The sequence below is a fragment of the Podarcis filfolensis genome (genome assembly GCF_964270895.1).
Source record: "Podarcis filfolensis genome assembly, chromosome: 12".
Classification (NCBI taxonomy): domain Eukaryota; kingdom Metazoa; phylum Chordata; class Lepidosauria; order Squamata; family Lacertidae; genus Podarcis; species Podarcis filfolensis.
The window spans coordinates 30,458,228-31,557,638 of record NC_139614.1 but is presented as its reverse complement, the minus strand read 5'-3'; the positions used below and the strand labels follow the sequence as shown (position 1 = coordinate 31,557,638).

General features: G+C 43.0%; 15 protein-coding genes and 7 long non-coding RNA genes across 75 annotated transcripts; 10 read left to right on the top strand and 12 right to left on the bottom strand.

The window, feature by feature from the left end:
• Nucleotides 1-38,676: 38,676 nt before the first annotated feature.
• LOC310745316 (tissue factor pathway inhibitor 2-like) lies at nucleotides 38,677-44,657 on the bottom strand (the record flags this gene model as incomplete). 2 transcript variants are annotated; one of them, XM_083577501.1, is made up of 5 exons in its annotated part: nucleotides 43,931-44,648; nucleotides 41,839-42,018; nucleotides 41,539-41,718; nucleotides 41,082-41,255; nucleotides 38,677-39,137 (listed from the first exon to the last, which is right to left on the bottom strand). In XM_083577501.1, exons 1-5 carry the CDS (start codon nucleotides 44,022-44,024, stop codon nucleotides 39,124-39,126), a joined length of 642 nt encoding a protein of 213 aa, XP_083433627.1. In that variant the 5' UTR covers nucleotides 44,025-44,648. The 2 variants fall into 2 exon arrangements, with proteins under 2 accessions (XP_083433627.1, XP_083433628.1); XM_083577502.1 differs by lacking the exon at nucleotides 38,677-39,137 and adding an exon at nucleotides 39,138-39,199 and having other exon boundaries at nucleotides 43,931-44,657.
• Nucleotides 44,658-45,698: 1,041 nt separating this feature from the next.
• TFPI2 (tissue factor pathway inhibitor 2) lies at nucleotides 45,699-51,712 on the bottom strand. The gene is made up of 5 exons (XM_083578894.1): nucleotides 51,339-51,712; nucleotides 48,882-49,061; nucleotides 48,585-48,764; nucleotides 47,965-48,138; nucleotides 45,699-47,045 (listed from the first exon to the last, which is right to left on the bottom strand). The coding sequence occupies exons 1-5, from the start codon at nucleotides 51,592-51,594 to the stop codon at nucleotides 46,996-46,998; spliced, it is 840 nt and encodes a 279-aa protein (XP_083435020.1). The 5' UTR covers nucleotides 51,595-51,712; the 3' UTR covers nucleotides 45,699-46,995.
• Nucleotides 51,713-59,302: 7,590 nt separating this feature from the next.
• Nucleotides 59,303-63,080, top strand: LOC310745307 (guanine nucleotide-binding protein G(I)/G(S)/G(O) subunit gamma-11). 4 transcript variants are annotated; one of them, XM_083577495.1, is made up of 3 exons: nucleotides 59,303-59,824; nucleotides 60,108-60,205; nucleotides 62,679-63,080. In XM_083577495.1, the coding sequence occupies exons 2-3, from the start codon at nucleotides 60,110-60,112 to the stop codon at nucleotides 62,802-62,804; spliced, it is 222 nt and encodes a 73-aa protein (XP_083433621.1). In that variant the 5' UTR covers nucleotides 59,303-59,824; nucleotides 60,108-60,109; the 3' UTR covers nucleotides 62,805-63,080. The 4 variants fall into 4 exon arrangements, with proteins under 4 accessions (XP_083433621.1, XP_083433620.1, XP_083433619.1 ...); XM_083577494.1 differs by having other exon boundaries at nucleotides 59,305-59,824; nucleotides 60,104-60,205; XM_083577493.1 differs by lacking the exon at nucleotides 59,303-59,824 and adding an exon at nucleotides 59,827-59,961 and having other exon boundaries at nucleotides 60,104-60,205.
• A 3,793-nt stretch (nucleotides 63,081-66,873) lies between these two features.
• On the top strand, nucleotides 66,874-118,065 carry LOC310745757 (putative acyl-CoA dehydrogenase 6). The gene is made up of 9 exons (XM_083578807.1): nucleotides 66,874-67,194; nucleotides 80,403-80,523; nucleotides 97,210-97,339; nucleotides 104,374-104,480; nucleotides 105,402-105,569; nucleotides 109,115-109,288; nucleotides 113,138-113,299; nucleotides 113,872-114,022; nucleotides 117,157-118,065. The coding sequence occupies exons 1-9, from the start codon at nucleotides 67,012-67,014 to the stop codon at nucleotides 117,245-117,247; spliced, it is 1,287 nt and encodes a 428-aa protein (XP_083434933.1). The 5' UTR covers nucleotides 66,874-67,011; the 3' UTR covers nucleotides 117,248-118,065.
• A 634-nt stretch (nucleotides 118,066-118,699) lies between these two features.
• BET1 (Bet1 golgi vesicular membrane trafficking protein) lies at nucleotides 118,700-131,128 on the bottom strand. Its single transcript, XM_083578966.1, has 4 exons — nucleotides 130,905-131,128; nucleotides 124,747-124,862; nucleotides 123,696-123,752; nucleotides 118,700-122,890 (listed from the first exon to the last, which is right to left on the bottom strand). The coding sequence occupies exons 1-4, from the start codon at nucleotides 130,921-130,923 to the stop codon at nucleotides 122,735-122,737; spliced, it is 348 nt and encodes a 115-aa protein (XP_083435092.1). The 5' UTR covers nucleotides 130,924-131,128; the 3' UTR covers nucleotides 118,700-122,734.
• A 117,902-nt stretch (nucleotides 131,129-249,030) lies between these two features.
• Nucleotides 249,031-250,074, top strand: LOC310745302. The gene is made up of 2 exons (XR_014540073.1): nucleotides 249,031-249,194; nucleotides 249,383-250,074. It is a non-coding gene; the product is annotated as an uncharacterized lncRNA (long non-coding RNA).
• Nucleotides 250,075-280,016: 29,942 nt separating this feature from the next.
• COL1A2 (collagen type I alpha 2 chain) lies at nucleotides 280,017-345,821 on the top strand. Of its 2 annotated transcripts, none has more exons than XM_083578455.1 (50): nucleotides 280,017-280,957; nucleotides 287,123-287,158; nucleotides 290,862-290,945; nucleotides 291,347-291,403; nucleotides 297,128-297,172; nucleotides 297,698-297,751; nucleotides 298,248-298,301; nucleotides 298,963-299,016; nucleotides 300,517-300,570; nucleotides 302,131-302,184; nucleotides 305,020-305,064; nucleotides 305,575-305,628; nucleotides 305,738-305,782; nucleotides 307,596-307,649; nucleotides 309,062-309,160; nucleotides 309,381-309,425; nucleotides 309,534-309,632; nucleotides 311,029-311,082; nucleotides 311,213-311,320; nucleotides 313,495-313,548; nucleotides 313,662-313,760; nucleotides 314,522-314,575; nucleotides 315,805-315,903; nucleotides 316,462-316,515; nucleotides 316,915-316,968; nucleotides 317,236-317,289; nucleotides 318,836-318,889; nucleotides 319,836-319,880; nucleotides 320,883-320,981; nucleotides 323,368-323,475; nucleotides 324,585-324,638; nucleotides 325,070-325,123; nucleotides 328,356-328,409; nucleotides 328,531-328,584; nucleotides 328,682-328,789; nucleotides 330,088-330,141; nucleotides 330,240-330,293; nucleotides 331,362-331,523; nucleotides 333,011-333,118; nucleotides 334,808-334,915; nucleotides 336,146-336,199; nucleotides 336,444-336,551; nucleotides 338,391-338,444; nucleotides 339,233-339,340; nucleotides 340,063-340,116; nucleotides 340,261-340,368; nucleotides 341,793-342,039; nucleotides 342,792-342,982; nucleotides 343,674-343,916; nucleotides 345,371-345,821. In XM_083578455.1, exons 1-50 carry the CDS (start codon nucleotides 280,859-280,861, stop codon nucleotides 345,515-345,517), a joined length of 4,092 nt encoding a protein of 1,363 aa, XP_083434581.1. In that variant the 5' UTR covers nucleotides 280,017-280,858; the 3' UTR covers nucleotides 345,518-345,821. The 2 variants fall into 2 exon arrangements, with proteins under 2 accessions (XP_083434581.1, XP_083434582.1); XM_083578456.1 differs by lacking the exon at nucleotides 280,017-280,957 and adding an exon at nucleotides 286,038-286,104.
• On the bottom strand, nucleotides 324,569-328,349 carry LOC310745878. Its single transcript, XR_014540418.1, has 3 exons — nucleotides 327,988-328,349; nucleotides 325,666-325,724; nucleotides 324,569-324,689 (listed from the first exon to the last, which is right to left on the bottom strand). It is a non-coding gene; the product is annotated as an uncharacterized lncRNA (long non-coding RNA).
• A 1,135-nt stretch (nucleotides 345,822-346,956) lies between the features above and the next one.
• On the bottom strand, nucleotides 346,957-356,518 carry LOC310745849. Its single transcript, XR_014540382.1, has 2 exons — nucleotides 356,397-356,518; nucleotides 346,957-348,202 (listed from the first exon to the last, which is right to left on the bottom strand). It is a non-coding gene; the product is annotated as an uncharacterized lncRNA (long non-coding RNA).
• CASD1 (CAS1 domain containing 1) lies at nucleotides 355,721-388,236 on the top strand. Of its 3 annotated transcripts, none has more exons than XM_083578575.1 (18): nucleotides 355,721-359,093; nucleotides 364,199-364,295; nucleotides 365,540-365,660; nucleotides 367,532-367,576; nucleotides 368,726-368,788; nucleotides 369,940-369,984; nucleotides 370,602-370,725; nucleotides 371,835-372,049; nucleotides 373,331-373,756; nucleotides 374,594-374,683; nucleotides 375,916-376,035; nucleotides 377,311-377,467; nucleotides 378,690-378,769; nucleotides 380,916-381,017; nucleotides 381,941-382,081; nucleotides 382,651-382,728; nucleotides 384,288-384,380; nucleotides 385,243-388,236. In XM_083578575.1, the coding sequence occupies exons 1-18, from the start codon at nucleotides 358,505-358,507 to the stop codon at nucleotides 385,507-385,509; spliced, it is 2,853 nt and encodes a 950-aa protein (XP_083434701.1). In that variant the 5' UTR covers nucleotides 355,721-358,504; the 3' UTR covers nucleotides 385,510-388,236. The 3 variants fall into 3 exon arrangements, with proteins under 3 accessions (XP_083434701.1, XP_083434702.1, XP_083434703.1); XM_083578576.1 differs by having other exon boundaries at nucleotides 358,458-362,302; nucleotides 362,607-364,295; XM_083578577.1 differs by lacking the exon at nucleotides 355,721-359,093 and adding an exon at nucleotides 359,286-359,305.
• A 699-nt stretch (nucleotides 388,237-388,935) lies between these two features.
• On the bottom strand, nucleotides 388,936-415,366 carry SGCE (sarcoglycan epsilon). 11 transcript variants are annotated; one of them, XM_083578699.1, is made up of 13 exons: nucleotides 415,152-415,313; nucleotides 410,857-410,961; nucleotides 404,717-404,839; nucleotides 403,145-403,302; nucleotides 399,791-399,863; nucleotides 398,542-398,740; nucleotides 396,224-396,386; nucleotides 394,133-394,344; nucleotides 393,230-393,256; nucleotides 391,226-391,414; nucleotides 390,676-390,719; nucleotides 389,517-389,551; nucleotides 388,936-389,214 (listed from the first exon to the last, which is right to left on the bottom strand). In XM_083578699.1, exons 1-13 carry the CDS (start codon nucleotides 415,225-415,227, stop codon nucleotides 389,164-389,166), a joined length of 1,455 nt encoding a protein of 484 aa, XP_083434825.1. In that variant the 5' UTR covers nucleotides 415,228-415,313; the 3' UTR covers nucleotides 388,936-389,163. The 11 variants fall into 11 exon arrangements, with proteins under 11 accessions (XP_083434825.1, XP_083434831.1, XP_083434828.1 ...); XM_083578705.1 differs by lacking the exon at nucleotides 410,857-410,961 and adding an exon at nucleotides 408,130-408,301 and having other exon boundaries at nucleotides 415,152-415,266; XM_083578702.1 differs by lacking the exon at nucleotides 410,857-410,961 and having other exon boundaries at nucleotides 415,152-415,366.
• A 16,782-nt stretch (nucleotides 415,367-432,148) lies between these two features.
• Nucleotides 432,149-582,174, top strand: PPP1R9A (protein phosphatase 1 regulatory subunit 9A). 21 transcript variants are annotated; one of them, XM_083578457.1, is made up of 22 exons: nucleotides 432,149-432,271; nucleotides 452,478-452,741; nucleotides 453,606-455,250; nucleotides 517,653-517,785; nucleotides 518,966-519,086; nucleotides 528,827-528,931; nucleotides 539,218-539,353; nucleotides 542,671-542,739; nucleotides 544,132-544,287; nucleotides 547,794-547,847; nucleotides 550,323-550,552; nucleotides 551,541-551,637; nucleotides 552,938-553,109; nucleotides 558,845-559,002; nucleotides 559,518-559,809; nucleotides 563,581-563,668; nucleotides 563,775-563,852; nucleotides 564,566-564,767; nucleotides 569,861-569,980; nucleotides 570,850-570,873; nucleotides 572,262-572,444; nucleotides 575,343-575,718. In XM_083578457.1, exons 3-22 carry the CDS (start codon nucleotides 453,805-453,807, stop codon nucleotides 575,553-575,555), a joined length of 4,077 nt encoding a protein of 1,358 aa, XP_083434583.1. In that variant the 5' UTR covers nucleotides 432,149-432,271; nucleotides 452,478-452,741; nucleotides 453,606-453,804; the 3' UTR covers nucleotides 575,556-575,718. The 21 variants fall into 21 exon arrangements, 17 of the variants coding, with proteins under 17 accessions (XP_083434583.1, XP_083434587.1, XP_083434590.1 ...); XM_083578467.1 differs by lacking the exon at nucleotides 432,149-432,271 and adding an exon at nucleotides 450,818-451,086; XM_083578465.1 differs by lacking the exon at nucleotides 432,149-432,271 and adding an exon at nucleotides 451,168-451,499.
• Nucleotides 577,257-584,691, bottom strand: LOC310745877. The gene is made up of 2 exons (XR_014540417.1): nucleotides 582,325-584,691; nucleotides 577,257-582,291 (listed from the first exon to the last, which is right to left on the bottom strand). It is a non-coding gene; the product is annotated as an uncharacterized lncRNA (long non-coding RNA).
• Nucleotides 584,692-585,569: 878 nt separating this feature from the next.
• On the bottom strand, nucleotides 585,570-605,022 carry LOC310745766 (serum paraoxonase/arylesterase 2-like). Its single transcript, XM_083578821.1, has 9 exons — nucleotides 604,888-605,022; nucleotides 597,346-597,416; nucleotides 594,441-594,496; nucleotides 593,174-593,339; nucleotides 591,918-592,044; nucleotides 591,081-591,281; nucleotides 588,389-588,470; nucleotides 587,795-587,923; nucleotides 585,570-587,382 (listed from the first exon to the last, which is right to left on the bottom strand). Exons 1-9 carry the CDS (start codon nucleotides 604,959-604,961, stop codon nucleotides 587,224-587,226), a joined length of 1,065 nt encoding a protein of 354 aa, XP_083434947.1. The 5' UTR covers nucleotides 604,962-605,022; the 3' UTR covers nucleotides 585,570-587,223.
• A 176-nt stretch (nucleotides 605,023-605,198) lies between these two features.
• ASB4 (ankyrin repeat and SOCS box containing 4) lies at nucleotides 605,199-625,971 on the top strand. Of its 5 annotated transcripts, XM_083578803.1 has the most exons (7): nucleotides 605,199-605,332; nucleotides 610,542-610,795; nucleotides 613,454-613,636; nucleotides 617,941-618,240; nucleotides 621,847-622,337; nucleotides 624,026-624,139; nucleotides 625,323-625,881. In XM_083578803.1, exons 3-7 carry the CDS (start codon nucleotides 613,459-613,461, stop codon nucleotides 625,509-625,511), a joined length of 1,272 nt encoding a protein of 423 aa, XP_083434929.1. In that variant the 5' UTR covers nucleotides 605,199-605,332; nucleotides 610,542-610,795; nucleotides 613,454-613,458; the 3' UTR covers nucleotides 625,512-625,881. The 5 variants fall into 5 exon arrangements, with proteins under 5 accessions (XP_083434929.1, XP_083434927.1, XP_083434928.1 ...); XM_083578801.1 differs by lacking the exons at nucleotides 605,199-605,332; nucleotides 610,542-610,795 and having other exon boundaries at nucleotides 612,875-613,636; XM_083578802.1 differs by lacking the exons at nucleotides 605,199-605,332; nucleotides 610,542-610,795 and having other exon boundaries at nucleotides 624,023-624,139; nucleotides 625,323-625,971.
• Nucleotides 613,487-616,258, bottom strand: LOC310745850. Its single transcript, XR_014540383.1, has 3 exons — nucleotides 616,224-616,258; nucleotides 614,274-614,310; nucleotides 613,487-613,625 (listed from the first exon to the last, which is right to left on the bottom strand). It is a non-coding gene; the product is annotated as an uncharacterized lncRNA (long non-coding RNA).
• Nucleotides 625,972-644,575: 18,604 nt separating the features above from the next.
• PDK4 (pyruvate dehydrogenase kinase 4) lies at nucleotides 644,576-656,434 on the bottom strand. The gene is made up of 11 exons (XM_083578816.1): nucleotides 656,070-656,434; nucleotides 653,085-653,226; nucleotides 652,089-652,160; nucleotides 651,552-651,736; nucleotides 650,761-650,850; nucleotides 649,893-649,970; nucleotides 649,257-649,333; nucleotides 648,922-649,020; nucleotides 648,303-648,410; nucleotides 647,516-647,629; nucleotides 644,576-646,869 (listed from the first exon to the last, which is right to left on the bottom strand). The coding sequence occupies exons 1-11, from the start codon at nucleotides 656,197-656,199 to the stop codon at nucleotides 646,726-646,728; spliced, it is 1,239 nt and encodes a 412-aa protein (XP_083434942.1). The 5' UTR covers nucleotides 656,200-656,434; the 3' UTR covers nucleotides 644,576-646,725.
• On the top strand, nucleotides 656,379-885,226 carry DYNC1I1 (dynein cytoplasmic 1 intermediate chain 1). Of its 11 annotated transcripts, none has more exons than XM_083578647.1 (17): nucleotides 656,379-656,436; nucleotides 706,584-706,700; nucleotides 708,666-708,780; nucleotides 712,594-712,651; nucleotides 720,296-720,355; nucleotides 722,546-722,661; nucleotides 777,204-777,293; nucleotides 785,997-786,159; nucleotides 787,830-787,929; nucleotides 791,693-791,818; nucleotides 818,051-818,197; nucleotides 824,287-824,400; nucleotides 825,610-825,743; nucleotides 826,049-826,193; nucleotides 848,201-848,341; nucleotides 858,861-858,986; nucleotides 879,137-879,940. In XM_083578647.1, exons 2-17 carry the CDS (start codon nucleotides 706,593-706,595, stop codon nucleotides 879,245-879,247), a joined length of 1,854 nt encoding a protein of 617 aa, XP_083434773.1. In that variant the 5' UTR covers nucleotides 656,379-656,436; nucleotides 706,584-706,592; the 3' UTR covers nucleotides 879,248-879,940. The 11 variants fall into 11 exon arrangements, with proteins under 11 accessions (XP_083434773.1, XP_083434770.1, XP_083434775.1 ...); XM_083578644.1 differs by having other exon boundaries at nucleotides 712,561-712,651; XM_083578645.1 differs by lacking the exon at nucleotides 656,379-656,436 and adding an exon at nucleotides 662,340-662,456.
• On the top strand, nucleotides 668,483-671,111 carry LOC310745882. The gene is made up of 3 exons (XR_014540423.1): nucleotides 668,483-670,470; nucleotides 670,507-670,603; nucleotides 670,688-671,111. It is a non-coding gene; the product is annotated as an uncharacterized lncRNA (long non-coding RNA).
• SLC25A13 (solute carrier family 25 member 13) lies at nucleotides 882,583-989,533 on the bottom strand. 3 transcript variants are annotated; one of them, XM_083578633.1, is made up of 19 exons: nucleotides 989,427-989,515; nucleotides 985,690-985,704; nucleotides 967,016-967,069; nucleotides 960,515-960,657; nucleotides 951,548-951,663; nucleotides 939,699-939,838; nucleotides 932,713-932,859; nucleotides 929,239-929,377; nucleotides 928,284-928,377; nucleotides 928,038-928,122; nucleotides 924,261-924,345; nucleotides 923,351-923,509; nucleotides 918,722-918,774; nucleotides 917,794-917,874; nucleotides 903,452-903,592; nucleotides 894,234-894,372; nucleotides 885,618-885,776; nucleotides 885,434-885,524; nucleotides 882,583-883,860 (listed from the first exon to the last, which is right to left on the bottom strand). In XM_083578633.1, the coding sequence occupies exons 1-19, from the start codon at nucleotides 989,436-989,438 to the stop codon at nucleotides 883,680-883,682; spliced, it is 2,034 nt and encodes a 677-aa protein (XP_083434759.1). In that variant the 5' UTR covers nucleotides 989,439-989,515; the 3' UTR covers nucleotides 882,583-883,679. The 3 variants fall into 3 exon arrangements, with proteins under 3 accessions (XP_083434759.1, XP_083434760.1, XP_083434761.1); XM_083578634.1 differs by lacking the exon at nucleotides 985,690-985,704 and having other exon boundaries at nucleotides 989,427-989,533; XM_083578635.1 differs by lacking the exons at nucleotides 985,690-985,704; nucleotides 989,427-989,515 and adding an exon at nucleotides 968,064-968,085.
• A 45-nt stretch (nucleotides 989,534-989,578) lies between these two features.
• Nucleotides 989,579-995,750, top strand: LOC310745887. The gene is made up of 2 exons (XR_014540429.1): nucleotides 989,579-989,686; nucleotides 995,232-995,750. It is a non-coding gene; the product is annotated as an uncharacterized lncRNA (long non-coding RNA).
• Nucleotides 995,751-1,073,883: 78,133 nt separating this feature from the next.
• Nucleotides 1,073,884-1,080,858, bottom strand: SEM1 (SEM1 26S proteasome subunit). The gene is made up of 3 exons (XM_083577515.1): nucleotides 1,080,622-1,080,858; nucleotides 1,076,006-1,076,099; nucleotides 1,073,884-1,074,077 (listed from the first exon to the last, which is right to left on the bottom strand). Exons 1-3 carry the CDS (start codon nucleotides 1,080,698-1,080,700, stop codon nucleotides 1,074,035-1,074,037), a joined length of 216 nt encoding a protein of 71 aa, XP_083433641.1. The 5' UTR covers nucleotides 1,080,701-1,080,858; the 3' UTR covers nucleotides 1,073,884-1,074,034.
• Between the last annotated feature and the right edge of the window lie 18,553 nt (nucleotides 1,080,859-1,099,411).

The following is a 1,099,411-nucleotide window of genomic DNA, read 5'->3' as shown; positions in this document are numbered from 1 at the left end:
CATGATTAATATAATCATGCCCATCAGTTCCCATGCAATTGAACAGAAGTCTCCAAGATCATCTCCCAGATCGTTAGCATGAGGTTAGCTGGAGTCAAGGTGTATTTTCAGCTCCTTATACACTTGCTGAATTCCAATCAATTTGACTCGTCTCTCTCGTTTTTAAAATAATATGCCTTGTTATTGGGGAGGAGGAGGTGTGAATACCAATTTGTATACTGTCATAACCTTCTCTGCACCTACACACCTGAGAGGCGGACTCGTTACAGATTTGTTTTTTCATAATTATTATCGCCATTACAGTTGGGTTCAGTGCTACAAAGGAGCATGGTAATAATTCTGCAATGCAATGCTCTAACCTAGGGAAGCTATATAAAATGTGCCACCCAGTAGATTGCTGTGATGGACTTTGCAGAGTCTTTTCACAGAGGCATGCCTTTAAAACAACAACTAACTTCTCAATATGACAAAAATAGCCCCTCCCCAGTTGAAATACAGAAGAGGATGACTGTGGCATGCCAAGGCCTCTTGTCTAGAAAAATGCAACCTGTGCTGCTGATAGAAAAGTATGACTCATGCAACACATTGGCGACTAATATACACACAATAATTATACATTCTTTATCAATCTTCTGAGAAAAATACAAAACCTTGTGCAAAGCCACAGAGACTTACGAACTACCCAACCTAAGAAGAACTTATACTGTCTGGTTTCAATGGATTTTTCAAATGCTTAACTCAGTCTTTTGTTGTCTTTAACTTTTTAGGTAAGTTCACGAAGATACCAACAAAGGGTAAGTTCGGTGTTGTTCACAATACTGAGAGATGCTAGTGAAGTTGTAAAGGTAAAGGGTAAAGGGACCCCTGACCATTAGGTCCAGTCATGACCGACTCTGGGGTTGCGGTGCTCATCTCGCTTTATTAGCCGAGGGAGCCGGTGTACAGCTTCCGGGTCATGTGGCCAGCATGACTAAGCCACTTCTGGTGAAACAGAGCAGCACACGGAAACGCCATTTACCTTCCCGCCAGAGCGGTACCTATTTATCTACTTGAAGCCAGCTATTGATGGGCAAGTTCAAGGCCCCTGCTTTCCCTTCTTAGGGTTCTTTATCTCTAAACCCCCTCTAAACAGCCCTTCATGTACAGGGGGTGCCTTCAAGAAGAGGACTGTCCTCTGTAATGCAAGGCATATGGGCAACTTGTATAACATATACGGGGATATGCATGGACAGAATTGCTCTCACCAGCTCTTATCCTTGTCATCTGTGCATCCAGGAGGAAGTCTGAACAGAACTGCATACATTGCATACAAATAACAGTGGCGGGCGGTCTCAAATTTCAGAGGCACACTGTGCGATGCCAAAATTCAGCACCCCCACCTCTCGGCTTCCATTCTACATCACAGTTGCAACGTCCCCGAGACCCAGTGCAACCGAACTGGTGTCGCTCCCCTAAACCCACCTCTGCAAGTAAGTTGTATACCCTGAGTGCAAATCTGTACAGTTCCAGCTACTTTATTCCAATAGTTTCATCTCTTTTAATTTTTGAGGATGCTTCATCGTTGGCCTGTGTGTATGACTTTCTGTGTTACGATCTGTTTGTTTTATTGCAAGTTTCCCTGAGTACACTTGGTTTTAAATATTTAAATAGTGCAATTGCGTGCATGCAGGCTCTCTCTGTGGAGTCAGGAACCCTGAAAATGGGCTGCTGTTAGGAGAGTCGACAATCGTTTTGTGATACAAGGTTTCTCTCTGCCCACCCACCTTCCCAAATACATGAAGTCTCTTGATGAAAAAGAAAATACACTGTGGTGCTGTAAATGCATGTCTTTATTTACGAGTCAAATTTGTGTAGCTTGGCTCATAAACCGAGGAGGCTGCTGGGGGGGGGCTGCCTTGAGAGAGTTTAAAGCAGTGTGATCTGCTGTACACAATCTTGCTGACTGGAGGAGGTTTCACCACTAATATTATCTACCCCAGTTTTCTTGCAGCTACATATCTCTACCCCGTGTAATAATAATAATAATTTATTTATACCCCGCCCATCTGACTGGGTTTCCCCAACAACCCTGAGTGGCTCTCAACAGAATACCACCACCAATAATAATAATAATAATAATAATAATAATAATAATAATAATAAAGCAATAAAACATCAAACATTAAAAACGTCCCTAAACAGGTTTGTTTTCTAAAAGTCAGGTAGTTGTTTATTTCCTTGACATCTGATGGGAGGGTGTTCCATAGGGCGGGCACCACTACCGAGAAGGCCCTCTGCCTGGCTTCCTGCAACCTGACTTCTCGCAGTGAGGGAACCACCAGAAGGCCCTTGGAGCTGGACCTCAGTGTCTGGGCAGAACAATGCGGGTGGAGACGCTCCTTCAGGTACAGTGGTACCTCGGGTTACATACGCTTCAGGTTACATACGCTTCAGGTTACAGACTTCGCTAACCCTTAAATAGTATCTTGGGTTAAGAACTTTACTTCAGGATGAGAACAGAAATCGTGCTCTGGTGGTGTGGCTGCAGCGGGAGGCCCCATTAGCTAAAGTGGTACTTCAGGTTAGGAACAGTTACAGGTTAAGAACGGACCTCTGGAACGAATTAAGTACTTAACCCGAGGTACCACTGTATAGTGGGTCGAGGCCATTTAGGGCTTTTGTTTTGTCAGCAGCAACACTTTGAATTGTGCTCAGAAACGTACTGGGAGCCAATGCAGATCTTTCAGGACCGGTGAGATATGGTCTTTGCGGCCACTCCCAGTCACCAGTCTAGCTGTCTGAGTTGTTTGTGTTCTAGTATTGATTTATTTGATCCATTGTTCTCCCCCTATTGACATGCCATATTTAATAAAAAACCACTCCAAATATAATGTTAAAGGAAGGATAAAGGAAGGGTCCCCAGTCATATAGAAAGATCCTGCATATGTCATACCCTCTAACAAGTTGAGTCCCAAAACCGGGACGTGCTGCCATGTGAGATCACAGAGCCCAAATACAGTACATGCTTTTTTCAGGGTGCCACACAAAATTGCATAAAGATAGACTGCATAATGGTAAATAGCAGTTACCTTTTTGAATAAATGAACAGTTTTATAAGGAAGAATGAGCTAGACAGAATTTGGGCTATTTTCTCCTGTTATTAAATAATTGTTTGCATGACATATATTTATACACTATTTTGTAATCAGTGCAATATCATATATATATATGGGGGAATGTTTGATACTCATGTGCTACTTGTATGAATAAATGAATTATTTAATAAAATAAAATGGCTAGGGCACTCTCACTGACTCTGACTAGAGAAATGTGCGGTTTATCAAGACATGGGTTTTTATCTGGATGGAAATGTATTGCACATATGTATGGCATTCTGTGGTCAGACGTAAAAATGAATACTGTTAATTCTTCACCGCTTAGGGACAGGTTGTTTTGGTGCATGAAATAACTACTCAGAAAGAACACACAGCAACTAGATCTAGTTTGAGTCCCAAATGCAAAGAATGCAAACATTATCACTGCCATAAGTGAGGAAAGAGCCGTGCAGAGTTTCAGGATTTAACAAGCTTGCATTTATCAAATGCAAAAAAAAAAAAAAAAAAAAGGTGAGTTGTAGCCTGCCCTGTGGAATTTCCAGATTGGGGTCGAGAGAATAAGCAAAAAATATTTCCATGTGAACATAACATCTGACAAAGTGAAGTAAGATATTCTCCAGAGATACTTCCAAGAGTTTATCGGGGTCATTTCAAGGCTCTCTTCAAGATTTAATCTTCAGTGGCATTTGTTCTACATTGCAAGTCATTTTGGGATCTGCTGTTTGAGGCCATTCTACTGTCAGATGTTGTCAGTTTCATTCTGACATTTTCAGAGGTCCCCCCCTCCAGAAAGGTGCTGGTAGTGAAGCAAAGGAACAGGGGCTGGCATGCCTCAGCTGCTGTGAAAACAGTTATTTCCCAAATAGATTTCAGCTCAGTTCTATAATAAATAGAGCAGCCTTTGCCCGGGGCTGATGGGAATTGTAGTCCAAAACAGCTAGAGGCCACTAGGTTAGACTCACAGAGTTGGAAGAGAGTCATCTAGTCCAGGCATGGCCAAACTTGGCCCTCCAGATGCTTTGAGACTACAATTCCCATCATCCCTGACCACTGGTCCTGTTAGCTAGGGATGATGGGAGTTGTAGTCCCAAAACAGCTGGAGGGCCAAGTTTGGCCATGCCTGATTCTAGTCCAATCCCCCATGATGCAAGAACCTCAACTAAATCATACATGGCAGGTGGCCATCCAACTTCCCGTAAATCTTGGCAAAGGCTGAGCTATAGTTTCACACAAATATGACAGCTACTTGAACCAGTCTCATCACTGATGGAGATCTTCTCATAAAACTGAGTACCACCCATTGAAATCCACTGGAGGGTTGATTCCATGTTCTCACTGAATGAATGCAAACAAATGGCCTTTGCGTGATTGCTGTCCATTACAAAAGGGTCCATTCTTAGTGTATATTGTAAACTCTTGATAAGCTGGTTACCAACTGGGTGGGGAGTAGTAGCAGTCCATAACTCAGCTTGACAAGCATTAAGGGATGGCTGTCATGCAGTGCTTCTGTGGTAGGAAGACTGGGGGTCTACTCACATACTGGGGCACTGAGAGGCCATTAATAATCTTAGTAATTCATAGTGCTTTAGCCTTTGAAGAGCTTCACATACATTATCATATAGACCAAACTGTTATCACAGAGGCAAAGGAGAGTCTGAGAGAGAGGATTATCTAAGGACACATACTCAACTTGGCTGTGGAGAAAAGATCTGAAATGGAGATTTCCCGATTCATTAACCTTTGTCACTTGAAGTGTTATCCTGGCATGTTCTCTCAGTAGAAAACCCCACTGAGCTTCACGGGAGTTACACTCTCAAGTACATTTGCATAGGATTGCATCCTTAACCATTCCTCTGCACGAGGTGACCAAGGAACTAAGAAAGACCTAGTGGTGGCTGCGAAATGTTGTGGAGAAATCGCAGCCAAGAGATTGCACCTAAATCTGTGGATGGCACTAGTAATGTTTTCTGTGGTCCCTGCAAACGTGTCTCAGGAACAATCAGGGTGCATCATGTGCTGAATAGTTTAATGTCTGAGCTACTGGCATTTTCTTGGCAGCCCCTAAATTGTGGACCTCCCTCTCCAAAGAGGGCATTTTTTATTATACAGCTTCTGGCAAACGCTGAAGATGTATCTCCTTGCCCTGGCTTTTGACACTTCAAGGAGATTACAGTGGCGTCCTTGGCCCTTCCCCTCTTCATTTAACCACTACAGTAACCCTGTGAGGGAGGTTAGGTGACTAGCTCAAAGTCACCCAGTGAGCTTTGTGTGAGTGAGACTTTGAGTCCTAGTTTCCCAGGTCCTAGTCCAACACTGCTACTGCCTCCGCAAGTACTGCCCACCCGTATGAAGAAGAAAAAGGTTTTCCATGGGCATTCCATAGAAAGTTTCCTGGGGCTTGGAAGGGGAGATAAGACAGTCAGGCAGGCAGAAAGATAGATACATATGCACGTCAGCCCAAGCGGTGCAAGACTCCAGGTATTCTAGGCCTAGGGTTCATGTTTCCTTCAAAACAAGGCACAGGGCAGACTGTGGTGCCTTTACTATATATGGTTTATTTACACATATATAACACCTGAGCCTTAGGATGGAGGGTGTCACATCATTAGCGCCTCAAGAGGGCCTTGCTTCCAACATTGCTCGCTTTCTGCTTTGCTTCCATCTCACATTGCTCCACTCCCTGCTCTCAACTCTACCTTTATCCTTCTAGCTACCCAAGAGTTGAAGGAGGGGCCCCCACCCATCTCACATTTCCCATCTCACACAGAGCCCTTTCCTTTGTTCCCCTTAATGGCCCCATCACCCTAGGCTATCACCTCACCAGAAAGCTAGCCTGGCTATTCCAGAAATTAGAAGAGGACCCAGGCAATCAGTCTAACCCCCCCCCCCCCAAAAAAAAACCTTCATAGCACTGGGGCCTCATATCAGTTCAGCTTTCTTTCAAATCTGGGACAGCTAGATGTATGTTACCCGTGTGTGTGTGTGTGTGTGTGTGTGTGTAGAGCAGTAGCAGAGGCTGCAGTATTTTACCTGAGGCAGCCTGTGCCTTGCTTGCACTACAGTACTTTTTGTCTACTTTTCCATATATAGAAGATTAATCTTCCCAACATAGTTCTGGCTTTGCTCACTGTCTGATTTTAACTATTCATTACGTGACTCCCATGCTAGCGTGGGATCCAGGGACACCGAAGCCCTCCTGTCCGTGAACAAGAACACCACAAGCAGCGATGGCGGCAGGCTTACCCGAAAACACCCAAGGCAGATGCTGACTCAGCCTTCCATCTTGAATGAAACAATTTAGCTGCGTAATCCCTGTAGAGCTGCTCCCTTTTGTTTGTTTTCTGTTAGATGAAAAAGCCAACTCTGCTACCGTTGACTCTGTGTTACCGTCTGTTCAGATCTTCCCATCCCTCTGTTGGCTTCTTTTTATATTGCCTTCTATGGCATAGGCAACATCGCCCAGGGATGAGTGTCAAGTGCCTCCATGTGGACTAGAAACTTATCCCCCCATACCTCTTTATCTATCCCAGTGCTTTTTTGGGGGGTACGCAGGGGTACGCATACCCCTAAACATTTTGTGACTCCAACAGGAGAAGAAACTAAAAATATTAAAAATTTTCTCTAGCACAATGAATTGTCAGTTCCATTGCTATCCCCGATGGCAGCCTCATTTTCTGTCACAGTGTTTCCTGAGTCTCAGACGGAAGCGGGCGTTTAATGTGTGAAGTAGGAGTTGGAATCTGGCACAGTGATTGGTCAGTTTCATTGCTACCACCTCTGATGGTGGCTTCATTTCCTTTCCCGGTGATTTTCTTGAGTCAAAATGAGAATACCCCTAAACATTTTTTAGGAGGGAAAAGCACTGATCTATCCCATTATTAGGCTCTTATAATTATCTGATGGAAATACCAGAAAATAAAAGTGAATTATAACCCACATTAAAAGTGAATTTTAAACTGGAGGCTGGAATCACAAACATACATTTAAAAATAAATAAATGTTGTAATTCCAGTTTTATAACAACATTCAATCGCTCCCCCATGTTCTGCCTACCCACATGAGTCTACCTAATGTGGGTGGGGATGGGGCTACATCCACATGGGGATGGGGATACGGCAATGGCTATGTCACTGTATCGAACCCCATGGTTGCCAGCCATGGGTTTGAACGGCAGACTATCTCTTGAAAATAGACAGATTTGATAGGGATTATAACTCACTGTCCAATTCTGTGGGCACTTGAGGCCTGCAGGGGAAACAGGCAATGTTCAACAACAGCCAGGCTAGGCCGCAAACAAGAATAGGATCTTAGGCAGCTCCAAATGGATTCCTGCTGGCAAAAGCTCTTCTCTGCTACAGGAAAATGTTGTCTCTACAAACAGCTAGTGCCAACTGATGCCTTATGTAGGCTAGCAAGACCTGGTCAGTGCCACCTGCCTGGCACAGTGGTTAAAGAGTCTTTGCCTTATTTTTGCAATATTTGCCTACGTAGGGATTTTGGAAGATAGCTCTGCTGTAGGGGAGTCATGGGTCATGACACTCACTTTGCGCAGGATGACAATAGAAGTACAATGTTCCCATTTAATACATGCCCAATGAGAACAAACTTTTCTGCATTTCCCCAGGCAAAGTCTTCATTTTGGGACTGAACAACAACAGCCTAAACACTCTTAAGAGTTTGTGGGAGAATAATTTCCCAGAAATCTTATATTGTGTTGTTATCCTACTGCACCTTGATATCCTTGGGGCAATCTAACTTTTTAGAGTTTATTGCTACGTTAAACTCCAAGATCTAATAATGTAAAAATAACAAGTCTCCTGATTTATTTATTTTTAAAGTACTGTAGTTAATTGCACGGGGATCTCATTCAATAGGCCTTTAAAACTATCTGTCTCTTGGGCAAATATTATGTAGCATTGTCTCTGCAGACATGTCCTTTCATTGCAGTCAAACTGATTTGTCATTTCTGTACACACTACAAACCTTTTAGGAAGCCTAATTAAAAAAAGATGTTTTCATACCAAGACATCAATAGAAATGAAGACATGACACTTAATTCCTAGGGACTCAATTAAACTATCCCTTTGGTGTCACTCCCCTATGGATTAACATGTTAAACACATTTACTGAGGAGCACAGCTGAAGAACAGATAATCTTTTTATCATTACTTATTAGAATATTCTTTGTCAAATGACATTCTATTATTTCTTGGAGGTGAAACGAGCTCTTGATTATTTGGTATCTTCTCTTTTTTTGCAGGAACAGAACTCTCCTGCTGACTGTTTATATAACACATGCAAACACAGAGTCCTTATCCAGCTTCTACTACAAACAATTCATAAAACTTTACCAAGAGATTGCTCATCCTTTCGCAGAAAATTTGAATGTGCACTTAAAAAAACAACAATGTGAAATAGATATATGGAAACATATGAGGGGCAACTTGCATAAGAGGACTTCCCTTTTCTCTTCTCTCTCCTCCTACTCCCAGCACGCTTACCCAAACCTGCTCCATAGGGTCCCCCAACCTTCCAAAGTGATTTAGGGTCATGCAGTGGCTGGGGGGGGGGGCGTTATCAAGAAAGGAGAAGCCCCCACTGTGCAAGCAGATACCCACCCCCAATACATTGCATCTCACCTTTGTGTTGACCTGTTTTATTTATCCATTTTATTTCATAGAATTTATACACTGTCTGATTGCCGGGGGCGGGGTGGAATACAACTGTCAAATAAGTTTTATATCTCTTCTCCTCCTCCATTCTCGAGGTGCTATACAAAGTATGCAGTAAAACACGGCATAAAACCAACAATAAAATCATGAAGTTATCCAACTTGGAAGTTCAGTTACTGTGCAGAACAGCAGCGACACAGAAGACACCAGGAGCAGGTAAGATGGTGGGGGAAGCGCTGCATTGCTTCTGTCCCAATGGTGGCATTATCGCTGCTTACCAGGACAATGGTCTGGAGCAGGGGTAGGCAACCTAAGGCCCGGGGGCCAGATGTGGCCCAATCACCTTCTCAATCTGGCCTGCGGATGGTCCGGGAATCAATGTGTTTTTACACGAGTAGAATGTGTGCTTTTATGTAAAACACATCTCTGGGTTATTTGTGGGGCATAGGAATTCGTTCATTTCCCGCCTCCCCAAAAAATATAGTCTGGCCTACCACATGGTCTGAGGGATGGTGGACCAGCCCATGGCTGAAAAAGGTTGCTGACCCCTGGTCTGGAGCAAGGCCAGCCCTGCTGCCACTGCCACAGAGTCAACAACAGCTGAGGCACATTCCTTGGAAGCTGGATCTGCTGCCGCCTCAACAATGACCTCTTGGCTAATGGGAGGCGCGGCTGGTCTCCTCCCCACCTTGTTCTCTCTTTTTTATATATATATAAATTTTTATTAATTTTCCAACATATATTAAAACACAATACAACTGACAATACATAAACAAACAAACATATAAACACATATAATTTCATAACCTCTTTTCCTTAAACCTTGTTTCAACGACTTCCCCATACCTCCCTTTTCTGCATCCCTGTTTTAAACTTTTCCAGCAACCCCTAATTTCAATTACTTATAATTCACTTTCTTTAATCCTTTTTCTCTTACCCAATTATTTGTCACTGCAATTCTGTTTTACATTACCCATGACATTTTAGCACTCATTAATTTTACAACAGTTCTTAAGATAAACTTTCTTCCAATCTTCTTCCACCGTCTCTTTTCCTTGGTCGCGGATTCTGCCAGTCATCTCGGCTAGTCCCATATAGTCTATCACCTTCGTCTGCCACTCTTCCAGCGTGGGTAGTTCTTGTGTCTTCCAATACTTTGCTAAAAGAACTCTTGCTGCTGTTGTAGCATACATAAAGAACGTCCTATCTTTCCTTGACACCAATTGGCCTACCATGCCCAGGAGAAAGGCCTCTGGTTTCTTATGAAAGGTACACTTAAGGACCTTCTTAATTTCATTATAGTTCCCCACCTTGTTCTCAATGTAGATCTACACTCACCCATTCTTCCTTGGTGGTGGTGAGCTGTGCTTTTCATTATTATTATTATTATTATTATTATTATTATTATTATTATTATTATTATTTTAAAGGTGCCGGCACTCACCATGAAGTTGTTACAGTAAGTGCCATGCTTTTTAACAACAACAAAAAGAGGTGCTGGTAATGTGTACCCTTGAGTACCCTCTTTTTAAGAAAGCGGTGAGGAGCATTTTGTGATTTGCCTCAGGTACCAAAATGTATTGGGCCAGCCCTGGGTATCAGCAAGGTCAGGGCTGCTAAGGCACCCTGGTGCGAGTGCCAGGTGGACTCAGCCAGTGCACCCAAATAACCCCCGTCTTACTGCCTGTTCCCTGCTATTAATGTGGTCCAGCACATTCATTTTAATGCCTGAACCAAACATATCTGCGCGCGCACACACACAACACGGGCAGAGCTTGCCACCATGATGTGGCCATTCTACCCACTTTGAACATCTAAGATAGGTTCACACAAGTTCTCAATAGAGAAACTGCCCATCACAGGCCATAGCTCAGTGGGAGAGCATCTCTTGTTCGTTTTGTGAATTGAAGGTTTGACCACTGACATCTCCAGGTAGTGCTGGGAGAGAACCTTTTCCGAAAGCCGGGAGGGCCACTGCCAGTCAGTGTAGACAATACTGAACTGGATGGACCAACAGTCTGACCTGGGATAAGGCAGCTTCCTATGTACCTGGGACTTTTTTTTCATAAAAAACATGCAGTCTACCACTTTGCTACTGCAGTCCCTTGCCTAGTTTTTTGTGCTGCAGACTGGTGATATTCTACAGCTTTCCCTCCATGTCTCAGAAAGCAGAATCTCATTTTGCCCCCCTAAAGCATTCACAGATTCTCTTTCCCCATCACCTCTTTGCAGCTCTATCCATCCTCCATCTAGAAATGAAGAACAGAATGTGGAAATCAGCAACAAGCATAACTGACCAATAAACTGCTATTCTGCTGGGTGTCTCCAGAACTGATGAAACGAGTGCTGGCGTCATCTATGAAGACAGCAAGCAACATTCACCAGCATGGCTCACCGATTCCACATTTCAAAGACTGCTTTATACATGCCATAATCTATGGAGGCTTCCTTCTGGAATCTTTGATGCTACTTAACTGCATCAGTGGCCTTGCAACCCATAAATCCCAGCTGAGTCATGCCTCCTGTTTAGACAACAACAAGCACACCACCTGACGACGCATGAAAAAGGTTCTGAAGTTCTTCTCTGTGCTCAGTCCCCCTTCACATTCAAGCTTTCTTTTGCACTGCCACCTAGTGGTCCGTTGCTGAATTTCATTATCTACCTGTGTTTACAGTTTGGACTGGGGGAAGTCCCAGGAACCAAAGGACTTGAGCACCGAAAAAGGGCACCCTATTTTGATTCCCATAGGAAAGCAATGGAGATTTGTCACTCTAGATGCGTAAGTGGTTAAAAAATGTTGACAGTTCTAAGAAGATTGGGTTGTCAACAGGGATAGAATGCAAATTAGCAGAGAGGAACTTCAAGGAGCAGGAGGAGATGACATTATGACCTTGGTTGGTAGGCTGGATGCCCCAGCGCTGTCTGGCTTTTCAATTGCCAGCCAATATCCTTCCACTCCTCTTCCACTTGTCAGAAACAGGCTTTTCAGGTAGTGAAGAGGAGAAGGGAGATAGAACTGTAGTTGGTATATATGAGAGAAATAGCAGAAGTCAGGTGCAAGATTACACAACTACAGCCCAGTTTAAATGGAAGCACAAACCACAATTTCACATTTTGTACAGTTTCATGGCCCACCATTTTCCTGCTCAACTCACTCCTGCAGGCTATTTTTTGCTCCACGGGAGAAAATATACTTGTCCTATTATGTTCCAATTGGCTGTCATATTATTTCCTTCTACTATGGACTTACAGGCCTATTCTGCAAAGGCTACAATGCAGGAGAAAAACATGTTAAATTGATTGCCTGGAAACTCCCTTAGGGAAGGTAAGGTTGGGTGTCTGAAGCTATGAAGTCCCTCACTATATGTAACAAATGGTATTTATTTTCTCAACCTCTAAATGCACTGCTGTCCATAACTTGTTTCTCACCCTAGAAACTCTGAGGGAAGCTTTGAACAGGATGTACTGTTACAGACTAATCATACACTTAAAGAGCTTCACCTGAAGTTACTTTCCTTCACATTGCAACTGCAAAAAATGTCTTCTCTTGCACACCAGGGGGAGAGAGAACCTTGGGGAGGAGATGAGGGATGCCGACAATCAGAAGCTTGAAATGGAAAGCCACCAGGTGTGTGAAATGGGTGAATCTGCCCATTGCAATTTCTCATTTCTCCAGTCTTAAGCTTGGTTCACCACATTTCCATTTGTGCATTATTATTATTTTTAAGTCCTTTTGAAAATACACCAACATTTCACTGGAAATTTCACCTAATATTCTGTAGGCAAATTTGCCTCATATCTACAGCAAGGCATGTTTTCTCTAATATTTATATCTTCCCTAACAGAATGTATTTTTGTAAGTTATGCACATTTTCGTATGCATTACTTGGCTTGAGAACTGCATTGCAAAATGCAGAGAAGTGTGAATTTTGAAGGATGGGTGTGTTTTCGTTTGCATATTGTTGCATGGAGTAGATTTGTTTTTAAATGGCGTTGTAGTGTCAGAAGGATATGGATGGAAGCTATCCCAGCTGTCAAAGCCAATGTCCATTTAATTTATATAGCACCTTCCTAAATATTCTCCAAGTGGTTTACACTGAACTGACCCTAATACATCAATACAAACAAAGCATAAAAATCAGGCTGCACTATCTCAAGAGTGAAATTCATAATAAGACAACACGTAAATATCAAATCATTAGGTAAAAACAATCCCTTGAGCAACTACAACATAGAGTTCATAAATTCTAGATCATTGCATTTCAAAGCAACTCGAAAGCATAAACAAAAAAACAAGTCTTCTAACAGGCACAAAATATTCAATTAGTGCAGATCACAGGAAAATCAACAAACATTAACAAATCCAGAAGTCAAAATTACATGAGCCAATAAGGTAAAAAAATAATATAAAAGGCAGTTTTATTAACTTCAGTATCTTATTCCCAAACTCCATTCATACTCAGCAGGTTATTGTGCCATCATAGTATCGTCTCTCCTCTCACCAGGGGAATGCTAAAAGACAAACCTTCCGTTCCCTATCATAGGAAGTAACAGATACTGTAACCTATACCGACTTAGTACATGCAAGCCAACCCTCACAAGGACCCAGACCGCCTTTGCATATCCATGGCTAGGGCCAATACTAAATCCACCAAGAGTGAGCAAGAATATATCACTCATTCCAGTGAATAAGCGGACATTTACAGAGAGACACATCAGCACAGGAAAGGGTTGTTCTTAAGGGGAGATTCTCACATGTCTTAATTGCCTGGTCAACACACAACATACATTTTCTTCAGCGATCAATTTAAAAATTACTACTTCATTTAGAAACTATTGCTGCAATTTAAATAGTATCAAAATATACAGTATCAAAATATCACTGTAGTGGGAAAGACTGGGACTAAGTGGCCGCTGTGTCTGCTTAGTCTCCTGCTGAGGTGTTCAAGGTCCTTATTCTGCCTTCTTAGGGTGTTTAAATGGGAATTGGACCAGACAGCCTTCCAAACAGAGGAGGCCTTCAAATAAAAAAATGTCTTATGTATACTACATGTCACGAACTGGTAGGACAATGGGGAGGACGAAGAGGATCCTGGCCAGGGGTGTAGCCAGGACTGGGACACACTGGCACAAGCTGGGGATGGGGAAGGAAGTACTTACAGGGTGATGGAAGATGGAGATGGGATGGAATTCTGTGCACAGGAATCAGAGCAGCAGGACCCAGAGCCAGAGAGACCCCTGTCTCTATGAACACGGTATGCTTGAGGCACAGGGAGCAGTGGGAGAAGTGCTCCAGGAGGCTGAGGCAGGCCAGGGCCCACAGCCCAGCTCCCTTGCTGGCCAGGTGTGATTCCTCAGCTGGAGTAGGCTCGGAAGAGGTGAGGGTTACATGTCAAGCCCAGATGCTGCAATCAGCAGGCAAAGTGATTGACAGCTTGGCAGCCCCAAACTTCTGTCAGATTTGACCCACATGGGGTAGGGAAGATAAGGGCCAAATCCATTGGCCAAATTCAGTTTCCCGCATTTGGTATAGTTACTTTATTCAGATGACACAAATTTGTAGGCCTTTTCTTAAACAACATTCCTATGTGTGATTGCATATTTGAAGCATTACCAGCACAGCATGGGAACTAATCACATAGCACAGGTATGCATGAACCCAGTCAGAGCAGAACTGGTTGCTGTCTCTAGAAGTCCCCAGTAGCAGTCACACACAGTTCCTAAAACAGCTTATGTTGTGGCAGAAACAAAGAAAAGGTGTCTCCTGAGGTACTATATCTATTTGATCTCTCCTCAGGTGTTGTCAAGTTGTTGTTAATTGCTATTTACAGATAAGAGGTGAATTCTAATGAGCTGCCTGTTAAAGGCAGCCAGTTTGACACTGATAACAGACAGCTTCACATCACAACCAGGAAGTGAAACCTAGAGCAGGACAGGTTCTCTTCAGTTACTAGGCAACTGGACCACAAATCTTTCATTGAACTGAAAAGGTGGCTTCTGAAAACATCATAAATCAATGTTGTGCTTCCCAGATAGCTTACCACAAGGGACTCCTAGAACCTAATGTTATGTCTGCTACGTGGTGGTACATGTTATTTCTGCTACATTGTTCCCGGCGCAAATGCTTCTCTGTGGTTGTGCACCCAAGCCACGATGGAAAAGTGCTGCAGGTAAAGTATCAACTTCGTAAGTTCCCAAACAATGTGGCTACCAATGGCCGAGACCCCCATGAAGCTGCTATGCTCATGTGGGATATTAGGTGACCCATCTGATCAGTGCTTTAGGCATTATAAAATGGCTACAGGATCCTGACTATAAGGAGTTCTCTTTGTGGTGGCAAACCTATTGGGCTATAGACAAGGGATGAGGGAATTGTGACTCTCCAGATGGTGTTGATCTGCAGCTCCCATCATCCCTAACTGGATGCTGGGCATGCTGACTGGAGTTGGGGTTCAACAACATCCAGAGGGCCACAGCTTCTCCATCACTACTATTGAGCAATAAAATAGTTCTTCCCTTACAGCTCCCGAGCCTCTCGGACTCTAAAAGGCCCATTTTAAATGAGACCGTTTGGGCTGTGAGCCCTGGAAGACCTGCACTCTGCCTTACTGGCCCTTTCCCATCTGGCCTGGGAGAGTGGAGTGCTGACTGACTCCAGCTACAATAGCTGAGGCTGCTGAAACGATTCTCTGGCTGGAGTATTGTTTATGGGGGGTTGAGAGAGAGCTGTTGCTGTTACTGACATTATGGTTGTATCTTTAGTTTTAGATCTTATGATTTTTGTGGAAATTGTTTCCATTAGGTTGTGTACTCTTTGATGTGTTTTATTTATTGTTTATGACTTCTGTTATGTTTGTAATTATGTAAATCTTGTCATGTTGTCAGCCGCCTTGAGGATAGTTTCAACTATGGAAAGGAGGCATACGAATAAAATGTTGATGATGATGATTTGCATCCTATTACATACGGTGGGATCTTGCCCTCAGAAGCATTGCTGCAGCTGCCAAGAAACATCATCCAACCTACTAGGTACCTTTTATAAAATATAATATAGAGGAGAGGGATTGCCTGTTTTCCTCTGCTGCTGGCTTCAGTTCATGGTTGCATAACTGCTGACAGTGTCGCTGGAAATGATGGCTGGAACGGTGCAGTGAGTCTGCCCTAAAGGAAGGACCCCATGGCCTTTTGATGCTTATGAGCTTCGTGCTGTCAAGGAGGCATTTGAAATGCCTCTTTGGAGACTGCAGGGCTACATCGCCTCAGAGCAAAGAAAACGTCTTGCCAAACTGGAATTTAAAGAGGATGCGAACTCTCTAGATCCCAAGCCGCAAGCTGCAAATGTGATGAGTCAGATGAGATCTCAGGCAAGAAAGCCTCAAAGGATGACAAATACATCGCTGATTTGCATGAGGAAGGAGAGGCTTCCCACAGAATGCAACAGTTCTGAAAACCCTTATAATGAGATAATGCTTAAAAACTTTGTTTCTAGGTGTGCACATACAGAATACACAGGAGCTGGATAACCCAGGTTTCATTATAGCTGTTTTCCTGACATTGCCGATTCTTACTAGGCACATAATAGGAAACTCCCCTTTCACGTTTTATTTGCAATTCTGGACCTCGTGATGTCAGACAGACAGACAAGCACACACATGTGCAGGTAGCTGAAAATATGTCTTTGCCCATCACCAGAAAATATTATTTGAAATCTTGATGCCAAATGCATGTGTGATTATTTCAACAATTGCATTGCTTGTTCATTGCCATACACCTTCAGTTAGCCAGGGAAACTGGTTTCATTTCTCCTTTGGCTTCTAATTCTTAAACTATTTGTCATTTGATGTTAGTTGCATTTTAATGTTACCTATGATTATTTTAGCCTCGTGAGCTATTCAGATAACAGTGTACTGAGCAGCCTACGTAAATTGCATAAACAAAACAAAAGCTGAAGATTTAGAGGTGATGTGGTCTGGTATAAGATTTGTTGTTTTAGCTAGGCAGTAGTGATATGATCCAAACCTACGTGACACGGAAGATCCAGCACCAAGGGCCAAGCTATGTGTTATGCTAAATGTGCAACATGCAGCAATGCCTTGGTTTTCGCTTTAATCAATTACAGGTGTGGGTGGCGGCTTTTATTAGGACAGCAGTATAAGGGGCTGGTGAGAGCTTTATAATATTTATTCCTTCCCCTGTTGTAACTGGGATGAATCCCCCTCTCACTGCATCTCTTTGGCCTTAAAATAATAGTTCCCATTACAACCACCAGAATTATTTTCTAAGTATCATAGCCACAAAGGGTGAGGGGAATAAATTTTTATCCCAGTAATGGCTCAGGAAGAGAGGTATAAACTCTCTCTACCTAAGTGCTGTGGTCCTAATAACAGTCCCATACCCTGCATCTGCAGTTAATTAAAAGAAAAGTATTAAAAGTGTGGAGTATGGCCTTCAAATACTGGACACGTATTTCTAAAATATTTTTATTCACCGAACCTTAAGAACACCGTGTCAGTTTATTTGCTTAGCTCCGGAGACATAACAGTGTGAGGAATTTGCAGCCAGGCTTTCCATTTCCATTTCAAAAATGAAAAATAGCGTGACACAGGAGCTTATTTTGACTCTGTCTATAAAAACAACAGTTACTGTTAAGAGGTGGCATTCATAAAACCCAGCGGTGCTTTTGGATTGACAAATTTATGTGTATTCTTTAAGTGACTTAATGCAGCATTTCTTAGATCTCAGTCATTCTCTCTCTCTCTCTTCAAGATCTGAAAAGAGGCACTGAGACAATTTCATTATAAACCAAAGGGCTTGGGAACGGTACCGTATTTATTAATATGCGATGCAGCCCCTGAGGATCCTGTCAACGCCGAAAAGAAAAACCCTCCAAGTAAAACTGGAACAAAACACAACATGGCCCTGCTTTAAAAGAACATGCTTCCTTACAGCCAAACTAGATACAAACCCACACACCCTTACGCATGCTCTACTTGCGACTGTGTATATGCATGGCACCAGGGAAAAAATAATTTAATTCATATCTGGAAATGGCGGGAGAGAGCTGGTGAGTCCTCATGGTTCATGAGGAGACCCTCCCTGGAATCTGAAGAGTATGTCAGTGAGGGCAGAGGGAGCCCTGAAGAGACCGGGAGGCTCAGGGGGGCTTTGTTTAGGCTGCTCAGCCTCCTTGCCTAACAGCTGGCACACAGGATCGCATCCTCCAGCTTTCAGGCAGCCCCAGAGCATCAACTCTAGATATTTTGGCATGGACTGGGGAGAGAGAGCAGGAGAGAGAGAGAGCTGAAGAGCAAGAGAAAAATGGGCATTTAGAGGATTTTAAGAAGTTGTTTAGAGGGCGCTCTCCATTTTGCACAATTTCTCTTATGTGTGGGGCCCGTGTAAGTGGAGGGACACCTTAAAATCAAAGAACAATGATCAACTGTTATTTCCTTAAATACATTATTTAAGTGGAGACAAGGGGCATGCCAATTATGATTGGGACCACAATATTGATGTTGCCTGATGCAAGTTGCTCTGTCTCAGCTGCCTAGGGCAGGAATCCTTGCACCTATTACTTTTCCCTAGCAGATTCCAAAGGGTGGGTCAATTTATGTTAGGAAAAATTGTCTAGTATAACCCTTTCCACCATGCTGCCCCTCTGAACCAGTTGTCCCCACCAGCCACATCTTGTCCGGAAGTGAATGGTGATTCGCCTGAGGACATGGAGAGTGAATGATGAAATGATAACTCAATTGATTTGAAGTTCAACTCAAAAAGCATCCTTAACTATATTATTCCACAAAATGTGGGTCATTTTGTGCAGCCACAACAGCATCTCCAATCAGCTGCTCTGCTAGCGACTAGCGTCCCTGTATCACTGTTGCTGACTGGGATCCTCCAGATTTTGGGACTCCAGCTCCCATCATCACTGGTCATTGGCCATATTGTTGGGGTGGCTGGGAGTTGGAGTCCAACAACATCCAGAGGACCCCAGGTTCGCCACTCCAAGGCAGCAGGAAGACTCTCTTCGCCATGGACAGCTCTGAGGCACCACACAACTACTTCCAGTAAACTGAGTTGCAGGGATCAGTTAAGGGTCAAGATATATGCAGCAGTCTATAACCAGTTCCCGGTTACCGTATTTTTTGCTCTATAAGACTCACTTTTTCCCTCCTAAAAAGTATGGGGAAATGTGTGTGCGTCTTATGGAGTGAATGCAGGCTGCGCAGCTATCCCAGAAGCCAGAACAGCAAGAGGGATTGCTGCTTTCGCTACGCAGCAATCCCTCTTGTTCTGGCTTCTGAGATTCAGAATATTTTTTTTCTTGCTTTCCTCCTCCAAAAACTAGGTGCGTCTTGTGGTCTGGTGCGTCTTATAGAGCGAAAAATACGGTAATTCATTTCTACAAAATGCAGCCACAGAAGCAGCAAATTAACATAAAAAACCAGCATGAGCAAAGGGGTTTCATCACTCTTTTCCTCTTTTTTTTTGTAACAAGCTTTATTAATAGTCTTACGATACATTACATATATATAGTACATCTCTTAAAGTAAATTGAAATTTCAATCGTGTACACAAAAAAAGAAAAAACCCATATACTTATTTTCTCTTACATAATTATGAACCTTAAGCTTCAGCTGTATTTATGCTGCTTTTTATGCGATTATTAACAAAAATTATTAGCAAAGATTATTAACAAAAATATCATAAAGACTTTGGACTTCCTGTCAATTCCCATTGTATGATTTTATTCTTATAGTGAATGTACCTATCATTATTAATCTATTCTTTATATATTCTCTTTCCTCACTCTTTTCCTTTCTGCCATTTATCTATAAAAATTCTTCCCAACCTCCTTTCTGTCCCACAGGTTGAAAGATGCAGGTACCTCAGAAGCTGGGACAGGATTATTTTTACAGCACGAGGGAAGGATTTTGTAAAATGGGAGTAGCTAACATTTTTCAGGCCAAGGACAGCATTGGCCCAATGCCAACCAGGCAGATCACATGTCAAAGTGGGTGTAGCTGAAACGTAAAAGTGGGTGTGACCAATTTTGATTATTATTTTTTAAATGATTTTTGAGGGAGGGCTATAAACCTTTTGGCATCACAGCAGGGAATGCATGAGAATGGTAGCAAACATAATTATTTTAAAGCTTTTTTAAAAAATTGAGGGGCCCCCTCAAATGACACTATCACAGTGGGATATGAATGGAAGTAGTCAGTGGCCAAAAAACCTTTTGGCATTTTTTTTTTATAATAAATTTTTATTGGTTTTACAACATATATTAACACACAAGACAACTAACAATTCACAACATAACACATTAACAAACAAACATGTAAACACATATAATTTCTTAACCTCTCTTTCTTAAACCCTGTTTCAACGACTTCCCCATACCTCCCTTTTCTGCATCCCTATTTTAAATTTTCCCAGCAACCCCTAATTTCAATACTTATAATACAATTTCTGATCTTTTTCCTCTTACCCAATTACTTATCACTGCAATTCTGTTTTACATTACCCATGACATTTTAGCACTCATTAATTTTACAACAGTTCTTAAGATAAACTTTAAATTTCTTCCAATCTTCTTCCACCGTCTCTTTCCCTTGGTCACGGATTCTGCCAGTCGTCTCAGCCAGTCCCATATAATCAATCACTTTCGTCTGCCACTCTTCCAGTGTGGGTAGTTCTTGTGTCTTCCAATACTTTGCTAACAAAAAACCTTTTGGCATTGTGGCATCACAGTGCGGGAGCTGGGGGAGTAGTTTAAAAAATGTGCCTAAATTTAATTTTAAAATTTAAGGTCTTAGCTGGAGATCTTTTGTATCACCTCCTGCCTGAGCCATTTTATCTGGTGATGCCAGGAATTGAACTTGAAGCCTCCTGCATGCAAACCATATGCTTTACCCCCTGAGCTATGTCCCCTTTCCACCTCCAAGGCGCCCAGCCTCACAGAAGTAGCCTTCCATTATTCTCTCAACCACAATCTACATTTTTCTTTCAGATCCTGCCTGCCCCACCATCTTCACATTAGCTGCCATCATTTTTACAAACTGATTAAAGGTTAGACCGAGGCAAGGAATGTGATGCTTGGCATAACCTGCTAGAGTTTCGGATGGATATGTGATCTTTGCTGCTAAGAAGTACAAGAAGAAGTGTGTGAAGTGCTCTGCACATTCAGAATCAATATATACATGCTAGATATTGCTATTATTAAAAACAGCAGGGAGGCGGATTGCAAAATCCAATTTAAGGCCTTTGCTAAGACTCTTGGTGCAAGAAGACCTTGGACCTTATACGGCTAGCATGCTGCAGTTTCCTTCCTCGCAGTGCACACATTTCTTTCAAGTTTCTCCCCCAGATTCTCACTTCAGCTCTCTTATTTTTCGTGATCTGATTAAAGGTAGCGAGTGCAGATTGGAGGGTGGGAAGTGATGCTTTCTTACCCTGTTGTTGTTCTTTGAAGATATGCCATTGTCTGATGGATATGGGTAATGGGATGGATTTTCAATAGAGAAACAAGAAAAATAGCCACTTCAAAAACAGAGGTCCTAAAAGTCATAGGAAAGGGTGGGCGGGAATAGGGATCTGGGAGAAAGATTGTCTTAGAAGAGAGCTGGCCAGGTAGCTGCAGGTGAGACCCAAAAGTAGTGAGAACACACTGGTTTAATAGGAAGATTCCAAGTTTGCTAGTGGTGAAGGCTGAGGGATTAATCACATCCTCCACCTGGATCTGTTTAATGGTGTCTCAGCTGAGCTTCCACTCAAGGGAGGCTTGTAAGAAAGGCTTTGTCTCGAAAGGCCATTGTAATTTTAGGTCATCACGTGGGAACCTTTACATTGTCTTTGCCATTTGCAAATGTTATATATATGTTCCTGCTGGTATTTTATTGGCTGCAAGTCCTCTTTTAGGCTGCAATCCTATGCACACTTACATGGGAATAATACTCATTGAATTCATAGTGACTTACCTTTGAATACACAGGTGCAACTTTTCCTATCAGTAAACTCCTGATTGTTGAACTATGGACCCTGGGTGCAAACTTGTGGGGTTCACAGTGGTGGGGGGGAATGCCAGAGCCCCCAAATAGCGTGTAGGACAAATCATAGGGCAAATCATGGTTACAGCTTGTAGTTTGTTGGAACCATGAACCAGGATCCGGATGACATACTAAGCCAAACTATGGCTCACATCAGGCTGCATCCTGATCAAAAGTGACTTTGTGGGGAAGGGCCGTATCTCAGTGGCAGGGAATCTGCTTTGCAGGTTCAAACCATGGCCTCTCCAGGTAGGGCTGGGAGAGATTCCTGCCTGCTATCCTGGAGAACCACTGCCACTTGGTGTAAAGGTAAAGGGAACCCTGACCATTAGGTCCAGTCGTGACCGACTCTGGGGTTGTGGTGCTCATCTCGCTTTATTGGCCGAGGGAGCCGGCGTACAGCTTCCGGGTCATGTGACCAGCATGACTAAGCAGCTTCTGGCGAACCAGAGCAGCACACAGAAACGCCATTTGCCTTCCCGCCAGAGCGGTACCTATTTATCTACTTGTACTTTGACGTGCTTTTGAACTGCTAGGTTGGCAGGAGCAGGGACTGAACAATGGGAGCTCACTCCATCGCGGGGATTCGAACCGCCGGCCTTCTGATTGGCAAGTCGTAGGCTCTGTGGTTTAACCCACACCACCCGCGTCCCTTTAGCCACTTGGGGTAGACAATGCCAATAGTGTAGAACAATGGTCTGACTCACCTTCCTATGTTCCTCACATAGCTCGGTCCATTTTGTTCAAGAATGTGTAAGAATTGCAAATGTTGGCATTAAATCTGGATCATGATGAGCAACGCCAAAATTCCTTTTTCTAGCTTTATATCTGCAAATAGAGAGAACTGCATGATTCTTTGCTGTTTTCTTATATGTAGTTGTTATGAAAACATATTTCTTCTTGCCCATGTAACTATTTCTAAAATAAGATCCCCCAGAGAGTAAGAAGAAAGGTGTGAAGGATTATCTATTAATCATATGAATCAGCCAAATGACAGCTTTGTTGACCATTGTATGAAACACATCAAAGCTATTCCTGAATACATAACCTATTACTCATAATTACTCTGTAGAAATTAAATCTACATTCAAACTGAAAGCTAAGTGTGATGGCCTTTGCAGGGGGCTAAGATCTGGATAATAATAGCAACGCATTCTACTTGCAACTTGGCACATGAAAACAGCAAAACACTTTCATAAATGAAACTTCCCTCTCCTAAGTTTACCACCCATTTTGGCAATTCTAGCAAAATGAAATGAAGGCTAATTTTTAGATTTCTGTTTCTTCCACACTGTGGGATGCAAGGAGCTGCAAGGATAAAAATAATACTGCTTGGACTCTAGGTGCAGAGCAGTTCTCTAGTGCAGGATAACTTGCCAGCTAGTGGCCTGAGGGGTTTGGGGGGATAGGTTAGAGGTTGGCCAGATGTGGGGGAAGGACAAGTGGTAGGTGGGGCTGGTGAGCAGGTGCTGCAGCCTCTAGTTATCCATATGTTTGTTACTAAATCCTGGACTAAAGGCATTCTGGGCCTCAAGGGCAGGGGATGGAAAACCCAAAGGCAATAAGGCTACCTCAGGTGAAAGCAGTTTCAGCTAGTACTAGAGAGTCAATGCTAAAAATTAATTCCTGGTGGTACTGCATGCCAGTCAAACTAAGCCAAATTTATAAGCATTTGCCTAACACCTGGTAGTCAAAGCATTTTGGCAGATTATTCCAAGAAAACTTGTCATTAGTTCATCAGTTAATTCTGATGGACCTGGGTTTTGGTTTATTATTGATACACCCTGCGACTATGGGCCGTGTTATACAAAAGCTTAATAGCTCTACTGATGGCAGCGAATGGTCTGCAAATAGCCAAGCTGTGGTATTGACAAAACTCCATTTTCTGTACAAGGCTGGTGGGCAAACATACAGGACAGAGCTTTGGCAGAAAAAGTAGCAGAGGTGAATAGAGGCCATAAGGGAGCTAAGGACTTGTTGTGGGTACATGGTATCCTCTCAACACCTTTGTTTGTCAGCAACGTGGATTTGCTGAAGCGCCGGAGTTAAATAAATCATTCTGGTCTGACTTCTTCCCCAAACCACTTATGGTCCTAACGGTGATCTCAATGATCTTTAGACATTTTACTGACAGCAAACATGCATCTTTTTCCTGTGCTTGTCTTGACCCCTGATAGATGTGCAGCACAGCTACACAGAAGTTTTTGTTTTATGTCATTTTTATTATTTTATTGTTGTGGTCTCTTCGGGAGTCTTGCAAATACGTCAGCAATTCTACAAGCTGTGAAAAACCTTTGAAAACCCAATAAAAAGGTTTTTTAAAATAATAATAATAATAAATACATTGCAGCAAAGGGTTTTCAATTCCCTGTACCAAAGCATAATTATTTCCACCAATTTTATATATCCCAGAGCTGGAACAGTAGAAATACTTCACATGTCAAATGTTCCACAATTGCAGGAGATGGATGTGGATGGACAACTTGTCCCAATAAATTGGAACTTTGATCTTTTTTTAAAAAAAAACCAAACCTGTGTGGACTTCCTCCTTCCCAAGCAGCTATTAAAAAGCAACAGGGATCTATCTTTGAGGTAGTTGTTGGCATAAGTGATGAATTCCTTTCATTATAAATTGTAACTGAAGTTCTGTAATGTTTCACGTCTTTATCCCCTAGTTAATGAATCAAGCTTCGGTGACAGTTTAGGTAAATTACGTCTTCGTAACTGCTTTGGGAAAATGAGATCTTCTGTTCAAAAGTATGATGCCTTGTATAAATATTGCTAGACTTCATATACTTTGCTTTAGCTATAACTATTTAACTTGTCTCGTTTGTCATAGTTACCTATTTTTAGACAATGAAATCTTGTGGTACTAGAGAAAATGAGAATGGGGTAAATTGTTTTGCGGAGTCAAGTTCCAACTCCCAAGTCTCTCCAGGGAACTTAATATCTGCTTGCTCTCAAGTCTCTGGAGTGAGTAAAAGAGCAGTGGTTTTAGAAATTGTGTAGTGAATGGATCTTTGTTTAATTTTGTTTTATTATCTTTAGTGTTTGTGATTTGGTTCTATATAACATATGAGCAGCACATGTACAGTATAGATTACTAGTGAGGTGGCCATCAAATGGCATGGCTCAGCTTCTGGTTAGAGCTTGGAGTTTTCTACCATACCATTGGGGCGTGGCAGGGTTGGTTTATTGACAGTTCCTAACTCTGAGATAAAGCTACTGAGGTGTGGCTGGCAGGTGGATACATGAGATGCAGACTTCTGGTCACAGTGCCACATATCTGGAATTCTCTGTCATAAGAGAAGTCTCCCCGCCTTGCCTTTGGGTGGGCCGTAAAAATCTAGTTATGCCAGAGGGCATTACAAGAAAAATGCAAGCTGGCTAGTTTATACTGCTGGGTATTTCCTTGTTCCTTGCTGCTCACCTTCCCCTACCCCAGCCTGGCAGGGCTTTCCAGAATGTTGGGGACACTGCTGCATCTACAGCAGGGGTCAGCAACCTTTTTCAGCCTTGGGCCGGTCCACCGTCCCTCAGACCATGTGGTGGGCCAGACTTTTTTTGGGGGGGGGGGATGAACGAATTCCTATGCCCCACAAATAACCCAGAGATGCATTTTAAATAAAAGGACACATTCTACTCATGTAAAAACATGCTGATTCCCGGACCGCCCGTGGGCCGGATTGAGAATGCGTTTGGACCACATCCGGCCCCCGGGCCTTAGGTTGCCTACCCCTGATCTACAGCCATGCCATGCACAGTGGCTGGAGCAGAAGCTTGGGGGGCAGGCGGGCAGGCAGATTGCTGTGCCAGCCTGGAGCTGAAGCAACAGTCAGGTCCAGATCTGGCCTGATGTCGTCACATGATGGCGCCGTCACCAGCTCTGGATCAAACATGTTCCAGATGAACTCAGCTCTACCCCTCACACCAGAAAGCCCTGTTTTTCAGCTTTCCTCCGGCTGGCCACCAGCAGTGAGAATCCTACTAGGGACACTTCCACCTGTCCACACAGGCAGGCACAAGTGGGACTTCTACTCCTGCAGAGTGTTGCTGGTGCAACTTCACAGGTGACAGCTGGCAGGACACTGGTGGAAGATGGTAGGACTGGGCAGAGGGACATCTCTGCTAGCTAAAGGCAGGCTGAGGTTGGTGGGGCCAGCATCTGCTCCTGGAGGAAACCACATTGGCTATCCCCGACATGCTGTGTCGCAGTGGCAGTGGACCTTGACGACTAAAGCTCCCCATTCCTGCCATGGGGCTGCCAAAACACCTGCCATGTGAAGGGGGAGGCTAACTGTACAGCTGCCAATGTGCAAAACCTTATCTGGGTGAATGAACGCTTGTTGCCCACCGGTGATATTTATTTGAGATGATATTTCAGAGGAAGTTCAGAGACAGTGATGCATAGCTGTCAACTTACAGATTTGAAAATAAGGGACCAGCAGCCTTGAAAATAAGGGATCAGCAGCCAAAATAAGGGACCTGCAGCTTCACCTGTTCCAGGCACTCCAGTCTTCCTGTCCTCCTGCAGTCTGGTCAAACTCATGCTGGTAGCTTCGAGAACACTGTCCAACCAACTTTGTAACCAGAGGTTCAACTGAATAGAATCTGAATCACATGCACCACAAGGCCTATGCAGCCTCAACTTAAGATGGCTCCCCGGCCTGGCTTTGCACTGCAAAGTTTGCAGCAGCACGTGCAACAAAATGTCGTCCAGCATTCAAAACCCCCCTCAGCTTGCATTAACTAGCCACACACACACAGCCTCCCCCCCTCGCCATCAGATCGCCAGTCACCCACCATTTTAGTCAACCAGCTCCTTTCTTTTTCCCCATAAGTCAATCGAAGGAGCCTCGAAAACAAATTCAAAAGCCCCCCCCCCTCCCATGAGATCTCCTTTCCTTTCCCCCCACCAGAACGCCCAGCCAGCAGCCAAACGAAGCCTCAAGGAAAACCACCGTCACCTCTCCACTGGGAAGCGCTGAGCAAAGGCGAGTCCCCAGGGAACGCAGCCGATTTGATCAGCACAAGGCATGCAAGCTCCACCCCCCAGTCGTTCTTAGACTTCTTATTGTGTGAGCAACACAGCCAAGCAACACAGTTGGAGCCTCCCTCCTCCCTGGCCGGCAGGGAGGGAGGGAGGGAGAGGAGCTGCTTCCTTTGAAATTTAAGGGACATCATTTAAGGGACATTTAAGGGACATCCATCAATAAGGGACAGCAGCAGGACATGGCGCTGGAATAAGGGACTATTCCTTCAAATAAGGGACGCTTGACAGCTATGCAGTGATGAAGTTGTTGGCTTGATGTTTAGCACACCTGAGAGACCATAGCCAAGAAGGAACCCACTAACTGCAGCCCATGGTGACAGCTGCTTGACAAATACAGGCTAACCTTCAGTCCTTCCTCATGCATTGTTTAAAAAACAGTGGCTTGCCCTTCTGAAAAGGGAGCACTTTGTTGTTGTTGTTGTCCAGATCAATTCAACATTTGGCTGCAATCCAAATCCCACTTTCCTGAGGGTAAGCATGGTTGAATTCAGTAGAAGTTACTTCTAAATAGACTGTTGGTGCTTCCAGAGGGTCAGTATCTTCGAACTGGATTCAGTCACGTACCAACAAATTCAAGCTCCGCAATTTTAGTTTGTTAGGAGCTGTTGCACAACATATGCCATTTCCCCAAAGACTGGACTTTTTACAGTAATGAAAACGAAGCCAAATGCACTGGAAAGTATGGGATAATACTTGCTTTGATGCAACACCACCCAACTTCCCTACAGACAAATAAAAATACCGTATTTTTCGCCCTATAGGACACACTTTTCCCCCTCCAAAAATGAAGGGGAAATGTGTGTGCGTCCTATGGAGCGAATGCAGGCTCCTTGGCTTCAGTGATAGCAACAGGAAGCCTCTGAAACGCAGAGGGAGCGCTCCCTCTGCGCTCCGGAGGCTTTGCGTTGCTTTCGCTGAAGCCTGGAGAGCGAGAGGGGTTGGTGCACACCGACCCCTCTTGCTCTCCAGGCTTCAGGCAGCTATCCGCAAGCCTTCGGAGCGCAGCGGGAGGCCCCCCCCCCGCGCTCCGAAGGCTTGCGGATAGCAGGCTGCAGCCTGAAACCCAGGAAGCGCAGAGCCAACTCCCGCTGCGCTCCCTGGGCTTCAGGCAGCTATCCACAAGCTTTTGGAGCACCCCCCCCCCAGCCTCGCAAGCTCCGGGAGTGGCGGCAAGGCTGCATGCAACCTTGCCACCACTCCTAGACCTGTTCTGGGGGCTGGAGTCGGGGGAAGCTCGGGCTTCCCCCGCCCCAACCCCGCGGCTATAAACGAGGCCAAGACAGCAAGCGGGATCCATCCCACTCACTGTCTTGGCTTCTGCCAAAGCCACGCGCAGCTTCTCCCGGCTGGAGAGGTTGCGCGTGGCTAAAGAGGAAGTCAAGACAGCCAGCGGGATTTTTCTTTATTCCCCCCCCTAAAAACTAGGTGTGCCCTATAGTCCGGTGCGCCCTATGGAGCGAAAAATACGGTAAACACTATTCTAGTTGACATGTTAATTCAACTTCCGTCCCTGATTTGCTTGCACAAAGCTGACACAAAGGTTAGTCTATGCCCAGACTTTACTGAGCATTTGTTTGCAGGGCGGTTATACAAGAGTGAACATTCATTCTGATTTTATGCGCCTTTCTATTCATCATTCATTCATCCCGCACATTTCTGTGTTTCCCTTTTGCTTTCCCAACTGCAAGTAGTCCCTCAGGTTTTGAGATTACAAGTGACACCTTGACAGAGATCAGTTGGATAGTTTGGGAGCAACTGCAAAACAGATAAGCACTTGACGCTTATGAATAGATTACTTTATATCAATGCCAAATTGAATAGTTTATAGTCAGACTGGTGATCTATGTTGGTAGGTGCAACTGAATATGTATTTTGGTTGTTTAAGGCAGGGTGGTGGTAAGGAAACCCGTGGTCTTCCGTATTTTGCTGGGCTATAAATCTCATCACCCCTGACCATAGGCCATGTTGGCTGGGGGCTGATGGGAGTCCAACAACATCTGGAGGGCTACAGATTCTCCACCTTTGATGTAAAGTTACGTCCTACCTTTCCACACATTAGTGGCCACGGCAGCTAACAGCAAACAGAATACAGTGCAGTTGGAAACAATTGTATAAAATGTTTTTGAAAACTGTATATAAAACCAGCCGGTTCAAAAAAGGACAGCAACAAGAACAGGAGCACATCAACCAGATCAACTTGACCTGCAGATTGGATTGCACAAGGGATGTTTGCTGGGTCTATGTCTATGATTGAACATTTGACGTCTGAGGGACTAACTCCACAGCACAAAAGAGTAGGTACCATTACTGAGTAATTGTTATGGCCAAGCTATTGAACCAGCCATCTTTGCCTAGCTAAAATGTCACGCTTCTATCATTCTGCCTCCTGACCCCAACGCCCTAAGCAAACAAGGAAATCCTGGATTGTGGGTAGACCTGGCAAGGAAGTAACTTATTAGAACGCTAAATGCTGTGATGATTTTATAATGAAATATTGATTTTTCCCTTACCTTTGGTCAAGTCATTTTTGTCAGCAGCATGCTGTGAACTGAAAAAAGTGACCCGGAATCTAAATAAAGGATGTCTGAGTGTTAGGTGGGCAGCAACGTGTTCCAAGAATTATTCCTGAGCCCTTTTGTACGTTCAGGGCACGAACGGTTGTCCTGATCAAATGCAGTGCAATGATAATCTGTCTGAATTTCTGTAGACTGTTACTTTATTTTACTTTTTGTCAGCAGTTCCAACAAGCAAAGACATTTGCGTGCCTGAGTTCTGAGGAAATGGCATTTTCTGAACATTTGTGTAGAAAAGCCGTTATCTTAACAGTTTTGACATCTCCTATGATTGGCTTGTCATTTTGTCATGGCTCTGTAACATTCATCGCAAGGAAGACTTCACAGACAAAAAAACAGCAACACAGCTCCTGCAAATGTATCTTCTCTTGTTCATTTAGCTGCCTGTCCTTTCCTGCTGTCTGGAATCCAGTTTGCTTCTCTTCCTGGTAGCTTTGAGAGCTTAAATCAAAGCTAAGCAGGCTGCTTTCTGGAGTTCTGGCCTAGGCGCATTTACCTAGAATTCTTAGCCCTAAGGCACTGATGCGAAATTTCATTATTACTGTGAAGCCTTCATCTCACACTGTAATCATCCCCCCCCCCTTATGATGGCTGAATGTTTTTATTTCATCATGCTGAACTACAGCTTGGGTGGGTTTATCAACAGGAAGTCATCTACTCTTCCACATTCACTTTTATAGGTTCACTTCTTTTCTTGTTTCTTGAAGTCTTCTGTTTCTCTACTTTTGAAAGCAGCCATGGTTTCCTTTACCTCATCCAATAACTCATTATCTCTCAAGTTCTGCACCTCCTCGCTCGGGTCACTAATTTTCCTGGCCTTTCCCCCCTCAGCAGCTAGCAGTTCTTATAATAATCCCATTAACCTTTAAAAGCAGCATTTAATATTAATGGGCACAGCTGAGTCTTCTTCATCCTTTGATCATTTTTAATTCCTCCCTGTTTCTTTCCTTTTCTTCCGTGTTTTGTTAGGAACTTAAAACATTTACCTCAGTCTAAGAAAGTAAAGTTGAGCGACAGTCTGTCACGTGGGTGGGAGGAGAAAGCAGACATCTGAACTAGCTACAGCTCAATAAATTTCAATCCCTTAGACCAGTGATGGCCAAACTTGTCCCTCCAGCACTTTTGGGACTACAATTCTCATCATCCCTGACCACTGGTCCTGTTAGGTAGGGATGATGGGAGTTGTAGTCCCAAAACAGCTGGAGGGCCAAGTTTGGCCATCACTGCCTTAGACAGAAATAAGGTCTGAGGTTGCCACCCCATCCTCACCTAGGCCCTATTTGCAATATACATTCAAAGTAATAGGATAACACTTTAAACAGCCATGGCTTCCCCCCTGAAGAATCCTGCCAGTAAACCACTGTCCCTGCTTTTTTGTCTTCTGGAGCGCCAAACTTTGTTGGTGTGAGTTAGTAGATTTCTTCAGACCTCTACGCCCAGGTCTATGTAAGTTAAATGTCTACAGTGGGACAGTAGTAAACCAAGCTATTTTGCTGCCTGAAGCAGAGCCAGCCAAATGTGAATGAAATTTAAACAAATCCTATCTGTAAATATAATGCATAGCTAGATAGCAGTAGATTGCACAGCTTAAGCAAGTATGGGCCTAAGTAGTTAACAAATTCAGATACATTACCAGATTAAATGAGTGCAAATATAGCAGTCTTGGCAACTCACTAGGCTTCCCAGCTGTGCCAATAGACATGTTCACACATTACATTAAATGAAATAGTTGAGCTGTACAGGTATGGCTGTACAGTCTGTGTTTAGGGAAGTTTTTAATGTTTAATGCTCTATTGTGTTTTTAATATTCGATTGGGAGCCGCCCAGAGTGGTTGAGGAAACCCAGCCAGATGGGGTGGGGTATAAATAAATTATTATTATTATTATTATTATTATTATTATTATTATTATTATTACTACTACTACCTGTGTGCAGGTATATGTATAAATATTATTTATTATTATGTGTAAATCATAAGTGAACCAATGGTCTGGCTGAGGATAAGGCAGCTTGCTATGTTCGTATGGCAGTAGGGGCTGGTACGAAGGGTGGATAAGGCTTTAAATCAAGAAAGGGTGGTAAATAATGGTGTGTTTTTTAATATATTTTTTTAAAAACCAACCCCTTCCATCCCGCTCATCCTTTCATAGTATGTAGAATTAAGGATATCGTTGCAAGTAAAAATAGCAATTTGTCTTTCAAGTTCTCCTTTCATATGCATGTCAGAGAGATTTCAGATTGTACATCAAATCTTACTAAGAATGCTATTGTTTCTTTTCTTTTTAAAAAAAACAACAAATTGCCATTATATAACTTTCTAAAAATCAGGTTCTTATTGTCTAGCCTCTTCAGCTGACATCCTTTGCTCTATGTACATTTGCCTCATTTCCACACAGCATAGCTGTCTGAGCGTGTTTTCTTGGTGTCTAAAAGAACAAACGGATGACTGATGAGGAGTGGGCCAGATATGTCAGTTCTCCCTCAACCCCCTCCAATCCCTCTCCTGAGATTATTAAAAGGAAGCAAATGTACTAATTTCCTTTCCCCCAACCACCAGGGGAAAATACATCTGCCTCTAATCTCATTTAGCACTGTTGCTGCTGAAAGGCTGATTGTTACATTCAGATGGAAATGATTTCTGTTGCTATAGGCCTGAACTGAACTGGGAACCTAGACATTTGCATGCACGCAATTTACTGACAATCCCCTTAACCATCTACTTTCTTATAAAACATACTTTTGAAATAGCTCACAGCACCAACCAGAATTCATGTTGTGAAGGTTGGCCTTTGCCTCATAGTTCATCGTGGACTTTCTTGGTATACTGTTTATGCTCTGTTCAGCCTATTTTGGAATCTTTCCTTCGGGGGAAGGACCATATTTGAGTAGTAGAGCATCTGCTTTGCATGCAAAAGGTTCCAGCTTTGATCTCTGGCATCTCCAGCTAGAGCTGAGAGAGGCTCCTGTCTCAAATCCTGGAGAACTGCTAACCAGTCAATGCAGACAATGCTGAACTAGCCTGACTCTCTAAGTCGGCTTGCGCTTCTGCCGCAACTTGGGCATGGCTGTTTCTCATGAAAGGGTTAGCTATTTCTCTGACAGATGATATTTACCCTTTCTATATTTTATGCATTTCTAGATCTTCATTTGCAGCCAGACAGTAGGAACTCTTGGCTTGTGCCACACCAAAATATTCTCTGCTTGCACTCAAATTGGATACAAGATTCTTATGTTGATATGCAAAGCCCTGAAGAACTTGGCTCCGGGATACCTTAAGGACAGCCCAAACCCTTATATTGCTGCCTGATTGCGGAGATCATCTGGAGGAGCACGGCTAGTTTCCACCCATGTTACAACTAGAAGTTGGGTATTTAATGTTGCTGGTTGCATGCAGTGGAACCCTTTTCCAGCAGAGATGAGGCAGCAGCATCGCTATTGACTTTCAGGTGTCTCTTGAAGACATTTTATGCCAAAAGGCCTATGCAGTTTAATTGTTAGTCATTTTATTAGCCAGTCACTTTAATTATCTATATTGTTTTGAATGGTGTTTTGTGTTTTAATGTTGCATGCCACCCTAGTCTGTCTGTCTGTTTTGGAGCATGGTTTGTTTGTTTGTCCTTCTGTCTGTCTGCCAATTCTCTATAGGTTCAGCTGCTTCTCAGGGTATCTTAGCCAAACTTAGTCCAAGGGTTCCAGAGGTGGGGTTACCTGGCAGCAGCTATTCCACCAGGTTGCAGCAAGGGGAGAGATGGAAAGCAGGACCACTCTGCCAGCTCCGTTCAGAGACCCACTACATTTGGTTCCTATCCCTATTCCATTCCAGAGCGACTACTGAACTTTAAGAGCTGATGCCGGAGTTTGCTTTCTCCATCTTCCCTCTGCCCTTTTTCCCTTTTGTGTCCTGTAAGCCTGTGGGTAGCCACTGTCTTGGTTTTTATCTTATATGTAAATGGCACTGTGAACCCTTTATGTTGAGGAATGGGGTGGAATATGCTTGCTTTAACTAACATTGGGTCTTTTGTGTACATGGCTTTCCAAAGTGGCATAAGCCAAGAATAAAAATAAAAATCAGATCCATAACCTGAAGAGTTTGCAATTGCAGGGAACTTATCGTCTTTGGTCCCTTCCAGTTTGTTCATTTCTATATGCTCTCCCATTCAGCTAGCATCTCTGTATTTATGTGCTGAGCCTACACCAACCAAGGCTTTTAGCTCCTCTCTGCTAATGCGGGTTACTGCAAAATGCATTTTATTGGGACAACGAGTGGTACCTATTTCTCTCAGAGCACAAGCTGAGTCTGGAGGGCTAACATAAGAAACAAACAAACAAACACAGCTCTGTTGCTAGAAGGCAAAGCTGGTTTGAAATCTAAATTTGCAAGGCGTAAAGGAATGAAATGTTTTAAATTTGGGAAGGGGATAATTATATATTTTTTTCCAAGTAACTATAAATCCTTGAGAACAGACTCAAGGCAAGATTGAATTGTGCTTGACACAGCCTATTAATCATGTGTGGCTTTGGTTCTGCGTAACTTTAATAATTATGTAACAGTATTTATAATTTGCAACAGGGGGTAGGTTAGCTGCCATTCAGTAAATCGAAGTTAGTCACTAAAACCACCCCCCTGTGCTGAACCTTTAAATCATCCTCAGTATGCATAATGTAGAAATAGCTCTAATGCTGCTGGGATTTATGGCTTTGTCTTGAATATAAAATGACCATTACTTTACTTCCTTAGATGTTTGATGAAAATAAATTGACCATTAACCTACTGCTGTTTACAGTTAGACCTTCTGGGGAATGATTATTATGAAAACTCAGACCTCAGGAGGCAAGGTCATTATTTGTATATGTTAGTCTGTTTCAATGCAAGCTTCACCTCACAGGCTCAGTAGCTATTCCCATTCTAACTGGCAGGAGTAGGACTGGATTTTGCAGTGTAATTGTTGTGCAACTTTGCACAGCAAATCCAAAATCAAGGCCCAGATAATTGCCACAAGGACATAAGGACAACCTGCTTGGGTCAGGCTTGAGGGGCGCATCCAGCCCAGCAACCTGTTCTCACTGTGACCAACCAGATGCCTATGGGAAGCCCACAAGCAAAGGCTTAAATGCAACAACACTCTCCACTCCTGCAATGCTCAGCAACTGATATTCAGAATCATACTGTTTCTGACAGAAGAGGTAGAACATAGGCATCTTCCACGATTTTGCCTAATCTCCATTTAAAGCCATTCAAATTGTTTGCTGACCAGGGCCAAATTTGAGTTGCAAGGGCAAAGAAGCAGATTTCCAAATGATAAGAGTTCTTAACACGGTGGAGCAGACTGCTTTGAGAAGTGATGGGCTCTACTTTGCTGGAGGTGTTTAAACAAAGGATGGACATCTGCCTGAGTCAAATTTCAGTGGGAAGATGGCTGCCCATCGTGAATGCTGCAGTTGATTTCTGACTTGCAGATCAAGACTTGAGTGGGGATCTGCCTTGCAGATCAAGACTTGGGCTCTATGATCTTCAGATCCCTTGTAGCTCTGTGGATTGCATCCAACTAAATTCCGCTCAAAGTAGATCCGTTAAAATAAATGGACCCAAGTCACGGTCATTCATTTCAATGGGTCTACACTGAGTACGATTAACACAGTGTGCGATCCTGTGACGCTATGGAATCCTCTGTGTAACTGTCCTGCGAAGGAGTAGCAGGATGATAATCTGAAGAAAACCTGATAGACATCATTGCTCTGATTCAGCAGTAAACAGCAGGTTTTCCCGGGGAAAGCAGTGGGACACAAACAAACAAACACCTGGACCCGAGCCTACAAATCATGGACCTGCTAGATATTGTAGCACAAATGGAAGTATGGGTGAGCCCTTGGTTGGGCAATATTAGCTGAGATGGTTGGTTGCCCTGGTTATCTTAGATTCAGAAATAAATGGTTTCCATTGCAATAGCCCTGAACCACATTTCACCTTGTCTGATTCAAGGTAAGGAAGTTTCATACACTGATCCCTGCAATGCTGGGTTGCTAGCGTTGTTAGGCTTGAGAAGTACAGAACAAGAACATAATAACTGCATTCTCCAACAACAACAAAAGTACCAGGATCTTCAGTCGGAATCAGATCATCTGAAATCTAGGTGGTTACATCCCAACTTTGGAAAAGAATCTCATAAAAGTGCTGTGGTATCAAGGGTTTAAAGTTGCAGGCTTGCCCACATCAGTTGACACCATGTTCCTTTGTCTGATGAGCTGTGATCCACTTTAAAATGAAGTCTTAACTGAGCTGCACCCATTAAAAAGGACAAATAACAAACATTGGATAGGTTAGGCCTCTTCTTTGAAATGAAAGAGATGGATAGGCATGATTGCAGAGTTTACATCCGAGGCTAACACTACTGTATCAGATAACGCACATGATTTGCAGAATAAGTTAACAAAGGGGAAACTGAATATAACTGAACATAACCCGTAAACATAGGCATAAGTCTAGATCTTGTGGATAAAAGTGCAGTGAAAATATGTGTATGCCACATGTACACACATGGGTTGCAGAATCAGTTAACCAAACGAAAACAAGACCTACCGTATACTGTATAAATAATGTGTAAAGTGTAAGGAGGAAAAAAACACTTTCCGTTGTTTTATTAACACATTTTCCCCACAAGTTCACAGTGAAAATAAGTTACAGCTGCACTTAACAAGTTAGGATGTGATTTTACCAGTTCTCATGTCGGCAAATTAATAGTTGGTAGACGTACAAAAATACCCAGGAAAAGGGACAACATGAAGTAAAAGCAGATAACTGTTCCTCAGCTTCAAAACAGAAAACATGGTGAATACACATTTATAAAGGCCCCTCAAAATGTATTTTGTGTAAGAGATCCTGAAGACAACTTCAAAGAAGAAGGAAATATCCTCAATATCTGTCAAGCATTCTCCACTGGGACTGTTCAGCAGAAAAGGAATTATTTGTATATATTAATCCTGTTCACTGCAATCTTCATTTTGAAGGCCCAGTCAAAAATGGGCAGGAGTTGAAATGGCCTGGACAGTGCAGTGTAGTCCATATGGGCCTCTGCATATTAAGGGGCATAGCTAAGTGGTAGAGCACATGCTTTGCATTGGGGAAATCCCAGAGACTGGCATCTCACTGATTTAATACCCTGACCGCAGTAAAAGACAGGTTCTTATATCCTGCCTTTCTTCATCATGGAACCCAAAGCAATAGACAGGTGTTCTCAGGTCACCTTTCCAGGTACTGACCAGATTCTGGCCTGCTTGGTTTCAGCAAGGTGATAAGTGTCATGGATCTTCAGACCAGGATTCACAGCACAAACACCTTGGAAGAATGTAGATGACATTGTAGAAGGACCGTAAAGGTAAAGGTAAAGGAACCCCTGACCAGTAGGTCCAGTCGTGGCCGACTCTGGGGTTGTGGCGCTCATCTCGCTTTATTGGCCGAGGGAGACGGCGTACAGCTGCCGGGTCATGTGGCCAGCATGACTAAGCCGCTTCTGGCGAACCAGAGCAGCGCACGGAAACGCCATTTACCTTCCTGCCGGAGTGGTACCTATTTATCTACTTGCACTTTGAGGTGCTTTCAAACTGCTAGGTTGGCGGGAGCAGGGACCGAACAATGGGAGCTCACCCATCATGGGGATTCGAACTGCCAACCTTCTGATCGGCAAGTCGTAGGCTCTGTGGTTTAACCCACAGCGCCACCCGCGTCCCCAAGAACCATAGGTAATAGGTACGTGTTATTATTTATATCTCACTATGGGTGTATGGGGTGTGAGGGGAGGGCTAGTACCTTTGATGAGGGACATGTCATACTCCTCCTGGGTGAGAGTAGGTGATGGGTCTCAAACCCTTGATGAGTTAAGGACTTCCCTTGTATGAAAAGACAGGCTCTGCAGGATTGAGCAGACAAGACTAATAGCAAGTTCAATGGTCAAGAAGGCGGTTTCTGCAAGTGCTGTAGAGGGAAGTGAGGGGCAGATGGGGCTCATCAACCTGGGAAGGTAGCCCATCCAAGAGAGTGAACACTTTGACCCTGAACCTCCACTGCCTTGTGGGATGTCTTCGGGAGAAGAAAACCCTACACAAATCTGGAGCAGAGTCCTTGGATGGCGCCTTGTACACCTCCTTCTGGCAACTTATGTGGCCAAGCTGGTGCTAAATATATTGCTCCGCTTTCCTTTGGACCACATCAGCAAGGCTGGGAGGGGGGGGCGTCTTTTCTAGGCAGCCCAGGACCTCCATATACATTGCCCAGGCTTGCGCCCTGGAAAGGTCACTTTGGTGCTGCAAACACAACGGTTTGACCTCACTCCTGGAGGCACACTCCCTTGTCTCTCAAGACAGACATATGGCAACAATGTGGGATGTATTGCTAGAGCAGTCAAGTACAACATTTTCCTGTTGCCTAGAACGGACACACAGGAGAACGCGGCTCCAGACAGGGAGGACTTCCTGTCATCCCTGCTCTTATATGTATGTGACCAGGTAGATGGGCATGACCCTAGCTGACTCTGTAAAAGGGCTGGCCACGCAGCCATCTTCCCTTTTTTTCTTTTCAGACTTCTCTCTTGGACTGCCTCTTCCGGCTCTTAGCCAGCACATGGCTCATCCTTGCAGAAGATGGAAGCCACCGGTAGAAAGTCTGAGGCGTAGCTCAGACTTATTTTCTCTACAAATGTAACTGTAACCACAGGATAAAGCCTGCCTTCTGATTACTGCTGTGAACTGAATGTGAGTAAAACTTCATTGTTATTTTCAAAAAGACTGTGTTGTGTCATTGTTATTTTAAGAGGGAAATAAAGAGGACATTTACCAGGAACAATCCAGACTGGACAAGCCAGACTGGATTGCTTAATTAAAAGACTCCAACGAGTCATCAACTGCTTCACTATAAGCTGCAAGGGAATGTGCTCTGCTGTTTGCTCACTAGCGTCAGTGAGGAGGGATAATATCAAAAGAATATATTCTCTCCTACCTTCCTTTACATTCCCACAAACAACATTTCCCACCCTTCCTCCCGAAGAAGCCCAGGAGGCAGTGTTCTTATTTTGTATTTTTATGTTGTGAACTGTCCTGTAATCTTTGGATAAAGTGTGGTATACAAATTTAATAAATAATAATAATCACGCAAGTATTCCCTTTCAATTCACTTGGGAGTTCCTGGCAAATCCCTTCATAAAATTAATAAAATTATTGAAAAGTTCATAGTGAAAGAATGGATAGCAACAATACCAATTTATTTGTAGTCTTCTTTAAGAAAAATAAATAAAGCAAATAATATGCAGCAGGTGACAGAGAAAGATCCTTGTTCAGTAGTGAGTGTTGAGCCTGCTCCTGCACATCAAGAATCTCTGCATGAAGGTCAACAAACCAGGGTTATCTCCCTCAGCAGATCACCATGCTTTGAATATGGAGGCCAGTCCATAAGGCTGATCAGATAACAGTGACGATGACTTACTACATTTCCAGAACTGATCATATAGAAGAGCTGTTAAGATTGCTACATATAAACAAAAACAAAATCCACCCACAAATTAAAGTTCTCAATGTTGAAATAATGCTTCTGGTCTAGAGACCTTCAGGTGCAAGAACGTATGTGGCATTTGTTTGATTTGTAGACTTCTCCTCCTTATGAGATGGTGTTTCCCAATATTGCAACCGTTGCTTACATTCTTCCAACTAAGAAAAGAATAGAAACTGAATCACAATCGGAGGTAACTTAATCGCGTCATTCACTTGTACTAGAAGAAGAAAAAGAGAGAAGGGAAAAAAGCATGCAACGTTCCAGGTCTGCAAAACCCAAGGCACCAGATAATTGCAGTTTCTAATATGCGTGTCGTGGGCATTCAAGCAGGGGTGAAAGTGAGCGCTCCTCTCAAATGCCCACAAGCAGGACTGAGTCAAGCACAGCCCAGATCACAGGAAGCAGGACCTGTGCTCACCTTAAGCTCTGCAAGTGCCACCTTCTCATAAGGCCCTTGAACTCTCCTTGGGGAGGAGCAGAAGGCAGCAGTGGACACTTACCTGGCCTTAACACATGAGAGTGAGTGCAGATGGGAAACAGACTGCCAGGGAAAGGGGAGTGCCTCTTTCTTAAAATTCCTGGGCCTTGGGCAGGGGAAAAAAGGAGGCAGGGGCAGTGGATGATGCTTTGTAAGCACACTTCAAACTTTTTGGAGGTGGTCACCTAAAAAAAAGACATTGCAAAACACCAGCTTTTCCAAGTGGCTGTGTGGAACTGCGTAGAGCGTGCCTCACACTGTGTTGTGTCCCCTAATTTTATCCCCCTCTCCAAGCAAGGATTTCATGTTTTAAGGAAATAATGCGCACATGTGCATAATATATTGAATGTTTCAGTATGCCTGCCCTTATGGAAATACAGTGGTACCTCAGGTTAAGTACTTAATTCGTTCCGGAGGTCCGTTCTTAACCTGAAACTCTTCTTAACCTGAAGCACCACTTTAGCTAATGGGGCCTCCTGCTGCCGGAGCACGATTTCTGTTCTCATCCTGAAGCAAAGTTCTTAACTCTAGGTACTATTTCGGAGTTAGCAGAGTCTGTAACCTGAAGTTTATGTAACCTGAAGCGTATGTAACCCGAGGTGCCACTGTAAATGGAAAATGTTTTATTTGCAGGTCATTCTGCTTAGTAAGCAGGCCAGGATTTAACTACCTTCCAGTTCTTTAGGACTGAGTTCCTTATGCTTAGGCAGGCTCCCCCTCATCCCCTCTCTTCTTCCTCAAGCCCTGTGGAAACATATCTGCTCACACCACTCACCGCTCCCTCCGGGATTGCAGGAAACTGTCTTAATGCTGAGTGAGAATGCTGGTCCATCTAGCCCAACATTTTCACCATTTTCACTGACTTTGGTTTCAGGCCGAGGTCTCTCCCAGCCCTACCTGGAGATGCCAGGTATTGAACCTGAAGCCCCCTGCGTACAAGATAGGTGCTTTACCAATAGGCTATGGCCCTTTGCTTTTGTTTGATTGGTTGGGAGGAAGCAGGAGCCTTTCCAGAGGCCCCAGTTTTATGTTGAGCAGCTGGTCTAGAGAGAAGCTATGCCTGGGTTTCTCACAAGCCGCTTTTATTGCTGCGTCTGGGCAATTCCCACCTTTGCACTGCAGTCCCTTCAAAACAGCACAGTTTACTCTGGAGCGTACAGCCATTTCCCATGCCTTGCCCTCTTCCGGCAACTACTGCCCACTTCCGGTCCCTCTCATTTCCTTTGACAGTCCCACAACCACTTGGGGAAAGGGAGCAAACTGAATGGGTACTACCTGCGGCTTCTGCACTCACAGAAGGTGGTTTAATGCAGAGGTGGGAAACATCTGTCCTTCCATTTTCTTATTGGACTCCCAACTCCCATCAGCCTCAGATGGTCAGGGATGATAAGAGATGTAGTCCAGCAGCATTTAGACGGACAGTTTCCTCACCCCGATATAATGAAAAGCCTCCATATGAACTTCATGGGACCAAGACAGCATTAGCTCTGCGTGCTACTTTTTTTTTTTTAATCCTCTCAGACTTACTAGTACAGGGCTTATTTGTGAACCTTCACAATCTGGCTAAAACACTGCTCAAGTCCCTGTAAATCTCTATCACAGCAAGAGGAGAGAAGCCTACCATGCTTGCAGGCGTTCATGCAGTCTTTCTTTGTAAGAAAGTTGTTATTATTCCCGTCGCATCCCGTATAGATGAATGCCACACAAGTTCTGCTCGCTATATTGTAGTAAAAGCGATGCAGTGAAGCTGAACAGAGTCCCGCATCCTTGGGACTAGAGCAAAAGGAGGGACCCTCTTCAAAAAAAGAGAAAGGAGTTAATTAAGAGTGTGTGTGTTTTGAAGAGCAGAATATGGTGATGTTTAGAATTCATAACCAATAATGCCCAGCTTAAAAAAAAATCGGCAGAGTTTACAGTTTTATTTAGATTCTATACAATATCACCTGGTTCACCAAGAACCGCTGTTGTAGAGCTCCTGGTCCCTTGGAGAGTAAGTTTAGGAAATACATGAGAACATTTCATCCCTCCCACACCTATCAAGCTCAATAGGCCTATGGCTTGTATGAAGAAATAATTACTTCTCCCCGACTTGCAGACGTCAGTGCAGGATCTTTTACTGGAAAACATGTTAGGGTGTCGTGAACGTTTTTTAGGGAAAAATTCCTCGCATTTCATTGTCTCAAGGTTGAAGAAATATTTTGGCTTGAGGGGGCTCCAGGTCCCTTGTGGAGGTTTCACTCGGCACATTACAGGCACTTCTGAAAATTAAATCACAACTGTTTAGATTTTTTTAAAAAAAACTGTCTAAAGGAAACCATTGCTCTTAAAAATCTCCCCCAATTCACTTCAGGATTTGAAATTTTAGAACAATGACTTACTCTTGATTTTCCCGCAAGTTTCTATACAAGCGTCAAAGCTCAAAAAGTTGTTTTCGTTCCCCAAGCAGCCCCCGGAAGTAAACCTCTGGCAGTCTTGGGAGGCTCGGTTGTAGTACCACCTGTCAAATGAACCTGGGCAGACTCCGGGCATCGGTGACTCTAGGCAGAGCTCTCTGTTGTCTGCATGAAAACAAAACCAGGGGAATGGAAGAAATGAAATGCTCTAAGTCCAAATGAGTTAAGGGGTGGGGCGGGGGGGGGGGGAGCCTGGCTAGATCAGGCCAAAGGCTCAGGCAGTCCAGCATCCAGTTATCTGTGGTCAATCAGATGGCCTGAACTCAAAAGCACCCTCCCCACATGCAATTCCCAGCAGCTGGCCTTCAGAGGCATACAACCTCCAAAAGGGGAGTCAGAAAAGGGCCTCTGTGGCAAGTCACATTTGAATGCCTAATCCTTTGTGAATTTGTACACTTCGTTCTCTTTCAGGCCGTTCAAGTTGGTATCCATCACTACTTGTGGGAGCAAACGCCAAAGTTTAAATATCCACTGTGGTAAGAAGTACTTCCTTCTGTTGAGTCATCCAACATTCAGTTTCATTGAACAGTATGTTTCCGATCACAATTCAAAGTGTTGGTGCTGACCTTTAAAGCCCTAAATGGCCTTGGTCCTGTAAACCTGAAGGAGCGTCTCCACCCCCATCATTCAGCCCTGACACTGAGGTCCAGCGCCGAGGGCCTTCTGGCAGTTCCCTCCCTGCAAGAAGCGAGGTTACAGGGAACCAGGCAGAGGGCCTTCTCGGTAGTGGCACCCGCCCTCCCTTCAGATGTGAAGGAAATAAACAACCAGCTTTCTTTTAGAAGACATCTGAAGGCAGCCCTGTCTAGGGAAGGTTTTAATGTTTGATGTTTTATTGTGTTTTGGGAGCTGCCCAGAGTGGCTAGGGAAACCCAGCCAGATGGGCTAGGTATAAATAACAGTTGTCCCCAAAGTGAGAGAACTGCCATGCTGCCAAGCAAAAGGGACTGTGTTGTGATCTGCTTAAGACTTCTGCAGTCCATTTCACCCTGCTCCAAAAGATTCCTTCAAGCCCCATTATTTTCAGTCAATCATTAGCTTTTAAGAGGGTATATTAAACGACTAAACAACAACAAAAATTCATCTGAACTGTGTGTGTGTTTAATGTGCATTTTATCATTCCTTTTATTACTGATGTTCAGTACCGAGTGCAATCTTTGAGCCCCCCATCGCCCCCCAGCCCTGGAGGATTTAAACGAAGGCACAAGTGCTTTAGTAAGCCAAATACTCAAAAACTTCTTTGCTCATATTATTTCTCATAATAAAAACGCTTTGTCGCCAGCAAGTTGGATGGGGGGGGGGGCAGGTGCACCACGCGAGGCAATGCGGGGATGAACCGGGCAAAAACATTCCTCTTCTTGCAGACCTGTGACTAATGAAGCAATCTTTGTATGGCCTTCTAAACTGTGGGCTGAGTTTATGGTTCTCCTTTGTTGATAGAGAAAAATCTATAATTCCAGGTGCCATAAGAAAGCTGCAGAGATAGCGCAGGATAGTGCGCACCCTGGAAATTATCTCTTTCAGCTTCTGTCTTCTGGAAGAAGGTACAGGGTTATAAAGACTAGGACTAGCCGCCTGAGAAACAGTTTCTACCCAAATGTGATTTTGGTTTTAACGCAGTGTAAAGAGTCTCTATGGGAGTATATTGTATTTAAAAATGGGGTATCAGAGTTTTTAGGGGGCTAACCAGGTTGGGATAGCTGGGATAGCAGGCTTGTTGATTTTTGAATGTCTTATGTAGAGTTTTCAATTTCGTTGTTCTGTATGGGACAATGACAATAAAGATTATCGTATTTTTGTGGTTTTTTAAAAATATATATATTGCAAACCGCCCTGTGATCTGCGAGGGAAGGGCGGCGTAGGAATTTAATTAAGAAAAACAACAAATAATAATAGGGTCTGGAGTCTGGAGTCGCGGTCACCAAGAAGGTGAGAAGAAATCCGTTTTACAGCGTCTTGCAAGAGCGCAGTCAAGGAAGCTCCCCACCTCCAAAACAGACCCGCGCCCTCACGCTACCTGCCGTCGGGATCTGGAGCCGGACGCGGCCCAGGAGCACCACGAAGGCGGCGGCCCGCAGAAAGGCGCGCGAGTTCCCAGCGGCCTGGCCCATCGCCCGCCGCGGGCGACTCGCTGCGAGGGCCGGGCTCGTCGACTAACGACGGAGACGTTGGGCTCGCGGAGCCGCCGGGGCCTCTTTAAGGAGGAACTGCACGTCTTCCCACGGCTGCCTCGTCGCGGCTCAGGGGCTGGGCGCGCGTTTCGCGGGCGCGTTGCAAAAGGCATCCCCGGGATCAGAGTCCCTGGGCATCCGCGAGCGGCATCGGAGGCGAGGGGACGGCGAGCGGGGTTGCCGCGGAGGCCTGGCGCGTCCGGGCTGCCCACCTCGACGGCGCAGGGGATGAGCTGCCCTCGAGCAAAAAGTCCCCGAAACCATCAACAACTCGCCGAGCCTTTGAGTTTTAAATAAGCCCCAGTGCGCATAATGTGGCCACGCGACTCTTGATACTTCCCGGGTTTGTGGCTTTGTCTAGAACGCAAAGTGACCATTATTACTTGACTTCCTTCGAAGAACATAAATTGCCCATTAAATCAACTGCTGGGGACATTTTGGAGGGCGGTGGTTTATATGCGCTGCAGGGGGGTAATCGGGAGAAATATTTGTATATTTTAGTTCTGTTCTTATCAAAGTGCCCAACTGCAAGGCCCAGTCCAATTTGCAGGAGTTTGACCTGGCTGTTGCAGGGTAAGTCACACTCAGTTATTAAGTTGGGGGAATGTTGGTTTGTTTCAATACTTCAAAGCTCCTGTTAACTGGTACTTCGGTTATATTGACTAGAGGCACATTTCAATGTCGACTGGAAAATGTTGGGTGGGTGTTGCAGTTTATTGCTAGGATGTAGAGCTTGATGTTTCTAATGTTAGATATTTTATCGTGTTTTTCATATTCCTCTCTTGAGAGCCACCCAGAGTGGCTGGGAAAACCCAGCCAGATGGGTGGGTATAAATAATAAATTCTTGTTGTTGTTGTTGTTGTTAAGTAGAGTTGGCCCAGATGGCCTTCAGGTTTCCAAAGTAGACCCATTAAAAAGAAGTCCTAAGTCACGTCCATTTATTTCCATGGATCTACACTGAGTGCGCCTAACATAGCATACAATCCTTTGATTCTCTGAAATCTGAAGGGATGCTGGTCTGCTGAGGGGAAACAACATGCAATGTTTAATTTTACTTGTATTTTATTTTTGTACATTTTTAGTACATGGGGGATGGGGCGTGGCACATGCGTTGCATTCTAAAGATCAGAGGCTTTATCAGTTGCATCTTCAGACTAGATTGTTCTGGTATGACACCCATTTAAGGCTGCTTCATACATATCCCACCCGTCTTCAGTCATGAAACTGAAAAGGATGTGACTGCAGTTCTCCAGAAGTCACCCATCCAGGTACTGACCAGATTCTGCTCTACTTACCTTCAGCAAGGTGATAGCCTTCAGACCACAAGGAGTCACCGAACAGGGATTTGAGCATGGATCTCCCCACTACTAGTCTTGTCCATGACCCCTTCAGCTGCAGAAGAGGCAATTCTGCATGTGGACATCTGTCCTCTTCCTTGAAATGAATGGGACGGGTATGCTTGGGAGCAGAGGCAGAGTCTAGATCTTAACTGGATAAAGTGGAATGAAAATGTAGCATGTGCATGCAGTGTGTACATACATGGACTGGAAAATATGTTAGCTAGGGGGAAACTAGATCTACATAAAATGATGTGTAACAAATTAGGAGAAACAAACACTTATGACAACTTATTTTTTTTCTTTATTTTTACAAATTTACAGTGAAGGTCAGTCACACTTGCACATAGCAAGTTAGGATGTAATTTTACCAGTTCTCATATAGGCAAAGTAAGGTTTGACACAAGTGCAAATATCCTTAGGGAAACAGACAGCATGAAGTGAAGGCAGATGACTCTTCTTCAGCTTCAGAACAGAAAACATGCCAAATGCACATTAATAAAGGCACCTCAAAATGTATTCTGTGCAAGAGATTAGGAGGATGACTTTAAAGAGGAGGGAAATAACCTCAATATCTGTCTAGCATTCTCCAGTCTTAACTGTCCAGCAGGAATAATCTCATGATGAAAATTAATCCTGTAGCTTTAGAACTGGACCAGTTGACAATGGGAGATGCAGCCATCAGTTCACCACACTCCTGAAACCTTATGTAGCTTATAACTCACCTTTAAAAAAACAAGCAATCCCCACTATCAAGTTCATTGCTGGTCTCTTCCCAGTGCCAGCTTTTTAATCAGCAGCATTATGATTATGTGTATTACCAAGAACGAATGTATTTAATTTTTATTATCACAGTGTCTATATCCCACCTGTTCTCCAAGGTGGCAAACACACTTCTCCCTTCTATACCCTCATAACAATCCTGTGAGGTAGGTTAGGCTGAGAGACTGTGTGTGTACAAAAACCACTCAGACATGGCTGAGTGGTGAACTGAACCCTAGTCTCCCAAGTCCTAGTCTAGCACTCTTAACTGTCATGCAGGTGATGGGAGGTGATGTAACATCAGCACAGCGGACTGTTTTAACTAGAGATTCCAAGAACCAAACCTCAGACATTCTGCATGCAAGCTAAGCCATCTACCACGCATCTGCCACCCCTCCTTATGAAGGTGAAGATAAGAAAGTTCAGGAGAAGGTCTTAATTTAGTGTTCCATATAATGAAACCATCAGAAAGGGTCTATCGTATTCAGCAGCCAGTAGAGAAGAATTGATGTTCAGCAGGGAGTGTTGAGCCACCTCTTGTGATTTTATCCTGCAACAGGGCACACTGGCATGTGCATGGGGCCCAATCCATAAGTGAGCTGTAACTAGATCAAAGTAACCTTGCCGTTCTACATTTCAAAACTGTTCATATAGTAAAATTGTTACATAGCATATAAAACTGAACAAAACCCAAACCCACCCATAAGTTAAAAGTTCCTAGTGAGTGAAATCAGTGCATCTAGTCTGGAGACCTCTCCAGATTTAAGAATGTATGTGGCGTTCGTTGGATTTGAATGTAGACTCCTCATCCTTATGAGACAACATATTTTGATCCTGTAGCAGGTGGTTTCTTTCTCCCTACTAAGAAAAGAATAGAAACAAATATAATCGGAGGTAACTTAAATCACTTTATTCACATGTGGTGAATAAAGACAAAAGAGAAGAAAAAGGGATGCAACATTCTACGTCTGCTAATTCCCAACCACCAGGTAATTGCAGTTTCCATAATGCGTGTTTTGGGCATTAAAGTAGGGACAAAAGCGAGCCCCGTCTCAGCAGAACCGAAGCCAGCACAACCCTCCTTGTGACAAGCAGGGCCTGTGCTCACCTTAATGCCTGCAGGTACTACCTCCTCACAAAAGCAAATGAGCCCTTGACCGTGATGGGTAGAAGACAGTCTGCCAGGGAAAGGGAAGAGCTCCTTGTCTGAAATTCCTTGGCAGAGGATGCTTTCTCACAAGCTGCTTTTGCCACAACCTGGGACGCATCCCACCTCTGCTCTCCTTCAGAGCAGCACAAACGACTGGAGGGTACAGTCCATTATCCATGCCTAGCCTTCATCCGGCAACTATTGCCCCTTCTGGTCCCTCTCACCTCCTTCTACATCCAAGGGAGTGAGCTGAAAATACGGGAGGACCACAATCCACCTGTGGCTACTGCATTATGCACCTACGGAAGGTGGTTTAATGCAGGAGTGGGAAACCTGTGCCTCTCCATTTGTTCTTGGACTCCAACTCCCAACAGCCTCAGCCACCACGTCACATGGTCAGGAACGATGAGAGATATGTACTCCAGCGGCATTTGGACGGACACAGTTTTCTCACCCCAATATAACGAAAAGCCTCCCTGTTTGCTCTTGGAGAGCATCAGCTGTTCGTGCTGCTTAATGTTGTTCTCTTTAATCACCCCAGAATTACTAGAACGGCTTATTTGTGAATCTGGCTATAAGACTGCATACGTCCCTATAACTCTCGATCTCAGCAAGGAGAGAGCATCCTACCTTTCTTGCAGGCCTTGAGACATGATTTCCGAGTGAGGAAGTTGTTAATGTTTCCTCCACATCCTGTATAGGTGAATTCTTCACAATCTCCTGTGTCTATGTTGTAATAAAAGCGAGGAACTGAACCTGAACAAATTCCCACGTCTTTGGGGTTAAAGCAAAAGGAGGGGGCATCTTTAGAAAAGGAAAGAGAGAGACAGAGTTAATTAACACTACTTCTTTTTGTTTTTTGAAGTGTAGACTGCAGTGGTGTTAGGCATACAAAGCAACAGTTCCCAATCAGAAAGTGGGCCGAGTTTCTGATCTTTGATTTAATATTTGTACACTGCTTTCCCAGCAAAAACGTTGAGCTCAAAGCAGCTCATAACTACGAAGCATTAAAAATGAGCAAACATTTCCATCCGTGCAATCAATTAGGGAAAAGACACACACACCACAATAGTGTGTTGGTAAAGCAAAAACAAACAATGCCACAAATGATTGATGCAATTCAATACAAACTTGTAATAATTCAAAATTAATTCATCAGAAATGGTTGGCGAGCACCAGTCCCATGAGACACAACAGAACATTTCACCCTCCCCCACCCAAACAAGCTATTAATTAATAATAATAATTACTTCTTTTCGGCAGGCAGAAGTTCATGCAGGAGTCTTTATCCTCAAATCGGTTCTGGTTTCCTAAACAGCCTCCATAATAAAATTTTTCACAGCTCATCGTCTCAAGGCTGAAATAATATTTTCGCATTAAACCTCTACAGATTCCTTCGTCAGATTTCAGTCGGCATATTTTAGGCACCTCTAAAAACGAAAGAGCAACCAACTGGTTGAAAACAACAATCTAAGCCAAACCATTGCTTTTATCAAACCGATTCTGCAATTCACTCCAGGATTTGAAATTTTAGAGCCACAACTTACTCTTGATTCTCCCGCAAGTCTTTGAACACTCTTCAAAACTCAAAAAGTTGTTGTCGTTTCCCATGCAGCCCCCAAAACTAAACTCCTGGCAGGTTTGAGTGGCTCTGTCGTAGTACCACCTGACATACAAACCCCGGCAGGGTCCTTTAAGTGGTGGCTGGAGACAGATCTCTCTGTTGTCTGCATGAAAACAGAAGTGGGGTGGGGGAAAGAGAAATGCTTTAGATACAAATCCCAGAAACAAGAAGAGAGTAGGGAGGCAAGTAAGAAATTCATGTGTTGAAAGTTTGTCCCAGTGAAATGTAAGAAAACCTCTCCTGCACGAGGCCAAAGCCCAAGTAGTCCAGCCTGAAAGCAGGACCTGAGTTCAAGAGCACTCTCCCCACCTGTGATTCCCATGACTGGCCTTCAGAGACATAAAAAAAGGTAACTTGGGCGGTTAAGCAACTATGGGGTTGCAGTGCTCATCTCGCTTTCAGGCCGAGGGAGCCGGCGTTTGTCCACAGACAGCTTTCCGGGTCATGTGGCCAGCATGACTAAACCACTTCTGGCACAACAGAACACCGTGACGGAAACCAGAGCGCATGGAAACACTGTTTACCTTCCTGCTGCAGTGGTACCTGTTCATCTACTTGCACTGGTGTGGTTTTGTACTGCTAGGTTGGAAGGTGCTGGGACAGAGCAACGGGAGCTGACTCTGTTGCAGAGATTTGAACTGTGCATCTTCCGATCGGAAGAGGCTCAGTGGTTTAGACCACAGCGCCACCCGCGTCCCTGTTTCAGAGGCATACCCCCTTCTTGTGAAGGGCAGTGGAGACGACTGTGGTGGGGCAGCTGAAATTATTCTAGGTGACATCAATCTGGGTTGAGAATGCTGTGGCAGGATTGCCGACAGGAGTTTATACCCTGTCATCTTATAATACATGTTCTCAGAGAGCTGTACTGGTTGCCAATCTGCTACCAGGCCAGGATCAAGATGTTACTCTGAGTATGTAAAGGCCTTAACAGATTGGGGCAGTTTACTTGCGAGATCCCATTACCGCCCCCTCCCTTCATATGCCCGCTATATTACTTCGATTTGTGACTGGTGTCACATAATACTCATTCCACATTTGTAAGAAATATTTTAGTGTGGCAGCACTCACACTTTGGAACTCCCTGCCTAGGGACACCAGGCAGGCACTTTTCTGCACCTGCTAAAAACATTTTTCTTTAGGCAAGCCTACTTTGTAAACTGCTCTGAGGGTTGTTGTTTTTAACTATCAAGTGGTGTATAAATTGTATGAAATAAATTATTATTATTATTATTATTATTATTATTATTATTATTATTGAGTTTATATACCGCCCTATACCCTGAGGTCTCAGGGCAGTTTACATAAAAATATCACAACATATATAAAAACAGAATGAAAACAGCAACCCAAACACCCCCCCCCAAAAAGAGCCACATTTTAAAAGGGGATAGGATGCCAAACAGAGCAACCAAAGGCCTGGTTGAAAAGGAACGTTTTTGCCTGACGCCTAAACTGTATAATGAAGGCGCCAGGCAAAGTTCCCTGGGGAGAGCATTCCACAGATGGGGAGCCACTGCAGAGAAGGCCCATTCTCCAGACATGTAGAATGTTTGCATGTTTTCTAATTTGATTTTTAGCTTAGCATTTATTTTAATTATTATTTTTGGATGTTTTAAATACTTTTTTCTGATGGCTGCATTATTTTATTCTTTTCATAAACTGCTTTAAGGTTTTATTACAATGACACAGTATCTAAAACGGATTTATTTTTTTTTTAAAAAAGTCTCCAAACAGCAGTTGGTCACAGTTCTAAATTGCTTGGAAAATGGCATTTCGCTGCAGATCTTGTATTTCTGAATCCTGACATTTTGGGGAATTGCTTAATCAACATATCTCACATTTCCGGACGACGCAAGATCCTTCTTTAATTTATCATATTTAAAGGGAATATAATCTCTGCATTACAGGCACAAGCGCTTTAGTAAGCGCCAAACACACCCGCAAACACTCAATGACGCCATCACTATTACCTGACAGCACTGATAGCCTTTACTTGGACTTTTGTTATTTTAACCCCTGGGCAACCATACTCTTTCTACGTTCCTATTCTAGAGTTTCCTTCTTTGGTCTTTTAATTTTCACCTGTTGTTATAATTGTTCTCTCTGTTTTGTAAACATTGTACAATGAAGTTTTGAAAGAAAAACTTTGCCAAGAAAGAATAAAAACACCAGCACTCATAATATTCTGGCTACCAGCTAGGCAAGGAAAAGCAAAAAAAATTAAAAAGGGTTTTGGCAGACGGAGGCAGGTGCAGCATGAGGGGCGAAGCGAGGATTTTGGAAAGAGACCATAGGTCGCCATCCCTGGGAAGAGCAAAAACAACTCGCAAGAAGAAAACAGCTGATAACATGAACCCGCTCCAGAAAGAGCCCCGATTACCTCCCGTCGTCGACTGGGGCCAGACCTGCTCCAGAAGTACCACCAAGGATACGACCAGCAGAAAGGCCCGCGAGTTTCCAGAAGTCAGATCCATCGCTGCAAATCGCTGCGCGCGTTTGGCTGCTCTACGACCGATGGAAACGTTGGCCACAGTGGCCCCTTTATAAACGATCCCGGCTTCTCTGCCGCCGCCTCCTGGCCCAAAGCCTGCGGGCGTGCTTCCCAGACGAGGGAGGGCTCGGCGGGGGTGATTCATCCGTTTCTGGAAAGCGATGTAAAACCGCGAGGGGGCGGGCGGACCGAAGGAGCGGTCCCTTGCGTGGCTGGTGCGCCCCGCGCGTCATTGCGCATCTTCCGAAGAAGCAGCTCCGCGGGGTGGTCGCTGGCCCATCCCGACGCGTATCCGGGACGGCTGGGGCTGGCCTGGCGCCGACAGCGGCGAAGAGGTACGAGGAAGATGGAAGGAGCAAATATTGGAATAAACCCCGCGTTGAATGCACGGAACACCACCAGCCAGACGCGAAAGTGTCCCCAGGCGTCTGTTGAGGACTCAGTGGGCACCAAGATGTTCTGCCCCACTATAGCTCACTTCTGAAGTTAGAAATCAAAGCTTAGGGAGCTTGTGCCACACTGGCAGGTTGCAGTTTTGTCTGTGCGCTTATCGGATGTTATCCGAGCTTTCCACAGGAAGTAGCCTTCTACCTGGTTAGATTTATTTATTCGTATAGCCCAGTTGTTACATTTACATATTTTTATATTTATAAAATGGGACGTGGGTGGCGCTGTGGGTTAAACCACAGAGCCTAGGGCCTGCTGATCGGAAGGTTGGCAGTTTGAATTCCCGCGACGGGGTGCGCTCCTGTTGCTCAGTCCCAGCTCCTGCCAACCTAGCCGTTTGAAAGCACGCCAAAGTGCAAGTAGATAAATAGGTACCGCTCCAGCGGGAAGGTAAAATGCATTTCTGTGCACTGCTCTGGTTTGCCAGAAGTGGCTTAGTCATGCTGGCCACATGACCCGGAAGCTGTACGCCGGCTCCTTCGGCCAATAAAGCGAGATGAGCGCCACAACCCCAGAGTCGGCCACGACTGGACCTAATGTTCAGGGGTCCCCTTTATATTTATATATATATATAACTATTTCCCTTTTCCTCCAAAAGCTTCTTCCTCACCCTTCTCCGTATTCTCCTCACAACAACTCTTCAGAGTGGATAAGGATGAGAGATCATGACTGGCCCAAGGTCACCCAGTGAAATTCATGACTGAGTAGGGATTTGAACTGTCTCTCTGGGCTTAGTCCCTCACCCTATCGAGGAATGAGGAACTGTTTTCAACTTGTGGGTGGCATTCGTACAATAGGTTTCGTTCCAGCCACAGGAAAAGGCAGAGGCATCTGCACTGAACTTCTCTCCATCCCAGCAGGCAAGAAGCATCACACATTCTAGCCCTATGAAAGCAATCAAGGGTTCACAGAGCATTAGTAAGGGAGAGGCCTGAAGGGGCACATTTGGCCTCCGGGCCTGAGGTTTCCCACCCCTGCTGTAACCATTGCACCACATTGCCTAATCCTGTTGGTAGGTTCTCAAGCCGAGGGAGGTATTTCACAGCACTGCCTAGTTGGACCTCCTAACTGAAGATGGTGATAGGCATAGCATGTCTCCAGCATTTCAGACATCGTGTCCCACATATTTTTAACTGGAGATGCCAAGGATTGACTCTACTGCTCATTTCCGTGTTATTTGCTTCCAGAGAAAAACCCATTTCCAAATAACACAAAAATGAGCACTAACCTCGCACGATATTCCACAATATTTCTGGAAGTGGCTTTTGCTGTTCAGGGAAGTTTTTAATGTGTAACATTTTAATATATTTTTAATCTTGTTAGAAGCCACCCAGAGTGGCTGGGGTACAAATAAATTATTATTATTATTATTTATTATTATTATTATTATTATTATTATTATTATTATATGTCATGTGGAAGCTCAGACATTATGCAGAAATTAAGAGCTTTACTGAGACCAGAGGAAATGCTTATATTAGGAATAGGAAACAAACTATTTGATCTAACCCAGTACTGCCTACTCAAATTAACAGGGATCTTGGAGAATTCAGCTGAAATGAGATATGGTACTGGAAACGGCATCAGTTTGTGTGCCTGTCTGCAAGCAGGACTGGAAATCAGGCAAAAAAATAAAAACATACAACTGGTATTCACAATTGTCATTTTCCGACCAGTCTGTAATTTGCTTTTGTTATTTTTTCCAGTATGCAAACAATATACTATTGATAGGATTCCCCCCCCCACCCATTGAAATGAACAGTGTGGAATCATAACAATATTGTAATCAATTATGTTATTAAATCTGAACAGCAAGCTGATTGATGTTGGTTTTGAGGAACCTGAACTGCAGTAGAATGGAAACAGTGCTGCATATGCTGAATATGGGGCAGAATCCCTATAGGCAGGCAGAGAGGCATTTTCCCTCCTTTAAACAGGAAATGCCAGGAATTGAATGTGGAGTCATTTCATAGCACATTCCCTGTCCCGGAAGTATGTTCCTTCTTATGCTCTTTTACTTACTACTCATCAGCATGTAGCAGAACACCCTGAGAGATGCAGCTGTGTTTTCAGAGGTGCTTAATCCTCTGAGTGCAAAAAAAGCGGAAAGTGAGCAACGTGGGGGAGATTAATCAGCATCTTTTTATGGCGCATTTCCAGTACAGTATCCAATTCTGGCCAATTTCTTTAAGATAGGCAATGGAAGCTAGATGGAGCATTCAGGTGGCCCAAATGAAAGTGCCTTCCGCTCTTCCAGAAAATCTGGAATTGGTTATTGTTAGCTTTCCAAGAAGAATTTTAAACGGACATTGCTGTATTCTATGAAAGGAAACAACTACTATTCTCCACCCACTGCTCCTCAACTTCAACTGAATTAATATGCCAGGCATCGATAATAATAGCATGGAGGGAGGAATATGGACAAAAATGGAATGAGCCACCGACAAGCCTTAATTATAAATTGCTCAATAGCCCCAAGGGCCTACCGTATTTTTCGCTCTATAAGACGCACCAGACCATAAGACGCACCTAGTTTTTGGAGGAGGAAAACAAGAAAAAAAATATTCTGAATCTCAGAAGCCAGAACAACAAGAGGGACCGCTGTGCAGCGAAAGCAGCGATCCCTCTTACTGTTCTGGCTTCTGGGATAGCTGCACAGCCTGCATTCGCTCCATAAGACGCACACACATTTCCCCTTACTTTTTAGGAGGGAAAAAGTGAGTCTTATGGAGCAAAAAATACAGTAATTCCAGCATGGGGGGGACGGACCAGGTGGCAGGATGCAGTAAAGGGCAATAAAGTACGTCTGAGTTGCTGACATTAATTTCCCCAAGATCTGGTGGTGGTCCAAATTAGAATCAGGGAGCAGGAGATTATGCTCATCTTCCAAGCTAGTGAGGACAGATCTTTTATAGGAGGAATCTCTGCCCCATTCTATCTATCCTTTTCACCAAGACCTTGATTTAAGTCCTTCCTTCCTTGTGTCTTGGTTATGCTGACAATTAAATGCCTTCAAGATCTCATTTTCTTCTTCGATGTTCACGATTGCTCATCTTGCCTTAAGATCGCCTCTTCTTTCTCTTCATTGTCGTACAACAGCTTTGCATGACCTGGTGCCTTCCACATGTTTTGCACTACAACTCCCATCAGCCCTAGCCAGCTTCAGGGAAGGTGGGAGTCACAGTCGCTCAACATCTGGAGGGCACCAGGCTAGGAAAGGTTCTCTGCTCTATATTTTTATAAACAGTCTTCAGGCTTCTCATTACTTTGCTTCTCATTCCCCCCATTACATCCTAATTTTGCCCTCTATGTTTTGTGGCTTTGATCCAGAATCCATTTGATCCATTACTGCTTGTTTCACTTCCCTGCTTTGTTGGTTAGTTTTAGATTGTGGCTCTACAGGCGAAGAGTGAGGTTTTAAAAAACTGTTGCCAAGCACCTGTGCCTAGTAATGCTAGGAAACTTATTATAATAGAAGCAAGAAAGTATCTCTCTTTACCCCCATTGCAGAGGTCTTGCTAGGGGGTGAAGAAATCCTGGACATGTGTGGAAAACCCAAATCTCCTTAGCAAATCATTTTAGACTGAGTTAACTTAGCTGGAATTTATTAATAATGGTTACTGTGGAAAATCATCATTATCATCATCATAATTTTTTATTTATACCCCGCCCTCCCTGGCCAGAGCCGGGCTCAGGGGGGCTAACACCAGTAAAATTACAATTAAAAATAAAATAAAAAATAAACCAATTTAAAATACAGGTTAAAATATAATTTAAAATGCAGCCTCATTTTAAGAGTAGCCCATATGGGAAGGATATTCCTTCGTATTGTGCTTGTGGGCTTCCTGGAGTTTCTACTTGATCATTTTGGTAACAGGACATGCTGGAACTTTATTCATATCCAGCATGGTTCCTACGTTTGTCTTTATGTATGTACAAATGGAACTGCAACAATGTGTTGCAGTATGCTCCTTCTTAGGCTGCCAGTCAGCCAGCCATGCTGTCATGCAGGATACTTAAGGGGCTCAGGCAGGAATCTCTCACCTCCTCCCACATAATACTTCAAAATCTGTAGCTCCTAAGTATGGTCAGCCCTCATTGGGCTGGTTTTTTGGGGGGAGAGGAAGGGGGAATCTCCATGGTTTAACCCACCCCATAATTCTACCCGGTGCTTTTTTTCTGGGGGGGACGCATACCCCTAAACATTTTGTGAATCTTTGTACTTTTGTCCATTTACTGCATTTATTTCCCCCAATTTGAACTATAAAATGGTGATTTTCTTGAGTCAAAATGAGAGTACCCCTAAACATATTTTTTTAGGGGGGAAAGCACTGATTCTACCAATGTGGATGTTTCTCCAAGCATGGTGATACCACACTCCTTTTTAATATATAATGTTTGTTTTTGAGAATAAAGCTGTAAAAAGATGTACAATCAAAAGAAAATAAAAAAATACTGTAACTGTGACAAAAGTTGTTCACGTCATCTTCACCTTCAATATTAAGAAATAAATATGGAGTGTTGAATCTAACCACTCTTAAGGTACTTCCAGATGACCTGTTTATGGAGTATTCATCCTGATTTGTTTACAGGGAGATATTGTGTCAAAGTAACTGTTCTCCCACACTTTCCGGTATGTTTTCCCATTTGCTTTCCTTATCAGTAAAAGCCCAATCTTTTCAGAGAGAGGCAGGTTTGTTGTGCAAGAGCTCCCAATCAACTATAATGGTGCAACCTGAATTTGCTGCTATGTGATGGAATCGTACCCGAAAATAGTGACAGTCCAAAGCACACTTCTCATTGGACCTATTTTGGCTCAGCACTCGCCACCTGAGTTTGCTGCTCAAAGGAGTGGTACATACGTACATTTCATTGTCCCTTTGAAAGCTTAGCAAAGGCATAGGCAAACTCGGCCCTCCAGATGTTTTGGGACTACAACTCCCATCATTCCTGACCACTGGTCCTGTTAACTAGGGATGATAGGAGTTGTAGTCCCAAAACATCTGGAGGGCCGAGTATGCCTGGCTTAGCAGAATTTATGGAGCTCCCATTATTCTTCCAAGTTCAAATCCCCTTCGGCAGTTATGGTATACAATTTAGAACTGCACCATTTAATAGATTAGAAGGCACCGTGGCTGCCTAGAATATTTTCTCATGATTTGTTGTATACTATTACAGGGGTATTCAAAAGACACCCAATCAGGACAAAAGCTCTTAAGGATCCATAGATATACACTGGAAAAAGATTATATTCCAAACATTACAATTTCTTTTAAAACAATGAATAAAAATGGACATGCAAAAAAAGATTGAAGATTCCATATATAACAACAACATTCCACTGATCTCATGGCATTTTCTTTTTCAGATATTTACTGAAGATAAAAGTACTATTTTGAGGCATTTGTAAAATTTACAGCTAACCTGCTAGGTCCGTTTGGCTATTGCCACAGGAGTTATACAGCATAGTGAAACTACATTGTAAACTAGAGTACAAATCTATGTGCTTTACCACTCAAAATGCAAAAATAATTTTAATATAAATTTTATTAGAGTTTATAGAGAAAAATACAAAACTTAATATCAAATATCTTTTTTATCCAACATTAGTCTAAGAGAAAAAACAGCAAAAAAGAAACAAAATATACGGTAAGTAGATAAGTAGATACAAAAGAAAAGCTTAAAAGAGAAAATAGAAAAAATAAAGTTCAAAAACTAAAAAACTTCCAATTCTTCATCTGTCTGCTATATATAAACAACATTCACTTAATCCACTCCAATATAACACCCAACCAAATCACTTTCAATCCCCAAATACAAGTGCCATTATTTCAGTTTCTTTCTCATGCAAAATGTCTATGAGAGGTTTTCAATCTTTGGTAAATGTTAACAACTTAAACAGGTGCATTTTGCCATCTCAGCTAAGTCCATTAATTTTAACAACCATTCTTCCATTGCTGGTAATGATGAATCTTTCCATCTTTGTGTATGTAATAGTCTCGCCACTGTAATCTTATATTGAAACAAAGTTCTATCAACCTTTTTGAATTCTATATCCATAAGTCCAGGCGGGAAAAGTTCTGGTTTCAGTTGAAAGTTAATCTTCAAAATTCTCCATATCACTGTATGCTTATCCTCTTTTGGGACTTTTTACATGTCCGCCATGAATGATAAAATATCCTTTCATTTTCTTTATATTTCCAACAGGTATTCAGAACATTTTTATACATTATAAATAATTTCTTGGGAGTTAAGTACCACATGTTTCCTATGCAGAAGACCTCAACTTTCCCCTCAAGCATCTGAAGTTAACAGGGCTGGGACTTTGGAAAGCGAATTATACTGGGCTAGATGGGCCAGTAGTCCAACTTCACAGGTTCCTATAAAATGGGCACTATGAGTGAATAGCACTTATTGTTCTATCTTCTCTTTGACGATCACTCGTAGTCCAGTAAGATTGTCTTCCATGAACACAGTTTTAACAGTGAGTCCGTAAGTGACTGTGGAGGCCAATTCTGGATCCACACGTCCTTGCACAGTGGGAAACTGTTTCTCAGTGGGAGTGGATCACGGTGAAGGTTTGCCAAGCGTGCCTTCCTCTTAGCATGTTTCTCCCCTTCGTCCTGAGTTTAAGCGTCTTCAAAGTCCACGGCACCTTTGGTAAAGGCTATTCTCCAACTGCAGTGTTCGCAGGTCAGTGTTGACCAGTTGTCAGTGCTTATACCACTTTTTTTTTTATAGATTTGCCTTGAGAGAGTATTTGAACCTCTTATGTTGACCACCAGCACCACAGCAATATCAATACTGTGCTTCAAAAGAGGTTTATGACCTTTTGAAACAGATTAATCCACAATGCTAGTGCTGGTGATCACCATAATATATATGAACAGCAGAAAATAAGTCATTAAAAAAAAGGGAGAGACTTTAGGCCCGGGGAGAGGAGCTTGTGGCGCTCCAAAGGTTAATGGACTCCAGCTCCCATCAAACCCAGCTTGTTGGTATTCTTATAGTCAATCGCTTCAAGATGCCTCACAAGAATGGAATGAAATAAAGAATACCCAGAAGTAATTACACCCCACTCCATATAGGCATGCACAGCCAAAATAGGTTTGCAGCCTAATATATGTAAATAAACAAGCTGTTGCTAGGGTGTTCCCCTGCTTCCCTTGGGGTGGGGAGAAGGACAACTCTAATAGTGTTTCCCCCCTCTATAGGTTTGCCTTTTCTATTTTCCCATGCTGCTTTCCAAGCCACCCTATTGTTCCAGGCAGGCAGAAAGGGCCAGACATTTCCTTAGCAAACCTGTTTCCTCTGGAGTGCTCAGCATGGCTGGCGTTTTCCATTGTAGAGAAAGCCGAAGCACACATCCTGTCTCTCAGAGTTTCCCTCCTCCCATCCTCCTCTCCGCCCCCCCCCCAGCTCCGCAGTCTCTCTTCAAGCACACTTGAGAGCTTACAGCCTCCAGGTGTGTTAATAATCCCATATAAAAAAATTATCCAAGGGGATTTCTCTGTGAAATTCCCTGACCTCCATTCTTCCCCTCTCCTGGGGTCCGAGATTCTTTCTAGGTAGCGAGAGAGCTGGGGTCCCCCCCCCTGCCTTGTGTGATGTTAGGGAAATGTTAGGGAAATTTGGGGATGGCCTGGAGACAGAGGAGCGAAGGATGGTTTTCCATGTATGTGTAATGCTTCTTTTTGGTTTGAAGCAGTGAAAACTAGAGAGAGAGAGAGAGACAGAGAGAGAGAGAGAGAGAGAGACACAGAGAGAGGTCAAACTGTGCAGTTTAATCAGATTAGGACGGATTCTGCTGATGAATTAAAATCCTGAAAGTAGTTACTAGGAGCTCAAAGAGCCTGGCAAGAAAGTTGGCTGAACAGGAAGTTGCCGCCGCTGCTACAGAGAAACCGGGACAAACTCACAAAGAGGAGGTAAGGATTTTCTGGGGAGAAAAGGAGAGGGCAGTGACATAATTAGGTAACTTTAGACGCCGGACTTAATGATCTTGTGCCCCTGCTTTTTAGTTCACTCATTCCTGCTGTGTTTCGGGGCCCTCCTGCTCATTTTGGTGAGAGGGGCCATGGACCTCTGCCCTAAAGTCCAACCCCCCCATGGCACCACCGGGGTGGGGAGGGCATCTTATACACTCAGCTGTACCTCTCAACCTCATTTAACTCTCTTTCTCCCTCTGCCTCTCTCCCTGCTTTAAGCCAGCGATGCCAGCAATCAATATAGAGGATCTGAGCGAGAAGGATAAACTGAAAATGGAAGTGGAACAGCTCCGGAAAGAAGTCAAGCTGGAACGGCAGCCGGTGAGTGCTGCGTGGTTTCTTTCTTTATTATATCTGGGGAGCCTAGCTGTTGGTTGGAACAGCTCCTGTTTTCAGTGGCAGGCGGATCAAAGCACCGGCCTGTTTGTTTGGAAGAGGCCTTCTGTGCATGTCTGCAGCTTGCTGGTTACAAAGCAGTTTGGCAATTTGACTGCCTAGGATCATTAAAGGGGCCTCGAAAGGAGGCTCAGATTGAAGGGAGGGGTGTGTGAAAGGGAGGAAGGGATTGATTGATTTTTCTAGACTCGGGTAAAATCAAAACAAAACACAACCATCTCTCCCCGATACATAAGGGACACAGGTAGGGATACATGATCTGAATTGTATTCCATTGTGGGGAAAGATTACTCTGGCCAGATTGCGCTCAAAAGGTACACATGTGAAATCCATATGAGCACAGGAAGTTGCCTTATACAGAGTCAGACCAATGGATTATTTAGATCTGATATTTCTGCATTGCAGGGGTTTGGATTAGATGAGCCTTCCAGCTCTATAATTCCATGATTTTATACTACTGGCAGAAGCTACTCAGGTCAGGGTTTCAGACTAGTTGGCCCTACCAGGATATGCCAGGGATCCCCAGCAATTATTGCCAGTCAAGGGCGTGTGATCGAACCAAGTGATTAACAATGTGATTGACTAACAGCAGGTCTTGGGGGGGGGGGGAGAAATTCAATACAGTTCACATGTGCAGGTGACCCCTACCTAAACCACACTTTACAAAACAGTAAGAAAACTGGAACAAACCATCCTTCGAAAGGTGCAGTTTTCTGAATTTTGCAATGCATCTCTCACCTGAGATAGCTTCCTCATTTCGCCTAATGATAGGGCCGTCTCTCCAGACTACACACAGGGGGCTAGCATGTGAGGTAGAAAGTTAGTCGAGAACCTGTTGCCGGGGGTTGGGCTAGATGACCCTTGGGGTCCCTTTCAACTCTACAATTCTAATTATTCAGCCAAGTAACGTATGCAAAAATGCATGCATTGAGGTAAAGTGTGCATATAAATGCACATACGAGTGAAAATAACGTACAAAAATCTACTATACTAAGGAAAAGCACTCTGTAAAAACGTGCAGATTGCCTAGAAACATGTGTATATTAGAAGCTGTCAGTAAAATGCTGATGAAGTTTCATGAGCACTTTTCTTAAGTCTAGATCAGAACTTTTAGTACTTCTGCCTTTATTTCTGTTCCACCCCATTCCTGATTTAATCTATCATATGTACAACTGTGAAAGGAGTATAGGACTATCTGGATTTTCTGTCTCTCGGGTACAAAATGTCTTGGGCTGCTTCTGCCTGGCCTGGGCCCCTCTTCCCAAAAACAAGCACAATTTGGGAATCACTGACACACAAGGGAATGCCTATTGACATCAGCTGCAGAACTGATGACACAGCCTGAATTAGAGTGGAAGCTGCAATTACAAGGAAAGGGGAGAAGCGTGAAGAGGCTAATTATGGGGTAGGCAAGGAGAGGGCTAAATTTGGGGCCTTTTACTGCTTTAGTACAAGACTTCAGGGAGCCGAGGTATGCAATATAGTAAGGAAGAAATGGCCGGATGACTGGGGGGGGGGGGAACAAATTGGGCATGAAGTGTTTCCATGATTATTTCCAGAAATCTGGACAGATTTGCCTCTCCTGGCAAATCTTGTAGAGAAGTGGAGATACTCAAAATAATTGCAAGAAACTACGTTTTCATAAAGTTCATCCAGTGGCAGGGTAGGTGGTACTGTTATTTTTCACTAATATCCAGCCATAGCCCAGTGGATGAGGGATGGGGAACCTGTGCCCTCCCAGAGGATACTATTTTCTTATTTTTATTTATAATATACTGAATTCATATCCTGCCCTTCCTCTCCAGGCGGGTGTGAGGGTTTTGTTTTTTTTTAACATAGCAAATATAAAACAAATTGATGGTACAGAATACAGGCAATCCTCATTTTGTGTGGGGGTTCCATCCCAGACCCCACATGTGTTGTCACGAGTGCACATACGTCTGCTCCACCCCTTTTTGTGGAGTTTTGGAGCTACTTCTGGGTTTGGCGCCATGCACATGTTATTCGGACACACCTAAACCAGGAGTTGCCTGTATTCCTACTACTCAACACGTTTTCACATGCAATGTATATTTTCATATGCAATATCATAATGTACACTTTAAACTGCTGTTATATTCATTTTGCATCTTTATACACTTGCTTTTTTAAAAAACAGATTTAATGTATATGTCATGTTCTTTGTAAACTGCCTAGAGGTTTCACTTACAGTTATACAAATTTTGTTAAATAACACAAGTTGCAGGAAAAAATATTTATACATAGCAACTTGCAAATTTTATTTCTGGTGTTTATCATTAATTCATATGTGCAGTGTTTGTGTATCACTGTGAAACTATTTTCTTGCCTTCCAAAACGACCCCTGTATTTAGATTTCTTTTGCTCTCTCTTTTTGAAGGTTTCCAAATGTTCTGAAGAAATTAAAAATTACATTGAAGAAAGATCTGGAGAAGACCCTCTGGTTAAAGGCATTCCTGAAGACAGGAACCCTTTCAAAGAAAAAGGAGGATGTGTTATTGCTTAGATGAAGATGGTTAAGCAATATTGAAAGTGGAATAAAAAGCATCCTAGCATAACTAGCCAGATTTAAGTTCCAGGAGTCCTTACTGAACAAATAGACAGTGATAATCTCTTTTTTTATTTTTAAAGAAAACAGAAAATGCCTGCTTATATTTTTATTCCATGAAGCAGATTCTTGCTTACTGTATCCCTAAATAAGTTTCTAGAGGCTGCTTCCTGTTCTTTTAATTTCCTGCACATGCTGATTTGAGTAATAAAAGAAATCTATTTGAACAATCAACTACAGTGTTATTTTGGTAAAGAGAATGCTAAGATGCATGGTGAAAGGCTTCTTTTTTTCTTTGCAGAAAATAGAACTGTAACCGTGAGAAAACCATGATAGCACTGTTATAATAAAAATAGGGGTTCATTTACATCTGGTGAAGTACAATGATTATGCGAGGGTTTTAGTTTTTTTGTCAGCTGCAGTAGTGTGGTGGCAAATTCAGAAGTGCAGGGGCTCCTCATTGTAATCACAGCCATGCCCCCCCCCTCGCTCCCACCCTTCTAAGATTATACAGTGGTACCTCAGGTTACATACGCTTCAGGTTACAGACTCTGCTAACCCAGAAATAGTGCTTCAGGTTAAGAACTTTGCTTCAGGATGAGAACAGAAATCGTGCTCTGGCGGCGCAGCGGCCGCAAGAGGCCCCATTAGCTAAAGTGGTGCTTCAGGTTAAGAACAGTTTCAGGTTAAGAACGGACCTCCGGAACGAATTAAGTACTTAACCCGAGGTACCACTGTACAACCTTTTAATGTTTTTATATTGTAAACTGCCCTATGAATGAACTTCAGATGAAGGGCAGTATAGAAATTTAATAAACAGTAATAATAAAGCAAGGACATTCTAAGATTATACTTACCCAATAATAATAATAATAATAATAATAATAATAATAATAATAATAATTAGGGATGCATTGCTATAATTAGTGCAGATCTCCACATGTTGCTTTCAACTAGATCCAATTTTCTATGCACATACGTGGGCAAATGATTCGGATTGCTCCAATATCTTCTTTCAGAGTGACTTAAGTTGCATTTCCCTTGAAGTTCCATTGTATATAACAGAACCTGCACACTATTGCCTTGAAACTGAGGCACCTGGTTTCAGTGTTCCTAAACGCTTAAGCTTTGGAGCTACAGAACAGCAACTCCTTAACGTTCTTCCCATGCGCTTTCTCTAAAGTGACCCTAGAAGCCAATCCTCAATGGCAGACTGACCACCTTTCACTCTGATTGGCTCCAATCAGCACAAAGGGTGAGAAGGCCTTTTCTCAGTGGCTAAAAAGCTTGCCTTCTATACTAACAGAGTAACTCTAAGACACAGGAGTCAGGGCCCCAGCTGTAGAAACTGTCGCAGGTCTTCAAGCCTCCACGACCCTGGACTGCTGCAAACAATGTACTTCAGATTAAATCGGCTTTATTCGTTTATTAAAAAACCCTTATCTACTGCTTTTTGTTTAGAAAAAAATATATTAAAGCAGTTCACAACAGGCGATCCAAAATCCGATTAAACAAACTATACAATAGCACAGCTGCAATAACCACAGTAATCAAACCAGCAAAAACTGTTCTGAAGAGTTAGGAAATGCCAGGGTAGGAAATATCACACCATTACTGACTGCCTGATCTCCACTAGGAGTTCATTCTACATAGTGCAGGGCTGGGGAGCCTTTGGCCCTCTGTGTGTTGTTGGAACAGAGGAAGCTGCCTCATACGAAGAGAGACCACTGGTCCATCTAGTTCAGTATTGTATACATTGACTGGCAGAAACTCTCCAGAATTTCAAGCAGGAGTCTCTTCCAATCCTACCTGGGAGATGCCAGGGATTGAACCTGGGGGCTTCTGCTTACAAGGTAGCTGCTCTACCACTGAACCATGGCCCTTCCCTACAACTATCAGCCTCGACAACTGGCCATGCTGGCTGCAGTTGATGGGAGATGAAGCTCCACAGCACCTGGAGGACCAAAACTCCCCCACCCCTGAGACAGTGGGTGCCACAGTGGAGAAGGCTCTTCCCAGGACCCCAAACACTCAAACCTCAGCTTAGGGCAGCATTCTTCTACCTTGGGAACCCGTATCTTTTTGAACCACAACTTCCATGATCTCCTGTCACCTCGCTCCCTGCACCTTGTGCCTCTCCCTCTCAGAAGCCAGCCGTGATGCTGTGTTGGGAAGGAAGGTCAGCAACCCTTATTGAACTTGAGTAGGCTTTATTTCTGAGTAAAACAGAAGGCTTGCACTGTTAATAGGTTCAATGAGGTATGTGGAAGATTTTTCCATCTGGAAGGCTGTGTTGAAGGCTGTGTTTTCCTTGGTTATGCACTGCCTATCCACATGCAGACTCAATTCTCCCCAGACCACGATTGAAAATTTAGTTAATTTTAAAATCAACCAGAAATTAAACGGATTAATGGGAAAGTCCTACAGGATCATAGGAAACTGTTATATTGAACCAGATTACCAGTGCATCTAGCTCAGTATTCTCTACACAGACAGGCAGCGGCTCTAGGACAGGGGTCAGCAAACTTACCGCGCCTCGGGCTGGTGTCTCCAGGGCTGATTGTGCAGCGGGCCAGAGCGCGCGGGCCCATACATGAGTGCACACGCTATTTCCGGCGCACTTCCAGGTTGGAAGAGCATTGGAAATAGCTTGTGCACATGTGCACGGGCCTCCTCCGACCCAGATGTGCACTGGAAATAATGTTTGTGCATGCACAAATAACGCTTGCGCATGCGCACAAGCTATTTTCGGTGCTCCTCCGACCCAGAAATGGGCAGCCCCGGTAAGAGCGGGCAGCAGCAGCGGGTGGTGGGGCTCACCACGGGCCAGATAAATGAGTCCCTCAGGCCTTATCTGGCCCGCGGACCTTAGTTTGGGGACCCCTGCTCTAGGATTTCAGACAGGGAGCCTTTCCTGGCCAGTAGGGACTGAATGTGAGACCTTCCGCTTGCAAGGTAGGTTCTCTGCCACTGAGCCACCATACTTCCCAATAAGCCCCACTGAATTCAATGGAGCAACCTCCCAGGTAAGGAATTGCAGCCTAAAGATGTAAAAGTTTGGAATTGGAGATTTCTAAAGAAAGTATGTACTTCTAATTGACTTATACAAACTTGATATACTTACTGACAATCTTAATGTACGTACTTATAAAACAAGGCAGCTAGCAAGCACAACACAGGGATTCTTTCTCCTTCCCTTTCTTAGCAGGAGGGAATACCTCTTCCAAGATGCCTCCAGGTCACATAAGAAGCTGCTGAGACACACCATTGGTAGTCCATGTTGTTATTATTATTAAAGGTAAAGGTAAAGGTACCCCTGCCCGTACGGGCCAGTCTTGCCAGACTCTAGGGTTGTGCGCTCATCTCACTCTAGAGGCCGGGAGCCAGCGCTGTCCGCAGACACTTCCAGGTCACGTGGCCAGCGTGACAAGCTGCATCTGGCGAGCCAGCACAGCACACAGAACGCCGTTTACCTTCCCGCTAGTAAGCGGTCCCTATTTATCTACTTGCACCCGGGGGTGCTTTCGAACTGCTAGGTTGGCAGGCGCTGGGACCGAATGACGGGAGCTCACCCCGCCGCGGGGATTCGAACCGCCGACCATGCGATCGGCAAGTCCTAGGCGCTGAGGTTTTACCCACAGCGCCACCCGCGTCCTGTTATTATTATTATTATTATTATTATTATTATTAATTGAATTTATATACCGCCCAATACCTGGAGGTCCCAGGGCGGTTCACGGAACAAAATCAAAATATAATACCACAAATATCTATAATCAAAATAAAAACAACAACCCAATATCACTCCCCCCACCCCCAATACCTGCATTACCAGACAAGGAAAACAGGCTTTTCTGCTTTAGAAATGCTGCTTGAGTCTGCTAAGCGACTCATAAGTAAATTATACTGTTTGCAGCTTTCGCTGTTGTTGTTATTTGCAGGGACCTGCAAAGGGAAGGCTCCACCTTAAGGGTGCGACGACGGTCCCTGGAGCTGACGCGGCTCCTGCTCAGGGACCGCCCGCGAAGCCTTTTCCCAAGCGACGGAAAGCGCGTTCGCGGCCGCCGAGGCGAAGGTCGGAGAGGCGTTTCCAGAGGCGGCCCAGCTTCGTTCCGTCCTTCCCGGCCGCAGGACCCGCGCATGCTCTTTAGCTGCCCTGTCGATCATGGCTTTGCGCTGGGCTTTTGCGCTGAGGCGCAAAGAGGCAGCCAAGTGGCTGCTCCTTTTGCGCGAGGCGCAAGGAAGCTCTCCTCGCAGCCGGATCAGCAGCGCTGCCGCCGTGTCCCCCTCCGGAGACCACCTAATATACACGCAGGAGCATTTCGCCTTGAGGGAGTCTCTGAGAAAGGTATTGCGGGCCGGGGCGCCTCGGCCTCACCGCCCGCCTCGCCTCTTCTTGTTGTTTTTTGTGTGCAGTGAATTGGGCGCTGGAATCCGCAGCCGCGGTGCCTTTTGAGTTCAAGGCCGCATCCAGACCGCGCATTGAAAACAACACAGTACCGCTTTAAAACAGTTCCGGCTTCCCCACCCACCCAAAGAATTCTGGGAGATGTAGTTTGTACAGGGTCCCGAGAGTTCTTATGAGAAACCCTGTTCTGGGAGAGCCACAATTCCCAGAGGGGTTTAACAGTTAATCTTTCTTCCTGGGGAACCCTGGGTGTTGTAGTTCTGGGATAGGATCAGGGGACTCCTACCAATGCTCCATTAACAGACTACATTTCCCAGGATTCCTTGGGGGGCTACATGACTAATCATGGTGCTTTCTATGGTGCAGATGTGGTTTTACTGTCACCGGCTGCAGACTCCCATTTGGTGCTGTGAAAGCAGTGGGGCTTTTCTCCTGTCCTGGCAGCCTCCGCTCTTAGCTTCCATCAGGCCCAGCCAACATGGTCAAGAACCAGGGATGATGGGAATTGTAGTCCAGCAACTTCTGGCGGTCCCCACATTGGCTAGAACAATCTCCATAGTGCAGGATAGTAGCACAACAGGCTATCTACACATAGGGAAATTGCACAGGTGTTTTATTGAGTTTTAAAGTTGGGCTTTGAGTTCTGAAAAAGAAAAAGAAAGTCCTGAAGCTGAACAGGGATAACATGAGTTAGCGATGCTTTATTCACAGTGCCACACAGACACCCTTTAAAAACAAAGCAAACTGAGGACCTAGGCGTGGAAGCAGCTGGGCTCTGGTGCAAGGTCCAGAACTATGAGACAAAGGGTCACTAGCTGGGGTAACTGAAAATGCAATGCTGGAGAAATATGTTCCTACTGCCAGAATTCTGAGTACGGTAGCTGCTCCAGTACTGGCATAATTTGTAGATGGGATTAGAAACAATTGGGATAATAGTTGTGGCTCAAAGGAGAAACTGCACCACCCTGATTACTGAGCCCGGGGCGTGCTTTGGGAGTTGGTTTCATTATAATCTACAAGAACATTACATCATTTCATCAAATAGTATTAACTAATATGTCAAGCATTTGCAGTTACTAATTTTTTTGTTTCCTAATACTTTCAAAAGGTTGGGGAATAGTATTTTAGCTCAGTAATGTGTTCCTGTATGACTGGATGTACACTGCAGTATTTTTAGCATTGTAAGGCTGCAATCCTATACTAAGTTTGGGAGGAAGTTCCCTTGAAGTCATTGGGACTTAACTTCTGAGTTGACATGTATAGGATTGGTTTGTAAGGAGGCAGTCACAAATCTACTATCTTTCTGCCTAAGCACTAGTGTTGCTTGTTTTAAAATAAAAGGTGAGGGAGGTAAGACTTATGGACTGAGGATCTTTGCTTATGATTAAACATTCTGGTGCTCTAGTTATTCTGAGTAGGAGCTGTAGGTATCCTGCCTGGGAACACTGGATTATACCAACACATGCATTACTGCTGCCTGGGAACATGCAAATACAGTGGTGCCTCGCAAGACGAAAAGAATCCGTTCCGCGAGTCTCTTCGTCTTGCGGTTTTATCATCTTACGAAGCAAGCCCATTAGCGGCTTAGCGGATTAGCGCTATTAGTGGCTTAGCGGGCTTAGCGGATCAGCTGATAAGCGGCTTAGCGGTTTGGGAAAAAGGGGGGGGAAGGGAAAAAACCCCGCAGGAACTCGCAAGACATTTTTGTCTTGCGAAGCAAGCCCATAGGAAATTCGTTTTGCGAAGCACCTCCAAAACGGAAAACCCTTTCGTCTAGCGGGTTTTCCGTCTTGCGAGGCATTCGTCTTGCGGGGCACCACTGTATTGCTGATGCTTATCTGGATATGATGGAATCTTGGTCTCTTTCACCGAGTGGAAAAACTAGGTTTACAGGAATAGTTCTGTTTCATGTTGTCTTTCCTCAGGTATACTGTACTTTTGACCAGTGCACGAGCCAGGGTAATCATTTAGCTTCCTTCACTTCTTGCAAGCCTTTCAGCAAGCATGCAAGGCTAGAGATTTCTCAGGCTATCTAGGGCAGCAGATCTCAGACTTCTTCTGCAGCTATTGAGGTGCAAGAGGGAGGTGTTGGCATGCTCCAGAAACCTTGGCTATGGCTTGTGGTTAGGGAGCTTAAGCACAAGCCCAGGTTTGGACAGCATACTGAGCCAAACCTTGGCTTAGCTTAGTGCAATGCAGAAGTTAAAAAAGAAGAAGAAAGAAAACAGACCAGGTAGGAGCAGAGCAGCGCTCTGAACTTCTCTCTGGGAACCTGCGTAGTCCCAGTGAGCCATGGTTTGGCTTACTATGATATGTGAAACAGGCCACTGTATCCTTTTCTGACTAAACTACAATACTTCAGCCTCTCTGTGGAGGGAAAGAAACTCTTAATTGTGCCAGAGGCAGGTCACAGAACACATGTCTGAACTCTGAATAAGCCTTTCTGCTTCAATAATACTTTGGCCACAATAAATACTTTTTTTGGCTTGCCTCTTAGAACCTTCCTGTGGACATTAGTGAAACACAAGGGATGTTTATTACTACTATTGGCCAAAACCATTGTCCTCTTGTCTTATCTTCCCTGCCCTTGCAAACTGAGAGAGAAGGTGCTCTGCAATCTTATTTTGATTGTGCTTCTCTGCTAAATGAAAGAATCAAAAAGTATTTTAGATTCCAAAAGAAGACGAAGAAGAAAGGGGAGATGATCCGCTAGCATTATTATCTTTGAGAAGCCAAGTCAACAGTGTTAATCTTTGAGAAGGTCAGTGAAGTTTAAAACTCTGGTGTGTCCAATTAGAACATGTATTCTGGTTAAGTGACGGAATCCAGTATTTGAGCTTCCCCTAGAAAGAGATAAAGCAAGACTGGACATGGTAGAAGTTGCTTTAGTTCACTTTGTTTCTGGTGATTCCATAAATGTGTGACATGATTCACATAGATGGGACTGAGCTAAAAATGGCTGGGGAAGGAATGATGTTGCTCTGATTTTCCCTTCCCTGTCACCTCAATCTGTCATCACAACAAAGGCACAATACATGCAAGTACATTTTATGTCCTTCTTAGACCCAATCACACTGTGTGGAAAAGATTTAGATACATGAGCTTGTGGTATTTGAAGGAATTGCTGTGACATGTTTGACGATAGCAGGCTCATAAGCCTGTGAACAATTGACTGTGGCATGAAAAGGGGCCTTTTTGATGCGTGGTGGCTGTGGGACTGAGGGGATGGAACCCTCTGGCCTGGGAGGCTTAAAAAGACACCACATTTATACCCTGCCTTTCCTTGTAAGAGCTCAAAGTGGTATACAAACTTCTCCCTCTCTTCACTTTATCCTTGCAACAACCCTGTGAGGTAGGTTTGGCAAAGAGACAGTGATTTGGCCCAAGGTCACCTAGTGGGCTTCATGGCTGAGTGGGGATTTGAACCCTGCTCTCCCAGGTGCTAGTCCAGCACTCTAACCACTACTCCACACTGGGTTTTCTTACGTGTCCACATTATAGATGTACTGTCTTGCAATCAAGACTGTACTATCTTCTATTCCCGGCTTGCTGTAGTACTTCAACAGATTATTCAGCTGCATCATGATGATTATCTGATTGTGTTTCATTATATATTGTTTTTACATTTTGCTAGCTCTTTCGAAGGATCATACAAATGGAAAGCAACATATAACTTTTAATATAAATAAATAGTTTTATGGGGAAAGGCCCAAGGAACCTGTCCTGGAGAGTAAAAGTTATGAGAGAAAACCTAAGACCTCAGAGCAGTTCCCAAAAAGTGGAGAGGTTTTATGGCAGGTGAAATCTGCAGGCTTTTGTGGTTATCCAAGGCACTCTCTGGGTCAGATTTACAACAGAGTACTCATTCTCTATATAGTATGGAAATGCTGTGTTTTTGAAGGGACTAAACACAATGGCCCAACAGCCCTGTTGCTTTTTCCATTTAATAAATTAGGATTAGGACTGCAGTTGCAGGTGATTCCCTCTAATTTATGTGTATGATGGGCAACAGTGAGATATTTTTGTTTGTTTAGTCTTTTAGTCGTGTCCGACTCTTCATGACCCCATGGACCAGAGCACGCCAGGCACTCCTTTTTTTTAAGAATAATTTTTTATTAACCGACCAATCACATCAAATCAAACCAAATTACATAAATTCCAAATTACACAGCTGAATTTTAAATTTTTGTTGGGGGTACCCATATTTCAAGTTCCGAAGGGATCCAATCAACTTCTTGCTTCTTACTGCTGTTTTAATGTCCACAAATCTAACCTTATGATGTTCACAGTACTATCCAGTCCTTTCTTATTATTTTTCCACATCTCTTGTTGTTATTTTCATATATTTTTCCTTTCTCTTCGTGACCTCTGATAGTCTCCGCAAGCTGGTTAGAACAGTTTGTAATCCTGCATGGATATTTTTTTTTTTATCCAGTAGCCATATCCAGACGTTTTCCATATAACATCACTTCCATACATCAAAACAGTCTTAGCGTCATTAATCTTCACCAATCTGCCTCCTTTCTCAAAACCTCTGAGGAGATTCACTAGGAATGCAGTCTGAAAACAAATCCGTTCTTCCTCCCGGCTATAAATCCTTTCGCAGAGGTCACTTAAATTAGCAGACTTCACTCCCCTTCTTCACTTGAAATATGTGCATCTGCTTCTTTTGTAATTAATTATTCCAAATTGCTAACTAGTGCGCGATCAGAGACAGCGTCCAGGAGAGCCGAGGTCCACACGGGGGCATTCTGCCTAGGGCCCTCACCCCCTTCTTTCGAATTAGGGGGTGATTTATGGGCACAGCAGGCAAGGGCAGTGTTCCCCATTTCCTTGGGGCAACAAGGGAGGCTGCCTACTCCTATAACAGCCTCTTAATTACCCCGTGTGGGTCGGAGAGATGGTATTGTCGGCCATCTTCCAATGCGCCCCCTAGTGGCCCCCCCACGCCAGGCACTCCTGTCCTCCACTGCCTCCCGCAGTTTGGTCAAACTCATGCTGGTAGCTTCGAGAACACTGTCCAACCATCTCGTCCTCTCGTCTTTTCCAGGGAGTCTTCTCTTCTCATGAGGTGGCCGAAGTATTGGAGCCTCAGCTTCAGGATCTAATATGCAGCACCTGCATATTTAGGTGGAAATCCTATGCCCACTTAACCTGGAAGTAAGCCCTGTTGAAGTTAATGGGACTTACTTCCATGTAAACATATGTAGGATTATACTGTTGGTTGACAAGGGAAGCTTAAGGCATTTGGTTTCCCTTGTTCTGAACGTGAATAGGGATGGTACTGTAAGCAGTTTTTAGTGCCTTCTATTAGAATTATTCCCAGACTTTATAATAAATGAAAACATGCTGTATTGTGAAGTGAATTCAAGAAATTACTTTTAAAAGATCCTTTTAAAGTGATTTTCTTCTTGATTATTGGTATAAGTAGCAAAAATAGCTATTGTCTCGCAGTCATTGATCTTAATATTAGCTTTTAAAATTGCCCTGTTATCATTAAAGAACTATGTCTGGCTCTTTGCTCATTTTTTGCTCCTACTATCTTTCTCCTCATTAATTAAAGAGCAGTCTTCATGAATTAGTTTGTCATGAGGCTATGAGGAAGTCTTCCTTACTGTCTCCCGCTGGCATTATAGGCACTGTTAATATAATAACTCAAATGTGCTCTATTTATTAGGTCCCAAAATGCAATTAAGTACCATACTGGTCGTATTAATATATACAGAAGCTAAAGTGGATATCACAGTTGCGGATAATACTTAAGGGATTAATTAATTAGGCGGCTACATCTGCATCTTAGAGCTAAAGCAGTCTTATTCTACTCTTAACAGTCACAGTTTCCCCCAAAGGATTCTGGGAAATGTAGCTTTTTAAGGGTGCTGAGAGTTGTTAAGCGATTTCTGTTCCTCTCACAGACATACAATTCCTAGAGATTTATGGGAAAGAGGATTGATTGTTAAACCACCCTGGAAAATAAATTCTGTCTACAGTTAGTAGTACCTAATTTTAGACAAGAGAGTGGACTTGTAAAAAACAGTTGTTGCTTTTAATTTCCATTGCAACCTAAAAACTGACCTTTAATCAATTACTAAGGTCACCAGACTGTGTATTTTCTCAGATGATTTTAAAGTCTTTGCACAGATGACCCCATGCTTGGCTTATGATCAAGGGAAGATTTCATTAAGGCCCACTAAGTACCGTATTTTTCGCTCTATAAGGCGCACCAGACCATAAGACGCACCTAGTTTTTGGAGAAGGAAAACAAGAGAAAAAAAATTCTGAATCCCAGAAGCCAGAATAGCAAGAGGGATTGCTGTGCAGCAAAAGCAGCGATCCCTCTTGCTGTTCTGGCTTCTGGGATAGCTGCGCAGCCTGTATTCGCTCCATAAGACGCACACACATTTCCCCTTACTTTTTAGGAGGGAAAAAGTGAGTCTTATAGAGCAAAAAGTACGGTAACTCCTGCCAACCTAGCAGTTCGAAAGCATGTCAAAGTGCAAGTAGATAAATAGGTCCTGCTCCGGCGGGAAGGTAAACGGAGTTTCCGTGCGCTTCTCTGGTTTTGCCAGAAGCGACTTAGTCATGCTGGCCACACGACCTGGAAAAACTGTCTGCAGACAAACGCCAGCTCCCTCGGCCAGTAAAGCAAGATGAGCGCCGCAACCCCAGAGTCGTTTGCGACCAGACTTAACTGTCAGGGGTCCTTTACTTTTACCTTTAAGTAACTTATAACAGAGATGTAGGGCAATTGGTTTTCAGCTGTCTTTACTATTTTATCTTAACTGATATTTGAAACGTTGGACAGAAATGAAATATAAAAACCATGCATATCCATGTCTTGTTCCTTGTACAACTAAAGGAAGCCGATCCAGTAGGCATGGTTCCCCCTCCCTCCCCCCCCCCCCAGATTGAGAGCACCACCTTTGCCACAGGAATTGTGTATAATTCTGTATTGTAGCAAATAACTAATCATGAACAACCACACGTTCTTGTGCACGCATGTGAATGAGCACAGAATTTCATTAAGGTGGGTTTGCTAATTTCTCTTCAATATTGGTTAATGCTCCAGGTTTGTAGAGTAGATCTTGAGATGAAAGAGGGTGGAGCATCTTTTGCCTTCATGAAGCATAAGCCAAAGTTTGTGATCCAGCTATCCTAGTACAGTTGTACCTTGCAAGTTGAATGGAATCCGAACATTTCCAAAATGTTCAAAAACCACATCACAGCTTCTGATTGGCTGCAGGAAGCTCCTGTAGCCAGTCAGAAGCCATGGAAGCCGCGTCAGATGTTCAGCTTCCAAAAGAACAGTCACTTCTGGGTTTTGATTGGGAGCCAAAATGTTTGAGAACTAGGCTGTTCAACTTCCAAGGTACAGCCGTATTAGAATCTACAGTGCTTTATGGCAAGATAATGTTATCAAGTTGCAGTAGTTTGTATTTCATCCCAGATATAGCCTGGTTTAGACCTTCTACTCTGTATTTGTTTGCTCTTGGGGACCATTTGGAGGCCATGACTGGTGCAGAATGCTGTGGGACAGCTGCTGATGGGGTCTATGTTTTCATATAATATGAAGATTCAAGATATTCACCTATGGTGTAGTCACCAGTCACCAATTCTGGGCTTCTTGTTTTTCTTTTTCTTTTGGTTTTCCAGTATGGAATCTTCCACTTTTGCCCCAGAGTGAACTTTTCACAGACCTATTTTTCCCAGCATGAAAAATGAGGTGCCAAAGGTGATCTCATGGTAATTTTTACCATATTTAAAAATGGTTTTGTACCTTGACTCATTCTAGACGGAACTAGATGGGACAGTAGTAAACATGGAGCTGGCCTAAGCGACACGACACCTTACAGCTGAGGTTAGTAATAACCAGCCAGAGGCTAGCTCATAAACCAAAAAGACCCCACTGATTTTGGCAATGGTGGCAGCAAAATAAAAATAAAAAATAGCTACAGCACTCTGACAGGGATGTGAGTTGCTCCTCCCCAGTCACCAGATTGTTCATTTAATGAGAAGGAAGGAGCAATAATTCTCTTCCTTATTTGATTTGCACGGATCAGTTGAGGGGGGCAGTGTGTGCAAAAATGTTTGTGGCCATACCTACTGCAGTTGTGTAGCCCCTCCGCAGGGTGAATGCAGCCCTTAGGCCCAAACTTATGAGCTATCCTGGCTTACAAACATGATGGAGAAAACTACTCAGACTGCTAACTGCTCTCTTGGCTTTTATAGACTTCAGAGAGCAGCTGTTTTATACCTGCTGGCTGTCCCCCCCCCCCCCCGTAGTCCCAGATACAGATGTATGTAGAAAGCAACTTTTATTTATACTGTGTTCCATGTAGCTGATCACTGATTGTGGAGGCAGGTTCACTAGGATGAACAGGGCACTGTCTGACCACCAGCCTGTGTCCTTCCTTACAACTAGTTCAAGGGATGGCACTGATTGTCAGCTTCCTCCATAAGCTCAGTGTTGTTCCTTGTAGAACTCAATAGGGAGGGGAGGGACAAAACCAAAATTAGTTGGATTTGCCTGTCATTTTCTCTGGCGCCACCTACTGTTCGTCTCCCTGCCTCCCACCCTACCAGTCCAACAGGCACCAGCGGCCAGCGAGTCTTACTAAACTCCAGCCACTGTTCATCTGCAGTTCAGTACGCACACACACACTAATAACAATCTGACTGTCTGGAATGTGTATATTTATATATATCCATGGTGGAAGCCTGCAAGGAGTTGATACCATCACTGGAAAAGGAAGCCCAGGACTCCTTTTGTTTGTGCTGATTACAAGGCAAACACTTGGCACAGACGACAGTCATTAAGAACCCTGTTTAATCCATTTCAAAAATGTCATGTTAAAGGAATGGTATAGGGTGTATTGACATGAAAACACTATATTCTTCTGAACATCTCCAGAGAAGCTCTACATAGATTTGTCAACACGTGACAGTTTAGAACGTAGATATGTTTACTTCCAGATTAAATGGTTGCCTATTTTTGCACTATGAGATTTGCTTATTTTCCTGGTGAGGGGAAAAAGATTAAAAACAGCAAACACACTTATTTTATCATAATGATTTTGCATTCATCTCTCTGCCTTGCTTCAGCACATAGCCAGTTTTCATGACAAAACTGAACAGAAAAGTAGTAGCTTTCTCATAAAAAGACTAACATTTCTATCTATTAGATGGCAGAGGAAGAAAATCCTAAGGGTATATGAACTGATTGTTGTGAGGATAAAATGAGATGTGGTGGTAGAACTACAAATGTCATCTTTAGCTCTATGGAGGAAAGGCAGGATACAAATAAAGGTGCTGGTCAAATTGAGTTGCTGCTATAAGCAGATTTCAAGAAACCTGTTAAAGAGTGTTACAATGGTGTGTCCTTTATTATAATTATATATATATATATATATAAAATAAATGGGATTCAATTTTGCAAGTGGAACCTACAACAAAACGTTGCAGTGTGGAGTCTTCAGATTTCCAGCCGTGCCATTTTTGTCTCACTTTCCAGTTTTCTGTCTCTCTGGCCCTGTCAGTCTGCATTCTGTGACCACTCAGCCCAGTGTTCATTTGGCTGATGGGGGTTTTGTGCCTTCTTAGGATTCTTTCCCCCAAAATATTTTATGTAACCTTGGGGTTTCACAAGCCTGCTGACACCTCTTCCATGTGTGAAGATGTTACAGTGTTGGCTATATAAGCAATGACACCTAGCCTCAAAAACAGGGGAAATGATTTCAAAGTTCACTGACAAAATATACTCTACTGCACAGGAGTCAGTAACTCATTTCCTGCAAACTTTGGTGCGTCATCCGAATATGTAACCTGAATGCTGACTTGCATACCTCTGTAATAGTTTTAGCTGTTTGTAATAAATTGTTCTTTTTTCTGACAAAAAAAATGTTTTCCTTCTCATGTTAATAGAACCATAGAATGGTAGAGTTGGAAGGGAACCTGAGGGTCATACAGTCCAACCCCTTGCAATGCAGGAATCTCATCTGGACCATACATGATCTCAACTAGATCATTCAACCTCTGCTTAAAAACCTCAAAGGAAGGGGAGTCCACCACCTTTTGTGGGAGTCTGAGCCACTGTTGAACAGCTCTTACTGTCAGAAAGTTCTTGATATTTAGTCAGAATCTCCTTTCTTTTAACTTGAATCCATTGATTTGGGTCCTAGCCTCTGGAGCAGGGAAAAAAGAAGAAGCTTGCTCCATTTTCTGTACGGCAGCCCTTTAGATATTTGAAGATGGCTATCCTATTTCAGTCTCTTCTTTACCAGGCTAAACATACCCAAATCCCTCAACCATTCCTCGTAAGGCTTGGTTTCCAGAACCTTTCAAGATTCATGAGGAAAATAATTCTTATCTCATATGTTTATCTGCCTCCATTTTTCCATTTACTCCCAAGTAGCTTCGATACACCCGCAGGGCAGAAAGGATTCACAAAGGAGTGTGTGAATTTCTGTGGTTCCCCAAAGGGGACTTAGTCGGAAGTGGGGAAAGAGCTGCCATTTGTCAGGCCCTCCAGCAACCTTCACCCATCTGTTGCCCACCAGATGCTTTGGACTACAACTCCCATCAGCCTCAGCCAACACATGGAGACTAGTCCATTAGGGAAAATGGGGCCTATCAGCTTTCGCCTGCTTAGTCTCCACATTGCCCTTGTAGAACTCATGGGGAGGAAGAGGGGCAGACTTAGAAAAATTTGGCTGCGGCGCCATCTACAGTGGGGCTCCCTGCCTTCTGCCCTACCAGTCCCAGTGGGCACCAGCCTGCACTGCCTACAGGATGCTGTTGATTTGAATTGAAAGCATAATTAGGATGAGGGAAATCTCCCAAGAACTGGAAAAGTCAGCTGTCCTTAGGTGTTAACAAAGTGCTTTGCTTCAATTTAAGATGAGAAGCCTGACACACATTTTGCAGATGACCTAGTTTTGACACTGCAGGAGCCAGAATCCAGTACAAAAAAAGTTCTTGAACTTATATCTGAATTTGGTCGGGTGGCGGGATTTAGGTTGAATAAACAAAAAACTAAGGTTCTGACCAAAAATTTAACAATTACAGAAATAGAGGGGTTTCAGAGAGAAACAGAGCTGAATGTGGTTAAAAAAGTGAAATACCTTGGGATCTATTTGTCCTCCAAAAATTTGAATTTATTTAAGGATAATTATGAGAAATGTTGGTTGGAAGTTAAAAAGGATTTAGAAATTTGGTCAAGATTGAAACTTTCCTTGTTGGGAAGAATCGCAGCTATAAAAATGAATGTGTTGCCGAAAATGTTATTTTTGTTTCAAACCTTACAGATCGTGGACAGAGTGGATTGCTTTGGAAAATGGCAGAAGGATATATCTAGATTTATCTGGCAGGGCAAAAAGCCCCGAATAAAGTTCAAAATATTAACAGATTCAAAAGAAAGAGGGGGGTTTGCCCTGCCGGACCTGAGGTTGTACTATGAAGCTGCAGCCTTCTGCTGGTTGAAAGATTGGTTCTTGTTGGAAAACACTGATGTCCTAGATCTGGAAGGTTTTAATAATGCTTTTGGTTGGCACGCATACTTATGGTACGACAAGGTTAAAGCACATAAATTGTTTAAAAGCCACATTGTCAGAAAAGCAATTTTTGCAGTCTGGATGAAATATAAAGACTTACTAGAGAGTAAAACTCCGAGGTGGTTATCACCAGTGGAGGCCAAGGCCCGAAAAAGACCCAATATGGAGGCCTACTGGCCGAAATATTGGGAACTAACTGAAAAAATTGGAGACAATTGGAAGTTGCAGAGCCAGGATAAACTAAAAAATAAGGTGCGAGATTGGCTACATTATGCTCAAATTCAAGAGGTTTTCAAAATGGATAAAAAAGTTGGTTTCCAGGTGGAAAAGTCGAAACTAGAGACAGAATTGTTAGAACCAAAGACAAAGCTGTTATCTAGAATGTATAACTTGCTGCTTATGTGGAATTTACAGGATGAGACAGTTAAATCTGCTATGATTAAATGGGCACAGGATGTTGGACACAACATTATGTTTGAAGACTGGGAAAGGTTATGGAACACCGGAATGAAATTCACGGCAAGTACTGCCTTGAAGGAAAACATTATGAAAATGATATACCGGTGGTACATGACCCCAGTCAAGTTAGCTAAGATACATCACCTGTCTGACAATAAATGTTGGAAGTGTAAGGAAGCAGAGGGGACTTTCTTTCACCTCTGGTGGACATGCCCAAAGGTTAAGGCTTTCTGGGAAATGATTTATAATGAGTTGAAAAAGGTATTTAGGTATACCTTTCCCAAGAAACCAGAGGCCTTCCTGTTGGGCATGGTGGACCAGAAAGTGTTAAAGAAGGACAGAGCTTTGTTTATGTATGCTAGTACAGCAGCAAGAATACTTATTGCAAAGAACTGGAAGACACAAGATTTACCCACGCTGGAGGAATGGCAGACGCAGTTGATGGACTACATGGAGATAGCTGAACTGACCGGCAGAATCCGAGATTTGGATGTAGAAACAATTGAGGCGGACTGGAAAAAGTTTAAAGACTACTTGCAAAAGTATTATAAACTGTATGAATCTTAAGATTGTGCATGATTTGGAAAGGATACGCTTTAGCAATCATGATTAAGTAAATAGTAAATCAAGTGATAAAAGAGAAAAGGAGATAATATGAATTGAACATGTTACGTTTATTTTAAAGGTATAAAAATTGTGATATAATATATTGAATTTAGATACATAACATGTAAAAGTTACAATAAGGTAGGACATAAGGTAATAAATTGCTGACAAGGTTAATATAAAGAACGCAGAATCGGAAGGGGTGGGGAAGTCCAAGTTGGGATTTATTTTTGTTTTGATCTTTATTGGTTTGTTATAAAAAAAAAAAAAAAAAAAAAAAATGGTTTCTTGTAAACTCCTCATTTGCTTGCAATGTACAAAATTTGGAAAGAAACGCAATAAAAAATACTAATAAAAAAAAAAAAGAGAAGCCTGACACACAAACCCTGCCACAATCTCATTTAAACTGTAGCATCTGGTGTTAAGCCTATTTAGGCCCACTGAAGCTAATCGGACTCAGCCAGGCCAAATAGCACAAGCTTAACTTTCCGAACTCTTCTCTTTCTCTCTCCCCCCCCACTTCTCAAAATACAGATTATTGACAAAGAAATCAACCCATTTGTGGACAAATGGGAAGAAGAGGGACAGTTTCCAGCACACCAAGTTTTTAAGACTCTGGGGAAAGCTGGATTCCTTGGAGTGAATAAGCCAACTGGTAAGAAATAGTCTTAAGTCTCTACTTTTAATGTAAAAGGCATGTTTTGGCCTTTAAAGGGCTTGGTTCAGAGATTTACCAAAAGCTGTTTCTAAATTAATCTCAATAGCTATTTGTAAATGCATCTCATTTAGAACATTTTAACACCAGGGGGATTTCACCAAGATACATAGCGGTTTCCCCATCCCTCCGGATCACAGGTGTAATTTGCTCTGTGTGTATTCTGGGACATACCGTATTTTTCGCACCATAGGACGCACTTTTTCTCTCCTAAAAAGCAAGGGAAAATGTGTGTGCGTCCTATGGAGCGAATGCAGGGGGGAGGCAGTCGGGAAAAGCCCCCAAGAGCCGCACACAAGCTCCGTGCGCTCTTGCGGGCTTTTCCCCAGGAGGGAGAAGGGACTGACTGGCCGCATCAGTTGCTTCTCCCACCTCCCAGGAAAGCCAGAAGAAGCCTTGCAGCCCTTTTAAAGTGTGCGCGGCTTCTGCCGGTTTTGCGAAAGGTGAGGGAATCCCCCCACCTCCCAGAAAAGCCAGGAAAGCCCTGCGCAGCGTCTCCCGGCAAGGAGAGGCTGCACGGGGCTATGGATTCTTTAGCCCCACGCAGCCTCTCCTGGGAGGGAGAGGCTGCACGGGGCTAAAGGGGAAGCCAAAACAGTGAGCGGGATCCATCCCGCCCCCTGCCTTGGCATACTCCATAGCTGTGCGCAACCCCTCCGGCAAGGAGAGGCTGCACGGGGCTAAAGGGGAAGCCAAAACAGCGAGCGGGATCCATCCCGCTCACTGCCTTGGCTTCTTCCATAGCTGTGCGCAACCCATCCGGCAAGGAGAGGCTGCACGGGGCTAAAGGGGAAGCCAAAACAGCTAACGGGATGCATCCTGCTCGCTGCCTTGGCTTGTGCCATAGCCGCGCGCAACCCCTCCGACAGGGAGAGGTTGTGCGCAGCTTGTACGCTGCTCTTTGGGGCTGGGGGGGGGGAAAATATTTTTTTTCTTGATTTCCCCCCCTAAAAACTGGGTGCGCCCTATGGTCCGGTGTGCCCTATGGTGCGAAAAATATGGTACTTAATTTATTCTTGCAGAGCCTCCTTACACATTTGAATGAAGAGTCTGACCTTATGAACCACTGTACCAGCAAACAGGTGTGTGGGAGGAGAATCAAAGTTCCTTGTGGTCAGTCTTAACATAATTGCCTTGTGTGAACTGACTGCATTGTAGAATTTAATGCAGCAACTGGGAACGGCAACAGAATGTTGCAGTGCTGTTCAAGGTGCCAGCCAAGCTTGCTCTCATCAGTACCATTTCTTTTTCTCTCCTGTCTTTCCCCCCTCTCCCTCCCCCAATGGTCAGTCAATATTTTATGGTTACTGATGCTTAGGTTTGGGTTTTTTTTTTATTTAAGGGGTTTTGTACTTCTGAAAAACTTGGGGTTTCCCTGAGACTTGCTTATACCTTCTGTGTGTGTGATGCTATTTTGTCTACACAGGGATTGGACAATGTGATCACCGTGTCAACCCCATAAATCTGAAGATGGTTTCATCATAGGATTTAGGGTTGCTGCACAGATCCATTACACAGCACAGCATGGACAAGGACAAGGACTAGGGATGCACCAGACCTATAAAACACATTCAAAGCCTACCCTCAAATAATTATGGGAATTGTAGTTCACACATACCCCACAGACCTACAATTCCCAGTACTCTTAACAAACTACAGTTCCCAGGGTTCTTTGAGAGACAAAATGTATTTTGAATGTGCTTTAAAGGTCTGTTGTATATACAGCCAAAGGCAGTTCATTAGGGATAGGTCCAGGAGAACATGGGTTGTTGCCAAGTTACTTTTTTTACCTTAAGGTCAGGAGGACTGCTAACTTTGAAAAAGAGCCATTGGTTTGCTCTGTCTCAGGTTTTTGTTTTTTGTTAAAAACAGACCTTTAAATTTGTGGCAGGACACCTTGTAAAATTTGGATTAAAGTGGACTACGCCAAGAATTCAAATCACTTGCCAATTTTGTCCTAGGGTCTGCTGTCGTATCTCTGTTAAAACACTCAAGTAGAAATTGAGAGAGAAATAACTTCTTGCTCTTACCTTGGGAAGATTTTTTTAATCCTTAGTAGCTTCTGAAAGAGAACTAGAACTAGTCTAGTTACTAATTTTTTAGTAAATATACTTTGAATCATAGTCAGGCTTGAAAAGATACAGAATCCACAAAAAGCAAATGAGGCATAATTGCATGGTTCAGATCTAGTTCTGAGTAGTTATATGTGAGCGTTTGGTCATTCCTGTTTAAGAAATGCACTTTTTAAAAACAAATTGCAGAGTTAAATGGAACAAAAGCTTGGTAATGTATCACTTATCTTGTTTTCTTTTTTTCGTCTGCTGCCCGTTTTTTTTTTTTTTTAATGCTCAGCTTTTAGCATAAATTGAACATGGGCTTCAAAGTGCACTGCATATTTAAATTGCACAAGATTGGACTTCTTTTATTATCCTACAGCTTGGGTCACATCTCTAGCTGTGTGCTGGATGGCATTTCACCACAAGAAAACTAGCAAGATGTGCAAGGCAAACATTTTGAACATATTGCCAGATCTTGTTGAGCGCCTGCTATTTGTTATGTCCCACTCAAGTGCGGGGTTTTCCTTGCAGGGTTGTGTGTTTGCAAGTTTTAATATTGTCTGTAGGTAATGAGGACTTGGATTATTGTCTCTTAAATGCTCCAGAATTCAGCCTCTGTGATTTTGCTTCCCTGTAAGAATGCAGCTATTTAAAAATAGCTCCCTTTGCAAATGTTTCGTAAGTCTCCAATGTGAATATGTTCCTCAAGGTATAATAATGTCAGCGTCTCATTGTGGAAACTGCTTCAACTGGGCTGGCTGGGAGGATAGTTCTTTGATTTTATAAGAGGCAGACTGTGGGATTAACCATTTAATGGAGAGTACCCTTGAAGGCATTCTTTCCATTATTGTTTATCTTGGACAGTTAACAGCTGCAGGAAAGGCCTAGGAACCCAGACAAAAGAAAGAACGTGTTTATGCATGCACACACGTGTTCTCTCTCTCTCTCTCTCTCTCTCTCTCTCTCTGCCCATTGATTGTATCTCTCTGATATAAAACGAAAGCCAAAATTCTGTCAAAACAATGCCGTTATTTTAATAGGGTTTGGCCCAGAATGAGGGAACGGTAGCCATAAACAGTTGCTCGGCTTCAGAAAACTTCTACACTGTGATGGGTTTGCTTGACAAATCCAATTAGTTTTGAGCTTCCACTTTATAAAAATGCTGACAGTGCAAAGAGAACATTAAAGATTAACTTTAAAGGACAAATGAGATTACTGGTTAAAGAGAACTTGAAACCAGAAACTGGATCAAAGCAGTTCTCTAGCCCGGCATACTTAGGGCAGTCTTGCATTCCCAATTTGGTCGATGATTTGACTTCTCTTTTCATATCTAAGGGTATGTTCACGGAACTGTTTGCTTCCCAACCAGTGCGCTACCACTGCTAATCTTTGAAGCCAAATTTACATGCCGCTAGCTGCCATCCATATCAATCCTGGAGTTTCTTGACAAATACTGCCATTCGATGTGGTGTTTCCCCGCCACAAACCAGTTTCAATCCAATTTTTTTTTTTAAAAAAAAACAAATGCAGAATAATGTGGACATACCCTAACTGCTGTCACACAGACTCAGATGACAGTTTTATGAATAGGAGTTCAGGGAGAGTTTCAGAGGCGGGGAGACCGAAAAGGTCAGGGCGGTCGAGTGAGGACATCCCTGTGCCCTTTCTAATGGGAACATCTCATTGCAAATGCAGCTTGAACAGCAGCTGGGGTGTGTGTGTGTGTGTGTGAAGAGACATGACCTTGCTGTGTTTCTAACCACTAATATGAACGTGCTCTTTACACGGCTGGTCTGAAGGTATTTAGGCTGCAGTCAGTTGGTATTATGCCAGTTCCGATGTTGGAACATCTGCCTTTGAAAATAACTTCACTAGTTTTTGCATATGATTAAATAAAGTGTTTTGAAATCCTGCATCACAAGGTGTCTAGATTTCGTGTGCCTCTCTCCATCTTTGTCTTCAATCACCCTATCTCTTTTCTTTGCTGGATTAGATTGCAAACCTTTGGGCAAGTCTTTGTGTTTTATGTTGTACTGTATAGCACTTTGTAGGTGATCATGTAATTAAAAAAAGGTAAAGGTAAAGGACTCCTGACAGTTAAGTCCAGTTGCAGATGACTCTGGAGTTTGCCCACTCTGCAGACAGTTTTTCCAGGTCATGTGGCCAGCATGACTAAGCTGCCTCTGGTGACGGAACACTGAAACCAGAGCAGTGCACAGAAACGCTGTTTATCTTCCTGCCAGAGCGGTACCTATTTATCTACTTGCACTTTTTGGCGTGCTTTCGAACTGCTAGGTTGGCAGGAGCTGGGACCGAGCAACAGGAGCTCACCCTATCGCGGGGATTCAAACCGCCAACCTTCTGATCGGCAAGCCCAAGAGGCTCAGTGGTTTAGACCACAGGGCCACCCGCATCCCCCTATGCAATTAATATATAATAATTAAAAAATGTTCAGGAAGGTGGTGTGCATGCTCCCTCCCCATCCCCCACTCCTCATTTAATCCCTACAATAACCCCTTGAGGTATGTTAGGCTGGAAGGCAGTCACTGACCCAAGGTCACCCAGTGATCTTCATGACCAAGTGGGATTTGAACCCTGGTCTCCCAGGTCCCTGTCTGACACTAACCTCTACAACACATTCACACACAATTTCTGTCTAGCCACCTGTTCTACTTCAAAAGTAGGAAACATCTGCTTGATTGTTTCATTGTGAAGAATGAAGTGTGTAATAGGAATAGAATGTTTCAACAGAAGTGGACAGTCATGTTTGACTGTGATCAACTGAATTGCATTGGGTTTTTATTGTGAAGGTGTCATCAGCTTTTGTCTACATACGTAGTTGTAGCTTATTAGTTTGTCATCCCAGTACATTCCTTTATTAATAGTAAACTCTGATACAAGTTTGGGGAAGTTAGTAAGCAGTTTTCATTATTGCCAGAGGAAAAGGGAAACGATAAATAATCAGTGAATCCTAAAAATGAATGACAGAAATGCTGTTTGAAGACATCTTCTGAATCATACTGCTAGGGTTTGATTTTTATGCCTTTTATTTTAGGACCTCAACCACATATTTTTACACTAATTACCTGGTACTAACTTGGAATGTATTTTACCTTTTTAAAAGTTGATCATTTGTGTAGATTTATAAGGTGATTCTGTTAAATAATCACTTCTTGTTTCCAAAGTTAAGTGTCAGAAAGTATTCACCCCCCACCAGTTGTTTTTATTTAAAAAAGGAAACCAGTATCTTATGTTTGCAAAAGCCATGCTTAAAGTTTGGAGCATGTGTTTTCAAAAACTTGCTCCAGAAATGTTTCCCCTTACCTTTGACTAATCAGTTTATAGGAAGTCAACTACAAAATATACTTAATGGCTCAATCTGGTGAAACATTCTTCATTTTAAAGATTGGATAAACCAAGGACACATAGTTGCTTAAGATCTAGCAGTAATCTACTGAATCAGACATACCTTCCATCTTTTCAAATAAGACCCGCAAGAGAACAACTTTTAACAAAATATGGAATTCCTTGTCTTAAAATTCCATTCAAAAATCTCTTGTTACAGAATGCTCAGAGAAAGTTGGTTTTAAAACTCTATACAATTCTATCTAAATTTAAAAGAGAAGACTGGCAAGCAACATGCATAAAAAAATGGATATTTTTAAAAAAAAAACATGTTTCTTGCAAATTTCTAAAGAAAAAAAGGGGAAAAACAGGGAAGAGGGAGGGGTAATTCTGTCACCTTGTGTTAACAGTATAATAAATATCACTAAATCCATCTTAATTTACACATACAAATCCATATATGCCATCCAGACATCCAAATGTTTGAAAATGGGGAAAAAGTTCTTATGAAACAACATCTGATAATGCAACAGAGTGGCTGTTCAAAAATACACGTGCTCCATTAATCCATGCTAATTTAAAAGAAAATTTATTTGGAACAATTTATCCATGTTAACTTGTTTCATATTGACAGAGGAAAATATATAATCAAAACATGTTCTGTTTGAGGTGAAAGAGAAGCGGAGTCAATTTCAAACATAGTTGTATAGTACTAAAATAAAAACCTTTTGGATTATAGAACTAAATGTAGTACAAGAAATGACAGGATATGTGTTATCTAGAAACTGAAAACATTTACAACCAGAAGAACAGATCTCCAACTGAAGGCAAATTTTCTATACTTCGTAATGGAAGAGTAAAGATCCTAACACACGACACTTGCATTATTTACTTGTATGGCACTAATTTTATTATCGGTGTTAGATACTGTTTCCTGTTTGTTTTATATACGGGCTTTCATTGTTTTATTTTTGTTACTTTTATCTTTGGATTTATTTATTTTTTGGAGAAAAAAAGGATGTAAATAAGTTTGTACAAACCAGAAGTTAAAACACAAAAGCCAATGATTTAAAGTAGAGTCTTTGGAAAGTTGGTACTCTCTCTATAATCTCTTTTATAATATGTTTTGAAGAGTGAAATTATTTTGTTTACAGCAGTTTTCTACCAAGTGTACTATAAATCACTTTGAGATGCCCCATATAGGAAACATTTCATAAATGAAAGAAATAATAATGTGCATATCAAATACATGCACTAACACCTAACGCTTTTTTCCACAAAAAAGAAAACCTAGCTATCATTCCATCCTGTCCATTAAAGAGTTCTTTGCAACTCTACCTGAATGCCTTCAAGTGTTCATTTTCAAACAATTCAATGCAACAAGCAAGAAGTCAGGGCTAGACCGGGATGATGGCTAGTGCCACACCAGCTTTCCTCCCCTTAATTTTTTTCTTCTCTTTTCTTTTTCTGTTTTGGGTCCCCCTATACTTGCCGATCAAAAGGTCGGCGGTTTGAATCCCCGCGACGGGGTGAGCTCCCGTTGCTCAGTCCCTGCTCCTGCCCACCTAGCAGTTCGAAAGCACAACAGTGCAAGTAGATAAATAGGTACCACTCCGGCGGGAAGGTAAACGGCGTTTCCGTGCGCTGCACTGTTTTGCCAGAAGTGGCTTAGTCATGCTGGCCACATGACCCGGAAGCTGTACGCCGGCTCCCTCGGCCAATAAAGCGAGATGAGCGCCTCAACCCCAGAGTCATCCGCGACTGGACCTAATGTTCAGGGGTCCCCTTTACCTTTACCTAGTGGTGTTGCCAAGGATCCCAACCAGCTGTGTCTGGCATAGCTACAGCCATTTGCACTGGGCTGCCGGATTGCTATGCAAGACGAGAATATTGTCCAATATCTAGGCCTCCAATTATTAATGTTTGTCTCCTGAATATTTTAAACGAAGAGTGCAGATTCGTTAGGAGGGAATGCATAAATAAACGTTGAGGCAAATTAAATCAAGTGTCCGTGCAATCTCCAGAGTACACAATAAAGCTAGAAAAGGCTGTTCTCATTAACATTTTTTAATGGCAGCATGGCATGAAGCGACACAAGCTTCTAATTAGGGGAATGATGTAGGCAACACTCTAGGATGGTAGAGGTATGGCTTGATCTAATGCTAAAAAAAGAGTTCCCACGGTAATTGTACTTACTGATAACCTAAATATTCAGAAGCGGGGGGTGGGGGTGGTTTGGGATGGCACAACCCCAGTGAGTCTGTAGCTCAGAGCATGGGCTTTGCATGCCAGAGGACCCAGGTGAAATCTTGGGGTCTGCAAGCAGCGCTGGAAAGACCCTTGTCTGAAACCTTGGAGACCTGCTGCCAGCCATTGTAGAACAGTGCAGACAGTAGGTAGGTCGTCTGACTTGGTATAAGGCTGCAATCTCATATGCCCTTACCTGGGAGTAAATTGTCTTAATCTCAGTGCAACTGACTCCTTAGGCAGGCACAGAATTGTTTACATGCTGCTTTTTTTTGGGGGGGGGACATTTTAAAAATGCAACTGCAGAGGATGGGAAGACATTCCAAGGGCAAAATGTAAACTCGGCAGATTGGCTAGCGTGTTAAAGGAGCATCCAGCCTCTATTAACAGAGCTTCAGTATTTGCACTCCTAGGATTGTTCTGGCCTTTTTCGGGTGGCACATTTGCCTTGGGGAGCCATTTCACCTTGCTTGTCAACATAGCAGCGACTTCAGATTGGCAGATTCATTGCCTGCTGTTTTGCAGATGCCCTTTTCGGAAGGGGAAGCTCCAGCAAGCATTAACTCTGAGCTCTGAATTCTAAGTGTGAGTTTCGGAGACCTTTCTTTTGACCCAAGCAGAGACAAATCGTATAAAAGTGTCTAATGGCAGGGACTGTGGAGATCCCTGTGGAAAACAGGGGCAATCTATTGTTCCCATACCTGCAGAATCTTAATAGCTGATCTCAGACGATGCTGCACTGAATACTTTCCATGTGTGTGAAAGGAGAATCCTTAACCTCAGTAGATATACAAGGAAACTTGATTTTTAAAAATGCTAGGTCCAGCCTTGTTTTTTGCCCCTTTGTTGCAGGAAAGAGCCCTCTGCTATTCAGAAAGTTACGGTAATTACTGTCCTTGGGAAGGGAGAAGGTATGCCAGTATCTCTGGATACTTGCAGAAAATCCTATCTCCCTGGGGAGGAAACGGCACAGCTGGAGCATGAAATGTACATTTTCTAAATTCAGGCGTAGGCAATCTCCGGCCCTCCAGATGTTTGGGACTACAATTCCCATCATCCCTAGCTAACAGGACCAGTGGTCAGGGATAGTGGGAATTGTAGTCCCAAACATCTGGAGGGCCGGAGTTTGCCTATGCCTCTTCTAATCGTTTTGGGAAGATCGCTTGGTAGGTTTTGTTGTTTTCCCCAGCTCAACCCCAGCTAAGGCTGAGGATGGATGGAGATGGAGGAATTGTTAGCAGGCATGAGAGATGGGCACTGCGGTCGCTTAGGAGAAGGGGGCAGTGAGGCCTTCCAGCAGGGATGGGCAACCTGTGGCCCTGTACATGTTGGTGGACTCCCACCTGTCACACTGCTTGGGGATCATGGGCAGTGCTTTAAAAAAAAGAGAGAAGAACTTGGGGGATAGCCAGTGAAGCTGAATGTTGGAAGATTGTGGACAGAAGAACGTAGTTCACACAACGCACAGCTCAACTATGGAATTGGCTGCTACAAGAGGCAGCAGTGGCTACCAACTTGGAGAGCTTTAATAGAGTATTAGACAAATCCATGGAGTAAAAGTATGGTTTTGAATTTCCAGTTGCTGGAAACTGCAGGACGGACGAGGGCTGTTGTGTTTCCTTCCTGCTTGCATGCTTCCCATAGGCATCTGGGGGACCACTGTGAGAACAAGGTGCTGGACTAGATGAGCTACTGCAACTGAACCAGCAGTTCCTTCTTATGTTCTCTAGATGCTTCCACTTGCTTTCTCTCAAATTTCACGGGATGCGTCTGTCCATAAAAATTCATGGTTCCAAGATGGTGAGTGGTAGGAAGAAACGACATAACCTTTGTGTGGTGCTTAGGATGTCATAACTGTCTGCATAGTTCTTAGGAAATGCAGTTCCCCCTTCCTCCACTATTCACTCTCTTTCAGCTATTTAAGGCAAAAGATGTAAAGTTTGGCTGTCATGTTCATTGGACATTGATTATTTAAAAGGTCAAAATGATGCTCAGTCTTGATGGTAATTAATCTGCGTTAAGGCCAGGGTTCTTTTTTGTCATCTAGGAGCAGAAAAACACCTTTCTCGATAGTGGCAGGTTAAATTTTTAATGAACATGGCCTTTGTGCCACGATCGTTAGTCATTTGTGATATAATTTGATTTGCAATTAATTACAATAATGTGTTTTCCATTAATCAGCCGTGCCTCCTTAGGCAAGCAACAGCAAGTTTAGTCTAGGAATGTTTCTCGGAGCATTTAATCTGTGAGCAAGTGCAGCTCCTAGAAAGTAGGGAACGATGACACTGTCACTTTCGGTTGTGTAAGTTTCTCATTTCTCCACATTTCCACAGCAAATTGTGATTTATTTAAGTCCTCATGAAACTTCATCAGCATTTTAGTGTGATTTTTCTCCCAATACAAAACATTTGGGTACGCTGTTTTGACAGATACAATGGTACCTCTGGTTACGTACTTAATTCGTTCCGGAGGTCTGTTCTTAACTTGAAACTGTTCTTAACCTGAAGCACCACTTTAGCTAATGGGGCCTCCCACTGCTGCCGTGCCACCAGAGCACGATTTCTGTTCTCATCCTGAAGCAAAGTTCTTAACCCGAGGTATTATTTCTGGGTTAGCAGAGTCTGTAACCTGAAGCGTATGTAACCTGAAGCGTATGTAACCCAAGGTACCACTGTATATGCATTTTTGCTAGGAAATGCCCCTAAAATAATGCAATTTTGGTTGGAGAACTGCATTGCAAAATTTGGAGGAGTGCAAATTTTGAGGAGTACCTGTGTTTCAGTGGTTGGAGCAGTAAGAATGAGGCAGTTTCTTATTAAATACAAGCAAAATTGAATTGTTCCTTAATACCAAAGGGCAAAGATGCACAAGTTATAACACTTGTAGAGGCCCAAGTGACAGCCCCACAGCCACAAAAGGCTGACTAAACTGAAGCCAATTGTACTGCATCACCAGCTGTATACAGTATTCCATGCATTGTTGCGTCATAGATTTGTATAAAGGTGTTGTGATATTTGTGGTCTATTTTCTATTCTCTTCTCAATGTTCCTCAAGATGGAAGTTGCCTTTTTCACAGCATCAGTACAAAGACATTTCAATCAATGCCCAGATCCCATTCCTGGCCTGCCGCTGCCAACACAGACACCATCACTATAAGTGAAGCTAGGAATTTTTTATCCTACTTTACACTTGCTTTGGTTGAGCTGTTTTTGCCTTTTTGATCCCCATTCTGCCATTTTGGAGAGATACTTCTGGGGCTCTTTGCTGTCCCTGTTTTGTTTTTACCATCCTAAATTAATTGGAGTCATCAGCAAACTTGGCCTGCGCAGTGCTCATCACTGTCTTGTCACAATATATAACTTTGGGAGACCCCACTTTTTACATGCCTCCGTTGTGAGAACTATTCATTTATTATGTTCTCAGTTTCATATTCTTTAACCAGAAACTTTTAACTGTTTCATATTCTATATCCATAAGAGCATCTTGCCTCTTATCCTATGATTACTAAGTTTGCTTAGGAGTCTTTGGTGAGGAACTGTAGCATGAATCTGTTGCAGCCTGGTCAGTTTGGTTTGCTTGTTTGTTTATTTAGGTTATTAATTTGCTACTCAGTTTTTAAAATTGTTTTTACTTCATCTCATAATAAGGCATGGATTAAGGCACAAATGTCAAAGTCCACTTTCTGAGGGCAGAGCTGCATTTTAGGTCACGTGTTTCATCTTCCACGACCTTGTTAAAATTTTGTTTTGCAGAGGAAGCAGTTTTCCACACGTTGAGAAAAGGAGAGAATCAGAACACTAATCTCCACTGCATATTAAGGAAAACAGAGCCTTGGAAATACTGATTAAAAATCAAGGCACGTTGCCAAAAAACCTGGCTGTTCCTTTTCTCAACAAGCTCAAAAAAATTAAATAGTTATACATTAATTCTGGTTTCCAAGGCTTTTTAATAAGCATTATGGGTTCTGCCCCCCATTTTTTCTTTCTCTACCTTCTTTCCTCTGCCCTCACCACAAAACTAATGGCCTGCCATCCTTTTCTACCTTTCCCCTTTTCCTGATGTAGGGAGGAATAGAGCCGTAGGTTGTGTACACAACATATATTTCAGGCAACCCCTGGGAAAAAAGAATCATGGGAACTGTAGTTTACCCTTCAAAGAGCTACATTTCCCAGCACTCTTGACAAAATACAGATCCCAGAATTCTTTTTCCCAGAGGTTGCTTCAAATGTATGGCACAAATGCAGCTTACCTTTGGATGGAAATGCTGGATGGAAAAGCTGGTGCTGATTGTAAATATATCTCAGATCTACGGTCAAGGGAACAGGTTGCTATATCTTCTCCCTCTTTTATTGTGCCCAAGTATCCACTTGACTGCTTATGCTGGCAAACATCTATAGCTGTTATTTATAAACAGAATTTGAAACTGTTTTTAAGTGGATGTCAGAGCCCAGAGTGACAAACATAAAAAAATTAAAACAGTACAATTTAAAATAAAATAAAAGCATATTTAAAACATTTTTAAAACAATTTTAAAATCAACAATTTTAAAAAACCATCTAAAAGCATTTTAGGACATTTGAAAGCAATCACATACCCCCACAGCTGGCACAGCCATTACCCTTTCAGCCATCAAATGCCTGGGTAAACAGGAATGTTTTTACATTTCTCCTCAAACCCCACACTTTACCAGGGAGGGCATTCCACAAATGGGACCACCACCAAGAAGGCCCTGTCACAGGCCAACACCAAATGGACTGCAGCCAGAGGCAGCACCTCCAACGAGGCCTCCCTTGTTGATCATGGACCCAAGGTAGTTTACTTTGGATGAGTCAATCCTTTAGGTACTTGAGTCCCAGGTCATTTAGAACTTTGGGTGCTAGTACTACCACTTTGAATCAGGCTTGTAAGCTCACTGGCAGCCATTGCAGAGTTTTCCGGACTGGTGACACCTGGTATTTATTAAAAAATTAACTGTCTTGGTGTTTAATCTAGGGATGGGGAATCTCTGGTTGTCTAGATATTCCCAGACTACAACTCCCATCATCCATGACTATTGGGCATGCTGGCTGAGGCTCATGGGAGTTGTATTCCAACAACACCTGGAGGGCCACAAGCTCCCTATCCCTGGTTTAAACTTTTGTTTAGTCAAACTTCGTTTAATAAGAGGTTCCATAGTAGCAAGAATAGCAGTGTGGAATCTGTGCCCCTTCCCATCCTTGCAGATGTTGTTGGATGCAGCTCTTCTCATCCCTGACCATTGATCATCCTGCTTGGGGCTGATACTAGTTGATGCCTGACAACATCTGGAGGGCCACAGGCTCTCTTTAAATTCCAACTCAGCCATGAAGCTCGTGTGACCTTGGACCAATCTGTCTGTCTGTCTGTCTGTCTGTCTGTCTCTCTCTCTCTCTCTCTCTCTTATATAACTCCTGATAGGAGGATAAACTGCATGTTTGTGATGTTCAGAGAAATCCATGCCCCCCTGATGGAAAGGTGCAACATAAATGTAACATGCCTAACCCTCGTGGTGTGTTTATTTAAGAAAACCAGATACCTTTGAAATAACTATTGGGGAAGGGGCCTTATGAAATAGAGGAATTTAAATTAGCCTAAGAAGAGGTTTGTTTGTACATTTCAAAATGAAATAAGGTTAATTAAAATCAGCGGCAGGGTCCTGAATAGGTGCCAACTAGGATTTTGCATGATCTTGTTTGGTATTTTATGCATTAGTTAATACAGAATAGGGCATTTGTTTTTAAAACTGCTCTTGGCTTGACGGACCATTCAATGCATATTCAGTGTATCCATGTGTGTTACTTTATTGGCTTTGAACCTCTTAATAAAGCGATTATGCATTCCACCGCGTTGCTGTGTGATCTGTGATAAATTGTATTGCAATTAGCATTGACAGGTACTATTATAGTCAAATGCCTGTATTGCTATTGCAGAATTTTTTTTAAAAAATTGGTCTTGTCTTTTGCAGCTAGATTTGTTTCAGGTTGTGTATCATTTATATAGTGCCATCAAAGTTCTGGACTGCAGTTCCCATCGCCCATGACTAACGGCCATGCAGGTGGGAGTTGGGGGTCCCCTACTCCTGCTCCAGAATTTTGCACAAGGGAGGCAATGGCAGAAAGGGAGAGGAATGGATGCAGGGGTAAATCGTAGAAAATGTGTTGGGCTAGCAGGCAGGTGGGCATTAAAATCACGTTTGCCAAGTAGTCCTGGAAATAGCCTGATAATGGAAGTGTCAGAATAGATTAGGTTTCTCATTATGCTTTATCTCTGGTCTGGAATATGATGGTGATGATGATGATCCCTCAAGGCAAGTCTGTATGATTATATCCCCACTCACTGCAGAAAGGGATATTGAAGCTGAGGGAGAAGAATGTGCTTAAGTCCATCGGGTGAGGTCATGGCCAAGGTGACATTTGAATCAGGAGGTTACAGATGTATAGCTCCCTCTCAACCACTGTGCTACACCAGCTTGTGTCTGAGCAGCCTGTACTGCAGGGGAACTGCTAATGCCCTTTGTGGAATTATCATTTTCTAGGATGTCCAACTAGGCAAAGTGCTGATTATACTTACACATTTTGTGTTCTGACATCTCCAACTGGGGTGCTGTTGTTGTTTCTGTTGGTCTGTGTGTCTTAGTTTTGAATCTTGTGATTTATGTGGAAATTGTTCAGTATTTTTTATTGTTTTATTTATTGTTTATGACTACTTTTGTTATGTTATACAGTGGTACCTTGGGTTACAGACACTTCAGGTTACAGACTCCACTATCCCAGAAATAGTACCTAGGGTTAAGAACTTTGCTTCAGGATGAGAACAGAAATCATGTGGCGGCAGCGGGAAGCCCCATTAGCTAAAGTGGTATCTCAGGTTAAGAACAGTTTCAGGTTAAGAACGGACCTCCAGAATGAATTAAGTTCTTAACCTGAGGTACCACTGTAGTTGTGTATCTTCTTCATGTTGCAAGCTGCCTTGAGCATAGTTTGAACTGCGGAAAGGATGCATACACATAAAACTTAGATGTGCATGTATTAAGGGAGAAGAGTTTTTTTTTGTAGTTTTTTATGGTTTCTAGTGGGGTAGCTATGTCTCGTCCAGCAAAAAACAACGAAAGCCTTATAGAACCTTAAAGACTAACAGATTTATTATGGTTTAAGCTTTCGTGAACAGCAAAAACCACTGAATCACAATACATCAGTATGTTTAATGCTCATATTTGTGAGAGGACAGCCATCTCCTCTGCCCCCTTGAGTGTTTTTCTATAGCTGGTAAAATGTGGCAGATCAAATCTTTTCACAAAAGTGCCTTTCCTCATTGTTCTGGACTCTGAGAGATGATTGTCAGGTTTCGAGTAATGTTGGCATTTGCATATGAAAAGCAGCTTGAAGTCAGCTTATCATGCATTTAAATTGTTGCTTCTAAATTTTACATTTTATTAACTTAAAAACTTTTCCTCTCCCCCTGCAGCCCCCTTCCCTTGTTACAATAAGTCCCCAAGTTCTCCAGAGCAGATTTTTGCAGGGTACAAGAATAGTGAATTGACAAAAGTCACTCCTTCCACCTCTATTGGCAGGAGCACCCCTTGAGTGGAATTCTTCTGAATCTGAATCTAAGCCAATTAATACCACGCTCTGTGGAGCCCAGTGGGTATAGCCATTGCTAGTCATACTCAGAGTAGACCCATTGAAATTAATGGGCATGGCTAAGTTAGGCTGATGAATTTTAATGGGCCAATTCTGAGCAGAACTTCCTTAGATGCAACTCTAGGTTTCCTTCTTTTCTAGAGGGCTGCATCATTACCAACTGTAGGCACCAGATTTGGTGTAACTTTCGAGGTCCTTTTCTAGAGCTTGAGATTTGAAGGAACATACTTATGTTGCTTGGTCAGTGCTGTGTAATGGTCCCCCTGCACCGTAAATGTGTGGGAAAATAGAGCTAGTATGTACTCTGTAGTTTGCCCTGGTGGAGACTTAATTTCTTTTCCAACAAATGTCCCAGAGGAGCAAACTCTGACCCAGTGGAGCAAGTCAAGAACCTGACTTTTTCACCCCAGACTAATGAAATAAGTCCCATTTAGAGAAGCATTAACATCAACTTAAAGCCATGCTATCAGCTTTTCAGCAAAACAAACCTGGATAAATCTTAGCCCATGATTTGTGGCATATTTCTGTTATTGAACAAATGCCATTTGCTTCAAAATATGAGGGCTTTATGAGTTTTTCTTAATGTCAGTTGCTAAAAATCCTTTTAGGCTGTACATGTATAACTTCAGACAGATAAGCATGAATTAGGAAGTTTATTCCCGGTGATGGAAATGGGAGGAATAACCTTTAAGAAGAGAATTTAGAAGATGTTTTCTACCAATGTATGCATTCTTCGTAATCATGATTTTAAATCGGGTATTAAGTGAGCAGTGCAAACAAGCATCCCTTGAGCAGATCACCACTTAGAGGAGCTGTGAGCTCCTCCCCAGGAGCCTGCATGTTTCTGCAGTCCCAATAAACTATAGTTTGGCTTTACAAGATGTACAAACACTTGATTCCTCACATACTTCAGATTTTTTGGACTATAGTCCATGACACTTTTTCATGCTAGCTGGGGCTGAAGGTCGTTGGAATGCAAAATATCAGGTCAGAGAAGCCTGCATTATAGGATACTGGTAGCCTTGCCAGCACTGATCGGGAATTCTTAGAAACCAAAAAAATCAGATCAAATTCAGTTCACAATCTTGTTTTAAAATGACATCCAGTTGTATCCAAGCATAGATGACAATCTACTCTTTTCTGTGATGGACCATCCTTCAAAAATTAGGTTACAATAGCTTAAGAGGTATCCAAATGCATAGTGAACAACAAATTTCCCATAATATAGAGTAAGTGGTGGTGACAACAACAACAACAGCAAATTTGATTGAATACAATTTTATAATTCTAAAGAAGAAAATTTCCTTTCTTATGAACAGAATATGGCGGCCTTGGCCTGGACTTCTCATACAGTATGGCAGTGGCTGAAGAACTGGGAAATATTCGCTGTGGAGGGGTTCCCATGGCGATTGGAGTACAAGCTGACATGGCGACACCTGCCCTTGCAAGGTAGATTTCCCAAGAAAACTCATTGGCTCTTTCTCTTGACTTTAAAGGGTTTGTTCTTCAGGGGGCAGTGAGGTTTTATAAAAAAGCAGAAGGAGAGCTACAGCTTTCAATCTAGCTCTGCATAATGAAGGAAGGCAAAAATGGAAGATTTTAAATGTGACATATGTTTCACCCAAAGACATAAAATACCACCAAGCAACAAGAGTAGCTCACACAGATTTTAATGAAAAGCTATATTCTTGTTGGAGGATTTGTTTAAATGCTTCATTTGGTTGTTTCAATTATTGTGAATCACCCTGGGATCAATTAACAAAAGGCAATCTAGGAAATCCCACAAATAAATAAATAAATAGGGTAACTATTAACTCGCCTGGTATGTGTTTACTTTTATGTATTCACCACAATTCAGCAAAGGTCTGAAATAAATGGTAAGGTCCTGATTTAATTTGTTTGCTACTAATTTCAAGAAAGCTGCTATTATTTTGGTGCAAGGGCAAAATGAGGATGTAGCAAGAGATTTTTTTCTTTTTCTTTTTAATAAATCTTTATTGATTTGAATTAAAAAATATCAAAACGCAACGACATTTAATACAAACACAAAACGAGAAAATAAAAAAGAAAGAATGTAAGAAGAGAGAAAAAGAGAAAGAAAAAACAAAAAGCCCATAATTCTATACATTTCATATATGTAAATGCCATATCTTTTTTCTGAGTTTGTAAATATGCAAGAGGTTTTTTTCAGATAGTTTGTGTGATGCTCATAAGCACGTATTTCAACACAAAATAAAATAGATGCACTAACCCCAAAACATTGTTATCATCAACTTCATCATCACCTTGATTACATGACATCCAATTTGGTCTCTAGCTTCAGTGCATAGCTCGGGAGTGGGAAAGTGCCTCCCTATCCATTTTGTGGTGTAACCGTATCTAAGGAGGCTGTTGACTCTTAGTACCTGGATAACAGATCAGCATCTCACTGTCAAGTTTCCCCACATGTGTTCGCAATGTCAAGCCGGCTCACCGCCTGACTGATGGCCCCTCCAGCTGCCTCTGTGAACATCGTATGGGGCAAGGTGTGCACTCTGCCCCAATTTCCCATCTGTAATATGGGAACTGCCATATGACCTACTTAGCAGTTGTTTTGAAGGCAAATGCTGTGAAGATCAAAGACCACTCTGCAAATTAGAAGGAAAGGTAACATAGAAAAATCCATTAGTAGAAATGGTTCTGTACACCTGAGCCTGCATATTATCGCAGCTCACCAACACCCACCACTTCGGCAGGTCGATAATCGCTCTAGTTTATCAAAGCACCTGGTTATCTTGTTTGGGAGTTCAGGAAATAGAAGCCATGTTATATGTTTTTTTTCACTGCAGTACCATTACTACTGCCGATGAGATGAGCCTCAAGGTAAAAAAAAAAAAAAAGTAAATAAACTCTCAGCAGGTAATATTGCCACCCAACTCAATAGAGACAAGAACAAGATTGGACAGTTAATTTGCAAGAAGATGGATGGAAGTAATTCGGGATGAGAGAATCATAGGAGCATCAACAATTTAACATGTAGACACCAGAGTTGAAAATACCATGAAAGAAAATCTCAAAGGGATTTTTATCACCTGTCTTAGAAACTTATGTATGTAGACACTGTTGAAAAGTTCTCTCTGTCCACACCATTCCTAATTTTTATGCCTGTCATGTCTCCATCACCATTGCTCCGTTTCCCCCCTAAACTAATAAGTCAAAAATGTTGGTTGCTCCAGCCACGGGGTCATTTTGGTTGCCCTTTTGTGCACCTTTTCCAGTAAAACAGTATCCTTCTGAAATAGAACAGCTTTAACCTGACATCTGAAACCTACCAGAGATGGTGCCTGCTTGATTTCTAATGGAAGGGAGTTCCATGGAGTTGGGCCCACAACACTCAAGGCATGTCTCCTTGATGACACAAGTCATGTTTCTGGACCACAGAGGACCCACTAATAATGTTCTCCCAAATGTTATCAGTAATATACTTGGGACATATGGGGTAAGGTGGTCATTAAAAGCACCACAGACCAAATCGTCTAGAGCAAAGCTAAGGGTAGCCTGACATACAGCATGTTGTCATAATCCAGACTTGAGGTTACCAATGCATGGGCTACATCAGTGGCCGCAGCTGAAGTGGATCAATGGCATCCCTAGCCTCTGAGACAACCTGTTTCAAATCAAATCAAATATCCTTTATTAGGCATAGCAAACCACACACTATCAAACAGGCACCGGATACAAATTGTGCAAAATACGAGCTCAACATAACAAGGTTTGCCCCAGTCAGATCTTTAACTCCAAAGAAAAACAGTTTGCATAAATAATACAAGACAACGTTACCACATCACCAATCAATTAAGAACCACTAAATCTCTTTATAATGGCCCAGTCTTTCTACATGGACAGCACTCAAAAATTTGGCCACTATTAAAGTAATTTGATCATTCCTGTCCGAGAGCAGGTCCTGAACCATTGGTGGCATAGAATTGAGCCTATTGTGTTGTAGGGCCTCTAATAATTGTCTTCTGGCATAAATGCCAAAATCACAAGAAAAGAAAATGTGCTCTAAAGTATCAGGTTCCTGTTTACTACATTTGCAGAGATGCTCTGATTCTGGGAGAGCCAAATTTGCTTTCTTGGTGGGGTGGAGATTGCCTTCTGTTGTGTTGTCAACTATCAAGGAAGCCTGTGGATTTAGATTTAAGCACATGTAGGCTCATTATCATTAATTACTGTTGGCCTTGCACACAATCATTTTAAGGCAGTGTACAATTAAAACAGCAAACGGTATTACAAAACAACAACAACCAGCTGATACATTTAAAACAAAACTAAAACAAAACAGGATAGATACCTATGGCAGAGACCCATTCACCCACCTGGGAAAGCCTGTTGGGATTAGAAATGTCATCAGCTGCTTCCAGAAAGTGGAGATAATGGGTGCCTGTCATATTTTGACAGAAACGTTATTCTACAGTACAGGGGCAGTCATACTGAAAGTCCTGCTCTGTGTTACTGGAGTACCGGCTTCTGAGATTTGTGAAACTTGCCATTGGGTTTAAGGTAGTGTCTTGGAAGAAAAGCAATCACAAACCTAGACAGCATCTTAAAAAGTAGAGACATCACCTTGCCAACAAAGGTCAGTATAGTAAAAGCTATGGTTTTCCCAGTATTGATGTATGGAAGTGAGAGCTGGACCATAAAGAAGGCTGATCGCCAAAGAATTGATCCTTTTGAATTATGGTGCTGGAGGAGACTCTTGAGAGTCCCATGGACTGCAAGAAGATCAAACCTCTCCATTCTTAAGGAAATCAGCCCTGAGTGCTCACTGGAAGGACAGATCCTGAAGCTGAGGCTCCAATACTTTGGCCACCTCATGAGAAGAGAAGACTCCCTGGAAAAGACCCTGATGTTGGGAAAGATGGAGGGCACAAGGAGAAGGGGACGACAGAGGACGAGATGGTTGGATAGTGTTCTCGAAGCTACCAGCATGAATTTGATCAAACTGCAGGAGGCAGTGGAAGACAGAAGTGCCTGGTGTGCTCTGGTCCATGGGGTCATGAAGAGTTGGACACGACTAAACAACAAAGTGTCTCAAGTCACCTGGTCCTGAGCTGTAGATTTTAGTACCAACACCTTGGACTTGACCCAGTAGCAAATCGGCAGCCAGTGAAAATCCTGCAATCTATACGTTATATGCTGGTGGTAATTTTCCCCCACAAGCAACCTAGCTTCCATGTTCTGTAGCCTCAGGACCAACCCCAAGGGTGGCCCCACAAAAAGTCCTTTGTGGAAATCCAACCATGTGGTTAAAGTTGAATTTGGAATTGGTCAAGTCCAGGTGTAAAATGCATTTTGCTTGTCTTCCCACCTCTACTCCTTTCTGAATTAACACCCCTGTTCTTGAATTTATCCAGACAAGTTAGAAATGTGAACATTCTTTGTTCGATATGAAGGCTTCCCCCAGAGAGATCTTTCCAAATAGCATTTTCTTTTTCCTTTTAAACATGTGTGGTATAAACACCCTGGCAACGTGCGGGTTGCCATAATTTCACATATCGATTGCTTCCTCCCAAACTCTGGCCCATTTATTGTACTGCTGAGGATAAAAATGGCAGCTTGATGCAATAAGACTGTGGAAAGAATTCCCCAGAATAGGCTTTTATTATATTTAATTCTTCCCTGTGGTTTTTAAACAAATCAATAAATAGCCGACACATGGCTTCATCCCCCCTTCCCCCAGTGTTTTGGCTTACATTTGCTGTGTTTTTTCAACACCATGTGGCAATGACAGCCTCTGGGATACTAATCATATCCATTTACAAGCTACACAAATGTCTCATGGAAATGGCAAGAATATGCTGCACTAAAAGAGATGGGAGGAGGCAGGGAAGGGACACATTGGTTGAGAACTGAATACAACAGGCACGTCCAACTGATCTACTCCCACTGTAAATAAACTGGCAGTGATCTACCTATTGGATTGACCACAGTTAGTTGCTGAGTTTTTTGGGGGGTGGGGAATGACCAGAGTTGATGAGCTTATTTGGGGAGGAATAACGAGAGTTGTTGAGCTTTTTTCACCAAAAGTTCGACCATGATCGACCACAGACACCCCGCGATCGACCGGTAGGTAGATTGCGATCGACCTGTTGGACATGCCTGGAATACAAGAATCTTTGCAGCAGAAATTGCAGGCACTGTTGGCAGAATAGCAACATGAGAAATTCTGATTATATTGGGAGTCCTGCATAATAAACCTAAACCACTTACCCTGATACTTCTTTTCCAAAGGAATTGCAGGAGCTCAAATGGACCACTTAGCCTTCCCTCTAATAACAAACTCCAGGGGCAACAGAAGTGCAGCCCATAGCAGGTCTCCAACAAAAGGGTGGCACTGCCATGCTTAAGGGAACACTGAGGTTTGAGGAAGTAATTTTTGAATAAAACTTCTAAAGCAGGAGTGGAGAGTCTGCAGTCCAGAAGCCAGCTTTGGCTCGTCACAGGTCCCAGCTTGGCCCACAAGGTTGTTTCCCCCCAACCATGGCCACTTTCCCCATACAGTACCTGATGGCAGGTGGGGTAGGTGGAGATGCAGCTGAATAAGCTGCTTATCTGAGTTCACTGCAGGGAACTTGATCGCACAGTCAATCCCTGCAGAAAGTCATCCCCCATCCTTCAAAACTCACACCTCTCCGGATATTGCAATGCATTTCTTCAACTATGTAACGCGTACATGTGTGAAGATTCATATACTGAACATGCATATATTTGTGAACAACAACATACCAAAAAAATCTGTTACATTGAGGATGTTTGCTTAGCAAAAACACGTATAGAGCAAAAATTGGTTCCAGAAATGTGTCTTATTAGGAGACTTTTTCAGGAGGACTGTTTCATTTATTATTATTATTATTATTAGTAGTAGTAGTAGTAGTAGTAGTAGTATTGCAAACTGATGCGGAGAACCAAACTTAAGAATGGAAAAACAAGAAACGGAGAGAAACAGAAATGGATATATTCAACCCTCCCTAAGCATGTGACTCTCAAGATTGACTCTTTTCAGTATTGCTGCTGCTCAGTCTTGGGTTATCAGCTGTTTGATGCCCTTCTGTGCAGATCCGCTGCGCCACTTGTGTGTGCCAAGTGCCGCACTCATCCTAGAAGACCTGCCATCTCCTTTGAAGTGGGTCATTTGACGTGGCGCTTAGAAAGATGCGAGCGTAGGGTGGTTTAATGAAATGTGGAATGTGAAAGAACTCACCTGCAGCTGTTCCTACTTGAAGCTACAATTTTCCCCCCACTGATGGTATGTCATAAAGTGTCAGTCCTAATTAGAAACTTTCCTCACTCTAGATTTAATTAATTCAGTTGCACGACGCTCCGCACGGCTCCTTTTCCTCCCCTGTGGGATGCGAAAGAAGAAAGAGTACCATCTCGTCTCCCTGCCTCCCTCCTTCATATTAAGAGAAGGGAACAAATGCCCCCCCTCCAGTTAAATCAGAATGAAGTGCAGGCATTTAAGACATGTTTTTGTTCAGTGCAGCAAGACTCCCATCTGCCAGAAAGCATATTGATTGCTCTTTAAGGGGAACTTGGGAAGCATTTTCCTGGGATACACAGGCATCTGCGTGGAAGAAGTGAGTGTGGTAAACGTAATAGTGTTCGGATGCCCTTATAAATCTCTTCTTTGTAACTCCATTCAACAGAATTGTATTCACATTTTGTTCCAGAGTTGAAACATCAGTTCCGCTCATGGATTGCTTGAATGTAGGGCAGGAGCAGGGCTGTGTCAAAGTCTGCACATTTATGCAATTATCTTTATTTGTCTGAGCAATTTATAATAAATCTCTAAGCGGTTTACAAAAACACAATACAGAAAAACCAGTTAAATCTTAACAGTGACTCCCCCAAAGAACTCAGTGATTGGGCAGGGATATATGGGATTAGCTGGAAGTTGAGGTATCCTGGACTCAAATTGTTACGGGCCTTGTAAATTAATACATGAACGTAGAAGCATTGAGTATGGTCATTGGCAAAGGAACCCCTCTGTGTGAGCAGGTGCTTCTGTATAAGGCAGCTTCCTATGTCCCTATATGTTTGGAGTTTTGTGTGTTTGGCTGCTTGCCAGGGTCTGCAAAGGGATGGTATTGCAAAAACACAGGGCATTTGTCAATTGCCCCGCAAGCCACCAGTCCATTTGGATTGGTTCTCATTCCTTAGAAGAAGCTGCCTCTTAGTGCCCTTGCCTTATTGCTTGATAGCCACATTGTAAATCTTATTTTTCTGTGGTTCCTTTTTGTTTCTCCCCTTCTGCAGACATACAAGTTATTTTCATGGCTTCTGTCTCTTTTGAATATGTATTTTGAAAAGACATAAATGAAAGTATTGCTCTCCCGTTCAAAGAAAAAAAGGGGGGGGGGGGAAGAACTATTGTAATGCCACTTGCATTCAGAAATCTTCAGAATTGTAGCAAACCATGTTCTGAATATTTCACATTGCAGATTTGGATCTGAAGAGCTGAAGAGAGAATTCCTTGCCCCAAGTATAGCTGGAGATGTTGTGGCTTGCTTAGGAGTCAGTGAACCTGGTGCAGGCTCAGATGTTGCAAGTAAGTAAATAGACGATGCTTAGGATTTTTATAAGACGTGTAAGCTGGTGTTCATTTCATCATGTTTTTGGATCTTGTCCTCCAAGTTCCTCAGGGTGACACACACACAATCCCTCTGCCCCGTACAGACAACACAGAAACTTTAATTTTGCGAGATGGTGATTGGCCCAAGATCACCCAGTAAACTGTGTTTACATTCTCTGTTTCACAAATGTGCAGGAGATTAAGCTGCTAGTTGCTATGCTATAGGGCATGGACGAGTAACCTTTTCTGTCACATTCTCTCCAAGGCAGTCTGTCAAGGGCTGCATGCCACTGATAGGTGGAGCCATACTTAAAGTGGGAGGGACCACTGCTTTCCCCTCCCTCTTCCTCCATGTCTAGCGGCTGCAGTGGGGAGAGCAGATCACTCTTGCCAGAGCTGTGACTTACCAGCTTGCAGAGGGCTATTGAAATTACACAAAACTGGGACCTTGGGTGTGGAAAGGATTCTCTGCGAGTGGGCTTCCTGAGCTGGTGGCGACAAGGGTTCCTCATCAGGGTTGTGGATCATAATTTTACAGCATTTGGGACATTGTGTGCTGTTACGAAAAAGCTTTGCAGAATGGGCTCTTGGGGGGAAAAGGGCCTAGTGTTTCACATGATATCGCAATGCAAATGGCAACATGTGGGGCTGCCTCTGAGGTTGGTTCAGAAGCTGTAGTTAGTGCAGAATGCAGTGGCTCAACTCAGCTCACTAGGGCAGACTATAACCATCGTGTTACACCACTGCTGAAAGAATTGCGCTGGTTGCCAGTTAGCTACTAGGCTAAGTTCCAGTGTGCTGGTGCTGTTACACAAAGCCCTGTGCAGCCTGAAAAGATTTTTTAGACCCCTTATTTCTGGAACAAGTACACCTAACAACTTCTTTACTTTTGAATAGGCATCAAGACGAAGGCTGTAAGAAAAGGAGATGACTATGTTATAAATGGTGGCAAAATGTGGATTACATCTGGTTGTCAGGCTGATTGGATGTGCTTGCTGGCAAACACTAGTGACGGACCACCTCACAGAAACAAATCTCTTCTGTGTCTGCCGATGAAGCTACCTGGTAATAAAACTGGTGTCTTTGTGAGTGTCTGTGAAGGCACATGAAGCCACCAACTTGCTGAAGCTAAGCAGGTCCGGGTCTGGCCTGTGCCTGGATGGGTGACCGCCTGGGAACTGCAAGTCTGCTGCCTTCAGTTCCATGACGCAAAAAAGGCAGGATGCAAATGTAATAAATTATATGGGGAAATGGCAGTAGTACCAAAAATTGGAGGGCTGGAACATCTTCTGTTCTGACCTCCCTAACCTGTCCTTCCATCCTCAAATGAAAACAGTGTTGCCTGGAAGTGAGATATTCTCTTAAAGTAATCAATCACATTTGAGAGAGGCTAAATGATATGTCATGGTTTGAAAGTCGTGGGGGGAAAGAATGAGAAATGGGAACGAAAGTAAAGTAAATATTTTATGCATAGTCTCTACCCCTTCCCTCACCCCAAGCAGCGGAAATTTAAAACCATCTTTCTCTTAGAAATGTGTTTGATGTGGAAACTTGTAACCTATTGTAGGAATAGATAAGGAATCCACAGATTTTTATTTTCTTTTTTTAAAAAAACAATACTTGTAAAAACACGGCTTGAAACATCCAAACACACTGAACAATACTGCTATCAATCTAGTATGTCTTGGAGAACGGTCACCAAAGCTACAGCCAGGAGATAGATAGATAGATATATTTCTTTGCTGTATAAACTGTTTTTGTTGCTTAACTTCATTAGGTGACCTGGAAACCTGATGGCCAGAATCCCAACTTTCCACCCATGAATTTAAAACAGTTCATGAAATAGGCTTAACTGCCTTACCTTTTCCCTTTCTGCAACCCCCTGACCTCCCTTCCTACAAATCTGCTCCTGGGAGCTGGAGGCGGCTTGGGAGTGATGTGGGATGTGGTGGTGGTCGGGGCTTCAGGTGGAAAGGCTGTTTGTAGAAATTGCTTCCCCCCGACACTTTACAGTCGACAAAGGAGCAATTCGGGGTCCAAACCAATGAAAACCCAGAGCCATCACCATCTTTCTTTACAAAATATGGTTGAAGCTGGGGTCAGTTTAATATGTCCAAAGACATATACAGTGGTACCTCAGGTTACAGACGCTTCAGGTTACAGACGCTTCAGGTTACAGACTCCGCAAACCCAGAAATAGTGCCTTGGGTTAAGAACTTTGCTTCAGGTTGAGAACAGAAATCGTGCGGCGGCAGCGTGGCGGCAGCTGGAGGCCCCATTAGCTAAAGTGGTGCTTCAGGTTAAGAACAGTTTCAGGTTAAGAACGGACCTCCGGAATGAATTAAGTTCTTAACCCAAGGTACCACTGTATGTAGAGTTGAGATTGGCAATGACAATTGAAAAGCACACAGAGCTGAAACTTCCTTCTTCAGCTCTGCGTAGTTTTCATGGGAGAAAGAGACAACCACTCTCTGCATCTCATGATTCTGTGAGGCAGTGAGGGGGATCTCAGAGACTTTGTGGACAACTGGTGAAGGCCTCCAGGTCAACTTAAGGATAAATAGATAGTTGTGGCCGATTTCTATAGGAACAGACCATCGTAGGGTTTCCTGCATCAGAGTCAGTATGTTTTCTGCATGGGAAAATTACTGTTCTCCCCCCAGATAAGACTGGAATCTCCATTGTTGGCACTGCCCACAATCTCAGATGCAAATATTTCCATTTATTGTTAAAGGACTTTTGTTCCATTAACTGCTCCCTTTCCATTAAAAGAACAAACCAACAAACTTCTCATGCATCTTCAGGGCTGATCCCTCCCCTCTTCTGCATTGGAGAAGGACAGGTGGGAACTGCAACGAAATGTTGCAGCATGCAGTGCCTCTGTTCAGGGTTCCATTAACGCTACCACCCTCCCACAATGGTCTGTCAGCATTCTGTGACCATTGAGCACCCCCAGTTCTCGTTAGGCTGGCTTTGGAGTTTTCTCCTTCCTCCTTAGGGGTCCCCCCTCCCCGCCCTCAATATTTTTTGTACTTCTGTGAACGTTGGGTTCCACCTCACCCCTCATGCCTGCCGATATATCTTCCCTTGTGTGTGGGTGGTGCTGTTTGGGTTACATAAGTAAACAGTACCCACTGCCTGAACATGCAAATGGAAGGAATGATAGTACCATGACTGAGATCAGTTAAAATTTATGTGAACTGAGTTTATGGCCTTCACCAAAACTAAGTCTGGTCATAACAGAGCTAAACTTGCAGCCCGTTTGTTTTTTCTTTTAAAAATGGCCGGTATTCCTGAATTATTTCTTCTTTATATTATTCCTAGCCAGGGTGAAAAAACCTCTCTTAGTTTTTGAACCTTACTGAATCCAGCTGCTTTGATTATCATTCTGTGGACTTTTGTTTCCTTTAGAATTACAAATGTGCGTGCAGTTCTAACCAAGCGGCCTTAGAAACATAACAAATTAGGACTTTGCTACGCAGCCAAGATTCAGAAATTTACTTGAATTTGGAATCTGGAGGATGTTTTCAGTCATGCTTTCGTTTTTCCATGCGTCACTGTGAACTCCACTCTGCTAATGGGCTTAATTACACACGCAAGATTGAAACATTACGTGGAAGAGCCCTAGAGGCTCATGGGATTAAATAGGGAGGGGGAAACCATGTACACTGCCTCCAGCTCCTTGGGGGAACCCTGGGAGGTTGTTAGCAGCCAGAGTGAACGATGCTGAGCTAGGTAGACCAATGGCTTGACTTGGTCTAAGGCAGCTAGCTTCCTATGATACTGTACATATAGTCCGACACACAGCTTGTTATCCCTGGCATGCCAACACATGGTTAAAAAGAGAAGAAAGCCCAGGATGATTCCGCAGCCTTGTTTTGCTGACTGTCTCGGGTCATGTGACTTTAAAGAAAATAGCGTTTATCTATTTCATTCTGACCTCCACCCAGCAAAGAGAACAAAGATGAAATTTTCCCTTCTCTCAACCCACTCCTTCTCATTTTCTCCAAATGCTTTTCTTTTCTTTTTTAAAAGCTCACTTATCCTGGCATGACCTGAGGTTAATTGTTGCGGGTGTTTTGCTCTCAGAACCATATTCTGGATGGGAATGGAGGGTACATTCTCAAGGGTTTAGATACTTGAATGACGCTCTGAAAGACTGAACAAATTTCATACTAATTCTCTGTAATTTTTTTTTTACATGCTTTGTTTCCTTTATTAATCAAGATTCTAACGTTTTACCATAATAAGCAACCTGGACAGTTTTGACATTTTTTACTTTAAAATTCAGCTTACTCTCATTAGGAAGCTGTTCCTGTTTTTCAGGATTATGAAAAGCAAGACCTTTTTTAAATCTAGAGAATTCTGATTTGCTGATTAACAACAGCACCACCGCTTTTACAGATGAGGTAGAAATGGAAGTATTTACCTTATCTTGGGTTTTTTTTTAAAAAAACACACATACACACACACTTGCATGTGTTCTTAAATTTTAAAATCTTATGTGTTTAAAAAGGAAGACTTGGTTATACCTTTTAAAAAGAAAATATCACGGTTGTGTTTGGGACTAATTGTTTCCTGTCGCTTTTTCCACAAACACTTATTTTTAGGTGTTCACATTGCTAAGAAAATTGACAAGATGGGCATGCGGTCATCCGACACAGCACAAATCTTTTTTGAAGATGTCAGAGTTCCCAGAAAATACCTCATTGGGGAGGAAGGAATGGGCTTTACGTACCAGATGTTGCAATTCCAAGAGGAGCGAATGTGGGGAGTAGCCAACAGTAAGTCCTTTGGGCAGTGATAAAGCCTGTCCCTTACATAACAACTTACAAAATGCATTTTAGTGGTAGAACACAGCCATATCTTGATGGGCATTTTGAAAGCCCTTATTTTTGCTGAACACCAAATACTTTGGTATGTGCTGGCAAAGTCAGTTTTTTCCTCCCTTCTGCATCCTTGACATTCTGTGTGCAGAAAAATACATAAATGAAAGTTCAACAAGCAGGAGTCCACAAATGGAACAAAAAGTTCCGTTTCTGACTCAGTAAGAGGCAGCTCCCTATGTTCTTATAAGTTAGCGGTTGTAAATTTTCCAGAGGGGCTTTCAGAACTCAGCTGTACATGCTTATTATGAAAAGGTCCTCCTAGAAAATGTGTAGAATTTTCTTGCACTTAATCTTACCCTCTGCTTCGCTCAGCACCCAAAACTAAGAAATTAACATTTTTTCCTTTCCTTAAGTAGGATTTTTAGTGCATTTGTTATTACCCATATAGCACTGCCATCTGCTTCACAATGCCATTACGATGGATTAAAAAAACAAAAACAAAACTCCCTGTTGGAAATGCCATTTTCTTAATTTTATGATAGAGATCACTTTCATATGTTCTTATAATAAGTGCAACAAATTAATGGTTGTATTCTTCTTCTGCAGTCCTTATGGGAAGCAAAGTATTATTGGGTTGCTACCAACCAGCTTCTACTCAGAGCAGACCTATTGAAATTAATAGACCTACTTTAGCCATGCCAATTAATTTCAGTGGGCTTGTTTTGACTATGCATTGCATACAACCCATTTTATTGATTCATATATACTGCCTGATGTCAAGGTAGCATTCAAGCGGTTTGCAAAACATGAAAACCAATTACACAACATTGTTTAAATACAAAACAATTAGAAATACACCAGGCTGTTAAAACAGCATGGCAATTAAAGCAGGAGACTTTCATGAAGAGACCAAGGGAATGCCTGCATTCCAATCTCCGTGTGTGATGGGTGGCGCTGTGGTCGAAACCACTGAGCCTCTTGGGCTTGCTGATCAGGTGGTCGGTGGTTCAAATCCCCGCAATCGAGTGAGCTCCCATTGCTCTGTCCCAGCTTCTGCCAACCTAGCAGTCCGAAAGAACACCAGTGCAAGTAGATAAATAGGTACTGCTGCAGCAGGAAGGTAAACGGCATTTCCGTGCGCTCTGCTTTCTGTCACAGTGTTCCACTGTGGACAAACGCCGGCTCCGTCAGCCTGAAAGCGAGATGAGCACCACAACCCCAGTCACCTTTGACTGGACTTAACCGTCCAGGGGTCCTTTACCTTTTACCACTTGTGCAACTCCCTCCCCACAGAGGTGCCTTTGGCACCTTCATTATACAGCTTCCAGCAAATGCTGAATATACATACCTCTTTATCCTGGCTTTTGACACTTGAGTTGCATATTTTTAGGACACACTTTCTTTTTATTTTCAGGTAGGTAGACATGTTGGTCTGACGCAGTCAAAATAATTTTTTTTTATTTATTTTGACCTTTTTATGTTGTTTTAAACCATTTGTTAATACTCATGCAGTCATAGAATTGTAGAGCTGAAAAGGGATCCTCAGGGTCATCTAGTCCAACAATGCAGGAATCTCAACACACAGTCCCCCACCCAATTTGAAACCATACCAGACCCTGCTTAGCTTTGCAAATGTGCCAGCAATTGTACTGCTGCACCGCTAGGAGGACTACTGCGTTATAACATTGTAACCCACCCTGGGATCTTGAGAGCAAAGAGCAGGTAATTAATAATAATAATAATTCTATCAGGGCACACAGGTCTTAAGTATTTTATTCATTCTGAAAATTTATAAACCACTTGATAAAAAAATAAGATAAAATTATCCAAGGAGTATATAAGTGCAGTTATATATAGAACAGGTACGTCAGTAGAGCATGAGACTTAATCTCAGGGTTATGGGTTCGAGTGCCGCACTGGGCAAGAGATTCCTGTGTTGCAGGAGGGTTGGACTCCATGACCCTCGTCCCTTCCAATTCTACGATTCTATGATTAACATGACAAAAATATACAAACCAATTAAAAGCATATATAATATCAGCCAGACATTGAAGTACGACGTCTGGATAGGTTTTCTGAGACAAAAGTTTCTTCAGCCACTGCGTAGACCAGCAGAGTGAAGGTGCCTGTTTGATGTCAGGAGGGACCCAGGGGACATGGCGCTGCCACAACATCCTGGACAAAGTGAAGCCTGAGTTTGCTAAGTGAGCTGTGAAATAGCAACAAAGCAACTTCAGCTTGAGAAGCTGAATATGTTTTCACATGAATGCTGGGAATAACTATTTTTGGCTACACATTTGTTGTGCGGAAGCAGCAGGGGGAATTGAAAATGGCAGGCAGTGTCAAATGTTCACAGAGGCACAGTAACACTTAAGAGTCATTTTCCTTCAGTGTTACGCTGAGAACTCATCTAGGACATGAAAACGTCTTAACAAAGGAAGGTTTCCAGTTGCTTTGCAACTAATGGATTCTTAAGCACTAACGCTGAAGATTAAGCTGATTTCTCTCCCTTCTCAACCCTTGAAAACAGTTTTGCCACTGTGATGGTTCATAAAGTGGTGTTTGCTGTGGCTCAGTGGGAATAGGATTTGGCTGAGATTCCTGGGGTGAATTCTTGGTGAACAAAGTACTGTAAGCTCTATTTCGTCGCAATCCAGAGTCCCACAGAAGCTCTAACACACTTGCAAAGCTCCTCACAAGCTTCTCTTCTGTGTCAGAAAACACCTCACAAATGTCGTCTTCTTGTGTGAAAGGTGGAGCGTTCTGCAAGACTGAAGTGTGAGGAGCAGTTGCCATTCTCATGGAGTGATGGACCTATTCACTTTCTACTTTGCGGGGGAGAAGGGGGAATCTTAAGCCAGTAAGAGTCTTGGATATGGGCCTTGCCCCTTGCCATGAGATAAAAGTTACAACCAAACCAGAGTGCAGCCACATTTTATTTGAGTATGAAATGTAACTCATGCAATGAAAGAAAAAGGGAGGTTTTTTTGGGTTGCGTGTGCATCTGTGTGTGTGAGGAGTGACAGTGAGAGAGAAAGAGAGGTGGGGAGAGAGGAAAAGAAAGGAGTAACAATGTTCAAATAGACACAGTATATCCTGATTCACTTTCCCCACATTAAGAGGGTTGCTTGAGAGAAAGTATTGGACTCTTCCCAGGTGGACTGTTCCCTTAGAACTGTTAACAGGTGAACAAGCCTATACGCAGGTGTACATTGGATTCCCCCATCCCCTTGGGTCTCTCAGAGCTGCTAGCATGAGCCATGGGGTGTTAAGTGCCATTTCCAGGCAGTAAACACCATAGAGCACAGTAGGACTTATTTTCAAGGAAACACGTGCTGTAAGTAAATTAATACCTTAGTGATCCATTCCAAGACATATGACATATAATGTCCTTTAAAGCTGTTTCCAAACACTAACTTGTTTGGAGGTCGCAAGTTAATCTACCCTGAATTGGTGAATCAGGCTCTCTGTGAATGAACATTATTGTTTGTTGCTTGAGGACTTGCATGAGCGAACGGGTCGTCCCAGGTGAAACTTTCATTTTTTCCTCTCATCATCTCGCCCACAATGCTTTTCAGTGGTCCATTCACAGAAACACCTGTGAAGAAGAGCAATGGAACAATGCACATGGGTGTGTGAACTAAGTCGGAACAAAGCCGTCATTGTTTAACCACAGGCTCTAGGGCCACACACATATTTACCCTTGTCATTAGGGCCACTTCTCTGGTAAAATACAAAGGGTTAGGGTTCATAACCTTTGCGGAAAAGTCATTCATTAAACTCACTTCCTCTTTCATCCTATAGTTTTGATGCCACTGGAAAATGCGATACAAGAGACGGTCGATTATACTCGCCAGCGTAAGGCATTCAATCAGCCAATACTTCATAACCAAACAGTGCACTTTCGTCTGGCAGAATTAGCGACGGAGGTGGAACTCCTTCGATCTTTACTCTATCGGGCTATTGGTAAGTGGGTTGAAGTTTTGCTTCAGATATCTGCTTGACCGGGGGGAGAGATTCCCACCCTCAACTTTCCAGAGCAGATTTTGAGGGTCCTCGGGAGACTGCAGGCTGGAGGAGAAGGTGAAGTCCTGTTGTGCAAGCCGGAGTCTGTTACATTCATGCACAGACAGTATTGGGGGGAAACCCCCACACTATTTTGTTAGGATTTATCTGCTTGTTGGATCAGATCAAAGGCCCAGCTCATGCAACATCCAGCCAGATGCCTCTGGGAAGCCCACAAGCAGGACATGAGCTCAGTACCACTCTCCCCACCTGTGAATCCCATCTTTGACTCTGGAGGTAATGCATAGCCATTATGGCTAGCAGCCATCGATAGCCTTATCATCCATGGAGACACATTAAGCCACCATCTTGCTGAAGCTAAGCAGGTCTGGCTGTGGTCTCTGCTTGGATGGAACTGTAAGTATGCCGCCTTGGGTTCCATGATGGAAGAAAGACATATAAACTATAAAACCTAACAAACAAAATATCCATATATTCTTAAAATGCATTCTTTATGTCTTTTTCTATTATAGCTCTGTATATCTGTGGCAATGATGTGACCAAATTTGCATCCATGGCTAAATTAAAGGCAGGGCGTCTGGCTCGGGAGTTAACAGATAGTTGTCTCCAGTTCTGGGGAGGAATGGGGTTCACTAATGAGGTGCTGGTGAGCAGATTGTACAGGTGAGTGAATACTCTGTGATCAATATATAGATAGAAGAAATAACTTTTGATTTAAATGTTTTGTTTCTTAGAATGCATACCACTGGTATTTTTTTTAATTGCTAAATGAGGTTTAATGGTTTGCGGCAAGGTGTTGTATGCTTGGAGTTAATATAAATATGGGGAAGGTATCTTTATTACGTTATTACATCCATGCATCCAACATATTTCTTCACAACCCTGTTTTAACCAGTACATCACAATTTGATATTTTAAGCTCAATTGATGCAATTCAGAAAAGTGTATACACACACACGAGACTCCTGCTAAATAGGCAAGCCACTGTTTAGTTCAAATGTTTATTATTACAGTCAATGGCCAGCATTAAGAAACCAGGGTAAGGAGTACATAGAACATATTATCCATATGTATATAAGAAGGGGGGAAATGAAATAAAACAAAGTAATAAAAGTAGCATAAAATGAATTAAAATGGTCATCAGCATTAAAAAAATTAACAGTTCCTGGCTTGTGTTGCTTTCTGCAACACAGTACTTTGCCACCCTAAGAGTGATTGATGCATTTTGGTCTGAGAGAAGGAGGACCTAAAAATGCATCTGATTGACCTGGCAGATAAGAGGGGTTCAGTGAAGTTTCAGCAGATCTCCATAAACAGAGCAGTGTGGGAGGAAATGGGTTGCCAACTCAACCTCTCCAGAAGCACATGGGCACTTGCAGTCTTGGTAGCTTGCCTCCAGCATTGCTGAGGGAATAGCATTTAGGAATGCCAGAACGAAAGCTCCGCAATGCTTTTTGACCTAGAGTATAGAGAGTTGGCTTATTGAGTGGCTGGAGTGCTCTGTCAGTCAGTGTGGTTGGAGGTTGAACCTAAATTGCGCTGCGATTCAACATCTTACAGTAGGCCGTTTGAGAGCCACTCCAGCCTTTTCATGTCCCAGAGGGATGAGGGAGCCCAGGGATAATCCATATAGCTGGCATTTGTGGGTTGGCTTAACCCATACAGACTGAAAGCCATCCTGAAGGGTGAGTGGGATGGAAAGTGAGCTTCAGGCAAAGTTGAAAATGGCAAGCCCCAGCTTTGGCCTTCTGAAGGCTGACCTCGACACAAGGCAGCATTTGGCATGCAATGGGGTATTTGAAGAATATCCCTCAGAAATTTAGAATGAATTGCTTCCGGATGTGTAAAACTAGAGTCGGGGCCATCATATAAGAGCTGGGTTAGTGATTTGGCCTGAAACAACCTCATTACATAAATTATTAACTCCTCTGGTATGGTTTTTTTTTTAAAAAAAATGGCAGAAGTATTCTTTTGGGCTGTCAGATCAGCGAATTCTGCTTGTGCCTTCCAGTCGCCATTGGCTTGAAAGACTTTCTGAAGGACTTTCTTTACCTGTTCTATCTTAAGTCCATTTATGAGCCAGCTGCAAAGCATCGGTCTTTCAGCAAAGATCATGACCTTTGTTTGCTGTTTAGTTTCAAATGCAAATTGTACTTTTGGGAATTGAAACTCTTCAGCCAAAAGCAATTTATAAAGTTCCAGTTGTATGTGCAAGTATCCGTCTTTGAATCCTGGCCAGGCTGAAGGGGTGGTAGCAGGAATGCTACAGACAGTCCCCTCCCTGACTTTCTGTTCTTCCTTTCTGCAAGAATATTTGGTAAATTTCTTGGAAAAACTGTTCTTTGCTTTCCCAAATGAAAGTCAGAGATTGACTTCATTCCTCATCCCCCTTGCCCGCCCGCCCTCACCAGATATACAGTATTACGTAGTCATAGAACGAACTACATTTTATTTTTCTGGGGACATGGAAAGCTTTTCGATAAATGCTGCTACTTTTGCTCAGACTTTATGACTGTTGTCAGTGACGTTGTCACAGTAGGGAAGTTTGTCTCTCATAACTGAGCAGCATGTACCCTTAACCTCACTCCCTGGTGATGTTTCTGCTGCACAGCCTTTAGTAAGCGTCTGACGCATAGGTCAGTTTGCATTACTACAGCCATCATATCCCATAGCATCTGGCTGCTGCGTTTGGGCTGCAAGTTGCTTCATAGAGGAATACTTTAGTCAGGCACCATGCAAGTCCGTCAGCTGTCTTATTCTTGGATCAACCTTTCCAAATTGCTCTCGGCTATGGAAACATTTTTCCCCTAGTGCTGTGGAAGAATTAATTTACAAAAAGTCTGCTTACCTCAATTGCCACGCTCTGGGATTTCTGTTTATCAACTTCCTTCTCTGTGTCACTCTTTTTACTTATACAAGAGTTTTCATGGAATATCTTGGCTATGTGATTGTACAAATGGACACATTGTTTGTGGGTATGCGTCACTTACCACAAGTGCACATTTTTTAAAAATATTGTGTTTCTCATGCAAGTAGTTTAGAAATCCCACTTGCTTGGACAATTTAATTTGACCAGCTACTGTAGTTATTTCAACCCACATACTTCAACCCAGCAGTTCTTTCATATGGGAGGAGGCATGCATATATTGTCCCATTGGGTGAATATATTCAGTTGGTAAGTTTCCCCATTCACTTCAAAGACTGGGCGGCCACCATGGGCACAGAGGGTTAAATATTCAGAGCTTTCCACTGCGGAACACAGGAACCTGCCATATACCAAGTCAGACTATAGGTCCATCCTGTTCAGTATTGTCTACACTGACGGGGCAAAGGCTCTCCAGGATTTCAGACAGGAAATTGCTAGCTCTACCTGGAGATACTCGGGGATCTTCTGCATGCAGAGCATACCACTGAGGCACAGTCCTTCCCCATGCTTGTAAGGAATTAAAGCAAGAGGAGGGATCTGCAAGAAAAAGTTGTGGAATGCTCTTGTCAAGCATTCCAGCCAGCCATGCCCTTTCCCTAGAAAAATGAGGGCTGACTGTGTGTAGTTGCTTTTTGAGTACATGATACTGAGGATCGGCTGAAGAGTTTCCATTTCCAAAGAGTCAATTTGCATTTTAAACTAAACAGTGACTTATTGGTTCATTAATTTAATTGGGCAGAAGGTAACTTCTTTCAGAACCTAACGTTCTATGCAGTAATAAGAACACCTAACTGCAGTTGCGTTTAAAAGTTGCCAGATGGGACAATCTTCGTTTTGCCACTGTTATGTTTGCTTTGTTTTTCCTTCGCAGAGACTCTAGATTGCTCTCCATAGGAGCTGGTGCTGATGAGGTCATGCTTTCCATTATATGCAAGCACATGGACATCTTACCAAAGAAGTAACTCCCAGGACTCCTGTTGATCTCTGTTTACATTTCAGTAAGCTGAATTGTGTAGATTCGGTGAGGAAAAAATATCCAAAAGATCTGTTCTAAGAGTTACTTACCTTGAATGTTCTTAACATTCATGTTGCTGGGATTGTGCCTTATATGGTAATAACATACCTAATCATTGCCAGAAACACATGCAACCTTATTTTACCTCAAATATTATATGGCATGACCTATACTCACTCTCTGGTTGGGCAGAGATGGACTATTTCTCTGGCTATTCTTACAAAGCTAAAACATTTTAAATACGTCACAAAAGCCAGAGCTTTGAGCAGTAGCTTCTGGTGAAAGATTGTTTTTTCTGGGCCTGCTTTTAATTGCTGTAGAAGTGCAATTGTTTCTTATTTGCTTTTAAATTCCATATAATAGAAGAACCTCATCATGTGTCAAGAAAAACTTCAAATACCAATAGAGTTTCTTAAATGTCTGTGTGAATCCTCTCTGCTCCAAGGGAGGCTTCCGGCAATTCCTCAATTGGAATAACAAAGTATTGATTGCACACCTTTGTGTGCACAGCACATATCTAGGCTGCTCCAGAGTAATTGTTTAGGTTTATTGTTAGCGTAGCCGTTTTCAGCAAGGAGACAATTAAAATGGGTAATTCACAGAACATGTTTCAAAGCAAACCCCCTAAAATTCCATCTGGTTGGCTAAATTAGTGTAATTTGTTAACGCATCTGACAATCAAGAAGTGGTAATTGACTTTGCAATAAGTTGCAAACACTGGCTCGGTACTAAGCTGAATAAAAAATATTTTTAAATTTTGAAGAACTGGCTCGTACTATTTATTTTGTCTAAAGCAAAAACAAAGCCTTACCCATCTGGACAGTGCAAGAGTGAGGCATGCAGTTTACATTTATGACAGACGATTCAGATCCTGAAACAGTTCACAAATGATGGGCTTTCATAATAATAACCTTCACCCCTCACAATACGCATTGCACATTGCTATCTTAAAGCTTACCTGCTTTAAAAGGACTTGTCTTGATCTCTTGCCCCTTTTGTGTCCACATGACTGGCCTTCATCAGGCTAGACGGACGGGGGTAGTAGCCATGATGGGAAATATCCCTTTGCCCCCCCCCCCAGTTTGCTATTTAGTTGCCCTACTCTCAGCCTACTAAATCCTAAGTCTGGAGCTCCTGGGCAAAAGGGACTGAAGCAGCCACACACAGATAGTCTGTCTCACCTGCTCGGCTTGTCAGAGTCGGAAGGACTGGCTAGAGAAGAGAAAAAAGGGGCAAGAACTATAGTCACAATAGAACGAGTGCCCAGGTGCCCCAATATTCTAATGATCAAACAAACAGTGGGAGGTCTCTGGACTTGCCTACCCAGCTCCAAGTCTTACCGTTGTGACAGCTCGATACAAAGAGTTTTAAATTCATGTTATTTTCTCTACCACAGAACTGTTTTTAAAAATATATTTATTGAGTTTTATGATTGCAAAACAAGAACGATGCATCAATTCATTCATTCATTTAAAAAAATTAGTGATGAAATAACAACGTTGGAAGAAAGATTAAGATCAAATTTTCTGTTCTTATAAACTGTAGGTGAGGCAGCAGTTTTAGGATTTTAAAAAATATTTAACAAACAGTTCAACATGAGTGTCAAATTCTAGATTTATGTATGTTTTTTCTTCCCCAGGTGGCTTTCTCCAACCCCAACCCCAGCCACCCACATTTTTTTTGAAGTGGGTTTTAAGCCAGCATCGTTTAATATTAAGCACTTGGGTGATTTTTAACATCTTCTAAGTGCCATACAGATATTAAAAAATGAGACCTTCTCTGCCCACAGGCTCACAATGTAACAGAGGGATGCAGAAGAAATGTAGATTGGTGAGGGGAAGAGGAAAAGAAGCATTGCAGCAGTTGCTTCTTCACAAGCTTCTGCATGGGATCTGAGTTGGTCTCCCTCTGACCATGATGTTCTACCCAGAAAGCTCTATGTACTGTTGCCCCAAAGGCCTTTGGGCTGGTAAACTGTGCTCTCCCTTTCTTCTAGCTGTCGAGTTACCTGACTTAGATTGGGAAGCTTCAAATTCACCCAGACACAAAGCTCACTAGGTAAACTTGGGCTAGTCACTAACCTACTTCAGCAGAGTCACTGTGGATATATGAATTTTGGATAGGATTTCCCCCACCATTTCTAAGAATTACAACAATGGAAGTGCTCTTTTCCGTAAATTGCAGCTATTTTTAAATTTTATAACAATAACTATAACTCATGACACATTTCATTTGAATATTAAAAAAAATAAAATATTGAAAGTTATCTGCAGAAAGGAGTTCTAAAGCACATGAACGCATCAATATATCCTTGCTCCTGCCAATATGGTGCCTTGCAGTGCTCTTTTCCACAGTGCTCACCATGAAGTTGTTACAGTAAGTGCCGCATGTTTTAACAACAAAAAAAAGAGGTGCCAGTACTGCGTACCCTTGACTACCCTCTGATAAAAAGCCCTGGTGCCATGTATTTATAGAGCTGGTGGAATGGCAAATTTTCATGACCTGAACCCTCTTCTCAAGCCTTGTTAATGGGATCATGCGACCCATCTTATCAAAGATCAGATGCAGTACAACTGAGTTGGCCATCACAAGATCCCTCAGTGTATACACTCTACCATTTCTGCAATCTAGAGATTTATTTATTTTTAAAAAATCATCATTCACCTCTAACGAATACAATTCCACAATACATTGCTCCAGGTCATTCCATTTCCTAAAATAGTGGAACTGTGTTAAGATGAGCCCCTCTTAACTTCTGCAAAAATGGCAGCCTGCCAAGGTGAAAGCCCCATATCTCCTAAAGAGCTCCCACAAATCTGGCTACCGTGAGACCATGTAATCAGCTGGAAAACTACTTCACTGCTGCAGCCTCACTCTTGTCCTGCAGCTGTCCCAGGAAACTGGCTGACGAAGTAGGGAATTTCCATATTCAGGAAGTATTTTGTACTGAATTAATCAATTTGGCATTACTTCTCAGAAAGAATGTAGCCATCACAGCAGCTCCAAATATTTTTGTGCTCTGTTTCCCCCCCCCCCCCCCGAAGCTTACAAATATGCTTGTACAATATTTCAACAACCTGGCTAAGTCATAACTTTTGATCAGATCTTCCTAGTCTAGTATACTGCTCTTCATACTCGTGGGTTGGACCTAATCCAAGGTGGATTGCAACAGCAGCCCTGGCACCATGTAAATATACCTTAATAAGAAAATGGTTCTGATGTGCATCAAGTTAAAGGTGGGGCCCAGGTCTTAAAAGGCTGAAGACTACAGCATTAGAAACTAGTTTAATCTGCCAGAAAAAAGCAAATGAGGCTATCTATACCACAGCTAGCAATTTATAATGCAGTCCTATGCATATCAACTCAGAAGTAAATCCAAAAAAGTTCAATGAGACTGACACCCAGGAAAGTGTAAGGAGCTTTTGCTGTTATATTAACCAGTAAGTCTATGTAGTAAGCTATCAAGGTTTAACTAATGAAAACATAAATAATGTAGCATTATTTTGATTTGCAACCATTCTGCCTAACCTAGAGAGGGACACAGAACTATAAGCCTAATGGAACCAACTGCAGGAACTGCTAATGCTGGCAAAGATTTGGGTGGTCTCCTAGATCAGATTAGGCAGCTTTCAAAGAGGAGAGACATAGTAATAGGAGACATAAAACAACTGAATATCTGTTGCAAGTCAAACTCTGCCAAGAGTGCCTCACCCAATGGGCAGAGCTGCAGCAACAGCCTCCCGGCTGCAGCGTCACTGTCGCTTACTAGGAGGTAAGGCAGCTGAGTGCTGAATTGGCTGCACCAGTGCACCAAATGGTGCCATCCTCGACATTGCCTTACTCCTCCCAGTAAGCGGAAGCAGTGCTGCTGTGGCTCATCCCTCCAGGGGGAGCCACTCCTAAGCTCTGCTAAGAATGAAAGGTCAAATAAATTCCCGTCTTGCTGACAATTTTATCTTTTAGTAGATGAAAAAAAAGGCAAGGAGAACCAGCTACCCTAGACCCAAGTCTCACCAATAAGGAAGAATTGGTTGAGGAGATGGAAGCAGTGGGAGCTTGGGAGAAGAGGCGATGCTATGTTGAGATTCATGACACAGATGAAAGAGAAAGTGGAATTAGCCAGATGTGCACTCTGGACTGGTTTCAACACGTTAAAAGAAATAAACATGAGTTGGCAGTGTGAGGCAACTGTTATTCCAGGTTGTCTTGAAGGATTGTAGCCAGATTGCAAGAAGTAATGATACTACTTTGCTTTGGTCAGGCCTTATCTAGAGTACTGGGTCCAGTTCTGGGCACTGCCATTCACAAAGGATCCTGATGAACCAGAATGTGTTCCAATGAAGGGGTGTGTGTGTGTAAGGGACTAGGAGCCCAGGTGCTAGGTGGAAAGTTAGGTTGAAGCTTACCCTGGAGAAGAGACAAGCAAGATATGTTACAATAGCTATTTTCAAATATCCGAAGAGTTGTCACAAAGATTATAGAGCAAATCTAGTCTCTGTTGGTCCAGAATTAAAACTAGTGGATTAGAACAACCCCCATAAAAGAAGATTTAGACTAAGCAGGAAGAACTTCCTGGCGATACAAGCTGATTGACAATGGAACAGGCTACCTCAGAAGGTGGTAGCCTTTCCTTCATTAGAGGCTTTTAAGCAGGAGCAGGGTGCCAACCTATGAGGGATGCTGTAGAAGAGGATTACATTGGAAGGACCTCTCAGCTCCATGATTCAATGAACGGGACACAAGAACCATAGAGTTCCAGACACAGAAGCCCACTTTCACGCTCACTCTTTGTGGGTTGGACCATATTTTGTTGAAACCCTAACACCACAAAAAAGCACAGTCACAAGGCAGCTTAAGAAACTGAGAAAATTAGCAACTTCACACCTCGGCCATTCTTTTTAACAGTTCTGGTTAATGCAAATTCTAACTGCAGGAATGAACAAACTGCCGTGGACACAATCCAGCCAAAGTTAAGCACATGCTGACCTTTCCCATTGAAACAACGAGGCTTAACGGTACTTTGCCACGATCATGTACTTCATTAAAAAACAAGAACAACTGAGTATAACTTTACAGCATCGTCAAATGCAATTAATTCATTTTATTGTTAGTGGTATTTGGAAAGTAGAACTGGTGCTTTCAGACATTTTTTTAAAAAAAAATTCATGTCATTCTTATTATATACACTTCACTCCACAATGTAACTTCTCTTTTTGGGGTGGGGGCTCTACAAAGTGTTCAGCCTTGAGCAGAATTCAATTTAAGAACCCTACAAAATAAGGGTTTTAAAAATAGAAGTAGTTCTGGCCTGATAATCATTGAGAAACCACACGCATTAATACTTAATGCAGTTTACAAAAAATAGTTGATTTTTCACAGATACCTTTCTAGGATCTTGACGTGGCGCAAATCATCTCGTATTGGAGAATATGCATCACCTCAATTTAATAATCCAGTAAATTACAAAAAAAACGAACAGTGAGAACAGCATCATGTAGCATAAGAGTTTTGTTTGGCTTCCTCTGGAGAGCGTTTTCAGTCTACCCATCGTGGCACCAAGAAATCCACTTGTTGTATCAAATTCATTGTCCTGTAGTAACAAAGTAGGAAATTAGTCTAATTTTAATTTGCAACACTAAACTTGCAAAGAATGGCACCTCAGAGTTGCTGTGAGAATTTGGGGGGTGGGGGCAGAAAGAAAACCATGCAAACTGTCTTGAGCTCCTTAGAGGAAAGGTGGAATATAAATGTGATAAATAAACAGCTTTGCCATGATCCAAAGCAGCATGTGTGCAAAGGGACTTTTAGAGCCTCTGCTTGCAGAGCCACTTTCCAAAGTTAAAACTCCTTCCAATCATCTGTTTAAGGGGGGGAGGGAGTCTGACTCTAGCTCTTCCTCCCAAACAGATGAGCAATTAATTTTTTACCTTTTTAGAAACGGTTCCCCAAGCTCAGCTTCACCTATGAAATTGGAATGGGAAGGGCACCAATTGACACATGGTTCACCATCCAGGTGGGGAAAGCCAGATTCTGCATGTGTAGTTCTGACCAGAAAAGAGCGCTTTTTCTTTTTTAATTAAGAAAACTGTGACCAGGCACACCACAAAATTTATAGGCATATTTTGACGATGCAAATTCCATAGAGAAATCTCAAAATAATTTAAGTAAACATATGAAAATGTTTGAAAAATTGATACCTAGAAATTTTGTTTCTGGAAATAAAAGCACATCTACTACTAGAATTCAAAATTACAGGTTTTTAAAAAATATATAAAATAAAAACCCAACAAATTATATACTGACACATTTCAGAAAAGAACTACATTTATCAGTCAGAGAGTTAAACAAATTCTAAATTCATCTAAAGTAACTGAATACTTTAATCATATACATACCATTTCAGCTAGCATTTTATTTTGCTGTTTAACTTCTGATCCAATTTCAATGGAAAGCTATGAGGAAAAAGAAGATTGTGATCCCATACTGCTAACTGGATTACATCATGCAAAACTAAGTTTCTTTGGGAAACATCAAACGTAGCTAATATGCTTTCTGGAATCATCTTAAAGATCCAAGATACAGGCAACTCTAAAAATATTCTAAAAGATAATAGTAAATTCTAGTCTATGGTTTTCAGATACTGTATAAAACTTCTCTCAAACTAACAGCAACTAAAGCCAAGTATTGACATTTTGTAGTGTCATGTTACAAATCTTTTGTTCAAATTTCTTTATTTCTTGATATGAGATGCTTCAAGTTATTTAACATACCCCAGTTTTTGTTTTCATTCTACTTGAGTATTTTAAACCACCTCCATATTTACGCTATAAGAGATGTGCTATAGTGCAGCCTTCTACAGCCTGGTTCCCTGATGGGTGTGGTAGTCCAACAACATATGGAGGGCACCAGGTTGGGGAAGCCTGCAGTAGAGCACAGTTACCTTCCCTTCAGTGTACAATGCCCAATAAAATCAGATTTACTGTACTTTATCTGCAGCACCCTTGCTCTCACACTGTGTTTCAAATAACATAGGCTGATGGGGGTGAGAATTGTCTTGCTTTGACACAACCCATTTAGCTATGTTTATTCCATTGGAATAGGAATAATTTAGCCTGATGGTTTACTGGTAGGTCGGTTAACTGACCTTGCTGACTTATAAGTCCTTTGGGAGTGCAACCCTTAGACACGGTGTGCCAAATAAGAAGGGCTTCTGCTTTCCCAACCTGTAACTAATATCTTGATTAGCCAGAAAGGTCAGCAGGAGCTCAAATCCAATTAGATGGAGAATTTGTTCCACGAATGAGTCCACCATGCCTTCTGATGGGCAATATTTTGCCCAAATTCAATTAAGCTGTCTCGGTTTTTGTGATTATATTGCTATTACCCTGATTGAGCAAGCATTATGTACTGCCATCAATTTTAATGCTTCTGTAATAATATACTTACTGATTTTATGGTAGTGACTTTAGAACGCAAACTTTCCGTTAACTTCTCATTTTCTTCCTCAAATACACTGTACCCGCTGTTGCTGTAGCCATAATTGCCGCCAGCAGCTCCTTCACCTGAGAAGGACATCAGTTTAGACCCCAGAAATAGAGCAAAAAACAAAACAAACAGGATTTCTAGAGGGGGAAGAGCAATTTCCTTTTATTACACCTGTCTAAAGAGATTGAGGCAGGCTTTGGTATTACACGAGATGAAGACCCAAAGTGTATGAAGAAAGGAGATGAAGGGAACACAAACAAATGTACCTACTCCACCAAATGCCTCCCCATAAAACTTTTTCACATATAATTCCAAATCAAAGGGAATCTGTATATCATTCAAAAATGATTGAACAGTCCAAAACCACCTCCCATTCCCACAACTTTCATCCTGACAAACATCCAGGTCCATCACTGTTCTTTCCTTCACCTTCCAAAATGCTAATGCCTTGCTGAATCATCTCCTGTTAGATGAATGCACCATCTTGATTAGACTTGAACAGAGACTCGTATCTGAATGAATTCCTCGATGTAAATTCAAATGCTACCAGATGGCTCAAAAGATAATTTACTACACTACAACAATTCGTGAACAGCCATGGATACAGCCAGAGATACATGCAACAATATCCATTTTTACAGCATAGATTTTAAGTGTTAAAAGAAACCCCAAATCTATGCTGTAAATATTTCATACATGCACACACACACACAGAGAGAGAGAGAGAGAGAGAGAGAGAGTGCAGTTGCTTCATGCTGTGTCACACAAATGCAAAAACAAGGCCATTAGTGGATCTCTTGCTGGACTGCAACTCCCATCATTCTTGACCACTGGCCATGCTGGCTGGGTGCTGGGAACTGAAGTCCAACAATGTGTTGGCCCCAGATTCCTCACCCCAGCCGTCACAATTTAAGGATGTACTGTTTGTAACGCTCTTCAGTGCCTTCAATATGGCATGGCAGAGATACTTGGAAACAAAATTGGAAGCGCATACATTAAAGTCTCCGAACATGCAAGTGATAGGAGTCACCAGACTAGAATGAGCAAGGAACGCCTTTTCAACACAATGAAAGTACAAGCTGCCCTAGTCAACACACAAGCTGTTATGTGCACATCTGAAAGAAAATCCATGGTGTAGCCAAATAAACTGAAAATACAACATGTACTGTTTAGAATAATTATTGGCAATTTTAACTGGCCTTAATTTAGTTCCAATTTTAATCAGTGCTTCAATCTGTAGTCCACCACTTTAAGGAGACTTTTGGAAGCGGACATTACCACAACTTTCAACAGATTGGTTAATGAGATTCTGTCTTTTCCAAAAACAAAGACACCACACACAAAAAAAACCTGTCAGGCAAATTGATAGCAAGTACTTTTGACTTTTTTTCTGCATTAAAGAGCAATGACTTTGCAACAAAGACCACAAGTGATGTAACTGCAAGTGTTATATCAGTCCACCTTAAGTAAACATTGCAGAAGACTGCATTTTGTCGCCTACGTGATCCTTAGCTCAAACATTCCTTTTGGTTGATCTGCATTATTCTTCCCACATAAAAACAAACAAACAAATCAGTCAGAACAATAAATAAATACAAAATCCAATGTTTAGAATTGTAAAGTTTATAATTGCAAAGTTTATAAGCCTGTAAGCCTATCCCACTCCAAGTGGCAGTGCCAAAATTAATTACAGATGCTTTACACTCGGCCAGTTTACTGTAAACTTTATGGCCTGGAAGACTATTTGACTCCCAATAACAAAAGTGAAATAATGAGTTTTGTTTTATTTGTGTGTGTGTATTAATTTTCCTGTGAGATTTCCATGCACAGAGTTTAGCTGGAACAATATTTACAAGTGGCTAGAATGAAAGATATCAGAGATACTCATTATGTAACTTGTAGACCAGCTCACTGACTTTTCTTAGGAAGCTGCATATCAAATAATTACTCAGTCAAAGTTCAGTTACGTATCACACCCTAGGGATGTCTTAACCCAGATGTTTTCTGTTTTATGACTGACGCAACATACAAACCATAGTCAGATTCTTCTAGAATCTCAGCTGTCACTTTCAGACAATGACTCAAAACTGCATCTCTCCCACAAGAATGTTTCTTGACTCCACCGATGACACTTCTATTACACACTTAGCAATTTCACAATTGCAATATTCAAACATCCACACACCTGATCACCAGAAGCAAGTGTCCCTGCCCCACACTCCTACCACAAAGATCCCAAGAGAAAAGAACATGAAAGCAAAGAAAATATCCTCACACATGAGTTCTGTGTGATTAAAAAAGCAGCAATATCAGTGTGGTGCTACTAATGCCTCATAAGACAGTCTAGCAAACGGGAGAAAAACCACCCCCTCCTTTGTTCCTTGGAGAACTCAGTGAGATTTGGAATGAGGTCATCAGTACACTGATGAAACTCAGCTCTACTTATCTTTCTCATCAGTCAGGTGAGGCGGTGGAAGTGCTGAATCTGTGCTTGGAAACTGTAATGGACTGGATGAGGGCTAATAAACAGGTAAGATTCCTCAGTTTTCATCCATGGGTGGATCATTTGAGAATGGAGGTGAGATTGAACCTGCTCTTGATGAGGCTGCACTCTTCACATGGAGCAAGTTTGTAGCCTGGTGGTCCTGATAGACCTTGCACAGTCAGTGGAAGCTAGTTGCAGCTGCTCCTGGACAGACAGCCTGGCCACAGTTATCCATGTCCTGATAACATGTTTATTAGACTACTGCAATATGCTGTATGGGGAGCTGCCTTTGAAGACTTGCCAGAAACTTCAATGGGTTACGCTGTTGGTAGTCTGAGACAGCCCAGAGGGATCTTATTTTGCCAGGTCTGCACAGACTGCCAGTCCATCTCTGGGCATACTTCAAAGTGCTGGTGATCACATCTGAAACAGATTGGGACCTGCATAGCTTAAGGACCATCTTCTCCCATATGACTATTCTGGGAGCAGAAACCCTCCTCAGAGTTCTTCTACCTTCCTCTACCTAAATACAAGGAGTCTGGCTCAGTTAGGGGTCTACGCAGCTGTGATGCATGTGGAATGTTCTCTCAGAATCCCTAGCTTAGCATTACGCTCAAACAAGGAACCATGCTGGTAAGCCAAGAAGACAGCTGTTTAACTTTGTGATGCCCAGATGTGGGAATGCTGAACTAGGACCTGAGAGCCCAGGATTCAAATCCCCACTCAGTCATGAAGCTCACTCGATGACCATGGGCCAGTCTTTGTCTCTTGAACTCCTTAGAGGCAAGGTGGAATACAAATATAATAAATAAATAAATAAGGGATGGGGAGCCATTTTCATTGGCCTAAGGGCTTAAAATCTGTTCTGGACAACCTTGTTACATCACACATCAGTGGTAGGCAGTATCGGAGGCAAAGGTACCTTTGTACAGTAGACTGGTTTCCTCACACACACCACTATCTCTCCTCCCCTCCAGGCAAGCAAGAGGCATTATCAGAGTTCAAAGATACATTCCAACCAAGTCAAAACACTTAATGAAGGTGCAAAGTAGGGATGGTGAGGGATGTAGTTAACAAGGAGGTGTAACCTGGAGAGACAGGCCTAGAGAGCTGCAACTGGGCCCTGAGCCACAGGTTCCCCACACCTGAAACAAATTGTTTCTGCACTGCAAAGAGAAACATTTTTGACAAATCAATCCAAATATGGAAGAAAGGTGTAAAGAGGAGACAAGAGAGTGAAGAAAACACCTCATCGTGCAGAATTTGTTATAACCAAATTACTGTGCAGGCAACTCTGCAAGTCCCTAATTATTCCACAGGGACTAAGTTTGCCGAATACCCTAGCTATCCATTAGTTTGCTGTTCAAATTAGGCGAGTTCACTGCCCATTACTTGACATTACCATTGTAACAGTAAATGGTATTTTCTGTCTTATCCATGAAAATTAGCATTCACCCACCAAAGAGCTGCTGATAAACGGAAAATATCACAAAGGTTCGCAGGTCAAAGAGTGGGAGTTTTTTTCACAGAACTCACTGCTAGGGAGAAAATTTCACAACACTCAGCGGGACATGAGGAGACAAGAGAGGGAAGAAAACACCTCATTGTGCAGAATGCGTTATAACCAAATTACTGTGTGGGCAACTCTGTGTAAGTCCCTAATTATTCCACAGGGACTAAGAGTTTGCCGAATACCCTAGCTATCCATTAGTTTGCTGTTCAAATTAGGCGGGTTCACTGCCCATTACTTGACATTACCATTGTAACAGTAAATGGTATTTTCTGTCTTATCCATGAAAATTAGCATTCACCCACCAAAGAGCTGCTGATAAACGGAAAATATCACAAAGGTTCGCAGGTCAAAGAGTGGGAGTTTGTTTCACAGAACTCACTGCTCGGGAGAAAATTTCACAACACTCAGTGGGACATGATTAACCTGATGAAGACCAGGCTGCATGTGGAGCATCCATATGGGAAATACTGCTGTTTTCATAGTACTGCTACTAGACCTGGAAACAATGAAAGGGGTCTTATCCAGAGTCAGTCCATTGGTCCTTTTAGTTCAGTAAATTACAGTACAGTGATTGGCCGTGGCCTTCCAGGGTTTCAGACAGACGTCTTTTCCAGTTCTACCTGGAGATGCCAGGGACTGAATCTGGGATTTTGTGCGCTCTGCCACTGAGCTATGACACATATAGAGTGAGCACCTCTCAAAAAACTTTATCGTTTCTGCATTGGAACTACTAGTTGAAAGGATTTCTGTGACAAAGATTTGGACACTGCCAGTTCATATTGAAACCAGTGCCCAATGTAAGAGAGAAAAGGAAGAGGAATGGCCAAGACAGACACTATTAAGTCTGTGTCAAAAGAAGTGGGATGGCATCTCACCCCACTGGCTAGAAAGAGAACAGTTGTATTGTTGGAAACAATCGCACCAAAAAGTTTTGGGGAAAATAGCATTGGAAGATCAGTACAAAATATGGATTCACCCACCCAAAGAAGTTGAATAAAACTCCTTGTTCAAAGGCATCCTTCTCCATACTTTCTTATTGATTACAAAGGAAAACTTCTGCTGTGGTCTATGTACTAATGCAATGAATGCTATTCGGTTCCACACTGGCAAAAGCCTGTCTAATTTGGTATCCTGTTTCTCCTGGGAACCAGTGTGTAATGATTAGAGTGTCAAACTAGGACACTCAAATTGCCAGTCAGCTGTGAAGCTCACTGGATGACCCTGGACCAGTCATGGACTCTCAGTCTTACCTACTTCACAAGGTTGTTTTGAGGATAAAATGGAGGGTGGGGAGAACCATGTGACCACCTTGTGCTCCTTGAAGTAAAGGTAGAATATATGTGTTATTACTCATATTACTATTAGCAACTAACCAGATGCCCGTGGGAAGTCCAGCAAATGGTATTCAGAGGCATGAAGCTTCTGATCCGGGGGGGGGGGGGATATTTTTATTTAAATTTCACTAAGTAGGGACAGTTACTTCCCAATCACAGAACGTTAGATTACTTATCACTGCCGGTGAACTCGAATCTCGGTTCAAAAAGTGAAACTGAAGTTCAAATTCTCCCATCACAGCTGTAATTCAATGAAAGCACAACATGAATCACAGGAAACAGGTGGCACCGTAGAGATCCACCACTCAACTTTACAAGGCTCCGGTGCCTAAGCAAAAACATGCAGCGGGTTCTGATAACAACTGCAGAGATGTTGAGCTTACAGGCCCAACCCCCGACGGAAGCAGACAACACCAAGGAGTAAGGAAGGAGTAAGTTACAACACGTCTCCTCTCGTCCGGGCTGCCCATTCCATGCACGCACACTTACTCGGGAGTAAGCCCTGCGGGGCTCAGTAGCTCCGTGCAAAGAGCAGGGGACGCTTTCCAGGGAGAGGTAACCTGTCCCCCCCCCGCCAGGTGTTGATGGGACCCCCAACACCCCCCTGCACCCCAAGCTCTTCCCCCGAGAGGAAAACACTGCCTTCGCAGCAAAAGGAAGAGTTAGCCTGAAGACCCTTCTGGAGAACGGGATGCTGGTCCCTAGCAACCAGCCGAGGTTGCTAGGCAACAGGCCTCTCTCCCCCAGAGGCCGTCTAGGCCCCGCTCCCCAACTGCGCCCCACTTACCCAGCCCGGCCCTCCTCATCCTCGCTCTCCGTGGGGCGGGGGAGGAGACGCGGTGAAGCCTCGCTCCTGCGACCCGCGGGCCCCTCTCGAAGCCGGCCTTCTTCCGACACTCAGCCGGGCAAAAGTGGGGGAGCTTCACGAAACTCTTTCGCCAGACTCAGATCACCCCACAAACGCCACGACAGCGCTTAAGTCCCGCAAAGCGTTCCGGGTAATGTAGTTCTGGTTGGGTTTTTTTCCCCGCAAGGTTCTCTGGGTAACGTAGTCCCCGTGAGCGAATGGGAAGAGGCAAAGAGGAAAGGCGGCAGGGCCTGGAGGTTTCTGGGTAATGTAGTTCCAGGAGACCCAATGCCTCCGCTGGGAAATTTAAGTTCCACGGGCGAGTAATAAGCGTGGATGGTGAGGTATGCGGCGGAGGGCTCTCGCCTATTCCTAAATAATTAAAAATGAAAAAAGCAACGTAAAAAGAACAAAAGCACGCCGTCAAGGAAAAGGAAAGGAAGTGAAAGTGGTTCATATTTACCTGCTCATCGTTCCAACTTTCTCACCCTCTCGCTTAATGGGCATCTACGGCTGTAATCCATTTATCCCAGGGGAGGAAATCTTTTGAACTTGATGGGACTTACAGAGCACGCCTAACCATGCCTGCTCAGAAGTAATTCAAGGGGTCTTACTCCCCGGTAAGGGGTTAGGATTGTTGCACTCTTACTTCTAAATAGGCACGTACAGGATCACACTTAACTTAATGAATTGCAGTCTGAGGCTGCTCGTTAGTTTTTGGTTGTTTATTAGGATTAGAAAACGTGGGGCTGTGGGTTGATTTGTAGAACACAGCCTATGATGCACCCCGGCCTCAGTTTAATATATTTCTTCTCAGAATACTCCCTTATATCTTGAGTGTGTGTGTGCTCCTCGCCTTTATGACAGTTTTTGCCTATGGGGGGTGTTTGTTTATTTATATCATATTAGATTTATTAGTTGCTTTTACCCCAAAGGTGAATTTAAAGTGACTTACAGAAAGAAGCTTTTAAAACAGGTATGAAAGCAAGAGTAAAAACAACCCGAAAGGCTCACCAATAGTGTGTATAGAAGAGCAGGGCCAACTCATAGAATCATAGAATTGGAGAGTTGGAAAGGACACTGACAGCTATCCATTCCAACCCCCTGCAGTGCAGAAATCTTAATTAGATTGTACATGACAGATGATCATTCAACCTCTGCTTAAAAACCTCCACAGAAGGCGAGTCCACCATCTCTTGTGGTAGCCTGTTCCAGTGTTGAGCAGCTCTTGCTGACCAAAAAGTAATGAGCAGAAAAGTAGCGTCCCAAAGCCTGGGTGAATAAAACTGTTTTTGCTTGCCCCCTAAAAACAGATATTGAGAATGCTGGGGAGAGCATTCTGAGAAGGCTTGTTCTCACATCGCCACATTTCGCACCTCCCTCAGAAAGGGCACAGAAGGGACTCCGGTGATGATCATGAGGTCCCGGTTGGTTCATGTGCAGAGAGGCAGTCCTTGAGATATGGGGTCATGAGTCACCTAAAGCTCCCCTTTGAGTTAGCACATGCGATCACTCTGTAAAGCACCATATAAACGCCAAGTACAGTACTTACATGTTTAAAATAAATATCATTGTCAATATTACTGAATCCTCAGCAGAATATATCAAAGGTGGCATTACTGCAGCATCTAGTGTAATGCTTCAGATTTCTCTCTGTACTTCTGAGCTCAAAAATGCCCTAGAATTAATTTGCAAAGCTAATTTGTCTTCTCCTACAACTTGCCTCCATTCAAAATGTTTCATGAGAATTCAGCATTATCTTCCTATATTATGGATGTGACTCATGCCATACACTGCAGGATTATAGATTTATTTCCCAGGATGATAACCTTAACAGGAGGGGGGAAATGCGGCATTTGGAAGCAGTGAATCACTCGAGTACAACTTCCTTTCTTCTTTTTCCTTGCCTAAAGCTGTTACAAAACTGTTTTCTCAGTTTCAATATCTTCCTTTGCCTGCGTGCTGCTAAGTCTCCCTACAGGGGAAAAGAAGGATAGCAATGGAATGTGACAGCAATAAGAATAAAGTCAAGGTAACTGGAATCTTGGCTGAATTAAATACAATACAGGGGTGAGCAGCTGTTGCCTATTGCGTTCCTAAAGGTGTTGACACATTACAGTCAACAAGTGTATGCTCTGTGTACCCATGTACACAGAAGGTGTACATTCCTTCACACAAATACTTGTACTTCTGTAGAGACAGCTTGTACCTGTATTCAGTACTGTATACCATGCGAACAAACCTCTTGTTGTTCTGTTCTCTTTACGCTCCTCCTGATTAACTGAGTTTTTTAAAAAAAATTAATTACAGAACAGGAGCATACACAATTTCCCAATGCTTTCCAGCTCATTTGCATCTCCCCCCCCCCATTTGCAATCATAGCCCAAAACACTGTTCACAGTTTTAGTAAAAGACAGTGGCGCTACAGGAAGATGCAAAGGGACAAATGCTTTGAATGGAAATCGGGCTTTCTGAAGCTTGCTATTTGCATTTCATTTGGTGTTTCAGTCAGGACCATGGCAGGGAGGGGAGTTGATAGTGAATAGCAGGTGCGGAAAGCCCTGGGGCTTCTGCAATGGGCCCTGGATCTCAAGCTCAACTTCCCCATCCCACCCCCATGATCTCAAGGTTACTTAGGCTTCCCTGTAGCTGTCACCAACTTGACTCATCCACTTCAGCCCCGACTGGACTAGGCGAGCTGGGTAGCACTTCCAGAGACCACCTTCTGCACAGGAACAGGTCAAAGTGCTGTGGACTCACAGCTTAGAGTTGTGAGCACCGGATTCACTTCCACAAGAAGACAGTCGTTGCACAGCAGAGTACAGCAGAGCATATAAACGACTCAGAGAGCAGCTCTGCAGAATATCTTCTTTATTCTATCTACAACTATTATACAACTATATACAGAGCTAAATGAGGTCTAAGCATAAAGAATGCTGCACTGCACTGAGTGTCTGCAGCTGCTCTTAGCAGCAACCTTATCTATACACACGATCTCTAACACTCAGTCTCTCTCTCTCCGACACACTGACTGACTGACTGACTCTTTGATGTGGTGCTGGAGTAGAATAAGTAGAGAGCAGAACACTGCTCCTCCTCTCTGGAGAATCAGCAGACTCATCAGGAGATTCTTGGATATGGGAGGGGTGAAATCTCCTCAGTAGCAACTGTTTACAGAATGCCCTTCCCCACATAACCAAGCACTGTAAATTGCATCCATGTAATTGATACCACAAGTGGGACGCGGGTGGCGCTGTGGGTTAAACCACAGAGCCTAGGACTTGCTGATCAGAAGGTCGGTGGAATCCCCACGATGGGGTGAGCTCCCGTTGCTTAGTCCCTGCTCCTGCCAACCTAGCAGTTCAAAAGCACGTCAAAGTGCAAGTAGATAAATAGGTACCGCTCCGGCGGGAAGGTAAACAGCGTTTCCATGCATTGCTCTGGTTCACCAGAAGCGGCTTAGTCATGCTTGCCACATGACCCAGAAGCTGTCTGCGGACAAACGCCAGCTCCCTTGGCCAATAAAGCGAGATGAGCTCCGCAACCCCAGAGTCGGCCACGACTGGACCTAATGGTCAGGGGTCCCTTTACCTTTAATTGATACCACACCTAGTTTGGCCTGGGAGATTAAATTTGGCACCTTCCACATGTGCAGCCTGTGTTCATTCGCTCGGCTGCAGCCTTCCCTTGAGGAAAATACTGCCGTAGCTGCAGGTGTGGAAGTTTTCTCCTCTCCTCTGTGTTTTCAGGCTCTTGAGCACAATGTTCTTAATGGCCATTTATTTTTCGCAGTCTGTTCCTTCCCTGTACTTTACAGATGTTGTCTGACACCATTAGTGAGCTACCAAGCTGTTATCTCAGGCTTTTGCGCATCTGAATCTTAATGTTCGGTCGGTTTGTGTTTTGAGAAAGAAATTGCTTCTCTCACCACCACCACCACCATCTCCGAAAGAAGGCTTGCCTGTTAATGGGTGATCCATCACTGTAATTAGATAATGGCTGCCTGAGATTTTTATAAGCACAATCCGCTACATCAGCTGCATAAAAGCAAGCGTGTATCCCTTTTAAAGGAGCACTTTTTGTTTCCTGCAGGGAATATAGTGCAAGTTCTGCCGCTCCCCTATTCATTTAACACCTTGTAGAAACTGGTAATTGCTAGCGCATAAATCACTTGGGCTGCTGGGCAGAACAAAATCAATCAGTATTTGAAAATGCCTGCTCTGGTTTGCTCTTTACTCAAGCAAAGTATCCAGTGACCTTGTGGCAGTCAGAATCATTCAGTGGCCTTGCGATTGATGCAGCAATCCTGACATCATCTGTTTGGGGGGAATTTCACAGCTTCATGGAGGGTTTCCCTATTAAATAGCGGTGTAATTGCTCACAGCAGGGTTGGAGGATCCCTGTTCTTCCAGATATTGTTGGACTCCTGCTCCCATCAACCCCAGGCAGCATTGTCAATGGTGAGGGATGATGGGAGTTGTAGGTGAGCAACATCTAAGAAACCCATGGGTTCCTTACTCCTGTCAGACAGGAATTCTGGCAATCCTTTTGAACTAGTGGAATCCTCATCAGATGATGCAAAGCATGCTCTTTCGGCTTACCACATCTCGCAGCATCCTCTTAAATCAATTTACTGTATTGTCATGTGTTTGTTTTAAATATCTTGCAGCATCACAGGGAGCCCCTCTCTCCTTTGTTTCTTTAACTCCCTGAGTATCACCTTTGTTGGCAAGCATGAGCTAAAAAAAGGCTGCCCACTTTCTAGCCCCTTCCCAGTGGCATCCCTGGTACCCAGAACACTAAAGCAACGCAGGATGGAAGAGGTCATCAGGTGTGCAAATGGACAAACCTTTGACTTTATATCTTTGAACTGATGCTGTTGATCTTCACTTGTATAGTTCATGACAGGTTGGTTTTGAGGGTTCCTCTCCCCAAACTAGAGCCTCTAAGAAACATTTCTGGCTATAGTTTTGTGCATATGAATTGCATTATTTCAGAAGCATCTTATGGTTGATTTACTGTAGGTTAGGAGTTCATCTTTGGTTCCAGTCGTACATGCAGAGGTTGAGCTGAGGTGGTGGTGGGAGTTCCACAAATCCTTAAATTGTTTTGAAGTGCTATGTCTACATATTGTAATGGGTTGCCTGCTTGGGGGAGGAGGAAGAAAAGTAGAAACTACATCATATAACCAGCAATCCCCGCCAAAGTGAGAAAAGTATTGTTGTTTCTTCTTCTTCTTCTTCTTCTTCTTCTTCTTCTTCTTCTTCTTCTTCTTCTTCTTCTTCTTCTTCTGTCCTTGGTCTGAGGTGTGGCAATCATTTCAGCCCTTGTCAGTTAATCTTAAAAGCAATTAATGCTTGCATTTCATCCCATGGTGTTAGGCTGCTGGCAAACTGGACCGATCATAGGAAGCCATTCTAATGATGAAAGGATTGTGCTGAGTATCTGTAATAAAATATAGACACTAGCATGTCCCTAGATTAAACCGGGGATTCCCATTATTCATTCACAAATTACTGTGAAAAATGAAAAGAAAATTGTATGCAACTTTATGTGAAAAATTGGTGCTGTGTATCCCAGTGGGGCTCAGATACTGCTATGATCCTGGGAATCTCTAGAATTTAGCTGAGGTCCTTTGCATACCAGCATCCTTCTCTACTGCTGAGGCATTGATATTCTGCAATCAACGGGGAGTGCACTTATAACTCTGGTTCCACATAGCACAAAACAGCAAACTCAGCAGATGGCATGGACTGTAGTCAAAACAGGGCTACAGAAAGACAAGCGGGGGTACCAGCATGCTAGGGGGAGTCCCAAGGTTTTCCCTTAAGGAAAAAGTACATACACACACAAAAACAGCCTGATGACGACAACAACGTATTACATTTCTATCCTATCCTTCCTCCGTAAGGAGTCCAACAAAGCAGCAAAACAATACAATTAAAAATAAAATAAGTAAAGCATTTAAAACCATGGAAAACAGCTAACAACATTTAAAGTACAGGCTTGGTTTCTGGTGGGGTGGCAGGGAATGGAACCTTCTGGAAGAAGGGCATGGCTGACTGGCACACTGGCTCCATGCTGCAACAGTGTGTTGCAAGCTTCACTTGGTGTGCTACCTTCCTGATTGCACTCTTGCAATCTCTCCACCCCACCCACCCAGCAAGTATGTAATGATGTTTTCACTTGCTTGAATGGGACTTACTTACAATGCATAGGATTGCTGCCTTCAATCAGCAAAAGTCTCCCCAATCAGTGTGATTTAACACAGCTCCTGAGACTCATGACATTATCAAAAACGGCTTTTAACAATTTCCTGAACTTCCACCCATTCAGTCATTTAATTACTCCCAAGCCTCATCAGTTTCCCATTCTTTTTATGTTGCGCATGTGCATTTCAGAGCACTGGAGGCCACGGACCTTGTCATAGCAGAGATCCGCAGGTTCCTGATACATGTGTCACCTCAAATGTTAATGAAGATAACAAGGGGATTATCATACTTGCCAAAAACTCTTCGTTTGAATGTCTGAACTGTACTGTCTGTACAGTACCTAATTTATTCTATAAGGGTGTCTGTTGTTGTTGTGGCAACAATACCATCAATCTCCCAGAGGTTCTCGACCTTTTTGAGTCCATGGCTCCCGTGACCAACTACATTCTGTCTGTGGCACCCCTGTGGGACTCAGGAGCCCAGTTATATCACCCCTTGCCTGCAGAGCTGGCAGCCTCTCACCCTTTTACGAACACCCTCCCTCTTAGTCTCCTCTCCCCTCTCCTTGGGAATCCTCTGAGCAGCCACTGCTGCCACACCTGGTCTCTGAGCTGCCCACTCTGGTCCCAAGGAGAGGTTCCTCCTCATACTTATCCATAGGGGACTGGAAAGAGGATGCCTCCAGCCCTAGGGGCCTGACGGCAGCAGCAGGCACTGCCAGGCCTGCATGGTGGAAAGTCTCCCCTTCAGCAATGGACACTTGGCTCCCAGGCAGGCCTTGCACACAGCAAGCACAAGAAAGGCCAGCACAGTGCCTACCTGCCCACTTAGCCTCCCACTAGTTTATCCTCTCCCAACAGCAAGGACTGGCAGACTGGCTGGCTGGGCTCTCTCACCCACTTGCTTGCTTACTCTGAGGCTGCCTCAGCTCCTGGCAACCAGCACCCCCTGGCCAGCCCCTAAGTCACCATTTACCCGCGGAGCTTGTAGCCAGGGCTGCTGCAGCAAACAGCCACACAGGCCTTGGGGAGGCAGAGGCATCAGAGGAGGGGAGGCCTTGGGGAGGCAGAGGTGCCCGCGACACCCCTGACCACCATTCAAGGCACCCCAGGGTGCCACGGCACACTGGTTGAAAAGCACTGCATCGTGTTCCTTCTACATTGGTGGAATCTTAATGTTGCCATTTCCATCAATATTCATTCACTTTGCAAGGGCTCAGGAAGCAGCAACCTCTTAACTGTTTTAATGGGCTTCAGGTTTGGAAGTTTTTTTTAAAAAAAAAATAATCTACCAGAAGCTGGGTCCTGATTGCTACCTACTTTATTCATAACGCTAGTCATGTTTTCCTTCGGCAACATTAAGGTAGTACTTGGGTTGTCAGCTTTGACGGATGAATAATCAGCTGAGTGGGTGAGACAAATTCAGCAGAAACTCTTGAAGCTGGTTAAGATTTCCAGAGTCAAAAGAGGAGAACTTGGGTAGGACAATGACTACTAGCCTGTGTAAAAGCCAGAGGCTCTATTCAGAGGTGCTTAATAATATCAAGAAAACGGAAATCTGTAATAATGATCCAAGGAACACACAATTCTTACTTTTCCTGAAAATGGTCATTAAATAATGACTTACTACTTTGATGTCTAGGTCTGTTGGCCTTTTATGACTGAACTTTAAAAACAACAACACACAACCACATTTATTTTGGCCACAAACAGAAATAGCATTAAACACATGTGTTTTTATGTTAATATAACACAGGAGTCTCTTTACAGGTAGGTAACCCTAGGCCCTAGATGGCATGCAGTCCTTAGCCTAGTTTCAAAAGCCCTCTATAAGTAATCAGTCCCAATTGTAGGCAACAGCATTCCATCCCTGCCCTGGCAGATTTTTGGGTGGGGAGGAAGAAGTGGAGAGAGAGGAGAAAGCCCCAGAAAGAGAAAGAGTGGGACAACAGAGAGAGAGAGACAGAGAGAGAGAGAGAGGAGAGGTGTCCCTGCTAACTTGTGGACCCTGCTGGATTAATGCCAAGGTAATGTGGCCCTTACACATTCAGAGACATCACCTTGCCAACAAAGGTCCGTATAGTTAAAGCTATAGTTTTCCCAGTAGTGATGCATGGAAGTGAGAGCTGGACCATAAAGAAGGCTGATCGCCGAAGAATTGATGCTTTTGAATTATGGTGCTGGAGGAGACTCTTGAGAGTCCCATGGACTGCAAGAAGATCAAACCTCTCCATTCTGAAGAAAATCAGCCCTGAGTGCTCACTGGAAGGACAGATCCTGAAGCTGAGGCTCCAGTACTTTGGCCACCTCATGAGAAGAGAAGACTCCCTAGAAAAGACCCTGATGTTGGTAAAGATGGAGGGCACAAGGAGAAGGGGACGACAGAGGACAAGATGTTTGGACAGTGTTCTCGAAGCTACCAGCATGAGTTTGACCAAACTGTGGGAGGCAGTGGAAGACAGGAGTGCCTGGCGTGCTCTGGTCCATGGGGTCACGAAGAGTCGGACACGACTAAACAACTAAACAACAATGTGGCCCTCTAAGAATTGCCTACCCTTGGCTTACACGAAACATTCTCTAATGTAAAATTCATGATTGTATGGGGATGACTCCATTTTGTCGAGGCTCATACAGAAGGACAGTTTATGGGCATAATTGTTTAAAAGTGTGTTTTCTTTTGTTTTGTTTTAATCATTAGTGGCTGCCTAGAATGAGGTGGCATGACTTTCAGGTTGGGCTTCTCTTCTTCAGGGAAGAGGAATCTGTCCACAAGGCCTGCCAGTGCCTCTCCAGCCTGAGGATGCCATCTTGCCCTCTTCCGATTCCAGCTCAGAAGCCCGAGTGGAACCACAGGGTGGTCTTCAACTAGGCTTCACTCTGAGTACACCCACTAGAGCGGGCCGCCTTTGAGTAAAACTTAGTTGAATGCTATCCACATTCTCCCTCGTTTTGTCAGAGTCAATGACTGTTAAAGTGGGCTGGTCCCGTTTAAGTGAAAAGGCTCCCCTTGCTGAAGGTGGTGGTAGCAACAACTGAGAAGGGATTGCAATTCATATTTAAGGCTCAGTTTGAGGACGATCGGTGGAATTGGCAGCCGGTGGCCTGCATGGAGCTGTCTCAGGTACCAATGAAGTCTCACCCCACACCACCATTCAAAAGGAAACGGACGATCCTTGGGACCAATAGTGTGGAATATTTTTTTCTTTTAACAACATTTATTTATTTATTTATTTAAAACAAAAACTGGAACAATTAAAACACTTATCCAGCAGTACATCTAACGGTGTTTCTTCTATCCATTGACTTACTTTAGACATAAGCTTACACATTCAGTGTTCAAACATATTACTTAACGCAACCTCTCCACTGAGAAGACTGGTCATTAACATAGTTAAAGAAAGGGGTCCACATTTTTTGGAAGGTATCTCATTCTGTTATGCCTTTAATCGCCCTCCTGTGTCTGGTGAGAATATTAAATGTCATGATAAATAACGTCCTATGGGACGAAGGGTGGTTTATACATGAAATTACAACATTCTGTGGGGGAACGGGGTTCAATCCATGAATAAGATGGCCAGATATAAATGAAGCCAAGGGTTATGAAGAAGTTTCATGACCTATATTCAATCTCTGGGACGGGTGTCTATTTTGTATTGCTTTTAAAATTATAGGCTGTTATTTTCTGTGTTGTGTTTAATTGCTGTTGTTGTTTTTTAAGCTGTTCTCATCATCATGGTTACACATCACCTTGCTTCCCATGAGAGAATGTGCCACCTCAGATGAAAAAGGTTCCTGGCCCCTGGTCAAAATGTATCACTGATGCAACACTATAGGTTGAGATACTGCACTGGCACAGTAAGTATTAGCTTACATGTCATCACACTGCACAATAGGATCAGGCACCGGCATAGGGATGGGGAAAGAGAGAGTATAGAGCCTGTTCAATTTCAGCCTATGGCTGTTTGGTCCAGAAACTCTAGCAGGCAGAAAGGTAACAATCATCTGTCCGCTGATTACAGCATTTTAAAAACGTACTACTGCAAATCCCCATCAATATCGCATTGTGTGTGATTCACAGTAAGAAGATTGCTTCTAGGAAGTTTATGGAAGTTCCATGACCTACATTAGACTGCTTTCAAAAGTGGCTGTTAAATTGGTTTTGTATTTCACACAAACCATGCATTAATAACTACTCAATCAGCATTTTTAAAGTTCAAATCTCAATGCTTCTTTAATGCAGGACAGGCCATGTTCTCTGGAAAGCACCAAGATCAATGTAACTCTAGGGTGGGGAAAGGCAATCTGAAATACTTGATCACAGGGTGCAAGAAAACATGCCCTCAGCAGAAAGCACAGATGAAAATGTTAGGAATTAAAATTAGAAATAAGAGTTGCCAACTTTTTACTGGTTCTGCTCCCATAACTTGGAGTGCAGGATGAATCTTGAATATTCCTTTCCCTACCACTTACTATGATGCTAAGTAAAGCTTCACCCAATTAACTCCTTAATATCAGGTTATGGTTAAAGGCACAGGAGCAGGACTGGTAAACAAAGTTGGCAAGCCAGTCCATGTTTTGAAATGGGCTGTTGCTTACTTTCCCCATGTCCTCAACAGACTATATGTGTGATGGGGGTGCCAGTACTACATACCACTGAATACCATCAGGGGGAAAAAGCTCTGAGGTTCAACAAGAGATGCTGCTTATTTGGAATTTAATGAGAAGAAGTTTTGAAAGGTAGGTGCCACCACAGTAAACAACCGATTCCTAGATTGTATAGATCAGACCTCCTGATGAAATGACATCTTCAGGAGTCTCTCCTTTCGAAGCATTGAATGTATAATGAGTGAGATTATCTCCCAAGCTGTATAGTGCTTTGTACACCAATGCCAGTACTACCCACCGCCACCATAAAAAGAAATAGTATCTGCCTGGCTTTAGTAAGAGTTTCAGGGTTTTGCTGCCACCACACGAAAAAAGCACCCACCCCAAGTGCTTAATTCTAAAGCATAGCCTCCGAAAGAGAACTTAACATTTGGCTAATCATACAGAATATGATAGGACTTCAAGGACCCTGTATCCAGGCTGTTTTTAAAAAATATAATCTCCAAGGGAAAGAATGAACACCAGGCCCAGAAACAAACAGTGATCCAATGCAGCTGTTTCAAAATTGGCCCCATATGTTCTCCATGGCCAACTTCCAGACAACAGGCTGCATTTTGTCTCAGCTGGAGTTTCCGATAATTCTTCAAAGGCATCCCTATCTACAGCATGGGACACTCCTCTGCCCAGGATGTGACTAAGGCATAAGCAACCATGGCCAGGTCATGGTTAAGAAACTGCAGGCATTACTCTTTAAGTCACAGGAAACGGTGGCTAGCTGTGTTTCCTGGAAGACTGGTTCATGGCGACCAAACTGCACTGATTGGATGAAGCTGATGTGGAGCCTAAGCCTATGCAAGCTCACTTGGAAGTATGTTTATGCGAGCACCTAAGTTCGCAGCAACAATACCAGGCAATTATGCTCACAGCATAGGGTGATCTTCATCATAGATTCTACTCACAGCAGACCCACTGAAATTAATAGACATGTCTAACTCGGATCCATTAATTTCAATGGGTCTACTCTAAGTAGAATTTAGCTGGACCCCACATTTATTTTTAAAAAGTGAGCGATCGCTTTGGCCACAAAGAGGAAGCTTGTAGCTAACAAGGCGATTCTAGACATGTGTAATCAAAAGTTCCATTGAGCTTAATGGACCTTTCTCCCAGTTAATTGAGTAGAGTATGGCTACCTTGTTAGACTCCAACTCCCATCAGCCCCAGCCAGCATGATCAATCATCAAGGATGAGGGCAGCTGGAGCCCAGTAATAACTGGAGGACCACTGGATTTCAGTAAAACAACAACATGCATAGGTCTTTTTTTGGTAGCCTGCATACCAAGAACCAGAAATTCCTAATTAACTGCAAACACCCTTCCTTTATCAGGGATTAGCACAGTTTCAAAGGTATTCACAATCTCATTGGAGTCCTAAAATTTCATTTCCGAGTGTGTTGGAACGAGTTATTCTTCTGAAAACAGGAGGCTAAAGGGAGCTGGGTTAGGGAGCTGGGAGCTGGCAACTGGATCAAACACAGCAACAAACCCATTATGCTTTCCACTGGGTTCAGCTGAGCTTCAATTACTAAGCCTTCTCAAAGTGAAAGAGAATTCTTTATTATCATAATAAGCCCTTGGGCAGCGCCGTAGCAGCTCACACGCTGCGCTCACTGCCCCTTTGCCCAAAGGGGGTTGAATAAATAAATAAATAAAGTGCTCTTACCATGAACTACTGGAATAACTTTGACACCAAAAGTAACTCTCTTAACCTCAATTAGCAGACAGTGGAAGTGCACACTATGAATCTTCCGTGGAAGTGAAGAGGTGTCAGTCACATAAATGACTTGGTTGCGAAAGGCATTCTGGAAATGGAATTGCTTTAGGTAAATGACCCTGAGTTATGGCTTGTGAGATACGAAGTGCAGGGAAATGCTAGAGGAAAGAGCTGGGTGCTCTGTTGCATTACTGAAATCTACCTGTGAATGAAAGAAAACGGCACATGGAGTTTTCCCAGCAACACACATGGACAGTAGCTAAGAGTATCAGTTGGTAAAGTTATCTGCAATGTTTGGCAGATGGAACATGCCATTCTGGTCAATTTTTCATTCCACTTCAACATTCTTCGAATGTTTTGCAGGTGATAGTATACACAGAATCTTCAATCCAATGGCATCCCTCTAATCGGAACACCATGACTTAAAATAACTATATTAATCACAGCTCAAGAAGTCCACCCACCCTTCCTCATGGGTGCCATTGTGAGAAGTCGCAGGGAGTTTCCCAAGCAGCAAAGGAAAGGGCCGAGCTTGCTGCCTGGGTAATTGGTCCCACCCGCTCGCCTAATCAGTGAATAGCAAGCAGGCATGGGCCACCAAGGGGCAAGCTATAATGTGCTCTCCTTGCTGTTGACCATGAACATGGGTAGACAAGCTAAGGCCCGGGGACCGGATCTGGCCCAATCGCCTTCTCAATCCAGCCCGCAGATAGTCTGGGAATCAGCGTGTTTTTACATGAGTAGAATGTGTGCTTTTATTTAAAATGCATCTCTGGGTTATTTGTGGGGCACAGGAATTCGTTCATCCCCCCCCCCAAAAAATGCAGTCCGGCCCCCCACAAGGTCTGAGGGACAGTGGACCAGTCCCCTGCTGAAAAAGTTTGCTGACCCCTGACCATGAATGTGAACTGAATACAAAATTGACCAGGTTGTGGAGATGAATAAACTAAGGAGGAATATTAAGGTGGGCAGGTCTTTGGCAAAAGAGAAGTGAACAAAATGTGTGTAAGTGTGAGTGTAAATAATGAGAGGACAGACAAGAAAACTAATGCGAAGAAAAACAGTCTCCCTCCCCATTCTACACTGTAAACCTTTTCAGTGTCGCCTGCACGAAGGAGTGATTTGATTTCACCATCATGTGAGTTATTCTACACTGCAGAAATTCCAGTTACAGTGGTGCCTCGCAAGACGAAATTAATTCGTTCCGCGAGTCTTTTCGTCTTGCACGGTTTTTCGTCTTGCGAAGCATGGTCAGTCGCAACTGCACCTCTTCAAGCGGTTTTAAGAAAAAAGGAAACAAACTCGCAAGACGTTTCCGTCTTGCGAAGCAAGCCCATAGGGAAAATCATCTTGCGAAGCAACTCAAAAAACGAAAAACTCTTTCGTCTTGCGAGTTTTTCGTCTTCCGAGGCATTCGTCTTGCGAGGTACCACTGTATCTCCATTCCAGCTTTATTGTTATTACCTTAAAGTGCTGTGAATGGTTCTATCTGTGTGACTAGGCACCACACCAAAACCTCCTACCCTGCCTCTTCCCTTTTGCCTCTATGCACTCACGCCTAACAAAATATTGGCGTCAAGAACTCTAGTGTTCGTCTTCTGTTTCCTTGCTTCTTTCTGAGGGTAGTGGGTGCTTAAGCAACAGAGAAGTGGAAATGTCGAGCGTGGAAATGAATAGATTCTATCATGCATAAAATAATAATCCACTTTATTAAACAGGAGCAGCCTCATACCCTGCTTTGGTCGGGAATTCAATGAAACTAGAAACGAACACTCAGGGTGGTTTCAAAATCAGTGGTTCAAATTAGAGCATTTTCGAGAGTTCCATCTTTATTCAAAATGGTGTCAAATTGTATCCAAACACAGGTGAAAGCCTGCTCCTTGATCTCAGGAACCACCATGCAAAATTTGGTTAAGAGCTGTCCAAAGGTTAGGCTTATGAATTTGAACATTGGTATTGAACACTACATGGGACGTGGGTGGCCCTGTGGGTTAAACCAAAGAGCCTAGGACTTGCCGATCAGAAGGTCGGCGGTTCGAATCCCCGCGACGGGATGAGCTCCCGTTGCTCGGTCCCTGCTCCTGCCAACCTAGCAGTTCGAAAGCACCTCAAAGTGCAAGTAGATAAATAGGTACCACTCTGGCGGGAAGGTAAACGGCGTTTCCATGCGCTGCTCTGGTTCGTCAGAAGTGGCTTAGTCATGCTGGCCACATGACCCGGAAGCTGTATGCTGGCTCCCTCAGTCAGTAGAGTGAGATAAGCACCGCAATCCCAGAGTCGGCCACAACTGGACCTAATGGTCAGGGGTCCCTTTACCTTTACCTTATTGAACACTACTGTGCATTCTGTTTTTGGGTCATTGTGTATTAAGAAAAGAAAAGCCTATTCTGAGACCATGGGACAGATTAGGATAGAAATTGATGGGCGAATGCTGAGTGATTGCAACACAGAGTGCACCTTCCCTTTCAGCAGAGCAAAATGCCATATAAAGTAACAGTTGATTAATTGTTTGGCTGCTTTAGAGGATCCGGGAACCTCAGTACTCATTGTTTATTTCAGGTACACTTCTCTGCAAAATGGGAGCTTGGCAGTAGTCCCAGACAGCTGGTAAACTGGTGTCTGCTGCAAGCTGACATGCTGGCCAGGCTGGATCTTCACACCAAGTCTGCCCATGAGTCTTGTCTAGTCCAGGGTTGCCTGTCAGAATCCAACAGCAAAGCCATAGCTCAGTTTCTGAGCATATCACATGCATGCAAGAAGACTCCAAGTTCAATCCATGGAGGTTCAATCCACCAGCAGGGCTTTTCATATCGAAGAATCACACGGGTCATTTCCAGCCTGCTATTGGAGATGCCATGGATAGAACCCAGAGCATTCCACATGCAAGTGATCTGGTCTACGACGGAACTATGGCACTAGCATTAGATTATGGGTGCTGTTGGAGTCATTGACATTGCGGCATTCACATTTAAGTATTGCATATTATTCTGAGAAGAGGAGGTTATTTGGATTTTCTCCTTCAGATGCTAGTTTGGACAAACCCTTCATGCTGGACAAATAGCTACCTTATTCAATGTCTTGAAGTCGTTTTTCCTATCCAAAGCCATCCTGCAGACTTTATAAGCATCTTCACAGTTAAAGGGAGCAAATGTGTGCAAGGAAGCTGCAAGGAAGATTCCATTAAGACATTTAGCGCTTTAAAAGCAATAGAGGCTCCATTAAAGGAATTCATGCTTCCCAAGAGAAATGCCTAATCAAGTGTTGCTTTCCCCACTGATTTTAAATTGATTTACTTAAATTTACTTCTTCTGCTGGAGAAAGGTTTAATCCTGAGTTAAACCAAAGTTATTCATTTGTTGGGAAACCCATGTTGGTGTTCCCACTTCAGCTGTGGCAGTGTAAGGCAAGCAGGGTCAGAGCAAGATAATTTGCTGCTTGGCGAAATGGTGCCCCAACCCCACCTGGCTGCCCCATTCCACATACAGAAGCTGATCAGACTGGCAGTCAGTTTTTATTTCAGCACTGGGAGTGGGACAGCGCCCTCCTGAAGGCAGCAGGCTAGCAAGCTAGCTTAGCGATTGCAAGGCAAACCACAAAGTCTACACAGCTCTGCCCTTGTGGTGTCCACAAGAGGGCAGTAATGTTTCCTCAGGGCTTATCCACGCTTTTGCCCCACACTTTCTAGGCACAGGTCTGAGCATTTTTTTAAAAAAATATTGTTTTGCCCTGGCCCTTCTCACAAAAACACTGAATCAATACAAATGGCAATTTGGGTTTTCTGCAGATTGCTGTTTGCTCCGATTCAGTGATAAAGTGGGGTTTTGTGAGGAAAGAACTGGGGCAAAAAGGGGGGGGAGAGCTCAGACATGGCACCTTAAAGCACAGATCTGTGCCTAGAAACAAGGCACAAAAGGAAGTCTGGATGAGTCCTCAGTCTCCAACTGTTGGGTTGAATGCCGTCCCTGGTGTCTCCAGGTGATCATTCTTCAGCACCATGCATTCATTGCTAGAAGATGGCTCAGAAATCCTGTGTAAGAAGCAGTTTTCTTTTTTCCCCAGGAGGCTCAAATAAGATTGCCAAGAATTGATGGCTTCCTTTACCTCCAGTTGAGTGTTTTTTAAGCTCCTGGGAATTTCTTGACAAAATTTACAGTCACTAAGTTGAGCCTGATGAACTTTGCAATAGAAGGTACTGTGAATCTCTTTAGTTTACCTGGCCAAACAGGCCATTCTTCCTTTCTCTCTTCTTTGCGGATTTAATTGTTGTTGGATACAATGTTTTTAACCTGTATTTCAAAATAGACAAGAGTAGAAGAAGACTGAACTGCCCATAAATACTAAATGGAATGTCCTCATTTCTTTCGGGGAAGAGGAAGACCGGGGGGGAGGCTCATTTTCACACACTGTGCTTAAACGTGTGGCTGTAGAGTGACCTCCAAATGCATGGTCCTTTACAAAGAATGAAAAGACCAGTCCCTGCTCCCTGGAGCTTACAAACTAGAAAGTGGCATGAGGAGGCAGCAGAAGGAGGACCTTTGCAGTGGGCCTTTGCAGCATGACAGGTCCACCACTACCTTCTCAGCCCTGCTGCTCACAGTGGAAGTTGATGGTCAGAAAATTTGGTCCTGATGCCATTGTCCATGGCTGTGAGAGCAGCTCAGAATCTGGCAGACCTCAGGCCACCTCCACCCTGCTCCATCCCCATCCTTGGAACATTCATGTGAGGAACTTTCAGCTGGTCCCAACCAATAGGGATATTGCTAGCAGACTCATATAGTCAGTGGGAAGATGTGTGGAGGGGGGCAGCAGTGGCAGCTGATGGGAGGTTGGCTGAGCCAGGAGAGTTAGGGCACCTGTGCCTAATCTAAAGCAGAGGGATGGTTAGATTGTTCTGCCCATTGCAGTGGGGCACAGGAGAGTTGTGCCAAAAGCTTCATGGTGACCTGTGCAGAAATATTTGGGGGAAGGAAAACAGTCTTGGAGACATTTTCACCCCAGGGAGAAAGGGAAAAGTGTTTCCAAGGATCAGGAAACCTATGGAGAGGAAAGCAGCAAATGAAGGTCCTGGGCAGAGATGCTCAGGATATAAGGGCAGAGCCCTAAAGGAAGGCAACACCATGGGGGATCTGGAAGCTGGCGCAAGATCTATTCCAGTGGAGCAGTTTAAGCAGTCTCATTTTCAGAGAACAAGAAGCTAAGTCACAGATAGGGAAACTGATGTGGGCCCAATGTGGCCTTCTGAGCCTCTCTCTCTAGCCCTCAGGACTCTCCTCCTCCTCAGCCACAAGTCTTCTCTGCAAGTCACACCTTCCACACACACCCCTGCTTGCATTGCGTTTTTGCTTGGCTAGAAATTATCCTTGAACTCTGATCATGCTGGTGGAGCACAAAGTGGGATGTGTGAGTGCAGAAACAAGCCTACTGTACAAAGCTAAATCAGCATCCATTGCTCCACCCACGTTAGCTTCCGGCCCCGCCCACGGCCTAGAAGGAGAAGTCATTGTGGTGTAGTGGTCAGAGTGATGAACTAGGACCTGGGCGACCAGGGTTCAAATCCCCACTCTGCCATGAAGCTCACAGGGTGAATTGGGGCCAGGTACTTACTCTCAGCCTAATCTATGAACTATGAACTATGTACTCCATCATGAAGTCTTTGCAGGAAAGTTGGGTAACTATAATGTAATCAATCAATCAATCAAAGAGAACACAGCCCATGGAGTGAGAAGGTTCTCCAAGATTGAATTAAGTGGCTTTGGCAGCAGAATACCAAACAGAAGTGAGGTGATCAATGCAAGAAGAGGATGCCAAGTCATGGATTATTTGTGGGAAAAGGAGTTGCATGAAAAGGACAGAGAGGTATTCTTGAAAACTGTTACTATGATCAGATAATAAATATTTGACAAGGAGGGGAAAGGAAGGCTTAGCTGATTATGGAAATAACTTTCCTTATATACAGAAAATGGATTCTTTTTGTGTATAATTATTTCTTTTCAGGTTGGATGTGGATTAAAACCTGAGCAGGTAAATATTGGCATTGCCATTTTCCACACATTTGTTCTGGCACGCGATCATTATTTCCCATTTAGCAGTATAAAATGTACCGTAATTGGCAAAACGTTTTCTAACGCTCTTGCAATACAGAGGTGTTTTTTCTTCTTCTTCTGTGACGTTTATGCACTGTAATGCTAATAATTAGCATGTTTATGTGCTTAATTGCTACCCAGATGAGAGCACTGCTAGTCACTTCTTGTGTGCAGGCTTCAAATAAATCAATTTAACAGGCTAGCTATAAAAAGCCGTATGTTTTCTCTTCAGCATAAACTGCAGCTGAGCAGCACACAAAGAGATGGGGAGGGAGAGAAGGAGGGATGCAAGCAGAAAAAATATGGAGATATATATATATATATATATATAGCCATTCCAATAGATTTCAACCCACCAGTATTAGAAGTGGTGAAATGTCCATAATAGTATATAGACTTCTCATCGCACGCTGAAATAAAGAATGGGTTGGAATTTCCAGAGACCGAGTGTGTGTGTTAAATTCAGTTTAAATAAGGGGCATGTTTTTTTATGGTGGATTTTCTACAGCTCCGCCAACATTATCATCATCACACAAAAAGCCAGCTCTTTCAAGCTCATTGTTCAAACAATGACACCAGTTTCAATCCATAAAGCTAATTGCTCTCTCCACTCCACTCTCCAGAAATCCAAATCTCCCATCAAGGAAACTGAACTCTCAAAGAAGGAAGGGAAGGAGGGAGGGAGGCAGGCTTGTGCCTGGCAGGTTGTTCCCTCTCTCCATCCTGGACACCCCTCTGTCCTATGGGAAGGATGAGAGCAAGAGAGGCAAGGGAGGAGGGGGGGGGGAGAATCGTAGAATTGTAAATCACCTTGAATGCCTTGGCAGAAAGGTGGCATATACAGCCAATAAATAAGGGTAAGGTGATCACTTAACCAGGTGCACAGGCCCACTCTTAACTTACATTTTTCCAAGCAAGACTGAGGACCAGAAGACTGCTTAAAAACTGGAATTCTCTACCCCCCGTTTTTTTTTAATTTGGTTTTACAAATTTAAATTTATTATAATGCCACAACACATCTGCAGTTAGAAGATTCCTCCAAATCTCTGGACTTCCCACCTTCCCCTCCCTGGGTTCTGTTGTTAAACCTTTTCTACTGCATCTTTTTTCAACAATCCAAGGTTTTTTTTAAATATAACTCCATTATGTCCATAGCTCTCATTACGTTGTAAGTGTTACTGCAGTCCTGCTAATGTTTTCAATTGATTACAGTGGTCTCCAAGGTAAATTATACATTTTTCTCATTCCTTATTAAAGTTTTGGTCTTCCTGGTTCCTGAGCTTTCCGGTCAGTTTTGCCATTTTGCCATAGTCCAACAATTTAATTTGCCATTCTTCTCTGGTAGGGACTCTTATCTTCTGGCATTCTCAAGAAGGATTCAGAATTTACTGTCAGAGCAGAGTAGCCAGTTTCTGATGTTTCCTGCTTTTCACTCTTTCCTTCAAAGGATGGGAGGTACATAGGAGCTACTCATTCCACTAGCCTTGTGTTTATCCTCAAGACGCACTGGTGTCTTCAAGCATCCCCACCACCCAAGGATCATGGGGCCTGAGCATCTGCTGGGAACACTGGGGGTTCAGTGCCTTGAACACTAATAGGAAAAGATGCTGTAGTGAAGGGAAAGAGAAGAGGACCAATGGGCATTGTGGCGTTTGCCTTCCTAGGTGTGTGACATCATACTGGGTTCATAAGGAAAGGGTTAACTAATTGTAAAATGACTAACCAATAGGAACCCAAGGGGAAGAGTTAGAATTAGAGTTGTTAAGAAGTCTTGAGAGTCTGGAGTTAGAGAAGAGACGGAGAGGATAAGTCTGTGGGTTGGGCTAGTCTGATGTGGGAGAGTGAGAGAATCTGTTAAGAGGAGTCAGTCAAACAGTTGATCTAATCAGTCAGAAGGTACTAAGAAGGTATAGGCCAGTAAAGAAACTAAAGTTACGAAAGTGACAAGAATATTATCTGAGAAACCATAAACTTTTTAATACTTATAAAATAAAATTGTTTAATTGGTTCAATTTTAACAACTGTCTGGACTCAGTGTGTACCCGAGAGTAACGGGTTGGTAGCAGCGGGGAAGCGAGCACAGTGGTGGCACAGGGATCAATAGACCGTTAAATGTCCGGGGACCCTGTGTGATCGCCACAGGCATCCATTATTTTCATGGAAACAGCGTTCATTGCCTGCTAATCCTAGGGACAGCCGTACCATAAGGCTGATTGAGGTATCTCACTGGGGAACGATTGTGAACTATGGCCTCCTTAATTATGCTTATATTAATTCAGGCAGTGGAGCTCCGTAAAGTTAAAGATTTACTCCATCCCTATTCACTGCTACCAATCTCTCTCCCCTCTCCTGGCCCGGTAGTCACTGATACTTGGCAGACTGGATTCCTTCGGCAGCTGGTCTTGTTAAGCATTTCTCTTACTTAGCTCTTAACACAATGAGCTTTTGGCACAATAGATACTTGACCTTAATGTGTTTTGACCTACCTTCTCCCTGCCTCATTTGTGAGTATGAAGTCCAAGGAAGTATATTAAGAGGTTATTGATTGTCCCCCTGAGTCCAGTAATTGCACTTTTCTTCCACCGTGTATCAGGCATGTATTTAATTTTCTAAAGGGAGGAAAGTAAATAGGCTGTTAGACCTAGGCTCAGTTTCCATGTCACCACACACTATATGAAGCATAACTGTGATGTGATGTCCTGAGTTGTCCAGTCATGGCTTGAAGACAATTTGCAAGGTGTGGTTTCCTATCGTTCCATCTATTTGCAAACTTAGGTGGTTGAGTGCCATATATGTTTGGAAACAAAACTGGGCCACCCAAAAATAAGGGAGGTGTGTGTGGTGTCGTGTCACTAGGTACACAAGAGTTTGAAAGGGTGCCAATTATTATTATTTATATAAATAAACAAAATAAAAACTGAAAGGAACCTGCAACCTTACAGAAGACAGCTGAGGATATTGAGAGGCGAGGGGAAGAGTATAAATAAACAAGGTCAAGCAATCTGTGTGACTCTATCAATAATATCTATGCTTGGCATCGCCTGAGATATGAAATGTTAGGATGTCAGATAAATTAACACACAGCCTGCAAAGGAACATGAAAGAAAGGTAAGAAAGGGATTTGGCCTGCTCCTGGCAGCTGGGGGGGGGGGGTAGAATCTTTGCCATGATATTAAAATGTCCCCAGCTGCTCTATACTGGGCAGTTTAGTTTCCAGAATTGCTCTGGCCACCTCTGCTGTATGCTGTATATTTTGGAAAGTTGTTTGTCTGTTTCCACCTATCTGTTTGCTCTCTATAGATTTGGCTGCCTCTCAAGATATCATTGCCAAACTTAGCATGAGAGTTCTGACATGGAATTCTACTCAATATTGATCCAGAGTAGATTCCAGCATATAGTTAGCAGAGCAAAAACTTAAACATGTTGCAGGATTGCCAAAAAAAATAGACCAGAGGCAATTGTTTTTCATCCAGCAGAGCTTTACTGCTACTGAAGGTCACAAATCCAATACATTCAGGATTGGCACTGCCCATAAGAAATCCAGTTACAGCAGTCTTAACTTAAATTTGCAATAACTTATAATAAGACCTTAACACTAAGCATACTATGTACAGAACACCACACCAGAAGGAAAAGAGATAGAAAGAGAAAGTGAAACCCAGGCTCCTCTTGGCCCTACTTTTATAGTCAGCATGACCTTCACAGAAGAGATAACAGAACCAGTTTAAGCCAACTGTACTCAGCCTCTCTGAAGGAATAACCCAAACATCGTGAACCTTCTGCTTGTTTCTTTCACACAGAGAAGCTTCCAGAACCCTCTTGAATTAATTAGAATAGGAAAGATCTCTGCACATCAGATCAATACTTTCTGTACAGGTTCCTGCGTTGTGGGTGGTGATTTTTGTTGACGTTTGGATGCTGGCCACCATTTTGAAAAAAGATGGCAGACCAAAGCATCACTTGGGCATGACTTTGCCTGTTTGGGGGCATAGGTTCAGCTGCCTCTTGAGCTACCATTGCCAAACTCAGCATGAGGGTTCCTGAGGAGAGGGTGCTTGACCACCATCTTTCTAAAACCTTCCTCTCCCTCTTCCCCAGCCTGGTGCCCTTCAGATGTTTTGCACTCCAATTCCCATCAGCCCCAGCTAGCATGGCTAGTCATGAGGGATGATGGGAGCTGGAACCCAAAACACCTGGTGGGCCCCAGAGTAGGGAGAGGTGCCCTTCAGCTTTCCCTTTTCATAACTGCCATCCGTATGCCCATATTGAACTTCTGGAATCTGGTGCTATCCAGTCACCCTGCTGAAGATTTGCCATTGATTTTCGCACAAGAGAGAGGCTTCCTCATTCACTTCTGTATAGTTTTAAGATTGAGTGTCCTGTGAATGACCCTAGCAATTATTTCTGAGGGCTTTCAGTATCTGACAAGAGCAGGCCTTTTATCGAATTGACGCGCAGGAATTGGAGTTCCATTTGTTTTGCCAATCTGACGTTCTCTGTCAGGTTTATAGCTGTGACTTGAGAAGTGGAGGCCCCAAATCACGGAGTTCTGAAGGCAAACAAAGAAAAAGAAGGTGCATGACTGTAGAGCACACAAATCGTTATAACTGTGAAGGAAAGAGGCACATAAATTCCATTTTGAGGCTGTCCTGGAAACAAGCCCTCCTTCTCTGCTTCTGGAACGGAGTTTCTCCCCGATAGTTCTGTAAAGGTTACTTTTAATTGAATGTGACAGATGGACTTCCTGGTGTCCTGTAGCTGAAAAGCCCAAGTAATCCTCCACTGAAGCAGAAATATTTCACACACCATCACATTTTTTGAAAATCTGATCTATCTATATCTATGTGTGTCTATTGGCATTTATTGGAGGAAATGTTCAGCAATGTATCAGTAGATGCCCACACATAATTGGTAATGAATGCTTTCTTTCTCTCTCTCTCTCTCTCTCTCTCTCTCTCACACACACACACACACTTCTTATAGATATTATAAACAAATAAGTTTGGTATGCAGAGTTTAAGCAAGTAGCTATCTAGTCCAATAGCCAGCTTTCCACAGCGGTCCACCAATCCTACTTGCCATGGTGGCTAGTTTATTAGGGCAAATGGGGCATTGGCCCACCAACCATCGTCTTCCACCTTCCTGCCTTCTTACTTGCAACCTTTTTAGGGGGCGGAACTTCCTGTCACCTTCCTCCCCCTTAGTCTCAGTGTTGCATTTGTAGAACTTGGGCGGGAGGAGAATCGTAACAAATTAGAATTAGTAGGCTCTGCCTGCCATTGTCTCCAGCTCCACATCCTGTGGAGCTCCCTGTCTTCCGGCCCTCCTGTTTCAATGGTCACCAGCCACCACTGGCTACTTCCTCTCTCCTCTAGCTACACATTTGCTGAAAGGGAAAGGGGAAATAACATGGTGCCGTCCAGATGTTGCTGGAACTCCAGCTCCCATCATCCCTTACCACAGACCAAGCTGACTGGGACTGATGAGAGTTGGAGTCCAACAGCATCTTGAGTCCACCATGTTGGTTATGCTTGGTAGACAGCAATCCCTACACAAAAATGTATTCTTATTTGCTTCATATAACAAAAATCTAGCTTAAAATGAAATGCCAGTGTCTCAGCAATAGTACCATTTCCACTCATCTAAAAGAAAGTGAAGGCAGTTTCGCATTTCCTCAACAGAGGTACATTGTCCCATGTGTTTCGATGTAGGGAAGGTGTTATTATTGTGAAGCGAAGCTTTGGACAACGTGACATCAAGCTAAAGAACAACTGGAACTCAAGAAGTTGGGCAAGAGAGGGAAGATAAACGGGAGCCAGTGTGGTATAATGGTTGGAGTGTTAGTCTAGCACATGGGAGAGCCCAGTCCAAATCCCCATGCAACTATGAAGCTAACTGAGTGACCTTGAGCCAGAATTGTATCCCAACCTAGCCTATCTTTTAGAGTTGTTGCGAGGATAAACCTGAGGAGGCAAGTCCTGGATGCCACCTTGAGCTCCTTGGAGGAAAGGCAGGATATAAATGTAATAAATAAAAACATACATAAAGAGTCAATAATATAAATCCCTCTCCCCAAATTCAGTCCCCAAATCATCAAATCTTCTTCTCCATTTCTATCTCAGGCAGCAAAGATTGTTGTTGTCTTGAACTCTCTGATAATAGGAATACTGCTGTTTAAGCCAAGTAGATTAGGCTTTAGGACTCAAATCAGGCTTTGGCAGCACAGTAAGTATAATTCCCAATGAGCAGGACTAACCCACTGTTATTTATTTCCTAGTTCAGCTTGAAGGTGGGAGAGGCCATCTTTCCTAGGAGAGATCTGTCACCCTCATTCTTCTTTTCTTTAGTAGGTACAAATCCGAAGACATATCCTTACATCACTGTGCACCGTTAAATGCAAGTACAGGCCCAGCGTTTGCCAATTCCATTTCCTAGGAAATGCCTAGAGAGATTTGCTGGTTTCAGCCTGACAGCTCAGTGGTTATTTATATGAGATGCTGACAAAAGGCAGAGGTCAGGAACATTTGTAGCAAAGCAGGTCAAAGCCTCGTGAGGCAGTGCTGGAAACACCGAGTCTGACTGGTTCCGAAACGTTGATGCACCCACACAAGATGTTCTTCCACACATCTTGTCTGTTTACAGAAGGGGTCGCGGAGTCACTGGGTGATTAGGATAGCTTGTCAACATCCTGCCATGTCTGTGCATTGTCAGACTGTCAGATTGCAGCGTCCATTTTAGTGATCCTGACACAGATTAGGTACTGTCAACAGAAAATGTTTAATCAATGCAAATGTGCATTCTATATTCAGCGGATTTTATTCACTGTAGGTGACATCTTTTGTGTTAATAAAATGTTGCTTGCCTTCCAAAATTCCAATTGTTTGCGTAGCTCACACAAACGAAGAATTTGTCCAAATTCCCCAGATGTGAATTTTAGCTATTGGCCCATAACTGGGACTAAGATACAAGTTCCCAAATGAAAACTTTTGCATTAACATTAACATAAACAATAAACTCACACAGCAGCAGTTGATGCCTGTTGCCCCCCCCCCCAAATGCATGTAAGACAGTGCTATATAATTATATATTGTTTTCTTTCAGGGGGGCTGATGGGTAAACCCAAAGTGGGAGCTGGGAACAGGGTGTTGCCTATGGGTGAGTTTTAGCATTCCCAATTTCCCTCAGCATACTTCCTAAAATGCCCCCTAATTTCACTACAGGTGAATGGAGGGTAACCATTTGGAGAGAGCTTTTCCAAGAAGAATCCAGAACACAACTAAGAGCACAGATTAATTATCCAGCTAGTTTTTATTCCCATTTTACTGGGCCTTCTCACTTGCAAGCCTCATCAGGTCCTAAGGTCTTTTGGGAATGACTGCATTGGTGTTAACACGCACCAAGGATGAAGTTTTCAAAAAGCATCTAACATGGGCAACTTAACTGAAAAACATGCCTCATAGAGTTGTGATTGGTTCTGTATTCCTATTCAATTATCTTTTCTTACATTGAAATAGGGGGTGGGGAGACCTGGTAGGACGTTCTCGATGGTCACATCAATCTCTGGAACTCTGTGACAAAGGAGCTTAGTTTGTCCTCACCATTTTTAGCTTTTGCAGTTTGTGTGTTTGCAGGTGAAATATTTCTGAGTGAGAAGCTTTTGGAAAAATATCTTTGATGCCTGTGGACTATGGTCTGTGTTTTTGTACCACTTTATGTTCAGGCTTTATTTTTGTCAGCTTTACCATCATTAAAGAAAAATGTCTTACTGCTTTTATGTTTTTACTTGATGTATATCACTTGGAAGCTCAGTCAAGTGGAAAATGTTGTAATATATACTTGGGCTTTGTATTCAGGTGTTTTCAAAGGTCTGAATAGGCAGGTCTTGGCCTCCTGGTGGAAGAATACCAAAGAGGGAGCCAATCTATGCTCTCTTGGGAAGGAATTCTACAATATTATTGTGCTAATGATGGTTTTGGGAAGATTATATGTTATCCCATTTTCAGTACCATCTGTGCCTGCAGGAGTTTCATGGCTGGCACCCTGCTTCGCTCCCAACTGGTGCATGTCCTATAGCTTCCTACTGAAATCCTGTAACTCTTTATGCCACAAATGTTCCAGGGTTGCTGTTTCGGACCTGCATTTGTTGTGCTATAGTGTATGATTGCCCATCAAGATGTCAACAATGTGATAACACTGAGGAAGCATTGCAGAACACCTAAAAAAATGGAATGAATGTGTGTGTGGTGCCCAGTGTTAATCCGTCACGAATGTACTATTATTGTGTCAATAAAATCTTGCAGAGTACACACACAGAGAGACAAAAAACTGGTCTGGAAGGGCCCAGAGTTCCCCATTATGTTTAAACTAGGAAGCATCTGTCTTAATATTGGTTAAGAAACCAGTGGTTCTCGCCTTATTTTCCTCGTTTATTAACTGACGTTGGAAACAAGCTTCACGGTTTGGACCTGAAGAACCTCTAGCTTAAAACAACCCAGGATCATGATGGCAAAGTTATTGTGCAATACAGTGGTACCTCGGGTTACATACGCTTCAGGTTACAGACTCCGCTAACCCAGAAATATTACCTCGGGTTAAGAACTTTGCTTCAGGATGAGAACAGAAATCGTGCTCCGGCAGCGCAGCAGCAGCAGGAGGCCCCATTAGCTAGAGTGGTGCTTCAGGTTAAGAACAGTTTCAGGTTAAGAACGGACTTCCAGAACGAATTAAGTACTTAACCCGAGGTACCACTGTATGAGCAAGGGGGGCAGTGGAGGAGAGCTTGATCCTTATGATCATCTGAATGATCATGATAAGCACAGACAACTATTAATTCTACTGGTAACAATAGAATCCTTCTTTCAAGGGGAATTTCAGCAGGGAGAGGAGACCCCATAGACACCAGGGTGAGCCTCTGTGGGTGCATGGGTGCCCCTGGGCACCACATTGGCAACACCTGCTTTAAAGCCTGAGTTAATATTATTGCTGTCCTCTCTACTTGCTTAATGCAGTCCCTAGTTATTACTGAGTTTATAATATTCCTTTTACAGGAGGGTATTCTATCATAATCTTTAGTTGTTTTTTCTTTCTAAATTATTTATATAGCTTTTTTAAAAAAACACCACACACCATAATATCCATACCGTTATTATTCCGAAGAAATGTGTTTGTTAACCAAATTAATGTGGAGTATTAGGCTATTTCTTGTTCATGGACTTCGGATTCAGTGTGTAGATTTACTATAGTTATTAAGCCTTCTGACAACGGGGCCTTTTAGATGGTGCCTGCTGCCACACTGTCCATATGTCTCGGTTGTAAGAAAACAGGTTTTAAAGGAGGATACATAGCTTCTCAAAGCAACATGCTGCCACTTGATGTTGCCTAAAAGAAAATAAAAATAACATCAAAAAGGCCATCGTTCATCCATAAACCCCAAAAGGAGTCCATCACAGGCCTCTTTACATGCACTGTAAATTTAAGCCAGTTGTGGCTTCCTCAAAGAATCCTAGGAACCGTTGTTTGTCAAGGGCTCTGAAAGTTGTTAGGAGATCCCCCTATTCCCCTCACAGAGCGGTTACACAATCAATCCCTCTTCCCAGGGAACTCTGGGAATTGTACCTTTGACTCCTGCTGCAGCAAGAGCTATCGTAGTTTTCATGGAATTTAAGGGACACGGGTGGCGCTGTGGGTTAAACCACAGAGCCTAGGGCTTGCCGATCAGAAAGTCGGCGGTTCGAATCCCCGTGACGGGGTGAGCTCCCATTGCTCGGTCCCTGCTCCTGCCCACCTAACACTTCGAAAGCATAGGTACCACTCTGGCGGGAAGGTAAACGGCATTTCTGTGCGCTGCTCTGGTTCGCCAGAAGTGGCTTTGTCATGCTGGCCACATGTCCCTGAAACTGTACGCCAGCTCCCTCGGCCAATAAAGCGAGATGAGCGCCACAAGCCCAGAGTCGGCCACGACTGGACCTAATGGTCAGGGGTCCCTTTACCTTTACCTTACCTCCTCTTAGATACATTATTATTATTATTATTATTATTATTATTATTATTACCAGTGAAATACAACTTCACTGCTTGGATGAGATGCCCTGTTGAGTGCTACCTGGTCCAGATTGTTCAACAGCACACACTGAAAGGTGGGTGGGCCAAAGGATTCATTATTTGCTCTGCCAGCACTGTAGAGCTCTCACCTCTGCTCTCAGAGCCAGTCTGAATACCAGTTGCTTCAAATTGCAGGGTGGAAGAGTGCTGTTGAATCCAAGTCTTGCTTTCAGACTTCCCACAGGCACCTGGGTGGCCTTTGTGAGAACAGGATGTTAGACTAGATGGGCCATTGGCCTGATCCAGCATATTCTCTTCCTATGTTTTTATGAGAGGCAGGATGCTTGCATGTGGAAAAGCTAGAATTCTTCCATGTTATTCAGAACTATGTGGCTATGGAAAGTTGCTTTGTGACCAATACATAAATGAAAACTCAGCAGCATGCATTCATGAATGTTGCATAATTCAACGTGTAGAGCATCAGGAAACTGACCAGAGTTCCCCTCACTTTCATTTTATTTTTATTTTTTTTTTTATAATATATTTATTAAAGTTTTCAAATAAAGCATATATTAGATAAGCACTTATCATTGTCCATTTAACATCTCTCAATTGTTACATGGGACTCCCCCACACCTCCCGCATACACTTACATCATTATTAAATTAATTTCAAACAAATTATCATTTAACTCATCTTAATTAATAATCTTAATTTGGTTTGACATATAATTCAGCCTTAAATCTAATTTAATGGTAGACAATTGTCTGCACTGGCATCCAATTCAGCACTCAGCCAAATTACAATATTTTTGTAAATAAATCTTAAATTTCCTCCAGTCTTCTTCCATCCTTTCTTCTCCCTGGTCTCGAATTCTGCCGGTCATCTCGGCTAATTGCATATAGTCCATCAGTTGCATCTGCCATTCTTCCACAGTGGGTAGCTCCTGAGTTTTCCAATTCTTGGCAATTAATATTCTTGCTGCTGTTGTTGCGTACAAAAAGAATGTTCTGTCCTCTTTTAACACACTCTGGCCGACAATACCCAGGAGAAAGGCCTCTGATTTCTTAGTAAAGGTGTATTTAAACACCTTTTTTAATTCATTATATATCTTCTCCCAAAAGGCCTTCACTCTAGGGCAGGTCCACCAGAGGTGAAAAAATGTTCCTTCATTTTCCTTACATTTCCAACATTTGCTATCAGACGAATGGTATATTTTAGCCAGTTTAACAGGGGTCATGTACCATCTATACATCATTTTCATCACATTTTCCTTCAACGCATTACATGCAGTGAAGTTCAGCCCAGAGGTCCACAACCTTTCCCAATCTTCAAACATAATATTATACCCAATATCCTGCGCCCATTTTATCATTGTTGATTTTACCATTTCGTCATGTGTGTTCCATTTCAGCAGCAAGTTATACATTCTTGAAAGTACCTTAGTCTTAGGTTCTAACAGTTCAGTTTCTAACTTTGACTTTTCCACTTGGAATCCTAGCTTTTTGTCATTTTTAAACACTTCTTTAATCTGAGCATAGTGTAACCAGTCTCGCACTTTGTCTCTCATCTTTTCTAAACTCTGCAATTTCCAGTTGTCACCATCCTTTTCTATTATCTCCCAATATTTTGGCCAGTTGGCCTCCATATTGGCTCTTTTCCGAGCCTTAGCCTCCAGGGGTGACAGCCACCTCGGAGTTTTATTCTCCAGTAAGTCTTTATATTTTGTCCAGACATTAAAAACTGATTTTCTGACAATATGGTTCTTGAAGGCCTTATTTATCTTAACTTTATCATACCATAAATATGCATGCCATCCAAACGCATTATTAAAACCTTCCAAATCCAAGACATCCGTATCTTCAAGAAGTAACCAATCTTTTAACCAGCAGAAAGCTGCAGCTTCATAATACAACTTTAAATCTGGCAGGGCAAAGCCCCCTCTTTCTTTCGCATCTGTTAATATTTTAAATTTGATTCTGGGCTTTTTGCCCTGCCAGACAAATTTAGAAATATCTTTCTGCCACTTCCGGAAGCACTCTGTCTTGTCTACAATCTGCAGTGTCTGAAACAAAAATAACATTTTTGGCAATACATTCATCTTGATGGCAGCTATTCGGCCTAACAAAGAAAGTTTTAGTCTTGACCAACTATCCAAGTCTCTCTTAATCTCTGACCAACATTTTTCATAATTATCTTTAAATAAACTCAGATTTTTTGCTGTTATGTTTACCCCTAGGTATTTAACTTTTTTAACCACATTTAGTTCTGTCTCTTTCTGAAGCTGTTCCAACTCAATATCTGTCATGTTTTTCCCCAAAACTTTAGTTTTTTGCTTATTTAACTTAAATCCTGCCACTCGACCAAAGTTTTGAATCAGTTGTAGTACTCTTTTCAAACTAGACTCCGGCTCCTGTAATGTCAGAACTAGGTCATCTGCAAAAGCTTTAAGTTTATATTGTTTCGCTCCGACCTGAATCCCTTCCACCAACCGGTCCCCCCTAATCATATTCAGGAGCACTTCCAGAACCGAAATAAACAGTAATGGGGAAATCGGGCAGCCTTGTCGTGTACCTTTTTCAATTTTAAACTCTTCTGTAACCACATTGTTAACTATCAGTTTAGCCTTTTGTTCTGAATATATTGCCTCAATCCCGTTCTCAAACCCCCGTCCCACTCCCATTTCTTTTAAATTCCCCTTCATAAATTTCCAAGAAATGTTGTCAAAGGCTTTCTCCGCGTCTATAAAAATTAAAACTGCTTTAGTGTTTATGTTTGTTTGTAAAAGTTCCAATATGTCTATGATGTTCCTTGTGTTAGTAAACATATGTCTGCCCGGGAGAAAGCCTGCCTGGTCTTTATGGATTATCTCACTTAAAACTTTCTTAAATCTTCGTGCCAAAACATCTGCAAATATTTTGTAATCCACATTTAAAAGGGAGATGGGACGGTAATTCTTGAGTTGTGTCTTTTCAGTTTCTGACTTTGGAATCAATGTGATAAATGCTTCTTTCCACGATTCAGGCGCCTTCTTCCCCTCCATTATTTCATTACTGACCTCCAACAAAGGTTGTATCAAATAATCCTTCAATGTCTTATAGTAGTTAGAGGTCAGTCCATCTGGCCCTGGTGATTTGCCCTGTTTCAGACTCAGGATGGCCTGTTCAATCTCTTGTCGTGTTATTTTGCCATTTAAAATTGTTCTATTTTCTTCTGACAGCTTTGCTAATCCATTTCTCTCCAAAAATTGTGTAATCTCTATTTCATCTTGTGGCCCTTGAGTATATAACTTTTTAAAATACCTCTGGAAGCACTTTCTAATCTCTCCCGGGTTCTGAATGTTCCTTCCTTCAACCTCTAAGTTTGTTACTGTATTTAATCTTTGTCTCCTTTTCAACTGCCAAGCTAGCAGTTTCCCACATTTATTTGCCGATTCAAAAGTTTTTTGTTTCATTGTTTTAATCTTCCATTCTATTTCCTGATTTATCAGCTTGGAATATTGCGCCTGATAAAGTTTGATTTCTCTCAGAATCGGTTGGGACTTCGGGTTAGATCTTAACTTCTTCTCCAACTCTTTGATACTTTCCAGAATTTTATCTTTCTTTTCATTTTGCAGTCTTTTCTTTAAGGAATTCTGTTGAATCAAGAACCCTCTCATCACAGCTTTACTTGCATCCCAGATAGTTCTTTTTTCCACCGTAGTGTTCAAATTAATCTCAAAATAGTCCTTTAAGGTTTTTTGGGCCTTCTTTACAATTCTTTGATCTCTAAACAGGCCATCATTCATCTTCCATCTAAAGGAGCCGATTGGGATCAATGTCATATCCATTCTCAAGGCGTTATGGTCGGAGCATGTTTTGGGGCAGATTTCCACCTTCCTCACCTTAGGTGCCAGACTTCTAGTTATCCATATTTGGTCGATTCGTGTCCAAGTCAATTGAGCTTCAGAAAAGAATGTTCCTTCTCTTCCCAGGGGGTTTCTAACTCTCCAGATGTCAACCCAGTCCATATTGTCAGTCATTTCAAAAAAGGTCTTAGGTAGTCTTCCCTCTTTAGTAATGTTCTGGTTCTGTGACTTATCCATATTTGTTGATACGACCCCGTTCATGTCCCCCATCATAATGCCCCTCACTTTCATTTTAAAAGGTGATTTAATTTGCTTCTGTTGAAAAGTTTTCATTTCTCCTCTCCTGCCTCCTCCTCGCATTCACATATCAACACATGCATGTGTATATTGGTTGAATAGGGTATATGCACAAATATGGTTTTTCTTTTTTAAAAAAGATTTTTTATATATACATTTTACTTGTCAGTGTTTCCTGTCCTTGAATGCCATTTGATGTTGAACTAATACAGTGTAACTATACAATCCCTTCCCTGAGCATGGATATTTGTTTATTTAGAAATGTTTCATTGCTGGCTATTTGGGTCAAGAAACCAAAAGCCTTCCAATATCCCATTTCAACAAAAGGCAGGCATTCAAAACAGCAGCCAAAAACATTTTGCACACCAGCCACACACTTCTATTTAGAGTGTGTTTAAACAATTTAAGACAAAACCATTTAAAGACTGCCGTGCTATAAACCATTACGAGTCAGAAATTCAGATCCACATCTCACCTAGAAAACAAATTTTTATAGTTGTGCCGCTGAACATTTGCAAGTGAATGTTTATCTCTTTTTCTTTTTCTTTTTTTGCAGCACACAGTTTGCTACAAAGCATAAAGCTGTGCTTTGTTCTTAGCTCTTCAATTATTTCTCCCAACTATGTTGCTACAATCACAACATGAGAGGCAAGACCCAATTTGTTTTCCCCCAGACAATGCATTGAAACACAGAGCCGCATCTGCATCATACGTTCAAAGCACTATTATAGCACTTCCCCCAAATAATCCTGGGGTCTGTAGTTTCTTAAAGGTGTTGAGAGTTGTTAGGAGACTCTTATTCTCCTCCCAGAACTACAGTTCCCAGAGTTCTCCAGGAAGGGGGATTGGTTGTTAAACCACTCTGGGAATTATGGCACTGGGGGGGGGATATGAAAGCAGGTAATCTGGGGATTACGGTTCAGATGTGGAGGCAACTCCACACACCCCCAGTAGGCACCCATGTTAATGCATGGGATTGTACCATCAACTTGCAGAACTGGCATGAACCGAGACTGTGAATGGTGTGTCTCAGTCACATTGATTAATGCACAGGCCAAAGGCTATGCACTGTGCTGTTAAGCAAATGCATAAATACATAGCTCATTTTTGATGTTTATTATGTTTAGTATACGTTTTCCAAACACATCCCAATATACCCATTTGGCTTTTGGCTGTGGAACTAGGGAAGATAAAGTAAGAGCTAGACACCAACATAACATTCAACAAAGCCCCCATTTCTCATCGCTGTCCCTTAGCAGTTCAAATGTTCCCAGCCATGTATCATTGCTGCTGGCACCAGGAAGGTAATCTCCTCTTTGCCATGCAATGACTTGCCCCTCTTGGATCTTTTCTTTGCGAGGCAAGTAATAAATTATACAACTTCAATTTCCCCAGGACATGCCAAAACATATTTCCCCATTTGGGGAAGCAGAAGTCTTTTTTCACCCCTATAATGAGTAAAGATATGATTACAGCAGGGCGACAATTCGTAACGGGCAACTGCAAAAAGGCAGACCTCCAGCTCTTCACAAAGGACGTCTGCCTGATAAAATTCCACTCTGTTTCTCTGCCAGACTTCATGCTTAAAATGGAAACAGGTGCAACTGCAAGCCTTGAGGAGCTGTGTGCATTGCTCTCCAAACCTTTACCGCCTCCTCCACCACATTCACACCATAACATTTAAAGCTATGATATTCATATGAGATTCCTGCACTGAAGTTGGTGGGACTAGATGACCCCTGAGGTCCTTTCTGACTCTGCAGTTCTATGATTCTAAATCACAAGCATAGCTTCCCCCAAAGAATTCTGGGAACTGTAGTTTGTTAAGGCTGCTGAGAGTTGTTAGGAAGCCCTGTTCCCCCTCCCAGAGTTTCAATTCCCAGAGTTCCCCATAAAAAGGGCTTGATTGTTAAACCACACTGGAGATTGTACCCAAATTCCCACCCTAAGTCGCCATCTTGTAGACCTTAGAAACATCTCTCCTTCGTTTCTGCAGCAGCATGTTTCTCCTCTCTTGGGTCTCTTCATTACAAACCATCTGCTAACTAGATTTCCAGGATATTTAATCTACCTTGCCAAGCTATAAAAGAGACCACCTGCCACCTCTGATTGCCTAGATTTTGTAGAGAGATTCCTTAGAAGTTCCGCACAACGCCAGAAAGACTCAAGAGCTGGAGATGGGGGGGGGGAATCAAAATAAATACTCACCGAGTACATACAAAAAAAAAGAGGTTTGATTTCATTCAGAAGCAAGAAAGCAAATTACCTGCAAAGCATCTGCATTTCAGGCGTCTAATGAATGTAGGTAGAAGGTCTTACACCATTTTCAAATAAAGGTATACACCTAAAAACATCTCTGGAGTTTTGCTGAGAGGCTATTATCCCATGCACACTTATTTTTATTTAATGTATATCCTCCCAAGGAACTCAACAAAGTATACAAAGTGCCCCCCAAAGTTAAACAAACCCCAAGTTAAACCCATGAAGAAATGCCCTGAATGTCCACCACTTATCTAAGCCGGTTCTTCTTCATGCGGCGCATAGTCAAACTATGGAACTTGCTCTCCCGGGAGGCAGTGATGGTCACCAACTTGGATGGCTTAAAAGAGGATTAGACAAATTCATGGAGAAAAGGCCTAGCAAAGGCTACTAGCCAGTTGGAGGCAGTAAGGCTTCCAAACCAGTTGCTGGAAACCACAGGAAGGAGAGTGCTCTTGTGTTCCCGTTCTGCTCACTGGTTTCCCACAGGCATCTGGTTGGCCACTGTGAGAACAGGATGCTGGACTTTCCATATGCACCTACCCAGACCCTGAGATCATCTTCTGAGGCCCTCCTTCATGTGCCTCCTCCTCGAGAGGTCCATAGGGTGGCAACACGAGAACGGACCTTCTCTGCAGTGACTCCCCATTTGTGGAATGCTCTCCCCAGGGAAGTTTGCCTGGTGCCTTCATGATACACTTTTAGGCACCAGGCAAAAACATTCTTTTTTAATCAAGCCTTTGGTTGACCTGATAGACATCCTACACCCTTTTAAAATGTGGCTCTTTTGGGGGGTATTATTGAGTTATTGTTATATATCTATCTATATCATCTATGGGACGCGGGTGGTGCTGTGGGTTAAACCACAGAGCCTACGACTTGCCGATCAGAAGGTCAGTGGTTCGAATCCCCGTGATGGGGTGAGCTCCCGTTGCTCGGTCCCTGCTCCTGCCCACTTAGCAGTTTGAAAGCACCTCAAAGTGCAAGTAGATAAATAGGTACCGCTCCGGCGGGAAGGTAAACGGCGTTTCCGTGCACTGCTCTGGTTTGCCAGAAGTGGCTTAGTCATGCTGGCCACATGACCCGGAAGCTGTACGCCGGCTCCCTCGGCCAATAAAGCGAGATGAGCGCCGCAACCCCAGAGTCGGCCATGACTGAACCTAATGGTCAGGGGTCCCTTTACCTTTACCTTTATATCATCTATATCCATATCTATATTGTGATCTTTTCTGTGAACCGCCCTGAGACCTCTGGGTATAGGGCAGTATATAAAATGAATGAATGAATGAATGAATGGGCTCTGGGAACAGGAAGGGCTTTACTGGCCACCTGAAACCATGGGTGGTAGTCAACTAACGTTCACTAACTTTACTGCACCTAACTACTGCACCTTAGCCCAGCCTCTGTTCATTGATTGTCATAGGTCTGCTTTGGGTTGGCAGAGGCTGGGCGAGGCTATTTACAACGGTTATGCACAGGATTCTTAAAAACACACACCCATGCTCAAAACCCCATGAGAGCATAAACACAGCAATCTGGTTGCAAATATATTGAAATTCACGAAAGACTTGTTCTGGATTCTGCTTCCAATTCTGTAATTGTCAGTGGCTCAGTTTATAACAGCAAATTTAAATTAGCATATTTATATAATCTATTGAAATCTATTAACAGTGGAAGGCCTTGCAGCAAAACTAAGGCTGTCGATTCGTAACACAACAAAGAATGAGCCGAAAGCCCCAGGGAGGCAAGCACACAATGAATTATTCTTTCTGTATTATACGTGCAAATGAGACCAATTAAACTATGAGATGCTCAGCCACGTTTCATTCCTAGACCTTAATTAACATGTTGACGGAAGAGTCACTGGTTGTAGGAAAAAGTAAGAAGCTGCAACCAAGAGTAGAGGTGGCATCAAGTAACTAATCATTTGCTCCAGATTGCTTTCAAGTTCTTCCTAGACAGAAGGATTTTGGAGGAAGGCTGTGGCACAGTGGTAGCACACCTGCCTGTCCCAGGATCAACCACCAGGATGGCTTTGGTGATTAAGTGATATACAAATCATGCAATCAATCAATCAGTCAGTCAGTCAATCAAAATATCCAGATAGGGCTGGAAAAGAGCCTCTTCTGACATCCTGGAGAGTTGCTGCTGGTCAATCTGGCCCTTCAGATGTTGCTGAACTCCATCTCCCAAGCAAGGGGTGATGGGAGTTGGAGTTCAGCAGCATCTGAAGGGCCAAAGGTTCCTCATGTCTGATCCAGACAATACTGAGTGAGGTGGTCTCCCTGCCTTTTGCCCTACCAGTCCCAAAGGGGAACCAGCAGCAACCAAGGCTATGGGTTGTTGGTAGAGCATTTGCCTTGCAGGTAGAAGGCCCCAGGTTCAATACATAGCATCTCCAGGTAGAGCTGAGTGATAACCCTGTGTGGACTCCTGGAGAGCCACTGCCCACCAGTGTAGACAATAGTGAACTAGATGAGCCAATGTTCACACTCGGTGCAAGGCAGTTTCCAGTGTTCCTGTTCCTAAGTGCTGGCAGCTGTTGCTTCACCTCCAGAGAAGCATAACTGATAAAGAAGACACCCGCTTGCAGCCGCCATTTGGCAGGTGGCCTTTGTGTCACAGGAAGGTGGTGGACGATGACAGCATTGTGTCTGAGAACAAGGAGGCCGCACAAGGCCACGGTGCTGATATACAAATGGAAGCTTGTCAAGATAAACAATACATCAAGCGACTGAAGCAGGAAATCAGTTTGGCAGATTCACAATTCACATGGGTTTCGCCAGAAGCCAAGAGCCACTTTTAAGAAGTGGAGAGAGGGTGGGAGAGAGAAATTACATTTACTCAGCAGCACGCACACACAGTGCTGCCACAACCACAATCACACTGTAAATCACAGCAAGCAGCTATTTCTCCTGGGATTTTTAAAAGATGGTTATGGGGATTATGAGAATGAATACACCGGAAATTAAAAAGCATCAGAATAAGAAAAAGAGAAATGTCCGTGAAAAGTCTGGTTAGCTGTTTGTTTGCTGCCTTTTCTCTTGCTCGGTTCTCAATGCAAGCACCGAGTGAATGGTAAACATCTCTGTGGAATCCTGGGTTGGAATACTGATCATCCTTTTTCAAGAGCAAGTGGTACCTGCAATAAAAAATTACCATGTGGAGTGATGCTGTTCAGGTTTCCAGCTGCCCTTATGTGCTCTTTATGAAAACAACGTTCAACTGATGATAGACTTCACAAAATTGGTACAGACAGGGGTGCATTTAGGTAAGTTTAGACCAGCCTTTCCAATCTGGTGCCCTCCAGGTGCTCTGGGCTGCAATTCCCATCAACCCCAGTCAATTTGGGAAAGGCTGTTTTAAACTCTGGACCTAACCAAGATGGGAGGGCTGGCCTTAGGTGGCCCTGAGCACTGCTTCAGTTGTGAAGCACATCAGTTAATCTTTCTTCCCACCACCATTCCCTACAACTGCTTCTACACTTCCGATATGTTAGAAGTAGGAAATGAAATGCCAACACTGATTTTCCCTTCCTTCCTTCCTTCCTTTTAAAAAAGAATACTCAGAGCATGTACAGTGTCACATTTTAAACTTGGTTAAATCACCACACCACCATGGCTAGAAGAATGAAACTTAATTTCCTTTTGCTGCCTAGAAGTTTAGCACATTTACTTGGAAAGAAGAGCCATTTTGTTATAGAAAAGGAAGAAGAAGAAGAAGAAGAAGAAGAAGAAGAAGAAGAAGAAGAAGAAGAAGAAGAAGAGGAGGAGGAGTTTGGATTTGATATCCCGCCTTTCACTCCTTTTTTAAGGAGTCTCAAAGTGGCTAACATTCTCCTTTCCCTTCCTCCCCCACAACAAACACTCTGTGAGGTGAGTGGGGCTGAGAGACTTCAAAGAAGTGTGACTGGCCCAAGGTCACCCAGCAGCTGCATGTGGAGGAGCGGAGACGCGAACCCGGTTCCCCAGATAACGAGACTACCGCTCTTAACCACTACACCACACTGGTGGAATATATTTCACCACAGGAGAATATATTTCAAAGTAAAAATAATAAAGAGAGCATCTGGAACTCTAATTGTGGTTCCAGCCACTCCCTGGTAAGAATTAGGAGGAGGAGGAGGAGGAAGAAGAAGAAGAAGAAGAAAGTGTGCTGTTGTGAGCAACACAACCATGTCAGCCTAGGTGCTGATGTAGGGTCTGTTGTTGGCTGCACCGAATCTGCCACTAATGGGGGTGGGGGGGTCATTCAGGGTCCTCTAGGCTGTGGGGCCTGGATTCAGCCCCATAAACAACCCTAACAGCACCAGTTGGCACAGATTTTGGTTGGCACAGATATGAAGTAAAATGCAGTGTCAGGATTAAAATGCGTTTGTAAGATTTCTGCTGACCATAGCTATATATATCTTCCACCAAGAGCTCTTTAATAATTACCATTTAGTCTTCTGTAATGGCGGAGCTTACTTTCCTTTCCTTTCCTTTCCTTTCTTACAGGGTCATACAGGGCCATCTTAAGCATATCTGGCGCCTTGGTACAAAGATCCCTCCGGGGTGGCCCCCCCCCCCGTTTCCTAGAGTTGTTGACTTGTCAACCTTTTCCCAAGCCTCTGAGGGGATCGCTCTCCTTCTGCAGAGGCTTGACGGGGCACAGCTGACAGGCGTGCAGGGAAAGGGGAGGCCGCCGGCAAAGGCGCGCAGCTCCCCCACTCGCTGGGGCGCCCCTGAGAGGCCAGTGCCCTGGTGCAATGCACCAGTAAACCCAATAGGAGAGACGGTTCTGGGGTCATAGCTAAGAGGTTGAGCACCTGCTTTGTGTACAGAAGTTCCCAGGTTAAACCCCTCACTTCTGCAGGTAGAACTGAGAAAGACCCGTGTGTGAAGGCCTGGAAAACTGTGGCCAGTTGAGGACAATACTGAGCCAGATGGACCAGTGGTCTGGTTCAATATAAGGCAGCCTCCTATGTCCCTCCATACCTTGTAAGTCTTCCATGGTTCCTTTTCTGAATGCAACCCTGTATGGTTTAAACAGATGTAGAATGTTTCAGAGTATCTCTCCTCTCTCACTGTGTAGGGATACTCATGTCAAAAACAAATTAACCCCGAAAGACTAAAGAGATGTCTTGCCTCATATTGACCTAGCCTTTAAACTACATCTGTAGAAGTTGTACAGGATTCTGTTGCTGTGCCTCAGGAGGCTAATGAGCCACTGATTTTTCCTGGCACTTTGCCGGCCTCGGTGTCTGTCACCAGGCTTCAGAAAATCACTTTGCTCTAATCTCTCCATGCCCTGTAACATGGATGGGAAATCTCAGGCCCAGGGGCCAAATAATGATTCCCCGCACCAGACCTCTCTGTCTGGCCCTTGACAAACCCCTCCCCAGCGAGATTTCTATTAGCCACTCACAACACACAACTACATTTCCCAGAGTTTCCTGGGAAAAAGGATTGGTTTTTAAGGACTGGGAATTGTAGCTCCGTGAGGGATATAGAGGCTGCTAAAAAGTCAACCTTAACAACCTTAACAAATGACTATTCCAGGATTCTTGGGGTGGGGCGGAGCTCAAGTACCACCCAAATATGCCTGATTTGGCTTGGGACTTGGTTAAATCCAGTGCACACCCCTAACAGCTTCTTCCTGCACATCTGAGGGCAGCAGGGTAGCTTAGGGGTGGCTGGACAGGCTATGGGGTGCCAGGAACGGCCAGGAGGCTTCCATTCTGCTGTCTGAATTTTTGCTTTCACCTTGGAGCATCCTGACTTTGTGGGCCAGGCTTGCGGTATGTTTGACTAACCAGGCCTTTTGCAGCCCACCATCTGCTACGAACTCAGCACTACCAGGTTTTTGACAACCTCGTTGTGTGCCCAGGCAGGTGCCACTGCTATCAAGCGCAGGTTTGTCAACAGACTTTGTTGGGTCACAGATTTATTGTTCATCTATTATAATTGTAAATTGCACTTCCCCCAAGGTGTTCAGGATGGGATATACTTCAATAATGCATCAATCCTGTGAGGTAGATGAGCTGAGACAGTGGCTTATGATTTCCCAGCCAGCTTTTGGCTGATCAGATACTCATATTCCCCTCCCTTCCAGCTCCAACATTCTCTCCATGACTTCACAGGCTCTACCTAATATTCTACATTAGCTGTCTCATTCTGTGCACCAAATTGAATGGTAGACATGCCCAGTGCTAGTGCTCTGATATCATGCATCTGGTACATTTCCTGGAGATATAACAAGGCATGACTTCTGTAAGCTACCCTTTGCTTTATATCTGCCATCCCTTAGAAGAGATTGCCCAGCGCATTCGTCTAACAATCCCCAGTTTGCATCTCTTCCAACCTGTAAAGTGTACACAAGTGATGAGGAGTAGAGCAGTGACCTTTAAGAATCTTCTCCTGAGCCTGGTGAGAAGAAGATTGTCTTATAGCTGCTTCCTCCCTGTCCACATCTATTTATTTCCATTCTGCTAGTGTGGGTGCTTAAATGGCTTGACCCTGCTTGCTGACACTCACAAATCAGCAGCCATTCAGATCAAAGCCAACCTTCACTTCATTTTCAGCAGACTAGAGGCTCTGAATGAATCTTTCTTTTTTTGTTTATTCAGGGCTCACAGGCATTTCACATACAAACTGGTTCCAACTCAGACTGAGAAAGAACAAGCAAGATACTGACTGAAAACTGTTTCGACTGCTGAACTTGGGCCCACTTCTGGACAAATCATTTGTTTCCAGTAGTACCGCTATGCAGTTATAAACTCCATACTTAATGGTCTTGGCTTTAGACAGTAATGTGTATTATTTGGCCACATCCACACCATACGATTAAAGCATTCTTATACCACTATAACAGTCATAGCTCCCCCCCCGCAAACTGATTTCTGTGTAGACATGCCTACAGTACAGTCGTACCTTGGTTCTCAAACTTAATCCATTCCGGGAGTCTGTTCGACTCCTGAAACAGCTCAAAAACCAAGGAGCAGCTTCCGATTAAGTGCAGGAAGCTCACTCAGATGTTGGACGTTCGGCTTCCGTAAAACGGTCGCAAACAGGAACACTCACTTCCGGGTATGCGGTATTTGGGAGCTGATTTGTTCAGGAGCCAAGCCATTTGGGAACCAAGGTACCACTGTACTTACATAGGCTTGCCCTGATATTCTTCTACTGCAGCTAACTCCCAAACTTAGAGCAGCCTCCAACATTTGATTCTTATGTTGAACATTTGATTCTTATGTTGAAAGGCTGGCAGCTGCCATTAGGTTTGAATGAATTGTGTTACACACACACACACACACACACACACCTGGTATTTATAATTTACATATGATTTGTAAGACAAATGGAAATGCTAGATGTGTTTCGTTTCCTTTGGCATAAAATGATTTTAAAAGTTGCTCCTCACCACTTAAAATTTCTGGTGCATTTTTTGCTCCTTTTAATTGCTGGATTTTAGAATTCCACATTGTGGCTAATGTAATGAAAGTATAATATAATTTGATTGCACCACCTTTTCGAACGTTAAAAGGAAGCAAGAGATTTCTTAAAGACCCTATTAGAATCTGAAATACTCTGCAAGAATTTAAAAAGGGCCCCTCCCGTCGCAAAAAAAGAAGTCTCTGTTCCCACATCGGTAGCTGCTTTTGTATTATAATCCACCAGTAATGGGGAAAAATACTAAGCCTTAGGGTGTCATCTAATTATACTGAATAATACAGCTAAACTGTGTTCATTTTGAAAGTTGCATTGCTTGCTACAGAACTTGTTAAATCCTTTAAATGACTTTTAACTTATGGATTTAATTTCTGGATTCTCAGTTAGCAGTCGAGTGTGTAATTCTTCCTTTAGGCTTTATCCTAATCATTGGCTAAATGGGGAAAGTTCAAATCAGAATATTCAACTAGAATCAATCATTTATTCAGATCTGCAAGTGATACAAACATTCACAAGGGTTTGGAAGATGCATGGGTCATCTCCCTGGTGTGTGTTGCTGGGCACTAAATAAGGCACCTGTGGTGACATTGGGATCAGGATTTCGGGCATAAGTCCGGGGTCCCACTCAGCAGAATGAGCAGGAAGGGCCCTCAAAAGTAGCAAGGCTGGCTCAGCACATTTTGAAGTCAGCAAAGTAATACGTATTGCCATCTAAAGAGCCTACCCCCATAAGACTATTAAAGCCTACTGCAGGGGTGACCTGTGGCCATGCCCCCAGGATGCATCCCTTACTTGTCCTGCCCCATTTCTTCCTCAACTCTTTTTGTTTAGCTGGAATTTGAATCCAGCTCTCTCTAATGGTCAGGGAAGACTATTGGGTTGTTTCAATGAATTGTATATTTTATGCATTTTTTTGCCAGTTTATTACTTCTGAAGTGTTGCCACTTGTTCTAAGATTAAATAGTGAGAGAAATAAAAACAAACAAACAGATAAGGTAAGATTTACTTTATTCTATTTATATCCTGCTTCACCTTAAGGGCTTGGGCTTCCGATGTTCTAAGTTTGCATCCATATATATATATGGTAGCACGTGCAAATTCAGTGCAGATTTGGGTCCTTTTCTGGCAATGTTTTCTCTCTCCCACTCTCTGCTGATGCACAACTGGTTACCCTATCCAAGAGAGAGTAGATCTATTCACAAATATGCAGCTGTATGGGAAGAGGGAAGATAATGTCAGGACCAGAAAATGCAATGGGTGGGTGAATTGTGTATGAGCCTTTTATCTGACATTTGCTGCCCAGAGCATGGGAGTCCTGCATGCTCATTTCTGATCAAGGCAGTCAGTGTGTAAATGCAGGCTTCCCGTGAGCAAAAAGAGGACTTGAGATATCTGCCTGTTATTACCTGCTTGTCAAAATCATGGCAGTAAATACAAAATACTTGGAACTTCTTTATCTGATCGCGGAACCTCCCTGAGGCTGCTTGGCTTCAAATAGCTACAAGGAAGCTATTGGGACCAATATTCAGCATGACAGCAGGAGGGCATAAGAAGTTTATAGTGCCGAGTCTCTTGAATGTTTCAGAAATGGAGCAACCTTTGGGCTGATCGGCAAGATGCTTCTGCCTGGAGACAGGCCTCCCAAATGCCGATTCCTTCCTGTGAGTGCCATCTACTGGGGCATGAATGAAATAATAGTTTCCCTCCCCTAATTACAGAAATCGGGGCAATGTATTCTTATCCAGGAATTACCTCTGGGCTGATCCAGGTGTTACCAGATGTTTTAAAGACCCCCTGAAGATTATCCTTTTTACTGCACCCCTCCCAGTCCTAAATAAAATGTCTAAGTCTAAAAATAAACAACAGAAGGAGCCAACTTTCCTTTAAGGTTATAAATCTCACGGGGCACTTGTTCTGATGACTGAAACTTATATGGAGCTTCCTTCTGAAATGTCAGCTTATATGAAGGCTGCTGTGTACAGATGCTGATGCTGATGCTGCTGCTGCTGCTGCTGCTGCTGCTGCTGATAATAATAATAATAATAATAATAATAATAATAATAATAATAATATATTATTTGTACCCTGCCCATCTGGCTGGGTTTCCCCAGCCACTCTGGGCGGCTTCCAACAAAGATTAAAAATACATCAAAATGTCACACATTAAAAACTTCCCTGAACAGGGCTGCAGATGTCTTCTAAAAGTCAGGTAGTTGTTTATCTCTTTGAAATCTGGTGGGAGGGCATTCCACAGGGCAGGCGCCACTACAGAGAAGGTCCTCTGCCTGGTTCCCTGTAGCTTTGCTTCTCACAGTGAGGGAACCACCAGAAGGCCCTTGGCACTGGACCTCAGCGTCCTGGCAGAACTATGGGATTGGAGACACTCCTTCCGGTATACTGGGCCGAGGCCATTTAGGGCTTTAAAGGTCAACACCAACACTTTGAATTGTGCTCGGAAACGTACTGGGAGCCAATCTAGGTCTTTCAAGACCAGTGTTATGTGGTCTTGGCGGCCGCCCCCAATCACCAGTCTAGCTGGCACATTCTGGATTAGTTGTAGCCCCATGTAGAGCACATTGCAGTAGTCCAAGCGAGAGATAACTAGAGCATGTCCAACTAAGGCAGGGATCTATTAGGGCAAACAGGGGCACTGCCCCACCAAGCTCAGTCTTCCCTTAGCCTCCTCCTACCTCCTCCTACTTGCCTTGTGGTGAAAATATTTCTGGGAATCATAGCTGTAGGAGGGAAATAGGGTTCTGCTAACAATTCTCAGCACCCTTCACAAACTACAACTCCCAGAATCCTTCAGGGGAAGCCATGACTTTGATTATCATAGCACTTTAAATGTATGGTATGAATGTGGCCCCAGACTGAGAAGTCTCAGTTTGAATCCCCGTTCAGCCATGGCTTTCTCTGTGGCTGTAGGCCAAGGCCTCCATCTTAGAGCCTAACCTACCTCACCTCGTTGGGAGATTTATTAGGGTCATTTATTAGAGTCTGTAGGAAAGGAGACAATCTCATATATTTGGGGCCTATATCATTTAGGGCTTTAAACACTAATGTGAGCACTTTGAATTGGGCCCAGAAATGAATTGGCAGCCAATTCAAGTGTTTGAAAACAGGGTTTACAATAAAAAGGGAGCCAGAAAGATGTATCTTGGAGGAAGAATAGTCCTCTGTTGGGGACGTTCTCCTTCTAGATTTTCTGCACTGAGAGGGAACTGGGTTGGATTGCCCTACCAACTCTTACGATTCTATAACTAGATTCTATAATTCATACTTCCCTGGACATACTTCAAGCAGTTGGTGGAGCTTTCGGAGAACTTGTAACTCACAAGTCAAGATTTGCAACAGGCTGATGATGGTGAAAACATAGTTTGGGGGCTAAGATCTGAATAAAAAATGTTTTTCCTGAGACCTCTAGGAGTAATTATTTCCAGTGATGTTACTAATAAGAAAGTCAGTCAGATGCACTATTTGATCAATGGTCCTTCATCTACACTGTTCCACCTGAAAATGCAGCCATACCTGCTTTTCACCTGTATCCCCACAGAGAAATAAAAAAGATTTAATCATGATTCCTTAGAATAGCAAGAGCAAGCACAGAGAAATAACAGTTTCAGGGTTTTTTCTTTTTTACCTCCCTGAGAAATTCTTTTGGAGTTGTCCTCTAAGCACCAAGAACAAAGTCTGGCATTAATATATCTGGAGAGGTTTGAGCCTATTTATATATTTTTCCACTTAGAAATGAATAAAGAAATGTTAGAAATGAATAAAGGAGATGAAAAATGATTTCTTAAGCATCCCACGTTTATTAATCAGTGCCTCAGCCAACAGTGAGTTATATAAGGCATAAAACCTACATTTCTTTGGTTTATTTTTTTTCTTTTCCCATAACTCAGAGACAGCTTGATCTTACAACTGTTTGGAAAAAGAGAAGCCGTGCCCGTTTTTTAAACCATGGAATGGGTATACGCACACAAAAAGCTGGTGATTGCTGTGTAGCATATTTTAGGAGCCCAAATAAAGCTTCTGTCATCTACCTTTGATTCCCTTACAACCAGCCAGGGGCTCAATGTGTTCACTTCCCAGAAGCACAAACTTGCTGTGGATCAGCAAAAAAACAGCCACCGGGTCTCACTATCAAACCCAAAACTTTCTTGGGAAAAAAGTATTCTAGCCAAATGGATCTTTCCATTTGGTAACTGACCATTTTGATCCCCACAGAGCCTAAGTTTCTCCAAAACCACAGTGCAGAACAAACAGAACCAAAGGATTTTCTTTTGAGTGAAGTTTAGTCAAGTCTTCCTGGCTATGGTATTCATAAATCAAAACAAGTCATGGAAAAACAATCTCTCCTTATTAGGTCCCGCTTCAGAGCATTATTGGTTTTTTGTTTTCTTTTGTATTGTTTTTTGTATTAGTGGTTCAATGAGTTGAGAGTTGGGTCATGAACTAAGGCAGTCTGGAAGCAAATCCTGCTCCATATGGGTACCTACTTACTTGTGGTGTTCCCATGCTATAACTATTTTGCAGGAGAAAGTTCAGTCACATCCTGGCAAATTCAAGTTATGCGATTAAAGTGGATTTGGTGCTCTTGTGCAGCAAAACTGAACTGAACTTGTTGTGATGAAAGCGACAGGAAAATGTACCATGTAAATGTGAAATAACATTTGCTTCGTGGGATTTCATATGACCTCCCTGCAAACAAATCTGAACAAAAGTCCAATAAATAGCTGCTTATTACATAACCTCCATGCAAACTTTGTGCATGTAGATCACCAAGGATGCTTATTAAACATTTTGTCTGGAAGTAACCTAAGGGGGTGGCTGTTTTTATTTATAAAATGCCTCAACAATTACATGATTAAAAAAACAAGACAGTCCCTGTTCACAGGATTACAATCTAAAAATGACAGGAAAGGAAAGGAAAAAAGGGAGAAGAAGAAGAAGAGTTTGGATTTGATATCCCGCTTTATCACTACCGAAAGGAGTCTCAAAGCGGCTAACAATCTCCTTTTCCCTTCCTCCCCCACAACAAACACTCTGTGAGGTGAGTGGGGCTGAGAGACTTCAGGGAAGTGTGACTGGCCCAAGGTCACCCAGCAGCTGCATGTGGAGGAGCAGAGACGCAAATCCGGTTCACCAGATTATGAGTCTACTGCTCATAACCACTACACCACGCTGAAGGAAAAGGAAAACATCCAACTCAGGAACAGTTTTTAAAGTTACCATATATCGCTGTACTTAGAATGACCAGCTGGGATGGAGACAGTTAATGGAAGGGAAGAGTAACATGGAAGTCATGGTCTCTCAGATGAGTTGGCCATGCTATTCCATTACTCCGGTGTAAGGTAGAGTGCAACTAACCAACAGTTCAAGGAAAGAGAAAGAGGAGCTAAATGGAAAAGACCACTGTCCCATCTCCTCCTCTGCCGCAGGCATATGAAAGAGCTACTAAATGCCAGTTGGTCTCTCAGTAGAGGTAACGGACTAGGCCACATTCACACCAAACTTCTAAAGTACTAAACCATTTCCCTGAGCAGTTTAACAATCAAGCCCTCTTCACAGGGAGGCATGGGAATTGTTGCTGTGTGAGGGGAATAAGCGTCTCCTAGCAAGTCTCAGTTATTTGGGGGAGGCTACAACTATTCAAAGTAACATTATAGCGCTTTAAATGTATGGTGTGAATGTGACCCCTATCTCACTGGATAGAGTGCTGGGCTCAAGGGACCAAAGCTCAGATGAAAGAGCATCTGCTTTGCATGTCCCTGGTATTTCTAGCTGAAATATCTCAGGTAGCTTAGCTGGGAACAGCTCCCCTCTGCCACCATTCCCTTTCTGCTGCCACAACTGTATTATGTGACACTGAGACCTCAGTGCTTAGGAAACTAGCTTACCCTGAGTCAGGCCATTGGTCCCATCCAGTGCACTATTGTGTGCCTGCTGACTAGTAGTTTCAGACAGTGTTTATTTTCCATGTCAGGATTATTTCCCTACTGTGCCTGGAGATGCCAAGGATTGAACCTGAGGCCTTCTGCATTCACAGCATGTGTGCTCTACCAATGAACTACAGTGGAACCTCAGGTTACGTACAGTCCTCCTTACAAACGCTTCAGGTAACAAGCTCCGCTAACCCGGAAGTAGATGATCCTGTAGCCTTATTGGAACCCATTCCTTCAGTCCTTGTTGTGAACTTTGCCCTGGGATGTGAGCGGAAGTCGCGTGGCGGTGGCGCGGCGGCAGCAGGAGGCCCCATTAGTGAAAGCGCGCCTCATGCGAAGAACGGTTTCGGGTTAAGAACGGACCTCCGGAATGAATTACGTTTGTAATCAGAGGTACCACTGTATGGCCCTTTTTGCTTTTGTCTCCCTGATTTCAACGGGACTAATTATCTGGATGGTGCAAATTAACTTTCAAGTGGCTTCCAACTACTGTCCACGTACTTGCACGAAGAGGCTTATTTCTTTCAATGAGGTTTCTCATATTAATAAGGTCAGCAGGACCTCAGCGCAAATAAAACTAAGCATTACATAGATGTCAGGGGTTTAGTGGATCCTTACAGGCATCCAATACTTCTTCCTTTGCCCACCTCCTAAAAAAGAAAGAAAGAAAGAAAGAAAGAAAGAAAGAAAGAAAGAAAGAAAGAAAGAAAGAAGAAAAAGAAAGAAAAAGAGCATTTCTTATATGGGTGAATGCTATGGATAAAATGCAGTTATAAATATCCCAGGCACTACCTGACTTCGTTACAGGAAAAGTGCTTTGTTTCACTTTCTCATTTCAGATAGCAACGTGGCTGTAAATATCTGTGTGATACAGATCAGCACTTCAGGATGGAATATGTGCAGAGCTGAACAGCAGCAGGCTGTACATTTGGCCATCTGCCTGAAAGACGTATTATACATTTCTGGCTGAAGAAGCAAAATGAATTCCTCTTTTTGAAGTTGAAAAAAGAAAAGCGAATGAAGTATAAGAATCTGATTTCTAACCTGTGGGTTTGAGTTGGAGCCAAGTGATTTTGTGTTGGACTCTTGGTTGTAAATCCTGTTATGTGAAACATGAGGGCGGTGCTCAATTATGAGGCAAAGTGATGGGGATTTTATTTATTTCATTCTTTAATCAACCATCTGCAGGTGCAATATTACAGTCAGAGGATAGGGGAAAACCCTGATTGGAGCGGGCTTTTCAGCGGAGCGTGTCCTGCTTCCTTAGACTTCTTCACTGTAATCCTGCATAATTGTTGTTAATGAAGTCTTTGTGCAGATGGAAATCATCTTCCCAATATGCACAAATAAATAATAGGGATGGTGTTTGGGGCTGCTGCTTTTTGGCGTGGGTGTGCAATTATCCTGTTCATCACACAGTTCTCTGTTTCTCTTACCTGCATCAATACGTAAAAGAATAATGCCTACAGGTGAAAGTGTATGTGGTGTGTTTTAAAAAAACCCAGTTCAATTTATAATTTAAATTGAATTAATGACATGCCACAAGTTCAAATAGTGCCATGTGAGATTACTTGGGGTCCATCTACAATTTATTCCAAAGTTTTTCAGAAGATGCGGGATGTATCTTCAGATGGCATTACAATATATATATGTAATGTGTTCTTAAGCATGAGGGTGTACAATCCTTGTTGTTTAGTCGTTTAGTCGTGTCCGATTCTTTGTGACCCCATGCACCAGAGCATGGCAGGCACTCCTGTCTTCCACTGCCTCCTGCAGTTTGGTCAAACTCATGCTGGTAGCTTCAAGAACACTGTCCAACCATCTCGTCCTCTCTCGTCCCCTTCTCTTTGTGCCCTCCATCTTTACCAACATCGGGGTCTTTTCCAGGGAGTCTTCTCTTCTCATGAGGTGGCCAAAGTATTGGAGCCTCAGCTTCAGGATCTGTCCTTCCAGTGAGCACTCAGGGCTGATTTCCTTCAGAATGGATAGGTTTGATCTTCTTGCAGTCCATGGGACTCTCAAGAGTCTCCTCCAGCAGCATAATTCAAAAGCATCAATTCTTCGGCGATCAGCCTTCTTTATGGTCCATCTCTCACTTCCATACATCACTACTGGGAAAACTGTAGCTTTAACTATACGGACCTTTGTTGGCAAGGTGATGTCTCTGCTTTTTAAGATGCTGTCTAGGTTTGTCATTGCTTTTCTCCCAAGAAGCAGGCGTCTTTTAATTTCGTGACTACTGTCACCATCTGCAGTGATCATGGAGCCCAAGAAAGTAAAATCTCTCACTGCCTCCATTTCTTCCCCTTCTATTTGCCAGGAGGTGATGAAATGAAAAAACAACTTTGCAGCTTACACATGTTTGAACTGGGACTATGCAAGCCTCGTGTATCAAATCTGCATAACGTTCAAATGAAAAGTCGCATATTTTGGGGAATTTTTTCTGGCAGGCTATTTGTTCATGTCAGTCTTCAAAATGCACCATACAAATTAGTCTTCCATTTCCTTGATATGTCAAGTATAGGTAAAACCAATAGTTACCCTTGATTCCAGAGTGTTAATCAATCCAATAGTGATTTCTTGGTGCTGTATAAATTGCTTAGTATTGGTATAATGAGGTAAAACACTAGCTTTACATTTATGGTCTTGAGAAAAAATGAAGAATTGAATCCATACATAAGGGGAGAACCTGATTTTCTGTTCCAAGAATGAACTGCAGCTAGTCTCAAGCTCATGCCTTCCCTCCCCTCTCTGGAGGAAACAACCTTAAGGACATACGAATCCCTGCAAGATCAGGCCAAAGACCTGCCCAGCATTTTGTCCTCATGGGGGCCAGCCAGATGCCTCCACTTGTCACCCCCAGTAGCTGATATTCTTAATCATTTCCACTTTTTAACTAACCATAATTTTGAGGTACTGTTGTTTGTTTAAATTGAGGTACTATAGAAACCCAGGATCTGAAACTACACTTTGATACTGGTAAAGGTAAAGGGACCCCTGACCATTAGGTCCAGTCGTGGCCAACTCTGGGGTTGCGGCGCTCATCTCGCTTTATTGGCCGAGGGAGTCGGCGTACAGCTTCCGGGTCATGTGGCCAGCATGACTAAGCCGCTTCTGGCGAACCAGAGCAGCGCACGGAATCGCCGATTACTTTCCCGTCGGAGTGGTACCTATTTATCTACTTGCACTTTGACGTGCTTGTGAACTGCTAGGTTGGCAGGAGCAGGGACTGGGCAACGGGAGCTCACTCCGTTGCGGGGATTCGAACCGCCAATCTTCTGATCAGCAAGTCCTAGGCTCTGTGGTTTAACCCACAGTGCCACCTGCGTCCCTTTGTTGATACTGGTATGTTCTCATTAATTATACCTTAAACAAACCACAGTTTCCTGAGTTCAACCGCAGGGATTCTAAGGGGGGGAGAGGAGAACATTTGAACTTGGTGAAAACGTGACTCAGTGCACACTTCCCTGAGGTCATTTCCTCTTCCTGCAATCCTTTAACTCATGAGGGTAGCGTTCAGGTCTTTCCTTTGGTCTCTGTACCATTCATCCATTCATTCATTCATAAATAAATAAATATTTTCCAGTCTGGTATGAAGGAACTTCCTCCCACCCACTCCCTGTGCCCATACGGATATCCTTTAAGCCTGTATACAGAATGCCCACTTTTAACCATTTAAAAGGGATGAAGTATACAGTATCTGGGTACTGGCAACCAATTCATAAACAATGTTAAATTTCAACAGAAGTGTATGGACTGGTCAACCTCCATTCTAAACGCCAAGGTCTGGTTTTCGAATCAGAGCTGGGAGCAATCTGTGGCCAACTCATTTAAGGGGGTTGACGCCTTTCTTCGGATGTTACTGAGGTCATGAAGAAAAGCTGTTTTGTGTGTTCTGGCTAAAGATGAAAGAGTAGAACAGGATTAAAATCTGATATCTCGGTGGAACAGTAAACAGAGGAAAGGCAAGGCAAGAAGAAACCTTTGTAAAGAGAACTAAATGGGCCATGTGGTACAGTAATTTAAAACAAAAACAAAAAAGGCCAATTATGGAAACAGAAAGCATTCTCTGGCAGGAGCACTGCGGAACCTTGGCTTGGAAGTGTCGCTGGGTTGTTAGATGCATGGTATTAAGGGAAACATGAGATAGTGAGCACAGAGACAAATGGTAAACAGAATTAATTCTCAAGTTAAGATCTATCTTACTGGATCCATTATTGTTGGTCAACATGTGTGCACACTTTCAGGTTACAAAGACTGTTTTTGCTTGATGAAGAGTTCTGTCTCAGGCCAGAGTTTGCAACAGTGAGTGTCACTGTAGGTAGAGCCAAGAAAAGACCTCACTTGGTTTACAGTTTGCCCAGCATTCATGTGAGGGTTCAGTTCTGGGGGCTGGCATGTACAAAATTGCAAAAGTCAGGAACAGTGGCGTAGCGTGGGTTGTCAGCACCCGGGGCAAGGCAAGTAATTTGCGCTCCCTAACCTGTGGATTTGCGCCCCCTAACCTGTGGATTTGCGCCCCCTAACCCTAACCCCCAGATGTTGCGCCTGGTGTGGCCGCCCCCCCTGCACCCCCCACGCTACGCCACTGGTCAGGAACCCTTGGAACCACCATCCCCACAAGGTGGGGCTCTGGGAAGGTTGTGGGAGGCCCCTGGGATGCTCCCAGAGACATCCTGAGTCCTTCCCAGAGCCTGGTAAAGAAGGAAAACCCACTGGATGCATGAGTGGGGGGGGGGAATAAATAAATGGGAAATGTCAGGTTCCCCCCAATCTCTATTTATTCATTCATTCATTCATTCATTCATTCATTCCCAACCACCATGTAAGGTTGCAATCACATATGTCAACTGAGTGCAATTTGCAGCACCACTATATTTATCTATGTAATGCACACAATAAACACCTCAGAAAATTCCTGCTTCATGTAATTGGGGTGTGGGTGTGTGATTTCTGCCAGCTTAAGTCAGGATTCAAGTCGTTATGATACCAGACACAAAACAAGGGCTGTGGGGCAGGGGGAACCTGAATAATGTGTACACGTTTAGCAACAATTCACCACCTGCAAACTAACACTTGAAATTTCAAATACTGGGAACATTTTCGATGCATTTAGAAGCTTTTCTGGAATACCGACGTAGCTCTTGAAACCATGATTTCATCATTCCTGGCCGGCATATTTGGCATGGGTTCTATTCAGCATGCTGCAATATTCAGGGCAGAGCCACTGAATGGGCATGACTATCTTAGGCCCATTAATTTCAATAGGTCTACTTTGACTACGACTAATGTTAGATACCACCCCATCGTATTTGTCAGAGCTGCACTTAAAGAAATAAAGCATACAATATATAATTTGCTCCTCTTAAAGGCCCTCCATGTCAAATCTTTTTAAGAGATTCCAGCCATTAATATGAGGCTGTACTTGCATGTCTTAGTTCAGGGGTGGGGAACTCGCCAGATGTTATTGGATTCCAACTCCCAACAACCCCAGCCAGTTTGTAGACCAATAACACCAGGAGGTCCAAAATTTCCCCAGCCCTGTCTTAGTTCATCTGAAAATACTTACCTAAACATGTGCAGAGGTAGATTTACGGCAGCACGACTGGTTCTGCCGCACTGGGTTCTGACCCTAGGGGGCACTGCAGGGCACCTAATTTTGGCCTTGCCCGGGGTGCCACTGAAATTTGAAAGACCAAAGTCTGTCCCTGATGTGTGACCTGGAGTGCATTGGCTCAGCCCTGGGCTTTCAATTTTTTGCTTCATTGTTGTAGAAACTGATGTGAATTTAGAGCGTGAAGACGTTGCAGTAACTTTCAGAGCTCTAAATGAGCTGTCCACTTCCTAAATCCTAGTTATCAACATGCAAATCGACATCAGTCCACCCCCAGGCTTCAGTACAGGCAGGCAGGTTTTTCATTGTACTCCAAGGTGTGAAACCTAAATGGCGATGCAAGAAAAACTTATGTTACTTCTCCTCCTTTCTGCGGGATTAATGTTTCAATTTTCTTGGTTGCTAGGCATATACTTCTTAAAATTTGTGAAAAACCAGCCTGCTCCTGAAAGTCATACCCATCCTTTTAAATCTAATAGCATTCATCCGTCTGATACCATCATTTCTTCTGCTCGTGCACATGAGATCAAAGGCACTAATGTGACCTGGTCCGAAAATTCACTGATGTGTGTTGCATTTTACTTAGCGTTCTAGAAGCAGCAGTATTTTATAAAAGTTCATGGCACAATTACCAACAAAATGTCTCCATTTCTTTCCATTTTCTTATTTTAATCTTCCACACACTGGAGGCCATGCACAGCATAATCACTTGGATAGAAGATGCATTAAGACCACCATCCAAATCATGCGCTGGAAGACTGGGAATGAGCCATGAGCTCAGGGCTGCTCCTTCCTTCCCTTGGGCACAGGACTGAACACTAAGACTGTGCAGAGACACTCCATCCACCCCAGGACCCTGATCTAAATCCTGGGTTCAAGTAGATTCACCATGTGCCCACCCCTGGGTGCCACCCCGCCCATCCAGCCTTGGATCAATGCTGGGGTAGAGCTAATGTTTAATTAGATTTTTTTTTTAACCCTGATTAAACATGCAGTCAGGAGCCAGGGAGGGAGAAATGTAGTCTTCCCTTCCCTCCCCACACTGGGAACAGCAGGATTTGATCCTGCAGGACACCCTGCAATCTATTAGACTAATTACATAATATATAGAAATTTCAAGGTATAATCACATACATAGTGCGCAGGTAATACCTGCTCACCAGCTAATTGATTCATGAATAATATTTTGTCTTGGCTGCTTAGGCAAATCTCCTGTTCATATCCACTTATCAGTCCATGCCTATTGGAAAGGGATCCCTGATCCATTTGCATAAGATGCCTATAGAGGAATTAGTGGTGCCAGATCTTCCCTATAAACTCTGCCAAACCCCTGGAGGCTATGCTAATAGAAGCTTATTTCAAAGACCCTTCCAATGGAGGAAATCACAGAACACAGAACGTGACAGTCGCGCTTGAGTGTTTGAAAACTCTGAAGCATTTTACAAAGCAATCCATGCACGCTTATTTGGTAGTAAGTTCCACTAAATGACACTTCGGCCCCCATCTGCCCTATACAGCATTATACCACTTTAAATAGTCATGGCTTCCCCCCAAAGAATCCTGGGAACTGTAGTTTGTTAAGGGAGCTGAGAGTTGTTAGACCACTACTGCCCTTGCAGACCTACAATTCCCAAAGTTTGATGGTTAAACCACTCTGGAATGTATAGCACTTTGAAGGAGACTGCGGTCTCCCAAAATTCTCAGCTCTCTTAGAACCACCTACAGGATTTGTTGATGACCAAGGGAGAGGCTGCCAAGCTGAATGTAACCAAAGGCAGGTCTAGGGGAGTGTGACTGCTTCAGTCGCATCAGGCGCAGAGATTCTGAGGTACCACAACAAGCACTGCAACTATAAAGTCCAACAGAAAGCAAGGTGGGGGCAGCAGGTTTTGGTGTCACACAAGGCGCCAATGAAATTTGACATGTCAAGGTCTGCAACTGTTGTGAGAGTCGACATGTCTTCCTTGACATTATGTTGTAGTGAGCTGGACTGCTTCAGCAGTTGGTACATCCTGTGTGTGTGTGTGTGTTTGTTATGTTTTGTCTCTCATTAACACTATATGTATATAGAGAGGTAAAAAGAAAACACTCCTCTTCATCTGAAAACGAACTTCCAAGGAACACAATGAATGAACATCCAGAGATCCTCATAAAATATCCATAAACATTAATGACATTTAAAATGTGTTTTCTTCAACATTTCCTTCGCACAAAATCTTCAATTAACTTGTCATGATTTACATTTTGCTGTGCAGAACTTTTGACGGCAAAAGTTGCTGAACTAGTTAACCGCTCCTGATTTGTAGCAGAACATAAGTAATTTCTGACTTTAATTGGGGAGTAGGAGAAATGAAGAGTGGAAACAACACAACAGACTAAAAGACGAGAATTCACCAATGGTAATTCATGGTCCATAGGCACATTACAAATGCATCCTCTGAGTAAACAGTGTACAGTACGGCTGCATCTCATGCGCATTTAACTTGTGTGATTTCAACCATACGCGGCTGAAGGCAGGCTAGTTGACATTGCGCACGTCAAATCCCAAGCAAAGCAAGGAGCTTAAAAGCTCTTTTTATCTGGGCCCACTTGGGGTTGTCAGGCGCAGAAAGAGCTTTTAAGCTCTCCAACTTGCCTGGGGGCAAGATATGTTCATTGCACCATCTCTAGGATGCTCTCATGAGATGCTGTGTGGGAATATGAGTTCCTGCAAGATCTCATGTGAGCATCCCTAGCCTTCCACAGCCAGCACACTGCATGGGCCTTGCCCTCCCAAGTAAGGCAGAAAGCTTAAAAGTAAGTGTGTGTGTGTGTGTGTGTGTGTGTGTGTGTGTGTGTGTTGCACTGGGTCCACTTGGGGTATTTGGTGCAGAAAGAGCTTTTACGCTCTCCACCTTGCTTGCTGGACAAGACCTGCTCAGTGCACCAGCTCTGGGAGTATTGGGGATTTATCCAGCATACTGTTTGGATAAATAAAACATTTGGAATGAGTTTCTACAGAATGTAGTAGCCTGTTAACATTTACGTAAGTATTAGGATGATACTATATCAATTTATATAAGAATGTACAGGAGTATCTTATATTGCATCTATCTATCATCTATATCTATCTGTCCATCTGTCTATCATCTATCTATCATCTATCATCTATCTATCATCTATCTATCTATCTATCTATCTATCTATCTATCTATCTATCTATCATCTATCTATCTAATCTATCTATCATCTATCTATCTATATCTATATCTATCTATCTATCATCTATCATCTATCTATCATCTATCTATCTATCTATCTATCTATCTATCATCTATCTATCATCTATCATCTATCTATCTATCTTTGTTGTTCTTTTTTCTCCCCCTCAATTTTCCTTTTTTCTGTATCACTTTATTTTTTCTAGTTAAAAATACTTCATATATATATATATATATATATATATATATATATATATACACACACACACACACACATCACTCTCTCCCAAAGCCACTAGCTGCAGGGTGGCTTTAAGGTCCCCCTGCCACCAAATATACATGGAACCCTTGGAACCAAAGCAACTTTCAGAAGCACACCATACTTTCAAAGGCAGTATAGCCCTTGATGCATTGCAATAGTCTAAATGGGATTGATTACTTGGATGAAGAAGGGTTTTGTGCAGGCAGCAAGGTAGGGGATGATGCAGAGAGTGGTGACCCAATAATAGCATAGAAAAGAAAAGCAATGTCTACACTGAAGTACTGTGAAATCACATTTAAAAGGGTCTAGGTCTAGATGGTAAAAAATATTTAGAATTCCACTGCAAAAAACAAAAACAAAAAACAACAACGAAATAGTGTGTAATCATGTAAAAAAGAGGTCTGAACAGCAACAATAATAATGACCAAACATATGTATGATTCCATCATAGAGGACTGCAAGATACATTCATTGTCAAAACCATGTTTATGGAAGACAATCTTACTCAGCTACGAGTGATTGCCAAAGAAGAAGACATAGTGTTGTACTGGGTGAAACTGAACTGCAGCTCAATGGAACTGCCTCAGGGTACGATGAATAAATGTCAGACATTTCTCTTTCTACACCCCAGTGGCTTATTTGATCCTAAAGTAGACCTGAGAGAGCCAGTGCCATTCAAGCGCTCCTTTACTGCAGTTTATCATGGCACAATCATCTTGTTTAATCAATATCTGGTTGTAAAATAGCGTCAGTTGTCCCAAAACAAACAAAACACAGGAAACGTAAGATCTCCTTTGGTGTGAGAAATTGTCTGGGATCATATTAGCTTTGATGCTATCATCTCAGCTTGGAGGCCATGCGATAGATTTGAAGGCAAGGCCTGAGGGAGATTCCTAAGCAATTTACCCGATGCTCACAGAACTAGCCCAAGATGCCTACGATTGTCTTTCATTTTCTACAGCCGGGTGGTTTTGGTCAGTGGGGAAGAGGAAGGCAATAAAGCACAAAATGTAACAGGACACAATCCAAAGTTAAAAAGGACATCACATAAGCAGGCAGCTGCTATGTATTCAAAGGCATCTGCCTGGATTTATCAGCCTCTTCTCAAGTTGAAAAGCACCAGCTGCCAGCCCCTGGCCAGGAAGCGCCAGAAATTAGACAGAAAGTCTAATTTGTAAGTGGAGGATTGCTCTGGGACACTTTCTTTCACAATCACTTCTTTAGATATCCATTGCTCCACTCCCCATCCCTTGATTTGTTGGAGCTTCAAGTCAGTTGTTTGTTTTAAAGAAACTGTTTGTTTTTGGGGGTGGCAAAATCAAGTTATGCAATTAGAGTGGATTTGAGCTCACACGCAACAAGCTCACTTCCAACCCCAATCCCTGGATTTTTGATTTCTTATTGCAATAAGGGAAGTATTGAAGAAACACAATGGAAAGTGTGAGATAACAGAGACCTGATGGTGTCTAACCTCCTCATAAACAAATATGGCAAGACTATAATATATTTTTATCGAGATCTATTTCTGTTTCTAGTCTCTTAGGCTACTGCCTACCTTTTATAATTTGTTTGCCTACAGTGGTTGGATCTTGACTATGTCAGCATGCTTTCCCACCATTGAATTTAATGTGAAATTAGCCGTGGCTAACTTGTCCCATCCAGTGGGAGTCAGGCTTACCTAATGTAGTCTGAATTCAATCCATTGTAAGGTTCCATTAACCCTTTAGTGAAAAGAAGGACCATACACATGAACACTGGAAACTGACTTGGTATTTTTCTATTCAGTGAGAAGTTTCGTGCCACAAGAGGGAAAAGTTATGCAAATTGCCTCTGACACTATTAACTCCAATTACGTTTTGTTAGTTGATAAGACATCTTGAGCTTTTGTGTCATGTAATTTCCCTTGGAAAATTGTTGTGTCCTTTTTCATTCAGGCTCCCAACAGGATATGTGTTATCAACAAGTATTATCTTGTAGTGTTAGAAAAAGAAAATGAATTTTTAAACGAATGGTTGCAGGCGGCCATGAACCACACAAAAGGGCATTTGTGTTTCCAGATCACATATATGCAAGTTCTCTTTTATCCCAATAAGTCAACCAACAGACCACTTGTAACTTCAGAGAATCCATGTCATAATTCATAAGGGGAAGGGAATGAGGGCACCAAAGCCCTTGATTTCTTAGGGCAGAGATGGGGAAGCAATGCCCCCCCCCAGATGTTGCTGGCCTGCTTCTCCCATCATCCCTGACCATGCTAGCTGGGGCTGATGGGAGTTGAGATCCAACATGTACCTTACTCCCAAGCCAGTCAGTATAGAATTTCAGGCTCAATTTAATTTTACTCCTTTAAGGGCAAAAGGGTAATCAAACTCACATGCATAATAGATCTGCAGTAACATCTATGAAGACATAATTCTATATTTAACCATTCACTTCCTAGGTCATACATTTTAAGGATAAACAAAATTCGGAATAATGAGTTAAGCTGACTCAGAAATAGGTATAGGATTGTTGTTTTCTCTTGTTCCTTTACTAAAAACCAATTTTCACAGCCGCCTGCTTGGTTGGAAGAGATTCCATCTGTGATGGAGAACCTGTGGCCCGGCAGATCTTGTTGGACTGTGGTTCCTATCATCTTCACCCGCTGGCCACACTCACTGGGGCAGATGGAAGTTGGAGTCCAACAACATCCATAGCGCCTATATGATTTTTGACATGACTGAGAATCACATAGCCAGGGACGGAGAACTTTAAAGTGTTAAGATCAGAAGGCAGAAAATATGAAAACAACGAGAAGAGGCAGGAACGAAGATTTGGAGATATGCTTCAGAGGTCCAGACTATGGGGAGCCCAGAAAAATTAATAAATACAATTTGGACTACAATTTGATCACTTTTTTATTTTAGTTTATTGTTTTTAATTGGATTGGATTATGATGCGGATATGATGATTGGCTGTTTTTATTGGAAAATCAATAAAAATGATTTAAAACAACAACAACAACATCCATAGTGCCACAAGTTCCGCATCACTGGATTACGTGATATTGCAACTTGCAGCTATATAAGGTATATATATTATATATATATATTCCCTAGGGCAGAACATTAACAGTGTGGCATCTTACTCCTTTAGCTCTAAGGCTCGGCTGCTTTCACTCAAAAGCTGCATTCACACTTCAAACTTCAAACTAAAGGTCTAAAATGGCTGACTTGGTTTGCACCATGACATGGCATGTGTCCCATGTTTATGCATTGGTTTTCCACCATATCCATGTATTCAGCACTACAGAAGTGCCTGATACAGTTCCCACAATGTCAGTCCAAATACAGTGTTGCATGATGCTGCACTCAAACTGACTCCTTTCTGCCAAGAACTTTCAGGATCAATTTCCTTCAGTGAAGAGAGCATTGGAAAGTTGTGAGAGATGTTATCTTGAGATGAAGAGTTGCAACTTTCTTTAAAAAGAAAAGCACAGAGTAAATTGGAAATGATCATAGTTGTAGAGCATCTGCTTTGTGTGCAGAAGGTCTGGGTTGGGAAGTTCCATGTATTCATTGGGCCATTAACAAATACCACATTAGTAGCAAGGAATCCGCTTTTAATGCAGTTGGTCCCAGGGTCCATCACCAGCTTCTCCATGTAGCGTTAGAAATGCTCCCTTTCTGACATCTGGGGCAGCTGCTGGCAGTTCGTGAGGACAATACGGAGCTTGATGAGTCCAATGGGTTGACTTCTTTTGTTCCTAAATTCTTCCAGTGCTCCATAGACCTAGCTTCATACATCCTCTATGTTCGTCCTATAGGAAATGTACCCTATACTAAAGGCAGGGGCTTCTTGGTGGTGGAGCCCACACACTGAAATGTTCTTCCAAGGGTGGTATGCCTTGCACTGACATGGTGGCATGGAGGCACTTGGCTGTTGTTTACTGGGGGAGAGAGAGGGAGGGGCAAGGTGGAGAAGGAGAAGGAAGCATGGTGCAAATGCACCAGCAGAAACACTGGATTGGCTTGGCTGGGGCGTTTGCACCACTCCAAGGTCACCACCACCTCATCCTTCCCAATAGGCAGCAGTGACTCACCTGCCAGGAGGTCCAGCCAGAGCCTCCATCCCACTATGCCATTTGCTGTATTAGTTTCATTGCCAGGTTTAAAACCCGTTTATTTGTCCTGGCCTTTTTAATTGCTGTATTTTTAGCTGTTCAAATCCATTTTATTCCTTTCCATTTTGATGTAGTTTTGTTCAATGATTTATGGATGTGGGTTTTCCTTTTTTAAAAAAGGTATCATGCATTTTAAATTTCTATGTGTGCTTCCTTCAAAAAGTTTTTTTCTGGATAAAGGTGCGGTATATAAACTCTCCAAATAGAGAAATAAACAAATAAATCACACAGCAGGGCCTCCACATCAGGAAGCTGATTGTCCTCTCAGCCATCAGCTTGAGGAAGCAAGAAATTCCCCCGTCTTGACTTAGGACACAGTAGCTTCCTGGCTATTTCAACACAGTCAGATGCACGGGTGACAACAGACCCAGTCTATCTGCAGGAGTTGCCCTGCCCCATCACTCAGGACCCGAAATGCGTGAATGACTGTGCCCCCCCACACTCTCCAAAAGGAGGGCAAAGGGTGTGTGTCAGGTTTTGAAACAACGTCTTGTCTTGAACCTAGTCATGAACTTTAGAGCTCTGCTTTGAACTCCTGAACTGTGCAACCTGTAACCTGATTCATGTTTAAGCTGTTTAGTGGTTTTTGGAATAAAGCCTTCAGGAATAAATGACTGCTGCGTCCATCAGCAGGAGCCAGGACAGACAGCTTCTCTTGAGGGTGACCAAGTAGCAGGAGGCAACCATTTGAAGAAGAGGAGAAGGAAGAGGGACAAAAACCCAGACTTTTCAAGCCACATTTTTCCTTGGTCTGTTGCCCGTTAGTGAGATTTCCATTCCTGAAAGGGATGTTCTCATGCTCAAACTTGTTTAATGCGCTCCCCATGTTTGCACACAACATAATTATATCTTTAATGGCTGCACTCTTTCATTTCACAGTGCTGGCTTTGGTTCAGCTACAATAGCCCAATCTGTATGGCTGTTTTAGTGAGGCTCCAGAATGAAGGATGCCGCTCGCCGCATGCAAATGAAATGTTCGCGCTGTGCAAAAAGTCTTCCCCTATAAACTCAGCAATTTCTGTCAGCGCAGGAAAAGGGTGGTCAGCAGCTGAGTTTGAGGAGCTGTCAGCTTTCATCTGTCAGGCTTAATGCTGGCAGAAGGAGGACCCGAGCTTGGCAAGGCTATTCAGCAATCCTCCACCTGTACATGTTGAATGGAGCATTGAAAGCCAAGCCCAGCAAAATAAAACTGCTGATATCATAAGATGGGAATGCAGAGGGAGCGCTGTGGCTTGAGCTTTGCATCACTTGACTTCCTATGGTGCCAGCTGATTGACAAGCAGCACACGCCCCACCCACCTGCCAACGTGGCTGATGGAAGTTGGGCCAGTTCTGGACGTACCCATTCAGCATTGTTTGCTAGTAAGTTAATGTAAACCATAGCATGCAATTACAGTTTCATGCCACAACCCTCTTCTCACCTATCCACTGAAATCAATGGAACTTACTTTTGTGTAGTATTATTTGCCCGCTTCCTTCCTTCCTTCCTTTTTTTGTTTTTTGCTTCATTGATTTTGTGAAAAACTGGAGTTGGTGAAATTGCTGCTGGGTTACTGTAATGATTCCCCGTGTCTTCTCTATTATCACCTGCTCTCTGCAATGAGTAGGAAGGAGGGGGAGAATCACAAAGTGACTTCCTGCCAATTAATTCCTTAACATTATAGCGGGAGCACAGTGGCTCCCGGCTGCCTGAGAGATGGAGTATTTCTGTAACACTTCAGGAGGACTGAAAATTATACAAGTGGATTTCTCACATGTTGTACAGAACATTTAGCAGCCAATATTTCTCCCCACCGTGAAATACATCCTGCTCCAATAATGCATTGCATTAGTTCAATTGTTTCCATTTTACCCCAACTCAAAACAGAAACGAATCAAAGTCCTGTTCACTGTATGGCTTCGCACCCCATTGTTATTGCATGAAATGCAATTGTAGCAGAGTTTTATCTGCTGTATCTGTTGAATAGAATTCATCGCGTTCAGAGAAAGGTCCAATGAAAAATACATACATACATCCAGACACCTTTCTTTGCTCCACAAAGGTGGAGCTGGTCAAAGCAGTTCACAAGTAAACCTCAAATATAAGTGCAACAATATTCCAGTCATTAAAATACATATCAGCAAGATTAAAAGCCACAGCAAAAACACAAGGAGTAGCACACACACACACACACACACACACAAAAGCTGGCAACACAATCAAAAGCTTCCTTAAAAAAATATTCCAGTTGTCAACAGAACACACCTAAATGCCATGGTGCAGCTGCAGCTGCAAAACTGGATGCCTTAATCTGCCCTAGCTGCAAGAAAACATATCTCTCCCTTCATCAGTCTCTACAGCCACAGCAGGCGCTGCAAAGCATGACCTCACCCCCAAAGGTGTACTCCTCCATTGTCTCCTGAGACAGACAGATGTTAACTTGCGATCTCTGTGTGCTTGTTACTTTCTCTCTCCCCTGAACTTCTGCTGCATTCCAACTTCTAAGAAAGGTAGCATTTTCTTCTCTTATCTGACTGACTATAACTCAATGCAAAGAGACCATTACTTTGTGGGCCATCCATCCTAGCAATTGAAAAATAATTAAATGGGGCCCAGCAACTGATATAGACTGTGGACCATCACTCAACATAACCCTTTACGGGCCTTATCTGATCCACTTGAGCACTGCTCTGCTAACCTTCTGAGCAGTAAAAGGGACACATCATGTTCTTCTGAAACTAAGAGTGGAAATCGACTGCTAATTTGTCTTCTGAAATGCAAGGACAGCCTTCCTCAATATGGTGCCCTCCAGAGGTTTTGGACAACAATTCTGTCAGCCCCAGTCAGCTCAGCTCATGCTGGCTGGGACTCATGGGAATTGTAGTCCTTTTTTTTTTTTGAGGGCACCAGGTTGGTGAAGATTGCACAAGGACCTCCAGCTAGTTTTGTGCCATCACTGAATCCTTTGCCAGCTTGCACTTTTGTATACAGCACTGTGTTGAAAGGTTATTATTTTCCTGCCATATAATAGAAAGGTTGCACATTACCTGAGGCATTCGTGGTAATGAGATCACGACTTACAGTGACCTGTATAAATGTACGGTAACTAGATGCGGTCCAAAGGACATGACAACCAGGTGGAAGGGCACCGATGGGGCATCTGGAAGAGTGAGCACAGTGCCCTTTTGCACTAACTTGGATGTTTCCAGCACATCTTTTTCCTCCACTCCGCACACCCACACCCACCCCAGCCTGAACAAACTGGTGGGTTGGAAGAAGCTGCTGGATGACCACAGTACAGTGTGCTAGTATATAGTGTAACGCCTAATGCGCACCGCAACTCATCTCCAGCACAAAGTAGTTGCTGAGACTGAAAGACCCTGCCCTCACACAGCTGCTTAAGCCCCCTCCTCTCCAGGGTCATTGCCACACAATTTGAGACTGTGCCTGCATGAAGCTAACTTTGCCCTCTTTATACCTGTCCTGGTCCCGAGAGACCAGGGGGGATGGGAGCTTGTCACAGCAGGAGGAGGAGACACTTGTGCCTCTTCACTAGCTGGACTCCTCTCTACCTCTTGGCCTCCCTGCTCTCCTGCTTCAGCTTCTGCCTCTGATTCTAGACTTCTCTCTGCCACAGACTCCCACCTGTGCTGGTCCCGTGGGTTACTCAAGAGGCAAGGTCCAAGTCCAGTCTGTGGTCAAAGGTGCAACATGGAGGCAGCCCATAGTAGCTGGGTGCAGGGCAGGGAGTCGGGTGACGTTAGGAACAGGCATGCAAGCAGGTAGCCAGGGCAGGTCAGGTGCTCTGACAGAAAAGCAGGACAGGGTTCTGGCAGGAACTAGCAACCAACAATGTTGCTCCCACAGCTTGGGACTGGGGCTGGCCGACTTTTATCTGCCCCAAGGCATAGGGCGACCCTGATCCTCTGGTGACTCGCCTCCCCTGGCCTGGAGGCGAGCACTCCTCCTGCGGGAACTTAGTTCCCTCTGCCTCTCTGCCCTGAGCCTCTGCAGCTCAGGAGAGGCTGGAGGGTTACTGGACCCAGAGGCAACCTCAGCTTCCTCTGACAGGGCTGAGAGTGGAGCACCTGCAGGCAATGGGTCCTCCATCACCTCAGGAGCCAGAGCAGACTCAGCTGGTGCCTGCACATGAGGATCCAGCACAGGTGAGGACCCTTCAGGCTCATGCCCCAGCCCCGGCTCAGCTGGTTCTGGAGGCAGGGAATCCTGTGCAGGCTGGGATCCCTCAGGTTCAGCATCTGAGTCCAAATCCCAGGCCCTGTTACCTCTTCAGCTTCCAACACCTCTTCTTCCCAGTCTTCTCCCTCTGACCACTCATTGTTGTCCCACCACCACTTCCTGGGCTCCAAGCCTTCTTCTCTTGGGGGTCCCCAGCTGGTTCCTCCCACCATTCCTCTGCATCCAACCCATTAGTTACAATCCTCAACAGTCTTGTAGTCCCCTGACAACTGCCGCTGTTTGGTGCATCCCTCTTCCTTGCCCTCAAATCAGCTTAAACCTGATTAGTAAACAGGATGTGGAGCAAGCAGTAAAGTGAACATACCCTAACAGCTGTCACACATGTGCAGATGAAAGTTCATGTGTAGACGACAGCTTTATGAATAGGAATTATGGGGTGGGGTGGCAGGGGTAGGGAAACAATAAGGTCATGTGCATCAAATGAAGACATCCTTGCTCTCGGATGCCAACAGCACAGTGCAAATGTGACTTAAAACACGGCAGGCGGAAATGACCTCACTGTTTAAAGCTGCCAGTGTAAATATACTCGCTGTGTGCGTTGGGTCTGGGGTTAGAATAAGTTTTTCATACTGTCAAGGGTAGCAATGAAATGCACTTAAAAAACAGTTCAGAGAAAATAAGTTTTCCATTCCATCACAATGATACTGGGAGAGGGAAAGAGCCAAAACTATTTGCGGTGGTTGATGGTGACTGACCTTTTAGAAGCCATTGCAAATGTCCAAATAACAGGCACACACATGGGAACTTCGGACTGTGAAATGATGTTGCTTTTTTAATAGTGCCATTCAGTAGGAAGAGTAATGGGGTGGGGAAAACATTTAATAGTGTTGGCAACTACTCTCACACAATATTCTGAATGCTTTATGCTGCTCAGCTGCACCCCACTCTGCACCCAGTGAAACTTCTTCGCAGCACCCGGCACTTTACAACTTCTATATAAATTTTAGGAGTGACCTATGCAGGCAGCAGAACGGTGGATGGCAAGAGAATCCGGGGGGAGGGCGTAGAATGGCGTGTTCATTTCAAAGTGCAAATGGGGGTAAGGTGTCTTGACAGTTGCTCCATATTAAGAGAACAAAATTACCTCCCTGCAAGCGAAATCCTAGCACACAATAGAGAAAAGCTGCAAATGAATGCTCTCATGAGTCTGCCTGTATCCTAGTTGCAGGCATGCATCTTACACAGGGGAAAGGCAAACACGATCCCACTTCACGTGCTGCCTAAAGTAGCCTGTTCCATTCCCCTCTTCTTCCTCCTCATTCTGCTACTTGCTTTGTCCGAAAATACATCAGGGGCTTGGCCTCCAACATGATATATACCACTACCTGCCAAGGATGCCCTTCTGCTGTCTACAGAAAACAAACAGCTTAGCCACTACAAATAAGTGGGCGCAAATCTGACATAAAGAATGGCAGCATTATTCAGTGGGAGAGCATTTTAATCTGCCAGGACACTCAGCTGCTGACCTGTGAAGCCATAGTTCTCCAAAGAGAGATTTCAGCATAAAATTGTTGAACTAGAATCTATCCAGACATATAACTCAGTTTAGGACTCAATCAAGATCAGTGTCTTTTCTTCCAGGGCGGACTTTGGTCTTTCAAATTTCAGCGGCACCCTATGCACGGCCAAAATTCAGCATCCCACCACCTCCTCTGGACTTCCATTGCATTCAGTTCACTACATGACAGTTGCAACACCCTGCCACACAAACCGCAAGCTCAGTCACACTGCCCAAAATCTGTCTCTCTTTCTTCTACTACAGGTCTACGCTTTTGCCAGTCATTGCTATTATGAACAGTGACTATGCTTAGCTTGTAATCATTTGAGCTTCACGCAGAAATGTGACAAAGCTACAGTGCCTCTTGCATTTTGTGGTCTTTTTGACTCGGTTGCTCATGTATTTTCTCTCACATATGTGCATGCTTGTTTACGTCTGCAAACTGAGGAGAACCAAGTTCTAGTTCATGAAAGTTTATGGTACAATAGGCATGCAGTCAGATGTCAGTCCCAGTGGGACTTACTCCAATTATTATTATTATTATTATTATTATCATCATCATCATCATCATCATTATCATCATCATCATCATCATCATCATGATTATCATTATTTCTACCCTGCCCTCTCTGGGCGGCTTCCAACAAAAATTAAAAATATATTGAAAAATCAGTCATTAAAAACTTCCCTATACAGGGCTGCCTTCAGATGTCTTCTAAATGTCAGATAGTTGTTGAACACAAAAAAGGGAGATGTGAGGAGGTCAGGAAAGAGGAATACGAAATCTTGAAAGTTAAAAGTGGATTTCTTTTTCTTTTTTCTTTTTCTGTATTATGTGTGAATTTTTTGTTTTTTGTGTTGATATATGTAGTGTTTGATTTTTATGTTCTGTAAAACTCTAATAAACATTTATTAAAAAAAATAATAAATGTCAGATAGTTGTTTATTTCTTTGACATCTGATGGTAGGGCATTCCACAGGGTGGGCGCCACTACCAAGAAGGTCTTCTGCCTAGATAAGCACATAAGAAACATGCTGGTGGATCAGGTCAAAGAGTCACTTAGCCCAGTATCCTGTTCTCACAATTCCTAAGGGAAGCCTGCAAGCAATACCTGAGTCCTCAACTTGTGATTCCCAGCAACCCGTGTTCAGAGGCATATTGTCTCCAACAGTGGGTGTTGAAGTCTAACGTGACCGTACTGGCTTTATTCAGCTGTGACATCTGTTGCCCAACATTTTCAAGGACCATTTGAATAAACAAATAACCCATCCAATGTCCGTTCCATCTCATGCTTAGACTAGGTAAAGGTAAAAGACCCCTGGATGGTTAAGTCCAGTAAAAGGCAACTATGGGGTTGTGGCACTCATCTCGCTTTCAGGCTGAGGGAGCCGGTGTTTGTCCACATACAGCTTTCCGGATCATGTGGCCAGCATGACTAAACCACTTCTGGCACAACGGAAACACCTCAACTGAAGTCAGAGTGCACAGAAATGCCATTTACCTTCCCAATACAGTGGTACCTATTTAGCTACTTGAACTGGTGTGCTTTTGAACTGCTAGGTTGGCAGGAACTGGGACTTAGCAACGGGAGCTCACCCTGTTGCAGGGATTCGAACTGCCGACCTTCTGATCGGCAAGCCCAAGAGGCTCAGTGGTTTAGACCACAGCACCACCATTCTTAGACTGGAATATGGAATATATCTCCACAAATAAGTCATGATCTATGGCAGGGATGAGGAACCTATGGTCTTCCAGATGTTGTTGAATTCCATCAGCCCCAGTCAGAGGGATGATGGAAGTTGTAATCCAATAGCATCTGCAGGTACCCATCTCTTATCTGTACTATGGGGGCACAAGAGACTTTTGTGTGAGTTCCTGAGTTGTGATTGGAGGACATGCTCCACGGGATCCTGATTTGTGAGATAGGGAGGTAACACGCCAAGCTATAAGTCAGATGGGTACATGAATCCAATCAAGAACGTAATATTACATATAAATTATGGTCATCATTTGAAATATTGGGGAGTAACAGTAATGTTTGGTTCAACCCATAGCCTTAATACCTTATCTGAGATAATGTCTGGGATTCTCAGTTCAAGAAGGATGCTGACAAGCTGCAAAGGATATAGGCATGACTTAAGAATTTTATGAAAGTCCCATGAGACAAATCAAGTGAAGAAAACCTGTACTTCATTCTATGCCATAAAAAGACAATTAAGAAAATGGGCTTTGTCAACCCTTTTTCAAATATCTAAAGGCATATATGGATACTCAAGAAGGGGTAAAGGATTCCAAATTGAATTATGTGGTGACATCTAAAATCTGTCAATCCTGTATCGCTGAAAGCTAGTTGAATCCCTTTTCTTGCACACTTGTCAATCAAGTAAGTGACAGCCAGAAAGGGGAGGAAGATTAAGCAGGCAACAGAAATGTGACGGAGCAATATTTCAGTGACATCCATCTGCAACAACAATCCATCTTCCTAGACTCAGCTGTGTGGAGCACAATAGACAAAAAGAAGAGCAATACAATTACATGGACACCCTTTAGTCCCACCAACAAAACGACAGCATCAGACCAGCCACACTTTTAGCCGCCGGTGAGATGGAAGAACAGCTCTTTTCTTGCAATGGAACGATGAGGCTGTGCAACGGTACGTGACACGAAGCATCCTTTTCAGAACACTCTGAACAGTGAACAGCCATAGAGGTCACATAGCTCACACTCACACAGAGGGCTGAGAAATACTCATGCCTGAAACCCTGAAGCGATGCTGCCAGTCAGTGTAGGAAATACTGGCCTCGATGGGCCAATAGTCTGACTTGGTATAAGGTGGCATCTGTCTTAGGGCAGAAAGCAAGATGTAACCCAGCCACACAGCAGCCGCTCTTTTAGCAAAGTGAATGTTTGCAGCAAAATGGTAGAAAGGGCAGGGCGTAAGGAGGTCCCTGCAATTGGAGAGCGTTCCACCTGGTTTGAATATAATGCTTCCCATGAGAGCTGCAGCTTGGATGACAATCTCTTTGCTTTTAGCGTTTTGTACAAGGGCTTTGGTAGGGATGTGGGTGGCGCTGTGGTCTAAACCACAGAGTCTAGGGCTTGCCGATCAGAAGGTCGGTGGTTTGAATCACCGCAACGGGGTGAGCTCCCATTGCTCTATCCCTGCTCCTGGACCCTAGCAGTTCAAAAGCACATCAAAGTGCAAGTAGATAAATAGGGACCGCTCCAGCAGGAAGGCTGCTCTGGTTCGCCAGAAGTGGCTTAGTCATGCTGGCCACATGACCCGGAAGCTGTACGCTGGCTCCCTTGGCCAATAAAGCGAGATGAGCGCCGCAACCTCAGAGTCGGCCACAACTGGACCTAATGGCCAGGGGTACCTTTACCTTTACAAGGGCTTTGATATTTGTAGGACTCTCCAGATCACGAGTGGGGAACCTCAAGCCCAAGGGCCAAATGTGCCCCCATAGACCTCATGGCAGGGACTGGCTGGACACTGAGGTGTAGGCACCGGGAGAAGCAGGGTTGGAGACTGACTTGCAAGAAGGAATCAGTGATCTGTAGGAGCCTGCAACAGCCAGAAGATGAGAGTCAAAGGCAAGAGAAGCTGCAGGATTGGAGAGTGAGGAACAAGTGCCGGAGTAGGGAGAGATAGGTCAGGCTGGTATAGAGTCAAGAGCTTACACACCTCCTCCTCCTGCTTCACTGTCTCCCAGGACCAGGAGAGGGTTGAAGTGGGAGGAGCAGAAAGAAGTTATACACAGGCATAGTCTTCGACTGCTTGTGCGCAGCTAAGGTGGAGGAGATACATAAGTTGACGTCGGAGGGCAGAACCTCTTTGTTGCTGCAACTGCCTCATTAGGTGCACAGAGTAACAGAGACACAGGACTGAAGGACATATCTTTTCCTAACTTGTAAGTGTACTTTTGACAATAAATAGTTAATTTCTCACTCTGGACATTCCTTGCCTGTCAGAGCACCAGATAATGTGGTTACACAAAAATCCTCCTAAAAAGTAAGGGGAAGTGTCTGTGTGTCTTATGGAGCAAATGTGTGGTCCCTGGAGCCAAATTGCCCAGGGGCAAAAAGCAGATCCTGCTTTTTTTAGAGAGAGAGGGAAGGGGGTGTTGAAACAAAGCCGCTGAGCAGCTGATCAGCAAACGATCGGGAGGGGAGATAAGGGACTCTAGAGATAAAGGAAGCTGCCTGAGAGGGGGGAGGTAAAAGCACATGGATTCTCAGGATTTTTGCATTGGGTCATCCCAAATTCTCCATCAGATCACATAGCATATTCATGACTACAGCCTGCACTAAAACAAAAACAAAAAAAACTCACCCACTGTTTCGTGGGGCCGCAATGGTGCAAAACCGTGATTACAAACCACGGGTCCTCATGGATCCTCAGTCCTGGCTATACCCCTCACTGGGATCTTCTTCCTCCTCCCCATTGTCCTGCCAGTTCATGACGGCCTATTTCCTTCACTGCAAAGGAAACTCAGTGCAAAAGATAGGACAGGGCGTAATCAGTTCTGTAACATTCAGTGACGGCAACTGGAAACATTTTTGGGGAGGGAAACTGAAGGGGCGAAATATATTTCCAGGTGAGCGTGTTGCGCCCCGCATGTTAAGATCTCTAAAAGAAAAATAGCAGTATATATTAACGGCAATGAATGCCGATCATAGTCAGTGGATTGATTTCCACTCGACATGGAATGAATAAGTACCAGTTTCTTCTGCCGTTTGCATCAGAATTCTCTGACATCCCTACCCGCTCTTGGACTAGGGGCATAACTGAAATGCAATCAAGGCACAACTCCTCTGCAACAGTTGGAGGGGGGTATTGGAGGAGGAGATCCATGTTGCTTACACAAGATAAATGACATTTCTTAATCAGTCCTCCTGAAGAAATCTGATAATGGTTCCTATATTTTATTAAGCTTGTGTGGGTAGTGAGCTGTTGGCTGATATAAAACCAGAAACTAATGGAGAGGAGAGGGATGTAACTTAGGTCTGCCGAAAAATTAGATTAATTCGTAATATAAATTCTTCTAGAAATCCTTTAGCACTCTTCACCTGCTTTCTCAAAGCCTTCAAACGACTTTCTCTCTTCGGAGTGTGTCTGTGCATGCTTCACCCGGGTAATAACTTTGCTTCTTTTTTCCCAGACTGAGCTGTTTCCCAGAAGCAGTAAAAAAGAGAAACAAGCTTTCTCTGATCAGCTATAAACATGGGTGAGATTGTGCAGACAACCTTTATCTTTTATTGAAGTGGTAATTGGAACATCCTAGAAAGAAAAGTGCCATCGGATCTCTACAAAACAGCATTTGAGGAATCTATCAAGGTTTGTCTATAACCTATAACCCAAACACATAGAGAACAACAAAGGGCTCGACAGCTAGGCCAGTGGTGTGAAGCCTCTGAACCCCAGACCAATTTTAGTCCAATTTGACCTGCGAGGACATTTCCCCGAACCACACCAACCCGTCAAATCAGCCAATGTTAGCTGATGGGCAGTGTGGCTGGGTTCAATTCCTCTAGTCTGTTTCCTTGATTCAGAGCAGAAGAGGCTCACAGCTTCCTGGTGCAGTGTGTGCTGTGCATGCAAATGGCCCCGGGTTCAAGTCCAGATGGGAATGAAGCCCATCTGAAATTCTGGACAGCTGATACCAGTCACCGTACCGTACTGAGCTTGTTCATATTGATATACAGTAATCTCACTTGATATGTAGCCCTGTTTAGGGAAGTTTTTAATGTGTGACATTTTAATAATACAGTGGTACCTCGGGCTACATACGCTTCAGGTTACAGACGCTTCAGGTTACAGACTCCGCTAACCCAGAAATAGTACCTTGGGTTAAGAACTTTGCTTCAGGATGAGAACAGAAATTGTGCTCCGGCGGTGTGCCAGCACCGGGAGGCCCCATTAGCTAAAGTGGTGCTTCAGGTTAAGAACAGTTTCAGGTTAAGAACGGACCTCCGGAACAAATTCAGTACTTAACCTGAGGTATCACTGTAATTTATTATTTGTACCCTGCCCACTCTGGGTGGCTTCCAACAAAGATTAAAAATACCTTCAGATGTCTTCTAAATGTCAGGTAGTTGTTTATCACTTTGATATCTGATGGGAGGGCAATCCGCAGGGTGGGCGCCACTACCGAGAAGGCCCTCTGCCTGGTTCCCTGTAGCTTTGCTTCTCGCAATGAGGGAACCACCAGAAGGCCCTTGGTGCTGGACCTCAGCATCCGGGCAGAATGATGGGGGTGGAGACTCTCCTTCCGGTATACTGGGCCGAAGCCATTTACGGCTTTAAAGGTCAACACCAACACTTTGAATTGTGCTCGGAAACGTACTGGGAACCAATGTAGGTCTTTCAAGACTGGTGTTATGTGGTCTTGGCGGCTGCCCCCAGTCACCAGTCTCACTGCCACATTCTGGATTAGTTGTAGTTTCCAGGTCACCTTCAAAGGTAGAGTGCATTTCAGTAGTCCAAGCGGGAGATAACTAGAGCATGCACCTCTCTGGTGAGATAGTCTGCGGGCAGGTAGGGTCTCAGCCTGCGTACCAGGTGGAGCTGGTAGACAGCTGCCCTGGATACAGAATTGACCTGCGCCTCCATGAACAGCTGTGAGTCCAAAATGACTCCCAGGCTGCGCACATGGTCCTTCAGGGGCACAGTTACCCCATTCAGGGCCAGGGAGTCCTCCACACCCGCCTGCCCCCTGTCCCCCAAGAACAGTACTTCTGTCTTGTCAGGATTCAACCTCAATCCATTAGCTGCCATCCATCCTCCAACCGCCTCTAGGCACTCGCACAGGACCTTCACCGCTTTCACTGGTTCTGATTTGAAAGAGAGGTAGAGCTGGGTGTCATCTACATATTGTTGGACACCCAGTCCAAACCCCCTGATGATCTCTCCCAGTGGCTGCATGTAGATGTTGAAAAGCATGGGGGAGAGGACGGAACCCTGAGGCACCCCACAAGTGAGGGCCCAGGGGTCGGAACACTCATCCCCCACCACCACTTTCTGGACACAGCCCAGGAGGAAGGAGCGGAACCACTGTATAACAGTGCCCCTGGCTCCCAGCCCCTCTAGATGGTCCAGAAGGATGTTATGGTTGATGGTATCAAAGTACCCCATTTACAGGTCACAATAGACTTATTCCTAAGCCACCACATTCCCTCTCCAATAGGACTCCTGCATAGCTCCCTTCACTTCCTGCCCTTTCACAAGAGCACTTCTATATCCCTGGTTGCAATTTGTTCCATAGGACTTTTGCCGTTCAGGTCAATGGGAGGTGGATTGCACCCTAAATTAGCACCATTGTCATTATAAAAGTGTTGTTTCAGTAGCAGCAGCCTCCACCATTCACAGATTTCCTTTTGCTCAAATGGCTTCATTAAGGCCGCCTGAGAAGCTGTTCAAGCACTGATTGCTTTTTCTGAATCTCCTGCCTGAGCAGGGCACTTCTGATTCAGTTATCAGATCTAATAGCTGGCTTGCTGCCAGACATCCGCTTTCCAGCATTTCTATGACTTGCTGTTTCTCCTTAATTGTTTCAGCTGTCTTATATCCATAAGACTCGAATGCGGATTTGATCCAGCGTTCAACCCGGACACCGAGGTCCAGCTCCGAAGGCCTTCTGGCAGTCCCTCATTGCAAGAAGTGAGGTTACAGGGAACCAGGCAGAGGACCTTCTTCGTAGCTGCGACCACCCTGTGGAAAGCCCTCTTGTCAGATGTCAAGGAAATAAACATCTCTCTGACTTTTAGAAGACATCTGAAGGCAGCCTTGTACAGGGAGGTTTTTCATGTGTGAGGGGGTTTTTTGTTTCGTTTTAACATTTTGTTGGAAGTTGCCCAACAAAATATAATATCATCATCATCTTTGGTTCAGTTTCCAAGCTACCTTGAAAAGTCCCTCAAAAGCAAGAACCTTCTGTCTATGTTTCTCTCTCTCGCTTCAGTGAACTGGTAGCATTTGTGTGTGTTTGCCTTGTTTAAGCCAGGATTCTATATTGACTGTTCTGCTTGACTCTTCAGTTCCTCATCAGCAGTAAGGATGATTTCAAGAATGCGTTCTGCTCAAGAAAGTCAAGAAGAAAGAAAGGCCACGCTGCCAAAAATAACCGTGTGTTGGGTGATGAATCTGCTTCATTAAAAACAACTCCAAAACGTAAGAGAGGCTGAACTCAATCAACACATTGCAAACGCACACAATAATTCCCAAGCACACTGTGGCAGCAAGTGTAGTTCATTCTAGTGAAGCAGCCTAGACCTTCATGATTCAAGTTCTTGAACAATGATGATGTATCTTTTAGCTGCAGTCTTTTCAGAACCAGTGTGGTGTAGTGGTTAAGAGCAGTAGACTCGTAATCTGGCGAATCGGGTTCGCTTCCCCGCTCCTCCACATGCAGCTGCTGGGTGACCTTGGGCCAGTCACACTTCTCTGAAGTCTCTCAGCCCCACTCACCTCACTGTGTGTTTGTTGTGGGGGAGGAAGGGAAGGGAGAATGTTAGCCGCTTTGAGACTCCTTAGGGTAGTGATAAAGCGGGATATCAAATCCAAACTCTTCTTCTTCTTCTTCATGTTTGAAAAAAGCAAAAATAAAAATAAAAATAAGCAAAAATGTAATAATACATTGCGTTGTGCTTCCTTGCACTGGAATGACAGGGTGGAATGATGTAATGACAATGTAATTCATTTAGTCAATTATGTAAGGAACATTATTTTGCAACAGTGGACAGCGAGACAAATAATGTAGCTTTTGGCAGAAGACGACCTGCAGGAGAATGGAAACAGGCCTGCATGTGGCGAATACAGGGTGGAGTAGAAAACGAGACCTTCTTAGTCTCAGTCTAAGGCAGCTTTCTGCGTTGCATGGTTCTTAAAATGTTCTTAAAATTGGGGAGCGTTTAAATATGCAATGCCACACCTGCAATTTGCAGATCATGAGTTAATCCATTTTAATTCATGATCTACAGCTTACTTTCAGGCCTTGGCTCTAAGAAACCATATTTTTTATTTTTTTTATTTACACAGCTAATTATATGGCATGCAATTATTTCTCCCATTGGCGTTTTCTTAGTGTCTCTCTAGCCAGTTCACAGGTGTCAGAAGCCAGCAGCATGGCAGGTAATTCACTTGGAGCTCTTTGCTGGAGTCCTGCTCCAAGGCCCGTGACACACTTTTAACAGACGGAAGTAACTTCTGCCCTTTCCACATCCTCATCCTTACCTTCTTTGATGGCTTTAAGAGAGGATGAGACAAATTTATGGATGATATGAGCTATCAATAGCTACTAGACACAATAGCTATATTCCTCCTCCACTCTTGGAGGCTGTATGCTGGGAATCACAGTGTGGTTGTTCTCAGGTCCTGTTTGCAGGCTTCCCAGAGGTATCTGACTGACCACTGTGAGAACAGGATGCTGAAATAGATGGGTCTTTGGCCTAATCTAGCAGAGCTCTTCTGTTTTCTTACTGGGCTGCTTAAAATGCTGATTTTCAATCATTGCAGGCATTATGATTACCAAGTGACCCCCTAACCTTGCATATACATCGACTCATTCCTATTTATAGAGGTTCCTCCCCCCAAAAATGCACATACCAGCCTCACATACTACTTCCTGCATGTATTATGTTTGTTGCTAGGAAACCTGTGAATAGTAACCCATTTATGCATCTACGGTATACTCTGCATGTAATTTTAAAAAACAACAATCAGACGCACTACTTTTATTTAAACTCTGCAATGCACTGTAAAAATAATAATAATGAAGGCAATTGTTGCATGAAATGGCTTTATCTGCTTAAACAGAGACATGAAATGGATCAGATCATTTTATGTTTTATTGGATAAAACCTCCCAGTTGTTTACAGAAGTTCACCAGTAAATGACCTGAGATGTGAAAGCGCACAATGCATTATATAAGCTGTGTGCCTGAGAGCTGATACCTACATGACCCTAACATGTAGGCTGAACATTGATTTTATTTATTTATGATTTTTCTGTGCCAATACGTCACACAGACCTCAAAGCAGTTTCCGTGAAAGCATGCACCAAAAACAACAATAACAATTTAAAACAAAATTATAGAATAGCAACATAGGAAAACAGGAAGCTACCTTATATTGAGTCAGGACATTTGTCCATTTAGCTCAATATTGTCTACACTGGCTGGCAGTGGCTCTCCAGGAATCCAGGAAGGGCCCTCCCCCAGCCTTACTTGGAGAAACTCAGAATTAAATTTGGGACTGTCTACCACTGAGCTAAAGGGACGCAGGTGGTGCTGTGGGTTAAACCACAGAGCCTAGGACTTGCCGATCAAAAGGTCGGCGGTTCGAATCCCCGTAATGGGGTGATCTCCTGTTGCTCGGTCCCTGCCCCTGCCAACCTAGCAGTTCGAAAGCATGTCAAAGTGCAAGTAGATAAATAGGTACCGCTCCAGTGGGAAGGTAAACACCGTTTCTGTGCGCTGCTCTGGTTTGCCAGAAGTGGCTTAGTCATGCTGGCCACATGACCCGGAAGCTGTACGCCGGCTCCCTCGGCCAATAAAGCGAGATGAGCACTGCAACCCCAGAGTCGGCCACGACTGGACCTAATGGTCAGGGGTCCCTTTACCCTTTACCTTTACCACTGAGCTACAGAACATGCATAATAATTCACAATAGTTTTGTTCTATTTAATAATGGTGCCCCCATTAGAAGCCTGAAGGGGGGAGCAGTGTCCTGTAACTTGGATCAATGCTATTCTGCTTTGCAGGTAGGTTGTTTGCAGATTTCTGACAGTAGTACAGTTGCATTCTAGGTAGTGTAATATTATATAGGAGTTGGATATCATGTCTGGACCAGTCTTAGTCTCACTCGGCGTTGCCTCAGCATGAGTAGAGCGATTGAAATCAATCAATCAAGTCCATGTGATTTCAATCGGTTGACTCGTAAGCATGCCCTATATTTCATCCAAACCATTGCATTTTAATAACACAGCTTGGTGGTGTTAGACTTGTAAACCCATAGGAAATAATTGTACATCTTAGATCAGGGATTGGGAACCTGTGCCTCTTCAGATGATGTTGTATCCCAATTCTCATCATCTTCGTGCAAAAGGGCCAACCGTAATGGAAGACGGGAGTTATGGATTTCTGTTGTTCAACCTGTAGGTTTATCAATCTGCCTGGAGGCCTTGCCAAGTAATGGACTTCCTGACTCACACTTTATAGCAGAGGATAGCTCACAAGCCCAGCCCACACTCAACATGCTATGGTCAAATGTTTCCCGGTTATCAAGATTCCTCATGTCCTATTAGTCCAGGATTGACAGCTTCCCTATCAGATATCTGATCTGGACATGTTATCCAAGCCATGTGGCCAAAGGAGTTTGTGCCCTACACATCTGCATTCAGCCATTGATACATCAGGTCTTTAAAGATACACAATGCCTTTAAAGCGGCTCGTTCGCCAGCAAGAGATCTCAGCGCTGCTTCACAAATGATTTCATCACGTGATTTGCCATAACCTTACTATTCAGCATTTCATAGCGTGCAGCTGAATTGAAGGTGTGAACTGACCTTGAAGAACTCTTGCGGTATGCAGAATTCTATTTGCGGTGTTAGACCTGTGACGACGCCTTCTCACATACAAGCCAAGTGAGGAACACATATGTGTGAATTAGCCCAGAGCGGGCTAAACTGCAATCTGCAAATGGTCCAGAATTGCAAGGCACGCAGACTCTTGTCAGCGTCCACTGACTCTGCTGCAGGAGGTCAGGTACAGGGGCCCAGTGAAAAGCCTCTGCAATGTTAAGAACCTTCTAGGTCAGGGGTCTGCAACCTTTAAGACAAAAAGAGCCACTTGGACCCGTTTCCGAAGAACAAAAAACTGGGAGCCGCAAAACCATTACGACATTTAAAACAAATATAACACTGCATATATTGTTTCTTATCTTAATGCTATATATACAGGATCGTGCAGTCAGCTGTCAATCTGAAGAAAAAAAGGACTTTCACTTAACAATGTAAAATATATTTTTGCAAATTAATAGCTAATTAAAATATTAGCTTACAGGACAGCCTTACAGATATCCTCACCCCTTGTTTGGTCTTTTAGTGGTGTCAGCTCAATCAGTTCTTCCTGTGGCCCAAAAGAGTTCACATATTGGCAGAACAGTGCTATTTGTTCAATATCACCTTTATCTTTGGACTCATCACAGGCGATGGAGTACGCCACAGCTGAATTAATGTCTTGAATTTGCTGTTTGCTAATGTTTTCTGCCATTTTTAGGGTTCTGTCTTTAACAGTCTTCGCAGAGAGAGGCATGTCTTTGATTTTCTGCACAATTTCATTCTTGTTTTTGAAGTCCATGTATAGATGTTCCGAAATCTTAATGAATGCTTGTTTAATATACTCTCCATCTGTGAACAGCTTCCCGTGCTTGACTATTTCCTGAGCGGCTACAAAACTAGCATATGTTGTGGAATTTGCAGACTTCACCCACTTCTTGAAATTATTTTTGCTCCTCTCAACCTTCCTCATAAGTTCTGCAACGGCTTTTCGTCTCTCATCTCCATCTGGATATTTTTCAGCAAAGGCTGTGTGTTTATTCTGGAAATGTCTTGCAATATTCGCCTTTTTGTTGTTTGCAAATTTCTCACCACATATTAAGCATACTGGTAAACCATTCTCTCTTGTCAGTAGAGAATGCAAATGATTCTGTCCATGTATCATTAAACACTCTGTTTTCTTCAGAAATTTTTCTTTTCTTGCCTTTATCCATGGCTGGCCTACCGGGGGTCCAAAACAGGGACGTCATCTTCCTCCTCGCAGTCGTAGACCTGCATGCGCGCTGCTGCCCTCCGATCTGACAGCGGGCGGGAAGGTGATGTCGGGACGGTGCGTGACTAACGCACGCACCGCCCCCATGCGACGTCACAGCCAGTACAGCGCCCACCACAGTGGGGAGTGTCAGGGCGCACAATGCGCCTCCTCCCCTCGCTAGTATCCACCCCGGAGCCGCAGCAAAGGTGTAAAAGAGCCACATGCGGCTCCGGAGCTGCGGGTTGCCAACCCCTGTTCTAGGTAAAGGTAAAGGGACCCCTGACCATTAGGTCCAGTCGTGACCGACTCTGGGGTTCCAGGTCATGTGACCAAGCCGCTTCTGGTGAATCAGAGCAGCGCACAGAAATGCCGGTTACCTTCCCACCGGAGCGGTACCTATTTATCTACTTGCACTTTGACGTGCTTTTGAACTGCTAGGTTGGCAGGAGCAGGGACTGAACAATGGGAGCTCACTCCATCGCGGGGATTCGAACCGCCAACCTTTGATTGGCGAGTCCTAGGCTCTGTGGTTTAAGCCACAGGGCCACCCGTGTCCCAAGAACCTTCTACACAGCTACTAATGGTGGAAAACTGCTCTTCTCTTGTCCACATGGGCACCCTACCACTAATGTTTTGAGCCAGCAGCCAGGCTACTGCTCTTTTGGTCAGCCCTGAGTGCCATTCTTAGCCAGTTATCATGGAGGACTGAGACATTGCCAGTAGAAACTGGTCCTCTTGGGCAAAGGGGAAACTATCAGTCCCGAGCGGCAGCAGCAGCCACAGGATGCTGCATTACTGCCATGTTCTTATATTTAGCCTATGATCAATGGTGGGAGAAGCAAATGTCTCTATTTCATGCACATGCCCTTAATGAAATGTGATTAAATTATATTTTATTCACTTTCTGGAGCTGCCCCGAAGTTATTATATGTGGCTAATGAGATAATTTGGCCAGCCCACTGTACAGCAGTCCTTATTTGAATGCATACTTGCAATCCTGGCTCAGGTGCAGAGATATTGACATTACAAAGGCGCTTGGATGATTAATAGTTGAATGATATTGGCACAGTGGCAGGAACGTATTTGCCTGCAAACATACAAAAGAAGGTATTTATCTACCCTGGGACTAAGATGCAGCCTGGTTCAATGCTGCCACCTCTTGGCCTGTTGAGGAACTCAGGCACATGGTCAGAGTTAATCTGTAATTTCAGCTATGGAAAACCAGTAGAACATCAGGAATAAAAGGCATTTTGAATATGTTTTAGAGGAATGAATTGGAATTCTGAAGCAGTGTGGCAATTCAATATAATATCAAGTGCTACTTTTACCAAGAGCAACTTACAATAATGCTTTCTTTCCACCCTTTGGTTATCCATAGTGAATATTGCATTTTGAAACTGAATAGACAGAACCCTGATCTACTCAAAGCAATCTTTAATCCGTGGCTGGTTTTCATTTTGAACCTAAAGTAGATCAGGAATGAGGTTTCCAATTTTCATTTTTATTAAAGATATTAAACTTTTAAAAGCGTTTGTACATCAACAAACCACAGGGAAAAAACCACAGGGAAAAAAACCAGCAAATTTATTTTGTCCCTGAAGGTTTTATGCTTTAAAGAAATTTGGAGCAACAGGGAGCAGGGTAGTCTCCTGGGCAAGACCCATTGAAATGGAGTTTTCCTTCTGCGAGACAGGCTACCTTCCCAGGTTGATGAGCCCCACTTCCCTCTACAGCACGTGCAGAAACCGCCTTTTTGACCATTGGACCATTGGTCTCGTTCGCCCAATTCACCAGAGCCTGTCTTTGCATGCAGAGCAATAAATAATACAACAATAATAGATTAAATTGCTCACAATATGTTGTCCTGTTGTCCTTCCACATCGCTCCAGATCATCTGCTTGGGCAGGCTGCCTCAGTCTGCCTAACAATAGGGCTGGCTCTGAAAGCCCTTTGAACAAGAGGATTGTTTTCTTTATAGTAGGACCCTTGGCCACCCTTACTTGTCCTGTCTCATACAAAGCACTGACTATAGCGATTGCATGATACGTGAACAGATTACAGCAGAGCTTTTTCAAACCTGTTGGATTTTTCTCAGAAAATTAAGCACAGAGTCAGGGCTGTGACACTCGGTAACAAGGCGCAAGAGCCTTTTACTGCCACCTTTGCATTATAGGATAAGCAAAGGCCTTTTGTGAGACAAGCTTGTAGCAGGTGGAAGGAAACCCTACCACAATCTTTATCCTAACTATAGAAACCATTCTGTCATGAGGAGGACCATTGGCAAAGGGTGTACAGCCACAGACACAGTCAGACATTTTGTGGAGGTGGCTAGAGCACAAAATGTCTTTTGAAAACGCTGTAGACTGGTATTTGGTTTTGGTTTTGCAGGTGCATTCTGCAACCTTATAATAATATTATAATAATAATTCGTTATTTATACCCCGCCCATCTGGCTGGGTTTCTGGGCGGCTCCCGACAGAATATTAAAAACACAATAAAACATAAAACATTAAAAACTTCCCTAAACAGGACTGCCTTCAGATGTCTTCTAAAAGTCAGCTGGTTTATTTCCTTGACATCTGATGGCAGGGCGTTCCACAGGTGCCACTACCAAGAAGGCCCTCTGCCTGATTCCCTTTAACCTCACTTCTCGCAGTGAAGTAACCGCCAAATAGCCCTCGGAACTGAACCTCAGTGTCCAGACTGAACGATGGGGGTGTAGATGCTCCTTCAGGTATACTGGGCCGAGGCCTTTTAGGGCTTTAAAGGTCACAATTCAACACTTTGAATTGTGCTGGGAAACGTACTGGAACTAATGCAGGTCTTTCAGGACCAGTGTTATGTTGTCTCAGCAGCCAGTCTGTCACCAATCTAGCTGCCACATTCTGGATTAGTTGCAGTTTCCGGGTCACCTTCAAAGGTAGTCCCACATAGAGCGCATTGCAGTAGTCCAAGCAGGAGATAACCAGAGCATGCACCACTCTGGCAAGACAGTCTGTGGGCAGGGAGGGTCTCAGCCTGCATACCAGATGGAGCTAATAGACAGCTGCCCTGGACACAGAACTGACCTGTGCCTCCATGGACAGCTGTGAGTCCCAAATGCCTCCCTGGCTGCGCACCTGGACCTTCACTGGCACAGTTACCCCATTCAGGGCCAGGGAGTCCTCCGCACCTGCCTGCCCCCTTCCCCCCCAAAACAGTACTTCTGTCTTGTCAGGATTGAACCTCACAATTGACACAACAATAGCTCATTGGTTGTGAATTTAGACTGGATGACCCACACATCATTCTGCTTTATTTTGCCACATTTAGTCCATGCATTTAAAAAACTGAGCCCTTCAAGAATGCAGAAACTAACCAGATACATAACAGAGTTTTGGGGGAGGGTGTTGTATTTTGAAAAAGGAGGTCAGATAAAGACCTAGCACAGCACATACTGCAAATTTCCTATTACCAAACGCTGCTGCCCTTTGCTGAACCAGTATCTGCTCTCTCCACTTCTGTAGATAGTCCTAGAATTAATGACTAGAGGACACTCCACATTAAGTATGCACATTTATATTTTAATGTGAGGTCCGTGGTCACATTGGAGACCTGAGAAGTGAGAGGTTATGATTTATTGCTGAAAAACGGGATGAGCTCCAAACTCTCCAGATGAAAAATGCGAAGCAGTTCAGTCATCCGAAATCAACCCCTCACAGCACCCCTGGCAACGTAACCAATGAAAAGAAGGATGTCTGTTTAATTGGGACTTTCAAGGATGTCGCAGCCTGAAGTGTGCAATTAACTTGTCAGCCTTTTTGAAACATGAATAACTTTTTTAAAAAAATCACGGAGATTCATGCAATGTGAATTTTAAGTACCAATAGCCTGATTTTGTCTCCACAGGGGGGAAATCAGCACCTATGGTTCCCACACGTAATAAACAGGATTCCCCGCCCCCCCCCAAAAAAAATTAAAGGTGCCAGTGACCCTTTTCTTTTTGAGGAGTCACTCATAGCAGAACCTCTTGTTGAAGAGCATCATAGATAACAGTCATAGTTTAAAACACCTGGAGGCAGCACCAGGAGCTCTGGGGATCTACCAAGAGGTGGCCCCAGACTGTAAGGTTTTTTGTTTTTGTTTTAACATAAGTCTCTAACCTTTCTAGAAAGAAAGTTCTGAAGCAAAATGTGGGCTCCCTCCTATGATTTCTGTGAAATGAGCCAGCCTGGCTGCTCCCATCTTACAGTGTTTTAAGCTAATGAATGAAGTCAGAGTTGTGATTGATGAGTAGGTTGTTCAGACACCAGGAATCTCTGAGGTCCTAATCAGCAGCCATTTTCTACCCATCTGCACTTTTCTTTCTGGCTAGTGGTCCCTGTCTGCTTGCCGTCTCCATCTGAGATCAGGCATTTCTGTGGATCGGTGGTCAGTATATGTGTGCTGAGTGTGCATGCGTGTATTTTTCCTAGGACTTTGGAGTGCTCTTTGTTACGTTGAACAGCAACAGCGTCAATGGGGAAGGGATCAGTCAAGATCATGAACACACACACACACAAACAAACACACTCTTCACCTGGACATATGTTAGGACTGTGCACACACAACCCCCTGACAAGTGTTGCATTTTAATAGCTACGACAGACCGAGGTGTCTCCTTGTTCTTTATGCTCCAGCGTGACCCCAGCGAAATGATAAATAATACCTGAACCCCATGTCTTGATGTCTGTAGATATGAGAGGGTCGGAAATGACTATCAGGGAGTGATCTGTCAAAGCAAACTCAGTTTTTATTTTAACAAAATGTCAATGTACAGATAAGAACCTAGATAATCTTATATTGTGGAATGCATGCTACCACGAGAGGGTGCTGTTCTTCCACTTCTCCAATATGAAATGTCTGTGTCTTAACATACAAGTAGATGAGCCTTGCTACATCGGATCAAAGGATCATCTAGTCTGGCATCCTGTTCTCACAGTGGCCAGCAGATGCCCATGGGACATCAGTCTCTCCACTTGTGATTCCCAACAAATTGGTCTACAGAGGCATGCTTGTGAAACATGGACCACTTAAAAACGCCACCCCCAACTCCTTGAAAGATTCCATCAACAATGTCTCCAAAAAAATTTACACATCACTTGGGAAGACAGGCGAACCAATGCCAGTGTCCTGGAAGAAGCAAAAATCACCAGTGTCAAAGCAATGATTCTTCAACATCAACTTCGTTGGACTGGTCATGTTGTGAGGATGCCTGATGATCGTCTTCCAAAGCAACTACTCTATTCCAAAATTAAAAATGGAAAGTGTAATGCTGGTGGTCAACAAAAGAGGTTCAAAGAATCTCTCAAGGCAAATCTTAAAAAATGTAGTGTAAACACCAACTGGGAAACCCTGGCCTTCGAACGCTCCAATTGGAGAACAGTCTTTACCAAAGGTCTCATGGGCTTTGAAGACGCCCGAACTCAGGATGAAAGGGAGAAATGTGCTAAGAGGAAGCCACACTTGGCAAACCCTCACTGTGATCAATTCCCACCCGGAAATCTATATCCCCACTGTGGAAGGATGTGTGGATCCAGAATTGGCCTCCACAGTCACTTACGGACTCACTGTTAAGACCGTGTTCATGGAAGTCAATCTTACTCGGCTATGAGTGATCGAAGAAGAAGAAGAAGACAAAGAAGAAGAAGAAGAAGAAGAAGAAGAAGAAGAAGAAGAAGAAGAAGAAGAAGACGACCACCTATTTGGGCAATTATTGCCCAAACCTGGATTTTTCTTTCAGCCTTATACTAATGCTAATTAAGTATTGGCTCCAGATTAATTTATTTCTAATGCAGGTGGGGAGACTTTGGACCGGTTTCATTATCACTTTCATCACTTGCCACTGACATCATTGCTCCTTTGCTTGCCCTCTCCTCTGGATATTGCTGCCCAGAAGCGAAAGGCAGAAGATACCCACCCACACAGAGAAGTTGTCCCTCTTTGCTCTTGTCACTACTTGCATGCTTGAAGAGGGTAGATGAACAGGTAGCAGAAGGATGAGGGCCAGAGGGATTTGGGGGTCAGGAGCAGGGTCCCTATGGCAGATATTCAACAATGCTAACCCCTGACACGGGTCCTGGCTAACTCTGATTAGTGGGCTTAAGTGCAGAAACAGGCTGTTCACCACTTCAAAACCTCCGGGACATACAGCCTAAGAATATGCACATGGAAAGACTAGGCATCAGTGTAAGAGAGGCAGAGGCGCCAGCTTCTCCGGACGATTGAGGGGCCCTGACGCAATGTCCTGATGTCACGCCCACAACGTGGCACAATGTCCTGATGAACAGTGACCTCTGAACATTGAGAGGGCCTGATCCCCTAAAAAAAAAAAAGATCAGGGGGCAAGGGAGCAGGTCCAGGCAAACCAGGAAACTGCAGGCCAGACCAGGAGGTCTGGCAACCCTATGGCAGGCATAGGCAAACTCGGCCCTCCAGATGTTTTGGGACTACAGTGGTACCTGTGGTTGTGAACGGGATCTGTTCCAGAGGTCCGTTCGCAACATGAAAAGAGCGCAACCCGCAGTGGCGCACCTGCACATGCGCAGGTTGCGATTAGCCGCTTCTGCACATGCGCGTGACATCATTTTGCACTTCTGCGCATGCGCAAGTGTAGTAGTAGCAAGTGGCGAAACCCGGAAGTAACCCTTTCCGGTACCTCCGGGTCACCGCGGGACGTAACCTGAAAGAACGTAACATGAAGAGGATGTAACATGAGGTATGACTGTACAAGTCCCATCATCCTTAGCTAACAGGACCAGTGGTCAGGGATGATGGGAACTGTAGTCCCAAAACTTCTGGAGGGCTGAGTTTGCCTATGCCTGCCCTATGGATACTAGCCAAAGGGTCCTCATGCAACCACCTGTAGGAATCTAACCTAAACTTTAGGCACCCAATTGTTGGTTGCCAGCTATGGCTCTAACTGCTTCCAGATTGTGGAAGGTGGATGTGGTTTGGGGAAAATGGCTCAGCAGGCCAAACTGGAACCCAGGGGTGCCAACTTGAATACAATATTGGGGGGGGGAGGCAAGTAAGCCCCACCCCACATAATCAATCACAAGGTGTGGCGCGCACACACCATTTGGATGGCAATGCCCATCAACTTGGGGGGTGGGGAGGCTGTCCCCTCAAATATTTTATTGCGGAGGTGATGGGACCTCGGCTCCTAGGAGTTGGGTTCTATGCTGGGACCTATACCAGGCCTAACTAGGCCCATGGGTTTCCCATGCCTGGTCCAGATTAAAAGTAAACTGGACTGTGCGAAAACAGGTGAAGAATATCAAAGCATATTCCCTGCCCAAACTCTTCCCTGCAACCTCTGCTTTCCTCATTATAATTCTCTCCCTTTTTTAAGAGGAAAAAAATGCACATCTCTAAAGAACTTCCCTTGCTGCATTGGGAGAGAAGAGATCTCACAAGTAATTCAGATTCGTCATGCCCTCTTTTCTTGAGACCTTGTGCACTGTGTGAAAAAACAGTGTCCCTCTAGACAGATCAATGCTTGGAGTGTTTTTATTATTGTTGTTTCAAATGACTCATGGCTGTGAAGAGAAGGCCATGGGTTTCTTCCAACATTTGTGCTGCAAGACTCATTATTTCCACGCTAACGTATTAAATATGGTCAGAAATGTTGCTTGGAGAAGCTCTGTGATTAAGTTAAACAATGGGTGGCATAATGTTAATTAGCGGGAAGGGATCTGAAGACCATCTAATGGCAGCTCTTCATGGGGTGATTACTTTGATAAGCACTGAAGCAAGGGCATCAAGTGTGGACTTCACATATAAGTGTACCTGTATTGAAACACCTCTGTAAATAAGTCTTGGAGTGCTCCCTCCCTCCTCCTTCAGAGAGAACATTCCATATCAAACACTCCTATCAGGTTAGGCGCTTTTGCTGTGATGACAAAGTTCCAGTCCAGAAGCTAAGATGACTTGCATCAACTTCTCTCCCTCCAACTTTGGATGTGAAGTTGGTAGTGACAGGTGACGGGGTCTGTTGTGGCACCTTGTCTCTGGAATTCCTCCCCAGGTGATGGTTCCCCCCAAACACTTTTGGCTCCAAGTGGGAACCTTTTAAAGTGTTGGGCAAAGCCAACCTAAACCCCTGAGCTGCCATGCTGGTGGGCTTTGGATATGGCAAATATGCCCCTCCATTCCACCCTGCCAGCCCAATGGACCCTGCTGCACCCGCAGAAAGCGCAGGCGAAAACAACCACTTGTACTGTCCATGTAGGCAGTAGTCCATGAATCAGGATGCTTTGGAGGAAAAGGGAAGCTGGGTTGGCCAAGACTCCACTGGATCCTAACGCAAGTTAACCCAGTTCAGGTACCAATGATGGGACTAATCAGAGTCTCAAGACAATTACTCTCCCACTTCACTCTGGTCTGCATGTCAGTTTTGGTTTCTCATTTTTTCCAGTATCAGGTTTGTCTCTCCAAATTTCTACATCAGTTTTCACTTTTCTTTCAAGTCCTTGTGAAAATTTGACAGCATTTTAGTGCAATTTTCTCCCAAACATATACATTTGCATGGAATTTTCCCTAATAGACACAATTTTGCAAAGAATTCCCTCCCCCCCCCTTTTGTATGTAATATTGGTTGATATGTCCCTTTTAATGCATAGTTTCCCCTAGCGTGTGCAATTTTTTTGTACATATTCCAGTTCCTGGAGAACTGCCTTGCAAAGATCATATAATACAGGGGTAGGCAACCTAAGGCCGGGGGGCCAGATGCGGCCCAATCACCTTCTAAATCCGGCCTGCGGGTGGTCTGGGAATCAGCTTTTTTTTACATGAGTAGAATGTGTCCTTTTATTTAAAATGCATCTCTGGGTTATTTGTGGGGCATAGGAATTTGTTCATTCCCCCCCCCAAAAAAAGATAGTCCTGCCCACCACATGGTCTGAGGGACGGTGGACCGGCCCACGGCTGAAAAAGGTTGCTAACCCCTGTTATAATACTAGGCAAGATGGACAAACAGTCAAAGCAAGCATATGGCAGCTTCTTGTGAGATACCAGCAGAATGAAAGATAAGGTCCCCCTCTCTAGTGGAATTTGGGAAAGTGGTCATAGGCTAGATACAGACTAATAAATTGAAGCTTAATCCAGATCCCAGGCATAACTACGGTGCTCTTAGTAACAAAAACTGAACAGATGAGACCAAAGAATATTCACATATACATAATGACATTCATGTGTGATGCACCACAGGTGACCTTCCTAGTTGAGAGTGGGTGGCAAAAAAAGGTTTCGAAAAGCAGATTCTCCGGACAATGATTATAATCTAAATTTGATTCCCTTCCTCTCCCCTGCTGCCCAATCTCTCTTTTGTAAGGCAGTGTTAAAATTAACACTCTTTTTTTTTCCTGTGACAATATAGACACCATGTGGTGTGGCAGGCAACTGCAGCATGTATAACCCTTAAACATTTTTACTAATCTCTGTATTGTAGCTAGAGAGAAAACATGGGCATATTAAAGTAGAAGTATATTCAATTTGCAGCATAATATATTCATGTCTAGGAATGGGGGATAAATTTGATTCAGTTTGCATTTACCTAAGTTGCCCTTTTCAAAACAGCATGTGAACCAAAACACATACATTTGCATTTCTATGAATCATGCAATGCAGTTCTCCAGATTCACATGTGAGACCCATTCCCCTTTCAAAAGCTATCCGTGTCTCCACTTCAATCTACAGATGGAGGGGGGGAGGGGAATCAGTTCAACCCACATTTAAAAGTGAATCCACCTAATTCACACTTACCTCAGGTTAAGAACTTTGCTTCAGGATGAGAACAGAAATCGTGCGGAGGTGGTACGGCAGCAGCGGGAGGCCCCATTAGCTAAAGTGGTACCTCATGTTAAGAACAGTTTCACGTTAAGAACGGACCTCTGGAACGAATTAAGTTCTTAACCCGAGGTACCACTGTACAGCCATCCTTTGAAATTTGTATCTCCCTGAATTTTGCAATGGAGCTCTCCAGCCAAATTCTGTGCACAAACATGCATATCCTAAGGTAAAGTGTGCATATAAACACAAATATAACTGAAAATAGCATACAGAAATGTATTGCATAAAGTAAAATTGCATACAAAATTGTGTATATATGGAGAATTTTGCACTACGATGCTGAAACATTTACACAAGGACTTTAAAAAACCCACACACCACAAACTGGTATGGAAAACAAACTGACAAATTTTTCCTCATGTCAGATAATGTCATTTTAAAAACAGCTAATGATAACTCTGAATGTGTGCTCTATCTATCGGTTCTTTTAGATTTTGCATCCTTAACTCTCCCATTAAAATGAAGCATTTTGACTGGATCACACACTCTGGGTTTCCTCCCCCTTCTGGTAAGAGAGACGGCTGAAAGGGTGAACTCGCTATGTGCATACGATTTGCCCTGGAGCATACATACCCTTTGCTTAGATTGAGAGCAAATCTGAATTTATTTTCTTCGCACTGTGAGCAAGTTTCTGCATGTTCAAAGTTCGGAAAGCTCCTTCAGGTGCATTTCTGGAAGGGGACTTAAGAGAAAGAGGAAAGGTGGGAGGAGAGAGCCTTGGGACATTTTGTCTTGTGAATCATTGCCAGCGACATCCCTCTCTGTCATCTCCTTTTCATATCTTTCTTACTGAAGCTGTGTTTACACTGATTACCATTTTGCAGTATTCGTCTTTATTTACAAACAGGCAGGTTAAGCACAGCTGGAGACAAAGCGTATGTAGATGCCCTGATCAGCCAAAGCTCACTGCTCCCACATCATCATCACCTCTCGGGTGAGGACCCTGTGGACCTCCAGCTCCCATCAGCCCCAGAGCCAATGGCCAGTGGTGATGAGAGGTGGAGTTCAGCGACACCTGAAGGGCCACAGGTTCCCAGCCCTGATGCAGATGGTCCTGCATAAGGCATCTCTGCCCTTCGTTCTTTGGATCCAAGGTCAGAGGATCCTTATCTTCAGAGAATCTGAAATGTGCCACAGTTACATGCTAAAGGATACACACCTTTTGCACATGTCAAGCAACCACAAGCCACAGAATCCTTCAGCACCAGCCTGGCTCATTTTTGCACCAAATTTTTGTGGAAGGGGCTGTAGCTCAGCGCCGTGCATGCGGAAGGTTTTCAGGTTCAGTCTCCAGCATCTCCAGGCAGGGCTTGTAAATTGTCCTGTCTGAAATCCTAGCAAGTCCCTGACAGACAGTGTTCACAATATGTGAACTCAATGGACCAATGGTGCGCCTCAATACAGTGGTACCTTGGTTCTCAAACTTAATCTGTTCCAGAAGTCTGTTCCAAAACCAAAGCGTTCCGAAACCAAGGCATACTTTCCCATAGAAAGTAATGCCAAATTGGATTAATCCGATCCAGACTTTTAAAACCAACCCCTAAAACGGCAAACCTAGACAGCATCTTAAAAAGCAGAGACATCACTTTGCCAACAAAGGTCCGTATAGTTAAAGCTACGGTTTTCCCAGTAGTGATGTCTGGAAGTGAGAGCTAGACCATAAAGAAGGCTGATTGCCAAAGAATTGATGCTTTTGAATTATGGTGCTGGAGGAGACTCTTGAGAGTCCCATGGACTGCAAGAAGATCAAACCTCTCCATTCTTAAGGAAATCAGCCCTGAGTGCTCACTGGAAGGACAGATCCTGAAGCTGAGGCTCCAGTACTTTGGCCACCTCATGAGAAGAGAAGAAAAGACCCTGATGTTGGGAAAGATGGAGAGCACAAGGAGAAGGGGATGACAGAGGACGAGATGGTTGGACAGTGTTCTCGAAGCTACCAGCATGAGTTCGACCAAACTGCGTGAGGCAGTGGAAGACAAGAGTGCCTGGTGTGCTCTGGTCCATGGGGTCACGAAGAGTCAGACACAACTAAACGACTAAACAACAACAACAAAATGGCAATTTAACATGAATTTTACTATCTAACGAGACCATTGATCCATAAAATGAAAGCAATAAACAATGTACTGCAGTCACACAATCAATCAATCAATCAGTAGCTGAACTGGGTTCCACACAGTCACACAAAAAGCCACAAAAACAAAAACGCAAAATAAATAGCAAAGAGAGACAGACCTCAACGTAACACTCAAATTGGAAGCGTAACACTCAAAACGGAGCAAGTTCAGCTTCCAAAAAAGTTCGCAAACCAGAACACTTACTTCTGGGCTTGCAGTGTTTGGGTTCCAAGTTGTTCAAATACCAAGGCATTTGAGAACCAAGGTACCACTGTATAAGGTACTTTCCTCTGTCTCGCTAAGATTTTCAGGGTGCTGAAGTTTATGCTCCATCTCGTTTCCCCCCCACTTGTGTGCTGCTTGGGCAAAACTGTGGATCAGTGTTACGTAGGTCAGCATTGACACAGATAATACTGGAGGGGGGATATATATACAGCGTCAGTTTGTAGCACTCATTTCCACACATACACACCCCAGCGGAGTATTGTCTGAAAGAAACACAAGGGCCTTATTTTCAAATTGCCTTGCATATTTTGTGTGTGGAAAGTACAGTATAAAGAACACTAGGTGGTCCCTGTGGTTCATTTTTGGCTTTTCAGAGGCATTTTTTTCTCTGCATAACGGTGATGTACAATTATGGAAGGCTCTGCAGACGTGGGGGTGGGTGGGGAGAAACCTCCAGGAGGAAGTTACCACCCAGAACCACATAAAGAGCTGCAAAAGCAATGAGAGAGGGTTTTTCTCGGCATTTAAAACCAGAGATTGACGTGGCATTCTCCCTCTCTGGAAGGGAAACGAGGCAGTCCTCTTTGGAAAATTGCTTTCAAAACAATTGGCTTCAGGGTTCTGCTGAAGCTGGATACACCCTGTAATATGGGGCGGTTTGATTTACCCAAGTGAGGTTATAAGATGAAAAGGAGAGAGTTAAAAATATAACCAAGAGGCTTGGGATTCGATTCATTGTTGAGAGTTCAGGCAGATGGACTTTTCTCTTGTCTCCGGTCCTAGAAGCTGCTGTGGAGAGGGGGCATTTATGCATTGCCAAAATACCCTCCTAGGAAACACTTCATCGGGGAAAGAAGACATTGATTTACATAAGATTTGCATTCTAATTTATGTGGATGAATTTAGATGCGAATCAAGGACTATAATTTAAATAGAAATACGAGAGCAGGAAGAGTGTGATGAGATGCTCTGAGTGTCTACCTACCCAGTCTCCTTTTCAGATCCTGTTTGTGGGTGGCATCTTCCTTCTTATGCTTCTTTATCTTTAAACTGGACTTAAATTGTGCAGCCCTTTCAACAGAGGGCTCTTTCAAACAGAGGACTGCCCTCGGACAGCCCTTCAAATAGAGGACTGTCCTCTGTGAAGTAGACACTTGGCCACCCCAAGCAGCACACAGTATGCGGAGTAAGGCTCCCAGGGATGATATAAGACAGAGGTAGCCAATGTGGTGCTCTCCTGATGTTGTTGGACTACAACTCCCACCATCCCTGACCATTGACCATACTGGCTGGGGCTGATGGGAGTTGGAGTCCAGCAACATCTGGAGAACACCAGCCAGATGGGCAGGGATATAAATTATTATTATTATTATTATTATTATTATTATTATTATTATTATTATTATTGCATCACATTGGCTACCCCCAGTGGTTTTCTCTGCATATTATTATCACTGATATATACATTTCTATGCACATTTTACCTTAGTATGTGCGTTTTGGACACATTTTTCGGCTGGAGAACTGCATTGCAAAATTCAGAGACGTGCACATTTCAAAGGACAGCTGTATCTCGGTTTGCATATTGTTTCAGAAAGTGCAAATTAGGTAGGTTGGCTTTTAAATGCAGACAGAATCCATTTTCTTCCCCATTCCTGGATGGAAATGGAGACCAGAACGGCTTGGGAGTGAGGGAATGGGTCTCATGTGTGAATGTGCTTCCCCAAATTAAAAGACGTGTGTATTTCATTGTCAGTTGGTTTAACAATCTTCAGCCTTGGAAAAAAATCCCCCACCCTTATTAGGTTTGCATAAAGCAGCATGGCGAATCATCTCAACTTTTAATTTAGGTGGAACTGCAGGTGCTCCTTTCTTGGTTAAATCCAGTTATCTTTTCAAAAGGGATCTGGGTTGGTAGACTTCTTACTGTCACTTTAAAAACTTCTCCTCCCATTAAACTCAAAAAAAGGTGTCTTAATGAAAACCTTATGGCAGCTTCTTGATGGCTGGCTTCTCGCTGGCAAAACCAGAACTATGGTCTGTTAAAGCTATGTGGGTCAGCTATAGAGGGAGAGAGGGAGTGGAAAAGGAAGAGCAAAAACGGTAGAGAAATACTTTGCTTTTTCAGAGGCAAAGCGGGAAGGAGAATTGGGTAAAGAAGCACTCAGAAGAATCTGTGGGCATGGGAAGAAGATGTGGAGGGGGGAACTGGGTGTGAACAGAATCCATATTTTATACAAATCCCGTTGCCCCTTCTGTGTTGGATTCACTGGGTGTGTGAGCTGCTTGCTTACAGTATCTGTCATTCCATGCTTGCTTACACCCCCTTTCGTTGCAACAGCTGAAAAACGACACCAGATTCTCTCTACTTTGTCCAACTTGCCAGCGTTTCCTTTCCTTAAAAGGGATGTGAACTGTACTCCAGCCAAGAGATTGGGCTTTAAACACTCGCCCCGCAACCCCCAGCTCCTCCGACTCAGTCTACGTGGCTGAGTCCTTTTCAACATTGAAAACCACAAGGAAATCTTTTCATAGCAAGAAAGTCCACGAGGCGTTCCTTGTTGGTTGGCATCCATCTGTCTTGGGAGATAAAGGAGGAGGCATAGGCATGTTCTCTGTTGACCTAGGGCACAGGGATTAATGGGCTTTACTTACATGGGGGGTAAATTACATTTGATTCTATTATTGGGAGAAAGTTCTTAGGAACACAGGCGATTATTGCCTTATACTGAGTCCAGCTAGCTAAATACTGCCAGCACTGGTGGGCAGTGGCTCTCCAGGGGTTGTATGGGGGTCTCCCCCAGCCCTAGCTAGAGATGCTGGGAAATGAACTTGAGACTTTCTGTATGCAAAGCAGATGCTCTACCACTGAACTCCATCTCTTCACTAAGAGCAACTCAACAGTGGGACCAATTAGCCATGGACTCTCCCTTGCTAGAGGTCTTCAGCCATCTGCTGTTGATGGTGCTCAAGCTCTGGATTTCCTGCACTGAGGAAAGAGTTAGATTAGGTAGCCTACAAGGTCCTGCCTAGGATTAACGGCCTCAGTGGAAAAAAGAATTGTCCCATACAAATGCTTTCGTGACCCTGGAATCTGGGCAACATTCTCACCATACATTTAGACTGCTATTGTATCATGTTAACAGCCACGGTTTTCGGCAAAGTATCCTGGGAATTGTAGTTCATTGGATACACCATGAGCTGTTAGGGGCCTACAATTCTTGTAGCTCTGTGAGAAGTCTCTTAAAAGAACAGGTTTTAGGGAGCTCTGTAAAGATGGCTCCTAGAGTCCATGAATTCTGACCTCACTAATGCTAATTGAACACCAATGGATTTAGCTTATTGCGTCTACTTTCTAATTGCAGTTATTACTGTTGGTGCACCACTTGAAATAACTATGATCAGGAGAGAGGATAAAATTATGCCAAGCATATAACCAGTGTCATTCTGCACTGGTCAGATTGTAATAGATATTATTATTATTATTATTATTATTATTATTATTATTATTATTACATTTTACTGTTTATACTCCGCCCATCTGGTTGGGTTTCCCCAGCCACTTTGGTCAGCTTCCAGCAGAATATAAAAACATAATAAAATGTCATTGTCAGAGATATGGCTCCCCAGAGCGATGATAGGGATGATGAAGGGGACAGTGAACTAGAGATTGCCAGAGACAGGGATCTTCCGAGAGACAGCAAGGTATTTTCCCTTCCTTCCCAGCAGTTTGAAGGCAGCTCCTCTCAACCCCGCTCTTTTTCTTCTGTCAAAGAAGAAGAATGAAATTCTCTGGGAAGTGTACTAGGGCTGGCGACAAGCCCAGATACTGATAAGAAGTCTCTGGTAACAACCAGGAAGGGGAGGAATCATCAGAGGAAGGGGCAGGAAGTCAATATGAATCTCCCCATGCTCGTAGGCTAACGAGGGTCAAAGAAAGATGTCAATCAAAGAAGCGGAAGGGGAGGGATCCTGGAAGTTATCCTGTTGGAGGAGGAGTCATAGTCCGGACGCCTCAATGTATTGAAAAGGAGCCAGTAGCTGGGAACAGCTCAGAGTGTAATTGCTGTAAACTGCTTGGAAACTGAAGGAGTCTGCTTGCTGCCTAATTAAGCCCAGCGGCGGAGCAAATGTCCGTGCTGTCCAGGGTGGGCTTGCTCCCAAGGGTGTGGAGGGTGCCCTCCTAGGCGTGGGATCGCTACTCAGGTGCCCAGAGTGGCTCACGCGCCCTGCAGCCAGGGGTGGAGCAAGCTGCTCACGGGGACAGAGCAAGCCACCTATGGCGGACATTCGGCGCACCGCCCGCCCACGACTCCCAAGCCTCCCCCAAGGGGGAAGGGGGGAATGCCACCGGCAAAGCAACACAGCTGCCCCCCCTTACCCCGACAGCTCGGGGTAGGCTTGGGAGTCACGGGCAGGCGGTGCACTGAATGTCACCCCCCTCAGTGAGGGCACATGGGGCAGATCACCCCCACCGCCCCCCTTCCTACGCCCCTGATTAAGCCGAGTAGTAAACCAGATCATGACAGTCATCCATTTAAAAGTTCCCTCAACAGGGCTGCCTTCATATGTCTTCTAAAAGTTTTGTAATTCTTTCTCTCCCTGAGATCAGCAGAAACACAAGTACTGTCTCTGGAGAGGCGGCAATTTTGCGCTAGAAAAACTCCACTTTCCCACTTTGGTGGATGCCACATATTTGTCTATGGGGAAATGTGACTAAGATTCTTGACAGTGAATATTGCTTTCGGAATGGGACAATATGGAGGGGTCGAAACAGGGACTTTTCCAGAGCTCCAACTACCCCCCCCCAACACACACACACACACCAGTGGGCTTCAAGAGCTGTGCATGCATGGTGCCCTCCTGGTGCCTCAGAACAGAATTTCTGCCAGTGGGTGAACACATCTAGTCAGACTTTTCAAAAGGAATGAATCTGCAGCATGATGGCACCCTCCCCCTCCAATGGTATCTCCCCCTCAGATACAGTACATGCACATAGCAGGATGCGCTGTTGTCATTGAACAATGCCTTTGGATGATGCACTTGTGGCTTTCCTCGTGTGATTGTGCCGAAAGGCCTTTAGAGGGAGATGATTTCACCAAATGCGTAGAGGAGCTATCCTCCCCCAATATTGGCCTCTCAACTTTATTCCTTCCCTTCCTCTCTCCCTCACAGTTTCTTTGTCTGTTTTCTCTATTACTTGCTCTCTCTCTCTCCCACTCTCTTGCTTCTCCCCACCCCCACCCCCTTTGCATTTTGTCCTCTGGTTTATAAAGCATATTCTGCTTCTTCTGTGGATTTCTTCACAGCCTTCCTTAAACATAGCATCTGATTACCCTGTCTGGAATTAGTATATCCATATATATATATGATGCACTTTAAAATGGCGGTTTTCTCTCATATTAACCTTTTATTGAAATCATTCCTCAGCAATAATTCCTCACTGTAAATGCAGAGAGGAGTTAGATTGGGGGCCCTAATAAAGCCCCCCCCCCAAAAAAAACCTTTCACTCAGGTCTGGATACCCAACTGCACTATTATTATTATTTTATTGTTTTATTATTTTATATACCACCCTATACCCGGAGGTATACATTTAAAGCATCATTGTACTACTTTAAACAGGCATGACTTCTTGCAAAGCATCCTGGGAACTGTGGCTTATAAAGGGTGGTAAGTACTGTAAGGAGACCCCTCTGCCCCTTGCAGAGCTGCTGTTCCCAGATTGGTTTAATCAATCAACCCCCTTTTCACAGGGAACTCTGGGAACAGTGGGAATAGGGATCTCCAAACAACTCTCACCCCCCCCTTAGCAAACTACAGTTCCCAGGATTATTTGGGGGGAGCCGTGTCTGTTTAAAGTGGCATGATACGTATAGTGCAGGTGTGGCCCTAGTTGCATGATCTTATCCTATGGCTGCTATACGTCCAGGTTTTCCTGGACATTACCAGGATTTCAAAGGTGGAATTGACATCCGTGGGGGAATTTCTGAAAGGCGGTGCTTTGTCCTGGATCTTAGGCAAGTCAATAGAAAAATCATGCCGCTGAAATTTGACATGTCAAGGTCTGCAGCTAACATGAGAGTTGACATGTCTTCCCTGACATTATGTTGTAGTGAGCTGGACTGCGTCAGCAGCTGGTAGATCCTGTGTGTTTGTATATTATGTTTTGTTTCTCATGGACAATATATGTATATAGAGAGACAAAAAGAAAATACTTCACTTCATCTGAAAATGAACTTTATTTCAAGGAATGCAATGAATGAATGAATAGGGCTACCATACATCCAGATTTTTCCCAGACATAACCAGGATTTCCAATACAGAAGTGACTTTAGGGGGGAATTTCAACTAAACAAAAAAAAAGCTCAACAACTTTTGGGGTGTTTACTTTTTGAAATATGGCAACTCTATCTGTGGGTTAAGTATGAAAACAGCATTAAGAACAGGCAGACACAATCAAAATGCCAAAAACCTGTATTTTTTCTATTGACTTGCCTAAGATCCAGGACAAAGCGCTGCCTTTCGGAAATTCCCCTCAGACGTCAATTCCGCCTTTGAAATCCTGGTAATGTCCAGGAAAATCTGGAAATATGGCAGCCCTACCCACAGAGCAGTTTAGGCAAAGTCTCTGCTACCTAAACTTGGCAAAAATTTGGAACAGGAAGCAGAGGTTGTGTCCATAATACGTAGAAATCTAGTGTAAGTGTGGCGCGTCCTGGTTATAATAAAACTAGGAAGACCAACATAATTTCAATGGCAGCGAGCTCCATGGATGAGTGGGAATTCGAACCCAGGATGTCACCAAGCCAAAGTCTCCAGTCAATACACCACACTAACATGTAGGGAGCATTGCTCTCTTATTAATCAGGAATGACTATCATTATTGCATTCAGGTACAGACACAACAGGCCTCAACTCCCCCAAAAGAGAGGGGAATCTAACTGGAAAGTTTGAGGCTGTATTTGTCAGCTTCTGCTATAATTTTGTTGAGATACAGTTCCCTCCTTCCTCTGGTCAGTACAAAAATGTGCTGACATCACCACCTAAAGGTTTCTACGGGCACCTTCCCCTGTGACAACCTATTTATAGAGCTTTCATCCCAATACTCTAGCAGAAAACTTACACAGAGGTTAGACTGTGTCCGGTCTTTAATCAACGTTCATATGGATTTGCATGTGAGGTGGTTATATGACAAGGAACATTCATCCTGAATTCAGCCTGATTTCGTTGAACAGAGGTTATGCACCTTCCTGCCAACTGCTCATTATACCAGCCTTTTCAGTGCATTTCCCAACCACAAAAGTCAATTTTTAGAAAGTGGATTTGTAGCGACAGAATGCTATAATCCAGTTTAATTCCACAAACCTATATTTCAGGTAAGCACTTGAACACTCACCCCACCCGACAAAGTACTGACCATCTGGAAGTGACCTTACTGATTAATAACAATTTCTCTATTCATTGCTATGAAGAAGCAGATCAGTTTTCAGCAGAAACTGAAAATATTTCAATAATATTTTGTTCAGAGTTGCTTTTTAAAGAAGGATTCGGTAGGAGGGGAATTCTATTTTGTTAATATGTTTTTCACCCCTCTGCTCATTTGCAAAGAATCACACACCTCCAACACAGATTTGGATTCTGGTTGGTGAGAATCCCAGAAAGCTAACTGGGTGAGTATTTTGGCTCGAAATGTTGAGTCAGTGTTGAGTCCTGCTCTCAAAAGAAGGGGAAACAGTGAAGATCTTTCCCATAGGGGCTTAATACAACGGCTAAAGTTTAGCAGGGATCACAAACGGAATTCAAATGCAAGGGAAGGGATGACGTGCCCTAATTTTCTCATTCTATGAAAATCCATCTCTCCTCCAAAAGCAAAAGGAATCTAATGCATTTTGCAGACCTTGCAGTACAGCTGCAGTTCCTGAATTGTAAGAATACCCAGATGAGAAACACGTTAACTCTTTCAAAACGAGAGTCTGATATGACTCAGAAGGAGTCCATGTGGCATAATATGATGTACATTTTTTTTGGTCTGCTGTAGCTTGCCAGAGACATTTCTCTCTTTCTCTCTCTCTCTCTCTCTCTCTCTCTCAAATAGTTGGTGACATTTTGCTAAGGAACTTGCAGAAGGAACACGGAGGCAGTTTTCTGAATAAGCAACAGTGGCAGGGGGGAAAAGACTACCATCATTTTATCAATTTTATAGCTTGACCTTTAATAACTTTACATAAAAATCAACATACCATAAAATGCAGAGTAAAATTTACAATAAAACCAGTAACCAAGGTATTTGGGAGGTATTATATATGTTTTAAAATGCCATAGGTGGTAGACATCAGTGTTGATTTACTGTTTTGCAATTTCAAGAGTGACAATCCAAATCACATTTCATGTATTTTATAAACCAGGTGCCGGTCACCTATGAATCTCATGCTAGTCAGCCTAGCTAGCTCAGCAGAAAACAAGGACTATCTTTTTCAGGAAATGGGGACTGGCCCCTTATCTCAGAGGTGGGGATCCTCAGGCCCAGGGGGTCAAAAGTGACCCACCAAACTACTCTATCTGGCTCTTAAGACTCTCTAAAGATTGCATCCTCTCCCCCAGGCCACGTCCTCTAGTCTCCCTGCTTCACATCTTCCTGGAATATTTTTGCCTGGCTGGAATGTGACCTTGACCCAGGGATGGCCTGCAAAACAGGAAGTGCAATCCTGCTCTGCTGCTGTTGCTACCTGTGCCATCTGCCCTGGAGCCTGCACCAGTTTCATGTGAGATTGTGCCAGTTTCTGGCACTCCATCAGATCTCATGTGAATTCACTGAGAACTCACCAGAAACCTTGCCTGAAATCGGTGCCATTTCTCCGCCAGTGGTAGAACAGAACAAGCAGGGTGCCTCACTGCAAGAAGCCAAGTTACAGGGAACCAGGCAGAGGGTCTTCTCAGTACTGGCACCCGCCCTGTGGAACGCACTCCCACCAGATGTCAAAGAGAACAAAAACTACCAGACTTCTAGAAGACATCTGAATGAAGCCCAGTTTAGGGAAGCTTTTAATGTTTGATGGATTACTGTATTTTAATATTTTGTTGGAAGCCACCCAGATGGGCGGGGAATAATATATTTATACTTATATTATTATTTATATTTATATTTATATTTATTATTAGGAGCACCACCTCAAGGGCTTCCACTATCTTCATTTCAACCATCTCTTGTGCCCCCATGCACTCCAGACGGAAATGGGAATTGTAGAACTAAGACCTGACGTTGAATCTTATACGAACCCCTCCCGGACTGAGAGAATGGCTTTAACAAAGAAGGGAAATGCGACGTCTCTTTAGCCAAATGTGCACTGTGTATACGGCACGATGATGAACACTACAATTTAAGATAATATAACTTTATGGTTATGGTAATTGCTATTCGTAGCAGTGTAGGCCTGGTTAACTGTGACCTAGCTCTCAGCTGGAACTCTTGACTATATCATTTAGGAGACCTTTATTTAGAATTCAGAATTTGCACTATAGCTGTTCATCCGAGTTTTTCATCCTAAATGACTGGTATTACTGTCAGCCACACTATCTCCCCCACCCACCCAAACGTCTGCCGTTTTCAAATTTCATTTAGCCCTTCTACGGATGCTAATCTTGATTCAGTTCTGTCCGTTAGAAAGAAAGAAAAAATCATTTATTATTTATGCATAAAGCTGAACCTGAATTAAAACATACACTGGGGGGGGGGGAGAATACACTGCCAGTGCTAGGCTGGTGTATTTTTGATTTATCAATATTGTTGTACTGTTCCTCACTTCCCTTCACTGGTAACAGAGGAGAAACTAGATCTTGGCAACCGTGTAGCTTCCTCACTTCAACCAATGCATGAGTCCAGTCACAGCACTGCATTCATGGAACAATTTGCTCACCTCACAGACGACATATGAATTTGATTAGTTTCTTATAAAACTGCAAAGAAAATGTGCTGCAGAAAGTCAGTCCACCGCATTGAGTGCATGCCATGGGTTAACAGAGCGAAGTGCAGTGTGTGTGTTTAAATATTGGTGTTTTCCCCTCCCCCTTCCTCCCCAAATTTTCTAAAATCCTTTGAGCAGTTCCAGCTGCTTCTGGGGCTGGGCTATATGTAGCCGGAAATACTGCTTATCACTATTACTGATAAGGATTTGATAGCCACAAGTCGGTCCTGCAACAAAATGTTGCAGAATGGAGACCTCCTGTTTCCATTCCTTTCTCTCTCCACATAAACATTCAGCTAGCATTCCACTGTCACTGAGCCTGTGCAGTCCTCATTCACCTAGTTTGGGTTCTCTTCCCCCCACCCCACCGCCCACGTTAATTTTTTGTACTTCTGTTTTGTACTTGGGATTCCTTAGGATTCCTCTGAATCAGCTTCCACACGGATAGTTCCAATGTATATGATATTTTATTTATTTATTATTATTATTTATTAAATTTGTATACTACCCTATAACCGCAGGTCTCGGGACAGTTGCAACGTAAAATCACAATATAAAAACACAAAATACATAATAAAAACAAGAACAACCAAATAAACGCCCCCTCCCCAAAACACATTTTAAAAGGGCATTGGATGTCAATCAGCCAAAGGTCTGGTTAAAGAGGAACATTTTTGCCTAGTGCCTAAGGGTGTACAATGAAGGCGCCAGGCGAGCCTCCATGGGGAGAGCATTCCACAGGCAGGGAGCCACTGCAGAGAAGGCCTATTCTTGTGCTGCCACCCTCTGAACCCCTTGTGGAGGAGACACACTAAGAAGGGCCTCAGAAGATGATGGTGATGATATTTATTTATTTATTTATTTATTTATTTATTTATTTATTTATACCCTGCCCATCTGGCTGGGCTTCCCCAGCCACTCTGGGTGTCTTCCAACAAAATATTAAAATACAGTAATCCATCAAACATTAAACGCTTCCCTAAACAGGGCTGCCTTCAGAGGTTGTTGTTGTTCTCTTTGACATCTGGTGGGAGGGCGTTCCACAGGGCGGGTGCCACTACGGAGAAGGCCCTCTGCCTGGTTCCCTGTAACTTGGCTTCTTGCAGTGAGGGAACCACCAGAAGGCCCTCGGCACTGGACCTCAGTGTCCAGGTAGAATGATGGGGGTGGAGATGCTCTTCAGATATACCGGACAGAGGCCATTTAGGGCTTTAAAGGTCAGCACCAACACTTTGAATTGTGCTCAGAAAGATGATCATTGGAAGATGTTCTGAGGGTCCAGGTCAGTTCATATGGAAAGAGACAGTCCTTGAAGTAATGATGTGCACTATCAAATCTTGTTGCCTTTGTCCTGCCTGTCATTAACTCTCACTCCAGCCTTCCACCCTACCATTCCTAGTTCATTTTTAAATTTTGTTCCATTATTATCTCTGGTCAAACAAGTATCCATGTTTGCATAGTACATCAAAAACCCTGTAAAAAACCCTTTTTAACCCAATGCCATAGTGGGATTTTGAAAAGAAGAGCTGTTGCAAGCACTGATGCCCCTATTATATTGCCTTCGAGTCTTTGAAAAAACCCAGAAGCTATGCACAACTTAAGAGTTAACCAGTGGCCCGTGCAGTAGGTCTAATGTGGCTTAACTCAATGTTGTCTGTTTGAGTAAGTGCTCCGAAATTTGCTTTAAATAGTGTCCGCATTCCTGTATAACCCTCCTTGGAGACTAAACATACTGAGGTTAGTTTATAGTATGAAAGCGGCAGTGTAATAAGAGGTTCTTATGTTATAATTAACGGTACCAGCACTACTCAGAAGGAAACCTAGGCAATTTGAAGGCTAAGTGTTTTTGGTTGATTCTTTTTCCTATAGATACAAAGCGGTAGAACATAAGGTAAGAAGTCCTTGCATGGTGGATCATTGGCAGACATCTTACACGGACACTGTCAGCCACGAGATGCAGAAGTTAGTCTCTCTTGTCCCAATGAGTTGCAGTCCCTAATGATGTGGTCAGAGACAATATGTCATCCCAAAGGTCAGCTCTTTTCAAGGTTATTAGTTTCTGTAGGCTATCAATGGCTACTAGCCATGATGGTTACTACTAGCCTCCATGGTTAGATGCTTCTGAGTAGCAGTTGCTGGAGACCTCAGGAAGCAGCCCTGGAGCTCGGTTTTTTCCTCCATAGGGCCTGCGTTGCCTTTGTAGAACACAGCAAGGAGGAGGATGGGCACAAAACTAAAATGAGTTGCCTCTGCCTCTCATTGGCTTTGACTTTGGCTATTGGTCTTCCTACCTCTGCCCTCTGAGTTCCAGTGTGTATCAGTCACAACTGTCTATGCAGGCTTTAATGATCCCATGTTACTCCACACAGAAGCTGGGGGGGGGGCAAACCAAGTGGCAATGTCCCCTAATCCTTTTTTGCATATGCACAAAGGATTTTGTTTTTTTAAAACACACACACACACACACACACACACACAATGCATACCTCTTAAAATAAACTTCAAAAACTCTACGTGGTTTACATAAACACAATGGGGGGGGGGATTATGCCATTTCCCTATAAAGTAGATGAAAACAAAACTATGTCTCACAAACTGAGCAGTACATAAAACAGAGGATTGAATAGTGAAAGAGTGAGATTCCAGGAGAACTTTGGTAAATGAATAAGTTTTTAAGAGGCATTTAAATGTCACTATTGTCTCCATCTCATAAGTTATCTGACAGAGGGCATCCCAGAGGGTGGGCACTGTCTCCAAGAAGGCCTTGTCACCAAGTGAAAATCTACCAGTCATGGAACCAGTAGGGTTACCTCAGAAGATATTTAAGATCAACTTAGTTTGTACAGCGGGTGGCAGTCCACTAAGCTCCTGGTTCTACTTTAAATGCTTGGGTATTTAAATCCCAACACCGCATTGGAGACCACCTCTGTAAGCTCAGGTAAGGAGACTGTTGATTCAACAGGATCTCAAATCTGTCCTGAGTAACCAATGCACCAAAGCTTTTGATCCCCACTCAAGCAGACAGGAAGTCAAGTCAAATCTCCTGGTTATTTGATTTTCATTCTTTGATCTCACAGGAGTTATTGGTCCGTGCCAATGTGACCTGTGTAGGCAGAACGTCTTCTTATTTGAAAATACTTATCTGAATGTGCATCCAGCTGTGCAGATCAGTGCTGAGTTCCACTGGAGAGAGAGAGAGAGAGAAAGCAACTTTCATTGATCTATATTGAGCATCATTGCTTTGTCAACTTACTTTTTGTGGTTTTGGACAAATGAAGCAGGCCTCTTCATTTCACTCTCTAATCACATGTTCCAAGGTAATGGTTGATTTTGTGGAATGTGTGTATGCCTCTGCTTCAAACCATAATTAAAGGAATAGCATGGACTTTTGAAACTGTCTTTGGAAATCTGAAAATGGAAGCTTAGTTAACAAATGGTAGGGTGGAAATTGGAATAGGAAGTCAACAAGCCATAACTGGCGGGTTGCTGCATTTATAAAGTGTATTCAGAAGAACCTACCTTTGTACGGTGTAACATGGAACTGAATATACTTCTCATGAGCTTTTAAAGTGCATAGAATGGGTCAAAAAAGAAAGGTTGGGGGGGAGGGTTTAATTGGCAGGATAGAAAGTAAAGGAATGATGGGCTTAAAGGTCCCAAGTCAGAGAAGAGAATGGATTTAAAAAATCAGTGACCATTTGATATAATTGCTGTTCTGGTTCCAGGAATTGTTCGCACACAGACCCACAATATTTAAGACAAATGTGGTATATTTTATTGTAGTTGCATTTGGGTATGTGTATGCAAGTTTATAGATTACTCAGGAGGACACTTCATCAAACCAAAGTGTTTATCAAATGTGAACTATTCCATGCAAATCAAAGGTTTTCATTATCCTACACTGCAAAATTGTCCCAATAAAAGAGCACACTCTTTTTGTGAACAGATTCCTCCCAGAGTTTTTATACCCAGTGCCCTTAACAAACTACAATTCCCAAGGTTCTTTGGGAGAAGCCATGACTGTTAAAATGGTGTAGGGTGCTTTAAATGTATGGTGTAGGTAGGAACATAACACAGTACAGTGGTACCTTGGGTTAAGTACTAAATTCGTTCCGGAGGTCCGTACTTAACCTGAAACTGTTCTTAATCTGAAGCACCACTTTAGCTAATGGGGCCTCCTGCTGCTGCCGCGCCACCGGAGCACAATTTCTGTTCTCATCCTGAAGCAAAGTTCTTAACCTGAAGCACTATTTCTGGGTTAGCGGAGTCTGTAACCTGAAGCGTATGTAACCCGAGGTACCACTGTAATTCTTAAGGAAGAGTCAGCATAGCTTTCACAAAGGGAAGTCTTGCTTACCAAGGTTGAGAATGTCAGTAAGCCTATAGATATAGGTGATCTGGTATCTTATTTACCAAGTCCTTCATGAAAGGCACCTGAGTAGATTTAGCAGTCATGGAATAAGAGGATGGTTTCTCTTTTGGATTAGTAGCAGGTCAAAAACCAGGAAGGAAAGAAGAGGAGACAATGGTTAGTTTTCACAGTGGAAGGAAGGTGTATGCTATTTTAACATTTCCATAAATGATTTGAGCAGTTTGCAGGAGACACCAAATGATTTGGGATGGTAAAAATCCAAGGTAACTATTTCTGTGAAGAGATCCAAAACAATGTGTCCAAACAAGGTGAATCAGCAACAAAATGGCAAATGAGGTATGCAATGTAAGTAAATGTAAACACTTATATTAATTGATGGGGCCAGTAAATTAGAAATGTGTGACTTTAATCACACTGATATTGAAATCTGTACCCCATGTATCATTTGAGATAGCAGCAAACAATTGAGGGTGTCTTTTACTTGTTTTGCCATATTGTATTATCTTTTTTTGATGTACAGTGGTACCTCAGGTTAAGAACTTAATTCATTATGGAGTTCCATTCTTAACCTGAAACTGTTCTTAACCTGAGGTACCACTTTAGCTTATGGGGCCTTCCACCACTGCTGCGCGGTTTCTGTTCTCATCCTGAAGCAAAGTTCTTAACCCAAGGTACGATTTCTGGGTTAGCAGAGTCTGTAACCTGAAGTGTCTGTAACCTGAGGTACCACTGTAACCACCCCTGGAACCCTAAGGTGATGGGTAAGTAACAAATATAAACACTAATAGCACTCCAGAAATTATATGTGAATGTTATGTACAGCCTCAAATTTCCTTTGCATGATCTTAAGCATTTTAAATTGGGCACCGAAGAGTTTTATGGTCTTCTAAAAGAAGAGTGAGGATCATGAGAAGCAAGCAGTTAGATGAACCAACCTCATGATTTAGCTAACTGTTCACAGTATCCCAAGACCTTCTTTTTGCTAATGAATGGGCTCACTCTCAAAAATTAGTGGCTTGAAGTAAGATTCCTTTTAGCTGCCTTTCCTTTTTAATGTTAGACTGAAGCGCTGTTACCTTTCTGTAGCAACTAAACACTAGCATCTGTTTTAGCTGTAACCTAAGCAATATTCAAGGCAATCCCTGTGCGTTTCTCAAAAGAAAGTCCCACTGTGTTCACTGGAGCTTATTCTCGGGTATAGGATGTGTAGGATTCCAGCCAAGGTGATCCAATAGTCGATCGTCACTTCCAGACAACTTGGATGTTGAGCATCTGTTCTGATTTGTGGGGAGGTTGTACAACGTTGCGTCAAGCAATTGTCAGCCAACACTTTTCAGGGCATCATTTTCCTTGCTGCAAAAATTTTGATTTTTTTTTTAAGGGCACCAAAAGCACTTTAATTGAGCCATATGTATTTGCCAGTATGTGATTGAATCCCACTTACAAAATAATGACTGTCTGGAAGCAGCTGCTATAGGGCACAGGGTGGAGCACTCGTTGGCTTCCGGATGTTGTTGGACCACAACTCCCATCAGCCCTGACCCCTGGTCGTATTGACTGGGGCTGATGGGAGTTGGTGTCCAGCAACAACTGGAAAGCCACAGGCTTCTTATTCCTGCTATAGAAAAATACAAGGGAGCAAGGAAGATAAAGCAAAAGTCCAATAGTGCAGGGAATGAGATGTGAAGTGGTCTTATTAAGGAAGGAGGAAGGAAGTGTACAGGTAGCTGAGATTCCTTTGTGAGGCAATAAAAGGCAGGGATTTTTTTCTTTCATGCATATTCATAAGCTGAATCCTCCTATTTTTGTTTGAAGTAGCTCTCAATTGGCTCAAATATTGCCTTTTTTAAAAAAAAGAAAAATGAGGAATTCCATCTTGCTTTAATCATAGTCCGCGGCTAGTTTTCCTTAATGATTGCCAGCTGCATTCCTTTTATGCTGTTGTTTTGGCTTAGGTTCCAGACAAACTCTGGATCTCGGAGCTCTGAAAAAAAGAAGAAGAAACATACTTTGTGCCTCCTCCTCTTTTCTAACACAAAACAGACATGACTCTGGTTACATAAGTATGTGATGAGCTGGAGGAACAAAATGGCTGCCGTCTACTTTTCTTAGTGTTTATGACGATGTGTTAGGGGGTTTCGTCACACGGGGGAAAGAAAGAAAACCATACAAATTTCCTTCTTAGCAGGCAAATCATATATGCACCAAAGAATCACATCCAGTTCATGGGACTTTCTCCATACCCTCCAACATTTCTCCGATGAAAATAGGAGTGCCCTATTCCATAAGAACAACAACAATAATTTTATTATTTATACCCTGCCCATCTGACTGAGTTGCCCCAGCCACTCTCAGCAGCTTCCAACATATATTAAAACATAATAAAACATTAAACATTAAAAAACTTCCCTATGCAGGGCTGCCTTCAGGTGTCTTCTAAAGGTTACCTAGTTACAACCTTAGACAACAGATCAGCAGGAATTTCATTTCCTGGCATGTAGGACACCTGAATAAGTCCTTTCTGAATACACTCTCTTGCACGATGTAGCTTAATCTGCAAGTACTTGGTCCTTTGCTTGCAACTCTCCGAGTTCAGCAAAGCCAAACAAGATCTATTGTCTTGATACACTCGTATAGGACATTTCACAGAAACCCCAATGTCCTTAAACAGTTGCATCAACCATTCACAATCCATGAGTGAAAATGACAGAGCATTGAGTTCTGCTTCACAGGAACTTAGGCTAACTGTTGTCTGCTTTTTGCACAACCAGTCAAACAGGCAGTGGTTGTACATGTAGCATACTCCAGAAGTGCTTGTACCATCCGTGGTGTCACTTCCAAAACTTGCATCTGCAAAGATTTCAAGACCTCCAGTCTTCTGACTGGTGAACCTCAGCCTGTAGTGCATAGTCCCTTTCAAATACCGGGCTATGCGCTTCAGAGCTTTCCAATCCTGAACAGTAGGATTGTTAGCATGTCTGCTAAGCAGGTTAGTGCTTACAGCAATGTCAGGTCTTGAACATCTAGCAATGAAATTCAACTTGCCTAGAATGCATCTGTACAGCGTTGTGTCAGAAAACGCTTCAGCAGTACTGTCTACCTGGTAACCTGTCACCATCGGTGTGTCTGCTGGGTTTGCATCAACCAAATTCAACCTGGTTAATACATCAGCAATTTTCTGTGTTTGGTGTACCAGAAAATTACCTGCTTGGTCCCTCTCCACCTGCAGAGAAAGATAGTTGGATACCTCACCAAGATCCTTCATGTCAAAGTGCTCCTTCAGCTGAGCTAGGGTGCTTTGGTAGAAAGCCTGATTCTTCCAAAACATCAGAAGATCATCAACAAAACATAAACAATACAGTTTGTTTTGCCCCTCCTCCTTGACAAACACACATGGATCAGCTTTGCCCTGGTGAAAACCTAGAGAAAGCAACGTTTCAGTGAGTTTTGTGTTCCAACACCTGGCACTCTGCTTGAGACCATATAAGGATTTCCGCAGTTTACAGACCATTCCCTTCTGTATCTGCATCCCGTCAGGTGGAAGCATGTACAGCTGCTCGTTCAAAATCCCGTACAAAAAAGCTGTATTAATGTCATGATGGGAAACATGCAGTTTCTCCTCCGCAGCGATCTTGAGCATCAGCCGAATGCTCTCATATTTGACCGTGGGTGAGTAGGTCTCGTGGTAATCCTGCCCTGGTACCTGTGAAAAACCTCTGGCAACCAATCTGGCTTTGTGTCTGACAACCTTGCCATTCTGGTCTGTCTTGGCCTTGAAGACCCATTTGCTGCCAACCAGTCTCATTCCCGGGACTACCGGTACCAGCTCCCAAGTTTGGTTCCTGTTCAAGGAATCAACTTCAGCCTTCATGGCATTAAGCCAAGGCTCAGCATCTTTAGAGGTTAACTCCTGGACCTCTTTGAAGCTTGAAGGTTCCCACACCTTCTCTGAGCTACTAAGAACAGCAGTTGCCGTCTTAGCAAACTCATCAGCAAATCTCTTTGGAGGTTTGCCTTTGGTCGCCCTTTCAGACCTGCGAACCAGACGCATGTCTTCTGGACTCATCTCCTCTTTCTTAGGAGAAAAGTGACCAATGGTGAACAGTGGTGCTTCCAGTTCATTGTCAGACGCATCAGATGGTCTGACTGAGGCCTTTGCGCTCTTGTAGTCTGCTGTGTCATCACTGTCACTGACAGCAGCAGCAGCGCCGCCCACTGAACTGGAATCCGAACTCTGATCATCATCATCATCATCATCATCATCCTCAGTTTCCTCAGCTTTCTCAGCATGATCTGCTTTCTTCACATCACCTTCATCCTCCTCTGGGTAACTCTGGAAAATTCCCACATTTTCCCCCCACTTAGGATTGTACTCAACACTCCTTGTGAACTTTATGGATTTAGAGTTAGTCATCCATACTCTGTATGCACCTTTATCGTACCCCATGAACAAACCATGTGCCCCACGCTTCCCAAGCTTGTTGCTTTGTGGGGTGTGTACCCACATGTCAGAACCAAAGATTCTCAAGTGCTTGGTGTTAGGTTTCTTACCAAACATTTTCTCATAGGGAGTGCAGCCAATAGGTGATGACAGTCTGCGGTTAAAAGTATAAACAAAATTCGAGAGAGCTTCCCCCCAAAACTTCTCAGGGAGGTTGGCATCATGCAACAAGGTTTTTATTCCTTGCAGCAATGTTTGATTTGCTCTCTCCGCAAGCCCATTCATCCATGGCGATCTAGGCGTTGACAAGTCATGCTGGATTCCCTTCTCAGTCAGGAAAGCTTCAAACTGCTGAGAAGTGAACTCCCCGCCCCGATCAGTAAACAGACAGCCAATACGTTTACCATGAGCATTCTCCAACCAAGCACAGAATGCCTTGAACCTAGGAAATGCTTGCGATTTCTGCTCGAGCATAAACACATGAATGTACCTGGAAAAAGAATCAATTAGAACCATGAAGTACCTTGCCCCTCCCAAAGAGGGCGCTAGAGGGCCAACCAGGTCTGCGTGAACTAGCTGGTAGGGTTTGGAAGCCTGCCTGCTAGACTCTTTGCCTTTTGGAGCAACCTTCACCTTGTTCTCTGCACAAGAGACACATTTCATGTGATATTTACAAGGTTTGATGTCCAAACCTTCAACCAACTCAGGCATCTTGGCTAGCGCTTGCCAAGAGAGGTGACAAAATCTTCGATGTGCATCATGAATGCAACCTGCATGAAGAACCTTGTTAGTTTGTGCAACACAACAAGTATCAGCATTAGATATAGCAGCATCATCATAAGTTAGACAGAACAAACCATCCAACAACTTTGCATGCAAAATGTCCTCTTTGCCTTTTCTGATGACACAGACAGTCCTCTTGAAGGTAATTTCAAAACCACGCCGATTTAGCTGTGGGACACTAAGCAAATTGTCCGCAGCTCCTGGAACAAAAAGTACATTGCTAATGGTCGTATTCAGACTTGCAAGTTTCACAGTTCCAACTCCTGTAGCTTGCAAAGTCCTTCCATCAGCCAGCTGGACCTCTCCATCTTGAGGTGTGAAGGAGACAAACAGATGGCGGTCTTTGCTGAGATGGCGCGTGCAACCTGAGTCAACAATAAACCTGGCCTTCCCCTTCGAAGCAGATTTGCTGGCAAACAAAACCTTGTTTTCCACCAGCGTGGGCTTTTGCAGCTTGCCCCCCTGCTCCTGGCCATCAGACTTGCCTTTACCCTTTGGTGGAGCTGTGCCAGCAAACAAAGCCGTGTTTTTCCCTGGCTTTCCACTCCCCTTCTGCTTCGGGCCATCTGCAGGCTTTTTCCTTTGTTTATTTCCAGTCTTTCGACAAAACTTCTGAGTATGACCTTGGCTCCCATGGGAAACAGAGCTCTCAGCTGCCGACTCCTTGGCTCCCCCTGGAGGCTGGAATGCTGCCTGGGATGACATCACAGTCAGCTCCCCCTGCAGCTTGCAACCGGTGCCCTCGGCATTCCTGCATTCACTCGCATTCTGGGAAACAGCCAGGACCTCCGATGCATTCAAACACTGGGCTGGGATTATTGGCTGGTGGGCCTTTTTCAAAGCATCCCACATGTCACGTGCCGTGAGATTTCCAGCAAGCGTCTTTATTTCCTCCAGAGAGACGGATAAAACTATAATATCCACGGCCTTCAAATTCTGGCCCTGCCATTTCTCTGTCCGAGGAACTGGAGTGGCTTCTGATATAGTATGCCAGACTCCAAACTGACGCAGCAAACTCTCACACCATTTTGCCCAGGTCTCATAATTGTCCCGATTTAACTTTGGGTACTCAGCAGCTTCAGAGGCTTGGATAAACTCCATTCCACCTCTTAACATCAGCCGTGAGTCTTCTTCACTTCAGAGACTCCTTATCTTGGCTCTCATAAATCACGAAGCCTGCTTGGCTCGGCTCCCAGGCCAATTAGGCCAGCCGGACATCAAAGACTCTTGCCGCGGCAACGAAAAGCCTTTACTTTCGCTTTTCCAGCACATACCTTTGCAGTCTGTCGCAGTCCTACTCTCCTGCAAGTGCCGTGAATCTGGGCCCATAACCTGTTATTGGGATACTGCCAGGGAGATAGAGTCCATCTGAGCCCCAAGCTCGGATGCCGGACGATCCATCGACCTCCCGTAGTCAGGCAATATCAGCAATTCAGCGACACTAAGCCTCTGGCTTAGAGCACACTCTTTCAGCAGAATTCACACAACAGAAGTTGCACAGCATGAGAGCAGAACTGCATATTTACAGTTTATTAGGCATTGGTCAGAACAAAGAAATCATGACCGTCTCCTCCGACTGCTCAGGCAAGACAGGCAAAATCGAAAGGAACATATAGCATAAACATCCTGTGAGACAGGAACTTACGCAGGGTGTTATACAAACATCCTGCACCCTTTTAAGGTGGAACGGAAATATCCTAACAAAAAGTTCCTTGCATTTCTTTAAATTTCCAACACAAATCCAATTCCGCTTTATACATCTTAGCTAGTCTATTTGGGGTTGGATACCATCTATCAATCATTTTCATGTACAGTGGTACCTCAGGTTAAGTACTTAATTCGTTCCGGAGGTCTGTTCTTAACCTGAAACTGTTCTTAACCTGAAGCACCACTTTAGCTAATGGGGCCTCCTGCTGCTGCTGCACCACCTCCACGCGATTTCTGTTCTCATCCTGAAGCAAAGTTCTTAACCCGAGGTACTATTTCTGGGTTAGCGGAGTCTGTAACCTGAAGCGTATGTAACCCAAGATACCACTGTAGTTTTCTTTCAACATGTAGCATAAAGTAAATTTCAGATCTTTCTTCCAGAGTTTCTCCCAGAGGTTTAGTTCTATATTATACCCTATATCAATTGCCTAATGGGTCACTGAGGCTTTAACCAGCTCGTCTTTCGTTTCCCATTCCAATAATAGCTTATACATGTTAGACAAAAGTTTTTCCTTATTCTGCAATAACTCTCTTTCAAATTGTTAGCTTTGATCCAAAAATCATTTTTTCTTATCTGGTTTAAACATATCATATAATTGTTAATACCGTAACCAATCAGTAACCTGGCTCCTTAGTTCTTCCATTGGTTTCAATCTGGGTTCACTCCCTGAGAAGTCCAGCAAAACTCTGTAGGTCGCCCACTGTCTATCCATATTTTTTTCTCTTGATTGTAATTGTAATCCATATTTTTTCTCTTGATTATAATTGCTTCAGTTGGCGATAACCATAGGGGTGTTTTCCTTTCCAGCAAGTTTTTGTATTTCTCCCAGACTCTATACAAATTCCTCCTAATAACATGATTCATAAAACTCATATATTTTAGCTTTCCCATACCAGAGACAAGCATGCCAGCCGAATTTAATATCATACCAGAAATAAGCATGCCAGCCTTCCAAATATAGAATGTGCACATTTTTCAATACAATCAATTCCTTTAGCCAACACAAACAAGCCGCCTCATAATACAATTCAGGGCAAAACCTCCTCTTACTTTAGTGTCTATCAAAATTTTATGTTCAACTCTAGGCTTTTCCCCCTGCCAGACGAATCTAGAAATATCTTTTTTCTATTCCTTGAAGCAACTTAACTTGTTAGTGATTGGGATCGATTGAAATAAAAACAATATTTTAAGCAATGCATTCATTTTGATGGCTGAGATTCTACCTAATGGGGAAAGTTTCATCCTTCCCCAAATCTCCAACTCTTTTTTAATCTCTTTCCGCAATATAATATAATTATCTTGAAATAAATTGAGATTTTTTGCCGTCAGCCAACACTTCATCTAAACGTGACCTTCACTTACATGACATATGGACAAGAATTTGTTATTTTATGTTGCCATGGTTCCAGAAGTATAATACAAGGTAGGCCTCTCCCCAGTTTATGTCCATAGATGGATGCCAAAGATGGAGGCAAAGAGGTCTGTATACTGTTTCAAGTATATAATTCGATGGTGCCGGGAAGTCAATGGGACTCTCATCTCCTGACATGGGTAAGATATTTGTTTCATTGATTTTAATACACATGGCAGTCCACATGGTCCTTTCCCTCCATTCAAATGCAACCACTCCAACCCCATCCTCTTCAAGATTCTCCTCTAAAAAAATGGATTCTGAATTTTCACAAAACACACCACTGCCAAGAATATTTAGTTGTAAATTTTGACACATTGAATGTTATTGTTAGGTACTTGCCATGTGACAACCTTGCACAAATATCATGCTATGGTTACTGGCATTTACCAACTACTATTGGAGCTTTGGGGATGCGGGTGGCGCTGTGGAGCCTGTGGAACCACAGAGCCTAGGGCTTGCTGATCAGAAGGTCGGCGGTTCGAATCCCCGCGACGGCATGAGCTCCCGTTGCTCGGTCCCTGCTCCTGCCAACCTAGCAGTTCGAAAGTACGTCAAAGTGCAAGTAGATAAATAGGTACTGCTCTGGCGGGAAGGTAAACGGCGTTTCCGTGCGCTGCTCTGGTTCGCCAGAAGCGGCTTAGTCATGCTGGCCACATGACCCGGAAGCTGTACGCCGGCTCCCTCGGCCAGTAAAGCGAGATGAGCGCCACAACCCCAGACTCGGCCACGACTGGACCTAATGGTCAGGGGTCCCTTTACCTTTATTGGAGCTTTGAGCAGTGTTTCATAGCCAAACGCTTACATAGTTTGCCAGTCACTTATACAGAACCACTTGTGCTGCCCTAAATTCACCTCTGCAGGAAAGTTGTAATGTGGAAGTGCTTTCAAACATATGACCCCCTCCCATATATTTTAAGCTGGTGCAAACCTATGTGTGGTACAGTCCACACCTTGACCTTTCTGAATGCCAGCTCTTTTAACCTTGGAGAAGTTTCAATAATAGTTTTCTTAACTCAGTAAGCCTTGCTAGGAGAAAGTATTAAGATTCTCTGAATCAGTGGAAACTCTTCCTCTGTCTCCTTGTGGTGGCCTAGGGAATAGTTTATCCCTCCCACAATTCCACCTCTTCCGTGATAGGCACAATTCCTCTTTTGTGAGAAGAGGGCGAGTTATAGATCTCGGTCTTTTGGAACTCTCAGAAGTTATGCTAAGTATTCACTGTTCAGGAAGGCTCAAATATTCTCTCAGCCCAGATGAGGATCAAGAAATGGGGGCGAAGCAATATGCATTTGCCGTTGGCCATGCTATAAATTAAGAGATGGCTTACTTCAACAGACCCTGCTTTGGTGAAATAAAATGTTGCTTTAAGAAAGACAGCAACATTGTCATACTTCATATCCTAGTTTGGAATGCCTGTCACTGTCCATTGTGATTGTGCATGACATTTGTAGGAATCCAAGTTTACATGAATAAATTTATTAAAAAATGAATTTAATGTCATGCAGTGCTGTGTTTATTTCAAAGCCCAATGGGGCTTACTCCCAGGTAACTGTGCCTTAGAAAGATTAGTGACAAATACCCTTTAGCCTCCTTTACATTTTTCTAATTGTTTTACAAACTTCTTTCTCCATTCTGACCAAATCTTCAGAGGATAAATTCACTCCAATGCCTCCACCCCCACTTGATGTAAAGCTGGATTGTGGCAAACAATGCAGGCAAAAGTTTGAATTCACCTCAAGTGTATTTGTTCCTCTGTAGGAGCATTAGTATACATTCTGATTTCCATCTCCTTGACACGTCACAATGCGAAAGGAGCCCATTCTAATCTGGCAGGATTCCTACATGAGATTCCTTTTATCTTAGTGTGAGCAAACGCTTCCAAGCTCATGCCTCTCCCTGCTCCCCGTCTAACTCTGCATATGTTTTCCAGATGAGAACTTCAACTGCACAGCTTTGAGAACTAGCCCAGGTTTTAAATTAGAAGACTGCCACATACTGCATTTGTATTGCAGCAAAGAAAAGGCCAAGTCCCCTCCTCCTAATTCTTAAAATCTGAACATTTACTGTTTGTTAAAGTTAGTCTTCTTTTGGGTACCTTTTCTTTATTCTATTTTGATTGTGGAAATGCAGCTAGATTGTAAACAAACAAGCACTTTCATCCTGATCTGGTTCCATAGATTCCAATATATCCTACTCAGAAGAGCTACAACCATTGCCAGAAGTTATATGCTTACATTAGGGACGCGGGTGGCGCTGTGGTGTAAACCACTGAGCCTTGGGCTTGCCAATCGGAAGGTCGGTGGTTCGAATCCCCGCAATGGGGTGAGCTCCCGTTGCTTGGTCCCAGCTCCTGCCAACCTAGCAGATAGACAGTCTGAATGATTTTCGCCCTGTGGCGCTGACACCCATTATAATGAAATGTTTCGAAAAACTGGTGAGGAAGCGCATCTTATCTTGTCTGCCAGTGGGACTTGACCCTTACCACTTTGCGTACAAGGCAAAGAGATCCACAGAGGATGCTGTGGCAATGGCTTTACATGCTGTCCTGACTCATTTGGAGAAGCAAGGGAACTACGCGAGACTGTTATTTGTAGACTTTAATTCTGCATTTAATACTATTCTTCCGCATAGATTGGTGCCCAAATTATTAGACCTGGGACTTCCACCATGTTTGTGCAGGTGAATATTAGACTTTCTATCAAACCGTTCCCAAAGGGTCAGGTTGGGTTCCCACGTCTCTGCGGATCTCATCACAAATACGGGGACGCCGCAGGGGTGCGTGTTGAGCCTGCTTTTATACACGCTCTATACAGCTGACTGTGCCCCCAAATACCACAGTAATAAGATCATTAAGTTCGCAGATGATACAGCGGTGGTTGGTTTAATTACGGCTGGAGAGGGGGAGACGGCCTATAGGAAGGAAGTTGAGCAGTTGGGGGAGTGGTGCAGGAAAAACAACTTACTGCTTAACTTAAAGAAAACAAAAGAGATCATTGTGGACTTTAGGAAATGTAAATTGAATATTCAGCCACTTATTATTGAGGGGAAGTGCGTGGAACCAGTGGCGTAGCGTGGGGGGTGCAGGGGGGGCGGGCCGCACCGGGCGCAACATCTGGGGTTAGGGCAAATCCATGGGTTAGGGGGCGCAAATCCACGGGTTAGGGGGCGCAAATCCACGGGTTAGGGGGCGCAAATTACTTGCCTTGCCCCGGGTGCTGACAACCCACGCTACGCCACTGCGTGGAACAGGTCTCAGTGTTTCAATTTCTGGGAATGGAGTTGAGAGACGACCTAACCTGGGGAGAGAACAGCAAAGACCTGGTGAAGAGAGCACAGCAGAGGTTATATTTTCTGAGAATCCTCCGGAAAAACAATCTCTCAAAGGACCTGTTGATGGCATTCTACCATTGCACTGTGGAGAGCGTACTAACTTATGGTCTGTGTGTGTGGTTTGGGAGCTGCACGGCCAGGGAAAAAACAATGCTATCCAGGGTTGTAAAGACTGCAGAGAGAATTATTGGGTGCACTCTTCCCACCTTAGATCAAATCTATGCTGCCAGGTGCCATAAGAAAGCGGCAGAGATAGCACATGATAGTACGCACCCCGGAAATGATCTCTTTCAGCTTCTGCTTTCTGGAAGAAGGTATAGGGTTATAAAGGCCAGGACTAGCTGCCTGAAAAACAGTTTCTACGCTAATGCAATTCTGGTTCTAAATGCAGCATAAGTGGTCTATGTAGTATAGTGTATTTTAAAATGGGGTTTTAGAGTTTTTAGGGGTTTTTGAATGTTTTATGTAGTTTTTATGTAGTTTTATGTAGTTTTTATGTAGTTTTATGTAGTTTTGTGGTAGTTTTATGTAGTTTTTATGTAGTTTTATGTAGTTTTTCAATTTCATTGTTCCGCAAGGGACAATGACAATAAAGATATCGTATCGTATCGTATCAAAAGCACATCAAAGTGCAAGTAGATAAATAGGTACCACTCCAGTGGGAAGGTAAACAGCATTTCCCTGCGCTGCTCTGGTTCCACCAGAAGCTACTTAGTCATGCTGGCCACATGACCCGGAAAAACTGTCTGGGAACAAACGCCGGCTCTCTTGACCTGTAAAGCGAGATAAGCGCCGCAACCCCAGAGTCATTCGCAAGTGGAATTAACTGTCAGGGGTCCTTTACATTTTTTATATGCTTACATTAATCCCTTTCCTTAATAGATCTCCAGTACTAACCCAACTGAAGATGTAGCTAACGTTTAACATCTTCAAGAGTCATACATCGCATTGAGGTATAACTCCCCCCCACTGCCGGTTTCTTTAAGCCAGTCCCTGGGCTGGGGGTTGGAATATAAAAATGCAGCCTTTTCTCTTCCCCCCTTGGAAAGAAAAAAAACATGGCAAAACGTCTGCCTATGTGTAAGATGCAACTGCTTCATTTTGAATGTAAGATGACCGGATGGGTGGAAGTTAGGGAGGTGGGGGGAACCCTGGCTCTTCGCAAAAAAGCTTCCTAGGATTTGAGCTTCTGAAGATGACGTGGAAAATAAATCATAAAATACGTTGAGGTGGGGGGAGGGTTCTGCAGACTAGATGTATTTATTCAAAGCTGGATAAGGTACTTTATTCAAAGCCGGATAAGGTGCCTTATCTGGCTTCAAGTCAATAAATCAATTCAAATCAAGAATTAAAGGACCTAACCTAGCTTTGAACAAATATTTCAAAGTAAATATTCTTTTAATTGTTTTTATTTTTAAAAAAATGTCTGGGGTTACAAAAGGACAAACACAGCCTCTATTTTCAGGTCATAAAGTCCTTTCTACAGATCAGTTATATTCAGTGTGAGATATTTTTGTGACTTCTTTTCCACATCATCTTCAGAAGCTCAAGCCCTAAGAAGCATTTTGCAGAGAAATGGGTTTATTCCCCCTCCCTAGCTTCCACCCAGAGAATCAGCCATCTCCGTTTCAAAAGACAGAGGGGGAGAATAAAGAGAGGGGATAACTGTTTTAGCTTTTATATTAAATGGTACGAATGCTTACAGTTATTGTTTAGGGCGTAATAAGAAATGGTTATGCTTTAGTTCCGGATAGATGAGAGAGTGTAACAGATAATTCCTAATTTATCATTCTTGTTCATCTATTCTAAAAATGTCCCTGGGACAGCCCATATCTCTGCGCTTGCAATTTGAGGAAGTATTTGTTGCACCCAGTTGTTTTTCTACATCTTCTTCGTTTGGAATCGTGGTTAGAAATCCTCTGGAAAGGGAAGGAAGGGAAGAAGGCAAAGAGCGCTTATGCTTCATACCAGTGATGCAGTCAGCTGCCACGTGTTTAAGCATCCAGTTCTGAAAGAGAAGAGGCGGAGTCACCAGGAATACCTTCAGTTCCACAAGCTAGAAAATAAAACACCCAGGACTTGGAATTCCTAATGCCACATCAGCAAAACTTGGAATCTTTGCAACGAGGAGATTTTTAAATAATGCTAGATCACACTGTCACAGCATAGCAATCCAACTATATTTACTTCACTTCTTTGGTCTAGATTAGATATAATACCTCACAGATATATAGCCATATGTGTATGTAAATATGTATGTATGTATGTATGTATGGGGGGGGGAGAGAAAGAGGCCCCATCCTCACTGTCCATATAAAGCAGTATCATACTTTTTTCAAAGAGGGCCAGATTTGATGAAGCAAAGGGCCGTGAGGGCCGACGAAAGGGCCAACTAAAGTTGTTGACCTTTTTTTAGGATTTTACCCCAGGAAATAAACTGCCACAGGGGCCAAATTAGGCCCCCGAAATGGACTTTGGACATGCCTGCTTTAAATAGTCATGCCTTTCCCCCAAAGAATCCTGGGAACTGTAGTTTATAAAGGATGTTGTCAGAAGATCAGCATGGCAGGGGGATGGACAGAATGATCCTCCTTCCATCTCTAAATTCTATTACCCATATTCCCCTCCCAGAACTACAATTCCCAGAGTTCCATGGAAAGGGGGACTGATAGTTAATTCTGAAGGCAAGGAGTGATCACGGTGCCATGTTCTCATCACTCCCTGTGCCCTTCCCCAATGCTTGAAGGAGAGGAGGTTTGAACACACACACCCCAGTTAGCCAGCTAACCATACTTTGCCGTTGCACCTGAATGTGACAAACCATCATTTGCTCAAACCATAGTTTCCCATGCTCGGATGCAACTGTTAATGAGAAGGAGAAGCTTCGAATTTCTCCCCACTCAGGGGGAAGGGGAAGACGGAATACTATGTGGAGAATCATTTGAATACAGCCTGAATGCCTGGTGTCAACGTTGACAGAAGGTTTAGAAAGCAGAGGGTGTAGCTATCCAACGGCCAGAAAATCCGACTTGCTTTTCATACCACATCTTGCTTCCACAAACCTGAAATCAGGCAGATGTGTGGCAATTTTTCCTAATTTATTAACAGACGTGCAAGTCTTTCATTCTTGTAGGTGGGACCTGATGACAGAAGCAACCTGGGCCCAGTTATTCCTACGCACAAATAATCCCTAGGGATCAGCAGCAGCGGTCTTCATTTCCCCCCATATATGTATTTTTGTAAGTATATATTTTGTTGGAGAACTGCTTCACAAAATTCAGAGAAGTGCAAATGTTGAAGGATTTGATGTTTGGGTAATTGTGAATTAGATAGGTTCATATTAAAATGCAAAGGGAGCCAAATTCCCCCACCCACTTCTCAATTCCTAACTGCAAGATATCTCATAAATGCCAGGGCAAGGTGTAACAGTTGTACACATTGTACAGTTGTACACACTAATGTTCCATTACAGTACATGACAGTTGTACAATTGTTGTGTACTGTAATGAAACATTAGTAGAAATACCTTAATGTCAGTCTTCATTTCTGGTTTGCAACTGGAGGATCTAGATGCCATAACTGAGGAAATACCATGTTTGTTAGGTCAATATTTGACTGTATAATGAATATCCCAATGGACCGTGGCAGCAGGTTTCCTTGTAAATGAGGGTCTACTTTGAAAGGCTTGCTGTATAAACATCTTACTTAGGCTGGCAGTGTTTTTCCTGAAAACCAACCGTCCGTGTGGTATTTATTTACCTCCAGATATTTAAAGACTATCAAACCTTAAGTGAAATGTGTACTTAAAGCTGTCTGCGGCTAGGAAATTCATTGATAGATTCTGATTAGGATAGTCTCTTTTTCCTTTCAAAACCTTTGCAACACAACCCTATACATGTTTACACAGAAGTAGGATACCACAGCATTCAGTGGGGGTTACTGCTAGGTAGCGAATGAAGGAGAAATTCAATTCAATATGCACTTTGAGCCAAATCTATCAAATTCACACTTTCCGAAACAATATTTGTTTGTTTGTTAAATTTCTACACAGTGGTACCTCGGGTTAAGAACTTAATTCGTTCTGGAGGTCTGTTCTTAACCTGAAACTGTTCTTAACCTGAGGTACCACTTTAGCCACTGGGGCCTCCAGCTGCCGCCGTGCCACTGCTGCACAATTTCTGTTCTCATCCTGAAGCAAAGTTCTTAACCCAAGGTAGTCCCCCCGATTTTAAAGGCCATAGATTGTTTAATTAGCCAAGGGCCTGGAAGAAAAGTAATGTTTTTGCCAGGTGCCTAAAGATGTGCTATGAAGATGCCGGGTGAGCCTCCCTGAGGAGAGCATTCCACAAGTGGGGAGCCACCACAAAAAGGACCTGTTCTTGTGTTGCTGCCCTCTGGATCTCTCACAAAGGTGGGCCTCAGATGAAGACTGCAGGATCTGGGTCAGTTCAAATGGGGACAGGTGACCCTTGAGATATTGCAGTCCTGAGCCACTTAAGGCTTTATAAGTAAAAAAACAACACATTGAACTGAGCAGCCAGTGCAGCTGGGCCAGGATCAGTGTAATATGCTCAAACTGCCTTGCCCTTGCAACCTGGCTACTGAATTCTGCACCAGCTGAAACTTCCAAAATGTCTTCAGGAACAACCCTACATATAATGCATTGCAGTAGTCTAACCTAGAGTTTACCAGAGCAGAGACAACTGAAGTTAGGCTATTCCTGTCCGGATAGGGTGCAGCTGGGCTACCAGCCGAAACTGATGGAAAGCCACCTTAGCCTCATGCAACAGCAAAGGATCCAGGAGTACCCGCTCTTTCAGAAGGAATGTAACCTTATCAAGAGCAGTCAACTTCCCATCCATCCAGTCTAACGAACCGCCCACTAACAGTGCCCCAGTCTGATCTGGATTGAGCTTCAGTTTCCTGGCTCTCATCCAGTCCATAACTGAGGCAAGACAATGGTCCAGCATATCCACTGCCTCACCTGCGGATGTAAATAAGATGTAGAGCTGAAACGCAGCTATCATTTGAGATTTCAACTGAACTGAATTTTGCAATGCAATTCTCCAACCAATGTTTACAAAAATGCATATATTGCATTTTTAATGCAATAATTAATATACGTATTAGTGAAGTTAGCATTTGTTGTTTAGTCGTTTAGTCATGTCCGACTCTTCGTGACCCCATGGACCAGAGCACGCCAGACACTCCTGTCTTCCACTGCCTCCCGCAGTTTGGTCAAACTCATGTTCGTAGCTTCGAGAACACTGTTCATTCCCAGCATCAGGGTCTTAGCATACACATCAGAAGTTACCACACACATTGTATTAGGGAAAGCTGCTTGCAAAAATATGTGTGTTAGTCAAAATTGCATATAAAAATGTGTTAATTAAGAGAAAATAGCACTAAAATGCTGATGAATTTCCACGAGGTTGTGTTTTTTTTAAAATCACAAATTGCTACAAAATGTGACCTGGAAAAATGAGAGATGGAGAGAACCAAAATTGGTGGATCCTACCATCCCTACTCACAGGACATTGCTTAAAGTTGCTGCCTTACTGCTTCCACCCGGCTACCATTCTGCCCCCATTTTCCCCCTTCCTGTTCCCCAATATCTTCCAAACTTTTCTTATTTATTTAGCATTTGATTAATTTAATAAACATTGTCTACCAAGAAAACATTAGCTGAGCTAGATGGACCAAATGTTTCTGACTTGGGATCAAGCAGCTTCCTGCTTTCCGAACTTTTAGGATTGTGTGTCTAAGAAATAGCATAGTTAAGACTTCCACGGCAGGGAAATGAAACACACCTCCTAGGACTGAGGGGGTGGGGGTGGGATGAGACTGGCTGTGATGTGATCATTCTTTCCATATGGTTTTGTTTATAAGCTGAAGTATTTCGTTCGGCATTCAGCTGGCAGCTCTTTCCAGGCTAATGAAAAAAGGCCTTTGCTTAAATTCCAGCTCTACCACGTGATGAGGACTTCTGTGGCTGAACAGCAACACACGGCGGGTGGGGAAAGAGAAGGTGGGATTTATATTTTGGTATCTCCGCCAGCGTATGGAGGGCTGCTCTAGGAAGGTAAAAATGAATGCATTTAACCTCCTGGTGCTCAGAAGAACTACTGTGACTGGGATGTACTTTCCCCCTTCACTTCCCGAAAGATGAAGAAGCCCAGATCAGACACAGTTGTTTGAACCAATGAACTGATACGGTGTTGAAGGCTTGTGTAAATGGCTCCTGAACAGTTTATATATAGGCACATATAATCAGAAATGTTTTGGGGAGCCGAACTAAGGGCATGCCTCAGGTGTGCTGTGGGATGAGGAATCAAGAACCAGATGCAGGCAAAACCTAGGTCACATTCACACCATACGTTGAAAGCACCACAATACCCCTTTAAACAGTCTATGGCTTCCCCTAGGAGTTTTGGGAAGTGTCATTTGCTAAGGGTGCTAAGAACTGTTAAGCAACCCCCTTCCCAGAGCTGCAAATCATCAGTGATTTAACTGATAGTTCCTATGAAACTACAGGAATTGTAGTTCTGCTGCAAAGATCCCTTGACATGCCTGTTGCATGTCAAGACCCCGTAGCCACCCCCTTGTTGGGAAATAACACACACAAGGACACGGATATTAGGTTTATGTTATTGGGCAAATTTGGCCACAACTTTATTGATATACAGAATGTGAGCGATATTGGCTTAGGCATTGATTGGACCTGACTGTATCTGACTCTTGCCCAATGTGCAGGAAGTCTGGTAAGGGTAAACCACAGGTAGGGGGAGCCCTGTCGATGCATACCAACTCGAGCCCCCCCGGTGTTCCCATTGGGGTCGTGTCAAGGCCCTAGCCCCCGACCCGGGCTTCGGACAAGATCAACACCCCCGGATTCCTTTAACAGAATACCCTTAAGCTTGGAGGGGCAGGTGATGGCCACACCTCACCTCCCCCACACAAGGTCAAACAATGCCTAACCGCAACCCTAACAAAGTTGTGACGATTGCTACGAGGTAGGTGAAAACCAAATGGCCAGTGCCAATTTGCCAAGTGGAAAAATTCCTACCAGGCCCCTCAACGGCGACCAACCAAGGTCCATAGCAAGGCCAGTGCCTAAAACCTGCAAAATAGGGAGGGAGGGCAGGTGATTAAGGAAGCGAGCCAAAGAGGAAGCCCTCAGCTTAAACGGACCGGGCTCTGATGTGGTTGGGATCCCCCGGGCAATGGGGGACAAAGTCCCACTCCCCCGGTGGGGAGTGGATAGCCACGCGGTCCACCGCAACTCCTCCCCACTGGGAAGTGGAGTGGAGTTGCTGTTTTTTAAAAACAAACAAACAGCGACTGCACACTGGGGCAACATCTTCACCAAGCTATCCACCACAATCCAAAGGTCTCATCCCTGGTCAATCACTATCAAGTTCAGACCCCATGAGCATCTATGTGAAATCAAGACTCTTTGCCCCAATGTGCAACACTTTACACTTGTTTAGATTGAATTGCATTTCTAATGCCCATTTGCTCAGCTTGGAGAGCTCCTTTTGGAGTTCTTCAGAATTGTTTCTTTGCTTGCTTGTTTTAACAACCATTAATAACTTGGTATAATCAGCTAAATTGGGCACTTCCACTGCTCCCAACTCTAGATTGTTTATGAAGAAGTTAAAAACACAGGTCCCAGTGCTGATATTTGGGGGACTCCACTTTCTCTATCTTACTCTTTCCATTCACTACTCCTCTCTGTTACTTAACCATTTCCTGGTCCAGAAGAAGACTTCACCTCTTATTCCATGTGAATGCTGCTCCCCTTCTCCTATACACACACATTTCCCCCATACAAAATACCCCAAGGTGCTCTTTGCTCCCTGCTTCCTCTGTCAATGTCCTGCTCAAATTGGTGACCTCTGCTACCGTTTTTTCTTCTGCTGCTCATGTATGAACACACCACGAGTGAAGGGAAAATCAAGCATTCTTCTTAATGAAGCACAGTAGAAGAGGAATTCCTCCAGCCAGACTACACCTCTGAGTCAGCTCTCCAGGAACTGGCCTCCTGGGTCGTAGCTCTTTCTCTTAAAGGGGTGGTGTGCCATCTATTTAATTCATCATGCAGACATTACCACAACAACATATCAGTGTAAAACAGTCCTGGATCTCCTGCTTAACATATTATTGGGCCTTAGGTAGAAGAGCTAGGAGCGGGATGTCTCTAAAATCTTTTAGAATTACTGCTAGTCAAAGCAGACTCAATGGGACAGCAGTTTAACTTCCTATCCTGGTAACACAGGCCAAGTTGAGTCCTCCATTTTATTGCATTGTTTTTAAATATCTAAAGTTAAGAATGTTGCACTTTAGAAAATAACAGGACATGCATGCATCCTTTGCTATTTACTAACTACAGGTGTTAAAAAACACAACACATGGGAGGGCTAAAGAAGGGTGTGTACAGAAATACAGGCATGATTTAGCAACCTAAAGATGGAGGAGGAGGAGTTTGGATTTGATATCCCACTTTATCACTACCTGAAGGAGTCTCAAAGCGGCTAACATTCTCCTTTCCCTTCCTTCCCCACAACAAACACCCTGTGAGGTGAGTGAGGCTGAGAGACTTCAGAGAAGTGTGACTAGCCCAAGGTCACCCAGCAGCTGCATTTGGAGGAGCGGAGACACGAACCCGGTTCCCCAGATTATGAGTCCACTGCTCTTAACCACTACATCACACTGGCTCTCAGTGCAAAGATAAGACTTTGCAGGGGGCATTTGAAGGAGCCATCTATTTGAAGGTTCAAAGATAAAGATGGCAAGATATGTTGTACTTTTATATAAATTAGAGCGAATGGTTCTTAATTTGTGACTATGCGTATAGGTAAGAATATGCAAGTTTTTTGCAGATCTGTGCCCTCATCCTTTAGTGATGTGTTTCACCTTTTTTGGTGATAGTGACCATCCTGTCTAAAGGGCAATCCATGCTTGTAAGGCAGGGGTGGGGAACCTTTTTTCAATCCAAAGGACCACATTCCATTCTGGGAAACCTTTCAGGGGTCGCATGCCAATGGTGGACACAGCAACTAAGGTGAATGTTACCTCTGTACATCAGGCTAGTTTCTACACACGCGCATTCATTAATGGTGGCTGGTGGGAATTGCAACTGGTAGGGCAGATGCAGAGAGACCCATGGAAATTGGATCTAAAACCAATGACAGACTGAGCCAACAAATTCTAGTTTTGTCCAATTCAACAAGGGCAAGATTGTGATTAAGGAGGAGGAAGCTGGCAGGCAAAGAAGCTGGTTGCAGGTAGGCAGGCAGACAGGTGAGGGCCAGCTGAGGACAAACTGAGACTGGTGTGGTAGCGTCCCATTAGCCCTAATGCACCATCCAAGCATCCATTCCGACTTGATAAAAACACTCAAGGATGCATAGCAGGGCCAGTGATTGGTGTGGCCTGGAAGAGTCAGGGGGGCAGGCAGAGAGGTGTGGAGGGCCCCAGTTCAATCCCCAGCCTGAGGTTCCCCATTCTCTGTCGTAAGAAATAAAAATCCTATACAAAGATAAAACAGCACATCTCCCTTTGATATCCCGTGTTGTCCAGATGTCCAAAGAAGTCTCGGCAAAGTGTTTATTCTGATTTTCCTCTCTCCTGCATCCTCCAGACACAGTTTCCTAATGTAGAAGGCTGGAAAAGAAAACACGGTCTCTTGCTATGAACTGTTAGCGGGCTCTTGCTTTGCTTTGGTCGCTTTAAGTATCTTGCTTGGCTTGGCCCGAGACACTGTTTTTTCTGGAAACGTCATTTTGCTCTTGGTCAGCATTCCAAAACCGCAGAGCACTAAAAAAAAAGTTCCTGCTCCATGCTGTCAGTTTTTTTAGCTTCTCTTCCATCTAGAGCCTCAGCTCTCCAGGCTTTCTGCATGAAGAAAGAGGAGGGAAGATTTCTACAGTGTTTTGTCCCCGTCCCCCTGCCCAGTTTGCATCTTCCATTGCTTGTTAGACTTTTCCCTTGGAGCTGTTAGTTAGATTTTAAATAAGGTTCCATTTAGCTTATTTAATGGAAACGATTATAGCAGAAACATTTGCAATCACTTAAGAGAGCGTTCCCATAATGCTTAGCCGGGAAGGCAGGGGGGAACCAGCAAACAATTCAAAGGCAAAAATGCAGTTATAACTTAAACAGAGAACGACAAAATGACAGACATGGAAAAACCTTTCTCAGGACTCGGAGCCTGTTAAGTGGAAGGATCAACTTCTTTCGGTGCATTTGTGGGGTGTGTGTGTGTGTGTCTCCTCCAACCTTGAGGGCAGCAATAGATGTGTTAGAAACATATATGCTTTGCAGCCAAGCTGCAATGGTGAACATCTGTTTCTGCTTTAAGTTATACCTCACTCTGGCATCTATCCAAAAAGCAGCACTTGCCTGCAAGGCACTGTAACTTTTTTAAAGGGGCAGATCTCCCAAGGCCTTGTTGTTTTACTGAGCCCAAGTTCAGTGCAACTGCATAAATTGGATGAGTGTCTGACCTGACTTTCACCAGCAAACCAGAGTACTCAGAACAGATGTAGCTTTGCCATTTTCTACGTACATCTGTATTTGAACAAATGTTACCTGAGCTTCCAGTCAATGCATTATGGCAATCCATCTTAGTGATGATGGTCCTACGGTTCTTCCAGAACCACAGTATCAGCAGCAACAAGAGTTACGCCATGACTGGAATCCATTGATTTCAATAATGACAATGGTTTCAGGCAGGGGTCAGCAAACTTTTTCAGCAGGAGGCTGGTCCACTGTCCCTCAGACCTTGTGCGGGGCCGGACTATATTTTGGAAAGAAAGAAAAAGAACGAATTCCTATGCCCCACAAATAACCCAGAGATGCATTTTAAATAAAAGGACACATTCTACTCAAGTAAAAACATGCTGATTCCCGGACCATCTGTGGGCTGGATTTAGAAGGCGGTTGGACTGGATCTGGCCCCCGGGCCTTAGTTTGCCTACCCAGTTCAGGTGTGGCGGGGAGGGAGAGAAAATTGGAAGTGCAAGTGACATGCACGCCCATGACCAATATGCAACTTAACAGTTCCATCATACGGTGAACAAGTGTGATGCGATGATGAGCTGCTTGTGCGTAAAGTTTCTAGTCCCTCAGGGTTTGGCTAAGTCCACAAACCCCTGTCTGTAACGGAGCTCCATCAGCATGGCTCCGTCAGTCGCTGGCAGAATCCGACAGTGGGCGTTTACGGAATTTCTTCCAGCATAAAAGCTCCTTAACGGAAACACGCCTTCTGGACTCTCTGCGTGACAGTTTCCGGCGAGGAGTGGGTGTCCCTATAGGAGGTCCTGAAACCTCCCCACTGTTCTCGCTGGAATTGTCTCTGAGCCATCCTTCCGACTCACTTTCCCTTGGAGCTCTTTCTCTCCCCCTGCTGGTCCCCTCCTCAGCTGATAAGTCTCTCCCAACCTCTGGGAGCCCTTGCACCTCCGGTTCTTCCGATGACAGTTCCCTGACAACAAGCAAAATTACAAACTACATAAATTAACATTTCCGGTTTAACAGTGTTCAGGCCTCAAGGTTAGCAGGGCTTCCAGGTAGTGGTGTGCAGATGGATTTGCTGGGATAATAGTAAGCCATGGATGCAACCATCATCATGTAACTGGTCAATGTGCTGTTGCCCAGATCCTTCTTGAGAACTTCCCATAGGACATCTGGTTGACCATTGTGAGAACAGGATGCTGGACTACATGGGCTGTTGGCCTGATCCAGCAGGCTTTTCTTGTGCTTTTTAAGTGTTTGTATTTTCTAATAAACATACAAAATCTTGGGGGGAGGGCAACATGGTCAGCACCCTTAACAAATTACAGTTCTCGGGATTCTCCATGACTATGAAAGTGGTATAAAAGTGCTTTAAATGTATGGGGTGGAACATATCCTGACTCTCCAACATTTTTCTTTTAAATGAAGAATATTATTGATCAGGGCAGCAGTAGTTGGGGTGTTGTGTTCAGGGCCGTCTTACCCATAGGCGCTAGGGGTGCAAGGCACCCGGGCACCGGGCTCTCGGGGCACCAGGCCAAGAGTCCAGGGCCTGAGAGTTGAGTCTGGGGAAGAGCTTGCCCATCAGTTGGAGCACCACAGCGGGCTCTTTTGCTGTGGGCGGCTCTGCGCCGTGAGTTCAGGGCCACCAAGCCAGCGAGACGCTGGCTCCACCCTCCTGCGCGCCTGGGACTGGGCAACCGGGTGTGGGGCGCTGGGGGGATATTTGCACCCCGGCACCACATATCCTTAAGACAGCCCTGGTTGTGCTTGTGCTTTTTTAAAACCCCACTCCCTGCATTGTTTCCCCAATCTCTGTACTGTTCCTCTGCAGCTTTCCCCTACAGGGCAAAATGAAACAGCAAGGGAGCTCCTTATATTCTCTATCTCAGCTGCTTTTCACACCCTGGGGGGAAACGTAGCTGCAGCTCCATAGCTGTAGCATTTGAAAAAAGCCAGAAGTTCGTTTTTCATGCCAGACGGAAAAACTGCTAGAAGAAACTGGAACCAGCACATAGCTGAGGGGGGCGGGGAAGGATAAAGCCCCATATTACTCTGGGAACATTTAGCTTTTGTGCATCACAGCCCAATCTGCCAGCCTCCAACCCTCTTTATACCTTTGTGTGCAACGCTGCAAAGTTTTTCAGACTTGGACCAGTGGGGGAAACGTAACTCTTTAGCAATCGGCTTTGGGGCTCATAAATACGAAGAGCAGTTTCTGAGTGCAGGACCACGCTTAGTGAGTTAGAAGGAAAACGTAATCCTAGATTGTTGGTTTTTTTTTTCCTGCAACGGTAGCGATAGTGCCACATAGCTGAGTGCCTGGGAGCCAGCCAAGCCAAGGCTTCTGCAAAGCCCGCCCTGAGCAGACGTGGCTCGCCTGAGCCATCCCAGAATGGAAGCACATGCTCACTGAGGAAAAAGAAGCCGCAAAGGCTTTTGCCACGCACCGTTTTGCTCTGGCACACTTGCTTCTTAACTGCCTTCGCTGAACTTCTGTAGTCCCCACCCAGAAACGTCTGTGAGAGGAATTCCACCTCTTATGTAGGTCAATGGCAAAATGAAATTCGTAAGACAGCGCTCCGGTGGCTCTGGCCGAAACATGGATGCTGAGAGCTGAAAGAGTAATGCATGCTTAATTCCTAGATTTAAGAGCATCTGCGTGCGGTGAAATGCCCTAAACTGGGGGTTACCAATGTGACCATCACAGATGCTAGTGTGCCCATCTCCTATGGCACCTGCAAATGGTCTCAGTAAACGCCATCTCAAAAATACACAATGCACAAGGGACTGGTTGTTCTTCCTGCTCAGGTCCTGCTGCCTCAGCTTCTCTTGCATTCAGCATGCCCCCTTAAACATGCCATTGGATGTTCAAACTGTATTTTTATGCCCTTTTAGATGTGGCAGCCATTTCGTGTCATGCCACGCACCCTACAGCAGCCATTTTGTGACTGGCACCCACGGCACTGATATCTGGTATGGATTTGGCAGGTGGAACTGTATTACCTTGGGATGACCTCAATAAAATTAGAGTTACTCTAATGGCATCTATCTTGTTGGCAACTGGTGTTCATGTTTGGACATTTTCACCACTGGTCAGGGGCCATTTGATGTGACACACACACACCCAAGAAGGGCACCCAGTGAAGTTTTCAGACTTCAGGGATTCATATTCCTCATTTCCCACCCAAGAGCACATTTGTTTGAAAAAGATAACCATTACAGCCAAGGCTGCTATTCTCCCAGAATAAATTGATCTTGTAAAGAAGCACAGAGAGCATTTTCAGATAGGGATGGGCAAATCAGTTAATTCTAGTTTCTATCACTCTCTCATTTTTCTAATCTTAAGTTCAGTTCTTCACATTTCTGCATCAATTTATCTTTTGTGCTGTTTTTTTTTTTTAAAAAACCCTTTCAGTGCAAATATCTCTGAAAACACACACTTTGCCATTTTGCCCAATATACACATTTTGCAAACGATGCTGCCTAAAACAATGCATTTTATGTTGTTTTCACTAATACAGTGGTACCTCGGGTTAAGTACTTAATTCGTTCCGGAGGTCCGTTCTTAACCTGAAACTGTTCTTAACCTGAAGCACCACTTTAGCTAATGGGGCCTCCCGCTGCCACTGCACAGCCACTGCACGATTTCTGTTCTCATCCTGAAGCAAAGTTCTTAACCCGAGGTAATATTTTTGGGTTAGCAGAGTCTGTAACCTGGACCGTATGTAACCTGAAGCGTATGTAACCCGAGGTACCACTGTATGTGCATTTCAATGCCTACCTTCTCCTAATATATGTCTTTTCGTATGAATTACTCTTTGGGAGAACTGCAGCACAAAATTCAGAGAAGTCTGGATTTTGAAATGAGAGTTTTGTTTTCATTCATGAATTTCAGAAAGTGTGAATTCAGTTAGGTGGGTTCACAACCATATCAAATTTCTCCTGTTCTCTACTTTCAGATGTGTCAAAGCAAACTATCTCACACATTCCATTCACCTATAATTTCTTTCACCATCCCAGTCACCTATAATTTTGCATCCTGAATCTGCTGGTATGTGATGGAATCCCACCCGAAAAGAGTGACAGCCTTGAAGTGCTGTCAGTAGCAGCCTGAGCACAATACTTTATTCAGCCCCATTTCGGCAGAGATTGTTCACTAAACTTGGCCAGGAATAATCACATCCAAGACCTTCAGAGCAAACAATTAAACTACCACAAACATACCTCTACAGAAACTTAAAATGAAGGCTTTGTTGAGATTTTTGCTTTAAATAAAAGGGTACGGCCAAGTGCAGATCCCAGGCTAAGACCATATTACCATCCTATCCTGTTCTAGCCTTGGAAAAACATAGATATATTTAGGGTTTTTAAAATGTGTTTGGTTAAAATCCATGACTCAGATAAATTTCAGTGCAAGCTAAATAGCTATTATGCTGGCCTAAGGGTGTGGCTTTCTGTGGCCTTTTCTTTTTGAGATATATATATCTCACATACATGGCATACACACAGCGAATTCACTCTCAGTGGAATGATGAAAGAATAAAATTATTTTGTAAAGTAACAGCTTCAAAGAAAGTTCCTCTTATTCCTTATCGAATTTTTAATATTGACAAAATCTATATCCTAGTTTCAAACCTTTCCTTTAGCACATGAAGTGTTATGGAGCAGAACGGGAAACCTGTGACCCTCCATACAATTTTGGACTACAAGTCCCATCATCCCTGACCGCTACCCATGTTAGGTGGGGGTGGGGTTGATGGGAGTTGAAGTCCAGCATCATCTGGAAGGCTGCTGATTCCCCAATTATTGAGGAATCTGAGAGTTATTAGGGGACCCTTATTTTCCTTAGAGATATGATTTCCAGGGAAGAGAGTTTGATTGTTAAACCACTCTAGGAATTGTAGCCTCTGTGAGGGGGATTGGAGTCTCCTAACAACTCTATGCACCCTTAACAAACCAGAGTTACCAGGATTCTTTGAGGGAAGAAAATGACTGTTAAAGAGATAAAAGAGTGCTTTCGATTTATGGTGCGGATGTGGCCATACTTAATTACAATATGGGAGAGGTAGCCAAGGTGTATTTTTACACCTTGTATTTTTATGGGCCTACAATTCCCATCATCCCTGACCACTGCCTATGCTGACTGCCTCTGTTTGAAGTTGTAGCCCAACAGCATCTGGAGGGCATCATCTAATAAGTCGTGCCAATGGCTTCGAGGAAAAAGGCAGGTTTCGAGGAGAGATTTGTCCTATATTTATTCATTATTCCCTCATTCAGACACTGTAAAGAAACATTATTTGCTTAAGGGCTGGAGTCAGGAAGAAGCTGCAGACCGAGAGGGAGAATGAGGTATAAGGGAGGGAGAAAGCGTTGCAGCAGGAAATAGCTTCTGGGGATTGAAAGAAATGCATGTCCCAGGCCAGCTGTAGTACATCAAGGCAGCCCACAAAATGGCAGCTTCCCAGGGCACAATGAAACAAAGGCCAGAGAGGGCTTGGTTTGCTTTTGGTATGTGAATACTTAAAGAGCAAAATAATAATAATAATAATAATAATAATAATAATAATTTATTATTTGTACCCCGCCCATCTGGCTGGGCCTCCCCAGCCACTCTGGGCGGCTTCCACAGAAAACCAAAAATACACTAAAATATCACAGATTAAAAACTTCCCTGAACAGGGCTGCCTTAAGATGTCTTCTGAATGTCAGGTAGTTATTTATCGCTTTGACATCCGATGGGAGGGCGTTCCACAGGGCAGGCGCCACTACCGAGAAGGCCCTCTGCCTGGTTCCCTGTAGCTTTGCTTCTCGCAATGAGGGAACCGCCAGAAGGCCCTCGGCGCTGGACCTCAGCATCCGGGCAGAACGATGGAGGTGGAGACGCTCCTTCAGGTATACTGGGCCGAGGCCGTTTAGGGCTTTAAAGGTCAACACCAGCACTTTGAATTGTGCTCGGAAACGTACTGGGAGCCAATGTAGGTCTTTCAAGACCGGTGTTATGTGGTCTCGGCGGCCGCCCCCAGTCACCAGTCTAGCTGCCGCATTCTGGATTAGTTGTAGTTTCCGAGTCACCTTCAAAGGTAGCCCCACGTAGAGCGCATTGCAGTAGTCCAAGCGGGAGATAACCAGAGCATGCACCACTCTGGCGAGACAGTCCGCGGGCAGGTAGGGTCTCAGCCTGCGTACCAGGTGGAGTTGGTAGACAGCTGCCCTGGACACAGAATTGACCTGCGCCTCCATGGACAGCTGTGAGTCCAAAATGACTCCCAGGCTGCGCACCTGGTCCTTCAGGGGCACAGTTACCCTATTCAGGACCAGGGAGTCCTCCACACCAGCCCGCCCCCTGTCCCCCAAAAACAGTACTTCTGTCTTGTCAGGATTCAACCTCAATCCATTAGCCGCCATCCATCCTCCAACTGCCTCCAGGCACTCACACAGGACCTTCACCGCCTTCACTGGTTCTGATTTGAAAGAGAGGTAGATCTGGGTATCATCTGCATATTGATGGACACCCAGTCCAAACCCCCTGATGATCTCTCCCAGTGGCTTCATATAGATGTTAAAAAGCATGGGGGAGAGGACGGAACCCTGAGGCACCCCACAAGTGAGGGCCCAGGGGTCTGAGCACTCATCCCCCACCACCACTTTCTGAACACGGCCCAGGAGGAAGGAGCGAAACCACTGCATAACAGTGCCCCCAGCTCCCAGCCCCTCTAGACGGTCCAGAAGGATGTTATGGTCGATTGTATCAAAGGCCGCTGAGAGATCCAGCAGAACTAGGAAACAACTCTCACCTTTGTCCCTAGCTCGCCGGAGATCATCAACCAGCGCGACCAAGGCAGTTTCAGTCCCATGATGAGGCCTGAATCCTGATTGGAAGGGATCCAAATGGTCCGCATCCTCCAGGCGTGCCTGGAGTTGTTCAGCAACCACGCGCTCAATCACCTTGCCCAAGAATGGAAGATTTGAGACTGGGCGATAGTTGGCCATACTGGCCGGGTCTAAAGATGGTTTTTTAAGAAGCGGTTTAATGACCGCCTCTTTCAGCGGATCTGGGAATGTTCCCTCACAGAGGGAAGCATTCACCACCCCGCAGAGCCCATCGCCCAGCCCTTCCCGGCTTGCTTTTATTAGCCAGGATGGGCAAGGATCAAGGAGACAGGTGGTTGGTTTCACGCGTCCAAGCAGCCTGTCCACATCCTCGGGGGTAACGGATTGAAAAGAGAAAACATCCATGTTGCAAAAGGGATTCTGTATGCAAAAGGGATTCTGTATGTTTCTTAGAAATATTTAGTCCAGCATCCTGTTCTCCCAGGGGAGAGACTACAGTGGTACCTCGGGTTAATTCGTTCTGGAGGTCCGTTCTTAACCTGAAACTGTTCTTAACCTGAGGTACCACTTTAGCTAATGGGGCCTCCCATTGCTGCTGCGCCACTGCCGTGCAATTTCTGTTCTCATCCTGAAGCAAAGTTCTTAACCCGAGGTACTATTTCTGGGTTAGCGGCGTCTGTAACCTGAAGCGTCTGTAACCCGAGGTACCACTGTACATGCTTTATGGGGAGCCCACAAAAAGGACCCGGACACTACTGTACTCTCCCCAGTTACATAACTATTGTAGGGTTGCCATACATCCAGAATTTCCCAGACTTAGCAGGGATCCAGCCATCTGTAACAGCACGCAGGCTGAAATTGCTGAAATGCCCAGGAAAATCCGGACATCGGAAGTCTAGATTTTGCCAAATTTCCTTAAAAACTTCATTAAAAAAAAATAGATTTTGCAACAACTTGGCCCCCTCTCCCCAAATCCCTAAACTATTGTCACATCCACATCATACGTTTAAAGCACTGTTGTCCTACTTTCACCAACACAGAAAATCCCAGGAACTGTAGTTTATTAAGGGTGCTGACCTCACAGAGCTACTATGAGAAGCCACAGTTCCCAGGATTCCCTGTGACTGCGAAAGTGCCACAAGAGTGCTTTAAGTGTCTGGAGTGGGTGTGGTTTTTTTAAAAGGACCTGGTCCTAGAATTTCCACCTGGTCAGGAAAAAGCTGACATCATCTCTTTGGGCAATCCTATTTGCATGCAACATTATCAAGCATTGTGAAAATTGAGGATTGTCAAGAGACGTGTTATGAGATCAATTTACTAGTTTTGATGCAAAGCGGCTTTGCAAGGGATGACATGGAAGCTGGAGTTATGGTTCTGGAAAGGCCTATAGGAGCCACCTGCGCCATAACCAAAATGCAGGTGGAACACATAGTGCCTGCCTAACACACGCGGTCAGCACCCTTGTGGTATGCCCATTGTTTCCAGCTTGTTCCCTTTCTGGTCCCTTGGAAGTGGCTTGTTTAATTGGAAAATTAAGTCCACAGCCTAGAAGTGACTTAGTTGCTGTTAATTTTTACCTTCTTTTTGTTAGCCCAGGAAGCGACGAGACTTTTAATCTCTTAATCCAGGTGTACCCATCCTGTGACTTGGATGAGACTAAAAAAATGGGATTGTTGGTCTTTAATTTTGTTGTAATCATTAACACACCCACACCCATCTTGCTTTTTTGCCTTTGTAATTTAGGAGTTGTTTCGGATGCCAAAGAGACTTGATTTCCCTGCACAGGAACTTTCTTTCTTTCTTTCTTTCCTCCCTCTCCCCCCTTTACTTTGTATCACTTTCCAACACCTCACAGAAATAAGGACAGGTATTAACACCACCGACTTCTTTCTCTCTGGCAAACTCATCAGCCAGCCAACTACCCCAAAGTTGCCAAAGTTATGCTTTGGTGGCAAGGTCAGGGCCATATAGGTGCAGTGGCGGGAGCGCCAAATTGGTGGGGAGGGGTTACTTCCACCAGCATAGCCTCAACCTTGCCACTACCCCAGTCCCATTCAGGTAAACAGCCGTGTTGGGAGGATGGTTCTGCCTCACCAAACATGCTCCTACACTTCTCTTTGGCTTACTGTATCATGCAGTTTGTAGCTTCTTCCGGATTCGTTACTGCTGTTACCAGAATTTATGAGAAGGTTTCCAGTTAAATGGGACACTGCACCTCCCCCCCAGACTGTGCCCCAAACCGGCACTATTCAATTTTGTAAATATCACCATAAAACCCACCACAGTTTTGCTACTGCATCTTGTTCAAGGTTACATAGTATTCACCTTCCCTTGTAGAGGAAAACCTTCAGAAATTCGTATAAAGTCACTCCAGTGTCTGATTTACGCTATTACGATGTTGTTCTGTTCAGGAAGGAAATGGCTGCCAAGGGGTAAGCTTGAGACATGAGTGAGGGCAGCTGTGATCTCTAAAGTGTGAGCCCATGTACTCAGCAGCCCCTCTGCTTGGGTGATAATCTCTGGCATCCTGACACCTGGGTGCCAGGCAGGTAGCCATTCTGGAAACAAGAGCAAACCCAGGTCAAGACAAAAGGGTGTGATTAACTTGGCTGGGAAACAGGAACATGTAAATACTTATCTCTGTATTACTTAGTGGGTGTGAGGTGGAGGTCAAGGAAGGAAGAGGGGCAAAGCTGATACTCAGGTTTCTGTCAGAAAACCCCTTCCAATTTGTGACATGGTTATGCTGTATGTGTGATGTTTTACTAAGGGTGTTATGGGTAGTTTAGGAAACTTATAAAGAGGGGAACCGTCCTTTGTTCGGGGCTTCTTCCTGCTTCTTCCATTTGGTTGTTTGAAGTGTTTTTTGCAACAATAAAGATCAGGCCTACAGGCTGCTCTTTTGCTCCTATATTCTTAGCTGGTGTCTTTGTTTGACAATCCAAGTAAGCCCAAGGATTTTCCTATAACTCTGCAAAGGTCTACTTACAGGCTTTGAATTGCTTGGGCCGCAATGGATTTGGGCACCCGCTTAGCATTCTACACCCTCCTATTGTCCGGTTTGCACCCACTCCCTCATACACGTGTCCATAATGACTCTGTCCAGCTGAGTTGTTTTATGGACCACAGAGAGCCACTTATCCACGGGTGATAAATTTATGCAAAGAAGCACTATGCTTGATGTGGGCGTGGTAATTGTCCTCCTAGCCACCATAACCGTGAACACTGTCCCAAGTAATAAATTGCTATGATATTTACGCAGAGTATATTTCACAAGCTTAATGTGCATTTCACGCTGCAGCAAACAGTGTGATTCACCCTTCGCGCGACTGACAGGCCTAACAGTAGCATCTATGAACCAGCTACCCCACCCCTTAGCCTGAGAAGCCTTGCTAGTGCCTGCAGGAGAGGGACTGTGAGCAACATCATGTGAGGGAGGGTTTCTAGGACTAAGGTGAAACTGACGCTCCACTCTTATTTTTGCTATCGTATGCTGCATGTTGCTCATGTAATCTTGTTATACAGTGGTGACCCGCAAGACGAATGCCTCACAAAACGAAAAACGCGCAAGACGAAAGGGTTTTTCGGTTTTTGCGTTGCTTCGCTAGACGATTTCCCCTATGGGCTTGCTTCGCAAGACGAAAACGTCTTGCGAGTTTGTTCGCTTTTTTCTTAAAGCCGCTTGAAGAGGCGCAGTTGCGACGGACCGTGCTTCGCAAGACGAAAAACATGGCAAGACGAAAAGACTCGCAGAACGAATTAATTTCGTCTTGCGAGGCACCACTGTATTTATAGTATTGAAATGTAGGGTTTTGTGTGTTATTGTATTTGCTCTTGTTTTGCTATGTTGTGAAATTGTTGCCTTGTTACTGTTGTGCTATGCTATTATTATGAAATTGTTATTTTATTGTTTGGCTATGTTGTTATGAAATTGGTTTTGTAGTGTTTGTTTGAAATGCTTCCCAGTTTTCTTTGTTGCAGGCCGTTTTGAGACTGGTTTTTGTGTGTGGAAACACGGCATGCAAATAAAATAAATAAATGATGCGATGCTCCTTCGCATGGGATCTTAGCATACAGGATGAAGTTGTGGCTGGCCCTTCACCACACTGAGTGTGTAGCACCAGTGGTCCAAAGGGACTCCAGACACAAGGAAAGGCTTACTACACACATACAGCTGAATGAGAGCCCCGACCTGGTAGAATGGACTTTACCATTTCAGACTACAGGTGGGGGGTTACATCATCAATGTTCCATATATGCACACATTTATCTGCAAAGAAAACCAGCATAGCAGTGAGAGGGCTAGTCCAGAACCTTTCAATCTAATGTTCTAATTATTGACTAAAGGAAAGGGGTGTTTTTTGTTTTTGTTTTGTTTTTTGCTTTGCATGAGGCAGCATTCAAAAATGGCATCCTGCATCAACCACATGAAATGGTACTGTCCATTCTATCACCTCATGTTGTTGTGTATGTAGACCAAGCCAAAGACAGCAGCTTACGCACCAGGCTGAATCCGGGGCTGGCCTTAAAGGGAAATGCATCAAATAGCCCACCTAGGATAGGAAATTCCCGAAGGGTGCCATTGGACAGGGTGTGTGTGTAACAGTTGGCAATGGTGGTAACAAGTAATTTGGTTCAATGGAAGCAAGTGTAAAGTGATGCACGTTGGGGCAAAAAAAAAAAAAAACAACCCTTAATTTCACATATACGCTTATGAAGTCTGAACTGGCAGTGGCTGACCAGGAATGAGACCTTGGGGTTGTGGTGGATTGCTTGATGAAGGTGTCGATTCAGTGTGCAGCACCTGTGAAAATGGCAAATTCTATGCTAGGAATCATTGGGAAAGGGATTGAAGATAACACTGCCAATATCATAATGCCATGATACAAATCTAGGGTGTGGCAGCCTTTGGAATACAGTGTACAGTTCTAGTTCCCTCGCTTCAAGAAGGATTTTGTTGGAAAGTTTCAGAATAAGAGCAGCCAATTGCCCTATGAGGAAAGGTAGCAGGACATTTCCTAGCATGTGGACATGGAGATCTGACTTCGCCTCATTTTAAAAACTGATTGCCCTCTCTCCAAAGAGGCTTTGCTGAGTTCAGTGAGTTTTTTCGTTCTATGGTGTTAGACTTCGTTAGCAACTGGAATTCTTGTGGTCAACCTTTATACTTTTGGTGAATTCTTTCAGAAACGTTTCCTCCCTTTCAGTCTTTTTTTTTTTTTGTAATCAGTTTTCTAAACTCACAAGGAGGAAAATGGAAATTAATCTACATTTGAGTTTTCTGCAAGTTAAATCTTCTTGTGTACCAGTATTGCTTGGGTTCCAATATGCAGCAAATTCAGAAATGTCACTGACTTGGCAAAATTGAACTTCAGAGTTTATGCAGAGATTATGTTCTGGTCACTTAACTTCTTCCATTTTCTATCCGGGATATAACTTGGTTCATGCACAAAGCTGATCCTATGACCACCTGCTTCATCTTACAGGATATAAGGAGATACCATAACATACTGCAGAAGCAGCAATCTTTTTCCCCATCTTCTTCAACCCAGGTAAGGTGGATTTGATTCCCTCCTTGCTCCTGCTGTAGATCTTCACTCATCCCTTCTCCCTGGCAAGGAGGCGGGTACCATTTTGTGGTTTGCCTCAGATGCCAAAATGTCTTTCCTGGGAAGGAAAGAATGGTGGTCGTGGGCAGCACTGGAGAACCAACCTATTATGTACTGGCTGAGGCTGATGGGAGCTGAACATCCGAAGGGCACCAGATTGAGAAAGATTTCCCTACTTAATTCCGGGGTATGCATCACACATATCAAAGCCTACATTTGGTGCCAGATTTTCCCAGTGGCCAAAACATGCCATACCTAGGAGAAAAGTCATCAGATCATCTTGGGAATAGTAATGTTTTCTTCCAAAGACTGGGAATCACAGCAATAACTGGATGCTGAGGAGATCCCTACACCAACACAGAGAACGACAATTTCAAGTGCTCCAAAATGGTCGTATGACACATTCCTCAAGCGGTTCCCCCTGTACTTGCCGTAAGAGCTTTCCAGATGTTTACCCAAATGTGGTATTCACTATGCGGTAAATCCTTTGTGTGAAGACTCTGCCACCCCAGCAGTAAACATGTGAACCTTACTCTGGTAAGTCCAGGCCCATAGCTCATTGGCAGAATATCTCCTTTGTATGCAGAAGATCCCAGGGAGGACTGGGAGAGGCTTCAGCGTGAAATCTGGAGAATCACTGTAGACAATGCTGAGTTAGATAGACCAATAGTCTTACTCAATCTAGGGCAGCTTCCTCTGCTCCTATGAGAGATTTGGTGTAAACACTGGAACCTAGAAAGCAATTTCTCCCATAATATCCCGTCCAGGTTCGCCGGTTTCACCAACAGCAAGTTTAAATTAGAATACTGTCAGGGACGTGGAAATGTGATTGTCCTGCATGGGAGCCACCCTCACTGAGTTGCTGTATTAAATCTTAGTCTGCATGGACAACCATCAACACACCTATAGGGAGCAGCTCTTACTTGCATTAGTGGTAGAAGGAGTCTGGCTTTTGCTGCCAGCAGCTGGGAGGGAGCAGGGAAATATGAGAGTCTGCAAAGGTAGCCAACAAAAGTTCAGCTGGGCCAGCTCAGTCTTTAAAATCATCTGGAATGTGACAGCATCAACTACTTTCCAGTGTAAGTTATGGGCCTGGAAGCAGCTGCGGAAAGCATAGCCTATCTATACCCATCGCAAAGAAAAAAGGCCAAACTCCCTTGCATGCTGAGACACGCAGGCCCTGCTGCAATTCTCCGTTTCTTTTCTCTACAGGTAAATCCTTAAAAGTACGCTCAGCCCGGTCCTAGGCAAGCAAGCAAAGTCTGGCTTAGAGTCCTGGTTTCTCACATACACCGAGTTTAAAGGACAGTAGCATACTGACATTATTTTTAGTATTTGCTTGTTAAAGTACAAGAAGCATTGGCTGGGGCTCTATCCTTTTGTGTGTGTGTATACACGCGCAAGGAAACATGAATTCAAAGGTAAATTGGGCACACCCAGTTGTACGAGTGAATAAGCAAGTGATGTGGAAAATTGGGTGTCTGTTCTGCTCTACAGAGTTTTTAAAAAGTCTTTTTGCAGCTCACTCTTTAATTCTGTGGGGGAGCAGAGCAGAGCTGTCAACTTTTCCCTTTTCTTGCGAGGAATCCTATTCGGAATAAGGGAATTTCCCTTTAAAAAAGGGAAACGTTGACAGCTATGGAGCAGAGGGCAAAGACTTGTTCACTGGTATTCCAGAGGTCAGGACCAGATCCAATGAGTTTAAGTTACAGGAGGTCAGATTTTGGTTGAGCATTAGGAGAAACTTCTTGATGCCAGGAGCCATTCAGCAATGAAAGCAGCTTCCTAGAGGGGTGGTGAGGCTCTCCCTATCAAGCAGAGGCTGCGCAGCCACTGACTGAAGATGCCAGTGTGCTGGATTTCCTGCCTCAAACAGAGGGCTTGACCAATGCTGTGATGCTCTGATTGTGCACTCCATGGCAATGGGTGGCCAGATGGACTAGGGTCTTCTTGGTGGTGGTGCTAGCATTGTGCACCTAGGGATGTGCACCTTGTGTCCTCCCTGTTGTCTTTTAGGTGTCTGGTTTGACTTGCTATAAGGCAGCTTTCTATGTGGAGAAGCCCAGAATAATAGACTCTTGATTTGCTTGTGCGCTATGTACCACACAGTCTCTTTGGGTGGGTGTTATTTTCACTGTTTCCGGAGCACATTTCCTGATATTTCATTATTGGTTTCATTTCCCTCAACATGGTGTCCTCTGTGTGTTATCAGATTCCAGGTACCATCAGCATCACCCAGCATGGTCAACACTCACAGATAATGGGAACCGTAGTCTAATAACATCTGGAGGATATTAAGTAGGGGAAGTCTGATCTTCCTTGCTACTAAGCCAAGGGCATACAGCAGTGGTCTCTTGATTCATCCACCTGTAGAGCAAAATAATGAAATGGGAAGTTGTTTTCTCCATTCTACACATGATGAGATACTGGTCAATGATAGCTCAAAATCCTAAGTAAATCATTCCATCTGCCAGCCTAGGCTGGCTCCTGAAAACTTACAAATATGTGTTTACTTCAACTAGGGATATCCAAGATGGTGCCCTCCAGATGTTGTTGAACCACAATTCCCCTCATCCCTGACGATTGGCTATACTGGCTGAGGTTGATGGGAGTTGTATTCTAACGAAATCTAGAAGGCACTGCATTGACTAACCATGAAAAATTGTTTCTATCTTACCTTTCCATTGAAAAAAAATCCACGAGGTGCCTAATAACTATTACAGTCCAAAACAAAGAACTGAAACCCACAATACAATCAACCATAACATAACAGCTCTATCACATCCCAAAGGAGCCAGGATGAAAGCTTGTCTGAGATTCCTGCTGGCATACTATAAGTCATCTTCTGATTAAGCCCATGTCCTCATAACCAACTCTTCCTACCAGAACCTGCCTGCTCATTATCTCTGGTGCTCCAAGTGAGCTTAAGGTCTCTCAATAGACAGGAAGGGAGCAGTTGTCCATACACATCATAGGCCCACCCCCCACCTTCCTTTCCCCACTTGCAGAAATATGACAGGAAGAAGTGGGATTATGTGCCCTAGTTAAGATCTGTTTGTTCCAAGCCCCAGACAGTGTTTCCAGCTCCCCCTGCAAGAAGGAAATGTGCATGAAACAAAATGAACAGGATGGCAAAATGTCCCTCAACAAACATTTAGCACAAATTTAAAGGAAAGCTTCTACAAGTTCATTTTTCATTGGGACTTAACATCCGCAAGGTTTCATCAGATTTGCACTGCAGCCAGCAATATGCGCAGGGAAATGCAAAGCAGCAGATTCCAAACGTGTTCACTTGCCCTCCGAAAGATTGGTGAGCCCTGCCTTAATTCAAGTCTAATCAGGTGCAATTCTCCAACAGTTTACCCTGCCGACTTCTTATGTTAATTAACAGAAGTACATGTTTTCAGCAGTGAAATGTTTGTATATCTTTACACTTGGGGTTGTTCCTAGAAATCAGTTCAGTTGTCCTACTCATCTCATGTATAGCTGCTTACATAGAAATTGACTTGCAGTTTTCTATAGCTTTGTCTAAGTTTCTCTTTCCAGAAATATGTTGATTTTTTATTGCTGTGCAGTGTGATAAAAATGTACTATAGTTCTGTTGGTGTGATTAAACAAGTGTTATGTTTTAATGCTGCAACTCTGTTTGCATATATAATCCAGATCAAATAGTGTTTGAATAATGTCTATTTTTGTATGTATAAGTAGTTTATGATCAATAAAAAATTATGAAGTGTAAAAAGAAAACAAGATAACAGCCATTCCAAATTAGACAAATTAATTATCAGGTAATTGGAAGACAAAGTAGCTCATTCCCATGCTTTTGCAAAATGCACTGCTACTGTTTGAAGCCCAAGCGGTGATGCAGGTAAGGACATGTCATAGACGGTGTTCATAGCAGTGCATGGTATATTGCACAGGAAGGAAATTAAGTGAAATTTAATCTCAAAAGCTACTGAGGGTCTTTCCCCCTACTGAGCAAAGTGCATGCTATTTTATTCTGGAACACCTTTAATAAGGTTTCTCGTATACCTCGGTGAGTATTCAGAGGAAGGAAGATCTTCCTCTTATTAGTAATGTTTGAAAACAGGATGAGAGAAAAGAAATGAGAAAGAAAACTTAACAGAAAAGTTCAGCAAACTATGTAAGAAAGCTGATACTTTACAGATATGTCCCTGTTGCAACTGTGTGAAAAGTTAATCAGCAAGTTAATTTGCTTTTTTTTGGACTGAAACAAGGAAGGGAACAGCCAGGGCAGCCCAGCCCTGCCATTGGGCAAAGTGAAGCAGGTGGCTCGGGTGGCAGGTGCTGGGTTGGGGCAGGCACAGTGATGAGGTGGAGAAGAGAGCTGTGTATACCACTATGTGGCCTGCCCTCCACCCACTAAGTTAGCCTTCTGCCTTCAGGTGTGGGTCTGTTGCCCATACAGAAGGAAGATCCAGCTAGCATTTGGGTCAGCTTTGATATATGGAATGGTGCGGGCACCATCTTCCCCTTTGCCTGCTCTGGGAAGGGAAGGAACATAGGAAGGTGCCTTATATATATTGTTGTGAGTTTTGGGGATTGGTTTGTATATTGTCCGAGTGCCTTCTAATTCTAATGGGGATTCAATTATCGAAGTAGCCAGGCCATCTTCCTGGTGATTTAATGGGCCTAAGTAAGAAGGTTGCTCTGTGCCAGAAGGAAAATAGGTGGGCCTCACCTGACTGGGAGTAAGAAAGAAAGTGGTGTGTGAGAACCAGGCTGGACACTGGCAGGAACAAGAGGGTGAGAGCCATAGAATCATAGAATTGTAGAGTTGGAAGTGACCCCAAGACTCATCTAGTACAATTCAGGAATCTCAGCTAAAGCATCCGTGACAGACGTTTGATTTCCATTTGATTCCAAGGTTGTGATGATGGGAGAAGCAATGCCTTCTGGGCTGTTAGTTCTGTGAGCTCCTCAGTCGTAGGCTCAGGTTGTACAGTCATACCTTGGGTTAAATTTGCTTCAGGTTGAGCATTTTCGGGTTGTGCTCCGTGGCGACCCGGAAGTAATGGAATGCATTACTTCCGGGTTTCGCCGCTCACGCATGCGCAGACGCTCAAAATTACGTCATGCACATGTGCAGAAGTGGCGAATCGCGACCCGCGCACACGCAGACACGGGTTGCATTTGCTTCAGGATGCGAACGGGGCTCCGGAACGGATCCCATTCGCATCCAGAGGTACCACTGTATATATGTGTAAATGAACTGTCCCTCGTTCAAAGAAAACTGAAACCCAGGACGACTGGGACAGCTGGAATTACACACGGCTCTGAGACTGGGGTGGCGTGCAACAAATATATTGTATGCCAGAGCATGGCTCCACCTAGTTCATTCCTTTCTACACTGACTGGTAGTGGCTCTCTGGGTTTATCAACAAGTGTCCTGGCTCCGACTGGAGGAAGAACTCAAACTCAGGTTGTGATTTCTACCGCACCATACATTAAAGCCAGCCTCCCCCAAAGAATCTGTTTGTCATGGGTGCTGAGAGTTTTCAGAAAACCGCCCCCCCCCTTCCCCTCACAGAGCTCCAGTTCCCAGAGTCTCTAGGTAAGAGGGATGAACTGAGGATTGTGAGGGGAATAGGGGGTCTCCTCACAACCCTCCAGCACCCTTGACAAACTGCAGTGCCCAGAATTCTTCAGGACTGGTGCAATGTCTGTCAAAGTGGTATCACAGCGTTTTGAACATGTATTACGGATATGGCCAGTGATGGAGACCAGGGAGGAGGCAGCTGGCAGGCAGGGCCAGCCTCTGGACATTGCTGTCAACTTTTCCCTTTTCTTGCAAGGAATCCTATTCGGAATAAGGGAATTCCCCTTTTAAAAAAGGGAAACGTTGACAGCTATGCCTCTGGACTGATTGCTGCAAGCAAGCAAGAAGGCAGGCAGGTGGTGGGTTGGCTGGCATTGGTGGGGCAGTCTCTGCTGCTCTGCACATGCTCAGGAACACTCTCACCTTTGCCATTGCTTCTCAGGTCCCAAGACTAAACTCTGATGTGATCGAGGAATCCCATTCCCCACCTTCCAGCTGCTGCAGCTGCTTCTAAGTCTCTTAACTTGTTGCTGCTGGCTGGTGGGACCCGGCAAGAATTCCTTTTGCCTCGCAACAAAAAAAGAGGGGAGGAACTTCAGCCTGCAGGCTCCTTTCTCTCTCTCTTTCTCTCCCCCCCCCCCCGCCATCCTTTTGGTGCTGGTGGGCGGGGTGGAGGCGCAGAGAAGGAGCTGGGATAGGCTCCTGCGTCAGGATCTTGGGGAAGGGAAATCTCTCTTCCTTGAGGTGGCTCGGCCATCTCCCCCCACCTTTGACATGCCAAAGCGGTTGCCGCTCCGAGGGAGGGACGAGAAGGAAGAGACACCACCTCCCCCCCCCCCCAGAAGATAGAAGCAGGCTTGGCAAGAAGGAGTGACCACGTCAGCCACCGCAGAAGAGAAGGGGAAGGGGGGAAGGGAAGGAGCTGGGAAAATCAGGACAGCCGCGGATGGGACGATGGGCGGCGACACCCCACCGAATCGGGCCCCCCCTCCCCGCACTCCAAGATTGACTTGAAATCCTAAGCATGCTTTCTTGGAAGCAAGGTCCCTTCTGGAACCAATGGGGCTGAGCAACGGACTGTGGGAGAAAGGAAGGGGCCTTCAAGACTCTGGCAAGCCTCCCTTCACCTTGTGGAGGTTGGGGGGCGGCGGGGGGCGATGCAGTCCCGGCAGAGCAGCTCCTTGCACTGCAACGTCACTGTTCCTCAGCCTCAGGTTCCTTGTCTGTAAAATGGGAGCATAGAGCAACACCTACCCCGCCTCTCGCTCTCTTTCGGTTGAAGCTAAACGAGATTAGGGCTTTTTGTTGGCAGGTTGGGGGGGTGGCAATGGACGACTGCTAGTACTCTTTTTCAGGGTCTTATCCAGGAAAGGGGAATTGAGAATCAACGCAGCCAGAGAGGACAGAGACAGGCGAAACCAATGGGATTCACCGAGGAGAACGCTGGGAGAACTTGTAGCACTTGCATATAGAGATAGAGATGTTTGTGGCTGTCAAGGAAGTGGGAAGCTCATCCCCCAAGTTGAAAGAGGGGAGGAATTATACCTCACCTTGGGGCGATTCTGGAGCTGCTTTACGAGGCAATGCCCTAGGCTTGGTCTATAGGGTTGGACAGGCAAAAAGTCTGGGCAAGATGACGGGCTGTGTGTTTCGTCTTCCTCCGACGGGCTCCCTGTGGTCTTACCACGCAGGTTCAGAGGGGGTCAAACAGCTCCCCCCTTTCCCACCTGCCACCCAAAGCTCATTTACTCCAGAGTAGCCCCATTCCAGAGGAAGCGAGGGATGGGGTCGCCTGGAAAGGAAGTCTGGGGGGGGGGGTTGTTTTGTTTTGGCTCGCTCTGCTTTCTGAGGAGTCAGTCACATAGGGGAAAGTGCCATATCGGAGCATGGGCTCCACCTGGCTCAGTAGCGTCTACACGGACCGGCAGCGGCTCTCCAGGATTTCAGGCGGAGCGTCTGGAAACGCTAGAACGAACCTGGGACTTTTTCCGCGCAAGGCAGGCGCCCCACCGCGGAGCCACGTCCCTTCCCCAGAGCACAGCGCGATCTGCGGGGCGGAGGGGTGGGTGGCTGGGTGTCAAAACCAAGGGAGCCTCCAGGTCGCTCCAGGTTCCCGATGCTTCCCCGTCGGCGTGTCCTTCTGCCTGCTCTCGCCTCGTTTACCTCGATGGCAGGACCTGGACAGCTCCCGCTTTGAAAGCCTCGCCCTGCGACGCTGAAAGCCTCCCAGGCGCGCAAGCCACAAAAGAAAAGGGGGAGGGGTGGAGAAGTGGGGTGTGAGGGACGGGGGGGGGGAGGAAGAAAAAGAATCCAGGCAGCCAGTCAGATTTTCCTTTATAAAGCCTCAAAGTGTCCACGTCCTCAAAAAGAATGGAACCAATTTAGCACCCCCAGCTCCTGCCTGCCTGCCTGCCTCCCTCCCAGCACCCCACCTCTTTCACCCCTCCTCCCTCCCCCTTGCGCCTTCCTCTTCTCTCCCTTCCTCGCTTCCAGATCTCCCTCTCCCCGCCCCGTCTAACAGCAGCTCTGCCAAAACGGCGGGGACAGGTTGGGAATGAGAAGATGAAGAAAAGAAAAAAGACGTCACGTGACGCAGGCCCGGGCTCCTCGCAGCCTGGCCCGCCCCTCCGCCGAGCACGGCGGGCTCTCCCATTGGCTGCGGCGCGTTCTACGGCTCGGCCAGCGCGAGGAACCCCCTCGCCGTATAAATAGGGCCGTCGAGGGCTTTATTATTTTAGCATCCCGGGCAGCAGGTTTCTGCTAAGTTTGGAGTTACTCGCCACCACGACTGTATGCCTGCGTCCCTAAAGTTCTAGCTCACCACCGACCCGGGGACTCTGAAACACAAGGAGTCTGCATGTCTAGACAGTAGACATGCTCAGCTTTGTGGATACACGGATTTTGTTGCTGCTCGCAGTAACTTCATGCCTAGCAACCAGTCAATGTAAGTGCCTTCAGATTGTTTGGAGCAGGGTTTGGTGGGGAGAGAGGGATTTGGGCGGCGGCGGCGGAATCCTCTCCTAACTTCGTCCTAAGGAATGTTGCCCTGCCGTCGAATGCTTCCTTTCTCCGGGAGCTGCAAGGACAAGTTATCGTGCAGATCTGGGTATGCTCCAAAGCCCGAGAAACTGCTGCCCACTATAACTCTACCCCCCCCCCCCCGGGAAGCCCCATCCAGTTAGACTGAGTTTGGAGGGGAATCGTAGTTTGCATTGACTCCAGCTGGCAAAAGAGCTGTCTCTTATTTCCATAAGACGGAGTGAAGGGATGAGAGTTCTTCAGAGCTTGCTTAAACTCGCCCCCTCCCAGCCCTCCTTGGCTCATGTGGAGAGGTCCTGGCAAGAAGCCAAGCAGTCTTTTCTCCCACACACCCACGCACCTCTCTCTCCCCCTCCCCAAACTCCACCCGCCCCCCATTTTAAGAGAAAAGCAAAATTGGGGTTGGAGAAGCAATGTGTGACAATGATAAATCCAGAACTCCTAAATTTATCAGCATCGCCTCCTTGGAGAACTTCTAATGTGGTTTGGGGCTGGGGACGGGTTATTGCCCCGATTTATCAAGGGATTTCAGAAAACAACAGATTCCCCCAAAGTCTTTGAGAACAGTCGCTTTTTAGGGCGTTGTACACGAGCTTTGTGCAGCGTTTTACGGATGCTCATAATGCGCCCTCTAGAGGGAACGAGGCGGTAGCGCAGAGGACCCGACGTGGAGCGTGTGGAGTCCAGATAGACCACCAAGCGCTTTTAGAGATACGTTGATATATATGAGACAATTTAGTTACTCCTGAGTTACACGCAAGGAGAGAGAGGGCAGAAATTCTGTCGCGATTTGCTCAAGAATGTTTTGCTCTTATTAATTCCGGGAAGGGAAGGAGACACCCTTTTAGAAAACTACAGCAAACCAGGAAAAGTGTACGATTCCTGACCTTTTTGTTTGAGAAACAAATATGACGAAATGGATATTCCAGACATCCTCGAAACATACCCTTTTTAAAAAGCTCTAGCGACCTCTTCTGGTAGACGAGAAGTAGAAAGTTTCTCCCCAGAAAATTCATCTATTTTTATGATTTCCACACTTGTCAGGTAATTCACGTAAATTCTATTACCTTAGATTATCTGTAGGCCCCCATGTGAATAATGCTAAATAGTGAAACTTGGCACAGACAGCTGTTGCCAGGTTAGTCCCATCAAATAGATATTTATTGTATTGGTACCCCAATGTAAGATCAGAGGGGTGTTTTACCCTCACAAGAACCCTGTGAGGTAGGCTCAGCTGAGAGATGGCCCTTTCCCCAAGGCCACAATTTGTTTCACAACCTGAGTATGGATTTAAACTTGGGCTTTCTATACCCTAGCCAGACTTGCTAACAAGTGCACCACACTAGTGATGATCGTTTGGCATAGAGCAGGCAATCTTTAGCTTTATATCTGACTGACAAAAAGAGTTCTGTTTAACTCAGAACTTTTCATGCTGCACAAATGGAAAGTGTCCAGCCCAAGCATCACTACCATACCAGTTCTCTGTGGTTTAAATATGTGCAAGGTACAGCCTTCACACTGGCTCATGCAGCACATCCATGCATCAGAAACGCCTGTAGTCTTTTGTACATTGCATATGGCAAATGCTGTCCTATAACAGAAGCATTGGCCCTGCTGCCCAATACATAACTGGATTCAATGAAAGAAGTTGGCAGCCAGGGGTCCTCCTAGGGTTATTGCAATTAATGACTGAGCATTCGCCAAAATTAATTTAGGAACACTGCTGTCTTTACAGTTGCATTCAACTCTTTACCAATCCTACAACCGCGACTAGAGCCTCTCCCTTTAGTGGCAGTGAGAGAGAACGGGTTCCCCAACCCAGTTAACATTTAGAGATACTCTCCCAAAATATAGATCTCCACGGCTAATCCATCAATAAGCCCACCTAGCAAGTTCCATTTACAAGTTCCAGTACCGTGTCAAAAAGAATGTCTAACTTTATTCCATCACCTTATAGGAACCATTATCGAAATGCTTTTGATAATTACAAAATTAGTCATTTCCACCCTAATCCAGTTTCCTATCAGAATCCCCATTCATATCAGTATCAACTTTGTTATTCTGTACCGATGTTACTCTTAAAATGTTTAAACAATGATTATTTCCTTGAGATATTAAGAAGAGATAGTCAAGGTTTCTCATCCAACCAATGGTCTAAGATATACATTTAGAGCTGCCATCCTAAACATTGTGTTTATTGAACACAATTGGACTTGACCTCCAGAGAATAGCATAGTGCGCTCTATGCTGTAGATTTTCACTCCATAAGCAAACTTTTGCATTTAGCTACTCTGATCATGGAACAATTCTCTCTGGGTGAGCAGCTTTTCCAAATTGCCACTCAAAATTCCTCCATGGCACATGAATGCATATGTGCAGACTGATTGATACCGTTTCCTCCCCATTTTTGTACTAATCTGTAAGTAAAGCTTCTGGAGGCTCTGACTTGCAGAGAGGAGGTACATAGCTGTGACTCCTTTTTTGCTCTGCTGCTCAGACAGAACATTTCTCCTCCTCCTCCTCCTGTAATATGCAGCATTCCAGATGCATCTCACAGCAAGCAGGGGAGCAGGAACTAATGGAGCATAATTCCCTGTGCCCTTAGAGCAAGGGTGGGGAGGCTGTGGTCCTCCAGATGGTTGTTGGACTGCAAAGTACATCATTCCCCTGATCATTGGCTGTGCTGGCCGGAGCTGATGGGAGTTGGAGTCCACCAGTATCTGAAGGGCCCACAGGTTCCCCATCTCTGTCTCGGAGTGACAGGCTTTGCTCTTTGTGCTCCATTGGCAGGAAGGAAATGCTTAACAGGACAATTGTTCATTTGTTTTTAAACTAAGAATGTCCAAGGCACAAAATGTGGGCTATGTTAGAAAACTGTAATAAAAGTTACAGTACTATTCCTAGGATTCCCAAAGCTGCTTTTGGTATGCCCTCCCCACCCCCAGTGGAATTTTTGATCTTTTCTTGGAACAGCAGGCCCCTCCCACATGCCACACCACAACGCACATGGAGGGTTGCTATTTGAGAAACCCAAGTCGTGCGCTCTCACTCTCTTGGCATAACCTACCTCATAGGGTTGTTGTAAAATTAGAGGGGGAAACCCTGTATGCCTCCTTGAGCTCCTTGGAGGAAAGATGGGACATAAATGTAATAATAATAATAATACATACATACAATAATGAAAGGCCGAATTCCCCTTGGGTATACAGACCTAAGTAGCCTGGCTTTGCCAGATCCTGGGATTCCACCCGTTAAGCTATTTCGAAGTATGGCTATTTCCCTGCTTAAAGTTTAGCAGAATAACAGTGCCACCCCAGACATGCCTTCTCAGAACCAAATCTCAATCAGCACAGTGGGACTTACTCTTTGGTATGTGGGTTTAGGACTGTAGCCTAAATAGTGTGAAAGAGAGGCTTGGGGTTTTTTTTGGGGGGGTTGCTAACTTAACTTCTGAATTCCAGAAAATCCTATACAAATCTTCAGCATAATCCTGTTCAAGGAATTCCCATAATCTGAAACGATGTGAAGGAATAGTGGGTCCTAAGTTTAGGTTAATGTTATTTACAAGAATATGAACGACCTCGGCTTGAATCATCTCAAGTTCAAAAGCTAAACTCACTGTTTTGGGCTTTCTATAGCACCTGCACACTTTCAAAAGCTGCCGTTGCAAGCATTTTCAAGGGGAAATGTTGTGTGGTCCACGGAGCTTCTTACATCAGCAGAAAGCACATTTGTGCATGCTTGGGAGGGTTTTGTCTGTTTCCCTTTATCTCACACCCTACGAGATCTTGCTCTGCAGGAGGCCCTCTCCTTCTGGGGTCACATTTCTTTGGTGTGTGTAACAGACATCAGTGGGGGCAAGAAAAATCCCCATGGCACATTGAGCTTTTCACCCGTGGCCCTGTAGAACCAAGTTCTGATTCTTATAAAACCTTTTATTAAATACATCCATTCAAGCCTTGGGGTCAGAAAAAAGCCTTTCCAAGTTGGACAGGCCCTCCTTCTGTCAGAGATGTGTTGCAGCAATCAGAATGTCATCCACTTTAAAAAATGTCGTTTCATGTTTACATTTCCTGCCATTCGTCTTTGAAATCACAACTATCGTACTTTTCCGTGTATAAGACTAGGTTTTTTAAATTAAAAAATGATGTTCAGAATTGTGGGTTGTCTTATACACAGATACAATCTCCCCCCATTTTCTCAATTTGGAATCCCCAAAAATTGGGGGCCCCTTTTTTACATGGGGGCATCTTATACACGGAAAAATACAGTACATTGTTTCACATGCAGACTGTTTTGAATCTTAAACATTAACCAATTTTTTTTTTGTTTTTCTGTTTCCCCCTCCAGATGTAAATGAGGTCAGTATCATTCCTTTCAAAATAAAATGGATAAGAGTGGGCTATTTTATTATCTCCCTACCTCCACCCCCCTGAATGGCCACTTACTAACTGCAGCTGCCCAGTGGCGTAGCGTGGGGGGTGCAGGGGGGGCCGGCCGCACCGGGCGCAACATCTGGGGTTAGGGGGGGCAAATCCACGGGTTAGGGGGCGCAAATCCACGGGTTAGGGGGCGCAAATTACTTGCCTTGCCCCGGGTGCTGACAACCCACGCTACGCCACTGCAGCTGCCAAGAATTGCATGGGCAATACCACTGCAGATTAGCATCATTAGGAATGCCCAGATTTGTGCCCACCCCTAGTTTCCTAATGGGCCGTCCTTCTTGTTAAAAAGCTACCTTCATAGGTGAATGTAAGATTAAGAGGATATTGCACAGTAGCCAGAAGGGTCTTGCATGCACAGCTATTCTGGAGATTCATAAGTCTATTTTGAAGCCAGAGAACTGTTAAAGACATCTTAGCACCCGTAAAGCATGAATGAATTCAGGTATGACTTTTTAATATCGTGCTTGCATGATGTAGCAAATACTAACTTGTATAACTCTTCCCCTACCCTCCACCGCTTGTTTAATTTGCTCTGCCTTAACTTGGCTGAGTCTAGTACTTACCGTGAAATATTGCTAGTGTTAGATTTCTTCTAACTTCATATTCATTCCTTTCTAGGAAACGGAAGGACGGAGGGTAAGCACATTTTAAGGGATTTTCTTAAGAATTACGGAGCTGTACTCTGTTCCTGGGTATCTGCTACAGTTTTAAAGAACCCAGAAATGCTGAAAATAGAATTTTTGAAAGGCTGCAATTTAATACCTCATTTCGTGGTAGAAAGGCATCTAGAAGTTAGTGGGGCTTACTAAGCAGAGGTCCTTTTTACTGTCAGGAAAATCCAAAGTGAAAACCTGAACTTCTGAGTAAATGCTATTAATTTCAGGTGAATTTGCTTTTGAACGCAACTGAGATGCTTAGTAGTACAGTGGCAGTTTTTCTTTTATACCTCTATTTGGATGCTAATTGCACTAAATTCCCTGGGGCTTACTCCAAAGTAACTGTGAACCTTAGGTGAAAATCCAATTAAGTTTTATTCAGAGTAGTCTCCTAGAAATCAATGGACCTAAATTAGTAGCTTCCATTAATTTCTGCAGGCCTACTCAAGAGTAGGACTTGGATACAGCTCAGTAAATTTAACTGAATTTTTGCGGCTTTAGCTGCTGTGTTTAGGATTTATGCATAAGTGGGTTGAAGCCATAATTTTATCAGCATGAAAGCTGATCTGGTATGCACAGGAAAAATAGCCTTCTTCTTGAGACTCTCTGATTTTATGGATGTCAGATCATGTTGCAAATTACTAAATATTTGTGAGGAATATACGCGTTTGGTTTGGAGATTAGCAGCACAATCCTACTCAGGCATAAACTCCATTTGGATTTCCTCTGAGGAAAGTTGGATTAGGATTGCAGCTCAAATGTGAAAATAAATGAATGCTTGCCACTTAATGAAGAACTAATTGATAGTACATTTTTATTTATGCATATTTGTCCTCTTGGTTTTCATTGAAAGCAAGAGTGTGTTCAATCTCTGAATAGCTATTCCTTTCAGTTCTACCTATGCTCTAGTTTTGCTGTTTTCACACCATAGCTTTCTGCACGTAAAATCATTGCTTGAAACACTCATTTACATTTTTGTTGATGTTGTTCTTTTTCAGGGGCCCAGAGGAGAAAAAGGGCCACGAGGAGATAGGGTAAAGAACCATGATTATGTTCATTTTGCTTGTTATATCTAAATCATGCCCTGGTGAATAAGGAAGAGCATGGTCCAAAGCGAAAAACCTGTGGTACCACCCCCCCACCAACCCTTGTTCAGAGTTATGGCTATTTTTGTGTGCATCTTCTGAGAAAATTCATATAAATGAGGCTGCACTGTGTACAACTGAACACATCTATTTGGGGGGAAAGTGCTATGGGCACTATTTGGAAAGGGTCAGGAGGGCTGTGTAGCTTTAGGTAAGGCCAGAATTTGGACAGAGTGTTACTGAATGCCTCAAAAGGTCTATTGCAAAGGGCTGAAGTGGTTATTATTCCCACTGAAGTGTTTTAAGACTGATTTGCAGGTAATAGCTTTTCAAAAAAAAGCAATCATAAAACCACAGTATGATTAGCAAAGGCTCATGGCTCTGGAATTCCTATGTGAATAAATAACATCCACCAGCAAAATCACTTGAGTCAGAACCTTATAAAATCAAGAATGGAAATTGAGGTCACAGTCCTGAGCTCCTATGCTTATTCCCCTGCCCACTGCTTGTGCATTGATGCAAGCACATTGTCCGACACAGCAGTGCTGTTTTTCCTCTCCGATTCCCTCACAAGGATCTCTCTGAAGAACCATTTGACTCATTCATTGCACAGGTGATGCGACCTGATTTCCCCTCCCTGTAATATTGGGTGCAATGCTTCTTCAGGGTTCAGAGGAAGGAAGAGGGGGAAAGCAGGTTGTGTTCAGAGATTGATCCGTTGGGTTGGAATTGCCTGTGGGATTTCTGACACAGAGGTCAAGGAATGTGCATGGCTGAGGCCTCAGAGGTGCAGTTGCTCAGTAACCAGAGTCCACTTTACGTGTGTGTGTGTGTGTGTGTGTGTGTGTGTGTGCGTGTGTGTGCAGGTGTAGCAAATGAAGTTGACAATGTGTCAGGGAGCCAGAGTTGATCCTATTACTCCCCCCCACCCCACCCCGTGAACAAATTAATTGGAAAACATGTGTTTGCTACCTTGAAAAATGTGAAGCACTATGAAGGCAATTTGGTAATATATTACTTATTGCTTGTGCAATTAAGTAGCTTTAGATTCTGGATTTAATAGTCTTACAGGGAGGAGGGGCTGCCTAAAGTGTCTTGCTTCTTTCACTTAAAAATGTGCTGCTTGACCCCTAATATTTCAGGGAAGGTGGTCCTTCTCTTCTGAGTGGGGCCCTGGATTTTTGCCCTCAAAGTCTTTCCCTTACAGCATCCCTGCCAAAAATTGGGCCTCCAAGAATTGCTTCAAGATTTGTTCTTCCCTCGGTAGTAGCTTAGAATGAAGTAACAGTTGCCGTTCAATATTTAGCATGTTTAAACCCAAACAATTTGTGACCCACCATGCCTATCACAGTATTGTGTTATTAAGGAGCTCCCAGGTGCCTGACAAGAGCTCCCTCCTTCCTAAGTTTTGAAGGCCTAGGTTAGGTAGCCAAAACCTGGTAGTTGCCATAAACAGCTTGTGTGCTGGATTTGACTTGGTGGTTGGAGGCCTGATTTAGGACTAACAGTGTGCTAAGGAACCAAGCCTTTAGCCTGAAATCGTCTGTGCTGTGTGAGATGCACACCAACTTGTTTGAAAATGGTCACTGCAGATATGGCTACATTCTGAGTTGTTCAGAATATTTCATACTTTAAGTTATTAAGACATGAAGATCCCTTTACTATTGCGTCGGAGGCCACCTTGAATTCAAGAGTCTGTAGATGGATACTTGATAAAGAAGTATCTGCCATACATCATGAAATATCTGATGACTCAGAACCAGTTTAGGAAAGATTCTGACTTTGAGTCCATCCCAGTCTAGCCTCTTGTTACTAGAATACATGTTGGGTCATCTGATTAACATGTGAGCCACAATTATTATTATTTAAATCACATCAGTGATATTTGGAATGTTTGTTGTTATTTGGAATAATACCCTTAGACTCTGAATAGGCTTAGTAAAAATTGACCTTTTTATCCAAAGCTAGACACAGAATTTGCAGTGTTTTGATTAGCACAGAATTGATAAGTGCAATCTTTGGCAGTTGTAGCAAAATGGGATGGTTGAAAAACCATGAAACAGAGAGTGCATTGAGTTATAATGCTTTGATGTTTCTTTTCATTCAGCTAATATAGTCTGGAACTATATTACTCAACTAATGGGAATTAGCATGACTGTTTGTTCTGCTGAGATTTATACCATTTAAGAACATCAGTCTTAGAGTTAAGGCTTGTGCAAACAAATTTGTCTCCATTCTTATATATGAAAATCATTGTGATTATTGTCTTTGCAAACACACTTGCTCAACCAAATGGGGCACAAGCAACAGTTAAGTGAAATCAGGAAAGTAATTAACTTGTTTGGACCTCTCCAAAGCCAAACAGCAGATAACATGGAGTTAGAACATGTACTCATTTAAAGGCAGTTAAAAGGTTACTACGGTATAATTATCCTAGCATGGCAAGGTCTTCCCTAGCACAATCTTTGTATGATAGCTCACAAGGAACAACCTTCTCTAACAATGTGTGGCTAGAATCCTTATCAAGCCTCAAATCAATGCATTATTGAAGTTTTTAAAGACATAAAAAAATGTGAATGGATGGTATTCTGCTAAATTTTTCTCAGAGTAGATCCATTGAAATTAATGGACCTAACTTATATCCATTAATTTTAATGGACCTCTTTTTGAGTAAAACTTAATTGACTGTCACCCAGTAAGTCCTAGAATTAATATGCCAACAAAATGTTAAGGTGCTCAGCCTTTTCCACATGTTATGCCCATGATGAGAAAGCTGTGGCTCTCCAGATGTTGCTGGACTCCCAACTCCCATCAACTCCAGCCTTCATGGCCAATGGTCAGCCATGATGGGATTTATTATCCCTCAACACAACAAGCAATAAAACTGCTTTAACGTTTGCAAAGCTAAGCAGGGTCTGGTATGGTTTCAAACTGGATGGGAGACTGCTTGTTGAGATTCCTGCATTGCAGGGGATTAGACTGGGTGACCCTTAGGGTACCTTCCAACACTATGATTCTAACATCTGGAGAGCTTCAGGTTCCTCATTCCTATGTTTTTTAAAATTATTTTTATTCAATTTTTCCAATACAAAATTTATACAAATCATACATCTTTTTTATATCCATTCTCTTTTTGACTTCCCTCAACTTGACTGATACTCCTTCCCTTCTTAATTTCTTACACATTTCTAAAACCTTACTTCCATTATTTTTATAGATTAAGTCTTATTTTACTCACATTCTAACATTTCTTCTTACAAAGCTTCATTAAAACTTACAAGCGATATTTGATTATCACTTAATTTATGCATATACTCTGTAAACTTTTCCCAATCTTCTATAAATCTCTGATCTCGTCGGTTTCGGATCCTCCTCATTCCTATGTTAAGGCCTTTAAGGCTGCTATTCTCTTCTCTCCTGCCTGCAAATATGAATATACATACATGCATAGGATCACACAACTAAATCTTCTAGTTGTCTGAAAGCAACAGTGACACATTTAAGTGGTTTCCACATTGTAAAGTACAGAAACACCAGCTGTTTCGATTGTGCAGACTCATATATTTGTACTTTAAATGATGTCACTGCTTTGAAATCTTCAGTATCTATTTATATATTTTTATAACTTAACGTTGTGCATTTTTTCCCATAGGGTCCACCAGGTTCACCAGGCAGAGATGGTGAAGATGGTCCACCAGGCCCCCCAGGCCCCCCTGGTCCTCCTGGTCTTGGCGGAGTAAGGCATCCAATGTTTTATTTTACTGAAGTTGATTGGTGATGTCTTGAAGCATCATAAAAGGCCTGTCACGTCAAAGGCAGGGACCGTTATCTTTAGCTGTATCTTCTCAGGCATGTATAGAAATACTGTTGAGATCCATAGGTAGGAACATCCTTGAAGATACAGAAACATTTATGGAAGGAAGGAACTTTTTCCATTTTACTTTGATTCCTTCTGTCTCCCTTCACTCAACCTCTTATTCGTGATGTTGTTGTTGTTTTAAAAACAAGCGTGAAGGACTTGAGATGTAGGAATGCAAATTCGTTACCCTGCATTCATTTTCATTTTGGATTAGAGTATATTATTTAAATTCTGATCAAGCTCTTCTTTATTAGCTTTCCTCTTTTTAACTCCTACAGAACTTTGGTGCTCAATATGACATGTCCAAAGCAGCTGATCCTGGCCCCGGACCTATGGTAAGCAAATGCTTCCTTTCTTGCACAGGTACATGCACAAATTCAAATTGTGCTGGTGTGTCTTGCCACTGATGGCAACAGAGAATCCCCCAGGAACAGCCTGCTCAAAGAAATCTCCTCACATTGTGTCTCTGCTATGTAACTGACCTGCAGACCATATAGCAGCATTATACGGCCCACTGTACCTCCCAGCCAGGCATCTAGCATTGTCATCCCTTGCAAGCCATGCATGTTCAGAAAATGCATGGGATTCCGCTATTCCTGCATCCAGTGTGCTTCATGAATGGAGAAAGCCCATACAGGTGAAGAGTTTTGCACCCTACCCAGGTCACTTACAAGGAAGGTAGGTCAGCTATCCAGTGTTCCTTTGGTTCCAACACAAATTCTGATAGAATCCAGTGACTGGAGCCAGGAGACCACTACACTGCTGGCCTTCTCATGAGACATGAGCTGGAAGGGAAGAAACTCCTATCCACCCATGCAGCCCTGTCCCAACGTGGGCTGCCAGATGTAATGCGTTGTGATAGGTGCTGGGCTTGGCCACTTAATTTCTTCACCTGTGATTCTTGCCCACCTGGCAAGACAGGCTAGAGTCATCAGCACTAAGAAGCCCAGTGAATTGGAAGTTGGCCCATTGAACTTGGTTCCCATGAAAGGAGCTTAGCGCCTGATTAGAAGCTCACCTCATTGATTTGATTTTGATGGCATTTATGTCCAAGGGAAAAATACTGCAGTCAGGTTTGCTGAATTAATGATCGTCAAAAATGGTCAAGTCGTCTCATGCTCTGTGGTTATAACAGTTTTTAACAAAACAAAAACCATCACCTGCACAGTTAGGAGCCATGCTTTGCAACACGTCAGCTATAATGCAAACAACAGGTTAAATCGCCAAAATATGCATGATGTTTTGTAACTTGTGCTTCAGTGCCAGCTTCCCCATTCCCTCCAAAAAACATGGACAGCAAGGAGAAGGGGGAGGGACCTGGTCTGAACTGGGACCTTGGCATGTGGCATGTGTGTAGGGTTTTTGGTTTTTTTTAGATGTGGTCCCGATCTGGATTGGGACCCCCACACTTGCAATTTGCATAAAGATAAAAACTACCATTGAAGTGAATGGGAGATTTCCCCCGGCAATGCAAGCTGCAGGTGTGGTTTCCTGATTCAGACTGGGACCCATTGTGTGGGGCAAACTTTTAAAGCCCCTACTGTCCTCCACACACACATTCGGGTGCCCATCCAGAGTGGATCCTGTGCCCTGGCAGTTTGCACTCAAGGGCAAACTATGCATTAAACATTGTGTGTAGTTTGGCTCTAATATATTTCCTAGAAAGTAAGCTCCACTGAACATAGTGGGACTTTTTTTTAAATTCTGGCATGGCTTTTGGGGCACACTGTTCTCCCAAAGTGGATTTTAAAACTTATAAAGATGCAACAATTTTAAAACTTATAAAGATACTGTTAAATAAAAATAATTAAAAACAATTAAAGTTAAAAGCCATCAGCTGCTAAACATTTTCAGCATAGCACATTCATCAAACACAGGCTGAAGGGAACATGCCTTCTTTAAAAACAGAAGTGACAAGGGACAAGTTGTGCCCTGGGAAGGAACAGGCCTGCCACCAAGAAGGCCCTGCCAACTGAAAGTAGACTAAGAACATGTTTCCAAGGGTAAAGATGCATGGGATTGCCCAGATAGAATTAGATTTATTTCCAAATAGATGTGTTTTGGATTATATAAAACATGAACTGAGTATGGTATTTAAAAAAAATAGTCATGAATGAACTTGGTTTCACAACAAATAAAAAATAAAAATTGAAAGGCCCAGAATGAACTGCCATCATTCATTTGCATCAAAATGCTAATATACACACAGTATTTTTGCATTTAGTACCTGAATTCCTGGGAACTGTAGACCACTTCAGATGTTCTCTCGAAGCCTTGACAAGGCATGAGGAGTATTCTTCCATTCCTCATGCTCCCATGTCTGGTCTGAGGAGAGATTATTTATACAGCTTGCATGGAGAGATGCTCATTCTGTCCCTTCCTTAAGGCCAATATGTGTCTCCCGCCCCCCTCCACTCAAGAAGGAGGGGGGAGAGGAAATGTAAGGGGCTGATGGTTCCTCTCATTCCAGGGAATGCTGAAGTTGTCCAGAGTGCCATTTCTGATATTACAATTTCCTTTCTCGTGTTAGAAAGAGAGAGGATATTGTGTTGTTGTTTTTTACACACACACATCCACACCGATAAATATAACATATAAACATAAGGTTGCAACATGGCGGAAACAAATGGGGCAACTCCTTTTTAAGAAGTCACAAAGTCACAAAGGTCAAACCTGACTCAGAAATAGGTGGACTGTGAAAAAGGTCCCAGGAGCATTGTATGACAGGGCTGGTTCCAGAGGCTGGTTAAACTGGTTGGACAGTGCTTCAAGACCAACTGTTCAAACAGTTCTGCCATTTCCGCTTTGTGCAGTCTAGGGATATTAGGCACAATTGAAAAAAATCTCAGTGTGCATTTGCCACCTCTTTCCACATAAGGGAGGCTCCATTGAGGGTATTTTCCTTCAGGGCCCTAAACCTCCAGAGACAGTACTGCCACAAGACATAATGCCTCAGGGCAGGTTGACCAGTTACTTGGAACCATGTGGTAGCCACATCTGAGTTTACCATGTGGCACCTATAATCGTCTAGGGAGCCTCTGGTGTGTAACTTGGCCCACTATTCCCCTCCCTCTGCTGCCTCCCCACATTGTTGTGGTTGCCATGTGGTGAGCCTCCACGAAGGTACCTCATAGCTTCTAGTCTTCTCAATTCACCCTCATACTTGTTTATGATTCTTCCAGCTTCCCAAGGGTGGCAGCCCTCACATTTTTTTGTCTCCTTCCGTATATGCAGCAACAGCATGTATGAGGGGTCAGAGTAGCAACAGGACTGTGCTTGCCAGGACAGGGCAAGATGGCGGCGAGCTCAGCAGAGCTCTGAATTGGTGGCGACAACACAAGTTTGCGTGCACCTGTGGAGTCACCACCCAGCCAGAGCTGCCCTGACCTCTCTGCCATTTTGTCCTTTCACAATCCAAGCAAGCACAGCACTGTTGCCACTCTGCCCCATCCTTGCTGTGGCAAGCGCAGCTTTGCCAGGAGGGCGCAGCTGCCAATCCACCCCTACCCCTCATGTGCCACTGCTGTACACATATTTTTACTGCTGAGAAGTCACCTCCTCCGGCCAAGAGCACAGAAGCCACCACATCAATATCACCAGCATGCATTGTAGCTCTCACTCCTCACCCTTCTGTTGCATGCTGGGAGAATGCCAATCCTGCTCTACAGCAGGGTCGGGCAACCTGTGGCCTTCCAGATGTTATTGGACTACAGCTACAGCTCCTTCACCGTTAGCCATGCTGTTTGGGGCTGATGTGAGTCCAACAACATCTAGAGGGCCACAGTTTGCTTCCCTCCTGCTGTATGGTATGAGCACAGTGCCCAACGTTTGGCAGAATTTGGAATGGTACAGCCATACAGCTGGTTCCAAGACCCCTTTCCTGAAGTTATCTTCCACTGTTTGCAGAGCAGTGGAAGAAATGGGAAAGAACATTGTTTTAGAGACACTTATAGCAAGTTGCAGTATCCTTCAATGATAAACCTAGAGAGAAATGCTTAGAGAAAATTTAAAAGTATATTAAAGCTAATGGTGGCTATTAAGAGGGCAGTGGTCATATATTATGGACAACATACAAGTAATTTTATGTTCAGGTGCTTTGATGTTCTCCTGCATAGTCCTGGACCCATTCTCCCATTCCAATGATACTTCTGATTTAAAGCTCCATGTAATCTCTTGATCCCTGATCTTGTGGCTTCTTGTTGCCATGAGAACTTCAAGGTCCACAAGGTCTTTTTTGATCACTTAAATGGGGAGAGCTGCTCTGCTCTACACATGCAGAGGTGCTTCAACCATCAAAGTGATAAAGAAAGGCCTAACCTTGCAGAAAACATTTAAACATCCATATTGAGAAGAGATCGTCAAACCATTATCCATCAGCTTGTGCCACCTGTGCTTAAGGAATAGCCACTGATTTTTCTCTGAACATATTTTTGTGCAAGGGGTGGGAAGATCATTGGCAGACACCTGCTTGGAGTCCTTCCTAGACAACAGGGATCTGCTTGAAATTATTGTAGAGTAAGCGGTTTGATCATTGAGGCTAATTAAAACCGGTCTTGGAAGAAAACAAAGGTTGGCAGCTCCTCTTCCTGCTCCATTTATTTGCAGCTAGGACTATGGGCGTATTTAGGGACTCGGACATTTCCTCTATATTCTTATTCATAAAGATCAATCTGGTAAGAATGCAGTTCAAGGGGGAATGATCTGACACAGTGACATTTTGAATACCCATCTGGGCCAGTTGCCAGGACTTAGTGTCAAAAGCAGCCGTTTGGACTAGTTGTCAAAATCTTTTGGGTGATGATGGGAAATGCACCAATGTGTGATTCCTCTATAGATGTCCTCCTAAGGCTCCGCACAGCTGGAGGTGGGAAAACCACAAGAAACAGGAGCAGGTGGGTGGCATCAGGAGCTTTGAGCACCACCCACCTCTTTGCATGATTTCTCTGCCACATGCTGGAATGGAAGGGCAGGTCAGCCTACCAAGCCTGCCCCATGGGGGAGTTATCACTATTATTATTTTTTAAGTATATGCCATCTAATTTCCAAAGAGATTCATTAGAATTCCAGACATCACCACAGAGTGTGTGTGTGTGTGTGTGTGTGTGTGTGTGTGTGTGTGTATTACAATTCACTCCCCATCACAAGATCAAAGTATTGACATTAGGAAAACCCCAAACCACAATAAATTACAAAACTGCCATCACACCCAAACATCAAAGGGAAACCAGGTATGTTATTTGAATCCCTGAATCTCTTGGAATCTACCAGAATCCACCTCCCTGCCTCTGAATCTGATGCAGCTCAGGTTCCACAATTTCTAAAATCAAAGACTGACAATCCTAAAAGAAAAGTTAAATATAATTTAAAAAATGAATAAAAATGTAAAAGCAGGCAAATATAATAAAGCAGTAGATGAATAATTTTTGTCTGAGACATTTCAGGTAAGCTAAAGCACAAATTTTAATTCTTTCCCTTCTTTGAATAGGAGTCTGTTCTTATGTACTATATTAGCCTTCCCACATCTGCTGGTGCCCTCCATATCTTTTGGACCACAACTCCCATCATCTCTGACCATTTGCCAATGCTGGCTGGGACTTATGGGTTTTGTAGTCTAAAACATCTGGAAGACACGTGTTTGGGGAAGGTTGTACAATATCTATAGCATTTAAGGCAAATTACATATGCGAATGTAAGGATGAGAGGCAAATTTCAACTAGTGCTAGTACTAATACTATGCTAGCAATAGATAAACACAGGAAAATACAGCTTTGACTTTATGATGCTATGCTACTAATATAATCTAAGGCTATTATAATATTATAATCAATTTTTTTACTCTGTGGTTCATTGTTTAATCTTGAAGCTTGATTTCAGGCAAATGATTAACAGTGCCTGAAATGTCCTATGCATGTCTCCTTAAAAGTAAGCTCATTGCGTTTAATGGTACTTAGTCCCAAGTAAGTGCGGCTCAGGATTGCAGCCTAAGTGATACTGAAACCACTAGCTGGACCATCATTTTACTATTGCAGTATATTAACTATTTCTTTAACTTTTCCCAGGGTATAATGGGACCCAGAGGCCCTCCTGGAGTAACTGGACCCCCTGTAAGTATATTTGGAACACAGCCATTAGTAGGAAGAGAGATATGTTTGATACACATGCAGAAAGCATCAGTTACACAAGTTTTGCCTTGACTAGACCCTAAGCAGGTAACCCCACATGTATAAGAGGTGCCCTATATTGACAGGTCCAGGACTGCTGTTGTCACTCCCCTGATATAGTTCTCAGTTTACAAACTGATGAGCCATGACCTTTCTGCTTTCACAGTTTCCTGGCTCTCTTCCCAGTTTGCACCTTCATGTTCTTGCCCAGAAGGCCCAAAACACACAATGTGTTTGCCTGGTATCTCTCCATGTTATCACTGGTCCACCTGGTCTGGTCTAGACTGGTCTGGGTTGAAGGACCCCAACATTTGCCTGAATCACAGCCTATAACTCCCCAAATCTCACTCTGCTTCCATGCCCAGTTCTCTTCTCCAAACACCCCCATTGCTAGAAGAGTACTTACTTTTCCCACACGTAACATTCAAAACCGTATAAAATGTCTTTTGTCGCCCACCCTGCTTCTAGGGCTCTCCAGGCCACGCGGGACATGCTGGTGAACCCGGTGAACCTGGTCAAACAGTAAGTGGAACCATTTTTATTCTATTCTGAGAATGACAGGAATTCTGAAATACCCATTTGCAATGAAGCCCTTCCCCCAGATTTAAGTTTGGGCCTGTTATCTGAGATTCCTTTGCAAGCTAGCAAGGGTGGGAGAAGCAAGAAACGAGTTCTGATTCTGCTAGAGCCCATGCCTGCTTGGTTTCCTCAAAGCGGAGGGAAAACACATAAAAGAGCTTGAGGGAGACAAAGGGTTTTTGCTAGACAGGTAGGCTTTAGATTTCTGCAACTCTTTGAGACCACTGGGGGAGCTGAAATCAGACCAAACACCAAGTCTTCTGATTTTTATTTTATTTTTTTTGAAACCCAGAAGCCATAAATAAAGAGCCCCCCACTGCAAGCTTGGATTAAAGAATTCAGATCTAGAACTCTGGCTTAGTCAAGTCACTAGATCATATGTAGCATGAAAGAACTATTGTTTTGTTTCAAATGAACCTTTCCCCCCCCCCATCACTAGGGTCCCCAAGGTGCTCGTGGTCCAATGGGTCCTCCTGGAAAGCCTGGTGAAGATGTAAGTATTCATTTGAACCGGGATTTTGGTGGGGGAGGGGGAATCTGTAGGAGCTATTTCCTTTTTCAAACATTGGTTATCAGCATTTGTTGTGGACTGCCCTCTGTGTCCCATCCCCACCAACACTCTTGTAACCATCACTTCTGGTAGAAAAGCTCCATTTCCATGTGTTTTGATTGCTTGAACATGTTTCCTAAATTCCACTGGAATGCCACCACAGCGTTGTAGTATATTAAAAGTTTTAAGGATATTTTAATGGATTCTGCAACCCAGAAGCAGTTCGGTTTTTTAAAAAAGCTGGATTTCCCAACTGTTCTGTTTCTGAAAAGTATCTCCAAAAAAATCTGCATTTTGTGAAATTAAGAAATGTGCAGTGCAATCCCAGAGCGGAAGTAAGTCCCTTCTGAGTTCAGTAGGACTTACCCTTTAATATAAGTACCTTAAATACCACCTCCATCATAAGTTCTTGTCCTAAAAATATCGGAGGAAATATAGCCTTCAAATGTGACATTATGTCTCCTGAGGGAAAGATGCTGCATGTTTAGTCAGTTTTTAAGTTATTATGTTTTTTTATACCTTGCATAGAAATATGTTAAATATGTGCAGCTCGCTTGCTTTTGCACACAAAAGATTTCAGTCATCTCGTCTAATGTTTCATTAGGGTCATCCTGGAAAACCTGGACGACCTGGTGAGAGGGGTGTTCCTGGACCTCAGGTGAGTTTTGTGTTTTCTGTTGCCTGTTTAATCTGCTGATTAAATCTGTTTGCATAACTGCAGGATAGGAAATTAAATTACCAGCCACCACTCCTTACCAGTAGTTTTAGTGTAAGTACAATGCCACCCTCCCACTAAGGCTGATATTCTAGCAATTTACACCTGCTGGATCTTAACACCTAGCCAGAGAGCAGCACTATGAAGGTTGCCACATGATGTTCACTTTTATTCTACAAGGAATATGGTAATAGTGTATCTGTTCCTAAGCTATGGAACCCTAGACTATTACTATTAAACAAGCATTAACAGTACCTCTGGGTATAGGGCGCTATATAAATTCAATAAATAAGAATAAAATAATATAAATAATAATTAATAAAAATTTGTTTCAAATTCCAGTTTAAGGCCCTTCGGTTTAAACAAGTAAATTATCTGATGTGATAATGCATACCAATATTTTAAAAAAAAACATTATTGGTACTTATTCAAAGGTATACAAAAATACATATCCAAGCATTTTTTAAATATAATATACTGAGATTAAACAGCTACTTAATCTGTTAGAGAGCAAAGCCAGAAGGAAGAAAAGACAAGAAAATGAGAAACCTAAAGAAAGAGAAAATGAGGGGGGAAAGGAAAAGTAAGAAGAAACTAAAGAAAGATAAAGAAGAAGAAAAATAAAATGACTTCTGGTTTTCTGTCCTGCAGCTACATATGATATGACATTCATTCCTTAAGATCCAACCATTCAATCTTCTATAAACCAGGTGTTAAGATCATTTTCTCTTTCATGCAAAAAGTCCATAAGAAATTTCCAATCCTTGACAAATGTCAGTAAATTATTTTTCTCTAATTCAATTTTGCCATCTCAGCCAAGTCCAATAGTTTTATCAGCCATTCTTTTATAGTGGATAGGGCTGTGTCTTCCCATCTTTCTGCATCAGTCACTGATATTAAGTACTTCTGTGCAAATTTATGGATGGGTCGTATTCACTTCTGAGATACTTTGCTTGTTGTGTGGCATATAAGTCTATAAAATGAACAGAATTTGGAACATTTTATACTAGGGATCAGCAACCAGGAGCCCTTGAGCTAAATAAGCCAGCCCCCCCCCCGTAAAGACAAGGGAGGGGCTAGAGCACAATGACAGAAGATGTGCTTTGCATGCTGAAGGTCTCAGGTTTGATTCCCAACATCTTCAGCTAAAAACAGCCAGTAGCTTGTGGGAAAGGCTCTCTGTTTGAGGAGCACTGCTGCTCAGAGTAGACCGTATGCACAAATAGTCTGACTCTGTATGAGTCTGGCAGCTTTGTAGGTTTATGCGTCATGCCAGCTTCCTGACCCAAAGGCAAAAGCAGTGCATTGAGGGATCAGTGACTGTGGCAATGAGACTTGCAAGCAGCTCACCTTGGTGGCTGGGACTAACATATTGCACCCAAGTACTTTGTCTAGCAGCTTTTATTTGAGATGTTAAGCCTTCTCTCTCATTTTCCCTCCCAGGGTACTCGTGGCTTTCCTGGAACTGCTGGCCTGCCTGGTTTCAAAGGATTAAGGGTGAGCATTTGACTGAAACAGGAACAAAATTAAGGGTAATGACAGCTAATACACCTATGGTGTGTTATTCTGTGCAACTACTGGTCTTAGACAGAAGCCTAAGGCTTGTTTGCCAAGGTGGCAATAAAGAAAGCTTCTGTCTTCATCACAGATGCCAACTTGAATAAAATATTGGGGGGGGGGCTGGTAAGTCCCACCCCACATTATTGATCACATGATGCAGCAAGCACACGCCATTTGAATGGCAATGACCATCAACTTAAGGGAGATGTGATCATAAATCTCACAGGGTGTTTAGTCCCAAGTCCTGCATGTGTCTGTGATATGTCATTGACAAAATTTTGAACGTACAATCAGCACTTTAAAGTATAGTTTTAAGTATTTAAGTGCAGACCAAAAAGAAGGCTGTATACCACTTTCCTTCTCCACCCGAAGGAAGTGGTAGTAACTGCTTCATCAAAACAGCCAATGACCGCTGTTCACCTAGTCTGCCACATTCCCCTAGTTTACTGTGGCCCTTTCTAACTGTCTTGAGAAAGGCCAGTTTTTTCTCCTTTAGGGAAAAGGCATTTCCCTAAACAACTGTGCGTTGCTTCCCTGTTTCCAGGCCTGGCGCCAAATGTTGGCCACGTTGGGCACTGGTCAAGGGCACCTGCCCACTAGCCTAGCCATACCATCCTTCACTGCCCTCCCTGCCAGACCCTCAGATGTTTGTCAGTGGCAGGCAGCAGTGCTGGTTTTGTGTGGGAGCCAATCTCAACTCCCATCCCCGGTGGACACTCACATTTTTAAATTACCCAAAGTGTAACGTCGAATGCATAGGTCTCTGAAATATTATCTAGGTAGGACTACAGAACTATGAAATAGATTTCATAGGTATGGGGCCTGGAGCATTGCTTTCTGGGTAATCTAAGATGGCAGCTGGCCACCATGGATGGGAGCCAAGCTTTCTCCCATTTGAAAGCACCTTTCCACCGCTGAAGCATGTCTTTGGGCCTGGTGGAGGGTGGTGAATGGTGACAGAGAAAGCAGTGGCAGAAGAAGCAAACAGTGGCAGGCTGTCATTGCCACAAGCAGGGCTAGGCCCTGCTCTGGTTAGGGGACTGCTGGGCCATCATTGGCACCATTTCTCCCCAAGCCTTGCACTGTCCCTGCCTGTTTCCACTTTCCCCCTCCTCTGTTTTTTCACTCTGTATCAAATTTTAGGTTTTTGAGGAAGAAGTCCCTTTTGTTTTCTTCAAAGCATCATGCATGTTGAAGGCACTGTATAAATAATGAGAAGCGGTGATAATCATCTATAAAGCTACGAAAACATACGAACTGAAGAGGGCTGTCAAAGTTTGTGTCTGATGCAGACCAGAACCAAACTATGTTAAGGAAGGACAACTGTGTCCCTCCTTAACCGACGATGATCCTTTTCAAGTGGGGGAACCAATATGGTGAATGCAGAGCAATGCTAGAGTTGTGTTTCAACCACTGCATGATAAAGAAATGGTTTCCTTAAAAAGGGGGGAACTAGGGGGGCCACTTTACCCATCAGTGTTTCTTCTTCCAACATAGGGACACAACGGTTTGGATGGTCGGAAAGGAGAACCTGGTGCTCCCGGCAACAAGGTAAAAATGACTTAATTTTAATATATGTTACATGGGTATTCCAGCAAGAGCACAGAGTGCATGGCAGCCCTTCTGTTTTATATCCTGCGTGCATGTTTTGTTCTCGTAGGCTTTTATCCTTCTAAGAAAAATCAGCCTATGCTATGAATGAAGGACAACAGCAATTTGGTACTAAGCCCTTGAGATACATGGACACAACAGAAAGTCTCACAGGTCCAAATTCTAGCATGGGAGCAAGATGAAATAAATAGCCAGCTTGCTCTAAGCCGGCCTTCCTCAACCTTTGGTTAAGCAGGCTGGGGCTGATGGGAGGTGGAGTCTGACAACATCTGGGGATCCAAGGAGGTGGAAGAACTCTGCACTTCTGGTTCTGACTCCGAAACTCGGGATTGCCAGTAGGAGCCTCCATCTTTGAGAAACTTTGAATTCACCAATCCCCCAAAGCATGTGGCTAGTTTGAACTTGCCCCTGCCACTGCCTTAGTTGCTCATGAACTCTGTGTGTGCATGTATGACAAGGGTGGAATTCTAGTACCTGCAGGTTTATTGTTTTCCCCTTTTGTGTGGGGAATACTAGAAATCCCAATAAATACATATGTAAATACATATGTGGGACGCAGTTGGCACTGTGGGTTAAACCACAGAGCCTAGGACTTGCCGATCAGAAGGTCAGCGGTTCGAATCCCCACGACGGGGTGAGCTCCCGTTGCTTGGTCCCAGCTCCTGCCAACCTAGCAGTTCGAAAGCACGTCAAAGTGCAAGTAGATAAATAGGTACCGCTCCAGCGGGAAGGTAAACAGTGTTTCCGTGCACTGCTCTGGTTCACCAGAAGCTGCTTAGTCATGCTGGCCACATGACCCGGAAAAACAGTCTGCGGACAAACGCCGGCTCCCTCGGCCAATAAAGCGAGATGAGCACCGCAACCCCAGAGTCGGCCACGACTGGACCTAATGGTCAGGGGCCCCTTTACCCCCTTTACCTTTTAAATACATATGTAAATAAAAAACAGTGGGAGCTGCTGTAAACATTAATAGTGTGGAGTGCTGCTATTCCTGATTCCAGTCATTCCATTTCTCCTTCCTCCTCCATTTTCCCATTTCTTAGTTTATGGGCAGCACACAAATGTAATAATACAGGGTTCTCCCAGCAGTAGTTCAGCATCTGTGGTCATTGAGCCTGCTTCTCTTAGGGAGGCGTCATAGCTCAGTGCCAGAGCATCTGCTTGGCATGCAGAAGGCCCCAGGTTTATTCCCCAGCATCTGCCAGGTGGGGCTGGGGAGATACCCTGCTGGAAACTCTGGAGAGCCTCAGCTGGTCAATGTAGATAACACTGAGCTAGCTGGAGCAATGGTTTGATTTGTTACAAGCTTCCTATGTTCCATTAGTATTGGACTAATTTAGGTTCCCCCCCCCTTTCGGGGGGTGGACTTTACTTCTGCAAACCTTGGTGTTCTGCCAAGCCTGCTGCTCCTCCCTCTAGACTATGCTTGCTGCCATTTTTCCTACAAAAGAAATGGCGCTCACAGCCTGGACATCAGAAATAGCGAGAATCATGTGTTGAGGCAAGCCAGCAAATGCATGTCTCATAAGGAACTGGCTTGCACTGACAGGCCTCTCCTTTCATTATTGGAGTGAACCAAAGCTTAGTAGGTGTTCTTGAGACTTAAGTGTGCAAGTATCAAAATGGGATATGTGGGAAACGAGAGCTTTTAAACTTGCTTTACAGCCAGGAATCTCAGATATTCCTTTGTCTAATTTCTGTTTTCATGTTAGCTCAGAGGTGGAGCCAGCAAACCAAATGGCGCTTTGAAATGCAGCTGGGTAGATAACACCACTCTCAGTCAAAAAACTATGGAAACAGAAAGCTGAGAAAAATACAAGTTGCTCCATTGGTCCCAAAGCAAGCCAACGTTGAGGGATGAGGTCTCCTGTATTGATCACAAGGAGATGGGTTGGCCTTCTAGCTAAATGAAGACCCAGGCTCAGGGAGAGTCAGGAAGAAGCTTAGCTTAATCTCCCCCCTCTTCCCTCCTCCTCTAGTACGGACACAAGGAGGCTTTTAGGAAGCTTTCGCTTCCATTTTTGATTAACCATCGCTTGCTGTGTTGAAACTGTGGCTAATGTTAACTGTGGCTTGTCTGAAACCATTTGAGTTCAGGCTATGGGTTATGAAGCTGGTTTGTCTCAACAAACCATAGTTACAGTTAATACTGGGTTCAGTTTCACATGTAGCCCTCAACTGGTTAGTTGAAATTGGAAGAGAAAATGTACAAAGCCTTTCCTTGCAACCATATGGCAGGAGAGGGAGTGCAAAAGCCCGGATAGAAAAGCTAAACCTTTTCCCAGGTCCTGTTGCATCAGCCTGTATCAACTTTGGCAAATACCAGTAGAGTTTCTTTGGCTGAAATCTGTGCATCTGTTAGCTTCATGGTATATGAGACCTTTACCTTTATAGATCAACCTGTCCAGACACATGCATGCAATTGTGGTGGCTGCCTTTAGCAAAGCATGTTTATCTCAGTCCCAAGAGTCACACTTCAGCTCCAATGAAATTAATGGGGCATAAGATTGTCACACAGTTAGCTTTTTCCTTTACTTTTGCGCGTTTTATCTGGGCTACAGTCAACATTTGTTCTATCCCTCTTCTACAAGCCCTCTTTGCTAACTAGATCACTAAGGTGATAAGAGGCTTTACTTTGTATGAACTTTTGTGCGCTAATTTAAATGCCAGAAGTGTAAACGTTCTGACTGCATCTTTTGCTATGTCAGTAATAAGACTTGCAAGGAAAGGACAACCTAAACCATGGGCTAAATGGAGAATCTTTGTCATTCGCAGGGCGAACCTGGTGCCCCTGGTGAAAATGGTACTCCCGGACAACCTGTAAGTATTTTCTCTCTGTGACTTACACAATATTAAGTCATCAAAAATCCTGTTATCATTTGTTAAAGTTTGCTATTTGCTTTCATGGAATTCTCAGTGTTTAATAGAAATTATACTATTTGATTAGAATATATGACTTACTGTGTTGAGGGCAACAGTAAATCTGCAGTCTTTTGCTCACTTGGGTGTGTGCCAATCCCACTGAGTTAAATCTGAGTTGAGCATGCATAACTTGAAACAGGAGTGTTGCACCCTATTGTGGAAACTGAGAAAAGACTGAAGCTATACTAGACTATACTTCATATTGCACTGCAGCTTATTATTACTACTAGTACTAGAAAGAAAATAATATTGTGCGGGGTATTGTTTTTGTTTGCTAAACAACGTTATGAATTTTTGAGTTTCTATATCATAAACCACCCTGTGATCCTCTCATGAAGGGTGCTGTAGAAATTTATTAAATGAAGTAAAGAAATATTCGGTAATGATTTGCGTGTCCTTTGCTTTCAGGGTGCTCGTGGTCTCCCTGGTGAAAGGGGAAGAGTCGGCGCTCCTGGTGCAGTTGTAAGTGACTCCCCTACCTGTACAACGTGGCTTCTGTTTTCTTTCTTTTGGATTCTTCAATTTTGTATCAGGAATTTAAGATGTAAAGAGAACCTTTGTTTTCTTTTAGGGGGCTCGTGGCAGTGATGGAAGTAACGGTCCCACTGGTCCCGCTGTAAGTCCAAACTTTAATGTTCTATTATTCTGTCCTGATGAACGACACACACTGTGACCCACCAGTCACTTGGATTTCTCTGTGCGATGGTCACCTGTCTTTCTCTCTGCCCTTTATCAGTTGCAGAAAAGGAAATCTTTTCTTTCTTTCCTTCTTTTCCAAAAAAAAACATCTGGCATTTCCAGATAGGCATCAAAGAGCTGTCCAAAATAGTAGTAGTATTCTCAGGGTGCTTCCACAGACTTTTCAGCTCAAGCCTGAAATCCAGTGTTTTGGACTGACTGCTTTCGCAGTGATGACTGGATTTGCCCAGCCCAAGCTGCATAGAAGCTGTGGGAGCTCTCCCTGCACAGATAGCAACATTATTGGGATACATTTTTTGAGCTGAGAATTGTATCATGAAATTTGCAGGAATGTGAAATCCAAAGGATGTTTGCATTTCTGATCCACACATTAGTCCAGGAGGTGTGTAGCGGGTCAGTCTGCATAAGAATTCACAGATTCTGAATTCTTCAGGCATTCCTGCCTCTGGTAAGGGGGCAAACTGGCTGATTCAAAAATGGAACATGAGGCTTTATTACTCCAAGTGCCCCTGCCCTTGGGAATTTGGAGATTGACCCCAGTAGAAAGATGTCCACAGGGGTCTGGTGGTGTCTGTGTGACATCCGTTTCCCATCCCTGCTTTATATCCTGGAATATCCAGTGTCTAGCCTAGGCAGTAAACCAATCACATTGTCTCCTGGCGAGCTCAGGAAGGAATAGGTCAGTTACTGCCAGTGTGATTAGTACATTGCTCTAAGGCTGGATATACAGCACCTCAATTTTTTAACACATTCTGTTGCACTTTCGCAAGCGATGCTAAAAATTGCACTCTCTCACATGTAACTAATGCAGTGTTCTGCCCCGTTCGCCCCACTTTAAATGAAGCATCTAGAAAGTGGGTGCTTGTTTATCATAACAGCTAGGCAAGCATGTTAAACAGAGAAGCAGCAAAATACATCCTTGCAAGGACAACCTTTATTCTACCTTAAAGGTTTTTAAATGGTTCTTAGCTCAGGGAAGGCCAAACAGAGGCACAAGGCATTCTTGTTTCTAGAGCCATGCACACACAGAGGTGCATTTGCCCAGAAGAATGCTTGTAATGACAGCAGTGATGCCCTGGCACCTCTTTTGATGGGCATAGCAAGCTACATATTGAGCCATATCCCCTTCCTTGGCATTTTGTGCCCAGTGAACATGCTCAGTCCTCAATGGATTTTTTTTCTCCTCCTCCTACACAGGGTCTTTTTCCTGGTTGTTGTTTTTTTGATGTTAGGGGGTGAGTTGGAGGTACTTCTGCAGACCTCAAGATCTCCCCCTGCCGATTCTCCTCCATTGTGTGCAGATATGGTACTGTTTTGGCTACATAAGCAGCAGCACTTATGCCTGAACATCAGATATAAACGGAATGATGGAAATGCCGCATTCTGATTAAAACGTCAGAACTGAGTGTGAAGACACCTCTTGCCTTTCCATCTCCCTGGGCTGGGAAAACCTGGCAGGGGTCCCACATTTTGCAGGCCTGCTTTGGGGGCACTGGCGTGCAAAAACGCAAGGAGACATTTTCATGCATTTGGCTCTAAGATCAGATTCAAACCTTGTTCTAGGACTCAAGTCTGTTGTCATGTAGGCAATCCACTTTGTTGCTTCAGGGTCCCATGAGATGTATTCTGGTCATTGATTCCTATGGCCTGGCCTCTTTCCTTTGTCTCCTTCTCAGCCTACTACTTGCACCTGCAGATCTTGAAGGATTTCTCTTTCTTTATTTTCACAGGGTCCCATGGGTGCTGCTGGAGCTCCAGGATTCTCAGGTGCTCCCGGAGCCAAGGTATGACATATATTCCACCCCCTCAGGCACAGATGCTCAACGAAATGTTTTCAAGCCAAGCAATGCTTTAGCTGTACAATGAGAAGAATACAGGTTGTTCCCACCTACAAACATTCACAGCAACCATTTGTAGTTTTCTTTAAACTAATCAAATAGCAGTAGAAATGCAAAAGTGTAATGCTATTTGGTTTGTTCCACACAGTGGGCTGTATCTAGTGGTGTCCCTCCACGGTCACAAGGCAGCATGCGTTAGTGAAAAGGAGGAAAGGTGGTCTTTTGCCAATTCCTCCTTCAATCTGCAGCCCCCTGCTCCAGAGAGCTAGGGCATCCTCTGGTAAGCAGTGTGGAGGGCAAAGGAGGGGATTTGTGAAAATCATCTCCTCACACCTTTCAGCTCATGTAAGGCTTTGCTGGACCAAAGAGCAGAGAGACAGAACTGGTTCTGTCCCTATGCCCAAAATACACATCTTGCATTAGGGGAGATATTTGGTGATGTTTTCCCCAAACCATTGGGGGGGGGGAATCAGTGGTTCGCTGTTCACGTAGGATAGATTCGCATAACTGCGTTTGCCCTCCTGTAAGCAAGAAAAATTAATGGCATGTGCGGAAATTGCAGATGAAATTATTTCTTGTTGAGATAGTTCCTAGTGGTCATGAAGATTGGGTCGGTTTGTAATAGCCAGGCAAAGATGGGCAGTAACGAAATTGTGCACCTAGCTAGAGAGAAAGATAAAGCGCTTGCTTTTCTGTCAGGAAGTCTAATGTTGTGGCACTGGCACAGCATATGATCTCTTCATATGGATGTTGTAGCTCCACAAAAGCCTGCATATGCCAGCACACAGGGGCAGACCTTGGTAATAGGCCGTCCTGTGCGAGGGCACAGGCTTAAGCTGAGCTTTGGGGAGGAGGTGTGAGGCTCTGGCAGAGCCCTAGAGCCCTTCCACCTCCTTCCCAAAGCCTGGTAGGCACTTCCCCTGCTTTTGTAAGGAGGCAGGAGGACTCCAGGGCCCTGTCAGAGCCCTAACACCTCCTTTCCAAAGCAGGGCAAGTGCTTGCCAGGCTTTGAGAAGGCACCCTTCTTGGCCGCACTACTCACCCTGCCATAAATCCACCTCAATGCAATGCATCACATGATCCAAACTCAAATGTAAGGATTGTAAAATAAATAATAATAATAATAGCAACAACAGGGCTAGCATATCTTCTCTTTTGCTGAACTATTTGCTGCAATTGGATCATGATTACTGTACTATCTAGTGCTCATCTTAACAGAGACAGCCACACTGGGGATGTTATCTTTGTTTTGTTTTTGTTTTAAGCCTGATTAGAGTAGTATAGGTTTAATAAGTGCTGAAATGAACCATACACCGAACACTCAGCGCTCACCACACACATCCTCTCTTCCCAAACAGGGTGAAGTTGGTTCTGCTGGCAACACAGGTCCCTCTGGTCCTGCTGGCCCTCGTGGTGAAGTTGGACTCCCTGGTGCTTCCGGTCCTGTTGGCCCTCCAGTAAGTTACTCTTGAAACTTCTGCTACCGATGAATGTGGTTCCTTGCATCTGCTTTTCAGTTATTTTGTTTATATATGTCGCTTGGGCATAAAGAAACATCTAAGCGATTTGCGCGCGCACACGAACACACACACACACCTAAACCAATATGCCTAGATAAAATGAGCAGGTGATCATATATATTTAAAACCTAACATTATCCTTTTCTCTCTCTCTTAGGGTAACCCTGGTAACAACGGCATTAATGGTGCTAAAGGCGCAGCTGTAAGTATGCAGGCCTCAAACTGGATTGTCCCATAGGAAAAGCTTCTGTGGCGCTACAGAGGAGAGTTCTGACATGTGTTCTCCTCCTCCTCTCTCCTTTCTGGGCAGGGTCTTCCCGGTCCAGCTGGTGCTCCTGGCCTGCCTGGTCCCCGTGGTATGATTGGCGCTGCTGGCTCCGCTGGTGCTGCTGGAGCTAGAGGACTTGTTGTAAGTGATGCTATCTACCATATATGCCTCCTTTTTGCAATTTATGGGTCCTGTGTTTTTGACAATGCATGGCCTGCCTTTCAGTCAAGTGATGATCAAAGCAGCTTACAAATGGCAGGTATCTCCCAAATCACCCATCATGCAGCTGCACACTTATACACACATGCACAACCCAGCAGCCTTTGTTCCTCTGCTCTCCAGCCCCAGGAACTGGAGGGAGGGAACAACCTACCCCCTGAAGCTGCTCCTTATCTGGCCGATAAGCCAAGTTGGTCTTCTCATTGCCATGATGATGCCCTGGGAGACGGGGGCAGGCAGTGCAGCCTCCCCAGTGATCCTTGGTCTCCTGTCCAGTGGCAGAGGCCAGCGGGTGCTTCCCTCCAATTCCACAGTCCCCAGGGGGATATGTGGCTTCCACAAAGGCCAGCAGGGCATCGTTTTAGTGTCTGAGTTGCCTTCGTACTTAGGATGCTGGTCTTGCCTGCCAGCATCTGGGCTTGCTCTGACTTTAGGCCGCCCTGGCTGGCACATAGTTGCCCAATGCCCTTGCTAGAACATTTGGCACCATTGCTCCATGATTAATATCTAACCAAGTGTGAAGCGGTGTCTGATAATGTAAAATGTCTGGGGTTATTTTGCCTTCTGTTGGTCAAGTGCAGTTTTGCACCAAGCTGTTAATGTCTAATGCCAACGACAGTCACTGTTACAGATTCTCTCTTTTATGTCAACTTTGCCAATGAAATAATTGTTCTTACAGTGGCAATCCTTACAGCAGCTCTGTAAGGGAGACCAATATTGGGGAGAATACTGGAGCCACAAAGTTTGTCCATGACTTAAGTCAGATGTGGATTAGTAACTTCATATTAACATAGAACTGGGCACAGCTTATTCCCCCATTGTACTGCATTGATTATTCCCTTCCTCCAATAAACACACCATCCAAGCCAGTTCTCAAATGACCAGGGGCAGGGCAAGGGAGACAGAGCAGGCCTGGCCCTCTTGCATTCTGTGCCAGCTACTGTTTGTAAGGCTACAGGGTAATGGGATGATTTGGGGAGTGAGACATATGGGTTTCATCCCCCCCCCAATAATTCAAGCACAAATCTGGGCTAGGAACAGCCCAGTTTGGATGACTGACACTGCAATCCTATATCCAGTTACCTGTAAGGTGTGTGGGGGGGAACCCACTGATTTAAGTAGGAACCAACTCTTGAGTAGGCATGTACAGACTTGTTTGGGGAGTATCATTGCGTGAGATGCTGCTGCTAGGCCGTTTTGCTGCAGTTCTTAGCTGCTTGGATAACTTTGCAGCCCGGATGTTCAGAAGAAGAAAAACAATGGTGTGTGTAAATTCATAGTGTTCACTGTTGGGATCTCTTGTTCTGTTTGACTCCAGGGTGAACCTGGCCCCGCTGGATCCAAGGGAGAGACCGGTAACAAGGGAGAGCCTGTGAGTATCTTTACTGCATGAAGCACTGCTATCTATTTGGTGGAAATCACTGTTGATTCTGTTTTTCCCCCCATCATGCAGCCTGTTTCTCAAAATGGTGGCTTGTTTTGCTCTCTTTCCTACCCGACAGGGCGCTTCCGGCCCTGCTGGCCCTGCTGGCCCAAGTGGTGAGGAAGGCAAGAGGGGCTCCAACGGTGAGCCTGGCTCGACTGGGGCACCTGGATCTGCAGGTTTAAGAGTAAGTGTGCTGCAAAAGGAAACAAAAACCCAACCCAATAGAAAACACCAGGGAAATCCACAGAGGTAGAACATGGAGTTGGAAGGGACGCCCACTGCCATGCAGAAATATTTTCCCAGCGTGGGGCTTGAACCCACAGCTCTGAGATCAAGAGTCTCATGCTCTACCAGTATAATTGGTACTGGGCTGAATATACATGTTAATTCTTCATGCAGAAGGCCCCATTTTCCATCCAGGACATCTCCAGTGAAAGGATCAGGCAACAGGTGGAAGACCTTCCTCTGCCTGAGATTCTAGAGAGCTGCTGTTGCCGGTCAGAGTAGATAGAACTGGGCCAGGTAGACAAATAGTTTGCCCTGGTATATAGGGTGGCTTCCTAAATTCCTGTGGGATTAACGTGACCACACCTACCTGTGCTTGGAGGGGCATTCTTGTCTACACCAGACAATGTTCCAATGTATGTGCATACATGGGCAGGTCATGGCTTGATGGAGACAGCACATCCTGGGTCTGTAGAGGACCTAAGGTTCCAGTTAAAGTATTCCAAGTAGCTGGGCTAGAAGAAGGCACTACCTGAGACCCCAGTCTCTCTCCAATGTGGTAGTCAGTGCTGGGCTGCCAGAGGGCCTGCTTTGACAAAGGCCATTCTTTTAGCCTTAAGCAAGAGTTCAGCTGCGGCATCTCAGCTAGATATCCAACGTCCTGGAATATTTTCAAACTAATTGTGGTTTTTGTAAAAATAAATAAATCACTAGCTGCCAACGTGTAGTAGCAGCAGCAGTAGTAAATGAGGATAATGAACAATGAATTGAGAATATATGATTGTTCAATTAAAATTGTGTCAATGGGCTTTTTGCTTCTTTAGAACTTGGTGCATTGGGGACACAGTAGGGCTAATTTTTGCATGCTAATCAGCGCTTCTCATGACACGCTGAATTTTGCTGAAACTTTGTTCAGTTGTTCCTTTGGGGGCTGGACTTAGAATCTGGGAGAGATCTAGAACCCACTCTTGCGACAGTGACAGCTTAGCTGCACATTGTATTTTCTAGCCATTGGATCAGTCCTCTGTGTGATCTCTGTGCCTGCATAGCAGTGGAAACTTACTGTGTTTTACAGGAAAAACTGTTCCTTGCCAAAGCTGCATATTGCCAATCTCCAGATCTAGCACTGGAAGAAGAAGCAATTTGCATGCACATGTTCACAAATTATTTTTCCATGGATGCTGAGGCATAAGACCTAAGCAGGAATGCTTTCTCTAGTGGATAAATCGAATGGGTGAATTGGTCCTGATTTCCCCCCGTTGGGATAAACCATTCCTTTTGTCTTGTGGGCCTGGGTTGCAGTGCATTGTAAAAGTCCTGAAGGCCTTGGTGGTTAGCTCATTTTCACAGTCTACATGCTCACTGATGACAGCGCTTTGATACTGTTCCCGGCAACACACATTATGGTCATTGCAGGATAATGTCAGGTAGTGAAGGTACCCTCATCATATCCACAAGGCTGTCCCAGGTTGTTTTGCACCTGGTCTGCTTTATCAGTTTTCATCTGCCACTATAAATTAAACGATATTGATCAAGACTGAGACATGGACCTGTCAAAACTGGCTTAATGTGCAGGTGAACCTAAGGTCACAGAGCACAGTTGCATCCCTTTTGATAAATCTAATTGTGAGGGATGCTTCTGCCTGCTCTGGTCCCTGCTGCTTCCCAGAGCTATATCGGCCTTCTTGAAATGGTACCTGACATTCCAGTTGAGAGCTTGCCATTCTCTTTATTGGGCTCTACAGCAGCCTCTAAAGACCACTGGAATCCCTCTCGTGGACCAGCCCTATCATTGGGCAGGGTGAGGCAGTCACCTTATGCAGCGGGTGCTGGGGAGGGCGAGGAGTGCCACCAAGGTGTTGGAGGACAGAGCTGCAAGTGCATAAAGGCAGCAAAAGCCCCTGAGATACCATCCTATTTTGGCTTCACTCCAGCCATTGGGTGCGTATGTGCCCAGCTCAACTATTTTTATTAAGCGAAGGAAAAGTTGCTTCCTCAGGAGGCCCCGATGCCACCACAAATGCCAAGCATTCCTTTGTAAATCCTTAGCTGTAGCAAGCCTTGCCTTTGCCTGTTGGCTAAAACTCTCTCTTCTTTTCTGACCAGATATTTGTGTGTTCTTTTCCTTCGTAGGGTGTTCCTGGATCTCGTGGTCTCCCTGGAGCTGATGGCAGAGCTGGTGTGATGGTAAGCTACCTTCTCCTTCTGCTGCTTCTTTTCTTTCTTTTGGAGAGATGTTCTTCTTGCCGTTGTTGCTCCCTCTCATTGGAGCTGGTTGTGGGTTCGTTTCTCCTCTGTAGGGAGCTGTTGGTAATCGTGGTGCTACTGGTGCTGCTGGTGCTAAGGGTCCCAATGGTGATTCTGGACGCCCCGGTGAACCTGGTCTCATGGGTGCAAGAGTAAGTATCAAGGGTGAGGATGAGGATCGTGTGACGTTGCAAGGCAGCAGTATCCAAATAAATAGAGGGTTTCCATTTAAAATGGGTGGTCCATTTTAAAAATGCAGTATGTTTATGGTGATGGTTAGTAATGTTTGGTTATGAGAACTTTATATTCATCACTATAATCAACTCTCATGACCATGTTGTGAGATTATTCGTATTCCCATTATACAGATATGAAACTGAGGCTGCAGTGGATATTTGGGTTGCACCCATATCCTAACTTACCTGGGGTTAAGCACAATGAGCTTAGGTAATGTGCAGCCCTATACATACCTGCTTACGAAACATGTGTAGGATTGCACTGTGATTTGGGAGGAAATCCCAATGAGTTCAATATGGACATTTCCCAGCAAACATGAATTTAATTGGTAGATAGACTGATCTGTCAATCGCTTGTTACTACTTCCAGTCTGCATCAATTTCTGTCGTGTTCATTGATAAATCAATTCCAGCCCATTTCTCCATTAATCTGTTTAAAAAGTCCAGCTGGTCCACGAGGTGAACCTGGCAGTGCACATTTTATGCTAAAACAAGCATTTCAATGCATTTTTTGAACCAAAAACGCAAAATTTGGAGAAGCGCTAAATTGGAAGATAATTACAATCTGATCCACGTTGCTGGGTTGAAAATGAGGCCCATTCACTTAAAAATGCAAAACATTCCTGTTTGAAATAATTTCAAAGATGATACTAAGATGAAACGTCTGTGCTTTTTAGGGTCTCCCTGGTCAATCTGGAAGCCCAGGCCCTGCTGGCAAAGAAGGTCTTCCTGTAAGTAGCCCACACTTTACCCTACAAATATATCACTTTTTAAAAATGTAGATTTTAGTTAACAGTTATAGACTTATAAGTAATGTCCACAGCTGTGTTCTATAACATTTTTATCCTGTTTAGCCTGGTGTCACGATGCTCCCTAGGCAAAGGAATGCACATAGTGGATCGCTAACACAATATTGTCAAAAGTGGACACTTAGTAGTTTCTATTGTTCCAGATACCCACACACACCAGTCTAGAGTCCAGGCAACTATTCCCTGCTCTGTGATCTCTGGAGCAGTTGCAGCAACAAGGGGGCACTCCCTCTCTACCAGTTTATGTGCCTTGCTCGACAGGCTGTGTCCACACAGCCTGAGACTACATCTGCCTGGAAGTTGTCTCTGATCGTCCCTCTTCAATCCCCTCCTGGTTCTGGGAGACAGTGGTGAAAGAGAGGGTGGGGCAGCACACACAGCTCCTCACTTGCCCAACCTGCCTCTTCCTTCTCTTCTTCCAACCCATCCTGTGTTCCACCCTCCCTCTCTGAAGCATCCGCTGCCTCCGACTGTTGCCTCCTGGCTGGTACAGTTCACTGGTTCCCTCTCCCAGGTGCACACTCATCAACATCCTGCAAGTCCCTGAGCAATTTTCTCAAGAGATCATTGGTGAGCCCAGAGTCTGAGCCTGGGACATTCCCGTGTTCAAAGCCATTCTGCCATCCCAGGCCCAAGTACAGGCCAGTTTAGGAAATCATCACTGCGGTTTCTGTTGAACCTTGTCTACTGATTCAGGCTCTGCACAGGTGCTGGTTTATTAAAATGGTTTCACAGAAGCTTCCAGACAGGCCCCTGAACACAGGCCTGCAGCAGAACTTCTCCCTTTCCAGCTTTCCTCAACCAGGTCAGGTGTCTTCCAGATGTTGTTGGACTACAACTCCCATCATCCACAGCCAACATGGCCAATGGTCTTGGGAGTTGGGAACCCAATAACATCAGGCTGAGGAAGCCTGTTGTAGATCTGGGAAGAAAAAGAGGGTGAGTCTAGAGGCTAGGTTGCATCGTGATATTGATACATAATATAGCATCTATAGCATAGATATAATATAGTCTACAGCATCATGATATTAATATGCAATGTATTGATATGCAATATAGATGTAATGTCTTCATTGGAAGTGTGCTGCCCTCAGTGGAGGTCAAGCAATATACCTAGGATAAAATCAATCTGGTTTGTTTCCCTCCTCTAGGGTCTGGCTGGTGCTGATGGTAGACCTGGCCCAATTGGTCCCGCTGGTCCAAGAGGTGAACCTGGCATCATCGGATTCCCAGGACCTAAAGGTCCCAATGTAAGTGCAATGGAGCTTGGGGGGTACCACCATATAACAGCCTGGTAGCATGAGAAATTGTCTGCAACTCCAACTTCATGTCCTTGTGTTAATCTTTCTGGTAACCCAGCAACAAATACCAGAGTGATGGCACTACAGTGCTAGTGTAAGGTTACAGTCCATATCAATGCCCTGCCCAGGTTTGGGGTCGGGGAGAAGGTCCTTAGGCACAATGCCCTTAGTGGAGGACCTGCTGGCTTCCTGGGGAGAGAACTGCTTCTTCTCGTGCTTCCTGCCGTCACTAGACATTTGCCTATTCCCTCTGGGACAGGGGATTTGTGAGCAAACAGGTGGGAACCATAAGTAGGAGGGGCAGCAAGTCTAGTTCTCATTGGCCAGGGTAGGGACCTCAACAGGTACCCATTTATGGTGCCCCCCCCCCCCGGCACTGACTCCAGTCTCAGAGAGCACAAGTGGGTCTTCGGAAATAGAAGAGATGCATCAGCCCAAATAAAGGAACTTGAGCGTAGTTGATGTTTGTTCTAATCTTGTTTTCATTTTCTTTTCTTTCTGCCGTAGGGTGAGCCTGGCAAACCTGGTGACAGAGGCCATGTTGGTGTTGCTGGCCAACGGGTATGTGCAGCTATCTTATGTCCCAATGAACATGCCTTAGTTAAGAGAGCAGGATCTGTACAGGAATTGCCAACCTCTAAGGAAGGGCTATACTACCTGTCTACCTGTCTGTTATCTTCCATTTTTAATGCAAATTAAACAGTTGTTTGATTTGTGAAGCAACTCTACCATGTGTGCAAGCGAGGAATGTGTTTGTGTGCCTGTTCATGTGTACACGTGCCATAAGTTAGCTTCTACATGGTACCAATGTTCAAAGTCATTGGATTACATCTCATGGGGGGAACACCTCGTCCATTAAGTAGATAGTCAGCTAAGGTGACACCATTTTATTTTTAGGAAGATAACAAACATGGTGTATATTGTCCATATCTTACGTAACTCATCCCTCTGTTATTGTAGGGTGCTCCTGGTCCCGAGGGAAATAACGGTGCTCAAGGTCCAATTGGTGTTGTTGTAAGTACATGATCATCATTGTTAACCTTTGACACAAACACAGAGTTCCACTACCTGTGTGTGCCCATTAACTTCAATGGAGGGCACTGATCTCCATGTGCCTTTCTTTGGGTAACTTTGCAGGGGGACAGTTGCCTATTTCATTGTGGCCATTGAACTTCCTTGATTTTAATACAGAAAAAAGTCGGGGGTGGGGAGCTGTCTAGCCATGCTTCTGCTCCAAAGGCTTTGCATGCTTATTTTTATTCTGTCTTTTAATTCCTCTAGGGCAACCCTGGTGCTAAAGGTGAAACTGGCCCAGCTGGTGCTCCTGGCTTCCAAGTAAGTGGTGATGGTGGTGAGGATGATGAAAATACAAATATTATTATTTAACAAGTGCCTGAAACATTTTAAGCACTGTACACACATTAAAACATAGAGGGTCTCTGTGCACAAGTTCACAATCTAATAAACACAGCAGAAAAGGAAAAAGGAATGGGAAGGGATGAGGAAAGCAAGGATTGGAGCAGCTGCTCCTTCAGTGGCTAATAGGTGGGGTTATGTTGCTCTCCCCATTACAGTGATGCTCCTGGGAGGCAGCCTCTCAGTGGCCCTTGGTGTCCTGGTCAGGATCAGAGGCCAACATTTGCATCCCTTGCTCTTCTTAAACAAATATGGTCTTTCTTACTAGGTAATGTTAACGCAGATTTTGCACTGTCTGCAGTTGGAAACTGTGCTAAGAACAAATGATCAGAAGCATTTCAGTATGTCTTGGTTTATACAGTGCACAAGGCACCAATGGCGTAGCGTGGGTTGTCAGCACCCGGGGCAAGGCAAGTAATTTGCGCCCCCTAACCCATGGATTTGCGCCCCCTAACCCGTGGATTTGCATCCCCTAACCCTAACCCCCAGATGTTGCGCCCGGTGCGGCCGGCCCCCCCTGCACCCCCCACGCTACGCCACTGCAAGGCACAGAGTATAAATGTGTTTAGTGCACGAAAACAAGAGTGGTAGATAATTTGAATTGATTTAAGCCACATCTTTCTTAAGAATCTTTTAATGTGGTCTTGCAAGGAGTTGTCTTGCACATGGCTTGGTTTTCATATAAGGGAGTCATCCTGAAAATCTGTATAATGCATTTCAGTGAAGGGAAGAGCTGTTTTAAGATCTGAGGCTTGCCACTCAGATTATGATAATAAGTTGGTTTGGGCAGAGAACAGCAATAGTAATCCATAGACGTTTCAGTCCATGTGGATTTTGTACAGGCAACTCCCCATTTATGTGTGTTCAAGGCATGCGTGACTGTGCACAGTAACCCAGAAGTGGGACACAAAGGGGCAAAAACAGCCTTGAAAAAGAATGTGGAAATGGCAAAATGGCGTAAAAACAGCAACTAGCAATCCCACAAGCCTTTGCAAGTGCAACCGCAGGACCTTTGAGGCCTATGGAGAGTTAGAGTTTGAGCAAGGAGGTTTGGAGGATGTTTGCGGGCTTTTTCAACTGTGCTCCCAACCTATGCGATTTTTCTTAAACACATGGGTGCCTGGCAACATAACCCCCCTCGTAAATGGGGAGTTGCCTATACAGAATATCCCATGTTCAGTCCCCAGCATCTGCAGATGGGACTGGGAATGTCCCCTGCCTGAAACCTGGGAGAGCTTCTGCCAGTATAAAGGTGGACAATACTGAGCTAAAAAGACCAACGCTCTGACAGGAAGTCAGTGTCCTGTGTTCCTGTGTCTTGAACGAAGCCTGTGAGATATAATAGCCCTTACATTTTAGACTGCGTTTACTAATACTTTTGCACAGGCTCACCTGTGACTTTTCATAATACACAAAAGGATTGTGGGTTGTTAAATTATTACCATCTGTTTCCTTTTCGTTTTAGGGTCTTCCAGGTCCCTCAGGCCCAGTTGGTGAAGCTGGCAAACCAGGCGAAAGGGTAATTGAACACAATACATTTATGGATAAGATGTGTTTTTTTCTAAACCACACAAATGCAGTGTCTAACTGCAGTGAGAGAAATCCTGCTGTCCATCTGTCATATGCAGGTGTCCATTGTGGCCGGGAGAAAAGCAGGTTGGCGTACTTCCTCCAAAGAGGCGTGAGGGAATGTCTCTGGCTCCCTTGTGTCTCTGTAGGGACAAGCTCCATAACAGTACCTGTGCTGTGGTTCTAGCAATCGCCCTTTACATTTTCCCTGATGTAACCCTAAGGCAGCATGGTCAGCGCTTACGGCACACTGTAGGAATATTTCGGCATGGTTTGTCTGACATTCCCCTCTCAAACCGAGGGGGAAGTTAAAGTGATTCAGTGTACCTGCCCTGAGTTGCTCCAACCAACTGGACATCCTTGGCTCCTTTGTTTTTGGCTTGTGAATATGGATAACACAGTGTGCAGCATGGAAAACACTCTTGTAAAAAAACAAAACAAAACAACAACCACATTTTACCCTTAGAAATATGGCCACTTAATCAGTTAAACTGGTAGGTTCCCTCCCCCCCCCCACTTCCTGTGAATACACACAGATTTAAAATATATGTCTTCTTTATTGGTCATTGGTTGGTTTTTTTTATCCCACCATTACTCCAGTGGTGGTGTGCATGGCTGGTCTCTTCCTCATCCTACAACAACCCTGTGAGGTTGTCTGCCAGCCTGCGAGAGAGAATGAGAAGGAACGCAACAAGAGAGTCAAATTCTCTCTTGTGGCTTGAGCCCTATGTTCTGCTGCACCACAGTTTTGAGATCAAAATGTGCATCTCCTTTTTTATCTCACTGGATTGAAATAACCTCAGTCGGTAGCTATAATAATTCTTAAAATGACAGTAAGGAAAACACGTTCAAAGTTAAGCGTAACCTGTCTCTCTCTTTCTCTCTTTTGTGCATAGGGTCTTCATGGTGATTTCGGTCCTGCTGGTCCTGCTGGTCCAAGAGTAAGTTTATTTTTCACTGTGCTTTGCTTTGTTCCTAAAGTCTGCAATACCTGCCTTTGAACTAAGAAAGATGCGTTCAGAATACCCTTGAATAACCACTGCTATTGGGGTGGGTTTCTGTTTGGGAGAAAGGACCACAGCTCAGTGGTAACACACATGCTCTGCATGCAGAATTTCATAGGTGCAATCCCACACAGGGCTGGGGAAGACCCCTGTCTGAAACCCTGGAGGTTTGCTCCCAGTCGGAGTAAACACTGCTCAGATAAATGGCTTGACTCTGTATAATGCTGCTTCTTGGGTTCCTATGCCTCATCTCCATTGTGGAAGATTTCCCAAGGGAAAGGCTGCCGTTTCCAGTCTTCTGCCTACAATACACTAAACCACATTTTCACCTTCTGAAGATTTTTACAGAGGACAGCAACACACATGTTGAGATAATACGGTGAATGCTGCATCTGTTAAGTGTTGTTAATGTGTTCAGTGTCCAGTATAATTTATATATGCATGTATGGCATGCATAGCGCATTATCAAATTGTAAAATATTGCATGAATATAGCATGCATACATAAAATGCATAGAATATGCAGAGTTGCAAGTTGATGTCCTTATATTGACAAGGAGGAACTGAATTCTGGACCAAGAGATAAAGCCAAGTAAAGGGATAGTCTCCTAAGCACTCTGGCTCAGAAGTGAGTCCCATGGAAACCAATGGGACTTCTTTCTGTCTCGGTGTCTTTGGAACTGGGCTGTCAACAATATGTCTGCATCTAGAGAGCAGCACTCTGAGTTCTTGTTTAGATGCAGGACTCCTGCAGAAGAGCAAGGCCTGCCCTTAAGCCTAGATCCCATTCATTAGCTATGTATGAGCGAAGAAGCAAAAAATAGCATTTGCCGGTGGTACCACTAACATCTTCCAGGCTTCAGTGCTAAATGCTAAGGTTGCTATCCAAATTCAAGGCCTCTGGATTCCAATTCACTTCTTGCCCATCTGCTTCCTCCAGGGTGAGCGTGGTCTTCCAGGTCAAAGTGGTGCTGTAGGTCCTGTAGGCTCCATTGGAAGCCGTGGCCCATCCGGCCCACCAGGAACTGATGGTAACAAGGTAAGGCAAAAAGGGTGCTATTTTTCTGAAATCCTGGGGAGGGCAGTGTCATCTCCTTGATGCAAGCGCTTAGCCGGAGCCTGATGGCAACCTCCCATATACATATGTGCCTGGTGTGTGTAGCATGTCAACCGTCTGCTGCTTTGCTGCCTTTAAGATCTTGTATTATCGGCAAAGGGTGCAGTGGTCACATAGGGGTATTTTTGGCTTAGGTATCAGCCGCTTGTCTTTGTTGTCTGAAGTGTAACTGTTAAAAGAGGAATGAGCAACCTGCGGGCCTCCAGATGTTTTTGGACTGCAGGTTCCACCAGTCCCAGCCAGCAAGGCTAATCATCAAGGATAAAGGGAGTTGTAATCCCACATCTGAAGGGCTAGGCGCTCACCACCCTTGTTCTAGAAAGGGCATCTGTGATACAGAGAACCCACCATAGGCAAACTTAAGCGCTTGTCAACAAGCCTGCTGTTGACCGAGTAGCAGCTTTTTATTTGGTATTAATAGGTGCTTTAGAACATCCTCTTAAATTTCAAATGAAGTTGTTGCGTAGGGGTTGGGTAGGATGCTGTTAGATGAACATGGCCTGGAATCCTCATTATGCATCTGGAGCTTGTCAGTCATGTGGCTTTGTCTGGATCAGGGATTGAGCCTTCCTTTTCTTCTGCTTTTGTCTACTGGCATAGTTGCAGCTTCATATATACTTACTCGTTCTTGCTTTAGGATGTAGGGGTGTAGGAAGGTCAGGTGGTACCCGGTGCGAAAAATTTCTTGTCTCATCCCCCACACACATTTTTGCCTGCAAAAATGGTTTTACATTATTTCATATTTTCTTACAAAGGACTGTGGATTCTGAGCCTCTGATAACAAGTAGGCGACTATGAACAGATACTTAAATCTACAGGATGGATTGTGTTTTGGCTTGTGTTATTTTATTTATATTTATTGTTTGTTTATTTAATAAAATTTATTTTTAAAAACCTGCAAAGTGGTTTACCAAAACAAAAAACAAAAAACCACCACAGCAGTAAAATCAAGAAAAATTAACAACCCTACTTTAAAACATACAAAAGCTAAAATATTAAGATTAAAATTACTTCAACTTCCTAAGCATCTAGGTATGCTTGCCTAAAGAAGAATGCTTTTAGCAGGTGCCCGAAAAGAGTCTAGCAAAGGCTTTGTTGAGAGTTCAGCCTTCATGACATAGGAAAACAGCCAAGTAAACAGCTATTTTTGTGGAGGAGGGTCAAGATATTAACTGATATGCATGAAATTTAATATGCAGTATATAATCCCTAGTGTAGTAAGATAAGACCTTTGGAGCAGGCATTTTTTAAAAAAAGTTTTTTATGAACTACCCTAGTAGGGCAGTAATTGTTCCTTGATAATTTGTCACCCCACTCCATGACGACACCTGGGGTGGACCACCCCCCTGCCCCCCTTCTTTCCTACGCCCCTGTTAGGATGACACTTTTCACTGCAACATTTGTGATGAGGCAGAGTCCAGACATGTACAGGGATGCTCTGTGATGGATTTCTGTAAATTTCCACCCTGCCCGTTGATTCTGGATCTGGAGTCCTGGTCAACCTGTAGTGGATCTATTTTTGGTTTCACTACCCCTTAATCAAATTGAGGGGGTGGTAGCAGTACCCAGGGGTCTCCAGAAAGGTATTGCCAGTTGCCCATCAGGTTTCAAGCCCTGGATGTTGCTGCAGGGATGACAGAAAGCACATCCAGTGTTTCATAGATTTCTTAGAATCGTAGTTAGTAGGGATCATGAGGGTAATCTAGTCCAACCCCCTGCAATGCGAAAATCTTTCACCCAACGTGTGGCTTGAACCCATGATCCTGAGATGAAGAGTCTCGTGCTCTACTGACTGAGCTATTCAGGGGTTATTCCTATTCAGAGAAGACCCAATAAAAACAAAGGGCATGACCAGCTTAGGCCCATCAATTTCAATGGTGAGTATAGCTTAGTTAGATACAACCCTTGGAAAATATAATTCACATGGTTCCTGGCATCGCTTGATGTTGCCAAGATGATAATGAAGTCAATCTCATATCGGGTTACTTTTGAACACCCAGAAGACATCCTCCAAATTGATCCATTTTAATCAGACCTATCCCAAACCAGACATTTCTGCTTAGGAGGTATTCACCTGCTTTTACCTGCATGTTTGGAGAATGGATCGTTTGAATGTCACGTGATAAGAAACATCACCTTCACTCCTGGGCGGCCACTGCAGAGAGCATTTCCCCCCCAGCAGTATTCAGAAATTCAGTACCTTTCAGAATACTAACAAGCAGCTATTCGCAGGCAGCACAATGAAGCATGTGGCTCATTTCCCCCTAGGGCTCTTGAAGATTGAATCTTTCTTTTCCTGTTCTCCTAGGGTGAACCTGGTGCCGCTGGTGCTGCTGGTACTCCAGGCCCAGCTGGTCCCAGTGGAATGCCCGGCGAGAGAGGTATTGCTGGCGTCCCAGGAGGCAAAGGCGAAAAGGTAAGGCCAATAAGAGGCAAGCTGATTCCTGACCAACAATTCATCACATCCGCAAAGTCGCCCCTGGTGTATTTTAATTGCAAGGTCTTCCTTGGTGGGGAAAGGCTGTGGCCGCTCAGTAGGACTGCCCATGCTTTGTAAGCTGATGACCCCAGGTTCAGTCCCTGAATAGCTATAGTAGTCAAGAGACCCCATTTTAAGCACTTGTGCTGGAGTAGAAAGTCTTAGGCTCAGTTTTCCTGGCTTAGAATCATATGCGGCAAGTCACTTGGAAACCTTCTGTGTAATAAGTGATCAGCAAGTTTAATTCTGTCAATTAATTTATTGTTATTCGGGTTTAGTTTATCAAGACCCAAAGTTGAGTACATATGTGAGTGGGACACTGTTTTCCAGGGACGCTACATCATAGGCATCTGCAAGAAATTGGCTTAGTGGGGAATATAGTAATGGCAAAATGCTAAACACTTCCATTCCTGTCTACAAAAGCATGCCTTCTGCTGGCTACATTTAAAATTCATTTCATAATGTTATTCATGATTTTTAAAATAAAAAATATTAGATGATCTTGAGGGAGCTAGCAATAATTATTTGATGAACTGAGTTCGCTGGGAGGTATTTTGGGTTGTGTTTGTAACATTCAACTCTCTTGTTAGTGTGGATCCAATTTCTTTTCCAGGCGTTGGTATTAGAATTGTCCAGTTTATGGATTCAGTAAAAATGGAGAAAAATAGGGGTGTTTGTTTTTCCATCTGCAGAAGACACAACTAAGAGGATTTTTACCTCCACTGGCAACCCAGAGCATTGGTAGTTGCAAAGGGGGAGAAAATAAAGACGCAACAGACATGAAAAATGAAAATAAGGAAATAATAGAGGACTCCCAAGGAGAGGGGAGAGGGCTAAGGAAACACTCCACAACAGAGGGTGTTTGAAAAAGGGTGAGGGGCTGCCGGCTCTGCAGGCAAAGGGTGACATAACTGGGCTCCTGAGCCCCACAGGGGTGCCACAGAAAGAATGTAGTTGGTCAAAGGAGCCATGGACTCAAAAAGCTTGAAAGCCTCTGAATTAGACAGTGAGACTCAGAATTCATGCTGTGTCCCGCTTCATTTCAGGGTCCAACAGGCTTCAGAGGAGAAGCCGGAACTTCAGGAAGAGATGGTTCACGGGTAAGTATACTTCTTAAATTGCTTTATTTCCTAGGAGCCAAGCCTTCAGTCCTTTTAGTAATCAAGAGGGGAAGAGAAAAATAATTGGATTTAGGTCCCAATACATAGCCCATTAATTCTGCACCCAGACCCTTAACCTTCAGTGATATTGGCCTGAAGTAAGTTTAGATCACTGAAGATCTTGAAAATACATCACTGGTATTATTAAGGAAGTTAATGCAATTTGTTTGGACAACTATTACATTGATTTCTGATGCTGGATTAAGAAAACTAAAAACAATACAAAACCTTTTAAAAAACAAAAACTAAATGTGTCGTTTTATCATTTGTGCAATTGTCCATAGCTTGGATAATTTTCTTCTGGTGTGGGTTTAACATGGAGAGAAAAAGCACCCTAGATTCAAACCTGTAATTCTGCTTGATTTTTTCAGGGTATTCCTGGTGCAGTTGGTGCTCCTGGCCCTGCTGGAAGTACTGGCGAAAGAGTAAGTGGCAGACTTTTCACATGCTTAGTAGGCTTGCATTTAGTATGGGAAGGAGCCATCGCTCAGTGGTATAGCATGTGTTTTGCATGTAAAAGTCCCAGGTTCAATGCTTCTCCAGGTAGGGCTAGAGAAAGACTCCTGCCTGAAACCCTGGATCACAGAATCCCTGGATCAGAATCATACAATTGTAGAGTCGAAAGGAACCATGAGGGTCATCTAGTCCAACCCCCTGCAATGCAGGGATCTTTTGGCCCATGTGGGGCTTGAACCCACGGCCCTGAGATCCAGAATCTCATGCTCTGCCAACTGAACTATCTCCTGGCTGTCAATGTGGACAGTACTGAGCTAGATGGACCAATCTAGTGGTATAAGGCAGCTTCTCGTGGGTGAGATTCACCCCTCCAATGTTACAGCATCCAAATAAAACACAATGGGAAAAATATCAAGATGTTTGTTTGTGTGAAAGCATTTATAATCCGCTTCAAATATCTTAGTGGTAGGTAAAAGTTACACACAACAGAGAAAGTTAAAACAATACCTACAGTGCCATCCTACGCATTGGGTCTTATCCTATTTTTTCCTTATTCCCTGTGCTTTTTTTCTTAAAAAAAATGTTCAGGGGTACTCTCATTTTGACTCAAGGAAATCATCACTTTATAGTTCAAATCTGGAAAAATAAATACAGTAAATAGACAAAGGTACAAAGATTCACAAAATGTTTAGGGGTATGCATACCCCCCAGAAAAAACCGCTGCTTATTCCTATAGCATTTCTTCCTGTCCAAAGAGCCTCCTAGTAATTATCTTGACCCCCATCGTTCTGCCCGGATGCTGAGGTCCAGCGCCGAGGGCCTTCTGGCGGTTCCCTCATTGCGAGAAGCAAAGCTACAGGGAACCAGGCAGAGGGCCTTCTCGGTAGTGGCGCCTGCCCTGTGGAATGCCCTCCCATCAGATGTCAAAGCGATAAATAACTACCTGACATTCAGAAGACATCTTAAGGCAGCCCTGTTCAGGGAAGTTTTTAATCTGTGATATTTTAGTGTATTTTTGGTTTCTATGGAAGCCGCCCAGAGTGGCTGGGGAAACCCAGCCAGATGGGCGGGGTACAAATAAATTATTATTATTATTATTATTATTATTATTATTATTATTATTATTATTATTATTATCTTATTCACCATCTGTGGTTATTAATAGTCCCATTTTACAGATGGAGAAATGAACATAAATGGCATGCCCATAAGAGCACAGTCAGCCAAAGGTTGAGTGAAGATTTGAATCCAGTTTTGCCAAATATGCTATCTGCTAAGCCAGGGGTGGAGAACCTGTGGCCCTACAGATGTTCTTGGACTCCAACTCCCATAACCCTGAACCATCATGGTCAGGGATGATGGGATCTGTAGTCCAAAAATATCTGGAGGGCCACAGGTTCCCCATTCTTGCACTAGGCTCAGTTGACTCAACTCTAACCCTGCAATCCTGCACACGTCTACACAGAGTTCAGTGGGTCTTGCTCCCAGATAAGTGAGTATAGGATTGCAGCCTAAATCATTGATTAGGGATGGGGAACCTGTCACCCCCCAGATATTGCTGAACTACAGCTCTATCCCTGGCTGTGCTGGCTGAGGCTGATGGGAGTTGCAGTACTGCAACATCTTGAAGGCAACAGGGTCAACACCCTGGCTTAGATTAATCCATATTTATGCTCTCAGACTTTTCTATAGAAATTAGACTGGCTCCCTCCTTGTTGTTATTCCACCAGCAGGTGAATACCTTCCTATTCCAACAGGCTTTTAGGAACTGACTGTTTTTAAGGAAGGTGCTGTTGCTGTGCTGTTTTTATTGTTGTTGTTATCTGTACTTTTTTGTTGTTGTTATCTGTATTTTTAATAGATCTGCCCATCTAGTTTTAATTCTGTTAGTGTTTAATTGCTTTTTAATGATTATCTTTTCTATGTTTTTAGCTTTTTCTGTTTTATCCGTAAGCTGCCTTGAGTCCCAGTTTGGGGAAAAGGCAGGATATAACTAAATAATATAACTAAATATAACTAAATAATAATAATAATAATTCAGAAAACTCCCTAAAGAGTCCCTAAAGATGTAAATATTCCCCAGGAAATGAAATGCTTGAGGGAAGATCCCTACATCCCTATATCCCTACATTCCTATATGCATCAACTGCCCTGGAAAAAACAGGACATCCTGTTTCCCCCCCCACAGGAGCACGATGGCCATTTGGGGCTCCTTGCTCTCATGCGATTTCAGGCAGAGGCTTATAAGAACAATTGCTTGAACACACTTAAAACTGAAAGCTTGAACTGTACTTTTCATGATTTTATTTTATTTCCCCCCCCCCTTCTTGGGTGATAAGCGTAGGCTGCATGGCTACCTGGCTTTTTACCTGTGTCTGTATGGTTTTATATCTGTTAAGATCTGTGCTCAAGACCAATGACTGGAAATCTAATGAATGGTGTAACTGGTTCCATACGGTGCACCCAGAGAGATGTTATTTGGCTTACATTTTTCAAACGACAGCTTCCCCCGACACCAAGATCACAAGGCAAACAACTACCATTTTGTCATGGCATAGGAGCCTTCAGTGTAAAGAACGCTTGCGCATCCTTAACATGGCACTTTGAATTCATGGCCATTATTTGATTGAAAAGAAGTTAAGCATGGTTAAAAAAATGTTGGAGGGAAAGGATTACATTTTAAAAGATGGCATTGCGCCTACTCTGTTGTTGCTATTTACACACCCTTCTCACTAGCTTTGTCTTAGAGGCAATGAGGAGTCTGGGCTGTACTTTAAGGGGACAGAACACATTTTTACAGGGCCTAAATAGAACACCAATGAGTTCAACTTACCTTTCTTCCTCATATCCATTTAGAAAATGCAGTGAATGTGTTTTGTTCAGGATCTGGCAGATGAAATATGGCAAACTAGCCAAAAGTGCCTTGGATTGATTGATTGATTGATTGATTGATTGATTGATTGATTGAACCCTTGTTTGTGGCTCAGCTCTCATGCCCAAGCCATTGGGATCAATTTGTTCTGAAGGCACCCTGCTGCAATGCACCTGCTCTCTTGCCTGTGGCACCTGATGGTTTGAGTTGCATCAGTGGATCACCAAGAGGCTGATGGGTAGACGCTTATGTCTTCAGCCATGGACTTGCAGTAGAGGACGGCCTGGTGCGTATCCTAGCAACATGAATCCTTTGTGTGTTTGTTTTAGGGCGAAGCCGGTTCCGCTGGCCCTGCTGGCCCTGCTGGTCCTCGTGGAAGTTCTGTAAGTAGTGGAATAATTTCTTTTAAAAGTGTGACATGAACAGGTTCTAGGAACCTTTGATATGAAATGGCGATTAATTTTTCTCACTGGGATGTGTGTTGGTTCTCCTCCCCTACCATAGGGTGAACGTGGTGAGGTTGGCCCTGCTGGTCCTCCTGGATTTGCCGGCCCTCCTGTAAGTATGAAGGGAAATATTGGCTTTCACGTGGTTTTTAATAGTTTGGGGCTATAATGTATTTTGAGTAACATTTCTCCCCTCTTGACTTTTTAAGGGTGCAGCTGGTCAGACTGGTGCTAAAGGTGAAAGAGGCCAGAGAGGACCTAAAGGAGAACAAGGCCCACAAGGTGCTGTCGGGTCTGTTGGCAACTCTGGCCCCTCTGTAAGTCAAATGAATTTTATATTAAACTCTCCCCACCTTCTGATCAAACTGTGTAGTCTCTTTGGATTTCATAGTGCTACATCCATAAACTTATTGCATAGCTGTGAAGCAGAATGCTTGCATGGTCCAAATCTAGAATTACTGTTAGGCTGATTTGTGAAGTGCCTAGGATCTTTCCCAAAGAGCAGGAACAAAGCATGCCATTCCCAAAAGGATGAAATTCTGGATTGCCTTTGGCACTACATTTGGAGGAATTCAGAGTTAGGTCAACTTTGCAGGGGTGTGGAATCTGTGGCCTTCCAGATGTTGATGAATTCCAGCTCCAATCAACTCCTGCCAGCATGGCCAGTGGTCAGGAATGATGGGACTTGTATTCCAGCAGCAACTACGTGGTCCTTACTCCTTCCTTATAAGCTATTTTCAAAGAGTTAATATATAAATGCTATAGATTGGTGGTAAAGAACCAATACCAGTGGCCATCTTTCTGGGTAGATTGTGTGTGTACAGTATTTCCAGAGGAGTTTTGACATACAGTAGCACTCCTGGTATATCACTGATAATCCAATTATCATAAGCATTATCAATTCATTGAATGAAGAGTAGTACTTTGAAGTGTATATGAGTACTGACTGGACTGAAATGACCGCTGGGAGGAGTGCAGAGAAAAGAAATGCCATGGTGCAGCGGAACCAGCCGCCTTCATCTGTCCCAGCTGCGACAAAACATGTCTCTCCCATATTGGTTTCTACAGCCACAGCAGGCGCTGTAACTTCCCAACAGTTTGACTTTACCCCCAATGGCGCACTCCTTCATCGTCTCGCGAGACAGATGGGTGCCAACAACAACTGAGTGAACACTGTAACTCGTATGTTAATTTTTCTGCCTGTGGTTGGTAGTATATGAACCACCACTGTTCTTAGAAAAATTATCTCATGTACGAGGTAGTGGTAATGGTAATGTCAACACACTTCAAAACCAAGTTAGCAACTTTGGGATGGCGTCTGGTCCACATTATGACTACTGTTACAAAGTAGTGGTGTGTTGCTGGACTACAAATCCCATCATCATCCCATCACATTGGCCATTGGAGTCCCAACACCAACATCACTGGGAGGGCCACATGGTTCCCCATGCCTGCATTAGAGTATGAAATAGTGTCTGATCCTCCTTTCAATAAGTCAGTAGCATAGCTTTCATTAATTTTTAACTCCAGTCATGATCAAGCCAATATTTGACAGCTAGAACTTTGCAGTACTCTACTTATCTTCATTTTCCCTACTCTTTCTTCTTGTATATAGGGTCCCGTTGGCCCTGCTGGTCCCACTGGAGGTCGTGGTGATTCTGGTCCACCTGTAAGTGTAGAAACTTATTATGTTGATGCTCCTACATCCACCCTCCTGCTGGTCCTTGTAAGTCCTAATCTCTTCATTGATCTTTTTCCTCACAACAGGGTGTCACTGGTTTCCCTGGTGCTGCTGGAAGATCCGGACCCCCTGGCCCTGCTGTAAGTAGCCACTGAGAACACTCCATCTGTAAATTTAAACAAGGTAGAAGACATAAAGGGTCTGGTGCTTCTAATTCCTCTTTGCAAAGAACGATCCTGGATAACTGGGGTTCTTTGGAACCTTGTCAACAGTTGTTCGAAAAGAAGATCTGAAGTAGTGGGCAAGCTTCTCTGAAAGTTATCCATCACTACCAACCTTCTCCAGCAAATATGCAGCCATTGAATACATGGCACAGTGACAATTGGGCTCAACAGGCCTTCCCAAAACCCTGGATTAGCAGAAGGCTTATCTATACAGTGCATATGAATGAATGAATGAATGAATGAATGAATGAATGAATGAATGTGGCTAAGAAAACGTCTCTCTCCTTTACTCAAAGCAGCACTGGAAGAAGGGAATTTGGGTAGGAGGCTGCTTGACCCTTCCCCAACAGCCTCTTTTCATCTGAAATCCCCCTCCCTGAAATTGCTTTTCCACCCACAAATTTCCATACTACTTTTCTCTCGCAAAAATATTGTCTAAACATTTGGCTGGAGAGAGGGAGATGGCAGGGAGGCTGGATTAACCAGCTTCCTGTAAAGTTATGGGGGTGGGGGATGTAAGCATCCCTCCTCACTCTTTACTCCATATTGTCCCGTCCTGTCCTCCCTAACACTTGCTCTCAATCGAAGTGTGCTCCTGGAGTTTTCTTGTACACATTTGCATGTCATATGCCACTGATCCTTGGCTAGAACATGCTCCAGAATCCTGGACCATGTGTAAAGTTTCTATGGCAGAGCTCCTGGAATTCCTCAACTGGACAAGTTGCTGTGGAAAGTGTTACTTGTATATAGGAAACCTGAAAAACGCTGCTGTAGAAACCTCGACGAAAGGAGTCCATTGATTCCATGTGATCACCAGGAGCAAGCTTGTTGTAATTAGTTGTTGTGGTGTTGTTGTTGTTTTTGTTTATCACCAAGAATTTTTGTCAGTTCTTTGCTATCTGATTTAATATTTTGCTCTCTGTGAACTGGTTACACCAGCAATGGAACCATGTGCATTTATTTACCTGTCTACTTTATCCCTAGGGTATCACTGGTCCCCCTGGCCCTCCTGGCCCAGCTGGCAAAGAAGGTATCCGAGGCCAACGTGGTGACACTGGTCCAGTTGGCCGTGCTGGTGAACCTGGTATTGTTGGGCCACCTGGATTCAGTGGAGAGAAAGGTCCAAGTGGAGAAAGTGGTGCTGCTGTAAGTTATTACAAATAATTCATTTTCCTTCCTTTTCATAATTTTCATTATCATTATTGTTACCCATTGTTCAGCAAGGTAAATTCAGAATTAAAAACGGTTCAGATCAGTCATGCCTGAATACCAGTTCTTAGGCCTGCCTTCACCAACCTAGTGCTCTCCAGAACTACAACTCCCATCAGTCCCCAGCCAACACAGTGATGTTGCCTGGGGCTTATGGAAGTTCCGTCCATAACAGCTGGAGAGAGGCACCAGGTTGGCCAAGGCTGTGTTAGTCATTCTTGCCGTATTTCTCAGAAATACAGACATCAGCCAACACAGCCCATGAGTGTGTGTTCTTCAAAGCATATAGTAATCTCCCTTTTAAGTACGCACAGACATAAACCAAAGCATCAATACCATTCAGGTCTTCTGCTGGATTGGAGTGACATGGCTTCTCTGAGTCCAGTCGCCTTCTTTTTTTTACTCCAGGGGAATATGTCACTTTCTTCATGAGCTTTGCTGCTCTCAGGAGGACAGCTTTCAGCAAGCTCCTATTCAACCTTTATTTATTTGAAGTTGTTTTATTTATACGAGCCCATCCCTAAGTAGCAGGATGAAGTCAAGGATATATATAATCTTGATTTTCAATATTTAGGGCTCCAGAATTCTGTGCATTGTGTGGACTTTCAACCTTCCATGGTAGTCAGGGCAAGAATTCCACAAAATGTTTGGACACAATGGATTGCCCATTGCACCGGATGATGATGTGGCTCACACCCCCAAATCTCTTGTGAATAGCCTAAAAAAAGAAAAGATGCATTTAAGTGAAGACTTTGAAAATATCTGTCCTTGCATCAAATAGTACAAAAGTATTGATGTGCATATAAATTGGTCTCAGCAAATTCTAAGCTAAATCTTTGTAGCCACTGGCTGAATTCACAACCATAAGGTCAATAGCCTTATTTGGACAATTTAAGGAAGGAATCAGTGCCTGTTAGCAAAGGGCATCACTTGATAGATGGGGGGGGCTGCGCGATTCTAGGTGCTGCTCCTGGAGAATGGCTAGCATAATCCACCATGGATCAGTGATGTCATTGGCCTACACCTCCACTGAGAATTGCTAGTTGTTCTCCAGGTGTGGCAACTGCAGCATGAAGTCCCACTTTCTGCTGGTTTCATTGGCCCTGCAAGTGGCAAATAATGAATATGTTTTAATTTAATTTGCAATTGAGGTCATTAGGCTTATTCTGGCATTGCCATGCGGTCCCATTCCCAAACTTAAACAAGATGATCTGAAACAGAATAAGGATTTCAAGCCTGATTTGTCTTTAAGAAGGCTGGATAACCTTAATCTGAGTACATCAGAAGAGATACGTGCACTTCTGAGATCAAATTAAGTTGCCAAAGGAGATGGGAAGAACCAGTTTCATTTATGTTACAATTTGGAAATTTGCTAGTCTGCAAATAGGATCTGAAAATTTTATTCTGCTCTTTTCTTCGTGTAGGGTGCCCCTGGTTCCCCTGGTCCTCAAGGTCTTCTTGGAGCTCCTGGTATCCTTGGTATTCCTGGCAGCAGAGGAGAACGTGGTCTCCCAGGCATTGCTGGATCACTTGTGAGTACCATATTTGCCAAGCCTTCAGCTAGGTAGCGGATATGCTTTGTCTGGAATTAGGATGGTGCATGCTAAATTCAATGCTGAACTCTTGGTTTTTTAACCTGGAGGAGAAACACAGTGTTAAGTTGCTCCTTTGGAGTTGTGTGCTTCTGTCTCATGGTTCCTACAAGTGCGTTGTGGCACTGTTTCATAGGATGTGCCATTGGGTACCAATGCTGGTGTGGGAGTTCAGCTGATGCCCTCAAGCTAGCTGCCTCCTGAGGGTGACTGTACCATTCTGGCAGGACATGTACCAGAAATTCCTTGAAGGGAGGTCTGGGATTGGCTGTTGCTTGGCAAGTGGGAACCGGTTATATGGTCCTGCCCTGTCAGCTGTTCAACCAATCACATTTTTGCCTTGGCAGTGGAAACTCTTGCTTGCACCGCCATAGCTGGAACAGACTCAGAAGTTTAGTCTGCACATGTATCATGAGCAAGAGCTGCTTTCTGTTGAGCTGCGGTGTAGAACATCCTATAGGATGTCTGGTGTTGGGCAGGTAAAAACCTGGCTCAGGTGAAAAGGGAGTTTGCAGGCACTGCTGACTGGGAGTACCTGCAAAGCCCATTTCAAAGTACTGTGCTAAATAGCACTTTGAAAGGGGCTTTTGGAGACCCCTACAGGCAAAAAAAAACCCTCACCTGACATCATTGTGACATCAAACTTGGCCTACCAGCGGCTGGTGGGGAAGGAGATAAAAGTCTGGGCTAAAATAAGGTTACCAGATTTTTTCCAGAGAATCTAGGGACACTTTTTTTTTAAGACAGACTAAAAGTTATTTTTTTAAAAAAATAAGAAATAATATCTTCTCTTCTGTGATCTCCTCTGGGCCCCGGCCTGCTCTCTTGGAGCTCTAGCAGCCGTGGAGTAGGCTTGGGTTGGGCCCTGGCTCAGCCACCTGTCCTTGCTCTCCCGGTGCTCTCCTACCTCTCTTCCTCAGCGGCGGCGGCAGCGCGGCGAGGTTGGGGCTCCCCTCTTTTTTCTCCTTCCTCTTTCTCTCTCTTCCTTCTCCTTCGCCTCTCCTCCTTCTCCCAGCATCGGTGCCAGGGTTTTCCTGGCCCCAGAGCGCCACTGGGCAGTCAGCCATGTGGCTGGGTGCTCTCGCTCCCGGCTCTATTTGGGTCGCGGGGGGGTCAGTGGTTCCCCCAGCTGACGTACGGGGCGTCCCCAGTTCCCCCTCGGCAGTGGTGGCAGCAGTGGCAGTCTCAGAAGCCCAGAGCCAGCCTGGTAGTGCAGTTGGCTCTGGCTGGCTTCAGGAGCTGCTCGCTGCTGTGGTGCCCGCCATTTTACATTGCCAGAAGTCCTCATATGATGTGTCTTGTGCCATTGAACCAATCACGCAACATTCATTCCCTACTAAGAAATCTACAATGCTTAAAATATAAATCCGGGGACATTAAATGAAATCTGGGGACATTCCGGGGACAGATTTGTAAATCTGGGGACTGTCCCCGAGAAACGGGGACATCTGGTAACTATAGGCTAAAAATATTCTTCCACCCTTGCTGTAGAGCATCATGCATGGTCTACTGGCATCAGCTGAAAGTTATATAGTAGTCAAATAATGAATGGGCAAATAGGATGTAGTGAATATTTTGCTAGTTAAGTATACGAACAGCAATGAAATGTATCCCTGCTATTGTTTTTAGGGTGAGCCTGGACCCCTTGGTATTGCTGGTCCCCCAGGTGCCCGCGGCCCATCTGGTCCCGTGGGTTCCCCTGGTGTGAATGGTGCCCAGGGCGAAGCTGGACGTGATGTAAGTATACCCTTTTGGTCATAACAGTGGGGAAAATAGAGGTGGGGAAGGTGGAATCCTAAATTTTCAGCAGCATTTAAAATCATATTTGAAGGCTATTTAACACAGCTGTTTTTCTTTCGCATGAAGGTTTTTGTTTGTTTGTTTGTGATTTATTTTTTAATTCAGTGAAATGGAAGTGGGATCAATGAATAGGATAGCAGTTGTAATGTACTTTGCATGCTGAAGTGTGCTTTGGAAGTCGTTGACAGCAATGCACTTGATCCTATAAAGTGATGCATCTCCATGCTCCACTAGCTGCCATTGCAGGAAACCTCACAGTGACATATACAGATAATCATGTCTCAGCTTAATAAACTGAGGTCTGAACTATACACTTGGCCATTTTGTTCCTCCCTTTGTGCGAGTGAGAAAACAAACCAGGAAATCTTCCATTGACTATAATTTCCCATTTCATGTAGGCTTGAAAATTACAGTTAGCAGCTTTAGAGCAAGATAGTATATTCAGCCATGGTTTGAAATTGGCTTAATATGATGTCTTGTTCCTTAGATGTTAGCCATATTTCCTGATCTGTACAATCAGGAATGAAGTTTTCTGGGTGATATATAATCATCTTTTCCCCCCTCTCACCACTAAGGGAAGAGTGAATGGGCTTCATGTGTGGCCAAAAGGCTCACTTATAAGGTAGTTTATTAAGCCAATATATGATTATCCAAACTTGCCCATTGAGAATGTGGCTCCCTCAGCCTGAAAAGTGAGATGAGCACCACACCCCATAGTCTCCTTTTGATGGGACTTAACCGTTTTTTGTTTTTTTTTTTACCTTCATGTACACAGTGAGGAAGAAATGATAACATGAAAAGATAAGAAAGGGGGGGATAATATTTCCATTAAAATCACACAGTTCTCAGAACATTCCATTACTTTTGGTCTGATGAAATAAAGCTGTAATAAAATAAAATGCAAAAATAGAGTGCAAAAAAATGGGTCAATCTAGAACTGTCGAAATCTAGAAATAAACTAAATCCATCCCTCTGAAATGAGTAATTAGGGGAGAAATGGTCACAATGGAAGAATAAAGTGTGGCAGATTATTCCACTTGGACCTGTTCTGTGGTTTGGAGCTGGGGGCAGGAGGGAGGTACAGAACACGCTGTCATTCCCCTGTCAGTAAAGTAAAGCTTTTTTTCCATGTCGTGTGTGATGTTAAGATTATATTTTTCTTCACAGGGAAATCCAGGTAACGATGGTCCTCCAGGCCGTGATGGTGCTCCTGGTTACAAGGTAATTGCGTTTTCCCCTTCTCTAGGCAGAAGTGAGCCTGTGCTTGCTACAAGCTCATGCCTTTGGACTTCCATTTAGGGAAGTCTCCAGGTATTTAGTTGTATGTCGTGATTGATATGAAAGTTGTACAACTGGGGGGTGGGCGGAAGGGGGGGTGGGATGTGTTGTTTTTCTGTCTCTGTATTAAAAATGCAAATAAAAAAATTAAAGGTCTTCCATTTGTCCTTTGCCTTCATCTTTTCAGGGTGAACGTGGTGCTCCTGGCAACCCTGGTCCCGTTGGTGCTCTCGGTGCCCCTGGCCCCCATGGCTCTGTTGGCCCTGCTGGCAAACCTGGAAATCGTGGCGAACCTGTATGTGACTTCTATCCATTTCATAAAATCAAAAGTCAGATGTAATCTATCAGGGCTGCATTCGAAAGGCTCGGTCCCCAAGACATGTTTATTGATTGCACCTTTTTCCTCCAAGGTGCTCAAGGGTGGTATGCATGATTTTCCCTTTTCCTTGTTTAATGCCCACAGCAACCCTGTGAGGTGGGTAAGGCTGAGAGGCAGCGACTGGCCCAAGGTCACCCAGTGAGCTTCGTTTCCTAGTGGGGATTTGAACCCTGGTCTCACAGGTCCTAGTCTGGCATTGTAACCACTACACCACCAATGGGTGCCTCCCGCACTGAGAAGCCCTACAGGCAGTCTATCTGATGGCATTGAGAACCTTGGCCAAAACTTTTAGGAAGGGTTGGGGTGGGATTCCATGCATTTAGTTGACCTGTTGTAGTTTTGTACTAGACTTAACTGCTTATTGAATGGGTTGGGTATTAGATACCAGGCAAGTGGGATTTACTGCAGAACGTCACAGTGTGGACTGCTCCTGTCCAGTGTTGGCCGGCCATGCTGTCTTCTAGGGTACTCCATTGCACCTGCTTCCAGTGGGCACTTAGAATTGTGTGGCCACTGAGCATGCTCAGTCCTTATTAAGCCGGGTTTTTATAGCGAGGGTGCATCTTAAATATTTTTGTACAAACCAGCACCTTCCTTTTCTCAGTGGCCCCATTTGGATTGCTGTTCTGTTGTTGATCACCAGCTGAGTTTGCTATTAGATGGAGGGATAATTTTGTTACTGCTGTCAGCCCTGAAGGCTTACCAAAGCGTGAGAAACGTTATCGTTGATGATGATGATATTTTGGTCTACATTCAATGCCTGATCCCTAAAGCACACCTCATCAGTCTACACATGCACAATTCCCCTAACTACCATTCATCCCATCTAGTATTTTCCCCTTATATCCTGTCCAATAAGAAGAGTATTCTGTTCCTTGTATCAATAAGACTTCCATCTTCCAGCTTTTCTCAGACCTAAAATCTGGCCCTTGCACTTCTGTGTTGTGATGAGGAAGGGAATTACAGGTGTTAACCCTGAAGCTTAGTGAATAGTAGGGTGGTGCTGTTCTTCCATCCCTGTTTTCTGCATGGTGGGTGCCCACTATTTGCCTGGGAGCAAATACTTGGCATAATGGCTAGTACCATCCTGTAAACTATGGCCAATCCCTCCACTGTATCGCTGAACATTCCACTACTGCCAATTCATTGTAAAAGAAAGCAGCGGGGATCACAGTATTCCTTCTTGATTCTCATTGATGTGGTACCAGTGCGCTTCCCATTTCGTCTCCAATGAATGAAGACAACCTGTTGTCAAGCGGCTGTGAGCTGCCACATCACTCCCCGCTGTGACATTAGTTCTCTGTACGGTTACACTTTGCAACCAGACCTCCCTTTGCAACCAGACCTCCCAAAACAGGGCCTTCTGAAAATGCCATGCATGCTCTTTCATTCCAGCAGCCATTTGCTATGACTGGCTTTGGGTGTTCTCTTCATCTTTGGTGAACAGGAAGTGCAAGTGACTTGAACTTACAGTTCAGTGCATTTGATAATGCACTGAACTATCCCAGCTCTTCCCTTAGCATGTGCTTCCAGTGAAGGAAGGGACAAAAACTACCTAAAGTCACACTTTGGGCATTGTGGCCAAAAGAAACGCAGAGGACATGAAGTGTGAACCACTAGTGCTTCCTGTTCTTGTCCATATTATGAATGTATTGAGCCACCCCTGGGTCATTCCTTTGTTGGTCAAGGAAAGGGAGCTTTGCATCACAATCTACAGTGAGCAGTTTCTCTAACTGTGCTTTGTCACCATTTCAGGGTCCCGTTGGAATTGCTGGTCCTGCTGGTCCTGCTGGTGCAAGAGGTCTTGCTGTAAGTTCGGATTTTGTTTCGCTTCTGTAATTATGTCCTTTTGGTAAGAAGTCCCATGATGGGGACAGGAATGGAGATCCGGGTTCTGGAAATCAAGTCAGAGGGTTGTATAGATCATGGGGAAATTTTGGCATGAGTAGGAAGTTTAGAATATGGTAGTGGTCTTTCCCTTTGGTTGAAAGGTTTTAAGATTGCAATGGTGGGGTACCTAGCCTAACTCCCATTCCTTATGTGATTGACTTGTGAGCCCTTTGAGGACAAAGAGAAAGCAAGCACTGAGTGTAGTAATTTTGAGATGCAGGCTCATCAAAATGGACACAACCTGCTATACGACTTAAGGCTGGATATAAGCAAAAACCAATGCTTAGGAAACTTTCTAGTCCCAAGCAGGGCTTTTCTTTAGCTGGAACTCACCAGAACTCAGTTCTGGCACCTCTCAGGGGGGCACCATTACCATTCTAAGAGAACAAGGGAGGCATTCATGGTGAGTTCCAGCACCTCTTTTTCTAGAAAAATAGCACTGGTCCCAAGCAAGGACTCAGGCTGTTCCTACTTAGACCAGATCAGTGGTAGAGTAACAGATTGGCAAAAAGGAGAGGGACCCTGAGACATTTTGAGCCGCAGTCCTTGCTCAGCAGAATTGTTTTTAAACAGAGGTAAATCTGCTTTCTAGACGTGAAAATGTTCCAAAAGCAAACGTACTTGTGTGTGTCTAAACAAACTCTGCAGGTGGAAAGCTCCCTGCAAATATTCTGTTTTTCACTTTTCCCTTTTTATGCCCTCCACAGGGCCCAGCAGGTCCACGTGGTGAGAAAGGTGGTCCTGGTGACAAGGGACCCAGAGGCGCACCTGGCTTCAAGGGACACAATGGACTTCAGGGTCTGCCTGGCATTGCTGTAAGTGTGTTGCCCGAACAATGGGGCGAAACAGCAACAGAAATAATATAGCCTCCCTGATCATTGGTAGCACGTTCTAAGGCCCTTCAGGATTAGTCTGTGTGAAGGAGCTGTGGTGTTGCCTTTTCACACTAGAAGGAGTGAAACTTGGTCCACATAGATCAACATCGACGACTCAGACTGGCAGCAGCTCTCTGCAGAGTTGTCGGCATTTCCTTTCCATTAGGCCAGCAATTAATGTTCAGAAGCAGAGACGTTGTGTATGACTGAAGCCCATCTAGAAATCCTGCCCCAGTGCCCAGATACATGGGGGCAGGCGGTGTTATTCAGTGAGGGGGGCGAGAGACCATATATGCTCAGTGGCATGTTTGTCGTCGTTATCACTTCCTGTTTCTCAGGGATGGGACTGGACATCCTGTTATAAGGACAGCGAACCAGTCGTCCTTCAGATGTCCTCAACCTCCGACTTCCATCACCCCTGACCACTACCTGGACTGGCTGGGACTGATGGGCGTTGAGGTTCAATAACATCTGGAGGTTTCCTACCTTCTGCACTCCTGTCCTATTTGTTTAAAATGAAAACAGATTTTGAGAATCAAAATAAGCCCTCCATTATATTCCCTCCCCGCCATGAATTTGCCATTTGCGCAAGGATGAATATTCTGCATGGAAGTCAATACAGGGGTAAGTCATGTTTTTAAAAACCTCTCTCCTTTCAACAGGGTCATCATGGAGACCAAGGTTCACCTGGTGCTACTGGACCTGCTGGCCCAAGGGTATGTGAACATTCTCCCTTTGTATGGGATATTAAACAGTCTTGTTGTTGTTGTTTTTTTTGAAAAAAGTGATTATATATTTCTACATTTCATTTCTTTGGTGGTGTACTAATCTGCGGGTGTTTCTTTGCTTGCTTCCTTCAGGGCCCTGCAGGTCCTTCTGGTCCTCCTGGCAAAGATGGCCGCAACGGTCTTCCTGGACCTGTTGGCCCTGCTGGTGTGCGTGGCTCTCAGGGTAGCCAAGGACCTTCTGTAAGTATGAAACTGGATGCTGAGGGTATGGGGCTAAAACCATCAATTTTAACACAAGCGGCACCCGGCTGTCCATGTTTGCTCAGAAGGAAGTCCCACCGCATTCAGTGGGGATAACTCCCAGGTAAGCGTGTATAGCAGGAGTAGCCAATGTGGGGCCCTCCAGATAATGTTGGGCTACAGCTTGCATCCTCCCCCCCTGATTATTGCCACATGGGCTAAGGCTGATGCGAGCTGGAGTCCCACATCACCTGAACAGCTACCCCCGGGACACAGGATTACAGGCTTGAGTTGCAACCTTATGCAGTTTTCCTGGGAGGAAGCCCCAAAGAATGCAGTGAAGCTTACATCTGACCAAACTTGCATAGGACAGTGCTTCTATATTCTATTTCATAAAATGTATATGCCACTTTATAGTTAAAAAAAACCCAAAGCAAAACCTCCAAGCAAATGTGTTATTAATGCATTTAGTTTGCGAAACTTTATTGGGTTTTTATTTTTAATTTATTGGGGGGTTTTGTTTTGTTACCGTGCTATTTTAATTTTCATATTATTATTATTATTATTATTATTATTATTATTATTATTGCAAACTGCCCTGTGATCCTCAGATGAAAAGCGGTATAGAAATTTAACCAATAATAAAAAAGAAAATATTATTTTCTTAAGTTCTACAATTCCAGACGCATGCTACATGAGAGTGAGCCCCACTGAACACATTGGGACTTGCTTCTGAGTAAACAGATGTAAGATTGCCATGTAAATGTTTGAAATAAAAAGGCTCCCCTTTTATTTGACGTTCTAGCCCTAATTGGGCATTATACGGTTACCAGACATGTGAGTAAGAGCAGGGATGAGCATGGCATCTCCACTCCCTCTGTCGTGTCACTTGGCCAATCCCTGCCACCCTTCACATATTAGAGGGCAAATGTCTGCAGCAGGGGACCCTGATGTTTTAGTTATGATTTTTTGGGGGGGCGGAGCAGCAGCAAACCTCTTCCCCACTATGTGCTGCATTCCCAGTTAAAATTGCCCCCCTCCCCGGTGCCTGTCATTAAATTTTCAAAATGCAACATAAGTAGAAGAAACTCAATTAATGTGGAACATTGTTTGGCCATTGTCTGATGTTCATATTACATTTGACCTCACTCTTGCAAGACAGTGGTCATGTTGAACCAGCCAAAGAGTCCACGCTCTCTGCTTTAGTGAGTGCTTCATTAAGACTACATGTTTGGTGTCCAGCATCCACTGCCTCATCACTAGGGTTAATGAACATGGGCCACTTCTATAATAGGCCCCAAAGGAACCATTTGATGCACCTTGCACTGTGTTTAGGCTCTTCGTGGGGAGAAGGGGTTAGGACTTCTGCACAATCAAGTGAACTTGATTTCAACAAAGGCATGCTCATTTCTGAACACTTTTAGGGTCCACCAGGCCCACCTGGCCACCCTGGCCCACCTGGTCCCAATGGTGGTGGATACGAAATTGGCTATGATGCAGAATACTACCGGGCAGATCAGCCATCTCTGAGACCCAAGGACTATGAAGTTGATGCCACCCTGAAAACATTGAACAACCAAATCGAGACCCTCCTGACCCCAGAAGGCTCCAGGAAGAACCCAGCCCGCACCTGCCGTGACCTCAGACTCAGCCACCCAGAATGGACCAGTGGTATGTTAGTGCTAGATGCTCGACCCAGTGGCTTGCTGACCATGTAATGCACTTGTGGGTGGGTGGCCAATAGAAATCTGTGTGTGCCATTTCTCCATGCAGCTGCCATTCTTCCTTTTGTCTGGGAAACCTTTTGGTAATAACAGGGAGAGGCAGGTGGACAAACTACTAGACCAGGAACAGCCAAGTTTGTGCCCTCCAGATGTTGGTGGACAACAATTCCCATCATCCCTAGCTCTTGACTGTGCTGGCTGAGGCTGATGGGAGTTGTAGGCTGACAGCATCTACAGAGCATTGTGTTGGTTACGCCTGCATTAGACTGTCTTTGTTGCTCTCACATAACTCTATCAGCTGTGTTGGGGTAAGAACAGATGGAGGATCAAATTTTTCCATCTGCATAATAAAATCTCTCCTTGTAGACTGCAGGAATTGTATTTATCAACACAGCCAGCCCCAGCCCCCAAATAAGCCCATATCAGGGGTTATGGCTTTTTATTTAAAACTACTGGATGTCCCCCTCCTTTCTGTTCCAACCCCACACCTAATTCCTCTCCACTTTTAGCCATTCACATCAACAAGTTAATAAATGGTACAACTAGATTTAAACAATAACCATTAGTTACACATAAGTGATTTTTAAAAGGGGGGGATTTAAGGTTTCTGTATTGTCCGTACTTGTACTGTTCCTATGGCTGCAGCAGTGTGAGTATTTAACATGAAGATGGGCTTACTGTTGCTTTTTAAAATGATAGGCTTCTACTGGATCGATCCTAACCAAGGCTGCACCATGGATGCCATTAGAGTTTATTGTGACTTCTCCACTGGTGAGACCTGCATCCATGCCAATCCAGAAAGCTTCCCAGCTAAGAACTGGTACAGCAGCAAGAACCTTGCCGAAAAGAAACACGTTTGGTTTGGAGAAATGATGAATGGCGGTACTCAGGTGAGTTTCCATACTGCATCCATTATGATAAATGTGTTCTCTAAGGCCAAAAACATTCTAGTAAGGAAGACAAAAACCCCGCTGATTATTTTTTAATCCACACAACAGATACATTAACCCTGTTCATAAGAAGGGCTCCCTGGCTGGATCAGACCAGCAAACCATCTATTCCCACATTTTGCTTCCAACAGAGGGTGCATTTTGATACAGGGAGTTTGTGACCCTCCAGACTCACTGGACTCCAATCCTTCATTGTCCCCAGCCATAGCGACTATCTGGAGATTATGGAAGTTTCAGTCCAATGAGATCTGGAGTTGCACAGGTTTCCCACCCCAAGTCTACCACCTCTGAATCTCAAACTTCCATTTAGCATCATGAATTATCACCATGGATAGGGATTGAGTGGGGTGAGGAAACAAACTCCCCGCTGCTGCTGCTGCTGCTGCTGCTCCTTCTTTGGCCAGTGAGTGCGGCCCCTTGCCATGATGCTTTGCCTGGAGCTTCCCAGTGGCCTTGGACAAAACTTAAGTTCTGACGATTTCTTCTCAAATGCTGGTGGTACTCCGCCCCACCTCCCAATTGCCTTGCCCTTCAGAGAACAAGGTGTTCCAAGCTGACTTATGTGCAAAATGTATTTCATAATATGCGTGTGATTTTTGACTGAAGCTTTCCCCTTCCCTTCCGTTTTTAGTTTGAGTACAACGAGGAAGGTGTAACCACCAAGGACATGGCCACCCAACTTGCCTTCATGCGACTACTGGCTAACCATGCTTCCCAGAACATCACTTACCACTGCAAGAACAGCATCGCTTACATGGATGCAGAAACAGGCAGCCTGAAGAGCGCTCTGTTAGTGCAGGGATCCAACGATGTCGAACTCCGAGCTGAAGGCAACGGCAGGTTCATGTACAATGTTCTTGAAGATGGCTGCTCTGTAAGTACCCGTTTCTTCCTGCTTATCAATATCTTTGAGTGTTACTGCCCTCCTACAGAGCCAGGTCACTTAATGTACTTGTTAGAATTGGGAGTCGTTAAGGGTTATTTTGTTTATCCAAGGTAAGTCTTCAGCTTTTCCAAGCACCTATAAAAGGCACTACTAAAATCTTTCCCTATTGTAACACCAAGGGACGCGGGTGGCGCTGTGGGTCAGTGGCGTAGCGTGGGGGGTGCAGGGGGGGCCGGCCGCACCGGGCGCAACATCTGGGGGTTAGGGTTAGGGGGCGCAAATCCACGGGTTAGGGGGCGCAAATCCACGGGTTAGGGGGCGCAAATTACTTGCCTTGCCCCGGGTGCTGACAACCCACGCTACGCCACTGCTGTGGGTTAAGCCACAGAGCCTAGGGCTTGCCTATCAGAAGGTCGGCGGTTCGAATCCCCACAGTGGGGTGAGCTTCTGTTGCTCAGTCCCTGCTCCTGCCAACCTAGCAGTTCGAAAGCATGTCAAAGTGCAAGTAGATAAATAGGTACGCTCCAGCGGGAAGGTAAACAGCGTCTCCATGCGCTGCTCTGGTTCGCCAGAAGCGGCTTAGTCATGCTGGATACATGACGCGGAAAAACTGTCTGTGGACAAACGCTGGCTCCCTCGGCCTGTAAAGCTCCGCAACCCATGTCAATCCTGACCATGGGCCATGCTGGCTATGCCATTGGCTAGTGACAGAGGAGTCAAATATCTGGAGTGCCACAAGGTCCATGCAGACTGCCATTGGTGCTTCACACCCTACCTGTGTATTCACAGTAGTCAGAGACATAATTTATAAGAAAAGCTTGACTCAGAGCCACCATGTATCAGTTACATGGGCCATGGAAAATTAGCACTCCTGGAGAGCGAAGACTATAAATTAGTTGACCTGTGGAATAACTCTGTTTAACTGGTACAGTGCTACCCATCTCATCACTCCCCTGTCTTTTCTACAATAAAACCCCCCATTAGATGAAGGCACAGACTGTAGTGCTTGCTGCACACACAGAGGCAATTTTTCACAAAATGTGAACAGGAAATACGTCTTTTGCAAAACTCTGAACACATGGTGGGCACTCACAGAAAAGCTGAAAGTGCCTGTTTGGAGTGCATCTCTCCTGTACAAAATGCTGTTACTAAAGCACCAGTGTACAGGCATCCGATTGAAAAGGAAATGTCATGAGAGTATGAGTGGCGTTAGTTCAAGAATTGGGCAGTGGTGCTTCAAAGGAGAAGGGGAAATAGAAGTGATGGGGATGGAGATAGGAGGCCCCCAGCATGTTAGCTGATGTGAAATGTGCCGGAGGGTTGGACTGGTGGGTGTATGTAGCAGGGAAGTGAAGTGGAACTCCTATTGATCCCTGGTAAATAGTGATCAATCGGTGCCTCAATAACTGTTCTGACTACTATTTGCTATTGCTATCTTGCAGAGAAAGACGAACAAATGGGGCTCAACAATTATTGAATACAGAACAAACAAGCCATCTCGCTTGCCCATCCTTGACATTGCACCTTTGGACATTGGTGGCCCTGATCAAGAATTCAGTATCGACATTGGCCCAGTCTGTTTCAAATGAATGAACTAAAACTAACTTAAAACAAAACAAACAAAAAAAAGTATTCTCTCTTTGCCATTTCTTCTTTTATACTGAAAGCTGACTCCTTCCATTTCTTCAGTTCATCTACTAGCTTAAAATCTGGGCGAAAGAGGAGAAGGATTTGTTGGAACGTTGTGCAATGCAATTTAATACAGCCCCAAAAAGGAATCAGAAGGTGTTTTTTTTCCAAGATTTTGTCACCTTGTTGTGGAAAATGTCAGCCTTTGTGTAAAAAAACAAAACCAAATAAACAAAAACCAAATAAAAAAATCCTGAAAGTCTGCACCACTTGTGGCCTTTGACTATCTTCCACAGAGGAAGTTTAAAACCACAACTTCCAAAGGTTTGAACTACCTCATACACTTCTAAGCCAAGTGTGATCCACATTCTTATACATATGATCTGAGGTGCTTTTGGTCCCGTGCGTAAGTGAAAGGTGCTGATTCAGTCTTATAGAGTATATAACCAATACTTGAACTTCAATGGTGCTAGAGTCATTTGGATAAGAAAAGAAAAGAAAAAAAACACACCACTTTTCTGTATTAAGTTGTATTGTTTCTTTGGAATCTGTCTCGGAATAAAGTCAGACTATCCCATCTCACCCCCAGACTAAGCATGTGGATCATTTCTCTCCCACCCCATCCTCATTCTCTTCTCCCACATCAGGTGTCCGTTCTTTTAAATCTCGTTTTCATCCTCTACAATGGGCAAAAAAGGAATCATCATTTCTCAAAAACAAATTGTACCTATTTTGTATATGTGAGATGTTTAAATAAATTGTGAAAAAAATTGAAATAAAGCATGTCCACTGTTCCAAAAGAAACCACTGAATGAGTAAAGTTCCTTGCTTAAATGCCTCAAGAGATATTTTCACATCTAATGTTTCCTTTCCAACTCGTGATTCTTCCCTATTAAAATGTAGAAAGTTAGCAAGATTCAGATGTGCTTCTGATGTGTTTTGACTACACCCAACCCCCTGTGTTTTGGTTTTTCTGGTTCATCTGATGGTTGAATATGCTAAAGACTACTAACTTCATTACAATGAATAGGCCACTGCTTGCTATATACTAAACACCAATTAATACCCTTTCCAACAAACTATGCATATAAGCCAGTATCTGTCTTGTTTTTGTATATCTTTGATATGCTCCAATTCTGTAAAACAAAGCATTTCCCAATCAAGTCCGTCAATCTATTTTAGAAAGAGACACAAATAAAATTTCCACTCCAGAGTCCGTAACCAGTCAGACCTCAAATTCTACTCGCAATTGCATCAACATTCCCTCTTTTTACCAGGTGTATTCTCTACTTTTGTTTTCCATTCAAACAAATCCATAAAGGCCACACAACCCTCAAAGAAGGCACAGTTCTCATCACACAACGTGACACAAATTAAGTGCACTACAAAGCACATACCATTGATTTCAAAGGAATTTGTTTCCAACAAGAAACGTTTAACAAAGTTGTTTCGGCTCTGGGCAGGCTGCATTTGGAGTACAGAGCCCAGTTTCGGATGCCACATTTTAAGGATGACGTTGTGTCCAAAGGAAGGGTGGCCAGGATGATGACTGATCTGGAAACCAACTTTGAAAAAGCTGGGTATGTTTATTCTTGAGAAGCAAAGGTTAGCTGTCTTCAAAGATCGAAGAACTGCCATACAGTTAGAGCAGGCTTGTTTCCTGTTACTCCAGAAGACAGGACGAGAACCAAGGTACGGAAATGGAAGGCAATTAGATTTCAGCAAAGGATCAGAAACATCCTTGTGATAACAGCTGTTTAGCCATGGATCAGGCTGTCTTGGGAGGTGGGGGACTGCCCTTCACTAGGTATTGAAGTAAAGGTTGCTTGCCGTCTGTCAGAGATGCTATAATCACATCCTATATTGTAGATGCTGCATCTCATGGGGGTTGACTAAGGATCTTCCAGCTCCATGAGCCTGTGATCTAAGAGCAAATCTACACATTCAGGAAAAGCCAGTGGTACACTCATCTTCTGAAGCACCATAGGAAATAAACAGATGTTTGCTCCTAATGTCAAAAGAGCTTTGCTCTTGGAAAGCTAGCAATGAAGGTTTTCTAACCTCCCCAAAATGCTAATTTTCTATATGCAGGTAGCGTTTTTGTTTTGTTGTTGTTGTTCGCTAAGAAGCACTCAGACATGAAACAGTCCAAAAGGGCTGTATCACCTACTTTTTCTGACCACAGCAATGGGTTCACTTAGTGATATGAATGGAATTGTTTCAGAGTATGGTGGATTTATGCTATTGTTTTTTTTATCAGCCCCATCATCTCATGATGAGGTTTAACTGGAAGATCATCTTGTGAATGAGTCCCCCAATATGTTTCAGGGTGTTGCATTACTTCTCACTCTGAAAGCCAAATTCTAGGATTACCAGATGATGATGAATTCTGCTGGATCTGTTTATAAGTTCATCCTCCATTTGCCTTTCATGTAAATTTAATTACAGGAAAGACAAATCCACCCAAAGTCATTTTAGAAATTCATTGCAATCTTCATTCTTCTGACTTTGCTTTCCTGGATCTTTATAAAGAGACCATGTGCCTGATGCTATTCATAGGCCCAGTAAATTCTGCGACAATGGCACAGTTGTTGAACAATTTTTAAGAATTCAGTGGTGCCTGACTTCAAGAAGATGTTTCTGAACTACCGGAAAAAAGAATTTCATTCATTTAGTAAAGAATCTGTTCAGCAAAATAATTTTTTTGTCTAGTTCTTAAAAGCACAAGATGATCACAGTACTGAGAGGTGCCATCATTTGACTAAAATCAGGCAACAACAACAATAGCTTTTATTGTTTATATGGTACCCATCTGACTGGGCTGTCCCAGCCACTCTGGGCAGCTCCCAACAAAATGTTAAAAACTTCCTTGAACAGGCCTACCTGCAGATGTCTTCAAAAAGTTGTTTATCTGTTTGCTATCTGGTGTAAAAGGACTGCTACAAAAAGCATCCCACCCCAGCAAGGTTTTGCATCTGGTCCTTGCTGAATATTATAAATATTAAATATTACATTTGTAGCCCACATTTCCTCCAGGAGATCTAGGTGGCCTACATGGGTCTTCCTCCTCCTTGTCCTGTTTTATCCTCACAACAGCTCTGAGAAGTAGGTTAGGTGATGTACTGGCCCGTGGTCACCCAATGAGCATCAGGGCTGAGTGGAGATTTGAATCCTGGTCTCCCAGAACTTACCTTGACATTCTAACCACTGCAGCACACTGGCTCTAGATTATTTTTTATTATTAAGAAGAAGAAATGCATAGTAGAATACAGATCATCATAAAATACAGATTCTCAACAGAGACAGCATAAAAAGTAAGGGAAGAGAAAATCAGCAGCGGGTTCTCTAAAATATAAAGAATAGTGCACAAATGAAGAATCTTCTCTCTAGCCAAAGTACCGTAGATTCCGGTGTATTAGGCGTCTGGGCGTATAAGACGACCCCCAACATTTGCTGTTCAGTTTTAGAGTTATAGTGAGAGCCACCAGGGGCAGAGCGCGCACCCCTCCGCTGCCTCTGCCATCACAGCAGCAGCAGCAGCCCGAGGCGAGGCGTTTGGCGGGTGGGCAGGTGGGCGAGCGAGTGCCATGCTCGGAAGGACTTTCCGCATCCCTTCTGTAGGGAGGGAGGAGGAGCGACAGCAGAAGCGGTGCCTCTGCTCACCGGCTCCCTCTCCTCCTTCCCAACGCGTATACCTGGCGTATAAGACGACCCCCAACTTTTGGGGTGATTTTCCAGGGATAAAAAGTTGTCTTGTACGCTGGAACATATGGTAACTATTAATGCCAGCCACCCACAGAAAATGACAGGCCCTCCCAGCTCTCACCTGGGAGCTTTCCTTTCCCAGCCTCTCACACTGGGGGGTCTTCAGTTTCCTGCCTCTCGTGAGGGTGCTTCCACCATCTATCTGTCACTTTCATGAGGGTCCACACCTTGGCCCCCAATAGCATCCCTGAAGAGGGGAGACCTCTACCCCCTGGGTGAGTCCCATGGGCCTTGGCCCATCACTGCCTGCAGCACACCTGTCCATATCTGAGGATATCTCTGAGGCAGATAGGGATCCCTGTCCCAATCTGGAGCAGTTCTCTGTACACACAAGCAGACCGATCTAGAGCAAAGTTATCCACAATGGAACATGGTTTTTAAAGGCCACTTCATAAAGAAAAATGAGGTGCCTTTCTGGACGCATCCTTTATTAATGGAAAATGCAGCATAGCCTATCACCTGAAGGATTCGAAAAGACAAAGTGTGCTCAAAATATTTTTGCGTTGATTGAAAGTTCACAGTGCTATTTCAAAATTGCTGCACTTTCTTGGGCAAGTGTCTGTAAAGCTCCCATTCCGAAAAATTTAAAAGCCACTTGCAGCCATCGAAGGGTAGCAGTTTTGTGTCATTAATCAAAATAGAAGGCATCATCCACTGAATAGCTGCCGGTCACAAAGCTAGTTAAAGGCACAGAAGCCCGGCAAAGGATGGGGAGACAATGTCTTTGGGGGGCAGCAACTGAGAGAATCCCTACCACCTAGCAATTCTGTACAAATATCAGTTAATTTTAACACACCCTATCCTCAAAAAACTATGTTTAATTTCATTGCTTTGTTCCAATATGTGGGAATTATTATTTTTTCTTTGAACTCAAATTATTAATTACAAAGAAAGAAACCAAAGTTTAACAGCTCTTGTCTAGGCAGAAATAAGGCCAACTTCAGTGGGGTTCTCTCCCAGCTAGGGGTGTGGGAGAGATTTTATTCAGTTCACATTTAAAGCTGAATTGATCAAATTTGCACTTTCTGAAACAAAATGAGAACCAAAGCAGAACCTTTCGAAATTTGCAGTTATCCATAATTTGCAATGAAGTTATCCAAGCAATGTTTGCAAAAAAAATATGCATATATTAGGGGGAAATGAGCTTAAAAATGAATACATTTGTGAAAACAACACGCAGAAATTAATTATATTATGAGAAATTGCTTGCAAAAAGAGTATGTGAGTCAAAACGTGCACATGAAACTGCTGAAGAATTTTCATGAGGTTTTGGGGGAGAGGTTGCGAACTGCTTCAGAAATGTGGAGAACCGAATTTAAAATGGGAAACTGAGAGAGCTGAAATTGACAGATTCTCCCACCCCTCCCGCCAGCTAAGTGCTTATAGGATTGCAGCCTAAATCAGTCTTGTTTTCAATGCAACGGCTATAGACTGCCACCTGTTGTCTTGCAAAGGAAGTGTTGGAATACATGGGACCTGTCTTTTTGGCACCATCAGCTATTACAGGACTTGAAGCAAAGTACACTCCAGGGGGTGGGGCAGGGTGTTCAGAGGGCCACCCTCCTCTCTGTTGTCACAAGTACCCATTCTTAAACTTCTTTAGACCATTTAAAGTTGCGATACTGCAATTTACACTAGGGTGCTGCTAGTTCCACTGAACCCTGTGGGATTGCATTGGCAAGCTTCTTCAGTCACATTTTTCTCTTAGCAATACAATTTAGGTAATACCGCATCCTAGTTTTCAGCAACAACAAACATGCAAAAGATAAATTCAGCTATAGGTGCCACACTCTCCCTGATTTTTATGAAAATGTTTACCAAATGCAGACTGGGCATTCAAATCTTTGAAAACTTTTCCGTGGCTGTCCTAATGTTACAGGTTAAAATGTTCCAATTTTTTTTTAAAATAAATCCTTCTCTTGTCCAAGGGGTGGCAGCCTTAACACACATGTTGGATTAGAGAGCAGGATTTTTTAATTCACGGACATGCTGAGGTATGCACAAGTTATTCTATTTATTTATTGTAGATGTCATTGAGTAAACGTTAGTTGTAATAATGTATTTTGGGAGCATCCTAGACATTCTTATACGTTTTGAAAAATATTAGAGAGAGGCATGTCTTCCAGCAAGCATATGTAACCTCTGGCTCGGCTCTACTGGGTATAGCTGAAATAAAACTTGCAAATATTTGAATTGGGGGAGGGGGGAGGAGGATTCAGAAGAGTCACAGTTGTCTTGAACAATAACACATAGATCAAAAAGCATAAGTAATATATTTAAAACAAGAACAATGTACCTAATAGCCCCCAAGAAAATATGTAATTCTTGCTTACAAACTTTGTAGCTAGCCAGTCCAAAGCTTCATGCAGCTCACTGAGGGCACTTCAGAGCTACTTCTATGTAGACAGGGTTTATCTCAAAGCTGCTGGGAAAACAGGAGCAGCAGCAGGCAAACATATAAGTTGCAGCTTGAAGGATATAATCTTGCAATATGCAAATAAAACTAAAACTGTATAAACACTGCCTTGAGGCATATGCTGCAGACATGGTATCTTCTTTCCGGTCATAAACTATTACTCATGTTAAGCTTTGTTTTGGAGAAATCCTTGATAGTACGCACACTCTTAAGATTATATTGGGGGGGGGCTAACAGATGGACAACAAACATGGATTCTGTGAGCATTTATACTTGCTTAAGAGACTAGAAGGCTAGAAGGACAGGCACACACACACACCTTGTCCATGGTCTGATGATCTGACTGTCCGTTCCATTTTGAATGCATAGTTTGTAATCATCATACCTACTCAGACATATGGACTGCATGCTGTATATTAATCTATATGTCTACATTAAGTTTCCCTTTCTTTCTGTTATATTTTCAAATAAACATTTTTTTTAAACCAAATAAAATAGTAGAGAGAGAAAATGATTCCACAACCACTTGCTAGTTAAACATTCAATTTAGTTTTCTTTTACAAGGCAATAACCACGGACTCCTCCCTGCCCTGTGCTCTTTTCTTCATACTGTAGTCTTCACTGAGGGACTCCTGACCCCTTGTCAGGAATAAACTTAACCAGGCTGCTTTCAGATTGGCACCTGACATTTACCTCTCAACCCCTTTCAGTGCTTTGTTGATGATGCAATTGGAATGTACCGTCAACATCAAGGAGGGCATTTCCCCTTTTAAAAATCTGGAACATGCTGCAGTACGGGAGTTTCCTTGGCACTGACTTTTGACGTCTTTTTGGCATCAGGTGTAGATGTTTTCATTCTCCTATAAATTTCAGGGAACACACTGGTTGTATCTGCAGCTATTTTAACTAGGAGTTTGGTGATCATCTTGTGTTTTGCAAGGGAGACGGTATTTTAGTGTTCTATCCATGATGAGATGACCATGTGCTATCTTTAGTTTGCCAGTATTGGTTTTAATTCTGTATTTTTTTAATTGTGCTGTATGAATTTTGAATTGTGCTGTATGAATATGAATTTTGAATTGTGCTGTATGAATATGAAAGCTGAGGCTCCAATACTTTGGCCACCTCATGAGAAGAGAAGACTCCCTGGAAAAGACCCTGATGTTGGGAAAGATGGAGGGCACAAGGAGAAGGGGATGACAGAGGATGAGATGGTTGGACAGTGTTCTCGAAGCTACCAGCATGAGTTTGACCAAACTGCAGGAGGCAGTGGAGAACAGAAGTGCTTGGCGTGCTCTGGTCCATGGGTTCACGAAGAGTCGGACATGACTAAACGACTAAACAACAACAACAAAGTATGAATTTTTCTGCTGTGTGAGTCACTTTGATACCGTAAAAAAAGATACTAATAATCCATCAACACCAATGGGCATTCCTGATGTGCTGATTTAGCTCTGATTTTGACCCTTCTCCTTGTCCTACCCACTCCCAGATTGCTGTTGAACAGACAAATGGCTTTTGTGATGCTGCCAGGAAACACCCCTGTCATTTTTGCTACTTGCCTTTCCCACTGTTCTTCCCGACCATTGTAAATAAAAAATCAAAAAATGAGAACACCTAGCAAAATGACCCATGTGTGCTCTGCTGTGAGTCAAGAGGTGTGGTATTGAAGGTACCCCAGATACATGGCTCCTCCAAATGACCTGTTGGTTGAGCATTCATCCTGATATGCTTGCAAAAAAATACGCAGAGGTTAGGTGAATTGTGAGTGAACTGACCAGACCAGTTACATCATGCTGGGTTTTTAAAGGATGTTTTAGCTATGGTCAGTATATTTTAAAATGTACTGCAGCATTGGTGCTGTTTCATTGGCCTGAAAACCACTTTGGAACTACAGGTAGGGTAAAAAGTTGTATATAAATATCACAACTATGCGCTGCCCAGAAGCAACTGTAATTTGTTTGTGGCAGAAGCAGGCTTTCAATGCACTTGGTTGGGCAGATAGGAAGACACTTCTTCACACATGATTTAACTTACAGAATTCAGGAACCACAAGAGAGCAGTGATGGCCACTAAATAGCTTTCTTAAAATACAGTGGTACCTCGGGTTACATACACTTCAGGTTACAGACTCTGTTAACCCAGAAAGAGTACCTCGGATTAAGAACTTTGCTTCAGGATAACAGAAATCGCGCGGTGGCAGCGGGAGGCCCCATTAGCTAAAATGGTGCTTCAGGTTAAGAACAGTTACAGGTTAAGAACAGACCTTCAGAACGAATTAAGTTCTTAACCTGAGGTACCACTGTACTTGGGGAAAATGAAAGGCCTGCTGAAGGCTATTAGCCATGCTAGCTAATAGGTGGAATGTCGGTGTGTTGTAGTGATTAGAGTGTCAGACTAGGCCCTGAAAGACCAGGATTCAAATCCCCACTCCACTATGAAATTCACTGGGTGACCAGTCAGTGTGTCTCTGTCCAATCTACCTCATAGAATTATTAAGGGGATTAAACGAGGATGGGGAGAGAACCATGTATGCCACCTTGAGCTCTTTGGAGAAAAAGGTGGCAAATAAAGGCAATAAGTAAGCAAGTAAATAAATGATAATTGAATGATGTCTCTGTGTTCAGGGGCAATTCAGCTGATGCATGGCAAGGGAAAGCTGTTGCCTCAAAGCCAAGCTTGTAGCTTTCCCAAAGGTGCTTGGTTCCTTGTTGTTTAAAAAAGAAACACAGTTCTGAAGAACATGGACCCCTTTTACATGGTAGACCTCAGTTTAGTGGTAGAGCATGCAAAATAACTCCATGCAAACCCTGGCCTCTCCAAACAGGGTTGGAAGTCTCCATGCCTTGCCCCAAAAGTGGAATGTTCAAGGTGCCCTGTAATAATTGATGTTAGCACAGCCTAATTATGATGTTTCAAAAGTTGGGTGAATTAGTGACTGTGTTTGAAGGCAAAACACAGCACACCTTCCACATTAGTAATACATTGAGGCCTTAACCCAGTAAGACAGACAAGGTCAAGAGGGTGTGATGTGGGCCAAGAGTTTTTGTACAACATATCTGCCTCCTCAGAAGAAACTAATGAAAACCAGTTGAACCTAACTAGAGAAGCAGTGACTTCAGGTGCCCCCATTAGAGAGCTGCCATGCCAGGTATTTCCAAACTGGATCAGATGTGAGTGAGTTCATTAGAAAAATGCTTTTCAAACTGTTCACAAAAAAGCTCGCAAGAGCCTGTCCATTTCAGCAAACATTCTCATTGTATGATTTACATCACTTGTTGAAGACACACCTCTTTACCCTGGCTTTTGACATTTACAGTTAATGTGATTCTGTTGGCAGTACATTCTTTGGTTTGTTTTACATTGTTTTATTGTATGTTAAGGTTAAATTTTGCAACCTTCCCTGAGACATTATGGGGAAGGGTGGATTAAAAGTCTCTTACAGTATATAAGTAAAATAATGTCATCACTAGGAATGTGGAAGAAATTAAAATCAGTTCACATTTAAAGGCAAACTTACCTAAATTGCACTTTCCAAACCAACATGGGGATCAAAATGCAACAGTTCTTTCGAATTTGCACTTCTCTGAATTTTGCAATGCAACCAAGTAATGTGTGCAAAAATGCATTGTATTAAGGAAAATTGCTTTGTAGAAATGTGTATACAAAATAGCTCTGCCTGATTCCACCAGTTCAATGTAATGGCAGCTGGGAAGAAATTGCCCTGCCTGTTCTCATTTCCAGTCTTGCATGGCAGGAACTCTATGCCTGAACACATATGTGGAGCCACTTCTTTTTCTCTTTTTTTTCAAGCCCCAGCTCAAAATCATTTCTTTAAAGCCTCTATCTTGGGACCCCTGCTAGACTGGCGTTCTGTTATGGCTGCATTCTGCAACATGTTCTTGCCACAATAATTGTGAATGAGTGGTGGATTTTTTTAGTGCTTCTTCCCATTATTGCTGTCTGGGCAAACTATTGTGCAACAGAAATAAACCAGAGCATTTGTGGTATTCAAATTTAGAAGAAAGCCACAGGATTAACACTGACTGGAAATGAAGCAATGTGGCTACCCTCCTGGAGCTGTTGCAAGGACAAGTATTACTGAAAGCAGGATCACATATGACCACTCTGAGAGCATCAAGAGCACAAAGCATCATGAACGCACAATAAAAAGGACATCTGGAGGTACATTCATTTTACACAGCCTGATCTCATTTTTGTTTAATCAGAGGTGAAAGAAGTCAGGCTTCCTCCTGAATAAGAATGCATTGTTTTACAGCCTTAGCCCTCTTCACCCACAACTGAAACAAAGTCTAAGACTGCAATCTTACACACCAGGGAAATACATACCCCTCACCGCAGCATTTTTTCCTCCCATCTAACATATCACCCATTTTATTAGTTATTACAAAAATAAAGGGGAAAAATAGACATAGTGCTGTGTTGAACAAAAAATTGTAAACTTCTGTGACCTGGTTTGTCCTCCCTGATGAAGACACAAATCATCCCCTACCAAAGGGTATAACAATAATAACCACAGTATGCTGATGCATGCATATATAATTCTACCCCTTCCCCTTTAAGGTGTTGCTTGCCTATTGAAACCTGCAATCTAAAAAAGCTACATGCAGACCAGAACTGCCAGCTTCAGATCTCACCTATATGGCTTGTCCAAAGTATCCACATTCAATGAGAGTATAGTGCTCAGCAGAACTATAGTCTAGATATGCCATGCCTGAGCACGTCAGCACATCAAGGCAACCAGTTTTCAGCTTTCTCCAGCAATCATAAATCAGCCATTCCTTTGTTTTAGCAAATACTAAGAGAACAAAAATTCCCATGGTTCTTTGTTTGTGTTGTTAAAAGAATTCAAAAGTCACATCAATAAACATTGCATTCACAATTCTTACACTGTAAACATTTTTACATGGGATTCGTTAAGGCAGATGAAGCAAAAACAATGGACAAAGGAAGTTCTCATGTCACCAGAGTATTTTTGAGAGCTATGAATTCTAGCTAAAAACAGCCTCCACAACGTCTAGGGAATTATTCCCCTGGGAACCTTTCAGCAAATACGGGAAATAAATTCAAATAATGTGTTGTGCTAATTTACATTTGTTAGTAGAGCATCGTCAAGGATTAAAGGACGGCTGCTATTCAGCAACCAAATGCAATGAAACCAGCAAGGCTTTTGCAAGTCTGTCCTACCTCATTAACCTTTTAGTTATTTGTGTGCCAATAAGCAAATAGAGATGATACAGTCAACTCTGTGCACTTAAATTTCAAAATGACTCCTGAGTAAGCAGTCAGAGGATCGAGACTGAGATCAAGTGAGAGCTCCTCTTATTGATCAGTAATTGGCAAAGGAGCATGAAAGAGAGAGTAGAAATGAATGGACATTTTTTTCTAGTGGAGGGTTGTAGAAAGTGGACCTCTGCTTCTTAATTTGTTCATAAATGATCTAGAGGTAGGGGTTAGCAGTGAGGTAGCAAAGTTTGCTGATGATACCAAATTGTTTAGGATGGTTCAAACAAAAGGAGACTGTGAGGAGCTCCAAAAGGATCTCTCCAAACTGATTTCATGTATATGCTAATAGTGTCTGAACTGATGGCAAGAGGCTTTTAAGACACAGTGCTAGCTCAACAAAGATGTCAACCCAGTGGACAGCAGCCGTGAAGAAGGCAAATCCCAAGTTAAGGATAATTAGCCAAGGGATGGAAGATAAAACTGCCAGTGCCATAACGCCATTATGCAAAGGTATGGGGAGGTATCCTGTGTACAGGCTGTAGTCACCTCACCTCAAAAAAGATATTGCAACAGAGCTGGGGAAAGTTCGGAAAACAATCAAGTGTCTGGAGCAGTTCCCCTATGACAATTGGATTACAACATTTGGTGCTTTTTAGTTTAGAAAAAAAGGAAAGAAGAGATATATTTGAGCTGCATCAATTATGCATGGTGTGGAGCAAATGAATAAAAGGAAGATATGCAGGCAGGTGGCAATTTCTGTTCCTAGCCCTGAAACAAAATAGAATAAAAAATACCAAGTTGTCAGTTTGTCCAGTGGTTCAGGAAATGTAACTAAGCACACAGGGTTGCCATTGATTCTTTCGACAGGTGAGTGGGGCTAAAACTGAAGCGGACCTTCAAAAGATGATGCAGCAATGACTATGGCAGAGAACTAAAGAAAAATGACATGTACGGCAGGGTCACTAAAAGGAAATACCGTAACCACGCCAGAGTTCAAGTAAAGTCGCGGCTCTGCCTCACCCCTCTGAAAACACTCGGGGATTTGCAACCCTAAGTAAGATGTGCCGACGGACAGCGGCCAACTTGGGTGACTTTTAAAGTCCAGTTCCTGGACGGTGGGCCGGGCTGCCAAGGGCTGGTTAGTCAACGTGGCTCTGTTGCCTCCGGCACTACCTGTCCCTGGGCGGGGGGGAGCGGGAAAGGGCTATCCTGCCTTGCCCATGGGCTTCCCACCTCTGCCTGGGCCTGCCCCACAGAGTGACGGTGCCCGAAGAGACTTTGATCCCCACCCAAGGGAGCGGCGTCCCCTTGCTTTTGCCAAGCCAGCAGAGCAGGTTAGGCAGGTGGAGGAGGAAGCGGCTGCTGCCCCCACGTCGAATGCGAACACCCGAGTCAAACCGGCTGAGGGAAAGAAGTTCGCTTCTTTCGCCAAGTTTCGCTTCCCCCCTCTCCCCGCCGCCCTTTCGCGCCTTGTTCGCGTGAGAAAGAGAGAGGCGCGAGGGCTCGCCCGCTCCCCTCCATGGCTGCGGCAGAGGAGGGGCCAGGCGCCGGGGCGCCGCCGCGAGGGGCGGTAGCGGACCAGCCGCCGCCGCCGCAGCAGCAGCAGCGCGAGGGGGGCGCGGATGGCCGCTGGGGGCAACGGCAGCAGCTGCAGCCGCCGCTTCAGGGACCGGACGGGAAAGCGGGCGCTCCCCTGGCTGCTGAGGTGAAGCGGCGGCGCCCGGACGAGGAGGAAGGGGAGGGGACCGCGCTTCTGCCGCCGCCGCTGCTCTTGAGCGAAGCGGAGGACGAGGACGCCGCCGACCCGCCCGCCTCCGCGGGGCTCTCCTCGCTGGGCTTCTCTCCCCTGCGCTGGTGGCGGCGGCAGAAGCGGCGGCTCTTCCTCTCCCCTCCGCCGTCCCCGCTGGGGACCCAGCGCAGCTGCCCGTGCGCCGCCGCCCGCTCCTTCGCGCACTGTTGTCATGGAGGAGCCAAGATGGCGGCCCTGGCCTACACCTTGGGCAAGCGCGAGATCAACCACTACTTCAGCGTGAGGAGCGCCAAGGCGCTGGCGCTGGGCGCCGTCCTGCTGCTCGCCGCCTGCCACGCCGCCTCGCGCCGGTACCGAGGTGAGGAAGGGGCGGCGGGAAGGAGGAGGAGGGCGTGTGTGGAGGGGCGAGATGAGATAGGGAGCGGAGAAGTTGGCCGTGGTTATTGGGGATACGCTGGTCCCTCGCTTCCTCCTCCTCCACCACCACAGTTCAGGGGGAGCCGCCTCCTTGGAAGGGGCTTCCTTTGGCATCGGGCGAAAGCCGCCACTTCAGGTGTCTCTGGGAGGCAGGTACGTCTCTCCCTCCTCCCCTCATTTCCTCCAAGCCGTTGCAAAGCAAGCGCTTAGCTGGCCGAGGAAGGTGACTGACACCTGCCAAACTTCGCCCCGGCGTGAGCATCCTTTCTCCCCACGCCGCCACGCCACATCCGCCTGCCTTGGCAGCTCCAGCTTGCGTTTGCAGACAGACAAGAAAACCGCAGCAAGCGCCTTAAGGGCAGAGGAGAAGCCGGTCCGTGCGGATTTCTGCAGGAAGCAGCTGTCCAAATTAAACAACCCAGGCTTGTTTGACTTGGGCGCAACATTTTTTACTTTGTTTATTAAATGTGTGTGCTGCCCTTCATCCAAAGATCACAGGGCGGTCCACGACATAAAAATGCAAAATGAAGACAGAAAATGCCATTATAACCCAGGGACAGGCTATTGGTCTGGCTGGCCGGGTGTTGTAAACTCTGACTGGCAGTAGCTCTCTAAGGTCTCAAGCAGATGCCCCTTTTCCCATCACCTGCTCTCTGCTTCTGGAGATGCCAGGACTTGAGTCTGGAGCTTTCTGCCAGGCAGAACATGTGCTCTCTCACTGAGCTGCGATCTCTCCCTTCAGAAGGGCTTGCTGCATTTTTCTTTTCTTTTTTAAAAAAGAAATTATTACCCACGCAGGAAGTTGTAGCGGTTTCGGGGTTGCTGTTTAACTAAATTCTTAGCCTGAGGTCTGTGCTAGCTAATTAGGAGTGTGCCGTATAAACAAAGAAAATGTGTGGGAGTGAGGAGTGTAAATCATGCAAACTGGCAGCTTTGCAAGAAGCTGCTGACATGCAAGGTAGGAGAAGGTGGTGTGCTTGAGATACGTTGAAAGAGTGTGGCTTCGAGATCCTAAATTAAAAGATTAAGACCTCTCCCTGCTATGACTCCCTTCTTTTTTGTACTGCCCTCATTTGACACTGTAAATAGAAATGTATATGCTTGCTTTCAAGAACAGCAGTGGTGACAGAGGTGAACACCAGACAAAGCAGGGCTCCCTACAGAAGTGTTGGGGGAAGCAATGCTTCCCATGTCCTCTCCAGCATCTGAATTGAGTCTCCAATACACCTTTATTTTGTTTGCTACAAAGGAGATAAGTTAGTTGAGTAGTGACTTGACCAAGTGAGCTTCTTACACTTGAGTGGGCTATTTGAATCTGGGTTACTAACATCTAGAAACTAAACTCCAGCTGAAATCCTACTGCCCTAAAAAGCTTTCAGATGTTTTTGTTCAGAGTGACTGGAAGTATTTTGACTTCCTCAAGCCTTTTGCGTGAGTGGGTGGTCATCACTTCACTCAATATATGGTGTCATGTGGTTTGTGGGGATTGGTGCATTGTATGTTTATATTATTATTCAGTTTATTTATGTACCATTTTTTGGCCCAAAGGTCTCCTCAAACAGTAAACATCATACTAAAATAAAATCTGCAGTAGAGTAAAATGGCATAAATCAAAAAGACAGCAAAATCTTAACACGTAAGAGCCAAAGAAAAGCCTTCCAAGCTGGAGGATTAAAAGAGTGCTCTTACAATACCCAAACATTGAAATAAAGTTCCATATAGAAGCACTTGCGGCTGCATAGTTTTAAATAATTCTTCCTTATATGGGGTCCTTGTAGCTTCCCACAAGTTGTTTTGCTCTTCAGCACGAAGTCGAGTACTCTATACTGGGAATTCTCCCAGGGTCTGTGAGAGGGAAATACTACTCTCTAGGATTGCTGAAGATCATTGATGTGGGTGTTATAGGTGACAACAAGTGAAATTTGCCACTTGTAAGTCTCACCTGTACAGCATTATTTCTGGGTACCAGTTTGGCCTTGTGGGTCTGATTTTTATTTTATCAGTTACCTTTAACACTGGAAACTACATTTTCTGAAAATAAAAATTAATTTCTTGGTAATCTAAAAAATCTATTTAGCCTCACATTTTTTCCCCTTGTGAGACAATTAATTAACTTTCGATTTAAGAAAAATCCTTTATCTCCAGAGTACCTTGATATAAAGCATCATTTGAAAACATAAACTGACAAGAGCTGGGATAGCTCAGTCAGCAGAGTGCGAGGCTCTTAATCTCAGGGTTGTGGGTTCAAGCCCCACACTAGGCACAAGATTCCTGCATTGCAGGGGGTTGGACTAGATGGCCCTCATGGTCCCTTCCAACTCTACAGTTCTCTGATTCTATGCTTCTATAAACTATTCTGAAAGTGCAACATTTTGCAACTTTATCAAAAAGGGATAAGGAAGCTTGTTATTGTTGCCATCCATCTGTCTCAAGAGACAATGGAAGAGTGTGCCATTGGGGGTAAAGTTACACCATTGGGGAGTTAACAGCTCCTGTTGTAGCTGTAGAGACCAGTACAGGAGAAACACGTTTTATTGCAGCTGGGGCAGATGAAGACGTTTGGTTTCGCTGGTGCAGATGCACTATGGTGTTTTTTCTCTCCCTGCTTCTCCCAGCGGTCATTCCTGATCTGGTCATTTTTTTTTGGATACATAACCTGTCTGTCTGTCTCCAGGTACTGCAGTTGTTTGCAAGGCATTCCCACATGGCAGGGTTAATATTGTCAGCCTTCATGTCACGTTTGCAAACAACTTTATAACACAGAGTTGGTTTGTCAACAGGCCTGCTGCCTGATGCCAGCTCCCTGTGGAGCACATCCTTGGGGATCCTGCCATCTTCCATCCTATGTACATTACCAAGCCAGTATAGACATCACTGAGACAGAACTTGGAAGAGCACGTATTTGTTTGAGGCTCTGTCCTGCCATGTGGTAGACCTTCATCTTGGTATTGGTCGTTAGCATCACATTCTCCCATACCCTTTTGGAGAGGTGCGCCATTGCTGTGGCTGCCTTACCAATACGCTTGTCCAGCATCAGTGGAAAGGTTGCGGGTTATGGTGAAGCCCAGGAAGACAAAATCGTCTTAACACCTGAAGCGTGTGATCACCAGTGCTGATGCATGGAGTGCTGGCAATGTCCTGACCCAAGATGTTGGTCTTTGGAAGGCTGAAGGTGAGGCCACACTCCACTTAGGCAAAACAGTTTATGAGTCTCTGTAGAGCTTCCTCTGAGTGCACTGTCAAGGGTCCATCATCTGCAAACAACATCCAAACACCAATTCTTTTTCCAGTAGAAGCCCTATGTATTTTATTGAGGTTCATTCTGTTGCAAGACTGAGAATCAGATTGATAACCAGATAAAAAGTGCCGTTTGAAAACTCGCAGCAGCTGCAGAAGTATACTTCTGAGTGAGTGATACTTCCTTGTGTGAGTATGCAGAATTCGTAAAATGCAGAGTCCCAGATATTTTTTTCTGATGAGAAGTAGCTCCAGAAGAAGTCCTAGCCTCTTAATTTTGATAAGCTCCCTAAAGTTTTTATTTCTATTTTAAAATAAATTGGTAATTTAGAATATACCTATAGTTGTTTGCTCTAGGAATACTAGCACATTATGCACTAAAATTTAAGGAATGATAACATTATTTAATGGCCACATGACATGCATCTTGAAGGATACTTCAAGGAATTATGCTTTGTATCTGGGTAATTAAAAAATATTTAGTTTAAATTACTACTGTGAAAAGAATCATAAGATATGCAGCGTTCTTGTAGTCCTCTCATAGGCTTCACTTGGCCACTGTAAAGAGGACGTTGGACTAGATCAGCCTTTGGTCTAATCCAGCAGTGCTCTTCTTACATTATTACTTTTTTTACACAACTCTATTTTCTTTCTGAACACTATAAACTGAAACTACGCAATTTAAGAATTTGAGGTAACATGAACAAGGAGGGAGAGATAGGAGTACTTGGAGGAAGGTGTAAATGTCTGTAATTCTAAAAACCAAATATAGCCTTGTGTAAGCAGAAGCTGTCTTCTTCAGTGTTGGAGGATGTTTCACATAGGTAGATGCAGATGCTGTTCATGTGATCCCATATTCTTCTGGACCAGAACCTAGCAGGCCATCTTTTGGTCCTTGCTGTACAAGTCGGGTCATAATGAAGCCTCTTTACTAGATAACAGCTGTTACCTAAGTTAATCCTGCACCAGACGTATTCTCTTACCCACACTATTAATTTTCAGTTTGGTTAGAAGCTGGCCAAGTGCATGGCAAACAACAAAATTGTTGTGAGTGATTGTGTTTCACACAGTTGCTAGGCAAATGTCCTTTGTTAATTTTGTATAGATAGCTTTTCTTCAAACCTCATGCCACTGGGCAAAGTAGGAGTGATACAGCTTTCTCCTTCTGTTAAGATTTTCTCAACGTTTCCTTCCTGGCTTTGTTGCAGCTACATTAAAGTGTAATACTTTTCTGTCATTACAATTTTGTTGTCAGAGCAGTGCAATCCAGTAATCAAACTGTAAAACCGATGTCTTTTTAGAGTGCAATGATCATGTGTTTAATTTTTTTTAATGCACAATTTTGATCACACAAGTGACAAAGCTACACATACTGCACTGGTTTGGAAGTGAGCACAGAGTTCCTTGGCTTCATTCCTCATTAATCTTACATGGATCTTAAATGACTTAATTTTTAATCCTGGCCTTCGGGGGTTAATTATGATGGTTAAATTGAACATAGTTTTTTAAAGCTGCCAGTTGTAACTGGATTGTGCATGTGTGTGAACTAAGCAGAACAAATGAAACTAGGATCCTTCATTTTAAAGTACATATTGGCAAAAACATTTGATGTCACTACTATATAGTAGTAGTATGTTATTGAAGGAATGATAATGGAGGTGTTGGGCTCATACTCAATTTAGCCTTTTTAAAATGAAGCCCAGAAGTTTGTAACTTTTCTGACTGGCAATAAAATGCCTGTCTTTACTATGTGGGTTGTGAACGCAGCTGTTGATCAAATGATAATACAGAGTGTTTTATTTTTTTAAGGTGATGATAGTTGTGAGCACCTTCTCTCTAGTGGAAGATTTCTTGGGGAGAAAGTATGGCAGCCTCACGGCTGTATGATGCACAAATATAAGCAGAGGTAAGGTATTCTACTTTTAAATTTCCCCTTAAAGAAGAAAATATTGAAAGGGTGCACTTAAATGTAAAGTGTTAGTTTCTGGGATTACTACATTTTTAGACCTACACTGTGAATGTCATATGGCACATAATGTGTTTGTTCTGCTCATGTGAGTTTCCCCTATCCCTATTAGTGGTTTCACTTTATTAGCAGAAATGAAATAAATAGTAATGATTGTTAGTCTGTATCTTGCTTACTATGAAGAAATTTCTCACATAACCATATCAGTTTGCCTACAATTGCAAACTGGTACTTAAAGCAGCCATTTAGGCAAATCCCGCCCACCTCATTCTCTAGTTCAGCCTTCTGAGCCCAGTGCCCTCCAAAGATCTTGAACTACATCTCCCATCAGCTGCAGCCAGCATGGCCATGCAAGCTGGAGCTGTTGGAAACTGTAGTCCAAAATACCTGGAGGGCACCAAATTGGGGAAGGATGCATCTAATAATTCCTCCATCAGCCTTGGTGCATAAAGTATTGCACCATTAAGGTGCCTGTCAGTGAGCAAGTTTGTGTACCTTGATTGCTTTAAGGCTATAAAAGAAAACGTGAAGCAAATAAAACCCCTATTTCCCCACCTCCACCAGAGTTGATCTCCAACCATTTTAGTAGCAGCTAGATATTATGTAAAGAGGAGTTCTCACATTATCTAAAGCCTTTTGCAGTCACCCCAGGGAATGACTATACCATAGAGAAGGGTGCATCAGTGGGTCCTGCCCTCTTCAGAGCAACCTTACTTTTTGAATTTGATTTCTTAAAAAATGTGCTTACTTGAGAGCATAAGATGAGTATGTTGGATCGGGCTAATGGCCCATCTAGTCCAGCATCCTGTTCTCGCATTGGCTGACCAGATGCCTGTGGAAGCCTGCAAGCTGGACATAAGCGCAGCAGCCCTCTGACCACTTGCAATTCCCAGTAACTGATTGAGTTGAAGGCCCAGCACAGTCTACCAGTGTTGCAATTCTCTTTTCTTAGTTAATAGAATGTAAAAATGGCAGGACAGTATAACATAACAATTTATGAAATATATAACAATATTTGTAGTGTTTTATAAGAAAAAGGAAAATTTGTTCCCACAAATTTGAATTATCAAGGATATGGGATATAAGTTGGTGCTCAGAATATTCTACAGTGCAGTTTTTTGGGGGTGAATTACTTTTGTTGTGTCATACTTGAAGAAAATCAATATTAATGTTTGTTTTTACAGTGAAGCAAAAACCTGCCTCGTAGACAAACATATTGCATTTATAGGTGATTCTAGGATCCGTCAGCTGTTCTACTCATTTGTGAAACTCCTGAACCCTCAAATTAAGGAGGATGGAGTCAAGGTATGGTTTTTATATTTTACTTTTATCACAGTTATTACTAGAAAACTACAGTCATTGTAATACCTTAGTTGTAAAGGTATTTCTGTTGAAAATGTATTGATCCAGTTTAGACATTACATTCCTGGTCCACCAAATCGGGTTTGGCTGGGTTAGGAAAACACAGTATGCCCATGTGTTCCTCCACCATATTCTCCCTCCCCTTACATGCCTAGCTTTACAATACTTTTTTATTTATTGCATTTGTACAGTGCCTTCTTGCCAAGGTGGTTTATGATTTAAAATGTTAATACAAATAAATATTGCAAAATATTTTTAGGCTGCCTACAGGAGCTGGTGGCAGTAGCTCCTTGACCTAGGCTTTTCTTGTTTTCTCCTCTGCCTTCCCTCAAGGCAGGCCTTTGCACACAGGGCTTAAGGAGTCCCAGGGAAAGTGTGGGTTAGGTTGCCCCAGCAGTTCTCTCAGGACATTGATAGTCTCTTCAGGAGCAGGTGGTTATACATAGGATGTCAATACTAGGAAATTCAGGTTTGAGCACTGGGTACACACCAGGATTGTAAATTACACTTTGTTTCTGGATTCCAGTTCTGATTTGTGAAGAATGTTCAAGCCAGTTTCTCAATATGGGCATCCTGTCTTGTTGTGCTGAAGTTTACCTCAAAGTATTGTATCAAGCTGGATGAATGAGAGGAATCTGAATGGGAGGAAGCAGCATTCTGAAAACACCCTAGTTTTCAGATCAGGAATGTGATGTCTGAACCAGGCTAATGAATGTGGGAACTTCAGAAAGAGAGCTAATCAAGCAGTTTCAGAGAAAAGAACCAATTGCTGAAAAGACAGGTGGTTAATAGTGGAAACCTGAAGAATGCAGTTGGGAACTTTGTATTTAGAAGTTGGTGGCATGAATACATTTCAACCATTGGCTTCTCTGTGCCTTAACCATGTACAAGTTTGATGCCTATTTTACTTAGCTGTAGCCTGCGGCATCCTGAAGTGGCACTGTGCTACCTTGGGTACGGTCAACCTGCAGGTGAACCCAGAAGTAGAGAGGGAAAGAAGGAGGGAGGGTTGAACTTTTGGTCAGTGCTGCACTTCAGATATTGATAAAGATAAAGGAGGAGGACTATCTTAGAAGAATGAAGTCAGGAACCCAAGGAGAAGGCAGTCTGAGATAACATTTTAGTCTGAACTCCAGGCAAAGAGAAATTCCTCATGTGCTCCAGGGCTGTTAGTAGAGGGTGACTTGGAAAGATTGTGGGGGGGGGGGGGAGAGAGAGACCTAGTCTCACTAAGGACTAGCCCTTGAAAATAAGAGCATGTCAGTGTTAGCAGCTATTCTACCTAAAGGGCACTGTACTTACTGGAGAATAATTGAAGTGTGCCTGAAAAGCCCCCAAATTATACATTTGCCTTTGTGTGCTTATTTCCCTCCCCACCCCCCCCACCCCCGCTTTAAATAGCAGTTGCAGAGCTTGTAATTAGGTTTTGGACCATTAGAAATACAGGCCTACGCTGGAGTCCTGAATGAAAATCTCTTGTCTTCCGCTGGTCCTCAAAGCTGCTGTTCTTGTCAAGAGAACAAAGTTGCATCTTTCCTGATGCAACTTTGAAGCAGGGTGGGGGTGAGGGAGGTTTTTTGGGACTGTGTGGTGAGAGGATAGGATTAAGAAGTTCTCTTGCTGCATCATAGTACCAAACCTGTTTCCTGCTCCCTCTCTTCCTTATCTCCTCCTCCTTTTCAGGCAACTTCTATTTAAAGTTAAAAAGCAAAACAAACCAGGCAACATCAAATTAAGAATTTAGCATAACATGAATACAGTCATGGATTTCTGGAAACTGGTGTAATTTTTTTGCCTGTTTCTTACTTTGACAGCATGGAAACATTCCTTTTGAAGACAAATCATCTTCACTTAAAGTGGTAAGCATACCCAGTTGCTTCTAAACTAGAATGAAGAAAAGAAGTTGGCATGTGTATTTATTTTATTTATATTTATTTATAATATTTATATACCACCCTTTCACAAAACACCAGGGTGAAGTATAGCAACATAAAAAACCTTTAGAAATAAATACTTACTAAAGTAGTACTTTCATATTTTGTTTATTATAAAATTTATATCCCACCTTTCCTCCTAAAGGAGCCCAAGGCAGCAAACAAGTGATAAAACAAAACCAAAAAAATTTCAATGCATATGCAGACTTAGAAATATCTCCACTTGAAAGGCTTGTTAAAGGAGCCTTCAGTAGGTGCCAAAACGGCAACAGAAATGGCTCCTGTGTGATACTAATTGGGAAAGAATTAAGATGGTAGGTACCAAAACACTAAAAGCAATTCCTACATTGTGCAGTACAGACCTCCTGATAAGATGGTATTTGCAAGAGGCCCTCCTTTGGACGGTGGAATCATAGATTTGAAAGGGACCTCAGGGTCTTTGTCCCATGCTGTATTGAGCTTTATATGCCAAAACATGAACTAACCCTGTACCTAATTGGCAGCCAATGCAATTCTTTCAACACTGGGGTAATCTATAAGTGACATCCTACCTCAGTAGTTGAGCTACCACAGTTTGCACTGGCTGCAACACACACAACCACAGGAAGATTTTGCTTTGGGCTGGTTTTCCTTAGCTTCCTTAGGAGGATTGTGAGGACAAATACTTAAATATCTGAAGGAATTAAGTGCTGCAGAATATAACAAAAATCATTTCAAAAATACTCCTACTGCTGAAAACAATCCAGTTTCCTCTTTGAGCAGTTAGTCAAGTCTCCTTCTCACTGTGTCCTCTTAAGTAACAGCAGCAGTGTTTTCTACAAAAAGTGCATAAATTATTAAAAGAAGATATGTGTATGCATGTGTCCAAAAAACCTGATTGGCCCAGGACCAAACATCAGCATAAGATCTTAGTGTACATGCATATTTTTACTTATAGGTGTTATACGTTTGCGGTAGAAAATGCAGATGGAATGCTGCTGATTCTGTCAATAGTTGCCACATTTAATGCTGACATAAGATGACTGTTTCAGGAGAGTAAACCACTTGCTAATAAACTCATCCATTTCCCCTCAGGAATTTCTGTGGTATCCGGAAGTCAATGGATCTATGAAACAGCTTATCAAATCTTGGACTGAAGTGAGTTGCATTATTGAACTTCCTTTATGACAGTGGTTTTCAGCTAGTGTGCCGTGGCACCCTGGGGTGCCTTGAATGATGCTCAGGGGTGCCACGGGCATCCCTGGCCTCTGTCCTTCTTTCCTTCCCTCCCTCCTCTGATGCCTTTTCCTCCCCAAGCCTTATGTGGCTGTTTGTTGCAGCAGCCCTGGCTACAAGCTGCCCAGGTGAATGATGTCTCTGGAGCTGGCCAGGGGGTGCTGATTGCCAGGAGTTGAGGCAGCCTCGGAGTAAGCAAGCAAGTGGGTGAGGGAGCCCAGCCAGCCAATCCACTATCCCTTGCTGCTGGGAATGAACAAGCAAGTCCCAGGCTTCTGTGGGGCAGTATGAGGAAGCACATCTCTTTGGGGCAGGGGGGGCAGCTCAGAGATCGGGGCGGCAGCAGCAGCAGCAGCAGCTGCTGCCCGGAAGAGTCCCAAGGAGAGGGGAGAGGAGGCTGAGGGAAGACTCCACAAGGGAGGCTGTTCGAAAAGGGGTGAGAGCCTGCCAGCTCTGCAGGCAAGGGGTGACATAACTGGGTTGGCCCCACAGAGGTGCCACAGAAAGAATGTAGTTTGTCAAGGGAGCTGTGGTCTCAAAATGGTTGAAAACCTCTGCTTTATGCCAATATATTTCAACAATCCCAGGGGTGGGGGTACATTAGGCAGTTCTGGTCCTGAAATTAATTTCAATATAGTATAAATTAAACTGCTAGTTATCCCTCAGGTTTTTTTCAATATGCACTGGCACTCTGAAGTGTGTCTTTATTTATTTAAAATGTGAAAATTGCAGAGGTTTGGGGTGTTACATTGTTAAAACAAAACAATTACAAAGTACTGTACAGTGTAGTTAAGTGGATATTTAATTTAAGTGACGTTCTAGATTTTGCTAAGTAGAAAACAGTTCCACAGTTCCCTTCATCAGTAGTGCTTCTATAATGTCATAACTTAATTGCTTCCAAATCAACTGCAACATATTTTATACATTGATTAAAGCTTGTGGAGGTTTTTACTTTTTAAAATGAGGTTTAAATGTGGACTAATGTGATTAATTTTTGCAGTACAGTACATTTGATTATTCATATCCTTTATGAAGACACTGAAAAGACTAATCTCCCTTTTACTGTTCCATAGGGTTCTTCTCCAAAGCCTCACATAGTTGTAGCAGGAGCTGCTGTGGTAAGCTGTTCATCTAATATGTCACTGTAATGGCCATTGAAAATTAAAACAGTAGTCTTCTAATTCAGACCTTTAAAATCCCATATGATCTTCTTTCTGTGTATTGTTTTCATTAACTAACCTTTCACACTTCTGTCTTGTAACTCACAGCCTAAGCTTCTCTGTGCATCCCCATCTCCCTCTCTCTCTCCCTGTCTTTCTGGTTCTAGGGCAATATTATTTAATTTTATAGACAGATACTTCTGGCACGGAACACCTTCTTTGGTCTTACGGGATAAAAATTTATAGGGGGACTGATGTGTGTTGTGGGTATCATTTAATATTTGAAACTGCTGAAGGAGCAATAGATAATTTTTGAATGTTTTATTAGTATGTTTTGTCAATTTTAGGTAGTTATCTTTTTAAATTTAAATTTGCATCAAAGCCCTTTAGCAACAGCAGTTCACAATATCCTATGCTTCTTACCCAAGAGTACAGAGTTCAGAATTTTCTTGTGTTTGTCTACTTCAGCTATCCTGTTTTTGAAACATCAGCGAAGATTTGTGAATATTGAACTATTTTGATTATATTGTCCACAAATACATATTCTAACTGATTCACTTTTAATACTCTTTTAGTGGTCTATCAGTATTCACAATGGCAGCAATGAAGCCCTCACACAGTATAAAATCAATATCACATCAGTTGCCCCTTTTCTGGAAAAACTGGCAAAGAGCAGTGATGTCTACTGGGTCTTACAAGGTAAAATAATGACATAGCTGTTGTGTCTTGTGGTGAAACAAATTCATTAGCTAAGCATTTTTGTATATAATGCTTGCAATTCCAGTCTGCAATTCCACACCAGATTTATTCTATGATGTATTCCAAGAACAGCTGCTGCTGTTTGTCCCACATTGTGAATGGCTTAACTGGTAAATCCATTTCTCAGTTTGTGGGAAAACACATTTCTTATTATCTGCACGGTATCTGCACAGAGCATTGGCCACTTTTGGGGGGAAATGGTTGGTTAGGCTGCAACAGGTCAACTGACTGGAAAGACTAGAAGCTAAAATTTTGAGTGGCAGCCCAGACAGTGGATTTGCTCATGAGTAGATACATTTTAATGCCACTGGAATAAATAGGAATAGGATGCTTGTTTCATTATTAGATCAGCAAATTGAGACCAGATAGCTTGTTTGTCCTCCTTGCGGGAAATACTGTGTTACCATCATGCCCTAACTCAGGGACGGAGAACCTTCATTTTGCTCAGCAGCCCATTTTGGCCAAGCCACATCCACCTGTCCTACACCTGACATAATGTGTGGGGAAGTAATGGCAGGCCTAGTCCAAAAGGGGCTTTGCAGGCCATGCCAATTGACAGTGCCTGCCACGCCCCTTGCACAGTGCCTCCCAAATGCCTGACCACCAGGTTGTTGGGCATTTTTAAAGCACAGCACAAACTCTTCTGCAAGAACTGGACTCAGCATTTCCCAAGCAACAAGCACAAAATTTCCAAAGCTCCTTGTGCAGCATTTCCCAACTGCTCACCAAGGAGCTTCAAATGCCTTTGTTTTTAAAAGGAGCATTTTTTTTCTTTCCAAAGGAAGCAATATTCAAAGTGCTTCCCTTAGTAACTTAAATGCAAACTGCTTTCTTTGCAGAATGAAAAGTGCTCCAATTTTAGGAGCGTATTTCCCTCTGCACAGACTTGAAAAGGGCTCCCTCTAAGAGTCTAACTGGAGAGACATGCGAGGGTTATTTTAGTGGATCATTTTAGTGGATGAGAATAGTATATCTAGAGCTTGAGTATTTATTTATTTATTTATTGCATTGCTTCTTTTTTAAAAATCCCCATTTTCGTTTGACATCAGATCCAGTTTATGAAGATATGTTGAGTGAAAGCAGGAAAATGATCACTAATGAGAAAATAGATGCCTACAATGAAGCAGCAATCAGTATCCTGAACAGCAGCTCAAAAAACTCAAAAGCTAAAGTAAAAATTTTCAGTGTATCTAGGCTGATAGCAGAAGAAACCATAAGTCAGTCCTCTGATGGTATACACCTTTCTGAATCAAGCAGAGAAATAGTAAGTAATCTGCATTGCAGGGGTTGGCCTAGATGACTCGTGCTCGCTTCCAGCTTTACAATTGTTTGATTCTCTTATTCTTTATAGAAAACAGCCTTTAAGATTTAGGATGCCAAAAGACTGACAATTGTAGGAAATTGTCTTAATTTTTATTAGATTTATTAGACACTACTTTGTTGCTACTGCATTTTTAGCAGTTGTAAGTTTTTAATGGGTTTTTAATATTGTTTTGTAAATTGTTGTAATGCTCCCTGGGACCTTAGGGGGAAGGGTGGGTAATAAATTAAAATAATAATGAGACTTCTCTTCAAGTATTGTTTACAGAATTATTTTCAAACTATTTAATAAAAAATATTTTACACAGTGTAGATAATTGTATACTGCTTTGTATTAAGGATGTGATGCTTAGAGAAATCAGAATTGCTGATTGCCTACAGGGCTGTTGTATACATAACTCCTAACCATAGTTCAGCACTGTTTGTTTCTGTCTTTTCTCCCCTCATATGTGGCTAGGGGAAGGATTTGGTTTACTTCTGGTTTCATAAAGTCCTGGATAGTGCTTTAAAACAAACTTGGGGGAGTTTCAGAACAACCCTACATCAACCACGGATTACAAAGTTGGCCAGAATTCTGTGAAACTGAAAATAGCAAAGTTCTCCAACCACACAGAAGTATGAGTGTGCATGTAGTGCTAATCCATGGTTTAATGTTGTATGTGAACACAACAGATATATGGAAATTTTTTTGAATGCTGAAGGGGGAGTACTATATTAATACTAAGTTCTGTTCTGTTAAAAAACAAAAATAAAGCATCTTTATTTAAAACAGGAAGTATAATTTCAGAATCAGCACACTGCATTCCTCTGAAAGGAATTTGGGGGTGGAAGTAGGTCAAACACAGATTAGAAAAATATACGGTGAGCAGTGGATCCTAGCAGTGTTGTCACCCTGAATATGAAGGGTCAAAAAAACACAAAGGTTTGTGAGGTTGAGGATGGGATCTTCCACTTTTTTTTGTTTTGTTTTAGGTTAAACTATGGGAGATCCAATCATGGATCTCCCAACATCTGATTTAATTTGGCCCTTGGATGATAGAAAAAGTTTGTCTCTTGATGCCCATAGTTTGGACTTGTTCAGTGAAACAAATTTAAAACAACATTTTGTTGTGTTTTTTTTAAAAAAAGAAAACAACATCCTGCCATTCATTTAGACCATGTGAGTAGTACGACATTTTCAATTCCATATCCTAATGGCTGGAATTATGTTTTTTTTCCTGGACAGAATGCAATGATTCTGATAAACATCCACTGCAACAAGGTTATAAAGCCCATCGATGGTTCGTGCTGCCAGCCTCAGCCTCCTGTCACTTTGATACAAAAACTAAGCTTTGGTTTTTTTGCTTCCTCCATAATTGGATATTTAATTCTTGTTCTCATACGTCGTAACAATCACCAGAAGAATAAGCCATGTACAGATATGGAGAGTGGAGAAGAGAAGAAACCTGCCACCAACACTCCAGCCGTTTCTACTCTAGAGACAGCCTTGCAGTGTTTATGCAGACTTGGTTTGATAATGGGTTACTTCTACCTGTGCGACCGAGCAAATCTGTTCATGAAAGAAAACAAGTTTTACACTCACTCATCCTTCTTCATACCAATCATCTATATCCTAGTGTTAGGGGTGTTTTACACGGAAAATACTAAAGAGGTAAGCCTGTTTTATTTTTGTTTTTGTTTCTGAAAGATCACAGGCTCTTTGTCTGACTGGGATGTGTCCTTGAACTCTGGCAATCTTCCTGTCTTTTCTTTTTGTAAAAAGTGTTTTTCTTGAGTTTACAATTTTAAACAGGTTACAATAACAATGAAGGCAATGCAAAAAAAAGGGGTTAATGCTTCTTGTTTGCCTGGATGGCGGACAGTGAGAGGTGCATGTAGAAACTAGTCTACTGTACAAAGGTAACATTTTCCTTCAGTTGCCTGCCCGCTTCTGGCCTGTCCAGCGCTGGCATGCGGCTCTTGGAAGATTGCCCACAAAGAAATGTGGTCCTCGGGCAGAAGAAGGATCCCCAACCCTGTTGTAAATAGATTCAAATAAAACTGTCACTTCCAGAAAAATGCTGTGCATAAACAACAGATGAGCAGTTGTGGGTGTTTCGACAACATTTACTCAAGAGTCCATGACCCTGAGCCAGAGTGGCCAAACGTAAATTCAGCGAGGCTTCTCTTTCCCTGCTCCCAACAGGGACCTCTGTCCCTTGAGTTTCAAAACCGTCTATCAGGCAGAGTACAATGTTAGTGTTAGATGGGGAGCCAAAGCACTCAGCCGTTGTCGTACTGTTTACACAGAGTTCTGTATCAGTCATGTGGATTGTAGCCCACTCCTAGTGGTGCAAAATACATAAAACATAATTGGAGAATAACAGTTATTGCACTTCCCCTTATATAGTAGTTTTAGACACATCCACCCCATAATAGTGTTTCCTTGTTTTGTAGTGCTCTGCTTGCACTTGTTGGAATAGCAATGCTGTCTTTTTATTTTGCACAGACTAAGGTGTTAAATAGGGAACAAACCGATGAATGGAAAGGCTGGATGCAGCTTGTCATCTTGATCTATCATATCTCTGGAGCAAGCACTGTAAGTTTGTTTTGCAGTTTTAACAATTTTTGCATGAGGAATAGTCTTGCATGATTTACTACTGAAGCAAAAGTTGAATAGTTACATGAAGTCTTTCTTCTCTGTTTTAATTCCATATTGGGGTGATTAAGGTCTGTTTTGAAAGATGTACTTTTCCAAAAAAAGGTGACAATTTAATTTCCTTGTTTCACCTGTGGTGCAAAGTGTTGTACTGTGCATGAAAGTGTTTTAATTGGTGAGGATGCCACTGGTATATGATGCCGTCTTTAGTAGGCTTACTAAATTTTAACCCAGCAGTTCTGAAAAGGGACCTTGGGCATGGTACCCATCTTCAGGCAGGTGGATATTTCCTCTCAGAACTATCCACAATGGATTTGAATTATCCTAGCAGAAGAACCTTATTGGTGTGTGGAGGGGTGACTTCACCCCCTCCCTATTGTCTGATCATCCCAACCTGATCTGGAAATGGTAGCTGTTTTGTTTTAATGATGCTTCTGGATGATTTTAGGAAAGTCAGATGTCCTATTCTGTTCTAATTTCACTTTTGGGTTATTGCTCCAACCCTAGATGGCTAGCCCATGGGCCACATGAAACCCCCCTGAAACCCCACCACCACCAAATTATTTCTTACTGCTCCTATGGGCCCCCCACTGTAATACGATGATGGCAGAAGGCTTTCCATGGCTGCTAAGGCCCCACAAAATGTCTACATTAAAAAATAATAATAATAAATTCACTAATTACCACTGTAGGCCATCTGCTGTGATTTGGTTATGCCAAAAGATTCTTGTGACTTCCAGCCCCTCTCCCACCATGTGTCCTTTTCATTTTCACCCACTTTTACTCAGGACACATCCAGCTTTGACATGTGTTCCTCACCACCACCAAAGGTTGACCATGGATCATTGTGACCCTCAGCTCCCAAAAAGTTAATCACCACGGCCTTAAATTCAGTGTCAACCTGTACACAAGCATCTTTGCATAGTGAGGCCTGCCTGTTCAGCTGTGGAACAGATAGTTGGTTAGTGCTGGGTTGAGGAAGTCCAGAATGTGGAATAAGTTTAGAAGGCGGTGAGACATAGTGAGCTTTAAAGTTCTGTAAACGAGATTATATTCAAAAGCAGAATAAAGTGAGGGGGGGAAACTTACTCATTTTGCACACTTTAATGTGGGATTTAATCTTTGAAAGTTACCTAGCTTTAAAAAAATAAAATTTATGTTTTTATTAATAGTTTCTGCCAGTGTACATGCACATCCGTGTATTGGTTGCTGCATATCTATTCCAAACGGGCTACGGGCATTTCTCATACTTCTGGATTAAAGGAGATTTTGGCATTTATAGAGTGTGTCAGGTAAGAAGTGAATTAAGCTTTTATGTGTATAAAAATAATTCTGAGTGACCGCTACAAATGTAACCCAGTACTTTGCCCGCTGCCACTGCCACTTCCCAATGTTGGATCGTTCCGTATTCAGTAGGAGGCCAGACTTCAAAAAAGGCATTGAGGCTGACAAAAGCTCACCACTTCCTCTCTGGATCCCAATTGCCTTAGCTCAGGGTTTCCCAAACATGGGTCTCCAGCTGTTTTTGGACTACAGTTTCCATAATCCCTGACCACTGGTCCTTCTAGCTAGGAATGATGGGAGTTGTAGTCCAAAAACAGCTGGAGACCCAAGTTTCGGAAACCCTGCCTTAGCTGAAGCCTAAATCTCCCGAAGTCTGCCACCAGAGTATGATTTTGTTTTCTTTCAGCACTAATTGCCTAAGATCCCCCTCCTTAGCAACTGGAGCCCTCTTTGCACTTAGAAATTGGGTGTGAGGGTTAGCCCAGGAGAGGGCCTTCTCTGTGGTAGCCCCTAAACTGTAAAACTCCCTCCCCAGAGAGGTACATCTGGCACCTTCATTATATAGCTTCCGGAGAACGCTAAATGTGTACCTTTTTATCCTGGCTTTTGACATTTGAAGTGTATGTTTTTAGGACCCACCTTTTTTGGAATTGTGGGTTGTTTTAAACTGTATTTAATACTATGTTTTAATGTTGTGACCAGCCCTGGGACTTTAGGATGAAGGGCAGATAATTAAAACATAATAATCTGTAACCAAGGCTTCTGTCTGCATTTAAAGCACCATACATTGTAACTTTTGCAGAAGTCTGAGGCCTAACGCCTCATGTAACCTGAGATATATTACCTTGCAACCAAACTTATAGCCATCCACAACTCTAAATAGCTATCCTTTAATATTAAATAAGAAGAAGAAATGGTTACTTCACAGATTGATACCCAGTAACAATAGTTATATAGGCAAGAATTTATTTTGTGTTGTGTTAGTTTTTTAATTTCACGCTGTTCTGTGCATACAGAGCAGCTGGATAGAGCAAGTCTGTAGAAGGCTGGCTTCTCTTAAACTGTTTTCATTTTATGTTTTGAAAAGCCTGATCAGCAAAATTGTTACGTAAGCTTACTGTAGTAAAAATAATTCAAGATATGAATGCTTTGTGGTACTCTGTCACTTGAGATGCAAATGTTACCTTGTTGAAGTTGTTTGCACTAAAATATACATGAAAAATCACTTGCCATTCCTTACATTTAATAAAGAAATACTTCCCCTTTTCTCCAATATTTAACAGGTTTTATTTCGACTGAATTTCTTGGTTGTGGTGTTGTGCATAGTGATGGATCGGTCTTACCAGTTCTATTACTTTGTTCCTCTAGTCACTGTCTGGTTTATGATCATATATGTTACATTAGCTCTATGGCCTCAAATAGTCCAGAAGAAGGCCAATGGTAAATATGATTCTCTTTTGTATTAAAATAACTTAAGCACTTTATTTTGCTTTCAGTTATATTCAACTTTAAATAGCATTGTGATTTTTTAATACATGGCATTCTCGATAGTAAAATCAAACTACACACTTGTAAAGCAAAAATATTCTATCTGCCTCAATTGCTGACCCAAATAACATAATAGAAGATAGTCACAGATTATCATTGTTAATGTGGCCATTTGTGGGAAGGGAGGGTCGAAGATGGGGGAATCCTGCCTCCTCAGCGAAGGAGGCAGGCCTAGCCTACTTACTTTCATTAAAGGGTGAGCCCGGCCAAGGTAATTATTATTATCTTGGGATCCCAATATTTAACCTTTTACTTGTATTGGGTTAACAGAAAACAGTAAAACAATTTAAGAGAAAATACTAGAACTATTTAGAAAATTAGTTTGCACTTTTAAAACAATCAAAAGATGTATATAAAATATATGTGTTGGGACACACCATTATATAGTTTGTAGTAGGCTCCTGAATACCTCAGTGTTTTTTTTAATTGGATGCTTGGTTCACCTCTTGGCCTGAGAGCTTAATGCTAAATGATGGCCTGCAAAGAGCCATAATTCAAGGTAATGTGTGGCCTACCTTCTTATTGAGTAGAGAGAATTCTACTCCGGAAGGGTTCATGGAGGGAAATAACACTACCTTTCACATACTTTTCTCAGCCATAGTTTCCCTGATCTGGTGCTTCTCTTTTCTCTTCCTAACTCAAAAGGGCTTGTTTATTACCAGTCAGGGTTCACTTAGTGAAAATGTCACCACCTTGACACCATATAGCCAATCGGAGTTGGCTGTGTAATGTCACTGGGGGCAAATGAAACCCTCGCCCTGGCTGTGGGGAGGGCTGTGAAGTTGCCATGACTATCTGGTTAGTGCCACACTGGCTGTTTCATTGCCCTCCGGTGCTGCCCAGTCAGACATTTGCTGCAGTCTGCTTTAACAATACATGACTAGCTGGGGTGGAATGTGGGTTAGGAAGGGCATCCTATTGAAGTAATGTACTGTGGGTGGGTGTCATGTTTCCATATTGCCGCATTTTCAGTAGAATTTCTATCTGAATGTTCATTCCCACCTACACACAGCTGTCCCTCTTGTGTATAATGTAAAAGCTGCAACAGAAAAAAAAAATGCAATAAAAAAAGCTTACTGCCTAACATTAGTCTTGTTTTTGCTCTTGTCCACAGGCAGTTGCTTCTGGCATTTTGGTTTACTGCTGAAACTAGTTTCCCTGTTCATCTGTATATATTTTCTAGCATATTCTCAGGTTTGTATGATTTGTATATTTTGGCACAAGTTAAATATTTGGATTCTAAGGCATGTTAGAAAGCAAACATTTAAGCTGTGTTCAAAAGCAAAGCACTTGCAGCTATGGGACAGTCATGGCAACCAGCCTGTTGCTTCTGTAAGGAACAGGTTGTGGTATCTGAGAGTGGAGGACATGCTTTTAGCTCTTTTGTAAATCCATTAAGTGTTTCCACAGAAATTGGTGTTGGAATGCTTGGGTTCATTCAGAGGTCTGAGGGTGGAGCATCTGCTTTCACAAAGCACATCAGCCTGTGCTTGCATCCAAAACTGGCTGTTTTGTTTTGAGGAGAGAGAATCCCCCCCCCCCCTTTTTGCTGAAACCTTGGTAGACTTGGTTGCTAAAACCCAGGTCCCAACATTTTTCTAGTGAGGTGGAGGAGAGGCATATCAAAAATGTTTGGGCATTAAATGTTTGGGCATTTCTAACATTAAGAAAAGGAGCAGTTAGAACAACAAGATTCTTTCTACTCCATTTTGTTGATATTAAAATATGAATATATTATTAATGAAAACCAGATCATGCTTGCTTTCTGATATTTGACCATAAAAATAATTGAAAACATCTAGCTGCAGAATGATTGGATTTAATATTCAGGAGAACTGTATTCCTGTCTCTGTCTAGTGAACCACTCTGAAGCTTTTAGAATAGGAAATTCTGCAGCCCAGATGAGCAGCAGCCTGATAAAAGACATTGGAATAGCACCTGTCAGCTGGTTTGAAGTTTCTGTTATTAATCTCCCAACCCCACTCCCCTGATTGATGGGATTCCAGCTTTGCTTACCAGGCTGTGCTCAGGCTGAGGAACTGCATAAGAAGCATGTGCTTCCACATTCAGCTGTGCGTTAAAAAAAACTCATTGCTGAATGGGAGAATATATTTTGTATATATTTTTGGATATGGAATGCTTTCATTTTGCCAATGCTGCCTGCTCTTCAGGGCTAAAATGCAACTCAGCTGTGACTTCAGCATAAGATTTATGGCGTATGTGGCCTTATTCCGAGCATTTGAATGGCACTTGACTAAGAGAGAATACTGTTTGCAACCATCTCTACAAAGCACTTGCAACTCTTCAATTCCCAGTTAACTTTGGAAAGAAAATAATTATTCACACCCTCACAATTAGGCATGGATTTCAAAACATCTGTGTGTGTGTGTGTGTGTGTGTGTGTGTGTGTGTGTGTGTGTAAGAGAGACAGAGTTTAAATGTATTTTCTTTTCAGAAACTTAAAGGACATGTTTGTTTGTTTTTTCCCATTTGAAGACTTGCAGGGCATCCAGCCATATTTTTTTTAATAGGAGAGTTAAAAGCTTTACTTTGATGAAAGCTGATTAAAACAGATGTTTAACTTTAAGAAAAGTTTATTAAACATTGCAGAATACTTTACTGTTTTTATTCAGGGAACATGGATGCATCCTTTTTGTTTCTTTTTAAAATAAAGATATTCTTCAGCAATTTTACTGTCACAAAAAATGAAAAGAAAATGTTGTTTGTGTCTCTTCAGCAGCAAAATACTAAACTAAATTATACATTTGGCCAACTTTCAGCTCCCCTGGAGGAATTGCTTGATAGGTTCCTGACTGTCCTCTTTCTTGCCTATTAGTAGTGCTTTCCTCATTTTTGTTGTTTTCTCAGCCTGAACACAGAAAGCATTTAATAAGTAATCCACACTAATGGGTATCATGAATATATGTCTGATTACAGCCAAGAAACAGAATGTTTCTTTTTCCAAATTGTTGAGTGTAGATAGTGTCTGCAATTATACATTACATCATTGCAAGCTGTGGCTCTGATCCATAGATCCTTGTACACAACACCAGAATGCACAAGGCAGTCTCTTTCTTTGCCAGTCTTGAGATGCAGAACATTATTATGTGAAAGAATGGGTATTTTCACATGCCTGGATAGGGAGACAAATCCTAATAGGCTGTCTGTGATTTTAGGATGCTGGACTTAAAAATACAGTGAAATGATCAAGTATTTTATTCTAATCTTATGAAGTCCCTGAGCATCTCCATTTACTTGCTGTTAGAAATGGAATGTTTGTGTTATATGGCCCATTGATGTGACTGAACAGTTATATTCTTTTCATGTCTGTTTATTACAGGGTGCATTTGAGAAGATTTTTTCTATTTGGCCATTGTCCAAGGGCTTTGAACTAAATGGGAGCATCTATGAATGGTGGTTTAGGTGGAAATTAGATAGATACGTATGTACAGTTTATTTTTATTTTTTAATGTTGATTTTGTGCTTTGCCTTTGTCAATTATGGCTGCCAGTCTTAGGCGAGTGAAAGCAAATTATGATCTCACTCTTCAAATCATAGAATTGTAGAGTTGGAATGGAACCCAAGGGTCATCTCATCCAACCCCCTGGAATGCAGGAATCTGAACTAAATGAAAAATGAAATTAAAGAAGAAAAAAGTTTAGTAAATTGCTCTGGTTATTTCACTAGCTACCTCTATTTGTGAAAATGTATGCAACACACCTCAGGGAATGCAAATTAGTGGCTGTAAGCCAGTGGTAGGGGACCTGTGGCCTCCAGGTGTTGCCAGACTACAGCTCCCACAAACCCTGATGATTGTCCATGCTGACTGAGGCTGATAGCAGTTGGAATCAGATAATCTCAGGAGGCTCTACACAGGTTCCCCAGAGCTGCTGTAAATCCTTGGTCTGTAGTTTTGTATACAGTGGTACCTCGGGTTAAGAACTTAATTCGTTCTGGAGGTCCGTTCTTAACCTGAAACTGTTCTTAACCTGAAGCACAACTTTAGCTAATGGGGCCTCCCGCTGCCGCCATGCAATTTCTGGTCTCATCCTGAAGCAAAGTTCTTAACCCGAGATACTATTTCTGGGTTAGCGGAGTCTGTAACCTGAAGCGTCTGTAACCCGAGGTACTACTGTATTATACAGTTGCTCAGTAATACATAATTAGACTGAGCACATTGGGCATTTGCCTGACCCAGAGAGACTAACTTCATCCCATTGTGCCTTAAAAGACTGGCATTGGTTCTTTAAATTCAGGCATTGTTGGTGAATGTGCCCATTACGTGTGGGTACCTGAACTGAACTGTCTTCTTAACTGCGCCTTTGCTAAATCCTTCAACTGAGCAGTTCTTCCTTTCTCTTGCAGGTCGTTTTTCATGGGATGTTGTTTGCTTTTATTTATCTAACATTTCAAAAACAGCAAGTCCTCTCAGAAGGAAAGGGGGAGCCTCTCTTTCCAAGCAAAGTTTCAAATGTTTTATTATTTATTTCAGTTGTTTCTTTTTTGGTAAGTTTCTGAGATACCTTACTCAGTCTTTCTTAATTCCTGAATAGTTACTCAGAGTGGGGATAGTCTTCATGAAAATTAGTAGCAAGCCTTAGGCATGCCATAAGAAGCCAAGGTTATTGGTCTGCTGACATTGCTTTTAAGAGTTTTGCCCAACTACACTGAATAAAGTAGAGAACTTCGGGGGGGGGGGAGGGTATTTCAACACAGAAGAAAACCGTCTCTAAGGCTCCAAATCTATGCAGGTTTATTCAGGATTAAACAACATTTTATTTGCCTTACTTCCTGGTATGCTTGCATAGGATTGCAGTCCAAGTGTAATTTGTAGGGCCAACGCTGCTGTTCCACTCTATAAACTAATTTCATTTATAACACTGCAAAATAATTGTGTTCTTTGATGTATCCTCCATATATGTCGTTTTTAATTTTATCAGTGTTTAATTTAACTATTCCCCCCTATGTTTTTAGCTATTCTTATTTTTATCTGTAAGCCACCTTGAGTCCTAGTCAGGGGGAAAGGCGGGGTATAAATAAATAAATGTATAATAATATATATGTTTATATTTTAGACTTACTCTATATGGGCCAGCAGTTGTAAAAATAAAACTGAGTGCAATGAAATGCATCCTTCGGTTTCAGTTGTGCAGGTAATTGTGTTCCCTTTGTTGCTTGTAATTGCAGTCTTTGATTATAAACACTCACCCAGGATGTAAAGTGCTAAGGCTTACAAAACTACTGAGAAATCTGGCCTTCACAAGTAATGGCAGAGCAGAGTCAAACAATGTGCAGGAATCTAAGGTGTTTTGTGCACCTTAGATTGCTGCACATAGTTCAATTGCCTGGGGTAGTTCCCTCTTGCCCACCTGTGTGGTTGATCATAAACATGTTCAGACAAAACAAAGTAAGAGTATGTGAGCATAATAGCACTACTGTGATAGCAATAGGTCTGCAATTTATTTATTTTAGAGCATTTTATTCCACTCTTCAACCAAAGAGCAGCATACATGCCATTAATTAAAATAAGTCCCTTTTTTTGCAGACTGACAATCTCAAAATACATTATAAAATGATTAGAGTTAGGCTGAAGACTGCAGGTCCCTGTGCACAGGGTTTGGGCAATATGGCAGTCAGGTGCCAAAACCCACACATCTAGCCATCTCTCTCTTTCTGGAGGCTGGCATTCCCCTATCAAGTGACCAGACTGTTCCCTCATTACAGAAGAGCCTCAAGGACAGAACTTCACCCCCCCCCCCGAAGTGTGTTGCATCCAGTTACTTAGACTGAAGAAATCTGGCCTGAAATTCTTTGTCCCAGAGCTTACAATAGGAAACATTGACAAAAGGACTGGTGTCCACTTGAGCTCCGGCTAAGCGCCTTTCACTGGCCGCCTCCCACCTTGTGCTCAGTTTCCTAGCCAAGCTAGAGTGTGATCCCGTAATGCGGGGATGGGGAGCCTTTGGCCTTCAAGAGATTGTTCACTACATCTCCCATCATCCCTGGCCATTGGCCATGTTGTCTGGGGCTGATAGGACACAGTATTTATTAGTTTTCTCATATATATGTCGGGGTGCTCAGTGAGGCCTGGTTCAGATGTAATGCTAAAATATAGGTTAGAATTGCATAAACTGGCTTTTTGAGAGAGGTTTTGCTTCCCAGCTTGTGTTGATGAACCATAGTTTGAACAAATCACAGTTTGGCTCCATTGGGATGCAAAACAAACTGTGGTTAGTTTAAACCAGGAAGTAGCTGCTTCCAGTTTCCTCACAACTTTGCTGGATGGAGAGCAAGAGGTGCATGAGTCTGAGCCTCACACAGGCTCATTCTCATATGCTCAGCTACTGCTTAGACTTTTATTGGGACAATAGCTGTTTGATATCTAATACATTTCTTTGCAAAGGCCACACTGGCTGTTTTTCAGTGGAAGCAATTGTACAAGACTAGGATCTTCATTCCACCCCCCACCTCCCAATCTTCACATTGCAGAATTCTGATTACTATTCACAGAACGCAGCGTTCTGCACCACAGTTTGAAAACCAGTAGGTTTTGCATTTTATGAAATGTATGAAATACTTTCAATAGATGTGCTATTAATCCAATCTTAGCTTGTCTGTTCAGAACCATTGAGTTTAGATGGATTTATTTCCAACTAAGTGAACAGGATTGCAGCCTAAAACATCTTTTCACACAGCTTCTTTTGTCTTTCAGATTTTAGCTTTTATCCTTATCAGGAATATACCTGGCTATGCACGTTCTGTATATAGTTCATTTTTCGCTTGGTTTGGCAGAATTTCCCTTGAGGCAAGTAGTCTAATTTTATTGTAATTTAAAGGATCAAACACTTAAGTCTGTTTACAATAAAACTTTAGTCGATTTGTTATCTGGCATTATGTACAATCGAGAATTGGGTGGCTTTACTATAGCTATTACGTGGTATAGATATAGAGGCACAAAAATGTTCCTCTAATATACCGCTTCATTTTTTAACAAAGCAATTTTGAATTTGTCCAGCTATGGGCATCTGGAATTTGGTGCTGTCAATCTTAAATCCATCCCAGCTACCACCTGAAATACCAGCAATGTAACCAACCTCATACCAAGTGATGAAAGACCTGCACAGCAACACAGCTGGCTTACAACTCAGGAAGCTTGAGTTCTGTGCATGGTTTCTGGAGGACACTGAGAAAGAGGACTCTTGTGTCTTTAACAGTTGTGTGTCAAGCAGAAATTCAACAAGTTAAATGTTTTCTAGTTTGGATGTAGAATTAAAGTGGGGGGGGGGCGGGCTGAACTTTGCCTGTTGACCTTCTGGGTGGTAGATATTATTACCTGTTTTTGGCCCCTAATTCATTTTGGGGCCATACCTGCAAGAGAAGACACAAATTTGCCTAGGACACAAAGTATATGCAAACTTTTGGGACCTTGTGCCCTCTTTTGCAAGTGGGGCAGAGCGCATGGTCCATGTACCAGACCCAGGAAATCCTGTTGGTATTTCTGCATAAGACGTTAGCCTGTATTAAAGTCTTTGTTGCTTTTGTGACACAAACATGTCAGATATCATATGATTTATAGCATATTTGCCTAGTGTTCCAAACCAGCTTTGGGCTTAAAGCTTATTTTCCTGATAAATGCAATTCTAACTTCATTTTTTCTCCCTTTCTAGCTCTTCATCTGTCAGTACCATATCTGGCTGGCAGCAGATACCAAGGGGATCTTGGTTCTAATTCCTGGCAATCCCATGCTCAACATTATTGTCAGCACTTTTATATTTGTGTGTGTGGCGCATGAAATTTCCCTGATCACAAATGATCTTGCACAGATGGTTGTTCCGAAAGATAATGCAATTCTGCTGAAAAGGTTGCTCTGTGTGGGTGGATTTTTTTCTGGACTTCTCTTTCTATCAGCATTTCAAGAACAATCAAGGCATTAGCGTTCAATAAATCCGAAAAGCTTTGCTTCAAGCTTACATTGTGTTTGCCTGAGCCCAAAACTAAAGAAATAAAAATCAACTGGAATTACACAAACCAACCACAACTTCTCTGTGTCTGGGCAACGAAGGAAAGCTATCAAAATGAAGGCAACTGAACATAGACATGGTGGAAATGTCACCCCTTTGCAGGGGGATATCCACCCACTAAAGGAAGAAGAAACAGAAACACACTGTATACTACTGCGTGTGAAAAAAGACATATTTTCTACTTGAGCGTTTTTCTGGTTTACATCTCTCTCGAGAATTAAAGAATGGAGTGTGATTTGCTCAAGAGGCATTTAGAGACTATTGCGTCAATTTTACATCGGGACATTATCAAATTGTTAATAATTACTAGCATATCATAACTGATGTATTTGTATGTTTCAAAGAACTGCTTTTATTGCAAGAAGTAAAACAGACCCTGATCCTGGAGCCTTAAAGGCAGTTAAATTCCTGTCAGTTTACTTAAGGAAGCCAGTTTATTATCTGTGGACAGCACCGTGTTAAATGGGTTAACAGCTGTAGCCTTTTCTTTAAAGAATTCAGCATCAATGTGTGGTCAGGTTTTTCTTACTATTTTTGGAGTTTCTGAAAGTAAGAGGTTAGTAACTTGTTTCTGATTAATGCAGTGGTAGCCAATTTGACACCCACCTCCCACCATTTTGTGAGGAGCTCACATTATATGTGACCACTGGCCATGCTGCCTGGGGCTGATGGGGAATTATAGTCCGTAACATTGGCTACCCCTGGATTACTGGTTTTCTTTGGCTACTACATATCTAGGAAAGCCTTTAAGCACTGGAGGAAGATCACGTTAATTTATAATCTTATCCATGTTTACAAAGTGTATAGCATAGCATTTCAATGATCCATTTCCTTAAGTTTTCATAATTAACATTAATTTTGAGTGTTTGAGTGGTCTCATGTTGATTTTTCTAAAATCATTGCTTTTTCATCACTGTTTTTAGTTTACATAATCAGTGCTTTGTATCTTACAATATTGGTTTCCAAAGTTCACTGAAAATGAAAAGTCCCCTGCCCCTCTCCTATCACATTTTCCTTTTGTCTCCTGTCATAGGATTGTACTCACACCCTGTAAAAAAAAAATGAGGCAGCTAGGATATTATTCAACTGTGCCCCTTCTCCAGCTGCAAGTAACTGCATAGGAATTGGAAATGTTTATATCACACACACTTCAGTGAAGAGGTCAGGTACCTAGCTATGAGTATTATGATCCTGGTGTTTTTGTGTGTGTTTTTCATTTTGGTAGGAAGAGGTTATTATCTTGCATTAGAGTACGTGAGAAGAGTATTTTACTAGGGACTATTTTTAAAGGGCTGCAGCCAGACAGTGTGTTGAAATCAGCATAGTTCTTCTATCCTTAATGGATAGATTAAACAAGCTTTACATTCTAAAATGTTAGTTTTCTGTTCTGGCCTTTAGGATCACATCATTTCTAATGTTCTCAATTCAGCCTAGTTACAATCTTAAGCGTGCTGTGCAGATGTGGAAACTCCAGCAGTTCAGGTTGAAGGAACAGATTGCAGCATAATGGAGCTGAATTATTTTGATCCTTTTGAATTCATGATTCTAGCCGTATTTTGGGCAGCCTCAAGGTACATTAAAGTAGTAATAGGACAAGTACAAATCCTAGACACCATCCTAATATCTATATCATGTAGGGGTTATGATTCAAATTTCATGCTGAGCTTCCTTTTCAGAAGCTGTCCCTGGAGTATCTCAAATTGCTGTTTGAGCAGTGCCAATTTCAACAGGCAGTTTGGGGATTCTTGTAGTGAAATAGTGAGCATCTACCAGTGATATCTTCACCCTTTATAAAGTTCTTGTGCCCAGGCCCCATTGATAGGAGTTTTAAATAGCATTTTTGGATTGCTGGGGGAAGGTAACTTTTGCAGAGAGACTTTGGCTAAAAGAAAATATAGGTGCACACCTAGGAGTGGGGCGCTTGATCCTTTTGAGTCTTGGCCTCAGTGGTTGTCTCTGCTACGCTTGTATGCTGCATATGATTTTAGGGCTTGAAAGAATGAAGACAGTATTGTTTTCGATGCATACACACAATTTTAGGTAATGATGAAACAGTATGGCTTTTCCTTTATGGGCTGCATTTCTGATGTATACTTTTGACAGGGGCAACTTTGGAATCCTGTCACAGAACGTCAAATTGAAATATAATTGCGGGGAAGGGAGGATCCCACTAAATAAATGATGGATCTCAAATGAATTTCATTTAATGCTCAAGTTGAACAGTCCTTGCACTGTTAACAAACTGCAGTGTGCAAGCTCCATACACAGTTGCCAGTTTATTCACAATCGTGTAAAACTGTTCTTCGCCACTGATTGTTGCATTTGATTTTTTGTTTTTCACTTCAGTTTAGCTAAGCCAGTGAAGGTTGGCAAGCCCATGGGCTGCATGTACAATTGACTTGTAACATTTAAGGAGTGAGATGACTTTACTTAGGGGTGGGAACTTTGCTATGTTTATAAACCAAGTATTGTAGATATTTTATTTATCTGTTGTACAGATTTGGTTAAAGATTATTTTTTAGGTTTGAAATATTGCACTTGTTTGCTATTACTGTATGTGGATAAAATATATTTTCTTTTAAAGTTATGTGAAAAATATGAAGTAATTTAAACATTAAATAAGTGTGCTGTGGGTGCCTATTTTTGTACTGGAAGGAGCATCAATTAAGCAGAAGTGTGTATGTGTGGTATTTTTTTCTAAGGAGTCTAATACTTGATTTGAATTCTGTATTCTAATTTGTGAGAATACTGAAATAATACAAATGTTGGGGTTATGCAGAAAATTGCAGATGAGCTGTTAGGGGACGATCTTTAAGGATTGCAGTAACCAAAGGTTTCTGCCAGTAATTCACTTTTTGCCTGCCAACTTCTGAATGGCAGCGTAGCTACAGATTCCAAAATTCCTTACTCAGCAGACTATATTCTGGTAGCACTTGAGTGCTCATTTTTTCCAGTTATTCCCATAGGTTGAACTAAGTAAACCAACCACATAAGCATATAAAGGACTATTTTAGAATTATGTCAAGGTCACATTGTCTATTTAGCATGCTTCTGCCATGATTTAAAATAAATGTAACTACCTAACCCAGCAGTTCTCAACACAATAATAGCATGTATTGCACCAAGGTTATTCTTTTTCCTAAGAATTATTCAGAAATTACTCATGAGACTAACTAGAGATGCGAAGATCCAGAAGAAGAAAAAACACAGAAAAAATGTGAGGAAATCTCCCACCCCCCAAAAAAAATTTTCCCTGTGGCCTTCATATCTCTTAAGTCCTAACATTTCTCTCCTTTGCATAGTATATACTGCTTTAAAACCCATGTAAGAAAGAGCCAATAGTTTAATATTTGTTTATTTTAAATATAACAAATATAAAAGTTACCATTTTATAAATTTGTTGAAAGTGTCCAAAGTACAAAAAAATACAGTAAATTTAGTAATATGGAAATGTTTACCATCTGACACTGGAATATTTAACACGAGGCATGCATACGCCATCAGAAAAACTCAAGCATCACTGAAGCAGATAAGGAAATAAAAGATGATATTGGCTGTTTTATTTAATTACAAATTAATCGCCTCTGTAAGTTTTCTTTCCTCAGGTATACCATTTACCTGTGAATGACAATTCACAAAAAGGTGTTAGAAAGATCAATAGTCAACATGGCTTTAAGTTTTAATTTTACAGTTAGAGAATTGCAAGTCAGCTTTGTTCACCTTTAAATAAGAATTCTTACACAATAACTTCATAGATCACTTTCATCTGCTATGCAAGTCTTAAGGTACCTAATCTTTTGGGAGAGTGACCACCCAAATCAAATCTAGAATCAACATGCACAGTTCACAGTAAAATGTGCTTCATTGTATCATTTGGTTTTCCAACAGCAAGAAAGCAGAATACTGTATGTAATACTTGCCTCTAATCTTTGGAACGTTGTCATACGAAATTCTCCTTTAGTCCCCGAAAGCAGTAATAAAAAACAAAACTTTTGAAAACAAGCCCCCTCAAAGTGGATTCCTGTACAGGTCACCCAAACACCTTGAGAAGTGTGCTCATATTTTCCCCATTGCAGCAAAAACAACAAAGGGCCTTGTGATACTTGAAAGACAAATACTAACAAATACTATGCAGCATAAGGCGCTGAGGCCAAGAGGCCATCAGATGCATGAATGGATAGCTCAAGTTGTTAGCTGCAGATTGCCTTTGATGCATTGACTCAAGTCTACAAAAACTTATGCTAAGTTTCCCCAAAACTCACTGTTGACTTTGTTCTATTTGAATGATTCTCTGATTTACCTTGATTTTGCTGTTTTATTTTATGGTTATGCAAACCACCAAGAATTCTATAAATTTCGGCATAACACAGCTTGATACACTAATAACTAAAACCCTGTTCAGTCATTCAGAGAACCCATGAGAGCGAAAAGGGGTTGGGAGTACGTATGCGATCCCAAACTTTAATTGTTTTTATTTTATATGTGACAGAAGAAACACTCATCTTCATCCCATGCAGCTCACTTGAGACTTGGGAGCAACTAAGGAATAATTGGGCTGCGCAAGGAATAATTAGACCCATTCATAGCACTAAACCCCACCAGTGTGGAGCACATTTCCCAAGGGAAAAAATGAGAAAAGGGGGGTTTCAGGCAGGACAGGATTCTTTTAACGAACTCTGGCTTGGGGAGGGCCAGGAGAACCACAAAACAGCATGTGGGGGGGGAGGAAAGGCAAGGCAGGGGTGGTTGTTCTGTCTGGCAAGCTGACAACTATTGATATGTTTGCCATTCATTTCCATGGAAGTGATATTGATTGGAGATTTCAGTTCACTCTTTTCCGTTTCAACTATTGCATCTCACAGATGCCATCTAAATTTTGTTAATTCTTATTCTTACGGCCTATGCAATACAAAGCTTTCTCACACCCTGCTCCTCATTTCCCACCCCTCTGCTATTAACTTTGGGAAACCAGGCCCCCGCAAAATGCGGAAGGGAACAAGAACGCTGCGATGAGTTTGTGGGTACTTGTTGATAACTAGGTCATATTTTGCCTTTTCGAGAAATAGTTTAAAAAGTCACCTTCCGTTTGCTGCTGCGGAATCTGAGTCTGATGTGGCAGGTTCCTACAAATAATAATAATAATAATAATAATAAGGAGTTTGGATTTGATATCCCGCCTTTCACTCCCCTTCAGGAGTCTCAAAGCGGCTAACATTCTCCTTTCCCTTCCTCCCCCACAACAAACACTCTGTGAGGTGAGTGGGGCTGAGAGACTTCAAAGAAGTGTGACTAGCCCAAGGTCACCCAGCAGCTGCATGTGGAGGAGCGGAGACGCGAACCCGGTTCCCCAGATTACGTGACTCTTAACCACTACACCACACTGGCTCTCAATAAAGCCTCTTTAAAACGATTATATGCTATTTTGAACTCTAAACAGTAAAAGCCTCCAAGGCTTCTGCTTAGGGAAAGGGTTGTTACTGGAATGTGTAACCAGAGCTTTGCTATTTAAATGCAAGAGCCAAATCATCCTATAGAATGAGATGGCAGCAGCAGCACCACCATGGAAGAAATCAGCGGAAGCACCACAAAACTCAAATTCACAGTGTTAGGCACCAAGAGTGATACTTACTGCTGTGTTTGCATCAGTGGCATGCTAGTGTTGTCATAGCTGTCGGGGTGAACTGGTGGCACAATCTCCCCAGTGACTGGGTGAAACACAGGCAGCGTTGAGAGAGGCCAGGCTATCTCTCTGTTTTTGGACATCTCCCGAAGTTCTTTGGTGGATTTCTGAATGGCACTGTGGTGGACCAGCTGGATGCTAGATCAAAAGGAAACAACATTTCCCCCCCATATTTAATAGAATTGCTAGCATTGTGGAAATAAAGAGTACAAACATATACAGACATTTAAAGCCACTTGATAGATTACCACAACATCAGTGTAAACGACAAGGTTTATAAATAGCATATACTGGATTTTTTAAAAAAGGAAATTACTTTTAGAGGGGTTAGGTCACAGAGCACTGGCAGGTTATATCCAGTCTACCCAAGTTTCTCCTGTGCTTTCATCAGGAATATCTGGGCACAAGATAGATGCATCACTGCAATTAATGTGCCTAATTTCTTCTTCTGAGTAACAGCTGGGGGAGGGGAGACCAGAACCAGGCCTGTGATCCAAAGACATGGTTAACCCATTTTTCCACCATTATGGTCCCAATAACACCCCTCTCTCTCACACACACATCTGCTTTAAGAATGTAAGCGCCAGTGGTCTTTTTTAGATGCCAGCAAGAAACCCTCAAGAAAAGCAGCCGCCACTCCTGTGGTTTCTAGAAACTGCTTTGCCCTTCAGGAGGGAAGCCTCCATTGGTATCTATGCCAGCTTCTCTCCTGGGAAGAACAGCAACTTCAAGGAGGGGGTGCCAATTTTCATTGGGACCACGGAGAAAGCAACTGACTGTTATTTAGAAGCAACTAAGGTACAAGGTGTATTTGATTCAACCAGGCATTCAACATTATGTCCTCTTTGACCTTGGCTGCACTGGGATAAGCCTTGGCCACCTCTAGGTTGCCCACTGGCCTTGCATTGACCTATGCCCTCAACCGGAGGGTTCTCAACCCACTACTGTTAGGCCCTTTTGATTAGGGCTAGATTTAATGAGTAGAGTAACAAGGGTTTGGCCTAGGGCCTGTGATCTTCACAAGGTGTCACTGGCTTTGATTATGATGCTGGTGCTGAAGGTTGGGTGGATCTATGAAGTGGTCCACCGAAAGTCCAGCCCACAGGCCTCATTAGGCCCAGCATGGGTCCCACAAATCACGCCCCTGACAGCTGATCAGCACCAGGCCCAGTGGGTGGAGGGCAGGAGGGCGATTTGGCCTCAAGCTCAGATTCTTGCCCTGTGTATTTTTGGTACCTTATTTTGGTTTTGGGTGTTATTTTAATTTTTATTAGAGCTAGGGATTTCAAAAGCGGGAAGTGGCCTGGGACTCTCTGGACCTCTGAGAGGGCCTATTCAGCACCAAGAGGGCACCTCCTTAGGATCACGGTTGCAGTAGTGGAGCTCGCCTTCTCTGTTTTCAAAGAGGTTTCAGGGAACTGCTAATATTCAAAGGTTGCTACAACCTCTGATCAGCTGTTAGGTGACTGACAAGTGGGTGGTCCTGCCCACATGTCAACATTGGACCACTCCTGTTCTAAAGTATGATGAGCTTTTCAGCATCCTGTTCCGTGTAACCAAGTGCAGATGTTAATGCTTTTTATTTGGTATGTTTTAGAGCTTGGCTTCTTGTGGTTAGCTAACAATTATTAATAGAAGCCTCACTTTAAAAAGCAGTTTTATGGAGTATAATTTTTTGGTTACCTTATAGAAGTTGACAGTAATATCACAAACCACAAACCTCAAAACTGAATAATCATATTCTGATTCTGGCCTCTTTTATTATGAGCTTTTAAACCCTTTTTATTTTGACCTACTCAGTTTCTCAGGATTCTACATTTTTCAAAGCAGCCACCACAAAGATGAAGAACACGTTAAGGAGAATGAGGATGGTATACATGTATGAAGCATGAGAAGCTACTGGGAAATGAAAATTAAGTGATGGGAGAAAATAACAGGAAAGAAGACACTTACTCTGGTGTTTGCATGTTTCTCTTTTCCCTAAAAATAAAACAAAAGTTATGAATTAAATAATAGCATTGATATTTGGAACATTAAATCTAACTGCCGATGGAAATAAGTCATGGTATGGAAATGCTGGTCCTGTTGCAATGGATCATGATCTCAAGAAGATGCAGGTGTGTGCAGATGAGAGCTATACATGCAACTGGAGTTGCCTTTGGAGATTTGTTTCTGCAGCTCTAATAGCCGAAGAGGCAAGCTGCATTTTGGAGGGTTGCCTCTTCAGCAGTGAGAGGAGCAATGGCAAACGTTCAAAGAAAGAGCTGGCTGCACATCAAGTTCCTGTTTCTGCACATTCGTTTGGATCATGACCATTTGGTGCAACTTGGAAGCATTTGCCACAGGGTTTGTGAGAAGGCATGGATGAAGAAAGCACATAAAGAGATGGGATAGATGAAAGACGTGTACACAGAGAAGTGAATATGCACGTTAAAAGGACAGGTGTGGGACTAAAATGTTCCCAGAACAGGTGCATGTAAAATGGAAGAAATTGTGTTGCTTGCTGCTTTTTATTTTTTCAAAAAATGCTTTTGGCTTTTATAATCCTAAATTCAGTTCACAATCTTAATAAGGTTTATTTTAATTGTTAGACACTATGTTTACCTTTAATTAGCTTCAAATTACTGTCAGGTTAAATAGTTTTGTGAACGGGTTGCTCAGTTTTTGCATTTTTAAAAATAAATAAAATTTCTAATTCCAAAGTTAACAAGTAGCTGTAATTTGATTTTATTGCATGTTTTAGAAAAGGCTAAAAACGGACTGTGTTTTTATGAACTGAATCAAGTTCATCTACTGTCATGTACCTTATAAACTCACACAATTATAAAATACTTATTAATGTTTCAAAGTACTCACACGCCTTCCCTTCGGCAGCACATAATATAAGCAAGGATTAGAAAAAGCACCAGGGCTATTGCGGAGGGCACTGCCAATGTAATGAGGAAGTCTGAATAATAGTCTCGGCTTTTCAGGCTTTCAGAAGGCGGCTTATACTCGCCACCATCTGGTAAGATCCCTTCTCCACGGACCACTTCCTGATAGGTGGAAACGTGCTGTGTTTTGTCAACCTGATACCAAACAGACAAAATATATTTTAGACAGTAAAGCCTTGGGAGAAAAAATGGGGATCATAAACCATCAAGCAGTACCACTGAGCATTCATTACAGCAGAGTTTAAGCAACAGCCCTCCAGAATCATAATTTCTTTTTTAAGGAAAATTTGTTCCACACATTGTCTGTATAGAAATCTGGTTGTAAAAATCAAAACACTTTCTTCACTTTCTGTTCAAAGTACATCATGCATTAGCTAGAGAACCCTGCCTGAGAACTGAGACCTTCCACAGAGACCCTTCTTGCTGGACCTTCAGGAATTCATAAGAGGACAAGTCATTAGAGGGCCTTCTCTGTGGTGGCTCCCTCTCCACTTCTGGAATTTCCTCCCAAAGGAGATTTGTATGGTTGTGTTTAAGACACCAGTTAAAAATAACAATAATCAGGCCATTGAGCCCTTCTTGGCATTTCGGCAGCAACAAGTCGTGTGTTGTTGTTTTTTACAGTACTTCTCATCTCCTTAGGTGGAAAAGCCAGGATATACTATATATAGTTTTAAGTAAACAATCAAGCAGTCATTGATCGACAGAAGATGAGATGACAGAAAAACCACTGCTAGAGGTTTACTTAGCACTGAATGGTTGCTTTACTGCTGGGATGGGGAACTCCTTAAGGTTATCTGGAGGGCTGCAACTCTGCTAGTCCTTGACCATTAGCCCTGTAGCTAGGGCTGATGGGAGTTGGGAGTCCCAACAATATATGAAATATTTGCATATTTACTGGGGAATAAATCCAATTGAAATCAATGGGACTGTGAACACTTAGGATTCTGTGCTTTGAGGAAAGTATCTCCTTGAGCAAGGCTTACAGAGCAAGTGCCACAGTTTGAAAAGTTACTAACTAGTTATACCTTAACTCTAATTCTTCAGCAATGACAAGTAGCATAATTCTTTCATAGTATAAGGCATCTTTCTATCACAGAATCATAGAGCTGGAAGGAACCCTGAGGATCATCTAGTCCAACCCCCTGCAATGCAAGAATATGCAGCTGTCCCATATGAGGATTGAACCTGCGACCTTGGCATTATCAGCACCAACCATGCTCTAACCAAATGAGCTATGTTCCTAAGTCAGACAGTTGGTCCATTTAGTTCACTGTACTAACAGATGAACGGGACGCGGGTGGCGCTGTGGGTTAAACCAGAGACCCTAGGACTTGCCGATCAGAAGGTCGGCGGTTCGAATCCCCTGCTCCTGCCAACCTAGCAGTTCGAAAGCGCATCAAAGTGCAGGTAGATAAATACGGGAAGATAAAAACCGCTCCGGCGGGAAGGTAAACGGCGTTTCCGTGCGCTGCTCTGGTTCTCCAGAAGCGGCTTAGTCATGCTGGCCACATGACCCGGAAGCTGTACGCCGGCTCCCTTGGCCAATAAAGCGAGATGAGCACCACAACCCCAGAGTTGGTCACGACTGGACCTAATGGTCGGGGTCCCTTTACCTTACTGACAGATGATAGTTCATATTCCTCAATGGGTACTCTTAAACAGGGATGGCTAAGTTGTGACCTTCTAAAAGTTGTTGGACTACAACTTTCATTATCCTGATCCACTGCCCATCCTGGCTGGGGCTGATGGGAGTTAGGCTCCCACAACATCTTGAGGGTAACTGGTTCCCCATCTCTGGTTTAACAAACTAGGTTTTCTTCAGGTGCTGGACAGCATTTAGCGACAGGGGCAAATGGGCTTCTCTAGGGAGGGCATTCCAGAGCATCAGCTCATGTCCATCCCATGAACCTCGGAAGATTAAAAAGAAATCTACATAATCTGCCCTCCAGAAGATTATTTTAAAGACTCATTGGCTATGTGTGTTCTGCAATACTGCCAGCCAGCAACTCACCAAGGAGATTTTACACCAGTCTATTTGAAACTGGGTACGGAACTTTTTATCACAAGTTATTACAGGCTCCATTTCTTGACTGCATCTCAGCTGATTTTGTGGGTTTTCAACTTCCCGTAAGCAGGAGGAGAATGTAGCATCTGCACCAACCATAACATAGACACTGCAAAGAAATGTTGACAGTTTTAGGATGGTTATAGATAAATTTTCAATCAATGGGTTGGATCCAAATGTCCGTGAATGGAAAGAGCTCCTCACTGTTTTCACTTGGCTCTCTATTGCACAGTTCATTTGCAGATTATGCACAGTTCAAAAGCAGACAACATGAAAGCTGGCAGCAAACTACAGCATGTGCTTTATGATTCTCTGAATGCGTCACCAAAGAACTGGATCCAGTACAGTACCAAAATTCAGTTTATCCAAGATAATCTGGGGTTCTACATCACTGCCCTCTCAAAACACCTTGTCCACAAATGAAATATGGGAAATAAATCTGTATATATTTATAGATTCAGTGAACCCAAACAGGACTTCAAAATCAGACATAGCACGGGCTCCTTCAACACAGAGACATTACACCCTGTAAAAGGGAGCCTTTTGAAAAGGCAATAAGCAATGGGCAAAACCCTTATTAGGCTTAACCAGGCAAGATCAACAAGCAACCCCTTGCTTAGCAAAACGTTCAAAGGATCCTGTTTATATCTTCATGGTTGAATAAAACTTGACCACCAGAGGGCACCGAGTCCCCCCACTTCTGAGAAACCACAGAACTAGCCGAGTCTCAGTCAGATTGCATGTGAGCAACTTTGCCTGCAGAGCATGCCAAGCAAAGCAAAGCAAAGCAAACACAGGACAACTGCAGTGATCCTCAACACAGGGAAGGGGACAAGGCTGAAAAGGTATCTTTGTTACTCGGAAAAGCTCTCTGGATGGCACTGAGAGGATGCAATGGTAGCAAATTCCCCATTGCCATGGCAGAGTCTATCAAGTAACCACTAAGCTGTGCCTAGTTGTATTCTGTCTGAAGTACTTCTAGTGCACTGACCATTTCCTAGCCAGTTTCATCAGCCTCAACTCTGCATTAAGCCACAGCGTGGTATAGCTGCACCCTTCACAAACCATGCACTTGGGAGCAATGGCAGGCTGAGATATTGGACCCAACCCCCACAGATTAAAATTTGACCAAGATAAGTATGTAGTTCTGTATTTAGGTACAACCCCGCCCCCCCCCCCAAATCTCAAAGCTCCAAGTAAAGGCTGGGACTGGGTGGCGGCAAGCAGAACCTGGCTTTGCAGCAGCTGAGTAGAAAGGATCTCGTTTGATCACAAGCTGAATATGAGCCAGCAGCACTATGCGGCCGCTTAAAAATCTAACGCAATCTTCAGCTACCTTACCAGAAGCATCGTCTCTAAATTATGAGACATAATAATTTCACTTCATTCTGTGCTAGCCAGGCCACATCAGGAGTACTGGGTCTGGATTAAGGTGGCGCTGAGGTCTAAACCACTGAGCCTCTTGGGCTTGCCGATAGGAAGATCGGCAGTTCAAATCCCCACGATAGTGTGAGCTCCGGTTGCTCTCCCCCAGCTCCAGCAGTTTGAAAGCATGCCAGTGCAAGTAGATAAATAGGTACGGCTGTGGTGGGAAGGTAAGCGGCGTTTCTGTGCGCTCTGGCTTCTGTCATGGTATCCCATTGCACCAGAAGCGGTTTAGTCCTGCTGGCCACATGACCCGGAAAGCTGTCTGTGGATAAACGCCAGCTCCCTCAGCCTGAAGCGAGATGAGCGCTGTACCCCATAGTTGCTTTTGGCTGGACTTAACCATCCAGGGATCCTTTATTTTTTACCTTTACTGGGTCTGGAAATCGAGTCCTTTGAGCAATGGCTCATAGGACTAGAATCAATGGGTGGAAATTGCAAGGAAGCAGATATTATCTTGGCTGAATTCTGGAAGCACTCTGTTCAGTTTTCCTGGCATTTTCTTACCTGATAAAAGCCTGTTCTGGAAAACCAGCAGAACCTAACAGAAGTGTAGCGCTCATTTCTATTATTTGCTTTCCAAAAAAAAAAAAATTCTGAGCGCAAGCCCATTAACCCAGATGTGATGCCCCCCCCAGCCGCCATTTTGTGTTATGCCACAAACCCACACAGCAGCCATTTTGTGACTTGCATGAATGGCACTTGCTCAAAATTCCAAATATGTTCACTAGCCCAGAAAGACTGGCAACCCCTGCGTTAAGATTCTTTCCTGCTTTTGTTGCAAGATACATTCTAAAATATCTGGAATGCTAGAAGAAATATAATGAAAACTTGCTTACCCTTCTTTCATGTCATTAATAGGAAGTGGGACTCTGCCTCCCCTATCAAGAGCTGAGGTGATGTTTATGGCATTCAGTTTTTCTGGCTGCCAAACGTTTTTCACCGCTCCAAGGAAGTCTCCAAGAACCTCACTTGCCAACATTTCCTCTACATTCATATTTTTAATGAAGAACTCTGCTTGATATGGTAAAGGAAAATCTAATTGCAAAGAGAACATTAATTATGCCTTAGATTTGTCTTTTTACAAAATTACAAAGAAGGCAGAATAATAAATCAGAAATACAGCACTGTCATTTTCTAAATATAACCGAGTGTGAAGCAGTCCAAGATCCTTTAGAAATCTAAGGCTTCCAAAGCAACTTCCACAAATGCTCAAGAGACATCCAGCCTCTTAACCACAGTTACAAGACTGCTGGTTGCACTGAACCACTGGCTTGAATTTGATTGCTTGAAGGATGGGGGAGAAGCTCAACTCAGCCTGCATTTAAAGGAGCACCTACTTAATCACACTTTCTGAAACAACACACACACAAAACACAGCCATCCTTTGAAATTCACACTTCTCCAAATTTTGCAATGCAGTTATCCAGACAAGGGATGTGTACACAACTGCACATTTAGGGTAAAGTGTGCATAAAAATAGCATAAAAATTGCATTATATTAGGGAAAATGTAATTGCACTCCAATTCTCTCCCTTGCTTCCTGGTTTGCACAAATCACAGTTTGCCTACAAACTGAGATCAGAAATAAGCATCATTCACACTACAGTTTCTCATTCTGACTTGGGGCAAACAATGGTGATGATCACTCTAAGAAAAGTAAGAGATTGAAAAGTAAGGGAATGAGCACTTAAGTCTTGGCATAAATGGCTCACAACGTGTGAACTGAGCTACTATGTCATTCCGATATCTAAAATTTCCTAGAAGCTGGGTGAGGCTCCTAAGCCACCACTTGGCTCTCCCTGTAATCCACAGTAACGGACCAGATGCACTTTTCAAGTACACACTCTTTTTAAAAATATAAATGCAAACATTTCAAAATATTTATAATAGAATGAAGGAGAGTTCTCTAACAGAGGTGGCTTGGAAATAACAAAATAAAATACAATTAACTAAATACCTAAAAATAAAATACAATTAACTAAAGAGGCTTAGCATACCTCTTTCCTATCCTTTTGCCATTTATTTATTCTATAATAATCTCCTAATGGTGTAATACTATGTATCAATGCAATCTAAAATGCTTACCTTCTGCTGCCATTATATTAATAATCAAATTATGTCTGGCCGTCTCAAAGGTGCGCCTGTTATAAGCAGTGATCTAATAAAGAAGAAACATAAACCAGAAACTTGTTACTATATTTCCAAAAACTATTATCAGTTGAGCATGAAAAACTTGCATCTAGCTTGACAATTCTATATATGGTTATTCAACAATGCTGTGAAAAGCCAGCGTTAGATGGGGAGAAACCTGGGCAGTGGTTGGGGCCCTCAAGCTTTTTGTGGAAGGACAAAAGGGGAGAAGGGAAAACACATTATACCTCAAAAAAAAAAAAAAAAGGAGAGCATACGTTATGTGAGAGCTAGCCAAATAACAGCAAATGGACAAAAACCAGTGAGAAGGCTCATAAGCCCACCTGTAAAATCAATCAGATGAGCAGCTATGAGAGAGAGGGCCTTCCGAGTGAAAGCCCCTTGGGTATGTTATCCCCTCCCAAGTGATTTGCATAAGGCCTCATCAGCACAAGCTTTAAAATGGGCTCCAAAAAACCCCACCTGTTTTGGGCAACTTCTTAGTAAGTTTCTATTGTTGATAACTTGAATGCTGGATTTTCTTCTGAGAAATGACTATTTTGTGATACCCGCATCAGTTTCTTAGACTTCCAAATGTGCCCCCAGAGCCAAAAAGGTTAGGGACCTCTGCTGAATTATACAGTTGTTTTCATGTTAAGGCACCTAGGGAAGCCTTTGCCCGAAAAAGTGGCCTAGAAATATACAAAACAAACCAACATGCCCAACCTTATTCTGAGCCAGTCAGTCAAGTTTTGTCAGTAAAGACTTCCAAGATTCCATTTCACCACCAAAGATTTTAAGGAGCACATCCATGTCAATAAAGGGTAAATGAGTTGCACTCCAGATGCACCCAGCAGACCACTGCTGTGAATAGATGGACAGAACTTACAGGGTTCCTTACGTGTCAGAAAGGTGCAGAGAATACATGCAACAGCCTTAAGTGCCCAATATTGTTGGACTACAATTTCCATCATCCTTGACCACTGACCATGCTGACTAGGGATGTGGGGGGTATGTGGGCGTTGTAGTCTAACAACATCTGTGGATCCAAAGTAGGACATGACTGATCTAGAAGGTGGATGATTGCCCCTAGGAATGGGTGACATTTGTCGTTTCATTTCCATGGAGCTTTCTAAGTTTTTCACTTGGTCTCAGAAATCCATAGAAACGTCACTAAAGATGTAATCCTATCCCCACTTCCCTGGGCATAAGCCCCACCTAACTCTATAGGACTTCACTTCTAGGATGGGACATATCTAGGTTCATGCTGTAAATTTCCAGCTACCCTTGTTTTTACAAACTGCTAGCATAAATCAGATGTACAGTACACCTACACATAGATCCTCTCCATTGCTTTCAACTTGATATGCATACTGGTGCGGATGCTGTTCATTCTTTTCAATGGGTTACACGTACAATTGCATATCCAAATGCAGCTGCTGTTCCCTTGTTCTCAATATGAGAACATATTTTACATACACGGCCACATTTCTATAGCTCTGCCTACCTTGTGCAAAAGTTTGCAATTCCAGGTGCCAAGCACACTCTCTCCAATAAAAGGTGAACTCTGCAGCCTTATCCAGGTGTTCTTAGCTCCTTTGGTCAAAAACACAGAAGGTGGAAGGCCACACGAAGGAGCTCCACTCTGGCATCATGGGCTCTTCTCCGAAGTCCTTGTGTACAGAGCAAATATTCTACAGGGAGATGGCTTTCACATGCACAGTTGTTCCAGAGGAGCCTTTTTGTGTACAATTATATGCAGTGCTTTTTTTCAGGGGGAGAACGCAGGGGTACGCATACCCCTAAACATTTTGTGAATCTAAGTTTGGCCTCATTGAGGGGCAGTATTTGATTATGAGTAGGGAAATGAGAGTACTCCTAAACCTTTTTCTGAAAAAAAAGCACTGATTACTGTATTGGCCCGAATATAAGCTGCACCTGAATATAAGCTGCACCTTTAAAATTCAAGGGGGGGGGGGAGGAAAAGGACAATACCCGAATGTAAGCTGCTCCCTTAAAGTTACGCAGGCACTCACACCAGTTCCATTTCACCGTATGTCCGCTTCTGCAGCGATATCATAAAAGCCAATTTTTGTAAGGTTGCAAATTTAAGCCACACTTTAACTTTTCACAGTCAGAATTTGGAAAAAAAAGTGAGGCTTATATTCAGGCCAATATGGTATATGCATGTCCTTCCAACAACTGCTTGTGCTGTATGTGCAGATATCAGAGGAGGAATGCAATGTCAGAATGTGGCTACTCAGTGGGTCTCACTCCTTGACCCTGTGCTGTTGAACACTCAAAAAGGGGATGGGATTAAGGACTGGTACAAGGTCACAGCCAGGTCATAAAATCCTGGGATCTCTTTCAGGCTGCCCCAAGGCCAAGTGCTGTGTCGCTTTGAAATCATTGGTTTATTGTGGCATTATATTTCATAAGCAGCTTAATTCACCAAATATATGAAGCTGGCAGAAGGAAGACATGAAAACAATGAGACTGAATGTTTGAATTTTTTTTATAAAAAATTATTTGGAGATCAGGGTGTGTTTTTTTTAATTATCACCAAGGGATAATAATAATAATAATAAATTTTATTTATATCCTGCCCTCCCCAGCCGAAGCCAGGCTCAGGGCGGCTAACAACAATAAAATAATACAACATTCTAAAATCATTTCATTATAAAATTAATTCAAATCAAATTGATGGCAACCATTGGGCTAGAGTTCTGTGAAGATTGCCAAAGGAGGAAGTCAGGCTGCGCCCTGACCAAAGGCCTGGTGGAACAGCTCTGTCTTGCAGGCCCTGCAGAAAGATGTCAAGTCCCACAGGGCCCTAGTCTCTTGTGACAGAGCGATCCACCAGATCAGAGCCACAGCCGAAAAAGCCCTGGCTCTAGTTGAGGCCAGCCTAACCTCTCTGTCGCCTGGGACCTTCAACATATTTTTGTTTGAAGACTGTAAGTTCCTCTGTGGGACATACCAGGAGAGGCGGTCCCGTAGGTACGAAGGTCCTAGGCCGTATAGGACTTTAAAGGTTAAAACCAGCACCTTAAACCTGATCCTGTACTCCACCGGGAGCAAGTGCAGCTGGTATAACACCGGGTGAATGTGATCTCGCAGCGAGGACCCCGTAAGGAGTCTCGCCGCAGCATTCTGCACCCGTTGGAGTTTCTGGGTCTGCAAGCAACTGCAGCAACTGCAAGCAACTGTAATGATGTTATCATACAGCACATAGTTACCCATGACAACACATTACGTGCCTAGATGTTTGAGACAGGGTCTAGATAAAATATTTTGCAGCAAACCTACCTCAATGACAGATGGTCTTCCCACATTGTCTATTGTCGGTGACCCATACAACACTCCATCGCTGTAGGGTGTTCTCTGGATGTATCGTAGCCAACCAGGTCTGTCAGGGTAACCCATTAGGTTTGTGTTAAAAGTTATAGGATCATTGTTCATCTCGCCTGGATAAACAGGATATCCAATTTAAAATGCAGTGTCACCAAATGAACAGCACACTATTTTCATGCAATGCAAATGACAAAGTAGGAGAGTGCAAGCTGTCACTAATTCCTGTTCTTGGTAGTCCGCTATGATAATGAAAGAATCATAATTCTGCATTTACACTCCGTAAGTCAAACTGATAGGTTTTGCATTTTAGTTCAAAAACACCCATAAAGATGCACTAACCCACAACTAGCAATGATAGAAATCCTGGCTCCTGAGACTGCAAACATCTGCATAAATTTCAGTGCGATGTGCAGTGCAGTCCTCTACCTATTTACTCAGACGTAAATATTTGCATATCAACTCTACTTTTTGCAGAGGGCTCTAGAGTTAGCCTATTATCTCCCATCCACTTCTCCTAGGTAAGTGCAGATTGCAGATTAGCTAAAGGGAGTTGTACAGTTAAGAGTTTGTTCTGCAGCTGGCTTGAGAGCTATATGACATACCAAGCAAAAGAAAAACAAGTATAATTAATCACATACTTTCTTCGTTTACAGAACTGCCAAAATATATTTAAAGTATTTTGTTAAACTGGACTAAAATTGTCCCAATTTTATTTCATGGAAGCCAGATGACTGTCTACAGCTGCAGATTGTGCCCTACATTGTTGTTGTTCTTTTATTTAAAGAATGCAGAAAAACAGCACTGAACTCAAGAAATGGGTTTCTTTAATTGCTATATTAAAGAAACTATAATTTCAGATCAAAATAGAGGCAATGCGAAACACAACAGTTGCAATCACCTCTGTTTGTTTAATAAACAAACAAAAAACAAAAAACAGTAAGCGTGTAGGATTTCTGCTGGGACTGCAGCACAAATGGGGTAAAGATTTAACCCAGGCACCCCCAAACTCGGCCCTCCAGATGTTTTGGGACTACAATTCCCATCATCCTTGACCACTGGTCCTGTTAGCTAGGGATGACAGGAGTTGTAGTCCCAAAACATCCAGAGGGCCGAGTTTGGGGGGGGGTACTTGATTTTACCCTTTCCTCCCTTGTAATGCGGCTGCTGAAAATTGATATATGCATGCCCCAAATACTCCTATAAGGTCTGAGAGGGAAGTCTCCACTGGTGCCAATGGAAGCTGCTTCCTTGGGACGAATAATAGCAGCTCCAGCAGCACGGGGGCGGTGTTTGTGTGCCAGGACCACAGTGGAAAGGAGAGGCTGTTGCAAGGTGGCATTTGGTCCCAGGCGTGGGACTCCCCACCCCTGATGTACAGGATTGCCTTGCACATCCGCCTGCTCCACCAGTGCGTGTTCTCTCTCTCTCTCTCTCTCTCTCTCTCTCTCTCTCTCTCTGCAAACGCGAAGTAATTAGGGTTATTTAATGACTCTCATACATATTTCTAAAACTGTAAGCATTTCTTACCAGGCTTTGGGTAAGGAGGAAACTCCCCTTTAAAATACTCCCTCTCCAAGACGTGGACAAACAGAACTCCAGCGGAAGGGTACACCGTATGATCAGAGTGCACCTTCGAGAGGATTGTGTACACTGAGAAAGGAGGAGCAGAGAGAAGAGACAGGCAATGAAAAAGTAGGACACATTCAAAATGCCACTACGTTCAAAGCCGCGGCAAGTCATTTTTGGGAAAAGGGAAGCAGAAAAGGATATCCCTATTAATGACAAGTTAAGAAGTGGACGAGGACGACAGAAGACACGCAAAGCAATGCTTCTTCTTTCTTATGTATGCTAACAACTCCTATGCATGCGTAGGCAGCAATCAAAATTCAACCATTTAGCATGTCGCTGACAAAGAAGCAATTATTCTGTTTTGTCCTTTTGAGTATTGTAAGGAATTATAATTTGTATCAGTTAACTATGCATTGTAGAAGGTGGTGGGTTTTGTTTTTATTTTTGCATATTTTGATGAAAAAAGAAGTTGAACAACAGGGATCGCCTTATAGTCTACTTGAAAGCAAATCCTATCGATTCCAATAGGAATTACTTCCATGCTTAGGAAAGCAGCGTTAAGAAGTTAAAATTAAATAACAAACAAAAGCGTGACGGAAGGTGTTTCAGTATTATAATGAATGGCTATAAATCTATTTGCTCTATGTCGGTCCCCATTCTCCATCCATAGAGGAATATTTTCTCAATGAACTAGTTCACACATCACATTAAACAATATTTAACAACCAATTGTTTAATGCAATTGCACCATGATTTCTTGCTCCATATCTCCCCTGCTCCTGTTGCATGGCTAGGAAACAAGCAAAAGGTCCAGTGCCAAGGGCCTTCTAGTGGTTCCCTCACTGTGAGAAGTGAGGTTACATGGAACCAGGAAGAGGGCCTTCTCAGTAGTGGCACCCGCCCTGTGGAACGCCCTCCCTTCAGATGTCAAGGAAATAAACAACTATCCGACTTTTAGAAGACATCTGAAGGCAGCCCTGTTTAGGGAAGTTTTTAATGTTTGAAGTTTTATTCTGTTTTAAATGTTCTGTTGAAAGCTGCCCAGAGTAGCTGGGGAAACCCAGCCAGATGGGCGGGGTAGAAATAATAATTATATAAATTATTATAAAGTCTCATTTGTCATGATGTCCAAACACAGGGTCATGGTTTCTTTCTCTCCAAATGAGCCATGAACAAGTAACTAAGGTTTGTTCTTGGCTTACTGCCTATGGTTTGTTTGGGGAAAACAAATGCTAAGTGCGGGTTTGCACATCACAACAATGTCAGACTTTGGCTTATATTCTGGCAACACAGCAGCTGTAGGTACAGAGCAGGAATTTTACAGCAAGGTGCACCAGCATGCTGTGTGTTTACATTGAACCATAGTTTAACTATGGTTTAAATGTGACATGCAGACTTTGCATGTTTAGGCACAGTTCCTGCCGCTGGCATATTGGCCAGCAGCAGTCATCTGTCGGCACTGGCAGATGGAGTCCACATCCTACTCTCACAATTAAAACGGTGACTGGCAGGTGGGCGAACACAGCGAATTATATGCACCAAGCTGACTTGAATGCCTACTTCTGAATCAGGACCGGTATGAATAACCTCCAAGCACACCTTTACATGGGCATAGCCAGGATTTTTGTTGGGGGGGGAGGCCTTTTGTTGGGGAAGGCAGAACCTCAGTTTGCTATTAATTTTATTGATTTTTATTGATGGGGGCAGCTGCCCCCCTGCCCTACCCTTGTCTACACCCATGCACCTTAATAGTCCAAATGGGATGGTCTCTTTAGTTAAAAGGTCCATTACTGCTATTTCCATTACATCCTTAACTGTGTCATACCATCATTTAGCTATATACATCTAAAATATTATTAACTAGAATCCTTTTAATAATATTTTAGGCATTTATCGGAAGAGGAGAAGAGGGAGCAAGATATGGGATCTCTTTTCATATGGGCATCAATCAGGCAGCAGGAAACACACATACAGCTGTGTCTGTGTAGTTTTACATAAATGAATCTGTAAATGCAAAATGAGATGCTTGGTTGTTGTTTTTTTAAAAAAGGAACATCCTTCTCTCTAAGCTGGTTAGTGCCAACTTTTGTTTAACTTTTGGCGCCAACTAAAAACATACCCCTTCGCTCAGGCCTTCTGCAGCAGTTTGATGTTTACTGTTAAATGATGGGACTGCCTGGAAGAGTTTTAAGACACCTTCAAATTTTGCATATGCTGCTTTTAATTGTGATGTTTCATCTGAGTTTGCGGTTTTAGTCTTCTGAGACTCTATAGTTTTTATCATTTCACACTGTAACACACCTTGGGAATCTTAATCTTAATGTATTTACATGTACCTCAAGGAAAAAAGGGCCCAGGGTGTAAAAAAAAAATACAATCACAGATGATTAAAAAACTAATTCAGATACAAATATTAATACATTACATTTGAGTGGGTACTTTATTCAGGTCACAGTAATGACTTGGAATGCCTACAATCTGTGCCTATATCAGTACTCAACACACTTGACTTCAATGTTTTGTTTGTCTTTGTATAAATAAGGCTGATAGATCTCGTATTTTAGAGCTACTGATTTTCTCATAATAATGGAGGAGGGCAAGGGCTTCCAAAAGTTCATCACCGAAAGCTGCTGTCAAGTGGCACAAGCAGCATTCACAACTACTATTACAATTAGGTTATCACTTTCAACAAGTCTTTCCTATCTGGAAAATACATATTTCCTATTCTTTGTGTCCTTAGGAGACACACAACTCAACTTCTCCAGTTATCCTTTCACTGAATAAATGCATACACTGATTGGGCTCAAGAGAGAATGTGTGATGTCTAAATTCAGTAATGTTCATTATTCACTGAATATGAAACTCAGATTTTTTTCCAGGGGGAATGTGGGTTCCTATTTAATATTCCATACCCACTGTAACACAGACTTCTTTGCTGTTTGGTGTATCAACAAAAATGGCACCAATAGTTAGGGAGATTTCTAATCATCTAGGTCATGCTGATCATTCAGGAAACCTTAGGCTACCCCGTCATCCTCATCAAAATGAAAATTCAGTTTAAACGCAAAAGTGAAAAAGACAGTCGGGCCTTTCTGTGATCATGTCAAGCGATTAAATTGCAGAATGTTTTAAATGAATCATATGATGCAATTTGGGCATGCTGGAGACAGTTCAGCCCTTTGACATGCTGATAAATTGAATGTGAACATTTTACCAGCATTTGTGCACACCTATCAAGAAGCATCACTGAATTGTCCCACATCACGTGATAGAATAGATTGGCCCCAATACTCCCTTCGTAAAACTGTAGCAAGGAGACCTTAGCTAGCACTGGGAAATGAAAGCCTCACTACAACTGTGGCATTTCTCACTTCTAGCAAGCAAACTCTTTGAATCAGCTGTTTCTCCTCCTGCTGGACCAGAGCTCTGGAACGGCACAAATGGAATGAAGTTCGCAATGCCTTCTAGCTTCCAGCTGGAGTAACCCTTCACTTCTGCAACCAGAGCAGCAGAAACCTCTCCAGAACTGGATGGCCACAAGGTCTGAAACAGAATAGCAAACAGACATGGGCAATCTGTAGGCTTATCAGACCATCTTGCAGTGTAGACCCTCCTCTGATCAAACATCCACTGGTGCATATGCAAGGGAAGTAATAAAAATAAATAAAAATAAAGCCCAAATGTATCCCAAAAAGGGGCTCGTGCCCTTCAGTTAACAGATTATAATTCTAGAACCCAAGGTCAAACCAATGAAGCTGAATTTTGGAAGATTTAGAGCAGATAAAAGGAAGTACTTCTCCACACTGCACAGAGTTACACAGTGGTACTTTGGTTCTCAAACTTACTGTTCCGGGAGTCCATTCTGACTCCAGAAACTGTTCGAAAACCAAGGAGCAGCTTCTGATTGGCTGCAGGACCTTCCTGCACTCAAGCGGAAGCCGTGTCAGCTGTTTGGCTTCCGAAAAACATTTGCAAGCCGGAATACTTACTTCCAGGTTTGCGGCATTCGGGAGCCAATTTGTTTGGGAGCCAAGCCGTTTGAGAACCAAGGTACCACAGTACTGTGAAAATCACTACCACAGTATGTAGCAAGGGCCACCAACTTAGATGTCTGGTGGGGAGGGGGGAGGATTTGGTGGACCCATGGGGGCCGAGGCTATCAATTGCTACTTATCACTTTGGGTATGTACTACCACCAGGATCATAGGCAACATGCCTTTGAATACCAGTCACTGGATAACAACAGCTGGAAAGAACTATTGTCCTCCTCATGCCCTGCTTGTAGGCTATCCATGCTCATCTGGATGACAACTGTGAGAACAGGATGCTGGACTAGATGGACCTTCATGAGATCTAGCAGGGCTCTTCCTATGGTGACAAACCAACGTTTTTCCCTGCTTCTCCACCTGGGTATCTATCTATCTATCTATCTATCTATCTATCTATCTATCTATCAGTGCAAATATACACTCTTCCCAATTCTTTGAGGACACTCATTGTCCTTCACAGTACCTGTTCGCAAATACAATATTGCCACATTTATCTATGGACTTTTGCTGGTGTGATACTCCCCAAGCTGTTATTGGCCAGATGTTGCATCTCCTACTGTGCCATATATTTCAATGCTGCTCCACTTCAACAGCCAGCAGTCTAATATGCTACTAAGTGGGCACAGGTGCAAGAGGAAACCCATGACTGATTCAGTCGCATGCTATATTCAGACTTCCACTAAAAGCCGAGAGACAACAGGCCTGTTAAAAGAGTTTTGACTGGGAAAACCACCAGAACCGATTCTCATCCCACTCGTAACAAAATTAAAAAAGGAAAATAATGCCAAATTGCTGTGCATCATTTGATATAACTACTACGTATAACCCTTCAAAGATGTCAAAAGTCACTAACTCTCCTGGTGCTTTTATTGTAACATTTGTGTAGCAAATGTTTACTTGTTCTTTGCCTTGGCCACAAGTCATGCAACTTACATGTGCTTAACTTGTGAGATTTTGACTTTATGCGGTTGAAATCCGGCTGGTTGAGCTTGGTGTTAAGCTCTTTTTGCACAGGGTTTTTCCAGCCTAGAAAGAGCTTTTAAGCGCTCTGCCTTGTTTAGTGGGTTCTGGGAGGCAGTGGCTTATCATGTACTGCTGGTGCCTGGGACAGGCGTACATGCACCTGGGGTGGCGTGCGCACCCTGGGGAGAGGGGCCTGGAGGGTGAGCACAGCCTGCACCCAGCTTTTGCCACCGGTACCCCTGGAGTGACTGCACAGCACCCTTGCCCACCCATGGCCCTAGGTGGGTGCAACAACTAATTGATACACCATTGCATAACCACCCTAAAACAAAGCAAATTAACACTAAACCATCAATGAATGTCTTATAATCTCGCTGAAAACTTTGTGCAAACAAATCAGGATGAATACTCAAAAAGGTCTGAATTCCTGCTACTGGTTCTGTAATTCTTGGGTTATTTTTTAAAAAATGGATTGTTTTCGTACATATATATTTGGTATTGTTTTATCTTGGTTTGCTGCTGCCTTGAATATGAAAATGAAAGCTTGAGTTTTCACATTATTGTATTTAATGTTTCAAATAAATAAAATTAAAAATACTCTTAGGCACCTAAAAAAGCAAAACAAAAAAACCTCCAAAACCCTGATGTGACAATTTTGCATTAAATGGAAGTATTTAGCTACCTCTTTTCTCCAAGCGTCCTGACATTTTAAAAACCGTGCACAATAAATTATGCCAATTGCTACAAACAAGTAATAAAAATGACACATTTATTATGATAAAGAGATTATTATTGCACTCAGCGGATTGCAGATGTGTTTTACGTAGACACCAACAACAAGAAATTCACAATATTTTATCCAGAACCATTATTTTGGGAAAAGGAATCCACATAGTATAACTGAAAATTTAGTTGAAAACAAAAGATTAGAAGGAGGAATTCTTAAAGCTTAGAAGATTAGAACATTATATAATTGCCATTTATTTCCACATCATGTTATTAGTGAAATACACACCACTAATACATCAAATCTAATATACCAAGGGGAGGTTGATTAATCCCAAATATTTTTCAACCTAAACTCACCATTCTTCTCAGCAGCCTTTATGCTGCTGCTAAGATAACTGATGACGTGTTTGGTCTTCCATTTAACTGTTCCATTTATGCCACCAGCAGAGTGCAAGAAAAAAGCTTTCCAAAATAAAACAGATGCAAGGCAAACTGGATTAATATCATGTCAACAGTTTCTCAGAAATCAAAAGCCACCAGTTAGAATATAATTTGCTTTGAAATACCGTACTCTGCACGTACTAATCAGGAAGGAATGGACTGAGGGAAGTTATTTTTTATGGACAATTCTGCATTTGTACCCACCCTAATTAGGAATGTACTTCTCCAGAAGTACAATCTGGGCGAAAGCAGCAGATCAAACACAAGTTTAATGCATATATTTTTTCCTTTAAAAAATGTTTTTTGTACTTTCATTTTCCTACTCATATTGAAATACTGCCCCTCAATGAAGCCAAACTTATCGATTCACAAAATGTTTAGGGGTATGCGTCCCCCTGCATCCCCCCAGAAAAAAGCACTGCATATATTGATAAATGACACATAACAAAATCTTGACCTGAAGAATGGCTGTTGATAAGTCTTCTGTAGCAAAAACCACAAAGAGTCATGTGGAACTCTAAAGACTAACAACAACCTTATAGCATAAGCTTCTTGTAGACAACAGGCCACTTCACCAGATGCAGGTAAGTTAGAGGAAAGTACTTTTCTGAGTTTCTGCTGTGTGCCCATTACTGACTTAAAACACAATTTTCCTTTCCCCCGTTGTGTTTCAAATCACATTTGTACATTGTTGTACGCATCAGTACACTTGGATGTGTTTCCAAGTTGTTTGCTGTCTGTCCACACACACCAGTAGGGGTGTGGATGTCTTCACATGTCATAAGTTTTCAAATCTAATCAAAGGGGGTTTAGGGGAAAACACCTCAAAACGAAGCGTTTCCTCAGAAAACTACAGAGTAGATGTGGATTGTGCATAATGTTGTGCTTCACAAACCAGCAGTGGGAGTGCACTGGGTGCAAAGCAAACGCGAAGGTGTGTACACAGCAGTCATTTCCCTCTGAAGTCTCCCTTCTGATTTCAATTTTACAATCTTCCCTAAATCATGTGTGTGGGTTTATACCCAGTGTTTTTTTTTTCTAAAAAAATGTTTAGGGGTTCTCTCATTTTGAGTCAAGAAAATCACCATTTTATAGTTCAAATCAGGGGAAATAAATACAGTAAATGGACAAAAGTATAAAGATTCACAAAATGTTTAGGGGTATGCGTAACCCTGCGTCCCCCCAGAAAAAGCACTGTTTATACCTATAACTCAGGTTAATATTTCATGCATCTAATGAAGTGGACTGTAGTCTGTGAAAGCTTATGCCGTAATAATTATGTTATTCTTTAAGGGGGCCAGAATACTTTTTATTATTTATATCTAAATATATGCAGGCATCACATAATATGATAATCTCACATTCAAGTGCTGGCAGAATCCAGTATCATATACAACTTGCCCCACACAGTTTATGTACTTAAATGACAAGAGTGCTTTACAAATCTTGTCTTCCACGTGTATTTAACTAGCCACATATTTCTCCCTATAATCCAGTTAACCTTACAATTCATAACTTACTGAATATTCCACTCCAACTATCATTTACCCTTGTCTCCAGGAATCCAGACTTTTCATATGCAGTGTGATTTGAAATTATGCAAGAAGCTCTTGATACTAAACACTACATCAGTTACGTTTCTTTAGACGTTATTGGATTTTAGTGCAAATGCACTGAATCCTCAATATAGTCCTGTGATTTAGAGCAGGCATTTTTACAGTGCTTTATTTTTCTGCAGAAAGAAATTCTATTTCATATGTTTATTAGCAGTAATGCACAGGTGTCAATTGTAAATTCAATATCTGACAAACTTCATTTTACTAAATACAGTATAAGAAAAATAAACATCCTAAATTAGCTCCTGTCTTGGGCATCAGAAAATTATCTGATAAAAATTATCCTAATCGATTAGAAAAAATTCCAGATCAAAACACATCACTGGAATATGCTAGGTTGATACTGAAAAGGGGAAGTCCTATACTAAGCAGATTCCCTGTTCAATTGACATTTCTGTTTATATGAACGCATGGACAGAAGATCAAAACCACTGCCTCCTACCTCAACTTCGGAATATTCAGCCTGTGTTCAGCCTAAGACCTGAACACAGCCTGATGACATACGATCACAGTTTCCTTGCCAGGGCACTGGACTTTGGAAGCACCAACAATCAGTTGATTATTAGTGCTTGCAAAAGGGCTCTGCCTTTTCCCACAGTGGTTTGATTTCAAATTGTGCGAGCAAAGGAAACTGGGTCACCTGATGTCACTGTTATATCAGGTGATTGTCAGGTGGGCATTCACACCCAACTGTCAAGTTGGCCTGCAGTGGGTGGGGAAAACCATACCATCCAGATCCAGTTCCCCCACCCGTGAAGTAGGCTCTCACCATACAAAGAGGGATCCAGTACAAATGATCTTCTGTGGTTCCAGAGATGAGGAAGGAGCCATAGTTATATAGTTCTGGTTCCCACCAAGCCTTGGTGCAACCTGACACCTACATGGCACCTAAACAGCCTACTTTGAATGCTTGTCACCTCCTCTCCCATTCTATCTCAAAGGGCTGTGACCAGATGCAGCCATCACGCCTTTAGTATCAGCAAACTTTTCTTCCTCCATCCCACCCACTTTGTTTACTACCTAACCTAATTAAGAGTTCTGGAGAACTTGAGGGTTTGCACACTATTTTGAGATTGTTTAGTTGGCCCAGCAAAGGTACTACTCTAATATGGAATTTGTATGTGAAGACAATATAATATGTTTAGGTTGCAATTATCTGTGCCTTCTTATTCACCACAGACAAGTGGAAACATTAAGCTCAGTGGCAGACACATGCCATGTATGTAAAAGGACCCAGGTTCTATCCCTGATATTTCCAGACATGGCTGGCAGATGCTTCTATCTGAAATTCTGGAGAGCTGTAATGTAGACAATTACTGTCTGAGACATGGTGGACCTATGCTCTGACTTCAAATAAGGCAGCCTTCTATGCTTTTCTAATCTGAAGAAATAGAAAATCAGTTGCAAAGTACAGATTTCCCCACTTTTTTTTCTATCCTTGGAGTATTTGATCCCGTGTGCCCTTAACATTCTCCTCATAATTCTGAAGGCAAGCCCTTTCTCAGCAACAAATATTCACAATGCAACATGGAGTACAAGTACCTGCAAACATCACTAGTCAAGCAAAAAGGCAAATACTGAAATATGTTTCCAACCTACTGTTAAAACACCAGCTACCCAGTGAGATACTTTGCTTTATGGTATACTGCATGTTTCTTCTTGTGCATTAATATACCTCATCATGCCTTCATTTGCTCTGAAGATTATTTCCTATGCCCTAGTTTGCCCAGGCAAGCATTTAAGTATGTTCTCCTCTTCTGGTAAATAGGATTCTCACTCTTTAATTTGCCCAAGCTTCCCCAGCTGGTGTAATCCTAAGGGTGAAATAAATGGCTGTGATTCCAAGCCCTGGGCCAACACACACACAAACAAGCACACAGCTGGTGGGTGGTCTGCAGTAGAGGAATGTGTCTTACATTAACCATCATCTACAGTCCTTCAGTATGATCTAAATCTAAGCTGGCACACAACGTACTAATGTTCTACTACATGTTATCTCCTCATTCTAAATACTTGCCTCTGAAATGGAACAGAGGGGTGTTTGGGGGGGGATTACTTCTGTCCATATATTTATAAATGGATCCTTCTAAACTGGATGCTCAGGTCAAAATATTCTACATGCACCCATCAGGATCACAGTGTCACTTAATTTACATCCCCGCATCCCATCCCACCCAAATTTTCTACCCATTTCATTTATCCTTAGAAATTCCACTTGTGCCTGTGTGGAAATCCAAAAATTTATTCGGGGGGAGTTGGGTTGGGATGTGTTTTTGAGCGGGGAAACACACACGCTGCGTCCAGCCATGGAAGCAATAATGAACATGCCCTTGTTTTTCAGATCCTATGCCTCCAGCCCTCCCGGCCCTTTTCCTCTCTGCAGAAGGTTCAGAAATTTCCACAATTGCCTCGGCGGCCGGGAATGGGGCGAGAACCCGGGACTGAGGCCGCCGGGAGAGGAGCCGGGGAGCCGCCGCCGCTTGGCCCCGGGGCGGAGTCGCGGGCTCCGGAGCAGGCCGTAGCCGGGGAATGCGCAGCCCGGGCGGGAAGGGCGCCGCTCGCCGCTCGGGGAAGGGGGCTCTCGCAGAGACCAACCTGTCAGCAGGAGGGTGGTGAGGGCGGCTCCGCTGCGCCTGCTGTGGGACCACGACCCCGCTCCGTAGCGCGCCATGGCTCGCTCCGTCGGCGCCTGCTGCTGCTGCTGCCGCCGCCGCCAAACAGGACCATCGCCGCCACCAGCATCCCTCCCTCCTCCTCCTCCTCCTCCCCTTCTTCCATAGAGACGGTCTCTATGGCAGCGCGGAGGGCGGGGCCTAAGGCCGGCTCGTGGCGGGCCTGGCTTCGCCTCGCCTCAAGTGAGGCCTTCGGGTTGTTTTCCCCTCCTCTGTAGTCGGGCATTGCCGCCCGCAGAGCAGGAGCCTCTGGAGCTCAACGTAGTCATTAAGGGGATATGCGTTGGTCTTCTCCACACCCACCCACCTAGTGCAGGATTTATGCATAAGCTAAACAAGCTATATCTTAGGGCCCCACTCTCTTGGGGGGTCCCAAAAAAACAAAAGGGAAAAAAACCTGGATGCACAAGATCCAGTTTTGTGTTGTGTAGGCTCCTATGATGTAAGTCATGGGTCCCGCCTGCTCCCTAAAATATCACTGGTTTGCTTATTTCTATATATAGGGTGCCTACATTCTGCATGGACTGGTTGCATGGCAACTTCTTCAAATGGCTTTAGATACTTATTAGGTCCATAAATTACCATATAGCATATATTCAACACAAAAAACTGACAATTTGTTGTTGACAAAGGACAGCTGGACATATAAAGGGCCCCATTACCTTCAGTAGCTTAGGGCCTCATCAAACCTAAATCTGGCACTGGTTGGTTTTTTCCACACACACACACCCCACAGGCTTTTAAGAACATGTAAGATGAACATGCTGTTTGTCTGCCTCACCCCAGTATTGTCTGTGCAGGCTGGCAGCAGCAGCAGCTCCCTGGAGTTTCGGGTTGGAGCCTCTCTCCCAGCCCCACCAGGACACTGGGATGCAGACCCTCCCTAAAGACAAGTAAAGAGATGCCTTTCACCAGACCAGCAGATTTGGGAGCAGGCTTGCCTAGGGAGCTGCCTTATATTGAGTTGGACCATTGTTCCATCAAAGTCCGTATATATTGCCTATACATTGATTGGCAATGGCTCTCTCTGGTTTTGTGGAGAGATGATTATTGTTATTTATTAGCGACTTGTAAAAATAATTCAGAGCAACTTACAAACACATTAGGAATACTCAGTGCTTTTTTTCCTAAAAAATTGTTTAGGCTTACTCTCGTTTTCACTCAAGAAAATCACCATTTTATAGTTCAAATCGGGAAAAATAAATGCAGTAAATGGACAACAGTACAAAGATTCACAAAATGTTTAGGGGTATGTGTACCCCCAGGAAAAAAGCTCTGGGAATACTAAAAACCAATTCCAACAAACACCATTAAAAACCTAACAAGTACATCTGTCAAAAATGAAAAGGCAGGTCAAGTAGACCCCCCCCCAACCAAAAGAGGCCACAAATACCTTAAAAACCTTCAAAAGAAAGGGCCAAAAGCCTGGGTAAAAAAAGGAAAAGTTTTGCCTAAAACTAGGCAAAGAGGGTGCCAGGCAAGCCTCCCTGCGGAGAGCCTTGCACAAGCGTTGAGCCACCCCTGAAAAGGTCTGTTCTCCTGTTGCCATTCTCTTGATCTACCACAGAGAAGGGAGATCCCAGGATCGAACTTGTGACCTTCTGCATGCAAAGCAGAAGCTCTTCCACTGAACCACGTCCCTTTGTTCGGTCTTAATTCTTGCCCTGTTATAATTCATCTATCTTTTCTCCCTGGTCGCAAGCTTACACACAAAGTATGAAAGGGAGAGGCGGGCAAGGCAAGGAGCCCAGAGGAGGGCATGGTAGCATTGCAGCTGCTGTTATTTACTAAATTATTTGTACAACTCTGAAAACAGTTGAAATGTATGGGATACAAAATTTCTCTCTCTAACACACACAAACACACTGTAGATTATATATTAAGTGTGTGTGTGTGAGAGAGAGAGAGAGAGAGAGAGAGAGAGAGAGAAATATGCACATACTACTGTATTAATGTTGCTATGATATGCTGTTTTGGGATGAAAATTGTTATTTATATCAGTAGTAATAGAACCAGCAACTGAATTTTAGTCCCAGACAGCTGGAAGGCACTAGGTTGGTGAATAATATAATATGATATAATAATATTATATACATAGAACTTCAAGAAAAGAAACTTAGTAGTTGCAAGTGTAGGGTAGGTAACAGCAATATTAAAAATAAAAATCATTGCCTTGCAAGCAGCAGGTGATTTAAAATGTGTATAGCACATCAATATACTTAAGAGTTGTAGAATAAATGACAGTGCCTTTTATAGATCAGTAACGGGTGAAAGATGAAGTAGTAACTGGTTCAAAACAAGACTTGGACTTGGTGCTTGAATTACAAGAGGATGCAGAAAGGTTTTACGACCAGCCCTTTATTGCCTTTTTTGAAGACCTAGGGGAAATCATTTGACTGAATTGGGGTGAGAATTGGGTGGGTTTGTGGATTTTGTTGAGAAGTCCTTTGAGCCCCATAATTCAAGCATTCTTAAGAGTAAACAGACTGTTCTCACAATGGAGAGATGTACTGGGACTGGGACTATTTAATTTATTCATAAATTATCTGGAATAGGGGATAAGCAGTGAGGCAACCGTAGCCAAGTTTGCAGATAGCGGCAAATTAAAAACCTAAGCTGATTGCAGAACACTCCAAAGGAATTCTCCAAACTGAGTAAATGGGAAATAAAATGACAAAAGACAGCTAAGGAAGGATGTGATCATAGAGGTTTATTTAAAACTGTGTATGGTTTGGAAATAGCAGGTGGAAAATGCTTTGCCTCTCTCACACACAGTAGTAGAACTTGTGGTCAACTTTTGAAACTGATTGGCAGTAGATTCATGGCAAAGTACTTCTTCATGAACTTAACGGAATTTGTTGCCGCGGGATGCAGTGACCATTAACTTCAATGGCTAGATTAGACAAAGTCATGCAAAATGTGTCTATTTGTTGTTGTTGTTTAGTCGTTTAGTCGTGTCCGACTCTTCGTGACCCCATGGACCAGAGCACGCCAGGCACTCCTGTCTTCCACTGCCTCCCGCAGTTTGGTCAAACTCATGCTGGTAGCTTCGAGAACACTGTCCAACCATCTTGTCCTCCATTGTCCCCTTCTCCTTGTGCCCTCCATCTTTCCCAACATCAGGGTCTTTTCCAGGGAGTCTTCTCTTCTCATGAGGTGGCCAAAGTACTGGCGCCTCAGCTTCAGGATCTGTCCTTCCAGTGAGCACTCAGGGCTGATTTCCTTCAGAATGGATAGGTTTGACCTTTTTGCAGTCCACGGGACTCTCAAGAGTCTCCTCCAGCACCATAATTCAAAAGCATCAATTCTTCGGCGATCAGCCTTCTTTATGGTCCAGCTCTCACTTCTATGTGTCTATAAGCAGCTATTAATTGTAATTGCTAGATTGATCCTCCAGATTCAGAGGTACTATGTCTTAAATATCAGTTCCTGATTGCTAGGTACAGTTCTGTAAAGTTGCAAAAGGAATCAGTCCTGTTTTTGATCTTGGCAATGTAGAAAACCAGTTAGGTTTGTAATCCAAACTTGTTTGTATAGGAAGTTTTCCTTTTTACCTATTTTACTGTTATGTGTTTGGAATGCTTGGTAATGATCATGATATTTTATTCACTTGCTAGAGGGCAACAAAAGGACAGGGCTACAGCATTCATGCCCAACTTGCGGGCTTCTCAGAAGCCTTTGATTGCCACTGTGGGTAACAAGATGCTAAATTAGATGGACCTTTGGTCTGATCCTTCCAGGAAAAAAGTATGACTTGACCTATGAATAAGAAAGGACATGGTATGTTCCATCACACATTGTGTTAAGTTGTGGGTGAACATATCAGACGACACAGCGATTCTTCAAACAGCTCTTGTTTATTCACAGGCCAGAACTGAACAGAACTGAACTGAAGGGTTCAGTCAGCCTGCTTATATAGAGCTCCAGTACAACGTTACTGTAACAACTTTCTAAAACTATCCAATCACTGAACGTCACTTTCGATCCTTCATTTGCATAACTATCTACAGTATCCCCCTGCTGGCCCAGGGTGAGAACTTCAGTACATAACACCTTGCACACATTTTTACTTTATTAAAAAATGAAGCATGGCTTTGAGGGGTCCTAAATCAGGGGTGCCCATACATTTTTAGGTTGAGTTGTTGAGATTTTTTTAGGATTTGATGATTGTATGAATAATGTAATGCTCTCTGCCTTTGGGGAGCTGTAAATGGAATTGCATTCCAGAAAACAAGGTGTGTCATAATAAAAACATAATTGTATATTATAAAAACTGTACTATACTTGTGTCATACATTTCTGACTCCACATGTTCCACAAAAACATTGGCACCCATGTGTGGCAATGTAGACAGAGAGTGAATGTAACAATTAACCAACAATTAACCCTGGTAATTCAGTCTCCTGCCAAGCAACGAGAAGACTTTTCACTATGCAGTACTTCTTGACTTGGCTGGAAGGTTAAGACAACTGGCCAACCAGTGAAAGGTATCACTGGGTCAATGACTGCTGAGTGTAAGGCTTAAATGTGGGAAATCCCATGCTCAGATCCCTGCTTACTCAAGCAGCTCACTGGATGGCCTTTTGCTTTCCAGCAAATATAACTGAATAACAACCACCACCCTCTCATTACACTCCACTGTTCTGAATAAACAAGTCATATGCACAATGCAGCTTTCATAACATTCTTAAGACTTCTCCTCTTTTGTGCTGTCCAGTGCCAACTACTGACCTTTAAAACCTTCCAGCAGATCGAAATAATGAATCATACAGGCAGTTCTTTTAATGCTATTTATGGCCGTAGCTCCATAAGTAACATGTGCTGTTCTTTGATCTGTGCACTTTTAGATTAGCCCGCACAAAATAAAATTCCAACTTCTGCAGAAATTGCTTTCATCAGCTTTTTGCTACCTTACTTGGGAACTGTGACAAAAAAAAGGAGTAGCTTCTTGGCTGACAGATTGATTGCACTGAAAGGAAGAGACAGGGTTAGCATGTGCCGAAGTTTGATTTTAGGCAAAAAGAAAAAGCCCTGTTATTTTGTTTAGCTGTGCTTTGTGTCGCATATCTTTGCTTTTCTGTAACCCTTGCTTTTGTGCAGTGCAAAGATTTGAATTCTGGGAAGACACATTATTAGCCTTGGCTTGGCACCCGTCTTGGAAAATGAGTCACGTGTTTCAGAGAGGGAGCCCAGTACATATCCAAAAATGGAAGCAAATAAAAACGCTCTTTAAAATTATTGAAAAAAACCACACAACCAACTTTGCAGGCAAATTGAAGTTGCTGAGCCAGCAATAATTACTCATTTGTAGCCAAACCACCATACATCTTTGTGACACTGGCAACATTACAGTGGTCATATAGCTGGAGCTGGCTCAAATATTTATGAAAAGTTTCTGTTATGTTTCATAAGCAAAAATTTGGCACAGTTTATACTAGTAATGGAAAAAGAATCCTTGTTAAAGAAAAGGATGGGAATGGGGAATATTTTTGAGCCTGAGATCTACATTCCCTTCTGGGCAACCTTATGAGGACCACATGCCAGCAGTTGGCAGAACCAGAAAGAAAAACGGGGAGAGCAACAAATGCAGATTTTACCTTTGCATACCCTGCCACATTTCTCTGATGAAACTATTCCATATTCCTATATAATTCCTATTTAATAATAATAATAATAATAATAATACTCCACCCATCTGACTGGGTTGTCCCAGCCATTCTGGGGGGCTTCCAACATATATAAAAACAAAATAAATAGTAAACATTAAAAACACTTCCCTATACAGGGCTGCCTTCAGATGGTTTGGGGATCGGATAACTCCATACCTTCCAACATTCCTCCAATGAAAGTAGGGATGTCCTAAGGAAAAGCGGGACATTTCAGAATCAAATTAGAAACCAGGATGGCTTCTGTAACTCTGGGTCTGTCCCTAGAAAATAGGGACACTTGGAGGGCATGCCTTTGTGCAGCAGGAATGTTCATACACACACTCATACACCCTTCTTGATGCTCCCTCCATAGAAGCAAGGGGCCTTATCAGAGTTCAAGAACACATTCCATCCAGGAGAAAACACTCAGGTTATGAAGCAGGGCCAGTGAGAGAGGGCTGCAGCCTGGAGGAGAGGTCTCATGCATGTAGGTACTAATTACCTGGTGTGTCAAGGGTCCCATGGTTAACAAAGAGAACTGCCTTCTAGTAGGAGGAGTACACCATTATCCTTCAAAGAAGAATTGCTAAAGTCCAATGAAATATACTCAGAGTCGCAAAGTGATTTCATGCTCTTTATTCAGCTCATAGTGGTGAGGAGGAATGAATGAAAGTCCCCTCAAAGTATCTGCTTTATATACATTATTTACACAATGGGCTGCACATGATTGGCTAATTCCGGAATTCTACTGTAAGCCAATCAGGTTGTGGATTCACTTCTATCTGGAACATGATTGGTTCCTGCCAACCAATCATACTGCTGCATTGTTCTAGGACCAATCAGACTGCTGCCTTTTGGATCCTATTGTTCTAGGACCAATCAGACTGCTGCAGTTTGGATCCTATTCAACTCAGTACATAACACCCCTCCCCTCTAAGTTCCAGTCCTGCCCGGGAGGTTGCATTCATAGTCCTCAAGGTACACCGGCGGCCTACGTGTGCATTGCGGCCTGGGGTGTTCCCTGGTCCGGGGTTCAGGTTCTGGCTCGTGTTCCAAGGATGCTGGCTGTGATGGGGCTGTTTGGTCTGGCGCAACCGGCTCGCTCAGTTGTGGTTCTGGTTCCAGTGTCCTTCCGGCCTCACGGGTCCTCTCTGTATTTACTGATTCTGCCTCTCCTGCTGGCCCCTGCTGCTCTATGGGCCTTACTGCCCCACTGTTCCCCTGGGACTCCTCTGACCTGTCCTCCTCCTCCTGGTTTTCTCCCGGGAATCGTCGCCGTATCTGGTCGCAGTGGCGGCGCCAGCATTGCCCCCCATCAGTTAGCACCTCGTACGACACGGGGCCAGTGACCCTGGTGACTGTGGCGGGTACCCATGCAGGGCCTGCCCCAAAATTCTTTGCATACACTGGGTCCTGGGCCTCGAAGGTCCGGGGGTTCCTGCCTTCCCCCACCACTACCTCATCCTGAGCTCTATCAGGGTGAAGGCGGTCCAATCTGATTGCAAGGCGCCGACCCATTAGTAGTTCAGCGGGGCTCCGGCCAGTCGTTGAGCTGGGGGTGCTGTGCTGTGCTAGAAGGAATGTGGCAAGGCAGTACTCCCAATCCCCTTGCGTCATGCGGAGAAGGGTGTCCTTGGTGGTCCGCACCATGCGTTCTGCTTGGCCATTGGTGGCAGGGTGGAATGGCGCCGAATGGATGTGACGGATGGTGTTCTGCGCTGTGAAGGTTTGGAATTCTCCTGACGTAAATGCAGTCCCGTTGTCTGAGACGAGAGTGTCAGGGAGCCCGTGGGTTGCAAACAGCCTGCGTAGTACCCGGATGGCTGCGGACGTAGAAGTGGACGGTACCAGTGCGACTTCCAGCCATTTGGTGTAGGAGTCCACCACTATGAAGAATGTTTTCCCCTGAAAGGGGCCAGCGAAGTCCACATGCAGGCGTGACCATGGTGCTCGGGCGGACTCCCAGGACTGGACTGGGGCCCTTGGGGGATCTGGGCGGGATTCTTGGCAGGCCTGGCAGTGTTTGACCCAGGCCTCTATCTCTCCGTCGATCCCCAGCCACCACACGTAACTCCTGGCAAGGGCCTTCATTCTTACTACCCCTGGGTGTGTCTTGTGTAGGGCTGTGAGGACCCTTTTGCAGAGGGGCTGGGGAACAACGACCCTGCTTCCCCATAACAGGCACCCCTTGTGGGCCGACAGTTCATGTTTGCGGGTTGTGTAGCCGGCGAATTCTGGCCCGGGGCTGCTGCTGGGCCATCCCCTCCACACCCAGTCCAGGACCCGGGAGATGACCCTATCTTTCTTGGAATGGTGTGCAACTTCTTGTGCCTGAATGGGGCGGTCGGGAAGCAGCTCCAGGCTCATAACCTCTTGTGCAGGTGCTGGGTCGGGGCCTGTTTCCGGTAGTGGTAGCCTGCTGAGGGCGTCCGCATGGCCCATCGCCTTCCCAGGGCAGTGAATCAGTGCATACTGGTAGCTGGCAAGGAAAATTGACCACCTGAGGACGCGAGGAGACAGCACTTGGGGGGTCTGCTTTTCGGGGGCAAACAAGCCAAGCAACGGCTTGTGGTCAGTCACCACGGTGAAGGGCCGCCCGTACAAGAAATCATGGAATTTTTTTACTCCCTTCACGATTGCCAGACCCTCCTTGTCGATTTGCGAGTAGTTCCGCTCGGTTGCGTTGAGTGTCTGGGAAAAGTATGCCACCGGTACCTCTCTTCCATCCGGGAGTTGGTGTCCCAGGACAGCGCCAATGCCATAGGGCGAGGCGTCGCATGCTAGCACCACCGGCAGCCTCTTGTCAAAGTGTGCCAAGACCGAGTTTGAGACAAGCAAGTCCTTGACTGCCTGGAATGCGGCCTCCTGGCGCTGGCCCCACACCCAAGGGGCCTGCTTGTCCAGGAGTCTGTGTAGGGGCTCCGCTACCGCCACCTTGTGGGGAAGGAAGGAATGGTAAAAGTTCAATAGTCCCAAGAAGGCCTGAAGTTCAGTCTGAGTCGTCGGTGAGGTCTTCGTGGTGGACCCTCGGTTGGGACGGCTGGCTTGGCCGTGCCTCTTGCGTCGACCTCTCGGCAGCTTCCGTTGCCAGGGCCTCCTCCAGAGCGACCTGGAACGTTAGGTTCTTCTTAGCGTAGAGGGGTCATTGCAGCTTCTCATCCTTCAGGCCACCGACGAGGTGGTCACGAAGCATGTTCTCCAGCTCTGAGAAGTTGCAGAACCGGGCAGCTTGGCGGAGAGAGGTCACAAACCCAGTTATGGTTTCTCCAGGGGCTTGCCGCTTTGTGTAGAAGGCATTTCGACGAGCCACCACTGAGGGCTGTGGTGAAAAGTGCCCCTTCAGCTGTTCCATTATTGTTTTGTATGGAACAGTAGCAACGTCTTCAGGCGCAAGGAGAGCCCGGGCGATTTCAAACGTCTCCTCTCCGCAGACGCTGAAGAATATTGCCCTCTTCTTGGCGTCTTCTTCATCGGTGACCCCTTTGGCTTCTAGGAGGAAGGTGAAACGGAAGGCGTACGCTTCCCAGTCTCCAGATGCTGGGTTGAACGGCGAGAAGCTGCTGTCGGTTGCCATTCTGAGTTCCTTGTGTCCCGGAGCTGAAGCCTGGATACACGGTGCGAGGCAGCGGTGCGGCAGGTGGCGGTGCTGCGGTGCTGTGTGTGGCAGTCAGCTCAGCGGGATCCCACCTTCGTCGCCAGTGAAATGTACTCAGAGTCGCAAAGTGATTTCATGCTCTTTATTCAGCTCATAGTGGTGAGGAGGAGTGAATGAATGTCCCCTCAAAGTATCTGCTTTATATACATTATTTACACAATGGGCTGCACATGATTGGCTAATTCCGGAATTCTACTGTAAGCCAATCAGGTTGTGGATTCACTTCTATCTGGAGCATGATTGGGTGGTTCCTGCCAACCAATCATACTGCTGCATTGTTCTAGGACCAATCAGACTGCTGCCTTTTGGATCCTATTGTTCTAGGACCAATCAGACTGCTGCGGTTTGGATCCTATTCAACTCAGTACATAACATCCAACAACTTCTCTTGGCTGCTGTGCTTAGATCTCTTGACTCCTAAGGTATGTAACCAGCCCTTAAAAGGTCTCTCCTCAAAAATGGATATTGGAGAGTTGGAAAAGTTTCAGAAATGATAAGGCATATATAGAGCAACTCCCCTATGATGAAAGAAGCATCTGGATTTTTTTAGTTTAGAAAAAAAAAGTTGAGTAAGATGTAACATGATAGAGGTTTATAAAATGATGCGCTGCATGGAGAAAGTGGATAGAGAAAAGATTCCCCCCCCCCATAGCACTGGAACTTGTAGGCATACAGTGAAGCTGGATGCTGGAAGATTCAGAATAAAAATACAGTGGTACCTCTGGTTAAGTACTTAATTCGTTCTGGAAGTCCGTTCTTAACCTGAAACTGTTCTTAACCTGAAGCACCACTTTAGCTAATGGGACCTCCTGCTGTTGCTACATCGCTGGAGCACGATTTCTGTTCTCATCCTGAAGCAAAGTTCTTAACCCGGGGTGCTATTTCTGGGTTAGCAGAGTCTGTAACCTGAAGCGTCTGTAACCCGAGGTATCACTGTATTCTCCTCATTCATGCATTTTTGTGCACATCTCTTGGCTGGAGAGCTGCACAGCAAAATATAGAGAAGTGCAAGTTCCAAATGATAGCTGTTACAGTTCACATATTGTTTCAGAATATGTGATGAGTTGGGACTGCCTTTAAATGTGAACTGAATCGAATTTTTCCTCCATCTTCCCCGTTGTGGGAAGGGGGTTCTTTCACAGCATTCATATTATTTATCGCCATCTCTCACACAGAGAACATAACTGATTATCGCAGAAGCTATTCCTCTATCGTTATTTCTATGTTTCTGCTTTTCTCTCTTTTTTAACTCATTTATGTGCAGTGATTTACCTCAGCAACTACTGCTCTGGAGCCCTCTGTAGGCCAACTGTAATAACTGAAACATCAATGGTGGTTTACATCCTGGTACAAAAATCCAGCTGTCAAAATAATAAACAGGAGTAATAGATTTAAGACTACAAGGAGCTTGCATTTTAATTTGAGAACAAGATGGGTCATAAATATACAGAAAAAAGGTAAGAGAGGAAAATATTAGCTTTATACAGCTAAAAGCAGTAACAACAACAAAAATGTTCTGCAGTTAATGCTGAGCGCCACTCATCTTCTGCTACGGGCTTGCTACTGTTCCCTCCTCTGCTTTGTTTTGCCACATCATTGTATTCTATTAAAAAGAAATAACTGGTTTTTAATTACAATGGTTAGCGATTAGAGTTCTAACCACATTATGTAGAGTTGTGCTGATGACAGTGTTATCTTAATTGTGCAAATAAAAAAGGAGCCTTTATTAGCAAAAGTGAAAACCTTGGTGGTGGTAAAGGAGGTATGAAGTCTAAGTGTTAGTATGTATGTTGTGGATGAAATAAATCAAGTCTTGACTCTCCTAGAAAGTAATTCTATGCTTACTAGGGAGGGTAATGGGGAGCCTCACTCTCCATGCACGGAGAGCAAGTTTCATGGGCTGAGGTCTCCTCTGTGCAGTGACAGAAAACTCCACCATTGTTCCTTTACCTCCAGAATCTTCCTTCTCAATCTCATGGCCTGGATGGAGCCATAAGGCATATACTGCAGAGCCGCCTGCCATGTCTCTCATCTTTTCCATTTCTAATAAGGTGCCTGAGCATCACTGTGTGACTCTTGACTAAAACCATGTTTATGAGCAAAGACTGACTGAAAAGCAGAAGGCAATAGGTTTGGAAATATGGCACTCCCAGGAGCACTCCCAGGAGCTTGTTGTGTGGATCCTGGGGGTTGCATATTTGCAGAATCCAAAGCCCCCTCATTCCCCTGAACACCCAACTGCAGAAAGCTGGGAGTCGGGAACTCCAGCCCTAGAGCTGGCACACTTATTTTCCCTAGTGTAACTGGGAAAGGAACTTTTTAAAAGCAGAACCAGGAAGGGCACAGAATATTTCCTTCCATACGTCTGCCGTGGCCAGTATGAACTGTCTTAGGGAAGTGGCAATATCTCTGCCACAGAATCTCACCATTGCCACCATCTTAGGATTGCGCTTCCAGCAGCTTTGTGCCAATGTGAAACATAAAAGGGTGCTAGAAATCTAAATTATTGTACATTCTTCTTGCCATAGGAATCTCCAAAATGTTGGAGAATTAACTAATGAATATATACCGTTGGATTGTTATTTAGCTTTATTAAGTGTTCTTCTCAAACAGTAATATGATTTTGAGAAGTAAAATGTTGTTAAGTCATCCTTTAATGGCATCAGAACTAACAACTGCCCATTTCTGGAAGAATTTGGAAGGAGCCACGAATGGATATTGGTATAAAAATGTGTGGGATATAACTTTGTTTGGAAAGTTGACAAATAAAATTGGCTAGGGGCACTAAAAAGAGCAGCAGCTTTAGATCAGAACGGTTTGATTTTTTTCAGTGAATAACTAATGATGTAATATGCCACCCTCTCAGTATGCTATTTTCTGTAACTCATAGTTATTTGCTTTTACATTAAAGATAACAGCAACATTTGTTATCTTTCTACTGTACTCTGTAGAGAGTAATTCTTGTGTGACTCTTGATGCACATATTTGTCTTTGGAGCTAAGTTTTATTTATGTTCAAAATGTTATTTATATTTTGAGTTACATTTTTTGTATAGTTCCCTGCACAAAATCTCTATTGGTCAATACACACACAATCTGCCTGTTTGTCATGTGATACTTAAATAAAAAAATCAACTAGCAGCTTCTAAATTAAATCCGTATGACAGCTATAGCCAAATGACTATTTATAAATACTTGTATATTCACACAGCTCTTACAGTTGTGCAGTTCTGAGTCAGAAAAGAAGCAGTACTGTATGCTGAGCACTAGAACTGCAACCTTGGGGTTTCACTCTTACGATTTCCTGTCACCTGCATTCACGAGCTATCATGAAGAATCTCCACCTAAGTGATGGATGTGAAGGGAGTGCTATGGTTTGCTTGAAGGCTTGCTTCCTCCTGACTTGGTGTGCTAAGGCAGCCCTTGTGTTCCATTTGGTATCGCTGATAATTATTAGCACTGTCACAGTGTATTGCTGACTCCCAGAGCACATTTGCTTGGGTTACAAATGAAAACAGTTGGGTAGGCAAGCTTGAGACTCTCTTTGTCCATAATGAGGCAACATTCTTGAAGTGACAGGTTTCATTTTATGCGTTTCGGATTTCAAAACCACTCGGATTCATGATGCATTTTCCACTGAGATGCCCCACCTCCTAGCAAAATTCTAACGAATATATCTGAAAATCTGAAAATAATTTTAAACACGAAACTAAACCATTTCTCCTCTCAAAGCATACTGTAAGATGTTTGCTGCATTGCAAAGTACTTCAAAGACCCCCAGTATTTATTATAATTATTAAGACTTTTTCTTTCTAATAATGTTCTCTGTGGTACCGTCATAAGAAGGGTCTGCAGCCCATCTATTCCAGCACCCACCCTGTGGAATGCCCTCACACCAGATGTCAAAGAGAAAAATAACTACCAAACTTTTAGAAGACATCTGAAGGCAGTCCTGTTTAGGGAAGCTTTTAATGTTTAATAGGTTATTGTATTTTAGTGTTTTGTTGGAAGCTGCCCAGAGTGGCTGGGGAAACCCAGCCAGATGGTTATTATATTATTATTATCCTGTTCTCACAGTGGCCAACCAGATGCCTGCAGGAAATCTGAGTACAAGAGCATTGTCTCCTAAGGTCATCAGCAACGGGTATTCAGAAGCATACAGACTCATGTCCATGAGTGAGTTCTAGGGTTATCAGATCCATGGATTCACTAATTGTTATTCAGTCATTCTTTAATCTAGTGATTGTAACTTGGGGATTTACCGTGCAATCTGATGAATGCTCAGAAGCAAGCACCATTGAATTCGGGAGATTTACTCCATGTATAGAAGGCGTAGGGGATGTTTTTGATCTGGCAGGTACGATCCTAATCTCCCCACACCACCACAGGCCAGCTCTGACAGCTGGGCAGGGCAACCCACCAATCTACCATCTCATGTCCTAATGACGTCAGATGATTGACTCCTGCCAAAGCCTTTTGTGCAGTGCTTCAGAAGCCATGGGGGCAGTGGAGTGAGGCCAAAATTTGACACACCCTCCAGCCCTCATGATGCCTTCCCAAAGTTAGATAAGCAAGGCACCAGGCTTTGGGAAACAGGTATGAGCCTCTGGCAGGGTCCTAGAGTCCTCCTACCTCCTTCCCAAAGCTGGGAAAGCTAACTAGGCTTTGGGAAGGAGGAATCTAGGACCGTGTCAGAGCCCTCCTGCCTCCTTCCCAAAGCCCAGTGCCTCCTTACCTGACTGTGGGAAGGCATCGCAAGGGCTGGGGAGTGTCAAACGTTGCCAAGGACTGCAGAAAAGGGCCTCTCGGGCTGCAAGTGTTGGACTTGTTTACACTGTGTAGCAGAGGTGGTCTTGCCTTTCAGGCATCAGTTTCCCCCAGCTCTACCTGGGGACACCAAGGGTTGAACCTGGGACCTTTATGTATACTGGACATGTGTTCTACCGCTGAGCCACAGCCCTTTCACCTTGTTCCGCAAGTGGATTTTCTGTGCCTTCCTAACAGCCAAGAAACAGGTTTGGCAACACTGGAAGGAAAAACTATCTTGGTGCTAATACATCTGTGGATTGAGAAACTGATTTTGCTGCCTCTAGATGAGCCAGCAGTCAATTGGTGACAGCACTGTGGGGCATACAACACTATTTGGACTGCCTTCACTCTGACACCAATACTCGCTGAAGGGCTTACTTTCACTGTTCTGTATCCTAGTTGCTCCCAAGTCCTCCGCCTTCCAAAATCCCCAGCTTTTCCCCCCTCCGTCAGCATAAGGGGTGAGGTTTATAGGGTCCAAGATACTTACGGCTTGATACTTACAATGAAATCTTGTACGTGTATACTCAGAAATAAGCCCCAAAGGATTTGTTCCCAGTTTAGGATAGCTGCTTAAATCTAGGCTGATCTAGCAAAGGGATTGGGGAGAAAAGAAGACTTAAAGATAAGAAAATGTGCGAGAGGATCAGTTAGTAATTAAATCCCAATGTTTTACACCGCAGTAAATTAGTCATTAATCTGCATCTTTAATTTGATTTGCTATGTTTGTAAATAATCAATGTTTAAGCTTTGTTAATAGCACTACAGTGCCTTGAGCAGGTAAAACCCCTGAGAGGTCTCTCCTTCAGCCTCGCAACAACTTCATTCTCACCATGACTGTTGACATTTTAGTTCCACAAATGACATTGGAGATGGTTTCCATGGAAACTAAAGATTCAGCCACACACATTCTTGAAACAGACAAATGAGAATATCTGTTTCCTACTACTGACCAAATATTTAATGTCGCCAGTGTTTACTAGAAAGCTCCAGGGCATAAGAAGGCTTCAGAAAAAGGACTTAAAGGGAACCATCCCTTCCATATCCAATCTATCTATCTATATATATACTAACAGCAAGGTCATTCTCAGAGAGCTGATCCTTATATAGCCAAGCCAGCACCAAAACTCAGCAGTAGAAAACAACATGTAGGAGAAACTCTAAGGGAGGGGAAAACAACGATTTAGGAGGATTTTCAGTGACCACAGAGCTCTGGGGAGGGGTGTGGAATATTGCTGGAAGGGAATGAAATGGAGTATCCAGGAAATGGGCATTGTTAGCTGCCTGGAGTAACAAACAGGAGTACTCCACACTGCAAAACAGGTCTTACTTGTTGTACCTGATGATGCATAGAAAGGAGGCAAAGAGCTGCCCTAGTGCAGGAGTTCTGTTAGGGCAGGTGTAGAGAACCTGTGGTTCTTCAGATGTTGCTGAACTACAACTCCCATCATCCTTGGTCTTTTGTCATGATTGTTGGGGTGGAGGGGAATTGTAGTTCAGCAACATCTGGAGGGCTACAGGCTCCCTTCCTTTGCTCTATGGCACCAGAATATGCCATTCTTGTGCACAAAGTGTACCCAGCTCATGTCAACGAAACAGAAACTCTACACGTGCAAGGGGCATTTGCAGAGCTGTGACCGCTATGGAAAGGAGAAGAGAACCCCATGTGGACACTGGAGGGCACATGGAGGTCTGGATCACAGCTTACATATGATAATGACCACATCTATCCCAGGGATATAGGTAGGTCTGGGTTTGGTCAGAGCTTGGATGGATGGCCACCTGTGAACTTTGAGCAGTCAATTGAATAACGCAGACGGAGTCCAAAGAGAAAAGAAACCAATAATACTTTGCTGGGTAAACTGAGCAGAAACAGTATATGATATGAGGGGTTCTACAAATCTTTGCAAGTGTTGTTTAGAGGAGGGAGATATGCAAATACACAGGATAAAAAGTTATATACACCAATCAAAATTTGAATTGCCTCAGCAAGGAACATGGCATACTGCCTGGTTGCTAGGCAACACTTCCCACCCACCCCCAGTTGGCTTGACTAACTGTAAGCAGGTTATTAAATGAATGATCCCTGCAGTTGTACTTCCAGCAGGAACCACATATATAGCTTGTTGAGTTGCATGAAGGAAGAGTGGGATTCTTAGGGAAACATAAGGAAATAAATACACAAAGAATTAATCTTTCCGGGTGGGTATAAAATAATGTTTTGAAGTGACTAATAATTATGCTAAGTCAAAGTTAAGCAGAACCACACCATCTTCTAAGCCTTGCTACCCTACCATGCCTCTTGGTTTGAGTGGCACTTCTGCAAAGCCATAGAGAAGAGAAAAGGACAGAAACTGTGACAAAGGAAAAAAGTGTCACGTTTGTGAAGGTTGTTGGCAGAGTCGGTGACCCACTGCTTATTAAAGTTTCCCAGCTGAAAATATTTCAAAGCTTGCCCTGCCCGTGAACAATGGTAAAGGTTGAACTACACGCCATACAAAATGTAGTTACAAGTGAGGCTATATAGCTTAATGTTTCATTCAAGTAAGACTAGGATTATTGTGCACAGTTGTCCCCGTGGCAACATCTGGCCTATATTTCCCCACGTGTGAAAGAGAAAACAATGTAAGAAGTGGAAAACATCATACATTCTTTTTCGTTTCCATTCCGAGGTGTGAAGGAAGAGTAAGACATTCCTACCACAGTGTTCTTACTTTATCTCCATGAAAGCCTTCATTCCACTTGCATGAAAAAGAAAACACTGATTTAGTCACAAACATTTCCTTAAAGAATTCTGATTCTGAGGCAAGTGCTGATGTCATAATAAGAGTTCAGAGAGCTTTTCTTCCTCCTTTTTGCTTTTCTCCATAGTAAGCAATGACATCAACTTTCACAGGGGGAGAAAACCCACCTTGACTTTGGATCTTCAAAGGTAAGCATTAACAAGAACCTACTTTTAGTTTTGCACTTAGATTGCACTTGGTTAACTCATTTTGAGTGCTGTTCTCGTCATCTCTGTCCTTTTCCTTTTTGAGGTGGGGTCTTTTATCTCACTGACTTTATAACAGTGCATTCCTGACAGTAATGGAAAACTGATATTGGTTATCCTAAGAGAAAGCCATAGATACCAAAACAACTTCATGTATTCAGCCTTTCGGGCATAAATATATAAATAAATTGATTTCATCCGAAAGTCAGGACGTACACATTTGTAAATAATAATAATGGTCGAATCTGATCCACATTGAAACAACTTGTTCACACTTATTCCCATAGAACCGAAGCGGCAGCTAAACTGGCAATCCTGGGCGTGTTTACTCAGAAGTGAGTGCCCCTGGGTTCAACAAGAGTAACCCCTAGGATTTAATACTGCCAGGAATTTTTTTAATAGACCAGATGTTTGCTGGGGATTAACTGTGTATTGGGTGTGGTTGCTGGGCGTGCTTGGGAGTAATGTCTGGATATGAAAGAGTGCTAAGGAAGTACCGTATTTTTTGCTCTATAAGACTCACTTTTTCCCTCCTAAAAAGTAAGGGGAAATGCGTATGCGTCTTATGGAGCGAATGCAGGCTGCGCAGCTATCCCAGAAGCCAGAACAGCAAGGGGGATTGCTGCTTTCACTGCGCAGCGATCCCTCTTGCTGTTCTGGCTTCTGAGATTCAGAATATTTTTTTTCTTGTTTTCCTCCTCCAAAAACTAGGTGCGTCTTGTGGTCTGGTGCGTCTTATAGAGTGAAAAATATGGTATTTGCAATGGGTCAGTGCATCTGGCTGTTAACCAGAAGGTTGGTGGTTTGAGCCCACCCAGGGCAGGATTCCTGCACTGCATGGAATTGGACTAGATGATCCTCAGGTTCCCGTCCAACACTGCAATTCTATGATTCTATTTGGGGGATGTTATTGTATGGAGGAAGTGTGAGTGCAGCTTCTGCCTCAGGGCCCTTCTTTCAGCTTCCACCCAACATCACAAACTGCAGGTGATTGATGGTGGAGTTGCTATTTGACATGAAATAACCGCAGAAACCAGCCCACGGGAGAAATGTTTGTACTACGGTATATGTTTTGAACCAGTCACTCTGCTGTTGCAACTTATGGTGACTTTACTGGTTTCTCTTACATTTCACAGTAAGGATTGTGGTTTTATGGCTCTTTCTCTAAGCCATTACAGCCAAGCTCTATTCTTCTCTAGTTCTGTGAATTTCATACCTTATCTCTAATCGCAGATCAGTACAAGATGACTTCATCAGAAGGAAGCCAGAAGCTGTTATCACCAAGAATGATAACATTCACACAGTCTCTACTTCTTCTCTCGCTCCCTCACTTGGAGGCAATTGCCGGGGGGGGGGGAGGGGAGCTGTCAATTTTGGTTTCTCTCATTTTCCCAGTTTTACGATCACTTCTTCACATTACCACATCAGTCTCCACTTTTTTAAAAAAAAGGTTCTCATGAAAATTTATCCTAATACACACATTTGTAAGCAATTTTCCCCGATACTATGCATGTTGATGTTATTTTCTTTAACATATGCCTTTTTGCACTGTGGGTTAAACCACAGAGCCTAGGGCTTGCCAATCAGAAGGCCAGTGGTTCGAATCCCCCCGATGGGGTGAGCTCCCTTTGCTCGGTCCCTGCTCCTGCCAACCTAGCAGTTCGAAAGCATGTCTTTTTTTTTTTTAATCATATTTATTAAAGTTTCAAAGAAATTACAAAAATGAAAAGAAGAAAAAAAAAAGCATGTCAAAGTGCAAGTAGATAAATAGGTACTGCTCCGGCGGGAAGGTAAACGGCGTTTCCATGCGCTGCTTTGGTTCACCAGAAGCGGCTTAGTCATGCTGGCCACATGACCCAGAAGCTGTACGCTGGCTCCCTCGGCCAGTAAAGCGAGATGAGTGCCACAACCCCAGAGTCGGCCACGACTGGACCTGACAGTCAGGGGTCCTTTTACCTTTACCCCAATATACACAATTTTGTACACATTGCTTGGCAGGAGAACTACATTGCCAAATTCAGAGGAGTGTGAATTTCAAAGGATGGCTGTGTCTTGGTTTATGTATTGTTTTGGAAAGTGTGAATTGGGTAAATTCACATTTAAATGCAAACTGAATCGAACTTCTACACTACAGCCCTTTCAGGTGGGAGATGATTTGGGCCAGGGAACCCTGGCATGGTGTTGAAGGACGGAGTTGTGACAGTCACATGACCGACCTTGGACTTCCTAAGCCAGTCTACCACCCATGGGTGTCCTGGAGGATACTAGCCCTTCACATGCAACTGCCAGGCTGTGTATGAAAGTCTGTAGCTGCCTTCTGTGTATGAAATCAAGGTGTGTGTGCTATTTTGCTCTTTGCCTCAGGCAGCAAAGTGTTTTGGGCTGGCCTGACCCCTCTGCTATTTGCAGTGAAATCAAACTGTGCCCTCCAGCTTGTGCCTATGATAAAATAAGTAGATGAGCCTTCCTTATGAATGCAGTAAGCACCAGGAACAACAACCCACATTATAGCAAACCAGAACATCAGTATGAATTGAGCCTGAATGATGCATGAAAATATCCTTAAATGTTTCTGGTCAGCAAACACCTGCATGGGGCTAAGGAGGATCTCTTTTACCAAGAATGCAAATATTTGTGGGGTGGTGTTGTTGTTTTGTTGCTTTTGCTTTTGCTCTGCCCTCAACAATGCATAATGCAAACAAGCCACTAATTTGGAAGTTGAAATTATTGTTGCCACTCAATCTTTACTAAAAGCATTTTGTGAAATGTGAGGTCTGTAGAAAACAATTATGTGGTGTGCATACATGACTGCAAAAGAGGAAGCCAACTGTTTTCCTGGAAACAGAGAAAAGGACACTTGATGACTACTTTAACCTTGTTAGATTCAAGGTGAGTTATTGTAGTGTTTAACAATGCACGTTCAGAAGTACCACATTCTGCATTCAAATATACAACTTGCCCTAAAACGTTTGGCTTCTTTTGGCCTCTGTAATTTATTCTAAGTATTGGCCTACTCAACACATGCCAAATGTGTAGGATACGTTTCAGAAGTGTACATGGGGAAAGTGCAGTGTCTATTAGTAGAGTTAAGGGTAACATTAAGAAATTTCAAATAAGAAGAAGAACCTGCCCTATCCCATAGGTCTTTAATTGTTACAGCTCAAGCTAGACCTCCATAACTGCTGGCTTTGACTGCTGTGGGGTACAAGTCTTACAGAGCAGCTAGACATCATTGAGAGAGGGAAGCAATGTCTTGATAAGACTATGGCTATATGCAGAGGAGTGGGGTGGGGTGGGGAGAGAATTGCATTAGTTTTACTGGTTATAATGCTGGCGCTTCTGTTCCAGTTTCTGATGTTCCTTTCATACTTAGTACCTTCTGGTATTGTGGAACTGTGGCTTGTATACGCCCCAAATTTTGTCAGTGCAAAATGCCTGCAATTTTTGAGTTAACAGGGTTGAAACTGTTTGTTTGTTTTTAATGGAAGTAACATGAATTAAACATTTGCTAGATTCCACTAGATTTTACATCATGTGAAACATCACATCACATGTAAAAATAAACAGCTGGGGGAACCCTGTAAAGATTAAATAAAATGCTGTCTGAATGCAGCCCATGGTATTAAACATTTGAGCAATGGTGCAACTTCCTCATCACAGAGGTGCATCTGGCCCCCTCAATGTGCAATTTTCATTGTATGTTGAAAATGTACCTATTTACCCTGGCCTATGATTCTTGTGGTGTATATTTTTTAGAGCCCACTCTATTCTTATTATTGTAATTTGCTTTAAACTGTTCTAGTGTTGTATTTTTAATTGTTGTGTGACCTGTCCTGGGTAATAAATAATCTACTATTTTTACTACTACCAGGCTCAGGTATTAAGTGATGCATAAATTGTTCATAAGGTGTTAAGTGATACATAAACCCACAACTTACTTGAGGGTTTGGTTCCTGGGAATCATGCAATCACATAAGAAAAGCGAGCATAAATTGTGGGCTTACTGTACGATAAAGAAATCATTATGTAGCTGTCAGGACCAGCCTTAAATATTTTGTTGCCTCAAGTCAAGGACAAGATGGTGCCACCCCATTTGACGCACAAAAGCTGGTCAGACTGGCAGCTGAGACTTACTTCATCACCGGTGATGGAATAACATCTTTCACCACAGGTGAGGGAAGTAGGTTTGCTTAGGAGGCCCAGGGTAGGCCTTGTGGTATGCACATTTCTATTTTTTTCCACAGCTTACAGCTGCTCCCTGCCCCACAACTTCTACCTGGGGCGGCTGCCTCACTCTGTGTAATGGTAGGGCCCGATCCGAGCAGCTGTCAAGTCATCTAACTGGATCACTTGATAGGAGACTGTTTGCTTTTTGGACCATTATCTGGTAGAAAAATGAAGTCGAATCTCTTAGGCTCTGTACACAGCATACATCTGAAGCACATTAAAAGTGCATGGCTTTCCCCCAAAGAATCCTGGGAACTGTAGTTCACACCTCACAGAGCTAGTACCCTGAACAAACTATAGTTCCCATGATTCTTTGGAGGAAGCTTTAAATATACGGGTGTGCACAGCCTCAGTTTGCAAGGGGGTGAAAAGAATGTTGTGCCAGAAAGTTCCAGGGCAGTTAGCCGGACAGTTGGGCCACAGACAAGGCGCAAGGAACAGAATGGAGAACTGGTGAGTTTCAGAAACACAAATATGGCAGTTCTGTAGTACTTTGACAGAAAACAAGGTTTGGCATTAGAATGCCGGTTAATTTGTCATGTAAGTTGGTGTAAAGAGGCAACAGTGGCCAGTGGTTTAATATGCTTGTTTATATCATTTGAAAGTTTGGGCTAAGGTAGACTTTTAGAAAGTGTTCTAACACGGACATGCATATTCATAACTACCACATACAGTTCTTACTTGGGTCATGAGCTTTTCACAGGAGAGGAGCTAAGATTGTATAAAATTGCTTGAGTTTTCTGTGCATTTCATGAAATTCACAGGTGGGATCCATTATGTGTCTCAAAACCACACCAACTGTCCAGAAGGAATACAGTGGGGAGGAAATGATTCACTTCAGATGGCACTATGAGATGGGCAGGTGATGGGTAGAGGCAGGAATCAGTGTCTGAATGGTGCTTGCCTTACCTATGCGGGGAGGAAAGTTTGATTTCTGCTTCAGGCAGCAAAATGTATTGAGCCAGCACTGAGAAAGTTTGCCTACCAATAAAAAAAAATATGGAGTGATATATAATGATTAGCGATAAGAGGAATGCACTCTGCAAATGTTCAGAGGCACTATTAGCCCTTCACATATTTCAAGTATGGAGTACTGGCATCTGTAAACTGGTTCCGGGATTAAACTCTGGTGAAACCTATCTTAAATTCCAATCAACCCTATGTCCCATCTTGTACAGCTGTGCAAAATCATAGCCCTTTTTCTTAGGAAAGCATAAGGCAAGCTTCCTTCCTTTGACTCCGCAGAAACAGAAGAACGAGAGAGAGAGAGAGGGGGGGGGGGAGAAGACATTGTCAGCACTCTGCTGTATTCCATTCTTGGTGGGGTCAGCTGTCAAGCAGCTAGCTCATGAGTTTTCCTTGAAACGTACACCACTTTGTCAGCCTTCCCTGGACATTTCTGCTTGGAGCTAAATGGTTCCAAAATGCCACCTACCACAAACATATGCCTCGTCTTTCAATATATAGCCAGCATTGGCAGCTACACTCTACACATCTATCTCCCAACTTCAGGCTGTGTTCCAAAACTGACAAGCTTTGTCAGAGACCCAAGCGTGAGGGTGTATTAACTTTCTGCCCCCCCCCCTTTTCTTCACAAACTAAGCAGAACAAAATGACCCTGACACTTTTGCACTCTCGGGGCAAGATCCCAACAACTTTGGTTTAAGGGCTCTAATGGGCTGTTTCAGCAAATCCAGTTCTTAATGTTGCACACTATCCCAGTCTCTGAGTGGTGCAGGATTCCGGGTGCTTACCCAGGGTTTGTGTTTCCTTTGGAAATGAGGCACAGAGGAGACCGTGGTGTCTTTATGCTATATGGTTTATTTACACATATATTCAATCTGTTCACAGCACTGGCACTCCAAAAGGGTCTTGTTTCTCCCATAGCCGCAGCCTTGAATTCAAACATTGCTCTGCCTCTCTGTCTTCTCACAGCTTGCTGGTTTACTTTTGGCTCACATCACTACAACAATTTAACTCAAAACTCTGGCTTTTTCTGTTAAGGAAGGGGGCTCCACCCACCTGCCATCTCGCACCAAACTCCTTAATCCCTCATCACGTCACCAGGACGCTATCTTGGGTATTCCAAGAATTAGAAGGCGTGAGTTGCTTTTAACACTTGCTAGATCCAGGGATTAGAGAGGTCTGGCATGCAGTTTAACGCCACCAAACTATTAACATTACTATATAGCTCAGATTCAACCACATAAGTCAGAAAGGTCACCATAGATTTTTCTATATGCATGTCTGGCTTCTGATAGTGAATACTGAGTGCTAAGCAGAGGAAACTATTACCCAGGAATGCTTTTCCTGCTCTTTTACTATAGTGCAAAATGGAAAAAACTTGTTTAATTGGAAGTAAAGTCCACTGACATCGATGGAGCTTATCTTCCACTTAGCAGAGTATGGGGTCAAAGTGATGGTTTGTTTGCAGTGGTATAAGTAAGACTAGTTTAAAGACTGGGTGGGCTTTGGGGCTGCAGTCGCTTTTGGAATTTCCCGGCTGAATACCCTGATCTCCACATTGTTGTAAAATCCTTCCTCCCATTTAAATGACTGTGTGGTGTATTGGCCCTTCAGATTTGCCATATCAGGAAGTTGCTGAGTCAGCTGTCAGGCTCTATGCTTTCAGTTTCAGTTCTGTATTCCCAAGCAGTGCTTTGCTGTATCTTCTGTCTCCCTAATCTTCTTGTTACTGAAGTCCTTGTTAGTTGCATAGTCTCTGTGTGGCCTCCTCTTACTGGCATGTTTTAGACCTTCTGGACTTCTATTACTAGTAAAAAATGTTTACATTTCCCAGGGCAAATAGCTATACCTCATCCTATCTCGATAATTATTAAGCATTTTGTTTTATCCTGGCCTTCAGCCAAAGAAGACTCCAAAGTGGCTTACAAATATTGGTGAGAAGAAAAACCTTGCCCTCAGGCTCACAATGCTCAGATATGACACAAAAGGAAAAGGACTAGAAGTGTGAGAAGGAAAAAAGCAAGCTCAGGCACTAATTCTTAATTACAGAGATCTGTGGTGAACAGCAGGAACGCAATAAATTTTGAGAGACACTAAAAGTGGCTGGTCTTTCAACAGAATTAAGAGATAGGCTGTACAATCACTCTCCATAAGACTACTGAAAACGCTGCTGTGAATGACAGATGGTGGTGGTCCATAAAACAAAATTCACCTCAGAGCATTGTCACTGGGGCAGCTATCTCCAATAATGCTGTGAGGATGTGTGTTCCTGATATCCTGTTCCTAAGTCAGCTGTTACCTTTCTACTTAGCTATATAACAGTAACCTATATACATCTGGAATATGATCAAAGTCCAGGTGACATTCATATTGTGAAAAAGTTTAATTTATAACTATAACTATTACCAGCAATGCAATGATGGAGTTTGAGGTCTGATCTGTACAAGGTAACAAAGATCTGACTTCCACTACCCAAAGCACCAAGAATTCTAGGTCACTATTGCTGAGCAGGGCAAAAATTTGTGGGAAATGTGGCCATTTTGCCATCTTTCTCATTGTTGGAAACAGACAAGCCTTATAAAGCTGTTTTTCTTTCCTTATCTACTTGAAACCCAGCAAGACATGACAGGCCAAAGCTGCTCAACTTGAGTTGCTCTTATGTTTGCAATGACAGCCTTAAATTTAATTGTCTGGTTGAATTTCTGTAAGATATTTGTACATTTTTTATATGAAAGTAAAAAAGTGGAATGTGTAAATCAACCCGAGCTGAAAATCGTGATGTCTTATGTGTCATTGTGAAAGGAAAATAAAACACTTCAGTAAATAAAAAACAACAATGAAACAGTTACCATCAATTAGAACCGAAAAGGCAGACACAATTCAGAAGAAAATTAGAACATCAAAGTCAGCCTTAACAAGGTTAATTAAGCTGCCTGTGTGTTTATGTTTTTAAAACTGTTGTAAATCTCTTGGAGACCTTTAGGTAATAAGCAACTTAGAAGTCTAATAACTAAATAAAAAGATGATCCGAAATACAATATAACAAAGACAAGAATAGCATCTAAAGCAATACATAAAGAGCAGAACAAAAACCAAACACACAGTTCAAGCTCAGTTTAAATGCCTGGGAGAATAAAAAGAATGTTTTTGGCTGGCACACCAAAGATAAGCTTCCTTGTAGAGAGAATTTCACAATTGGAGCACCACCACTGAGAAGTCCCTTTCCCTAATTGCCATCCACCATATCTAGACCAAGAACTAGATTTGTTCCTTTCTTTCCTTTTTGCATTTTGAGGCACAACGTTCTCGAATGTGCAAGAGCTGGTCTTCTATTACATTATTTTTGTGTCCAGTAAACAGAGCAATCTCTCTTTAGATGAGTACCCATAGTTCCTGGATCTATTACAGATTAATCCTGAAATGCGGATGCACCCAAATGCCATGGTGAAAGCAGCTCTAAGACGAAAATAATATTTGTAACTTTGCAATTATTTCCCCCTTCGCCGCTTCTGCCCCATTTTCCAGTGTATTCGGGATTAATGTTATCTTCAGTTCTGCAGCTGCTTGTGAAATGGAACCCTACAGGTGCACTATCAAAATTATTACAATACAGTAAACCAACTCCATTTATTAGCTTCACAAGCACTGTTATGTGGAATGTGTGGATAAGCCGTACCAAATTCCATGTAGGCATTTGACAAGAAGAGCTTTGGACAGTAACCTGTACCTGTACAGAATTTGTAGAGTGCGGTGTGAGGAAACCAACAAGACATAAAATTTATGGGATATTTTACTGATGCACCTTCTCACACCCGACATGGAAAGCTAGGAAGAAAGCAAGCCTAGCTAGTAATATAAAGACTTTCAGGCTCCAACTGTCTATCCACTTCCCTGGGAGTAAGTCCCCACTGAACATCATAGAATTTATTTCTGAGTAGATGTGTGCAAGATTGTACATTGTCTTACATGTACTTTCCTTCTAAAGGTGGCTTTCCACATTTCTATTGATGTGGGAAGGGGGGGACACATTGTTAGGTAACCCTTCCAATGGGGCTCTTTTAGACTTGGAAGAGCAGAAAGCTGGGAAGGCCTCTGAGTGCTGGAGAAATGTTTAACGGAAAGAAAAATGCACTCACCACCCAAGGCTAGCTCACAGGAATAAAGTAAACTCAACTTTGCACCTAGCAAAATTCTGAAGAAATCTGAATGTGTCCTGAGAATGAAGAAGAAAAAGAGAAGCTGCTCCCCCCCCCCTCAAAAAAGAAGAAATCGTTTGAGAAACTGAATAGCAAGTTTTGGCACAGCATTGCTTAAAATCCCCCAGAATGCCCTGGGAAGCTTGAGACACCATTTCCTGTGGGAAACAGCCAGAAATTGAAATGTTGACCCTCTGTGCTGGGCAGGGCTGATGAGAATTGCAGTCCTAAACATCTGGAGAGGACCAATGTGGGGGTGCCAATCTTAGACTAACAGAACTTCTTGTTGTTTAGTCGTTTAGTCATGTCCGACTCTTCGTGACCCCATGGACCAGAGCACGCCAGGCACTCCTGTCTTCCACTGCCTCCCGCAGTTTGGTCAAACTCATGCTGGTAGCTTCAAGAACACTGTCCAACCATCTTGTCCTCCATTGTCCCCTTCTCCTTGTGCCCTCCATCTTTCCCAACATCAGGGTCTTTTCCAGGGAGTCTTCTCTTCTCATGAGGTGGCCAAAGTACTGGCGCCTCAGCTTCAGGATCTGTCCTTCCAGTGAGCACTCAGGGCTGATTTCCTTCAGAATGGATAGGTTTGACCTTTTTGCAGTCCACGGGACTCTCAAGAGTCTCCTCCAGCACCATAATTCAAAAGCATCAATTCTTCGGCGATCAGCCTTCTTTACGGTCCAGCTCTCACTTCCATACATCACCACTTGGAAAACCATAGCTTTAACTATACGTACCTTTGTTGGCAAGGTGATGTCTCTGCTTTTTAAGAGTTTGGTAAAATATATCTATTTCCAGTGTTTTTTTTCTTAAAAAAATGTTCAGGGGCACTTTCATTTTTCTACTCATATTGAAATACTGCCCCTCAGTGAGGCCAAACTTAGATTCAAAAAACGTTTAGGGGTATGTGTCCCCCCAGAAAAAAAGCACTGTCTATTTCTTGCTTTTCAATATGCTGAAGACGTAAGTGGCTGGAGGGCTGTTCATAGAAGGCTGCTGCAATATGACAGTGGAGGCTGGTCCATTAGGGACTCTGACTGTCATTGGCTCTGGCCTCACCTGCACCGGATCGCTCTGTCTTCTAACCTACCAGTCCCAAAGGACACCAGTCACCGCTGGTCAATGGGCAGTGCACTTTCCAGCTGAGAGCTATGCTACCTTGTATGTTGTTCCCAGGTTGATTGCTGGCGAGGCCTGCAGCTGTTGTGGAAGCTTTGAAAGGCTGTAAAGAAAGAGCAAGCAAGCAAGCAAAAAGTGGAGATGCAGAACTCTTCCTCCAGCATTGTACAAATCTCTCTGGAGGCATGTGGCTGAGACCTGACAGCTCTGCAGATGTGTAGAGCTACTTGAAAAATGATGCTAATTAAAAACAGAAGGCAGAGGGAAGGGTCAGTGGCACCGTGAAGGCATTAGTAATCAAGAAGGGAGTGCATTTGCCTTCAGTGGTGTTCAAAGCCCCTTACAGGTGGCGTTGCAGGAGAGCGGTTCACTGTTTTAGTCGTAAAAGTTCCCCTCTCTTGATTTTTTGGGAGGCCATTTTAAAAGCATCATGCCCTATCTTCCGCACCATCGCTTCAGCTTATACATATAATATTCTGGTTGCCGCTTTCATAGGTGCAGCATAAAGTTTACAGCATGAGGCCAGATGTTATAATTTCCCTGTGCAGAAAAGCACTTTCCTCAGCACCTGGGAACATCATGAATAAATTGTCAGACGTAACAGTCATAGATTCAGGGTGCGTCTTTTATCAGGGTGCATACATGCAGGTTTTATGTGGTAGATGAGGTTGGGGGTTGGGGGGGGAGCCCATTGTGTTCATGCATTCTCCATCATGAAGGTGCTAGCAGTTTTTCACATAGGAAAATAGCAGTGTCCATTACTAATACTGTAGTGATATTATTTCTGTGTAAGGTAGCATAGCAGCAAACAGACAAAAAGACCAGCACAACTTCTTGCCAGACTGTAAAGACTCTGCTTATTATAAACAATGATGCACAAGCTTTATAAAGTAAAAGTACAGTGGTACCTCAGGTTAAGAACTTAATTAGTTCTGGAGTTCTGTTCTTAACCTGAAACTGTTCTTAACCTGAGGTACCAGTTCAGCTAATGGGGCCTCCCGCTGCTGCCGCCGCCACACAATTTCTGTTCTCATCCTGAAGCAAAGTTCTTAACCCGAGGTACTATTTCTGGGTTAGCGGAGTCTGTAACCTAAAGCGTCTGTAACCTAAAGCGCCTGTAACCCGAGGTACCACTGTAGTGTTACTTGTCACCCATGGCACGGACTACTGGATAGCATTATAAAACTTGTATTGTCACATCTGACACAATGGGAAGTGCTCTGATTGAACAGATTGGCTGTGGCAGGTCTTGTATGGGTGTAGCGTGGGGAAATTGGGTGGTACTTTGACCCTGCTTGCGCTTTTTTGGTGGGTAGGGGGGCAAGAAGCAGAAGGAAATGGCACTGGCTCAAGTAATTTTGCTGCCTGAGGCAAAGGGCACCAGCTGTTGCACCAAGCTGATCAGACCAGCAGATGATAATTTCAGGTATTTATATACCACACACTATTCAGAATATCTAAGTGGCGTACATAAAATGTTAAAAACAATGCAAAGAATAAGAACAACTAAAATTTATCATGGAAACAGAAAACTACCTTAAAATTCCTGCTAGAATAAGAAATTATTTGTTAATACTTTGGCAATGGGACTGCATCCGAGTGCAATAGGCTGGCTAAGTGATTGCAGGGAAGGTTTCATGGAACATACAATTTTGTCCTCTGATAGATGGAAACATTCACTGCCCATTGCCATGCACAGCGGCATCTGCCACCTAACTACCAAATGATAGGGCCAGCCCTGGGGAAACATCCACAGAAAATGGATATATTTTTTAAATTTACCCAGCATGTTTTGAGTGTATTGCTCTTCATCAGGCTTATTTTACTTTTGTTACTCTTTTAATGAAATTCACAGTTCTGTGAAGTTTGTAATGGAGTTCTACTGCAAAGAAATGTTTACAAAATGCATGTACTTGGTGGAATGTGTGCCCAAAACAGCATATACTGGTGAAAATAACATAAGAATGCATATTATTAGTGGACATTCCTTGCAAAAAAAATGTGCACATTAGTAAAAACAGCATACCAAAAAAAAGTGTTTATTAGGAGAAATTTGAACTAAAATGCTGACAAATTTTCTTGAAGGTTCTTTTTTTTCTTGACCAGAAATTGCTGCAGCCATGTAGAGAACTAAATTTAAGATGGGAAAATTAGAAATGGGGAGAACGTGAAACTGGTAGATTCAACCCCCTGTATGTGTGACTTGGGTTTTCAGTTATGTCAGTGATGAAGAACCCCATCTTCACACAAAATTGGCCATGCTGATGGGAGTTGGAGTCCGACAGTATCTGGAGGACCATAAGTTCCCCCATCCCTGACCTATGTGAAGATTTAATGAGCTCAGGCACTCTTGCTATCACAATTCACATATTTTCTGATTCGCTCTGGAAATTCCCTTTACCAACTCCCAACACTGCTGTTCCATTATTAATGAAAAGAAATGTTTATGAATGAATGTAACGAGAACTCCATTGTTCAATTACTGCCCTCAGTAACCAGCCAAATATGTGACCCCTTTTTTGTTAAATTGTTAATTATATAGTTTTGTTAGCATTATCGGTGGTTCTTTTTTGGGCAAAGAGCTCTCTGAAGCAGTCTCCAAGCTGTCAAGCTGGTTACTATTTCTTAAGTAAATCTAGGACCAATTCTGAAATACTAATAAGCCTTTTTAATGAAGTCTCGATGTTCAGAATATGTGGATTATGTAGCAGGCTCACCAAATTGGCTGGGGAGCAAAATGGATAATTCATTTAGTGTTCTTCTTGGGTACAGCCCATTGAACTAAATAGGACTTCTGCAGACATCTGATGTGGTTTGTGCTTTATTTTCTACCAGAAAACAAGAGCATAAATCCATCAGATTAAAAAAAAAATTAAACACATCCTTATTTACAGTAATGTGTCAAATTGTTTTATATTCATTTATATTTATTTATTTTATTAGATTTAATATCCGTTTTCTATTATAAGGTCCCAGGTTCGGTTGCAACAGTAAATATACAATCATAAAACAAATAAAACAGTTACATAGTACATTAACAGTGCAATCCTATTCATGTTTACTCAAAGATAGCAGTCCCACTGTGTTCAGTGAGGCTTTCTGATAAGTGTGTTTAGAAATTCAACCAATGCCAACTATCATTTCAGAAAAGGGGCAATCAAGATTGGTTTGTTAAGTTGCAACATATTTTTAACTTGGGGAAAACTTGAAGGTCTATGTTACAAGCTATATTTCTCAACCAATATTTTTAGATTACAGTGGTACCTCTGGTTACGTACTTAATTCGTTCCGGAGGTCCGTTCTTAACCTGAAACTGTTCTTAACCTGAAGCACCACTTTAGCTAATGGGGCCTCCTGCTGCCGCCGCGCCGCCAGAGCACAATTTCTGTTCTCATCCTGAAGCAAAGTTCTTAACCCGAGGTACTATTTCTGGGTTAGCGGAGTCTGTAACCTGAAGCGTATGTAACCTGAAGCATATGTAACCCAAGGTACCACTGTAATGTATTTGCTGTTTCTTTAAGAAAGATTTGTGGGTCATACCTACGGGACCGCCTCTCCTGGTATGTCCCATGAAGGACCTTACGTTCTTCAAATAAAAACATCTTGGAGATCCCGGGCCACAGGGAGGTTAGGCTGGCCTCAACCAGAGCCAGGGCTTTTTCGGCCGTGGCCCCGATCTGGTGGAATGCTCTGTCACAAGAGACTAGGGCCCTGCGAGACTTGACATCTTTCCGCAGGGCCTGCAAGACAGAGCTGTTCCACCAGGCCTTTGGCCAAGGCACAGTCTGACCCCCTCTCTCCTTCTGTAATCTTCATAGAACTCTAGCCCAATAGTTGCCATTAATTTGATTCTGAACAGATTTTAGAATGTATTTCAATTAATTGACTGTGATTTTATGTAAACTGTGCTATTTTTACTGTTGTTTGCTGCTCTGATCCCGGCTTTGGCTGGGGAGAGCGGGATATAAATAACTTATTATTATTATTATTATTATTATTATTATTATTATTATTATTTACACCGTGCATGTAAATCTCTGTGATGCCACTTTAAGCAGCTGTGGCTTCCCCCAAAGAATTCTGGGAGCTGTAGTTTGTTAAGGGTGCTGAGAGTTGTTAGGAGAACCCTGTTGCCCTTCCAGAGCTATAGTTCCCAGAATGCTTTAACAGGAAACTCTAGGAATTGTAGCTCTGTAAGGGGAACCACTGTCAAACCCCTTAATAAACTACAGATCCAGAATTCTTTGTGGGAAGTTGTGGCTGTTTAAAATGGTATCATGATGCTTTAAATGCATGGTGTAAATTTGGCCTTGCTCTCTGTTACTTTAGAGAGCAGGATTATAACCAACGGGCAGAAAGTGCAGGGAAGCAGATTTTGGCTAAGGATAAAAGAAACTTATTAATGGCAAGAGCAGTTCAGCTGCCTTGGCAAGTCATGGTCTCTTGTTCACAGGAGGTTTTTAAGCAGAGGCTGGGTGCCCTTTCAGGGATCACTATAGTTGCAAGACTCCTGCACTGAGTAGGGTATTGGGCTAGATTGAGTCTGTGGATCTCTTCTACATATAAATTTCTGGGAGTCTTAATGCCATGTGTGTATGATCGCATCAAAAATGAAACAAAAGGACTTGAACAGTGGTACCTCGGGTTAAGAACTTAATTTATTCTGGAGGTCTGTTCTTAACTTGAAACTGTTCTTAACCTGAGGTACCACTTTAGCTAATGGGGCCTCCCACTGCCGCCGCATCGCCACCGTGTGATTTCTGTTCTCATCCTGAAGCAAAGTTCTTAACCTGAGGTACTATTTCTGGGTTAGCAGAGTCTGTAACCTAAAGCGTCTGCAACCTGAGGTACCTCTGTAAATAAATCTGGAAATAAAAAATGAACAAGATAGAATTCGTAATGCATTTGCCTTGCAATGGGCCCCGGATCCAGAAATAAAGTCAGATTAAAAGAATTCAGATGAAAGACCTTTCTCAGGGAACATCTCCCTGCAGAAGAGGTTGCATGCTCTCTCCCCATGCGCTTCTGGAAAAGCAAGGCTGCGCGGATTCCGCTATGAATACATTAAACTTAGCAGGAACACTTGGAGCAATGTCGACTGTTAGTAATAATGAATGAACAATGAGATTGGAGGGAGAATAAATTGAAATCAACCCACTGGAATGTTTTGTTTAGCCATGCACAAAAATGATACTGAAACTGCACACAGAGTAGCTTTTCACACTCCACGCAGAACGCTAAGGGGATAGACGGCCTCAGCAAGCTCAGGACCAGGTGACCCGAGAGGCTGTCCCTGTAAGTCATTGTGATGTGTGGGAGAGTTTCTCCTAAAGGTCCCCAAGACAGCAGAGTTACTGTGATCAGGTAACTCAGATCAGGGCTTTTAGTGTGGCTGTCCCTGTTCTGTGGAACAGTGTTGCTGTCAAAATACAACAGGCGCCCACTATCTGAACTTTATGGAAACAATCGAAGACAATTGTGCTGCGACAAGCTTTCCCAGCTGAATGAATAGGTCACTGTTGTGGGTGTCTCCTTTAAAAAATTTTCAATTGCTTTTACTTGCTATTTTCTGCACCACTTTAAACTAGGTTCCTTTAGCTGTTTTTATTATATTATGTAATTCACCTTGAGATGAGGATGGTGAGAGTTCCTGGGATAGCTCAGTCGGTACTCTTAATCTCAGGGTTGTGGGTTTGAGCCCCACATCGGGCAAAAGATTCCTACATTGCAGAGGGCTGGACTAGATGAACCTCGTAGTCCCTTCCAAATCTGCAGTTCTGTGATTATATAACCAAAATGGTTGTTTAATAAGAGCAGCCCTGCTGGATTAGACCAAGGACTCATCTAGTCCAAGAATTTGCTCCCCACAGAGGCCAACCATATGCCCCATGGGAAACTAAGGAACAGGGCTTGAAGGCAAGTTACTGACTTTTCCTGTTGTTGTTCCTCATACAGGCTGGGGCTGATTGGAGCTGCAGTCCAAATCATTTGGGGGGCACCTGGTTGGCAAAGGCTGTTTAGAGCATTTAACATCTATTCTTGAAGGTTCCATGTAGCCATCATAGCTACTGATGGGCATATCCTTTGTGAATTAGTCTAGTCTCCCTTCAGTGCCATCTAAGCTAGTGGCCCTCAGCACCTCAACTTTTAGCAGCAGATTGTGCATCTTGCAAATTTCTTTTAAACATTTTGCCTTACCTGAATCTGCTAGCCAATTTTGAGTACTATGCATCATTTTATAAACCTCTTACTATATATCCCTCTATCCTGTTCCCAGAGCTGTCTTTTTTTTTCTTTTTTCTTTTGTAAACTAAAATGTTCCAAATGTTTCAGCCATTCTTGGTTTGGAACAGTGTCCCAACCTGAACTGACTATTCATTTCTGTAGCTTTTTTTTCTGCACCTTTCCCAAAGCTATGTTTTTGGGATGGGATAAGCAGGAATATACACAGCACTTACAAATGTTGCTGCACTATGTATTATAAGCACGTTGTAATATAAGTATTGCTATTTTCTGGCCCTTTCCTAATAGTCCCCAGCATTCCTTTTGTATAACACATTAGAATTTGTATTTTTGATGGCTTCATATGCTGTAGGTTGTAATGTGTATTTGTAATTGAAGTTACAGAACAAGGCCCCCAGTGATTTTTCTGCTGTATTTCAAGGGCATAGCTGGACATTCATACAAGACACCTGCTTTGCTGTGCTCTTTGGATGAGCCCAGGTAGTTATCCAAGTCCCCAAAGCCACTGTTTCCCTTTGGTCATTGTCAGATACCCATCCAACCCCCAAATGCCAGTCCTTTCAATTGGCTGTAATTTACCGTGAAGTTACAAAAAAGGTGACAAGTTAGCTTGGGTCCCTGTCCTGTAGATGCTCTTCCTTGGATCCACCATTTTGTTCCTCCTCTTGACTGACCACTTTCGTTGTACTCCCTTGGCGTGGCCATTTTGTGTGTAGCGCCTGATGGAAAAGTGAGGTATAAATGCTGCTCCCCCTTGCACCTTGGCTGTTTTCTTTGATGCTGTTTACACTTTATAGTGCATATTCTATGGTCATGTATATTCTATTAAAAACATCCCTGATGATTTCTACTGAAGAACAGAACTTTGTTAGTTCTGGATCAAACTTCTTTAAATATAAACTGCAAAAATTCTCAAGGAAATGGTGCGTTTGTAGATTCATTTGCAAATATTCTAGAGTTCTGTGTTTCTGAAATGTTGTTTCAGGGGCAGCGTGTCACTGAATGCTAGTAGTTGTGTGCTAAGAGCAAGGTAGGACAGCATCTCCAGAAACGGCCGGGGATGTCTGAAACCTGGAGATCCTCTGCCAGTCAGTGTAGACAATATTGAACTAGGTGGACCAGCGTTTTACCACTGCCAGCCAGTGCAGACAATAAATACTGAGCTAGATGAGCCAACTCTGTTAAAAGGCAGCTTCTTATGAGGAATATTGCATTTAGCTGGGAACTGTGTTTTTGACCACTATGCTTACTACATGACCCAGTAGGTTTCTTTTGTTGTTTGGGGCAAGGAACCCACAGCCCTCCAGATATTGTTGGGACTCCAATTCCCATCAGCCCGAGCAGCGCTGCCAATGGTCAGGACTGCTGGGAGCTGTAGTCCAACAGCATCAGGTAGCCCGTAGGTTCACCGCCCTTAAAGTGCAAGTGTGGCGACTTCAGACGTGCAACCAGTAATGGGGAGGGCGCGTGGCCATTACTCCGTTAATTTCCACGCGGCGGTTAGGTCAGCTGAGCTCGGTCCCGAGCTTCGAGGGGCAAATCTATGTTCCCACTCCTCCAGCGCCAGTTCCAAACGCAGCTTCTGTTCAAAAACCGAAGTACCCCCGACGGTTGCGTGAACGTGGGGTGTCTTGAAAAAAAAAAACCCCACGCGCAACCCAGGACAGTGGAGAATTTCACCCCTGAGGCGCAGACGGAGTCAGAGGCGTGTAAGAGTCTCTCGCCAGGGGACTCAACCCGCTTCCCTCTTGGGAACCGCTGCGAAAGAAAGCGGGAGCCTCAAGCAGCATAGGACGCCCGGCGAGAGGCGGGCTGCACGCGGGCCAGCGGGGAGCGCCTGAGAGGCCAGGCGGCGCGGGTCGCCTCTTGTCGTCCTTTCCCGCTCCGGCCGGGCGCGTTGTCGCCGCCGAGCTGCTGCCGCTGCGTGGCTTTGGCGCCTTCTTCCCACCCACCTCCCCAGCCTCCCTCTCCCAGCGGGGCAAACCATTGCAGTGCGCCGAGGAGGTGAGGCACCTGTCAGGCGCTCTTGGCCCGGAGAGGCCGAGGGCCGCCCGAGCTGGCCGGCGTGCTCCCTCCCTAGGGCCGCCCGGGACCCGCCTGCCTGCCTGGGCGTCCCCTGGAGGCCGAGCGGGCGGCGGGAAGCCCGGCTGGTGGTGGAGCCGAGCGCGGGAACCTTCCTCCCCCCGCCCACCCCGCGCAGCGTCTCAGGCGCCACCGCCGCCTGCAATGGCGTGCAAGAGCCGAGTCGGAGGAGCTTGCTGCTGCCGGGCAAGCTGCGGGCGGCGGCGGCGGCAGCAGCAGTGCCGGGAGGTGGCGGGCCGGCGGACAGCACGGCGGCAGTAGTAGCCGGAGCAGCAGGAAGAGAAGCGGAGCGGGATCGAGGGGCGGAGGGGCTTTTGCAACTCCGACTCTCCCGGGTAAGGTGCCGCGGTGAGCCCCCTCCCTTTGCAAAACAAAACCTGCCTGTGTGGGGCTATCTGTGGCTTGACTCCTGCGGCCGGGAGCAGCTTTTGTTTCGCGAGCACCGAAAGTGGGCAGGCTGGCTGGTTCGCTTGCAAGGCTCGTGAGCGCCGTCTTGCTCTCTGCATTCTTACACAGCCGCCGCTCCTCTTGCAAGGTGCTTCCCGGCTCCCGCGTTTCCTGCTGGGCAGCTTAGCAGCGGGTTTTTTTTTTTTTCCTTTTTCTTCCCCGGCGGGGACAGAGTTGTGCCTTTTGCGCCACTTTCCTATAGGGAGCGTGAAGGACGTCGCGCTGGGCTGGAGAGAGAAAGGAAACGAAGGAAAGAAGGGGATTTATCGCCACACTTACTAGCTGGCAATATATCACCCCTCCCCGGGTGGGTTTCTTGCACGAGCGACGCCGAAACAGCGAAGCGTGGAGGTTGGGGGAAGGTTCTGCGCCTTGAGATTGATTAGACTCACCTTCGCTATTATTTGCAAATGACCCTTCTACGCCCCCTCTCAATTAATTGCATGCTTGGGGACCAGAGAGAGAGAGAGGCAGGCGATTTGGAGGCAGGGATGTGGTTCTCTTCCAAGGAAGGGATTGGGGGGCATTAACGGCCACATTGCAACGTTGCTTAGGAGCAAATAACCGCTTAGTTGTCAGGGCTGGAGAACAGACGCAATATGGGCGCGAGTCTTGTAATCTGTCTCGCAGCCCCGGCAGCGCGTTGACTCGGGCAGGCGGGAAGATGCGGGGGGCGGGAGGCGGAGGCCGGTCGGGGCCGGAGCGAGCCGAGCCAGGTCCACATGTGTGCGTTGCCCGGGTCGGTCGCTTCGGGAGGCTTGCAGCTGCGGTGAAGTTGTAGCGGCGGAGGAGGCGGAAACAGAAGGGCGCTAATGAGAGATTTTGCTCTATTATTAGTCATGTGCTGCTCTTCTGTATTTCTTTAGGGCTGCTTGCTCAGGCTGGAAGCAAAGCCCATTTCCTCCTCCTCCTCTATTAAACGACGCCAAGGGACTGCCAGCCCCCGTATTCCTCCTTGCCGGGAGGGCAGGACGCTCGGGATTCATATAAAATGCCACTTGCCGTACAGATTTTACCGAGATCCAGACTGGGAAATGGACAGATTTAGCCTGCATTGAGGTTTCCTCTTCCCCCTTTCACTGCACCTTTCATGGTTCTTTGTCATGCTGAATATACCCCAAGGGGAACAGGCAAGTCTTTACCATACCAAATTATTTGCTTCCTGCAAGTTCTAAATTTCTGTGCATGTGATTTCTCTGTCCCTCATTTCTCTCTCTCCCCCCCACCCCTACAATCTCAGAGCGAGTTTATTAATTTGTTCATTTGGTGGTGGTGGTGTTTTGAAAATGAAGGCAGCAAAGTGTTGCTGTTTCAGAGGAAGGTGTCACTCATGGCTGCATCACACCATTTCACAGTGGTAGAGATGTGTGTACCTGACTCTTCATCATCATTTGAAGGAAACTTTAATGATAAAATACACTGGTATAATGCAGAACTGTTGTACAGTTGAATAGCGTGTATATGCATGTACATACATTGACTGTTGGGAAAGAGAGGGATTAGGTCTTGGTCCTACACAGTCCCCAGTCTCAGTCATGTGACAGCAGAATAATGATTTGTTTATGATAGGAATTTACTTCACTTACTGTTGTCTTCTGCTGTTACTCCATATAATGATCCAGAGTTCTGAGTAATGAAATCCAAAATGGGTTCTAAAAGATGGAGTCCTGATTAGCCCTCACTTAAATGAAGTTCTGAAGATACTATAACATTCCATCATGATGTTGTTAAAGCATGAAACAGTTTATTTATGTTTCTCTTCATTTAAGGAGCTTAGGGTATGTGTCAGTGGGGCTTCCCAGGCAAGTCTCCCATCCATATAACTTCCAAATTCAAATGTGATTCCTTTGAGAGATGGAATTGCATCTGGTGGCTTCATATCATAACCTTCCCCTTTTATAGCCAGCCATATTCTAAAACCGATGTAAATATTGAATAGGTATGAAGATCTACAAACCCACTGATACGAATCAAAATCCTCCTTTGTGTTGCAGGTTTCATCAACATTCTTTTGAAAGACATCCAGTTTCCCACTTGTTTTTGTTTTTGCTGGTACCCATATCTGGAGGATTGTCGTCTGCCTATAAGTATGGCCTTGGCAGAATTTAATGTCCTTTAAGCCCCTCATCCACAATCTCAACTGGAGGGTACAGCGGCCACTATGTATGTTGGTTTAACATCCCAAAAATAAACATGATGAAGACAGAGTGTTCAGGGGAAAGATCAAATCTCCGAAGTGCCTCTCCTCACAGGAACGCTTATAGGACTGAGTTCCAAGCATTGAAAAGCACCTTTGACAAGCCTAAGTCTGATGGAGAACAAAAGACTAAAGAAGAAGGAGAGGCTTCTCAGCAAACCAGGGGGAGGAAATATGGATCTAACGTCAACAGGATTAAAAATTTATTCATGCAAATGGGCATGGAGCCCAATGAGAGTGCTGGAGGCATGGCAAAGACCAGAAGTAAAGGTGGACCCCTATCTCCCCAAAGAAGAATTAGGCCAAAAGAGCTTGTGGAGAAGGGAGATGGATCAGTTGTGAAGTTAGAATCTTCCGTTTCAGAAAGGATTAGTAGGTTTGATGCTATGCACGATGGTCCTTCTTACTCCAAGTTTACTGAAACACGGAAGTTGTTTGAAAGAAATACTCATGAAACAGGGCATTCAAATCGCTACTCCCCAAAGAAAGAGAGATCCGTTTCTAACAGTGATCTTCAAGATGACTGGTGCAGCTCTAAGTCTAACAGGGGAAGTACAGATTCACTGGATAGTCTTAGTTCAAGGACAGAGGCTGTTTCTCCAACAGTGAGCCAACTTAGTGCAGTGTTTGAAAATACTGACTCACAACAAAATGTTCTAGAAAAGACGGGAAGCAATGAAGAGTATTCTGTAACTGGCCACTATCCACTAAACCTGTCTTCTGTGGACACAAATCTGTCTTCCAGTGTTGCAAACCTCGACGATTTCAGCCCCATAAAAGACGCTAATGCTTGGCCTCCATCAGCTAAACAAAATACCAGCTCAGCACCTGTTGAAAACTCTGAGCAGAACAGCAGTAGATCTCCATCAGACAATGAAACTCCCAAAAGCACTTTGCCTTTGTTGAAAACAGGTGGAATACAAAACAAGGATGTGTGCTACGATTCTGTTGATGCCTGTGAAGTGACTAAACAAGAGTCAGTAGATGGACTTGATAAACAAAGTTTTGGTGAGAACTGTACGAGCAATAAGGCAAAAATAGAGCCTGTAGTACCACCTTTGCAGCAAAAAAAGATCTCTGCTGGAGCTGAGACTGCAGAAATATCAGGAAACTTAATAGCTAGTGATGACATCACAGTCAGTGAAGCTTCGCATTCTGTTGGCTCCCACTGTGAAGATACAAATGGAAAGGAAGAACAGGAAGACTTGAATAACTTTCAGAGTTCTCATGTGTATATGCACTCTGATTACAATGTCTACAGGGTACGATCAAGATATAATTCTGACTGGGGGGAGACGGGAACAGAACAGGATGATCAAGAAGACAGCGATGACAACTGTTATTACGAACCTGACATGGAATGTTCTGAAATTATTGGATTGCCAGAAGAAGATGAAATCCCAGCAAGTCGAAAAATTAAGTTTAGTAGTGCTCCAATTAAGGTAAGTTTCACTGGTCTGTTATTCTTTACATTGTTTTTGAGTGGTTGTTTTTATTCTTTTGTTTTAACTCGACACTGTCTCTGGCGAATTCTTTTGCTAGTTGCTTCCGGTATTGAATTTGTTTCGTGGCCTTAGGATTCATATTTGGTCCTGACTGGAAAATAAGGATTGATTCAAATTGTTAAGAATCATTCTAAGCTCTAATAACTCTTGTTTGCCCCTTGTATAGTTGTGGCTAACCTGTGTATCAAACATATTTATTGTCACAATATTTAGGCGTACTCTCACTCAGAAGAGTTTTATCTGGCTAGAGTAGGTTTGAAATGGTTCTAATCAGCCTGTGTCTGTGATAACTTCTTGTTTTCCCCACAGTAGGGTTTTGCCTCCTGTGGTGGGAAGTGGGTAGCTAGATCTCTTTTGTCACTTAGCAGTGATTCTCCTTCTGTACACTCTTCATGCCTCTGGGATGGACAGCCTCAGATTTGGTCTTTGGGATTCCAGTTGCTTATTCCCATATAGTGCTTCTGCAAACATTGTATAATGGCAGCCCCTTCCAACAAGTGTGTTTGTGTGTAATCCTTGACTGCAGGATTGATGGTGAGAACATGTGATAGGGGATTAGATGAATTGCCTATAAAGTCCTAAGTTTTAGAGAACGGCTATGGGGTGGGGAGGGGGAGCTCTTTATAACATCATAGCTCAGGTACCCATAGAGATGATAGGCACTGTATACAAGGGCTGAGGAAGTATTTTTCAACATTAATCATCACCGTTTTGTCTGTTAACGTGTCTTTAAATCACATTTCCCCCCATGGCACTTCCATCCTGCATTGTTGGATAACTGAGACTTGCAACACCATATTTCCTAAGCCTAGCTTAGGTACAAATTGTTACTGGCATTTCATTATGGAGGCTTACAATCGGTTTCAGAAATGCTTTCTATAAGAGGGCTGTTGAGATGGTTGTATCAGGCCACAAAGATTCCAACATCTGATTCACATTCATTGGGCAAGTTTAAGGCCCAGTTGATTGTAATCAGGGGCTTGTGTCTTTCCTGGGAATAACTAACATGAACATAGTCAGAGTTACATAGCAGCTGACCCCAGGCAGCAGTGTGAAGCCAAATGGGCCAGCTTTCTTGCTGAAATATCCCAGATTAACTAATTCTAAAGCAGTATCAGCTAATCAGAGGCAGTAAGGTACTTGGTCCCTTCTGCTTTCTATATTTCACCATTTGGATAATTGCAAACTGAGTTAGTCTAGCCTAGTGGTGTTGGTGTTGGTATGGGGCAGGAAGAGTCAGTTCCCCTCAAAACAGTTTCTTTCTTTCTTTCTTTCTTTCTTTCTTTCTTTCTTTCTTTCTTCTCGCCATCCTTTGGATAACCACAAACTGAGCTAGTGAAGTGGATCAGAGACTGAACTGTGAACTAAGACGACCTCCCAATCAGACTTTTGTCTCTGCTATTAACTCAGTGGGTATCTTTGGAAGCCACTCTCTCTGGGTGCTACAGTTTTGTTTCTCTCCCCCAGGTTGATCTTACCCTCCCTTTGCAACCCATTTGTCAGGTATGCTGATTAGGGAACTGGACGTTGTTTTAGTAGGCTCCCCTGCCCCCACCCCCGGCTGTCTCATTTCTAAGGATTTTATGTATTTCATAAATTTAGTCTCCTCAAGGGGTAGTTGCCCAGCATCTCCTAACAAAGTGCTGGAATGGTACTCATTATGTCCTGGAATACAGTATTTTTTTTGAAAGTCATGTTTCTGAGAGCCCTGTTACTGAGAAAACCCCACCCACTTCCTTGAGTATTAGGAAGCAACTCCTTCTTTCCTTTTGCAGTGTCTTTCCTTGCAAGTTGAAGCTCGGGGTAAACAGTGCATTATAGGACGTTGATATATAAATGTGATTGTGCTGTATTTTCTTATGGGAGAAATCTCTCATTGGGTTCGATCGAGTAGCTTGACAATTCCATGGGCAATGTTTTAAACCCAGGTAATCGATCCTGTTTCACACATCACACGTGTTTAGATATGTGCCTTCTACCTGAATAATCAAACAGGAATAGCAACTATCTGTGATGTAAGAATGGCATTTATGTTATATTAGTTGAATCATTGAAAACCAGTAAATATTACTTTAAAAATATGAAAGCATTAAGCAGAGAAAAACCTAATTTGAAACTGAGGTAGTGTCAGTCTTTGTGCTAGATTGGAAATTATATAGGTATCTCTGATCATGAACTACTTTTTTTAATGAAAATTGACTGACTGCTACCGTTTAGCAACAGTTGACAAAGGCACTCATGAGTGTTGTCACTGGCATATGTGTGTGTTTTAAAAAACCTGGTACTGAGGCTGAGAAGGCAAGGCATCCCACTGCTTTACAAGAGTCTCTGAAGCTCATCACAACAGGGGTGAGCCCCTGCCCTCCGTCCCTCCCTCCCTTCCTGTACTGGAGCTGGGGAGGAAAAGTGGCACTTTCTTCCCACGGTTGTGCTGGGGTTCAGAGAAATGGTGTGATGTCACAAATAAGACTTTTCCCACTTGATGAATTCAGATACCAAGGCTTGCTCAAATGCGTGGCATATAGTGAAAGTTATGGGCAGATTTGAGGGTAAACCATACACAGCACGGGTCTGTCCTTGTGGTTCGTTGGAAGTTGAAACTGCTTCACATGTACTATTACGCTATTGTCTTTATGAGGATATACGTTTGACTTTTATTACACCTGTTTTGCAAAAGTCTAGGAAAGAATCGGAATGCCATAGTCTAAAACTACTGCTAGAGGACAAGAAGCCCAAGACTACATTAAATGTAGCTAAATTCTGTGCGTCTGCAATCAATCGCAGGAAGCAAGTGGTATCCCATAATGTCCAATCCCCTAAATGTTAATTACAGGGGGCACACTAACAATTAATTTTAATTTTTATATTTAAATTCTTGTTATTGCATATTGTCCCTTGTATTCCTGATATTTTTTATGATCTGTGATATTGTGTGTGTTGAAGCTGGTCTATGACCGTATTAATAAATTCATTCATTCATAGTGAAAGTTACTTTGCAACCCATTTGTGATGGCATAGCTGGCTTTTGTTAAAGCTGTGCAAAATCTGCAAATGAAATGTTAGGTTTGTACAGAACTGTACAGAACAAAACGTGTAAATAGGTTCACTTGTTCAGATTTTAATTTAAAAATCAGTTCCCCCCAATATTCTTGACATTTTACGAAATGCTGTGTAAGTGCTGTAACAGTTTTTCATTTGCTCCCACCACAAATATTTATGGATACACCACTAAAATATTTAAAAGTTGGGGGCAGGTGTGGTGGTAGTATCTAGTTGATGCTGTGACCAGGGAATAGACGGGGCGGGGGGATGCCAGTGACAATGTCAGATTGCCTTGCATAAGTAAATTGGCCTGGAAACCAGAAGTTCTCAAGCAAAGCTGAAAATTATAGAGTAAGAGGTAACCCATATGCCAGGTTGTGGGGTTTTTTTTAGGTGTTAGAGACTGTTCTGCATGCCAGATTGGGCTGAGAGATAACGAGGTCATTGTAATGGCTGCTGGCCATGATGACTGTGTTCTGCCTCCACTATCAGAAGCATCGTATCTCTGAATATCAGTTGCTGGGAATCACTGGTGGGCAGAGTGCTCATGTCCTGGTTGCAGGCTTCCCATAGGCATCCGGGCAGCCACTATGAGAAAAGGATGCTGGACTAGATGGGCCATTGGCCTAGTCCAGTAGGCTTAGCCCATGTTCCTATGTATTAAAATGAGGGCTATGAGACAGAGTGGCCACATGACCTGGAAGCTGTACGCCGGCTCCCTTGGCCAATAAAGCGAGATGAGCGCCGCAACCCCAGAGTCAGCCACAACTGGACCTAATGGTCAGGGGTCCCTTTACCTTTACTGAGACAGAGTATGTTGCTTTGAGCCTCTTGGAGAAAAGGTGTGGGATATGCATGTAATAAATAAACATAGAGAAGAAAAGGTCCTCGAGAGGATCTCTTACTCAGCTACTAGTATTCATGGTCTGTTTCTCAGCTTTTGTAAATCAGAAAAGCTAACAAAGAAATAAGATCCAAAGTAGCCTTGCAACCCATGTGGCATTCTTTGTAGGTTTAAACTGGTGAATCCTGCACGGATGAATTTATAACCAGGTCTGCTATAACTTAGTCCATCTTTTCCTGACACACGTTTTATTGGTATAACCATTACTTCAGTTAGGAAAACCACAATTCCTAACTATGGAAAACCGTATCTGGTAATATCAGTTACAGCTGCAAAAATCGTTTATCCAGCTGCAGTAATCATTTATCCACTAAGTAATTGAGGAACAATTGACAAACTGTAATCTAAAGAGTCAGGTGACAGAGTTGATGAAGGGAGTCGCTGGAAAGAAATTAAGCTAGACAAACAAACCCTCTCAAACAATTGCTGTTTTATTCAACAATACCAATTTGCATATTATTGAAAATAACTTGATCAGCAGATGAGAAATTATCATTCCTATGTTAAATTGTGTGCATCTGTCACAGCCAGAAGTGAGAGTCACAGATTTAATGTGCTGGTAGCGATTATCACATAAAATCCACAAAAGGCATATATGAAGTACAACACTTCAGGAATGACTAACACTTTTGGGGTAAGATAAAAACAAAACACTTGACCATCAAGCATTTGAATGTGGAGAAGCTAATATTGCTTGATTTTCACCTTGACTGCAAAAATACATACATGTTGTGAGTGTGCATTTCTTTAATCAATGTAATGGTAAATTTTGCACCGATATACACAATGAGTCTCCAACTGCAGTTTGCTAGAACCAGGAGGGAAAGAACCCCCCCACCCTCCTTTGCCTTTGATGGGAAATGAGTCAGTCTATTGTCCTTTTAAACTTTTGTTCCGTAGTTTTTTTTAAACTCCTGCAGCAGTCACCAGTGGAAAATTCTGTGTTAAGCTGCTTTTACTTGAGAGAGAGTTGTGGCCTTAACTATTTTGGTCTTGCAGCTTCCTCTACTACTGTGCAGTGCTGTGGCGATACAAAGGGGAAAGAATTGTACTGGGGAAGGGGACCAAATAACTTGCGACTCTTCTCTAGCCCAACTGTCTTGTTTTGTTTTGTTATTGTTTTATATTGTTTTAACAATATAAAAGAAGATACAAGAAGAAAGGGAGGAACCACGTGAAGGAAAAAGATGAAGAATAACAATGCTGGTTGTTATTTTTTTCCTGACTTTCCTAGTACCTGCAGCACATCCTGTGATTAGCCTGGCCCTGGGAGTACAATTACCCAGCTCATTTTGGAATGGCCAGTGTGTACTTTGATTAAAACAAATAAATAAATGCAAATCTTAGCTCTCGGGCAATCCCCAAGAAAAGCAGAATTGCAAGTGCTGTATCAAATTATGCAAATTTGCAAAGTATCTCTTAATTTGTCTGACTGTTTTGTATAATTTAATCTAGTTTTTACCAGCCATGGGGAAAAGGTAAGAAACTATGCGTGACACTTAAGTTTTTGCTCTCCATCTCTGGAAGCCTTATTCGGGCTGACTCTGAATTTGGGATCTGTAAGCCTCTCAGAATGCTGACTTTTGCTCTGTAGATGCGATGTGGGACTTTGCCAGACCCTTGACCTGTTTAAGCTATGCCTCCACCTCTGCTCAACCTGAATATTTGTCATTGCGCATACTAAAAAAAAAATTAAAAAAGGCTGCTCCACCAGTACAATATGGATGATGGATGTTGGAGGTACTGTAGTGTGTGTGTGTATGTGCATAAACCCCCAACTTTTATGTGAATGGGCTGTAGGCTACTGTTCTAAGGCAAGAGTCACATCTGTTGCTGCACCAACCTTTGCCTCTGACCCCACTTACCACTAGTATATGGGCTCCAGAAGGTTCTCCACATGAGAATGCAGCCCTCAGATTCCTACAGCCCCACTCCACACACAGCCAGTGTACTCTTGATGGTCTTTTACAAATAATATAAAAACCGTGATTTCCACACATGTATGTTTCCCTGTGAAATAAAACAGACCAAGCAACCTTGATAAGAGTTCCTGGAATGTCAGCTGTGCCCAGTTGCTTTTTCCTGTTGTTGTTTTAAACAAATTCCTATTTTTAAAGAGAACAACAACAACAAAAAGCATTTCAGTGTATATTTAACGTAACATAAGATCACATCATATTTTTATACAGTATATCCCCCCTTTTAATCTAGTATAAATATATCACAAGAAGTTAATAATAGGCCAACAGCACAAGTATCTGTGTTGTTGATGGACTACAACAATCATCCCTGACCATCAGGTTCCTCGTTCTTGGATTTTATGCAGTTTATTTAACTACACACATGTGATGGAGTTCAATAACACGTGGATGGCCAGGTGTGTGTAGCTGAATAAACTGCATAAAATCCACCAGAGCAAGTGAAGACCAAATTCAATATAATGGGAAATGTGTGAATATATCTCCCAATGTCTCCTCCTCATCCCAAGTTTTGCTAATTGCAGGATTTGGTTTGGGTTTGAGGAGGTCTGTAGTTGTGAGGTTCTAACCCTCTTCCCATTGCAACCTCTATCAAAACTGCCTTCACTAGAGGTGCTATTGGCTGTAGAGGGGAGATCATACAAGCATAATAACTTGTATATTGCCTCCCCTACAGCTAATATTGTGGGTGTGTAGGTGTGGATTGGAGTGGTGGCATAAAAAAGCACATGTTTTTAAAGTATGATTTGACATGTGATATGTTTTTTTGTCCACGTCTACATTAATCTTTTCCTTACTGTTGGAAAAAATGTGGACAGGCACACATCTTTATCCTGTGCTACTACTGAGCTCCTGTTGCTCGGTCCCTGCTCCTGCCAACCTAGCAGTTCGAAAGCACGTCAAAAGTGCAAGTAGATAAATAGGTACCGCTACGGCAGGTAGGTAAACGGCGTTTCCGTGTGCTGCTCTGGTTCGCCAGAAGTGGCTTAGTCATGCTAGCCACATGACCCGGAAACTGTACGCCGGCTCCCTCTGCCAATAAAGCGAGATGAGCACCGCAACCCAAGAGTCGGCCATGACTGGACCTAATGGTCAGGGGTCCCTTTACCTTTACCTTATTCTTTCAATACCCCCCCCCCCGCCAGCATTTTCATTCCCCACCCCCAATAAACTCGTATAATGATAGAGAACATTAATGCAGTTAATTGCACACAACTTAAAGAATAGCTGAAGGCAGAGCCAATTTAAATTTCTAAAAGTGTCTAATAGCAATTCATGATTTGCTTGAGATTATATGAAGAAGTTGCAAGATTTTTTTTACTAGCTCTGTGCTTAAAAGGATTAAGATGGATGATTAGGGATGTAAACTGAGGGGGAGAGAAGATGCTCTTCAAAGGCTTATAAGCTTGAAACATGCTGAGGTAGAAAATAGACCTATTGTGCCTATTCTTAAAACAGTAGGTTCAGGAGTAGATTGTTCTTCTGCAACCCCCTGTTACTAAGTGCCACATTAGACTGCCACTTACCATGTGAATACTTCCAAGTGAGGTACGTAAACCTAGGGGTTCTTCACTGTACTTAACTATCTCATTACATGGTCATACGGGTCCTTGCATTTTGTCATCTAGCACCAAGAGTCTGTTCATATAGTAACCAGAATGCCAGTGTAGAATCTATCAATGCCATACCAAATGTGGCATCCAAAACTAATTTCCAGCTCTGCTATCATGGCCCCTTCCTCCCCCCCCCCACCAAATACAGTACAACTCTTTGCTTTACTGGGGACCCACGAGTTCTAATTACTGCTAGGTAAAAAGGTAAAGGTACCCCTGATCGTTAGGTCCAGTGGTGGACGAATCTGGAGTTGCGGCGCTCATCTCGCTCTATAGGCCGAGGGAGCTGGGATTTGTCCGCAGACAGTTTTTCTGGGTCATGTGGCCAGCATGACTTAAGTCGCTTCTGACGAAACAGAGCAGCGCACGGAAATGCCGTTTACCTTCCCGCCGGAGCAGTACCTATTTATCTACTTGCACTTTGACGTGCTTTCAAACTGCTAGGTTGGCAGGAGCTGGGACCGAGCAACGAGAGCTCACCCCGTGGCGGGGATTCGAACCGCTGACCTTCTGGTTGGCAAGCCCTAGGCTCAGTGGTTTAGACCACAGCGCCACCAGCATCCCTTGTAAGTTGTTTTAGGTCACAAGTAAATTGAAACTATATTATTACTAGTAGTAATAGTACAAGAGAGCTTAGGTAGAGTTAATGAGTATACATCCTACCACTACTAGGCAGTAGATCCAGTGCCCCACATCAGTTTCCTAGAGAGAGGCACCCCCCAAATTACTTTTAGCCTAATAGCAAGGTCTCAGCTCTGTGTACACCGCACAGTTGCTTATTGTTGAGTCTGGGTCCCTGTGTCTTCTTTCTAGAAGGCATGTGGAGCAGAAAACAGTATCATGCTTGAAAGTCTTTACTCCAATACATGATTTCTGTACTTTAGTGTTGTGTTTTTAGCATTTTGGAAGCGTAAGGGCTATTTTTAAAAGCCCTGTAGGAGGGTTTTGTGGTTTTTTTACACCAGAAAAACTGCAGTGAGTGTCACTGAAGATCTTTACACTTACGTTGTGACTCTTGTATATAGGCTTTGTGTACTATGGCTTTTTTTTTTTTTAAGGTGATTATCTCCCTGCCACAGTTTCCAGTTGTAACACCCATTTTTTCTTTCTGTTTGTACTTTTACTATCTCTTCCATCAAATCTATATCACATGCCATATATTGTGTATTGAAAAAAGCACAATTCTGTAGATTTACTGTATTACGCTAGTGGGGTATGCCATATCCAGAGTTCTAAAATACGCCTCTCAGAGTTCCAAACTATGCACATGATCACTTTACCTTTTAAAGAATTTCTCTTTGCTTCTAAGTAGCTCTCACGTTTTCAAATCAGGGTAGGATAATGCACAAGCGTAAATCTATATGGAGAGTAAATGACATCAGTGCAGCCTTACATGTTTCATCCAAATGCTCTGCAGATCCTTGTTGTGTGGGTTTTGTTTTTTTGAAACAGATACAGTGGTACCTCGGGTTAAGTACTTAATTCGTTCCGGAGGTCCATACTTAACCTGAAACTGTTCTTAACCTGAAGCACCACTTTAGCTAATGGGGCCTCCTGCTGCTGCCGCGCCGCCGGAGCACGATTTCTGTTCTCATCCTGAAGCAAAGTTCTTAACCTGAAGCACTATTTCTGGGTTAGCGGAGTATGTAACCTGAAGCGTATGTAACCTGAGGTACCACTGTAGAAGGGCAGAGAATTTAGTCCTGTTGTTAGCACTGTTCTACCAATTTGTTTTTAATTATGTGAGAAATTGGTACTGAGGAGATTAGTACTGCAGTGGCTATTGCTCTGCTTTCCGCAGCAATCTTCCTGAATACCAGTTGCTGGAAACTGTAGGAGAGGAGACTGTCCTTGTGCTCAGGTCTTGTCTGAAGATTTCCCATAGGCATCTGGTTGGCCACTGTGAGAACAGGATGCTGGACTAAATGGACCACTGGCCTGATCCAGCAGGCTCTTCTTACGTTCTTAATGTTAGGAGGGGTGGGACAAAGTTGCGCACTGAACCTGTTCTTACAGAGAATAGAAGGTTAGGCCACTTTTTTTTTGGAGACAACCCTTGAAGGATTTTGTAGCAAAAACAAGAAGTCTTGTTGCATCTTAAAAGATGAAAACATTTATATGGCATAAGGTTCCGTGGACTGGAGTCCATTTAACTCTCACTTAAAGCATTTGAAGAAGTGGATGCTGTTGCCACAATAAATTTATTTGTCTTTAAGGTGTCCTAAGAGCCTTTGCTCTTTCAAGAGAGCTGAAGTTCTTCAGCCAATGATTAACCAACTTTCCTCTCAACATGGTTGCAGCTGTATTGAACTCAGTGGGAGAGACATCATCTTCCAAAGTTAATCAGTCTTAAGATGTTTGCAATTTACAGACTCAAATACAATTAATTTGTCCTGTGACATAAAAGAGGGTCAGTTAACCAAGATGTCAGTTAGTGTAAAGCACTCTTATGATCTCATATTTCATAATAATAAAACTTAATAAATTGCTTTTCCTTAATCTGACAGCATTATTTGTATTTTAGGGCTAAACAGCATGCAGTTGTGGGAGACTGAAATTGGGGAGGATGTGGTGGGGGTGGAGAGCTTATTGACTCAAACTTGCCTCCCTCAGCAGTTCTCCTGGGGGGAAGGGGGAGGGAAATTATCCTCAGGTGGAGAAAAGCTGCTAGAGCAAAATTTGAATTAACAAACTGCAGAAAGGGAAAGGGTTAAGCAGCTCCACTGGTCCACTGTTCTGAACTTCATATGTTTTCTTTTTTAAAAAAAGTCAGGGCAATAAATAATACAGCTGCCTATCATTTGTTGCTTGACCCAGAGACAAAATATATTGGACAGAGCTTTGAGTATAGGAAATGATTGGATGTTTAATTGTGAAATGAGGTCCTTATACTGAGTTCAAATGGTTAGTAGCAATGTAATGCAGCCTTTGCTTTTCACTTTTTATGTTTTATCTCCACCCTTCCTCTGTAGGCCTTAAGTGGGGGAAGCAGCTAGGCAGAGATCCCCTGTTGTATTATCGCTGAAATATTGTCTAATAGTAATTATGCACAGGTGCAAATTAACAACACATAAGAATTTAGGAAAACAAGGAAATCTGGTGAGCATTGGGTACTTTCCAAAGGACAGTGGTGAAAACGTGTGTGTGTGTGTTTGTGTGTGTATAGATAGATAGAGAGAAAAATAGATAGATATAGATATATAGATATAGGTTCAAATTAGGAACATCACTTAAAATCAAGATCACTTGATAATAATGATAATTTGCAAAGTAAACTTATTTCTGAATCGAATAGTTTTTCATTACTTAGATAATTGATATCTAAGTGGGTTTTTTGGTCATACAATGCAAAGCTTTCAAAAGAGAAATATTGGACAGTTGGTTTCTATTCAAGGAAGATCAGAGAGATGCTCTTTATGTGTTAAGGCCTCTCTCTGGTAGCTAGTAAGTTGATTGGTTTTACAACTCTAGGTTGCTATAGGCCATAACATCTGCTTGGCCTTGCAAGTCTATTCATGTCCTACTTAGGTTAATCTTCAGTCATTTCTTGTCAGGAGTTGCAACAGACCTAAGACTTTTTGTTGCTGCTGTTATTTATTAAATTTGTATACCGCCCTTCGTCTGAAGGTCACATGGCAGCTTACCACAGAAAAACACAAAAGGCATAAGACAGTAGCAATACCTTCTCCCACTATTTTGTACAATTTGACTGTTATGCACCTGTTGCAAGTTTAAAAATATTTACAATCACTGACTTTAAAAATCTCAGACATGTGGTCAGTTTAGGTGACCACCAGGCCAACTGATTGAAAGGCTATGGGATTCATTGTCTCCCCAAACAGTGCTGGAATTAGAGGTGGACAGCAGGGCCCCTGACCCTCTTGCTTTTGGGGACAACTCCAATAGCAACTGTCCGTAGAAAGCCAGAGAGGCATCAGGATTTGGCTGAAACGGAGTGCAGAGAGTCAGGGCCTTTCGGGCTTGTAGATTTTATTAAGGTCTTTACTTACTCCCTTGCCCTGATATTATTGATTAACCTGTATAAATGCTTTAAATAAATAAGGACTCACCTGCAGCCTTGCAATCTAAAAATATTTGACATGCCAACTAAAAGGATGAGGGGGCAATTAGGAAGTAAGTGTTGAGTGCTGTCCTCTGGCAGTGCTATTCACACCTTATCCTGTGCAAGGACTTGATGGAAGCAGCAAAGTGTACAACTGCTGCTCACATTTCCTGAGGTCAGGGCCTTGACCTTGTGATAAGCCATCCAAATTGCAATCCTTTTGTCTAGAACTACCAGCAGCAAGCCAACTTAATGGTGCTCAAGGGGGGAAAAACCAGTGTGTGGATTTAGAAAATCTCCAGTCTGGTGGAAATAGTTTCATGGCACAGTGCAAAGTGTGATTAAATAAAGTGTAAATATAATTGTAAATAACATGCTTCATATTTCCCTTTATGTTTAGGAAATGAATCTTGCTTGCCTGTTTAAAAACATTGTTCAAGTTATTTTAGTGGTAGTTGAAAACACTTCAAAGTCACTGTGTTTGTGTGTGTTTTCTGAAAGCGTGGGGCATCTGCATCTCTTTCTCAGGGACACACTGAGGCTATTGAAAATGTTGCCTCGGGTGGTCCAGAGCTTTCAGATAGTGTTAGAACTATGTATTCCAAATCTCTGGCAGAGAAGTGTCAGGATCAGAAGATTACCTGGAGGCAGAATATTCCCTTCACTCTGTTTATCAGCAAAATGGGGAAAGGCTTTGAATCAAATAAAGCAGTAGGGGAATGTTTATTCTAGAGCAATGTTTTATTTTGGGCAGGGTAGGAAATAATTGTAGTTCCCTCTGCCCACATTTCTATCTCCTTTCCCTGCTGTTCCTGGCATTATCCATTTCAGATTCAAAGATCCTTTATTTTAGAGGCCTGCTACAGCCTTTCCAATTCAACATGGGTAATTGTGTGTGGGGCGGGGGGGGGGGGTGTGTGTGACATGGAAGTGGACTTTTAAGCACATTTGGCTGAACACTCTTAAAAGCCTCCCTGTGATCAGAAAACCTAAGGAGCTGGGTCACTGGTTACGGAGAGGCTTCTAAATGCATTCTGTGAAACTTACCTAAAAGTCCCCTTCAACCTTCCTGCTCTTTATGGGAAGGTCAAGGATGAAGGTGTTGGTGATGGAGACAATGGGGGCAAGGCCAGCTTGTGTGCTGTTGTACCTCCTATGCAATTCATGCCTTCAGGCATGGAAAAGCTGTTTCCACCACCCCAAGCCATGTCCACCTGTCACATACCTGATGTCATATTGCATCAGACATGGGATGAGTAAGATGGTGGCTGCAAAGTCCTCTTTAGACCTCCTTGCTCAGTGCTCCTTACAGGGTGCTCCCGGTTGCTCATTGCAAGTGTTCTTTGGTGCTCTTTAAATTTGTCGACTGGATTGCTGGAATTGGATCCACTTGGGAGCTCTTGGTTGATTTCCAGTTAGATCTGAGTTGGACATTTGAGAACTTGGATATACCGAATTTTTGCACAGTAGGAAAAGTGCAGCACTCCTGTGTTCCTCCATTTGCTTTTCAATGAAGCTAACTTGAAAATGATTCATGCAGTTCCATATGTGCTTTCATGTGCTTTAAAAAATGTTTCAGAAGTGGCATACATGTATTCCTAGCCTATTGTCTATTTCTGAAAGATAGTAAGGTATAGAAAATGGTTTTAAAGGTTTACATGATTTACCTTCTAAGATAAAAATAAATAATGCATGCTCTGAATATTTAAATTGAATCTAGCAATAGATACCTAGAGCCGGCTTCATGTTTGAAGTGACCCATGGCATGCCCTATGGTGCGCCCCCGGATTGAGGAGATTTCACCCCTCCCATATCCAAGAATCTCATGATGATCTCTGCTGATTCTCCAGAGAGGAGGAGCAGTGTTCTGCTCTCTACTTATTCTACTCCAGCACCACATCAAAGAGCCAGTCAGTCAGTGTGTTGGAGAGAGAGAGACTGAGTGTTAGAGATCGTGTGTATAGATAAGGTTGCTGCTAAGAGCAGCTGCAGACACTCAGTGCAGTTTAGCATTCATTTATGCTTAGACCTCATTTAGCTCTGTATATAGTTGTATAATAGTTGTAGGTAGAATAAAGAAGTTATTCTACAGAGCTGCTCTCCAAGTCGTTTATACTCTGCTATACTCTGCTGTGTGACGACTGTCTACTGTGGAAGTGAATCCGGTGCTCACAACTCTAAGCTGTGAGTCCACAGCACTTTGGCCTGTTCCTGTGCAGAAGGTGGTCTCTGGAAGTGCTACCCAGCTCGCCTAGCCCAGTCGGGGCTGAAGTGCATGAGTCCAGTTGGTGGTACTGGCTCAAGGGCGATGCTGACACGGATGTGGGCTTGCAGCACTGGTGGTTTGCTGTGAGCTTCCATTTTAAATTTCTCATGGTACCTCTGGGTATTGTCGGGAATTCAAAATGGTGGCTTGTCAACCAAGCTGCCCAGCACAAGTGCCCCAGGGAAAACATTGGTAGAGCCTGCCAGGGCACTGGAGTCCTGGCAGCTGCCCAAGGGTACCAAAGAGCTGACTTGAGGCCTATAGAGCCCGCAGGTTAGTCCATGCCTCCCTGTACTGGGGATTAGATACTGCTTTCAACAACGAACAGACCTTTCTAAGAGGAAGAATGTAACAGTTATAGGCTGATATTCTTCCACCTCAGTTTGACAAGTGCACTGTTATTATTTTTTTCGCGTATGTTGGAAACAGGAGTGACAAATATGTGTACCAGCTGTGACATGTCACAAGTTAAATGTAAAGCAATCTGATGCAGAGTCTAGGCTGTCATTGGTACAGCAAACCAGTAAGTTTGTGTGAAAGTTAATAGTTTAAATTCCTGTTCTGTCACACGTGTTTATCTAAGCAGAGTGCGTCACAGAAAGAAGCACTGCGTGGGAGAATCATTGAATAGACCCAAGTGCACAGAATAGATCACTTAACACAAAAATGGGGAAAAAATCCTTCTTCCTGCATGGTTGTAATTTTGTAGGCGAATGCTACTTAAAAATTGAGTGTCTCAGAACAGTTTGTTTACAATTCTGCTAAGGTTTTGGCTAAGGCTGGGTAGATAGCTAAACAGGACAGGTAAGCCACATAACAAAGCAAAGAAAAATACCTTGCACATTTTTTTAAAAAGGGAGGGTGTTGTGTTGTATGCAGGCACAGTGAATCGATTGCACACTGTTCCCTTCAATGTAACTCAGCCTACATGCACACCATACATTTAAAGTAGATTTAAGGCCCATGAAAACTAGTTTACACTTCTTACAGCTACAATCCCCAGCACCCATAACAAACTACGGTTCCCAGGGTTCTTTGGCATAAGTAATGTGCTTTAAAGATATGGTGTGTATGCAGCTTCAAGCTACAATACTCAGCCTTCAGACTCTTCTCCGTTGAGCCAGTGAAAAACCTTGCTGCTAGCCTGTGTTAAAAGCTCAGCCATTAATAAACCAGTTTAGTTACCAACACCTGCGTAGAGCATGAACTCAGCAGCCACAGTTGAACCGGCAGCAGACAGTGTTGTTTACTTGTGCACCCATGGTAGAAGAAGTTGAATCTGTAAGAATGGACTGCTTCCTCATGCCAGGAAATACCTGTATAATAAATTCCAGTAATGTTTGGATATTGGTCATAAATTCAAGTACAGTGGTACCTTGGGTTACATATGCTTCAGGTTACAGACTCCGCTAACCCAGAAATAGTACCTCAGGTTAAGAACTTTGCTTTAGGATGAGAACAGAAATTGTGCTCTGGCTGCGCAGCAGCAGCGGGAGGCCCCATTAGCTAAAGTGGTGCCTCAGGTTAAGAACAGTTTCAGGTTAAGAACAGACCTCCGGAACGAATTAAGTACTTACCGTATTTTTCCCTCTATTACACGCAGATTTTTTCTCCTAAAAAGTAAGGGGAAATGTCTGTGCGTGTTATAGAGCGAATGTGTGGTCCCTGGAGCTGACAAGCGTGAGTGAAGGCAAAAATCAGGCAAATATCAAATCGTCCGGAGAAGGGAGGAAAGAGGAAGCTGCTGCTTTCCTGCATTCTGCCTCAGGGTCTTACTGCCCACCCGCTTCTGTTTCCTTACTGTGTTTGCTCAGACGGAACAAAGAGCAGAGAAAACCCCTCCCCTCCAGGCAAGCAGAGTGGAAAACAGATTCCTCTCCGTGCGTCTGGGACTCGAAGGCAACATGCAGGTTGGGGGGGGGGGGAGAGAGAGAGAGCGGGCTGGCTTGTGGGGGGGGGGACTTTTGCCTTCCTTTCCTCCCTCCGGTAAAACCCCTCTCCTGCATTCTTAGCCAGCTGCTTCTCTGCACACCCCTCTCCTTGTCGCTTCTATGTTTTTCCTTCCCTCCCTACTTAAAACGTGGTTCCAATCACGGATCCACATGGATCCTCAGGATCTTTGCATTGAGTCACCCCAAATTCACCATCAGATCACATAGCAATGATCTGATGCAAAAACAGGGCTGCAATGCTGCAAAAACATGGTTACAAAGCACGGATCCACATGGATCCTCAGGATTTTTGCATTGGGTCACCCCAAATTCACCATCAGATCACATAGCATGTCCATGGCTACAGCCTGCACCAAAAAAATCACGCACCCACTGTTTCCTGGGGCTGCAATGGTGCAAAAACATGGTTACAAAGCACGGATCCACATGGATCCTCAGGATCTTTGCATTGGGTCACCCCAAATTCACCATCAGATCACATAGCATGTCCATGGCTACAGCCTGCACCAAAAAAATCATGCACCCACTGTTTCCTGGGGCTGCAATGGTGCAAAAACGTGGTTACAAAGCATGGATCCACATGGATCCTCAGGATCTTTGCATTGGGTCACCCCAAATTCACCATCAGATCACATAGCATGTCCATGGCTACAGCCTGCACCAAAAAAATCACGCACCCACTGTTGCCTGGGGCTGCAATGGTGCAAAAACGTGGTTACAAAGCATGGATCCACATGGATCCTCAGGATCTTTGCATTGGGCTACCCCAAACTCACCGTCAAATCACATGTCTGTGGCCGCAGCATGAAGCACAAAAATGATACATCCACTGTTTCATTCAGAATTTTTTTTTCTTGTTTTCCTCCTCTAAAAACTATGTGCGTGTTATGGTCAGGTGCGTGTTATCGAGCGAAAAATACGGTAACCCGAGTTACCACTGTAAAACATTATAATGAAGATGCTTATAACTTGCTTGAGGTTACCCTCAAGGGGTGGAGCAACTGCCCTATGAGGAAAAGTTACAACGCTTAGGGCTTTTTAGAATTGTAGAGTTGGAAGGGACCGTAAGGGTCATCTAGTCCAGCCCCCTGCAATGCAGGAATGTCAACTAAGGCATCCATGACATATGACCATCCAACCTCTGCATAGAAACCTCCAATGAAGGAGAGAGTCCATCACCTTCCCAGGGAGTCCGTTCCACTTTCGTTTAGAGAAAAGACAAATAGGAGGCAAGAATGTGGTGTATAAAATGTTGTTGTTGTTTAGTCGTTTAGTCGTGTCCGACTCTTCGTGACCCCATGGACCGGAGCACGCCAGGCACTCCTGTCTTCCACTGCCTCCCGCAGTTTGGTCAGACTCATGTTTGTAGCTTCGAGAACACTGTCCAACCATCTTGTCCTCTGTCGTCCCCGTCTCCTTGTGCCCTCCATCTTTCCCAACATCAGGGTCTTTTCCAGGGAGTCGTCTCTTCTCATGAGGTGGCCAAAGTACTGGAGCCTCAGCTTCATGATCTGTCCTTCCAGTGAGCACTCAGGGCTGATTTCCTTAAGAATGGATACGTTTGATCTTCTTGCGGTCCATGGGACTCTCAAGAGTCTCCTCCAGCACCATAATTCAAAAGCATCAATTCTTCGGCGATCAGCCTTCTTTATGGTCCAGCTCTCACTTCCATGTATAAAATAAATGTAGTTTATTCTTACAGCAAATACTGAGGTGGAAGGGAGTCATTAAAAGATGATGTTTCTTCAGGATTTCCACACAACTGAATGCATGCCCTCTCTCTGCTTCCACGTGGTGAAACGTCAAGTCACGATTTCCAGTTAAACAGATTTTAGGTATTGTTTACATAACATGGCAACTTGTTCCTATCTGAGATAACTTCTACAGTATTACTTTACCATCGGATGTTAAAGAGGAGGGTGCAGTGGGGGGAAAGGACTGCATAGAGATTAATCGTTTGTCACACCCAGTCACCCTGCATATTGTTAACAGCATGTTCATGTGCCTCTCCAGAAATGTTGAGCTTGAGGTGCATCGGTTGCATTGTTCAGTTAGCAAGCTTTGCCAGAGGGCCACCTAATTTGGCCTCTTCTCTCTTTCTCCCCACTTTTTGTTTGAATTCTGCATCTGGAAAATGTAAGAGGAATATTCCGAAGACGTGTTCGTGACCGAGAAGCCTTTCTGATTCACGGTGTGGGCTGCCATGAAAAAGCTGCTGAGGAAATGAATTCACATTCAGCGAGGGGCTTGGATAGGATGCAGTTATTAAGGCATGTGGCCACACACTGCATAGTGAAGATAAAGAGGAAAATTTAACAGATGTCTCATTTTCCAATCCCCATCAACCATGTGCGCTGGTTGGCTGTTATGATTAAGAGTCTTTTTTGTTTTTTCAAACAAAAAGCATTTTTGTCTAGTTAGTGAGGTTTTTGTAACAGGTTTCACTAATTCTACTACAGCAAGAGACTTGTTTTTAAATATTGCCTTAGTTTTTGTTGATGATGTTTACAAATGCCGTAGCAAGAGAAGCTCTCTTGAAGAATTATCTTTTTTCCAATTTTATTACTGCAGCATCGATTTGCATTTGGAAGACCCCTGCTTGAAATTTCTCTCCCCCTCCCCCACCTCCTCTTATTTTTAATGGAAATGCTCTCTGAGTACTGAATTATGGATAGTTCAGAGAGAAATGCATAGGGTTTTCATTAAAAACATTTAGTACTTGAAGGCAAAGAGAATTATTAGCATGCATAAGAAAATATAGCGAGGATTTTTTTTTTTTGCAGGCCTGCTTTTCTGAGATTTAAGAGGTTTGAAATTCTGTCTGTTAAAGGGTAAATCAAAGCACAGAACTATCCTAAAGGAAGGATAGCTTTTGTGGTTCTTGTCGTCGTCCCCCCGCCACCAATGTATTGATGTGACAGATCTTGAGGCAATTTGGAAACCGCTGCTAAAATTTTGTGAATTTTGTTAACAGCTGGATCGTATTGCTGTGTCTTCAGTTTGCCATCCACACCAGCATCCTTCTTGCGCTATTGGAATGAAATGGTTCACATGACACAGTAAGCTAAAACTTGGCTTCCTGAGACCATGGGAATGTTTGTTTCCTAGAGAGGAGCTCACAGCTTTGCTTCTTCCTGGTACTTTTTACTGCCACACCAGGCAATCTGTGGGTTGACATTTGTTCTGATTCAGCAGGAAACAGTGGGTTTTTATTGGGGGAAGTGGCAGAATGCAGGATCACCCCTAACTTCTGGGACATTAAACCGTCCTTTAAAGAGGGATTAATGTTTAGGGCCAGGAAAGATTCATCATTTTGAATAAAGGCAAGTTTTCCTGCTTTGGTTGTTGTACATTATCAATGCAGGATCCTGTCTTTATACTCGGACATGGATTCATCTCGCTTAGTATTTTTTTTCATCACTGACTGCAGTGACTTTACAGAGTTTCAAGCAGCCGTACGTGGAGATGGCAGGGATCGTTTGCTTCTCTCTGTGGTGAAAGAGCGGGGGGGGGGCAGGGCGGGGAAACTGTTCAAGCTTGATATCTATTCCTGAGGAACAATGATGAGGGGAGAGGGATAATATCTGAGGAGCCCTCCCCCCCCCGCAGAACAGTTATATCCATTGCTCAGATCACTTGGCAGATGCATGGAATTTGTCCAAGTAATTTGGTTTTTCCGTGACGCCCTGCTGTTTAATAATACTCTTCAGTTCCATTTCTCGCTTTATGATGGAAAGATGTTCTTTTCATTTTTCACTACTGTGTGTCATCTTGACACACAGTATCTTGACACTTGGTAGTTTTCTATGATACCTGATTTTCTTCGTGCAAGTACAAGCGAGTGCATGTCTTTCTTTCAGCTCCCCTTGGCTTCATTCAGGAAGGCAAGAGTGTTAGTCAATTCCTTCAGAAAGCGCTGCCCTTTTTATCCTGCAGAAAAGACCAATAGTTCCATGTAATCAGTTTTTCCTTGTATGTGCTGCAACAATATAAAATTGGCTTACTAGAATAAGTAAACATTTTCCACATGGTAGATTCTAATGGGATTGCCAGTTTACCATTGTATTCTCAAAATGGAGCACAGCATTAATGAAAGCAATCATTTTTGAATGCAGATTTGTCCCCTTTGCAGTTCTCTGAAAAGAGCACTTGTATTTTCAGAGTATAACTATCCAAACCTCAATTCCCAATTTTGAAAATTTAAGCCTTTGTTTTTAGTAATGGATTTTTAAGTGAGCAGCTGCTCTTTGTTCATAGTGATTGGGCTGTTCCATTCAGCTTTAGATCCACACAGGGGACCTTTAGTATCAGGTTAAGTGGCTGGGATTACTCCATATGGGACTTGCTGTTGGTTAGTATAGGATGGGGGTGGGATCCTGTGGGGCTCGTGACTCTCGTTGGCTCCAGCCAGCATGGTCAGAGATGACATAGTCCAGCAACCTCTGGAGGGCCACAGATTCTGCAGCCCTAGTATAGGCATTTGGGGGGCTCACTGTCAGGGTTGGGTTTTTGTTTCGCCTTTAGATGTTTGCTTAGTGTGACTGGAGCGGGAAGTGGGAGTGGTACTCTGGTATGTATTCTATTAGGGCTGCAGTTAGATGTCCTCTCCAAGCACAATCCTCAACCTGTAGCCAAGGTTCGTTCTTGGATTACTGCTTATGGTATGTTTAAGAGAAACAGACCATCAAGTTTGTACTCGATGTGAAGCCCAGACCATAGCTTAGCTCCTGGCAGTAGCGGGACAGAGGGAGGAATGAAATGCCCACAGTTTTTGCTCTGTGGTACTCGCATGCTTGCTCATTAATGCTCAGCCATGGTTTGGCTTAGCGTAACATGCAAACTGGGCTGTATCAGACCTGCTTCGTCTGCAGCATTAAACCTTTGCTGCACCTGTTGATCTGATGTACTAAACTCTGTGCAAACCAGTTGCAATTGAATGGAAACAATTGGCTGCCATATAAAACTGAGCTAGCAATGTTGGGTTATCTGGTGGCTGAAAGAGCTTTTGGGGGTTACTTAAGTGGGTTTTACTCATAATATCAGTAAGTTCCATTTTTAAAAATTGTTTGATTTTGTGTACTTTTGATTTGTGGTCAAGGTCCAGTTAAAAGTTCTCCAGCCCACCCTTCTGGCAAGGTGTGACAGATGCAATCTAATAAAAATATCTGAAGTTGTTTATAATGTGATGTCCGTTGCATTTCTTAGTCTCTGCCTCTCGCTAGTAGTGTCATGACGTAAATCACAGTTGCTTTACAGATTATCTCACAAACATTACAAATTGCTTTAAAGATTATCTTGGAAAACATTACTGTAATTAGATAGTAGATTAAACTTTATTGCTTTCCTTATATTTATGCTTTTGGGCACAGAAGTGCTGACCAATGAACGAGGAAAAGCACAGTTAAATAAACGTAGATTTTTCAGGTCTTAAATGCGTCTGTTAAAAAGAGAGAGTTTATATTGCACTTCTTCCTGTGTTTTCCTTAGAGAATTGCAATTATACACTTCAAGTGGTGGAAGGAAATCCCTGCTTGCTTTATAAGGAGCACACAGCATCAGGCAGCTGTCTCAAACTCTTTAATTATGTTTCTGTCAGGACACAATAATTCTGTCCTAGCACTTCTTTTGATGACACAGTAATGAATTTTACTCAATTTTTTGGGGAGCTTAGGAAGGGCTTGTGCTTCTGCCTGCATGGTTTTCTGATTCTCTAGTCCTTTCTGCCTTGATCCTGGGGCGCTTCCCGCTCATGACCCTTTTTGCTCTGCACTTCTTTCTCGCACACTCTTCCTCTTAAGTGCATTTTTATACCATCCCATGGGATTCCTCTGTTTGGGGAGTCAGTGGTGGAGCACATTTTTTTGCATGCAGAAGGTTCCAGGTTCTGTTCCCGGCATCTCCAGTTAAAATGGATGGGCAGCAGATGAGGAGAACGAGTTCTGCTGGGAGCCCTAGAGAAGTTGCTGCCAGTCAAAAGTAGTAGACAGTGCCACTAGCCTTGTCTAAATCTTCCCTCTTTTCATCTAGGCATCCAAGTGCTCTGGATAGCACACAGTGGCCCTTTGCCCCTGGTGGGAAAGGGTAAGAATTTATGAGTTATAGCAATGAATTAAAAATAATGGAACACGGCATTGTGTAAGCAAATGCAGGGTTCAAAAACTTGGGTCTTCAGCTGTTTTTGGACTACAACTCCCATCACCCCTAGCTAGCAGGACCAGTGGTCAGGGATGGTGGTAATTGTAATCCTAAAACAGCTGGAGACCCAAGTTTGGGAAACCCTGATTTATCATTTAAACATCTCTTCAGTAAAATAGTTGGTCAACACTCTCAAGTTTCTAGAATATTTTATTGACAGAAAACATTTTTAATTCCTCACTTGAGCAAGTGACAGGAGTGTGTGTGTGTGTGTGTGTGTGTGTGTGTGTGTAGAGTACTGTATTTAGATTTTGGTGTTTTGGAAAGAGCAGCTTGGTTAAGCCAAACACAAATGAAAATGGGCTCTTACATGGTGAGTCTGACAGCCTGGATATGAGTACTCTGAATGCTGCTCCTGACCTTGATTTAGATGCCAGTTCAAGTCACATCAAGTCAACATTTATCGACTTGCCCCAAACTTACTGGCTGAAAACATTACCCTGGGCAGCTTACATAGCTCTATATACAGAAATAGGAGCCAACACTTCACTGCACTAATGTAACTGACAAAAAATATCCAGTTTCAATATATCACTGACTAAATTTGGAAACGTATTAGATGTAAGCTATAAATTAAAAATGAAGCAAATATTTGTGCATTGCCAAAGCTAAAGTAATTGACTGAAATCCTAGCAGATGGAACCTGTCTCCCTACCACCTTTCTTTCTTTCTTTCTTTCTTTCTTTCTTTCTTTCTTTCTTTCTTTCTTTCATCATGGAGTTTATGCCATAAACTGGGTTTAATACCAGTCTTTTCTTGTAAAAAATGTGGAAAGATTAGGTATTCTACTATTTTCTGTAATTATGCTTAGCTTAAATAGAATGAAGATCTCAAAAAAGAAGAAGTAAGAGTGCTGATATGATAAAGTTAATGGAGGGAGGATGAAAAATATGGAAGATATAAATTGTGGAAAATAAGAGCATTTTTGTATGTGGCAAGAGTATAATTAATGTGATGTATAATTTAGTTGTCAGGGAGAAGTCTGTGAACAAGAAGTCTCTCAAGTTTCCAACACTGTGGATTCATCTGCTCTAAAAATGCATATTAGTGCATTGGTTTTATTCCACTTTAACTGTCATGCCTTCCCCAGTGAATCCTGGGAATTGAAATTTGGTGACAAGCTGAGAATTCTCTGTGTAAGATTGACCTCCTGCCCCAACCTGCAAAAAAGCCTGCAATTCTTCCTGGAAAGAGTGTTTGTCTATTAAACCAGTGTAAATCTATGGTGCAGAAGTGCCCCTGTACCACAGTCTGTTCCCAATCTCTAGTTCTTGCCAAGGAAAGGAATTGCAAAGCAAAGGATATTATTACCTCTCAGCTGACATGGAGTGGCCGTGCCATTTTGCTAGCTGGTGTTTGCACCAAGATCCTTCTGAGCACTCCTAGCTTGCGCTGCTCTGCTTGAATGTCCCCACCTCTCAATATATTATTATGTACTACTACTGATACTAATACATTTATACCCGTTTGTATTTCGCTTTGCCTGCAAAGAACTGCAGGCGCAGCATACATGGTCCCTTCTCTTTCATTTTAACCTCACAAACAGCCCTGTGACGTCAGTTATGCTGAGAGACAGTGACTGGCTCAAGATAGTCCAGCGAACGTCATGACCAAGTGGAGATTTGTACCTGGGTCTCATAGTGCATTGCTTCCTCCCTTGTCTGGAAGGATTTGACAGGCTTTGTGGCCTCCCTTTGGCTATGCTTAATATTTAGGAACATAGGAAGCTGCCTTAAGGCAAGTGAAACCTTGACCCATCCACCCCAGCAGCTCCTTCCCCCCTGTGGAAAATATGCCCTGATGGAATTGGATTAAGCCATTCTTCCCCACCCAGTTGCCTCCTGAAACTGCTATTGGTTTTAAACACACCCACCCACCCACAGGGGAAGCATAAGCAAAACTGCACCAGACTGTAATTTAGGGTTCCCCAAAAGATGAAATGAGTACCCTCCAAACGAGGGCACAAATTTGCATAAAATGTGCGTATGCTAATTTTTATGAATAGATGCAAATGTAGAAATAATCACTATCATTTAGACAGAAATACAGTACAGTGATACCTTGGGTTACAGACGCTTCAGGTTACAGACGCCTCTAACCCGGAAGTAGTACCTTGGGTTAAGAACTTTGCTTCAGAATTAGAACAGAAATCGTGCTCTGGCGGCGCGGTAGCAGCAGAAGGCCCCATTAGCTAAAGTGGTACTTCAGGTTAAGAACAGTTTCAGGTTAATAATGGACCTCCAGAATGAATTAAGTTCTTAACCCAAGGTACCACTATATAACATAGTGGGGAAGACTGAGACCAGGTTACCAGTGTGCCTCCTGAGTCTGCTACCCAGGCACTTGTTGCTGGGGAAGTTCAAGACCCATGCTGCTCCCACAGTCTGTAAAACTCTGTTAACAAAGAAATGACTAAAATAATAATAATCTAAACATAACAATCAAAGCAAAAGTCACATTATATGTTTAACAAATCCACACAACATTTATAATCTTTAAAACAATATTAACAGCATTAACAAAATAGCAAGCGAAAAATAAACTTGGCACTGAAGAGATGCCTTTATTTAAAAAGCTTCTTGTATAGCTCATTCTAAATGTTTAATTTGAAGAAAAAAATTGTTTTTTTTCCCTAAAAAAAGTAATAGCACTATGTTCAATAATGTAAAATATTACTTCTCTTAACAGAAAATAGTATTGCATTGCCTGATTGCATATTCACAATAGAAACTGACCACCCCACAATCACTTATGCATATCACTTAATTCATTACAGGACCAACCTTGTCTGAGATATATTTGTGAAACATGAAATCATTTGCCCCTCTGGAAACATAAGGAAATGACAAAATTGCTTGTGGGTGGCAATGTGCAATTACTGTTGCCTCAAATTTACCAAGAACCTGGTCTTTCAAATGTTAAAATTGATCCAAGTAACCCATGTACTGGATTGATTTTGCGATGTAAAAACGTATGCTTTTGTTCTGCATACACTTTAAATTTAGAGTGCCGTTAAAAGCAAGGTAATATTGCCTTGATTGTAGAAGACTTGGAGTGATACACAAAGCCCATTGAGCAGAGCACAAAAGGAGTAGCTGTATTTCTGTGGATTCAAGCTGATGTATTAACATAGCTCTCTTTGACTTCTCAGTGTCAGTGGGATTTAATGTGGGTGGAATACTTCCCACAAAGTGATAGTAGGATTGTACCCAGTATTTCTAAAATATGTCCCCCACCCCACCCCAGATTTGCAGCCTACGCAGTGAATTTATGCGCTTGCGTATATCAAAATGACACAGTCAAATAATATTTCAGCGTGTTTCTTGAAATGAAAGAATTGATTTATTATGATGCATTGTTCCTTTTTTTTTTTTGACTTGGACATGTTCTATTGAACATTTCTGTATGCATACAGCAGGGGCACTGTTCCGAGGTGCCAGCTCGCGAGGGCGATAAGCTGGTGGCTCCTCCTTGGTCTCCTTCTGGCACCGCCACTGGTGGGGGCTGCTTCAGCCCCCCTTTCCCTTTGCAGCAGGTGTAGGAGGGGGCGAAGGAGCCAGCCACTGAAGCCATGCTGCGCTTGGCTCTGCGCTTTTGGGATATGGACATAGCTGTCAAGCGTCCCTTATTTGGCGGGACAATCCCTTATCCCAGTGCCATGTCCCGCTGCTGTCCCTTATTGATGAGGCTTCGTTTGGCTGCTGGCTGGGCTTTCTGCCTTTGGCTCGGAGGGGCTCAGAAGTTGAACATACCTGTGCCCGGAAAATCCCTTATTTTGGCTGCTGATCCCTTATTTTCAAGGCTGCTGGCCCCTTATTTTCAAATCTGTAAGTTGACATCTATGGATATGGAGTGCCTGAGCCCAACCCCAACCCCGAAAATATTGAGGGGGCCCAAAAAGGCTCAACCCCCAGGAACTGGCAATCCAGCAGTATTATAAGTTGCTGCGTAGTACCCCAAGTACAGCGATGACCAAGATTATGCATGGCAAGAAACTGTATGAGCCATGTTTAAAAACAACATCCTGTAGAGATTTCTGAAGAGGGTCTAAGGGGCAAAGAAGAGAATGAGCAGAAAGAAGCAAAAGCAAAGTGGAATAAATTAAAGGCTAATTATTAACTCGAGGCCATTTTCAATGGTGGGAGAATCTCATTTAGTTTAGAGACGAGAGAAGAAACGATGCAGCAGAACATTGCTCTCTTAATTAAGTATAATAAACCTAGTCATTGCATATATTGTATTCTACCAAGGCAAATGTTGGTCTGCTGGAGAAACTGATCCTTTTTAGACCTCTTCTTTATGAAGCATGACTCCAGAAGGTTGGAAAGCACATACTGTATCTTCCCCCTTACACACACAGTTCCGCCCCCCAATAAGCTCTTGAATCCAGTACAGTATTGCAATGAAAAAACTGGCTAGTTGCAAACAGGAAGCAGAAGTTGGAATTGCTGTATGTGACAGGAAAGGAGGAACCTGAGGGTTCTCATGGCTTGATTGTGCAAATGGTCTGGTCTTAATGGTGTGTCTGTAAGTGACTGTGGAGGCCAGTTCTGGATCCACATGTCGTTCCACAGTGAGGACCATAGCTGCCAATGTTTCCCTTTTTTAAAGGGAAATTCCCTTATTCCAAATAGGATTCCTTGCAAGAAAAGGGAAAAGTTGACAGCTATGGTGGGGACATAGGTTTCTGGGCGGGAGTTGATCACGGTGAGGATTTGCCAAACTTGCCTTTCTCTTAGCTCGTTTCCCTCTTTTGTCCTGAGTTCTTGCTTCTTCAAAGTCCATGACGACTTTGGTAGAGGCTATTCTCCAACTGGAGCGCTCGTAGGCCTGTGTTTCCCAATTATCTGTGTTTATACTGCATTTTTCAAAAAAATACTTGCCTTGAGAGCGTCTTCAAACCTCTTTTGTTCTCCACTGGCATTACACTTTCCATTTTTAAGTTGGGAATAGAGTAGTTGCTTTGGAAGACGATAATCAGGCATCCAAACAACATGACCGGTCGTGTAAATGCTTGACATTGCAGCAGCCTTAATGGGTAGCGTGCAGAGTGATATGTATATATATATATCATAACTTGTGTACACCGGAAACATCTCATGTTTGCTCACATATGTACAATTACTTAAAAAAACCACAACTTTGTTCCTATGTTATTGGAAAATAATGTTAAACATATGTATAATACAATGTAATGAAATAAAATAGAATGAAATAAAATTAAGTAAAAGTGATACGAAGTACAAGTTTGACCTGATTACCTTGTCACTTCAGGATTAATAATAATAATAATAATAATAATAATAATAATAATTATTATTTTGTACCCCACCCATCTGACCGGGTTTATTATTCATTTTAATAGTTTTCCCATTTCCACAGTAACTTAATTTCTTTCCAAGTATTGAGAAAGTCTGATTTATTAACAATGTTGAAAAGGAGTAAAAGTAGGTGTTTTGAAATGTAGACAATTTTTATCCTCTGTACCTTTGGTTTCCTATGAAAATGTGTGCATGCTTTTCCGTTCACAATATTCAGTGCATGCCTGTAAATGGGTCAGAAGTTTATTACTCTAGACACCCTGAGGATAGAGTCACAAAACATTCTGTAGAGGTGTTTAAAGATTTGCAGACACTCAGGGGTTGAAAGTTGAATGCAGTGATGATTTTTTTTGAGATAGTGCTTGAGGTACTGCTAAAGCACTGTTTGTGGTCCTATAAAATTCTACCATTTGCATACTCACATCTTTGGTTTCACCTTAAAAATCCTTTTGCAAACATTGTTTGCCTTCAGGGACTGTGAAAAAAACCTTCACATTAGAAGGGAGCTGAGGAAGAGTGCAAGTAAAAGTATGCCTAAAAACAGGTGTAATATGTTTTACATATCTCTATCCCAAGGGGAGCAAGTGCATCTGTTTCTGTAGCCAAGTAATATTATCATTACTATTATTATTGCTTGCTCTTTGCTAAAGGCTTAGATGTACTTCAGTTGGTAAATATCTCTGCTTCAGATTCCAGTAAATGTGAAACATACCGGTATGTGAATATAAATACAGATAGCTAGGCTGTGAAACAATAGTGTTAGGTCTAGCCAGACGTGGGCAGGATTAGGTTGCTATAGCTTCCTTCAGTTTTCTTTCTTCATAAAACATAATAGGGAGAACAAAATGATCAGGCAGAAAGTGTGGTGAATTTGTTCATTCATTCAGACATTAATTATTCGTTTTTATATGCTGTCTTCCGATCAAGAGCACAGGATAGCTAATAGTGTGATTTAAACACAACAGAATATATAATAAAAAAGCATACTCAAAAACATATCATATGCTCATGTAACACATTCTTACATATGTCTACTCTGAAAAAAGCCCTAAGTGAATTCAGTGAACTTTACTGCTAGATAGGTTGGTATCGAATTGCAGCCTAAGTCATTGAATTCTTGTAGCTTTCTTTATTAAAAGCACTAATTTCAAATTACGATTTAATTGTTTCTGATGAGCTGAAATTATGTCCTTCCTCCCACAAATTTAGGGCTAAAACCATAGCTGGCATGCTGACTTTCACTCCATCTTTTATCACAATACATAAAATAATATTTAGAAAGCTTCCATTGCGTATTTACCACAAAAATTTAGTTGTAGAAAGGTATACCAGTAATATTGTTGCATTTATCTTAGTAATTCATAACCATCATAAAGCTGGTACAAGAAAGCAAAGGGAAGAATTTCCTTTCAGAAAGTGCAGTCCTTGTAGTAATATTCACACTGAAGCCAAATAATAACCCTTGTGGAGAAAACTAGTTAAGAGGGTTTCTTGCAGGCAGTAAATATGTTTTCAGATATTACATTTTTATATCAACTTGCATACAGATAATCATGCCTGCCATTGATCAGTAACAGGAAAAAGGCAATCAAATTTTCATATATATAAAGAAAAATCCTGGGAGTAATATATTTTGAAACACTGAGTTGATCAAAGGATTTTACAATGTGTTTTCATTTCAAAACTATTTATTTGTCATCCACCTCTTAAAATCTCAAACCAGGTTCATATGAGTATTGTTTTCTCATTTTTGAGCAATTCTGTTCTCAGAAGACAGTAATTCCATATGATAAAACTTTTATTTCATTAATTTAATATGCTTACATATTACCTCCTTTCTCCCAAGTTGGCATTCAAGGTGGCTTACAATATTTAAAAACAGCATAATAAATACAAAGTAATAAAAACAAACTAGTTATAAAGAATACCTCGAAACACATTTAAAACCAGTTTGCCCTGACAGCAGCCCAGGAAACAGCATGGTCTATACCTTAATTATCAAACTCCTATCTGAATAAGGAGGTGTTATCCTGCGGGCAGCCAGCCTAACCTCCTTTGGGCAGGGTATTCCACAATATGGGAGCAGCCACAAAAAAGGCTCTCTTGAGTCACCAATTCTGCCTCTGATGTTTATGGGACCAAGAGAAGGTGCTCACCTGAGAATCTTGTCACCTGGGCAGGTTCGTATAGGGAGATACCATCTTTCTTTTGTTGCAAAGTCAGAACATCACTCGATCATTGCCCTCATGGACTTCCCAGAGGCTCTTGGCTGGCCACCATGGGAAACAAGATACTGGACTTAGGAGTAGGTCTTTGATCAGATCTAATAGAACTCTTAAGTTCTTAATTGTCTAACCTGCCTCACAGATTCGTTGTGGAGCTAGATTTGAGGTGGGGTAGGGTTTTGTCATCCTCAGATCCTTGGAGGTAGTGTGACATCTAAAAGTTCAACTAGTGTGCAAGTATGCATGATGTTCTTCAGCCCCTTCCGTTCTGGGCATGTGGTGAGGGCAACCTGAAAAACCGATGTTGTGCTTACTTTAACATTTAAAATAATTTAACAAACCATTATTAAATGTATCCATTTTCACTTGTACAATGAAGTGCAACTCCAAAATCAAGAATCTCAGCTGAGTATTGCCAATAAATCAAAAGTGTACTTTCCAGAAGATTATTACATTATTTGCAAGCCTCTGAAGGCCTCTGTTTCCTTTCTACAAAAGGCTACTGTAAATTGTCACATGGTAATCGGATCTGTTGTTCACGGGAACGAGCTTCTTTTCAAAATATTATGCTGCTTACAAAGCTCCTTATTCATTAGGCAGATTAGCAACTGTTCTTTGAATATTCTCGTCTCTCTCTATACAATGTACACAGATCCATAGTTATCCATAAAATAAAAGCAGAAAGAATACAGAATTATTGTCCTGTTCCTGTTTACATATGAATGAATGCTTCTTTTTTAAAAATATTTAGAGAGCCTTAAGGAAAAAGTGCCATACAAGATTTCCTTCACTGTAAATACAACTATACACATGACATCAAAGCACAACAAGACTTACAAATTCTAATGGAGATTACATTTTTCAAAGTGACACAGGAGAAATTTGAATCCATTCTGTCTGTACACTGCTTTATTCACTATACAGGTCACAGATCTTATTTATAGAATGTAAGCTGCTGTTATTGCTATTGTTAAGATTATTAAACATTACTGGCTCTCTTTACTCAGACAAGGAGAAGAGAAATAGAGAATCACGTTTACCATCTGCCTACTGCAACATAATTTGTCACCAAAATGGTAAAAATATAACACGGGTAGACCCAGTTTGCCATGTAAGCCGATTAGAAGCAATTCTACAACAGAATTTTCTGAAATCAGGGTTATTTTCTAAAAGGGAGAGTTGGTCTTATTTTTTTAGGTGCCAGACAAAAACTTTTCCCCACAACCAAGTATTGACCTGGTAGTATCTGTGGCCTTTTAGAAGTGGGTGGGATGTTTTTCATATATCCCCCCCCCCCCCGGTTTTAATGTATCTATGTGGGTTTTAATTATCTGTTTGGTTGAAATTGGGTTTGGGTTGCCCTGGGCAAGATAAAGCCACTAACGAATTTAATTGATTAATTAATTATAATAATAATAATAATAATAATAGTTTTGAAATCATTAAACTTAAAAAGGCAGAAAATTATTCTTATTCATTGTCTTAACTGTTTTGTCTCCAGCTTACATTGCACGGCCACAGACAAATCAAGCCAACTGGAGTTACGTAACATTTCATATTATTTTTCAGGAAGTACCACTTGCCCCTTAAAAGTTAAATTGATACTTCTGAGTTAATTGATTCTTAACTAGGTAAATGACTTCACCTGTCTTTCACCAGTGAGCACTTAGCTACCCTAAATTTAAACCAGTCACGTATTTGCTGCATACTTAGGTGAAATTAAAGACCATTATTACTCTGGGGTATGAACCATTTTTGTAAGGCATTCAACCATGTTCAAATCAAGCAGCTTGTTACCATTGCCGCCAACATTTGCAACATTTTCCTGTATATTGATGTACTTAATATGAAACTAAGAACACGTAGCATTGGCAATTACAGAAGAGGAGCAATGATGATGGCAACTAATCCACAGAAAATCTTGTGGAACCTTAAAACTAGCAGAGCAATCGCTTGTGGCTGGGTGGGGTGAAGGTTCCTGCCGACCTATTTCGGGGGGGGGGGGGTCACCTGCTGACTGTATCCCTGATGTTGGAGATATGTAAAAAGCCTTTTTTTCCAAGATAGGGGCAGGGCTGAGTTGGCCTCTGTTAAAAAAAAAAAAAACCACAAAAAAACTTGTATACAAATTAAAAGTTGGTGTTTTCTATGCAAAGTTTGGAATCTTTTAAAATTCTGTTTCCAATAACAACATGTCATTCTTGCTAGGGTACTGAAGAAGAGTAAACTATAGTGTCAGAATAGTGTGATATCAGCTTATCCGAATACCTGAAAGAAAGAGGAAAGGCTATATGGCTTTTACCTCATCTGAAGAGCCAATTACTAGTTAGTTCAGAAATGGCTGCTTCACAATTATGTAGAAAATGGGCTCAGAACAAACTGCTGTGGTGTGGAGTGCTGTTGTTCAGGTTTCTAGCCAACCATTCGTTTTTATAGGATGATCCATTCTATTTATCGCCCCTCTTCTGGTTTTCTGTTCTCCCCTCCCCCCCCAAACCCCCAGATATGCAGCATTTTCTGGCTCCCGGTCGTACTCTACCATTTTATGATTCTATGATCATGTTCAATCCTCACGGAGCTATTTGGTGGGGGAAGGCTTTTGGTCCCTTAGCTTTTTTCCAAGCACATTTATATATTTCTGCAAACTTTGTTGTTCCAAAATTTGGGGTTCCACCAAGCAAGCTAGTACTTCCTTCTTATTTCTCAGTGGCCCCATTTTCGCTACAGTCATGCTGGCACTCACCAGCTGAGTTTGTGAGTGATTGCTCCTGTGTCTTTTGTCTGTCTTTTCAGATTAGCCCACAGAGCTGTATTGTAGCGAATATTTCTAATGATAAAAAGTGTTTTGTACGTGATACACCTAATAGAAATAAATTATGATGAGAATAATAGAAGGATGATGGGGAACAGGGTAGGTACTCTCCACAATGTGCCAGGGCTTGTGGGTGGGTGGTAGTCCTGAGAGCAGATATCTTATTGATTTACCTACAGCACATATTAAGGGGATCCTCCTCCCTGCTCTCTCACTTTAAAGTTTCAGCCAGAACCACAGAGGTGTCCTGTTTGCATTACACCTACCATCATATCTCACAACTGCATCTGTAACAAAATTGCTTTGTTTCCATTCAGTGTTTAGGCACCTTAGAGGGTTTTATAGAGAACTGATATGCCGACTTTGCAATATGATTTGGAGCAGTGCCGGATTTATGTATAAGCTAAACAAGCTATAGCTTAGGGCCCCACTCTCTTGGGGCCCCCCAAAAAAATTAAAGGAAAAAAACTGGATGTAGATTTCCAAAATATAAGATAAAAAACAATTACTTTGATAAAATACATATTTTGTTATGTGTGGGACGCGGGTGGCGCTGTGGTCTAAACCACTGAGCTTGCTGATAGAAGTTTGAATCCCTGCGATGGGGTGAGCTCCCGTTGCCTGGTCCCAGCTCCTGCCAACTTAGCAGTTCAAAAGCATGTCAAAGTGCAAGTAGAGAAATAGGTACCGCTTCGGTGGGAAGGTAAACGGCGTTTCCGTGCACTGCTCTGGTTTCACCAGAAGCTGCTTAGTCATGCGGGCCACATGACCCGGAAAAACTGCCTCCATGTATCGACTGGGAAATGTGCAGTGGTGGACTGTATATGTACAGCATGTAGATGGGAAATGAACATGATTTGCACCTATAAGCTGAGACCTTGGTGGGAAACCTCCAGCCCATGGGCCTAATTAGGCTTGGCAAGTCCTGGAAGTTGGGCTGGCAGGCTGCTTTGGGCAAACCACGCCCATATTTCCCAGACCCAATGTCGAATACGATATCATTGGGGGGGGGGGAGTTCAAGCCATGGCTTGAAACCTCAAACTGTGGCTAAAGGAAGTGGGGGGGGGGCATACCAAGTTCCTACTTTTCAGGCTAAATGCAGCATTTTTGGATTGGGCACCCTTTCTTGCCACCCTGCATGGCAACAGAAAAAAGGCACCAGATTTGAAAAGCATCAAATTTTGGCTTCAAAGGAATAACCGGGAGGGCACAAGTCCACGCCTGATTCTTTCTTTGCAGCTGTGGCTTGAGATCAAACTGCAGATGCAAAGGAAGACCTGGGGCTGCCGAGGAACAACTTGCGCAGCTGCAGTACCCACCCAGTACCCTTAACAAACTACAGTTCCCAGGATTCTTGGGGGGGGGGCATAATCAGCTTTAAATATGCATAGGGTGTGCTTTAAATGCATGGTTTGGATCTGCCCTTTTTTTGTACAGCAAACCCAGTACATACTTGAAATACTATGAGGTACTAATGCAAATGCTCCTGGCAATCAGTGGGCATTTAATTATGAATGCCAGCTGGGGAGGGAGTGTGTGTGTGTGTGTGTGTGTGTGTGTGTGTGTGTGTAAAAGAAGACCAGTGTCAGTTTTTGGACACCCACCCCCTGGCAGTTGTGTCTTTAAAAGCCACTGTATCAACAGCAAGTGGAAATGTTTTATCTGTGTGTAGCATCTCAATCTGTTGTCTGCAGAATGAGCTGCAGTTAAAGACCTAGACAGGCAAGGACAGTTTTCCTTTCTGATAATTTAAAAAATCTTACATCCCAAGCATGAAAAGATGCAATCTACCATTTAGCTGGTACATTTTGTAACAGAATACCAATTCTGATACATTATAGGTGAACACAATCATATGGCAACACTGCACAGAAACAAATGCCGGTCGTGCCACCATCAGCACAGCTAGTAGTTTTAAACTGACAGGACAATTACACCTTGATAGTTCAATAGTTCATTAGCAGCTACATTGTGCACCTGTATATTTTCTTTAAACGATGCCAGATAGAGTTGGGTCAGGCTGTCTCTTAAAAGCAGTACAGAAAATGCCATGTAGATGCTTCCTTTATTGAGCTTTCAGTCTCTCTTGCTCTTGCAGTCCAGCCATCTGTTAACCTTCCTCAGAGTACCTCACAAAGAGATTATCCACTTCCTCTTTATTTGTATTTTGTGGCTGGATTAGCAAATCTTTCTGTGTTTTCGATGTTCTGTAGATTGCGACACTCTGTAATTACGATATGTAACGAAGAGTGGCTATAGATAGCAGAGATGCACTTATCTGCAATATTACACTTACCAACTTTACTAAACTGTGCAGCTAAACCAGTTAAAAGCTTTATAGCTTGGGGGAGGGGAGGTTAATCTTTTCATGATAAATTGTATTTTCTGGCCAGTAGTCAGGAAGAGCACATTGTTTCATGGTGCATCATGAAATAACTACAGGAAGTCCATAAACACTGTAGTAGCAAGCCTTCCATATTAGCTATGCTGGTAACGCTGCAATGCAATGTGTTTAAAGTGGCCTTGTCATTTATTCTGAGAACGATTTTAACAACTTGTGATAAACATTAGAAGTTGGTAGCTAGATAAGTGTAATTATGGTATTGACTTTTGGATGTTTTTTTTTTGCAATACAGAGTATTTAACAGCAAAAGCAGAGTGCATTGCTTATGTGTTCAATGGATTTTACTACCGTGTAAGTGTACATAGGATTGCATTGCTTATAGATGGTGATATTACTATTAATAATAGTGTGCATTTGTAAATCTTACCTTTTAAAAGTCTTTTCTGGTATTCTCATTTGATTAGATCTTGAGGACTTGCATTTGACTTTGCATGATAAGTCAATATTGATATTTTGAAATATTAGTCCTGCTTAATATCTAAAATGTAGTCTTAAAATTGAATGTAAAATATCTCATATATTTAATCTTTTTCTGGCCAAAGATGGGTTTCATGTAATCTAGGAGCTTCCTTTCTCCTGGATTGCTTTATTTTGTCAATCAAATAACTTTTCCAGTAAAGTAATATCCATGTGGATTTTTGTCAGTCCAGGTGGTATATGCTGAATTATACATAGTTGGGGGTTTTTTTGGTGATAGGAATTTACATCTGTCCTGTGTTGCTTGCAGACTATTCATTTCCACATTCTAGTGGGAGAGAAGTCTGCAAGTTTTTATGTGCCTTTAAGTTTATATACACATTTTTACATGATCTATCCACCCATTTTGCTTATAATGACAATAACATTAAACAAAACAACAACAACATAGAAGTTACATATTATTTACAATTTAGACATTCTGATAAGTTCCATTATGATATACACAGCCCATATTATGCCATTTGAGCAATCTAGTCTTGTTCAATGTATTGTCATATGATGATGGGGGACTCCAGTTGTTTTCCTTCTGTGCTATATATTCAGTAAAGCAATATCATTGTTTGTGGAAAGTATGCATGTTTTTCATGGAAATTGCCTGCGTTCTCACTTGTTTTATTATTTTTTCCATCAGTGCAGCTGCCTATATTTGTCTATACCAGTCCTCCGTTAGAGTGTTGACCATTAGTTGACCATTGTTTAGTGATGATTATTCTGGCTGACACAAAAAAGGTTAGGAAATCCTTGTGCAAAGCATCAGTCTCTTCCCTACCATGAATGGATAACAATGCCATGAGCAGGTCAGGTGCAAGCCCTAGACTTGTGATCAGGCCTCTCTCATGCCCCAAATCTCCCAAGCACTGCACAGATCCTACTCATATGAAATTTCTACCCATTTTGCACTCTACTTATGTTCTTGGTTGAAAGGAATAGGTTTCCTGATCACAACTGGTTGGCATAAGCAGTTTTGCTGAAGCTCGGAATTCCCTTGCTTAGATTATGAACCTCAGAGAGTTTTTAATACTATCTCAAAACTATAAAGGTTTCCAGTTCAGGCTGAGACTTTGCCTTGGCATCCGCATTGTTGGTTGCTGTCACTGTGTACAGTCTGCAAAATCACTTCCTCTAACCCTCATTTCTTCTGTCACTTCTACTGTCTAGCTGACTGGATCCTAACCTGGAAAAACTTGTAGTCAAGCAACAATGATTGATTTATATTTAGTGTGCTTCTTACACTTCAAATTATAACACATAAAAAGGAGAATGAGAGCACTATGCGAAGTTGATGTCAGGTAGAATAGTTTAAATAAAGTAATAGTCATTCGTAGTCTAGACACTGGCAGCAATCGTGAAGCAGGAGATCTCTTGAGACTAGAAGTGTTATTCTTTCTTTTGCTAATAGAGACTTGGTGGCATTTTTAACATACCAAGTGAATTAATCAGTACACTAGAGGATAATAAGATAAACCAATATAGATGCCCTAGATATTCACACACGTTATCGTTTCATGTTGGTGCCATGTTTTAATCTTGCAGGAAGCTTTTAACTTTTCCATTTCATGCTCCAGTTTAGCAAAGTATGTCATAAGGAGGAAGAAACCTCTCTGCTTCTTTTTTGGTTTTTGTTGATCTAGAAAAGACTTCTGTCCTTAACAGAAAAACCGGAATGCACTTTCTCCTTACAATACCAATGGTGTTTATTTTTAAGTAGACCTCTCTTTGAAACCATATTTTCTAGACAAATGGATGAGTTCATAGGAACTTTGCCATGGAGCTGATATATTTCAATTAAATTGAATTCTTTAGTCACAGTTGAACACAGTGTCAGGTGTGTTCTGAAGTCTCTGTTGCAGTCTTGGCTACTTCTTACCTATTTAAAAGCAAGGCTCTTTGTGAGAAGTTCTGGACCCAGGGAAAGTCAACACTTAGGACCCTTCTCAATGAAAAGTATACAAAAGTTTACTTTTCACCTGATATGGTAGTAGCTAGTTCCAAAAGTCAGCTCTTACAAAGCAGCTAAGGAAACTAAGTGGGTCAGGTTCTTAGCACAAGCTTTTATATTTTTTTTATGAAACTACTTTGAATATTATGGTTTTAAAGACAATTTCTTGAGCAGTTATCCTTTGAAGACATAATAATGATGGCTCTTATTCAACTGCTTTTTTCCAGCATTCATATGAATATTTTGTCAGTAATTGGTGTTCTTATAAAAACTTGAAGGAGCAGTGTATTAGTGATATGAAGCTGTCTGCAATTTTTTTTTAAAAAAAATTGTTTTGATAATTTAAAAGAAACATTCGGCTAACCAAATATGACCATACAGTCGTACCTTGGAAGTCGAACGGAATCCATTCTGGAAGTCCATTTGACTTCCAAAATGTTCGGAAACCAAATTGCGGCTTCTGATTGGCTGCAGGAAACTCCTGCAGCCAATCAGAAGCTGTGGAAGCCCTGTTGGACGTTTGGGTTCCAAAAGAACGTTTGCAAACCAGAACAATCACTTACGTCATGCGCACCTTTTTTGGCCAAATTACATCGTGAAAATTAGGGTGTGCTTTAGATTTGATGGTGCAATAGATTTGATTGCAAGCTTGAAAAACACCACAGGCAACAAATGCTTTTCTGGTTCCAAGGTTTTGAAAATTGAGGTGTGCGTTAGATTTGGTGGCGCATTAGGGGGAGTTAATAGGCAGAGGCACACCTGGCAGTGTCTCCCAGGGAGAGGTGGCACATCAAGAGAAGTGAGGAGGAGGAGCACTTATTCTCACAAGTAGCTGAGCCTTCTCTGCTTAAGAACTTGGCAGGCAGGCAGGGAAACTTGTTGGAACAACTTTTTTAACTCTTGTGTACTCTTGCTACTAATCTTCAGCTCTTGAACCTTGCCCTTGCTCTCTGACTGGATAACTTGGGGTAGATTCTGCTCTTTCTTTGCCACTGAGTTTAGACCATTAGACTGCTATTATAAAAGTTGTCTGGTCTTGGGCAGAAGCCAGGGCATTCTTATTGAAATATTTTGCTTTTCATTCCAGATAAAATGTTTGGAAACTGTGTATGCATCTGTTGCAGACAGGCTAGTCTCATCTTCCCTTGCATGGTAGAACCGTAGAAATATGCCCTTTGTATTTTTTACACGCAGTTGGCAGAACCACCACCCGCTTTTTAATATCTTGGTTTGAACATGTGGAGAAATCAAACTTGTGATATGATAAAGAGGAAAGAGATGGAGCTGAGCCAGGTCTCCGGCTAGGAATGAATTCAATAGTGTTGGGGAGAACAGCAGTGTGGATACGATCATCCAAGTAAAGCTTCAATGCTCAGCTCCAGATTTCTGATTTATTAAAGTTATGGGAGTTAAGCAAGACAGAAGCAGACTTGAGGAGAGTGTGGGACATGCTCAGAAAGCGGAGGCAGAAGATTTAGATTTAGATAAATTTATTGTCATTGTCCGTATATACACAGTATACACAACAACGAAAATCAAACACCCCCCCAAAGACCGGGTTCACATACACATTTACACGTATCTCCAACACTCTCATCCTATTCAGACATAATCTATAAAACATAACATAATCCAGAATATAACATAACCTATTTAAAGGCATAACATAACCTAAAACCTATCTCATTCCTTCCTACTCCCTGCTTGCTATTTCTTGCAACTGGCCCTGAGATCATTATTTAGTGCAATCAGAGCTCTTGGATAGAAACTATTCAGAAGGCGTGTGGTTCGTGTTTTCATTGTCCTATATCTTCTGCCCGAAGGCAACAGTTCAAAGAAGTTGTGAGCAGGATGGGTGGGATCTCTCAGGATATTGTGTGACTTCTTCAAAGTGCGAGACGTGAAGATCTCATCCAGGGTTGGTAGTTGGAGCCCAATAACATTCTGGGCAATTTTAATTATTCTCTGTAAAGCTTTTTTATCCGTTTCGGAGCTGCTCCCATACCACGATAATACACTATAGGTTAAGACACTCTCGATGGTACTGTGATAATAGGACAGAAGTAGGTGCTGAGATAGATTCAGTCCCCTGAGCATTCTCAGGAAATACAACCTCCCCTGCACCTTCCTCACAACCATATTAATATTTGCAGTCCATGAGAGGTCCTCAGAGATATAAATGCCCAGGTATTTAAAACTACCAACCCTCTCCACCTCCTCGCCATTTATGTACAATGGTAAAAATACACTTTTCTTTCTCCTAAAGTCAATTATGAGTTCTTTGGTTTTTTTGGTGTTAAGCATAAGATTGTTTTCTTTACACCATTGAATTAACCCCTGTACTTCTTTCCTATAAGCAGTCTCATTGTTCTCACTAATGAGCCCCACCACTGTTGTATCATCCGCAAATTTGATGATTGTGTTGGACTTATACAGTGGGGTGCAATCAAATGTGTACAGGGAATAGAGAAAGGGACTTAGCACACATCCCTGAGGGGCTCCTGTGCTTAATACTAGAGTAGAAGAATAGTAAGGTCCCATTCTCACTGTCTGCGGCCTATCAGTCAAGAAATTCCTTACCCACAGACAGATCTTCTGATGTATACCCAAATTGGTCATTTTAAGAAATAACCTGTCTGGCAGAATTGTATTGAAGGCAGAACTGTAGTCCACGAACAACAGCCTTGCGTAGGTTCCCTGTCGTTCTAGATGACTCAGTACAGTATGGACAGCGATGGAAATAGCATCATCAGTAGATCTATTTCTTCTGTATGCAAACTGGAACGGGTCTAGAGTGGATGGAAGACCAGCCTTAATATGATCTAGCACCAATCTCTCAAAACATTTCATAACAACAGATGTTAGAGCTATTGGTCTATAGAAGTTTTGTTGTGCAAAGGGAAATCCTTGCACTAAGAAAGCAAGTGCATTAGATCCTGACCCATGTTGATGGTATATTGGACACATTCAGTGGAGGGAGTGTCTGGTTTGTTCCTACCACTCCCTCCCCCACCCCCCTGGCCACATTGAGAAGGAAGAATAATCCATACTTGAGGAACCTGAGAGACATCCTATATCCCATTAGCCCCATCAGATGACCCATCAAGACGAGTCAAAAGATGTCTATTGGAGTACTGTTTCCTGGTTTTCCTGCTAGATAGGCAGAAACCTCTCTTTGTATATTCCAAAGAGAGCAAGAGAGAAACACAAGATGGTGGTTAGTATTGACTTGCTTAGGGGATTATGACTCAGAAGGTTGTTGGGGCAGAGAAAAGGCTCCTTTGTGACTTTTATGGTATAAAGGTAAAGGTAAAGGGACCCCTGACAGTTAAGTCCAGTCGCAAACGGTTTGTAAAAAAGATCCCTCCCTTTTTGACACTTCATTCTCCATTACAATAAAGAGGTTGATAATTCTTTGGTTTTATAATATGTGGGTACAGCAATTCAAATATTATATAATATATGGAATGGTATTTCTGTGGGAAGTGGGATATGTCTATGGGATATACACTAATCCCTTCTCATGCACTGTTCTCTTCTCTGTTCAAGGCCTCCTTGGTTTAAAAAAAACACACCACTGCACAGCTGCCACCTCCTTATCTTAACTGCAACACCAACACAAAATACGATTACTTGCTTTAGATAAATGACTATAGTCTCATGTTTTCGTTCTGCTTCATTATATGCATGCTTTAAATTTGCAAAGCAGTAGTGCATATTTAGGTTTCCTTAATAGTCAAGGCATAATTAATCTGTACTAGTGATTTGAATACCACTTTTTGCAGAAACCCTGCTGGATTAGTCTAAGCTCCACCTAGCTACCATTTTTTGGGGGGTGAAAATAGCATCAACCAGCGGGTGCTACTTGACCAGTAGTACTGACCCTGGATTTAGATCTTCAAAAGCCTTTTAGTATTTCTTTTTCTCCCCTATTCACTGTGACTAGAGTCCAACTGATCCCAATTCCATTTTAATATAATAAAAGAAGCCTGAGAGGAAATACTGAATGTTGCAGTTAAGATCGGGAGGGAACAACTGTTGAGTTGTTTCTAAAATTTCAGGAGGACTTGAAATAGAGAATGGAACAGCGCATTAGATTACCCCATGGAAACGGGAGTGAGGGGAGGTTGGTGTCACTCCAGATACACTTTGTAGCGTTGTACCCTATACAATGGTATCTTGGTACTCAAACGGCTTGGCTCCCTAACAAATCGGCTCCTGAATGCTGCAAACCCGGAAGTAAATATTCCAGCTTGTGGACATTTTTTGGAAGCCGAACGTCCGACATGGCTTCTGCTTGAGTGCAGGAAGCTCCTGCAGCCAATTGGAAGCCGCGCCTTGGTTTTTGAATGGTTTCGGGAGTTGAATGGTCTCCCAGAATGGATTAAGTTCAAGAACCAAGGTACCACTGTATTAGAAAACAACAAAGTTGACTTATAGCACCCTTAAGGTAAAGGTACCCCTGTCCATCAGGGCCAGTTGTGACCGACTCTAGGGTTGCGCGCTCATCTCGCTCAAGAGGCTGGGAGCCGGCGCTGTCTGAAGACACTTCCAGGTCACGTGGCCAGCGTGACTAAGCTGCATCTGGCGAGCCAGCACCAGCGCTGCACATGGAAACGCCGTTTACCTTCCCGCTAGAAAGCGGTCCCTATTTATCTACTTGCACTTAGGGGTGCTTTCGAACTGCTAGGTAGGCAGGAGCTGGGACCGAACGACGGGAGCTCACCCCGCCGTGGGGATTCGAACCGCCGACCTTTTGATCGGCAGGTCCTAGGCTCTGTGGTTTAACCCACAGCGCCACCCGCGTCCCCGTAGCACCCTTAAAGACTACCAAATGTATAGTAGCACACACTTTTGTGGATTTGTTAGTCTTTAAGGTCCGATAAAACTGGTTGCTGCCTTTATATCAGCAGACTATCACAGCAACCTTCCTGGAAGTTGGTATTATAAAGACTCATTATTAATACATTTTTGTATTTTTACATTAAATAGAAGCCACTGACAAATACATTTCATTTTTTTAAAAAGGCCACTCAATTCCATATGTGTCTACTCAGAAGTAAGCACTATTGAGTTTAACTCATGGGGAAGTGTGTTTAGGATCACAGCCTTAAAACTAATACAATCTGGCTATATTTGACCCTGGTATCTGATGAGTAAAGTGCTTTTTACAAGCGTAGGAAGGTTAGGAGTGATTGAGTTTTCACTCTTGATTACAGCCAAGAATTATAATCATGCTGTACCTGTTTCTATGGTGCATGTAATGATCATGCTGTTTCATATAATAAAGCAAGAGGCAGCTTGCTATTCTGAGAAGTGTATGATCCAAAGTCAGCGGGGGGGGGGGAGTAGGTTAGCCTGCTTACTTTTTCAGAAACATGTTGGTTTCAGTATGTTGTTGTTTTTTGCTCACAAAATCCAGATCAGCCAAAATCAGCCAAAATCCAGATCAAAATCCAAAAGCCAGATCAGCCAAAATCCAGATCAGATCTGTGTGCATGTGCAATCTCTTTATTTATTTAAGGGTTTTTGTTGTTTAAAAAACAACCCAGCACTTTGGCCAAAAAAGGGCTCCCAGATCAGTTCACAGATCAAAAAGGACAGTCCTTGCCCTGAGACTTGTAGCTGAAAAAGATCTAACATGAAAGAGAAATAGACTGGGAGGTAGGAAGAAATAAGCAAACTCTGGCACAAGTTTTTAGTTAGAAGTTCAAGGAAAGGAGGCGCTTTCCTTTAAAAGTTTTCCAAGGAAAGTTGCTAGTCTCTCTTTGTTGTGCGGATAAATTGAGTCTCTTCTCTTCTCTCCTCTGCTTTTAGCCTGATGGAATGGCTGCTTCCAGGTGACAGTTGATGGAGAGAAGAGTTTGGCTTTCCAGCAAAACTGGGAGGAGCCCTGCATCTCTGTTCATATTAAATGGTGTCCATGCCGATCATTTTGGATTTAACTCCTCATTCAAGGAGTGCAAATTAACACGACACTAAACCCCCCCCTCCATTTTCCTAGAACAAGGCCCCACCAGCCCACAGCACAATACTTACCCCACCAACCTGCTATTTTAAATCCTCATCACTCTGGATATTTTAAATCTTAAATGCCAACAGGGAAGTCACTGCCCAGAGTCTTGGGATGCAATCAAATGTGGAAATTATTGCATGAGTTTTTCTGATTATAATGCTAGCGCTTGTATCCCAGATTCTAACGTTCCTTTTACACTGCAGTATGCTTTGCATTATGGAACTGTGGCTTTTTGTTAATATACTGCCACATTTTGCTAATTTTTAAATTTTATTCTGGAATACCAACCCAGATTTTGTCATGTGACATTTGTCAAGGGTGTTGTAAATAGATTTTTTTTTTTTTTTTTTGCTGGAAGCAAATAACATGGAACTGAGTGCTAAACTTCCTCAGGATTCCACTAGTTTTCCAGAAATAGCTTTTATGTTGTGTTGAAAGATCACCTAAAATGTGGAAACTATCAGTTCAGGAAATACCAGGAAAATGCTGTCTGAAGGTAGTCTAGATCAAAACTGATAGGAACACATTTTCTCCTCCTGAAAGCATGCTCTTTATTTATCCTCTACCACCAAGGTCAAAAGAATGAAAGGGAACTTATAAAACATTAATCCCCAGATGTGTTTTAAGGGCAAGTGTATATCACTTGACTTTTACAAAGTACAGGATGTCATTCCTGTATCCATTAGGATGAAATTTTTGATCTTCATCACCAAAGCAACTCCATAGTGGCCTTTAAGTTGAAGGTGAAGAAATGCAGAGAAATGCCCAATTAGCTTATTTTTCCAAATTATGTTGTGACTTCAGCTGCAGATTCGTAAATTTGCCATATGATTAGTTGGAATAATTAAATGAAGTTAAATTCCTTCACAGCATCTTTGTGTAACAACCTCATCTATTAAGAGGCTCTCTTACTGCGTGCCACGGGATCAAATTTTTGTTTCTTCTAATAGTTGGAGCATTCTCTTAAAATGACATATATGTATTCATATATATATATATATATATATATATATATATATGAGAGAAAAAGTGTCAGATTCTAATGTTGGCCCACTCTTAAGGGCCTTTGCAGATATACCTGAATATTGGCCTGAATATAAGCCTCACTTTCCCCCCAAATTCTGACTGTGAAAAGTTTGTGTGGCTTAAATTTGCAACCTTACAAAAATTTCCTTTTACGATATCGCTGCTGAAACAGACACACGGTAAAATGGAAGGGGTGTGAGTGCCTGCAGAATTTTAAAGGTGCGGCTTATATTTGGGTGTGGCTTATATTCGGGCCAATACGGTAATTATTAACCACATTTTTGAGCCTGAGCACTCCCCTCTCTTGAAACTCCTCTGCCTTCATTCACCACATCCCCATGTTTTGGGGTTGCATCTGCCAACTCTGCCTGATGGCACAGTAACTAATGGTTAAGTGCTTCCAGAACACAACTCAGAACCAAATCTGGGGAGATGTGAGGGAAGTCATATGCAAAAGCAGGCAGGGGCATAGTCCCATGGTCCAGTCCTTAACAATAGTTAGCCATTATAACTGCACTGGCTACATTCCTTCAGTAATATATTTGGAAATTACTTTCACCCCAGAGAGTGACTGATCATCTGGCCATTGCATCCAGCATGTGGTTATTGAACAGCAAGTGTAAAGATTATTAATTTAAGTAAATGAACTGTTTAATAAAAAGCTAAGCACTGCCTAGTCATTTATAACTGCCTTCCAGAGGAACTGTGTTCTGCTTGCTCAGGCATTCATGTTTACTGGATTTCTCTGATGCACCTATTATTTATTATATATTGAATTTACATCCTGCCTTTTGCGTGGCAAACACATCCACAATTAATAATTTTTTTTTAAAAAAAAATCTAAAATAGTTTAAACATTCTAAAAACAGTTTCAGTTAAAAGCACTACTCCATCCAGTGATTTCTGTGTTGCCAGTAACAGTATCTTTCAGCCATCAAATGCCTGGGTAAGCAGGAATGTTTTCAAATTCCTCCTAAAAGTTTTTAATAATGGAGACAGGTGGCATTCCACAAGGAGGTAACTGTCACTGAAAGGGCCCTGTCACAGGGCAATGCTAACCAGGTTGTGGTACCACCACCAAGTCCTCACCTGCAGATCATAGGGTCTGAGGTGACTGATATTGTGGAAGGTGTTATTTTAAGCACTTAAGCCATTTAGAGCTCTATATGCTTGTACTAACACCTTGAATTGCGTCTGGTGCAATCAGCATAGCACTTTCAAGACTGGTGACACACGGTCTCACTGGGCTGCCCCACGTACAAACTCAGCAGCTGCATTCTGCACCGGCTGCAGCCCCCAGACTCTCTTCAAGGGCAGCCCCATGTAGAGTGCAGGTCCCAAGAGTGCATCTTCAACCTAATTAAAAAGATAGGCTGCTTTGTGCTTGGCTTTGTGACTTTGCTTGTAGAAGAGGGAGTTTTGCTTAGCAATACCATCATTGTTGTAACCAAAAAACTTCTACAGTCAAAATTAACTTCTGCAGCTGTTCTTCCCATTGGTTCCGCAAGCTGTGCAGTCATGCAAGTTTTATATAGTTCTGGAGGAAGAATTACAATGCTGCTTATGTTTTAGTTAATGCTGGCACAGGTACAGAACCCTATGAGGTTGTAAGCTATCACAACGCTATGAAACTGATACTGGCAGTTTCACAGATTGCAGGTTAACGCTGCAAACAGGGGTTCTCACCATCTTCTGTTGTATCTGGCCATTACTGGTAGCAGATACATGAATCAGATAATGGCTACTGAATTAAAGTGGGACCTGTGACAAAAAGTTGCCTAGTATCCTGACACCTAAAAGGAGTGCTCTTGTTCAGTGCTCCAGCTAGCCTTGAACAGAGGAGATTTCTTGCACCATTCAGGCCTCTTGGGGAAGGGAGTTTCAGGAAAAGCGGAGGGGGAAAGGACACTTTCCCCCTTTCCTCCCACCCCAAGTCTTTCTGGTGCTATATAGAACCACTGAAATCTTGCTCAGGTGCCTACTGGTGGTAAGATCTATCAGGTGGGCATTCACAAGGGTCAGGATCTTTTCTTTGGTGGTCCCATCCATGTAGTATGTCCTTTTGAGTGAAACATTCCTTAGAATCCCAGTGAGGCAAACCCCTTGGGCAAGAGACCAAAATATTGGGGTTTTGAAGCGGCATTATTTTAACAGAATTTACATGCCATGTTTATGTTACACCAGTGCAGGTACATAACTTCACCAGCATGGAACCCGTTGAAAGGAAGACTCCCAACACGAAGCCACTGTGTTGGAAGTCATTGGTAAATTTCATTCTTTAGAATTTGATCCTAGCTCACTGCAGAAAGTAACTGTCCCCCTTTAGGTGTTAGTTTCCACTATTGATCTTGCTCTGCTGTTCAGTTCTAGTTGCTGCTAGTCTCAGGAGTGGGTCCTGCTGATTGGATCGTATTCATTTGATTGGTTTCTGCATTGATTTGTGCACCACATGCTAGTACTGCGATGTACTTGCTTTCTCTTATATGGCTTGGTGGTTGGTCTCACAACCAAACATGTCCCAGTGTGAGATCTTTCCCTCCCCCCCTTTCCCTTTCTGTACTAAAGGCGTTGAATCCAGTTAAATTTTAAAGCACACCTGTTGAAATTAATGGACCTATGTAAATCATGTTCATTAATTCCAACAGATCTACTCTGATTATGACTTAGTTGGATTCATTCCTGAGTGCACAGTCTGCCAATTTACAGTTAAACTATAAGTTGTGCTAAAGATGTGCAATCATATGTGTCTGGTTTTCTATAATTAATTATCTATAGCACTGGTTCCCAATTAGTTTAGTACCAAGGACCCTCTGTGTTTCAAAAGCCAAGGCATGGACCCCCTACTTTTGAATTTTTTTGATATCTCTATGGTAGTTTTTGTTATGTGAATGGTGACACAGACCTCCTGGGTGGGTTATGCAGACCCCCTAGGGTCTGCAGACCACCAGTTAGGAACCACTGATCTTTAGGGCTCCTCAGCTTTGTAGGGACTTGCTGCTTACCTTTTGCTCCTCCTCAGGGAGGCAACTTTTTGTCAGGATTATAGATTCATAGAATTGTAGAGTTGGAAGGGACTCTGAGGGCCATCTAGTCCAACCCCCTGCAATGCCAAAATCTCAACCAAAGCATAAATAACAGGTGGCCATCCAACCTCCACTTTAAAACCTCAAATGAAGGAGAGTCTACCACCTCTCATGGGAGTCTGTTCCACAGGTCTTACCAGCAGAACAGGTCTTACCACCAGAAAGTTCTTCCTGATGTTTAATCGGAATCTCATTTCTTGTAACTTGAAACCTACCCTCTGGAGCAGGAGAAAACAAGCTTGCTCCATCTTCCATGTGACAGCCCCTTGGATTTTTGAAGATGGCTACCATATCTCCTCTCAGTCTCCTTCTTCCCAGGCTAAACATACTCAACTCCCTCAACCCTTCCCCATAAGGCTCGGTTTCCAGACCCTTGATCACCATCGCCATAACTTTATTATTTATACCTCATCCATCCGGCTTGGTCTCCCTCCTCTGCACACGTTCAAGTTTGTCAGTATTCTTCTTAAATTATGTTGTGGCGAGAAGTCATAACTCCCCTTCTACCAACCACGGTTTCAATCCTAATAGTGCCTGCTATTTAAAGAACTGCAACAACTCCAGATATGTTCAATGCAGTTACACATCTTAATGCAGTGTGTAGCTTGGCCATGCATCAGCTCATGCATCTTATGAAGTGGCTCTGGCCCACAAAAGCTTATGCCGTCATAAAGTTGTTAAATCTATAAAGCTTCACAAGGGCCTCGGTTTCTGTTACAGCAAAAGCAAAGTTGGCTGCCGCTCTGGGATTTATCAAAGAAGAAAAAAAATGGTGTCTTCAGACCCATTAGTAGCATGATGTGCATCAGTTCCTCTTTTAAAAAGTACATGGGGTTGTATCCCACTAAGTTCTTTTCAGAGTAGACTCACTGAAATTAATGAATCCAAGTTAATTATCTCCATTAATTTCAGTGGGTCTTCTCTGAGTATGACTGATTTTGGATGCAATCAGAAATTTGCAAACGTACTAATTGCCTCGCTTCATTTGGTGCAGGTTTGTGCATAGTTTGCAGGTGCTTATTTTAGAAATACAGCTCTTTTGTGAGGTGAAACAAAAATACAGAAATCCCATGAACTTCCACCCAGTTAAAAAACACACACATTTTTTGCAAGGCAAGTCCTAAAGTGAAGGGTGTGGTTTTTTTTTAGTGCAACGCGAGTGTAACACTAGCTCCTTAATATTTTATTTTGCCTTTTGTCCTGAGTTATTTTTAGAGCACTTAGCGGGTGTGTGTGTGGGGGGGGGGGAAATAAATTAAAAGAAGATAAATAGCAATGTGTCTCCTTTTGGAAGCCAGAATGTGAAACACATTTTGACAGCTCTTCCTTTTGGAGAGATGGTCAATGATGCAAATTATCATGAAGCAAATGAAGGTACTCCAATGCAAGGCCTGTATAATTTATGATTCCTACACATTCTAATAATATGGTGGGGCAGAATTATGACTTTAGAGTACCTTTGGGTGAGAAAAAGCAATGAAATAAAAAACATTCATGGGGTTTCAAAACACTAACACCAATGAATGATTAATAATTAGTAAATCATCAAGCACTGATACATTCTTAATGCATTCTTCCAAAATGAAGCTCCACCTTTGGACCTCGCTTTTCTACATGCTTGTTTTGCCAAGCAGGTGGGAGAATTCAATGGTGTAAGGAGCCGCTATGATGTCTGAAATAAAATACTGTTTTTATAAAATTGGGACCATGAGATCATGGCTGACATAATGTCTATTTCTCTGAGTTCTCTATAATTACACGTGTCTCTCTCCTTCTCCCTTTGCTCTGCATTTATTCATCCTGACTTTTTTTTAAAAAAAACACTTGTTGAGAGCTGTTTTTCTCACAGCACAATCCTATGCATGTTTACTCAGAAGTAAGTCCCATCACATTCAGTGGGACTTACTCCCAGGTAAGTCTGCATAAGAGTGCTGCTTTAATGGCCCTGATCTAACAAGTTGCTGTATATGCAGCAACGTACTCACTCCCAGACTCTTTCTTTCTTTCTTTCTTTCTTTCTTTCTTTCTTTCTTTCTTTCTTTCTTTCTCAGTGGGCATGTGGATCTGGGAGGAGTATGTGTTGCTAAATCGATTCCCTGGGTTCGAACCACTGCCTTCATTTAGCTATGTGCAGTGATGCCTTTGGTTATCTTTTGCCAAATACCAGCTGTCTTGGACACCACTGCAAGCTCCTTTTTAAACTGTTCACACAGCAGCTTGTAATATGGCATGTTTGTGTCAGCATGCAGGGGGTCGCAAGGCCAGCTGGTTAGCCCCAGCTGGGTCGTATCCTTCCAGCCGTCCCGCTGTGAAGACCCATCGGCCTCTGGTCCGACGTAAACCAGCGACCCGGGCTTCAAAGCCAGGGCACACTATTTCAGCAGAGTGAACTGTGCACACAGAATAGGTGTGAGGCTTGTGGAAGCATACAACTACGGATTTCTTAATCATAAATAAGGACAAAGAAACATGTTGTCTCTCTCTTTGTCTTCCCAGAGAGACAGAGAAAAGCAAAAGCTATACACACAACGGAAGTTCCCAGCATACTGTGCTGGTATATAAACAGACATGTGACACGCAACAGTTCCATGTCTGCTCCTTAAGGTGGAATGGAAATCTCAACAGTTTGACCAAGGGTAAACACAATTACTGTCATGTAGGAGATAGTCGTTTCCCTACTTTTCTGGATCAAGTTCATATTTTCTCCTCATTGGGGTGTTTTATTTTGTTGTAGGTGATGCATCTAATTTTTTTATTATATAGAAAGAGAATATTCTCGATCTGCATGACCTATAACTGAAACATGATAAACTTTCAAAACCTATTGGGATTTGGCAAAAGGAGAATTAGTGTTCAAAGAAAAAAGTCAACAATTCCACTGGGTAGAATTAAACTCTTGGGCATCTCTCCGTAACATTCTCACGAGCTTTAAATATGAATTTTAAATTTGCATTTTAGCATTCAACATTCTAAACATGTGCTGTGGTCTAAACCACAGAGCCTAGGGCTTGCTGATCGGAAGGTCGGCAGTTCGAATCCCCGCAATGGGGTGAGCTCCCGTTGATTGGTCCCAGCACCTGCCAACCTAGCAGTTCGAAAGCATGTCAAAGTGCAAGTAGATAAATAGGTATCGCTCCGGCGGGAAGGTAAACAGCGTTTCCGTGCGCTTCTCTAGTTTTGCCAGAAGCGGCTTAGTCATACTGGTCACGTGACCCGGAAAAACTGTCTGTGGACAAACAACGGATCCCTTGGCCAGTAAAGCGAGATGAGCGTCGCAACCCCAGAGTCGTTCATGACTGGACTTAACTGTCAAGGGTCCTTTACCTTTTTATGTCGACACCTAGTTGATTTAATTGTGAAACCTACCATTGTAAACATGGTGAGTTATTTAGACATCTCCTTTCAAGTGTTTTGTTTTTGTTGAGATGCGGAATAAACTAATGCAAATATTAATTGTAATCCCACACCCTCACCCCCACCTCCAATTCATCCTCCATTGTGTGATAAACAAAAGCATACAAATGGCATTTCTTTTAAAACAAAAGCTAATCAGCTTTTGAGCCCAATGTTGTTGGCTGCATTCCACTGAGATCTCTTCACTGAGAAATAGTAACATATTAAATTTGAATGCTAATTTGTGGAAGCCTGGTCTTCTTTTATATAAACAGCCCTTATCCACTTCTCATGCTGCTGCCAGTATGTAACTCCATTACCTGCCAACAATGTGCTTACGAACTTCCATTCCTCCGTGCAAGGAGCTTGTAGGCCTGGATTATACTCTGATCCTTTGAAGCCCTACGGTTCACAAAGCCCTATTTCCTATTTCAGGCCATAAATTTTTAACAGATCCAAGTTCTAGGTTAATGTTTATCCATTTGCTGCAGGCTTGGCTTCCCACCGAGTTTCCTCATTGTATCAGAGCCACTTCACAGATTAGGGAGGAAGAGAATTTAGGGAGTACTGAGTGCACTTGTGGTGCGTGCTGTCATGTTTGAAGTAGGTACACAAAACTTCTGCAGCAAGAACACAGGGCAGGCGTTGTGTATGGCCGATTTGTATATATACCTGTTGAAAGAGACACACATAACTGCTTCAGTTTTGACAGCGTGTGTTCATTTGTACACACAGCGATGCTCTTAATCTGTCATGTGAGAAGTGACCCTCAGATTGGTGTGATGCATTTATTCAGAGCAACCTACACAGTTTCCAAGAGCAGAGCTATAATTACTGGTGTCCTTGTTGCCTCTGGGACTAGAACATGGTGGCGTATTGCAGTTTCTCTGTAGCTGCCTTGCCAATCAATCTGATGCATCTTTCCTTAGAACTCAGTCCTGCTAAAGTCTGGTCTCCTGGAATAATAGAAAGGGCTCCACTGCTTCAACTCTGTGCTTATCTCTTTGAAAATTCATTGAAAGCATGAAAACACCAGGCCAGTTCTTCTTTCTCTGCTGTGCTTAGTTTTCTATTTATATGGGGGTTTTTTTCTTTCCATAAGGGAATATTTAGAAATGCAATTTCCCCACCTCCGCCATTCTAACATTTTAAAACAATGTTTCCCAAACTTGGGTCTGCAGCTGTTGTTGGACTACAACTCCCATCATCCCTAGCTAGCAGGACCAGTGGTCAGGGGTGATGGGAATTATAGTCCAAAAACAACTGGAGACCCAAGTTTGGGAAAGCCTGTTTTAGAACTCTTAAAGTGCAGGACAGTGCAGGACCTTGTTGACCCAGGTCTTGGGAGGACCAGGTTTGAATTCCTTACAATGGTCCCAGGCTGTGTGGGGGCTTGAGAAGGTATGAAAACTCACATTGGTTGGTTCTCAAACAGTCCCTTCCCTGCGACATAGTCTTCCAAGCAGCAGCCTGAGTCCTAGGCCTGGGAGGTGGGGTTTAAAAGCACCTCAGTGGTTCAGTTCTCACACGGTCCCTGTGACTTGCGGTAAAAAAGAGGTTCCAGTGCCCTTTTAGTTGCTTCAGTGTTGCAAAAGTACCAGGAGATGGAAACTCAGTTCAAATTGAACTGGCTTTCCCCCAGTGCAGCCTATGCTTTTCATGACCAGTTTGGGTTGCTGAAGCTTAAGCCAGAAGCGCAGACTCATAGAAATTTTGGATCTTGCCTGAGTCCTCCATGCCAGTTTTATTTCAGAGGGTCTCCCAACCCTCTGGCAGTTTTTCATGGAGGAGAGAGGGGGCGAAAGTGGGTTGGGGGAAACGGACAGAAAATGGATGATGGGACTTACGGTATGCAAGCACTTTGCGCTAAGGCAAACCTCCCACTGGATGTGATCCATTGTTTTCTCCCTAATCCGTTGTTCACAAAAGGCTTTTTATCTGTGCCTGCACACCCCTCCCTGCCCTGACAAAGAACAGGAGGAGGCCCAGAATAAGCAAGAGGTGTAAGCCATTTATTTCATTTTTTATGTTTATAATAGATGATTTACCTTTATTTGGGTAGAGACCAGTTCTCCACTAAGCATGTATATACTGAAAGTTATGAAGTATATCAATATATTTTGACCTTGATTCTTAATTTTAAGATCATTTATTTTGAATACATGGAAAACATGGGTGGATGGGGTATAAATAATTAAATTATTATTATTGTTATTATTATTAACGTGAAAGGTTAAGTTCTGAAATGAATGGACCATTGTTGTAGGCTGCAAATTCTGGACTGGCTTATACAGATAGGTAGAATTGAGTTTTAGTGGCAGACATTTACAAACATGTTGAAATCAATGGGATTTAAACATGTTTGCTTAGAACATGACCATAATTTTTAGTTTCATTGTGTTGTTGCCCCTTCAGAACCTGGAGGTGAACTTAAACATTGATTTAACGTTATCATATGAACACAACAGTTCTTTGGCATTTTGCTGTTTACTTTGGTTGTAGGCAGAAGCATGACAAATATACATATCTTTCACCTGAAAATAATGGGATTGTACAATATGCTCAACAACAAAAAACAACAAAAAGCAAACACACATCTATTCAGTGACTTACAACTATGGGTGCTTATTTTCCTCACACTGCCGCACAATCTCTTTGAAGCATGATTTTAAAAACAGCGTTCTGAGCCCGATAAAAATATTTTGCTTATACAGCTGATGTTCCCATGTGCATCTGTGACCTTCTGTTTGCTGCCTAATCATCATTATTTTTTTCTGAATTATATTTACAGCTGGTGCTGCCATACCAGTTAGGCAGATATCCCAGATAAACCCCTACTTTTGGCTTGTATCACATCCTCTTTTGCCTTGACTACCATATTTGGAGGCATTAGGAAGCTAAACTACTAGGAATAGAAAGCTGTCTGATTTTTGAGGCACTGATGTGATTAAATGTAATGCAATACATTCGGTATGAGCTTTTAGAGGATAAACATTCCTTTGCTTACTGTAGGTAGCTTTACATCTTGCCTGGATGCAGTTCATTGTGCTCCCAGGAAAGAGAGCAAGAATACGGAACTGTCATGGGGGGGGGGGGAGGAAGTGGGGGTGGAAACCCAAGTCAGCCAAAACTGAATTCTGCCTGCAGTGCTGTTGAGTTAAATCTACACTATAAAAATAAGAAAGCACTACTCTAGCACTTGGGGATCTGTAGCATATATTCTATTTGAAATATTTCCTTTTTTAAAAAAACAACAACCCGGCAGCTTTCACTACAGTACAAAAGCTTTTTTCAATAACCCTCTTTGCTGCTTTCTAATTGTTCGTTTATGTGCAAGTGATGTGATACCAATATGCTGAAGATAGACTTAGGTTCCGTTACCGGCGCTGCCAGTAGACACAATCCGCTGAGACATTGATCTGTGTTGACCCTCTTCAGAGCTAGGGAGAACACATATGCGTTTTTGCAAAGGTCCTGTTCATTTCAGCAGGGCTTGCTTTGGAGGATTTCCTGGGGGGCTGCACCAGTGTTAGAAACTGAGATATTAAAGTTAGGAACTAAATGGCACCTTAAACCTAGGTTATGGGCACAAAAGGTAAAGGACCCCTGGATGGTTAAGTCCAGTCAAAGGCGACTATGGGGTTGCAGCGCTCATCTTGCTTTCAGGCCTAGGGAGCCGGCGTTTGTCCACAGACAGCTTTCCAGGTCATGTGGCCAGCATGACTAAACTGCTACTGGCGCAACAGAACACCGTGACAGAAGCCAGAGCATATGGAAACACCATTTACCTTCCCACCACAGCGGTACCTATTTATCTACTTGCACTGGTGTGCTTTCGAACTGCTAGGTTGACAGGAGCTGGGACCGAGCAATGGGAGCTCACTCCATCACAGGGATTTGAGCAACCGACCTTTCTATCGGCAAGCCCAAGATGCTCAGTGGGTTAGACCACAGTGCCACCCGCGTCCCTTATAGGCACAACAACGGAATGTCTAGGCGCACTTTTTTTATATAACAAGAATACAAAGTTGAAAATGAATGAACTTCAGCTAAAATCTTACATTCATTTTTCATGTGATCTGAAGACTGCAAAAAACAAAGCCATGCTTCCCCTACCTCCACCCCCCCCCCCCCGGTAGTCCAAAACAATGGGAGTTGTTTTGGACTACAACTCCCATTAGTCCAGCAAGGTGTTAGGGAATTAAAAAAGCATATGAGTCCAGATCACAAAGTAAATGTCATTTCTAAAAACCAGAATAACTTAGGAGAAAAGGATTTGCTTTTTTTTTTTTATTAAATATTTATTGGTATTTTCAAAAAACACACAACAAACAAAAACAAAAAAATAAACAAAATAAAAACAACACAAAAAAGCATATTCGAAACTAAACAGAAAAATAGAAAAAACACATACAGTTTCTGATACTTATTTTCCTCAACCTTGTTTCTCAGACCTCCTCACACCTCCCCTTCTTGTATTCCAATTTAAATTGTCAATTCAGCAAGTCCTTAACTTATTTCTTCACCTTAACTTAAACATTTATTCTAACATACTGTTATTTTACTTTATTTCTTTTTTCCATTTCCTCCATTTATTTTTAACAGCCTTATTTTCACTTAATTTAAAAAAAAGGAAAAAAAAACCAGTTTCACCTTATTGAAATTACTCATCAATACTTATACCTCATTAATTTATTCTTAAACCTTTTTCCTAAGGTCGACCAAAATTTCCCTTCCACGGTTTACCCAATTTCCTTACCACTAACAAAATATAAAGCAAATAAAGCAATGCAAATTATCCTTATGTACCCTTTGGATTCCCAACCTCCACCCACCCTTCTCCCGGTTCCAGTCCCCAACCAATATCCATCAGTCTTTATATTATTTATTTAGCCTGGAGATCTCAGGTCCGAGGCCCTTATGTCTCTCTCAGTTCCTTTCTGCCGGTCTCTTTGATAGACCTTGATGTTAAGCCCCAGGTCTCGGAGGGGCTCCGGCCCAACAGAATCGGTGTTACTTCTAGCCAGTCCTCCATACTTAAAAGCAAAAGCAAAGCCTATGGGGTATTCCAACTCTTGTTTCAAATTTCTTTCAAATCCAAATGTCCCCACAGCTCCAGCTTCCACCTTCAACAAATTTATAATCCTCAGGTCTTCAGATCTCCTCAAAAGAGGATCTAGGAGAAAAGGATTTGCAGTGAGATGTTTATGATCCATATTTCCCATAACTTGTTTCTTCTGTTCTTTGCAGTATTCAGACAAACCAGTTTTATTACTGCAAACTCAGACTGGAAAAAAATAATGCTTCAGGGTAATCAGAATTGAAACCGTGAGTCTGTGAATGCCAAGCTTCTAACAATGCACCAATCTAAACTGATGCCACCTGCAATTTGTATTAAAAGTCCACTTCAATTCAGATCTCCATATGCTTCTCATTTTTATTTTATTTTATTGCACTCTAGATCAGTAGTCTTTAATATTTTCATTTGTAGTCTTCAACTTAACACCCAGCCTTTAACCTGCAGCATGAGGTCTGTGTTCAGTTTTTGTCTCTGTGTGTCTGTGTTCTCACTCGCATCTCTGTCTCTCTTTGTATCAAATTTTCCTGATTTTCCTCACTTTTTGTTTCCCTCGCTTCAATGGTTACAAAAAGAAAATGGTGGCAGTATCTCTGGAGTGAATCCTGGCCCACTAGTTGAAGATAATCAGTATACTCAATACCCTGTTTGCATATTCTGTATAGTTGGTGGTTTTTTTTAACATTGAAATGGACACAGACAGCATTGAGGAAAATGTGTTTCATTGGCTAAGAGTATCAATTTAGCGTGAGCAAAAGCAACAGTTGGATCAGTTTTTGATGTGGGTCTGTCTTACTCGTTTGGAGTTTTTATTTGACTATTGGAATTCCAGATGATGAATGGAGACAAAGGTGCATTCCTGCTTTCCAGTTTAAATGGTTTTAACTTTATGTGGGAAAAGATTGGTGGACAACTACCCCAGAGTTTTTTGATCTACTGCCATAAAGCGAATCCCTTTTGTAAGGCGAATATGGCATATATGATCTGTTTTGTTGGATTATTAAGAAATTTGTTGGATTTTTGAGAACCGATTATGCATCTGGGAAAGTATATACATTTTTCTTCTGTGCTATCACTAGGGCAAAATGGGGTTAAATATGGGTGTGGATAATATATACTACATATCCCAGGTTAAGTGATAGCCTGCTGAAGGAGCATGCACATTTTCTGCTTGTGTATGTATATGTCTATACATACATGCTGTTCTAGTGACTTAAGGCTTCAAAATGTGTTGCTTGAAAGTATCCATGGGAGGCAACCCAGCGAAAACACTGCTTCTGTGCAGTCACCACTTATTTATTTCAAATAAATGCAGCTCATGTGAGGGTAGTGCTTTGAGGGCTGATCCCCCAGTCAATTTAATTAGAACAGTTCTCCTTTAATACAAGATTCCCTTTCCTTATCCTGATGACTTTGATGCTCTTTTAGGTTTGAGATAACCATAAAATGGAACAGCATACTCATCTGTTACCTTGACAACAGAAAGGCTTGCTGCAGGCAGTGATGGAGAGGCTTCAATTGCACATGCACATCGTGTTAATTTTTCCTTGTGGCATTATTGCTGATTATCTCTGTCTACAGTTACTTATTTCATTTTTTTTGAAAAATTATAGTTTTGAGCTCTGAATGAATCACGATATTTCTAGAACAAGTCCTTTTGCCTAGCCAAATATCTAAGCTTAAGGAACCAGCAAGTGTGTAAAAAGCAGCGTGGAACAATCCTGGAATCTGCCAATTTTTAAATGTATTGAAACATGACACACACCATATACGGTGTTATCTGGGATACAACAACTACCTTGTACTGTAATTCCTAGCATTGCTTAATAAGACCTTAAACTGAGTTCAGACGGCTTTTCTGTCTGAAGCTTTGCAAACTGAAGCTGCTTAATTTCAGTATTTATTTTAAATAACTTGTTTGTGTTCGATGGCAATTGTGAAATTAATTATTAATTCATAATTGTAGTCTTTGTTTATACAGCATAATTTCCATAAATATCTGCTATGTAGGAAATATAGCCAGGATTTAGGCAATATTTGGACACCAGTTGTGTAGCTACAAAGAAAAAAAAATCTGAAGTCTTAAAAAAATTGGTAGTTTTTAAAAGGTAATCAGTGGGTTGGATCCAGACTAAATTGGCTGATCTTAGGTAATATTGAAACCAATGGGATAAGTTAGTCATGGCTTAATTTAAGTATCATTTATTTCACTGTGAACTAAGTTCAGCTAATTTAGTCCGAGTCCAACTCTGAATAGTACATTTTTCATTTATATGTAGTATAGTGTAGCATTTTTGTATAAGTTGTATAGGTATTTCAGTCAATTGGGTATTTGAAATACCGGAACCATTAAGTAAAAGAATATTACATTTTTTTCTTTCTGTTTTACAGGAGCAAATAAAAGCATGTTCTTTACTTAGAACGTTCTTTAATTTCCCCTCAGAGAAATATGGACTGGGCAATGCTAGCTTCTGGTGTGAAATCTTGAAATGAATTCATAGCCAGAAGCAACAGCCCAACATATACCAATAACAGCTGCCCTGTTAGAGTAAAATTAGCAATGATCTTAACACCAAGTACTTTGCTAAAAGAAATTTACTTTCCGTTTTGAGGCCATTGCTAACTACTTAACAGCAGCACCCTATTTTATTACCTTGGGTTGCCTCCTGAGTGACGGCTGCTTTCTTTATTCTCCCAGCAATATTGTAAGGTTTCCTTGACAGTCTTGTCAGTATGAAGGGGATGGTGGAGTTTGCCAAGAAATACAGGATAGCTTTAGCACCTCATGGAAGGCATGTGGAGTCCAGGCTCAAATCCAGAGTGGTTGTTTGCTTTGCCAACCTGAAGCCCATATTTGATGCAACGAGAAGAGCTTTGTTCCTTAAATAAAGCATTTCAACCCACACAGTATATTATGATAGCTCAGTTTTGTTGTTAATTTTTTTTCATTCATTTTGGTTTGTTGTTTTGTTTTTTTGCAGGTTAGTAAGGAAATAATTTCTTTAAGGTGTTATAAGAGAAATGTATGAAGGGGAAATAGAGTTCTGCCCTCCACCATGCCCAGCAGCCTGGGTTTTCTTGGGGGGAGGGGCTTAGTTTTGCACAAAAGATGTGAAAAACCAGCTTGATGTTTTACAAAACAAAAAACGTGATCCTCATTATACATACCATTGCAATTTCTCACGTTTGAAGAAGCTGTAATTTCTCCTTTCAAAAAAATAAAGTAACCCATTATTTGTCGACAGAACTGGTGATTTTGAAAGGAAAGTGGCAAGGGGAGTATGTTGGAGGGCAACACCACAGTCTAACACCAACCCAGTGGAGTAGCCTACTAGCAATGGGTTTACTGCTCTGTTTCTTTCTCCTTGCCATCACCATCCTCTTTGCCCTCTAGGTCACTTTGGGATTCCTGCCGCCTTACAGTGGTCTACTTGGGAATAAAAGGACTGCCAGCTTAGCTCAAGTCTTCTGCTTGGTAGCTTCAGCCCATCATTCCTCCTGATCTCCCTTGCCCTTTAACCCAGGGGTGTAGCCCACAACGTCTTGAGTAATACGAAGACCCTTAACAGCCCTTGAGCTTGACTCAGAGGCCAGTTCTGCCCAGAAATCCAATTGAGATGCTTATGTAAGAGGGGGTGGGGTAGAGAAACAATGAGCATGCACAGAGTATTGATCTATCCAACCATATGCTGCCATGTCTTGTGCTGACCATGATTAATAGCTAAAGGGGCAATTGACCATTGAGGAGGACCCACATAGTTGGGGGGATGCTGGAGAAGATGCAGTTAACACTAACCTTCGCCTGAAGAAGGTGAGGTGATGGTGATGGCTAGGCCTTTCCGGACAGAAATGTGAATACATGGGATGCCAGTTTAGGACACGACTGGCAAGGCAACATGATACAGAGTTTGCTATTCCAGCCTATTCCATGGAAGATTTTAAACGTCAGTCTATAGAGTTTCAGGAATTTGTGACTGGTGGGCAGAGGATTCTCTTTGTGTAGTGTTGGTCTCCCCCCACCCTTTTAAATGATGCTTATTAGTGCCTGATCTCAGACTTTATTATTTGTTACATTGGGTTGGATCTAGACTTAGTTGTACAGTGGTACCTCAGGTTACAGACGCTTCAGGTTACAGACTCTGCTAACCCGGAAATAGTTCCTTGGCTTAAGAACTTCGCTTCAGGATGAGAACAGAAATTGCGGCACAGCAGCAGTGGGAGGCCCCATTAGCTAAAGTGGTACCTCAGGTTAAGAACAGCTTCATGTTAAGAACAGACCTCCAGAACGAATTAAGTTCTTAACCCGAGGTACCACTGTACTTAAATCACTATGGGTTGTATCCAATGTTAGTCGGAGTCAGAGTAGACCCATTGAGCTGTATCCAGTGCTAATCATCTCAGAGAAGACCCATTGAAATTAATGGAGATGACTTACTTAGGTCCATTAATTTCAGTGTGTTTGCTCTGAGTATCATTCAGTTGGGTGCAACCCTTTGATTTTAATGGAAACTGATTCTTCACTACTCGTTACATGGATTTCAGTGAGAGAAAAGTTTAACTGGCATGTTGTTGTTGTTGTTGTTGTTGTTGTTGTTGTTGTTGTTGTTGTTGTTTAGTCGTTTAGTCGTGTCCGACTCTTTGTGACCCCATGGACCAGAGCACGCTAGGCACTCCTGTCTTCCACTGCCTCCCGCAGTTTGGTCAAACTCATGCTGGTATCTTTGAGAACACTATCCAACCATCTTGTCCTCTGCCGTCCCCTTCTCCTTGTGCCCTCCATCTTTCCCAACATCAGGGTCTTTTCCAGGGAGTCTTCTCTTCTCATGAGGTGGCCAAAGTATCGGAGCCTCAGCTTCAGGATCTGTCCTTCCAGTGAGCACTCAGGGCTGATTTCCTTAAGAATGGATAGGTTTGATGTTCTTGCAGTCCATGGGACTCTCAAGAGTCTCCTCCAGCAGCATAATTCAAAAGCATCAATTCTTCGGCGATCAGCCTTCTTTATGGTCCAGCTTTCACTTCCATACATCACTACTGGGAAAACCATAGCTTTTACTATATGGACCTTTGTTGGCAAGGTGATGTCTCTACTTTTTAAGATGCATAGTCTGCATAACCGGCATAGTCTGGATTTAATCCTTTAATGACTTTGGAAGTCTTTTAAGGAAGTATGTGGTAGCACACACTATCTGTGGTACTAAAGAGGTAGCAGAGATAGCAATGCCCACTGTGTTTTTATCTCAGCTGAGTGAGCCAATAGGCCTCCCCTTTTGCTACATTATTGTATGGAGTTACCCCAGTAGCTTTAGGAGGAGAACTGGTGACGGCCAACTAGTTGCTCCAGAGACTCTTGACTACCCCAATTTTTGTTGTTGTGCTTTGGCTTTTGAATGCCACTGTGAGTTTTATAGAACTGAGTGTCTGATAACGTTTAACCAATATCTAACATCTTATTCAAAATGCCTTATGTAGAAGAAGTTTTAATTTATGCGGTACCTAAGGTTTCAGTTTACTGTAGTATATACTGTAGTATTCATTTATCCACAGCTTTTATTTAATACAGTATGAGTAAATCACAGCTTTGTTATTTGTTAAAAGATGAAACTAGTGATAGTTCAGATTCCACCATCATATTGTATCTTACGCACTTTTTAAAAATTGTTGTGAATCTTTCAAGTAAAGATAGTGCTTTTTTTTAAAAAAAGGTTTGAACTGCCCTTTGTTTTACATTATTAAAAAGAACAGAGTGGTGCTCTTTCTGGAACACGTTTTGGATTTGTTGCTATGTGGGTTAGAAAGAAAATCTGCTTAATGTAGAAATAAGATCCTGAATCCTAAAGAGGTGCTGCGGACAAAAGGTAGATTGTGGTCTATTAGTAGATCTCTCAGTATGTTACAGTAGATCAACAAGGGTTCAGATTCTAAATTATTAAATAATTATTAAATCATATGGACAACAGAAAAGGTTCCCTTCCACCTTGCCAAAACAAAACAAAAAAGCTGTAGCATTTTGTGGATTTTTGTGTTACAGGATTGTGACCTCAGTTCTGGAACTGAAAGCAAATTATTGAGTTGAGAATGTGTTCAGAGGCACAGTGACCCTGTTCCTTAATTCTAAGAATATGGTCACCCTCCTGACCCACCATTTTGCATCTGGCTCCAAAGAAAAGCAACCTCATTATTACTGATGTCCACAGTTATATGTGCACAACAGTTATTTCCTTTAAGAGAGGGGTGGCTAACATCTGACCCTCTGGATGATGCTGGACCACAGCTCCCATTATCCCTAAACATTGGCCATAGTGGAAGCTTGGGCTCATGGGAACTGAAGTCACACAACATTTAGAGGGTCACAGGTCCTCCATCCCTGCTTTAAGAACATATGAAACCCCCTTCTCAATTAAATCAATGTTCTATCTAGCCAGCCAGATACTCTAGGAAGCTCGGAAGCAGGGTATGAAAGCAATAGCTCACCTCTAGAGTAGTAGTAGGTTTTAGAAGTGAGCTTTTGGATGGTTTAGTTGACTTATTACCGTTATCTCTCTCTCCAGGTTTTCCACACATATTCTAATGAAGATTATGACAGGAGAAATGATGAAGTAGACCCGGTGGCTGCATCAGCAGAATACGAACTAGAAAAACGTGTGGAGAAGCTGGAGCTTTTCCCAGCAGAGCTTGAAAAAGGTATGGATTCTACAAATGCTATGCTGCCGAGCATTTTTTTTTATGTATAAAGTGTCATACTGATATGTAGTAGAATTGCAAGACTTTGCCAGAAAGGGGTCATGAAAAACCTGTCATAGCTTAATACCTGGGGATTTCATAAATAATCAGCAGTGTGCAATTTGTATAAATAATTCCTGGATATTAAATAGTTATATTATATTATATTATATTGTATTGTATTATATTATTATAATATTATCATATCATATCATATTATATTGTAATCCAGTTGAGGTAAAATGTTAATTCACATCAGTGTATGCAGTAGAACATTGGCTTCAAACCTTGTCAACCTCAAGTAATCTCCTGAGGGGTTGATCCCCTCATATCTGCAGTCGCAAAACTGTTTTCAGAAACCCCCTTTTAGGGCTCCTTCAGACTTCCTTTTGTGCTACATTTCCAGGCACAAGTCCGGGCTTTAAAGTTCCATATCTGAGCAGTTTTTGTTTTTTTGCTTTATCCCGGTGCTTCTCCAGATTGCCATTTGCTCCAATTCAGTGGTAAAAAACAGGTTTTCCCTGGAAAAGCAACAGGACAAAAGCAAAAACACTTGGACACAGAGCTTGAAAGCCCAGAACTGTGCCTGGCAAGCACAGGGTGAAGGGAAGCCTGGACGAGCCCTCAGTGTCAAAATAGATTTGCCAATTGTCTCTTTGAGATATGTGTGAGTAGGGTTTTTGGTATCCAGATCTTATTGTTTATTGCACTGGTCCCCCACCCCCATTTCTGTTATGGAAAACTGCTTTTTAGTTGTATCCTGAACTCAGCATGTATTAGTGGGCCATAATTCCTTTGAACACAGGATTTCTTGATTGGCAGGCATGGCAGAAGGAGCAAGATAGGCTTCTTTCTCCTTCCATTGCAAAAAAAAGATTGCGGCTACTTGACTTCCATGGCAGGAAATAGGAAATACTGGAAGTCCATTGAAATGTTATGGCTTTATGAGTTAGGGAGGATGACCTCTAGAATGACAATGTGTGTTTTACTCTTTGTGCATGCAGTTATAAAGTCATAAACAAAAAATTCATGGAAGGTTTTACTCAGGTGGGGAGAGAGAACAGGATTCAAAATGTCCTAATCCAAGTGTGAAAAATGCTTAACAAATGTATGGATCTGCTTTGATTTATCTGCTTCTCAGATGAAGATGGACTCGGCATCAGCATTATTGGAATGGGAGTTGGAGCAGATGCAGGCCTTGAGAAACTGGGCATTTTCGTCAAAACAGTAACAGAAGGTGGAGCAGCAGAAAGAGATGGCAGGTGAATAATAATACAGTATGCTGTTGTGAATATAGATTGGGATTGCTTTAAAATACAGCTCCTGTCTGATTTTGTTCACAAGCTTCATCCAAAACCTTGTAGCTAAAGGTTTTCTTGAGGCCCCTATTCCCAGTATGGCCTTCTAAAAGGCTGAAAACCTACTTGTGCCTATGAACGTTCACCACCAGTTCTCACAAACATTTCTGTTCATTGAAAAGTTGCTTTGTTCTGCAAATAGCGTTGTCAGGTGGACTGTTTCATGGGTGAGAAGGGAATTAAAGCACCCTCTCGTTTGGGAATGATCCTTCTAACCTCACAGCAAGTCTGGATTTCAGTGCAGACCGAGATCTGTACGGAATCTGCTCCATCCCAGAACTAATATTGTTTGTTTCATATTTCTAGCCACAACTTTATCTTTTCACAGTACGTAACATCCCCCCCCCGAGGTTTACTTGCTGTATACATTCATTGATTTATTGGTATGTAAAATTAAGTTTTGTATGCCTCCATAGCAAGCTGCTACATATTTGTTGAATGTATCAGGACCCTTTTTTTCCGATGGGAAAACTTGCTATCTATTCTCCCCCTACTTGCTGTAGCTTCAGTGCACAAGCAGTATTTTGCTTGTTTTGGAGGCTCATGGTGCGCAGATCCTCTACTTTTGAGACAAAATAATCTTGTATTCCTTCAAAATAACTGTGATTATCTATGTATGGTTGACCTTGCACCACTTCCTTATCTTCAGAATGCGGAGTGCTTGGGGAAAAATTGTTTACTTTTCCAGGTCACTCCCCGCAAAATACCCTTTCATGGGTCAAAAGTGAAATTTAAAGTAAAATACAGCATGATTTATATAGGTCATCTCCTTGCTCTATAAAAGTCGAGTGATGTTATATTGCAAAAGGAAACTGAAGCTCTTATAGAATGAAATCTAAAAGTAAAGTCAAATCAATAATTTAAAAAAGTCCCAGGCTGTGTTGCAAAGGAAAACCTCTGCTTTTGCCAATATTCTAGAATAGAAAAGCAGAAATCAGTATATAATTCTATGGATCTTGATGGTTCCTTGAAAAATGTGCCAATGTGCCTAAATATGAACAATCATATATACCAAGGATTGCCAATATGGGACCCTGCAAATACTGTTGAACTGCAACTCCCATCATCCTTCATTTTTGGCCAAGCTGGCTGAGGTTGATTAGAGTTGATGTGGAGAACACTACATTGACTACCTCGGTTGATATGCTGTGATATAATATAATATGATATATTGTAGTGCACTACACTATATAGTATTATATACTAACTGACTCCACTACAATGATATTAAAATTGTTAGGCTAGCTGGTTTCTGGTCCTGCCTGCCTCAATGGAGGCAGCCCCCACAACAGTGGTGGATCGTCGGCAAACGAAAAACAAGGGTGACTGAGGGTAAATCATCCTTGCAAATCCTCCCCAGGGACAGCGGGTATAGGCTTCACTGGCAGATCATCTTGGTACCTGGCTCTCGCTCTAGCATGGAATGTTGGAGGCAGGGAAGCGCTGAGTGCAAAAGCACTTCACCTGGCGAAAACCCTCCTACGCCGCCATTAAGAAGCAGAGTTCTCTGTTCAATTGCATCTTTAATTCTTTAAAGTACTGGTGTGTGATGGAAAAGGGTTGCAACAACATACTGCTGAATATACCAGCTACATCAGGCATAGGCAAACTCCGGCCCTCCAGTTGTTTGGGACTACAATTCCCATCATCCCTAGCTAACAGGACCAGTGGTCAGGGATGGTGGGAATTGTAGTCTCAAACATCTGGAGGGCCAGAGTTTGCCTATGCCTGAGCTACATGGATCAAAGGTTTGAATTAAGGTAAGTTTTTCTTTGGTGTGAGAGTTGGTTGGGGAGAGGGAAACCCATGGTTTGTTTATTCTAAGCTTGATTTATATATTTATGATTCGGCAACCCTCTCTGGAAAAAAGATAAAAAGATATTTACAAGTGAAGAAGGGACATTGGAGTAATATTGATATTAACGAGCAAAATAGAAATGCACCCAAACCACCATGCGGGGAGCCACTTTAACTGAAATGTATTAATTGGAAGTTGATTGACATTTTGATAATTGTATAATTTGGGAATTAATTGTTATTGTTATAATTCGGCTATTATTGGGGGTATATTGGAAAAATAATTTATTTTTTTAGAAAAAAAATTGTTAGGCTATTTTGACTAAATGTGCAGCAAACAGATTTCATCAGTGAGACAATTACTGGGTTCCAAGCATTGATATCTAGATCAAGATAAACTAGATTGTATGGCTGCTCATCATATGCATCCAGAGTTGATGGAAGACCTTTTTGGCTCCAGAGGCCAGATCCTTATCAGGATCAGCCTTGCGGACCAAATTTGACAGGTGAGCAAGGCTGACTACCTATCAATCACATGATGTCACAATGACATCATGTGCAAAGTGCTTTAAAGCCCCGAATTAATTTTGCAACTGGAGGTTCCCCACCCTGTCCACCGTTTTTTGCGTGAAATCTCATGCAGGTGGATGCAGTGGACTGGATCATGCCCAGAGTATGATTTTATACAGGGTAGGGTAGATGTTATGAGCAAGATTTGCTTTTAAACATTGTTTTCTATAATAAGAGAAATTAGCTACACCCACATGCTGACTAATGTACTTCAACTGGAAATTAAATTTCTTATGTTAAGGACCTGATTCTGTAACTTGTATCTCAAGTACAGCCATTGAATACATTTTGTCCACTCCTGAATAAATGATACTCTGATTCTGTAAGGGTTGCAAAAAATTATGGTAAGTGCCAGCTATTCAGCTGAAGATAAAATGCCAGATTTTTTTCTTTTCTTAAGCTCTGACTCGCTTGAAACCCCCCTTCCTCATTTAACAGTCGCAATATATAATTAGATTTTAGCTGCTTAGGCGTACTTGGGTATGAAAATACCTCCCTTATTTGGAGCCTATGAAAAAGAATGTGTTATGCAGAGATTATGCCAAACCACCTGACGTCTTTCCAAAAATGAGTCAGAAACAAGAAGGAGGCATAAGCAAGTAGGGAAGCAGGGTCGAAAATAACTCCATGAAGTTTAATTCTGAATTAATAGTTTTTGGGCAATTTGTTTCTTTGTTTAAAAAGCCCTTATATCTCACCTTATTTTCAGAAGAAACTTGCGGCAGATAACAAATCAAAATGCCACTCAATATTTAAAACATATTTCAGTTCCCATTCCTAGCCAAACACTGGGAAACCAAAATATTAGCACAATATTTTTCTTCTTCTGGTTCCTCTTTTAAGAATTCTGCTGTTTTAGAGGACTGTTTAGAAGTAAGTTTGATGAATAAGTGGGACTTTCAGGGGAGACCTTCCTGGTGGATTGTGCCTAATTGCCTTTACCCGTTCGCCGCAAAAAGGTACAACACTGTCTTATTTTTAATACATAGTAGTTCAGAGCAAAATGTAGTAGAAAAAGAATTTAATTAAGTCTGGAGTATTCACACTCACCCCATACAACTCCTAGCGCCCATAACAAACTACAGTTCCCAGGATTCTGGGGGAAACTATGTGCTTTAAATGTATGGTGTGGGTGTGACCTTAAGAGGGACCAGGGAGCTGTGGAGCTGCAGATCTTCCTTTGCATCTGTAGCCCTGCTTGCTGCTCCTGGCTGGAGTGAAAGGAGCAGCATGACTCCCAATTCTGGGCTATCTGCAGCTTGGTGCAGCAGTGTCTCTCTCCAGGGAATGGACTGTCCTATGGGCTGCAGGTCCATGCCCAGTCCTGCTCTTCCACTGCAACACCCTATTTTGGAGCCCAACACCAGTTACTGCCAATAGAGCAGCAGCAGCAGAGGCCAGAAGACGGAGACATCTGCTAAATCTTAACCCCACCCCCTCCTGCAGAATGGAGTGGGGTTAGGAGTGCAGCCTTTGGTGCTTTTTTCAAGCCACAAAATTATCTCATTTTAGAATTTATTTTTATTTATTTTTTAAAAAACCTGTCTGCATATTGGAAGAAATTAATTTCAAAATATTAAATGAAAATTAACCATAAATGATCGTTTTAAGTTTGCTCATTAATCTACATATACTGGAAGCTGGAAGCTAGTAATGTATTGCCACTTGTTAAGTAGCTGCGCTTCCAACCAACTAACTAGCTAGCTAATCAGCCAGTTGCCTCTTTTATGAGCAAGAAATGTGTTTGACATTGTAGAATGAAAACATACTGTGATTTGAAAATTGAAAATTAATGTCTAAATCTGTAAATCAACATAAAAAATAATACAACTATTGTTCCCAGAAAGGCGCTTTTTTGGGCCCATCCATTACATGCATTACTTATTTTTTTAAAAAATACAACACGTATGACATTGAACAGGACTGCACAACACCCTATAGAGCACGTAGCCTCAGAATATGAAGATAAAACAGGAATTATGGACTGTGAAGTGAGGAGACAAGCAAGTTAAAAATATTTTAAAAGGATGCTGATTAAAGTTACTTCTTTGTCCTCTGATTTCTACTGCACAAAATTATAGACCTCAAAGGCACATGAAAGTCATGGAGCCCAGCTCTCTGTCCTAAGGCAAGACTGTGTACAAATTAACCCCCTTAGAGATGAACCCACACTATCCAGTTATAAAGTACCAGATGCAACAATGGGAGTGGATAAGGCTTTGCCATAAGCAAGTAATAGTTTAATAAATAGAGAGCACAGGCAAGTGAATTTACTGCTATGTAAAGGCTGGATCTATTTTTTTTTTTTACTGATAAACAGTTCCCAAATGAAGGATGGTAATATGACTTTTGCAGTTATGTCATTTAGAAATGGCTGCATTCTTCAGATTTTTTTGTCTTGTTTTTGTTTTGATATTTGTTATCAATTAATATACCAGGGGTCACAAACCAAGCACCATCCATGAAGGCTTTCATTGGTTCCCCAGACTCTGGCCTTTCATTAAAAAAGAAGTATGTCTCTAGCCCTCCCAGAAAGGAGGTTATGGAGCAAAATGTGCAAGTACCTTCTAATTTCTGGGAAGCAAGAGTGGCCAGTGTATGTGTGTTTCAGGGGTGGTTGTCTCTGATTTTGTGTTATATCATACCCCCATGACAGTCATTTTGTGACGCACTCCCAGCCTTTCCCAAAATCCAAAATGTGCCCACTGTTCCAAAACATTTGGTGTCCCCTACAACAAATAGTGCCTTGGATCTTAATATACCTTAAGATAGCCCAGGGAAGGAAAGTTTCCTACTCCATTCCCTGCACCCCTTCAGTCTGAGACTTCTGAAAAGCCTCTGTGGGGGATTGGGCAACCTGAACAGTGGAGGATGGGGCCAGGAGAGCTCATGGTGGGGAGGAGGACTGGATGGGAAACTTTCCTTCTGTGAACCTTCTTAAGCTAACATATCTTAGTATCTGAGGATTTGGGGTGATTCTCCCCTCCACAGGCACCATCCCCTCACCTGATTCCACATTGTTCAGAAGGGCCTCCTGGCACACCAGAGAGCTCCTTTCATGGGAGTGCAGGTAGCTTCACTGGGTGAGGAGGGGATGGGGAAACTTTTCTTTTTGTCAACTTCCCTAACTTAACAACGGTCGCACGATTTTTCTGTTTAGCAAAACTCATGGCACATGAAGTATGTTGGCTCATTTGTTGGTGCTGTTAAACATAACCTTTCAAGCTGCCAAAACAGTCCTCAGAAACCTTTTCATACATGCCAGGGGACATTATTAAGGGTTGGAAGATTATTTCCCAAAAAAATACAATTAGTAACGTGAGCTGATATGCTAGGTTGTTGAGTGAAGTCAATTATTTCGTACAAAATTTACTTTGCATTGCATATATTTGCTGTACATATTATTCTGTAGCCCTGGCGGCATACTTGAGCTAGATGCTAAGGTTAAATACCTTGGCTTGAAAGGGAAGGTAGCTGATGTAGCATAGTGACTGAAAGACCGAGCTACGCATCAGGTGCAAGCCTCATTTCTTCTGTGAGCTCATTAGGTGGCCTTCAACAAGCTACAGTCTGCAGTTTCCTTCCCTCTAATAGGAAACTCAGGTAGTTTAATGCCCATCAGTTTTGAAGCAAAGCAGAGCCACTCAACAATAAGGTAGCAGTTTCTATATACTTGGAGGGCTCCCAAGGTATGCAGAAGTATGTTTTTAAATGATCTGACAAAGCACCTGTGAGCTTTCAAGTTGAGATGGAAGCTGTCCGAAGGAGAGAGAACTGGCCTGCTCAAGCCTCTTAATAGTTTATACTTAATTACTTTGCCAAACCTTTATTAGGTATTACAAGTATAGGCCATCATAAAATATTCATATATAAAATTTTAAAATATATACAAATAAACAGCCATGCAAAATATATAATGACGAAGATTTCCATTGGGATTTCTTCATGCTAAATAATGCCATTCACCACTCTAAGAGATACTATTGACAAAAACTCAGCCACCCTTTCAGTTAATGTTAGACAGATAGAATCTGATGTTAGACTACCCAAAAAAAGGGGATAGCACACGTTTGTGTGGCTGATTGTTTAATGGACAGTAGAAAAGGATATGTTCTACAGTGTCTGGCACATTCAAAGAACATCCACAATGTCTATCATTTCTGGGGATGTTTAAATATCTCCCCTTGGCAAAAACTGAGGGGAAAACATTCAGTCGGGCTAACATAAAGGCCCTGTATTGGGCTGGAATTATTAATATTGAGATATAAGTGACCCTGTTATCTGTTGTATTTAAACCAAAGAACTTGGGAAAGCAAATTTTATTTACAGCTGACTCGATGTTTTGTTTTTCAATGTCCCTTAACCTGGTTTGAATATTGCAATAAATATAACGCTCACTTGAATTATACAAGGGTTCCAAGTCAATACTAATAGATCTAATTTTACTATGTAAGAGTTGGAACCATCTGGATTTATAAGAGTCCTAAAGTAAATCAGAGAACAGATTTGAAGTTTGGCAATGAAAATGGCAACGCAGCCGGTATTTTATAGTGCTAGCTCACACCCAATATTCTGTTGTGTGTTTACCTAGTACTGCACACTTGATTGAACTTTGGAGCTTCAGGAAACGTCTCAAGAAACTTGAGTGTATCTTATCTTAATCACTATTATATGCTTGTATCCATATTGGGATCCCAAAAAGTAGCTAGGACGACAATTTAGCTTCAAAAATCCGAATAGCAGCTGGTATAAATTGGTTACCTTTCTGAAAATAAAAGCGAGCTACTGCTGAGGAGGTACACTTTGCCTGTTTTATAGCACTTGTACGATGGTTTGACCAACCTGAGTTGCTCTGGAATAAAATTATGAGATATGTGTGCATCTGTACTTGCTTAATTTCCTGTCCTCTTATTTTCCATTTCTCTAATTTCCGGGAGGTTTTAGCAAGTATCCTGAATGATAATGTCTGCTGTAAGGTTAAATCCCCCTGCTTGCGTTACACAAGGCTGTTTCAAGAAGAAAGAAAGGAAAAGTGACCCCTTTCCAACCCAACAGAACCACCCCCTTTCCCGACTACACACTATATGGCTATAAAATAGACCACATAGCTTTGAAATGCTCACATTAGCCTTGTACCGGAACATGCAAAGCTAATGTCAAACTATTTGTCAATCTAGTCCAGCATTGTGTAGTCAAGTTGGCAGCAGCTCCCCAGGTCCCAGGCGTGGTATTTCATATCAGCTGCTACCTGATCTCTTTAACACAGCAGGGGAATGCTTGGCGGAGAGTGATATCCTTTCTCCCTCCCTCCCCTCCTGCAACTCTCCCATCCTTCAGAGGCCTAGGCTCATCTTCCACACTGGGTGGGAACCTTAGACAGAATAACTCTTCGTGGGATACCCAGCAAGGCTTGCAAAGATGTTTACTACTTGTCGCTTCTTATTAGCTGCTTTATTGAATATATGTTTACATGCCTGGAATGTCTCCCCCTTAGTTACTGCAATATCAGTTTAATTTGGGGCGCTGCACTCTTGCTGGAAGGCAGCACTGAATTTTATTTGGTCCAGCGGCTTGAATTGGCTGGCTACCTTTTTGCATTGTCAGAGCCGTTACGCGAGGAAATGTTCAAAGGAGGGGCTGACTTTGTAAAGAGCTCATTTTTAAAAAAATTGTGGCCACCATCCATAATGGTAGATGCTCAGATCTGCTTTGATTATGTTCCCCTGGGCTTACGTCACTTCTGCCGGTGCATTACTGGTACGTCTATGACATAATTTGTACTTATTGGTTGATAAACCATGTGCCATTCTTAATCATAGAATAATAAGCCAAGTACTCGTACCCATGGGATTGCTTCACAAAGTTGGTACCAAGTGCTAAGTACAGAATCTAACTTCCAGAGAGTTCCACCTTTAATTTAAAACACAAGCAGGTTCGTCACTGTGCAGCTCATTCTACCTTCCATGCTCATCGGTATCATGGTTCTCTTTAATTTTTCTTTGCGCTGGCTTACCTTCCTTTCATCATGTTCATTTTAAAACCTCACTTCTTATTTTTGAACACTTTCACTGCATTGCTCCTGTCTATTTTTCCTCTTTAATTCCTCTTAACACTCTTCCTAAAGACATCTAACGTCTCACACCTCTGCCTGTTTTCTTAGACTGGAGCAACCTGGCCTGTTATTATTAGGCAGCATCTTATCTTTGGAACTCATTGCCACCAGCTGTTTGTATAATGCAGGCCCACCAGCTCTTTAAAGTACCTCCAGATATATTTAGTTTCCATCCATTTTCCAATTAACTGAGTTTATAAATAAACAAGCAAGCAAGCAAACATTTTGAGTGTACCACTGATAATACAGTCATGATATAACAAAGATAGGTAAGTCTCAAGACAATAAAATGAAGGAAACCAGAGAGAGAGAGGAAAAGAGAGAGGAAGGAAGGAAGACCACAGTTCAGATTCACAGCTGACAGATAATCTAAATTGAGGTTGCAGAAAAATGAGGGAAGGGAGATTAGGAGGAGGCTAATGCAACAGTTTGAGTTTATCGCTGAGTACAGTCTTTCCAGACACTTACCTGATATATTTATTTATTTATACTGAGCATGCCCCAAAACTCCTGCTTGAAAATTGTTTTGCCATGTGACATGGAGTGTTGCTTGGCCACATGGAACTAGTTGCCTTGTTCATTAAACCCTGGCCATGGGCAGTCCCTGGCAAAACCTTAGAAACCAATGGGAAACTGAGCAGGGTTTGCATTGAGGATTTGCACTGCTGAGTCTTCAGTGTCCTGCCCTGCCCTGTGCACCTTTTGATATGTGGCATGAACAGCACAGCATTTGTGAGTAATAGTAATGATTATCACTAGCACATCACAATTTAAAATTTGGTACTAAAAATATTTAAAACAGATTGCAGTCACAGGAATAGGGTGTGTCTTGCACAACACAAAATATGGGTTTTTGTACAGCCATGTGTACATTTCTTGCCACTATATCTGATGCTGTATACCGGTAATTGTAATTTGTCCTGTTTGTTCATTTACCTCCATGGAAGTGGAGATCTGGTTCAAAAAAAATCTTGATTTCAAATGGCATTTTCTTCTAAAACAACATTGTCAGTAGGAATTGACAATATTATGTATAACGCAAGATGTCATGTATGTGTTGTTGACTTAATTATGTATTGCTTCCAAATGCAATTTAAAAAGACATTATATTTTGTTTCATATTCTTTACTTACTGTTTCTCCATTCTTTTTATTTCCTCTGAAAGGATCCAAGTAAATGACCAAATTGTAGAAGTAGATGGGATCAGTCTGGTTGGTGTCACACAAAATTTTGCTGCAACAGTCCTCAGAAACACCAAAGGAAAAGTCAGGTAACTTTGAGAAATCCTTACAAAGTACGATTTAAATTGGTGGCACCTGTGATATTGTCTGGTCATGCAACTGCTCGATCATAAGTAAGCATATATATGTTAAGAAAACCTATGCTACAATGGATTGTTTGTATCAGCCTTGGACAACCTGGTACCATCAGCCCCAGACAGCATGGCCTCCACATTTAGCCTTTAAGGCCTTGCCATTTTGTCAGATTTGGCTCACAGAGGGTGGGCCAGATAAAACCCAGTCCCCCATCCTGACTGAAGAGAAGGAAGATGGATAGGAGGAACCCCACTTTTCCATAGATCTTTTGTCTCACCATTTGTGGCATAATTACATATTGTATTAACTGCATAGTGTGTGGTGCCATTTCTTTTTAAATTTAATGTTATGTTCAGGATTCCAGTTTTCATTAGGACCACAGCACACAGGGAGGGAAGGATTGAAAGTAAAGCCAGGGAAATCAAACCATTTTAACCAGGCATTGTTGGCACTGTTTGAGAGAAGTATTCCACAAGCAGGATGCCACCATGGAGAAGGCCCCATCACCATCTACCCAATCTTATAATCTGGAACCGACTTCAGGAGACTCCTCAGAGAAGGAGCTGGTTCATATTGGAGCAGGCGATTCTTAAGTACGCTGCTCCATAGTCATTCAAGCATTATAGGTCAAAACCAACACTTACATGGTATTTTAAAATTGAAATATAAATATGATGGGAACAAACTGAATGCAGGGCCAGCCCTGCCACTAGGCAGAGTGAGAGGAGTGCTTCCTCAGGTAGCAAATGCCAAGTGATTAGGGAACAACAGTGAGGTGCTGAGGACAGAGCTGTGTGTGTCACATGGCCTTCTCTGCACAACCTAAGATAGCCAGTCACCTGCAGATTTGGCTGCCGGTCCCATTGGCTTTTGTCCCAGGAATAGGAAAGGTGCCACCATCTTGTCCGTTGCCTTAGGCAGCAGAATTTCTCAGGCCAGACCTGACTGGACGCTGGTGAAGATTTGCTGAACACTGGCAAAATGTGTTCTGTTTGGCAAGTTAATAGCCTGGCTGCTGTTTGCAAGGCCGGACTAAGTTTCTAAATAGTCTTCAAATGCAATACATTGCAGTAGTCTAGCATGGATGCTATCAAAGCACGGATAACTGAGGCAAGGTTATCTGTGTTCAGGAGGGTCTACAGCTCTATTCAAAGTATCACCTAATAAAGGGCTCAAACTTGAAATTTAATACTGCTTTTCTCTTCAGCTGTTACACTTCATTAGATGTTTGTAAAAAGTAAAAGCCTTCTGTGAGTGCATTTCAATTTGGGAGGTCAATTTTCTCCCTTGGTAATATTTTTATTCCCAGAGTTTGTAGTTCTTAAATAAGTCTAGATGTTTAGGGTTCTTTCAGACGTCTCTGTATGCAGGGCTTGAAATGCAGGAATTGATGGTTGTCAGTAAACAATTAAAATAAAATGGAAAGGAAAAAAGTATTAGAAATAAAACATCAAGTATAATAATGTTGCTATATAAATCAATGGTGTGCCCACATTTTGCATGCTGTGTGCAGGTCTAGTTACCAAGCACATAGCAGGAGAAGAGGGGTTTTTTAAATGTTTATTGGCGAAGAGAGTGAAAATTTGAAGTTTCCTTCTAGTCCTGCCCCCTCCCTCTCCGTTCCCCACACTTAGAACTGGAGTTATGAAATGGAATTGTTTGACATGAGATTTAGGGTGAATAAAAGGAAGCGTGGTTATAAATTGCATTAAGATACGGAGACGGCTACCAGCTAAGGCAGCCTTTAGAAAGAATTAGACAGAATTATTATTATATTTAAAATAGTTTACGATACCTTTTAGGGTGTAACACCCACAAGTTGGCTTACGTAACAGAATTTAGAAAATACATGAAATACACCACAAACAGCTTAAAAAGGTATAAAGCAGCAGTTCAAGAAATATAGGCGCAAACGTTCCATAAAAAATAGTATAACCCAGTTTAAACCAGCTCAGTGGTTTCATAAACTAGCAGTAGTAAAACAAAGGTAAACCAGAACATATGAGTTGTTAAGGCCCCTTTGTAGCTATGCACTGTGAGAACTTTACGTAATTCACTTGTAAGGGAGTGTCATCACTGCAAAGCCATCACCAAGAAGACCCTACCTTTCACGCTGCCGACATGATAGTCTGAAAAGAGAGCGTACAGAGTCTTCCCAGTGTTCGCCTACAGGCAGCCAGAATCTTCTTCTCCACACTGCGTGGGTTACAAGATTCACCCCGACGAATTCAGCTGTGCTCCCTTTGAAGGATGCCTGTTTCCACAACACTGCTGTAAATCAAGGACCTTAGGATAAACTTATGCAAACCATCTAGAACAGGGTTACTTTCTTCCCCCATAGCTGCCGTAGTTGTAGGGGAGATGTTATTGTGCTCCTTAACAGCTGCCCTTAATGACTTCAGCATAAATAATAAATTATTATAAATTATTATTCAAGCCACAGGGAGAGAAAGGTATGTATGTATGTATATATGTATGTATGTATTTTTTTATTTGGTTGGTTGGTTAGTTAGTTCACCACCCTTCACCTGAAGATCACAGGGCAGTTCACAACATAAAAATACAAAATGAAAAGACAAAATACATAACGAAACAAAAACAAACCAGTAGCTCCCTGCCACAGACACGTTTAGAAAGCCATAGAACAGGCATAGACAAACACAACCCTCAAGATGTTTTGGGACTATAACTCCCATCATCCCTAACTAACAGGGATAACTAGCTATCAGGGATGATGGGAATTGTAGTCCCAAAACATCTGGAGGGCCGAGTTTGCCTATGCCTGCCATAGAATGTTAATCAGTCAAATGCCTGGTTGGAGAGGAACATTTTTGCCGGGCTCCTAGGGACGTGTAATGAAGGTGCCAGGCAAGCCTCCCTGGGGAGAGAGGCTGTTGCCTGATTGCCACTTGGTGCCGTGCTGCGGTGGGAAGGTAAACTGTGTTTCCGTGTGCTCTGGTTTCCATCATGGTGTCCCCTTGCACCAGAAGCTGTTTAGTCATGCTGGCCACATGACCCGGAAAGTTGTCTGCGGACAAACGCCGGATCCCTCATCCTGAAAGCGAGATGAGAGCCACAACCCCACAGTCGCCTTTGACTGGACTTCACCGTCCAGGGGTCCTTTACCTTTACCTTTATCTCTCTACTTGCAAGCTGCCATGGTGCATAAGAACACTCTATCGGAGGAAGTGCCACACTTACCTCTACAATTGGCAGCTGCAGGTAATGAAGATTAGTAGGCGACAGTCCTCACTATTTAATTTGACAGGCAGAATTGGCAAAGTATTGCTATAGTTGCATTTCCATTTTCACATTACTGTGCAAGCTGCAACATCAAGTGAATTTTAAGTAGTTTGTTTAAGTAAATTGTTCCATAATTAGCATTGTTTGCAATTGTTATTTTAAATGTGTGTCATTACTGGGCATCCATATTTACCAGTGTCACTGGTAATTGTCCCCTAAAGCATTCCTTCTTATCCCCCATCCCCAACATAAACAATCAAAGACATATTAGCTTAAATATGAGAAATTGTATTTGATAAATTGTGCAGAAGGAGGTTTAGAAAGAAGTTAAACTACAGCTTTGTATTTCATTTTTCTGCTTTAATTCGGTCAATACTGCTCTAGAAAGCTTACAGGGTACTACTGTTTAGTGACTTTGCTTCCTGCCAAGCTTCATGAACATTTTCTGAATGGTCATGACAATGGAAGTCACTGACCTAGAATAGATTGTTCATTGTAGCTTCCAGATATAATGTAGCTCAACTGTCTTTAGCTGACACAGTGAAGAAACTGTTAACACAAAAATGTGCTTTTTACCTTCTGAACTCTTCTTGCTTTGGCACAGCAAAATTAGGTAAATTTATCCGCATGAAATCTTTCATCCGTTTTTATATTAGCTGGAGTTAGTAGGCTCTAAAATGTTTTTACTGTCTAATAGAAATGTTTCTTTTGCAATGGCATTTGATACATTTGAGAAAGATAAAAATAATTGCAAACTTCCTAGGATTAAAATAGACTATTATAGTAACAAATGAAAGTTCTGCTTGTGTAAACAAGGACATCCTGCTGAAATGTTTTGAGACTATGTTTCAGAATATGTAATATGTTTCTATTTATTGTAATAGGTTTTGGAAGTTGTCTCCAAGTTCAGCCTTCTTAGAAGTGCTCTGAGGACACAATAATAATAATAATTTTATTATTTGTACCCTGCCCATCTGACTAGGTTGCCCCAGCCACTCTGGGCAGCTTCCAACATATATAAAAATTTAATAAAACATTGCACATGATGCAGTAGTCTTGTTGGTACGTAATGGTAAGCCATAGTTAATCACTTACTGGACTTGAGCAGTGCTCCTGCTATGCTTCTCCCTTAGTTCAACCAGGAACAACAAATATTTCACCAAATGTTTGGGAGAAAATTGTTTCTCCCAAACAAACCATAATCATGAAGCTAAGATATGTACTTAGCTTGCTAGTCATGGTTTGCTAGGAGTAACAGTACCTGTTTTGACACACTGATACAGCTTATTGTATCTGCTTGCGTCAGGTGAGGAACAAAGTCAAACAGTTGGACAGTGTGCTGATTCCTGAAGCTTGAGTCCTGAAGCAGATTCTTCTCTGTCCCATCTTCCCACACTGCCACATACTTCTGTGGTTCACCTCTGCCTATTGGCATAAACTAGAATCCTGATCTTTGCCTTCATCCAGACTTTGATCTTGCCTGTGATGAGTTATCAGTTGCTGTAAATAGAGGTTACTCAGACCTGTAAAAGGTTTGGGAGATTGTTGTAAGGTTCCTATTTTATTACAGCTGGAAGGAGATCATAACCGGTAGTTAAGGCAATGCTGTTACTCTGAGATTTAGGACTGTAAGGCTATAATATGAAGAATGCTAGTGCTTGTTACCTAGCTTGGATGTATACATGTATTTGTATAAGCATAATGGAATTCACTCTTAATTGAAGTCACTCTTGAAAGTGCAAAATGTATCCAGATTTTATGTTTTCCATCCTGTATCTTTAATGGCTTCAGGTTTTATCAGATGACAGTATTTAGATGGTTATAAGTCATTAGCAGACACCCTTCCAAAGCCCTTCATATAAAACAAGCAGTTCTGCACCAGTATTTCACACTGATATTATTTTAAGATAATCCAACTTGTCATCGTTTATCCTGAGGTTGTTGTTTAATTATATTCCTCTGGAGTGGCTTAAATCTCCTTCCCCTTCTAACTAACTTCTGCTGCTTGCTTATAATCATTGTGAAATTCTGCCTCTATCTCATATCGGAGATTTTACTGCTGCTTTCTGAAGCAGCCCTGTCTTCTTTTACAGAAGAATGCTCATTTAATCTGTTTCTTGCTGCTTGGCCAGTTATTGAGTTTATTTGTGTGTTAGATTCCTTATCTCTCCTTTACCATAAGGCCCCAGGGCAGATTACAAGAATAAAATCATAACCCTAAAGCAAGAGAAGTGTAAAAGCAATTAAAAGTAGTTCCATATGTAAAAAAAAATTCAGCGCATCTAAAAACAATTTCATATATAAAAGCAGCTAAAAATAGTTCCAATACAAATGCAGATTGGAATAAAGCTCCACTTAAAAGACTTGTTGGAAGAGGAACATCTTCACTGAGTGCCGGAAAGACAGTAGAGATGGTGTTTGTCTGATATGTAATAGGAGGAGGTTACAGAGGGTAGGGGCCACCACATTATAGGGCTGATTCCTGTATTAGATGTCCTGCTAAGTGATAGATTAGGTATTTAAGCAATGAGATGAGTTGTTGGATTACCGGGTCCCAAAGCTGTATAGGGCTTTGTACACCAGTCCCAGCATCAGTAACTTAGCATGGTAGCTGATCAGCAGCCAATGCTAGTCTTCAGCAGTAATTGGGCAGCAATAGTCTTTCACAGAGAGCAGTCTAGCTGCCGCAATTTGCAGTAGCTGTACTTGTAGTAGTGCCATTTGGATCCTTCTCGTGGATTTCCATGTGCCTGTGCATGTTTCCATTGGTGGTGAAGGACTGGTCACACACCGAACATTTGTAGGGCCTTTCACCAGAATGGACCAGCATGTGGCAGTCGAGGGAGCTTGCGGAGCTCAGAGACTTTCCACAGATGCTTCAGGAATAGTCTGTCCCTCCAGTGTCCGTGTTATGCTGACGAATATGCATTGTCAACTGATGCTGAGTAGTGCAAATCTTTTCACAAAGAGGGCAGGTATAGGAAGACTTGACATCTTTTGTTTCCTGGTTTCTCCTGCCGGTCCGATGGGGAGCAAGAGGTTTTGGTGGGGACTTGGCGTTCTGAGATGGTGCAGTGCCATTTTCAACGATCTTCCCCAAGCTCATAAAAGCTGCCATTATGATGCCGACACGTGGCAAATCTTAGAAGCAAGAGTAAACCCAAAACTTCAAAGGTGCTGCTGAGGAAAGGCTCTCTGGATTTAGGTGGTCTGGTCTTCAGCTTATTAGACAAATACCGAAAAGCAGTACACAAGGAAAGGAAGGTTCACTAGACAGTGTCAAGAAAGGAAAAGGAAGTTCCAGAGAATAAACTCGGAGGCTTAAAGCGGTTGCACAGCAGCAGTGGCACCACAGTTCTCAAACTGTTTTGAAGGTGCAGATTTGCTGCGTGTCGGCGTCATAATTGCAGCTATTAGGAGCTTGGGGAAGGTCGCTGAAAATTTTGCCATCCACTAGACCTCTTTCTCACCCTATTATATATGCCCTTTGGAGTTGAAAATACATTCCATTTAAATTTGACATTTTTTCCATTATTCTGGAAGTCATTAAGGAGGCACACCTTCCATCAGACAAGAGATAAAGGACCAAAAAATGGGGCTGTGAAGTATCTCCCAATGGTCTCTACTGTGGAATTTGTTTTATCCGTTGTGCTGAATTTTTTGGTTTGCTTTTTAACTGCTTCTGGGGTTTGGGAGAGAATTTTTTGTTTGTGTCTGTGTTCATTTATTTAGTTCGTTTGCATCCCACCTTTATTTCCTTGTGGAACTCAAGGTGGCATATTTCTGAGTTCTTCCACCCAGGCTCTGACCATGTCTGGACCTGCTTTTCTTCAACAAGGTGCCCTAGTACTAGCCTCAGAATAATTGAACAGTGACTTCCTGAGCAGAGTGTTCTCCTGTGAGACGTTATCTGGGATTTGAGGCATCACTGGTGTCAAAGGGCAGAACCCCCAGGAAGTACTCTTGCACAGCTCACCTTCGTTTCAGTAGGGGTTGCATCAGAAAACTGGACTTTGGTGGACTTTGCCTATAATCTGTTGGTTCCTGCTGTGTGACTTCACACAGTTCATTATACTTCCTGTTGTCTCTAATCATATTGTATGTCTCTCAATACAGTCTTGCCAGTACTAAAGTACATGTCTACTTCTAGTGAACCAGTAATAGGAAGTATATAATTAGCAGGGTTATTGAAGTCCTTTTGCTTTGGTGGCTAATCTTTTAGGCAGTGATTCAGAACATTATGCCTCTTTTATGCTGGTTTCTGGCTGCATAATCAGAAGTGGAATACATTTCAATATTTAATTAAACATCTTGCACTTTAGAAAATCTACATACACCCCCGTCTGTAAACTTTGTGCATTCAGATGGGGTCTGGTTCAGACATCCTTGGCCTTTGTGGGGTCCATAAGATCCAATTCATGTGAGCAAACTTATAAAAATGGCAGTTTCAGCTATACTATATTGTTGTTTTCTGGAAAGAAAATGAAATGCTATGTCCATCAATATTCACGAGCTTATGACATGACAAGCTTGCAGTTTGATTAATCAATGTTTCAGCTGACTTGGTGAAATGGGCTTTGGCTGTCCTGGCTTCAGATATTCTCAAGCCTAGTCTTGATTCCTTCCCAGCCCCTGGCTTTTATCATGGCCTTCTCCAGATCCTTTTGAGACAGTTTTGCTGCCTGAGATGAAGGCCAAGATGGCGCCCCCCCCCCCAATTCCACATACAGAAGCCAATCAGGCTGACAGCTGAATTTTAGCTCAACCCTCATGAAGGATTGGCAGCATCCCTCACCAACACCCAAGGGCAACAAACTAGACCAGAGGGCATAGGGCAGGCTACACAGGCCTGCCCTCTAACACTTTGCTCCCGTTTCTGGCCCCCAGTCCCTCTCACCTGAGGGGGACACCTCACAGTAAGACCAGCCATGTTTTGAGGGACAAGCGTAATATAGGTTAATATGCGTTTTAGACATACTCTCTCTTCCTAGCTGTTTGGTATCGCAACGTGCCCCTGAGTGCATCACTTCAGATAAGATCATTTTAGATACCATTCTTCCTCCATTGTTGGCAACTTGGTACATGCCAAATTGCATTCCTGTCTGCTTCTCCCTATGACCTCATGTCTGACCAGTGACTCAGCAGAAGTGATGCTCTTGAGAACTTGTGTTACAGATTGACACAGAATCTTAAATTCCACTGGAGAATTTGTAGCCTCTGCACCTCAGATCAGACAATGAATATCACATGGCCCAGGAACCTTTCTGCAATCAAGATGGCCTGGGTCTTTCTCCTTGAGTTCTATGGAGTAAAGTCAGGACATAAATGGAATATATAACTCAGATAATCTTTCAGCAAAATAAAAAAGAAACAACAACCCAAAAGCATTCATCCTATATAACACACTGTGGTATGGAAGTGAATTAATTGGCTATGGAGTACAGCTATAGAAAATGCTTTTGTCTGTAAATCTCTGCAGCCTTTTTATAGCCTCTAACTAAAGTACACTTTCCTGCTTTTTAGTTGTTTTTAAATCCTCCTTTGCTTTTGCGATTTAGCAGGCCATTGATTGAATTACATGATGTGCCAGTGTCCACAAGGCTTGCGGCCTGAATAAATTTAAAAGCAATAAAAATAGCAATTAGCATGAAGGCATAGGGAAATGGAAGGAACAGTAGGAACTATTCCCTCTATAATCAGGGAACAATGGAACATTTCTCAAGAAAATGTGGAGATGAAGGGGAAGTGGTTGTGCCTATAATGTATGGCCCAAGACTGTTAATTTATGCAGTTAAATAAAGAACTAAACATCTGCGTATGCACTGCATGCCAAGGAAAGGAGTGCATAATATGCCAGGAATCATTTATATTTGCACAGTGTGATTAGGCTGCCACAGGTTTGCAGCGGCATGCTTATTTTAAAGTAGTTTCCTGATTTTGAGGAGAATGCATGGAATGTAGGCAGCAGGACTTAAGATTCTTTGATGGAATCCACAGGCCCTTGAGGTGTGTGTTGTTCTCTCCAGACATGTGCCATGGTTTGTCGTCACCATCCCTCCATGCATCCATCCACTGCATTGGAAGCTATTCAGGGTCAGGGTCAGGCAGCAGAGGAGACCCTGTTTGGAAGGGGGTCTCCAGCAGTTCTGCTGTGTGTGTGGAGCTGTTTGCAGGGCCGGTTTGATCCACACTATAGTCAGCATTTTACCATTTACTCTGTCATTTCGTTTCTCTCCCCCCCTCCCCCCATTGATTTGTTGCATCCAGCCACAGCTTTCTCAGCTCAGGGGCTTTATGGACACCGATCATGCACACCATCTTCTTTCATAATACATACTGAAGTAGCTGCAAACCATTGAGGGAAGACATGCATTTATGAATGCAACGCAGTGTACAGAAATTCACGTGCCCGTTGTCAGACAGGATCTGGCTGGTGACTGACATCTGAGCTGCAGAAGGGGGGCGGGCACACACTTCCCTCTTCCATGTGTACTTTGCTGTTGGTAAACCATGGCTGTTGCCTTCTCATATCATGAAATTCTTTATTAGGAAACCAGAATATACCAGCAAGGACATGATCCCTCCTCTCATTGATACACTCAGGTCACCACCTCTCCCTCTATTCATAGAAAGTGTTTTGTAATGCTGCAGTATAAAATTTGTGATTTTAGGTCATGGAGAAACTCCCATAATTACAACAGCATGTTTTTATTATCATTGTGACTTCCATTTTGAACTTGTGTCTAGCACAATACAGTTCTAAAACAATTGTGCATTGGTAATAGATGAACATGTATTTATTTGTTTTTAAACAAGACATTTGGGCATGTATTATGCCGCTTTCATGTAGTGGACCCCAGTCTACAAAACCTTATGCTGTAATCAAGTTGTTCGCCTTTAGCATGCAACAATACTCTTTTTGCTGCATTTGGCCATCATTTCATATATCATACGGAGAAGACAGCAAATGATTTGTGTTCCCTGATGTTCTCCTCAGGTTTATAATTGGCAGAGAAAGGCCAGGACAAGTAAGTGAAGTGGCTCAGCTGATTAGCCAGACCCTAGAGCAGGAACGTCGCCAAAGAGAGCTTTTGGAACAGCATTATGCACAATATGATGCAGATGACGATGAGGTAATATGTTTGTTCTTTCTCTTGTAACTTCGTGAAGTTCCCTTTCCTGTATTTCATTCTCTCTCAAATGCTTTGTCTAATCACAGTAGGAAACGACTCCTTTTGCAAATGAACATCCCCACCCCGTTTCACAAGACCACAATCATAGATAGTAATGTTAGGCACAATAAATTTCTCTGTAAATATGTAAGAGTGTCATTGCTGAAAGCACTCTCTGGGTTGCGGCAGAAAAATTGCACTTCTGAATGCGAAGTGGGGCTCCATATTGTCCCCGGTGTTTCTGGTCCTCGATACATATCGTGTCGCTTTCAGATTCTTCTTTTTTTAAACAAAAAACTTGACAACCCTACTTTGATTTTTTTTAAAATACAAGTTTCCAATCCTCACCTCTGACCCAAAATGGTGGAAAACAAACAAAGGAGGAAAGAGACATATTTTTATGCCTTCTGAGGACCAATTCATATCCACTCATGTGGTGAAATAATCGCAAGATGATTTTACTGTGTCAGTTTTACATGGTGAATATTCCTTATGAATGCACATCAGTGTGGTGACAGTTGGTATTTACCATGTCAGTGAGTTTCTTAGTTCTCAGGCTTCAGTAAATACCAGCTGTCACCACGCATGGCACATCCACATCTTTTTTTCCTTGTCAATTAAATTACTTGCCATGTTAATCAAGAAATGGCTTTCCTGTATCAATAATAATAATAATAATAATAATAATAATAATAATAATAATAGTTCTATATTTATTTTAAGTATGTCTATATTGCCTTTAAAAAAAATTGGTCTTCAAAGTGGCTTACCAAGTTAATGTTAAATAATATGGAAACAACACACCTAAAAACAAAGTAACCAAATATCCAAAATAAACTAGACAACAGTGAAGCAGTTCTAGATTATTAGCTTTTAAGAGATGAAGAGAACAGGATACTTTTAGTCTGGTTGTATAAAGGTAACACTACTGCTGCCCAGCACATAGGTTTATAGAGGGAGTATTTACGGGGAGTTCTTTTCGATAGTAGTCCTTTCGATAACTTGCTCCCAAACTGATTAACTCTTTATAGGTTAAAGCAAGCACTGCGAATTGAGTCTGGAAACAAACTGGGAGCCTGCACATATACTGTAGTACTGGTTAAATACGTTCACCACATTGAATCTAGTCGTCATATTCTAGACCAGCTGAAGTTTCTAAACACTTCAGCTGGTCTATATATACAGGGGCATCTCCATGTATAACACACTGCATTAATCAAGCCTAGACACAACCAAAGGAAGAACTGCTGCGAGATCATCTGTTGCTGGAGGGGATGCCATTTTACCCGGCAATATGTAACTTGGTCTTGAGTTCATATACCAAGATTTCTCAAGGCCTGACCAAGCTTTTCATATTGGAGAGTAAGAACTGTGCAGTTCAGGCAGTACTTCACCCCTGAGAGTCCAGGGTGATATGCATAGCAGGCCTTGATCTTGCTTGCTTGCTTTCTCCTCTGATGCCTTCATCACAAGTAGAATGTAAAGAGAAACCCAGAATAACTTACGGTTCATTCATTACCTTCCCACTGTGGTGGAGAAAGCCTTGGAGTAGCGAGAGAAGGAGTGCACAAAATTTATGTACAAAATTTACATTCTATTTTTCTACTGTAGTTATAGTGCTCAGAGCAGCTAACAACAATGTAAAATTTACTACATCAGCTGCAAATAATAATAATAATAATAATAATAATAATAATAATAATAATATCATTGATTATACATACAGCTGGCAGAAGCATCTTTAAAAACAAGTGGTGAGTTCTAAAAACTCTCAACCAACAGACACCAGTATAATCCTATTGATGAAATAGTCTCTCAGAACAGTAAACATTTTTTAGAATAAATGCCAACATTTTCAAGAATTATAGTTTCTCGTTTTCCATGTTTATGGATTTTTTTTGCAAATTATGTTGTTTCTGTGCAACTTAAATAGGAACATTTTCTGCAGCCTTCCAACTCTAAAAAGACTTCACATTTAGACATCAGTGCTAAAGGAATCATTCCACTGTTATCAAGAGAAGCAGTATATCTCTTTCTTTGATGGAAAAAACCCATGGCTACTAATTTTATAGGATGTAGATGTAGATGTAGATATAGATATAAAATTTAAGCCTGAGTTTAAAGTAGTTATTTTATTTGAGTTTAAAAAAGACTAGCTCTAATGCCCAATACTTGTCTGAATTTTGTTTTTCTCGTGGAAGATTTGGCTGGCTCTTTATTAAGAGCAAGGTTTGTTAATACACCGAAGCACTGTTATCTGTCCAGGCAGGAGATTATTTTTATCTCACTGTAATTAGTTTTGAAGATGGTGTTGTGTAAGGAGATGCTTCAAGTATAACCCACCCCACCCCCCTCCCCAAGGCCTACTATATATACATGTTACTTTACAAGTTTTTCCCAGTTTTATTTTTTCCTTGTTATTGGAGATGGGGAGAGCAATGACATTTTGCTGATAGCTGAAAGTCAATTAGCATGCAATCATGCAGCCCTTAACTCAAAGTATGAAGCGAAATCACATAGCCAGAAAGGACATGGTGTTGTTCCACATTTGATAAACCAACAACAAACTCATATCTTCAAGTGACAGCCTTTATGAAGCCAAAATGCCACCATCCATGGCAGAAGCAACTCACTGAGTGGGCCAGTGCTGCTGCACTACCTTCCTGGCAGGTGTGTCGCTGTGGCGTACTGGGATGGCTGAGGCAATGGGGAGGCCAGCACAGTACAAACACACCAGTGGAGCCAATCAGGTCTACCCGCCAGTATGTTTGCACCAAGCCAACTTCTTCACCCCTCTCCTTACCAGTAAGCAATAGGAACCCACCCACTGAGTTGCACCCCATTCGGTGAGCAATTTCTGATTCATGCCTAATACAGAGGTGTACCAGCAGGCTTAGAGGAGCACAAAACTTTGCAGAAGTGCAAAATACTTGCAGGCAGGTGAACTCAACGGGAGGAAACCTAAAACAGTTCAACAAAAACTAAACATGCTCAATGGGCACAGAAGAGAGGGGGAACTGGGTGGAGTACCCTGAACAGGAACACTGCAAAATTTTGCTGCAGGTACCATTTGTTCCCATTGCCCTCTGATTCAGCATAGTGTTAGCTTGTCATCTGAACTCCATTAGTGAGAAACCAAGGCAAATACTTGCTTTCAAAGTTCCTTGCTTCTGCTTCGTGGATGATTGTAGAAACTATACAGAAGGCAAAGAGTTTGTTGACCATTGTATTAATGTGTAGAAGAGTTCTTATTTAATGTTTGTTATCAACTGTTTTAGAATACTGACAGAGAATGTCATGGAGCCTCAGGCAACTACAATAAAAATAACAACTGTTACCTTAAAAAGGTTTGTGAAGAAAGTAACTTGCCTCTGATTCGTTGCTTCATGTGGCATACTAATTATATTTTGAAATGTGGCTTATTAATTCAACATAATTTCTAAACAGCTAATGTTGCTACAGTCCCTCCTTCATTTATTCAGTTGCAGGCCGAAATATGACTACCCACAGGTATAGCAGTTGGGACTTGGACTAGGGAATCCCGTTTTGATCCGAACACAGCTATGGAGTTTAGTAGGCGGCACTGGAATGATCCTTGGTCAGTTCCCATGCAGCCCTCTTATAAAAGAGAGAACATGTACAAAAGCCTCCTTGTATCTGTAGTAGCTGCAGGTTCTTAGAAGCAACTCTGGCAGGAAAGCATCTGTCTAGTCTTCACTTGGATGTGCTTCTGGCAGGAAGAGATCCTTCACTGCTTATTTGGTTCCTTTATTTTTTTGAGACAGGAACGTGGTTTCCCCAGTTGCCTTCCTTCCTTGTTCTTTCTGGCAATAACTGTTTTTTTATGATTCCCTCTCCTAACTTCTGCCTAGAGCAGTCAGTGCCTGAGAGAACCAGGAAAGCAGACAAAGCTGTTAATTTCCTTCTTCCCTTTGGCAAGAAAAGGTGAGATAGATGCTTCTGGCAAGAAGAAGAGTGATCTTTCTTAGCAGGAGCCTGGAGCAAAACGAAGGTGGACAGAAGGCTTTCCAGACATGGCCACTTCCCATGGTCACCCCTCAAGAATCTGTTCAGGTTGTGTGCCACTGCAGGTACAGGGGATGTTTCTGTACACATGTCATTGAGAGGGGATTGTGCATCTTCTGGTAGTCTGTTTAACAGGGTGCTTGTGAGGCAGAATCAGTTAACTCTGCATATTCCCCTGCACTCCTAATAAAAGAAGGATGGGACCTGTGCAAAAGGAAAGAAAGAAAGATATGCAATTCCTGTGATCTTAGCCATTAGAATTCTGCTGTACTTTTAGAATTTAGAACTTTCCAAAAGATTCTACCCTGTGCTTTTTGTTACTAGTGCTTTTTCACGCTTGCTCGCCTTATTTCCCCATTTTTTTTAAAGTTTGTTTATTATTATTTATTTAACAACATGTATATACCACTTACTGGAAGAAAATACTTCTAAGTGGTTTACAATGAAGAGTAAAAGAAAAGTTGAAAACGCCAATAAAAGCAAACATTAAACAAACAAGTTACATAAACAATTAAAATATAAACTAAAACTAGCAATTATAAAACACATAATAAAATTGCAAATCAAGATCACACGTTAAAGTGAAATGCCTGGGTAGGCTTTCTTGATCAAGCAAGCCTACCCAGTTTTTGTTTTGAAAACTGCATCAGTGAGGTCCTATATTTCATTAAGGAGAGAGGATTTCAGAAATGCTTTAATTCTGTGCTTCTAAGACAGGAGAATATGCCACAGATGAAGATGAGGACGATATGGGACCAGTCCTTCCAGGAGGTGATATGGCCATTGAAGTGTTTGAGCTTCCTGAAAACGATGACATGTTTTCCCCAACAGAAGTGGACACCAGCAAACTGGCTCACAAATTCAAAGAGGTAAGGTGGGGGGAGCACGGAGTTTGCTTTTCAGACAGTATTGATTCATACAATTGCAATCTTTGTGGATGGGGATTCCTCTCTGTAAATGATTTAATTGATTTCCCACTGACGTTCAAAATCAATATATGTAAATGGCTGGAGCTAGACTGCTCTTGTTAAATGAGACAAATTTTGTCAGTTCTTTTTAACATGTGTTGCTGTAATGGTCATGCTGTTGTTTTTGTCAGAGGTCTGTAAACAAGCTGGGACAAATGATCAGAATGAAAGCTACATTCCTAAAAAAAAATCACTGAATAGGGCATACTGATTCAGGACCAAGTTGCCTGGGGATTGCAGCCAGATAATTAGTTATAAATCTGATGCTCTCACTTTTCACTTAAACAAATCATTACTGGTCATTTGATTATCCTGGTCTAATGTGCCTACCACAATCCACCAGACTTCAGTATTGCATTTAAAATACTTGCTTGTGCAATCTGCAGTTTAAAATTCAGTTTATGGCTGCAGGCCTATGAACACCTACCTGGCAATAAGTCCAGCTGAATGCAGCAAGATGTTCCCACCTAAACATGTCTTCCCTGCATGCCCTTGCCTTCTGTTTGCCAGAGTGAAGGTGTCGAAAGCTGTTGGGCTCTAAGTGAGTCCCTTCCTTTTGTCCTGGAAGAACAAAGCAAGTTCATTCTGAACTATTTTATCCTAGTGTAACTAGGGTTGGAGTGATAGTAGGAGTATGACCAGGGTGGAAGGGTGGATATCCGAAGGACTTTTGTAGCCTTACGTTGTGATGCTGTGCATGGTGTACTAGGGATGTTTGAGGATTTGGTTTGGCCCTCATTTTTAAGTAAACTGATCTGATTCATGCTTTCCTGGACTAATACACAGATTGGAGCACAGTTACCCTTTTGATTTCTGTGCTGCTTTGAATTTTGCAGTGCAGCTCTAAAAACATACAAAAATATGTGTTAAATGTGTATGATGGGGGTAAAATGTGTACTGAGATAATGTGAATGCTTGTGCTGTTGTTTTTTTTAAAAAAGCAATGATTGGAGATTCACATTGAAACAGGGCAGAACGGATTTAGGAATGAGCATACTGCAGAGCTGTCGAGGACCAGAAATAGAACTGATCTGTCCATTCCTAATGTTTACCATCCAGTTTGGTGGGGCTTACCCCCAGTAGATGTGTTTAGAATTGTAGCCTGGAGATGGTTTTCTTTATTCTTTGGGTGCTGTGTTTTGACTTCAGATATAAGTACACTCACATGCTTTATGTTGCACAACTTTCTCTTGCTGAAACATATCCTTCCTAAAAACCGCAGGATGCTCTTTGGTTTGTCATTAAGGCAGGCTTGTTTGCTTCAGCTGCAAGCTCTGTGGGACCTACTGCGCTATGTTCCGACAGTTATCTGACTATGCAGTCAGCGTTCGTTATTTATTTTTTATAAGAGCGAGGTTCTGTTTTAGTAGCGCAGGAAAGAGAAAACTGATAAAGCCATCTGCACCTGAGCAGATTGTATTTTACAAAACTGTTTGAGGGTCTGTTTGTTTTGCATTATTTACTGAACAGCCTAAATATAGTTCACTTGCTTGTGTAAGTGTTTTCAAAAAAGCAAGTAAGAGGGGGCTAGAAGCTACGTGATGAACTGTAATTTTCAATTAAGCTGTGAAAGTGCTGGATTCATGCGCTGAACACATGAGCGGATCGCTGGACTGTACAGTCTCAGGATTTGGAGATACAGGTTTTTCTCAGTTTAAAATGATGGATTAAACAGCAAGAGTTGCAGGAGAAATAATTTAAGACTTTTGATTGGCTTTAAGGCTAAGTGTTCTGTGCTTCTCTGTTGCCAAATTTATTCAGGCAATTGCTTTTTACGTGGAATTTATAAAAAAGAGGGTGTCTTAGCATATTGAAATCAGATTACTGGAAGAACCACATTTTTAAAGATGAATCTGCCTGGGGCCTGAGATCTGCAGGAGATGCCCTCTTTTGCTTCCTGCCAATATCAGAGCAAGGGCGAGTGTGGCGGATGCACAAAGCCACCCTTCTGATAGTCGTGTCTCTGCCGCCTAATGGAGTGGAGGTTGGGCAAGGTGGTGGCAAGAGTGGAACAGTGCAAGCACACTGGCAGAGCCAATCTGGTGTTCCTGCTGGTGCACCCACACAGCCCCAGCCTCACTGCTTCCCTTTCCCACACCGTCTGGTAAGAGTAAGCTCTGCATGCCCCACCATGATGGCCACACCTGAGTCAGTGGGAACAAGGCCTTTTGGGTTGCTGCTCCCAGACTCTGAAATTCCCTTCCTTCCCAGTGAAGCCCATCTTGTTACCTCTCTAATGGTATTCTGCCAGCAGACCTTGTTCTAACTGACCTTTGGCTGATTGTGGTTGCCTGGTGCTGAATGCTGTTCACTGAATGAGGTCACTTTGATCACGCTGAAAGGTCATAAGTGGGCATAGCCCTTTCTCCGTGACCAAAGGGAGCCCAACCGCAATGTCATGTCTGTGTGTAACAGGTGAAATGCTCAAGCTCGAGTAAATACTGTGGGTAAATGGTGACCAGTTCGTTATGGAGGGAAAGATTGCGCTCTGTATATATACATAATGCAAGTTTGTGTCTTGTGTGTGTAAAAACAAATGTGGCCATGGGAGAGAATGTATGTGCCTAGTGCAGGATGGACTGTGACCATTGCAATACAAGGAGTGAGTACATGCACAGTACATCGGTGTGCGTGCATATTTGTGTGTAAGTGTGTGTGCACATGCTTATGGAAAAGGGGGTCTACTGGAGAAATATGTGCATTCTACTCTGATGAAATCCAGTTTTGTTTTTGCTCTGGCATATTACAGCCCCCCCCCCAAATGTCCAAACACCCACCCTGAATAGTACCTTGTCCAAGTCTGGAGATTCTTCTCCTGCAGTTCATGTGATGGGTGAGGTGGGGGTCACAAGGGTAGACCAGCCGTAAATACCTTCAGTGATTCATCCTGCTGAGATTGAGTTTGACACAGCAGTAGGTTGAAGGTCACAACAGCTTCCTTCCTTGGTTGTAGCCTATATGTGTTGTGTCCTCCATAATGCTTGAGTCTTTTAATAGCCTTTTAGCTGCTCTCTGTGACATGCTTGCTTAATCCGTGTTAGTGAGGCTTTCTAAGAGTATTCATGTGCACGGGGATATTCAAATCTGGGCTGGCTAACAAGCTGAATACAACAATCGGTATTTTCTCCTCTTTCAAGACATTTGACTTGTCCTGGCAGATTCAATGTCCTAATCTGATATTCCGAGAGGCTAGCCAGCAACACTTTTTCTTTAATTAACTTGCATAGACTGAGTCATTTTCCAAGCTAGATATTTTAATTTACAGTCTACTGCACTGCAGCAGTCTTGTGGGCCTTCTGCTGTGTGTACTACAGTATTCAGGTGGCAGCACAGAAGTCTTTTTTTTAAAAAATTGGAGCTCTGGCATCTGCAGCTCACTTGTTCGCTTTGTGGTTTTCCATTTTCAGTTGCAAATCAAACATGCAGTTACAGAAGCAGAGATTCAGAAGCTGAAGACAAAGGTAAGAATGATTACTGGCTACTAGAAAGAGCAATGTTCTTATTTTCAGCTGCTGTAAGTTTGTCTCCAAAGGGAAGCAAAGAAAAGTAAGTTCTCATTGAGAAAACGCAGCAAAAAAAGAAGGAAAAGGTCTGTATGCAGTGGCTCCAGAGAGCTTGTTTTGGTAGAAATAGTTTATTCGAGTCTCAGGAGGATCACGATGACTGTTATTGCAAGGAAAATAGTTGCAATCGCATATTAAATTTTTACTCCTTTCCCCACATCATTAGAGCACTAACAGGCTTGAAAGGGGAATGGTAAAGAATTTGCTTTTAATATATGTAGCAGAAATTGCTTCTGGAAAGGCGAAGTATTTTTTTTTTTCTTATATAGACAAAAGTATGAGGAAGTTAACTCAGATACCACTTCCTTCTTTAATAAAACAGGATTTATGTTATATTAATTAGCCGGCCTTGTTCATAAACCTGTATGAGACATTCATTTAAATGTTTTATTTCAAAATAAAATCCTTTCAGTTTATGTACCTTGCTGAATTCAGAGGATGCCCTCCCCCAATTAAGTTAAAGTACAAGTTTCTTTTAAACTCAGCGTGGACACATAAATGTTTATTTCAAACTGATGTTAGTGAGCCTGTCTGCAAGGAGAAAACATACAAGGGAAATTCCTACATAATTTTTTATAATCTTCCTATTTTGATTTTTTTTTCTCTGCTTCATTTGAAAAAAATCAGAAATCTTCTTGCCAGATTACAGTCTTACTTATCACTAGAAATCCTTGTGCGGCTAATTTTGTTGCCTGCTGAAAATCTTACTGCCTTCAGAGGCTGTTGCACTTGGCTAACATCCATTCATCTGCGATTTGTAAAAATAGAAGTCTTTGCTGTATTTTTTGCATGTTTCATTCTCTACCCCCACAACAAACCCTAAATAAAACAAGTTGTTTTACATGCTTTAGACCCATTTAAATGGAAGTTAAATCCACAATTATAGGCTTAGGTGACAGCCCTTTGATTTTAATGAGCCAAAGGTATACCCACTTTTTCCTGGATTTTCCTAGTGATTTCTCAAGGCCAGGAGTTGTGAACCTTTAAAGCTAGAACCATATTTGGCATGAATGCATTTAGACTGAGGTGTTTAAATACATAACCTACTATAAAGGGGTGTATGGAGTGTTAGGGAAGGGGTGGGGGACACGTTGGGCTCCTTCTTTGTTTGTCCACCTTTGGTCCCCCATGTGCATTCAGCTCTTTCATATGGCTCCTAGAAGCTGGCAGCACCCCAGGAACAGCTTCAACTCACCGACTAAACCAGGTGAGGGTAGCCAAGGGGTCTCAAACCCTTGGTGAGTTAGGGACTTCCCCTGCATGCAACAACAGACTCCGGCAGATTGAGTGGATGAGAGCAAGAGTGGGTCCAAAAGTCATGAAGACAATTTCTGGACCTGCTGTAGAGGGAAGTGAGGGGCAGATGGGGCTCTTCAACTTGGGAACATAGCCCATTTAGGAGAAGGAAAACTCTGATCCTAAACCTCCACTGCTTTGCGGGATATCTTGGGGAGAAGAAAGGGCTAAGGAGTAAATTCTACACTAATCCAGAGTGGGATCCCTAAGGCGGTTGGATGGCACCTTGTATTCTGCCTTCTGGCAGCCAAGCAGGTGCCCAGCATCTTGCTCTGCTTTCCTTTGGACCACACAAGCGAGGCCGAGAGGTGGGGTCCTGTCGTCTGGGCAGCTCAGGACCTCCATACTCACCGCCCAGGGTTGCATCTCAGGGAAGTCACTTTGGTGCTGCTAATGCAGCAGTTTGGCTTCACCCCCCCCCCCCGAGGACTCCCCTATTGTCTCTCGACACAGACAGATGCCAGCAACAACTATAAAAGGCAGATGATTAGTTATTACACACCACTTTATAGCTATGAAAGCTGTTAATAGAGAAGCTTCTTCCAACAACAGTAAATACCCTTCAAGTAGGAAGCAAGTGTTCTGCCTATGGTAATGTTGCACAATAAATTTGTCAAAATAGGCTTCATTTTATCTCTGCATGACTAATTTCCAGTTTGCCTTGTTTAGACACATGGCAAACTTTTGGGGAAAATAATAATAATACAAGCAGTAGTGTGTTCACTTTAAAACTGCAGAAACCTAGGTGGATGCAAGGTGGGAAATGATGCATTTGAGATTATTCATTTAGCCTTAATGTGGTCTAGAAAGTTCTTTAGTGCTCTGAAATTATTACTGCTCTGAACATTATTGTATGCAAGGATAGCCAACATGGTGGGCTGCAGATGTTGTTGGACCCCAACTCCCACCAGCCCTGTTGCCAGTGATAATGGAAGCGGGAGTTCGGCAGCATCTGGAGGGGGCATCTCATTGGTTATACCTGCCATATAACAATAGCACTAGGCTGCTGTTCCTCGTGCATGTTACTTTGAACCAACTGTACCTGAATGTAAAAGCATCTGCCTTCCTCTTTCAAAGCTGCAGACAGCTGAGAATGAGAAAGTAAGGTGGGAGCTGGAGAAGAATCAGCTTCAGCAGAACATTGAGGAGAATAAGGACAGGATGATGAAGCTTGAGAGCTACTGGATTGAGGCACAAACCCTATGTCACACCGTCAATGAACATCTGAAGGAAACTCAGAGCCAGTATCAGGCACTGGAGAAGAAATACAATAAAGCCAAGAAACTGATTAAGGACTTTCAGCAAAAGTAAGCATGAACTGAGATGCAGGTTCGAGCAAAATATGTGTAGCATAGGCATGCAGAGAGCCAGAGAAATAAACCACAGTCCCTGACTTACAACATTTGGCTACAGACCATGGTTTGCTTGGGCTGAAACAAGCCACAATCTCCATATGATCATAGGAAGCTGCCTTAGACTGAGTCAGACCATTGCTGCACCTTGCTCAGTGCGGTCTAACCCTGACTTGTACTGGCTCTCCAGTGTTTCAGACAGAAGTCTCACCTAGACCTGCCTGGAGAAGCCAGGAACTCAACCTAAGGCCTTCTACATGCAAAGCAGATGCTCTGCCACTGAGCTAGAGTCTTTCCCCTGCTGGCCTACAGTCTTTAATTCTGAGCCAGGAATTGTGACTTATTTCTCCATTGTGTTAGCAGGAAGTAGCAAAGAAGGCAAAATCAGCCCTCTTTGGACGTGCAGACAGGGCCAGAGCTTAAACCTTCTAAACATGTATTACCACTCTGGGTTAAATCTGTAAATGTGTAAAAAATGTATACTTCCTAATAGGTTTACTCATAACTTTCCAGATCTTCCAGATCTGTACCTTTTAAGAGATAAAACAAGAGTGGTAAAATGAAAGAGGATTTAATTCCAAGGACACACGCACACACACGCCAACCCACCACTATATTATCTGTGCACCTGCATAATAAATTTATAAGCCTAATTTTAATAATGTGTATTTATTTAGTTTTGCCACTTCCACTGTGGTGATTAACAACTTTTCATAAAGCAAACAAGAGATAATTCAGGTTAATCTCCTACGATGTAGCTTCAGCTTATTCATTTTAATATAAAAGTATTTGCTCCACACATCCTCCCGCTTGCTTCTGCATTCTCATTATTATCAGGTCTTATCAAGACAATACATACTGAAGTGTAGCAGTCCATCAATTTTTTTTCAATATCTATCACGACTGACTCTTGTTCTAACCAGCAAATATATTTTTCCCTAAGAGAACTTGAGTTCATCAAGCGACAAGAGGCTGAAAGGAAAAAAATAGAAGATCTGGAGAAAGCCCACTTTGCAGAAGTTCAAGGTTTACAAGCTCGTGTAAGTAATTTTCAGTATTTTAGTTTATTTCATGACTTTATTTTGGAAGCATTGTTGCCATTTAGGAGTAGGTGTGGCTGTAGGGATTTTCACACGCATTCAATGAGTGCACAATCTGAGTACCTCTGTACACAAATAGTTGACAGCTGTATACATGTAAGGTTAAAGTAGTGTACAGTCTGTCTGCCTATATGAACAGTAGTTGAGCTGTTCAGATCAACAAGTATTCACCAGCTCAACAAGCCTGTTACAAATGTTTTAAAAAAGCAGACAACAGTACTATACTGCATGGGGATTATCACTACATTGCAACAGGGTAGCACAAAGCAACTGATGATATATAGTTTACCAATACATGGGTCGAGTACGGGCATAGGCAAACTCGGCCCTCCAGATGTTTTAGGACGACAGCTCCCATAATCCCTGACCACTGGTCCTGTTAGCTAGGGATGATGGGAGTTGTAGTCCCAAAACATCTGGAGTGCCGAGTTTGCCTATGCCTGGTATATTAACAGTTCTAAATGTCTGTGTGGTACTAAATACATGCATGGTAGTGGTTCTGTTCATCTGATGAATGGGAAAGGTTTATTTTACCCCATTTTTCCATGCATAAGACAACCCCTATTGTTTTAAACCCAAAATTAAGAAAATGAAACCCTAAAACAAAAGTGAAAATCTGGATGATTGGCGGCAGCAAGTTGTTGATCTTTTTTGGGGCGAACGCCCTCAAAGTTTCCAGCATCAGGTGCATGCCGTGCCCCGTGGTGCAGAAGCAAAGGGAGCGCCTGGGGCACCACACGCTCCCCCTCGGTGGCAGCTGCTGCTGCGGGGAAGCAGGCTCCCAAGCAAGGTGCCAAGGAAGAGCCAGGGGAAGGCAGCAGCCACTCTGCCATGCCGTCGAGCAAACTTGAGCTGAGGAAGGTGGTGGAAGGGTTGGGGGCAGGGTGGGTGTTTGAGTGGGGAAGAGGGGAAAAAAGGAAGGAAGGGCAAGGAGAGGTAGCTGAGGCAGCTCTCAGCGGTGGTGGCAGCAGCTGCTCTCGATTCAGTGGTTGAGCCAGCGGGGGCTTCAGGAGACGGGGGGGGGGGAGGGGGAACGGCAGCAGGAGGTACCGCCTTAGCCTGCCCAAGCCAAAATCCCAGACATATGCTTAAATATTTTAAAAAATCCCCCAGATGCCACGTTCCATGTACAAGACAGCCCCCAATTTTCTACTTTTTTTTTAGCAAAAAACCTCGTCTTATACATGGAAAAATACGGTATTTTATTTATTTTGCTAACAGTTAACTTCATTTGTCCTAGATCAGAGAACTGGAAACAGAGGTTTTCAGGTTACTGAAGCAAAATGGGAGCCAAGTTAACAATAACAACAACATTTTTGAAAGGCAAACATCCCTTGCAGAAGTCTCAAGAGGCGATGCCATGGAAAACCTTGATGCAAAGCAAGTGTCTTGCCTGGATGCCTTAAGTCAAGGTTTGTTTGAACCAGATGATAAGCTTAAGGATTGCGTTGTTTCTGTGTGACGTAGTTGAACTGACTTGAATGTTTTCGGAGTGGTCGCATTTGCATGATGTGGTAAGCCGTATACCATGCTTTACTGTGTACAAGTCAGTTGTGTACCCTTTGCTCCATCTCAGTTGTACTTAGGAGAAATCCCTTACGTAGTGTTAGTTCTGAACCAGGAACCATGGATTGTTTCACTCAAACCAACTATGGCTGGTAAGCCAAGGACAAACCTTTGCTTATCGTCATCCACTGGAGCCAACTCCAGGGGGCTGTGGGTTCTTTGGCACCCACAATAATGTATTTGTGGGGCTGAGCCCCCACAGAGTCAATGGGCAAAGCTGAAACCCGTCATTGCAGGCACCCACAATCTTTGGCGTGAGATGGCACCTATGTCATCACCATTTGTTTGAAGTGAAACAAAGCACAATCCCTGCTTCAGACATAATGTATTCAGACATGACACTAAGCCAGAGATTGTGGTTGGTATGACTGGGGCGAAGCGAAGCAGTCACCAGGGACGTGAATATGGTGATGGTTGATGGCTCTCTGTGACATAAAAATGTGGCCAGCGTAATGTATGATGTGGTGACCCATCTGTAATACTATCATACATAATTTCATAATGCCTGTAAAAGCACATGTATTCCGTTCAGTTATATTTTTATCCCTGTTCATTGTTGACATTGCTAATAAAAAGGTTAAGAATATAAATCTATATCTCCTCTTCTATATCCTATATCTGGGTCTTTTAATGTTGTGTACTTGAGAACAAAACATCAGAATTTTCAAAAGGGGTCTTTTATGTGCAAAAATAAACAAATCGTTCGTGTAAAATGTATGAGCGTGTCTCTCTCTCTGTGTTGATAAATATGTACAGTTTACATGTACAAACGAATGTATTTGGGCCAAAATAGATCAGTGCGCAGTCATCCAAGTACCAAAAGTACATGAAGACTGCCATTCTCTCCCCTAACATGTCACCACTAGCTTTCCTTTAGTCCCTTTCTCACACTAGTTTTCTCTGATCTGTCCTGGATATGGAACATGACCGAGGAAAAAACGCCTGCAGGAAGTAAGTCTCAGTGTGTAATTTTGGCAGATGCACACTTCAGCACACACCTGCCATCTTCACATGTGGACACGAACCCCCATATGTGTATGAGAACCTCCATTCGTCATAGGAGCAGCATATCTGCTTGTACGGCCCTTTGCTGGTTATGCATAGGCTTTCGACTGTGGCTGTACCTTAATAGATTCTTTATAATTTTCTTTTAGCGAATGTCCTTAGCATGTAGGTTTTTAAAGAGAGGAAATAAGAACAGAATGTTGTGATGTTGAGGGTGTACACGAGTCTCTAGAACTGAGTGCTCTGATGTTCAGTGCATATATAAGTCCATCATGACAACTGCTCTGCTAACAGAATTGCAAGTGTGTAATGGAACTCTTCATTAAAGGCCCTGGTTTTGAGGCCACTTCATTCAGTGCACATAAGCACTTTCTACAAAGGAAACAATGTGAAACCTATGTGCAGTGGTAGGCCCATCACATTTCATTGTCCATATACATTCTGGGAAAGCTTAATTTGCTATAGCACGCTATGGCATTTCCCCATGTACATAAGGGTGAAATATATTTGTGTAGACATGATCAGCATCTACATGCTGTTTCCTACACAAAAAAGTGTTTTCCATGTCAAGAATGCATATTGGGTGAAGTGAAGGTTTTGCCCACAACTCTTAGTTAAAAATCCATCGTATCTGTGTGATTGAACTGTCCTATCGATAACTGTGAGCAAATGCAGTATAGCTAGGGCCAAGCTTTTACTTAAACTTTTGATAGGTGAAAAATAGGAATAGGGAGCCAGAGGCCTTCCAAAGGTTGGTGGACTCCAAGTCCCATCAGCCCCAGCCAACATGGCCAATGGTTAGGTGTGACAGGAATTGTAGTCCAAGAATATCCAGATGGCCACAGGTTCCCCTTCCCCGTATGATGCAAAATGTTCAAAAAATAGCTGTTGGAGACCATCTATCAGGCTGAAATGCTTTTTTGAGAAATAGTGGCATACAATAAGGGAGTATTTTCTTAGCCTATGGCAACTCCGTAGGGCGTTCTGAGTCATGAGACCATTGTGCAATTCAGGCAAGAAGCAGCTGTTGCAAGAAATGTTAAGCATTTGACTAGGAGCAGGAAGTATCTCATTCCTCCTCTGCTCCTTAAGAAATATACACTTTATTTAGATGTGTGTTAGAAACTGCTAGTTGGTCTCTCCACCCCTCCCCTTCCAAGGAAATGATAATAGATATCCTCCTCTGATGTTTCAGAGCATGGTAATGCAAGATGGTGGGAATCCTCATGGACAGTATTATGCTCTAAATGCATGATTTATTCCTATTTCAAAGACGGAATGAATTACTTGATGGTGAAGTCTTACAGCCTGTGTGTGTGTGTGTGTGTGTGTGTAGTGAAGAGAGAATCCTAGATTCCTATAAAATCTCAAAAGCTCTCAACAGTTATACCAATAACTGAATGTGGCCTCTGCCCAATGTGATGACAAGTTATGCAATGGAGGCAGATTTCGATTCTAGTCTGAATAGCTCAGTTTGGAACCTGGGTCTTGTTGCTGCCCCATGCCACTTCCCTGGGACCCCTCTTAACAGTGCCACTGCCATTTTCTATTCTATAACACCATTTTAGAAGAGGCGGCATGCATGCTATGATTAATGCTATAATCCTCTGTCCATAACCTGCTGGCTTGAAAGCCTTGCCGTGTTTGTTTTCTTAAAGCAACTTTTTAAAAAAGAAAGTACCATGCACATAAATGTGGTGCTTTTAAAATGTCAGTAGCAATGCAGTTAATTCTGTAGTTTCAAATTTCTCAGGAAAGCTTTTGAGTGAATGCCACCATGTATCATGTTACTATTTACTTTGCGGGTTAGTTATAAAACTTCCTCCTTTGTCACCCTTCTGTTTGGCACATTACTCTGAGCGTGTTGCGCGGAAAATAGACTTCATAGATGCGTAACCCTGAAGAAAGAAAATAGGAGCAAAGAATTAGTTTAGGCTGCAATCCAAAAGGGTTCACGTATAACCAACATTTTTTTGTAAAAACAACAACAACCCTGAATTACTGTTTGTTTTGATGCTGCTTCTTAGAGCAGCCTGACTTCTGTCTTAACTCCTGTACATTCACAAAGTATTTTTCGGAGTCAGGGAGATAAACACTATGTGTGCAGTGTTGGAGAAGAGACCACAGCTCAGTGGCAGCGCATCTGCTTTGATTGCATGTCCAGGGCAACATGGCACCTGGACACGCAATGCACCCTTTCTGGAATCCTGGGGAACCACTACTGAGCTGGGTAGCTTCCTGTGACTGCCCTAATTGCAAAGTCCCCAAACTGCTCTTTGAACCTGAGATGGTTTATTAAAGCTCAATTGGAGTGGCAAGAGGGACAATTTTTCTAGAGGAGGATCAAGTGTGTGAACACACCCCAATATGTATTGCTGATTTTCACCTGACTTCTTCCCTCTGCCCCATTGGGTTGTTGCTGTTCTCTTTATATTAATCACGCTGAAATATTCACTTGGCAAAATAAGTTAATTCCTGTTAACCTATTGCATTTCTTCCTGAATCCTCCCTTGACTATAAATAATTGCTTCAGCATAATTGCCTTCAGGAGTTAATTCTCTCCTGCCCCTCCTTTTAAATTGAAATCCTCTCTAAGTACTCTTTGTGAGGCATTAAGGCTATTATTGTTTCAAACACCTTATGAAGATCTTTTGGACTTAGGTAACCATAGTGACACAAAAGGGTACATGCTGATTCCATTTGCGCAATCAGCAGCAAAAGTCTCAGCTGACTCTGTCAAAACCATGTTTATGCCGATCGGGTCCCATCTTGCCTGTGTACTTACTTACTTTGAATACTTTGGCTTCACCTAATGGATCAGGTGTTTTTTTAATATTGGGGGGGCAGTGTGGGTTATATAAGCCTTTTTGCAGCAGTTTCTCATAGGATATAATTACATATGTACTTCTATTACAAACTGAGGGGCAAGCTAGACATGATATCGATTGCAAGATCACAATTAACATGCTTGATTTTTAACATTTAAATAGCAACCAAAGGGTCATGTGATCAGGACTCCAATTTGTGAGGAGGTTAACCCTCTCCCTGCACACACATGTGAACTGTGATCCATTTGAAAACCACACCCTCCTCCTAAAGCAGCTATTTGCACTTAGAGAGGAAGCTTCCATTGGCAGGACTACAGAGTACAGCAAAGGATTAACAGACATCCCTACACACTGTTGTACAAATCTTGATCTCCCCACTATATTTTTTTTAACAACTAAGTACAAATTTATATGAATGAAGTCGTTGTGACTTCTCTCATGGAATGCTGGGAAGTGTGTTTTGTTGATGATTCTGCAAATTCTCTGAAAATATCCTAATACAGTGTACTTTGATCTCCAGATGTTTTATCTCCTGTCATCTCCAGGCATAATTCCAGGCGAGGGATTATGGGAGCTATGATCCAATAAAACCTAGGGACCAAAGTTTGAGAAACACTCAGTATTCCCTCACAGATCTACAGCTCCCAGGGTTCTTTATTTTTCCGTGGGTCATCATTGAGAAGGTGGCTTTGAGGTGTTTTGGCACCTGGGGCAAAATGCCCCACTGCTGCCCCCGTGATGGGAGCGGGGCATGAGGCTCTGTAAGGGCTTCCCCTCAAGAAGCCCTTGCAGAGCCTTGCCACCCTGCCGGGTTGGGGCAGGGAGATTCAGCAAATGATTCTTAAGGAGAAGCTTTCACCGAATCTCCTCCTTCCCACCCAGAGACAAGGCTCTGCAAGGGCTTCTGCACAGTTTTGGAATACACAAAAATTGATAGCTCCCAAGTTAACAAAGAAAGTGACCATGGTAATCCCCAAAGGAAATGAACAAGCAAATTAACTTAATAACCATGACAAGGAAAAGGTCTAAAATCACTAGACAATATAAACAATTAGTGGATATTTTTTTCAATTATCAAAATAGGTGCCTAATTTAAGGTAAAACAATTTTTGTCTTCATGTGGCCAGGACCAAAGCATTTGCCAGTTCCAAATCAGCAGCTGCATTTTTTAAATCTGGTTCCATTCCAAATGTAGGTCAGTGTAGGGGTGCAGTTTGTGTGTCATATGCTCACCTCTTTAGCTATTACATCATATGCAGGTGTGTGAGCATAGATGGGATGGTACTGTGGCTCTTGAGTGTTTATAGTTTTAAGAACCTGTATTGCTTAGAGTTCTTCTTTAAGCATGAATCTTCTTTGCTCTGACTTCTGTTTTCATATGTACTATCTTAAGTAGAGTCATACCGGCAAGGTAGCTGTCTTAAACCACCACACTTCAGTGGCTGAACTAAACTGCCCATCAACTAGCTGTACTTTATAATACAATGGTTTTCTATTTCGCTTTCCATGGGTCCTCCTGAGACTTCAGCATCTTCTGGTGCTCTCATTTCCATGCAGCAGCTCCAAGGTTGTACACGATCTGATGACAACAAAGGGACAATGGTTTCCACTGAAATAAGGGCATGACATTTTGAGCAGCATGTATGAAAATACGGCTTGAGTTGTATAGAATTGCAGACTCTATCTCCAGATAGTGGCATGTTTCAATGCAGGTCGTGATTTTCTATTCTCTCTCTCTCTCTCGAAAGATTTTAATGAAGCAGTTCCCGAGACAGAAAGGCTGGACTCAAAAGCACTGAAGACTCGAGTTCAGCTTTCAGTGAAGAACAAAAGGTCAAGACCAACTAGAACAAGACTGTATGACAGTATCAGCTCCACAGATGGAGAGGACAGTCTTGAAAGAAAGGTGATTCTTCTCTCCCCTTCCCAACCTTCTCATCAGTTGTTTCCTTTCACCATGCTCCCTCCCTGGTGGTGTTTACTAATTTGTGATGAAAATGTACAATGAAAGAAAGTATTTCTTCTCCCAATTTGAAGGTAAAACACCTGTGTTCTTTCAGCAGTTTCAAGACTTCTGATTTAATTTTACACACATTCTGATGTGCTGTCTTTCATTATTTCCTCTCCCCCCAATATGTTATTAATTATTTTTATTCAAACCCAACTGAGTTGATGGTTAGCAGCTAATTTTATTTAGCTTCAGAGAGCTTGAAATGCTAATCCTTGCAAAGGAAATGGTTACAAATGGAAAGCAGATAAGGGAAAAGCTTAACGGTGCAAAATGATCGGAATAGTGCTCCAAAAGGAGACACGGGTTGGAAAGCAGGTGCCGAAGAGGTGAACTTGCGCTTTCAAAGTAACTCGCGGTGTGGTTGGTTCCTGAAATGCCATAATCTGCTTCACAATCTCTTATATCAACAGCCTTCGCGCAGTTACGGTAGTCCCATGCACATTACCAAACCACCTCTGCCTATGTGTATGAGAGCCTCCTCACCTGCATCAGATTCTGGTGCTTCCTCCCTTTCCCCCGTGGCTAGCAGTGCAACGTTTGCATTTGACAACATAACTGGAAACCAGGACGAAGGGCGGCCGTACACGAGTGTTGTATGTTCCCGTGGAGATACTCCACTCTCCTCACCTTCAAAATCCTGTCTAAGCTACGAAGCTTCACCTGTGCATCATCCAACCAGCAGGAGTATCTTCCATGATGAAGGTATAGCTGTGATTTTGCATGCTGCTGCGTCACTTTTCTCGCTATATGTAATGAGTTCAGTTGTCGGTGGTTGTGTCCGTCTATCGCCTCCCAGAGAGGGTCACCTGGCTCCCCACACTACGGTCTCTTAGGTACCAGGCGAATACATTTTTGTTCTCATAGGCCTTTTAAACATGTCGGTGTTCATAGATATTTGCTAGCTGTTTTATGTTGCTTTTAAGTTGCTGTGTTTGTGTTGGTTTTACTTGTCTTTTATTTATTTGTAATAGGTTTAAGGGGTCAAATATTGTACTTTAGTTTGTATTTTTAGTTATCTGTAAACCACCCAGAGAACTCAGTTATATGGCTGGTAGATAAATGTAATTTTGAAAAAGTGGTCATAAATTAAGGTTCCAACAAAACATTTTATGCACTTCCCTAATTAGAAAGTCTGGTTTTCTCCTCTTTGTCATTCTGAGCTTTTAAACCGTTTAGTTAAAACCATTGCTTTTTTTCTAAGGCTGATTTTGGAATGAGTGAGTTGGGAGATACAATTAGAATATGTCTCAGTTATTTTAAACACTTGCAGAATTCTGTGAAATACAGTCTGCCTTAAATCAAGGGCACACAATTTAGTTTGGGGAGAACTTATTTTAGATTTGTTCTGAAGCCTAGCAAAGTGTTTTAAGTACAATGTCAGGAATTCACATTCTGCGAGAGAAGGTCCAGTGCTTTTGTATCTAATTGTGGTTGACGTTTCAGAGATGGATTGAATCGATGTATTGCACTTCAGAAGTGAAGGTGGTAGAAAAGCTCATGTTTTAGTTTGTCTGCCATCTTCATGGAAGAATACATAGCTCAAGGAAATTCTTGCACATATACAGCTCTCAAAGTATGATCCAGAACATAGGGAATTGCCTTATGCCAGGCTGACAAAAACTAGTGGGTTGTGACACCACCCACTCTCTGAATTGTGTGAATTGGTGCCTCAGTCTGTGGGGGGTTGTAGTATAACTATAGAGTCTTGAACTCAATTACTGTTCTTCCTTTGTATTCATCATCTCTTTTGTTCCTAAAAACTCACATACGCAATCAGAATTGCTCTCAATGACCCCACTCAAGCAAGAATCGCTTAATAATGATTATTCCTCAATAATGTTTAATCACTGGAGAATCCCGTGTTTTTCCTGCCAGGAGTGTTATACAAGCAGCATTAAGTGTAAAAGCATATTTTAATGAATATGTTAGAATCAAAGTGAAACCATTTGCTTCAGCATAGAAATATTTGAATGTAATAAGACCTCTTTTGCAAGTGTTTCTAATTGGGCCACAGCAATTCTGTGCTCCAGTAGGAAGCATTTGGTAATTTGAAAGTTTCCCCCTCCTTTTCTTTTACAATACAATGCAAGAGATTGGGGGGGGGTCATTTTCAGCCTGGGGGCCTCATTTCCCCTTAGGCAGTCTTCCAGGGACCATGGGCAACAGGTGTGACTTGCCTTCATGCAGAAGGCTGCAGGGCAGCCACGCACAAGCCCACGGTTTCTAGACAGGCAACTCCCCATTTACGTAGCAACGTGTGTTTAAGTGAAATCGCATATATTTGGAACACCATTGAAAAAGCCGGCAAACTTCTAAACCTCTGGAAACCCTTTAAAAACCTTTGAAAAAACCAAAAATCCATCAAACTCCACCACAATTGTTCTCTCCAAACCTCCTTGCTCAAACTCCCAACTCTCTGTAGGCCTCAAAGGTTGGTGCAAAGGCTTCTGCAATTGCACTTTCAAAGGTTTGTGGGATTGCTGGGTGCTGTTTTGTGCCATTTTTGTGCTCTTTTAGGGGCGTTTTTGCCCCCTTTCCGTGCCACTTCTGTGTTTGCGGTGATGCACAGCCGTTCATACCTTGAATGCGCCTAAGTGGGGACTTGCCTGTACTTGCATCTCTCCAACCAGGCAAGCGAGAGTACTGTTCTTGGGCATGTTCCACTGTTCAAGGACACATTCAGCCAGGCAGAGGACGGAAGGCTGTGGCCTAGGGACAGTGGGCCACAACTGGGGAGAGTCCTGTGAGCCAGCTAGAGAGGCCTGGAGGGCTCCTTTTGGCACCCGGGCCTGCTAGCAGAGGACTATGTTACACTTTTGATGTCAATCTCCTACTCAGTAAATTCAGCACAAGCACCAGACTGTTTCAACTCCAACCCCTTTCCTAGCAGTCTAATGTAACCCTAAGGCCCCCTAACAGTTACAGAGCCGTCAGATGTATTAACCCCATTAGGCGTGTGGCATCTTGCCAGAAGGGGACATTTGCAGTCCGTCTTCCTTCTCTCTCAAACACACGGGCGCCTGTGTGCACCTAGCAGCTTCTCCGCATCCCCTCTGTTGTTTTAAAATACCTTTTTGTTACGTTCCCCTAGATTTATATAGTTTGCTTGCTCTTGTTAACACGGGAAGTTTGCCCTTCGTGATTTAAAAGCCTTTCTGCATTTCTCACCCCAGGGGAGGTTTCGAAGTGCACTATAAAAATAGCAGTACATTTGTAACAGCGCAAATACACCTTCTGACCAGGATCCAAGGAGCCCTTTTAGGCGCATGCAAAGTCTTGCTTGCACAGCAGGCTTTTCACCTCTTTGTTTCTGAAAAGCAGCTGCTTGCTGTGCGTCAAAGGGTGTTTTTGAGGCTTCCACAGCATTCAGGGCTGGCTTGATGGGTGGCAGGTTTGCTGTTGGGGAGGAAGGGACTTTGAAGCCCATGTGTTTCTGTGGAGTGTTGCACCTCTTTGGGTCCTGCCTTGCATGTCTGTATGCAGACATGCTCATTTCCTCGCATCTCTTCCTGAAAAAATTACCAATACCATCTATCGCAGCTGGGTTATTTGCTTAGAGCTGCAAAGAACTGGTATACAGAAACAGAGCTTCTCTCTACATTAAAAAAAGAAAGAAAGAAAAATGGGCCCGGGGTCCTGAATTTTACATTAGCAGCATCAATACTAATTAGCCATTGCAGTAGATATCACTGAAATGTGTCTTAATCTTTCTGTCTTTTCTTGTATCTTTCAATGTTATGCAGGCACACATTATCACTGCACATAGTATTTCCTTTTACTCCAGTTTTCTTTGGACTTTTAATTACTTATGAAGTGTAAGCTTTTGTATGTATGTATGTATGTATGTATGTACATACATGTATGTATGTATGTATGTATGTACGTACATGATAAATTAGCAAGTCATCCACAGCCCTTTTGTTGGGATTGAATGGTGGCAAATAGGCAAGTAAGCTACATGAAGAATTTGAGACGTAGTTGAGATTTTTCTAGTGATTGTGCAAAAACAAGAACTGATTGTTGCCCAGGCTTATGATCTAAAGAATCTACTACTAGCACAGAGGGAAGATTCTCATGCGACCTTCTTAAAAATGTTTTCACTACAGCAGTTCCCACTGCCTAAGAAGCAAGCCACAGTTCAGTTTAACAAGCTGCTTGTCTCTTCAGCTGTTAAACGTCAACAAAGGTTTTGACCGAACCTGATGACCCCCCTCTGTATGCAAATACAGATTTTTAGATTACAGCAAAGGTCTTTCCTAACAGACATATGGTCCATACATTTACGGTCAACGTTTTGCCTTGTTTGAATAATAAATGTTCGACTTGTTATGATTTTGGGGGGTTGTGTGTGTGTGTGTGTGTGTGTGTGTGTACGTGAATTTTTCTGGATGCAAAAACAAAGTGCTGTTTTAATGGTAAAACACAAATGGCTATAATGAACTGTGTTTTTTTTAATGTACAAATATGTCCTAGATGGTGCCACAGGTATACAATCCCCAAGAACATCCAGCCCTTCTACGGGGCATATAAGGACAATAAAACAAAAGTTTGTGGACTTGGGGTAAGCATTGATTTCTCATTAACGAAGATTAAAACCTTTTTTTAAAATAAATAAATAAATGGTGTACTACCTTTTGGACACTCTTTTGACTCTTTTAACGTTGTAGGGCTCCCTTGAGAAGGAGTTCTAACAAAGGCAAGAAGAGGAGGGAGAAGGAAGCAGTTAGGGTCTCTACTGGCTGCAGGTATGAGTGAATAGCATGGGTATAACCAATTTCAGGCCCAAATAAGTCCTACTGTGTTGAGTGGAATTTTCTTGCTCATAAGTGTGCGTTGGATTGCAGTCTTACTGTCTCCCAGCCTTCAAGCTGTGTAATTTACACGAGCCCCATATAGAGAGCACTGCAAAAGTCCAGACTAGTTGTAACCAAGGCATCAACAATAAAGGCTAGAGCTGCTCCCCCCGCCCCCCCCCCCCCCGGCTACAGTTGCAGCCACCAAACTATCTGTGGCTGGTAAAAAAAGAAAGTGCTACATCTCTTTCAACATCTTACTTCATAGTAGTTTTTGTTAACTTGTTTAGGACTACCAAAATAGCCTGTACAGTGAAGAACAGTTAATATTTCAGGCAATAGCTGAATACCATGAAATTATTATTCTTTGCTGTATAGTTGATGGTAGGTTTTTACTACTTTGTGCTGCCTCATAAGATGTACTGCATGTGTTCCAGTTACAGGTAGGTAGCCGTGTTGGTCTGCCATAGTCGAATCAAAACAAAATTTAAAAAATAAAAAATAAAAAAATTCCTTCCAGTAGCACTTTAGAGACCAAGTAAGTTAGTTATTGGTATGAGCTTTTGTGTGCATGCACACTTCTTCCTTTACTCTTTTTTTGTCTGCGGCGACTTTATAGTTTTTAAATGTCTAATCTATGTGCATTACTACCTTGTGTTAAACAGGACAACTAAGGAGCTGCTGGACTGCTCATCAAGTAGAGTGTCTTTAATCAAGCGGTCCTCCTCTCTCCCACATAGTCCCATTCCATTTGCATGGTATGGAGAGAGCAGCAGGAGATCCAATTCTTCCAGCAATCTGCCTTCACCTACCAGCTCAACTGATCCTTCCTCTGAAAACCTAAGTCCAGCTAAAAAGGGGTCCAAGGTAGAAAATGCAAAGTACCTCCTCCCCAGTGCATGGAGTGGCTTAAGCGAGGTTGCTATTACTGGCTTAACGCAAAGGATCTGCGTTATAGTAACTGCAAGCAACGTGTTCATTGTTCAGCAAAAATGTGATATGAGCATTCCAGGTTGTCTTCTGTGTCTCTTCAATGAATGTTATCAGAGTAATTTATATGCTAGTGTCAAACTGCCAAGTTCAACGTGGGCTTGATGCCAGCATATATAGCTGGACAGTCTTTGTTCGGACTTTTTAATGAACTTGCTTAATTTGTAGATGTGTAGGGGGGTCAGGAACCATGGCAGGTAACAGCTGCAGCTCTTTGGCTTTCTTGGATAAAAATGAACCCTTGGGAATCGTAAGCAGGAAAGAAAGGAAAGAGGGAATGTGCAACATGTAATGTTCGAAGTTGCTAAGGGGGGAAAGAAGGAACAGGAGCACCCACTGCCCTGTTAAAAGCCTATCACTGTATTTGCAAACCCAAACTGTAGGGGATACCTTCTTCTTTCCCAAAGCTTTTGTTCCATAAAATTATATTGAAGCTTTTTCATAATACAATACAATACAATACAATACAATACAATACAATACAATACAATACAATACAATACAATACAATACAATACAATACAATAAAAAAACAAACTATTCTAAATGAAAACAAAAAGGAAAGAGAGAGAGAGATCCATGTTCCAGAGCATGGTTTGAAGGCACATGATGCTGCAATCTTGCAGAAATTAAGCACAAATTAAGCTTGTGCAAAGAACCCTCTCCTCCTGTAATATCCAGAAACTGTTGATTGGCATGGCCTCATTGCTCCAACATCCATTTTGCTTTTTTTAAAAAAATCCTGCAATTTTTATTTTGTTTTATTTTTGCAAGTTCTCACCTAAAGTGCAAGTAAGTATTTTGAGCCACACTGAAATATGTTGCTTTGACTACCGCATTGATTGTAGGGTCAGCTTTAACACATCCCACTGAAATATTGGCACATTTTAAACAAAATGTCGCTGTTCCATCTCTTCATTACTTTGTCATTCCTGCTCCTTTCACCAGACAAGATGTTCCTGTCAAGCATCTTGGGTATTACGTTTAATTCCATTTTGAAGTTCTTCTGAACTAAGAAAAATTGAATTGTTTAAAATGAATGTTGGTCCTTTTTTCCTTTTAACGTGGTTGCATGTTGCTGTTAGCATGGTAGCTTGCAAATAATATTTTGTGCGGCGATGTTACATGCTCCACGTATTAGTCGTCTTCATCTCTGCAGCATTCCTTGAGAATCCCTTTGACCAATATGAGGGTGAAAATGAAATTCAGATAGTTTGTGTGATCGTTGTGCTCTGTAAACATGCCTTGGTTGATGTGTAGCCAAGCTGAGACTGCCTCCAGTGCAAGATGCTGTCTGCCAGTCAGTGTGAGCAGTACTGAGCTGGGTTCTTCTCAATATAAGGCAGCTTCCTATGTTCTCCATTGAAACAAAACCATATTACACGTCTTCCATTCATATTAATAAGGTCTGCATAGGCCAGGTTTCACGGGTCTTTTACTGTTCTTTCCTGCACACTGCTTCTGTCCTTTGTGAAATGTGTGAACTGGACTTTTGTGTCTATGAACTGAACTTTTATGGGAGCAGCCCGACAGAACCGCCAAGTTGTAATTGCAACCAAAGAGTTCAGAACCACAGCAAAACCATTGCATATTTAGTCATCTGTGTCCAGTGGGGATGAATGCAGAAAGAACCTCATTTGAATAAAGCAGCATTGAAATGCTTTTTAAAAAGGCAAATAAGTATAAATAGCAGGTAAATGAAGTCACTGTCTTTTATGAAGCAAAAGGGGGAAAGCTTAGTTCTGTAATTTGGCTATTTTCATCTCTTTGTGAAAAGCATTTTCAGATCTTGGTTTCACCGTTTTAGGGCATCACCTTTTACACGGTGACACGCTTCTCTGTTATACACCATACAGCCCTTTTCAATTGAAACTGGTTAAATTACATGTTTGCTACAGCTCAGTGCTTAAATCAAAAGCATGGTCAGCATCACTACTTCTGCTGTGTGGCTTTAAAGAAGGGGAAGCCCTGCAGCAAAGATAAAATCCTGCTCAGACGCCATATTTACTGTACGTTGCCTTGTGCTTTCTGTCTGCTCTTGCTTTTTCCTTGCTTCCTGTTTCAGTGTTTCTCGACAAAAGTTACGCTTGAAATCTGAGAAGAGATCCTCATTGAACTATCATGGTGGCAGCCTTTGCTTTTAACTCACTAGCTGTTAAGTAGGTGGTTACATAGCAAGTCCTCGTGTTTCTGAAGCTACAGCTGTGTTCACCAGACCTGCGTAAAGCAGCACTGTAGACAAGCCCCCGCAACTGATTGTGGTCTGTGCAGCGGGTCATAGCTACCCTCCTGACCAGGGGCGCCGACTTGTCCCCCACATGGAGGGTGTGCAGCCAAGTGACGCGTCATGTGACACTGTCCGGCATGTGCCAGGAGGGGGCAGGATGCGTAGAGGGCAATCTTTGTGCTTGCTCATCCCAGCTGCCCTGCCGGGCGGGAGCTGGGGCACACAGAGGGTGCCTGGCAGGGGGTGGCGGCCCCCTGCCCAAAAATATGGGGGGAGCTGGTGCCCCCTCTGCCCCCTATACCCGGCACACCTGCTCCTGACACCAGCATAGTTGTTGCTTACCTAGATGGGACTGGGGTGGGAATAAGGCTAATGAAAGTGAGACCATCCATCTGACACTACCGCCAGTGCATCCACATGCACCCACCACCTCAGCCCCATCCAGGTAAACAGCAGCCAAGAGGACAGCTCCTTCCCAGCACAAAACCTCTCCATTCTTAAAAGCCTCCATGGAAAAGGACAAGTGTTGGACAAATGGCTCAAGAGCAGTGGCAGTGACAGAGATATTTAGGAAAGGAATTACTGTTAAGGTCAGACTACATTTGATCTTATTGTCTAACCTCCCCCCACCCCCTTCCATCCGTCCGTTCCCACCCACACTTTTACTCAAATTCAGCAGCAGGCAAAATCACCAGGTTTCATGGGAAATAATAGAGTCAGAGCGCTTAGTCACCCAAGCCATATTTCATGTAAATCTCTCCCTAGGAGCTGTTGCTAGGCCAGCAAGTCCAACAGATGTGGCTGTCATGCTCAGAAAACACACCTGGGGTGATATAAGGCAGTGGAGAGAACAGGCACCGCTTCTGAACCTTCCACCATCCCACTCCTTTGTAGGTCTGAAAACAGTGTATGCGATAGGAAGGGGGCAGGGAGAGAGATTTTGGATCAGGAAAGCTGTTCAGGGAAAATCAGTTGAGCACCACAGCCACAATTGTGTGAGCAAATAGGCCGCCACCCCTCCCATTCTGCACGCCTGCATTATTTGACTAAATGAAAAAGTGTTGGGAGATCTTCATCGTCTCTAGTTTGGCCCAAAGCCTGACATTGGAGGCTTCCAGGACTACAAAATGAACAACTAAATTTCAGGGCATGCGCAGGAGGTTGTCTTCAAAGGAGCCTCCTGGAAAAACGAAAGTGTTGTGACTCAGTGTTCTTTGTGTTTTACAAACATCACAAAATAAAGAAACTTGCCATACTGTGCAGCACTTACTGATGTAAACTAATGCTTAAAATTCTCATTTGCATTTTAGCCAGAAATATTATTCTTTATGTTTTTGGATTATGCTACAGCCAAAAGCTAAGTTTAATATATGAATGCTTTTCTTTTTCAGTTCCCCTTTTAAGTTTCACCTTCAAAACAGATTTGGGTTTATGTATGGTTGACATAGCCCATTGCTGGTTTTTAAGAGTATGTGGCTTGTTTGTTTTTAATAAACCTCAAAAGTTTCATGAGTATCTTGATTTTGGGGGTTTATCTGTCTGTCTGCCTGTTTGCTAGTTTTAACTGCATTGTTGCTGTTGTTTTTAGCCTGGCGTATGCCATTGCAGGATTCCTCTAATGGCAATTTGGATGGATTTTACCAAATGTACATATCACAAAGTGCTCTGTTGGGAATCGCTCCTCGTTACTCGTCTTTGCTATAAAATGTGATGTGTTGTTCATTGCATTGATAAGGGGCAAAATGTCTGTTTTGTGTTCATTTTGATTGTTGAGCTATGCCTATCTTTCAGAAAATCAGTGCGGTTGGCGCACAAAACATTGGGAACAGATTAATTTTTTTGATAATATACAAAGTTACCATCAGAAAGAAAGGAGCAATGACTCCATGAATCTCTTTGATGCTGATCGCAAGGTGGGGGGGGGTTCCTTTCTGGTTAGGGACACACACACACCCCTTACAAAAAGTTAATTGTATGTTGTGGTCAAATAACAGCCTATCCTAATGGGAAAATTCTGTATATCATGGAGATCAGGAATTTATGAGGATTAGCATCTCCAGGCCTAGGGAGGCTTCAGTGAATCGTGCGTTTCTGCTGGGTCAGATTATTATTCCAAACCCATCTTCTGCCTTATTCTGTTTCATTTATTCTCAGGAGGAATTGCAGCCCCCACTGGTGGACATCATTTTTCAGTTGCAGCTATTTTATTCCCCAGGAATGCCCTGGAATGGCACAGCTAAGGTGTTGGGGGTGGAGATGGCAGGCAGCAGTGGGACTCCCTTGCAATCATTTACATTAAAAAGAGAGAATTCTCCCTGCTACTCCTGGTGGCCAGCCTGCTTCCAGCAACCCCTTTTAAAAAATAATCATCCACTCCCCCCCCCCCCCGGTGCGCTAAGAAATCAATCTTTCGGCAGCCCATTTTCATGCACACGCAAACCCAAATTCTAGCCAGCAACTGTTCTCCGTCAAGAGCTTTCAGCTCAGTATTATCTACAACTGTAAGCCAGGTGTGCAGAAAGCTCTGTCTTCATCACTTGCAGATAATGACTACATTTCATTTTTCAAGCCATTGTAAAGAGAAACACTTTGAGTTTCCTTTCATACTCCGTGGTATGTGAATTATCACAACCATTCCTGAGCTGTGCCTGCTCAGCAAGTTGAAGCCAGTTCATCTGGACATTTAGGCCTATTCTCCGCCATTTGACTGATGGGTTTGGTTTTCTTCTTTGTCTCCTTACAGAATTTCGCTTTCAATGACGACTTCAGTCCCAGCAGCACCAGTTCAGCTGATCTGAGCGGCTTAGGGACAGAACCGAAAACCCCAGGATTTTCACACTCCATAGCACTGTCATCTGATGAGGTATCCGTAGTAGGAAATAACTCCTGTGCTCCCTGTGGATTAGTTAATAGGCTAACAGCTCTTGGCTGAATTTAACTTTGCGGGGAAAATACTTTTTATGACTGCAGCTCACAATCAGAAACGCCACAGGATGTGTCTGTTGGTGGACTTGGAACAAAAAGTTCAGTGCACTCCTCAGAAATGTACAGGAAACAATGCCATTTGTTACGGCCTAATGCATTTTGAGTCAAAGACTAAATGTGAAAACTGCTTAGGACATCATATATCCTATAAAATCATAGCCCTGTACATAAATTCAAGGCACAATACATAGTGTTGGTGCTGCCCTTTAAAGCCCCAAACAGCCTTGACCCTGTATACCTGAAGGAGCATCTCCACCCCCATCGTTCAGCCCAGACACTGAGGTCCAGCTCCGAGGGCCTTCTGGCAGTTCCCTCACTGCAAGAAATGAAGCTACAGGGAACAAGGCAGAGGGCCTTCTCAGCACTGGTGCCTACCCTGTGGAATGCCCTCCCGTCAGATGTCATAACTATGCAACTGAAGGCAGCCCTGTATAGGGAAGTTTTTAAAGACCGATGTTTTATTATGTTTTTATATCAGTTGGAAGCCACCCAGAATGGCTGAGGCAACCTAGTCACATGGGCGGGGTACTACTACTACTACTACTAATATAATATTAATATTAATAAGGCAGAAATCCAGCCAACTATATGAAATTGCAACTACATAAATGTAATCACATAGGGTTGTATGAAATGCAAGATCCATTGGAAATTTTTTTAAAAAGTGACCCCCTATTTATTTGAACAGTTGTACACGTTCTGTATATCATAATGTGTTCTTTCCCATTTTCTTTATTGCTGACTCAGAGCTTGGATATGATTGATGACGAGGTGAGAATAATAATGAGATATTTTTTGCAGAGGGTTGTACTAAGAGGTATATAGCCATTCTTTTCTTTCCCATTGGCTTATGGGTAGCAGATTATGGGATTGAAGTGCATGCCTGCCTCTCTTCCCTCACCCTCAAACCCTCCCACCACAATCCTAATACTTTGAAAACTCACTCTATTGTGTCGGGGATTTTTAAAAGGCACAGTTAGATCCTGGGACATGAAGGCCTGATTTTCATGTCCAGATTGGCAGTAAGTATGGACCGGACAACAGGAAATCGCACAACCTAAAATTAATGTGTGGAATTGGCTGCCATGAGATGGAGGAGTGATGGCCACTAGAGGGAGGAAGAGGATTTTACCTTTATATTCCACCTTTCCTTCAGGAAACTCAAGCTGGCACACATAGTTCTCTCCCTCCCTATTATATACTCACAGCAACGCTGAGGTGGGTTAGGCTGAGAGACTATGACTGACCCAGTGAGCGTCATGACTGAGTCGGGATTTGAACCCTGGTCTCCCAGGTCGCAGTCCAACACTCTAACCTCTACAGCACGTTGGTTTATGCAAGGTTGTGGAGGGTAGAGTCTTATCTGTGGCTACAAGCAATGACAGCTGTATGCCACCTTCAGGTTCAAAGGCAGTTTGCCATGGAATACATCGGGTGATGAATATTACCTTCATGCCCTGCTTTTGCACTTCCCAGTGGCACCATGTCGGCCACTGTGGGAAACTGGATGCTAAACTAAATGAGTCTTTGGTTTAACCCAGTATAATTGTTCTTTTTTTGTGATTCATATTTGCATGGTTCCCTGGTCACTGACTCATCTGAAGGGTGACTTGTGCAATGTGGTGCTTTATTGAAATGTGCCCTCTCATGGCAACAGTTGGTATGTACCACTTCTGGATGAGCTCCCTGATACGGTAAATACCATCTCTCACCATGAGAAGGCCACATTCAAATGAAATCTTTGCCCTGCCAAATTTACTTGTCTTAAATCAGCACGTATCAACTTTGAGATGAAAGTAAAACAATAGTTGGTCCTTCCAGTACCAAAGGGGGCTTTTCCAGATGCTTGGGCTGTTCTCCAGGCAGTGTGAAGCCACTGAAACATAGGCCAGGAGAACCCACTCGCTTTGTCAGACAACAGTTTATCATCCCCACGTATTTCCACAGCCCCACTTCATTTTTTAATACTTTGTATCTGTCGCACTAGATGGGCTTTTTGAAGTATGTGGACTCCCAACAAGCCAGTTTTGGTGGTCTTGCATTTCGATAGGCATATCGGGTATTTGAGTACCATCAGAAAGTGTGCCACTATGATGCCTCTCTCATGAAACGATGATGCCACCTTCACACACCTGATCTTTGAAATATGCTTGTTACAGATCCTTGATGATGGACAGTCTCCCAAGCACAGCCAGTCCCCAAATCGCGCCTTTCAGGAATGGAGCGTGCAACAGGTTACCAACTGGCTAATGAGCCTGAATCTAGAACAGTATGTCCCTGAGTTCACTGCCCAAAATATAAACGGAGAGCGTCTCGTTCAGCTGGATGGCAGTAAGCTTAAGGTAATTGCCTCTCACTGTGGCAAACAAGATTCAGAATTCTGTTTGTGCCCAAGGGATCTGTTAGTGGGAAATATTTGTCTTGGATACCAAAAAATAAAATAAAAATATTCTTACTACTAACAAAGCCCACACTAGCAAGTAACAAATAATGGAAGCGGTGCAAGTTGCTGGAGATTTTGATTATGCTGCTGATATAATAACAGTTGGAACCCTGAATACATCATTATCTCTGAAAATAAAGCCCTGGGTGCACTGTACTCGGTGTTAAAAGTTAATGGGCAGTTTTCAGTGTTCTTTTTTTTTTAACTTGAAAAAGGACAGTGCTAGAGCACAAACAAAACGGCCTACGTGGCCCGGGGTAATTGCATCTTTGGCCAAATTATTAGAGACTTTGGTTGTATCACATTTCACTTTGTGCCATGCTGACTAGGTAACTGCCTCTGCTTGCAGTGTTAATTTTGTACCATTAATGTAGGGAAATTACCAAGGAAATAGTCACGGGTCACTTTGAATCTAGAAAATGCAGTTGTAATAATATCTATTATTGTTACTGTGTATTACACACACACACAAAGGTGAGTTCCATTTTCCATAAAAATAAATAGGCAGACCCAGAAGGCAGCTTCTGGGGGCCCAGCAGCACTCACCAGTGCCAGCACTTGCCCTGGGCTCTTCACATTGGGCAGTTGAATCTGTGAGCCTCAACTTTAGCTTCCCACAATGCCCTGTAGTCGGGCACCCCCAAGGCACTGTGGGAAATTAAAAATGATGGCTCCCAGCTAACCCTTGGAATGCTGCCATCAACGCCACTCTCAGGCAAGCTCAACGTAAAAGAGGGCCCTAGCCCATTTTGGCTAGGGCTCTCTTAAGTCTGGGGCCACCCCTGTAGATATACGTATGTGTACATACATCCATATACAGTCACACCTCATGTTACGTTTGCTTCAGGTTGAGCGTTTTCAGGTTGTGTCCCACGGTGACCCAGAAGTACTGGAAAGGGTTACTTGCGGGTTTCGCCACTCGCGCATATGCAGACACGCAAAATCACGTCCCGGGCATGCGCAGATGCGGGTTGTGTTCCTTTCAGGTTGTGAACGGGCCTCTGGAATGGATCCCATTCACAACCAGAGGTACCACTGTACACACATTCATTCGCTCCCCATGCAGCAGCATCAAAAGGCACTTGTAGATGTCAGCTTACCCACTACAACTGGAAACATACCTGGAAGCAAATCAAGAAGCAGCTCATTAAACACGTTCTTGCTGGGCTTTGCAGCAGCTATTAGCTAGGGAGATGTCGTAGTTGTTATTCCCCCTCATGCTGATCCTGCTAGTATTTTTGGGAAAGCAGTGATCAGCCTAAGGGATCGCTTCTGACAACATCTGGCTTTTAGGCACCTGGAACCCTCACTTGGCAGGCTGTCACTCTAGAGCAGCACAGTCCCAGTGGGAAAAGCAAGGGTTCAAAATGCACCTTTCATGGCCCGTAGTCATTAGGTGAGAGCAGCTCACGCATGCGGGACTAATTTCATAGAATCATAGAGTTGGAAGAGACCACAAGGGCCATCGAGTCCAACCCCCTGCCAAGCAGGAAACACCATCAGAGCACTCCTGACATATGGTTGTCAAGCCTCTGCTTAAAGACCTCCAAAGAAGGAGACTCCACCACACTCCTTGGCAGCAAATTCCACTGTCGAACAGCTCTTACTGTCAGGAAGTTCTTCCTAATGTTTAGGTGGAATCTTCTTTCTTGTAGTTTGGATCCATTGCTCCGTGTCCGCTTCTCTGGAGCAGCAGAAAACAACCTTTCTCCCTCCTCTATGTGACATCCTTTTATATATTTGAACATGGCTATCATATCACCCCTTAACCTCCTCTTCTCCAGGCTAAACATGCCCAGCTCCCTTAGCCGTTCCTCATAAGGCATCGTTTCCAGGCCTTTAACCATTTTGGTTGCCCTCCTCTGGACACGTTCCAGTTTGTCAGTGTCCTTCTTGAACTGTGGTGCCCAGAACTGGACACAGTACTCCACGTGAGGTCTGACCAAAGCAGAGTACAGTGGCACTATTACTTCCCTTGATCTAGATGCTATACTCCTATTGATGCAGCTCAGAATTGCATTGGCTTTCTTAGCTGCCGCGTCACACTGTTGGCTCATGTCAAGTTTGTGGTCAACCAAGACTCCTAGATCCTTTTCACATGTACTGCTCTCAAGCCAGGTGTCACCCATCTTGTATTTGTGCCTCTCATTTTTTTTGCCCAAGTGCAATACTTTACATTTCTCCCTGTTAAAATTCATCTTGTTTGTTTTGGCCCAGTACTCTAATCTGTCAAGGTCGTTTTGAAGTGTGATCCTGTCCTCTGGGGTGTTAGCCACCCCTCCCAGTTTGGTGTCATCTGCAAATTTGATCAGGATGCCCTTGAGTCCATCATCCAAGTCGTTGATAAAGATGTTGAATAAGACAGAACCCTGTGGCACCCCACTAGTCACTCTTCTCCAGGATGAAGAGGAACCATTGATGAGCACCCTTTGGGTTCGGTCAGTCAGCCAGTTACAAATCCACTGAGTATTGCTGATGAGTAATGACTGGGAGGTTTTGTATAGGGACTGGTGCTCAGTTCAGGATATGCAAGGCTATAAGCAAAGGCTATGGGGGCTGCATTTATGGATACCGTTGCATTAATAATGTGGACTGAGGAAGCTTGCATGCAGTCAAACATTGCACTAGTCCTTTTTTGTACAGAAGGCAGAAGACACTGGTGTGAGTTAGCTATCCCTCTTTTTGTCGAATGAGGGTGTCAAGCTGTGAAAGAACACTGGGTTCTTCTCCACCCAGCTTAAATGTTCAGAAGGTGCTACGAATTAAACCGTTGCTCTCTTTCTTTCCTTGCTCTTAGGCCCTTGGCATGACATCTTCCCAAGACAGAGCTGTCATTAAAAAGAAAATTAAAGAAATGAGAGTGTCTATAGAGAAAGCTCGCAAAGCTCAAGAGAAGATGGAGAAGCAAAGGGAAAAACTTAGGAAGAAAGAAAAAGAGCAGCTTCAGAGGAAGCCCCGAAAGCCGGAGAAGCGCTCACCAGATCCAACAGAGGGAGCTAATGAGCAGTGATGAATAAGAGTTGATGATTATTCTATTAGGAACTGGGGAAGAGGCTTTCAGGGAAGAAACTCAAAAAGCGAGTCTTGTTTTCCTTCCCTACCTCCTTGTCTTCATTACACAGAGCTCTGTACTCATATCTGAGGCTTTAACTAGAATAAATAGGGGAAATGAACACTGTGTAGCTACACTTTCCTGCAGTTGGTGGACATGCTGGTACTTTCGACCTACTCGGCCGGCTGCAAGCCCTGACTGCACTTTGCATTTTCTCATAACTGGGCTGGCGAACCAAGTCTGGGCCAGCCTTCAGAGCCTTTCCCTTTCCCTTTCCCCATCCCCACTCCATCCTCTCAATTGCATTGTGCTGGTTGTGTCTGGCCCCTTCTGTAAATCAGCGTAGGACACGGTAGGCTGCAGCTTGCTGTACTGTAAACTTGAAGATTGCCTCCAGAAACGGGCAACGCTTGAGAAGCTTTCACTGGACCTGTGGAAGGGAGCAAACTGGAATCGACTGCGTATCGGTTATCGCTTGTTTTCACGGGAACAGCCGCCCCGCTTTGACACCTCAGCCCCCCAATTCTCTGAAGCGGGGCTCTGTTCGCAGCGATGCTCAGAGGTGATGCTGGCTTCATCCCTACAGCCATGGTTTCAAGACTTGAAACAATACGGTGGAGATGACAGGCAGCAGAGTCTCATCAGAGAGGGAGGCAATCCTTTATTTTATTTTCCCCCTTTCCCTTGTGAACTCCACAGCAGTTTAGCTCTAGAAGGAAGCAGGGCCTTAACTTGCTAATATGAGAGCAGAGAGTAACATTTACCCTCTTAGCATGCGGGTGAGGCTAGGTTTCTAATACTAGGTTGGGTTTGTGCTAGAACTTTGGAATACAGTTTTCCCTTTGTTTTCCTAGGGGTCGGGGGGGGTGTGTCCCTAGCTACTCTTTCCTGTAGCATGAGATTCCTTTTTTCAACTGATAGTGGATGGAAAACTCTTGTTTCTTTTCTAAGGAATATGCCCCACTCATTTTCAGCACAGAGCATTGGGGGGGGGGGCTGATGAGGGGCAAGGGGTGGATGAGAGCAAGAATGAGACTGGCAGGTTGCAGACCTGGGATTTGACTTGCTGAAATTGACTTGCAGAATGAACCCTAGTTAAGGCTAAAATGTGTACTTAAAGAGGGAGAGAGAGATGCCAATTAAGACAATGTGAGTTTCAAAATTAAATACTGTCCCGTTAGTAGAGTGATGCAGTAGAGAAGAAAGCGAAAAGGAATCCCAGTAAATGAGACTTTTCAGTAAACGTTGGACAATAGCCTCATTTCCCTTTTGGGGCATTGCAGAAATGCAGAGGATCTGATTCCAGCCACCTGTTTTGTGGTTAATTCATTTTTGGTTAGCTCTTGCTGCTGCCTTTCGCAGAACTAGGGACTAAGATTCAACAGGCAGAAAATTGGGCTCAAATGATGAATGCGATAAAAAGGATTCTGTTAATCATTTATACATTTTAGCAGCCAGATTTACTTTAAAGCCTACCTGGGCTTCTCATTGGAGTGCTGCTAGCAAGTCCCGTACAATACAGGAGCTCACATTGTCATTTCAGCCATGATAGTTTCTCCTCCCCCCCCTTTTTTTCCTTTTGTACATGCGTCGCTGCATGTGGCTCATCTCTCTGACGGCTTTCTGCATCCCCACAAGCCCAGTGCAGTTTTTTTCATGTTTCCGATACAACATTTGAACTGAAAATCTGCAGCTAGAATAACAGATCTCTGCAGTCAAGGACACTGTTTTAGATATATTGATGCTTTGGGGAGGTCATCACACCCCGTATGACTCTGGAGAGAGGGCATATTTTCAGCACTAAAAAAAAAAAAATGCTTCTCAAGACGCAAATTCAACAGAAAACTCAGATGGAAATCTGGTCAGACTAGTGTTCTTTGGTTTATTTTAAGAGGTTAAAAGGTTTTGTTTAGATAAAAAAGATTATCTGGGAGAAACTGGAGATGTAGTATTTTTAGCTATGAATGCATTAAGGTTAAATGCATTAGATGCTCATTTTCTCTTTTAAGTTATGTTTACATGCTTGTAATTTAAACTGGATGTATATACTAGTAACATCTATGAGCACATTCCTCTGCTTTACATTATTTATATCCTCTCTTTTGTTTTTCTAAGATCCCTGGGGGACTATATTGCGTTGTATATTGATTTTTTGCATCCCTGCTGTTTAGGACCATGTAAATTGGGTTTTATCGCCGCAGATAACTACTTTTGATTTATATCCTGTAATTTGTTCTCTTTCTTCGTTTATTGCTTGGTGGCAATTTGGGAGTCGAGCACTGAATTTTAATCTGATTTTTTTTTTTAAGAAAAAAAGTGAAAGTGGTCAAAATGTAAAAGAAAAAAGACACTCCTGAAGAACTACAGTTAAGAAAGAAATGCATAAAATGCAAATGGGGGGAGCATATTTGAAGCAGAACAGACAAAGCAAGGGTACAGAGTTCTCCTCCTCATGGACAAAAGGCAGTTTTTGCTTGTTCCTCTTTTAGCTCCTCCTCCTTGCTCCTCTTCTAAACGTTTTTGAAATGTTCCTAAAAGTGTTTCCAATCTTTTATTTAAAACGAGACCAGAAGGGTATTTCCGATGTCATAGGAGTAGCGGTCCTGGCGTGAGCGTTGCTAGGGCTTGTTTCTCAACAGTTGTCAGCGTGGCTACCGCAGCTTCTTCCCCTCCTTGCCTTTCAAATGGTAGGAGAAGATGCGCTGCGCAGACCTTGCCCTTTGCCACACGCCTAAGGAAGACACAGCCAGCCAGCATGGACCAGGCGCTGGCAAATACATGCTCAGCTGTCTGGGCTTCCCTTGTTTGCAGCCAAAGTGAGATGTGCTCCTAGGAACTGTAGGCCGCCTTTAGTGTTCACATGACAGTCAAGAGCGTTTGGTCCATTCAGTATACTGGAACTGGAGAATGGAGCGCTTCTTCCTCCCCTTGTTATTAGCTCAGATTTTGCCAGTCCTGAGCAGCCCCCATACCTGTAATAAAAGTACACTGATCTCTGGAGCATACCCCAGAGCTGGGGGGTGGGGGTGTTGCACCGACATTTAGCCGTGTTTGCCCCCAAAGTGTGGGCTCCACCTGAATTCCTTCATTTGCTCGTTCCGTTAGACAGGGCTCAGCCACAGCACAACGATTCAGCAGCTTTCCACCTGCTTTGTAACCGCCAAGGCAGGCTGCTACGTATTTTGGTTATGAGCACTTCCACAATTTGCATTCTCCAGTAGGGTGGTGGTGTGAGCAGTTGGCAAAGTTAGGTGCCTAACCAAGTTCCCTGCAAGCTGAAGATTCCAATGCAGGAACGAGAGTTTGGGCAGTGCGGGGGGGGGGGAGAGACGGGGTCTGCAGGGACAGGACCCACTCAGTTCATGCAGACCAAACTAGATCAGAACCTGATCAAAAACAATGTTCCGCAGAGTTCCCAACCACTGCCTGGCCCCCTTCTGTGTTGTTTGGGTTACCCGCTTGCAGTCTGGGAAGAGGAAAGGCCCTACAGAATATGTGGGAAATGAGGTAGCCTAAGGGCTACCTGCCTGAATCCTGGCTGAAGTAGCTGGTGAAGCCATCGCCTGTCACGTTGTTCCTGCACACCAGAGCCTTCATATCTGTGTGCATATATACCTCTGGGGCATTGCTGGCCTGCACACATGCAGAAGGATCCCCCTTGGTGCAAAGTCTGTGATGGTTGGGCATTAAGTCACTTAAGAAGAGAGAAAAGGACCTTCCACTGCTGTTCTTTTCATTGCAGTAGTCTCGCATTTGGTTAAACAGGACCGTGAGACTAAAAACCCACCAAAGAGAGAAACGGGGGTCGCTACATAGCTAGTGTGTCTAGTTGTATGACACTTTGCACAGTTTGTTGACCTACGCGTTGAGAGAAAGCTCTTAAAAACAGGGTATGTAAGTTTTAGAAGGTCTTTCTTGAGTATAGAAGAGGGGTCAGAGGGGACGATGGGTGATTATCGCTTTGTTGCCATCGGGAGATTGCCCTTCCCCCTCTGCCTTCAGTGATAACATTCTTGTTTCTCTCTTAATTAATGCTTAGGATTCCTTTCTGCATTGCACTTGCAAGATGTTACCCAGCTCCTTGAAAGTCTCTCCCCTGCAGAAATATGATTTGTATGAATGCTTAACACCGAATGACCACCAAGTCAGACACGTAAACCGAGAGTGGCTTCCAGAACTTTGTCAGATGTAATTTAGAATTAGTGCCATTTATTTAACATTCAGACCAATATGTTTTCTGATATAGGAATAAATCCTCTTGGTTTCTCTTATTTATAGCCAGTACTTAAACTGTGCCTCAGCAGGAGAAAGTGTGGCTTTGTTTCTCTCTTCCTAAGTATAGAAAAACAACAACCCGTCAGCAAACTTGTTTCTTTGCGAAGAATGCTGGAAAGAAGAAAAAGAGATGTTTTCTCAAGACTGTGTTCATTTGTGTAGTTTGGAAGTTTCTACTCATTTAAGAAAATTTGTATGTAAACAGAAGGTATAGAGTTGATTTTGGACTTATTTTTCATTGAATCAAAATAATGAAAGATATTCAGCAAAACTGGAAGGTTTTCAGAGGTGAACTGTTTTGAAAACAGACTCGTGTGCGCCCATTTTTGCACACAAATATATGTGGCTTCAGAAGTTGGGCATGGAGCCTGAAACATATAGACAGCCCACAAGAGGGTGCTAGTCAAGCAGACCCCAAGGAAAATGACTCTTCACCACCAGGCAGGAAAGAATTTGACTCTGGGCCCAACCTCTTGCATGTTAAGCAAGTGGAATGGTTGTCCATTAAAACATTTTATAGTTGAGGGACCACAAGATTTTAAACAGAACTTTTTCTTAAAACTTCTATTTCCCAGTGTTTTCTCTGGATGTCTTTATGCATGTTGTTCTTTTGGCAGAATCAATTTAGTAGAGATTTGCTATTAAGAAGAAATCACTTCTTTTGGATATTTTGTAAACTGTATGCTTGAATTCTACTGGAAAGGTTTGAGTAGTTTTTCGCTGAGCCGGATTGTGACTTCGCCAATCAACACTTGCAATTGTCGAGTCATTCGCATATTTCACAGTCCCTTTGGGTTGATGGTTTCTTCTCCTTCCCTTTTATTTTCATTGCATTCCTCTGACACTGGAAAGATGGCGATTTATGCCGCTATTGACCTGGGCACAAGTAGAGTCATTCTCATAACTGGAAAAAGAAAGTCGACCTTTGTAGGTTTTGGGTATAAGGTGCATGCATCTTATTTAGAATGTGAAGTTCTTCTTCTGCAAATAGTGGTTGCTTCTTTCATCTGGATGTTAGTGATGCACCACACCTCTCCACTTATTTTAGTGCACTTCAAAAAGCCCTTTTTCTTAGTATCCTCATAACGCTGTGAAGGCAACATCAGAGGATGCAGAGGACGAGGTGGACACCGATGCTGGATCTCCCCCTCCTGGAAACTGGAGCACCTTTCTCATGGAGTTACAGTATGGTCTCCAGCTATTGATGGAGGCTAGGGATGGGGAAGCCTTCCAGTTACTGAACTACAACTCTCATCATCCCTGACCACTGGATACACTGACTGGGTTTAATGGAAGCTGCATTGGAGGGCCATAGGTTTTCCACCGCTGACTCAAGACTTCTGATTTTATCTTCACAGTGCAGGAAGGAGCTCCCACACCCTATAGGGAAAAGTTCACACACTCTTCCTTGCACAACTACCAGTGAAACAAATGGCTTGAAGCAGCGGTGCTTGGTGAACGAGCCTTTGGCTATCAAAAATAAGTCATCTTTTATTTCAGAAGGCTGGAGTTAGCTTTGAATGGACATTGATGGAGCCTTGAGCTTATTGTAAACACCCCTAGCTGCGCAGGGCCACAGCTAGCTAGGAAAAGGATAACTCAGAACTACTGAAGTAGACTCCAGAAGAAGAGCAAAAAAGGCAATGCTAGCAAAACCTCTAAATGGCAATGACCCCAGGAAAAACTTGCCCAGCCAGAAGTATTTTCCTTGTCAGTTTGTCACCTTAGCTCCCGCTTTTGTAAGGAGTTTTGCATTCATAACTGCAATACACACCATTGTTGGCTTAGCTAGTGTTGCATCTGGCTAAAACAAGACAGCCCAAAGCCACCCTCGAGAAGTGCACTGTGTGACCCCATTGCTTTGAAACAGAGTGTTGGCTTGTCAGTCAAAGGGGAGGGGGAGGGGGAACTGTGTGTTGGGGAGGTGTTAATGTATGAATTGCATGTTATCCTGGTATTTTAGTTCATTTTTTAGTTTTGTACATCTAGGTGTCAAATCATCTGCATGGAAGATGCTGCTGCAATGCCCTGTCTGAGTTTGTATGCTTGTGCTTTCTTAATTTGTCCTCCTTTTTCAAAAGATTTAACTTCCCAGGAAAAACAACATCTCTCTACGTTTAGTTACTTGGAGGCATTAAGATAAAAATGAGAACAAAAAAAATAAAATCCAGTTGCCCTTCGTATTCTTACAGATTCTTTTTTTTTTAAAGAAAAAACTGTGATTAATTTGTTAGTGTATATAAACTTATTGCCAATGAGTATTGTTGTTAGACAACGAATGCAATAAATGAAATACTGAAACCCCTCAGTGGAATTGTGTTTTGTCCTCACCAGCTCACTGTAGCTCTGGGGAAGGCTAGGCCCACAAGCATGGTGAAATTTGCATGCAGCAAAGGGGGAAAGGAAATGTGAGTTCTGTCTTGGAAAGCACCCTGGGCTTCCTAGCATTAACCCTTAGCTGGAAGTAGAGCATGATATACTTAATCTCGGGGTTGTGGGTTCAAACCCCACATTGGGCAAAAGAATTTCTGCATTGGAGGGGGCTGGACCAGTTGACCCTCACGGTCAACCTTCCAAACTACAATTCTATGAAATGAGTTCTACATCTGAGCCTCTAACCTTATGCAGGATTACACCCATGGAGAGGAAGAGGCCTCTGCTTTCACCTCAGACTCTTTGGAGTACTCAGAAGTTGACAAGTACATTTTGCTGGGGTTGAAAATTCCCACAGCTGCGTAATAGTTTTCCTTCAAACCGGAAAGCTTTTCACAAGTTTGGAAAAAAGCACAAGGCTTAGGACTTCCTCAGTGGCATGAATGTTGTGCCTCTATGCGCTGTATCTGAGGCACTCAGCCAAATAAGTACCTAGGAAGGGCACAAAGCTCTTGAGAACAAGCCTCCTTAAAACCAGATTCTTCAGCTGCCTTGACCAACCGACTCAAACCTGACTTTACAGTCCCTCACCCCAACTAAAAGATAACAGCCTTGGCTCTAAATTTAGAATTTAATATTGCACTTACTTACCGGGCAACTTTAAACCAATTTCAATGTAGCTGGGCAACAAATGTTCTTTCGGTCTGCCAAACAACCCCCATGCTTTATAAGCAAAACTGCCTCAGGGAAGCTTGGCTGAAATCAGCCCTGCCCAGCTGACTTAAAAGCTTAGCATGAAAGTAAAAAAGCAAGGCTGCAGCAAATACCTGAAGTGCCCTTCCGGCAAGACCAGAAGGTTTGAGGTAGGATTAAAGCGTTTGCATAGGCAGATCCTACTACCCACACGCTTGCTATCCTAAAATCTGCTTATATGCATGTAAAAAATTATGCCAAAACCTTGCTATATGCTCCACAGATCCAGACAGCCAAACAGCCAACTTCCTTTGTTTGCGCTTTGCTGGTCGGTGGCAGCCATTTTCTAGTGGAAACCATGGAGAGAGCGGGAGAGCAAGATCAGACAAATCAGTAAGCAGGACAGATCAGACAAATCGTCCAACCCCCCTTGGCTGCAGCCATTTCAAGAAGAAACCGTGAAGAGGGGCAGGGGGAAGAAATCAGACAAATCCCACATTAGAAGTATTTCTCTAGGAAGTAGTGGAAATCATGGATTCATTATCCAAATGCTGGCCTAACAAAGAGTTTCCACGGAGCGCATTGTGTTTGGTAAGAAAGACCTGTGTGTACTTTTATTGTCTGCTAATCCTGTCAACACTTAAAAGTTTAAACTGGTTCTGTTGTCCTAGTTCCCTTAGAAATCCTGCTGGTTATAAGACTACGAAGGTGTTGACAAAGTGGCAAAGTTTTGTTCGGAAGTCAAAAGAAACAAAGATCATCAAACTCAAGACAAAACAAAATGACTGCCTCAGTTTCTCTTTTGTGGTTGGCTGTCTTAACTGTATTTTGTTCTGAAATTGTTCTATGGGTCTTTGGACTGCAATAAATATTTTTTATTATTAGTTGGGGCAGTTGGACAGGCATTCCATTTTGTTTCCAAATGCCTTGAAACTATCTCCCATCCTTAGAGCGCTACAGACAAAGACACACTCAGGAACACATTTGAGTGTGTATTTTGATGCAATTGATCGCATATAACTAGAGCTAAATCAGAGTGAAGATACAGCACTGGTAGGCAGTAAAAGCACCAGCATAAGGCAAGATGGAGAATATCAACTAGCTGCCTAGAGAGTGGGGGTGCATTCCCCCTTTCCTTTCGATTCTGACTAAGGGCACTCTGACAGCTTTCTTTGCTCTCCATACTATATGGCCAGTTTTAATTGGCCAGTACATGATGCTATGACTTCCTTATTTCTCTATGTGACCCCCAATCAGCCGGAATACCATAGGGAACAGGTATTCCAAAGTTTTCATTTAAAAATTGCACCGAAGCAGCAGCAAATCAAGCAAGCAACGACTGAGGAGAGGCAGGAAAAGGAACAGCAGGGAAGGAAGTTGTGAAGACCTTTTGCCCCCTCCCCACATTATCAAATCTCTCAGCAAAGACTGAAGCCCATCAAAATTCAGCACCACTAAGAAGGGGCAATTACAGCTGCAGTTCAGAATATGTAACCACTTCATCAGTTCAGTTGAAAGCTGCCCAAATGACAAGGGAAGACTCCGTCAAAACTCGTGAAAGGAGGCACTGTCTTAATATCTCCAAACGTTGCTCTCAATGCCTATCTGCAGTGAACCTTAACACTTGATAGTTGTAGAAAATAGCTACAGTGACTTCAGAAAGGCCAGCAATGAAGACAACTCACTAGTAGATGCAATCAAAATAAATAAATAAATAAATATTTTTTAGAATTGTCCAGTAGCATCTTAGAGAACTAAGTTTGTTTGGGGTATAAGCATCAGTATCTGAAGAAGTGTGCGTGCACACGAAAGCTTATACCCAGAACAAATGTAGTTGGCCTCTAAGGTGCTACTGGACAATTTTTTAAATTTTTTATTTATTTATTTTGATTACATCAGACCAACATGGCTACCTACCTGAATAGTAGAAGCAGTAATTGGAAGACAACATTTTTAGCCTGTTATAGAATGTATTATCCTTCTAGCAAATCACTTGGAAACTGGGGAGAAAGCTATTTAAACAGAACAAGTTAGGATATGTTGATCATCATGCAAAAACCATACTAGTATGGGTGGGAGGTTTGTTGTAGATATGGCCACATTTTCTGGGATAGTGGAGCAAGGCATTTTTTAGCCCATGGGCAGCATTTCCTAATGAGCAACCTTCCAGTGGTTATATGCCAATGGTGAGCAATGCCAGAAGCAAGAAAGTGGGTAGGGGCAGTGGCAAAAAAGCAAGTGGGGCCGGTGGCAAAAAGTGGTCAGTGCAACCGATGTGCAGTTCTACCTTGGTACAGTAGGTGACGTTCCAGGCATTCAAATACCAGAGATGTCTACATGTGCTGAACCCACTTCTCCGTACAGGCACGCAAGCAGCTGGACCACAGTTCAAGGACATATCACACATGGCAAAAGCACTTGAGGAGCCTGCCAAAGGGAGAAGCAGCAGGATCTGAAGGGCTGGGGGTGAAAGAGGCTTGGCTGGACGGACACATTTGGTCCATGGGCTTGAGGTTCCTGACCCCTGCTGTAGGGTGATGGGCAACCCAGTAGCTTCGAGATTGACTTTCAGAGACTGCTGTGATTGCAGTTTCCATAGGATGCATTTGGCTGAGATCAGCACAACCCAAAAACATTTGAAAAGTTGTTTATTTACTTTATTAAGAAACCTAATTGACTTGATCTATACAGTTGAGCAATTCATTTGGCAGCCAACTTTTAAGTTAAAAATCAGCCTCTGCGATAAGAGTAGAACATACTGCAATATCCCTGCATTATACCCCTTGCATAAAGTTGATTGCATAGGTGACAGTTTGTTCTAGGCTCTCTGCCAGGTTATTGCCAGGCTACTGCTAATAAGGTGAGGAAGAACTTCTCCTTCTCACCTGCAAAAGGAAAGGAGAAAGGAAAAACCAACAGACTTCTGCCCTTCGAAAGACATTACCCAGCTTCTTCTGCTGCTGTTTGATGACACAGATGATATCCGATGAGCAAACTGCCAGTGGGACAAACACTTTCTATACTTGTGAACTGTGAAGTGAGCCCAAGCTGTGATTTGGGGCTGAAAAGGTGGTGCTTGGGCAAGAACCCAAGAAAAGAGATACAGTCAGACCACTGGGCCCATTGAGCTCAGTAGTGTCTACACTGAATGGCAGGCGCTCGCCAGCATTTCAGAACTGGGAAATCTCCCATGCTTACCTGGTGATGCCAGCAATCAAACCTGGGTCGTTTCGGGTGCAAAGTGTGTTCCCCTCTCTGAGCTCACCTGCTTCTTCTCTCCAAATATATAGAAGAGGTTTGGGGACATTATCCCACAGCACTGCAGGGCAGTGGCATGGTGCTCTTTTCAGAAAAAGAGAGGTTTGGTCATACTAACCCTAACGCAGCTATGTGTCATGTGTGTTGGAAAGCAGACTTCCACTTGCATATTCCTAGCCAGATGAGGGACAATAGCTGCTCTGCACATGGTTCCTCTCCTGGGTGCGGCTATTGGGGAGGCACATGGAATTCTTGTTTTAAAATGCAGACAGTACACCTATCAGATGTTCAGAAAGAGGAGTGGGGAATGGATTTAGACCCATCTCCACTTCCTTTGGGGCAGCTGATAGGTGCAATTATTGCTCTTTTTAAAAGAGAGGGAGAGAGTGAGAGCTCTGTATCTATAGATGGAGTGGAATCAGATCCATCCCTCTTCAGGTCACGTTTGAAGCAGGCATTAAATGTGCCTCTTCCTAGGAATGACAGAAAGGCATAATTGCTAAGTATAAAGATTTCCTTAACAGTGGAAAAGGTGATACAGGAAGAGGAGCAACTCGGAATGCATGAGGTCTCAAATGTCCTTGGGAACCTTTTAGATGAAAGCCAAATCCTCCAGAAGCAGCAGCATCAATTAGTCATTAAGGATTATCTTTGATTCCCCCCCACCCCACCAACAAAACACTCACTCCCACCAATAAAGTCATCAATGGTCATCCAGAAAATTTGCAAATTAGCATCCATTTCTTTATGGATGCAGGCATTACTTGAGGTTCTCTGTTAAATTACACTGTCAAAAGAAGTCAACATAATCTTCCAGTGTTGCTGCTTTCATTTTTAAAAAACATATTTTTTTCTTGTGTTACCTCCTTCTTGAAGTGGGTGGTGGGTGAGGAAGGCCAGGAACATTCTTGTCAACTTTTATTGCAAAGTGTTTTGAAGTTAGCCATTTGAGAACTGCATCTGGTAGGAAGCTTGGCTCAGATTAAGGCTGACCTTTTCCGCTGTGACAAAGTCCAGGATGAGCAAACTACAGTTCACAGCGAAGAGCTCTGTGAAACACGGTGCCGATAAGCAGCTGATTGTCGTATACATTTGCAACTGAGCACCCCTGGATTATTGACCCGTCGTCGACATACACTTGGGTGACTACAGGCTTCTCAGAAAGGATGCCCTGGATACGTAGGACCTGAAAGATTGTGAAGAATAACATCAGCTAGTCTGACACATGCTATAAAATCTGTGCTAATGAGTCATGAGGCTGCCTTCTGTCACTACTTCAAAAATTCCACATTAACACAAGTTTGGTCTGAAAACTGTTCAAAATAAGTTTAAAGAACTAAAAAGGTCCTCCTGTCAAATTTAAGGCAGAATCTTCTTGCTAAGGATGAATACCATCTCATTCCAGAGTGGCTTACTGTCCCCCACCCCCATTGATGTTGGACTTCATCTCCAAACCAGCACAGCCGATGGTCAGGGATGACTAGAGTAGCCTAACAACATCTACAGGGACAAAGTCAATCACCCATGCTCTCATTTATGCTGGCTGAAAAGCTTCCACACATTTTATCACACATCTTGCCAAAATAGTTCCTACTAACCTCTGAACCAGGAAGGTTTTCTGGATCATGGGAGATGAGTTTCATGCCATTCGGATGGCATCCCAGCCAAAGGTCTCCAGTGGAAGGATCGACCGATATGTTGTCAACTAGAGTGTCGACTGGCAATACCTGAAGCACACAGAAGAAACCACACAATGTGTAAGTAAAGCTTACAGCTGACATATGCAATGTTGAAAATACATTCTTTTACCCATAGCTAGCATTGTTTGCCTGACAACACACTTAAAAAAATTATTTTTATTTATACATTTTAAAATGTACATATCGCTTTTCACCATGCTTTTTCACCATGTCTCGAAGTGGCTTACAACAATAAGGTAAGCAATATGCAAAATTTAAAACATAAATTAAATCTCCAAAATTTAAAACAGGAGGAGGAGGAGTATAACACATGAGAAGCATCCAGGTTGCAAAGGCTTCACTAAAGATAACAAACAGATGAGTATGCATGCACACACATTCTAAACATAAAATATCAATGGGTGTGTGTGGAGAACAGCCTAAAATCCGTGGTTTGTTTCAGATATTCAGCATACCTGCATTAGTCTCATTTCTAAACTGGCCATGGCTTACCTTCAGAGGAGTTAAACTCAAATTCTCATGCTTTTCGAAGATGTGAATGCTTAGTCCGAACACGTCAGCAACATAGACATACCTTGAAATTAAATTAAACAGGTGAAAGTCTCTTTCATGAATGCCTTTTTAGCTACAGGTAAGAAAATAACTTTGGCTTGGAACACAATGAAATATTTCATGAATGCATTCATAAGAGGAGCTCAAAACAGACTGCCCTGGTGATTTACAGTGCCAAGGTTTTTTTTTAGGTGGGGGGATATACTAATTTGTGTAGTCTTTCCTTCCTCTGGGAAATTCCTAAAATAGCAATAAGTTTACTTATGGCAGGGGTGGGAAATCTGTGGCCTTCCAGATGCTGATGAACTGCTCCCAGCTTCTACCATCCCTGAACATTGTCCATGTTGGCTGGGCTGGTGGAAGTCCAACAACATCTGGAAGGCCACAGATTCTCCACCCTTGCCTTGTGGTAACTGATCCTAGAGATTCATCCCTAGGTTGAGGCAACACCGGGGACTGCTCCAGTTGGACTGTCCCTTCCCTGATTCAATTTTACATGCTATATAATCTGTCTTAGTACTTTAAGATTGCAAACCGCTTTGGGTGTCTTGGCAGAAAGGCGGTATATAAATGCAATGGATAACTAAATAAATGGGATGTTACCTATGTATTCTTCGAAACAGCAAGGAAACCAAAGATCCTGAAGAACCACCAGACAGTTCTCCCTATATTCATCCTTGCTAACCCATCTCAACTGGATAGCATGTTCTCAAACAACTGTTTTCTGGATTGGAACAGTATTGTGGGCTCATGCACTCTGCATGCCAAACTATGGTTTGCACAAACAAACCATTCAGACGCAACAGCGTTTGATTTGCTGAGAGGGGGAAAGAGGAGGGGCTGTTCTGGTGCAAGGCTAGTTCATGCAAACAGGGAAATGTGCACTTAGTACATTTGGGGTGGGGTGGGAGCGAGGGGCTCCACTATCAATTATCTCAGAAATAGTTATTTTATTTCTCTGACCTAAATAGAAGTATGTGAGTGGGGTGGGGAGAAGAGTCCTTATCATTCACACATTGCTCACACATTGATTTAGCACATTTAAAAGTTAATCCATCACTTCATTTTCACGTTAAGGTTGATGTCAAGTATGACATTAGCACTTTAGTTATTACATTTCAGGAAAACAAACACCACATTAGTTTAGCAAGCAGGGCTAGCAACTAAAAAACAGTCGTGTGCCCATCAGATTTCTTTTTTAAAAAGAAGCATCTGTTTGGAAAAGAAGCAGAAAGTGTCAGTACTTTAATGTCAACAAGAACCAACCCACTCTGCTGCTTGACGCTGTTCTAAAAACAGCTCTGGAAAACGCAATGTGCTTGGACCAATGGAGGATGTTATGTACTAACCTTGGATCCTAGAACAATAGGCAAGTAGGATCCTAGAATGCAACCAACAACTGATTGGCTTGCAGGAGAAGACCTATCAGGCTCCAGGAAGAAGTTAATCAGCCTATTAGGCTGGTATATGCAACAACTGATTGGCCTGCAGGAAAAGACCAATCAGGCTCCAGGGGGGAAGCAGAATCAGCCAATCAGTGTAAATAATGTATATAAAAGCCTGAGGTCTGGGGGGCAATTCAATCACTGTTTTACAAGCTGCAATAAAGAGCATGAAATCACTACAGGACTCTGAGTATATTTCAGAGGACCACTGTAGGGACTGCCACCCACCCAACTCCGTGAGAGATGCTCCGTGAGAGTCACATAGGCATTTCTTGGATTTTCTGCTTGGAGCTCAAGTGAAAAAGCTTTCCATGCAGCAGTGGTAGGAAACCTTTGGCTCTCCAGATGTGCTGGGCTACATCTCTCATCCCTGACCCCTATCTATGCCGGTGAGGAGGACAGGGGGTGCAGTTCAACAATATCCAGAAGGCCAAAGGTTCCCCACACTTGCAAAAGATTATCAAGGTGTGTCCTGCCTTCCTCTAGCTTCTTCATGGGCCTGGGTTCAACTAACTGGTCCCACCAGCAGAAGCCAACACAAGGATTTCAGCTCTCCTCCCCCTCCTTTCCCACTGACTGGGGTGTGTATGACAGGAGGACAGCCTGTCAGCTGGGGCAGGAGAGGTCAGATCGCTCTGTCAGTGAAAAGCAGTGGAAAATTTCCTTAGCACTATGTTGAATTCCTCCCTTAGTTGGTACAGTAGAAGATTGGTTTCCGGGGGGAGAGGAGGAAAACCCTCCAAATAACTCATGTGAGTAAAGAAGGGTTACTATCCACTGGCTGGGACCCAAAGCTAGTACAAACATAGACCCAGATAAGTCAATTTAAATATTAACAGTGAAATGCTATCGTGCAATGTAGACACTCAGATGAATTACAGCTTAAACCAAGAGACAATGAGTTGTACCTTCTGTTTGTTCACTTTATTGCCAAGATAAAAGTTATCAGAGATATCAAGGCATCATGAGGACCCCCTGGCTGCTGTTTACATTTATTGCCCATCACTGCTCTTTCTTTAGTTGTAATGTATGTGGGTTTTTTAAAAACTGTGCTTAAATCTGAACTCTCTTTCCTGTATTTATGTTAGCCTCCTTGAAGACTGCATTGACTAAAGGAGAGCAATATTATTATTTTTTAAAAAAATACCTTTACAGCGTATAAGTCATGCCAGCTGCAAGATACCTACTTCCCGTCAGGTGAAATGTTAATGCCATTGGCAGAGTAAAATCCTGACGCCACTTCTTTAACTTCTTTCGGACTGTAGTAGACAACATTTGTCCAGGTAAGGCCTAGGAATGTTTCCAAGTAGATCAAGATGAGCTCTGTGAAATAGTGGTCATTGGTGGCATAGAAACTGTCAGGACCCAGAGCCACAATATCATTCACACTAGGACAAAAAAGGGAGAAGAGTAAATAAAAATACGGTTGTCACCTAAGCTGCTATGTAGAGACATAGCAAGTTGTATACCAGACATGGCAAGGTTTACAGGCAGGCGGGCTTATTCAGTTTTCCACCTGTCTTCCCTAACTTGTTGTCCTCCTGATTTTCTTGGAACAAAACTCCTATCATCCTTGCTGGCTGGGGCTGATGGAAGGCACAAGTCTGTGTATGAGCATTCACAATTGCATACCATACCATCATGCAAGCCAAGAGTGATCTCAGTTCCCTTGAGTGCCAGACCTTATTCGGACAAAATGGTACCATCCACACACAGGAGGGAGGTATCAGCCAACACAGGGTGCAGGAGGGCAGGCAGTGGGGAACCTGAAGCTTGCAGAAGTACAAACAAAACTGCAGAAAACCCTTAATCAGGACTGAACATGCCCAGCGAGTGTGGAATGCTGACCAACTGAAAACCGAGGGCAAAATGGAACCCTGGGCAGAATCCCTGCATGGCGCAACATTTCATTGCGGATCCAGCTTGCAAGTAATAAGTAGCTGTTCTGCATATTGCGCAGAGTGCTTTGCATAAATCAAAACGGGCTCTTCAAAGGAAACAGAATTGTTTTAGATATTATATACCTTGGCAGAAGCTCATGTTTGATCGTTTTCAAGTGCACCAGAGAATTGTCGTCCTCCACGAATTTAAATAGCTCCACCGTTGACTTCTGATGCGGGTGATTTACGACGAAGAGGTACACAGTGTCATCTAGGGAAAGGCAAAAACTGAATGAGTCTGACAAAACAAGCAATGAAGTATGAGTGAACTTATGGAGAATGTATACGGGGAAATGAAGCAGCTCTCAGCAGCTGCCCCGTCTAGGGATCTCCTAATGTAACTGAGAGAGGCTACTGCACTCCACTGTCAAAACACAATCCGTATGTATGCTGTGCCCATTTCCATCAAATCTTTAAGTGGAAGGATGTGATGGCCATGCTGTCTCCTGCATGTTCCTTCCCCTACATTCCCCCTCTCATACCTGCAGGATTCCAGGGCCTGCACAGAAGCAAACAGATATCATCTCCTATGACCACTGCAACCTCCAGTTTGCAACCCGCAGTCAAGCCTACATACAGAAACAACTTGAGCATACTACCATTCTTTCGGATGTGCATCTAAAACTGAAGTCACGAGCCAATGCTAAGCACTTTTAAAGCTAAGCACATGGGAACATTCAACAACATTTCAGGTATAGAGAACCTGCGGTTCTTCAGATATTACAGGACGGCAACTCTCATCAGCTCCAGCCAGAACAGGCAGCGGTCAGAGATTATGGAAATTGGAGTCCAACAGCATCTGGAGTGCCACAGGTTCCCCATCCTTGGTCTATAGCAGGCATGGCCAAACCGGGCCCTCCAGCTGTTTTGGGACTACAACTCCCATAATCCCTAGCTAACAGGACCAGTGGTCAGGGAGGATGGGAATTGTAGTCCCAAAACAGCTGGAGGGCCAAGTTTGGCCATTCCTGGTCTATAGGGCATTCTTGGAGGCAGCACCCCAGCTATGGAACTCCTTCCCAAGGGAAATCAGGCAGTCCCCCCTTTTACCTGATTTCAGGAAATGTGCAACAACGTTTAAAAAATAAAATTATCCAGGGCTTTAGCCAAGAGTTTCATGACATTCTCCTGGTTTAAACTGCTCTGTATAATAATATAATATAATATGATATGATATGATATGATATGATATGATATGTTGTTCTGAATTGTTTCATTCCATTTTATTGTTATCAGCTATCCTGAGCTCCCTTTGGAGAGGAAGGAATGGCTATAGATGTGAAACAATAAACAGAATAAATACTATTTTATCAGCCTTCCTTATGGGCAAATCTACTTACCATCACCGATATATAAGCTGATCCCATGAGGGTTAAAGGATGCCAGATCAAACCCCCGGCTGATTCTCAGCTCAACAGGTCGAGGATTGTCTTCTTTTAGATCCATAAGAAGTATTTCTCCCCTTTTATTAGGGGCAAGCGATACTATCCCGGGGTATTTCAAACCCTTTACAAACAAAGAAAGCAGGCCTTTTGTCACATGAAGGGTTAGGAAGATCTCAGAGAGAAGTTTTCATAACTCATCTGTTTTCCTTGGATAGTCACTGAAATGCTACGCGGTGGTCCTCCAAATGTTGCTGAACCACAATTGTCATCATCCCTCACCATGGGCTGCACCGGCTGGGTTTGATGGGAGCTCCTGTCCGGCAACAGCCAGGCGGCCACAGGTTAGCCATCGCTGCTTTAAAATAGCTATGTAAAGGTAAAGGGGACCCCTGACCATTAGGTCCAGTCATGACCGACTCTGGGGTTGCGGCGCTCATCTCGCTTTACTGGCCGAGGGAGCCGGCGTACAGTTTCCGGGTCATGTGGCCAGCATGACTAAGCCACTTCTGGCGAACCAGAGCAGCGCACGGAAATGCTGTTTAACTTCCCACTAGAGTGGTACCTATTTATCTACTTGCACTTTGACGTGCTTTCGAACTGCTAGGTTGGCAGGAGCAGGGACCGAGCAACGGGAGCTCACCCCGTTGCGGGGATTCGAACCGCTGACCTTCTGATTGGCAAGTCCTAGGCTCTGTAGTTTAACCCACAGCACCACCCGCGTCCCAAAATAGCTATATAGTCCAGGTTTATTAGGGCTTCCCCTAAATTCCACCAATAGATGGATTACAGTATCCCTCAATGCCTTACTGTGTGGTAAGAGAAACCTTACTGTGTGGTAAGTAGAGAAACCATGTAGGGGGGGACTCAGCCCTGCTGCACCAGTCCACTTGGGAGAAGGCTTTGATTGACTGACTGATTGATTGATTGATTGATTGATTGACTACTAAGTAGCTTTTAGCTTCTTAGCATGCTGGGGTGGTGGGGGAAGACTAGTAATGGTGACCTAATCTTCATGCCCACTCATGCACCCTTTAACCATCAGTCTCTAATGAGCACCCCTGCATTCTGCCCAGTTACGTACAGCGTGAAAGGCATTCTGTTGAAAACAAGGGTTGTGTTTGTGTGGGAATAGATCTGGCCTGCAATTTTCAAGTATTCCTTCGGTGCATTGCGAACACAAGCCCAGCCTTCCCTGAAAGACAAGCCTGCTGGGATAACTTACAGAACTAATGAAAGCCAGGCCATTAGGAAGTATGTCGATATCTTCCGAGCCAGTTTCTGCAAAGGAAAAAGAAAAAAGAAAAATCTCGCTCAGACACATCCATACAATGCAGTAGAGTACAAGGTTGCTTCTTTTAAAGTACTGGGACATAGACTGCATTATTCTGAGTCGGGCCGTTGCACCTTACACGTGTGTAAGAAACATGCACCATGGAAGCAATGAGAGAACAGCCCCACTGAACTGTTACTCAGAACCCCACACCAAGGAGAGACAGGAATTCAGAGGCGACAAGCTGGGCCAATGCTAAATTCTCTTTTATCTGCGGCTGGAAGCTGCAAAAGGCTCTGGTTGCTATGGTGATCTTTGCCCATCCACAAAAAGCAAATGCAATGGAGAGGAATGGCTTAGAGGCTAGCTAACCTTCAGCTGGGAAATGTGCCAGGGGGAGGGCGTGTTGCGTAGGCCAAGGCTCTTGTGAAGATCTCAGGGCTTGGCTCTATCTGCTGACATGTTTGCTCTGCATTGGCATTAGGAGCACACAACTTGTTACAGCTCTTATCGTGCACAAGTTCAACTCTCTCTTGCTGGCACACAATGCCAGCGTGCTCAGAATATCACCCTCCAGCGATGCTGACTCAGCACCCTCAGTAGGCTCCCTGAACTTAGCTGAGGCACACACTGATAAACCCCTTAGGCAATATCTGACTTTCTTGTCAAGAGTTGAAAGAACAGGCAGCAGACCCTCTGCTAATCTCAGGGCCCTGGAAAACACTCATCCCTGCCACACCCTGCAAACAGCCTGCCTTCTGAAATAAGGGGTATGGGAAGTCTGGTAGTATTCAATACTGAAGGCATTATTATTGTGGTTTTGCCAGAACAAAAAAATAATGGAACACCTAAATATCAGTCCATACAGAGCAAACCACAGTGCTAAAATAAAATAAAATAAATATTTCAGTGTTCTTTTACTGCCAAGAATTACTAGTTATAGAAGAATTTGAACTTGTAAGGGACTCGCGCTAGGTGTAGCTCACCTTGGTAACAGAACCTGTAATGATTGGAATGTCAAAACTAGGACTTGGAAGGCCCAGGCTAAACTCTCTGGGTTATCTTCAGCCAGTCACCGTCTGTTAGGTCAACCTACTTCACAGGGTTGTTGCAAAAGATTTTAAAAAGGGGAAGGAAGAGTGCATGCCACCATGATCTCATTGGAGGAAAACATGGGATAAAAAACATAGCCAAAAAAAATAATATTTTGTGGCAAACACAGCTGCTGCATGTAGATTGGTGTTTCCTCAGCAAACATGGAAAGTGGGGGAAACATGCATTCAGAAGTGGAGGAATCTTCAGAGACAGGGTCCTCAGGCGTGTGCATAAGGGTGTATCTGTGGCAATACCAATGTCATAGCTGTCAACTTTTCCCTTTTCTTGCGAGGAATCCTATTTGGAATAAGGGAATTTCCCTTAAAAAATGGAAAACGTTGACAGCTATGACCAATGCACACACAAAAACTATGTTTGCTGCATAGAGTGTGCAGCTGGCCTCAGCCACTAAGGAAGAATGCATTGCTCAATCCTTACCTTAGGTCAAGCTTGCAACAACTGCACCAAATCTTTGAGCCTCTGTACAAGAACTACAGCTTAGAGCAGGCTTCCCTAACATGGCACCCTCCAGATGTTTTGAACTACCAGTCTTATCCACCCCAGGCAGCATGGCTAAAAGTTGGGGGTGATGTGAGTTGTAGCCCAAAACATCTGGAAGGCGTTGAGGGAATGACAATTTAGAGAGGAGTCCCATCCCCAGTACTGTATACTTTTGGCATATGCCAACTCTCATCATTTGATTACATTATTGATGTGAGACAGGAACAACTTCAGCTGTCATTTCAACATCTCTTGAGTCAATCGTGTCCCCGACAGCTTCCAGAATCCGTCCCTGTCTAAGGCATGTTGCCAGCAGATCCAAGAGGATTGCAGAGGGCCAATTCAAGAGTGTCGGTTTAAATTGGTACTCTGGTGGTTTTAAGAAAGGGTAAGCATTTACAGAGTACTAGTTCCCCCTGGATTTCAAGTGTGCGACTAAGTAAATAAACACAAAATATCATAGGAAGCGGCCTAATCAAGACTGTGTATCGTCTACACCAGAGGTGGCTGATTTGTGCCAAGGTTGCTAGATTACAACTACCATCAGCCTCAGCCAGCATCCCATTCAGGGATGCTTCTTCAGAGCCTCCTGTAGAAGGGCTTAAACTGGAAATATCAGGTATCAGCCCTGGGCTGCTTGGCATGCCAGCTGAATGAATGGGTCTTTACCACAAAAGCCTATCTGTTAGGGTTTTAAGTCTTGTTCTAAATGTGTCTTTTGCTTTGTGCCTTTAACGGCTTTTAATTATCGTAAATTGCCTTGAGACGGTGTTTTAGAAGGCAATTAGTAAATCAACAATAATAGTAATAATGCAAAGAATGCCTTCCACTAATTGAGCTAAGGTCCCTGCATGGTCATTTACTTCACTGGTCTTCAACTGGTGGGCTGCAGCCTGACCCAAGGTGGGATGCAACAGGAGCACGACTATCATGCATGGAAATATATGGTAAGAAAAATAGGAAATAGGTCCCCAAATGGATCTTGGAATTAAACATGAGTCTGAGAAGGCTGAAGATACCCAATTTAGTTTTCACAACCAGCTTGCAGACCCAATCTCTGTTCTTTTCTGCACAATTCCATATAAATACTATTTACGTAACAATAATACTAATGAAGCGCCTCTAAAAACAAAACCAAGTACAAAAATTGAGACGATGTAAATCCCTCTGGAAAGAGGGCTTGTTTAAATAGGCATAGAAAGGATGGAGAAAAGAGAATTCGGAGGGAATAAACGCAAACAAAAGCATGCAGGAGACCTACCAATTCCTTTTATAAGGTGGCAGTTTGGAAGCCGCTTCGGTTTATATTCTCGCGAGGCACACAATCTATGTCTGGAGGAGAAAGCAAATATAAACGTAGACTTAAAATGGGAAATATGGGAGAGCAAAATCTGCCCTATCTAGTCCAGCATCCTGCCGGCCACAGTGACCCATCAGATGCCTCCAGGAAGCCCACTCACAGGGCAAAGAGAACAACCCTCTCTTGCGTTTGCTCCCCAGAACTGGTACCTTGGGCTCAGACTGGTCAACTATTCACATTTAAATGCATTGTGCCCCTCTCCCTAAAGGGCTTTGGTGCATGCATTCCTCCCTATAGCTTTTCTGATGGGTTCATTGCCAAATTCTACCTCCATTCAGATGACACTTATACCTCCTTTGGCTGGAATGGAATGCTCCCTGCTTCCAGTGAGCTTCCCTCCCACCGGCTCAGTCAGTATAAACTGGATATAAATGGCATGATTAATCCAGAAATGCCTTGAGTCTTGCAGAGCAGTCCTAGACATGTCTACTCAAAATTATGTCAACAAGGCTTGTTCTCGGCTAAGTGGGTAGAGGACTGAAGGCTTAGATCAGGGGTCAGCAACCTTTTTCAGCTGTGGGCCGGTCCACCGTCCCTCAGACCATGTGGTGGGCCGGACTATATTGGGGGGGGGGATGAACGAATTCCTATGCCCCACAAATAACCCAGAGATGCATTTTAAATAAAAGCACACATTCTACTCATGTAAAAACACGTTGATTCCTGGACCATCCGCAAGCCGGACTGAGGCGGCTATCTAGCCCCCGGGCCTTAGGTTGCCTACCCTTGGCTTAGATACTAAGCCATCACCAGGGTGTGTGTGTGTGTGTGTGTGTGTGTGTGTGCAGTGCATCACACAGAAGAGTGCTTCAGGGAAAGGACTGCTCTTTAATGAGGGCAGGACAGTCAGAACTGCAACTGACACTGGCTTTAACTTTAATAACTTGTAATGGAGCTTGTTTTTCCCCTCCCTTCTCCCTCCCATTCCTTCTTTCTTCCATGTGTCAAGTCTTTTTTAAGACACTGGGCCTTACCAAAAAAGCAGCAACACCAAAAACAGTTCTAAGCCCGAGTGTCTTTTTCATCCAGCACTTCCAAAACCAAGAACTATCATGCCCCTCGATTTCATGACTGTATGAGTTGCCATTGTTTTAAGGAGACCCAGATGTTTTCTGTTGCAGAGGCTAGAACTGCCTTTTTGAAGCCAATGAGGTAACTATGTGGAACCGTTGCGGGGGGGAATCCTTTTAGGACATGTCAGTACACCACACACCCATGTCTGCCTTTATCTTTCCCAAAAGTTTGCAGCATGGTGAGCAGATGATTGAAAGATATGGTGCTAAGCTCAGCTCCCAGCAGCAGTAGCAAAGGAAACACCTCTGTTATTGTGGTGTCGCCCTGTTCCCCAACGCTCACCGCTGAATATGCAACACCATCAGTATTGACTTAATAGTGCCATTGAAAACATGATTTGGAAGCTAGGAAAACTTGGGAAAGGTAGGAGGAATCAGCCACACCCTGCTTAGCTTTATTGCATGTTATGCCGTCAAATGCATGTATTAAAGGACCTTTGAAAAGGCTTTAAACCAGACTTCCTCAACCTCGGCCTTCCAGATGTTTTGAGACTACAATTCCCATCATCCCTAACCACTGGTCCTGCTAGCTAGGGATCATGGGAGTTGTAGGCCAAAAACATCTGGAGGGCTGAGGTTGAGGAAGCCTGCTTTAAACTAAAGAACCATCTCACTTGGTAGCAGTCATGTAGGGCAGAGTGTTTTCCATACCTCCCCACTCCCTGCCCCAAATATTTTCAGCTTCATTTGTAGCAATGAATGGGTGCCAACAGCAAATTGTGAAAGTTTCCACACACAAAAATAGCTTTGTCTACTAAATAAACAAAAGTAAAACAAGAAAGCTAAATAGGGCAAGCTGATGCAAACTGAAATTTTACTCTCTTTGAATTAACATAATTAAAAGATTGCCAGCAATGGCAGTGATTATATGACTTTCCTTTTATTGCAGAACAAATTTCCGCTTGGGTGGTGAATCACATTCAGGTTAGACAGTTCAGGTGCACACCATACATTTAAAGCATATTAAAAGCACACACACACACCCTGAAGATTCCTGGGAACTGTAGTTTATCCCTCACAAAGCTGCACTTCCCAGTACACTTGCCAAACTACTGTTCCCAGGATGCTTTGGGGCAGGGGGAAATGTGCTTTAAATGCATGTTGTGTACAATATCTCATTGAAGATCTCTTGGGAAATGGAAAGCCACAGTTAATTGGCATTTTTATGCCAATGCACAAGAAAGAGCGTTGGCACTTTGGACTGCATTCACTGCCTAGGTCCAACTGCAGCTTTTGGTCTCCACACTTTTAGATTCAGGTAGGTAGCCTTGTTGGTCTGAAGCAGTCGAAATAAATTAAAAAATTGTCCAGTAGCACCTTAGAGACCAACTAAGTTTGTTCTGGGTATAAGCTTTCCACCCAGAACCAACTTAGTTGGTCTCTAAGGTGCCTCTGGACAAATAATTTTTTGATTTATTTGGTCTCCACAGTTTGAGTGGTAGCAACCAGCAGAGATAATTCAGGTATGAGCAATGCAAATGGTGACAATCCAACCTGTGCTTGTTTCAGTGTAACCCTGTGGACACAGTAGAACGCTAAAGCACATTGGAAGCTCATTCTTTTCCTCAGATAATTCTGGGCATGGTAGTCTACCCATCACAAAGTTACAATTCCCAGGAACCCTTAACAAACTACAGTGCCCAGAATTCTTTGAAGGAAATAATGTGCTCCAATTGTGCTTTAAATGAAGAGATATCAACCCTGTGAGACATGTTAGACCGAGGTGGCTGATGCTAGTGAGCTTTGTGGCTCAAGCAGTTGGAACAAACTACATTGAAAGACTTGGAAAATGTTTGTTTTGGACAATCAATGGTTTAAAGGGAAAACTTCTCAAATATTTAAAGAGATTGCCCAAGGGCAGACTGGACAAGGCAATATCAGATCACCTAAAGGACAGGCAAAATATGGTGGGCTCAGGTTACAACAATGATCGCTTAGGGTACAACCCAAGAGGAAAGATCTTCTACCTCACTGCAATGAATGGAAGCTACAGAAGGGTACTCCTGCACAGCTTGCTTTCAATTTAGTGGGGCTTGCACAAGAGATCTTCCCAGTCAACTGTGCTCTTACAATGGCTGTCTGGGGGGGGGGGGAACCTCCTGGTTCAGTTCAATTAGGCAATGGAGGACTCTGTGGAATTTCCCCCCTAGAAGTTTCAAGAAGGAATTGGATGGACAGCTGTCAGATATGGTTTAAATCAGCGGTGGCTAGCCATTTCTGGCCTGAGGTCTGCAGTTACCTACTGCCAGCTCCCCAAGGGGTCAGAGCAGAAGTGGGCAGGTCCTCCCCACAATTTCTCTCTCTCTCACCCACCAAGCGACACGACCTGCTTCCATGCAGATTAGCTGAGAAGAGCTATGCTTCCTCACACAGGAGTCCCTGATGATGTCTCAATAAATATTTCACAGAAAATACTTCCAGGGATTCCTAACATTGCTATCTGCTGGAAGGACTACATTAATAGAATACAACAGACAAAACTATGGCTGCCAATGCTCTATTGCACAGCAGTCTCTAGATAACAGTTGCGATCCCTTTGCCTTGCCCCAATTCTTTTTTTTTTTTTTTTACAACTTCAATATCTACCTCCACTTTACTGCTGTGTTAGCAAGATTGCAACATAGCAGGCTTGCACTGCAAAGCCCTCTTGTCACAGTGTAAATAACCTGAAATGAGTATACAGTACATTTCCATGGCACTTTAACCAAAGATTCAATGTACAGTGGTACCTCAGGTTACATACGCTTCAGGTTACAGACTGCTAACCCAGAAATAGTGCTTCAGGTTAAGTACTTTGCTTCAGGATAAGAACAGAAATTGTGCTCTCGCGGTGCGGCAGCAGCAGGAGGCCCCATTAGCTAAAGTGGTGCTTCAGGTTAAGTACAGTTTCAGGTTACGTACGGACCTCTGGAACGAATTAAGTACTTAACCTGAGGTACCACTGTACATTTACTTGGAAATAAACCTGGGTGTCATCTCTTCGTTCTTCACCCTAGTAAGGAATGTTTGCATCCTAACCTTTTTAAAAAATCTTTTGTATTGCAGCAACGCTTTTCAACTCCCCATGAACACCCCATTATATTTATTGTGTTTTGATACGGTTCATCCTCGCTAGGAAGGATTTTGCACAACTGGTTTTGTTTCCTCTGAACACGCACCGGGAGTTACTTCTTGCATAAATGCTCTCATCAGTAACACAAATATGCAGTCTTGGCTTAATATCTTCCTGCTGGAGTGGGAAGCCTATGTGATCCCTCTGCAGTTTGCAACAGAATAACGGGGCCTCAGTATCACTGATGTGCAGCTATTTGAATTATGCTGATTCCAGCTGTGACAACAGTACACTTACCCACCACTGCTGAGCAATGAGAAACTCCATATTCCTCATTCAAACCCAAATTGTGTAGCATATAAAACTGTTATCTGAAGGCGGGTAGCTGGTCGTGTGAAAAAGAAAACTGCTTGTTGCTGTCCAGGTTTACAAAAGTAAAATATGATGCCATTGTTATCTCCTTAACTGCAGGTTTCCCTGGCTATGTTTGTTTATTATGCCCTTTTATAATTTTCCGCCATGTGTAATCCTGCGAGATAGCTAGTTAGCAACCCAAACATACATGCAAGTGTAATGAATGAACTAAAATGAATGGGACCCATTTTAAGGCGAACGTTTTAAGTTTGAGGATGTTTGGCTGCCTTATTCCACACATTTGCAACCAAGAGGTCTTAACAACTAATTCTCTACAGAGAACTACGGCAAGCATTATTGCAAATTATGCTCCCTGGTCAAACTGGAAATGAAGGTTGTCACTGGCTGTTGACAAGAGTGCATTAACACCGAGAGGTTAGTTTGCGAACCAAAGAGCATTCATGCCAGATCACTAGGGGTATCACAGAGCAAAGCGTCTGCAGATCAAGAAACAGGGACAAAAATTAAAAACAAATAAATGGATATTCCTTTTCTTCCCCTCCACCCCCCCCTGCACCAAGCCCAGAGGACCGCAAACCTCTTCCTTCCAATTAACTGTCCAATTAGCAGAGTGCTTACTCATAAACCAAAATAGATGCTGGCTTCATAATTAGTTTATATTACGTTTATGCACCATTCAGAAGGTTGACATTTAACAACCTTTGTCCTTCAGCCAGAACAGAGAGTCTTATTACTCCAAACACAAGACAAAGTACATAAGTAACTGCAACTCAGCCCTGCAAAGTAATATGAAATATGAAACTGGTGATTTTTTGCCCAGGCACTCCCACTTCCAGCGCAGGAATCCAGTTAAAGGAAAAGTGCATGAGAAAGTAACCCACAGGAAAAAGGAAGGCCTGTCATTTCCTTCTGTATGCCCCCTTTGCTCTTAAAAACCAGACTTCCCTCCTATTAACCCACCCCCAGCTTTATGTACGACTGAGGCAGTCATATCCACACCATACATTTAAAGCACTCTTCCCAAATAATACTGGGAACAGTAGTTTGCTAAGGGTGCTGACTGCACAGAGCAATTTCCAACAACGAACTACAGTTCCCATGGTTCACCATGCCTGTAAAATTGTATAAGAACACTTTTTAATGCTTGGTGCAGTCTCAAGACTTACAGTGTGTGTGTTCTCATCCATTTAAAGCACTCTTAAAGCACACTCCATCAGTGGCGTAGCGTGGGGGGTGCAGGGGGGGCCGGCCGCACCGGGCGCAACATCTGGGAGTTAGGGGGCACAAATCCACGGGTTAGGGGGCGCAAATTACTTGCCTTGCCCCGGGTGCTGACAACCCATGCTACGCCACTGCACTCCATCTTGGCTGTGAGTCCTGAAGACCTGTTCCCTACCTTGCTGGCCATTTTCCAGCTGGCTTGACTGACTCCAGCTGCAAAAGCTGAACAAACTCTTGGGTTAGGGTGCTGTTGGGGGGTTGTTGCTGGTTTTATCCATGTCTTTATTTTAGATCTTGGGATTTATGTGGTGGAAATAGTTGTGCATTTTTTAATCTTTTATTTATTGTTTATGACTATCTTTGTTATGTCATAGTCATGTATTTTTCAGGCTGTAAGCCGCCTTCGGCATGGTTTAAACTGCGGAAAGGCATCATACAAATAAAATTAAGTACGCATATATAAACTCAAGATTTGCTGCGCTCATACATGTGTTGAGCAGAAGATGCAAACAAGTACATTTGCAACAGCCTTGGCTCATTGGGGGCCACAAATGGGAGTAGCAGCAAAGCTTAGTCAGTGCAGAACTTGACATTGTTGCAGCAAAGACACTTCCCCAAACCTCATGAATGTAGAGTAGCTTCTTGCGTGTTGCAATGGGTGTTGGGGGAGGAGGAGTGCTTAACCCTTTCCCCAAACTGAATTTTAGGTGGATTGCTGTCAATTCTCTCCAGCAGATAGGAAGAGGCCATTTCCCTACCAGCTGGGCTTACTTTCAAATTCTGGAGCCCAAGGGGAGGAAGTGAGAAGAAGAACCTGTTAAAATTGGGGAAACTGGCAGATAATGAGTTAAGCATCCCCTCCCCTCCCCCCACTTCCATTCTTTGGGAAACAAAGAGAGCCTCAGTGCCTTGTTCTGCCCACAGCAGGGATGAGATGCAAGCAAGCAGCAGCCGACCCGCTATTTTAGGAGGGGCAGAAGACATTGAGATGACATTATGTATCTTGCCCAGAGAATCTAGGCGCTACGGCTAAACAAAGGGTCGCGGCTTCCAGCCGAACCCCCACCACGTTCTAACCTAATTTAACGGAGGAAACTTTCCCAGGGCCCAACAAGGCAGTTCGTCCTGAACTCTTCTCTTCAAAACAAGAGGGCCAGAAGCCAGGAAAGCAGCGAGCTCCCTCAGTTTTGAATCACACGTCTTAGGAACCGTTTTTTTCTTTTCTTTTTTAACGCCTGGATCAGACGGCCCCAAAATTTACGCTTTTGCTGCTGCGTTTCCTTCTAAACGCGCAGCAGAGGAGGCTGCAGAGTCCCAGCCACTTGCAGCGCGATCCTATGGCTCCTAACTCCGAAGAGAGCCCCGCCAGGGACCAGCTTTCGGCTGCGATCCTGCTGCTGCTGCTGCCCACGTTTTCCCTGGCAGTAAAGCGCGCCACTGAAATCGCAGGATGGCACCGTGAGCGAGCGAGGGGGCGAAAGGGAACCGAACGGCGGATCCCCAAACCAAAGAGCACAGTTGGATCTAACGCCTGCCTGCGCCTCCTTTTGCGCCTCGCTTCCTCCCTCCAGCCCCGCAAGAGGGTTAAAGGCAATCGGGGCAGCCCGATCCTATGCGGAGTGAACCTCCATCTGAACGCGATGAACTCCCGGAGCGAGTCCCCCACCCGGGGATTACTTCGCCAGTAAACAAGCCGAGCGCGGCGCCGAGGGAGCAACTTACCGAAATCCCATCAGCCTTTCCCCGATCAGGGCGCCCAGGACCCCGACGACAGCGAGTGCCAGCAGCTTCCCCATGGCTCAGCCCCCGACGGTCCGCAGGCGACTGTCAGCCGGCAAATTCAACAGGAAGTTTCCCCGCCCGCCTCGGATTAAGCCGCGGACTCGGCAGCGCCTCCCACCTGCGCGAAACCGCCCCGCCGAGCCAAGAGAGTGACTACAGCCCCGAAGAGACGCGTCTGGGGCTGCCCTGCCCTCCGCCCCGCCCTTGAGAAGAAGAGCGGGGCGAAGGAGGCGGAGGGAACGCGGCGCGTGGAAGCGAATTATGGGCAACCTGAGAGAGCGAGACTACCATGGAAGAAGCGCCGCGCAGCCTTGTCGCCTGGAGGGGAGGAGGCCAAGAGTTCGACGGGGACGTGCTGGGTTCCCGCCCTTTCTGTGAGGCCGAGGTGGGTCTAAGGGCCTCCAGGTTTCGCGGGACTTCAGCTCCCTTCAGTCCCACCCAGCCTGGTTGCTGGTCAGAGATGATGAACTACAGGCTCCCCATCCCTGATTTATGTCTTTTTATTCCACCCTTCCTCCAAGGCTGTGGTTCCCAAACTTAGGTTCATAAAAAGACTGCCTTATACAGTGGTACCTCGGGTTAAGAACTTAATTCGTTCTGGAGGCCCGTTCTTAACCTGAGGCACCACTTTAGCTAACGGGGCCTCCCGCTGCGCCACTGCATGATTTCTGTTCTCATCCTGAAGCAAAGTTCTTAACCTGAGGTACTATTTCTGGGTTAGCAGAGTCTGTAACCTGAAGCGTCTGTAACCCGAAGCATCTGTAACCCGAGGTACCACTGTACCGAGTCAGACCATTGGTCCACATTAAGTTAAAAGGTAAAAGATCCCTGGATGGTGTAATCCAGTCAAAGGCGACTATGGGGTGTGGCACTCACGTCGCTTTCAGGCCGACGGAGCCGGCGTTTGTCCACAGACAGCTTTCCGGGTCATGTGGCCAGCATGGCTAAACCACTTCTGGCACAACAGAACACCATGATGGAAGACAGAGCGCACAGAAACGCCGTTTACCTTCCCACCTATTTATCTACTCATGCTGGTAGGCTTTCAAACTGCTAGGTTAGCAGAAGCTGGGACAGAGCAACAGGAGCTCACTCCATCACAGGGATTCGAACCACTGACCTTCCGATCGGCAAGCCCAAGAGGCTCAGTGGTTTAGACCACAGCGCCACCCGTGCCCCTGGTCCACATTAAGCTCAGTAGCATCTGCACAGATTCCAGGGTCTTAGGCAAAGAGTATCGCCCAGTCCTACCTGGAGCCATCTGTATGCTCCGTCACTGAGCTATGGACCTTAAACTCCGCACGCCATGGACCACTTGGTAAAATTGCCAAGGACTACATCATTGGTTGTAGCAATTGCAGTCCACGGCATTAGATGTCATAATTATTGTATTTCAGACTACAGTGCGATGCAATATAATGTGCTTCTCCACTCCGTTCAAGTCTCTTCCTCCCACTTGTCATGTGTGCTCCATCCTGGAGTGGCCACATGCTCTTGCTTTTCACAGAGATGTGATATGGGAACCATGCTGGCACATGGTGACTTGCATCATCTCCTGCCACACTTACCCTTGCAATAACCTTGAAGCAGGCAAACTTTTGCAACTGAGCCATGATTTAAACCCAGCTCTTCTGTAGTTAAACTATAAAACTCGCTCCCACAAGAGGCAGCGATGGCCGCCAACTTGCATGGCTTTAAAAGAGATTGGACAAATTAATGATGGATAAAGCTTTTGGTGACCACTAGCTGCGTTGGCCATGCTCTGCTAATAATGTTTCTGAAGGCCAGTTGCTGGAAACTCCTGGAGGGGAGAGTGCTCTTGTGCTTAGGCTCGCAGGTTTCCCGCAGATATCCGTGTGGCCAGCATGAAGACAGGATTTTGGACTCAACAGGCCACTGATCCAGGAGGCACTTGTTATGTTCTTCCCAGAGCCGTCCTTCCCATTGGGCTTACTGGTGTGTTGCGCCAGGGCGCCGGCCTCTCAGGGGCACCCCAGTGAGTGGGGGAGCTGCGCAGCTTTGCCGGCGCTGGTAGCCTCCCCTTTCCCTGCACGCCCATCAGCTGCGCCCTGTCAACCATATGGCTGGCGGGCGTGCAGCTTGCCTCCCAAGCCTCCACCTTCCAAAGCCTCCATCAGAGCAATCCCCATAGAAGCTTAGGATGGAAGCTGCACCCCACCAACTATATGGCTGGCGGACGTGCAGCTTCCTTCCCAAGCCTCCGCGGGAGGAGAGCGATCCCTGCAGAGGCTAGGGAAAAGGTTGGCAACTCTGGGAAAGGGGGCGGGGCGGGGCGCCAGAGGGATCATTGCACCACAGTGCTGGATGTTCTTAAGACAGCCCTGGTTCTTTCTGTTCTAAATCCCACACTCCTACTCATCTCACTTTATTGGTTATTTCTTCAGGCTGCAATTGGCAGATGGTAGTGAAATAGGAGCACAGTGTTTTGCAACATAAATTCTCAGGAGTGGAAAGATCATAAACGTTCGTGACACCAATTTGCTGCATACACGGTTTCTCCAAAGAATCTTGGGAACTGGAGTTTACCCTTTCACAGAGCTACAATTCCCAGATGTCTTTGGGGGGAAATCATGTGCTTTAGGTGTACCTGGACTTGACATCTTTCCGCAGGGCCTGCAAGACAGAGATGTTCTGCCAGGCCTTTGGTCGGGGTTCAGTCTGACTCCCTCTCCCCTTTCATAAGAACTTGCATGAAAGTGGCCTCCCAATTTTTCTCACAGGCCCATATAAGTTCAGCACAAACAGTTGGGCCTGGTGAGCATTTAAGGTCCCCAACCCTAATCTGCAGGTTGCCATCCGATTGGATTTTATTCTGATCCTTATTTGAGGATGTATTTTAATTGATTGTCTGATTTTATGTTAATGCATTTGATGTTAGCCGCTCTGAGCCCGGCTTTGGCTGGGGAGGGCGGGATATAAATAAAATTTATTATTATTATTATTATTACAGTGGTACCTCAGGTTACATATGCTTCAGGTTACATACGCTTCAGGTTACAGACTCTGCTAACCCAGAAATAGTGCTTCAGGTTAGGAACTTTGCTTCAGGATGAGAACAGAAATCATGCTCCGGCGGTGCAGAAGCAGCAGGAGGCCCCATTAGCTAAAGTGGTGTTTCAGGTTAAGAACAGTTTCAGGTTAAGTACGGACCTCCGGAACGAATTAAGTACTTAACCCGAGGTACCACTCTATGATATACTTTGCACTCACATCCTCGACATGTTAGCCAGTGTGTAGGGAGAAGTATTCAATGATATTATGAATCTGCAATCTAAATTGGTTTTCACGTCATCTGCTGCTTTGTGAAATCAAGGCCTTGGTAATTTTACTTCTACAAGGAAAGATACCTGGACTTTCAGAAAGACATCATATATACCAGGCACCCCCAAACTCGGCCCTCCAGATGTTTTAGGACTACAATTTGCATCATCCCTGACTACTGGTCCTGTTAGCTAGGGATAATGGGAGTTGTAGTCCCAAAACATCTGGAGGGCCGAGTTTGGGGGTGCATGATATATACTAATAGTGAGCTTATTCTACAAGTGCCTAGCCTTAGTGTAACTAAAATGGCACTGTCCATACACAAGGGAGAAGTGTCAGGAGGCTCAAGGTGGGGCGACCCATGATTTTCTGGTGCACAAAAAGAGATTTGGTGAGGGGAACAAAGGGAGCTAAAAATCCCCAAACAGCTCAGTGAGCAATAAGCATGCTCAGTGGGCACAGAATACCGCTTGACTCTTCTGCAGGGAGTGAAGGAATGGAATGGAATAGCCCATGAAAGGGCATGGCTGGCTGACCAGAATGCTGACCAGAAGCAGTCCACACTGCAATATTTCGTTGCTGGTCCCCAAGCTTGAATTAAACCTTACCCTTTACTCCAGAACTCTGTTGCAGCTCATGTTGTCAAGTAGTCCAGAAACCTGGTCAGGTCTGCTTCTGTTTCCTTAACAGGATTTTGATTTGACAAAATCAGGAGATGGAGCTTTCTATGCCGTTAGTCCTACCACACACAAGTCACAGGTTCTTACCCCTGCATCTCCCCATCCAGATAAGCAAGAGGCATTTGTACAGTTCAGAGACGCATTCCAGCCAGACCAGATTTGCATCTCCTGAGCAAGACTAATGCTCTGCGTTAGTATATAGGAGATCAGACTTTTTTATGTTGTGGAGTTAAACAAATATTAAAGTACACCTGTTGTTTCTACTGCAATCTGGAAAATCTGGTGGTTTTGTTTGGGGTGTTTTTTTGTGATGGGTTGTATTTTAATGCCTGTTTGAAAACTTTTCATTTAAACTGCAAGAATGATATTCACACCCCTCATATATCACCTCGGATCAGTGATCACATTGTTGTCATTTCAGGTGGCTCTAAGGTTTGGATGTGTGCCGCCATGACCTTACCATGCCATTGTTGAGACGTTCAGCCCCACCCCTGTGCTTTCTCCTGAGACCCCATCTCTACACAAACAGCACTGCCCAGACTTAGTCGGGAATTTCATCGGTATAGAATGCCATGATTTTCTATTTATATCGCATGGCACTTCATTCTCTCCTCTGCCTTTTGATTTTTAAACCCCACCCACCCTGCCAAACAAGGAAGGTGCCAGGATCGTGCTGTAAATTTCAGTGACAAATCTACAAGCCGTGTGACCATTTCTCTGGCTGTTCAGTCATGCTATGAACAGGGTATCCAGACTCTAGCAAAATGCTGGGCTAATAAATGCCTGGGTTTTTATGGTGCATATATAGTCTGCAGACATGGCTTTTGGTGCCACAGCTAAAGCAGCATCCCATTCTACCAAGGTAGAATACGCTCAGACTGTATTGTATGAATCAGACTGTACTTTGCACTATATTACCCTTTGACTCCACTGTTGACATTCCCTGCACACACACCTTTTTGGGTCAGAAGGAGAAGACTGGGAAGAGGAGGGGTCGGAAGCTGAAGAGGTACTTAGTGAGCTGCCAGAGTCCGTGGCAGAGAGAAGTGCAGAAGCCGAAGCTGGCGAGTGGGAGGAGTGGCCAAGAGGCACAGAAGAGTCTGGTGAAGAGTCACTGGTGTCTCTTCTGCTGTGTGAAAAGCTCCCCTCCCCCCATCTCCCAGAACCAGAAGAGGGCTGAAACAGTCAGAGCAGTGACAGACTTCATGGAAGCATAGCCTCCGACTGCTTGAAAACAGCCCTGTGGAGAGGAAGGGACTTAGACGGTTAAGCTTATAAAGAGTTTACTTCTACTTTCAACAGTGTGATTTACTGCCAGCTCACTCTGGCATCTAATCCACCAAACCTACAATAACTTGTTTAGTCTTTAAGGAGCCCCTAGACGTGGTTATCTTTTGCCAGATACATAAAATATGTGTATTTTACAGAACCTTTTTCTTATCAATTTTTAGTCAAATCACTATTTCTCCCCAGCCCTCTTATATTTAGGATTGTGGCACTCACTGTGTTCTTTACATTGTTGTTGGTTTATTTTTAACAGGACACAAAATCCTGACTGTAAGGAGTTGTTCCAAACCTGTCAATGTCACCAACAGTTCAGGTAACCTTTCTTTATTCTTCTATTCAACCTAGAGATCAACTATTGGGTGGAAAGATGCTCAGTGACTACAAACAAAGGGAGGAAAACCTCTTCACAATGCAAAGCCAAGAGGGCAATGAGAAAATTACATCTGTATTTCCACAGAAGACCCTGAAAATGCAGTGACTCATCACTATGGCAACTGAGCCTAAAACATTTTCCCCCCTGGAAAGCTGCTTGAAGTATATGAGTATGTGAAGGAACATCATCTTTATGGTGGGTTTTTGATATTCAAAGGGAAACTCAGGTAAGAATCAGAAGATGAGCCAGAGAAATGCAATTTCTTCAGGTAGCTGTGATTGGTCTTTAGAGGTTTTGTTATTATTTACAGTCCTTCACCTTACCTTGCTTGGATTTCTTTTTTTTAACGTGCTATATATCCATCATTTACAAGAGAGCAAACACAACCTCTGACTGCAATTCTAGTTTAACTACATGTTAAAATTCCTCTTACTGAGTTTAAGATTTGCTCTTCTGCTGGATCTGAGCGCAGATAATCCTCTCATACAATATTGACTACGAAATGTTTGTCCACATTTAAATTGTTATTTTTTTAGCATGTGGTATTAAAAAAATTATCACCAGTGGGTGGCGTTTGGCTAAGTCTGGCTTAAAATGAAGCTAGGCCACTTTTCCCCCTCAACTCGGATTGAAGCTGGGGTGGGGAACTCATAAAAATGAGGACTTTTTATTTTTCTTTAAAAAATGCAAACTGATGTGGAAATGTGGAGAATTGAATTTAAGACTGGAAAAAAGTAAGAAGCTCAGAAAAATTGAAATTGACAGATTCAGATTCCTGCTTTGCAGGAGATTTGACTAGATGACTGAAATATACTCGGAGTCGAGTGTGATTTTCATGCTCTTTATTCAGCTCATAGTAGCAATGAATGAAACTTTCCCTAAAACGTCTAGCTATATATACATTATTTACACAATTTACACAATTGGCTAATTCCAGGCTGCTCCTGTAGGCCAGTCAGGTTGTGGATTCACCTCCTCCAGAAGCCTGATTGGCTGCTCCTGCAGGCCAATCAGGTCGCTGATTCACTTCCACTTGGAACTGGATTGGGTGGCTCCTGCGGACCAATCAGACTGCTGCATTCTAGATCCTATTGTTCTAGGATTCAGCTCAGTACATAACAATGACCCTCACAGTCCCTTCCAACTCTCCGATTCTATGATTTCCATTTCCGCTGTTTAGTTAAGCCTTTAAGAAATACAACTCTGTACCAAACTGTGCTTCAAAAATGGAATTGCTGTAAACTCTGCATCACGCACACGCACACACACACACCATTTCTACAAAACCTCAGAGGGATCAAAAGCTACTGGCTTGATTTTTAAAAAATGCTGCATGGATGGGCCCAAGCAGTAGCATTAACAAGCCTAGACCAGTTGCTAGAAACTGCATAGCTTGGCACTTGGAGGGGGCTCCATGAGGGTTAAAAATAGGTTAGAGAACATTATTCCCATTGCTTTATTCTCATTGGGTGCCAGCCTGGTCAGGACAGAGTAAGTGGCTTTACATCCATGACTTTAGCCTCCTGCTCACATTTTCATATGCAGTGAAGGTGCCTTCCTGTTCATAACACTCTGTGACCAGAATACCACAGGGCTAGGGATTTTGCAGATGGGGCACCTGCGCTGCAATCTTATACACACTTACCTGAGAGTAAGCACCACTGAATGGGATTTACTTCTGAGTAGACACACCTAGGATTGTGTTGCTGGTCCTCCAAATCATGATTTAGATAGGCAGCAGTAGAAGACGTCCCATTTTAAAGAGGAATTTAGGTGTTTGTGTACATATGGGTTTTTTAAAAACAAGTTGATACAATATGTAAGTTTTTGCTCATAGTGTATCATAACTCTCTTCTGTACATCCCACGTGTAAATATCTGTGTGTGTGTGGATAGATAAGTAGATAAATAGTACTACTTTGCCATTTATATACAGCTCCGCATATACAGTGGTACCTTGGTTCTCAAACTTGATCCGTTCTAGAAGTCCGTTCCAAAACCAAAGTGTTCCAAAACCAAGGTGCGCTTTCCCATAGAAAGTAATGCAAAATGGATTAATCTGTTCCAGACATGTAAAAACAACTCCTAAAACAGCAATTTAGCATGAATTTTACTATCTAACAAGACCATTGATCCATAAAATGAAAGCAATAAACAAAGGACTGCAGTCACACAATCAATCTGTAGCTGAACGGGGTTCCACACAGTCACAAAAACAAAACAAAAAGCTGTAGAAACAAAAGCACAAAGTAAACAGCAAAAACAGACAGACTTCAGTGTAACACACACAACCGAGCACGTTCGGCTTCTAAAAAAAGTTTGCAGACTGGAAAGCTTACTTCCAGGTTTACAGTGTTTGGGTTCCAAGTTGTTCGAGAACCAAGGTACCACTGTATTACCTTGGTTAACCTTACCCCAACCCTGCAAAGCAGGCTAATATTGCAGGCTAAAAAAACTGAGGCTCCAGTGCGGAGGAGTTGAGCGTCAATAATCCTCAGTGGCAAAACAAGACTTGTCAGGTTTCTAAGAATGAACATGCCTACTGCTTTTGTTGAGAAATGGTGCCAGCTTTAAGAACCTTCTTACATATTTGCAAAGGATAAAGTTTTGATGAATGAGCCAATAGTATGGACTAATCCTTTGAGCAGATTTCTCCATACCAGCATCATAGATCTGCCTGAGTTCCCCTTGACAGAATTCAGCATGTAGTGAGCAGTTGATATTTCCTTTATATAAATAGAACAGGCAGGTCAGCATTACTTGGTGTTTAAAATTATCTTGGCTTTGCTACACCCTAGAGAAATTAGAACACCCTTTTATGCAGACTTATAAACATACGCATTTGGCCATTGAAAACAAACGGGAATATAATAACCCCCACGCAGAAAACATGACAGAAGCAATGACACGGGCCGAAATTGCTAAGCAACTGAAGAAAGATTTTTTGAAGGCTTTGCAGTCAAACGACTACAGAACTCTGGAGGAGTTTTTGAATCAGAAGCAGATAGATGTGGACACAGTGTTTGAAGTGGAAGATGAGAACCTGGTTCTGGCCTCCTACAAACAAGGTAAAAAGAAGAAGTGGTGACACCAGGATTTAAAGCTTGTGCAATTAAGGAAACAAATTGGCTATTTGTTGTTTAAGGGTGTTTGCACTTTGAAGGTATTGCTGCATTATCTAACCTTCTGGATCAGAGCTCACTTAACCGGTAAGATTGGTATAGAGTTCCCTTTTCAGGTTCAGGACTGCAGGCCAGTGCAGAGGAGGAAGACAGAAGAAACAGCGGGGGGGGGGGGGGGGCAGAAATGTTATAAGGCAGGCCCCAAGTTATCAAGTGTACCAATGTATTTGCAGCAGGTGGCGCTGTGGTCTAAACCACAGAGCCTAGGGCTTGCTGATCGGAAGGTCAGCGGTTTGAATCTCCGCGACGACGGTATCCCGTTGCTCGGTCCCTGCTACTGCCAACCTAGCAGTTCAAATGCACGTCACGCAAATGCCGGCTCCCTTGGCCAGTAAAGTGAGATGAGCGCCACAACCCCAGAGTCGTTCGTGTCTGGACTTAACTGTCAGGAGTCCTTTACCTTTACCTTTTTGCACCCAGAGGTTAGAGCTGAGTAAGTCCAGTGCTTTTTTTCCCCTGGCAGTACTTAATGGTACGCAGTACCAGCACCTCCCTCCCACCCCCAATCTTGTGATTTACTTACTGTAGCAACTTCATGGTGTGTACTGGCACTTTTTTTCCTAGAAAAAAAGAAGAACTGAGTAAGGACCGTGTTTTCAACATAGGCAGCACCCAGATATTTAATCCTTGAATGTAAATCATTGTTTTAACTGCCCACATATCTTTGCAATATATCTTAAATTAGAATTTAGATTAAATGCACTAGCTACATGTGAACAATCCAAGAGGCTGTTTCCTTGCCTCCCTTGTTTCTTTGCCCCCTGCATTAGTGGCTTGCTTCGGTTTGACAGGGCCCAAATCATCAGCAGATACGCGTCAGGGCACATTTAGGATAGCTTAGTCACAGAGTAAATTCTGGCAGGAATAGAAGGTGACGCTTGCAGGTTGGTGCACCCTGTGTAGCAGTCTGCACGAAGAGAAGAAGTTGCACCCACACTCTGAGACCTTAAAAGTATCTGTACACCACATTTGTAAGTGTATCAGATTTGCTCAGCCTCCTGCCCCAGCTTGACCCTCCAAGCCACTTTTTAAGCTCCCAAGCTTTCTAAGCTTTTAAGTATAGCAAAACATACTTACTGCGTTTCTTTGCCAATAAAAAAGGGGAAAGAAGCAAAAGCAGTCCTGTCTACTGGTGAGAGAAAAAACAGGTTTCCAACAAGAACTGAACACTTGATAACAATCATTTTATTTATCATGTGGTAATCTGATTCAGCTATTGTTTGATTATCAGAGCATGTGAAACCTTTCTTCAGTTGTGTAGCTGAAAGGGAAACCTGACAATTACATAGTAGTTAAAGGGAAAAGCATGCAAGAAAGCAGTAGAATAATATCAGTCTTTAAAAATGTAACTTGGAGGCTGCAATCTTAACCATATCTACCAAGAAGTGAGTCCTCTTAAATTCAGTGGCGTTTCCTCTCAGGTTACTGAGGTTCAAATAGCAGCCTAACACCCTCCCCTTGAAGACCATAAGTTGCTTTTGAGGAAACATGGATAGGAATTCACTGCAAGTTGGATGTGCTGGAAGCTGGAGTCCATCCAAAAGCCACAGGTTACCTTTCCCAGATGTAAGACAACTGAAAACAAATCTCGATCTGCCTAAACAAGTTTTGAATCTTCGTTCTGCGTAAAATGAGTGTCTGTGAGTAGGGATTCAAAGAGTCCCTTGCACAAGCAATAAACACTTTCGCTAACAGATGGGAGGTCCATTTTCTCTGTCCAGCCCCCAGTTCCATATCCTTCCTGTTCCAGAGGGTCATTCGGCCCCCAGCTTTTCATGGGGTACAAGGGACTGCAGCTGGGAGGGAAGCCTCCCTGTGCTAGTGGAAATCAATTAAAAGTTCTCTGGATCCTGGTTGCTATGGACAAAGGGGAACGTCACACTGTGGTGTCATCAGGACAGGACCTTGAGGCAGAAGCCTACGGTTCCATTCATCAAACTGAGCAAGAGCCCTGCTCCCCAAATGCAGCAGGCCCGGATTACCACATTTTGAAGTGAAGTAATGCCCCATGCCACCTAAAGCAGGTGTGGTGAACTTGCAGCAAGGCAGATGTTGCAGAAGACAACCTTGTGTTGTTATACCTGCACCATCCCTGGCCGTTGGCCATGATCTCTAGGGCTGATGGGAGTTCTACTTCAGCAACATTGAGAGGCCCAAAGGTTCATTTGAAAACATTTGCAGGATTGATTTAAAATATTTTGTTAGGTTGTGATTTGATACCTGTTTATAAATATTAGAAGTAAGTCTTTTAAGTATTGAGATAAGGTAAACAGGGTGATTTAGAAATGCGAAGATAAAAGTGATTACATATGGAAGTCAGGGAGGGGATACAAGAGGAAGTCAAAGCTCAATTTGAGCAAAGATATATGTGATGAAGAAATGTTGTTTGGTTGTTATAAAGGAAAAAAGAAAATTTAATAAACATTATATTAAAAAATAAATAAAAAGAGAGAGGCCCAAAGGTTCCCCACACCTGATCTAAAGGGAGGGCACAAGGCCATTTAGTTTCCTGACACTGCCAGACATTTTCAAATGAACTGGAACGTAAAGCAGCCATGATGTCAATCCACTCCTTGAATGTAAGGTGTGACGGTTGCAGTATGGAATTCAGTTACATGGAAGTGTGAACCACACTGCCCCAGTCTGGATACAATTGGAAGAAGGAGGAAGTTCTGGAATTTGAAGATTAGCTTATTGGCAGGAGAGAATGATGTTGAACCTATGGTGCGTATTAACATTCTGGGATGAAGCCATGCAGTTCTACTGGGATGAGGCCCAAGAGATTCAGTGGAAGAAGGGCAAGGAGAGGAGAGGTATTTTCTCAGGGCTGTTCGTGTAATTTAACACTTTTTAGTCTGCAGTTCCTTCAGACAGGTGGATTGTGGACCCTTCAAAGCAGAGACTTCTACCCTCCTTTCTCAACATATAAATATGCAAAAAATCCAGAAATAAGGAATGGTAAAAATTCTTAAATGAATAAAGAACCTCAACATTCATTAAGTTCAGAAACCTCATTGGGGCAATGCTGCCATGAAGCAGGGTGAAGTGGCCTAACATGCACTGGGCTGAGTGGGGTGATAGATGAAGGCAGGAATTTGATGCAGCAAGACTTCTTACAGCAGGGAATGGGGGCAACTGTGGCCTTCCAGATATTCAAAACAAAAAAATTTTTTTCCTGCCAGTAGCACCTTAAAGACCAACTAAGTTAGTTCTTGGTATGAGCTTTCGTGTGCATGCACACGAAAGCTCATACCAAGAACTAACTTAGTTGGTCTTTAAGGTGCTACTGGCAGGAAAAATTTTTTTTTGTTTTGACTATGGCAGACCAACACGGCTACCTATCTGTAACTGGAACTTCCAGATATCGCTGGACTCCCATCACCCCAGGCAACAGGGCCACTGGTGAGGGATGATGGGAGTGGCAGTCCAGTGACATCATTCCTGGGCCTAGTAAGTGGGGAGGAGGAGACACGATTTGGATTTTGCTTCAGGTAGTAAAGTGTCTTGGATCGGCAATGCATTTTGGTCAAGCAATCTTTTGCACGCAGGAGTCCCGATGTGTGAATGAATCAAATCTCTACACCGGGAATGTTTTACTCCATCTGAAAGAAGGAATCTGACAAAAGTGCACAATTATTTATGAATGTTTAGTTAAAATGAATGGGGAGTTCTGTATTCGCAGAAGATACGTGTGTGCAGCTGAGCATGCATGGTTCTCTGTGCAAGGGTAAAATTCTATATATTAGAGACACAGATTAATTTAGGTTCAGTATCCCCTTGCCTACAGAAAGATGACCAGCATAAGGTCACTCATCTAACCTGGAATGCGGCTGGGTGGTTTGCATCCATCAGAGATCCTTGTTATAAAGACTTCCTCTCTTATCATGACATCATAGTGATCCAGGAAACATGGACTGTGGATGAAATGCTATTCAATGGATTTCATTCATTCTCAATTAGGGCAGAACCAGGGGTAAAGCATGGAAGGGCGAAAGGGGCTTGGGGGTCCTAGTCTCCACCTCTCTATGTGCCATTTCAAACCCTCCCCCCATTCAAGTCATATGTCTTGGCAATTTTAATCCTACCTACCAGAGGCCAATATTTCTGTTAACTGTTTACTGATTGGGAATGATGCTTTTGAAAGGGTCATCATGTACTTACCTGCTTGTGCTTTTTTTTTTTTTAACCAGGTTATTGGCTGCCTAGCTATAAACTGCAACATTCGTGGGCCACTGGGCTGCACTTATCTGTTTTGTACGGCCACCTGGAGAGCCTGAGGGTCCTGCTGAAGCACAAAGCGACAATCAACTGCCGGCCCAATGGCAAAGCAGCAATCCACATAGCATGCGAAGTGGGCAACCTGGATTGCATCAAGATACTTTGCAGCCACGGAGCGAAAACCAACTGCTATTCGCTGAGCGGTCTCGCACCACTGCATTTCTGTACGACAAAGCTGTCCATCCCTTGCGCACAGCAGTTAATCTGGAGAGGTAAGTCCAATTGCAGGCCATCAGCGCTGTAGCCCTTTGGAGTGCAGAGGAGAGAATGACATGGGTTAGCCCTCCGCATGGTGGTGGTGGGGAAGTCATTGCCACTAGAAAGCTAGCATGCCAGGGATGGATTTTGCTTTCTTTCTCCTTGATAAGTTAGCTGTCAAAACATAGGAGATTTCTACATAGCAGCCTATTCAAATAAAGCTGGGAGCCCTGCATGGGCAGCCAAAAATGGTGTATTCTTTGACATGGTTTTATGCACATGTTAATCCTTACTAAAAGATAGTGACACTTTGTCTTCAAATATCTAAAGACATACAGAAGAGAGGTAAGGCTTGAGCCCCCTTTGCATTATCCTTATAAAACACTATCATGCCACTTTTAACAGTCATGGCATCCCTCCCCCTCCAATATATATATATATATATATATCTATATCTTGGGAACTTTCACTTGTTAAGGGTGCTGAGAATTGTTAGGAGTCCCTTGTTCCCTAAGATGTGCATTATTACATTTAGTAAAAGGCTATATTAACAGTGTCATGTTTATCCCACATGATGCCAATAACGTTGACAGCAGGACTAAGATTGCTGCCATGAGGAATTGTGGGAAAGTCCAAGGGGCTCCTTAAAAATGCGGCTACATTCTGAGTGTGACCTACTTTCAGTACGGAAACTACTTTGTAGAGTAAACAGTCATCCTAAAGCAATATGGAACTACCTTGAAAGGAGAAATAACAACAACACTGGACTCTTCAGCTGCAAATGAAATGGAAGGAAATGTTTAAGTAAACCTTTACATTAGTGTCACTGGATATATATATATTTTAAAAAAACTTAGTCAATGAATCATATATTTTTAGTTGCTTGATCGATCTAAACTTGCAGTTTCACCAGTTCTGGTCTCCCTTCACTTCTTTGTTGTAGCCTTGTTGTGTTTTTAAGCATTGTTGCAAATGAAACTTCCAACTGCAAATGGAGAAAAACAATAGTCCTGAGACAAGAAACATACTTTTCTTTGTTCTTGAACTACTGGGATTTGCAACAAATTGTTGCAGTGTGGCTTGATTTTATTCAGCCGCTCCATTCCATCTCCCCGCAAAAGTCAGTCCACATTCCATTGTCACTGAGCAAGCTCTATCTTCATTGGGCTATTTTGGGGTGCCCCCCCACTTACAGATCCTTCCTTCTTCTGCATGGGTGCTACGTAAGCAACAACATGCCCCATCTGAACTTAAGGGGGGGGGCGACACCTTTTAAGATGATTTAAAGTTTTTTTAACAGATTAAACCCAGCTGTGCTTTAAATGCACAAATGGTAAAAAGCTGTTGTTTAGATTTTTAAAAAGCCTGTGGAAACTTCTGCATGAAAACAGTAGGCGGCATATTTAAAAGACAGAGAAACACTTCCTATCAGGGAGAGTCAATTTCTGTATTCTTGAGAGTTGTCCTGTTCTCCAAGTAGAGCAGTGGTTGTAGGACCAGGAAGTATGTGCTAGTGATGATGATGATAACAGCAGCTATACCACCCTTTATCTGAGAATCACAGGGCAGTTTACAAGATAAAACAGCAAAATTATACTATTAATGCTACTATGTAGTAGTAGCAATAGTTAGATTTAGATAGCTGCTCATCAGTAAATATTCCCATGGCAGCAAGCCATTGTTAAAGCACTGTTAACAATGACTAAAATCAACAATAAAAGTTCACAAGCTGGGGATAGCTGAGTTGGTAGAGTATGAGACTCACAGGGCTGTGGGTTCAAGCCCCACGTTGGGCAAAAGATTCCTGCATTGCAGGGGGTTGGACTAGATGACCGTCATGGTACCTCCCAACTCTACAATTCTATGACACTCACACACCTTCCACTGCACCAGACGACATAAAAAACTCACTGACACATGGGGTGCATATCCTGATTGTCCACTAGATGGGGATGTTGTTTCAAGTGAAATATATATACGGAGACTTAAGCAAGCCTCAGAAGGTCGCTTTGAGTTTGACAAGATTTCTAGACAATAACACGCAGTCCATGACTGTGCATGTGGCATCTAGCTGTGTATATTCAGCAAAAGATGTGCAGGTGTGATTGCAGCACATGAAAACCTACATCTGGGCCAGGCTACTTGATATTTACAGGTGCTTTTACATGTAAAAGACTTGAGCAGGGTGACCATGTGTCATTTATTGGATGGGCTGCCCCGGTCCAAGTCAGGTTTAAAGATAATGAACCCCAAGAAGGGGGAGTGGGAGGGGCCCTGAAGTTGCCCATCAACAGGTAGCAGCATCTGGACAACAGTCAGAGAAAAAAAGTCAGTCTTTCCCACTATGGTGAGATGCATTTCTGTCTAAATTACAGTAATCATTCCTAAATTTGCATCTATATGTATACATTAACATTGGCCTAGGGTAGAGTGTATGTATTAACATACAATGCTTAGCATATGTGGATATTTTTTTTTATCCCAATTGGCATCTGCATTGGATTTGAAACTGGTGTTTTTAAAAAGATAATTGTTTTTAACCGGGTTTTGGTTTTTTTACACATGCAACTGCTTTACATACATTTTTATTGCATCGTAAAATTGCCTCAAGTTGTATCACTGAAGGAGATTGATAAATTAAATCAATAAATAATATGGACATTTTATGCAAACAGGTGTCCTCTTTTTCCCCTGGAGAGTGGACAGGCAAGCAGGTAGATGCATTCCCTCTTTTGGAGTGATATGCTATATGGCCCCCTTCTAGACCAGAATCACAAATTTAGAAATATTTTTTGTTATAAGGGTGCTTAAGGTTGTGCCAAACCCATCTTTCCAACTTCCTCAGTTAGTGATGGTGGGGGTGGGAAGGCATTCAAACCCGCAATCTTCCTCATTTGTTTTGAGACAGACAATCCTGAAAACACAACATAAAGGGGGAGGGAATATTTCTAATTTTGTCTTTATGTAGGAAGTTGATTTATCCATTTTAATCAACTAAAAAGGTTCCTGCAGTTAATTAGGCTGCATAGTTAAACAAATAATAATAATCCATGCACATACTCATAGAAAAACTGTAGATTGCAAGTCCCATCATAAAAGAGGTATATTTTAAATCTTTTCTGTCAGAAAGCAAGGAATGCGTTGCCCAAGATTATCCCTGCTTGCAACGCATGGCTGCATCATCTAAAATCAGGGGAAGTATGTTTCTTGCATTTCAACAAATGCAAATACATGCAAATGAAACTAGCTGATTAATTAATTGACTAAAACTTGTGCAATTAATTAACATTTCTGTAGTCAGGTGGCAGTCGTGGGGGCAGGAACATTTGCCTCAGTAAAAATTGCTGTTATTTATTTCATACAGCTCAGCAAGTATATACCATATTTTTCTGTGTATAAGACTAGGTTTTCCCTCTAAAAAATAATGTCCAAAATTTGGGGGCGTCTTATACACGGGGGCCATCTCCCCCCCCATTTTCTTAAATGGAGCCCCCCAAAATAGGGGTCGTCTTATACACGGGGGCGTCTTATAGACGGAAAAATATGGTATGTGTCTTTAACATGGAAAAAGAAAAAGAAAACCTCTTTCCAATGTTCTCTCTCTCTTTTCCTTCAAACAGGCGCAGACGTGAATATAAGGACTAACAACCAAGAGGAGGAAACTCCCCTCCACACAGTTGCTCGTTATGGTATCCCTGAAATGGTGGGCTTTTATGTAGAACAAGGAGCTGCGGTTGACTGTCTAAATGCCCACAGAGAAACGCCTCTGGCCTGTGCAGTCTATTGGGCCCTCAATGGCAAGGAACAAACATACAGCACAGATCACCACCTGATCTGTAGGATGCTGATTGACTATAAAGCCAACGTCAATTCACGAGACGAGGATTTCCGAACGCCTCTCCACAAGGCTGCTTGGAACTGTGACCGCGTTCTGTTGGACATGCTGCTCGAGGCAGGAGCTGAGGCCAACTTCATGGACGACAACGGGTGCGGCCCTTTGCAGTACGTCCTGAAAGTGACAGGTGTGCGGCCAAGTGCCCAGCCAGAATTCTGCTTCCAGCTGCTTCTCAATTATGGAGCTGCTAGGATATATCCTCCACAGTTCCATAAGGTGAAAGCTTGTGTCTACCTATTACATACATATGCACCTGTTTAGATCAGAGATGAGAAACTGCGTGAATGGAAGTTTGTGGTCTTCCGCCTTTCAGATAGATTGTAAACATGTCCTAATTCAGTTTGGGGCATTGGTTGGTTTCTCAACATCAGGCCTTGCAGGTGCCCTTAATGTTTTGCAAAAATGCTCTTGCATGTCTTTTGTGAGGCTTTCCGTCATCTGGGTCTTGTAAAGCCCAGGTCACAGGTCAATGCTTTTCCTTTCTAAATTTGATTACAGGCTGTTCTTTCTTTCTTTCTTTCTTTCTTTCTTTCTTTCCTTCCTTTCTCATTAATCTCCATGCTAGAAAAAAGCAGAAGGAATTGCTTTTATATATTTTTACCTTGAACACAGGCATGGGGAAGCTATGACAGATGGGGTTAATATGAGAATTAAAAATAAATAAATTATTCTACATGAAATGCATGCAGGTAATTCTAACATGATGAGATGAGCGCCTCTAAAACATCTGTTTAATACGAATAGAGTCAGGATGTCAAAGTTCCAACCACTGCATATACTTTAATGGCAGAAATAGTATGCCGCAGGTCAGTGGCGTAGCGTGGGTTGTCAGCACCCGGGGCAAGGCAAGTTATTTGCGCCCCCTAACCCGTGGATTTGCACCCCTAACCCGTGGATTTGCGCCCCCTAACCCATGGATTTGCCCTAACCCCAGATGTTGCGCCCGGTGCGGCCGGCCCCCCCTGCACCCCCCACGCTACGCCACTGCCGCAGGTCACTTCTTTCAGCGCTGCCCTCCTAAACTACTCTGGAAAAGATGTCTTGAGGACTGTAAGCAGCAGTTATTTTCTTATGGAAAGTAATTATTTCTCGCATGTGGTGAAAAATTCTTTGGTGCTTCATGTTTTTCAACTGCTAGCTTGCTTTGCCACCCTGGATCTGGCTTCAAGTTAATAACCATCCATTCATCTGCAAAAGCACAGAATTGTAGCGTTGGAAGGAACCCTTCACTAGTTCCCTTAAGCTTAGAATCGTTCCCCACCCCTGCCATAAAACTCTTCTTCACAACCGTGAAGACTAGAAGTTGCTTTAAAAAGCAAAAAAAGAAAGCTGAATTTCCTTAAGGTGCTGAATTTTCACACCAGTATACTGTAGTTACATGGCAATCTGTGGGTGGATGGAATTGGCACAGCTTTACACTCACTGTATGCCTCTAGGTGTATTAGTCTGTTACAGCAAAACTAGGCAGAAGCAAACTATGATTATTTCAAGCTACTGAGTATAGCTGGGACTGATTCATATAGGAATTGCCAATTAACAGGGTGGTATTCAATGCTAATCCTACTCAGAGTGGACTCATTGAAGACAGCAGACATGACTAAGGATTGCAGTCAACAAAGCCCTGCACAGAATATACCTATGGAAATCAATGAACCTGCATTAGTAATAATTATTAACTCCAATAGGCCAATAACACTGAATGCCACCCCAGCTTGGGTTCATTAATTTAGCAAGTCTATTCTGAGTAGCACTTAGTTGACTATTCTTACTTCTCTGTACTGGAGAAGAGAAGGAAAGTGATATTGCTCAGTGGAGAAGAAGGGCAAAAGCTTTAAAGAAGGGGAAAAAAACAGTTTGTGGAGATCGGCAAAATCCAAATAGGTGGTGTCTGTTTCTCTTAGCAGGTTTTGCAGGCCTGTTGCTCTTGTCCCAGAGCAGTTGAGGTTATTGTGAATACATATGAACACATCAAGTCCACAGCAAAATGGAGAGCAGCTATACCTGATGATGTCTTTGAGGTAAACACTTAATGATTTCTTGAGTTGCTGATTAAGAAACACACAGGTAACGTCTGTGTATTGGTACTTTACTCTGGTTCTATGTGAAAGTGAATGTTTAGTAGGAAATGAAAGTTGGAGAACTCTGGTTAGTCAGGGATCACCAGCAACATCTGAAGGACACCCTTTTGGCTGCCTCTGGTTTAAACTGTAGTTATTGAACAAGCCTGGATCATAATATACAGTAAAAGGCTATTTCATTGAGTGACAGCTTCAGAACATTGCTCTGACTTGGCCAGCTCTGTCCTGCTCAGTTAAAGGTAAAGGTACCCTGCCCGTACGGGCCAGTCGTGTCCGACTCTGGGGTTGCGTGCTCATCTCGCTCTAGAGGCCGTGAGCCGGCGCCGTCCGAAGACACTTCCGGGTCACGTGGCCAGCGTGACGAAGCTGCAGCTGGCGAGCCAGCACCAGCGCAGCACACGGAAACGCCGTTTACCTTCCCGCTATAAAGCGGTACCTATTTATCTACTTGCACTTAGGGGTGCTTTTGAACTGCTAGGTGGGCAGGAGCTGGAACCGAATGATGGGAGCTCACCCCGCCGCGGGGATTCGAACCACCGACCATACGATCGGCAAGTCCTAGGCACTGAGGTTTTACTCACAGCGCCACCCGTGTCCTGCTCAGTTAGGAGACATCAAATTGTATGGGAGGAATGTGGTATCTAGAGCAATTTTCAATTGTTCTTTTAGCTGAAGTTACGCGGGAGGCGGGGTGCATAGAAAGATACAGTCTCACTTATTAGGTTATTAGGCCGCTATTCAAATAGGTCAGAACTGGCCCTGCCATTGGACATAGTGAGCCAGCTGCTTTAAGGTACCAGATGCTGGTAAATGGCGGCAATGTGGATGTGCTGGAGACCAGAAATATTTGTGCCTACTGCCCTTAAGGTGGAGGATTCTGCCATGTCTCCAGTGCTGAAATAAAACTGAACTGCCAGTCCAAATGGAATGGTGAGGTGGGTGTGGTTGTCTTGACTCAGGCGGCAAAATGTCTTGTGCAAGCCGTAAACAGAATAATGGCAAGAGACTGCATTGAGCACAGAGAAGGTAATGACGCATCTTCTCCATATTTTTCCTGGAAAGAGATTTTCCATAGAGAAAAAGATATTGACCACATTACTTATGCATTATTTTGCTTTTGCAGATGTATAATGAATTCTACGAATCTCTGTTTGAGGTGTGTGATAACACACCAAGATCGCTCAAGCACCTAGCCAGATGTGCTATTCGAAGAATATTGTTCGATCGATGCCACAAAGGAATCCCTTTACTTTTCATTCCAGCGACACTGAAGAATTATTTGCTCTTAGAACCAGAAGGAATATTGTACTGAGTTTGTCCAGCAGCCCAATTCTGTAAAACTGGGGTTCACTTGCATGGTAGAAGTTAAAATCCAAGGGTTCTATGATATCACCCAGAACAAAAGGTCATGGTCAATTTGTATACAAAGACTCATTTTACCTCTGTGGATTACACTAAGTTCTTGAATTTGCTGCAGCCTGAACACAAGCCTATTTCATAATCCATTTCACTCCCAGCTTGTGTCAAAAAGAATATACATGGAACTCTGGAAAAGAATTAGGTCAGCTTTTCCATCTGCTTTCAAATCTAAATAATGACTGAGCTATGCATATCAGTGCTTTGAAAAGACTAGCTTTCAGTGACCCATACAAAACAAATATCATAAAGACTTATGCGCTAAATTAAAAGACCATGTTTTTATTTGAACCTTTAGAATTCGATATACTAATAAACAACCACATTCTCTGAGTGGATCCTGGTGTAGCCCCAAACAGCATCATTCATGTCAGGGATGATGGGAGATGTAGTCCAGCAAGAGCTGGGGACTCAAGTTTGAGAAACACTTGCCTTAGGAGATGGATGCTTACATGTTTATCAATGTGCACCAGCACTTTCTGGAAGAGATTAATTAATCCAATGACCATTCTAGCAGGAGGTTGGCATGTGTTAAACCGAAAGGCTGCTTCACATGTTACAGATTGGTGGAGTCATTTTGTCTGCAACAAGCAGAGGGAAAACTACTTTAAAAAAGAAAAAAGCAAGGGTGTTTGTGTTAAACAGCCATATTGATGGGAGAGAAAACAAGGCCTGCCACAGTTCCCCCATGGCGTGTACAAGCAATAAAGAGGGCCAGTCTTCCTATCATGGGGCTCCCTGCAAAAAAACAACTGGTAAGTAGCGTGCAATGTCTTCAATTAGTCCATAATGGCTAAACCTGCTCTAAAACAAGGAGATTAAAGGAAAGGAGCCTGTCAGGGAGATGGGTCTCCTGCTGGGAACAGGACAAAGGTGGGGAGGAGTCATATTTAAAATCTGAATGCATAATTCTATACTTCGATATTGACAGACTGCATTTTGGAAACAGGAGAACAAAAAGGCGATTTGGATCTGTCACTGTAGCTGACACTTCCATGCTGTGAAGGAAGAAAAAAAACTTGTCACTGCTGTCCCTAAATGCCCTCCCACTTTTGTCGCCACCCTCCTCTCTCTGTGTTTTGTTTTTTTAAAAATTCTATGGGCATCTAGCCTTACTTCAAAGTTTTGTTCTAAGCAGGTGCTAGATTATACCCATTGTGGCGCCTGACAGGGATCCCAGCAGGATCTCACTGATTATAGTGGTAAGAATTTGCAAGCTGTTCAATATCAGAGCAAAACTGGCTTGTGCCCTTTCATTGCTGCTCTTCATTTGTGGTGAAAGGCCAGGAGGAAATAAAACCCTCCGGCTTTTTTTGTTGTTGCTGCTGCTCCAGATGAGTTTCACTGGCCTGTCTTGATTTGTCAGCTCACAGAAGCTCGAGAGAACTGACAAAAACTTGGGACACACAAAATGTGGATTAGGTGATGTGACAGTTGCACGTGCAGATGCATAGAAAGGCTTGCAGAAGTCTCTGCTCCCTGGCATTTTGCTATGGCGCACTTGCAATTTTTATCACACTCTTGCAGAATAAAAAATTCTTTAGCTGCCTCGCCAAAGCCTACAGGACAGCCTCACAACCAGGAATAAATATATTGCCCTAGGGGAAATCCTATTGAGATTGAAAGTTTGCAGAAATGTTAAATCAACTGAAATCTTACACTGTTGGCATAAGATTCAATTGGCAGTCCAGATTCAATCATCTTCATTCATAGAGTGGTAGGGGGCGTTCTCTGCCTCGGGCAGTAAGAGATCTTGAGCTAGCCCAGAGTACCAGTGTGGAAAATGATAATGTTGCTATTCAAAGAGATCATACATAACTGGTGCAAGAGAGAGCACTGTTCACCTTAGTTACGCATCTAAAGTCCCCGACAAGTTTAAGAGCTGGAAAGGGTAAAGGTAAAGGGACCTCTGACCATTAGGCCCAGTCATGGCCGACTCTGGGGTTGCGGCGCTCATCTCGCTCTATAGGCCGAGGGAGCCAGCGTTTGTCCGAAAACAGCTTCCGGGTCATGTGGCCAGCAGGACTAAGCTGCTTCTGGCGAACCAGAGCAGCACATGGAAACGCCATTTACCTTCCTGCCGGAGCGGTACCTATTTATCTACTTGTACTTTCAAACTGCTAGGTTGGCAGGAGCAGGGACCGAGCAACGGGAGCTCACCCCGTCGCGGGGATTCAAACTGCCGACCTTCTGATCGGCAAGTCCTAGGCTCTGTGGTTTAACCCACAGCGCCACCCGGTTTAGTATCATGAAATAATGTAATACTCAGGTGGTATCTCTGTTCACAGTGTTCTAAGTACTAATCTCTGGTTTAATTCATATAATGAAACTTTTTGTTTTTCACACCATACATTTAAAGCATAGAATAAATGGCCATGGCTTCTCCTGAAGAATTATGAGCTGTAGCTCATTACAGGTGCTGAAAGTTGTTAGGAGACCTCGTATTTCCTTCACAGAGCAACAATTCTCAGAGCTCCCTATGAAGAGGGATGGGTTGTTAAACCACTCTGGGCTTACAGCTGAGTATAGACCACTTGAAATAGGTTTGCAGACTCTTATCTGAGGTAGCCATGATGAGAGGTGAATCAGGGTGGTCTTTATTCCAGATTAGTTAACCCAGAAAACTTCAGTCTCTGACTCCATCCATCCTTGACTCTGGCTCTTCCTACCCCCATCACATGGCCCCTGACAGATTAAACCCAAGACAATGTAACCTTCAGGGGAAAAGAAAAAATAAAAGGTTGCCTGCCCCTGGTTTAAGCCATTGCTCAACATTTGGGGATACACAAAGACAGCAATTATGAAGAGTTTCTTTTGTGCGTTTGAAGACTGTCTTTTCTTCACGCTGAATAAACACAGTCAGCTGCTTCACATCCAGGGTAACAGGTGTAGCTTTTAGGCTCCAGCACATCTCTCTTTTATACTTGATTTAATTTTAGCAATTTCCTCAGCGTGTAAACATGTGGTGCTAATGACATCATAATGACATAATTGCAGGTGGGATAAGTGAATTGGGCGGCTGAAAATGGGCAAATACAGCTCTACATTTTGTCTTAGCTGAGAGAATCTGTTTGCCGTATTTTCCAGGGGGCACATTTCGAAAAAAAGTAATTTTGTTTAAAGATGATCTGAGCATGATTTTGCCGCCTGAAGGTTTTGTGTGTGTGTCTTTTGGTTGGCCAGCAGGGGGCAGCACATGACCATTTGACGAGCTAGAGGTCCACAGCCTTTCAAGTTACACTACACAGTGAAAACAAAAACACATTTGGTTACTCTGAACAATTAAAAATATATATTTTTGGTAGGTTTTTTTTTAAATAATAAGGAATGCACCAACCATACAAAATTGCAGAGGCTATCTACATAATGCAAAAGCATTTGTTGTTCTACCTACACACACACATAGGGCATAGGATGCAGCCAATTTGCTGAATATAACTAGATTGGGGTCTAATCGATGCCTGGATGAGAGGCTGCCTGAAATCTACATATTCTGCCTTAAGTGCCATGGCAGAAGAAAGGCAGGATATAAATGAATTTAAATAATAACACCCCAAAATATTATGAATAGGGCATAGGTGATAACTAACAACTGCAAAACAAATAACAAAATACCACACACCCAGTATTATATTCATTAAATTCCAGCCAGATATATAAAACAAGTGAGCTCCCTGCGAGTAACTGCTATTGCCGTCAAATATAATTAATGCAGCTTTCTTGCAGGTATGTGGAATAAGGCTACTATGTTTACCTTATGCATGATAAATTTGTTGTTTTCAGCGAGGAAAGGATTTTTTTCTCCCATTGGTCAGCCATCTCTCATATGAAGAAAAACATCAACGGATATCTGCCATGTAGGAAACTTTGTGAAACGTAATGTGCAACGTCGCCCTCTTCACCTGAAACTCAAATGCATCAGTGGAGTCAAGTAGGCATGCTCTTGTACTTTACTTACAGATATGCTGCTGTTTCAAATGAAAACTTTTAGCTCAAAAATTGGCGTAGGGGTGACTGGGGAGTAAAACTGGGGCCGAGGGCCGTTGTTCGTAGTAAAATTTCTTAGGGTGATATGTGGCCTTCCTGTCTTGTCTGTCTGTCCCTCAGGACTCTACCCAGGGAGTACCACACCCCTGGCCTTGCCCCTCACTGACCACACACCACACCACCCTCATCCTTTTGCCTGACTGAAATGTGTCCTTGAATTGTCATGATATCCCTTTCTTGTTTGTTTGTTTGTTTGTTTGTTTGTTTGTTTGTTTGCTTGCTTGCTTGGAGAGTTGTGACTGTGTCTGGAACCCTCTGACTTGTGTAGTTGTGAAGTCTTCTTCTTCTTTGGTGATCACTCGTAGCCACGTAAGATTGTCTTCCATGAACACGGTCTTAACAGTGAGCCCGTAAGTGACCGTGGAGGCCAATTCTGGATCCACATGTCCTTCCACAGTGGGGACATAGGTTTCCGGGTGGGAGTTGATCACGATGAAGGTTTGCCAAGTGTGCCTTCCTCTCAGCACGTTTCTCCCTTTAGTTCTGAGTCTGAGCATCTTCAAAGCCCATGACACCTTTGGTAAAGGCTGTTCTCCAATTGGAGCGCTCGCAGGCCAGGGTTTCCCAGTTGTCGGTGTTTATGCTACATTTTTAAAGATTTGCCTTGAGAGAGTCTTTAAACCTCTTTTGTTGACCACCTGCATTACACTTTCTATTTTAAAGTTTGGAATAGAGCAGTTGCTTTGGAAGATGATATTCAGGCATCCGCACAACATGACCAGTCTGACACTGGTGATCTTTGCTTCTTCCAGTACACTGGCATTAGTTCGCCTGTCTTCCCAAGTGATGTGTAACAATTTTCATTGATGGAATCTTTCAAGGAGTTGGATCCTCTTATAGACTTAAGGAGGTACCCCTCACAAACCTCTTAAGCAATTTCTCTACATACAAACGAAACCATTTTTTAGCAGAGTTTGCTTTCTGGTGGCTGGCACAGCAGGTCTGTTTTGAAATTAAATGTTAGAAACGACTTTACTGAGGAACTGCTTAATGTAGCTGCACACTGCTGAATGCCTTTGTTTTCTAATATGCTTCAGGAAAGTGTCATTCCTGGCCATTTGTGGGGGCGGGGATACGGAATGGTGGCTTCAAGCGAGGGCCACCATTATTTCCCCCTCAGAATGTCCTGAGATAATGCTCCAGGCTGAGGCATTATTGAGAGCCAGTGCAGCGTAATGGTTAGAGTGTTGGACTATGACCTGGGAAACCAAGGTTTGAATCCCCATTCAGACATGAAGTTCACTGGGTGATGTTGGGCCGGTCACCATCTCTTAGCCTGACCTACCTCAGAGGTTGTTGTGAGGCTGAACTGGGGAGGAAGAGAAACATGTACACCACCTTGAGCTCCTTGGGAGGAAAAGGCAGTATATAAATGTAATAAATAAAAAATATTTTTTTAAAAAAATGGCTGCCACCAGGTGGCAGCTTCCTTAAGAAGTGCTGTTGCTGCTACGCCTCTGGGACAGCAGAAAACAAACAACCCTCCTTTGACTACTCCATTTCCCCTGGTAAGCCTACCCACCCCCTTCCCAGCAACCAAACGGACCCTCAAAAATTGCCAGCATTTTTACTTCTAAGTTCCACAGTAAAACTCATTGAAAAGCCCCCCCCCCCCCATGCACTAATGCAAGAACGGAACATTGTTGTTTGAGTAAAGTTAACACAAATGCACTGCCCAACAGGCAGCAGTAGCATTTTCTATCTACAGTGGTACCTCGGGTTAAGAACTTAATTCATTCTGGAGGTCCGTTCTTAACCCAAAACAGTTCTTAACCTGAAGCACCACTTTAGCTAATGGGGCCTCCTGCTGCTGCTGCACCGCCGCCACGTGATTTGTGTTCTCATCCTGAGGTAAAGTTTTTAACCCAAGGTACTATTTCTGGGTTAGTGGAGTCTGTAACCTGAAGCGTATGTAACCCGAGGTACCACTATATTTGCTTTCTTATTTATGTATGAATTTATTGCATTTATATGCCATTTTTTTCCCTCCAAGGACCTTCAGGAGGGTGTGCCCATGGTTCTCCCTTTCCCTGTTTTATCCTCACAATAACCCTGTGAGATAGGTAGACAGCAACTAGCCCAAGGTCGCCCAATGAATTTCATGGCTGAGGGGAGATTCAAGCCCTGGTCTCCCAGGTTGTGGCCGACACCCTCCTAGTTGCACCTCACTAGTTTTCTGGGCAATGACGTCTCTTGCAGGGACATGGCAAGTCAGGCCCACAAGGCAGCACAATCTGGGCAGGTGTTGGAGTATTCACGAGAGCAGCACGTACAATATTCTATGGCCGCTTCACTGCGTAAAAGAGGGATTCTGAGACTCAGTCCTGCGTCAAGTGGCTTAAGTTATCATCCGCGTGTTTTCTTCTCCAGAAAATCCTCTTTACTACAGCCATGCAATGAATGCAGCTGGTTCAGCTTGCTTTACACTTCAAGTGTCAGAGCCCAAAATAGCCCCAATTATACGCTAAGGGGAGTCAGTTGCTTAAACAGGGCCAAACTACATGTTTCTGCTAATTGCCTTTTTTTTGAACATGTGCCCAACACCTGTCAGGAGCCCTTTTCAACAAAAAGCAGCCATGGGGGAGGGAGGGTGACGGGGTCCGTGGCATAGGGAACATTGTGGGGTGGGTGGATTAACCCTGAAGGTGCTGAGGAAAATATCAGTTTGGGGAGGTGATTTGGGGGGCAAAACTGTGCTGCAGGAAATGTTTTTAAAGCTCTGTCTCTATGCTGTGGTCCTGATCCACATCACTCCCCCCTCCCCTGCTGCTTTTTGTTAAGGAATACACATATGAAAGAGCACCAGAACATTGCATAATACCCAGGACATTAGGATCAGCCGAACTGAAATCCTATTCCTAGTTTCCAGGAAGTAAGTCTTGTGCTTATTTCTGACTGAATACTTTGCAAAACATGCTGGGCTTTAACAGAGCATCTTTAGCCAGTTGAAATGCAAACCTTCAGTTTTTAATTTGAAATGCAAATGATCTAGCAAAGGAATGCTACTATTCAGAGTGACATAGGAACCCCATCAAAGAAAAGAAAAGAAGTATCAAGCCTTTGCTTGATTATTTCCCATCTTCTCCGACTTCCTTCTAGGATAACCTGTACCAAATAAACTTGGAAACCTCATTATTACCTCATTCACCTGCCAGAGCAAGGAGGCTCTGTGACTTGCCCTGATGATCTGGAAGATAAGGCCATCACTCCACCTCTGAAAAAAATTCCTGAACTGTGCTCTCCTGCACGCCTCTACCACTTGGGTGTCTTATACTAGGTTGTCATGGACTGTACTGGATGCAGAAGAGTGGTGGGAGGCACCAGCTGGGGAACCCCCAGGAGAAGAAGCCAGGAGTTTGGTGGTGGGATGACAATGAGTGGACAGAGGGGGAAGAGAAGGAAGACTGGGAGGAGGAGGTCTCGGAAGCTGAAGGGGTACAGGGTTTGGTGAGCAGGAAGAGGCTGTTGCAGAGAGCAGTCCAGAAGTGGAGGCAGAAGAGGAGGCTGGGTGTGGGGCAGGAGATAGAGAGGAAGGCTGCTGAAGAAGCCAGAGAGTCTCCCCCTCCTGCTGTGACCAGCTCCCCTCCCCTCTGGTCCCCAAGAACCTGCAGAGAAATGAAGAGGGCAGAGTAGAAGGGGTTTGTGTGCAGGCACAGCTTGTGATTGCTTGGGAAAGACCCTGGAGAGGAGGAGGCTTAGAAAGTCAGTTCTCACAATTGTCTCATTGGAGCAAGACCTACTGAGTAGAGTTGCTGGGATCACCAGGCCTGCGCTGTTTGGGTTTCTTGAATGAATGAATGAATGAATGAATAATATTTATAATGCACCCATCTGGCTGGGTTGCCCCAGCACCTCTGGGTGGCTTCCAACACATATTAAAAACATAACAGAACGTCAAACACTAAAAACATCCCAATACAGGGCTGCCTTCAGATGTCTTCTAAAAGTTTTGTAGTTCTTTATCTCCTTGACATCTGATGGGAGGACAGCCAGCATCTGCCAAGAATGCTGCTGCTGCCATAGTTAAGCCCATCCCTCCTACAAACTTTTTAATTATTTCGTCTCCTGAAAAACTGCCAATGTGCCTATTGGGGGGGTGGGTGGGCGGAACAGTTTGCTCAGCTTTGCCGTTACCCACACTGCAGTTAAATTGTCACAAATCAAGGTTTACTCAGGAAACACTGGCTCAAATGCAATGGACCAGCAAGGACATTGTGTGCCGCTCTGTAGAAAAGTGAGCAGCATTCCAAAGGACGGCGATTCCACTGGAAAGGACCAGGATGAGAGCAACCCAGGGCAATGCTACCACGGCAAGGAGACAGGCAGTGGACTCCTCCTGTGTGACCTGGTGGAGTATCAGACATAAGCTTCCTGATGCAGGAAGGAGCCATGCTAGTTTGTCACCTGGATCACACACCTGGGGCACTTCCAGACTGTTGCTATTTTGGGGTCAGATTCCATCGTGCACTGGCAAAATCAGGTTGCGCAGTTGTAGTAGATTGAGAGCTCTTGCCCCAAAACCCACCTTCCCCAATGACTGGGCTTCCTTTGCAGTAGGGAGAGTGATGGGGGGATACACCAAGAAGGCTTTCTTTGATGAAAACACCCCGAGATCTACGGATAAAGGGTGGTGTACAAATTTAGTAAATAATAACACTCCCCGCCCCACAAAGAGACCTGAAAGAATGCATATTAAATTGTCGACGTTATCTACTTTCCCCACAAACAAATCAGGATAAATACTCAATGAACAGAATCTGAAGGGCTCAGCATGCCTTGTCACCTTTTATTGATTTATTTCACAAGGTTTTATATACCGCTTAAACAGGAAAAAAACCCTGAAGTGGTTTATAGCAACAAAATAAAACATATGCAAGAAAGTACTTATAACAAATACTTTAAAAAACAAGTAGACGTAATGTAAAATAAGGGTAAAAATCAACACTTTTAAAAGAAATATTAATTAAAATTACATTATCTAGGTAAACAAGAAAGTTTTTAGCAGGCGTTGAATGCAGTACATCAAATGTGCTTGCCGAACAGGGGTGCCGATTTGCCCCCCACATTGAGGGGGGCTGGGATGGGTGGAGAGCATAAATTGGAGGGCACCCAGCAGCGGCGGGGGATGTCAGCCCCCTCGATTTTGGGGAGGCCTCAGTCCCCTGCCCACCAATATTGAGGGGGCTGAAGCCCCTTCCACCCCTATAGTTGGTGCTCCTGTTGGCTAACATTTATAGGCATGGAATTCCAGAGATTAGGTGCTGCCCCACGAAAGGATGAATTCCTTGCAATTGCAGGGTTGTTTAGTTGTTTGTGGTCTGTTCTACACATTCAACACAATGCAGAGCAGTAATATGCTAGAGGTATTGGGGGGGCATGGAGCTGGCTAGAGTGGACTGCATAACATTAGGCCGCAAGTGGGGGATCTCGTTTTTTGAATGCTCCCCCTTTGGTAAAAAAAAAGAAATTCACAAAAATAGAAGACCAGCACAACAGGAAAGGGCTAGAATACTTCTCTCTAAGGTGATAGTCTTCTGTTTGTAGCTTATTGTTTACACGGAGAAGTATTCGAAATCAGAATGCCACCCCTCCTCCTTCTGTAGTCTACAGTGGTACAGTTCAGCCTATTGCTTCAGCATTCTCTCTCTCATTACTCTCCTATGGAATCTCCATAAACATTCACACACCATCAGAAAAGCAGCACCGGCACACACTGCCCCACTTTTTAAAACCCAGTTCTGCCACTTGTTTTCCCATTGGCATGGTGTATCTGTGCCTGGAACTTCACTCGTCATATATTACATGTGTGCCAGCTTGCATGTGTGCCAATGTTGAAGGTGCAGGAAAACAATAGACATGGGGGGGGGTGCTAAAAAGCGAAACTGCAAACCCATTTTTCAACTGTCTTTTCCAAGCACCTAATCTCAAAATGCACCCTTCAGAGATGCGTTGATCTTCTTCTCCTTTTTTTAAAATGAACAAAATTATGAAAAGTCAGCAGTGTTAACAGATAAAGGAATAAATAGGTCAGAGGCACAAAATGTGCTAGAGAGCAGCCTGAGTTTTGATATGGCTGGCTTTTGACTTTCAAGGAGTTCCTCTGCCCGCCTGGGGAGGGCTGGGGGTGGGGTGTGCCACTCAGTGACTAATCCTTTGGCCACTGGCTCACACAAACATGTTTTTAAGCTCTTTGTGCAATCGGCAGGGAAGGAACACGTTGTTCTCTTTGGCACCCGCCCAATATAACTTGTGAGAATGGAAGAACAATGCCAAGCAAGAAACGACAGCTTCTGCAATGGGCTCTGCAAAGCGGAGCAATGTATGTTTACCAAGCATTAGCATCTCAACCTTCCCACCCCCAAATAAGGGATGGAAAAAGAAATAGAAAGCGGAACAAGGCAGAAGCGGCAGCTTCTGGCAGAGAACTTGTTTCCTCCTCCTGAAGGTTATTTTCAGCAGTTTTGTAACTTGTATTTACAGCATTGTCTTTTGGATCGCTCCCTGTTCACCTGACAAAAGAGTCTGCCGCTGATTTAAACCACTCAATTAATTTCCATGTGTCTGGAGCTAAGAGACACCAATGGGAGGCAGGCTTAACTTTCCCTTTTTATGCTCGCAGCCTCAAAACAGCTGGAATAATCTTCCGGCTTTATTGAAACGGGCTCCCATATTGCCAAACATTAGGACACCCTTAATCCTTCCGTTTTAAAAAGCCTGGCTGTGCCGCATAAACAGAAGCTGCATGGCTGTTAGGGACAGCTCTGAGGCCTTTTCCTCCTGTTTACACATGCAGGATTTCAGCTGCTACCACGCATAGGTGGGATGAGACACTGAAAAGGGGTGTGTGGATTTAAGCAGGGCAAATTGGTTCTGGAACCCTGCATCCTCAGGATTTGCAGGCTGGGTTCCCTCCAACTGAAGTCAAGTCAAGGTTCTCCAAGGGGACAGTGTTGTTGTATCTAAGAAGGGCAAATGATTCCTAGGGGAATATGAAACACTTTCCTGACCAAGTGTTGTTGTTGTTTAGTCGTTTAGTCGTGTCCGACTCTTCGTGACCCCATGGACCAGAGCACGCCAGGCACTCCTGTCTTCCACTGCCTCTCGCAGTTTGGTCAAACTCATGTTGGTAGCTTCGATAACACTGTCCAACCATCTCGTCCTCTGTCGTCCCCTTCTCCTTGTGCCCTCCATCTTTCCCAACATCAGGGTCTTTTCCAGGGAGTCTTCTCTTCTCATGAGGTGGCCAAAGTATCGGAGCCTCAGCTTCAGGATCTGTCCTTCCAGTGAGCACTCAGGGCTGATTTCCTTAAGAATGGATAGGTTTGATCTTCTTGCAGTCCATGGGACTCTCAAGAGTCTCCTCCAGCACCAGAATTCAAAAGCATCAATTCTTCGGCGATCAGCCTTCTTTATGGTCTAGCTCTCACTTCCAGACATCACTACTGGGAAAACCATAGCTTTAACTATACGGACCTTTGTTGGCAAGGTGATGTCTCTGCTTTTTAAGATGCTGTCTAGGTTTGCCATTGCTTTTCTCCCAAGAAGCAGGCGTCATTTAATTTCGTGACTGCTGTCACCCAGTGGCGTAGCGTGGGGGGTGCAGGGGGGGCGGGCCGCACCGGGCGCAACATCTGGGGTTAGGGCAAATCCATGGGTTAGGGGGCGCAAATCCACGGGTTAGGGGGCGCAAATTACTTGCCTTGCCCCGGGTGCTGACAACCGACGCTACGCCACTGCTGTCACCATCTGGAGATGGGTGGGACCAGAGGGAAAAGTGAGCAGAGTAACAAAGGTAAGTTTTTCTTTTGTACAGGAGTCTAGTTTCTACACACACACACACACACACACACTGCACACCCTTTTTTATCCTCCATCCAGCAAGAGGCACTAACACATGGCAACCGGGCAAAAGCACCGAAGGAGAGTACAGAGCAGGGCTGTTGAGGGGTGTGCCCTAGGGAGACAAGGTGTGGCTGACAGGTGAAGCCCAGGGAGGGCAAGATAGGCAGGTCTGGAGGTCCACATTTGGCTCTGATGCCTGAGGTTGCTCTCCCCTGTATTAAATGGATGTGAACTTACAGTACCCAGGATGCTACATGACCACTTGGAGGAATGGTATTTACAAGAAAGGTCTTGCCCATTTTGATTGCTGGTCCTGGAAATAGAGTGAGGGAATCATAAGAACATAAGAGGGCCCTGCTAGGTCAGATCAGAGGTCTATCTTGTCCAGTATTTTGTTGTCATATTGGGCGACAAGTTGCCTTTCTGCCAGCATACTAGAGGCTCATCTGGGATTGCAAGTGCCATCCTGTGGCTGGCAGAACTCTCCGCCAGCAAAGCAGCATTCATGCCACTTTCAGTGGCCTCTCAGCTGAACTTTGGGGCCAACTTTGGGGTTTCCCTGTCCTTTTGAAGAATTTGTTGCAGAAACCAAATCGCTGGCTACAAAGGAGCATAAGAATCTGCCTTGTACAAGCTCAGAACATTAGTCTGTCTACACTGACTGGTAGCAGCTCATCAGGGTTTTAGGCAGGACACAACCTGAATACTACCTGGAAATCCCAGGGATTGGATTTGAGAGCTTCTCCTTGCAAAGTAGATGGTCTGGCACTAAGCTGCAGCTTTTCTGAATCAGGTCAGTGTTTTGTCCTCCTAGATACTCTTGCAGAAGCTGACAACTATTTGTTCTCTTCTTCAAGAGTTTTGGTCTGTCTCAGTTTGAGATCATCTGCCCTATATAATAGAAGGCATATGAGTCGTTATTGCCACTCTCTTCTGTCGGCTCTGGTACACAAGGAATGATAATACAACAAAAGTACTTATTTTAGCCTGAGGCTGCCAGGCATGTCAACAACTTAGCTAAATAGAGAGAGAGAACAAGCCTTCCTGCCAGGAGAAATCAGAACAGGGAGGAACTCCTTTGAAAATCTTTGCTTTCTACGAAGGGTAGACCCCTGCTTTTTTATGATGATGATGAAGAAGAAGAAGAAGAAGAGGAGGAGGAGGAGGAGGCCCTGTAATGCCTTGCTGACAGTAATCTGTGGAGATGGTAATTTAAAGGCAAGACTCATTTGTACTTCTCCATGCCTGGGTGGAATATAGATTATCTGAGAATGAAGCAAGGAGAGAAAAATTATGAGGCACCCTTACCATTAAACACAGTGCAGCACACCAGTCTGAATTAGTGAATTAGGGCATTTTCAGACAACCGGCTTATTAAGCATCAACCCTGATTTGTTTACAAGGCATTTAGATGATGTTATCCCACACTTTCCCATGCATTTCCTCGACATTTTCCTTGCTGCAAGACATTCAGTCTTTTGGGGAGGAAGGTTTGTTGTACAAGACCTCTCAGTCAACTTTAATTGCACAACCTGAATTTGCTGGTATGCTATCGAATACCACCTGAAAATGTTCAGAAGTGGTCTTGGAACCTTTTTAAGTTGCTAAATAATGTAAATGAGCATGCTCTTTAAAAACCCTTTCAACATTTCAGCTGGATTTGATGTTCTTCTTGTATGTTGGCTGTGACTCCTTGAGGATGCACATGCTCAGAAGCAAAAGATTCCTCTTCTGAACTTTCCTAGCAGCAAAGTATTTCCATATATTTCCTTTTCTGTGATTAATTTCAAAGAGTATTACTTCCCTTTTACCCAGTTAAATAAATCTTGGTATGTTGTTGTAGGGAAGAAAAAAGAAAAACAAGAGTCTTGTCGCAGCTTAAAGAATAACAGATTTATTGCAGCTTTGCCTTGCATGGAATAGAGCCAGCTTTGTTACTGAACTGGAACAAAGAGAGACAAATAAAGGGTGGATAGAAAATGGACGGAAAGTTAGAACACATTAGGTGAACTGGGCCCCAAATTAACATATATATTGTCAGTGCTATTTTTCTAGAAAAAGAGGTGCCGGAACTCATCATGAAATGCCTCCTTGTTCTCTTAGAAAGCCAATGGTGCCCACCTGAGAGGTGCCGGAACTGAGTTCTGGAAAAAAAGCCCTATTGTTATGAGTTTTTTTGGAAGTAGGCTGTATGCTGAGACCCTTCTAACCCTTGGATCCAGCGAGTGGTGAGGTGATTGCTTGGGTGATGGGCCATTAGGGGGAACAAAGGAATGGGGCTCTGTGTGAAATGGCAAATGGGTCGGGGCATCCTCCCCCAACTCACAGATAGTTAGAAAGACAGAGCCAGAGTTTAGAGTTGAAAATGGCAATGATGCGAGCTAGAGAAAAAGCAGCAAGCTGAAGAGAGAGTCAGAGTGATGTTTGATTTCTGTTTGAATTCAAGGCTTTGACTAAGAGAGAAACAATACCCTTTTGGGGTGTTAAGACTAGGAACCCCTCCATCATTGCCTCAGGTTGCATATATATATATGTAAATAAACCATATGTCAAAATGACACCACAGTCCCTGCTGTGTCTCATCCCCAAAGGGAAACATGAACCCAGGGAAAGCGCCTGGCAATACACTTCCCAGGGTACTGGCAGTGGAGACTGGTGTATTGGGGCGAGTGGGGTTCTGGCTTTACCAACTTCAGTCTACCCTCAGCTATCCAAGCATTCCTTTTAGAGGTGAGAGGATCTTTTGTTTTCTTTCTGCCCCATTGGAAGACATGGAGCTATAGCAGACAAGAAGGCAGTGTCCCACAATTTAAAATAAAAGCTCAGAAGAGAGAGAGGTTTCTGTGAGCATATCTGCGCAGCCTGAAATCCAACATCAAAATGCAGTTCAGCGTTGTTGCTTTTTCTTTTTTGAAGAGGAGCTTGAAAGCTTGTTCCGCTTCTATAACGCATCTCCTCCTCATTTTGAATCTCGATTTCTGGGCACACTTGTTTCAAGCAATGCAAAAGTCCTGCTAGCTTTGGCACAAGAAAGAGGCAGAAGGTTACCTGCCAACACCACATGGTAGCTCCATTTGTCACGTTCGATGGAGGCCGTGTGCAACTCCTGGGTTTGCCAAAAGCTTCAAGAGACACAAACAGAGCTTCTGCTCAATCAATAAGGCATTGAACTACCCACTAGGTACTATGGTATTATTTTTCATAGCTCTAACTTCACTGCCGTGTGGCTGCCTCGCACTCCCTTATTGACTGAACCAAGAAAAAACAACTATATTTCCACAGTACACCCTCGGTTATTTCCCAATGGTTGTCATGGGCAGCAACACTGATGACGAAAGAATGACTCTAAAGATATACCTTTGAATTGCCCTATTTTTTAAAAAAACAAACACAGCTATATCAAGTGCTTCATTCTCTAATTGTTGGTTTTGGGGCCCTGACTCTCATATAGAATTATGGGGTCCTTGCACTGAGATGTTAGGCTTTCTTCCATCGCTGTTGTGAAACTTACAGCACCTGGTGGTGATTTCTAGGTTATGGAGAATGGGGCCAAATGAAAGATCCATGCAATGCAATATTATAGGAATACACTCATTACAACAAGCTCAGAAGCTTGAACTGCCGTTCAGGGATGAGTAGACTGTGGTCCTCCAAAGGGTGGTGAGCTATAACTCCCATGATCCCTGGCTACTCCGGCTGGAGCTGATGGGAGGAGTTGGAGCCCAACAACATCTGGTGGGCCATAGATTCCCCTTCCATGGTGTAGTCAGACATTTGTTAAGTGGCAAAAATATATTCATTTCTGGATATTCAGTTTGGGAGGAGCAATATGGACTTGGTTCCATTGCTGCGCCTGGAAATGCACGTTTTAGGGGTAGGCTGAAGTGCTTTATATAAATGTTTTCTTGTGAGAAAGCTCCACCCCACGCTTCGAAAAAAAGTACTTGTTCTAACAAGGCTATTTGTCTGAAAATTGATGAAAGTCATTCAGTTGCCCGCTGAAGAAGGCTGCAACGTGACATTATGGTAAACCATGGTTTATTGTGTTGGGAATGAGCCAACACTCTTTCCCCAGTGCACAGACTTATGGACTCCCCACTTTCATCTTCCTGGCATGGCTACCAGCAAAACTTTCCTAATTAATTACAGTTTAGCATTCTGCCTGAACCCCAAACTGCGGCTAATCTTAACTATGGTTTGTTTGAAACAAGCCAGCTCCATAAACTAGTTCGAAGATGGTTTGTTTCAAATAAAGTTTGATTAAAAAAGGGCTAAACAAAGTTTGTTGGGTTCAGATGACACAGCAAGCTGTGGCTAATCAAACATGCAAGTGGAAACTTCTAAACCTCTCCATGTGGATGGGAAACATTCACCCAGGAAGTAACTAGACTACCGTAATTTCTGTCATGCTGAATAATGGTTTACAACCATCAGAGAGCCCTATGAGTTAAAGGACATTAGGCATATTGGCTGACTTCTTAACCTGCAGCTTTGAATGTGGCTGACTCTGAACGTTGTTCTGTTCTTTTGGGCAGGGAGTGGTGGTTATTGGCTCATTATCCAAAGGGGAGCACATTGATGTAGGGTTGTCACCTGCTGAATACAAGTCAAGGTACCAATTTGAATTCATTTAATAAGTAGTATGGGCAACATGGCTTTAGCCTGACAGCATGGTTTAGCCCATGGGTAGGCAAACTAAGGCCTGGGGGCCAGATCCGGCCCAATCGCCTTCTCAATCCGGCCAGCAGATGGTCTGGGAATCAGCAGGTTTTTACATGAGTAGAATGCGTGCTTTTACTTAAAATGCATCTCTGGGTTATTTGTGGCGCATAGGAATTCATTCATTTTTTCCCCAAAATACAGTCCAGCCCCCCATAAGGTCTGAGGGACAGTGGACTGGCCCCCTGCTGAAAAAGTTTGCTAAATAGGAACAAGGAGGCCCCCAACCAAAGCTCAGGATTCTGTACCATGGATTCGCTGTCTGGCCTTGGGCATTTTTGTGGGGTGTGAAACACAGAGCAGTCAAATACAACATTCCTAGAGTGGATGTAAAAAGGGGGTGTCTGGACCAGCCAGTCGGAACCCACAATTTTATATTTCTAGTCTGTTTCCCATCTGGGAAGCAGAAACAGCAGCAACCTAGAAGGATGATGTTGCTGTTTGTGTGTGTGTGTGTGTGTGTGTGTGTGTGTGTGTGTGTGTGTGTACGTACACACCTTTTGTCAGGATCCAAAATAAACCCACACATTGAAAAAGAACTTTGCAATGAATTATTCCCGAATTTGCTGAATCAAGTGGCACACACTTGTATACTTTGAACTCCACTCATCCCTGCCCACTCTCCTTTAAGCTAGCTATTACAGCTGTTATCTGGAGACATTGCCCCAGGAAGGTGGTGTTCCTAAGCTGCCTTATCTGAAAGTTTCCCTTTATGTAACCTAGTTACATAAGGTGATGTAACAAGACCTTTTGTAAAAAATGAGTTCCTTGAAAGTTTGCAAAGCAAACAAGTGCACGGCAAAGGGCAAAGTATTTCTAATCAAAAGGTAGACAGGCACTATATAAAGCAGAGAGAGGCTGATCAGCTGTAGAATAAGCCTTAGAAACTAATTTCAAGTTATGATTGTACAATGTATACATAGATTGATGAACTGTTTGCATAGGGCTTTTGGAAAACTGGCAAGGACTTACATGGACCTTTAAAAAAAAATAAAGGGAGAAAGATTTTATAGTTTAAAGTTATTTAGTAGTACATGAAAAGCATCCTTCTTTGTTTCTGTTGAGACCCAGTCCAAACTTGGCAAAACAAGTTCATTTTTTTTGTTTTTAAATTTGCTGAATTTTCTCCACATAGAAAGCCACAGGTGTCACTTTTGAAAAGGTCACAAAACAAGCCCGGGAAGACTTTTCTGTCAGGCCTTAACTTTTATACTACTGCTTAACCAATACTCTAATTCTTGATATTCCTTGTTTTCTGGCTCTCTTTTTCCTTTCAGCATTCTGAGAGGATTGCTTACTTTCTAAAACAATGGGTGCTAGAGCTCAAGACTTTCTCCTCCCCGTTCTAAACACCCACCCACCTCTAAAAATAATGGCTCAATGTAGTTAAGTAGCAGACATTTCCCTCTACTTCAGATGGGCCCCCTGACATTCAGAACCAGCTCCATTCTGGTTATCTGCCCCCACGAGAGATTATGCCCCCAATATAATTGTGTGGGATGAGTAGCAACTGTCTAGTTTTGCATCGGCAAGGGCAGTTGTGGGATTTACAGCTCTCTTAAATGAGTCTGTACACCAAGACAAATTGGACTCTGAACAAAACGTTGCAGCATATCACAACCCCAAAAGAGGAATTCTCCAAACCCACAACAGGAATTCTCTAGTTCAGAACGAGGGAGCCGGGATTGGCTTTTTCTTTTTGCACATCATGAGACTTTTCCGTGGTATGTTATAGCGCTACAAAGCTGGAGTTTACATTTTGCCTGTGAACAAAATGATCATTTATACTGTACATAGTGAGCAGGTGAGGATGATGGCACCTGGCAGATTGAAAGTGTATTGGCTTTAGCTTTGCCTTCCTTCAAGACATCCCTGTGTGGGGACAGGGTCGTTGTATGCTGTGAGTTTAAAAAACATTACCCTAATCCTCATTCCCTCCCTCCTGCAATTACTGTAAATTATTAGGGGGCTGAGTAAGTGGGTTGTGTCTTCCCCATTTATTTCCATACAAAAACTATACACCTGCGTATTTGAGGAACTGCCCAACCATGTAGATAGAAACCACTACCTTAGTTTTGCTTCCAGACTGCCAAGTGCTCAGCTACTAGAGTTCACTGTTTGAGAGAAGTGACAGTGTTACTGTTTACAAGCTATAGAATAGCAGTAATAACTGACCAACAACTAGAAATAAACTGTTGGACCAAAAATGGAAGCAATAATGTCCGCCCCCCCAATAACAAGGACATGTAATTTTAAAAAATGGAGTAAAAAATAAAATGCAGACTTAGAAATCAACCATGTATTGCTTGCATGATTTAAGAGGAGGGTGGAGAAGAAAAGAGTCAAGCAGTATTTTTTAAAAAAAACACCACAATTTTATTAAAAATCTTATAATACATCTCGAGTACACCTGAACTCGAAGGCACACTGTGGAAGAAATAATTCAGTCTTCAAAAATTTGGGGTTTTTTACACTGCATTTTTCACTTTGTACTGAGCATAAAACAGCACCACAAGCTTATTTTGCTCAAAGTCAATGGCATACTTAGGCTTGCCTTTACTGCAGCCATATAATTCAGCCAAAGGAATTCTAGTATTCATTTTGCATGATAATATGGTCTGTGACAGAAAGATGGCACCTTTGGTTTTTTTCAGAAACACTGCATAGACTGTTATTAAAACAGTAAAACAACTTATCTTTAGCAGATTGTATGCACTGTATGAAAGGCACAAATTCTATCACAGGTATCCAAACATTATGGGTGAACATATGCGGATTATATTTGAATGACATTCATCTTGTTATCTAATGCTGCCACTGTGATAACGCCATAACACTAACTTAATGCACAGCATTAAGACCTCACCCCTTAGTTCTTCATCTCAAGTATGCAATAGCAATTAGCATGTCACCTACACACTTGTTTCCTCATAATCAAGCATATACAAATAGGCACTGCAGCAGAACAAAAATCTTCAGCAGTTCCCAAAACTGAACTACAATGACAACAGGAAGGAACAAAAACATCCAATACTCCAGCAATGTTAGCTGTTAAGCCTTTTGTTGGTACAGGGTACCAATTGCACATAATAGCCTCACATGGCTGGGATTACCAATTCAACTGAACCCAATGTCCACAGCAAAAATGGACATCAGCAAATGTGGGAGCCTCATTGCTTTCCACAACTGAGCAGACACTAAATCTCCACAGATAGCAATCATTTTAAACAAAGTAGTTTTGGCTCTTTAGCACATTATTGCTTTTTTTAAAAAAGAAAAAAGAAGACTGACCTGGGTTGTCACTAGCTGGGCCCTGATCAAATTCTCTGCCTTTTAGCAGCACAATTTGGAATGGAATATTCTCCCGATGACCTCTTCACAAAAAGAGACACTCTGCCACCCTCATTCTTTGCAGTTACACAAAGAAATTGTATTTCTCACAGCTGTTCTTTATGCATTTTCGATACAGACACAGTATCTTCCACAACCTGTTTTATCATCACATCCCTGCAAATGTCTCAAGTGTAATCTTAACATTTACAGCATTGAAAGTCACATTTTTTTTCAACTTGAGCTGTGGCAGGTGGCCCCCAAATTAATATACATGATTCAAATTTACACCCTGAAAACATAGTTGGGTGTGCACACACATACATAGTAACAGTATCATTTAGAGAACTCATCTCCCCTCTCACAAACAGCTTCATATCCTGCTCAATGACTTGCAATTTAAGTATCTTTAAAATACCCTATTTGTACTGCTGCTCCCTCACTGTATTGAGCTGTGAGCCATACACCAAGATACAGCTAATAAACTTTTATCTTCACAATATCTAACCGTCACTTCCTTGACATCACTTTAAGATTCTTCTCGAAGAGCAAAATCTCAGCATTAGAAAAGCAATGAGAACGCTATACATAAATACAGCTATTTTACATTTAAAAATTCAAGTAATGTTCACCATTTGGAGCAAGTTTAGAAATATGCAACTTTCAGCATTGCACTCTTGATCAAGCCAAACAACTGCAATCAAGGTAGCCTGTTGTCGGTGCTCTTTCAACTAGACTTTGTCGGCTGAGCATGTCAAATATACTTAAAGTCATAATTTTGTAATAGGATGAAATACCTACTGACTGGATTAGGGGAAAATTGATGTGTACTGGAGTTCAACCACAACATAACGTTTTTTGAATATTATCAAGTCCCACCTCAGAAGTCTGAAAACATTAGTACTTGGGAGTGCTAATTTAAATTCCAAAAAGCTAAAAAGAAATGATGTGCACATCTTTCTATGCATTTTGATTCTCCTATCAGTTATCATTAGACATGCTGTAGTACAAATACAGTACATGCAGTCTATGCCGTAATCATGTGTTCCATATAATTTCTTCTCTTGCTAAATCCTGGTATAGAAGAGAAATGACTTCTAGTTATTTGTTTCATTAGTCCTATCTGAAACATTGGTTTGATCCACTTTCAGTGTTCTGGAGAAATGCAGATTTCATGCAGCTGCAGTCTGCCTTGACACATTCTTTGGTTCTTTACTTGGAACACACCAATCATCTGCTTCTATAGTGGTTTGATAATGCTTCGAAACAGACTTGTTGAAAACAGGAAGCTTCTCTACAGAGTCTGTGGAAAGGGCCTGGAAAACAAGACCAAATATAGTTAGATTACACCATTACTATCAATGTAGTAAACTGATTTGTTTTACTGAGCCTAGTTATGAGCAAACATACAGCCTGGAACAGGTTTGATTCAAAGTTTGAGACTTGATTGTTCTGCCAAGCTTTTGAGACTGAAGTTTATGATGCACCGCACTTACAACAATCTTAAAGATAGAACACTAACTGATAATACAGGAATGACAAGTAGTGAGAGAGACTAAACTTAGTATTTGTGGGAAAAGCAAAGTCAGATTATTTTTAATGTGAAGGTGGCCAATCTACATTTATTAAGAACTCTCATTCTGGCACATACTTTCAATTATTTTTTAATTTATCACATTGTAATACTTCCATATTTCTATAAAATAGCCAAGATGGCTTGTAATCCAAAGAATAAAATAAGTTACAATGACCTACTTAGACAAAGGCAACAGCAGTCTTTTGAAGAGCATATTCTGCAAAGACTCGCTGATGACTAATGTACAATTGATACAAAGTACTGTCTTTAAAGTAATAAAGCTCAAGTTACTAATAAATTAAAAACAAACCTGATTCAAATAAGCTGGTGATAGGCAGAGTTGCAGCACTACAAAATTACTGGGATTGGGGACGGGCAGAACATACCTTTAAGTAGATGAGAGCATCTGTTCCATAACCAGAGATGGAACACAGATGGAGGTCCCCATGGAAGTATTTCGCATACAGGCGAGAAATGGGTAAGCCATAACCAAAACCAGCCTAGAAAGAAATGAGGCATTTTGTTAATTGGAACGATGGGGTCCTTCTTTCCTAGGCTAAGTACTGTACAAGTGTCACACTGTGCAGATCCTATTGGTATGGAGTCCCAACAAAAAATGATGTGCTCTACAATGATTCTTCACAGGAGAAATATGAGGAAAGCAGGTTCTCTCCTGTATAATGTAGTCGTAGTTTGCATTATAAAGAAAGGCAATCTAAAATAATGCAACACTACTGACCTAGTTTTGGAGGCTCCTCAGTGGTTGCTTGTCTACATAATTAGTAATGCTGAACAGAAAGGGGAAGAGGTGGAAATACATGCCAAGTATTGGGTCACTATCAGGTCTGGGAGAGGTAAACCTGAGTATAAATTGTACACACCAAACTACAGGTGGGGGCTCAGAAGACAATACTCCTCTCCTCCCAATACAGAAACCCTGATGTGCACCCCCATCCAAAGTCTGAATTGGTGCAACCAGAACAAGGCTGTTTCTATGAATTGGAAGCAATCAGCATGGTTGAGTCACTACAGATATCAGGCGTGCTTACGTGTACACCTGGAAGCATTGTTTTTGTCAATGAACTCAGAAGCCAAGTCCTTGACGAGAACAAGGGCAGCTACAAAGACTCAGCTCTCATCTTACAGCTTAATTCTTATAGCTTCATCTCTTACCAGAGGAGTAGAATTCTTTTCCATCACAGGTTTTGGTGCTGTAGAATACGTGTAGCTGAAGAGGCTTTCTATTTTTCTCACTGGAACACCACCCCCTCTATCAGATATCTAGTTGAGAACACACACAAAAGGTATTAAACGCATGTTTCTAATCCTTGTTAAAGTATCACTAATGCCCGCACAAAGCCACTAAATCATTTCTGCTTTAAGGATCATCCTGTATCAAATTTGCTTATCTTTTTCTTAATCATATCCTGTCCAAAACAGTATTTGGCTACGACAGCTTGTTGTAATTTCCAAAGGCTTGACTATTTGTAATTTTGCTGCAATTCACTACCCATCTATTCCACACCAAATCTTTTTAAACCTATGAGACTCTGGATGCTTCCAGACGGTCACTATTTTGGGGTGGGATTCAGTCACATACTGGCAATACAGAAAGTGCTAGAGGAAATGCATGGGAAGAGTGAGATAATGCTGATGATACAACATCATTTAACCTCCTCAAAAACAAATCAGGAAAAATGCTCAATAAACAGGTTGTCTGGAAGTGCCCCATTTGTACGTTTATATTATATGTTGTACCTACTGTATTGGGGGGAAAAGCCTTGTAAGATACCTTAATTGACAGGTCTTCCTTTCCAAGTACAACGGTCACCTCAACTGGATCAAGGGAAGGCTTGTTTTCCTGGTGTTCAACTGTTGCTCTCATTGCATTCTAGGAGAAACGAAGAATCAGGAGGACTTAATTCAATCTGAGGTGCTCTAATTTTTGCCATTTTTAATTCCACTCAATATACTAATGTATCATTAGATTTCTATCCCACTTCTTCCTTCCAAAGGAGTCCAAGGCATCAAGCAAAATAGTAAAAACAGTGCTGAACAAATGTTGCTGCTAATGCACACGTAAATATGGAGGCGAAAAATGAATGTTTCATAATTGCAAACACAAACCTTGAAAAGTTCAAACAGCATGTGAAAGAGGTGGGATGGTACATATACTATGTGGATAGGCTGTCCAGCTGCCTTTCCTGCAGGAAGATGCACAAACAATAATCAGCACACAGCTGCTATTCAACTTCAAACAATTGTTATTGTGTGTGTCAACAATAAATGCTTTTAATTAAGATCTGTGCATTTAACACTGCATCCTGAAATTTGTTATCCTTTATTATTCTATAGTACTGTAGTTCTGAACATTCTCGTTTTGCAGAAGTTTGTATTGTATTGAAGAAGTACAAACTTCCTGCAATCCATTCTCCATGAGCAAAAACATTCTTGAACTATTATAATGGTGGATTTGCAGCTAAGCTAATTTCTTCTTTTGATTTCTTTCAAGGAAATGCGGATGCCAACCCTATCAGAATTACATGTGCATGTGCTCATTCAGTTCTGGCATATTGCATTGTATTTATTGGGGGTGGCAAAGGTGAATGAATGCAACCGTGTAAATTTAGCACTTTCTCAAGGGGGAAAAATGGTAAGCCTCCAATTCTAGACAAATGGGTCAGCAGTAAGAGCAAAAAGCTTCTAAAGAGGAGAAACCAAAGTGCTACCCTGATATGGTGGAAAAGAGGAAAATGCACTCACCATTCACTTGAATAAGCTTTAAGTCTGGAGAAGCGAAATAGTATTGGTCACAAAGCATCTGGGCACTCTGGAAAGCATCTGGAATTCATTTTAACAAGAAAAAATGAAGCACGATTTAACACAAACTCTTATGCATCATTAGGTATATCCTAGATACCAGACTACTCCAGGCTGTGTTCTCTAGCATTGAAATAAGGCTTCTGTATATACAGAAAGCTGAATTATAACTGTCAGCATTAAGGCACAGAATGCCACTGAAATATCCGTTAAATATTACCCAAGACTTCTAACTGCACATGTCTGTCACGTGGAAATCAACAGATCTTGCATGCAGCAGGCTGAATAGGGCTGTACCCAACAGAAATGCAATGCCACCTGACTGCAGGAGAAAATTCTGATGACCCGTGAAAAACAGGCATTCCACCCTTCATTCACTAACTACTGAGTGTAAAAGTGTGCCGCTTGCCAGGATCCCTGTCTCATAACGGTCAGAATATGCAGGTAGGTATACACATGAACATATGGAGTTGTCTTATACCAAGTCAGACCATTACCATAGTACAATCGACTCTTCCACCTTCCTAAGCACAGTTGACTCTGACTGGCAGAGGCTTTCCAGGGTTTTAGGAAGAATCTTTTCCCAGCCCCACCTGAAGACACATGAGAAGGCACATGGGGCCTTCTGCACGCAAGGGAAATGCTACAGTCCTTCCCCAAAATATTCTGCACTTAGATGTGAAGCCAGGATACTCATGAAAGACTGATAATTCTTTCACTTTCTCAAACTGGTTAATGCATCTAACAAAAGGACATATTCTCTACAAGTAGCTGAATCCACCAGGGGATGCTGACAATTTCATATACGTACCATGCACCAAATCCACAACGTCACAGCAAGGGTCAATGCATCCAATGTGCTTTGGATTACCCACATTGTTATTGTTATCAAAAATAAGCGCTGTTGAAATAAAAGACAAAATGGTCAATTTTTTTTCAGGTTGCTCAACATAATTCATTACAGCTATCTAAAGGATGATTTTTAGCAATAATAAAAAGGACAAAGTGCCACCTTTTGGAAATTCCCCCCGAACTTCAATTCCACCTTTTAAATCCCTGTAATGTCGGGGACAATCCGGACGTATGGCAGCCCTGTCTTATCTCTCCTTCCCACAAGAGCTCATGGTGACATAGAAGGGACTATCCAACTTTATATTTATAACTGCTTTGTAAGGGATGATGGGCCAAGGGTCAATGATTTGCTGAAGGCCATCTAGTGAGCTTCATTGCTGAACTAGGTTTTATCTGCTATTCTATCTACTACAGTGAAGTGCTTTGGTATTTACATTTTTCTAGTCTGGAGGCATTTGTATCACAATGCATTTCCCCTTGTGTGTAGTACTGTACCAGGTTTTAGTACTGGAGTTGTTGTGCACACACATTTCATTGCTTTTTGGCTATACTGTTTATTACCTAACTACTTTCTGCTTTTGACCCTTGTTCTCCCTCTCCTAATAATTTACATCATTTACACTTGTCATTTTTCTTTTTACAACCAGCAAAGATAAATGATTAATAAAATCCACAGTTCATCAAATATTTCTAAGAATGTTTGACAAAACATTAAAATCAACTTGTCAAAGAGATGGAAAAACAACTTACTGTGCTGGTTTATTAACATTCGAATAGATATCCGGTTCATGTAAAAGCGATCCAAGAAGTACTGGATGTTTTGATTGATGAATGGATCCATCTTGGAAGAATCTCTGTATTCTAGAACCCCTTGTGCCATTGTGGGCACTACATCATGATGTCGATTTCGGACTTTGACAATGGCATCTATGAAACTGGGAAGGGGGGATAACTTTAGACTTGGCCTATCTGACGAAGGCAGCAAAGCAAAACTGAAATAAGTTATTTTTTTCACCATTCATTCTGTCAAGACAATTGAAGCATCTTAATGTTATCTTGACAGTTTATAATTTATTGCTGACTTGTTTTATTTCAATGTGTCATTTTTTGCAATATCAGGTGTCAGTTAGCTATACTGTTAAAAGCTTCTGATCATTATCATATGATCAGTAGTCTCTGTATTCTGAATTGAATAATGTTCATGCTTAGTTAGTTGAGCGACCCATCAAGTCAGCTGTTACTGTGAAGCAAGTAAAGCTACTAACAACACAACTCATAACAACTTACTTTGATAGAACTTTGTGGTCATCTGATTTTTTGTCACGGAACTCCACTAGCTCCATTAGGCTTTCAACATACCTGTTAATACGCAAAGTAAACCATGAATTATTCATACAGGCCAGGGAAAGTTGACTGGACAGATAAGATTGCTTTAGCAATTCAGTAACTCGGTGACCTCAAGCAGAAGGCAAACTATGAGCAAACAGACTACTAGGACTTCAGTTAAGTTTAGGAGTAGAAAAAAATATTTTAAATTCATATGTGCCTGCCTCAATGTTTGTATGCATGCCTCTTAAGCTATCTCCAGCTCACTATTATATGTTTTTTAAAATGTGTGTGGTATCAGTTGGTATGCAGCATTGCACATACCAAGGACGCAAACAATGCCACCAAATCTGTGCACAAACACAGCAGCTGTTAAAACGCAGTTCCTTTATCTTGACTGTGCAGAATGTCATCATTATGATAACACTCCATGGGCAGAAGACAATTATGTGAGGCTTCACAGCATCTTGGTTCACATTTAACAAGCAGCCGCTGAAGCTATAAAATGACTACAGAGGATGCCATAGTTGTGCGTCCAGCACTTGCTTTTCTATTCTATGGCCTTGATATAATGATCTGCATTTTACTAGCGACTTGTCAAGCTTCAAATACAGTGGTGCCTCTAGTAATGAACTTAATTCCTTCTGGAGGTCCGTTGTTAACCTGAAACTGTTCTTAACTAGAGGTGTGCTTTCGCTAATGGGGCCTCTTGCTGCCACTGGCACACGATTTCCGTTCTCATTCTGGGGCAAAGTTCTCAACTCGAGGTAACTCTTCCAGGTTAGCGGAGTTTGTAACCTGAAGCGTTTGTAACCTGAGGCGTTTGTAACTCGAGGTACCACTGTAAAGGTTCTTGTTACTGTTGCAAAGTAAATATGAAGCTTTCTGAAATTTAAAATACAAAAGCAGGATTAAGTTGAACGTAGTAAAATGTGTTACATAAGTTTTGCTACTTACCAACTTTTTACCAACTGTACTGAAGGAGTGCTTAACAGTCGGCTAGGGAGGAAGTCGATTTCTTTTAGGATATTTGCTAGCCTCACAGGAAGTTCATGCCGAAGAAAAGAAAAAGATGTTTTCTCGCATGCATTAGTTGACCCTGAAAAACAAAAGCCAGCTCGTTTAAGTTGTTTTCCATATAAGCACCATAAGGAATAGCTTCAACAAGATATCATATGTCAACTTTATGTTATACAATCAAGTAGCTCAGCTACCAGTGCAAGATCCTGTAGCGACTGCTAGTTATTAGAACTAAAGGATGTTTTGCACAATGGCAGCAGTAAATACAAAGTAATCTCTGAAAATCATCAGGTGTCTTCTGCTTGTCACACATTTCTGCAATACCAATGTTCTCTTAGGGAACAGAGCTATGATATGACTTACCACAGATAAAATCAGCTATAAACTATTATTGATTTAAGCCATATTATATGTAGTTACAATTTCTTGGCAAGGATTAAGAAAAAGGTCTAAGCTGCAATCCTATGTGCACTTTCTTGACAGTAAATTGCATTGAACTTGGTAGGACTTAGTTCTCAGTAAACATGCACAGGACCATACTTATGAAAAGTGGACTAGGCCACATCCCAGCTGTGTTCCACCAAGTGTTCAGAAGAATGAACACTTTCTGTCTCTTGAGATATTAACAAACCCACCCCCACAAATGCATATAAATTTCACAATGCTTTACTCTATTTTAAGTTCAACAAGTACAGTACTACTTAACATTAAGAGTATGTAATTTTAAAATGCCTTTGGCTTTTCTACAAGTAAAAATTGTGGGCCCTCACAGAAAATAGAGACGAACAAAAGCCAATCATTGCTAACCAGCCACAACAGAGATCTGATGAAACCACAAGCGTGTATAGAAAGCTTTGGCAAAATTACTACTGCTTTAAATAATTCCTTTTAGCTGCAAGTAGCAGACCACACCTAACACACTGGCATGTGTATTTACATATCTAGCAGCTGGGTGATTAATATTTTTTTCTGCTTATAAGTTGTAAAGTTTTAAACTGAATCTACTAAATGAAAAACAGGTCCTTCCATTGCTTTTTCTATCACACAACAGACTGACACTGATGGCTGAAGAATGACTGAATACAGTGTCAGCAATAATAAACTAACAAAGGCTATCCTTGTCTACTATGGGTGGCCAGGCTAAAAGTAATAAACTGAGCAATGCTGAAAATTACTTATCCAGTTAATCAAAACTAGAGGACAAAATCCTATTTTCATACTTTGTGACTTGAAGTTATTACCATTTTTTTCTAGCATTTGTAATAGAGCATGTGAAGCAACTTGAGCCAATGAGAATAGCGTAAACAACTATGAAGATTCCTAGAAAGCACCCTTGAAAAGCTGCCATTTTTAAAAAAGGGTAAAACTGCTTCTTTATAGATTTTAAAAGCTAACATTAAAAAGTATAGAACCAATTTCAATGACTAAGAAAAATATAGTTTAGAAACACAGGCATGTAGACAAATGTTCACTTAGGTGAACTATTTCCAAATGCTTCACATTTTATTGCATAATAGATCTAATAAGTACCACATGAAGGGAAAGAACATACAATTTTATTTTATTTTCATTTGAGAATTGAGAATTCCTGTAAACTATGGTAATTTCCTGAAAAAATCTCCCTGCACATTTGCTTTCTAATAGAACTAAAATTGTTGCATACCAAAACCATAGAGAAAAAAAGATGAAAAAATTGATATGCTCAACAGGTGACAGTTCCATGGAGCTCTGTGCAGTCCTAAGACATGCTAACAACAAATGAAAACTTCAGCTGGAGTACAAGGGCAAAAGATGAATAAACCAAAGGGAGGTTTGAGGGTCCTTAAAGATTTGTAGTGCAAGTTTACTCAGAAGCAAGGTTAATAGTCAGGGCTGGCCCACCAAGGTGAGGAAACCACCTTGGGCAGCATAATCCAGAGGGACAACAGATCTCAATGTAGATCTTGATTCCCCCCTTGCACCTGATATAGATCTTCACTCATCCCTTCCTCCCTGGTGAGGAGAGAGGTCACCATTTTGTGGTTTGGCTCAGGTACTAAAATGTCTTGGGCTGGCCCTGTCAACAATGCTCACTCCCAGAGAAGTGTACATAAGGTTGCAGCCTAAGAGATCGTGGCATAAACTCCTTTGGACTAGATCCCATAGCATCAAATGTGTGGATTGCATCAGCTGAATTCATTTGATGAACCAGACTCCAGTCCACAGAAGCTGATGTAACAAAGAACTTGATTAAGCACTTTAAGGCAGTGCTTGTTTGCTTTGGTTTTGCTGTGATAGATGCACACAGCTACCTCACTGCAATTTGCTTGAATGCAAGCCAATAAGAAAAGATGGAGATAACATTCCACCCCCCACCCCATCCGTCTTGGGAGCATTATCCAGACACACCCACCCCAAAGCAAAATCGTTTTCACCCTCCTTTTCCTCCTGGCCTCAGTTTACACTGCTTTGGAAGCCCAATCCATGCATACAAGGACAGAGGACCAGGGGTACCCCACTTAACAGAATGAGCCCCCTAATGCAACAGGACTGACTTCCCACAACTTGAAGTGAGTGCAGTCATAGACTTTGACATCTGTAGCAGCTTTTGCCAACCTGGCGCCCCTCCAGATGTTGTCTGGGGCTGGCAGTCCAAGAGCATCTGGGGGCACCAGGCGGATCTATGGGGGGGGGTCCAAAACACCATTAAGTCTTATGACCTCTCCACACTAAACTGCACCTCTCTCTCACACACACACACACCCAGTCATCTCAAGCAGGACCCTACTAGGCGGTGTCCCCAAAGGCCATCTCCCATCACCAGCGACCACCTCAAAAACACCCCCACCATTTTGCTCTGGCATTGCCCCACAGCGGCCACCCCGTGCCGCCTCCACTCTCCCTCTCTCACAAACGCGTTGATGGCACCGCAACTGCCCTCACCGAAATCCAGGAACTGCTTGATGGACAGCGGCGACGGAGAGTAGCGGGCAAAATGCTCCACCTCTCGGGGCGCCCGCTCCCCGCCCGCCAAGGGGGCCGCGCTGCGAATCGCGATGCGAGCGGCCTTCATGGCTCCGCGGCGGCGAAACGATGACCGTGAGCAACGGCTGGAGTGTGTAGATGTGTCTGCGCGGTTCCCCCGCTCGAACCCTTTCGCCTCGCGCCCTGCACGTGCGGCCCCTTATTTACTACTTCGAACCCTCCCTCCGGGGGGCGTGTCCGGAGCGCGAGCGCCAAGCCACGCCCCCTCTCCGGAGGCTAACTGCCCCGAGCTGGCTCTTCCCACAGCCACCTCCCCCCTTTCCAGGTATCTCGCGTGCGTGTGTGGCGACCTTTAGCCCTTCGCCGCTTAGAAGGCTCGGCTGCTGTGGGAGGAAAGGGAGAGGGGCGTGGCGGAGGAGGCGGCACACGGAAAGTGGGTGTGTCTTTCTCTCTTTCGACCCACTTGCCCTTGTTTACGCGGTTGGGGGATGGAAGGACACGGTGTCATCCTCCCTCGTCCAAGTCCCGAGCCTTAGTTCTCTCCCCCCCGCCCCCCTCCTGCCGTTGGAGAAACCGTCAAATGACCGGCGCGAGACTGAGCCGTTGGAGTTGGGAGGGCGGGGGAAGAAGAGAGAATGGAGCGCGGCCAGACCCGCTCGTCATTGGCGGGTCGTTTTACCAGAAAGGGCCAATGGGAAGGCTGTATCCGTACTGTGGGCGCTTTGACTTCGGGCGGGCCTCGGGCGATAAACAGCTCGGCCCGATTCCTGAGGGAGGAGGCGGGATGTGCCGGTTTTTCCAAGAAGCAGGAGAACACCCGGCGCGGGGGCGCTTCAAGGGACGGGAAACGAGGCCGAGGGGGTGGGGACAGGGCCGGATTTAGGTTTGATGAGGCCTTAAGCTACTGAAGGTAATGGGGCCCTTTATATGTCCAGCTGTCCTTTCTCAACAATTTGTCGCTGTTTTTTGTGCTGAATACTGTATATGCTTTATGGTAATTGATGGACCTAACAGGTATCTAAAGCCATTTGCACATGCAGAATGCCGGCACCCTATATATAGAAATGAGCAAACCAGTGATATTTTAGGGAGCAGGCTAGCAGGCGGGGCCCATTGCTTACATCCCAGGAGCCTACACAACACAAAACTCTGTTGCTGTATGTAGGTTTTATTTTACTTGTTTTTTTATCTTATATTTGGAAATGTACACCCAGTTTTTTCCCCCTTTAATTTTTTTGGGGGGCCCCAAGAGAGTGGGGCCCTAAGCTATAGCTTGTTTAGCTTATATGTAAATTGTGGGGGAACGTGTGGCGGCGGCTGCACATTGTGAGAGAAACGTGCTCGCTCCGTGAAAAGAGAAGTGCCCTTCTGAGAAATTATCCTCCCCCACCCTAGCAAAACATCCTAAATATAAACCATCCCGTTTTAGCACACAAATCAAGATGTGCTCCTTCCAACGGTTTCACGGACTTGAGGCTGGAAGGGGGTTGTTTTCTGGCACTGCAATTGGTTAGTTGTCACGATAGCATGATTGCAATATCTTCACATTCTTTTGAGGGGAGTTGGTGTTCAAGAAGCACTGGGAAAGTGAGGCTTTTAAAAGAATGGTAAACGTGGAATTAGGCAGCGTTCGAACCATGGAGGTGGGTTTTTTTCCCCCCCAAAGGGTAGCGTCATTCCTTTTTTATATACTTTTTTAAACTTTTATATACCAGCATTTCTCCATGATGTGCAAGGAGAGGCCACACGTGGTTCCTCCCTTCCCTGTTTTATCCAACAACAACCCTGTGAGGTAGGTTAGGCTAAGAGACAGTGACTGGCTCAAGGTTGCCCAGTGAGCTTAATGAGTGAGTGGGGATTTGAACTCTCATTCCATAAGTGCCATAGGAGCCAACTTCTAGGGGCTGTGGGGGCTTCATAAAGTAGATGGGCATTTCCATTCAAATGGTGTGTGTGCACTGTGTTGATTATGCGGAGTGGCCACTCTTTTCTTCCCAACCCTATACAGTACTGCATATAACACCAATGTCTAACAGCAAATGTGACTGAATAACCTGAAGAGACAGTGCATGTGCTTTTGAAAACGAGGGGAAATTATTATTTTTTTAAAGAAGAAAAGGAGTGTGTGGCAGCCCCCAGTATTTAAAGAGCCCCCACCCCTATTACATATAAGAACCAGAACATAAACCTATGAAACTAGAAAAGAGCAAAAAATATCAATGTTTGGTCTAGATCCCAGGTACTGCACCCTCACTAAAGGAGACTGTATGGATGATTCACTAAATGATTGTAGGGTGGTGTGTATACCTGAGCTTATGGCCTCAAATTCTCTTTATCTTATATGCTGCTTTATTACAAAAATGACGACTAGACTACTGATCCTAAAATGAATAGTTAGTTGCTCAACCACCCCTTCCAGAACCCACTGCTCTCAACTGACTCTCAACTGCCTCACATTCAAACTCCCTTTCAAATCCTCATCCAATCCTCACTCACCACCAGAATTCCACACTCTCCCTTTCCCCCTCCCTCCTTGACATTCCCATAATAATTCTGATACAATTACCTTAATAACCCTATTACATTCAATATTTTATACATGATGCTCCCTATAATCATACTGTTAGAAGCACTTGAGCTTTCCATTCCTGGTTCCTAGGAAATGGGGGTGAGCAAACTGCAAGTTCTTTATCCCTGTTCTAAAAACCAAATGTCTTCCCCCAAATGATCCTGGGAATTGTAGTTTGTTAGGGGTTCTGGGGATTGTAGGTCTGTGAAAGGGAAGCCACAATGGCATGAAACATTTCGGGGGAAGTCATGTGCTTTAAAGGTGCATTGGATGCTCTTTAAAATATAGCATCATAGAATTGTAGAGTTGGAAGGGACCATGAGGGTCATCTAGTCAACCCCTGCAATGCAGGAATCTCAACTAGATGATCCATGACCGATGGCCATCCAAGCGCTGCTTAAAAACCTCCAAGGAAGGAGAGTCACTGCTTCAGGCCCTAAGGGCTTCTAGAGCAGGAGAAAGCAAGCTTGCTCCATGTGACAGCCCTTTAGACTTTAGTTATTGAAAGGACTGCATGGTGTGGATCTCATATCAGTGTTATGAGAGTGCAAGCAACACATTTCTCTCTCCCCTTTCTCCACACCATGCAGAATTACAATGGTAACCAGAAGCCTGGAGTTTGGAGCCCAGCCATGGCTGGCTGTGGGCAGGATCCTTGCATTGCCAGGGGTTGTACTAGATGACCCTTGGGATCCCTTCCAACTTTGCCATGCTCTGATTATATCAAGCAGCTAAAGGAACAAAAAGATGCTTCTGAAACATTTGGGAATCATAGGAACACTCTCCCCACCAGTGGCTTCCAGCAAGAGCTTGCATCTTCCTTAGAAGAGAGGCAGGCCAGAACAAAGGGGGGAAGGTAGGTAGAAATGCCAGTTGAGTGCCCTATACTATAGGAATGCTTCCTTCCCGTGTCCCCCACCCTCATGCGCCAGACTGGTGCTAGCATGGCTGGGAGCCAGGTGCCTGCTCATTCCTCCATTTTCTTTGCAGGGAGGGAGACTTTCCCCAACATATACTTTGTTCTGGCCAAATCCCTGGAGTGACGTAACGACCCTCAGGTACTGGGGCAGAGGGAAGGAAGGGGTCCTTGAGAAACACATTTGGGGAGTCTGTGGCTTTCAGCAAGTGCTTTTCAGAAGCACTGCTCCCTCCCAACAGGGGAGGCTGAGCATAGCCATCACAGCTAGTTGCCTTTGATAGGCCTCTCCTCCATGCAATTGTCTAGCCCTCTTTGAAAGCCATCCCATCCAAGATGCTCTTGTGATGCATCTGATTCTCCTATGCTTCCTTGCCCCCGCAAGGAGATGACTATTGTTAGATCCTTTGGTTAACATCTATCTGGGCTGGAAAATATTAAGAATCAGAGGACTGGTGAGCTTCCCTTGAAGCACAACTGATCAAAGACAGGCAGATCTGTTAGCACCTTGATAAAGATGCTCAGACGACAAAGGATGCTATCATACCCCGCAAGCATCTCAGAAAAAGCTCCCAAGCTGATGGAGAAGAGAGCAGTTAAGTGGTCAGTGGGGCTCCAGGTTGCTGTTTCTGGATCCCACCACAGCCCTTCCAAGTTGTCCAAGAAATCAATATCATGACAGTATTTTCCTTGCACCTCCTCCCCATGATCCCACGTGGGGCCTTCTCAGACATATGCTGTGTCCGAACCAGCAGATCCCACCAAACCAAGTAATCGAGGACCCAGTCAGAAAAGGAGTGTGCACAGTCATACTAGAAATAAGTAAAATAACTAAACAGGCACTAGAAGTCACCCCAGAACTGGCCCTACTGAACACCTTCCAATATAACTGCCCACTCAGAATAGAAAGAGCTCATAACCCACCGACAGCATACAATTCAATATGGCTAACTTAACCCGACAACCCCCCTCACCTATGCACAAACAAATCCCACTGTGGCCAGCCAAAGATGATCAACCACACCCTAGGCCACCCCAACCTCTTTCACTATCAAGGAAACATAACAAGCGAATAGAAAGAGAATTTCCCCAAGTGATGCTGACAGAAAAACCCCAAGCATACATTAAATAAAAGAACTTAAGCTTTTCTATCCCAGTCCCTCTCTCCTGTCCCGTCCAGGGCCGGATTTAGATGAAGAAAGACCCTAGGCTACTTCACTTGTGAGGCCCCTCCCAATCCCTCACTCTCACGACTAGAAGAAAATGGAAGAGTGTTATAAACAAAATTGAGTGAAGCCAAGGATGATGGTGGGTATTTAAAATTCTGCAATTCACAATTTCTCCTCTAAAGGACATCAGAAAACTTCATCAAAATTTGTTTATCTAAGTTTGTCACTTTCAATGTAAAGAATGCTCAGTGTGGACAACCTCTCTTGAGACATTGTGGCCCTTAATTAATTTTTAATTCTTTTGAGTCTTGAAAAACTCCTCTCTCCGAGCAGTTAGTGACCATAAAGCTAAGAAATATTGCTTCCACATTAGGAAAGGCCATCTGAATTTTTTCCTTGTATATAATTTGATAAAGGTCTGTATGAGACAGAGAATGCTGTACTGTAAGCCTATGGCTTTTCTCACGCACAAGTGAAAGTGCAAAAGTTCATCAATAAGTTTCAGGTCAGTATCTTCTGGGTGTGCTTTCATCAACAGTTCAACTCCTTGCTGAATTTCTTGCTTAGATGCTATCAAAAAAGCAAGAATGGAACAACAACTGTGCAACATCACTGTACGCAGTACTTCTTTTTAAATTGGCTTCAAGTGCATCTTAGGATGCACTTGAAGGATAAAATAATTTTATCCTAAACTTATCTCTTGAAGAAAGTGCATCTAAGGCATCAGGTGCACTTCTGTCATTTTTTTTTTTGCTGTTCCCTCACTCTTTGTCTCCTTGTTTTGTAGTTAACATTTGGCTTTTGCTTGTTTCTCAAGCTCATCAAAATCTTCTCTTTAAAAAATCCAGAAATGAACTGTACAAACTTGCACAAGAACTCAATAACAGGTCTGATTTCTGAAGGGCTTTGCTGACCTTGTGAAAATGACCTAGCACACGGATTTATATCTCTTAAGATTCTGCAGATTTTGGCTGTGAACTAGGGCCCCACAACTTTTTTTCAAGTTGGGCCCTACAGTTTCAAATTGGGCCCCACTGGCTGGCCCTGAGTCTCATCGTTGCTGGGCCCGAGTTGCCCTGCTCTTGGATGAAGTCTTGGGTTTGCAATTTTGGGAGAGGGGAGACTGCCCGCTGGGGGGCTGGGGAGGCCCCCTCGATTTAGAGGCTTCAGTCTACTTAGACTATACATAGATCTGGCACTGGGGCAGGGTTTACCAAGGCCCCCACAATATTTTATTCAAGTTGGCACTTCCTCAAAAATCAAGTGTGCCAGTGGGCATAAAACTGGTCAGCAACCCCTGATTTATATCATGGAGTGATGAGGTTTTGCAGACCTGCACCACAATCCTGTAAGCCAGGGGTTGCCAACCCAGCACCTGCGGGTGCAAAGGCTTAATGGATTGTATTCCAGGATAGGCTATGTATCCTGAATGGCAGGCTGGAGAAGCTTTAGCTGGGAACTTTGGGTGGCAGCCAGTAGTTTGGTTTCTCTCTAGACATGTCCTTTAGTAGGTCAGTCATGGTTACCTACTTTGACTTCTTAATCTGTTTCTTCACTCTCCCAGGTGAACATTGCAGTTTTAAGTGGCTGGTGTAAATCCGATAGGAGTTTGTCCTTGTCTGAAGGTCTGGAGAAAATGTGGCTACGTTTGATGTTTAGTTGACAATAGATCATGTGATACTCTCTTCATGGTAAATATAGTAGTTTGTTGGTATCTGGCATAATAAGACAGTGTTTATATGCCAATTGAATAGTTGCACAGTGGTGTTCAGAAAGTGAACCTGCTGTGTAGACTTGTGAAGAATCAGTTTGATGATGAGGTGGAAGTTGCTCCAATTCTAGCTGTATTTCTCAAGGTCCCACACCTCAAACTGGTTTCCCTATCCTTTCTTTATGTATCCAGCTAGTCTGAATGCTAATGCCTCTTCTCTGCAAGGCCCTTGGGGTTGGGGTTTTTTGTTTTGCTCTGCTTCCTTGCAGAGGGCAACCCTCCCCTGCATGAGGTTCAAAATACTCCCATCCTGATGCCCAAAAGTCAGCAGAAAAACTGGAGTTTTTCCAGGCCCAAGTACCACCTGAGATATTTGTACATATAATATACTGTATATCAAGCACTGAATTCCCTCTGAATAAAGGCAAAGAAAAATCATAGAACACACCAGTAAGCCAATTACTAAAGGAGCTGATCCTTTCAGCAAGGAATAATAATAATAATAATAATAATAATAATAATAATAATAATAATTTATTATTTATACCCCGCCCATCTGGCTGGGTTTCCCCAGCCACTCTGGGCAGCTTCCAACCGAATATTAAAAACAATAAAGCATCAAACATTAATAGTTGCTTATTGCCTTGACATCTGCTGGGAGGGCGTTCCACAGGGCAGGCACCACTACCAAGAAGGCCCTCTGCCTGAGCTCCTAATCAAATTAATTTGTGAATAAAGGCCAAGTGTAATGCAAGCTTTGGTATTACAGCTGCAGTCCTAAGAACACTTGCTTGCTGATTTACATATATGCTCACCAAATATTACACAGGCTGCCCAAGATGGCAGCTTAATATTGTAAATGGGTCATTTAGATATACAAAACAGGTTGGTGGCAACTGGTTCTTTTAACTTTCCAGATTTTTCTTTGAAATAGTAAATGGAATTAAATTGGGGGAAAATATGGACTGGCATTTTCATGCCAATGGTGTTGTGTGTACTTCCTGCACAATTAGCACACATCCCACAATAATCACCCATCTGTAAGCACCCACAGATAAAAATAAGGGCATACAGGTTAACTGTACTTTCCCATAGTAAGAATCATCAAGCAAGTCAGTTCCCTACCCCTGTTACATAAGGCTGCAGCCTCTTCTTGTGAGCTGTGTGCTGCATTCATTTACAATGCACAAGAAACAATATTTTATAGAGAGCTTGGAAAAGAAGATGAACACTGCAGAATGACAACCTGAGACATTCACACTCGCAGAATTTTTAACAAGGCATTCACAAAAAGGGAAAGAAGTGTCAGTGATTGATTAAAGTCAAGAAATGAGAAATGTTATTGGTAAATAAAAGGTACTGTAAAGGTAAATGACCCCTGGACAGTTAAGTCCAGGCAAAGGCGATTATAGGGACGCGGGTGGCTCAGTGGTCCTGGTAAATAGGGGCAGCTGGAAGAACATAAGGGCTTAAGTACCATTAAGCTGTGTTCTTAGAAAATAGGTGTAAGTTCAAAAGGCAAGTGGTTGAACTTAATAAAACTGCATGCTTATTAAACCCATGGGCAAGGGTTGCCATAATGGCATTTTTTCTCAGAGTTCTCTGCTGGCTTTATCACTAACCAGCCTTATCTTGCTAGACCTATTTGTTTCGCTGTGCTTGTTTTTCCACTGACTCCTAACATTTTCTAAATTTACTCTCCCCCTTTTGAATCCTCAGACAGCTGTTGAAGCTCTGTCTCCCTAGCAGCAGTGTTGACAAAAACAAAAGTCACTAAGGCTGAAATCCTATACCCACCTGGCACTAAATCCCATTGAGCTTAATAGGTAAACATGCTGTAGCAGTGCAATCCTATACCTATCTGCTCAGAATCAAGTCCCATTGAATTTACATGGGCAAAGGATTGCAGCCTTAATCAAGAGATTTAACAAACCATTAAAATTTAAAAATAAGTTAACATTAGCTGCTTTTTTTGACATGATTATATTGGCAGAGAAAGCTGTTTGGATTAGCTTGGTTAAAGTTTATTCAATCTGCCTGCAGGGTATGGGCTGCTGTTCTGCAAATGGGTATAAACATTGGAGTGGCAACAGGGTTGGAGTTGTTTTTCAGAAATGTCCTTCCTTGTAATGGTCAACCAAAACTTGGAAAGGAATCATAAAGAAAGAAAGAATCTGTAGATTTGCTAATCCTGTTTTGCTGACTTTGATCATAGCCATTTTGCCCTCAGAACATTCCAACAGGAGTTACATATTTAATTTTTCCAAGCCATGAAGCTGTTCAGTAACCCTCACCTCCCTGCAAAATTTTCTATACAGACTTTAAAAATACAGTGAAATGAAAAGAACAACTAGAGCTGTTGGCTGTTAATCCAGCTTCCCCTATTGATAACCTATAATGCACAATTAAACAGCTTTGTCAGCTTGCTGGATGCGGAAGACATTTTATCTCAATGTGAAGTTTAGTAGGGGAAAGTTCACGGAGCTGTGAACAAAGACTTTCCATTCGGTGTGTGGCAGCACTGAGATACTTTGCATTGCCTCCACGGCTCAAGTTTAGTGGGGGAAAGGTCATTTCTAGCAGCAGAGGCACTGAACAACATCCTCCCTGCTTCTCATATTTCATAGAAGTCAGAGTACAGTATTTGGATCACTTCCCCACTGCACTAAGCCTAGATGGTAAAAAATGTGTCTGCATCCAGAATAAACTTGCAGTAACAAACATTCATCTTCTGTAAACAGGAGGCAGCCTTCTGCATTTTTCTCTGGTTGTGGAACAGTTTACTTGACCCATTTGGAACACCCACAAACCTCTTTTTTAATACCCAATGTACCTGCATTTTAAATTTAAATATTTTTACCAGAGGTTCAAATGGAGGGAAAAAGATATTAAAATCATTTTCCATGCACAGCCTACATGGGTCCCTTGCCTGTCCATATGGCAAATGTCAGGTACAATGAGCTGTGTATGGGCTGAAGACTGATGCAAGCATGACCACCTTGTGAATTGTTCAGTCTGGTGAGAAGGCCTCACCTCCTCTGAGTTAGCCAGGCTGATGTGGCTTTGGAGTTTAGCAAGACTGGCACTAGTAGTGTGGCTGAACCTTAATTTTGATTTTGCCCTGTTGTGTATAGTCTGGATTATTTCACTGAAGTACTGACAAAGGGATATTTATTGTATTGTTTTTTTCTTATTTGACAGTATTGATAGGTTATGTTAATAAGCTTTTCATGCTTTTTCAAGCATTGTTTATTTGGGTAATAAGCTGGAGGTTTTTTTCCTTAAGTGATTCATAAATTTTACAAAACAAATAAATAAATTTTGTTTATTTATATAAATAAATAAATAAATATAAATTTATATAAATAAATATAAAATAAAGCTTTCTAGAAGCTTCTAAGATTGTTGTTTGCTCTAGTAAAATGTTTGGCCCAATGCAAGACATGATATTCTCTATCTTTCTCCCTCTCTATCATATTTTGATGGAGAGAGCATCACCTAGCAAAGGCTTCTAGCATGCTTGACTATACTTAAATAAGTATAATGCACCAAGAAAACTGGAACAGTCAGATAATGTCAGTCCTTCGCAGTCAGTTGACATTTCAAATGATGCACCTAAAGACCTTAAAGTAGAGGAGATTCTCAGAGAACACAACAAGATTATATAGGACAGGCACCAATTCACGCTTGCTGAGTAACAATTCATTTTGATTTCATAACCTGTGAAGTGGTATGTTAAAAATAATGAACTGTAAGGAAACCCATGAAGAGTGTGATTATCAAAGCTTACTGCATCTGACCTTTGTTTGCTGACTTTTATTGTAAGGCAGTCAAGACAGATAATTTATATCATCCCTTTCCTGTACTTTTTAATGACCTTAGATTTAAATTTTTTAAAAATTGGATGCATCAAACAAAAAGTTAGGCAGCCAAACAAAATGAAGGCATCCTTATGTATTAGAACTTCTCAAGGTTGTTATTTATAAACAGTGTCTTAAAAGCTAAGCACATTTCCTAGCAGGGAAACATGACTCCTTGCCCTTATCCAGACATGCGTCATACCTGTTTTTGTGCATCCATTATGTCTTACTCTTTTTAAATAAAACTTCCTCTTTAAGGCTGCTTTTCAGAAATATTGAGTGCAATGTTTACAAACTGGTGCTGAGCAATGCATTTTCATTTGGCTGGCTCTGGCTGCGTGGGAATCCTATTGAGAAGACTGGCGGCATATGTCTATCAGCAAGGACCAGTTGACTGCTCCTGCTGATGCAAACATAAAGAACAAGGATAGATTTTTTTTCCCAGGTCACAACCTGAAAAATGAATTATAGAATAAATTTCTATAATTTAAATATAGCAGGGAAGGCTGTAACCAGATGACCTGGACACTTGCTCACTGTGCTATCCATCTGGTAACAGCTGATGGGCAACTCCAAGGCCCCTCCTTCTCTTTCTTCTTAGGGTTCTTTATGTTTAAATCAAACTTGGTTTGGACTTTCCTTCAAATAAAGGACTCCTTTAAACAGAGGATACATGACCCTCCTAAGTCAGGTGTGTGGGAGAGATCCAAATCAGGAGTCAGGGGCCCAATCTGGGTTGAATCCCCTGTACCTACTATTTACAGTACAGTAGTACCTCGGTTTTTGAACGTCTCGGAAGTCGAACGTTTCAGTTTTTGAACGCTGAAAACCCAGAAGTAACTGCTTCAGTTTTCGAACGCTTTTCAGAAGTTGAACATGCCACGTGGCTTTCGTATTGAGTTTTCCGCATAATGCCTGTAGGAGTTGATAGCAGTCATTCACTTACATGGAAGAAAGTAAAAGGGAACACCTAAAGGCAACATTAGTCTGGTAACTTGTCCTTTCATGACCCTAATGTCTGGGGATGTGAACAGATCCTCTCCCCTTGTGTCTCACTGATTGAAACCCATTTCTTGTGTCCCATGTTTTAAATGGGAAACTCTGAGAACCAAACCAATCTCTAGCTGCATTGCCTTCCCATAGGTTCCATTTCTTGGTGTAGTGGAATGCTGGGAGAGTGGGATGGAAAATTAGAAACTCGTGTAATATACTTGCAACCTGTCTATCTGGTGGGTGTGGTATTTCTAGGAGGAGGATTCATGTGCTCAATGGGATCCTGACCATGTCAACTCTGCACAAAGACACATTGCACTCCTTGCTGGATCCATGTCATTGTAGAGCAGGCCACTCAGTGTCGTGGATGGAGATAAGCTTGTGGAGCCTAGCTTTTGCCCTTACCACAACAGTGTCCCCTTTACTTTTTCCTGTATGAGTGAATAGCAAATTTTGATCAGAGAATGGAAATGAGAGCACTTGAGGACATCACCGATGTGGGGGCTATGCCATGGAGGCTGTGTACATAGTAACTTCTACTCTGGCTCTAGTGTGTTATCATCACTGATTTTTGAATCCTTGTATGCACAACATCATACAACATCATATGCGGGTGGCAGGTGGCGCTGTGGGTAAAACCTCAGTGCCTAGGACTTGCCGATCGTATGGTCGGCGGTTCGAATCCCCGCGGCGGGGTGAGCTCCCGTCGTTCGGTCCCAGCTCCTGCCCACCTAGCAGTTCGAAAGCACTCTTAAGTGCAAGTAGATAAATAGGTACCGCTTTATAGCGGGAAGGTAAACGGCGTTTCCGTGTGCTGCGCTGGTGCTGGCTCACCAGCTGCAGCTTCGTCACGCTGGCCACATGACCTGGAAATGTCTTCGGACGGCGCCGGCTCACGGCCTCTAGAGCGAGATGAGCACGCAACCCTAGAGTCGGACACGGCTGGCCCGTACGGGCAGGGGTACCTTTACCTTTTTATGCACAACATCAGCCATGATGCATAGCTATTCTGTAGTTTATTGAGAAATACTTCTGCTTGATGTTTCAAACCAAAAGAAAATCTTAAGCCACAGTCACTTCACAGTTGAGCTGTGGGTCTATGTTTGAGACAGCCACTGCACATGTACAGATAACAGTGCATGCATAGGTGAATGAGAGTTTTGGTGGGGTTGCAGGGGCAGGAAAACTGAACAGGGAATGTACTTTGGGTGATGAAGGCAGCCCCACTTCCTCTCTAGTGTGTACAACAATGTCCACGTGTGACTTGAAATGCAACTGGTGTGGGTGAGAACAACCTCGCTGCATTTTCAGCTCCTAATGTGTACATAGCCAGAGTATCCCACTTGTTCCCATCTGCATAGAGCCACATGGGTTCTGTTTTTTGTTTACACTGAAGTGTGATTGAATGCTGAGAAACTGAAAATACAATGCAGGTAGATTTTAAAATATCTAGATGTTTGGTGTTTAGACCTTGTCATGGCTCCAATTAATTCCTGGTCCCAGCTCGACTAATTATGGAGCAAATTAACTTTCCACTTTAAAACCTTTCCCATTTATTCAGTTCTCATTTTAATCTCTTACTGTTCTAAGTGAGACTGTCCGGAATTTTCCATCTCTGATTATAAGTCTTCTGTTAATCTCCACTTTACATTTATTAATGGAAGTTTAGACCCATTTGTTTTAGTACATTCTGAACCCATTAGATGTTCAAGTGTCCTTTCAACTAATCTGGGAAGAACCTTATGCTAGACCTAGTAGACGTCAGTGAGTTGATTATTATGGTGCTTACAGGCTAATATTAGACCACTTGCACTCAGCTGCTTGATTGGAGGTTTTAAAAAATAGTGAGGTGTGCCATTTGACAGACCTTGTCTGCACGTAGTACTTTTCCTGCATGAGGGAGCCATGTGGCAATAGGGTAAATCAAAAGGCCATGTTAAGAAAGAAGACTTTAGTATTAGGTAGGTGACTTTTTTAAAGGACACATATTATTTTAATCAATCAGGGAGTTATAAATTCCAACATGAAAGCAGGGCATGTGTTCCACCATGTGGAGTCTTACAATCCAACATTTAGCAAACTACTGGTATGTGATGAGAAAGCAGTTCATTTGAGAGGTAAAATGTAAGCATTTCCCCCTCCAGTTGATGCAAAATATTATAAAAATGATAAATCCACATTGCAGTAATGGTAAGGCTATCTTACCAGGAAAAGGAAAAGGTATCTGATGAAACTGGTAGATGGGGTCAAGTCTGCTTGTTTGTGGAGATGGAAGCTGGGAGTAATTTAGCAATAGTAACACCCATTTTTTTTTAAAAAAAATATATGAAACCACAAGGTTCCTTCTGTTAATACCTCCAGGAGACAAACAACCTGAAATTATTGAAGCTTTTAGATTTTCCATTGTAAAGGAAGTATCACTGATGTACATGGGCTTGTGTCTGTCAATACAGTGTTACTCAGATTGGCCAAAGGTTGCAAATTTTACAGGATAGGCAGAAATTGCTGCCATAGTGTACTTTGCTTTTTAAAGCGTTAGCGACTTTCAAAGGACAGTTTAGTGCTGCTATATCTGCTGACGCCACCAGTCTGGACATGAAATGGTATTGGTTATGAAAATTATTGCTGCTGTGTAGGCGACAGTAGCAACTTTGCAAATACCAATGATTCCTGTATTTGAAAAGATTACACATTTGTAATCCACAGCAGTTTGAGCACCCATTAAATATGAGTCAGGAGACTCATTCGCTTTATCACTGGCTTAAAGAGAGAGGAAGTGACACCGCAGCATGTAAGCCTTGAAATAACAATTTAACTCAGCTATTTCCAATTCCCTCTTTTATCTTTCCCCCCTTTTTGTTCATAGTGTGTGTTGAATAATAAAAATAACTCATTTATTTGCAGAAATTAATTTTGCAGCCAAATTATATCCGTTAAACATTAGTGACAGCAAAGGTTAATGCAGCAGCAATCAGAATGTGCAAATGGAAAATATAAGCTGCTTCCTGTGGCAGTAATGAGGATACACAAGAAAGCTGAGTGCACACCTCACTTTTGTTAACCCCTCTTGTGTGTTCTGCTTGGATTGTTCCTCATCTGCAGGATGCTGCATGCACAACTCCAGGGTTGCTAGACTTCCAGGTCCAGCCTGAAGTCTCCAGGTTTGGTCCCCTCCAGGTGGCAGGTGGAAGGCTTGAAGCTCTAGGTGGTCAAGAGTGCCTTTAATAAAATATATATTATTAAGAAGACTGTGAGTGCAGCTTACAAGCTGGTTGTGAGCCGCTTTGAGACTCCTTAGGGTAGTGATAAAGCGGGATATCAAATCCAAATAAAGCGGGATATCAAATACAAGCTTCAGCCTGGTAGGAGCTGGCTACAAATTATAGCATAGACATGTCCTCTATTTGATATTTTAAGTAATGGTCATCAGATCTGCTTGGGGTTCATTGCATGATTGGAGTGATAAATATTGAACGTATGTCCCTATAGTAATGATGAATGAATGAATGAATTTATTTCGGTCACTGACCAGAATGCAAACATATGCAACAACAGAGAGCATATAAATATGAATAAAAGTAAGCTCTACGAGCTCATACACAATAAATAATTCAGATATAAAACAGCTAAAATATATAAAATAAAACCTTGACCGCTAATTTAAAATATATTAAGACATTGGCTGTTAGATTCATTCAGAGCTTATCTCCTTAATTTTATAGCAGCAGTAGCACAGAATTTAGCCACTTTTAAGGTAATATCTGGTTCCCTGTCTTCAATTAAGTATTTTAAGTAGTAATCATCAGTTCTGCTTGGGATAATATCATGGCATTGTTCCAGAAGCTTGCTGTTGCATCATGATGGTGGCACAACACCTCTGTCAGTGTCACTTTGCATCTCTGTCTATTGTAATAAGCAGTTAATATAGGATTATTTTATTTTATCTTTTGCTGAAAGGAAGCATAGAAGTGTAGGTTTGCTCACTGGCTTTACACACAGTGCAGCTGTAGCTACATTTCATCAAGCTGATATCTATTCAGTTGCAACTATATACATATACAGGATCAGGTGCCTGTCTGATAGCACACAAAGCATTAGTAAATAAGTATCACAATGAGTTTCATTCTGTGTTCTATTTTTAACCTTTCACGGCCATAGCAAAGGGAAACAGGTGTGAAAACAACTACCGCTTAGGCAGCTCATCTTCATTCAAGCAGGATAAGTGTAAACAGATATGCCTTCCATTAGGGGAAAACCTAATAAAGCCAAATGGCATGAAATCACAAGTATGAGCTCAAGCAGACCAAAATCTAACTCTTTGGGGAGCCTTGTCAGCAATATCCCGTTTCACCTCAAATGGGTGTTATTAAGAATGTGCTTTGGGGAGCCACAGAAAAACAGTATGTAGTGTTAAGTTATGGCAATGCTTCCTGAAGAAAGAGAGAACAGTGTAACAGATTGAAACAAACAGATGTTCCAGACCTGGAGGCAAAGGATAATGTCAGAATTTTATGCTCACAATTTGCAAAGATGCTGAGTGGGATGTACTGTTTCTGATCTATGAAGTTTGTCAGGAAGGGTTCTTCCTAGGTCTGTGTGTGTGGCCCCAGTGCTGTGTTCCTGCCTCACAGCCCTATTCTGCCTAGGTCAGGGGTAACAAATGTGCCTCCAGATGTTGTTGGACTCCAACTTCCATCAGCCACAGGCAACATGGCCAGTGGTTAGGGATGATGGGAATTGTAGTCCAACACCTGGAGAGCACCCCGTTGACTGCCCATGACCTACACACTGGTTCCGGTGCAGTGAATTAACATTTTTGTTACCCTTTCCATCTATCCACAAACTTCCAAGTTTGCTGAAATATTTACTGAGAACAATACATCTTCAGAACTTATACCTCTCCCCATTAGGCAATGACTTTCTCACAATTCGAGATTTTTCCTAAATCATTTTCATAAAGAAATTTCATAGAGGAATTAGGATTAGTCTGACACACTTGGCCACAATGTGCTGCTGCTGCTACTAGGCCAACAATTGTCAGGTGATACAAGGAGCCAATAGGATTCCACCTGGCCTATGGAGAACCTTTAAAATATTATAGGATCTGTGACAGAGTACTGCCATCGTTAACTTAATGGATAATTTGTGTCAAAGAAGTACAGGCAACTCCCAATTTACCCCGCCCCATTCTGCCCCTTTTTGTGATGTTCCTGTGACTTCTTGGGTCACTTCTGGGTTTAGCGTGATGTGTGTGTGTGTGTGTGTGTGTGTGTGTGGTTGCACTCATATCAGACTCACCTAAAATAGTCACTTCCTGTAGTCTTAAAAACCCCAGCAAACTTCAGTGTCTAAGCATTAAATATATCCCTGCAGGTATCAGACTGGGACAAGAGTTCCCCCAGGGTTGCCCTACTATTAGGCAGAGTGAGGTGGTGGCCATAAGTGGTAGCTGTAAGTTGTAGATAGCAGTGGCCGTCTCCCTGATGACTGGGCTTTCCCATTCTCCTGAGCCAGTGGCAATATTCATTGTGATACATGGTTGTTATTGGCCTGGACTGGTCTGATTTGCCTAATAATATATGTTAAATATGTGTACCTACTTAGATGTGGCAGCTTTGGTTCAGAATACAAGCTTTCCTCCAAAGAGTGATACCATTTTAACAAAAATGTATTCCAAATAATTTCCAGTGTGACAAACAAGCAGATCTTGGATTCATGTGGTCCTTTGTGGGTTTTTTTGGGGAGGGGGTGGAGTGGGGTGGGGGGTGGGAATCCCCAGTTGATTTTTGCAGACTCTCTGTTTTTCCTCTCAGCTGTTTCCTTTCAAACATGTTTAAAATAGCTGACTTGGGCAGTGTTTTGTTTGGGAAGAAAGGTTTCTGCAACACTAGAGCCTCTAGTGCCCACGTTTGCACAGTGCACCTTATTTTGTCTCGGCTTCTTGTCATACACTATATTTTAGAGTGAAGAAAATTAAAGAAAAGGAGGCCCATATGACTAGTAGAGATTATGAGCAGGGTTGTCTGCCCAAGGGCCACATCAGCACTATACATTTAAAGCACTGTTATACCCCATTAAAAATCATGACTTCCCCCAAAGAATCCTGGGAACTGAAGTTTTTTAAGGCCGCTGAGAGTTGTTAGGGAACCCCCTATTATCCTCAGACAGCTACAATTCCCAGAAGTCCCTAGGAAGGGAGATTGATGGTTAAACCACTCTGGGAATTGCAGTTATGTTGAGAGAATATGGAGTCTTCTTACAACTCTCATCCCCCTTAACAAACTACAGTCCCCAGGATTCTTTGCAGGAAGCCATGACTGTTTATAGTTGTTTGCCACTGGTTTAAATGCATCGTGCAGATGGGACCCAAGTCCAGCTTAAACAAAAGAAAAAGAACCCTGAGAAGGGAGGGCAAGAGAAGTCTTGAAGTTGCCCATCAACAGTACTTGGACAGCGCACTGTTCACAATTCTCCCCACTATGGGGAGGTATAATGTATTACTTTTAAATCATAGTCATCCTATATCAATGTGCATCTCACATGGCAGAGTGTGATTGAGTTCATGTCCAGCTTACTGGTTTCCCACAGGCTGGAAGGGCAAACAGAGGACTGCACACTGCAACATTTAGTGTGGGAACAGAACCCTAGACTAGGTGGGCCATTGGCCTGATCCATGCACCACCACCACCTCAGGTGGCTCAGGGAAGCCCTGGAAGGTGGCGGTGGGGAAAAAAAAAGAGTCCAGAGAGGAGCAGGCAGTGGCAGCAGCAGTCCTGTTCTTTCCAGGCAGCACGTGGGTGACAAGCACAGGAGTCAGTGAGTGGTGCACTCTTCGCAGGTCCAGGTCTGTCACCTCTCTGCAACCCATCACCTGAGCTAATGAGCCTAATGGGTGGGCCAGCCCTGATGCTGAACCATTGCCAGTGCTGAAATCAGATTTGGCTGACTGGTCAGTTTTTTGTACATGGAATGAGAGGAGGCACCATCTTGTCATTCACCTGAGGTAGTGAAATGTCTTGGGATGGCCCTGAAATGAGTCTTGTTTCTCTCCTAAACTTTGAAGTGCTGTGAAGATGAAGTACTTTATGGAAGGAAATATGAGAAGGAAGTAAGCAAAATGCCTTGCCATGATCCCCCCCCCTTGTTATGGCTGGTGTGTGTGTGCGTGTGCATTTGTCGTACATTACTAAGAATTCATGGGAGGGAGGGAAAATTATCCAATAGTCTCTTCTGATAAATTTCAGCTTGCTTAATGTTGAACAAAACACATTGGTTAGCTCATATTGGTGAACGAAGGAAACAGTAGGCCAAGGGAGAACTGGCAGGAGCAAGGGCTAGGCCTATATTATTCAAATAACAATATTGAATAAAAATAATATTAAACAATATTAAAACTAGATCAACAGGTGCACCCAGAACTCTCCACCCTACATGTAGATTGTAAAAATTGTGTTTGTGGGAGGGGGATTTTCCTGAATATTTTTGTGGGATAGGGGAGGAGAGGAAAACAAAAATTACAGGCATAGAATAACAGATGGAGGGAAGGAGCAACCTCCAAGTCATTTGGAGAGAGTTGGCTTTGAAGATGGGACACCCAGGTTCAAATTTCAACCCCCTTTCCACATTGTGATCCGCAGCAGCTGCAGCTTTCGGTCAGCTTGTGCTGAGTGCTAACTTCCAGTTATGTCAGTACACAGGGAGGTGGTTTTGTGTGTTCATGCAGTGCAGTTCATGCAGTGGTGGAAAACCTCTGGCCTGCAGGCCTAATGAGGCCACTAGATCTCACTGTTTGGCCTGCTGGGCTGTTTTGATCAAGTCACACATCTGATGTCATATTTGCTGTCAGGTGTAGGGCATGAAGACGTAGCTTTGCTGGGCTGTGCCCTTGCAAGCACTGTTGATCAGCTGATTACAGCAGCTCTTGCAAAGGCACTGGCTGCTGTCCTTCTGAGCACCCATCTTTTCCATTCTAGTTTCAAAAAAATTGCAGATAAGTCAACAAACCTCTTCCTTGCTCTGGGCCTTTGTGAGTATGGGATTCTGGCTTAGAAGAGCAAACCTCTTACAACTTGATTTCCGAGCTGAGTCTGGTAATCAGGGCAAGCAGCTGGAAAGCGATGGAAGAACAGCACTGATGGAAGAACAATGGTATAAGGACAACACTGGGTCTCTATTCAGATAATCAAGCAGGACTAAATGTTGCAGTGTGGAGTCCTCTGTTCAGTGTTCCAGCCAGCCATGCCCTCTTCTGCAATACTTCATTCCATCCTCTTCCATGAAAGATTTGAAGGCCGAGGATAAAAGATTAAACAATTATCTAGGTTTACCCCCATTTTTTCCCATTTTCTTCAGGCCTTCACATCCCTATCTCCTACCCAGGTTTCTGCCCAATCCCCCTCCCAGCATTCTGTGGGCTGTTTCAGAGAGTCCCTCCCTTAGGTTTTTGTACTTTAGGAAACTTAATGCTCCCCCGAACCTGCTGATATCTCTCTCTTGTGCTTGGATGGTGCTAGTTTGGCTGCATATGCAACAACATTCACCTCAGAAATAAAGGGAATAACTTGGAGATATTGTGATAGCATGTTTGCATTTAATGCAGCTCAGACCCCCACTGACGTCAATGAGATCACACTATCAACCTGTGTTTTTAGCCTGCTTATGTCTGAGAGCTAGTGACTGACTTGAGTCCTCAGGTTTCAGAGCTGAGAAGATTGACCACGTGCTTGATGTCCCCAGCAGTGAAAAGGTCATAGATCACACACCCCACTTTAAATGCTGTCCTTTTCCATATTCATATTACGTATAGTAACTGGTGCTTTTTCTCCTTCCTAACCTATCACAGTTTATATGTGAAAGGTCATAGACAGCATAGATGTTACAGATGAACTGCCAGAACATGATACTTGGCTAATGTAATGTAATGTCCTTCATGCTGCCTTCCAAATGTGCCAAGTGCTGTCTGTGCAAATAAAGACAGCATCTCAGTCTGGGATTAAATGATCGGGTACATGCAAGTTTCAAGGAACATGCCACGAATCTGAAAATCACTAACTTGGCAAGTAAAGAATTGGATGTCCGTGGCTGTTTGTTGAACTAACGTCACAAAGTGTTGGTAGAGTGACAAGTTTAGAGCTCCCTGGCAGGGCTCTCAAATCACAGGCCTGTGGCAGGGTATTTCAAGGGAAGAGAGGAAAGAGGGATTCTGGGCTGTACTTAAATGTGCAGTGTTAATTCACTGCGGCTATAAAATGGCCACTCATTCTTCAGGAACAATGCTGCCAACTTATATTTGTGTAGAGCAATGTCTATGGTTTTTCTTAATGGTAAATATATTATTTTAGTTGTATTTTATGTTTTAATCCTGTATACGAGCCACATTGGGAGAGCATGCCCAGAAAAATAGCATAAAAATACTGAAGACTGATTAAATAGTGAATGATGGCTTTGATCGAAATGCTTCTCCCTTTGTGCCTGCTTATTGCCCCAAAAGGAAAGCTTCTGTTGGTGTTAGCAGAAACTTTCCTCCCAGAGCGAATAAGTGGCACAGTTTATAACCCTGGAGTCAGATTCCTTGTCTTCAGGAGGTGAGGACAAAGACTCTGAAGCAGAAGGGGGAGGACATGCAGGACCACCCCCAGAAGCATATCTACTGGGTGAGTCATTAGCGCCTGTGCCACAGGCTAAGGATGTAATGTTGCCGTTCTCAGATTTAGTGGACTCTCATGGCGAAGACCCGGTTAGACCAGAGGTTCCCCTGATCAGTTACAGTAGAAGAATTCTAGAGAAGGCTGGGCACTTTGAAGTGAAGCTGCATCTTGCAGCACAGGTGGTCCTAGTAATCAGGCTGTCGCTGCTTTTGCTCCTATAGAAGGGTTCCGTTTCAGCTTGTTTCTTGTTGGAACAACCAGCCTTACCTTGTCCTTGCCTGAGATTGGTGCTCGCCATATCAAGCACATGATGCTGCACTTCAGATTGGGACTGCTATACAGCAAAGGGCTAAAGCCTTACCCCTTGCCATGGAACTGCTCCCCCCCCTGCACTGGCTGCTATTTAATTTTTAAAAATAACACAAGGGTTAACAAAATGATTAACACCATGTCTAGTTTGGCCTTCAGTGACAACTGACCTCAATGAACCCTGAGTATAAGAGAATATCTTTCTGATCAGGATTCAGGTGGAGGTATCCATGGCCCAGTCAGGGCTGGGCAAAGATATTTTGCTGCCTGAGGCAAACAAGCTGCCCATGTACAAAAGCACTTTGACACTGGCAACAGATAGTTTACGCCCAGTGTAGCTGAGCACAGCAGGCTAGCCCACAGGGTGCAAGGCAGGCCACGCAGCACACAATACTCTGCCCCTCAGAATCTGCCACCTGCCTAATGGTAGGGCTGGCCCTGGCCCAAGTCACTTCCCATCCCCATTATCAAAAGTCAGTCAAATCCATGCTTTAAAACCCCCACAAAAACATTTTATGCTGTCTTTGAAATATCTGTATGGCTGTGACAGGTTTCAGGAGGTAATTGATTCCCTCTGTACATCTCTCCCACACTACCATTAAACACATTTAGATCCACCCATTGTTGTTGTCGTAGATGCCTGTGTGGTGCAGCGGTGGAGATAATGACATGGTGCATGGCTCATTGTCTTCTTTAGCTTCCAGCCAAGCAAGCTGTGGCCAGTTGGGTTATATATAGAAACAATTAAGATGCCGGATTCTTTCAGCCACTGGATGTAAGAAAACAGATCCTATCTCACACCACTGAAAAATAGCGGTACTTCAGTGAAAAAATACAGGTGCTTTCTTCACCAGACCCCAAACCTTTCCTTCAAGGAGATAATAGTTTTATATATATATATTTTTTATTATATATATATATATATATATATATATATATATATATATATGGATGCGCGCGCACACACACACAGTGCTAGGCTTTGACACTATCTTTTTGACCTAGTCAACTCAACCAAATATTATTTTACTGTGTTAGTTTCATCCAGCAAACTTGCTTTCAAATGCGTCACTGCCGACACTTTGCTTGCATGTTACCTGATGTGCCTGCTCTATGGTTGCTCTAACAACCTGGTGGATAGCATGTCAATTCTTATTTGGCTAAGAACAAATGATAAATACTATACAGAGATCCACATTTAGTTGCCACTGCTCAGTAATTATCTATAAACAAATCATGAGAGAGTGCTGTGTGAGAGCCTCATGGTGGTATATAGCTGTGAACTTGAATTCTACCATTTATTAACTTCTAACAGCAGAAAAGTTGCTGGCTATTCTTAGTAGAAGCAAATTCCATATCCTGCAATATTAAGTAACCTCTACAGCACTAAAACACGTATTGAGCCTGCAAAAGCAAGGAAGGAGGTCTTTTACTGTAGTGTAGGGGTTAACATATATTTCCAGCAGATTGCATCCTATGTACCATGCTAGTAGCAACCTTCATGTCCACACGGGGCAGGCATCGTCAGAGTGGTAAGCCACCCTAACCAAGTATGTTGAAGATACAGGCATGCTACCTCTGTCCATTGCCCGTAGGATAATATATCCACAGCACATCTCCTTGGGCAGCTTTCTCCTTTACTTGTTCTTCCTCTTCCTTGATCATCAGGGGTTTGTTCCTCTTTTACACACCATGTGAAAGGAAGAAGTAGACCATACCCACAATTAAGCTCCTGTGGTTCTCTTAAGCAACCGCTCTGTTTGTACTGTTTGCATGGTATACTGTAAAAGTCCACACATGCAGTGCAAATTGTGTATGGGGATCTCAGCAGGAAGAACATTGACAAATGATAGCACATGCGCAGTCTCTTGACTTTGAGTCAGGACTAGACAGATGCACTCTCTTCCCTGTAGACTTGATGAACAGTGACAATATATATGTACCTGTGCTTTTGTATGTTTAGGACAAAGAACAATGAAGGGAAAATGAAAAGATATGCATAATGAAGCCAGAAGGTTTAAGTGGGTATTTACAAGACTAAGCAGAGATTTATGAAAAATAAGCATTTCCTTTTGAGTGACTGCTGGCTATGATTTTTTACAAGAAAGATGAATGATTCATGACAGAACAAGAACCTGTACAATCATGGCCTAATAATTGTGTGCACAGTCTATTTGCATTTACAGGACCACATTAAGTTAATGGGTTCTAAAGCTGATTCTTCAAATGATTAAGAATAAAGATTTGCTTTCTGCTTGATGCCAATGCTAGTATTAATTTAGTTGCAAAGCCACTGTACTGCATAGAAGTAGTTAAAGGGAATTTCATATTGTTATGTCCTTGCCATTCTGTTGTACCAAGTGAAGGGAGAGAGCTTGTATAGCATACATTGATGCTGAACAACAAATGTATCTTTGATGGCCACTGATGTTAATCTCTTTCTGAAACACATTGTAGAAGGCACCTTGGTGCCATATATGCTTTCAAGGTGAAGGCTGAAAGAATTGTATGTTGTGAATTTGGTTCCAGATTTAATCCCCGGCCAACTGATCCAAATGTCTGTGCTTATTTTGTGTCACAAATGCTGCCACCTACAAGGATTCACCAGTTGGGGTCTTAAAACCCATTGTTGTCTTCTTAATATTATTAATAGATAACATTATCTTCTAAACATCAGAAAGGACCTGGTCATTTACAGCTTTCAACTTGTTACAATAGTGTAGTGAATTGTTACACTGCCATCTAGTGACAGAAGATTCCAGGATGTCAGATGCCTACTATTTTATACTCTACTACTGCTTGTTGAGAATAAGGGTTAGTAAGGTATAAGGCAATGCAAACAAAAACTGCATACCAGTGAGAGAGTAGACATTATTGGACTACAGCTCCCATCATCCCTGACTATTGGTCATGCTGGTTGAGGCTGATAGTCTAACAACCTTCTGGAGGACATTGTATTGGCTCCCCCTGCACTGGGCCAACTATCTCACAGCCTCAGCCCCACTCCCAATAACCAGCCTACCTTAGAGGGAGAAGGATCCAGATGGTGAAGAGGCACAGTCTCAGATTGCTTGGGGAAAACCTTGCAGAGGAGTTGGACTTAGGCAGCTGTGGGGAGTCAGGGACCTTCAGTCTTAGCAACTGCTTCATGGGGGAGATGAGTCGCTGTGCTCATGACACTCCTGTGCAGATCTTGTTTTTGTTAATAAACTCCAAATTACTGCTGGTTTGCTCCTGTCACCTATTATACAAAGTTGTAATATACATCCATTACTCCTCCCAATTTTGTGGAAACAGAAGTATGGGTGTTTAGGGAACATACTTATTAGGGCTCTGAGAGGCAAGAGTGAAATAATATTTATACAGTGCATTTCAAATGTTTGAAGCATTTCGTATATACTATGTGTGATGCTTACAGGAGTCCTCAGGTTTCCCCCAAGCTTACTGAGACACTGCCTCTTCCCCAGCTGGACCCTTCTCCCTCTAACCACTCATTGTCATCCTACCACCAACCCCCTGAGCCTTCTTCCCTTGGGGTTCCCCAGCTGCTGTCTCCTACCATTCCTCTGCATCCAACCGGTCTGTGACATCAGGCTATTTCTAGGGTTGCCATACATCCGGAATTTCCCAGACATAGCTGGAATACTGTAGTTGGAAGCAGTGTCTGGGCGGAAATCACTGAAATATCAGGGACGTTTCTCTATCCATTCATATAAGCAAGAGGCATCATGGGAGTTCAAGGGTACCTTCCAACCAGACACAAAGGGGTGTGGCCCAGGGAGAATTTTTAGGGCCAAATAAACAGGTCTGGAATGCCACGTTTAGCTCCTGGCCTGAGTTTTGCCTCTCCTGATTTACATCACCTTAACAGAGTCTCACAGTTGCCTGACCCCTTTGTGTCTACCTGATTCATGGTCTGCATTGGTTAGGCAAATCAGTGACATGATGCTGATGGTTTAATTCACTCATCTGCCACAGGATGCTGAGTGCTTTAACCAGGGTAACCTGATGCATACCCGCCAACATTTCTCCAATGAAAATAGGGACGTCCCATTCAATAATGATAATTTTCCTATTTATACCCCACACATCTTACTGGGTTCTCCCAGCCACTCTGGGCAGCTTCCAACATATATAAAAACATAATAAAGCATTAAACATTAAAAAAACCTCTATACAGGATTGCCTTCAGATGGCTTGGTGGTTGGATAACTCCATACCCTCCAACATTTCTCCAATGAAAATAAAGACACCCTAAAGAAAAGTCATGCTGGCCACATGACCCGGAAGCTGTATGGTGGCTCCCTCAGCGAATAAAGCGAGATGAGCGCCGCAACCCCAGAGTCAGTCACGACTGGACCTAATGGTCAGGGGTCCCTTTACCTTTAAGGAAAAGTGGGACATTCTGGATCAAATCAGAAACCGGGATGGCTTCTCCAAATCAGGGATGTCCCTTGAAAATAGGGACACTTGAAGGGTCTGCAGATGAGTCAAATAGCTCAGGAGGGTGCACTTTGATTTGGTGGTAATAACTAAATGCAATGCATTGCTATAAATAAAAATATTGTTCGGCAGCTTTTGTTTATTGTTAGGCGCCACACTCATCGCTGCGGTGCGGGGCCTGCTGATAATTTGTTTTGCAGCTACTCCTAATTAACTATGGTGTCTCTACCTTTTGCCAGGCGCTTTTAAACAATTTCCCTCCTATGCCAGCAACTTGACGGGAAGTTAAGAAAGGAAGCTCGCAAGGCCCAGATTACACATAAAGCCTGCAGGCAGCTGACAGGCAATTATGTCTAATAAGGTGTTATGAAAACCACAGCACAGCAGGTGCAGCAAGGAGGAAGAGACAGCCCCCTGCTGGGTTTGCATAGAGATCAGAAGGAAAGTTAAGGGATAGGAACCGAAAAAGCACATAAAATATGAAGCGCCGAGGAAACAGGACATCCTTAAAGCGGCCGCAACCATTTGTAAAAGGAGAGGTCCCAGGGTTCAAAAATACTAGGATGTTGCATTGGCCAACTCTTAATTCCAGATACGTTTTTTTTGTCGGGTCTCCCAATATTATTCAAGGCTCATTTATTTAGGGCTCCTAACCACAATAGTTACTAGTCTGCCTCCATGGTAGGGGACAGTAATATTTCTGAATACTTTTGAAGAGGAGATAGAAGAGATATGATAACCAGCTTTCTTTCTCCTGTTTTGGAGGGTAGGACCTGAACCAATAGATTCAAGTTAAAAGAAAGGAGATTCTGACTAAACACCAGGAAGAACTTCCTGACAATGAGAGCTGTTCGACAGCGGGAGGTTGTCAAACCTTCCTTGGAGGTTTTTAAGCAGAGGTTGGATGGCCATCTGTCATGGACACTTTAGTTGAGAATCCTGCATTGCAGGGGGTTGGACTAGATGATCCTTGGGAACCCTTCCAATTCCATGGATATGAGTTGCTCATTTATTTAGGGTTTCACCCATGCGGGCTATGCTCTGCCTCCAAGGTGTTGTTGTGCTTAGCCCCTGCTTGCCTGCTTTCCCACAGGCATCTGGCTGGGCACTGTGAGAACAGTATGTTGGGCTAGATGGGCCATTGGCCTGATCCAGCAGTGATTTTCTTGCGTTCTTATTTTTTTGCGGCCTCTTCAGAGAATGGCAGCTGTGGCCATTTTGTCAGTTTCCATGCACTGGCTGTCCATGTAACAATATGGGCCTGTGCTAGAGCCAGCACAGGTGTGTATCTTGCTGTTGCAAGAGCTTTGAAGGAGGTATACAAAAAAGCATATCCAAACTGATTTTGCATGTGCCATTGATAAATAGATGATCATTCGTGAAGTGAGAGCTCCGGGACAGAACAGGAGGTGCCATGCTCAGTCCTTGGCAGAGGGGGGGAACATTTTTCAGCATGAAGACTTCATTCCCTTCTGGGGATCACATGCCAACGGTGGGCAGAGACCAGGGCAAAGGTGGGCGGAGCAATTAATGTGAACATTACCTGCGTGCAGTAGGCTAGTTTCTGCATACTGTCACATGCCCCTCTCTTTCCCCTATCCAGGCCTTATCAGAGTTCAAGGGCACATTTCAGCCAGGCAAAAACACTTCACGAGGGCCAAAGCTAGGCCCTGAAAATCTCTGACATGTTCTGGTTTTCGGCTGTAAAAATGGCATTGGGGAATTTTGCCAAATTGGATGTATGGCAGCATAATGGAAAAAGCCGCTCCAGAAAGCTCAACAACTTTGTGGGTGTCAGGAATTTTACTTTTTCAGATACGGAAACCCCAGACAAAGCAAGACTGGGGAGGGGTGTCACCTGGAGAGAGTCCCCAGGGCCAAATAAAGAATCCTGGGAGGCTGCATTTGCCCCCCACCTGGACCTGAGGCAAGCATCAGGTAACATTTACTGAGAAATATTTCTGTTTGAGGCCCCAGAGAATGGCTGTTAATCACAGAATCATAGAATTGTAGTGTTGGAAGGGACTACGAGGGTCATCTGTCACAAGCATTTGTACAAAGCCCATCTGTTTCCTCCCAGTTCATCATGGTGGCGCATGAATGCTGATTTTGCAACATGCACGAGCGTTATCACATCTCTCCCCCTGGAATTTTAGCATAATTAGCTAACTGACTATTGAAGTGACAGTGGATGCTCTGTGACACCATTGCTTGGGCATTCCCTTGGTCTATCTTTTCACATAATCAAGGGTGTAGGACATTCTAGTGACGTAGCAGAGGACAACTTAGTAGGACACCTAAAGGAATAGGACTTGATGGAATGGTTTAGACAGGAAAGCCGTTACATCAGAGAAGATGTTTAGCATTGCTAAACCATCACTATACTTCTTCATGTAATACTTCACCCAAAAATCATAACATGGAAACAGACAGTATTAATCTCAGCACTGAAAACACTGCCAACTACAAATTTGTATTATATTTAATAGCGCCATCTGGTGACTCCTCCTCAGTATTACAAAGCAATGAATTATAATATGCTAAGTACCTTGTCTTGTGGCCAGGGACCTTGGGCTCAGAGGTCGGTTGGGATCAGGGCCAGATTTAGGTTTGATGAGGCCCTAAGCTACTGAAGGTAATGAGGCCCTTTATATGTCCAGCTGTCATTTGCCAACAACAAATTGTCATTTTTTTGTGTTGAATATATGCTATATGGTAATTGATGGACCGAATAAGTATCTAAAGCCATTTGCACATGCAGAATGCAGGCACCCTATATATAGAAATGAGAAAACCAGTGATATTTTAGGGAGTAGACTAGCAGGCAGGGCCCATTACTTACATCATAGGAGCCTACGCAACACAAAACACTCTTGCTCTATGTAGGTTTTATTTTTTGTTTTTTATCTTATATTTTGGAAATGTACACCCAGTTTCCCCCCCTTTAATTTTTTTGGGGCCCCCAAGAGAGTGGGGCCCTAAGCTATAGCTTGTTTAGCTTATACATAAATCTGACACTGATTGGGATGCCTGTGTTAACATTTAGCCTGTGGATGTTTAAATGTGCTTTGGAAGGCATCCCCCACCCCCAGTGCTTCCTGCAGTAGTTTAAAAGCTGACTCATGTATATTATAGTGGTTGCACACAACTGCTAAATTAGGGGTAACATGAACATAGTGTTACTAAGGTTGTGCACCACCCCAATGGTAGCAGAATTCCAGGGACACCCAGGCACTTAGCCTGGGTCTTATTTCCATTGGGAATCAAGATGCCATGGAGACTTTCATGTCTTTAAGAAATATGGTGTATTAACACATACAGTGGTACCTTGGGTTAAGTACTTAATTCGTTCTGGGGGTCCATTCTTAACCTGAAACTGTTCTTAACCTGAAGCACTACTTTAGCTAATGGGGCCTCCCGCTGCCGCCGTGCCACCAGAGCACAATTTCTGTTCTCATCCTGAAGCAAAGTTCTTAATCCGAGGTACTATTTCTGGGTTAGCGGAGTCTGTAACCTGAAGCAACTGCAACCCGAGGTACCACTGTATTTACAACCTGGTTGCAGTTGGGAGAACTGCAGAGTTTATAGCATTTGCATCTCAAGAGGACTTCGTCCTTCAGCGTTGCATTCAGAAGCTCTCTATGCACTGTCTCTGTGCTTCTGCCCCAATGTCAGGGACCAGCAGGACGCTGACGAATGTACACCAGAAGTGGGACTGGAGTCTGATTCGGGAGAGGGAGTCAGAGATTTGTGGTGACCTGTACCAGCCAAGAGGCAACAGTCAGAGGCAGGGGATGCTACAGAGCTGGAAGGTGGAGCACAGGATGGATCAGAGGAAGAGGAGGAAGAGAAGCGAAGGACTGGGTGCTTCCTCACCCTTTCCTGTACCACTGCCTCCCAGAACCAGGAGGGGATTGTTTATGCTGTTGACAGATAGGGCCATGATTATTATACTGTAGAATTCATTGCATGGTTAGCTATAGGGTTTGAACTATTGACAGTTTTGTTGGTTATTATGCTCTCAATATGGACCATTTGTCATGTTTTCAAATTGTTCTGGCTTTTGTTTAAGCCACCTTGAGACCTCTGGTATAAGGTAATAGGCAAGTTAAATTAATAAATAAATTACTCATGTACATACACAGCTAAACCTGGATTTATTGAGATACGAAAATAGAAAAAAATGATGTTGTTGTTTGACGGTCTGGCCATCAGGAGTGTCTGGTTTCAGAGATTTGTTAATGACTTGTTCCCCCTGCGTGTTCATATAGAATTAGTTTTTTTTACATGGAGCAAAAAATTCATAACTATGTATTCATAAACAGCATCTTCCTCAGAAAATCACTAATAATGTAACATTAAAATCCTCAGGGTTGAAAAAGAAAAAAGTCACCAGCTATGTACATGCGACACAATTATACATAAATTAACCAGTAATTCAAAGCATGTTTGGAGAAAAATATATAAAGTCCCTGCAGCTAGGAGAATTATGTTATCTTCACCGCTCTTTTGAGATGACTAAGCTGTCACATTTCTTTGCTACACACTTTTATCTCAGCCTTGCAAGTGCCATGCTAATAAGCGGGCGAGTTCAGCAGCTAATGTGGCACAGGCAGCTGGCATGAGAGTAAAGAAAAATGCTGTAAGCCATGAATATATTATATCACGAAACGATCATTACCAAATGGGAGTTCAGAGGGAGGTGGGTTGCCTCAGAGGGTACTGGAGCATACTTCAAACGGAGCCTGTTTTGGAATTATTCAAACATTTTTTCTCCAAAAAAATTAAATTGTATTTGATTTTTTTAAAAATGATACATTATTTTAAATACATTAAAAAAATACATTATCCCAAGTGGGGCCTGCAAAAAGATGTTAACGGTGAGAAGCACTCCCTGCTCAGGGTTCCATTTCCATCACTACATTCTGCTCCAGAGCCAGTGAGGTATAGTGGTTAGAGTATCAGACAAGGACCAGGGAGATCAGAGTTCGAATCCCCGCTCAGCCATGAATCTCGGTGGGTGTAGGCGCTGACTCCTAGGGGATAAGGCGCCCCAAATGTATTTTTTGAGGGGGGCTGGAGTGGGGAAGCTTGTAAGGAAGCATGGGGCAGATCTCTGCAGCCCAACTGGCATCCCAGAGCAAAAAGGGAAGGGGGCAAAAAGAAACGAAGGGCATATGGCTGGCTGTCTCACTCATTCCCCCCCCTCTCTCAACTCTCTGGCTGTTCCTTAAGTGGTAAAAACCAGGAAGTCTGTGCAGCTTCTTTCCCAGCACCAGCTCGCCACCGCCACCTCTGGCCTCTGTGCGCAATTGCAGCCACTTTCTCTGCGCCTCTCAGCTCCGCAAAATAGTTTCCAGCCCCAGAAGGGCTCAGTGAAAGCACCCACGTCAAAACAGATAAATCACAAGATATGGAAAGGGAAAAACAGGTGCCAGTACTGTGTACCATTGAGTACCATCAGGGAAAAAAAGTACTGAACTTCTCACTCAGCTTTGATGTGTTAGTCTTTGGTCTCTTCTCGTGCATCCTTCAGCTTATGCACATATTATTTCATTCACACGAGGCAGAAGACAACTTCATTCAGAGCATAAATTCTCATTCAGTGATATGTGTGTGAGAGAGAGAGTGAGAGAGAGAGAGAGAGAGAGAGAGAGAGAGAGAGAGAGAGAGAGAGATTGTATGAGGGAACACTGAACTGCAGGTCTGGCCCTGTTGTGAGGCACACAGAATCTCTTATCACAGACCGTGAACTGGAAGAGATGGCCAAACGAATGCACCCCATATTGCTTGCCTGAGTCCCTGCAACTGCCCAGCCGCTTCTGCCAGCTGCCGCCACTGCACCAGCCCCTGCCATCTGCAGCCTCTTGCCCAGACACTCCACCTGCTGGGTATATTTCACAGTGATGCCAGCTGCCTGCTGGGCCTGTGGGGAGCTTTCCGGATGAGTTTCTTTATCTCTCTCCTTTTAAGTGCAGCAGCCACATCTGTTAAGTCTGCAAATGCTGCAAAGTTTTGCCAAAGCCTCGAGAGGCTTTACTGGCAGGTTGGGGGAAGTCTTGTGAGACTTGGAGCAACTTCTGTATGTCACAGTGGCATCTGTGGTAAGTAGCTGCTGGCAGTGCAGCAGGGCACAGGGTGGCAGAGTGTGTGGGGTGACACTGCTACTGGTCTGTCTCAGATGGAGAAATGAAACTGCTGAACTACAGTTGTGTTGGAAGTAAGGTAAAGCTAAAGGGACCCCTGACCATTAGGTCCAGTCGTGGCCAACTCTGGGGTTGCGGCACGCTTTATTGGCCAAGGGAGCCGGCATACAGCTACCAGGTCATGTGGCCAGCATGACTAAGCCGCTTCTGGCAAACCAGAGCAGCGCACGGAAACACCGTTTACCTTCCCGCAGGAGCGGTACCTTTTTATCTACTTGCACCTTGATGTGCTTACGAACTGCTAGGTTGGCAGGAGCAGAGACCGAGCAATGGGAGCTCACCCCGTCACAGGGATTCGAACCACTGACCTTCTGATCAGCAAGTCCTAGGCTCTGTGGTTTAATCCACAGCGCCACCCTCCTACTTGGTTCATTGCAGGAAACTGGGAAACTGCAATACCGTGACTGACAAATTGATCTCCTTTGGGAGGCATTCATCAAATTCAGGGATGGGGAGAACACCAGCTAGAGTCTAAAGTTGTGTACAACACAACATCAGGGCTGTGTTGGTGTTTGAATGCCCAACATGGATTTCTACATATCTGGTAGAATTGAAATTGTAATCAACTCATAATTTTTGGTTAAAGATTCCCTGAGCTACCACTGGTTTGATATTGTTTCAATTATGTTTGTATGCAGCCTTGGAAGGGCTTTGCATAAATAATAAAATAAAATTTGACAATATAATGTTTACACCACAGCCTTTCCTTTTAAATGACCCAGGAGGTCGAATAAAGAGCAGGCAATGGCATAGAACCTGGTCAATGGTCAGGGATGATGGGAATTATAATTCAAAAATATCTGAAGGTCCACAGCTTCCCTGCCCTGGCAACTAATGGGAAGATGGCTGATCCCTCTCCCTCCTTCTCCCGCATCCTGGTATTAACCTCAGAGACATTGTTTCACTTTTCACAAACATTTGTATGCATGTTTGTTTTTTAATGTCTCAATTGCCAAGTTGCTACGAAGCACTACAGAAACTCTGCTTGGACTCAAATTTGCTTTGTTTAGATCCTGTTTTGCCATGTAGAAGTCCCAAATCTCCTTGAAGCACCCTGCATCAATTTTTCAGGATTTGTTCAAATCCAACACACAAGTCTAGTTCAAAGTACTCCTCTGCAGTCTGTGAAGTGATGGGCTGTTCACAATATGAAGCCTTAAGTACTCGGTGTGCATGAATTTATGACCATGTCCTTGGTAAGCAGAAACATTTGGAGCATATCTTACCAGGAATTTCCAAGCAACCAAACCAGTGCTACTTGGCAGATATTATCCCCTAAAATAATGTCTAGCTTATGCTCAGTAGTGGATTTTTATCTAATTGCAGGTCACATATTTAATTATAGAGAGAGATCTGACAGGGGTTGATACTGCTCTTACCATTTCTCTCAGCCTTGAAATTATTATTATTTAAATCTTTGCACACTTTCAATGAGAGTTCACTTTTCCTCTTCTACTGTTATCTACCACATTAATTTTTTCCCTAGGGCTGGAATATCAAGCATGGCAACAATACTTTGCAACCAGTTTTGCATCACAGATTAATATCGCTAATCACAATCATGTCACTCCTGACTAATTGCCATCAAGGAAACATCCTTGACAAAGGATTGTGTCAAGTTATTTTCCTCTTGAAAAACAGGCTCATGGCAACTGAATGACACACCTGTTCCATTATTGATGTTTGTAACATTATTTACCTTTTAAAGTGTGGCCTAAATCTGTCTGCTGCAATTCAGAGCAAGGCAACCTGCCATTGAAAATGAGTTTGTAAAACAACAGCACAAATGGTTACGTGTGTGTGTGTGTGTGTCTGAATTGCCATTGGGAATGCAGAACAGAAGGGAAGCACATTCCAGCCTCCACTGTTGGCCTGGGGACCAAGGGTGTCCTGAGAGGCTGTACCTCCTGCCTCCCTGAAGGAGCAGAATGGGAAGGGGGAGAGAAGCAGCCTGGCCCATCCCTTAGCCAAGAAGGAGCTTTGCTTCTCCTCTTCCTGCCAGAAAGAACACTCATCTCAAGCTGCAAGGCACCATGGGTGTCAGGTGTGCATGCAGGAGCCAGGCCCTGTGACCAGGCCTGGGGCCTTCCTAAGTTTGTTCTGAAGAGGCAAGGCGCGGCCTCACAGGTGAGGCTGATTGGTAACTCACAGCACCTGGTGGCAAGAGCTGCTAAGGGATATAAGGTCAGCATTTCCCTTCAGCTCTTTGCCACAGCAACACGTTCCCTGCCTTGCTGCGTTTGGTTCCTTGACTCCTTGCTCCTCAGACCTCTGCCTTCGTGACTCCTTGCTTCTTGACCCCCGGACCCTTGGCTTCTTGAGTCCCAGCTCTCTGCCCCTCGGACTTTTGGCTTCCTGACTCCTGGCTTCTGGACTCCGTTCCTGCTCCCACCCAGCCATCTTGCCCCCAGTCCCGACGTCCCCAGCCGGAACTTTGATCGCCCGTGAACCAGACTGTGACAATGGGACTGCAAAGCAGCAGTGACTCATGTGGGGAAGTGAGTCAGCTTTCTAATACTAGTGTTGCTTCAGCAGGGCTGGCCCATTCATGAGGCAGACTGAGAGAGACGCCTCAGGTGGCGGAATGCAAGGGACGCCTCTGCAGGTGCCCACCACCACCATGGGGGAAGCAAGGAACAGTGGCAGTGGCGGCTTCTAGGTTCTGGCAAGATCTTGTGGAGGCCTTGTGCAGCCTTCCTGAGACGCCAGCAAAATCTCACGAAGCCTCTGTGTGATTGGACGCAGGGCTCTCACGAGATCTCACAGGAACTTGGAAGCTGCAGCTGCACAACCCCAGTAAACAGAGGGTGGTGGTGGCAACACGAGGGTGGTTGGTACCTTCCCATTTCAGTTCAGGCGGTGAAATGCAGTAGGTCACCCTTGACTTCAGTTGAGCTGTCTGCACAGCAGCCCTGCCATTACTGCCACCCTGCCCTGCCGCAGCCCAGGAAGGCTGCAACAATGCTGGGTTTCCTGGGTTTGGGGTCTCATTGCAGCCTGTCGCAAGCCACCTTGAGAATAATTCAGGAGCAGCTGGCATGGTGCTGTGTGCTCACCCCCTTGACACTGGTGCTTATCAGGCAGGGCAGGACAGCAGCAAGGTTAGGGCTGCACAAACACATCCAATGGAGGGCCAGATGTGTATGTGGGCACAGACCTGAACTCACCAATGCCCTACCCTTATAAATGGCAGCAGTGCCACTGTCAGTCAAGGGGCAATGTGGTAAATCTCCAATTGGAAATAAAGGAGCACTCACCACCAAATGGGATTGGCATGGGGAGGCAGGAATAAATGGAGGTTGTAGGGTAAGGCCAGTTAGCTTCAACTGGCTGCCTTCCATATTATGTTTAACTACTGCCAGAGCTAGTACAGTTCAGCAACTGCAAACACACACACAAGATGTGTTCTGTGGCACCCTGAAGATCAGACTTTTCCATGGCATCTGTTTCGGTGGAGCAGAAATCAGACTTTGCCAGGTGCATGACACTCTCTCCTCGCCTGGTAAATACTATTTGCCAACAACAGACGATAACACTTCACACTCCTCAGATTCTTATGCCACGAAATCAATTTACCTCATAATAAATCTGTAGCTCTTTAACAAGGTGCCGCAAAACTCTCACGCTTGCTTCTGTGCGTGTTGGTTCCCAGCAGGCGCCTGCTGCCAACAATCTCTCCTCTCCCCCCACCCATGAAATATTTGAGGGGGCAAGCCCCCCCAAGTTGAGGGACATTGTCATTCAAATGGTGTGCGTGCGCCATGTCATGCACCTGGGCTTACCTGCCCACCAATCTTTTAATCGAGTTGGCACCCCTGCTCCCCTAGCCTTAGGCCCAAACGGAACATAGGAAGCTGCTTTACTGTATACCTAAGTCTGACCTTTGGGACCCGGGTAGCACTGTGGGTTAAACCAAAGAGCCTAGGGCTTGCCGATCAAAAGGTTGGCGGTTCGAATCCCCGCGACGGGGTGAGCTCCTGTTGCTCGGTCCCTGCTCCTGCCAACCTAGCAGTTCGAAAGCACGTCAAAGTGCAAGTAGATAAATAGGTACCACTCCGGCGGGAAGGTAAACGGCGTTTCCGTGTGCTGCTCTGGTTTGCCAGAAGCGGCTTAGTCATGCTGGCCACATGACCCGGAAGCTGTACGCTGACTCCCTTGGCCAATAAAGCAAGATGAGTGCCGCAACCCCAGAGTCGGTCACGACTGGACCTAATGGTCAGGGGTCCCTTTACCTTTAAGTCTGACCTTAGTGCTGCCTACACGGACTGGCAGCAACTCTCCAGGGCTTCATACAGGGGGCATTCCCAGCCTTCTCTGCGATGCCAGGAGTTAGATCTGGGCCCTTCTGCACGCCAAGCACATGCTCTGAGCTGCCGCTTCCCCGCTGGCCTAGGGCGGAGTGCGGGGACGGCGAGAGTCTGCAGGGGGCGGGCCGGGGAGATGTCAGTGCCAGGGCCCAGACTGGAGGGAAGCGGCGGCGGCGGCGGTTGCTGGGCGGAGCCAGCCAGGCCGGCGTGAGGCAGCACATTTCTCTCCGCGGCAGCAGCAGCAGCAACAGCACCGCCAGATCTCACGCCGCGAAGCCGCAGCAGCAGCAGCTTCATCCTCCTCCTCCTCCTCATCTCCCCGGGCAGCTGGAGCCGCCCGGGACGCAGCCTCTCTCTCCAGCGTCTCGCCTTCCTCGGGGGAAGGCTGCACGTCCAGGCTAGGATTACCGTGCCAAGGTAAAATGCTGAGCCGGGTGCGCGTGGGTCTCTGTGGGTGGTGATGCCAGGCGCTCTCCTGCCCTTCAAGCAACGGGGGGAGAGATGCTGCAGCTAGATCGCACCCCCGTTCCCTCCCTCTCGGCTTCTCCCGTGCAACCCGAGACTTCCCCTCCATCGGCAGGTCTGGGCTTCAGTCTAGTTCCAGGAGCACCAGCTGGCAAGGCTTGGTGGGCGGGAGTTATTAGAGTATTGCGGGGTTTATTTTTTATTTTTTTCCGATAGGAGCAGATCGCAAAATAGTGTGGATTTTAATTCCCAGGAGCGCACCCAAAGTCTTCAGGAGGCGCTGCTAACTGCCCCCTTTCAGGAGAGAAATATGTCATCCGAGGGCTGAGGCATCCTTAGGTTGGTCTTATTCTGCTGGGATGCAGCCTATACTGGCGGGAGGGACTCGGGACAAGATGGCTATTCTAATTCCCCCCGCGGGAAGATGAGGATTTTATCGGATTTGTCACTGCTTTGAAATGTGCAGTGCCTCAGCTTCACAGCAAAAAAGAAAAAGAAAAAGAAAACCTCCATATTTTTTGTGTTTCCCAAAACCAAATACCTGCTGTGCTGCTGAGAGAGGAAAATGGAAGTGCTGCTATTTTGGGAACGCCTTGGTTTGGCGTTCTGAAGGGGTTAAAGGAACCAGGAAATTAAAATATAGACACTGGGGGTGGGGGGGGAGAGAAAACACCCCCAAACAAGTCAGATGGGTGACCCACCAAGTAAGCAGGATGCAACAACAATACAGAGTTTGATAATAAAATTCCAAAGATGATGAATCTGTGAGTGAGAGGCCATTTTTTTCCATTAGCAAGTTTCCCAGTGCAAGTCTATACACATCTACTTCTGATTCCTTTTATCGGGTGTGAAACCCATTGAGTCCAATGGATCTTCCTTCCAGGGATAACATTACAGCCTTGGTCACGGATAATGTTTTTAGCTTCTTAGAAGCCCAAAGCTTTTAACCTAACAAGCTAACGTAAAAACTCATTTAACCATTAGAAGCCTATTCAGATGTTTGTCATACATTCTAAGCTTGGAAAAGAGCAGCCCTGTGTGTGTCTGCTTGGAAGTAAGCCCAAGTAGAATTTCCTCCCAAGGCCAGCATGACTCCTGTCTTGGATTCAAAAGATACAGTTAGGGTGATGGAGACCATTTGAGGCATTTAAATGTTATCCTGTGGCCTCCCCTTCCAGAAAAAAATATCTGGAAAGAACAGGACTTATGGCCTGTAGCATTTGATGGAAAGAATTGAATAAGGTGCATCTTGTCTAACGTCAGTAAGGCAAGGGGGGGGGGACCAGTGATCATCCAGATATTGCTGAACTATAACTCCCATCACCCCATGACCTTTGGCCATGCTGCCTGGGGCGGACAGGAGTCCAACAATAGAGGGTCAGGCTAGCTGCCCAGTATTATGGGCTTGAAAATCCTACCCCTCAAGTCATGCAACTATCCTTTGATTGCACAGTCATTCTTCTTACTGGCCTCACTGCACTGCTCAGACTACATGTCAGGATCAATATTGCATATACTTATAGTTGCATAGCTATAGATCTATAGTTACGTTGAAGTATGCAGTTTTAATCCTGGCATTTTGAAATCTGCTACTCCTTTGAAACTGGGGTTGTATGTTTTATGGCTTATAGCAAGGATGAGAAACCTTTATCGGTTTCAGGCAGGAGGCAGGTTTTTATCTCTGCCCCCCACCCCTGTGGGCCAACTTTAACAGGTGGGTGGGACAATCCATCAGTCAATCATCTGGCATCATAGTGACATCAAATGATTGACAGGTGTCAAAGCACAGTGTTTTCTAAATGGGCAACAACCAGCTGGGTGTCAGGCGCTTTGGAAACACAGTGCAAGGGTCATTGCAAGCTGTATAGTGCAATCCACCCTGGAGTCTTTAATTGAGAGATGGGTTGGAAGTTTTAGCTTTGAAAAAGTAGCAAACTCAGTCTATTGAGGGTGGATCACTATGTAGCCAAAATGGAATGATCCACTTGCAAAAGGAATATTGCCAGGCTTGCAGAAGTCCAAGGTTTGCCGAAGTACAAAATAAACACACACAAAACACAGGGGAAGAGCATCTGTTCTGCATGCAGACGTCCCAGGTTCAATCCCTGGCATCTCCAAGGTAGCACTAAGAGCACGGCCTTGTTGGAAACCCTGGAAAGCTGCTGCCAGGCAGAGTATGCAATACTGAGCTACTTGAATCAATGGTCTGACTTGCTTCGTAACCCCTAAGAGGAGAGGCTGACCCACAAAGTGGTCCATGATAGCAAAAGACTGATTGACTGATGACAGCGATTGTGTGTGTGTGTGTGTGTGTGTGTGTGAGAGAGAGAGAGAGAGAGAGAGAGGAATGGAGTATCCTGGACAAGGGCATGACTGGCTGGAATCCTGAACAGGCGCATTCTACATTGTTTTGGTGTAGGTCTCATTTGTGTTATTCTAACAGACCTCCTGGAAACATAGAAGGACTCTGGATTTGGGGCAGATTTGGCTGTTGATCCTCAAAGAGTGAAAGCAGGCCAGGGAAAGCTCTGGCACCCACTCTCTGGAGCTGGTTTTAGGTAGCAGTGGCCTTTACCTGGGCTTGGGGTACCAGAGGATCAGGTAACATTAATGCAAAGAGGCCATGCACACAGCAACACTCCCATCTAACCCTTAAAACTGCTTGAGGGTTATGCAGTTGCATGTGGTTCCTGTGATAAACACTGGTTTATTTTGATCAACTAAAAGCTTTTTATGCTTGAGGACCTGATGAAACATGTGCCAGGAGTGCAGCAAAGCAGGATAAATTGGGCCGAATGCACAAGCATTGTGCTTGCTCATGCTAAGACCTAATGAGCCAGAAATCCTTGCTTGTTGTGATGTGCGAGCACTGCCATTGCCTTCTTTGAAACATAGAGGCAGCAACTGCATTCTTGGTTATAGAGCTGTCCTTTCAGAACTAGCTAAGGCCAATCTTGCAGGTCGATTACTGTTGTTCGCACCCATCTGTCTCGGGAGACAATGGAGGAGCGCACCTTTGCGGTGGGGTCAAATTATTGGAAGGTTGCAGCACCTGCTGTGGCTGTAGAGACCGATGTGGGAGAGATGTTTTCTTGCAGCTGGGGCAGATAAAGGCGTCTGGCCGTGCTGCCATGGTGTTTCTCCTCTCTGCGCTCCCCTAGCGGTCATTCCTCTGGTCAATGCTATGGATGCATGACCTGACTGTCTCTAGGCGCAGTGGTCAACTGCAAAGGATTCCCGCATGATGGGGTTGTCAGCCTTCATGTTATGTTTGCAGACATCTTTATAAGAAGAGTTGGCCTGCCAGTGGGTCTGGTGCCTGAAGCCAACTCCTTGTCCTTTAGGATCCTGTCATCTTCCATTCTGTGGATGTGACTAAGTCAGGTTGATTGCTGGGTGCCTAAAAGCAGTGCTGGGGAACCTGTGCCCTGCATATGTTGTTAGACTCCAACTCTCATCAGTCCCAGCCAGCACGTCCAATGGTCAGGAATAATGGGAGGTACTGGTCTACATCCCAATTTGCATAATATTTGCATATATATGAGAATCTGGGAAACTAAGATAGAGAGTGGATCTGATTGGATCTCATCAGCATTGTGCCTTGCAGTGCATTCAGTTGCGCTACAAGCAAAGTTTTGTTTAAAAACCCCCCATTATTTCAGTTTTGAGTAGGAGTTGTGAGGCCAGCCACAAAATACATGGGTCTCAGATTGTTCACCCCCACAACAAAACCCTGCAGCCAAGGCATCATTTGATAGTAGAAATGTGATTATGCGAATTAGCCTGAGAAATTGCTTGATTTGGTTCCTCTTTGTCCTCTTCTCAATTAAAATTAAGAAAACTAGACTGTCTCAAGCTGCATAAGTTACTTGAAAATGGAAAGTGGTCTTGAACATCTGATTAAACTAAAACGGCGGTGCTCTTCAGGTGAACAGTGCATCCGTCACAACAGGGTCAATAATCGTGGATCAAATGGTCAGCTGTCATGACAAATCATGGCTGAGCATTCTTGCTCCGGACACATGGGAATAGGAATAGGAATAGGAATGGGGGTCACACACAAGTTGAAGGGTTGCAGCAGCTTGTTCCTCTACACAATTGTTACACTAAACCACGATTTAGCATGACATATTAGCATTACTATTTATTAAATTTATATAAAATATGTATTTATAAATTTATATAAATTGTTAACTCAGCTGCTGTCTGCATGGGAAATCTTATGTGAGGAACATTTTATGCAAGTCTCCATTTCAGAAATCTACTCAGTAACAATTCCCCATTATGAATTGCATGCTGAGGTCTCAATATTTTTTTGCACATTTTACATCATAAAATCAATGGGATAGATCAGTTTCAGAAAACCATTAACTCCACTTGATGTGCTTGTCTGAGATAATAGTTGCTGGAACAATATTTAAAGTTCTCCAGAAATTGTTCCTGCTAGTGACAATAATGGCAGTGACTTCAACATGACTGCAATTAATAAGTCTATGGTGTGGTCCAAATTATCAACTAAGCTACCTGGAACTGTGCAAATTTAGGTTGTAATCTTGTGCACACTTGCTTTGGAGTGCGCCCTATTGAACACAGGCACTTAAAAGGTTTGCTTTGTAAAGATCTTCAGTGTTCATAATGAATCCCAGCATGCCATCAGATCATAACTGCCAATTTTTCTTGTTCCATGATGTTGCACATTTCCATTTCTACTTCTGTGTAATGCTGCTTCAGATCTTTCAGATAATATGTTGCTTAGTTCTGGAACCATAAAATGAATTTCCCTGAAACACGAGAATACATCTTTCCATATGATCATCTCTGTAGCTGGAAAACAGGGAAGGCTATCTTGATTAACCTGCAGAAGATTTGATGAACACACTATGGAGTTTAATTGATCTGTACAATTTGGGGGGTGGAACAATATTTAATCTCAATTTGACTATTGTTAAATTTTGATGACATCACAACACTGCGTTGTGTACGTTCATTTCAGTTCCTGGGCAGAGGAGGCTACGGAATCTTGAGATACAGTGTGTCCCTAAATCAGGACAGGTTGCTTGTCATAATTTATACTTTCCCTTGTGCTGGGTCCAGCTGTTGCTCTCATGCAGTTTGTTTTTTCGTTCCTAAGTAAGAAACTTCACAGTATAAAACTATAAACAGCAAATTGTTCCACAGCAAAATAACATTTCCCCCCCTTTGGTTACAATGAGAATAGAATATACTGTTCCAGCCCCTTATTGCTGACACCAAGAACTGCAGATTATAATGAAGACCCCACAAGTACTGCCCAATAAATGAAACCATTCTTCATAATGTCTGTTTATGACCTTGCTTACTAAGAGTATTTCCAGGGGCAGGGTCTTGAGTTTTTTATATAGTGTAGGAAATAAAATTATCCCCTACAGTGAAATACAATTCCGGTTTCACTAGCCCTGTGATCACAAATATCTGATGAATCAGCTGCTTTATTACTGTTGGTTTCTGATGCTTATTATACCAATAACAATCTGTGGACAACTCTACAGGACTTTCCCATGTTTTTGATTAAGAAAAGCCTAACTGCAGGCAACGTAAAGCATGCAAGCTCTTTGAATCTTACTTTTGTAATGTCTTCTTCAAACACAAAAAGTAGTTTGGGAGTTTTCCTTATCATTTGTCCAACAATTCTAGATATTTATCATAGTACTTTATTCCAATACCTCTCTGTTTGTGGCCATTGCTTCCCAAAGTGCACATCAGTTCCTTTCCCCCACATCCTTTCCAACAGTTTGGGGAGACAGACTTAGCTGTACATAGTTCCATCTGTGCAACATTTCCACAGCATTCTTCCAATTGTATGCTGACCACAGATCTCACTGGCTTTCTGCTGCTTTTTCTTCCCCCAAATCCTTTCCCCAAATTATCTTGGTACCCATTACTGTTTCCACTAACATCAAGCATATTCAATTTGCAGTTTGTTCTAAAACCTTTGTTGCCAACAGCCTAGTTTTAATACTCATGATCCTAAAACATGGAAATACATTCCACTCAAAGCAGTGTGACAAAGATTCCATGTCATTTTTGGGGGTGGGGAGAGGAGCAGATTATAATGCCAGTAGTCAGCTTAATGGAACATGGGTGGCGCTGTGCTGTAAACCACTGAGCCTTGGGCTTGCCAAACGGAAAGTCGGTGGTTCGAATCCCCGTGACGAGGTGAGCTCCCATTGCTTGGTCCCTGCTCCTGCCAACCTAGCAGTTCAAAAGCACGTCAAAGTGCAAGTAGATAAATAGGTACCGCTCCGGCAGGAAGGTAAATGGCATTTCTGTGCGCTGCTCTGGTTCGCCAGAAGTGGCTTAGTCATGCTGGCCACATGTCCCGGAAAGACTGTCTGTGGACAAACGTCAGCTCCCTCGGCCAGTAAAGTGAGATGAGCGCTGCAGTGGCGTAGTGTGGGTTGTCAGCACCCGGGGCAAGGCAAGTAATTTGCGCTCCCTAACCCGTGGATTTGCGCCCCCTAACCCTAACCCCCAGATGTTGCGCCCGGTGCGTCTGGCCCCCCTGCACCCCCCACGCTACGCCACTGGAGCGCTGTAACCCCAGAGTCGTTTGCGACTGGACTTAACTGTCAGGGGTAAAGGTAAAGGGACCCCTGACCATTAGGTCCAGTCATGGTCAACTCTGGGGTTGCGGCGCTCATCTCGCTTTATTGGCCGAGGGAGCTGGCGTACAGCTTCCGGATCATGTGGCCAGCATGACTAATCCGCTTCTGGCGAACCAGAGCAGCTCACAGAAACACTGTTTACCTTCCCGCCAGAGCAGTACTTGTTTATCTACTTGCACTTTGACATGCTTTCGAACTGCTAGGTTAGCAGGAGCAGGGACCAAGCAATAGGAGCTCACCCCGTCGCACGGATTTGAACCGCCAATCTTCTGATCAGCAAGTCCTAGGCTCTGTGGTTTAGCCCACAGCGCCACGCGTGTCTCACAACTGTCAGGGGTACTTTACCTCCTTTAGTCAGCTTTATGCTTTCCTTTGCATCGTCCCCCCTATCCAACATTATAACTGATTTTATTTAGATAGCATTCATTTAAAAACATGTTTACAAAATATAATCTGAGAAGTACATGCAAGAAGGGGATGGGTCTTCCTAACTTCAACCTTCCTAGAACGTTTTCTGTGTCTCTGTTAACAAAGCCTGCATTGAACAGACAGATGACGCATTCAGTTTCCCCATAGTGGGCCTGCATTGTACATTTAGGCCATCACTGCAGGGATCAATGAGGTTACCAGGTCAGTTGTTAACTGGGACAACTATGAAACTGTTATTGATTTTCTAAACTGCAACATCTGCAATTTTTGCATTGTCTAAACAAGGTAAAGAAAGAGAGATAGGTAACATTCTGAATTGTGAATTACGGTATCTATGGAATCTTTATACACTAATAGCAAACTCATTTTCTGAGTCTGAATCCCTTTTCTGGTCAAAATGGCACGACCCAAACAGAAGAAGGAAGTAACAACAGGATATTTGGTTGGTGGGGATGATGACCCCCTGCAGAGATATAAAACATCCTTAGGAAAAACAAACAAAGGGAGTGCACTCAGAAATGGCCTATTGAGGACTGAATATGTCCAGAGGCATGGCATGCTTACTTTTGGTTGGGGGCAAGGAGATTAATGGATTTCCACGGAGATGGTGAATAGAATGGAGTATACTGGAAAAGGGCATGACAGGCTGACTGGAACCCTGAACAGGAATATGGCACAGTGCAGCATTTTGTTGCAGGTCCCACTATGGCTGCATTCATAGAATTGTAGAGTTGGAAGTGACCATCCAGTTCAACCCCCTGCAATCCAGGAATCTTAACGAGATCATATATGACAGATGGTCATCTACAACCTCCTAAGGGAGTCTGTTTTACTATCGTACAGCTCTTACGGTCAGAAAGTTCTTTCTGATGCTTAGTCGGAATCTCCCGTCTTGTAACTTTAATCCATTGGTTCAAATCCTCTCTAGAGAGGAGACCACAAGCTTGCTTCATCATCCATGTGGCAGACCTTTAGGTATTTGAAAATGGCTATCACAGCTTCTCTCAGTCTCCTCTTTTCCAGACTAAACATACCCAGCTCCTTCAGCTGTTCCTCATAAGCCTTGGCTTCTAGACCCCTGATCACCTTGGTCACCCTCCTCTGCACGTGTTCTAGCTTGTCAATATCCTTCTTAAACTGTGGCACCCAGAACTGGACACAGTACTCCAGGCATTTATTGCATTGGTTTAACTGAGATTTTTATTTGTTCTTAATTAAGAAACTTCACAGTATAAAACTATAGACAGCAAACTGTTCTACAGCAAAAGAGCATCATATTTATTCTTTTGTTGCAATGACAGCAGAATATAATTTTCCAGTCCCAATTTCAAACGTTTTGGGACCTTCCAGCTATGAGCACTTGCTGCTCACCATGGAACATTTCTGAAAGTCACACATCACAGCACCAATCCACTTCATCCTGAGGAAACATAACCATAAACCATTGAATTGCATCTTTTCCTTCACAGATGGCTCTTAGATGCGCCATCAGAGGAAGGGTGAGGGAGTAGGGTTACCATATTTCTAGAAGTATAATTATTTTGCCCCTTTCCCTGCACCTCCCCACTCCCCCAACTCTCCTCTAGAAGGAACAAGTATGCTTCTGAATACCAGTTTCCGGGATCCACAAGTGGAGAGAGTGCTGTTGCGCTCATGCCCTGCTTGAGGGCTTCTTATCAGATTGGCCACCATGAGAAAAACTGAGGCTGCTGAAGAAGTGATAGACCATCTTGGCTGTGATTCCTAGAAGACCTGCTCCTTGCCTTGCAGGCTTTTCCCACCTGGCCTGGGAGGGCGGGGCCTGGACTGACTCCAGCTGCAGAAGCTGAGGATGCCAAACAGAATCTTGAGCTGAGATATTGCTTAGGGGTTTTCGCTGGAGGGCAAAATGCTTGTTGTTAATTTTTTGCACCTTTATTTGGTATCTTACGATTAATGTGAAATTTTTTCAGTTTGGTTGTGTACATTTTGGTGTTTTGTTTATTGCTTATGACTACTTTTGCTATGTTTGTAGTTAACATATATTTGTTGTCTGCCATCCTGAGCATGGTTTTAACTTAGGAAGGGCAGCATGCAAATAAAATGATCGATTGATTGATCAGGATGCTGGATTAGACTGGCCTTTGGTCAGATCTAGCCAGTCTCTTCACAAGTTCCTATAATGGGGGTTCCTCTGGAACAACATGGAAGGTGGCATAGGCGAAAGGGGCTTGGCAAAAATCATCTCCCTTCCATTCACAGAAGCCACCACCAGATCAAAGACTCTTCCATGAATGGACGGCACACCCATTGGGCGCAACCCATTAGCTCTGCTGGGAGCTCATTAAAAAAACAAACACTATTAACATTTTCAAACTTTTTGAACCAAATGATCCGAAATCCTTACAAACACTACAGCGTTTTAATGATGATGAAATGGCCTATTCTTCTATTTGGCAAATGTCCACAAATGCTGTGTGTCACCCTTTCACTGTCTTCTGAGTTGTAGGAATCAACAGTTGTGCTGACGAGACAGAATGGCATTGTGTGGAGGACAAAAAGAGTGATGTCACTGTGCATTTGTGCTGAGACGGCCTGTGGGAAAACTGTGCCATTCTTTCCCATCTATTCTCCGTCTATGGAGGAAGGCAGATCACATTACTAATGAGGAGGTGGAGGGAGGGAAGCGCAGAGTCTGGCTGATACTACATAGTAGTTTTGTGTAAATACTCTAAAACCACAGACTGCATTCCAAACAGCAACTTCATGCTGCCATTTAGAATCACAGCCAATTGAGTAACAAAGGCTGAGTGCTCACCACACATTTAAAGCACATTACTTTCCACAATGAATCCTGGGAGGCGTAGTTTACCCTGCACAAAGCTATAATTCTCAGCACTCTTAAACTACAGTGTCAGGGAATCAGGAGCAGGAGCACTGGGGAGAGAGGATTGGGAGAGCGAAGGGGAAGAATCCGAGGGCAGCGTAGGGGAGTATGACAGTGGCCCGAGAGATTCCATGAGCTTCTCCAGCGAATCAGAAGATTCCCAGAAGGGGGCGCCGATGGTCAGGGCAAGGGGGGTCCCAGGGGGGACGCACCAGAAACAAGGAGCCAGAGGGGAACCCCAAAGCAGCAGTGGAGGATCGGGACCAGTTTCCCCACCAGAGCGTAGTGGGGGGGAAGAGTCACATGTGTCAGGGGCAGTGTCTCCTCTAGAGAGGGAGTCAGGGCTGACCACGCCTCCAACGGAGGGGAGGTCAGTTGCAGCTAGCCCCCCCGAAGGGGGAAGCAGTGACAGCAGCAGTGGAACGGTCAGGAGGAAAGCTGCTGGCTGGGCGCGCGCGCCAAGTTCAAATGTGCAGGCGCGCGGAACAGCAGGAGACCCGGATGGGGAACCAGCTCCTAAAGCCCGCCGGAGGGAGGGAGAAGGCTCAGGGGAATCAGCGGGAGAAGAGGCTAGAAAGGGCGGAACCCTGGCGGGCAGGCGGACCCAGAGGAGGAAGGAGCAGCGGAGAAGGTGGAGCAAGGCTAGAATCTTAAATTGGTGTCAAGGGGGAGGAGACTCAGACGGAGCATCAGCGGTCTGACACTTGAGACGTGGAGCTGCGCGCTGCGGCTCTGGAAGTGAAACTGAACTTCAATAAAGACTTTTATACTTAACAACGAAGCAGCGTTGGTCCTTTGTGAGCTGGGACCTAGGGTAGCTCTGACATACAGTTTCCAAGATTCTTTGAGAGGTGGAGCCATGTGCTTTAAATGTTGTTGTTGTTTAGTCGTTTAGTCGTGTCCGACTCTTCGTGACCCCATGGACCAGAGCACGCCAGGCACGCCTGTCTTCCACTGCCTCCTGCAGTTTGGTCAAACTCATGCTGGTAGCTTCGAGAACACTGTCCAACCACCTCGTCCTCTGTCGTCCCCTTCTCCTTGTGCCCCATCTTTCCCAACCTCAGGGTCTTTTCCAGGGAGTCTTTAAATGTACACAGCCTAAAACAAGGGTGGGGATCCTTTGTCAGCCTGTGGGTTGCATTCCTTGTGGACTATCTTATGGGGCAGTGGATGTGACTCTTAGGTTCAGTAGGCTATAGTCCAGCCATGCAAAAGTCAGAGGTTCCTACCTGTACCTGTCTCCACCAGGCAAGCAAGTGGCGTTATAGTTCGACAACACAGTCAAGAACTACACCTTCTCTCTGCTTGCACATGCATGTGCGCGCACATGCACACACACTGGTGTCACTGGGAATGACACCATACCCCTAAAGCTATGAGACACTTGTGACAGCACTGCAAGTGACAGAACCCAACTGCGGATGTGTCTTTGGAAATATCCTCCTGCAAAGTTGCCTGCACTGTTTAAAAAGTGTAGCAGCAGATCTAGTGCATGGAAGAAAGTGCATACAGTGGTACCCGCGGGTTAAGAACTTTGCTTCAGGATGAGAACAGAAATCGCACGGTGGCAGCAAGAGGTCCCATTAGCTAAAGTGTTACCTCAGGTTAAGAACAGTTTCAGGTTAAGAACGGACCTCCAGAACGAATTAAGTTCTTAACCCGAGGTACCACTGTACTCTTCAAGTGTAGTGTCCAATTCTCCAAGGACAGTCCTGGAATTACAGAAGCCATCCCGGTTTCTGATTTGATCCCAGAATGTCCCAGTTTTCCTTTTTTCTTCCTCTCCACATCTCGGAGAACAAGTGGTACAAAAACAGAGTCCTGTTTATACTGAAAATAAAATACCTGCACGAAATGAAGGAAATGTTGACGCTGGCATACAAATCTCTTGCTATAATTTTGAAGGAAAATGTAACCTTTAAATTCTTTAAATTCTTTAATTGCGATGCTTCAGCAGCCAGCCAATTTTTAGGAAATGCATGGAGTGTTTATTCCTTTATTGGAAACTGAGCCTTTCACACTCTACTCAGAACTAAGACCCAATGAGTTCAATAGGATTTACTATTGAACTGTTCCTGATCATTCTCAGTTTCCATTATTATTATTATTAAGTCATCTTCCAGCTAATTTTTTTATTTCATTTATCTGCTGAAGGTGTTGCACAGGATCCCTTCCCTCACACATTTTTTTCTTTTCCTGATGTAGAAGAGAATGTCTCTATTTCATCTGAGAAATGTTGAGGAGTATGAAAGTGATGTCTCGTAAACACAGGGCAACGTAGGAGAAATGGGTCAGGGTGGAATATTTTGTTTGTATGATGATTGTAATATGTTGAAAATTAAAGAGAAAATGAGGACGAGGAAGAAATGCATTTTTCATAGTTACATTGGGCATATCGGATTTCCTGTCAATGTAGCCTTGTCACCCTTTTAAAATCCCTTTTTGCACCCATTACAGAAAGGGCCCTTAGCAACATGGATGCGGCATTAGCATTGATTGAGTCAGAGCTCTGCTAGTGTAATTGAGCAGTGAGGCATAATGCAAAACTAAAAAGAGAGTATAATTGGTTGTAGCCCTGAGTTTCCTCAATGCTTCTGAGGGCAATCTTCGCTCAGCAGTGCTTTTGTACCCATAATGATGCCATTACCTGACCCTCTGTAACAGTTCTCACATTGATTTTACTGTTCCCTCTCTTCAACCTTCCCTACCCTGAATCCAATTTCCCTTCTTCCCTTTTAACCGATAAAGTAGTTAATCATCTGTGTGATGTTAATGGTGATTTAGGCTAACCACGGTATACCCTAAACCACAGATTGGGGTGGGTTTCAGATCTTAGGCTGGGGGGGGGGAAGAATAGTTATTCAGAACCAAAAGTTTTGCTCAAATTAATGCTGATGAGAATTTGACCACAATTAAGGCGCAGGAGTTGCTCCCAGGAGAGAAGGCCCTTTGATGTAAGGAGCCATGTATGCCCCAAACTGGCTTCTATTAGTTAACAATGGTTAATAGGAATCAGAATTCAGTGGTTGTTTTTTGGTTCTGGGTGAGAGAACCTTGTTGGGGTGTGGAAAGTGAATTTAAAGAGTATGTTCACAATAGTGGCTTGAAACATAGCAGGGTGATTTCCCCCTGCTGCTTTTCAAGTCACATTTGCACGGAGTTGTTCACATCAGAGAGGGGCAGGAATCACCACCCAACACCCACAGTCCTTTGGGTTTTTCTGCCCCATAACCCTGGCTGCCAGAACTCCTATTCATCAAACTGTTGTCTGCCCTTGTGTGCTCATGTGGGCCTGAGTGATGGCTGTTAGGGAGTGTTCACATTACCACTCACTCTACATCCGGTTTTCTAATTGGAGTGAAGCTGGTTTGAGAAAAATGCATCGAACAGCAGAATTTGCCAAGAAACTTCGGGATTGATATGGATTGCATCTGACATCATGTGAGTGCAGCTTCAAGAATTATCAGTGCAAGCGCTCTGGATGCTGAGTAAGCAGTTATTTGAACATACCCTTAGCTTTTCATGGCCTTAATCAGGGCAAAACAAGCAGCTCAGAAGGTGGTCTGGTGAAAAATCATTCAGTTGACCTTTCAAATTCCAGGTGTTGCTGCTGTTATTCATTAACCTATCAATTACCTTTTATATGCAACTCAATGTGATTCACAATTATACCATGATAGTAGTTTAAAAACTGTGCAAAAGCAACGAAAGATAGGTCCAAAAACAAAACAAAATGAGGCAGGGACCTTTTCATGTTGTCTACCTTAACGTACTTACCATTTTGTTCATTCTTTTACTGATCTCCAGCCGTCACTAGGGAATTACCAAGTTATGCTTACAGTTGCATCAGAACTTCCAGATGCCAGTCAAAGACAGAAAAGAGACCTCAATCCACCTCATTGCCAAAATCTAAATTTGCTACTTGTGTTTTGTAACAGGGAATCACCATGTCTGACAAGAGCGATTTAAAAGCGGAGCTTGAACGCAAAAAGCAGCGTTTGGCTCAGATAAGAGAGGAGAAGAAACGGAAGGAAGAAGAAAGGAAGAAAAAAGAGGTAAGGTGGCTGAGGCTCCCTTCCCATTTTTGCTTGTTTATTTATTTGGATGTATGTTCTCTACTGTCCTCTGGACATGTCAGTGCATTTTTTCTGGGGGTACCCAAGGGTAAGCAGTAAAGGTAAAGGGACACCTGACCATTAGGTCCAGTCATGGCCGACTCTGGGGTTGCGGCGCTCATCTCGCTTTATTGGCTGAAGGAGCCGGCATACAGCTTCCGGGTCATGTGGCCAACATGACTATGCCACTTTTGGCGAACCAGAGCAGCGCATGGAAACGCCGTTTACCTTCCCGCTGGAGTGGTACCTATTTATCTACTTGCACTTTGACATGCTTTCGAACTGCTAGGTTGGCAGGAGCAGGGACCGAGCAACGGGAGCTCGCCCTGTCGCAGGGATTCGAACCGCCGACCTTCAGATTGGCAAGTCCTAGGCTCTGTGGTTTAACCCACAGCGCCACCTGCGTCCCTTTTAGGGTAAGCAGTACTGGCACCTTTTTTCTAGAAGAAAAGCACTGACATAAGTATATATAAGCTATGCTGCTTATGGTGTCCCCAAATTAGCTATTGACTTTTTATTATTATTATTTAAAGAATCCTGTCCTTTCCGCTCACTTTGTGTAGGAAGACATCTCTATTAGCTTTTATATCACAGCTTGGATCCAGTTACTGCAGGTGTAAACAGGCTGATCCAGTCAGGTGGGGAGAAAGGTTTTGGACTGAATCCGGAGCACCCAGCTTCAAGTCTTGACTCAGCGTGGATTCATTGTGGTTTAAGTGAACTTCTACCCAGAGTAGCTCATCCACAGCTCAAAGGTTGCATAGGGTCCTACAGGAGGATTTAAGTGCCCCCCACAGTTAGAAAAGTTTTTGTTTAACTGATCCTGTGGATCCCATGCAGTGATGTCATGATGCCAAAAGCTTATTTCTGTCCCACCTCAATTCTATTTTAATTTTTAAAAATGTAAATACTGTATACATTTAATTCTTTCTAACTGACTGATGTTGTAATTCCCAAAGGTTCCATGTGTCTATTTTAAAATATATTTATTGTTCCTTTACAACCTGTCTCTTAGCGCCCCCCCCTACGTTTGTGACTGGCTAGCCTGGTTGCTACGGTAGCAGATTTGCACTTATTGTTTTTTCAGCAAAGTAAACGATAATTGCTGCTGCATTTTAGCCTCCTGGCTTGGTAACATCTTTTAGTTCTATTAAGGTTTGACTGACATATTAGTTTATTTGTCCTTGACGCTATGCGTGAGGTTTTTTTTCATTAAGGGGATTTGCACTTCTTTTTTTATTCAGTCACTTAGCGAAATAGAGATGAGAATTGACAGGGAACGGATACTCATTTCCATGCAAAGTCAAGGAAGCATTGAGTGATTATGTTTCTTTTCTTTCAGATGTCAACATTTGCTGCAGTTTAAAGCACCTGTTATCCCTTTTCTAATAACTGGTTTGCTTTAAACTGACACTTTAATATCGTACGTGCATTTCATACCATTATTGGGCTTTGCTATGAGAAATTGACGTTGCAAATTTTGTTTTTTTGCTGTCTTCTCTCCGTTTTGCACTTTTGATAGTTCCCTAGAAGCAACTGAGACACGCATACACAATTGCTGAATGAATCCCACCTTTGCGAAGAGTGCTGAAAGTTGTTGGGGAGACCCTAGTTCCCCTCACAGAACTACAATTCCCAGAAGAGGGCTTGATGGTTAAACCACTCTGAGAATTGTAACTCGGGGGGGGGGGATAGGGGTCTCTAAACAAGGAAGCCATGACTGTTTAAAGTGGTATCATAGTCCTTTAAATGTATGGTGTGAATGTGGCCCAAGAAGCACCGGGGGGGGGGTAACCATTTCTTATTCCACCAAGGGGAAAGATCCCACTAGTGTCAGGAAACACCCTCCTCCTTTAATTTCCATTTTCTTTCACTTCGGCTAATTGTCTGATACTGTTATTTCAGTCAGATTTTCAGCAAAAGAAAGAACCAACACAGGAAGATTCTGATCTGGACCGGAAGAGAAGGGAGACAGAAGCTTTACTGCAAAGCATTGGTATTTCTCCAGAACCACCTCTAGGTATTCAGCGAGAGACCTGTTCAAAACATTTTAGCCACCGTTTAAGATCCACACATTCTTTTGACTGTAGCATGCTTTTCTTTTCTTGGTTTTTGGCTGTTGTTCATAACGTTATATGTTCTGCTTAAACACCGTTTCGTATCTCCCCAATAACCAATTCAGAGCATTTCTGCTTCTTAGCTGTGTTGAATCTCAGTGTGTCTATTATGTGTCATTCTCATCCAGACATTTCAAAATTGTTTCTCTGTGGGCCACACCACTCGCACCATCTTGGGCTGTCGCTGTTCCATTCTTCTGAAAATTGGCTTGGCTCCCCTTCATTCCTCTGATTTTTTTCTTACATATAATGGTTGCCCCTTTGAAAATAGAGTCCTTTATTGACCTTTAAAACAAGTATCATTAAAAAAGAAAAACTTAGAAAAGAAACATAAATTTATACATACACACTGTACATTTAAAACACATTCCAAGCACATTTTCTCCCTCAGAGAATTCTGGGCACTGTGGTATACCCCTCACAGCGTTACAGTTTGCAGCAACCCTTAACAAACTACAGCGCCCATAATTCTTTGAGGTGGAAAATGTGCTTGGAATGTGCTTGTTTGATATACCGTATTGTTCGCACTTTTCCCCCTCCAAAAATTAAGGGGAAATGTGTGTGTGTGTCTTATGGAGTGAATGCAGGCTCCATGGCTTCAGCGAAAGCAACGCGAAGCCTCCGGAGCGCAGCGGGAGCGCTCCCGCTGCGTTCCGGAGGCTTCGGGCGGCTATCCCTGAAGCCAAGTGAGCAAGAGGGGTCGGTGTGCACCAATCCCTCTTGCTTTCCTGGCTTCGCTTCACTGGAGAGAGGGAAAGCTGTGCAGCGCCCCTTCAGCGAAGCGGGAGGAGAAATGGAAGGGGCTCCGCTTCTCCTGCCGCTTCGCTGAAGGGGCACTGCGCACAGAGGGAGAGAATTTTTTTTCTTGTTCTCCCCCTCTAAAACTAGGTGCGTCTTATGATTAGGTGCATCCTATAGAGCGAAAAATACGGTACATGTCCCTTGCTCCTGCCCTTTTTCTGCTGTTTTGTTTCATTCCATCCTAATCGTAGACCTATTTAGGCATTCATAAGTGATTTACATGAACACGTGACAGAGGTAGAGTAGATATGCTAGGCTCCATTCACTCTGCCCCACCTCGGTTCCCATTGCCCTCTGTGAGTTGGAAGGTGACTTTTTTTGCAGTGGGAAACTCTCCTGCACTTATAGAAACTCCCTAAGCATTTTAGGAAGAGGCGTTGTCACAGTTCAAGGATATTCCAACCTGGCAAAGAAGGTGAGGAGCAGACCTCACGAGGGATGTGGCTTGCAAAGATGACCTGCTAAGGGGCGTGGCCTCAGAAGTGTTCTATGGGCTGGATAGAAGTCAGAAGGTCCACCTTTGTCTCCTGGACCTGATGCTTGCCACCCGGGCCTAAGCCGTGTAGGGCTTTTAGGAATGTGAAATACAATCTGAGGTCTCCAACATGAGCCAGCGTGATGTAGCAGTTAGCGTGCTGGACATGGGAGACCAGGGTTGAAATTCCTGCTCAGCCATGAAGCTCACCCAGTGACCGTGGGCCAGTCTCTTTGCCTAACCTACCCCATAGTGTTGCTGTGAGGATAATATGGTGAAGAGGAGATCTATGGACTCCACTGTGAGCTTCTTGGGGGAAAGGTGAGATATAAACGTAGAAATAAATAAATATATTGCCTCGTGTGGATCATGGCTTCAGTTCTGCAAGCCATCAAGAAAACCTGGAGCCAGCACTGATGGCCATATTAAAATATGGCATGATGCATCTCTTGGCTCTAAAGCCATGATTCTCTTTGAAGGCTATTCATGCAAATTAAAAATCAGCTCTTCCCGATCCAGATAAAGCCCAAGAAGCAGAATGGATGCATAATAAGCACGTCACCTACCACTTCACACCTGTACCTGCCAAAGGGCTGTCATGAAAAATGAATGCCTTTTGCACTCGCGATTCGTTTTAGTGACAGTTCCTAGTGAGAATATGTGTAAGGTGTTGGACCTCGTGCCACAGCCGATCCATTTGACTGACACTTCTGCCAGGAGATGTGAAGGATTTAGCTAGGAAAAGAAAAAAGGAAAATGCAGTTAGGAAATTATTTTTGATTTAACAAAGTAAAACAGTGCATTTTTAAACGCCCAAGTTGAAACAGGTGATGTTGCATTATAGGATTTACATTTTCCTCCGTGTGGCTGCCATGAAGATTAGTCGAAGTAGAATTGTTTCTGCATTGCCTGCCCCCTTGCCAATTAGATTCAAAAACGACAACAGCATTTCCACTTTAAAAGTGTGATTGGTCTATCTTTGCTTTCAGTGCTTGAAATAGAAAGGTTCCACATCTTGTCCTTTTTTTGTGGGGGTGGGGGGGACTTATTAAACTAAATCATCATGCAGTCTTACTTTGGCTCTTGGGCCTAGGCTGAGCACTGCGTAAGCAAGCTAGCTGACTTCGGTTTTGCCTTAACTTCGCTTGGCAGGGTCCCAACCAATTGCCCTCCTACTACTGGATTAGTTTTGAAGTTCCCAAGTTTTAAACAAGCTGGGTTCTGTGACCCTGCAGTCATTCTGCATAAATGCCTATCTAGCCGCCTCCTGCAGGAAAGGGGAAAGAATGAAAACCAAAGCCTTCCAGTGAAATCATTGGAGGTATAACACTTTCATGGTTCTGGCAGAAAAATGCCCAAGCTGTTTGGATCAGGCTAAAAGCCTAGCAGTGTAGATTTCCGTCAGGTGGCATTAGTCCGCACAGGCAGGCAGCGGTGGGCGTGCCTGGGGGGTGAGGCACGGAGGGTGACTTGAGGACGCAGCAGGGCAGGCACGCACCCTTCCAATCAATCCGATTGGTCTGATTGGAAGGGTGCATGCCTGTTGCGTCCTCCTGATGCCCTGTCTGTCCCACGCTGCTTTGCGAGGCTGGGATGTGGGATCAGACTCACAAAGGAGCGTGGAGCTAGCAGGGGTGGTATGAGGAGCAAAATGCACCCTGGGAAAAAATTCACCGGGGGCAACGGTCCCCCCTCGCCCTGCCCATGTGACGTCTTCAGGCAGCCAATTAGAGCAGCAGGCTATGGAGCAACATACTAACACAATGTATGTTAGCAACCCAAAACGCCCAATAAACTGTTTTATCTTGAAAGAGACTTTAAACAACTGCAGTATACCTTTTCCATCCCATGTAATTACTTAGCTCCAGCTAAGTTCTTCTTAGAGTAGACCCTTTCAAATTAATGGACCAAAGTTAGTCATGTCCGTTAATTTTAGTGGGTCTACTCTAAGTATGACCAGCATTGGCTATAAACCAATGTTTGCTCAGGCAACGGCAGCTCTCATAAAGAAAATCCTTTTAACACTATGCAGAAACAGTATTTTCATTTTTTCGTTTCCCTTAACTTTTAAAAAAAGATATCCAAGGCCTATATTACCTCTTTGAATATGTTTCAATGTCTAAAAAAATATTTTAAATAAAAACTCAAAACTCTATCATAACTTGCTTTCAGGCCAATCTAAAATTCATTTCAACTTTTAATTTGCCAAAATATTTAGAATTCACTTGACTTTCTTCCTTTTCCTTTCCTTTCCTTTCCTTCTTTTGGTTTCACCATTTCAAACTCTTCCACTCATCCAACCGTTTTATCATTTCGGATCCTCGCTTATGATTTGTCTTACACTGCTCTTCATCAGTGCAGTCGCTGCATGTTTTAACATGGGATACCTGTTATTTTCATTATTTAGTCCCAACCCCTATGTCTCCCTCTCCGAAATCAGTGAGCACTCCCAGCGAAGCCGGAAGCCAAGATTCAGGAGACTTGGGGCCCGTAGGAAGGTAAGATGAAATTCTCTGTCAGTGTATGCTGTTTGCTTTCATTGTGGATTCCTTTGATGTGAGTGCCTTTCCTACCATGCCATGCCACCCAGTTGTAAATATTGAGTAGACCCAGGGCTGGCTCTACTACTGACCAGAGTGGGGCAGCCACCTCAGGTGATATATGTTGTCAAGTTGTAAGTGTTGAACTTCTTCATCAACACAGAGTGTGTGCAGCGAATGGAGCGTAGAAATAAAAAGCTGTCCTCAATGTCTTTTCTTAGTTTTATTTTCGAAAACATTAACAGCCAAACGCTGCAAGCCATCACCAGCAGCTTACAAGACATTTGATCAAAATAAATACAGTTTCAATTAACCAATTATCCTATCACATCCCTTCCTGCACCCAGTGCAGAAAGTAACTCCCCTTTTAATTAGGCAAAAAGTCGAGAGACCACAGGTGTGCAGCTAAGTAGGTCAAACTGCAAATATACACCTCTGAAGCCAACCTGGTTCCTGAGTAGCATTATTGACCACTTTAAGATAAAGAAGAAAAAACAGTCAGATGACAGATCTGTGTGTGCCACACAGCTTGCCTTTCTAGCCCATTGCCTTAAGGTTTAGTGGGTGTTGTCTCATCACCAGCGTGTTGTCCTCCATGTGTTGTTGAGCATCAACTCCAATCAGCCTGTGCCTTTCTTGAATTAGTGGGAAAGACTATGGGGTCTGGAAATACACCTGTTCTATTGGAGTACAATAAAAGAAGCCTATAGGTTGGGGGTTAGGAACCTTTTTCAGCCTGAAGACTGCACTCCCTTTTCGGCAACCTGCCATGGGCCAGTGGTGGGGGAGGCAAGATGCAAAATGGGAAAAACAACAAATGTAAATGTTACCTTTGCAGACTAGACTTGTTTCCAGGGCTAGACCAAGACATTTTGGCACCTGAGGCAAATCACAAAAATGACATCCCCCTCCCTGTCAGGGAAGAAGGGGTGAGTGAAGATCTACATCAGGAACATGGGGGAAATAAAGATGCACATTGGGTTCTGCTGCCTCTGTGGATTGTGCCACCTGAGGCAGTCACCTCAGCTTGCCTCATGAGTGGGCTGGCCCTGCTACTTTCTATACACACACCCGCCCATATTACATGTATTATCAGATTTCAAGGACACATCCAGCCAACCCAAAACACTCAAGGAAGGTGTGAAGCAGGACTGGAGAGAATCCCAAACAAACAAAAAGCATGAGAGAAAATGTAGCTTTAAATGAGTTTTTTTAAAGGGATGTAGAGATGAATTGCTGTGGGTATCAGGAATATACAGTATTGTTTTAAAGCAGGTAGAATGGAAGTTTGTTATTTACTATGAAGTTTTATTGGATCAGAAAGTGAAGTCTTGTAATGTAAAGCAGGGAATATTTATATCTCAATTGCCACAAGCATTGCCCTTATGAATTATACGAGGAACAGATTTATAATTAAAGGGATGGCTAGAGTGGGGCAGATCACCACCATTTGAATTTGTCTTTCATCTTGGCCTACTTGGCTGAAGTATTATAGGTGATTGACTAACTTAGGGCTGTGTCACTCAACTCAGTCACTCTCTTCACCTCAACCTGCAACCCTGTAGTCACCATCTTCCTCTCAGTAGTCAAGGTGAAAAAGGAGACTCCTGCCCAATACCCTCAATTGCCCTCTCACCAGTTTCCTGGCAGAAAGAGGTGAGCCTCTTGCTCTTGCTCCACCTCAAAACAACCTCCACCAAAATGCCAACATTCCCAGATGTTCCCATCCTCACAGGTCAGGACTTGATGTTCCCAAGCCTGCTGATGGTTCTTGACAGCTTTTGCTGTTCTCCATCTGTTCCGACCACACTGAGCCTACGGGTGCCAGATGGAAAATGCCACCCTCCGTCACCTAGCCTGTGTCTTAAGATTGAGATTCTTTGATCCTTGGCTTTGCTGGCTGTTACATCTCTGTGCTGGATGCATCTTCTAATTCATTCAGCCTCAAGCACTCTCCAAACTTGTCCTTCAGTACCTCAGGTTTCAAGGACAACCCTTTCAGGTCTTCCCATGAGCTCTAAGTATGCCAATTCATATTTTGCAGTATTATTGTCAAGAAGAAAACAATAAAACATTTCCAGTGTAGTTGCTTCCTGGCAGCATCACACCGCTTACTAGCCATGTGGTATCTTCTTGGGCATTAGCTTAGGTCATTTCATTTATAAAATGCTTCTCATGGAGCATTCCAAAGCAATGAACAATAAATAAGTCAACAATAAAAACAATTTCCCAATCTAGTACAGATACAGGCTGGGATAAGAATCTTGACTTAGTCTACAACAGAAGACAGTAGAAAAGCCAGCTCTGTGATATATATTGAGAGAGTTGCAATGGGTAGATATTGGCACACTAAAGGTCCAACTCTTACATTATATGGAAAGGACCTTCTGATGAGATGGTATCAGCAGGCAGCCCTCTCCCGTGGAGTGCAGTGATCGATTTGGTACACTGCTGCCAGCATCTTGACCTTTGCCCGTTAGCTAATAATTGACAACTTTAAGCAGTATGGCTGCTGTATTAATACGTCCAAATAAGAATATTTCTATCAAATCATGGTGCCCGTGAAAGGCACTGAAGTAAATAGACCGGCAACTTTTACTGCATTCCCATTGTTGATGGCAGCTGTCTCGTGGCTTTGTGTGATTTCTTAGGTTGTCATGTGGTTTCAATCGGTATGAGTGAATTAGTGCTTGATTTATATGGACCCAGGTTTTCCTACTGTTCTTCATGGCAATATTTGGTGTGTACTCTAGACCAGCTTTTCTCAGTCTTGGGTCTCCGGATATTATGGATCATCAACAACAATTACTTATTATTTATTTATATGCCGCCTATCTGACAGGGTTGCCTCAGCCATTCGGGATGGCTTCCAACACAAGAATAGTAAAAACGCAATAAAACGTCAAACACTAAAAACTTCCCTGAACAGGGCTGCCTTCAGATGTCTTTTAAAAACCATGTAGCTGTTTATATGTTTGACATCTGATGGGAGGGCATTCCACAGGGTGGTTTCGACTACCGAAAAGGCCCTCTGCCTGGTCCCCTGGAACCTCATCTCTTGCAATGAGAGAACCACAAGAAGGCCCTCAGAGCTGGATCTCAGTGTCCATGCTGAACAATGGGGGTGGAGATGCTCCTTCAGGTATACAGCTCCCGCCATTCCTGACTACTGGTCCTGCTAGCTAGGGATGATGGGAGTTGTAGTCCAACAACACCTGGGAACCCAAGGTTGAGAAAGGGTGCTCTAAACAGAAACTCATGAGATAAATCCATCTAGCAGTCTGATCCAATATATGTTTACTTGTATGTCTCACTCAGTGCAGGGTTTAGTTTACTTACTCCCAAGTTAGAGTGAGTGTGTGGGATTGCTGGTCACGACCTCAATCCTGTGAGCATTTGGTGGAAAGCAAGCCCTATTGGACACATGAGCTTACATGAATAGTAAATTTCTGTTTGTATGGCCATCACAAAAGCATGGATTGGTTCTGGGTGCCTGCCAGATACAGAGTCGGGAACCTCTGGTTAATTAGTCTTTTTGCATGTGAGCAGTGGCATCATTAAAAACAATCACACTCTCATTCCTCAAGGAAATGTAGAGTTTGGTTGTCTAGATTATAGTTCTCATTAGTAAGTTTCTCGTGGTATGGTTTTGAGGGGGGGGCACTCTTGTTCCCTAAGGGGGCTTCCTAGCGTGACTTAGCAACCTGAGTCTCTGCTCAATCCTGTATTAATATGTAATGTGCTGTCACTGAACTAGGGTGGATAATGGCCCTGTCGTACTCATTAATCTACTCATGAAAGCTTTAATTAGTCTGCTTTTCTTTTAGAGGTGGCAACATCTATTGGCCCCAAGGAAATCAAAGGTGTCACTTACCATTGGATACCCATGGAAAATGTTACAAGGAACAACTAAAGCCACGTGCATTTTGCAGGAGAAGACGGGGGGAGCCAGAAACTCAAAAAGGGGGTGGGAATCCAGAAAGCAGTTGAGAAACAGTTCTTACAAAATTCACTTTTGCGTGTTTAGACTTATAGCAAACCTCCCCCTAATGTATGCAGGGAGTTGTGGTTGTTTTTAAAATCTTAATAAGGGGGAGCATTGGAAAATACGATCGCGGAGCACTATCAAGCGGAAAGGCATGTGCAGAGCAGATCCTGAACCAGCTGTTAATGGTAGTCCCTGAATAAGAGGGTCAGTGCTAGCTAGCCTGAAATGGGGAGCCGGCAAAGGCGGACCTGGCATTTGAACCTGTGCAAAGCCTATACAAGGCAACATTGTCCTCCGGTAACCTCAATTGCCTTTGTCCGCTGAGGATTCAGTTCCCCAGCTCTTCCTTTAATCACACAGTAATGGAATTCTCCCTAACGGAATATTGTTTGTCACTTGGGAAACTTGACAGGTTTTGAAAGAGGATGGAGCAAAGGGGTAATGACTGCCTTGAGCAAGCTGCGTGTCCCCCGCCCCCCCCAAGTATCCTGGGTGTGCAGGTATAAGTGGTCCCCCGATACTCATGACATTAGAAGCTGGCGCATATTCGGCAAATCACACTTTCTTCGCTAATGACCTTGGCAGTGTTAGGGAGATCATTTTCACTTTGTTTCAGTTTCATCTCGGCAACTTCTCTAACACATTAGGCACAGAAAGTGTTTGGCATCTTCCGCCCCCTCCTCTTTCATCACTCAGATTAGGTAGAAGTATTGGGAGGAAGAGATTCTGCCTCTGCTGATGCAAAGCCACCTGAGCAAAATCTTACTGGTTGTCTGTGTCATTTGTATTTTTATTTTGAAGGCATCACTTTCAAAAATGCCTTTCCAATGACACACAAAATCCTGGGCAAGTTTTCAACCAAGTCACCAGGAGGATTCCCTTACTACAGCTCAAATCCTTTTGAACATGCCCCGCTGCAAGGTCCCTTTTATTTATTTATTTATTCTTTTAATGGACTTAATATTGATTGTTTCATCTCAATGTGTCAGCATGTGGCCAGTGCCCTTGCTCTTGCCCTCCAAAGTGTAAACTAATAGGAACTGAGCTCATCTAGCGTGATTGTCCCATTTGCAGTCCAATCAATTCATAGTACTTTTGTGCAGGAAGTCAGTCCCCCTGAGTTTAGCTTGGAAGCATATATAGGGGCTCCTCCAGGCAATCTGTTTGTTGAGTGGCCTTCCTGGTTAGCTCACACAAAACTTATGCTGGTGTTAGACTGTGTCCAGTTTTCATTGAACATTTGGAATTGATAGTGGGGAAGTTAGATGACACTGAGCATTCATCCTGATTTGTTTGTGCTGCGTTCCCTTTAATAAGTCATTCATCCCGCTTATTAAAAAATATAAGCCGATTTGTTATGTTTGAGTGACAGTGTGCTTAATCCACTTTTGTTGTGCAAACCTACATTTCTGGCATGCTCTTGAATCTTTTGCAGATGGGGGAGTTGAGGAAAAGAAACAGATTAGTGTGTTGTTTTCCAGGATGGGACCATGGGCAACTGTCCCTAAATCCAGTGCTGGAATGAGTTTTCAACCAATTTTCTTTGCCACAGTTGTGTGGGCAGAGTCAACACTTAGGTGCACATTGAACCAACTGACTCAGTCCAAGATGCAAGTGATATTTTTTTTACATTTTTAAAATTTATTGTTAAATTTATATTCCACCTCTTATATCCTCCACGGAGTTGAAGGTGGCATACGTGGTTCTCTTCCTCCCCATTTTGTCCTAACAAAAACCATGTGAGGTAAGTTAGGGTGTGAGGCAGTGGCTGGCGTGACGCCACCCAGTGAACTTCACGGCTAAGTGGGGATTTGAACCCAGGTCTCCCAGCTTCTAACCCAGCTCTCTAACCCCTACACTACACAGGCTCTTCAAAGTGCTGTGTTGGTGGTGGCTTGATGGGCATGGTAGCCCAAAACATCTGGAGTGCATCAGGTTGCGGAAGGCAGATCTAGTCCAGGGCTGGTGAACCTCTGGCTCGAGGGCAGGGGAATGTGGCCCTCTAAGCCTCTCTGTCTGGCCCTCGGGAGTCTTTCTGTGCCATAGCCATGTCCTTCAGTAGCCCTGCTTCACACTTTCCTTAAATGTCTTCGTTTGGCTGAAATGTGTCCTCTGATAAAGCCTTTTGCTTGCCTGAATGGAGGAAAGAGAGGGGTGCAAGTTAGCCTACTGTACAAAAGTGGTGTGGGCACAGTGGTGGAGCCAACTCATGCCAAGCTCTCCACTGCCTTGCCCCTGCCCCTCTCCCTTTTCATATGTGGCACCTGCACTGCCTCGCCAGCTGCTACTAGTTTTAGGATCACTTCAATACGTTCCCAGCTTCTATCCTTTAACACCTTAAAAAATTGCAATGTGGCAAGTTGTGGTCTTTCCCAGGTTGGAACCGCCACAAGACTACTTCACTGTGTCATTTTTTAAAAAGATCAGCTCCTGGAAAAATCAATTTATAAAATAAAGTCGTCTCTTAATGTGTCCTTAGATGTAGCCCGTTAGTCAACCAGTTACTAACTGCCTTTGAACTAAGTAGGTAGTGAGGACAATTCGCCTACTGTTTTAATAATTCCACTGATGTACCATTGTATTAGATAAGTATGTATATAATTTTGTGTTTTTAATGCACTTTTTGTTTCTTCATTCATTTGTTTCTCAAATGAGAATGGAGAGATCACTTGGTCCTAATGCTGGGAATCCAGATCCCAGCTGGAGGAAGCACTCTCACTGCTGTGCTTCTGGATTTCCTCTCCTACGTGCCTAAAATGTGCTCAGTCCTCTTAACCCATAGCTGGCAATGCTGATCATCTGTTAGTCGGTGTGCACGCCACGTGTCATGCAGACACCCTGAGTGTTGCATGCAGAGATTTCCTGCCCTCCCAAATGTAGCCTTTTGTGCCTCTGGTGCAACAAACCTGCATGCAGCAACCTGCTTGCAGAACGCTCTTTCCAGGGCACTTAAGCACATGGGTGCTCCAGTGTACTCATGGAGCTCCAGCAAGCGCAAGGGCTTCCTCATTGACCTTGATGTAGAGCTATGAATTGGATGCAGCTTCTTCACTGTGGGAGGGGGGAAAGTCCACATTTAACATCATCTGCTCTGGATTACCATATTTTTCTGTCTATAAGACGCCCCCCATGCATAAGACACCCCTCTTTTGGGGGACTCCGATTTAAGAAAATGGGGGAAGATCTATCCCTGTATAAAACGCCCCCAAATTTTGGACATCATTTTTTAGGGGGGGAAACCTAGTCTTATACACAGAAAAATACGGGATATTCATCAGTTAAGCAGCTGAGGCCTACCTAGTCTTTCAGGATGGTTGTTTTTGAAGTGAAGCAGAGCTGAGCAAAAGTCGGAAGCCTCTTGTCCTTGCTAGCGTAACATTCTCCAGTTTGACCGAGAAAGAGAGTTTGATGGAATTACCTGCTCTTGTCTGACAGTAGAGATTCTGTGATATTGCCTGTGTTTCTCTGTTGTACTTTCGGAGCTCTGTTCTGTGCTTTTACAGCATATGGCAAACGACGAAGTGATTTGTTCCTCTCCCTGCAGCCCGTCATTGCAGTTAATTCTGTGTGTTCTTCTTCCTCCCCTTGTGCTGTGCTGCTGATAACCTCGCTAGGACCCTGCAGTGGGACACAGACCCTTCAGTGCTGCAGCTTCAGTCTGACTCTGAACTTGGGTATATGTCCACTCTCGTTCTTTATTTTCCCTCTTGTTATACTATGACTTTGTTTGCACCGGTTATGCTGAAGTTGCTTCCTCGGTCAGCTTTCTCCTTGCGTGTATGTGTGTTCCGAATCCTCAGCGTCATACAGTACTCTTATTTTTGTTTTTTAATTTTTTTGGGGAAGGACCGTCTTCTTCTGAGAAAACAGAAGCGAAGCTTTCTGAAAACGGTCACTACTTCTGGCTAGTGAAAACATCCAGGGTCCAGTGCGCTCTTGATGTTTTCAAAAGAAACATTTTCATTTCGCTGGAGATGAAATGTTAGAAAAGCATGTTTGTGGAAACAGTAACATGCATGTTGTAGGTGTGTACTATCAACATGTATGTCTTTAGCATCACCAGCAGGCCACAGATTTCCCCTACTTGTTCATTGTTCAGAGTATTTTATTAATATCACATCAATCATATTTCTATTTCCTTTTAGCCCATTAACGCTTTGAAAGTTGCAGCCAATAAATTAGCTAATACAATTTACATAATGTTGGCTTCTTCAGTACCATGATATAATACATTGATGTAATATTTTTGCACTGAACTTCCTCCAGAGGGCTCAGCTCTGCGAGGGTGATTCTGTTGAGCAGAGGTGACTGTCCCCAAAGTCACCCAATCTGCTCCCAATCTGAGCTGGGATTTGAACCAGAGCTTCCCCACTCTGAGATTATGTTCGGGTTGTATTACAAATAACCTTAAAACTATCTTTGGATAGGTATTGGTTACATACATAAAATATTTTTTTTATTGGATTAGAGCTGGGCGAGGAGCAGAATATGACTGCAGCCCAGTGCACACCTACTTTGGGAACAAGCCCCATTTTATACAGGGATATTTGCTTCCACACAATAATGTATAGGCTCACGATATGAGAAGTAGTGCAACAAATATCCTGTCCATCTTGAGGACAGGACTGCAGTACCATTACCAGTGTTATCCTAAGAATGTCAAGCAACTTCTGTTTTTATCTTTTGATTATTAAGGACAAACCAAGCATAATGCTGTTCACACAATTAGCATTTTTTGGGGGGGTGGGGAGGAAGTAAGGGGAAGGCACGGGGGCCCTGACACTGTGATTATTTTTTTTTTAGAAGTAATTTGCACAGGAAGCTGCCTTGTACTGAGTCAGAACACTGGTCTATCTAGCTCACTATTGCCTACACTAACTGGCAGCACCTCTCTAGGGTTTCATGCATCAGGCAATCTCAGCCATAACTGGAGATGCTGGGGTTTCAACCTGGGGCCTTATGCATGCAGATCATGTGCTCCACCACCAAGTTTACAGCACTTCCCCCGCATGCCCGGTTGCATGAATGGTGTCTTGTCTGGTTCAGCTCTTAGAATCCAGCAGCAAAAGATTCTGGCAAGGTTGGATGACGCCCTTCGCGCATCCTGCAAACAGACTGCGGTTGATGCTTTGGTGTGTGCATTGCGTTAATGCACAGTGGCAAATTCAGAGCTGTGAAGAGTCATTTGGGGTGTTTATGAAATCCTTTCTCAAAAACAGACTAGTTGCAGCACTAGCAATGGTGGCTGCTATACTGCCAGGTCATTTTTATTTTTTATTTTTTGCTGAAAGATCGATTTAAAGCAAAACGAAGTAGAAACAGCACTTTTCTAGCTTGCAGCATCAGTGTCAACCCCCGCGAGAGAAAGCAAAGTTAAGCTGCTAAGGGAAAAACCCCCACATCCTGTGGGAACTGTGGAAGGGACTTAGCTCGGTGGTGGAGCAAAGGCCTGGCATGCAAAAGCTTCTGGGTTCAGTCCCCAGCATCTCCAGGTAGGGCTGGAAACAGTGGCGGACCTTGGGGTCTCAAATTTCACAGCGCCCTGTGCGACGCCAAAAGCTGCCCCCTCTCCACTTCTCATCCTCCATTCTAAATAATAGTTGTGACATCCTCTGCAGTGTCTCCGATGCTTGGCGCCCAGTGCTGCTGAACTGGTTGCGCTCCCCTAAATCCGCCTCTGCTGGGAAGTACAGTGCCTGAAACATTGGAGAGCTACTTCTTCTCAGCATTGACAATGCTGAGCTAGAAGGACTAATGGTCTGACCCCACTATAAGGCTGCTGCTTGTGTTCATGACTGAGCACTGTAGCGCTTTTGACTGCACACTACAGTACCTAACCCAGCCTTTTGGTTTGCTTGTTCTAGCCGCCGCCTACACAAACTGGGCGTGTCAAAGATCACCCAGGTGGACTTCTTGCCTCGGGAAGTGGTGTCCTATTCCAAGGAGACGCAGACGCCTTTGTCTACTCATCGATCTGAAGGTAAAGCAGCTACCATTTCTTCTGTGGAATTTGAGAGGTTTGGAGTGAAGAGAAAAAGCTCACTTTGATCAGTGATCACTTTAATGTCGCACACCATAAAGGTATTAGAAAGTGAAAGACATATCAAGCTTTCTGTTACAAAGAAGTAATTGGTATGTGATTTGGAGGGTGGTCTCTTTTGCAATAAAAGCTTCCAGCCTCAGGACAAGTTACTTGGAAGCTGTTTCAGTCAACCGTGGTGGAGTTCCTGAGCTGGGAGGCTATCAGTTCTTTCTGACATGTATCTCCTCCATTTTTACTATTTAGTTTTGTTTTATCTCATGTATGCTCCTGTGTGGAGTTTTTAAAGCATTTTATTCATTGTTTTCTTTGGATGTGGCCTGTGGACTAGCCCAGTAAATGTGATTATTTTATGTTGTTTTACTCTATGTTACATTTAACCTCTCTGGAAAGGGAGAGTGGAAGGTTTATTAGTGGCAGACACGGTAACATCATTGACGTCCTACTGATTGTGCTTCAGATGGAGTTAGTTCACGTTGACAACAAAAATATATAACTATATTATTCATAAAATAATTGTAGCAGCAACCTATATGACTTAGGAATTGCGTCTGGCTGTAGTCTTGGTTTTGTCTTCAAGGAAATCATTTTTTCATTCCAATAGCAACACGTGTTTGTACATTACACTGGATTTGTTGAGATTTTAGCGGTAGCCGGTCCGCATGATCAGTTGAGTCAGGTCAGTGTGCATGGGATTGCAACTTAAACCTCCGGGTTAACTCAGCACTCTAATGCTGTTCAGATGTTCAAAAGCACATGGAGATAATTGTGTGAGAGTGTGAGCATACTCTGGCATATCCCCCCACTCTGCTCCCTTCCCGATCCTGTCAGTGGTTGGAAGGTGGATCTTCAGCGGGGCAGCCTTCCACATGCACACACAAGCCCTGTGAGCATGAAGAAGCCTTGAGTGCCCAGGATTTCATCCTACTTATGCCCGTTTGGTAGCCTCAACCTATACACAGCACTGAGGAGTGGATCTCATAGGCTGCAGCAGTGGCAGTGTGGGAATAAGGGACAAGTGACCTTAGCCTCATTCTCCTCCCTCACGTCATCCCTCCAAATACTGCTTGCTTCTGAAGACTTGAATAGGGTTTTACGAAAAGATCCAAAATCTTTTAATTAGATGGAGAGAAAACTGCAACTGCTTTTGGATATTTTAATTTTATTTGTTTTTAAGAGTGTCTTGACCATTTTAGAAAGCTTTTGCTTTGTTTCTCTTTTGAAATGCTGTGTGTTTGCTGCCCTGGGCTCGAGAGAAGGCAGGATATACGTTCAATAAATAATAATAAAATAAAAAACAGATCTGCAGTGCAAGTAAGCTCTTTATTTTCAGCAGTTTCCTGGTGGCTTCCAAACTAAAAGGGAGACATAGCTTAGAAAATCTGTCTTGTTTCATTATTCTGTATACGCTGGAGGTGTGGAGGCTGGCTGGCAGCTTCTAAACAAGTAGTTGAGTCATCAAGAAGACATATCATTTTCCTCCACTTTCTTTTTTTGGTCTATTCAGCATCCTACTTCCTTCCACAGAATAATGTATTTTTTGTTGGAAAACCTGCAACTTCCTTTATTTGAGGGGAAGAAATTACATGTCATTTTTGGCTCGGTGTACAATTTGAGATGCTGTAGATATGCCTCTTGACCTCACTGTTCATTCAAAATGCCTGAGACACAGAGGTCACATTGAGATTATAACAAGGATACTTCTGAAAAGGCTCCTCTCTCTCACTAGTAAATCATCATCCACACACCATAACACATAGGAACACTTGTCCTTGTGGATCATGGCACCCTGTTGCAAGTCTCCAAGACCTTCCCAGTACTGTATGAGATGGACCAATGACCTGACTCAGCACAGCATCTTTCTGTGTTCCCATTGGCCCTGCTGGCTGGGAGAGTTAAAGTCCCACAACATCTGGAGGGCAATACTTCAGGGAAGGCTGAGCAAATCATTTAGAGCACTCATATAATTACTGAATTGATGTGCCTTCTGAAGTTGCCTTTATTTTATCTGCCGTTCAAGGTAATTACCATAATGGGTTAGCAAAGCAAAAGTAAATATTTGGAGCAGGAATGGGGCATCTGGGGCCCCCCAGATGTTGTTGGACTAAAACTCCTGTTGTTGTTGTTGTTGTTGTTGCATTTATTAAATTTGTGTACCGCCCTTTACCCATAGGTCACAACACAAAATTACAATATAAAAAACACAGAATACATAAGAACAATAAAAACAGAAGCCATCTCATTTTGTCAAAAGATGCTTGGTCCATCAAGGAGTTATAGTACTGCCCCCCATCATTCCTGACCATGGGCCATGTTCCCTGGGGAGGATGAATTGGAGTCTAACAATATCTGGAGGGCTAGTGGCTCCCTCTTCCTGCCATAAGACAAACTGTTGGTGCCTGAATGTTTTTCTTTTGAGGGCAAGCAGCAGCTTGGGGGATGGGGTGGGTGTGAGTGAGGGGAGATTCAGGTCAATAAACTGACATTGCTGAAAGGATGAATCTCTTCACTTCCAGCCGCATAGGACTGCTCCCAAAGCACTCTCTTCCTCCCCCCCCTTAACTGAGAAAGATAGGAGATCTCGTGGATAGCCAATGTTACATCTAGCTCAGCCCTCCAATAAGCTAGCGTACTGCTTAACATTTGATCTCGCTGCCTGGCAGAGGTGCCAAAGCACTGTCTCCTTAAAGTATATATTGATGTAATAAAATAACGACGTAAATCTGTTTGTTGCGGAAGTACAGTGGTACCTCGGATTACAGACGCTTCAGGTTACAGACTCCACTAACCCAGAAATAGTGCCTCAGGTTAAGAACTTTGCTTCAGGATGAGAACAGAAATCGCGTGGCAGCAGCGGGAGGCCTCATTAGCTAAAGTGGTACCTCAGGTTAAGAACAGTTTCAGGTTAAGAACGGCCCTCCAGAACGTATTACGTTCTTAACCCGAGGTACCACTGTAATCTAAAACCCAAGTGCAAGACTGGGTGTGAAACGGCAGAATTTGCCTTCAGAGATGGCACAAGCATATGCTTCTCTTTCGAAACATGGATTTTTTTGGGAGGAGTTTGTTTTATTCTTTACTCCAGAAACTTACAAAGAGTACCCTCTAGTGGTGTATGTAAAAACTGACATTGTGGCGGAGGAAACGATCAGAGGAAACTGACTAGGCATGAAGACGGGAGCAGTTCTGAATATGGAAGCACGGCATTGTCCCAATTATTTAAGGGCGGGGAGCAATTTTAATGGCAAAAGGAGCAGATGCATGAGAAGAATATAGCCATTCACTTAACCTGTAGCTCACATGGGTGAGGAGTGGGCCATGCCTTCCTCTTGCCTGGTAATGATTTCTTGAAGGGCAGCTCTGTTAGATCTGTTGTTCCAGAAGAAGAGAGAGAGAACTCGAGCTCTAAAAAGAATCTTGTGGTATTTTAAAAGACAAATACATTTATTAAGACATAAGCTTTTGTTGTTACAATGCATGCATTCTCTCTGATAGAACGAGATTTATTAAGCTATTCTTGAAAGGGAATGGGACAACTTCATAGAGGTGGACAGCTTTATCCATGATAATTTTGGCAGTATAGCAGAGGAAGGGAAAGCTGTGGCCCTCCCGGTGTTGTTGGACTCCAGCTCCCATCAGCCCCAGGCAGCTTGGCCCAGTGGTCAGGGATGATGGGAGTTGGAGTCAAACAATATGTGGGAGCCCACAGGTTCCCCAGCCCTGCAGCACAGCTTTAATGCACATCCAAAGGCATTGTGCTTCTGAAGACCACTTTGGGGGCAGAAAGGATGCTGGTCAATGTGGATCCTTAGGGCGATTCAGCTGGCCTCCTCTTATGTTGCTGAAATATACTCAGAGTCGCAAAGTGATTTCATGCTCTTTATTCAGCTCATAGTGGTGAGGAGGAATGAATGAAAGTCCCCTCAAGGTATCTGCTTTATATACATTATTTACACAATGGGCTGCACATGATTGGCTAATTCCGGAATTCTACTGTAAGCCAATCAGGTTGTGGATTCACTTCTATCTGGAGCATGATTGGGTGGTTCCTGCCAACCAATCATACTGCTGCATTGTTCTAGGACCAATCAGACTGCTGCATTCTGAATCCTATTGTTCTAGGACCAATCAGACTGCTGCAGTTTGGATCCTATTCAACTCAGTACATAACAGTTGCCTTGCTCTGATAACAATTATTTATCTGTTTTGTCAGACCTTCCCACCCTGCGCCAGGCTTCCGTCACCAGGGCTTTCTAGAAAGGCGTCTGTCTGATCTAGTCCCCCCGCCATGTTTATTTCTTATGTTTCCATTTTAATGGTTGTTTTGGAAATGATGTTGGCTTAGGCTTTGCACCTTAATGTTCTGTTCTTATGACTGGAGCCAGGAAAGGCGATTGCGAGGTATTTTAATATTGTGTAATGTTTGGGTGTAACAGTTTCTTTCGAAATTAGGCAGGATATACATTTTTAAAACAAGGGGGTGTTAATTTTAAAAATGTATCACAGCCTTCCTCTATTATTTGTTTATTATAAGATTTCTTAGTAAGTTTTGCAGTGAAACAAACATAGAAAACTTGCACTGAGTCGGACCACTCGCCCATTTGACTTAGTAATGTCTACACTGACTGGCGGCCTTTCTGTCGTGTTTCAGACAGGCGTTTCTCACAGCTGTACCTGGACATCTTGGGGACTGAACCTGGATACAATGCAAAGCAGATACTGACACTGAGTTGCAACCCTTCCCTAAATCAACTCACACCCGCCTCAGAGGACTTATTCTTACAACAATCTTGTGAGGCTATGCTGAGAGGGAGTGATCTAGTGAGCTTTGCCTACAGACAGAGATTTGAATTCAGGTTTCCCTCATCCAGATCCAATACTCTATCAACTAATTAGCAGAGTTGTGGTGAACCTTATCTTTCTTTAAATTTGGTCACCTTGATAGCTGCCATGTAATAACGCTCCTATATAGAAATACTTTTGTGGTTCATTATTCTGTGTCCTGCTATTCATTTCCTTCTTCTGTTCAAAGTTACATTTCAATCCAGTCACTTTTAGAATAACAAACCTAAGATTTCTTAATATTTGTGCGAAACTCTCCCCCATTAAATAGCTACTTCTTATAGCGTGAAGTGTGCACTAGGAATTGGTTATAACTCCATTAACTGAATTGATCAGAATGACAGGGATACTGTAGTTACTGATGCATTAGCTGCCTCAATATGTATAAATTTCAGCTGTTTGGAGTATCAGTCAACAAGCATTGTCTCATAAAAAGGTCCAAAATTCAGCACGGAGAGTCACTCCCATAAACGTGCAACAACATATTTGTTGGATGAGGAAAAGAATGCTGCTGTCAAGCAAAAGGAACCCAAATAAGCCTCACGCAAGGAAGCGGGCATGACAGCATCTTGTTCTCTAAAACGCATTCCGAGATGCCTACCTGCTGGACGGCACTTTTTTTTAATGTCTCTCTCTCTCTCGTATATTTTTTTCCCATGTAACATTTTTACAAATCAGTTTCATTTGTTGAGACATTGGGAAGAATAGGGGGAAAGAGGTGGAGGGGGGGAAGATGGGTAGGGGTGGGGTCGGATGGCAATGTTTCTATTTTATTTGCTATATGTAGGGTTTGGTGTCAGCGTTGCTTCTGCAGGTTCTTTGCTGTTCACCTGTGTTTCTTTGGTGGTGAGAGAGGTTGGGGTTGGCCTAGGGTGTGGTTGTTCATTTGTGGTTGGCTGTGGTGGTCTTTGTTTTCACGTGTGAGTGCGGTGGGTGGGTGTTTTTGATCAGGTTAGCCATATTGATTTGTATGCTGTTGGTGGATTTTTGTCATTGTCTTGTTGGGCTGTGTATGTGATAAAGGGGAGCCATACCGGCGTGAAGCTGTCTTCTTCTATTTGTCCCCGTGTCACTTTCAGTTTACAGTGGTACCTCGGGTTAAGTACTTACTGTAATTCATTCCAGAGGTCCGTATTTAACCTGAAACTGTTCTTAACATGAAGCACCACTTTATTTAAAGGGGCTCCTGCTGCCGCCATGCTGCTGGAGCACGATTTCTGTTCTCATCCTGAAGCAAAGTTCTTAACCTGAAGCACTATTTCTGGGTTAGCGGAGTCTGTAACCTGAAGTGTATGTAACCTGAAGCGTATGTAACATGAGGCACCACTGTATTGGTTAATTTTTCTAGTAAGGCTGTTTCCCCATACTAGTTGGTACTATTGGTCCATGCTTACTCCTGACAGGCTTGACGGCATTCTTGAGATTATTCTGTGTGGCTGGAGGTTTGATTTAATCTTCCTGCAGGTGGACACAGCCTGGCATGTGGCCAATTGTGGACCCTCCAAGAGCTTTAATTGAGATTCCTGCATTGCTGGGGGCTGGACTAGATGATCGTCAGAGGCCCTTTCCAGCTCTACAATTCTAGGATTCTATTTTTCTTCCACTCCTTGCTGCTGCTGCTGAGTCTTTTGCTTTGCTTTCTGCTAAGGACGGGGGCGGGGGGGGGGGCGGTATGGCGAACCCTTCTCCCCTCCCTCCACACACACCAGAGAGCTCTGTCATTATATCCTAGGGAGTAGATTCGGCCTCCCCACAGGGTGGTTATCAATCTGATCGTTAAGTCTGGCATCCCAGTTCAAAGCATTAAACCAAATGAGCTTCTGGGACACCTGGTGACAATTGGCCCCAAACGCGAGTTAATGGCCTTGACCTCCGGGTCTCATAACTAGCTGCAAGCCATTTCTGCTGTGCCTTTGCCCTCATCCTCGCATCCTGACATCTGAAACCAGCATTGTGCTGCGTTATTCGGAGAGGGAGCCTCATGACACCTGTATGCAAATAGAACCCCAGCTGGGGAAGGGAAAGCATTTTTCTTTCTTTGCCGAGAAAGCGCCCAGCATGTCTGAGCCATCAGCAGCTCACATGTCAAACTATTCCTTTAACACGATATGAATGAGAACATGGTAGGTGCTTCTCTGACGGGCCGCATGCATGCAATAGCTGCAGGAAGATTTCTTGAAAATGTAAATCCTTTTTTTTTTTTCATTTTAAAAAATTTATTTAGAATTATTCATAGACCACTTAATATTTAAAGATCTCTTAGTGGTATGCAAAAATGCAATGTAAAAACAATAAAGCAGTATAATAAGAGCAGAGATGGAACCAAAACAATAGTATATGGTCCAAGTCTTACAGGTCAGGGAAAGCCTGGAACCCCCCCCCCCCAATATTTAGAAGATATCAGAAAACTGGTGGGTGATGCTTCACATATTGTAGCAGGATGGGCATTCCAGAGTACAGGGACAATGGTGGAAAATGCCTGTTTGGGGGAACGGCTTTGTGATATTCTGTCGGATGCCACTGATATTCTGCAGTGCCACAAGTATAATCTCCCCAGATGATCTAAGACGTCTTACACATCTGTATATGGGCAAGAAAACCTGGTGCAGGCTTATTTCGGGCTTCTGATGTAAGTAACAAGAGTTTAAATGTGGCTGGTAGCTAATTGGCAGCCAATGTAGTACCCTAAGGGTGGGGATAACATGTGTGTATCAAGGTGACAGGAAAGGCGAGACTAGCTAAACCAGAAGTCGTGCTTCCATCCTAAACAGTCCAAGACTAGGACAAGGAGTCCGGAGCTTTCTGGCCTGTTAGGTTGTTCCCATCATTTCCTTACAAGATCCATTTTATTTCACTTTTGGATGTTTTCCCAGTCTCTCACATATATTAGCCTACTGAGTGTCATAATATAAAAATATAATATAAACCTTGGGTTTGATGCCTTGGTCTTATGGGATATTTTATTATCTCTGTAATTTATATACCACTCTTCATCTGAAGATCTCTGAAGATCTCAGAGCAGATTACAAGATAAAAATATAGCTCAATAGAAAAATATAGCTCAATGGGGGGGGGAACCAAAGGATCCAATAGGTTATCATACTCATAGAATAAAATATATTCTTGCTCTGTAACCACAGTTAACACCAGAAATCCTTTGCTTTACATTTTCACCAGACGCGGACAAAGTTTCCCTTGCCCTCACTCCCACAGTGTCTCTCCACATACTGCTTTTTAATGATAGGGACTATTTTGTTGTTTGTTGTTTAGTTGTGTCTGACTCTTCGTGACCCCATGGACCAGAGCATGCCAGGCACTCCTGTCTTCCACTGCCTCCTGCAGTTTGGTCAAACTCATGTTTGTAGCTTCGAGAACACTGTCCAACCATCTCGTCCTCTGTCGTCCCCTTCTCCTTGTGCCCTCCATCTTTCCCAACATCAGGGTCTTTTCCAGGGAGTCTTCTCTTCTCATGAGGTGGCCAAAGTACTGGAGCCTCAGCTTCAGGATCTGTCCTTCCAGTGAGCACTCAGGGCTGATTTCCTTAAGAATGGATAGGTTTGATCTTCTTTCAGTCCATGGGACTCTCAAGAGTAGGGACTATGTTGATGTCCAATTGTCTCTGACCACACCATTGCAATCCTCAAGAAGTCCCTCAATCTGTACTATACTTCCTTCCATTGTATCTGGTGGTTGTGTGCCCCTACCTGCATCCCCAGCACAAGGACTTGGGGGATGTGTTTTCTCGCAGATGTCCATGGTACAGACCAGACTCCGCAAGCTACCTAGTATGAAGAAAATGCATTGGCTCAAACTGCTGTACAAGCTGACAATGAACTTTCTAGATGGTGCTTATATTGTAATGGAGGTAAGCATTAGAGATGGACAAGTTCATATTCTGGATCGATTTGTAATTCTGAATCTCAACAACAGCCTTCCTGCTCTTCACTTAAACTCCCGTTTTACATGGGCTCCTTGGAATTTTTAAGGATGTGAACCGGGCTAGAATGAGGAGTAAGAGAATATGTGTCTCTGGGGCCTCATTGTAGCTCGCTTCATGTACTTAATGTTACCATTAGGGCAAATGAATATGTGCAACTGAGCCAGCTGAAAAGGCTTATGTCCTACAGCTCAGTAGCATGAGTTCTATAGCTCAAAAATGGCTTAGGGAAATAGCCCTAGTTTTTCACAGAGGCTTAATAGTTTCCTCAAATTGGCTCATTAACAGAAGAGGCCACCTGCCCAAAATGATAGTAGAGGCTCCCTCCTATATATGCCGTATTCTTGATCGTATTGAGGAAATGCCAGCTTTCTGTCTTCACCATTAAAGTGTTTACTATGTAATTCATTTCCCCCCACAAGGACCTGAAAATAAATAGCATCCTTCCAATTGTATTTTATAACTGCAATATGACATTACTATAATGTAATTAATATCAGCATAAGATGGAAAAAACACAAAATGATATTTTTAAATAAAAAAATCAGATATTAAATGCGATAGTCTAAAAAAAAAAGTCCTGTTTAATAAATCTTTAATCTGGCTATTCCATTAGTACCCTATTACTTTGTACATGTCATTTACACAATTGTTTTTGACAGATGAAAGTCACTGTGCAAAGATTCTCTCCTCTCATTCTTAGGTGGTTAAAGCTTTCTAGTGAAATCACCCACGTGTTTAAATCTATAATTGTTTATGTGTTCACTTGGCAGTAAAGTCATGTTGAACTCAGTGGGAATTTTCTTCTGCTTTACTTCTGAATCAGCAAACATGAGAACAGGTTGTGTATGTGTACACAGACATATACACACAATAACTGTGTTTTGGTAATGTTTCTTTTTCATGAAATCACACAGTTACACTTACTTTTATAATATCTATTATTATTTAAAAATATTAGTTAAATTTTTGCACACAATAAAACAGAATAACAAATGCATAAAAACAGCAGGGCACAAAAAAGTAAAATGCTCATCCGATGATATATTTAAAAGAAACAAGGCCTACGCACCCCACGTAAATGAGCCCGAATGAAAGCCACAAACATGTCTAACTAACCTGCTGATTAAAATCTATAAGCATGGGTAATTTAAAAAACAGCTTTTGCCTGGCACCTAAAGACAGACAGCGATGGCGTCAGCCACGCTTTTCCTATTGGAAAACATTCCCCAAACAGGGAGCCACCATTGAAAATGCCTGTTCTCATGTGTATTCTAGACTTGTGCATTTCAGAGTTTTATGGCTCTTTTTTAAATGGTACAAATTTTTGGCCTTAGCAACACTGCTGGCTGTTTTTACCTACGTGGTTCTTGATTGCCCTAAACCTGGATTAGCTAACCTGTGGACCTCCAGGTGTTGATAGACCACGACTCCCATCACCCTTGGCCATTGGCCTTCCCATCTGGGGCTGAAGGGTGTTGGAGTCCATTGATGTCTGGAGGACTACCGGTTTCCCACCTGTCATCAGAAAACCTAAAAATAGATGGGTGCCCCAATTCCAGTTGACAGTTATAAGCAGTGCTTAATTTTTACCTTTATTTTTTGAAAAAGGTGCCAGTACTAAGTACCCCTGTGTACCCCAGAAAAAGAGAGCGCTGCTTATAAGCTGCCATCCTTGCAGAAAGTTGTAAAAGGTTCGGTCATGATGCATCTTTGCCGTAGAACACAAATTAATCACAACAGCAATCTATTTCCGTGTCCTCCCCTTTAAGAGAAACAGTGTTGTTCTCTGCATCCCAGATCAGTTATGTCAGCTGAAAAACCGTGCCTTCTTCGTTAGCAACTGCTTTTATCAATCTGCTGAATGGCAGTCTCTTCCCAGGGACCGGCCACATCTTGCAATAATTTTTATATAAGTATTACAGCGCAGTAAACATGATACTCATAGTAATTCCTGCACTCCCCCCTCCCTCCGGCATCTCCATGTAACCAAAGGCGTTTGTGCTGTTATTAGTTTTGACAAACTGGATTGTACCTCGGCCATTGTTAAGTCGTTCTATCTGCCCTACCCCCGCAACTCGCCGAGAGACAAAGAATTTTTAATGAATTTAATTAAAACTTTATGTGGTTCCTGGAGTACAGCTCCAGCTGCTTGGCCGTTCTTTTTGGATGAAGGAAAGTTTCTTTAATGCATAATGATGTGTTTTATTTGAGATACGTTTCAACCTCCTTCCTAGTAGCCTTAGGTTGTTTTCCATCTGTATCACACTGGCGGAATATTTTATAAAGAGTCTCTTTAACATCTTGGTTAAGTGCAAAGCACAAATCAGTATGCTAAATATATTATCAACAGCAGCTACTTTTGGGGCAAGCGGGCCGCCAGTCCACCACTTGTCTTGTCGGCTGCCAGAATCAAAACCATATATTTTCATGAATGGCTTTTCATGAATATTTTTTTCATGAATATTTTCATGAATGGCAGTTTCATGTTTCTGATATGGCTTCTGGATTGGAACTTTGTGGGTCCGAATCTGTTTGGAGCTTGAATTGTGGAGGATATGGAATTTTATTGGGGGAAACCAAAGTAAGACCATGAGAACGTAAGATGAGCCTTCTAGATCAGGCCAATGGCCCATCTAGTCCAGCATACTGCTTTTGAAGCAGCCAACCAGGTGATTCTGGGAAATATGCAAGCAGGACCCAAGCTCAAGCACACTCTCCCCTCTTGCAGTTTTCAGAAAACCTAGGACTAAGATGAAACTGTGAAGCTCCCTTGTTATTTTTGCTATTGGATGCTACATTTTGTTTAAGCAATCTTGTTATATGTATAGTATTGAAATATGGGTGGGGTTTCCCCCCCACGCTATTATGTTTTTGTTTTGCTTTGTTAATATGAAATGGTTACTATGTTATTGGGACGCAGGTGGCGCTGTGGGTTAAACCACAGAGCCTAGGGCTTGCTGATCAGAAGGTTGGCGGTTCGAATCCCCGTGATGGGGTGAGCTCCCGTTGCTCGGTCCCTGCTCCTGCCCACCTAGCAGTTCGAAAACACGTCAAAGTGCAAGTAGATAAATAGGTACCGCTCTGGCGGGAAGGTAAACGGCGTTTCTGTGCGCTGCTCTGGTTCGCCAGAAGCGGCTTAGTCATGCTGGCCACATGACCTGGAAGCTGTACGCCGGCTCCCTTGGCCAATAAAGCGAGATGAGCGCCGCAACCCCAGACTCGGCCATGACTGTACCCTAATGGTCAGGAGTCCCTTTACCTTTTTACTATGTTATTATGCATTGTTTTTGTAGTGTTTGTTGTAAACTGATATGGGCATGATTTTGTGTGTGTGTGTGTGTGTGTGTGTGTGTGTGTGTGTGTGGAAAAGCAGCATACAAAGAAAATGAACGAAGAAGCACCTCTTCCCATACCCACAGCATATCTTAAGATCTGAAAAGGCCCTGCTCCAAGTACCCTCTTTAGTAGAAGCACCCTGTGCAAAGGAAGGGCCTTTTCTGTGGTGGCCCCCTGACCCCTCTTCTCTAAGGAGGTTTGCTTGCCAGCTGCATTGCAAGCTTTTTGATACCTTTCTATTGACTTGGGCATTTTAGATTGCAGGGGATTTGAAGGATTCTCTTCTGCTTTTCAAATTTTTTGCTTCTGTTTTCTATTTTCTTATGCCTGTGGTTAATTTTAAATGACTCAAACTTTAATTCACATCACTCTGGGATCTTCTGATGAAAACTTTGTTTGTTTACTAAGAGATAAATAAAATAAAATCGAGAGAAAACTCTTGGACGAAGACGATGGCATGCCTCGCTTTAAACAGCAGAGGGAAGAAAACACAGCCAGAAAGGAGATGTTACTAGTTAGCAGAAGGCTTGTTACTGCGCCTTTTAGTGCATTGTGTGAAATGGCTAATTAATGAAAAGAAACAAACAAAGGTGAAATGTAGGCACAAGCCTAATTTACACGGGGTTTTATTAGCCAATGAAAGACCCGTGGCAAGAGCAGTGAAAGGTGGAAGGCTGGCTTTGGCTAAAGGAAGGTGTGAATTCTCAGCTGGACTGCAGTGTAAAAAGAAACATACACAGCCACATTCCTCATGTAAAACAAAGCCATTTTATGGAACTATATTAATAAGACTGATGGGCCGAGAGGAGGTAGTTAGCGAGACTTGGCATTACGAGCCCATTTCCAGCCTTGCTGCTTCCTCTGGTTCCTTCTTCATGCTTTCCCACCAACTTCCAGCTGTGTCTGAAAAAACGGGTGATTGCTGAGATTGTGAACGCTTTGGTAGTTGTTTGCATTAGTGTGGAATAATTCCCTATCCCATACAGGGATTACAGTATTGAATGCATATACAGTGGTACCTCGGGTTACATACGCTTCAAGTTACATACGCTTCAGGTTACAGACTCCGCTAACCCAGAAATAGTACCTCGGGTCAAGAACTTTGCTTCAGGATGAGAACAGAAATCGTGCTCCAGCGGCACAGCGGCAGCAGGAGGCCCCATTAGCTAAAGTGGTGCTTCAGGTTAAGAACAGTTTCAGGTTAAGAACGGACCTCCAGAACGAATTAAGTACGTAACCAGAGGTACCACTGTATGATACCTATCTATGTAGCTAGCTATATCAAAGTATGGTGGGCGGATAGGGCAAGGGGATTATCTCATTTGTCTGTCTCTTTTTGTTGTTAAAATCTTCATTCAGGTCATTGCCGATTCATCAGGAGAGTGTTTTGACAGGAGCAAGAGCCCTCCTTTTATAGTTTAATGACCATTAGATTGGTGCTGTGTTTTTGCACTGCAAGTACGTTCTACATAGATTGGGGTGGTAGTTTTACTTTGGGTGGACCCACTGAAATAATAAAGACAACTAAGTTATGTCCATTGATTTCAGTAAGTCTCTGATTAAAACTTAGTTGAAAACTGCCAATTAATTATTAATTAATTAATTAATTATTAAGCTATATTTTTGGAAGCTATTTTCTTTAGTAATTATACGTATTTAGAGCCTGACTAAACTGCGGGAGACAGTGGAAGACAGGAGTGCCTGGCATCCTCTGGTCCATGGGGTCACGAAGAGTCGGACACGACTAAACGACTAAACAACAACAATATTTTTGGAAGCTATTTTCTTTAGTAATTATACGTATTTAGAGCAGAGTTGAAAACCTTTTTTTCAGATCGAGGGCCACATTCCCATCTAGTTAACCTCCCAGGGTCCACATGCTAGTGGTGGGTGGAGCCAGAGCCAAAAATGGGTGAAGCAATCAATATGCATTTGACCTTTGTACAGCTTCCACACATATCCCCACAGCCCCCTCTCCACCCTCCATCTGGACAACCAAGAGGCATTATTATTAGGGTTCAAGGACATGTTTTAGCCAGGCAAAAACACTCAGAGGGTGGTATTAGGGTAGGGGTGTGTGTGTGTGTGTGTGTGTGTGTGTGTGTGTGTGTGGCTGAGGAGATGGTGGCCTGGGAAGAGTCATGAGGGCCCGATAGAGGGAAATGGAGGGCCGAGTCTATCCCCCAGGCCTGATATTCCCCACACCAATTTAGAGATTTATGTGCCATGTTTCTAATTGTTACCAAGGGTGTTTTATAACATGTAAAGACAACAACTTCATTCTGAGGGCCAGACAGAGATAAATGGAAGCCTGGATTTATCCCATGTTCGAAACTCCCATTGTTCTAGGCACATTTTGTGACAGGGAATTTCATGAGGGCAAGTGTTTTCTGAGCTCTGGGCACAGCACTGCGCCTAAGATTTCAGATTAAAACTGCAGAGTGGAAGGAAAGGAGGACCTTTTTCTGCCTCCCCACTTCCAGCTACACTCTGAAGACTGGAGAAGAGACGCTCTTAAGAATATTAAGTGGGTGGGCAGGGAAAGGACTAGACCATGTGAAAAATGAACATAATATTTCAGCTGCAGTTCATTCATTTCCAGCTTTGTATTCTTGCTATAGAAAGTGCACCTAGACATTCCGTTGTTGTGCTCATAACTTGGATTACGCTGCCATTTAGCTCCTAGCTTTCATATCTCAGTTTCTAACACTGTTTATCCCCCAGGCCTGATGTTCCCCACACCAATTTTGAGATTTATATCCCAACATTCTGTTACCGAAGATGACTTATAGCAAGTAAAGACCCCAACTTCATAGGCATGTTATATATATATCTGACATCAGTTTTTTAAAAAACCCTATCAACACAAGTGACAGGGTCACAAATTGACATTCATTGATAAAAACATCTTCCTGCTGGAAGAAAAAGTCTTCGGCAACTGGTGAAAACAGGGAGAGAGGAGTCCAGCTGTACCTCAGGAAGCAAAGTGTTTCATAGTCTGGAGGTGGCTACAGAGAAAGCCTTTCCTCCTGCACTTCTGCAGTAGATGGGAGCAGGAGAAGGTATGTCAGAACCAGATATTATTTGCCATGCTATGAGGGGCCCTAAAGCTTTCTCAAGAGGACCAAAGTAGCCGTAGCACGTGAGTCTCGTTGTTTATAGTCTCGTGACTTTTTGTTTTACTGATTAACTGAAAGGAGTTGTGAATTTGATTGCAATAGCGGTGTGGGGAAAAGGGAGTGCTTAACCCTTTCGCCCTGTATCTTTCTCCTGTGGCTGGGTAAGCAGGGCTGGTTTTGATCAGGAAAAAAATGGCTTGAGGGTAAGAATTAAGCACCTCTCCCTCCCTCTCTCTCTGCTGCTGCTTCAGTCAGATTTGTAGCACCTTCCGTCCCCCGTCCCCCACCAGTGCCTGCATTTCAGTAAAACAATCACCACCAATGACATACTAATCATGGGTTTCCCATGTCACTTGTAACATGGCCCTCACAGAACTTGACTTGATCTTTCATCTTCCTGACAAATTTCCAAGATACAAGAAATCTCTAAGCAACTTGGAAGGAGATCTTTTCGAGAAACACATTTTGGAGAAGGATGTCAAGAGAGACTGTTATTATTAGGGATGCAACAGTAGCTCACGTACATTTTGGGGAGAGAGAGAAAAATAGATATTTACTGTTGTGAAGAATAAGGCTATCAGTGGCTACTAGCTATCTCCAGGGCCAGAGGCAACGTGACTCTGAATACCAATTGCTGGGGAACAGCTGAATAGCACCAGAGCACTATGGGTCTCAGGTCTTGCCTACATGCTTCCCAGAGCCATCTGATGGGGCCTTGTTGAAGCCACAATGTGGATTAGACAGATCTTTCATCTCATCAATCAGAGCTCTTATTTTATGTAAGCCAGGGATACAAGCAGCAGTGCTCATCAGATGTGAGACTTCTGAGAGTGCTGCATGCCCCAGAAGCGTACTTAGTTTGTGTTAAAATCTGGGCTTTTAGAGTTATGACTCCAGTCCTCTGGAATCTGTTACCATCTGAAATGAGACAGGTGGTTGTTTAGGCAGTTACCGAAGACGTTTTGGTTTAAGAAGGCTTTCCCTGAAGCACATCCCAGCTTATTTATTGGATTTTAAATTGCGGAATTGTCAAAACGGTTTCTGAGGTTTAATATTTTGCCTCATTTTTTTCCTTATTGCACAGCGCTTTGTGCAATATTTATAGCGTCTGGCTATAAATCTTTAATATAAATGAAGTAAAAATAATTAGTGAAGCAAAAATGATACTGCAAATCAAGGCCTGGCTAACAGAGAATTCAATTTCTTAGCCCCTGACGCATAAGAAGGACAGTGTCTGGAGGATATCCCTTGGGGGGAAAACCACATTTGGGACACAATCACTTCTTTCCTTCAGTGAGTGAGAAGGCAATACAGAAGGGCAATTTAATGTTGATAAAGAGTCAAATTCCACTGTGCCACTGTTAACATGTAGTTGTTTCCAGCATAAGGGACATGGCTGTTTCCATTTTGATTCTGTCTATAAAGTGATGTAAATATTATTATTGAGTGAACACTATTTGGGGGAGGGGGGGAGAATGGTGTCCAAGACATCCTTTTGGCCTGACTTTAGACTTTTGGCTCATATTGGATGTTAATTTGGGCAGCTTGTTGCCAAATACAGGGCACAATACCGCCATAATGAAGCACTCCAGGTCCCACTGGTTTTAATGGAAGGCAATCTATCATATGCTTCTATTTCCCATTGAAATCAGAATTGATTAGATCATGCTAACGTTTGTTCTGAACAAAATGGCACCACTGCTGTTTCGCGGAATGATCTAGTGCAAACAAACAAACTGTTTTATGGCTCGCAACACAATTTTTATTGGATTTCTAAAGTTTTTTAATTTTAATGTCACAGCTTTGGCTTTTGAATTGTTTGTGCTAGCTGGGAGATTTGATCAGAAAATGAGAAGCATTCAAGAATTCGCACACACAGCTTAAAGCAGTAGCAGAAAAACAAACAATTCTTCTTAATCTCCCTCCCTCTCTTCTCCCCCACAGTCATATGCCAAGAGCAGAAATGTTCAAAGGGCTTAATCAGGTGGGGTGGGTGATGGTTGGCTAGAAGAAACATGAACCGGATTTCATTAATGCCAGCATTAGACTTCAGGAAAACGCAGCCCGTGTACCAAGTTGCATAGCTGTGTAGTGAGAAGTTTATAGCAGATGACTTGGCGTCCTCGTTCACCGAAGCTTGTGGGAAAGTATGTGCCTAATATATAAAGTATTAAATGTCACTGATCAGAGAATGCCAGGCAAAAAGTGATGTTTGTGTGAGCAGCTGTATATTTTTGATGTTACGGGGATATGTTTAAAACAAAGAAGTTGATCGGTTGCAATAATGACATATTTCTTCTGCTGTGTCATTTTCCTTCCCACTTATCCCAAGAAAACATAACAACTGGAGAGTTACGTCAGCGTATCAGATTTTTGTGCAAATGTTTGGTCACTCCAAGAAACCCCCTTTCCTTAACAAATCTGGCAGATGGGTCCCTTTGGCAGCAGCTGCTGGCCATGTGATTTAAAACTTCCTGTCACTATAATTGATGTGTTTTTATTCTTTCCACTTCCTGAAGCCTGATCAGAATTAAAATTTGCCGTTGGAATTTCCTGTCAAAGCAACTCATTTATTCGCTGGGCAGAGAGGACTGACAGTACTTTGATTGGACATTGCCTTCAGCTATTCTCGGGCAAGGAGATTGCTTCAAATTATACTCCTTTGCGAGGTTTGACTTCCACACACACCACATCTGCAAATATATACAGATTGTCCATCATGCGGTAACCTTTTTCCCCCACCCCCTAATGAAAACGCCACATGTAAAATGTTAATGATTTGAATATCAAACCCGGCCACCTGCTAAGGGCCCTGGCTTTTCTGTTTACTTAGAAAACCCCACTGAGCCATCAAATCGTCTCCTATCAGGATGCTATATTTGTTCACGAGGGAGACGCTAGGCTCCTTTTGACTTACCCTGCAGGGTTTTCATTTTGGTAAATTTGGCCTGATACAATGAGCTTCTGACTGTTACGGTTTTAACATACCGAACACATATTAGTTCAGTAAGTCTTGTGTGTCCTGTGAGTTGTCCGTTTGACCAATGGTTCGCTAGGAAACTATGAAGGAGGAAAGTTGCTGTCTTTTATGGCCCTATCTGCACTGTACATTCAAAGCAGTATCATACAATTTTAAACTCATGGCTTCCTGCCCCCCCCCCAAGCATCATGGGAACTGTAGTTTCTTAAGGGTGCTGAGAGTTTTTAGGAGACTGCTTATTCACAGAGCTACAATTCCCACGGTGGTTTAACAATCAATTATTTTCAGGGAACTCTGTGAGCTGTTGTTTTGTGAGGGGAATAGGAGTACCCATCTGCAGTACCCATGACAAACTAATGTTGTTTCCTTTTCTCCTTAGGATGCTGTTTGTTAATTTATTTAAGGAATTTTATACTCTGACTTTTGAGGAAATCCTCCATGAAACACCTTACAGTATTTTAAAATGCAAATCCAGTTCATAAAAACATTTAGTTGCTTTCACCCATACTTCCTCCTTCAGACGTGTACTCTAATCCTAGTTATTTGTGGTCACATATCTGCATTCTTTCTGATTTGCTTGCAGAAAGCTAACATAGAGGTTAGATTCTATCCCGCCTTTACTGGACATTTATTCTGATTCGTTTGTGCGGAGGTTATACAATGATAAGTGTTCAACTTTCATTTGACCTCATTTGCTGATGGGGTGTTCATTCATCTTCTCGTTCATTCCACACTTTTCAATTCAATTCCCAGTCTCTTTCCCAATTCCAAAAAAATACAGTTCGTTGTTAAAGTGGATTTGCTTTGCCTGGGTGACAGAGCTCTTGAATCTTTTCTAATTGCGCAAACCAAAATTTTCCGGTCTGTGCTTAAGTCCCTTCTGCAAAACACTGACAATCTGTCGAGATGTTTTCTAATAGAGATAACCAAATACTGATGTCCTATTTTAGCATTAAGAGCAATTGAGGGCTGGGTAGTGGTGGCATTGATTTTTTTCTTATTAAGCAGGACCAAAGTTGTTGCTATGTAGGAAAATGCAGGCAATCTTCGTCTGAAATATGCCTGTCCCGGGTTCTCCTCATTTCCCTCAAAGAACCCATTTCTATTTATATGTGAAGGTCTGCATGTTTATATATATTTAAATGCTCCATTTGCTACACTGGTTTTAGCTTCTTGTTAGCATCACTTCTCGTTAGCGTGACGTTCCGCAGCAGCAGGGCAGCTGGAAAAACGAAACACGTGTTCGAGATTTATGCAGTGTCTTTATTTTCTTTCATTAGGGGAACCAACAATAATAGGTGCATATTGTGAGTTAACAGTGCTAAGCAGTATGTTACAGCCATGTCTGACAGACGTGTTGTCTATGGTCATATTTCACATTGGTGAAACAGTGGCCATTTGCTTTAAAGCAACACGACCTTAAAACAAATCAGAAGCAATATTTAGACTGGGGTCACCATGCTTAGGAAAGCTGCTATCTAAAAAGCATGAAATCTCCTTGTCCTGTCTTCAGTGTCAACATTCGACCTGCATTCCTACCAGACACAGAGCATAGCAGATTTCTTATTGAAGGACTCCGTAAGTATAGAGAAAAGAATGTGTTATCTATGAAACATCTTATCCTAAGTTAAGGGCAGGGAACCTTCTTCACCCCAAGGGCCACATTCTGTCCTGGACAACCATCCAGGGACCACCTGCCAGTGGTGGGTGGAGCTAGAGACAAAAATGGGTGGAGCAACAAATGTAATTCTTACCTTTTGGGGGCTAATCTCTACACACACTCATATACACTCACTCAATATCATCTATCTAGGCAACCAAGAGGCAATATTAGAGTTCAAGGACACATTCCAACTAGGCAAAAACACCTAGTAAAGGTGTGAAGCAGGTGTGGCTGGGAAAGGCATGTGGCTTGAGGAAGAGTCCCGAGGTCCAGGTGGAGAGGCTTGGAGGGCTGCATTCGGCCCCCACACATGAAGTTCCCTGCTTCTGTGCTAAGTAATAGTCCACTTCTTTTGAAGAAGCTGCAAGGAACCTTCTTCAAGAACGTTATTAAGGTTGAAACTATAAAACTGTCTTTGAGCTGTAGGATTTGGGCAGAAATGAGTCATGGGAACTGACAGGGCCAGACCCAGGTTTGCAAGGTGTTTTAGCAAAGTGCCCTGTGGTTTGGACTGTCTGTGTCAGTGACCTCTCATGGGGCTTTCTGGCAACAATGGGCAAAAGCCCCAAACAGCACTGTGATCTCCCTTAGGCTGCTCAAAACTGGCCTTCCCCAACATGAAAACAAAGCACGAGCAAGTCAGATGATAGACGTCATGTTTCATCTAGCCATACCTTCCTGAGCTGATTCAAGTCATGTGCATTTCAGTGTGTGTGTGTGAATCAAAATGTTACTTTTTCAAAACGTTTGGTTTCAGTACTGTGACAGCAACCTTGCAGTCTCTGAAGTGGCTCTGTGTTTGTTCAGTAATGGAGAAGTCCATTTCAGCCATTACAGAAGATCAACATGCTTGCTTTGCAACACACTTGTTGTTGTTGTTGTTTAGTCGTTTAGTCGTGTCTGACTCTTCGTGACCCCATGGACCAGAGCACGCCAGGCACTCCTGTCTTCCACTGTCTCCCGCACTTTGGTCAGACTCATGTTTGTAGCTTCGAGAACACTGTCCAACCATCTCGTCCTCGGTCGTCCCCTTCTCCTTGTGCCCTCAATCTTTCCCAACATCAGGGTCTTTTCCAGGGAGTCTTCTCTTCTCATGAGGTGGCCAAAGTATTGGAGCCTCAGCTTCATGATCTGTCCTTCCAGTGAACACTCAGGGCTAATTTCCTTAAGAATGGATGCGTTTGATCTTCTTGCAGTCCATGGGACTCTCAAGAGTCTCCTCCAGCACCATAATTCAAAAGCATCAATTCTTCGGCGATCAGCCTTCTTTATGGTCCAGCTCTCACTTCCAACACACTAGGTGACCTTAATTGCTCTGTTTTTTTCTTTTTTTATAGATAAAAGCATGGAACATGTTATTCAACTGGATGCTCTAATCAATGGTTTGATTCACTGCAAAAATTCTTTAAATAATAATAACAACAACAGCACCCTAAAATTCTGCTGCAAAGTTGATAAATATCTGTTCAGTTTAGCATTATTTTAAAAACCTAAACAGTGAGGAGTGGAAATTGATTTGCCCGCATATATACTGTCAGTTAAAACTCTCCATTGTATGTATGAATGTATAAACGGTCTGTTGGCATTGCCTTTTTCTGGGCAGGAAAAAGGCAACACTATGCAAAGTGGTTACTCTATCCTTTGAGGGTTGAGAGTATGGGAGTTAGATCTGTTCCTGAAATAGAGGGAAAGAAAGTATGCCAAGTAAATTTATAGCAGTGAACTGGATCATGCCGGAAGGTGTTTCTTCTCGAATGTCTTCCACAACTGAAGCAACAACTAGCATGTCTGATTGGTGGTGTGAATCAGTCTGTACTCTGTTCATCGCTACTCAATGTATTTTCCTACTCTTGACAAAAATGTCATCCGAATACTTCTTTGTGAGTATAAGCCATAATTTAGCTTACTGGCACCCAGTCCAGATTTGGAAGCTTTCAAGTGGCAAGTGTAACTGTGGCTTGTGCTCGTGGCAGGCAATTGCTTTCCTTTCTGTTTTGCTCTTGCCATGAAAATGGATCCCTGTAACCAGGGGAAAGGAAGTGATTTGTCGGTGTAGCTTTTGCTGGGTTGTATATATGGCCTTCTTTTCTTTCCTCATGCAGAAGATTTAGCAAACTTTTTCTTGATTCTCCTCTGCCCTCTTTCACCTACATGGCCATAAACCTTTGCCCTAATTTGAAAATGTTGTGGTTGGTGAGCGCTTTCTCTCTTTTCGATAGGAAGTTAAGAATTGGGGATTATTTGGCTTGTGGATTTACAAACTCTCTGTTGCTTGAATCTCTGTGAAGAAATGTTCCCTTGGAATTATGAATGGAGAGGAAGTAATGAACACAAAGCATTTAACGTTGTTCTTTGTGAGTGTTTAAAATGCGTCATATGCATTGTCTCACTTAAAATGGTGTTTTTGCCCACCTGGTGCCTTCTGAATGCTTTGAATGCCCAAATCCTATTGGTACCAACCAGCATGGCCAAGGGTCAGGGATGATCAGAGCTGTAGTCCCAAACATTGGGCGGCACCACATGGGGGAAGGCTGTTTTAGAACAGCAACTCTGAAAGGCTGGCTGGTATGATAATCTCCATATTATAGATTATATTATTGAGGCTCAGAAAGAGGCTTGCCTATGGCACTGTCAGGGACTGGCTGGATGATGAGGAGTGGTGGGAGGTGCCTGCTGGGAAACCTCCAAAGGAAAATCCCAGGGAAGGAAGGCTCAGAACCTGGGGATTGGTGGTGGGTCATCGAGGAGAAGATTGAGAGGAGGTGCCAGATGCTGAAGGGGTAACAGGGTTCAGTGAGCATAACACTAGAGCTTGTGGACATCCAACAGGGCTGAATGGTGGAAGATCCAAGACAGAGGAAAGAAATTTCATGAGTTCAGCCTACACTCGAGTAGGACCCTGGCAGAGACACATGCCCAACTGGCATGTTCCCTTCCTCCTGGTCGATCGTTCGGGAGCTTCAAAAGCTTTCTTCAGCCCGAACATCACAGCGACCGATGCCAACTGACACCGGCACACTTAGGGATCCGCAGAATTTGCACAGTTTGGGTAACAGACCTCAGCAACTCAGCATTTTGGCTTACCTACTTTATTTACATATAAACACACACTGAGCACTGCACCATGGCTCCCTGTCTCTCTAGCATCAGACAGCAAAGAGAATGAACCAAGGACAATAATCCCACTTTACGGAACACAGTAACACACACATCCTGTCTCCATCACTTCCCACTCTGTGGAGTCAAAACATACCATGTCATGTGAAAGACAACAATCCCATGACTGCAGTCACGGAGCAGGAATTCTAACAAGAAAGTATTGCTTCATTAAGTGCTTAGTTAAACCATGGAACTTGCCTCTCACAAAAGACAGTCATGGCCACCAGCCTGGGTGGCCTTAGGCAAATTCATGGAATACAAGGCTACCATTGGCTACTAGCCATGATGGCTATGTTCTGCCTCCACTGTCAGAAGCATTCCTGGGAATTGCAACTGGGCAGAATGCTTTTGCATTCATGTCCAGCTTGCAGGTTTTCCCCAGGCATCTGGTTGGCCACTGTGAGAAGATGAAGTTGAACTAGAATAGAATAGAATTTAGAATAGAATTTATTATTTATACCCCACCCATCTGGCTGGGTTTCCCCAGCCACTCTGGGCGGCTTCCAACAAAGCATTAAAATACAGTAGTCTGTTCAACATTAAAAGCTTCCCTAAAGCTTTGGCCTGATCCAGCAGGCTTCTCTTGTGCTCTTAAGCAAATGTCTACTGTGGTCTTAGTGTCACTTTTCAGTATGACTGGGAGGGAGGACTTACAAGAATTTCATCACAACTCTCTCACATATGGTGAAAATTGCATCCAGCTCCTAAATACTTGGAGTGAGGCAAAAGGTGGATACTTTGTTGGCTATTAAGGTAAAAGGTAATGGTAAAAGACTCCTGGATGGTTAAGTCTGGTCAAAGGCAACTATGGGTTGCGGTGCTCATCTCGCTTTCAGGCCGAGGGAGCCAGTGTTTGTCCACAGACAGCTTTCTGGGTCATGTGACCAGCATGACTAAACCACTTCTGGTACAACCGTGATGGAAACCAAAGCATACAGAAATGCTGTTTACCTTCCCGTCACAACGGTACTTATTTATCTACTTGCACTGGCATGCTTTCGAACTGCTAGGTTGGCAGAAGCTGGGACAGAACACTGAGAGTTTACCCCGTCAAGCAGATTTGAACTGCTGAGCTTCTGATCAGCAAGCCCAAGAGGCTCAGTGATTTAGACCACAGCGCCACCCTCATCCCTTCGGCGTCTTTACCTGTTGACTATTCACTGTTATTAATATTTGTTTCCTACACCTCTTGTCCTTGTTCTAAAAGCTTTACAACTTCAACTTTCTCAAGGACTACAGGTTTCGTTAAAGGGCTAAGTCCATTGCGTGACTACCACGGCCAAACTGGAATTTGAATGTGGGTTTCTCATATCCAGACTTGGTTCACGAATTTATTTTGTAGTGAGCCACTACCTCAAGATGAAATGAAGCAGCAGGAGAAGCAAGCATGTATAGGGGCATGTCGTCAGGGTTCAGATATGGGCAGCAGTCTGGAGCCAGGAGTCTGCACTGAAGAACAATTTGGTTTTGTGGGCAAATTAGGATGCAGGATCAGAGAACAAGCCAGGAGTCAGTACGGAAGAGTAAATCAGGATTGGAGCGCAATGCAAAATGTGGTATTGGGGAACAAACTAGGAATTGGGACCAAGGAGGAGGACCAGCACTGCAAGGCACACCAGAGATCAGGTTGGTCAGCTAATTTCATTGGGTTTGCCTAAGTATTGTCCACATTGCCCATTATCAGCTATTTTCAAGAGTTTTCCAAACAACGCACTAGAATTACATTGCCTTCAAGTATATCGCCAGAATAAACATCATATATTCTTCAGAATTTTTCAGGAGGTACGCTACACTGACCGCTTAGCTGTTTTTAATCCATGCATAGAGATGGTACAGCAATAGTAAGTTTGCATTTCTTATCTTTAACCTTAAGACAAAAAGTGAAACAGCCAGCAGAGTGTGCTGCTGACTTAAAATAAACGTGGTCTTTACTTGCTGCTGCTTCATCTGACTTCTGTTTTGCAAAACTTAGATTTATTTCCTTTATTATGCCTCAAAGGGGAAAAAAGTAAGGGGGGGTGCACCATTTCATCAGAGTCCAAATAGTTCAGTGTTGCCTTTTTCTCAAGAAACTTTTGCAAAAGCATTACACCAAGGAAATATTTTGAATAATTGGTAATGTTAGCAGAAGCCAGGACAAGTCTCGTCATTTTGACCAATGGTCCCCCCCCTGCCTCTTTTTAAGTTTGATATTCCCTTTCTGAAAGTCTCTCTCAGTCTAGTCCCCCCAAAAGTGTTTACCTTTCCAGTTTTCCAGCTGACCTTACCAGTTATCCTCTGACCTATGTTATGATCTCAAAACATCTGGGAAACCCTGGCAACTCTCGCATGTGGGGAGTTGAGCTTGTACAGAGTCTCTCAGCACCTTTCATTTTACTTACTTGGAAATTGCTGCTCTATTCCCTAAAAGTCTGGATAAGGACTAGTGATGGATTGTATTTGAAACACACTTCGATATATTTAATCTATCTATTTTCTTTCTCTCTGGCTACATTTAAGAAGTAGGATTTCTGTGCACTTGTGAACTGAAGTGTTATAGAAGACTTCAGATCAGCCTTTTAATCTGGTACCTTCCTGGATGGGGCTGATGGGAGTGGGGGCACCAGGTTGGTAAAGCCTGCTTGGTGTAGATGCTTAGTTTGCATCATCTGGATGCTCTGAGTTTACAGGCTAGCTAGATGTTGGAATTAGAAGACCGATAAAATATCTCCTTTTAGTGATGGATGCCTTTCCTGTGCTTGCTTGGGTTTGGATTTCATGAAAATCTGAGCTCTCACTTCTCAGTGGAAAACTCTGAGCTCTCAAGATGAATGAAAGGCGGTTAGTTCATATATCAGGGATGGGGAACCTGTGGTCCTCCAGATGTTTTGGGACTCCAGCTCCCAAAAGCCCAGCTATCACAGCCAATGATTATGGATAATGGGAATTATAGCTCAACAACAGCTGGGGGGGCGGGGCAAGTTCCCTGATATATAGAGAAATCAGCCAAATGTCTGATTATGTTGTGTATTTCAAGTCTTCATTCTATAAAGGTTCTGCATTTTTTCATGATAGGAAAGATCAAGCCACCTTGGATTATTTAACTTGTCAGGTCGGTTCACACAAAAAAATCGCTCATTCACAACCTTATCCTGGGTTAGGTGTCAGCAGTACATTTTTTTTGGGGGGGGGGTGTAAAAAATGAAGTGCCATTGGTGCCAGCACAAAATGGCGGCTGTAGGTAGTAAAAAAAGAGAGATGCTGGTATATTCTGTACCAGTGAGTACTGCAACACACCCACAAGCCCTGGATATCAGACCTTGTATGTGTGTGTTAGTTTGGTGGGTGAGGTGGAGTTGTGGATTTCACCCAGATGTGCCCACCTAGGTACTTGGTAGAGTACTAATGTAAGCTGGAGCACCAGTGATGGGGTGTGTGTGTGATGGAGGAGTGTTCTTCTCTTGATACCCTGACTTTCGAATTCCCTTGAAATTCAGTAGTCATCAGTGTTGATGTTGGTCTGATGCCAGCTTAAAGCATGGGTGTTTACAAAGTCATTTTATGCTGAGCTGGTTGTTTTCAGTCTATTTTATTTATTAAAGACTAGCAGAAAGGGCCTCACATTGCACAGGAAACCATTTGAAGAAAGAAAAAAAGCAGTGGTTTTAAATCAGTGGCTAAGAAGCATTGCAGTTTTGAGAGGTTCAGTCCATCTTCTTGAGTCAAGATGGCATCCAATTTCATCTAAACATAGACAAAAATTGCTCTTTGATTTCAGGAACTATTATGTAAAATTTGGTTATGATATCTTAAGAGGTGTCAAAATGTAGAGAATAGACAAAAAGACAAAACAAATGCCCAATATATAGATTAGATTTTTTTGTATTCTTCATGAATAGGCCCAAGAGCAGGTTACATCAATACAATATAAAACAATACTATAGAATAAAAAGATCAAATATAATAAAACAATTCCATAACTCCAACTCACAGAAAGAAGAAAAAGACAGCACTAATTCTTTCATCAATTTAATAAAAAGTGACAATTCTTCACCCCACCCCTTTTCCAAAAGCCAAGCAAAAGAAGGACATCTTGTTCTGTTTCCTAAAATAATATAGTCAAGACCAGACTTAATGTTTGTATGGTGTGCTTTCACTGAATGTTTCACTAGTTTTCAGAGTGATTCTCTTATTGGAGAATTCACAAGTGATAAATCTGACTATGTAAAGAAGGAAGTAGAGCTATGTAATTTATTTGACTTCCAGGACAATTCCTGGTGGTGTAGATACCTAGCTGTAGACTAGTTCTTCCGGTTCCTGAATATTGAAAACTAATTGTCGATTCATACAACAATACTGATGTGTTGAGAAATTAAGCAGAGCATGGTCAAACAGAGTTTGTCACATGGAGATGGGCTTCCATATTTGTTTCGCCATGCATCAGCTTTCATCTCAACCCAGATTTGCTCCATCACAGTCCAACCCCAGTTTTGGTAGCCTTGCCACTGATAGCCAAACTAAATGTTAGTGGTAAAGCATCCAGGTGACCTCTTCAGCAACTGGCACCCCCTGTCCATTTTCTTGTCATGCACCAAATCCATTGTATAATCTGGACCTCACAGAATGGGTTGTTTTTCTTGCTTCAATTTCTCATTCTTAGCTCTGGGACACTGATTTGTGTTGGCTTCCTGCATTCTGGAATTATACCAAGAGGGACTTTCTAGCCCAGGGGTAGGCAACCTAAGGCCTGTGGGCTGGATGTGGCCCAATCGCCTTCTCAATCCGGCCCACAGACTGTCCGCGAATCAGTGTGTTTTTACATGAGTAGAATGTGTGCTTTTATTTAAAATGCATCTCTGGGTTATTTGTGGGGCATAGGAATTTGTTCATTTTCTCTCTCTTCAAAATACAGTTTGGTCCACCACATGGTCTGAGGTACGGTGGACAGGCCCACGGCTGAAAAAGGTTGCTGACCCCTGTTCTAGCCCTTAATGTTGATTGGGGAAAAGTGGATGGGTTAGGATGAGTGGAAACCCGAGATAGGGAAGACAGAGGATGGAAAAGTTTACAGTCGTACCTTGGAAATTGAATAGAATCCGTTCCGGAAGTCCATTCGACTTCCAAAACATTTGGAAACCAAGGCATGGCTTCCGATTGGCTGCAGCCAATCGGAAGCTGCGCTGGATGTTCGGGTTCCAAAGAACGTTCACAAACCAGAACACTCACTTCCGTGTTTGCAGTGTTGGGGAGCCAAATCGGACGAGTACCAAGGCGTTCAACAACCAAGGTACAACTGTACTATAAAGTAGAAGCAAATAAGAGCAAACCTGGAATCAGACTTAGGACCAAATGTGTATTTTTCCTTTGGAAAAGTAGAGTGAAAAATTTCAAGCAACTGACCATCCTTTCTTTGTTGGAATGTCTGGAGCTGCTCAGCGAAAACAAAGTACATGCCCTGGTACAGCTGGGAGCCCAAAAGCCAGCAACTTAACTTTAGATTATATCCATCCACAATGTTACTTTTGTCTCTTGGGCAAATGCGAAGAAGTCACATTTGTTCTCTGAAAGGTCTGATGCAGAGAATCCTGCCGTCAGAGCAGAGGGAGGCTGGCATCTCTCCTTGCAGTTTGTCTCAGCTTTTGTGGCTGCCGAATCAGCAGACTGTAGAACAATGCATCCATTTTCACAGCCAAGGCTGTGAGACCAAAATGTCTAGATACATTTCATATCGAAAGGAATACAAGCCTAACAAAAGGGGGGGAGGTCCTTCTTTACTTAAAAAAAACATATTTTAGTTTTGCTGTTCTCACTGCAGCGTAACACAGAACATCCCTCAGAGGTCAAATATTTCCCTCCGTGACACAAATGTTAGGCTGATTATGCTACGCTGAGCTTTGCTATCTATGGGCCACAGAAGCTCCCAGAGATGAAAGAGAAATTCATTGCAGTTTGCATTTAAAGGTGAACCTACCCAATTCTGGTGGGAAGGTAAACGGCGGGAAGGTAAACGGTGTTTCCATGCTTCTCTGGTTCACCAGAAGTGGCTTAGTCATGCTGGCCACATGACCCGGAAGCTGTACGCCGGCTCCCTCAGCCAATAAAGCGAGATGAGCGCCGCAACCTCAGAGTCGGTCACGACTGGACCTAATGGTCAGGGGTCCTTTTTACCCAATTCACAGTTTACAAAACAAGGTGCAAAAAGCATCATTGTTGACTTCTCATATTGACATTAATGGGACCGAAAACATGCAAACCCTGTTTATATAGGGCCATATCTAATTGTGCCCCTCCACTAATGATAGGCTCTTTGATCCAGCAGGAGCTCCTATCGGGTGAACAGGGAAGGAGCTTATTTTTGCCAATATATATTCTTCCTCCAATCCTCTGACCACCTCCAACAATGTTCATAAGGGTTCTCCAATCCTCTGGATCAAATGAGTGGGGTGATGAGGACCACATAAGTGAAAACCACCTTCCTTCCCCATTCTGCTGGCAGAAGCCTCGGCTGGATCATTAGCAGTGGGACACCACTGAATACAACCTGGAATACAAGGTCTGCATCTTGTATTTCCCATTGGGCAATTGCAGAAATAAAGCTTTTGTGTAATAAAACAGCTTTTGTGTAATAATCACACAAAAGCTGTTTGAAAATGTAGGTTGCTGGTTTTAACTAGAGCACACCTACATTTTCTCCTTATTTAAACTCGTGTAATTTAAAATGTTGCAAGTAACACATATTTTTAAACAAATCTAAGCTACAGCAAATTGCAAAATACAGTTGCGACTGTATAGAGTGAGAGTCTTCAAATCAAGATGCACAACAGCCCTTTTTCTGAAACCAGATGAACCAAATGGTTGTGGGCTCCTGCTTGTTTCTGTCATTCACGAGTCCTACCAAAAAGGCAGCATCCTTTACTAGCAACGATTCAGTAGGCAAAGCAGTTCAGTGGCGGGCTGGTTGTGAGTCGCTTGCTTTGGCAGGAAGAGATTTCCAACTTTAGCTGAACTGTTTAAATAAGGAAACCATTCCTAAAGCTATTTTTTCTCTCTTGGTTTTTCTTACAGTACTTCATGTGTGGCATTTAGTTTTCCTCCTAGTAAATAGAACCCATTTCTCATCGCTCCTACAAGCTGCCACATTGGGGCCATCTATTTAGTGGCTGAAATACTCAGATGTCTCTGTGTGTCTCTTAGGAGCCTTTATAAGGTGGGAAAGTGATACATTAATGTCGATAAAGTGTATTTCTATCTCACTTTTCTTCCATTAGGGAGTCCAAAGAAGCAAATATCATTAGCAATAGCAATAACCTAGAGAATATCGTAAAATAAGCATGGCAACAAAGGAGAAGAATCTATTGAAATGTAGCCTGTTGGCTTGCATGTGAGCACTGTTTTCTATGTCACTACAGGCAGCCCCACATTTGTGTGCATTCAAAATGTGTGCGACCGTATATAAGCACATTGTCCTGAACCTGGAAGTGACCTGGAAATGTCATAAAGACGTCACTGAAACATCACTAAAAGGGCAGAACGGGCTGTTTGCAGACTCTTTCAGTGGATTTCAATTATTCACATCATTCACTATTGGGAAATTTAAAAAAACAGGTAAAACTTTTCCCTCTTTTGACAGAAGTGGATGAGATTTGCAGGCATACTACAATCAATTTTGTACAAATGGAGTTTTTGTTTGTTTGTTTCTTTTCTAAGGAAAAAATGTACAACTTCTACTTTTTTGGTCAGAGTTGAACTTAATTTCCAAGGCTGCCTCTTTCAAAGGCAAATTTAAAAAGGATCTCTGCAGTGTTTTCTCTGCAAGGACAGCTGCCACAGTTTTAGGGTGGGTAAAAAAGGAGTTGGTTAATCTCCCATAGTGTTTTGTAAGCAATTGGTCTGAAAATTGCAGACATGAGACATGCCCCTTGTATGAAAAGTTGTATGCACTTACAGAAGAATCACAATGTGATGTAACAAACACTCCCCAGTTCAACAATCCACTGTCTACAGAACAGCCATAACAACATCAAGTGCTAGGTCCCCTTATTTTCAGAACTCAGTAAAATTCATATGTGTACAATCACATAGTTCTGTAATTTGCACAGTTCTTCTGCAGGAGGATCACTTTCCTTAGCTAAACCTGCAAAGAGTTCTTTTGCTGACCCAACCATTGGTATAGACCAATCTTCTCTTGAAATGCGTTCCTTTTTTGTGTTTTATGAGACATGTTCTTTGAATATAAATTGTCCTGGGCCTGTTTCTAATTACTGGTTCTCATAAAAGCAGCAACTACAATGGCAATCATAAATTCTGATTTTTTTTTCCAGTAGAAAAATCTAGAGACAGGTGAAGGTGCAGCCATTTGGAGAGCCCTGAGACTACATCCTCAGATGACTAATGAATATATAAAATCCACTGAAATCAGTAATGTAGCAAGGCACACAAACTTGTAAGAAGATCCCAACTGCAGTTCCAATCTGGATCCGATTTGCAGCTTTGTTCGTTAGTAGAATTTGCTTTTCATTTAATTGAGCCCATGCGAAGGGCATTGCATGGCATTACAATACTCTGCTTTTTTCCTGGGGGTACTCAAGGGCACGCAGTACCGACACCTTTCCCCGAGATGAAAAGCACTGCTTAAAAATGTGGCACTTGCTGTAAAAACTTCATAGTGAATACCTTTTTTTTCTAGAATAAAAGCTCTGTCTTGCAATACGTGGGTTCATGTCTCAGGTTCCAAAGATTCCCTAATCTGCATTTTTACTTTATTGGAAACTCTGCTCACAGGGCAGGTAAAGGACCCCTGGATGGTTAAGTCCAGTTAAAGGCGACTATGGGGTTACGGCGCTCATCTCGCTTTTAGGCCGAGGGAGCCAGCATTTGGACTCAGGCTGTGGAAAATAGGCATCATTTTGCAAATCAGATATGAAATTGCTCATCCTCGTGGTTTATCCACATAAACCTTTTTAGTACCACTGAAAGAACGAAGGCACCATCTGCCCACTGGTGTCTATATATCAGCCGTGAGATGGCAACATTACGGTTGGAAAAAAGGAATGAACAAAAGCAGCAACAACCCCATATTAATGATGTATACTATTTCCTTCTAACTAAGGGGAGTGGTGGCATTTATGAAATGGTAAGATATCTCAATATCTCAAGAAAGGCACTTCTATTGCTGTTTTGGCAATATGTGCCATTACCTACATTGATTTAATTAAGATATCACATTGTTGGTTAAACAGCTGGCGTTTAAGCAACAAAAAAGTCTTTTTAGCAGTCGACAACCCTCATGGGCAGGAACTTACACCTTTTGGTAATCAATGTGGCGTGCATTGAAAGGTTTGGTTGATAAACACAAGAGGAAAACATCTAGATGGGCTGTTGAAAAATATCAGCCCATCAACTTCCTAGTGTGTTACATGTGTCTGAAGGGATCTGAAGGGATTATGCCAGCAGCAGTGAATACTATTTGCCAGTGAATGATGAAACGGTTTTATTGTTTATATTTCAATGTTATCATCTTTATGGGCGACTGTCTGACTGCCACACACACAGCAGCTACTTCTTCTTCTTTAAAAAAAAACCCTCCTTCAGGAAGGTGTCTAAGGGCGAGAGTCTGTTGTGGGTAGCTGAAATTTCATGTTTATATTTCAGAATGCTAGCCAAAATTCTTGCTATCGGGTCTCCAGCTGAGCAAAGTACATATTTAGAAATTACAACATTGTGATTGGCTGTCTGCAGCCTTAGAAAGTGCCCGGGAGCTAGTGGTCCATTAAAACTGGGCTGGAGCTCAATATCCAGAGTTATGCTGGGCCTGTTTTTGAAGTATGTGTGTGAATCTGGGCCTATGCTGCAATATGTTTTCATAGAATCATAGAGTTGGAAGGAATCCCGAGGAATCTCAACTAAGGTATCCATGACTGATGACCATCCAACCTCTGCTTAAAAACCTCCAAGGAAGGAGAGCCCACCACCTCCCAAGGGAGCCTATTCCACAGCTCTTACTGGAGTTCTTCCTGGTGTTTAGTCAGAATCTCCTTCCTTGTAACTTGAATCCATTGGTTTGGGTCCTAGCCTGTGGAGCAGGAGAAAACAAGCTTCCTCCATCCTCATTGTGGCAGTTTTTGGTGTAAAACTACTCAAAAAGGAAGTGCCAAATCCTTGAGGAGCTTGCCTCCATTTTCAGATGCACATATACACAGTAAGTCTCAGACCACAGTTGCCTCCACCTTTAGCACTGCTGAGGTGTTCTTTCTACACAATTGTCTGGAAGCAAACATTAATACGAAGCACATATTATCATTGCTTCTAGTTGCCAGTGCAGGTAGTGTGTCCTGCCAGCATTTTATCCAAAAAAATGGCAGTATTTTTGGGAGAGCCCTGTAGGTTGCAGATTTCTTTTTTAAACACAACCCATTAAAAAAACCCTGACGTAGCAAAACAACAACAACAAAACGAAGGAAAACCAGGCCAGGGAAAGTGAGCATGCTCAGTAGTCATGGAGTGTAGTGTGACAGAAAAGAAAAACAGGGCTCTTTCCTTCCATGTGCCTTGAATGTAAATATAGCAAGTCCCCCTAGGAATAACAGGACTTCTATGATGCTCTGATACTCGTGTGTGTGTGTGTGTGTGTGTGTGTGTGTGTGGAGAATGGCCATTCCACTACAGCCCTTGGACCTCCTTATGAAGGAATCCACAGGACTATGGATTCCGAAGTGGACCCATGATCCAATCAGGATCAGGATTTGCCTAGGTTGAATTAGGTGAGTTTGCTTTGGAATCCAAGTTTGGCAGATTCCCCCACCAGCACTCGGTAGCCAATGTGGTGCCCTCTAGATATTGCTGGGACTACATCTCCCATCATTTTTGACCATTGCCCAAGCTCTCTGGGGCTGATGGGAGTTGGGAGTCCAACAACCGGTGGTGGTGTGGTGGCTACCCCTGTTCTAACTGAATGTATACATTTTTAAAAAACAAACTCTATATAACATGATAATGATTTACTAACCCCCACTTTGGCACACCTGAGAGTTAGTTAATTCCTTAAGCCACCCTGCTGGTTTAAGCCAGCTCTGTATCAGTGGGGCTTGTTTGGGTGGGAAACTTCCAAGAACAAAGTTATTGGTTCACCTTAAGCAGATTACAATGCTCCTAGTTCTCAAGTGTCCCTTGCTTGAGAGAGATACCCACACTTAACAGAATCTCACCTGCTCGCCAATTGTTCAGAGGTTAAGGTATGAGCAGGTGGGACCTTGCAAAGCTCACTGAAGAAGGTGGGGCAGATTTTTAAAATAATAATAATAATAATAAAGCAAGACAAATGTGGGATGTACCCTACAACAAGGGGCATTTAAGAGGTTTAAATATACCGGCCTCAGTACTTTGAAGACAACCGCTTATGCTGCTTTCTAAAGCCCCAAATAAAGCTAAGCTCTATTCCCTTTAGAGGCTTCATCGAGCCAGTGAAATGTATCGTATGCAATAAGGAAATGATTTCTAGGCTTACAAAGGGATGTTATGCCCCTGAGTAGAAAAGAATGGAAACTGGCGGCTGCGCTTTGTTGGCTAGCGAAAGAGCAGCGCTGGCCAATGGGCAACGACACTCCCCTGGGGGAAGGAGGATTCCAACAAATTGTTATGAGGAGAATACAACACCAAATGCAAGTAAAAACAAGATTCTAGAAATGTTCTGGAAGGGGAAAGCAAGTTTGAAATGATTGCTAGCAACAGCAGCAAGAGAGTTGGTTCCAATGCCTGATCTGGATTTCCTTGGAGCCGAGATGAAAGCCATTGTTTGTAGAAGCCTACTCAGAGCAGATTTAGATTTTTCTCCTTCCTTTTGTTTTATAGTTCTGCCAAGAATCGATGGGACGAATATCAAAGATTAAGTATGTAGTTGTCAGTGACTCCGGGGAACACATTTTAGTTGAAATAGTATTCCTAATAATAGGGGTAATGAGGGGGGCAAGGTGGGTGTCAGTGCTTGGTTTTAAAAAACCCCAGTAGTGCTTTGTTTGTTTCGAAACACAGTGTAGCTGACTACATTTTAAACTTGGTCTAAGCATAGATAAAGGACTTGGATCATTCTTACCATCAGTCTCTCATCTAGCATTCTTATGATGTAATTTAATCTCCTGCAAGTGGTGTATGAGAAAGCTTTGATTTCTGAATTATTTTTCTCACAAATGCTTTGTCTGCATTCCTATGCAGATGATCAATCAGGTTCCATTGGACAATGCCAAGCAGAATGTTCCGTGTACGTGTGTGTGCATGTGTGTATATTGGAGGGTGCAGATGTGCTTGTATGTGTCACAAGCGCAAGCTGGAAGCAGAAGCTGATGCACCACAGCACTGGAAAGGTGGCTTGCTGCTGCCTTTGGAAATACAGTGGTACCTCGAGTTACAGACGCTTCAGGTTACATACGCTTCAGGTTACAGACTCCGCTAACCCAGAAATACTACCTTGGGTTAAGAACTTTGCTTCAGGATGAGAACAGAAATTGCGTGGTGGCGGTGCAGCAGCAGCGGGAGGCCCCATTAGCTAAAGTGGTACCTCAGGTTAAGAACAGTTTCAGGCTAAGAACAGACCTCCAGAATGAATTAAGTTCTTAACCTGAGGTACCACTGTATAACTAGAAAGAATGCTTATAATTGAAATAGGAGGTCTTGCCATAGCGGGGAAGGCTGTGACCAGGTGACTTGTGTACCTGTCCAGTCTTCTATCCAACTGCTTGATGGGCAATTTCAAGGCCCTTCCTGCTCTCCCTTCTTAGAGGTCTCTTTTGTTATACTGGACATCAAGAGCTATCCTCTGAAGTAGGACACATGGTTGCCTTAACTGTTTGTGTGTGTGTGTGTGTGTGTGTGTGTGTGTGTGAACTCTTGTTACCTGTACATTTTGCCGTGCAGGACAAAAGTTCTGCTCTGGGAAGGGCAAATGTGACTGGGAAAATGAAAAATATTATTATTTCTACCCACCCCGTTCTACAGTCTCAATCTGAACCAGGCTGGGGGAGATGGGAAGCTACTATTGTCACATTTAGCTGCATCTGAGAATAACACTTTTTAGCTCCAGGTGACCCCTTCCCCAAATATGGGACATCCATGCAGCCCCTCTTTTCAGAATATTTCTGGAGCTAACAAACTGTGGAGGAGGGAGGATGGCTTGTTTGTATTTTCCTGCATATCAAACCTTCCCTGCTACTCTTTAAAAAATTACCGCTGGGCTTCTCTTTGTAAACACCCCCCCCCTTCCTGACTCCCCCCCCCCCCACTGAAGAACTTGAAATACAGTAGCATCTGTTTATCATCTTGTGATTTAGGTTGTGAGTGGAATTCCAAAATTAATCATGGGAGCGTTACAGAGGTAATGTCACTATTTTAAAAACAGGTCCAATAGTAATGATACCGTGATTACAGATGGACTAAGACACCATAAAAGTTGATGAACTGGCAGCTTACTGGCATTTTTCTCTAGCTAAGCAGAATCTTGTGACCTGCTTTGTGCTGGAGCAAGAGGGAAATAATTGCTGACTTTTAAAATTTCAAAGAAGGGACAACGATGATTGTCTCAGGTGCAATCTGAAATCTGCTTTGTACAATTTAAACTAATTGAGACTTCAGTCCTAAACACACTTACCTGGGAGTATCTCTCATCAAACATCTGAGATGGCATGTAGAAGACTGCACTGTAAGTCTGCAAAATAACTGATGCACATCATCTTAAGGCTGTTACAGACTGCAGACTTGGGGAATTTCCTATCATCCCATCCATTTCACTCCCTCTCCTTTGTTGGAGTTTTTTTGGTTAACATCTAGCCAGAAGGACGGCTCTATGGAGCTTGGCAACTTGCTCCCCCCTTTTTGGGTGGTCTTTAGAATAGATATTAACTCATCATCACTACTTTTGGATTTTTTTCTCACTGAACCAACATTGCCAGAATTGTTGTGAATCCTTAGTTATCCACCAAATTTGTTAAACCTGACTGTAATAAGAAGCAGCTCTGGGTAAAACAACAATGACAACTGGTCTGATTCCCTCCTCCCAATCTAAAAAATATTTTTATAAGCCCGGTTAACATTATCCCCCCCCATTTCCCTCTTTCTTTTGTTTATACACTTGGATGAGGCTAAAATAATCCCCCAAACCCACTATTATTTCAGTCTTGGACGAAACCTAAAAGTTCCGGAAATTTGACAAAAAATAATATTTTTTTCTCAACATCATTTGCAGAACGTAGATTGGCATAAAGTCTTTTGAAGTTCTGGAGAAAACATTTGAACTCTGGGATGCTCACCAAAACCAAATGTTTTTAGAAAACTGAATTCAAATGAAATGAATACTGGTGAACGATGACACATTTATGACAGTCTTGGCAACTACTAAGATGTCTGGTTTTTTTCTCTACCAAAAAATAAGAGTAATAGTGATAATCTGCAATCAGGGAAACGTTACTTTGGAATAAGAAATAGATCAGCACTCTGGATGGCCCGGTCAGTAACAAAAAAAGCACTGCTTATTTGTAATCTTTTTATCCTCCTGCTACTGTGTAAAGCGTTCTCCTTTCTATGTCAGTCTTCCTTACTCTGCTTTTCCTCTTTCCCACTTGTTTGTTTGTTCATTTGACTCGGGCCAGAATCCAAAGACCCTTGAAACAAGATCCATGAAATCAAGGGGTGGGGTTAGACCCGAATGGCAGCCTCCCCACCTACAAAATGAAAAACGGTGCACTGATCATTGTTTCAAAAGCAATTTGCAAATGGTGTTGGGGTGTGCAATTCAGCAGTTCATAGGGATGGGTTTTTATTTTTATTTTAATCCCTGGGCTCTTGCACAAGTGTAAGCAACTCTTTGGGTCCTTGCCCTAGTTAGGAATGTAGGAATGCGTGATTTACCTTGGCCCATTTTGTGCTGCCTCCTTTCTTTCAGCTGTGGCCAGGGGCTGACAGCTCAGGGAGAGTCACCAATGGGTATGGAAGCAATATCCATTTTCAGTTGTTACTTTGCCACTTGCGATACTATACTTCCTCTAAGAGCAAACCCAACTACAGTGGTACCCTGGGTTACAGACACTTCAGGTTACAGAAAACTCTGCTAACCCAGAAATAGTACCTCGGGTTAAGAACTTTGCTTCAGGATGAGAACAGAAATCATGCTCTGGTGGCGCGGCTGCAGCGGGAGGCCCCATTAGCTAAAGTGGTACCTCAGGTTAAGAACAGTTTCAGATTAAGAACGGAACTCCGGAACAAATTAAGTTCTTAACCCAGGTACCACTGTATTGAAATGAGTTGCCATCACATCAAGTTACTGTGAGTTCCACAGGTTGTTTATGCATTGTGCAAAGAATGAATCTCTTTGCTATCATGCTATTCCTCTAGCCCAGGCATAGGCAAACTTGGCCCTCCAGATGTTTCGGCACTACATTTCCCATCATCTCTGACCACTGGTCCTGTTAGCTAGGGATGATGGGAGTTGTAGTCCCAAAACATCTGGAGGGCTGAGTTTGCCTATGCCTGCTCTAGCCTTTCCTAGTAGATCCAATGTAGCCACCGATCTGTTGGATTTTCACTGCCAATCATCTCTTTCCTCTCATCTGCTCCTTTCTTGCTGGTTGTCCAAATGGTACCCCAGAACCTAGTTCAGTTGTATAATGTGGAACAGTCTCATGTCTGTTGGGGAGAAGCAGCTTCCAAATTGTTTCCAGTGGGCAATTCAGACCCCTCCTCCTTTGTTCTTTCGGCTGTAGCCAGTAACAAATGCGCTGATTAGCATAACATTTCGTCCACTCGCCCATTTCATCCACCAAAGGCCACCAGCATGTTGGCCGAAAATAGATCCCAGATTGAATTAATAACCACTTTTTGTTTGTTTGTTGTGGCAATGGCGAAAAACAGAGTGGGGGAAATATCCAAAGACGTCCAAAATTAATTCAGAGAAAACTTGATCATTCCTTTCCCTATCCCACTTCCATCCTCGTGCATGGCAACAGGACTAGAAAATCTGTTTTCATTTTAGCTATCAATTTAGCAGTAAATCGAATTAAATGCCAAAATGTTTGAAAACCGAGTTGTATTTCATTCCAGCTGAATCACTGATTTGAGGTGGGGGGAGGATGTCTTAAATGCTCAGCATTTTTATGATTAAAACACCCCAATAGTCTCTCTTTTAAAATGAAACATGCTTGGAAGAGACTTACTGTTGTTAAGTATTAATCAAATCTTTACCCAGTTACGACTGAAAGGATTGTGTTAGGTAGACATGTCAGAGAATGGATAATGGAGGTTGCATGGATAGTGCCATTCTATAGGCTAGTCAATAGGTGGCACTAGACTTAGTTTTAGCTAGGTGGAGTCTTACTGTTACTGCTCTTGTTGGAGAGAGATAATAAAGTTATTGTCAAGTTTCCTTACTGATGTGTCCTTGAAGTCTTCTGTGACAGAGATGGGAAGGAGAAGGGAGATTAGTTTTGAAATTAGTTTAGCCCAGGGCATTGGCACTCATATAGTCATACTGAAACCTCCCTTTCAGTACTGTACAGTATTAGTTTTCAACAGGTGTGTTGGTACCTGCTTTTGGTTCATAGCCTGACTTAAGCATTCAGATATATGGTGAAAAAGACATAATATTTGAGTTTAAGGTTAGTTCCAGCTCTGAAAAATGATCACAGAGAAGGAATTATCCTTGTGGTCTTCTGATTTCTCATTGATTGTTACTTTTCATAGTTTAGCATTGTGTCTACCTTAAATATCTGAGATATAGACAGATTGAATCACACAGGGTATAAAAAATGGCATTGCCTATCTGTATGAGCGATCAACAGTTATTCCACAGTGATATCCACATTTTAATCCAAGCTTCTAAGAAAGGCTTATACTGTATATAATTTTGTGAATTGTGCTAGCTATCAAAACTGCTGAAATCTGACCCTTCTCATCACATTTGGGTCACGTGTTATGATTCTGATAATTCAAAATGCTGATCAAAACACTGTGCTGACAGATGTGCTGAAATCTGCCATTATTTTTCGTAGATTTCCCAGTGTGCATTCTGAACCATAGAGACAAGAGCAAAGGGCAGCCACAAGCAAGAGGGAAGAGTCTGTTCAGAGCCTGTTTCCTGCCTCACATTGTGTGGCATAGCAATGTCATTTTTAGAATGGGAGGAATGAAGGAGAAATTTAATTTGGTTCATATTTAAAGGTGACCTTACCTATTTTGTACTTATCAAAACAATAAGTGAACTGAAATACAGCCATCCTTCAAAATTCACACTTCTCAAAATTTGGCAGTGCAGTTCTCCAGCCACGTCATAATGGGTACAAAATGCATATACTAGGGTAAGGTGTGCATGTACATGCATAAATGAGTGTAAGTAACACACAAACTATATTGTGGGGAAATTGCTTTGCAAAAACATGTATATAGGTAGGCAAAATTGCATGCCAATTTGTGTATATCAGGAGAAATTCACACTACAATGCTGAAGAATTTTCATGTTGACTTCTTTTAAAATTGCCTACACAACAGGTTCTTAAACTGCCAAAATGTTTTATTTAGCGCCTTGTGTTTTGGAATTAAGAAACCCTTTCCTTGGGAAAAACTTGCACTTCTTAGCATCAACTTGCTGAGGGTATTAACCCTTTACCTCTGCTGTGGTTCCAGTCTTGATTGGGAAGGTGAATATTGGGAAGGAAAATAAATTCCAAAAAAGTGAAAAGGAATTTCCCCTCAATGTGAATTGCAGGTGCAAGCCTCACAATCTAGATTGGGTCCTCAGTGGAAAGTTAAAGATCTGCCCCACACCGATAGTCCAGTCTGAATTGGGCTTCCTTCATTGGCAATTTGTGCATGCACAGACACAACTCTGCAGATTCAGACACAGCTACATAGCTAATGTAATGTGTAATACAGCCCTGAGGGAAGGGTAAGACGATGTACTACATGCAAGTGCCAAAAAGCACATATATCCTTTTGCATTAAAAGGGGAGGGTATCTTTGGCCCATCTCGTTAATGTCGTTATCAGTATTATAAGAGCTATTTTTCACCGTGAACACTTCCCTTGTTCTCTTAGAATGGCAATAGTGCCCACCTGAGAATTCTGACTGAAAAAAAGCCCTGATTATCAAGTATAAAAAGGTACCGAGAGCCAGTGCTCTTAGAATACGGTCTGAATTTTGCCGCTCAGATTAGAATCCTGCTGAGAATCTTGCTCTCCCTGCCCCAGCCTTTTGAAATAATGCCCTTGGATGACGAACAGCTGACACTGCTGCTTATGTCAGTGCTTGGACTGAGGTTGTGTTACTGTGCTGAGTAAACATCGCCTCCTCAGACCAGTGCTGGGACATTTATATGTGAACATAGGAAGCTGCCTCATACTGAGTCAGATCATGGCTCCGTCTCCTTCAGTGCTGGCTACACTGATCGGCAGCAGCGGCCCAGGGTCTCCCACAGCCCTGCCTGGGGATTCTGAGTTTTGATCCTGCAACCTTCTGCATGCAAAGCGGATGCTCTGGCCCTGAGCTGTGGCTCTTCCCCCTGTGCTGGGACCCTCAATGCTGGAGCTGGTAGGATTTGGCCACTGCTTTTACCTCTGCAATCTTGAAAACAGGACTGTGTGAGAACCCGAAACGTAAAAAACAAAACCCACTACATGTTCCCTTTGTTTATAAACCAGTGCACATTTTTTATATACGGCCAGGATTAAGAATCCTTCCCTGATAACACAATGGCTGTCTCTCAATCTGCCCAGTTTTTCCAGTGTCTCTAGGGCACAGAGGTCGGGCTGAAAAATCTTTCCGTGACATGATGGTATTACCAGTCTCTCTCCCCCACCATTTCCTAGTGGGAGGAGCGCACTCCTACACAGCACATTTCCTCTGTGTTGTGGTCCTCACGAGGCAGAGAGCTGCACTTCTAAATGGTTTCTTGTGTAAGCTCTTTCATGCTTCTCGCCTTGGAGCCTTCTTTTAGATTCTGAGCCAAGAGGTCAGGAAATGCTCGGCGCTCCGGCTTCTCTTTCTGTATATGTTTCTATGTGGTTCTCCACAGATCCATGGAACACATTCCCGTCTCTCTCTCTCTCTCCCTCTTTCTTTTTCTCCCTTCCTCACACTAATTTTTTGGCTCGGAATATTCCCGACTTTCATTGTTTGCATGTGGAAAAATGAAAACTTGATAAACGGGAAGATCTTTCTCTTCACATTTTTCGTCCTTTTTCCAAAGTATCCCCGCTCTGCGCACTGTCTCTCAATCCAACACTTTAAAAAGGAAAACCGAGGGGGGAAAGCTTCTTCCTGGGTTTACACATATACTTTGAAAAATTATTCTGCTGATGGAATCGGCAAGCTTTCATGACTTTTAGGTTTGGCCAAGCTGTTAATGCATTTATTGCTTTTGGCATCAGGTGACTGGAATGGTTAGTTGCTTTGAATTCCCTCCCTCCCCATCACTTTCTCTTTCTCCCACTCTCTTTAAAAGATCACTGTTTTTCCTCCCCTTTGCAATTCCCTTTCCTTGCTAATAGCACAGAGTGACAGCCACTGATTAGAGAAGCTTCAGGAAAGGCCACTAAGAACCTGGCAGTCACAGGCATCACATCAAAACCAAGACAGACGTACACTCTCAAGATCCTTTCTCCGGGTGGCGGGCTGTTACCCCTCCCCGCGCTTTCCGGATGAAATTCACCTTTCTTTTCTCACTCCCTGACCTTGAGATTTCAGTAAAAAGCTTGAGAAATAATTTTCCCACCTTAACATCGCGGTTCAGCTTCTCCCCTACCCACCCCAGTTCAGCTGCAGCTTATTTGATAAGAATCAATACAATACTGTAGTTCTACAAAAGGGTGTACATCAGGCACAGACACTGTAGAAGTGGTCTTTGGCGTAGTCCTCACTGAGGCCATAAATTGGTGCCTGGGCTGTACCACTTTGGACCACAGCTGGGTTTGGCTCATTGGAGTGACACTAGGCAAAAAAAACACAAAAAAAACACCCCTCCACATAGAATATTAATGTGGCACATACAATGTTATGGCCAAAAGCCTTCTCCCTGAAATTTAGTTTTCTGTGTTGAGGTATTTTGAGAAGCACTCAATCATTAGAGACTCCATCTGCAACTGTACAACCCAGAACACAGGTTAACTGCCTCTGTGAGAACTAGGCCTCTGAAGGCACAGAGAGACTTGGGTGTTGGGTTATATCCACACCATATGTTTAAAGTACTCCTACATACCCTCCAAGTGTACTGATTTTCCAGAGACGGTCCCAGAATTAGGAAAGCCATCCTGGCTTCTGATTAGAACGTCCGTATTCCCCCCCCCCCCCACCGCTGCGGCTACCGCACTCAGGAAGGAGGATGAGCCAGTACTTGTCCCAAGTGACAACGGTGGCAGCTGCAGGTGGTGTGAGAGAGCATCCCGTTGCCTCCCCATCATCACCACTGCCGGCCTCTTCCCTTGGGCAGCTCATAGCGGATGCTGGAGAGCAGGTGAGGAGGAGAAGAGGCTGCCACCGCCCAAACCCAGCCCTGCATGATGCACCAGATCTGAGGGGCAGGCAGAGGGCAGGGCTGCCCTGGGCAGGAAGACAGGGGGAGTGGAGCGCAAGGAGTCTGGATTTTTTAAAAAATGTTTTGTGCATCCATGTCTAATCTTTTCCCTTTCCAAAATTTATTATTGGCGTGTGTTTTTCTTTTTGTAAATCTACCAAAACAAAATAAAATTGGGATTAAGAATGTGCTGTGTCCCACTGGTGAAGCGATGATGGCGCTTGCCTTTCTGACAGGAAATGCTGTGCTGGAGGGCACCAAAAATGGGGGGGGGGTCAAAGAAGGTTGGGGTGAGTGAGAAATGTCCCTATTTTCATCTGAGGAACATTGCTGCTTTAACAGTCAGGGCTCCTCCCTTCAAAGAATCCTGGGAACTGTGTTTTGTTAAGGGTGCTGGGAATTGTAGCTCTGTGAGAGATAAACTACAGTTCCCAGGATTTTGTGGGGGAAGTATAAATGTGCTATGAACGCATGTTGTGGGTGTGACCTTAGAAGTAAATGTGAAATTCAAAGCAAGTTCCAGTCCCAAGGTTCTTCCTAACTTTGAAGTTTAAACTACCTAGAATCAAAATGAAACTCTCCTCCTTTGCTTCCCTGTATCTTCCACTGAGGTCTTGTTGCAAGGAACACCTTTCAAACTGTGTGTTTGTATCTCCCCTCCCTGTTCCTCCTCAAATGCAAAATCTGTGTTTGGATTTTAGCCACCTGGTTATGCTTAGTTCCTTATTTAAAAATAGTTCTCCAAAATAGATTCAGACATTACACTGTTAAAAACAATTTTCGCTCTAGGTATTGAATGTCATACTGGGTTTGTAGTAATAACTGATAGATATCTTGAATAATCTTCAGTTTGGACTGCGACTACAAAGCTCTGTCAATCATTGGGTTTAACCTTAAACACAGATGATTTGAATTCACATTAGCAGCATGAGGAAGCCAAGAAAATGGAAGGGTGCTGTTTGCAGAAAAGATGATAGGGTTACCTCTGCTGCTAGCTTTTCCTGCTACTTGCCTGAGATACTAAATCAAGGTGAAGTTTATGGAAAAAAACCCCAAGAAGTGGGGGGTTCTAATGCCTCATTCCTGCTGGGATTTTCCTATTATAAATCTGCTGTCAGAAATGAGTGTTTCGCTTGTGGCTTAATTTTATGCAGGCCCAAACACCTTGGCTCAACACGTTCTGCCAGAGACCGTCTTGACTGTCTTAATGCGACGGGGTCCTCATTAGCTGCGACACGGGAAGATGGAAGCGGTACACACACTCTTTTGTCGCTGCCCATTGCTTCACGAGCGGCCCAATGCAAACTGAAGGAGGACGTAAATTTGCAAGGTGGCATGCGCGCAGCAGTGAACATTGAAAGAGCATTACTTGCATGAATTAGCCAACTCAGAGCAATTTCATTCCCCCCTCCCCCGTTTTGAGCTGAAAGTTCTGAATGGCTCAGCACTAACGTTTACTGAAACTAAAGCATCTTGCTGAAACCATTCAAAGGACAGTGTACCTATTGATTTCTCTCTCTAAGGCTACTCCGTTACACACAAGTCTCAAACAGAAGCTGCGCTCGTATTTCCTAGAGTTATAGAGACACTCTATATTCATGGGCTGAATTGGACAGCCTCCTTTTGCACTGTGCTTGTTGCTTTGTTGTGCGACTTTGAGATCACCATTCCTTCTCTATGAGTCAGTTCCAAGAGAAATGCTTCCAGACTCCAGTGCTAAATGCTAGCGGGCAGGAACACATTCATGTACTACAAAGCAGTCATACAAGCTCAGGGCCCGTCGGATGCTTAGTCTAAACTGTGAGGTGCAAGAGAGCTTGAAGCCGTGCCCTCTGCCCTGGAAGCTTCTACCCTTTGACTCAGATGACTGTGAGAGCTCTGGGAAGGGCACCACACACATGCCCAAAAGCATCCCCATCAGCATTCCCGGGTCTAGAAGTCTGCTGCCCTAAGAAGCATCAGTTTGCACAACTGATTCTTTAAGTGGGGAAAAGCTTCAATCGCCAAGCCACGTGTCCCAAGTTGTCTGGAAAAGCAAGGGCGAACACAACTCAGTGCGGATAGGGATCAAAGCAGAGATCTCCTGATAAATAAATAGCCAGGTTTCCTATATTCTCTATTTGTATTGTCCCCTGTGTTGATTGTGTGACGACAGCTACAATGACTAATGAACGAATGGCATGGTGATTGGTGGAGTTGGAAACATGACAAAATATTGTATGATCCTGAAGCTGATGAGTTTTGGCACCTCTTACTTTGGGTTTAAAACTAGGGCCGTTGAAAACCATCCAGCTGGCTCTAGGAAGCATTTGGCCTGACAACAGTCCTCCATCTTTGCGTTCCGCCAATTGGCATGTACTGATTGGCATTGCAACGAAAGGCACGTGGGCACTGAGCTGATTGGCTGTCAAATACATCTGGTAAGAGTTTGAGAAAATGCTCCATCTTGGAGTACAGGGTCTGAGGTCAAGAGCACAATGATGTGAGAATTCTCAGGTTTGTGTAAGTTCAGGCACGCAGGGCTGTCGTTCAGAGGTAGTACATCTGCTTTGCATACAGAAGGTCCCAGATTCAATCCCTGGCATCTCCAGGTAGGGCTGGGAGAGGCTGTCTTGCCTGAAATCACTGAGAGCTGCTGCCAGTCAGTACTGTATAGACAATTCTGAACTAGATGGACAAATATTCTGCATCCCTTGTTCCTATAAGCATGTGGGGGCGATTAGTGCAGGGCTGGAGACTCTGCAACGCTTGGTCCTGATGTGGTTTCACGGCAACACATATTCAGCATTATTGAAATGGCATGTTGCTCATCCCTAGTGCCTCACCAATACCCAAGTCTCAGTGAATGCTGTGTAAGTAATGTGAAGTGCATAACCTTGAGGTTTTATTACAATCAAGTGACATAAATGCCATGAAATAGTATGAATAATAACCATGGACCCCTAATGAAGGGTCAGGATGCTGGCAACATTCAGATGCACTGATATGCATAACTGTAGCCCCATTAAAAAGAACTTTCTAGGCTGGTGGCTGATGACTCCTGAGCAGGTGAAAGGATAGGAGGGCTTCCTGTTTCTGGAAGGTTTCCTGTTTCTGTGGTCAAGCATTCAGGTATATCTGAGTTTCTTTATAAAGACAATCTGTGCCTGATCAGCTTTAATAGGTTTATTTGCATTTTCAGCTCAGGGATTTAATGAACATTTAAAAAACATTTCTATAAGAAAGGTATATGGCTGGTCTAGACTGGCGATAGCCAAAGGATGCTGAACGCGGAGACTCTTGCTGCAACCAAGCAAAATTCACTTGGGTCAAGGAAAATTCTGGGATTAGACAGATTCCTTCCATAACAAATACAGACTGCCCTCCATGTTTAATTAGTAGGAAAATAATTATATTGCAGCATTATCCCAAACGGAATAGTTGGACCAGTACAACAACTTGTAGCCAGGGAGGCCGTGAAGATGGCTTTGCCAGCCCCAGGGCATCAGGAGATGCCAGAAGAAAAAATCATAAACAAAACGTTCAGAGGCATTTCCCTTTGCCATTTGGCTGCAATACTCCATCATTTGTCACAAAATGGAAAAATAAGACCTGCCTTTCTAGGGCAGTGGCTGAGTGCAATGAAAACAACGCTGACTTGCAAACACAAAATCAGCGCTCAGTGGTGAAGCTAAAAAACCAAGAGATGGAAATGAGAAATACTACACCAGGAGGCCTGAGAATCCACAAGCCAGAAATAGCACATACGGTAACCTTTAGAGAGTAATGTTTAGCAAATTTAACTTTGTGAGAGACTTAACAAGGCAACGCATGGCAAATGTTTCAGTAAACTGTTTGCAAATAGACTGGCTTGTTTTGCACTCTGCATCCAGAGATCCCAAATATTGCATTGGGGAAACAAATTCTGCACTCAGAGGAAATTGTGGAAATTTATGAACTATATGTAAACATGGTTTGGGGGTTTGTTTGTTTTGTTTTTGCATAAATACGTTCCACCTTGCAACTTCATTCTGAAGTACTTGGTGTGTTTTTTACAGGCTTTGGGGTGGTGCCAGATAGGGTTAGGGAAGAAAGTGGTTTCAGTCCACATTGAAAGGCAAACTTACCTTATTTGCACTTTCCAAAACAATATGTGAAACGAAACACAGCCACCCTTCAAAATGTGCACTTCTTTGAATTTCACAGTGTATTTCTCTAGTCCCGTGATGTGTGCCAAATACATATACTAGGGTAAGGTGTGCATAAGAATGAGTTATCTCTCTGCTTAAAGCTCTGGATCGCATTGAGACTTAGTTTTACTTAGAATAAATCCATGGAAATCCTTGGAACTTCAGTTAATCATGATAAGTCCCATTGAGTTCAGTGGATCTACCCTAATCATGTCTACAACTGCAATCCTACCTCTCCTTACTAGAAGTAAGCCCCATTGAATTCAGCGGGATTTACTACTGAGAAGACATTATTAGAACTGCACTGTTAGTCTAGATCCAGCCATATATATTCTCAACTGTTTCCTGAATTTCCCACAGAGCACACCTGAGATAGCACTGCTCTAAAAGCATTGTGGGAACTGTGGGGTCTGTTTTTTAAATGTCCCATTATATCACTGAGGGTAACATAGAGGGGCATCGTATATGTGCCAGCCTGAATTTTGTGCAGATAAAAATATAATAAATAGTACCGTGTCTCAGGTCAAGCAAGATGATGAAGGTCTTTAGAATGGGTGTGTTGGCCACCAGATGGGTTTAACTTGGGGCCCAAACTGAGATTCCAGGCTGCACCAAGCTGGGGGCTTCTATGAGGCCTGTATTTATCTTGTAGATGGAGACCCAGTGAAGTGTACTGGTTAGGCTGTTAAACCAGGACCTGGGAGACCAGGGTTCAAATTCCCATTCAGTCATGAAGCTCAGCAGGTGACCTTAAGCCAGTCACACTCTCCTGGCCTAACCTAATTCACAGGGTTGTTGTGAGGATAAAATGGGGAGGGGTAGAACTGAATATTCCACTTTGAGCTTTATGGAGGAAACGTTGGATATAATTGTAATAATGGATAAATGAAAAACCTCCCAAAAGAAACTTGCTTTTGTGGAAGCTAAGGGGCACCCATTTTCTCCCTTCCCACTTCTAGTCTTTGCAAAAGCCACTCTCTGCTAACTTTCCACAGCTTCTTGGTCTTGGAGCATGTAGCCAACTCCACTTTTGTCTTCCTAACCCACCAAACACAGCCCTAATTCATAGCGCAAGATCCATAGTTTGTTTTGATTTACTAACATACCATTGTTTTAAAGGTGTGTTATTAATAGGGGAGGGGGATCATTTGTAATTATACGGAGTGAAACATGGTGCTGTCAGTCTAATTCAGCATGGCTCTTGATACATAAAACCATGCACAGGAGTTATGATCTCTTAACTAGCCTCAGAGGTGCAAATCCAAGGAGGTGTAAATCTCAAACTCCAGGGAGCAACAGATGCCATAGCTGTTGAGCTGGTAGTGCATATATCAGCAATGAGGGGGGTCTGCTTTACATAAATCTTAGACGAATATTTAGCCGCTTAGTAAACTGGTTGAACAACGAGAGCGCAACTACATAAAAACTAAAACCACATGTCCCAATGAAAATACTTTTTTTTATTTTTAACGGTGGGGTTGGGGAGAGGGAAATAACTGTACCTGATGGTATGCATACCACCAGAAGAAGCAAGAAAACTGTTTTCAAGGAATTTATAAGAGGGATGTAATTTTGATAATTAATGTTCTTTCCCCTTTATGTTCTCATTTTTCTCCTGTAGTGTAACTGAATTGGAAGAGGGCATTTTAGTACTTATCTCAAATGTTAGGTTGGTGGGGACAACGTTAAAATTCAGATATAGTAAGTGGATTAAGGCAGCCCTACATTTTATGCCTTATGGGAAGCCCTTGGTGTCATTCTGTTGTTGAAACAGGAAGCTGAACGTCAGACACAAGTAACTGAGAACCTATGCATTTTCCGTGAAGGAACTTGATTGATTGATTGATTGGTAGCTTGCTTACATTTCCATGCTACATCCATGTCTTTTGTTCACACTTTATATGGTAGTAAGAGCAGCTGGTATGGTGAGTTGGTGCTGTGGAGCCGCCCTCCTGACACTGGAATCACTGCCATTTACCTGGACGGGGAAGGAGGTGGCGAGATTGGGGCTGGCAGGAGCACTGGGTTGAGTTGACTGGTATGCTTGTGCAGCCCTGACCTTGCTAAGATCCTGCCCCATCCAGGTAAGGACACCATATTAGCCACTTCCATGTGATAATGAAGTGTCATTATAACACCCATGATCGGCGCCAAACCTAATTTGGCCAAGTTTGCATGTAATACGAAAACAAACCATGGCTTAGGACAAAGGAGCAATCGTGGGTTTCCGGAACAAAGAGCTTAGGAGGCCCATTGTTTGTTTTTATTTTATTAAAGATTTTCTTGATTTACAAAAGTGTGTGCAATGTCTCTCTCTCTCGTATTCCCCCCCCCATGTAACATTTTAACAAATCAGTTTCATTTGTTGAGACATTAGGAAGAAAAGGGGAAAGAGGTGGAGGGGGGGGAAAGATGGGTGGTTGTGGGGTCAGGTGGCGATGTTTCTATTTTACTTAATATATGTAGGGTTTAGTGTCAGCGTTGCTTGTGCAGGTTCTCTGCTGTTCACTTGTGTTTCTTTGGTGGTGAGAGAGGTTGGGGTTGGCCTAGGGTATGGTTGTTCATTTGTGGTTGGCTGTGGTGGTCTTTGTTTTCATGTGTGAGTGGGGTGGGTGGGTGTTTTGGATCAGGTTAGCCATATTGATTTGTATGCTGTTGGTGGATTTTTGTCGTTGTCTTGTTGGGCTGCGTGTGTGATAAAGGGGAGCCATACCAGGGTGAAGGCATCTTCTTCTATTTGTCCCCGTGTCAGTTTCAGTTTATTGGTTAATTTTTCTAGTAAGGCTGTTTCCCATACTATTTGGTACCATTGGTCCATGCTTACTCCTGACAGGCCCATTGTTGACTTGTGTGAGTTCTATGAAATGTGTGTGGAATAACAGGAGCAGTTATAGGGTTATAGAATCACAGAATCGTAGATTTGTGGAGTTGGAAGGGATCCCGAGGGTCATCTTGTCCAGCCCTCTGCAATGCAGGAATCTAAAGTATCCATGGCAGATGATCACCCAGACATCTTTGTGGGTAACTCCCAACATATCGCAATAGATTGCACTGGAATAAGCTGCAACTTCTAAAGGTTGGTGGCAATTTAGAAAGCAGTATAGGAAGTTGGTTTCTTCTTTTAGAGATGAAAACCTGGTTATAAATCCATCCCTTTGAAGTGAAAGGCAGACAGGTCTCTTAGAAGGATCTCTAGCATGTAGTTTAAATAGGAGCATTGTTCTGGCCACCAGGGACCCTCCCCATTTTGAACTGAAACATATTAAGGATTACTTAAAGCCAACTGATGGATAGTATATGCAGATATGGGAGACTCTTGGTTATGACTCAAAATCAAGTTATAAAAGAAGGTCTATTACCAATGCACACAAATATGCTTCACTTATGAGATCCAATCCCCATGGAAAATCGCAGCAGGGAGAGAAATGGTTCGCGTGCCATGAAAAATATATGCATTTCAGACCTTCAACAAATTAGAACAATGGTCACAAGTTTGCTAACTTGAAAAAGCCAATCACATTAGATAAATGAGTGCCAAGCAAGTAGATTGAAATTACTTTGGAATCCCCACCCCCCGCAAAAAAAAAACCCCAAACAGATTGTGTACAAACTATACATCAAAATCAACTCAGACTTTCTTCTTGCAAACCTGCTTGGAAATAAGTTCTAAAGAACCAGAAGAGTTTCTGTCAGATAAAGGAGAGGAAAGTAAAGTAACTTGCACACTGAAAACTTTCACATACTTTTTTTAGGAGGTAATTTAATTATTGTTTGATTTTATGCTAATGTTATGTATCTGATGTTAGCCGCCCTGAGCCTGACTTTGGCTGGGGATATAAATAAAAGTTTATTATTAATAATATTGTTATTAATAGCAATATCTTCATTTTCAGTATGCAAACTACTTTAATCTATTTGACAGGAAGTGCAGTATATCATCGTACGATGTTGCCACAGCTTGGTAGGCCAACGGATGTGAATATGGTGAGGGCAAAGGCCTTCCATGGCCCTTCCCTCCCATACACACATGTTCTGGATATGTGTGAAAAGTCAGGCCCAATTCTTGTGTTAACTGGTCACATGGTTGAGACCTGCAGCTCAGTGCTAACCTATGCATTCACTGCTTGCATGAATTTCCTGCTTTTATAGCTACTATCCACACTACCTCCATGCATGCATGTGCACTGTGCAAATCAGAGCTCAAGAAGGCGCTGAGTTATATATGAACATCTGATGTTGCTGGCTGTAGAATCAGAGTTTTGGTCCATCTGCACCAGTACTCTCTCTACTTAGACAGGCAGAGAATTTTCAAGTTCTCAGCGTCCACCCACCCAGTAGACCAGGCATAGGCAAACTCGGCCCTCCAGATGTTTTTGGGACTACAACTCCCATCATCCCTAGCTAACAGAACAAATGGTCAGGGATGATGGGAATTGTAGTCTCAAAACATCTGGAGGGCCGAGTTTGCCTGTGCCTGCAGTAGACTTCCTATTTGTGATTGTTTTGAACTGGGCACGTCAGGGCATTGTTTTGAACCTGGCATCTCCCACACGGAAAGCAATCCTACTCCCCTCCCAAGGGTGCTTCTAGCTGGTCAGTTTGATTTCTGCACCTTTTTCTCATTCTGGATTCTTTTCATCACCCTCGTGGAGCTGTACATTGACCTGGATGTTCAGGCCCTTTGTAGCTTAAGGCAAACACACCGCGACACAAATGACAGGAAAAGGAAGACTCCATGAGTGGGGTTTGGGAGAAGGAGAAGCAGGAGTGGAGACATTTGCATAGGTCAAGAAAGGCCAGTGAAACATCTGTTAGTGGTAGCTGACATGTGTCAATTTTCAGCGCTCATTAAATTCGTATTAATGCTGAACTGTTCTTAAAGCTCCCAAATGCATCTCATGGCTGCCGCGTTCTCCAAATCGAGTGGTGATGACTTTTCAGAACTGTGCCATGCCTGTTTGCTTGCCAGTGGCATCTGACCTGGGGGTCAGGATTCTATTTAACCCTTCCTTGTAGGTCAAAAGACAAATTAATCTGGTGAGAATTGAATTGGAAATGAGGTGTTTAAATAACAGGTGTCCCATTAGTAGGGTAGCTGCCAAGCTGAAACGCGTATGCCTTTCTCTCCCCCTGTTGCTCCGCTTTGCTGGCTGCAAAGATGCCTCTGGGGAGAAAAAGTCAAGCTTAAGTCATCTGAGATGGAAAGTTGCTGCAGGGAACAGAATGGAACAGGTGACTAGCTCAAGAATATCTTGCAGATTTATGGCAGCCAACGTCTCTCATGCTTCTGCTTCAGCATATTTGCAAGCTATTTTTCTGGACTTTGGTGGGCAAATAACCGTACAAATGCAAGGACCACACTTACCTCCAGAAAGCTTAGAAGCACCCAAGAGCTCTCACACAGAATTAATGAACTAACCCAATGCACGTCCACTCCAAATCAGATCATGCGTAGTTCACGGGAGTTTACTCCTTAAGTAAGTAGGATTGCGGCCTTAGGGTTATTTTCTTTGAACAGCAGACCACCATGCCGGCACACATCACAAACGGATTTTCTAACTTTGCAGAGCTTCAAAAATAATTTGCTGTGATGTGGCCTGGTGGGCTGTTGTTGGAGCAGTGTGACTCCAGAGACTCAACTGGGCATGAACAGGTAATTGTATAAGACACTCCAGAGTTTTTCATAGGGCTCTTTTTCCTTTACAGTTGGCTCACTCATGAGAATTCCATCGTCCTGCACAAACCATTGCGTTTCTTTGTCTTCCCTGTTGTAGCCCCATTCTCCAGCCCCCAGTGCTGGTTTGCAGCCATTTTTGAGTTTGCAGTGCAAGTGAACTGATTGTAGTCTTACCTGATTTAGAGGTGTGGTTTTTACAGAGTATGGAAGGGTTCCATTGCTTACATTACTTTCCAGTGTGAAGGTGGTGCTGGTAAGCAAGAGGAGGAGAGGGAGGCAGCAGGGAGGTTGGCACAGTGTGGGTGCAGCAGTAGAGCCAATCATATGCTCCTGCCACTGCACTTGCACTGCACTGACCTTCCTGCCACCTCCCCTGCTTTCGGTTATTGACACTGACCTCCATGTTAGGAAGCCTGGTAAAACAATGCAACTCCCCCCTGCCAGCCACTGCTATTACTGAGTAGGGCTAGGTGACAGCACTTTTGCATGGTTTCACCAAGCCTTTCCCATCCCCGTTCCTCATAAAATCTATTTAAATCTATTTAAAAACAAGTTCTGTTTTAATGCATATTTTAAAGTATATCTAACAAACAATTCCATTAAAAACAGCAAGCTTAAAACATACAATCCGAATCTCAATAGGACATCCGGCTAATAAAATTTAGCAAAACACCAACAGAAACCCCAGCAACAGCTTATGCAAGAAAAGCTTTCGATTAAAAGCCAAAATAAGTTTTCAAAACGTTCTTAAAAGCACAAACCAAAGGAGGGAGCCATTTCTCTGTTAAAAAGGAATTTCATAGGGTAGGAAACACCACTGAGAAGTCCCTATTCAAGATAAAAAGTAGGGAAAAAACAGATAAATGAAATTTGAACAAGTGATACTTGTAGTCAAAGTGTTGTGAATAAAAGCACTATCTACATTTTCTGCAGAGTCAAATAATGCTACACTTTTGCTGTTGCTTGTCCATTTGTCTATTGCACAAAAGTGGCATTGAAGAAAATCTTGGCATATCCTGGAATTCTTATTCCCCCCCCCCTCAATTTCTCCTCCTTTCTTTTCTCTTTCTCTTTAGAGGATGAAGATGATGAAGAATTGGTTGAACCAAAAGCACAGAATGACTCTGAGATAGAAACTCAAGAAAAGAAGCAAGACGTGAAGGAAGGTATGTAGATGTGGACATTATTGAAGCATCTACCAAAGACTGCCATGCGCAGTGTGCTAATACATGCCAACAGGTGAAGTGAAAATTACTGTTTCCTAGGATTTGCTTTTAACATTGGTATTGCATTGCTTGTGACCTCTGCAGACCTTTAGGGCTCTTATGTCTAAGAATAGATGTACAGTCCAGCCCTAAATATTTTTAGTTCAGCTAGACTTCTTTCCTAGTACACATGTTTAGGGTTGCAGCCAAAGAACGGTTAGAGGAACGCAGTCTTGACGCATTTATACTTGGACAGAAGTCAAGAAACCCTTTGCAGAGTAGCGGTTAGTGTCAGATTAGGATGGAGAAGAGTCAGGTTCGAATCCCCTTTCAGCCATGAAGCTCACTGAGTGATCTTAGACCAGTCATTGTCCCTCAACCTAGCCTTTCTCACAGGGTTCTTGGGTGGGTAAAATGCGGGGGGGGGGGGGAGAGTACCATGTAGACCATCACCAGCTCTTTGGAGTAAAGACAGGATATAGATGTAATCAATATAGACATTGTTTTACTGAGTTCAGTAGGACTGACTCTCAAGGGTTCCCCAGTGGTGGTGACTTAGACATAGGGAGGTCAGCTAAGCAGGGCAGCCCCCATGTATCATCCAGTTGTTTTCCCCCATGTATATGTTGGAGGCTGAATAGCTACAGCAGAGAGCCTGCCCTCCTTGAGTAGGCTCTCCACGTAATTAAGAACCATGGAAGATCAAGGTTCTAAATCTTATGGATGCCTAAATCTTATGGAGAGGGGGAGGGGTGAGCTTCAGGGACAGGGAACGTGTGGTAGGGGGATATCCCAATGGACTCACCCCATCCCCTCTCCCTCGCACAAGGGTAATTACATGTGGGTAGGTGGAAAGAATGAGTGAACAGGGCTCAGAGTGCATTGGAGACTGGAGATGGTCTGTAGATCAGTAGGGTGCATGCTTTCCGTATAGAAAGTGGCTAGACGCAAAGGGCATCTCATTGACCACTGTGAGAGCAAGCTGCTGGATAAGATGGGCCATGGGTCTGATCCAGCAGGCTCTTCTTATCTTCTTATGCTCTTATGTTCCAAAGAAGGCAGGGCTCCTGCGCCTTTGACAGTTGATGGATCACAGGAAGCGGCTGTGTACTGACCATCGGCCCATCTAGCTCACTATCATTTAAAATGACTTGCAGTTTCTCTCTAGGGTTTCAGGCACCCAGGCATATGCAGAGATGCCAGGGATTGAACCTGGAAGCTTCTGCAGGCATAGCAGATGTTCCACCATTGAGCCATGGACCTCCTTCAATAAATTCAATAGGTGCTAGTTAACACCTGCTATGACTTCCATTTCTACACAACTATGTGGGTTAAACCACAGAGCCTAGGACTTGCCGATCAGAAGGTCGGTGGTTCAAATCCCCACAATGGGGTGAGCTCCCGTTGCTCGGTCCCTGCTCCTGCCAACCTAGCAGTTCAAAAGCACGTCAAAGTGCAAGTAGATAAATAGGTACCACTCTGGAGGGAAGGTAAACGGCATTTCCGTGTGCTGCTCTGGTTCGCCAGAAGCAGCTTAGTCATGCTGGCCACATGACCCAGAAGCTGTATGCCGGCTCCCTCGGCCAATAAAGCGAGATGAGAGTTGGCCACGACTGGACCTAATGGTCAGGGGTCCCTTTACCTTTTATGAATGGTTCAGAAGACCTTTCATCTTCATCTCGCTGCCATAAAAAGCTTCAAGGTCCAAGTCCTGACATTTCCAAAGTTTGTTTTTTTAAGGTGACAGGTGATGTGAAAGACCTCCACCTGAGACCGCAGAGAGCCATTGAGAGACTGAAAACTATACTAGGCCAGAGGGACAAATTGAACAGATATCAGGCAGTTTCCTGCGTTCCCTACTTTAGCCTTCAACACTAGTAACTAGGGTGGGGGGGCACTAGTGAAATCCACCCATCTAAACTGACATTTAGCAATTTTTGCCCACTTTGGCACATGCCTTTGTTACCAGCAGGCTAAGCAAGCAGGCTTAGGAAGCATCAAGAACAATGCTGTTAAATACGGTATCCGCCGTTCAATTTTGGTTGAGATCTGTGTCATGTTTCCTCCTGTTGCCACATAAAAGCAGCCCTAATTTGGATATCTCTGGAAGGCGACATTGTGGATTATGCGCGAATACTTTTAAAAGCCAAACTAAATAGACTCCTGAAAGATATATATTTATTTTAGTGGGCTTTTTTTCGCATGCTTGCAAGCGCGCCCTTTGTATACTTTTGTTGTTGAATTTGAAGGAGAGCCATAACTAACATCAACTCCTTCTTTGTTATAGTTTAGTCTAGGAGAAGTGCTTCATGTTGCCACTGGCTCCTCTTCTTGTCTAGTCAAGCCAGGTCTGAGGCAAAGGGTAGCTGGATAGGGTGGTTTTTTCGGGTTTTCGATAGTAACAGTTTTTGAGGAACTCAAACCACAGAATTCTGAAGGAAGCACGGTTGTTGACTCAGATATGACGGCACTTTGCGAGAGTGTTAATATCATAGGAGCAGGAGGGAGGGAGAATGAATTGAGACTGACAGCATAAACACTTAAAAGGTACTTTTGTCGTTCTGAGGAGACAGGTGAAACGCCAAATGTCCACTAATTGCAGCGCTCCTAATGAATTGATTACAAATTAAAATAGAACCATTTGTGGCTTCTGTTATGAAGGCCTGAGCTCATATCATATGAATCAGCAACCATAAAAAAAAAGATAGACGGCTGTAGTTCAGTGACAGAGCATCTTCTTTGCATGCAGAAAGTCCCAGGTTCATTCGCCGACGTCTTCAGGCAGGTCTGGGGAAGGCTTCTGTCTGAAACCCAGGGAAGCTGCTGCCAATCATTGTACACGCTGAGCTTGATGCACCAGTGGTGGTCTGACTTAAGTGTAAGGCAGCTTCCTGTGTTTCTCTGAGCATGTGCAGAGTGCCTTTCCTTCAAGACTAAGCAGCTTTAGCTCTGGAACTATTGGAATTACCGCATAGGCCAAGTCACACGATTTTAGAAGCAACCAACTTTCCCCCCTGCTCACATTAACTTTGAAGTCAGTTCCAAAGAGTTGAAGGGAGCTTAACCCCCAGGCAACTGTGACTAGGACAGCAGCCTGAGCATGTGAAATAACTAAGAGAAAATACCAATACCAGGAGTCTTCCTTACGAAGGTTTCCATTTTTCTCTGCTCTCGTTTTTATCGCATAAACACATTTGCTTCCCTCATACAATCCCTTCCTTTTCTGAATTTGTAACCCTCATGCGCGCTTCATGGAAGTGATTAAAAACATGTTAGAGGCAAAACAGGAATTTAGACTAACATTTCCTGTTGGTACTGGGTTCTGCAATGCTTATTCAGAATTAAGGGCTTTCCTGCAAATTAGTATATAATGGGTTAAATGCATGTTTATGTTGGCATAAAGTCCTCTGGTTTCTTTTCTTTTTTATGCAAAGCAAGAGACACTATTCCCCCCCAATCCCAACTTTTAAAGAATCCTTAATAGATATTATAGCGGCGCCATTCACACTTCTGTATAGCAGTTGAAGCCTGTGTCAGCACTTCCATTATGAATCTTGTTTTTGAAGGATTTTATAACCCAGCCATAAAAATTTGCTCTGGGCTAAAAACTCGTTATAGCTCAGGGAGCTGAACTTTCCTTTCTTTTTCCTTTTAACTTAAAAGAACCTCGGATCGTTCAAGTCACACCAACATCTCGTTTTAAGAAGCAATGTGAATAAAAATGCTCTGTATATGTGCAACTTTAAAAAAGAGCATAGGTTTTTCCCTAGAAAACAAAATACTAATTAGTAACACTATGAAACTTGCTAGCCCATCTTGCCAACACCATTGCTCTAATAAATCCCTAAAACTGTTGGATCTTCAATCTACATTTAATTTTAGCAAAGTGAGCAGGACTATTAATATTTCTGGTTGATCTGCTTGAACACTTCCGGTTGATTGTGGATGAGGGTCCTGACTCAGCATTTAGTACCAAAACCTGGCTGTACGAGGTGGGTGGAGTTGATCTGACTCAGCTCTGCTCAGCTGGCTATTTGATGCAGGACCAGCCCAACCTGGAAGTCTGGGGCAGGAGTCACCATTACCCCTAGGAATCCTATCTCCTTTACCTTTTTGCTCCAGTGCAAGACTTGAGGAATTGTACCCAACACTGGACCAGAAAGACTTGCTGGTATACCACCCAACCTGCTGCCCAGGGGCATCCTTACACGAGGTGGCAGAGGCAGTCTCAGGCGTGATGCTGGAGGATCCCAGCACAATCATTCTGGGAGGCTTCAACGTTCACGCCGAGGCTACCTTGACTGCACCAACCTGGGACTTCACGACCACCATGGCACCGTTCCTGGACAGGGAGAGCCTTGCCCTGCTGGGTCATGGTAACCTCTAGCCTGGGCTATTGTAATGCATTCTGCATGGGGCTGCCCCTGAGGCTGTTCAGGAAGCTGCAGCCAGTGCAGAATGTGGCAGACATGTTTCTTTGAGGGTGACCTACTTGCCAATCAGAAGGTTGGCGGTTCAAATCCGTACGACGGGGTGAGCTCCCGTTGCTTGGTCCCTGCTCCTGCCAACCTAGCAGTTCGAAAGCACGTCAAAGTGCAAGTAGATAAATAGGTACTGCTCTGGCGGGAAGGTAAACGGCGTTTCTGTGCACTGCTCTGGTTCGCCAGAAGCAGCTTAGTCATGCTGGCCACATGACCCGGAAGCTGTATGCCAGCCCCCTCGGCCAGTAAAACAAGATGACCGCCGCAACCCCAGAGTCATCCGCAACTAACAGTCAGGGGTCCCTTTACTGCAAACATATATCACCAATCTGGAAATAACGACACTGGCTATCTGCTACTGAGCCTGGTTCAAAGTACTTGCACTGACTGACAAAGCCATTTACAACTTGGGCCTGGATACCTCAAGGAATGCCATCTCTCATATAGATCTGCCCATTTGTTGAAATCTACCAGCAGAGTTGGTTTGGCTGGTTTGGCATCTTTGGCAACGTGGCAGGCGGGAGCCTTCTCAGTGGCGCCACCCAAACTTTAGTCTCTCTTCCTCTGTGACATGGCAGCACCATGAGACAACAGTCCAGGACCTGGTTATTCACCCAAGCTTTCCATGCGATCTAATGCCAACATTCGTGTTTTTTTTAAGTTGGCTAATTGTGATTTATCCTGCCTTTAAAAAAGAATAATTGCACTGTGAATTTTGAAACGGTTTTAATTGTAGCCCACTTTCAAATTGCTGTTGGTTAGAACTCTTCTAAATTAATAAAGAAGAATGGTAGCAAAGTCTCAACGAGGGTGCAAAAAACTACACTCGGTTCTTTGAATCCAAGACAGTGCATCTTTACCCCTCTTTTTGTTTCATGTAATTATGTGTGTTAGATACATTTATAACACCTAGACTAACTACAATCTGATATTTTCAAATATCATGTAAATTCTGGGTTGGCATAGTGCTATCTTGTTCTCTTTTTTTAGGGCAATGTAATAAATGAGTCTTCTGGCTTTCTTTCTCATTTACTTTTTGCTACACTGTCTAAAAGAATTATGTTTTTGTGTTTATGTATAGCAGATAGTTCCCTGTGGTTTCTGGCTACATATTGCATGCAGTCATTGCTCCAGTGAAATAAAAGGCTGTTTTGCCAAAGTCTTAAATAGGACCTGGATTTTAACCCATCATATTTTATGCTTCTGTTACAGCCTCTGCTTATATTTTAAAAATGGGTGAAGAATTGCAAACTTTCTTCTACCTCCCACCCCAAAGCTAGGCTAAGGCTGCGATCTTGTTCTCATATACTCAGGAGTAAGCCATTAAACACAATAGAACTTCTTCTGAGTAAACATAAGAATCCAAAATAACCACAAGATAACATCTACTGTAGGTAGGGATAGAGGAGGTATTTTATCCAGACTACATTTAAAACCAAATCTATCAAATTTGCACTTCCTGAAATAATATGCAAACCAAAACTTAGCCATCCTTCAAAATTCATACTTGTCTGAATTTTGTGATGCAGTTCTCCAACCAAGCATTGTTTGCATAAATGCATATATTAAGGGAAAGGGTGCTTAAAAATGAAGATATTAGTGGAAGTAACATATAAAACTACACCATATACAGGAAAAGTTACTTTTGTGCATTAATCAAGATTATATATAAAAACGTATTTGTTCGGAGAAATTCACACTAAAATGCTGGTGAATTTTCATGAGAATTTATTTTTTAAAAAGAACTGATTTAAGTTTGGAAAAATGAGGAACAAAGAGAACCAGAATTGGCAGGTCATTCCATCCCTATCAGTAGGGTCACCTGAATGAGCTTGAGGAACCTATGTGGCTCTCCCTTCACTTCTGACCATTGGTCATACAACACAGTAGAAGGAGGAGAAAAGGAGAACCAAAATACCTGTGATCCCCTCTCTTGGTCCCTGTGTATTCATACTAAGCCATGGTTTGACATTGTGCAGGGGTGGGGAAACTTTTTCAAGTGAGGAACCTTTTTCAGCTTGAGGGCCACATTCTCTGTGAGTCCTATATGGTGGGTAGGGCCAAAAGCGCAAAAACTGAGTGGAGCAATGGATGTATGAGCAATTTGCTTTGTATAGTAGGATATATTCCACACAGGCAAGCAAGAAGCTTGATCACAGTTCAGGGCCTTTGGGGAGGGCCAGTCAAGGCCTATAGAGAGGTGGTGTGGCCTAGGATGAGTCCTGAGGGCTGGACAGAGAGACCTAGAGGGCTACGTTTGGTCTCCAGGGCTGAGGTTCGCCATTCCTGACTTAAATTTGTCTACCATCCTTCATCCTCAGATCTCAGGGCGATTCACAACATAAAATTACAATATAAAAACCACAAAATACATAGTAAAAATAAGAGCAACAACAAACCAAAATGATGTTCCTGAACCTGGTAAAGAAAAGTCTTAGGCAGATTTTTTGTAAGATGAAGATGCCACCTCAGTTCTACAGAACCTTTGTCATCTAATAAAATCTCCTCTACTTCCTCTTACAAGCTGAAGACTGGAACTTTCCCACCATGCCTAGGAACATCTTTTTATCCACCCTCACTCTCCATTTTAACATCCATTCTGAGTTCTGAGGAACTCAGAGAAATCTGAGGAAGATTTCTCACTGCTTTGTGATGTTTTAGTTGGCTCTAATAAAGCCATTTAAACCTATTACCCTACTGTTAACTTTTGCACACACCCCTCCCAGTATGGACCAGTATGGTTACCTGCTATTTTCTTGTGTGCTTAAATTGAAAGGTCTTTTAACACTGCCAGAAAATTGGGCCTAGAAGGCTCCCAGTGGGAATAAGGTTCCATCGTTATGGGGTTTCCCCAAGAACTCCACTCTCTACCTTTTCGGAATAGATGCATCTCGCAGATGTTCATAGAAAACGATAATCTGGGTAAATCTTGGAAAGCGCTGCCTTCTTGCTGTATGCTGCTTTTCATTTCATTTTATTGGCTTGTAAACTTCTACACAGAAGGCATTTTATTTTATTGCAGCAGAGGGAAACATAAGGGACCAGAAAACAACCCATCATGTTCAATCATCTCAGGAAGTAGTGAGCATAAGAGAAGAAAGTTGTGTGCTCTCGTGAAGTAGGCATGGCTCTTTTCCTCTCCAATGACATCTGCTAGAAATAGCATCCCAGATAGGGATCTCTCCCAGCTCCACCTGGAGAGGTCCAGGATTGAACCTGCAACCTTCTGCGTGAAAAGCACTTGCTCTACCACTGAGCTACATTGCTGCATGTGTTTTTGGCCCTTAAGATCCTGGCCTAAGGGCCCCTTCAGATGCCCTTTTGATTGAGCGTTCATGATTATCTGAGCTCATGGTGTTACTGGAGATGCTATTCGCAATCAAGTTTTCAATACCATTTGTACTTGCAGAGGTTCTGGAGCAATCACACTGCTTCATTTGAAATAGGTTTGTGTCCTGTAGTTTCCTGCTTAAATTCTGTAGCTTTCCAAACCACAAATGTTCTGCACTTTTTGTTGCACTATAGCACAAGTATGTCTCCCCGCCCCCCAGGGGAAAGCGTCACAGAACAACTGATAAAGCAGTATGATGTGTGTATGATCCAGTATAAAGCCACCACTAATGCGCTATTATCGTGCCAGTGACTTGTTACAGAAATAGTACACATGCAAAAAACCAAATGAACCCTACTCTAGAAGGCTCCTATGTCTCCATGTTAAGAAACCTAAATACAGTGAAGTAAAGCATGCCTTTTAATAGGCTGAGAACGTTTTTTAAAAGCTTCGGTTGAAAATGGTCTCTGTGTTAAAAGAGCACTTCTTTGTGAAATGCCGTTTAATGCTTTTCCAAGTTCAGTTTTGCAACATACATCCGTCAAAAACGTTTCCTGAAATCTGAACGTGGGGTTTATTTTATTTTGGATCCTAAGTATTTTCTTTTCCGGAATAATAAATATGCACGATATAGGCTACCTTCTGAATAGAGGCTGCATTCTAAGATTACGTAGCTGTCCATTTAGAGAGGATTCAGAAGCGATTATTTAGAAGGAAGCAAACCACTCGACCCTACCAACGTTGCTATGACTTTCATAGGAATATTTCCTTTCTTTCCTGAAGACTTTGTTTAATTCAGTTGGAGATATTTAAATCCTTGTGGGCTTAACGCTGCCAATATGCTTTTGTAAGCTCCTCCCAGGGAACTGACAGAGGAAGAAAAGCAGCAGATTCTCCACTCAGAAGAGTTCCTTATATTTTTTGACCGGACGATACGTGTGATTGAGAGAGCGCTAGCTGAAGATTCCGACATTTTCTTTGACTATGGTGGCAGAGATGTGGAAGAGAAAGATGGGTCAGTCTTTATTTTATTATTTTCAACATGATAAAAAGCAAACAAACAAATAGATACTATTTGTGTTAGAGTGGGAGGGAAGAGCCTTTTTCAGTCCCAGGCACACACATTCCCTCATGGGCAGCCTTCCTGGGGGGAACCATATGCTAGTAGTGGGTGTGGCCAGAGACGAAAGTGGGTGTGGCCAGTGTCAAAAGTATGTTATTGTCCTGCCATGCAAAAGCCAGAGGTTCCTTCACACGGGCATCCACATCTTTCCATCCACCTAGGCAGGCAAGAGGCATTCTTATAATTCAAGAATAGGTTACAGCCAGGCAAAAGCAGTCAGGGAGGGTTCAGAGTAGGGCCTTTGAAGGGAGGGCATGGCCTGGGGTGAGTCTTGAAGGTCAGATGGAGAGCCATCAAGAGCTGCATTCGGACTCTAGGCCTGACATTGCCCATTTCCATGGCAGAGTGTCAAACTCCAGTAATTTATACATTTTAAAGACCGATAATTAGATTAAGTGGTGAAATGCATTCTTCTATATCGAACCCTTGTGTTTATTATTCATGTATTTATGACATTTCTATAAACCACCTTCCTGCCAAGGCACCCAAGATGTTTTATGGTTGAAAACGTTGTGGCGGTGCAGTATTGTATGCACAACAGATAGCTGCTATAATGTGTGAGAGCATGTATAATATGATTCATCTGTTCACCCTTAAAGTTCCTCTTCCGGGGATAGTTGGCTTAATGTGAAGCTTCTAGTTACAGACAAAAAAAATTAATCCTTTAAGGTGGGCTTGGCTCCACATTGGAGGTGGTTTCTACAGCCCTGGGTTTAGCTCCAAAATATGCAGTGGAATACCAACATTGAGGGTCTCCAGAGGGGCAGCGGGAAATATTTTTACTGCCCTCTGCTACCTGCTGGAGGTGGTATGTTTTCAAGCTTCATTCATGAAGCCTACAGTATGGAATGTCTTGTTAGGTTGACTCTTACTCACAATTAAAGTCAGGTGCAACAAACTAAAAAAAGAGAAAACTATGCAGGTGCTTTGAAGTGTCCAGTGTCGCTTCAGGCCTTCTGCCACGTGGGTCAATTATACGCCTTGAATAATGTATGTGGATTTGCACTGGGGACAACATGAGGTATTGGTCAGGCACAGCATTGACACAGTAGGCATACACTGACGCAGGGATGGATTTACTGTGTTAAAGAGGAAATATTTTTTGCCATTCCATTTTTACTTCAGACAAAATAGTTTTCAGGGTGGGCTGCAGAGACGACACAGTCTTAAGATGTCCCAAGACACTAACTAGCTAACAAAACATAGTAGGGGAAATAAATGATTGGAAATCTTTTAAAACAATTGGCATTGTGCAAAGTGAGACCTGGGCAAAGTGCCCTGTGTTGGGCCCCTTCTTATGTTTGATCCACCATTTTAATTTCCCACAATGCCCTGGAGGACCTGACATTATGAGTTTTCCAGGGCGTTGTGGAAAATCAAAATGGAGGCCTGCAGAACCAGCTGCCAAGTGTTGAGAGCCCAGGGAAAGAGTCATCTGTGGTGGGCACAAACTGGGTCACTGGAGCCTCAGCATCTGCCTTAGCATGCCAGCTGCTGACGCCAAGGCTGGAATTGTAAACCAAACACAACTTTAAGTGTAACTCTTTTTCAAACCCATACAGAGATGTCCAAGCTGGAGCTAACCTTTCCTTTAACCGTCAGTTCTACGATGAGCACTGGTCTAAGCACCGGGTTGTCACTTGTATGGATTGGTCCCTTCAGGTAAGATTTGTGTTTACAAAAGCACACCAACTTTGGATATACATAATTTGGCAGAGTCTGAAAACGAAACAGTGCTACTAGTTCCAAGCTCTTAGACTTGTTTCTTGAACCACTTTCCCCGATACCACAAATGCTGCATGGCAAGCTGCTGTCTGAGGGAGATTTGTTACATGCCATAATATTCAATGGCCCAAGATTGGCGGCAAAATAAAACATGTCACTGCACTTGCCACAAGCCAAAGTCGCTCTGCAATTTCTATATATACCATGTGATTTTGATAAAGGAACCATGCCTCAGTGGTAGAATACATCCCCTGCATGTGGAGGGTTCCAGATTCAACTCCTGGTATTATATCTCCATTTTTAAAAGACTGATAAACTGGGTAGTATGCTATGTGAAAGACCTCTGCCAAGGAGCCGCCACCAGTCAAAGACTCCATCTGCTCTATACAATTAAAGCAGTATCGTACCACTTCAAACAGTCATGGCTTCTCCCAAAGAATCCTGTGCTTTGTTAAGAGTGCTGAGCATTGCTAGGAGATCTTTATTCCCTGCGTGAGCTACGGCTGTCAGAGTGATCAATTGTTAAATCACTCTGGGAACTGTAGCACTGTGAAGGGAATCCGGGTCTCCTAACAACTCTCTCAGCATCCTTAAGAAGCTACACTTCCCAGGATTCTCTGGGGGAAGCCATGACTGTTTAAATTGGTATTCAGGCACATGCCAGGGAAATAAGGCGTGTGGAATCACAGTGAATTAAGGTGCTCTGTCACCCTAGTGCAACAAATCCACTTTTAAAAGGAAATGGACTTTCTCTGGTTAGAAAAGTCAGGGGGGAATGCATTGAAAAGTGTGGGATGAACAAATGAGTAATGGGAAGGTGTATAAACAGCCCACAATCAAACCAGGGTGAATGCAGGGTGAATGTTCATTGTCATATAACCTCCCTGCAAAGAAATTGGAACGAATAACAAATGTTTAATAGAGACCAGATATAATCTAACCTCCATGTAAGCTTTGTGCAAGTGTATCAGGACGAATGCTCAATAAATATGTTGTCTGAACCTCAAACTTGTAGCTTGCTTGAGGAAGATAATGTAGACCTTGGAGTAATATGCTTATGAGATATGACCACAGCTACATTTAAAGGGAAATTTTTTAGCATCTATGCGTCTTAATCGAATCCATTTTGCAACAGGTATGCGTTGGCACGTGGGTGGTCAGTAAGCATATGTGGATTTGTTCAGAACTGGGAAACCAGCCTGAGGAAACACTTATCTCAGGCTGTTCAAGGAGCTGGAAATTACATGGAATTCTTATCTGATAGGTTTTTAACAAGCAGCATTTACTGTATTCCCGGGACAGCGAGATAAAGTCAACTGGAAGGCAACTGCCAAAAAATGTAATTGTTCGTGCCCCCAGGCGCACAAGCATGTTTCTGTCTCCTGTTGCTTTGTTCTGGGGTGGCCCCAGCTCACCTTCTCTCCTCCGAAGCTTTATTCCTCTTGGATGTACACCTTAACTGCTCTCAGTGTCACTGTGCATTACGTCAAAGGGAGCGCTTTGACCTCTGACCTCTGGAGTGCAAAAGACAGCTAAGTAGCACAGAGGCATCAGAGCACACTGTGATAACATTACACTGTACAGTGCACAGTTTATCAAAGGCATGCTGGAATTCACACAAATCAAGCCGAATGGAATTCTGCTAGAAAGGGGTGTATGTGTGTGTGTGTGTGTGTGAGAGAGAGAGAGAGAGAGACAGACAGACAGACAGACAGACAGACAGACAGACAGACAGACAGCATCACCATGATGGTGATGAACGGTGGATAGTATTATGCTCCTACTGTAATTTTTGGAAAGTTGTAAAATTTAATTTTGCCTTAACTTGTCTCCTCACTTTCCATTTGGACACCACTTAAGATGAAGTGAAATCAGGGAGCAGGTTTATGTCAATGTTTGGATAAAATTGGGTGCCATTTTGAATCAAGATGGTGGCTTGAACCTTTCAAAACTGCCCATTTCAGTCACAGATTTCAAAACCACAGTTTTTACTTTAAAGCATTCCCAAGCAACCCTGGGCTGCTAGCATCAGATCAATTGCCCCAATTGCTGCCTTATTACTGCCTGCAACCAGGTTAGCCCTTCAAGGCCCACCTACATAGGAGAGGGCCCATCACATAACATTTTGCCAAAGGCCCCCATATCTTTGGAGCCAGTCTGGCTTGTTCACATGGGGGAAATATAGGTACTGACCTTGTTGAAGGATGTCGTGCAACCCTATCTGTACGCTACAATAGTTCCTGCTCAAATGTTATTTAATGCTTGAGTGATAAGCACAACTTAATCAACTAAAGCTTTTCCTGTCGTGAAGGCTAGCTTTCTGTTTGTTGTGCAGCTGTCAAAGGCAGAAGAGCTCTGCCATAAAAAAGTTGGCAATCCTGATATGAAATGAAAGGCATAGTTTAGACATTACGATTCCATTAGCTTCTGTTAACATTAAAAACAGATGTCCGATACTGCTGAAATGTGAGGAGCAAACTGTTTTTTTTTAAAAAAAAACCCCAAAACAAAACCTAGCCTTTATCCTGGCCTGCTGTCTGCAACCTACCTCCACCCCCACGTAAGTCCTCCTGCCAGGTAGTCTCCCCATGGGATTCAAGATGCACCTTTGAGGAGACATGTAGAAACAGTCATTTCAATTATTAGTTAGTATTTTTATGTTTATTTTATAAATCGTTTTATGCTGTCTTTATAACTGATACTTTATATGAGTTGGTGATAGATAAATGTTTTTATAAGTCAATAAAGATGGATGAATGGCGTTCTCCCCCACAATCCTGCCTACGGAGTCCTACCTTTTATGTGCTTCCAGTGGCTTTTAAATGGTACTAGATCTTCAGCTACTTGTTTTTTTAAAAAAAAACCATCCATCGTTTTTATTACGGTTTTTAAACTTGCACTTGTATTGTTTTATTTCCCAGTGTGTATCTGACGTTTCTGCTGCTGTTCATCTTACAATTTCAGTATATTTTTGCCCATATTTGTAAGCCATGTTGTTGTTGTGGTTGTTTGTGTGTCTGTGTGTCTGTCTGAAAAGTCGAGTTTCAAACATTTTAAATGAATAAAAAGTGATAAAACACATTTATTTTATACTCTTATCTTGAGAGTGGAATTACTTCTCTCTCTCTCTCTTTGACACACACACACACACACACACACGTGCAATTACCTAAGCATAAGCCCCATTGAGTGCGTGGCTGTTACTCCTAGGTAAGCATCAAAGGATCAAAATAGACTCTAGGGTCTGTAGAAAATGCAATTTGAAAAAAAGAGACATTGCACATACTTTTGTTAACCAAGAAATCTTTATTTATTTATTTATTTATTTAAAAAATAGACTCCAGGCCGATAACAATGCAGATAATAAATTAAAACTTAGGACAATACAATATCTTGTAAGATAGACCAATATTAGTTATCACGATATCACAAATGAGAGAAGACTGTGGATTTTTCCTGCAATGGGTTTTTTTCAGCTGCATTTCCCCTGTAGATAAAATGCTCAAAATGCATTTCAGAAATACTAAACACGCTCTCTCTTTCTTTCTCTCTCTCTTACTCATTTTGGGTGACCCACTGGCATTTGTTGTCCTCTTGCTATCTTCTATTTTGTTTTGAACTCCTCTGATTTTTTCCAGCAGCTAAAACTTTGTTCCCCCTTGCACGCTGAAATTTAATAGCATAATCTTTATCTGCACAGTACCCGGAGCTTATGGTTGCTTCCTACAACAACAACGAAGATGCGCCGCATGAACCTGATGGCGTGGCCTTGGTCTGGAACATGAAATTTAAGAAAACAACCCCTGAATATGTTTTTCATTGTCAGGTAAGATAATAAAGATCATCTCAAAGACTAACAAATTTATTATGGCATAAGTCAACCTTTGCCGACCTGGTGCACTCCAGATGTTTTGGACTGCAACTTCCATTAGCCCCTTAGTGGTCTGCAACCCATTCGTGGTGGTAGAACATCTGCTTTGCATGCAGACAGTTCCAGGTTCAATCTCCAACATCTTCAGGTATGGTTAAGAATGCCCCCTGCCTAGAACTCTAGAGTGTCACTGCCAGTCAATGTAGACAACATTTAACTCTGAGTTTAACATAATAGTCTGAGTATACAGCAACTTCCTATGTTTGGAGGAAGGGTCATAGCTTTGTGGCAGAGCAGAATCCTTGCATCTCCAGGTAGATGGACAAATGTTCTGACTCATTATAAGATGGCTTCCTGTGTTATCAGCAAGTGTGAGAGGGCATCAGGTTGGAGGAGGCTGACATAAGCTTTCATGGATTAGCATCCACTTCATCAGCTGCATGAAGTTTTATCTTGAGTTAATAATGTTAATTATGTCAATATCACTGCCTGTACTTTTCTGTGTTTCATTTCCGTCCGACCTCTGTGTTTGCAGTTCCCAGCCATGTGTGTATCTCTGTGTGATATACTCATGGCCCCGGAGTAAAGACGGTCAACATCGAGGTCAGAAGGAAATGGAATGCAGAAAAAATACAGACAGTGATAACTGCTTTATCATCAGTCGTTGCTCGCAAAAGAGCATTGGTGGATAACACAGGTTTTTCCTGCAACAGACTTAACACAGCTACCCTTCTGGCAAAAGGTAAAGCGGTTTGTTTTGTACTGTGCTGAAGACTCCTGTGTGACTCAACTGCCCACCATTCGGAAGAGGTTCAGGTTAAAAATATAGCCTTTTGGAAAGAGCACGAGGAAGCACGCTAATGTTTTTAGAATGCATGCAATCTTTTAAAACAACAACATAGCCCAGTTGGAGACTGTGTGTCATTTTCTGTCTATTTTAAACAATCCTCAAGAGAGTTCGTTTATAAAAACCTCACACTTATGAAGTAAGTGTGGTGTACCACTTCCTCCTCCAGCTGGCAACATGTGCTTTCCCACCCACGTAAATTTCCTTCTGCCCTCTATATTCCAGAGCAGCCGGCGCTCCATTTTAACATCGTTTGCAGTGATATTGCAGCCATTCACCGGCACAGAGAGCGCTTGTGGATAGCAGCTTTGCCAACAGCATGGTAGAAACGAGGTCAAGGTGACAATTCCCACCGATTCCTGCTTGATTAGCGGTTGCGGTGCAGATGTCACATCGCTGTCACTCCGTACTTTGTCATGAACAGCTGAGGCAGGAAATCAAGAGGCGTGTCTCCAACATGAAGGGTGTGTCTCCATGAGTCATTTCCCACACGCCCCTGAGGACAGGTAGCCCAATCCACATCTGAAACCAGGTGGATCCCTCATTGGGGCTCGCCTTCCAGATTCTGTAATAACCGGTTGAGTGCCTCATAGGATGGGGAACCTATGTTCTTCTAGACAAAAGGAAGCACTTCTTGGTTAAACTATAGAATTCATTCCCACAAGAAGCAGTGGAGGACACCAACTTGGATGGCTTAGGAGGAAGATTAGACATATCCAAGGGGGATAAGACTATCAGTGGCTACCACCTTGATGGCTTTGTTCTACATCTACTGGGGCTTCTGCTATGCAAGCATAAATCCTTGTGCTAACAGAATGAGAGGACTGGACCATTCAGTGTTGATACGCCACCCGAGGCAGCTCACACAAACAATTAAAAACATAAAATACGACTGAAACAATGCTATTACAATTGCAAAACTAAAAGCAAGGGCTGTAGTTCAGTTGAAGAGTATGTGCTTTGCACATAGAAGGTCCCAGGTTTGATCCTCAGCATCTCCAGGTAGATTTGAGAGAGATCCTGTCTGAAACCCTAGAGAGCCACTGTCGGTTCGTGTAGACCATACAGAGCTGGATGCGCCAATGGTCTGACCCTGTATAAGGCAGCTTCCTATTTTCTTAGATGAACAACAGCCTAAAACCAGTATACAGTATAGGTAACACAATTCAGATACTAAAAAGCAAAAACCAGCAACAGTTTAACCAGTTAAAATACCCGATGGGTATTGAAATAATAAGGTTTTCAAGGCCTGTTTAAAAGTTGATAAGGATGTGAGAAGGAGTTCCACAAATATGGGGCCACTGCTGAAAAGGCTATATCTCTCTAGCGCCTACTATGATAGCTTTGGTAGTACAATAGCTTTGTAAACAAGCATTTTGGCTTCCCTGTGAATGTCCTGGTCCTCAAACACTCTGCACTTCAATCAGGAGAAAGTTGCAGCTTAGGTGATGCTGGATTTCGGCATCAATGTCGTCCCTTGTGGAAAGATAACTGTCCATGTAGGAGAAGTGATTGACACTTTCTAATGTTACACCGTTGAGTTGGATTTGTGGTGCTGCAGAGGGGTTGTTTTATGCTTGTTGGTGTAGCGCTTTGGTTTTTTGGATGTTGGATGTTGAGCGATAGGCCAAGCTTTTCGTAAGCTGCTGTGAAGATATTTAGGATGGTTTGGAGGTCATCCTCTGAGTGTGCACACACTACGTTGTCATCAACATACTGAAGCTCTATGATGGAAATTACGGTAACCTTACTCTTTGCTTTCAGCCTACTCAGATTAAAGAGCTTTCCATCTGTTTGATATATGATTTCTACTCCGGTGGGGAGTTTCCCTTCGACAAAGTGTAGGATCATGGCAATGAAAATAATAATTAGAGTTGGGGCGATAACACAACCCTGTTTTAACAGGCTGGTTGCACTGTGAATGGTTCACTTTGAGAGCCATTGTTATCTACTGTATGCTTGTGAAACATGGACCACTTATAAATGCCATCTCTAACTCCTTTAAAGATTCCATCAACGGTGTCTCCAAAAATTTTTACACATCACTTGGAAAGATAGGCGAACCAATGCCAGTGTACTGGAAGAAGCAAAGATCACCAGTATCAAAGCAATTATTCTTCAACATCAACTTCATTGGACTGGTCATGTTGTTTGGATGCCTGATTATCATCTTCCAAAGCAACTACTCTATTCCAAACTTCAAAATGGGAAGCCTAATGCAACAAGAGAGGTTTAAAGACTCTCTCAAGGAAATCCAAAAAAATGTAGTATAAACACTACAATTGGAGAACAGCCTTTACCAAAGGTGTCATGGACTTTGAAGACGCTCGAACTCAGGACAAAAGGGAGAAACATGCTAAGAGGAAGGCACGCTTGGCAAATCCACACCGTGATCAATTCCTGCCCAGAAACCAATGTCCCCACTGTGGAAGGACGTGTGGGTCCACAATTAGCCTCCACAGTCACTTACGGACTCATTGTTAAAACCGTGTTTATGGAAGACAATCTTACTCAGCTATGAGTGATTGCCAAAGAAGAAGAAGAAAGAAGAAGACATTTGGCAAACCTTCATCGTGATCAACTCCTGTCCGGAAACCAATGTCCCCACTGTGGAAGGACGTGTGGATTCAGAACTGGCCTCCACAGTCACTTACGGACTCACTATTAAGACTGTGTTCATGGAAGACAATCTTACTCGGTTACAAGTGATCGCCAAAGAAGAAGACTACTCTGATACATCTGAGAAGAAAGGCCTTTGCTGCCAACTTTAAGCCCTGGGCTGGTTTATATGTGTGTGGCTAGTCTTTCAGATTTTGACTCAATAAGCTTCTGAGTGAAGAAGTAAGTATCAAGATCAGCTCTTGAAGAGGAGAGGAATTCTTTCCAAAAGAAATTGGGCACCAATAAAACTTGGCACTTTTTGAGAAAAAACAGTTGTTGTCTCATGTTTTTGCCATCCTTCAAATAACCTCTAATGCCAAACTATTTGCGGCTTTCAAGGTCAATACCAACATGTCTATTTAAAATCAAAGTTTTGTTTAATCTAGTTAAGCGTGCTGAGGCTAAAAATAAGGAAGGATTCAGTGAATGGGGAATCATGTGAGGACTTTCACATCTGCCATAAGAGTCAGCATTTTTGTTATGTTTCTGATCGAGATCCACTAAAATTACATCCAGTTTGAAACCACGAACAACCTGAATCTGGATTTAAGAATGTGCTAAAGGCGTACGACTGCAAGAAATGCCATGACACTATTTCTTTAAAAATCCCCACAGATATTTTAAATGCTCTTCCCCAGTGCATTGTTAGCGTTGCTAGCTGGAACCATGCTTGAGCTACCGTCCTTATGGGGTAGAGGGTGGGGAGAATAGCGGAGCAGAATAGGGGCCAGATAGAATTTCTTTTTCCTGACTGGTTAATCATAGCTCATGTGATCAAAAGAAGTCACCCTTGGCTGGAGAGCTTCCTCTTGGCCTTCTAAATAAAAGCTGACTTACCTCAGAGTCTGGAAGGCAAGTAGGCCATGCTCAAGATTATAATGATGTCATTCTATGATTACTTAGTGGAAACCAACTATGTTATTATTTAGTCTCATTTCATATATAATATATATTAAAATCTGCAAAGGAAATGTTCCCTAACCTGCATCCCAGACTTCCAGCATTCACAGTTTTATTTATCAACCGTCTCCAGTTTTCAAAAACAATAGCCATTGGTGGGGTCTCGATAAATGCATTTCATCAAGCTTGAAGAAAGACAAACAAAAGCATGGTTTTAATTGCTTCTTTCCAAGAATTGAAAGTGCATTGCAGTCCTGGGCAAGTTGACTCAGAAGTAAACCACACTGAGGCAATTGGGCTTATTCCCAGATAAGGATGGATGAACCTGTCAGTTTCATTTTCTCTCATTTTCCCAAGCTTCAGTTTGACACATTTCTGAATCAGTGTGTGTGTGTGTGTTTAGATACCTCACAAAAAATAAATCACCAGCATTTTAGTGGGCATTTCTCTTAATTTACAAATTTATATGCAGTTTTGCCTAATATATCCAGTTTTCCAGTGAGGCTGATAGTGAGTTGTAGTTTGACAACATCTGGAATGAGGTTAAGGTGTTAAAGGTCAAAGACAGCACTTTGAACTGAGCCTTGGAACTATGTGGTAACTACTGCAGAACTTTAAAGACCAGCAGTCCTCATCTCTATCATGTGGCTCAGTTAAAAAGCATGGCTGCTGCATTCTGGACCAGTTACCTCTTGTTTCCAGATCTATGCTGCAAAACTGACTGGGGCCATTTCCAGGCTGTCGCTGTTTTGCGGGTATGATTCAGTCATAAACTGGCAAATTTAGGTCGCGCAATCAAATTGGATTTGGCATTCTTTGGCATCAAACCCACTTCAAAAAAAACAACAACGCAAAAAACCACCCAGAAAATGTTTGTGGTATGAATGAATGCTTGGTAAACAGTGACACTGTACAATCTCCATACAAATTACCGTATGTGCAAAGAATAAATCAGATTGAATGCTTAATCAACCCGTCACCTGGAAGAGCCCTGGTTCCCACATTCTTGTGTAACAGCTTCCATGGGTCATCCTTTGTGGAAGAAAAAAATGTTACATCAGGACCAAACCAGGATCTTTGATTGCTGTCATGAGGACAGCCACAATTGGCTAGACTACAGTGACAGGTGGAATGTCTTGCTTTTGGGCAAGGATGAGACTAGATGGGACCCAGCTCTATGAATCTGTGAAATGCAGAAGTGGCCCTGAACAACCCAGAAATGCAGACTGACAGCCATGCTTGGTAGATGGCTCCTACATGGCAGTGTGATGTTGGGTTCTGCAGATGTTTCTTTTTTCTTTCTAAAACATCGCCATCCAGTCATACTCACCATGGTAGGCTCCATGTCATTGCTAACCTGTCAATTTCTGTGTGGGATATGGCCTTAGGTTTTCTATTTTAATTTCAATAAAAGCTGCCCAGGCTTGGAAAATACTGTGGCTTGGTTCTAGAAATCAGCCCCTTAACCACACTATAGAATGTTTCTCTCCCCTATGCCTCCTACCCCCAAGTTTTCTGTAGTGGCTTCCATACGCTGTCATTAAATTATGGATCTGACCACCCTTTGTTGCTTATTCTGGTGTGGTCTTTCCCTTTTCAACTGGGTGGATGGAATCAGAAATGCCTATCTTAGAATTAAACACACTGAAGTTAACTGAAAATCTGTATTTAGTGGCCAATGTTGGCTGGAGTTGCTTTCCTCCCCTGATTTTCATTTCTCCTTTGCTGTTTTCTTTTCCTAAGTAAAGAGATGTTGATATATACAGTGCTCCAGTGGCCTGTTTTCTGAAGCTGCCAGAATTCCAGATTCTTGAGAGCACGTCTGACGCATCGCTACGATGGCAATATGGGCAATATTGTGTTTTACCAAAAAGTCTCTCTGTGTGTGCAGCAGCCATTGATTCTCCCAGACCTTAGTTTAGGTGTCCTCTTTTCATTCTTTTCCAATCCAACTTCCTTAATACTCACCTCCTTCTTCTTTGCCCATCCATCTACCAATGCTTAGTATAAATATCTGCTCATATAGCTGGAATCGATTCTCTGAAGTTCACATGCCAAGTCCTGTAAAGTAATGCAGGAATGTCTCCTAGGTGCTAAAAGGTGATACTGATGCTCATCAACTGGATAAAGATCCTAGGACCATACCCTAGTAATGAAGGACAATGTTGAAAGTCGTACAGGTTTCCCTTTCGTTTCACTGACAGTGAAAGAACTTGTAGTTAAGTGGCAAACATTCTGTGTCCTTTATATGAACGATGGACACTAACTCTCCCACCTCCTCCTCCTTCATTTCAAGCGCATAATTCATTATACCATAGTATTCTATTGCTATTATTTGAAAAAGGGATAGTGAACAGCCTTGGGAGGGATGTAAAGGACATCATCACTTTTTTTCAAGGCTTTTCCTTTCTTTCAAATTTACTCGAGTCCCAGGTGGCATCCTTGCATCCCTTTACTTTTTCTGAGCCTGTTTTTCCATTCCATCAAACTTTAGCAAGCAGGCAGCCTTCTATTTCTGTTTTCTAATAAAGCATTGCATAAGTCTGAAGTTGTATCTTCACCTCCACCCAGCTCATAAATGATGACTAATAGTGAAAACAAAACAAAAAGTGGCTGCAGTTGAAATACTGGGAATGGACACACAAAGTTGTGTGAAGGCTGTAGTGGACAATCCTTAAGCCACACACAAAGCTTTTGTCCAGCAGCAATCAGATGCCCATACGACCCCCCCCCACTTTGCATTTTTGCTGTTTATCATATGCGTCTCTTGATTCCTCTGAGACTGAAACTTCATATTCACTTATTAGCTGAAGCATTAAGAAAATGCTTTCCTTGGCTGGAAAAGTTTAGGCACTTGCTGGTTTAAACCATGGGGGCAGGGAAGTGGAAATTCAGCTATGTTATTTTATGAGTTATAAAACCATTACTTGCAATACATATTTTCTTATAGCATCTTGAAGGGTGTTATAAAAAAAGTATTCCATCTGACCTGGCTCAAATAATTATTTCACCTTCCAGGCTAAGCATGAAGTATCTTCTATTAACACACTCTCTCTCTTATGTGTGTTCTTAATCCTTGTTTTTATGGTAGCTTGGGGATATCTCTTTTCCCAGTGGGTGAGATAGGAAAGAATTAGACTTAACAGAGGTATCGCTTGCATCCATCCTCTTCATATGTTATGCAGATGTAAAATGTGTGTGTGTGTGTGAGAGAGAGAGAGAGAGACACAATAAAGTCAGAATATAAAACCACAAAGTACGTTATCAAAATAAAAACAAGAACAACCCAATAGCACCCCCCAACACATTTTAAAAGGGCATAGGTTCAATCTCCAGTTATAGAGATTGTATAGCAGGTGATGTGAAAGGGACCTTTGCCTGAGACCATTGGGAGCAACTGCCAGACAGAGTGGACAGTACTACAGGTTACATGGACCAGTAGGTATGATTTGGCATCAGGAGCTTCCTGATTTGTTATGGTAGCCTCTTGAGTGGCTTACACTGCAGTTTTGTGGGGCAGGGGAGGTGTGGGATCGTGTGGGTCCACTGTGGCATCCCAAGACTTGCTGTTCCACACCCACCAGGACAGAAAATGGATATGTGTCTGAGAGAGTTTTATATTTTGCTATACCAGCTCCAAAAATCCAAGGATTGGGCCCCTTTTGGAAAGCACAGGCCTTTGGACCTAGTGTAACCAAAGCCACTGGCCTCCCATGCTGAAACAACTCGTTTCGGGCCTTTGTGCTAGCTTCCACTGGTGAAGTAGCTTCTGATCAGCAGGGAGAAGCTTCCCCTAACCAGTGGTGGTGCTCTCCACTCACAGAAGCGACTATGTGCCATTCTACCATCAACACTGAAGGAAGGCTCTATATCTCTTTTCAGTTCCAGTCCCAAGACTGCCAGTTTCTTTTGGCTGTCCCCACCCCCCATTTCACACACACCTTGATGATGTCACCTCCAGCCAAGGGAGGGAGTGGAAAAAACTTGCCCCCTTCCATAAGGCTCACCAGCCATTAGCTCCTATGGCAACAAATCACCTGTACTTGCTCTTTAGTGAGAAGGTAGTCTCCTGGCTGTGCCGTGGTTTAAAACTACCCTGGACATGCTCCCCCCCCGCCATTGCTGATTGGTCAGTGGGGCCTGCCCTCCTGGGTGGGACCCTGCCCTGCACCATTGGCATGGCCAAGCCCCAGCTAGAAGGGCGCCCATCTCAGGCCCCATGCTGGATCACCACGGGCCCCGAGGCCTGGCCGCAACGCCACCCACCCAATAAGTTAAGCGGACTTGTCTTTCGGAATTGGTCAGACTACCTAGCCTGTCCATATATTTTATTTATTTACTCAGCAAGATTTATAAACTGCTTAATCAAAAACTGCCTTTCGGTAGTTTACATAATAGTATAAAATACAGTGGTACCTCAGGTTAAGTACTTAATTTCTTCCGGAGTTCCGTACTTAACCTGAAACTGTTCTTAACCTGAAGCACCACTTTAGCTAATGGGGCCTCCTGCTGCTGCCGCACCGCCGGAGCACGATTTCTGTTCTCATCCTGAAGTAAAGTTCTTAACCTGAAGCACTATTTCTGGGTTAGTGGAGTCTGTAACCTGAAGCGTATGTAACCTGAAGCGTATGTAACCTGAGGTACCACTGTAGTCATTAAAATGAAATAATGATAAAAACAGACCTTGAGAACAGCAGACAATAAAATGGTCAAAATACAGATAAAATCAACAGTTGTAAAATCAAATATACGTAAATAAAAGTACATTTCTAAGTAGTCTTGCCTAAATAATAAAGTTTTTAGCAGGCGTTGAAAACGGTGTTTTGGGATACCTTTTTTCAGTAGGGACAACCAGCACAGTAAAACACACTTTGATTAAAGACAAAACTTTGCATTTGTGAAAGCAGGCATGGCGTGCTTTCAAATCTTTCCCCTGTTCCTTCAGAAGATCCTGCTCACAAGCTATATTTCATGAAGGGGAATTAGAGGGATGTTGATGACCTGCCAAAACCCCAAGCAGTGACAAAATCATCAGAGCGCCCTGGAAAGGATGCCTTTGCAAAAAAACACACACCAGCCTTTCACAGATGGCTTATATTATGGATACCCAAAAGCACATGACAGCATTTGTTTGGTTTAAGAAGCTGGAACAGGCTTCATTGATAGAAAGCATAAATATGTCCTCTTGTTTTATAATATCATTTATATAGTATGGTCCTGTCAAACCAGGTGAGATCTGTATTCTATGAATTGTTGATTCAGACACATTTTAGCAGGACCCCTTATTAAATCGCTCTCTGTTTGTAAAGCTGTTTAACAGCAGAAGAAATGTTTAGCATTTTAAAGTCCTGTAGATTTCAGTGGAAGAGTTGTGGCTATAATTAAGGCTTGTGAGGCTATTGTATACACCCTTACCTAGGAATGAATCCCATTGAATTCAACAAGCCTTACTTCCGAGTAGACATGTATAGGATTGCTGTGTAATTTTTTACAATGAAGACTAAAAGTGCTAAACTTTGGCTAGAAAATATTTTGTGTTTCTGCATAAATCTCTTGTATACAGGTGACAACCATTTTCCACTTGGACCTGGAAGAGAGTAGAACAGGGTGGGCTTAAGCATGCTCTGCCAACACATGCGGGGACCAGGAACTGAACGCCCTGCACAGAATGGTCACCGCCTATATTGTATTGTCTCCAGAATTCAAATCTTCCTCTTTCCAGATGTGTGCTGAGTTTATAGTTAAAACATGAACCTTTCCAGTCTAGGCTAGCTGAACACGAACCCTTTCTTGATTATTGTATTTCTAGAGCAGCCCCAAGTGTGGCTCCGAGATGAGACTGTGTGTACCTGTGCTCTCTGGTTGTGAATTTCTTCCATCCCCCAAAATGCCCTGAGTGATATGTCTGGATACTTGGCCTTGTTCAGATGTTCTCCATGTGTTTCTAAATTGTGATGAATAAATGTCACAGTGTTTTTCAAGCATTCAGTTCTCCAATGCAAGCTAACCCAGTGTTGAACTCCAGGTTCAAATCCCCACTCAGCATCGGCACTCATTGACCCTGGGCAGTCAGTCTCTTGGCTTAACCTATCTTGCAGGGTTAAGGTTAGGATATCATGGGTAGGGAACAGTGTATGCTTCACTGATCATCTTGGAGTAAAGTTGACACACCTATGCAATAAAAGCGGAGTACAGTGGTACCTTGGTTCTCAAAGGCCTTGGTACTCAAACAACTTGGAACCCAAACACTGCAAACCTGGAAGTAAGTGTTCCGGTTTGCCAACTGTTTTCAGAAGCCGAATGTGCTCCGTTTTGAGTGTTACGCTTCCAATTTGAGTGTTACACTGAGGTCTGTCGGTTTTTGCTATTTATTTTGCGTTTTTGTTTTTGTGGCTCTTTTTGTTTTGTTTTTGTGACTGTGTGGGACCCAGTTCAGCTACTGACTGATTGATTGTGTGACTGCAGCACATTGTTTATTGCTTTCATTTTATGGATCAGTGGTCTCGTTAGATAGTAAAATTCATGTTAAATTGCTGTTTTAGGGGTTGTTTTTAAAAGTCTGGAATGGATTAATCCGTTTTGCATTACTTTCTATGGGAAAGCGTGCCTTGGTTTTGGAACGCTTTGGTTTTGGAATGGACTTCCGGAACGGATTAAGTTTGAGAACCATGGTACCATTGTAATAAAAAATAACCTAGAATGCCACTGAGAATATGAAGGGTATCTCTCCCACACATTTTAGGCCACTTCTGATGTTATGTTAGCATTGCACATAGAATTGCAATAGTACATCCTTCCTGCATCACTCTGTTAACATCAAAAAGTCTTGGTTTTTTGAGACAAATGTATACCAAGGCTACTTCCCATTTCAGCATTGTCCCAGCTCCAAGTGCAAAGCACACTGGCATGGGCTCCTTTGCTGACACGAAACATCCAAAAGGAATGAAACACACTCCATTGGCTTAGGGTAATGTCCAAGAGGCAGGCTGAGTCATCATTAATCCCCAAACAGCTAGAATGCAGGGGTGTGGCAAGGAGGTATGGAGATTCCAAAGCCATTTAAGCACTCCTAAAATATCTTATTAGAAATTGAGCACAGGGCAGTGTTCTTAATTGGGACTACTTCCTCCCCAGGGATTTGGTGGGGTAGGGGGATTTGATTCTATTTCCATTTGTATAAGAAACTATCAGATTTGCACTTCTTGAGAACACAGTTCTTTGAAATGGACACTTTTACAATTTTTGTGATGCAGTTATCCAGTGATACAATGTGTGCAACATGGCATATACTGGGAGAAAAATGGCATAAAGTTGTATTTTATTTATTTATTTCATAAGATGTGTGTGTGTATATATAAATGTGTGTGTGTGTGTGTGTGTGTATTTATATATATATGTATATATGTATATAGATATATATATGGATACACACACACACACACACACACACACACACACCACTTGGTGGTAAGGGGAGGCGGAACCCTCAAAGCAGGTTACAACATGCAAATAATGGTGAAAATAATGCCAAAAAATGCATTATATTGTTGCAGTTGCTCACAAAAATGTAGGCTTTAAGGTTACAAAAATAGGCATATTAGGAAAAAATATGTTGATGAATTTTAAGGAGAGTTTTAAAAACATACCACAAATTACCGTGAAAATGTGGAAAACTGAATTTAAGACTGGAAAAATGGGGAACTGAGAGGAAAGTGAAATTGACACATCCGAACGTCACTATGAATCCTCCCCCCCCCCACCGCCCGTGTAGATTTCATACCCACAAAGAAACCTGACATTAGTATAACAAAGAAGTTGCTGCGGAATTTTTGTCTCCTCTTCCACAGCAGTTTGCCAGCCACACTGTCGGTGATAAGCATTTCTTGGCTTGCCTTTTTGTAGCACAATTTCCCTTTTAGCTTGGTCTGAATTCTAGGCAATGGCTTTACCTTATGTGAGATGCCTCTGTGGGAGTCCTCGGCAAACAGTGGAGCATCACACTGCGTTATCTGGCACGAGATGGAGAACAGTTACTGCTTTGAAATGCTCTAGCGTCTCCAAAAGCCAAGGGATCCATCACTAAAAGCCTGGCTCCAACTGTCCCCTACTCTGGGTCTAAAATCAACAGCCTCCCACCCACTGACCCCACAGCAGGATGACTGGCAACCTACTTCCCCCAAAAGAGAATCTTTGTATGAGAACAACATTAATTTAATGATGATTAATATCCCATACATTCTGCAAAGTGAAGCTAAAAGCATTCAATCACTGGTTGAAGTATTGAAATTTTCCCTGGAAGATTGATCACAGAGGGGCAGTGACCTTTTAAGAAATTAACAAAGGGGAAAGCATATGGATTCACCGCATGAACTCAGAAAATAGGAATGAATTAGCTCCGTGCAGTATAAAGACACTGCGTATACCTTAAATCTACCTATCACAATAACACAATTTCATTATTAACATTTTTTATTTCTAAAGCACCTCCTGTCGGCGGATTTGGGTGATCAGGTTGAGCCTTTAGCAGTAAAATACACAAGCACAGCTTCTTATACCTCACAATAATATGCTTTTTAAAATAAATTTAAAAAAGACCAATTCTAGTTATCTAAGCTGACTAAACTATTGGCTGAGGTTCCAAGGTAATAAGTCTCAGCAATTAATATTTGAGATATTGTACAAAAATGTAATAATGGCACCAGTCCAGAGGTGCCCAGGTAGCTGAATGTAAATTGCTGTACCATATGATATATCTGCATGGGGCAGATAACCTGTTCTGCTAGCTTTGGCACCTCTGATTTCCCATGACGAAGGGGATACTAGTCTTATGGCCCTCCTGTTGAACTACAACTCCCACCAGACCCAGATAGCATGGCTAGTGGCAAAGGATGATGGGAATTGTAGTTCAACATCTGCAGGACCATAAATTAGTGAATCCCGCTATGAGGGGTAATAGGCTGTCTCAAATCTGCCCGCCTTGCCCTAAACAGGTGATTGTAGCTATTAGACAGCGGCAATCATCTTTTGGACACTGTACCTGAGAACATAAATTTTCATAGTCCAGTAGGGGTGACATTTGGAGCCCTCTGCCCCCCGCTAGCACCCTTTTGTGAAAGAGCCTGCCAAGAGCAAAAAAAAAAAGCAAAGTATGACAGCGAGCAAATGAATTCAGCAGCCAAGATCAAACAGTGCAATGCACAGTCTTGAATTGAAACTTTCTGGTTGCTAGTGAAAACAGACATCCTGTTGATCAAATTAGGTTGAAACTTGTAAGGGTATTACAGTGGTACCTCGGGTTAAGAACTTAATTCGTTCTGGAGGTCCGTTCTTAGCCTGAAACTGTTCTTAACCTGAAGCACCACTTTAGCTAATGGGGCCTCCTGCTGCCGCCGTGCGATTTCTGTTCTCATCCTGAGGTAAAGTTCTTAACCTGAGGTACTATTTCCAGGTTAGCGGAGTCTGTAACCTGAAGCGTCTGTAACCTGAGGTACCACTGTACATTAAGCGCACGTGCAACAAAGGCATCAGACAATGTTGATACAGCGTAAAAAAAATAAAAGCCACTTCTGGTGGCAGTAGTCAGTGTATGTGGGTGTGCACTGAGTGACAGATGGTAAGGCACTTCTGTGTCTATCCAGTATAGGCCTTGCACTGTAGTGGTTGAATGTGGAAAGAACTCGGATCTATATCCACATCCAAATGTTGGCCAGCATGCCCATATGCATCAACATGCACATAAGGCAGAACTTTTGAAGGGTTTGGGAGAGGGGTTGGGCTCAAGATCCTATGTCCATCCCATGAAGCCTCACATTTTTTCTGCAAAATTGGGGGGACCTCCAGTAAGCAGGAAACTCTTCCCGACACATATTTTGCCTCATTTTCCCACCCACAGGACTCCCTGTTTTAAAGCAGGAAGAATGATCATAAATATAAGGTTTGCACACACACACACACACACACATCCCACACACGTATAGTCTTAAAATTATATTCAAAAGGAGTTTAGATGGGGAAAGTGTGTGGGCAAGAGTTAAAATCAAAACAGTGAAGGGAGGAAATGGCAAACAAATGTACCATTAGGAAAGTAAGAATGCTTTTTGTTCAAAAGGGGGGCGGGGAATCCTTCCTATTGGAACAATCAAAATATTTTCTTTATCCATAAAATAATATTTATTAAGCCTGGATTAAGATCCATCCTGAATTCATTTTGACAGCTCGTATAACAAATTTGTTTAGTATTTTTGTGGTTAAGACTTCTCCTTTGCACTGCAGTTTCTTATTGTTCATGGACACATAGCAAATGGCTAAGGATTTTATAATGGAGAACATGGTTAACATTTGCTCTCATGTGTTTGAAATGTGACTCTGGATGGCTGGAAAGAGAAATATTTGAATTAAGTCACCCATAAGCTAAGGATTTGTAATAAACCTTTGTCCTGAGAGCTGCTTTAATTTATTCTGAGGTCTCTGCTGTTTTCAGCTCAGTCTAGGGCCTGCCCTGCAGTTAGGCAAAGGGAGGCAGCTGATTCAGGTGGCAGATGCCAGGCTGCTGCAGCAGAACCCACAACCCTTGCCTGCTACCCTCAGGTATGGTGGAGGAAGGATGTCGTTCCATCACTATTGTTGAAGGAAGATTCAGCTGCCAGTCGAAGCAGATTTTGTACATGGAATACGGGAAGGCAGGGGAGGGGAATATCGTGTCCACCTCAGGCAGAAATATGTCTTAAGCCAACCCTGGCTTAGTCTAGTCTCTGCCTGCAATATTGGGAAATAATATGAGCATAGCAGTGTGATGTACAGGTAAAGTAGCACTCTAAGATCTCAGTTTTAGGCCATGATCCAGATAACCTGCTCTGCATATGCTTGTAGGCTTTGACGTATGGCACGGCTGTTTTCAACTATGTAAGCAGCATATCTTGCAAAAATCTGAGCAAGGAAAAGCAAGCCACATCTGCAATTGTATCCAGTGGCGTAGCGTGGGGGGTGCAGGGGGGCGGTCGCACCGGGCGCAACATCTGGGGGTTAGGGTTAGGGGGCGCAAATCCACGGGTTAGGGCAAATTACTTGCCCTGCCCCGGGTGCTGACAACCCACGCTACGCCACTGATTGTATCTCTTAATTGTGGCCACATTTATTACTTAGTTGGTGGGGGGGGTGGGATAGGAAGAAAAAATTATGTAGGAAAGCACTTGCAATTATTTACATTTACTTTTATGTAATATCTGCTGGTGAAACTGTCATTCTGTTTTATTATTTCCTTATTTATTTTGCATGATAATTTATTAAATAATAACATGTTCTCAGAGCAATGAAATATTCCCAAAGCTGAGAATGATATATTGCAAGATAATGTCAGTAAAAACTTCAAACAGAAATAACAACACCTGAACAAGGTTTTCAAGGCCTTTTTAGTCAAAGATGTTATTTTTATTTCAGTCAATATCGATAATAAGCAATCTTTTCTGCTTCAGAAACTGGCAAAAAGATATTTCTAAGCTTGTCTGGAATGGGAAAAAGCCTAGAATAAAATATAAAATACTTATAGATACAGAAGATAGAGAAGACTTTTCCCTTCCAGACTTGAAATTATACTACGAAGCAGCTTGCATCACGTGGATTCGGGATTGCACTAAATTAGAAAGAGATGAAATACTGGATTTGGAAGGACGTGATAATAGATTTGGTTGGCATTCATATGTATGATACGGGAAAGATAAAAAAAAATAAAGGTTTTCATAATCTTATAATAAGAAAAGCACTTATAAAAGTTTGGAATAAATATGAAGACTTTCTAGAACCAAGAACTCCGTGGTGGCTCTCGCCGGTGGAAGCATTAGCATTAAAACCGCTTAGTAAGGGAGGAAATTGGCTGACGTATAGAGAATTATTAATAAAGGCGGAAAAAGGATTAAGGCTGAAAGGATATGAGGAATTGAAGACCTTTTTACAAAGCTGGTTACATCATAGACAATTAAATGAACATGTTTCGGAAGACAGTAAGAAAGGTTTCAGTTATACCAGCTTCAAACTTTCAAAAAGAGATAGTCAAGAGTGACACAAAATTACTTTTAAAAAGTATAATCTTCTACTTTATGGGGAAACATTAGATGAAATGGTAAAGTCAGCACAAATAAAGTGGGCTCAGGATTTAGGTCATAATATACATACAATTTGAAGATTGGGAAAAGATGTGGAAGGTGAATCTAAAATTTACAGATTGTATCTTACTGAAAGAATTATATGAAAATGATGTATAGATGGTATATAACACCAGAGAAAGTGTATAAAAAGGGATCAAAAACTTGTTGGAAATGTAAAGAAAACGATGGTACATTCTATCATATGTGGTGGGAATGCAAAAAGATTAGAAATTATTCGGAAATGATATATAATGAATTGAAAAAAATGTTTAAAAAGACTTTTGTTAAGAAACCAGAAGCATTCCTCCTATGAATTTTAGACCAAGATGTAAAAAAAGAAAATTGGAAACTATTTATGTATGCAACAGCGGCAAGAATTATATTAGCACAAACTTGGAAGACAGAAGAACTACTAACAAAAGAACAATGGCAAGGGAAACTTATGGAATATGCAGAACTGGCAAAACTAACAGAAAAATTACATGAAAAGGACAACAAAGACTTCAGAAGAGAATGGGAACCATTTAGAACATGTATGAAGAGGCAACATAAAGAAATGGACTCATTGGCAGGGTTTGAGTAAACAATCACAACTCTATACAACAAAAAATAAGACTATATGTATTGGGAAAATTTTGGGGAAACAATACGCAGGGTGAACAATATGGAAATAAAACAAAACAGGAGTATGAGGGAAGTCCAGGGGAGTAGGGTGGAAATATGAAAAATTGTTAGAAGTATACATGGAAAAACCAATTATTATTATTTTTTTAAAGGCCTTTTTAGTCAGACCAAGTTCCTTGATTTGGTGGGTTTCTTGTTGCGGGTGGTTCCTCAATCCTGGGGCTATAACAGAAAAAGGCCTCAGTTGTTGCTCCTCATTTTACAGTAGTAGGCGGCAGCACTCACAAGTTGTCTGTCATTAGTGAATCTCTGTGTATGGGAAGGTACATATGGTTCTGTTTATGATATTCAGTGTTTACTTTTCTCCGTATTCTTTCTTCTTTCCAAAATTTAATAAGAATAAAATTAAAAAATAGCCCTAATCTGCTTGACCCTACCATAGCAAAGAGCCTTCGCCCCATTACCAGACTCTGGAACTTTCTAGAACTAGGTTTTCTTTTAGGGCGAGTGTGCTGTAATATACATTATAGCTGACATTTCAACTATGTTTATTGCCCCTTCTCAAACGAAGTGGTCTGAGCTACTGGCATATCTGGGTTTTCTGCTACACCTCTACTCATCTCCCAAACTAGCAACATAGCTCAGTGCAATGTTCAATTAATTTTAGATTATTTCTAATTACCCACTGACACGACTTGTAAATGATACATTAGTGGAAGGGATGGCTTTGGGCAAATATAATAGTCTGTCAGTCTTCCCCAGAAGCTATAATTAAATCAAAAGATAAGAAGAGATTACTGTAATTATTTTGACAGTGAACTGATAGAAGTGTGCCCAAGTGACACAGATTGAAGAGCACCAAATGTCAATTGCTTAGAAACAATTAGGGTAAAGCACGAAATGTAAACATGTGCTTATCTATCCTTAGATCTCCTCTGGGCTACTTGCTAAAATTGCCCCGATCATTGATGAGGTCTTAAGGTTCAACCAAACTCTGCACAGAAGAGGATTCTGATGACTGTGGTGGTTGTACATGATTTGTAAACTCGTTGGTCTTGTAGTTTGGGTACCACCAATGTCCAGTTCAGTTCTCAAAGAAGACTAGAGCAACAGCAACAGGTTTTAAAGAAAATGTGCTCAGACATCAGAATGCAACATTTTTTCCTTATAATAAATGAAAGATGCAAAGCATATAAGGTTCTGCTTTTGAAGGCAGAAAGTACTCAGAAAGCTTTTGAATTACATATTTCTCTTAGGTCCACATTTTTGTGTATTTATACTGTATTTCTTTAGCTGTTTATTCTGCAAGATGAAAAGTTCTCGTGTAAATCAGAAGCTTGCTTACCCCTACACCACAAGACTTTGATCAAATTAAATATATCCCATACCTTATTTCTGTGTTCTGGACATACCCCAGCCATCAACATGAAGCCTTAATGTTTGGATTGCCAAGGCTTTCCTCCTCTGCTTCCTCCCTGCTATGCTTCCAGGGTCACGGTTTGAGAAGTCACATATCCTTTTAATAATACCCATGTTGAATATCAAAAAGAAACAGGGTGACAGAGAACAGGGTACCACTGGCTGCCAAAAGTGGCAGATGAGAGACCCAGAGTAGCAGGTTTGCAAGATGGCCTATCAGACAACGCCTAATTTGGACAGCATGCTAAACCATTGTTTATTGTGATGGAAATAACCCTAGTTGAGTCTTGGCTTGTGTGCTCTCCCCTCCTTTTCGATGACATGGAGTTCTGAAGCCTTTGCTTCCATATTTTTATTAACCATAGTTTGTCATCCCTTCTGAACCCAGCAAACTATGGTTGATCTTTACCGTTACAAAAAAAAAGTCCAGTTCAAATCGTGTGTTTGAAAACTGGCTTATTTCAATAGAGAGTTAAGAGTAACCACAGTTTAGGATTTGGACATAATTCTAAACTGATTTATTGAAAGCTTCCAATCTTTGCCTCACAGCTGTACTGGGTGTGTTTTTGCCCCAGGCTTTCCTAGGCTTGTTTTTATCCCTCTGAACCCTAGTTTAGCATTACATCTGAACAGAGACAATATGTGGCACAATTGTAAGCATGTTTGCTTAGAAGTAACTCCCACTGAATTACTCCCTACTAAATGTGCAAAGTGTGAGGAAGAAGTGTTCCTATGTCTTTTTACTCACCAGTAATTTCCTACACTATTTATGCATCTTATGTGATAAATAAACCAGGAATTTCATCAAAAGCCCTCATATTTGAGGTCAGCAGAAACTACACAGGATTTTCATATGACTTTACTTTCTGTGAGAAATGAAAAATAAAAGTGTTGAGAAAGGAAATGTAAAACCTGACTTAAGAGCCTTTTGTTTGAGTTTGGTTATGGACACTTTGTGAATTATTACAGACAATTCATTTTGACTTATCACACCGAGTTTCTTGACTTGGAAGAACCCCAAACACAACTGAGTTAACATAGGGATTGAGTTACCACTTACTTAAAAAGGAGGGTGGTCTCACCAGGGCAGAATGGAGTTCATTAACAGGCTGAGGCACTTTCTTTGTAGCTACCTGTGTTGTACTTAACCCTTTTAACATCAGACGTTTAGTTCAATCAAATACTTTTTGACAAAAATGAAAAGTGAGAATTCTCACATTGGATTTCTGACCTTGGATAAAAAGAAAATGATATTTATTGCTATTTATTATTATTTTTAATAGGATCCAAGTTCAAAGCTGTATGACTTACTATAAATTAACTGTGGTGAAGCAGGGCAGTTAATCTAATTCTTTGTGCTCTCTATTTTTTTTTTTTTTTACAAAGGAAAGTTGCTTGTTTGAAACATTTTGTGTACTGACTAGGGCCAGATTTACGCTATCCTTTCAATCACTATGATGCCACTTGAAACAGTTAAGTCTTTTCCCAAAGAATTGTTAGGAGGCTCCCATTCCTTTTACAGAGCTACAGTTCCCAGGGAAGAGGCTTTGATTATTGCTAAATCACTTTGGGAATTGTAGCTCTCCTAAGAACTCTCAGCTCTCTTAACAAAAAATTACAGCTCCCAGAATTCTTTGGTGGAAGTCATGACTATTTAAAGTGCTGTCATAGTGCCTTAAAACCATGGTGTGAATGCTACCTAGTAGACTGTAGAATGCGATGTGTGGAACGAAGAGAAGGAGGGAATTGTGGAAGCTGTTTTACGTGACCCATAGTGTTCTTCAGTTTAAATTTGTGGTTTTAAATCATGTCAGGGCTCCTTTGAGATGTGCCTGGTATGGAATTGTGTGATTCAAAACAAAGTTGTATCTTTACAGTGATGTTTCTGGAATTTATTATGCAGAATGCTGAAATACTTTCTGTTTGGTTCCATATGGTTGTCATCAAAACTCAGTTCACTTTATTTCTTACTGGGCGCTTCCAGACTGTTGCCATTTTGAGGTGGGATTCAATTACATACCGGCAAATTGAGGTAGCATAATTGAAGTTGATTTTGAGCTCTTGAGCAACAAAGCCACCCCCCTCATAGGACTTCTTACAGTAAGAAAAGTGATAGGAAAATGCAGTAGAAAGTGTGGGATGACACTGATATGACACAACATCGTATAGCCTCCCCTCAAACAAATAAGGATGAATGCTTAATAAACAGCTTGCTTGGAAAGAGACCATTGATGAATATTTGTATTTTATTAGACCAGCAAGTTGGTTAGCAGGTTATAAGGTTTGAACTCACTGGCCTGTAACATTGGTGCAGTCCCATAGAGATAAATTAAATAATGCACATGTAAAAGTCATGATTCTGTCTTTTAAGTGTCTCAGAAAATAATCTGCTGGGTTGAGTTGCCGAAGTAAGCCACAAAGCTACGTAACACAATGTAGCTCTTTGAATTATTAAATTGTGTTACGTAACTTTGTGGCCTTCTTAAGCAGCTCAGCCCAGCAGATTTAGGGACACAGAGAGCAACGTCATTCCATCAGTTTGTCCTTTGCACGACATGGTTTAGGATGCAGGCCTTCCATTTTGAACAAGGCTGTATGTGAAGAAAATGGCTTCTCTTTAGAAAATGCAGCCACTGGGATTTGACACTCGCCGCAGCAGAGATTCAGCGCTCGTGCATGCTGCTGCTGTGTACCTGCATTATAAACTCCCTCCCGAAGTCTCTGGATTTCCTGACGCACCATTCTGCTCCTTTCAAGGACTTAGTACTTTTTCAATAAAAATAAATAAATTCAATTTGTGGCTCTATTTCAAGTCAGTTGGTTTGATGGTATAAGTAGAGCGGTACCAGTTTTGGATTTAGAGAGCTGTGTGGCTAAGTCTCTTTTCATGTGGTTGCCGGAGACATTCTTAGAAACCCCAAACATTTTTGAAGATCCTCAACTGGAGACATTCACAATTCTTCCCTCCCTTTTTACCATTAATCCTTCATGTTTTAACAAGCACTGAAGTTAAGGCAGCCTACACTCTTTCCTGTCAAATCGCCCTCCTTCCCTATATCATTTCTCTTGAATAAAGCAATCTGCTCCCTGTAGTCCATACTCTTGTAAATCAAAGGGATAGATGTCAACACATGCCATATGGAAATATAAACTTCCTTTTTTTAATTAAATGGGATTTTGACATTTGGTTTGAAGTGTTTGTTTTTTTTTCTTCCAAAAAAACCCCCTCCTATGCAAAAGGCTATCAACTGTTTTTATTTTTAGTTAAAGTTAATTCCCCCCCCCGATACCGCAAATAATTTCCAGCTCCAGAATCTTTCCAGTATCCTTCCATAGCTCTTACGTAGAAGATAAGATAGCAAGTATTAAAAGCTGTCCACATCTGGAAGAATTCTCACTTCTGAAAAGACATGATTGTAAATATGCTGCCTTTTATTGAAATAAATTTCTGATGCCTTTCTTTCTGACATGTTTGCTGTTTAAATTACGGAAAACTTTTTATTTTCTCCTTATTTAGCATATGACAGTACTGTCATCCTATTATGCAATGGTAACACAGAGAAGTCTGAAACAAGTGGAAACTGCTTTGTTTTGTCTTTTGTTTTCTTTTTGCGGCAAAATTAGGATAAGATTAGGGACCTTATCAGTATTATTCTTACTTTCATCTCACAGGATTTTGAAGACATTGTTAAGGTGAACAAACTTGCAAGAACTGACATGCAGAGGTCAAATAAAAGCTCCATACGGGGCAATTGTAGCTCTTTATCTGAGCCAAGACATTTGAGAGAGTGGGAATAATTTCTCTCTTTAGCTGTTATGATTTTATAAGCCTCTGTCAATGCCCACTTTATAACTCTAAGCTATAATGCATGCTATTTCCTTATCTGCTGATGTCCACTGGGCTACTGTTGTCAGAAGATAATGCTTTGTTCCATTTGGTAAAGACTAAGGAGGAAATGTGCCGGTACTCTGAATCTGCTTGATTCAGAGCTGTTGGTTTTTTTTATCAGTATCCAGAAAATCTGGTCCTAGACGGTTGTACCCAAGGAAATTGTCCTGTTAGAGCAAGGATGTTCTCATGCACAACAGCACTTCCTCCCCCTCTTCCTTCGTGCCCCTCCAAATTTATGATGGGAGTTCTCCCAAACACCTGGAGCAAATTTGAGGTGGGGACAAGGAAAAGGGAGAGAAAGGGAGACTTGTTACACAAGTGAAAGTCCTTCAGTGAAAGTCCAGTTGGTGGCTACAACCCACTAACTGGATTCAGCAGTTTAGTTCTTTTAAGGCCAGTTTCCTAGCTCTGATCCCAACCCCCCAACCCGTTTCCAAGGAAATCGAGTTCTGGAAATTGGATTTGAAATGTAATTATATGGGGCCCTTTTCAACTGTCTGAAATGGGCCCTAAGAATAGGGTTGCCGTACTTCCGGAATTTTCTGGACATACCCGGAAAACTGCAGCCTCCAGTATCCTGGAGGAAATTGACGAAATATCCGGGGAAATCAACAAGTTTTCTGTCTGGATTTTCATTTTTTGAAATATGGCAACCCTACCCTAACAGGACTAAAACGAGATGCTTCTAGGTGCCTTTAAAACCCCGTGGTGCCATTAAGAGTGCAAACAGACCTACAGGCCACCATGTCTTCTGCACACATGGCCTAAATCACGGAACAGCACTGGCCACCTGTGTTTCTGTAATATGGAGGTGCCTGGTGTTTGCTTTGTCAGAAGCTGGAAATACTTCTAAACTCTTCACATTTCCAGTGCCCACAAATGAAATATTGTTTCGCGGCCCACAGAATGCCCCAGGGAGTGACATTTCTGAAGAAGACACTTCACCAAATGCAAATCTAAATCTCATATTAGAGTAATATTTATTTAGCACTCTCCTCCAGATGGGTCCAGGCAATGGCTGGCAGAAAGCCATCCTGATACATGAACACCAGTATGCGCAGCCAGTTCACACTTCCCATGTGCACATCAGATGTGGGTCCTGAGGTCAGGCTTCCCAACCAAGATAATGTAAATTACTATCTGTTGCAAGCATATCCATCTGCGGTTAAAGGGATGTGCCATCACTAATCCAAATCTGGCCTGCATTAATTCTTCAAAATAAAAAACAGCCTTACCAGGCACAAACGAACATTTTTAGATCTGTATGTACTGCACACAGTAAAGGCAGAGCAAAAATGAGACATGAGGACACAGTAAAAGTCCTGCTGGATGAGACTAAAAGTTCATTTCATCCAAATTTCTGTTCCATTGGTGGCAAGCTGGAAACCTCTGAGATGCTTAGCACATCCCCTCAAATGAAAGATAAAGGAATATACTTTTTATTTAGAACCAGTTTGGCATAGTTCAGACCAGGGTTCAAATCTCCACTCAGCCATGAAGTTCTCTGAGTTACCATGGGTCACCATCTCTCAGCCTAATCTACCTCAGGGGGTTGTTGTTGCTGCTGTTGTTGTTATTTAGGATATGATGTACAGGGCAGAACCTTGAGTTTCTCAGAGGAAAGGTAGAATATATAACAAATAATTTGGGCTATTCTGCACTGTGAAAAAATACACAAAATTTTATTGACTTTCCAGAAGAATATAATCCTAGCAGATCACACTGTCCTGCAACCAGGGCTATTAGCCACTTCTGATTATTGCAGATCACACCACAAATACATGGTGCTCTTTCCTCTTCAAGACATTATTTAATAAGGCAATGACTACAACCAAAGAACCTCTTCCAATGTAAAAGAACCCATATGTTTTGTACGTCTTACCTTTATTCCCAGTTCCATAAATGTGGAGCTCTTGTTGAATGCTGCAGATTTGGTCTTCTAATTCAGCCGTGGAAACATTTCTACATTAGAGTGTTGTGTATATTAGGCAGGAAGCTGACATGAGACTGATGTACCATCTTGACAATTCCAAAAAGGGATGGGCATACAATTTTAGGCAGATGCACCTTTTAAGTTCATTGGGGCCTGGAAGAGCATTACAGTGTAGACACGCATTTGCCTCAGCCCTACACACTTTGTTGGATCAGGGCCCACAAGTCTTCGGCGTGTTTTCTCCTTCACATGGGAACGATACTGTAAAACAAGAGTGAAGAACCTTCAGATGTTGGAATACAGCTGCCATCATCCCTGAACCATTGGGCATGTTGGCTAGGGCTTATTGGAGTCCAGCAGCACCTGATGGTGCCCCAACCTGCTGTAAAGTTTTCCAAGAACTTCCCATTGCTCAGGAAAAGCCTTTTTCCAATTACTCGCTATAACCTGTCTGGCTGCAGTTACCATCAATTTTACTGTAAAAATGCAGAAGAGCCAGGGGTGAACCAATGGAGAAAAAAGCTGAATAATATTATAATTTTAGAATATCTAACTGTGAAGATACACAGAATGAAAGGGTTTAAGGTCAGTGAGAAAGAGGAGGATTGGTTTGAGAAGATATTGAATTATTTGGGTAGGTTTGAACAATTTGGGGCAATTAAAATGTTAAAAGTTAAATAAACCTTGTGGATGGAGGAGTGTTAACATATATAAAATTGTACATATGGTTGATTTGAATATGTTATTATTGATTATTTATGCCCAATGTATCAGCCACCTGGGGGGGGGGGTTCACTGTTTGTGTTTTGCCTTGTTGTTAAAAAAATAAAAAAATTAAACATTAAAAAAAAAGAAAGAAAAGCAAAGCCTGAAACTATTCTCTGTATTCTTCAGTATCCAGGGCTATTTTTCTATCAAAACATTAGGGCAACCTAACTGCCATTTCAGAGAGTGTATTCAGCACTGCAGATATTGGCTTTAAAAAATCTGCTGCTATTGTCACACAACGTTTGTCATTAGTGACAAAGCATGTGGTTGTCTGATTAAAGCTTTGATATGAAATGATAATATATCAGACCTGGTCTTCAAGAGTTGTTGCAGCCTGTAGAAATGGAAGGGCAGCTCCACAGCTGCTGATTTTCAAGGGCTCTCTGTTCTTGTGCCACCTATCACAATGGATATTTCTGCGGGTAAACTTGTGGAAGAGGGCACCCTCTGAAAATGATGGAAACTACATTTTTTGATGTTGCACTTGACCACTGATGAAACTGCAGTGCTTGGTGGGCAAGGCAGCAGGAAATAACAGCATCAGATAAGCATATGAAACTTTTAGCAGAGTAAAGGGGAATGGGGGATATTTGATTAATATTTCAATTTTAAAAAAACACTTTAGCTTGTTTGAACACCTTAATCAGGTATGGGGAGCCTGTGCCCCCCCAATCCCCCAGATGTTGCTGGACTACAAATCCTATTTCCCCCGACCCTTCACCATATTTGCTGGGGCTGATGGTAGTTGGAAATGACTGGATACTGGTTCAGCATCGCTGACTGAAAGGGTGGAAAGACTGAAAAGAAAGTTAAATTCATGCATACAGATGCATGTGTGAAGCAGCCCTGTATTTTGAAAGGTTTTTCAAAGAACAAGGCATCAAAGGAGTATTTGTTTCAGAGTATTAATTCTAGGATTATTTTTCTAATAGAAACAAAAGAAAGAAAGAAAGAAAGAAAGAAAACCCTTCATTCTTTTATCCCTTTTTTCTTTTTCTTCTAGTCTTCTGTGATGTCTGTCTGCTTCGCCCGCTTTCATCCAAACCTGGTTGTCGGAGGGACCTATTCTGGCCAAATTGTGCTGTGGGATAATCGGAGTCACAGGAGGACACCAGTTCAGCGCACACCCCTTTCTGCAGCTGCTCACACGGTAAAGGATTAAACTCATCATCAATATTTTTAAAGACAAATATCAATAGCAGGATGTTGTAGTGTAATATTTTTGTACGCTAAATAAAAAATTAAAATAAAGAGCTTGTAATTTTGAATAGTAAGTGACAGGGTAGACTATCAGGGCTACAAATTCCTTGCCCAGGCAGGGCCTGTGCCTTTAATTATGTCGCTCTGCTGGTTGTCTTGCGTACCCCTGCTCCCCATCTATGACCATTAGGACTGTCATTTTTGTTTGTTGTTGTTGTTTAGGCGTTTAGTGGTGTCCGACTCTTCATGACCCCATGGACCAGAGCACGCCAGGCACTCCTGTCTTCCACTGCCTCCCGCAGTTTGGTCAAACTCATGCTGGTAGCTTCGAGAACACTGTCCAACCATCTTGTCCTCTGTCGTCCCCTTCTCCTTGTGCCCTCAATCTTTCCCAACATCAGGGTCTTTTCCAGGGAGTCTTCTCTTCTCATGAGATGGCCAAAGTACTGGAGCCTCAGCTTCAGGATCTGTCCTTCCAGTGAGCACTCAGGGCTGATTTCCTTAAGAATGGATAGGTTTGATCTTCTTGCAGTACATAGGACTCTCAAGAGTCTCCTCCAGCCCCAGAATTCAAAAGCACCAATTCTTCGGCGATCAGCCTTCTTTATGGTCCAGCTCTCACTTCCATACATCACTACTGGGAAAACCATAGCTTTAACTATACAGACCTTTGTTGGCAAGGTCTGTCTCTGCTTTTTAAGATGCTGTCTAGGTTTGTCATTGCTCTGTCTCTGCTTTTTAAGATGCTGTCTAGGTTTGTCATTGCTTTTCTCCCAAGAAGCAGGCATCTTTTAATTTCGTGACTGCTGTCACCATCTGAAGTGATCATGGAGCCCAACAAAGTAAAATCTCTCACTGCCTCCATTTCTTCCCCTTCTATTTGCCAGGAGGTGATGGGCCCAGTGGCCATGATCTTCGGTTTTTTGATGTTGAGCTTCAGACCATATTTTGCGCTCTCCTCTTTCACCCTCATTAAAAGGTTCATTAATTCCTCCTCACTTTTCCTGAAGCAAGTCCAAGGGCAGTGGGTAAGCCAACCACTGTATGGAAAGGCCAGAAAGCGCTGCACCTTTCCTTGGTGCCTTGATGCAATTCAAGGGAAGAGTGCTTTTCCAGGATCTGGCAACCCTGATTTTGTAGATAGATTCATTTGCAAATACAGTAACGTGCCCGTGAGTACCTGACAGAAGTTCTGATGTTATTCTGGTTGAATGGTCCTGCTGTGTTGAGAAATCTGTGACTTAACAATTGCCTCTTTGAGGAGGCTGTCATCAGTGTCCTGGGAAAAAGAGAGAAACTGATAATCCACTTCCACTTTAAAGGAGAACAGCAGTGACTGAGTCCTTCTAAATCATTGAAGTCTAGAGCATCCCCTGAGGCAAAGAGGGTAAAGTTGCTGAGTTCTGGATTCATAAGGCAGACACTCAACCTTTCTGGATTCATTAAGTGGCCAGATTTCTGCTGAAATAAACATGAGAAGCTTGTCTCATAATTTCTTCATTCCACCCCTTTCTAAGAACAAACTGCAATTGTATGGAAATTGGGACATTCAAAGTTTCCTGTCCCATTTTTGCAGTCAGAAGCTTCTCTGTAAGCAGCTGTTTGCTCTGCCTGAGGAGGAAGGGGACACACATTTCCATATTGCTTCCTCCCATGAACCAAGTAACTGCATGGAGAGTGGTAATTTAGAGGGGAGGGTTAATCACCAATATCGGTAGTGTCACTTTCCCAATCAAACTAGCAGCCTCCCATCCAATGGCTGAATTTAGTTACAGAATAAAATAAAACCTGGATATCAGTCTTGATCACCATGTGTAATATGTAGCTTAGCCCTGTGAAAATGGGTATGTTGATACTATACCTTAAATTGACTTTTAAAAGAAAAAAATTAGATCTCGGTGGGGTGGGGGGAGGATATAATCACCATAAAATATGGCAAGTTATGATTATTTCACAGATCACTTTGCACGAATTGGACTACTAATGCCGGCAGATTGTGGGATGCAGTGTAAATTGCACCGGCTCCTTCTATGATTTTCTGTCAAAAATCATAAAAAAACTTGGCAGTTTTGAGTGCTCCGTGGGGGAATGGACAGTAACAAAGCTTGCTATTTGTTAGAAATAATGAGATGCTGTGATCACCCAACAAATATCCTGGGGCTTTCAGGTCCAGGTTGAATTAAACTGATTTTGCTCATTGCTGAATTCGAAAGTCATGATCTAAAAATTGTGACATCCGAGTGTAAAAGATGAATTGTGGTAGCAATGAGGTTAGCGGGCAGCCATTTATTTAAAAAAGGAATATATTGCTCCAAATTTCTGGCATCAGAACACTTGCCGTGCATGAGTAATGCACATCTTAGAGTTAGGTCAATTTAATAAATCCACTGATGGCGTTCCTTTGATGACTAGTCACCAAGCTACACTTGTAAACATTGTCATTTTAGGAAGATGACTTAGTAGTATAGGAAGCTTGTGGAGACTATGCAGGTCACTCAAAATGTTGACCTAGTGTTGAAGAAACTGATTTCATCCCGCCCCCCATCTATTAACACTTGTCAATCCCTGCTGACAAGTCTATACCTGGGACACAGGAAATGTGTGCACTAGAAATCACAACTGTTTCAGCTGGAACACAGAAGATGTATTCATAAGCATATGTTGTGTGCATATTACATGTCAAATTCAAACTACTACAAGGATCACATCAGATCATGGTTAGAGGAGTCTGCCCTTCAGGATAAGCAGAAATTAAGACCTAGCTTTTATCATGTGTCCATCTTACATTTCAGTTATACCAAGCTTTTAAATGACTCCGTAAACCTGGGAGCAGAATGGATTGCTTGTCTTACCTCCAGACCCACTTAACATCCACCAGTTGGACAAGATGTTTGCCTATGGATTATGCAACTGCTTCCTGGGATTATTAGGGACTAACATTTCTGTGGTTTGGGTCTACACATGTTGGTCTTTATGTGCATAAGCCCTAGGTAGTAATTATATTCAATGCATGAATTTCAGGTGACAGGATAGGCAGCAATGGTGGAGTGAGTAAACTCTTTGTAGACTCATCTAAATTATTTGCGTAAAGTGAAAGAGTTCAAATATTGTTCTGTGTAAGCCACTTTGTGCATGATTTATTTTTTTTATCCCCAACTTTCCTCCAAGGAGCTCCAATGTGGTGTACATGATTCTTGTCTTCCCCATTTTATCCTCACAACAACCCTGTGAAGTAGGTTAAGGCTTGTCTTGTGAATGGTTTAATTCATTAGCTGACTGCGTCTTGCAGCATCCTGGAAAGCCATGGGCTTAAGTGTGCTGATTCTGCCTTGAGACTGAGGCAACCCATTCAATTCCACCAAAGCAAGCCATCCGGTAATGCAATACTCACTTTTAAAATTTAATTTTAGTCTGTATGAAAACAAGATTCGCTCCCTTCCCCCACTGGAAAATACGTCCCATGTTGCCACCAACCGCTGGCTTCCAAATTTCCTGAGCTTATCCCTCCGCCTTGGTGCCAGGATTCACAAGGGAAGAGAGTCCCACCACACATTACTCACTAATTTCCTTTCACACCCACCACACATCTGCATTTGGGATAACAGGAAATTTTAATTAAGCTTTTAAAAACCCTCTAGCATGATGATTTCATTTCCAAAATAAATAAAAGCAAGATGGCATCTTCTCCTCTTGGGAAAAGAGAGAGCCCAGCAAGATTCTCCTCAAAGTACAGTTGGCGTTTCCCCTCCCCCCTCCCCCCGCCTCCCACTCTGCGCTCGAAACATCCCTTTCAGTTCTGCAGTGAGACTTATTGCTTATGAAATTGACAAGTGACAGCTCTGATTAAAGCCAGACACTGCATAAAGAGAGCGCTGCAAGGAAAACAGGGAGGCATCCTCGTGCTACTGAATGGTGCTCCACCTATTTGAACTTTGCCTCCTTTCGCCCCTGATGTTCCCTTCTTAAGAGGACCATGTTACCAACCTGTATAAGCACCATAGTGAGGAGGGCAAATGTTCAATAAGCTTTGGTATGAACTGACTCTTGGCTGGGTTGATTTCATAGAGGCACATGTGGAAGGCCAGCTCCGGCTGGTGGAATGAGTAAGAGCTGAGCAAGGGTGGCAGTGGAATCGAATAACCCCGCTGGTGCGCACACACACAATTAGCTTTCTTGTCATGCTGTTTTTCATGTACCCATCCGTGAAACCACATATGAAAAAGATCCAGTGGGATTTAAAATGAATAAAGTCCATATAAGATGCTGTAGTCAAATATGCCATCTAACTTTGATTGCCCTGCCTTTATTAGGCAATTTCTGGAAGGCAGGAGTGACTAGTCGGGCTTTTTTGCTCTTTTTGCAAGCCCTCTGGCAGCAGAGGGGGAACACCAGGACAAAAGATGGGATGCCCACCCCTGTCATGCATGCACAGGCTACACATCTAATGCACACCACACAGAGAGAGCCAGATAGAGAGACAGACAGAAACACACAAATCCAGGGGCATATGCAGTCTGTTAAACACATACCACAAACACACATGCAGATAACACACATACAGGGAGGCAGGCAGACACACAGGCCAAACATCACCTCCCTCCTACCACTCATCAGATGTTTGATCAGCCTATTTGGCCAGAATGAAAGCTAATATGCATGTACACCACTTTCCTCATCCTTGTGCTTTACAAATGTTTTAGACTACAACTCCCATCATTCCCGGCAGTTGTCCATGCTGGCCGGCACTGATGGGAGGTGGAGGCCAACAGCATCTGAGAGGCAGCAAGTTCAGGAAGGCTGGTGTACATGATTGGCGTTATATTCAAACATGTGTTCTTAAAGCCCAATTGCCGCTTGGCTTATGAAAAAGCAGCTTTCAAAGAGGACAAGTTAGGCCACATCAAGCTTATTGAACATTGATTCTGATTTGGTTGCAGGAAGGCTATGCGGCGTGGTGTCAAGCAATTGTTATCGCATACTTCCCAGCACTTTTTCTGGTCACTTCCCGTAACTCAAAAAGTTTGATGCAGGGGGAGAAAGCAGGTTTGTTGCACAAGGGCCCCAAATCCACTTTCATTGCGCAACCTGAATTGTGGTGGGGAAGAGTGCTCTGAGGTGACTTGTGTGCCTGCGCAGTCTGCTGCCCAGGTGCTAACAGCTGATGGTCAACTTCAAGGCCCCTTCCATATTGTTTCCCTAAACGGGTGTTGGACCAGGGAACTGTTTCAAAGAGAGGACTACTCCAAAAACAAGTCCCTAAAACCCTTCAAATACAGGACTGTCTTACAGAAAATAGGACACAAGGCCACCTTAACTGCCAGTCGTCACACACTGGAGATTGTAGGGAAACACATCTATAGGCATGCTCAAGACCTAGTTCTTCCCTTTGTGGGAGAGAATTGTGGCCCATTGTAAATCTAAAATAATACAATAGCCTGGCACAGTTATTTCAGGTTATCTTCAATGAAAATGAGACCATATATTGGCCTATGATTAAGAGGTCTTAATGAATTTGTTGACATTCATGTCCATCCCTCCAAAGTGTGAATGAAAATGTTTTGTGCAAAGTCCAAGCTGTGTCAGAGATGGTGGCTGCAATACCCACCCCCACTGCACCTATTTTCTTCATTAAATAATACACATTTTTGCTCCGTCTGAAGATTTGTCTCTTTTTTGCTCTTACTTTTCTAGCATCAAACACCATCAGTAGCATGATTATGTATCCCTGCAGGTGAAATTTCCCCCACTTAATCCATTTTCACAGCAGCCATCATTTTGGTTAGTTTATGATGGTGTAAAATGAAGCTTTGAGAGGGCAGGGAGACTTTGGTTTTTGTTGTTGTTGTTTACTCTTCTAAAAAAATCAAGTTTTTGACAAAACAAAGAAGTTTATGATCCTACCCAGCAAACAGAGGAGTTCTGGGCATTATGTGGCAACCTAATTTCCTTTGCAAATAATATGTCTGAATCATTTGGATACGTATGTTTTCAAAATGTGAGCAGGCACCCTCTGATTCCAGACATTTTGTGTGTTTTCAGCACCCTGTATACTGTGTAAATGTCGTCGGGACACAGAATGCTCACAACCTTATTACCGTTTCGACAGATGGCAAAATGTGTTCCTGGAGCCTGGATATGCTCTCAACTCCACAGGTGGGTTTGTTTTTACCTACACAAGAAGAAAGTGCTGGAGTTAAAGCTGATACCCACATCATCCCTAAAAGCCCAAACTTCACATCCTATACAAACTAAAACCTGTGGATGCACTTGAAAGAGTGCAGCTTATTTCCAGCAATAGGCTCCTCTAAGAGCCAAAGCCCATTTCCTCTGCCACAAATCATGTAATTACTGTAATGCGTTAATATGCAGGTCAATTTCAAGTGAAAATGAAATAATCCATTTTAAAGCACAGGTAATCATACGAGTCGCCTGTGGTGTATATCACACTTACTCTACCGCATTCTTTAGCACATATTGACTAGATAAAGGCAAGACTAGATTGTTGTGTGGCACTCAAGAAAAGTACAGCTTATTATCTGCATCCAGTGACTATGCTAAGCAAGGAGATCATCTCAAAAGTTTGACAAATATTTTTCTGCCCTTTTTGCTCCTGTAGTCATTTGTTGCTGTAGTCATTACTGGGTTTGGCACTAACTCTTACCTTTCTAGAAAACGGACTTCTCCAACCTGGTGCCCTGCAGATGTTTAGGACTGCACCTCCTATCCCAACTGGCTATGGCTAATGGAAGTTGTAGTCCATCTGGCTGGAGAAGACTGGGAGCAAAGAGCCATTGGCCCATTCAAAATCTAGAATAGTGATTCCTGAACTGTGGCCTGTGGACCACCAGTGGTCCATGAACTTCCTTCAGGTGGTCCGCAATGATCAGCTCTCTGTAGTCAATGAAAAATTATTAAGAAAATAGTACTTTATTTCTGTAGAGACGCGGGTGACGCTGTGGGTAAAAGCTCAGTGCCTAGGACTTGCTGATCGTATGGTTGGCGGTTCGAATCCCCGCGGCGGGGTGAGCTCCCGTCGTTCGGTCCCAGCTCCTGCCCACCTAGCAGTTCGAAAGCACTCTTAAGTGCAAGTAGATAAATAGGTACCGCTTTATAGCAGGAAGGTAAACGGCGTTTCCGTGTGCTGCGCTGGTGCTGGCTCGCCAGCTGCAGCTTCGTCACGCTGGCCACGTGACCCGGAAGTGTCTTCGGACGGCACCGGCTCACAGCCTCTAGAGCGAGATGAGCGCGCAACCCTAGAGTCGGACACAACTGGCCCGTATGGGCAGGGCTACCTTTACCTTTTTACTTTATTTCTGTAATATATTCAGAAACAACTGATTGGGGGAAATTCTATTTTGCCAGGAGAGCATGGAGCTGGTGTACAATAAATCCAAGCCAGTGGCAGTTACTGGAATGGCTTTCCCAACTGGAGACGTCAATAACTTTGTAGTTGGAAGTGAAGAGGGCACTGTTTACACAGCTTGTCGTCATGGAAGGTATTTGTGTGTATGTGTGTGTGGTTTTTTTTTACTAAATGCATTTAGCTCATAGTAGATATCTCTAGGTTGCCTAGGTTACAATAAGGGCCAAAACAGACATGATGAGGGAAGTGGTCATTGTGAATTTCATAGGAGAAGTGATTCTACCTTCCAGCCTTCTACTAGCTTTGTTTCCCTAATCAAAACTCCATACCTGAAGCGCTATTAAGGGGAGTGGGGAAGGAATACGGATAGATCCTCAAGATTTGCAGCATTTTCTGGTGTTGGATGTTTCCTAAGTGTACACCTCTCTCCTTATACAGTAAAGCGGGCATTGGTGAAATATTTGAAGGCCACCAAGGTCCTGTGACAGGAATCAACTGCCACATGGCAGTGGGTCCGATTGACTTCTCCCATCTATTTGTGACATCATCATTTGACTGGACCGTCAAGCTGTGGACCACAAAGGTAAAATATGGGGTTAGCGGACCTGGTTTGGGGTGGATTTCATCCTCTTTGGGGCTCTGGCCTAGACAGAGATGGAAACCACTCACTTCCTGCACATCAGATGAGTGGGGAGAGAGTGACGGCTCCCATTCTCAACTGATGTACGTGGAGCATGGGCCTGTGTGTGTACCTGTATATGTGTCCTGCACCCATGTGTGTCCTGTGTGTGTCCTATATTTGTGTGTTTTGTGTGTATGCCTGTGAGAATGTGCATGTGGGGTGTAGGGTGGCCACACTCACTTTTGGCCATGCCCGCTACTAGCATTCATCCCTCTGAAGAGTTGGCCAAGGGTGAATGCAGCCCCCAGGCCCCCAACATGCTAACAATCCCCGATATAAAAGGAAATGGCTCCTTAGACGGCTCATAGTTCTCAAGAAGCAACCCTATACAAGGATGAGCATAGTATCTGCCCATCATATACAATAATTAAGGCTAGCAGATGATAAAGGATCCAAATGGCCCAGTGTGATATCAACCAGATGGTCTCGGCATCATCCATCGTGCTGAGAAATGCCTAAGGTCATTCACTGAAGCCAGGATTTGAATTCAAATTTTAACTGCATGTCCACACAAATATGAATGAAAATGGAGCAGTGTCAAGAATTGCTTCAGATCTAAACTCTGTTTGATTCAGTGCCCACTGCATTCCCCCCCCCCCCGGCCTTTGCTTATTATAGCTGCGAAAAGCTTAAAGTGAACTCTGTTGAGCTTTTGGTACCTACTGAAAATGCGCCCAGTTGTTTTTTTGGGTGGGTGGGTGGGTTGTAAATTCCCAATTCTTGAGAGGCTACTGTTTATTTGTTTTGATATGCTTTGAATTACCTTGTTTTAATGTGTTTCTTAAGCTCTGCTTTTTGCTGCTGTGGGATTTGCATGAAGGGCATATATATACACCCACACACCATACTTTTCTGTGCCTGCTAATATTGATGATAGAGCCAAGGAAAGGCCATTGATTGTGTGTGTGTGTGTGTGTGTGTGTGTAAATACAAATATGTGAAGGAGTGTGACAACTGCCTGGTGGAGACTGTTTGAAGCTGGCCTGAGGAACTTTACATAGGTTCTGACTTAAGCTGATGTTCTCTGGGGAGCAGTGGATTTCTTCCTGTGCGCCTTTGTACATGGACCCATGTATTCCAGTTAACCCCAGTCTGATAAATAAGATTGAAACAGACAAGCAAATATTAAGTGAAACAAAGAGGCTGTGGCAGGCTGTGGCTAATTTTCCCAGCAAGGGGAAGGCCTGCAGCAAATGTTGTGATGGTTGCCTGTTGCCCACCCCACATCTAAGGAGTCTTGAGTGTATCTCTGTGGGAAAATATGCAGCTAATTGTCGGATGTTTTGCTTGGTGTAATGCTAGGTAAAAATGGTCCTAGTCAGCCTCACGACCATTATGGGGAAGTGGTTTCCATGTGACTTGGTATATCTGGAAGGTGGCGGGGGGTTCATAAGTTGCTGTGGTCAGATTATCTCCCTGCCTCTTACAGCATTCTTGCCCACATCTACACAAAGCGTTTAAAGAACGAGATGGTTGGACAGTGTTCTCAAAACTACCAATATGAATTTGACAAAACTCCAGGAGGCAGTGGAAGACAGGCGTGCCTGGCGTGCTCTGGTCCATGGGGCCACGAAGAGTCTGACACGACTAAACAACAACAACAAAAATAGTTTTCTAAGAGTCATGGCTTCTCCCAAAGTATCATGGGAGCTGGAGTTTGTTAAGGGCGGTGGGAGTTGTTAGGAGACTCCTACTCCCTTCGCAGAACTACAATTCCCAGAGTTCCCTGGGAGGACAAATTGATTGTTAAACCACTCAGCCAAACCTGATTTAAACTGCCTTCTTTCAAGGACCTCTAGGAATTTTATTTGTGAGGAATCCAATAATTTTCTGCTAGGACCCCATTCCTATATTGATGTTAATGAGGCATGAGATCACAGCACACCATGAAAGTAGAACCGGGATGCCGAAAAGTCAAGAGATATCCTGGTGGGATGAATCTGTTGAATCTTGTATCTATTTGGGTATTACTGCTTTGAACATGTAAATTGTTTTCTAAAGGCCACCTGCTCATTAAGCTATACTAGGGATTATTAACAAATGTTAATGTGCAGCAATGGCCGTGCTCCTTATCATGTTATCATGCAGAATTATATAATACCACATGAATAAAAGCAGGCTTGAGTCTCTTAGATTTTTTTTTTTATCAAAACACCCCATTATTCTGCCTTAAATAATCTTAGCTATGGCTTCAAAAGGAAAGTGTTGGCTTCTGAGAGTAGACTGTACAGGACTGAACAGGATTTCAGGTGCAACTGTTCCTGCTACTTTTGAGCCATTAACTTAAAAACATGTATGGCCTAAATAACATGGTTGTATAGGAGAATATTCGTGTTAGAGATGCCCTGGAAATTTTTCTTTGGGGAATGACCATAAAATACTTTACCCATGAAAAAGCAACACCTTGTGGTTTGCTGTCAGCATGGTTCAGACAAATGAGGAGTTAGTATTCTGTTCAAATGCAGCCATGTCACTCTGTTATAGGCACCCCCCCCCCTAAAATAACTCCATATATGTAATTGTACCAAAAGTATACATTTACATGGATTGTTATATTGGCCTCAGTTTCTTACTTTTAAGGAATATTTTTTTGACTGACATTTTCACTGAAAATGAGTAACGAGAAACATTTTTGCACTTTCTAAAAAGGCCAGCAGAGAGTAAGGATGGAGAACAAGAAGCAAATATTAAGTGAAACAAGAGGCCCTCTCAAAAGAGAGGGGCCCAAAGGAGAGCAAACAAGGGAGAACAATTAATACTGTACTAAATGACTGCAGGGAAAAGAAACAGATTAGAACCAAACTGCAGCTCATGCTAAAGGCATCTTTGCAGTGGCACCAATGTGGCTTTGCTGCCTAAAGTATCAGCTTCAGAAGAGGGATTTTCCTCAGGACTGCAGCAAGAGAGGAAGGGGTTGAATTCTCTATCCATGCCTGCTATGATCCTCATAATTATCACATGCACACGTGCAATTTGCCTTTTTTTAAAAAAACCTTGCACATTAAATGCAAAGAATCATGTCATGTCATGTCATGTCTAGTTTAGGACTTGGATGGTGTCAGCTCACCCAGAAGCATATAATAGTCCAATAGTCCACTGGAGAGCCAGCGTGGTGTAGTGGTTAAGAGCGGTAGTCTCGTAATCTGGTGAACCGGATTTGCGTCTCTGCTCCTCCACATGCAGCTGCTGGGTGACCTTGGGCCAGTCACACTTCTCTGAAGTCTCTCAGCCCCACTCACCTCATAGAGTGTTTGTTGTGGGGAAGGAAGGGAAAAGGAGATTGTTAGCCGCTTTGAGACTCCTTTGGGTAGTGATAAAGCGGGATATCAAACCCAAACTCTTCTTCTTCTGGATTGATCCTGGGACCTTCTGCATACAAGGAATTGCTCTGCCACTGAACCATGACCTTTCCCTGAAATTTAACAATTGGGGGAATTGTTAAAATGAAAGCTCACTTGACATATAAACGGTGATTATCCTGAAACAGCTCAGGATCCTCTTGCCGAGCAATTGGAAGTTCCATCTGGTGGAGATTGCCAGAGATTTTCCTCTCCCATGAAAGCTTAGCTGCCCTGCTCTGGTCATTCATAAATATGCCCACACTCTCCATGCCCCTTTACAGAATGTCTAATGTGCCCATTTTGGCAGCATTAAGTAGTTTACACTAGGGGCTTGTCCATACAGGAGCAGAGTGTGGATTTACAACAGCTTGTCTCCCCATTAATGCTAGGGCAGCCACATAATTACCTCCCCATTATTATCTCAGACCTCCCCACCCCCCTTTTAAACGAAGTGTGCTTTTAATTCTTGGAAAGTCCAAATTTGGTGGGGGCATGCATTTAAAGTGGAAAAGGTCTGGGACAACTCTAGGATAGGGTCCACATTTTTGTTCTGGTGTGTTCAAGTCGTGGGTCAATTTCTTTCTGTATTGTACCACAAAACAATACTGGCCATATAACAGAGGTGCAGATGTAATCATGCAATGCTCTTTAAAATGTAAGCGTGTTAAGTGATTTTAAAAATTATTTTATCAGTGTGGCCCTGCTGAATTAATGTTTATATTATATTAATATCATATATTAGTATTGTATTGTACCGTACCACATGTTATTGTAAGGTCCCCCATCTCTGAGTACCAAGAGACAACAGGGTTGCCTGTGCTTATCCTGGGTTCAGTTTCCTTGGAATGAAGGTCAATGGAGGCTGTGGTATCCTTAGGTTATGTGGTTCTATTTATACAACCTGACCATAGGATGGAGGTGCTCACTGCATTAAGACTTCAGAATTTATTGCCTCCCCATTAGGTTTCCAGAAAAGCCCCAAGCCATGCTCTGGGTACAGTATAGGGCAAGACAAGCCTCTGTGTCTTCAGCTTCCAGCATCAGCCAAAACTCTCTCACACACCCAGCCCCCCCCCCGGCCCCCTGTTCTCCATCCTAGGATGGCATGGCATCCAGCCAGGTGAGGTAGTAAAAGGTTCACCCATTTCTCTCTGTGGCAACATGTCTTTGGACATATACGTGGCAGTCCAGCTGACTAGCTAAGGCAACCTGTCTGACTTAGTTCAGTGGCCTCTTCTACTAGATTCTAAACCTTGCTGCATCAAGGATCACAGGCCTGGAAGGGACCAATGAATATCATCCAGACTGACCCCGCCCCCCCTTAAACCTATAACGATATTATTGTTATGGTAAAGGTTTTTCTATTGCTATAGAACAGAAGTTCTTGTTTTGCTTGGCCAGACCTTCAACAGTGTCCTTAATAGAAAGCCATGGCATACATTGTAGCATAAATAAATACCCTTTCAATTAGCAAGGAAAAAACCTCTAAATGAAAATTAACAAACGTGGATAAAAGAGTTCACTCCCTCTGCACTCAAGTCACATTAAACTTCACTGTCTTCAGAGCAGGAAGCAGTTTATAGTATCGTATTTGCAAACACACCCAAGACTCATCTAGACTGTATCAGCCACATGAAGTAAGGAAGTAAGACAAAAGTGGCATAAAGAATTTTCTTCTGCCTTGGCTAGAGAAACCACATGGCCAGACCTCAGGGAGACTACTGGTATGAACGTGGGTGGCATGATCTGGTTTTTAAGTTATATACAATTTAGGAAACAAACTTATTCCCCTTTGCTGAGTGAACATTACAGCAGAACTAGGGGATGAACAAGACTTTCTTGTGGATCTCAAATGAATCTACCCTAAAAGCCCAGCCACTGCAACATTCCTTTCCCAGTCCCCTTATTTGTTTTATTCCATTTCAAAGTGCAGTAGCAAAAAAGGCATTTCTTTACTTATCTAATTTAGTAGTTTCACTGTTTCAAAGTCCTTGCAGTTAGACTTGTGGTCCTACCTGGTCCGTACCACCCCACAGGAGCCAATGTGGGTTTTAACCTAGGATGTGCAGCCTAGATGGCCGCTTCACTGCTTTGAGCAGGGAATGCATTGAGGGGGGGGGAAAGTTATCAGCCTTTTATGGGATATAGGGAACAGATTATACTGAGTCAGACCATTGATCCATCTAGTTCTGCATTCTCTCTACACCAGCTGGCAGCAAGTCTCTAATGTAAAATTTCCCAAACTTGGGTCTCCAGCTGTTTTGGGACTACAGTTCCCATCATCCCTGACCACCAGTCCTGCTAGCTAGGGATGGTGGCAGTTGCAGTCCAAAAACAGCTGGAGACCCAAGTTTGGGAAAGCCTGCTGTAATGTTTCAGACAGGAAACCTTCTAGCCTGACTTGGAGTTGTCAGGAGTTGAACCTGGGACCTGCAGCCTACGAGGCATGTGCTGTATCATTGAACTATGATCACCTCGGGCATTTCCAGAAGGCCCAGATGCATGGCACTGAACTCAGCCAGGAGCACCCATAGGAGCTATTCTTTGTGCATCACCCTAATCCAGTTTGTAAACTCGCTCACTTAATTGCCTGTGCTGAGTAAGAATCCTCTCCAGGTGACCTAGTAAAGGTAAGGGGACCCCTGACCATTAGGTCCAGTCGTATCCGACTCTGGGGTTGCAGTGCTCATCTCCCTTTATTGGCTGAGGGAGCCAGCGTACAGCTTCCGGGTCATGTGGCCAGCATGACTAAGCCACTTCTGGCGAACCAGAGCAGCGCACGGAAACGCTGTTTACCTTCCCGCCAGAGTGGTACCTATTTGTCTACTTGCACTTTGATGTGCTTTCAAAGTGCTAGGTTGGCAGGAGCTGGGACCGAGCAACGGGAGCTCACCCCGTCGCAGGGATTCGAACCGCCGACGTTCTGATCAGCAAGTCCTAGGCTCTGTGGTTTAACCCACAGCGCCACCTGCGTCCCACACCAGGTGACCTGACAGAGAAGCAAAAGCCGGTTCTCTCTTCATCCTTGTAAGGCCACAAATGTCTAACAGAAGAAATATAGTAAACATGTTTGAGGGTTAGTAATGGGGGGCGGGGGCAGGAGGACTAGATTTGCAAGGCTGCCCTACTTGGTAATCCTAAAACCAGATATCTTCTGAAAATATGTCTACTTCTGAAGTGTCCTACAGATGAAAAATTAAAAGCGTCCTAGTCATTACAGTGAGCTACATGGTCTAGCTGTAGATCCGTCAGTAAGTAGCATTCTGGCTTACTTGGGGATCTGCCTGTCTGTTGTACGAGCTCAGCATTTTGAGTTTTGTCCAGAAGCAAAGCAATGAATGAATTTTCTTCAGAGCTCAATTTTGTTGTCAGAAAGCCAAACTGACTCAGAGGAATGGGTGGAGCTGCTTGTTCAGACAGGATTTTTACTTTTTGCCCTTTACCTCTGGAGCCAGAGGTCTGGCTCCCATCCAGCTGTATGAGGAGAAGATTATGGTCTTTCTCTAGGTAATTTGAAGGAGCAAAACCAAAGTGAAGTCAGGTGATCAAAAGCCGGCACTGAGTTTTTCCACAATGTTTCTCTTGATTTTGCTTATCTATTCCACTCTAACCACACGGTTTCCCCCCCTTCTTTTTAAAGACTTCATGAGCAGTTTCTTGTATGCACAAAATTGCAGATCTGTTCATGTAGGATGAACTATCAGTGGCTCTCAACTCTGAGGTTTTGTGGACCTCTCAAAAATTGCCGGGAACCACTTAATAAACTTTATTTCTTCTACTGTGACAATATCATCAAAACCAGCACAGCATTATGAAAATCACAGGTCGGGCAACTGGCATGGATCCCTTTAACTGGAAAAAATATATATCATGAAACTCACAGGTCCTAGTCCATGGCCTTGATAGTCTCTTCAATAAATATGGCCCTAGTCAAAACACCCTCAGTCTCCATTACAATAAAAGAAATAAATCAAATGCAAGGCCAGCTACAGCATAGCTGTCAACTTTTCCCTTTTCTTGTGAGAAATCCTATTCGGAATAAGGGAATTTCCCTTTAAAAAAGAAAAACGTTGACAGCTATGAGCTGCAGAAGTTCTTGGCTGTACCACCTTATGAAGCCAACATGGGGGAGATGTTTTGTGAACATTTTTGGCCAGAGAATTCACCATCTGCCCTCAGTGATTCCATGTGCTCCTTGGGGAGAGTCTTGAAACTATTCATGGGGTGAGGGGTGGAGAAGCGTTAGGTGCTGAAGCAAATGGATCAACAGTCCTTTGCTTCAAGCCAATTATGCTTAGTTTGCTAAGGAGGTGTATGCAGATTTTGGATCTTAAGTTTGGATGCCATGGATTGAACTTGAGGCCTTCTGCATTTAAAGCAAGTGCTTCACTGAGCTATGGTCTCTCCCCATCTGAACGGCTACTGAAAGAATTGCAGTGAGGGCTGATGCCATCCCTTGAATCGTTTTTCTTTGCTCAGAGAGCCCTTTTATACATGCTTTGCTGTAGTTAATCAGTCCTAACAGTGCAAATGGGAGCTGGACCAGGGCAAAAGTCTCCCCATGCTATGTTGGTGGGAAATGAAACTGCTTGCAGTCTGGCAATGGGATGCCCTATAGTTTAACATTTGCACTTCTCTCAATTTTGCAATGCAGTTCTCCAACCCCCAAATGTGCACAAAAATGCATACATTAAGAGAAAATGTGCATAGGCTTCCAGTCCCACCTGCCTTAATGGAGGCATCCCCCACGATGACGGAGGATTGTTGGCGAACAAAAAACAAGGATGGCAGAGGGTAAATCATCCTTACAAATTCCCTCCAGGGAATGGGCTTTGCTCGCAGTTCGTCTTGGTACCTGGCTCTCACTCCGGCATGGAATGTGGAAGGCAGGGAGGCGCTGAGTACAAAAGCACTTCACCTGGTGAAAACCCTCCTACGTCGCCATTAAGTAGAGGTTATCCGTTTAGTTGGATTTATAGTTGATTTTAAAGTACCAGCGCGTTATGGAAAAGGGTTGCAACAACATATTGCGGAACATATCAGCTACAGGGATCAAGGGTTTGAACTGAGATAAGATTTTCTTTAGTGTGGGAATCGTTTGGGGAGAGGGAAACCCATGGTTTGTTTATTCTAAGCTTCTTTTATATATTTATGATTTGGCAATCCTCTTCAGAATACAAGATAAAAATAGATTTACAAGTGAGGAAGGGATGTTGGAGTAATATTGATATTAACAAGCAAAAATAGAAGTTGCATGTGATCTGAAATGAAGAAAGGGGGAGGGACTCAAGTATGACTGTGTTGGAAAGACAGTAATTCCCCTCACCTCTGTTTAAAAACAACAGCCAAGGAAAAACAGACTGAGATTTGTTTGTGCTGTTGTGTTTGTGAGATTTGTTTGACGGATTGTAATCTAAGATAAAGTTTAATTGGGCCATAAATCTCTTGCTGGAAGGAAAAGAATTTGGGGTGTGTGATAAGAACGCTGCAGAGATTCTGGGAGTTGGAAAAGGAGTATTAAATCTTCAGTGCTGAGAAAACTGCCCACCTTTTCCTAGGCTGAGATGAAAATGGCGAAGATCTGTGACATGTTTTACTAGTGAGACAGAATGGTTTCTAGCAGACTGTCGCCTGTTCCGAGACATAGAAACAAGGACTGAGAGATAAGACTTCTGAGAAACTTTGAGATTCAGTTCCGCCCCAAATCATGATGGGAGAAAACAACAACTGGGAAGTGAAAGAAACAACACCATATATGGACAGAAGGAATCTCCAGTTTTCACACGCAGAACAGAATAAAGATAATAGTTGGAGTTCCACACCTGAAGCATTATAAATTTATATATTATAACATCACAAATGGAAATCATTAATTATGTAGCTGTTGACTAAGGGATGATTATTATAACTGAAATGTAACTGGTATTAATTAAGACTATGCAACACAGTGATATAAGATCGGAAATGCACCTGTTCCACCATGCAGGGAGCCATTTTAACTGAAATGTATTATTAGGAAGTTGAATGGCATTCTGATAATTGTATAATTTGGGAATTAATTGTTACTGTTATAATTTAGCTATTATTGGGGGTATATTGGAAAACAATTTTTTTAAATTTACAAAAAAGGTGTGCATAAAAATGTATATCTTAATGACAGTAACACAAAAATGAATGCTATTGTGGGGAATTGCTTGCAAAATTATGTATGCTAGACAAAATTGCTTCTAAAAATTGGTATATTAGAAGAAATGCACAATAAATGCTGACAATTTTTGTGCAGACATATATATATATATATATATATATATATATATATATATATATATCTCTGCAAACTGAACTCAAGTCTGGAAAAAAGAGAAGTGGTGGGAAAATGATATTGACCGATTCATCTCTACTTCCAAATGGTGACTTAGGTAGTGAGAAAAGCTCATGAAAATTCAACACAGAATTAATGTGTGAGTGAAATATAAGTAGGTTTACTCAGTTCTGATAAGCCATAGTCGCCAGGTTTGCTGCTGATATACATTTGTGGAAATGCTGCTTTAGACAAAGAAAGCTGGGAATCAAGCAGAGGATTTAGCCTTCAGTTGTAATTGTGAAACCACTTATTCTACAGAAGTCCCTTTGAAGTTAATGGGCTCTCCTGCAGACGGTGGCTGGAGGCTTGCAGACAGATTCTGGAGGCTTGCAGCAGCTCATCTGCCTGCAGTGCTGGCATAATGCCTCTCCACTCTCTGTGCTACCCCACGGTTGGTGATGTTGATCTGACACATCAGGTAACAGGCTTGATATTAAGCAGGGGTGGGTTTTTTTGTTTTTTGTTTTGCTGATGTTGCAATTTTTCATCTTATTTGTTCCTTGCTTGGTTTGTATATATTCCCCTTTCTCCAGTTTGAAGAACCTGAGTCAGATTATATCACAGACAAGCAAAATATAACAATGTGCAGATGACGGTTAAAATGAGCATATTCTGCACAATCTAACACGATCACAGCACCATTAAAAAGAGAGAGATTAGCCAGCTCCATATGCTTTTCTCGATCAAGTTGTTTTCTCCATTCTCCAAAGGGATTCCAACAAAGCCTCTCTAGGAAGGAAACTCCATCATCAGGGTTCTACCACCAAGAAGACCTAGCTCTGTGTGTCACTGTCAGTCTAGTGCAGGCATCCCCAAACTTGGTCCTCCAGATGTTTTGGGACTACAATTCCCACTATCCCTGACCGCTGGTCCTTTTAGCTAGGGATGATGGGAGTTGTAGTCCCAAAACATTTGGAGGGCCGAGTTTGGGGATGCCTGGTCTAGTACTTGGCTAAGTAACCTTTGGCCTTCCTGATGTTTCTGGACTACAGCTCTCACAATTCCCGATCATAAGCTAGCTATGTTGCTGGGCCACAGGTTCCCCAGCCTTTGTCTAGCTTTTCACACAGAAGACCTAAAAGGGTGGTTTGGTTCCTATGTGGTGTTCTCACAAGAAACCAATTTCAGGCCCAAGATAAAACGTTTCGAGAAGGTGTGGGCATGTAGCCCTTGGCGTAATTTCCAAAGCTGACTGCGACGGATCAGTCTAGACAACTCTGGCAAGAACAGTCTCATTCTCCTTTCGTAGGAAGCGAGAAGGAGAAAGAAGGAGGTGGTGGGAAGCAGTACTATTTTTCTAGGAAAATGAGGTGCCACAACTCACCCTTTTTCTCTAATAATGGAAATGGCTCCCACGTGAAAGGTGCCAGAACTCAGTTCCGGCGAGTTCCAACTGGAAAAAGCCCTGTTTAGGAAGACAGTGCAAATGGGCGTGGGGGGGAGGTCTGCTTTTGACATTGGTCTTGCCCACAGCTGGCTTGGGTTCTTCCCCTTGGTGGGCCCACCCCACTGGCAGATTACCTCAGAAGGAATACATGACTTGACAGTAAAAAGGATTGCCCACCCCGCTTTTGGAGGCTTACCAAAAGTAAGCAAAACTTAACAATGAGGCTGGTAGCAGTTATGCTTGGTCTCTAGGTTATTCACTCCTTCAAAATCATCATCTGTGAACCCCTCCTGTCTAGGCATTAGAACTTTGACCCTCAAGAGGCAAATTAACTACAAACCCCATAATTTGGACTCTCCTCCAAACCTGTACCAAAGTTTTGCCGTTATTTACAGTGTTTTGCAGAGAAACCTCCACATTCTGTAGCGCTCCACAAACTGATTAATTGATACATCAAACACAAGGTTCGTGCTTAACTACAAGCCCCCAAATTTGGGATCCTCTGCAAACAGCGCGACCACCATCAACCATTCTCAGCTGCAAGCAGGGCTTCCCTTCAGACTGGAATCAGCTTTGCCTATAGTCCCTGAGGGGACATAGATCAGAGCCCCCCAGTAACATCCTCTCACCAAACCTTTGAAACAACCTATTTTCCCCTGGCTGTCAACAAATGTTAAATTTTCTGTTATGTCAGAGTGAGGAAATGTACTGGGGATCTTACATATGCAGGGATGTCTTGGATAATAAATCACTTTTGAGTCTATATGACTGATGACCCATGAAATCTCCACAGGCCTTCTAGTTTTAACAGTCACAAACACTAATCTTGGCTGTCGGAGGAAACTAGTGTATTCTATTGAGCCATAGTAAACTTTCCACTTGAAAGCATGGTAGTTACCGAATGGTTATTGAAAAGAGCTTGCTGAGAAGCAATAGTGATTCCTTGGCTCTCTTTCTGACATGAGGCTGGGCCCCCTTTTGGTGCTATTTTTCCTAATACACAAATAAACACCAGGACTGTTCATGTCCCATATTTTATTTTAATGCCTTGTCTGCTTACTAGTGTACAGACATCACACAGTGCTGTGCCACAATGTTGAAGTTCTTTGGAGCTATGTCTATGTTGTCTTGCACTCCAACTTTTTGTACTGACTCTTATTGTATGTATGCATAATGATGGATGCATCAATGTGGGGTTTAAAGATTCTGAACATGTGCAGAGTGTTTTCCTCCAATCGTTGAAAAAGAGCAAAGCCTGCAGGCCCTAGGCAGTCCTGAGCCATGGCTTTTATTCTTTTAGAACCAAAGCATTCTTAGCCATCTTGTTGGCCTCATCCATTGGGATCTCCTTACATCCTTAGCTGCAGGAGTATTCAGTTATCAAGGAAGCAAAAGGAGAGACAAGAGTTAATGCACAGTAAGAATTGCAGCACCGGCCCATGTGAGTCACAACTCAACAGATTTTATAAAACAGCTAAGGAGATTAACTCAATAACCAGTTTACCTGTCAGCATCAAGTCCTCCCCCCTCCCAAAATACCCCTAACACATCTTCAAAAAACTGCTGCCTGACAGACTGATGCTTTCCAGAGTCAGGTGGTGTCTGGCTTGAGGAATTCACTGTGTTTCCCCCCTTCTCTCTCGGTGTTAAGCATTTTCATAGGTGAGGTTTAAGCCATTTATCACTTATCACATTCCTATGCCTTCCTTAAGGAGTTCAGAATGGGATCCATTTTATTCTATTGCCATTTTGCCCTCGCAACATCCTGGGAGGCAGGCAGGCTGAAAAAGAGTTAATGACCCCCAGGTCAGGCAGTGAGCTTCACAGCTGAATGGAAATTTGAACCCAGGGCTCTCGTTCAAGCCCAATACTTTATCCACTATACCGAACCTGCTCTTCTTATCCATCTTGCATGGTTGTCAGATGCACATTAAATGTGTATATTTACCACTTGTATATTGCATTGGTGTTTGGATAGCTCAGTCGGTAGAGTTTGAGACTCTTAATCTTAGGGTCGTGGGTTCAAGCCAAAAGATTTCTGCATTGCAGGGGGTAGGACTACAGTAGATTACTCTTGTGGTCCCTTCCACCTCTATGATTCCAACTGATGGGAATGATTGGTGGAGCATCTGCTTTGCTTGCAGAAGGTCCCAGGTTCAATCTTTGGCATTCTAGGTATGGATTTGAGGGACCCCTGTCTGCAACCCTGGAGACCCACTGATAATCAGCATAGTCAGGTCAACAATCTGATTCAGCATATGGCATCTTCCTACCTTCTTCCACTGTTCCTCTAGCTGTGTCCCATGTCTGCGTCATGCTCTGACTTAAGGTGGATCATGCTAAAATTACCACTGCCATTTTCTTTTTGCTCTTGCTGTGAAGGGTTTTAAAAAAAGGAAGGAAGGAACTAAAGGGGAAGAGAGATTGGACACAGTAAGTAACTGAAAGTAGCTTCTGTGTAATAGATGAAGCTTAAAGGTGAGTCCTGGCTCTAAGAAGGTTGCATATTAAAGCAAAGAACTAGTATTAGAGGCATACTGGACTGGAGGTACTACACAATCATCATGGCTAATAGACACTTTTAAAACCATCCAGGTTGATGGGCATCACTACATGTTTTGGCAGAAAATCCCATAGTTTAACTTGGCACTGGGCAAAATAGTGATTCCTTTTGTCTACCTTGCATCTTCATTGGATGACTCCAGGCTTTAGCATTATGAGAAAGCCAATTTTGCCAACTTTGGTTTTTCCTCTTAAGATTTCTTTATACTACTACTTTCCCTGTAAGCACTGTGATCATAGTGTTGTTGTGAGAAGGCTGAAATGGGCACAAGGAGAAACCACTGCTTGGGACTCCTTGAAGACAGACATGCTTCATATCTTGATGCTGAAATGCACAACACAGTGTGTGGCTTAACTAACTTTCTTGCGTTATCTGCTCTGCACATAGAACATTTTCCTGCTTTCCACTTGTGGCACAGATTGTGTTGATCTGTGGTGTTATGCTTATCATATGTGGATGGTATTGATTGGTGCTGGGGAACTTGCAAGTACATACAATTGTTGGATGGGGTGGATAAAGAAAAATGTATGTGTGGGGGGGTGGTTTAGCTGTTGTGTAAGACTTATTTTATTTCTATTGTGCACATAAAAAGCAGTTCTTCCTAACAGACTATGCACTAGACCCAGAAAAGACTGTTGACACTCATAGTTTGGAGTAAGTCCTGCCAGTTAGAATCAAGTTCTTTTCATCATTGAAACATGGCCTGAATGTGCATATATACAAACAACTAAGCATATACAGATTTTATGCAAATTAGAACAATGTGCCAGCTTGCCAGGTCTTTTTATGTACCTAGCAGCTGCCCAGACACTGACACTTACTTCTGAGTAAACATGCCTAGAATTGCACAGTAAATCCCCTGCACCAGTGACCCAAGTTCTTTCTCATTGGTTCCTTCCTATGAACGCAGCTATGATGCCCTGACTTTAAAAGAAACCACAAAGCCTAATCATCATTTTATCTCCAGACTTAGTCTGCTCTTGGAACCCTTCCCTCTTGCCCCCTTTTTATTCTCCTCTTGTAATAGCTTCCACATGCTCATGCAAAAGCGTGGCACATTTTTAAAATCCTTGGCATAGAAATCAATTAAGCAAAGCGGCCGGGACTTCACAGCAGCGCTGCAGCAGGAGAAGCGATTTAGAAACACGGCGATCTTACTTTGCAAATTGTGACCTGATCTTGAGCTCAAGCCCACCAAAGAGTGGAACGAACCAAAACGCAAAGTAACACTTCATATGGAACGGAGATGATCATGGGGTTCTCTTTTGAGGAGAGCCCATGTCGAAAAGGAAGGTGTACGTCATCTTCAAAAATGGCAAATAATAATGTTCGTCTGTTTCTGTTGTTGTCCAGGAGGCAGTTCCAAAAGCAACAGTAGAGCCAATGAAAATGTCACAAAATAGTGAGCAAGCTTTTGAGTTACCTATGGACGGATGCTACCCAAGTGAATGAATGGTGAGATGAGAGAGAGAGAAAAGAAATGTTCCTGGGCATTATGAAGGAAGCCCTGGGCCACACCAACACCATATATTTAAAAGACACCTACAGCACTTTAAAAGCCATAGCCTGGTGCATAAGAGTACAAACTAAAGCTGTGATTCCATGCATACCTCCGAGAGAGTAGAGGTGGTATTCAGCTAACTCAGAGTACATGGAAATGAATGAACGTGGTTAAGTTAGGCCCGTTGATTTCATTAGATCTAATTGGAATAAAACTTAGCTGAATGCCACCTTAAGTCCCTGTACTAAGAGGGACTCTTCTGGTGATCTTAACACTGGAGAGGGTCTCCCCCAAGCCTGAAGCTGAACTACCACCAGCTTCTTAAGCACCATGCCCCCCCAAAATGTATATTTGCCACTGACTGATAGTTCTTTAGCACTTTTGGGTTCTGGGACGTCCTCCTAAGGAGTGGGAGCACCATCACCTCCTTCAGGTGGTACCTTTTCCAGTCAAGCATCATTCCCTGGACCCACCCAGGCCAGCTTTTTTCCTTCTTCCTCCATTCCTCCAGCTTTGCCTGATGAAGAGTTCTGGATAACTTGAAAACTTTCTCATGCATTTGTGACACTTTACTTTGCCTAATTAAGTTTTTTTTTTTAAGGATTACTTTTTATTATTTATTTCTCCAGCTATAAATACAAAATCATAAGATCTTGGTATATATTAGCAGTGCATGTGAATTATTGTTCTAGTTAATAAATACATTTTAAGCCATAGCTAGACCATTAAGAGTATGACTTTTTTTATAAACAAAATATTGAATTTTATAAATTATTCATTTAGTTAAAAATACATATAGACTGCCCCCCCATACAAAATCCCAGTCTGGTGTACAACAAGATTTACAAAAGAGATAAAATACTATTAAAAACAGTACAGGATGATCATAAAAATGACATACGGTTCTCCAGCCGTAACTAGATTTTGTCCAGACATAACTTTCAACATGTGCTATATAATAGTGAAACCGCTATAGAATAGAAAAGCGAACTCTGTTATAACTATGAACAAAGCTTTTTGATCCGACGTGTATTCCTGCTATGTCTCTCCCAATAACGAATATGGGATTAATGAGTCCTGCACTTCGTTATTTATTGGAACAACAAAGTGGCCTAATAAAGGTATTTCTAAAAGTTTGCGGATTTTTGTCTTGCAGACCAACATTGCTACATTTGCTTTTTGCATAAACCAAAACATGACATGCTCTTTGGATATTGTAGAGCAGCCTTCATCAACCAGATGTTTTGGACTACAATACCTATCAGTCCCAGGTTGAACGTTGTCGTCCACAACATCTGGAGAGCACCAGTCTGGTGACAGCTGTTGCAGAGAGCGCAGCCACATTTCTTTACCTTAACTGAAGCCAAGAGAGGCAACTCTGAAGAGCATGCCTTGAAGACTGGGATCAACCTTCAGCACCATTCCTTGTGTCTGCATCTTAACAGGCAGGTGTTCCCTTCCTGCTGCCTGAAAGCTGCAGCCTGACCCCCAACAAACAGCGCTGTTTTAAAGTTTAAGGGCACATCTACACCACAGATTGAATGTGGTATATAAGATTTTCCATTTCCTCAAGAAACCCCACGGAAATATAGTCCGGAGCAGGTGGGCAGAGAAGCAATCTCTATCAGAGAATCTCAACATCCTCACCAAAATACCAAAGAAGTATTTGTGGAAAGCCAGGGTTGTGAAACTGGTATAAAATGGATGCAAATGTGTAGGCCATGTGCAACTGCAGATTTGAACCAGGTGAAAACTGGTTGATTTCCATGGATTCTCTCAAAATACTCTGGAGGCTGTTTGTTCTGGATGCAGACAGTTGTTTGTTAAGACATCTCACCTGCCTCGCAGAACTATTCCTGGGATGAGAACAATTGGAAGGATAACAACAGGAAGATTTAAAGAAGGAACTATTGGAAACTCAAGGCAGTAGAAACGTAAGATGATTGGACCCCACTGAACTTGAAGCATGGGAAGCGCCAACAAAAATTTATAATTTGGCAAAATATTTGGACTATATGATATGTATTTGTATAATTTGGAATATTTAATGTGATCTGATTGGATTGTTAAAATGGAAAACTTAATAAAAATATTTTTTAAAAAAGAGAAAAATTCCAATGTAAAGTAGTTTTAAAATGGTAGCAGTAACTCCACAAGCATAAAGGCTCTTTTCCTGACTGGGTTCAAATTTGATTTCTGCTGGGTGGCTCTCCGCTGGGTGAAGGACCTCTGATCAGATGGCTCTTATGAGTTGGAGACACCGTTGCGAGATGCACCTTCGTGGAGAGCCTGCTTCCGCCATTCCAAGAGTGTGAAATACCTCTTTCATGAAACAAGCAAAGCTGATAGATTTCATTGTAGCTTTTAAGCAGCTAAATGCTAGTTAAAACCTGTAAACATGTCCACATGCCTTCCTCTAAGCAGCGAGGTTCTTAACGTGTGGCGCCTCCTGGATTAAGGAAGATCCTTCATGCAGCTACACCGGGGAACCAGCCGGGACTTTAGCCCTAGACACAGTTATACTTATTGTCGTAGTTCTATATACCCAAGCTGTTCTTTATGATGGAAAGGAGGTGGGTGCCGCAATCGGGGGTTGATCAAGGAGCTGGTGGAAACCTAGACATGATTAACATGCAGCGTATGTGTTTGTGACTTTGCCAAACCTTTACCGGGTCTAAGGCCGATTTTGTGAATTTCTGTGCACATATGCAGTACTTGCATGCAGTAGAAATCAGTGATCAGTGTTGGTTTTTACCAAGGTTAGTGGGCCTCCAGATTATGTTGGACTCCTCCTCTCAGTGGATGCAGCTACCATAAACAATGGTCAGGGAGGGAGGATGGGAGCTGCAGTCCATCAACATCTGGAGGGCCAAAGTTTCCCCATCCCTAGTTATAACCAAGTCCTCTTAAATGCTACTTCTCCCAAGATGTTTTGTGCTCATGTACGGATGCCTGAGTAAAATGCTCACTTTTCCCTTTAAGAACCACACACACACAAACAATCTTCAAAGGGAAATTTTGACCCCTTCAGAAGGCATTCTTCATAGACTCAAAGCTCATCCTTTATGAACTTCATATGACATATGTAACAAGAGCCCCGCTGGATCAAGCCAAAGGCTCATCATAGTCCGGCATTCTCTTCTCTCAATGGCCAGCCAAACATCTATGGGAAGCCTGCAAGGAGGATCTGAGTGCGACAGCCCTTACTGCAATTGTAACTCCCAGCAACTCGTATTCAGAGGCGTACTGGGTTTAGGACATAGACATTGTGCCTAGTAGCCACTGACCTTCTGTGAAAATCAGTCTAATCTACTTTTAAATCCCTCCAAATGAGTGGCCATCACTACTTCTTGTTGAGAGCAAATGCCATAGCTCAACTATGTATTAGGAAGAAGTGCCTTTTTTGTGTCTGACCTGAATCTTTTAACGTTCAGCGTCACAGAATGTCCCTGAGTTCTAGTGTTCTATATCCATTTTCTCCACACCTCAGCTCAGTCATGTCCCTCCCTTACTCACCTTACATTGAGATCCCAGGGGTTGAATCAGCACCTTCTGCATGCCCAGCAGATGTTCTATCACAGAGCTATGAATCTTCCTGTATAACTCATAAGGATACCTAATGCAAGAATGACTGGAAGATTGGCTGCACTTTGCAAACTAAAGTTGCAGTCAATTGGTTTTTTTAAAAAACAATTATCTTTGTATGATCTTTATCATGTTTTTCTTGTAAAGAGATATTAAACCCCACAGGGGGTGATATAGAGTGGGGTGTGCATGTGTGTGTGTGAGAGAGAGATGTGTGTGTGTGTGTGTGTGTGTGTGTGTGTGTCTGCGTGTCTGCGTGTGTCTGCTGTGTTTGTCTGTATACAGTACATGCAAATTCTGTTATATACAAATACACATACATAGTCACACATGTAGAAATCCCATTGTTTAGATTTCTGTCACAAGCGATGAGAATATTTAATTTTCTTTTATCTCTGGGGTTTTCATTATCATTTAAATTTCATTTCACACTAATTGATCTGGGATTAGCAAAGCCATTATTCAGAAATCAGACTTAAGACGAGCCAGAATGTGATGAATAATTCATGACACTCAATTACATGTTACGAACCTGGTGTACTTTAAAAAAAAAAAAAAACTTGCTTCGAACTTCCAGTCTGTTGTGAAATGAAATGACGCGTAGGCACTTAAAAGTCAAGCAACAGCACCACGCTCTCTTAGCGCAGCTGTGCTCTCTGAACCTTGCCACCTCCTTGCTTCAAACTCAAGTCTTAAACACGGGGGAGGGAGAGGGGGAACTGGCTTTCAGAATATCCAGAAACTACAGATCACCTTGTCCTCAAGAAAAAAAGTGAAGAGAAGCCCTGGGGAGAGAAAAAGAAAGAAAAAGAAAAGAGCAGAAGTAACTTGATGAGCTGGAGAATGCAGTTTAGCAGGGATATGTGCCGCCCGATAGCTAAATTCTAATGCATAGTGAAAAGATGTGTGTGTTTGGCAGAGAAGCCGTGGCTGGGCTCGTATAGTATTTTTCTCCCATCCTGAGATACATTATCAGGAAGAAGATGAGTGATTGACTTGCCAAGGGATGCTTGCAGAAGGAAATATCCTGGTGCCCCTGTTGAGAAGCCTTCAGGAACGTAGGAAGCTGTCCATGTGGTTCGGTATTATCCACAATGACCAGCAGCCGCTTTCTGGGGTTTCAGGCAGCGCTTTCCCAGCCATACCTGGGTGGACATGGGACCTTCTGCATGCAAATCAGATGCTCTGTTAGTGAATTACAGCCCTTCCTCCCTGATCAGAACAGCAGCCATATTTTATTGCTTTAAAAAAGTGCCTCATATGAGTGCGTATGAAAATTGTCATGTGGGAACTGACCGTGGGAGCTGCTTAAACACTACCTTTTCCCAGGGGGCAGGAGAGCTTGTGGGTGCACCCCAGTGACAGCAGGGAGCCCCAGGGTAGGGGCGTGTGCAGTCAGTTATGGTGTGAGCTTAAGTTGAAGAGATAGCAGCAGAAGTGAAAGTCCTACTGCTACCTATAAATACACTGGTGAGTGGGACTGGTTGCCCATCTTCCATTTCTGTATTTTGGATCTGCTAGCAGTAATTATTATGGTCCTCATATGTAAGTTGTTAAGTTCAGGCTTCCTTTAAAAAACAAAACCAAAACCATTTTGTCCTATGGAATTGTTTTGTGCTGCTTTAAAACGTGGATTTTTGTTTTGGTATTTGTTTGTGATATTTTTAGGATGTTGTTAACCACTCAGAAGTTTCTTTGAAATATGGAGTGGAATACTAATTGCCTAAATAAATACATTCTGCAGATGTGGAAGTCGTATCTGTAACATTTCAAGGGGCAGTTTTTTGCTTAGTTCTGCGAAAGGGCCACTGTGACCATGAGCTCCCTGCATTTGAATAGAAAACTGAAATATCAATAATAATAATAATAAAATACTAATACCACTGGCCTGTTGCATCAGTTCATAAACATTTAGCCCTAAGTGCAGACATGGAAGTAACCTTTGCACTTTGGACTAAGGCAGCAGGTACCTCTCTAACCTTTTATTTAATATAACAGCCTTATTTAATAAAGCAGCCTTGAACCCAGTATTCCCTAGGAATGCTTAGAAACAAACAAACAAACAAACAAACAAATCAGTATTTTGAAATCAGTAGTTAAAACCTAGGCAAAAACCTGCTGCTTAATCTCAGGAACCTTCATGCACAATTTGGTTAAAATCGGTGCCATTCTGAAATGTCCAGTCCACCATCCTGATTCAAAATGGCATCTAGTTGTATCCAAACGTCGGCGAAAACCCCTTTCATTCGATCAGTGGCCATGCAAAATTTGGTTACGACATATTTTTAAAAATGCATAGCGAGCGCGCAACTTTTCAAAATATATCGTGCGTGTTATACATATGCATCATTTAATAGACTTCTGGTTTGCTCGTCGGAGTAAAAAACAAAAACGCTCCACCTTCTTGAAAATACAGGTTTTAAAGGAAAACAACGAACAATTTCTAAACAGCATGTTAGAGAACAGCAGTAGACCATCCCTCCGTTAAAAGCACAGTGCGCCCAAATGAGCGCAGCGCAGACGGGAATAAGGAAATCTCCGCAGGCCTCCCCAGTGTCCCCCCCCCCCCCAGTCTGCATTCTTGGGTTATTCCGCTCCCGCCGCCGAAGCGCCTCTGTGACTCGCGCCTGCCGCATCCTCGCGGCAGCCGCTAGGTGGCAGTCTTCGTCTTCCCTTGCCATTCCTCCCCGGGAATCTCCCGATCCCTTATCAGGGCAGCAGCTTACGAAGGCGATGCCTTGGCGCGAGCAACAGGCGGCATCTCCCTCCCTCCCCTTGAATGGGCCGCTTGCGAGCTCCCTTTTACCTGCGCGTGGAATGTCTTGCGCAATCCCTTCTCTCTCCTCGCCGAAATCCAAACTCTCCCTTCCTTCCTTCCTTCCTTCCATCCGCCTCCTCCCCCGCACGTCCCCCCCCGCATCTACACGATCACCCCCACTTTGCAATCCTACTCACTGGACAGTGGTCGCCCCCCCCCCATTAGAGCGCAGCAGCAGCAGCAGCAGCAGCAGCCCCACCTTCTCCGTCCCGGGACCTTTCATCTGCGGGAAGTTTTATGACACTTGGTTGAATGTGCAAAGTTTTTAATTAGACTCGCCAGACAGCCCGAGGCAGCAGTAGCGCCACGAAGTCTTCATGCTTCCCCTCTGCTTCTCTCTCCCTTCCAGCACAACAAGCCGCTCTACTCCTTTGAAGACAATGCCGACTATGTCTACGATGTCATGTGGTCACCAGTGCATCCCGCGCTCTTTGCCTGCGTGGATGGGATGGGCCGCTTGGATCTCTGGAACCTGAATAATGACACAGAGGTGAGGAGGGAGAAGGATCGGGGCCTGGGAGCTGATATTTTCTGCTGGGTTGCCATTATTATTATTATTATTATTATTATTATTATTATTATTATTATTTCATCTTACCCCTTCTTTTCAAAGTGGAGGGAAGGAGAAGAAACCGCCTTCGTTGGAAACAGGCTTCCACCCCAAATTCCGTTCTTGCTAATTTCATCAGTTTCCAAGGGTCATTTTCTGGGTGCCACCAGTCCTGCCTGGTGGTGTTCCCCTCCTCCTTTGGCCAGAGACAAAGGGCAAGTCCACAGCACGTTTAATGCACATGACTTCCCCCCAAGAATCCTGGGAACTGCAGTTTCAGGATGCTGGGAATTATAGCGTGCTGTGCAGGGAATACTGCAGTTCCCAGGCTTCTTCGGGTGTGCTTTAAATTGGTGGGGTGTGGTTACACCCAGGATCCTCCCACCCGCTTGCACCTTCCAACTTCTGCCTCTTTGTCGGCTTCTTGATCCACCCAGTGGGAGACAAGGCGCTGCCCTTCTTTGGTTGTTGGACTCTAACTTCCGTCAACCCGGCTAGCATGGCCGGTGCTCAGGCTAGCAACATCCGGCAGGCCGCAGGCATACCCTGTAAGCACCACGTCATCCTTCACTCATACTCTTTCTTGGCGGCAACTCTAGGGGAATATGAAACCCACCAGAATGTTACTATGGGGGGACACACCTCTCTGGTGGGATGAACATAGACACTGAGCAGGCATGACCAAACCTGGCCCTCCAGATGTTTTGGGACTACAACTCCCATCATCCCTAGCTAACAGGACCAGCGGTCAGGGATGATGGGAGTTGTAGTCCCAAAACATCTGGAGGGCTGACTTTGGCCATGCCTGAGAAGGCGGTTGGAGGCAGTAATACTTCTGAAAACCAGTTGCTACAGAGATCTCAAGGAGGGAGAGTGCTCTTGGGCTGCTTGAGGGTTTCCCGCAAGCGCCTAGTTGGCCACTGGGAGGATAGGATGCTAGACTAGATGGGACAATGGCCTGATCCAGGCTCCTCTTATGCTCTTACCTTCAAGCAAGAGACAAGCTTGTAACTTGCTTTGTGCAAAAACTATTGTTCTTGTTAATTTGTGATCCCTATTGTCTTGGTTCATCTCTGGCACCACCCTAACATTAAGCTAAGCCCTGTAAGGAAGGTGAGGGAGGCTGTGTCTTTGCCCAGGGGCTCTAAATCAAACGTGGCATCTTAGCAGATTCATCCCAAAGCCTTCTGCCCCAGATTAAAGACATGGCACAGATTCCTTCCTTCTCTTGTGCAGAGCTGATTCACGTTTTCAAAAAGAGTGGGTGTGTCAGGGCTGATTTGTTCACCTGCACTTCTGCTCCCCCCCCCACATTTAATTATTTTTTCTTCTGCATGCCCCATGAGGAATTTAGAGCATCTCCCCCTCCCCCACCTCCTGTCCCAATGGTGGCAGGTTTTGGAGGTTTCACATGCCTCTGAAACTCTGCACCACATGCTGCAGAGGAGTTGCACAAGTTGTGCTTTCTCACGTTGCCAAGAAGGACAAAAAGGGAAGCCTAGCCACAGATCTGCACCTTACATTTAAAGCACATTCAGTGCACATTTTAAGCACCTGACTTACCTCAAAGAATCCCGGGAACTGTAGTTTGTCCAGGGTGCTTGGCTCTGTGAAGGAACTGCAGTTCCCAGAATTATTTGGGTGAAATCGCATGCTTTCAACGAGTGTGGAATGTGCTTTAAATCTATGGTGTGGAATAAATAATAATAAATAAATCTGTCCTGAGTCGCAGGTCCAGCCTACTTCCTGGCTTGCCAGAGTAGGCAAAGCAGCTCTTCATTATTTCTCCTTTTGTGAATGTCTTTTTCCCCCTCTAGGACTGTATATGCATCATACATTTCAAACGCTTCTGCCAGCTCAGCCAAGAATCCTGGGACCTGTAGTTTGTGTGGGTGCTGGGAGTTGTAGCTCTGAGAGGGGTAAACTACAGTTCTTAAGATTTTGGGGGGAAAGACGTGTTCTGCTTTAAAATGTATGGTGTGTACAAGGCCTGAGGGGCGTAGGTTACAGCTGTCCCGCAAGCCCTTGGAACCTGCAGGGAAGCAGATTTTGGTGAGAATTTAGGAGGAAATTGCTAAAAGCAAGACCTGTTTGTCAGCGGAACAGGCTGCCTCGAAGAGATGTTGGACTCTCCTTTGTTGAAAGTACTTAAGCGGAGGCTGGACAGCCACTTGCCGGTGGTGCTGCAGCTGCCTCTTCCATATTTACCTGGGAGTAAGCCCCATTGATTTCAGTGGGACTTAACTTCTGGTTAAACTTGCATAAGATTGGGCTTTAAGGCCATTAAATCTTTGTACACTGACTTGAGATTAAGCTCTGTTGAAATTAGCAATACCTCCTTCTGCACAAACATCTATGCAAACATTTGGGGTATGTTGCTATAGTCCTAAGCACACATACAGCCTGATCCTATTGATCGTTTACTTGAAAATAGGTTCCCTTGAGTTCAGTGAGATTTACTCCCAGATAAGTGAGGTGCTTCATTTAGAAGATAACTGATCCCGAAATTTGATGAATGTGTCTTAAGTCTGCAGCGTTACTGAGGAGGTACACTAACAAGGGCTGGATCAGCCTTCTTTGACGGGTGCTGTAGTGGCTAGAACCAGAAAGGCCTGGGTTCAAATCCTTGCCTAGAAGCCATGGGCCAGTCACACTTGTGGCCTTGCAGAACTGTTGGGAGAATAAAAGGACAGCCAGGGAAGAACAATATAGGCTGCCCTCAGATCCTTGGAGGAAAGATGAGATAAAACTGCATAAGTGAATAATAAACATCATTAAAATAGAAAATACCACTAGAGAAGTCCAGATTTTACAAAGTGACCCTTGCCTTATTTTCATACTAGTAAGTATATAATACAAACAAATTTGTGAAAGTAAGTACTGATAAAAGAAGATTATAAATTAAGAAGCAGCTGCGTTAAACTCTTGGATGTATTTCTGAGTGATTTTATTAAGTCTTTCTTGCTGGGGTTTTTTTGGGGGGGGGGCGTTGTTGAGTGTTTTATCATTTTTGAGTTTCCTAATTTGAATGGAGTTCTTAAAACACTTTCAGAGTGCACTAGGCTTCTTTGATACATTTATAATTTGCCTCCCCCAAACTGCTGTCTTGTAAGGGCCTGAACTACCAACTCATCAGAAGGAGAAAGAAAGGAGTTTGTAAGGACGGACATAGAATAAACGTTTATTCAATGCTCCAGTATGTAAAGCAACAGCATCAAAAGCTACCTGCAGAGTGCAATACCATCACACAGGGAGCAGACAGTCCTTCTCCTTGATGTGCTAGCTTTTTAATTGAAGGGAATTGTCACAGATGGGGAACAACAACAATAATAATAATAAAACCAACCAGCATCCCCCAGACTGAAGTGATACAACCCATTCTGCTCCTTTTTGTCCTGATTGCAAAGATCAGGTCTAAGTCAGTATTTTCCTAGCCTATCTGCCTGCAGATGCTAGGAGATGTGGCAGATATTTTGTCATTTTAAGGTGTGTCCATATTGCCTTTATTTTGAAGCTGACATTCTGCCCAGAATATTACAGAAAATATTTCTGGTCAATAGCACATATATCAGGTATGTCAATCATAATGTTGTTGGTCACAATGCAATTTTGTTTAATCAAATTGGTATGGTTTTTAATTATTGTTTGTTGGTTTTATTTGTATAATATTAGTATAATATCATTTTATAAACAGGGTTTCTTTGCGTGCTTTATTGTATTCTGCTGTGAAAATGTTCTTTTTAAACTGAGAAGTGGGCTATCAATTTACTAAATAAATAAATAAATTCTGTCTTTCTTTCCCCCTCCTGCCACCATTCATTCTTCCCTGCAGGATATATATTCTGCTCCTGGCCCAAACACACGCAATTGCAAAGCTTCACATGCAATTAAAGCCTTCAAACATAAGATTTCCATACCAGTATTGGGGAGAAATTTAAAAATAGGAACCATACAGAGAAAACTCTGTTGCCCTGTTTAGCATCAGTGAAACGTTGAAGTCAGAAAGCTTTGTGAGAAAATATATTCTGTACATGAAAATCAATATCTCTTACCATAGCTGCTGCTGCTTTTTTTTGTTCTCTTACAATTTTGTCTCATGCCATTTTTGTATGAATTCAAGCAGCCTGCAGTTTTGCCTAATTTCCAGTTGTGAAATAACTGCGCCTAATTCAGATTTTACAGAAATTGTCCCTTGAACTTTTCCTTTGTAATCCTTCCCCCCACCCCCGCCCTGCGAGAACGGTCTTGTGATTGAACGTTCTAAATGCCACCACTGAGAATGGAACATGCCCCCCCCCGAAAAACCATTGCATCATGCAAGCTGCAAATATATTTCGTAGAATGCTGTCCAGCAAACGTGCAGTTCAAATCCTATCAAAATTATAAGATAACAATAAGGCAGTGCGGATGAAAGAAACGAGGCTTGTAAAGCGGTTTGTGAGCTTAAAACACTATAGAAACGAATAATCGTGATAATAAATTTTGAGTTTCCTAATTGCAGAAAAATAGCTACGTTAGTCTGCAAGAGCAGAAAATCCAGAAAGTGCTCTGGCGCCACAGAGGCTTCAGGCAGGAGCTTTTAAGGCGAGACAGAGCTTAATTCATCAGTTGTATGTAAAAGACTAAAGAAGGTAGTGGATTTATATACTTGTGGATCGGGGCTGTAGTCAAGAAACCCAACCAAGTTACCAGGGCAAAAGTAATAACTGCCAGTATTTTCTTCTACTTTTGTGCGTGTGGTTAATTCCTTCTTTCGTATGGCCTTAATATACATTTCAGTCAAAAGAAAACGCACATTTTTACTGCTCCTTGCCGTAAATCACCTTAGACAGGTAAGGAGGGACGAATACTGAAAACTGGATTGTCAAGTGGAGACTCGAGGTCTTTTGAAGTGTTCCGAGCAGGAAGCTGCAGAGCCGCCTTAATTATAAAGCCAGCAGCTGAAGGAGGATGTATAGGGAGGGCTTTTCTCTCCAGCTTTTTCTTCTGGGGGAAGGAGCAAAGAGGAGCAGATCCCTACAGGTGTTACCATTAAGAGCCCTTACTATCAATGCCGTAAGACTGTTAAGAGAAAAGTCCATTTTCTCAAAAAGCAGGCTGGAAAATACTTTATTCCCCCCCCCCCCCATCAAGGCTGTTGCAAATCTTCCCTGTTGTTATTGACATGGAAATTGCACTGTGATCAATGCTGTTAAAGCATGTGGGGCTGCGAGCAGGATTCACTTTGCTCTTATTTGTTTAATTTGGACCTTTAAATCTGCGCTAGGCAGATAAACTTTCCATTCCCCTTTCCTCTGGACATCAGCAGGAATAAATTCAGCACCAAGCCAGGAAAAAGCAATCAGAGACCCACCGTATCAGCCAAGAAGAAAACTCTTTAGCAACTGAAAGCGATGGTTCTTTTGATCCTTTGCCTGGCAATTCAGAACTTTAATAAAGAATACTAATGATGATGATTTTGTTTCTCCAGAAGTATCGAGCCACACAGTCCAGCCCAAGTTAAGCCTTTTGATTTCAGTGGCACTGATAAGCATTTGCTTAAATCACTCCTAAGTGCTTTCATTTGAATCGTAACCCATTTTTCTTAAGATGTAACTGAACTATCGGATTGGTTCATTACTAGATTAGAATGAAATTAGCTGTTTGCAAAAATAAAAAGTCTTGAAACGTTAGCCTCCTCTCCACGAGCCAGTTTGAACGGAAGTGCTTAAATCTGATTTAGGTTGCTATCCTAAACCCACAGAAGTTGTTTTGCTGAAAAGACTGGGTCTAGAATGTGGGCTCCGAATTGAGACGACAGTTTGGCAGGCTTCTGCAGGACTGCTAAATGTTTTAGAATGAGCTTGCATTTTACCCAATGTGTTCAGGCTGTTTAGCAGGTCAGCGGCCAAATACTGTGCCATCACTGACTTGTAGATCAGAGTGTTAGCAACAGGAAAATGCACAGCGACTCTTTACAGGTGTGCCGGGAAAGGGATGGCCTTGCAGATTACAACCAAGTGCCAGCCCACAAATCTGACTGACTGCCCCAAATATAATCATCAAAGTGGCAGGCCCAGTGAGCTAAGCTCCCAGAGGGAGTTGCTTCTTGCATTTGGAATGTGACTAATCATGGTAGAGGGAATACAGGACAGGCCACAGCACAGTGCTCTGCTTGCAGAAGATCCCTGGTCCAGTTCCTGGCCCCTGCAGTTTGGGCTCGGAGAAGGAATCTCTGTTGCCAGTCAGTGTGTTGAGCTGCCTCCTGTATTCATAATGTTATTTATTTTCAAGATTTATAGTCCACCTTTTTATAAAACCCCCAAGGCAGTTTACAATCCAGATTTTGCATTCTATTAACATGCAACAAAAACTATCAGTAAATAGTCACAAAAATGAAAAAGGGAACAAGAGCGTAAAAATACATTATGGGTAAGACTCTGCAAGATCTTGCTGAAATAAAGATCTTCACCACCTGCCCAGCTCCAAGCAGTGATGGGGCTGGGGAGTTCTCCCTTGGGACACTGTTTGAAATCTTGGGGTGACACACCCAAAAAACTATTGCATGAAACCAGCTACAGGGTTCTAGTCACCCCAGTGAAATATTTAGGAACAGGGCTTTAGTCACTATTTCATAAACTTGTTTTATGGAAATAATTGGGTAGGCGAAATTTATCTTAACTTTCAAAAAATGTTGATGTGCATTCATTTTTGCTTTAGTTCTTTTTTTAAAAAAAAGAGTATCACAAAAGCTCCCTTTTCCTTTTCGCAAGTTTGGAACCAAAGGCCCATTTATGACAGCAAAGGGAATTTTCAAAACTAAGTAAGTAAAATGTTCCTAGTAGTGCATTCCCTGTCCTCTTTTCTCTCTCTCTCTCTCTCTCTCTCTCTCTCTCTCTCTTTCTCTCTCTCTCATACACACACAACACCACACAACACCACACCACACAACACAACACAACACAACACAGTTCCAACTTGCAGAAATAGCGTCAGTCAATGATTTGGATCAAAACTTGCATTTATCTTGCAAGTGCCATCAACAATAAATCTATGGGATAGTATGAGAAAGTTTTAGAAATATTTAGCCATCCTTTTTTCTTGTATGATTCTTTTTCATCTCTGAGGTTAATGCAAATCTCTAACAAACACGTTTATCTGATTTAGAGAAACGTTTTTCTGACTGTTGTTTTTTATTGACATGTTAGGTAGGTAATGACACCATCGATTATAGCTCTTTTAAAGCCTAACTGCTGGGCTATGGAGTGAAATATATAAAAGGCTTGCATTTGGTTCAGCGTAGCTTCCTGGCTTTAACAAAGGAAAAGCTTGCCATGTTTGATTTATATCCTCAAATGGATGCAACAATGCAAGCGGCAGAGGAGAACAAATGCAACGCTTCCATATTTCAGCATTCATCAGTTATACATTTCTGTCAGACTTGGAGCTGTAACACGTAGAAGAAGAAAACAAGAATTCTTGGGGGGCCTATCCAAAATATTTGAAGATTGCTTCTAGTCTACCTGGTCTAGAATGATTATATATTTTAAATTAACTAAATATGCCTATTTTTACCCATCACTTTTTCTCAATAAGGAATAAAACCTATTAAAATTAACAGTCCAACCCTATGTATGATTACTCATACAGAAAACCTGGTAGTAAGCTCCCCTATGTGCAATGGGGCTTACTCCCAAGTAGCTGTATAGGACAGCAGCTTTAATTTCTGTTTGGTTACTGCGTAATTCTTCCTCTCCTTTTAAAGCACATCAAATATACATAGATAAAATCTGTCATTTAATACATATTGTTGCAGGTAGGTTGCTTCCCCTCCCTACACATTTTAATTACAAATGCTTTGTCAAAACACAAAGGCTTTTAGTGTTTTATGAAGAAATGAATATAGAATTAAAATCGCTTCATAATTATACAAACGTTTCTAATTTAAATGGTAAGAATTTGGGAGGGGGTAGGGCTGAAGAGATTAAAATACTTTGGATTAATTATTCCTGATAGACTCATATGCTCTTATAAACATTGTTTCCCTAACTACATTTACTTAGAAGTAAGTTTCATGTGATTTTCCAAAAAGCTTCTTAAGAACAGGTTGGGATGAAATCTCACAGAAATACATCCTGAGAGCGCTTAGTGAAAAAAATTATTTATTAAATTTTTATACTTTCCTTCAAAGGACCATGAGGTGGTTTACAACATAAAACACAAATGTCAATGTATTACATGATATACAATGTAAAAATCAAAACAGTTCTGTAAATACAAGTATAATAATAAGAAATAGATTACTGTTGTTGTTGATTTCTATACTGTCTTTCATCCTAGGATCACAGGATGGTTTGCAATAACATAGTAACAAACAAAACCAATAACCCCTCACCCACCCAGTTTGAAAGGCCATAGATTGTTTAATTAGCCAAAGGCCTGGGAGAAGAGAAATGTTTTTGCCTGGTGCCTAAAGATAGGAATGAAGGCATCAAGCGAGCTTCTCTGGGGAGAGCATTCCACAAATGGGGAGCCACTGCAGAAAATGCCTGTTTTTGTGTTGCTGCCCTCCAGGCCTTTTGTGGAGGAGGCACACGAAGGAGGGCCTCAGATAATGATCACAGGATCTGGGTCACTTCATATGGGGAGAGGCAGTCCTTGATGTATTGTGGTCCTGAGTCATTTTAAGCTTTATAGGTCAAAACCAGCACTTTGATTTAGGCCCAAAAACTCATTGGCAGCCAGTGCAGTTGTACAGTGGTACCTCAGGTTACAGATGCTTCAGGTTACCTAGGTTACAGACTCCGCTAACCCAGGAATAGTACCTCAGGTTAAGAACTTTGCTTCAGGATGAGAACAGAAATCGGGAGGCCCCATTAGCTAAAGTGGTACCTCAGGTTAAGAACGGACCTCCGGAACGAATTAAGTTTTTAACCCGAGGTACCACTGTATCAGGATCGGTGTGATATGCTTCAATAGTCTAGCCCCCGGTGAGCAACCTAGCCTCTGAATCCTGCACCAGCTGAAGTTTCTGAACCATCTTCAGAGGCAGTCCCACATATCACGTGTTGCAGTAATCTAACCCAGAGGTTACCAGAGCATACTCATAACAGCAACAGCAGAAACAGAAAAGAAAATCAGCAGTGTGTCTGAAATAAAAAGGCAGTACACACATACAGAACCTTCTCTCTATCCAAAGTAGTGGCCCACAACTGGGATATTTCCTTTCCTCTCCCAGTATCTCACCTCGGGAGATCTTCACTTCCCTGCCTTCCACCATCTCTCTCCCACATTCATGTGGGTTTGATTCTTGGCCACCAGTGGCATCCCAGAAGGGGAAACACCAGAGTCCTTGTGGTATCTTCTGCTCGAGGGAACTCCCACTGGTATTGGCCCCTCCAGCAGTGAATTGGAGATGGTGACCTTAGTAACCTTTGCTCCACAACTGTTCCAGGCTGCGGTTGAAATTCACACCACTCTTTCTCTAGTGTACGATGTCTATATTGAGCACTCTGATCACTGGAGCACATAGGAAACAATGGGTTTATTACATTTATTCATGGAATTTGAGGCGAGTGTCCACAGGAGCTCATAAGCAGTTCCATCCATTCAGGCTATGGATAGACCTGCTTTAGTGAAGTTGCTCCATCATGTGACCAGGGGTGGCCAACCTGTGGCCCTCCAGATCTCATTGCATTCCAACTCCCATCAACCCCAGCCTGTGGAGACTATGCCACTGCACTCCCAGCAACATCTGCAGAGCCTCAGGTTGCCCCCCTATGCTTTAGACTATGCCCTAGTCCCCCAAGAGAAGCTACATTGCAGTTATTCCCTTCATTTCTCCCCAAGAGTTTTCTGTGTGTTGCCTGCATAGTTTATCAGCAAATTAGTGCTCAGGACCAGACCAGCTTAGTTCTAGCAGGGTATAAAACACTTCCTCTGGGTAACAAGGGCTTAGCGTCTCTGCAAGAGATGCAAAGGAAAATGAATAGCAAAAGGATTTTGAATGTCATGGTTTTTCAGCCCATCTTCCTTTCGTTTCTGACCCCATCCTGTCTCGGCTAAACTAATTGCTCTAGGTCAGTAAAATGTTTACATGAAATCCCTTCAATCTCCTTTCAGCTTTCAGTTTATGCTCCATACCACATTTGAGCTCATTAATCCTTGCCACTCAGCTGAGTCATCCATCATCTTTTGATCTTCTGTTAGGCCACATTGAGAGAGAGAGAGAGAGAGAGAGAGGGAGAAAAAAAAAATAAAGCTGCAGTGGTTTTAGCATGTCCCAGAGCCAAACAAAGTTGTGTGTCACTTGCTGCCCCTTTATGTTTTGCCTGTCTTAAACCTCATCATTTCATTTTCTCTTCTGCTCCTCCCTTACTGCACCACGTGAGTGAACAACAATGGATATTTTATTTCATTGTCTTTCATGTGCAAAGCAGTGGCTTTGTCAACATCCACATGAGAATTCTGTCTTTGATAGGTTCCAACGGCGAGCGTGACCATCGAAGGAGCTTCTGCCCTCAATCGTGTCCGTTGGGGCCAAGCTGGGAAAGAAGTGGCCGTTGGGGACTCCGAAGGAAGGATCTGGATCTATGATGTTGGAGAGGTACTTGTCTTTCTTCATAGATGCTCTGCATTCTTGCCATTTTTCTTGCAGCTTTGTAAATAAACATTTCACACTGGAGTAAGAAACACTTACCCATTTCATTGGCACAATGTGTTGATTCAAGCTGAAATCCAACCACTTTCAAATCAGGGAGTTTTGCCATGGGTTTCAATTCATGGATACTTTAACCACACATTTAAATTTTATATATGACATTTTTAAAAAAAAGTCTATCCCACCCACTTTTATGAGTAATGAGTTGAATTTTGGCCACATGGTAATGTTAATCTTCTGTACTGATGGCTTCATTATTACAAAACTGGGTCAACTAACCTGTCTAATGCTAGTCTAGTTATTTATTTATTCAGATTTCTAAGGGTATGGAGTAGCCATGTTTAATGCAAAATACAGTAACAGCAAAGTTCATGATGCATATGGACACAATTGTGGCAATCCGGGGCTGGTTATGCATTGTTTTAATATACACTAAATGTGACTTGTAAAATGAGAAAATAAAAATAAAACTTAATCATCATAATAAAAAGAAAATGCATGCACAGTGGGTTTGTTAAAATTTATCTATACCCTGATCCATCTCCCACATGTATAACCCCAGCTGGATGGAGAATTAAGGATGCAAGCAAGTGTTGCATCTTTCAGGCTAATCGGCTGTTTGGAAGGCACAGCTGTATGGATTTTGTGCCTCCCTCACCAAGCAGCTGATCATCGTGATGTCGGCTTATTTAACAAGCTGTGTTGGGTCAGGCTCTCTGTAAGTTGTACCAAAATGCCAAGAGACAGACACCGAAAGCAAATTATGGTAAGGGCTGTTTCAAGTCATCTAAGATTCTAATTAGTTCTTTTATATATCGGGTGCTCTTTGATAAATGCATTCTTACCTATTCTGAGCCTTCAGAATAGGACTGACTAGAATTTAAATTCATTATATACATTGGGGCTTTGGAGGAAGTTGGTCAGCATCAGGACTGCGTAGAGTGGAAAAGGCAAATTTTTAACTCTCTGCTGGCCACAATCTCCCCTTTCTGCCCACAATAAACTCCCACTCCAAAGGGAAGTTCACACATTCGTTCAATTAATGTGCACTCTAATTTGTACCAACACTTTGAAAATAAGTTTCTCAAGTGTCTGGCAAGAAAGACCATGATAATATCTGCGGCCATCTCAACAAGGTACCTGTAGGTTGTTATTTTTTATCAGTAAATTAATTGGTTAATGCTGAAGTTACATTACTTTAAGTTTACTTTTACTTGTGCTGAAGATTTTTGATTCAGAGATGATGCTTTGTTTTGTTATGCTTTTGTTATCTTGACGATTGGTCCAATTTTAGACTGGTTAGTTTCATAGAATTGCTTAAAATGGGGCCTTGGGGTCAGGAACTATTGCATAGTATTGGTAGTGTGGTGGATTTGCAACTACATTGTGGGTAGATATCCGAGCACACCTGTGCACATATGACAGAACACGACCAAGGAATCGTATTTAAAAAATCTAGCATTTTATTTTCTTGTGTTAAAAAAATCTAACATTTTATTTTCTCTCTTGCCTTTTTTACTGTAAAGAAAGAAAGCACCATGCTAATAAATACATACTATTGTATTTACAGCTACTAGGATTTCAATTCTTAAAAAAGACTGTGAAAATTCACTGGTATAGGCAGGTTTCAGATGCTAAGGATTTCTTTCATAGCATTTGGTGCTTTCTGAACATTCAAGCATTTTCATGTATTGTTCTCTCAGCAACCCTTCATTACTATAACCCTGCAGGGAAGGTCAGCATCTGCCATTCCCAAATTGCTTATGAAAGCTGTGACTGGAAGGGAAGGGTTTCCCTAAGGCAGGCATGTCCAAAGTCCGCTTCGGGGGCCTAATCCGGCCCGCCGGTTGGTTTAATCTGCGGCAGTTTAAACCTCAACAACTGAAATCCTAAAAAAAGGTCAACAACTTTGGACGGCCCTCACGGCCCTTCACTTCATCAAATCTGGCCCTCTTTGGAAAAAGGTTGGACACCACTGCTAAGGTCACCTACTAGAGTTCATTGCAGGGACAAGATTTGTCCCAAGCCGTGCTTTTTTTCAAGAAAAATAGGTGCCAGAACTCACCACAAAGTTGTTACAGTAAGTCACTGGGCAACTCAGGGTAGCTCTGAACAGTTGCCGGTTTGACAACAGCTGCATTCACTGCCCACAAAAGTACTAAAAGCTACAACAAGCTGTTTCCCAAGCACAATTCAAAGTGTTGGTGTTGACCTTTAAAGCCCTAAACGACCTCGGCCCAGTACACCTGAAGGAGCGTCTCCACCCCAATTATTCTGCCCGGACACTGAGGTCCAGCTCCAAGGGCCTTCTGGCGGTTCCCTCACTGCGAGAAGCAAAACTACAGGGAACCAGGTAGAGGGCCTTCTCGGTAGTGGTGCCCACCCTGTGGAACGCCCTCCCTTCAGATGTCAGAGATAAACAACTACCTGGCATTTAGAAGACACCTGAAGGCAGCCCTGTTCAGGGAAGTTTTTAATGTGTGACATTTTGATGTATTTTCAAACTTTGTTGGAAGCTGCCCAGAGTGGCTGGGGAAACCCAGCCAGATGGGCGGGGTACAAATAAATTGTTGTTGTTGTTTGGGGTTGCCCCTGGTTCTGGGGCAGGTCAAAGAAGTGTGCCCCCACCTCCCTCGTTCCCTTGGCTAGGGCAGCTCAAAAGGGCCCTCGCACACACATACACATGTGCAATGGTAGAGGCCTAGCTGGAAGCTCAAAGCCCACCGCCGACTTCTAGCTTCTGGGAGATCTGAGTCACCACCCTGTTAGAGGCAGCTCTGCAGCTTATTTTAGTTTTTGTTAGTATTTTAGTACTTTAAATGTTTTTGTTTTCAAAACAAGCCCACCGCCACGACATAGGAGATGGATTGAAGAAAAGGAGATATGAATTGGCCCCACCCCATAGCTTGACCCGTTGTAGCTGGGAGCTGCGTGGAGTCATAGATCTAAACAAAAAAGTGTAGATTTGAACATGCTTGGCAGCTTCCGTTTTGACTTGGGCTTCTGTTTTGGGCTTCTCGGAAGTATGTAGAGTCGAGAAGCAGGTGAAGGGAGCGCCAGCCTGTCACAGTGCCCACCTGAGAGGTACTGGAACTGTGCTCCGGCATTCTCCGGCTGAAAAAACCCGACTGGTCCTAAGGCTTCCTGGCTTACAGCTCACTATCTTAGCTTACTGTGTTGCACCGGCTCTCAGGGGCATCTTTCATCTTGTCAACTTTCATGTAGACAAGAGAATGAATCAGTCCATGATACAGTTGTCTAAACGAGCACATGGGGTATTGATACAAAAAAATCTGAAATGGTGGGCTAGAAAGGAACAGTGGAAGCCTATAGGGGTGAAGAGTAGATGTAATGGAAATTAGCAGGCTGGATATAGTGTGTTGCAAGGCTGTTCTGAACTGCCCCCCCCCCCAATACTAAAATCTGACTAAATTGATGTCAGTATGGTGTGTGCTTGATGGAATGTGCCTCTTTGTTGCTGAATGCAGCACAAAACGTAGCGTCTGCATTACAATTCCTGGAACAGTCGAGGGGTGACTCGCGGAGCAATCAGCTTTTATAGACGGAATTTGTTTTTTGTCATTATCTGTGATAGGATACTGGGATCTCCATCTCCCCACAGTAGGGAAACATTATGTAGCACATACAGATTTAGCTTTAACTCACACAAAGTGATTTTTATGGCCCATAGCAAAATTACTTGCGCATGACTCACATTTTTGGCTGGCTTGTGCTTTTGCGGGAGTCGCTCTTGCTCGCAAATGACTGCAGAAACATCTTGCTGTATCGTTACCATAATTGCTAAACTGTCTAAAGTCATTACACTCAAATTTCTGCTGCGGCACTGGCAGGACAGCATGTTTTATTTATTTATTATAGTGTGTGTGTGTGTGTGTGTGTGTGTGTGTGTGTGTGTGTGTGTGTTCTGTTTCTGAGTGATTTGACAGACGCTAGAAATACCTGCGTTGACAATATAGTCTGTTCTCGCCTATTGTCTGTAGTCTAGACAGGCTGTAAATATGTCTCTTTGACATATCATACAGCAAGATATTTGGAGTATTTTGTTCATCTCTTCCAGATTAGCCATCCATTTCTTGGCTTCCCTCCACCCCCACATCAGAAGCAGAATGGACAATGATCCCAATCTAAAAAAACCAAAGAGGTAGTCCGTCAGGTGATTTAGAATTGCCTATATCATAGATTGAGCTTAATATATCCTTCTTGGAGTAGGTGATTTGTGGAATGAATTCTGCTGAGAGGCAGTCCACACATTCTCCTTTCACTAGGGAAACCCAGAACCATTTATGTTGGATCCCTGTTTCCCTTTCCTTCAGTCTCAGCTATTCCATCTCTCCTTTGTGGATTGGATATATTTTCTGGTTGCATATCTACAAGCTGACCTGGAGGAGATGGAGAACCACATCTCCTGGATTGCTGGCAACTGCAACCTAAGTACCTCTTTTCCAAGATGGGTGAGGGCTGAGAGATGAACAGGTGGCAACAGAAACAAAGGTGTTTGTCAACTTGTTGCTTAGCGGGGTTGGGGTGCAGAACGAATGCCTCATTCATTTCTTGTGGAACCCTACATATGTGCCCTAATGACATAATTCAAATGCATACTTGTTAGAAGAGAATGCACATTCTATGCAAACCAAGTTCATTAATTTACTCTTGCATGCTTTGGGAGTCTGAATTTTTCTTCTTTATCCCTTTTCTGATTTATTTATTTTAATGTGCATATGTATGAATACGTAACTGCATGCTTAAAGCTTAGGAATTTCTGACCTGTCTTGGATAGTGTAACCAACCAATTCTATTTCAAACTAACCATACTGTGTCGTTTTGCCCAATATGAGAACGGCCATTAAATTGTTGTTTATTTGAAGAAGGCAGAAGCAGTAGCCACAATTTCATCTTGGCTTGTTTGGACGAATTATAGTTTAAAACTCTTCAGAGTTTGTTGAGATTCAGAGAAAATGACAAACTGTGACGAGTTGAAAATGGCAGTGGGTGCTTCCGGTCTCCTCATGGCCATGCCAGCAGAAGAGACTGAAGGAAGGGAGTACATGGACCCATGCTGCATACACGTAACGCTGGTTTAGCCACAAGTGAGTAATCGTCCAAACATTGATGCTTCTGTTTCCCCATTATCCACAATATAATTGCCCACAGTATGGAACATTGAAGAGGAACAAGTAAAAGGGTCTTATAGATAGCATCCTCCATGAGATCACCTCCCAGGCCATGAAGAATTGCTGACTGGTTTGTGCCCTGGCCAAAATTGGATGGCGCCATTTGCATAAGGTTACTCAGCACCTCCACAAGTGGCAGCTTTGCTTCCTTTGATTTCCACGAGGGTCAGGGTTTGACCTTCTTTATTCCATCCTATCTATTAAATGGATGTCAACATTCATTTTATGACACCACAAACAGAAAAGACACGGGCAAATTGTACAGCCTAAGACTAGTAAGTTTAAAATAACATTAATATTTTCATTTTCTGATAGGTTTTTTAACAGCATCTACATTTTTTAGCTGTTTGATTTCAGCACCATCTCTGAAAATAACTGAACACATTTATTTTCACAGCTAGGGGTCTATTTTCTCTCTGACGCTTGTACATTCTGCCCATTAGAATGAATGTGAGTTATATACACATGTTCGAGGGACAACAATATATATATATTGTACACACACACAGACACACATGTTCACATGTATGATAAGGTGAAAGAGCAGGTTATTGATTATTTGACAAAATAGAAATGAATTATCCCCATTATTTTTAAGTGTATCCAGTTGAACAAGAATATATCCAAGAAAAATCCATTTGAAATATTTTCTTTTCTGCATCTGTAGATCACCTATGTTATTTGGAGCATTATATAAAGCAGCACCCCAAAACTTGCCACCTACTGTTGTCATGATATGTCATAAGTAGTAAAAATGAGTGTTAAGCTATTCACCTCTGAGCACAGAGATATTCACATGCCTTGATGATTTAATAGCCAGATTCAGCTGTAAGAGAGTACTTAATTCAACTCTAAATGCTTCTGTGATGGCCCACAGAGGTTACTCTTGTTCATATTATCCAGCAATGATGGACATAATTTCCTAGGAACCTCCCTGGAGCCAGCCCCAATGTAATGAATTGAAGCTAGCCAAGCGGTTGGGTGGTTATCTGCACACAGGCATTTAACTGAAGCTTCTGTAGAAGTTCTTAGTAATCTGTGGCAATAGCCTGACGAGACACTGAATATATATACAGTGGTACCTCGGGTTAAGTACTTAATTCGTTCCGGAGGTCCGTTCTTAACCTGAAACTGTTCTTAACCTGAAGCACCACTTTAGCTAATGGGCCTCCTGCTGCTGCCACGCCGCCGGAGCACGATTTCTGTTCTCATCCTGGAGCAAAGTTCTTAACCCGAGGTACTATTTCTGGGTTAGCAGAATCTGTAACCTGAAGCGTATGTAACCCGAGGTACCACTGTGTCTCTCTCTGCTTGTGTATATATGTGTGTGTGTGTGTGTGTGTGTGTGTGTATATATATATATAAGTATATATGTATCAGCATACTTAGGAATTGTGTTAGAAAATGTGGGCCATGATCCTAATTGCATGTACCTGGGAGTAGTCAAAATTCAATAGGGCTGACCTCAAAGTAGACATGGTTAGGATTGTGTTGTCTTTTAGTAATGTTACTCAGAGACAATTCACAATTGGGTGTTACATTGCAGAGAATTAGAGCACTACAAATGTATACTACCGTATAACTGGCATGGTCTCTTACGAAGAATCTTGGGAAATAACTAGCACTCCTTCAAATTAAGAGTAGTGCCACTCATATCTAAAATATACTTTAGTTTCAGTGTCTCCAGCCACTTGCTTCACTCTCCATAGACATGTTGGTATAAAGGTACCAACAAATGCTCCCTCTGTGTAATGCTCTAGAGAGGTGTAGTGATGCCATTTGCACTTCTGGGAGTTCACCCAGCATCTCTATTAATGCGAGAAAAATACAACTTTATACATAACTGTTGCCTGCCAGGAATGTACTGCATTTCAAGGGTTGCCAATATTTGGGGGCTCATTGTCCCATTTGGAAATTGGAAAACATTTGTGGGTACCACCACAAAATGACTATAGTAAGGCCATGGCTTGCCACAAAATGGCTGCCACAACAAAGGACAAGTAACCTGCCTAAAAAAACTGAGTGCAAGGCAGAGTTGGGTTCTGAGCCCCAGAATACAAAGCCACTCATTTGCTTACGCAATTTTCAAAGAATGTATTACATTTGTGACAAAGCCCCTCCTTCTTCTTTGTACATGTTCGTTGTATGTAGACTTCGTTTGATTTTTTTAAAAATAAGAAATATATAGAGCTCTCCTGTCACCATTGCAGGATCACTCAGTAATTGATTCTCCCCACCTCGGCTTGTGTAATGATCACTTGGGAAACAGCGTGTTGATCAGTTTTGCTCCCAAATGTTGGCATTTAGGAGAGAAATAGTGACTGATGTATCCAGTGTGCCTTTTTTTTAAAGGGTGGCTTAAAAAGAGCTCCTTAATGAAAAAAATGCCCAGGTTTGAAAAATCAGTCAGTTTAATTACTGTGTTTTATGAAGGCCATCACCCATTGCTGATTACTAGAGTGATAAAATCTTTGGCTTTGGTAGCCTCAGTAGGGGGTAAGCCGGTGTAAGTAGAGGCAAAGCCCAGTAATTATCACCCTAAATCCTTGTGTTTCTCATTACGATATTCCTTAATTTGTGTTACCATACAGTCTTTGAGGTCTTTAATGTACATATTGGTTCATACACCAACAGGAATAAAAGCTGTGTCTTCAGCTACACTCTTAATCTAAAATGAAATATGTGCACTTAAAGTGGTTTAACTTGCTTCCTGCCCATTCTGGAGATGTGTGTGATAGATTGTGATATGTGTATATATTAAGGCCTGCTACTGCAGCGGGAGGGCCCGACGGAGCCTGTTGCAGCCGCAGCAGACCCTCCCCTGGGCCTTTTGGGGGGTGGCCGGGGCTCCTCCCAGCAGCCCACTGGGGCTTGCTGCAGCTGCGACCATCTGTCAGGGGGGCAGCGGGAGGACCCCATGGAGCCACTTGGCTGTGGAATATTGAGGGCTTTTTTGTGGGTATGGTAGTAGTGATGTATGGAAGTGAGAGCAGGACCATAAAGAAGGCTAATCACCGAAGAATTGATGCTTTTGAATTATGGTGCTGGAGGAGACTCTTGAGAGTCCCATGGACTGCAAGAAGATCAAACCTATCCATTCTTAAGGAAATCAGCCCTGAGTGCTCACTGGAAGGACAGATCCTGAAGCTGAGGCTCCAGTACTTTGGCCACCTCATGAGAAGAGAAGACTCCCTGGAAAAGACCTTGATGTTGGGAAAGATGGAAGGCACAAGGAGAAGGGGACGACAGAGGACGAGATGGTTGGACAGTGTTCTCGAAGCTACAAACATGAGTTTGACCAAACTGCAGGAGGCAGTGGAAGAGAGGAGTGCCTGGCGTGCTCTGGTCCTTGGGGTCACGAAGAGTTGGACACGACTAAACAACAACGCGCACCCAGGGCACCGAAAAGACGGCACCCCTGCCTGCTGCCTCAGGTAAGGCGGATGATTTTGCCTCGTCGTGAGCATTGAAATAAGATTCAACAGCCAGTCCAGTCAACACTTGAACCTGGAATGGAGAGGAGACACCGCCTTGTCCTTTTCCTCAGGAAGCAAAATGTCTTAGGCTGACCCTGAGTCAGGCAAACCAATAAAAGGCAACAACAGCTACTCGCTGCTCACCTGCCCTTTCTCTCTTGCCTGCACCAACAGGAAGGGGCAGCCTCTTGTTCCTCTGCCTTCAATTCTCTGGGCGAGTGAGCAGCATGAACAGCAGTGGTAACAGCAAAGGGGGGGGGAATGAGCTGCTGCCACAAATAAAGCCTTTATTCAGAGTTATCCAATAAAATATTGTTAGTATTATTATTAACGAATAATAATAATACTTACCATTTAGTTAATTGTAGATTGGTAGGGATGGTTGTTTGCAAGAATCATTTTACTGTTTTTAGAATTTGTATTTATTTGCATTTTGTCTTGTACACCCTTTTGGTGGTCGGTGAAGCAGTTTATAAATTTGCTAAATAAATAAATGTACAGTGGTACCTCGGGTTACATATGCTTCAGGTTACATACGCTTCAGGTTACAGACTCCGCTAACTCAGAAATAGTGGTCGCTTCAGGATGAGAACAGAAATTGTGCTCCGGCGGCGCTGCAGCAGCGGGAGGCCCCATTAGCTAAAGTGGTGCTTCAGGTTAAGTACAGTTTCAGGTTAAGAACGGACCTCTGGAACGAATTAAGTACTTAACCAGAGCCTAGGACTTGCCGATCAGAAAGTCGGAAGTTCGAATCCCCGCGATGGGGTGAGCTCCCGTTGCTCGGTCCCAGCTCCTGCCAACCTAGCAGTTCGAAAGCACCTCAAAGTGCAAGTAGATAAATAGGTACTGCTCCGGCAGGAAGGTAAACAGCATTTCCGTGCACTGCTCTGGTTCGTCAGAAGCTGTTTAGTCATGCTGGCCACATGACCTGGAAGCTGTATGCCGGCTCCCTCGGCCAATAAAGCGAGATGAGCGCCACAAACCCAGAGTCGGCCACAACTAGACCTAATGGTCAGGGGTCCCTTTACCTTTACCACTGTATATGTTGCTTAATGCCAAACATAGTCTTCTAAGCCATTTGCAAAGTCACGCAACATTAAAATATCAACAACCATTATTAAAAGAGGCAACAGGAGAATCCCGTTAAAATGACGCCAATTAATATGGGAGGTGAGCGTTTTGTGCAAGCCAGTGGAATGCCAGTACAGATGAGGCCTTTCAGCAAGGAGACCCCACTCCATAACATTGGGGCTGCTACCAGTGTGGGGAGGGGGAGATAACGACTGCCTCTGTGTCACCTTAAGGCAGTAATCATGAGGCCACTGAAACCAGGTTCCATTTGTTATCTTAACTGGGCAGTGAAGAGAAAATTGGTATTTCTAACCTGATCCATAGTAATTTAGGGATTTTTATGTTAAGTTACAAGAGCTTAAAACTGGCTGGGTATGAAATGGGTGCTGCTTGTTACCCAGGCCATGAAATTCTACATCAAACAAATGAAATACTGTGAAAATCCCTGAAACGAGAAGTAATTGACTAGAAATATTATTTTATAGAATTAAAAAAAATAAGCAAAATCAAAAAGTTTAAGGAAAAAATTTGAAAAATCTAGAGCCTTATTCCCTTTCTTTGAATTTGGTCATTTAAGGTTTATGATTTCTCTATTTCCTTCTGAGGAAACTGAATAGTTCAGTGAAACGAGGTTTGTAGCCGGCATCCCGTTAAGGCTTTGTTCAATTCTAGGTTTTTCTAATTTTTTCCTTAAACTTTTTGATTTTGGTTATTTAGTTTAATTCTATAAGATGATATTTCTAGTCAATTACTTCTCATTTCAGGGATTTTCACGGTATTTCATTTGTTTTGTGTAATTTCTCAGTTCCGCGACTGTCTTTTTTCTACTGATGAAATTCTACATCAGCTGCATGCTCTGCAACAGCTATAAGGGAAACAACACATTGCAGTCATCTAAACATGAGAACAGGCACCCCCCAGTCCATTGAGTGATCTGCAGTATCTGTCTATAAGGAAGCGGGACGACATGTTGAACTGGTCTGTAGCCTAGGTGTGGTTGTAGAGGAGCCTTCTAGCACAGCACCCTGGTTCATAAACAGATGTTCTCCCGGGGCAGTGGGGGTCAGGAGGGAGAAGCTGTACTGAATTTCCTAATATTGTACAACATCTTAATGTGGAAGAAGGAAAATGCACTTTTAAAAGTAATATAGCATCATTAACATTGTGTAGCATCTTAATAAGGAACCATGAAATAGTGTATTTAAAATAACAAATTTAGCCAGGATGAGGAGGGAAGTAAACTTATTTCCCAAGAACATTTTCTTGTTTTTTTCTATATACACACAGTAAGATCAGCTTGACTAGGAAATTGTTACAGCTATTTCCCTGCGCTACAGGGAATTGAGTGAAAAAAATGTTCAGTGCCAATATGGGTTAAAGCGATATCACATTAATGTAATGGTGTTCTTGTTTGTGAAATTCAGCTGAACAGGCATGCTCTCCTCCTTGCTAGTGCCAGCATATGTTTTCTGGAGGAATATCTTCTAAAACAAGAATTCGTTTGTATAATTAATCATCTTTATGATTCTTCTGTGGTTTGAGCCTGTCACTTTCAATAGCAACCTTGGTTGTGAGGGAGGACTTAATTATGGTGTTAAAATGCTTTTTCCTTAATGGTTGGTGAAGTTGTGTGTTGTATAAATGTATGGCGCAATGGAATGTATGTCTTGATAAGGAGCCGGTTAGCCTAAAATTGCAGCACATTACGGAAGAGTTCAGGACATTAATTTGCTCCGTAGAAAAGCGGAAACGACATATTTGAACTATAATTTTATGGTATTTGCAGGCGCTTTGGCTGTGATCCAGCAGACCGCAAGTACACAGGTTTGGTGGCTTTTAAAAAAGCAAAAGATCCATACATTCCTCATGCCAGCCAGGCAGTTCCTTGCCTTTCCGTAGCAGACAGCCAGAGCCTGTGACGCTTGCAACCTTTCGGAAAACAGCTCTTGAGAATTATTAATTTTCAGAGGCAGCCACCTGCTTTAAAAAATAAAAAAGAGGTACCTCGTGTTAGGCATTTATTTGTATGTCTTTTTGGAATTTGTATTCTACCCCGTAGAAAGTGTCTCAGGACAGCTTAAAATAAATAATAATAAAATCAGTGTCAATATAAAAGGAAGCATACATTCATAACTAAATTGATACACAGAAGAGGTGTCACAGAAAGCAAGTTAACTAATTTCTCACTGGAAGCATCCCAGATAAAAATTTTCAATTAATTTGTACCCCACCTCAAATCCCTCCAAATCAGTATCTCTTTAATTTATTCAATTTCAGTTAATTCTCCAACTGATCCTGCTCCACATCAATCCAGTTCTCTTCAGTTAACCACATTTATTACAGATCTTAAACATATGTGTTGCCCCAAATTAATATCCTACCAGGAACCTGGGTCATCTCCCAGATCAGTTTCCCCTTCTAGTCATTTCCCACCCAGAAGCACTTAGTGTAGTTCAAGATTTGTGGCTTGGCCCCCTTGGGAAAGAGCCACAGCTCAGTGGTAGAGCATCTGCTTTGCATGCAGAAGGTTGCAGGTTCAATCCCCGGCGTCTCCTGGTAATACTGGAAATGTCCTATTTCTGAAACCCTGGAGAGCTGCTGTCAGTCAGTGTAGATAATACTGAGCTATATGGACCAATGGTCTGATTTGGTATAAGGCAACATCCTGTGTTCAGCCCTAGCAACATCTCTTCTGTCAGCTGAGATTTACACCTCTGACAAAGTGGATTCCAGTCTGCGGGTGTGTATACTATAATACATTTGTGAATGTTTAAGGTGTCACAAGGCATTTTGTTATTTTTGCTGGAGCCCAACTAGCCCTTAAACAGAACCACTGCCAGTTTAGTACAGTATGCAGAATGGACTGTAAGTGTTAAGATTTTTCTTGGAGTTCTTTTCTCAATGCAGTAAGATATAGAAAGCTAAAGTAAATTTTAAAAAGAACCTGAAAATTGCCACAAAAAGTACAAGTAGAATACTGTACAAAGTCCTCACTTAAAGGTTGTTCTTAGCCCTTGCCACCCACAGAAGGTAATAGGCCTCCCCTTGGGATTTTTCCTTTCTGCTCTGAGCCAAATAGGCAGAATGAACCATTATTGGATTTCCCGAGGCCGGTGAAGCTTTGGAGTCGGCAAGGGTGCCTGGACTTTCTTTGGTTCAAAAAGTTTGTGGGGAGGGTTGGATTGGAGTGAGACGCAGAACCATCAAGCTCAAGCCAACAATGAAGATGGTGCTGTGGAAAATGAGGGGGAAATGTTAGTGCAGTTCTTTAAACGGTAGGCAGTTTGGCCAACTTGCTAATTTGCTTAACATTATCTAAGCAGGGGGGATGTGGGTGGCGCTGTGGGTTAAACCACAGAGCCTAGGACTTGCTAATCAGAAGGTCGGTGGTTCGAATCCCCGCGACGGGGTGAGCTCCTGTTGCTCGGTCCCAGCTCCTGCCAACATAGCAGTTAGAAAGCACATCAAAGTGCAAGTAGATAAATAGGTACCGCTCTGGCGGGAAGGTAAATGGCTTTTCTGTGCGCTGCTCTGGTTCGCCAGAAGCGGCTTAGTCATGCTGGCCACGTGACCCGGAAGCTGTACGCCGGCTCCATCGGCCAATAAAACAAGATGAGCGCCGCAACCCCAGAGTCGGCCATGACTGGACCTAATGGTCATGGGTCCCCTATAACTTTACCTATCTAAGCAGGAACTTGTGGACCTCCAGAGGTTGCTCTCCATCCCTCCCAGAGATGATGGGACATGCAATGTACTGAGAACTGGAAGGTCACATGTTCCCAATCCTTATCTCTTAAGGCTTAGCCAAACTTTTCAATTTCGAGGATTTCGTCTGAGGTGCGCCTGAACTTTTAGCTCTGTGTGTGTTTCGCCAGTGGAAAAAATCTGGTGCGTGTGCCTGTAGGGATCCTGCGGTTTCTTATCTTTGCTGCTGCAACTCCCGTGATCTGTAACGGCCGCCCCTGAACAGTGCAAAGAGACACAGTTCGCAGCAGAGGTTAATCAAGATGAAAACCCACAAATGAACTTTATGGGGAGGGGGGGGGTATGTACAGTTCCTGCGATACCTGCTGTGTGTTGAGCGGAGACAGTCTTTAGCCCGTCTGTGGTATCCCACCCCTTCAGTTAAGCACACCAGTATATACACAGAGCTGATTAAAATCATCTGCATGCAGTTTTCTGGCTTCAACCTCTCGCCGGTGGTTTCATCCATTGTTAGCAATGATGCTCGGCTCTCTGAAGAGTTAAGCACAGTGGTACTCCAGCTATGTGAACAGGGTGCTTTCGGTTACTTTGGTGGCCTTCCTCCCCCCCCCCCTTTCAGATTACCTCCCACTTTGTTTCCAGCCATGTGTGTGGCATTGGGAGTTGCCTGGAAAAATACAGACTTTTTCAGACTATATATAAAGAAAAATAATGAAGGAGTTTTGATACTACCGCAGGATCAAAGCCAGAAAAGGTGTGTGCTTATATATATATATATATATATATATATATATATATATATATGCGCGCACGAGCAGACCCCATAGGGAGAAAGAAAGCTATATGGATTTCTAATATGGAATTTTTTTCCTTACTGGGTTTGTCTTCTGTGTAAGATTTGGGAAGGAGTGTTGCAGTTACGACTGTTTTCATGCAATGTTTCATCCTTTTGTAAATTTTAATTATCTATTTTTAATACGTCTGTGCCTATACTTCTTTTTCTTTTGTCTTGATTTGAGTATCTGTCTGGTTTTCTTTCTATAACACTATAAATGAATCCATGCAGGAAAGCTTTGCTGGGTTGGAACCAGACTGACGGAGTTACGCTGTAGCCCCCTTGAGAGCCAGTGTGTTGATAGTGGTTAGAGTCTCGGACTAGGACCTGGGAGACGGGGGTTCAAATCCCTACTCGGCAATGAAGCTCACTTAGGTGACCTTGGGCCGTTCACTGCCTAACCTACCTCACAGGGTTGTTGGGATCAAACAAGGACGGGAAGAACCAAGTATGCCATCTTGAGTTCCTTGGGGGGAAATATTGGGATATAAATGCAAGAAATAAATAAATGGGGCAAGTTACTCATAGGGACGCGGGTGGCGCTGTGGGTTAAACCATAGAGCCTAGGACTTGCCGATCAGAAGGTCGGCAGTTCGAATCCCTGTGACGGGGTGAGCTCCCATTGCTCGGTCCCTGCTCTTCCAACCTAGCAGTTTAAAAGCATGTCAAAGTGCAAGTAGATAAATAGGTACCGCTCCAGCGGGAAGGTAAACGGCGTTTCCGTGCGCTGCTCTGGTTCACCAGAAGCGGCTTAGTCATGCTGGCCACATGACCCGGAAGCTGTACACCGGCTCCCTCGGCCAATAAAGCGAGATGAGCGCCGCAACCCCAGAGCCGGTCACATCTGGACCTAATGGTCAGGGGTCCTTTTACCTTTACCTTACTCATGCCCAGTGGTGCAATGGAGGGGGAATGTCGGTGAGAGCAGCTCTAGGTCTTCTCTAGGTAGGAGTGATTTTGCCATTTGCCAGAGTTCAGGGTGATTGACAAACTCTTTTTGCTCTGGGGAAGTGAATAGGGTGATCGCCAGGCTTTCAGGTTAGGAGTTAAGAGTCTGCCAGAATATTACACCCGCATGGCTGCTTGTTTGCTACCAGGCTGAATTCAGGTTGCTGCTTTAATGGCTTGGGACCAGTTTACTGAATGGGTTTACTTAATTCAGTTTATTCGATCTGCAGCACTTGTACAAGTGCCATGCAACGCCTGCTCTTTACTTGTAAGGAGTCATTCCTTTAGAGCAGGCATAGGCAAACTGCGACCCTCCAGATGTTTTGGAACTACAATACCCATCATCCCTAGCTAACAGGACCAGTGGTCAGGGATGATGGGAATTGTAGTCTCAAAACATCTGGAGGGCCAGAGTTTGCCTATGCCTGCTTTAGAGTGACAGCACCTGAAATTTGGAACTCCCTGTCTATTGACATTAGGCTGGCAATATCATTGTCCTCTTTTAGATGCTTACTGAAAGCTGTTCTGTTTACCGCAGGCCTGTCCAAACATGATTTGGTTGTAACTGGTCTTAAATTAGTTGTAGATGTACAATCCTACAATTCTATGATTCTGTTGTTTTAAGATATTTATAACAATTTTAAATGTTTTAAATACAGTGGTACCTCGGGTTAAGTACTTAATTCGTTCTGGAGGTCCGTACTTAACCTGAAACTGTTCTTAACCTGAAGCCCCACTTTAGCTAATGGGGCCTCCCGCTGCTGCTGCGCTGCCGGAGCACAATTTCTGTTCTCATCCTGAAACAAAGTTCTTAACCCGAGGTAATATTTCTGGGTTAGCAGAGTCTGTAACCTGAAGCATATGTAACCTGAAGCGTATGTAACCTGAGGTACCACTGTATATATTTATTTTATTTTTAATTACAGCTGTCTCTGCTGCCCTGGTAGGAAGAATGGGCTATAAATCAGTCAATCAATCAATCAATTAAAATAACTTAAAGCAGCAGCCAGACTGAGATACGTTTATTAAGACACCTTAGTGTTCAACGTAACAGTTTCCTGTTTTCCCTAAAATCCCAAACATGCTACTGAGGAAGGAAGAAACTTTAAGCATTTAACTTAAATCGTTTGGTCATTCACTTATGTATGTGTTATAAATCGAGTATTTGACAGTATCATTCTAGAATCCAGTTCCTGCTTACCCTGTTGTCTAGTTCCTTGCATGACTGAATCGTGAAGAAATCTTTACGTGCAAAACTGTTTGCAACAAATCTCATTCCATATCAAATGCATTTCTTATGGTTTGTGTGCAGACAACTTCAGGATGGCAAAAGCTGTGCTTGGAGTAAACAGTTAATGCACTCCTGAGATAGGGTTTTTCTGTTCTTTCCTAAAATGCTTCTGTTAAATTGAAAGATTATAAGGATGCTGATAAACCACACTTGGTCTTTATTTTGAAGCCTCATCTTAGTCATTATAACCATTTGCCTGGCTGATGCTATTGGAGGAACCAAGCTAAAATTAACCCAAACTCTTTTTTTTTTTTGCAGTCCTTAATTAGCCAGCTTTACAAAATCTTTTTAACTAGCTCTCTTGAAGCCAAACATAATTTAGAATGGAATATATAAAAATGAGAACCCTGAGATGGAAATTTTAGTGAATCTGCATTACAGGCTTCAGATAAATAAAAAAGAAGAAATGTGTGTGTGTGTGTGTGTGTGTGTATCTGTCCAAATATATATTTGAATAGGAAACATAAAATCCAAATGGCACCTCTCTGACATTCATTTTTGTAAAATGATGTGCAAGGATATGGATGGATGTTGAAGGTGGTACAGTGGTACCCAACCCTAGTGATTTGTCTCCTGAAGCGACTGTGGCAGCAGGCACACTATACCTTTAAAAGAGTACCCCAAGCTACATACTTGCTCCAAGAGCAGGCTGCCTCCCATAGGGAACCATCCACTAACAGTGTCTCTGTCTTATCTGGATTGAGCTTCAGTTTGTTGGCTCTCATCCAGTCCATTATCGAGGCAAGACACTGGTCCAGCACGTTCACTGCCTCACCTACAGATGTAAAGGAGAGAGAGAGCTGAGTGTCATCAGCATATTCCTGACAATGTACTCCCAAATTCTATAGACGATCCCACTTGGTGGTTCCATGCAGAAGTTAAAAACTGCATGGGATAAAAATGGAACCAGAAGGAACCCCATGTTAAAGGCTCCATGGGGCGGAGGAGTGCTCTCCAAGCATCCCCCTCTCGAAATGACCATCCAAGCAGGTCCAGACTAACCACAAAGCAGCACCACCCACCCCCAACACGGATAGTGGCTCCAGAGGGATACTATGGTCAATAGTAGGGAAGGTCAAGGAGAATTAATAGGGACACATTTCCCCCCTCCTTCTTCCAGCAGAGGTGATCAAAGCAGTTTTTGTGCCAAAACAAAAGTTCAATTCGGTACACATTTAAAGCCAAATCTATCAAAATTCCACTTTCCAAAATGATGTGAACTGAAAAACAGCCATCCTTCCAAATTCACATTTTACCTGAACTTTGTGATGCAGTTCTCCAACCCAACACTGTTCACAAAAATGCGTGTATTAGGGGGAAGTGTGCATAAAAAGGAAGTTATTAATGAAAATAGCATACACAAGTGCATTATATTAGGGGAAATTGCTTGTACTGTAGTCCATTAAACTGCATATACAAATGTGTTTTCTGGGAGAAATTTGCACTAAAATGCTGGTGAATTTTCATATGGATTTAAAGGGGGGGGGGGGAATCAGAAATTGTTGCCAGATGTGGAGAACTGAATTTAAGATTGGAAAAATGGAGACAACTGAAATGGACAGATCCATCCTTCTGCACTTGTACTACAAATTTGCATAGATGTGTCTCTATATAAGGTGCATAAAAGGATTGTCTGGTTTTATGGCTCACTAGCAGTAATGCGACACATACCCCAGATGCTCAATGTCAGTCACACTGCTTCCTGCCTTGAAAGAAGTTCCTTTCCAGCCATCTACGTTGCATAATTTCTTTAAACAGTTACTTTCTCCTACAGCATCCAGCAAGAGATTACAGACTTTACGGAGCTGTAAAAATGTGCATGGTTAATTTAAATTCATGTTGCCGGCTTCTAGGGTCGGAGTCTATGAAAATGTACATAGAGGAAGCAGTCTGGTGATTGTTTCAATCTTGTTTTGCATTATCTCTCAAAAATTGCAAGACTAGATTCGGCTAGAATGGATTCTGGGGTGGGGTGGGATTGTCCCGTGGTATCACTAAAGCACCCCAGCATCCATTCCATTTGAAATACATATCCCGCTCGGAGCATACTTTTGTCCTGTCTTCATAAGAATAAAGCGAAAAAAGGAACAATTTTACCAGGTTTTTTCAGTGTTAAGGGGTGGGAGAAGAAATTCTGATCAGTTTGCATAATATTCACTTGCTCTAGAGATGCTTAGCATTTTTATTATATACCTTTTCTGTAGCTGTACTGAGAAACAGGGCAGAGCAAAAAATGCCCCCTGCCCCCTCTCAAATCTCGCTGCATAATGATTTCAGAAATATGACATGGTGCATACATTTTTAACATGTGTAACCCATCCTGGAGTTCCATTCTAACTGCAGTGTAGTATCGCCCTGGCCGTGTCCAACTGCTGCTATTATAACATTCTGACCTTAACTTATAGCAGAGATAGGGAGCCTGTGGCCCTCTCATTGGACTCCACCTCCCATCAGCCCCAGCTAACATGGCCAATGGGCAGGGATGGTGGGAAAGCCACAGCTTCCTTATCCCTGACTTGTTGTGGTCTTCTACTGTAGTGGGACATCTCCTTCCAAACCAACACTTTCAGATAGCAGGGAAGCTAGGCCAGTCTGATTCAGTGCCATCATTACTGAGATGCATAAACATAAAGAGCACATCTCAAACCAAGGCTGATGAGATCATGTTGTGGCAAAACATGATTTATAAACTGCGTAAATAAATGCTTAATGTTTGAAAGTCTAAATAGGCTTGCCTACATCAACCAGAGGGACGCGGGTGGCGCTGTGGGTTAAACCACAGAGCCTAGGACTTGCTGATCAGAAGGTCGGCGGTTCGAATCCCTGCGACGGGGTGAGCTCCCGTTGCTTGGTCCCTGCTCCTGCCAACCTAGCAGTTCGAAAGCATGAAGTGCAGGTAGATAAATAGGTACCGCTCTGGCAGGGAGGTAAACGGCATTTCCGTGCGCTGCTCTGGTTTGCCAGAAGCGGCTTAGTCATGCTGGCCACATGACCCGGAAGCTGTACGCCAGCTCCCTTGGCCAATAAAGCGAGATGAGCGCCGCAACCCCAGAGTCGGTCATGACTGGACCTAATGGTCAGGGGTCCCTTTACCTTTACATCAACCAGAAAAGGCTTTTGTTGGTTTTAAAGGTATCGATAGCATTTGGTTGGATTCTGCCATTTGTTAACATGATAAAATGTGCCGTGTTCATTTCATTGCCCTACAGCATTTTTATCCTATATCTAGCCATCCATCCATCTATTTATCTATCTATCTAGTATCACTGTAGGGGCTAACCTGTGGTCCTCCAGATGCTGAACTATATTGCTGATCAGCCCTAGCCAGCAGTAGGCAGGATGCTTGGAATAGTATTTTAGCAATATCTTTAGGCAAGCCTAAGAAAAATAACACCAAAACTGTTCAACTGGCTGTTAACATACCCCATCATAGATTTTTATAAAACACCCAGTTGCATCATTCCTCCAAGAGGGCTGCTGTAAACAGAATAACGAACGACTGTCAAAACAGTGTGGCTTAAGACCTCCCTTTGTCCAGTCTTAATTTCTCTGCGCCATTGTCTGTTTAATTCTTGCAGCTTGCTATACCGCACAACGATGAGTGGACCCGATTTGCCCGGACTCTGGTGGAAATCCGTGCCAACAGAGCAGACAGCGAAGAAGAAGGAACCATGGAGATCTCTGCCTAGAAGAGAGAAAGGTGTCCTTCCCTTTGTAGCCACCTGCCCTCTGTCGATTGCAGTCATGTTCCGTGTCAAGTCAGTATTGTTGTGGCTTTCCATGCCAGTGTTGCTGCCAGCATTCCCCAGGGTTCCGGTTTCTCCATATTAATCGCGTTGTGCTTCAAGCCGTCTGAAAATATCCAGAGCGTTTTCATGCTTCATATTTCTTTTTGAGAAGTTTACGAATGAGAGGACAAATCAAGCCCAAGCGGGTTCAGTTGTTGCCTTTTAAATCCTTTAGTAGCTGCAGTAACTAGCTAGGAACTCCTGAATAAACTTGGGCTCACGCGCGTTTCTGGCACAGTCCTATTAAATCCATATGAAGCCAGATATGATTGGGTACAGATGTGGTGCGCTTCGCAACATGGGACTGGGCCAGAGACTTTTAGATGTGGTGTTTCACATGGTGACTTACATTATGAATGGATGTACTATACGAACATTGCTGCTCCTTATTTATTGCGGTGTGCTGCATGGAACATATTTATTTGAAAGCATTAAAATAAACGATCCCAAAGCATGTGCATAACGAGCAAACTGCATTGTCTCTGCATGCCTGTTGGGGTTATGTCGAGTCCCAAACAACTATTACTGGATGTCACTTTTTACTAAAATGAAATCTGTAAAAGGGTTTGGTTGAATAAACAGAACTTTCTAAAATCGCCTATTAATCCTAGATACTTTAGCAATATTTCATGTGCAGTTGGTCCCCGGCACTCATTGCAGGATACCACTAATGGTCTGAATGAGGAAGTGTTGTTTCAGAAGTAGACAGAGGCAACGGCAGTAAAATGTGTCAGAGCTGTTCTGTAGCCACATTTTGTTGGTTTTCTTCTTGATAAAATTATTTCCGTTACTGGTCAGTCAGAGAATTGTAACTTCTGGGGTAGTAACATTGATTAGATGAACAGGGTTTTGTTTTTCTTGGAGTGGTAAGCGTCAATATTACTTGTTCAGATTTGCACCGGTAATACAAATGCACAACCATAATTAATCTTACTGGCAAGATTCCTGTGGGCCATTCTGATGCTTCATATGTATAGACCCATGTGTAAATTTAAGCTCTGTGCTTCTGCAGCTTCCCAGGAACACGGGCCAATTTTCCACTGTTAGCGATCAAATTACTGCAGAATCTGTCTGTGCACTTACATGAGGTCTGACATTACTTCCTCTGTTTGGCTGCAACCATTGGGATGGTCCATTGGGAGGGCTTTGGAGTCCTGCCTGCCTATCCCGCTTCCATCCGCCCCACCCATCATGGTCAATGGTCAGCGATGGTGAAGAGCTACAAGTTTCCCATCCCTACATTAGTATCCAAACTGGACATACCTTCCTAGTCCACTGTTAAATGATCCAAAATAAGTGTCTTTTGTCAATGGAATGGGACTGGCAGTGTCTCAAGGCAAGGTTTGTTTGGATACTGGTTAAGCTCCACATCAGCATCTTTCATCCTAACCTGCTCAAAATGATGCAGAGGACCAGTTTGGTCCAGACACTTGGCTTTACAGAGTGAGTCAAAGCAAAAAAAGCAAAACCACACATTTTGGTCCTACTGTTCACAATTCCATTCTTTTCTCTCTGCAGCCATGCATCTGCCAACTGGTACCATCCGTTTTGTCCCCGGACTTTGCCAAAATATAGTTGTTGGATTTAGCGCCCTGTATTTCCTGCAAAGTTGCAGCGCTGCCTCTTAGGCGGCAAGTAGGACTACTTTCTAAAGTACACACAGAGAGTGGTTAAAAAAGCACAGTTTGTTCAAGTGCTGTTTCTGGGTTATTTGCTGTGTTTAACTTCCCTAGAGAGTTCCATAATGAAAGTATCTTGAGGTTTACTTATTTCCAAACCAGCCAGTAATTTATTATGTATAATCATTAGATTTAAAATATGTCCTTTAGCGTAAGCAGCACAGCTAAACGGCTCAAGTGACAAAACGATGCTTCCATTTCCAAAGTGCTTTTACACTGCTCGTTTTCCACAGTGCGGAGCCTAATCAGAACTGACGAGCTGAATGCACAGCCACACCAGTTGGGCTGTGCTCATCGGACGCGTCCAGGGAACCAATGTGGCAAAGAGACCCTCCTTGGTGGCACATTCAGGGCACTCTTGCCCTGAAGTCTTGGTGCAGTTAGAGCACGATGGCTGCTCTTATCAATAGCGCTGCAGTCCTTACCCTATCCTTGGAGGTGTGCTGGTATTAAACCCATATTATAGCTGACTGGCTGAGGTTAAGACAACAGGATCTTGCTTAAGGCTAGCAGCTTGTTAAATTTGTGGCAGAATTTGAGGTTTGAACAAGGTAGGTCGGGGAGACTGCTCAGCATTCAGCTCAAATTCTCAGCCAGGACACAACTACAATACCCGTACGAGGCACAGCAAGGCTTTATAAATTGACAGGCTGGCCTTCTTTTCATGAAGAAGTCAATTTGGCAAAGTCCCATCCGAGCCTGCTCCCAGCCAACGCTTAGGCACCTCCTGTTTCAACCTTTAAACGGCTGCTGAAAACTTTTCTGTTCTGCCAGGCTTATGCAGGCAATTAAGAATAGGCAATAGTAATACCAATTTTAATTTTTATGTGTTTTTTTAAGTATATATAGATATTATTGTAAAACACTTCGATATTTCTTATAATGGCGACCAGCGTCTAAACATTTTTCTTAAAATAAATGCACGGAGTTCGGTTCTGCTGCAAACACCCAAAGCTTGTTTAATGAAGGCCCTTGCTCTTAATTGAGACGTAGAACTTTAACCAATCAGTTCTAGTAAATCAATAAAAATTGCAGTATTCCGATTTTACGGTTTAAGTAATAATTTGTGGAGAATTTGATCCAGTTAGTGGCTTTAGTTAACGCTTTAAAAAGATCCAAGGCAAACTTTTTTATTACTATTAAAAACCAAAGCCTACGTCCATTTTATAAAAATGGGACGAGCTTTTAAAAAGCTACTGGTGGTCTCAGCATGGGAAAACAGGCCATGTGGTGGCATCCGTGACAGATGGCTTGCACTGCGAAGCCTTTCTAGGCACATGTTGCAATACCTGTTAAAAGCAAGAGAAGAGTTCAGCCCTCAATGACTTAGCCTCTCTCAGCCCCCTTAACCAAGTACAGCTCCCATAATTCTTTGCAGGAAGCTGTGACAGTTTTAAAGTGGCGTCATGGCACTTTCAATTGATGGCATGAATGTGGCCTTAATGTTGGTATGACTTCCGGCAAAGGGTTTTCTCAGTTTCCCACTAAACTCTGCAAGGCAGCCCCACGCCCCCCCTCCAAAAGAAGGCAAAATATTTAATCTGGTTGTTGTTATTATTATTATTGTATTTTTGTTTTGTTTTTTTAAAAAAATCTGTTTTAATTCATCAAAATTATTCAGAATTTCCACACAAATATTTTTCAATTACAAGCTGGCAGTTAAGGCAGATACCATTGATACAGTGCATGGATTTTTCTATTGCATTTATTTAAACAAGCAGCAGGTTACTCTAAGTGCACCAACACAAAAAACAAGAATCCAAATATCAGCAGGGCCTGGTGTGACCCCCTTGGGCACAGCCTCCATTAGTGTCGATGAAAGCTGTGCTGGAACTCCGAGCCAAATAGCACTGAAGAATGTATAGCTACACCTCTCGATGGCTCGTGCCTTTTGGTGTTGAATTTTCATCTCATGTGGTACGATGCTCTTCCATAAAGTGCAGAGACTATGGAAAAAATTACATTTCTCTTCCCACCCCCCAACCCCACAAGCCTTCTGATACTAGGAACAGAATACAGTTGCTAAACGCTTGTCGATGTGGTTTCAGTTAGAAAAACATGTTCCCCATAAAACCCTCCTAATACAATCCAGGAATGCAACTTGTGCGTGTAGTACTCATGTAAAATACAGTCACTCTTGGCAAGAGTCAGGTACCGCTCGTATCGACACCTTTCGAATCCTCCAGTACGGATGCAAATGGAATGTGTCCCCAATTCTTAGACGCACTGTCTAAATTGTTCTGCGTTGAGCACCATGATCTCTGTTGAATAGCCAACATGCAGCCATGACGACAGGACAGCCCTCCCCGAAACACACCACCCTCCCCAACAAGAAGAGCAGTTGCATACAAATGTCTTTCCCCAAATGAGCCCAAGTACATTCACGACCCCAGGGATGTGCAAGAAAGAACAAAAATGCATTCATGGACCCAAACCGATAAGACTACTCTAGCAAGAATTTCACAGTGATCTGATAAAAGGAAGCGCAGAGACCAATGATTCACACTTAAAAGATGGGGAGCAGGTGGGAAGAAAGACTTGCAGATCAGGTGGTGCTGGGTTGAGACCGGAAAGCTAAAGGAATGAAGTATTAAGACTGATCAGATGAATGGCTCTTTCCCAACATTCTGTAAAAGGAAGTCGCTGCCTTGTGATCAGACAGGCGCTGCCTTTGAGGTAGGCGGTGAAGACCGAAATCGAGGTAAGTAAAGTCCAAATTTGTTTTCAATTCCCGCAAAAGTGGCAACGGCCAACTTGTAGCCCCCCACGTGGTCGGGGTTCGGTGCAGGTAGGGTGATCCTTGTTTTCAGAACGGCTTCCGATCCAGCTGGCTTCCTGGAATACATATTTTATCAAGTGTGATTACGCAGCCTTCCACCATAAAAGTAAAGTTCTTTCCAGAGAAAAAGAGCCCCCCGCCCACAAGAGCTTGCCTGGGAGAAAATGCTATTTGGTTCCGCCTCTCTCCAAACTCCCTCCCATCCGTGGCTATTCCTCCTGGTCATTGGGAACATCAGCACTCAGTCTTATGGAAGAGTTGGTACCTGGGGCTGGGGAAGGACCATAGCTCAGTGGTAGTGCATCTGCTTTTTATGCAGAAGGTCCCCGGTTCCATCCCCAGCAACTCCAGGTAAAGCGATGCCCTGACTGAAACCGGGCAGACAGTACTGAGCTAAATGGGAAGCTTCCTACAATCTTCTTTTTCCTCTTTTGTACCGATTTCTTATGCAATCCTTTCAGACAGCAAGCCACCATTTTTTTAAACTTTAGTCCGCTGACTAAGATGCTCTTTGACTACAGTTCCCATCATCCCTGGCCACTGGACTTGCTGGCTGGGGCTGACGGAAGGTGGAGCCCAACAGCATCTGGGGTAGAGAATGTTTTACATACCTGTATAAAAATAAAGTCCTATATTCTCCAGCAGCTGCCTATAAAGCAGCACAGTAGGAGCACATTAAAAATTACTTTGAGACTCACCCAGCAATCTGTTCAGTGCGAAATCTGTTTTGAGTGTCGGCAGAAGAGGTGAAAACATGGAAACTTAAGGTGACATGATGCATCAGCGAGGCAAGTCTTAACACTAGTGTTGAGGAGACTTCTCAATCTCATCAAACAGCATTGCAGTATTAACAGCATGCCAACACCACTGTACTCTACCGTGCCAAAGGTTTCTAATGATTTTAATTTTTTTTATTGGCAGATGGAAAAATGAAAGTTTTTCTTCTGTATCTTTCACTAATGGGGTTTTCCCCCTTCCCCCCTTATTCTTCTCTCTCTATTTTCTTTTTCTTTCTTCCTTGTTTTTTGGCTTTTGTTTTTCAGCTTTCTCCTATTTCTTTGGAGTCCTATGTCTGGGGCCTTTATTAGAGTTCATAGATTGTATACTCATGGGGGTAGTAGAGGGTTGATGGAGGACCCTGGATGATGACCAGGAAAATGCTGGTCCCCCAGGATATGAGGCTGGGAGGAGAAAGGAAAGATCCCAGGTGGGAGCTGGGAGGAGCTACTGTCCTCTGTGGGTGGTAAGGACCAGGAACTACTTTTAAGAGAGAACTTCGTTTGGAAATCAATAAAACTATGTTGTTTTGTTTTGTTTTTAAAGAAAGGACTTCGGAATTTCACTTCGTCGATTTGTATCTTCTGTAGTTGTAATTTTATTGTATTATGGGAAAATCTTAATAAACAGTCTTTTTTAAAAACCCTACTGCACTCTGTGAATGGATCTTCCCTTTGCCATTTGACTACTCGTGTTCCTCTTCCTGTCTGCCCTCATGTACATGACAAGCACTGGTGTTAAAAAGTGTATCTCCCCTGAGCTTTAGTGACCCCTAATTCATAAAGAAAATCTGGAGCTCTTTATGACTAACTCCTATAAAGAGAGCCAAGGTGGTCAACCCAACACACTTACGTTCCTCCAAAATCAATGTAGAACCATCTCTGCAGAAGCTCGTAGGTCACTAGGGTTACTCCAAACTGTGGAGACGACCGAAATACACGAGCTGAGGGGAGTAAACCACATCATTATTAGCCACATTAATGCATCAGGTTAACATGCATCCTTCCTTGTTAAAATGAGTGTTTGCAAAGGCTACCTGCAGCTCCTTTCCAAAATGCCCTGGGGCCTTCCTCTCGTAGGATCTTCCCGAAACAGTCAATCACGCCGCTGTAGGTCGTTTGTCCTGCACGGGCTGCCACCTGTAACCTCGTCTTGATCACATCCGCAGGCGTCACTAAGGAAGCGGCAGGCATTCCTGGAGCAAGGGAAAGCAGGACAGAAAAGAAACCAGCTTGTTGAACTTGCTTGGAGATGGGTGAGTTGGCCTGTTAGGACCCTGGGAAGGTGCCTTATGCTCCATCTAGCTCCGTATGGTCTGTGCTGACTGGCTTACTAGCAGTACATGTGAAAAGGATCTAGGGGTCAACAGTGTGATGCAGCAGCTAAAAAAGGTTAATGCCATTGTAGGCTGCATCAACAGAAGTATAGTGTCCAGATCAAGGGAGGTCATAGTACGCTCCCTCTTTGGGGGCGTGGGTGGCGCTGTGGTCTAAACCACTGAGCCTTGGGCTTGCCGATCAAAAGGTCGGCAGTTCAAATCCCCACAACGGGGTAAGCTCCTGTTCCTCAGTCCCAGCCCCTGCTAACCTAGCAGTTCGAAAGCATGTCAAAAAGTGCAAGTAGATAAATAGGTACCACTCCGGTGGAAAGGTAAACAGTGTTTCCGTGCGCTGCTCTGCTTCGCTAGAAGCGGCTTAGTCATGCTGGCCACATGACCTGGTAAAACTGTCTGCGGACAAACGGCCTGTAAAGTGATATGAGTGCCGCAACCCCAGAGTCGTTCGCAACTGGACTGAACTGTCAGGGGTCCCTTTACCCCTCGAAAACCGTGTCCAGTTCTGGGCACCACAATTTAAGGATGTTGACAAGCTGGAATGTGTGCAGAGGAGGGCAACTAGGATGATCAAGGGTCTGCATACCAAGCCTTATGAGGGATGGTTGAAGGAGCCGGGTATGTTGAGCCTGGAAAAGAGGAGACTGAAAGGAGACAAGGTAGCCATCTTCAAATATCTCAAGGGCTGTCACATGTAAGATGCAGCAAGCTTCTTTTCTCCTGCTCTGGAGGAGAGGATCTGAACCAATGGCTTCAAGTTACAAGAAAGGAGATTCCGACTAAACATACAGAAAAACTTTCCGACACTAAGAGCTGTTTGACAGTGGAACAGTCTCCCTCAAGAGGCTGTGGACTCTCCTTCCTTGCAGATTTTTAAGCAAAGGTTGGATGGCTATCTGTCATGGATGCTTTATTTTTCTTTTTAAGTTGAGTGGCAAACAGAAGTCTTCAATATGTCTGAAGCTTGCAGAGGGTCTTGAGTTCACTTTGGGGAGGTAAAAGTCAGCTCCCTTGTAGTTTCCAGCATTTGCCCCTATGTGCAGAAGACTGGAAATTTTTGCACTTTTTTTACTTCAGGGCTACATCCTGTGAGAAGTCTTGTTAAACTCAAAACAAGCAGACAGGTACAAGTTGTGCACAACACGCCAAAATAAAATAAAAACTCCAAACCCCAACTCAATAATGTTCCATGTTTTCCTTCGGGCATATGCACATTTTTCAGCGTCTAATTTCTTCAGCAAAGTCTTGTTGGAAGATTTATGCTGGCAGATAAACAACAGAAAGCAACAATTACCGAATTATCAGCAGAGAAGGGGCCACAATCCTGAAACATGCTCTCTCCATGAAGTCAAAAGGGGCACCTCAAGTGATTTTAGGCCTTGAACCAGCAGTTTTTCAAACTCAGTCTAATGAAATAATCCGTATTTAGATTTAAAGAAAAACAAGGGGGGAGGACAAAAATAAAGCAAGACTGTATTCAAAAACAGTGTCTCTTCTTATTTTATTACTTTTCCATTTTGCATGAGTTCCAAACCAGCTTGGTCAGATGTAGATGCATAAATCTCCTTTGCTTTTTCTTTCTTTTTTTTTTTTTTCATCTTCTTCTTCCCTCTAAAGCTTAATAATTCTGTAACAGTTTTTGTCCAAACCAATGTGGTTTGGCTCCAGAATGCCATCTCACTTTTTTTTTAGTAGACTCCTTTGAAAGAGATGTAAAAGTGTGTGTTTATCACCAAAAGAAGGACTGCTGCTCCTCTCTCAAAACCCATTAAAAAAGAAAGGAAAACACGCTGTGCGAACATTCACATTTGAACATTTGGCAGAAGGTGGCTTTCCCTTAACATGGTCAGCGCTTCCCTTCAGCTAGTCCACGAGTCATCCATTTCACCTCCTGCTTATGAGACACAGAAGCTGGACTTTCACTCTTTAAAAATTAGCTGACTCTTGCAAAGACAGCAGCCATGCAGGCAGAAGCCCCGTCCCCGCTGTGGAGGTGGTATTTCACAGGAACGATGCCGCCATGTGAGCCTGGTCTGGCCACAAACCAGCCAGTAGTCTTGCATGCTTCCAAGGTACTCCCCCTTGGGGACATCAGCAAGTGTGAACTAGCCCTGAGCTTTGTGGTACAATTCCCAAATAGTTTCCATCTTATGCAAATTTTTGGAATGCAACTATCTGCAAGGCTTTGAAAACGGCAAGCCAGGACTCCTCAGAAACGTCTTTTAATTGCAAAGGTCCAGGCACCCTCGGCTGAGTTAAATAGTCTAACGTAGGTTGCAAAGCAGGCATCGTACAGTTGAGTAAAAACTCATGCCGCCCTGGGCACCTCTGGGAAGAAGGGCAGGGTATCAATTGAATTAATACTAGCAACAGTAGTGACACAATCCAGAAACACTTCGGCACAGGAACCAAGAGACTGCTGTTTGTGGCAAAGAGGTGAACAGGTGAGAAAGAAGCAAAGAGAAGTTTGGAAAATTTTGGACGGTTGTCCACTTGCTCCTGAAATGTGACGTCCAAGTTAGGCCTGTGTGGCACTTCTTTGAAGGGTTCCAGTCCTACTTGGATGGTAGTTTCCAGAGGATGATGCTTGGGGAGTGTTCTTTGGCCCTGTGGAGCCTAAATGTGAGGTTCCTCAGGGTTCGATTGTATCCCCCATGCCGTTTAATGAAACCACTGAGTGGGGTCATCTGGGGTTTTCGAGTACGTTGTTGGAAATATGCTGATGACACACAGCTCTATTCATTTACATCTGGACCTCTGAGGTGACAATGGTCTTGACTCAGTCAAGAAATTCCAGGTGAGTGCTATCCCGGGACAGACTTGGAGGGGGTTGTGCCAGTCCTCAGCCCTTGAATTCTCCAGATACTTTGGGCTACAACTCCCATTAACTCCATTCACTCTGCCAATGGCAGAGGATGATGGAAACCTCAGTCCAAAACAAATGGAGGGCACCGTGATAACTACTTGTGGACTGTGCCTCCAACATTAGCCAAGGCTTAGTATGGGGGCCTTGTGAGAAACCTACTTCTGTCCTGAATAACCAAACCTAGTTCCTGTCCTCATTTCCAGAGGAAGAATCTCTTCCCAAAAAGTCTTTGAATGCTCCCAGTCAGGGGAGTGTGATTATTATGTTTCTGCCCATATAAAGTATACATGATAAAACTTCAGTTCTTCCTATAATCCTTTACTTTCTTTTAGCCCAATAATATCACCCTTGCTTTCGCTAGTACCTGCCACTCATTCCCACCCTCCCCAGTCCTATACTGCCCGATAAGAGAGTCAAGTCACTGCCCTGAATAGTAATCAGCTAATGGAAGATAACCTGAAATGGAAATATAGTAAAAAAAAAATACAAGATAGGGTCCACATTACTGTGCATTTTCTAACCCTATACTGGCAACTACTGATAAAGAGAGGCTACTTCTGTGGCTGAACTGAACTTCAAAGAGACAGTTATCACAGTCTGCAATCGCTTAACAATGGGCAGAGAAGGAAAAAAATTAGAAAATCTAAGAAATGACTTGGCTCAACACACTGGCTTAGGTTTCAAGTCTAGATAGGATACAGAGCTCAAAACCTGTTTTGTTCCATTATGTTGGGTTACAATTGACCTGGCTTTAAATCCACAGTCTTCTGACTATTCAGCACAAAGTAATGTACTAACTGAGCAGTTTTTTATAACTGCATCTCTTGTGGATGTTATGCCTAGTCATGTATCATAGGAGTAATTAATTATATTACCACCTGATCCCTTATATCCTTTGCTCAATCACTAAAGACTTCTCGGGAGTCACTGTTAGTGGCTCCTCATGGCTTGGATAAATCATGTGTTCAGTATTCTGAGTCCATTCCTGCAGGGTCTCCCACACACCACTTAGACACAACTGTAATCAAGCAGCATACAAACTGTCAAAATAATAATGAATTAAAAAATGAGAATCTGAAAGTCCCAAATCAAAACAAACATCTGCTGTAGAATGGTGCATGCCATCAGCACTGGGTTAGCTGAATGCAGACAGCGGACAATCTCTCAAAGGGGTTCGCTGCCTGGAGGTTTCACTGAGAGAGCAGCCTGTTTGATCTCAGAAGTCATGATGAGCTTTGTAGGTCATACATATAACTAGACTATAATGGTGCCCAGAGCTATGGTACAGATAACATGGGCAACATTTACCACAGCTTACTCTTCACAACGGAACAACTAAACAGGGAAATGGGCCAGTCTAAAGGCATTTTCACAAGTGAAGAATCATTTCACAGTATTTGGACTACTGCAATCAGGTGTATTTTACTACTTGACTCGTTCTAAAATCGATTGTAGGCCTTGGCTGGAAGGAAGTATTTAAGAACACAGGAAGAATGTTGCAAGGTCAGAACTAAGGACAGGCCAGTGCAGCATCCAAAAGTGGCCAACCTATGGGATGCAGACAAGCGGGATTTGAGAATGACAGCAGTTTTCTGAGAGCGATCCCAGGAAACTGGTATGAAGAGAATACTGCCTCTTGGTATGGGAAGTAACCGCCATGACCGGTAGCCACTGACAGCTGTAATCCTCCAAAAAATGTGTACAATGATCATTTAAAGCCATCTAAGTTGGCAGCTGTCCATCACCAAAGAGGTGGCAGCGAGGTCCACAATTTAACTTTGCACTGTGTCCTGACTCTCTCACCATCTCTGTCCTGAATACCACTAACCATTCAGCTTCACTGGGTGACTCCAGGTTCCAGCTTTATAAGAGACAGAAGGGGAATTCTCGCTCTCCACCCCATGTTCTGTTATATATACCTCTTTCCCGCACCACTTTTTATTCACCTTTTTAAAAAAACAAATAATCATCAAACATTGTATGCCTTTCCTCACAGGAACCCCGTGATAATTTTGGCTGTCCTTTCCCTGCACCTTTTCCAGCTGTACAATATCCTTTTTAAGGTGTGGCGACCAGAACTGCCACACAGGATTCCAAGTGTGGTTTGGATATACTTGAATGCTTAGTCATCAGGGAATGGACTTTCTTGCATTTCCCAAAAACCAAGCATACTTTAAGCTTGCATACTTAAAGCCTGGACACTCTTTTCTTTCTTTTAAAGAGCACAGCAGTGAGGAACTGGGACTCAGCACTGAAGTGTGAACATTCACAATGTGTTCACCAGAGACGTGTGAAATAGGGAACAGCCAACTGCAGAAGGCTGATAGGCAAGGGCTAAGGCTCAGTGGCATGGCATGCAGAACGCCCGAAGTTCAGCCCTGGGCATCTCTGTATGTAGGGCTGGGAGAAAACCCTGCCTGGAGAAGCTGCTGCCAGCTGGTGCAGGCAACACCAGATGGCTCAATGGATGACTCAGTAGAAGGCAGCTTCCTATGTTCCTAAGCCATCCTATTTAAAGTCTCAGCATATGCTGATTTCGTGGTCTACGAACCAGCACTTCAGACCTCTTGGTTGTCATCTTCCAAACTAAGCAACAATGACACATGTCCATGCAGGCAAATGGCAGAGCCGGGAGTGAACCAGCATCTCAGATCCTTTTAGCTACCAACAGCAGAAGTGGATAATCTAGCCATCAGCCGTAAAGAACATTTGGCTGCAAAGAGCATCCGGATATTATATCCTGCCTCTTTATATAGACAGTACATGTTGAGAGCAAAAACATGCCAAGTTGGGAAAGGAAAGGGGGAGAAGAAGGTGAGAGAGAGACCGCTTAGAGCTCTGCTCAGAGTATTCGGCACAGACTGAAGCAGAGCCCAACGCTGAAAGAGCTGAATGCTGGGGTCAACGCCTGTGGTTTCAGGAACGGGAGCAGTTAGCTTTGATACTCTCGCATTTGGAATACAGAAGGCAAAATGCTCAATGCCTGCTTTTTCTGGGCTTTCTGAACTGTGACTCTACACAGGGCCCCTTTAGCTGCTTCTCAGCAGGACAGGGGGAAAAAAGCATTTGCTATTTGCCTTTTCATTCCATGCAGAAGAGGCCTGGCTTCTCCCAGAGCCATTACATTTCCATTATCTATCATAATAACAGAAGTTCACCTTTTAGATAGATTTATATGCAGGATTTCAAATATGCTACTTTAAACATATGCTGATTTGAGCCACACTGGAGAGAAAGATTTTTTTATTTTATGTATAACTTTTATTTTTTATTTTTAAGAGAGAGCTTTCCCCTCTCTACCCTTTCCAATAGTCAACAAAGTTTATTATGCCAGCCAGCAGCTTCTCTTTTATCATAGTGGCTTGGTCTCCTCCTGTCAGAAGGCATGGATAGATTTGGGGCATGCCTTCAGAATCTTATATTATTAACATGACATTCAAAAGTCTGCTGATCAGGGAGACGTCAAAAGTAAGAATATTCTTTTATGACCCACTTTTAAGCAACCCCTTTCACGGCCCCCACCCAAATGCCTGCGAAAGAGAGCTCTTCGCATTACCATTTCAACATTCAAATCTATCACAGACTGACATAAGAGAGTCTGGAAATGGAAGACATTCCTAGTGAAGATTGGCTGCAATGTTTGAGTTAGCTGTATGTAACCGGCTAGCATCCTGCCAACCTAGCAGTTCAAAAGCACGTCAAAGTGCAAGTAGATAAATAGGCACCGTTGTGGCGGGAAGGTAAACGGCATTTCTGTGCTCTGCTCTGGTTCACCAGAAGTGGCTTAGTCATGCTGGCCACATGACCCGGAAGCTGTCTGCAGACAAACACCGGCTCCCTCGGCCTATAGTGCAAGATGAGAGCCACAACCCCAGAATCGTCTGCGACTGGACCTAATGGTCAGGGATACCTTTACCTTTACCCAGCTAGCAAGGGCTAGCAGTCAGTCACCAGCAGCATATGACACCAGGACTCCGGCAAACACACCAGCTCCAGCACTTAAGATTCTGGTGACATGAGCTATTAAGCGGGACACCAGGCAGCATCTCTCTGTGTATTCTCAGTAGTCCCTTCCCAGACCTAATCCGTCACATATTCATCTCAAGCTTTTAAAAAGACGCCCATGAGCCTTTTGCTGTAAGATCATCATGTGGCAAGGAGTTCCACGAGCTATATTATGCATCATGTGCGGGCACATGCTTCCTTTCACATGGCTTAAACCAGATGCCAATCCATTTTTATAAACTCCCAAGTTATTCTTTTTTCTTTTCCAAATCAGGAGAGAATTGCAAAAGCCTCTATCAGATTTCAGGCACAGCACGTACAGGAGGATACAGTCATCTATGGGTATGTGTGCAAGGAAATCTGAGCCTTAGGAGGAGGAAAGCATTGGGTGTGGGGGCTCTGCACACTAAACCTCATGTCATTTAATCTGGTCCTGCTAGTGCAGGGGCAGGAATAACAGCTTGGGAGCAGAGAACATGCTTTGCAATGCACCAGTCCCTGGCACGCCTCTGCCTACAACCCTGGAGAGCCTCTGCCAGGCAGCACCATAGCCTAAGGGTAGCCAATGTGGTGCCCTCCATTTGTTGGACTACAACTCCCATCATCCCTGACCACAGGCCATGCTGGTTGGGGCTGATGGGAGCAGAAGTCCAACAACATCTGGAGGCACCGGTTCTCCCTGTGCTAGTCCTAAATAATCACCTCTTTGCTCAAAATGTTGCTTCCTCCAGATCACTGACCAGTCCACCTCCATGGCAATTCCACTACTGAACAAAGTCCACGTCACAGTTCCTGATCCAACTAGAGGCAGATTAAACTATTCAAGGGCCCAATCCACTTGCAATCTCCAGGCACCAAAGGGCACAGAACAAGGGTGGGGGACCTTTTCTGGCCAGAGGGCTGGATCTTCATCTCCCCCCACCTGCCCTCCCCTCCAGCAGGCCAAAGCAGACAGGTAGGTGGGGCTGCCGGGCTGCCAATCACCTGGCGTGCTTTCCTCTGAAGCCCTGAATCAAGTGAACCATTGTAAGCATTATTATGAGGGATGTATACCAAGGGCCTAAAAATCATCCAACTCCTGGTGCTTCTCCTTCAAATGTCCACACATTTGAAGGGGTGGCTGTTTTAAAGCCCCTTGTTTTGAAGCATAGGGGATGTACACAAAGGTCTTCCAACTACATGCATTGGAAGAAGAAACATGTGAGAGGCTGAAGTTGTGCTCCTATTCCTCTGTCAGCTGCTGGGTGGCAGCAGCAACGCCTTACTGGGCAATTGGAGCTTTGAGCATGATGTCATGCATGAGGTCGGGTGTAGGATGGTTGAGAGTGGCTTTCTAAAAAAATGCCCTGGCAGGCCAAATTGGAGAAGACTGGCAGGCCACGCCAGGCCCTAGACCAGAGCTTCGCCACCCCTGGTACATGAATGTCCCAAGAAAAAACATTACTTACCAGCTATTGCTCCAGCTAGAAGCAGCGACCAAGGGCTCACCCGCCCATCTTCACCTGCAAAAGCAGATTTCATGTGAGCGTAACAGGGGAAGTAAATGGCAGAGAAGGGGATGTCGCGGAGAAAGCATGCCTTGGCTCCCTAGGACAGGAAAACAGAACAAACAAAGAAAAGCTGCATTATGGACAGAACCACAGCAAGATAGAGGAAGCGTTGGGAGTTCTGAGAGGCAGAACAACTCTTTTTGCTCTCCCCTCCTCTTTAGAAAAGGAAGAGCAAAGGCCACAACCCAGCACAGAGTTAAGTTGCAGACCACAGAATCCAACCAGCTTCTTAGGCACGCTTGTTTAGGGTAGACTGTGGCTATATTGTTCTGCAGGAGCAGCCAGTGCAGCACACTGCAGACACCAGCATCGCTGTTGCTTACCTGGGTGGCACAAGGTGGGGGGCAGGGGGGGCAGTGGTGTCTGCACAAGTGCACTGGTGGGAGTGCAGGAGGGGCTCTGCCGGGATGCAGGGGCAACCCCAAGCTCACTACTGCTGCACTCACTACCGGTGTCGGGACAATGGCTTTGTGGCGCTGAACCACTGCATCAGCTACTCCTGCTTTTCTGCTGCCAGAGTAAAAATGCCACCCACTTGTGGAAAGGTATCATAGAATTGCAGAGTTGGAAGGGACCACGGGGGTCATCCAACCCCCCTACAATGAAGGAATCTTTTGCCCAACGTAGGACTCGAACCCACAACTTTGAGATTAAGAGTCTCATGCTCTACCGATTGAGCTATCCCAGGTGTTGTGCAAAGTCTCAAGAAAAGTTCTCGCACTGTAGATTTAAGGATGTGGCTGACACAAATGCCTACCGGCACCAGGCAGGTGCCTTCGATGTATTTTTTTTTGGGGGGGGGCACCTGCTTAAAACATTTTGTTTAGGCAAGTCTATCCAGACATGCAGATGTTGATGTTTTAGTTTACTGCTGGTTTTAATTGTGGGGTTTTGGTTTTTTTTACATGTTTTAAATGTCATGTTTTCACTGGTAATTTTAAAATTGTATTGCTTGAAAACTGCTTAGAGGCTTTGTTACAATAAGTGGTATATAAATTTTGCTAAATAAGATGTAATAGAAATACTTTATGAATGGTCTTTGGCTTATAATACTGGACCAAAATAAAAACAATATCCTGAGTACCAGCATCCTGGAGGACCTCAGCCCCATGTTTCAACACCCTATAGCTGACAGGAAGAAAGACTTTGCTTAAGTCCCCTTCATGCGACAAAGTTTGCTGCTTGGAGGGCATGAGCAATAAAGCAAGAAGCGGAAATGAGCAGCGCAGGTGCTGAGGCCCCCTGGCACTTGCCCAGATTGTATTCTCAAGATTGTGTAGACAGACTCAATCTGCATAGCAGACCCTTCACATTTTGCAATAATTCTATTTGTTGTAATATGTTGTTTTTTGTTTCTGCTTGTTTGTTTACTGGATTGTCTTTTAAGGTTGTCAGCTGCCTTGCGGTTGGTATGGCAAGTGGCACAGAATAGTTTGTGAACAGACAAGCCAGCAAACCAGTCTTTCACAACGGCAAGGGGGAACACAGCTTCCACTTGAACTGGCACAGCCCAACGTGCAGAGGCTCGTGGCATTGTGTAAATGGTGCACGACTGCCTTGAGAGCTGCACGAGGGGAAATGCTGACTGCCTGCAACAAACTTAAAAAGTCAGCTGCCATATTGATAACACTTCGCTTTACAGGAGTGTAGTTTGTTTGCATATAGATATATAACCTGTTCTTCCTCAGGTGAGAGGAGCTATGGGCAGTTCTTCCATGAGTCCCTGAACAGGTCAGCCTAAAGATGCTCAGTGGTACAGCATCTGCTTGGCATGGGGAAAGTCTCTGATTTAATCCCTGGCATCTCCAAGGAAGGCCAGGAGAGATCCCAGTCTGAAATCGAGCCACTGACAATCAGCAGAGTGGCTGTGGGACCTTTGGGATCATCACCGGCAGGCAGAACAAGCCTTGTTCCCCACACTTTCAAAAACGTGAGATCTGTGGTGGCTTTGATTTAGTTTTATACCTTGAACTATAAATGCAGCTTTTGAATCCCCATGACGGGGTGAGCTCCCATTGCTTGGTCCCTGCTCCTGCCAACCTAGCAGTTCGAAAGCCCATCAAAGTGCAAGTAGATAAATAGGTACTGCTCTGGCAGGAAGGTAAACGGCGTTTCCATGTGCTGCTCTGGTTCGCCAGAAGCGGCTTAGTCATGCTGGCCACATGACCCGGAAGCTGTACACCGGCTCCCTCGGCCAATAAAGCGAGATGAGCGTCGCAACCCCAGAGTCGGCCACGACTGGACCTAATGGTCAGGGGTCCCTTTACCTTTACCTTTATAAATGCAGCTCAGCCACAGATAGTCAGCCTTTTTACCTTTACTTTCCCCTACGAAAAGTGTAACAGAAAAGACAACTGAAAAGCAGGTACACTTGGGATACACAGAATGCAAAGAAACCAAGCTGCACCCACACTTTTCTCCGGATGACCTATGGGGGTCACAAGGTGAGATTCTAACATGGCAGCCCTGGAATTCGCAGATATTGCAACATAAGCAAAGAGAACCAACGCCTGACCTGGTAGAACATACGTGTACCAAAGTGCAGACACAGCCTTTTAGCGCTTGTTAACTTTGCCTCTACACAGCGCTTGTTCATTCATGCTGGCAGTGCTCACCCATTAATGCAAAACAAAAGTGGGAACAAAATGTTGCACCATGGACTGCTCCTGTTCAGGATTCCAGCCAGCCATGTCCTTTTCCAGGATATCTGATTCCTTTCCACACACCCCTCCAACAAAATTCTGTGCACACTGAGCACAGTCAGTTTTCAATGTGCTGCTTGGGGGAGGGGGGAGGGGGGTATCCCCCCCTCTACTTAGGGTTTTTTACCTAAAGATTCTTCATACTTCCCTAAGTCTGCTTATACCCTCCTCTTGTGCAGGGGTGGTGCCCTTGTTGCTACATAAGGATCCACACTCAGATAATGAGTTTAATATTAGTATACAGAATATCAAAGAACTAGAGTACTTGTGAAACTGACTCCTATTCATCTTCCCTACCTACCCCTTTATTCTCTTAGCAAACATCTACGGTCGCACTCCTGCAATCATTTGCTACAAGGGCGTTAAGCATGCCTCGGGCTCCTAAATGCAGCGAGTCGCATTCCTAGAGACAAACACTCTTCCGGGTTCTACTGACTTGGCAGGCAACCTTGTGATTTGTTGCACTCTCTGGCAGGCAATGCTGGAGATGAGCAAGTATTCTTTCATCTCAAATATTTTCCCCAAAGGGTTGGGGAAAATATGCATTATGCCTTTTGTCACAGGAGAGTTCATTAGTCTTACTTCATTTTCCATGCTGTCACCCAGATGCCTTTTGTTTCAATTGCACTTCAAGATACTGATTAGGATCTTTCAGAGTCCTTCATGCCCTTCTCTCTCTGCCCCATCACAACCTTAAGGTTGACCAGGAGCCCCCTCTCAACACCACCCAGGTTGAACATCAAAGGAACACAGGAAGCTATTCCTGGTACACACTTTCCATGCGGGTTCAGCAGGGTTCTAGCCCAGGGCTGCGCAGCCTGTGGTCCTCCAGATGTGGTTGGACTCCAATTCCCATCAGCCTCAGCTAGTTCAGAGTGTGGTCAGGGATGCTGGGAGTTGTAGCCCAAGAACATCTGGAGGACTACAGATGTTCCCCAGCCCTGTCCTAGCCTGAGCCTCTAAAGCATGCCTTTATACTTGGGCAGGATTTTGGTTGAGAATTAAGGCAAGAGATTTCTGCATATAAAAACTGGTGCATATTGTTCTGCTTTCCAATGACAGAACAGAACTTCAGATAAAGAAATGGCAAATATACGCTTCAGTTTCTTCAAAATCATTAATGGAATTTAGGCGGCACTCTCTTCTCACTTTTACAGTAATCTCTTTCCAGAGATGGAAATAGCACACTTCTATATATATATAAAAGACCCTCTGGTAATATGCTTTCAGCTTTCAAGGCAGAAAATATCTGTCAAGCTTTGTTCAGCTATGTGTAAACAAAGCTGGATCAAAACTCGGATTCACTTTATTAACCACCACCTTTGGCTCCTTTCCAATATCTCAACAGTCTAAAGTTTCCCCTCGCCAACTCGGTTTTAAAGTCTGGGAAAAGCATGTTTACAGGCAGGCCTCATTTAACTGCAAGTTAATCACCTGCAACCAGCTAATGCCAATTAGGAAGGCTTTAAGGGAGAATGGCCAATGCATCCTGAAAATGCTAAGGAAACAGTTTGCTGCGAAGCAAGTTCTCGTATAGTTTTCAGTGAAACTTGCTTCCTACTTTTAAGCGTGTTCCAGATCGCCAGTCTCACTGTACCTTAGTGATGTGTATGCTGTAGAAACCCCGAAATCAGCTTTAATATTAGTCCTCAGGTAAATTATAACGATCATCTGCCTGAGTTTATTCTGCCTAGCAAGACTCAGCCCTGCTGGGCGTGACATTTTTTGGGTGTTTATTTATTAAGGCATTCCCCCAACCCCTTTACCAGCCAGCTAATTTGACTCCCCACTGCCACATCTTTTCTCTTGGGCCTCTCGTACCTTTAATACTGGATCGTATCTTAAGAGAACAAACCAATAGGGAAAAAGAGCTATGGGTTGTCGGGAGGTTCGGATAATCAACTCAGAGAAGTCAGAGCTGGGGCAGGTTCTTTGGCATGCTAATTCTCGCTTATTCCAGCCTTACCTGAGGTAAAAAAAAAAAGTAGGGGGGGATCTAAATAAACTATTTCTACTACAAGGGGAGGGTAATTATACTCACAAAGGCACCTCTGTGTCAGGGTTGGGCATAAGGAGCCAGAAGGTCTGGGAGACGCAGGCTTAACCTAGTCTCCTGCAGTGAATGCACATTGTCTCGTGTAGGGGGAAAAATGCCAGACTGGGGGGACCTTGCAGAATTCAAGACAACAGTACTGCACCTTGTCTGAGAGGGTTATTTAATGCTTCTGGCACCTGTACTTACCGCCATCCTCTCTTTTCCTACCTTACAGGTTTAGAATTTATTTGGCATGTATAATTGTTATTTTGATCCTATAGCAACAAACAATAGGCAGCATGTCATTTCTTGATCCGTTAGCATTCCTCTTGGGTTTCACGGGCAACTTAACCCTTCCGATTCGGAAGTGCAGCAAGCGTCGTCAAACACGCCCCCCCCAAAAAAAACCTTTCCTGGAAGCCCCCACCTGCTCTGCCTTCCAAAGCCCCAGGGAAAAGTTGGAGAGACTTCGGCTGACATCTCAGCATGGAAGGTGAGTTGCTCCAAGTTTAGAGTTTTACGTTATGTCCAAAGCACTTGAGCAAATATTGCTTCCGTAAACCAAAATAACAGTGCTAACAACACTGAATACACAGATATGTGTAACTGAACTAGTTTTACTGAACAATACAAGTATTTTGAAATTATCTTCTCAGCTCATGTCAGGTTTGCTGCCTCAATTCCAAGGAGATGGCACACCCAACTCTAAAAAGTGGTCAGCTAGGGGCTCCCACCTCCTTCCACTGAGAATCTCCCAAAGATGCTTCTTTTAGACAGGGAAAGCTCCAGCACAAAACTGTTGAATTTTAATGTATACAGAAGTTCAATCCTATTCATTTGGGCCTGAATGGAGACAATGGTTTCCTGTCCCATTACAGATGCTAATTTGCCCAGCATTGCTGAGATACGCTGTGTTGTCATCAAAAGTGGGGAGGGTGGGGAGGGGCAGTGGCACTTACCTAACCTCTTGGCACCATCATGTAGCTTACTGGGAAGGAAAGGGGCGGGAAAGTGGGGGAGGTCAAGTGCAGTTCAAACGCACTGGCAGGAGCACCGGATTGGCTCCAACGGGGCAGACATGCCGTGTTGACCTCCCCGCTGCCTCATTCCTCCCGTTCCGGTAAACTGCAATAACACCAGAGTCAGGAAGCCAACTAAGCTCCTCTGTTCCCTCTCCCTTCCAGAAGCTCCTGGCTATCTCCTCTCATACCTATTTTCCGTGCATTCAAGCTCTAACTGAATTGCCACTTAATTCCAGTTTCTCCATTTTTTCCTTTACTCCCCTGTGATTAGATACCTTGCAACTGAGGATTACACTTCATGCATCTGATAGAGTGGGCTCCAGTCTATCAAAACACACAATTTATTAGACTTTAAGACCAATTTATTCGTCCATCTCAGCACCTAATTTATTAGTCTCCTTTACGCGGCAACAGACTAACACGGCTACCCCACCGGAGCTTGCTTTAAAGTTTCTGAGAAAAAATTAAAATGAATTAAAATAACTTGGATAATTGGAGGAAAGTACAAAGGACCAAAGCTATTCAGAAAGCTGAATAAAAAGGTGTTAAAACAGGAAAAGTGACCCCATCTAATAGCTATTCATCTAACAGGAACACCTATCATAAACAACATGATAAATTAAAAGGTTAACCTTCATGCTAATAAACATGTTCTTGTTAAATTACTAAACAAAAAATCCTAAAAATGTTGGAAAGTGTTTAATGTATTAATTTTTAAAATAAATAATAACACTAACAATAGGGAGTTATATTTTACTTCTGCATGCATGCCATTCTGTTCCATGGTATATAATTCAAATCGCAACAAATGCAATTCAAATGGCATTTTTTTAAAAGGTTGGTGGTTAAAAGTGGGCAGAGGAGGTAATATACAGTATTATAACAAATAAACTTTGTCCATGAGAAGAGGTAAGTATTACAAACATTGTGATACACATTCTAACTAAGAATTATAATTATAATCTGGAAGTGAGTCACAAAAGAAATAATAATAATAATAAAAATAATAATAATAATAATAATAATAATAATTTACCAACCCTTCACCCCAAGGTCCCAGGTGGGGCTAGAACAATTAAAAGGTAAAGTTGCAAACAGTTTAAATGTAATCTACTTTCCTGTAGATCTATTTTGGCACAAATATGAAAAGCTGATGAAGGTGCACAATTACACAGAGAAATATACAGCTTTTAGCTGCTCTGGTTTCATTTCTATTTTGAATTTTTAAAATATTGTTTTTCACTATAAACCTTTAACAAATAATTTGAATGCATAATTTATTATATGTAAGCCGCTTACGAGTTTTTTTCATAGTTAAGCATTAGTTTATAATTAAAGCTACGGTTTTACCTTTAAAAAAAAAGTCACAGCCTTGAGAATGTGGAGTATTTAACACATTCCCCCCCTTCTTATTTTGATATTATTTATTTTCTTACATTTCCCTGTAAGAAATTATTTTCTTACATTTATTTCTTACATTTCCACCTTTCTCCTGTCATGGAATCCACAGCAGGTGTGGTGGCCTGGAGACAGCATTGATGGCTGAACAGAGAGGATTGGGGGCCCAAATTTGATCCCCACTCCCTGGTCCTGAGGTTCCCCCCCTGCTTTGGACCATACCTTTGGTCTCTCCCTGCCCAAGCAATGCCATAATGCAAATTCAAGGGAAACTATTCCATGGAAAAGACTGCAATAAGACAGCTAAAATGCTAACAAGTCAATGCGCCCCTGCCAGCCATTTGGCGCCCCCCAGAATTTGGCACTGGGGTGCCCCGCACCCCTTGCACCCCCAGGTAAAGACGGCTCTGGTAGGGCTCTACAGACTGAAAAGACACAAAATAACTCACGCATGCAAATCCTCTCACTATCATGGGTAACAAGCAATTCCGACTGGCGTGACTGAATAATGAAGCAACGTGTACATGGAATCCCTTCAGATTTCCTTCCTTCCTTCTTCTTTTAAAGACTTCCAAATGTTGAGTATGCACGTATACAACAAAGCTGGTATGTAGCCACTGTTAACTCTGCTCGGATGTGTTTACATGGCAAGCCACAGGGGAATTTATTAGCAGTAGCTATAGCTACTTTTCTGAACGGGTGAGTGCTTCCTTGACTTACCGCTAATTGGAGGGAAAGCATCCACTAGTGGCACTAGCTCTTGTATTGGCAGAGTGGTTTCACCATCACCACACAGGGAAGCAAATAGCTCAGTATGGAGAGCATGAGACTCTTAATTTCACCATGGTGGGTTCGAGCCCCATGTTGGGCTAAAGATTCCTGCATTGTAGGGGTTTGGACGAGATGACCCTCGGGTCCCTTCCAACTCTACCATTCTATGATTCTATTACATGGCCCACCATCTAAATAAGACACACAACCTTATTCCCCTTAACAATAGGTAGAATTTTAATGTCACACTAGGGCTAAGAAAAGCATGCAACTACAAAAATATCTTTTTTGGGGGTGGGGTGATATGGACAACATTTAACTAGAATGCAGCTATTAGGATGAGTTGTAAGGTATCAAACAATATTGAAGAACAATTCCAGGATCAAGCAAGAAGTAACACACAAATGCATGCAACAGTAGTTCACATGTTTTTCATGAACTGTTTTGTTTTTTTGCTGGCGGGGGGCAACTGGGAGCAGTAAAGTGGTTGGAGGGAAGGGGCCTTCAACTCACTCCCATTCTGCTGCTCTCACAGACTAGTATTGTAGTCTCCCCTCCCCAACAGTATTGTACATGTGTGCTTCTAAGGTCAACACATAGATCTTTGGAGTCCAGAAGATAAAGTTTCCTAATTTCCCCTAAGTGCACAGCAACCTGGCTTGGTCAGATTGGCCAGAACTTCCAAGGCATCACAGCAGCTAAGCCAATGGCAGCCACAGAAATGGTGACATCATCAGCTGGGGCTCCCTGGCAAAGATTTAACAAAGGACTACTGTGACACCAGAGCAGGTCAACATGGTGTTGCTCAGAGACTAGGCGATTGCTTCTAAATAACAGTGTTTAGAATTGAGACGTATATTGGCTTAAGTCCAAGGAACAGGAGAATGCAGAAGCACACGAGGACATTGCTTGATGACGTTCAAGGTCTAGTTGCTGTGCTGATGGGCCCTGAGGTACTCTAGAATTAAGACCTTTAAGCCACGTGAGCCTGACAGAAATCTCAAATAAACTTTAGCAGCTTTTGCTACAGGGACTGAGGTTTCTTTCACTGTATTTTTGGGCACCGGCATTTCTTTGTTTTTGGATACTGTTAAAAAATATGTCACTTTCTAACTCTCAAAAAGAACGAGTTTCAAACAACAGTTTAAATAGCATATTCTCTTCCATTGACAACCAAGATGTATTTACCTTGTAGAGGCCAAAAAATCCCAGGTCCCGCAGTACAGTAAGGGCACTAACGCGTGGCCCCGTTGTGATCTCTCCAGCCACTTGCAAGCGGATCTTGACAATTTCCAGTGGGTTTGTGAAAATCACTTGAGATGCTCCGGCCTGGAGTGGGGAAAGGAAAACACATGAGTGGCACTGTGAACATGTTCTCACTGTGAAGTACAGAAAGGAAGAACTCTCCAAATGCTGCCGGCACAGGGTCTCCATGTACTTCAATGGTGCCTTCACAAGGATAGGGGTGAATTGAGGTGATAAGAGTGACATTGCTTTCCAAACTGCAGTGCAAAATGAACTGATGTTAATTATGCATTTTAATTGCAATTGATTTATGGATTGAAAGCTGCTGGTCTGTTAAAGACAATGAGCTAAACAACCCTTAGATAAACATACGCCACTGTAACGTGACCTCTGTACAACTTTGCTTAAAAAGAAGTCAGTAACATCTATTTCCATGATTCTAGAAGGCCAGGAGTAGAGTAAAGCTAGCCGTAGACATTTCAAGGCAGCATCTATCACAGTCTACTAAAGAAGGAAATCTGGCAGAATCTTTCTCTCTCTCTCCCTGTTTTGGCTCCCGTACAGAAAGTGCTGTGGAACATATGTATTTACAACAACTAATTTCCTCTGCTTTAAAAAAGTTACTGAACTGAAAGTTTGTATATCCTCAAATGGCATCTTACTCAGTTGCGGCTAATCTGATCTGAACATCCTTTCTCTATGCAAAAGGCAGTCCTACTTTATTCAACTCGCTCCAGAGAGCACTAGAACTCAAGCAGGAAACCAAGAGTTTCTTTAACAACTCGGTAGCTTACTTTCATTTTTTTTTTAAGAAACCTTGGGTAAGGATGATGTGGCCATTTGCTTAACGTAGTTAGTCACGAGGAACTGCCAACAGCCCGTTAAAACAACAATACTTAAGCAGACAAAAGTGCATCACTAATAAAGCTAATCCTACGTATGACAACTAGGAAAAGCTTGGAAGATTTGGGATGTAAACCAGTCATCCTGGAAGAAAAAGAAAACAACCCTCTTCTCCCTCAAACCCAGCCATCTCTGGGAAAGTAAGGCATCAGGTTAGTTCATCCCCTGAACTGGAATGCTGTGATTTCCAGGGCTGGACACCTGGGGAAAGCAAGTCTCTGAGGTTGGTATACAAAAGTGGAAAGGATGAGTGCCCTGGGTTGCTGCAGAGCTTGTGTGGCTCCTGGACCCAGTGGATCAGTTGAAGGTACTTTTTTGGTTTTGTTTTCCTTGCAAATGCATCCCTGCACAGTAGCAAATGCTCAAGCTCTGTCACGGTGAGCCTAGATATAAGTCACGAAACCATTTTTCAAAATGTCCCCGAGAGTAATTGAGAGGAAGCAGAAGATGATGGATTGTTTACCTGCCTGTGCCCACTCTTGGCCAGAGGCCACGGAGGGAAGAAAACCAGAAGGGCAACAGAGGGAGCCGGACTCTGATGAAACTCCTGTGTCACACGCAAGGGCCTCTGGGGGTTTCCTGGGCTGGTTTTGCCTGCCCTTATACTCCCGGGGCTACACTGCTATGCTTGCCAACGATAGCAGACAATGTTGTATTAAATGTGCTAGTGTGGGAAGAATGCTGAGAAGTATGCTGTATCTGTTCTGCTGTGCCATCGCCATAGCGCATGGGGCCTTGCAGGCATTTTCTCAAAAACACATGGAGGGAATCTGACGCAGATGGATTATGTTAACAAGGCAAGGATGACAGTTCAAGTCTTAAAGCCCTTTGAAATCAATGGTACTACTCGGGGTTATTAGAGGCCAAATCATTAGTTTCTGATCTCCAGCCAAAAACCCAACTCCGAGTCCAGCCTGGGCATTCCTCTAGTATTTTCCACAATTGATATGCGATTAGCCATTTCCTTCTATTTATTTTAATGAGCTGCAACTGTGGATACCATGCCTATACTGAAATAATTAAGACGAGAATGATATCCCTCCCGAAGTTTCAGAAACGGGCTGCTAAGCGGCTTTGAAAATCTGCATTATTTTAAAATGCAGGTTTGGCGTGTGAAATACCACCAAGCTTGTTGGAAAGTGGCAGACTTTGCAAGCTGCGTTTAAATAATGAAACAAATGATGGAGGCTCTTAAGTATGCCAGACGGAGAGCAAATTGTGCGAAAGCTCTGAACTGCGGCCCCTTTCCAACGAAAAGTCTGGGAACTCTGAAATCCTACCACAGTGAAAGTGCAGATAGGGGGATGCTTAGTGGGAGATCGTATATTCTGCATGTAAAAGCCCAGCCCACCCCCACCCTGTTTCTTCTGTTTGAAATCCTGGAGAGACATTGCCAAGGACAGTGGACAATACTGAGCTAGTATTTTCCATTCCCAGGTTATCAATGTATATCATCTCAATGGAGCTGCCAACTGCTGGGTGCTTCTGGTGACAAGGAAAAACACACCTCTTTGTTACAGCTTTTTCTGATAGTTAAGACCAGCCCCTGTCTACTCTTGCGGATGTAAACTGGTGTTTACACCTGCTTTGCATACAGAAGGTCCCAGACACAGCTGGCAGCAAACTCTGTCTGAAACCCTGCAGAACTGCTGCCAGTCAGAGTAGACAATACTGCGCTAGATGGACGTAATGCTCTGACTCAGTATAAGGAAGCTTCCGATAACACAATGATTGATATGGGGTGGTATTCACACTAGTCTTACTCCAAGCAGACACCATGAAGTCAAGGGGCATTCCTTTCAACGGGTCCACTCTGAGTGGGACTAAGCTAAAGCAACTTGTGGCTTTATTTATTTATATTTTGAAGTTTCATTGTTTTGCCTGGCAGCGGCAAAGTATCAAATCTGAACACATTTGCTTAATATATGCAATTTCAGTGTTCACCCCATCACTAAGTTTCACCTGCGCTTCAAGTACATGGCTAGCTGAGGTCTGCACCTGGCATTCCATCAGTGGCACTGACTCTGTTCATGTGTTTGTGACCAAGCAACATGATGGTGCCTGAGGAGGTATTTTTTTAATTATCAAAAGCAACATGCACAGTAATGGTGAAGAGGAAACAGTTATAAATATACCCAGCCACTCTTATTCTACCATCGGTAGACTGAAGTTTTGGAAGGCTTCCACAACAATTTCACACTGAAGTATGGTGTAGTGGTACCTCAGCTTACAGACACTTCAGGTTACAGACTCCGCTAACCCAGAGATAGTACCTCAGGTTAAGAACTTTGCTTCAGGATGAGAACAGAAATTGTGCAGCGGCAGTGCGGCAGCAATGGGAGGCCCCATTAGCTGAAGTGGTACCTCAGGTTAAGAACGGACCTTCAGAACGAATTAAGTTCTTAACCCAAGGTACCACTGTACTACCAATGCATTGGCAGGTTTTTTTTGTTTGTTACCTTTATATCCTACCTTTCCTCCAAAGAGTTCAACGTGCCATACATGGGTCCCCCCAAAAAAAACTACACAACAACCCTGTGAGGTAGGCTGAGGGACAGTGACTGGTCCAAAATCACTCTGGAGGCATATGCATGTGAATGCCACAGCCTAACCAACGGTGGTAAATTTGCTTCTATCAATGCTGTGAAGTTAGAGCAGGAATTGGAAAACTGTGAACCTCCAGATGTTATGGGACTCCCACTATTCCTACTTATTGGCCATGCTGCCTGAGTTAAAGTTGAGGGTCGCAGGGTCCCCAGCCCAGAGCCAGGATGTTGGGTCTGAGTCGGGACCTAATCCCTACTCAACGAGGAAGCTTACTAGGTGGCCCAGGGCAAGCCAAGATCTGTCAGCCCTAACCTACCTCACAGATTGCTGAGAGGCTTCCGAGGAGCTTCTGGAGGAGCAGCGGGATCAGAATGTTATACTCGCAAGCAAACAAACAAAAGAAAAGGGGTTTATGTCATGGCTGTCTGCAGGAATTTAAAGCCCTCCTGTGCAAAAACATTGCTGCTTCAGAGCCCCCAGCGACATCCCATAAACTACATTATATATGCAAGGATTCGATTAAAAAAAGTAAAAACAAAAACAAAAAAGCACTTAAAGTTAAAATATCACTCTGTTTTTAAAATAATAAATATTGCTGGAATGCTTTTATGGAACAGCAAGATGAGGATCAATGTTGAATTGTTTCAGCACTCAAGGACCACACAACACGACAGCCCTAAGTCGCCTCATCCACTCTCTACTGTAGGTTAATATGTATTTTTATGGAAATTTGTTTCTGCACTTTTTCAGTGACAACTCTTGACTTCAAAACAAAAAACAAAAACCACAATATCACTAGACACCTCTCGATGGCAGTATAACCTTGTACACACGTGTCTATCATTCTTCTTTTCTCTTTCTTTCTTTCTTTATCATATTTTCTCTGCACTCCCCAGGAGAAATGGGGAGGGGGTAGGGAATCGGATATATCTCCTTTGTCTGAAAGAAGAGTGTTCCGTCACTTAGGAGGGGGAGGGAAATATTACCACAATGCTGCTGACCACCTTAATTACTATTTAGGAGGGAAAGAAACTTGATGGTTTGCTTGACCCACCACTCAAAAACAAATTGAAGGGAGCTCTCAGGTCATTACACGCAACTGAACTAAGAGGAAAGCATGAAATGATAAATGCAACTTCTCCTTTTCTGCTTCTTCTTCCCTTCCCATATCCTGCACCTCAGACTCCAGAGAGGACACGGCAAACTTTTGCAAATCATAGAATTCTGGACTTGGAAGGGAGGGACCCCCGATGAATTGGTTGCAAACACAATGAAGTTCAGGTTTTGAAGAATACCATTTATATAAGTGCAAGCAACCGCTGCGTTTGCCTTGTTAAAGATAGAGGGAACAGCTTGAACGCTGGGAAAAGCCAATTTGTGAGTAAAGGGTTGTACCTGAACATCTTTCAAAAAACAAGGTCGCATGGACTATCAAAAGAATTTAGGAAGAACCCTGCATTCTGTTCCCAAGAATGGAAAGGCAGGAGTATCTGGAGTCCCCAAAGAGGATAATTCTGTTTTTTTTAAAGCCCCTACTTAGTCGCCTTTTGTTCTACACTAAGGAATTCCAAATACTAGGAAATCCAGCCTTTCGATAACTTTGGCTGCTCCTTTCTACTCTAGACATTTTCCTGCTCGACAATGTTATTGCTGAGAGGGTGGCCACATATGCACTGCCAAAATAGGGAAAATTTGTCATTAAAGCGTGGGGGTGGGGAATAAGAGAAGTATTTCCCCCCCCCCAAACCAGTACATGTGCTAATTCTTTAATAAGTATTATTTAAGCAGAAATACAATATATTTCACAATAGTAGGGGATGCAGTGATCAGTTGACCTATGTGTGCCTGCTGTCTTAGTGGAAAACTTTTTATAGGGACCCACAAGGCCCTCCCTGCTCTCTTTTCATGGTTCTTTAAACCAGACATGGACCAGAAAGCCCTTCAGATAGAGAAGATGTCTTCAAACAGAGGACTGTCATCTTTAAAGCAGATCACGCGGTTACCCTGTTTTTGAGGGAGGAGCTACAGACCTCTGCCTGCAACTACAGAGCTAGCTGCACCACAGACTTCAGTAAAAAGTATGGCAATATTGGTCAAAGTTAGCAACTTACAAAGTTATTAACCAGGGTGGTACAGGCAGGGCAGGAATCTCATTATAGTCCACTGAAATTTGGAGTCATCTTGGCTCCTCTGAATGACAGAGCATTCCTAGAGAGCCTTCCTTCCTAGAGAGGCTAGACTGGTTCCCTCCTTGTTGTCATAGGTAAAGGTAAAGGGACCCCTGACCGTTAAGTCCAGTCGTGACTGACTCTGGGGTTGCTCATCTCACTTTACTGGCCAAGGGAGCCGGCATACAGCTTCCGGGTCATGTGGCCAGCATGACTAAGCCGCTTCTGGCGAACTAGAGCAGCGCACAGAAACACCGTTTACCTTCCCGCCGGAGCGGTACCTATTTATCTACTTGCACTTTGACGTGCTTTCGAACTGCTAGGTTGGCAGGAGCTGGGACTGAGGAACGGGAGCTCACCCCGTCGCGGGGATTCGAACCGCCGACCTTCTGATCGGCAAGCCCTAGGCTCTGTGGTTTAACCCACAGTGCCACCCGGGCCCCTCCTTGTTGTCCTACCAGCAGGTAAAGACTGCTTTATGGTGTTGGGCTTTGGGGAACAACTGACTGGGGTTTTGTTTTTTTTTATTTGATTATTTACTAGATTTGATCTGTTTTTATTTCATTTTAATTCTGTTATACTTTAATTACTTTTTAACTTTTTTTTAAGCTTTCTGTGTTTTGACCATGTTAGTTTTCATTTTTGTGAGCTGCCTTGAATCCCACTTCTAAAGAAAAGGTGTAGAAAATAAATAAATAAATGATGATGATGATGCCCCCAACACCTGAAGAAAATAAGAGTCCCGATCGGATATCAGCTCATCTCACTTCTCTCTGCTACTCAAATTTTAATAAGCAGAGAACCAGTGTGACAACATACTTCTTGCATTTTGAAATTACTAGAAAAGTGGTGTTTTTTTAAACAAGGAATGCTCCCCTCTTATTTAAAAAACAAAACGGGATTTATCAGCCCAGCACAATATGAACACACAACTTAAGGACTTTGGCAGTACATTTTTATCTTACAAAATGCTGAAGATTTCTTTTTTTTAAAAAAAAGCTGGTAAGATAAGCTGTACGAAACCATGGAATTAAACAATATGAAACAGTAATATTTCTACTAACATGGCATAGATTTAATTTAGTGAGGAAAAAGACGAAAAAATTTAAGATTTCCTCATTCTAATTTTCTAACGGCATGTCTAAGTAGGAAAAATATAGTTTATTTACAAGCTCTGACCAGTTCTGTGCTATAAAAACAGAAGACTTGATATTTTTCACTTTATTAGCTATAGCAGTTCTTCAGAAGCTGAGCCAAGAAATCAAAGTGGAGCCTATTTGATTGATGTTATAAAAGCAATTAAGTCACAGGTTTGTCAAATATGTTAACATTTGGCTCTGCCTCTAGTATGTGTCTATTTTGAGTGCAAGTAGTAGAAGTAGTAACATTTAATGATTTACAGACCTTCCATGTCTTAAGGTCTGGTAGCTGAATTAAATCTATGATACCACCCCTTTGCCTTTATTTGCACATTTGCAGACTGTAGTAACCTTTTTTTAAAAAAATTCATAACTATTTCTCTCTTCTTAATTCAGTTCTTTTTAGTGGTCCAGCAATAAAATTTCAAACCCTTGGAGCAAACAAACATCAACACAACAGCAACAGCATGCCATGAAATGCAATATTAAACAATAACACATTCTAGTACATATTGTCAAGTTTGACAACTACCCAGGTGAGGTTCCATAAAATTGTCACTACTTTCCAGGCCACCTGAAATGTAAGGAATGTTTTATATTTGAAAAGTGAGAATGTAAACCTTATCAGTTATCATCTGTAATCCTGCTCCGAAGTCAACAAGCAATTTCTTCATTGGCAAATTGTAAGATGGGACAATTATAACAGATCAACAAACATCTTCCGTTTCAGCCTTTCGCTGCCATAGATCTTGTGGCAATACCCCCTTGTATGGCTCTTGTAGAAACTGAGTAAGCATAGCCTGACTGGTGGGATAGAAGGAATGATCCGCTCAGCTCCATAAAATACCACATGGGACTGTATCCCTTTTAATTTTCTGAAAGAACGGGGGTGTGGAGTTAGGGATCTTTTTTAAAATAAAAAATTGCATTCTAGTAAAAGTGAGAACCTTGGATTGCATTTGAACGTGGTGATAGAAGAGCACACTAACTGAAGAAAAACCAAGCAACGCTATAAATTACATTAAATTTGAATACTAATAATTCATAAAGAACGGACAGCAAAGAAGCTTGAAGTAATTATTTTTCAAAGCAGCGCCTTCTCTTTTTTTTCTTAAAATGAAAAGATGCTTAACTTTTTTTAAAGAAAGAAAGGGCAAGAGAGGAAACAGCACTTAAAAAAAATGTAGTCCAAAGGTAAAAATGGGCTCACATAAGCAACTTCAATCCTGCCAGAAATTACCACTCTCATCCCTACATAACAGACTTCAGTTGATACCAGTGTTGTATCCCATATCAATTCAGGAGAATGAATTACTCAGTGAAAACAAAATTCTAGGTGCTTGAGGCTGCTCAAATTATACCTCAGAAATGGATCTAGCTATCTAAGCCAATATTCCATATGGAGTATCAGCATATTCCTATATGCTATACTACAGATAATTCCCCTTCCCTAGAGAAGTTCAAATCTTGGTTTTTTCCACACACCAGAACAAGAATCTTTTTTTTTCCACACACAGAAGGGGAACAACTTCTTTCCTAAATACTGTACACACACACCCTCCACCACAAGTATCTTTTCCCCTCCTGGAATAAAGTGCAGTGTTTTATTTTATCCATAATGCAGACTTCTGCCAAATAAAATGTCTTAATCAGAACAAGGTCTTTGCTTACTGCAAAAGTTTTCATTTTTCTTCACACAACAGTAACACATATTCCCGAAATTAAATTAAATTAAATTAAACCACCGGGATCACAAAAGCTGCAATCCTCACGTGTTTTGCAATGATCTGAAACAATATCCAAAGTACACTTTACACCAACTGGATCAAACACTCTTCGCTAGGAAACAAAAGCAAAAAAATATGCATTAAGCATTCTTGCTATTTATCCCTTGTGCCAAACACAGACGCTTCTAACAAGGTTGCCCAGTTCAAATCCTTGCAAAAATCACTCCCTGGGGTGGCACAGACTCCAGGAGTATCTGAGGGTGCATACATTTTGCCAGCATACATGCAAACCCTACGATACAGTTATGTTTAAGATTCTTGAAGAGAGAGATGGAAGATTTTTCTTGCTGCAAGATTTTTAAGCGGGCAGCTGCTTAAATTTAGAAAATAAGAAACGAATACTGCATCCTGTCAGGGCTGCTCCCAGACAAGTGGGACATACAAATAAATCGTTGTTCTTCCATGGTTAAGGCGCAAACGAAATGAAAATTTACTATTAAGGATATTGCACTGTCTATATATTCTTCCTATGTTCTATTGCCACCAGTAGGCATGGTAGCTGATATGAGCAGCGAAGGTCCATTTCTCCTGAGCAGTGAAATGAGAGAGGGCAGGCGGGGAAAAGGAGGGGAGAGAACAGTTGAGACTGTTAAAAAAAGAGAGAGCATTTATTTGGCACTAAACACCTTCTCATTTGAGCACGATTGACCATTACAATCCCTGAAATGTCAAAAAATGAAGTGTTTTAATATTTGCTTTGGGTTGGAAGTTTAGAGTGGCAGTGTTTAATTAGGAAGAAAACGTGTTCCTAAAACAGTGGTGAATGAAAAAGGGCTTTATTTCTCTTTGTTTTTAAATTAGCTTTATAATGGCAAATTGCTAAAACACCCTTTCACTTAAGGAATATTTTGCTTAAAGTTCCATATTTAAACAGGAGTACCCAGGAAATTCAATTTTTAAAAAATCAACAGGATTATAATATGGTGCCTATATGTTAAAGTGAAAGTGTGCTGGGCTGTGATAAGCTAACTTGCCTGATGCATCACTGCTAACATCTACACCTGTGGAGGTTCCACTACCTTCTTAAAAGCCCCCAGGCTTTCTACAATAAGAAAAAAAAAATGCAGTAAGCACAGGGACAGGGACATTGTGCGGATGCCCCATAAAATGTGAGTGAACAGGGCATGACAAGTCCAGGTTAAATGCCTAGTAACACTGCTTTACAACACAATTCTGCTTTCATCCAGAATATTGTGCCACTGGTTTTTAAGCAAGTGCTCTGTTAGAATTTCGACAGCATAGCAGAAGTGCACAAACTGTTTCTATTTAGCCCTTCTGCTTTATTGGCTCCTCCAATTGTTAACAAAAACTTCAGTGACAAGCTTGTTTGTGTACTTTCAGAACTATCTGCTTTGATTATTTGCATCCTTTCCACACATGCCATTAGAGTCAACACAAGTTTGGCATTTCTTAAATGCCACTGTGTTTTCTTAACAGGTTATTATTTAACCAGCTACAATGCTTCTCTCCAAGCCTTCTAGCAAAGACATAAGATGATATTGTAATCTGCTGTGAAAAGGAATTATGTCTGAGGAATTAAAATGAAAAACACTATTTATATTATCATTAAATTTACTTTTCCTCCAAGCAGCCCCCTCATATTCTCACAATAACTCTGCTATACTGAAAGTAGTGACTGGCCCAAGGTCACCCCGTGAGCTCCATGGCTGAGCGGGGATTTGAACCCTGGTCTCACAGGTCCTAGTTCAACACCCTAACCACTACGCCACGCAGGCTCAGTGTGTATCCAGATCACATTCTGAACCCACGCCATTTTTAGGTGAGCTAAAGAGCCCTTCAAGCAAAGGGCTGGGTGCGTTGCAATTATGCTCAAAGTTCCACAAGACTTTTGTAAACTGTGGATCAAGCTATCAGAGCAAAGAGCACGCCATCAAGCACTTTGCAACTTGCCACACTAACAATGCACAAGCCGCCGCCCCCCTTTCTCCAAATGACCTTACAGATGAAACATTTCGAGATGTGACTAAACAGGGCAATTTGCACATCAATCCTCCTTATGCTACTTCCGATATCAAAATAACCTTCCAAGATACCTTTTGTCTCCTTAATAAGAAGATGGAATTGGGCTGTCAACTGTATTAAGTACCGTGGGGTCATGAAACAAAAACCTCTTATTTTCCCTAGCGAAGAAAATAAGTTCACTGCAACCGAAGGCGGCTTTTTCCATCGAGACAAGCAGCTTTGTGGGTTGCAAGTGCAAAAGTCAACCATGTGTACTAATTCTCACTAATCATTCTGCAAGGTGAGCTCCCCAGTGACTCAAAAGTCAAGGAATGTCAACTGCAGCGCAAACAGCAAAGCGCAACTTTGCATGTGACACCGAACCAAATTCCAGAAGGACAATGTACCTGTTGAGCCGCTCAAAACACTTGTTCCTATTCTCGATTGTCGCCGTCTCTCGTTTTAGAAAAAAACCCAATGCGGCATACAACAACTCCTTAGCTGGAATCAGTTTACATTTATAAAAAGCAAAAAAAACACCAACCCCCCCCCAAACTTTTATTACAATGGAAGCTAAGGGCAAAACAAAACCCTCATTAAGGCAGCAGTCCTACATGCACTTAGCTGTGGCTTAAGTCCCATTGAAATCAGTGGGTTGCACTTGTAAGCAGAAACGCCTAAGGCTGCACTGCAAATCAAGCTACTGCTCAGCAGATATGACAAGTGAATATTGAAATGGAAATCTGCAGTCCTGTTGAACAGAGGACAATAGAGCCAGTGTATGTTTCCACCTATCTCCTGCCTGTGTGCTACTTCAACAGGTGACTTCATGATTATCCCAGACTCAATAATTTTGGGGGCTTGTGTACTGGAAGGCCTGGAGGGAGTCACCAAGACAGCATTGCACTTCATATTGCTGCTTCCTTCCCTCTCCCTAGGATGAATCCATCTCACTGGCGTAAAAATCAGCAAAAGTCAAAATGAAGGACAGAACTTGCAACCTAGAGTCTGTGAGCCTTTCGTGGAATCTTTTCTTTTTCATGAGGCAGAAATCTAAAAAGGGGGCAGCATGAGCAGGGAAACAGAAGCTTCTTTTTGCACTGTTGTTTTTTCCTGTGGAAAGACATATTCTTCTCCCTTCCTCCACCAACTGCTTTTCTCACCCATGAGAGAAATAGAAGTGGCAACCGTATCTTTTCACGACGGAGGGTATAAAAGGGGCAGTTTTCATCTGAAAAAGGATTAAGAAGCCCCTTTTCCTTCAAACTGTAACCTCAGCAGCTGCACCGTGTAAAACAACAACAACAACAGCAGAACTACTGTATACCTCTTGCGTAGCTCTGCGGTAAGGCTTTCAAAATTAATCATCCACTGGCCTAGGTCTAGACTAACCACAGTCAACGAGTGGCTTTATTTCTGATGTTCAGGTGTGAGTGCTGTTGCTTATGTAGCCGAAACAGCACAATCCACCCCAAGGGGGAGAAATCAGCAGACTTGAGAGAGAGCCCCGAGGTCTGCAGAAGTACAAAAACACCTCCAGAGGAAACTAACCCCAAGAAGGACTGGTCACAGAACACCCTTGCTTCCTGATGAAGGAAAAAATGGAACATTGAAAGGGGGTGGGAAGGGAAGGGAGCACAGCTGATTAACACACGGAACAGAAAGACTTCACACACACACTTCAACATTTTGTTGCCGGTTTGTTAAGCCTGTGTTTAGAAGAATGAGGGGAAACGAGAGAGAAAGACAATACAACCAGGACCTATGGACGAAGGGTAGGATACAAGATTTAAAAATAAGTATGAAATGAAATGAATATGGAGGAATTACCATCTCTATCCATGCTGCCAACTTTGAAAGACCTACTGGAACATAAACAAAACAAGGCCACCCATAAAGAGACAACACAAGTCTCATCCTACCTACCTGGCACTGTTGTCTGCCCTCTAGTTAAACACTTCAATTCAAAGAAAGCCCTGGGCTGTTTGCCACCAAACACTGACTGCCAGGAAATTATGCAGAATCACATAATTAATTTTAGAGTCTGGGTGCCGGCTGAAAGATCCAGCATATACAGCACTTTTTTTTGAAAATACAGCTATGAAATGGTCCTCTTTCAAAACATGACTGAGCCATAAGAAGGTACTAAATAGATACCTGTGTCATTACTTTATTTTCTTAAGTGTTTTTTTGCAAATTATTTAGAATTAATTAGGAAAATCAATCGGCTGCACAAACGTAAATTGGCCATAAATGGTGCTATTAAAATGAATAATAATAATGATAATAATAATAATAATAATAATAATAATAATAATAATAATTTGTCTGTCTGCTATTGGGCTTTTGGTCATTTGGAAATCTTTCTCCTGCATCCCCAAATATTTTAATTCGTTTAAAGTTTTATCACTGTGCATTTTGTGCCTGCGAACAAAAAAAGGTCCATGGTCTTTCCTTTTTTTAAAAAAAGAAAAATGCTCCTTGAACGCTCCTTCAGTTACAGAACAGGTGAGCCTACTTGGCACTGTGTGACAGGTCATTGATCAAACAGAACAGGCAGACATTGCCCCCACCCTTAGGAGAACTGTGCAAAGCTAAAGCTTCTCAGCCTGCACTGCACTGAAGAACATACACCACTTTCTCTAGGCACAGCTGCACAAGCCTCTTCTTCTCCTGATATTACGGTACTGTTTGCTGTGATCCGTTTTGTGGTTCCACGTTCTTTTCAGCAGAGATATAAATTGCTTTAGAGAGTGACCTCATCCTTCTTATGACAGCAAGAAATTTACCAGTCAGCTTGGAACGCCACCAGCCCTGCCCTGCCCCGATGATCAAAGCCGGTTTAAATGAACAGCCTTCTCTGTCTTCAAAATGGCACTCATCTTTGAACAAGGGTTCATTTCATGTACAAAGGACTTATTTTAATTGCTTGAATAAAATCAATACTCCTCGATAGAGCGCTGGTTATAATTATATAAACCAATGTTGCAAAACTAAGCAGCGGGGATATTGTCACTTAAAGAGAATGGAACGCAGGTCGTTCAGCAAGATGCCACCCCAGGAAGGCAAAACGGACTGCAAGACAGAACGCCTTTTATATACGGCATACATTTGGGAACGCACGAGGCACTCAGTTAATATCACAAAGCCTAACAACACTATGGCAACAAGCAAGCGCGAATCGTTTTTGCCATTTTGCAGAGCCGGTATTATGGCCTGAATGGGAACATTAGCGAGTGAAATGTGGGTGAGGGGGGGCATAAAGACGAGAAGGACAAGGCAGAGTAGGTGCCACGATGAATTTGTGAGTCGAGGCAACTTTCAAATACACATTGTATTTAAGCAAGCCTGTAAGTGTTTGCAAGCAAGCGATTAAACTGCCGATATTGCAACAACAACATTGTATTGTATTACATCGTATGTAATCAAGTCTATCATTTTACCAAGTGCACTTTTAAAATGCCAAGATAATTACAAGAGTAATAATAACAAGTATAGCAACATTGTATGTAACTTTAGCAAAGGGAGAGCTTTAAAATACCAAGCTATTATTACTACAACTACTATTAATTTTGTTATTATTACAACAAAAATTATTAAACCGTTAAATTAAATAATAAAAGCACTCAAAATGCTCAACCTGTTACCATTTAAGAGCCACCTTCAATTGACTACTTAAGGAAGGAACCAATAGGCTTGCAAGCTTAAAGGCTTAATCTTTGTGGTTCTGTTCCTAATAAATGCATCTCAGATAAAACAAACATAAAGAAGATACTTACACAGCCACCAGCGACAATTTCTGCTGCAAAAGGAACAGAACCGTCTCTCGCCATAAATTTGTCTCTTATAAAATCGTTTACCTTGGAAAACAAAATTTCAGTCAAATGAAGGAAGAAAACATGTCCCATTATTTTTTTAACAAAAGAATACCAATTTTCATAAGTATGAATTCTATGGCTTTCATCAATATTGTATGTATACTTAGAAAAAAGAGAGAGAGAGGACTGCTCCATTTAAATCAGATTTACAGCACAGCAGGAGAGTTTACATATCAGCAGGTATATTCATCTATTTAAAAAAATAGCTTAGTTTAAGCATTAGTCTTAAATATTTTTGAACATTTCTTCAAATATGTTCCACTGTGTGGGAGCCTGATCTTGAAAATAAGCTGAAATGATTTCAATTATCATTTCAATGATTTTTTAGTTTACTGCTAAGAAGATAGTGCACACAAGATTTCAGACTAAAATTAAAAGTATCCTTATTCGGTATTTATGGATTTCTTAGTTGCTTTTCAACTTTAAGCACTACAGGAAATAAGTAATGTAAGGAACATGAAAATGTATGAACAGGACTTCTTTTTTTTGTACAAGGTTTTCACTCTGTGTCATAGTTATTTATATTAAAGTACAAGGCAATGAAGATGAAGGGGACTGCTATTGAGCCGAACATTTCAAATGAGGCTGTTAGATGATGGGCTTTAGCTAGACTCTCATCCAAAACACACAGAAACACACTCCGTGCAACCTGCAGCGCCCAGAGGCAAGATATGAACACAGACTGCATTCTGCAAGTATAACTTTATCAAAGGAAGGTATGCACTTATGCAGGCTTTAAGCAAACAACCCCCTAAGTCTTCTCACTGGGAAATTCAAAGATACAAAAATAATAGATTATATACGATAAAGGTTTTTGCATTGTACTTACAGTAAGTTTTATGGCCTTTTCTGGGGCTACTCCCAATAATTGTGGCAAAAGACCTGTAAATATAAAAGGAGCAAAAATACATATTACGGAATGTATCATTAAGTTGGCAAATAAACAGCTATGCAAAGTTGGCCACCTAAAAAGAGGGAGGGCCATTTTTAGGGCAATTTTCTACTCTTATGTTCAACAGGAGCCTCTAGACACGTCATTATGATTTTTTTTTAACCACCTAAACGAAAATAATCATGGTTCGGAACTGCGGCTATTCAAACACCACCATATATCTCCATTATTATGACTTAGAATTCAGAGTAAATGGTGAAGCACAATTCAGAAACCTGCCCTTTACAGATTTCCCTTGGGCTCATTCAGAAGCAATGCATTAGCTTGTTGCTGTACCTTCAGAAACCTAGAGACTCGTCTGTACGCATGCATTGCCAGTCTGGGGTTGACAAAGATGGTACACAGCTTCTTCATCACAGTGTCTTAAGAGACAAGACCAAAAAGCCCATCAGCTGAAAGCAGCTGAACATTTCACCTGTTTCATAGATTCCCTTATGAATCTTGTAGGGTTTCAAAAAAAGTTGTGGAAATAGTGTGTGAGAGAAATGTCTTGAACACTCCCAAGTGCTTCAGTTATCACCAGCAACAAGATCTGCAGCAATAAGAAAATAGCCAACGAGAAAGAAAGCAGGCCAAGCCACATCAAAATTATTTTGCAGCTACAGCTCAGTGGTCAAGCACATGGTTTGCATGCAAAGGGTCCCAGTTCAATCCTTGGAATTTCCAGTTAGCAGGTAGCAAGCCTGGCTGGGGAAGACCTTGGCTCAAAGCTTTAGAGAGCCCCAGTCAGGCAGAGACATATTCAGCTACACAGAGTAATGGTCTGCTCAGGATAAAGCATATTCCTGTGTTCTTCGTGGCTGATTTTAAGTTCACATAATGGTTTGTCCTGGCCAAACGATTTGCTATTTAAAATTTAAGCTCAGGTTATTTACCTAGCCATACACAAAATATTTGCTTTTTAAAAGTTACAAGCGCTATGATAAACAAGCAGGTAGCTGTAAGTCTTTCGTTGAATTTCTGCTACAGATTGTTGGGCAATCTTGAAGAAAGGATGGAAAGCCAAGTGCTGCATAAAATGTTCTTTGCAAAACGGGGAAAAAGAGAGGAGGAGCTTAATTTTACAAATGTTTTAGGGTTATTTGCCATTTGCCTAAGCAACTATTTCTGAGAAAGTCAGCACAACAAAAATTTACAATTATACATATTTTCATGTTTGAGTAAAAAAAACAGCTCACTATTTCTGAACAAACTTCAAGAGGCGTCTCTCAAGGCAGATGAGAGAATAAAGAGGCATTATGGTTATTCCATCACTTTGCTCTTTTTTGCATCAGCTTTTCGAGATTTCTGTTTATGCTTGATTTTGGAGCAAACCAATTTTGCCGCAACTACTTTTGCCTGCTATTTGAGAAGGCACTAAGTCTGGTTTTCTTTCAAGCTCAGAGTTGCTGGAAAGCTACTAAAAAAAAAAGTACTGTATTTCCTCTTGCATTTACAGTCTCCCTGCTCAGTGATTGTGATTGTGGGAATCAAAATAGCTCTGTACCTCCAGTAGAGTCTGGAGTACTTAAAACCTGTTGGTTTTAATGGGATTTTAGCATTTGCAACATCTTTGGATTGTGCCTATTATGTGTATTTAAGCCCCCAACCCACAGATGCAGGCTATGATGATTACTTCTGCTTACTTCCTTAGTATTTTAAGTGTGAAACCAAGGCAACCTCAGTCCATTAGAGTATGCCAGATTCAGGCAGAATGACAAAGCATGGTTGGTCATTCCAAGACCACGGCCAACCTTGGACTCATGTGCTCCCCCTCCTCTCTTTTTTGTGAATGATGGAAGGGGATTTAAGGCTTCCAAGTTCCAGTTTGTAACAAACCACAGTTGTGTGTAAAAAAAAAACAACCCATGAAACCGGTTTGTAAAAAACCACAATTAACACACCAGGGAATCAGTCCTGGATTTCAGTTTGATAACTAACAGCTTCTGTTAGGAATATATATGCTACTAAAGACGCTGGAAATGGTGTAACTTGAGATACATTACTTGAATACTGCTTTCACCACTTTCTTGAAGATCTTCACATATATGGGTGGATGCAAAGGAACTTTGGTGTGAGTGGAAAGCACAAGGTGGGACATAATTTCTGTCAGCTCCCCTCCATTTACACCTCTTTGTGCAACAACCACATTGTTCCCAAGTGTACCCCGACCTTCAGCTTTCTGAATGGTCACAGGGCATGGAAAGCACAAACCTTGGCCTCAGATGGTTTGGCTGGAGAGAAGCATCACAAAAAACTGAGTTGGACATGCAGTAAGCTAAGGAAGAAGCAGAGGGGTTGATGGGAGCCTAGGTTAGAGAATGGGACAATCTCTCCTTTCCACCCTAACTTCCACCACTTTGGAAGGAGGAGCAGGGATGCTGGCTCCCCTTTCCAACCCTCCTGTGGAGCGGAGAGCCTCGACGGAGCCTGCCGAGGGCTTTGCTGAGCCAAGGGAGGAGAAAGAACAGGAGGAGGCAGAGACTGAGCAGGGGCCTGAACAGGAAGGTACAGCCTTGCCATCTAGAACCAGGTGCTGCCTTTGCAGGTGGGAACAGACCCTACTGTGCCAACAGAGGCATTTGCAATAATAATAATAATAATAATAATGATAATAATAATAATAATAATAATAATAATAATAATAATAATAAAATTTTATTTATATCCCGCCCTCCCCAGCTGAAGCCGGGCTCAGGGCGGCTAACAACAATCCTGACATTCCAGGAAGTCGAGCAGATCATCACGACTCATCTTTAAGAGTCACTTTTCAAAGGGGCCTCTTTGCTGCTTCTGTCCAGTTCTGAACTTCTTACCCTGTTCCTGAACTCCTGAACCATGACTCCTGAGCTTTGTGTCTGCTGTTGAGACGGAACCATTACTTGCCTGAATAAAAAAACCCTTTCTTATTTTCAAGTAAACGTCTCTGTCTACATGTGCTGGGTGGGAGCCAGGGCACTCTAGTTAAGAGCTGAATTTCCCAAGAAGCCGTGATTCGGCAGACTCACACTGGAATCTCTCTTTGTTCAAGTCTGCTTGTCTTAAGATCGGTGTTCTGGGAGGTTGTCAGAGTCTTACACCAGAAACCAGGTGGGGTCTGGAAAACATGGTTTGTGGGTCCCTGCACTTTGGGATTCAAATAAGATTGCCCTGAAGTCCAGACTGATTCAAAGCAGATCCACTTACTCTTTCCTTTCCCAGTATTACTGGAGGCAATGAATGGCAGCAGTGCCACCTCCAGAGTTAGGTGTTAATAGATGTTGCTGTACGCACAGACAGCTGCGGCTGCCGCTGTTCTTGGGAAATGCGGTTCCCAAAGCTTATCTTAGAAGCTTTGGTGAGCATGCCCTGTTTCCTGGTGTCTCTGGAAAGGAAAAGACACAGCAGGAAATGCTTGCACTGGGGTGGTATGAACAATTCACAGTGGCCTGCCTTCCTCTGCAATGGGACCTGCCAGCTGGCAACATCAAAGCAATTTCCCCTGTGTGTGAATATCATTTCTGCGGATCACAGGTCCTGCCTCTGCAAGAGAGGTACAGCCACTGCAATTGATGCACCAGTTCATGATAACCAGCAGCCATTTATTATGTTTATTCTGAAGCTATACTGTTGACACCATGACCGCTTTTGCTATTTGTGTCATACAAATATGCTAATGGCAAGGTATTATGTAGCATCAGATGGCCCCAATGTTCCTGACGGCATCTGCGGGCTTTGGAGCAGCTATGCACTTCACATAGCTCCTCTATTGTTTCCAGTTAAGACAGACCGATCCGCCCAGTCCACAACAGCAAACTGAGATGATGAGTATAAAATCAAGGGCTTCTGAACAGCAGGTAAAAAGCTTTCCTAAGGCTTATTGATTTATATAACTTATATGCTGCTTAAGGAGGCTCATCCAAGACAGAATGTAACTTTTTAAAAACCCAAGCGAACGTAATACATCAAGATACCACAAAAATTCAACAGGAATTGATTGAAGATGTTAAGCTGCTGCAATAAAACCCAACTGAGTATAAAAACAGAACACCGAACAGTGAGATCTAAAGATTTCTTAAGAGTCAGGGAAAGCTTGTCTAAACAGATACGTTTTCAGCAGACGTTTAAAGCCCACCCCAGCTGACACCTCCCAAATTGCACAAGACAGGGTGTTCCAGAGGGTACTATTACCATCTTACACTTATAGCAAAATCCTAACCATGTCTACTCATAAGTGAGTCCTACCAAATTCGGTGGAGCTTATTCCCAGGTGAGTGGGGTTAGGAATGCAGCCCACGTCGTTTCTGTAAATGCCTTGTGGCAGACAGGGCTGGAGAAAGAGATCCAATCGATATTGGGAGTGATCAGGGCAATAAAACTCCTCTTTGGATGCCACAACTCAATCCTGGAGAATTTTCATTCTGAGTTAAGTTCTTCTGAACAGGGTGATATAGAAATCCATGCCGGCAGCAAGTCTCTCTCTTGTAAACTCGCACCAAATTTGGGGTGTGTGTGTGTGTGTGTGCAGACAACACTTGGTATACTGACCTCTGTAGAGCCCAAAGAACCCTTCATAGCGTAGCACTTTCTTAAAGCAATCAAAGCTGTTCTTGTACATCAGCTCTCCAATAAACGACCCAGTGGAGCGCTGGTTCTGCATCCGGGTTTTCACAAGGTCAATGGGATACACTGCCGTGGCTCCAACAGCTACATGGAAGTAACACAATTGTTTTAAAAACAAGAGCATTTCTCTAGCAAGCTTCGTTGCACTGGGTTCATTCTAAGCTTGTACATGGATGGACGACCACCCTGCAAGTTTTCTGCAGAAGTGTCGCAGGGCTTGTGTGCATCCAGGAGGAAGCTTCATCCCTTCCATCCTTTGAACCGTAACATCCCTGCAATATTCACACATAAGAGGGAGTTACCAGCAGGGCCAGGGGCACCCCGAAGTTTGAAAAATCATGTACGGGTGGGTAAAAATAGGGGAAAAGAAAACTGCTAAATGAGAATTGAGCATGCTCACTGGGCATGGAATGCTGACTGGCTCTTGGGGTGGGTGGGAGAATATTGGAAAATTGGGGAAGGGGTAGGATGGAATGGAGTATCCCGTACAAGGGTATAGCTGGCTGGAATCTCAACTGGGAGCACACCACTAGAACATTTTCGTTGCAAACTCCACTTGCGATTCACAAAGCGCACTCTAAGGAATCCCAAAATCAGCTTTCCCCAACTTGGTGCCCTCCAGATGTGGGAGTTATGGTCCTATAAAACATCTGGAGGGCAGAAGGTTTGGAAAGGCTCCCCTATATCTGGGGGAAGTACCAAAAAAAGCCAGGGAGAGCTCACACCATTTTTTGTAACCTGGTCACAAGCTGTATATAATGAAGGGAAGGGAAAGAGAAGCAAGTGGAAAGGTTTTCTCAAAAGTTCTTTTTGTGCACCCAACTCCCTCACTCACCTCCAGCAATGGAGCCAAGGGCAAACCTGTAGGCAGATTCCGCTACCTGGATGAGAATGGGACGAGACACGTCGCTTGGAGCTTGCTGCAGGTGGTGGAGTTTGGGGAGAAGATTTGGGAAGAGAAAGGCAAAGGGGGAAAGTTAGACTGTGGCCGAACAGCAATACAGTAATGACAAATCGAGGATCAAGTACGAAAGAGGAAATTGAACGACTACAATATTGTAATCAGCTCTATTCTACTTTTACTCCTAGGAACAAAACGGAACACAGGTAGGATATTAAGGTGTTCTCCCATCCAGGCACTGACCCAAGGTAGCTACTACATCATGGGACTTTTGTCTGTGCCCTTGTTCTTAATGCAGCGGGTAACACTTCCTTGTTCTGGATAAAAAGGGAACATCAACCAGTAGTAGTCCTCCACACAGCAAACTGAGACTCAGATACTTTATTACAGTGCAATCCTATATGTGTCTACTCAGAAGGAGGTCCCACCAAGTTCATTGACAACTGCAGCCAAGTGAATTATTCAAAGGTTTAAGTGGTCACAATTCTGGACACCTAGAAAATGTTCCAGCCTGCTTCCAGTTTTGAGCCAAATCATGATCCCAACACTACTCCTGCTCCTAGGCTGCTTTTGAGGAATGTCTAAATACATGAGGCACGCAAGAAAATAAAAATATTTTCCATCACAGCTTTGTGTTACACTGGCCTGGGCTGTCATAGGGGCAAGAGATATTAGCATTAAAACAAGTGTTGTGGAGTCTTTCTTGCCAACAGACCACGAAGATACTGAAGAAACCAGGCTGGGTTTCTGAAACAACAGAAAACATATTTCTCGGTTTACTACACCACTACTACTGTTGTTGTTGTTGCTGTTGTTTTTTAAAAGAATCCAAATGTACCAGAAGCAAAACATTTTTAAAAATCCTATAAGCAAAATAGCTATGAAAAGATTAGCTATTGCATTTGAACATCTCTCTTCTCAAAATAAAAGAGATACAGAACCTGGACGTATTGGTTGATGTCCAAATCACTGCAAATTTAGCTCTGACATACATAAGAGCCCTTTCCATTTTTGCTTCTCCTAAGAGCAGCCTCTCATATAGCTGCATAAAATACTGTTCTTTAAAGCTTCTGTGCAATATGCTTGGTGTATCTGGCTTGGTCTCGTCCACTGAGATTGGCAGCTTCTCTCTGGACAGAAGGCAGCCTAACTGGAAAAGCCAGGAATCAAACATGGACCATAGGTATGCAAAGCATTGTGTGCATACCTCAAGAACTGCCTTTCCCCCTATGAACCAACCTGGAACCTGCAATCATCATCAGAGGCCCTTCTTCGTGTGCCTCCTCCGTGAGAGGTCCAGAGGGCAGCAACACAAGAACAGGCCTTCTCTGCAGTGGCTCCCTGCTTGTGGAATGCTCTCGCCAGGGAGGCTCGCCTGGAGCCTTCCTTACATACATTTAGGCACCAGGCAAAAATATTCCTCTTCTCCCAGGCCTTTGGCTAATTAAACAATCTATAGCCTTTTAAACTGAAGCGGTGGGGGAAGGTTATTATTTTTGTTTGTTACAATGTTGTATACCTAGGCCCAGTATACCCGAAGGAGCATCTCCACCCCCATCGTTCAGCCCGGACACTGAGGTCCAGCTCCGAGGGCCTTCTGGCAGTTCCCTCAATGCGAGAAGTGAGGTTACAGGGAACCAGGCAGAGGGCCTTCTCGGTAGCGGCACCCGCCCTGTGGAAAGCCCTCCCATCAGATGTCAAGGAAATAAACAACTATCTGACTTTTAGAAGACATCTGAAGGCAGCCCTGTTTAGGGAAGATTTTAATGTTTGATCTTTGATCACTTTTTTATTATTAATATTCTGTTGGGAGCTGCCCAGAGTGACTGGGGAAACCCAGGCAGATGGGCGGTGTATAAATATCATCATCATCATGCATTTTTGTGTTTTTATATTGCAAACTTCCCTATGATCCTCAGATGAAGGACAGTATAGAAATTTAATAAATAATAATAATTGTGCTCTTCCACTGAGGTTCAGCCCTGCTCCACAATTTTTGAAAGTTCTTGCAAGGCGTAGGAATTTCTGTGGGAGGTGAACAGGGCGAAAACTGTGCATAAAAGCAGCTTGCTGGATTTCAACCACAGATCACCACTGAGAGCATAAGAAAAAAACCTAAGGAATTGCACATTTCAAAGATGTGCTCGAGAAACCCACTTTTGCATGTGTTCTTGCTACCTGCGCTTATATTCCAGGCTATTTCTAGAGACCAGTCTACTTATTAGAAGCCCCTTCAGCTGCTGATCACGGCACAAAGCATTTCCACGGTGGTTTCTCCAGGCAGAAGCCGTAACCCTGCGGTACCGCTGATCATCTGCACTGTGCAGAAAGTCTTGATGCGGGTGCCAAGAATGTAATGCTGCGTGGAAAAGCTACCACATCCATGAAGCGGTTTTTCAGTGTGGGGCTTAAACATGTGCAGACGGACGCTTATTCTGTACCTCTCTCGGTAACCTTTGAGACAGGTTTTAGGAGTCAGCTACTAGGAGTGTGTACGCTAACACGCTCGCTCCTAAGGCAAGGCTAAAAATATGCTGTTTGTAGGGTGATGCTGCTGGGGGGGCAGGAGGGGAGGGGAGGAAGCAGCCAAGTGAGAAGGGCCTGGCTCAAGGCCTATTAGACCCAAAAATGTAGCCTGCATCAACTCATTGTGGTCAAACTGGCGTCTCTGTACAGACCCAGAGCATAGAAAGGGATGGCGTGGGGGGGGAGGGAACCCTCCAGCTCTCAACATACAGAACTCGGTTTGACTTTAAGTGATAGTTTCAGAAAAACAGAACTACACCCAGGTCTGTGTCAGCTTTCAATATACGAAAGAGACCAATAAAAGTTTTTTTAAAAAAGTTGGCAGAGACTCTTTTGTGTGTGTGTGTCTTTCGCACTGCATCGTTTTCCAGTATCTCCCCTTTCCAGATACAAACATTTAAAAATTAAGGTTAATTTGTTAAAAAACAAAACAAAAACAAAACAAGGAACACCACACAGCACTTGGGTTTCTTTTACAGTCTTAAAAGATTTGAAACGATTGTGACAGACTAAACAAAACCATCATTCATTTCAATAGGCGGCTGAAGACAGAATGCAACAGAGAGGCTGTGAAACAGAAGATTTAACATCTTCCCAGGATAAACTGTAAAACATTACTTCCTTCATTAAACATATTTGGAGACAGGATCAGGGAGGGCTAAGTCAGCTAGTTTACTAAGGTTGGAATCCTATATCTACAAACTTGACATTACAGAACTGCACTATTGGTGAACCAACATTCCCTTCCCTGCTGCATATTGTTAGTGAGAGACCCTTCCTTACTTGTTTGTTTTATCTTTTCTATCAGATCACTCATGCTTCAACTTTCTAAATGGAAAGGGGAACCCACCCACCCACAAAACCCGGACTTTTTATTTTCCAGCTAAGCAAAGTTTTAAGCAAATTATTTTGCTTTTAAAAATTAACAATCAAGAGTTGTATCTAACGTCAGTCAAATTCGGAGTAGACCCTTCAAAATTAACAGACGGGACTAACTTAGGTCCATTTGTTTCAATAGGCTTACGCTGAGTAGAACTTCACTGGATGCAACGCCTTGCTTTTCATACTGAACCTGCAAGGGAGTTGATGTCATTTAAATATGACATACTGGGCAAATCTTGTGGGCTTGCTGCTGCAGAAGAAAGAAATAAGTCAATGCAGGCCTTCGTATTATCCCCACCTCACCTGTCTCTGTGCCTCAGCCAGGTTGTAGGGCAGGGTGCCCTCCTCCAGAGGAGCAATTCTTTCAATGTCAGCCATCGTCATGCGCCTGGGGAAACAAGTGATCACAAAAAATGAAATTTGCACTGGCCACCGGGAGGAAAGTTGCCAGCAGCAACGGGCAGTATTCTGTTCACCCATACGTATTCCGATGTTGTTGTTGTTTTTCATTTTCTTTGCAAGCAAAGAAATGGGTAATTTTCAACTTACCCCCGTGGCTCATATAAATCTGCTAACTGGAACAAGATGTCAACTTCCATGGGTGTAACCTGGCCAAATTTCTGAGCTGCCAGAACAAACTCCTCTGCAGTAGAAATTGGGGGTGGAGGGAGGGAGAGAGGAAAATATAGAAGGGGAAACTAATCAAACAACACCAAAAGTTATCCACAAATATCCTAGAATCACTAACGTTTTTTAGTATTAAACCAATATGCTGCAAAAGAAGAAGAAAACACCGCAAATAGCATGCCCGCCACTGTGTAAATGTATGTTTTAAATACTCTATCCATCATGCAAACAGGAGAAGCAGTCTGGCCTTATAGCTTAGTGCTAACAGCAGGATTTAGGATATTTGACATACGGTATCAATCAGCTGTGGGTCAGAGTGGGGGAGTGGGGGAAGGAGACAGCGATGTCGAACTTTCTTTTTGCTTGTGCCGTCCCAGTAGGGCTGCATTAATAGAGGGTTGGCACTGCCGAGGGAGTTCTCTATAAAAGTGGTTAGACAGAGCTGATAACATCTTGTTCCAAACTTGTAGATCAGCTTACTGCAATGCCAATACAAGTTTGTGGAATTTTTCAACTAGCCTTGAAGGTCACTTTAATAGGCTGCCAATTTGGCACGACTCCTAGGAAGTTTTCTGAAGCCTTTAAAACATCTTTACGTCGACTGCTCATTCGATCCTGCTTTTTAAGACCTCCATCTCTCCAAAATTAAAAAAAAGTTTCTTTTAAAGAGAGGTAGAAAAACTAATTGTAATGGACAAAGCAACTGAAAATGGAAAGGCACAAGGACAGCTAGGCTTGGAGAGTTCCTTTTACCGCTGTCAAAGCATCTCACTTGATATCCTGAAAAGCTGACCAGTGGGGAGGGAGGGAGGGAGGGAGGGAGGGAGGGAGGGAATAACTGTTCCAGATTAAGGTTCATATCCACATTTTAACTAACCTTTAGTAACTTCCACGTCTTTTCTATGTCCAGCCAGAGTACTATAGATTTTTCTAATGAGTTCCATGTTATTAAGAAGGGTATTAAATCCATTAAAATAGGAAAAACTGACTTGATGAGAAGTGGTTCCTCCAGCAGCCTAGAACAGAGGAAGCAATGAGGAAATCAGGAAGAGAGAAAAAAGGATGTTAGATGTATCTGGATTTGTTCATTTTATTTTTAAAAAATCATACCACTTGGAACTTTTGTGGGGAGAGGGGAGAACACTTTGGGAATAATGTTGGAGTTTTTTTTTTCAATTTAAGAAAAACAGCAATAGAAGTAGCAAGGGATTTTAGAAATGCAAAATGAAAAAAAGCCTATTATAGATTCTAAAGTTACTGGAGCTAATCATGACCAGCGTGCAAGCTCCCCCCCCCCTCCAGGGAAACCTAAACAAATACATATGCAGGATTATAACAACATGGCCAGTGGTAATTTACAGAGTTCAAGTTTCAATACTGTTTCAGTCGAAAATGTTTTATAAGTTGCTTTATTTCTTCTAATGAGCAAATCTCAAAGGCTTAAAAATGCCAAGTATGTTACAGTTGGGGGGGGGCAGGATAAAAAAAAATCAATCATGCTATGGGGGTTGGGAGGAATGGGGCTGCTTTAATATTTAAATCCAGAGAGCACCATATCACCTACAGCCAATAGTGAAATCCTCTCTCTGGGTTTCTCCAACTTTGCTTTTAACAATCAGCTTTGCCAAGGAATTCAAAGGTCTTATCTTCAACAGTGCACAAATGCTATTTCCCAGAAGAAAGAAAATGCAAGCAAATCTTCCCAACATCCATGAGAAAGGAGAGTAACTAACTTTAGCTTGCAAAATTCCATATGGCTCACAGACTGACTCAACTTTTTAAACGCAAGAGGATCATTACTCCTGCCGCGCAGGAGATGGGGAACATGTGAGCCTGACATAGCATCAAACCATGGTTTAGTGTTACGTGCAGACACAGCCACTGTGCCAGTGGTTCTTCACAGTTCAATTATCTCTTGAGCCTGCCGCAGAAGTCCATTTAACTGAATACGCCACAGGCTGAGGTGGGACTCTCTCCAATATGCCATATCATTTTGTGAATTCTGCTTTGTAACACAGTACGCATACTTTGCAGAATGTTTATATTTTAACAGTATTCCAAGCTGTCTCCAAGCCAACGTTTGAATGAATGAAAGAACATTCGGCCTTCAAACATCTGCGAAGGACACCGGGAAGCATACTAACATTATGCTTGCTCAGGACCAGAGCTCAGTATGAGATGCAAACAGTCAGAACATGGGGTGCTAATGCCAATATCTAAGTGCTACTGTTAGCAAAGCAATTTTCACCCTTACAAAAATCAAAGAAGGGATGGAACTTTATTACGGAGGAAAGCCTGTACTGACTGAGATTCATAATCAGGTCTGTGCACAAATGAAATTAAAAAAAATTAAACTCCACATTTGAGAAGGAATTTAAGCACAATGCTAGTACACATACAAATTAAGTTTTCACACACTCATCATCTTCTTCTTCTAAGGTTAAACGTTCCAGAGAATTTGGAATTCATTTATTTGTTACAGTAGGGTACCAATTTAGTATTTCAAGGTCTTTCTCCATTATCTATCAAAGTGTCTCCAAGCTACACTTTGCCCATTCCCCAATTCCTGTGTATTTCTGCTCCATCGTCCACATACTACTAACATAATGTTGGTATTAACACTGTGGCAAACCAGTTTGCATCACCAAAATATGCATACTATTACATAATGTAGCTGTGAGAAGCAAGGAGACTCCTTTGACAGGGGAACAGTGCCATTTATCTTCCTCCAAATCACATCAAGTGTGTGCTCTCTAATGTAAGTTGCTGTGTGTACAGTTCCTCAGAAACATACAGCCTAGAATGGTGTTTCAAGCAATGTTTTTTTTCCAAGTAAAGCTGACATGATTGATAGCAGGACATGGTCAAAGTGACCTCTCATTGATAGGGCCTATGAACACAGCCCAGCACTTACTTAGAACAGGATAGGGTTGTAAATGGTTTTGCACTACAGTGGTACCTCTGGATACAAATGTAATTTGTTCCGGAGGTCCGTTCTTAACCTGAAACTGTTCTTAACCTGAGGTACCACTTTAGCTAATGGGGCCTCCTGCCGCCACCGTGCGATTTCTGTTCTCATCCTGAGGTAAAGTTCTTAACCTGAGGTACTACTTCCGGGTTAGCGGAGTATGTAACCCGAAGTGTTTGTAACCCAAGGTACCACTGTACTAGAAGTGCTTCTGCTTGCAGGAGGAGGGACACTTGGTTTTCACCAATCCCCACCAACTGCAACCTTCAAAGTTACATCCCATATATTTACAGAGGTTTCTCCCCTCCCCAGCTTTTGGAGGGCAAGGGGAGCAGCAGGGGATAGGAGGGAAAGAAGTGTGTCTGCTAGTGCAAAGTCACCACCGACTCATAAAGAAGGAATGTCCCTAAAATATATATTTCATATATTTAAATGGCATAAACAGAAGGAGGCGGGAATCAAAGCATTCAGATACTTTTGCTTCTTGGCAAGTGGGGATGTGCAAGTGAAAACAGTTTACATGAAGGCAGCAAAATGTTGTTTATTTTTTGATACTACGCTTGAGAAAAGCTTGGGGGGAAATGTAGGCAATGAAACGGAGGTCGGAGTATGAAAGGTTTTAAGTCCTTAGAGCCCTTTCTCAAGCCGGCTCCAAAACTAAAGCTAGAAATAGTTGCCTGAATGTGAAATATTACCACCGCCACTCAGCCTCCATCCCACCCTCCACTCCCCGCAACCAACCAGTTTGTAGGGTCGAATGTGCAGGGATCATACCTCTAAATTATAGCTAAAGTTTGAGGCTCTCTCGCCATCCACATTAAGAAGTCATGCAAAATTTCATGCAATCTGTGGGTTAAATTAGATTAAGCATATTTAAAACCATGCAAAGCAGATGTGAGCTTTCAAGCTCAGCATCCTTCCCTTGGTGGCCCTTGGTGCTGAACAAGTTGCCAACCCCTGTGTCAGCAGAACATCAGCCTTACAAAGCAAGACTTTCATGCAGAACTGCCCCAACAGGGAATAGTAGCTTGTTGGGACAGCACAAAGAAAATAAATTACCCTGATGGTGCAACGGGTCATCTGATAACAGCCTCAACGTTGCTGGCTACTACTCTGGGCCTGAGAAGATAGTATCATGATCTTCTGGAGAAGGTAACCTTGCATGAATGGCTAAATGGATTTATCATGTATAAATTTTAACTCCTTCTCTCGTATCCAAAGGCTGGGCTAAAGATACTAGCAAAAAACAAACAAAAAAAGAACAGGGGGGAAATAAACAAAAGTAAACAGAGTCTTCTGCCCTCCCTTTAACATCCTCTATGCACATTTGTCTCAATGGGACAAGGTCCCTAGGCATGAGCCAGATATGGGAAAATTACTTACAGCTACTAGACATTCTTCAACGAAAGGTGTCAACATGTGAGGCCGAATTGTGACCATAATGTCTCTAAAGTCAATGGCAGTGACTCTTCCAGCTTGGGCATTATCTCGCTGTACAAATGCTTGTTTTGCATGTTCCAGCTGGATTTCCTGGAGGCGTAAATAAAACAACAGTTAACTAAGGTTCATAACTAACTTTGCCACATTCTCTCTCTTTTTTTTAAGAATTCACTGAAGAGTACACAATTCTTTAAAAACAAAGAGCCCAAAAGATACTCAAGATACCCTCCAGATGCTGTCAAGACTACATCTCCCATCAGTCCCAGACAGTGATAATGGGAACTGGAGTCCAGTAAGATCTGGAAGGTTGTTGCAGGCTATTAGTTTAGCGTTGGGAATGGGGTGATGATCAAAACTCTGTTGGGAGTCAGAATCCTTTCACAACATGAAGCTTTCCAAAGTCCCATGGAGCTCAGGACAGTTAACTCCATTTTAAGTTTGTAGGTTAGATATATTCTCCAAAGTGATCTCAACCTAGGATTTCTGTAGATTAATGCCCATCTAATTATGCATAGGATCAAACTCTTTATTTGCAAAACAGTAGGTATGGAGATAGTATTTTTGTTTTCTTTTTGTGCAGTCATGAAGATCTTCCAAAGTCTGAAATTCTAATGTTGAGGGTTGGATCCCAACAGCCCCTTGCATGCATGTTGGGAGTCCCCATCTATTCACGGTTCAAGACTTGGTTCCAGCAGAGCTTCCACAAACTGAATAGTGCAAGGACAAGGTGGTGAAGCCAGGGTCCAAGAGCACCCTATTCTCTATCCAATGAGTGCAATTATTAGCTCATAAGCAGCATTTCCTACCATTTCTACTATGTTTTTACTGTATCAGGAAACCTGCTTTCTTGATGAATTGTTTTAACAAATCGTCTTCTTAGCGATGCTGTAAACATTTTGAAATATGTAGACAGAAAGGCTGAAAGGTTGTACTGCAAGGTATTAAAATAAAATATTAACAACAATGAGCAGATACTATTCAATTGATTTGACAGTTTTAGTATTCAAGACACAGGATGAGATCCAATCCAACTCCATTCAGTGGGGGGAATTAAGTACACGCTTAGCACTTCCACACTGAAACCAATGGGCTAATTTTGGCTGGTGAAAGCAGTGTCTGCTCTAGGTTCCAGAGGCAAGACCCCCTTCATGACCCCCTCTCCCTCAGTGCTTCTGTCTCACAGATGAAGAAGCTGTTGCCCTCCACAAGTTGTTAAGACTCCAAACTCCCAACTTTCCCGAACATTGAACATGCTGCCTGGGACTGATGGGAGATGGAGTCCAACAACATCTGGACAAACATAGGCTCTCCACCCAAGCTCTACCTCCTCACCATAGCTGGTCCACAGAGCTCTCATCAGTGGGTCATCAGCAGATGCTCAGTCAAGCCAATCCTTGACATTGGCCCTGCCATAGATTTAAAAGGGAGTCTAGTGTAAGATCAGGCCTTGTCAGTGGTGGCCCCCACTTGCAGAATGATCTGCCTAAGAAGGGCAGCTGGGCACCGTCTTCATCTATCTGTAGGCACCAGGCAAAGACTTTTCTCTCTATTGGCACTTTTGGCCATTAATTTGAAGGGTGGCACTGTGGCCTCTTTGATGGGGTGAGATGTCTTAAGTCCTGCCTTCTATCTGTTCAACTGTGTTTTTCGAGTTTTATTAGATTATCTTAATTGGTATTAATGCTTCGCTTCAGCTCACTCTGTGAGAAAAGCAACTTGACCGCTATAAGAAATATTATTACTACTACTATTACTGAATTCAAAAATATCCTAATATCCTTCATTTCTGCAGCTTAGTCCTGCTGTGAGTTATGTCCTATAACAATATATACTGAAGAGTTTCAAGACTCAGCAAAGAAAGGGTTAAAGCAACTTTGCAAGAAAAATAAATTCAGTTGCTTCTCAATGCAAAATAAATGGCCTGCCAAACGTCCCCTAGATTAGAGGTGGCGTAATCCCTCTACATAACTTTAAAAACAGCTTCGTTCCTTGACGCTGGGTGTCTGAATTCCTAAAAACCACAATAAGTGTTTATACAAAATTAATTTGCAGTTGATAACAGGAACTCTGACACCAGAGCTTTAATGAAAGGATTTCCCAACTTGATTTTCGCTCCCCTCCTGTACTCCCTCACCCCCAACTTTCCAAACTCTATTTTTCCTGTTACAGCTCATAAAGCTATTTTATTTTCCAGGTACGGGGAGGTTATATTCAGGTATGACTGATATTTCCAATTGATCAACAATTCACTTGATGTAGTGCAGTACAATCCTTCCCACCGCTGCATATTGTGAGGTCCCATTGACAGGTATTATTACCTCATCAACGAGCATGCCAGAACAGAATGCTAGCTTACATTTGAAGTTATTTAACAAAGCCATAAAATGAGGACATGTAAAACATAATGTGAAAAACTGGTGTTTGGGCAGAGATTTCAGACTTTGTGTGAGCCTCTTGCTCAAACCTTATTTGGAAGTGGGCTACACTCTCTTTCCTGAAGAAAACTCACCATTTGTGCAATCTTATGAACAGTTGTGTTTTATAAATACTAAAACAAATGCTTGTTCACTTAAAAATTCAATTTTGTTCATTGTGTTAAAAAAAAAATTTCCAATTTTATTTATCCATCCTATTTACACACTGCCTTTGATTCAAAGAGTTCAAGAGTCATGAACACAGAGATTGTCATTATTATTATTATTATTATTATTATTATTTCTATACCACCCTTCATTCGAGGATCACAGGGTGATTTATTTTATCTCCTGACATCCTAGTCAAGCAGATGAAGCTGAGTACTAGTGATTTGCCCAAGATTATCCAGTAAGCTTTGTTGAGATTTGAACCAGAGCCTCCTTGGTGGTGGCCCCGCTGTTCTGGAATCCTTCCAGTTAGGTTTTTGTTGTTTCTTTTACTACTGTCTTTCTTTAAGAAAGTTTAGGCAACCTAATTTCATTTATCTCATGCCTCTACTTGTTTGTATCCACTCAATGGGTTTAGGGATTTTCTCTCTTTCTCTCTGCATGTTGCATTGTAAGGGCTTGGGCCTGATAAACAACTAATAAACAGTTGGCAGAAAGAAAGAATAATAATCCCAAGCCCAACCTTCCATTCACTGAACCACATTGTGGTTAAATTTGTCATAGAAAAGAAATAAAAACTTTGAGGCCTTAGCATTTATCTATGCTAAGAAACTCTTCTTCTATAGTAAATTACTACCATGTCTTAGAACTCCTACCCTAAACAGGGGAGAAAAAAGTGTGTGTACATTCTTATTTCCTGGTGTTTTAATCCATGTACAGTCGTACCTTGGTTTTCGAACAGCTTACCGTAGTTCTCGAATGTTTTAGCTCCCGGACGCTCAATGGGCGTTTTGGAAGCCGAACATCTGACAGGGCTTCTGTGGCTTCCGACTGGCTCCAGGAGCTTCCTGCAGCCAATCAGAAGCCATGCTTTGTTTTCCGAATGTTTTGGAAGTTGAACGGACTTCCAGAACGGATTCCCCTCGACTTCCAAGGTACGACTGTACACTGTATGTTTTATTTTTGCCTTGCAAGTGCTCTTGCTTGATTGCTCGGGAGTCATGTTGCCAATTTAAAAATGGTTCAGGGGGCACAGCTTTGACTGTTCATGCATGCTAACACTTTCAGTTAGAGATGCCAGCTCTAAAGCCATTTCAGAATAATGCCCCCCTCTCCTCTCCCTGTACAGTGTTCTGAGGGTTCTTTCGACCCCCCCCAGCCAATTTTGGGGTATGTAGGGGGTGCATGGCAGGAGGGAGGGGGAAGCCCCATTATGCAAGTAGAAGTCTTCACACAGGGCTTCCATTGGCAGGACTCGTTAGGTGAATCCTGCCCAGAGTTTATAAATCCATGCTGAATCAAATTAAATGTGTGTTTCCCTGTGAGACCCTTAAAATTTCCACTGCCTTTTTAAAAAACTACAGCTTCACTAGTAACAAGTCCATGTACTTCTGCTTATTAAAAGCTATTTCCAATATTGATACTGCAACTCCTTACAAAAGTGACAGAATGATAATAACTGCAGTCAGCAGGATCTTACAAGCTTATTCTTATTATTTTATAAACCTATACTGAGTGGGGCAGTATTTGCAGAATAATTTTAAAGTACACCACGGTGCCTCATCTGGTACAAATTAAGAGGAATATATAATTCACACAGAGAGACAACGGCGTCCCCCTGCAGTCTTAAGGTCCAAGGTCTAGATGCCAGAACAAGGTGACCGACTCATATACATGAAAAGCATCAAAGGACAAGGGTTAAATGCCAACGGTTGCTTAATCCGAAGCAAGATTTCTTAAAGATGTGAACAGCCACTCTAAATCTCCAGCTAAGGGCAGCTTTTGACAGAAGAAACTAGAATGTTATCTGGCCTAGAAGCTAGGTACCGTATTCCCAGACCCATGGTGGCTGGCTGTGATGGTTGCCCTACTGGGGATGCTTAAAGGCATTCTGCATACAGATGTTAAAAACAACAACACCCTTCCAGACAATCTGCAGGTGCAAAGAATTGAGATTCCAGGAATCACTGCACTGGAAAGTGTTGCATTGTTTATGGCAGATGGGGTACATGTGGCAGATTGGCTTGTGTACTGCGGAATTCCCTTTGAGAAGAACCACACTGCGCCAGTGTATACAGAAATATACTGTACATTTCCATGGGATCCCTGTAGTGGGGTGGCAGAAGGGTTCTCCCAGGAGAGGGCTAGGCTATACTTCCTCTTGTCTATGTCCTAGATTGCACAACACTTACTATGCCCAAGGGTACTTAATGGGGGTCACTGAAAATCTTTGCCTAGTCCTGCTCCATTCTGGGTTCAATGCCCTGATCTGAGAGTTATGACTTCATGAGAACTGGATTCCACCTCTTTCTCAACTTCCTCCAAGGAGCTTAGGGCAAATACATGGTGATTATCCTACCAACACTTATCCTTCCAATATTTATTTATATGTTTACTTATTTATAATCTGGATTTTCAATATATCAAGGCAGTATAAAGGTAAAGGGACCCCTGACCATTAGGTCCAGTCATGATCAACTCTGGGGTTGCAACGCTCATCTCGCTTTATTGGCCAAGGAAGCCGGCGTACAGCTTCCGGGTCATGTGGCCAGCATGACTAAGCTACTTCTGGTGAACCAGAGCAGCGCACAGAAACGCCGTTTACCTTCCCGCTGGAGCAGTACCTATTTATCTACTTGCACTTTGACGTGCTTTCGAACTGCTAGGTTGGAAGGAGCAAGGACCGAGCAACGGGAGCTCACCCCGTCGTGGGGATTCGAACCGCCAACCTTCTGATCGGCAAGCCCTAGGCTCAGTGGTTTAACCCACAGCGCCATCTGCGTCCCTTATACAAAATGTAGTAGGCTATTAAAATTTACATAAGCACTAGGACAATAACATTTTACCAGAATGTATAGGAATATCGTATATTGCTGCTTTCCCTTTTTTTTTTTTTGCATATTTTTGCTTTTATATGTATCTGTTGTTGTTTTTCTCCCTCTCACTTTTCCTTCTTTTTTTTCTGTATCACTTTATTTCTTTTAATGGAAATTACCTTAATAAAATATAGCTATTTTTAAGAAACCTCTGCCACTTGAATTCATTTTTCTAACAAATCGTGGTACTGACTGATCAGTGAGAAGCTGCTGTCTTGAACTGGTTGCCAGACAGCTGGGTGGGACGGACTTGTGCCGCTAGGATGATGCTGGGAATCTTGAACACCAACTCCTTGAAATGGGCTAGAATTTGCACTGCCCTGAAATTGTCCCTCAGTGGTGAGAATGGTTAGATATGAAGGATAGTGAAGTCAGCAAAAGGGGAGTCATTAAAACGAACAGAATGTGATTACACTGTATCAGGAATTCCAACATCCTCTTCAGACAAAGAGTTAATGAGGCTCCATCTACTCCACCAAGTCAATTTGAAGCATTTGTCCTCGTAGCATTATCTTAATTATTCCTCATCAAAATGATAACACTTCCTACTGTGAACTAACATCCTTATGTAAACAAAATTACAGGCTCCATAGTCCTGAAACACGATCCTTTGTCAAAACTATCTTGTGTAATGGCTCTTTAGAGCCTACCCAATGGAGACACAAACAGAAGCACTCATCCTGCCCTAAGAAGTTTTCAGCGCTGCGTCTGCCATTGCTACCATGTATTTAAAGTAAATTCCCATCCGAAGTGTCGGATATAAATAAATGCAAAACATTTGTTCCAAAGTAAATACAAAAGTTATCTGCCATGTATGGAAAAAAATAATAAAAAAAATCTTAAGATAGGGGTTGATGAGCAGAACCGCTGTAAATCCCAAAATTCCTTCCTTCCCCGCGTCTCTGCCCCTTGGAAACAAATGTCCAATTTAAAATGTCGCATTGATACTGGGAGCTGGTTGGCCTCCCATAAGTTCATTGTAAGCCACTGATACATTCCAGTTCTCCATGGGGAGAAGGAATTCATTCGGTCCCACACAGGTTAAAGCTGCCACTTCCAGACTTTAGGTTTGGCAAGGTTTGTCTGAGTTGCATCTAATTCGATACTCTGCCTTTCGGTCACAAATATCCAACGTAGCTGAACTCGTAGCTGAAATAGGGGTGGGGATATCCAAGGGCCTTTAATCATCTTGAGTGCCAGCTCCTCAGAACCACACCTACAAGATTAAATTGAATTGGATCCTTTTCAAAAAAACATCTACGCTGCTTTCAGATGCCAAGAGAAAAATTACTGCTTAGGCAGCAATTTCACCACTAGCCAATCACAGTTCATGGGCACACACAAACATACCGAGCAGTCTAAAAAAAAGAGACAGATAGATACTGTGCAATGAAACATGGAAAGTAAGGGGAAGGGATTAAACCTTGCAATTCTTCTTTTATTATTAGAAATATTTATTGCCAAAACTCACCAGTAAGAACTGGGTGAACTCTGCATAATTGAGGCGCCTTTTCCGATCTTTTCCAAAATGCAGCTGCACAAACTCTGAATCCCAGTTAAAGGGAATATGCTGGTGAATTGTGGTCTGGCCAAAAACCTGCTTAACATCCTCTGGGGAAGGAAAGGGGGGGGAGAGAGAGGGAGAAACAGAGAGAGAGATGATTATGAAAGCAGATGCAAAAATTGGTAAAAAACTGATGAGAGCTTGTGCAACATTAACAGATTTTCATTTAAATAAACAATAACTCTGGAATAACTAGCTCAGAGACTCAGATATTCTGCTAGGTTATACCTGCGCTTGCCTTATTTTGCTTTCTTCTTTCCGAGTGATGCTGTAGCACAGGGGTCAGCAACCTAAGGCCCATGGCCCCCCACCACCCACTCAGGGACCCACGCCGCCCACTTTGTCAGCTCCCGTGTGCCACGCTAAACCAGCACAGAGCAGAGCGGGGACCGCCTTCCGTGACACTAGCCGGCTTCCCATTGGCTGCAGGAAGCTCCTGCAGCCAATGGGAAGCTGCGCACGCCTCCTCTGCGCCGGAAGGAGCGCTGGAAATGGCATTTGCGCGTGCGTGTGTGCACACACTCCGGCCTACCATGGTGTCTGCGGGATCGTGAACTGGCCCAAGCCACAAAAACTTTGCCAGCCCCTGCATAGCATAACACCACAGTGTGGACATGGATGCAGATAAGCGACCAATGGGTCCTCTAGCACTTGACAGACCCATCTCCTACTCATGCTCTACATGAAAAAATTATGTCATTCATCAAAGCAGGGAAACCCACAGCTGCAACTCACATCATTTCCAACTACTGGCCATTCTGGCTAGGACCAATAAAGAGAGTCTGAGGGTGTCTGAAGGGCCACAGGATCCTCATCCCCACAGTAAAGAGATAGAAACCGCAGGCCTCATTTTCTCATTTTGCACTTGAGGAAGACCAGTTTGGAAATGTCATGGAGAACTGCACCATGTAGTCCAGCTGTCACCCAGCACTTTGCCCGATTTATCAAAATGGTAATAATGAACACTATTATAAATACATTCATCCTGCAAGTCAGAACTGGCTGTTTAGATAATTGTGCATTTTCAGTAGGATTCCTAGTGCAGAAAACCTACCCCTCCCCTGCTTCATATCGCTTACTATTCCAAATTCCTTGCCCTCCAAATGTCTGAAAATTGGCATTTCACACTACCAATTGATTACACACAAATCACTGTTTTCTCTCCTTGTTCAGCACGCATCCCTGAAAACTGCAGTACGTGTGTTTCCCAAAAAGCGATGCCATAAACTGACTCCAGTGTATCTTTTTAAAATTAGGATTAGCCGGTTTCCTGACAGGGTGCACACTGAATTATATGGTGCAGCTACTTCACCAGAAAAATCACCTATTTATTGCTCTTATTGACATCTTGCGATGGCTATGAAACAGGGTATCCCCTGTGCTGTTCATCTTTTATATACTTCTTTCCAACCACCGTTCATGGTTCGCAAACTCCAATACAAGCTCACTAGACTGGTTCTTAAATTTTTCCTTCTTTCTTCACTGGATTCATCACTCATTCATCTAGAATAATCCACTGATCAGAGTCCTTACTCAATGGACATACTGCCTGAATCAAATATAGAGATCACTCATGCCCATGAACCATTTTTACAGTGCTTTGGCTTCAGATTTAACTGCCAGGTCTGGTTCTCATGCACATTTAGAAAACTATCCACTTTGCTTCTCCTCCACTCCTTCCACGTTACCAGGAGCTAAGTTATGGTTTGGCTCAGCACAATATGCAAACCCAGACCCACGGTTTGTCTCACTTTAAACAAGCAATGATCCATAACCCTAAACGGCCTCGGTCCAGTATACCTGAAAGAGCGTCTCCACCTCCATTGTTCAGCCTGGACACTGAGGTCCAGCTCCGAGGGCCTTCTGGTGGTTCCCTCACTGTGAGTAGTGAGGTTACCGGGAACCAGGCCGAGGGCCTTCTCGGTAGTGGTGCCCGCCCTGTGGACTGCCCTCCCATCAGATGTCAAGGAAATAAACAACTATCTGACTTTTAGAAGACATCTGAAGGCAGCCCTGTCTAGGGAAGCTTTTAATGTTTCAAGTTTTATTCTGTTTTTAATGTTCTGTTGAAAGCCACCCAGAATGGCTGGGAAAACCCAGCCAGATGGGCAGGGTAGAAATAAATAAATAAATAAATAAATAAATAAATAAATAAATAATTACTATGATTATTAATATTACTACTACTACTACTACTACTACTACTACTACAGCTTATTCTTGGTTTATTGCTTGTGGTTTGCTTGGGGACACACAAACCATGAGCCTGGATTCACACATTAAGCCAGACCATGCTTTAGCTCCCAGTAGCATAACAGCAGCTCTTGGGAAAGACCAAATTGATCAAGATTTTCCAAATGTGCCCCAGCACACTTGACTCATGATGCTGAGCCCCATTCATTAGGTGTTGTGTGTGAACTGAGCCATTCTTATACCTACAGTTCTCCCTGTACCATTCTTCTGCTTCCTACTACACTGGTCCAATTGCCAGAAACTGAACCACACACTTTTACTCACCAATTCCCACCCCTCCATTTGTTATTTATTTTTTTAAAGTTAAACCTATTAGGTCAGAAATGACTACAACTTGTACAGACCCTGGAGAGAAAAACCAACCATAAGGATCCAAGTTTACCCCCACCTGCAAATGAAAACTGATGACTTGAAAAAAGAATTTTGTGTTGACAACTATATTACTGTAAAAGCCTTGCATCGACTCGAGGCTCTGCGATAGCTCTATGATCCATCCATTAACCTTGTTCCAGCACTCCTCCCCAAATAATTATAGTCTGGAGCCACCAGGGAATGTGAGGTGCATATAGGATTTTCCTGGGCTTTCCTTGAGTTCTGCAGTTCTAGGACAACAAACACTTGGAAGATGTAGGAAACTTCTCTGGAGATGCTCCTTCTATGACAGACAGCTGGGTGTCTCACTCCTACCATGGAGTTTTTCCTGGCTTCCCAGTGGCACTTGTTCCTCTACCTGTATGGATTTTTTCCTAGAAGTCAATATTTAATTGTCTTCTGCAGGGGACGGGGGTGGGAGATAACCCAACCAATTCCCTTTTTTATTATTGAATTCAAGTTCAGGATTATTTTCATATAATATCACGACGTGAGTCTTGATTAGGTAATGAAACTACCCGGAAAATGCCATTTTCTATGCAGCCAAGCAACTGTGCTGGAATCTTTATTTTTGAATCTTTATTTTGTAATCTTAAAAAAGGAAGAACCTGCAACTTGACAGAGAATAATAAGCTTCCACCTTGCCAGTACAGCGAACGACTGGCTAAGAAAGGCACAGCTATCTTCTGCTAAGCAAAGAGCACAAGGCAAATTGGAGATTTCATAAGAAGCTAAATTGCATAATGGCGTAAGTACCAAGGTTGCCTTTTCAAAGCTTTTGACAAGGCCCTTTTATATTAATCATTGTTAAGGGTCTGAAGGAAAGGGAAGCGACGCAGTAGAATTAGAGCCGAGGCTTCGAATCCCATATTCAAGGCTGTAAGAAAATGAATACAGAAAAACTGCAACTAAAAATTAAGCTAAACATCACAATTACAGCAAAAGTCATATTATATGATTAACAAATCAATATGGCATTTATAATCTATAAAACAATGCTAACATCATTAACAAACCAGCAGCAACAACAACAAAACCTAAGCTCTGTAAAGTTCATACACACACTCTATTCAGTCCGTTAAAATACACAGAAAAAACACAGAAAGCCCATTGGTAAGCATTTTAGGTAATATTCTGTCACAATCATAACACTGTCCCAACTGCTGCCTTCGCCCCAAACTCCCTGGAAAACCAGGGAGATAATCTGAATCTTGCCAGTGGGTAGGAGATCTAGGAGAGATTGACCACAACATTGATGGGACCAGTGACAGATTTTATTTTTGCAATTCTGCAAATCTTTGGGGGGGGGGTCCCCTCTCACCTGGAGAGCCTAATGATACCTTCTTTTTTTGCTGGTGGCAGTGATGCTGTTTTGGCTACATAAGCGATGGCACACATACATAAGCACTGGAAACAGAGGGAATAACACAGATTCTGAACCTGAAAGGTCCATGCAGTCAGCATGACTCATATCCATTGACAGACTTATTGTCCATGAATTTGTCTGATTGCCTTCTTAATCCTTCTAAACCTAGCAGCGATTCTCACATCTTGACACAGTGAATTCCGAAAATCATAAGTTGTGTGAAAAAGTATTTTCTTTCATTAGTCCTGATTCACTGAGTGGTTGCAAATGTGTGTGTGTGTGTGAGAGAGAGAGAGAGAGGGGGGGGGAGAGGGAGAGAGGGAGAGTTGTCTCTGTATCCACTTTCTCTGCAACATGTATGCATTTTATAAACCCCTATCATGATCTTCTGTAGGCATCTTTCTACGAAAGCCCCAATTGTTCTAGCATATGAACATCCTAAGAGCCCTGCTAGATAAGCAAGAGAAATTCTGGCCTTTCTAGACTAGCATCCTGTTCTGCAGTGGCCAACCAGATAGTTCTGGAAAGCCTGCAAGCAGGACTGTGACAGCAATAACACTTCTGCATCCACAGAACAGACGACCAATTTGGATGCAGTCATACAAGAATTCTTGCATCTCCATCCATATTTCTGTGGGCTTTAGGGAAACTTGCAGCAAATTCTATAGATATCTACTCAGAAGTAGGCCCTACTGAGATCAGTGGGACCTACTCCCAGGTACATGAGTATAGGATTGCATCCTTAGCATCACCACAAAGGTCCACACAAAAAATAGGATTTTGGACTCCCTCTGGGGCAGTGTCCAGAACTATGGGCAAACAGACAGAAGGTCCCATATTGAAATGCAAACCACCCCCCTTGACTCCTCCCGATTTTAAGCAAAATCACATCCTTTTCTGGCTGTCTGAAACTAGTAGTTACACATAATTCAAGCACTGGAAATTGGGTTGCAAATTGTCAAAATGGGAGCCATAGTCAGCAGACGTAATGCTCATTTGTACAGAGCTGGTTTTAAATTCATTTCATCCCATGCTACATGTTGGCATTAATTTAATGCATCTATTTGACATGCATTTAACATGCAAAAAGTCAAAATGTTGTCTTTCCCTTACTGTCTTGTTCCCTGCCCCACTTAATGGCACATGAGCTGATAGAAGTAAAGAAACAGTTCCTGTCTCAATTGACCGTTTCATGGTAATGTTACCCCCATTTATTTTGTCCTTTGCAAACATGAAATCAGATTCCCTACCTACTGGGCAATAAAGATTTTACTGATTTCAGCAAGACAACTCTCGAGTTTAATAAGCATTACACATGAAAGAATCCAGAGTTAAACAAACATGGTTCTAATGGAATTTATCTTTTGGACGCAACACGTGTCTATTTGCAACTGAACCAGCCTGAGATTTAAGACTGTAGCAATGTTGCCACACAACAGCAGTGGTGGGGTTTATCCCCCCAGTAGAGGCAGGTCAAATTCCTTCCAAAATTGCAGCTTAGCAAATGGGCCTTTTCTTCCACACCGTCGTCTTATGAAGGATGGTTATATTTCAGCTCTCAGTTAACCAGACAGTGACCTTATACTGTTTGAATTTACTCTCAAATTGGTTCTCTCCCACCTTCTCTGTACCTATTTTTTCCTTCTCTCTCTCTTTTTAAGTAGAAACGAAGAAAGCAGAAAGCACAATATTTTAGCCATTTGAACAAGCTGCATTCTGAAATCAGTCCTGCTACCTGGAAGTGCTCTCTGTTACCTCTATCTTTCAAAATTGGAGCCATTATAGTCATTCGTGCAAATCCACATTTAGCCTTTCATAAAAGAGTGGATTTTTGACCCATTGAACTGGAAGAGCTTCTGCGCTGTTCTCCTGATCTTTGACAAGATAGCCCACAACAGCAGAGAAGACAATTTCTTGCTGGTGTGAATTTGTATTCCGTTGTTAAACTCTGGATGCTCACGAGTGGTAATTCTGCTCCTGATAGCCTGCACTCTGATGATTCTGAATGGTTGCAACAAAGCCGTATGAGAAACCCAAATACCCGAATGCACTAAGCCCACTTATTGTTACTGAGAGGGGCCTGCCCAAGGAGGAGAGGGAAATTGACCTGGGCACGGTGAACTCCTCCCTGACACTGTGGAGTTGTGTTTGTGCACATTTTCTAATTGGGCCAGGGGAGACTGCAGCAGCAATCAATAGGAAACTCAGATGATCACCTCCGCCTCAGGTATAAGAGCAGCCTACTGCTGCTAAGCAAAAGGAAAGGTTTTCATTCTCTCCTACGATTCCCTTTCTCCAAGACTGGGAGAAATTCTGTGCTTACTAGGTGTACAGAAGAAGCACTCCCAATTGGATAGCTCCAGGTAAACCCCAGCCCTTAAACAAGATTCAAAGTTGGCCAATTGGCGATTTCAACAGACAACACATTATTAACCTATGCAAAAAATAAACTGGGTAGCACAAAACAGGTATGAGGAAGAGTGCCCGCGACTGGGGCCTATTTGTGCCATACTTCTTCACTCCAGAATGCCAGTCCATATGATTTTGGCTGATCATTTCATCTACTACTCTTTTTTGGCTCCTGGTGCATTTAAAAATAAATAAATGTATTTTTCTGTAGTGGATGTCCGTGGTGGATGTCTGCAACTGCCAACTCACTGGTGTGAACTGCAATTTAGCGTTGATCACCTGAGATGTCCAACATGCATCCTTAGGATTGGCTTACAACCAGTTTAGAAGACGGATAGTTCTTTCGAGCTGCCAATTCTATATCTGGTAAAGGCTGAGAGTGGACCTGGCCATCATGCATTCCATATCCATTCTCTACTGGCCAGGAGTAGATGTCTATATTTACTCAACAACAGTTGAATAAATAGAAATTGCATTTCTATTCTCAAAACTAATCACAGCAGTTTAAAAAAATGACACTAAAACTAACAAATGACCTAACCAGATCTTACATTATTTCTGCCATTCGGGGGGGGGGGGAGATTAGAGCTAAAGTATTTGCCCGCTTCCAGCTCTCCCTCTCTCCCAAAGCATCAGCACTGCACCCTAAATGGGGTTAAGAGCAAATGAGGTAACAAGTGTGGGTTGCTTCACACAAGATGGAGTTCCCTGCACATAAAGTCCTCTCCTGCTGGGAACTGAATGAAATATCTCACAACACGTGGCAAAATGCACACAACTCAACGTTGCTGCATGCACCCATGAAACACAGGACATCAGCTACAAGCAGAAGTCACTGTATTTCCTACAAGTTAAAACCTCAGTGAAGGAAATTTTGTCATGTGTGACACAGATCTCAGGTCACTTAAAGATAACCTGCTTCTACGGCATTCATTCTCATTTGTTTTCAGGAAGATTATACAATGCCAATTGAAGCAACTGTTATCCCACACGCTCCAGTGCATTCCCCTGCCATTTTCCTTCCTGCAAAAAGTTGGATCATTCTGTGGCAGGAGCTGGAGTTGTCGCACAAGGGCACCAAATCCAATTTAATTGTGCGACTTGAGTTTGCCGTTACGCAATTGAATCCTACCTGCAGAATAGCGACATTCTGTAAGTGGCCTCGTTTTCCAATGAGGAGAAGGGCAACACGAAACTCAGGGTGACACTCCATGTTTCTATCCACAAAAGTTTATCTCGTAATACATTTGCTTAAGCTGCCAAAATAATCTTTATTGTTTCTGCAGTACTGAATTATTTTCTATTCCAGCTGGTTATTATAAGAACATCATAAACGGGTACTAGTGCCTGAGTTTGCTTCCCCCTGCCTCCCGTCCAATCCTTTTTCCTTTTGTGTTATGTTTTTCTGATTGTAAGCCTGAGGGCAGGGATTGTCTTATTAATGATCTCTGTACGCCTTTTTTGGATGGTGGGGTAAAAATCCTATTTCTCATTTAGCTATCATTTTCCATTTGCAAGCATTTCCAGCTAGTTCCCAGATCTCTTCTGCCTATATTCACGGATATCCAAATAGGCCAACAAGGGTCGTTCTACAGCCGGCGACTTAACCGCCTTAAAAATTAAGGTAACCGGACAGGCTTTTATTTACTCTGTTTGTAAAATGGAGACTTTGTCTGCCTTGCACCAGCGCTGCAGCGTCTGCAAAAAAGACAATGCAAGTTCCAAGCAATTACTTCTGATGTACGCAAGGCCAGAAGTTGTTAAATTTGCTTTGCCCCTGCGCAAGTGCAGCCCTTGGAATTAAAGATAAAGGTTATTTAAAAGGACTGTTAATTTTTAAAATGTTGACATTTAGACCCAAGCATCTAAACTTTTCTTTATTAAACCATCTAATAAAGGATATCAAAGAACTCTTACCTCTTTAATGAGGCATTAAAATACAGTAATACAAAAAAAGGCAAAACTGTTAAGCCTCTTAAACCCCTGGACTTACATTATCAGCTTTTATGTGCCTGTCAACACTCAGGAGTAAGAAGCAATGGTTTATTCTCTGTCTCAAATTTAAAAGCCAACTAAACTTCCTTCCACCTTCCTGCTGAGATCTTTAACTCCTGGCAAAGAGCAGCAGCTCCATGTACAATGTGATACAAAAGGCTAAGGCAATCTCTATCCGTTGCAAGCCAAAAGCACACTACCATCTCCTGTTTCATGCTGTCTCTAGGAACAAACAACTAAGCCTTCCTTATTTTAAACAATATACGTAGCGGGTAATTTTGCTGAAGGGGGGCTGGGAAGGCTAGGAAGGAAAGTCCTTGATTCTCTGTGTTCCTAAACAGTGGTTTGGGTAAATCAAAAGTCCTAAAACTAGGACTAAAATTAAAAAGGAACTTCTAAAGATAATGCAGTTTTAAAAGTGATTGCTGAGAAAAGAGAAAAAGGGATAGGCTGGCCCTATTTGGGATTAACACAATCTAATGCTAAGCAGTATGCTGCAAATATTTAACAGATTATGAAAATATTTACAGTGACCAGCATAGCAACCTAAAAGTGTAGCCAGGTTATAGCCAGAAGCTGGATTTCAGTGGTATGGCACAAATCCAATAGACTTACAAAACAAAGCCTAAAAGGAACATGGGAGGTTGCCAAATACCAAGCCGGACCATTGGTCCAACTAGTTCAGTATTGGCTATACTGATTGGCAGGGGCTTGACAGGGTTACAGGAAGGTTTTTTTCCCTACCTTACAAGGAGAAGCTTGGGATCTTTTGTATACGAAGCATGTCTCAGTCACTGAGCTATTATTATTTCTAAGAAATTACACTTATATAAATGCTACAGGGGATACAAAGCATAATTCTCACATGCGAATTTGAAATAAATTGTTCTTATACTGCATAAAAAAACCCTTGTTACTGGGAACCATCTGTTAATCTGGGCCCTGCTAGATCTGAAGAACCATTAACTTTAGCAAACTGCAGAGCAGAACAATTGTAGTGTCTGAACTCCCAGGGGAAATAGCATATATATCTATATCTATATATCTATATCTATATCTATATATCACTGTTGTATCCAACTAACTTTTACACAGAGCAGACTCATTGAAATTAATGGACCAAACTTAGTCATGGTAATTAATTCCAAAAGGTATCCATTAAGGAAACATTAGTTTTAAACACTACAATGGTACCTTGATTGTCGAACTTAATCCATTCTGGGAGTCCTTTCGATTCCCGGAACCATTCAAAAACCAAGGGGCGGCTTCCGATTGACTGCAGGAGCTTCCTGCGCTCAACTGGAAGCCGCATCGGAAGTTCGGCTTCCGAAAAATGTACATAAACCGGAACACGTACTTCCGGGTTTGCGGAGTTCAGGAGCCGATTTGTTCGGGAGCCAAGCCATTCGACAACCAAGATACCACTGTATATGCTTTTTGACCTACAGATGGGTGGCAGAAACCTGAACATAGTGGTGTTTCATGATTGGCTACTATGCAAACCGAATGATTGGTCACAGAAAGGGAGACTGCCATAAGCTTCTCAAGGAGTCTCCATGAGTAAAAATGGAAGGATATGAGTGGGGGTAGAGGGGAGAGAAGTGAGTGCCACTTGAGTTTTTTTTGGAGGCTGGGTGTTAAAAGTGTTTACTTTTGCAATTCCTCCAGGATGGTGCCTCAGTCATCCTAATAAAACAACCTAATCTGCCTACATATTAAATTAATTTTTGCATTTCTATCCCACCTTTCTCTCCAAGGAGCTCAAGGTGGACTACATGAATCTTGTCCCCCTCAATTAATCCCTCACAACTGTCCTGTGAGAGAGCCAGTGGCTGGACCAAGGTCACCCAGTGACCTTCATGGCTGAGTAGGGGATTTGCATCCTGGTCTCCCAGGTCCTAGTCCAACACTCTGACCACTATGCAACACTGGCTCTCGGTGTTGTTTGTGTGTGTGTGTGTCAGTCCCACACATGCCTCTGGACCCCAGCTGCCCCCTTCTTCTGTTTTCTAGGACACAGCTCTCAAAAATGTGCATGCTTCCCCACCCCACCCCAATCTAGCTAACTATGGATTTTCTTCCAAATGCAAGGTATGGTAGAAAATTGGGAATATGCTACTGAGAAAACTGTTTGACAACTAGGTGGACTGGAGGAAGATAGAGGTAAGATCTCCTGTTAAATGACTGATGCATTACTTTTGTCAATTCAATTCTATTGCAATTCTTATGCCATTCTTAATCCGTATTATTCCCTAAATTCTGTCTTGTTATCATCTACAAGTTGCTTTATGTTGCTATGTTTTGCCTCAAAGTTCAGGATATTATCTTCCACATGAAGATAATAACATGCTTTGAATTAAGCATTATACCTCGAAAAACCAAATGAGATTGACTTCAGTGACAATCTTGACTCTGTGGACTTTATGACTGGTTATACTTTATTCCCTGACTCACTGGGATCGAGCCCTGATTAGATCACCAAATTAGCATCATCTGTTAAGAATATTTCCTGCGCAATATTCCCACTGAATGGAAGCAGACACTTCAGAATTTTTCTGTGCAAGACATTTATTCTGCAGCAAAAGAACTAAGCTTTCCGTGTGAGGAGGAAATGGACACGTATATTTGCAGGAAAGAGCAGAAAGATGTAGGCCCTAAGTTAAACCAAAAAGGGTTATGAAACAAAAACAAAAGCTGGGTTTCTCTTTGAGACATTTCTTTACACACACAAAATATACATTTTTTTTAATTAAAAGTGTTTTACAACATCAGCTCCATGAATTCAAGACATGTCACTTAAACTGTGGGCACTGAGGTATTATTCTTAGAAAACAATTTAGACAAGTGCTTGACATCTGTAGGACTGAATTGCCACCTGCCTAGTCACGTGTCTTGTGTCTGGAAGAACATGCACAAATTACAAGCCTATGAAGAATTTCTGGAAGTGTTTCATTAAAGTTTTTCCTTTTCATTTTTTAAATAGTGACAGTATATTGCATTTCCCAACTTATTAATTTGTTTTATTTAAAGTTTATATATTGCCCTTCATCAAAACTGGTTCCAGGCCAGTTCACCCACTAAAAATGTCAAAACACAAAAACCAGCAGAATAAAACAAAGCAACCACCAAGATTTCAACATGTCTAAAATGCAGAGGTTTGGGGCAATGCCTGGGTATATCATGGTCAAGCATTCTCCAGTAACACCGATCTGCAATAGCAACATTTAAAAGTCCATTAACAATATAACACTTAAGAAACCACATAGCTGTAGACTAATAAAGAAATATTAATTTAGCAATATTTCTCACATGGGAGGGAGAGGAAGAAGGGTGAGGAAAGGAAGGAAAAAGCAGGTCTTACCAAAAGTAACTTCTCCTTTCCCAGTTTTGTCAAAAAGCTGAAATGCCACCATGAACAGTGCATCTGGAGCACAGAGGACAGATTCAAATGCTACAAATTCTTGAAAGGATATCAACCTACAAAAGGAAAAAGAAAGCCATTTCTTCAGGTGCAATCACCAGAAGAACATTTCACAGGTAAATAATTTACTTATTAGATTTCTAGCCCTCATTATATGTGACCCCTCCCCAAATATCACAACAATTTAAAGTATAAGACAGTAAAAACAAAACAGAATAATCTTTAAAATACAGTTGTACCTTGGAAGTCAAACGGAATCCAATCTGGAAGTCCGTTTGACTTCCAAAATGTTTGGAAACCAAAGTGCGGCTTCTGCAGCCAATCGGAAGCCGCGCTGGACATTCAGCTTCCGAAAATCATTCAAAACCGGAAGACTTACTTCCAGTTTTCAATTGTTTGGGAGCCAAAACGTACGAGTTCCAAGGCATCCGGCAACCAAAGTACGACTGTATAGCCATTCTCAACCTAATAAATGAAATAGCTATGAAACTTGGACACGTCATGGCCGACTCAGAAAACATGGAATAAGAGAGCCTTCAGCTTGCACTGAAAAATAACCAAGGTTCCTGCCAGTCAAAGCTCGGAGGAGAGCGTTCCATAACTGGGGTATTATTGCTAGTCATGAAAAGCAACAGGTTGTCCAGGCTCATGCAACAATGGCACCATCAGAAGAGTTTCTGTAAACAACCTCAAATCCTAGGTGAGAGACACTTCTTCAGATGCCCAGGTCCTAAGCCGTTTAGGGCTGAGAGGCACCCCTGCCTCAAACCCTGAGGAGCCAATGGCAGCCACTATAAAAAGTGATGAGCTGGACGGACCAATAGTCTGACTCACCATAAATGCAGCTTCCTATTATCCTACTAGCATCTTGAATGGTGGCACAATTGAAATTGCAAGTTTGAAAGTTGCCAAGTTAGTAATTCAAATGCAAATGATCCCAATCCAATTGTCATGGAGTAATAATTTTTAAAAAACACAAATGGGGTGGAACCACATTTTAGCAACCAAAAAAGTGTTCCGAAAGTTGCCCATCAGATTAATCATTTGCAAAATAGATGGACATGGCAGTAGCTCCTTTGATTTGAGGCAACGTGGGAAAAGGTTCTGCCACTGACCAGATGGATCACAGCGTCATCACTTGTCCACACGCGTGGAGCACATCATCTTACCTGAAGTAATTGTATGCTGTAATTTATGCTGTGTTCTCTTGATGAAGGTCAGTATATAAATTACATAAATAAGGTAAGTGATACAATGCGGCGTTACGATAATAATTCACACCATCATTTAAGCAATAAAAACAAGATGCTAGCATCTATTTCCTTGAGTTGTTGGAATGTATGTGAGAGCTTCAACAGCTGACATCTGTTGTCATAGATAAAAATCATATTTATGCAGGTTTGGGTAGAATTTTATTAATAAAGATGCAGGCCTTTGCAATGCAGATTTGTGATATTTCAGTTGGGATGTTCAATTAACAAGACTAAAATCATTATTCATAAGGCAGAACCAGCTTCAGATACATTAAGTGGTCCGATGAAGTGAACTTTAGCCTACAGCTCTCATGCCAAAATGAAATTTGTTGTCTTTAAAGCAGCCTTTGGCAACCTGGTACTTTCCAGATGTTTTGGACTTCAGCTTCCATTAAGTCACAGCTAGCATGTTGTAATCCAAAATATCTGGAGGGCACCAGATTGGGAAAGATTCTTTTGGCTACATCAAGCTCTTCTCAGTCGAGTAACCCAAACACCTCTAAGTGTCAGATATTTAATTAAGAGAGTTTATTTCAATTTTAACGAAAGCAACGGGTTGGGGGTTTTTTTTAATGGAAAAAGGGAGAAAGTCTACAAATGTGAGGCTCCCATCAGACTACTGCAGAGGAAACATGAATATCTGCTGTGCCAGCTGAATTCAAATTAACCCAATTTTTACATGTTAATTAAACCAGCTATTTTCTTCTTATTGTATTTTTGCTCCTTAAATAGACTGGCCTGCAAGTGATTCCCAACAGATCGACTCCGACAACAATGACGCACTCATTTACTTCTATTATGCCCATACAATACAGTAACTGAGCAGTAATTTTTCACAGTCAATTACACATGTGGTTCCTAATGGTTAAAGATGCTGAAATAATGCATGTTACATAGCCATATGTTCCAAGCTCTATACGGCACAAGGGCAGTTGCCTAGGTAACAAGTTTTCTCTCTGGCATAGTGCAACCCTTCATTGAATATCATTAGGTTTCATTAAACAGCACATATTAACATGAACCTCAATATGCTACTTAAGAATAATTTTGCCTACATAAGCAAGGCCTTGTCTAACTTAAAAGCCCGGCTGAGTAAAGCCTAATGACCCTGCGTTTTAACGATGTGAAACTAGGAGGAGATGGATGAATTATAAATCAAGCAGAAAGATGCCTTCTAAGTCAGAGGTTCTCTACTTTGGTACTATCTTCCCCACTGTAACGGGAGAAAAAAGGGAAGTGCCATCACTTCTTCAAAAGCGAATGAGGTGGCAAAGACATGTTTAACAGAAGGAAAAAATAAAGGGTGGCAAAAAAAGAGAGTTTGCCCTGAATTCTTCAGTTGTGCTTTGAGGCCAATTTCTCCACAAGCTTACCAGCAAACTCAAGACTGGTTTGAGCAGTCATTTTTGGCGCTCCCTCTTGCACCCTACGGCTGCTAACTTCCACCAGCATGGCACAGGGGGTTTTTTGGGGGGGGGGGGTGGAGGAGGTTAAGTCCCCTATAGTCAGGTGTCTGAGGTAGGGAATAAATATCAATTTCTGTTTCACACAGTTTCTCATTTTCCCAACCTTAACTTCAGTTATCCACATTTCCACAACCGTTTGTGGAGGTTTTTTTTTTTGGGGGGGGGGGAGAAGAAGAAGAAGAGTTTGGATTTGATATCCCGCCTTTCACTCCCTTTTTAAGGAGTCTCAAAGCGGCTAACATTCTCCTTTCCCTTCCTCCCCCACAACAAACACTCTGTGAGGTGAGTGGGGCTGAGAGACTTCAGAGAAGTGTGACTAGCCCAAAGTCACCCAGCAGCTGCATGTGGAGGAGCGGAGACACGAACCCGGTTCCCCAGATTACGAGACTACCGCTCTTAACCACTACACCACACTGGCTCATGGAGAGTTCCCATGAAAATTCACCAGTGTTCTAGTGTGAATCTTCCTAACGTACATTTTGCTTGCAATTTTGCCTTATAAACACATTTTTAATATACGCATTTTTAACCGAAGTGTGAATGTCAAAGGATGGATGCATTTTGGTTCGTATCTTGATTCAGAAAGCACAAGTAAGTTCACCTTTAAAAATGCAAACTGAATCAAATTTCTCCCCCATCTCTAATGTGAGGTGAAAATGAGATAGCATCTCCCCATTTGCTTTGCATGCAGAAAGGCCCAGGTTCAATCTCTTGCATTACTAAGTAATGCCCTCAGTGATATCCTGGGCAGCTTCTGCACATCAGTGCAGACAATACTGACTTGGAGACTGACTTTGGATAAGGCTGCTCCCATTGTCTCATCTCAAGCACCAAGTGACAGGTTGCTCTGTTAGCTTTCCCCATTCAGAAAAGGTACAAGTGGCAGCAAACAGAAGGGCCTGTGATACGAATCGGTTTTGAAGGTGGGTTCTGAAGGGTCTAGGATTCTTATTTTCATATTACAGGACAACTGAACCTGTAGAGGAGGCAGAAAAAGTTGGAAGGAAGTGCAGAGGACAAGGATGGGCTTATCACAAATTTGGAGACCTCCCGCATAACAAAGATTTAGCTTGAGAGAACACAGCTCACCACCACAAAGCAAGATGGCGGAAGATATTAACAGATTCTTGCTAGATGGGCAGCAGCTTTCCATTTGGCCGGTGGGGGATGTGAGAAGGTGCACCACTAGAATCAGGGCTTGGCAAAGTAGTTTGGAAAGCCCTGTTTGAAAGAACAGCTGAAAGCTCCACGCTCTCGACCGTTTACAAGTCAGGTGTTCCCATGTAATTCACGTGGAGCAGCTGAGTCAGGCAGCTTTGATCTAGAAATTCTGAAATTTCTAAACTGGGAGCAGAGCACAGCCCTGCATGCTCATTATCTGCTCATCCAGAATATCCCTACAATTTCTCTCTTCAAGAATCTTTTCTACTGATCAGAGAATAAACTAACATTCATGGAGAATACAAAGAATGTGTATTTTTTTTTTTAAAAAAAATGAAAATAGAAAGTGATTTGTTGGTTTCAGAAATTTAGATTACCATAAAGCAAACTGAACCTCAGCTTGCATGAAGTCCATTATGTGACAGTAGCATACTGAGGATTGTGCAGGAGAAGCTCCTAGCAGACTGCGCCCCAAGTGTTCAGTTATAAATTAGCCTGCAACTTACATTTCAGAAACTTAAAATATATTAGAAATAGCAGAGAAATGAACCACTTGGTAAGAAAAATGATTTTTTTTTTGAAAACACAAAGATCAAAGCTGCCGAATGTGTATTTTGCTTCAGTCTTTACAAGAACAGTATATTGTGACCATATATTTATTCATTCATTCATTCATTCAATCCACCAATCAATCAATCAATCAATCAAAGAGTGAAAGGCGAGCCAAAATAAAGAAAGGACAAAGAAAAGGAACAACTCTAGCCAAATTTAGTCAAATCCCCCATTTGATTTGATTTTGAAATCAAGCATATTAGTATTATGTAAATGAAATCCATACAAGCCCATTGTTTTTGAAAAATACACATGCAGAGGAGTTTCCCACTTCTGCTTTGGTACTTTGGAACACAAAGAAGACTGGGAAATAGTTGCCAGGACTCACCAAATCCAGAGAGGTCATCTGTAGGTCACCAACACTTCTTTACCCATACTGACCGCAATGCCCAAATGCTGATGGCAAACCCATTATCTCCTGGGCAATGGGTAGCATGTTATCAGTTATTAATAGTCATGTGATTTATATAGTGCCATCAGGTCCCTTATGCAGGAAGCTAACAATATAAATTTTGGCACAGGGGACAAGGGTCGGGAAATGGAGGCCAAGATGCACAGGGAAGCAATATGGAGTTGTTTCAGTTGCAAACATTTAGTGAGGCTTAGGCTAGCCAAGAGAACAGCTCTTGTGGGGTTTGTGGAGACCCAGACTGATGAATGAAGCTAGGCTTTTTGACCTATGAACTTTGGTCACTTGGGTTCTAACTTAAGAACTATGAGGTGTTTATTAGGAGGAGTTACATGTGATAACTTACATGGGAAAAAGGATGGTGTCTACCATTCATATTTGCACCAGTTTTAAAACCTGGTTAGCTCCCGCAGCTCCCAAGGACTACAGCTGCCAGGTGCCTTTGGGAGAAGTCAAGGCGGTGAAACCAGTTTCAAATGGGTTTAGATGTGTAGTGCGGATATTCCTCCTACACACTGTCCGTCGATGAAGAACAGCCAAGAGTGGCTTTATAAACTCCTTAAGCCTTGCTTTAATTCCTGGAAAACTATACAGAGGAGTTGTCAACGCAGCACTTGTGCACACCAGTTGCTTCTATGGAGCCAGTGAAATGTTTCAGTTAATATGCCCTTAAAAATTCACAGTGCATGAGAGACTTGTTTGCTTTGCTTTCTCAATTCTGGTTCACACTGGACCAGCCTCTCCTATGGTGAGCACTTCCCCTTATGTAGGGGCCACATTTCAGTGGATGCAAGGACTGCATTTTCAGAGGAGTGTGTAAAAAGTTCCTCTCTGTGGTTGAAGTAGGTGCCTTTACTCCAATTCATTTTGGGGAGGGGGGTGGCTGATGTAGGGACCATGCCTATATACCATTTTGTGTCTCCGCCTCTTTTTCTGCTCCTTTAAGACATGGCAGCCATTTTATGCCACGTCCCATGGAAGCAATTTTGTGTTATGGGGTGAAATGTCAGTGGGAATGGGGTAAAGTTAATTGCGCCCATTTGTAGAACTCAGCCATCCACAACTGCCCAATGTTCGCTGACTTCAACATCAAGAGATCTACCCTCAACCACATCTTTTCCAGCAAAATCAGGGCAATTTTGCAATGGTACCTTTAAATTGGCTAATTATTAACTTCTGCTATACGAAAAAGTACCCAAGGCACACACGTCTGAAATTCTTGTGTGTGTGTGTGTGTGTATTCCTGCAACATCCATTCTTTTGCATGTTTAGCAATACTAATCATTATCCTCATCATTGTATAATAAATACAAAAGCTACAATGCTTTACTAAAATCAGCAATTTAACCATAATAGCATAATGGGGCACAGGGTAAGCTATGCCTATTATTTAATGTTTCAATCTTAGATAAACAACTTGTTCTGAAAAATGGTAGATTAGAGATAAATCAATAATAATGGGAAAAGCTGGCATTTCAAAGCATTATTTTGAATTGTTTACACTTTCTAAAAATAAAAGCCATATAGTATTTTGAGTTGCTTACTGGAAACCAAGCTATGATTGGCAGAACAGGCATATTTTATTGGGCAGAATTTAATTGTAGCAGCAAAAAAAAGAGAGAAAAAAGTATGGATTGTTAGAGGAAGCCAGTTGGATTTTTAAAGAGTGCAATTTGCAGTAAAACATTTCTTTACATGCTCATCTGTGGGAGGGTAACAGGCACCCTGAATGGCCTCCTGAAGCTAAACAACAGGTCTCAGACCTCCCACCTAACCCTCTGGAAGCCTCCTCTCACTAAAGGTTTCGCAGTGCATCCACCTGGCAAGAAAACAGCCAGGCAAAAAACACTCCTGTCTTTGCGAGGCTGAACAATGGATCAGCACGGGGGGAAACAGAGCAGGGGATTCACGCATGCACTGTACAGAGAAAGTCATACAGATGTCCATTCAGGTGCTCACAAAGGTTGCTCTGGAGTTTCAGTCATTACCTTAATGGTACTGAGATACTTGGACACGAGGACTAACAAGATGGCCACACAATAGCAAGAGAAAAGGTGGTAGATAGTTGGGTCGTTTTTCTGAAATATTATGAACATAGCAGCCACGCAGAAAAAGATAATGAAGGGGATTTTACATACTGTGTGTGTGTGTGTGTGTGTGTGTGTGTACACACAAAAAATCTCAGTAATGTCTCGATCATAATCACGAGAAAACGCCACGCAAGAATCTCTTGGATGGGAATGGGGTGGGGCAGAGGCACCATTTCAGCTTACTGTAGCAAGAGCATGAAACACTGTGTGAGGCAAAAATACTGTTCTTGGATAAACTCAGGTTAACATGTACCTTTGGCCATTCAGAAGAATCACTGTTGCGACTTTTTATACCTCATTACAACCAAAGGGAAGAAATGAAAAATCCTTTTGAGGTTGCCACGTCGAGGGTCACTTCACAAGACCTTATTTAGGGCCCCCATCCTGGCTGAAGGAATATTGTTTGGTAGGAGAATGTGAAAGGAAAGCTATTGGCCACCATGTGGGGTAAGACCCCATGATAATGGTGGGCATAAGTCCCCTCTAGGTGAGAGCCAAGGTAGGAGTGCTTGCACTATCCCAGGTGAGAAAATGGGGTGGCGTCCTTGAATGATGAAGATGGTGTCTCAGAATCAAACCACTGGTCACAAATGCATCATATGGTGATGTTTTGCATGCTACTACTCTATTTTGAATTGGTATTATTTTCTCTTCCGTTTGGCGTAGCTTCTTCGTATGCAATGTTGTTACTTGCTGATATTGTGATTTATAATGGTTTTGAGTTTGTTTTAATTGTTATTGTTCACCTGATATGTTGTGAACCACTTGGAGCAGTTTTGCAGGTAAAACAGATGAGGTAACATGAGGACCTAAAACTTAGTTGCTCCTAAAGAATAACCACACGTAGACTGAAACAGGGGCTGGTGGGGGCAGAGAAGAGATTTTCAATAGGGAACTCATTTCTATATATAGGACTTGGATCTCAAATCTGAATTACTCAGCATAAATCAGCCTTCCCCAACTGGGTGCCCTCCAGAGGTTTTCGACTCCAGCTCCCCTCAGCTAGCATCACTAATGTACAAGGATGGCGTGAGATGTGGTCCAAAACATCTGTAGGGTGCCAGGATGAAAAAGGCTAGCATAAATATAAGCTTCCAAAGCCCTCCTGTAAAAGCATGTATGCTCATGCTGGCACTCGCAGAAGAAGAAAAAGGGATCCTACACAATTCTAATTTATAGCAAGTAATTTACTTGCATCTCACTTTGTTCACAACAGACAAGGACGGTACATTCTTCCTTAAGTTTTTGGGGGTTTCAGTATTCTGAGAAGGCTTTGTAAACTGAGAATAACAAAGAGTTTTGCAGCAGCTTAAAGCATAACCATTTATGATAGCCTATTTTTTGTGGATTAGAGTCAGACGTACTCTAGCCCATGAAAGGTTATGCCATAAAATATTTTCTTGGCTCTTAAGGTGTCACAGGGTCTTGTTTTTTTGCTGGAAACTGTTACAATAAATCAAAAGTAGGCCTTTTTCAGTGTCCTTCGTGCTACTACCTAAGGCTTATGGGTAAGAACAAAGCCCGTTTCCCCTTGTGTCGTACATTTAAATATTCACCTCTACTGTTCTGAAACTTGCTCTATAAAATTCATTTTGCGTGCATTACTTAATAATTGTAACTTCTGAATGTGGCACATCAAGTTTAAAATTGTTGTCATTGAGTTTGGTACAAAGTGCATGCATTTTTAACCCTTTATGTATCTGGCCCAGTGTCTAGTGGAAAGCATTTTAAGACAGAATACCCTGTTCTCTCTCTGTGATTCACAGAGACACTGAAGAACCAATTGCTGCTGAAAGCAAAATTTTATGGCAGTACAGTATCTTTTTCATATACTTTAAAAGTGAAGAGCAGCTTATTCTGTGAATCTCCAATGCTACCACCATATAAGTAATTCAAATGAATGTCACAGTACATACCCATCTTTCGTCTGATCCACCACACCTCCGAGCAGCTGAACGGTTCTGGGATTGGGAACCCCATCTCCTATTATCTTCAGGAACCGCGTGACAAAGTCACTGGGGGACATGTAAAATTCACCATTTTTCTCAACACTTGCATACTGTAAAAAAGAAGAAGAATGTGGTTCTTAAATTACAAGGTAGTATTGTATCACTCGTACAGCCAATGCAGTGCTGCCCCATGTGGTGCGTCATAAAACTGCTGTGGGTTTGCACACGCTCCCTTCTCTATTTCTCAAGATGAGTGCCCCCCCCCGCCAGCCGCCTTTCCTTATCCTCTCTGAGTGCTAACTATAGCTTGCCAAGACACCCAAATTATGGTTAGTGTATGCCCTTCAAAACAGGAATCAGAAGCTATGGTTTGAAGTTGATTTATATACTCCCTTTTCTGCTATTGCTGAACTCATGAGTGGATTCACAACCCATAAGACACAAAAAGTTTGTTATAGAACACCACGACTTGATACAATATTGAACGCTAATCATATTTTGGAGGGCACTCCAAATGGTAACAACATTTTGTTAGCTTGGTTGTTGCAGCAAACCATGGTTAGCATTAAAAAGGAAGAGGGTATGCTTATCAACAGCTTGTTTCCATCCCACTGAACCAAGGGTAGACAACGTGGCACCTTCCAGATGTGGTTGGACGACATTGGCCATGCTGGCTAGGGTTGATGGGAGTTGAAGTCCAGCAACATCTGGAGGGCATCATGCAGCCTACCCTTTGCTCTAAACCATGGTTCAGAACATCATATGAATTGAGCCTGTATTTTGAGTCTTTGATCACTGAGCAATCTCTTGCTTACTGCTGCCAGCAAATGCCAGTGGAACAGCTTGCAAAATATGAAATATGATCACTACTCTCTCCTATATGAACTGAACAAACACATGATTGTGCCCATTCATATGCATTCATACTTATCAGCCATGTGCAAAACATTACAGTTGCATGACTCTGACAACATTTTTTTCCCCAGATTTTACTCCCAAATATCTACCTCTTGGGAGTAAAAGAAGAAAAGAAACAGAAGTGAAAGCAGAAGTAAAACAAATTTTATTTGAAAACTGAAATTACTCCAGAAAGGAAAGAAAGCAATATGAAGAACAGTAATAAAAATGCCCTCAATACGCTATACTGGCCTAAACCCCATGAAATCATATAGTATTACACAGGAAGAGGGGATGGGGGAGAGAAGCACACAATACAATTGGCATTTCTATTCTCCCCCCCCCCACAAGTATAGAGCTAAGTCCATAAACTGATAGAAAAAAGGGGGGAGTACAGGGATCGGGGGAAGAGATTGTGTGTACCTCTGAAGTTTTCAAGAGCAGCATTTATTACAGGAGCTGGTAGGCATTATTTGGGCTTTCAGCTTAACATTGTGGGTTGTTGTTGTTGTTGCTGTTTTTATTATTATTTTAATTTGCTGCCTATCCCTCACCTTTAGCCCCCAGGGCAGGCTGCAACAAATAAAAATGCATTGAAAACCATTCAGAACAACGTGAAATCACAAAAAATAGGGTGCGTCCTAAAAATATTAAGGAAAGGGACCCATTGGTTCAAATTCCTAAAGCATGCTTCGCCAACAGGTGAGTGATGTTAGGATGAGGCAATACACCACCATTCGCCTCTTGTGGCCACTTCATTTCCAGCCACAACTCAGCATCTCCACCCCCATCGTTCTGTCTGGACACTGAGGTCCAGTGCCGAGGGCCTTCTGGCGGTTCCCTCGTTGCAAGAAGCCAAGTTACAGGGAACCAGGCAGAGGGCCTTCTTGGTAGTGGCACCCACCCTGTGGAACGCCCTCCCTCCAGATGTCAAAGAGAAAAACAACTACCAGACTTTTAGAAGACATCTGAAGGCAGCCCTGTTTAGGGAAGCATTTAATGTTTGACAGACTATTGTATTTTAATATTTTGTTGGAAGCTGCCCAGAGTGGCTGTGGAAACACAGCCACATGGGTGGGGTAGAAATATTATTATTATTATTATTATTATTATTATTATTATTATTATTATTATTTCAACTGGATGGCAGACCAGAAGGAAAAGTTTTCACAGCTTCTTATGTAATGGTACCCAACACTCCCCAACTGCTCAGCTGCACATTTGTCCATGAGTCTTTTAACGTATGCTGATAACCTCCTGCTTATTACAAAGGGTATTCTTGTTATTAAAATGTTTCACCTCGCGACTACCACAGGCCACTTGGCGGTCTGTCTTTGGATATGCTGCACTTACGAGAAGGGTGGCAATGTGTCCCACTTTATAGAGGATAGTCTTTCATTGGAAGGGGTATCCAGTCCAAGAACCCAGAAGACAGGAGAGCAGGGAGCGCCATGACATCGCCTCTCAGTGCTTCGCACCTGGACAGCAGACTGAGCAAGTACACCTGGGCCCAGCATTTACCACTATGGTGAAATATACTGTATTGCTATTTGGATTCTTATAAATATTTATAAATTTGCATCTGCACATTAAAATTAGCGCATGTAAACATTATGCAAATTTGCGGTCCCCCTCCCCCTTTTTTGCAATGCTTCTTTCTTTCTTTCTTTCTTTCTTTCTTTCTTTCTTTCTTTCTTTCTTTCTTTTTGGCAATGTGCACAGCCATATCTGAAAAGCAGACTGGCTGGGACACCTGAAGATCCATGTGACTATTTCAGCATGCTGAAGACAACCATGGACTTGTGCTACTCTAACAATTCCCCCCTCAATGTCTTAGGGCAAACATCTTGGAGACGGAGAAAACAGTGATATTCAAAGGATATTTAATTCAAAGGGAAGAGGCTTAATTTTATTTATAAAAACAAAACAAATCCATTGGCCATGGCCAAGCCCTTGGGTGCCCCTAAAGTAGTTCTCTGGATCCCAGCCATACTTTTTAAGTGTTATTAAAGTCGACTTCCCATTCCTTATCACCACTGCATTCTTTTAAAAGCCACAACTCTGCATATATTGAGGTCAGTAAAAATCCGATTTGGGGGGGGGCGGGGGCGGAATGCAAAATAGCTACTTTGCAAATGCACCGTAAATACTACAAAACTCCTTGGGCGGTGAGCGAAGGGACATTAAAAGGCAGCTGTAAATAAATTACAAGAGCACGTAAGTCGCCACGTGTCACCTTAAAAAGAAAGATCTGTATCGCAGCAAGCAACATGTTCTGAGCAGGAAAGCCAAATTGCTAATTACTGTGGTATGTTTCTTTTCTGAGGTGGCCTGATAAAAACATTTGCTGCGATTCTCCACAGAACATTATCCACATGAAGTAACAAGTAAGTTAGGTGTCTACTACAATTTTGCAACCAACTTCAAAGACTTGGGTTTTGTTTTACGTTGCAATAGCTCTTGCAGAGCAAAGCCTGCTGCCAGATCCCATTGAATAAAGCCGTTGTTGCGCCTGACAAGTACCCTTACATTTTCTGTAAGTACATAACTCTTGGCTTCCCTCCGAGAGTTAAAATGTACGTGGTTTTTTGTTTTTTTAGTTGTCTAGATTTAAACCATATATAGGTAAAGTAATTTCCTTCAGGCAAGTGTTTTATTGAAGCAAAGACCGAAACAGAAAACTATATAGCCCAAACATTTAATAATGTTGCATTTCTATCATTTCAAATTAATTGTTTGTGTTTCACCTGCAACGTGTTCTATGTTTAGGAGCAAGCTTAGTGTGTTTGTTTCTCATATTTACAATCCTTCTGACGGCCCAGCCAACAAAACTATCACATTAAAACACATTAAAGAATCAAATCAAAATCAACGCATGCGCTTATACATGCATGCGCACACAATTAAAAGCAATTTAAAACACAGCAGCAACATAAAATCAGCAACCTGATTAATAGGTGATATGTCTCACACACACACACACACACACACACACACACACACACATCCAGCTGCACACTTTTATAACCAGCACACAGACCAAATCGATCTCATTGCAATCACCTGCCAGAAAATCTTTCCAAGTCTCAGGCTTGAAAACTTTTTAACACAACAGTTATCGAGAAACAAATCAAATAAGTCAGCCGTTTTCTGCTTCTACATTTCATTTTTTTTTCCAGGCTAGCCCCCCTGCTAAGACATTCAATAATAGAAAGCAGTACAAGGTTTCGATGTCCCCCTGTTCCTACCCACTGCGATTTATTCTTGTGTATTTGAAATCCAATCACGTACCCCCCACACTACATATAGAAAATGACCTTGAAAATGTCAGCTTGCTCATTTTGACTGAAGCCTAATCTCTTAGGTTATGGTAGGAGAGTTACAAGAAGTAGAGTTACTCTGAGGAAATTATCATGACAAAAGCGAGGGGGGGACACACACATCAATTCTATTAGTTTGGGAATAAAGACTTTCGAAAAGGTGGTAATACGCAGTCATGTATTTTCCCTCCACTTTGGTAATTATACCTATGGAGAATTTGATATTACACAATAATGCCTAATGGCTTTTTGGTAAGTTCCTTCAAAATTCACACTGGATAATCATATATTTTAAATACTTGAGCATTAACTAGTTCAAGCCCATTTAAGTCCTTACAAATACAACAGAGGAATATATATTTTTTAAGTATCTCCAGAGAAAATATGTAACTAACCAAGGAATGTCACACTGATTGCAATGCATTTAACTGAAATGGAAAATGATGTGATAAAAATCCCATTCTAACGGTGTTGTGTTTTGGTTTCCTTGGTATGTGTGGGTTTGTTTGTTTTTAATAGAAATTTAATTTCCAATTTCAGCTAGTCTGTGTTATGACTCTGAAGTGTCCTGAATAAACTTGGTGTGAGGATGGTCTAGAAATAAAGGCACTATTAGGAATGTATGCCATTTTTGCAAATGCACAATCCACAAAGGAAAAAATAATTTATATTCATAAATACACATCAGGTTAGAATTAAATGTGTACTTATGTATCATCCTCCTACCAAGATTCTCAGAGCAGCACATGCGAATTTCTCAAAAAGTGTGCCATCGAGAAGACTTTGCAGGCTTATCCCATTTTATTCCCAGGCTTATGCCATTTTATATGATAAGCCTGTTAAAGTAGCATAAAATATACAGGTTTGGAGCGACTTTTGTGCCTTCTCATTTATACCAGTTCATAGCTACTGGCTCGTCTTGCTGCTGTTGGCTTTTCTGATATTGAAATAGCTGAGAGACAGATCTCTCATTTCAAATTATTATTATTTTTCCTTAATCCAGCTTTTAGAACAGCTTCTACTTTATGCAGCAAGTCCACTGGCTTTTCAGAGGCCCCAATTCTCACTGCTATAGGGTGAGGTGGTATGATGATGGTGATGATGATGATGATGATGATGATGATGATGATGATGTTTGTATCTCACCAGGCGGAGGGTGGAGGGAGACTTTCAAGCAGCTGTTATTTCCAGGTACAAGCAAAACAAGAGACCCAGAAAAGCATTTGAATGAAACCATGCCATATATTCCCAAATAATTAGTTTGCTGGAACTGTACATTTAAGACCTCCCCACCTCTACTTGGTTTCTGTTGCACCCTCTTCTTCCCCATTGCAGAAGCAACCGCCTAAGCCCATTTTTGGAAGTCCTCATTATAAACCTGGTGGTTTTGCTTACCTAGCATATTCCAGGAGCCAAAAGCAGAAATGCAAATGCAAAACCATCAGGCTTCCATCACTATCTAGAAATCAGGAGCAAGCTGCAGGTTTGCATTCTTTCCATCTTGCTCTTGAATGTCTCCTGAACAATGATTTGGCCTCTCTAACCACAGCTGAGAGCATTTCCAAACTCAGATTTAGAAACCAGTTTTCCAAGCCACAGCCCTAAACTTTGGTTTACAATTGAAATATGGATGCTAAATCAACACTGCAAGTAGCAATGGAAAACACAGCACACAACGCAGGGCAGAAAACAATTATGTGACCCGCTACTGGCCCTGATCAATGATTAGCATTCCGGTGAAGTTACATCTGCAGTTACCTCCAATGAAATGTTTGCAGAAACAATCTTCAAGTTATTCCCTCTTACTCTCTTGTAGGGGCAGGGTGACTCTATTTGCATTCGCTCCCACCATTAGTTAGCAGTCCAATGATTTGGGAGAGATGGGGAAATGCTAATGAAAACAGTTATAGACTGCAGTTCTAATTCACAGATCTTCTAAGAGAGTCACACACAAACACACACACACACACACACACACACACACACAGCTCCATGTAGGAAACACTGAAATTTCTATTCTATTTGGGGGGATAGCTATATTTCCCCGAGTCTATACAATAATCATTCAAGAACATATTTGACTTCTTGGAGAGCATTGTTCAATTTTTGATACTGGTATTTAAATCTAACATGGTAATAATACAGTGAATGATTAATGGTTAGAAGACTATCAAGAGATGAATAATGCAATAAGAGCTAAAGAAATGAAAAATTCAGGCTTTAACGGATAAAATATTTACTTTTAACATACCTTCAAAAATATTGTTTTCAACTCAGTTGGATCAGCTCTCTTGGTTAGAGCCACCTACAAGTAAATACAATTATATTAATATGCATAGTCTATACAAAGGATGTCAAAATGTCATTTTAAAAAAAAGAAAGAGGATAATTCAAACAAAAGAATGAGCGATGAAAAATAAATGTTCCCCTCAAATAAATTAGACAGTGGTTTATGCGAGAAATTAATAAATAAATACTTGTTTTAACATTTACACTTAATTATTTGATATTTTTGCTGGTGTTGTTCCTCTGAACCTGCCAAATCTTAAACGAGTGCACTCTGACTTTGCCCACATAGAGCCATCAACCACAGGAACTGATTTTATTTTTATAACATGAGTGCCCAATCCTGAGTACTAAGGACATGCAATAACACATTTTTAAAAGAGAGAGAGGGAAAGGGAGAGAGGGATGCCATTAAAATATAAAGTATTTAATAGTAAATACTTAGCAATTAAAACCAGTCCTAACAAGAAGTCTTCCATCACTGCTAGAAAAACTCTATGGTTTTGATCAGTCTGAAAGGCAGCTGTCAAGAATGACTCTTTGCACTCACCTGCTGTTCAAAGCTGGGGCAGAAATGATACAAGGTTGAGAGTTGAAGATACTCCCAGACAGACTTATGGATCATGATTACAAAATAAGGGAAGGGGCTATCTTTGTCAATGGTGGAGGGTAGCTGTACTTGATGACCCAACAACCACCCTTCTCCAAATAATATTCCAGCCATGCAGTTTGCTATGGGGCTACAATGAGTAGCAACTACACCTGCAGCAAAGCGCACTTGCCCAGCTGCAACCCCCTCTAGTACCAAGTTTCACTTCCAGAGTTTGGGAAGCAAAGCACAGTGTCACTGGAGTCGCTACAGCCACAAGGTACCTCCCTTTCCTGACCCATAACTCTTTAAGCGCAGGAACACAGCTTGGCTGGCCAGAGCATGTGGCCACCTCTGCTGGGAGAACATAGCACCCAACTCTCACAAACTGGGTTTTAGTCATGAGATCTTTTCCCAGCCTTACCTGGAACTGCCAGAGATTGGAAGTGGCACCTTCTGCACGCACAGCAAATGTTCTACCTCTCTAACCTACAACCCTTCTTCCGTGATTGCCCTCCGCAGAACTTCCCCAGCCTCCTCTAGAGGAGAGATAAGGGAGTTAGCTAGAGGTATCTCACCTTGGTAAGAAAACTCTGCTCTCTCTGAACTGTATCTAAACCAGGCTGCTCTAGCTCTTTGCAGTGTGGAAAGACTAGAATTGGTAATATGAACTGGCTTTATTCATCTGCTTATTTATTTTTGTCTGCTGACACGCAGATGCTGAGCAAAATTAAATATAATTACGTCTGTATTATTTCTTTGTATTCTTTAATTTTTCCTATGTTTACTGATTTTTGGGGGGTCTTATTTGAATTTATTTATGTATTTCCTAGCACATCTTTGTGTGTGCAAATGTTTTGCATTTCACTAATAAGCGGGTGCTTGTTGTTGAATTGCTTTGGGCACAGTTCAGTGTGGGAAATATAAACAAATTAAACTTAAAATTAATCCTAAGAATAATGGAGGTTTTTTTAAAAAAATCTAATGTAAGCTTTAAAAAAACTCTAAGAGCATATGATACGTGATACTAGAAGAATCCTTTTTATATTCAGGCAACATCCTCTATATTAAGATGGCTATTGACTTTGAATGATCGGGGGGGGGAATGTTGTCCTACTCCCATAAACACACATCAATAAGGAGATACATTCTTTGGTGTCTATCATAGTGGTTATAAGAAAGAGACAAAACATCTGAGCTGCCCTCCTGAGAATATGGTCCCTAGAAACAAATGGGCACAGCATAGCCAAGAGTGGAGATGTGTGAACGTTTGTATACATAATGCAGATCAACACAATGCAATCTCCCAGTACCTAATAATAATAATAATTTTATTATTTATACCCCACCCATCCAAAACATCTTTTATGGAAAGAAACCCCCACCCTAAATCAAGGTGTGTCCTCTCACTTTAGCCCATGCCTCTCATTAGAACTAAACACCGCACAGCAAGATACATTAATGCATTAGGAAGAAAGTGCATGCTTTTAGATGCTAGCTGTTTGGGGGTTAATGATGTTTGGTTGCTTTTTCCTTCCAAAACTCACCGAAACGACATGAGCAATTGTGGGGTAGATAGCCAGAAAATGTGTGTTATCCAAGTGTACATGCTGTCCTAAGTGTCATAATCTTGTGCTAAGACAGTTATTTACTTGAGAGCCCATTCACAAGGCTTTGTGCTCTCTGTGGCAGACTGGACCCAAATTCAATGAATTCCACAACCTCCACAAGAAATCTTTCCCCAGTACAAAAGGAGCATGCCACCCTATCCATCACTCCTTCACCTACAAAAGGACAACAACATTTTAGCAGTAGTCTAGAATTCTGCAAAACGCTTCGGGGCCAAACTCTCTCCTCGCCCTCACTCCCCAAAAGTACTAAATTTCTAAAAGCACATAGGGGAGCTGAGATGTATCACATCACTTTTCTGGTATGTTGCTAAACTACCATTGAGCTTCCTAGGAGAAGACCCCTTATGGGATGCCCTGATAGTAATGCTATGATCAGTAATTTTTCTTTGAAATTGTATTTCTATTCTTTTTAGTGCGTGACTTCATGAGCTCTGTAGGGCACACATTCACCTGCTAATAAATTGTATAAAACAAGCCCGAAGGAGGCCCCCAACCCACTCACAGGTCCTTGTATGATCAGTAGAAACAGTTGGTCCTGGCAAGTATTAACCACTCTCAACTCCAACCTGATAATTGCCACCTGCCCAGATTTTAACTTGCCTGAATTAATTTTAAGATGTATTTCAATTAATTGGTGTCAATTAATTAATCAATTCAGCATATTATGTTGTTTTTATGATGTTAGCCGCTCTGAGCCTGGCCTCGGCTGGGGAGGACGGGATACAAATAAAACATTATTATTATTATTATTATTATTATTATTATTATTATTATTATTGGAACACGGGTCTCCGGAGCTCCCTCGCACGCAGGAGCCCAGCTGGGGAGGGGGCAGCGGGAAAGGGATGTTGCCGCTGCCTTTCCTCTCCATCACTTCCACCCCGTGGCAAGCTTTGACCCAGGACTGCTCAGCCTGGCAGCACCGGGCCACTGTGCAACAGAGTCCAGCGGCCCTCAACCCACTTGCCCTTCCTCCCTCTCGGCCAGCCCAGGGGTGGCGCACAGCACGTGCAGTCATGCCGCACTACAGACCCCCTGCCCAGTGTGCACACACCCCTGGCTAGTTACGCTACTAGTCAAGATCACATCATTGATTCATATTTCAACCACAGCACCTGCAACTTCAGGCAACCCCCAATTTGCATGGGGGTGTTCCAAATCACTGCGCACATCGATGGAGCATGCCTAAGCCCAGCCCACCCTGTTCCACCCAAAAACAGTGCATGCGTACAGAGTTGTGTGGGCTTTGAGCATGAGCAAAATGGTCATTCCTTGGAAATGGAAACAGAAGCTGTAGCCAAACCATAGTTCATGTAGTATGAGCAATACAGCTACCATGCTTGAGCAAAACTGCAAGCCCTCAACGTGAGGAACAAAGCCTGGCCCTAGCAGGTGGCTAAACTGCACCCCAAGTCCAACTCAAGACAGCAGTCCACAGGTATCCAGATGGCTAGGCTAGGTCAGGCAAGGCAGGACCTGGGACAGCTCCTAATGCAGATTCCCAACAGTTATTATAGAAAAGAAACAAAAGGCCTGTCCTTACCTGAACCTACTTCACCATCGACTTACACGAGAGCCTGAGAGTAGAGAGCTAGCTTTCAAAGTATATCTCAGAAATGGTCTTTAAATTGCTTTTCACATGGTAGTTTGGGATATCGAACACTATGTTCTTTTTAGCATATTAGCAGTGAACATATTCTCCTTCTGAAACCAAAGTAGCACCATCCATACACAAAGCAAGAGGTATTGGCAGGCTTTGTGGAACCCCATGTTTTGCAGAAGTACAAAAAAATAATCCTAAATGCGAGGGGATAGCTCAGTAGACATGAAATACTGGCTGGCTGTTGGATGAAAACTGAGGGGAGAGGAATGGAGTACCTGAGAAAATGGAGTGGCTGGCTTTTGTGTTTAACAACAGCACATTTTTGTTTCAGGTACTGCAAATGTTCCTAAATCCAGGCTGCCAGAACAAACAAACTCAGCTGTATTAGACAAACTAACTTGACCTGAAAAGGATTATTTCATTATTGAGAGTTTCCAGAGGGGTTCAAAAGACAAATAGCTGTGCAAAAGCCATCCTCTTACACCCCAGATTTTATTTAGCCTCTTCCCCCTCCCCTCCACAGTCCGTGACCCAGTACACCTGGTTGTCAGCATCCTCTTCTGAATGAATGGCACTTGTGCTTTTCCAGCACTGTCAGAATCCAAGTTAAGAACCTTGATTGTGGTATAGAATGATGAACCGATACGGCCACTACGGCGTGTCGCAAAATGCAATCAGCAGGTTTACAAGCAGATTGCAACAAGGGTGCAATATTCCCAACTGTCTGATCAGACAAACAGGGCAGAGAATAGGTAGCAGTGCTAGAAAACAACAACAAGTCCAGAAAGGGGGAGTTGGGCAGGTGGGAATCAATAATCTGGCCTTATTAATGGCTAACTAGGCATTTCCCTCACTGTACTAGTAAATCAAAGTCCAGTCCTTCAAATATAGTGAAGTGCTCAGGTTCAGCTACAATGAACCTGAAACACTACTAAGCGGACATCAGATGGTAGGGACTAGTGAAATGGCTGAAAGGGGAAAGTGGATCAGCAGGCAGGGTATTTATTAAGGAACAAAAAGAAACAAATCCTAGCAAGGGTTTTTGATTCTCTGCACCACAGGTAAAAGTTTGTTTGTTTGTTTAGTTATTTGTTTTAAAAGAGGACTTTTGGTGTTTATTCAGAATACAGGTCAGAGTGAAAACCTGGACCCTATCCTTATAGCAACACTAGGAAAGGGGGATAATACACATTTTAGGTAGCCACTAAGAACACCTTCCAAGGTTTTTAATCATCATCAACGCCCCAAATTACAAGATGACGAGTCTCTGCCCCAAGGAACTTACAATGTAATTTTTTTAATTAAAAAACCCCTTTTTTAATATTCAAAACAAATTGCAATAGAACAAAACCATAAAAGACAACTTTGAATTCACAATTAATACAATGTAAAATTTGGCAAAGGAGGGACAGTAGAGAAAGGGGAAAGACATGGGGATACTTCGTAGTTGTATAAGTCACAGATTTGCTAGCTGAGGGATCATGGTAGGACATTTGGGGCTTTATAGGGGGAAAGTTGCATTTTTCCTATCTAACTGGAAGCTACTGCAGATGCAAGAGCACAGGTATAATACACACCTCCCACCATGCCATCTGCAAAAGGAGGCTGGCCAGCAGGGTATGCATCTGCTAAAGACTGGCATTACATAGTAATAAAGGGAATATTCACAATACTTTATTAGGATTTTTTTAACTCTAAGCTTCCCAAGCAAATGTAGCTGCTAGGATAAGGAGGGTGCGTTTGTTTGTTTGTTTGTTGGCATTTATATACCGCAGAATATTTACTATCATGATGGAGCTTAGGAACAATCTTATCATCTAATTAAATCAAAAACAAGAACCACATTAAAAAGCCAAGGAAATGACATATTTTGCAAAGCCCAAGGAAAGAGCTGCAACACCTGCCTGGCAGCTTTTCATCAAAACTGGAAGCCTTCCAATCCATCGATCTTTTCGAGCCCCATGTCTTCCTCCTCCCACACACCTTCCACTATGACTGCAGCATAACAACATGGGCATCCATCATCTTTCTACGCCTGTTATTTCTTGTACTTGAAGAAAATGGAAGTTTAACCTTCAAATGCTGAACTGATGAAACACATTAGGTAGAGTCCACCGCCCACTCTGCTGCTCTCACTGCGAAGCATACCAACAAAGCAATAAGAGACAGACAATCTGCTTCTCACTCACTAGGCACCTAGAAACACACGCCGGTGCTCCTAAGTTTCTTGTATTGCAGGGGACGCAGCAGTTTGTGCCTATTGTTGCTGGTGGCGGTTTTGTCCTCCAAGATATCAGAATGATACAAGGGACATCTTGGAACAAGGATTGTGTTCCAAGTCTGTCCGTAACGCTGACATGCATGATTTTAGGCTTGTTCTTGTTCGGTGGCCTTTATTGGTGAGCCTGACTGGCATACGTAGTGCCCATTTAACAAAACTTAGGATGATTTCACGTTTCCTTTACAAAACAGCAGCTGAGCGAACTGGGCTGACCTGCATACAACCTAAGTGAAATACAACCAGTCGTCCCCTTGAGAACTGACCAGCTCTGCTTAGCAAGTTTTAGCTAGGACTGCCACTATTTTATTAAAGGCACTTGGGAAGCTCTTCTGAGAGCCCCCCAAGCCTGCAAAATTGCAGCAGGCTTTTTTTATTCTCCTGCAACTTTAAAGGCAGAGCAGACAGCATGCCATCATCATATATTGGGAGTCTTTAACCCTCCAGAATTTGCTGAATGGCAACTCCCATCTTCTGTGGCCACTGACCACGTCTGCTGGGGCTGATGGGAGTTGTAGTTCAGCAACATCTGGGGGACCCAAAGGTTCCTCACACTTGACATATGCCTTCATTTCATAGTTTAACACCTCTATCTTCATTTCACATCCACAGCATGAGGGTGTTTTAATTTAAAAGTGAGTGTCTGTTATATTTGCTTGTTAACTGTCTTGAGGGCCTTCTTTAGGGTTGAAAGGCAATCTAAAATATTTTTGCAAATAAGTACCGTGTGCTGTGGGCTAGAAAAGCACGTATTTACCAGGCTCGCAGGAGGCCGGTTTGTATGTTTTATGTAGGTAGAAAGCCAGAGGTTTGTTGCCCTCCCTTCTCTGGCAGGTTTCAGGGTGGGTTACAACAACTTAAAATTTATAACAGTTAAAACAGATTACAATTACAGGAATAGGGTGGGCCCTGAAAACACGTGTCTCAGGTGCCAATAGCCAGGGGAAACAGGTGCGTCTTCAGCATTCACCAAAAGTGAAGAAACCAGACGCACCTCTGTGGGTAAGGAATTCCCCAAAGTTATTGATGGTGTCGCTGTAAAGGGATGGCCAAAAGTATGGAATGGAAGAAAAGGCTGTTAACATTCATGGCTAGCAACGTGACAGCCACCAATTTTATTTATGTATAAAAATATTTATATACCAGTATATCATGGAAGCAATGATATCCACATATAGTAAAAACACATACAAAATTTAAAATCAGAGACCATACAATAAGACAATCACTGAAAAGCAGGCACAATGCATGCACAGTTTCTCCCAATCTGCCCTCCAGATGTTCTGGGTGACAACTGCATTCCAGACAGGCCATTCAGCATCTGGCTGGAGAGAAGGGGAACTGGAGTCCAAAATATCGGGAGGACACCAGGTTGGGAAAGGCTGCCTTGGTGGAAAAGCGCTTTCATTCATAATCCAATTTTCAACAATCCCATCTGCCTACTCCAACCTTCTTCACCATAACTTGTTCTGGAAGATCTCCCAATCCTCACCAACATATGATAGGGATGGGGCAGACCCGTGAAAATTAGGTATCCCACTTCACATGAGCATAAGAGCTTTCTGCTAATGACAATCCACCACTGGGTACAACCCACCCAATCTGTTCCAACTTGTCAAGGTTCGGTTTCAAAGTCATCACAGTTGGCTTATGCAGATCACCTTAGCAAGGCAAGTTGGGTAAAATATGCAGGAGTGGAGGTTGTTTACTACAAAAGTTTGCTGCACTAATTTGCTAGCAAGACCTATCCTATTTGTAGAACCCTTGTCATGAATAAGTAGGAGGAGGAACTGGGCTGGAGAAAATAAAATCCTATAAAGTGCCCCACCTAATAATTGTGTGACAGGAACTATGTAAAAATAACTGACAGGTAAATGCATTTTGTTTCAGTGCAATGTTTTCTTTTTTGACTGAGCACAGAAGTTAACTTTTAAAGATTGCATTTATAATCAGATCTGTCTGTTCCTGTTTATTCAAAATGCTACACCTCAGTAGCTGAGTGTGTGAGTGGGTACAAATCCATGTGCATGCATGAATCCATTTCTCGGATCTTAAAAAGAGGGGCGGGGGACTAAAATGCATATGCGTAATGGAAACAGACAACATCACCTTCAAGTAACCACATTTTTCTGTATTATAAATAGTAAAGAGGGGAAAGTCTCAAAGTCAAGAATCTTTCTTTAGAATTAAAAAAGCAAAATGAACACCAGTATGGTACCACTCTGGTTCGAATGTATTATGCTACTGGAAAATAAAATCAGGACTTATTTAGAAAGCCACTCTCTCTTTGTAAACATGCTACAGCAAATTATGTACAGTGGTACCTTGGTTCCCAAACAGCTTGGCTCCCAAACACCGCAAACCAGGAAGTAAGTGTTCCAGTTTGTGAACGTTTTTCGGAAGCTGAATGTCCTACACAGCTTCCAATTGAGTCCAGGAAGCTCCTGCAGCCAATCGGAAGCCGCGCCTTGATTTTCAAACGGTTTCAGGAGTCGAACGGACTCCTGGAACGGATTAAGTTCGAGAACCAAGGTACCACTGTATATGCCATGAGAATATAGGTACACTGCTGTCAGATCCAGCCAGCAAAGCCAATGGGAGTTGCAGTCCAACAACATCCGAGTTCTCCATTTGCAGTCATACTGAAGAACATGAAAGCTGACTTCATGAAAAAGTTTTGCCATTGGCCTCAGTAGGATATGAATGGCACCCAAAGGTAGCAACAGTACTCTGTTGTGAACTGGGAGTTCTCAAGGCCAGGAATGGTAAAAACTAGTTGGTAGCTATCTATTTTAAAAGTAAGTGGCATTTAAATTGACTTTTGTGACTAGTGAGTGCATCAAGATCTACAAAGGAGGCTCTTCTCTTTCTTCTACCTCTGAACCAGATGCATTATGCTCCAGCCATGTAATAACCTCCCCCCCCCCAAACTAAGACTGGTGATAATACTGTATTCTTTTTAGCACTAGTTTAAGGAATTTTTATTTGCCCAGGCTTTGTACTGATGATGATGATGATCAGTGCTTTTTCGGGGGGAAGGGGTACGCAGGGGTACGCATACCGCAAAACATTTTGTGAATCTAAGTTTGGCCTCATTGAGGGGCAGTATTTCAATATGAGTAGGAAAATGAGCGTACTCCTAAACATTTTTAGGGGGGGGGACACTGATGATTTTTATTTGAATTTACACACCGCCCTAGACCCGGAGGTCTCAAGGCAGTTCACAGAATAAAATCAAAATATAAAACCACAAAATACATAATCAAAATTTAAACAACAACCCAATAACTACCTCCCTGCCCCCCCCAAAAAAACACCCCACCACATTTTAAAAAGGCATAGGGTGTACACTTGTCTACAATCTATGTTTTGGATGAAGGTGAAGCTTAGAACCATTCAAAATAAATAAATGAACAGTGTCCAGCATGCAAACAGTGTGTCTACAGGCCATGCATTTCAGGACTTGCCAGGTATCCATAGGAGACAAGTGATCAGGCTAGCACAGGACCAACTCAATTTTCTATCCCATCTCGGTGCTTGGTAGTGAAACCAAAAAGGGTGCTAGACAACGGGACTCTGAATCCAGCAGAGAAATGCAATGAGTTGCTGGAGAAAGGATGGAGCTCTCCATCCAACAGACTCATAATACATTTTGTAGGCTGGAAACTTCTGTATGCTTGCTTGCAAGGTAGCGTCAAATGTTCAGTGACTGGTATAAAGCTTTCCTTCACAAAACAACACAGCAGGAATGAGGATGCTATGGGCCTCCAGATGTTGGCCATGGGGTTGAGGAGCGATGAACAACACTGGGAGGGCCACAGGTTACCTAGTTCTGTAGCACAAGAATAAAAAGCATGCATGTATTTTTTTTCCCAGTGGGATGATAGTATGCCTTGAGTGTCTTCAGCTTATATAAAGTAAGAATTATTTATGGATTTAGAAGACATAGACTAGGTGGCAGCAAGCCCGGTGCTGGATGGCTGAAAGAACAGCAGAAACAGCTGTTAGGAAGACTTAATTATAACTGCCACACAAACACACATACCAAAAAATTGACATGTCTGTTAATAGCAATTAAAATCCACTCGTGCACTGAAAGCTTCGAAACACAAACCTGGTTCAGAAACAATTGTGTCTGTAGATTTGGTTTCCTTTTGTTACATAAATACTTTATTAATTGAATTTTCAGGCACATAAGGATTTTGGTTGATTGGTTGGTTAAAGTGATATATTTACTTTTCTTTCCAGATCCGGCTTTATACCCTTTTTTTTATGAGATCAACTGGTTGCCATGGAAACAACGTATGACGTCAAGCCGGTCAAGCCTGGCACTCAATAAGATTTAAAATGAAGTAAAAAGATCCAGGTCAACTCTCAGACAGACCATTTTCACTGCAATAGTAGGAAGGGTTCAGGGGGAAAGAAGTGAATTGTGTTTTATTTTGACTGAAAAAGCAGGAGCATTTTTATAAGAGCAAATAGCCTAAAATTACTGAGAAATCCAAGGACTGAGGACTTTACATACTAGTATAAAGGTAAACATAGAAATGTTAGTATAATCCTATATACTATCCTATATACTATCCTATATCCTCTACAGTGAACTTGCTTCTCTGGGTGAGAATGCTTTCATAGCCAAAATAGCACTAGCTAGGTCCAAGCACAAGAGAGAAACATCAGCAGATTATACAAAGCAGTATTCCTAAGCATAGTAACTGCAATCCTAATATTTAGCAGAAGTTATGCTGCACTCTCATGGAAAAACAAATATGCAATAAATTCTTATACTGGGCATCAAACTACCAATAATGGTCAAATGGAAATCCAATTATCATTATGTTTATCTCTGAAACAAGAAAATTTACTTCATATCAACAAGGGACTAATTCACAATCACTAAAAGATGCCTTCTATCTAAGCTGACATGCCATGGCAGATTGTACTATGAAATAGTGAACTGACAAGCAGCCTGACTTAATGTCAGTGACAAATGACTACATTAATGGAAAGGTGAAAATTATTCAAAATTCAGTACATCTCAGTTGTGAAAACCAAAATTGAATTTAGGTTGTGCAGCGTGCTGGGATTAGGCAAATAATTCCTACTTGTGTTAATCATTTCAAATGGCTTTCAGACATTCTGCCATGTTTGACTGAGGTTCGAGACACAAAATGCATTTTACAACTGCAGATTTCTCATTAATGTTGCTGCTAATCTAATGTTGTTACAAAAAATAACATTTCAATACTATAAATGTGTGTGTGTATGTGTGTGTGTGTGAGAGAGAGTTATTATGTTCTTGTTTTAGTATTCTTATTATTATTATTATTATCATTATCATTATCATTATCTTGTTGTTGATTTTCAGGTGTACTGCTGTTCTCTTTGTTGAAAACCCCTTTGAGAATGTTTGTGTCACTTCATGTGTGGAAAGGTGTCGTGCAAATAAAATTACGAAAGGATTAAGGAAACACTAAGTGATATTCACAATGGAAGTTAATCAAATCTTCCTCCTCCTCTCAGTTTGGTGGTGGAGGAAAAATGGACTCTGAGCTGCTTAGATGTTATAGGAGTATGTAGCCAACTGGGAAACTAACAAAGGTAAATCAAACTGTAAAATTTGTTTATAAAAGTTGGCTAAACTCTGTCTATTACCAAAACCAGTCCACACTTTTAGCACGTAAATAAGCCAACCAATGACATGTTAAGGACACACCACCAAAAATATCAGCAAAAACAGATTTAAATGGAAATGGGAGTTGTGATCTGAGTTTCCTATCTTGTGATGTGAAAACCTTTCAGGTCGGACTCAGTCATGGGCAAAAAGTATTCTACTTCTCCTTTCCAAATAAAGCATATGTTTAAAGTTCCAGTATAAATGAACCTGGTTATCAAATCTGGACAAATGTTTCTCATCCCTGTGAGCAAGTGCAACAGCTAAACCTCTTCCAAAATTTATAATCTACTTGTCAGTTGTAACTTAAACGGACACTACTCAGGCAGTCGAAATAATCTATTTTTCTCTTTTGTATATCTTCCCAAAAATTCATCCTTTTTACATGTCCACCTCCACTTCCAAGTGTTATTTTCTTGTTTTCTTTTTTAAAAAGGAAAATGCCAGCTGCCTACTTCTTATGAGCAATATTATCCTACTTCACCACCATTTATGCAGGCCAGAGTAACATTTTTGGTAAAGTATATGACTCAGCTGCGTGCTTCTAAAAGCATGTAAAAAGCATGGGATTATTTTAAAATGTTATGAAAATTGTACCGGCAGCATTCTTCTTAGTGTCTTAACAAAGCTACAGTTTCAATTTCTTTTCTTCCAAAATAAACTGCTTCTACCAGGGCAGCTTGATATTGCAGGAAATGGCTGAGATGGATTGGATACTTTGCAAAGTATACAGAAGAAATTTAAATTGCATTTCGTTGCCTTGAAAACACCGTCCCAACACTACATTACTAAACACATTATCTTGAAGTCGTTGCGGTGTTTCTAATGGAATATAGGAATACAATAAGATGCCTTACACCAGCTGGCCCTGACTATTTGTTTAGCCCAATACGGGCTAATCTGACAGGAGGCAGCTCTCCAGGGTCTCCACATCACCAGCTACTTCAGAAATGGGGAGCTTCAGGCCCCTTCGGGCCTCTCTAGGTGGTCCTCAGGACTCTCTCCCCCCCCCCGGTCACACACCCACCTGAGCCACCCTTCTCAAAAACCCAGCTTTGCATCCTCCTTGAATGTTTCTGGCTGGCTTAAATGCATCCTTGTTCTCCGATCACGCTTCTTGCGTTGGGATTGGTAAGTGAAGCCAGAGTCAACGGCAGACGATTTTGTCGCCATCTTACTCCCTGCCGAGTTCTACGAGGGGCAGCAACACTGAGATTAAGGGCTCATCCAGACTTCCACTTACCCCACCGCTTTCCCCTGGGAATATCCAATCTTTACTGCTGAACCAAAGCACGGTTTGACGTTTGCTGTGATTTAGCACTGAAGAGAAGCGGGGGAAATCGAAAACTGCTCTCTAGGCACAAGAGGAAGTGTGGACAAGCCCCAAGTGGGTTATAAGTTATAAATAACAAAACAGACAGGTGGCTGAGGGCAGAGTGAGGTGGGTGCGTCAAGGCCTCATTCTTCCAAATCAACCAACCTCCACAGGATAACAGGGTTTTGGTGTTTTTTATAGTCACATAATATACTCATTTTACCACACCGAACTTTTAAAAACGCCCTAAAATTTGTCACAAAATCCGCACACCCCGTTCAATTGCTTTTTGGCAAGGATCCCCCCCCCAACACTATTTATACTGAATTACTTCTGCCAAAATAAAAGGTTATTATAGTGTCCCTTAAAAAAAATAAATCAGTGTCTCTTGAGGCCTGCAATGTTAAGTGATTAATCTCTGACGCTTAATCTGCAACGAACTCCAGCACCTGGACAGGATTAGGCATTATGCTACTCAGAGACCTGCAGATCATGGCCCAAGCCAATTAGGTCTCTTGCTGTAATGCAAGATAATGTAATTATCCAAGTGAAATTCTATTGTGAGGCAGGGGCAGGCCTAGCGCTCTTCGATGCCCCAATGCTCAGGACATAGTAAGCATTCCCTTGCGGCAGTACAAGAGAACAACGCTCCCATTTTAGAGCCTGGGTTCCCAGCAGGGAGCACAAAGGCTTATCATGTGCTCTGAACAGGGACAGGGAGCCCCCAGATGCTGCTGGACTACATGGCCCATCATCCCTGACCAGGCCTGAGTAAAAAAACATCTGGAGGTCCAAAGGTTCCCCATCCCTGTTCCAAACTATCCCAGATGTGATATTAGCAGCATAAGACAACGGTGCTTGCCTGGGAGGATGCATTCAGAAAACGCATTGGAATCTGGTCAAAGATCTGCAGCACTGATCCTGAAGCCCATGATATTCAGGGAGACCTTGCCGGACTGGCCTCCATGGGGTGACACTCAAGAACTGTTGGAGAGGTCTCTCTGTCTGAGGCAGAGGAGGAGGTTAAATCATCCTCAGACCTTGAAAGCAGCAGCAGCAGCTGGTCAACAAAGGGGAATACACCTGAAAGCCCAAAGTCATCGTGCTACTCAAGAGTAAAGTGCTCCTTGGAAATAACTCCTCAACAGTAAAGGTTTCCTGGACAGGTAGCTTGTGAAGCAGATGATTTGGGGCAGAGTGCGGGAAGCCAGTCTTATAAACCACATGTATAGGGAAGTTTTTAATGTTTGATGTTGTACTGCATGAGTAGGCAAACCAAGGCCCAGGGGCCGGATCCAGCCCAATCACCTTCTAAATCTGGCCCACGGACGGTCCGGGAATAAGTGTGTTTTTACATGAGTAGAATGTGTGCTTTTATTTAAAATGCATCTCTGGGTTATTTGTGGGACATAGGAATTCGTTCATTTTTTTTCTTCAAAATATAGTCCGGACCCCCACAAGGTCTGAGGGACAGGGGACCGGCCCCCTGCTAAAAAAGTTTGCTGACCCCTGTTGTACTGTGTTTGATGTTGGAAGCCGCCTAGAGTGGCAAGGGCAACCCATTCAGATGGGCAGAATAGAAATCAGTTGTTGTTGTTGTTGTTACACTGAGGTATGATAGTTACTAGAACTAATATACGTTTATGCTTCTTACTCTGGCAACCTGATTTGCATTTATCCTGATCTTCCTAGCTGTTGACCTCTACACCTCAGCCTTAGGATTCTGCCTTTGGATTATGTCTGATACAGAGCTACTCTCCTATGCTGAACCTCAGCGTCACCTGGACCTTGTTTGGGGGCTCTCTTTATTACTGCTTGGTGCTATTTTGTTTTAGACCTGAGGTTGCAGTGGACCTTTATGTGTGCTCTTGCGCCAGCCAACCTCCAAGACTGAGAATTAATCCAGTTGGAACAGAAGAGTGGCTTACACCAAAGCAAGACTGCATCAGCTTTTATCTACTTATTTTTTAAAAGTTATATACAATAAAAAACTCTCTGTTTACATATAAATTAAAACAACCTCTGATAAAATATTTTAAAAACTAGGTACAAACCAAATACGGCTGTATCTCACAAATGAAACTGGGAAGTGTAACAAACACAGAAATAAAATTTCCTCGGTGTCCAGGAAAGTTTGGGTCACAGGAAGTGAAGACATGTTCAAAGGTTGCTACTACTGCCATCTCAAAAATTAACTAAGGGATGGCATTCCAGAGGGTGGATGCTATCAATGAGAAGCGTCAGTTTCGTGCAAATGGCTGGTTGTTGAACACCTATTGAAATACATTTATTTGTGTTACAGAGCATCTTTTCTTTGACATTATTATTAATTTATATCCTGCCTTCCCCCCCCCCCCCACAGGACTCAGGGCTGAAATCTTCACACAATCATGCATCACACATTTTCCTTAACTGGTAAGTGAGATTATGACTTGTGTATCATATTTGATATATACACAGAAGAACAATATATACATGCATGAGTCAAGTGTTCACGCTACAGTGTTAACACTGCTAGAAAATGACACGGGCCATAGCTCCCTGTCACATAATCTGTGAAGCAGACCCATCATTTTCCTGTTCTGTGCATGATAAACAAATTAATAAAAAGTACTAAGAATTCCTCCCTGAAGCTGGAATAAAAAGAATTACTTACTTAATAGCCAATGCTATATATTCACACACAAGTCAAGGCTTTTCAGATGTAGCACAGCAGGTCTTATCAGCTATAAAAACAAGCATTTTGGCGTGTCATTCTTTTCACAATGTGTTCTTGGAATCACAGTGTGATAGGAAAAAGTCAGGTGCATAAATCTATTCTTAGTCACCACATCGCTGGATCTGTTATTGTGAATTTTGTACCATGGCCCAAATCAGGATCACTATAAGAACAGTAGCATTAACTCACAAAACAAGACTATTACATGGAGGACAGGAACTTGGGTGTTAGCAGAAAGTTCGCGTTTTCAGTCTGAGAACGTTCCACAAGCACAGTGGAGAACATGCAGCTGCACTCTCAGATCTCTGTTTCAGAGCCAGCTCAATGTGCAAAAAGGGCTGGCAAGTTCCCTCTCTTCTTCTTCTTCTTCCTCCTCCTCCTCCTCCTTCTCTACCCCTTAACAGCCTCTGTTGTCCAGCAAGTTGTAAATTTTTGAAATGTACCATCATAATCTGTGCAGGTCAATGGTATAAAAACAAAGGTTCACTGTGATGTACATGCCTTTGGTGTACCTTCCGCACAAAGCATTCTGAGTACTTGATGGGACAGGTATCATAAACTTATAATCAGGAAGTGGTGGGCTCTCCTTCACTGGAGGTATTCAGGCAGAGGCTGGATGGTCATCGGCCAGGGATGCTGCAGTTGCCTCCTGTACTGAGCAAGGGCTTAGCTTGGATAACCTCAAAAGTCCCTTCCAACTCTTAAAAATTCCATGACTCTACCATATGAACTAGTTTAAGATCTCTCCTTGAGAACTCTGCTCTTTTTGCTTCCCATTGCCTCCTTCTCTTAAGCGTTCAACTGCTAGGAACAACTGAAAAGGTCTATATGGTGGTGGAATCTTCCTAGAAATGTGCCTGGCCTTTTCACAGCTCACTTTTTAAAACTGCTCTCTTAAGATGGGTTTGGTTGTGTACACATTTAAAGCACATTCCCTTTTCTCTCCCCCCCCCCCCAATTAAGGATCCTGGAAACTGTAGTTTACCCATCGCAGAGCTACAATTCCCAGCACCCATAACAAGCTACAGTTAGGATGATTCTCCGGGACTGAGGTTTAAATGCGCCTTAGATCTATGGTCTATATGCAGCCTTTGTTTCAGGAGGCATTTCCAAAATACAGTTTGTGTTTTTTGTTATCTGCTACTTTTTTCCTGTATTTGTTTTGTTCTTAAATTGTTGTCAAGTTGCCTTGAGTTTGTATTTGGATAAAAGAGGGATATATGTTTTTAGTATCCAGTATAAATACAGCACAGTTTTGGAATGTCTCGCTTAATCTGGAGGATTAAGGACGCAATTAACAAGGAAATTCTCCTGCACAATGCCTGTGCTATAAATGACACATCACAGCTGCACCCGGCTTTTACTCTCTCCTTTCCTCCGAGGAAGCTGGTCAGAGCAGAATGTAACTCCTATTCGTTTCGCTGGACTTTGCACAAAACCATCCTTGCATTCAAAAACTTGCCTGATTGCCACAGGTGACCAGGAATTCTATGCAAGTGAGAGAGCTAATGGAGGAGGCTGCCAACTCATTTAGTTTCCATGCTAGCTACAGATGAACTGATAAAGTCTCTGCTTCCGCAACAAGGACAGAAACACTGGTGGAAAGGGGAGACACAAGTCTCTACCATCAGTGCATTTGGCGTTATTATTTTACTGGCAAGCTAAGAGGCTAGGGGGGATGCGGGTGGCGCTGTTGGTTATACCACAGAGCCTAGGACTTGCCGATCAGAAGGTCATCGGTTCGAATCCCCGCGATGGGGTGAGCTCCCGTTGTTCGGTCCCTGCTCCTGCCAACCTAGCAGTTCGAAAGTACAGCAAAGTGCAAGTAGATAAATAGGTACCCCTCCAGTGGGAAGGTAAACAGCGTTTCTGTGCACTGCTCTGGTTTGCCAGAAGCGGCTTAGTCATGCTGGCCACATGACCCGGAAGCTGTACACCAGCTCCCTCAGCCAATAAAGCGAGATGAGAGCCGCAACCCCAAAGTCGGTCACGACTGGACCTAATGGTCAGGGGTCCCTTGACCTTTACCTAAGAGGCTAGGATTTAATTAAAACACTCCTAATCCACTATATATATTTATCAGTTGATCGGGGGGCAGAAAACAACAATAAAACCATTCTTGGGAACACCTAAAACTATAAAACATAACAATCAATTTATAATATTTGGCATGGAATCTTAAAATATGCAATACCAATCAACGGCACAAGCATGTCAAATGCTCAACATGGTCCAAACACCTGAATAAAAAGCCAGTTTTTAACATGGGACTAAAATGTAGCCAATCTTGGCCCCAGCCAGGCTTTTTTGGTATTACTGGGATACCATGGTGATTCTTCTGTGCAGGTTGGAGAAAGAGGAGTCCATCCTCTGCAAACTGCCCGAAACACAGGCTAGTTGTCCCTTAACAGGCAAATACTTTGTTTTTTTGCAGGCTAGTTAACTTTACAAGTCTGTGCAGTGGTTTTCAACTGGTGGGTTAGGACCTGCAGCCTGATCCAATCTTTCTGTACTAGGCCATAAAAAAGAATACTTATATTAGCATACTACATTTTTTTTAAAAAAGTCCTATTCACTCTCAAATACCCTATGCATCAAAATGGGTTGTGTTCTTTTGCAAGGGAGGGGGGAAGAAAACCAGAAAACCTTAAACACATCATTTAAAGAACAATGCAACAGGATACAAAAGGGTGCATGAGTTTGAGGGTATACAAAAATGAATAAAATTAATTTTAAAAAGCTGTCATGCAGGATGCTGGCACAGGACAGGTATCAGGCAAATGCAGAAAAAAATATATATCAACGACTCAGAAAAATTCCCACAACTCACCAATCCATTGTTTGGCTGAAGAGAAAAATCAAACGGAACATTATTGGGCTAGATCAGAAGAGTATTTTCACACAACTCAGCCTGAACCTTAGGCACACATTTGAGCTTCGGTGTGGTGGCCCCCAGGTTGGGGAATGCCCTCCCCTCCAAGATACAACACTGCACAAATTTTGATGTCTGCATGGATGTAGCCAGGGGTCAGGCAGCTCCCTGCCAGCTCAGCTGCCCCCCATCAATAAAAATACATAGCTAACTGAGGTTCTGCCCCACACCAACAAAAATCCTGGCTACGCCCATGATGTGTGGTCAAGATGCACCCTTTTTGCACAGACTTCTGGTGGTGGAAGATGAGATCAGAATATGCCTTTCATTGTAGTGTTTTTGCCATTTCTGACTGCTGTTGCTGCAGTTTAATTTATACTCTAGTAATGCTTATGTATTGCATATTTCATTGTACAGTACTGAGGTCCACGTAATCCATCCTGGGACCACATATTAAATAAATGTAATAAATTAGGCAGCCCCTATAGCAGTTTGCATGCAGGATCAAACTCCTGCTATGCTGTACTACAATCTGACTCAACTTATTTCAGCATCCTTCTGCACCTTCCACCATAATTTAACACTTCAGTTCATTAAACCTCTGACCCTTTTGCAAGGAAAACACTGCCTTCCTTTCCTCTCCCCCCCCCCCAGCGCCTATACATACTAAGAAATAATTCAGATCTCTATGGAATGCTATGTTTAGAAAACACTATATACCATGTCACCTGTAAGCATGTCGATTGTCCAGGGCCCATTTAAAAACACACATGCTTTGCATTTAAGAGAGCAGTCAGAACACTCTTCTAAGAACATAGAAAAGCTTAGCTTTCATTTCAAAGTTTCTAGAATTTGTGATGGAAGGGAAAAACATGGAGCTAAGAAAAGACTAGGATGATATGCAGCCTGAACTTCCAGTACTGGATTGAAAACTGCCAGTGCCCAGGAAGCTCTACAGATTCAAAGAGGGGCTTCACTCTACCCTATATCTCTACAGCACAAACCTACAAGCCTAGCACTGGAACTCAGAATGGCAACTGTGTTTGACTTAATGCCAAAAGTGCATAAGGTTTAGATACCATCTTAAGGAAAGGAAAGCATTCCAAACTGATAATGTTCATGATTTTAAGTCCACACAATTTTGATAGTCCCACTGCATATGTACAGTTCACTGTGTACAACTATGGTGAGGAGCTACAGTCAACCAAGGCTTCCTCTTGCATTTGTATACTGTTTTCCTGCAATCCAATCACTATATGCAATGCAAAATAAACACGCTTTAATATAAACATCTACTGAGAGGTTTCTACCACATATTCCTCCAGGCATGTTGTAACATGAAACATTCCTATGAAGGATAACCTGTCTTGTCAATCTACCAAAGGCAACTATGGATTTTTACTTACTTTCTTTTTTTTTAATGGATAAATATGAGACGGTCAACTCTAGAGCAAATGTGTCAGAGTAGATGGTTGTACAGGACTGATCCTCGATATTCCTTTCAGCCTTTAGACTGTGTGGTTTTCCACGACAAGACTGAAGGAAGCTCCTCTGTACTGAACAAATTGCCCTTCTCTCAAACTAAATACTTCTGTTTCAAGTCTTACCCCAAAGTTTTGCTCTGCAAGCCGATCCACACCCTTAACAGTCTTAAACTTGCTAAACTTGAAGCAAGTCTACGGCTTTCAACAGGACTTACCTCCACATAGCCATGATTAGGGTTTTGGCTTTGAAACCTGTTCACCAGCCTTCTCCAACCTGGGAGATGGCTGGGGCTGATGGGAGTTGTAGTCCAAAACGTCTGGAGAATAACACAGTAGGGAAGGCTGCTCTACACCCATAAGAAGGTTATAATCAATACAACACAGTGGCTTCTCTTAGGGTGTGATCACTTTATCATAGCACCACAGGCAGCTATGACAACATTAAGGATCAGGGTTCTGAACAGGGATGGCTTTAATGTGGTTTAATAGGCAGATGTTTGTCAGCAATTGCCAAAAACAGTGCTAGCAACCTTTTACTTTTTTAAAAAATGTTTAAATATTCTTTTTAAGCACTCACATAACTGCTTCTGGAAAACTTAAAATAGTTTGTTAACTAGGGTTCTAACTACATTTACAAGATTTCTCTATTTTTGCTTAGAATATGCTTGATAGACAACAGCTGAACATGTACTGAACTGTAGAGAACTTCTGTCTATGGTATATTGTGTGAATGACGGTTTGCATGTATAGTTTATATGTGTGAATGGGCTATGAAGTGATGCAAGGCCTTTGATTTAATTCACTCATTCATTCTGCTTGTTTGGCTGTCTATAATGCACAGCATGTTCAGCGTAGTCAAACACCATTCTGTTTGTAGGGTTTGTACGGCTGCAGAAGATATAAGGCGTCTTTAAGCATAGGATTTTCCTAGCATTCTATTGTAGCTTTGCACAAACTGCCACCATCTTGCCAAAACATTTGTGCTTGGTTTTTCAAGGTAACTTTAAGACATTTCTCCTTCTGGCTGACAGGCAGCCTTCAGCCTCTTAACTATCTGAACTTGGAAAACTGTCAATGAAAGTCAGGTGACTATCACTGTTCAAACCAAAGTCCTTGCATAAATGTGACCTTTGTGTTGGTCTCAATGCTCCAAACTGTACAGGCACTATAGCTGGGACAGTATATTTTTTAAAAAAGAAAACTGCGAAGCTATATTGCATAGCTCCCATAAATGTGCATAATGGATTTATATATTGGAAAATAATAAGTCCTGTTTCTGAGGTAAGTGTGCTTTGCAAACTGAAAAGGACTGCAGGTGGAAATGGGCCTTCAAAGTCACTTCATTGTAACACAGGCATTTTACAGAAATCTCAAGGCTTATCCTAATTATGGAGCAAACAGCGCACTGAAGGCAGGTACCAAGTGTGGATCTAACTAGTGCTGCCAGTCAAGACTTACTGTACTAGGCCTTAGCCCCAGGACCCACTTTCTAGTGTTAAGTGCCAATGAACCAACCATACAAAGCTGTCTTTGAACACACCCAGAGCATTCTCCTTGCAGCACAGGAAGTTTCGACACCTCCATGAACGCTGCCAGAGGGAAGCAAGCTTCCAGCTCCTACAGGGCCAGCTTCCATCCTTGGCTCTGGAGCTTGACAACGAAAGAGAACCTCCATGCACAAGGGCAGTGTACCTACGAATGTCAGGGAAGGCAGCAAGAGCGGAGAGGCGGCTGCCAGCGGGGAACCTGCTGCTGGGGTTCCTAGAAGCATCTGTCCCGGCCCCTATTGGGAAACGGGACGCTGGGCGAGCAAAATGGGCTTGTGGGCTATGATTTTCGGAAGCAGCCCTCAGCCCCGGAACCTCTCCGTTTGGGGTGGGGGGGAGGCGCTTGCTGGTGCATCTGCATGCTAACCAAAAGACTCTTCCCTGAGGCCTCGCCTCCTCTTTGGGGTTTCCGGAAGCAGCACGACCTGCTGGCCTCGGCTTGGCCCTTCCCACGAGGGGGGAGGTATGTCCCCTCACCCCCGAAAGCGGGCCAAGCTGCGCCAAGGACAGGCCCTAGGTCAACTCTGGCAGCCTCCCCGCTTCTCCCCTCCCAGCGGCAGCCGCCTGGAGGACCGGGGAGCACGTGGCGCGGCTGCTACCGGGGCAGAAGCAGCAGCCGCAGCCCGCGCTCTTATGCGCGCGCCGCCGGAGCTCCGTGACTTACCTTGGCAGCCATGCTTTACCTTGCGCAGCCGGCCCTTTCCCCCTGGCTAGGCGAGCGGAGGCGGCGGCAGCGGCGAGCGGCGTCCTCGCAGACGCACCAACCAGGAGAGAGGAAGCGCCGCCGCCGCCCGCCCATTGGCTGCCGGCGGCCCCCGGGAAGCCGCTGCGGCGCGCGTGATCCGCCTGTGTCCTCCGGCCTGGCCGCCCGGGCGGCGCGTGTCAACTCCCCGGCTTCCCGTGGTCCCTTGTCCGGCCAATAAGGTGAAATGTAGCCGCTCCGGCAGGCAAAGCCGTCCCGGAGGTGGCGGCGTGGGGAGACTTTATGATTTATTATTTATTTTTTGGTAATTCGTACTTTAACCCTCTGCAGCTGCATCCCGTGGAGAGGAAATGCTGCATGCTGCATATGTATACGGGTGGGGGTGGCGTATTCCTGCCTGCGCCTTATCATAAGTAAAGCCCATCAACTTTGAATGGGATGTGTGCCCGGGTAAGGGGGTGGTATATAGGATTGCAGCCTCAAAGCAAGCGCAGATTCCAGTGGTTGCCATGGGTTAAGCCCCGGAAGCTGTTCTGCATGCCTGCCGGCGCTAGGTGAGGTTGAGGAATCCTCAAGAGCCGTGAGATCGTGAATCTCTGGATCTCTACATTTTGGAATGGTTGAGACGGAAGGGACCGGTTCTGCAAATCAAAGTGGTTGAGTGGGCAGTGACTTGAGTCAGTCCTTCAAGTGAAATAGTCCAGAGCTGTTAATGGGTTTATATGCTAATAGCAATATCTTGAATTTGGCCCCGTAACGAATTGGCAGCCAGTTCAAATATCCCTCCAGTCAGCAGTTGTGCTGCAGCATGCTGCACTAACTTCAGTTTCTGGACCAAGCACGAGGGGAGTCCTACATGGGATGTATTGCAGTAATCCAGTCATGAAGTCCCTACTACCTGGACTGCTGTGATCAAGTTCTCTCAGGCCAGGAGCAACCACATGCCAGCTGAAGCCAATCAAAGGTGCTCATAGCCACTGAGGCTACCAAGGCCTCCACAAAACTGCATCCATGTGTACCTGCTCTTTCAGGGGGATGCAACTCTGACTAGGTCAGGAAAATGGCTACTTCCTCAGACATGGGAACCATTTGCTCACAGTACCTCCATCTTGTTAACATCTAAGTTTGACCTGTTTTCCTTCATCCCACTACTGCTGGGCCCACACAGCTACTCCTGATTCAGATGCTGCGGAGAAATAGAGCTGAGTGTCATCAGTATACTGATGGCACCTTGCCCCACATCACCTAAGCCCTGGCTGCAGCACTATCATTGGGAATAAAATAGTGCCCTGCAGCACCCCATAGTGTAACTGCTAGGGAGCCAAAAGTGTTCTCCCAATGCTGCCCTCTGGACTTGGCTACATAGATGAGACTGGAACCACTGTAATGTAGTTCCTCCATTTTCGTTGGACTGGTCATGTTGTGCAGATGCCTGATTATCGTCTTCCAAAGCTACTCTATTCCGAACTTAGAAATGGAAAGCGTAATGCTGGTGGTCAGCAAAAGAGGTTTAAAGACTCTCTCAAGGCAAATCTAAAAAAAATGTAGTATAAACACCAACAACTGGGAAACACTGGCTTGTGAGTGCTCCAAATGGAGAACAGCCTTTTACCAAAGGTGTCATGGGCTTTGAAGATGCTCAAACTCAGGACAAAAGGGATAAACATGCTAAGAGGAAGGCACACTTGGCAAACCCTCACCATGATCAACTCCTACCCAGAAACCTCTGTCCCCATTGTGGAAGGATGTGTGGATCCAAAATTGGCCACCACAGTCACTTACGGACTTACTGTTAAAACCGTGTTTATGGAAGACAATCTTACTTGGCCACGAGTGATCGCCAAAGAAGTAGAAGTTCCTCCAAACCCATCCCACAGAACTGGTACTGAAAGATGCCATGGTCTATGATACCAAAAGCTACAGCGAGGTTGCACTCCCCTTGTTCTGTTCTTAGCTAAGGTTATCCATCAGGGCAGATGGATCCATTCAGTGCTATGGATATAAAGGACACTGCACATGCTCGGAGAAATTACATATTTCTTATAACTTCTGATGTCCCAAGATTAAACACTGATGTTCAAAACTACCAGTGGCTGCAATCCCATGCACACTTACCACTGACCTTGATGAGACTAACTTCTGAGTAAACATGCATAAGGGTTGAGCCAAAAGACTGAACTGTCTGAACCTAAAACTGTGATTAATTCATTTTTTCCATCCACTTGCCCCAGAGTATTCAGGAATACAGAGAAATACAGCTTGATGTGTGGTGCTTTGGATTGCAAATAGAATGAGCAGCTTCCATTGGCACAAGCAGGATTTCCTGTAACAGCCATTGTGCAACCATATCCCGGGCAGAATTAAACCCACTAAATTTAATATGTTTAAACCCACATAACTTGTAACATTAGGTGAAACATAGGCTAAAGGCCAGGCCAATACATTTTGCTGCCTGAGGCAAAGACAAGATTCCAGGTAGAGTTGAATCTTACTTCAGCACTGGTAACAGGACAGCATCCTTCTTCCTCAGGGTACTTAAGGGAAGCTGGCTAGCTTAAGAGGGGCAAAGCAGGCTGGCTTAGACAACTCAGAGGAATGGGAATTGCTCTTGCCCCAGGATCTGCTGCCCGAATCAGCTTCCTGCCTAATGGTAGGGCCGGCACTTCACAGGATTACATGATGCCAGAGTGTCTGTCAATGTGGGTCTGCACTCCACATGGAATAATGCAAACGCGCCCCCCCCCCCATTCCACCACAATTCTTCCAGGAAGTCTGTCAGCACCACATTGTCCTTGGATTTACACACATGCATGCAGAGTTTGGCACTTAAGGAGGAACTGTTCTTGTGGAACAAGTTTGTACGAAGGCTGTCAAACTACTTTGAAAATAATCTTTCTCAGATGAGTTTCCTCTAGTCAAGGGAAAAAAGCCTTTTCAATCATCCCCAAGTACAATGCAAAAAAAGGGGGAAGGAAAGTGGGGGGAGGGAGAGAAAGAGAGAGAAAATACCAAAAATAGATATGTTTAACAATCTTACGTTTTGCGAACTGTCCCATAAATATTCAGCTTGCTAGATCCTCAGCTGGCCTAAATCAGCACAGGTCTGCAGATTTCAAGGACACTATTCCAATTTACACCAGTTGGAGAGTTTTCCTATAACATGCGGAGAACATCTATTCTAAATAAGAAGAAAGTAATTTTTCCCCATGAGTGACAAAAATACTTTGCAACTGAGGATGCCTTTGGCATGAATATATTAAGCGGGGAAATCTTCCCAACTACACGAAACATAATCATCCCTCACATGTGGCAGATTTGTTTACTCTGTAAAGATTCGATGCAGTTGATTAATTATCAGTATCTGCAGAGCGTTAGGGTAACAAGGCAACTCTGATGAGAGAATTATTGGAGTACATGCTCAGAATACATATCAACTCAAAAGTGTCATATACGCTTGGAATATTTATCAGACTGTAATGGACTACTAATATTATTTTTTTTGTCCACAATTAGTCAGTGACCATCAATAACTCTCCAGAGACAATGAATTGAGGTTTTCCCCCCTGTAGGATTTTAGTAATCAAGAGAGAGGAAATATTATTCAATCATTTGTACATGATTAATCGCATTCAACCATTAAGCAATTTCTGTCCCCTGAGTTAAATCATTGTTATTCTGAGCTGGTAAAAGATTTGCATAAATGCAAGATGCCAGTGACAAAAGAGAAATGAAAATACTATCAAAATAGTTTTAAACTAATAGCCAATGAAACACTGAGTGCCAGAAAGACTGCATATCTGATGTCCATAATTTCCATTCAGACATAAACAGGATAGAGGTGTATGGTTGAATCTAGGTTTAGTCATGCTTTGAATGGACTCAGTGAAATCAGTGAGACTTCCAGTTGTTTGCTCTAAGCATAACTAAATATTTACAGTTCAGTCCTTTAAATGAACTCAGTACATGACCTCAGAACTAAATCTGTTTGAATTCAGTAGGACTTACTCCCACATGGGACTTATTCTGCATATGGTTGCAGCCTTGGTTGCAAAAAATAAAAGCCTATACTGTAGTTTCTTTGACATAGCACCACAACTTTGGAATCTATCCCCTAAGACAGGCATAGGCAAACTCGGTCCTCCAGATGTTTGGGGACTATAACTCCCATCATCCTTAGCTAACAGGATCATTGGTCAGAGATGATGGGAGTTCAACATCCAAAAAACCAAAGTGCTGCATCAACAAGCACAAAACAACCCCTCTGCAGCACCACAAATCCAGCTCAATGGTGTAACATTGGAAAGTGTCAATCACTTCTCCTACCTGGGCAGTTATCTTTTCACAAGGAAAGATATTGATGCCGAATCCAGCATCGCCTGAACTCTGCGAGTGCAGCTTTCTGCCAATTGAAGTGTAGAGTGTTTGAGGACCGGGACATTCTCAGGGAAACCAGAATGCTTGTTTACAAAGCTATTGTACTACCAACCTAAAATGGAAAGTGTAATGCCTGGTGGTCAACAAAAGAGGTTTAAAGTCTCTCTCAAGGCAAATCTAAAAAAAAGTAGTCTAAACACCAGCAATTGGGAAACACTGGCCTGCGAGCTCTCCAAATGGAGAACAGCCTTTAGGTGTCATGGGCTTTGAAGATGCTCAAACTCAGGACAAAAGGGAGAAACATGCTAAGAGGAAGGTATGTTCGTCAAACCCTCACCGTGATCAACTCCCACCTGGAAACCTATGTCCCCACTGTGGAAGGATGTGTGGATCCAGAAGTAGCCTCCACAGTCACTTACAGACTCACTGTTAAGACCATGTTCATGGAAGACAATCTTACTTGGCCACAAGTGATCTCCAAAGAAGAAGAAAGAAGTATTAGTACTAGATTAAAACATTACAAAATAAAAATAAAAATAGGGCTACAATTATACAATCAATATTCAATCAATTAATTGACTTTTTTTTTAATTGGTCAGATAAAATAGTCCCCCAATTAATCAGAAAGTTTTTATTTGATACATGTAATTTAAAAATCTCAGATGACAAGCCCTGCCTTAACAGTGTGATTGCAAGTCCCACTGAGTTCATCTGGACTTACAATCTGTCTGTTTGTTTTCCATAGCCATTAAGTATCTTTATATCAGGACAAATATTTTTGTTATAGAAAATCACAGAGTGAATTACAATGAACAAATAAAATCGTTTAGTCTGCCTACGGAGTAATACTCAAAGTAAATAAAAGATTAGTTTTGTCATTTTGTTGTGCACTAATGACCATATATTGCCTTAATGAAAATTGAGGTTGATGTTGGGAAAGCCACAAAGTTTGCATATTTAAGAAAACATGACTACTTTTCCAAGATAAAGGGTGCAATCAGCCTCTCATAGAAGTCAACAGCCGATCTCCAATTGATTTTAATGGAAGTCGGTTACACCCACAGCATCTGTATCCATGTATCTAGGACAGGTGGTTTGAATTAGGAATGGTGGGCTTTGGGGGTTTTCCTCCCCTCTTTTAGTTTGACTGTCCAGAGAGACAGGAAGAAGTAAATTATGAAATCAGCTGATTGTGGTTCTGTGGTTTCATGCATCAGAAGCAAGCATGATGTCTTGAGAGCAAATCAGCTATGAAAAGCAACTGTAAAAATGTGATACAGCACAATTGTGTTTATTGTCTTCCAATCATTTCCAGATCTATTTCCTTCCAATTTACAACAGGGGAAGACAACAACTCCAGAGGCTCAAATCTTTTCCTTGTTGTTTCCACAGAGAAAAGAAACTTACTGAAAAGGTGCGTGGAGCTGCAGGGAACATGATGTAAATGCAGGAACCTCTCTCAAATTTCCAGAGATCACATGTGTCTGAAGACAGACCCAAGACAAAGGGAACATTTGCAAGTGCTGATATTGCCTGCTGCGCTACAAATTATTAACACGCAACCAAAGTGAAAAGGGGCAACACATTTTTTAAGGCTGTTAGGGGACTCCTTTTCCCCTCACAGTTACAATTTCCAGAGTTTCTTAGGAAGAGGCATTGATGGGAATTGCAGCTCTGTGAGGGGACAGGGGTCTCTCAGCACCCTTAACAAAGTACAGCTCCCAGTATTCTTTGCAGGAGCCCATGACTGTTCAAAGTGTTATGATGCTTCTTCAAACGCCTAATTCCGATGAGTCCTAAGGTACGCCAATCTGAGTAGAAAAGAGCAGTTGGGCACAACTCCCAGTCAGGGAGTGATCTTATAACATGACGGTTTTATGAGGAGCAATACATCAGATCTTCCTTTAGGGGGGGGGGAAAGGTTCACCAGCTTTCCTGGTGTGTAATACATGTTTTAATTGCTTTTACTGTAGTTTTTTCCAGTTTTACACTGCCTTGTGATATTTTATATGAAAGTGGTTTGTAAATATTTAAACAAATAAATAAAGGAATCTTTATAAAGAGAGTCCTTTTTTGTTAGACACTTGTTAATAGTAATAAGGCATTAGTGATTTGATCACATAGCCCAGTATTCATCAAGGCCTGATATACTAAACACAGCAACAATAATTCTTGACCTCCACAGAGCCTAGGGCTCACCGATTCGAATCCCCGCGACGGGGTGAGCTCCCGTTGCTCAGTCCCTGCTCCTGCCAACCTAGCAGTTCGAAAGCACGTCAAGTGCAAGATAAATAGGTACTGCTCCGGGGGAAGGTAAATGGCATTTCCATGCGCTGCTCTGGTTTGCCAGAAGCGGCTTTGTCATGCTGGCCACATGACCCGGAAGTTGTCTGCGGACAAACGCTGGCTCCCTCGGCCAGTAAAGCGAGATGAGCGCCACAACCCCATAGTCTTCCGCAACTGGACCTAATGGTCAGGGGTACCTTTACCTTTATTGAATAATTTAGGAATTAAGTGTGAGAAAATTGACACATCAGATTCAAAAGGTCAAGACAGACTAGATTATTAAAAGTATGTTTACAAAGCCAATGCAGTTTAGTAAGTGGCAAATTTGCAGGCTTTGTAAAGGGGAAAAGTTCTGCCCAATTGTGTTCCTCTGCTGATGGAAGGGGCTTACATCCTATGGAGGCCTCCCTCAGTGTAATAGGGAAAGAGGTATTTTTGCTGATACACATGAACCTCAAATCTGGTTCAGAGGGTTGGAGACCCTCACAATGAGAGGTAGCCTGGGGGGCTGCAAGGGGAGGAAGAGTTGGCGAAAATTGCTTACCTCTATTCCAACAAAGAGCCTTCCTTCCATGGAAGTGTGTAGGTACCGAACATAAGGATGTTGTGTAAATGCGAGGAAATAGAAAAGAGTTACCTGGGTCTCCGTCTTCACTCAATGGGCAGCACTGAAATGCATTGAATTCACAGTAATTACAATCCTCAGATTTGTGATTTTTACAGTTTGCGAGTTGTCCCAGGTGCCTTTGAGCAAATACTGTGATTTATACATATTACATGTATATCTTGCCTTTTATAGATCTCCACCACCCCCACCTCTACAACAACCGTATGTCATAGTGACTGGTCCAGAGTTATCCCATGAGCTTCAGGGCTGAGTGGGGATTAAAATCTGGTGCTCCTCCATCCTAGTTTGACATTCTAACTGTTGCAGCACACTGTCCATTCCTAAGAAACCCCAGTCAAATGTGTGCAATATTATGAGCAAGCCATTCCAGCTGGCACAAAGTTTTCGGCGACGCGTAGTTGCCAAAATACACTTGAACAGCGCCAGAGTTAGAACCTGGACTAACTTGCCTTGACATATTATTATCACCCCATATAAATCAAATAAAATTCCCTTACATCCTTCTTTTGGCAGTTCTTTTTAGGTTAAGGTCCAATGTACATTTTAAAGTCTTGGGAGGCTTTTCAAATGCTAGAAAAGTGATACATGAAAATGTACTTTAAATTCAAAGTATAATGATGTAGTCCTATGAGATTTCCGCCCCTCAAACCTTTGAGGATTTTCAGAATGCTTTTTATTTTCATAAATTTACCACAGTTTGCTGGCATGAAGTACTATATTACTGCTTCTCCTTATTCAATATTTTTCAATCTATAGAAAGGCACTTTTTAAATCAAAGTTCCTTGTTTCCCCACTACTACCCTGCAAAGTAAGGGTCCAATATCATCAACAAAGTCCTACACGTGTATAAAATGATTCAGAAGCAATAACTATTGAAGACTGTTGGTTCATTTTGGGAAGAATCGTGGGAGGGGTGGTCTTGAAGCAAGTTACCTTCCTAGCTATGCTTTCTGTTCTGGGAAAGAAGCTGGCATTGCTGCTAAGGATGAAGGAGAAATTTGATTCAGTTCAAATTTGAACATGAACCTGCCTCATTTTCTGAAATAATTGGCAAACTGAAACAGCCATCCTTCAAAATTTGCACTTCTCCAAATTTTGCAGTGCCGCTCAACACATGCATTTTCTATGCTATTCTTACCAATATATACATTTTTATGCACACTTTACCACAGCACATGCATTTTTGCAAAATTCGGAGAGGTGAGAATTTGGAAGCATGGCTGCACTTTGGTTCATTTGTAGTTTTGGAAAGCATAAGTTAGGTAGATTTGCATTTAAATGTGAACTGAATAGAATTTCCTGATGTGTGGTTTAGTGTAATTCTTGGTTCTCGTTCTCCTGCCCAATAGTTACGTTTTATGATGCTTTATGGTTTTAGACTTGTATGGATTTTATAGTGTGAATTTGTATGTTGGAAGTTGCCTGGGTAGGGTTGACCCTAAAAATCAGCCTACAAATATTTTAAATAAGTGAAAAAGTAATGTAACTTTTCCTGGGGAACCTCATGCTAACTCTGTTCTCTGTTCGTGCCATGGTCCCAATCCTGATTGCTCCCCACCTTTTTTGTAACAATAAATAAATAAATCAGGCACATTAAATGCATTGTGCATTGGCTAGCTTGGCGTTCAATTTGATGCTTGTCCTGTTAAAAACAGCTTTTAAAAAATCAGGTGTGCCTAGGCACATTGCATTACATTGCACCTGCCACAGCAAGAAATGTAGAAATACTGAACTTTACTGGGTGTAAAATAATGGACTTGAAAGTGCTTGAGTAAAATGGCTACTGGGTGACAAATTTTGGTCCACAAACAGAATGATGCATTCACATGTCGAAGCAAACACTGAGGTTTCCCAGTTCATAAAAATATCATAGAATCTTAGTTGGAAGGCACCCAGTGGTCATCTAGTCCAACCCTCTGCAATGCAGGAATCTCAGCTAAAGCATCCATGACAAAATTTCATATCAGCACTTAAAAACAAACAAACAAAACCAGCCATGTTTTGTAGCTTTCCATCTAAAAACAGATGAAAGTCATTTCACAACACTGAAAATAATATTTTAATCCCTGTCACTACAACATTATTTCTAAAAGTATCTACACTTGCAGAATCAAGAAGAAAACCACACCAACATTTGATACAGCCAGGATTAGTCTGCTGTTGTGCAGCAGAACGGCGATAAAATGCTTCTTATTTGCACGTTGGTTTCTATAGACTTGGCAGTGAAATGGAACCAATTAAAGAAGACTAGGCTTGTTGCCGATATGACAGTCCTGGAAAGTGAACCAGCCACTGCAGCCGAAAGGAGAGAGTTAAGCAAGCACTTAATTTTCTTCTTCACATGAGGTGTCTACTTGTCCTGTTTTCCAGATAGCAGTCCTCTGATTAAATGAGTCCTCTATTGGAAGGGCTGCCCTGTCCGAGACCAGCTTAAAGATAAAGAACCATAAGAAAGGAAAGCTGAGGCCTTGGAAGTTGCCTGTCAGCAGTTAGCACCTGGACCGCATTCACACCATAGCTTTTAAAGCACTATGAGACCATTTCAAACCATCATGGCTTCCCCCAAAGAATTCTGGGAGCTGTGGTTTGCTAACAGTGCCAAGAGTTGTTTGGAGGCTTCTGAGCAACAATTCCCCATGAAGAGGGATTAAGTGTAGCTCCATGAGGGAAACGGGGGTCTCTTAACAATTCCCAGGAGCCTTCACAAACTACAGCTCCCATAATTATTTGGGGAAGCCATGCCTGTTTAAAGTGGTATCGTAGATGACCCTCCAAGTGCCCCTATTTTCCAGGGACATCTCTGATTTACAGAAGCTGTCCCAGTTTCTGATTTGATCCCAGAATGTCCCGCTTTTCCTTAGGACATCCCTATTTTCATTGGGGTAATGTTGGAGGGTACAGAGGTATCTGACCTCTGAGACATTTGAAGGCAATCCTGTATAGGGAAGGTGTTTTTTAAAAAAATGTTTAATGTTTTGTTATGTTTTTATATATGTTGGAAGCTGCCCAGAGTGGCTGGGGCAACCCAATAAGATGTGTGGGGTATAAATAGTAAAATTATCATTATGGAATGGGATGTCCTTATTTTCATCAGATAAATATTGGAGGGTATGTCATCGTGCTTTAAAGGTGTGGTGTGAACGTGGCCCAGGACTATGTGGGCACCTGGTCACAGTCTTCCCCCACCATGGCAAGATCTATTTCTATTTAAATTATAGCAATGGTTCTAAAAGTACATATACACTGGTACCTCTGGTTACGAACTTAATTCGTTCCAGAGGTCCGTTCTTAACCTGAGACCTTTCTTAACTTGAGGTACCACTTTAGCTAATGGGGCCTCTCGCTACCGCCGCACGATTTCTGTTCTCATCCTGAGGTAAAGTTCTTAACCTGAGGTACTACTTCCAGGTTAGCGGAGTCTGTAACCCGAAGTGTTTGTAACCTGAGGTACCACTGTATAGGAATAAATTAGCTTATGTAAATTTGTGTCTTCCTGATGTGTCAATGGCCGCCTAACCAAGGACGGGAAGAAGATTTACAAGTCCTGAATTTTTACTCTACTGAATCTATTTGTTTACGAATTTTGCATTGCCATTTTTTCTTTGCCCTCCTATTATTTCCCTTTGAATCCATTATATATGCTATATACAGCCTTATTTTATTAAAGGGGGGTGGGGAGAGGGCGCACGAAAGTTCTGGGGCTCCTGTATATGGTTGTTTACTCTTCTTAGATCTCTCCAATCCAGCTTCTAAAGTAAGGCATAAAAGATGGCTGTTTGACAACTCGGGGAGATTTATCAGTCTTCAAATATATTTTAATGAACAGGAAAGGTCTTAAAATCCTTGCATTGTGACTGTACCCTTTGAAAGGGGTTTAATTTCTTGTAGGCGTATGGAGTCTGCTCAGCCTCTTAGCCGGCTGATATAATCACAAAACAGGCAAAAGCAGTAAGTTGGTTTCTATAATTAAATCTTTTCCAATTCTAGGGCTTTGCTTCCTGCTCCCACCCCTTGATTCCCACATGAAATCACCGGCCATTATACCTTGCCATTCCAAAGGTTATTCATTCAATGCTTCACCTGGTATAGTCTTTGAAACTTTTTTTTTTTAAAGTTTACGAAACACTTCAAAGTTTTCAGAGGTTTTTCATTCCTCCTGAAGAAGCACAAATGAAGGCTTATAGTAGAGCTTTTTTGTTTTTGTTTTCTCCTAGCAGTTAATAAATTGCATTTTGACTGTTTCAAAAAAACAAGATGATACCCTTCATTCAAGGCCAATTAAACAAGCCTAGCACTGTGACATTAAATGATCTCTTGTTCTAATATGGAAGATGGGATGGAGGTGTGGCAGAGTGGTACTGTTCAGAAAGTAACTAGGGGTGGATTTAAACACAGGAACACAACACTGTAAATGAGTCAGAAATTAGATCGTTAGAGGAAATATCAATGCCCGCGTGTTATTAATTAAACTCAAATTCCCGAACATGGCTCTAATTTGAGCTAGCCACATGTTTCACACGGTATGTATTTTAAAGTTTGTTTTCCAGTTTCTGCACATGTTTTGACCTGCAGAAACCAGGAAATAGATGGCGTCCAAGCATTAAGAAAAACATCTCTTTGCCTCGCCTCCGGTTGTATAGTGGCACTTTGTTATCCTACATGACAGTACATGACAGACCCTGGATACCGTATGATTTAAGAAACTTCCTCAAGAGGTTGAAGAGAGGAAACGCTAGAGTCTGTCCTCCTTTCCATGAGGCACTACAAGGGTTATCTCTTGGAAATCTTGAAGATTAATGGAGGAGAGAGGCCACATGGGAGTTTGCCGGTTAAAGAAGAAGAAGAAAAGACCAGAAATGTTGAAGCTAACCTGAGAATATCAGCACCTTTACCTAATTGCCGATGTTAGCTTTTTACATTTTGATTTAAAGATCCTCACTGGAAAATAATTATAGGTGCAGAGAATTCAAGCATGCCTATGTTACCTCATAAATCTGCACTTACAACAACCTTTAAAGGTAGATCACGTGTATTATTTCTATATTGCTAATAGGGAGGTGATAAGAATTGGATAAGAAGTAGATAAAAAGTGTTTCTGAGGAGAGACACCCTTCTGGGATCCTTGCAATACACAAGGTCTCTGTCCATACATGTTCCATCTGCCACAGTGATGGGCATTTCGCTAAGGTTTAAAAATACCCGGAATTCAACCGCATTTTGTCATATTTTACGAAGCATCTCTAGCACCAACTGATGGTGTTATGTGCAATACCATTTTTACCAATACTGTTACAAGCTGTGGTAACAGTAAAATTATCAGGGTATGATTCCTCAGGAAAATACACTGCCGATACCTTCCTCTGCCAAGTGGAAGCAACTTTTTATAAATTTCAAGTAAGTTGGAAAGACGGATATAAAACAAGAAGAGGTTAAATGAACAGAAATATGGAAATTCCTTTGAAATAACTGTCAGAAAAGGCATTTTTTCCTCATTTCAAAACATTCTTCAATAATGTGCTCAAATCTCCTGCAGCTTAGCAGTATTAATAATGCAGATTCATTCCTACCATCTAGCTCGGTCCATAGCTCAGTGCAATATACAAATTCTCTGAAGGAATTTGATTACCAATGTGCCTAACCTCACAGAAGCTCAATTTTCCGGGCTCTGCTGCCAAGAGAGAGTCTGCAATGTTCCCTGATGCCCTCATTACTCCTGTTTTCCAAATTCAATGACCTAATCCAGATCTAGCCATTGCTGTTGGCTTGCAAATTTATTCTGTGTAACTTAGTGCTGACTTCAGTACATATTTCCCCCCAGAATACAGTGGGAGTTGTTTTTTTTTCTTAGGGCCTGGATCTGACGGACCTCAAGACCAGTTCCATCCCCCAAGGAAGCTGTGTGTTTCTTAACACAAAACCACATGGGAAATCTTTTTTTTTTTTAAAGTAATTTTTGATATAATATGGAGTTTGCTGCTGACAGATCTGAACCATACCAAGCCAGATCATCATGTGGCAGTCAGGAATCATACCAGGAGGTCACAACTGAGGGCAGGGATGGGGAACCTCAGCCTGGGGGGCCAAATTCACCTTTCCAGGCCTCTCCATTTGGCCACAGAACATTTTCCAGGCCACATCCCTCACTGGCACTGCTTTGCAGTCTCTTTGGGTGTTTTTGCCTGCCTGTGAAGAGTCCTTGAACTCTTATCAAGCTTCTCACTTTCTTGATGGAGGCTCTGGGAGGGCAGAAACTATCCTGTGCCCACTTTTGCCTCTGGCCTTGCCCACCACTGGTATGTGAAGCCCAGGAGGTGGCCCAGAAGGGAATGCCACCCTTGAGCTAAAAACAGGCTTCCGTCCTTAACTGAGGGGGTCGAGTTGGGAGTTGGAGCTGAAGACATTAGAACAAGATGAGAGCCAACAAGATGAGAGATTTATTGTATGAGAAAAGTCCCAGCCTGTTCAGGAAGCATTCATCATCATAACGTGCTTGCATGCTCCCTTTCCAAAATAAACCATGCTCAAGGTAGCCTACAATATGAAAAAATAGGAGGCCCCCCAACAATTCTCAGCCCCCTTAAGAAACTACAGTTCCCAGGGTTCTTGGGGGAGACGATGACTGCTCAATACAGCAGCACCTCGGTTTTCGAACGTAATCCGTTCCGGAAGGCTGTTCAACTTCCGAAACATTCGGAAACCGAGGCGCAAAGGGCGGCCTGCAAATTTACAGAGAAAATTGAGAAAAATTCAGTGGTACCTCAGCGGAAGCCATTCAACTTCCGAGGCACGTTCGAAAATGGAGGCATTTACTTCTGGGTTTTCGGCATTTGAAAAGCAAAACATTCGACTTCCGAGATGATAAAAAACCCGAGGTACCACTGTACTGTGTATGATACTGTACAGATGGGGCCCGTGCTTCAAAATATAACAAATTTTTACCAGTTAAACAAGAAGGCAATGAAAACATCTAACTGAGAAATCCCCTTATGATTCGTAATGCCGAACAACAAAATACAAAACACCACCCCAAGAATAGCAAAAAATCCCACCTCCAAAATTAAATATTGACCTCAACAAAAGCCCCTAAGTGACTCCCCAATCTGATATTTCTAGGCACCCAGAGTTTTTCTGGACTCACAGTAAGAGTCCTTTAACAGTTACAGTTTATGTACCTACCCCCCCCAAAAAAAATCCAGGAGAGCAAATCAGGGCACCCCCTATCCTGCCACTCGCTTGCCCTCTCACCCCCTCCCTCGCCTGCTTGCCCACCCACTCTCCTCCTCCCTCCCCATCTCATACCTTTTTTCGCAACCTCTGCCTCCACCACCACCACGTGCGCCGCGTCCTGCTTCCGGAAGTGCTGTGACAGGAGGAGGAAGCAGCATGGTGAAGCCTGGGGCCAAGGTAGGTATTGCTTCTTCCAACCCTACCCCACCTCACTCTGGTGTGAGCCAACTGACTCATGCAATAGATTGGGGCAAAAAAACACCTGCCTTTTGGTCCCACGCTCTGACATGACAAGAGCACAGGAGCCAAAACAGACCACCCAGGATTGAGATGAGAAGCCGGGGCAGTGTCTGTCAGTCTGGGATGTCCCACTTAAAACGGGACCGTTGTGCAGTAAGCAGTTTTGTAGCTGGGTTCAGGGCCACGAGGAAATAGGCCAGCAAAGCAAGAGATTGGACTCTGCAGTGAAGCCTTTCTAGCTACAGTGGTACCTAATTCTTTCCGGAGGTCCGTTCTTAACCTGAAACTGTTCTTAACCTGAAGCACCACTTTAGCTAATGGGGCCTCCTGCTGCCGCCGTGCTGCCAGAGCACGATTTCTGTTCTCATCCTGAAGCAAAGTTCTTAACCTAAGGTACTATTTCTGGGTTAGCGGAGTCTGTAACCTGAAGCGTATGTAACCTGAAGCATCTGTAACCCAAGGTACCACTGTAGTGCCCACTGAAACCACTCCCGTAGTTGAACATTGAGTACCCAGGACTTGGCCCAAACTTGGGACTCAATGCATGTGGTAGCTGTGCCAATGGGTTTAACCATCAAAGCTGCCTTATACCGAATCAGACATTGGTCAGTTTAGTCCAGTATTGCTTGCACTGACTGGCAGCTGAGCTCCCCAGGTTTCGATCAGAGATCTGTCCCAACACCTGTTATTTTATCTGTTAGAATGGAGATGCTAGGATGGGGCCTCCTGCATGCAAAATACTTGTTTCTAGCCAGAATAGATCCTGCAAAATGTTCCAAGTTTTTAAAAAAATCCCTCTGAGCATGGCCAAGCCCTTAGGTGTGCTAATGTGGATCTCTGGATTGCAGCCAAATTGTTAAAAATTATTTTCTAAACCTCAATGAAGGCTCTATCAGGGAATTGGTTGACTAAGACATCATTATTTCAAACGATATATATTAAAAAGACCCCAATAGTTACAGTAAGCTCAAGAGTGACCTTTCCTTGTGGGACAATATGAAGGCACTTTAGACCATCCCTTTGATTATACCGATCTAACTAAGGAAGAGGTATTATTATTTTTGTTCTAGGGAACGATCTACTGAATTACACATGTCTAAGCTGTCACTCACAGTGGCAACACAGCGAAGGGAACTTCTTTGATCTCTGGAAAGTTAAAAGTTGCAGACAGCAGGAGTCCGTGATGAAGGTAAAGTTAATACGCAGATCCCGGAGCTCGTGTAGCAATGGAAAAGGTAGATTATGAGGCGTACCTTGTTAGTTGCCTTGACCTGTTATTGATCATCGCGCTAATAGCTATTATGCTAAGATTGCGATAAGAATCTGGTAAGGCTTAGAAGGTAATGACCAACTAAATTGCTATAGTTACATCACAGTTTAACTTGATTTTGCAGACTTTATGGAAATAAATCAGTTAGTTTGCCGTTCAGATTACATTATATCCTCTGGCGTTGTGAAGACAGCTCCCTCCACTAAGGTTTTCACATTAAGCAAGATTCCAGGTCTCGTCTGTTTCAGATACTCTAAGCAAAGCTCCTTCATCACCCCTAGATTCAGCTGGGTCTTGCTGAATAAATACAGCAATGAAATGGTTGTTGTTTAAAAAGGACACAATCAGTATTTGTCGAGACAGAAGCCATTGCTGTTTTCTTTTGACTTCAGCAAGAAGACAGATTATTATTATTATTATTATTATTATTATTATTATTATTATTATTATAATGTATAGACTGCAAAAAGCCGTCGAAGCAGCATATAGTGTAAAAGCAGAATAAAACAACCCAAACCTGAATTTACCCGCGTGTGATTGAAAACCCCTCGAAAACGGTGACAATCTGCAAGTGCCCATTAAGCAGGATTGACGTTCCTCCGCTTCAGAGGTTATAAACTTGTGCCTTAATGGCCCACATCAGATTGCAGGTTCAGGCTGACAAGATTGGGAGCAGAACATTGTCGGTATGGAAGAGAAAACATGTAGGTGTTCATGGGAGAAAGAATGCATGTCAGCACATGCAAGTGAAAGGAAGAATCTGGACTGATGCTGAGGTGCAGGTGAAACTAAATGAGAACATATGTGACTATGAGTATAAGAAGTAGAAAGACAATACAGGTTAGAGTATAGTGCAGGTAAGAATGTATGGGTGTGTCCGGATCGATTATCTGTTTATTTATTACATTTATATACCTGTAACTGCCTGTGGTATGTTGCGAGTTTTTATACCACAAATGGTGCAGTGTTGCTTTTTCCGTCCAACATTATTTTTGTGCTTCAGTGCCCTCCGGACAGCAATAATGCAGTAACCTTTGGGAAGCATCACAGAATAACTAATAACGTGGAATGTTGTGTGGATAATGCAGCATAAATCCATCACTGATGTGCACTGTTTATTGCATCAATGACATGTCACAGAAAACAATCACACTGTTATGTACTGAGCTGAATGCTAGAACAATAGGATCCAGAATGCAGCAGTCTGATTGGTCTGCAGCAGCCACCCAATCCAGCTCCAGGTAGAAGTGAATCAGCGACCTGATTGGCCTGCAGGAGCAGCCAATCAGGCTCCTAGATGAAGTGAATCAGCAACCTGATTGGCCTGCAGGAGCAGCCAATCAGGCTTCTGGAGGAGGTGAATCCATGACCTGATTCGCCTACAGGAGCAGCCCGGAGTTAGCCAATCACGCGGGGTCCATTGTGTAAATAATGTATATATAGCTAGACGTTTTGGGGAAAGTTTCATTCATTGCTACTATGAGCTGAATACAGAGCATGAAATTCACACTCGACTCTGAGTATATTTCACGCACACAGACCCAGTCTGGAGAAGTCCATTGCCAGCCATTTAGTATTCAACTCTTTGGCTTCAGGCATCTGGTAAAGAGTTGTTGCTGGCAAAAGACAGAAATGTAAATTAACAGATGGGTGGATGTTGCATGATTTTTAATTCTTCTAGTTTGGGTGGTATCCCGGGTGCTCACTCAACTCCCTTAAGCAGCATGCTAGGGACATATAATGCTATGTTTCTCCATCCTAGAGTGCACTTACTTTAAAAGCGTTCCCAAAAACATTTCTTGGAACCATCTTTCCATTTGTTTAAGTGGTTCATTCTTGGAGTGCAGTTTTCTTATTCTTATGGGGAGAAATGCTTACTTATCTATGCAGTCTTTAGACTCTGAAAGTAGAGGCCTAGAAAGCTGCTGCGATATGACCCATTTAAAAACAACAACAACTGGGAATTTAGGTGCTTAAATGTCAAAATAGTGTGTTTCGTTAAAGCAGTATAATATATACACAACTCTTTCAAGTCATCAGACAACACCTTTGAACAAAGAAAAATCAATTTTAAAAGTCAAATATTGCCATTAAAATTGAATATTTGATATTCTGGAATAGGGATTTTGAGGGTGGATAACTTTCCAGCATTTCTAAAGAAACAGTGGAGTATTTTTCCTTAGCTGCATACACACTATGCCTTTAAAGCATATTTGGAGCACATTCTTTCCCTCAAAGAGTTCTGGGCCTGTTTTCTGGGAACTGTAGTTCACAGAATTACAATTCCCAGCAACCCATAACAAACAGACTTCATTTTCTCTGGGATGGGGAGCAGCTAGGATCCCTGACACCTGTGAGGGATTTAATTAGTCTGCAACCTCCATCTTGGAACTGAGCCTGCTAGCAGACCTCATGGATACATCATCAGTCTGATTTTTGTACTTCTTCCACCACCACTGCCACCTTTATATAACATCTTGCCTCATGAAGAGCTGTGGAGAACTTGAAAGCTTGGAGCTTCCCCCCTTACAGATCAACTTTATAAACAGGAAGAACAACCTGTATCTTAACTTGGGCATACTCAGACTCACGGAAAGTAATGGACATGAAACATTTAGTTCCAATGGGCTTACCCATTTAAAGCAGATCCACACTATACATTTAAAGCATATTCAACTCTCACAACTTTCCCCCAGAGAATCCTGGGAACAGTAGTTTTCCCCTCACAAAGCTACCATTTGCGGCATCTTTTAACAAACTACAGTTCCCAGAGTTATTGGGGGACAGTAATGTGTTTTAATTGTCTGCTGAATGTGCTTTGAATGCATAGTGTGGACCTGCCTTTAGTTGGATACAGCCCCAGGAAAAAGAAATGCAATAGATGGCTGAAAAGGAAATAAACTGAGGCTCTTTGGCTGAGGAAAGTTTGTGGAGGAAACACTGTAAGGGCAGCCTTGGTGGAGCATAACTGACTAAGCCGATTGAGAAGACCAAATGTGAATGTGTTGGGTGTACATTCCTTGCTCTGACTTCCTAAGAGTATCACTACCCTGTTGGCCTGGCTGTAGCTTTCCTGGCCATTTCCCACAAGCCAAAAATGCTACAAAACAACCCTGCTGAGGAAGTTTATGGCTAACCTGGCACCGGACCTGTTTTCGTGTTTTTAAGTGCAGCCAATATCAAGCGATGGATGCTTCTGCACACCCCTTAAGTCTCACAGAATGTGACTGTGATGTGTGTGTGTTTTGCCTGGCCTCAGATGTGAAAACCACAAGCAGAGGCCCCCCACATGGATTGCCATGTTTGGCTTTTAGAAAGAACGGGAAGTAGCAGGGAGAATGGCCTTTAGTTTTCTTAGGGGGGCCTTGTCAACAGCCTTTTGCTATGTTCATCAAAGGACACTAAAACCAGTGGAGAGACTGTGGTTGTTATTCAAGACACGTCATTGGTCTTCCATGAAATGTTGTAAATAGGTTGTTTTTAAAAATTAACATAACCCGCATGGAGTGATCGTGTTCCCTTAGTGACTTTTACATCAAAGGCTTTTCAGGGGAATTAAAAAATAAATAAAAAATTAGCATCTAGTTGGAGACCTCTTAATGGGCTTAAGATTCAATTTGAAAAAATCATTTTGGGAAAGAACAAAAAAATTTTTTCTAAAATATATAGTATCCTATTAGAATGGGAAACAAAGGATGAGTTTGTGAAGGCAGTGATGATTCACTGGGTGTCAGATTTCAGATACAATATAGAAATCTCAGCATGGGGGCGGGAGTGGAATAACACAATATTTTTTTCCGCATGTTACAAAATTAGGAAAAACATTCAAAAAATGATGTACAGGTGGTATTTGATGCCCAGTAAACTCACTAAAATGTATTTAAAAAGGATCAAATTTATGTTGGAAATGATCAGATGAAGAGAGCTCTTTAATTCACATGTGGTGGCAGTGCAAATTTGCAAAAAGAAATCTGGGAAATGATATATGACGAATTTTTAAAAGATGCTTACGTGCACTTTCCTCAAAAAACCAGAAGCATTTCTGTTAGCAATAGTAGGTCAGGAAATACAAAAAAAAGTTAAAAACTTATTTCTTTACTCAACAGCAGCCGCAAGAATACTGAACCCAAAAATGTGGAAAGAGAAGGCTATCCCAACAAAGGATCAATGGTTGTGATAAACTAATAGAATATGTCAAACCAGCAAGTATGGCAGCCAAAATAAGAAATATAGATGGAAAGGTAATAACAAGCGAGTGGGAAGATTTTGAAGGGTATTTAAAATGAAGTGGTATTAAGCAGGGATAAATCTATGATCAGCAGCAGGCAAAATAAAGGGTTATGAATAGAAAGAGAAAGGAACAGATAACCAATGGAGATGTAGCAACGAATCTGTAATAGGATATCAATGAAAGATAGGTTGGGAAGTCTGCATTAGATTTGATAGGATGGGGAAATATATGTAAAATGTATACTGAAAAATGCATAGATTTTTAAAAAAAAAATCATTCATTTTAGCTATCATGTATTAAAAACAAATTTTTAGATCCATATAGGAAATATATTCATGTTCCATAATCACAATCCATGACATCGCTGGAATTTAAGAAGTACTATAGGGTTTCTCTTGACTAAGGTTAAATTTCTAATGGGGCAAACCAATATATATCTACTTAGGAGTAAGCCCCACTGATTGCAATCAAACTCCCATGAATATACACCGTATTTATAAAGTTGCAGCCAACAGTTGTAACCCTATACCCATGTATAGGATTTACTGTAAAGGAGCCAGTGTTAAGACAGCGATCCAAAACTCACTTGGTAGAGTCTAACAGCACAATCCTATGCTAGTTTACTTAGCAGTAAATTCTGCTGTGCTTAATGGGGTTTATTCCCACATAAGTGTTGCTAGGACTGCAGTAGAAGTCCCATTGAACCTAGGGGAACTTAAACATGTTTAGGATTGCTCTTAAAGACTGTCTATCTATCTATCATCTATCTATCATCATCTATCATCTATCTATTATCATCTAAAAATCTGTTTAGCTTTGCAGAGCTACAGATTCCATCACTCTTGATTTCTGAGCTTCAACAATCATGCTAAATTGGTTAACAATGTTGCTTACCTACCATACTGTTGGTTAGCTTAAACTAAAAAGAAACCCAAACAGATTTGGGAGGTCAGGAACAGAAGCTCAATTGTTTTCCAGGAGGAAAAATAAACCCACCCACATTTTTAATTTTATTTTTAGATCATCTATTTTTAACTTTCTAAAATTAGTGTAAAGATAACAGAGTAGTTAACCATGGTCCTAGACTACTTCATTACCTTAGTTATTAGCTTGACAGACTAAGTGACTCCCCATTAAACATCAATGACAGAAGAGTTGGAGAGTTTAAAAGGTCAATAACTACTTTGATAGGCTCCCCTTATGCAGCTTCCCACCAGAGACTTCTGGAGCTTAAACACTGACAAGCTAATTGCTCTTTTTTCCCCCTAATTAAGCAAACCCTTCTCTATTAGCCTGTTTGTCATGATTGCTCATTTTCAAGACCTTTCAAGATCTAACCTAATATAAATTCATTAGTGAATCGCAGAAATGAAACCAACCCCAACTAGTTGCCATTATTAACTGAACAGGCTGCAGAAATTCAATGCATTTTTTTTAAAAAACCACACAAATGCGGGAGCAAAAATCCTAATAGGTCAAAGAAGAATTTGTGAAGGGGAGAAATGTCAATGTCACGAAGCTATGGACCTCCCACGAAAGGGAGACCTGTGGCCCACCAGGTGGCCGTCATCCTGATGATTGCCTACACTGGCCAGGGCTGATGGGAACTGGAGTCCAGTAACATTTAAAGGGCCACAGACTCCCCATCTGTGTCCTAGAAGATTACTGAACTAGGTATATTGTGAATATGCAACAACAACAACAACAACAACAACAACAACAACAACAACACACACACACACATAATGGATTCTTATCTCATTATACATGACAAAGCCATTTTTCACCTTCTCACCCCTTGCTTTTTACTGTAAGACCTATTGCAGTCGTTAAGAGTCGTCAACAGGCTCATCACAGCTATCTGCCAATCACCCATTCCCACCACCCTTCTGAGTAATACCCCTCCCCACCTTCTCACTATATAGAAGGATCTGGCAACTTCTGTTTCAGTGTATCTGAAGAAGTGTGCATGCACACGAAAGCTCATACCAAGAACTAACTTAGTTGGTCTTTAAGGTGCTACTGGAAGGAAATTTTTTTTTTTTTTGTTTTAACACACACACACACAGAGAGAGAGAGAGAGAGAGAGAGACATATTACACCTTTGCTGTGTTGTTATTTTCTAGTAAGTCTTCTGCTGGCCTATAAATGTGCAAACTGCAAATTGTATTTGATTGACTACAACTTAGTGGCTGATCTGAGATCATAATAATAAAGATTGATGGATTGAACTATCTCCTGTTCAAAAACTTTTGAGGAGGTAACCTGCAGTAACTGAGAATAGCAAAAGTTACTTAGCAACCAAAGCTAGGCAGAAAGGAGCCATAGAGCCCTTTCACCTTTGGCTGACACATGTGATGCGTTGATTGTTCACAAATAGCAAAATATTCAGTTTTCAGTGTTGAGCAAAATCAATACCTTGATGATACACAGTGGCTGCTTTTTGAGAAATCTGTCAGTCAAAATCCACAAAAAAACCCTACAAGCTCAACTAGGGCTACGCTTCTGAGGTGTGGTGGATGGCTGCAAGGGAAAGGGCCTGCTTGGTGGTGGCTGCCTGACAATGGAATATTGTCTTCAAACAGGCTCACCCGGCACCTAACTTGATGTCATTTTGGAACCAAGTAGACCCCTTTTCATTTCTCCAATCAGAGGATCTCAGATACCCACTGGCTATATCAAATGGAGAAATATGCGGGGGCGGGGGCGGGGTTGCAAACGAAAAACGTGGGGGGTGGGAATGTTTGACTCCAGCCTCCACCTGCTGCTTCTCTCTTACAAATCATCTCCCCACAATGATTGCTAGGAAGTGAAGCATGAGTTCCCGGATCTGCGTTTGCTGCCAGGTGCACAAATGGGCCCTTAAAAAACAAGACACTTTGCAATCTCATTTCAAAATGTTTACCTCTGAAACATGTTTCTATACAGCCCCAATTTTATAGGACGATGCATAGGTGCATTTACATGAGGCCACAATTCCAGAAGGAGGGATAGGAAAGGCAGAAAGAATTGCACAAAAAAGATAAATGAAAAATGCCAAGCAAGCTGGTCAAAATGAACCCAAGGCATGTCTGCAATGCTTTACAATTTTGTGCATGTCTACTCAGAAGTAACTGTTGGAGTTCATAGTCTATGTGCAACTTGGCAAGTGAGCAATTAGTGTTTTGACTACAAGCTAGGGAGACAGAGCACCGGAGAAATTTGCCTGCAGATAAGAGGACCTACCTACTAACAGCTGGTGATTGGCTGAGGTCTCTCATATAGTCAGCATGACCTATGACATTGTTCGGCTAGTTAGAAGTAATCCAGAGTGCTTGGAGAGTGATGAAGTTCGTGTCTGTATATAGTAACTTGTATATCGCTTGTGAGTTTACGGCCGTATAGAATAAACTACAAAATCAAGTTACTAGTCGTCAGCTTTATTACTGATTTTTCATCCTGACTGAGCAGTCTCAATCGTTGCCTAGGGAAAGCTGCACTACTCTGCGAAGTTGTGCATCACTGAAGTTCAGAGGTGAAGAGACTGGTCCTAGTAGCATGTGAAAGGACTTCAGAAAGTGTTCACAGGCTTTGGAGTTTTAACAGTAGCCACCACTGATTTCAATGGGACTTACCCCCAAGCCTCAATCTTCTTCCATCTGTCCTATGACCAAAAAGAACTGTGCTCTCACTAAGGGTGAGGCTACTAAGGGTGAGGGTGGCTTCTGCACAATTGGCAGTTATGGTTTACCTGCTGAAATTCCCTCCTCTACATACCTATTAAAGGTGCAGAAGCCCGCTTCTCTGAGCACTCTAGCTCTCACTTCAGAAAACCTGTATCTGTTCCACAGTAATTACTCATTTTTTACCCAAATTAAAGGCATATTCGCGTTTACTAGGAACATAGTTGCTGCTGGCATCCATCTGTCTTGGGAGACAATGGAGGAGTGTGCCTTTTACTAGGAACCTATTAAAGCAACATATTTTAAAAAGAACCCCAAGCTCATTTATTGAATTTCTCATGATCTTGCTTCTTTTTTATAAAAGCGTCTCATTGTGTCACCTCTGCTAAAGAAGATATTGGCCATTTTATGAAGTTCGCTTTCAGCTTCTCAAGGTCTGTTTTGGAATTTTATAACTTCTCAGTTATAAAGCTTCTTTCCTTTTTAATAAAGGTGCCGGGTGTGGTTCATTCACATACAGGGCTTACTCACTTCCTGTCCTTAAAATAATTATGAATGGCATTTCAAAGCTAGGAAAGCTGCAGAGTACTGGAAAAAGAGAACCGAGTCTGTTTATATGGTAGCTTGGCTGCTTTATATGCATATGTGGATCTTATTAAAGTCCTTTACCAAGATGCTTGGCCTCCTTTGTGACAGTTCAGAACCAAGCTTGTCTTCCTCTGTTCTCCATGTCCCATCTGCTGCATGATGTGTGTGGATTTTCTGTAGTGGTGCAGCTCCCTTAAGTGCATCCCAACAAACTCTATACTCCAGGAGCAATTTATTCTATCCAAAGGGATGGAGGTGAATTTTTCATTTAGTTGGGTGTGTGTGTGTGTGTGTGTGTGTGTGTGTGTATGAAACAGCCCAATTCATACTTTCTGAAACAATATGTCTGAACCAAATCACAGCTGTCCTTTAGCCTTCGCTCTTCTCTGAATTTTGCAATGCAGTTTCCCAAGCAAATACTGTGTACAAAAGTGTGTGTACTAGGGGAAATTGCAAATGAAATGCATATATTGATGAAAAGAACATACAAAATGGGAAAAAATGGGGAATTGCTCAATGTCTGGCCAAACTGCACACAAATGTTAGGTGAAATTTGCACTAAAATGCTGACGAATTTGCATGAGGACTTTATAAAAGAAAAAAAATGCAGACTGATAAGTTGTCATGGACTGGTTGGATGTAGAGGAATTGTGGGAGGAATCAGTTGGGGAACCCTCAAGGGAAGAAGGCCCAGTAGTGGTGGTGGTGGGACAACAGTGAGTGGTCAGAGGGAAGAAGGAGAAGACTGGGAAGAGGAAGTGTCAGACACTGAAGAGGTAGCAGAGCTTAGGCAGCTAGGAGAGTCAGTGGTGGAGAGAAGTCCATAATCAGAGGCTGAAGCTGAAGCAGGAGAGGTGTGAGAACAAGAGGCAGAGACGAGTCAGGCTGCTGAAGAGGCGCAGGTGTCTCCCCCTCTTGCTGTGGCATGTTCCCCTCCCCACAGTCTTCCAGAACCAGAAGAGGCATGAAAAGTACAGAGGAGAAGTTAGCTGCATGCAGGCTCAGGCTTCAATTGCTCCTCCCCTGAGGAGGTGGGGACTTTCAGTCTTGGCAGCTGATTTTCATGGAAGAAGACCACTGGGCATCAGCTGCTCTGCTCACTAAACCTAACACTCCATCGAGTCTGTGGAAATCATATTTTTTGCTAACTCCATCTTTGAACTGTGTGATTGTTGGTGTTGAACAGAGTAGAAGTTCTCAAGCTCCCCATTCTTGCACAGAGCATTAAAATTGCTGGGGGTCTCAGCAGACCATTTAAATTTTCATTTCTTCTACAAAAAAAGCACGGCCATAACTCAAAGATTTTTTAAAAAAACAATTCAGTGCCAGCATCATTTTTTAAAAGCAGCACATCATTGTGAAAATCATGGGTCCCAGTCCAAAGCCTCAGTGTCTTGCTTGGTAATCCAACCCTGGTCAAATCTGCTTTGATTTCAATCATTAGAAAAAATGAATCAGGTCCAAATATTTCTGTTTTGCAACCTTTCCATGGGGCCTCCTGAATGGAGCTCACAGATGAGTGGTCCATTTGATGACATCTGGTGTAGAGAAGTGAACGGGCTTGTGTGGATTCACTCTCCACAAACCATCATCCAAAGGAAATTAGGCAGCCTCCTACGATTGCAAAGCACCCGTTCATAACTAATTGCTACATGAAGTTTCTTTATAGTGAGGATTCATTCCCAGTCATAAGCAGATCATCGAGGTGCTACTCCTGCTCAAGTGTGAGGAACAAGGGTGTGTGTGGTCTGACCAAGACCAGGTTTCCAGTGAGCATAGACCAGCAAGGATCCTCTCAGAGGGTGTAGGCAGGTGCTGTGTCATGGTCCAGGTTAGGAGGTCAGGAACTGGAAGGACATGTCAAAGCACAAAGTGAGGCAGCGAGATGGAACACAGAGATGGGTAGAGGCTGGAAGAGGATGTAAAGATCAGGATAACACACCCTGAAGGCAGGGTGAAAGATCAGGGTAGGAATCAAGGTGAACCTGGGATGTGTATAGGAATCATGTGGCCCTCTAGATGTTGCTGGACTTCAGCTCCCTTCATACGTGACCACTGGGCATTCCAGTTTGGACTAGAGTCCTACAATATCTGGAGATATACTTAAGAACATAAGAAGAGTCTGTCAGATCAGTCTGCTTTAACCCACTTTTTATCTTGCCTGTAAGAATGATGATAAAAATCTGAACAGGTAGAACCTTCTCTGACTGGTCTTTTGGAGACCGTACTCTGTGTGGATGCTAGCACATTTGAGACCCACAGGCCTCCAATCCTCCTGACATCACCCTGTATTCTGGCAAAGTTAACTAGAACCATGAGCCACCTGAGGCCACTGAAAGGACAAGGGGCATGCCAGAATCATCAGGCGGATGGGGATTTAAAAAGGAGAAATAAGACAAAGCGGCAACAGGTTAGCCAATTAAGTTTGAGGCTGCTTTTGATCTCTTGAGCATGGCGGGCAGGAGGAGTTAATGAGCTCACAGAAAAGCATAATGCGGAGGCCCAGAGTTCAATCATGACTGCCGGCAAGAGCTTTAAATGCAATAGGGTGCCAGGGCTGCCTCTGTGCTGGAGAAGGGCCATGGTATAATGCCCACCAATCATGGCCCCCTCACCTAGCCGGCTTATATGACAGCAATAATCAACCTACAGTTAGAACCAAATGGGTGCCATTTTAATTCCCCACCATGAGTGATGCTATGTTGTGATCTGCAGTGCATTGTGGGAAATTTAAATGACACTATAAGGGCTTCTCTGCGACAGGCATCAATGGGCTCCAGCAGCTGGATTAAGGATTCCTGGTGCTCATGCCAGCCCTGAAGGCTGCAATACAAATTTTAATGCCAGTCATTTTAATGATTGTCCTGTATTGATTTTAAAGGGCCTTGATGTTGCTGTACACCAGGCTTCCTCAAACTCAGCCCTCCAGATGTTTTGAGACTACAATTCCCATCATCCCTGACCACTGGTCCTGCTAGCTAGGGATCATGGGAGTTGTAGGCCAAAAAACATCTGGAGGGCCGAGGTTGAGGAATGGGCTATGGTTGACTTATTTCCTGCTGCGTTGGGGTAAGACACATTCCATAGGCTGCAAAGTGACAATCCCTTCCAGAAAGTAACAGCAGTATTCCTATTTGCATATGCTCTTTTTCTCGAAAAAGAGGTGCCGGAACTCACCATGAACGTCTCCCTTGCTCTCTGAGAATGGCAATGGTGCTCATCTGAGAGGTGCTGGAACTGAGTTCTGGTTAGTTCCTGCTTGGGGGGGGGGGAAGCCCTGGTTAAAACCAATTAAAATATTTCACAAAACATCTATAGAGATAAAACCAACAAAATTCAAACGCAAATATACATAATTAAAGTAGACTTGCCTAAGCAAAAATGATTTTAGCTTGCAGCAAAAACAGTATAGCGAAAGTGCCTACTTAATATCAACAGGCGGGGAGTTCCAAAGCATCAGTACTGCCACTCTAAAAGATCAATTTCTTGTGAGTGTGGAACAAACATTATGTGCCATCCCTAAAGATCACAGAAGTCAAGCAGGGACTTATGGCACAATCCTTCAGGTAAACTGGTCCCTTGAATTTGGCCCAGTAAGAATCTGGCAGAAAGGACTGGTCTTTGAGCAGAGGTGTAGCAGTAAAGTAAAAAAAAATGGTAAAGGACCCCTGGACGGTTAAGTTCAGTCAAAGGTGACTATGGGGTGTCGCACACTGATGGGGTCTTACTTCCATTAGCAATTGTGCTGCAGCGTTCTGCATTAACTGCAGTTTCCAGACAAAGGAAGGCCCCTATAGAGTGCATTGCAGCAATGCAATACTGTACTGAAGTGCAGTTTCACTCTCTCCACCCCTTCCCCAAACTGAGTACTGAGTGGAATTTTGCCTCATATTTCAAGCTGAAACGTAAATGGCCTGGAGTCATTTGTTTCCTATTTAACACGCTCTTGAAACAAGCTTCTTAAGAACCTCTGCAAACATGCAGCTGTACCAATACTGACAATCATTTCATTCTACCACCGGATGAGTAACAACATGAGTTAAAGGATTAGCGCTGTCCATCATAACGGAACTGCGCTGTAAAGCAGAACTGGATGCTTTTAGTTTTTAAAAACATAATCGTATACATACATGCCAACTTCTTTAATGTGAAAAACCTCTAAGCGAATTCCGGTTACCATATATCAAGAGGCAAGCCTGCTTAAGGAGGAAGCAATAGTCACATAACCTCATTTTCAATTTACGCTTAAATGAGGGCATATTCTTATCATCCCTTATCATTAAAGACAAGGGTTCTTGACAAGAGATTCCTTTAGGAGCAGATATGCCGCACACACAGAAAGAGAACAAGGTGAAGAGGAAATTGATGCATTATAACAAGGGGAAGGGAAAAACTTTTTATATATAACAAGGTGGTAAACAAATCTTGCTTTAAATAATTTGCTTGCCCAGGGATTGATATTCAAGGTGGATATAAAGTCCACTATAATCTTAAAGCAGCCCATGATAAAACACAGTAGAAGAAATAAATAAATATCTATCTAACAAAACAATTAACAGCCAGAACATCAAGACAAGCTACTCCATCTGAATTTCTTTCTTCTACACAAGTGTCAAAGGTTCCAGATCCTGACACACACCCCACCCTGTTTTTTACCTGAACACCCTAGAAAGAAAAATAAACCAAGGTGGAAGGGAAGGTTAAAGTTACAGGTAAAGTGACAGATGAGGACCACCAGCTGAGGGAGTTCCAACCCTCAACATAGGTGGACTGTAGAGGCTGAAAATACATCCCAATAAACACAAGAACTTCGGAATTTAAGACTGGGAAGAATGTAACGCGTGTATCAATAGATCTGGCTACGAGAGTTGCATCCCCGCAACCGCTCCCAGGAAGAACATCATGGCGAGGAGAAGACCAGCCTCACCCCATCCATTGGGTGACATCTTGGTGGGCCCCAGGTCGTTGGCCTGATCCATTTCAAGGGCCAATGAAGGAGAAGCTCCAGGGAATTTGCTTCTCTCCTCCTTGCAAGAAACAACATGATGTTCCAACTGTCAGTTGATCTAGGACTGAAGAGAAGCAGGAAGCATGTTCTGGCTCCATCCACCAGGCAGAGGACTAAGGACTTCTGAGTGGTGGTCGTATAATTCACAGAATCATAGAACTTTAGAGTTCAAAGGGATTCCAAGGGTTATCTAGCCCAATGCACAGCAATACAAGGATCACAGCTATTGCCTGTTACTTGTAAGCCTTTTGGATAATCATTGGAATGTGGGCTATACACCTTCTAAATAAACGATGGGCAGCAAACCCCCAGTTGGGGGAAGGGCTGAACCAGCCCACCTACCAATTTATTCTGCTCCCCCAAGACTCCACAGATTTTGGTGGCAGTAGCAGAAATATATATGCAGAATTGGAATGGGATGGGCAGAGCCCAGGGCTCAGGTGCAGATTGCTCCCTCCCTGGTCATCTGATCAATCCTGTGTTGAGTTAAGAAAAGGGGCTGCCTGCCTGTGTGTGGTGTGCATGCAAGAATGTGGGCTGGTGAAATATACTCAGAGTTGCAAAGTGATTTCATGCTCTTTATTCAGCTCATAGTGGTGAGGAGGAATGAATGAAAGTCCCCTCAAGGTATCTGCTTTATATACATTATTTACACAATGGGCTGCACATGATTGGCTAATTCCGGAATTCTACTGTAAGCCAATCAGGTTGTGGATTCACTTCTATCTGGAGCATGATTGGGTGGTTCCTGCCAACCAATCATACTGCTGCATTGTTCTAGGACCAATCAGACTGCTGCATTCTGAATCCTATTGTTCTAGGACCAATCAGACTGCTGCCTTTTGGATCCTATTGTTCTAGGACCAATTAGACTGCTGCAGTTTGGATCCTATTCAACTCAGTACATAACAGCTGGTCACACACACTTTGAGACGTATCATCTACCACCAGGATCAATGTGGCTGCTCAAATCAATCACTAATCCAGATGTCACCTAGACAGTAGGCCCAAAGCTTGCTTCTTTTTGCAAGTGCTATTTTATGTTTTCTCTCACGCACTCTGGCTGTGCATGTCAAGTCCCATTGACTTCAATGGGTCTTAATCCCAGGTAAGTGGGTGTAGGATTGCAGCCCAAATGCTGCTCTGTCCAGCTCTTGTATTTATCCATGGTGATCTTGCTTTATCCACTTAAATAAAACGTCTCTTCCTTGGTGGCTTCTGGGTGGAGATCAGGCTGCTGTCAGTCTTGAGTCCTTGCCATGTTAACAAACCTTTAGTGATGATTTATAGACATCTCCGTTTACTTCCTCTCTTCACTCTCATTACGACATATTATTCCCAGGTGAGTTATTGCAACAGATGATTTATCCATTTGGATGTTTTTCAAGGTTATTATAAAATCCAGCTCAGTTACATGCAAAGATCCTCACAATACTTCTTCACTAGTTTTTTTAGGATTCCCATCACTCTCGATGTGAAAATGTAAAAATAAACTCTCAAATATTCTCTACCACTCCCCCTACTATATTTAAGTTGTGTAAATAAAATACTCATTTATTTAGGCTGCAAGCTTATACATGTGAGTAAGTACCATTTAACTTAGTAGAACTTATTATAGCATTGTAATGTAAAATGTATCATTCATATCAGTTTTTCAAGGCTCAGCTGTATAATATTCAGCTAAAGCAGAATATTCTAGGTAGAACGGAGCGGCAGGGGGGAGGGGAGTGCTGTTGATTTGTAAGCAAAATGTGCTGAAACTTGAATCCTGTACCTGGCAGTGGACACAAACAGGTGGGCAGCCAGTACCTGTGAAATTAACATAGGACGAATTTTCAAGCAGTTTCCTCCAGGCGGCTATTTCCCTGAATGTTGTATTAGCCCTCAGGGCAAATAATATAAGGAATATAACATTGTCATAGAAGGGCCACCCATTTGTAAGTGAAAACAAACAAGGCTTTCCTGAAGAGGGTGTAGCTGCAGAATTTGCTCATCATTCATATATATATATATTCCTGTTGGACTAGATCAGTTAGTGACTGTATCCTTGCCTCCAGCCAAAGCAAAAGCTGTCCCAAGAGTAATATCCTTTCTTTGGAAAGGTTGCCCTTTCCGAGGAGGGATTCGCCCGAGAAGGAGGTGACACCTCATGACTTTCCTCTCTGCTGGGTTGGTACACAACCATTCATCATTCCTTGACACTGGCGGCACTGTTCTTCTGAATCAAGGCACCGTGGGACTGGAACACGCTAGTAACAGGCCACGGGAGGGTGCTGTGGGTGTTCAGCACAGGCGTTCTGCTCTTCAGAATGAAGGAAAGGAGAGCTAGATGAAAAGGCTGGCATGGAGTGATCTACACGTTCAGAAGAAGCACATGGCATAGACCTCCTGTGGCTGTTTGAGTTCAAGATGTCACCCCAGTAACTTACCTTTGCTGGCTCTCCTTCTGCTCTGTGGACGCAACAAGGCATCCTCCTCTGAGAGGCCACCACTACCTCTGCCGCAGTGGCAAGGCCGAGGCTTCCACCACCACCACGAGGCCCATTGCAGCCACTGATGCACTTCTGGAATCCAGTGCTGTGCCTATGGAAGTGCAGCCTTGGCTGAATGAGAGCCAGCCTTGGGCTGGGATCCAAAGGGCCACATACAATGGTCTAAGCACAGAGGGTCCAACTTCCTGCTGTAGCATTTGAAGGGGCCTTTAGGAAAGTGTCCTCTCATGGGCCTCCTGCTGCATCCATCCCTGAGCCTTGGGCTTCCCTCAGGAGCACCTCTGAGCCAACACTTGAGTTTCCCAGAATATCCTGGAATATTCAGGAACCTTGTGGAAAATGTTAAACAGTGCGCCAGGTTGGTGGACCTCGACATGTTGCTGGGTCCCCTGGTTATGGCAGCTGCCCAAAGATGCCAGGAACTGATGTTGGACCCTGAGGGATATAGCTGGGAGAAGCAGCAGCACCATCTACATGCCTGCATGTATGCTCCTTCTACTCATTCCTGGGGCTGGAAAAATGATTCGAATGTTCATTGTGTGAGGAAATAACACAAAGCTGTGGAACACCGATGCCTACTGGCCTCTCGCAATCAAGGCATTTTGTCTGTGGTGGTACCACAAGCAACATAGCGCTATTAACTCCTTTCTCTCCATAAAATGTGACGTGTAATTACATGGGAGGGCAGATCCTCCACAACACAATCATGTTTCTGCTTCTCTTCCTCTGTACCGCTGCACAGCTGGCTAAATCTCTACCCTTGCGCATTCAGCTAAGACAACAGGCTGCCGTTCCCTGCGCTATGTTCCACAAGGTTTTACTTTTCACTCATGCATGCAATAAACATACATAAACATGGTGCTAATGCATTTTTCCCCCAATAGAGCATTTACTTACTTGCTTCATCTGTCTTTGATCCTCCTCTGCTGGGAGCCAATGAATAAATAATACTGCTGATTATGAGCAGGAAACAATCTGATGGGGTTAGATTCCTCTGAGAGGCCTTTATGGCATTTCTGTTAACTTGGAAGATGGAGCCCTGTTGTGCTCGGTTACAAAGGAAGGAGCATCCCTCTTTCTGTGACGGGAGCCTGCTGGCTTCCCCCAAGGCAATCCAAGATAGAGACTGAAAGGCGAGTCCCCATAGTTTGGGGTGGTCGTGCTATCCTTAAATCAATCTTCACTCAAAAAGGCTGCTGACTGCTAAAGGTTCATTGCTGTCCTCTTGAATTTCATTGCAGTTTACAAAATAAAGCAACAAAAACATCAGCCAATAAAACGGACCAGACAAATCCATAAAACAGTATCGCTGCTGCAAAGCTCACACAACAAACAATTAGAACCAAATACAGAGAGAAAAGTTGGAAGAAGGAAAAATAGGGGCGTGGGGAGAGAAAAGATACTCTACTGTCTCCAAATATATATACAGTGGTACCTTGGGTTAAGTACTTAATTCGTTCCGGAGATCCGTTCTTAACCTGAAACTGTTCTTAACCTGAAGCACCACTTTAGCTAATGGGGGCCTCCTGCTTCTGCCGCGCCGCTGGAGAATGATTTCTGTTCTTATCCTGAAGCAAAGTTCTTAACCTGAGGTAATATTTCTGGGTTAGCAGAGTCTGTAACCTGAAGCATATGTAACCTGAAGCGTATGTAACCCGAAGTACCACTTTACTAGGGAGGAGCCAAAATTTACCTCTCTTGGGAGAGAGTTCCTGTCTGTTGGAGCAGCCACCAAGAAGATCCTGCTCCTTGCAGAGCAGAAGCGGGGAGCCTCTTACAGCCTGAGGGCAGCATTCGCTTCCAGGCAACCTTCCAGGGGCCACATGTCAGTAGCGGGCAGGGCCAGAGGCAAACGTGGGTAAAGTGATGAATGTATTATTAGCACATCGTTAAACTATGGAACTCACACCTGCAGGAGGCACTGTTGGTCATTAGCTTGGATGGATTTAAAAGACGACTAGACAGATTTGTGGAGGACAAGGCTATCATTCACTACTAGCCATGAAAGTTATGTACAACCTCCACTGTCAGAGGCATCATTTCCCTGAATTCCAGTTTCTGGGACTCAGGGGTGGGCAGAGTGCTGTTGTGCTCAGGTCTTGCTTGCAGGCTTCCCACAGGCTTCTGGTTGGCCACTGTGAGAACAGGATGCTGGACCAGGTGGGCCATTGGCCTCATCCATCAGGCTTATCTTGTGTTCTAGAAAAGGGCCAGTGAGCGGGGTTGGGGTGGGGTGTCCAAGGAACAGGGGCATGGCCTGGGGAGAAAGCAGGACTTGCGGGGGGGGGGTGTGTGCCAATGGTAGGTGGCGCCAGAGGCAAAAAAATGGGCAGATGTGTTAATAGATGTGAGGTCTGTACAGTTGGTGCCATTCCAGCCACGCAAAAGTCAGAGGTTTATACATAGTCTCTCACACACAAATACACACAGACACCATCCCAGAAAACAAGTCGCCCCATCATAGTTCAGCCACGCAAAAAAATTACTGATGAGACAGAGGAACAGGTTCTGTGAGTGGATGCAGCCTGAGAATGAGGGTGTGTTCTGGGATGGAGGCATGGCTTGGAGAAACTCCCAAGAAAAATGAGGTCCTCACTTCTGCTGAAGAGAATTCCTCACAACTCTCAGAGGGTGCAGAGAACAAAAACACATGGAAGAGAGGAGGAGAACCAACCGTATTCTGTTTTCTACCAAGGGGGAAGCAAACACAGTCACAACAATGCACCTAGATTTGAAAAGCAAGAAGGTGGTTGCAGGCAAAGTTGCGGGGAAGAAGCAAAGACTTCTGGTTCAGGAATCTGCTTCCCTGTTGCATAGTGCCACATGCATTTGATCGCATTAAAATACACACACACACACACACACACACACACACACCTAAAATTGCATTCCCACCAAAATCAATGTTACCTAAACCAAAACAGATGTCGTACCTCCATTCCCATCCCACCCTCCTCCAAAACTGGAAGTAGATTTTGCACATGTTATTCTTTTAGATGTGCTACTGGGTGATTTGCATCACACTAGCCTTGGGAAAACCTGTCTCGCTCTCGATAGAAGATGGACAGCTCGCTTGGAAAATGCCCATGATCAGCAACGATTTGGAGCTAATTTCACGGATGTTTTCCAGTCCCACCCACCCCCATTCCCTCCCCTGATCTCCTGTTCCGATCCTCTGAACAATAGAGCTTCTGAAATTTCCCCTTTTAACATCTTTCACATTGAATCAAGGGTACACTAAGCACACTCCCTGCAGCTGTTGCTGGTCAAATTGCTCCTCTGGAGGGACGAGAGATGAGGTTGCCTCCTTTGAGAAGGTCCAGGCAGAAGGTTTTAGTCCACAGTCCAGCCCACACTCAGTCCTGAAATATGAGAGGCTGGATTCCTTCCCTCCCTCCCCACCCACCCCCACCTACTACCTAACACACATACACAGAGGCAGAGCCTTTAAATGAACCCAGATGGCTGGCACAGAGAGAGGAGCCATCTTGCAAAAGTGCCTGGGGGAGCTCTGCTTGCTGTCATCTCGTTCTGCAGGCCAGGAGTCTTGGAGATGTCTGTGTTGTTTCTTAATCTGAGATCACTCCTGTTTGAGTTTTCCCCAATTTCCTTTTGGAAATGTCACATGGGCCCAGCCATCAGAAAGATGTCCCTAAGATTGAACTGACTGGAATCAAACATTCCCCTAAGTCCTAGGTTGAATATTATTACCCTTAATAAAGAACATACACACCCCACATCTATCCAGATCAGATCTCAGCTGATCTATTGTATTCTCCACCTTTTGTGCATATAAGGGTCAAATGGCTGAGCTATTTGAGCCACAGGTGAACTAAATTAATTGATGAGTGGCATTAGAAAATATTCATAATGTGAAATAAATTAATTGGCAGTGAACAATAGAAAATGCTGAAAAAGAACACAAATTAATGTGTGTTGATAGCTACTTTAAATTATAATGAAGAATCTTCTAGCACCAGCCAGATGGGCAGGGAATAAATAATAAAAAATTAATAATAATAATAATAATAATAATAATAATAATAATACTTAAAGACTAACAGATTTATGAGGGCATGGGTTTTCAGGGACTGCAGCCCACTTCAGTGGATTAATCAGATGTATTCATCTGCCGTCCATGAAAGCTTATGCTATGAGAAATTTGTTAGTCTTTAAAGTGCCGCAAGATTCTTTGTTTGCTGCAATAGGCTAACATGGCCATTCCTCTGGAAATTATATTAGGGGATTTCATTTTTAAACTTCAAATGATGCAAGCATATGCCCCCATCTCCTTTTTATTATTCCGTACAAATATGTAAACAATTACCTGGCTTTGAAGGATGTGATTACAAAGAGATTCATCTCTAAAAGATGATTATTCACTTGTAAAATTCGTTATTTTAATAGAAGGCAGACCAAGGAATACATATATTTCAAGATGCCTTTTCTTCTGCAAATGAGTGATGGCCAGAGAAGAAAGTATGTAAGAGTTTGTGCGCCCATTATATACTTCGGCAAGGTGGTTTTGTTCTCGTTTACAAATTCATTTTCTGTTCTGTACCAGGCAGGACCAAGGATGAGGTGGTGCTGGTGAGATCAGACACACTTTGCTGGGATCTTTAAGAGTATTAGTATAGTATTACTATTAATCCTATCCTAGGCTACACATGTCCAACCATTGATCCAAACAACTGGGGGAAGAAGAGGTGGGACTGATGTGTTTTCAACAAGCAAGGATGGGAAACTTTTCCTCAGCCCAAGGACTACATTTTCTATTACAGTGATACCTGGGGTTACAGACGCTTCAGGTTACAGACTCCACTAACACATAAATAGTACCTCGGGTTAAGAACTTTGCTTCAGGATGAGAACAGAAATAATGCGGCGGCAGTGCGGCAGCAGCGGGAGGCCCCATTAACTAAAGTGGTGCTTCAGGTTAAGAACAGTTTCAGGTTAAGAACGGACCTCCGGAACGAATTAAGTTCTTAACCCGAGGTACCACTGTATGGGTAACCTTCCGGGCGGATGGGTCATGTCTCAGTGGTGGTGTCATGGACTGGTCGGACGTAGAAGAATGGTGGGAGGAACCAGCCAGGGGGAGTGATGGTGGGATGACAATGAGTGGATAGAGGGAGAAGAGGGAGAAGCTTGGGAGGAGGAAGTGGTGGAAGCTGAAGAGGTAATAGGACTTAGTGAGCAGAGAAAGTCTGTGACAGAGAGAAGTTCAGAATTAGAGGCAGAAGCTGAAGTAGGAGAAGAGGGAGGAACAGAGGCAGAGGAAAGTCCAGCTGGTGAAGAGGCAAGGGTGTCTCCCCCTCCTGCTATGACAAGATCCTCTTTCCCCTGGTCTGTCAGAACCAGAAGAGGCATGAAGAGGGTGGAGGAGCTTCACATAGTCTCAGATTGCTTGGGCGTAACCCTGGAGAAGAGGGGACTTGGGCAGCTGTGGGGAGACAAGGACCTTCAGTCTCAGCAAGAGACTAGGAGCAAGACCTGCTAGACAGGAGTTGCTGGGCTCATTAGGCCAGACACTCGTGTGCAGATCCTGTTTTTGCTAATAAAGAGTTAAATCCAACGTGCTCAGTGTGATTTACTGCTGTCTTGCTCCTGTCAAGTGGGTGTGGCCAGATGCAAAAGTGGGCAGGGAGACAGGTGTGACTGTTACCTTTGTACAGTAGGCTGCATTCCAGCCATGCAAAAGTAAGAAGTTTCTATAAATCTCTCTCCCCCCCCCGCACACACACACACACACACACACACACACTTCACCCAGGCAAGCATAAAGGCATTATTATTATTATCATGAGGCAAAAGAACTTGAGGAGCCCATGAAGAGGGACTGGTGAGAAGGGAAGAGAAGTGTACCCTGGAGAAAATCCCATTTGGACCCTGGGCCTGAGGTTTCCCACCCCTCTTTTACTTACATATTTGGAATTTTATATATATGCAATCGATTTAACTTTTAAATATATACATAACTGTTCTATACAGTGGTACCTCGGGTTACATACGCTTCAGGTTACATACGCTTCAGGTTACACACTCCGCTAACCCAGAAATAGTGCTTCAGGTTAAGAACTTTGCTTCAGGATGAGAACAGAAATTGTGCTCCGGTGGCGCGGCAGCAGCAGCAGCAGCAGCAGGCCCCATTAGCTAAAATGGTGCTTCAGGTTAAGAACAGTTTCAGGTTAAGAACGGACCTCTGGAACGAATCATGTTGTGAATCGCTTCAGGTTGTCTTGTGGGAAGCAATTCGCAAATGGGGAAAAAGATACATCTGCACCAGGGAAGTCTCAGCTTATTGTTTTTTTAAAAAGGTGTGTGTGGGGGGGTATTCATCCCTTGCAGTAATTCTACTTTTCGAAAATGGATGTAAAAGAAGAAGAAAGACCTCAGCCCAGTCCCCAGATGACTTAAGTAGTTAAGCCATAAAAACTTTTCACATACTTCCCCCATTTATCCACTCAAGTGGCGTACGAGGGGTGGAGGCGGCGGCGGCTGGGGGGGGGTAGCTTGTGGGTTCGGACTGGTGCCACAGGGATCAGAGGAAGGCGCATGGCCCAGAGCTCTTCACTGAGGATGCCTTTGTTCTTCCAGCTCCCTGGAGTGCATGTTCCATGTGAGGCAATGACAGTTTTTGTTATCGGACAGACATATCGGTTTCAGTGACAATCACTGCCTTTTTTAAAAAAACAAAACCAAAAACATTATTTCTCATGATCGTCTCCATCTCAGAAAACTCAGTTTCTGAAAGCAAGTGGGGCGAGGGGAGGGGAGGGGGGAAGAGGAGGGGGTGTATGCAGGGCGGAGTGGGGGCACATTACAGTGGGGGGGGGGAGAAAACTTACTTCCTAGTGATGGAGGAGTTGAATGGTAGCAGCCTGTCCATCAACTCAGAGAGGGTTAAAAATCAATGAATATATTTTGCCAGATACTTTGGAATACAACTCCCATACCTGCCCCAGAAAAGTTGATGGAACTTGTAGTCCAAAACATCAGACTTTCAGGGCTGACCTGGAGCCTCCAGGTTTGCCTGCCCCAGGTGGCAGGTGGAGATATTGAATCCTTAGGCAGGTAACAGCAACTTAATTTTACCTTTATCATAGTAAAAACAACAACAACCCAGCAGCCCAGCAGGAGCTGGCTGAAAACTATTGCATAGACTCACTGGGGGTCATAGGAACACCTCCCTTAGTTCTGGTTCCTATCTTAATTTCCAACCAATGAAATATTGCTCATTTGTTACACTTTGTGGTTTTCATTTGAACAGCATGGTCTCAGCGACTGTGGTTAATGCTTTATGTGCCATGTTTAATGACATCACCACCGGGCGCCCCATGACACCACCAGGGACAGCTCCTAGGTCTCAGGTTTGGTCGCTGAAATCTCAGGCTCTGGGATGCTCCTGACCTGGCAACCCGAATCTGGAGGGCACCGCGTTGGCAAAGCCTGGTTTAAAGAAACACTTCATTCTTTGGGATGCAACAAAGGAAGTCCCTTTAGGCAACAGTGGCTTGAGGAATATCTCACTGAGGCCGTTTGTTGTTGTTGGGGTTTCCCCCCCCAAAAAAAAGGCCATATGTCATGAGAGGAAAGAGCAAACTAATAAGTTTCTTCCTTCCTTCCTAACTCAATGAAACATGTGACTTGAGTGGAGCCAATAGGTTATGAGAATCTGATACAGCAGTTTCAAAGATACGCTCCTTAGCTAAGGCCACTGGGGTAAACCATGTCATTTCTCATTTCTACAGTTTGGTTGATTTAACGCAGGTCCAGGTCTTGAAATTCACACCAGCTCTTTTGTACACTGGAGTCGCACAGATAACAGGCCGGGTGCCTACTTCCTCTCAGCCCTCTCCCCCCCCCACAACCGACCTGCTTTTCCTCAGCTTTAAAATCATTTGCCAGGTAAAAATAAACTTTTTGGAACCTCAATGTGAAAAATGCACCTAAGCAATTCAATCCTTGTAATTTGGAATATGGGAGAGAAAGTGCAGTGGAGTCCTAATTAAATTATATCATAAGCAGCTTAACGTGTGGGGTTTGGGTTTTGTTTTTTGTCTTGGTTTCTGTTGCCTTGATTTTCTCATGCACATTTTTTTTTCAATAGCTGGAAGTGAGTTATTAGGTATGCAAATTAATTAGCCCTAAGCAGAGATGACAAACAGAGGCTGTTGGGGCTTTGCAACGCATGATGTCATTCAAAGCATTCTCTCTCTCTCTCTCTCTCTCTCTCTCTCTCTCTCTCTCTCTCACACACACACACACACACGCACACACACTTTCAAAAATATGGCCCAAACCAGGGGTGCATTGGCTTCACATCTCATTTTATTTAATCCCATCAAGAGCACCAGTCAATATTTCTCATTTTGGCCTGTCACTGGGAAAGAGAGGGGAGGAGGGAACAAAGTGGTTTTTTTTTTAAGGTCCTGCAAACCCTCATCTGTCAGATTGTCGCTGGCGAAATCAAAACAGGTGTTATGGGATCTGGGTGTGCTCTGAATAACTCAGTCTCAGTGTGGCTTTAAATCGTTAGAACATTATCTGCTATTCGTGAAAATGGCTGTGCCCACGTAAACTGCTGGCATTTTACTAAATAAGCCCATTTGAAAACACCCAATGTTAATCAACATCCACTGGGAAGTTTAGAAAGAACAGAGGGGAAGCAAGATTGAAAAGATGGGGGGGTTTTGGGGGGTGAGGGAGGGAGTTTACATCTGAAACATTAGCAGTAGCATAAATGCCATTATCAGAAGAAATATCCTTCTAGAGAAAGCCAGAGGCAAAGCAGCTGTGCATTGACAGTTCTGTGGGTTTGAAGGTGGAACTGCCACAACACAAATAAAGAGGAGAATGGTGGTCTGGTCTGGTCTGGTTTTAATAGCAATGGGCCACACAGATGAGGAGATCTGGACCCTTCCGCTGCCCAATACCCACCTTCCTCACAGCCTTCCTCCCCAACTGTTCTTCCCTTTTCAAGGTCACCTCCAGAATGGAACATAGAGAGCTGCCTCAAACTTGAGGCCACATTCACATCACACATTTAAAGTGCTATGATACTACTTTAAAATAGGCGTTCCCTATTCTCCTTCCGGAGCCACAATTCTCAGAGCGTCCTGTGCAGAGGAATTGATTGTTAATCCACTCTGAAAATCCTAAATTGGTGCGTGTATGAATGTTTTATATAACACACATGGTTGCGGAGGGGACGGTTGTATGCAATCAGGTCAGAAAGAAGAAAAATGCAGACATGCTGGATTGTAACCTGTACATTAAAGCTAGAAATATACGTAAAACCATTACAGCTAACAAAGCAGTGCTGTTGGTTACACAAGCACCCCGGCATTGGTAAACTAATGAACCTCCGTACATTGGGTTTGTTGGGTTTTTTATAGTTAATTCAGAGCAGGCCACAGCTGATGGAACAGGAAACCATGGTTTAACAAACCCTGGTACTTTTTCATTACACTCTGTGGAAGAAGGAAAAGTTAGGAAGGAGGAGATAATATGGGAGCACAATGTTTATTGAACTTGGTCCAGGAAGCTACAGTTTACTGACTGCAGGTTGTTGCGTTTGACCTGTGCCAGTAAGTGTGTAAATATCATGTGATACAATCTACTCATGGTTTACACAGAAGCGCCTTCTATATAGGAATATTGTAGCATGCTCAAGCCACCCTTAGATTTATGACTCAGCTTTGAGAACAGTCCCAATTAAGCATACCAAAAAAAAGAGAGGAAAAAATCAGTCTGTTAAATCTTTGTAGCCCATGTACAAATGAATCACTCTGTTCTTTGCCTCAGGGGTTTCACCATTACAAGAAATGAATGAAGTAAGCAGAAAAATAACAGAGGCTCTCGCAAGCTGAAAAGGAAAACATGTTTCTCCTTTTCTAATAAGAAATACTGAATGAATTGTTTGAAAATATCAGAGGATGCACTAAGTGGAAGTTGACCAATTCAGTTAAAAAGCGGTCTGCTTCCCATCTCTTATCTCTCCCTGCCCACTTTGTTACTGATGTTGAGACATCACTTTAGGGAGCTGAATTCAAGGGTAAACAAGTGGACCTGCAACAAAATGTTACGGTATACTCTCTTTCCAACAGGAATGTCCTTGACAGGGTCCCAAGCAGGGCATGCCACACACCTTCCTCACCAACTCCATTTTTCCTTTCAATTGACCATTAACATTCCAGACCTACTGAGCATGCTCAGTCCTCCTTGGGCTGGTTTTGGATGGTTTCCCCCCTTAGGATTTGTTATATTTTCCCTTAAGATTTCTTTGTTTCTCAGAGGTGTGGAGCACTTTTGACCCTCCAGATGTTGCTGGACTACAGTAGGGTTGCCATATTTCTAGATGTAAAATTCAGGACACAAAGTTGACTACAACCCTAGACTACAGTTCCCTTCAGCCCTGGCCATTTGCCATGCTCGCTGGGGCTGATGGGAGTTTTAGTTTAACAACCTCTGGAGAGCCACAGGTTCCTCAACATTGATCTACAGGGCTGTGAGCACTCACCACTTGAATTCACTGTTAAAGGGAGTGATAGCAAGTTAGATTCTGAGCTAGTGTCAATCAGTTTTGTAGGTAAACTACTTCAGTCAACAGTAAGGCAGCATTTGATCCTGTCATGGAACGTAAGTGACCGGTATTTTGGGTAGAGATTGCATGAATACTCAGGTCCCTGTAACTGCCTCTCCTGGGGATGAAGGAGAATGCATTTTGAGCTTCCGATTGGTCACTTCTCTTAGAACCAAAGTCGCATTATTCAAATGCAGATATTTGCTCTGGTAAATGCCATTCTTCTGCCTTTTGACTTTGAGTTAAACATTTTACTGTGTTTGTATAATTGCTTATAGCTATCAGCCTATTAACTATAAACAGAAAATAACTGTGGTAGTCATAATGTTGCATCATTTTAAAATGCTTTAAATCAATGACAATTTTCACTTCAGCATTAAAAGTCTGATCATGTGTGTGCAGCGTTGTGCGTGTGGAATACCTGTAGTTTCATAACAGCTATTATGTATGCCTTTGACAGCACAGGCATGCTTCTTACAAGACAGATATGGGCTTCATTTTGGGATGCTGGGAACATAAGTCCTGAGAGCATGTCGGGAATATGAGAAGAGCCTACAGGATTAGGCTGGTGGCCCATCTAGTCCAGCATCCTGTTCCCACAGCAACCAGCCAGATGCAAGCAGGTTCCTGGTTAGCTTTCCCCATTTCCCCATGAGCTTGATCTACAATGTCTACAAAAATATTGAGGCTGCAATCCTCTGTGCCCATACATGGGAGTAAGTCCCACTGAAGCCCATGGGGCTCATTTCTGAGTAGATATGTACAGAGTTGCACAGAATTGCCTCTTTGACATTGCAATCCTTTGTATGTCTATTCAGAAGCAAGCCCCACTGAACTCAATTGGACTTCTTCTAATGTATAGGATTGCAGATTAAACTTCTCAAAGCACATTTATCCTTGCAAATATGCTGGGTCAGAAGCCACCGAATCACTCCTGAAGGCAGGGAGACCACGGTGTCACAGTAATGGAGCTATTAGATGTCAATACACAGGTGGATGAGTGTCTATTAGTATTTAAATGATATGCAGTAACTCACTTGTCCAATGTAAATGAAATGCAGCTACGGTCTGAGACGACTGAAAATGTCACCTCTGTGTTTGAAAGGCTGACATTTTATGGAGCTGTTGCTGTCTCTTTCCATAATTAGCCGGGATCCAAGCATAGGTATAAAACTCTTACATGGCATACCAGCCTTGGAACTGGCATTGCCTTGTATGAAATTTCATGGCCCGCAGGGAACTGTGTCAACTGATTGTCTCTTCCAAGAAGCCATACATTTTTAAAGGGCTTCATATGGAACAGTGCTGAGGAACCCGTGAGCATCCAGGTATTTTAGGAGTCCAGCCTGCAATGTCCCTGTCTTTTGGCCATGCCACGGGTTCCTCATTTCTGATACAGGAAATCATCCTGGCATTTGACTGTTACTTCTCTACTCCTCTTCTAAAAGGAGATTTGCTCAAAACCTCTCAAACATAAACCTGGAAGTTAAGTTCTGGAAGTCTGCTGAATACAGAAGATTATGGCGTGAACTGAGATGTTTGCCTCCAGAGCCTGTAATGGTTGATGCCTGCCAACAAGGCAAGATACAAACACTTACTAAAATGGCACTCTGGGGCCCACAAAGGCTTTCTCTGGTACCTATGGGCAGGTGCCCCACAACCTGAACTTCCAGTTTTTTAAAAAAATAAGTCTGAAGTCCTCCTACCTAGAAAGAAAGTTATGGGACAAAATGTGTAGGTATCTTCTAACCAACTTCTGTGAATTGAGAATGAGTTTGATGTGGTCACCATGTATATTTTCCCCCTGGTACTTAGGAATGATCCCTGTTGCTATACACAGCAAAACCATATCTTTGTGTAAAATCAATATTGGGTGAGCTCCACAATCACGACCAGCCAGACAGCTGACTTTCTATGGTAAGCAAAAGGTTGTCGGGAGTGGCTGTCCCTCTAATTTTGTGTTATGCCACGCTCCTCATGGAGCTGGTCCCAGACTGGAGTTCAGTTTTCCATTCACACCATGCAGGTACAGACACTTGCAAAGTGATGTCTAGAAAAGTGCTTTTAGAAAACTCCAAACTGCAGCACTGCAAAGGCTGAAATATACACACAACCGATGAAAGCTGAACAGGAGCAATTTTTGGAGGTGATTTTCAGGTGAAGAGAAGTGACTGTTTATTTAGACTGTTAGAGGGGATTCAACTATTTTCTCAACCAGCCCTCCTTTATACTTGGTCACATGACACTGCAAATCTGTTAGCCACCTGTACACCTTTGTGAACAGCAGATTTTTACACAACCGAAATCTCCAGCTCTCTTTTCTTTAAATAAAGCTGAATCTAGGAAAGTTCCGTTGGACTCCCCAAAATTTGGAAAAGGAGGAGCACAGAACAAGCATGATCATGCCTCAGACCCAAGATGTGGCTTGAAGAACTACATGTCTGAAGACTCCTTGCTGGCTTGTGCATGCTCAGAAGTTAAGCCAGTATTCTGAGCCATCAGGGAGATGGTGGATGATTTATAATGTAGCTAAGCAGTACAAGTTGGAGAAATTAAGTGACCACTAATTATAATGTCTGGAGCCTCCACAGCACACAGTGTTTACATGAGTTGACGGTGGATGGATCTGTTAGACAAGATACTTCTTCGTGTTTTCTCCCTTCCACTCTACCCCAACCCACCAAACTCCTCACTACTTATAGCTGCTTGCGAATGAGAAGGCATGGTTCTCTCCATAGTTACCTTATTTATTTCCAGCAATCCACTCCTTTCCTTTGGAAGCCTTGCCAGAAGTGGCTGCAAGAGAGGACCTGTGAACATCATCGTGGGAGGGGTCTTTCTAGAACCAAGGTGAAACTGTTGAGCTCCCTTGTTATTTTTGCTATTGCCAGAAAGTGTAATGCTGCCCATGTAACGCTGTCACATTCATAGCACTGAAATGTTGTGTAGGGTTGCTGTTGTTATATTTGCTGTTATGTTGTTGTTGTTGTTTTATTGTGTTCTTACGAAATTGTTTTGCGATGGCTGATTCCGAGACGTATTCCTGTTCTCATTATTGTAAGCCGCTTTGAGCATGATTCTTTCTGTCGGAAAGCGGCATAGAAATAAAATTACAAATGAATGAATGGATTTATACTGAAGCATTCCAGACTGACCACCATTTTTAGAAGTGCTTAGGGCCTGAGTCTGGGTTTTCAGCAGGATTCTTCTGACCATGAACATCACAGCTAACACTTGCAAAGAACAATGGCTTGACAGGCAAAGTTTTCTCCCAAAATGATGCAAGAAGAAGAAGAAGAAGAAGAAGAAGTGGAGGAGGAGGAGACGGCAAAAAATGACAAAAGGAAGAAGAAGTGGGGAGACACAGTTGTTTAAACATGATTCCTGTTTTCTACGTAACATAAAGCCAAGCATATGAATATGTCACTTGGGCATCCTTTGTGCTAGCATGTCAAGGAAGCGATTAACACTGACTGCAAAACTGTGTTGTGATGTTCATTCTGTCTTAGCTCCTCAGCTGGGTTTTTTGAGGGGTGGGTGGATAGAGGGTGGGGAAGCAGCGAGCACTTTTCAATGTGGAGTGTTTTATTGAAAACACATTCACCGTTGTCAACATTTAGAGAAGGTAAATTGGCAAATTTTTCATTCTATTAAAATCCTTGCACCTGCTGCAGTTTAATGTGTGTGGGGTGTTTTGTACGTTTTAGTAGGAGCAGAGAGAGAGAGAGAGAGAGAGGAGAGCATCTGCTTAGCAAGTCAGGCCTTCTTAACAACTGACAGAATTTGTTTATAAGCCCGCTGAAGAGCTGAATGAGGCAAACTGCATTATGTTACACGTTAATTACATTTAGCTTTAGAGAAACATTTATTAAAGATACAACCCAATGATCAGACATTATTAAATTTTATTTGCTCTCACTCCTGGGCTTTGCCCAAGTTTCTGGAATGTCTTTGACTCATCATTCATGGTGGGGAGGGCAAGGTCTGTAGCCAGCGGTGGATGGTGCCCACTGGAACTGGTAGGGCAGAAAACAGGGGGCCCAAACAGAAAGTGGATCCAGAACCAGTGAGAGAAAAAGCCAATTAATTATAGTTTTGTCCCCATCCCCTTCTCTGCTGAGTTCTGCAAGGGCAACATTTAGACTATGGAGGAAGACGCTGACAGGAAGGGCCGTCACCTGATTAGTAGATTGGTAGTTCCCTCAGAAGTTTTGGGATTCTCTGTCACAGCCTCTGAGTTGTGGAATTCCATCCCCACTGAGGTGTATCTGGCTTCTTCTCTTTGCAGTTTTACAGCAAATGCTGGAGACGCTCCTTTTTTATATAACATTTTTATTAAAGATTTCTTGGTTTACAAAAGTATGTGCAATGTCTCTTTTTTCAAGTTATATTTTCTACACATCAGTTTCACTTGTTGAGACATTAGTGTTACATTAGGAAGAAAAGGGGGGAAGAGGTGGAGGGGGGCCATAGTGGGTGAGGGTGGGGTGGCAATGTTTCTATTTTACTTAGTGTATGTGTGGGGTTTTGTGTCAGCATCGCTTGTGCGGGTTCTCTTTACTATTCGCTTGTGTTCCTTTGGTGGTGAGAGAGGTTGGGGTTGGCCTAGGGTGTGGTTGTTTGTTTGTGATTGGCTGTGGTGGTCTTTGTTTTCATGTGTGAGTGGGGTGGGTGGGTGTTTTTGAATCAGGTTAGCCAGATTGATTCGTATGCTGTTGACAAATTCTTGTCATTTACCCTGACACCTGAGTTGTGTTTTCAGGACTCACCCTTATTGTGGAATCATAGAATTGTAGAGTTGGAAAAGACCCTGAGGGTCATCTAGTCCAGCCCTCTGCAGTGCAAGCAACCATGACAAATGGCTATCCCATCTCTGCTCAAAAACCTGACTGATATGTTTTAACTGTTTTTAATTCAGAATTTCTAATTGTTGTTTAATTATTGTATTTTAATATTTTGCTGGAAGCTGTCCAGAGTGGCTGGGAAAACCCAGCCAGATGGGTGGGGTATAAATAATAAGTTGTTGTTGTTGTTTGTTGTTACCCACCCTGTGACCTGCTGGTGAAGAACAGGAAATAATAATAATAATAATAATAATAATAATAATAATAATAAGAATAATAAGAATAAGAAGAAGAAGAAGAAGAAGAAGAAGAAGTCACACTATGCCAGGTCTTCAAAGGAAAGTAGAAGATTCTCAGACCTTTTCAAAGCACGCTAACATTCTTTCTTTACTTTTTTTGAACCGCACTGCCTGATTAAAATTTGGTAGTGATGCGAAGCACCCGAAATCTGCCACTCAAGTCCTATCCAGAAGACAAGCTGCCAGGTGGCCACCTCTGTTTGAAAGGATGTGTCATGTTCCCTTGCTCCAGGACCCTGTTCTGAGCCTCCCCAGTAACATTTGATTTTTAGCCTGCTGAGAGGCCATCAATTGCCATTGTTTTTAAACAAAATACTCTTACTGTAGAAAACCCAAGCAAAATGTACTTCTGGTTTTTTGGAAGGGGAAAAAGGAACAAGAGTCCTAAACCAACACAGACATTGGGATTGAAAGGAGTGGGAAATAGAGTTGCAGTCCCAGGTCCCCGAGGTTTTAGGTCCTGTAACTGCTGAGTAGTCACAATTGCCTCTGAAAACAAATCACAAGTGGTTCTGAAAAGAGAGTTACTGATGGTATTTTCTTAGGTGTGCAGGACCTTAAAGACATTAGTGAGTTTCCAAAGGTCGTAAAGGAAGACACTGGAACTGCCAAACCTTGAATACATACATAGATCTCCACTCAAGCTAATTTCACTATTATTTATTCCCAGAACATGCGCCAGTGTTCTAGTCAAAACTAAATTTGGGGCCAAACGACACTCTTTCAATCACATCAAAAGTGGGGCGTGGAGAGACTGTATTTTGGGAGTAGAATGGGCATATGGATGAAGTGAAGTGAACTCCACCTGCTTTTCCCTCAGTAAATCAGGGGTGAGGAACATGTCACCCTCCAGATGTTGTTGAACTGCCACTCCCATAATTTCTGACCATTGACCATTCTGGTTGGGGCTGACTGGAGTTGGATTCCAACAATAACTGGGGAGCTGCAGGTTCCTCGCCCTTCTGTCACTAATCTCTTTTCTCTCAGCTGAGATAAAAAGGACTGACCCAAGGCATTTTGCTGCCTGAGGTGAAAGAGAAGATGGCCTCTCCATTCCATGTGGAGCTGACCAGAGCAGCAGTCAAGTCTTCCTTCCATGCTGGTGAAGCAGCCTTGTTCTTCACTGTGCCTGAGAGAAGCAGGCCAACTGAGGGAGCAGAGGACAGGCCCTGTGGCACATTCAGCTCTGACCTCCAATACCTCACTGCTGCTCTCCTCACCTCATTAGTGTGTACCATTTGAGGTGAACATGAGAAGAGCCTGCTGGATCAGGCCAATGGCCCATATAGTCCAGCATCCTGTTCTCACAGTAGCCAACCAGATGCCAGTGGGAAGCCCAAAAGCAGGGCCCAAGAACAAGAGCACTTCCCACCTCTGGTTTCCACGGCAACTGGTCTTCAGAAGCATACTGTCCCTGGCTGTGGAGAAAAAACATAGCCATGGTGGCTAATACCCATTGATAGCCTTCTCCCCCATGAATTTGTCTAATCTTATAAAGCCTTCTAGGTCGGTGGCCATTACTGCCTCTTGTGGGAGTAAGTGCCATAGTTTAACTATGTGGTGCATGAAGACGTCCTTTCTGTGTCCTGGATCTTTCAACATTCATTGGATGCCAACAATTTCTAATGTTATGGGGGAAGGAGAATTTCCCCCCTACCCCCTTTTTAAATGCCATGCATTGTGGTAGGGCCATCCTTGTGTGATTTCTTCTGGAGTTGGAGCCCAGTTGAGGAGAAAATAATCAGGCTTCAGGAAGAATCAGGTTGGAGGAAGGGGCGTGTTGGCACCCCCACTTATATACACCCTTCACCCCAAAGCTTGTTCCAACTGATCACTGCTGTGGGAAGGCCTAGGTAGAAACAAACTGCCTAGTTGGCTCCTCCCTAGATTTTTCTCACAAAAGCCAAGCCACTATGGAAAATGGAACAGGGACTTCCATGCCAAAATGCATATATTTTCCCCATGCTGAATGAATATTCAGATTGACAGCATGATTGTGCTCCCTGGAGTGTGAACTGGGTTTTTGACCACTTTCGTTTTATTGGTCCAAAAAGCACTGTGTGACTCAGGCTTCTGAATGTTAAGACAGATGTGTTGCAGAGGATGAACATCTGCAGAGATTTCCCCCATAGAGGCATCAGTATCAAAAAGAGGGCGGGGGAATACCTAAAAGAAAATGGACAGTATTTCACAGCAGTTTATAACCCTATTTAAATGCCTACTGAAAGCAGACTTATCTCATCACGTGTGATCCAAACATCAGCATGAATTCGCAGAGCAGTTGCCATAAGGAACAGGAGTTAAAACCCATTCATTTTGTGTGTGTGTGTGTGTGTGTGTGTGCGCGCGCGTGTGTGTCTGCACTTACAATTAGCACACATTTAATGGGGAGCTTATGAATTTTTGTTCTGATACAGGGGTCTTGAGGGTTGGGACAAGGTGGTAATTAGCCATTTCCATTTTTGTCATTTGACCTCAGAAATGGGCCTCATGCTTCTTTGACAGTCTTACTTAATTTAAAAGATATCTCCCTTTTCCTGTGGAAGACTTTACTTCTTGTGGTTTGCAAATGTTAAAAACACACACCACAAAGCAAATACTGTACCACAGAGTTTAGAATGAAGCTGCAATCCTATATACACCTTTGTGGGAGTGAGGCCCCTTCTGCAGTATACACGTGAAGCAGTTGCCATACTACTTAAACAGTTGTGGCTTTTCCCAAAGAATCCTGTGAGCTGTAATTTATTCTGTCGTTTATTAAGGGTTCTGAAAGTTAATAGGAGCCCCTGTTTCCCCCACAGAGATAACATTTCCAGAGTTCCCTGAGAAGAGGGGTTGATTCCCCTGGGAACTGTAGCTCTGGATGGGGAAAAGAGGGTCTTCTAACTACTCCCAGCACCCTTAACAAACTACAGCTCCCAGAATTCTTTGGAGGAAGCCATGATTGTTTGAAGAGATATAATACAGTGCTTTAAAGTGCAGATGGGGCCTAAGTCCTATTGAGCCCAATGGGGCTTACTTCTGAGTAGAGATGCCAAGAATTGCAGGGCGTGACACTAAAAGCCACATTTTCGCAACTCCCACCTTATCCACTGAATGGAGGTGTCGAGCCTTGTAATTCTGACTGAGCTAGTCATTTCTACTGCATCAGTTTTTCCAAGCAGGACCATGCTTTCTGCCATGGACTAAGAATTTCCAGACACTGGCAGTGTATTCAGCATTCCTAGGTGTTATTTTATTTTTAAGAAATTTCAAGGCGTCAGTAATTTCAGCAGCCTCAGTGACACCCTCTAACTTTGCCACAGTAGAAACATCTGTTCTTGGTTTATTGATTTTATTTGAGAACGCTTTGCAGTCCAAAGGAGATGGCAACATGTATGAAAGATACAGTTTCTTCTCGAATTCATGCCGTTTGGTAGCTGGAAGCTTGTCTTGAGGCCGGGAAGTTGTTTCTACTTCTGAATGAAGAGAGCGGATTCAGTTCATTTGAGGGCCTAGTTTGCTGCTGCTGTGCTTTGAAAACTAGATAGAGCAAAGGCAAGACATTTGCATGAACTTTGAGACCTTATCTATAACTATAACTATAACTATATCTATATCATCTATATCTATATCTATATCTATATCTATATCATCTGTCTCCTGTACCTTATAATCATATATCCTGTACCTTATGATGCTTTGGGGTGGGCAGATTATGCAGTGTGTGGTTTCTCACTAAATTATATCACACCTAAGGTGGACATCTGCGGTATTGCAACAGTCTTCTATTTCAATGACTGTCAGGGCAGAGGACCCACTGGCGGAGGAAGAGGCATGCGGGGGGAATGCACTGCCCCCGGCAGCACGATCCTGGTGGGGTGCCATCACGGCTGCCCCCCCTGCCCACGCTGGGCGCCACGCCCCTACGGGCAGCACACCACACCCCCAGGATGCGTGCCATGCCCCTAGAGGCAGTGTGCCATGCCCCCGGGATGCGCGCCAGCCATGCCCCCGCCTGCTCTCTGCCCCCCAGTGCCGGAGCATGAAGCTCTGGCACTGAAAGGACCATCCTCCATTTGAAAAGTTGCCCAGGCCTAGTCCAGTTTAAAGATTAAGAACTACCAGAAGAGAGAACAACAGGGGTCTCAAGCATCCCATCAACAGCCCCCAGACAGCAGGTGCAGCAGGCACACAGGTCCCCTGGTTACAGTCTTACCTACTGTGGTGAGACGTATTTCTGTTTCCATTGGTAGAGCATGAGGTCATGGGTTCAAGCCCCGTGCTAGGCAAAAGTATTACTGCATTGCAGTGGGTTGTCCTAGATGGCACTTGTGGTCCTTTCCAATTCTGTGATTCTGTGAATTATTTCTAAATTCCCACAGAGTGCATGAAAATCTGTGTTCCCTTTTTTTGTTGGTGTGTTAGCAGCCACCTGAATCCCGTCTTTCTTCCAAGGAGCTGAAGGTTGGCTGCATGGCTCTCCTGCAACATGTTATCCTCACAACAACCCTGTGTGGTGGGTTAGGATGACAGTGTGGCTGCTTCAGGGCGATCCTAGGAGCTTCAAGGATAAATGAGTTCAGAATCGCCCTCCTATCCTAGCCCAATGCTCCCAACCTTATCTGGTGCCCGCTAGAAGTTTTGGACTACAAGTCTCATTAGCCTCAGCTAGCCAGCACCATAGTCTAAAACATCTTGAGGTCACTCAGCTTGCAAACACTGTGCTTACTACTACCTGTTGAAAGTGCAACAGCAGGGATCATTCAGTTTGTAAGTTAGGGGTTAACTCTCTTGTCAGTAAGTCCACTGGCCGGGAGGGGATGTTGCATAGCAAACAGGGATGATGGTAGTTTTGCTGAGGTAGAACATGTGTTGATTGGTTGCGTAGTTCCAAGGGAGTTTTCCTCCTGTATGTTTGGTTGACTGTCTCCCTTCCTGAGGTAGGAAAAACAAAATGTCTGTTTATTTTTTCCTCAAGTTATACACTGGCTTTGTTTGCTTCCCTTCGTAAAATGTTACCAGGATTTTTTTCCCTTTCTGGATGTGATATTTAGTTGACAATCACTGCACCAGAGGAGCCAGAGGAGCTGTTCCACTCAACCTCTGAAGGAACACAGGAGAACAGTGCCAGAGTTGGCGCCTCTCTCTGCACTTTCCCCTCATGTGCAAACGGCCTGCAGAATTACTCTCATAATCCAAATACTTTAGTGCTCATTCTCTAATTTCCTTTGGAAATTCATTAGTTTTCTTAAATGAGTGGTAATGTCACTAGCATTTTGGGGTTATGAGGGGATTAAACGGAGGAAATCTTTGCCTAGAATAATCACTGTTACTTTACTTAAACATATTTGGCTCCTGAGAAAGAGCAGCTTTTAGTCCCTTCAGTAACAGTGGTTAAACTCAACAGCTTACTAAAATATTGCTAGATGAACAAAATTATTCAGCAAAGAGGGACTGATGAGGGCCAGCAATAAAAGGTTGTTTGTGAGCTCTGGCTGGCAAGGGATGTGAAGTATTCCTTTTGCTCTGCCAACTAGAAGCTGATAACATGACTTTCTGAATATCTTCCAAGCCTTGGCAGGGCTGCTTACTTTCTTAATGTTTTACACTTAAACCCTTAACGTTCCTCCCCGCCCCCGAAGAAGAGTGGTGTTAACGCATGCATATGTAACAGCAGGGCCATTTGAATGGTTAACACGTACAGGGAAAATATTAATGTTTAACATGTGTCGATTAAAATGGAAAGAGTAAAGCAAACATTTCAGCTTTGCACTCTGGAGTTTTCAGTTAATCACACCAATGGCTTAGCACCTGAGTTAGCCAAAAATAAAAACAGGGCAGAGAGAGTTGACAGCTCAATCGTACAACTTTTTATGCACAGTTTAACTGTAAAATAGTATATATATTTTTGTGCACCAGAAGTACACTGCGGAATCTGGAAAAGTGCATAATCCAATTAGAAGCTGTGTTCTGATCGGCAAACAAGCTTGGGAACCATCAAATGGGGTTGGCCCACTGTGACAAAGAGAACTCTTCGCGCATCTCTTAGACACAGTGGAAATGCAGTGCATTCTGCATGCAATGGTGGTTGGTGTCCGTTGGGAATGGTGAAACCAGTGACAGACTTCGGGCTCTCAAATTTCTGCAGTGCCCTCGGTAACACAAAAATGTGGCTCTCCTTTGCCTCTTGCACTCCATTCTACAGCATTGTTGTGGTGCCCCTGGAACCAGCCTCACTGGTTGTGCTACCCTAGAACTGCCTCTGTCCAGTGTAAACAGGATCCTTGGGAAGGGAAGACGTAAGAATGGAAAAGCCGCCCAGAGCCGTGGGCTCATGTTCTCCGAATAACAAGATAAAAGGGATGCTACAATAGCTGCACGTCACAATTTTTTTTTGTGATGCCAGCAAAGTGAAAATGCAATATAGTGCCTTCTGCAGATAGCTCTGTCCTATATACCTTCTCAGAAGTAAGCCCTACTGAATAAGAAGGACTTGCTTCTGAGTAGACATGTATATTTTAAAAAATGCATTGAAAAGCATCTATTTGGAGGGAAATCCACAGAACAATTTGTAAAATAAAGATCTGGCCCAGCAGGCCAGAAAGGTTTTCCACCCTGCTCTACCCTAATGTAAACTTGATTGCTGCGTAACATATGGAGCTGTTCTGAAACCCAGTTGGGGACATGTGTGTAAGCAGCTGGGGAGAGGAAAGAACAGAACCTTAAATGAGCAAAGAAGGTTCTGGCTGCTGTCTTGTGTAATATGTGCCTGTGTTGAAGAGAGTGTGAACAGGACACACTTTGGGATGCTTTGATCCCTTTAAGTCTATTCCATTTTATTTTTACTGGTTTGCAATCACAAGCCCACCCCGTCCTGTTTTGTGGGTTTTTTAAGCATGCACAAAAAGTTCATATGATTTCCACCCTACCCTGTGGGCCAACTTTAACCCACTTGTCAATTATCTAATAACATGAAAACACCCAGTGATGGACAGGTGGGTGGTCCTGCCTTCTGCAGGGCTTGGATGTGCAAGTGAGTTCCCCAGTACTTTTTTCTGGGGGGGGGGAAGCATACCCCTAAACATTTTATGAATCTAAGTTTGGCCTCATTGAGGGGCAGTATGAGTAGGAAAAGGAGAGTCCCTCTAAACATTTTTAAGGGGGGGGAAAGCACTGGAGTTCCCTGTGGAGAACCCTTGTGCGCACCCAAACTGAAATATACAAACTGAGTCGCGTAGTGATTTCATGCTCTTTGTTGCAGCTTGAAAAACAATGAATGAATTTCCCCCAAAACCTCAGGCTTTATATACATTATTTACACAATGAGTCCCATGTGATTGGTTGATTCTGTTTCCCTCCTGGAGCCTGATTGGGCTGCTACTGCAGGCCAATCAGTTGTTGCATTCTAGGATCCTACCCACCTATTGTTCTAGGATCCAAGCTTAGTACATAACACAAACCAAGCAGAATTGAACCCCACACGCATTAGCTATCTGCGGACACTGCAGCTATTTATCTGCCTCCCCCCAAGTGGACTTGTTTTTTGGGGAAAGTGATGGCTGAGGATCCCAGGGGCCACTTCAGCCCCTTCCTCTCGCGGCCCCCATTTTGGAACTTTGTGTGGGCTGCCATTGGTAGAGAGCCTGATGACAGTATTTCTGCCCACACTTTTGGTGTGTGGCGAACAGAGGGCCACATTAGACCGCTGTGTTATCTTCATCCCTCCATATGGCGGACTGCGTTTTGGGATTGAGCCCTTAGTTAAGTTCACTGCATACCATTTTACGTAGCCATTCTTGTAAAGGTGTTTTTTCAGATTTCACCAGTATGAACTCTTCTTTCATGCAGATGACAGGCGCTTTAGTTAAGTCCTTAGATCCCAAAGACATGGCTGGAATCAGAGCCTCAAATATGATGAATCTCTTTTAAGAAACATATGGATAATATCTAACCCTAATTGCAAATAGAATTTATAGTCCTTATGGCGAGGAGGAAATGGATATTAGGCTATAAAAAAAGAGATGAAGTCCTTTGTCTACATCTGTTTATTTTATTATTAGCTTGAATAAGGTTACCTAAAAACATCCCAACTAACTATAACTTAGGCTGAGCTATAAATATGTGATTTGCTTTAATTTTTTTAAAATAGCAATTATTGTGCATACTGTCTTCCTTTTCACTTCCTTAAGATTTAGTAGCAATAACTTTTCATCTTGTTAATGTGCCAGCCTCCAAGCACCACTATGTTATACTGCCAAGGGACTGGGGGGCGGGGGGAGAAACCCTCTTGTGGATTAAACCTTTTTTTTTTAGTTTACAGCTCCATCCGCCCTGACCCCAGGTGGCTCCGAAGTAGTGCGGGTCAAACTTATTACATACTATTCACTATCCCAATAAACAAGAAGTGTGTTGTCACATTTGAAGTGCTGCATATTTTTCCTAGTAATTATGCCTTATTATATATTTACCATTCAGAAAATGCAGGTGTGGGCTATTGAATCCCGGCCAATGTGCATTTCTAGAATTGGCAGCCATTCCTCGGTGAGTTATGTTCCACTGTCTGTCGGTTTTACAACTGTTTTCACTAGTAATTTAGCTCTGCGATGCAATATGCAATTAGTTCTATTATCGAAGCAGCTGTATTCACTTTTACAATGAAGTTCCCCCTCCCTCCTTCCCCCGCACCCAGGCCCACTCCACCTCGGCTCATAGCACAGCCTGTTGTGGTTCTGTTGATTTGATGACTGGAGTCGTTAAAGCCGTATCTGGTCGATCTGCATTGGACCAAGAGTCTCTTACAAATATGATTCTCTCCCTGACTCATTCCCTCTCTTAATGCTGTTTCTTGCAACCCAATTATAAATGTGGCCGGGGGCGGGGGAGAAGCTGTTTCATGCTACAGTAAATAGCCTTGTCATGATAGCAAGATTTGTTTCTGCTCTGGTATCACCTCGAGATACCTTACGGCTTATCGTAAATAACGCTTGGGAGTCAAAGGTGAAAACGATAAATTCAGCCCTGGCAATTAGTTATCGTGTGTCAAAAATTAGTTGCGGAGATTTCTTTCAGCTCCAGATCCAACCGTCTGGAAGTCCTTCCCTGCCCCCAAGATTTCCTTCGACTGTGGATGGTTCGTTGTTCTCACTGCATCTCAGCAGAATGAGAGGAGGCAGCAGCCAAAAAAAAGGGTTTGGGAGGGCCTACTGTCTTCTTCCAGAGCAATCTTAACCTCCAGGTCTGTCCTGCTGGTTGGAATAAAGTTGTGAACTCAAACAAAAAAGTAGCCAGTCCCTGGCAGAACCCCCCAGGGCAAGTTACTCACTTCGGTTGTCCTCCCATCGCTCCACATAATGGTACTCTTGATAGCCTGGTCATCCATTGATGGATCCCAAGTTATTGCTGAGGAAAACATTGCTTGCCTCCAGGGGTGTCAACATGAATAAAATATTGGGGGTGGCCAGGTAGGGCCCGCCCCATATATTCGATCACAAGGCATGGCACATGCACACCATTTGAATGGCAATGCACATCAACCTTGGAGGGGCCTGGTCCCCTCAAATATTTTATGGGGGGGGGGCAAAGGGACCTCAGCCCTTAGGAGTTGGTTCCTATTCTTGCCTCCTTCTTTCAGGCCTCTGCAACTCCAATGAATACTGAAGGTGCTCAATGGCCTCAGAGTGTAGGTAGAAAACTGGAAAAGTGGACAGGGTAGTGGTTGGAATCCAGTGGTTGGAATCCAGTGGTTGGAATCCAGAACAGTAGGATAACCATGGTCCTCTCTGGTGTTTTACTCCAGGTGCATTATACAGCATGTTCTTCATAGAATAATACTGGATTAGTGGTGGATTTATTCTGCTTTATTAGTTGCTCTGCAATGCCTCCCCAATTCTACCACATTGTTGCTGTCTGGGAGGGCTATAGAGGAACAAAAGCTGAACAGCACATCTCCTCCCAGAGCATTTGTGGCATGCAAAGTTTTGATATTTCAGCAGGAAGTTACAGGATATGCACCAATTAGCAGTGAAGGACTGTCCCAATAGCATCAATAAACCATTAGGCCAATTTTTCTTTAATGTGCAATAAAAATTGACATCTTCAGGATCCCTCAGTCTTCTAGGTTGTTCTCTCAAGGCTTCTTCAGACAAAATATTTGTGTTGACTTACAGCAGGCATAGGCAAACTCCAGCCCTCCAGATGTTTGGGACTACAATTCCCATCATCCCTAGCTAACAGGACCAGTGGACACGGATGGTGGGAATTGTAGTCCCAAACATCTGGAGGGTCAGAGTTTGCCTATGCCTGACTTACGGCATGTTTGGGGGGGGGTAGGGGGGGATTTGATTGGATCCTCTGTTCCTCTATGAAGGTTCATTATAACTTCTGAACAGAGTGAATGTTTCTTAATGTAGCTTTGCTGAACAACACTCTACTTTTTAAACCATTTTCCTGAAAGGCAAAGGTAGCAATCCTACACATACTTCTCAGGGAGTAAGTTCCACTGAAATCATTAGCACTTACTTTTGAGTAAACAGAAATAGGCTTGGGCTGTAAGAAATGTTACTGTTCTGGCAAGTGGCTTAATCACTTGCAAGTGCCAGATTGACTCAGTTTTGGTGGGTTTCCCAGAGCTAGTTCTTTAATATCCACAAAACGGTTTTATTTTAGGGTAAACAGCTGGAGCATTTCCTAGTAGGAACATAAAACAATAATTTACTTTATAGTGTAGCGTAAAATTATTCCCAGCTCTAAGATGTATTTAATGTATCCAAATAGCAGAAGTTTATCACCTGACCACAATGAATTAAAAGTTACTAATGCAGAATTTAGTGGCGTCGTTTTAAGTGGTCTCATTTTCCATTAATAAAATCCAAGTCGATTTTATAGTGGAGTATGTTTTTATATAGCATGTCTTTCCGGGTGTATGTCGAAGAGTGACACTACAGACACAGTTCTTCATGGAGCTTACACATTTCTTTGAAATGGGTGTGTAGGGCCCATATGGGGCAACTATTCTACTCTACAGCCTCTTGGGTACAACCGAGACTGAAGGTAAAATTTCACCGGTCCACTTTTCATGCTTGGCTTTGCTCACCAGTCAACTGCGCCATGATAAAATGAACAAACAGCAAAAACATGGGTGCTGTGTGTATAATGGAATCATAGAAATGCAGAGTTGAAAGTGATGGGGGGTAATCTAGTCCAATCCCCAGGATTAAGGGGTTTTCTCCCTTCTTCTGTTAGGAAATGCACTGCAGCGCAGGGAAGAGACAAAAAATGGGGGGTCAAAGAGAGTCAGTTGGTGGGGAGTGTGAAATGCCCCTGTTTTCATTTGGGAGTGTTGGAGGGTATGGAATTCTGTGCACAGGTTTGTGAATGTTTCATTATGGTAGCCATGGGAGAAATATCATAGAAGATAATGAAGCTCAGAAAGCAAGGATGCCACCTAGTTTTTTTAAAATAAAAACTTTGGCACACACCATTTTTCATATTGGATGCTGTACCTTGGCTCTAGCAATCGACTATTAGCACCTTAAACATGCTTATGCTACAACTCCCTGGCAGGACTTTTAACGCAGACCAGTGACAAGGTTTCGCTTAGGCCAAGGGGAAGAGGGAAGTCTGGAAGTAGGGCTGTGCCCAAAGGGACAAGTGAACAGTTGATTCACTGTGCCTGAACACAACAAGAAATTTCCACAAATATAATCACTACTCCCATGGTTTATTCTTCCTGCTCAGCATTGTTAGCACATATTACAGTAAGGAAGCGACCACTGTGGGTTGCTATAGCGACACAGAAAATAGTTGCAGCTCCAAAGAAAGATCCTCCCCTTCAGCATTTTCTGCTTCCCAAAAGGCAACAGTGGCAGAGAAACCACTGAGAAATAGATGTGCTACTCTTACGTCTCACCTTTACTTCGTCTCACCTTTACTTCAAGTAACTTGGTGCAGCATTGTGTTAGGCCAAGAAATTGTTGCTTGCCCAAGGCTGTTCAGTAGGCTACACAGCAAAGCAAGGGTTATTATTTCTTGAAAAATAATTTTTATTTAACTTTTCTCATTAAGCAAACAAACAAAAAATAACATTGCCACACATCAAAGGACAAAAAACACCAGTGCACACAGACCCTCCGAGTGTTCGTATTTTCCAGGGATGTCCCTGATTTAGAAAAACTGTCCCGGTTCCTGTTTTGATCCCAGAATGTTCTCCTTTTCCTTAGGATGTCCCTATTTTCATTGGAGAAATATTGGAGGGTATGGAGTTATCCGACCCCCAAGCCGTCCTGAAGGCAATCCTGTATAGGGAAACTTTTATGTTTTTTATATATGTTGGAAGCTGCCCACAGTGGCTGGGGCAATCCAGTAAGATGTGTGGGGTATAAATAGTAAAATTATCATTATGTAAGGGGATGTCCCTATTTTCATTGGAGAAATGTTGGAGGGTATGGCGTACATGGCCAGAGGACACAAAGTTTACTGCTCTGCATAATGCCACATGAAATCTTGAAATGTTCATAGGCTAACATCTCTGTATTACAAGAAAGATCACTGTCCAGAGGATGAGTAACACAGCCTTCTCTAGTAGTCTGTGTTAACAGTGGCCACCAAGTCTCCACAGACTTGTCTGATTTAATCAGTTCTCTGCATAGCCTGTTAAACTGAGTCGGTTAAATTGAGTCAGTTTCTCAAGGAGACCCAAATTCTGGACTTTTGACCACTAGGCATCCATTGTAAACAGAGAACTATGGTTGCAGTGGTGGGTTTCATGGCTGTTAAGATTTTGCAAGACAATTGCTGCAAATGTTCTGGGAACACAGACAGCAAAACAAACTGGGGGAAATGGTGGTATAATTTGTGATACTATAGCTGATGCCCGATTTTAGACATATTAAGACTAGACTCATTGAAATCAATGCACAGAGGGACCTTCACGTCCACTGATTTCCACAGGTCTACTCTAATTATCACTTAGTTATTTGTCCCCCATTTACTTTACTCCAGTAACTCCAAAATGGATTTGGTTTTTTAGAATGACATTTTGACACTTACAATTTTGCTTGGTATGGTAATGGCTTTGGCTTTTTAATGGGACTGTCTGTGCTGAGCTGAACTTAAAAGCCAAGGTTTTCAACATGCTGCAAAAGAGGCACATCTTTACTTGAGGTTGAAAAGTACATATTAGATAAATCAGAATGGCCTTAAAGATGACATTATGAAATGTCAATAATCTGTGGGCTGCAATTCTTTGCATAAGTGCAGCTTGTGAGAAATGGTGTCTTTGCTTCGCATGACATTCCACAGATGATCTGAGGTGGTCTTAATGACTTGGCTGCGCATTGTACTTGCCGTGTAATGGTAGCCCCCGCCCTCTGCCTCTGAGGGCTACCCAACTATTGGAAAGTTTTTGATCACACATAAACACAGAGAGTGAAAGAGAAGCCACTGGCTGCCTCTTTCCTAGCAGAAGTTCACCAGACCTACATACATCAGCATCCTGGCAGGTGGGTTGAATTTGCTTACTGTGAAGGTGAGATGTGAAATCCTGGGGAGGTTGGTGCAGTGCAAACACGCCAGCTTACCCAATCTGGTACTCCTGGCGCTACAGTATTTTCACCGCACCAACCTCTCCACTGCCTTGTCTCTTCCCATCCTAGTAAGCAACAGCAACCCAACCTCGCAGGTATAATCGGGGCAAAACCAGGCTTTATTTCACCTGGGTCAAAGACCCAGTGTGGCGTGTGTGTGTGCGCGCACACACACACATTTGTGTATACACACACATGCCAGAAGGCTCAATGGTGCCCCTCTGGAGGCTTTAAAGGTAAAGGGACCCCTGACCATTAGGTCCAGTCGTGACCGACTCTGGGGTTGCGGTGCTCATCTCGCTTTATTGGCTGAGGGAGCTGGTGTACAGCTTCCGGGTCATGTGGCCAGCATGACTAAGCCACTTCTGGTGAACCAGAGCAGCGCACAGAAACATCGTTTACCTTCCCGCCAGAGCGGTACCTATTTATCTACTTGCACTTTGATGTGCTTTTGAACTGCTAGGTTGGCAGGAGCAGGGACCGAGCAATGGGAGCTCACCCCATTGCGGGGATTCGAACTGCCAAGTCCTAGGCTCTGTGGTTTAACCCCCAGCTAGCCCCCCCAGCTGTGGCACTGGCAATTATCATTATCATTGTTATTATTATTATTATTATTTTACTTGTACCCTGCCCACCTTACTGGGTTGCCCCAGCCACCCTATCTGGGGAGCTACTTCTACGTTCCCTACCTTCCTAAGTCCAAACCTTGGCATTTCGAGGTAGGACTGAGAGATACCCTAAAACTCCAGTGAGTTGCTGCCAGTCATTAGTCTCATTCAGTGGTTCCCAGTTATAGTAATAATAATAAAAATAATAATTATTTATTTATACCCTGCCCTCCCTGACCAGGGCCAGGCTCAGGGCGGCTAACACCAAATATAAATTACAATAAAACGTAATAGAACAAAGGGGGGTCTGGGGACCCCTGGGGGTCCCCAGAACATACCCGGGGGTCCGCAGCACCATCCCCTACCAGGGACTCACTTATCTAGTTAACTGCACAGTGAAAGCCACAATGATGGTCCACAGATCACCCAGCCTCTGCTCGCAACCAGGGCCTGCTTGCTGGCAGGGGAAAAGCTTGTGAAAGAGTTGCTGCATGGCAAGTGAGCTGGAATTGGGCAAAAAACTCAGAAACAGTTTCTTTGGGCTCTTGGAGGGGGGAGAGAGAGAGAGAGAGAGAGAGAGAGAGCAAACAGCTTGCTCCACTAGGTGGGTTCACATGCTTTTCATATAAAAAAATGTAAGGAATCCCTTTCCCTTTGCTCTCTACTTTTTAACTGAAAAGAACTTCCAATTGCTTTCAATGACTAAGTTTAGAGGACTTTCCCACTGCTTTGCATAGGTAACTACCATAGAGTTATCAAAATTTTCAAATGGCTTGGCTTTTGAAAAATAGGGGGTCCCCGGTAATTAGCTAATTGGGAACCACTGGTCTAGTTCACAGATTAATGCTAAACTCTGAACTATAGTTAAAGCTGTGATATCTGGCAGACAACCCAGACAAATGAGAATGGTGCCATGGAAACTGGGAGAATAGGGTGGGGAAAGAAAATTGCTCCTCTCCCTGCAATCCTTCTACTGGGGAACTGGTGACTAGGGAACAGCTGAGAGTGGTGCAAAGGGGGCTGGATAGCAGAGAAAAGTTTGTCCTTATCTGCAGCCCTATTCCTTTTTCCTCTGCTTGGCTGATCAATGGGAGAGTATGTAGTGGGCCAAATAAGAAAAGACAGTGGCCCAGAAACATTATGAGGGATCAGATTGCACATTTCTGAACAATAAATAACAATGCATGTTTCTTGGAAACTGTGCCTACTGACCTGAGAATGTGTATATTGCCTAGGAAATGTACAAAATTCAGTTGAGATGAGCACATTTCCCAAAACCTGTTGGGGATCATGTATATTGACTGGGAAATGTGCATAATTCCCCCTTCATGATAGGAGTATTTGCACATTCACCATGAGGGCAGGGAAATGTGCACATTGGCCAGTTGTTATGCACGTAATGCAAACACACACAGGACTTCTGGTTCCACTCTGCCTTAATGGAGGCAGCCCCCATGACAGTGGGAGATCATTGGCAAAGGAAAAACAAGGATGACTGAGGGTTATTATCCTTGCAAATTCCCCCCCCCCCCGGGGGGGGGCTTCACTCACAATTTGTCTCAGTACCTGGCTCTCACTCCAGCATGGAATGCAGGGGGCAGGGAGGCACTGAGTGTATAAGCACTTCGCCTACCAAAAACCCTCCAACGACGCCATTAAGAAGCAGAGGTTCTTCTGTTAATTAGAACTTAATTGGACAAAAGGACAGGTGCTCGCTAGAAGTGATGAGATCACAAACTGTGGAACAAAGCAACTGCAAGGACTTTAAGGTTTGAATTTGAGATAAGACTTCATTTGGTGCAAAAGATGGTGGGGAGGAGGGGAGCCTATGGTTTCTTTATTTAAAGTTTTCTTCTCTACATTTATGATTCGGCAACCCTCCTCTGAATGTTACTTCAAATTATATTTGTATAAGCGAGGATGGAAGAAATTGGATTATAAATATGGAATATAACATCAAAAGGAACTGTGTATGTAAAAGGGGGGAAAGGGAGGGAAGCTCTATTGTGCAAAATATTTACAATGGAAACTTAGAGCTGACTCTTCCCCATCCTTTATTATTTACATAGTGAACTGAATAATGCTAAGAGGACTTGGAATTTAATTTAATTGGAAGTATAATTGCTCATATATCTTCAGTGGAAAGGAAGGATGAAAGTAGTCTGTGGACTGCCAAGGAACTGATAAGGTTCTTTATTGAGTCATCTGTAGTTTGACAGACTGCTCTTCTTCCCAGGCTGAGAGGAAAAATCGTGACAACAGGTAATATTTACTGGGACAGAGTGACTTTTGCAGCTGTTGTTAAAGTTGCAAAACAACGAAGCACAGGATAGAGTGAAGGAGAAATTTCTGGAACAACAATGGGATATCAACTCCACCCAAGGCCTGACAGATAACAGCAACAACCGGGGGAAAGAAAGACATAACATCTTACAAGGACAGGAAGAAACACCACAGACAGAATAAATGTCACACACAGGAAGAACAAAGATATAGTTTGTGTTCCTTACTTGTAGTTTTATAAATCAGTTAATGTGTCAACACAAATACAGTGGTACCTTGGGTTACAGACACTTCAGGTTACAGACTCCTCTGACCCAGAAATAGTACCTCGGGTTAAGAACTTTGCTTCAGGATGAGAACAGAAATCTCGAGGCGGCAGCGGGAGGCCCCATTAGCTAAAATGGTACCTCAGGTTAAGAACAGTTTCAGGTTAAGAACGGACCTCCGGAACGAATTAAGTTCTTAACCTGAGGTACCACTGTAGAAGTTATTAATATTGCAGTTGTTGTATGAGGGATTATTATTATGACCAGAATGTAATTGAAATTAATAAGATTTTGGAACACAGAAATAAAGGAAATAATCAAACCATCAAATCTAGCACATGGGGGCCCACTTTATCTAAATTATATAATTCGGTATTTGAATGTTTGGTATCAATAATTGTTTCATAAATGGTATTGTTATAATGATGCTATTATTGGTCTGTATTTGAAACTAATAATAAAATTATTATCAACACGAACACACACAAGTTTGTTGTGTGCGTGTGTGCGCACGTGTGTGTTTGTGGAGAGAGGGAAAACGAGAGAGAATGAGAATGAATGTTTAAATTCACTTAAGTGGATTCATATGCAGAGAAAGGTCTGGTTCTGTATCATTTGTATACCTATCAATTTTCAAAGCTCATGGAATGCATATAAATAATGTGAATATTTTAACATGGAAAAGATTCTTTTTAAGTATTATATAACATTGTAGGTTTTTTTGTGGGGTTTTATTTTTACTCCATTGATACAGATGAACAACAGGCCAAACCAGCAGGAGCTCATTCTTCATTCATATATGCTAATTACATGGTTCCAGCTAGCAAGGGTTCTCTTCTTAAACTGAAAATTCTATTTATTTTTGTGTGTTTTTTATGCCGGTTATGAGAAAAGAAGGATAGAGAGGATTAACATGCACACCAAGATATGCTGCACATCAACAAAAATTATGTTGTCACCTGAAAGAAGAGAGCCCTGGCATTCCTCCTTGCTTGCCGTTCTGATGGAAGCAATTAAAGCCTAATCCAAAGTTTAATTATGAATCCCAAGATCTGTTTCTCATTACGTTAGGCCGTGCCCCGGTACATCTTGCAGAAGCAGGTTATTCTTAGCAGGATGAGATGATGGCCCTGGTGCTTCCTCCTCTTATACCACAATGCCAGTTTCAATGGAATATGTAGCCAAGTGAAATATGTTTAGGATTGTTAAATGAAGCCTGGGTGCCTTCAGGGGACTTTGAGGGACCACATACACACACGTTCAGCTCTTTCGTTCCTTGTCACTCACGTGCACGGGAAGAGGAGGGGATACTTGTTTGCTGCCCACTTGCGCCCTAGAAAAGGGCAACAGAAGGCTCAGTGCCACCCATGTGTGATACCTGGGGATCAGGCTGCTGGAATGGCAGGCAGTGTGGTGTAGAGTGGTGGATTGGGACCTGGGAAAGCAAGGTTCAAATCCTCACCATAAAGCTCACCTGGTGACCTTGGGCCAACCACTATTTTTCAGCCTACCCTACCTCATAGGGTTGTTGGGAGGTTAAGACAAGAGATGTCGAGAACCATGTGCAGTGCCTTGAGTTCCTTGGAGGAAAGGTAGGGTAAAAATGTCATCATCATCATCATCATCAAATACAAACTTGAGATGCAGGTTTCACAGCCCAGGATCCCTGATGTCTCTTTCTGGGTAAGATAATTTAGAACAAAACATAAGATAGTAAAGGCTTCTTGGGTTGCATTTCTGATTACAAGAAATGTCTGCTTGGTGGAGATTTCTAGAGCACATTTATTACGGCATTTCGTGGGTAAGAGTCCCCTTTCTCAGATACACGATGAAGTGCTATCCTCACTTGTCAGGCAGACACACACAAAGACACGGATGTAGAAGGGAGGAAGTTAACAGGGGAGTCAAATGTAGTGAAATTCAAAAAGTAGAGACTGCAACAATTAAATTGTATAGATGGTATTGAACGTTAGTCGTAGAGTAGACCTCTATGAGTTCACTGGCTCTATTATGACTAAGGTTGGAAGATAAAAAGAAGAAGAAGAAAAGTACAATGACCATTCACAACATCAGTAATTGATGACAACACATCTATCTTAGGACTGCTAAACTAATTAGCACCTGTAAATGGACAGGGAACCATCTGTCTCATCCACCCTGAAAGGTATAGAATGAAACATCTTGATAAGTTCTAATTCACTAGTTTCAGGCTGGAGTCTCCCTTTAAAACTCCTTTGTGGGAGACTCAACTTTTACATAAAAAGTGGAATGTCCCGGGAGTCTGAAGTGTTCCTCACTGGTTCCATAGTTTGGTGGAGGAGTCAGAACCCTGAGCCTGGTTGTCACCAGTTAAAAGTTAAAAAGCAAAGGGGGTGGGAATGACATTTATGTTGTGCCAAAATGATATGTGAATTTTCTGGAGAGAGCATCACAAAGTTGGGGCACCACCACTGAGAAGGCCCTCCTTTCTCAGACACATGGCATAGCCAGGATTTAGGGAGGGGTCAGGCTTTATGTTGGGGGGGGGGAGAACTTCAGTTAACTATTTTTAGTGATTTACTTGATGGGGGGGGCAGCTGCCCCCTGCCTCTCCCCCTGGCTATGCCCATGTTCAGACAGTAAAGAACTGAACATCTATGCAGACATAGGGCTCTTAGCTTAGTATACTCATGCATGACATTACAGTTTGCATATGATAAACTCAGTTGGGAGGATGGAGTTTATCGGGACAGAATTCAGTTAATTACTATATATTTAACATCTTGTTTATTATGTAGAATCGGTGATCCACAGTCTCCTCAAGTCCATTCTTGAAATAATCATTGCATATGGACTCCAGTACTGGAATAAAACCAAAATAATCTCACTGGGGACTTCTGAAAGGGAGGGAAAAAATACAAATGACTTTTCTAATCATTGAGCTTTCCGTCCCTTCTCGTATGTTTTTTAAAACTTAAATCCTTTCCTCTACAGAGGAAAATATAAAGCGAAGCACTGGGGCCTGCTTATTTAATGAGGATTTGTGTCATATCAAGGGTAAGTGACATTTCCTACATTTCAGGGAAGCACCTGTATTAATTGTATTTCCTGCTTTTGTATTGCTTTGTGGGGAAGAAAAGAAATTCATCTCAGGTGAGTTAACCTTGCTTTTAGAGGGCACCTGCAGTTATCTTAGTGCTTATTGTAAATCAAAACATGTTGAGCCTTTAAAGCAGTTAAATAAAGAGGTGCTGACAAGGGGGGATGCCGATAGGATTAGGAGCTATTCTCAACCACTTGTATTATCAGGATGGGGGGACTGAGACATGCTAAATTACAGGGGGAAGAGATATTCCCAGAAATTCCACAGATGGGAGATTGATTTGCTTCTTCAGTAAGCTTAGGAATAGGAGGAGCATTCAATGTTTTGTGAGGTTTAAGAAAGAAGGAAAGAAAGACGGAAAAGAAGAAAGACACCTTCCTTTTAGCCTAAGGGTTCTGTAATTGACCGAGATTTTTCTCCTTGCGATTTGATCCATCCAAACCCTGCTAGAGCAGGAGCCCCCTGACTGAGATCACAGCTGAGGTGAATAAGAATTAGGCAACTCACTCAGACAGGCCGTACATGCATTCCCATCTATTAGGGTAAATGACATGTCGTTCAATTTAAGCACAGGCAACCGGAGACTGTCATATTTGGGAAATGACAACTGTTATTTATTTATTGAGAATATTTATACAGGTTTTTCCTAGGCATAAAGAATGCATTTTTCAAGCCGCCGTCACCATGTCACCAATGTATCCATCTGATTGCAGCAAGGCCCAGGCAAGGCATTGCCACCAGGAGAAAATTAAGGCAGGCAAGCAATAGTAGAAGCCGATTCAGTCTAACACAGGAGCAAAAGGCATAAAGAAACACACCCAAAAGAAAGCAAAGTTGTTCACGTTATAGGGACCTGCCTCCTTTCGAAACACACCTTGGTCTCAGTCCTCCTTCAAATGATGTTAATAACGTTCTGTGCAAAGGGTCCCTTTTCCAATATTGGAAGGTTCTGGCAGTTCCACAAGATATATATATATATACACCTTATGTGGAAGTGACAGTATCAAATGTATGAATTAGATGGCGTAAGATAGATATGAACGTTGTCATAGATAGTAGAATAAGAACCAAAAAGGCCTCTGTCAATACATCAAAGGTTTAATTCCCTCCGTGTGAGACTAGATTGAAGGATATAGGAACACAGAAATCTGCCACACAGACTATTTGCACTAGCGGACGGCCTGGTGAGGTGGCAGCAGTCGCCTGACCCTCCAAACGTTGAGTCAGTGCTGCTTACTGGGAAGATGAGCGGGAGTTGACAGGCAACAGGCATGTCAGCATGGTGCAAATGCAGCCAGTAGTTCTGCCACTCTGTTTGCACCATGCTGATCTCCCCAGGACTGCCCCTCTCCTTGTTGGTAGGCAGCAGTGACTCCACTGACTGGGGAGTGTGTGTTATGTTGAGGGCCACCACAACACAACACTCTCCCGTCTGCAGAGGACTGTTTGTCCATCTAGCCTAGAATGTTCCAGGGATGAGGAACCTGTAGCTCTCCAGCTGGCTGCAACTCGCATCCTCTCTGACTGCGTTGGCCATGCTGGCTGGGGCAGATGGGAGCTGGAGGGCCTTGGGTTCAGGCATGCCCTGCAACCTGATACATCTAACTGGGAATGCAAGAGACTTGCAAACGTTTGGCCTGGGACAAATACCCTGTATTTCATTTACTATTTATAATAGTGCTGGAGATACTTAACCAAGACATAAGAATGGATCGAAATATAAAAGGAATCTTCTTAGGTAGTAAATCATATAAACTTCAAGCCATTGCAGACAATCTCGTTTTAATGGTTGAGAACCCAGTAGAAAGTATTGAGATTATATTGGAAAAAATGTTCAATTTTGGTGAAGTATCTGGATTTAAGCTTAATAAAGAGAAAACAAAGATAATGGGCAAGAATATGGGAAAACAGGAGAAAACAGAAATAGTAAGAAAATTTGGCTTAGAAATAGTAAAAAAAGTTAAATATTTGGGAATAGAGATCACAATGAAAAATAGAAACCTATTTGAGGACAATTATAAAAATAATCTGGACTGAAGTGAAAAGAGATCTGGAAATTTGGACAAAATTGAAATTAACATTATGGGGCAGAATATCAGTAATAAAAATGAATATCCTACCAAAGCTACTATTTCTGTTTCAAATGATTCCCATAATAGGCAAACTAGAATGTTTCAACAAATGGAAATCAGACTTGATGAAATTTATATGGCAAGGCAAACAGCCATGTATCAAATACAAATTGTTAACAGATAAGAAAGAAAGAGGTGGGTTTGGGCTCCCTGATTTGAGAACTTATTATGAAGCTGCATGTTTGTGTTGGATCACAGAATGGATCATGCTAGAAAACACCAATGTTCTGGATCTGGAGGGATGGAATAATAGATTCGGCTGGCCTGCCTATTTAGCATACCACAAAGTAGCTGTACACAAAGAATTTTTAAACCACGTATTGTAATTAGAAGGTCGTTATATAAAGTCTGGGAAAGACATCGAAGACTGTTAGAGCCCAAAGCACCATGGTGGATATCATAATTTAATTAATTTAATTTAATTTATATTCTGCCTTTCTTCCATGGAGCTCAAGGTGGCGTACATAGTTCTGCCCATCTCCAGTTTATCTTCACAACCACCCTGTAAGGTAGGATAAGCTGAGAGTGAGTAATTGGCCTAAGGTCTCCCAGGGAGCTTTGTGGCTCTGTAGGGATTTGAACCATAGTCTCCCGGGCCTTAGTCCAACACTCTAACCACTACACCACCCTGGCTTAATCCCAATAAAGTTAGTACATAGGATGGAAGCCCAAGATTCCCTGAGCAAATCTGAACTCTGTACATTTTCTCTTTTTTGTCTCTTACTCTTGCTTCCTCCCCATTAGTTAGTTCATTTATATCTGATCCTTCTTCCATCATGGAACTCATGGGGCTACATATGCAGCCATGAAGAGGTAATGCATTTTCACTGCACATTCTGCAGACATGCCAGTGATCTGAAGCCTCTCTACAGCATCTAGTGAAATATAAGGACTGCAAATCCTTACAAATCACAAACCGTGGAACCATTTGCAAATAATTTTGCCATGTCCTCACTCTGCTGATCTTCAGAGTCTAAGGATTGTTTCCCAATCATCATGTAAACGATCCATTATTTGTTCATTCTACTAAGAGTCTGCATTTGGACTTTGGAGAGGTGCAGCGAGAAATTAAACTATTGAGGCATTATACATGTTTCCTCTGGGCAGTTACTTATTTGAACAGCTGCTAGAGAGGTACAAATCAACTTCAGAGCAGAGCCAGGTCTGGGGAATATGTACTTTGGGTTCTATTTTCTTTCTTTCTTTTCCCTCTCTTTAGTTTGAGGCGTGCACATGACCAACCTGCTTTCTCTTACTGGTAATAATTTCTCTAAATTAAAGGTCGCTGCAGTTTTTCAAACCTGCCAAGGGTCTGTTGTTGTACAGACCAACTACTGCAAGGAATCCAGGTTTTCAAATGTTAGTACTTAGTGCCAAATTATACTTGATGTAGGGATCTGAAAGTCATTTGTCAATCTGCAGGCTTTCTTTTGTTGGAGTTACTCATGAGGAGCACAGGTTTCCCCCACTCCCCCAGGTCTTTTGTTTAGACATGGGGAAGAAAATGGTCATTTATTTTCGTTCTGATGAAAGCTGACAAAGATGGTTTTTCAGTGGAGCAGCCGACATGCAATGGAATAACATTTTGCTCCAGGGTTTTTCATTTAGCACACTTCTGCTGTTTGCTCCCTTCTTTTAAAGCATAGGCTTCTCAGAAAGTTTGTTATAGTTGTTAGGGCTTCTTCTTCTTCTTTTTTCCCCATTGATTAATCAGATGAACTGCAGTTGAGCAATCTATTTGTTCAATTTGCATATGGCTTAAAAAAGGAGAATAAATTAAATTCAGTTCACATTTAAAGGAGAACCCACCTAATTTGCACTTTCTGAAACAACACATGATCCAAAACATAGCCATCCTTCAACAGGCATCCTTCTCTGAATTTTGCAATGCTGTTCTCTAGCCATGTAATGTGTGTGGGAAATGCGTATACTAGGGTAAAGGGTGCGTAAAAATGCATGCATTAATGAAAGTAGCATACAAAAATACATTATGTTAGGGGGGAAATGCTTTGCAGAAATGTGTATATTAAGTAAAACTGCGTACAAACCTGTGCAAATGAGGATAAATTTGCATTTCAATGCTGGCAAATTTTCACAAGGACTTTAAAAAATAAAATAAATACAGGCTGATTTGGAAATGTGGAGAACTGAATTTAAGACTGGGAAAATGAGAAATGAGAGGAACAAAAATGGATACATTCAGTCATCCCTAAGTGGAAAACAATATTTCCAGAACAAGAGTAACAAAACTGTAAGAGGAACCATGAAAAAGCAACTGCTTCCATACCAATTTGTCTGTATGGCATGCTCAGGTCATTGGCTGATGCCCTTCTCTGGATAATACCTGCTCCATCTGAGGTGAGGATTACATCAACAAGGGGAAATGTTTTCCCTCAGTAGTTTCTTCAGCATATGACATCAATTCCTAGGATCTGTGAGTTTATGAAAAACTTACAAGAGTTTCAGCAGAACTGATCAAATAGTTTGCTTTTTTATATATAAAAACACCCAACAAATGTTATGTACTATTTGCTCCTTTGGTGACTTTAATCTTCTGTTTCTTAAATGGGTATCTTCTTCCAAAATGCAATTATTTCTGTCACTTGACACAAAGTTCATGTTTTCACCATAAACTGGTGTAATTTTTTTCCAAGTGGCTTATTTAAAGAAGGTTGTTTAAGGTAATACCATTAATTTGGGGTACTCTGGCATATTGTGCTATCAATATGTTACCATACTTAAATGTACTTGCTAGGTACAAATAGGCCAAATGTAATTGTAGCATAGAGAATTGATCATAATCAGGATGTAATTTATTGTAAACGGTTTGTAATTTGCCTCACCATTTCCCTCTTCAGTTGCCATTTTACAGCCCCCTTGCTTTCTCAAGTAGTTTCAAAGTTTTTATTTCTCATTTTCTCGCTCTAGTTTAACCTGTTAGGTCCCACCTGCTCTATACATTTAAAATACATACATTTAAAATAGTATCGTATCACTTCCAACAGTCATGGCTTCCCTCAAAGAATAATGGGAGCTGAATAATGGGACTTGTTAGGACACCCCTTTTGCCCTCACAGAATGACAATTCCCAGAGTTCCCAAGAAGAAAAATTGAGTGCCAAACCGCTCTGGGAATTTCTCACAGGAATATTTTCCTTTTTTAAAAGAAATTACTCATATCTGTACAGGTTAAAGCAGGAATGAGGAATCTGTGGCCCTCTAAGTGTTGCTAGACTACAGGTCCCATCATCCCTGACCATTGGCCATGCTGACAGAAGCTGAGGGTAGTTCAAGTCCAACAGCATCTAGTGGGTCATAGGTTTCCCCTGAGTTAGAGCATAAAAACAACCCAAACCTGACTTGGGGGACAAACATGCAAGTCCTGAATACATATATATATATATATATATATATATATATATATATATATATATATATATTCACTGATTGGTTGCTTGATAGGTTAACTGAATTACATTAAAAAACAACATTTTAAAATATTGAATTTGAATCCAGGTATGTTGATACAACTTTTGCTTCCTATATATTCTGGAAGGTATTGAGGCTTATCTATCTGACCAGCTCGCACCTATCAGGCTGTCTGACTCTCTGGTCCTGCTTGGCACCTCCCCTCTGTGTCCTTGAACTGTGACAATACATCTTGCTTTCCTGAATGGAGTATGGAGACTACTGTGTGCTTGGCCAGCCCCACTCTTCTGTGCCCATTTGTGTGGCTCCACAGAGAACTAAACTAGGGAGAGTGGCATAAAGGAAGAGATGGAGGTCATCTTGTCACAATATCAAGCTTCTGTTTTCAGCCGTGGTAGGGGGAGGACTGGGTTGAAGGAGGAAGAAGAAAGGAAGGGAATATCTTGCGTCAAATGTTGAGTCCAAGCAAAGTCAAAGGACAAAGCTGCCTCAGAGCTCCAGAGGGCAAGGCCTAGCTGTTGCCTCCTCAGGGACTCGCAGTACCGGATCACAAAATGGTGGTCGTTACTCTCTGACCTCTTCTAGGAAAATGTGACAATGTCCTAAATTGGCAGACGCCACACAGCAGATGCCATGTATGAAGCAGTCATCACTAGGTGGCAAATGCAAGAGGTACCATGGGAACAGGACACTCACTTTTGCCTACCACTGGTATGTGGCACCCGCAAGGCTACCCAAGAGGAAATGAGGCAGCCCTGAGGCTGAAAAAGGTTTCCGGCCCTGATCTAAAGAGTCTCTCCCTTGTAAGATCCAGAATCTAAAATGACCTGGTGACATTGCTGAATTCAGGTGCTAGTTTTGGGGTTTCAAAGGGTTATAGTCCAATTGGGTAGGGTAGACAGCTAGATAGCTAGATAGCTAGCATCTGAGGTAAATGCCAAATAAATGTTTGGGTGTTTGTCTGTCTACAGTTGCATCTGAAGCTATTTCCAAGGCTACTGTCGCTTCCCTCCCACAGTCACAAATAAGAAAATTGCCTGGTACACAGGCAGGACAAGGAACAGATAAGCTTAATCGTGACTCCAAGGGAAGTGATTCCTAGAGGAACAGTGTCCAAGTGAACAGCTCTCCACCCACCTCTTTGTGCCTTCCCCACCCCCACCCCCGCTCCTGCTCACAGTGTTTTACAAGGCAGGGGGCAACCCAAGGGGATGCTTACTGGACAATTCTCTAACCTTAGGTTATCCACACAAAATACATATTGGGTGCTTTCCCTGCTAAAGAGACAGGCAGACTGGAGAGTTTCAAGAGTGCTTTGGGTACCCAAAGGGTGTGTGTGTGTGTGTGTGTGTGTGTGTACGTGCTCTCAATGCGGTAGTGAGCAAATGTGGACTGTGCCCACAGGACTGGTAAGAAAGCACGGAAGTGGGGAAAGAAAACTCACATTGATATGCTTTCTTTTTGAAAACAAAACATATGTGCTTGCTGTTTCTAATGGATTGAAAGGCTTATTAAGCCAGGTTATGAGTGCAGCTCAGTAGTTATGCAATATTGTAATTTGTTAAAAACACACACACACACACACACCAGGTCCTTAGTCCAGAAGTCAGAGCTGGGTATATTCATTTTTTCCCCAGCATTTCTCAGCATGGCTTAGTTTGCTTGGACCTCTGGACTGTCACTCCTTTCTGTACAACCTTTCTCCCAGGCCCTCTACCAAAATTTATTTTCCCAGTTCCTCCAGCCAGAAACCAATTGAAGTTGTTAGCCATTCTTTGCGTGTCTCAGAAGACTATTCACAGGGATGCACATCTGTGAGACTGATATTATCGTTGACATTGGTCTCTGTTTTTATTTAATTAACAAAAGTTATATACCAGTTGCAATAACAAGTGGTTTGCAATACCATCTATTCGGTTAACTATCGGACTATCGGGAAGAACCCTTTAAAATCAAGATCCAAGATGATTCGGAGTTTGCACACAATTCACCAATTGTACAATGCAGCTGTTCCCACAAATACCCTTGAATGTCATCCATAAGACTTTTCCGTGGCAACAGTGGCCAATACCAGGAAGTCCTAATATCAGTTTCAGGGACATATTGCAGAGAGAGAGAGAGAGAGAGAGAGAGAGAGAGAGAGAGAGAGAGAGAGAGAGAGAGCGCTAGGGGACACCTATCACTCCCTAAAGAATGATGGCATGATAAGGGAGGTGGAATTGGAGCAGAATGGCTCCGTTATAAACACTGTATAAAGCAAGAGACTGATGGCTTTCGTGTCACCTAAATGTGCTGCTGCCACTCTGCTTCCAGGAGCCATCCAGACAATTTCTCTTCCTTCTGGAGGCTGCGAATGGTGGGAGGTTTAATGTGCAATAAAAACAGGAAGCTAGCCAGCTTCTGTTGCCAGAGCAAATGCCTTGAGAGAACGCAGAGCTATACGGACACCATTGTCCTCAGGGGATTTTCCAAGACTATTAACGGCACTGCAGTCATGGCAAGCACAGGATATATACAATAATTAATTTGGTAAATGGTCCCCAGGCTTAGGCCCAAATCTATTCAAGTGTTGGAATGAGGGAGAAAGATGTTTGCATTTTAACAAGAAACTGCAATTCTCCTAACTTTATGATGCAGTCCTCCAACCAATACAATGTGTACAAATATATATATATCATATATTAGGAGGAAATGTGAATATGAGTGACTATGAGTGAATAATGTAGAAAAGTGCATTATATTTTGGAAAAGGTGTTTGCAAAATTCCATATACATATATTCCGTATATTAGTCAAAACTACATAAGAAATGTGTTTATCAGGAGATATCACTAAGATTAAGAATTTTTGTGGGGGGTTTTATAATAAAAATAACTGCAAACTGCTATAGAAATGAGGCAAAGAATGGAAAAAATGAGTAACAGAGAGAAACCATTATCTGTCTGAATGCCAGGCTGAGCCCTGCAACATAAGAAGCAATTGTGGGGAGGGGAGACTATCTGGATCTCTACAGTGCCTTTTCTTCAACTGAGCATAAGCAATACAACCAACCTTCACATCTGAATTAGGATGTGGATTTATACCCCAGTAAGATGTATGAGGTATAAATAGTAAAATTACCCTTATGAAGTGGGGGTTGGATAACTCAATACCCTCCAACATTTCTCCAATGCAAATAGGGATGTCCTAAGGAAAAGTGGGACATTCCAGGATCAAATCAGAAACTGAGACAGCTTCTCTAAATACGGGACATCCCTGGAAAATAGGGGCACTTGGAGGTTTTGTAAGTTCCAACCCTTTCAAATAAAATGGCACACTGATTAGAACATTAGGAACTGCACAGAATTTGTGCAATTAAACAACATGTGTTTGGCAGGGAGTGCCAGTGTGGTGTACTCCAGATGATGTTATTTGCATCAGCCTCAGTCAACATGGCCAATTGTCAGGGATGATGGGAGTTGACCTGGAGCGGACCATGTTGACTATCCCTACCTATGGCATAATTTGTATTGCTTCAAATATTTCCGAAGTTGTGTAGCGAACCCCTTTTTCTGTATGTAACCACACTTTATTTTTTAAAGTGTTCAACCATGCGCAAAAAGAAACAATAAAAACACATTTTTTTATTGGAAACTTACTCTGAATAGTAAATATGAATATTTCAATAAAAGGTTAATACCCAGAAGTTCTCCCAAAATATACAACAGTTTAAAAGGAATAGTTGGAACAGCTACAACCAATTAATGTGCTATCATGTCAATGCTATAATGGAATTGGGAGAGATGCTAACATGCAGTGGGGTAGCATGGAACATGCTCTTCCTTCTCCAAAATAGCTGTGGGGAAGCCTCCCTTTTACTTCTTAAAGCAGCCTAAATGACTGTCCCATTGGCAGACCTTTTTATTTCTTGCTCAGGTGAAATGTTTGAAAAATTGCATGAACAGAGCAATTTTGGCACTTTGGGTAGGAGCACAAAGTGTTAGCAAATTGTTCTGAAAGGCTCTGAAGTGTAACACTGGAATAATATTCTCTATGATAGTGGATGCATCCGCTTTTTAACCTATTTACATATTCACATAAAAAGCCATTGTGGTTATTGTCTAAAGGGGCCTATTTGGAGGGGGGGGGAAACGACATGCACAGTTTGTGAAATCATTTGTCAGGGAGCATACTTTAGCCACAGTAGTCAGAAAGAGCATATCGCCACCCGGAGAAGGGTTTGATGGGAAGCTAGGCAAATGCAGTGGGTGGAGGTGGGGGCAAATTGAGAAAGTACAGTAATATATTTAGACATTTTGGGTGGTTGAACTTTTCCAGTCATAGAGAAAAGGCATTTGCTCGAAGCCTGTGGTGTATCTCTGAATGGTCTCGCCATTCAGGGCACATTTGCTTGAAAATAGGCCCTTTTGATTTCAGCAGAATGTATTTCCAAGTGATTGTGTCACGAATTGATGAAAAGAGGTTTGTGACCCCACCCCCAAGATTAATATGTACGAGGATTTCCTGGTTCTCTGTAAAAGGAATGGCTCCCCATACATTAGAATTATCCACTGTGCCTAAGAAAATGTTCCCCTGCTTATAGGAAGCAATTAGGGTGACCACTTAGACATCGCAGACACATGCACACAGGAAATGCATCACAAAAAAGTGGGTACCTGTTTGCACAAAATTTGCATGGGCTAACATGTATAGATGTTTAGAAATAAAGAAAAGTACAGTACGGGTGGCGCTGTGGTCTAAACCACAGAGCCTAGGGCTTGCCTATCGGAAGGTTGCAGTTCGAATCCCCACGACGGGGTGAGCTCCTGTTGCTCGGTCCCTGCTCCTGCCAACCTAGCAGTTCGAAAGCACGTCAAAGTGCAAGTAGATAAATAGGCACCGCTCTGGCGGGAAGGTAAACTGCATTTCCGTGTGCTGCTCTGGTTCGCCAGAAGCGGCTTAGTCATGCTGGCCACATGACTGGAAGCTGTACGCCAGCTCCCTCGGCCAATAAAGTGAGATGAGCGCTGCAACCCCAGAGTCGTCCACGACTTGACCCAACGTTCAGGGGTCCCTTTACAGTACAGTGGTACCTCGGGTTACATACGCTTCAGGTTACATATGTTTCAGGTTACAGACTCCACTAACCCAGAAATATTACCTCAGGTTAAGAACTTTGCTTCAGGATGAGAACAGAAATCGTGCAGCAGCGGCACGGCGGCAGCAGGAGGCACCATTAGCTAAAATGGTGCTTCAGGTTAAGAACAATTTCAGGTTAAGAACAGACCTCAGGAACGAATTAAGTTCTTAACCTGATGTACCACTGTACATCTCATTGAAGTGGGGGAGATCAGGTGACCGAGGTTCTAACTGTGAATGGGAAACTTCAAGGCCCCTCTTATTCTCCCTTCTTAAGGTTCCTAACAGTTGCTACTAGCCATGAGGACTACGCTCTGCCTCCACAATTGGAGGCAGCAATGCTTCTGAAAATCAGTTGCTGGAAACAAAACCACAGGAGGGGAGAATGCTCTTGTGCTCGAATCCCACTTGCGGGTGTCCCACAAGCCAGAATTGTCTGCACTGACTGGCAGGGGCAATCCAGGACTTCAGGCAGGAATTCCTCCCGGCTCTACCTAGAGATGCCGGGGGACGGATCCTGGTGTCTTCTGCATGCATAGCAGATGCTCTGCGGTTACTACTGAGCTATGGTCCTCCCACAATGAACATGCAATCAGTTATGATACTTGATTAGGGTCTATTCAAATTGCTGCACCTCCAACCAAATCAGCAGTGTCAGCTCCTCCATTATGTGTATGATTCAATGGCCCTTGCTGTAATAGAGAACTACACACCTCTGGAGTGTATGAGCGATTCCCTTCAATGTCCAGCTCATTATTTAAAGCTTTGCTAGTTTGTAACGGCAGGGTGGAAATTAGATAGAGAAGCAGGTCTTCTAGCCGCTCTGGCTTATTTTCACCACTTAGGCTTTTTATCACTTTGGACAAATTGAAAAGCTGCTCACCATTTGCATTGTACTAAAATAGTTATTCCCCGGGCAACAGATATGTCACGGTTTCCATGAAATCATGCAGATGCCAGGTAGTATTGTGGAAACTCTCTTGTTTTAGAGGACAGGTCTACTGTTATTTGCTGCTGCTTTCAGTGGGGTGGGACCTGTTAGAGCTGCCTTTTTCATAACTAAACTAGCTCTCTCTCAGAACTCTCATGACAGGCAGGAAAAGGGGGGGTGGGTGGGATGACCCAAAAAACCCCAAACCCACAGAAGAGTAAGGCAGGAGGTAGGGGGACAGGGGTCTGGGCAGGTGCCAGGAGAGGTGTTGGTGGGTGTCACGGCAGCCACAGGCACCATGTTGGAGACCCCAAATTTAAAGCCTTTGGCTCCCCCCAAGTTACAGCACTGCCTGTCAGTGGCGTAGCGTGGGTTGTCAGAACCCGGGGCAAGGCAAGTAATTTGCACCCCTAACCCATGGATTTGCACCCCTAACCCTAACCCCCAGATGTTGCACCCGGTGCGGCCGGCCCCCCCTGCACCCCCCACGCTACGCCACTGCTGCCTGTGAAGGAATGAGTACAAATCTTGCCTTCCAAACCCCAGCCTCTTTTTAGAATAACTCTAAAGCTCATTTTTAAACATCAGGATTAAAACAGGGAAACCTTAAACACTGTTGAAACTCACAAGCTGGTCACTAGCCAGCCATTCTGGGAAAAGCCAGGCAGCTGCTGTAGGACTAATGCTCAGGTGTCAACTTACTTAACCTCATTACTTTCCACATAGTTCAAATGAGTTCTGTCTTCATTTGGGGGCCTATCTAGAAAAGCACGCTTTTTGGAAAGCACCCTGAGAGAGAGAGATTGAGAAAGCATGGGGAAGGGTTGCCACTCAGTGCCAGGGCATCTGTTTTGAATGCAGAAAGTCCCAGGTTCAATGCCTGGCATCTCCAGACAGGGCTGGGTATGTCCCCAGTTTGAAACCCCGAAGAGCTGCTGGATAAGGCTGGTCCCTGTGTTCCTTGACTGGTCCCCAGATTATAAACCACTACAAAACTGGCCAATTCTCCAAGAGACTGATTGGGGGGGGGGAGGAAGAAACCTACTACCTCTACCCCTTCTATCAACTGCCAGAGCAGCCTTCCTCAACCTGGTGCCCTCCAGATATTGTTGGACTCCAACTCCCAGCAGCCCCGGCTAGCATGACCAACAGTCTGGGATGATGGGAATGTAGTCCAAATTTGGAGGTCACCTGCTTGGAGGACGTATAATGATGACCCCATGTTTCTATTCCTCTGTGCTCCTTGAAGCAAGAGGACGAGGTTGTTTTGACGATGTGCGGGAGATGTAAATATTGGCAATGCTATCAAGCACAGAGCCAGGCACCCCACCCTTAATTGCCCACTTCCCTGTGGCCCAGTTGATTTTAGTCAGATGATACAGGTGTGACTGAAGGCATAGGTTGTTTTACAGTCTTTAAATTGTCAGAACCTTCAGGAAACACAGAGTGGTAATTCTAGAATCAATACTAAGAGACAGGTATTTTACACCTGCTGTGTGTATGTGTAGAGGGGGGTGTGTGTGTGTGTGTGTGTGTGTGTGTGTGTGTGTGTGTTTAAAGAAAAGCAACAGACACTAAAAAGGTTGTGCAGGGGTGGGGGTGGAAATACCACAACAATTGACAATCATACTTACTCAATCCCTTTTGCTGAGTATATTGACAGATAGCAGGGAATTGCAGTTCAGAGAGTCAGGTAAACCAAGGGAGGTGTAATAAAACCCAAAAAACATCTGGGTCTAAGTCCAGTGAGAGATGGTGTTTGCGCTGAGATTGAAGCTTCTGTACAGCTTATATGACAGATAACAGACAGCGTTGCCAATCTCAAGCCAATTCATCTTCCATGACAGTGTGTGTAAGAAAGGGGTGGGGGAGTATCTTTGGTGAAAACTACAAGACATCTGCTAAACTAGCATCAGGCAAAATGATAAGCTTATGACCCAGGGCTCTTATCTGGCGCACCAGTGATCAGTATTTTAAGATTCGGCCCCAAGGAATCAATACATCAGCACAACCAGTGACACTTCACAACTGAGATTCAGGACAGGCAAAAGGGGGGAAATGGTAAAATGCATTCACACAGCATGTAGTTAAGCTATGGAAGAGGTAGTGATGGCCAATAACTTGGAGGGCTTTAAAGACAAATGCAAGGCAAGTAAGACTAGCAATCGGGGCAGACCTACATTTTGGGGGCCGTGAAGCTAGAACTGTTATGGGGGGTCCCTTCGTGATCAGCAATGAGGTCTGGGTAACCACTGTTACCTTCTTCAATGGGTTTGTTTACAACAACCTTTACAACATCTGTGCTACTGACTCTCAAAACTTCAGGATTGTTGAAATATATGCAAGAAAAAAATTGATCTATTTTGAGTTGAGCGCCTCAAATTGAGTCTACTAGACCCACTTTTTAAAAAGCATTTTGGACTAAAGTTGCTTCCGGGGCCCCTCCGGGATTAGAGGCCCTGAAGCTTTAAGCTTTGTTAGTTTCATAGTAGACCCACCCCTGCCAGCAATGACTACTAGACATGATGATATCTGTTCTCTGCATCCATTGTATGTCTGAATGGCCACTGCTGGGAATCCCAGGTGAGAAGGGAGCTGCGATGCACAGGTCCTGCTGGGCATCCATAGGGCATCTGGTTGGCCAGTGTAAGAAGATGATGCTGGATTAGATGGGCCTTTATCCTGAGCCAGCAGGGCTCTTCTCGTGTTCTCTTATGCACATCCAGGTTTTTTCTTTCAGGTTGCAAGGAATCCTCACAGCTTTCTTCACCAATGACACTATGACTCAATGCTTAAAATAAAAAGCAGGCTCTATTATCTTGCCCCCAGTTTAGCACCCTTGAAAAACAACTAAAAACATTATGTACCCCATAGGTGTTCCAGCCCTCGGATCACTTAGGTTCCCCTTTCTCCAGCTAACAACTTCCTCTCCAGCTCTGTAATATCTTTCTGTGATCACCTAACCATAATCACACAGTATTTGAAGTACAGTAGTACCTCGGGTTACAAATGCTTCGGGTCACAAACGTTTCAGGTTACAGACTCCGCTAACCTGGAAGTAGTACCTCGGGTTAAGAACTTTACTTCAAGATGAGAACAGAAATTGTGCGGTGGCAGCAGGAGGCCCCATTAGCTAATGTGGTACCTCAGGCTAAGAACAGTTTCAGGTTAAGTACGGACCTCCGGAACGAATTAAGTTCTTAACCAGAGGTACCACTGTATGGCTGCATCATCGATGTATCTAAGAGCACTGCAAATGCGGGCAATTGGAGTTATACAGTCCATTGAAATGTATTCACATTTTCTTTCCCTCACACCCCCAAAACCTCTACATTTGGTTCTGGGGCTCTTTGCACCACTCCCCAGCCGCACCTCTGCTCCCCAGGGCATGCAATTCAATGGCACTACTTTCTATCCTCCTTAAGAGTTTTTGCCTGTCTGGTACGTACTGTAGTATCCTTGATGGAGCCGGGAATATAGAGAAGTCATAAATTGTTCATTCTTCATTCCACATACAGTATTATTTTAATCTCCACCTCTTCCTTTCATCACTATTGCTGCACACTGATATATTTTGAGCCAGCAAACTTGGAATGTTTTGTTGCAGGGGAAGCAATCAGATGTCAATGACACGTGTGTGCACTACAAATACAGCTTGCTTACCTGGAAACCAATTCTACTGAAATCCATGGAATTTCATTCAGAGCAAACATATTTAGGATTAAGGTGACTTTTAGAGGAGTTGAAGGCAGTCAGAAGAAGGGAGCGTTCCAGCATTTAGTCATATATGTTGCTACAGTTCTTACTGTCAGAAAGTTCTTCCTGATGTTTAGTCAGAATCTCTTTTCTTTTAACTTGAAGCCGTTAGTTTGGGTCCTACCCTCTGGAGCAGGAGAAAGCAAGCTTGTGCTAACTTCTATGTGACTTCCACACATTCATTTGAGATGACTAAGAGGTGCTTTAGTCAGTCAAAGTTCTATATCTTCTAGTTGACTTTACTTTATGTAATGAAACCGAAAAGGGTCAGCTCAGATTTTCATTCCAACTTTTACTTTCTGTTATTTATAGCCAACATTTTTCTTTCTTCGCAATTCCCAGTACAATGCCAAAATACTGTGAGGAAGAGAACGAAAAAAGCTTAAAGCATTTATATGTTCTTGAGTCAGTTTGTGCGATAGTGAATTTTGCTCTATACTTATTAAATGACTCATGTAGCTTGAGTAATAAATGACTAAGCTATTCAAGTAGTCATTTGCTTTCTTTCTCCAAACCATGCAAAATTGGATAAAGGCATAGCGCTGCTTAAAGGTGAACTATCTAGTTTTGCAAAACAACCAATGTGGCCTATGGGCATTTTTTCCCCCAGAACAACTGGCTTAGGGCAGAAGTCATGGTGTCCTGCAAATAACCCTAGCCAGAGCTCACCATGAGTTGGCTGACTCAACAAACCCGCCCAAGTGTTTCCCCAGAAGCTGGCAATGTACCATTATCATATTTACCCAATTGCATCACGATATACTCAAGGTTATTTAGCTAAACAAGGTTAAAGAAAGTGTTTCTAGTACTAATATTAGGTTACTCCCACCACTTTCCATGCTCTACTCTTAAACTGAGCTGGCCCTGTAAGACAAGATAGAATAAATGTTTGTCCCTCTTTGTACTCATAAAAAAATAGCATTGGATGGTATGTTCATTCAACATCAGCTGTGTGTTTTATTGCACTTCACTTCAAGGTTAACTAAGGAATACTTTTGTTTCATTGCTGTAAAGTTTGGACAATGTGGCTTCAACTGTCATTAAGCTGACAATTCTAGAACTGGCAAACCACTAAGCAGGGAAGGTAAGCTTTCCATCAGGAGCACATCTACGGCTATGACTAAGCATGCAGATTGGACTAAGAAGCTTCCACTTACAACCACCCAGGTTGTCTCTCACATGCAACTTCCTTCTTCAGAGGCATTTAACTTGTATGTTTCACTTGTTTAAGCAAAGAAAAGTAGATGAAGTATTTCAGTATAAGACTTATTAAACTTCTGTCCTGCTCTTCCTCCCAAAGTGGTAAACAATAACCACAGCAGTTTTTCCTCTAGTTCTGATATAAAGTGATAAAATGTCGTAAACCTTCAATTCACTTTGCTTCAGTGGACTTCAAGTATCATGTAAAGGAAGTCAACATTATAATGAACCCAGACTTAGTATAGCTGACAATATTATTTTTGTATATACTAGTAATTCAGAAATAAAGTTGAACAATACTGACAATACAAAACCCTTTAAGATTCAATTTTTTATTCATACAAAACAAAAACAAATTTGGGGGGTAATAAAGGACATTCTAGTATTTCTGCTTCCAGCTAGCATTCTGTAACATTTCTCTGTTCAATATACAGCAGTCCCATCCCAGACCGCAGCATCACTGAAAGCTATGAGGTTTCCATCTTGTAGCCGTGTTTTTCTAATTCAGCTCTGTAAAGTAAAAACAAAGCACACAAATTATTTAAATCCTACAAAATGTTAGACACTCAATTCTTGCTTACATTAAAAAAAAATACTTGATTGGAAGCAGACTAAGTTTCTATTGAGTATCAATGAGACCCAAGTGCCAGGAAGTGTCTGGGCTCAACCCAACATGTATAAAATCTCTCAAAACATATTCTAATTACTCCTCCTTTTGCTTCCAAAACAATTAGTATTCTGATGAAAAGTCTGATTACATAATATAAAATCCTTTTTAAATTGGGCTGGATCCAGATTACAGTAAGCTGCACTATGTTCCCACTGAAATGACTTCATTCAAGCTACAATCCTATACCCACTTACCTAGAAGGAAGCTTCATGACTGCACTGTCAGTTATAACTAACTTTTCACACTCATTTAAGTAGGAACAATGTGCAACTAACTTAGTCTGGATCCAGCTGTTTATCATATATCCACCTGCACCAATCAATAGTAAAAGGTTGTTGTAAACAGTTCAATGAAATATGTATCTTGCTTCAGCTCTCCTACGCTACTTCCTCCAAAACTTTCCTCTCCCCTCTACCTGTGGTTGCATCCATTCGCCACCCACCCCTATTCCCTACTGAGTTGCTAAAGCAGACACAAGAAGCACAAGCCTTTGAATTACCGTATTTTTCACCCTATAGGATGCACCAGCCCATAGGACGCACCTAATTTGGGGGGGGGGGGAGTAAAGGGGGAAAAAATTATTTCCCCCCCCAGGCACGGGGCTGGGGCGGGGGAAGCCCGAGCTTCCCCCGACCCCAGCCCCCAGAACATGCAGCTCTCCGCAAGCTGTGGGAGCCCAGGCCGGGCTCCCACGGCTTGCGGAGAGCTGCGCGAAGCTAAGCCTGGGCGCGCTGCGCCTCCCCGCTGTCCCCGCCGTCAACCTCCAAACCAGGTCAGGAGACAGCAGGATGGCGCACTGCGCCTCCCCGCTGTCCCCCGAGCTTGTGGGGCTGGCAGTGGGGAGAAGCACGCTTCTCCCCGCCACCAGCCTTCAAACCAGGTCGGGAGACAGCGGGCTGGCGGCGTTCCGGGGGACAGCGGGCTAGCAGTGGGGCTCTCCTGAAGCCTGGAGAGCGAGAGGGGTCGGTGCGCACTGACCCCTCTCGCTTTCCAGGCTTCGGTGAAAGCCTGCATTCACCCCATAGGATGCACACACATTTCCCCTTCATTTTTGGAGGGGGAAAAGTGCGTCCTATAGGGCAAAAAATACGGTATGTTGTTTCAGTGTGCATGTATCTCCATCTTCTTTGCCTGAGGAAGCCACAAACCCCTCAAGGCCAAAGGGAGGCAAGGCATTGCTAAGCATGCAGCCAAGGTAACAAAAATAAGCTATGTGCAGAGAAAAAATAATCTCAGAACAGGAAGCGTTATTTTGCAGATACAGTAGATAAAGGAAAACAGATGAAGCAACTGAAATATGATCCAATCATTAAATGCTTTCTCCTCCTCTTCTTTCTGATGTATCTGGCATGGTTCTTCAGTTTTGGCTATTTTATCAATATCTGCTGTATAAGAAATAATAGTCAGTCCTGCAATTAACTTAAAACTGCTTTTTCAGACTGACAATAAGTGACAGCAACACAATTTTCATCTCAAAATTCAGCTGGAGATATTGAGCTTAACCCATTTAGAGCTGCTAGTACCTCAATAGTGATTAATACTAGTTGACACTGCAGCTATTTTATTATGTGCACAATATGGCTAAATATCAGTAAAGTGGTGCAGCTTGAAACTTAAAGCAACTGCTGATGTGTACAAAGTTCCATGTTACGTATGGGAGCCACTACAAAATGTGATTTTGTCTAGCATGTCAGATCTGATTCTTGTTTGAGGGATTCTAGCCTGCAATTTTTTCACTATTTGTATATACTGAAAACTTTTAGATGACCTTAGCTGATTGGAGAAATCATCTTCCACATTGTCATCATCCCAATTGTCTTCCCACACATGTGCATCTTCATCTTCATCTAAACCAGCCCAGTCTGAAAAAAAGGACACAGGACAAGTTTAGTTTATATATAGTTAAACTGTGAGCAAAACATTTCAGCAACTTGAATATCAGAAAGCTTCATTCCCTTTAATTGTGTTATAAATAGTTGTTTTTAACTGTTTTAACAATAATCTTACTGCATTATTGTTTGGGAGACTGCTTTGAGGGTTTTTTTTACAATTAAAGTGTATCAATTTTATGAAATGAAATAAATAAATGCAACTTTAACGATACAATTCAGAGCACAATGTAATTTCATGCCGCTCTTCTGTAAGTACAGTGGTACCTCGGGTTAAGTATTTAATTCGTTCCGGAGGTCCGTACTTAACCTGAAACTGTTCTTAACCTGAAGCACCACTTTAGCTAATGGGGCCTCCTGCTGTTGCTGCGCCGCTGGAGCACAAGTTCTGTTCTCATCCTGAAGCAAAGTTCTTAACCTGAAGCACTATTTCTGGGTTAGCGGAGTCTGTAACCTGAAGCGTATGTAACCCGAGGTACCACTGTATGCAATATTTACTGCAGTTCATGCAGCAATATTAATGACAAAGGTAAAAACTGAAAGTGAACAGTGGCTAAAACATGTATCTTGTATCTACCACTTTTACAGTATCTTATACACACTTTATAAGATGACAGAGCTCCATTGGTATGAACTGAGATTATTTTAACGGTTAGATCTGGACCAAAGCCAAGACTCGTGGTTTGTAAATGCATGATTGGAGTCAAATGATAGAAGCACTTCACAGACTGATCCCCTTAAAAGGTCTGGCTGGTAATTTCTAGTCACAGATATTCCAAATTTGTAAGGCTGAACAGCTCTGTTCAAGGTGGTGGAAGCGAGTAAGGTGAGTCAGTATCAGGCAACCTAGACAACACGCTAGGGTGAGGAAATGAGGCAAAGAGATTAGAGAGCAGCAAACTAGATGCTGTCTGACCAAAGATCAGGTACTGGCCCAGGAAGCTTTTTAAAAAAGAGAGAGGTTGAACCCAATTAGGGAAAGGGCCCAGAGTTCCGTCCTCCTAGTCAGGAGTATTGAGAGGTCAGTCCCTATTCATATATTTAAACTCCATGGATACTACTTCAATACCAGTTGGGACCCTAATACCAGGGAATTTGAAAAATGACATGTGAATAAGTTGCACATCAGATTTCATCACTGCAAAACAAGTGGGAGCTCAGGCTATTAAACCATGTGCTTTTCTCCTGACAGGCTTTCAAACCATTGGCACAAATGTGTAAGATTTGAGACACACAATGATAGAGGCAGCGATCAAAGACCATGTATTGCCATACATTTCTAATGCCATCCTTCAGGACATAAAAACGACCCGTTCCAGCAATGCCTTTCTACTGTTTTCCAAAGTAAAAACTGGCTTTTCAAATACATTTCTGATCTCTAGAACTCTAACCCACGAGAGTAAGTAAACCAGTCCTGTGCTTAAACAATACTGTGGCAAACTGATGCAAAAACACAGTAACTATGCTATAACAGTTCACTGGCTTTGTAACCAAAATTCTACTGTATAAGTTTCACATTTAGGTGGTGTTTTTCAAAAGACACAAGATACGAGCATTTCAGGGCTTTGGCATTCTCGTTTACTATATAGCACATTGAGCTTTCATGCATTAAAAATATGAATCAAGTTAATCTTTTGATGATTCTGAAACAAATAAGTAATGCTCCCTGCTAACCAGCCTTGAGATGAGCAGACTCTCATCTTACAGTCTTTCCTCTCTCTGGAGTAAATACCACTCACTCCACTTAATCATGGCTGAGGGGTTTGTTGGCACTTATGTTAACCACTGTCAAATTCTAAACATACATACTACGATTTAGGAATGGGAAAATCCAGGATACTTAGATATATCTCTGATGTTTTATTCTATGTTTTAAATTTTGCACATTGCAAGTTTTTGTTTTGTGTAAGTTGCTTATTTATTTTTCATAAATAAATGAAACTTACTGCCTAGCATGTTTTTAACCAAGGAGTAGACCTGCCATGTTTTAACTGGGCTTTTGAGAAAAAGTTTCTTGCAACTGACATTGCTATAATATTAATGAACACAATAATGTCAGCAGAGTGCATTAATTCATTTTAGATCACAACAGCCTCTGTTCTAACAGATCAATCTCTGTTGAAATACTAAACAGAGCAACGCAAAACATAACTTGCAACACATTCTTATTTCAGTAACTGAAATTATATGGATCACTGGTATCTTTGTAGCTACCATAATTTCTTGAAAGCAAATGGGTTGGGCTGAAAGACATGCTCACTAAAATTAATACGGTGTAAAATGCAAAACCCCAAGTGCATCCAGCTGTACAGCAGCTCCGGTTAACACAATAGGTACTGATGGGGGTGGTGGGTAGGAGGCTTCTCCCCACCCTCAAACATTCCAAATAGACAACTAGTTTCCACATCAAAGTTCTGTGCAACTTGCAGCATTTGGAACGTTAGCTGATAAAATGATCACCTTGCTTTGTGTTCCCTACTGATTAAACTTGCTGCACTATAAGCAGCAGTCATCTTCACAAAAACTGGGACAGAAAGCCTGTAACTATACATTATTCATGCAGCTAAAGGATGTTATTTGCACACTTGCAAATGTAAAATTATCATACAGTGGTATTATTTTTCTTTCACCAGATAAAATGAAAAAAATATAAAGCACTATGGGGATTTGAATGTACTGTATCATTAATTAACTACAACATGCCCACGTTTCAAAGATCTTAAAACTACTTGTATAACACAGTTGTTAAATTCTTCTACACTTAAAAGCCAACATATAATTTGTTTATTGCTCTAACATACCTAAGTAACTTATTTTTCACACTTCTGTACAATTTCCAAAAAATATTTAGCATGTGATGAATTCTTATAAGGAATACTGTACCACAATGGAATGCTTAACAAAAATAGAACAAATCGATTTCAGATGGTTGAATTTGAAAGGTAAGAATAAAATCACCCTTGAAATGTAGGGTGCTTTAATAAAAACATTCTTTGTGGAATGTTTCTTTCTCATATGTCAATATAACTTTGCATTGTGAAACTCTGTAACTGGAAGGTGCACTTCTGAAATTTAACACAGAAGTTTACTGATACCCATGCTATTATTATTCATACCTATACTACTAAAATTCTAAAAGCTCTTTCAGTTAGACTGCTGAAATAATATGACGAATCAGCAGCTCAAGATTTTTATACAAAAAAACTTTGCACTTCTCAGTGCTGAGCAACTGCAGCACAGCAAACACAATTAAAGCAAAATGATAGCGGCACTGCTTTTGGCACAATGTGCATAGCATCAAGCTTTAAAATATATAACAAAGTTCAGCTACAAAGCAGAGATGTTTAAAAACATGATACTGCTAATAAATTGTATGAAACAGACTTTTTAAAAATCCGCTACATAGTTTTGCTGAGCTATACAATAATACAGAAGCCTTATTTAAGGTCAGCAGTATCCACTGTTTGTGCAATCCTGTTTTACTGTTGAAAAAGCAGCACCACCACCATAGCAGATCAGCAACAGCAACGAATCAACCAATCATATTCAAATGTAATAGAAACATAATAAAGTTGAGCAAGTACTGTCTGAAACCAGAATCTGCATTTCTGGTCATTCAGCAAAGACTGAGGCCCTTGGTTCCTGAGTCTGCCACAATTTACTGGAAGCAAGTTCTATAAATGAACAGAGCTTTCTTCTTGGCTATTAAAGGGGATAGTAAACATGGTGTTCTGAATATGCAAGAGTGACAATTATTAAACAGCTGCTGCTAAATGTTTAAAACACATTGACTGGCTTTCTGTACATGCCATCACGTCTATTGATCAAGGATAGCATCTTTGTTCACCTGGTGTGAGAACTTGGTCCTACCAACTGTACCCAGGAAAACAGTCGGATCACATCCCTGTTTAGCCCAAAGTGCACAAGCGGAGAGAAATCCTCCGAAAGGTACACGCGTTTTAAAGCGGTCCAAAACCTGGCCAGCCACCTGTCACGCCTCAACCCTACACCTGATGTTTCTTCCACACGAGACGATTCTCACTTCGGAATGCGGGGACGATGCGGGTGAGACAGCCAGCGAGGAACTCGCGCTGCGTCAACACACCGCACATCTAAAGCACATGGCATTCTTACACTCCCACCCCGCGGGGCAAAGCATCCTGGGAACTATAGTTCGATGCTGGGAACTGCAGGTCTGAGGAGTCACGTACTTTAAATGTGTGGCGCGTGGGCAGCCTCAGGCGCGAAAGGGATGCTGGGAGATAAGGCCCCGAGGCCGCAGAGGCTCCTACTCGGGAGCAACCAAGCCCCAACTGTGAAGAGGGGGGCCCCTCGCGCGGGAACAGCGCGCGCGCACACAGAGGCGTGTTTGAGGCCTAGTGTTCAGCCTCTCCTAAAGCCTCCCCGCCCCCCACCAGGCAACAGAGCACAGTCACCGTCCTCGTCCCTCAGCCCCCCCTCCCACGAGCCGCTCCCCTCCTGGGTTCAAGGCTACCTTCGGCCGGGAACTCCTCGAACTCGTCGTCCTCCTCCAAGAGCCCCAAGTCGACGGGCTGTTTCTTCTCCGACATCATCGGCCTTGCGCCGCTCTAGAGCCCGCCAGCGACTCCCACTCTATTGCTCCCCGCTGGGAATGACGGGACGGCGACGGAACCGGGAGGCCGGCCGGCAAGCGAGCGGGCGGGTGGAAGGCGCATGCGCCCTCTCCCGCGCGGCCTGGCCGCTCTAGCCGCCGACATCGCTCGCGAGAGCGTATTGGCGTCATCCCCACCCCCACGACCACGCGCTGCACGCTCTTGGTCCCGCGTCACGGCGGTTTATTTCGCGTCCAGCTCGTTCTTTGTGTTTAGTTACCTCGGCGGGGATGTGCAGGGAGGGAGTTTCGGCGCTTTTCTTTTCGGAGGGAGGGGGGCAGAGGCAATGGGGCGTAAGCAACAAAAGCACGCAATACAATAAACTACATCCTACATCAATAGTGATATTTGTTTGTGCCATTCGTATCCCGCCTTTCTGCCAAACAAGATGGGGTGGTGCCCATTGCTCCCCACTTCCATCCTCACAACAACCCTGTGAGGTAGGAAGATGCTGGCTAACCCATCTTGGCTGTGAGTCCTGGAAGAGCTTGCAGGCCTTTCCCTACATAGCCCAGAAAGGCCTTGAATGACTCCAGCTACAAAAGTTGATGCTGCTGAACCAGTGGCGTAGCGTATGGGGTGCAGGGGGGGCCGCCCGCACCGGGCGCAACATCTGGGGGTTAGGTTTAGGGGCGCAAATCCACGGGTTAGGGGGCGCAAATTACTTGCCTTGCCCCGGGTGCTGACAACCCACGCTACGCCACTGTGCTGAACAGACTCTTGGGCTGGGGTGTTGTGTGGGGGGGGGGGTTGGAAGCAGGGGTTGTTGCTGTTACCTGATATTAGTTTCTTTGTATCTTGATTTTTAGACCTTACTATTTAATTGTTGCATCTTAAAAAGCAGAGACATCACCTTGCCAACAAAGGTCCGTATAGTTAAAGCTATGGTTTTCCCAGTAGTGATGTATGGAAGTGAGAGCTGGACCATAAAGAAGGCTGATTGATGAAGAATTGATGCTTTTGAATTCTGGGGCTGGAGGAGACTTGAGATTCCCATGGACTGCAAGAAGATCAAACCTATCCATTCTTAAGGAAATCAGCCCTGAGTGCTCACTGGAAGGACAGATCCTGAAGCTGAGGCTCCAATACTTTGGCCACCTCATGAGAAGAGAAGACTCCCTGGAAAAGACCCTGATGTTGGGAAAGATGAAGGGCACAAAGAGAAGGGGACGACAGAGGACGAGATGGTTGGACGGTGTTCTCGAAGCTACCAGCATGAGTTTGACCAAACTGTGGGAGGGAGTGGAAGACAGGAGTGCCTGGCATGCTCTGGTCCATGGAGTCATGAAGAGTCGGACACGACTAAACAACTAAACAACAACAGCAACAAATTTAATTGTTGGTTGGGTTGTGTGCAATTGTGAAGGAGCTGGGTATGTTTAGCCTGGAAAAGAGGAGATATAATAATAGCCGTTTCCAAATCACTTTAAGGGCCGGGAATCAGGCTTGTTTTCTCCTGCTCCAGAGGGAAGGACTCGAACCAAGGGCTCCAAGTTGCAAGAAAGGAATACTGCTCAAAAAAAGATATGCTAATATGCCTAGATTAAAATGTGAAGTACTGGATGGAAAAAATTAGTAAGGAAAAATAATAAGAATATATAAATGATTTGAGAAGATTGTAGAATGCAAAGATAATTGTAAATTGTATAGTGTGGAGGAAATCGAGTGGGGGCAGAAGGAAGTGCGAGGAAGGAGAAAAGAATACAGTGGTACCTCAGGTTAAGTACTTAATTCATTCCGGAGGTCCGTTCTTAACCTGAAACGGTTCTTAACCTGAAGCACTATTTCTGGATTAGCGGAGTCTGTAACCTGAAGTGTATGTAACCTGAAGCATATGTAACCTGAGGTACCACTGTAATATGATGGATTGAGGAAATAGAAATGTAAATGTATGGGGGGATGGGGAGGAAATGGTGTTGGCTTTGGTACATCTGTATTGTAATGTAATATGTGAAAACCTTGCAAGTTTGCCAATGTGTCTCCATTACACAGTTCACTTGGGGGGCGGGGAGATTCCGACTAAACATCAGGAAGAACTTTTCTGACAGGATGAGCTGTTTGACAGTGGAATGGACTCCCTCAGAAGGTGATTGACTCTTTCATTGGAGGTTTCTAAACAGAAGTTGGATGACCATCTGTCGTGGATGCTTTAGTTGAGATTCCAGCATTGCAGGGAGCTGGACTAGATGATATTCGGACTGCCTTCCAATTCTACAATTCTGTGCACCTCTGAAAATATATTCCTACTACTATTCAAGATAAAGGAACTCAGTCCTCCTTTGCACGTAGTCACTCCCTTTCTGTTTTCCCCCTTCTTCTTATCACTTTAGAAAGAATCCTGAACAACAACAATGAAACAGTTTTACTACGACTGATGTATTTCTGAAGATTTAGTTGCAACAACGATGTGGATCTACATCAGTTGAAGAACATTGTACTAAAATGTAACTGCTATTCAAGTACCTGATTATGTATACAAGCCATATTACACAGCAAAGCAAAACATTTTCCTTGAAGATTTTTCTGCATCCCACACAACTGAGTTTTTTTTCTCTCTCTCTGTTGGCATGACACAATGAACATGTGTTGCCAAAATATAGGGGAATAAAGGATGGCTTCAGATGGCCTATTGACAGTAATTAGATAGCACGCTCACAACATTACCCCCTTCTTAAAGATGGTCTGGTCCTCAGAGCTTTTGGAGCAGAGCAATCCTAAGCATTTTTGCTCAGAAATATTATGGGACTTAGTACTCAGAAAGTGTGTTTAGGTTGGATTACAGCCTCAAAGGGCACACAGCTTTCCCTTGTATCTTGGGTTCATTTCCACCCTCAAATACCCACTTTTAAGGCCCTTTGTGGAAAACCATACTGACTCTCCCACAGCATTTACAGTAATCTGTAAATGTAATCTTTTATGATGACTTAAATTTTCTATAATCTATGTAAAATCTAGTGCTCCCATCCTCCTTTGCCAGGAGAGGTCCAAAGGCTGCTGGAAGGTTCAATTATTTCCTGCTGGATTTCATGGTTTGCTGGCAAAGCTCTTTCTGATTTGCAACAGGCAGCCTGTAGGGCACATGTTTTACAAAGTGCCTTTTCCTTCATATTATTATTATTATTGCTTGCAAAATTAGTTTACAAAAGAGTTTACAATATAAAGAGGCGGGGAAAACAGCAAGGAACATCCTTGTAATATTAAGGAATATAGTAGACTAGATAAACTAAAATGAAATCATCAAGATTAAAACACATAAAAGAAAGAAAGAAAAGAACTCACAAGATGAGAACTGTCATTGGACAGAATGATTTTATTTATATTTGCTAATTTTCTTAATTGCAATTCTTAGAGACCCCGAAAATGGTTAACATTATAAATTATCTCCCATTATTTTTCATTCCTTTTTTTAAAAAAGCTCATTCTTGTTCAAAACCTTTAAAACGTTTTTCTTCTTGCTTTACCCATAAAATCAAAGATATCTTGTTCAGTGTTGCAAAATCCTCCATTTTGATTTGCCATATTTAATAGTCTATATTGTTTAAATGAATGTTGAATGTTATTTTATTTGCATAGTGTATATTGTATTATGCATATTGTCTAATTTATATGATGTTAGCCACTCTGAGCCCGGCTTTGGCTGGGGAGGGCGGGAGACAAATAAAATATTATTATTATTACTATTACTATTACTATTATTATTATTCCAGTCAATGGGACTCTTTCTTTTTCCAGTACTTTGTGTAAAGTATCCTTTCCGTTGCAAACATATAAAATAATTATCTTTATCTAAGAACCAGCATCTTCCAAAAATGTTAATAAAAATACGCTAGGGTTTAAACATACAGTATGCCCACATCTTACACGCATTTTAATTGTGTGATTTCAACCATATGCAGCTGAAGGCAGGCTGGTTGAATTTTCACAAGCCAAATCCCAACCAAGGGGAAGAGCTTAAAAGCTCTTTTTGTGCCGGGTCAGAGTGGGATTACCATACATCGCACAGAAAGAACTTTTAAACTCTGCACCTTGATTAGCAGGCAAGGCCCACTCAGTGTGCTGGCTGTGGGATGCTCTTGCAAGATTTCATGCAGAGACCTTAAAACCTTTTTGCACTGGGTCTGCTTGGGTGCAAAAACAGCTTTTAAGCTCTCCGACCTGGTAGCCAATGGAGGGCTGGAACAGTTGAGTATGGGCAGTTTTCACATATATGTGGAATCCTTGGAACTGGAAACCTGTGAAAGATGTGAGCATATACCGTATTCCATATTCCAAGCTCATTTGATGATTTCATGAAATCTCCTGCCAATAATTCTTTGTCACAGAACAGGTCCAATAAAAACAATCAGCCCTTTCTAGTCTGCATTTGCTGCTATTACAGATCCTAAATCATCTAGTACAGTGGTTCCCAATTAGCTAAGTATTTCAAACCCCCTTTTTTTCAAAAGCCAAGCCATGGACCCTCTACTTTTGAAAAATTTGATATCTCTATTGTAGTTTTGTTATGTGAATGGTGTCACAGACCCCCTGGGTGGGTTATGTGTACCTCCTGGGGTCCATGGGCCACCAATTGGGAACCCCTGGTCTAATAGGTTAAGTACCATTCTTCCCAACGTCCTATTAAAATTAACAGTGTTGTGGATTCCTTCATACTTGACCAAGTTTATTGTCACTTATCAGCAGGAATTGTTTTTCCAGTCATTAATTCCTATTTTTCAAGTAAAACTGATTCAACTCTCCTCCATAAAAAGGGGGAGGAGGGGGACTTTGAACACCCCAAACCTTGCTGCCTTGCCCCACCCCATCCCAACGAATCAATTGAAAAGACTCATGTCACAAGCCACTGCTGCTTTTAAATGTTTTGTGATAGTAAATGACATTCATTTGGCATTATATTGTAATATAATTGCTATTTCTCAGCTTTACATTGTTTCCCGGTTTTATTTGGTTGCAAGTTACTTCCCTTTGTTGCCCTGGTTCTGTATCCTAATGCCACAATTTGCTACAATGTGAAGTTAAGCCATGATGCCTAATTTTATTTTTGGCTTCTGCAATCACAGTGCTTGCCAGGGAGCATGAGCTAAATCCACACGAGAGGTTAGCAACAGAAGAGGTCATCAGATGTCAATGTATCTCTCGCCGTATCCCTCTCACTTTTCATAAATGTATTCTACAGTTACAAAACCAGAGGGTAACTGATTGGGTCTGGTCAGCTACCTACTTGTGGTGCCTGCAGTGAGTGAGATTTATCACTTTAAAATGAAGTTGGATTCTGCAGGAGTTTGTTGAATTGGAGCGCTGAAGAAAGGAATCATATTTTGCAACAACTTTCTATATGATTGAAGGCGCTTAAACTGAATGCTTGCTTCAGAAATAATTGACACTCTCCATACTACTTCATAAAGAAACATGCCTTGCATTTTCCGGCACGGGACATACATTATAGCTTTTGTTTCTTCTTCAAATTTTGTTCCACTGATTAAACTGAATATGACCTGGGATCTTCTAACTGCACAGGGTCAGCTGTGTACATTGAGAACCAAAGGTGAGAAGCTTTTGATTGGCAAAACGGAAGAGTTAAATTTGTGCACAAGCATGCAGCATAAAAACCTTGGCTTAGGGTACTAACACTCAAAATTTATTCATATAAAAAGCCATTAAAACCCCAATTCCAGGATGTATTTCGCTAGCAGCCTTGAAGAATATGATCTAAGGCAGGGATGGGTAGACTTCAGACTTGTGAGATCTACTCTGGTTTCTTTCTTTTTTAAAATTTTACTAAAATCCCCAAGTATAAATACATACACTTAGAATTAAATAGCCCTTGGCTCAGGAATTTGAATATCTGAACTGAACTGAGCTCATAGTCCTTCCATAGAAAATACACATTTGGATACCTCCCCAGAACCAGCAGTGGGTTTGTTTGTTTTTTCATTTGGCAATATGCTTTATGGCGGGGAAACTCATTTTGTTGTTGCCATTGTCTTTTTTTTTTTTTTTGGAAGTGTGTCAGAAATTCTTGCTAATCTACTTCAAATCACCCAGTGAATCCCAATTTACTTTCTGCCCATTCGTGATCAAAGGCATCAAGGACACATGGAATTCACATAGCATTGTGTGAACTTAAAGGTATTATGTCAGTCAACACAAACCCTTTGGAGTGCCTAGAATGACTTGATATATACATATAATCACTTGTTTTCTTTTTAACACACACAAAATGCATTTATCAGTTCAATGTTATTCAGTTGAATGTCATCAGTTGTTTATTACTTTATTTATTCATTGTTATTATTTTTAAAGGCAAATAACACCTAAAGAAGACTGTAAAGTCACATTTATTCAGGTTAATTCTGTATTCTGCTGGTGAGTCAGAGTAACACAGAGTGCAGTGTGTACATGGCAGAACAAGTTTGTGCCTGTGGAGGCTCTGATGTGTTCTCCCTAGGCAGTTACTTCCCTTGCCTTATAACAGAGCTGCCAGGTTGCCAGTTCTTTTCCTTGAACACCAAGAGGTTGATTCATGAGTCAATGACTTGCACAGCTGGCTTGCTCTGTGTCCTGGTTTTGAGGGGGGGGGGATATGCAAGACCCACACTGATAATGTTTCAGACTTGCTCCTGCGTGTTCCCTATATGATCAGAGGCTAGGCAATGGTGGAAAAGGAAATAAGGGCATCAAACCTGTTTGAGCTTTGTAATTTCTGGAAGATTTGAATAACTGTAGACATAATTTTATGAGACAGAACAGCCAGCAATGAGCCCCATATTACTCTTCCCCACTACTTCTGCCCAATAATGTATTAATACCAAGAAATAAACTGCAAAGGTATTAGAGTTTGACAATGTGGTCCATTGGAAAGAGCAGGAGTGGGGAACCTTTGTCTCGCCAGATGTTGCTGAACCAGAAACCCATCAGCCCCAGCAAGCAAGGCCAATGGCCAGGGATGATGGGAGTTATAATTCTGCTACATCTGGAGACCACAGCTCCCCCACACCTGGGCAGGGGCAGAGGAAAGGGTATGGTGGGGGCGGGCCTCCCTGGGTGTCACCACTGAGGTGGGTGACAAAATGCCGGGCGGCACTCACCGCGGGGTCTACAGTGCGCCCAAGCCACGTGTTTCTCCTGGGTGTGACATGGTGGCTTGGGCGCCCATAGGCTCTGCGCTGCCCCAAATGGTCCACCCGCTGCCTCCACCTCAGCTGTAGGGCGACTGAGTGGGAGGAGGCAGGCAGACTCCTTGGAGGCCCCACGGAGTGTCCTGCCCCGGCTCGCCCCGCCCCCATGGGCGGCTGGCCCCACCCCTGCGGGCACAGGGCACGTGCACCACCCCAGGTCCCCGATTGGCCTGCACCGCCACTGCACCTGGGATAGAGTGTTGAACTCAAAACTTAATTTCAAATCTTTGTTGGGTCATAAACTTGTTGGCCAATAATTGATGCACAGTTGTTTCTCAATAGTCCCATCAACCCTGCACTTTATAATCCACATATTGAGTGCAGGAATCCATAGAGCTATGTAAGCAGCTTTGGATGTCCTAACTGCAGATGTTCTGATTTCATGGGCATCACAATCACAACTTTGAACCATTGGAGAAATGTTAGGGGGACCTTTAAAAAGTAAAGGGAACCCTGATCATTAGGTCCAGTCATGACCGACTCTGGGGTTGCGCACTCATCTCGCTCTATAGGCCAAGGGGGGCGGCGTTTGTCTGCATACAGCTTCTGGGTCATGTGGCCAGCATGACTAAGCCACTTCTGGCGAACCAGAGCAGCGCATGGAAATGCCATTTACCTTCCCGCCGGAGCGGTACCTATTTATCTACTTGTACTCTGACGTGCTTTCGAACTGCTAGGTTGGCAGGAGCTGGGACTGAGCAACGGGAGCTCAGCCCATCATGGGGATTCGAACCGCCGACCTTCTGATCGGCAAATCCTAGGCTCTGTGGTTTAACCCACAGTGCCACCCACGCCCCAGGGGGACCTTTAATGAAATACAAAAGCCCTGATTCCCCCCCAGGCCTGTGCAAAGCTTCTCTGAGGCCCAAGGTAGGAGTATTGTTCTTGGCATGACAGTGTGAAAGTCTGACAGGCCCCTGCTAGGGGTCTCTGGCCAACTTAGCCCTCTGAGGCCTGGGGCAAGTGTACCTGGCTGCCCTCCACCCTGCACGGGCCTGCTACCACCAACTTCAGCCAAGCTCCTCCCTCTGGTTTTCTAAAAGCTTTTGTTAAGGAAACTAGCCTTGCTCTGTGGGGGACACCCCCCCCCCCAAATTGAGCACTGTTCTCCCAAAAACCTTTCTGTACCATTGGCCCCAATGGCTCAGACAGCAAACAGGGGGGAAATGATTTATTTATTTATTTTTTAAAAGTCTTGTACTTGTTAGTACACCACTTGGGGTGGTAGATGGTGTTTATCTAAGACGTTTGGTTGCCACATCTGCTTAGAACTGAAGAATTCTAGTTGCAGGAAAATCTATGGGTCATTTAGATAAATCCACCCTAGCAGCAAGATTCCTGATAACTATATAGATGAGAAAAGAAACATAGTGGAAGCATGTATGGAATAAAACCAGTATATATTATATTCTCAAATTCTTCAGACGACTCATCATGCAATTTTCTTTCAAGACTCTTACAAATTTGTACTAGTACATGGTTGAATTGGACACATTTTTCAGTAGAGTTTATTTAATATTAATCTATTCATTTTGGGGTAAATGAAGAGTTTAATGGTTAAGATGTAACCAGAATGTATTCTCAAGTGTCGTGTTAGGTTTATCAATCAAGTAAAAATTATGCTCTTGAATAAAAGACCCATTGGCTACCATGTGATCCACTCCAGCTGGGTTAATTGGAAATCATTTTCTCCATCCTGTTATCCACCCTTGAACAATGCTGTCTGAACCACACCATATTATGTCGCTATTTCCCTTTGTAGGCGCTATGGGAACTACAAGCATCTGGCTGAAGAGCAGCCCAAACCCACCAAGGTGTAGGATGTGTGTGTCTGAAAATGCTCCAGCCAGTCGTGCCTCTTGGATCTGTAAGGAAGATAATGAGCGCAAATCTCTTCTGTCTGTTAAAAACATAGCATAAATTATGCCAATAATAAGCTTGGCAGGACTGTATCTCTTGATCAAGTTATGTTGCATACTAAATTATGGGAAACTGGTCTGCAAGGGAGGCAGAAAATAAAATAAAATCCATGGGGAATTTCTCAAGGGAGCCAACTACCAACTGCGTCAGAATTCATCATTCCCTCCCACAAAGCCCCCTCATTGAAATAAATGAAGGTTCCATACCAACAATGTTTGAGGGATTGTCCCACCCCTTTTTCACTCTGCCCTTTTCCTTTCTCTCTCTTGAAACTCTAAACCATGGGTAGGCAACCTAAGGCCTGGGGCCCGGATGCGGCCCAATTGCCTTCTAAATCCGGCCCGCGGACAGTCTGGGAATCAGCATGTTTTTACATGAGTAGAATGTGTCCTTTTATTTAAAATGCATCTCTGGGTTATTTGTGGGGCCTGCCTGGTGTTTTTACATGAGAAGAAGAAGAAGAAGAAGAAGAAGAAGAAGAAGAAGAAGAAGAAGAAGAAGAGGAGGAGTTTGGATTTGATATCCTGCTTTATCACTACCTGAAGGAGTCTCAAAGCGGCTAACATTCTCCTTTCCCTTCCTCTCCCACAACAAACACTCTGTGAGGTGAGTGGAGCTGAGAGACCTCAGAGAAGTGTGACTAGTCGAAGGTCACCCAGCAGCTGCATGTGGAGGAGCGGAGACACGAACCTGGTTCCCCAGATTACGAATCTACTGCTCTTAACCACAACACCACACAGAGTGTCCTTTTATTTAAAATGCATCTCTGGGTTATTTGTGGGGCATAGGAATTCATTCATTCCCCCCTCAAAAAATATAGTTTGGCCCCCCACAAGGTCTGAGGGACAGTGGACCGGCCCCCTGCTGAAAAAGTTTGCTGACCCCCTGCTCTAAAGTACATGTACACCAATGGTGTTTCCTGCAATCATAATCTCCTCCAGCAGCTGCCTCACTCCTTACATGCTCATTTCTTCTCCGTGGTTTAATCATAGATCTGATTGTTTAAATAAACAAATCCTAACTTCCACTAGCCTCATTGTAATTTTTGGACCTAAAAGGGCTACAAGATATGCAACAGGTTGACTATTTCCTCCCTGCCAGAAGGCTGAAGACCATCAACAAAGAGACCTGTCTAGCTCAGCATCCTGTCTCCCACAGTGGCCAAACAGATGCTTACGATAAGCCCACAAGCAAGATATAAGGGCAGTCATGCTCTCCCAGTGTAGATCCCCAGCAAGTGATGGCTATTCAGAGGCATGGTGCCTCTCTGAAACTCAACGCCAGTATGTAGTCATCCCAACTAGTAGCAGCCACTGATGGTTTTATGCTCCATGATCTTATCTAATCCCCTTTCAAAGCCATAAAGCTTGCTTGCCACTTCTGTGTGGCCCAGATGGACATTTCGATGTGCAAGTAATCAAAAAGGCAGATGCAGCTACAATGGTTGCATAGGTCAAAGCCTGCTTCTGCCAACCACAGGTATGAAATTCACGGCATGTAATGCCTTAAGAGAGAATATTATGAAAATGATATACAGGTGGTACATGACACCAGTCAAGCTTGCAAAAATTTATCATTTGTCTGATAATAAATGTTGGAAATGTAAAGAGAATGAAGGTACATTCTTTCACCTTTGGTGGACGTGCCCAAGGATTAAGGCTTTCTGGGAGATGATCTATAATGAAATGAAAAAGGTATTTAAATATACCTTCCTGAAGAAACCAGAGGCCTTTCTCCTGGGCATGGTCGGCCAATTGGTGCCAGCCAAAGAAGGATAGAACTTTCTTTATGTACGCTACAACAGCAGCAAGAATACTCATCGCAAAGTATTGGAAGACACAAGATTTACCCACCTTGGAAGAATGGCAGATGAAAGTGATAGACTATATGGAACTGGCGGAAATGACTGGTAGAATCCGAGACCAGGGAGAAGAGTCGGCGGAAGAAGATTGGAAGAAATTCAAAGACTATTTGCAGAAACATTGTAAAATTAATGAATGTTAAAATGATGTCGGATTGAAATGAAGCGGCCTTAGCAACAAGGTTAATAAGAATATGTAAAAATGGATTGATAACAGATGAAAATATAAAGTTATAATATGTTGAGATATAGAATTAAGATAAAAATAAAGAGGGTAAGGATTTGCTGAATTAACCAGGTGAACGGGAATATAAAAAAGGGAGGTGTGAGGAGGTCGGGGAAATAAGTAAATGAAATCTAAGATATGAAAAGATTGATTTGTTTTTAACTATTTTCTATTTATTTTTTCTGTATTTTGCATTTCCCCCCCATGTATTTTTGTACCTTTTGTATTTTTCCTTTTTCTTCTTTTTTATTCTGTAACTTTTTTCTTTTTGTAAAACTTTAATAAATATCTTTAAAAAAAAACAACACAAAGCCTGCTTCTGCCAGTGGAGTTCCTTTGCTGGATCAGGCTGTGGAAATTAATCCAATTTAGTTACAAGATATAAACACAGAACTGGGGTATATGGTTCCAATCATCATCATCATCATGGCTTTTTTTCAGCTGGAGCTCACCAGAACTCAGTTCCAGCACCTCTCAGGTGGGCGCCATTGCCATTCTAAGAGAACAAGGGAGAAGTTCGCTGTGAGCTCCAGCACCTCGTTTTCTAGAAAAATAGCACTAATAATAATTATAATAATAAATTTTTGATTTGCTGCTGCTAACGCTACTTAACCAATCATTCCACAATATTTTCCAGCAGTCAAAAGTTCTTATTTCCTTACTTTATTAATTACATTATATTAATTTATTAATTAATTAATGTGCGACATTTTAGTGTATTTTTGGTCTTTGCTGGAAGCCACCCAGAGTGGCTAGGGAAACCCAGCCAGATAGGTGGGGTACAAATAAATAATAATAATAATAACAACAACAATAATAATAATTATTCCCTTAATTTATTTCAGCTTAATCTAGTCCTGGAGGAATTGACATGCTGCCAGTGGCGTAGCGTGGGTTGTCAGCACCCGGGGCAAGGCAAGTAATTTGCGCCCCCTAACCCGTGGATTTGCGCCCCCTAACCCGTGGATTTGCGCCCCCTAACCCATGGATTTGCCCTAACCCCAGATGTTGCGCCCGGTGCGGCCGGCCCCCCCTGCACCCCCCACGCTACGCCACTGCATGCTGCCTGTGTGGGGTTTTGTCCTGGCTTTTCATAGGCTTGCTCCTGTGCTTTTCCTTTGGTTTTTAAGATCACGCAACCTGCTTTTGGAAGGCAGGCACAAAATCTAAACACAATAAATAGATCTATGGGTTAATGGTAACATCTATGCTTGAGAATAAAACTGATCATATGATTTTACACACAATTATTGAGGAACGGTTTCTCTTGAAATCCCTTGATACATATTCCCCCCCCCCAATAAATGTGTTTTATATCAGGATTCCAATGCAAAATAAATAAATAAGTTAAAAATAAAACCATAGGCAGATATTATTATTTTTGTTTCTGGAAGAAGGGGAAAGAAACCAGTGTTTCACAGTATTTGAAAATGCACTATTTTCTTTGTCATGAAGAAAAGGTTGCAGGTACAGTAGGGAGACAGAGCGAATCAGAGCTGAGAGCTAGTAAAGACTTGTTATGCAATGAAGAACTTGCCTTTTACAGCTCTTGCGTTCTTCAGCTAAAAGCAGATCGTTGCCATAAAGAAGTATTTACCAATTTTAAAAGGTCTTGGCCCATCATAGCTAGTGTTAGATTTCGAATATAGCTTTTGTTGCCAAGGTGACAAACACTTATAAATACAACACCTCGTTGAATGTGCTTTTATCCCAGTATTTTTATGGCTTTTAAATAAGATACCATTAGCAAATATATTAGGTAATTTTGCTGAAAGATGATTTTTCCACTAACACCTTTTTTGTTACATTTTCCCCAGGTATTTGAGTAAATGTCTGTTGTGACATTTCAGTCCTGCTAGGCTTCTGCAGCACGATGGTAAGAGGGTACCAATAGTATACCTGGTGAAGATTAGCCCATTACCTTTTGGTCTTATTTTTATTGATAATTGCCAAATGTGCAAGTGACCACATCCCCCCCCAACACATACCCCAAAGTCTTTATTCAAGTGGTTACAAGTTTAGGGGAGCAGCCTTTATTGCCTAGAGAATGATGATGAGATTGACCAAACAATCAATTTATTTATTTATTTATTTAAAATTATTCCCTTGTAAGAATCACAATAATGCAGCTTAAAGCACAGTGGAAAAAAATGTATAAAATCTATATTAAGGCTTCACACACATTTTATCCTGCTTACCAAACAAACAAACAAACAAAGCATTACCCAAGTGGTTTCACCAAAGCAGTGAAAAGAAATACTTAAATGTGGAACAATAACTTTATTACCGGTCCAATTCCATGTAGCGGAACCAAATGTATTTTTAAGGAGGGAAAAGAATGCAAACTGGGCAGCCAGCAAGCTCTGCTGTTGGTGCCCAGTGATGTTTAGACTTGGAATTTAAAGGAAAGTGACTGGTTTACACTGTGAACATATTTGGTAGCAATCAGAGAATTGGCATCAAAAGGCAGGCATTAATTCCAAATATTTGTAGTTTCCCTACCAGACAGCAACTGTGGCGGAAAACATTACACAGCAGGATGTTCTGCAACCACCGAAGGATGGTGTTTCACTTTGGTAGTATTTGAGCTGGATGAAAAAGTAAATTATAACCTGGGCAGCCCAATTCACAACCCACTTAAGTTGGAGTTCTTGGATTTAAGCTAATTTGCTTCCACTGGTGCGTGTAAATGGGGACAGTAGTTGCTGGAATTAAACTACCACAGCGCAATGTAACTCAGTTGTAGATCGGGCGATGAAGAATATATTGCAGACTTTCATTCTGTGCATTTTGGATACATTGGTTAGAGACCACCTCCTCCATTATGGCAGGAGCTGTTGCGGGCTTTTAGAACCGCAGAGAATCTTTTCAATTACTCCATTTGTGAGCCAAGCCCATTTGGGGAGGATGCGCAGAAAGCAGTCTTGGTGACCGGCTGGCATACACATGTGGTACTCCTTTGCCAATTCGTACATTATGTTTGTGTCAAATCTGTGGACCAGTGGTTTTAAAAGAACCACGGCGCAGCAGGAGAGCACCTGCCTTGCATGCAGAAGGTCCTGGGTTCATTCCTTGGTATCTCCAAGGTAGGAAAGGGAAAGAAACCCTAGAGAATGGCTGCCAGTCCCTGTAGAGAATGCTGAGCTAAATAGCCTTAGTACAAGACAGATTCCTATGTTTCCAAAACTGTGTTCCTATAGCTAATGGCATGGAGTCTCAGAATGAAGGATGGGCTTGAAAAACACAACAGTGTACAGATTTCTGATTGGGCACAGACCTCTTTGAATGCAGTCACATTTTTTGATGGGCTAACTGCCATGGAATGTGTATCAAGGCCTCAGATGCTGAGGGGGGGGGGAAATGTATGGAAGAAAGTGGTCTTTTTAAGGTACCTAGTTCTCAAGTCATTTAGGGCTTTAAAAGCCCAAATCAGCAACTTGAATTGAGCCTAGAAACAAACTAGTAACCAGTGTAGATAAAACAAAATGGGCACCGCATGTTCTCAACATCTAGTTCCAGTCAACTCATTGGCAGTAGCATTTTGCACCAATTGCTGTTTCTGAATACATTTGAAGGGCAGCCCCTTAAAGGGTGCACGAGAGTAGTCTAATCAGAAAGTAACAGGGGCATGAATAACTGCAGCAACAGCTGATTTTATCAGGAAAGACTGTAACGGATGTGTCAACCAAAGCTGGAAAAATGCACTCCTCACCACAAAATGCTACCTGCGTATCTAACAGAAGCACTGAGTCAAGATGACCCAACCCTGAATCATATGGGTCATCCACCAACACCTTGCCCATTTTAGATCTATATAAAGAGAGAGGGCAATAGATCATTCATTTGTCAAGAGCACATCAGTAGACACTTGTTGGAGTCTCCAACTTAACACCTTTTCTTTTGAACTGTCTATTAATTCTTTTGCCACAGTGCCTTTGCCGTGATTGTGGTTACGTTTCCTTGCTCATCACCTTCTTTCTCCTGATGCTTATGGGAAGTCCTTGGCCATTGTCTCTCCATCTGTGGATTTCTTGAGATATACTGGCTCCTGGGGAATATCAATGAAAATGGTTGCTTTTTGGACAGAGGTGGGCCCATCCTGTCCCACTCCCTGAGGTGAAATGGCACGGTGCTGTACTCCAACCACCACCCTGCCTCCCCGCCATTGAAGCCTTGTTTGTTGGGGTTGCATGGTGGCAGTGGGGGTGGGCAGAGGGGCAGCAGTGGTGAGAGCTCACGGGAGGTCCACAAGATCATGTGAAATCTCACCAGAAGCCACCCCAGTGTTTTTCTCACTTCTCAAATGGCAGTGGCAGGGGTGGGTCGCCTCACAGAATTTTGCCACCCAAGGCAATTGCCTCAGTCTGCCTCATGGGCAGGCTGGTCCTGCTTTTGGACATGAACCCCAGGAGAGGATAAAATAGCCTCCATGTCTTAAGAACATAGGCAACTACCAGCATTGGCACGACCATCGGGCAGAGGGAGGCAGTAGCCTTGGGCGGCAGAAGCTGAGAGACAGCACCACCATCACCTCCTTGGGTGTTCCCTTCTGTTGGAGGGCAGAAGCAGGAATACCCTGCACCCCCTCCCCCAAATAGCGAACAGCCCTTGAGTGTGCTGGGGGGTGCTGCTACCCTGTTGCCAGTACTGAAATTTGAGTCCACCCTCAGTACAATCACCATGGAATGAGGGTCACCATCTTATCCTTTGCCTCAGGCAGCAAAATGTCTCAGGTCAGCTCTGGAAGTTGCATTATACTGAGTCAGGCAGTTGGCCCATCTAGCTTAATATTTCCTACACTTCAGGCAAGGGGCACTCACAAACATACATGAAAAATGCCTGGGACACCTGAGCTGTGGCTCTGCCTTCCTTCAGTCCTGCTGTTCCTGAACAGCAAAAGCAGAAGCACCAAAGTAATGCTGAAAGAGAGAGAGAGAGAGAGAGAGAGAGAGAGAGAGAGAGAGAGAGAGAGAATCTTTGTTTTGCTTTGCTTCAGCTGCTGCTAGATCAAAGACCTGCCTTGGGCATCCATCGAAGGTTGCTTTTCCATGAAAACCCAGCAGTGGTAAGATAAAAAAGCACCATGTCCCTTATAATCCTGGACATTTTGATGTGGCAAATCCTCAGGCTGGCACCGGTGTGTTAACAAAGCACTTGTCTGCCTGTATTTCAAGACATGATTATACATATTGCACTTTTTTTTTTTTTTTTTTTTTTTTACAGAGACCTGAAAATGATTTAACCACAAACAATTGTTGGGAGAAGTGCCCAGAAGTCAAGACTCCCATTTTTGGTCTGCAAGATAGATGGTATCTAGTAAAACGGCTGCCTCTTTAGGTAAGTGTGTGTGTGTGTGTGTGTGAGAGAGAGAGAGAGAGAGAGAGAGAGAGAGAGAGAGAGAGGAGAGGAGAGTGCATGTTTAGGGCTTGGCAGAGCTGGGAACGAGCTGAAACTGGCTACATACCTGAGGCAGCTGTTACCCTGTTGGCGCCTGGATTCTTCTTTCTCAGACACAGCGCTGGCTCCCCTCATCTTTCTCCTCCCTCGCTCTGCCCCACAAATCTTTCCTTTTTTTTTGCCTTTTCAAGGGAGCTTCATTCCAGCCTTCCCATGCTCCTGGGATCGCAGCCTAGTCTTACAGTCTGGCATTCAAGCGCTGTCTACCTGGGTGATGATCACAAGCTGGCCCCGGCCTGGAGGCTTTAGAATAACCCAACAGTCATCACTCTTATCTTTTCTTTCTTTCTCCTTTTTTTTTGATTTCTGATTGAGATTAGGCATCGCCATGGCAACTGGAGAAAGTGACAGGGGCAAACTAAGCATACCTTTCTCGCTACCCCCACCCCCTCCCTCTTCTTTTCTTGTTCTTTTCTAGTGCCTAAGGCTTGATCCTTGCCTTCTGGCTCCATCAACAGACAATTGTCAACTTGACCTGCCAGTCTCCATTAATTAAGACAAGGGCTCAATGTATTTCATGAATCCATCTCAGTTTCCTAGCAGGGAAAGTTTGGTGAGGTGAGGTAGATCTGCTGGGTAGAAATGACAGTTTTTATTTCAGTGGCGGTATATGTCAGTGTTTTTATTTCAAGGGTGGTATATGAATTTTTGCAATAAATAAATCAGCATTTTTATTTATTTATTTAGGTTCATGTAGGTGATCTACATACTTCTTCTCTATGCCCAATTCATGTTGGCAAAGTCACTTAAATGACACAAATGTAGTCCAGAGAGAAAAGTATTGATAACAGTTTACTGAGCAAACTGAACAAAATGCAGGGTATAATTAAAGGAGAAAGGAACAGAGAAGTCTCGTCTTTCCTAATTTAGGCTTTCTACATATCAGGGAAACTTTTACCGGTTAACCAAACACACAGAAGAAAACTCCCTGTGAACTACACAGCCAATAGGAACACATACCACTGCTTGGTTGCTAAGCAACACCTCCATCCACCCCACTCATGGCTAGTTGACTTCAAAGTTGCTATTTACACTTCCCTTAAGTTTATTTTATGTTAAAGTGAAAATGGCTGACCACAGGTCTCCTGTGTCTTGCCAGTTTTGGCCTTCAATAATTATGCTAATCATTAGACAATGATTACATTTATAAAGTACACACACAATAATTACATTAATAATGCACTTGGTAATTATGTCCTAATTTTACCTGGAGCTCTGTTTCTATAAGCATACCTCAGCAAGCTTTTCTGGCTCCGTTTTACTCAATGATGTAAGGTGTCTAGTGATATCCCATGTGGTTTTAGAGAGATGGGGAGGCAGAAACCCTCAAGAAAGAGTAGAACACTTATTTATGGAAGCCCTTTTTATTTCATTCTTTTAGCTTGGAAAAGAAGAACCTCTAAGGATTAGGATGAATTATGAGCATATATATCTTGGGTGACATTTTATTAATTTCCCAAAAATAACAACAAAAAATTAAAAATTAAAAATAACAACACCAATGCATAAAAGAAAAGAACAACACACACACACACACACACACACACACACACACACACACACACACATATATATATATATATAAACCAACCACAACACCATGATTTTGCTTGACTTCCCTTCACTCCCCCTCTTGGTTCCATTGTTTAATGCACATCCTTAAGGCCTTATATTCTTAATAATCCAATTTTAAACCTTCTTCATCTTATTATAAGTGACTTTTAAAAAAATTATACTAATGTAATAATCTATACACAAAGCTTAAAAGATATGCATTAAACATTTGCCCCCTTTTAATGGATGAATTAGGTAAAGGTAAAGGTACGCCTGACTGTTAGGTTCAGTCGCGGACGACTCTGGGGTTGTGCACTCATCTCGTTCTATAGGCCGATGGAGCTGGTGTTTGTCCACAGACAGCTTCCGGGTCATGTGGCCAGCATGACTAAGCCACTTCTGGCGAACCAGAGCAGCACATGGAAATGCCGTTTACCTTCCCGCCGGAGCGGTACCTA

Bases quoted from the DNA above. Each gene is read 5' to 3' on its own strand.
- TFPI2 (XM_083578894.1), bottom strand. From the start codon at position 51,594: ATGAATCACCCCCGCCGAGCCCTCCCTCGTCTGGGAAGCACGCCCGCA. The intron at 49,062-51,338 runs GTAATCGGGGCT...GTTTTCATGCAG, and splicing joins GCCCCAGTCGACGACGGGAG to ACAACAGAGAGATCTGTCTC. The intron at 47,046-47,964 runs GTAGGATGCTCT...TTCTTTTCTTAG, and splicing joins TCTCAAGGCCTGCAAGAAAG to TAGGGAGAAAGAAACCACCT.
- LOC310745307 (XM_083577493.1), top strand. From the start codon at position 59,893: ATGATCTTGTGCCCCTGCTTTTTAGTTCACTCATTCCTGCTGTGTTTC. The intron at 59,962-60,103 runs GTGAGAGGGGCC...CCCTGCTTTAAG, and splicing joins GGGCCCTCCTGCTCATTTTG to CCAGCGATGCCAGCAATCAA. The intron at 60,206-62,678 runs GTGAGTGCTGCG...CTCTTTTTGAAG, and splicing joins TCAAGCTGGAACGGCAGCCG to GTTTCCAAATGTTCTGAAGA.
- LOC310745757 (XM_083578807.1), top strand. From the start codon at position 67,012: ATGGCTTTGCGCTGGGCTTTTGCGCTGAGGCGCAAAGAGGCAGCCAAG. The intron at 109,289-113,137 runs GTAAGTCCTTTG...TTCATCCTATAG, and splicing joins AATGTGGGGAGTAGCCAACA to TTTTGATGCCACTGGAAAAT. The intron at 114,023-117,156 runs GTGAGTGAATAC...TTTCCTTCGCAG, and splicing joins CTGGTGAGCAGATTGTACAG to AGACTCTAGATTGCTCTCCA.
- BET1 (XM_083578966.1), bottom strand. The intron at 123,753-124,746 runs GTAAGTATATTA...TTTTCCTCATAG, and splicing joins AAGTCACTACCATAAAATCA to CTTTCCATTGAAATTGGATC. The intron at 122,891-123,695 runs GTATGTATATGA...TTGTTACTACAG, and splicing joins ATAAAATGCTAGCTGAAATG to GACAATGAATTTGATACAAC.
- COL1A2 (XM_083578455.1), top strand. From the start codon at position 280,859: ATGCTCAGCTTTGTGGATACACGGATTTTGTTGCTGCTCGCAGTAACT. The intron at 311,321-313,494 runs GTAAGTGTGCTG...TTTCCTTCGTAG, and splicing joins CTGGATCTGCAGGTTTAAGA to GGTGTTCCTGGATCTCGTGG. The intron at 340,369-341,792 runs GTAAGTATGAAA...GAACACTTTTAG, and splicing joins AGGGTAGCCAAGGACCTTCT to GGTCCACCAGGCCCACCTGG.
- CASD1 (XM_083578575.1), top strand. From the start codon at position 358,505: ATGGCTGCGGCAGAGGAGGGGCCAGGCGCCGGGGCGCCGCCGCGAGGG. The intron at 370,726-371,834 runs GTAAAATAATGA...GTTTGACATCAG, and splicing joins TGTCTACTGGGTCTTACAAG to ATCCAGTTTATGAAGATATG. The intron at 373,757-374,593 runs GTAAGCCTGTTT...TATTTTGCACAG, and splicing joins ACACGGAAAATACTAAAGAG to ACTAAGGTGTTAAATAGGGA.
- SGCE (XM_083578696.1), bottom strand. From the start codon at position 408,397: ATGCACCAGTGGATGTTTGATCAGAGGAGGGTCTACACTGCAAGATGG. The intron at 394,345-396,223 runs GTGAGTTGCTGG...GTTTGGTATCAG, and splicing joins ACTGGTGTAAAATCTCCTTG to GTTGACAAAACACAGCACGT. The intron at 389,215-389,516 runs GCAAGTATTACA...TGTCATTCACAG, and splicing joins CAACGTTCCAAAGATTAGAG to GTAAATGGTATACCTGAGGA.
- PPP1R9A (XM_083578457.1), top strand. From the start codon at position 453,805: ATGATGAAGACAGAGTGTTCAGGGGAAAGATCAAATCTCCGAAGTGCC. The intron at 542,740-544,131 runs GTTTGTGAAGAA...TGTGCTTCTAAG, and splicing joins ACAACTGTTACCTTAAAAAG to ACAGGAGAATATGCCACAGA. The intron at 544,288-547,793 runs GTAAGGTGGGGG...TTCCATTTTCAG, and splicing joins TGGCTCACAAATTCAAAGAG to TTGCAAATCAAACATGCAGT.
- LOC310745766 (XM_083578821.1), bottom strand. From the start codon at position 604,961: ATGGGGAAGCTGCTGGCACTCGCTGTCGTCGGGGTCCTGGGCGCCCTG. The intron at 597,417-604,887 runs GTAAGTTGCTCC...TTTCTCCTCCAG, and splicing joins GAAAGGCTGATGGGATTTCG to ACATAGATTGTGTGCCTCGC. The intron at 587,383-587,794 runs GTTAGTAGGAAC...ACAATCTTTCAG, and splicing joins AAAACCTTCCTGGTTCAGAG to GTCCTACGTATCCAGGGCAT.
- ASB4 (XM_083578801.1), top strand. From the start codon at position 613,387: ATGCAGACTTATAAACATACGCATTTGGCCATTGAAAACAAACGGGAA. The intron at 613,637-617,940 runs GTAAAAAGAAGA...TTTTTTAACCAG, and splicing joins TCTGGCCTCCTACAAACAAG to GTTATTGGCTGCCTAGCTAT. The intron at 618,241-621,846 runs GTAAGTCCAATT...TCCTTCAAACAG, and splicing joins ACAGCAGTTAATCTGGAGAG to GCGCAGACGTGAATATAAGG.
- PDK4 (XM_083578816.1), bottom strand. From the start codon at position 656,199: ATGAAGGCCGCTCGCATCGCGATTCGCAGCGCGGCCCCCTTGGCGGGC. The intron at 653,227-656,069 runs GTGAGGGCAGTT...TTTGTTTTTCAG, and splicing joins CAAGCAGTTCCTGGATTTCG to GGTCAACTAATGCATGCGAG. The intron at 650,851-651,551 runs GTAAGTTGTTTT...TTATTTCAACAG, and splicing joins AATGTTAATAAACCAGCACA to CGCTTATTTTTGATAACAAT.
- DYNC1I1 (XM_083578639.1), top strand. The intron at 786,160-787,829 runs GTCAGTCTTTAT...AAACCCATACAG, and splicing joins GATGTGGAAGAGAAAGATGG to AGATGTCCAAGCTGGAGCTA. The intron at 825,744-826,048 runs GTATTTGTGTGT...CTCCTTATACAG, and splicing joins ACAGCTTGTCGTCATGGAAG to TAAAGCGGGCATTGGTGAAA.
- SLC25A13 (XM_083578633.1), bottom strand. The intron at 939,839-951,547 runs GTAAGACCTGCT...TTCCTTCCCCAG, and splicing joins GAAAGGAGAAGTTACTTTTG to AGGATGTTAAGCAGGTTTTT. The intron at 924,346-928,037 runs GTGAGGTGGGGA...CACCACCTGCAG, and splicing joins TGGCTGAGGCACAGAGACAG to CAAGCTCCAAGCGACGTGTC.
- SEM1 (XM_083577515.1), bottom strand. From the start codon at position 1,080,700: ATGATGTCGGAGAAGAAACAGCCCGTCGACTTGGGGCTCTTGGAGGAG. The intron at 1,076,100-1,080,621 runs GTAGCCTTGAAC...CCTTTTTTTCAG, and splicing joins CGAGGAGTTCCCGGCCGAAG to ACTGGGCTGGTTTAGATGAA. The intron at 1,074,078-1,076,005 runs GTCATCTAAAAG...TTTACTTTACAG, and splicing joins GATTTCTCCAATCAGCTAAG to AGCTGAATTAGAAAAACACG.